Raw genomic sequence first — 1,111,597 nt, 5'->3', positions numbered from 1 at the left:
ATCGGGGGACCTAAAACTACAATTAATTATACAGTTATAATAGTTTGTAAGTTAAGATTGTATTTTATTATATTTCCATTGAACTGTTTTCCACACCACCTATGAGTTAGAGTTCTATGCGCTTTTATATGTAGTGGTATACCCTTGAGGCCTAATTCACTTAATTAACTATTTTATATCCATGTAATGTATTTTACTTTCATTAGAGATCATATTTACCTTTTACGTTTAGTTCTTGTTTCCTTCGGTACAACTATTTTGATATCACTGTATTTCTCCTTAGTTTCTTCTATTACTACCTGTGTACATTTTCCTTCATAAAATTAGATTTAGATCACTGCATCCCTAATGCATTGACCATATCTGCAAAACAGTTAGTATTTATTCTCTCCTCATAAATTATAGCCTAATCGTCATATATATTCTGAACAACTATACACAAATCTTTCACACTCTACAATGTCATTTTCTACAATTATCCTATATTAATTATATACTTATCTTTAGTATTTTCTGCCATTCTCAACTTTTTTATAGATATTACCCCTACTAATAGTTTTTTCTGAAATAATTCTCAAAATAATGTGTTAAATAATATTTATATCGAAAAAACTAATCACTGTTTTTTTACATTTCAAAAAGTTGATCTCGAATAGAGCTAAAACCAAGGTGATATTAATTCGTCACCCCCTTTGTATGCGGACGCTTTCCCTTAGGTAAATTTAACATTATATTGTTAAATATTTTTTGAGAAGTTTCAGTCATAGTGCTTATATTAATACTGAATGGAGCTGCAACACGCTGAAAAATATTTCCAATAAAATTGTAGCAACTTAATATTTAATAGTATCAACACTTATGTCTCTAACGCATTTTACTCTCAAGCGGGAACCCCATTATCTCGTTCTCGTTTGAAGTAACTGATTTGAGACGCAATTAGTTCCTGGGTCTGATTGTTTAATGGCTTCAATATTTTCAATCAGAGTGATCACAAATATTAAACAATAGTTTTGGTAATTAGTATTAGTTATCATTAATGTTTTAAATAATTTTGAACACACATGCCAATAGTGTCGACCAGTACCAATACAAATCGAGTTTTAGAAGGTGATTCGGTTAGAGGTTCCTACCGATCAGAGAGCATTCTGTCTCTTTTTAACTAGAGAAAAAATCCGCTCACAGTTTAAAACGAATTTTATGTTTTGACAAACTGAATTTGGCAATACATTCGACGTCATCGATGACGTGCATTGACTGTTTTATTAGAATGACTGTTATATTTATGTTAACATTTTGTGACATTAAATAGAAACTGTTATAATATTCCAATATATACTTCTATTTAAGCCTTAAATTCGTTAAAAACTGTAGTAACAAATGCTGAAACTTTACTGAAAAGAATTAAGCTTTCAAAATAGTACTTTATATATTACGCTACTCACTGGATTTTTAATTATTTTTGTTTTATTGTTCTGTACAAAATTGGTTTACAATAAATTATAGATAATAATTTTACAAATTGACAATATTAAGCTTTTGTCAAGGAATTATATGAACACTTTTATTGAAAATAGTTTTAGACATTTAGATACTTTGGAAGAAAATAATATATACAAAAAATACTACAAATATATTAAAAAAGTGGATGTTATTGAGGTATGAGTTTGTATCAAATCGACACCACAATATCATCGGACATATCTTTCTTTTGTTCTCTATATAACTAATAATTCTGATAAAAAATTATAAATACAAGAAGTTCTCTAACATTAAAAAAATAATGTCAAATGGCCTAGAATAATTTAATTTTACAAATTCCATTTTAGATTTTGTCTGTCGTTTAGTCTTCAATGTCGTTGTCGATTCTACTGCTACGAATTCCGGTGTTTCCAGTCCATGGATAGATATCAGGGCACGGCTGACATGTTCTCATATATCTAACACCAGATTTATGCCATAGATTACAAACTTTTGGATTATTGCATCTCTTTGGGCGATCCTGTAAGACATAACCAGTTTAGCATAAGATCTTCGAATATAAAGAAAGCCCTGTTCTAAAGCTTCCTCTAGAATTGTAACTTACCGAATAGTTACATTGGAATGGTTGGAAGCTATTCAGCCTCGAGCTGGGTGTTGGATCTCGAACCCATTGAATAGCTTGCCAATTGGTAATAAACCAGACATCTTTCATTGCTAAGACGGTGTCGATGAAGTTGATGAAACCTTCTTTGTGGTGGGGTTGAGTAAACCAAGCAGCATGGTAGAATAAGCCGAAAGGAGCTCTGGATAAAATAAAATACCATTTTATAATGTTTCTCGACTAGGCAAGATTCACTTTTACCTGTTGGTAGTGTAATGCCTTTCAAAGTTTTTGAGAAGCATCTTATAGACTCCATCGGCATCTGGAGGATTACTGCAAGCGTCACCCATAGAACATCTTCCACCATTTAAATCTTGCCACATCACCATAGGTACTTCCCATACGCCTGGATATGATCTTGTTGGACAAGGTGGTATCATACAATCGTGGAACAATTTGTAGTCCAAAGTATAGGGCCAACTTGGAGGTTTATTCTCGTATATAGGCATAGATGAGTCATAGGTAAAGTTCGAATCGTACAACATTTTGAACATTTTGTTTCCACCGACCTAAAATTATTACATTGAAAAAAGGATTTAATAATCACTATTAAATATCATTACGGATAAAAAGGGAGCTCTCATTCCTCTAACATCTTCCATTTTTACACCACCATAGGCGGCTAGAATTTCTCTTTGTCCAGCTACTTCACGAGTCCATTTCTTTTGCGAGAATTGTTCTCCAAAACTGTGCCTGTATAAAAAGATGTTAGTTGTTCTTTTGCAGATAATGACAAAGCATCCGTTCGCGATGATTTGTATCGTGTAAGTGCAGAATTCTGAGATATAAACAAAAAGCAAGCAAGAATAAAAATCGATTGTTAGTAGTTTGGAGCAAGTGGATGGTGTGTGTTCATCAAAACTTAGTTAAATGTGGTGCAATACTACTATGATACGTCTTGGTGCAGGGTGGGGTATAAGAATAAACTTACGATACAGTATGGGAAGCTAACTCGTGACCATCAGAATACAGATTTTGAACTTGGCTATAATCAGTCCATTCATGGGATACATAGAATGTGGCGGCAATAGGGCATCCATTAGGATTTGTTCTACCTCGTTCGAATAGATCTTGGTACAGACCTTTGTTTAAATCATTTACTGAATCATCGAAAGTAAGTAGGACTATTTGGGGTACTTGCTCGACTGGTAAGTCTCCTATTTTGTTAGTAAGCATAAGGAAAAGAAACATTATTAGTTATTAAAAAAAGATTTTATAAGAATTTACAATAGTGGTTGTAAAAGAAAAACATTCTATAGTATAAATTGGATAAAATTGTAACAAATAACACAACTGTTGAAAGGTCCAGAGTCCATTTTTTTCAAAGATTTCAAGTTCTCAGTTTTCATAATTTTGTATAAATAGCTACAAATCCTAAGAGCTGCGAAACATAATTTAGCCTGTATGATGAATAAAAATTAATTTTCAGTTTATAGAGTATTGTAATTAAAAGAAACAATTTATGTTTGAACGTGTCATGTTAAAATACTATAGTTTTCTTTCTTCTCATACTTACATCATTATTCAGTGTATATAACAATGCTATGTATTATAGAAATTATAGTTGTGAAGTAGTATATTTTTGTTTTATAGATTTCCTACACAGCACTTCAAAATCATTAACTTGTGCTTGCATGACTTGACTTCTACTTGAGTAATTCGTTATTTTTTGGACTAGGGAGTTCCCAGCTGTGTTATATAAATTAGGAATTCATAACTTTATAAATATTAATAACAGCATATTCTATTTTCGTTTGTAATGGTGATATGATAATTGAAGTTAATATTATTGGTAAATTATCCCGTAACTAACTTTAGTTTCTTTATACAAAACTAAATATATGAAATAAAGACGCCATATGTCTTAATTTATAAAAAAATGATTTTATAAAAAAACGTTCTCCACTATTGCGTTATAAAATATAGTGTATATGAAACTGATGTTGTTTGTACATATAAAATAATAAACAACACCTTTTCAATATACTTGACAGATTAAGAAACAACAACCATATTTCGAGGTTATTACATTTGCATGGATATTCATAAACTATCACTTTATCAACCTAATAACCTCAAAAAATAAAACAAAATAAACTGGAAAAAACAAAAGTTCAAGGAAGCAAACAAAAGAGTAAATGAGCGATCCGTTCCCAATATGGCCATAAAAAAGGCCACTTACGAGACAGTGTGCGATGCGAATTCATGGCCATCTGCATATAAGTTCTGGACCTGGCTATAGTCGGTCCATTCGTGTGAAACATAAAATGTTGCTGATATCGGACATCCGTTTGGATTTTTACGCCCATTTTCGAATAATTCGTAGTAATATTCTTTATTTAAATCATTAACGGCATCATCGAATGTCATTAAAACCATTTGCGGCGTCTGATCAACTGGTATATTACCTAATTGAAATTTTAACTTAAGATATACGGTTCAACATTTATTATTACACTATTTAAATCTTAAGATTGTTGTTTTGTCTTTAACTTTTTATTTCGATTAACAAAAACTATGAGTCTAAAATAAATATTACCGGGAATATCTTTTCCTCCACAATAGCAGTCAGGCAACAAACAAACATCCTTGCGGCATTTGGCTGCTGTTTTGTCTGGTTGAGGTTGTGGGTAAATTGGTTCAGGGCGTATTGGTGGGAATCTGTAGATATCTACATATTCGGCAGCTTTGGAAACGATGGAGGTGGATGGTTTTAGTGTTGGCCGAGAACGACTACAATCAATAATCAGAATAAAAATTATGTATATCGATATTAAATAAATGATAAAAATATTTCATACATTTATGTTATGAAAAATGGCGATACAAAACGATTTAAATCTGTTCCAATATAAACCAAACTGCCTATGCCTCGTCTTCGAATACAGAGCTTTCGTAGTCAGACTCATTAACAGTCGCATGATTTATATATATGTTATATATATATATATATATATATATATATATATATATATATATATATATATTATATTTATATAAATTCATAATATACAATTTACTATAGTCTATCCAAAGTTGCTGTGAACATAAGTCATCAATATGTTTAATGTTTTGTCTACCGCAATTTGTAAATTCGCTTTAGAATCAGACAATATTTTTCTTCTCATTTTATTCTAGTTAAAGAGAGATACAATGTTTTCTGATGCGTTCGAACACTTAAACCAACCCTGTCAAAGTTATCCGTTTGTTAAATGTATGCCAAATTCTTTAAAACGATAGTGCTAAGAGGTTATAAACCGGGAAACGTTGTCCAAACGCTTTGCTTGTTTTAAATTTTAAATAGCTGCTTATTATTACTCTGGTTAAAAATGCCGATGCCAGCCAGAACAGATGACCTTTCTAATGAGTTATTTCGAACAGGAACGAAATAATGAAAGCTTTTGCCATAAAATTCGTTAGGTTAGCACTATCAGTGATCAAATATATGAAATGTTTAAAAATAGTGAGTAGTTTTTTTATTGTAAAAATAATTTAATACAATTATTTCAGAGGAAACTGTTAGTCTGTATAGTATCGTAGAGGTTTAATTAAATTTCCAGACATTTCTTTTAAAATAATACAATTTTTAAAACCATATAACAAAATCAAAAAAATTATTATTTCAATTTGTGTATTTAGATGAGACATGGATATTGCAGAATGGGATCAATATACCCAACGGTCCCTCATGGCACGATGATAATCAAAATAGTGTTAAGACAACTAAAATTGATGGAAAAAGGTAAACGATGGAATAACAATTGATTAGGTTTTATTATTCATAACATTTATTAATAATTCATTGCAGATATATTGTTCTTCATGCTGGAAACAGGAATAGTTAATAACACCTTCGGTTTGGATGAACTCAATCAGACACATTGAAGAAGAAATTGAGAATCGTGAACAGGAACGTTCGATAGATTGGAAACGAGCAGCATATTTATTCACTTGAGTGAAACTTTTTGAATATGTGACTATGATTCAGTGCTGATTATTTCCGAGACAGGGTGATGAGAATGGAAACAACTAAACGTGTGTATATAATTAAAATACAATAATTGTAGGAAATCGTATTCTAGACTGTGAAAGATCTATGTCCATTAGATATGTGTGTAATTGCTCAGAATATACATGATTATTTCGTTAAAACGTGCGAGGAGAGACAAAATACCAACTGTTTTGCAGATATGACAAACGCATTAGGGAGAATTCAATGATTATAATTTTTATTAAGAATGGTGTACACAGGTAGTAGCAGAAGAAATAAAAAATACAGTGATATCAAAATAACTTGACAAGGAAACACACCATCGAAGGAAACAAGAACTAAACGTAAAAAGGTAAGTATGATCTCTAATCAAAGTAAAATGCATTACTTGTATATAAAATCAGTAATTAGGCGGATGAGGCCTCCAAGTGGATACCACTATATAAAAATAACTTCATTAAATATTCAATCTAAAATTATTCATCGAATATGTCAAATTGTTTTTATTAATAATTACCAACTTTTTAAACACTGGTTTAAATACAACTGTACCGAATAGTAGTAGTCTCAGAAGAAATAATAGATCCAAAAGTATTTAAATATCTGTATTTTACTAATTATTGAAAATATGCAGAAAAAAGAAAATGTGCATGAAACCATTCGCTAAAATAGCTCTATAACTTGATATTCGCATTTTCTGTTAGTTAATATATATTTAAAATTATATATTTTCTAAAAGATAATGAAATGCTATTAGTTTTTTTTGCAAAGTTTGATAATGGTAAATGAAAAAAATAATTATGAATTGGAATACAATATTATTCGAAAGTTATCGTATTTATGGCAAATAAGATAGTATTGGCAATGAAAGTGTCTATTATTAGGTTGGTTTAAATAAATTGGATTATTATTGATTCCAATAAAAATAGCTCGTTCTTTACGATCCAAATTAAAAATTGTTTTTAAACTAAATTCAAAAAATATACTGCTTCATTGTGAAATTTTTTTTATAAAAAACTTGAAAAAACTAATGACACTCTAGGTAAATTCTGTGTAAAATTATCTAATACTTTAAAAGATATATAAAATATAAAAAAATAATTAATTTATCAATTTTTTTAAAATATATTTTAAAGTTTCCTTTTACCAACTATGGGTTTATCTGGACTGGACCTACAGTGCAACGTGGGCTCCGAATCACGGTCCTCAGCATTAAGCCTACCGACTGACGAGTGACCAACTTTAGAAATCATCCCAGAAGACATCCGGTCTTACCCAGCCTGGTTACTAGCGTGACTGAGATCATTTTCGTTGTCGGATTTTACACTCTTGCCTCACATATTTCAAACAATCACAAACATACATTTACGACCATGCCCCAGCAGGATTCGAACCCACGGCTATCGCAACAGTAGGAGGACTGTCCTATCGCCTTTACCACTGCGCCACCAAGCCGGCTCATACAATTTGTTTTGTGGCCTCTGGTATAAGTGACACTTGACCAAATCCTTCAACCCCTTCAACTAAGTATCTTTTAACAAACCGAGTCGTTTTAACAAAAACAGTCGTCATTCAGTCAGTAAAATCTAATGTAAAATTTTCTGAGTTTGACATTTAACAAAACCAACTACACAGTGGTCTGTGATATTTGGCCTTATCGAGTACAATGTGTCTAAGACGAATATTTGGTATCAGATTGTATACTCTTGTCCAAAACCAAATGCAGAATTCATTCCCTGAATGGAATTAAAACTCAGAATGTTTTATACACATAATTTGAAAGGGAACAACTGCATATATGAAAAAAAAAACTTATAAACGGTTTAATTTTTATCAATTACTTACGTAGCAGGAGTGCCTCTATTTACAGTAGCTGTGGCTTCGTTATTAGATCCTGATCCACTTCCATTACTATAGTGAGATGTACCTCTGCCTCTAGAAGGTGTTCTAAAAACAAAAATTACGTACTTTACAGTCCTATAATAATGTATATAACCATTTCCATATAACATAGTCCATATAATAATAACCATTTATATCCCATGGGTTATTCCATCGTTTTTAATTTAGATTGCAAAGCTTTTATTGTCGGCAGTGTCAGTATAAGTATTACTACTGGTTAAAATTCCCAGGTACTGTATAGCTCCAAGGTCTTTATAATATTTATAAGTTGTAAATGCTTATTATAATACTAGTCTACTTATTAGTCTGTTTATATTTAGACTGTCTAAAAATGTAAGGTTCTGACAGGTTTTTTTTATATGAACGAGTAGAAATTAATTAATTTATTTAATAATTAATGGCTTTTTCGAAATTACTTTCTTGTAAACCCAAACCCAAAAATAACATAGTATATAATATATATGTACTATATACTATATATATGTTATTAATGTAAAAAGAAAACAGATGAAAATCTTAGAAGAAAGTAGTTTGCAACTAACTGGGCTTGTTATTTTATATGCCAACTTTATTTTTATATTTGATATTTTTTATATGTTACTAATTTTTCTTAATATTTTTTTATTGTTGAACATTGTTTTGTCATATATTTGATTTCTATGCCTATTCTTGTTAGTGTAATTTTCAGTAATTATTAATTTTTTTCTTAATTATGCAGCTGTTCCTAATACCTTCATATATTTTCTCATAATTTAATTAATAAGCTGTGAAAGATTCTTCTTCTTGAACTATTCTTGAACAAGTTCTTCTTGTAAGAAATAATAAAGTCCATAAGGGTAATTTATATGTTTGGAGTGGTAATAATTTAGCTTTATGATGCTCAATATATTTATTTTTCAATGTATTTTAATATGTTTTTTGTTCAACAAACTACTTCTCTTTTTATGTGAGCTTTATGTAACTTAATTATTATTCAATAATTATTATCTTTTACTCACTGTAATTTGAATATAGTCTCCCACCTTTTTAAGGGAAAATCTTCATATATGATGTATATATATATATATATATATATATATATATATATATAGTAAAAAATAACCAAACCAATCAATGATGTGTATAGACAGGATGTGTATAGACAATATGCGTATATATCAACTATTTCTAGCACCATAACTAATCTAAACATGGTGAATATTTAGAAAGGTTAGCGTAAAATAAGGGTGTGTTAATATGTATGGCATTGGGAGTAATGATGTAAATCCAAAGTCAACTTTTGCTTTGAATAGTTTGACTAATGTCATTATTGAAAGCTTGTACATAGGATAGTCAAAAAGTTTCAAGGTCGCTTAAATGATAAAATATATATTGATCACTTATTTTCAGAATTATTATTCTATATCTTATTGGCCCAATCAAAAAAGCGTTATTTACGCATTTTAGTTCGATTGATGAATGTTATAAATTTGGAAGAACGAATATGTTTTATGGAATAACAACATCAATAATGTGTTAACGGAAGAGGATATAACGTAAACATGACATATATTAGCTTAGAAACTTTTTGAACAGTCCTGGTGTTGTGGTGCATCAAGATTTGTCGTTTTCTTTTGGTGCCATATCATGCAGATAATTTGTTTCAAAAACATATGTAAAATACCTCAGTTTCAATTCAAGTTTGCATTTGGTTGGGTATTTCTGATTACAATTCATTAGCCCTGTTCTTCCATTCACTAAAGAGTCTACTGTCGAATTTGCCCTAGAACTGTTCGCAGGATGGGATGATGTAACAGCAGGAGAAGAGCGTGTCAAGTCTTTTGAAGGAACCATTACAGGTCTCAGTTTATAAAAACTGGACGGTTTCGGTTTTACTAACATTGGTGAAAAGGTTCTATTTAACGATTCAACTTTCTTAGGTAAGTCTGTGTATGTTTTAGTTTTAGTCATAGTTGTTGATGATATAAACAAGGGAGTAATCATTGTGGTCACTTCGGTACTTGAATCTTTCGTCGTTACATCAACATCGCTCACCAATTCCTGATTTATTGTGATAGGATTCAAAGTTCTCCTCATATTTTTCAATAATTGTTTTTGGTCTTCGGTTAAAACAGTTCCAAATTGTTTATTGCTTTTTAATTTAAATAGGACCTTTGAAGATGATGGCAACGAACCACGCGCAACATTGTCGGAATCAAGCTGGCGAGATGAATTTTTATACGAATTGTATTGAGTTGACTTGGAAATGTGATTATTTTTTGTTATTATCAGATTAGGTAGTCGTGTTTTGTGTGGTGTGTTATTGAATATAACGTCTGTGGATGGTAATTGTTGCTTTGGAAACCTATTATGGCTTTCAGGGATAACGGGATTGACAACGTTTCGTTCTAGGCTTGTATTATTCCGAAAAGATCGTACATGACTCTTTTTTTCGTTGACTGGTTTTAAGCTAGAAGAAATATTAAACTATGAAAAATGGCTTTTGTTCTTGATTAAAATCAATAAAATCATTTGCCAAAATATATTATTTCGTTTTTGATGATGCATCATGTATATCAAAATAATGTTAGTTAGAATTCGTTTATACAAGATGGTCTGAAAACTGAAATTCTTCAGTTAAAAATATAATTTAATATTTTTATTAGTTGCAGTTAATATAACATCTTGTATAACCGAAAGCATTAAAGGTAATGAATAGGTAATTAATGTGATTTGTCAAGAAACTTTAAATGATAAATGGTTTATATATGACAAACAAGGAGGTTAACATTTGATTATTTGATTATATACAATATTCAATCATTTTTTATATGAACGAACTGAAATCTAAGTTGAGTGAATTATGATATTAACTGTATGGTAAGGCAGTAAAGAATTTTATAATACATTGAATTAAGCAGATATTTTTTGACAAACCTCTATTAATATGATGTTTACTATTGATACATAATGTTATTGGATTAAAATAATAAAAGAACAAAATAATTCATTTTATCAATATCAGGTATGAGGAAGTGTGTTATTCCAAATGTACAAACTATCTAATCTACACGAAGTGTTTGGAAGGTAAAATAAGATACTACAAAAATGAGTTTAAGCTATGATATTATGGCAAAATCAACAATGAAAGGCCAAGCTGCTACTATTGAGATTTGCTTTGGAATTTTGTAGTACCTTGGAGAGGCAGTAATACTCTTTTTTGTGGATAGGGTACGTGCTTGGGTTGTTGTTGTTCTAGTGGTTGTAGTGGTAAGCTTTCTTGTTGTTGTGGTGATTCTTTTAGTGGTAGGGATTTCTTCGATATCATTTATTTCATTTCGGTCTCCTCTAAGACTAAACCTAACTTATACAAAGCATTCCTTGATCGGCTTTTAGCTGATACTTACCTATTTTGACCTCTACTTGACTGTCTATATGTATTTTCGTCATCCTATAAAACAGAAAGCAGCAGATTTTTAATTTTTAATTATCTATTATAATAAATATAAATATTGCTGCCACTAATAGACTTATTTTATGTCAAAAGATAACATCCTGTATTATATACCTGATATGAACTTTCTCCATAATCACTGACTGTTGATGGTTGATAAATGTCTTGACTAACACTGTTGTAGGGAATGCTGCCACGCTTGGGTGTTTCATCACGTACGGCAGAGACTGTTGATCCTCTGTACACGTTAGCGGTGGTTGATTTTGTTTGTTGTTGAGTATTGTAATGATTTTGTGGGGTATAATCTTAAAACATAATAGTATATTGAAAAATATGTTGAATATAATTTACAATGTTGATTTGTATAAGTTGATATAGATCTATTTTAAATTTAAATGAAATTTATGAATATAGTCTTACCGACGTCTTTGTAGAGTTCTACATCATCATCATACAGAGCGTAATAGGGATCATATCTGTTATCGTTATTGTGAACGTGATTATATTGACTATTATTATAAATAGCCCTGGCTGTTGCTGTTGTAGTTGAGATGCTTGGAGATATGCTGCTTTTTTCGTCGCTACAAAAGCACATTATAGAAGCTAATAAAAATGCAGAAGCGGAAATTTAATAAATATATAATACAGAAAAGGCGCGTCCTGATACTGCGTATTGTGTGCGAATCATTTTTAAATACCAAATTTGACTATTAACCAATTATTACAAAATCAGTGACATAACGAATAACCAACTGTTCATAATATATACGAATAAACCTTGTAAATTGCTAATAGTGTTATATCACACACTTTTTATATATTTCGTAATTATAAAGCAGTTATTTAAATAAAAATTAAGAATTTTGTATCACTCACTACTTTCTTACAAAATATTTACTAGATTTGATATTATAAGGTTATTTCAGTAACAGTTAAGGTCAAAATATAAATGAATTGCTTCAGTCTTAAAAGTTCAATATCGTTAAGTATCTTGATAAAAATCCAGCAAGTTGATTAAATAACCATTAGCATTGTAATAGTCAGATTTGGTATATTTTGATGATACAATGTTGCTAAGCTAAACATGCGATGTGTTAAGCGTAAAAAGCGTAGGATCAATTTATACACCATTTAACAATAACAATTCTTATGTACATTGTATATATATTACAAAACACTGTGCTTCATCATGTAAAATTTGTTTAAATGAAATACACATACTCGAAGTGCGTTATAATTTTTAGAAAACGTTATGAACTTACCAAAATTTTATCTGAATAAATTTAATAAACAATAAAAACTGAGTATTTCATAAATAACATTTATTAGAAACAATGTTTATATAGAATACATAATAACAAGTATAACACATTAAATATAAATAGTTTATAATAAAGAATGCCAAATTAAATGATCCTAAAATACATATATACATATATATATATATATATATATATATATATATATATATATATATATAATATAATATAACTTCTGGGACTTTTTTATTTCTAATGATCGTGTTTTGAAATGTTCAAGGTTGTAGTTACTCAAAACTAGTTGGGAATTCATTTTTTGTCACTAGCTGCTATAGACTGACTTGGCGGAAGTGTACTTTCACTTTTACAACAATTATTTTATTGGGTCAAGTTTTGTAATTTTTATTTTTGAGCGTATGTTAACAGAACCATATGTATTTATTCAGAAAGACACTAAATATAAGCAAATTTTTACAATTATTGTGATCGTCATTATATAATTTAGATATTTACTATTTTGCTTATATATGTAATCATTCTGTACGTTTATTATCCAAATAATTACCCTGTTTTTAATCTACATTAAGCATATGAATGGAATGAAATTCATTAGTAATATTTAGGTTAGTTGTTTTATTATAGTCAAGAATTAAAACAAAAACCTGAGAATATTATTTTCCTTATTTTGGGAAATTATTAATTATTTTGCTATAATTACTGAGTGATCATTAAATTCATATTCGTAATTGTTTAATTACTTAATTGTAAATATATTATAGTTCTTATTGTACATTACCGCAACACGTTAAAGCTTTGATGATTTATTTATGATGAAGTACTAGAGGTAGGTGAAATAAATGAATTAAAACGCATTTTATGTAAATTATGTAGTCCATTAAATTAAATTTTTGCTCTGTTTTTTGGATCAAATTCTTTGTTTTTACTACACTGTGCTGTCCTTTACACGTAATGTATTGTAACCATCTGATAGCTAATATTGCTTTAATATGCGTTTATTATTTTACTTGTTGGGTCTATTGCGCAATTACATATTTACTGATTATTTTTGAGAATGAAGATTACGGAGATGTATAACAAAGAAAAGATTTCAATATAGAATTTACAGAATAGAAATACAGAATTTTCGCTTGTTAATCTATGTGACAATATTTTGATAAATATACCAAAAAACGAAACAATTATTATTAAATTTATTATGGAAAAAACGAATCAAGAATTACATATATTTGGTGATAATACTTTTAATAATCATATAAATGATATTAATTGTAATTATTATTTTCTGCATATGTATTTAGGTCTGATAACCTTGAACTCGTCTGTCGTTAACATATGCTTGGGTCTAAAAACCTTCGTTAGATATAATTGCCGCAAAACATCTCAAATATGTTAATGCTGATAAAACGAGTATAACTTAAATTGTTATATCGGTATATTTTGTAAAGTAATATTGGTTTTAGTTACTGTTATTACTCTTGAATATGTTTGTAGATTTTTGGGTTCATTTTAGTTATTATAAATATAGTATAAACGTGTTTTAAATTAAAGTTTTATCTTCTAAAGTGCATTATTCATAATGAAACTCATTTGTCGTTATAGGCAACACAATCTACGTATACGCATTCCATTTAAAATCGTGAGTCGTAAATCATAATGTGTAAAATGCGATATGACAAGAAATCAGACTGCGATTGTCCATTGTGACATAACAACTCTATCAACGAATATCCTTTCCACAAAACGTTCATAGAAAACAGTGCATAGAGTAGTTCAGTGGCGGCACCTGACAAAACATTTTGTTGTTCAATTGTTGCAAAAAAACTTACCAGTTTTTTATAATTTAAATCCATCCTACGTTTTCTTCTGTTCGCAAAAGTCATTTTGCCATTAAAATTATCTATTTCGGAAATCAATTGTTTTTCAATGTATAGCACGGAAACAGCTTTTAAACGATCTTCGGTCATTGAATTTCTGAGAAACGTTTTGATGCGCTTTAGTGTTAAGTTTTCGGCCTCTGATGTTGTCATGGGAGTTGTTACCACGATTTCTAATCATTGTCTAGTCTCCTTCAACGTGTCTGCTAGATTGTTTGCTATCAAAGATTTTAGAAGAGGTCATTTTAGAGGCATCATTTAATATTCTGCAATCATTTCTTGAACAAATAACTGACAGTTCAGTTCGTAATCGTTCTTTATCAAGTTTTATTTATCATTTGAGTTTATGATATTTTAACATCACATACCTCTAAGGCCGAAATTCGCAGATCAAATATACTGTTGCTTGGACGGTTGCGTTTTTCTGGTTGTAAGTTCTAGTGCTAATATTTTTATAAGTCGTGAGCTTATTATATCTGATGCTTCACTAATGATATTATCAATATTATTTCGAACTTGAATAATACTGCGTTCAAAATATCGGTAGCGTCTCCTAGTCGCTGGACTAAATGCAGCGAAATCTCCACTTTAATATCGGCCTTGGTTTCGACCGTACCGATGGATACGGGGGTAGCAGAGAGCCGTGCTGGTGTTTGAAGGAGTTCGCAGAGCACGATCGTGTGGCCCAGATAAATAATGGCAATAGCCTATCGACTTTGGGTTATTCCACTGGTCCATGTTACTTCCGTTGCTCGCAATACAATTCCAGCTTTTTTATCATTTATTACCAGAAGAATTCGCCAAGTGGGACTTGTTTTTTGGTAAGTAATAGAAAATAATTTAGTATTTTAGTGACATTGCACAATTACTTTTTGGGAGCTTCTTTAGTTTTTTTTTTGGGGAGCTCTGGAGCACTGCGGCGTTTATGCACCAGCCGCCACTGGAGTAGTTTTTCCTTTCACGCGCATTTCTTTGCGGATTATAGTTTATTTAACAAAGTAAAAAATGTAATTATTGAAATCAATATTATATTATTATTAAAATATGAACATAACGTTTTTATACTAATATCAAGAAACTAATGAATATAAAATAAAAAATATCTAAAAAATATAAATATTATCTATCTATAATATTTCATATTTAATTAAATTTTATTGTATAACTTGCAATAATTAATTGAAATTCAAACAGAACTTTGATCTTGCTCCACTTTACTTTTTAATTAAAAGTTATTAACCAATACTCAATTATTTGAATTCTTATTTTGACAACAAACTGTTTCAAATTGTAACTAATTAAGTAAAATATTCTCAGATTTTGTGTCAATTAGATTGTGTAACTTTATTTGCATGCAATGGATATCTAACCGACATGAAATTTCATAATACGAAAAAAACTTGGTATTTCAAAAGAAACAACGAACAAATGTAGATACAATAGATATAAATTCAAAATGTTTACCTGGAAATAAGAATTGATTGATCTTGCTTTGAATTAAATGAATATGATTCAGTAGTAATACGTCTTTGTCTTTGATTATTTGGATTAGTCGTTGGTAAAGTCGTAATTCTGTTTCTTTTCGTTGTATAAATTTGCTTTGATTTAGGTGTTGTCGTAATTTGATCAAAAAGTTTGTCCTTTAATAGTTGTGTTGTTAAGATAGGTTTTACCGATGTTATTCTTGGTTTAGGTGTGGTAACTGGGTTTTCTGAATACCCAAATGTAATAGGCTCTATTGTTTTGACAGTCGCTGATTTTTCTGCATTTGAATCTGGATATTTATTATTGGTATTATCTGCTAACTTAAATATATCTTTATTTGTTGAACCTGTTTCAGGATAATCATATTCTTCGTAATAGTATTCATATTCAATAGGTGGGCTCTGTGTCGATGTTTTATTAACGGATATACTCAGGGCCGGTGCTGGAGTAGCAGGCATTAACAATTTTAACAAATCTTTATAATCAACTGTTACGCTCGATTGTGGATTTTGTTTTAAATACTGTCCGATAAAAGCATTTCGTAAATCTTGTTGGGGGTATGGTATAACTTTAATGTCTTTAGAAATCTTAGGTCTCGGAGTTGTGGTTGTAGTTGGGGTAGTCGTGGTTGTCGTCGTCGTTGATCCTAATTTACGCAGAAAATTGTCAAAATCGAAGTTGGGATCAGCAAAGGGATTATATATATCTTCATATTTGTTCTTGTTACTGAAGAATGATGGTGGTGGTCCTAAATCATCATCATCATCATCGCCATGATCGTGACTGTTATACTCGTAGGTTATAGTTGAATTCCTTGGACTTTTTTCATTGATTGTTTCTTTTTCTTCATCAGAATCATCCGCCTCTTCACCAGAATCGCTTTCTTCCGCTACCTCCTCGTTTTTCGCTTCATCATCTTTACCTCCTTTATAATCCTCTTCATATTTATCTTTTTCAGCAGCACTAATGACACGAGTTTCTTGACTCGTGCTTGGAATTTGCTCCTTACTGATTACAGACTCTTTATCATTGTAAATGTTTAGGTCTTTTTGTAACTCATCTGTGTGTTTTCTTGATTCATTCTGGTTTACATGCTGGTATCTTAAGACTGGTGGATTATTTCGTAATCTAGAATTTGCATTTGTCCTCAAATGTATTTTTCGATGATCAATTTTCTGAGGTCTCAAATTAGAATAAGCACTTTCAATTCTCATAGGATTATATCTGTTGTTTTTTGGTTGATACTGATTGGTGGGGTTTTTATTGAATTGTTCGTAATTTGGTACTATATTTGAGGAAGAAGGTATTTGAATTTTGTAGTGGTTATAAATTGGTGATGATTGTTTAACTAGCACTAAATTCGAATATGACGCTGGTATAAAAGGTTGAAATTCTTCTTCGTTTGTCCCAATAAGTGGGCTGCTTCTGAAACCGTTTAAGTACGGTGACACATATCGTTTATTTTGTGTATTTTGCCAGTGGGTCATATCCTTAGGATATTTTCGACTAGAAAGCATTATTTTACTAATGATAAGACGCCATTGTCATATTTCAGTAGTTACCTTAATTGTGCATGTCTCTTTAGTCGTTTCTCTGTTGTCAAGTCGTTAGTCAATATTTCGTCCAAGTTTGTTGCTATACTGTAGATTAAGTCGCTTTCAATGATACACAAAACATGTTTTGGGTGATTGATGACACTTACCTGTAAGGTTGCAGTTGAGACTGGGTTCCGAATGAAATAACTTCAACTTTCTCACCACGTGACTGCAATAGAAACAATTATTTGTTCTCATAAAAATTAAAATATGTGCAGATCTAAGGCTAAGTCGTGAGTATAATATTTTACGGATTTCAAAAGGCGATCAATTAAAATATTCAATTTAATATTTGGTTATTTGGATTGGATCAAGTATTGTCGAAGTTGTTGTTGAGATGTTATTTTTTAATTTAAAAAAACTTCATCGAATCATTTAAATTCATCAGAACTCCATCATCAAATTATTATAATTTGATGTTATAATTCATCTTCACTAAACATTTAAATATGACAAATTTGTTTTGGATAGACATAAGCTTAATAATAAGAGTGAAATGTAAGTCAAAGTAAAATACAAAATGCTGCAAAAATTCAGAAAATTTTCTTCATTTGGATTTTGGAATACAGGTTCAATATATAAAATAAAATAACTATTATAGCTGAAACTAATGATAATGATTGACCGAATGATGACAAAAATATTACGTGTTCTAATTTTAATTAACTTCAAAATAAACATAAAAGGAAAGACTTAAAAACTTACAGATAAGCTGTTTGTATGTCTATAACCATCTCTGTCTCTTTGCACTTGACCAATTGTTGAAGGTTGACCTCTGTAAACTCTTTGTTGTCTGTCACTTTCAATTTCTTCAGCTGGTGGCAAGGCATCCTCCACATCAGCGTAAAGTGGTTGCTAAATAGCACCACGCATAATGAGAATAAGTAAGTCCCGTGAAAATAAAATATATTTACTTTAATAATTTCTTGTTGAGTCTGAAGCTGACGTGGTTGGCCGCGAGAAGTTACTACGGCTCTTGGTTGTGGTGGTGGTGGAGGTGCCGGTGGGGCATACTTAATTCTTTGTTCGGATTTAGAATCGTCCTTTTCCCGTAAACGTTCCTTGCTTCTAACTTGTTGGGAACCGCTGGACGAGGAACTAGATGGTGCAGAAGCTGGCAATTCTAAGCCATCACATCCAACATTTCTAGGCCAGTCACAGGTTTGTAGTTCATGACTGAAATTAAAATTATATAGGATTATTTTTAAAATAAAATCATTTTTAATATTAGACTGTTTTTTATATAACATCTTTATTAAATACGCTTGATAAAATCCTAATTATAAATTAATTTATTACTACAATTCATTTGTACTTGGATTTATTCACAAGCAAGACGAGTGCGAGAAAATACATCAATATGTATTCCTCAATTATAAAATTGTAATAACTTATCGCTATAGTTGACACTAAAGGTATACACTTTATATAAGTTTTGTGGTTTGGTTCGCTTTGGTGCTAACCAGTATAGTTATTTTATTTTTGTTCTAATGTGTTTTGATTTTTGTCTAATATGATGTTTCCAATTTAATCTACCATCAAGATGGATTCCAAGGTATTTAGCTGATTCTGCTTGAGAAATTGGGCATCCATTGAGTGATATAATTAAGTTTTTATTATTTCGCCGCAATGCAAAACTAACGTAGACATATTTGGAGCTATTAAGTTGAATTTTCCAATCTTTCGTCTATTTGTAGATTTTGTTGACTGCCACTTGTACTTTTTCTACTGTCCTAGGCAGAGATATGTCGCTTGCCATAAAAATTGTGTCGTCAGCAAAGGTTCCAAGTAGTGTTTCTTATGTTGTTGAAATGTCAGCAGTGTAGAGCAGATATGGGAGAGGTCCTAAGACGCTACCTTGTGGAACTCCAGCCGAAAGAGTTTTAAATGTCCAGAACGCCATTTCGCGCGATAGTCTAAAGTTTTTTCCGAAAAAATATTACTGACAATAGTTACGCGGCAACAATTTGCTCATCTTACAGATTAATCCCAAATGCCAAACCCGATCAAAAGCTTGTGAGACATCCAGGAATATTGTAGGGCAGTATTTCTTTTCCTCAAACGCTTTTTCAATAGCCGCAGTTAGTCTTTGCACTTGATCGATTGTTGAATGGTTATTTCGAAAACCAAACTGGAAATCTGGTATTATTACGAAATTTTTAACTGGTTTAAATATTAGTTTCTCAAATAGCTTTGATATTGCAGGTAGCAGTATAGTATTTAAGGGTGGTTTAAGATATAAAATGATTTATGCATTATTACATAAAATGATTGTGATTTTATGACGGAATTGGATGTATGCACTGTAGTATTTTTAGTTTGCTACAAATTTATAATTGTGATTTTAAATATGTTTTTTTGTCTTAGGGACTCTTTTTATCTTATATTTATCTATCATTAGAGTATAAACGAGAATAACCCACAGTAATTAAATAGAGTAGAGTGTCTCAAAACAGAGAGTAAGAATAATACAAATTATTTATTCATTCTGTTGTATAATGTAACAGTTACTAAAATATTGAAAATTATGTTACGGGGGCAGTTATTATTTGTCGGGATATCGTGGTTTTTATCAATTCTTCAAAACAATATAAAGATAAATTGTATTAATATTTTCAATGATTGGCTCTATGTGTCCAGAACTTGTTAAATTTAATTCATTCTAAACGTGTCGGGGTATATTAACTGCTAAGTTAAAACTGAGGTTTGGATATGTAATATTTATTTCTTATGCAACAGTATCTAGTTTCTAATCTCTAATGGTGAGTACAGACATGAACGAAGCGAATGGTTTGAGTCCTGCGCGAGACCATGCGAACATTCGGAGAAGATTCGGCAAACAACTGTCTGTTCACGGTATTTTCTGATTGAAATGAACTCGTATCGCGTTCGGTTCTTCTCGGAAAATCTCGGTCTTCAACAATCGCTTGACGGGTTTCACGTTGTTTGGTTGGTTCAGAGGCATTCATTGCTCTATCTATAAAATCTCTCCTGTATAAGATACTGATTCAATCAGTCGTTCTATACGGCTCCAGTGTCTATCTAAAATACGTCTCACCTAGCCAGGTGGAACGTCTTCAAGTGTTTCAAAACAAAATTCCCAATTCAGTAGAATAATCAATGCCCCCTGGTTCGTCAGGAACAATCAAATTCATAGAGAAACAGACGTCTCCCAAGTTCACGATTTTATATCCGAGGTTTACTCGAGATATTTCTCCACTCTTCGTCTCTCGGACAATAGATGTATTACCGAGCTGGCCGATATTTTAGGCCAATAACTCATTCGGCTCTTCGTAGCCTTATTCTATCACAGCCGACACTACCCCATCGTGCTCTAACTCCAAATTGTCTCGACTTTCTCCGGCGAGCGATTAACTCATGTACCGCAAGCTGCGTGGTGTGATAACGACGCCACGTCCTTGCCTGGCCCTTGTGCCTCTTAACGGTGTTACCGGTTACGGGCACCCTCCTTACTAACAGTAAGAAGTGTCAGTTAGGGTCATTGGATCAGCTGATAGGGTGGGGTTTAGTGAGTAGCCCAGAGGCAGTCTCCACATAACCAGTCCAACTCGCTTATTCCTGCGGGTCTTCCCGACCAGGTATCCGTTATAGGATTCTCCTACCCGGTTCAAGGCCAAAAAAGGCATTCATTCTTTTGTTTACAACCATACTTTTCATAATGATATACCTTATAAAATAAAATGTTTTGTTAATCACTTTTCGACGGTACTCGTACAATGTTCTTTTCCTGAAAAGCAATGTTTATTGATACAAACTATATACCCTCACATCGTTTTTTAAAGAATATCAAGTTATTGTAAGTATGGCCAGTAACATAATAAACAAGATTTTGATAAGGAAGAAAATACTAATAAGATTGAAATTCAACTCGTTTGAACATTATAGTGAACATCTCATAAAACTATTATGTTTATACAATGTTAGTATTCTATTTATAGATTTCAAACATTTACGGGTCTGTAATGACTACAGAATTTTTGTTAGGAGATATATTTAGCCCCAAAGGAAAAGGCTATATGTACATATGTGGACATTTTAAAACATAATATAATAAATAATATAATATAATATAATATAATATAATAAAACATAAATAATATAAAAGACATAATAAAGCCTTAAATTAAAAATATTACTTCTATTTGGCGGCACAACATTTATAAATGGAGTCATAAATGGAGGAAATTTATAAATAAAGTCCCATTCGTCCGTCAAAAATAGAGACAAGAATTATATAGACAGGTACGAATTTATATTTACTGCATGATGTATGGTTATATTCTATTAATTTGATTACTGTTTTGGAGGTGAAATGTTTGTTAACCGTGTTGAAATTGTTTCAGACACAATGGCTAAGAAGTATGAAAAAATAAAAGTTGGCGAATACGAGATGATTTGGATGGAAGTTATAGTTCTTATAAAGAGATATTATGCTAGTATCTTTTAAAGTAATGAACTAAAAAATAAACTTGCTAACAAGCACATTGGGACATGTGTCGGACAAAATGAAGAAGTAACTTCTTGTTACCACAGTGATATGACAATCGTTAGGTAAATGACTCCAAAATTGCTGTATTTAATGGGTTTATTCTATATTTTAGGAATAAAATATGGCAGTCTCAACTTTTTTTTAACTAAACACGTTTATAACTGGAAAGGAAGGGAAAAAAGTTAAAAGCCAATTGTTGAGTACAGTGTGGTTAATGGGTGGTTATTTTTAAATGTTGATGTATCCGATATATTTTAAAATGTTTGCATTGTTTTATGAATTAAATAAAATTAGTAATAATATGGCATTACCGTATTGTTTCAACATTTTTTCTATTGTTATTTCTAATATTTACACAATTTCCATATATGTTCCGAACAATAATAGTTATTGACGATTTTTCGATTTTCCAATTGCCTGTTATCCAATTGATGTGGCACCCATCTGTCCATCTTTTGAATTTTCCCCATTGCTCGTAATCGGTCGCTAATCGTTTTTCGGACCCATTTAAAGCTTCTGCAAATTGTTTTTTAGGTTGGGGTGGGTCTTTATCCAATAATTCTTGCAGTTCCGCATCTTCAAACTCGCTCTACCAGAACGTTCTTTGTCTTCCACAGCGAAAATAACAGCAAATGCACATTTTCAGGCACGAGAATTGACATTTTGAAAGAGGTATAAAACTATGACGGCGTTACTTTCGCAAAATATAGCATGTATAATTTTGAAGCGTGATGTTAGTACAGTAAAACGACATATGGATCAAATCATAACAGTGCATACTTAATCCTAGCGATATCTCTTAAAAAAACCGGTAATGACTTTCCAATACACCTGGTATGCTTGACTGGAAATTGAAAATATATGATTTCACAATACTGTCCACATACAATGCTAATTACTTAATTCAATTAATTCTACTATATAATTCATACACTTGTATATTAAAATATTTATTGTATATTTATATTTTATGTAAATTTAGTTGCTTGAAGGCAATCTTATTATATGTAATTATGTTACTGAATAGATAAATAAAAATGAATACAATGTATAATCCATGCAAGACTTTCACCGAGCCGTCATCAAAAACGCCATCAATGTTTATTTGAAATTAAAATAAATCAATTACAACCGAATGAAATTAATTCATTTTAATTACCTATACATCAGTCCACCGGTACATGATTCTAACAGGGCTCCACCAAATACGCAAACATAGTATTGGGTGCAATCCGTTGGATGGGGATAATAACCAAATTCTTCTGGACAGTCAAAGTTTGCTCTTTCTCTTCCTTTGGTTTCGGCTAAAGTTGGCAGTGGACGAGACAGTTTTCTTTGTGCTTCTGCATCTGAAATTAATTGAAAACTTATATGAATAATAATTTAACATACAAACTTTTATTAAACATATGGTAATAATTTTCATATTATATTAGGTGTTTATATGTATTCTGTTATTAATTATTATTATTCGCAGATTTTGGGAAAAATTGGTACAATGTATTTTTAATACAATATTTTACATCATTTCTTAAGTTTTTTTTCTACCTTTCTGACAACATTGCTATATCATGGAGAAAAAACGTTGTTGGTTAGTACTTGGTATTTTTGTTGGATGGTAAACCAGTTGTTGATAGCAATAGCAAGTTATATCGCATCGATAAGCATCGGTAATTGGTAATCAAATCATCAGATTCAGAACAGAATTTCCTACTCGAGCTGCAACAGTGTATCCTTCATAACTTCTACAACGTCTTCCAGAGCGTTATCATTTAAAATGATGATTTTACGTGTGTTATGAATATTCATGAATATCTTCGGTGTCAATGTGGATGGCTTTCCGGGACTAACCCATGTTTTTCTACTCACAGAAACCCACAGAAAACTCTTATTTTTTGACCGGCAAGCAATTAAACCGTAATGGTGAAGAGGTTCGATATCTTATTTTCAAAGCTGTCGAAAGTTTATGAAGAATAAGTGTTTCTTCGTTAATTATTTTCGAACTTCGTTCTTTACCATTGACATCAATATCATCAATACTAAAATGGTTGACATCAAAACGGGCAATTATCATTTGAAGAAGCAGCATCATCAAAACTTTTCAAAGGTGTTTGATGAAGATTTTACAGAAGATTACTTCAAGTATATATTAAAGTTAATGAATGTCGAAAATGTAATTTTGAGCACTCCATTGACTGTTATTCTATCTAAAGATATATCAATATTAAAAATGTTACAATTACATTAGATTATTTAACAATGGTGTATATATTTCACATGTTTATCAATAGGTGTTTAAACATATAATACAAATTTATTAATACCAAAATAGTTAAATTTAAAACTTGACAGTTGAATTTCGAGTAAAATGACCTTTTCTAGGAAACCTTGCATTTTTAATTCAGTGAAAGATGCTGTTGAAAGTTATTAAGTTGAACTCTTTGAAAAGCTTTGAAATACCAGAAGAGAATTTTTGCAATAATAATCTTGACCTTGTAAATAGATTATACGATGATTTACTATCTTTATATGTGAGGTTTCAATATGGGCGGGTTAATATTGTATTGGAATGAAACAAATTGAGTATTAGTTATTAATAAAATTCTTTTTAGATTTGAAAGTTATTTTATATGCCCGGTTTATCCCGATTTAGCTGAGGATAAATCCGGCTAAATTTGAGGAATAGCTCTGGTTATGTTAACATCTCAGCCAAGGATAATCCTGCCATCAAATCTTACAAGCATTGTCCGCTATGTGGCATGTAATCAATTGTTATCTTTCTGTTGCCCCTTTTTGCGGGATGAAATACGGACCACAAAATTTAGAGAATATATCTCTTATATAATCGCATGTGAAACAAAGTTTTACATGCCTATTTCAATTCTTTGCTTATTTGAGTGGTATAAAAAACAATGGGTTAAATAGATGTCTTGAAAACAACATGGTCATCACATGCTGCAAATATTGACCAGTCCTTATTGAAGAACACATATCGTATATTATGGTTGTAGTTTCCTATTTTAATATGCTATCAGCTCTATATCATGTATCGTGAAAACAAATGAATAATGTATATAAAAATATATAGGAATATGAAATATTTAAAATTCACAAGTATAATATATAAGATTCAGAAACAGAGGACTTTGTTATTATTGATTTTTGTTTTAATATATTATCAAAGGGAAATTCAAAAGGCAAAAATAAATAAAAAATAAAATTTAACTATAAAATATATGATATATATTATAAAATTTAACAACAAATGAGACCTCATATGTTTATCATCATATTAGTTTTGATGTTCGTATTTCAATATGCTACCAAAAGTGAAACTCAATGTGGTAAACACAAACAAATCAGTAATATAATTGCATGATACGTGATGATATAATAACGTTATATAATAATTGCAACATTTGAATCTGAGAAGGAAACTATAACTTTATTCTCAATCTAAATGTTCTGTTCAAACAATTGGTTATTATTTTGCCTAAAGATAACTTTTACATTACAATGGTACGGTCTATATTTTTCTTAAACCAAGACCTTTTATTATATACAGTTAATTGGTTAAGCCAAATGTGGGAACCAGCTTTTTAAAATGTCATGGTATTCTTGCAAGTGTTTTGCTTATAAAATATATTCTACTGCCAGAATTGGTTGCTTTAAACTAGTCGCATGTGGTATTTGATGCGGTCAATAATGGCTCTGTAATTATCAACTTATATATAGATATCTACCACAAGGTTAATGAGACGGTATTTTCACAGTCTTATAAATATACTGAATGTATTTTAATTATTTATAGGTCATACATAGCAGGTTAATAACAGATTTGTTAATTATCGGTCTTAATTTTAAGAAATTTTACATTTCATAACATATACTTGAATTGTCTGTGCCTCAATAGAAGCTGAATTATTTCCATTTATCAAATAATCATAACTGGGATAAAATATTAATATAGTAACAGTTGTTGATGCATTAATAATTTTATTTTAATAACATATGCATTAAAAATAATGTTATTCATTTTAAACTCTAAATCATACAAATAGCAAACAACGAGTTATAGGGGATTAATTAAAGCTATAGTAACGATTTTGATATTCATTTGCTGATTTATTGTTTATTGCTTAATTATTCAATTGCAATAACAATTCATGCTAGTATTTTTAAGTGATGTAAAATGCAGTTACTAAATTATATTGCTCGTTATGCTAATAATACAAATTACAAAAAAATATTTTTATTATTATTGGTCTATTCAGATTTTATCAGTTGTGTTTCTTTAATTTAATACTATTTACTGATATGACAGATTAATGTTGAATGTTGTATAGCGAAATAATTTTTTTAAAAAATATTTTAGTCTCCTTTTTACTAACGGGGGTTTATCTGGGCTGGACCTTCAATTTAACGCGGGCTCCGAAACAGGGTCCACGGCATTAAGCCTACCGACTGGTCAGTGACCAACTTAGAGACCATCGCAGAAGACATCCGGTCTTATCCAGCCTGGTTACTGCCGTCACTGGAATGGTCATTCCTTGTTGGATTTTCCACCGTTGCCTAAAGATATTTACAATTACAATCATCAACATAAAGTACATCCATGCCCCTGTAGGATTCGAACCCGCTACTATCGCAACAGTAGGAGGGCCGTCCTGTCGCCTTGACCACTGCGCCAACGAAGTCGCCAAATAAAATAAATTATATGCTATAGATTCTGTATTTAAATTCCAAAAGGTAGGAGATTGCTAAGAATTAATAATAAGACTTAGTTTTAACATAATTTTCAGAATTTTTTTATGCCGGTTTACCGGTTTTTGCCGGTACCACTGAAAGGAAAAAGTATAATTTTCATCGTACGTTATAATTTTGTTATAATAAAAAGCTATTTTTGGCTGCTCTATAATCGACCTAGGTTGTATTCGTCCACTATATGTGGGACCAACTTTCCAAATTTTTGAATTTTTTCCACTTATTTTGAGAGAGAGATTTCTTCATCTAAGAGAACTTGAATTTTGTTCTTATATTGGCTTTCATCTAAGAGATCTTGCAGTTAGCATCTTCAGACGGGTTCAAATAAACTAAAACTAACTCAACAACAAATCAACAAAAAATTTTTTATCCTGAAGTCAATACCTTTATCATTTGCATATATAATTATATTATAAAACGTAAATTGCGACATCGGCACCAAAAATATAAGAGAGTGATTACGTGTTTTAAATTATTTTTACATTGTTTAAATATGTATAAAATACGGTGCTGAATGTACTGTTTATCATTTACCTTCATCTGCTGTTCAAAGGGGTTATATAAGTCATATGGGCTTGTAATTCGATGGTCAGAGATCTTGCATTAGATACTTTCATTATAACAAAAGAGTGGACGAATTTTTATACTTTAAATATTGCTTTAAGGTCGAAAAATATAGCCTAAATATGTTTGTACTGTAAGACATTTATTGAGAAAAATTGGCACAACAAAACTTTTTTGTAACAATACGTCCTTAAGTATGTTCAATAAACGTCAGCAGATAACAGTAGAATAAATGTAGTATACACTACATTTGCTGATCCGAGTATATGTAAAGTAAAACTTAATGGGCATACATATTTCACTTCGGTGTCAATGTGGATAGCTACTGAACAAACCCATGAGTTTGAATCTTCAGATTGCTGTAATAGTTCTACTTTTCATCTACTTTCATACGCGACAGAAAACTTTTCTTTTTTCCTGGATAGCAATGAAATCGCGATATTGAAACTATTCAAAACGACATTTTCAATTAATCATCTGGAAACAGTTCATTTATCACATGCTAAACTGTGTGAATGTTTTTTGATAGTCTCAATTGAATTTTCGTCTAATAAGTTAACGTAATGTCATTGATTTTTTGGACTTACTGACGTTCTTTGCCATCGACATCAAAATTACCACTTCTAAATCATTGAAACCAAAACCAGAAATTGGAATATGACAGACCAACACCACCTTAAGTTTCTAAACGTTTTTTTTATGGGATTTTATTTTGCGTATTTTGAATAACTCAGTAATGTTATTTCAATATGGAAAACAAATAATTTATGTAGATACATGCAGACATCGAATTTAACAGCTAGGTTATTTGTTTAACGCTCATTACTTTGCATTTTTACTAAATTCATATTAAAATAAAATATAGAAATAAATTCAAATTTCAATTTTGTGTATACAATTATTTCAGAGATAACTGTTAGTACAGAAAGTACTCTTAGAAATTTAGGGATATACAGCTCTTTGAAGGATATAAGTTATCACTTGGGTGTAGACAGAAGTATTTCAAAATGGAACATTATGGAACACTCTTGGCAAAACGTTATAAAAGAAGTGTAAAGAAAACAAAAGTTGATGGAAGAAGATAAAAGTTACAATAACATTTCATTTTTTAATAATGCATGGGAGATATATTGTAAAAAGATACCAACAAGTGGTCGGCAAAGGTTGTGGTTAAGGATTGGCTTACAAAACATAAATTAGGTTTTGAAGGCACCAAGGAATGAAGTATTTTAAATTGTCACTTGAAAAATATAAATGAAATGTTTAATTGTGTTTTATGTATTTTATATATTTACTTTTTTAGAAATAAGGCCTGAAAACAGATACACAATATAACGTCTTCCTCCCTATCACTGCATATTCAATCAAATCAAATTGTTATGGGATGTAACAAGGAATTACTACAGTAAATATACAGGTCAAGATCTACAGGCAAGAAATGTTTGGATATGTGGAAAGCAATACACTCTACAATAACACCCTTTAGTTTGAATGAACTCCATTAGACACAGACGAAGGCACTGACAAATGGAATTGTGAAGTAGTGTTAGATTGGAAATTAACAGCTTAATTTTTGAATTTGAATAGTGGCTCAGAATGTGACAGTGAGTGAATGAAACTTTCTGGATCTGGGATTATGATTCAATGCTGTCAATACCACGATATAGTGATGAGAGCGGAAGCAACTAAAGTTGAATATAAAATTAATATAATAAGAGTATAGAAAATCGTATTGTAGAGCGTGAAAGATTTATGTGCTTGGATATGTGTGTAAATATTTAGAATTTATATGAGCATTTGGTTAAATTGTACAAGAAGAAAATGAATACTAATTCTTTTGCAGATATGGCAAATACATTAGAGATAATGCAGTGATTACATCCAATTTTATCAAGCAAAATGTACACGGGTAGTAACAGAACCAACTAAGGAGAAATACACTGATATCAGAATGGTTTGACAAGAAAACACAGCAAGGAAGGAAAGAAGAACTAAACATAAAAAAATGTTTAAAAATGTTCTGTAATGAAAATAAAATACATTACTTGGATATACAATTATTATTTAGGTGGATTAAGCCTCCAGGGGATGCAATAGGTGGTTTAGAAAATAGTTCAATATAAATAGAATGAAATAACTCTAACCTATAAAATATTGTGGCTGTTTAATTGACTGTAGTTTAAGTCCATCGATAATATATGTATTAGATAATATTAGTACTGTAATATTAAAATAAATTATATTTCATAACATTTTTGTTTCATTATTTCATTTATATTAGAATGTTGTTATATATTGAAGCTAAAATAAACGAAAATGCCTAAAATGTCAACGTTAAATGCGGCAATATTGCACGTAATTCAATTATTAAACTAAATGATAATATACAATGAAGTTTCGCAACAACACGTCCGATTTTTTATAAAAGAAAAAATTTAATGATCTTTAACGTTCGTGTACTGTAAAAGGTTAATTTTTTACACTGATCTACTTAATATAAATCTATATGAAAGTGATAGTTTTTTTTTTCATTAGGCAAAAAATATAGTCGAAGTTGAATAATGATACGGTTTTTGTTGTTCTTGTTGGTTACTATTCTTTTCGAAAGGTCATCGAGAAACGTGATATTGCTATTGTTTCTGTCTATTTCCACATTCACAGTGTGGAAACCGACATAGCCATCAGCAACAGAAATCTATTTATTTTACAGTACAATGAAGATCTTTAAATCTTTACCTTGTACAGTGGCAATGCAATATCCAGTATAGAGGATACGCTTAAAATATCAGTAGTCAAAGAAAAACAATAATGGCTTATCAATTTTTAGATATCTTTTTATAAATAAGACGGGATTGAGTTATTTATAATATCCTTTTTTTGACTTTTGCGATGTTTTGAAAGTGATGATTACATTCGGTTATATGATAATATAAAATAATTCGTGAAAATCTACATAAAATAAATGGCACGTTTTCTTTAATGTATTTTAAAGTCTCCTTTTACCAACTATGGGTTTATCTGGACTGGACCTAGCATTTAACATGGGCTCCGAACCACGGTCCTTAGCATTAAGCCTACCGACTGGCGCATGGCCAATTTTAGAAATCATCCCAGAAGACATCCGGTCTTACCCAGCCTGGTTGCCGGCGTGACTGGTATCATTTTTCTTGTCGGATTTTACACTCTTGCCTAGGACAATCACAAATTTTAAACAACCGCAGACATAAATTTACGACCATGATCTAGCAGGATTCGAACCCGCGGCTATCGCAACAGTAGTCCTATCGCCTTTGGCATGTTTGACTACAACAAACTACATGAAGTCAAAGCTTCCATAAAGGAAAATATGTAAGTGTTTGATAGCCGACACCATAACTAACAAACACCCAAATTATTGTAATTTATATCATAGAGGTCTTATTGATAATAATAATAGTAAATAGTACTAGACCAGAATACTTTAATATATGTCATATCCCTCACGCCTTAAACGTGTTTATATTCGGCTATATTTTTTTACGGAAATTCTTGCTGAAGCTGGAGGTTAATCGCCCGCAATCAAATATTTATTATTTTTTGTAACATGGACACATATATAGAACGACTTCTTTAGTATTATATTAACGTATATTTAGTTGTAGTAGAAAGGCAATTAGAGCTAATCAGCTTGACCTTGATTTGGGTGTGATTTTGAGTGTTCTTAATGAACTTTTGAAAGTGAATCTAAATCAGAAATCGTTTGGTATATTTTGACACGCCATATAATATTTAGAACCTATAAAAAAGTAAGTATTCCAGTAAAAGTTCATTTTCCGGTGTTTGTGCACCACGCTACATACGCAGTTATACTTTTAATGCTAGTTATTTATGAACATTCCTAGTTATAGATAAGTTAATGGTTATCACTACATAGTATAAAACAAAGTCGCCTTTTCTGTCCCTATATCCCTATGTGCGCTTAAATCTTTAAAACTACGCAACGGATTTTGATGCGGTTTTTTTCAATAGATAGAGTGATTCAAGAGGAAGGTTTATATGTATAATACATGCATAATATACTAAGGCAACATTGCTAATTTTAGAGGTTTCTAACGTGATGTCGTAAATTAACCTATTTTTTAGGCTTATTTAGCAATTAGCAATAACGCTGCCTAACCCTACGAGTTAGATCAAATTAATGTACTACAGTATTGTACACCATAAAAAGGTCTACAAAAAAGTCCGGGATGGTATATGTTTATCTTTTAGGGATAACCCACATTAACCATTTTTATTGTTTACTTTTTACGTGAGAAAATGGCTTATTTACGAAGCTATTTTAAGCAATACGGCCTTAATCCTTATCGAATTAAGTACCTTAAATACAGTGTGCAATTAATATAGATCAATATGGTTCCTTACAGCATGTAAATTAAACAAATATTTTCGGAGATATTACAAATTTAAAATTTGCGTTTAAAAATGTGTAATGTAATAAAAATTGTATGAATTTAGATATTCCAAAGATAGCAGGAAATCTTCATAGTAAGTATAGGGGAAGAGGAATTGTTTTACTCCAAATTTAATGCGTGCAGGCCAAGGGCAGTAATGAATGAACCAAAAATACTGGATCGATTTTAATCATGTTTTCATTGAGTGATATAGGCATATATATTTTATGCCCGTGCAAAGTCGGAGCGGGCCGCTATGTTTTTATATACAACGTTCATATTTTTTCTGTAGTGTATTTAATTTAGTATCAGCATTGCACCCGTGCGAAGCCGGGGCGGGTCGCTAGTTATTAAATATTTTGAATGAGAGAATGAAAGAATAACTGAGTAAATAACTGAATTTTTGATCTAAATCTTAATATGTGATGATAAATTGTCACTTAAACTCTGTAATTTTATTTAATACAAAAAACTTATTAGAATCTGAAATGTTTTATGGTATATAACCATGTAATAATTTCAACACCAAATATAATTATATATCTGATAAAAATGGTGTTACTTTTAAGTTATAGAATAGCTACTCTATAGCTATAATAAAAGTAAGTATTCCAATAAAAGTTCATTTTCCGGTGTTTGTGCACCACGCTACATACGCAGTTATACTTTTAATGTTAGTTATTTATGAACATTCCTAGTTATAGATAATTTAATGATTATTATTAAATATTTTGAATGAGAGTAAAATATATTGGGACAGTCAATTAACATCATAAGTAATTAATTTACTGCAACTATTTTAGTAATAACTGAGTAAATAACTGAGTTTTTGATCTACATCCTAATATCCATAAATTGTACTTAAAGTATGTAATTTTAATTAATACAAAAAACTTATTAGAATCTGAAATGTTTTATAGCATGTAACCATGTAATAATTTCAACACCAAATATAATTATATAACTGATAAAAATCGTGTTACTTTTAAGTTATAGAATAGCTACTCTCGCTTCTGTTATTTTACGCATCGAAGAACTAAAATTGGATGACATAATCGTTATTTGATTTTTTTGGTGAATTCCTTTGTATAGAGAAAACGAGAAAAATTGAATGGAACCAAGATAATTATCTAATAATTTGGTTTGATCTGTTGTAGGCGAGATGATAGTGAGTTTTTTCTGCATTAAAAACTTATCTATATAAATAAAAATATATGAAGTAATAACTCTTAAAATTATGTTATATTATAAATTACGTTAATATAAATTATCATATTGTATATTAAATTATGTTATTATTGTTATTGACTAATAATTATTATATTATTATTTTATTATAAAAATAATTAAGACTTTTTTTACATATTTTAAAGTCTCTTTTTACCCACTATGGGTTGGGTTTATTTGGACTAGACCTACTATTTAACGTAGGCTCCGAACCACGGTCCTCGGCATTAAGCCTACCGATTGGCCAGTGACCAACTTAGAACTTATCCGGTCTTACCCAGCCTGGTTACTGGCGTGACTGGGATCATTTTCCTTGTAGGATTTTACACTCTTGCCTAGGACAATCAGAAATATTAAACAATCATAAACATAATTAAGAATTAACAGACCTATTTGATAAAGTAGGGTTAAAAACAAGTGGACAGTCTAGTCTCCTCTCCTACTGCTACAATAGCAAGTACGAGTTTTACATTTTAAAATTATATTAGTGGTTGTGTACAAATAAAACTATAAAATTCGAAAGAAACAATAATCTCATTAACGCCAGTAAGCAAGCTGGGTAAGACTGGATATGCTTTAAATTGGTATGTAATTATATTAAGCTGTGTTGTATTGGAGTACTAACTGGGATAATGGATTACCGATGACCTTGGTTCGAGGCTATACAAATATGCATTGTTGAGAAGGACACGTCTAAATATAATAAATATCTAAACTATCAATAAAATGTAGATATCAAAGAAATTCCTAAACTAACCTTTAATAGTTAATATGAATAATAGTTCTTGTTTGTTTTTTAGATTTTAGTAACGTAAACCTCCTGAACATAGTTACTAAACCAACAGCTTAAAGCGGGCTCCCAATTATGAACTTTGACTTATTATTAACATTTAAATAAGCTATAAAGCATATCAATTGGACCAACGTGGATATATTCCCCCAAAAAGCTGGCTGATATTATTAGAGTACGTTATCAAATTCTGTTTCAAATATCCTTTAGGAATTTAAGTGTCATTTCTTGTAATAAGATAAAGGTTGTTAAAGATAGTAATTAGATTTAAATATCTAAAAATTTAGATATTTATTAATTTTAACTGCTATTATTATTTTAATTTTGTGTATATAACTTGATACAGATTTATTAACATATTTTTAAGTATTATAAAACTGATTTCTTTAAAAGTTTTTGAGTTATAAAGGCACAATAAGTACTCTAGATATTTAAATTTAATGTAATACTTTTTAATTTAAATTAATATATTGTATAATTTTTAAATCGTTCCTTACAAATAGAATTATTTCTTTTACGTAAGGTGTATGTTACATATATTTCATATTTACAATTGAAACATATTAGCTAAACTATTTCTATTATTTATTATAATAGAAAACTGTAACTTGAATTGTATTAAGCGTTTTAATATGAAAAGAGATAATTTCTGTATATATTTCTTTTTTAACAATGTATGGTACTCATAAATGATTTATAAAGTATTACATGACAATTTGTGTAATTAAATTATCAACGCCTAACTGTACTAGGTAGTAGGAGTTTAGTTCCTTACCATCTGGTAAAATATAAATTAAGTAAAAAATTGCCTGCAGATAGATCGAAATATTAATTAAAACTACTTGAAAAACTATGTGCAGTAGTAGTTTAATTCAGGTATAGATTTTTATAATAAGAGTTCTTTTTTAATTTCAACATATCATTATATGTAGTTATACGTAAAAACATAACTAATAGAGAAATGACTGGAAACAAAATGTATCTACTATAGTTTAAAGTGCATCTGCTTGCTATTTATCAACTTTAAAAACGAATATATCTTACTAGACGTTGTCATATTCCCATGTAATTTAAACTCGAAATATGTTACTTTCTCATTTGTTTTTTTGCTGAATTCGCCAAAGGCCGTGTCCATTCCTCTGCAGTTGCACTGATTTTAAATGGTAACCCATAACATAAATTAACTTGATATAGTACTGTATCTCTTGAATATCTGTTTATGTACCAATACAATATCCAAGTCAAGGCTATTTCGTGATTAGCCACACCTAAAGTTACCTAACAAGCTGGCAGCGTGCTACACGCTTTATTCCAAACTCATTTTATAATTCTCAGCCTTTTGATTGTGAACTATGCGTTCTATGTCGAAACAGAACTTTTTCTCGATACAAAAACACATTTTTGTAATCACGAACGGAAAATCGAAGGAATTGTATTTATTGTACGGATACCAATTCGATTTAGATCCTTTATTCTCGTAATTAAACTATAAGTAACGTATTTCACAACATTTTTGAAATATCCGAAAACATTCGAATTTATTAATTTTTCTTGCTAGATTAAACATTTCTGCGTTAACAATAAGATCGTTGGAGTATATGTATATATATATATATATATATATATATATATATATATATATATATAACCCAGCCTGGTTACCGGCTGACTGGTATCATTTTCCTTGTCGGATTTTACACTCTTGCCTAGAACATCCACAAATTTTAAACAGTCACAAACATAAATTTACGACCATGCCTCAGCAGAATTCGAATTCGTGGCTATCGCAACAGCAGGAGCCACCAAGCCGGCATATTTCATTTTTGATACTGAATTATCGACTTGTGTTTTACCAACGATATAATTTCAATCTTTTGAGTCTTTTGGTGATACACATATACACAGTCTTGATAATAAAATTATTTTGTGTCCTTTTTTTAATGCTTTAAAATAAGACACTATCATTCTCACAAAAAATTATTAATTACATTAATATAAATATAATAAAAAATATTCTATCCACGTATTAACTTATGTAATATTTATGAAAAGTCCCGAAGCTGACTTCTAAGTTTATGTGTACTAATATGAATAATGCTTATTGTTTTTACCGATAAGTTGAAGCAGTTGAAATATGTTAAAATATATATCGCAGGAAAAACATACGTTCTAAAGATATCAAAGGAAATTATTGGCCTTATTTGGCACCGACATTTGGACAAATGAATGTTCCAATACAATCGCAATAAAGGTTTTTAATGGTTATTTGTTAATAAAGGTTTGTATGTAAGTTAAGTTATAATATCATGATATAACAACGAAAATTGATAGATTCCTAAATGAAGTATAAAATATTGAAATATTGAAGAATCAGTTGATTGTTTATATTTATCTTAAAGATAATATAAAGATAGCCGGCTTCGTTGGCGCAGTGGTCAAGGCAACAGGACGGTTCACCTAATGTTGCAATAGTCGTGGGTTCGAATTCTGCTGAAGCATGGATGTACTTTACGTTTGTGATTATAATTCCCTGTATAAACAACAGTGGAATCCCAGTCGCGCCAGTAACCAGGCTGGGTAAGACCGGATGTCTTCTGGGAGGGTCTCTAAGTTGGTCACTGGCCAGTCGATAGTCTTAATGCCGAGGACCGTGGTTCGAACCCCACGTTAAATTGTAAATCTAGTCCAGATAAACCCTCGTTGGTAAAAAGAAGACTTTAAAGTATTTAAAAAATATATATTAAGATATTATTATAACGGGAGTGTAAAAATTTGTAATTATTTGTTTATTTTATTTATTATATTAGGTTATCTTAGTATATTTACGATTTTAAGCCTGAAACAAACATAGCAAATAATATAAATATAAATCAACCACAGAGTACCAAACATATATGATGACAATTAAAGGAATATAACGGATATGTTTTATCGTTTTGAGAAACCCTCGTATCAGAATAAACTGCTACTTTCAAATAAAGCTATAAAATATCGGTGTCTCTGGTGCCATTATATAAACAGAAATATATATTAGAAACGGAAATCGTTTAGTTATAAGTTTAAATATATGGAAAGTGGTTCTAGACGATTGTTTCAAGGAAATCAACCATCTGTTGTAGATTGTCAGCGCTGGAATAGGTGACTATTCTATTACTATTTAAGTTAGAGTTCATGATTATTTAACTTGGTGGTGACTAGGGATGCAGAAAAATATCTCAAAAAAATCAAGAAAATAATATATTTTCTGAAAAAATATCGATATTTTCGGCCGATATATCGACATTTTTAGCTGATTTTTTCGATATTTTTTCAAAATTAATTGGTGAATTTTGGTACTTAATTTTATATATCCATCAGAAATATCAATATTTCTTAAAATATTTAGAAAAAATATATATTTTTAAGCTAACATTTCACTATTTTTATTTTTTATTAAAAATATCGATATATTTTTGTAAAATATCGATATATTTCTTTTAATATCGAAAACAATATCGATATTTTTTTGGCCAACACGCCTATTGGTACTTGGAGGTATTAATTGTTCTAAATTACAAATCTTATTATGTTAGTGTTTTCTTAATATATCATTTTATTTGGTTCGTCTAAAAGTTAATAAATCTACTTCACACGATATAATTGGTTTGATTGAATAATTTTATATTGAATGTAACGTCATTTTTTAAATTGGAAACAAAATCAATTTATTTATATTTCTAAAAATAATACCTCTTGAATCTTATTGACCTTCTTGTATATGATTGTTTTATTACTTATCGAGCAGGAAAATGTCACAATTAACTGCAATATTATATTCCACTTAAATTTTTTATCTCGTGTATTACTAAATTAACTATATACGCTTAACCTACGCTGGAGCTAGGCGACATGGATTATACTTTTTGCAATTCATTATGTCTTTTAATTGATTTAACGTATCAATTTATTTAAAAAAATACAGATCCTCTTCCTGATTAGCAATAAAATAGACTTATTGTGATTAGGTGCTTTATTTAATGCTTGTCAATTTAAATAGAACTTTGGAATATTGGAAAGCAAGTTTGATTATATTGCATACGGATATATCTGGCGAATGGTGAAGGCCAATGAGCCACGCCTTGTACAAGAATAACCTTCAAACAATATAATAACACCAATCCCATTGTTCCGGTTTCATAGCGAATCTAAAATGAGCGACTGAAATAGGATTGACAATGTCTATACAAAACAGAGATAATATAATATTTACACGAAAAAAACATATTATATTATATTACTATAAAAAGTCAAAAAGTAGAAAAAAACTTAACAACTTTAATGCTCAATATAACAATTAAAAATATATTTTAATAAAGTAAAATCTGTATCGTATAACTTGTTTGTGTTTATTAAGATATTGGAGGCCTTTGGATTAGAGGTAATTCAGAATATTTCTTGACCAATAATGAATATTGTAGATGTTTTAAAATTTGTAGATAAAAAGGTAAAAGTCAAATTTGAAGTCATTTTAATACTATCGTAATTATTTTAATACTTTATTTAATCGTCCATAAGAACAGAACCAACAATCATGATTAAATTTAATTTCATGTGAATATTTTGAAGATAAAGACACAGACACATATTCGATATAATTTATTTTTAGATGATTTTTATCTGTTTTATGAAATATGAGAGACTAGTGAATTGGCATTGTTTAAATTTAAGTATCGAATGACAAATAACTCCTTAATTGCCATTTTCTTTTATTTTTAAGAAACTGTATACAATTCAAGGTTACGACATTTAAATTTCCTGTAATAAAACTGTCCGAAAATGCCCTCTAGATAAAAAACAACCTTGTTAATTAGTTGTTACCAACATCGGTGTGATAAAAATCTCAAAATCATGTACAGTTGGCCAAGGTTGACAATTATAAAAAATTAATGTAAATTAGTATTGTGTAATGATAAGAGAGGAACATGCATTCTTCTTAATTATGCGGATCCGTTTTTAAAAATTATTTTTAAATTATTTTCTGTATGTGTATATTAGGCTATTAATCTTAATATTTGCTCTTATATAGAAGTTAAATTAACCCTCATTTTATTTTTACTCCATAATTATTAATTAATTACAAATCAAAGTCAAAGGTGTGCAAATATATGTTGGCTTGATTGTTCCTACGTAGTGTGTGCTTTGCATGCCAACTATGTTAAGTGTGTTGATATGAATCACTGTGCTATCTTCAGTCCTACAAAAGCGAAGCCTAATGTTATCTAACATAACGAGTTTCTGTTATCTAACTTCACCTGTTTTATGTATTAATGTTTTCGTTCATCGATTAACCTATGTTTCATATAGTTTTTTACACATTGTCACAACGTGCAGATTACCTTAGTTAGCATCGATTCTAAAACATCAATACCAAATATTAATTATCAGAATGGAACTTCGACGCCTAGTGACCTTGCGACAAGGCGTAGAGTTTAATAAATATGGTAATTAAGTTTAAATTGAAAGATATATTTAAAAAAACATTGATTTTTGACGAGACATTGATTGACAACGAGGGTTTATCTGGACTGGACCTACTCTTCAACGTGGACTCCGAACCACGGTGCTCGGCATTAAGCCTAGCGACTGGCCAGTGACTAACTTAGAGACCATCGCGGAAGACATCCGGTCTTACCCAGCCTGGTTACCGGCGTGACTGGGATGGTTATTCCTTGTCAGATTTTCCACTGTTGTCTATAAAGACTTTCAGTTACAATCACAAACATAAAGTACATCCATGCCCCAGCAGGATTCGAACCCGCGACTATCGCAATAGTACTAGGACCGTCTTGTCGCCTTGACCACTATGCCAATCAAGCCGGCCAAAACAATGATTTGTTTGGTGAATAACTTAATACCCACTTATATTTATAGGCATATAAAAGATTATAAAAATCTAATTTGAAACTATATCACGTAAAGTTAAGTTGTAAAATAAAATCACGTAAAATTGATCATGAAAAATGAAACGAAAACAACACACGTCAGTAAATGTAAAGTTGTTAAAATTAATAAATGTATCTAGCTTTAGACTAAGTTAATTTTGAAAGATATTTCAAAAGAAATTTATTCGTCTATGGAATGGGAGTTTTGGTACTTTATTTGACATTCACTGTTATTTGACATCTACTTACTTGTTAGGCGTTAAAAGTCGTTACTATTTTGATCAAAAAATATTAAAACGTAAAACCCCTGATATTTTATTTCCAATGGATAAAGCTATGAACAAGGAATATTGGTTTAGTGTTATTGGTCATTTAAGTGAAGATGTATGTCTTAAGTGGCCGAATTTATAGGCTTATAACTTTTGACTTGTCGATAATGGTTTTCTCATGCAATATTGGTTCGTCTCGATTTTTCAGCAAAAACTCAATTTATATCACTACGCAACCATCTTATTCGCCTAGTTTAGTTTCGTCGAACTTCTGGTTATCCAAAAAATCAAAAAATTGCTTTGAAAATATCGTTTTGAATTGAGTAAACAGAAGAAAACTTGTTGAAACTGAAAAAATGTTGCGTATAGTTGCATCATATCCAAGAATGACTTTAAAGGGGCGATCACTTTTGCTTGGATATCTAACTATTTTTTGATTATGACGGTACATAGCGTAATTGATAACAGTATTTCATTGTTTTCTACACTGATGCTAATATATATTAACAACTGTGCCGGTTAAATGTTGAATACAGGTTTTAAAAAGCTTGCGAGGTTGAATGATCTATAACTATTATATTTTTTTCAACTAGAATTTATCTGAACTGGGCCTGTAGCTTAATGTACGCTTAAAACCAATGGTCAAATGGTCTGCGGCAGTAAGCCTACCGACTGGCCAGTGACCAACTTAGAGGCCATCGAAGAAAATCCGGTCTTACCCAGCCTAGTTACTGTTGTGACTGGGATGGTTATACAAATAATATATTAATCAATTAATAATTGTACTTATTAATATCGAACTTATTTGTAGTTGTGGTAGATATATTAACAAAGGACGGTTACAAATTGGCGTAATAACGTTTTACCTAGGTAGAAAGGTAACTAGCGAAATTCAAAACAAAATTACATAATTAGAGATCAAAGCCGAGAAAATAAAAAATCTCCATTGAACCTTTCACTAATATGCATTACAAAACCAGAAACATTTATTTATGGTTAACAGTCGAGTCTGATTCCTTTTAACCATTTTCAACGTTTTATAAACTTTTTATTAAATTAGAAATCGACCTATTAATCATTACGCCATTAATACCGAATAATATCGATTTATTTCGGATTATTTTCGATAGATATTTTACCAGTGGGATTTTCTAACGTTCGTCATTATTTTCTTTTTGTCGCTTGGCGAGCAAAAAAGGAGTTACATTCACTTTTGTTTAAAAGTCTGTGAAGGTTGTTGGTAATAATAGGGAACAACAGCGCTTTCTTAAAATACGAATATAAGTGATCTATTTAAAATATTTGTCAATTTATTTTCATTGTCAAATTATTTTTATTGTTAATTTATGTAAGAACATTCACTTTTTTTAGCACGATCAATAGTTCTATCTGTTAGTAGTCGCTGAACACGAATGGATGCTTTTGATGCTTTTACATATTTGCGATAAGTCAGTATTCCCCTTATGGGAGAAAGAGAGAGAGAGAGAGAGAGAGAGAGAGAGAATCTACTGACCGAATGAAGTAATAATAAAACTAATAACATTGTCCTAATGACAATTAATTTAATATAATAATTTTGTGTTTATTGTTTAAATATAAAAGCAATAAGTAGTTAAATACTTTATATCTTTACGTGTTTCTTATTAACAAAATATAATAAATTATTTTAAGATTAGCTACTAAATGAAAGCTAAATTTTGCTAAACTAAATTATATTTTTATGTATTATGTATTATATATATATATATATATATATATATATAATATAGCTTGAATGACTGTCACAATTAATGATAAGTTGGAACAAATAAATATAATTAATATTTATTTGATTTCCTATTGGTACTCCTTCCTACGTATTCATGAATAAAGTTGAATGAATTATTTCAAGGGCAATTGAATTTCCGAGGTTTTAATATAAAATGATCATTTAATATGATGTCGTTTATGTGATCTGGTTTTGGTTCTGAGCCACCTTTCACTACATTAAACCAGGATATCGGTAGTTTACCTTGGTAGTACGTGTAATTTTTGTGCGTCCCTGACATTTATAAATATTTCACATGTCAATGTGTGTGGATTGGCAACATGGTTATTTTTATTTGTCACATAATTCGTAATTGCCGATAACATTTAGTATTGTTCTAGGTGCTTATTAATAGCATTTTCTTATTTCTATGAAATTGTTAATAAAAGTATATTATTAATTAAAACATTCTTTCATTGATTTATTTGCATTTGTTAAAAGTATGACATGTGTTTTTTATTAAAATTTATATATATATATATATATATATATATATATATATATATATATATATATATATATATATATACATAATATGATTAAAAATGGTATTATTTTATGTAAAAACTTAACCAAAATCTAATCAAAATTCTAATGAATGTTGCCTATTTGAAAAAATTTGTACTAAACTTTTATAATAAGACAATTTCTTATATTTCGTTTTTATTATTAAAATACTTTAGATGTATCAGAATTAACATAAAAAACATTTTTCAAGTAAACACTGAGATGTATTATTATATAATTAGGTGAATACCAAATAGTTACACCATTCTTTAAGCAATTGTGATTAAAAATAACAAGGATGATTAAAAAAGGCAAGAAAATGTGCTCATTCAAAATAGCATTTTACAACCATTGGTTAAATAACAATGAAATGATTATGTCATGAGAATCAAAATTTCTTTGAGGTACCTCTTAGGTAAATGTTGTAATCAATTCGCGCTAGATAGCGTAAATAGGTTATTATATTAACTTTAAATTCCATGCAAAATACCAGTGTTTCCTTATAGCAAGCGCTTAAAAAAAGGGAAAGTGTATATGCGAGTGAAAGTTGATATAAGTCACGTTAAATTTTGTCAACAGATTTTAATTCAAATTATTACCACCCGCGCATATATTTTAATGTATGTATGTTCAATCAAGTCGTATCGCCTATATTCAGATTTATTGATTGAGAATTTATTTGAGATAGAAAATAACCATGTAATTTAACTTGTTTGAACATAGATATTGTGTAATAGGCTAGTTATAACATATATGTAGAATTTGTCAATTCAGTTTAGTTTTATTCACATATTTCTATAGATATAGCTTCTCATTTTTTGCGTAGGTTAGTAAAAATTAAAATAATATTATAGAACATATGAAGTATTTTTGAAATTGTTATAAATCAATAAATAAAAAATAATAAGTAGGGCTATTTAAATCAAATGGCAGTTTGATAAGGCAAGATTTAAAAAAAAAGGATAATAAATCCCAGGCAGAGATCAAAGAATAAAATGGAAAAGACTAAAGAAAAAACTTGAAATAATGAGACAAATTCATTATAGAAATAGAAATGATTTTTAACTCACTAGAATTAGTAGTAATAGTTGTATTAGTAGATAAGCACTATTAGTAGTAGAAAATACACCTGAAAGTACTTTAAAATGAATGTTATATAATAAATATATTGTTTTACACGGGCCAATTTTAGCTAAATCGGCTATTGTGACTATTCTGCAATAGACTATGCTTCTAAAATAAGATTATTTTAAATATTCTTTGTCTTTTTTTTAACATATATGGGTTTAAAAGTTTTACAATGTATGTAAGTCTGGCGCATATTTTCATTAAGCTAACTTGTCATATATACCAGGTATTTGGCACATAGAAAGCAAGGCTAACAGTAACGGTCATTTTAAGATATTTTTTGTATAATATGTCAAGGACTAGACAGCATGTTTTGGTGTAGTTATTTTAGCTTTATATATGGTTTTAATAAAAAGGAACAATATCACACTAAGCTATTTATTGCCAATGTTATACTTACTTGAGGCATTTGAGCACTGAGACCATTCTTCACTATAATTAGGTGTTTCTCTTGAAATGCTATTAAACGAAATGTGCTTTTTGAACGCACTTATTTTCAATTAATCATATAATTCAAATGGATATATATATATATATATATATATATATATATATATATATATATACATATATATATATATATATATATATATATATATATATATATATATATATATATATATATATATAGCACATTTCGTTTGTTATGTTAAATAAGTGTTTAAATCTATTCCAACCATTTATCATTTAATTGAATAAATGTAGATTATTATATGTTGTCGATTGGAATAAATGCTCTTAGAGAGTATTTTAATAGTTATAAAAGGCTTATTTTTGTTTATGTAACCCATCTGAGCGAAAATAATTCACCGTTGTGTAACAATGTATAAGTTATGTAACGATGACGTATCAGTAAATAATAAATGTCGGTGCAATTGAGAATTAAATTTCGATGAAACATAGAATCTATGCTCAATGTGATTTACAGCCAGTCTGTCATTTTACTTTACAAAATCCAACACGCATGTATTAAATGATGTCTCGCATAATTATATTAAAGGAGACAACCTTATAAAAATAATGTTTTATTTATATAATATTTTATATATACTATTTATATTGATATTTGATTATAATATTTAATTAAGCTTGTAGTGAAAAAATGTTTCAAGGTTGTTTGGTTTGAAGTATTTCAGATAAAAATTGCTTAAAAAGTTTAAAGTTTATTTTTCACGCACATATTTTTTTTATAAAATCAGACGCAATAGTTATCATATTGTCATCATTTATGGTGTTATGCTAATTATCGAATCTAATTTATTGTTTGAAAGAAAAAAATTTTCAAAAACTATTTTGTGTGAAGATCAAATTGTGAGTTCACAACAATACTATGTTTTGACATCATATTCTCAACACCTCCAAATATTAAAACCAACCAACTACTCGTTTTTTAGAAAGGTTGTTTAACACTCACTGTCTGTGGCCTTCCAGCATAGTCAACAAATATGATAAGAATTTTTGTTCAAGGCAGAGAAAGGACAGAAACTGACCTTACATTCAAGCCTCTGAGGGCGTAATATTTAATTTTATAAATAAGGCGTGTCTCAAATAGTTAGCATTTTGCAAAAAATCAGAATTAAAAAATCGAATAAAATTTGAATTAAATTAAAAAATATAGATATTTAAAAGACTATTAAATATCTTATGATTACTTATGTTCACTATCGTAAAACTATAATAAAACTGGTTATTTAACATTTCAATTTAACACGAGTTAAAATAACATCAATATAAAATCTTAAGAAAATGTTTAAGAATCACAAGTTTCTACTTCAACTGGGTCAGTATGATTTAAATTCGTTTTGCATATATAAAAATTGTCAGATCATCGGAGTTTTGTGTTTATTTCTTTTGAAAAGCGAGAATGTTTTTTTTCTCTTCATTCCAACACATAACCACTTAGCATTTATAAACAAATGTTGTATAGATGCAAATGTCGGTGATTTAATTAAATATAGGGAATATTTAGAAAGATTAACTTAAGTCTTTAGACAATAATATGAAAATTTATGAATAAAAAATCATCAATTAATTATTAGGTGCTTCAAAATAATTTCTATAATTTTTAATACAGTTAAAATCAAAAAGCAATCAATCAAAAATAAGTTTAGGACTGTAATTTAAAATCTATTTTTGAAAAAAAATTATATAATTAATTAACGTTAATCGTTTATTAATAGTTTTTAGTTTGTAATTAATAATCAAAATTAATTGTTCACGATTATAATAAATTTAATAGTTTTGATATCGAAATATAATTAAGAACCATTAACAATGGAAATTGACTTAATTACTAAATTAAGTGCTTCTTAAAAATGTTTCAGTAGATTTTATGGCAGTTGAAATTAGAAAGCATTAAGAAAGCACCCAAAATTATTTTGAAAATCTTATTAAAAAAATATAATAAAATTCTTAACAAATTTACGATTGTTCGATTAACGAAAAATAAATTTGAATCATTGGCGATGTAATAAATGTAACCACTAATTTACAAAATTATAATTTAACGTTACATAAAAATGTTTCGATATCAATTATGTTTCGATAATCGTTATCAAATAATTTAACACGCAACTTCTAAAATAGTAGATAGCATTACAAATAATAATTCATTTCGATATTTTTTATCCATTTAAGTTCTAACCATGAATAATAAATATTATTTTGAAAATAAAAGTTCATTTGTGTAAAACTTGTTTTAACGAACAATGCTTCCAAAACTTTCAAAATATTTTTTTATTCTATATTCCTACATTATTGTCTCTATGCATGTATGCATAGATCATAATTATAATTTAAATATATATTTAAATATATATATATATATATATATATATATATATATATATATATATATATATATATATATATATAAAGTGTGTATTATTATGATTTTCACAAATTTATAGCACTGCACTGTATGTATGCGTGCTTAGCACTTAATCATATTACACATACATGAGAAATTAATTGAGAATTTAGAAATAAACGAAATTCAAAAACTTACCTAAAAATATTGATAAAAGTACGGTGGCGAAAATAAATTTGGGTATCATGATTATTCGCGATATTCACTATTTTCACTAAAAAGTCGGTCTATGATTGTTAGCACTTATCACATGCAGGAGCTAAAGCACTTAAACCCATGCAGAAACGAAATTCTCCTCAAATGTGACTAGCACTAGCGCGTTTATGCACTAACTGTATAGCAGAAGAAATAAAAGTGGTTCTTCAATCTAAGTGAAATGCTTATAGTGGGGACTGCCGAAGAGAAAACTCTGCTAAAACCCCCCCTACTAAGAAATTCAAAAGCAACAAATTCAAGGTAATATTAACTTATTACTTGGCAAATAGATTGTACAATCCATTTGGTTCTATTATACTTTTTTTTATACTAAAGCATTTCGTGGGATTTTATGTAGTTAATACATAAAATAATAACTTAAAATTACCTGATTTTTATATATTGTTTTTATTTTTATTAGTACTTTATTATTATATATCATTATATATCAATATTAATATGAAGTAAATGCTATTTTGAATAATATTATTATATGACTACAGAATTTTTTAATAATTCGATTAAAATGATCGACCATTAAATTAAAATCGACATTAATTAACAACTAAATTTGGATGCGATTTGACCAAAACAGGGTTGAATAGAGATATTAATAATAATTAAATATAAGTGGTGGCATTAAATATTAGGTAAAAATTATAAAAATGTTAAGCAATAAATTACGATATTTTCCTGGGTCTGGCGTAATGGTTGGATTTTGAATATACAGGAATTAATCACGATCACTAATTTATAATTTAAGATAAGCATCAATAGACACTAAAGTACATAATCAATTTATATTTTTAGCGTAATTATAAAAACCATTTCCCTTCTTTTACCAACCACGGTTTATCTGGACTGGACCAACAGTTTAACGTGGGCGCCGAACCACGATTCTCGACATTAAGCCTACTGACTAGGGAGTGACCAACTTAGAAATCATCCCAGAAGACATCCGGTCTTACCCAGCCGGGTTCCTGGCGTGACTCGAATAATTTTCCTTGTCGGATTTTGTACTCTTGCCTAAGGACAATCACACATGTTAAACAATCACAAATATAAATTTAAAATAATTATTGAAATAATTAATAATAAATTATTAAAATAATATACACAATTTTTTATGATTCAATCCTGAAATCCTTGAAAATTAATAAATAAAAATAGGGCGACTTTACAATAAGGTTGATAAAAGATTCTGAAAATTACCCAATTTATTATTTGTAATGAAGATATATAACACAAAAAACAAAACAAAATATATTTAAATATATGTGGAAAACTAACAGACAATATATAAAATTGGTTATATTTGTTCCGTGTAAATGTCAAAGGTTTCTATTATAATTCCTTGTCACTATGATTTCGGCAGTCAGTCAGTTACTACTAATTCTTAAACACTTAAAATAATTAATTTAATTAAGGAACATTGACATATCCCGTCCTTTGTTTTATTATTAATGTTTTATTCAATTAATTTTCCTATGTATGCAGTAAAGTAAAACAGTAAACTATTTCCTATTAAAATAATCACGATTATTTACAAAACCAGCTAAATTTATGTCGAAATATAATTATGTAATTGTAGACGAACATAAAATATATTTAAAAAAACTCTTCTTTATGATATAACTACGAGAAATGATTAATGATAAGCAGGTATTAGGAAAATTTTCTGAATATCTTAAAAAGGTTATTATTAGAATAATTTCTGATTTTGTATTAGTTTTCGCAGACAGAAATTGCATTAGTCTTTTGTTGGAAGAATTGCAACCTAATAGTTTATACAATTTCAGACACATAAATTGTATTTCAGTGCGTATATACAAACATGTAAACTAGAAAATATATCGATAACTTTAAGAAAAAATAAAAACATTGTTAAATCCGCCCAAAAAATATTGATATTCCTTAAATATTTTAAAAAGTAACGATATTTTTAATTTTAAAGGTTTGTTAAAAATAATTAATAGGTTTTTTTATAATGTTAAAGAAATATATTTAGTTTTTTTTTAAATAAAATAGCGAAATATAACGGCTAACAAAAATATTGATATATTGATATATTAGTCAAAAAAATATCGATCAAGAGAAATATCGATATATACTGGGCTACTGTCCACGTCTCACCCAGCTCAGTAGAGTCTCTATTTTATCGTGGTTGTATTTGTTAATAATATAATAATATGTCTATTTTAAATTATATATAGCCGGCTTGGTGGCGAGGTGGTAAAGGAGATAGGACGTCCTCCTACTGTTGCGATAGCCGCGAATTCGAATCCTGCTGGGACATGGTCGTAAATTAATGTTTGTGATTGTTTAAAATGTGTGATTATCCTAGGCAAAACTGTAAAATCCGACAAGGAAAATGATCCCAGTCACGCCAGTAACCAAGCTGGGTAAGACCGGATGTCTTCTGGGATGATTTCTAAAGTTGGTCACTAGCCAGTCGGTAGGCTTAATGCTGAGGACCGTGGTTCGGAGCCCACATTAAACTGTAGGTCCAGTCCAGATAAACCAATAGTTGGTAAAAGGAGACTATAAAATATATTTAAAAACAAAATTATATATACCCTATTTATTCTTTTGATGGTTGTTTTATTTATTTTATACTATTTATTTATTTTTTTAAAATTTAGAGTCTTTTTTTACCATCCAAGTTTCATCTGAACTGGACGAACTGTTTACAGATATAAGGTGATACGTGATCGTGCTTTAGCTTCCCTTCGTACCGTGTCATACTTCATCCTAGGATAGTTTATTATTGCTATCAATTATCGCTATTATCGACTATATGTTGTTTATCGTTAGATGTTTTTTGTCGATTATATGTTGTTTGTTGGCTATATTGTTATAATTATGGTTTATTGACAATCTGAAGCATACAAAAACACCACCAAATGTGGTTCCTGCCGGCTTTTGGTGACATCATGTTTGTTATTGAATTTTTCCCCTGTACATATTGCACGTTCTTCATGATCGGAGTTAGGGGAAGTGAGTGCACAATTCCAAAATATTTACTTATTTGTGTATTTATTTTTATATACCTATTTATGTAATGAAGATTTTAGCTTTACCTTAGCGAGTACTACTAACCTTAATGGCAGGATCTCGTGCGTCTTCTTCTCTTGATATCATTGCACGTCCATTATTGTTAGGGTATATAAGCTGATACGTCGTACACTATTTTCCCTTCGTACCGTGTGCACATGCACATGTCATACTTCACCCTAGCAGGGTTTATCATTGCTGTCAGTTACCATTATTGTCTATTTTATATTGATTGTCCGTGAATGTCATTGTCTACTATGGACTAAGATTGTTGTTAACCATCCTGATTATACAATCAAAGCTATTGAGCACCATTGTCATCGTATTTTATTAATATTATTAATACCATCCATTATCAGTACTTATCAGTACATTTATTTATCGATACTATTATTCATCACTACTATGATACGCCACCATAATTAAATACCCGTACATTTAGCTGCCAGTATTTTAACTGTCACTACCGTTATATTTCAATATTACCTGACATTACAAGTATCTATCGTAATAATCACAGATCCCTGTTATATTTCAACTGCATTTTTAATTTCACCCTTGCCAATGAACATTAGTTACTTCTGTACATTTTCAGAGCTATCACCCGACCACCTAACATCAAGATATCCGCACGCTTATTTGCTTTATTTATAAGTAGTTGTTATATCATTTATTTTGATCTCTGTCATTATTTATTTAAGATGTTAAATTGTTTTATTAATATAATTTTTATTTGACGCCCTGAATTTAAAAATAGCCATACAAAAGTGATATCGAACATGTATTATATAATGTAATAATAATTTTTAATTGATTTTGTTTTTGGGTTTTACTAAAAGACATGTTCAAGGAAGTCTTATCGGCAAGCTCTGTCACGTACGCAAAAAAAGCTTGGACGAACGTGCTATGGTAACAAACATAGAAACTGAAACTAGTTATGCTAATAGCGGAGATTATTGATTAACAAATAAAATATAAAAAAAAATATTGAGCCAACTTGAAAAAAATAAATAAGAAACTCACTAAAAAGTAAAAAATAATGAAACTTAGATTTAAACACAAAAAAACATTTTAAAATAAAATGTGTATATATTGTGTGTATATATATTTAAAATAAAATGTGTACAGATACACAATTTAGCTTAATACCTACCTAAACCTATTTATCTATTTACAATATTATTTTAACTACTACCAACTGAATAATTTGAAGTCGGTACGAGCAACAAAGTAGATTTGTTTTGTTCGTAATTTAATTTTGTGTATATGACACAAAATTATATTATTATTTTTGTATTGTTTGGGCTCGGCACTGAGTGATATTTACAATAAAATCTTTCTTGTAAACCATAAAAATTGTACATCCAAGTAACATATTTTATTTTCATTAGAGAACATAATTTTTATGTTTAGTTCTTGTTTCTTCGTTGCTGTATTTTCTTGTCAAGTCACTCTTATATCATCGTATTTCTTCTTAGTTACTTCTGTTACTACCTGTGTACATTTTTTTCATAAAATTAGAGTTAATCGCTGCATTGTCCCTAATGCGCCTGTTATACCTTCAAAACAGTTATTTTCTTCTCATACATTTTAACCAAATTTTCATATATATCCTGAACAATCACATACATATTTATGCACTTAAATCTTTCACACTCTCACCTTTAGTTATTTCCACTCTCATCCTGTATTGGTATTGTCAGCACTGAGTCATAAATCCACATCTCAAAAGTTCCATTCAGTTACTGTAACATTCTGAGACACACAATTAAACTATTTATCTATTTTTTTTTGTGTGTCTAATGGAGTTTTCCAAACCGAAAGGTGTTATTGTAGACAACCCTTTCCATATATCCAAACAGTTCTTGCTTCTATATCTTTGTCGAACTGCATCTATATTGTAGTAATTCTTTGCAACAGAGTATAACAATTCGATTTGATATGAATATATGATAGGAAGGAAGACAGGGTAATGTCTGTGGTCATATTGTTCAGCTGTCTGAACTACTGTGTATCTTTTTTCAGGCTTATTACAAATAAATGAAACACAACTAAACAATTCATTTATATTTAACAAGTAACAATTTTAAAATGCTTCTTTGCAGTGCAGCAACATAATATATAAACAAAAACACAATAAAAATATTTCCAACAAAAACCCCAGGAGCTTAATATGTAATAGTATGAATACTTACCTCTCTAATGCATTTTACTGGTAAGGCCGGGCTCCCAGTACCTCCTTCCTGTTCTTTTTATTGTATAAAAGTTTACAAGTTTTTGATTAGAAACGTAATCTGTTTCTATTTCACTATCTAATGGCTTCGGCATTTTCAACCATAGTAATGGCAAGCAGCGATTTGAAATTTATTAAAACAAGTAAAGCGCTAAAACAGCGTTTGACGGTTTATAGCCTGTGGTTATTATAAGTAATGTTTTGAATAATTTTGCAGATGATTGACAACCGATCGACTTTTATAGGCTGATTTATCCCTTTTTAACTAGAAGAAAATGAGAAGGAAAATATTTTATGATCTTAAAACGATTTACAAACTGCAATAGGCAATACATAATACATCTTGATGACGTGTATCACTGCTACTTTGGACGGACTATAGCATCCCGATTTCTAATATTTTATATAATTTATAGGCAGTCAATGGAAATATATTTATCTATCGAAAAAAAAAGGGTAAATGATTTAAATAATGTATTTATTGTATAAATTATGTATTTAAAAATATAAATGATGCATTAAAAAACAAAAATTAATCTCAAATGTTTCGTCGGTAGAAATAACATTTAATAATCATGCAGTAATAATATTGTGTGTTTCTTAATTATCACTTTAATTATTTTTTAATTAATTTACAATGTTAAACAGACATTACCATTTACAACTTTTATTAACTTATTTAGACTAAAAATTAAATAGCTTGTGTTCTCAAGTAATATAATCATTTAAAATCTTAAAATAGATATTCCATATTTAGACAATTTTTTAGACATATTTAGTATTATTCTATATAAAAAGGTTCATTTTTAAATTTTTAAAAACCTATATTCCACCTATTATCTGTAATTAATTTAATTATACGCCTTTGTTCAACTTATTCGAATATAAAATTACATACGATTTAGGTTCGAATCGCATTTTCTTGCTGTGTTTCGTAGGCGTAGGATTACCTTTTATCGCAGTATCGCTGTTACATTTACCGTTTGATTAATGTTACTTCAGATTTTATAATACACGCGGCCTTGTTGTGATACATTGGGATAAACGTTTTAAATTAATAATATTAAAATTATTGTTGACACAACTAAAACAGCAATTATTATTATATTCATTAAAATTTTAATATTGCCTTCAACAAGCCGCCTCTTCTTTCCTTGAGTAAAATATTTTAAGTAAAATTATTATTTTGTGTTTTATACTCCTTTCCATTTCATTAGCTTTCATTTCATAAAGATTCCGCAAAATCAGACAGTCTAGGCACAAGAGTGGAGAGCGGACAAGATGTAAGAATCCTGATTGCATAAGAATTGAATGAGCTTCTGAGCTGGCTTGTCTTGCGTTATTATGAAAATCACCACTCAATACATAGCAACTCATACATATCAATTCATAAAGTATATCATTTTAGCTAGTTTGTCCAAAGAAGTCTTGAACATACGTCATGACGATGTTCAATGTATTGCCTGTCGCAATTTGTAAATTCGTTTTAGAATCAGACAATATTTTCCCTCTCATTTTATACTAGTTAACAAGAGTCACAATGCTGTCTGATAAATTCGAACGTGTAACGGAACAATAAGCAAAATTCTTCAAAAAAATACCGATAATATTTCGCTTATTATTAATTTTTATATTATTATTTATATTATAATATTTATTATTCAAATCGCTGCTTTTTATTACTCTAATTGGAAATTCAGAAGCCAGAGAGAACAAATTGCGTCTTTAATCAGTTACTTTGAACAGGAACGAGATGATGGAGGCCCCCTCTTGCCAGTAAAATTCGTTAGAGAGGAAGAATTTTTACTGTTAAATATTAATTTACTGCGACTTTTCTTGAAAATATGTTTAGCGTTTTGCAGCTGCACAGAATATTAGTATCGACGCGGACACTAAAATATCTCAAAAAACTATAGAAGAGATCTAATAGAACTTCTGGATATTGCTTTTAAAATAATAAAATTTTTAAAAGCATTTAATAAATTGAAGGAAGACTGATGATAATAAAACTAGCGTTATGACAACAAAAGTTGATGGAAAAAGGTAAACGTTGGAATAACAATTGATTGTATTTTATTAGTTATAACATTTATTAATAATTAATTGGAGATATACTGTACTTCATGCTGGAAACAAGAATGGTTAATAGCACCAGGTGTTTGGTTTAGATGGACTGGATTGACTCGAAGACACTTTGAAGTATAAATTGAACAAAGGATAGATAGATGGGAAATTGAGCTTAATTATTCACTTGAATGAACCTTTCTGAATATGATATGATTCAATGCTGCCAATTTCTAAGACAGGGCGATGAGAGTGGAAACAACTAAAGGTGACTATATAGTTAATATATGACAACTGTAGGAAATATTATTGTAGAGTGTAAAAGATTTATGTGCACATATATGTGTGTAATTGTTCAGGTTAAATATGAGCAAATGTGTCTGGAGAGAGAACAGTAACTGTTTGTAAAAATGTACACATGTATTAACGGAACAATCTAAGGAGAAATTGAGTGATATTAAAATGTCTTTATAAGGAAACACTATACCAAAGGACGCAAGAGCTAAAAAAAGCACTAACCGTAAAATGTAAATATGTTCTCTAATAAAAGTAAAATATATTGCTTGGATATATATTTGTTAATTAGGTGAAATACGCCTCCGAAAGATACAACTACATAAGAAAAGTACCTAGAACAAGTATTATCACGAATAGAAAAAGAGTCAAAGAGTGTCTTTAATTGAAATAGTAATAACTATTTTCAGTCGCGAGTTTTTTTTTCTATCGAATATTTCGACTGTTTTGCGATTATCGACTGTTTAGCACTATTTCCAGTCGATAGTTCCCACGCTACAAAAAACGTAGCAGAAGGACAAAAGCACTTGATGACATGAAACTGATACTTTGATGAGTTAAGTAGCTATTTTGATTAAATGATTTTGCAGCATGAGAACGTGCGTCCTTAATAGTATACGAGAATTTAAATTGATTTAAACCCACCGGTGTTCACTTTTTTAGAGCTCCACTATACCTATTATATACCATCCAATATCGTTTAGCATTTAAGATACTATTACCGTTATATATATATATATATATATATATATATATATATATATTAGGAAAATTATTTCAAAGGTGGGTGTAAACAAGCTCATTCATTATAGATCAAATGTCACTTCTGTAATGCTTAGAAATGTCACAAGTGTATTCTCATTGATATTATACAACCTTGATACGACGAAATTTTATTAATTTAATAATTTTATTAATAAGTGTGGAGCCGTAGTCTTCCTGCATCCTTTATTTTGATTTATCCATTACATTTTAATTGATCTACGAGGGAGAATCAAATATAAACCATAATTTTGTAAAATAAAATTATTGATGAATGGTATACACAAACTAAACATTAAACATTTTTCAATGTAGTCGCCTACATGCTCTACACACTTTTGCCACCGATTTGGAAGCTTGAATATTCATGAGCATTTAATTCAGCTGATTCCTGTAACTTAACCTCTTAGAAAAACTGTATAGAAGAATTCGTTAAAAATTACCAGATTTGTAGAAGAAAATTATAACTTACCAACAACACAACTGCACAAAGTTCAAAAAATTATCAGAAAAATCAATAAATGAATGAAACATCAATAAAGCAGCAATTGTTTCAACATTTCAATAAGTTTGGTTGACCAGATTGGGATTTCACTAATTCTGGCTTTTCCTTGATCTCAAACAATTAATTAACTGAAAGCAATTTTCATCAAATAGATCTTCCGGAAAACCACTAACCTAACCATAACCATTTATGGAATCGAAAAATCGAGATATAAAATAAGTTTATTGATGTTAAAGGAAATTATAGTGAAAAATAAATCAATTTCTATAATTTTAAATCATTTTATTTCTATTTCACGAAAATTATATTTGTTTTCTGTTATCCTACTAGACAATATAATATATAAAGCATAAATATGGTTAATGGACAGATGAACAGACGCTGACTATAAAACTAGACTACAAAACTAGACTACAAATATACGAATATTGACTCTACCCATAAAAAAATATATAAAATATATATCATAAATATTAATTAAAATTAAAATAAATAAAATAAAAAACTAAATTAAAATAAAAATTATATATGATATATACGCGGTGTCCCAAAATAACTGCATGAAAGCTTAATATATGCTAACACGGAAGTATTGTATCAGCGTTCTTTATTTCATCGGATTCTCCATGTGTTTATGCACCATTGTGTTAAGTTTCGACTCTATGCTAAGTCATTTTGTCGTGCTTTATGACGTCAAACAAACGTAGTGCCATTTTGAAGCTGTTTCGCCAAGGAAAATGCCATTGTGAAATTGTTCTTTTAATCAATATTCCGCAGTTCTACTGTTTCTCACGCCATTGATCATTTCAAGGAATTTGGCCATGATAGTCGGCGTCCAGAAAGTGGAAGCAAGCGCACCGCTAATACTTCTGCTAACCGCAGGATCATCAAGAAGCAGGCCATGAAACTGATATAACCAAGTCATCGGTTGGTCGAATAGCCAAAAAGGAGCTCAAGCGCATGTTCGCCAAGCTCGAAAAGGTTCAGCTTCTCACAGATGAGAATAAACGGGTACGGCTCGAAAGATATCGCCAACTCAAGCGTCGGGCCACTGCTCAGCGATGAGAGCGCATCCTCTTTATGGACGAGAAACTGTTCACCGTTGAGCAAGCTCAAAAGCACCAAAATGACAGGAGCTGGTCTGCTGAGGCTCCCGGCACATCAGATATCGTCGAACATCGCCAAAATCCGCAGCCCGCCACGATCTGTTGCGGAATTTGCTTCAGCAGCAAGATCCCCCTCGTTTTTGTGGATCATGAGGTTAAAAACAATCAACAAGTGCCGAGCTCATTTTCCGGAATTCGTCACGTCAGCAGAATGGCCTTCATAGTCTCCGAGATCTCCGAATCTCAGGCCTGTGCTACACGCCAAAAAAGTTTTAACTCGCTGGAGCACTTGCTGCTTCGAGAATGGGACCGATTGTCGCGCCAGGACACCCATTGCCAAAATATTCACATTTAAACCTGTGTATCACCACGTGAGGAAGTCACTTCGAGACTCGCTGAGTATATTATTGCTAAAGAGTCCATGTTATTGTTATTCATTGTCGTTTTGCTAAATTTATCTGATTTAATAAAATTATCACTTAAAATGTTTCATGCAGTTTCTGGGACACCTTGTATATGTGTTTTTAGATTCGTGGCATTGGAATGAGATTTATATCAATGTTTATGTGTCATTGTTTAGTAAAATAAAATTTCAAAAAAATAATTCTTTTAATAGGGCCTGTTACTCTATTTTTATCAGAAAATTTGATCGCATTTCTCCCAATATTGGTGTACTCTTTCGTAATAAAAGTTGTTATAATGATTACTTTTTAAAGTGAATTCTCGGACCTGCGTTAGAGAAATTTCGAATTAACCTTCATATACCCGCGTGTTTATCAACGGGATTCACGAAACAACTTTTCATATTTATTTATTTTCTTATTTCTACCTGCAAAATACTTTTATATGGAGTATGTTACCATGTGTGTTCTGATTATTATGGTGAGACTCAGGTATATGGATTTTTTTACTAAAGAAATAAAACTGGGGTTTCCAAACTCCATGGGACTATGTAGGAATGTTAACTATATTCCATTCAATAAAACAGTGAACTCACGTCATCTGAATTGATGGCCACAAAATGTCGAAATGTTGCCGACAATAACAACTACATTTTTATGCATGATTTGGTACCGTGTCACAAAGCCAGATGTATTATTGCATATTTGGCGAAAAAAATATTGTTTTGCTTTGGCCAGAGCATTCACCAAACATGAATCCTATAAAAACATGTGGAAGCGATTGCAAAAGATGTGATTACCACCAAGCAGCAGTTAATTGAAACTCTCATCTAAGAATGGGATTACAACTCCAAACTCCAGGAAAATCTGAAAATATGCGTTGAGAGCTCGACGCATAGAAGCTCTTATTGCTTCAAAGGGTAGCATCACCAAATATTAAAATCAATTCCATTATTTTATAATAATATTAAAATTACTAAAACGAAGAATATAAAACTGTTTTGTATATATTTTTAAAATGTTTATGATCCCAATTCTGAAATAACAGAAACTGTTCTGAAAATAGTCTTAGTTATCCTCTTCATTAAGTCTAACGACTGGCGAGTGACCATCTTTGGAGATCATCCCAGAAGACATCCGGTCTTATCCAGCTTGGTTACCGGCGTGACTGGTATCATCTTCATTGTCAGATTTGGTACTCTTGCTTAAAGACATTCACAAACAAAATGATCATACTCCAGCAGGATTCGAACTCGCGACTATAGCAGGAGGACTGTTATGTCGCCTTTAACACAAGAGAAATAGAAAAATAGTTATTAAAATATTGGTTAATCTAGTTAGTATATTATATTATTTAGTACATCATTTAAATTAAAAAATGTATATTCAGAACCAAAATAATATCGTCAAAATAGAAGAAACGTTATTAATACTTTACATAAATACAATATGTTTTAATTTAGTTTTTAAATCTGTTATTCGTCTAATTAAAAAAAGTTTCTAACAGTCAGGGAAAAGGATATGTTTGATAATATTTATAAAAAATACATGTATCACCTGCGGTATTAAAAAATTAACGGATATAACACAAAATTACCTTGCCATAAGACGTCCTTGAAATGTGCTCCACCTTGTGTTTCGCCCTTTCGAACAAATTATAACGTTCCGAGTCAAATATCATTTCCTACTAGCTTCGTTAATATTTTTTTTACTCTAGAATTTTAATTGTTCAAAGAATGGTATTTTTGTTGAATCGTCCTTACTATCGAGTTGACTTATCACGGCGTAAGGCATCAGGATGTGAATCTTTGTGTAACGAGATCATTAAAGTGTGCTCGACTATTTGAAGAATTTTAAATATTCAGCATAGAAAGGGTGGTGCAACGATCATGTAATAAAAATAAGGTTTGTTTTTTAGTACACACCTAATACCGATATAAGTGGTATAAAAAGTGTAAAGATGTTAAAGTTCGCTTTAAAAAAAGTGGAATGGTTTACGTAACTTAAACACATGAATTTCAGCAAGTAAATTTTGAAAAAAAAACGAACCGTTGGAATTAATTTGTAGGGTTTTACAAAAACCCGAAAAAAATTGTTGTGTAATCGTACGATTCACTACATTTTATATTTATCCATTTATTATTGGTATGAATATCTTTTATCAATTATGATGAATTTTGTATCAAAGTTCTATATTTTATTATGATAAAAGTGCTACCCAAAAGGTATCGTGTTTTAGTGAAAGTAATGCTTTAGCTGACGTGTCGAAAGTGGTTTTCGCGTTATATAAGTGGTGATTTTAATTTGCAAGACAAAGAACAACCAACAAAGATATAATTCTGTATTAATGAATTGGAGGAATTGTTCGGTAAAGATTCGGATGAAATACCCTTACTAACTGAACTAATTTTAATTGAGAGGCACTTATTTATTTCTGGTTTACTGCTTTAATGTATAAAAGGAACTTATTTTTGCATCGGAATATCATCAGTGATAAGAAATTGACATATGACAGCAATCCTAAACGCATGTACATTCATCAGTCACAATAGGGATGCCGAAAAAATATCGATATATCGATATTATATTCAAAAAACAGTTCTCGCCACATTGAAACTTCTAGAAACAGTTGATGCATCAAATGCTAAGATAAGTTGGCCCTCTGAAAGTTCGTTAAGCATTTTAGGTTTGTTTTCGTCCAAACCTGGCAACGTACTCTTCTCGCGGCCTGTTTCTGAAATAATTCAGTAATACTAAATGGAAAACTGTTATTTTTTAAATAGAAATATTAAAACTAGCGTTGCCAACTATCGACTAAAAATAATTAAAACAGTTAATAGTCGCAAAACAGTCGAAATAGTCAATAGTAAAAAAACTATCGACTAAAAATATTAATTACTATTTTAATCAAATGCACACTTCCACTTTTTTCTATTCAACGATAGCAGATGGAGATGTACGAATTTCTTCCCGTACTAATTTTGAGAGAGAAAAGTACAGATCTCTGTGTGGTACAAATCAGTTCATTTTAAATAATTTTAAATTGGCAAGTTGCAGTGTGGAAAAAGGAATAGAATAATGATCCCAAATATATTTAATCGTATTTTAATATTCGGAAAGTTACAATGACATAATATAATAAAAGTATATGATTTATTTCTGTTTAATACTATAAGTGAGACGAAGATGTACATATTTCTTTTCGAACTTTCTTTGGATAATAAAAGGAAAGAGATAATTGCTGTAATTTATTACCTTCAAAATAACAGTTTCATTTTGAATTATGTAAATTTATTTTTAAAATTACTTTTATATCTTTGACTTGAATAAGGAATATTTTATTATTAGGAATATGATTATTTGTTGAAACTTGAATGAAGGACGTTTTAACATTCAAAAGGCTTGAACAAACATCAAGAGACAAGAAAAAGTCAATTAAAAAACCACCCAATAGTTGGCAAGGTAACATAAATGCAGTCAAAATTATTTTTCTATTTATCAATCAAAGTGTTGTAAATTAATAATCTTGAAAAATGTTGGCGTCTTTCAAGGTCGCGGCTAGGGCAGCAAAGCCAAAACGTTACAAATCAGTGGAATGAAACTTGTAGGTGAAAATACTAATTGAAAGTACACGTACACGTAAAGTATAGCAAAAAGTAATCAAATCTGTCGCGCCGAAAATAACGACTGAAACAGTCGATTCGATAGTAAAAAGTAGTTAATTACTAAACAGTCATTTTCAGTCGATAAATCCCAACGCAAATTAAAATTATAGAATTAAGAATTAGATCAGTTTGTTCAATATTTTTTTTACATTTTCATCAATAGATAGTTATTCAAAATAAATCTCCTGGGATGGTTTATAAAGAAGATAAACCGTGATTCGTTAGAGTCCATGTTAAGTAGTAAAACCAGTCCAAATAAAATCTAGTTATTACAAAAGCGACTTCAAATTATAACAAAAACTTGCAATCTAAATCACTGTCCCAACAGTGACTTAAAATTAGATATTTATCTAGGAAAACCCATTGGCTCTAACTTTTTCAGTCTGACTTTAGTGGTTTAACACCCTGAACTGTGATGCTAGTTTTGGGAATCCATGGACTGAGGATGTGTATTAAAGCTTGGGTATTTTCAAATGTCAATAGATTATGGCTAGGGGTCTTAGAGCACTTTCAATCCACCTATTGTGACTTTTCTCCTTCTTAATTTATAAATAGTGTTATATATTATAATGATCGCCCTGTGGTCAAAATTCGACCACAATTTATAAAGTTAATCATGTTTCTCTCATAATAGACTAGCGAGACAAGCTTAAACATGATATGTTAGTATTACTAAAACTTATTTTGACAGTATTTTCAATATAAGATCAGAAATATATTTGATATATAATATTGATGAATAAATGTCTGTATATTAAAGTACATGCAAACTATCTTAAGAACTAACATTCACTAACCTTTTTTAAATAACATTTAATTAAATCTAACTTCCATTAAGTTGTAATAATCAACTTATATTAATACATTTAAATTACTACATTACTGAACATTATTACAAAAGTATCATGAGTAAGTTTATTTTCAGAACAGCAACAACTTCAGAGCATCTAATATAAGTATATAAGATGTGTATTTTTTGCAGTATAGAAATTATATTAAAGTAATTTATTTATAATCATTAAATGCGCTATTAACTCTTCAAAAAATAGGTTTATAAATTAAATAATTAAATAATTGATAAAAGGTTCAAATAATAAATTGTCATATTACACATTTATAGCATTAATTGTTACACATCTTAATATATATCAGCGGTTTAAAATATTTACCAAATTACCGTTAATAATTCATAACTTCTTTTATTTGTGTTTGATCTAGGCAAATTATGTAGTTAGTTTCCCTTTATCTATATATTTTTATTACTTCATTATTATATTTTATGCATATTTTTCACCTAATATATATATATATACTGGAAATCAATAAATTTAATAAAATGAGACAAAACAAATGAGAAATTAAAACATTCATTTTAACTTTTGATGCATTAAGTTAAGACCAATAAAATGTACAGAAGATTCTAATAAATTTATCTAGAATTCACCAGAAATATTAAATTAATTGAAATTCTTATTAATTGATGCTTATATTATGAAGCTAAAAAGTTGCTTGAGAAAATCTAAACACTTTGTAAACAGAGCACAGACGATTCTTGTTATTCTGGAATTTTGTTAATTTATATTAGGATGAAATTTTCGCATATGTCGTGTTTTTATATACTTTTCATAATCATTAAATGATAACTACAATAACTCTTTACTGGTTTAAAGAATGCGGGATATAATATATATATAATATTGTAATTAAATAATGATAAAGTTAATAACAAACATACATTTACGACCATGCCCCAGCAGGATTCGAACCCGCGACTATCGCACCAGTAGGGGAACCTTCCTGTTGCCTTTACCACTGCGCCACCAAGCCGCCCAATAAAATCATTTGATAATATCATAACTGAGTAACTTTTCGCGTTAATATCGTTTCAAACACAACATTTTAATATTTAAAATTGCTCTGGCAGCATTTTGCGATACAGCGCTGTTGAATTTACGTTACAACGTGAACTTACACGTCCGTAATCAATTTACGTACAACAGAAACGGAGAATAATCTACTGTATTAGAATTGAAAATGACAGAGGACAACAGGCAACAGGTCGACCAGGTCCAATGAAAATAGAGCTTAAATAATTGTTTTTTATTATATGTCACCGATCTAGGTATTCCTGATAGCTTGATTTGGGCGTATTTCGTTTTATTGGAATTTACTTATTTGTAGGACATATTACGTAAAAATTTTAAGCCTAATATTCTTCCTCCCTATAAGCTTTAACCATGCTAAATTACAAGCCTCACAGTGCATTATCATAAATAGTGTATGATATATTAAAAGATTGTAAATTTAAGATTAAATAAGCCTTAAACTGATAATGCATATATTTTAAATAATAAAACAATTTTATAGTTGCCACACCTAAGCTGGCTCCAATTTTAACACAATTTCACCTTGAGAAACATTTCTTAATGCAATATCATTAAAAAGTACATTAAAATCTTGACAAGGTCAAAAAGTATTCTCATCAAAACGTTGTCTAACCATAAAGTGAGCCTGTCATCATCGTTTGCTGCTACACGAGTTATCAAAAGTGGGTGTAAGATATAATTAGTTCGCAACAGTGACGGTTTCCAAAATGTCACGTCATTGATTTTGCAAATATCAAGTCCAAATAAAATTTAAGAAGTTTTGTTCCTAAAATACCTAAGATATTACGTTAAGTATTAGTTACATTGTAAAATTCATTCAGTAAATATCATCCCACTATAAGGCTACACATATAGCCCGTCCAATAAAACAGTCAAATCACATCATAGATGACGTCGAATATATATCCAATTGTAGTTTGTGAAAATGTTTTCATTCAATTTAAAACGGGAGCTGATTTTTATTTTCATTTAATTATAATTATAAAGAGATAGAATGCTGTTTGATGAGTCGGAACTTAACCGAATCAGCCCATAAAATTCGATTTGGATTGGTATTACATGGACCATGTTGCCATATGTCTGCAAGATTCTTTAAAACATTTTTTGTCGCTTTCCCGGATTTTATCGTCATTTTGCGATTATATAACTTTATTTTATATGTTTAAAACAGGACATTCTATACAAACGACCTACACAATCGTAAATGTGTAATAAATTATAGTAAATTATATTACAGAGATTAGTATACAGATAAAATAAATGTCGATAATGAAATGTTAACGTTCAAGATGAAAGAATGGGATAAAACAGTTGATGAATACAAAGAAGAAAAATAATAATTATTTTACGAGTTAAATTCAATGATAATAATCAATCTCTCCTAGAAATTCCATGTACCTATCACTATTGTCACCAACTAGCGTATTCCTATAATAACTCATCCCGAAACTTACTCTAATAGAAGAAAGGTGATGGCAGGCAATTCACGACTTGCTGAAGCGTTTGATGGTGGAACATCAGGTAGTCGTGTGAGAAATAACACTGCCCTAGTCTTAAAATTTTAGAATCGCTTCATTTGATAAATTCTATGCTCGTTTACAACATGTTTCAAATTCGATGGAAAGTAATTAATCTAAAAATAAAATGTAATAAATAAAAATTTATAACATCAAAACGTCGCAATGTTGCCACATCAACTTTTAGTTTATTTTGGCAATGACACATAACAAAATATAAATAAAATAATTAATCTAAAATAATGTTATTAAATATAATTTGTTTTAGCATTATAGTACATACATATAACGTTTATATTATGGAAGCTACAGTTAATTATATTGCCACAATAATTTGTAGGTTAGAGTTGTTGACATATGAGTTTCTAGGCGCGTTTTTTTATAGTACTGACATCCCTTGGAGACCTAATGCACCTAATGAACAAGTCTATATCCAAGTAATGTATTTTAATTTCATCAGAGAGTATAGTTGCTTTTTAGGTTTGGTTCTTGTTTACTTCGTTGCTGTGTTTTCTTGTCAAGTCATTTTAATATCACTATATTTCTTCTTAATTTCTTCTATTACTACCTGTGTACTTGATAAAGTCAGATATAGTAACTGTATTTTCCCTAATGTATTTACCATATCCGCAAAACAGTATTCATCTCGCCTCATATATTCTAACCAAATTCTCATATATATTCTGAACAATATATGCGCACAAATCTTACATCTTCAAACTCTACAATACGATTTTCTACAGTTATCCTTTATTATGTATTTAATCACCTTTCGTTAGTTAGTAGTTAGTTACTTCACTCTCGACACCCTGTCTTGGTAATAGTCAGCGTTTGATCATAATTTCACATTCCGAAAGATTAATTCCGTCACTGTCACTTTCTGAGTCACTATTCAAATCAATAACTAAAATGTCAATTTCCACTTGTTCACGATTCTGCCATTTTTCATTTTTTTCTTCTGTGTATCTGATTCATTTAGACTAACAGTGTTATTGTAGACCAAAATTAATTGCCTGTTATCGTGTGCTGTTCTTCATAAGGGTTTTGAACACTCTGTCGAGTATATTAGCCATATGGGTCCGAATGCCTGAATGTCGGCCTTCCTTACAATTTCGAGATTCAGATTTCTTTATGGGCTGGTCTGGTAGGCTCTCCCCAAGGTCATCGCAGCAGAGTCCCTGACATGCTTTTTACTTCGGCAAATTGTGTTTCTTAATTATTTTTTACCCTTTTATACTCTGCGCACTTCCACGCCATCTGCTTTATCGTCCACTGTTCTTCCCCTATTTGGTTTGATGATTGTCCTTCTTTGCTTTGCATTTTCTGGTTTCTACCAGTATGTACTCCTTCCTCACGTTCTTTGGTTCTTTGTCATTAGGAATCTGTTGTATAACCTACGCAAGGCCTTCATCAGTCATTCCGGGTTCGCCACTCCCATACGTAATCCCGCCCTGTCGCAACAACAACAATAACAGCTTATTCAACCGTTCTGAGGCAATTCTCCGGCTCAGATCTCAATTGGATGTTTTTCTCACAGTTACATCTTCACTTATTTCGAAAGTTCCTTTTATTTCGATAATGGGAACCCCCTGTTCAAAATCCCTGATTAGGGACACAATCTGAGTTATTTCCAAATATTAAGCAACGACTTCAAATGTATTTAAATAAAAACCAGAAATTCCGGTTTATTATTAATTATTATTATTATCAGTGATGTTCATAAATCATTTCATAACCGAAAGCGAATTTTATAGCCTGATAAAGTCTTTTTAACTAGAATAAACTTTTAACTAGAGTAAAAGATACGGTCAGATTTTAAAATGAATTTGCTGCGTATCCCTCGTATAACAAAATAAATAAATTGTCATAATAAGTTTAGATTATCACCGAGAACTTGTGTAAATAAATTTATTACATACATTTATTTGACAAAAGTAGTAGAATACTTATCTAGATAAAATAGCCTTGTACTAAATTAAATATAATGTTATAATACACCAAACCATGGCCATTAGAAAGGTGGGTCTAGAAAATTTGGAAGAAAAGGTTTTTTATATTAAAGAATGTGATCTAAATGAATGATAAGGTCCAATCCGTTTCAATGCATTGCAAAAACTAGTTCTACATGTAACTTACTTGCATAAATGTGCCATTTAATATTATTAGTGGTAGCATGCGAAAATTATATAATAAAACTTCGTATACTTTGGTATATTGTATAATTCGTATTAAAAATAATAAAAAAGTAAACAAATGTTTTACTGTTAAAACAGTGTTCAAGATTGGGTATAACAACAAGAACAAAACCCAATCACAACAAACAATATCTCTCAACATTTAGTGCTGTATTTTATAAATATTCAAAATCAATAAATGTATGGACATTGACATAGTCCCCATAGTTTAAAACAGTTCTTCGATAGGAGCACTCTTCAACCAACTGTCATGTATAAAGTTATATAATTCATCACTTACTGCAACCTAAAACATATGGAAATAAATATTAATTATTATATATTCTAATATATATTTATACATACATATATGAAAAGTCCAAGACCTAACCTATACAAATCACCTTTAGTTCAATTTTCAAAATTATTTTTTGAAGGAATTAATAGATAGTTGCTCAAAAACTATGCCTTATTAACATATAAAACTAACAGAATATATCAGGGATGTATATCATGGTATTAAAATATACATAAATATATTAAATTATAATAGAAATCTGTATACAAAATATTAATTTACAAAAAAAAAACTTCTGAAAGTATTTTATATGGTTTTAATGTAAAATACGTAAAATATTGACATATGACATAATTCTCATAAATATAAATGTTAGAATTAATTTGTGATTAATTATTCTTATAATATTATGATAATGGATTTGTCAAGTGTCAATAAATATTTACTAGGCACTAAATAAATGACAAAAAAATCTAAAAAGTGCATTTTTAAACTTTGTTTATATTTCGCAAAGGTCAGATTATGTGGCAATAGATTTTAGCGGAAAGTGATATCATCAGAGTAATCGAAAATTATGTGAAATATTGTTAAGAAGTCTCGACAGATACACAATTTTTTTTTTTAATATTTAGCTTGAAGATATAAAATACTGATTGCTCGCCATAGAAACTAAAACAAGTAATATACTCTCATACTAATGTTACATAAGATTATTAAAAGTTTCAGAGAAAGTACAACTTCTCTGCATTCCCTGTGATTTATTTGATTGGTATTGTGCATATTAGATTCTTGACTAAGTTTTCACTGTATACTATTGTGAACTATATTGCTTTCTTTTTCAAAATCCATTTTTATGCTGTTGAAACTATTATCCATCACCAATTATTATTATTTTCGATTTTTACACGGTATAATCATCGATCCACTTTTGACGTATCTTTTTATGCTTTCCGGATATCTTTTATATTCAACCTATAATACGAGGGTGGTTCAAATATAATCTAGACAAATGCTTTGACACGTTTATACACGCCGATCCCAGAACACCGTACACAAACCTTACCCGTGGACCTGGTTGTCTTCGCTTTCACTGGTTGCTCATCGACTACATTAATTTTTGATCGAAGTTCAACAGTTTAGCAACCCATCGCACCGTTATTTTGCGATATTGAAGGTGTTCGTGAACGATAGACTCTACACTACCAATACTGATGCCGAGTTCAGCCAAAATATCTTGAACATTCATCCTACGGTCCTCCAAAATGAGCTGTTCTACGCGGCGAATATTGTCCGGTGGGATGCTGATTCGCGATCGACGATCATGTAGCTCATTCTCAACGGTTTCGCGGTCATCCTTGAATGCTTTGGCCCATTTAAACACGGCAGCCCTACTCAGGCACTCACTACCGAACTGATTTCGCAAACGTAGAAAAAATTCCATCTTTTTAACGCCTTTCATCACTAAAAAACGAATGACAATAGGTTGCGCTACGACGGTCGGCACTTGACGTTCACTCATGGTCGTAGCATGCGCGTGAAACATGCGCTCCCGATGAAAACTATGCCACACTATTCGTTATGGACGCAGCTATCACATACTGAAGCCACAACCTTCAAAACATACATGCGCACCATGTACAGCGTTTGTCTCCATCATATTTGAACCACCCTCGTAAAAATGAAAGTGTTTCTTAACCAAGCATGTCCATTTGATTTCCAATATCCCTGCTTTTAAGATAAGCTCAGCTCAAACGCATAAACTATAATCGATATCTGATTCAGTCATAATTCCACTCAAATAATTTTAAAAAATACAATGAAGCAAATGAATTAATTGGCCAATCAGATGAAACTGAATATTTAAAGGACGTTATTCATCTCTTTCTGTGATATCTTAGACTTTTTGTAAACTATAATTTAAGATAAAAGAACATATTTACATTAACACAAATATCGTTAAACGGAGCTCCAAATATCAAAATATCAGAATCAGTCTAAATCAAAGAACATTCAAAACTGAGAACGTGTATTTAATCTGCACTGGCACATTTAATTACAATTTGAATTACTTTCTAGTTATAACTACTCCCTGGCAAAATTAAAAATATAAGTCATATATATAAGAAAAATATAAAAAATACTTTACCTTGTAAGGAGTTGGATTAAGATTCCTTTTAATATCAGATCGTAAAGACTTTAAAGAGTTGTTAACTTTTTCTTTAATTTCTTTCAATGTAGGTAACTTCTTGGTAAATTGTCCGTTTTCCCAGTATAAATTCAGGAGTTTTTCGACTTTTGCGGGCATCATATAAGCCCTTTTAGATTCCTCTAAAGGGTGACGACATAAAATCTTTTCATTTTCATTCGGTGGCTGTTCGGTAGATCTCAGCAATAAGTCTACCAAAGCATATCCGTTGTTGCTATACAATCGATAAGCTTCTTTGCTTCCTGCCATAGTTACTTTAAATGGATCTTGACTAAGTTTCATTCTGGGCTGATTGTTTAACTCAACCATTTTAAAGACACATCCAAGTGCCGGCTGCCTTTGGCAGGTGACCAAATGTCTACCTATTCCAAAGCAGTTAATTTTGTGTATTTGCTCGTTCAGGCTAATTATAGTATCTTCGTTGATACCATTAGACGCCATTATAATAAGATGTTCGAACCAAGCCAGTTTGTACTTTAGTTTTATTTTAGTAAAATAACTATTGGCAACCTTCGACACATAAGCTAAGTCACCACTGTTCAGTCTTATTCCAGCTGCACGATATCCAAGATCGTTTAAGGCAAGTATTAGTGGTAGCATGCGAAAATTATATAATAAAACTACGTATATTTTGGTATATTGTATAATTCGTATTAAAAATAATAAAAAAGTAAACAAATGTTTTACTGTTAAAACAGTGTTCAAGATTGGGTATAACAACAAGAACAAAACCCAATCACAACAAACAATATCTCTCAACATTTAGTGCTGTATTTTATAAATATTCAAAATCAATAAATGTATGGACATTGACATAGTCCCCATAGTTTAAAACAGTTCTTCGATAGGAGCACTCTTCAACCAACTGTCATGTATAAAGTTATATAATTCATCACTTACTGCAACCTAAAACATATGGAAATAAATATTAATTATTATATATTCTAATATATATTTATACATACATATATGAAAAGTCCAAGACCTAACCTATACAAATCACCTTTAGTTCAATTTTCAAAATTATTTTTTGAAGGAATTAATAGATAGTTGCTCAAAAACTATGCCTTATTAACATATAAAACTAACAGAATATATCAGGGATGTATATCATGGTATTAAAATATACATAAATATATTAAATTATAATAGAAATCTGTATACAAAATATTAATTTACAAAAAAAAAAACTTCTGAAAGTATTTTATATGGTTTTAATGTAAAATACGTAAAATATTGACATATGACATAATTCTCATAAATATAAATGTTAGAATTAATTTGTGATTAATTATTCTTATAATATTATGATAATGGATTTGTCAAGTGTCAATAAATATTTACTAGGCACTAAATAAATGACAAAAAAATCTAAAAAGTGCATTTTTAAACTTTGTTTATATTTCGCAAAGGTCAGATTATGTGGCAATAGATTTTAGCGGAAAGTGATATCATCAGAGTAATCGAAAATTATGTGAAATATTGTTAAGAAGTCTCGACAGATACACAATTTTTTTTTTTAATATTTAGCTTGAAGATATAAAATACTGATTGCTCGCCATAGAAACTAAAACAAGTAATATACTCTCATACTAATGTTACATAAGATTATTAAAAGTTTCAGAGAAAGTACAACTTCTCTGCATTCCCTGTGATTTATTTGATTGGTATTGTGCATATTAGATTCTTGACTAAGTTTTCACTGTATACTATTGTGAACTATATTGCTTTCTTTTTCAAAATCCATTTTTATGCTGTTGAAACTATTATCCATCACCAATTATTATTATTTTCGATTTTTACACGGTATAATCATCGATCCACTTTTGACGTATCTTTTTATGCTTTCCGGATATCTTTTATATTCAACCTATAATACGAGGGTGGTTCAAATATAATCTAGACAAATGCTTTGACACGTTTATACACGCCGATCCCAGAACACCGTACACAAACCTTACCCGTGGACCTGGTTGTCTTCGCTTTCACTGGTTGCTCATCGACTACATTAATTTTTGATCGAAGTTCAACAGTTTAGCAACCCATCGCACCGTTATTTTGCGATATTGAAGGTGTTCGTGAACGATAGACTCTACACTACCAATACTGATGCCGAGTTCAGCCAAAATATCTTGAACATTCATCCTACGGTCCTCCAAAATGAGCTGTTCTACGCGGCGAATATTGTCCGGTGGGATGCTGATTCGCGATCGACGATCATGTAGCTCATTCTCAACGGTTTCGCGGTCATCCTTGAATGCTTTGGCCCATTTAAACACGGCAGCCCTACTCAGGCACTCACTACCGAACTGATTTCGCAAACGTAGAAAAAATTCCATCTTTTTAACGCCTTTCATCACTAAAAAACGAATGACAATAGGTTGCGCTACGACGGTCGGCACTTGACGTTCACTCATGGTCGTAGCATGCGCGTGAAACATGCGCTCCCGATGAAAACTATGCCACACTATTCGTTATGGACGCAGCTATCACATACTGAAGCCACAACCTTCAAAACATACATGCGCACCATGTACAGCGTTTGTCTCCATCATATTTGAACCACCCTCGTAAAAATGAAAGTGTTTCTTAACCAAGCATGTCCATTTGATTTCCAATATCCCTGCTTTTAAGATAAGCTCAGCTCAAACGCATAAACTATAATCGATATCTGATTCAGTCATAATTCCACTCAAATAATTTTAAAAAATACAATGAAGCAAATGAATTAATTGGCCAATCAGATGAAACTGAATATTTAAAGGACGTTATTCATCTCTTTCTGTGATATCTTAGACTTTTTGTAAACTATAATTTAAGATAAAAGAACATATTTACATTAACACAAATATCGTTAAACGGAGCTCCAAATATCAAAATATCAGAATCAGTCTAAATCAAAGAACATTCAAAACTGAGAACGTGTATTTAATCTGCACTGGCACATTTAATTACAATTTGAATTACTTTCTAGTTATAACTACTCCCTGGCAAAATTAAAAATATAAGTCATATATATAAGAAAAATATAAAAAATACTTTACCTTGTAAGGAGTTGGATTAAGATTCCTTTTAATATCAGATCGTAAAGACTTTAAAGAGTTGTTAACTTTTTCTTTAATTTCTTTCAATGTAGGTAACTTCTTGGTAAATTGTCCGTTTTCCCAGTATAAATTCAGGAGTTTTTCGACTTTTGCGGGCATCATATAAGCCCTTTTAGATTCCTCTAAAGGGTGACGACATAAAATCTTTTCATTTTCATTCGGTGGCTGTTCGGTAGATCTCAGCAATAAGTCTACCAAAGCATATCCGTTGTTGCTATACAATCGATAAGCTTCTTTGCTTCCTGCCATAGTTACTTTAAATGGATCTTGACTAAGTTTCATTCTGGGCTGATTGTTTAACTCAACCATTTTAAAGACACATCCAAGTGCCGGCTGCCTTTGGCAGGTGACCAAATGTCTACCTATTCCAAAGCAGTTAATTTTGTGTATTTGCTCGTTCAGGCTAATTATAGTATCTTCGTTGATACCATTAGACGCCATTATAATAAGATGTTCGAACCAAGCCAGTTTGTACTTTAGTTTTATTTTAGTAAAATAACTATTGGCAACCTTCGACACATAAGCTAAGTCACCACTGTTCAGTCTTATTCCAGCTGCACGATATCCAAGATCGTTTAAGGCAAGTGCAACAGCACAAAAATTTACAAGACCTTTCCTAAAAATTTTAAATAAATGCTATTAACCTTACTCAAGTTACCGAACGTGAAGGAGTTTAAGAAACAAAAACTTTTAATTTACTTTAAAATTTTATTTTATGTTATAGAAAAAAAGAGGCGATATGTAGAGTGATGATACAAAATGACACTGAGAATTTTTATCTATTACAAAACAAACCTACACCTTATCCCGACTTCTATTTTTAGATGTCTATCTCGTTACATCATTACTTCTTAACACAAGTACTTGCACATGTGTGTAACGAGCAACAAATTAGATTTGTTTTGTTCGTAATTTAATTTTATGCATATGTCCAAAAATTATATGATTATTTTTGTATTGTTTGGGCTCGGCACCGACTTCAAAGTGATCACTAGTAATTAAAATATTCTAAAGAGATAAATAAGTTTAGGAATGTATTAAGCTAAATTGTCTCTATCTAGTAAAATATAAAATACGTGTAGCAGATAGGTTAAAGAAGGTTTTTGTTTATTTTAATTTAGTTACTACAACGATTATTATGTAGATTTTTTATTTTAAAACGTTTTTCCTTTATGTTAAAAATCTAAGTTTGATCATTTTTTTTACTTTTTAGTAAGTTCTTTATTTATTTGTCGAAGACGGTTCAATTCTTTTGATTAAAAATAGTTAGATAGTGTTAGATATTTACTCAATAAATTACGCAGTTAGTATTATTAAGTATTACAATGGGTAGGCCAAGTAAAGGTGCAGCCCGTATGAGGAAAAAGTAGGAATAAAGAAACAAAGACTGAAAATAATGAACGCTTCAGACCCCGGGGTCCTCTACCTAGTCTAGGTGGTTTGACAAATATTCTAACCAAAATAGAACAACAAATAGTTGTTGCCCCATCGGTGATCGCACCCGCGACCTCCGCTTGTTTGCTAAATAATCTAACCTTTACACCACAGAAGCAGTTACTTTTGATTTTATTTTCCCGAAGTTCGCCATCAGATCCTGAGTTGGTTCCACCTCGGTTGTGCACTCTTTCGAATATAAAAAAAATTTGAAGATCGGTCCATAATTGACGAACAATCCGTATATATATATATATATATATATATATATATATATATATATATATATATATATATATATAGATATATATATATATATATATATATATATATATATATATAGATATATATATATATATATATATATATATATATATATATAAATATATATATACTTAGGCCCATTTGGACCTATGGTATTGAACTGTGGGGTATAACATAGGTCTAACATAGCTATCCTCCAGAGATTCCGGTATAAAGTATTGCGAGTCATCGTCGATGTCCCATATTACGTCTCCAACAAACTGATTTTGCGCGATATCCCTTTAGAACCCATAACGAGTGTGATTTGAAGTGTTAGTGCGAAGTACTCTAAAAGACTATTAGTGCACCCCAATGAACTAGCCAAAAAGTCAAATGTGTGCGATGACAGTGTAGGGCATAGGCTCAAACGCAAATTACCATACGAACTACTTAATAGATACATAGAGTGAGATTCAATAATATCTAGAATAAGTTATAATAATCTTTAGAATAAGTTAGGATAGACTTTAAAATAAGTTAGAATAGTCTCTAGAATAAGATTTAGATTGTAAGTTCTATAGCAGATCACTTACTGAAGCGATCTTCTACATGTTAGGGTAGTTATATTATATAACGGAAATCATATAATAATATTAATATTAATAATTACCCACGGGCAGATTGTTGAAGTTCTAAGACATTAATAAAAAAATTATTTTCCGAATAACTATTTTTGATTATGATAATTTCAATTAATTATTAAACCATTCAAGTCAATTTAACTTCAAGTTCTTTTGGTTTTCATTCAAGCTCTTAAATTTTAGCTAAAGTTTAACTAACCTCATTCTACACCGAGTTACTCTACATCAATTAATATGTAAACTAAAACAATTAAAGAGAAAATTACAATTGTTTTATAGTTTTGATTATTACAATTGATAATCTAACACTCTTCTCCCTATCCAATCATATTTAAATATTTACTCCTATAATATAAAGGTCGTTTAGCCTTGAATAGTGTGTGTAACAATAACTTTTATATAACGATGGGAAAATAATTTCAGAAAAACACTGTCGTGTTATTTAAACCATAAATTATTAAACTTATCAAATAGAAATAAATTGGCAAATAATATTTTAAAAAACATCATATAAAATCATTTTTTATGATTTTAATGTTTATTGTCTTTATTGTTTTAATATTTTAGCACTTTATATCGTTTATTTACATTATTCTCATTTATTTAACTTAACGCTAATAACAATGATTATTGTCTCAAAATAAGAAACCGTATTATAATTGTTTCTAAAATATTTAAAATTAACTTTAAAGCATACCAGGTGTACCGGAAACTCACTACCGGTTCTTTTTCGGTAAAAAAAAATAATTTTCAAAAAAATGGAAAAATTATATAAGTATGAAATAATTGTGGTTTACTATAAATGATTCTTAAATTTTGATTGTGAATCTTCAGATTGTGCCTAGACTTTCAAGAAGTTCATGTTTTGTAATAGACATCCTTAATGCGACTATATAATATCATAATAGGGGGTTGGTATACGGGATATTAAATAATTTAAGATGCTTAATAAATATATGATGGAATTAATTAATTATAAATAAAATACCTTTCGATGTCTTCAATATGAACTAAAGTCATAAATCCATCAGGAAATGTCACAGCTTGCAAGACAAGATTTCCCAATTCATCATCCATTTCATTTTGATTAGAGTTTTCCTTAAATAAAATTAACAATTGTTGTTTCCATTTCAATGTCAATTCCAAAAGACAACGTGGTTTTCCACCTTGCTTCGGTGACAAATGAGTATTTCTAGTATTGGCCGAGGAACCATTAAGGGAGACCAAATAATCAGGAGCATTAATTTTCTGAACGGGTATTCCAAACAGTTTACCTGCCAAGACATTGCTGGTTGCATCTATACCACCTGAAAATTAAGTAAGAGGGTATTTTACACATTCTTAATTCGTTAGTCTCAATGAAATGTGAAAGCGTAGGGAAAAAATAACAGAAAAAATGTATAAACGATTTAAAGGAAACCTGCTTTTTTACAAATTATTAGAAAAAAGTGATATTTAGTAATTCTATTGGTAACATGTTGTAACCTATAGGAAATTTTACTATTTCTGGTCAAGTGGTCAAACACAAATGAATAATTAATGGAAGCAGTTAATTAGAATAGTAAGTCAGGGTCTCACGAATTAGCTAAACAAAACTGTTACGTTGGAAATTCCGTAACCAATAGAGAGAGTTTTAACTCACGATGTAATCGAAATAACGTACAATATTAAAAAAATAGTTTAAAAAACATAAGCCACATGGATTTTCGTAGACCTGAAATAATTTAAACAGTATTATTATAGCTAATTGTTTTTTTAAAATTTATTTACGCCATTCATTAGTGTTAAATAGTTCAAGAATATGCTTGATTTTGCATAACTATCGCTCGACTACGGCACGATTATTTTCATTATGCTGCAGTTTACGCCTACTTTAATTCAAATGAATTCAACTTATACCAAAAGGTCGGTATAGGTCGGTAGAACATATAAAAAAATTAACTGACATTAAAACAATTCCTTAAAAGTGATTAACATTTTAGACACAAATCTACGGAAATGATTCACTATAATAAACTGACATGTTTAAATAGCTGAAATGAAAATATCAAAAGAATATACCCTGCCCGTGATATTGAAATGTTTGTATCGTTTGTGGAATATTCGATGGCTACTAGACTGAAATATGTAGTAAAATGATTTTACGAAACAATACTTGAAGGCCAAATTTCAAGACAACAGGTAAAAGAATAACAAATCGATCATTTAGAAAGTAGTAGTTGACTATTACGAAATAGTGAACATGATTTCTTGCATACTAGGCGTATTATTCGAGCCCATATATATTTAGCAGAACTAGTTTTGTTAAAGTACACAACGTATGTATCAAATGCATTTTTACAATAAAATATCACAGAGTATGAAATGAAAATAAGAATGTAAAATAAAAAGTATATAAATTTACATTTGCTGTTAGTGTAGAATTAATGTTTTAAAATAAATTAATATGTACTAATATATTTCCCCTTACTACTATATAATATATTATCTATAATATAATCTATAATTATTTGAGCTATCTCAATTTTACGTAGTGGCTATTTCTGGAGAATCACAATCGGTATTCAACAAACTTCAGTCGTTTCCGCCTGTTTTTACGACGTTGACATTTACAAGCAATCGAGTCGCAGACTCCAACGTACTGCAACAGCCATTTTGAATTTGACCCTGGCAATGATAGGATCTTTTTTTATAAAGTTAAGAATTTTGTTGTTTATAATTTATTTGCTCTCCTACTATTCATATTTTATTTATAAATGGTAGGCAGTAATGTATAAATCATCTATTTGTGAGTATTGTCAAAAAAGCTATTATAGCACTTTTAATCTGAACAGACAGATGATAACAGGTCAATTGAAAAATCCCCGGCCTGACACATAGATGGTGCTATTAGAATTAAATCCATTTTAGTTAGCCCTAACCCTCAAAAGATGCGTGCATAAATTTGACAGCTGTAGAATTATTAGTTTGTGAATTATAGCATTTTGAGTGAGGCAACTTTTGTTATTGTGAAAAAAATGGATAAAAAGGAATTTCGCTTGTTGATAAAATATTGCTTTTTGAAGGGAAAAATACAATTGAAGCAAAAACTTGGCTTGATGCCGAGTTTCCGGACACTGCCCCAGAAAAATCAACCATCAAGGATTGGTATGCTAAGTTTAGACGTGGTGAAATGAGCAAACAAGACGGTGAACGCAGTGGACGCCCAAGAGAGGTTGTTACAGACGAATACATTTAAAAAATCCTCAAAATGATTTTTAATAACCCTGAATTGAAATTGAATGAAATAGCAGATACTTTAAAGATATTAACTGAACATGTACATCATATCATTTACGAATAATTGGGTATGAGAAAGCTCTATGCGAAGTGGGTGCTGCGTGAGCTCACTTTTGACCAAAAAGAACGACGAGTTAATGATTCGGAGCAGTGTTTGAAGATGATCAAAAAAAAAGTGCTGTTTCACCAAGACAAAGCACCGTGTCACATGTCAGTGAAAACAGACTGAAAACAGTAAAACACATGTTTTTGTGAAAATTAGTTTTTTTTATTTAACATAATTCCCTTCAAGGCTGATTATAGCGACCCTCCAACTTTTCGATACCCTTTTTGTAGTACGATTTGTTCTTTGCTTCAAAATAGGCCCCAGTTTCGGCGCTCACCTCTTTATTCGACAAACATTTCTTTCCAGCGAGCATTCTTTTGAGATCTGAGAACAGAAAATAGTCACTGGGGGCCATATCTGGAGAATACGGTGGATAAGGAGGCAATTAGAAGCGTAGTTCATGGATTTTTGCCATCGTTTTCACTGACTTATGACACGGTGCATTGTCTTGGTGACGCAGAACTTCCTTTTTCTTTAAATGCAACTTCGGCCTTCAAACGGTCCAATAAAGCTATGTTATAGTCGCTGTTGATGGTCCTTCCTTTTTCAAGGAAGTCAATGAAAATTATTCCATGCGCATCCCAAAATATGCCAAAATGCCAGCCGACTGTTGCGTTTTCCCACACTTTGGAGCGGGTTCATCCTATGCAGTCTACTCAGATGACTCTCGATTGAACTTCGGAGTGAAATGATGGAGCCATATTCCATCCATTATCACATATCGACGCAAGAACTCGGGTTTATTACGCTCGCTATCAACTCGTCGTTGTTTTTGTTCAAAAGTGAGCTCGCGCGGCACCCACTTTGCACATAGCTTTCTCATACCCAAATATTCGTGAATGATATGATGTACACGTTCAGTTGATATCTTTAGGGTGTTTGCTACTTCATCAAAATTAATTTTCGTCGGTAACAACTTCTTTTGGGCGTCCACTGCGTTCACCGTTTTCGATGCTCATTTCACCACATCTAAACTTAGCATACCAATCCTTAATGGTTGATTTTCCTGGGGCAGTGTCCGGAAACTCGGTATCAAGCCTAGTTTTTGCTTCAACTGTATTTTTTCCTTTCCAAAAACAATATTATATCAATATGCGAAATTCCTTGCTTCACTCAAAATGCTATAATTCACAAACTAATCATCCGACAGCTCTCAAATTTATACACGCATCTTTTGAGGGTTAGGTCTAACTAAAAAACATATGTATTTAATTCTAGTAGCGCCATCTATGTGTCAGACAGGGGACTTTTCAATTGACTTTGTTAGATATTCATTGAAATATACGCCTCGTTATCAAACAATATATTTACGCTCCTGGATCAACTTTGAGGGTCAAAATGTCTGACGCGAAATAAGTGCAACACATACGCCGCTACAGATTGCCAACGGCAACCTACTCCTATTGGAAAACCTTATCACGTATAGTTTAAGAGGATACTTTCTACACGTTTTCTATGTAATAAAAATAAGATTGCAACTTTAATTATTTTCTTTAGATTAGATAGATTGATAGATTTCTTCTATTTACAATAAATCTAATTAAACTTATAAAACCAGCAATAAGTTAATTAAACTTAAAGCCGAATTTATTTTCAGAATAAGTTGTTATATTCGGAATATCGCTAAAACATGAACATCATTTTCTATATATAAATCAATATGTAACAAAAAAGTTAAGTTTGGAAAGAAAATAACAACTCTTTTGTTGTTTTTATATAAATTTAGTTTGACGAATTTGTACCAGGCATTTAAGCTGCATAGGAAACCGGAATAAATTAGTTAAAAGCCACGAAATTACAACTGTTCGGTGATTTTATTAAGGTTTAAAATTAGTATTTAAGAAAATTGGTGCCTGGTACCATTTTCCTTACACATTAACGGCTCTGCTTTTTCCGGCGTTTCTTCCGAATATTACGAGTTTCACAAATGTGAAATATCAGCCCTCCAACAATTTTATTAACCCAGTTTTATCCTAGTGTTACACCAATTTTTTTTAAAACCTTTAAATATATTTTATATATTAATATTTATTAATTAAGCTTTTTTTCAATTTTTTATATGTTAATGTCGACATGATAATTAACACTTTATGCATTTATAATTATTGATATTTGCAGGTAAATTAAATTATATATAGTCCTTCGTATAAAACAGCCAATACACATAATCTATAACATGGAGTATACAGCCAAATGCAATTTGTAAAAATGTAAAATTCTTTTTAAACTTGGAGTTTATTTTTAATTCTCATTTTACATTAGCTAAAAAGAGACAGTGTTGGTTACTCGTGGACATCAACGATAATAATTAGAAATTATAAATAGGCAAAGGTTGTAAACCAAAATTCTATGTTAATGCAGCAACATTGCGGCTTACTGACGTCATATATGTATTGATAACGTACATTGGCTGTTTTGTTCGATAAACTATAGTTAAATATATTAATATCATGAATTTATTCTACGATTATTTAAGCGTTATTTTAAAATAGGTACATTATTAAATACATATGAGGTATACATAAAAAAATTGATAAATTGGTATAATATATTGGTCGAGAATTGGCATCATTCGTTATTAAGGTGATTTTGTCCCAAAATCAGTTTTACCCCATTAAAAGTTTTCAGAAGGATCTCAAAAGACAAGACCCGATCATCATCATCGACTTCCCAGTCAAACTCCAATTCTTGTCGAGTTACTAAGATATGTGTGGCCTAGCATTATTGTTATGGAAGACAATGGCTTCGTCCACCAAATCGTTCTATATAGAATTCATGTGGAACCCAAGTATCGAGTAAATAGTTTAAATCTATTTTGTGGTCACATTTTTAATAATTTCATGAACATTTTAGCGATTTACCGGTCAGGCCGAAATACGAGTATAGTAAGGGCGTTCACTTGGGCCACTATCACCATAAACTACACAATTTTCAATTAATCTGCAAAATGTTTTCCTTTCTTAGGAGCAAAAATCCAAATTATAACAAAAATTACTCTAGAATGACTTCTGGAATCTTCATTTTCAAAGAATAACAATTTGTGACTAAATAAATGAATGACGATACCTGTGTCTAATATATTCATTCATCTCATATATATCACTAAATAATTATTACCAGAAATATGCGACTGTTAAGAAAAGCCAGAATTACTTTTCCCTCATATTTTATGGAAATAAAATTATTTCCTCAAGAAAATGTACGATCTTCGACTACATTCATTATTGCTATTGAAATACTCACCCGTCTCAATAGTGAGTATATGTGTTATATAATAAAAACGAATAATAAATCTTAATTTCAATTTTAAAGAAACTTCAGATGACATTCTAATAATATCAAAGGAATATTGTGCTATTTTGTGAAATTGGTTTTTTTTTCATTGTAATATCAATTGTTGATGAATTATTACGCACTGTTACACACTGAAATTAAAACTACAATCGATCGTGCATTAAAGGTAAAATAAGTAGAGAACAAATAAAAACATAAAAGTCGGTTAAAAAGATTTAAATTATATTGACTTGTTTATTGACTACTAATGGTTTATTAGTCGGCAGGGTATGTCTAATTTTATAAATATCAATTTAGAAAGTAACGTTGATTCATAATTAAAATAATTATACCAAAGAATTTGGTTAGACATGTTTATCGAATGAAAAGTGAACGAGTTCCTTACAGACTTCTGTGGCGAACTTGACCTTTTGCAAGGGAGATACAACGAACTAGAAGTAGACACTCTCTCTAAGCGCCGTCTATGGATTGATGATGATAATGATAAAAAAAATTGAAAAACACATATCAAATTTATTATATATAAATATAATTTATATATATATATATATATATATATATATATATATATATATATATATATATATATATATATATATATATATATATATATATAATATATGAACAAATTACTATCAATATTATCGTCATATTTTAGAGGGTTTCTATTCAATAATGAGCCATACGAAGCTGAGGATAGTCTTAAGCAACATATTATATATATTACATAATCCAAGATCTGAAAACTTTAGTATAGAAAAACGTATTGCTTTAATTCAACCTAGCCAAAATAACCGTTTCAAACATTCAAAGTTAATATGTAATATATTGAACTGAATATATATTGAATTGTTAATATATAGGACTTTCGATTGAACTAAACCATGGTAACGTACAAACGTAACGATACTGTAAAATACGGCTGAAATTGTACCAAAAGAAATATATGACAAAGAATGTGATGTTGAGGCAACGAATGAATACTAATACTTATACAACAAATGTGATGACTGTAATCTCTAATGAACTCTATCTACCTTAGATATTTCATTTAAAATTGCAATAGTTACAGTATTTGAGAGTCTAGAGAGAGTTATTTATTCTACTAAACAAAAATGTTAAATAATGTTACCTATATAAGAATATTTGGAAGCTGATAATCCACCATCTGGTCCCTGTGCTTTGCATAGACCGCATTCTATAAGACTAACATTTCCTGACACTATACGAAATCTAGCTGCGTTAGTGGCTACTAAACTAGAAGTGTATATTAAATGATCAACATTTATATTCAATTTCTTAAATTATTATGAAACATAAACATATTTCAAATTAATATAATATGTTGAATGGTATATACCTGGCAAAATTTACTAAATTTAAAAATGTAGTTTCCATTAGTTGAACTACTATAAGAGGCCCTTCAACCCTCATTAGTGGCAATCTATAAATAATAAAAAACTGTAAATTAAAAAAACGTAAAAAATGTAAAGATATTAACATATTTATTTTAATAGCATTTCTATTCTTAATATATTTTTAAGATTAAAAACAAATTGAAAATACCTTGGAAATACAACTGATCCCTCTGCTATAGCATACAGTCTCACATCATGTCCTGTAAGGCTGCTTAAATAATTAAAAAATGATTCTTCTATAGAATCAGGTAAAATTTGCTTCAAGTACTCAAGATCTATAAATTACTTTAGGTAAAATATTAGCAGATTAACCAACAAGTATCAGTCACTTACCTGTTTTAGAAAAACGAAACTTCTTTAAAAATTTGAGACATTCTTCCAATCCTGCAAATATAGTAAATTCACCGCCAAAAGGATTTTTCCGAAAAAATAAATCAAAAACCGAATAATCTTTCGTTTTTCCAGATTTCCAATATGCATATGCCATAGTTATTTGATATAAATCTAGAAAAATTAAATGAATTTAATTAAGCAAAACCTAAATGAAGTAAAAATGAATATGATAATAAATGTATCTTAGTTCAAATTAAAAAAAATACCCAATCTAATTTTAGCTATTTGTAAATGTCTGCTAAAAACGATATGAAAGGAGATAATGCAGTATAATAATCAAACAAGATCAAATAATTTTTTAATACGAAAAGTATTTTAGGCCAAATACTGCAATAAAAGAAATTGTTTACAACTTTAAAATTATCAACTGTTTCATATTTTTTGGTAATGTTTTTAAGTATTTGCATGTACTTTGATCAGCGAAATATTTTCTATATATTAATCGGCTTTGCGAAAACTTTGCCTCCCTTTTTGAGGAAAAGGGGGGCACCTGGAAGCGTAAATTCTGGCACGATTAAAATTTAGATCGAGGAAGAATTTTTAGGTCTAAAATTTTTGAATCAAGCTATTAATTATTAAGTTATTAATTTAAAATATCAAAGTGATTTATTTTTAAGCAGTGTTATTTTTGGTTATTCCCGTATTCTTGGAACTATTAAAGAGTTGTGGCAAGTTAGCATAAAAAGCGATTAAGAATACTATGATTAAGTAAAATTAAATTTTACATTTTTTATGAAGAGAACAATTTGTTCGCTTTGTCGGATTGTACATACAGCTGCAGCATGTGTTTAACCTAATAAATATATTAACCATAGATATAACATGGAAGAATAGAAGTACATGAATTCGACAGTAGATAGAACATTCTAGATGAAAAGGTAGCGCCATTTTTTTACCCATTAAAAAGTTATTGCTCTTTGAAAGTAGAGATTTCATAAGGTGAGTGCTCAAGTGAGCGCCGTCAGGTTTGGCTATTTGTTTAGCCGTTCCGTAAACTTCGAAGTTATATATGAACTTCGTCCAGGCCGACCAATTGCTGAAAAACGTCGAAATTCTTAAACACATCTAAATAAACCAACATGTTTCATCTCGCGATATTGCTGCAGACTATAAAACAAGTTTGACCCATTTACTGGACTGGATACCCAAAAGAAGCTCAATAAAACGCTGCTGAAATGAAATGAAATCGAGATTTTCGACCATATAATAACAGGCGATGAATATTAGAACAGCCACAACAATAATGTGTCTTCCATCACAACAACTCAAGACCTCATTCATGTTTAATGAAAAAAATTCATGAAAAAAAGAGTCAGAGTCCTCAACCTACCATAAAAAAAATAAAATTACTATTTAGCCTTAAATATGAGATCGAATAAAGTATATATTTGATATTTAGAATGATCAAGAAACTCTGAACACACTGATTTATATATTCCCATAACAATAATTATGTTAGAACGAAGTTATATTTAAGTATAGTTATAAAGATGTATCTTTCATCATTATTATAACACAAAAAAATAGAATTTATAAATAAGATAGGCAGAGGAGTGCATAATATAAAACTATGCATTTTACTGATAACTCTATTTTGTTATTGCTCTATTATTATTATTGCACTAAAATGTGAAATGCATTTAGACTTATCTTAGATAAGGTCATCAAAGTTCTATAAAAATAGAATCTTAGTTATTTAAAATGTATTATGACTTGCTCTCTGTTTCTTCCCTATATGGCCTATTTATTTTTGAGCCCATTTAGCATATCTTATTTTCATATGTTTCATCTGATATAAACTTCTGAATACAGTACTATATAATGTTATTTATGATATTAAATTAATTTAGTGAAGGTATGAAATATTAAAATAATTTTACAAATTAATAACTACAACAAACTTAAATATTTATGTCTTTAATTTTAGTAGGGATTAGTATTAGAATAATTAATTAATTTAGTGATTACTTACAACATCAATTTAGAAGGCAGGAAGATCTGAAGTTATATTTAAGCTTAGTTATAAAGATGTATCTTTCATCATTATTATAACACAAAAAATAGAATTTATAAATAAGATAGACAGAGGAGTGCATAATATATAACTATGCACTTTACCGATAACTCTGTTTTGTTATTGCTCTGTTATTATTATTTTACTAAAATTTTTAATGCATTTAAACTTTAGACTATCTTAGATAAGGTCATGAAAGTTCTATCAAAATAGAATATTAGTTATTTAAAATTCATTATGACTTGCTCTCTGTTTCTTCTCTATATTGCCTATTTATTTTTGAGCCCATTTAGCATATCTTATTTTCATATGTTTCATTTGATATAAACTTGTGAACACACCGTTATATAATGTTATTTATGATATTAAATTAATTTAGAGAAGATATGAAACATAAAAATAATTTTACAAATTAATAACTAAATCAAACTTAAATATTTCTGTCTTTAGTTTTAGTAGGGATTAGTATTAGAGTAATTAATCAATTTAGTGATTAGTTACAACATCAATTTGGAAGGCAGGAAGATCTTAAGGATAAAGATATTAAATAAAAACTTGCTCAAAAAGATACTAAAATACTAGTTTCTGTCAATTTACAAATTAATAATAATTGCTTTTTAAACTGTTGTTGAAAGTTAATGACGGCAACCATTAATAATAATTAATAAAAATATTCCAAAACTAATAATTTAAATTCAATTTAATACAATCGATAACAATAATGGTTATAATGGTAATGAACATAATAGATTGATGATATTAAAAAAGTATGGTATACATAAAAGTAATTTCAATAACAGTTATTTCATAATAAATTTATATATTACATAAAGCACTAAATGTAATGTTATACACTTTTAAATAATGTTACAAGTTAAAGTAATATTATATGTCCATTGCATGATATTATACAATTGATATATAGTAAAACTCTCACTTTGATAACAAAGTATCATTGGTCTTTATATAGGAAAGGTTTCAAAACAAGACGTTCTTCGTCCTTTGTAAATGTTTATCAGGATTGTTGTAGATAAGATTAGGCGGAAATTGATTGTGATTTTCAATTTGAAGTTAATTTTAACTTATTGATTACCTGTTTTAGTATTCAGGACAGAAATTTTCACATACTAATTTATATTCAGATAGTATTGGAATTATATTGACTACATGGAGAGTAATTAGATCTCTGAATCATCGCCCAAATTCAGTAATTCAATAATACTCTTGGATTCAACTCGGCTTGGTCATAGATTTATGCTTACAGCCACATCACAATAGTCCTGTTATTGGTCCATTTTTAATATCGAAAATCAAGACTTCCTTGTTGCTTTAATATTTATTAACACAATGTTTCCTCAGAATTGTCGGTCTAACAATTGTATTATAATAATGTTCTCTTAATAATGTAAAAATAACTAACAATATTTTATATAAATAGTTTAGGCTATTCAATTATTCATTATGATTTATTTTGAAAGAATATATCAAAACTAGAAGAACTGAACTAAAGTCATTTAAGATATTTATTTTCAATTTATAAGATATTTATTTATTTGACTATATGTAATATCATAAATACTGAAGCTCTCATTTTGAACAGAAAGAGGGACATTGCAGAAATCCAAAAGAAAGAAAGAAAAATTATTTAAAAATTTAGGCCCAAAACACACTGAACAAGGAACAGAGGCTAACGGCAAATAAGGAAGTGGAAAACAATATATATTCGAATTTAAAAAAACGCAGGCTAAAGTTTTATGGACATATTAAAAGAATGGAAGGTAGGTGGAATTCTATGCAGCTCGCAGTAAGGCAAAGGTTGAAACAATGAAATGGATCGCTGCAGTTAAAGAGGATCTGAAAGGAGCACAACACAATAAATTGAAATTGAAAATAACACAACAAGAAATACGAGCTAGAACTAGATTAAAATTATTTTATATCAACAGTTTTAAAAATATTTATATCATAGAATTATTAAATATATTAAATCTAGATACTTTAAAATTTAGTGTAAAATGAAATACTAAATCTATAATACTGAAATAAGTGTTTATATAAAATATAATAAAAAATCACTATTAATACAATCAGTGTGTATAAAATTTTAGTACATTAGTAATGTAATTCTATAATAAAGAATATATAACAACGTTCAAATTTCTAATATTGTTTATTATTAATAAATGTATATTAATATTGTAAATGTGTATTAATAAAAGTAATAAATATTACTTAAAATGCATTTTAATTTTCCTTAATAAGTACTAAATAATTAATTATAGCTATTGTATTTAATTTAATATTTAGCAATACTGGTAAGAAATGTTAAAAATAATAAACAGGCAGAAGTTTAAGAAATATAACTAACCTGTTAATAAAGGTTGAATAATACTATCATTTTCGGATAATTCTTCATTAGTGCCGTTGCTGTTGATATTCATTTTTTTTTAAATCTGTTTATTAAGTTCCGTAAAATCCCAACTTTTTGAATATCATTTGTAATCTTGGCGTCGCTACTATCACGCACTCTGTGTGGCCATCTGTAGACTGATCATAAAATAAAACCGAAAACAGTTTAGCAGGAATGACGGAATAATCGATTTATATAACGCTAAGGTCATTGAAGGGCGCCGATATCACAAATTTAATGTTTCAACGGCATAATACGGTAGTTTATGTTGATTGTTTAACTACTAGAGATACAACTATTCGCTTTTAAATAAAAGACACTTATTTTTATACACCATTGTATGCAGGTTTTAATGGATATAGTGCTTATAATAATACCAGAGTTATATTCCAACCTCTAGGCCCGTCTTTTTAATATTTAGTTGTAAACATTGTAAGTTAAGTAGGAATAAACATAAACTACTTAATAAATTAGACAAATTAGTAACTTATGTATGGTATACAAAAAGCTATGTGCGAATGCAATTTATCTAATAACTAGGACTATATTATTACATTATATTATGGTCTTTAAGAATTTTAATTTGTTTATACTTTATATATAAATTTGGTTTTAAATTTTGTCGCCAAATATTTCTGTTCTTGATGTTGTTAATTTTAGATTGTTAAGTTTAGTTTGTATAATTTATTAATATGAATAATTAAATCACATTATAATTATCTACTGTTAAATGTTATTCAATAGATTAACTTTTCTGGTTTAAAATTAATTATATTACGACGTATTTTAGTCTAATAACGAATAGTAGAGAGAACGATATAGTAACATAAAAAAGATATTATATAAAGATATTTAGATAAAGATATTTATAAACATAAAGAATATTTATATATTATTTTATTTTCTTAATCAAGAGCGTATATGTTAGTTTTTTGGTGAAACAATTATTTCTATTAACTGTAAGGTGGAAATAAGATACAAGATAATTTATATATTATCTCAATTAAATTAGTATAATTTTGCCTCGAAACATATCAGTGGATGTGTTATTTTTATTATTCTGTATATTTAACAACTAAAGTATACTAAATCATTTAGTTTAATGTGTGGAGTGTCGTAGTGAAACAGAATAGTGTGTATACCATATATTTTACTTTAATGATCTTTTCGCTTAATTATGTATATTAATTCTATCTATATTTACTAATTGCCAAAATACAAAAATAATTTAAATTACAACTTTATTGTGTGTCTCATTAATATAATGCGATTGTGTTATATATATATATATATATATATATATATATATATATATATATACTATTTTTTTTATTTAAACTCATTTAACTTGTAATTCTTAACTTCAAGGCTTTCACTTTACTAGGAGAAACATTAACCAACACTATTATTACGATTTTCAAGCTATTGCAATTTTTATTGAACATAAAGCAGACTACGTTATGTAAAACAAATATTATTCCGTATATAGGTTAGTTTTATTTTTCTTTTTACTATTGTAAAATTAGATTATATCTATTATCTGAATAAATTAAAATAAAATACGATTCCTTCCACCATTACGTAAAAATTCTTGAAATAATATTTTCTTTTAAAACAATTGATTTCATTATTTTTATTCTTTTGTTATATTTATTTCTCAATACAAATAAATGCTGGCTTAATTACTTCTAGGAAATAAAAACAAAAGCTCATGTTGTATAGGCCCTCTTTAATATATCATCACCATTTAAATGACAAGGAAGAAAGAACTATAAAAATTAATGTTTTAAAAATAACAATCTAATTATTTCTAATTATTTAGAAACTTAATTGTACAAATATACAAGTAAATTTTTATATAATAATCACTTATATAAGATAGTAAAGTCAAAAACTAGGCAAATATCACAAATTATAGTAAATATTAATTATAATTAATACTGGCGTATATTAAAATTATACTCAAATTTGGTAATTTATTGAATAAAAATAAATACGAAATATTCATAATGCTCGATAAATTGTATACATAGTCTTACATAATCAGTTCTTTGAATATTAATATTTTTTTACTTTAAGATAATGCTAAAGTTATTTAAACTGAATAATTACAATAGGAAGACAAATTGCTCTATATGAAGCTGGAGTTACATCAAATTATTGTTTAACAACAAAGAAATCTTATACAATTTTAATGATTTAAGTTAGATTTATTTATTAGAAGGATTATCGTTGTTTAAATTATATTGATAATAAATGTGCCAAAAAAAATGCGAAAGCTGTTGATTAAAAATTAAGCTGCATATCATAATAAATTGAAGTTTTGAGCATAAAAGTAGGAACTTTCCATACCATATCACAATATTCCTTTTTATTATTGGAGACATGAGCAAATCATTTTATATAAGGCTCATTATTATTACATTGAAAAAACAATTAAAAGCTGATAAATAATTTTAAAATAACACTTTTTTCCTTAGTCGTTCTAGAACAAATTAACTTGTTTAAAGCAATATATGACCAAAATGAAGTTTGTTCTCATTACTATTACCTATCTTAAATCAATAAATTGCTTTTTATATATTTTTTAAATTGACACATTTAAAAAAATAAGCTTTTAAAATAACTATTAATGTGATATGTACTTCAATCCCTATTAAAATTGGTTGTGAAAATATCATTAATATAAATATGATTAACAATATAATTAAGTATAATTTTTGACATAGTTTTCATATCAAACATTAAAATAAAATCCATCGCAAATTTAACACATCGAATACTAACAAAACTAATTTACATCAGATTCAAAGACAACATAAATACAGCGTCAAACTTTGTAAACAAATAATTAGATCACTAGACAATAATTTGCTATAAATAACACTTATCATAACATATTCCAAGATTATATTTTAAAACAGGATCTTAAAACGTAATAGTTTATTTAAATAACACATTAATATTAACTCATTGCATTTAGACATTATTTTCTGTTTTGCATAAGCGTATAAGTTATCATAAAATAAAGGTAACTGAATAAATTAAATTATATTTTTTCAAATAATATAAATAGCAATTTTTTATTATTAATGTATGCCTGCGCATGCGCAACTCTGCTTCTTTATCATTGTTTATCTACCCGTCAGAAATTCTTGATGTAGCATTATTCCAGGCCCACTTTCACATACAAATAATATAAATATTTTACATGTCTCTTGGCGATTTAAATGTATTTGTCTTATCCTAAAAGTCACTAATAAATAGGCCCACTATTAAACCACCAAAAAACAGAAAAAATACTAAAAAACATACTTAAATTGTAAATGTTCGCCTAGTTTTCAACAATTATTTACATAATTATTATATAAAATGTGTTCTTAAAAATTTGGCACAACAAAAAAAACTACATAGATTCGATCACCTATCGTTACATTTAAATGTAAGTTTTTGATTAGAATAAATCCGATATTTTAACCATTTTATTACGTATAAAATGTAAAATTTTAATAAATTCATGATTTTATTTTTTCTATTGCGCCAAATTATTTATAACAAATATATTTTCTGTATTTATTTATATTCACTACGTATAAAATTAGAATTGAATATTATCAACAAAAATAATCAATTATCAGTCAATAATCAACATATGACTATTTGCTATGAATTGTATCAAAAATCTATATTTATACAAAAATAATGAAAAACCAACAAGATGATTCGTAACATATAAGCAGTTTTCTCTTAAAACAAGTGGAGCTTGACAGTTTCCTTATTATTGCCTAGAAATAGAAATACCTTAACACAATGGTTTAAAGCTTGTTGAAAGAAAGCAAAGTGAGTAGTTGGGAAACTTGCTAAATTTGTAAATCCATTTCGAAAAAAAAAGGAATGAAACAATTTTCAGCCCAAGCACAGATAAACATGGAAGATTTAAATTGTATCAATTTTGTTGTTTTTTCCTTTTTAGTGTTTTCTAAAATTGCCAAGCGTGGCCAATACATCTGGAGTTACGTTTGCTCTTAAGACATCATTTTCATATTCCAAGTGTGATATGCGTTCAACTAATTCGTTTATCTTCACTTTCAATTCCTCAACTTCCAAACGTACCGCATGTGTCAAATGATTCTTAACAACATCCTAAAAAATGAAAGAGTTAATACATATCAGGTAATAATAAACCCAAACTAATTAAAGCAAATTATACAAATTAATTTAATAATTAGTGTTTTTTAATCAAAAGTGGCAGTAACCCTCATTTAGTATTTGTATACCCTTAAAACCATCTTCATTTAAAAACCTGATTCTCTTAATGATACAATGTTAATGAAACAACAATTAAAAGCTGATAAAAAATTTTAAAATAACGCTTTTTTCCTTAGTCGTTCTAGAACAAATTAACTTGTTTAAAGCAATACATGACCAAAATGAAGTTTGTTCTCATTACTATTACCTATCTTAAATCAATAAATTGCTTTTTATATAATTTTTAAATTTACACATTTCAAAAAATAAAAGTTTACAATAACTATTAATGTGATATGTACTTCAATCCCTATTAAAATTAGTTGAGAAAATATTATTAATATAAATATGATTAACAATATAATTAAGTATAATTTTTGACATAGTTTTCATATCAAACATTAAAATAAAATCCATCGCAAATTTAACACATTCGAATACTAACAAAATTAATTTACATCAGATTTAAAGACAACATATCATAAATACAGCGTCAAACATTGTAAACAAATAATTAGATCATTGTGCAGACTTATAGATTGTTAGAGACCATATCTAACGAATATGGTACATTTTTGACTTGAACATATATTCTTTTTTCATTTTTTCACTCAAAATTATATGTAAATTAACGTTAGGTGGCCAAAATAATGAATAAACAGATAATATATAAAAATGTAGACATAACTAAATAATTGGCTATTAATACTACTTGTTTGCTTTAGAGCATGATTTTACTGAAACAACACATTCCGAATATTAAAAAAAAGATCAACGCTCTCTTATATATTGTAATGATATACATCCATAGATATTCACAAGTGAGACCAAATAACTATAAGCCCTAAGGAAAGACTAATTATTAATAAGCCAACAAAATCATGTTAATGTCAAGGCTGCTTAATAACAGGACAATATAGAGGTCTCTAGACTCTAAAAGCCACTTAAATTAGTAATATAAATAATGTCAATAGTAAAATCAATGATTCACAACGAATTAACATTAAATACGAAAAATTAGAATTCGAAAAATACGAATGAAATTAGTGAGCTTTAATTATATATATTTTTACACTAGTTTAGCAATAATACCACGGTGAAAAACGGTGATTAATTAATTTTAAGATATAAATAATATCATAAATAAAATTTCATCATATAAGTCAATGCTCTGTTAAAGCTTTTCTGAAAATGGGTGAATGTTTTTTCAATGTGAAATTCAAATATTATCAGAGAAGGTTAGGATACTATAAAAAATAATATTATGTACAAAAGTTCTTGAGCTTTCCAAAATACAATAATGTATTGTGTTAAAAATTGTAGCAACAATAAAACGGTGCTGAATAAACTGTTTAAACAACTCAAATAAAAAATTCATACTGCAAAAAATTAAATATATATTCTGAATTTCAAAAGAACTTAACAGATAATCAAGACATTGATTATTCTTTTTACTTAGCTTTGGAAGCTTTGGAAGCTTCCCCACTGAGGAGTATCATACCCATAAGATAGAGTTATAAACCCAATAACTTTAAGTAAATTTAGAAAAATTTCAGTTTGTTATCTAATCTGGCATAGTACTTAAACAGCTGCCACAAAGAGTATAATAAAAGATGGTCATCTATTCAACGCTAGTCTCCGATTGCGATTCCTGAAGATTGCAGGAATTATTATGATCCTTAAACCAGGTAAATTACCAAACGATCAAACATAATAACCAATGTCACACAAGACCGTTCGAGAAAATGTTCCCTGCTCACCAACCTAGATTAAAAAATAAACATGTGACAATTGATCAAGTAGATGGTCTTAGAGTTGGAATTGAGAAAACATTTGAAGAAAAGGAAATTTACCAAGCTATATTTTTAGACGTTGCCCAAGCCTTTAATAAAGTATGACAAGAGGGCCTCAGATACAAGTTGGCAAATAAATTACCTACTCGGATGAGCCAGATTTTCAAATTTAGCATTTCTGATCGTTAGTGCAGAATAAGATACGGCAATGAATATTCAGGTTTGAACATCATATGAGATGGATATCTACGCGAGTGTACCACACAAGGTAGAGTGCTTGGACCACTGTTGTACTTAATTTATACAGGTGTACCGGAAAGTTATTTCCAAAAACCAACGACATAATTTTCAAGAAAATGGAAATTTTCAGACAATTTTTGAATAACATCCTAAAAACTGTTTGTCCTGTGAGAAAAAAAGTCTTTTTCTTCTTCTTCTTCGAAACTGGCGAAGAGCCGTTCTTGCAGTACGTGTTCCATTGATCTGAAAAGTTGACAGTTGGACGGGACAAGGTCTAGAGAGTATAGCAATTCTGCGCGGTGGCGGTATAGTATTCCTTCACCGGTTTTGCTTTATAAGACGGAACGTTATTGTGCCGTAAAGTCACTTTACCGTGTCTTCGGATCCATTCTGGAGGTTTTTCGATCAATTCATGGTTCAAATTGTTAATTGTTGTCGGTAGCGAACACTATTAGGAACACTAGTTTCATTAGGTTTCAACAGTTCGTAATACACCACGCCACTCTGGTCCGACCAATTACAGATCATTGTGTTGCGATTAATACCATTGGGCCTTGGAGACAATCGGTCAGCTTCGCCAGATGGTAACCATGATTTTATTGCGCTTACGGTTTTGAAAATAAATTCACTTTTCATCATCCGTCACTATTCGATGCAGAAATGACTTCTGATCATACCTTTGAAGCAGCATTTCACAGACAGCAGCCTATCCTCCCATCCCTTGGATTTTCCCCATTGCTCGTAATCGGTCGTTTCTTGGGCCACACTTAACGGTTGTGAGTTTGGGTTGGGTCTTCATCCAATAACTGTTCCAGTTTCGCTTTTTCACTCTTTTTCGGTCTACCAGAACTAGAAGGTCTACTTCTTTGTATTGGACTCGAAATCTCCACTTCTGAATTTGCGAAACCACGCATCACATGTTTTTAAGGTTAGAGATATATTTCAAAGAGATATAAATGAGTATGACGATGTTACTTTCAAAAATCATAACATGTAAATGGTATACGTGTTAAATTATAACATTGCATACTTCAGCCTAGCGACATCTGTTAGAAAAACTGGTAATGACTTTCAGGTATACCTGGTACCAATGATATTATATTATAAAGTACAATCCGATTCAAAGAAAAACGGAACTTGTAGAATCTTAGAGTTACGCAACAAACCGTTTCAGTATGAATAAAATTTACGAAAAGAGGCAAGCCGACTAGGTAACTAATTCAATTGAAATATAAACTGAAAAATATAATAAAAACATTTCAAAGGCACTGAACGACAATTTTTCATTTGCAAGGAGCTGGTTCAAAAACAACATAGTAGGCATTTTAAAAGTTCTTTAAGGTTAAAAAAACTGATAACCTGCAATAACTACAAAAAACATGAGCGGTCAATGGTTGCTACAAATCTCAACATCGACACCAAATCTGAAAATTCATTGTTATGCTGTGTATGAGTTAAACCACCATATTCAATTAAATTGTATCATACCAAGGTTAGTTATTGACATATACATATCATCAATTTTTAAAATGATATGTTAACAAAATCACATTGAATATGGATTTATAAACATAATATAACATGTATACTCACCAAGGCGTGTTCTATTTTAGTGTCTATTGTTGTTGAAGATGGAGCTGAAACACTATAAAAAATTAAAACATATTATTAAAATTTAAAAAAGAATAAATGACTTAGGAATATAAATATAACAACATATGCATCATAGCATTTATAACCAAAAAATACCAAGAGTAACTCAATAGCAGCCTTCATCAATCGGAATTTACAATGCGATTCTCTAGAATATTTCTTTGACTCAGTGTCACTCTATTATCAAATAATATATATACATATATATATATATATATATATATATATATATATATATATATATATATACTATATATATATATATTATATATATATATATATATATATTATATAAACGTATCTAATAAAGATGTTATAAATATATATAATATATAACGATTGTATTAGCTGCTAGCATGTATGTAAATGTGAATGAATGTGATAATTGACTCAACAATTTAGCTTTTTTGGTATAAAATCAATTCTTCTCTTGCTTGCTTTTTTGTATCTGCAATAGTTTCGTATAATAAACTTTTTCAAATATTCAATTTTATTATTTTTGCCATAAGAGTGATTATTGTGGTTTTAAGAACTATTTCAATTTAATTTTAAAATCCTTTATTTAGAACACAGAATAACCTTGCATCTTATCTTTCATTTTTCTTATCTCGGTCTTATTTAAAATTACTTAAATTGACTCTTCTTTATCTTTTTACTTTTCATTTGATAGATTTCTTATTCGTAGTAACACGATTTTTGTTCAGGTACAAATTCCATTCAACTTTTGAAATAATAAGAAAAACAAATATTTACTTACCAACTATTGTCATTTGAACTATGGTGATCACTAGTAGATATCATCATTTCGTTATTTTGAGCAACTGTAGAATATATCTGAAAAAATATTCCGATGATTTTTACATGATAATTCAGAATATCGTTAAAAAACTAATTAAAATTGTATAGAAAAATTTAAACTCAAAATTAATGTTAAAATTAATTAAGTTAAATTAATGATGATATTGGCTTTTATTGCTGTTATATGGTTATTGTTATTATTTGTTATACATTTTCATGAGTTACTTTTTACTTAGTTCAATAATCTATTATCTTCAGCATTCATTAGTTTACATTTACTTAACAGAATAAGCAGCACATATTTTTTATATAAATGTATGTTGGATATTATCTAAAAAATTATAAATTAAATAATTAATTATAATTAAAATTAAATAAGTGCAATTGTCCTTTCTACCTTTCTAATATCAAACAAAATAATTATTCTTAACTATTAAGAATCTATAGACTTTATTTTAGATAGATAGAAAAAAAATGGCTACCGTCTGTTAAAAAGCAATTTTTGATACCTGTTTTTAGGATTTGGTTACCTATTATTAGATGACCTAAAGTTGGTAGAAATTTTTAAATGCATTGTTTCAAATAAAATTACAATGTAAATAAACCTAATATTTTTATTTTACATTTGATTCTATAAAATGTATCTTTGAGGACGTAACCTCATACCTGGTGAAATTAAACCTAATGGTTATTTTCACCTGAATTCTGCTTATCTACATAACTGGTGGGTCAAGGAACTGATTTATTTATGGCGTTAATATTTTAAAGATTCCTACTTTAACTTTAAGACCTTACTTTTACTTTAAAGACTTACTAAATAGAGACAAGGTTACTTCTACCGTCTTTTAAAATAGAGTCAACTCTATTGAAAGTTGTTTAGCTCTAAAAAATCCTCGATCATAAAGGAGGCTGCATAAATTTAGATTTATTACATAAAAAATATATTAATATATAAATAAAGTCATTGTTAACCAAATTAAATTTTAAAAGGACTATTGGTATAGTAATAATATGGCTATTAAAATATATATTTACATTTAACCAAATTGCTTTATTACAATAAAATTTCTTAAGACAGTGTATATTTATTTCCCACGATACACACTGCAAATTGAACTATAAATTTCACTTTTAAAAAGTAATATAAATACACGAATTTCAGTTGCATAATCCTGTTCTATACGTGCTTTCATAAACCGTTTCAAAACCGGTAAATTATTCGTATTTATGTTCCGTATTTAGTATTTCTTAGTTGCCAGTTTAGGTTTGTAAAAAGGTTTACCAAATATCATTCATCTAATTATAATTTAAAATCGTTATTTCGATTTAATGTTGTATGTATAGTTTTAAGTTTACTCTATTTAGTATTAAAATAATTTCCCATTTATGGATTATCACATTTAAAATGGAAAATTATCAGAACCAGGATTTATCTGGACTTGATCTACTATTTAATGTGGTCTCCGAACCACGAACCTCGGCACTGAGCCTACGGATTGGCGAGTGTCCAACCTAGAAATCGTCCCAGAATACATCCAGTCTTACCCAGCCTAGTTACTGGCGTGACTGGAGTGAACGCCCAAAAGAGGTTGTTACCGACGAAAACATTAAAAAAATCAACAAAATGATTTTGAATTACCGTAAATTGAAACTGAATGAAATAGCAGACACTCTAAAGATATTAACTAAACGTGTAAATCATATCATTCACAAATATTTGGGTATTGACCAAAAACAACGACGAGTTGATGATTCGAAGCAATATTTGAAGATGATCAAGCGTAATAAACCCGAGTTTTTGCATCGATATTTAACAATGGATGAAACATGGCTCCATCATTTCACTCCGAAGTCCAATCAACAGTCATCCTAGAGGACTGTACACGATGAACTCGCTCCAAAGCGTGGGAAAACGCTACAGTTGGCTGGCAAGGTTATGGCGTCTGTATTTTGAGATGTGCATGGAATAATTTTCATTGACTACCTTGAAAGAGGAAGGGCCATCAACAGCGACTATTATATAGCGTTGTTGAACCGTTTGAAGGACGAAATCGCCGAAAACGGTCGCATTTGAAGAAAAAGAAAGTGCTGATTCACCAAGACAATGCACCGTGTCACAAGTCAGCAAAAACGATGGAAAAAATCCATGAATTGGCCTTCGAATTGCTTCTTCATCCAACGTATTCTTCAGATCTGGCCCCCCAGCGACTATTTCCTGTTCTCAGATCTCAAAAGAATGCTCGCTGGGAGGAAATTTTCGTTGAATGAAGGGGCGATCGAAGCTGAGCAATTGGCAATTAGCTGTATTTTTTTTGATTTGTCAATCACTAAATGAAAAATAAAACTTCCAGCAAACGATATTTTATTTAGAACCAATTTATACTACTAATATTTTTTAGTTAATTGTATATTGTCCAATAAATTTGCAGTTATGTTACAGATTATATTTTAACTTCAACAAAAGTACTTAAAGTATTTAGAACCCGTAATCGATTATGGATGACGTGTAAGTAAAAATATATAATTTTTTTTATTTGATAGTAATACTTATAGAGAAGATAATTATATTTATTATGAATTCTAATCATCTATTTTAAACACTCAAAAACTCCATATAATTATTACTAGGTACTTGATGATTTTCGTTTTTTATAATTGGGCAATTAGCTGCATTTTTTTTATTTATCAATCACTAAATGAAAAATAAAACTTCCAGCAAATGATATTTTATTTAGATCCAATTTATACTACTAATATTTTTTTAGTTAATTATAAATTGCCCAATAAATTTGCAGTTATGTTACAGATTATATTTTAACTTCAACAAAAGTATTTAAAGTAGTTAGAACCCGTAATCGATTATGGATGACGTGTAAGTAAAAAATATATAATTTTTTTATTTGATACTAATACTGATAGAGAAGATAATTATAATTATTATGAATTCTAATCATCTATTTTAAACACTCAAAAACTCCATATAATTATTACTAGGTACTTGATGATTTTCGTTTTTTATAATTGGGCAATTAGCTGCATTTTTTTGATTTGTCAATCACTTAATGGAAAATAAAACTTCCAGCAAAGGATATTTTATTTGGAACCAATTGATACTACTAATATTTATTTATTTAATTCTAGATTGCCTAATAAATTCGCAGCCCACCAACTAATCATCAAAGCAGAACTAAAAATTCGATTCCATCATAATGTTTCATTTCAGAATCAAGATATAATTTCCAACTGTATGTTAATTATTTGTTTGCAAACCCTTTAAAATGAACATATCAGTGCCTTTTAACAAAGGAAAAAGGTTTAAAGGCTAATATAGCGAAATAGTAAATCCATTAGGCGAATGTAGTCAAATTCAATCAAATCATTCGTAACCAATGGTAAAGCCATTTAAAAGTGACAGTACAAGTCTTGAAAATTGCCCACTTGAACATAAAAAGTGTATATTGAAAAATCATATAGTGATCGATATGTTATCACCGCAAACTCTAGACAATTCACTAGATGCTTTAAGGAATGCTTTAAGATAAGATTTATATTTCAAAAAGCAATGTAGACAATGCTTGTCGCATTTACTAATAATGTAACAAAAACACATCCAAATACCAGCCAATATTATTGAAAGTAATTTGTTCCATCATTATAGAGAAGACTTGTGCTAACCTCCATGATTCTAGATCAAATTAAAGACTAAGGTATCATGTTGAAGCGATTTCAGTTCTATGCGAAGTGTTTTAACGAAACAAACTGATAAAACGATAAACTCAAATAAATCAGGTCATCTATTTATCTGATGAACAATAAATCAGTTTCCTTGAAATAACGCACCTGCTGCAACACACATAAATTTTAAAATTACACTACGAATTGTTCCAACAATCAGCTTATTCTCAAAATTAAACTCTTTTGGCTCTTCTAACATCTTCAAATACGATTAATAAAAGAATAAAATATATTATTTTCAATAGACGAGGCGGTAACCTTCCAGAAAACTAGTAAAATAAGTTTTTTGAATTTTGATTTGATTGTCTTTTAAGTATGCTAAAATAATTCGAAGAATGGATTTTTAATATTCTTAATAAATTTTTAAAAACTATATGTAGTTTTCGGAAAGCAAGATTTTTTTTCTAGACACATTCTATTTACTAAATGAAAAGATTTATTTTCAGTCTAATTTACAAAATTAGTAGCATTTTCACCAAATTATCATTCGGTATGCTTTGTTTATTCTTTGTTTATTTATTCTGGCGACGTTTTGTCTAGCAGCTGTTGGTTTGGTTATCTTTCGAGGACGCTTTCATAATATATTTACGACAATTGCTGGCAAAAGTTTTTTTTATCAAATTGCTTTTGGGACAAACTACCCATATTCGCTTCTTATTTTGTCGCAAATATATACACAAAAAATATTATGATCTTAACCCAAAACTTTATTAGTTTTTCACATAGAAGAAAAGAAGAAAATCAATTTATTGACTAAATAACAAAATCTGTCAGTTTAGGTAACATTACGGGAAAAAAACGGATAAACATAGACCTTTTTGTCCTATCATCTTGATACAGAATATATTTCAAAAATATATTATTGATAAATAAACTAGAATATGTATAAATTGTGTTAGTTTTATGTAGATTATTATTAAAAAAACTTTTTATACCATTAGCAATAAATCAGTTCCATAATATGTACATAAAAGTCAACAATCAGTAGAGAATATCCTTTCTTGTGATAATATTTAATTTTATAAATTAATTTGCGAAAATATAATAATAATAATAATAATAATAATGAATCATAAAAATATAATAAATTTATTCATTTATATTTAATATTATACATTATATAGTCAAAATAATTTATCCATTTTTAAGGGCCGTTACAAAATAAAATCCGTTACAATAAAAAATGAATACATAAATTATACCGGATTTATAGAGTGAAATTAGATCACATAAACTATGTACAGCCTTACCGTGTATATCTTTTTATATGTTACATATTATATTTTAACTTAAACAAAAGTATGTAAAGCAGGAATTCATTATGGTTGGTAAAAAAATGAAAGTAAAAAAAAATTATATATTCTTATAGAAAGGATAATTATAATTGTTATGAAGTTTAATCATCTATGTTAAAAACTCAAAATCTCTATATAATTGTTACTAAACACTTGATAATATTCGTTTTTTATAATTAGTTAATTAGCTATATTCCTTGAATCTCTAGTTGTTAAGAATCTACAGGATGTATTTTTTGATAAAACGTTTTAACAAAAATAAATTTATAATGAAACAAAAATATGAACTACAGGAATATAAATCAATATGTTAAAAGCTGCATTTAGCAAAATTTAAAGTCACTTCATCAGTTAATGAGTTAAAAATCATTGTACATAAAGGTTCTGTATATTAAATACAACTATTTTTATTCAGTATAAATTAAATATATTCAATTTATACTTATATTAAAAATATTCCAACTTACTTGTTTGTTTTGATTGGAGTCTAAATTTGAATTATTGATAACCGTTTCAATGCTGTTACAACTAGTAAAACTAACATGACGCGATTTTGGCAGGCTATTAACCGTATTTAATGGATGTAGATTATTTGTTGAAAGTGGGACGAATATTGGTATCTCTTCAGGCATTAAGATTGACCCTGTATATAAATAAGTAGGCTTGGACGTTGCATTCCAACAAGATATCGTGGTCACTGATGTATTTATATTCATGGACGTTTTTCCTTCCGATGTCTCATCCAAATAATCGTAACAAGTCCATCTTCCTCTACTAAACGGTACCATACTACCGAGTTTCACCACTCTAAACCTTCCTAAATCATTGATATTAGATTTCGGCTTCTCGACCTTCTCCACTTTTTCATCCTCAGAGACCGGAATATGTTTTTCAACAGGAGACACCACTGAATTTGCATTGCTAAGATTTTGATTATATATAATCTGTTGAGACGGAGGAGAGAACCCTATCGGTTGTTGTTCATCTTTAGAATCTTCCGAAAAGCTTGGAGTTTCATTGTCGGTTACTCTGGATATTTCATCGGTGTGACTCTCATCCAAATCGTCAGCTGATTCATCCTCTAGATCGTACCTGGTCATAACGCCAGTTATTTGAAAGGAACAACTTGGCGATGTCACCTGCGACTTTTTCCTCACGGAATTCCCACTCCTCATTTGACCGGTAAGTATGTCTTCGCCGAGTCGTAAGGTTTCACTGGTCGTCCTATGGATCACCGTGCCTTTCTTATTCTTGTTCGATACGGTTGCCATCCTAAATAGATTTCAAAAACAAACAGTTAACAACAATTAAGGATTAGCACCAAAAATCGAAGCATTAAACATAACGAAAAATGTTTTAAGCCGAACTAAACCACCAAATAAGGGCATTGTAACGATTCACGAAACGTACAGCATTGTGGATACGCGTTAGGGGGTTAGAATTTGACGTATCGTCGGAAAATCTCGTTCCTAAATAAAGGCTTCTAAGCCTGCGCCCGCACATGACCGATATAGTCCAGGCATATTCACGCGATTCCAATGAAATGATTTTTATGAAATAACTTCCGCATAAAAAACTCCTTCCTCACTTATTTAGCTTCATCGTTCGCCTTCCATTATTAATGAAATAAAAGTTCTAGAAAGGCCTAAAATAAAAAATGCGTAATAGTGAACACGACGGCTGGAAATATAAAATAACTGGAGAATTTTGATATAAATATTTAACTAAAAATGTTTTAAATTTAATATTTATATAAAATTTGATTTTATTTATTTTATTTTATTAAACTAATATTTTTAATTAAACTATAATATATATTTAATTATATATAATAATAAATTATTTTATTATATAATTATATTTAGATAAAAATCTATTTACGTAGAATTACACACGTAGAAAACTACTAGCTTGATAACCGCAGTGGCCAAAATGACAGAACGATAATTTGCTGCGATAGTAGCAGGTCTAATCCCGCCAACTAATGGATAGAGTGCCGAGTAAATGTATATTTGTGATTTTGTGAAGTTTATTATTATCTTTATAAACATTTACAAAAGTGTAAAATCCAAAAACGAACAAGAATCGCACTTACGCTAGTAAACAAGTTGAGTAAAAGCTGATGTCTTCTGGTATTTTTTCTCTGTGTATCTCTCGCTAATATCTCTACCAATACTTAATAAACGGATTGAAAACCGTAAAGTAAAGATCACGTGAAACAGTAAATCTACTCCAGAAGTTGGTAAAAAAGAAAACATCAAAATATAACAAAATATTTTTGCTTTAATTTTATTTTAATTATGTTTAAATTTTCATTTTTCATTGATTTTCTTTAAGCAGTAATAGGTTTTTCAGTAATGTGTTAACTAGGTCTATTTAGAATAATTTTCTCTGGAATATTTGAATGTATTTTAGAACACCATACAAACATAGCCAATGTCTTAGTTAAGAAAATAAATGACTGTAAGAGCAAGAGGTTGAAACAAAAAATTAATATATTTTGCAATCAACTCCTACCTCTGTATTAGTAATGCCGAAAAAATATTGATATGTCGTAAATAAAGAAGTTTAAAGTCATGAATTTTTTTAACGCTTCAACATTTCAAATATTTGATCTCTGTTAGAGCTAACGTCAAGCTGATCTTGATTCGTATGAGGACGGTTACCTTTCGGTGATTCCAAGATTATAATGTTTTTCATTTTTTGACTATATAATATTAAAATAATTAACACGGGGTCTGCATTATATCGTTCCTGTTCGAAGTAACTCATTAGAGACTTTAGACTTTGACTATCTAATGCTTTCGGTATTTTCAACCAGAGTAATAATAAACAGCGATTTGAAATTTATCAAAACAAGCAAATCGTCAAAAGAACATTTGCCGGTTTATAACCGGTCGTTATTACAACTAATATTTTGAAGAATTTTGCAGACGTTTGACAACCAGACGACTTCTGTAGGCTGATTCGGTTACATGTTCGAACTTATTAAATAGCACTCCATCTCTTTTTAACTAGAATAAAGTGAGAATGAAAATATTGTCTGATTCTAAAATGAATTTACAAATTACGTCAGGCAATACATTAAATATCTTGATGACGTGAATTCATCGTTATTTTGAATAGACTAGACTGTCCATTCGCTTGTACTAACAATTCACCTTGCGGTTTAATAAATTTTTCTTGAATTTTATTTAAATTTCATGTAATTAATTTTGTGAACTAACCTCCGTTATTAATCATTGTTCGCTATCTTCAGCTTGGTTCAACTGTTTCATCGCACCTGTATTATATTCGCTCTGTTGTTCTTAATTGGATTTTTAATATATCATTTTCAGCTTGAGCTTTCGGCGAAATGACAGAAACCTAATCATATTACTTGAGGGATGCCCAATTATTCAAGCAGAATCAACGAAATACTTCGGCATCATTTTCGATGGTAGATTAAATTGGAAACATCACATTAAAGAAAAAGTTAAGCAGATCAAACTCAAAATTACTGAGCTGTTATTGCTGATTGCAGTTATAAAGTGTAGGTATATTTGTTTAACATGCTACCTATACTTGACAACTGCAATAACCTCTTTGAACATCTTTGTTAGCACGAATTTTACGGAAAATGTTTTCGAAACATATAGGGTTATAAGCTTATAAAACAATGCTTGAAGTTACACAAGCACCGAGTAATATGTAGATTCGTTGAATAGATTCGAAATGAAGTTCCCCTTATTCCCGGTTTGCTTAAAAATAGTCCTCAAGCCTGTAATAGGACGCCATTATATCTAGAAAAACTACTTTGCGTAATTTATAAGCTGATGGTATCCTCGATCTATAATTTTTTAAAGACGATGTCGGTTTCTCTTAAGGTTTCTTACAAGTATCATGATTAATAAAATTGGCTTGTTCCTTCTACTACTATTATTATCAACAACACTTTTTCAGGTCTAAATTGTTTCAAAAAGTATTCTTAAAATGTTTTATTAAAATAACTGAATAAATACATTTGAGGCACGACCATTAATGTGGAGTTCATAATAAATATGGACACAATTACTTTATATATTAAATTAAAAAAATATATCAATCAACAAATATGTTAATTAATATAAAATATGTTTAGCTATATACTTGGCTTTAACCGATTCTTTCCGAATGAAAAAATATGACCTAACCAAAACTTATCAAGTCCTATCTATCGGACAGGTCTTTCCAGGTCAAGATCAGGAAAACACTTCGCAGTCAAAAATAAATCGATGCTGGCGTACCACAAGGTTCCTCGCTGGCCCCAGTCTTATTTAACCTATTTATTTCAGATCTGCCGAAAAAAGATCACATTGACGTCGCGTTTTACACTGACAACACTGCTTTCTTCACGGACTCCAGGCTCGAGGTTACCATTCAAGAACGTTTACAAAAGTACAGCTCGATCATGCGGTCAAGTGGTTCAAATTCTGGAGATTGTAAATCAACCCCCTGAATACCTAGTCTATAATTTTCCATAAGAAGCATTACGTACTGTGCGTCGCGCAACTTCGAACACAAGATCTCCACCGCAACACTTCCATGGCTGAATAAAGTCACGTACCTTGGTCTCCACTTCGACCAACGGTTCGGTTGGCATTCCCAAATCCAGAAAGCAATCCAGAAAGGTTCGGGGATAGCAAACCTGCTATCTTCTCTGAATTGCCATTCTAGCAGACTTCCCATCTCCATTAAATGCTTATTTTACAAGATGTTAATTCAGTCCATACTCCTCTATGGATCTAATGTTTACTTCAAGTTTGTTACACCCAACCAGGTGAAACGACTTCAAGTTTTCAAAAATAAGCTCCTCTGGAGAATCCTAAATGCTCCATGGTTTGCCAAAAATAATCAAATTCACAGGGAAACTGACACTCCAGAAATCAAGCACTACATATCTCAATCCTTCCACAAACAAAAACTAAGCTCAAGTTCTTCTGAAAACGCGCTTATTCGCGAGCTGATGGACGTGCTGAGAGCTAAATACGACTCACCGCTAAAATCCCCTTTTCCAGGCTGAAACGGCTTCATCCGTCGCTGCAGTCATAACTTCTGCCCCCATACGACAGGATCCAGTCGTGTGTTAACTCAAGTTCGCGAATCTATAGTTAGTTTCACTATCTGTTTTTTCGCCCGGTCCTCGTGCGCAATAAAGGCTGCCCGGTTGGCGGGTGCCATATCCCCAAATTTAATGCAGTAACAGTAGCGATCCACAGGGGTCAACTGTGAGGCGGTTTCGCTTTAATGTATTGGTAAGCACAGAGGCAGTCCCACATAACCCGGTCCAACTTGTCACTCCAGGGCAAGTCTCCGCGACCAGGTATGCGGCATGCATTCCACCCCCTGGTTTTAGGCCAGAACAAAAAAAAATCAGAAAAAATACATATTTTGTATAAAACGATTCTAATTGAAATGCCAGTGAATGCTCAAAAGAACCTGCGAAAATATGTTACACGTAATTTCCCATAAACCGTTCTTTAGAGGAACGGTGTTTGTTGCGATAGATGTAAATGTTTTCAAACTATTGTATGCGTATCATCACTACAGACATATGAATCTTTAATAAAGACAATTCCAATTCAATTATTCAATTCGTCAATACTAAATTATTACTCATTCATTCATTCATTCATAAAATACTAATAGTAGTAATAATTAATATATATAAATTATCAATTTCTTATTCTTTATGATGTTTCGTTTTGCATAATTTATTTACATATAATTTGATTCATTCGATCAATTACAAGTATGTTCTTGGATTAACTTTTATATGATATAAATTTAAAAGTTACTGTACAGACAAAACTTTATAAAATTAGATTTAATAACAAAAAGTACAGACAACGTTCATTAGGAAACATTTGAAAATGAAACAGTAAAAAAATACAGTATGCAGGTAAAAAAAATACAGCTTATTGTCAAATGAAGACTTTATTTATACAAAAGTTAATTGAAATAATATCTAATACTCAATTATGACACAAATATTTACAAATTAAAATAAAAGTTAACGTGGGGATTATGAATTAAATTTAATTGACTTAATTTAACTGTACCCTGTACTAGGGAATTTGATCTTTCCTGGTTTGTTTTTCTTTAATTTCATCGTAAACCAGTTCATCTTTCTCATTTGGTATTAATTCTTCTCTTTCTGGAAATGCTAAACTCTGACTTCTATGGGGTATTCTAGATATGCTAGAAGTTATATCAACCTGGAACATAAAACAAAATTAGTTTACTGTATTAGTAAAAGATCGCTAGATTAATTAACAACGTGTACCAATATTAACGTTTCCTAAATTTTGCTTCATAAATAGGTAATTATATTATCAGATATATTTCATAAATAACATTGAAAAGCAATGACATTTCTCCAGAAAGTAAAAGGTGAAACCGATACAGAAGCATTAGCACAAATGGGTCTTATACCTTTTTTACCTCCATTTTGTGCCATTGAAAAATGCGAAACACATTACATAAGAATTCCTGTTTAATCGGTCAAAATATAATAATAATCGAATGCATTGAGAAAATTGAAAGGTGGAAGTACTATCAATATTATATAAGATATGTGGCTGTGTAGTGTAAGACTGTTTTTGTTAAGTTATATAGAGAAAATCTTCAATAGTATTAGTAAAACTACAAATGCAAACAGTTGTTTATTCGGTGATTATTTCACATGTAGTTAATTGTTCATTCATCTAAACATTTAGCAATATTTATAGGTATAGTATCGAAACAATTATGAAAAATAATTATGAATATAATAAAGTTGTTGTCACGCTTCACTTATCAAATCATTTCAAATAATGTGACTGGATAATATAGGGTGGAGTGACCGCTATCATTGACGCAATTTTGACACTGAGTGGCGATAATGAAACGTTTATATTCAATAAATATTGTCACTATTTCTGCTCGTTCTTGTGGCGTATATTTATCCACAAAAAAAATGTTGTGTTCTACACAACACAACGGTTAAAGCGAAACTGAGCTAAACGTCACATAACCAAGATGGCACACAATCAAAATGGTAGCAGGACTTTTGCCCCACTATATAGATCATAAACACTAAAATTTACAAATTTATTTAAAATTTATGAGTTCTTAAAATAAGAATATTCAACTATTCAATTTTCCTGTGTTATCAATTATTCACATATGTAGCTGATATGATTCTACTAGAAATTCATAATTGATATAAAAGTAAAATATAATAGAAAAATATATATTTAAATACGGATGGTCGAGTATCTCTAAAAAGCATTAAATTAATTTTGTTTTCATCTTATTAATTAATAAAAACCCTTAACCTCGAATATACATCAATTGATTATAAGATTTATATGGGCTAAAGCAGTCATAACAATTATCTCTAGGGAGGTACGTCACAATGGGTGATAATTTTCACCAAAAGTATCAACGTGATCATCATCAAAGCCAACTGTGATTTTTCTAATCTAAACAACTAATTCCTCCAAACCTCACATACCAAACATGACAGAATTTGGAAATTTCAAAATGAAGTCAAAGAAGGATTGGCTCACTCTAAAATTGTATCTACGCAACCTCTATTGGGTCTAAATCCCGTCTATTTCTCTCGTCTGACCTCTTCACGAGCTCTTTCATGTCTGATTTATATGATCTCCATGAACACCTTTCTGACAATTGATAGGAAAATTACCTGGATAGTTTCTACACTGCTTACTGTCGCCTTTTTTAAGTATAGGAACAATTATTGCTTTCTTCCATGCTCACGATACTCTTTTTGATCAGTCAATATGTATGAGCAGCATGTGAAGCCGTTAAAATAATGTTAAAACAAGCTTTTCATTGGTTGCATAGCGATTGTATCTTCCTAAGTCGGAAGTTGACAGTATCTTCTACTAACCAGTACAGTTGCTTGACTTTTAGTCTAATCTGCTCTGCTTTTTAGTTATTCCAAGGTATTTAACTCATTTTGCTTGAGGATTTTAACATAATTAGGTTTTTGTCATTTCGCCGCAACGCAAAATTATCATGGATAGATTTGGAGCTATTATGCTGTATTTTCCAGTCTCTAGTCCATTTGTAGATCTTGTTGACCGCTACTTGTACTTTTTCTACAGATTTAGACAGAGATACATCTTTTGCCATGATAATTGTGTCGCCGGCAAATAGTCCAAGTACCGTTTCTTTTATTGTTGGGATATCATCAGTATAGAGCAGACACAGGAGTGGTCCCTAAGACACTACCCTGTGGAACTCCGGCCGAAATAGGTTTAAGTGTTGAGAATGCCCCTTCATGCGAGACAGCAGTCCACAGTAATTCCACGGTAGCAATTTACTCATTTTTTAGATTAATCCTAAATGCCATACCAGGTGATAGGATTGGTCTTACTTAATGATTTTATCTCCTCCTCCTATAAGTGTTTGATATAACCTTAGATATTCACGTTTCCGTGCAGCAACCTCCAAATCGAAGGCCGCACCATTACAGTAAAGCTTATTATTTCTAGTTTTAGTTTTCTTATATAACATCTATTTAATTTTCGATATTTCTATAGATTGATTAGTTTTGCTTGTTTTGGATCTTCTACCATGTGTAGATATTCATCGAATATCCAGGGCTGTGTTTTATAACGAGCTGATACTTTAGTGGCATACTCTACAATTATTTCAGATATTTATTTTTCTACTGTACCAATATCAGAAGCATTTAGGTCTTCCTATGCCTGAGATTTATTTGTAATTTAGATGTTTTGGATTTCCAAAGTAGTTCCAGTTGCGATTAATTGTATGCGACTTTTTACACTTTGGCGATAATGATGATCAGAATCAGGTCCTCAGATCGCTTTTATATCATCGATCATCGTACAAAACAGGAACTTAATAAAAACATGATACAACACTTCTGAATCCATTCTTCTTGGATTTCGCCATATTATTTAGTGATTCGGAGGGTTTTTGAATACAGTGTCACCCTCCATAAAGTTATTTAATCATGCAAATGACAATAAACCTAAACCATTGTCATTAATTTCTCCATAAGTAAACTTTTACAAAATTTCTTCCCGGTCAATTCTGTCCGAGCCTGTATATATGTGTATGTGTATATGCGTTAAAATTTCCAGCCAGAATAAATAGATCAGTTGGAGAAATGATATTAAAAACTTCTTGAAGTCGGTTGTAGAAGTCATCATTGTAAAACGTCAATTCTAAAACGATAATCTTAGTTTGTCTAATATGGTGTCCTGTTCGTACATTGCATGTTCCAATGCAGAACCTTTTCCTTGACCACAAAAATTTCTGCAAATTATTTTTTGGGATTTTTGATCAATAATCCGCTTCTCATCAGCACTCTGGTTTCCTAATGCTGAGGCAACGGCTACCCCTAATGCAGTATCATATGTTTCTAGAAGAAGGTAATAAAATATGACTGAAAATGACTCTGTTGGTCTTGGTAGAAAAATAGAAATATGAAAAATGCCAGAAAATTTCATAATAGCGTACTCACTTTATTAATAATATCATTCATATTGATATAAACATATCATTATCACAGTTGGCATTCCCCATAATTTCAAAATATATTTAGTCATGCAATATCGTATATAAAAAAAATTCATTTAACTTACCTGGCCATTACTATCAGTGCGTTTATTCAGCTTCAGGGTACTTTTTGTATGATTTACTTCAATAGCAGACTTCAAGAGATCATTTTTTGATGCTTTGATATTTTTACTGGCGTCCGAATAACTTCCTCGACGAATACTATTGCTTCTCGATCTTATAGCATGATGCCGCCCCAACGAAGTTAAAGAACCGATTTGGTTAAACTCTACCATAAGACTTAAACGTTCTATGCTAACCATGGTACCTTGATCTTTATATTTCGGTTCATTGTCCTTAAGTTGTTTCTCTGATGCGTCATCTGAAATAATCATATTTTTAGAAACAATATTTTAACCATTTTATTTAATGTAGTAGACTGGCACCTGCATCATCCAAACATTCCTCGTCTTTGCTCAACCATAGTCTATATAACAGTGTGTAGGTTATTCCAGAAATTGCTGCTAATAATCCCATGATTCTGAAACTTTGACGAATGCCAAATTTGCTGATAATGTGCCCACCAATAAATGATCCAGATCCTCTTCCAATACTATAGTGAGCCATTCCACAAACACCAATCAACGTCGCAAGTAGATTGGGTGGTGCTAATAAAGCACAATATGTAGCAGCTGCCACCCACATTAAATGAACAGACAAAGATTCCAGAGCTTCGAATGGAAAACACCACCAAGCACTCCTATAAAATAAAACTCAATGTCATATCTATAAAATATTAAAACAATATAAAACTTGCCCTATAAATGAGTATCCCATCAACCGAGCTGCATGTGCAAAGAATGCCACAATTATGATGTTGACATGTCCAATCATGTTGGCGATATTTTCAGCACCATATAAAAAGGGCATACTACTTAGAGTACCAACAGTTACAGTTACTCCAAGAAGAGAATTAGGCGCCCCAAGGTCTTTTAAGTAGAAGAACAGGTAACTTTCAATGAACCCCCACAAATTTCCCAATATATATAAGAATATGACGAATATTACTACTTTAGGCATCTTAATAATATTCATTAAGTCTTTAAAAACATTGTCCGATGGCAATTTATTCCCTAACGGCATCATGAAGGCTGCTCCAGCTGAAATAACCAGCAAAATGTCGAAAGTATAAAATGCGGCTGAGTAATCCGTATGTCCCAATCTTTTACTATTCAAATCCATTAACCATCCAGTCAACGGAGAAAATATTGCCATTCCTAAGCTGGAAAACAAACGCTCTTTGCCGAAATCGCCACCATATTTCTCAATTAACGCTAAAGCAATAGGGTCCATAATAGTAACACCTGCTGTTAACATAATAGTGGCGGTGAATCTCAAAAAGAAATAAATCCAGAACGTCTGATTATCACTTTCTTTATAATCCGGCGGACATATTTCAGGTCCGTTCTGGCGAAATTGACATTTCTGTAGAATGCAATCATTCGCCATAAATTTCAATCTTTGTTTGGTGACATCGTTCGAAGCAAACACCTTACCACCACACCGTAGATCAAGACCATCAAGCTCTTGAGTTAAAACACCATAACGTTTCAGCATTCCTTTACTAAACCGCTTTGAAAGATCCATAACATGTTCATCTTCCTCTTCTTCTACTTCAAAACCAAATTGTTCTATAGGTTCACCCAAATTCGGGTGCATATCTAAAGTAATAGCCAAAGATGAGTTTCTAAAATCATAAAACAATAAGTTACTAAAACAATAAACTAAGTGCTAAGTTCTAATAAGTAATTAGATGAAGCTTATTAAATGTTAGACTATCTAATATTAGTATTTATTTTATGCTATTAATATCAACACTATACCGGAATATTGTGAGCTTTTAAGTGAATTATAGAAAACATATGACAAGAAAAATTTCTTTCTATAAAATGCTACAGAAAAAAAACTCAATAGATGTTAACAGGTCAATTGAAAAGTCCCCGGCCTACCATAGTAAAACACATTTTTTTGGCAAAATTAGTATTTTTATTCAACATAATTCCCTTCAAGGGTGATACACTGATTTTGCTACCCTCCAACTTTTCGATACCATTTTTGTAGTACGATTTGCGATCAACCTCTTCATTCGACGAAAATTTCTTCACAGCGAGCATTATTTTGAGATCTAAAAACAGGAAATTGTCGCTGGGGACCAGATCTGGAGAATACAGTGGATGAGGAAGCAATTCGAATCCCAATTCATGGATTTTTTCCATCGTTTTCACTGACTTGTGACACGGTGCATTGTCTTGGTGAAGCAGCACTTTCTATTTCTATTCTCAAATGCGGCCGTTTTTCAGCGATTTCGTCCTTCAAACGGTCCAATAAAACTATGTAATAGTCATTGTTGATGATCCTTGATGCATCCCAAAATACAGACGCCATAACCTTGCCAGCTGACTGTTGAGTTTTCCCACGCTTTGGAGGGGGTTCATAGTGTGCAGTCCACTCCGATGACTGTCGATTGGACTACGGAGTGAAATGATGGAGCCATTGTCACATATCGACGCAAAAATTCGGGTTTATTACGCTTGATCATCTTCAAACACTGCTCCGAATCATCAACTCGTCGTTGTTTTTAGTCAAAAGTGAGCTCGCACTGCACCCACTTTGCACAGAGTTTTCTCATATCCAAATATTCGTGAATGATATGATGTACACGTTCAGTTGACATCTTTAGAGTGTCTGCTATTTCATTCAATTTCAATTTACGGTCATTCATAATTATTTTGTGGATTTTTTAAATGTTTTCGTCGGTAACAACCTCTTTTGGGCGTCCACTGCATTCACCGCCTTCGATGCTCATTTCACCACTTCTAAACTTAACATACCAATCCTTGATGATTAATTTTCCTGGGGCAGTATCCGGAAAATCGGCATCAAGCCATGTTTTTGCTTCAGCTGTATAAAAAATATATTTCCCTTCAAAAAGCAATATTTTATCAACACGCGAAATTCCTTTTTATCCATACTTTTCACAATCACAAAAGTTGCTTCACTCAAAATGCTGTAACTCACAAACCAATTACCCGACCTCTGTCAAATTTATACACGCATCTTTTGAGGATTAGGACTAACTACAAAACATATAGATTTAATTCCAGCAGCGCCATCTATGTGTCAGGCCCGGGACTTTTCAATTCACCTGTTATTGTGCCATTATAGAAGAAATGTCTCATATGCTAAACATAATACAAAAATTCCTAAACTTTACTGATGATTATAGCGATATGTAGTGGGCGAAATAAATAAATTGTAGATGTCATTGAATAAACTTGGAAATCTATCACCATAACTCCATATAAAAATGAGTCGATTTATTGAATTTTATTCAAATCAAATTATCACCAGTTACTAAAGGTTTCAATTTTCTCTAATGTTATAATATATAATATACTAGACAGGCAACAATTAAAGGCAAGTATTGATTACAAGTAATAATTTAATATACTAACTATTGTGACATTTGATTTTTACATTTTATTTTCAAAACACAAATATGACATTATATCAGACATAACAAATCATTTAACATGCCAAAACAAAGGTTTATAGAAATTCATTTCATTCAGCTTCATTTCTTTAAAGAAGTAAACAAGACATTTAACGATTTAACAATTATAAATCTTCTTTGAAATAGTTCGCTGTAATTGATTGTTTCAAAAGCGAGTTACAACTGTTACATATGTATTTAACGCCACTAATTACTTAATATCACCAATTATAACCCAATTTTTATGCAACTGATAGGAGGTCGTTGGTAAGTTGTGCTCTAAATATTTCTTAAGGCTTGAATAATTACATTTTAAATGCGGTATATTTATTAAAGTTCTAGTTTATAATATACCGTCAATAATTCAATGAATTTGGTAATATTTAAATAATGTATTCTAAGAATAATTTTAATACAGTTTATTATCATTTCAGGTGGTAAATCTAAATGGAAACACGCATTTCATTTCTTTATTTGTTTTATTTTTGAATTAATTAAAAAATTTCTATTGTATATCACTCTAGGTAATTTAATAGGGTATTCTAGCGTAAAAATTATTAAAAGTCGTAGTAATGTTATTGACGCAAAATGTTTTAACATGCATTTTTATACGATTCTTAACCTAGCGGTAAATAAAGGAAATATAATCTCAATGTTAATATATTGTATTTAACAAACAGTAGACATTACAAGGCTAGTACACTAACTCAAATGAAATTTTGAAAATTATGAACGTCATAAGCATCACAATTTTTACTAAACCTCGTAGGTTTGTTGTCAAAATTGATCACTCTAAACTACGAAATTTCCTTAGGTGAAGAAATCTGATAAACGGTTAGTTTCGAAGTAAAATATGGCCCATTGCAAAGAGCAGGGGTCGCCAATTAACAAAATGTGAGTATTAAGCAGCATTGTCTGAGTTACGCTGTCTAAAACTTTGTCTCAAACTTTAAACGCCTTTTTCACAAAACGGTTTTTTCGGCCCAAATCACGTCCTACCTCAAATTCTTAAACAATTTATACGATTTTTTTTTACGAAAATCTTCTCTGTATGAGTTATGAAAGTTATGTTAAGAAGTTATGAAAAACTTCTCTGTTAAACAATAATATTTTTTCAGTAGTACTCAAGTAGGGCTCTTAAGGATTGAAAGATATCGAACAGGATGCACCTTTTCTGACCTTCATCATTATGACCATTGATTTTTTTATCTTTTGCTGACTTTATATATTATTTTTAATTATTTCATCCCACTCGAAAAACGCATAAAATAGTAGTGATAAACGCAGGCCACTAAAGGTCCTTTAAAATCGTCTTGACTCTAAAGCGCGTTCAAAATATATTCAAAATTATAAATTTAATAAGCCACATAAATATCTCAAAGTAATTGCGTTAAATCTGTAGAATTTAAACGTACTTATAATAATATTTTTAGCCACTTAATGGTGAGTACAGATATGAACCAAGCGAATGGTTCGGACATTGCGCTAGACTAAAACCGACAATTTCCCAGACGTTTTATCATGATCCCAAAACCTGGAAAATCACCAAAATAAGTAAAAGCCTATAGACCTATCTCACAGCTGCCAGTAATATCTAAGATATTTGAAAAACTCCTTTTGAAAAGAATAAAACCAATTATAGAAAGAGAAAAAAACCTAATACTGACAACAGATATAATTGAAAAAGCCTTTGAAGGTAAAAAGATATGTTCAACTATATTCTTAGATATAGAACAAGCCTTGATCAAGCCAAGAACAAGCCAACGCTGAAACAACACTGCAATATTAAATTCTTACATAACAGCCGGAATGTCTAGAGTCAAATAAAAGGAAGCAGGTGTACCAAAAGAAAGTGTATTGAGGCGAATTCTTTACCCACACTATACATGTAATATACCACAAATGGAAAATATCACGATGCTGACTGCCTTTGCTGACTACACGGCGACTGTTACTGTCGGAGACAATAGCAAAGAAGCCACACGAAAATTACAACAGGCAAGTGACAATACAAATAATTGAGCCTAAACCTGAAAAATAAAAATTTAAGAAAAGATTTACGTGCAATTCGTTCATCATCCAGCTTATTCGCTCTATTTAGCTTCCTCTGACATATGATATGACATATTATAACATAGGAAAGATAAATATAAAAAATAGGCATAATATAAAAAATATGAAATATATTGCTGTCATATATTGCTAAACTAATGAAACCCTACTTGAAAACACTTAAACAAGATGTTCTGCACCACCTACTAAATTAACTAAACATTGCTAAATCCTATTACGGGTGAACAACACTTAATATTTCGTCATTTGAATTACAACATAATATGTTTTTATGGTTCATCTATAATCCTTAATAAAATATCCTCATAGCTAAAATATAACTAATTATATTATTTATTAAAAATTATTAAAATAATGTTAATTTAGCAACAGTCAAAAACTATTCAAGTCATAATTATAGACTATTTTTCTGAACACTTCTGGTTAAAATCATCGATAGTATATCTAACTATAATATATCGCAAATAGAAATCTATATTGAAACATGAACGGATAACTACTGTCAATTGTGAAAATTTTCAGTAAAAATATTTTTTTAAAAAACACACGAAAATTAAATAATAGGGTAGATTATGCATCCACATTTCTAAGACACAAATAAGAATAAAGAAATTTAGACATTAATGTATCAGTTTAAGAAATATTGTTTTCAATCCCAAAATGTATGCCAAGTAGTAGTAGCTAAATAGTAACACCGATATAATATAACATCAATCCATTAATATTAAGAGTGTTGTTAAAACAATTTTGGCTTTAATCTTTCCTTTTATTAAATAATATTTTGATTCATAATTCTTTTTAATTTTAATTAGCTTTTTAAAATCATAGTAAATTTAATGCGTTAAGACCCGTAAAAAGCAGAATAGTGTGTATATGATGGACATGTGTATATAATACATAACCCTACATCAAAACCCTATAGCTTGAAATATATTGCTGTCATATATTGCTAAACTAATGAAACCCTACTTGAAAACACTTAAACAAGATGTTCTGCACCACCTACTAAATTAACTAAACATTGCTAAATCCTATTACGGGTGAACAACACTTAATATTTCGTCATTTGAATTACAACATAATATGTTTTTATGGTCCATCTATAATGCTTAATAAAATATCCTCCTAGCTAAAATATAACTAAATATATTATTTATTAAAAATTATTAAAATAATATTAATTTTAAAAACGGTCAAAGGTTATTCAAGTCATAATTATAGACTATTTTTCTGGACACTTCTGGTTAAAATCATCGATCCTATATCTAACTATAATATATCGCAAATAGAAATCTATATTGAAACATGAACGGATAACTACTATCAATTGTGAAAATTTTCCAGTAAAAATAATGTATTAAAAACACACAAAAATAATAGGGTAGATAGTATGCATCCACATTTCTAAGACACAAATAAGTATAAAGAAATTTAGAAAGGGATAACAGTAAGGAAATAACAAAAACATGTTGATTCAGTTTTACGTAATATTGTTTTATATCCCAAAAAGTATGCCAAGTAGTAGTAGCTAATTAGTAACACCGATATAATATAACATCCATCCATTAATATTAAGAGTGTTGTTAAAACAATTTTGGCTTTAATCTTTCCTTTTATTAAATAATATTTTGATTCATAATTCTTTTTAATTTTAATTAGCTTTTTAAAATCATAGTAAATTTAATGCGTTAAGACCCGTAAAAAGCAGAATAGTGTGTATATGATGGACATGTGTATATAATACATAACCCTACATCAAAACCCTATAGCTTGAAATATATTGCTGTCATATATTGCTAAACTAATGAAACCCTACTTGAAAACACTTAAACAAGATGTTCTGCACCACCTACTAAATTAACTAAACATTGCTAAATCCTATTACGGGTGAACAACACTTAATATTTCGTCATTTGAATTACAACATAATATGTTTTTATGGTCCATCTATAATGCTTAATAAAATATCCTCCTAGCTAAAATATAACTAAATATATTATTTATTAAAAACTATTAAAATAATATTAATTTTAAAAACGGTCAAAGGTTATTCAAGTCATAATTATAGACTATTTTTCTGGACACTTCCGGTTAAAATCATCGATCCTATATCTAACTATAATATATCGCAAATATCGATAATAACGATAATAATAGAAAATATCGACTAATAACGAGTGTCGAATGCATAGTAATTGACTTTTTTTTACTATATATATATAGTTTCATGTTTTGTTTGTAGTATGATTGTACATTAATATAGCAGCATTTTTGAACTCTATTTTTCAACATTATTTATTAATGTAATAGGGTAAAAAGAACAACATTTTGATTGATAAATAGTAATATTATTTTTACTACATTTTTGTTATCTTGGAAACTATTAAGTCTTTTTTGTTTAGCTTTTTCGATGTCCTAAGTCTCTGGATGATTGTTCAAAGCTATTAAATGTCAAAAATTCTTTCATTGAAGTTCTTAAAATATTGATCTTAAAATATTCCTGATTAACAATGAATAAAATTATTAATGTATTTAAAAAGAATGCGATGATTAAATACTCGATGAAGATTGATTCGTCCACTCCTCTTTACAATCAACTCAAATATAAACATAGACTAACAGAGAAAAAACTCAATAGGTATATCTGTAAAACGGTCAAAGGTTATTCAAGTCATAATTATAGACTATTTTTCTGGACACTTCTGGTTAAAATCATCGATCCTATATCTAACTATAATATATCGCAAATAGAAATCTATATTGAAACATGAACGGATAACTACTATCAATTGTGAAAATTTTCCAGTAAAAATAATTTATTAAAAAACAAACATTAATTAAATAATAGGGTAGATAGTATGCATCCACATTTCTAAGACACAAATAAGTATAAAGAAATTTAGACATTAGTGTAGTTGGTAAGCTGATCAAGGAACCTATGACAGCATAAAGGGGTAACAGCAAGGAAATAACAAAAACATGTTGATTCAGTTTAAGTAATATTGTTTTAAGTCCCAAAAAGTATGCCAAGTAGTAGTAGCTAATTAGTAACACCGATATAATATAACATCCATCCATTAATATTAAGAGTGTTGTTAAAACAGTTGGGGCTTTAATCTTGCCTTTTATTATATAATAATTTGATTCATAATTTTTTTAATTAGCTTTTTAAAATCATATTAAATTTAATGCGTTATCAAAGCCCTATAATTTTATCAATATTTACTACTAATTGAATTAGTTATTCAGTTTTTACCAGTTTGAAGATTTTTAGTATTGTATATATTTTTGGTTGTTACATATAGTGAAGATTGGCAATAATAGTAACATAGTTATGCTATGTTAGCGTAATCATTAATGCTCATGGGAATAGATTGTCGCCAGCGATAGACAATATTCACGGGGATAATTTTACAAAAACAATATATACAACAGCTTCTATGTGGGCTTGTATTTTTAATTATATACATGTTACTATTAATTATGTTAATATTTTTGCAAATACTTTTTTATATATAATGTTTGACAACTTTAACTTTAGTTTGGCATTTCATATATTCGGAAACCTATATACGAATTACTATAACACATGGGCTGAAATGTCATGAATCTAATACATATATGGAGCTAGTTTTATTACATTCACGGCTTTTTCAATTAGTACTAACCTTCAAAAGAAAGCTTTTAAAATTTCTTGATATTCTACTCATAAGTTTGTGAGTTATTGTGCTACTTTGTGACACTACTTTTGTTATATTCAAAACAATCGATCAAAAATAATTTCGTATCTTAATTTTACACTGCTTCTTGATAGGAAAAAATACCATTCAAGCGAAGCAATAGCTTGAAAACTTATAAAAACTCCGCTCCATCATAAACAACAATAAAACGTTGGTATGCTGACTTCAAACGTAGTCGTAGAGTCACCAATGATGCAGAACGCAGTGGACGTCCAAATGAGATGGTAACACCAGAAACATCAAAAAATCCACAAAATCGTTTTGAATGATCGCAAAGTGGTTGCGTGAGTTACATCGTAAAGGTATCAAAAGAACGTGTTGGTTTTATATTGCATGAGCGTTTGACTATGAGAAAGCTCTGCTCAAAGTGGGTGCCGCGTTTGCTCACTGGTGACCAAAAACAAAAACGTTGATGATTCTGAGCAGTATTTGGCCATGTTTAAACGTAAAAAAAACCGGAATTTTTGCGTCGATATGTAACAATGGATAAAACATGAATCCATCACTTCACTCCGGAATCAAAACGATCGTCATCGGAGTGGACAGCATCTGGTGATAGGCCTATTTTGAGGCAAAAGATAAATAGTTCTTCAAAAGTGGTACTGACATGTTAAAGCGGCGCTGGAATGTCTGTGTGGCTATATATAGTTTAGGTTGATGAATAACAAAAAAAACACATTTGTTACGCCAGGGACTCTTCAGTCCTTCATTGAATTATAAAGCCCCCATTTTTTGGTAAAAGAAGAGAATATATTATATCAGTATTTTAACTTACGTTCTAGTGTTATTTTTCTCAATGTGAAAAAATAGATCATCTTGTTCTCCTGGATTAACGCCAGTTTCCGTGCCGTTGGCATACGCTACCACTCTGGGGTTCTGCTTTTGGTTTCGTTTCAATAAACAATGATCAACACACATATCCAAAACGACATCTATATCTTCTTCTTCGGGACATTCTTTACTTGGACAGGGACTCCACCACACTTCCACATACATCTTTTTGGGATGCGTGAATACATAACCAGCAGGCTGAACTCGAGGAAGTTCCTTACCGGGAATAAGAAGCAAAGCGTGATGAAGCGCTGCTGTCAGTAGGAATGCTACTATTACTACAGGCTTATATCTTCCAAATTTATCCACAAGATATCCAGTAATAGGAGGCGCCAAAAATGTTGTAATAGGCAATGATAAATAAACCAAAGATATATCTTCCATTTTTAAACCAATATTTTGCATGTGAACTGTTAAGTATGGTACAAGAGATGAGGTAGCTGAAATAAAAGCAATTAAACCTAATAATCTAACAGAATGATTTTCGAAATAAATTAAGTGAAAATTTCAAAAATACGAAAAAAAGTGGAAAGTTTTTATTTATCTGAGTTAATAAAAATTTCCCTTTATTTCAGAAACCTGAGAATTATAAATTAGAATTACATAATTGTTACAAATATCATTGCTAAAGTTATATGTTTCAATATAATGTGTTAATTTTAATTTTACGTTTTTACATATCTTGTTACAAAAACATCACTTCTCTTATATCTTCTATGTATTTATAGATTAATTTATTTATTTATATACTGTACGCTATAAAGATTGACATTGACTTATCCATAGATATACTTAAATATAAGTTTAAAACAATATTATAGTGTAACAATATCCTTATATAAAAAGAAGTTTTTCATATATCAGTAATTTCAAATCGTTCTATATATGTATCATGATTTTTTATTCCATCGCTAAATTATTTATTGAGGAATAACGAACGATTTGATTTATTATTTGTACATACCTCCGTACAAGAAAAATAATGTTACTTTCAACATAATTAAGTTCTTGTTGATTCCATACCAATTTGTTTGACTCACATCAGCTCCTCTTTCATCCATGTTGGTCCCAGCCGTAGTATGGGCCTCTTTCTTCATTTTGACTGCACTATGATCAGAATCAAACTGGGATGTTTAGGGCTGTGTCTATCGAATAAAAATATGAATATTATTTGAACAGATTATAATGATTTGATATCGCATGTTTATTTTAAGATGTTTAGGTATACTTACGTAGTAGACAAATAATTACTTTTACAAGATATCTATTAACAGTAAAATTTATAGAGATGTTTTAAATAATTAAATATAAATTATGCAATGATTTAAAGTGCATGAAATTAAGTAGTATGATAAATGTATGTTAGATTAGTATGTTAGTACAGTTAATTAACCGTACTTCTCATATTTTCTTAAATTTAATGTAAATGTTGGTTTCCACATTGGTTTCCAACACTTTCACTTCTTTCATTCCTAAACAAATTCCATAACAAGTACTATTTCGTTGGTAAAAATTTAACATTAATATCATTCTGTCATAGAGGAAATATAGAGCAAGGGAAATATATTATTTCTAATTTAGTATTTCGATATTAAATCCACGACAAATACTAGGATGGTATACGTCGTACGTAAGTATTATGCAATATATAATCTACTGTTATATGAGTATTTAAAAATTATGTTAAAACAATCTATTACAAATTACAATTAAAATGCAAGCATTCATTTTTATTTTTTCAAATATAAAGGCCGTATATTTTCAAAGGCCATTTATAATAGAATATATTTTATAAAACGCAGATAAGGTATAACAATGACGTTCTTAATCGATAAGTTACTCAACTACAATATTTTATATAAATGCGTCATTTCATTTATCCTCTATTGTAAGAGTATTAAGGAACTTTATATAAAAAGCTATTTTTTTGCCTATAATGTGTTACAATTTTCTCTACATTTTCATGTGTACACAAGAATTATTTACTGTTTCAGTAATATTTAAATATTATATGATTAATTTTTTATTTAATGTATTGACTAATTGATTAACTAATCTTAAATCGCCATTTAAATATTGTTAGTTGTATAGCTAACGACTAAAGGGTAACTGTTATATGATTGTCAAACATTTTTAACAAATCCGTTTCTTTTAATTATTTTATTTACTGTAAATTTAAAGTAATATGATTAGTTTTAGTCTTAAACTTGAACATTTTTTTCTTAATTATAAGTATTTAAAATTTACTTAACTAAGAGTTAAAAACTTATTTAAATAAATAAAAAATGTATTTTACTGTAAACATATATCTCAAAATTTTTGACTATAGTATTATTCATTTGATGGTTAATTATTAATATTACAATTAAAATATTTAAATATTGTATGTTATTCATTTTCTTTCGAAGTGTATATACAGTTGCATACCAACAGGCGCAAAAGTTCGGAATAATAGAAAATATCGACTAATAACGAGTGTTGAATGCATAGTAATTGACATTTTTTTACTATATATATATAGTTTCATGTTTTGTTTGTAGTATGATTGTACATTAATATAGCAGCATTTTTGAACTCTATTTTTCAACATTATTTATTAATGTAATAGGGTAAAAAGAACAACATTTTGATTGATAAATAGTAATATTATTTTTACTACATTTATGTTATCTTGGAAACTATTAAGTCTTTTTTGTTTAGCTTTTTCGATGTCCTAAGTCTCTGGATGATTGTTCAAAGCTATTAAATGTTAAAAATTCTTTCATTGAAGTTCTTAAAATATTGATCTTAAAATATTCCTGATTAACAATGAATAAAATTATTAATGTATTTAAAAAGAATGCGATGACTAAATACTCGATGAAGATTGATTCGTCCACTCCTCTTTACAATCAACTCAAATATAAACATAGACTAACAGAGAAAAAACTCAATAGGTATATCTGGAGAAAAGTTTCGCTACGTCCCATATCCAGATTGGGTTATAATCGACCATTCAAGTAATTTGATTCGTCAATTTAAATCTCCATTATAAGTACCTAAATAAGTAAGAAAAACATTTTGATGCAAAGAGATTTGATTTTTTGACAGCCCTGAGATCACGTTTAATTGACCAATGAAATTTAAATAAAAAAACAATTTAATTTCTGAAATAAATTTATTAAATAAAATTCAATGGAATATAAAAATAAATATAATCTATGAAAATAAATATAACAAAAAAATAAATATGTCCATGAAATATAAAATGCTAAAAATATCATTACTTTTTAAAATATTTAGGGAATATCGATATTATTATGTGTCAATATATCAATATTTCTATTTTTCTTGAAAATATTGACATATATTTTGTAAAATATCGATATTTTCCCGATATATCGATATATCGATTTTTCTTTAAATGTCGAAAACGATATATCGATATTTTCAAAAATATATATATTATAAAATATATGTTTACCTGGTTTATTCAAAAGTATATGGCGCACCGTTATGTTATGGATGTGGCAATATAAGGGGATAAAATAAGATATACAAATTCAAAGATCTACTGACACTATAATAAAACAATTTTGTTGGAGTCTGGTATATGTAATATTGCCTAGCCTCTATTAAATCGGTCTCAATTTATGGGCACACTCAGTTATTCAAAATTAAATGTACACAAAAATTACAATCAATTTATTTTCTTATAGTTTTTTAACAGTTTTACTAAATAACCCCAGATATAAACAATGGTACAACGTAAAACTTTGTTCGTATAGGAGCATCTGAAATTGAAGGTATAAAGTCAAGTTGCAATTTCTCAATTCTTGGAAATACATACCCCGTTGGTAAATAGTAAAACACCCTCATGTTCGTCCTTTTCACTGTTTCCTAAATGCGAATGAGATTAACAAAATTAACTTAAAAAAAGCGCTTTATATATGTTTGAGAAATCATTTATTTCTCAAACATACTAGCTAAAGGATGTATAATATATCCAAAGTAGCGGTGAACTCAAGTCATCTCAATTTAAGACGTCAAAATGTCACAAGTCGCCGCATTTAACATCGACTTTTAGTTTATTTTAGTTTTTATATATTACAATATTCCAAAGCAAATTAAATAATGAAACAAAATATATTCCTAAACCCATAACTCTAATAGATCTAAAAAAAATTCCAGACTATCTTGGCTAGGTAGCCTTAAGCCATTATATTAGTTGGGATAATTACACAAAATTTTTCATTAATAAAATGAACCCCTAAAGATTCTTATTAAATTATTCATTAATGGCACTTTAACAAATTTGTTCTTACTTAGGCAATAACATGTTGCATTATTTAAGTACTGAATCACTTCACCAAAATTCCTCATGTATTAACTACGGTTAATCCTTTCTTTGCATTCAGGAACTATTATTTTTTTATGAATATAAAAATAATTTTAAATAGTTTTAAAAGAGATTATAGTTTTGAACATAATACAATCCAACAATTATCTCGTACCTTTTCTTTCCCAGTGAAAGTTCGATAATGTATATCTCCATTTCACTTATACACGGTTAAAAAAATCGTAGTAATATTGGAATGAAACAGAAATAAACCAATTACTTTTATTATATTATGTCATTGTTACTTATTAAATTACCATGAAATATATTTGGGAACATTAGTCCATTCCTTTTTTTCACACTGTCACTTGCCCTTTTAAAAATGTATAAAGAACTAATTTTTAAAATACAGAGAATTAAAGAATTATCTCCATCCTTTCTTTTCTCAAAATTAATACGGGAAGGAAATGTTGTACATTTCCGTCTATTAAAACGAATAAAAAAACAGTGGAAGTCCTTTTTTCACACTGTCACTTGCCCTTTTAAAAATGTATAAAGAACTAATTTTTAAAATACAGAGAATTAAAGAATTATCTCCATCCTTTCTTTTCTCAAAATTAATACGGGAAGGAAATGTTGTACATTTCCGTCTATTAAAACGAATAAAAAAACAGTGGAAGTGTACATATGCCTGAAATAGTAATTACTATTTTCGGCCTCTAGATTTTTGACTGTGTACTAGTTCTACTGTTTTGCGAGTATCGACTGTTTCGACAATTTTTAGTCGATCATTCCCAACATTAGTTCATGCCATTTGACAGTGATAGCTGTCGACTTGTACTGCCACGGTTTTTAATATTTATATTATTTTTATCTCTATATTATATTAGCAGAAATGAATGAAAAATCAGCAAAGGAAAAAACAATAGCTATGCAATATGCAGAGCTTAATAAATTTGGTCAGAATGGAGAGTTTGAGCGTGCTTTAAAAGCTGCTAATAAAAGTAATGCTTGTTTAGCATATGGTTCTTAAATATATGTTTTAAATAGTTTTAGGTGTCGCTCCTCATGAATTTCCTGCCTTTAACTGTAAAATAGTGTGTTTGTTGGAATTATCGAAGTTTGATGAAGCTTTATCCCAAATAAATAAATTCCCAGAATATCAACAGTATGTTCAGGTAATGCGATATAAATATATAATCAAATAATGTTTATATTTTTAGGCACCTTATATTTGAAAAAGCATATTGCTTTTATCGCTTAAATAAATTAAATGAAGCTTTAAAAACAATTGATCAAAGTCAAGATGAAATTGATTGTAGAATAAAAGAATTAAGGGCCCAAATTTTATATAGATTAGAACAATATTCCCAAGCATATGATGTATATCAAGACATTATTAAGAATACGGATGATGAATATGAAGAAGAAAGACTCACAAATCTTTATGCAACAATGGTTTACCTAATACCTGATATGAAGGTATAGGAGTTATAGGTATAGATTATTATTTCTTAATATATTGAAATATTTTAGGATGACTTTGATGATTTAAAAGAACCAAGTTATGAATTATGTTATAATAAAGCATGTATGCTTATAACTCTAGGCAATTATATAGATGCTGAGAGAAAATTAAAGAATTGTGAGAAGCTTTACATAGAAAAAATTGAAGAAGATGAAGATATATCTGAAGAAGAGGCTAACATTGAATTGGCTTTAATTCGGTAAATTTTCAACTCCATTTGATGTATGTTTACTTTAAAGGTTGTTTTTAGTATACAATTGGCTTTTGTTTATCAAAAACAAGGAAGAATTAAAGAAGCACAGGCTTTATATAGTTCCAATTTAAAGTTAAAACTAGAAGATATTGCACTTCAAGCTGTTGCTTCTAATAACATTGTCTGTATTAATAAAGATCAAAATCTGTTTGATTCCAAAAAGAAAATGAAAGTTGCTCTTAATGAGTCTCTAGTTTATAAATTACCATCGGATCAAAAGAAACATATAGCTGTAAATAATGCCATTCTTAATTATTATATCAATCAAACTGAACAATGCGAGAAAATTTGTCAATCTATTGAGTCTATGTGGCCAGACCAAGTGGTTATGGTGACAGTCCTTAGAGCTTTAAATTTACTAAGATTAGAAAAGAATAATGAAGCTATTGATTTACTACAAAATGTTATTAAATCAAATAATAATAATTTATATCTTAGTTTGTGTATTGCCCAACTATATTTAATGAATGGAAATAAGTTACAAGCATGCCAAGTTTTAGAAAATATAGGAGAAGAAACTTATAGACCTGGAGTAGTAGGTGCTTTGACAACATTATATTTAGGAATTGGCGATGAAGCTACAGCCCTTAAAGTATTTGAGAAAGCTGTTGACTTTTATAAAAAAAATAAGGTGGGTAGTGTAATCAAATTAGTAACTTTAATTATAATTACAAAATGTTGTAGATTAAATCTGGTGACTTATCAAGTTTATGGAAACAAGCAGCTGATTTTCATATAAGAAATGGACACCCTAAAGTTGCTGCTAATAGCCTTGAAGAATTACTTTCGATAAATAAAGGGGATAAAAAAATAATTGCCCAACTAGTGCTAGCATATTCACAGGTATATATATATATATATATATATATATATATATATATATATATATATTATTTATATGAATATTTTCTCAAAATGAATATTTCAGTTTGACAAAAATAAAGCTCTGAAGTTAAGTAAAGAATTACCTTCCATTAAGGAACTATCTCAAGACATAGACTTTGAAACTATTCAAACAGTCGCTCCTATAGCTTCCAAGAAAACCCCCAACGTCAAGTCTGACTCGCAACCAGGGTAATTTCAGCGGTCTCGAGTATAAAAAATAATACTTCTTCAAAAATATTACTAATAAGACAAAGCAATAATATTTGATTGGCTTCATTTATTTCTTTTGAAGGACTCCAAAGTCAGAGGACACTCACAAAAGAAGAAACAAACACAAGAAAAGAAAAGGGAAACTACCTAAGAACTATGATCCTGATGTACAACCTGATCCGGAACGTTGGTTACCCAAATATGACAGAACTGGTTATCGAAAAAGAAAGGACAGGAGAATCAAGGAAATTATTAAGGGATCTCAAGGAACATCCTCTAGTCAATCAGAACAATAGTATGTTTAATACTACTTTGAAATGATTTTTTTCTAAATTCATATCATTTTAGTGATTTTTCTTCCAAAAAAATTGAAGAAGTTTCCGGTAGCCCTATGTCAACGGTAAGCCCATCTCCAAGAGGTGTCCAGACTAAACAAGCTTATCAAAAGAAAGCCAATCAAAAGAAGAAAAACAGAAGACGTTAACTCAGAAGTTTTTTACTATCTTTATACCTTAAAAATATGTTAATATATTGACACAATATCTAACTTTGTTTTGTCATTATATTTAAGTATCAAATAAATTCATTAAAAAACAGCAAATATTCATATATTGTCATAATTTTTATTCCAAAAATAATTTGAAAGACAACATCAAAAAAGCAACAGTATATATAAAATTTTAATTTTTCAGTATATACGAAATGAAAATGGTGACATTAAATAAGAAAACAATGTCTATCAGTAAGGATTAATTAAATATCAGTTTTTGCTATTATATTAAAAGATCCAAAAAATTAATTTTATAACTTTGAACTTATACAGTTTTCAATAAGGTTAAACCTTTCCTGATTTATAATATAAAAATATGGGAAGTTGTATTTACATCTAACAAATCTAATTTAAAATACACAAATCAACTCAACTATCACTGATATTGCTCGTGTGACAGGTTAAATGGTTTGGGGCATCTGCAAACATAACTTTTAGTTTATATGCTTCAGCTACCAATAAGCTAATTTGTGAACTGGTCCAAGATTGAGTTGGAAGATTTTGTAACAGCAATAATAATCCCTGAAAGTCTTTTTCCCTCATCACATCTTCCTTCCAATATAAAAGGAAAGCAGCACACACATATAATTGAAATGTGGCAAAACTATCATTTTCAGCTAAATAAGTGTCCCACAGTCGTATAGTACACCTTAATGGTAATTCACGCGTCAGCAAATTGTTCAGCCATCTAAATGAGAACTGTAAATAACTAATATTATGTTGCTTCAAATGTTTGTGCAAAGTTTCATCCACTCTTTTGATCAACTCCTCTAATTGAAGAACTTTTTTCTGTATTCCTATTTGGGCAAAAACATAATTATCTTGAATTCCGTCTAAAAATTTTGAAAGACACCAAAAGGAATCAGCTTCAATAATTTTCTGCTTTTCTTCATCCAAAGAATCTACTTGATACATTTCAAAGGGTTTACTGTCTGGAATAAATTCTTGAAGAAATACCACAAAAAATGGTGTTACCAAATCATTAATTCCTTGAACATAACCTGAAGCTGGATGTCTAATTGACCAAATAAACAAAATTCTTTCAAACATTATCTGGACTGTTTTCTGCTGAAATAAGGCTATAGATGGATTCATTCTTGGTACATCTATGTTAATTTGATGCTGAATATCTCTATTTACTTCATCATGTTCTGTATAATAATACTTCTCTACTAATGTCCAATAATCTTGCCTTTTTCGCTCCAAAACCTCATAACGCCTTTCTAAATTAATCGGTAAATATCCAGACAATAACCTCCATGTAATTCCACGTACTTTAACTGGAATTCCTGACCAACTGAGTTTGCATAGATCAGGTAATGAAGGAGAATTGGCCAACAATGTCTCAAACCTCTCCAACTTCAGTTCATTATCTTCTTCTTGTGGAGGATTAGAACAATGTAATTGCAATGGTCTACCTGGAACTCTACTTATCCTTACCACTTCAGTTTCATGAATTATTTGAGTAGTTGTATCACTTAAGCTTTCATTTGAAGTTTGCTTCAGTTCAGTTGTACTACGATGAGTATTTAATACATTTAATGCAGCTGATTGAGAAACTTTTTTTGAAATCCTTGTATCTAAAATCATCAAAAAAATACATGATTTTAAGTTAATTATTATGAAATCATTACTTTTCAATCCAGAACAAAACTCATCATCATCCATTGCCCAAGCATCACTAACAGAAGCTTGAAAGTCCTGAAAAGAAGTAGATCCATGTGGTTTATTACGACTATTTGTTTTTGTTTCACGTTTTGGGCTTGGCCTGTTAAGAAAGAAACAGACAGTAAAGAGTCAATGAAAAGTTATTGCCATAAAATTAAAATAGCAGTACTAGTAACTTGTGAAGATATATCTAAAATTTGACATAATAAAAATTATTTTGTATAAACTATTATACCTTCCTGGGACATTTTTAATATTTTTCTTCCAAAAGGAAGTCTTGTCGTGGTCTCCCTCCATTTATTTAAAATGTTAAATGTTACTATTCATTAAAATACCTGCCATTGTTTTTAGTTTGAGGTTATACTAAATAACTAAATCATTGACAGAATATCTAAAGCTCCGCTATGGCACCATTATCTAAATTGATTTAAATGAATCAACACATATTCAACTATAAATATGGAAAATATATTTAGCTATAGTAGTAAAAATCTGCCAATAACCTAAACACATCAACTTATAGGAAAGGTTTAATAATAATAATAAAACTTATGCAACTTGCGTTTCATTAAACACTTCCTGTCAAACAAACATACTGTCAAGCTATAATAAATATGGGAAAGTTTAATCAGTTTGTTTTTGTCCAATAATTTTTATCTGAAATATCATGAGCGTGGCAAATAATACAGTACATTATAATTCATTGGTACAAATTAATACGTATGTCACTCGTACTTTACTTACGTACATTACAATGATTTTTTAAATCTCAAATGAAGCCGCGTCTATTATGTACTAATAATTTAGACCAGCAGTGCTCCACTCCAAGGTAAGTTTTAGTAAAAAAGAAAAGAGAAATAATTAAAACGTAATATAATAATTATAAATTAACCAACTATATTTCTTTAGGTATAGCTGAAATAATATTTTATTTAATTTTGTGTATATGTTTTCGACATTTGCTGTACTTTAAGTAAACAATTGTGCACATCCAGTAAACGTTTTCAAAGATATTTGTTCAATCAAACCTTACAATATATAGTTTTTTTTGGATATTTGACAATTTCCTGTTCAATAAAAATTAACAAATACATTTTTAATTTAACATCTGAAGAGAAGCTATGACGTTATGTCTTAGACGTTGAAAAACTTGATCTTGGACTTAGGAATAATGTTGTGTTGAGGCCATTTAATGTTTTATGCCTGAATTGCGAGAAAATATATTAATACAAATTTTAAAATATGCGTTGTATATGTCGGCATTAAACTTTTAGCATTGATGAAACAGGTTAGATGAGTTTAGCATCAAAACAACACCTACATTTTAATAATTTCAAGTAGTTAGCAATCAACTTTAAAGATATTATAGGTGAGTTTAATCAGATAATGTTTAATCAAATAAATATCAAATTTGTTTAATTTTATCTATAAAAGAGGCATAATTATATTATTATCTTATTATTTTTTTTTAATAAATATTTTTGCAAAATAATTTAACTTTTAGGTATATAATTTACATTATATGTTATATATATTTGAGATTTGTAAATGTATGATTAGTAGATTGTCCTAAATAAATTTTTATTTAATTTTCAGAATGAAGTGCTTATGTTTAAATATATAATCATAAAACAATTCAATTTCATACTATTAATTATCAAATCAACTATTTTAAAAACTTGTAATGTTAGGCCTCTTGACCATTACGGTTATCTAACAATTAAAATCTAAATAAACCCTTTTATTACATGTTATCAAATGTCTGTTATGCCTGAAAAACCTATTGCTAATAAACTTAACATTAATTAATGATTGAATTGTCAATAATTGCATACCTTATTACGTTCGAGCTTGAGACATAATCAGAGTAAAATTTTATCAGGTATATTTTCTAAATAATTAGTTGCTTGATTTTTTATTATTTTGAACGCATGTATCATTTTTATTTCAAATTGCTATAATAAAATAAATATATAATTTATATAAATATTTTACATTGCACCTGCATGTAAACTATATATAACATTAACATAACTACATACAACGTAAATTACCATGTTTCAAAAATATATTTAATGTTTTTTGTGAATACTTTTAGTAAATAATAGTTACTAATTAACTGTAATTCTTTGAAAAAATTTGTCTGAAAAATTGTTTTGAAAAAGTATCTAAATTTAACTTTAATTACAATGAAAACTTGTTTTTTTCTAGAGTTATATAAATTCATGCATTGTATACGAAAACATTTTACTAATATTCTTAATGAGAGAGAGTTACAATCCGATTGAGTTCAAAATGACTTTTACCCAACCATAGAAATTTAGTCGACCAACTCGGTCGATGGTTTTTGCGATAGTCGTATTTTTCTTCAGCTACACAAACTTAAAATATTAAAATATCATTGGATTTATTGTACATTATTGAAATACTGAATCACTATGTTATCAACTAGTAAGAATCATAAGAGGACATTTAGACGAAGTTTAATATAACATTGTGATTTTTAGTGAAAGTGCCAGTTAACATGACAAGCGCTATGGAGCAACAACAAACAGTCCAAACCCAGGAATACGAAGAGAATTTACAAGATGATGACAACGATGAATTTGACGAGGTACGTACCTATTTATTATTATTATTATTATTATTATTCCAAAACTATAATTGGGTTAGGTAAAAAGTAGTTATATTTTGTAAATAAATTGATTGTATATGAATACCAAAAAAAAGCGTGTATTACAAAGCTAATCAAGCAAACTCAATGCTAATAACCAAATAAAATTAGCCAACATCTCGATGCAATTAAAAAACAATATAAATGAAACTTAAAACAAGGTATAAACATTTTTTTTATCACTAATTTAGATTTTAAGATGTTCAATATTACTTGTATACCACATACTTCCTTGAGATCGACCTCTTATTTAAGCAACTGTAGAAAAATATACTTATTTTTATAGGTAATACCTAGCAGTTGAACTATATGTTTACAATTTTACCAACATTTCATTTTAATTTATAAATTGAATTCGACTTTTTTTTATGCATACTCACTTAAATTTAATACTAATATCATTTATTTCAAAATAATAGTTAATTATACAAATATTTGTATATGGTTATATACCTACATACACATACACACGCATTTCATATATATATATATATATATATATATATATATATATATATATATATATATATATATATGAAATCATATAGACACATATATGAAATCAGAATAAGCTGGCGAAATCAAGCTAATAAGTGACCTTGGCCTACTCCGATTTTTTTTGTAGAGATACATATTTTAGGAGAATTTAAAATTAAATATTTTTGATATAAATATATTGGAACATAATTCCAATACCTATAATTTAATCCATTTTTTATAGCCCATAAATTATTACAAATGTATTTATGTTAATAATGAATAAAATTATAAAGGAAAAAAATAGATTCAGTTGCTCAACTATCAATTAACGTTAATAGGGTATATTATTATAACATCAAAGGTCGAAAATAATAAAAATTAATGAGTCTAATAATGGATTATTATCCTGGATAGTAGTGCTCATTATCATATTAAACTAATATCTTCTTAATGAGTTCGATGATCACATTGTTACTGAAATTATATTGGAACCTTATAATTATGGCTAGTTAAAATATTAATGGTTATAATATCGATAGTAAACTATACATTAATTGGCATGACCAGAAAAAGTAATCCACTAGATATATGCTCACATTACAACGTACACGAACAATTAACACTGCAATTTTTAAGATAAATACACATTTTAATATAACTCATAGTATTTTAAAGTTTATATACAGCCGACGCATTACAGTTTAATGCAATCTAAAAATCAATCCAATCATGCCAGTAACCAGACTGGTCTTCTAGGATGGTGTCTCGCTAATCGGATCAGATAGACGAGGATAAGTCTAAATAAACACTTAATTGATAAAAATAAACTTTAGCATATTTAAAAATATTATGGTAATTATAATATGATATTTTCAAGCAGAAAAAAATTTTAATTTATAGAAATATTAATTTACTTAGGAAAACAAAAGAGATAATAATAGTAACAGGTAACAATAATAAAGAGATAACAACAAAAGAAGGCAGGGATTTTTTTATAAAGTTTGTTTTAAGATTGGATTGCAAAAATTGTAAGTTACACTTGTAGTTATAGTAGTATAATTCCCCCGATTCCATTAACTAAATATTTTCATTTAAATCCCAATAATGAAATTAGAAAAAGCCAATATATGTCAAATGATAATAATATTTTATTTTAAAATAAAGTAATAGAACTAATAACAAATTAAGTTAACATATTATATGTTTTGTAGTTTGAAGATGCCATTGACATATCAACAGTTGAGCTGTAAGTAATCCATTATAAAAATTAATTAATTAGTAATATTGAATGATCTTTCAGTGATGGTATGTCATTAGAGAAAGCCCTTGAAGAAGGACAGCAGGCTATAAATTATTTTTTTAACAATCAATTTGTTCAAGCCAAAAATTTAATGAGCCCTTAGTGAGTACTATAAGTTATTGTAATTATAATGCAGTGCAATATACCTTAAATAAAAATATTGTAGTGCAAATGTTTCAATGTATCATTCTCTGGGACATTCTATATTCCTTTTCCTTGAAGCTATACTGACTGTTGAACCAACTGCTATCAAAACTGCCTCAAAATCCTTGAAACATTCTCTAGTTGTTTGTAACAAATTTAGAAAGAGAAACACTATAGGTGAATCCATTGGTAAAATGGTAAAGAAGAATAATTATGAACAGTATACTGAGATAGAAGCCCATGCTGAACTATGTTATGCTGAATGCTTATTACTAAAAGCTGTATTGACATTTATGGAAGATGAGACCTTGGGAAGCTTTATCAAGGCTGGAATTAAAATTAAATCGTGTTTTAATTCATATAAGTAAGTAGTGCATTAAATAATATATTTTCCCATTCTAAAGTATTTGTAAAAGTCAGTGAAAATTAATTAGTACTTAATTGCTAACAAAATATTTCAATAATATAACATTCAAAGTTAATTTGAAGTCCTCTAAACCTTTTAAATAATTATAATATAAGGTTGGGAAAAAGTAATTTAGGTTTCTCCTAATATATGTGTTTTGAAATTGTATATCTTGTAGCTAATGAGTTAATATGTGCTTGCTTTAGACAAACAATAGACATTGTTCTTGATGAAGTTTCCACGGAAACAAAAATACTAGTCAAATTTGTGTTTATTTGAAATGGAATAAATTTCACATGGTTAACGGGAGGATGGACAAGAATATAGCTTAACGATAAGGTTTGCAGACCACGCTAAAAACCGATTTGCCACTTTTGGTAAGAATCGGGTGGTTAATTGTCCTGTTAATTCTTTCGTAGAAACTAAACCATTAGTAGAGTGGTAAAATAGTTGTAAACGTGACGCCCATAATAGCATAATAAGATATTAGACGTCTTGTTGATAAAGGTCATAAACCTATCCATTAAATGAGATCAATAGGGGGCTATAAGGTTTATTAAAGGAAGGCTTGGGATGGATGATGCTAGGGTTTAGTCTTCGTTTGGTCATAGCTGCAGAGCTGGCTTTCACGATTTGCCTCAGCTCATTGAATCGTTTTTGCCTTTCAAAGTGATTGGAGGAATTTTCCTGCTTTGGAGTTTAGGTTGAGTTGTAGAGTTTGTCGCAACTTTTGGACCAGTTTCAACTCCTCCAAGACATTCAAGAGGGTAGTAGAAGTCCATTGTAGTAGTTACGATTCATTTTTGTTTAGTATTTGTCGTTCTCATAATTGTTGATTATCTTGTTGAGGCTTTCAACAAGGTTTCTCAGATGGAATATTTCAGTAACCAACTCACGTGCTTTATCTTCCTGTTTATGGCGCAGAAGTAAGTCTTCTCTGGCATATATGGTGGTGGTAGTATCATCGTGTCAGGACGTGAAGAACGACGTGTTGATGTTGTTGGCGAACATTAACATGATTGGCCAAATGAAGTTCGTGTTCGAAAAGAACAATAGAAAACCAAATCGTTGTAAAGTTCACATTGACACCAAAGAAGGTGGTACTAAAATATGTGATGTTATTGGAAAATAATAGCTCATAAGCTGTTCGAATCTAACCAAACTATCAATTCTACTTTCTTCTATCAACAAATAATGTGATTTAAAAAATTGGCAATATCGACCAGTATGTAAATCGTTGTTGTCTTCCACCACGACAACGCTAGATCTCTACCATCTTTAGCAATTCGACAAAGAGAGAAATGGAAAAAGCTTTGATGTATCGCCTGGATTTTCCAATAATCTCGGGAGACCACTACAATTACAGTTTACCATAAAAGAGCCTTGATCAAAACTACACATGCTGACTTGGTTGTCATAGTGGTCAAGGCGACAGGACGGTCCTCCTACTCCTGCCATAGTCACGGGTTCCAAGCGTGCTGGGGCGTGGTTATAAATTTGTGTTTATGACTATTTATAATTGTGTGTCCATAAGACAAGAGTACAAAATCCGACAAGAAAAATCATCCTAATCAATCTGGGTAAGATCGGATAGGTTGATCACTAGCCAGTCGGTAGGCTTAATGTCGAGGACTGTGGTTCGGAGATCACATTATATTCAGTTCAGATAAACCCTAGTTGTTAAAAAGGAGACTTTAAAATATAACAAAAAGACTGCATTTATATCATTGATTAGGGTTTGAAATGTATATAAATTCGCATTGAAACAACATAAAAAAAAACGAAATTACTTTTTCCCTAATACATTAATGTGAGTATAATAATATGACTTTTTACATTACCGTCCTCTAAAATATCTTGATTATTGATTGATTTTAGAGGTTCGCCATAAGCGGTATTAATTAGTATTATAGGCAGGCGACCCTAATTTATTGCAACATAAAATACTATACATACATTTATAGTCTGAATTTTTAATACATATACATTTGCACAGCATACAATTGATACAACAATTAAATTGTTCTAAAATTAAATGTTTTATATAAAGGATTTTTTATTTTACAGAGATTGTCAGCAAATTTTAAAAAAAAGGCAATGGGAAAATGAACAAACAAAACTCCATTTTGAAAGTGGTGTGAAGATGGGAATTGGAACTTTCAATCTTATGATTTCTATGCTTCCTTCCAGAGTTATTAAGTTATTAGAATTCATAGGATTTTCTGGCAATAAAGTAAACCAACAATAACATCATTATTATCAGTATTAATTATTTCTGTTTATATAGGAACAGGGCCTCCTTGATCTGACACAAGGTTACCAAATGAAAGGAATAAGACAGATTTTATGCACTATGACTCTGCTGGGTTACCATTTAATAGTATTGCATGTGTTAAGTCATAAAGAAGGTGATATGACTATATGTCAAGATATCCTTGATAAACAATTGGCAAAACACCCTGATGGTGTTTGGTTTTTATTTTTTCAAGGGCGTCTAGAGTTTTTAAAGGGAAGATTAGAAGAAAGTATTAAATACTATACAAAATCGTGGAAGTCTCAAGACTTATGGCCCCAATTTCATCATGTGTGTTTCTGGGAATTGTTATGGGTGCATTGGTAAGATATAATCATACTAATAATAATGTTACGTCAATCATAAGTAAATGATTTTAGCTTAAGATGCGAATGGCGGCAAGCATTAGAATATTGTTCGAGATTAAAAGATGAAAGCAAATGGTCCAAATGTCTTTACACTTACCAAAAAGCTGTTATTATGATAATGTTAAAAAATGAGCTAACCAAAGATGAAGAATTAGAACTAGATAAGTTAATGAAGTACTGTTTTTCTTATTTGTAAACTGTTTTTTAAAGCTAATGATTTTGTTTTGTACAGGGATGTTCCAAAATATAAACAAAGAATAGCTGGAAAATCTTTACCAATGGAAAAATTTGCAGTAAAAAAATCAGAGAGGTATTTTAGCCAAAAGAAAGATTTAACATTGCCAGCAATAGAATTAATGTTTCTGTGGAATATCTTCAAGATATTGAAAAATTTCAATTTATCATCGAAAATACTAAAATTAATCGATACTGCTGAGGCAGATGTAGAATCTTCAATGAAACCATCAAAATATGACTATGACAATAAAGCGTTAATATATACCTTAAAAGGAGCTTGCTTAAGACATATGGGAAACCCAAATCAAGCTCTTGATTATTTTGAGAGAGTTATTGAATTGCAGAAACATCTTATAGAGGATAATTATTTGGTTCCTTATTCTATAGTAGAATTGGCTGTAATTGAATGGTCTTTTGGAAATAAAGAAAAAGCTATTCTTGCCTTGGAAGATGCAAAGTAAGTTACATTATTTAGTCAAAGCTCTACACATTTACATGAATATCTAAAATACACCAAAATTCATCATATCATAAATGTTTAATTTGCTGTTTCACTAACCATCATGTAACAAATGTGCTACTGTAATTATATAATATTAAATATGAAATCCTAAAAATTATTCTGTTTCAGGAAAAATTATACAAGTTATTCTTGTGAATCAAGGTTACATTTTAGAATACACACAGCCCTATCTGAATTTAAAGCTGAAATCAAACAGTCCAAACACTAAGTTATCAGTCACTATTTTATATATATATATATATATATATATATAAATATATATATATATATATATTTATATATATAATTATGAAATAGAATAGTCAACATGTATATTTATATTACTGTGTTTTTATTTATATAAAAATAAATGCAACCTTAATAACCTACTAAATTTCATGTCTATATAATCACTACTCTGATTTTTTTGGAAACTATTAGCAATTAAAGATATGTATAGTACATGTAACTTTTTAAATTTATTTATTACAGGTTCCTAAATTGTTACTGCTTAAATTATATCCTATTATTGCTACTTTATAATAGATAGCATTCAAGAGACCCTACTATTTCATGAGTAGTGTCCACAAAGATACTCTACAGTAGAAACGTATATAGAAATGCCACTATCTATACACTTTTTAAATGACTACAAGACTTCTATGATCATCCATTTCAAGATTCATGAACTAATATCTGGCGTTCGTAGAGTATCCACCCCTCAACCATCCATCCATTAAAAAGTTCATTTTCGTTACAGAAGTCTTAAAGGCCGCACTAAGATTTCTATGATACTTCTTTTTGTTTATAAAAATCTGTTCGATTAAATCAAATTTAATTTTTATTTTTTTATCTTTCTTCATTAAGATTCGCTCATTATTAATTTAAAAAATATATATTGTTATTAAAATGAAATATAAATTAAAAGTATTTGAAGGCGGGTATGACGTTCTATCCTTACATCCTAGACACTTCGTGGCGTCAATGCAGAATTTATATAAAATTGTTTCTATATTTGATCAATTCCTAGTTTCGTACTGGATAGAAACTTAACAATATTAAGATTCCTAGCTGCTCTCGACTTCATGTATTCCTTCCAAAATATGTAGTAGTCCATTTTGGGCACCAGGATTTTAGTAGATGGTTTTACTAGTATAATATGCCCAAAATGAGGGAGCAATGTCTTGGACAATTTGTGACACTACGGATGTAAAATAACAAGCAATTTTGATACGGAATTTTTAAATCTTGAAGAGACGAACTATTAAACGATGGTATCAAAAAAATTCTTGATGTTGGAAGCAGAGTTTATATTCGGCTAAGAGCAAAAAAAGCTAAGCGGTGACTGTTAACATTTAAACGTAAGACATTTAAGTAAAGATGGAATTTATAGCAATATGTATTTAATAGTATAGGACTAAAAACAGTTACCAAAACGATCACTGAAATTGCAATTGATCAAAAAGTTCTTAACAAAATAAAGAACATTATCTTTAATGTTTCAAGAGTGAAGTTGTTTAACAATTGAATCGTCAAGTAAGATCAAATGCTTTTTTGTGTCCAGGAAGATTGCAAGTATTGGTTCTAAGATATGAAATAAAGACGCATGAGATAAAACTACATTCCACTTCTAATATTGATATATATATACACAGACATATTGATTTAAATTTTTTGTGTTCTATGTATCGTATGGTAAAATAACAGCTTAAGACTGACTTTAAAAAATTTGAGAACGGTGAATTTTAAGTCGAACTGAACCAGCATAGCAAAAGCCAACGTACAAAGTATACGACGATGCAAAAGTGGAAGCAGATGAATATTTGTGCCAGACGCAAAAATAATATGTATTTACATTAGGAGTGACTCAATATTTTACATCATATAAAATAATTAGGAATTATTCTAAAGCTCCAAAAATTGGCTTCAGTACTAATTTAGTTTTTTTATAAATAATGATATAATATGCCAATAATGATGCCAAAGCATCATATAATAATTGCTAATAAAAGATGGACTTACGACGAGGATTTCTTGTGCATATAATGATATCAGCTTGAGGTCGTTTATGAGTTGGTCAAAGTGAATAAAATCATAGCGTATAAATTTGCCAAATACTGGATGGATTTCTAGATATTGTTTCTTTTAGCGTATTACTTTTTCAATCCAAATATCATTTTTTATAGAAATAGGGGGTGTATAATAAAGTCTATTCCCAAAAATTAACATATTTATTTATTTTCCTGTGTATATGTAACTTCTGATATTTTTGAAGTTCCACGGTGTCCCCCTCTCTTAATAAACCAAAAACATATCCCCACCATATTGATGACGTCATATGTCATTGTACATATATCTTGATTTTTCTTTTTTATTATTTCTTGAAATGTAATTAGAGGATTCTTCAATTTTTGTAAATAATCTTAGAAATAAATTTACAGTTTTTAAAATCAGCCCTTTTTGTCTCATTCTGTCCATTTATCTTATGAAAATCTATATATGATTTATTGAAAGGTAAATAACGTTACAATGTTTTCAAAATAATTACTATGCAGAATAATTCTTCATAAATGGTAATAAAGCAATTTGTTTTAAACGGAGACTTAAATATCTTATTCGAGAAATATAATACATTTTTGTGGTTAGTGTAAGAAGAGGTTAGAATTAGTGTGAATGATGGAAAACAGGGAACAGTTTGTTTTGTCTGTAAGGTAACTGACGTGCTTAAAAAGAAAATTAAGGTATAAATACCCAAAAATTTAATAATTTCTCAATTGATCGGTCAGTTTTATTTGTGATTTAGAATATTCAGAACCATTTCAAAACTTTTTATTTTGTGAAAAAGTTAGTTAACCTACAGTGGAGATGTTTATTAACATTCTAAAGCGACAATTATTTCCTGTTAACATTAAAGAAACTAGTTTTAATTGTAGCAATGTGTAATTATGGTTAGTAAAGAACTCATTACCTATTTATGTCAAAGAATTGCCCTTTCTTGTTTAAGGATAAATGTTTGAGCCAAGTCCATAGACCTATAAAAGGATGGGCCGATATCTCAAAATGGTGCAAAGAAATGCATATATTCTGAGCTTCAACAAAAAAGGCTCTTGTAGTACAAGCATTAAAAAATGGGAGATTATTAAAAAATTGACTGGGAAAGTCATAGCAGGTGAATATAGTTCCATACCTTTTTTCACAAAAGGTTTTATTTTATATAGTTATTTTCTCGTATAGTGTATTTATTTCTTATATAGTAATAACATGTTAACATTATTTTTGTAGAAGATGAAAATGCAGGAAGATTTCCCCATAAAGAATGCCACAATTTAGATCCAGGTGTTCAGCTACTTCCCAGACAGGATGTCTTATTATATGGAACCTTTCCAAAAATGGAACCTAGGGTGTATAGTAAATGCAGAGAATGTAATCGTGTATTTAATCCTTGTGATATATTATCACATAAAAATTGTTCAAAAATACAAAATTTTATACATCCTAGCCTTTTAAAGAAAAAGATGAAGAACAAAAGCGGAATTGGAAAGAAGACAAGCACTATTTCAAATACTGATTCAAATCTCAGTAGTAGTAATAACAATCCATCAGTTGTTGCCCAGCAATCGGGAATTTTTAAGGTAATTATAAAAACTATGTATGGCATTGATAATATATATCAGGTTAATTATATTTACCAATTTAAAATCATATTGAAAGCTTTTAACTATATTAACAGCAGAAAAAAATGTTTAATCATATTGATGATATTTAAATCAATACAGATTATGGCTTAGATGTATGTATATATATTTATTAAAATGGGGCTTAAAAGTGTTAATATTTCAGGATATTTTTTAGCAGACTATTACAATGTTTTCAATCCCACAAGATTATTATATGAACATTTAATAATATCTATCCTATTATCTTTTAAATCATAGCAAAAGCAAATCATTATAAAAATTGTTTTAACAGTTCCACAATCGTCTTTCCAGTTATTTCACTAAAAAAAAAAGAAAATCTAGCCTACATTTGTATCAGTTTTCAAATAATTCACATTTTTTATTTGTGGAGATTAGTTAACTGCAAATATTTCAAGGAATTAATTTATTATTTAACTCAATTTTTACTTGTAACTTTGTTTAACAATTTTAATTGAATTAAAATCAATGGATGTTTGTTTTATGGAATCCCGAAAGAGTGGAACATGATCTGCTGCCTTCAAACAAGTGTTTTTATTATTATTTTAGAGACCATTTACACCTCCACCTTTATCAAATACGCCCCAACATAAAGTTTCAGTAACAAAAATAGGGCTATCAAAAGTAGTAAAGACAACAACTACCGTTTCTGCAGCTTCAAATACTGCTACGTCAACTACCTCCAGTTACAAATCTGATCCTAGAGTTTCTTCTTCTTCCAAGACGACATCAAGTGTGCACAACAGTTCGAGAGCCATTTCTTCTATCCGCCACGGTTCCAAATCTTCGTCGGTCCACAATCATCAGAAAAGTTCGTCTCATCATGGCCCTAGAAGCCCATCATCAGTATCGAGTTATGCTAGTCCAAAAAGTCCATCGTCCGTACACCATAGTAGACATAAGTCGCCTTCGAGGAATTTACATAGTGGCAGCCACCACAGCAGCACTCATGTATCATCCAAGTGTAAGTATTCGGCCTATGCTGGTCATTTAAGATCCGTTGAAAATCCCGATGATTTTAGCATTGCCCTCATCAAAATCTGCGGATATGGTGCCAAGTTCCTCATCTCAACTCCATCATTCCTCTTCAAGCATTTCGAGCTTCAGTTCTTCAAATAGCCATAGCAATAAGCCTAAGAAATCCGCTTCAACATCTTCCCCGAGAAAGAGTAGCAGTAGCGCAACCAACCTTAACAGCAACAACAATAAGATTCTAGTAAAGGACTATGATCCAGACATGCATTGTGGAGTTGTGGAAGGTAGCAAGGGACCATGTATGAGATCTATTACATGTTCAAATCATAGGGTAATTAATAATGTTAACTTTAATCTAATTCATGAATTCTTAATTTTTATAAAATTATTTAGATCCAATTAAGAAAATTAGTTTCCGGAAGAAGTAAAGATATTCACCAACTTATCGCAGAAAGAAAAGCTGCTAAAGAAAAAGACTTAAAACCCTCAGCCCTCACTTGTTCCTATACGCCCCCAAACGGAGAGGCAAAAGATACGTTAAATACTATTTACGTTCCAGTTGTAGCAAAAATTGCAAACACAAACATTGAATCGGCACCTAATTCTTACGTACCTATAATGCCGCGAGTATCCGGCAATCAACAAAGCAGGGAGTTAGCTAGTTACATACTTACCTCAACTGTAAGTATTCTAATGCCTAATTGTACAGAGGGGGCTGGAAACATTAAAATATTAACATTCCCACAAAAACGATGTCTTCCAAAATAATTATACCTAGTTCCAATCACATATTGCATGTGTAATGTAGTGGTAGCTTTTTCTAGTAAGTGTCTGCAAATATCTGTGTTGTGTTATTATTGTATATTCTTTATTTTCTTTTTTATAACATATACTGAATGATCAGTGTACTTTTTTATTAGTACTAATATTGTAATAATGTTTTGTTTAAAACGATATTAAATTTTTGTACCAACATTCTGCCTACAAAATGGTTGAATTGGTTGTACGATTGAAGTAAAACAGTTTAAATTTATTTTATATGTAGCACAAGTATTATATTTATTTAAAATTACTATAATAAATATTTACAATGTTATTTTAAAGAAGTTAATATTATGATTTTTACACTGCAAAGTGCTTTTTAATTTTTCTTTTAAATTTCATTCAATACATAATAACAATATTAGCACTAGTTATAAACACTGAAACAACTCACTTTTAAAAATATTGTTTCATAATTAACCAAATAAAGTTTTAAAGAATGTAATTTGTTTTGTAATCATTTGCGAATTGACCATTAATTTTTCATAATTATATCAAATTAAAAATCTTTACCATGGATAATGGACGGTTTATTTCATTTAATTTTTTTGAGAAAAAAAAAACTTTAAGCTTATTTAATGTATAGTTTTTATTGAATATTTAATATATGGTATAAAATAATAAAATTAAAATATTTTTATTTTGTTGTAAGAATATGTTACTTGATTTATTAAAAGGACAGCGATATAAATTAAAAACGTAGGAAAAAAAGTACGAAAAAAAATCACATTGTGTTACATTTCAAAATAATATCAAAATCTATTAACAATTTCAATAATTCTTGGTAAGGTATTTTTGTCAACCTATAATACGAAAACTATACTTTTGTTTGAAAATTCATGTATAAACACCGTATATATAGGGAAATTAACTAATTACTGATTAAGCTGTGAATTGGGATTTTATTGTTTTAGAATGGTGACACTGAAAATGAGAAGAATTCTTCAGTTGCGCTTACAAACGGTTATATATCCCATTCAAAAAATATGGAAAATAGTCCAGATAATGTTGGAACGGTCCCTGTTATAATAATGCCTATGAGCCCAGTTTCCGTAGTAAGCTCAGTACAAGTAAGTACATCAATATTTATATCAGTACATGTTTTTTAAAAATATATTTGAAAATTGTCTTTAAGAAATGTCGCTAAACACTTACAGGTATCTAGAATTAAAGTTGTACAAATTATTTCTAATTACAGCTCTCACTCATATTTAAAAACTTAGTTAAAAAATAAATCACTAAACAAATTTTGATTGATAGCAGGTTTGTTTTGTATATTTCTGTCAAACTACTGTAAAAGAACGCATCAGTACTGCAGGTGTTTAAAAGTAGAATAGCCAATTTAATAAATAAATGAAGACATTGATAAAATACTGCTATATAAGCAATATTTCAGCAGATTCACGAGTCATGTCATATCAGTCGATGTTAGTAGTGTAGTTTTTGTTTTAAATCAAGTTAATGTGAGTGCAATAATTGTGTGTAGTGGCTTTTTTAAGGTTTTTGGTATTTTGTTTATATCAATATGAGCAATAAACAACAAGTATGAAGTATTACCCAGTCTTTTAAGGTGAATTTTTTAATATTAATTTTTTTTTTTTTAGTTTTTGAAAATTGGAAACAATATCATATCGCTTGAATCTCCTCAATCAGCTACTACACTAACTAAACAATTAGTAACAGTACCCATTCAATCTAATCAATCAAATAACTTAAAAATGTATAAGTCTCATCCAAAACCAGTAGTAGTGCCAAGCTTTGGAGCTAAACGGGTAGGGAGTGCCATATTACTCGCCAATCCCTGTTTAAAAAGCCAGAGGAACGAACTATTAAAAACACTGAATAACAAAAAAGAGACTGTGAATAATAATAGGGGGATATCATTGTTAAATTACAATAATAGTCCTCATCGTCCCAACATACTGAAAGTCAAGAGTGGAAATAAAGTTAATTGCAAGAGACCTGCGAATGATAAAATCATAACCAGTGACAGCAAACGCGTTGTTCCAGATGTGAATGGTTTCATCATACATGCAGATGTAAGTGAAACTGCTAACGCGCCACAATCAAATAATTGCATTCAAGAAAAAATAGCCATTCTTAATATGAAATGATCTTTATTGATATTACTGTTTTGTAAAAATGTGTTTTTAATTTATTATTTTATAGGGATAACAATCAAAGTTCAATGTTATCCCATTTTAAGCCACAAAAATTAATTAAAATGGACTCTATTAGTTTCATGTCACCGAAAAAACACAATACTGAGTTTCATCACATACAATTTCATCTCATACACTGTGTGTGTCTTACAGTATCTTTGTATATAGTATTAAGGAACTGATTCATTGAAGGCTATATGGTAATCAGTGTTACCTGTTGGATTCTAATATAGTAGACTTCTGATACATGGTGAATTTCACAAATGCTTCCGTAATATGGATATGACCTTATTGATGGATATTAGTTTGTTCATCATATATCTATATATATTTTATTTATATAATATATTTATATTTATATATATATATATATATATATATATATATATTTATGTAAATATTTATATTTATATATATATATATATATATATATATATATATATATATATATATATATATATATATATATATTTATTTATTTATATTTATATAAATATTTATATTTATATATATATATATATATATATATATATATATATATATATATATATATATTTATTTATATAAATATTTATATTTATATATATATATATGTATATATATATATATATATTTATATTTATATATATATTTATATGTATTTATCATTAATAAATTATCTCATTATTTCAAATACAAAGATCTTACTATATTACATATATTTTATAATAATATTATTTTATGTTGTTTGTATTGCTTTTTGTCTTACAGTTCTTTATAAAATAGGAGAATATTATTGCTTCAATAAATCAGAATATTAATTCAAAAATATTAATATACTAATGTTATTTCGTATCAAGACCATTTTATGCATACGTATATATCCTTCAATAGAGTCTAAATGAATAATTTGAGTGGATGACCCTCTATGAATACAATGTACAAAAAATTAGTATTAAAGATATTTTAATTTCAAAATCGTTTAGTATTATAGCTTATGCATTTATCAAAATCATATGAACTGAAAAATATTAAGCTTATTGAGAATATACATTGTACTACCACGAGTCTTCAAGAAGACTACATTTGGCACACACTGTATATCGTCATTCTTATCCGAATCTAAATTATAAAAAGCGTTATATTATAAATGTACAGGATAATATAATTTGAAATGGAAAGTAAAGTTTAATATAACCAATTGTACATAACAACTTTAAGAAAATTATTGTATTATACATACATGTACAATTAATGGCATATTTTAAGAGTTGTCGTATACGCAGTATCATCACTTCAATTTACAAAATTTCAAAATGATTACTTTCCATTTTAAATTCTTTTTAGTTCATATAGTCTGTATAATTCATAATGATCTATATATTTTCATTCACAATGTATCAAAACTTATTTTTTATTATCACTACTTTATCGTAATTTAAAATGAAACATGAACAAATATTCACGCAAAATTTGATAATTGTTATTAACAACAGTAATATCTCATAGTTTATTTTATAAACTGGCCTGTGCTTATTTAAATAAACCTAATAGCCTGTTTAAGGCTATTCTAAGTTAGTTAAGCTGAGGACGTAATTGCTAACTATTTTTAACTCAAAAGTGTTTTCCTACATTGATGAAAACCTATCTTTGCATTTATTAAGTCAAATAATGCGTGAATATTGGCTTTTTTAATATTTCGTGAATACACATAGTTCAATATTTAAACAAGATTTATGTTATAAGTGTAAAATGTATATCTTTATTATCTTATGAAACTCTGTTATTGTTTATTCGCAGCCTGTGACGATATTACTAGTCGAGTACATTATTTTAGTCTATAGGAATTTAAATTTCTGTGTTATATGTTTATAGTAACTTATTTTGATCATACTTGAACAATGTATTTTTTTTATTTAAACTATTTTTAAGATAAGTGATACTTGTTAAATAAGCTTTAAAATAAATATCTCAAATACGTAGGTGTATATTAGTTGTTTTATTTATTCCATAAAAACATATATAATATTATAAACATTTAACAAACTTTAAATAAGTTCAATACAGTGAATTTTTATAATAAATAAACAAAGGGTAGGGTTATTAATAATCATTAATTATAATTAAACAGGTAACCAAATATCTAACTTCAAACAGTCAAGACAGTAGAGAATGAGAAGAATCATAATTATTATATAGCCCGTTCAATAACATTAACACAACATTTTTCAGAACATTAGTGATAATAATTACAGGTTATAAACCGGTAAATGGCTTGGTTGTCAGAAACAGATTGCGTCTTTAATCAATTAGTTCGAACAGGAACGAGATAATGTATGTATCAGATGTACTGTAATGTTAAAATAAATTATACTGGGTTCATTTGATAACACTATTTTATTTAGATTAGAAATGTGTTATATGTCAAAGCCAAAATAAACTAAAACTCGAAGTTGATGCGGCAACATTGCGAGGTTTTGATATCATAAGTTGTGATGACTTGAATTCACTGCTATTTTGTATGACATATTTGAGCGCTATACCTATAGAGGACTTCCGTAAAAATAACCTCACAATTTGGGTACTCTGAGAAGATTTTGAAGGAGTAATTTATGAAAGATTACTGAACGTACATTTTGTTTATTATACGGCGTTAATGTTCAATTTGTTTTAATAATGGGCTAAGTCTATAGCAGCTCAGATGTGAAATATATTAAATCCTGGATTGTAACATTATATTTTTTAAAGCTTAATGAAATATTTTCTTCCTCTGTAGGAAGGGACTATATAAGATTCTGCAATTTCAAAGTTGCCAAGAATCTGGTCAATGATTACTTAGACTTATTATTCGTAATTTAAATCATTCTATAGACGTGAGGTATTGCATGCTGGTTACAAGGCTAGATTTAAAGGCTTCCAGTGCCATTCTTAAGGCAACATTCGCAAATGAGTGGTAGATGTTGAATTATATAAAAAGCAGTCATAATCTATTTTGGACCTGGATAGATTTATAGGTCCTTAATATCAATATTAATCAATGCATAGTTTGATGTTGTCTGCAGGATGAATATTTAATAATATTAAAATCCATAGCTGTTTTTGTTTTATTTTATTATGAAATTATTTTCTATGGAAGTGAAATCGACAAATGACTCTTCAAAAATGTACGACAGATGATTTTGAAGATGAAATTTTAAAAACATTGAGCGATGGTATCAAGACGATTCTCCATTATACTGACAGCAGAGTTCAAACTTGGCGAAAAACAAAAGATAGTTATGTCATCGGCAAAAGGACGAATGTTTGGACTTATGGCATGGAATATGGAATTTATAGCGATGTTGAATAGGTACGCCCGACAACAGAACCTTGAGAAACACCATTATCTTGTGTATACGTGGCAGCGAAGCAGTTGCTTAAATGGACTTTGAATGTACAGTTGTTAAAATATTTCAACAAAATAAGGATATTGCCCTTTATGTTCCAAGAGTGTAGTTGTTCAATGATTGAGTATTTTCAGCTTATATCAAATGCGTTTTTATGCCTAGGAAAACTGCAATCATGTGGCATGTTCTATGCTATCCTAATGTTTTGTTCTATAACGAGGACAGGGTCAATAACTGAACGGCCTCAAATTAAATCAAACTTTTAAGGGAAAGGAAGGGTGTTGGAGTGTGGATACCAGTTTAGTCCCTCTTTCGCCATTCTCTCAAGTATATCCGAAGGTAATTAGAGGGATAGATCTGTAACTAAAAAGCAAATTGCTGGCTTGTTAGGCTTCCATATTAGGACTAGGGTACCGAATTTCTAGTTCAAGGGGAAGTAATGAGAATTCCATATTTCATTATTGATTTTCAATAGAAAATGTATGTTTAACAGACTAATGGATATTAAACACATTGATCCTCTACCATTTAAAGGCAAAGTGACGTCAGACCGACTGCAACGTTGCCGGTATGTAAAATTAGTATTTAAATATAGGGAAAATATACAGCAGTTAATATATTTATTAGTGGGTATTAAGGAGGGGCTTACACATTTGCCTCCAGTGGTATTTTGTATTGTTTCCCTATAACCTAATTCAGGATCATGTTAATTAAATTTTGCAATAAAAAAATATCGTAATATAAAATAAAATATTGTTTTTTATAGTACTAAGATTTTAATAAATATTTGAGTCTCGTTTTCTCCGTGTATATAATGTATTGACAACACGGCATAACAAAGTAGCGTTCCCAGCTGATTAAGTTGAAGAGGTTTAGGTGCTTCTGTCTAAAAGTTACCACCTTTACGGGTTACCTTTGGGAAGAAGTGGGTGTGGAAGACCATCAGGACCCGGAGAATTCATTAATTCATGACATTTTGTAATTAAATGAATTAAATTAAATATTTAAAAAAATATCATTATATCGATATTTATCTTCGCAACCGACAGATCTAACACATATTAATATAATCCAACTAAAACAAATATAATTCGATTATTTAAAATTATTTTTCGTTCTTATTGATTATTGAAAATACAATCATTAATACACCACATTATGTATTTAAAATGTGTATTCTATTTTCCTCCTAGAACGGATATTATTATATTCAACATGAACATAAGACGTAATATGAGAGTCTATTATTGGCCGAAATAGTTAACCGTGTATCTATATTTTTGGATAGTTGTAAATGGGAGTATTAAACTGTGAGGTTCCGATAAAAATATCGATATTAAGAACATAGGGTTTTTAAACCTTTATTTTGAGACTGAGGAAACCTAGGGTTTCGAGAGTATTGATATTGTTAAACAAAAGTATCCATATTCTTTTCGGGATTCGCCGATATTTTTGTTCTCTACTCTCGATCGTACCTCTTGCCTAGAGATCCGAGAGAAAATCGATATCTTTTGCCGTTATATCGATATTTTTGTTAACAGATATCATACCATATTTTTTCAAAAAAATCAAAGATATTTCTTAAACATTTCAAAAACCTTCATTAAAAATTATTTTTAATAAACCTTTAAAATTGGTATTTAATTTAAAAGGTTTAGCGTATTTTAGGATTTAATTTTATAGGCATATTTAAAATATCACTACAAAAATATTTAGAGAAGATCGATATTTTTTGGTTTGATGTTTCAATATTTTTATTTTTTTTGCATATAAAAATTTCTTTTATAAAATATAGATATTTTTCGTGGTTGTTACAAAAACAAAATATATATTTTTGCTCCAATATATCGAAAATATTGATTAATGAATTTTATTTTTGTGGCCGACATCACTACTCTCGCCCATTTTGAATTACCCACTACTGACGTCATACCGCAAAATAATATAATAATTAGAAATATATATATATATGGAATGAATATATAACATAATATACATAAACTACTACAATATAAAATATATTTAATATACATTTTCTTTTTATCAACATATTAATAATTTATTAGTACCCTATTATTACATAATTCAAAAAGTATTACAAATTGAAAGGTCTTTATGACATTTGGGAATGTCATGTGTGTTTATTTCCGTTCTCAAATATAATATAGGTGAATTGATTTTAATCGATAAATACAAGTCACCGAAGAAAATTTTGAAAGACATTCGTTAATTAAAATTCTGCAGTAAAAAAAAACAGGATGTCTATGGAAAGAGAACGGTGGAATGAGAAAATTACTGATTTACTTAGGTTTATTGACCTTATGGTCAAACAAACTTGCCGGAGAGCATATTTTGACTATCAAACGCGTGGTAGATCTATAAAGGAAGATAAAACTAGTATTTATTCAATAGATCACCTTAGAACTGTTTATGAGAAACCCCGTGAGCACATTTATCAATTAGTAAAGGTATACCTTAGTTTTATGGATAAATTCTAATTACTATTTCAAATACATTCTTTATGAATATACTAGTAATTAAGTTGTTGGCTTCCTTAGAGACGCCTATTTTATATAAATTTAGCTAAGATAAATTACAATTATAAATAATTTTATCTTTTTAGAATCCACAAAAAACCTTAAAAGGCCTTAGGGTTGACAATCAAGGGTTTCTGGAAAGAAAGGATACAAGATTTACAAAAATTGAACAGAAAATGCTTCTAGATTTTGTGAAAAAGATTCAAGACCAATCACCTCCAAAACAGTTTATCTGGATTGATTTGCAACATTATCTTTATTATGTTTACCGTAATTTTGCATGTGCAAACCCAAACCCAAATCCTGAAACATTATCAGCTTTTTATCTTGCAGAAATGAAAGAGCTTTTAAACTAGTAAGACTTATGACAATGTTAAAAACAACATTATAGAATTTAATTTTTAGTTTAAGAAAAGAAGACGAAAGCCAACTTTGGTTGAGAATATTTACTATTTTAAGAGAATATTGTATTTTTGCCCAATGGCATTATAGTCAGAATGATGAAGAACATGCCCTTATGAGTAAGTAATAAATTGAGGACACATATGATTAAACATTGCTTAAAATTTTAGGATTTTTTTTTTATTATGAGGCTATGTTAACAGCAGCAAAAAATTTAGTGCCAGTATTTACAGACTTTGAAAAAGATATTATTTATAAGAATTACAAAGTGTGTTGGATTGATTTTAATACATTCATTTTTATCAGATTTTTTTATGAAAGTGATAGAGTAAAATATAAGATATCAGAGTGCCTAAGAGTAAGCCAGTGGGAGTATTATCAATGTTACTTTGTTTTCTACTATCATCTTTTAGACAAAGAATAGTCCCGGTGATTCACCACAAATGTTCACATTAATGAACGATTTGAAAAAGTTATGGAGCAAAGAAAAAACCAGAATATCCCTAATAAGGTAATATTTTTTCTTTGCTTTTAGTAACACTATTTAATCTTAAAACAATAATTACATCAATAGACAGGAAGGAAGATTATCTGAAAATACTCCTGAAGCTGTTAAAGAAAAGAAAATTTTGGCTTGCCATAAAAAAATTTTATCCGCCAACTTTTGGATAGAGAGAAGTAAAGAAGCGTAAGATTTATCAGACGCAACGTTATATGGGATTCATAGATGTTTATTTTTGTTCCAGAAAGAAACATGTTGACATGGCTCGATTGGATCACAATATTTTTGAACTGTTGAAAGATCCTCAATTTTTTCCTGAGGGACCAGGGCTGAATAAAAATGGACAATGCATTTGTGAAGAATGCTTAATCACCAAATACAAATGTTTTTTAGATACCAATGACGATTTTGGTATTATTCAAACTACAGCAAAAACAAACTTTTGCCGAAGATGTAAATGCGTACTAAGATTGGATTTGTTTCACCAACATATTAATAGTGAGATTTTATATTTTTTAGACATTTCATGCCCTTAAGTGCTTAAACAATTCCAAGACGACATTCTCATTCAAAAAAGATCGGTTTTGTCTCGGTTGCTGTTTTATGGAAATAATAATTCACAATTAATTAAAAATGAGACTGCATTAAAATCCATGTTAGTTTATTGTGTCAATCATTAAAGTTTTTTGCATAAAATACACTTTAGCATATAATTTAACTGAAATAGTAATACTATCAACATATTACTGTTTCTGCGTGTTAATTTATCTTGAGCGGTGGCATAAATGTATGGTCAAAATTATGTGCATGTGTATACATTTCTTTATACAATTACAGTTTTCAATTCGGCCTTAAAGCAAAATAAAATATTTTTAAATAAGCTTCACGTTAATAAAGACTATTGCATTTCTAGATCATTCAGAAGATCCAAAGTATCGCAAATCCAATTTTGCTAAACCAACAAATTTAGCTTGTTTGATTTCCCAAAATATGGAATTGGTCAGGTTAAGGAACAGTACCACCAATCTGAGCGGATTATTAAATGACAAACTAAAAATTAATGATGGAAATGGTTCATCGAAATTTAACTTCGATCAATATCTTGATGCCAAAAAAGAAAGAGAACAACAACCTAAGGTTAAAAATGGTAGGAATAGATTATTCCCAGAGCAATATTCATATAATGGCATGACGAAAATCCAGAGGTAGTGATATATATGCTCTCGTTTATTGGAGTTATAAATTTACTTTTTAGACCCGAAAAAAGTGATACAGCTTCATCAATAGTAACACCTGAAAAATTGATCGAAACTGAATTAATATTAAGAGATATTCGTAGAAATGGACATAAGTAAGTAAACCTGTTTTTTTTTTAATCGATATTTACTAATATATTTTATATATACAGACCTTGTATAGGCTCTAAAATGGACAAGACCACTGAAGCTAACACTAATAGTAAGTAATATCACTATAAACGGTTGGAAACCAAATTAGATTCATTATATATTCTTTTAGATTGCTTTATACCTTATGAAGATCTAGAGAAATTAGATTCAAAAAAATGTGACTGTACTTATTGCGAATTCTTCGGTTCAGCTCAAAGGGGAATACAGTTAAAGGATAGGTTACGAGTAAGGCTTACACAAAGAAAGGAAAAACGAAAGGAAAATGACTTGCCAGGAATTAGCAACGGTGATCCGAATAAGATTAAGGCAAGCAAAGTGGAGAGCAGGGTAACAGTAGAAGTCTTAAGTTTATATCTGTAATATAAAACAGCATATTTTAGGTACCGTTACCGTCGTCGCCTTCCAATATACCATCAACGCCATCAGATTCATCGGAATATTCGGTCACATCCAAAGAAATACTTGAGATAGTCAATTATATTGAAGGTAACACTATTCAGAATAAAGCTGAATTGTCTAAAAAGAAGGCCGCAAAGAAAGCTCGTCAAAAAGAGAGAAGGGTAAATATGAAATGATATTAGTATCTTTAAATACATCTAAACTAACCTAGGTTCCCTTTAGGAACAAGAAAGGCTGCAAGCAGAATTAGAGGCAAAGAGAAAATTAGAACTAAAAGCTTTTAAGGAAGAAGAGAGAAAAAAAGAGTTAGAACGAAAAGAGGAAGAGAGAAAACTAGAGGAAGCCCAAATGAAGAAAAAACTGAAAAAGAAAAGGCAAGCGTTGAAAAGGCAGGAACTTGAAAGACAAAAGAATACCATAGAAGAGACAATTCCAGCTATGGTTACTATTAAAAGAACACCTGGCTTAGATAATGACTTGCCGTCTGTTACTATAACGTTGAAAGGATACACGCCAGATCAAGATAGATTGCTTACAACTCTAATTGACAAATCTGAGGCAGAAATATTAAATGAACCTCAGGCCAGCAATAAAAATTTGGTACAAACTAAATGTAAGAATTTATTTCTGCAATATTACTGTTCTGTTAATAAGTTTCTCTTTAGCTGGAAAAAAGAAAAAAAGCGCCGCTAAATTGAACGAGTTACAGTCTGATGCTGTGAAGGAAGTACGAGAAGAACCAAAAATAATTGCAAAAAATGTTAAGGTTACTTTAGCAGTTGATAAAAATCCAATACCGATAATACCCGATCCGTTAAATTTATTAATCGACCAACAGTTTAAACGAGGACACCACTCGGAAGATATGAAAAGAGAACGAGAACCAACTGAAGATGAAATCAGAGCTTTGGGCAATTTAAAATTACCTCCAGGTTTGGTAGACTGATTTTATGGGCCTCGTTTTTTATATCAATATATTGTGTTATTTTAGGTATTACTATTACCAAAGTAGAAGGACCTGTATCTAATAAAAACTATCTTGCATCTGATTCAAATAAAAATAGCTCGGTGTTAGGTAAATCTGGTGTAATTGTTGTCGATACGGAAAAACTGATACAAAGAAAAGACACGGATATTATCAAATCGTCAAAGATTGGTAAAAGGAAAAAGAAAAAGGGAAAGAAAAACACAGAAACTCAATCACAGTCAGAATCAATCGAAAAGCCAAAAATGGTAACATTGAGAAATCCTATGTTTCAACATTATCAAAATCATAATAATAAAGGTTTTCCTGTTGTTGACGAATCAGCACCAGCTGCCATATTTACTCGGGAAAATGGTATGGTCACTATTAGAAGTTCTAGGTTACAACAGTCTCTAAACAATGGTGCTAATAATCATCCAAATGCTGTCCCATTTGGCATATCATTGATGCCTAATTTATTACCTGAAATGCCAACATTCTCAAATCCGAATGACTGTTCTATAGAATCGAGCTCGTTAACGATTAAAAATAACGAAAACCTTTCCGAAAAAAGTTCTGTTACCGGTTTAAACGCTCAAGAAATTTTGTCGGGGCTTCCTGGCATAGAAATAACCAAAGTTGATAAGAAAAGCGATTCTAGTCAAATCGTTGATATATCTAGTACAGGTCCTGATGCTCAAGTGTCAATTATTCCGTCAAATGGAACTAATTTTGATATGGAATTTGATAAGGATGATGACTGGTTGTATGGTAAGTGAGTATACTCTCTTTAAGATAGGACAGAATTACAGTCAGATTGTTTTTTCTTTCTGTTATTTTGTCCATTATAGTGTATTTCTAATATATATTTATTTATTATGCATTTTAGACAATGTATTTAAACCTAGAGATGTATTGGAGGATGATATGGATGATGAGGAACTGGAGTTGGAAGCTTTCAAAAGGTTTTGTCAGCAGTCGATACCTCCGAAGGAGAAAAAGGTTGCTCATTTTAATGTTGCGGACATTGTATTAAAGAAGAAATTTTCTTAAAAAACCTTTTTGTTTGAACATTCAAAGGTCTTGTTTGTGTCTTCAGACGGAATACATGTTTGTTTTAGTTTTAGCCTATTGTTGAATCTAAAACGGCAGTTATTGACCTCTGGCTAGGTCTAATCTATCATGTTTGTCTCTTTAAGGAATATATTTTGAAAGAATGTGATAATTTATGTCTTTTTTGTAGTTATTTTAACTAGGCTTTTTGTATAAAAGTATTTGTAAAAATAAATGACTAATAATGTTTAGTTATTTTTTTATAACCACCATATGATATCGGCACCAGAGACAATAATTCAGGCCTTTATTCTCGGTAATGTTGGTTATACTCCGGTATGCTTTTCCGGATATATATCTGATCTCTTGGTAGTATTGTACACATCTCTCAGCTGCACTAGTCTGGTTTGTTTGTGCGAAGATAGTACTTAGTTTGCTGTACGTTATTAAGGATTAATTAATGATCCATCTATAGTCTATCCAAAGTAACACTGAACTCACGTAATCTCAGTTTATGACGTCGCAAAGCTCCCGCATATAAAATTTTACGTATTTTAGTTTATTTAACGCAGTCTGTTTCTAACTGTTTATTTATTGGGTCTCTGCATGTTCTGAAGACATTTGACAACCGAACGATTTTTGCAGGCTGATTCGGTTACGTGTTCGTACGTATCGGACATTGTATCTTATTTTAACTAGAATAAAATGAGAAGGAAAATATTGTCTGCTATTAAAATGAATTTACAAACTGCAATAGGCAATACATTATACATCTTAATGACGTAAGTTCACTACTACTTTGAATACACTGCAGTTTTCTCTCATCCTTAAGTATTATAATAATATGAGTGGCATCATCAAGAATTCTCGCAGCATTAACAAAAGATTAATAATCAAATGTCAGTGTTATATTAACAACTTCGTAATTTTTTAGTCTCTGATTTGTTTAAACTATAAATTCTTGGTTGTCATTTTTATAAAGGCGCGGTGTTAATTTTCGATTTATTCCAACTTTGTCAGTGGAAACGATACTAGAAAATATTTTTTTTAGAATAGGTAGTGCACCATTTAATATTCTGTAATCATTTCTTGAAGAAATAACTGACAGTTCAGTTCGTAATCGTTCTTTATTAAGTGTGGGATAAAAGGAACATACGGAAGTGAGTTTATCCTCAGGAAATGTACCGCAATACTCTTCGCGCTGGTTGTTGGTTGGAGCGCCGTGTGGGATCCTTCCATTCACAGTTTTGTTCTACTCGTTGGAGTTAATTATTAAAAAAAACCCTAACTAGCCCAAGAGGCTGACGGGTTTAAATAAATAAAATAATTATTAAAAAAGCCAGGAATGTCTTGTAGATTGCAAAAAAAATGCATTTACTTATTTGTGGAAGCAGATTTTAACATAATCAAATTTAATTGGTGCGCGTAACAATGTACATAGTGAGCAAAGGGATACTTTTTTTAAATTAATGTTTGAACGCTTGTTGATAGTTCATCACCGCTGCTCCATCATAGCTTTGTGCGATCAATTTGTTGGGAGAATTATTTTGAATTAAATGATTTATAACGCTTAATATTGTTTTGCTAAGTGTTTCTGCATCACATTTTTCAGGAATTAAGTAGTTCGAAAAACGCCCAATTGGCTCACCATCGCGAATATATTTAAAATTAATTACCAGTTGAGATTTTTTAGCCAAAAATGAAGCATTATTAATTTCCTCAATTATTTGTTCATGACAATTTTTTTTGGCGGTGCCTTTAAATACTGAATCATTCTTTCGGTAGTCATTTAGAGTAACTTTAATTCATAACTTTAATGTATCTTCATAATGTGCGCATCAAAGACACAATAGAAAATAATTTTGTGCCTGTCACAAATAAGGATGTAATAAGTATTAATTTTTACCACCATTTATTTGTGCTCTAATAGGTGAGGAATACATGTATTTAGAATAGAGAATTTTGAATTTATTTTAAAGCATATCTTATTTAATATGCAATTAATCGAAGAAAGTAGGAAACCTGCCAACATTGTAGATGCTTTATAATCAAAGTATTCATTAGCCATCTAATCAATCTTTAAATAATATGATTTCAAACTTAATACTGGGACTCCGACAAATTATTGAATTCAATGTAGTTACAATGCTAAACATCGTTTTCTACAAATATTTTAATTTTAAGAGTTTGTAATGACAACTGCAAAATATTTTACTCATTTAATACTTGTATTGCCAAATTGAGTCCTGCTGTTTAATGTCATATCTTCAGGTAAAAAATATTATCATGCTTGTCCGTTAACAAATTTGTATACAAATATACGAGGGTGGTTCAAATATGATCGAGACAAATACTCTGATACGTTTATTTACTATTGAAAAAATTTACAGTTTTTCTAGGTATTTCCCATCACTAGTTACGCATTTTGTCCATCTTTCCGGAAGTTTTTTGATGCCAGTATCGAAGAATTCCTTGGGCAACTCGGACAGCCATGTGCGCATGAACTCCTCTACCTCGTCGGTGGTGAATCTTTGACCTCCGAGGACTTCTTTCAGTCGTCTCAACTTGTGGTAGTCGCAGGGTGATAAATCCGGACTGTAGGGGAGGTGTTTCAGTACCTCCCACCCTAATTCCGATATTGTATAAAGCGTGAGACGCGCGTTATCCTGAAGAAGAATCGCACTTCGTGCTAGAATACTCCTCCGTTTCGAGCGATAAGCTGGTTTCACGTGTGTTTTTAGTAGGTTCGAGTAGTATGCAGCATTAATGGTACGTTGGGTGCGCAGGACATCGACGTACAGCACGGCCCGCCGGTCTCAGAACATCCTACACAGAATCTTACCCGCGGACCTGGTTGTCTTCGCTTTGACTCGCGCCCCTTCCTCCTTCACTCTTTCGACGACATCTTGCTTTGGGGAGTGTTTTAGTGTACCATGTCTCGTCTGTAGTGAAGATTCGCGTTAAAAAAACGCCCCCCTCCGCCTCGTATCGTGTCAGCAAGCGGCGACAAACTTTTAACCGCGTAAATTTTTGCTCGAAGTTCAACACTTTAGGAACCCATCGCGCCGTTATTTTGCGATATTGAAGATGTTCGTGGATGATAGACCCTACGCTACCAATACTGATGCCGAGTTCAGCCGAAATGTCTCGAACATCCGAAAGTCTTCCAAAATGAGTTGTTCTACGTGGCGAATGTTGTCTGGTGTGATGCTGGTTTGCGGTCGATGATCATGCGGCTGATTCTCGACCATCCTTGAGTGCTTTGGCCCATTTAAATACGGCAGCCCTACTCAGACGCTCACTACCGAACTGATTTCGCAAACGCACAAAAGTGTCCGTCTTTTAAACACTTTCCCACAGTAAAAAACGAATGACACGTTGCGCTACGGCGGTCAGCACTTGATGTTCACTCACTCATGGTCGTAGCACGCGCCCCTGACGAAAACTATGCCATACAGTTCGTAAGGTACCCAACTATCACATACTCAAGCCACGACCTTCAAAACACACATGCCCGCCATCTACCGCGTTGGTCTCCATCATATTTGAACCACCCTCATAATTTGTCTTCAGTTATGCATAGTTTAACTCCAATTAGAAATATATCTCTGGTACGCAGCCTAAAATATCTTGGGGTGAGTACAGTAAAAAAACCCAGTAATATGTATAAAAAGAAATCTCATTTTATTAAGAAAGTATAAATGTACGTATCAGTCGAACAGTCCTTAAAATAAATATTAACAGAAGATCTTATTACGACGATAGCTGTTATATTTGCACATAAATAAAAGCCATATTAAAGCTTTGATATAATCACAAATGTTTAGTAATATGCATACTAATATTAACAATATCTATATTAGAAATACATATAATATATGAGATAAACAGATTGTAGAAAGAATGACCTCAATGTGGCTTGATAACTATATATATATATATATATATATATATATATATATATATATATATATATATATATATAAATCAAGCCACATTGAGGTCATATTCCACTACAAATATTTATATAAAAAAAACATTGTAACTATACATAATACATCGTATATAAAAATTCTTATGTATATGAATCCAAGTACAAAAATTTTAAAAATGGTTATAGTTTAATTATTTCTTACACATATGACAAAAAATATAATAATCACATGATAAGAAGTAATATGATTTACAAGTTTATCATTAATATATCAAATTTATTACTAAAGTTGGCACCATATCATATTACTCCAAGGGTCCTTATAACGATGTATGAAATAAACTATTCCAATCACAGCCTAAGTTAATTCAATCAAAAAATAAAACTTTAAAGGTACAAACCTAAAAATGCAGGTGTTTAACCTGGTAAAAATAGTTTAGCCTATCGTTGGATGATTATTACACATTAAGTATATTTAGTGAAAAAACTAATATTCATAAATTCATTGAATGCCATAAAAATAATAATACTATTGCATTAATCGGAAAGAGATTTTTGATTTTTCAATATCTCTATATTTCATTTTAACGTATTCCTTTAGCCTTGGTATTAATAAACAATTAAAACTAATAACAATTACTATATATAATTTGTTTATTACGAGGGTAGCAATTTTGATATGGTTTAAGTTATTATTATTTAGAGCTCATTTTTATTTTACATAATAATTGCATAAATATTGAAAATTACATCATTAAAGCCCATCGTACATAACTTATGTTCTAAAATAAATAGTAAATATACTACTGATTGTAATAATTTAACGCAATATTTCACAGTTATGCCCCAGAAGTAATAGTTAAGTATACTTAAAAATGTATCTTACAAAATAGTAGTTTATATAAATTTACATTTATAGAGCTTATACGACATTTAAAATAAACACAAAAGCAAGGCGATATATAATATTTATGCTACCCTTAAACAACTTAATAGTAAACAACTTAATTTATCATTGAACTCTGATACTGGTAACTTAGTTCTTATATTGTAACTTTGAACAAATTGAATTTAAACATTCGAAAGCACGAAGTTTAAAGCAGTAGTTTTAGGTAAAACCGATGCCTACACTACCATCCGTATATATATTTTAATGGTCAAAGTGCTGACGTAAAATTAACGTAGATTGATACTTATGATTTAATTTGATTTATTGGTTACCAAATTGCACATGTTTGCACATGCGAACGACAGTGTTTGTATACCATATATGCCCCAATATAAAGAATATATAAGCATCTATAAAGGTAAATACTTTAATATTATAAATTGCTTTTTCTTGATATAATAACCATTTTTACACTTCCAATTTTTCGTGTTGCATCTTGATAAGCGACTATTGGATCGATAGTTGTATAATCTGTATCGTCAAAAGCCAAAATTTTATCATCTGGAAATAGTTTTTGATGCATTGCACCTTGGATGTTAACTTCTTCAATGAAAATACCCTAAGTAATGATTATTCAGTCAGATATTTTCTATCCAAAAGTAGTAACACAGTGTTTATGCAGATATGTTAATAATTATTTATAAAGCAACGTATTGTGTTAACTAATACACTAATCAAGTTAAAATGTTTTGTAGGTTATTTATAGGACTATTTAGTTAGACTACAGTTAAATATAATGATGTTAAAGTAGGCCTTGCATTATATATATTTTATTAATTACTTATAATATTTTTTAATCGATTCCAAAGCAGAAGATAGCCTTTAATAAGCAATTATTTTTAATCAGCTTATCACCGTCACCATACGATAAAAATACTTACATCATTTTTAGCTATAATTTGAAAATCTCCCGGTTTGTGAAATTCTGGCGCATCGATTTCCATGACTTTGTATACAGTATGCTGCCCAAATGGCCAAGATCTCTTCCTAAATTAGTTTAATTATGTTGCCTATATACTATTTATTTCATACAGTTTTTAAATAGAAGTATCTGTAATTTTCGAATTCGCAATCGCAACAAAAAATTAAAGTTATTAAAGATCTCAAACATTTAAAAAAAAACTACGCTTTTATTTTTAATCATCCTAAGACATAACTAGTAATTTCAGAGTGTGACTCATTTTAAGTACTTCAGATCTAGTATACTTTAAAATTATACATAATAATATACAACTAAATGTTTAATTTATTAAAAAAATCACTAGTTCAGATCTACTACAAAAAAAAAGAAAAATACAGATACGCTTGTAATATGATGATTAAAGCTATACAATATACAGATAAATACAAATTCCAGGTACAAAAAGCTTAAGAATTATAATAAATTATAATTTACCTTTCAATGAGTTGTAAGTCGTTAACATTATTACTGTCTAAGATTTGATGTCGAGTGGCCATCTTAGGAGTAGGCATATGAATATTTGATGGTTGCTGCTGGCTAAATCTCTTGGGCTGATCATGGGGACTGGGAGGTCCACAAGCAAATAAATGAGCATTTTTCGAATAAGCCGCTGCAATATGATAAGGAGGAGGCTGTTTAGGCAGAATTGTAGCTTGCTCAGATTTATCACATGAATTCTCCAGCATATCAACTGATTCAGATTCAGATGCATTCAAACTTATCTGAGAAGCATTTGTATCTCCTGATATGTGGGTAACTTTTGCCTCTTTAATTTCAGACACATTTAAAACTTGATTTACTACAATTAAAAAGTCTTAAATAGCAAAAAGAAAATAATTCTGCACATTATATTACCTGGAACATGAGTATTTTTTAATATCTCTCTTAATCTTTTCAGTTCCTTATAATGTGGTGTGGGAGTACGATTTAAAGATATATTTGTATTTATAGGAACATCTATTTCTGTTCTTTCTGTATTGAAACTGATGTGACTTTTTTGATTGCCAAAGTGTGGTAATGGCATAGAAGGTTCATTTACTGGTGTTTGTGGAAATACAATAGATGTTAAAACCACTTGTCCATCAGGCAATTGCTCATTTTGAAGATGAATAAGAGGCTGTGTTTGATTCGGAGTGAGCCATAATGCTTTCAGATTTGTTAGTTTTGATATGGTAAGTGGTAAGTAAGATAAACGATTACCAATAACTCCTAGAGTAGTTAAATGTTGCAGATGGCCTAGTTCATCAGGTAGCTTCTCTAAGTAATTATTATGAACATTTAATATTGAAAGTTCGTAACAGCTGCCTATTTCTATAACAAAACATTTTAAATTTATGTATTATTTTCATATACAATTGAACTAACCTGGTGGTAAATATTGCAATTTGTTATCAGACAAAATTAATGTAGCTAATTTTCTTAAATGTCCTATGCTACTAGGCACTTTAGACAAATAATTATTTTGCAAATTCAATTCTTCTAAATTAACTAACTTACAAATGGTATTTGGTAATTCTTCAAGATAATTTGACTCCAGTTTTAACACCTGAAGATTCTTTAAATTTCCTATTGCCTTTGGTAATGTTGAGATATTATTGAAGCTTAAAATTAAATTGGTTATTTTGGTCCAATGTCCAATCTCTTTTGGTACTGATTCCAAATTATTGTAAGATGCATCAAAGTCATTAATTTTCTTTAAGTATGTTATAGACACTGATAATTCTGTTATGTTGTTTCCATTAATCCATAGTTCTGTTAAACTAGCATGGGATTCACATACTTCCGTCTAAAATATGTCACATAAAAGAATCTTAATTATGTTATTATATGAAATAATTTACATGTTATATATTAATTATTAAGTATTCTTACCAAATTGGATAAATTGTTATCGCTTACATCCAATCGCTGTAAATTTGTTAATCTTCTAATAGATTTTGGTAATTCACATAAATTGTTATCCCTTAATTCTAATATTCTTAAATTTGATAATCTGCCTATGTTAGCTGGTACAAAATCAATGCCAGTATCATTTAAACATAATTGTTGTAAATTTATGAGACTCATAACGGCCTCTGGAACCTTTCCCAAATCATTCATGCTCAAATCTAAAATTGTTAATTTATGAAGTTTATCTAGGTTTGGATGAACTCCATCTAAAACTAAATAAACGCTGCCACTATAATTGCCACTTAACATATTTGTTTATTATATTCACCATTTTTATTGAAAATTAACACCTGAAGATTAGATAACTTGGAAATAAGTGGCGGTATGGCTCGGATTTCATTATCACTGACATTTAAATATCTTAAATCTATGCACTGAAACAATTGTGGTGATAAATCCTTCAACTAAAATTATACAAAACTTTATTTAAAGTATAATTTATTAAATAAAATTCAAAACCTTATTTCCTTCAAGATGTAGAACTTCTAATGTGGGTGAATTTGCATAAACTTCATTTGGTACCTCAGATATTCCACAACGGGAGAAATCTAATTCTGTTATTTTCTCTTCCTTGGATTTACATTCACAACAACTTAACCAACCCATATTATTTCAGTTGATTTATATAATTAATAACAATAATCATTTTAAAATATAAACTGGTTTTGTTAACGCCATAAACTACATTTTACAATAAATTTTTGCCCATAATTAATTATAAAGCAAATGTATTAACTCTGTTTTACAATCCAACATACTTTAAAAAACTGTACTAACAAAAATATACAAATAATGACAATTAAAATAGAGGGGGTATTTTTGCACTTTTTTAAAATAAATATCTGTTAGAGAAGGAATAACCAACCTCTATTGTTTAAAATTTTATCATTATTGATAACATTAAAATTCTTAACAATTATATAAGAATATTTAATAATACTGCCGAAAATTATATAAAAACAAGTAAAATATGTATCATATACTATTTATCAAATCAAATTTAAGTTGGTGTTACTTGAGACACAAACGTCAATGTTATATTCGTGTACACTCGTAAAATTTCGTTATTCATTAAATGATATTTTATTTTAAATATTTTAAGAGTAATTCAGTATATATTTTATATACAAATTAATTGAAAAGTACAAAAAATTAATATAATAAGGTTTTTAGAAAAATAATCTGATTTTTAGAATTATTTCTTATTTTATATCCTTGTCTAACTAACGGTTGTAGATTAGACAACACTACAAACATGCGATCAAACATGTCTCCCTTAGCGTTTTGTTAAGTTGAATTGTTATTCAGGTTCATGATTTTGTAACAGAAAGTGCAATTAAGTAAATAAGTTACATTTTGAATGTTTATAAATTTCACCCATGAATATTACGTATTGCCATATCCGAGTACAAAAATTGTGTTGTTTTAAAGCCACCTAGTGGCTTATTGACGTAGGAGTCACTAAATATCGGTTTACGGGTGCGGCATGCGCTTGAAACACCAGTAGAATTCAACGTATAGAGTAGAAGACAAGTTATCACATATTTATTAGTTAGATTAATTTTTTTTTGAATTCCGGCATCGCCCGATATCAAAATAACGGTTATACATACACGGTAAGTTTAAATTTTTCTTTAAATAAGAATCATAGGTTCCAATGATGGAATATAATGATATCAGTACAATCAAGAGAGCGCGGAAATGAGTTACGAGAATAGTATTTGTTGAGCCATGACAGATTAAATTGAAGTGTATTGAGACAATTTTGACAAATAATCTCAATATATTAGTGAAGTGATTCATATATTAATGGGGGTTTAAATTTTATCAAGAAAAAGTATGTAATACAATATTAAGAACAGAAATGTTTTGTGCAAGACGGCATTATCTACTTGTTATTCTCTATAGTATGATTCATTTTGTCATTATTTTACTACTTTAAATATCTTAAATATTACTCCATTGTTTTAATGTATTTTAAATGTTATATTAAATAGAATAAAAAATTAAATAGTAGATCTTTGAGAATATCACTGCGCAGAGGTTACTTGCTTTTAATAGAAGTACCTTGCCCCCCTTTTGGTACAAAATTGAGGCAATTACTCAGTTAGGTCTGAAATAATAAATTAGTTAATTTTGGCTATAATAGTTAATATTAATAGTATTTATAATAAGTTAACTAAGTTTGATCAAATAACAATTTGGTAACGACTATACTACGATAAGTATTAAATTAAATTGCAATCTTTTCCAGATAATTTTATAAAATATATTTAAAATGCGAGAGTACAAAATTGTAGTACTCGGGTCTGGAGGTGTAGGTAAATCAGCTTTAACAGTACAGTTTGTACAAGGTATATTTGTAGAAAAATATGATCCTACTATAGAAGATAGTTACAGAAAACAAGTAGAAGTTGATGGTCAACAATGTATGTTAGAAATATTAGATACCGCAGGAACAGTAAGTATCTGAAAATTGTATTTTAATTAATATTATAAACTGGGATATATTAATTATAGGAGCAATTTACTGCAATGAGGGATTTGTATATGAAAAATGGACATGGGTTTGTTCTTGTCTATTCAATAACAGCACAGTCTACCTTCAATGATCTGCAAGACTTGCGTGAGCAAATTCTTAGAGTAAAGGTAAATTAATTATTTTAATTATGTGTTATCTCGGACCCTTAAATTAAAGCTATTGTTTGTAAAATACTCATTTTTTATATGAATATATATGAAGATAAATATATTATGGACAAAAAGTTTAGAAAAAAAAGTTCATATTCCCTGATATTTTTAAAAATGTTAAATATTAAATACATATTATCGCACTGACATGTAAATAGAATGATTAAATGCAAAGTATTTGAAACCTCGATAAAACATACACACACAAATATATATATATATATATATATATATTATAGAGTGAGAGAGAGAGAGAGGGAGATGTATATTGAATATTATCATATTGATAAAAGCATATGGAACATAAAGCAATCAAACCATATCCCCTTTATATGCCAGAAGTATTTGAAGATATCATGATTCTAAATTATATTATGAACAAATTATATTTTATGCATTGGGTGGATCATAAATTTAAGGAAGAACATACTATTATCACCTAAAAATAACCATTATTATATTTATTCCGTTTGAACTTCCTGTAGTAATACATTATCTAACAAAAATATTAAGACGAGAAATTAGTAACTTAATTTTGACTTATCATTGATGTGGTAGATAATACTCCAAATAATAATTTTTATCTACATAGTAGAAATAATTTTTTAGTTTCTAAATTTGTACATTTTAATCAATAGTATAAGATGTAATATATTTTTTTAAATAGAATTAATGAATAATCAAAGGGTATATATATTTTCAACTCACAAACATTTGTATGTTAATTTTATTAATTATTTATATTGGTTTTATAGGATACTGATGATGTACCAATGGTATTAGTTGGTAACAAATGTGATTTGGAGGATGAAAGAGTAGTGGGCAAAGAACAAGGTAGCAGCTTGTCACGCCAGTTTAACTGTGCCTTTATGGAAACCTCTGCCAAAGCAAAAATTAATGTAAATGATGTAGGTATTCATATTCACTTCATTTTAATCAATTTTCCTCGCAGGAATCTACCATTTAAACGTTAAAAAATACTTTTAACCACAAGTTTATATTAATCGTATTTTATCAAGTAACATTTGCTATATATCATGTTTTTGGTATATTATATATTTCATACTGTTATTTTCAATATGGCGTCACTGCCTGTTTATATATAATAGATGACATGATGTAATATCTATTTTTCATTGTAACTTATATATATAACAATATAAACGTATTAATTGAAAAGTTCCCGGCCTATATATATATTTATATATTATTATGAATATATATATAAATAAATATATATATATATATATATATATATATATATATATATATATATATATATATATATATATATAATGAAATTAGGTCAAGCTGAGCCAAAAAACAGACGAAATGGATTATTAATTGGGGTTGGTAACAACAGAAAAATAAGGGATATGAGTCAGGCTGTAAAAAAATGAATTCTATTTAACTATCTCTATATGTTCTAATCTATAATTCATTATATTTTATATTATACAAGTAATACCTTTTCGCTGAAAACAAATTAATGAAATTACATAATACATAGTATTTTAATAAAAATTACAAATGGATAATCTTAATTGGACCATTTGTAGATATTTAACACCTTTAATTTAAATGTATTTTAAAAATAGTAGTCTGAAAAGAATAACTGATAGTATTGCACTATATTTTACAAATATGTTTTAATGTTGATGCTTCCAATAATATATTGCTAATCAGTCATATGTATTTACAGTACTCGTATATCTCTTTCAGCACTGCTAGTGCATCAATCTATTTAATCAATTGGAATTCATTATCCTCATCTTGAATTTTACTTTATGTGAAGCCTTTTACAATTAATAATATGTTTATCAGTGTCCGTATGGTCAAATTTCTGATGTAGTTTTACATATATTATTTACATGTGTTCATTTTTGTAGCATATTGACTATAAAACACTAATTGGAAGAAATATTCTTTAATCAGATATTATCATTTTTGTAATTCGTTTCCGTTATTATTTTCCCGATCATACATTACTAGCGCATTTGTAGGTCGTTCAAAACGCAATCTGAATAATATAATGCGTTTCAAGGTTATAATAATTATTCTATTATGTAGCTGAATTGGCCCTGATTATTTTGACACTAAATATTTCCAGTAGTATTTCAAGAAAGGCTCAAAAATCCTTTAGTTCAATTTATTTTTATAGTTTAAATACAAAACATCTCAACTTGGAAATATATTAAATTGCAAAATTGAATAAAGATATATTATCATGTCAACTTACTATATATAATTATATTTACAGTATTTTGATTCCACTGTATAGGCTGTACAAACTCTACAGTTAAATAATTTTAATGTGTGATCAGTTATCAACAAACATCGATTACTGTATGTTTAGTTTGTGAAATACAGTCATGATTCTTGTAGTCACTTGTTAGTATTCGAGTAGATTTTTTTAGACTAAAATCTGACCGGTCCTTTTTATTTATTATTTAATCTATTTTATTTTACATTTTCATAACATGAGAAGATTAAACTTTTTGACATACTAAATAGTTAATTTTTCTTTTCAGATATTTTACGATTTAGTACGACAAATTAATAAAAAGTCACCGGAGAAAAAGCAGAAACAGAAGAAGAAATCAATTTGTGCGCTTTTGTAAATTAATCCACATTTGGAACCAAAAAGTACATTAAAAACAAAATCAAGACTTTGTGTAAAAGTGTAAAAGCGTGAGGCAAGTGCGGACTTGCAGTGTAAGAAATGTTGAAAAATAAAAATAATTTCTAAAAAGTAAATAAATGTACCCCGTATTAATATTCTTTTCAAGATTGATAAAAATGAGCTGTCCATCAATTTGTCTAAGATTGAGGTTGTTATTTAGAGGCATTTTTTTAGCGATAGGGTATATAAAATACTGCCAATTTGTGGTGTCAAATAGAAATAGATTTTGGAAGAATTTTAGCTGGTATCATAGATCTATCCATGATTAACACTGTTAATTCACCACTGCTTATTTAATTGTTCAGATGTGTCAGGCAGTGGTCAACTATTTCAGTAAATGTAGTGATTTCACGTCATTGTGATAGAAAAAAATCTCCTTGGTGCTTATCTAGCTGTTTCGACGCCCTTCTTGTAGTCCATATAGTTAATATATAACTATAAGTTTTTTTTTCGTATTTGCTTTTGCCTAGAAAACTTTCTCCTATACAAACGTTAAAAGAAAATCAAATGTTTGTGTTAAATTTTTAAATGTATTTTCGAAAAAAATAAAATAAAAAAATGTAAAAAAATATGATGTTAAGTCTTCCATTCTAAAAACATAAAGAATATATTTAGAGTTTTTGAACGTTACATATAAGCAGTGGTGTTTTCATTTTTAAATGTTTTACATGTTGCTTTACGAACAATTTGTATGTGTGTGGTGATTAAATTGTTTCAGACTATTTTGGGTTTCCGCTAGAAGTATAATTATAAAAACATTTTAAGGAACTTCGACAGTTATGAATATTTAACAAAAAATAGGGCATAGTTTTGATAAAAGTATTATGAAGGAAGTTCCAAATAAAGTGACCTTAATTTGAGTTCTAACAACTACAATATTACATGTGCTGCCCAAAATGTGCTTCGTCAAGATCGGCGTTTAAATAATCAGATATTCTGCAACTTTAATCACCATGTATCTGAATCTGAAAGTTCGTTTTAAATCCCAACTTGAATTTAAAACATTTCCTTAAAAGTTCACCCAGTTCTTTTTCACATGCATATTTTGCTCAAAGAGTATAATTATTTAGCTCTTTTTGTATCGCTAAACAGCAAGTAGTTCGTTGAAAAGGTTGGAGAAAAGAAAATTACAATAGTCACATAAGATTAAATTTTTTATAACTATGTTTCTAAGGGGTTTATATTGGTGGTTACATGGTATATTTAAAAAGTATGAAACAAATAATTACTAAGATGTTAAACATCAAGACAATAAACGCGTAGATTATATCAAATGTAGCTGTTAGCTATAAAGATCACTGCTGACATACCAAGCGACGGCTTTTAAATTCCGAGACAATAAAAATATCACCGTAGAAAATTCTCATTGTCGTTTGATAAAATAAATGAGTATATTTGTTTCATACTTTAAAAAGATACTGTTATTTTACCAACTTATAAGATACATTTTCTTATAAATTTAATATTTTTCCCCATAAAGCCATTTTAAAGTAATTCATGACATTGTTATAAACGTATTTTTTTCTCTCAGGGCTTTCGTTCTTGAATATATGCCTAAAACTACAAGCTTTATGAGGAAATAAAATAAGCTTTATTGCTTTAATTGTATTTATTGCTGATAGTTAAATCTGATGTTTGAATATTAATAGTTTTAATTTCTTTGTGCGATGACTATCATTAGAGAATAATTTTTTTACTTTATCTGACACACGTGTACATTATACAATTGTGGTTGTTAGATAAAATTAAAAAATTTATTACAATATAGTACACCATTTTTCCAATCTATAAATGTTTTGCTACCTATAAAGTTTGAACACTTATGAATTGAACACAGAATATAGAACAACACTGTGTAGTCATGATTATTTAATATCAGAATATCATTGATACAGAAAACAGCTGTTATTAATTGGATACTTGTTGACTATACAGCTTATAAGAATATCTGGACAATTTTGGAAAGGGTACATATTCTTTTAAAAACAATATATGTTTGTATGCATTACATTTAAGTATATATTTTATAGAAGAAAAAAAATGAGATACTATATCTATTAATTATTTTTACTGAATATGTTGTGCTTTATCTCAGTGTTTAAAAACTTTTTATACTTGATTTCCTTAAAATTTTAGTTTTAAATTGATATTTTTAGACCAAATATTACTTAGATAATGTATAGTTTTATTTTGATGTAGGAAACAATCACGGTAATTTTAAAAATGTTTAGCATATATCCCTTATAAGTTCTAATATATATATATATATATATATATATATATATATATATATATATATATATATATATATATATATTTATATATATGTATGTAATATTTTTCAGTCTCTAATATGAATGCATCTTTTTAAAATGAACCAATTTAATCAGGTTATAGTTCTGGGTTTAAAAAGGTGTAGGGTATTGTGAAAAATATGATGTTTACTACTCATTGTATATGCATTAATTAAAACTGCTATATTTCTGCACATGCCTTTTGCACAAAAAGCGGTAAAATAAAAATTTTGCAATAAAGATTAAAAAGACCGCTAACTGTTTAACCCTTATGTTATAAAATATATAGTTAATATATCATATATATTTTGTAAATCACTAAAAAAAATTCTTATTAGATTTTTCGATTATTCAAATGATGTTTCTTTCTAATAATATAAATATAAAAGTGTATAAATTATGTGAATTAATTTTGTTTTTTTTTTAGTATCAATGTAAGTATGTTACTGTATTCTAATATTGAGGCTAAATAAAATTAAGAATATTACTACATTTTTTTCCGAAATCCATCTGAACTCATTAAGCAGGTCCTAAAAAACAGAGCTTATTTAGATTTTTTCAATATTATAGTAATGATTGTTAATTAGAAATCTAATATGGTGCTATAAAAAGTTGTGTGTAGTCGAAAGAAAAATTGGTTATTTATCTATCTTGAATGTGTCAAATTAGGAGCCGCATGTCATAACTTCTATTTAGTGAAGATAATAAAAGGGTTGTCCCAAATGTTTATTACAGAAAGATTTATTAGTATGCGTAAGAGGACATAAATCAGTGACATATTAATATGTCAAAACCGCAACCACAACATGGAAAGTAAAACCACGTTAATAGGATGATGATAATGGCATTTCAGAAAGGAATTTTACAGGGCAAGTATGAATTGTAGAATTTTCTTATATATATATATATATATATATTTAATTAACATTACTTGTAAATGCTTAATATTACATAGACACTTATCAGAAAGTACGCCGGTATTCGTCGATAAGGACTGCCATCCTTAACGAAATTTCACCATTTCTAGCAATAAACTTCGCAATCTCAGCAATCGCAACGGAAAAAGTAATTTCCTGTCTAACATACTTGATGAATTTGATTTCTTGAATGGCTTTAAAAAACTTAGATTCAATGTTTACCTTCAATAAACCCAAAAACCAAGCCGTTTTTTGAGATTATAGCCTGACGGAGCTAAATCCGAGCAACAGAGCGGATGCAGAATAATATGGAGTTGAGTACTTACCATCGCTGCTATTTGAGCTATGTGTTGCTGTACTTTAATCTTCTGGGTTTTTAGTGACTATTATTATCGTAACGAAAAAATATTGTTCCAAAATCCCGGCCCCTTCAAACGAATAGCTTCACATAAGCGACGAATAACGCAAGTGTAGATTTTTTCAGCAAAGGACATTACAAACATTAATTACCTTAATAAATACAAGAACAACGCCAACCCATCTGAGGTTCACCAATGGTAAGAAACGCACAAAAACTTTAGTTAGGATTTTGGGCTGGTGGTTTCATTAGCCCATCAACGCCAAGGGGCATGGCGGATATTTGAACGTTGTTCTATTCTATGCATAATGGTATATATCGGCTTTAAACATTAATATCTCAAACACAACAGTTTTTTCATTCCATTGTCAGAACATATGACAAGATCTTTAATTTATCTTGCTTGGTAAAGTATACACACTTGAAAATATATAATGAATTTGAAAAAGATTTCTATACAAAGCAATAAACTATAATAAATAAAAGTGTCAAAAGTAGTTTCCATTTATTTACAAATTGAAAAATATATATATAATTAATAGGTACCATTTATTGGACTTGACAAATATTTGAAAACCAATAAGATATAATTAACAGGAAATTATTTTCGATTATATCATTTTGCTTCTTATGTCCCCAGTAATATAATAAATATCTTTTCATTAGATCCATGTCGGCTTTGTAAGATGACGAGGATTTTGTTGATGTTATATTAATAGAATCCAAAAGTTCTGATGATTGCTTTTTAACAAACTCATTAAAAAACTGAAGTTCTGAATAAAGATTTCTTTTATAATATAATACTTGATGAGGTTCCAGTATTTTTATAGTTAAAAATGCTTGCTGTGCAATGAATAGCATAAGCATATCTGCAGTTTTTTGAACACTGTGTAATCTTAAGTTATTTATCCATGGATCTGGTATACCTAAAATGTGTTTATGATATATTAACTAAATGAAGAAAGCCGAAACTAGCATTACCTGAATCTTCGGACAAATATCTCAAAAATGAGCTTAATTTCTGATTAGGCATATCCTCACTAGGATCTTGGTGTTCAATTAAACCGATATAATATTTATATTTTTCTTCGTTTACAACAATCGGTTTTTCTTTCTTTTCGCGAATTTGATTAAGTGTTTTGCAAAGAAAATGGGCTAAACACAAAAGTTTTCCATATGTTAGATCGCAGGGAATCGGCAAATCAAATCTTGGAACACTGAAGTCGTTTTGTATAAGCATTGTTACTGATTCTTCTAGTTCGAAAACATCAAACAGTTGTAATAAGTTGACATTTAACTTATATAAACAAGAAAAAGCCAAACCCAAAATTCCAATTAACCTAGAAACAAACTAGTAAAAACGCAACAAAAACTACAACTATTAAAAATGATTCCTACCTATTGACCACGACAATCATAAGCTCATTTACTGTTTCTATTTCTTCCAAATGCGTTAACCTATAATAATTATCCAAAAAATAGAATACTATATGTTTAGGACGTAAACATAAATATATACACGAGTTTATAACTTTTCTTATACCGTCCTACAACATATATGTATATATACATAAATTAAGTATTATATGATATAAAACTTTACTCACGATCATAAACGAATAAGTTTTGTTGCTTTTCCTATACCATTCGACTCTCCAATGTTCTAAAATATCGTCGTAGAATATAAGAGTTTGGGTTAACAAATCGAGAGCTCGAAAATCAACCGTATTTTCAGGTAAATTCATAGCATGTCGTAATATATGTTCGTTTAATGTTAAAAATGCATAACATGTATCCAATGCACTTTTTTTAAATTTTTTAATAAAGGCTTGATTAAATTTTATAATTAACGAGCTTATTATCCATGCTTCTTTTAAATCTAATACATTAATCTATAAGAAATTATACAATATGTTTTATAACTGTTGAACAAAACTTAAAACTATCATTAATAAGATCTAATAATTCGATGTTACCTTACTAAACTGTCCAGTTAAAAGTTTATTCACCATTGGTTCAATCCTATCATAGAATTTAAGCATATTGATTTTTAAAAAATCATAGGCTAAAGGTGATTGAACATATAAAGTTAAGCCATATAAAGCAACTTTTCCAACAGATATTGAATCTTTATATGTTAATAAGTTGCAAGTGCTTTTGACCATTTTATCTAAATATTTCCGATTCGCAAACCAAACAGCAAAATATAAACAATTGTCCAGTTTCAAAATATAGTTTGCTATTGATAATACCAAAGCCCAAGGACCTAGAGTATTAGTAGCTATAATACTACGATCTTTTAGCATTGACCAAACCTTCTCTTCCAAAAGTTTGTACTCCAGATCTATTAGAGGACCGATTTCATCTAAAAGTTTTGCTAGATCATCTGGACAATTACTGTAGTGATCTTTTAGTTCTGTAATTATCTTCAAGAATATTGTTAGAGTAACAGTTTTCTCCTTTAAAGGCATTTGTTCATAATATATATTCATAAGCTTTGCTAAATCGATTACTTTAACGACCAAGTTTTCATATCTTTGCTCAAACTTCAAACCAAACATATCCACAATAACCAGAGTAAAGTCTAACCATGTACTGAGCATTTTTTCATGTATTAAGTTATTCTGAATACCATCTAGACATAACTCGAGATAAAAGTATTCACTTTCACTATCAGGAAAATAGGAAATGTTTTTCTGTTTACCCAGAGTTACCAAAAGTTCAGCCCATGACTCAATTAATTCTTTTCTTTCTTCTAGAGCTTGTCTTGGCATATCTTTTTTCAAAAATATTTTAAATAAGTACTGTTGAAATAAATGTAACTGTTTCTTGTCCAAGAAGAATTTTTCCATAGCTTGGAAAAATAGTTCGTCTTTTTCATCTTTTCTCAATAAAGTCATCAATTGTATACTAATTATTTTGATTATATAAAAGTAAATCAAAGGTGCTTGATCAAATGGTTTATACAAAGGTGCACAAAGCAAGTTCCAAAAATTCTTCAGATCCGTTACTTCTTTTATAAGATGTTGTTTCTCACATTGCCATAATATTGCCATTACTCGTAAAATTCCTACTTGTAAAGGGCTTTTCAAAAATGCAACCGACTATAAACATAACATGTTAATTTGACTCTAAATGTTCGCAACCAGATAGACCTACCTTTTCGATATTGTCTAAATAATCCATCATAAAATTAGCGACTGTATCAATTTCTAGTTTCTTTTTTTTATTATCAGTGTCATACCATTTTTTGGAAGATTGTACATTGAAAAATGCAGCAGTCATACCAGTCTGGTGTAAAATACACGAACTAATAATATCCAAAACAGTTATTTTAACATCATCATCTTCCATAGGATCTCTGAGTCTCTCTAAAAACAATGTCTGAATCTGATCATAGTCTAATCCCAGACAAGACATCAGTGGTACGTTTTCACTCTACAATTAGATATAAGGTTATTTAAACTTTATTTTATAATAAAAAACAGGATATGCAAGTGTGATAAATACTAACTCGTGCTAAAATTTCTAGAAATTTTCCAGCTAGCACTGCTAACGTACAATTATAGGGATTTACGAAATATAAACTGGCAGATTTAGCAAATATATGGGTCCTATTATCAATTATGAAATGTTCCTTTGGTATTTTTGGTCTGTTTTTAAATAAAAGTAGCAGCAGTGTTAACTCTAATTTGATGGTATCTATTACAATACTTGAAGGCCCATCAATCCAGTTAGATTCTTGATGCATTAGATTTTGAAGATAGAATTTATCTTTGACGAATGCACTACATAAACTATTCACAACGCATTCATTCTCCAAAAATGAATCACGAACTAGTAAGTATAATTCTTGTTCATCTTCATTGTGTAAATCTTCATAACTCTCTTTGAGAACTGTGGTAAATATTTGTAGACATACTATAAATGATGAGAAATAAATATTGGTTATTAACAAATGTTTAATAAAATAGAGCCGTGTTATGAAATATTACCGTTTAGTATTTTAACTTGTTGAAATTTTTCAGCTTCATCATAATTCCACTGTTGATGTGTGACAAATATTATATTCAACAAATGCCATACACCTCCATATAGTATTTCCTTATACATAATTTTTTTCTACAAATATAAAATCATGAGTATGTAGTATACAATATACTATTATACCCCACCTTTAGAACAGCTAAAATAATTCTAGTATAGTTCAGAAGTAATTTGTGATCTGAAAATGCTTCTTCTTCTTTTAAAAAGCTATATAAAATTGACTCATCACATGTTTGAGCCTTTTTTAATTCTTGTTTGGCTGTTGAGTATTTTTTTACCGATGGAAACAGAGTGTTTCTAACGATTAATGGAAACGTCTCATTAAAATCAACATTATGGTATATAAAAAGACTACACTTAACTTCAAAAAAAACATAGAAAAATTCGAAATTTCGGAAGACGCCTTTGTTAAAATATGTTGGAACGCAATCCAGTCGTTGTAATAAAGGTCTAATCACTGTATCTTTATTGAAATCACCTTTATAATGCTTAATAAGGAAGCTTAAAAATTTATTAGCCCTCAAGACACAATTCAAGATGAATTTGTTATATTCACCTCTGTTTATGGCCCACATGGTTAAGGATTTCATATATTGTTCAATGACAAGAAAATAATCATATCTATAATTGTACTTAATCATATTTTCACCATAACAGTCACACTTTTCTGTTAATGTACCTTTCGGTACTTTAAATCTATCGGTTCCCATGAATAAATTACATTCCTCTCCAGAATATATAGCATCAGATGCGTAGCACCAATCTAATTCTGTGCAATAAGATGGACAATTATGAAGCAATCTTAAAACCTAAAGAGCAATAATATAAAGCTTTATTTTCAATTCCTAAAGTTTTTAAAAGTAAACTAACCTTATGATGATGCTCTGTAGTAAGTATTGCTTCAACGAGGCTTAGAAAATTATCTATATAATAAGGAAACATATCCATACTAATTTTTAAAAAAGGGCCAAAATTATCTAGTGCTTCCAGTTCAGATCTTTTGAATAACTCACATAATATTTGCACCAAACCTACTTGTTCATAAATAAATTTATAATCAGTGTATATTTTTATTAATTCTACAAATAGTGATTTGACTGCCTCCATTACAATATTTCCAGCTACACAATTCTAAAATAAACATAAAATTTAGTGAACTATGATGCTTTTGTTGAACATTAAAAATGTATAAAATACAGTTTAGAATAAAAGTTACTATAATTGCTATTTACCTGAAATATATTCAAGGTGACACAGTCCTTTAGCATTATAAATACTTTTTTCTTGAAAAGGGCCTCTAAAGCATTAGTACAGTAATCAAAGTTGTCATCAGAAAGGGTTGCTTTAAAAACAACCCATATAAATAAAATTGCGCTATTATCTCCTTGCATCTGATATTGTTCTAAATCTTGTTCAACTTGCTTTGGTATCAATTTACATAAATTGGGATTTTGCCTACAATTTAATTGGGATTAAAGAAAGTTAAAAGACATTAGTATTTATTTACCAATATCTATTAACTATAGTTAGTACAACTCCTATTTCTGCATTTTGAATATCAATAATATCTTTTGGTCTGGCCACTGCATCAGCACCAAAAAAAAGTGAGTGCCTCCCAAATCCATGCCTCATAAACAACTTTAAAACATTTGTTAACTCATCACCTGATAATGGTATTCTATGTACCAGATGAATCATTAATAACAAAACTTCACATTGTTCTCGGTTATTTCTTTGCACCCATTTGGTCAAAATATCACTAGATACTCTGTTACTTTTTTCTCTATCAATTTCCGTAATAAGAAGTTCAAATGTTTTTATTAGGTTATTCCATAGCATTTTGACATCAATTTTTTTAATGAAAGTATTAAATTTTTCAAAAAATATATGCTTCTTATTTGATAATATTTCAAATATAAATCGGATACTTTTTAGTAAAAACATACGATCTGATGTGTAGAAATACCATACATGATCAATAAATGATTTAACATTTGCTTCATAGCGTATGATAGACTTTAATTCATCTACTTTTCCATAATATCGAAATATTAAAAAATTACATATAACAGACCAGGCTATACCAACATCTAAATCCTAAAGATATAACATTAATTCTAATAATAACTGAAATATGTAAATAGTTTTAAAATGTTACCAGTTCTTTACTCATACGATTTATGAAAACAGACATCTCATCATCTACAACTGAAATACCTTTTTTCCATTGTTGTAAACTCTCCTTTGTATATGGTTGAAAATCTAATAGAACATTTAGTAATTTTTGTTGGCATATATCCAGAGTATCATCTAATACTTCAGATAACACATGCTCATTGCTGCCTGATATTATTTGGTAAAGTTTTTCCCAAACACTTAAATATTTAAATACAAAGGGAATGATTAGTTTTATATGCATTTAAATGTCACAATTTACTTACGGTATAGTCTCATTTTCGATCATTATATTTAAAAAAACCCTGTTATATTGCTTTTAAATAAGCTTAACACAATCCGATTTTTTACTAAATTTTAAATTCTCGTACCGTCTCTTAGGTCATAACCCTAAAGTAGAGACTAGCGATGGGAACTATCGATTGATGACACGATTTAACCGAAAACAGTCGATAGTCGCATACAGTCAAACTTATCGATAACGAAAAACTTGATAAGATTCACTATTCAGTTAAATTCACACTTCGATCTAGGACGAAGACATTAGACGAAGATATACGAATTCCTTCCAGTATTAATTTTGGGAGAGGTAAGGACCCAGACCATTGATTCTCTATTCTGTAGAGACCAGTTTAAGAACGCCGGCCGCGAAGCAAAATATTGATATACTGTTTTGATATTCTTAAAAATATATTGATATATCGGAGATCAAAAAAATATCCATACTTATTTTTAAGACTATCGATATTTCTTCACCCCAACTCTAATTCTGTACAAAAAATTATTTGATATTGGCAAAAAATATCAATAAATATGTCAACATTTTTTTCGGCATCCCTAAATCAGTTCATTTTAAGGGCACAAAATATAGAGAGTTGTATATTCTTTATATTTTGTGTTTAACTGCCGTAAGTGAAACATGGAAAATACCTACTCCCTGCGCTACCATTGGATTTGTAACGGAAAATTGAAATAGATAATAATAATATTTGAATTGCTATTTTAAATAACATAACATAATAAATAATATATATAGATAGTATTCCTATTTCATTAGTTTTACGCTATTACTTTAATAAATATTGGATTCTTTCTAAAAATAGGATTATTAAAAGCTGCTATATTAATGTATATTATTATTTATAGTTAAATTATAAATAAAATAAGTTTTCAATGGCTTGACTAAGATAACAAAACCAGATCGCCAAAAGCTAGTCGAACAAAGTAATCGAGAGTGAAAATATAAGTAGGAAAAACATTCGAATGAAACAATTGATAGTCGTTTTCAATCGTCGTTTGCTCTCAACGCTATTATATCCCTATTATAGCCCCCAAAGGTTTATTTGATTCGAAAATGCAGCATATATATATATATATATATATATATATATATATATATATATATATATATATATATATATTATATGTATATAATTAGTATTATATATATATATATATATATATATATATATATATATATATATATATATATATATATATATAATACTAATTATATTTACATTATAAATGTTTTCAAGAAGATATATAGATATAACAAATAAAATATATAAATTAATTTTCTTTTTAAAAACATTTTTTTTAGTGTAATCATAATTTAAGGTGATATTTTTGTCATTAAGACCAAAGTAACTCCCCAATGTTTTGTTATTATATTGGATTGATCCAGATTCATGAATCGGTTATATAACGCGCATATCCTGAAGAAAATGAGAATCGTCTACGGCTTAACATTGTTGTCAGATTGTAAAACAGGATTTTGCTAGATCCGAAGTATGGTAGTGGTGTACTTTTATTAGGTCAATCATTTATAATGTTTTGATGTACTCAATTAAGATTGTTTTTCGCTACACACCTAAGGATTTTTTACCCAATTAAATTGAATTAAGTAATTTTAGCTTAAACAATACAATAATTAATCAGTATTAATCATCGTAAACTCCCCTTTTATATACTATATTTTCATTAGTTTTAATTATATTTTTATTCCCTTAAATTGTCACTGTTTTTCTTAGATTGTTTTTGATTGCTCAGGTATTTATTGATACTTAAGGTTAACTTATCACATAAAATATATATTGTTTACCAAGAATTTATAATAAAGGTGGCAACAACAGCTTGTGACTTGTGTTAAAACTCTATCGATGAGTGTCGAGTAACCGTGCTGCCCTCTGGTGGTCCTCTGAGACGTGTGTCGTCATCAGCTGTTCGATCAGCAGCGCGCGCTATCGGGGTAACGCGTTTGCGCGTTTTACGCCTCCATACGGATCGGTCGCTTCCGCTGATTTTTAGTCGGTCCTGCTAGAATCGGTGACGTTAACATGACCGCGTATTGGTAAACTGGTTTATTATTCCCTATTCACAATAATTGACGGTAGGTGTATGCGTGTGACATAACAAAAAAATTATCGACGCGTTACGTACTGATGGGGGAATTTAGTGTCAGTAATAATACAAGTATTGGATTAAGTGCAGTGGAAATAACCGTAAATTCGTCGAAGTCGAATCAAAACACGATTTTTTATTCTTCCACACCTACTACGACAACCAGTAACGGAACAGAGTTATTAATACAGCCGAAAAGCTATAGTGCGATAATGCAAGATGATTCCTCAGATAAAGTTGTCGTCCCTGTCAGTAGTGTCTCGGCTGGGGATGAGAATACGGTTACGACGCCGTCTGAGAAGAATGCCCCTTCCAAGGAAAACGAAATATCACCAAGCTCCACCATTGTGAACGACCTATCAGATAAATTATCTGAACAGGTGGTGGGTTCCACCAGTAAAGCTCTTCCTAATTTTTACCATCCTGCGGAACCGACCACACCAGCTGGTGCTATGTGGTCTACAGCGCTGGAGGACGGGTTTATACCAAACTTGACTGGAGTGAATGGGATGGGATTTCAAAATTTTCCCAATCAGCAGCAGTTATATGGAACGAATCAGTCAAATCAAACTAGAAGAGCAATTACAGCCAGTCACAATTTCTCACCTCAAATGGGTAGACAACAGTCGCTGTCCAATCATCCTTTGTATACCAAAAATTTTGGATCGTGGACGGGCGCTCCATCGGGACCTCCGGGGCAAGGTTGGAACCCCGCCGCATCAGGCGGTGCACCAGGTGGATCAACTTGGAATCGAGGTCGTAGTGTTCCCAACCTCACGCCCCTTCAGCAGATGGGTGTAGGAATAACGTCTGGTCGGAAACCTAGTCCCACCTTCAATCAACAACAAGTGATATCGCCAGTCAAATTCCGTAGGAGTACATCTTATCCAGGAAAAGGACCGTTTCCGCAACCCCCCACGTTTGAAATAACGAATATGGACGAAACCCGTGAACTTCTACCCTTTCAGGTAAAGAGTGGCATTTGGCTTGGTGCAGTATTAATCTTGTATTCGACTAAATCGGCTTTTTTCACATTCACCATTCCCAGTATTGTTTGTTTACGTTTTTATATTGTTTTTGTGCTATTGTTCGCTTATCCTTGTGTAGTTGCTGATTTTGTTTTGTCTCTATGTTGTTTGATTTGTTTATTATTTCATTTGTCCTGTACTTTTGTGATAATTTTTTTATTTAATAAACTTACCCTTTTTATGTGCTGTTTTTATTCCTTTACCTCAGTGCCATTATAATTATTGTATGTATTATATTGATTTTTTATTTATCATTTTAATAGGGGCATGGCACACTTTGTTTCTTGATTTCGGCAACCTAGAGATTTTTAATGAATTATTAATAATTGCTTGATATCATTTCACCAGGGTGATCTACTTTATATTCCACATCAATACCTTTCGCTATATAGGGTGTGTCAATCGTAATCTTGTGTTTTTAAAATGTATTATATATATTATTTGGAATGTGACAACTAAATATTTAAAATTTAGTTAGGTGGCTTTACATTTACAATTTCTATAGTGTAATAGTTTATTTTATTTTCGATTGTAAAACTTAAGGTAACTAGGTCACTTTAAATCGAAATCTCCTCGAAACAAGGGTTGCCTAATGTTGTGTGTCTAAAATTTATATAGGATAAGTCATGAAGAATATTCCCACAATGTTATATTTTACATCTTCTTGATTAAATTTTAAAAATCAAAACTAATTTTTTCTATTTCTTATCATTATTATTTTGAACATGTTTGAAAGTTGTTTTTATCGCAATTTTTAGAAATTTTATCGCTATTTAAATATTACTACATATTTTTGTTTAAATATTAGTTACTACATTTTTATCAAAATTTTGTTTGATTTTTGATGTATAAAATGAATCTGGCACAGGTAACAAGTTTAAGATTGTTTTCGTATTATTTATTATTATTATTATTATAGTATTTTATACAGTATTTACACTTATAAAAACATTGCCTGTGGTAATTTTTTTATAAAAAAATTGATCTATATTCGTTTGTTTCTATACAGATAGACCGCAAAATACGTATATTATAAAGCAATTCTGGATTATTTCCAAAATATTTAGATATTTTTATTGTTTAACCAGTTATGCTGACCAAAAAAAAATTCGCTGCTTTGAAGCTTACTATATTTGTTACTTTTCTGGATATATTAATTCAATATTCTTAGAAAAATGTATAGCCCTCCATTCCAGAAGTCTTAAAATTATGTATTTCAAATTCACTGAAATAATGTTCGTCTTAATTTATTTGATTTGTACGAGTTAATAATAACATTATTATTAATATTAACATTTATTTAATAACTAATTAATGCTGAAAACCTTTAATCTCAAATTCAATTCATAGTTTTGTAAATTAAATTGTTCTATACTGTGGTATCAATTAAAATTTTATTTGATTATGTTATACGAAATTTAATATAATTTAATTACTATAATCTAGTAGTTTTAAATCAGAAATATATATATCCAAGTATGTTAAGAATGTTTATTTTGATATCAATTTGTGGCACATTATCATTATTTTGGCTACAAAGTGTGAGCCATATATATTCCTCAGCTGCTTTTATGGGGGTATAGAAAAATATGTTCAGCAGTGTTATTGGTAGGATTAAATTATTTAGTACAGACATAACACCGTTTAAGTATGGTATTAATAAAGAATCATTTAACAAACAGATATTAAATCATTTATTTTCAGTAACACTGAAATATTTTACAGAAAACTTTCTTCGCAAAAACATAAGTGAACCTTTAACTATACCTTGGAATATAAATAGAAACATTTTTATAACTAGATTATTGTTTCTATAATAATGGGAATCATTTTCTAGATGAATTTTAGCCGATATGGTTTTTGTAAATATGTTTTAAATAACTATAATTAAATCATCAAGGATACAATTCTATTAGACATTCAGGTAAGTAGTGTACTGAAAATAGAAAATGGCCATGAGTTCGATTCTAGTGCTATAAATAAAAATATGAAACATTCTACACATCAGTAGCGTACAGTTATGCAAGATAGCTAAATATTAATAGTATGCAAATATTATCAATTTTTTTCTTTTGTGAAAATATCTATGAATTGGTTTTATACATTTTAATTATTTTTGCTAATATATTCATTTGTAATAATAGATTTGGAAGACGAATTAGGATATAACAAATACACTTATATTTGGAATATAAATATAATCTGCAATTACGACGAAAAATATGTGATATTATTTTAATAAGTATTTTAAAACCAGTTTATACAAGTAGGTAATCATTATCAATGAAAGAACCGTGTATGTTACTACCATGCATGAAAATAACATCGTTCTAATATTTGCTGCGACTTCTTACGGTAGCTCGCTACCCCAGCGACCTGTGTAATTCGGCAAAATTGGAGCGATCGTTATAATGACTCTAATGGCGTCGGTGGTGTAAAAACCCCACGAGAAAACCGAGTGACCAATACATGTTCGTTTAATTAAAATTCATCCTGGCGTCTACTATGTGGAAAGCTCCATCCTGCTTGAACCACATCCATATCCATATCGTTAAAGACATCGGTTCTGTATCACTCGCCGTTGATGTAAATGTACGGACCTACGCAGAGATAGATGAATGAATATACAGACAAACTATACATACCATCAAATATGTCGATGCTTTAATTTAATTGGTAAGGTTTATTTATGTACAATAATATATTTATAATAGTTTACATTAAAGGTGAAAAAAAGACATAAAACAATATTTTCATAATTCATAACATTTTGTTATATTTGGCCAAATAATACAAATGAGACAAAAACTCTGTTATTTCCGTTACCAAGTTTATCCATTAAACTGGCTAATATACGACAATTATATGAAAAATGTACCCGTAATATTTTAAACTAGGTTTAAAAGCTAAAAGAAAAAATAACACGGAATATGTATATTTAAAGTTATATAAATAATTTTTTTTAATTGTTTTATTATCAGACTTTTTGAGAATAACGCAAGAAAAAACAAAAATTTAATTAAGCAATTTTGATCTTGTTGAGATAATTTAATGTGGACATCTTTATATTATTGTTAAATATGTATTTTTGTTTTTGTTTGTACTTTGTTTTTCAATAGTAGTTTAGCCGTGAAGAGTATTTATTATCAGAGCAAGACCAGGAGCAGGAGGACAGAATTTATTGACAGAATTGCGTGTATTAGACCGGCTTTATACTTTCTAATATTTAATCACTTGATGGTTAAATATAATTTTCTAAATGTATAAAAATGTGATATATGGACACAGGCACTTAAAAAATATTACAAGCAAAGCAATAAGAATATGTGGGTTAAAGGTTTGAATAACTATAATTTTGGTATATTATTACAGATTTACTTTTTAACTACTGTCATTTTATCATTTCTCCGAAGAAATTCGATAAGAACAGCAACATTTCGTGTGTTAAAATATGTTATAAATACATTCCATTGTTTAAAATTATTTTGAACTTCAATACATTTGTTGTAGTAATCTTTTAATTTATGAATTGCATAACATAATTTCCATTCTGGAAGCTCTACGCTACTATTACTTCGAGTTAAATTTAATGAATCGAGTGTATATTTCAACAACCTGTACCTTAATTTGCAAATATTTCCAATGTTTTTAATATTAGGTATTTAAGGTGGTATTGTTTTGATGAAAAATAATATGTGTATCTTGTAAGCGCAGTTATTTTTTAAAGAGTGTGTTATTGTTCCATCATTAGTGAATACAGCTTTCTGAAACTCAAAACAACTTCAGTGAAAATCTTGCTCAAATTGTTTAATGAGATGTGTCTTGATATATATCAATACACATCTATTTTATCATATAAAATCGCGGCGTCTTTCATGCCCGGCGTGATTAAAGCTTGTAAGTGCCGGCTTGGTGGCGCAGTGGTAAAGGCGATGGGACGGCCCTCCTACTGTTGCGACAGCCGCGGGTTCGAATCCTGCTGGGGGGCATGGTCTCGTGTAAATTTATGTTTGTAATTGTTTAATATTTGTGAATGTTCTAGGCAAGAGTGTAAAATCCGACAAGGAAAATGGATGATCCCAGTCACGCCAGTAACCAGGCTGGGTAAGACCGGATGTTTTCTGGGATGATTTCTAAAGTTGGCCACTCGCCAGTCGGTAGGCTTACTGCTTAGGACCGTGGTTCGGAGCCAACGTTAAACTGTGTGGTTGGTAAAAGGAGACTTTAAAATATAAAAAATAACTTGTACATGCGTTTGCTTTGGTTCTATGCCTACAACGATTAAGATTTTATGCTGAGAGGTATTTGATTTTTTCCATTCTAAGAAAATTCCGTGATGTAAATAAATCGATGGGATGACCGATTTATCTGAAACACGTAAATTAAAAATTAATTAATGAAAAATCGAGTAACACCCGATATTTTTTGGGATCGCTTTTAATTTGGTCGTTTTCCAGTTGGTATTTTTAATGCTTAGGATCATGGTTCCGAGTCCCCGTTAAGTAATAAGTTTAGTCCGTTGTTGATAAAAAGTACACTCTAAAATGTTTCAAAAAAGATCCGATCTAAAAAAACTATACAATAAAATTAAATAATTGACATAAAACAACTATTTTAATTGACTGAAATTTTTTACATTTTTAAAAATCATAGGAATAAGAAACAAAAAAGATATTACTTTTTCTGTCGAATATTTTCGGAACGAGATTGAATAAATTGTGTTTTTTGTATAATTTAAAGTCTTCTTTTACCAACTAAGGGTTTATCTAGACTGGACCTACAGTTTAACGTGGGCTCCGAATTACGGTCCTCGGCATTAAGCCTACCGACTGGCCAGTGACCAACTTCATCCATCATCCCAGAAGACATCCGGTCTTACCCAGACTGGTTACTGTCGTGACTGGGATCATTTTCCTTGTCGAATTTTACACTCTTCCCTAAAACAATCATAAATATTAAACAATCACAAACATAAATTTACGATCATGTATCATGCCCACATGATCATTGACTATCGCAACAGTAGGAGGACCGTCCTGTTGCCTTTACCACTGCGCCAATCAAGCCGGCTAAATTGTATTTTGTTGTTTTCCACGTTGACTTAACTACTTATATTATCCGCATTAGTTTGGGAATTTGTATTAGTATTGGGTTATATAATAAAATTATGTATAACAAAATTTTTCTATAATTTTTTTGCACTATGTTATCGGTTAAAAAAATATTAAATAAGTCTATTATTAAATTATTGCTGATGATGACTATGTGTAAATAAATAATAAATTATAATTTTAATTTTATTTTTGTAGGAACGTGGTACTGTCAGTGCTAATGGCAGTAGTCCTTTAGAAAATATGAGAGGTTTGGAACACTATTTGAACGATATAATGAGCCCTCAACCCAACTCCAACGATATAAAAGGTAAATAACTTAATATAATATAATTAGAAAATGCATATTGTAATAATTTTCAATCTATCAGTCATTTAAAACAAAACTATGAAATTATATTTAATTTTTGTTTGTTTGTTGGTAGTGAATGATTGAGGCGTATCAAAACCGATCGTACAATTAATAGATGTTATTTCAAAACTGGTTTATAGTTTTCAACGTTCATACACTGCATAAAAATTATAAGAAGTTATATTTTAAAACTTATTACTTTTAAATATTAATAAATGTATAGAGTACCCAGAAATAATGTAAAATATATATACAAATACTGTTCTAGTTATCATATGTAGAAGACTTTAAAGATTAAATTCGGTGTCGTCACATGCGCAATGTTAAATTATTATACTATAGCTGGCGCAGCCTAATAAACAACGCGATATCTGCTATTGAAATTGTACTTGGTAGATATACTGTCATTTTAGTCTATTCCGATACGAACGGGGTTTTGTGTTGTTGACAGTGTGCGCGCAAATTTAGTACGCTATGTTTCGAGCGTACAGAACAACTATGGAGACAAACATAGGCAGTCCCGCAATACCATGGGGATTATCAAATAATTTTAACACAAACAAAGGTTCGTAAAAGACATTTTAGTTCGCTTTTATATCGTTGTAAATAATCAAAAATAGCGTTCGCTGTTTTTTTCCTGGGTTAATTTTTGTGGTTGAGTGAAAGTGAAAGATTTTTAACGTTAACCAAAGATAACTTCATATAATTTTACCAACTATTTTATTATCGTTTGTTTTCAGTTAACACATCCAGGATGTTCGTTTAGAATTCATTTAGCCAATAAAATAATTGCTTTTGTTTTATACGAATGTTTTTTTAAATTAAACTGTTTCTGTGGGTAAAGTTTTGTGGTAAATACATGGGTATTCTTATTATATTTTTACAATTAATTTTACAACGGTTGTTTATATTTTAATGATAATGATAAAATATTATAAAAATAAGAATAACATATAGATATTGAATGATAGTTTTAATACATCATTATAAATTTTAGTTGCACAGGCGCAATTATTAACACGATTAATAAGTGACTTGTTTATATTGATTATTTCGTGTACTACTGACGTATATTTACGTTAACTCGTAAAATAGATACTAATCATTAAATTGTAAACACGGGCTTTTATAACGTGTCAGAATAATATTGGGAACACCATTCCTGTTTTAATAATTTATATAATCTTTACCATTTTATGGAAATTATTTTAAATGTCATTTTTATAAAACTTTCTACTTCGTAATTTTTGATAGACAACCCGATTGTTTTTTCCTTGCTTCAATTTTGTGGTTAAGTGAAAGTGGACGGTTTTTAACTCAACCATGGTTATATCGTTACAATTTTAGTAAACATCATTTGTTCCAATGTAAGTTAAATTATTTCCCTTGAATGCATCGCATTTAAATGCCGCAGATATTTCATAATTTTATAACAAAATGACTAAATGAATCAAAAATACATTTTGACTACGCATTAACTAGCTTTTTAAAATTTGAATTTAATTTTAATGCAATATTGATCAAGAAGGTTTATCAACCTTTTTTATCTATTTATTTAAAATTAAATAGTAACATTTACTTTGCTTGTGGTGTGATATGAATATTAATTGATGAATAAACTAATGCGTGCTAGTTTGAATATTTGGGGAAATGTCGATCTTTATATAACGACGTAAGAATATTAATTAGTTCTTAATTATGAGTGCGCTTTAAAAAGTTCTTGACGTTCAAACAATTGTTGATTCATATGAAGCGAATTATTGTTAAAATGATTGGATAGTTATTTGCATACATTAATTGCATAAATAAGTTCATGTTGTAGAAATGTGTACATTAATTCACTGGTTTTAGTAATTGGGGTTTCAACTGTATTAACAGGTAGGTTATGAAACATGGAAAAGTAATTTTCCATGATGATATTGAATGTTATCATTCAAAAATTATTTCAAAGGGTTAAAGCAGTAATCTGAGTTTATAGTATATTAGTTTGGAGGTAAATCACCAACGAAATTCTCTTTACATTCCAAAAATGTGTACTAATACTTTCCTGTCAGATTTCTTAACATAAACTAGCTTTGGTTTTGAATAGTAGAGTTCATGCTACTTTAATTTTTTGTTTTGATTTAGGATCAAGATGCTCAAAGCTTATTTATTGTGATGAACCAATGCATCAAATCCTTTTAATCTTTTTAAAAGTATTATCAATTATATGTATCACTAGTTATGTTTTCAAAATATTAAAAGCAAATTAATCATGAACTTTTGGTTATGTTTTTATGAAAGATGAAATATTAAATTGATGAACTTATTGGTAGTACTGTCCTAAATAAGCCATGAGCCATTCACTTCTTGGTCATGTTATTCCAAGTCATAATTTGGGACATATCAAGAAATGTCATACGACTAGAACTTCACTTCACTGTCTGGAAATATTTTACAATTAATTTAAAAATAATATTTTGATGATTCTACAGTTATTTTTATAAAGTGGTGTCAAAATGGTTACTAGACTTGCATATTTTACAACTGCATCTATATTTTTGTTTTCGTGAAAATAATAATGTATGTTGAAGTGTGTCGGTGTGTGTGTTTAATTGCTGTAATTGTTTAAGTAAAGCTAATATATCAATTTTAATTTTTACAAGCCAAGGTTGTTCGTTTGGAATAACCCAACGAATAAATTAAAGTTCTACAATGGAAATATTACTGCACAATAAATGCAATATTATATATATATATATATATATATATATATATATATATATATATATATATATATATATATATATATATATATATCTATATAATATATATATATATATATATATATATATATATATATATATATATCTATATAATATATATATATATATATATATATATATATATATATATATATATATATATATATATATCTATATAATATATATATATATATATATATATATATATCTATATAATATATATATATATATATATATATATATATATATATATATATCTATATAATATATATATATATATATATATATATATATATATATATATATATATATATCTATATAATATATATATATATATATATATATATATATATATATATATATATATATATATATATATATATCTATATAATATATATATATATATATATATATATATATATATATATATATATATATATATATATATATATATCTATATAATATATATATATATATATATATATATATATATATATATATATATAATTGATACAATTTCCGCTGAGTGGCAATAATGGAACAATTATTTTCAATAAATATTGTCACTATTTCTCCTCGTTCTACACAACACAATGGTTAAAGCGAAACTGAGCTACACGTCACTTAACCAAGATGGCGCGCAATCAAAATTGTAGCGGGACTTTTTTCCCACCTTATATAAAGGAGCCTTTGAAGCTCAAAGAAGAGAGAGTTTTTAGAGACTGTTTATGGTTAGGGACAGTTATATGTGTTCTATCAGGCAACTGTTACGGTTTCATAAAAAAAATCAGGCCTACACGTTAATTTTAAAGGATTTCCAAGAGATGGTGTTACTGCGTATTAAATCGCATCAGGGACATTTGTAACCAATTCCATGTTGAAGCTTTAATAACAAGTTACACTTTTCAGTATATAACATTTCGTCGAGGACTGAACAAAAACATTTACAGTGTGTTACAAATGTCTAATTTGTACCGAGTAATTCCGATTTGCGGGAAGTTTTACTTTTTTATTTCAATTTAAAAAAAAAGGGGGCTGAAGGGCATCGAATGTTGTGTGAAGCTTATGGCAATCATGCTCCATCGATTCCAACGTGTGAATACTGGTTTAACGTTTTAAAATTGGCGATTTTGACAACGAATACAAAGAGTATTCTGGACAACCAAAGATCTTGAAGACGGGGATTTGAAGGAATTACTCGATGAAACCATCAATGGGGATCGCTATCAATTACAATTGATGCGCTTAATAGGGCACTGCGCGAAAAACGACCGGAATTCGAGTAAAGACACAACAATGTTCTTCTTCAGCATGAGAACGTTCTACCACATGTTGCAAAACCGGTGAAAACGTACTTGGAAACATTAAAATAGGAAGTAGTACCCCATTCGACGTATTCTCCAGCTTCCTTATTGACATATGACATATTCACACATTCTGATTTGACATTGACATTGACACATTCTGAAGCAATCAAAAAGGGATGATTCATTCGTAGGTAGCATCAAAAGATACCTCGTTCTTTCCAGATAAAATACATTGTGCCGACCTTTGACAAAAAAATTTCAAAACTAATTTATAAGCTTAATACTTTAAAGTAAATTAAAAGTTTTATGGCTTCAAACCCTTCATATTTCGTAATCTATGTCGACGTGTGGAAGGAACTCGCAACATGATCAGAATCGAAGCATGCTCAGATAGTTTGATAGAAACACTACCGTTGTTACTTCAAAAAGCATAGCCAACGCTATTTGTAGATTTGGGGTCGTCATATATGCGAGGGTCACTATTTATATTTCGGGAATTGGCAACACTGTTGTGAGTCCATCTGACGGCGTTCCATCGTAAAGTTTGACATTTTTGACGATATACGTATTCAGAATATTTTGTCGCACGGACGCTATATGTTTATTTTATATTTAGTTGAAAGTTTCGTTTTGACAAAAAAATGGAACTGAATCGTGAACATTTTCGTGCGATGATTTTTTACGATTTTCGATGTGGATTATCACAACAAGAGTGAATGAATATGAAGCTCCATCAAAAACAACCGTGTATCGCTGGTTCAGTGAATTCAATCGTGATCGTAGTTCGCTGTCCGACGAGTTTCGCGAAGGTCGTTCAAAATGGGCTGTTGTGACAGAAAACATCGATGCTGTGTGCGAAATGATTAAGCAAGATAGTCATGTCACCTATTGTGAGATTGAGGAATTAGTTTTATCAGCATATATGCGATTTTACATGAACACTTAGCTGTGTGAAAGTTATGTTCGCGTTGGATCCCACACTATTTGACAATCGTTCAAAAAAAGGTTGGTGTCGATTGGTGCAAAGAGGTGCTAAGAAATTCAATCGCGATGCTTCGAAAGACGTTTATAAAATCGGGTGACGAATCATGGATATATTCGTATGCGCCCGAAAGTAAGCAGCAGTCGACTGTATGGGTGTTCCAAGATGAACCAAATCCAACAAAAACTGTTCGCGCACGAAGCACTTCAAAGAAATTGGCGGACTGTTTGTTTCTTTGGGAAAACTGGTCATATTGCAACAGTGCCTCTAGAGGATCGTAGAACAATAAATTCTGATTGGCATACAACCGTTTGTTTGCCAGAAGTCTTCGGTGAAATAAGGAAAACAAACAAGAGACGTCGGAGTGTTCTTCATCATGAAAATGCGAGCTCTCACACATCGGCTCAAACAAGAGACTATTTCAAAATACTCTACTCAAAACATCGAATTGATGGGTCATCCACCGTACAGTCCTGATTTGGCACTCAATGACTACTTTTTGTTCCCATCCGTGAAGAATAAACTCTGCGGTCAACGTTTCATCGCCTAAAGAAGCTATTTAAGCGTTCGAAAATCATGTTTCGAATATATCTTATTCGGAATGGAATAAATGCTTTGAAAATTCGTTTAAGCGTATGCAAAAGTGTATCGATCATCGTGGCGAATACTTTGAAAAACAATAAAAATATATTCGCAGCTTAACTATTTTTTTTTCCTATTCCCGAAATCTAAATAGTGATCCTCGTATATTGTTGTCGAGATAGTTGGAAAGGAGCTCGTGGAGTTTCTTGTGGTCTTTCTTCTTTTTCTTATGATCTCAAAATAAATAATCTTATCCACTATGCCAATTTTGATTGGTGGTAGGATGACAAATAACAAAACTTCTTTGCAAGCCAGTTTTACACTATTAAAAGAGTTTTGCAGAAATCGAAACTGAAACAGTTATGAGTAACGTTATGATTTAGAGTGTAGTTATGAAATGTACAGAGTTTAAAAACAAATACGTTTAATTTACTTAACTCTTTAATATTATGGAAGGAAGTGGTGAATTATTTGATACAAACGATACTGCTAGTTTATTCCTATTCTAATATAGACGATATTTTATGCCTAGACACAGAGATTTTTTCTTGAACAGCCAGGGTTTGGTTTGGTTTAAGAACTATAATTAGAGGATAACGGTAAATTATCTTTATTATCCAAAGTCGCCACTGCTGAACTGATCAGATATCATGGTAGAGGTTTTGGTCATACTTCGCGACATTGGCTGGACGGATTGGCGAAAAAGGAATATAAGGGGAGATATTTATCACTTGAAAATGTTAAGCTTGGGGTATGATTTCCCTTTGAACATATATAAAGATGATAAATTATTCCTAAGACAGGTGTGTTTCTTATCGAGATTGTCTATAGCTATTTATAATCTTTTCCTATATTAGACAGTATCTGTGGTAACTAAATATTTCAACTATTAATACATTTACAAATTACATTTGTTTACATGTTTTTACATAATTTACAAATTAATGTATTACTACTCTTCTGTTGTACTTGTATTAATTTACAAACAAGGCGAGTACGGGATTAATACATCTATATGTATTTCTCAAAATAAAATAAAATTAAACTACTTAACCTAAAGTTAAGAATACACTTATACACTTCAAAAATAGATTAATTTATCATATCTGAAAACCTAGAAATCGTTCTGGGACGCGAGAGCCCTAAGTGGGTTATTATTGCCGTGTACGCTGCAATGGAAAGTATCGTGTTTTTAGAAGAATACTAATTGTCGTAAAAAAGAGGCCGTAAGAATGGGGAAATACAAAAGGTACTATATTTTTGTAGAAACGGCAAGACAGACCCGTGATGGTGGTCATAAACCGGTGTTGATAGCCAACTGGCTAATTGCGACCATGGGGTGAATTGGAGGTGATGTCAGATCAACGTTGTCGATTCAACAACAAAATTGATTTGAGGGAGGCCATAAACCTTTTCTGGTCACAAAAAGAAAATTGCTATAATGTAGGGCCTGGGGGGTTTCCGATGGGACAGTCTACCTGAGGTAAAGCCCGCCGTAATCTGTTTCACGGTCACCGCCCTGGCAACCGACCTTTAGCCGATGAAGCGGTATATTGTGTTGGCGAGAGCAGCAAAATCTTTCCGGATTTCTTCTATCGCGGCGTCCCTTGTCGTTGCTGATGGTGCTAGCTGGCTGGCTAGTCTTTTTCCTCCTTGATTTGCTCAGGCGGATATCTGAGGAACTGGTGCAAGGATTTGTTGAGGTTTCGGTCCGTGACTCTTTGGTGGTGGTCGTTTTTCGCCACTTGGCTGGCATGTTTCTGTCCATTTTACAGGATCCGGGCTCATGGTTACCGGTGCATGTCATGCACTTTGGTGGGGCTCGGAAGTTCGTGGAGGAGTGTCCGTACAGCTGGCAGTTGAAGCATTGTGCTGGCTGCCCGGTGCCTCTTTAGGATTCAACTGTTACTCTCTGGTCCAGCAGATATTCAATTTTGAATATGTGGTGCTCGTCTCTGGGCATTATGACCTGGGTGAGTGGGATGGTGATTCCGGCTTTTGTCCGCCACCTCTTTATGAGGGATGGATGGAATCCTAGAGTGCTTCTCTAGCTTGGTCGTCTGTTATCGATTCCAGCAACCCTCATGACGCCCTTGAGATGCCTCTTCTGTAAGGATCTGAAGGAGTTGAAAAGATACTTCTTCTCCTCCAAGTTGCCAGTCTGTACTCATCATCGGTTTTTGGGTAGAATACCACTCCCTCGGGTCTTGTCCTCGTGTTGCCGAATTCGATTATACTGTTTTTAAATATACGAATGAGTTCCATATATTTTGTTTAATCCCGGAGTACTATAGGCGGGATTCTTCCTTCCTTCTTTTGTGGTTTTGGATTGGCCTGGGTTGGTGTGTTTGTAGTTTCGGCAGTTTGTTGTTTTTCCATATCCTCCTCATTACATGAGTAAACATTAGAGTTTAGCTACGTTTTCCTCTTCTGTGGTGCTGGTACGAAGTTGTGTTTTTTGGTCCATTTTGTCCTGTGTTTTTTTTCGATTTTCTTGATTTGCTCTTTTAGTAGTTCGTTTTCTCGCGTAAGTTGCTGGCCTGTATTTGCTGTATCATTACTTTCGCGTGGCTGTGATTTAGTAACCTTATATCAGTGGAACCCCACATTTGCACCTTATGACTGCCCGATAAACCAATATCTTTGATTTAAGGTCAAGTTGAGAATATCTTCCGACTAACCAGTATAGTTGCTTGACTTTGAGTTTAATCTGCTCTGCTTTTTTGTATAACATGACGTTTGTAATTTTGTTGTTGGGATATCAACAGTATCAACAGAGGGCAGATCAAGTGGTGGTCCCAAGACACCCTCAAGTTGAGAATGCCCCTTCATGCGAGCCTCTAAATTTTCTTTCGAAAAGGTATGATTCCAACGGTCGACAGTAATTCCGCGGTAGAAATTTGCTCATTTTTAGATTAATCCCAAATGCCATACCGGGTCAAAAGCTTGTGAGACGCCCAGGAATATTGCAGGGTAGTATTTCTTTCCTTCGAATTCGAATTCTTTTCAACAACCACTGTTACTCTGTGCACTTCTTTTGTGAAAAATTGAGAGGCAGATTACTATTTGTTCCTGTCTCTTCAAAACTGTGATTATCGACCATGTAGAGGTTGGTGGTTTCTCTTTTTACCTGATGTCCAATATATTGGTTTACCAATATTTTTTGTCCCCATTGCTTTGACTGATTATCATATCAATCTTGAGCCCTACATTAGATGTATCTTTAGAATATTATATTTTCCTGCGGCTATCAATCTAATACCCAACGTGGTAAAAAATCTGGAAATATTTGACTCTTTTGCGATTAATTGTCCACTTACAATTAATAGCAGACGTAGTTATTGGCAAGAATTATCTCGATATTTACATTTGTTGCTTAAAGATAAATTTTATTTATTATTTTTTATAATGCTTGATGTCTCTTGGTATGATTACGTCTGTACTTTCATATGTTGTTTTATCTGGGTGTTTTGGATGTGTAAACCTTGTTTTTGGGAATTGGCAGATAATGCTTATCTGTGAAATGTGTTTCAGAAACTAATCTTGGTTCCCTGGTAGGTTGTTGGAGGACATTCCCATTCAGCATTCAGTAGATTAAGCATTATAATTATTTGTTACGTTAGTTACTGATGTTGCTGGCAGAACGGGTTTATCTATTAGACTGCATGATACAGACTGTTTTTGCTGCTGTTGGTGTAAAGCGGGATATAGTTTTTGTTATAATAGATTGTGAACTACACCATTCTTGTTATTTGCTGGAAGATCATCGTTGTCACGCACTTTTCGGGTAACGGGTAATTATAGTTGTTTTTCTGCGTATTTAATTTATTCAAATGATGTATATGTTAGTGCACATTTATGTTATGATGCTATTTCCTAGATTAGCAATGCTATAGAAGACGGTAATTAATTTTATTTTGTAATTAATTAATTGTTAATTGTAATTTGTTTTGGAGTCGACATAAAACATTGGAAATGGTGTTTTTGTTTTGCGATGTTCGATATTATGTATATTTACTACGTCATGACCTTGTTCAGTTAGGGCTACATTAATGGTGTCAAAATCTTGGCGTAGTATAGCCCTCTTAGCACAAATTTGTGTGGTATTCCGTGTTTTTTGCCTAGTTCCTTTAGAATATTTGTATTTTTATATTATTTTATAGTTGTTTTAATATTAGAGTTATTTGTAACGCTTTCCAGTAGGTCGTGGATGCATTTGCCTTTTCCTTAATTTGGTCTAATCACTAGTAATTAATCCAGGTCTGCTTTATTCAAATCCGGATCTTTGAAAAGACTTTTTAAACAAAGAGCTACTGGTTTTTTAGGTAGTTTTTACATTACACAATGCTTACAACGATGTCGAAATAACAGGAACTTAAAACTACACCAACCCTTTTTATATATTGTTTTTATGCGATTATTTCCTTCTATATCGCTTTCTGAAAAAAATACATTCGATGAAAATAATTTCTTCATAAATTTGACGGCAAATCTTTAACTGTTTTATACTCGTGCTTGATTACATGCTATAAACTTTATCATTTTTTATCACAAAATAAAAAATCTGTTCTGCGATTGTTCAGTGAATTTATGTTGATTTGATCAGTTTATAATATTTTGCTTATTTTTGTTACATTTTAGATCCGATTTAGCGACTGAAATAAGGCGCTTAGTATATATAACAATGTTAATTGCATTGAAAATATACTATTAAGCTATTGTTACGGTTTCCGGAAATGTTTTGAATATATTTAGTACCATCCTGTATATATATGAATGTTAATTTAATAGCGGAAGTAACCAAGTTGTATATAGGGGCTTTAATACCCGCATACCAATGAATGACTCATAAATGAAAATTGAATTGTTAATAAACAACTGTCACTTAAATGTCAAAACCTCACTGTCATTTAAACAAATAATATAATGTTCATTAAAATATTTTATGTAGTTTGTTTACAAAATTATTAATAACATTCGAACTTTTACATTAAACATATATTATTAAGTTTTGTTGTATTTAACGTTTTATTCAAAATGATTACTTTTAATATAAAAATAATTAAGTAAATTTAATGAATATTTTTTTAATATAATGCACTTGGGAAAAAGTAATATCGTTTTTTATTCAAAGTGAATTTATTCTTACTAGTGATCTCGCTATGGTCGAAATTCGACCACAATTTATAGATTTAATCATGTTTCTCTCACAATAGACTAAAGAGGATAACTTAAAAATTATATGTCAATATTACTACAACACTAATGTTCTAACAATATTTTTAATATAAAATCAGAAATATATTTGATATATAGCATTAATTAACAGGTCAATTGAAAAGCCTATGGCCTGACACATAGATGGCGCTACTATAATTAAATCCATATATTTTTTAGTTAGCCTTTACTCTCAAAAGATGCGGATATAAATTTGACAGTTGTCGGATCATTATTTTGTGAATTATAGCATTTTGAGTGAAGCAACTTTTGTCATTTAAAAAAAAAATGGATAAAAAGGAATTTCGCGTGTTGATAAAATATTGCTTTTTGCTATTGCTGAAGGGAAAAATACAGTTGAAGCAAAAATTGGGCGTGATGCCGAGTTTCCGGACACTGCCCCAGGACAATTAACCATCAAGGATTGGTATGTTAAGGTTAGACGTGGTGAAATGAGTACCGAAGTCGGTGAACGCAGTGGACGCTCAAAAGAGGTTGTTACCGACGAAACTATTTTAAAAAATCCACAAAATCATTTTGAATGGCCGTAAATTGAAACTTTTGAAATAGTAGACATTCTAAAGATACCAACTGAACGTGTACATCATATCATTCACGAATATTTGGGTATGAGAAAGCTCTGTGCAAAGTGGGTGTCGCGCGAGCTCACTTTTAACCAAATATAACGACGAGTTGATAATTCGCAGCAGTATTTGAAGATGATCAAGCATAATAAACCTGAGTTTTTGCGTCGATATGTGACAATGGATGAGACATGGCTCCATCATTTCACTCCGAAGTCCAATCGACAGTCATCCATCCGATTGGACTGCGTGGGAAAACGCAAAGTCGGCTGGCCAGGTTATGGCGTCTGTATTTTGGGATGCGCATGGAATAGTTTTCATTCACTATCTTGAAAAAGGAAGGACATCAGCGACTATTACATAATGTTATTAGACCGTTTGAAGGACGAAATCGGCGAAAAACGGCCGCATTTAAATAAAAAGAAAGTGCTGTTTCACCAAGACAATGCACCGTGTCATAAGTCAGTGAAAACGATAGCAAAAATACATCCTGATCCACCGTATTAATCAGATCTGGCCCCCAGCGACTATTTCCTGTTCTCAGATCTCACAAGAATGCTCGCGGGGGGAAATTTTCGTCGAATGAAGAGGTGATCGCCGAAACTAAGGCCTATTTTGAAGCAAAGGACAAATCCTACTACAAAAATGGTATCGAAAAGTTGGAGGGTCGCTATAATCAGTGTATCACCCTTGAAGGGAATTATGTTGAATAAAAAAAACGAATTTTGCCAAAAAAATGTGTTTTACTATGGTAGGCCGGCGACTTTTCAAATGTCCTGTTATTAATTGCTTAAATAAATAAACTCGTATTTGGGAATTAAAGCAAGCCGTTTTTTCAGATTCATAATATAAACATCAATCAATCCGTGTTTATTCTTAAGAATTTCAATTAATTTGATATCTGGTGAACTCTGAACAGCCAAGAAAAATTGTTCTTGCTTAAGAACTGGTAGTAATTGATAAGGTTCTGGAGACCTAGCATATCATTGTATTACAGGTAATAGTAAGATTTATTAAGATTATATTATATATGAATAAATGTAATATTTTACCGTAGAATTATATGCAAATTTTAACAATTGGAAGTGTTGTATTTGTGTTTATCAACCATATAATTAGGAACATTTTGAAATAATAAGGCATATTTTATTAGAAAAATTTATTGTAAAAATTTGAAATAAAGCAATGAGTTTTACAAGCTATTCTATTTATGTAAAAATACCATATTAATAAAAATATACACCATTTAATTATATTAACATTATCTACAGAAAGCTCACATACCCTAATTTAACAAAGACATTATACTGACACCTAAAAAATATATTAAAAAAAGTCCAGAAATCATATTATATAAAATCATTGTGAAACATAATGACAAGTCTAGCGACCACACAAATAAGGCCAAAAAGCTTTTTTTATTTTGATCTAAAACCAGGCGGTGGAATGCATGACGCATACCTGGTCGCGGAGACTTGCCCTGGAATGACAAGTTGGACAGGGTTATGTGGGACTGCCTCTGGGCTTACCAATACACTAAACCGGAACCGTCTCACAGTTGACCCCTGTGGGTCGCTACTGCTACTGCATTAAATTTGGGGATATGGCACCCGCTGATCGGGCAGCCGTTATTGGGCACGAGGACACGGTGATTCTATTGATTCGCGAACTTGAGTTAACACACGACTGGATACTGTCATATGGGGGCAAAAATTATGACTGCAGCGACGGATGAGGTCGTTTCAGCCTAGAAAAGGAGAGGTTAGTGGTGACGCGGTGCTAAGCTCCTAGCCTGTCGGCCAGCTCGCGGATAAGCGCGTTTTTAGAAGAACTTGGGCTGAGTTGTTTTTTGTGGAATGATTGAGATATGATGTGCTTGAGTTCTGGAGTGTCAGTTTCCCTATGAATTTGCTTATTTCTGACAAACCATAGAGCGTTAAGATTCTCCTGCGGAGCTTATTTTGGAATAACAAACTTGAAGTAGACATTAGATCCGTAGAGGGGTACGGACCGAATTAACATCTTGTAAAATAAGCATTTGACGGGAAGTCTGTTAGAAGGGCAGATCAGAGAACATAGCAGGTTGACTATCCCCGAACCTTTCTGGATTTCAGAATGCCAACGGAATCATCGGTCGAAGTGGAGACTTAAGTGCGTGATGTTATCCCCCTATGGAATTGTTGCAGTGTCGATCTTAAGTTGCGATAAGCGCAGTGCGTAACGCTTCTTACGGAAACTGATGGCCTGGGGTTTCAGGGGGTCAATTTACAATATCCAGAATTTGAACCACTTGACCACATGATCGAGGTGCTTCTGTAAACGTTCATGAATTGTAACTTCGAACCAGGCGGCCGTGAAGAAAGCAGTGTCGTCAGCGTAAAACGCGACGTCAATGTGCTTTTTTCTCTGCAGATCTGAAATAAAGAAGTTAAATAAGGCTGGTGTCAGCGGGGAACCTTGAGGTATGCCAGCATCGATTTGTTTTCCACTGGAAAGTGTTTTCCTGATCTTGACCTGGAAAGATCTGTCCGATAGATAGGACTTGATGAAAGCGTTTAGGTCTTCCGGGCGGCCTAACCGCACGCATTTTTGAACGATCAAACTCTCGTGCCAGACCCAAAAAGCTTATCATTCAATACATGCAAAAAACAATGAAATATTCCTTGAAATCTGTGAATGTAATTTATGTTTTTTAATTAATCTGTGCATATATTTATGGATATACTCACCTAATTTACTTGTTAGTTATTTTCCTTTTTTTTCATATTTCATTTTCTATATCCTTGTTTTCCAGATAGGGCTGGTTTAGACTAGAAAATTATTTATAATAACCAGATAGTTCACTGGGAGCAAATTTCGCTAACACAATTTCAAATCTGCATATCAGAAAATGAAACACATTTATGTTGCTGTTACTTCTCTATTTTGTTCACTTTTGTTCTCATAGCAGCAACATATTCTTCTTGTCGACTGGAGACTTCTTGAGAATTGTCATCTGGCATCTAGCAGCTAACTGTAAACAGAATTGATTTGAATTTTATAACCTTTAAAAATGTAACCTTACATTCCGTACTTACCTTTGTTCTTCCATATTTTCAAATCAATTTATGTTAAATATCAAGAATAACACAACAATTTAATACGTAAAGAAAATGGAAATTAATTATTAATGCACTCGACCGACTGTGAATTTTTAAATGGCCGATTATGAATGAATACCCGCCAAAGATGCGTCTGCAGGTAGAGCAAGAAGAGAGTATATTATAGCCGATTGTGCGCATGCCAACATTCCAATATTCCCTTCCGTTTATCATATTCATGCTTTTTGCTAGTCATGAGTTTTCTATGTCTCGCGGTGGCTTTCCTACTATGACCTGGCCTCACCAGACATTCGACCCATGTCACAAATATGATAAAACAGTTATAGGGCCTAATAAATTAGATCCCTAAACTGTACAAAAAAGAACGTTACATTTTTTTAAAACTTAATAGATAATTCGAATATCATTGCATAGAAACAAGTACAGTTACTTGATTTTGAGTCTGATCTGCTCTTGATTTTTGTATAGCATGATGTTTCCAATTTAACCTCCCATCAAGATGGATAGCGAGATATTTAACTGAATCTGAACATCCGTCAAATAATATAATTAGATATTTGCCAGTCTCTAGTCTATTTGTAGATCTTGTTGACTGCCACTTGTACTTTTTCTATAGCCTTAAACAGAGATACATCTTTTACTATGATAACTACAGTATTGTATCTTTTTTTGTTGGGATATCATCAGTATAGAGCAGATAAGGGAGTGGTCTAGACACACTAGGACACTACCCTGTGGAATTCCAGCCGAAATGGGATCAGCAGTGTAGAGCAGATACAGGAGTTGTTCCAAGATGCTACCCAGGGAAACTCTAGTCGAAATCAGTTTAAGTGTTGAGAATACCCTTTCATGCGAGACTAAATTTTCCCTCGAAAAGATATGATTTCAGCAGTTGACAATAGTTCCACGGTAGTAATTTGATTATCTTGTAAATTAGTCCTAAATTACATACCCGGTTAAAAGCTTGTGAGACTGAAAGAGTATTGCACGACAGTAGTTTCTTTTCTTCAAATTCCTTTTCAACAACCGCTGTTACTCTGTGCACTTGGTCGATTGTTGATTGGTGACTTCGAAATTCAAACTGGAAATCTGGTATTTTTATAAATGGTTTAATACGTTTTAACAACAGTTTCTCAAATAATTTTATCAATTTTGTCTGCCGCTTTGTCATGCTTTTTAAGCATAATTATTTGAGCCACTTTAAAACATTCTGGAACATTCTTCAGTCACAAACAGGCATTAAATATGTATGTTAACATGATGATTTTCATGGCAGCTCTTTAAATAACCCAGATGAAATATCATCAATTCCATTGGAGAACTCACATTTAGACCTACATCGAGCTACTAAACAGGATTTGTATCCACTGCAGATTCTATATCATTCGGTTGGAATACGTTAGCTAACCTGTTCTGTACCATACTCTTCTAGATTTTCGTGTTTTTTTAAATTAATTCCCTAATTTTGGGGGGTTTATTTCATATTCTTGTTTCTCTCTTATTGTTCTTTCCATCTTTTGAATTTTCCACACTGCTCATAATCAGTCATTAATCGTTTCTTAAGCACATCTAACGCTTCTGCCAATTGTTTTTGAGTTTGGATTGGATATTCATTCAATAACTTTTGCAGTTTCGCATCTTCAAACCTTTTCGGTCTACCAGAACGTTCTTTTTCTTGTACATCGAAATTGCCGCTTTTGAACCATGCTTCACATATTGTTAAGGTTAGAGTATGCCCACCGTAAATTTCTACCAGCAAACGATGACTTTCAGAGGCTTTTTTCTTTGAATTAAATAAGAAAATATTTTCAAGAGGGTATAAATCTATGATGGCGTTACTTTCGCAAAATATAACATTTATGGTTTTGAAGCTTTATATCAGTGGAATAAAATGACTTATGTGTCAAATCATAACATTGCATGGTTAAGCCTATCAACATTTGTTAGAAAAACTGGTAATGATTTTTCGGTACACCTCGTATATAATAGTTATATAAGAAATACTGATTGTGTTTATTTACCACTTAACACATTTGTTAGAGTACTCACTAAAATTATCACTGCTTAGCTGGCATAGATTTTAGAATAAAGCGGTGATGAATGTTGTTAATACTTGTCTTGAATGAGTTCTTGAACGATAATCGGATGGACTCATAAAATACATCATAATCTCATCATCATTACATCATCATCATCAACACATCATTCATAAATATATAAAATACATTTTAAAATCAATACCAATTTTATTATTTATTTATTGAAGGCCTATTAAATGAAAGGGTATCGAATACAAGATATTAAATATAAAAGATAAAAGAAGAAATTTAACACCAATTTTATAAGAAATAAAAATCTTTAACCAACAAGATTATGTTGTGTGTGTTGTCTGTTAAGTTAAATAATTCCATATAAATACATATATATATATATATATATATATATATATATATATATATATATATATATATGTATATACGGGAGTGGTTCAAAAGAGATACTCAGACACGTTTATTTACTATTGAAGATTTACAAAAATTTACAGTTTTTGTAGGTATTTCCCCTTATTATTTACGAATTTTTCCATCTTTCCGGAAGTTTTCTGATGCCGGTATCGAAGAATTCCTTGGGCAACTCGGACAGCCATGTGCGCATGAACTCCTCTACCTCGTCGGTGGTGAATCTTTGACTTCCGAGGACTTCTTTCAGTAGTCTCAACTTGTGGTAGTCGCAGGGTGATAAATCCGGACCGTAGGGGAGGTGTTTCAGTACCTGCCATCCTAATTTCAATATTGTATCGAGCGTGAGACGCGCGGTATAAGGGCGTACGTTATCCTGGAGAAGAATCGCACCTCGTGCTGGACCTGGTTGTCTTCGCTTTGACTGACGCCCCTTCCTCCTCCTTTCTCCACTCTTTAAACAAGATCTTGCTTTCGGGAGTGTAATAGTATACCCATGTCTCGTCTGTAGTAAAGATTCGCGTTAAAAAACCGCCCCCCCTGCGCCTTGTATCGCATCAGCAAGCGGCGACATACTTTCAACCGCGTACATTTTTGCTCGAAGTTTAACTGTTTAGGAACCCATCGCGCCCTTGTTTTGCAATGTTGAAAGTGTTCGTGGATGATAGACTCTACACTACCAATACTGATGCCGGGTTCAGCCGAAATCGCTCGAACATTCGGTCCTTCAAATTGAGATGTTCTACTCGGCGAATGTTTACTGGTATGATGCTGTAGTGATGTGGTTCTGTGTTCGCGGTCGATGATCATGCGGCTTATTCTCGATGGTTTCGCGGCCATCCTTGATTGCTTTGGCCCATTTAAACACGGCAGCCCTACTCAAGCACGCACTACCGAACTGATTTCGCAAACGCAGAAAAAAATCTGTCTTCTTAACTCCTTCCCGCACTAAAAATAGAATGACAAAACGTTGCGCTACGGCGGTCGGCACTTGACGTTCACTCATGGTCACAGCACGCGCGTGAAACATGCGCTAACAAACACACTGTTTTTAAGGGACCCAGCTATCACATACTCAAGCCACGAAAACGCCTTCAAAACGTTTGCCTCCATCATATTTGAACCACTCTCGTATATATAATTTCTCAATAAGGATGGGTCGACAATCGACATATTATTAACGACATTTTGAATTTAATTTTTATTTAATATAATATTGTCAAGGCCGTTGTAAGCTATTATATTTGGAATAGAACATCATTCAAATATCCGCTGTGGCTTCTCATGATAACATAGATTTGATTGGTTCAATTACTTTACCGTTTAAATTTTGAGCGATAGCCTGCATTATGTTGACTTTAAGGGTATCGATCGGTTGTGACTTACTAACATATACCTGCTATTAAGAAATAGAAAATCTCACAAAGGAAAGTCCAGTGGGGTCAAACCATATAATCGTGGTGCCCAAATCGTTAATATGATATAATAATAACATGATATACAAAAAAACATCACTTCTCGGCTATCTCGATTTTGCCAAAAATTTATATTTGCTTTAATTTATTGAATTAATTAATTTATAAAATTATTAAATTTAGCCAGAATTTAGGTAGATTTGAACTGAAAATTATTAAATAAAACAAATTCACCTTTTTAAATCTGTCCACGTTAATTTTGTATTGAGGCGAAATAATAAAAACTTAATTATATCACTCAATGGATGCCCGATTCCACAAGCAGAATCTGCTAAATACCTTGAAATCCATCTTGACGGTAGATCAAATTGAAAGCATCACGTTAGACAAAAAGCAAAACACATTAGAACCAAAATGAAACAACTATACTGGTTAGTCGGAAGATACTCTCAACTTGATCTAAAATCAAAGAGGTTGATCTATAATACAATTATAAAGCCAATTTGGACCTATGGGGTGCAAATATGGGGTTGCACTAAAAATTCAAATCAACTAGTCATACAACGCTGTCAAAACAAGGTTCTTCCTTGTTATTGGATTCTTAAATGGATTACCAACGCCTATCGCTATGTAACCAATGAAGAACTGCACGATGACCTGGAAATCAAATGGATTTGCGAAGTTATCCAAGATTTAGCCTTGAAACACGAGAGAAGATTACTAAATCATACTAACGTGGAAGCGATACAACTGCTGGACAGCGCGCATGATGTCAGGAGATTGAAGCGAACAAAACCATACGAATTTATATAAAGTGTATACATTTAGTGGAAACTATAGCTATAAGTTAATAATTAATAAGTAATTATAATTTTATAATTGAGGAATACATACGGATGTATTTTCTCGCACTCGTCTTGCTTGTTAATTAATCCAAGTACATAGGAAAAGTAGTAATAAATTAATTGTAAATTAAGATTGTACTAAGCGTATCTAATAAAGGTGTCTAAAAAATCTTATAAATCATGTAGTATATTTTCTATTAATTTCTAGCCAATTTTATATCTTTTAATCCTATTGCATCTTAATCTAGATTTAGAAAAGACGGTTATTACGATTTTTGACAATATTATATTTCCTTGCTTGCTTCTCAAGATTAACTCAGTCAAGGTTTTAACATCTTGGCGATAGTCGTTTGCTCTTATGTTGGTAGAACTCAAATTGTTTTCCAGTTATTGACTGTGAAGAAATACAAGATGAAGGTATTTTGTATGAAATATTTTGTTGTTTGCTGTTTCTATTACATGGAAAATAAATGTAAATTTACTGTTAGAGAGATAAAAATAAATTAATCACCTTTCACTTGTATATTTCAGAATAGTCGTTATTTAAAATATATTATTTATTTAAAATTCTGTTTCATTTATTATATTATTAATTACTTGAAATCTACATAAATCAAAAATTGTAAATCAACCATCGTTTAAATTTTTTGTGACTAGATTTATTGCGTAACATAGATTCTGAGTCACATAATTTAGCAAACAATTACCTATTAGGTATTTTTCTCCGGTAATTCGTGAAGTCTACAGATAAGCGTAGTCAATGAGCAAATCATCCAAGCTTACCTAATCTTATTTTTGATGTGACTAAGATGATTAGAGCTAGATTGGAACCTCTGATGTTATTGTCAGCAAGGTCAGCCAAAATATCCAACCGCTTAGTAACCGCACACTGGACAGCAATAGATCAGCTTTTTAAATAATATGGTAGACTTTGTATCAGGAATGTCAAGCATCATCATTGCTTATATTAAGCGCAACAATGTATATAACAGGTCAATTGAAAAGTGCCCGGCCTACCATAGTAAAACAAATTTTTTTCGCAAAATTAGTTTTTTTTTATTCAACATAATTCCCTTCAAGGGTGATACACTGATTATAGCGACCCTCCAACTTTTCGATACCATTTTTGTAGTACGATTTGTCCTTTACTTCAAACTAGACCTCAGTTTAGGTGATCATCACTTCATTCGACGAAAATTTCTTCCCAGCGTGCATTCTGTTGAGATGTGAGAACGGGAAATAGTTGCTGGGGGCCAGATCTCGAGAATACGGTGGATTAGGAGGCAATTCGAAGCCGAATTCATGGATTTTTAACCGACTAACCTACAATTTGTCTTACAATAACTTAGACGGATAGAACCTAGATATATATCTAGGAGGGCCCATCGACGCAATCTTAGTTTCTGGCGTAATAATATTTATGTATTAACACTGCTGTTTTTCTGTTAAATATACCTCACTACCCTACACAAGATCAAATGATTTGATTCTTTTGAACTTGTGTCCTGTTCTGGTGTTATCCAAATGTTGTAATACTTCAAAGTTAACGCGAGAATAGAGTATGCCTTATGTCTCATTGTGATTCTCTTGATTTCCTAAGAGGTAATCGGTATCTGAAGGTCTCGGTGTAACAGGTCAATTGAAAGGGCCTAACCCATAGATGGCGCTACTAGAAATAAATCCACATGTTTTTTAGTTAGCCCTAACTCTCAAAAGATGCGTGTATAAATTTGATAGCTGTCGGATCATTTTCGGAGTTTCTAATTTTGGCATTTTGGGTGAAGCAACTTTTGTTATTGTGAAAAAAATGGTTAAAAAGGAATTTCGCTTGTTGAAAAAATATTGCTTTTTAAAGGGAAAAAATGCAGTTGAAGCAAAAACTTGGCTTGATGCCGAGTTTCTGGACACTGCCTCAGGAAAATCAACCATCAAGGATTGGTATGCTAAGTTTAGACGTGGTGAAATGAGCACCGAAGGCGGTGAACGCAGTGGACGCCCAAAAAAGGTTGTTACCGACGAAAACATTAAAAAATCCACTAAATGATTTTGAATTACCGTAAATTGAAACTGCAGACACTCTAAAGATATCAACTGAACGTATATATCATATCATTCAAGAATATTTGAGTATGAGAAAGCTCTGTGCAAAGTGGATGGCGTCCGAGCTCACTTTTGACCTAAAGCAATGACGATTTAATGATTCAGATCAGTGTTTGAAGATGATCAAGCGTAATAAACCCGAGTTATTGCGTCGATATGTGACAATGGATGAAACATGGCTGCATCATTTCACTCCGACAATTATCCAAGTCCAATCGACAGTCATCCGAGTGGCAAGATTATGGCGTCTGTATTTTGGGATGCGCATGGAATAGTTTTCATTGACTACCTTGAAAAAGGAAGGAGCATTAACAGCGACTATTACATAGCGTTATTGGACCGTTTGAAGGACGAAATCGCCGAAAAACGGCCGCATTTGAAAAAAAGAAAGTGCTGCGTCACCAAGATGATATACTGTGTCAAAAATCCATGAATTGGGCTTTTAATTGCTTTCTCATCTACCGTATTCTCCAGATCTGCCCCCAGCGACTATTTCCTGTTCTCAGATCTGAAAAGAATGCTCGCTGGGAAGAAATTTTCGTCAAATGAAGAGGTGATCGACGAAATTGAGGCCTATTTTGTAGCAAAGGACAAGTCGTACTACAAAAACGGTATTGAAAAGTTGGGGGGTTGCTATAATCAGTGTATCACCCTTGAAGGGTGTATGTTGAATGTATGGGTAATTATGTTGAATAGAAAAAACTAATATTGCCAAAAAATGTGTTTTACTATGGCAGGCTGGGGACTTTTCAATTGACCTGTTAAGTAATCGGTCCTGTAGTATTCTCGGTGCACCTACAATATTTCTCAGAACTTTGTTCTGAAAAACTTAACATCCCCATAATTGAATTTCGTAGGTTCATGTAGGTTTCCATATTTGCTTGTATAGTAGCAATTTATTACGTACTTTATTTTATTATTATGTATGGTTATCTTCCATTTAATATATTTTCCTATATTTAAACTTCAGTTTTTTGCTTTTCATTTTTACATGTTTCTTCCTGCGAAGTGTTTTATCAAGATTCATTCCGCTTTGTTGCTATACTGATATTATTATTGTTATTGGTGTTTGTGTGGCCTGAGTATACATGAATTGCACAAACACATATTTACTTTCATTAATTCTTATTTTCCAGACTTGTGTCCAATTATTTATATTGTCACTTGCCTGTTGTAATTTTCGTGTAGCTTTTTTTGCTATGGTCTCTGATAGCAAGAAACACAGTATCATCATCAAACGTAGCCATCGTGATATTTTCCATTTATGGTATATCCGATGTGTGGAGTAGGTATAGAATTAACACCAATACACTTACACCCCTATAGATTTTTCAGTAGCTTATGAATAAGGTCGTCATGGAAGTCACCTTATGGAGGGCTTGAGCTACTAATACATCTAATAATATAGCTGAATATACCTTTTTATCGTCATAAGCTTTTTCAATCACATCTGTATGCATCTGTTTACATACAATTCTTGTATGTTTGTTAATTATCCTAAACTAGTGTGTGGATATTAGGTTTTCTCTTTTTATAATTGCTTTTAATTTTTCGATAGGAGTTTTTTAAAATACCTTAGATATTACTGGTGGCAGTGATATAGGTCTATAGGCTTTTATTTAATTTGGTGATTTTCCAGGTTTTGGGATCATAATGATTTTAGCCATCTTCCAAACGTCTGGGATATATTTTAGTCGAAATGATTGATCAAGTTGATAAGTTTTATAGTTCCTGTTCTTAGTAGTTTTTAAAGCAATTGTCCTGTTATTACTTAATATAACCTCTAATATAACTTTTCATTTTATTATAATATTATCATTTTCGTTTTTTTTTTAATTTCCGCTTTTTCTTGATTACTGTGTGCCCAATTTCCACTTAAGTCTCTTATAAGTGGACCTAGTGGACGTGTTAGTTTTAGGCATTTAGTAACTTTCCAGAGCTAACAATCTGTTTCCATGGCATCTGTTAGATTTCACAGACATTTATTTAAAAATTTGTTTTTAATTTTCATCATTTTCCTTTTATTTTATTTTATATATTTTATACATTATATTGAGTTATACTGTTTAAATTATTTGCATTTTCAGGTGTTCTATTTTGTTACCATTTTTTTTCGTAGCTTTTATTTTTTTACTATCATTTCGTTTCGGATAATTAATTCCTTTAATTGTACTCTTAATTTCTGAAATATTTTACCAAGCAGTTTTTTGAATATCTACAACGAATTTTTCTGCTTCATAATTTAATTGTTCGACTGTCTTAAGGGTATATTTAGTTGAATTGTTTAATTCTTTGGCAAATTGTTCCCAGTCTGTTCTCTTGTTTGTTAATGTTGGTTTTTTTATTATATTATTATGTTTTCACTCATTGTTAGAATCATGTGTGATCTGATTTTAAGTCAACATTTTCTTCGACTTTCATATAGTTGGATGTTATGTTTCTAATTTTGAAGAAATCTAACAGGTCTGGGGGCAATAACTTATGACTAAGTAAATGAATACCAGCTTTATCACTAGAATATTATTTGAAACGCACCACAGTATAGCTCCATTGAATAAGTATAAGTAAGTATAAGTAACATTGAAGACATGACGAACTGTGGAAACATGACATTTGAACTGTGGAAACAAATTATATTTTCAGAATTAATTTACATCAATTTATTGGTTTTTTAGGCCATAACTTGACGCATATTAAACTAGCTTTTTCTTATTAAATTAATGTTTTCGTTTTTATTGATACACTAAGCATTTTTTTTCATAGCTCTTATTATATTTTATTGTGAAAATGTTCATAATAATATCCTGTGCGGCTTGTAATATGTTTAGTTTATTAGTAGATAAATCAATCTGATAAAGCACTTAACATTTTTGTGAATATTATAGCCCAATCACAAATTCATGTTTTAATCTCATGTTAAATTTTATTTTATTTGTATGGTTCTGTGGAATTTAGGAGTTAAATATAACATGGACAGTTTACGAAATAGACAATATTTTCTAAATCTTTTTGCCAGGCTGTTCGTTGGCAAAAATCATACTAGCATTGAATCACGTTAGGGTGTGGTGTTCGTAAAAATTGATGTATGTGATCTATTTTTACTGAAAGAGCTATTTTATTTAGAAAAGTTTTTTTTTTAAACAAATCACAAGATAAGTTATAATTAATTGTTTATTTAATGTTTTTTTTTAGTATATAGACATATATGATTTACAACAGATCTGTAACATGGCATCAAATAATTCTATAACGGTATTCATGTTACAGCTTTGTAATACGGCTTTTTATTATGTGTTATTTTAATGTATTGTAAATGACATATTTCTCTTAATTTCAAATATGTCGAATCACAAGTCAACAAAACAATATTTGTATGAAGTTTTATATTTCATGTTTAATAGAAGGAGTATATCGTGATTATAACAGAGCGACAGATAAGCCCAAGAATTGGCTTGGCCATTTTAGACTTTGCCGTTGTTATTCCGCTATACTTGAGAAAGATCACTTCGGATAAGTGAAAAAGTAAGAGGATAAGTTATTCAAAACCAAACACTCATCAGCATATTTAAAGAGAGATGATCATCTGCAAGTAAGGTGCTGGAGTTGTTTTGTAACAGATAACAACGCTTGTACTAAACAATGATCTGTTATTACTTTTTTCGATCGCTGCTTCATATATATTATATTTTGGATAAGTTCATCATTTTTATTGTCTGTTATTGCATTAAATAAGAATAATAATGTATAATATATAAACCTAAATAGTTAATTAATTACTCAGGGTATTAATGTTTTCGTCGCATTTATAATAGCATTCGCGTAACCGCATTTTATACTTGAATCCATCAACTACCAAAAAGTGAACTCATTACAAGTCACTTATCATAGTTTTGGATTTAAGATATTTTAGAAGCTAGGTAAATGCTACAGAAGCATTGTGTCACGAATTGTTGATTTAAATGACGAATGAAAGTAGGAATTGTTGGTCCATATAGAGAGTGACATTACTAATTTTATTATAATGATTATATCTTTGTTGAAGGAAACTATACTCAATATTTCTGGATCGTATTATATTAATTACACTTTCTGCTATAAATATGGTGTTTTCTGGCATAAAAAGTATGATTATAAAAAATTACCTTGTTGGCTTGATACCACAGTAATTAAGGCAACGAACGAGTTCTACTAATTCAATAGTCACGCCTTCAGACTGGTCTCAGATCTTCTTTTTGAATTTATATTTATAATTTCGATAAGGTCCCAATAATTCCAGTTCTCAGTCTAGATAAGATCGAGTGACACTTAGGAGGATTTCTAAATTACCAATTGATGGAATATATTTTTTATTATTACCATTAGTGGTTCAACAATCTACCTAGTGCAGAATAAATAATTTTTATGATAACTATTATATACAAGGCATGTAGAAAATAATTTCCTTAAGTAATTTCCTGTGTAAAATATACTATTCTAAATATTACTCTGAAGTATATTTGGCCACTAATTAGATCGGATTAAAACGAATACAATTCAACCGGTAGAAAGTGTTTTAGTCCATCCACTTCACTATCATGACGCATATTTACTAAGTATATCGTACATTGACAATCTTTCGAAATACTTAACATAGACACTTATGGTTCTTTAGGATAAATGATGTGGCTTGATGAATGGAGGTAATATGAAATGAAACAGTGGTGTTTACATTATGTGACCGTTATTTATTGGGTATATAAAAAAATGTGAAAATTACGATTAGATAAAACGGATGGCAGCGGTGTTACCTGGAGACGAGGCTTGGGCAGTCGATGGTGGCACGTCTAAACCAAACGATAGTTCAGCACTGAATCAATCGAAATACCCTTCAATAACATCCCAGATAAACGTCTCAGGGTTGCCGCCAGCTATTCATTATCGGGTTCTAGTTGGCGCTGCTGGCACCCCGCCCGTGTTCAACATCTGGGATTATATTTCTGGGTATTTTGTAGGCCGTTATTCCACGATGTAAAATTCGACATGCCTCAAGGTCGCTATAGTTCTAAAGGGATATCGCGCTATATTACTTCAGTAGAGACATACCATGGAGCATCGATAACAGCACGTAGCAATGATAGCTGCATTTTTTAAATTTACTAGCGGTGTCCTATTGCTGGATTCTATTTGACCAATTAGATCTAAGTATTGATTCATATGTATGTACCTTTTCCAAGTTAGGCGTCGGTCTAGATGCATGCTGGCACATTTTTTTTCCGCCTGTGAATGAGCTGAATATTATTGATATTCAATGTTGGGTATGTTGTTCTACTCAAAGTAAAAGTTACATAGGCAGATTTTGTTTCATTTTTATTTTAATACGCCTTGTGTTCAGCCATAGTTGTATCTATTGAGGTGTATTTGGAGATTCTTTGATTATGTTATTAGATCGTTGCTAAAACCGGCATATCGTCTACATATCTAGTTACAGTGGTGATTTTTATAGCAGGTAAATCAGCTGTATATAAGAAATACGATATCGGGCTCAGTACGCTACCTTGTGGAACTCCTGAATATATTAAATGTAATTCAATGTGTTCGTAGTCTTGTTTTATGATGAAATGCATATATTTTTGTAGTACGATTTGACCTAAATAGACCTCAGTTTCGGCGATCACCTCTTCATTCGACGAAATATTTCTTCTCAGCGAGCATTCTTTTGAGATCTGAGAACAGGAAATAATCGCTGCGGGCCAGATCTGGGGAATACGATGGTAGATGAGGAAGCAATTTGAAGCCCAATTCATGGATTTTTTGACACGGTGCATTGTCTTGTTTTCGTAAAGCCGCACTTTCTATTTCTTCAAATGCGTCCGTTATTCGGCAATTTCGTCCTTCAAACGGTCCAATAACGCTATGTAATAGTTGCTGTTGATGGTGCTTCCTTTTTCAAGGTAGTCAATTAACATTATTCTATGCGCATCCCAAAATACAGGCGCCATAACCTTGCCAGCCGACTATTGCGTTTTCTCACGCTTTGGAGCGGGTTCATTGTGTCCAGTCCACTCGGATGACTGTCGATTGGACTTCGAGGTGAAATGATGGAGCCATGTTTCATCCATTGTCACATATCGACGGAAAAACTGAACAATTTTAATTTACGGTCATCAAAATCATTTTATCGATTTTTTAATGTTTTCGCCGGTAACAATCTCTTTTGGGCATCCACTGCGTTCACCGTCTTCCGTGCTCATTTCATCACGTCTAAACTTAGCATACCAATCTTTGATGGTTGATTTTCCTGGGGCAGTGTCCAGAAACTCGGCATCAAGCCAAGTTTTTTATTCAACTATATTTTTCCCTTCGAAAAGCAATATTTAGTTAGGGCTAACTAAAAAATATATGGATTTAATTCTAGTAGCGCTATCTAGGTGTCAGGGCGGAGACATTTCTATTGACCTGTTATAATGGTTTAGGGTAAAATGATGTGGCTCGGTGAATGGAGGTAAATCGAAATGAAACAGTGGTGTTTACATTATGTGACCGTTATTTATTGGCAATATAAAAAAAATATAAAAAATACAAATAATGAAACGGATGGCAGCGGAGTTACCTGAAGACGAGGCTTGGGCAGTCGATGGTGGCACGTCTTAACCGAACGAGGGTTGAGCACTGAATGACCGAAATACCCTTCAATAATATCCCAGATAAACGTCTCGGGGTTGCCGCCAGCTATTCGGTGTCGGGTTCCAGTTGGCACCCCGCCCGTGTTCAACATCTGGGATTATATTTCTGGGTATTTTGTAGACCGTTATTCCACGATGTAAAATTCGACATGCCTCAATTCGCTACAATACTCCCCTGCCAGAATTTTACATAAAATTACTTCAACAAAAATACAAAAATGTTTGCAAAAAAATATCAAATACAAAAAAATATATACCAAACAAAATGTGCTGTGTAAAATGGGCTTTGAAAAAATATGATAGTTCGAAACGGTTGTGGTTGGTACGGTTGCGATCTGGTACGGCTGTTGATATCTTCCGGTCCTACAGATACCGTTGCATCATCGTCGCTTTGGCACTTGAATGTGGTCCATCGACGACGTTGAAAACAAGCTATTCTTCAGACATGGCTCCCGTAATCGACGCTGTGGGAGGATCGACTGTTCGACGACGTGGTAGCTTATTTTCTTCGACGACGAGACGTTAGCAATTCTGGTACTTCGGCGAAGACATAACGAGTCTACGGTGACTGCAATCGGTACCTAGCTTCTGGAGCTGCTCTGTGACTAATCCGTAGTCACATACGTTAGGTTAATTCAGAAAAAACAAATAACGACGGTATCCGACCGAAGCTGCCCTAAGCCTTTTAAATCAAAATATCTGCCATTATGACGGAGACGGCGAGCGAAGGAAGACATTATGATTTAAACATAGCGCCGAAAGAAATGTTTAGCCGAGACGCTGATGATTAAGCAGTGATGTAAAAATATTCCAAAAGATTGTGAAATAAAAATTTTGACAAAAAAAATAATTTTAAAACATTAATTGGAAATAATGAAATTAATCGGAATAAAATGAAAATGAATCTTGAAGGTAAAATTGAAAAAGAATCGAATTAAAAATATTTAAAATTTTGAAACAAAAAAAATATAACGGTCACGTAAAATACACCATTTTCTACGTACCCTCCATTCACAAGTCCAAACCCAATTTTGCGAAAGATCACGTCGGGGTCACCACTTTAGGGTAAAATGATGTGGCTCGGTGAATGGAGGTAAATCGAAATGAAACAGTGGTGTTTACATTATGTGACCGTTATTTATTGGCAATATAAAAAAAATATAAAAAATACAAATAATGAAACGGATGGCAGCGGAGTTATCTGAAGACGAGGCTTGGGCAGTCGATGGTGGCACGTCTTAACCGAACGAGGGTTGAGCACTGAATGACCGAAATACCCTTCAATAATATCCCAGATAAACGTCTCGGGGTTGCCGCCAGCTATTCGGTGTCGGGTTCCAGTTGGCACCCCGCCCGTGTTCAACATCTGGGATTATATTTCTGGGTATTTTGTAGACCGTTATTCCACGATGTAAAATTCGACATGCCTCAATTCGCTACAATGGAAACATTTTTCGTTATAAATACCAGAATGGCATTGAAAATTGAATTAGATTACTAGGAGAGATTATGAAATAATGGTGAAATATGAAAAAAATGCACATGGTTGATAATGTCATAGATGAACTATGCATAGCAAAAGTCGAGTAATTGTCAGCTATTTAGCATAAGTTGAAGCTGCTCTTATTTTTGAACTCATGCTTTTCCCGCCTCGTTCTAAACATTATAAATGGCACTCGTTGAAATACATTTTGTTAATTCTTATTTTAACATAAATTTTTTGAAAAATGTTTTATCGGTATTTAATGTAAGCAGAATTAGAGCTATATAAAAAACCACTCCTGTATAAACACACTAAGCTTTGCATTCTTCGCCTCTAGACATTGAATCTCATTACTTCTTCAATGCCCATCTGAAACCTAGATATACGCTCATTCCCTTGCCTCCACTCAGACTAGCGAATTTTCATTTTCATCTCATCTTTTGGTAATTCAGCTATACAATTTCATCATTTTTAGGTAGACGATATCTTCCTCTACTTATAACAATACCTAATTCTCACTGGATCATATTCTTGTATGGTAGAACATTTTTAGATATTTCTTTGTTACGCTACAGTCCAGGTGTCTATTTTAGAATAGCTTATAGTATTTATACATCGTTTATGAAGATAGGATCTAAAAACTGCCAAAGCGTTATATACTACTAACTATAAATCATTATATCTGCAAAGTTTTCGCAATTCTGCGACATCTCGGGACCAACATTTGATGAGCCCTAATAATACTTTTGTATTAAAGAAATTATATGGCAATAAATATTTGAATATGATGGATATCCAAGACGATCTTTTACGTTAAAATTATAACCAATTGGAACCTTGGAAAATTCGGTCATCTGATTCAATCTGAGATATCTTTGTGCCATAACACCCTTGATTGTAGGATGAAAATACAGTAATTTCCTAGTCTCCAAATCCTTAATTCCATATATTAATCTATTGATGCTAATGCTGATTCTCTCACTTGTTGGAATACCCGGGAATGAACAAGCGGATGCTGTGGCGTAATCTACCGTCAATTGACAGTTGTCCGTCGAGAACTACATCCACACTGACCATTATTCCATTATATTCAGCAACGTTTGGAATTAGAGCATGGGTTCAATACTTTTTTCAAGTTTAAAGGGACATCATCGATCTCCTTCCTTTTTCCACGCGGTGAAATTAAACCGGCTGGAACATAGCTACACTACGCATGATTATTTGATGTATTTCAACTGAAAAGTTGCGAATTCTGTGTCCATTCCCTTGCCACTGTCCTTCACCTCCTGAAGGACAGAACAGAGGCGACTCCAAATTCCAATAGTCTACGGATGAGAAACTAAACTATTACAATCCGTCTTTGATAGAAGACTATATTAGTTCACAACAATTTCAGTCTGGTCTTTCAGTTAGTGGTCTTGCTGTCTGCGCACTTTCACTCCTTCTTTTGCGACTTTAAAACTGCGATATTTTTAGCCCATTCAACGCCCATTTAGGTTGCCCATTCAACGTCAACCAGTATTCTTTTCATGATATAGTTAATTAATTGAATAAATGCAATAGGGAATGATCTCGATGGAATTCTACCAACTGTGTTAGTTGAAATGTGAATGGGTTGGAAACATAAAAACTTTAAATTTTAATCTACTTGGAATACTATTCTGCTTTATGGAAAGAATAGGCGATTTGTTGAACAGCGTTTTTATCTATTAGAAAACAAAGCAAACTCCTAGTTCGACGAAGTCTATTTCTAGACATTTCACTTGTTATAGCACTCAATCTTCACACAAGCACTTGCACACGGCCCTGTTCCCTCGAATCAGTACCGAGCCTTTGCACATACCCAGTCCGCATAATTGCACGATATAACACACATTTATAGACAATTAACTATAGTGACAATAGTATTTAAATATTTGTTATAGCAAATTAGCAAAGTCTTTGAGTCATATTAACTCATATAAATCATAAAAGCTTATTGATTTTTGATTTCAACATTTTAGATGTATAATGAGTGAGATAGTGTTTGTATCTCTTAGAGAACAAAGCAAACCTCTAGCTCGACGATGTCTATTTCTAGACATCTCACTTGTTATAGCACTCAATCTTAACACAAGCACTTGCACACGGACCCGTTTCCTCGGACCGTATTAGTTGCGCGATATAACACACATTAAAACCAGGCGGTGGAATACATGACGCATATCTGGTCGCGGAGACTTGCCATAGAGTGACAAGTTGGACCGGGTTATGTGAGACTGCTTACCAACACGCTAATCCGAAACCGCCTCACAGTAAACCCCTGTGGGTCGCTACTACTGTTACTGCATTAAATTTGGGGATATGACACCCGCCAACCGGGCAGCCTTATTGGGCACGAGAGTGAAACAAAAGCAAAGTTATGACTACAACGACGGATGAGGTCGTTTTATCCTGGAAAAGGGGAGGTTAGCGGTGACGCGGTGCGAAGCTCCCCAGCATGTCCATCAGCTCGCGAACAAGCGTGTTTTCAGAAGAACTTGAGCTGAGTTGTTGTTTGTGGAAGGATTGAGATATGAAGTGCTTGATGTCTGGAGTGTCAGTTCCTCTGTGAATTTGATTATTTCTGATAAACCATAGAGCGTTTAAGATTCTCCTGAGGAGATTATTTTGGAAAACTTAATGCCGTTTCACATGGTTGGGTGTAACAAACTTGATTGAGACATTAGATCCGTAGAGTACGGACCGAATTAACATCTTGTAAAATAAGCATTTGATGGGAAGTCTGCTAGAAAGGCAGATCGGAGAAGATAGCAGGTTTCCTATCCCCGAAACTTTCTGGATTTGGGAATACCAACCGAACCGTCGGTCGAAGTGGAGACCTAGGTACATGACATTATCCAGTCATTGTATTATTGCGGTGTCGATCTTAAGTTGCGAGACATGTAGTGCGTAACGCTTCTTATGGAAAATGATGGCCTGGGTTTTCAGGGGGTTGATTTGCAACCTCTAGAATTTGAACTACTTGACCGCATTATCGAGCTGCTTCTGTAAACGTTTTTGAATGGTAACTTCGAGTCTGGAGGCCGTGAAGAAAACAGTGTCGGCAAAGTAAAAGTTTTTTCTCGGCAGATCTGAAATAAAGTACTTGAGGTACGCCAGCGTCGATTTGTTTTCGAATGGAAAGTGTTTTCCTGATCTTGACCTGGAAATATCTGTCCGATAGATAAGACTTGATGCGAGCGGTTAGGTCTTTCGGGAGGCCTAACCGCACGCATTTTGCGATCAAACCGTCGTACCAGACCTTGTCGAAAGCTTTGGTGAGGTTCAGAAGGACTGCTCCAAGCTTTTTACGTTGGTCAAGAGCGTGATGGATGTGTGCGGCCAGACGGGTGGCCAGATGGACGCATGAATGGTGAGCACGAAAGCGGAATTGTTGTTGTCAGGAATGATGTTGTTTTCCTTTGTGAAAGAGTTGAGAGCGTAAAGTATTGCCGTTTCGGCAAGCTTCTAAATGGTACTGAGAAGGCTGATGGGCTTGTAGTCAGATAAAGATGATTTTGCTCCTTTCTTGGAAATAACTGCTATATGTGCGTGTTTCCAAGACGCTGGGAAATGTTACAGCTTCATGATGGAGTTAATTATGTCTAGCAGTTCCGCGAGCTGCTTATGTGGGAACTTGTTTAATTGGGTAATAATTATTCTGTCGAAACCCGAAGATTTTTTGGTTTGAAGTTTGCCGATCATAGTCTGTAAGAAATGTTGAGACACGAGATGGCTGAGAAGAAAGGCTGGGATGACTGGTGTCGTTCTCTTTAGGTTTGCTGTTTTCTGCGAGAGGGAGGGAGATTTCATTTGGGTCTTATAGTTCTCTGCGAGGAACTTGACTTTTTCTTGGCTAGTGACTGCGAAATTTCCTGTAACAGCTGACTTCAGTGGGGGGGATGACATTGTGCGTCTTCCCCACGAGGCATCTAGGACACGCCAGAAAGAACCGTCCAGTCTTTGGTCCGCGAGAAATGAGTTCCATTTCTTTGCTCGTCAGGTCTAGGTGGCCTCCCTGATCCTATTGCAAGCTATGTTCGCCTCTCTTTTAATAGATGTTTCCCCGCGGTTATAACTTATATCAATCATAAAAGCTTATTGATTTTTAATTTCAACGTTTTAGATATGCAGTGTTTGTGTTAAGACTGAATGTTGTAAAAATTGACGTCGTCGAGACAGGGGTTTGGTTGGTTTCGTAGTAGATAAGAACCCTCTGTGTCGTTTTGTATCGCTGTTGAAATCGCCTCTTCTTTCCATAAAATAGTATTTTAGAGTTAATCAAAAGTTTTTGAGTTTTAAACTCTTTCATATTTCATAAGTTATGTATATTTATTTTACTATATAAATTGCAGTTACTATATAGCTTTTTATACAAATATTACCAAAAAAATAGCTAAAATAAGTTATCAGTTTTGTCAGAAATAACTTTCCCTTTAAATCTTATGACATTGGTCATTATTTTAATACGTATTATATTATAATTGTTCCCTTTTAATCTATATAATCATTATTTGCTTATTTTAATATAATTACGTATTCAAAATATGTTAATGATGAATATAATAATAAGCCTTGTATGTAATAAAAAATAATCTATTCTTCTTCGAAAGATTCGTCTCTATTGTTTATATTTTAAAAATCTAGTGTGTTATACTATAGTTGTTTAGCATTTAAAGCTAAAAATAATAAGAAATTCAATTTTTGTAACGATTGTTTTTACATGATTTTTTAAATTGATTTTTAAAAGTGGACAATCATTATAAAATTGTTTATAGAATGGCTGTATTTCTGGATTTCCCCTTTTTTATTTATTTTACTATTTATATACTCTCAATGTATAGGTTGTAAGTTATATTACAGCAACATATCAATAATAATGAAAATCAATTTCATTAATATAAGGCATCATAGTTATATAACTGATTTAAATATGCGTCGTTAGTAAATAAGGAAAGCTAATAATCAGGTGAACACATCTGACTTATAAACGTTATACCATGTGTCTGATATAACATATTCTAAATATGTTTTATCGTTATATTTTCTCATGAATGATACACCTAATTAAACAATGTTTTTTATCTTTAGAGTTTCTTTATCAGTGATAGTGCATTATCAGATAAAACTGGAAATATTTTCTGTAAAATATAGTAATAAATATAGCACAGTATGATACGTGCGATTATTTCATTTTAAAATAGCGAGCGAATATATGTATGGTCTACTCAAAGTTTTTTTGTACATACGCCATCAAGATGTTTAATGTATTGCCTGTCGCAATTTGTAAATTCGTTTCAGAATCAGACAATGTTTTACTTCTCATTTTATTCTAGTTGAAAAGAGATACAATGCTATCTGATTAGTTCGAACACGTAAACAAATGGGCCTGTCAAAGTAATCCGGTTGTCAGATGTTTGCCAAATTCTTGAAAGCAATAGTAATAATCTAACTTATAAACTATTGTGGCTGTATAATTACCTCTAATTTTCCGATCATGTACTATAATGTTAAAATAAATTATATTTGATAACAATTTATGTAGAATTGGATTTTGTTGTATATCAAAGCCCAACTGACCTAAAACTCAAAGTTGATGCGGCAACATTGCGTTTTGAGGTCACAAATTTAGATGACGCATGTACAAAATAACTTTGAATAGACTATATAGCGTCATCAAGAGAAATGCACTCATTATCATTTATATCCTTATTTTCAATTGTTTATTTTGCTAACCTAACAACTGCTTTCGTATTGTATCTTTTAAAGTTTTTTTTATAACAGGTTTAACCTCGACCCAAATCGTTTACGAAGCAATGAATTTGTAATGCAAATACTCAATAGATTTTTAAAATAATAAACAGCTAGTAACATACCGATTATTTACAAATTAAACAAATAAACAATAATAATATATATTCTAGTAACAATACTGGATGAGTTTAAAATTTTTCGTTTTTTTACAGGTAACTATATGTACTTTATAACGAAAAACTGCTTAAACAATAAAAGGTAAGGCATCAAATTAACACCATTACAGTTTTAACGTATATTACGCATCATCAGGCACGTTAAAAAACGAAATTTACTTTTGACCCTCATTTTTAATCGACGTTCATTGAAAATGTCGGTTGTAACCATTGTTTGCAACATTTAATAACGTACTAAGTTAGCAGTGCACTGTCAAATATAGCCAGGCTATCTGACAAATAGATAGTTTTAGTTTATTATTTTATACAGGGGTAAATTGAATCGTACTGCAATTAAAATTCAATAATACATAATTTGGTTAGTGAATATTATTTTTCGTAATATTTGGATGTTATTTCTAACATTAGATTGTGAAAAAAGGAATTTCGTTTTTTTTTGCCAGTTTAGATTAGGTACAGCTAAGTTATATTTTTTCGGGTGTAATTTTTCTTGTATATCTTAATATTTTTGTTAAAATTATATTAGCACATCTTAAAAAGACAATAAGAAATCTATATTCTGATTAATAATTTTAACTAACTTGTTTAATCAACATCAGATTTAATATAGATGACCACTGAAAGCTGTGTATGTGTAAATACTATTGGTTTTTTTGCACGTTTTTCGTTTTATTTTCAAAAAAAAGATTTAAACCAAAATCAAAATCAGCATTTTTTTTAGAAAATATTTGTGAAGTTTATTGTGTTGATTATAAATAATACATAACAGATAATTACGCAAGTATCGCGTTAGGCTGGTATTAAAATTATAAAAATTATATTCTTGTTATAAATTTATAATATTATTGTTATATCTTTACATTAAATTATATATATATTTTTCCCATCTTTCTATCAGCATTTAAATTCTATTCCATGTTCTATAAAAGTGCCAACCAAAGCATGTTAATCGCGGAAGTAAATATAGTAATTTAAGAATTTTCAATTGGGTTTTTATAGATTTCAATGGTTGCCTTATATTTATCAATTTCATATGTTAGCGATCTTCCTTATGAGATTTGTGTAGGTTGTGTAGCGCGAAGGGTTGCATTTTGCCTTGATTTAAAGAAAAATGTAGCTGATAGACATTGTTTGTCATATGAATCATAGAGGAAATGCGGAAATCAGTGTAAAATATGTTACATAAGTGATAAAGAAATTATGGGATCAGCTTAAAATAATCAGAGCAGTAGTAAGCACTCGCAATATTCCAAAGGACATGAGAAAGTGATTTAGCCGAAAAATGCTGAGGTATATGTTACAAAAGTTACCGCAAAAAAGGCACTTGGCAATGGATTCACCAGATATTTTTCAAAAAGGTAAAAGTTTACCCTTTTAAATAATAAAATACACACACTCTTACTAATAGGCATGAATATATTGAAAAATATTTATTTATAATAACATATGATAGACATGTCCTTTTTTTAAATTACATATGTATTTTTTGAAAAACATACCGTTATTTTTTTGGCCATTATATCGATTTTTCCTAACTTTGAGTTGCAAATTAAAATACCGATATTATAAACATAAGGTTTTTGAAGATTATCGAACTTTCGTTTTGAGATTTTTTAGCGAATTTTGTATAAAAAGTAAAGTTGGAATGAACAAATAACAATATTATTAAAAATAAGTATCGATATTTTTTTCCCCGATATATCGATATTTTTTGGATATCGAAGTTAATATAGCGATATTCATTAAACGTGCTGTCTAACAGATTAAAATAAACTGAATTAATTCCCATAATACTAATGTATACATCCCTAAGCTCCTCCATAAGATACATGAGTGTGTGATAATTTTCAGTAATATATTGATTAATAAAGGTGACATTGTCAACATATGGTAATATTTTGTAATATCACCATTGTCAGTTTCATTCTCAAAGTGTTCCTATTAATTTTAACTTAAAAAGTTACCTATATTTAGCCGGCATGGTTGGTACAGTGGTCTAGGTAAAACTGAATGTCTTCTGGGATGATCTCCATTCACTCGCCAGTCGGTAGGCTTAATGTCGAGAACCGTAGTACGGAGCCCAGGTTCAGTCCAGCTAAAATCCAGCTGGAAAAAAGGAGACTTCAAAGTATAAAAAAACCTTTTTTTTTCGAAAAATAGCGAAACATTCCGGTCAGAAAATCGTATATCGTATCGTATATATCATCCAAAAATATCAGTGTTTCAAATAATTCAGGGGCAGAAATCATGGTGAAAAAGTCAATTGAAATTTTTGGTAATATCTTGCATTATCTATTAACAAAAATGGTCGTTCATACTTTGGTTTATGTGAATCCCTTGTTTGCTCAAGATCACATAGTATAAAATTATAACTAAAGGAATTTTCATATAAATTCATATAAAAATACTTGCAACTTCTTACGTGATAAAAAAATGCATAAATACTATCCAACATTTTTAAAATAAAATTTTCTTTTTATTTCACTTAATTTTTTGTCAATACATTGGATTATGCAATTAACATAATCAAAATTGGATGACGTATTAATTAATCAAATATTAATACCCTGAAGTCGTTATTAAAAGATTTTAGAAGAATGGCGAATGCGTCATCTGAAACACAATATAGAAAGACAGGAATGTTTTGCCAATTTGGCTGCACTTAACGATATTAATGTATTGTATATAAGCTACTTTTCAAGTTATTTTCGACAACATTGGTACATTAAATATTTTTATAAAACAGTTTTTATTAATAAAAGAAAGAAGCTAAACTTTATATAAAATGCCGATACCAGTGAACTAACTTTGTACCAATAAAGTGAATAACAAAAATAATAATTTTTAAAATGTTATTGTTATAAAATTATATAAAATGCATCTAAATTTAAAATAATTATCAAATGATTTGCTTTATTTAAATGACGTGGTTAATTTTTCAAAATTTTCTCCATTATTTCATCTAAGATATCTTCATTCTTTATCCATTATATATCCCCCTAAAATACATATCAACATTTCTTGACAATGGTAATTGATTGCCTACTTTTTGTCAGGAGGTATAATTTAAATTAAATTCACTTACTCTTGATGTACAAAATGATATAAATATATCTACTACCCGCCACATTTAGTTTGTGTGCCTGTTAGTCTTACTTGAGAATCTGAGATGAATTTTAAATTAATTCCAACAAAATTTACAGAATAATCTTAATAACCTTTATAATTTTGTAAGTTAATTAAATTATGCTCTGTTTCTTTAGAATTTAGACTGATATCACTTCTTAAGCAAGAATAATTTTTTGCCTCCATTTTCCAATTATCACCAATTATTAGACCTAAACCAATTGGTTATGATTTTTTGCCAAAGCGCCCACAAAGGTGCCACAGTTTCTCCTCTATCTACTCGATGTGGTTGTATAGACAGCGTGTTAATTTTTATTCCTCGTTGTTTAAAAACAAAAAACCAATTTGATGTCTCTTTTTTAGCTTTCAGGGCGAGGTTTAAATGGATCGCCAGCTATAACAATTGCAACGTCATTAATATTTGATACATTATATTTCTCTATGTGTTCTCCATATAATACTTGTCGGGTTTAATCATAATAACGTAGTTGTCGTTTCGTAATCGATTGAAAATGGTGCTGAATAACTAAACCAAATGGTTATAATTTTGCAAAAAAGTCCCCACAGTTGTCACAGTTTCTCTCTCCTCTATCTGCTCTCGATGTGGTTGTAAGAACAGCGTGTGTTAATGTGTTACTCCTAATCACTTATAAAATAGATTTGCAAACATTTTGATTCGACGTCAAGAATTCAAAACAAAATAACTAAATGTGGTACTCTTGTCCTTGATTCTTGACTGCTGATTCAAAATTACGACCATCCTCATTCTAAAGTAGTTTAGTTGCTCTAAATGATCTCATTTGAAAGCAAGAATTACATTTTACGAATTATACATTAATAATTTTATTCAAAAACTGATTGAGATGTTGGCTCAATGATTTTGATAGCATATTTAATAATTGAAGCGAAACTTTTACTGATGTGCAACGAAGACTAACCGATTCACTTTTGTACTTAAAACCATGACAATGTTTATATTTGTTCCACAGTCCCAATAACGACTTGTGCGTGTGACGAATAGTCTTTCGGCGTCATATTCCAACGTGACGTGCCTCTTGTTACCTCAATCTGCCAGCTCGAAGACGTTAATATTGTTGCTCTAGACTTTCATTTACACAGACGTTTGCAACGTTTTGTAGTCCTATTTAACCCATAGTTACGGAATAATACTCTATTATGTCTACGTCGAGCAATATTACTTGCTTGTCCTTGAAGACGTTTTAATAAATACACAACAAATAAATATAATGAAATGACATGTATATAGGACATTATTTCAAATTTTTACGTTTATGCCGCCAATGTCATTTTTTATTATTCAATATATTACTATACTTTAACACACACTGTATAGTGTAATACACACTATATCCCATGAAAAAGCTAAGTTAGCAAATATCTGCGAAGCCGAATGAATACATTTGTATTATGGGAATTAAGTTCAGTTCATAGAGTAATATATAGAGTGTTAACTTAATACAAATAATTTCAGAATTTTTGGCGTGGCCCCAGCAGAAAGGCGCTGAGAACGTCATTTCACTGAATTTCATTGGTTAGTTTAAATTACCATTACAGGCACCTGTAATGAAAATCTTTTATAAGGGGGGCATTGGTCGACGATTTCATACCTATCACGTGGCTAACCTCTAACGTCACATTCTACTGACCAATTAAATTTTAAATAAAACCAAAATGTAAGTTTTCAAAACCATTTATTAATATAAAACTCTGTACAAATAGAAATATTATATAATATCAAAAAGCTAAAACATAAGAATATATACATACCAAATATATATACCCAAATATATAAATAAAAAATAATTAAATGTGGATATAAAAATTGCCTGCAATCTAATTGAAAACATAACATATCTCATATCAAATATAATCAAAATTGTCTATAGCTCTTTCCCCTTTTTTATATATTTTTAGTGCTATCAATTCAAATAAGATGTATTAAAGTTTCTATCTTATTGTTCCCTCATACTGAAAGCAAAGCAGCACAGCTGAAAGTCTGTGTCTGTTAATATTTTACCTACTTGTTCAACACAAAAATGTATTGAGGCAAGTTATTATTATTTTTACAATATTATTGCGAAAATTATGGAATGGGTAATTAAAACAGTTAAATCGTATGATATACGTCAGAATGATGAAAACATACCAAAAAGTAATACTTTAAAGAACAGCAACAAAAAATTAAAACATGATATATTTCAAAATTACTGCTGTGCTCTTATGATGGTAAAATCGAGGAGTTAAAAAGACAGCTTAGGCATCTATTAACAATATAATAAAACAAGCATGATAATCTCTTGTTTATAAAATCAAGCTCACCTTGTTGAAAAAGTAATCTCGGTTAAGGAGCCTTAAGCCAAAATATTAATTATAAGTATCTTGACCAATATACATTTGTTTTAAGTAAATGAACCCCTTCAAAATAATTAAGTTTTAAATTGATGGCACTTTACAAACAACTTTTTAAAGGGTAACAAAAACTTTTTAAAAAACATGTAGTATAATTACATTTACCTTCAGTGTAATTTTACCATTGTCTCATTTGGACACATTGTGGATTTAGAGTGTGGATAATATGTTCATAATTTCTTCTGTTATATTGCTGCAAATAATAATATATATGAACACAAATGCTTTATATAAATAATTGTATACGTACCAGGTAAAAGCAATGCTAAGTCACACAAATCCTCAATCTTGCTAACTTGGGGTGTTTCTTCCAAGGAAAACTACGTCCGGTTTTTATTTCCACACAAACACTGGGTACACAACACTTTTGAGAATGAAGATACTTTAAAATCGAATAATAGTGATTATATTTAAGACACAAGAATGCTAATCGTATTTTATATTAGACACACAAAAATGTCGTCGTAAACAAACTGAAACAAACAATGGCGTTATAGAAATGAACCAATCAAATGCCTTCGTAGGCCAATTCAAATGAACCAATTAAAAAAGTGGTCTTAGAGCCGCCGTTGAAGGTACCACGCAAAACATTTCCTCGATTTTGCCTATTTAAGTTAAACCTCTATATTTACTCTATGGTTCACTTTAACATGATCTGTCGAAGATGGTACGTTTTACTTTTAATATTACAAATAATATATCATTATAATATAATATTTATTTTATTCTACATATACATAATACAATTCCTACATGTCGCTCTGACGAATATACGCTTTATATCACAAATAAAAATTCCTGGAACCTTATGATATCCACCTCCAGGTCTAATTGAGATTATAAACCATTCTGGAATCCACATCAACACACAAAAATTTCATCAAGGTTCATTGATATAACTAAACACATTAAGAATAAAACTGACAGTGATAACGTTTCAAAATATTACTATAAGTTGGCAATGTTGTTTTATTATTCAATATAAATTAACACATAGTCCATAATGTAATACACACTGGGATATCCATGGAAGGTCTAAGTACGCAAATATCTGCAAGGTCGGATGAATACATTAGTGTAGGGATATCGACAGTGGAGAAATATATTGATATTTGTCTGTTCAATTTAGCTTCATCTGTCGAAGACACAACGTTTAAAAAATATCGATATATTTACTTCGATATTTTAATATCGATACATCGATTATAATATATCGCAATGCTGAATCAACTGCAATCCGCATCAACTTTGAATTTTAGTTTATTTTGATTTTGACCTATAACTAAGTTGTAATGTAAACAAAATAATGAAGCAAAAGTAATATCAAATATAATTTATTTTAACGTTATAGTACATCTAATGCATATGTTATCCTATGATTTAAACCGCGGTTAATTATACAATCACTATAGTTTGTAAGTTAGAGTTCTATTTATGTTACATTGAACTCTTTTCCACGCCACCTATAAGGTTGAGTTCTAGGCGCATTTTTATGCAGTGATATCCCCTGAAGACCTAATCCACCTAAATAACAATTGTGTCTCCAATAACTTCAATAATTTAAAATAACCTAATCTGTACAGCACAGATAATCAAACAATTAGTCCTCCGTCCTTTTTTCTCTCAAAATTAGCACGGGAAGGAATGTGTACATCTCCGTCTGTTATTACGAATAGAAAAACAAACGAAGTCTGCATTTGACTGAAATAGTAATTACTAGTGTTGGGAACTATCGACTGAAAACAGTCGATAGTAAGAAAACTAGCGACTGAAAATTGTACAAAAAATAATTTAATTTTAATTTTAAAGGAAGTAGAATTACTTTTATATTTGAATGTTCTGTGGGTCTGTAAAAAGGAATGGAATAATAACCCCACAAATGTTTTATCGTATTTTAATATGTTGCTATTTTCAAATAACATACTATAATAAATATAGACAATACAGTAGAATTTAAACAAAACCTAAAAACTAAAGATCTACAATAACCATAAATACTAAATAATAATTAAACATAATCATAAAAAAGCCAAATAATGACATAATTAAAAAGGATGCCACAATAGCTACTAGAGCTTTTTTAAATAAAGTAAATGCTTTATTTATTATGTTTTTTTACATATTTTAATGTCTCCTTTTACGAACTTTGGGTTTATCTGGACTGGACCTAGTATTTAACGTGGGCTCCGAAGCACGGTCCTCGGCATTAAGTCTACCGACTAGCGAGTGACCAACTTAGAAATGATCCCAGAAGATATCCGGTCTTACCCAGCCTGGTTACTGGCATGACTGGGATCATTTTCCTTGTCGGATTTTACACTCTTGCCTAGGACAATCAAATATTAAATAATTACAAACATAAATTTACGACCATGCTCCAGCAGGATTCGAATCCGCGGCTATCGCAACAGTAGGAGGACCGTCCTGTTGCCTTTCCACTGCGCCACCAAGTCCGCTCTTTATTTATTATTGAACGGAAATATTTTTTAACAAAAATTGAGGGATTAATCGACCTATGTTACGATATTACCTATGTTATTATTACCATAAAAACAGTACATTAACAAAATTGAATTGAAAAATATCGTTCCAAAATGCTGCTATGTAAATATACAATATATTGTTATTTACAAGCAAACTACCAAAAAAAAATCATAAAACTATATATATTACATATAAACCTATGTAAGCATAAATTGGGTACATTCTTGTGAAGTAAAATCAGTCGAACAAAAAATAGCGACTGAAACAGTCGATAGTAAAAAGTAGTCAATTATTAAACAGCCGATAGTCGATTTTAGTCGATAGTTCCCAACACTTGTAATTACTATTTTCAGTCGCTAGTTTTTATCGACTAGTTCGACTATTTTCAGTCCAAAGTTTCGCTAATAAAGCGCTATATATATATATATATATTGAATTTCAACAGCCAACAGCCATTTTAAATAAATTCGTTTTATAAAGACATGTGTTTAAAAATAGAGTTAAATCTGTCGTTCACAGCATAATGTTCCAATTACTTCAAAAATTTGGCAACCTAATTGTATTAAATGTCCTCACTTGTAAAATACATACACAAATACATACAAATAAAAATAATTCACTTTTGTAACGTTTAAATTAAAAAGAAATAATCAACGTCTTTTTCAAAATTGAGACACTTTCCAAAAAAAATTCCATCGCCAAACAACAATGAAGAAAAGTCTGAATTATACGGTGGATAAAACAAAATTTCATCCAAATCTTTACATTTTTTAATTGATATATCTTCTCCCCAAAAAAATATAGAGGAAGTCTTTTGACGTGACGTAAAATTAGTTAGAAATAGTTCTCATTGTTACTTTTAATTATTTTTTTATTAATTACATCTTATATTAGATATGCTTAGTACAATCTTAATTTACAAATTACAAATGTATTACTACTGTTCTGTTGTACTTGCATTAATAGACAAGCAAGGCAAGTACGGGATTAATACACCAGTATGTATTCCCAAATTAAAATAAAACTAAACTACTTAAGCTAAAGTTAAGAATACACTTATACACTAAACAAGTTCGTGTGGTTTGGTTCGCTTCAATCTTCTGATTTCCTGCGTGTTACCCAGTAGCTGTATTCCTTCCACGTAGCTGTGATTTGCTAAATCTTATTTCATGTTTTAAGGCGAAATCTTGGATCACTTCGTATATCCATTTAATTTCGAGATCATCCTGCAGCCCTTCGTTGGTTACGTAGCGATAATTACTTGTAGAACTTTGTTTTGCCTGCGTTGGATTACTAGTTGGTTTGATGTTTTAGTTCAACCTCATAGGTCCAAATTGGCTTTATAATTGTCTTTTAAATGAACCTAACAAAATTGAAAAGTGTATATATATTTTTGGCGAAAAGGCTCTAAATTTGACATAGGCAAATCAAAATATTGGATACACAATCTCTATCGTTTCAGCAACCTGGGTGGGCATTGCCGTATTCTATAGGTTTAGGGAATTACAACATTTTAAAACTTTATTGGGTTTCAGACACTCTCAGCAATGTTCACAAAAAAAAATTAAAGATGTTTATGTGACTCTGACTCAATGCACAAATAAACAAAAAGTAAGGTTTTTGCATAATTAAGTGACCATGAACCGATATTCATAACTAAACTGAGCTTATATATGTTATGTATGACATTCCTTTCGATGTACATATCGGTTGAATCGTTCAGGGAGTAGAGATAAAAGCTAACAATGGTTAGTGTTATCAGTTATTGAAACCAGCTATGCATTCGTTCCAAGAAAAATGTTCACTTCCATATAGACAAAACATTAAAATGCTGTGTCTTGTTTATTCATGGTCTGGCTATAATTGATGGTATAATTATTGGTGTATAGTTTCTATAATTATTTTGATCAAATATGTTAGCAACTACTATTGCCTCGCATATCTCGAAATACTAATTTTAAGACTTCATAGACGTAAAAAAACTATCGTGAAATTTTTTTATGTTAAGATACAAAGTGTTAAAAACTTTCTTCCAGTATGAAAATATCAAAGCGAATAAATAAATAGGCTTCATTCTAATTTAATTATCACAAATTCTCTCTTGAAAACTTGAAATTAAGTAGTCTAGTAAGGAAATGTAGAATTTAGAGATGCTAATATAAATGTTGCATAATATTATTCCATATCAATACTGATATCACTACATAGTATAAAACAAAGTCGCCTTTTCTGTCCCTATATCCCTATGTGCGCTTACATCTTTAAAACTACGCAACGGATTTTGATACGGTTTTTTTCAATAGATAGAGTGATTCAAGAGTGAGGAAGGTTTATATGTATAATACATGCATAATATACTAAGGCAACATTGCTAATTTTAGAGGTTTCTAACGTGATGTCGTAAATTAACCTATTTTTTTAGGCTTATTTAGCAATTAGCAAAAACGCTGCCTAACCCTACGAGTTAGATCAAATTAATGTACTACAGTATTGTACACCATAAAAAGGTGTACAAAAAAGTCCGCGATGGTATATGTTTATCTTTTAGGGATAACCCACATTAACCATTTTTATTGTTTACTTTTTACGTGAGAAAATGGCTTATTTATGAAGCTATTTTAAGCAATACGGCATTAATCCTTATCGAATTAAGTACCTTAAATACAGTGTGCAATTAATATAGATCAATATGGTTCCTTACAGCATGTAAATTAAACAAATATTTTCGGAGATATTACAAATTTAAAATTTGCGTTTAAAAATGTGTAATGTAATAAAAATTGTATGAATTTAGATATTCCAAAGATAGCAGGAAATCTTCATAGTAAGTATAGGGGAAGAGGAATTGTTTTACTCCAAATTTAATGCGTGCAGGCCAAGGGCAGTAATGAATGAACCAAAAATACTGGATCGATTTTAATCATGTTTTCATTGAGTGACATAGGCATATATATTTTATGCCCGTGCAAAGTCGGAGCGGGCCGCTGTGTTTTTATATACAACGTTCATGTTTTTTCTGTAGTGTATTTAATTTAGTATCAGCATTGCACCCGTGCGAAGCCGGGGTGGGTCGCTAGTTATATATATTTACTTCTTTTAATTACATACATAAGTATACACATAACTTTATATGACTACAATATGAGTGCGAAAAATGTCAAGAGATTTTTTGTAAATTTAAGCCTTTATTGTGTACATTATTTTTATTATATACTTCTTTTGTATAAAAATACTTAATACTTTCCTAATATATACTCTGTAATGATACTATTTGATTCAGTGAATAATAGATTAAAAAATCTAGAAAATAGCTTATAGGAATACATTTCATTTTTCTTACCAAACACAATTGAATTTTCAAATGTCGGTAATCGGTGATTACGAATAGCTAGAAACACTTAGGCGATAACCTTCCATTGTTGATTCAAATTATCCACAACAATCTAGCCACGTTTGCATTGCGTTATCACTGTTCAATGTTTTAAAACATGCACCATTGTTAAATAAGATTCGTGGCAACTAAACGGGAACCTTCCTGGATTACCAGCGGCAATAGTTAAGGCGATAGGACGGTCCTCGTACTTCTGTAGTGGTCGCGCGTTCGAATCCCGCAGGCCATCAATATATTTCATGTTCATGATTGCAATTATAAACTAGCGACCCGCCCCGGCTTCGCACGGGTGCAATGCTGATACTAAATTAAATACACTACAGAAAAAACATGAACGTTGTATATAAAAACACAGCGGCCTGCTCCGACTTTGCACGGGCATAAAATATATATGCCTATGTCACTCAATGAAAACATGATTAAAATCGATCCAGTATTTTTGGTTCATTCATTACTGCCCTTGGCCTGCACGCATTAAATTTGGAGTAAAACAATTCCTCTTCCCCTATACTTACTATGAAGATTTCCTGCTATCTTTGGAATATCTAAATTCATACAATTTTTATTACATTACACATTTTTAAACGCAAATTTTAAATTTGTAATATCTCCGAAAATATTTGTTTAATTTACATGCTGTAAGGAACCATATTGATCTATATTAATTGCACACTGTATTTAAGGTACTTAATTCGATAAGGATTAATGCCGTATTGCTTAAAATAGCTTCATAAATAAGCCATTTTCTCACGTAAAAAGTAAACAATAAAAATGGTTAATGTGGGTTATCCCTAAAAGATAAACATATACCATCGCGGACTTTTTTGTAGACCTTTTTATGGTGTACAATACTGTAGTACATTAATTTGATCTAACTCGTAGGGTTAGGCAGCGTTTTTGCTAATTGCTAAATAAGCCTAAAAAAATAGGTTAATTTACGACATCACGTTAGAAACCTCTAAAATTAGCAATGTTGCCTTAGTATATTATGCATGTATTATACATATAAACCTTCCTCACTCTTGAATCACTCTATCTATTGAAAAAAACCGTATCAAAATCCGTTGCGTAGTTTTAAAGATGTAAGCGCACATAGGGATATAGGGACAGAAAAGGCGACTTTGTTTTATAGTATGTAGTGATTTATTTATTTATAAGGTGTTAGACTAACAATGAGCCACCATCTGCTTTTAAAACAGATGCAATTCTTCGCGGAATATATTTGAAGAGTGTCTGAATGGTTTCCAATGGATAACATCCCATTCTTGCACGTAAACATCCGCCAATTGCTTCAATGATGTCGGAGTTGTTCAAATATCCGCTACAGCTTATGTTATGTTGACTTTAAAGGCATATACCTGCTACTTCAGAAAAGCTAACAAGAAAATTCACGCTCCCTTTGCAACAGATACCCTCAAACCGTTTCTTGTGCGTTTTTCCTTTAGAATGTAAATGAGGAAAACTGAATAATGAATGGTTAATGACGACAATCTTTACACTGTTAAGTGGCACTAACTGTGCGCTTCCTTTATTTGGTATTTTAAATTCTTGTAGACTTGTGGAGACTGTCGTATACTTTTGAATACTGCAGAGGCTGATGAAGATTATGAAAACTGCGCGTCTACATGCTCTTAGAACCTCTTTGTTCGCCTTGTGTATGTCAGGCCCACTCTGATTGCATACTCTACCTGCCAATAACTGTTTTTTCCGTTCAATAGGTCATTATAACGATTGTGCCGAATAAACTATAAGCTAGGAAGCTACAATAAACCGTAATCATACAGTGACCTACAGTCTGCCATGGAGACCCACCATACAATTATAAAGCTATAAAAGTGTAGAATAAAAACGGTATTTCCAGATATAAATATTAGAATTGTCTAAACATGACTAACAATTTAGCTAATTTAGCTCCCTGACATCTTGAACGAGCATTTTCTACACCGTTCATTCAGAATGTTCATCAAAGCGTTCACTATTTAGCACGTATTGCCGTTCTGTCGCAACTATATCTTGGTCAAGTATATATCATTCAATTTGGTTAAAAAAAAACAAGTACTATCCTTCTGTATCACCGCTAACGGCGAAGACAAACCTTGTTTTGAACAAAACAATATAAAATGTTGACAGTTAATAGTTTAAAATGTTAGTAAGAGTTAGTAAACATGCAGCCCTCTGCGAAATAACAAAGCTTTTTCATTCAGCAGTTGGTAAAAGGTCAGAATACTCCAATTGAGAGATATGTGAAACCTGATGAATATCACAAAACAGATGCGAACATCATCTTAAATAGCGATTTGCACCTTGGTTTTACCTTATTCGTCGAGATTATCATGAATTGATTTAGAGAACATATCGTATTGTGCGTTGTTAGAGACTTCTTTTTCAAAAATTAAGGTTAATCTTAATCCTTGGTAAAATAGACCGCTTAAGCAGCGACTATTACTAGTTCTTGATATCCTGATATAATAACCATTTTCTTTCTGCATAAATTTGAAGATATTGGTATGGATGACACGTGGTGGTACAATATCACATACCGTAGAGCCCGTTAAATAATTCAATTACAGCATTTCTTGATCTCATACTTGTTTAGGCCCTCTCAATACGTTATTTAATATCACCTGATTTATTTTCTGACTTTGATTAAATCAACGTTTTACGTTTTAAGCGCTTCAGACAATGTACGCATGAAGCACGAAAATATCGGTAACAGTAAGGAAAATGAAATGAAACAAAAGACGATCCAATTATAGTTACATTTCCAATTTTTATCATTAGGTATACTAAACAAAATTATGAACACAATATGTACGATATAACTTAGAGGCCCATAACATTAACCAAGTATTCCATAATTAAAATGCAGCAAATTTTCTTATAACGTATAGCTTGTTACAGTATGTATCATGAAACCTGAGCTTTCGAGAAAAATATATTTTCGCGACTTCCATGTTTTATTTAATACTGTGTGTTAGACAGTTTAATCAAAATACACTACAATCATAGCGGATACCACTTATATAGTCCGTTCAATAAAACAGTGAAATCACATCATCTAAATTGCGTCGTCAAACCGTCACAATGTTGCCACATTAACTCGGAGTTTCAGTTCATTTTGGTTCTGACGCAACAACATTTTAATCTAAATAAAATAATGAAACCAAAATGTTATCACACACAATTTATTGACATTATGATACATATTATATCATATATTATATATATCATATATATATATATATATATATATATATATATATATATATATATATATATATATATATATATATATATATCCACAAAATATTGTTAAAACTTGATAATTCATGAGTAATTAACCTATATATATTTTTTATAACATCTTTATTAGATACGCTTAGTACAATCTTAATTTACAATTAATTTATTACTACTTTTCCTATGTACTTGGATTAATTCACAAGCAAGACGAGTGCGAGAAAATACATCAATATGTATTCCTCAATTATAAAATTATAATAACTTATGGCTATAGTTTACACTAAAGATATACACTTTATATAAGTTCGTGTGGTTTTGTTCGCTTCAATCTCCTGACATGCTGCGCGCTGTCCAGCAGTTGTATTGCTTCCACGTTAGTATGATTTAGTAATCTTCTTTCGTGTTTCAAGGCGAAATCTTGGATAACTTCACAAATCCATTGGATTTCCATCCATTGGATATATATATATATATATATATATATATATATATATATATATATATATATATATATATATATATATATTAGTTTGTAGATTGTGTTTTTATTATATTTACATTAAACTCTTTTTCCACAGCACCTACGAGGTAAACTTCTATGCGCTTTTTTGCCTAATCGACCTAATTAACAACTGTATATCCAATTGATGTATTTTGCTTTCATTAGAGAGCATATTTACCTTTTACGTTTAGTTCTTCTTTCTTTCGATACAGTGTTTCCTTGTAAAGTCATTTTGATATCACTTAGCTTGTTACTGTAACAGATTTATGTATGCCATATCTGCAAAACAGTTAGTATTCTTTCTCTCATTACACATTTTAACCAAATGCTCATGTATATTCTAAATAATTACATACCTATCTATGCACATAAATCTTTCATATTCTACAATGTGATTTCCTACAGTTATCGTATATTAATTATATACTCATCTTTAGTTGTTTCCACTCTCACCACCCTGTCTTGGAAATTGTCAGCATTGAATCGTAATCCCATATTCAGAAAGTTTCATTCAAGTGGATGACTAAACTGTTAATTCCCAATCTATGTAACATTTCTTCACGATTCCATCATTCGTCAATTTCTTCTTTAATGTGTCTGATTGAGTTCGTCCAAAGTCCAAACCGAATGTATTATTAACCATTCCTGTTTCCATTATGAAGAACAATATATCTAAAAATGAATTATTAATAAATGTTATGAGTAATAAAACCTAATCAATTTTTATTGCAACTTGTATCTTTATCCATCAACTTTTATTGTCTTAACACTATTTGTATTATGATCTTCGCATGAGTGACCCAATGTCCCATTCTGAAATATCCATGCCTCATCTACATACACAAATTGAAATAATAAGTCAAAGGAGATTTTAGTATATGCTTTTAAAAATTGTATTCTTTTAAAACCAATGTCTCGAAGTTCCATTAGACCTCTTCGTGGGTTATCTTTATACCATTTAAATCCCATATTACCTAACAGTGTATGAAGAATGTTCTACATACTTCAAAAAGCTGCATATCTCTAAGTTTTCTATGGATGCTTTATGATATATAAAGATATACATTTGTTACAGCGTACAGTTTCATAATAAAATTATAGCTACTATTTTAATGATGTTGACAAATAAGTCGAAATAAATTTAAAAAATATATATTTTCTATTTTTAATTTTATAAAAGTTATAAGGTTTTATGTTAAACAAAACATGGTAAAAAAACACTCTAATATGTGCGTATCTGGCATACCTAAATAAGATAAAAGCTGATATAATATAAGTAAATAAAATATTTGTTTTCCTATTTTTTTATGTATCAACATTTCATTTAAAATATTATTGTTATTAACAGCGAAATAAGTGTGTTGCTAGCGTCGCCTAATACGAAAACCGCCTGAGTTTATGTCAATTTAAATATGGAATAGTTTAGTATTGTCGATTAGACTTAATTGTCTTGATGAATAACATACTTCCTTCCATTTTCTCTCACGTTCTATAATAATATCGTTATGATGGTTTCACCTAATTGAAACTAATCGTAGTACGTATAATAAAATCTGTTAGTAAATAACTAGACACAAAATACCGTTCACCAAGTAATACACATTAATATAGGGGGTTTATTTAACCCTTCACTTCAACAAAAACCTCCTTTTCGTATAGTTGAGTAATTTTTTTGTACGCATACGCCTTGCCTTAACTGTTCATTGTCTAAGTTTTACTAGTAAAAGTCGAACGTCATTATTTCACAACCATATACTTAATCCCCTTTTTAAGCAATTAATCCATATGTGACGCAATTTGGCCTATATGTACTGTATTATAATAGTGAAATTGTTTTAGTTTTTCAAACTTTTTAGTAGTGAGAACGTTTTATTATTCAACAATTGAACCAATTGTCTTGAAACGTCATCGAGTCATATGTAATGATACCGAGTATAGAATTGGCATTGTCTGATATATTTTTATTTCAGTACTCTCGTCACCAACATGTAAGCAAATTTGTGTCAGTTCTATTTATTGTATATAATTAAATTAGATTTGTTGGAACAGTATAAATAATCAATTATGTAAATGCATATTTACACTGAATGGTTTTTGAATAAAAAATATTTCTTTGAAAAATCTTTATAATATATATAATTAATAATATAAAAAATGTGACAGCAATAACTACGTTGATTACCTATTAGTCGAAATTTATAGAAGTCTAATTATTTCATCTGTATTAGCCATCTGTAACTGACAATTTTTGAAAAACCACTTTATGACAATTCTTTGTTTTTACTTTACACGGAGTAAGTTATTTCTGCAAGAAATTCTGAGTATACAAACGCCCATTTACACTAAATATTTTTCATACTTTTGATTGAATTTACAGCTAATGTATGTCATTAAAATTTATCTTAATATTTTTCATGTCAATTCTTAGCATCAAGAAACAATATTTCATCAATAGTTTCTTTTGTCCCATTTCTCTATGTTCATATATAAATGGCGTTCTCGACATTTAAAATTATTTCGGCTGGAGTTCCTCAAGGTAGCGTCTTAGGACCTCTCTTGTATCTGCTCTACACTGTTGACATTCCAACAACAAAAGAAACACTACTTGGAACCTTTGCTGACGACACAATTATTATGGCAAAAGATATATCTCTGCCTAGGGCAATAGAAAAAGTGCAAGTGGCAGTCAACAAAATCTACAAATGGATGAAAGATTGGAAAATTCAACTTAATAGCTCCAAATCTGTCCACGTTAATTTTGCATTGCGGCGAAATAATAAAAACTTAATTATATCACTCAATGGATGCCCGATTCCTCAAGCAGAATCAGCTAAATACCTTGGAATCTGTCTAGATGGTAGGTTATATTTGAAACATCACGTTAGACAAAAAGCAAAACACATTAGAAGTAAAATAAAACAACCATACTGGTTAGTCGAAAGATACTCTCAACTTGATCTAAAATCAAAGAGGTTGATCTATAATATAATTATAAAGCCAATTTGGATCTATGGGGTGCAAATATGGGGTTGCACTAAAAATTTAAATCAACTAGTCATACAACGCTGTCAAAACAAGGTTCTTCGATTGATTACCAATGCCTGTCGCTACGCAACCAACGAAGAACAACATGATGACCTGGAAATCCAATGGATTTGCGAAGTTATCCAAGATTTCGCCTTGAAACATGAAAGAAGATTACTAAATCATACTAACGTGGAAGCAATACAACTGCTGGACAGCGCGCAGCATGTCAGGAGATTGAAGCGAACAAAACCACACGAACTTATATAAAGTGTATACCTTTAATGTAAACTATAGCCATAAGTTATTATAATTTTATAATTGAGGAATACATATTGATGTATTTTCTCGCACTCGTCTTGCTTGTGAATTAATCCAAGTACATAGGAAAAGTAGTAATAAATTAATTGTAAATTAAGATTGTACTAAGCGTATCTAATAAAGATGTTATAAAAATATATATAGGTTAATTACTCGTGAATTATCAAGTTTTAACAATATTTTGTGGATACCAGTGCGTAGTGGTATCCAAACTTCACCAAGCATTATTCACCAAGTTTGTTGTGAATCATATTGATACATTTTCACTATAGCACGATTTTAGAACTACTTAACTATTGTTTATTAATTATTTGTATTGTTGGACATGTACCCACCATTCAAGCATTTTTTCGCTTCTTCAGCCTTTTGAAACCGTATGGCATCAAAACCATACGACATCGATCTGAATAAGTGGTAATCACAAGGCGCTATGTTTTGTGTGTACGTTAATAGTGTATTTTCTCGAACAATACTTCGTTCAGTCTATTCAATTGACGTCGGTTACCGATGGTAACAGTTTCATTCGCTTTTAAAAGTTCCTTTCTGATCTCGCCATATTTTATGGTCATGAATATTTCGCTTTGGTGTTCATGTGGATATCTCTCCTGGATTAACCCATACGTCACAGAAAACTCTTCTTTTTGCCTGGCAAACCCCGATTCGAAATAACATTTTCTGTCAATTTGTCTAGTAGCCATTTTTCTGCGTTCGAATCTTAATAAAATAAAATCCGCAGTCGATATGATCGTATATATTTTTTTATAAACTGATATATCGAAATAAATATAGTTACGTTTTTAATGAATCAGCCAATAATGGTGAATAAACCTTTCCATTGTTAAATGATTTCCAACGATATACCAAGAAAAAAGCTTAGCAACAATTTTAATAATACTCCCTTTTAGGGGTGTCGAAAAAAAATATCGATAGTTGTAAATGAGAGTATCGAACTTTTAGTTGCCACATAAAATATCAATATTAAAAACCTAGGGTTTCTGAAGGACAGCATGATTTTTTTTTTTGGTATCGACATTTTGTGCTCGCCGATATATTTTTTCAAATATCGAAATCGATATTTTAGCTCCCGGCCAACATCCCTACTCACTTTAACTACAAATCGTAAATAATAAACTGTTTTTGTTTTCTAAATCATGTCGAACTGCCTGTAATCGGAATCATTACATCAAGCATCATATGCAGTTTGTAGTTTTGAGACAATAAATAATTGAAACGATTGTAAGAATGAGATAGGGAAGTTTTCTTATTAGGAATACCTAAAGACATTAATCTTAACATTAAATGGTGTAAATTAATTTTTTACACCGATATTCATATATTTCTATTCTCACTTATTTCAGACTATTAGTTTTTTTGTTTGCTGTATCACCGATATCGAAGTACGTTTAAGTGGTAAAGATCGAGACTTATGAAGTTGTAATGCCGAAAAAATATCGACATTTTTCGATATTGATCTATCGAACTTTTTGGTGCAAAGTGAAATATCGATATTAAAACCTTTCAAAAGGTTTCGAATGATATTACCGTACTTTTGTGTAGGGATTTCTACAAACTTTGATTCCTTGATTTTCTTAAACATTTAGCAGCTCCATAGAACGACAAAAATGTATCCCGTATTGTATCAAATTACCTTGTAATATTTGAGTAAATAAAATGCACAAATTATCATTGTTTTGTTATTAATAGAAATACACACTAAAAGATATAAGCTCGTGCAACTCTAATTCTTCATCAAGTACTTTACAAAATTTGTGTTTAGACATGCTTAACATTTAAGTTCTCCTATGAATTGTTAAACTATATCTCTGCTTAGTTCTTTTTACTTTACCTGGCTCCAGTTCATACATCCTCTGTATGTAAGTATAATTCGAAATTTTTGAAACTTATGTTTGCCATAACACAGATATATGCTATATGTATTAGTTACCCTTAACCTGGTGAAGTATAGTTCATCGAGCTATTTGATGTATAAGAAATCAGATACTTGATATTGGCTTTTTGTAATCTAACCATGACTGGATTTGATTGACACTTGTTAAAGGTGTAGCGACCTTGAGGCATGTAGAATTTTACATCGTGGAATAACGGTCTACAAAATACCCAGAAATATAATCCCAGATGTTGAACACGGGCGGGGTGCCAGCAGCACCAACTAGAACCCAATAATGAATAGCTGGCGGCAACCCCGAGACGTTTATCTGGGATGTTATTGAAGGGTATTTCGGATCATTCAGTACTCGACTAGCGTTTGGTTTAGACGTGCCACCATCGACTGCCCAAGCCTCGTCAACAGGTAACTTCGCTGCCATCCGTTTTATCATTTGTATTTTTCACATTTTTTTATATAGCCAATAAATAACTGTCACATAATGTAAACACCACTGTTTCATTTTACCTCCATTCACCGAGCCACATCATTTACCCTAAAAAGGCTTGAATCTAGTTAATATTTTTCTTTGTATTTTGAGAACATATGATCGTTCAGTAGTGAATGTTCAGTGAGTTCAGGTAGAAGCCCATTTTTTATCTGCATTCATTTCATTGCATTCGAATCTTGTAAAATTGTATACTGAGTACATGTACACATATTATCATGACATTATATTAGATATAGTTTTCCATATTATTTAGTAACTAAAAAAACCAAATTATTAGTGACTCATTTACACAATAAAACAAACAAACGAGGCCTAACCTCAAATAATATCAACAGTGTTATTTACCTCGATATTACGTTAATTACATTTTACACATAATTATAAATAACACCTGTATATTTCACAAACTGTACAATTCGACAAAACAACTACGTCGCGCGTATATTTGGAGCGTTTTAGGGCAACAACATTCCACAATTGATCAGGTTCATAGTCATAGAAAAATCACTAGAAGAAACTAAAATTTGTTCTGCAATATTTTTAGATGTTGCTTCAGTTTCCGATAAAGTTTGGCATCAGCGTTTAAAGGATAATATTAAAATGCTTCTCTCTAATCAATATTCGAACATTTTAGAGTCATATATAACTGACCCATACCTCAGAGTGAAACAAGAAGATGTCTGTTCTAACTTGAGGAAAACACAAGCAGATATGCCACAGGGAAGTATATTGGGACGAGTCCTTTATCTGCTGCACACTCGGGACTTTCCTACATTCTATGAAAATGTTGTTTGCAGATGACACCGTAATCCTGGCCATTGGAGATATCAAACATCGAGTCAGCTGAAAAGATACAAACCGCTATTGCTGAAATGCAATGCTGGACAGGAAAATGGCGCACCAGAATGAATTATTATAAATCAGTACATCTTGATTTCAGCAACAATAGGATAAACCTCAAGCCACTATATATAAATCAGCAAGTAATCCCGTATGGAAATACAGCCAAACATGTTAAATTCACGTGGAAGCCACATGTTAAGAAAAAATGTGAAGAACTCAAGCTGAAGTACAAAAAAATGTACTGGTTATTGTGTTATTTAGCCCTGTCAGTATATAATAAGCTTTTTATTTATCATGAGGTCTTGAAACCAACGTGGATTTATATGGTGTTCGACTCTTAGGTTGTACCAGCCAAAACAATAGAAATTTAGGGTTAATTATATCGCTGTATGAATGGAAGTTAAACGAAATGAAACAGTGGTGTTTACATTATGTTAGCGTTATTTATTGATGTTATAAAATATTGAGAAAATATAGATAGATGAAAAAGGATAGCACCGGTTTTACCTGGTGACGAGGCTTGGGCAGTCGATGGCGGCACGTCTAAAACTGAATGATCGAAAGTACCCTTCAATAACATCCAAATTAACGGCTCGGGGTTGCCAGATAATCGTTATGGTTTTATAGTTGGCGCTGCTAGCACCCCGCCCGTATTCAACATCTGGGATATCTGGGTATTTTGTAGACAGTTATTGCACTATGTAAAATTCGACATGCCTCAAGGTCGCTACAGAAATATCATACAAAGATACTATAACAAGCGAGTAATTGTTGAAGCTCCATGGTACATTCGTAATATCAATCCCCATCAGTACATCAATGTTGAGGTTTTCCAGCTCCTAGAGAATTATGGCTTAACCAGAAGATTAAAGAGAGTAAAACCACTCACTCTAGCTCAGTGAAGTTATAAGTAAAAGTCAGTACAAATTAAAAACACTGTCATAAATGTTAAGCCTAAAGTGTCTATCGTAGTAGAATAAGCTCTTTGAAATTTTAAAACCGCAGCAAATTGCGATAAAAATTAATAGTTTATTAGTGTTAATTTACTGGATTGCTAAAACAAATAATTTTAAAAAATTGATAAATATAAATTGTTATTATCTTTAGTATATATATATGGTTTTTATTTAAAAAAACTACTATATTCTCTTGTTTGTTCTCGAATGCGAATATTATATACCAGATCATTGTTACAGCGTCATGTTATTTTTGGTGGGCATTTAGTAATCTATTGGAATTAAATTTCATTGATCGAACAGAATGTATCACTACATAGTATAAAACAAAGTCGCCTTTTCTGTCCCTATATCCCTATGTGCGCTTAAATCCTTAAAACTACGCAACGGATTTTGATGCGGTTTTTTTCAATAGATAGAGTGATTCAAGAGGAAGGTTTAAGGTTTCTAACGTGATGTCGTAAATTAACCTATTTTTTTAGGCTTATTTAGCAATTAGCAAAAACGCTGCCTAACCCTACGAGTTAGATCAAATTAATGTACTACAGTATTGTACACCATAAAAAGGTCTACAAAAAAGTCCGCGATGGTATATGTTTATCTTTTAGAGATAACCCACATTAACCATTTTTATTGTTTACTTTTTACGTGAGAAAATAGCTTATTTACGAAGCTATTTTAAGCAATACGGCATTAATCCTTATCGAATTAAGTACCTTAAATATAGTGTGCAATTAATATAGATCAATATGGTTCCTTACAGCATGTAAATTAAACAAATATTTTCGGAGATATTACAAATTTAAAATTTGCGTTTAAAAATGTGTAATGTAATAAAAATTGTATGAATTTAGATATTCCAAAGATAGCAGGAAATCTTCATAGTAAGTATAGGGGAAGAGGAATTGTTTTACTCCAAATTTAATGCGTGCAGGCCAAGGGCAGTAATAAATGAACCAAAAATACTGGATCGATTTTAATCATGTTTTCATTGAGTGACATGGATATATATGTTTTATGCCCGTGCAAAGTCGGAGCGGGCCGCTATGTTTTTATATACAACGTTCATATTTTTTCTGTAGTGTATTTAATTTAGTATCAGCATTGCACCCGTGCGAAGCCGGGGCGGGTCGCTAGTGATATATAAGTTTTGATTTGTATAGAGGAACACACTTTTATTTTACTTAAACTTGCACTTTTACTATTACCAATTATTAATTACTATTTTACTAACTTAATTTTATTTCAAAAATAAGAAGTGGTGACATGTTGCATATATCCGTTTTCTAAATTAAATAAAAGCTTAAAATATGAACACCACTTAAAAAATAAGTATCGCCCTATAAATATGGTAGAATAAGTGGAATAAGGTAGAGGCATATCAGTCGCAGGACGTAACATTATAATATATAAACAACAAAACTATATATACTATGAAAAATATAATTATGTAAATATAATATTTAATATATAAATAAATAATGATTTAAGATAACCTAAAAAGTACTATATAATAGAGTTTAGCAAGGAATATCAATGAAATGCTCATTTAAAACAAATTGATTCTTTTAAAACCATTTTGAGTATTAATTCTCATTATATAAATAAAATATGGCATAGCACATAATAATAATGAAGACAACTTTCAAGTGTTCAAAACTAGGTCGATGTTATAACAAACAGATAATACGATAAAGTTACGTTTTTATTCATGTAGAAATAAAAGTTAATTAATATGGAATACATAGTATGAAAAAATATCATATATAGATTATCTTAGTTTATGTTTCCTCTCATAATATGTTAATTCATGTCGCTTAATGCAAATATATATCAATACGATCTTGATTCAAAAAAAGAATATAAGATTAAATTATGAATGATTTTCTTATAAGATAAATCAGTTCAGAAAAGAAAAATAATTAATAAAGTTATATTGTTCTTTATTTATCTGAGTGGCCTACAACATCTATTAGTCTGGTTGGTCAAGTATCTGTCCTTCTCATTGTTATAATATATTTATAATATAGATTGAGAAAATTGTACCTCAGAACATATATATGATAGCTTTACACTTTATACCAATTTTTTAGCTGCATTTATATAAAAAATTCTTTACAGAAGGCATATCTACATTTCTTATTGATTCCTGTGATTATAAGTATTGTTTCTGTTTTGTTATTAATTTATTTTTTTCAAATTTATTTGCATACAACCCTGAATATACTTATTATTATTTATTATCAATAGGTTAGTTTCAATTGAATTGGTGTAATATTGTATTAATTATATTTTCATAAACTAAGGAACCAGTGAACAATAGGTTTTTCAATAATTTTTATATTTGAATAGATGAAGCTATTAGAATGCTGGTTAATCGAGAAAAATTTGGCCCTAGGCATCACATTATATGATGTGATCAGTTTTAAAAGTTCAATTTCCAACTCGGAATTCCAAGAACGTGTTTGTCTCAAAGTTTTTGGGGTGCAAAAGGTTTATAGGATGTATTATGCTATTGTAGATTACCTCCAAACTTTTATAACACTTCATAAACTCAGACTATTATTTTCTACATGTTCATTATATTTGTTGGATGATTCGCGATAGAAGGTTCAATTAAAGTTCGTAATTTATAATTTATTATTTATGATAGTTATATAAAATAATTTATAATTTTAAAAAATTATTCACTCAAGAATAAAAAGTTTCATTACCGCTGTTTAGAAGAAGTAAGAATAAAAAATATATTGTACTTACCATTTAAAAAATATTTTTGTTCGGTTAGTTTGTAGTTCTATTCGGGTTACCATACGAAATTTTAACATGATCAATATACAGAACTATTGCTATAGCTATTTTCATGTTAATCATGCTTTTGTGTTGTTATATACACACAAATATTTATAATAATTTAGTTTAATATAGGGGTAAAATAATTCAAAGAAGACTAATAATAGGTATAGCCTGTCTAATAAAACAGCCACTGCACATCATAGACGTCGAATATATTGCCAGTTGCAGTTTGTAAATATGCAAAATTCATTTTAAACCCGGAGCGGATTTTTCCTTCTCAGTTTATACTCGTTAAAAGCGATAGATTGCTGTCTGTTGCGCCGGAACATGTAACCAAATCAGTCTATAAATATCTTCAAAACATTAGTGATAATAAAGGTTATAAACCAACTGACGTTGTAAAGCAAAAGGCAAATTTGATGCGGCGACATTGTGACGTCCTGACATCATACATTTTGATGACGTGCGTTTGTTGTTTTATTGAACGGGCTATATAGTCTATTCAAAATAACAGTGAACTCACGTCATCACGATGTCGAATGTATTGCCCATCGCAATTTCTAAATTCGTTTTAAAATCAGACGCTTAAGATCAGAGATTTTAGCGTTTTTGCTTATTTTGGTATATTTTAAATGGCTGCTTATTATTACCCTGATTGAAAATGCTGAAGCCATTAGATAGAGTCGGAAACAGATTGCTAATCAGTTACTTAGAACAGGAATGATATAATGTATGCATTAGATGTACTATAATGTTAAAATAAATTATATTTGATATATTATTTTGTTTCATTATTTTATTTAGATTAGAATTTTGTTATATATCAAAGTCAAAATGAACTAAAACTCAAAGTATGCGGCAACACTGCAAAATTTTGAAATCATAAATTTATATGACGTGAGTTCATTGTTTTATTGAACGGACTATAGTGCCAAGTTCTGAATGAACAAAGTTGGTGCTAGGAACATAATCCACTCATAAACATGACATTGGGGTTCATAACATATGATATTTTTGGCACAGATATGCTAAATTAATTTTTTTCACTGTTTAAGTGTTCCTGTTTGCTTTTTGATGCAACTGAAACCGTGAATTAAAGTAATTAACTAAAATGTATAGGGATTTTTATCTTACTGTATTTGACATTATTATTATTGTTGATACTATTAAAAATAATTATGCAGTTTATATATGAGCGAAAAAAACAGTTGAATATCGAATCATTTTAGAGAACATCTGCCAATATTTTGTTGAAGTTGAAGAAAAAGTATTACTAGTAATATCTCTAGTAATATTTATTCAATCAGTACTTTTTTAAATGAGAGAGGATAAGGACAATAACAAATAATCGCATAAATATTAACATATAATAATAATGTAGGGCAGAGGGCATACGGATGGGATATGAAGGATAGAGTTACAAGGAGGATAGATGATTAAAAAAAATCATTTATTTTTAAAGTATTAAGAATATGGCTGAAATGAAACCACAAATCATAATCCCCCAAATTAAATGCTTATGAGAGGTGTCTGACGTAATGCTTTTTGGTAGATTGTATATAATTACAACTTGTTGGCGCGCTTCTATTTTGTTTGCATCATTTGTGTGATATTTCATCAGTTTAAAATTAAAACAAATAGCTCATATTTACCATTGACTGACTAATTGGATCGGAAGTGTACAACAATGGGTAATACATCAAAATTATGTTAACGATATCAAATCTACGGAAAAATTTAATACGCAAATACAGATGCAAATATATTTGATACAGCTACAAGGAGCATTACTTGGCAAATAATTTCGGATATGGAGCATGCGTATGTACAGCTTCATTTACTTACTTCTTACTTACTTACTTACTTAAGTAATTAAGTTTAATTTATTTATAAATGTTATTGTATTTTTTCATATAAATTACCTTGATGACATCTATTAGTAATGTTTTCATTTAAGGGCAGTTATAGAACCATAAATTCACAAAGTTAAGATAATATAATTGTTGTATGTTAAAACAATAATTTATTTAGCTATATTTTTATATAAAAATGAAAATACGTTCTCTTTTGTTTATAAATATAAATGTTCTTAAATACAAAAGTAAATTAGATCAACCTGATGATCTAATCTGTCGTTGATGTCGCTTTATGTTTTGTTTATTTGATCCAGGTCAACAAATCTTATCTTTTCGAAGTATCTAGCTACACCTTACCTATAAAATAAAAATGAAATAATTACTAAAATATATTATGATTAAAATAAATGTCTAATTATTACCCGTTACTGCAGTTTTTGCAACTGTGCTTGATGAACAAACCTAATTAATGAATTGACTACTTCCAACACAACAAGAATAAGTTCTTTGTCTGTACTTGTTAAGTTTTGGCATATGTTGATTTCTATTTGATGTGGTTGAACATAATTTTGAATATAATAAAATAAAATTGATGCTCTTTAGATTTTATAACTTTTAAAAATGTAACCTTACATTCTGCACTTGCTCTTCCATATTTTATACCAATATATGTTAAACCACCAAGAATATCACAACAATTTAATTGTTATTCCTATAAAAATATTAACGCGGTACGAAATCTAAATATTCTAGATTTTTTTGTGGTTTTCACCCGATCGACCCTATGGATCGACTTTAAAAGAACGTACCGCCATAAGAAAACGAAGGAAATATAGTTTATTCTTTTCTATGGTTTATTGTATGCGACAAATCCAAAATTATTTGCCAAGTAATGTATGCTGCGCCGGCTTGTTTGGCGCAGGGGTAAAGGTGACAGGACGGTCCACCTACTGTTGCGATAGTCTCGGGTTCGAATTCTGCTGGGGCATGGTCGTAAATTTATGTTTGTGATAATAAAAAAATAATCCGGGTAAAATCCGACAAGGAAAATGATCCCAGTCACGCCAGCAACCAGGCTGGGTAAGACCGGATGTCTTCTGGGATTATTTATAAATTGGTCACTCTCCAGTCGGTAGGTTTAATGCCGAAGACCGTGGGGACTTAAATGGTCGTGGTAATATTTTTTTTAAATGTATGCTGCTATAAAAGGCCTAATTTTACAGTGATAATATTATTTGGTAACATCAGCATAAATAACATAACATAACAGCAGTATAAATTACCCATATGTACTGATAGTACTGTGATTACAATAAAAAAAACAAATGAAACCTAATCTACAATTTCAACGGTATTATTAGTATCGATTTACCAGACATGTCAAACATTATAAAGATAATAAATAACGTGAAAATGCTTACATCAATATAGTCTTAACAGAAATAAGTTACCTTTTTGAAGATATAGCTTCTAGGTCTCGCTTTCCAAGATTTAGTCACATATATCTAACTTTTATCTTCATTGAAACAATTTATTTAAACTGAGAAACCCCACATCATTCATGTATATTATGTTATAATTATATATAATTATAACTCAACTAGTGTTGGGAACTATCGACTGAAAACGACTATCGACTGTTTAGTAATTAACTACTTTATACTATCGACTATTTCAGTCGTGTACTTTTAGTTAATATTTTCAGTTCTACTGGTTTCATTCAACTGATGTGTAACGTTTTGGCTTTGCCATCCTAGTTCTGACTAGTACATACAATGCTGTTGTAGTAGTAGATGGCTCTGCCATATATCTAACATATATTTAACTTTTATCTTCATTGAAACAATTTATTTAAACTGAGAAACCACACATCATTGATGTATATTATGTTATAATTATATATAATTATAACTCAACTAGTGTTGGGAACTATCGACTGTTTAGTAATTAACTACTTTATACTATCAACTATTTCAGTCGTGTACTTTTATTAATATTTTCAGTTCTACTGGTTTCATTTAACTGATTTGTAACGTTTTGGCTTTGCCATCCTAGTTCCAACTAGTACATACAATGCTGTTATAGTAGTAGATGGCTCTGCCATATATCTAACATATATTTAACTTTTATCTTCATTGAAACAATTTATTTAAACTGAGAAACCACACATCATTGATGTATATTATGTTATAATTATATATAATTATAACTCAACTAGTATTGGGAACTATCGACTGAAAACGACTATCGACTGTTTAGTAATTAACTACTTTATACTATCGACTATTTCAGTCGTGTACTTTTAGTTAATATTTTCAGTTCTACTGGTTTTCCATCCTAGTTCCGACTAGTACATACGATGCTGTTGTAGTAGTAGTAGATGGCTTTGCCATCTAGTCCTAGTTGCGACTAGTACGATATTATCAATATTATTTATTAATAGGGTAAAAAAAAATTGTGATTGATAAATAGAAAAATAATTTTGACTGGATTTATGTTATCTTAGCAACTATAGGGCCTTTTTTTATTTATTTAATAATATCTCTAATAAAATAAAATATTCCCTATTAACGATAAATAAAATTACTGTATTTAAAAAGGGCGCGATTATTAAAATAGTTCATAAAGATTGATTGAAAAAATTCGATACAAATATTTAGTCGTCATTACTCCATTCCTCTTTACAATCAAGTCAAGTATATAAAATATAAACATAATTTTACATCATTCAAAATGAAACTGTTATTAATAAATTATCTCTTTGCTTTTCTTTCCCAAAGAAAGTTCGAAAAGAAATATGTACATCTCCGTCTCACTTCTGGTTAAAAAAAATAGTAAGCTCATATTGTTATTTTCCGAATATTAAAATACGATTAAATATATTTGGGATCATTATTCTATTCCTTTTTTCACACTGTCACTTGCTAATTTAGAATTATTTAAAATTAACTGATCTGCTCTCTCAAAATTAGTACGGAAAGGAATTCGTACATATGCTGTCATGAATAGAAAAACTGTCAAAGTGTACATTTGACTGAAATTATCTATCTTTTTATTATCGACTAGTTCGAGTGTTTTTCGACTATCGACTGTTTCTACTATTTTCAGTCAATAATTCCCAACGCTGATATAAACGGTCAAGTTAATGTGAAAGCAATTTTTCTGTCAAAATCATTATATTCTCCAAAAATAAAATTTATTCTAGATAAAGTATATCCGTATAATTGATATTTCAGTAGTTTTTCAAAATTATCCATCATACCCGTTAGACTGCTCGTTTTTATTTCGGAAATTTCGATGTTAAAACCGAACCTCGTTGTGGTCGGTCAATTGTTGTAAAAATGTAATGGTTGCGGAACTAAACATAAAACTATTTTGAACCATTTACATAAGACTGGATACCAAAAGACGTTTGACAATTGGATTCCACAACAATTAAAAGTGGAACATTAATGGACCAACTATCCGTTTGGGAATCGCTACTGAAGCGAAGTTGAGGGCCATTTTAGAAATTAATTAGAAATTAGATATGATGAAGAGTGGATCATCACAAACGGTTGCAAAACCCTCATTAACACCAAAAACTTACTTCTACAATGACAGAAATATTATTTAGCCAAGTATTACCATTTGCCAAGTATTTGACATTTTTTACTAACCTGTTATTATCTTTATCAAATATGTGGCCTAGCTTTATGCTGTAAAAATACATTTTTGCTCGGTTGAATCATATTAATTTTTGTTTATAATTATTGAATATAATTGTTTTGAGCTCTTATAATATTTATAACATAATTTCTTTTGGAAAAATTTTCTTTTGCGCATTGCGCATGCTCAAATATTTCCGAATTCTTGCCAACATTTCGATGCAGGTGACCAAAGGTGAACACTTCGTTCCTTATATAAAATAGTTTTTTAAGTAAATTAATAGTTTTTGTGTTTTTAAAATCCTTTCCAATTCAAATCAAAATATCAAGGAATCAAATTAATTATTATGAAAAGAAGACAGGTTGACGTTGCACCGGCAATCGTTCACTAATTACTCGAAGTATTTTTTTGAAAAACATCCCTAGTTCGTACATTTCCGGCACAAGCATCACAGTTCAGGGTGTAAGGACACCAAATGCGAACTGTCTGAAAACATAGTCTTCTGGGATTTGAAGAAGTTGCAGGAACTTGCAGTTCAAGGATAACGACCACTAATAACGGACTACAGTACTTCAGTTTCTCATCCGTAGATTATGGCAATTTGAATAGAAACACTGCCATCATTAAAGGCAAACTGGAGGACGAAGGTACAGACGATACTTTTCGTGTTATTCGTAGCAACGAATATATCAATGATCGCACGCGTTTATATAACAGAAACAACATAAAATATATTAAAGAAAATACATATTTATATAATGTAAAATCTATATATTAATCGGCTTGGCGAAAATATTGCCTTTTTTAATGCTTTTGCTTTTGCCTTGAATGCGTGAAATTTGGCACGGTTAATGCATATATTGAGGAAGAATCTTTAGCCCTAATGACAGATTGGTGTCATAATTTTTTTGCTCGCAGACAATAAGGTACTAGAATCGAACCTTGCCGAGGCCAAAGGTTTTTTTAAAGTTTATAAAATAAAATAAAAGACACTAACACTAGATCGTTAAAATTAAGTGAGTATTTGTTTTTTACATTTGATACGATATTAATACGGAAACTGAGTGGTTAAAACATTATTAAACGAAGCTATTTAAATTTTAAACAGTGTTATTTAAGATTTTGTGTTTCTTTCAGTTACTCCCGTATTGTTGGAATTATTAAAGAGTTATGATAAATGTGGATAAAAACGATTAATAATAGTATGGTCACGTAAAGTTATATTTTACATGTACTTTGTGCTCGCTTTATCGGAAGGTATATACAACTGTAAAAGAAAAACCCGACATGTGAAAATTTTGTCCCAACATAGATTAACAAAATTCGCGAATAACAAGAATTATCTGTTTTCTTTGCTTACAAGATATTTAGATTTTCGATCAGCTTTTGAGTTAATTTGATGTTTGCTGAAGAAAGAGGAAAAAAGAAAAATTGTTCTTGCTTAAAGACTGTTATTAATTCATATTGTTCTGGAGACATAATGTATGATTGTACTAGAGGCAATCCCAAAGGTTGTTAAGATTTTTCTGCAAATTTTAGTTGTATTGACTTCTGATTAATTTCAGGTTTCATTAGTAAATGCTAAATGCATTTCTTAACAAAGCACTAACTGAATATTGCAGGTAATAAATACGTTAATTTGTGCATCACGAATTAAAATGAATATTGTGTAGAATATTAGCAGTTATAAAATAGTTTCATAGAATTTTAATTCCTCATTGTCGGTGAGTAGGACTCCTACGTAGGACATAAGACAAAGTAGGAAGCAATAGATAAATGAAAGTCATAGAAGACGAACTGAAGATGAGCTATCTGCAAGGGCGAGATCGAAGAGTGAAATAAATAAACAAATAACAATGCAGTTTTATTTAAAAATGTAGGTAAATAAATTATTTTTTAATCAGCCTGATGCATTTCTTGTTCTTGTAATGTATATTTTACGTGAGAAATATGTATAAAAGATAAGGACTATATGAATACATAAATGAAGTAATGAAAATATGTTGGAGTTAAAATAAAACTAACTACATAATTTGCATAGATCGAACACATAGGACAAATAGAACAAATTATGAATTATTAACAATATAACAATTAATCAACAATAACAATTAAGGAGTTTAATGATTAATGTAATAAGATATGTGAATGAATTTTTGAATCTTATATCAATATTTGATTATTTTGATTATTTATTTTATAGACCTAGGTTTTGGAAAATTAATAGTTAATTTAATAACTGTAAATACATTCCTTTACATACATTTCTAAAATGTAAAAAATAAATTACCTGATTGTTTTCCTTATTGTTTTAATATATATGCTAAAGTCAAATATCAATTTAAAAAAAGTTTTATTCATATGTTCTCTGTTTTAATATACAAACATGTTTATAACATAAAAGTAAAAAAAGATCATGTATACTTATGCACTGAAGTTGTTACATTTCTGAAAATGATCTTACTTATAGTACTTTGTTATAATGTTCAGTGGCATAGTAATTTATTATTGAAAGTTAATGTAAATTAGATTTAATTAAATGCAATTTAGAAAATATTAGTGAGTGTTAGTTCTTGAAATAATTCGCATATTAATGTAATATATTTTAATGTGTTTTAATATACAGACATTTATTATAAGTATAGCTTTCGTAAAATATCATTAGTCCTTTTACTCTATTATGAGAAAAACATGATTAATTTAATACATTGTGGTCGAATTTCGATCACTAGTTTATATATAACAGAAAAGTAAAATGAAGTGAAAAAGACTTTTTGGAAACAGCTTCTCTTCTTGGATAATCTAATATTCTCTTGTTCCACTTTTCCCCCGAACAAGAAAAAACCGTAACACAGTTTAAGCATGCGCCGTTAGAAGTAACGTTGATCGATATTTACAAGATGGAATCATCTCAAAGCCGAGAGACCACCCTTCCCCCACAGAGCACACAAAATGAAATCCAATAATAAAAAAGCACATGGAAGAAATTAATGCTATTATATTTTCGTTAATTAGTTTGGTATTTAAACTTTTCTTTAAGGTCTAACTTCTGTTTGACTTATAATTTGATAAATTATAAATAAATTAATAAATAGTAGATTTAGAAACAAGTAAATTATCGCTTTACGATTAACGGTATAAAAGTAGAAATTAATCTCGGTTTGTGGTACTTTCTCCAGACTTTATTTTGTTTTGATGTAAATTATAAATAAGATTAAATTTGGTTTCCTTTTTTATATAAATATTTTTATTGAAAATATCTTATATAATTTTTTTAAATATTTTATTTTATTGAGTGAATATATACACATTCTGACATTTATGATTTTTTAATATTTTATTGTCTTTCAAAATTATTACAATTATGAATATATTTTATATTTATGTAATATGTAACTGAAAGTAATAATTAAATATAAAATAGGTAAAACTATTTTAGCCTTTTTCTTTCGAAAACGTTATAATTTCCTTCATTCAAGATCTATCAATAGTATATGATGAGAAAATTAACAATACAGATAATTAACAATTATTTGAAAATATTTAATTATTTCATATTAATTATATAAAAGGTAGACAGTGAGTGCTGCATACCCTGAAAATAAAACGAAAACACATTATAATACCTCTTTATTGATATTACTTAGTCATTTCGTTACTATGGATGACTGTAGTAGCTATGGTAACTTGTGTTTATCACCTTAATCTTGAACCAAAATAACCGGATAATGGTTTTTTCTTACAACTTGAATTCGAATTTTTGCAGCTGAAAAAAGTTAATTTCATAACAATAAATCTCAACTCTTTTTTCACTTTTGTTTCATATCTAACTACTTACGGAACAACCTTACACATTTATGCACATGATTTGTGGTATTTGGCAGAAATATTATTTTATTTAAACTCATATTTACTAAGCAGACTTATTTAAATTAATTATTAATTTTTTTTGCGTTTATTACGATTATATATTTGAATTTATATCGTCATATATTTTTTGTATTTTTAACATTTCATTTATTAAAAAATTATAATTTTTTTTTGTAAATTAATTTAAATTTTTAAGTGAAATAATAACTTTAGTGAACATATAAATGTAAAACAGTCTAAGTTTATAAAGTCCATTGTGGTTATTTAACAATGTTCTAGCCTACGTTCTATTTAGAATTATCTATATGATATACAAGATAATAGTTGTTGACGTATGTTTGATTATTCGAAAAAGCAAATTATTATATTATGAGACATATATTTATATTATTTTTTATATATTAAATATATGTGATATTTTATTGCTACTTTTTTTTGTAGGTTTTATAAACACAAATACGTTCCAAGCTCTGCAAATTCATGGTAAGTGAACAAAACTTAATTATCATTAGTTATGACATTTCTTCTTATGTTTTTTTTATATAAGTATAAATAATGAAGATACGATAAAATAATTTAATATAAATATATGATAAAATTTGAAGTTCCAGAAAGATATATCATTAAATTCTTTCCATATTTGGCTTATTTAATCATCCGAATAAACATATTTTAATAAAATTGTGTAATTTTATATGTTATATGGAAATTATTTTTTGACTTTTCAAATCAATTAAATAGCATTAATTAATTAATTAATTAATTAATATCTGTTGCAATTATTATTTGTTTCCGTAATATTTGTAGTTTCAACAATTTCTGGAATCTACCTGGAGTTTAGTTATCTGCTGAATTTTTAGTGAAAAACATAAGTTTTTTAAATAATCGTTTGAAACTGATATGGGTACAAGCAAAATCCATCATTCAAGGTGATCAATATAGTTCAAAGATAAGTTAACGAATGTGAAAATTAGGGATGCCGAATAAATATCGATATATCAGATATAAAAAGATTCAATATTCGAATATATTTTTTGAAAAAATATATCGATATTTTTGCCCGATATATAGATATTTTTGTTAGCCGATATTTTTCGATATTAAAAAAAATTAAATATATTTCTTAAACAAAATAAAGAGCATTTAAATTATTTTTAATAAAGCTTGGTATTTGAGTGGTACTTATAATTTTTTACTTATACTTATAATATTTTATACTTATAATATTTTAAAGGATTATAAAAGAAAGACGAAAAGTCAGAAGAGTATGGCACAGAACCAGAAATGCTACAGACAAAACAATATATAAGCCCGGAAACAGACAAAGATTATTCGTTATGAAAAGCAACTTGGAGATTTAAAAGATCAATTATTAGAGTATCGCATATTAAAAATGATCAAAATGAATGGTTCAACGCAACGATGAAAAAGCTCTATTATTCGCAGAACATTTAGCTAACGTATTCCAACCGAATGGTATAGATTCTACAATAGATATAAATTATGTTTATTAGCCTGATTAGCTGTAAATATAATTTCTCGAATGGAAGTTGCCACAGAAATTGAGAAAAATCTCAATCCTAAAAAGGCTCCTGGAAATGATGATATTTCACCTGGGTTGTTAAAAGAGCTGCCACGAAAATCAATAATCCTGTTGACATACATATTCAATGCAATGTTTGAGACTGAAGCATGTTCCGGGATGTCCTAAAGTTGCTCGAATAATTATGCTTAAAAAACCTGACATACCGACAGAATACATTGGATCTTACAGGCCTATTTCGCTACCTACGATATGAAAATTATTTGAAAAACTGCTGTTAAAACGTATTAAACCATTTATAGAAGTACTAGATTTCCAATTTAGATTTCGAAATCACCACTCGACAATCGACCAAATGCACAGAGTAACAGTGGTTGTTGAAAAGAAATTCGAAGAAAAGAAATACTGCCCTGCAATATTCCTGGACGTCTCAAAGGCATTTGGGATTAACCTACAAAATGAGCAAATTGCTACTGCAGAACTACTTTCAGCTGCTGTTAACTTCATATATTTTCGAAAGAAAATGTAGTCTCACATGAAGGGGCATTCTCAACACTCAAACCTATTTCGGCTGGAGTTCCACAGAATAGTGTCTTGGGACCACTCCTATATCTGCTCTATACTGCTGATATACCAATAACAAAAGAAACAGTACTTGGAACATTTGTCAACGAGACATGTCATCATGGCAAAAGATGTATCTCTGTCTAAGGCTATAGAAAAAGTATAAGTAGCGGTCAACAAGGCCTACAAATGGACTAGAGATTAGAAAATACAGCTTAATAGCTCCAAATGTGCATGTGCATGTTAATTTTGCGTTACGATGAAATAACAAAAATATCACTTGACGGAAGCCCGATTCTTCAATCAGAATCAGCTAAATACTTCGGAATACATCTCCATGGTAGGTTAAATTGGAAACATCATATTAGACAAAAAGCAGAGCAGATTAGACTCAAAGTCAAGCAACTGTACTGGGTAATCGGAAGATACTTTCAACTTGACCTAAAATCAAAGAGATTGATTTATCAGTCAATCATAAAGCCAATTTGAATGTACGGGATGCAAATATGGGTTTGCATTAAAGCATTAAACCAACCAGTAATCCAACGCACCTAAAACAAAGTTCTATGATTTATTACCAATGCTTATCGCTACGTAACCAACGAAGAGCTGCAGGATTACCTCGAAATTTCGCCTTAAATCATGAAATAAGCTTCTAAATCACATCAACGTGGAAGCAATACAGCTACAGGACAACACCCAGGAAATCAGAAGAATGAAGTGTACCAAACCACACGAACTTGTTTAGTGTATAAGTGTATTATCAACTTTAGCTTAAGCAGTTTAGTTGTATTTTAATTTGGGAAATCATACTGGTGTATCAATCCCATACTCGTCTTGCTTGTCTATTAATGCAAGTACAGCAGAACAGTAGTAATAAATTAATTTGTAAATTAAGATTGCACTAAACATATCTAATGTAAGATGTAATTAATTTTAAAAAATTCATCAATAAATATCGCTGATCAAATTACATGCAAGTACCTAATATTGTATTATCAGTACCTTCGTTAATTTATTCATTCTTTGCATTATATCGCCATTATTAACATAATGATTAAATAATGTATTGGATGCTCCAACTGCTATTTATATACTTTTTAAATTTGGCAATATTTCTGTCGTTAAATTTTACAAAGATAATTCGTAGACTGAAATAGCTCAGGAGTGATAAGGTTATAAAGAGAAAAGAATTTCACCCTCGTTGGATGACATATAATGAATGGAACGTAATTTAAAAGAAAATATTTTAAACTAATATAATTTTCCCAAATTTCAAACTGTGGCTCTATAAAAAAAAGTATATGTATATATCCCTTTTTGTGCCCTAATTTCAATGCCGTATTGTAGATCTGTAACATATAATAAAAATTTTATTTATGTCGGTGCCGAGTCGATTTTAGGGACGCATGCGCACTAAATATATTTATGACCTGAATAGCCCAAATCCCAATTTTATACACGTGCTTTTAAGGGTAAGGACCTTTCTTGAGCACGTGCTTGGTGCTTCCTTTGGTGCAGCAACGTTGCCGTATGTAATATTTTACATCGATATTTTTATCGTTATTTGTTTCTCCGGGTCAATAAAACACATAATTACCAATATCAACAGATAATTATTTTACAGTATCTAATATCTAATAATTTTATAATGAAAATTAAAAATAAATATTTATCCTAAATAAATATGATTAATTAAGAGTATCAAAAAACTTAGATTTCTGTTTCTGTTTCGAGAGATCAAAATCCATTTTGAAATTGTATATTATAAAGAATAGTTTCCAGTCATTTTATTTAACGTATCTATGTTATAAATGGTTTGTCGGAAATTATATTTTTAGAAGAAAAGATCTACAAATCCACAAACGTCCAAAAATAGTTAACGCTATTTATGTCAGGTTTATGAGACCATCTCGATATCGAACGTACAGAATGCCAATCGAAATTGGCATGTATTGCGCATGGGCGCATGGCGCATATAAATATGTCGCATCACCATCAAATATTAACCTATTTCTGAACAGCAATATGGTTTGTCTATATTGAATATTTCTAGAATAAATTAGGCTTTAATTATTTTAGTGGATAGTTTGAAATATGTAATTGAATTGAGTTTTTACATGAAATGTAATAATTACATTATCTAGATTGTTTGCAAGTGTATAAATTACGCTAAATATTTTTTTTCTTTTCTTCACAGTTATCAACAAAATAAAATACAAGTTAACAAGTGTTAATCATTTATTGTTTAATATGTTATTATAATTATTTTATTATTTATGATTATTTGAATTATTTATTATTATTATAAATTTAAAAATTGAATCCATCTATTAACAATAATTATAATGTTAATTTTAAACAATAAATGACTAACATATGTTAACAGACGAATTTGAAATTATAGATAATGCTATATTTAATTTCTAGGCAAATCAACATATTTTTCCGGCTTGGATGATCAGGCTGGGCCTGTACTTTTAGAAGAACCGGCTCATTTAGTTGATGGTACTCTTGGAACTCAACCGCTTAGCTCACCATCTAGGTCGTCACCGCATTCACAAGGTTCTGAGGGGGGAGAACGATTTTCAAGAAAAGTGTTTGTTGGCAAGTATTAATTTAAAAATATCTTTACAAGCTGTCATGTTATTTCACATTTGATTGAGAAAGACTTCTTCATGAAATATTTGTCTTTTTATTATTAGAATCGCTTTTTTGCAAAGCGGTATTTTGGCTTTTCCCTCTTAAAAAATACATAAATAATTGGTTGGAGAATTTTATATATATATATATATATATATATATATATATATATATATATATATAGGACTGAGCCTATAGTTTAATATGGGCTCCGAATCACGGTTCTCGGCATTAAGCCTACCGACTAGCGAGTGACCAACTTAGAAGAAGACATCCGGTCTTACCCAGCCTGGTTACTGGCATACCTGGGATCATTTTCCTTGTCGGATTTTACACTCTTGACTAGAACATTTACAAATTTTAATGCTTAGCATGCTCCAGCAGGATTCGAACCCGTAACTATCGCAACAGCAGGATGACCGTCTTTTTGCCTTTACCACTGCGCCACCAAGGCACCAAGTCGGTTTAGTTTTCTAATCTGTTTCAGCCCGAATTTATTAAAATATATTTCAAATTCCGTCACCGTAAGGCATCCGAAATTTCTGGGCAAAAAAGTGAACCAGTCGATTTTCACAAGCCTCTTTTTAAGGCGGATGGAATAAATGATAGTCAAACGGGGCAAGGTCTGGTCTATACTGCATCAAAACTTTTCAGCCGATATTTGTGTAGTCTAGCATCCATCATCAATTTTCCATCACGACAAGATGGAAAACGCATTATTATTTATTCCCTTTAATGAATTTTGAGAGGCGAATTAATAATAAATTTGGCAGCAGCACATTCAAGCAACTCATGATGAATGAATAATTCCTCTCTAGTCCCATCAAATATTCAACTTCAATTTCCTTGGAGCTAATGTTTGGTTGTGAAGTTCCTCGTGACTTCGACCACGATCTATTTGGTGCACTATTTTCATGCGTGGTCTACTTTTCATGGCCCGTAATCATTCGTTTAAAAAATATCTCGAATTCGTTTCAGCATCGAAAATTAACAAACAAATAGGCTAGATGATTGTAATAAAGAATCACAAAAATATTGATTTATATTAATAATATACTATATACAGATTATTAAAAATACTTTTATTTTAAAATTAAAACTAGGATTAGTGAGATTTTACCAGAAAATAAAAACACAACATTTCAAAATTCACCATTTTAAGTCAAAAACATCTATCAAAAGCGCTACGAAACATTAACGTCACTTGCCGTTTCCTAACCACCATATCCGCGATCTATCATTTCAACGTTTTAGCGCGCTTCGATTTTATTTGGATTATTTATCTTTTATTTCACAGTTAAAAAAATGGTTTTGTGCAACCAACGGAAAGAAGAGATAAATGAAAAAATTGAACAGTGATTTCTCAAGGCAAATAACCTAAATATGCCCTAAATCGATTCGTCGATATGACTGTACTATATAACCGTAACTAAAATATTAATTTTAAAAAGAATACTATATACTATATAGAACTTTTAAACAATTAAAGTGAGTGAGTATTCTAGACACACTAACTTTGGAATATTGAAGAACATTATGTAAAAATACCATCGGTGTAATACTTGCCAAGATAATTATTAAGTGCAGGTAATAATTCTAAAGAGTATCCAATAATAGCACAATCTCCAGTTGGGAACCGAGAAAGTAGTATTATTGTAATAAAGTGCTGTATATTTGCTAAGACAAATCAAAAATTGTTCGATAGCAACCCTACTGAAAAAAAATATTATGACAATTTGAAGATACAGATACAAATATATTTGACAAGGCCACCATAATATTCATTTTACATAGTTAATAAGACTAATAAGAGTCTGAATTTAATTAATATTTTTCTTTGTATCTTAAGAATATATGGCCAGTAGTGAATGTTCAGTGAGTTTAGTTAGAAGCCCATTTCCTTCTCTCTAGTTAGCTTTGGTTCATAATAAACAAAACAAATGAAGCCGAACCGCAAATGTTATCAATAGTATTATTTACATCGATATTACGTTACACTTAAAAACCCAATTATAGGTACTTAAAATAGTAAAAACTAATTAATAAATAAATAAAACTAGAATGATACATATATTTAAACTATACTGGCTGGTTTCCGCCTTGCAATATTTTTTCTGTCTTGGAATGATATACACACAACTTGTTTGGGTGTTTTAGCGATATATAATTAAATTAGGAGCCGTGACACCATCAATATACGATATTATTAAAATAATATATAAATTACACCTGTACCCATATAAACCGTCCAGTGCGACCAAAACAATTACGTCACGCGCAATTTGGGTCGTTTTAGGGGGCATTTAAAATTTCATTATTTGAAACGTCAATTCAGATCGGGTTTGTTGGCAAAAATAACTTATTCCGTGTAAAGTATTTACGTACAATTGTCATTAAGTGGTTTTTCACAAATATCTAGCCTATTCAGACACAGTCGTTCGTTTCAGTATTCATCGCTATAAACACTACATAATTTTTCTCGAAGCTGTGCCGTATTTTTTCGTTTTCGAAGAAAAATAGCCATTTAAAGAAAGACATTACCATATAAGTTGACTTTATAAAACAACAATTTCTTGACTTTCTTGACAAGACTTTATGATTCGTGCGTTGTATGTGTATTTTTTCGACCACTAAATTATACTATAAAAATATCAGTTATCTAAATTGAATGTAAACCTTGACCCAGTATTACGTTTAGAACAATTTAAAATATTCTTTAATGTTAATAACTTATTAATGTGTTTTATTAAGCTGTGAATTAAAATATTAGTAAATTCATCTCAAAGTGGGGACTTAGTGAACGAAATTCATTTTTGAATAAATATTTTCTTCTTTTATAGGTGGATTGCCTCCTGATATTGATGAAGACGAAATTACAGTAAGTTTTCGAAGATTTGGACCTTTAGTTGTTGATTGGCCACACAAAGCAGAAAGCAAGTCATATTTTCCTCCGAAGGGCTACGCATTTTTACTATTTCAAGTAAGTTTTAGTTGACATGATTACTCTTCTATTGATATTCTAAAGTCCTGACATAAATTTCCACTTATTATATATACAGTGATGAATACAGTAGCAATTAAAATATATGTAATAAAATAACTATATCACATTCAATGTTTAATGTCCAAAACAAACATTCCAAACAGTATATCGAATTTACGATTTCAAAATAACAAAATAAATTGTAATTCTATTAATAATTAATTATTTTGATCATCGCTCTGTATTCTTTAGTTTTCACACTTGTTGAGAAATGACCGTTATCTATGAATTGATTTGGTATACATTTAATGTATATTTCATAAAAATAAACGTCATTAATTGTTTCATTGTTTTATAAAATGAAGTGAATCATTGAACGTAACCCACATTGTTATTATAGTATAAAATACAAAACATAATATTTTTTATTATTACAAGCATACATTATCAAACTTTTATTTCCATCAATTTATTATGAATTATGCAACTAAGAAATGAATTGCAACTTTTCTATACAATAGTAATTTATACACATTAAGCCTTTTTTAACAGTCTTTATTATAATAGTAATTTGTGCATTATTGTATCCTCATTGATATGTTAATAGTTAAACGAAATATATGCTTTGTATTTTAGTGCTTTATGTTTATGCCCGGCATTCTTTATTAGCAGGTTTAAAAACTGAAACTAAAATAAATTTAAACATTAAAAGACTACTTGCTACTACTGCTTGTATAAAAATATTGGTTATTGTAATTACAATAATGTAATAATTATTAATTTGTGTATTTTAGGATGAAAATTCTGTTCAGAGTTTAATAGATGCCTGCATAACCGATGAGGACAAATTATATTTGTGCGTTTCGTCTCCAACAATCAAGGACAAGCCAGTGCAAATTCGGCCTTGGAGATTGTCAGATGCGGATTTTGTTCTAGACGCGTCGATGCCTTTAGACCCCAGAAAAACCGTTTTTGTTGGTGGTGTACCACGTCCCTTAAAAGCTGGTAAGCAATGTTGATAACACTTTTACTTTTTATGGATCAAAATCGCCATTATTTCCAGTTGAATTGGCTATGATTATGGATAGGCTGTATGGTGGTGTGTGTTATGCGGGCATAGACACTGACCCAGAACTGAAATATCCAAAGGGAGCTGGTAGGGTGGCCTTTAGTAATCAACAAAGTTACATAGCAGCAATTAGTGCCAGATTTGTCCAACTCCAGCATGGAGACATTGATAAGAGAGTTGAGGTCAAACCTTATGTATTGGATGATCAAATGTGTGATGAGTGCCAGGGTCAAAGATGCGGGGGTAAATTCGCTCCATTTTTCTGTGCTAATGTCACTTGTTTACAGGTAAGTGTATATTTAACATAAAACATAGCATAACATTTAACATAAAAAGTTTACATTTGGATAAACACATTTATTATTTTTAAAAAGTTTCAGACATTATCCAAACGTATAAACACATATATAAATACATAAATACAGTATTTTTGCCTCATATGTACCGTATTATTTGCAAAGCAATTAATATATCACTGATAACCTTATTTGTTATCATTTATGATACATATAATAGTGGTGGGGAATAGTAGTACCCTCTTTTGCAACTATTTTGGTTATTACCTTGTTGTAACATTCACATATGACGCTTTTAACATATATTTAGAATTTTATCGATTGGTTCATACCTAACCTATCAGTATATCAGCCTGTCCGATTATATCAGAATATATTTTGCATATCATCAATAAAAGCGATTCACATGTGGCGTTTATAGTTAATCAGAATTAAATATATATTATTCGGAGCTATGCTAACATTTTAAAATATTATCGTCCATAACGATTTGCATAGTTTAGACGCGTAGTACTTATACTAGCTGTATAATACGCAACACATTACATTGTTTTCAACATACAGTATTATAGGTGGTATTATGTAGTACACCATTATGTAAAATAAATGTATATAAAGGTTTAGCAAAAAGTAATTTTGATTTTTCCTAAGAGATGACTTTAAAATCGGTTATCTCTAGTGATAATGTTAATACTTATTCAATGAATCCATATTATATTGCGTTTAAAAAATACAGTCCATAGAAAATTTTATAAAATTCAAAAATTCAACCATAAAATAGATTTAGAACATTAGAACTATTTACATAATGCTGTATATCAAGAAGCTCAATATTTGGCCTCCATATGAATTAACAGTAAAACTATAATGGACCGAGTTTCCATTTCCACAATCATTGCTGAAACAAAACAAAATCGATCTATTTTTGGGATAAATGATTGTTACGGACGATGAAAAGTAGATCACATACAACAATAATGTATGAAAAAGATCGTGGACGAAGCCCGGACGAACCTCACGAACGATTGCATTGACGCCAAGGAAGGCGATGTTAAGTGTTTGGTGAAATTGGAAAAGAATTGTTCACCATAATCTGCTTAAATCCGACCAAACCACTAATTCGACTTCCTACTGTGTTCTGCAAAACTGTCTTAAGGGTGTAAACCTGGCTTCAATAGAGGCTTGTGAAAATCAGTTGGCTCAATTTTTGACCAGAAATCTAAGAAATTCTTCAGTGGCGGAATTTAGAAAATGGTTTTAACAGAAAAGTGACAAAATCCTATTGATGAAAAAGGCACATGTAGCATTGATTAGTGTTTTAAATTAACATGAATAAGTTCGCTTTAAAAACATGAATAACTTAAATTACTTTTTCCACAACTCATACGTTTACACAACTTCCACTTTTTTTATACACTTTCCATCACAAATATATATATGTAATGTATACATATAATATTTTACCGTTTGTTTTTTAGTATTACTGTGAACACTGTTGGGCCACTATACATTCAAGACCAGGTAGAGAATTTCACAAGCCTTTGGTCAAAGAAGGTGCCGACAGACCACGTGCTGTACCCTTTCGTTGGTGTTAACGCAGGAGCAAGGCATTATCGCCGTAGTTCCTTAGTTCATTATCACACACTAAGGGCATCAGCCCTTTAGGCGAAATGTTAGTACAGTCAAAAGAGTCCAGAATAGATAATCAATAGAATTTTTATTCAAAGTAATTTTTTAACTTCCAACCTGAGTATTTATCCATATAGAACTCAACTGAAGTTCATCAGTTATTAATATATCCTATAACTCTTACAGTGTCATAGCTTAAATCTATTTTTCGATACAAATTAAGCATTTTTTGAAAGTTCTATTGACTCCTCATCTATTCTAGGGCCATTTTAGTAGCAATTATAAATATTTAAAACAAAAAATTACTTATATAACAGATATCTCTTGTAATTTGTAGCAGGACGACGGCTTTACGGTTTTTCTGCACTAGCTTCCAGCTGTGGATTTTTAACCAGCGACGTTTTAAACAATTGCAATTATTTTAAATGCCCGTGAATTTTTAGTTTAAAACTAATGGTTTTTTAAAATAATGTAATAATACTATGTGTGCAATTTTTTCTTGCCAAACTTAATACGTCGGATTGAGTCTATAAATACTGAATTGCTTTGCTAAGTTAAAATACCTTTATAGACTCGTCCTCAGAGATATTTGTATGAGATTTTATATTTCAATGTTAACATATAAAATACCCCCCACCCTCTCCTTAATGACTATTTCTATCTAACTATAATTACACCAATTTTTATAAAATGTATATGTAAAAAATGATTAGTGGATATTTTTAAATTGTACCATAATAATGTGAAATGTCTGTAATGTTGACAATTTGTTGGATAGTTTTTCTATTTTCTTTGATTGTTTTTTGTATGTTATTGCAAATAACTATAGGGTATATTTAACAAAAAGCTGATTATGTAGATGTTATACAGGGTATATCAAAAACAAAATAATCAAGGAATTTAAAGATACTTGACCAAAACTTTTCGAAATGCCCTGACTGACTTGAGGAAAACAATGTTTTAGGGGTGATATGGGCACTGAACTATTAAGTACAAAGTATTTTGTTTCACATGCGGCTGCGTAGTCACAATTCTTTCAGGGTATTGTATATATTAGTGTAAAATGAAAGCGGATATAGTGCAGAGAACGTCTAGCTTAAAACAAAAAATCGTCCAGCTCAAGTACCTGATACTGTACCAATACTTGCGTTTTTCAGATATTTATTCAGCATATTTTAACAATTTTGTAAAGGCATAGTCTTCAGAGTCATACTGTCTCGTATGGTATTTGATAAATGTCATATCAAGGACTAGACAAATGATATTTTTCTCATATTATCAAGAACTAACGTAAAACATTCACTATTTAAAATATAATAATTAGAAATATTATGCTGTATAAGAAAAAAATACAATTATTCATGTATCCAGGTAAGGAGATCATTATATTAATTGTTGTTTTCTAATATTGCTCTATTTTTAAAACATTCATCTGGTAGTTATATATCAAGCAACAATAGACCTGTCAAAAGATTTAAATAAATGCCAATTGTTCAAGGGAAAATGGCGATTTATATAATGGTTCATAAAAAAAAGTTTATTCACTGAAGACCATGTAGCATCTGAATGAATAGAGCTTCCGCTTGCAATCCAACATAATACCCGCTAGTAACAACTTTTTATTTTCATGTGTGATACGGTAATAAACATTTTCGATGTATTAAATCAATTTACACGGATATGTATAGTATATATAATCAGCTACTCTAAGACTTTGTATTTTTTAAATTTGAATTTTTATACTAAGCTGTTATAAAAATTAGTAAAAATTTTTGTGCAATAAAGTACAGCCTTGCAATAAAGCACGGCGTTTTTTAGATTTTTATCTTTTACTGTAATTCGAAATGAAAAAATCATACTATCCTAGGTAATTGTGTATATAAAATTTAAAAAAATAAAAAAAGACAAATATCGATTCAAGGCAGACTGCATTCTAAAGCTGCAGTTAAAATGGTTTAATACGTATTTTGTAGTTAAAAACAAATTGCTTATGTTTCCGTCTTTGTCTAAGTAATACTATCTACTATTTAATGTAGTTAAAAGATTTTCAGCTTTTACTATCTATCGCAATTAAGTAGGTAGTCATTTTTCAATTTTAACCGGTAAAGAGATGACTTTTTGTAGTTTTAATGAAGTATTTTGAGAAAAAATATCAAGCTTTTCAGAGTATCGATCACGTTTTCAATGCTGATAATCAAATAATTATAAGAATATTTAGGGATTTTGTGAGAAGCACCTATAATATAGCGAAAATACAAAATAAGACATATTTTATACTTAGTTAACAGATATGTGGTATATAATGAAATATTAGAGTTGGCCAAGACCAAAATGTAGAAAACAGAACTAACTTTTAATAGGCCTATGCTGGATTGATTTTTTCCGGTATAGATAATATTTTTATAATTTCATTTGTTTTTCGCGCATGCTAAATTTCTAGGGTTTGGACTTTTAAATGTTTGGTTTTCGTTTTAATTTCATTTTGGTTCAGCGGTATATAATGAATGAATATTTAAGATGTAGTGTATTATTTCGACAAAGGTGTATAGGCAATTGCTTATAAATGAAACCATCTATAATATGGTACAAATATGTATTGATATGGTTTGTAACAATTTACACTACCTTTTCTACTATTTGTATTCGCAAGAGTTAAAAAAAAGTAAAAAAATGTCCGTGAGAAATGTACGTATATTGCACAGTAATGTGTACCATACTCTGTAGGCCAATGTCATTTTTATCTGATATCAGAAATCTAGGACCTGCGCTGTTACGAAATATTGAATATTGACCAGTGCTTATATTTCATATTTTTAATATGTATAAGCGTATTTATTGGAAATTTTTAAATTCCCATATTTTTCACTGTTCATTATATTATAACGTAATATTGTATACTCCAACTTTTGTTATCTTATCAAGGACCAGACAGCCTCTGATGATACTGAAATTCGTATCTTTTCCCAAAAGTACTACCACCATCTACTACCGTCAATAACATTACTAACCAGCAACTGGCAACTTTTTTATTTGTACATTAAATCTAACAACAACGTGATATAACTACTGATATATTATTAATGTTATTATCTGGGGAATTTAGATACAGATTTCATGTGTTATAGTTACCCCTTATTTTAGTGCAATATTTGACGGGCTGTGTCGAAATCTGGCATGGGGGCTCGATATTTAGAATTTAGCCAATTGTTTTTAGATTCTTATTGTTAGTCGGTTGGTGATTTCGGTTTTTGTCCGTTTTAACCAATGACTGTTTTTTCTAGCACCAAAGTAGATTTTTATCATACCGTATTATTTTTTGTAATAATGTATTTTACTAAATATTTAAATTGTTTTTATAATTATTTTATACACTTTTATATGTTTGTTAGCCAATCTTTGAGGTAAGGTTTTTAAAACTTCTTGGGAAGTTCCTCATTTACTGTTTTGTTAGATGGAAATCTAACATTTATGTTTTTTTTATAAATAATATATAAAAATGTCAATTTGTGTTTATTTGATAAACTGCTGTTAAAACTTACGCTTGTAGTTTATTTTTTACCCATCCTTTCTATTTTTTTCTGTTATCTAAGATTTAACAATATATCATACCCAATATATTATTATGAGGCAGTGAGTCTTGCCTATATATGTTTCAGTTATATTTTCTAAAATACTTATTTATATTCGACAAGGAAAATATACATAAGACAGATAGATTTTATTCTGAAATTTGATGATAAAAATAAAATAGAGAAACAGTAACAGGTGAAAAATAAAACCTTAATAAGAAATAAGACAATATAATAAAAAACTTATTTAATAGTTTTTGTTATAATTTACAAATGGAAAATATACATGCTATTAAATAAAAAATTGGAAAACACGATAAAGCAAAACTTTACTCATCTAGCAGAATCACTTTATAATGCCTTACCTTAAAAAAAATTAAGTACAATAACTACGAAAAAAAAAAAAAACATTTCTGGTGCCAAAATTACATTTGATTTTTTAAAACTCTATTTATTATCCAAACCACATACCACATACATGAGATTAATTACTTACACAACTGTATTAATGATTAGATTACAGATGAATTATGTGAAATTACATTAAATATCACTTAGTGCATTCAACATTCACTCAAAAATCAATTTTATCTCAAATTAATTTTAGTACATTTTTCATGTTTGCTGTTTCAACTGTGTTAATTTTATTTTAACATCATAAAAGTTTGGTCTTTTTTCTGGATAGAAATCCCACGCCTAGAAGAAAAAATATATTAAAAACCTAGTAGTAATTAAATTAAAGAAAGCTTTATTTTTAAATGTTATTGCACTTAACAACTAATGGGTCGTGGATTAGAATAGGAAACTAAAATAACTAATTTCGATACGGAATATATTATTAAAAACGTTTCCAACATGTGGTTGAAAATGAAAATGAATAAAAAAAATATTACTCATAGGGTCAGGATTTGGTGTAGGGGGAAAATTAAAATTCATCCATTGTGACATATTGTTCCTCGAGAGTTTTACAGCTAATAACTATCATGAATCAAACAATCACCAAATTGGGAAAGAAAATGAAAACTGAAAATGATCTTGCAACAAATTAAAATTGTAGTTAAAACATATATATACCTAAATTTAAATTTAATTGTTTTACCCAACATAGTTTATAATAGTTTTTTGACACTTTTTTTGAATAAGGAAAAAATGTAATAATTCTCACCTGTCTCATAATCTGGTAAATTTCAGAGGGGCATCCTTCAGGAGCTTCCATTTTATATCCATTTTCAACATGTCTAACTACATCAGCCAGTGGCTATAAGAATATGAAACATTACAATAGATCAAAAGCTACGACATAATATGACTTACTATTCGTGGATAAGGAACTCTTCCAAAGGAATATATCTCCCATAACAAAATTCCAAAACTCCACATATCAGATTTATTCGAAAACTTCTATAAAAAATAATAAAGTTATAATTGTAATTTGAAACTTATTGCAATTATAAAGTATCTGCTTGATAGAATATTTTAAGTAACAGACATACGGATTTCTCACATACGGATTTTTAAACAATATAATATGGGATCTTTCAATATGAGCCGCTTGATGCTGAAATGCTATGAAAGAACACTGGGTTATTAACGAAATTACTTTTTATTTAAAAGGCCATATGCCATTTTGTACATTATAAAACATCCTGCAAATGCCTGCGACGCTGGCACGAATCCGAGTGCTCAAAATTTCAGTAATTCTACAACATATATTCAATAGAATTGGAATGTATGCCTTTATATTTAGAATGTAACATCGTTCAACATTTGAAGAATAGCCTAGGTTATGTTGAAATGTAGCAAAATTAAAATCCGCCTCTTTCGAGCGCTTATCTTGCCAATCCTGTATGGTAGACTTGGAGGTCGTTACAGTTTGACATCTGTAAGCTTAATATATTTATTCTAAATCAATTAAGGAAATTCTACATATTTATCTCCGAGACCGATTTACAGATATAGCAACTCGTAATAAGATACGACAATAAGGAGTCAGTTAAGGAACGCAAATTACAACAATTTGGGCATGTCAGTCGTATGAAAGGTGAACAAATTCTGCAGATTTCTATGGCGAAATTGACCTTTTGGGTGGAAGATGCAGCGAACAGCTCCGAAAAGGACACGGATCAAAATCATACCAAAATTAATAGACGGAACTGGAGAATTGTTTTGCGTGGTCTCGCCAATGCAGCCACTGAGTGGGCTTTTTCGAGGCATTTTATTGACTTGCATGAAGTGATCCTACAAGGCCATTTGGTTCAATCATTTTGTGTCAAAAAAATAAATAAATAAATAAAATATTAAGACACACATTTAGGTCTGCTTTTGGTGCGAGACAATAAAAAAATAGGAACTAATAAATCTCATTTAAAGTAACAGTACTAAAGAAATATAAAAAATATAGTGTAAAGGTATACACTATTTTGACTAAATTTATTTGATATAATTTTTCAGAAATCAAATCAAATATATTTGGATTTTATTCTAAATTTTATTGGCTACTAAAATGTGACGTCAGATCTACTTGTATTATTAAGTGATGCCGAATAAAACCCGGAACCAACGAAATGCATTCGCAACAATATATTTTCTATACAGATGCCTGTATTAGTAATTTAAACTAAGCAATCAAATGCAGAGAATGGCGATCTCAGCGGGTTCTCTCCTAAGACCACACAAAACAATTCTCCACTTTTATGTATTAAATTAATACTCTATGATAGACACTCTTCCCGAATTATGTTGCATTTTAGGGTATCAGTCTATTAAGACTTATTGGCTTACACCCGATATTTCAGATATACAAGGGTGGAAATTAGAATATTGATGGCCAATTCACGTGACATCTTCGAGATGTAACCATACCACCGACACATTCTTTCATTACTAACACATCAATTAATACAACGCGGCCAAAACAAAGTTCGTCGATTAATTAGCAGTGCTTATCGCTACGTAACCAACGAAGAACTGCACGATGACCTGGAAATCAAGTGGATCTACGAGGTTATTCAAGAATTCGCCATAAAAAATTAAATAAGGTTAATACATCGTAGGAACGTAAAAGTTACTGGAAAACACGCATGAAATTAGAAGATTAAAGCAAACCGATTTCGCGAAAGCGAAGTATATCTTAAGATGTAATAAGAATTTAATAATTTCATACAGAATATCCATCATGGCACCAGTATGGTAGGTAGCGTCGTCCTACTGGGATTACATTTCATCTACATATTTCAATTTGGGACAAAAAAATCTGTTATCATTATTCTATCAGGTTTTCTGTATATGTTAGTGGCCTCATAAAAATATTAAATACCGGTTAATGCCGACACTGGCCCAAAATGGACACCAATAGTAACCTTTTGTGGATACATTGCCATCTGGTGAACTTCATGTGGGTTAGTGTTGTTTATGCGTATAAACTTCACAAGTCCCGATACAAAACAGTAGCGATATTTCCGGCGGATCTGGTATTTCTTTAATGTACGAGCCCAGAGTCCGTCGTCTTAAATGACTACCAAACGTTGAAAATTCAACTTCGCCATTGAAAAGGTTACATCTGCCGTAAAATGGACGTAACTTTTATACTAACACAATTTTGATAATAACGTCTAATCCTTTAGACATGCTGCTCCATCATGTAGCTTCTCATGGTGATTTGGTACCAGTGATTCAATAACAAACAAAAACTTAAACAGACGCCGTTAAAAAAAACGTGGCCGCGCCACAAACTGTCAATGTCGACCCGTCTCTTTGAAAAATATATCAGTTATCAACCAACGCATTATGGATGTTCGAATAAAAAAAGGTAATTAAGTCACATATTATTTTAAATATACAAAATAAAATAGACTTATTTAGATTTTTTATGAAATAAGAAATATACCATGATACTAAAAATTACATCTTACATTGTGTTTTAATGCCTCAGGGGCGGTCCATTTAATAGGTAATTTTGCTGATTCTGAAGCCGCATTTTTTTCATTTCTTGCTAGTCCAAAATCAGATACTTTAGCTCTGCCATTTTCAGCAATCAATACATTTCTAGCTGCCAGGTCTCTGTGCACCACATGCATCTTTTCTAAATATTCCATGCCAGAACATGTATCATATGCGAAATTAATTTGATCTTTTCTTGACACATGCAGTCGTCCTCTGGATCGTAAGTAATCAACCAAACTACCTTTACTCATATACTCAGTTACTAAATAAATATGATCCTTTTTTCGCACAATTCCCAATAAATTAACAAGATTTTCATGATGAAGAGACCTAAAAATATATAATATTGAAATAAAAACATAAAAAAATCGAATATCGATATATCATCATTATACTGAATGATTGACCATTAAAGTTTTGTCATTGGGCAATGATATTCAGTATGCTTAATTAAAGCTGAAAGTCATTGTATGCTGTTGAGAATTAATAGAAGTACACTCCACAGACACAAGCTTGTATGTTACTAGTGTTACTTTCGATTATTTCAAATAAAAAAGCTCGAATATGATTATTCTCAAACAGTGAAAAAAAAATGGTTATTATTCAGGAGTGATAAAGTAACTTTGCAATATGGCAAAGCTAGACTAGATGTTGCAAAATACATCAAAATGTACACTGAAATACATAAATGGGATTTCCTACCCACTTTATTCGTTAGATATTACCCATTCTGATTATCACGTTTGGATCGATGTTATAGTAGGGCTTCTAGATAAATGAGGATAGCAAAATATGGGAATATTAGATCAAAACCGTGCTATTTTAAAATTTGAAGTTTTGAATTTACAAAATATCTTTGAAACATAAAATATAAAAACATGTGTCAAACAATAATTAATATCTCACTAGTACAAAATAATACCTTGAGAACAAGGAAAAATTTAAAACAGAAAATGGAAGTGGTTTAGTGTTCAAAGTACATCATATATAAGAGCTGACATGTAAATCGTCGATGAACCACAAGACCTTGAAATATTTAATAGAAAAATAGGCAATTTAGCTATGCAAATTAGCGTTAATAACTAAATACTAATTTTCTATTTACATGATCGATAGAAAGTTTGAACATATTATTTACAGCTTTTTAACAACAGGTTAAAAAAAATGTTGTGTAAAGAGAAAACCGAAGTAAAGTTCCAACTTTAAATACACTTACTTCATTAATATCGCTTCTGCCTCACTAGAATCTTTTAACACTTTTACTGCTACTTTTTGGTTTTTCCATTTTCCCAACATAACTTCACAAAATTCGCCTTTTCCAATAGGTTCACATACCTTTATAAAAATCAAGTTTAAAAAAATCAAAATTAATAATTTAAAATTAATAATACTTACAACTAGATCTTGTTCAGGTATGACACAGAGATCATCACTCTCTTTTGAACTACTTTTCACCAAAGTTTGAGAGGCGTCATTTTCTTTTGGAAGAGCGTTAATCAATTTTGTACAAAGGCCGTCTGCATCATTTTTATAATGTTCAATTAGTTCATCCAAATTATCAAAGAACTCTTCATCGTCTATAGTTAATTTGTTACCATGTGATTTAACCCTAAAAATTTAATTCAAATCTTCATAACTGCTTAGGTGTATTAAAAACAAGTTGGTATATATTGGGTTAAAGAAAAGGTAGTTTCGGTTTAAAATCTCGGATAAGTCGTCTATCTCCAGTAAAAATTATTAAATGAAGCCATACTATAGCGCGTTTGAAAGATACAGTCCTCAGGACATTCTAGATAGGTAGCGTCATTCTTTTACTCAGTCAAAGGTTACTATGCTTTGAAAATGGAGATTAAACAATTATTTTCGTTATATTTTGCTTCCAAAAAAAGAAAAAGAAAAATGCAGCGCCGACTAATTCAAAATTGAGTTTTCATGTGCCAACCGCCGTTGAAACGACAAGAAAACAAATCATATTTGAAAACAATAATTACGGAGAATGAGATGTGAATCATGAACGACAATGTATGGAAAAATCGTGGTCAAGGCCAGAGAAGCTACACAAACTGTTGAAAAGCCCGTATTGACAGTGATGCTAAGTGTTTGGTGGCACTGGAAAGGAAATGCTGATTACGATCTGATTGGATCTCGTAAAACCATTAATTCAGAAGAACGGCCAGAATTGATCAACAGGAATGACGTGGTCGTACTTGTGACGACTTGTGAGGTATATCTTTAGTAACCTTTAGTTAGACAAAACTTGAGGTAGATTTGCTAGGAAATTTGAATAACAAAAAATAAGTTTATTTAAAATTTACCTATAGTGTTCAACTTTGGATTGAAAACAAACACATAATGTATAATCGCCTGGAAAATTTGTAGATTCCCTAATCAGAAACAAACCATCATTTCTAGGTTTCAATAAACCTTCTGCATCTTCCCTGGATATTTTTCCGTGAAACCACCTGGAAGAAAATAGTAAATATTCAAAATAAAATGTTGTCAATTCTATTTAACGTACGGCGTTGTCATATAAATAGAATTATTTTTGAGAGGATTTTGAAGACGGTTAACATTGACATCATGCTCAGATATTATTTGATTTTTAATATTTCCACTCTCAGAAGGACTAACATTCATATTTATTTGCGATTTAGTAGCAGCTTGATGCAGTAACAGCTTACACTCATTGAGTACATTATTATCCATCTGATTGGGTATATCTTGAGATACCATCTAAAAATAAATACATATTTAAAAATACTAATGTGGTTTAAATAAATACCAATCAGTTATAGCTAAAAAGGATTAAAACTATCCACAATTACGTCCAAATGTATTAAAATATTTTAGAGTGAGATTATAATAATTTATTATACTCTTGACAAAAGTAGTTAAAAGTTAACTTATACTTTGAATGAAATAATATCTAAAAATCCAATATACCTATTATCAAAAAAAAATTGAATATTACTTGCTACTTTAAAATTGATACATTATATTAACGCAGATAAGACTATTAGTAGTTAATTATAAATTTAGAAATAAATTTGTAACGTGATCATACAAACACAGGAATATGTTTAATTATAATATATATATATATATATATATATATATATATATATATATATATATATATATATATATATATATACAATATATCGAAATACTTAAGAATAATATAATACACTATGTTAATATCTTAATCAATCGTTCAAAAAGACTTGTTTCATATTTTGATTGATTATCCAATTGTCTTTTAACTTTTGAAAAGAAAAGAAAATTCAAAACCAAAAAATCGAGATATTTTCAGTAGGAGTTATAAGAATCTCAATAGGCAGTGTGAGCAATATTTTGGCTGCAATTTTGGTTCCGTAAATATGAATGCAAAATAACTGCGGTATTCTCTAGCGATAGAAAATGATAGCGATTTTGTAGTATTAAATGAATTTTGTGTCGTATCATCATTATGTATGATGCTTGGATTGTGCGAATCCAGTACTTCGGTTGCTAAGTAAATTGAAGGGTAATAATCAAACCAACATGTTAATAGAGGAGTTTAAATTAATAAAACAATAAACTCTGATTAAATCAACGCCTCCTCCCACCCAACTTCAAAAAATTGTAAAAACGAAATAAGTAAAAATCAATAATGTTCACATATTTAAGCAATTAAGCAATGTATATGTGAAAAACAATTTTCATAGAGCGAGAAACCAGTGCTGTATTTCTATATTGGCACCATAATCTCCTAGGTTATTATTTCTGAGACGCTATACAAAATTAGAAAATCATTGGAATAAGTGTATTAAAGATCTGTAAAAGTGTATTAAATATATATAAAAGTTTGTCAATAGTAATAATAAAGTGTATTTGGTAATGTATGTATTGTATATATTGTATGTAATGTATTGCAAATCATAACATTTTAGGTTTTTATTATCAAACTTATTTACAAGTTAGTATACTTATAATACAAGTCGCACTGATGTTTATTTAATGTCTTATTAATATAAATTAATAACTTTTTCAATATTCAATATGCAATAGATAAAACCTAATATAACTAGTAATTAATAAATGATAAATGTAATTATAGAAAACCAAAGGCAATAAAATATTCACAAAAAAGTGACAATAAAACATTACACAAAAAAAATCTATTTTGTACCAAATATAAAATAAGTTGAGGTATGATTATCTTTAGTTGTATTCAATATAAAGTATGGCCTGATATGAATGGTAAAATTTATTTTTTATTTAATAGTCTACTATTTAATTGAAAACATTTTAGATGAATCTATTATAATGCTTGCACAAATATGTAATAACTTTCTAGTAATTTATGCAATTTATTTTCATGAAATATTGTATATTTACACTGTTTCCTGCAGATTGTAAAATACCTCATTGGAAAGCTTAAGTGGCTTAAGTGGTAATCTCTCACTAATTTAAACCAATTTAAAATTCCATCATCATTTCAATTATTTAATAACAGGGTAAAAACTACATAAAATTACCCAAGCTGTCTCCTCATATGGACGGGTAACTTCACTAGGGGTATTTCTTTTGATACCCCTGGCTGGCACTGTTGGAGGGGTACTGACTGAAGAATTTTCCCATTGATTTTCAGATTGTCGGAACTGGTCAAAGATATAGGGTTGATATCTCTAAAGGATAATCCAAATATATCCAGTTATGTTAAATTAAACATAATTAAAACAATATTGGCAATTTTTGTATCAGCATTGCATTTTGATAAAATATTTTTCTACTGCAGATTTATTTAATTTAGTAAAATTATGCAAATAAAATAATAATATTTATTTTAAGTACTGTATGTTTATAATAAACTTTTTAATTTTAAGAATCTAAAACTAAGTAACTTGAATTGCTATATTTGCTACATTAGTAAATAAATTATATTACAATTTTCAATTAAATGTAAACATAAAATTATAAAATAGACACTATCACTTTATTCTAGTAAATTAAAAAACGCATGTAATTATACTCAAATGCAAAATTGCAGAGCATGTCTCAATTAAATATGATTAATAATACCAAATAATTGCAACTTATTTTGGGAATAATTTATATTATTTTTAACGATTTTAATATATTTGTACCTACCTGTGTAAAAGATGAATTTTGGCTGGTCATCACTTTATCAATTAAAAAATCTTCTTCACATTATATTCACAAAAATAAACTTTAAAAATATTCTTTACTGAAAATAACTTTAAGTTACCTTGAATAGTTGTCGCCCAAACACCTTATATTTTATTTACCTAAATCTCCTTGTTACCATAAATATAATCAGTCCATTGATGAGCTTAAACGTACTATATTCATCAAAACGTCTTAATGTATACTAATTTTGAACTCTTCCAACAAATACTTAAATGTGACAACTCTTTTGACTTACTGCTATAACTGGCTCAAGTATTGTTGTTAATATAAAATATATGATGGTTACACTAATTTCCTTGAATCATCACGATACTTAAAATCCATTATATATATAAAGATTTAACACACACTATTACAAAATATTTCACAGCATAACTAGAACTTTAACTTATTTTGGATTGTCATCTTTCAACTATTATAGCAAAAAGGTACGCGAAAATAGGCCAACATTTGTGAAAAACATACTTTAATGCACACAATTAAGAATATAGAACTCCATTTTGTTTTTACCAATGTAGGAATAACAGATTTCTGTTATATTCGTATAGCGCCATCTACGCAACAATTATATTAAGGTTACTAAGGAAGTACGTAATTTTAAGGCATTTATTGACATTATTACCATAGCCTATGTTTAATTTTTATTTAGTATTCAAATCTGCTGAATATATAATCAAAATGTTGGAGTTAGGTTGCTGTTATAAATGACCTAAAAGCGACCTATAGTGTGGTAAAATTTAACTATATATAAATGGCTTAATGTCATAGCACTACGAAAAGGTAACTTTAATGTCGTACTTTTTTGTTTATCCATCTTTAAATCTAATAATTATGATAAAACAGTAATAAAGTTTCATAATTTAAAAACAAAATTGGTTTATAGTAATAACTTTTGTATTAGACAATATTTTTATGTATTCTTTATACAACATTTATTTAGGCGTGTTTATTTTCAGGCATAATAAGTTATAAGTAGACTATTTGTTAGGTTAATGCTGAAATGCTAGAGAATAATTTTTCTAAGGAAATTATATTGTTTAATTATGAATAATATAATTGTAACATCTTAATGAATGTTAAATGATCGAATAATAGCGATCGAAAGAGTTCTATATGAGCAATTACATTAATTTGGCGTATGTCCGTATGTTAAATTTTGAATCGAATTTATCCTAGCGCATTCGCCATGACGCACTTATTCGTAAATGTTGCCATTATCTATTATATTTTCATTGAAGCGTTAGATGTTTCTCAGTTGAATCATTTGTTAAAACAGTGACCAAAAACGATAGTGTAACCTTAAATATCTATCTAATAAATATATTGAGCTTAATAAAACAAAAGAGTATTATTTTATGATATAAATTAAAGTTTTTATCTTTAGAGCGATATTTAGAATCACAGAAAGGCTTGGATTCATATGTTAATTAGGAAATCTAGAGTAAAAGTTATTTCTTTATGTGGTGATATTTTGTTTTGTATAAATTATTATCATAAATGCATAACTTAACGCGTCGTCTTAAACATTTAATTGCCTTTATAGAATATTTATATAAATGCATTTAACATTACTATAAGGTAATTTTGTATTTACATTTACAAACATTATTAGGTTCTGCTATATTATATTACCCTTATGTATACAAATTCTATATAAAATCCACCTTTGGAATAATCATTCTATTATATAAAAGAAATGAAATTTCATTCAACATTAAATAAAACATCTCCTGATTCATCTTCTGAGTCATATAAAATTGTTTAGATACAATATTGCCAAATCGTATCTTTCAAAATTTTTCGAAATTACGCATGTTTTAGTTGATTGATACATAAAATCAAAATACTTGTAATGATATATTTCTGTTATGTCAGTTATATTTTGCAAAAGTAATGTAAAAATAGAAATAATATTAAAATTTATTTGTGAACCAAATGTTTAAATTTGGCAACAGGAAACGCCATTACCTGTGCGCCGTCGCATAGCCACTCCTTGCCTCTACTCACTTTGTAGCTATTTTTTCCTGTATCAGCCATAAAAGTTGCTGTACTCGTTTAGTTAAATTTCCGTTATTAATGTTTTTGTGATTTCGGGATGGTTTTTTTAAACATAGACTGTTTATTTACAGTGTAGTTAACGAACATTTTAATTTTAAAGTTATATAGTTTACTCGGTTGTGTTTGAAATTCTAATGTTGGTAACTAGTATCCCGAAACTGAAAGTAAAGGTATTCCAACAGTTCTTTGTGCCTTTTGAACTCTGATGACTTAGATGAAGTATGAAGAATAACCCAATCAGCATTTGTTTCTTTAATTGAATTGTTTTAAACGGTTATTGGGTTAGGAAACCGTTTACTTAATTATTATTTTGTATTGAAGATGTAAACAGTTTTGTTCATATAAATCTGTTTTTGAAATCTATATTTCACTATGAAGATGGGCAGATACTTTGGTGTATTTTTGTTAATTTTATTGACGATTTATTCTAAACGAAGTGCATCACAACATTTAAGTCTTTCTGATGGCGAAGGTAAGTAAAATTATCAATTCAAACTTTCCACTTAGTTTTACTGTTAGTTGATCTTGTTTGTTATTGCCGTATAATTTAAAAGTTATGTTGAGCTATTCATATAACAATTTTTAACATTCAGTTTTATCTGTATCTGATAGATTTTAAAATGCGATAAATTTTATCTAATCAACATCATTAGGCAACTTCTATTTTAATTATTTAAACATCGTTAACGATGAATTATCACTTAAAAAACACAAATATTACGACCGATTAAAAAGAAATCTATTTTATAGCATATTATTTAATTGTTGCTATTTGCTTTCAAAATTATTGTTTTAGATGAACTTAACAATAGATTTCAAACCTTGACATTTTAGGGTTTGTACGTTCTTTAGTTTAAGACACTGTCATATTTTATATTTGACAAAAATCCCACACCCTCATTTTGTATTGTTGGTTAAAAAATATTTAGTCTATTGGTGTTAGTTGTTTCTTTCATTTAATTAATAAAATATAAGTTTAGAAGTATATGCTAATAAACTCATACACTTATTTTATATAAGTGTTATTGCTAGGGAATGTGTATAATTTGAACAGTTATTGGTTGTTGCTACGTCTGATTTACAAGGGTCCTAATCATAAGTAGATAAGATAAGTATGAAATATCGAAAACATGCAACATATACAATTTTCGAATTGTACATTATAACAATATTACGGTAATATTGTCATACCATTGCTTACAATAAAAAAAATTTCGGTCTATTATGATTTTTATTTATAAAAGTAGTTATTTGAGTTTTATTAATATAAAAAAACCATTAGAGAGTTATAAATACAGAATAAATAATTATAAAGATGGTTTTGTTCGAAATCTTTTTGGGTTTAAGTATATTTTTCTGTACAGTTATCACTAGATATTTTTATATAATATAGACATTCATGGAGTTTATATGATTCATAGTTTTATCAGGTAATGGGTGGTGTTAACGCTCTCTGTAAAATCTATTTAATATACTACATTATATTCTTCACATTTAATTTATATATTTGTGGAATGGAAAGCTATATCGGTCTGTTATATACATATCCACAGTGCTAATAATATAACGGTCCTGCTATTCATTCCACAAAGGATTATTAAAAATAAATCTTAGGAATATTCCGACTTCTTGCACCCGTTTTAAAATTAGTTTTCTATATATAGTTCGGAGGATTTTAACAGGAATAAGCTTCTTTAGTGATTTAGGCTATGATATGTGTTACAAAACTGTTGTTTAGTGATGTGTCAAGACAAATGCATCTTTACATATAGACGTAAATTAACTCAAAAGCAGCAGTGTAGATATATAATTAGCGTTTAATGTTTCATATTCTACATTTTCATTTGGAAACAATTCTTATGTTTTTTTTGATTCCGTAATGAAGAAAATATTCTGAAATTTGCTTTTTATTTTTGTTAAACCTTTTACATTTTAAATTTCTAGAGTCACTACCTATGTTTTTTGTACCATATTTTTTTTCTAATATGTGCATTCAATGAAATAGGTGGCCTATTAACTTGCAGTAGGTGGTACGTACTACAATAAACACATTGATTGACATTTATATTATGTATATTACTAATTCCATTTTGTGACTCATCAGCTTTCAGAGATAGTTACATTTTCCAGAAATATACCTTAAGTATTCATATCCGCTAAACGTTCATATTTTTCTTGTTAATTTACGTTGAGATATCACTGTTAAATTATCAAATTGTATAGGGATTTTATTTGAGTAATAATTGTTTATAATTTTATCTATGTTTTTCTTTAACATAATCAATGCATTCACAGTAAATTAACTATTAGTCATGGTTTTTTTTAATCTATTTTTTTGTGTGTGGAAATATGTGTTTTGTAACAATATGAGTATATTTGTTGACGCATATTAGCAATTCCGTGAAACCCCATCGAACTAAAATTAGTTCTGAAGGCACATTTAAAAATTAGGAAGTAATAAATTAGTAATAGTAATAAAATGTATTGTTGTGATGTATATTTCTACTTTTTCTTGCAACGACATTATTACTTCTGAATATTAAAATAGGGATATGTGTGTCACACTTTCAGTATGTAATGTTGGTATAATAAATAAGTTGAATGTGCATTCATGTTTTGTATTTCTTACATGGCTTTAATCATCGAATATTATCGAGTATTTATTTTCTGATAAGAATTGAGTGAAGTCATTTACTACAGTATCTATTTTTTTTGTTAGAAAGGTGATGACTAATGATACATCTGTATCTATTTGTTGTAACATGCTATATATATGCATGCATTGTGTACGCATTTTTAAAACGATACCTGATAAAATTATATATTCATCTAATACCGTTTATATATTGAGAAATAGTTCAAATACTGTTATCATAGGTGATAAAAAATATATTTTTTCTGTTCAAATCCAGGTTAAATTTATCAAGGACTTGTTATACCTGTGATAAAATATTCACCTCCCATAAAATACTGTAATCCGCGGTAAAAGTTTTTTTGTGGTTGTAGAATAAAAAAATACGATATATTATTTAAAATATTGAAAGTAAACCCCACTGTCTTTGACAGATTTAAATGACAGGTAAATTAAACTTAATTGCTATAAAACTACTGTATTCATCCTGCCTTGGAGATATTTGGTGACTTCCTTTCATGGGATATAGTGTGCATTACATTATGCAGGGTGTGTTAATTTATAGTAATATATTGAATAATACATTGTAAGAAATATATGTATTTCTTGGTAAATAAAATACAAATATTCAACAAAATATTGTAATAGTCACTATCTCGACGTTATACAAAGTACTACAATGGTGATGACATTAACTTTCGTTTATAAATTACGTCAACAAGATACCTTTGAGAGACACTAAGAAACTACATAATTTCCAATCAAGGGGCAAGCCTTTGTATCTAAAAGTGTACCATGTCCGCCTCGATTAACGAATGAATCATCAGGTGCCCTCTACGTAATTCGTCAACAACGATTTTCTGTATTTCCATACAAAATATAATAAATCAAGAATATATATACCGAGGAGAAAAATAATATTTTCTACAGTGGCATAACCTTTTGGCAACATAGCAACATATTCGTACACCTAAAAATGTTTTAGACATAAAACTTCTTAACTAAGAACGGAAATGACTCCTTGAGGTATTTCGCTCTGATATGCAAAATAAAATAAAAGCTGGTTCCGAGCTGTCTTTAAAACATTTTTTGACGATGACTAATTTCTTGTGAGCTGAAATTGAACTACCAGGGTAGATCAAGTATTTGTCAGGCATCATTTGAATATATACAAAGCTGCCCAAAAATATTTTATTCAGGTTTATCGTTTGTTGTTTTAGTTTTGTTTTGTATGATTATGTTTATGCTATTTATGATTTGTTTGAAATTTTAAAATTTTATTCATAAAAATTGGGACAATGTAGTATTTTCTAAGTGTTTTACACTACTGTGCCAAGAGTCATCGGTCAGAATAAGTGATAGATATTTCATTGAAATGCAACATTTCCCAGTGATAGTTTCATAGATTAGTTCGAGCTAATCCTACGAGATGCACAGTATTATATTCTTGCCGTGAATATTCTATGTGGCCGGAGTTTCCAAAGTTTCACTAAATATTGGTCACTCTTGTCAAAATCGTCATTTTTCAAACGATAAAACCAGTATTATCATGTATTTACTGATAGAACATGTTCCCCATATGCTTCATGCAACAATTGAAGTCCAGTAGCTACAGCTATCTTCAAACCAACAAACAGTAACAGATGGATTCCATTCGATTTAATACTACTTATTTAATACATGTAATTTTTTTGTATATCCTTCAGAACTTAATTGTTACCTTATTGTTTTCATTTCTGTTTATACACTGAACTGTAATAATCTTAACTTTATACATTTTAAATTGAAATGAAAGTATAGATTAGCGTTGGATGAAAACATTAAGTATTTATTTTTCTTATATGAACAATATGTATATTTTAAATGTGCCCATTGGGATAAAATAAATATTTGATATATTTCTACTAATACTAAGTACATTCCAATAAAATGTGTATGCGTTCTAGTTTACACTGCATCATGTGATAACGATGATGTGACGCATTTGTTTAGCTTATAATGCATTTGCTTTCCCTTTTTTAATTGATTTATATTAAATGTATATATTTTACCAATTTATCAATATAAAGTATGTGTTCTGAGGTTAACATTAAATATAAAATTATGGGAAATATCGTTATCTCCTTTTAAGGAACTTTACTGCATATGAAAAGTATGTGTTGGTACAGTATAATATTGCAGAGCCTATTTATAAATATTTATAAGCCTATTTATAATATTAAATACTCCAGTTTAAAACTTGCGTAATAGAATGAAGTTTAAAATGCTTCCAATGTGTCTAACGGCTATTTTATATGTAGGAATAACTAGGTAATTTAAAAACAATTTCATGTAAATTATGCTATGTTTTTTTCTTCTTATCTTACGTAATGTCATAATCAAAATAAATAAAATACCTATAACTAAGATTCTGGGTTATATTAAATCGCTTATTTAGCCCGATAACCTGTTAGATTAATGTCATTAATAACCAGTTGTAAAAATATAATAATTAAAAATTATAAGATGTAATTGGTGACTATCAAACGACACTTAACATAACAACAAAAATAATAAAACACTTTACTTTAACAACGTTACTTTAACCCACACCCTTTACACCAACTATGATAAAAATTGCAATTTTACTGATCAACTGTACCATGCTGTTTTATTAATTAATTTTACGGTATTTAATGATTTTTAATATGTCAGCAATCATATTTTCAGTTGGACAGCAGATGAACAAAATAACGTGGTTTCCATTAAGTTACTTAGCAAGATGATATTTTGTATATGTACTTGTATTTACTACGGTTGTTGAATCTACTGTTTGCTACTTTAATTAACTTACCTCGATCTACTTATTTTCTGTCTAATCTGGGTTTGCTTCGTTTTAAATATCTTTTTTGTCTCCACCTGTAACATTTAGCCCCATTGAATGCAGAAAACACGTGCATGCTTAGCGAATACGCTTACGTGCATTACATATATACAGATTACAGGGAAGCGCACAAGATGTAAATATGATTGGCTAGTTAACGCAGACGCACTTCAGCAGAATTAATAAGATTTCAATTTAGTTTGCTTATGTTTAATATTTCTATTGTTTACATCTCCATATTTCATTAAGAAATACATTTTGCTAAGGTTTCTTTTTGAAAAACAATTAATCACAATGCGAATACTGTTACTATTATTTTAAAAGAATTAATAGAATTGAAAGTTATCACAACATGAAATTAAACTTGCATCAATAGATACCTATTATATTGCTCAAATTTATTAATATACCTTTTTTCTTCACTAAATAATTGATAACATATATAAATTGATATAAAGCATTTAAATGAGGTGTTGAATGCATTAATGAAAATGAAAGAAACAAAATTAAGTTTATGACAAATATGGTATATTTCAATATCGAAGTAACAACAATGATGTGAGTGTACCACATATTCATGATGAATTTCCTTTGCGCTTGCATTTTTCACATCATTCTAATTTTACATTTTTCATCTAGTAGCCTTTACGTACTCGTATATATTTCACTCCGAGGGTATGAGATAACTAGTTACATTTGACATTCTCTGTTATTATGTGAGCTTTGAATATTACCCTATCCTGGTAATGTTGTTGATGTTGTCATATCTAAAATATATAATAATTTTTATTTCTATTTTTAATTTTAGTTATGTTTAGGAATCAATTTTGTATCGGTAATATATAGTATACTAACAGATACTTAGTGGGATTAATATATTTCATAAACTCAATTTGTCATCTCAGCTTCGGTATAATGTTAAGTTCTTCCATCACCAATAAAAAAACTAGTTTTATTTTTGTGTGAATTCCATGAAATGTTGACAAACATTTATAAGAGTTTAATAAGTTTGTGTATACATAACATAAATAATAAAGACAACTTGATGTAGATTATTGAAGGCGCGTGCACAAAACGAGCCAATCATATGGTACATCCTGTTTACTTCTTTGTAGTCTTCTAGTTACAGACCTAGTAATTTTGTTGGTATTGGTGTCATTCAAGGCCTAGAATGCATTTGTATTTTAATTACCTCTTTCAATGATTTTGGTGCTAATGTACTAATAGATACTTACTGGGATTCTTTTTTAACTAATTCGTCAAAATATTTATCATCGCTTATTGTTTATTGATAAAATTACAATATCCTCACGGTTCCACTTTTATATATTCATTAAAAATATTGGACCAACAATCTAAGCTTCTTTTAGCATCCCAGTTTTGTTACGGAGAATATCTCATCTATATTGAATATATATTCGCTTTCTCTCAAATAATATCGCAAAAAAATGTTTAATACCTTCCGTACTCCGATGTTCGAACTTTATGTTAAGAGTTAAGTTATAGTTGTGAAACAAACAACACGTTATATATTCCCAAACTTGTCATTTCCGTAGAAACTGAATACTTAACTTCTTTGAACTTTGGAATATTGTCTTTTTCTGCTAGCTATATTAAACTCTTTCTACTCTTATGAGGTCCTTTGTGAAGCTCATACATGATTGTAAAACATCCCTCATTTTTTTTTAAATTCTTTACTGACTGTATTGCCTTTGCTTATTATTTTTAAATGCCTTAAATTAGGAGCATTTTCTTTTAAAGTGACCCATCTTTTTACAAAAATATCTGTTTCGTTCTGAAGTTAAGGTGTCCCTTCTATATATTGTGTATCCATCAGTTAGTTAATAAATAATATTTTAACAACCTCTAAAGTAAGTAGACTTTAGTTAGCTCTTTGCTCGCTTAATAACCTAGCATCAAATACAGCTGTCCTTAAATTTGTCTCTCAAGGCAAAAAGTTTGTTCTTGAAATCAGGGAATGAATTAGTATGTGTCTCCATATTCCCACCTTCTTCTAAAGTTAATTTGCAAAGTTTTTCCAATAAAAATATCATACTTGGTAGACTTGGTTTTTGATGATATTCCATTGGCTCATGTACAAAATCTTTATTCCTTAAATGTGCTAGTTGATTAGCCTCAAAATTCGGAGAGCAAATTTTATTACAACATTTCTTATATCTGCGTTGGTTATCTTCACTGGATAACTCGATGATTGTTAGTTTTGTCCATTTAATTTTTTATCACTGAATTTCGCACTTGCTTGGTTTAGAATAGTTTTTAGACCTAACATAGCAGACCAGGTTATTCTTTAATAAGCATATCTAATAATAATTATTATTAAGTTGTTTTATCCAATACTATAAATATGAATTAATAAATAATAATTTACAATAGGTAAAATGTATGCATTAAATATTTTCGTATTTGTATAAAATCTACTGAGATGGTTTCGACGTTAATATATTTGGTTATAGTGGCGTACAGTATCACGTAGCATATACCATATTAATACACTAGAAATTGTAATATAATAAATTTGACTATTAATTTGTTTCTCTGAAATAAATACTACTTATAATTAACACGAGATTTTTTTTACAGATGCTTCTTCAGACTATTCTTCAAGCAAATCTCAAATACAACAAAACAAAACAACTGATGATAACAAAAAACCAATGTTTGTTAACTGTAGTGAAACTACGGTTAAAGAAGAACAAGTTGCTGGAACTTTTGTTACTCAAGTAATTTTCACATACATTTTATGAGAAAGAGAGAGAGATAATTTTATTACATTTAGGTTAAAGCCGAAGATAATGATTCACTGGAGGCAGGTGGTACTATCACATATAAATTGGTTAAAAGAGAAGGAGGTAGGGATTACTATTCTATTGATAATGAAACTGGTGTTGTCCGTACCACAATGCCATTCGATAGAGATGAACCTTTTAGACAAAAGGAGATGTTTTTAACAGTACAAGCAACTGATAATGGAAGGCCACCGTTATCTGATATATGTTCCTTTAAAGTAACAGTCACTGATATAAATGACAATGCTCCTCAACTTGATCAGCAGGTAATATTTTGATTTTATTAATGTTCTGATCTTAATATAACTATACGTTTCCAGGTTTATTCTGCACAAGTAGCTGAAGATTTAAAACCTAACAGTGAGGTCATGAGAATATTTGCCTACGATATTGATGATGGCGTTAATTCGAAATTAACTTACAGTTTTGTCGATAGCTCGGTAGAGTTTCTACAATACTTTAGGATTGATGCCGATACGGGTGTAGTTTATTTACAACAATCTTTATTATCGGTTAGTATGTGAGACATTATATAATACGATATTTGAAATTTGATTTTGAATGTCATGTTCCGCAATAATTCACTAAATTCTTATAATATTAATTTTCTACGTCTTGGGTTGTGGCACATACCGGAGTCAGTGTTAGGGCAAAATATTATTTAGGCGCTTGCATATAATTTGATCAGCCTTATCTATTGATAAAAATGCGAAGCGTCTATGCGAAATCAATTCTCTACATAAAATAACAATTTTCCATTTAGTATTATTGCATTATTCTGTATAAACGTAATATGGAACGCTTAAAATTGCATTTTCCACATTCATTCTTGTTATTTGGTTTAAAGAAATCTGCAGCTGAAATCCATTAGATCCTCTTATAAACTACGGTGATGCTACTCCGTCTTACCCAATTTTTTTCGGTCGGTTTTTGAATTCAACAATTTAAAAGTGGTGATTTTGATATCATTGACAAAGAACGGCCTGGAGGACCAAAAACAGTCCACCAACTCATCTTCATTTCTTGCCAGGCAAAAAGACTTCTGTGACGTATTGTGACTACAGATGAAAAGTCGATCTACTATGCCAAACCAGCATCGTTCTTTTGACACAATGTTTCCATGTTGCCAGAAAAATGGGAAAAAGCTGTGGAATATCTTGATCATTATATATTGTACACATTTTTCTCAGTAATAGTCTTTTTAAAATAAAAAAATGATCAAGAGTAGATGCAAGCTCCTAATATTATTTAATATATCATTTGTTACTATTCAGCTTTCTCCCATATTATTTATCTCTCCCTCTACCATAAAGGTGGTAGTAGGCATGCATTATATTAATATTAGATTATAAAAATTAAATGTTAATATTGTAGATTAAATTACCTAAACTTACATTTCATTCTAAATATTTATATTCTCATAATTTAGTTGAATGATATACATGTGAAATACGAAAAGTTCAGATGCATGATCATATTGCAATTATATTACTGAAATATTCTATTGGAATTTTATATGAATTATTTTATTAAACATTACTTAACATTATCACAAGCCAAATCTTATACTTTCCATGCAAATATTCGTTTTGTGTACCAATCTATATAGAAGTCCGTTCATTCAACATTTAGGATGTACTATAATTTTTGATATAAAATGTTACTAATAAATATGTTTTTCTTAGAAACGTGATACGAAATTTTCAACGATAGTTAATGTTCGTGATAATGGACAGATACCGTTAGATACGGAAGCAAATGTTTCCATAACAGTAGTAGGATCAGACAAACAACCACCTAGAATTAAAAGTCGTGTACCTGAAGGTGACATAATCCTAAAAGAAAATTACAGCAATTACCAAGAACATTTAATTACTATAGTAGCTGAGTAAGTTTTTATTTTTATTTTATTTTTAGTTATTTAATGTTGAAAATATTTTTTAGATCTAGTATAAATGATAAAGAGGTAGCCTTTGAATTAATCAAAGGAAAGACGATGCAAACTAATCGAGAACAAACATTCGTTCTAATACCAAGTTCAGAAAATGATAACACTGCCTATATAAGTTTGGCTCGTGCTTTGGATTATGAAACCGTTACCGAATATACCTTGAGCGTGCGTATTAAGAATAAAGATTTAATGGATACATCAATTAATATTCCAATTAAAATAGAAGACGTAAATGATGAATTTCCGAACTTCATTGAACTTATTAAAGGCAGTGTTGTGGAAAATGATGCTCCAGGTGTACAAGCTATGGTAGTCAGAGCAATTGATAAAGATGGCACCAGTGCAAATAACATAGTCAGATATGAGCTTCTTTCTCATACTGAATCTTTTGAGATAGATGAGTCTTCAGGCGTTATTAAATCACGTGTTAAGTTTGATAGAGAAAATACTAGTGTGTATCACGTAAAAGTGCGTGCCTATGACAATTCTCCTAGTTCTCTTACATCCAATGGAAAACCAAATGAAGCAGTGCAAACTTTCCAGATTAGTATTGAAGATAGAAATGATAACCCGCCGAAATTTACCGAATCTTTGTTTCAATTTTCCAATATTTTAGAAAATACTGATATTGGTAAAGATGTAGGTGAAGTCCAGGCGAAAGACAAAGATAGCGCTTCTCTTATAACATATAGTATTATCGATGGTAATATAGATGACGCGTTCTCCATTGAAAATACGACAGGACGTATAAAAGTTAATAAAAAGCTGGATTATGAGAAAATTGAAAAGTACACTCTGAAGGTTCGTGCCTTTGATGGTATATACGAGGATACAGCTATGGTATCCATATTTATTGGAAATGTTAATGATGAAAGACCAGTATTTGAAGACCACGAGAGAGAAATACGAATAGAAGAGGAAAAAATACCAAAAGACTGTCTTATTACGGTTAAAGCTTACGATCCAGATATAAAAGATCGTAAAGCCGATCAACTAATTGTTTATGGCGTCAGTGATAACTTCTTGAAAGTTGATAAAAATGGATGTGTTAAATTAACTAAGCCGCTTGACCGAGATAGACCGTTCGGTAGCCCATCTAGGCAAGCTTATATTTATGCATATGACTCCAGTTCAATGACAGCTGGTACAGAAATTATGATATTGCTGGATGACATAAATGATAATGCACCATTTTTAAATGTTACTATTGTAGTTTGGTATGAAAATCAGGATGTCACTAGCAATTCATTGTTTATTACTCATTTAAGTGCTGATGACTATGATGGTCCAGATAATGGCCCACCTTTTACATACAAACTATCTGAAATTGCATCAAATGATATCGTGAACAAATTTAAAATAGAAAATGGTGATTTGTATGCTTTGGTTAGTTTTGACAGAGAAGAACAAAAATATTATGATATTCCTATTCTCGTAACTGATAGTGGGAATCCTCAACAATCTAGTGTCAGTATTTTAAGAGTTATAATTGGCGATCGTAACGACAATCCTGCTAAAGATGGAGAGAGCGAAATATTTGTGTATAAATATGAGAAATTAAATAAGGACATTGTAATTGGTCGCGTTTTTGTGGATGACCCAGACGATTGGGATCTTCCAGACAAAGTTTTTGTGCAATTAGACAATTATGATTACTTCAGGTTGTCTAGTGATGATCCTGGCATGATAGTCATGTATAACAACATCCCAGAAGGAAAGTATTCTCTTCAATTTAATGTAACTGAGGAGAATGAACCAATTATACCCAAACATACAGTTTCGGCTAATGTAGCAGTTACTGTTAAAGGGATTCCTAAAGTTGCTGTTGTCAAGTCAGGTTCAATTCGTATTGAAGGTATCACTATGGAGGATTTCGTTCAGAAAACAAATGGTGTTAGCAAGAAAGATTTACTACACAAACATATATCCGAAATAGTTAACACATCGATAGCGAACGTAGATGTTTTTTCAGTATTACAATCTCCATCGAACTCTTCTTTAGTTGATGTTCGGTTTTCAGCCCATGGTTCCCCATATTATGCAGCGGAAAAACTAAATAACAAGCTCACGGATTATCAAGAAAAGGCAAGTTTTCTTGTTTGTTTCTTAAATATTAATACTTTTTTCTTATATATATATATATATATATATATATATATATATATATATATATATATATATATATATATATATATATATAATATATATATATATATCCTATGAATATTGTTTGCTGGGCATGGGGTAAATATAACATTAAGTTAATATATATGTTAACAGTATAACTAGGTTTATATTTTTACTAGTAGAGTTAATGGTCTGATATTCTGGTTTTAGCTTGAGAAAGAACTAAATGTTAGATTTGTAACAATTAGCATCAATGAATGCCTTAATGAAACAATTTGTGGCTTAGGAAATTCATGTTCAAATAAGCTTAACATATACGATGATCCAGCAGTAGTTTTTACGAATCAGACATCGTTCGTTGGTGTTAAAGCCTATGTTCAAGCCGATTGTAACTGTGCTGACAGAATTCCTGTTGAATGTTTCAATGGTGGAACAATGGAATCAAATGGTGTTTGTATATGCCCGTCTGAGTTTGAAGGACCCTACTGTGAAAGGCTTTCTATTGGTTTTAATGGTGATGGTTGGGCTATGTACCCTGGATTGGATGCTTGTAACAGTTCACATATAACTTTATCCGTGTCGCCAGCAAGTGATGACGGTTTAATATTTTATGCAGGGCCACTTAATTACAGACATGCTCAATTATCAAAGGGTAAATATTAATATCAAATAGATTTTTTTGAAAAGTATAAAGACTGTTTATTTTTACAGATTATATATCATTGGAGCTAAATAGTGGTAGTGCTCTTTTGAAAATTGATAATGGGTTTGGACCGAAAGATATTGAAATTGCTAAAAAGTTAAATGATGGAGCTACACATAAAATTCGAATTTCTTACATTTATACCAAAACAGACACAGTAAGATTGAACAGTTATAAATTGATAATTGTTGCCATATTCACATTATTTATTCTTTTAGATTATTGAAATGGAAATTGATGATTGTAAAAGCAATTGTATTAAAGTCACTAGTATCACTCAAGGTCTGTTGAGTATTAACGGCCCCTTACAAATTGGAGGCAAAAGTAAACCATTTACTTTAGAACAAAATAAAATTCTTTGGAATAGTATCGCACCAACAGATGTGGGTTTCCGAGGTTGTATAAAAAATTTCACCTATAATGGTGTATATTATAATTTGGGAGAACCATCTGATCAATTACATGCATTTCCCAATTGTAACTATGCTCTCCAACAGGCTGTTACATTTGGGATAGACTCAACTTTTTTGGTTGCCATATTAGCCTGTATAGCAATATTATTCAGTAAGTACCACCAGGTTTTATTTTATTTCCTGAACATACAAATTTTATCTAAAATTACCACCGCAATGCATCAATATTGATTATTGTGATTAATTAAATTGAGTTATACAATAACAGAATGGTCGTTGATTACATATATATGATTCATTTATATTTAAAGTTGTATTAGTTATTAGAGTGGGCCATCTGTTGATTTATTTTTGAATTATGTTATTTCGGCATTGGCGATATATTATCCTCAAGCCTCCGCCTCAAGAAATTAATTATTTTACTATTTGGAGAAGATGTATAAACCAAAATCCTGAATGCTTTATTGCCAGCCGTTAGACAATTTAGGTTTGGATCAACTCTGGTTCTAACAGGATGATCAGCTTCTAAATAATCGATTGTTCTTGTATATAGTTTGGCCATCTATAGTTACTTATAGAACAAATAGTTATTTCAAAACTTTTCATTTACAATTACACATCTGTGATTTGATGAAGTTGTACTGTTTTTATGAGGATATCTTAAGGACCGGCATTGATCCAACGATCCACAGAAAGTTGGCAATACAATATAAAATTGGACTGAAAGATCAAAATTAGCGGTCAAATTAACCACGACAGCTATTTTACTGAAACCGCATTCTATAAATAATCATAAGTTGTACACTGTTGAATTAAGCACAATATTTTAAAATATCCGTAGATATAATTTTAATAGCCTTTTCAAAACGAGTCTACCTTATACAATTTATACAAAAATACTTTTATTATTTTTACAAAGAATATTTGTTATTGGTTAATTTCAATTTTTTAAGATTCATGTTTATTTCTTTTCAGTTCTACTGTTAGCTGTGGTAGTTCACAGACGACAACAAGATAATCTGAACGAAAAAGATATTGATGATACCACAGAAAATATCATTAATTATGAAGATGAGGGTGGCGGCGAATGCGACGCTAACTACGACTTGTCTGTTTTTAGCAAAACTATCAAAGATCCTTTGCAAGGTAAGGATAATTCTGATATCAACACCACCGAGCCGCCAATACACATATTTTTGGATAATAAGAAGGAAAATTGTGATAAAGATCCGGAAAATTTGCCTTATGATGATGTACGGCATTACGCATACGAGGGTGACAGTAATAGTATAGGATCTTTATCATCATTGGGCTCATGTACTGATGATGGCGACCTTGATTTTAACTATCTGTTTAGTTTTGGTAAACGGTTTAGTAAATTGGCTGATATGTACGATAATGATGGCAGCGATGATGATACACAAAATGGAGGCAACGAAGCTTGGTGTTAATTTAACATTTTTGGAACATATATTGTACTTAACTTTCTGTCTGACCAAAGAATTAAATTGAGGTGAGACTGCATTAGTCTATGTATATATATTTTTTATTATTTTTTTTAACTAAATTTTGCCAATACAAAGGTTTTTTTGCCCCTTTATTTACGTCTGATTATTTTGTGCCAAAATTATGCAGATAATTAATATGAATATTAAAAATTAATGAACCCAAGAACAAACATTCCATAGGTTTCTTTGAATTGCTCAGATTGCATTTAATTAAGACTGTAATTGATTCATAAAATATACAAATGTCATTCGTTAAACATGCCATTTAAATATATATTTAAACTACCTTTTACAAGGTCTCTTATGTGTATTAATTTAAAGCAAATTATGATTGTGACAAATATTTTTGGTGCTAAAATGTATGGTATTTTTATACCAAATTATATAGTGGTGGAAGTGCCTGATGTGTGAACGATTATAAAATATTCGATTAAGAAGTCGTCACTATTAATTAATTAACCTCATGTGATATCTATAAGAAAGAAAGAGAGAATATTAGATTTGTAATGTTGCAAGGATTGGAAGAAAGGACAATATCAATATTATCAATTTTATATTTCATAAAGATCAAAATTGACTGAACCATCGTTGTAATTATATGACATTTTGTATAAGATATGTTATTTTTATATAGTATTACCAGTAAAAGAATCGCTTAAAGTAATTAAGTTTAATTTATTTATAAATGTTATTGTATTTTTTCATATAAATTACTTGATGACATCTATTAGTAATGTTTTGATTTAAGGGCAGTTGTAGAAATATAAATTCCCAAAGTTAATAGATATGTTATATATATATATATATATATATATATATATATATATATATATATACATACATACATAAACATATACATATACATATACATACATACATCTTTCAGTTTATTGTATATGGTAATGGATTGTATTATTTGTGCAAAGAAATACATTAGATATAATCTTAGGTTAGTTATACATTTTAGAGAACTTTCTATAAAAAATTCATTTTTGTATTTTAATTATATATTATTTTATGTTTTAAGTTAAGAGGGTATTTATCCGTTAATTTGTTACATAACATTCCTTTATATCCAATTTTTGTGATTAATTTGGCAGCCAAACGTGTGAAAATTTTACACATATTATCGTTGAATTAATGAATAAATAATAAAAAATAGAATGCTTTATTTTGTCACAATATCACTATACAATTGCTTACATAAATTATATGTATGTGCCTTGAAGACAATAGCTAAATATGAAAATTCACTGCCATATTTAACATGTATTATATTTTTCAATAAAGTTATTTTTCAGAATAAACCATATTGTTTTTTAGCCTTTTTGTTGAATTCTTTACGACTGTTGTGACCAAATGATAACAGAATTATTTAGTCTAATGATGATGCGCTAGTATTTGTTATTGAATTATTTTCGTGAAAGCCTCATGTTGGAAAATCAGTTTGTCGTGTTTCTGTTCGTATGGGTTCATTGGGGTGAACAATAAGAGACACTAATTGATATCTGATAAAATGTATCTCTATCTCACTTATACTACCATTGGAGAATATAAAGACTTTTAAAATTAACTGGTCCAAGCATTTATCTCCGTCCTTTCCTATCTCACATTTTATACAGACAAGAATTCGTACATCTTCGTCTGACACTTCTCACAAATGAAAAAAACAGCAGAAACGTGCATGTGACTGAAGACGGGTGTACAACTACAATGCTAAGTGGTGGGGCAAAGTTTCGTTTAGCCCAATATTGGTGGCGCTGACAACGTGAATTTGAATGGTTAGTTTAAAAATATTATATAGAATCTTGTAAGGAAAATAATTTGCTTTGATCGGTCAGCCACTTCACGTGATTATTTTATGACGTCACATTTGTTGGCCAATAATATTTGAATGAAAATTGAATTTAAAAAACTAATTTATTAAAATAAAATCCTATACAAATATACATAAATGTAAATAATATAAATATACGCCTATAACGCCTCCTTCCTCTTTCGTATTTGTTTAGTGCCATCAATTTTATAGGATCTATTAGAGTTCTATCTCGTACTTGTGTTATACTGAAGGTAAATTTTAAGTCCTTCCCTGTTAATACTGAATTAACCTGTTTAACCCAAAAATACAATGAACATCTGACAATAAGTTTTAAAATTTGGTCTTCAAAATCGCTATGGACTGGACAGTTGAAACGTTTAAAATTTATGTGTTTTTTAAGACATCTCTCAAAATAACAGAAATGTTGTTTTTATGCAAAATTTAGGTATCAAATAAAAGAGACAGCTTAGAGACCTACAAACAGTATAGTAAAACAGTCTTGATGGAGTTCTTAATTTGGGTCTACGCGGCTGCATTACTTCTATAAAATCAGTATCGAGTTTTTGATCTATGGAACTACTTCATGTAGAATGTAGACAGATATTGCACGTTGTCTTTTTCTCAGAAGTTTTATCAAATGGCCTGAAATATAGACTAACGTGCAACGTTCCACTCTTGTTTTCCTCAGAGCAAAGTTCTCTGGAACTGAAAATATAGGCTCAACTGGTGATTCTACAACCTCTGGTGATACTACATCTCCAGTTAAAAAATAATGTAAATTATCTAAAGCGCCAACATGTTCATCTTCTTCACAATTTGCTTCGGGAGAATGGTGTGAAAAAAATGAAGTGATGATAAGTGCTTTAAAAGATTTGTCAAACATACTCGGTGAAGGGTATATGTTTCTAACTCCATGACTTCTAATAGATCCAAAATAATTTTCTAAGGAATCTTGGTTAAAATTCCTTAAACAAATGTGATTATTTTTATATTTGGACAAAACTGATTTCTTTAAGGAAATAAATACCCTTAAAGTAGCAATTAAGTTTTTGATTGATGGCACCGTAACACATACTTTCTTAACAGGGCAATTAAAATTTGGCACTGTTTAAACACAATAGCTCTACTCCAAAATTCCTCATATGGTGAGCTTAAGGATAAGGCTTCAAAGAGAGGCTTGAATTCAGGAGCTGTTTTGCTGCTAGAATTGCAACTATCGAATAAACTATCCAAAAAGGCTATAACAGCACCTGTTTGTTCAGCATCGTTCTGAAGATTATCTTCTGAAAACAAGACAAAATTATAATTATTATTAATACATGATATATTTCAGCATACTTACTCCACTTTGAGAAGGTCACCAAATGTGAGGCCACTGCATAGCTGAACACGTGTACAAATCTTGACTTTCATCTTGTTTATTTAGATGTAGTACAGATCTATAATATGCTCCCATTTCGCAATGTTTAGTTTGTTATCAAGTTTAATGTATACATTTTTTTTAACAAATTGTTCCGAATTCCTTTAAATAAATGAGGAATATCGTAAAGTGGAATTATTTTTTCCCCATTTACTTGAAATTCGGAACAACTTCTTGACTGGGACAGCAAACTATTAATGCCAGCCTGATTAGCAGACCCTTGGTCGCAAACTGTGCAAAGGAGCTTTAAACCTATCTCTTGACATTTTCCAATAACTTTAACAATCAAATGTTTTAATATGGCTGTCCTTTTATAGCTCCCTGTATTCTCCAAGCTATCGATACAGTCTTCTTTAATATTATATTGCAAATTGGGAGCTAGGTTCATCTCGTCAAACATCACAATGCTCATATTTTGAACTGCGCTTTTCAGTGACAAACATATTTGCTCATTAAGCCCTGCTCGCATTGGGATTTGCCTAAGCAATGCTAAACAAGTATTCTTTGAGGGAAAACCAAATATTTTTGACAATAATTTATAGGTCTTGCCGCTTGATTTTAAAAGAGCAATAGCAAAAAATTATATTGTATTGTGAAACATCTAGATTTAGGTGTCTTCGGTTGATTTGCCAATTGAGAAAAAAAGAAATCTACTGTCGGCTTATTAACATGTTCACATAAGTTTTTTAGTAACTCTGCACGCAAACTTGAACTAATATTTGCAAATCTACTTTTGTATGAGGCTACTAATCTCTTATTTCTTGTGATATGTTTATAAGACGTTATTACTTTTTTATAAAATTCATCTGACAAATATGTTTGACAAGAGGAACCAAATTTCCTTATAATGCCACTGTAGCTTTTACGTGCTAAAAAAAACCCTTTTAGTATTAACTATACAAATTATGTATCAAAAGTATTACCTTTTCGAGGAGTTTCTTTTATTGAACATTGCGATTGCTGTTCTAAAAAGTTAAAGATATATATAAGAATTACAAATATTTTAAAGATATTCTAAAATTAAAAATGATTTTTATTAGTACCTTCTTGCAAGACTTCTTTATTTGGAGATATCACATTGACAGCACTGGAATAACTTGGAAGATTATTTAAATTGATGTTCTCATCGTTACCATTAACGTCTTCATAAATAAGTTGACTTTCTGTAAACAAACAATAAATAAACAAACATATAATAGATATATAGATAATTTTATATGTACCTGATAAATGTTGGACATGCATTTGCCCTAATACCTGTTCGTGAAGGAAGGGTAACTTTAAAATCTTCACTAAAATGTCTGTGACACACACGATGCCGGTGGTATATTTGCATTGTGGTTAATCTAGATAGTTTACTACTATTAACTTGACCCATTTTTGGAAAAGAGCGGGATCATTCTTCGAGAACCGATGTCTGATTTCGGTAGTAGATTTACACCCAGGTACACTACATCGTTTACTACACGGGTGCATAGTAATACATTTTTATATTACTCAATAACAATTAATGTAAAACAGAATTTATACACAACGTGAAACGAAGTTATCTTGACTTTAACAACCACCTAAACTTCAGACAACAATGGATGCCCGAAAATAATGGCTTCGCACAATTTGACTGAACCAATCACATTCCATTTTAGTGGGGGTTCCAACAATTTAAAAACTAGCCAATCACAACTTCCGATCGCAGCGCTACCGTTGATTGAACTAAGCAAAACATTTCCCCAAGGTCGCCTATACCGTGAAATTTATATTTTTTCTATAATTGAAGATAGTAATTACTGTTTTCAGTCGCTATTTTTTGACTATCAACTGTTTTGTGACTATTTTCGAATGCTAAATGTAAGGCAATAGTGGGCTTGAAGGAGCAAGTTGTGAAGACTGGGGCGATAATCAACTAGAAAAAGTTTTAATGGATTCATACCATTTTATAAAGACAACCTAGTGGCATAGCATAAATTCATTCGAAGGCAAATATACCTAGTATGTTTGGTAGCCCAAGAACAAACAAAATAACTGGTATTAAAAGTGAATAGTGTTTTGACGGCTATTTCTATGATTGTTCGAAGTTTTTATAAGAATGTTTAAAGAAATAATTATGCAGACTGCAATTGTGCAGACTTATACAATTAAATCATTAAGTAAAATTAAATTCTCACCATTTAGAGACTTTGGGAACGTTTTTGCAAAATCATAATCAATTCGTCCAGTTCAATACTGTTTCATGTAGATTACCAATGCAGAGATAGTACGATGCAGATGATCCAAGATAAATATTGTTCTTATGATGCTTATACCAGCTTCCCTTGTCCCAAAAAGTAGCCCAAATACAACCCTGGTTGAGTATTCCTAGAAGAGCCTGGAGGAGCGGTCCACGCGACACAGTTACGGGTAGTCAGGTGGAGAAACTGAATCGACATGGCTAGGTCATATCCACTTAATTATAGCATCGGCCCTGTGAATCATTAAATGTAGTTTTACAACACCATTCCCTCGAATAAACTATAATTGTTCTACTATTCCTACTAGTTTTATTTATAACGTGCCCATCCTCTATTCTCTCACATACATGTTAGTATAGATATGTTATTATATACTAACTATACATTAGTTAAGATGTTAAGTCGTACGATTGTTATGAAGTCCTATTAATAATAATTTAAGTGGTATGTATAATGTATGTCACAATGCCTGATCAAAGAAGTTATTCTCCTGAAGTAAAGACTTTTGACTGAAGAATTTTTTTTCCATTCCTGTACATGTTAAAACTTATATATTGGAAATATTAACGTATCTGAATTATTTTACCATTAATATTTCTGATCTTGTAGTTGCAAGTCTAACATTTAGAATAATACAAAAATTTATTATAAAAACATTATTGCTTTAATTTTTTTCGGAGGTTAAAATTATTTGGTGGATAAAAACACAATAGTTGGGTTATTAGAGAACATGTTTATTCTGGTTTTATTATACATTTTTCCATATATGTACATAAATAAGCAAAAGAGAGGATAAAAACAGGAAATAATGTAAATTTAAAATAACATGTTAAAATGAAATTTACTGTCAACGAATTTTTTAAATGATTATCACAAAACTCCCTTTAAGAAATGATAAATATCGAAAATGAATTACTGTTGTACATATTATATCAGACAATCTATATCAAATTTGATATCATGAAAACTTATATATTATTATAGATCAATTAAAAAATTAAATTACAAAACAAGTTCGATTAAGAATCTAAATAAGTCAATGACAATGATATTAGCCTTTAAAATTACCTAAAAGCATACAAATGAGTATTTTAGATTATTTAAATTCTTCATTAAACACCTGAAATTGTATTGACTGGGAAAATATACATAAAGGCTAAAATTTAGCACCTATTTATATTAAATTTTAAAACTACTTAATATCCTGATATATTATTAAGTATTAACATATAATATAGGACAATATATGTATGGACTTTTTGGTATTCTAACAAAAGTAGCTTATTATATCAATTTCAATTCAATTTTGTATTAAATAGGAAAATACAATATATAAATACATTATAACAAATTAATAAAATTATAAATTCATCAAGCAAATTATATTTACAATATAACAAATCGTTAAAATGATAATACTCACAAACAGTATAACCTAACTATAAAAAAACTTTTATTAATAGCGGACAAATCGTTATAATTTTTTTGGAAGATAAACATGTCTCCACATAATGTGCATATTGCGTAGCAAAGGTGAGTAATTATTTTTTGTTTTTCTTTACGATATTTTCTAATAAATAAAGATTGAATAAATTTCATGTAAGGCACTTATATGAATAAAATAATCAAAAGTATTTAGTTATTTCAAAAAATTATACTCAATTTGTCCACTCAAATATGTTTTTGTGTAAATGAAGTCATTATAAAGAGAGCCTTTACATTTATAGAATTCCTTTTATCACTAAGCAAGTATATTTTACGAAAACATTTACAAAATATTAATTACAGCAATACACAATACACTTTGTATATATTGAGGTTAGGTTATTAATAAATAATAAATTAATTTTTAAAAAAGTAAAAAAAGGCCTATAAAATGTCACTAATCGTGATAAAATGAGATACTAATTCTATCACAAATCAATTAATATTGAATTATAAAAACAAGACTGTAGAAAGGAATATTATTCAGTAAATATTATAGAAAACAAATTATAAATATTTTGTTATTGATAAATGATAATCTTGTTAGTCATACAAATATAGGTAATGGACAAGAATATACAATTGCGTGCTTTGACAGTTTTAATTCAAACTAATGACATTTTATCCATAACATTGTTTTCCTTAGGGGATGCTATTTTTATTTCTGAATCTAATATTAAATGTAATATTTTTAACGAATTTTGTAATTTAGAAGTGCAATCTAATGTGAACTAATTGATAATACCTGTGGACAACATATAATGTCATAGAACGGTCATTAATTTAGATTAATGATTTGTCATTACACAACACCATTACAAACAATTTTTAAATGCAGGCCATAAGTAATCTATAATATTTACTTTGTAATGGATTAATAAATAGTGTTGGAATTTGCTTGTATAACAAATGGTAATAAAAATAGTAGTACCTATACATACACAGGACATTTGTGTATGTACGTATGTATATATATATTTTTTTTTCATATTCATTCTAAAACAAAATGCTATATAAGCCCAAGCGAACCAACACAACCTAAAATCCTTTAGTTTTTCCACCTCAAGCTTTTTTTATTTTATATTATTAAACCTGCTTTCCTGTAATGTCATCGCATAGTGCAGAAAGCTGCTCACATTCTTCTGTTTTCTGATTAAGTGAGGTTTCCAAAGAAGAACATTTTATTTCTAGCCTTTTAATTAATGCTCTTAGTTTGCTGCTTTCATATTCATATTTCTCCCTAACATTTAGTATTTCTACATTGCATCTAAAAAAGAAAATTTCAATAATATGCTTTACTATATGTATGTCTATTTACTTTTCAATTTGAGATTTGGCATATGTTTTGAGGGATTCATATTTTGCTTCATTTTGCTTTAATTTTTCTTCAGCTATCTGAAGATTCTGTGTTAAGGCTTCTTCATTGCTTTTAAAACCATTTACTATCATTTTACTTCGGTCATACTTTCTGAAATAAATTAAGGTAATATTGGCAGAACTAGATGATCTTGGTATAATAGATTTATTTCTAATACTTACTGCAAAACATCAGAAAATGCCAGTTCTAATGTTGCAAAATGTCTACTTGTTGTTTCATGTTCTTGTTTCAATTTTTCTAACTCTGAGCACTGATGTGATATAGTTTTTTCATATTCAGACAATAATTTCCTAAAAATAAGTTTCTTAAAATACATATGTGATTTGGTATCAATATAACTAACTGAAAATGATGTACTTCCTCTTTGAGAAGTCGATCATTTTTCTGAGTGTGATTCTGATTTTTTAAATCACTTTTTGAACGAATTTCCAATTCTAAGCTTGATTTTTCTTGTAAGTCGGACATTTGTAATTGTCGTTCATTAAATTCTTCCATTATACTGAAAACTTAAAATTAGTGAGTTGTTTACTAAGAAATATAACTAATTTTAATTAAAATATTACCTCTCTCTGTTATGTTTTGGAAATTACTGATTATTATTTAGTTGAAAACTACAAAACATTTTTATTGAACGTTTCTGTAGAATAACAATATATATTTACCTTTATACTATTTCGTGTTATCTAGAAACATTTCATGATATGATTAACTTTGAAAAAATTATAATCTTTTGCTTAGTTACTTGCTGTAATCACCTATAAATAAATTAAAATTGACATATACAAATAAATAAATTTTATCTAGCTAGCTTTACCAATTAACAATTTAATAAAACATGAAAAATTATAAAATTCAAATCAAACAAGTTATGGGGGTAATTTAAATATATTATAACAGAAAACGTATGTACTCACCAAAAATTCCTAATATACCTCGGTATTTGACAATACTCAGTGATTACAAATCTTTACATATTTAGTAAGCTATATTGGTAATAGTTTTATTTAAAACACTTAACATAACGGAGAAATTTTATATTGTACTATTATTAGGAATGTGTATAATATATATTATTTATTATATCGTTTTATAAATCACATTATTACTAACATGTGTACATATATGGATTACCACCATCAGAATTCCTAACAAAACGTCAACTCCTAAAGGTAACGTCAAATAGTTTTAGAATGAGGTTGGAATCCTTCTGTGGCATATTAAGCCAAATCTACAAGTACCTAATTTTATGGTTACTATAATGCTGCAACCAAATATACGCTACATATGTTTTTTTAATATCACACCATATACGCTTTATAATAAATTATAGCAATTTATTATGATTCTATTTTCTATAACTACATTTATACATTCAGCTAGAAAACCTACATAGTTACTAGACTACATTTTTCTAGTTGTAACTAATTTTACTTTACTAAATCAGGAACAGAAGAATAATTATTTCGTATTCCTTATTTACTAATATAATAGGATTATGTAGTCCTCAGGACGAAGTTTTGCTTGATTAAAGTTAATGTATTATACGCGTAGAAGTTCATATCTTTCTTATTAGTTTTTGTGCCTAAACAACAAAACGATAAAAAAAATACAAGTAAATAACTTGTACAAACAATTTATGTATATGTTGTACCTGTCCCTTGATTTCTTTGTGTGGTGTTTAAATGATATCCATTTTCTTTTCCAAATATTAACGGATATTTCAAAACATCGTAAGAATGATGATTGTCTAGTGTCATTTGCGCCGTGTCGCAACTTCATTAATATTTGGTACATTGTATCTTCCTCTCCTAAGTGCTCTCCATATGGTTTAATTTGATTTAATGATAATAAGGTAGTTGTTGTTTTGCAATCTATTGGAAACGGCGTTGAACAACTGGACCAAGTGCTCGATATGGTTGTATAGAGTGTGTTTTTGCTCCAGTCACCGATAAAATAGTTTTGTAAAATTTTTGGATCGGCATCAGGCATTGAAAATAAAGAACTAATTTGATGATATACTTGGCCCTGAATCTTGATGCTGACTCAAAATTACGACCGTTCTCATTCTTAGCGATAATTATTGCTCCAAATGATGTCATTTGGAAGCAAGAATTAAATTTATGAATTTCACGCAAAAATAAATTCGATTGATATATGGTTCCATCTAATAGTATTTTTAATGGTTTTGGTGGCATATTTAATAATGGAAGTGAAACTTTTCGTAATGCAAAGAACGGACGCTTCACTTTTGTGTTTAAATGCATTACAATATTAGCATTTTTTCCATTCTATAGTCGATGTCGACTTGTGCATGTGACGAAGACGTTCATACGGTCTCTTAAATTTACATTATCCGCCAAGTATTCTTCTATATTTCCTCGTGGCATTTTGTTTTAATACCTAGACAACAAACAGATATAAGTAATTTTTTAAGTTAAAATTAACAGGAATGTAGACGAAATGTCACTAATATAACTAAAAAAAGTGACAATAACAATATTTGACAATGTTACTGTTAAGGATGACACAGAGATATATTAGTAACATTGTTAAATATGTTTATAAAATTCTTATACTTGTCTCTCACAATACCGTTTTTATAATATTTGCCTTTCTATAGCTTATGACGGTGTTTTGGGTCTCTCTGGCAGGTCATTGTTTCACATTTTTTGCCACTGCCTGGCTTCTAGCTTACTTGTATAAAAAATATCGATATATGGATATATCGGAGAAAAAAAATATCGATATTTTTTCGCGTAATATACTAATATTTTTAATAAACCCTTAGAATTAAGCACCGAAAATTACTAAACATTTAAAATTAATTACTAAAATACACTAAACAATTTAAACAGTTTATAAAAAATTATTAAATGGTTTTTTTAATGTTTAATTAAGTTATTAATTAAGTATTTTTATTAAATTTTGAAAAAATATCGAAAAATATCGGCTTAAAAAATATCGATATATCGGTCAAATAAATATCGGCCAAAAATATCGAGTTTTTTAAAGGAATATCGATATATATGGATATATTAATATTTTTTCGGCATCCCTAGTACAGCCTACTATTACCACTGCTCTGTAGAAAAAATAAACTCCTAATCTCCCAGAAAGCGACTCTCGTACAGGTGTGGTACAGGTCCGAGAGACAACTTGCTTTACTCCAAGTGTTCCAATCTAAATCCAAAAAGTCCGCGCGTTACTCAATGCCCCATAGTTTATGATGAACGCGAATATACATCTAAAGTAAGGTATCCCGTTCATGAAAAGATTCACGAACATGCTTAGAGAGACGTTCTCCCTAGGCGCCTTAGAACACGATAAAAATCTGTTCAAATCCCTAGCCACCCATAAACCCCGGTAGTGAAACCAAAGACGACAATCCCAATCGTAACTCAAGGTCTCTGTCGCCCACAAAACCTTTCTATGCTGAAGCCGTAGTGACATCAGCAAAAGACCATTTGGTTGTAGCTGGAAAAGAGCAAAAGCATCTGGGAAAAAAATGGTTCGCAAACATTCACGATTAGCTATTATTCACGCTCAAGTTTATGAAAAAAGCTCGATCAGTATGATAGATGATAGTTCGGGTATTTTATTGTATTGTACTGTAAATATAAACATAAGTATAATATAAGTAGTTAAGAAACAGTTTACTTTTATTTAAAGAAAAATATAGAATACCCAGGAACTAATTGATGTCAGTTTCGTGAATCACTGACATCTTTCAAGTAAAAAGACGACTAATTCAACAGTTACTATATGTTGGCAATGTTATTTTTATTATCAAATATATTACTATAAATGAATATCCCATGAAAATGTTAACTTTGGCGTTATGGGAATTAGGTTCAGTATAGCTTAACCTGTCAAAGACAGCATGTTCTATTTATAATTTTACAAAATATATATGAGAATAATATAATATTTAATATATTCTACATACAGCAACGGTCCTTATTGTGGCGGTTACCATAAAATACTAGTCTGACAAATAAACGCTCGCCGAAATCAAAAATATTTTTAAAAAAATTCCTGGAATCTTATCGCGCCCACATACCGAGTCGAACTGTGACTATAAACTATTATCGAATTCACATAAACGAACACAAAAGTTTCATCGAAGTCGATCCAACCGTTTAGGAGGAGCCCAATTACATACAAGCGGACAGAAAAATTATTTATTTATAAGAAAAGTATTTTTGGATACCCGCCCAAACTGAACTTTTTATTGGAAAGATCCATAGAAGTGGCTGGTTATCTCATTGCCACCCACTTATTTGTGATATTATATGTTTTGTGATAACAGTGCGAAGTTTTTAAATTTTTAATTTAACAGTGAACAGTGAACATTCAATAAGTGCACAAGTTAAGTTGACAAGTTATTTCGAGTTATCACGGGAGAAGGAAAGTGGGCGAAAGCTTGATCAGGGTAATAATTTCTTACCTTTCCCTTTTTCTTTTTTCTTATGGTCCTATATCGCTTAATGCCAAATATAGGACATCCGGGGCATAGAAGATTAAATTACTTTTGAAAGTAGCACACTCCCAGCTATTTTACGTAGCTCCAAGAGTCCAAGACTAAGTCGCCTCTTATCGCAAAGTTAAAAAAATTATATCAATTAGAGTCTCCAGCTCATACCAAACAATTTTCACACAGGGAATGGGAGTAATATTTGGAATACCTCCAATACACCTACAGGTGAAAAAGCGACGCCATCATTATCAAGGTATAAAAAAGGAAGAGGCCAAAACAAACTTGAGGGTCTATTGGTAAAAATAATGGGACTTTGGACTGGATCCTAAACGTAGAGATATAGATAAATAGATCATTTGAGGATTCGGGCTACTATTTGACTCAGGCTCTATCAGGATACTGCCGTTTTAACAAATATCTTCACAAATGGCGTAAAAGTAACACCAGCATTTGCATATATTGCGAGGAGGAAGATAATGCTGAATATACACTGTTTAAATGTCCTCGTAGGGGTGGCGTTAGGGAAGGGTAGGAGACCCGAGTAGGATAAGGGGTGAATTCACAGTTGAAAATATGATGTGGGATCTGATAATATCTGATAGTGAATGGAATTATACTGACGGAACCGTGCGCATGATTTTTGAGTCAAATTATAATTTTGATCCTGTCTCGGTCTTCTCTTCGATTGGAAGTTTAGGTGGAATTCCCAGATTCGAAGGTCCCTCCAGAAAGGTCAAGGTATTGTCAATGTTCTGTTCCCGCTCATCAGCCGGACTAGCAGGCTTCCTCTCTCAATAAAATCTCTCCTGTACAATATGCTTGTTAGATCTGCTGTTCTATACGGCTCCAGTGAGTATCTCAACTACGTCTCGCGTAGTCAGGAGAATAATCAGTATCCCTGGTTCGTTAGGAATACAAATTCACAGAGATACAGATGTCCCCTAAGTTCACGATTTTATATTACTCCACTCTTCGTCTCTCGGATACTAGATGTATTACCAGGCAGATGTATTAGCAGGCCAATATTTTAGGCCGATAACTCATTAGGCTCTTCGTGACCTTATTCTATCGCAGCCGACAGACACTACCCCGTCGTGCTCTTACTCCCAATTGTCTGGACCTTTCCCGCCGAGCGATTAACTCAGGTACCGCCAGCTGCATGGTATGATAACGACGCCATGTCCTTGCCTGGCCCTCGTACTTCTTAACGGTGATACCAGTTCCCGGTACCCTTCTTACCAACAGTAAGAAGTATTAGTTAGGGCTAAGAAATCAGCTTCCGAGAGTGGGGTTTAGTGGGTAGCCCAGAGGCAGTGTCCATATAACCAGTCGTTTATTCCTGCGGGTCTCCGCGACCAGGTATACGTAGAGGCTTCCCCGGTTTCAGACCAAAAAAATTATAATTCTGGTTATAATGATTGATTTCTAAAACAACTGATTTATATTGAGATATGTATTGTATGTGCTACCAGAGAATTCAGAGTATTGTATTGAAGTAATGCTAATTTCTGAATTTTTCCGATTTTTAACAAAATTATATAAATAATCATATTACTAAAATAACACATGCACAATAATAAAATAAATAATAATTAATATCTTTTATGAAATATCTTGTGGGTCTCTAGTTGTATTACTTTTATTAATTCATTTAATACAGCTGTTAATAATGTTGGTAGCATTATTCTGGGATAAGTAACAAAAATTCCCAAAATAACGTAAATCGGGAAAATAATTGAATAAAAAGAACGCTGTAAAATATAAATGTTTTGTTTTCAGATTTGATAGATTTACTATTAATTCGATTTAGGTCAACTCATTAATCTGAAATTTAATTTATTGTAAGTGCATTTTAGTAATCCCTAAAGTTTTTAGATAAAAAATTGAAAATAATTTTTAATACACACTTTTATAGGGTTTATACAAATGCATTTTGATTTAGTGGCTAATATTGCTAGCATAGTTTATGCGTTTTAAGGAAAAGATTTCAATAATGCCTCTCAAAGGTACTGTGTGTAGATGCCTTCCACTGAAAGCGTAACTACTGCCGAACAGAAAATAAAAAAATTGATGGCTCTTCTGCATACTTGTACGTTTATTATTTGGAAATATTAAAAATATTATTTATATCTTTTATTATTTTAAATTATTGATTAACACACACACACACACATATATATATATATATATATATATATATATATATATATATTGTAACATGATGTACTCTTTTCATTTAGACCTCAATTTTGTTGTAAATTAAATTTTTAAAATAAATACTATTTATTTAGGTTCCTTCAGAACGATCATTGTGCGACAGTGATATAGCGCATGCGTCATGACCTTCATTGATTCGAATTGGTTCAGGAGCACTACGACGTACGTTCCCCCTTTTATGCTAGTATTCTTTACGTGGGAGTTATTAAAAGTATCTGGCAACATGCAGATTAAATATCAAACTAATTAATATTATGATGTAAAATCTAGCACTTTTCCTATGATTGTATCTACATCATTGAATATCCTTATTAAAGGTCTAAACTAGAAACTATTCACCTATTCGAAAACTGTTCTGTTAGGACAAAAGGAAATAATTGTAAACCTGTCAAAAACAAAATTGCAGATTCAAGTGATAAAGTTTTAATAACAAGTCGATGACGTCATTATTAAAGGTGAACTGTTTTTTTTTGAAATTGTATTAAGATACCATTTTACTGGTCTTTTATTACATAAAGTCGTTTTATGGCCTAACAACTCCAAAGATTTGTAGTATCTTATAACCCACCTATAGTTAAAATTAGTTATTAACTTTTAGGTATCTAAATAGACGGTGGAAAATTTGACAGGGAATAATCATCGCAGTCGCAGTCTTCTGGGATGGTGTCTAAGTTGGTCACTAGTCAGTCGGTAGACGACATAAGGTAAAAGAAAAGATAAGGAATGATGATTTTTGGTATAGGCTAGATTCTGCGAAGAAAGTTTATCTCTCGCGGACCAAAGTAGCCACTATTTTCTACTTGTTGAATTCCTGAAGCTGTCTGATAGCCATATCAATGCCCGTATGAACGTAATTGTAGACGTATTTGATGGATTTTGTACAATAATAGCGAAACGGAACCACACAACGGTTATCAATATCAACTATTACACCGTTTGACGTATAAACATTGCCGCACCAAATTTAAGTGTTCGACAACAAAATCTTGATGTAAATAAAACAATGAAACAAAAATAACGTTATAAAATGTAGGACTTAAAAGAATAAACTACTTAAACTATAGTTAATTAAACAACCACAATAGTTTGTAGGTTAGAGTTGTTTTATTATATTTATATTTACATATGACAACGGTGTCTACCAGTATCAACACAAATCGACGTTTATAGACGTTTTATGTATGTTCGGACGCATCAGACATGCATGTATCTCTTTAACTAGAGTAATGCTAATTAGTAAAATGGGAAAGAGATATGTTCCGAGTTTAAAAGGGAGTTACTATTGCAATTAAAAATATCTTGGATTATTTGCACCGTGTTATCTCTGTGTTGTATACAATAGCAACTTTATTAACAGTACTAGCGTATGAAACTATAGACTGAAAATTGTAAAAACAGTTGATAGTCGCAAAACAGTCGAACTGGTCGATAGTAAAAAATCTAGCGACTGAAAATAGTAATTACTATTATATTATCAAATGTATTATCAAATGCAAACTTCGACGGTTTTTCTATTTGTGATAACAGGCACAGATGTACGAATTCCTTCCCGTTATAATTTTGAGAGAGCAAAGGACGGAAATAATGGTTTGAGTTTCTCTGTCCTGTACAGATCAGTTCATATTAAATAACTTAGCATGTAGCAGTGTGAAAAGATAAATGGTATAACGATACCAAATATGTATCGTATTTTAGCATTTTGAAAGTAACAATGACATAATGGAATAAAAGTAATTGGTTTATTTCTATTTCATTCTAACGTGTGCTTATGCATGTTTTTTTTCAACCGTGTCATAAGTAAGGATGTACATATTATATATATTCTTTCTCGAACTTTCATTGAGAGAAAAAAAAAGGAAAGGGATAATTGCCGGACATTATTACGATAAACATTACAGGTTTTGAATGAAAGAGTTGAACATTCCAAAGGTTTGAACAAACATCGAGAGAGTTAGATCGAATCGATCGAAAAGTCAAAGAAAAAGAGCATTACCTATTATTGCCATGAAAAACGTAAAAAAAACATTGAACAATCATTTAGTATTTTGGATTGGCATCAGACACTGAAAACCAATAATCAGTTTGAGGGTACCTTTGGCCTTGAATCTTGAACGTTGATTCAAAATTACGTTAGTCGTTCTATTTAACTGATGGTCGATCAATATTTCCTGTTCGTCGTTGAAGAGGTGGCATTGTTTTTTAATATATACACAACCAATAAATATAAATAAATTTCTAAGTTAAAATTCACAGAAATATTGAGGAAACTTCACTAATATAAATAAATACATTTTTTTTAATAACATCTTTATTAGATACGCTTAGTACAATCTTAATTATTATTATTACAATTAATTTATTACTACTTTTCCTATGTGCTTGGATTAATTAACAAGCAAGACGAGTACGAGAAAATACATCAGTATGTATTCCTCAATTATAAAATTATAATTATTTATTAATTATTAACTTATAGCTATAGTTTACACTAATAATACACACTAAATGTTCACACAAGTTCGTATGGTTTTGTTCGTTTCAGTCTCCTGACATCCTGTGCGCTGTCCAGCAGTTGTATTGCTTCCACGTTAGAATGATTTAGTAATCTTCTTTCGTGTTTCAAGGCGAAATCCTGCACAACTTCGCAAATCCATTTGATTTCCAGGTCATTGTGCAGTTCTTCATTGGTTACATAGCGATAGGCATTGGTAATCAATCGAAGAATCTTGTTTTGACAGCGCTGTATGACTAACTGATTTGAATATTTAGTGCAACCCCATATTTGCACCCCATAGGTCCAAATTGGCTTTATAATTGTATTATAGATCAACCTTTTTGATTTTAGATCAAGTTGGGAGTATCTTCCGACTAACCAGTATAGTTGTTTTATTTTGGTTCTAATGTGTTTTGCTTTTTGTCTAACGTGATGCAAATAAATACATTGAGAATAATACGACATGACAATGACAATGAGAAATACTGTAATTTGGCTTTTAGTAGTTTTACTATTTGTAGATTATTGTAATTTGGTGACATCAAAACTTAGGAAGCCATTACATACAGATTGTACCATGATGGTTAGTTATAATCGATACTCAAAAACCATTCTGTTTTCAGATTATGAGTTGTAATATAAATTTAGGCAAGAAGCAGGAGATTAACAAAAAACAGCAACTCTTAATATAAGCTTTAAGATGTCACGCGGAATATCCGGAGCTCGAATTAACCTTTACAGTAATATATTAAAAAATGTACAGATTTTAAATTCATTACAATCTCAGAAGAATTTTAAATTAATTTATGTTTTATCGCGCTTTCTATGTTCTTTGATCAATATTATGCTTCTGCTGCGTAACGAATAAAATTATTAATATCGCCATAATGGAATAATGAATAATTTACTTAAATTTTTGTACTGTTAACGTGTTTCGAACAGTTACAGATGCGCTATTAAATTATGTATCAAGACGAATAAATAAAATATTAGGCATTTCCATAAGGAGCACATAAAAATATACCCTAAACAGTTTATAAATTGTAACTTGGTACGGTAAAAACATATTTTTCCCGGGTATGGTTTCATTTTACAATAATCAAGAATCATTTCTATATAATAATATTTTAAGATCAAACCCGTAATAGTATTTTTATCATGTTCATAATTTTTACATTGTATTTATTTGGGGAAAAGCATTAAGGAAGTTCAGGTTTGAAATAAGATTTTTTTACCCTTAGTGGTTCGGCAATCTACTCAGTGAGCAATAAATACTTCTTACGATAAGCGCAAGACAGGACAAATAACAAGATCGATATTATAAAACAGTTCTTAAATAATAAATATTATTTTTGATTATGAAGAATGTCTAACCACGTATGATATATAATTTTCTTTCTTTAGTTCTCATGAAAACCTCATTTATGGTCCAGTAATTGGTTTCTTTCATTAGTTTTACTACAACAGATAATTATGCACGCATATTATAGTCTATCCAATGTAGCGGTGAATTCATGTCATCCAGATGTATAATGTATTGCCTATTATAGTTTGTAAATTCGTTTTAATACTAAACAATATATTTCTTCTTATTATATTCTAGATAAAAAGAGATACAATGCTGTCTGATACGTTCAAACATGTAATCGAATCAACCTGCAAAAGTAGTTCGGTTGTCAAATGTCTGCAAAATTATTCAAAACAATAATGATAATGAGAGGTTATAAACCGGAAAACGTTGTTTTTGCGCTTTGCTTGTTTTGATAAATTTCAAATTGCACCTTAATATGTTTAATTACTCTGGTTAAAAATGCCGAGGCCAAATAAATAGTTAGTCAGAAACAGATTACGTCTCAATCAATCAATCAATAACTTGGAGCAGGAACGAGGTAATGGGAGCCTATTTTTATCAGTAAAATACATTAGAGAGATAAGCAATGATACTAATAAATATTAAGCTTGTGAAGTTTTTATTGGAAATATTTGTATTTTGTTGCAGCTGTACTGAATATTAGCATGGGAACTGAAATCTCCCAAATTAAAGAAAAATAATATAATTTTGGATTCACCGAAAAAAAAAGGAATCTACAAACCTTGATGTTAGCTCTATTCAATTTTAGATTTATGAAATGTATAAAAACGGTGAGTAGTTTTTTTTAACATAAAATTAATTTAATACAATTATTTCAGAGATAACTGTTAGTACGGAAAGTATCCATAGAAAACTTAGGAATATGCAGTTCTTTGAGGGATATAAGTCATCACTTCAAACACATATAATGGAAAAATAGGATTTCGATAGTATAAATAAAATCCACGAAGAGGTTCTATTCGACTTCCAGACATTGCTTCTAAAAAAATATAATTTTAAAAGCATATAAAAACTAAGGGAGACTTGTTATTTCAATTTAGTACAAACATAGGTATTTCAAAATAGAACATTAGTCCATCCTTAACAAGACGCTAATAAAAGAGTGTAAAGAAAACAAAAGTTGATGGAAAAAGGTAAAAGTTAGAATAAAATATTGGTCTAATAAGTGGCCAAGTACTTATATAATTGCCAAGAAACAGTTTAGAACCAAATATGCGACAGTTGATCAGGTGTATCGTGTTACGGATGTAATCGAGAAAACTTTTGAAAAAAATATTCAGCCATATTTTTAGACGTGGAGTACAAGGGCTTGAATACAAGCTTGTACACAACAAAATACTTAATTGGATGGACTAGATTTTCAAATCCTATAATTCCAATCGTGAATTAAGAATAAGATGCGGTGATGAATAATCAGATATGTGATCCATTTAGTGAAAAATGACTAGATTTGTGATGATACTGCATTATTCGCTACAAGTAATACTATTGAGATAACAGTAAATAGATTTCAATCAGCTGTCAATAATATTACTGAATGCAGTAAGAAATGACGAATAAAACTATAATGCGACGAAGTCTACATATGTGGATATGTGGTGATACAAAAAAAATAGACTACCAGTTAGTGATAATTGGTTTTAGAGTAATTTTGAACCCAGCTAAATACTTGGGCATGACATGCCAAACTCAAATTGAAATATTAATGTTAACAAGAAACGAGCAGAACTTTGTATGAGGCTCAAAAAATGTCATGGTTGCTAGGACGACAATCAGTATTAATATTCCATAATGAAACCGGAAAGTATGGAGCTAGGGTGTGATATTATGGAGTTCTAACACAAAGAAATCTATTATTAAGATGATCAAAATGTACTTTCAGAAGTTGACATAATTTAAAGATATATGATACATCTTTTGTATAATGTGACTTAAAACATAAGTCTGTCCAAAGTGGCAGTGAATTCACGTCATCTCATTTTATGATGTCAAAATGGTGCAATGTTACCGCATTTAACGTTGACATTTTACACATTTTAGTTTATTGCACAAAGTTAGGGCATTATGAATAATCAAAATATACTTTCATAAGTTGTCATAATTTAAAGATATATGATACATCTTTTGTATAATGTGACTTAAAATATAAGTCTGTCCAAAGTGGCAGTGAATTCACGTCATCTCATTTTATGATGTCAAAATGGTGCAATATTGCCGCATTTAACGTTGACATTTTACCCATTTTAGTTTATTGCACAAAGTTAGGGCATTATGAATAATCAAAATATACTTTCATAAGTTGTCATAATTTAAAGATATATGATACATCTTTTGTATAATGTGACTTAAAATATAAGTCTGTCCAAAGTGGCAGTGAATTCACGTCATCTCATTTTATGATGTCAAAATGGTGCAATATTGCCGCATTTAACGTTGACATTTTACCCATTTTAGTTTATTGCACAAAGTTAGGGCATTATGAATAATCAAAATATACTTTCATAAGTTGTCATAATTTAAAGATATATGATACATCTTTTGTATAATGTGACTTAAAACATAAGTCTGTCCAAAGTGGCAGTGAATTCACGTCATCTCATTTTATGATGTCAAAATGGTGCAATGTTGCCGCACTTCACATTGACATTTTACCCATTTTAGTTTATTGCACAAAGTTAGGGCATTATGAATAATCAAAATATACTTTCATAAGTTGTCATAATTTAAAGATATATGATACATCTTTTGTATAATGTGACTTAAAACATAAGTCTGCCCAAAGTGGCAGTGAATTCACGTCATCTCATTTTATGATGTCAAAATGGTGCAATGTTGCCGCACTTCACATTGACATTTTACCCATTTTAGTTTATTGCACAAAGTTAGGGCATTATGAATAATCAAAATATACTTTCATAAGTTGTCATAATTTAAAGATATATGATACATCTTTTGTATAATGTGACTTAAAACATAAGTCTGTCCAAAGTGGCAGTGAATTCACGTCATCTCATTTTATGATGTCAAAATGGTGCAATGTTGCCGCATTTAACGTTGACATTTTACCCATTTTAGTTTATTGCGCAAAGTTAGGGAATTATGAATCATCAAAATATACTTTCATAAGTTGTCATAATTTAAAGATATATAATACATCTTTTGTATAATGTGACTTAAAACATAAGTCTGCCCAAAGTGGCAGTGAATTCACGTCATCTCATTTTATGATGTCAAAATGGTGCAATATTGCCGCATTTAACGTTGACATTTTACCCATTTTAGTTTATTGCACAAAGTTAGGGCATTATGAATAATCAAAATATACTTTCATAAGTTGTCATAATTTAAAGATATATGATACATCTTTTGTATAATGTGACTTAAAACATAAGTCTGTCCAAAGTGGCAGTGAATTCACGTCATCTCATTTTATGATGTCAAAATGGTGCAATGTTGCCGCATTTAACGTTGACATTTTACCCATTTTAGTTTATTGCGCAAAGTTAGGGAATTATGAATCATCAAAATATACTTTTAGAATTTGACATAATTTAAGGATATATGATACATATTTTGTATTATGTGACATAAAACATAAGTCTATCCAAAGTAGCAGTAAATTTACGTCAACTCATTTTATAATGTCAAAATGGTGTAATGGTGCCGCATTTAACGTTGACATTTTACCCATTTTAATTTATTTTAGCTTTAATATGTAACAACATTCTAATATAAATAAATTAATGAAACAAATAAGTTATACAATATAATTTATTTTAGCGTTATAGTACTTTTAACGCATATCTATGCACATAAGTATTTAACACTCTACGATACGATTTTTTACAGTTATCCTATATTAATTATATACTCAGTTTAAGTTGTTTCCACTCTGTTTTAGTATAGTTATCACTGAATCATAATCCCACTTCCAGAAAGTTTTATTCATTCACTGTCACATTTTGAGCCACTACTCAAGTCAATAACTAAGCTGTAAATTTCTAATCTAACACCAGTTCACAATTCCACCATTTGTCAGTGCCTTCTTCTGTGTGTTGGATACAGTTTATTAAAGAAGCAAACTGCCAAAACAACGTTTGCCGGTTTATAACCTCTTTTGTACCGAATGACTTTTGCAGGCTGATTCGGTTACATGTTCGAACTTATCAGACAGCGTTCTATCTCCTACTAACTGGAGTAAATCGAGAAAGAAAATGTTGTCTGGTATTAAAACGAATTTACAAATTACAATAGGCAATACATCTTTATGACGTAAGTTCACCGCTGCTATTGGTAGATTATAGTTAGATATCGAAGTATATGTCTTCAATATTTCAATTCTTATATACACGAAATAATTCGATTTATTAAACCTTATGTTAAGTAGGAACTATGTAATTTTTGATTTATTAATCAATTATTCAAAATATCAAATTCTGGGATGTTGATGTTTCGCCAGATGAATACCAGAACTGTAAATACCTTTGGTTTGGATAAATCTACTTTTGTATTCACCCTTATATATCTCTCGAGTGCGACATAAACAGAGGGTTAATGGTCACGTCGTATCTTGATTCGGAGTGGTGTAGTCCTCTCTTACGGAGCATCTGGCTACTACCCGTGTCGCTAAACCCAAGCGAAATATAGGAGAGAAGTAAAAGTTGAAAATTGCAGCAGTGTTCATCTGATACGCCGTGGAGCAGATTAGACTCGCTAACGCTATGGCTTTGGCTTTAATTCACATATGTGTGCACTCATAGTATAGAATGATTTTAATCTAAATATCTGTCGGCATCTTAAATTTCGGTATATAACGCGTCATAATATCCTGAAAAACAAAATATGCATGTATATATATTAGTGATCTGATTTTTGTTTTGTCATTCCATAATAGAGAAGCATCGAATTCTACATTTTATTTTGGAGTCTATGTTCTTGTTATCGTTACACATTTCTGTATTTTTATTTTTCAAATGTCCTTGTTTTTAAAATAAAAAGTGAAATGATAAATATAAAGGTAAGGTAATAAGTATTTTATTATTTTGTTCATCACTACTGCAAGAGTTCTAATTATTATTAAATATTTTAACGAAATAATTGTTAATTATTTGATTTTATTCTCTATTATGTAATACTTCAGAACAGATACACTAGATGTATAGATGCAAAACTAAACCTAAAACTGTTCAAGATTTAAACAAAACGTGTCTAAACGTACGTAACTAAAAAGCAAACGAAAACACTTTAAAAATAAACATAAATACAAACTTAAAAAAACATAAAGCAACAAAAAATATGAGACTTAACTAAAAACAAATCTATAAAGAAAACAAATTAAATAAATAAGGTAAAAAAGTTGTAACATTTTAGCCTCAAGATATCTTCTGTATTTCATCTGTTGTCATCGATATGAAGCAATTTTTCCACTATCAACCGTTGGCTATGATTGTTTTTCTACAAATATGTCTTTTTCTACCAAATGGTACGACTATGATTTATATATTTATATATACATATATTTATTTCTTATGCAAATATAGATTTCGTATGATTGTAGTATTTTGGTATAGATATTAACCTTTTCCCCATATATAAATTTAAGCTAGTAGTTTATCCTATGTTGTACATAGTAGATGTAGAATGGTAAATAAATCCTATTGTCGCTATTAAAGTTGTTTGTTGTAGTTATTGTTTTATTTTGTATAGTGCTTTTCAGGCAGATAAAATATGTTATCACTAAAAATATATATTTCACTCCATCTTCTCCAGAAGTTCGGGTTGTTCAACAATAATACTTTTATATATTAAAATTTCACTTCCTTTTTTAATTACTTATTCAAGTTTCTGTTTAATTTTAACATAATTTACTTTAATATATTCAAAAATGTTGATTTAAAGTTGTTATTAATATTATTTATGTTTATATATGCTTTCGTTATATACAATTTTATTTATTTTTCTAAGAATATATTGAAATTTAAATATATTTTCTCGCTTTTATTATTTTATATATTTTGTTGTTCAAAATTTCCTTTAAGTTAAAAGACATATATTGCAATTTATATAGTTTTTAATAATTTTATATATTTCTGTTAAATACAATTTTTTCTTATTGTCTTATCTTGTAACAAATTCTATTAATAAAAGTGTATGATATTTAGTGAAACAAATATTAGTGTCAATTTTATTACTCTATATAAATGTCTTCTAAATTCAATTCATTTTTTCAACATTTTCCTTTTTTTTTTTGTTCAAAATATATTTTATTTACAAAATTTGCCGTCTAATATTTTAGAGGTGATCTACTTTACGATTACTAAATTTAATGGACTATCATATATTATAAATAAATTGTAATGCGAGTTTAAGATAATTATTTGTTCTTAAATTATTTCTTTACTAAAATTAATACAATTCATATTTTTAATAATTTATATTATAATTTTATTTCTGGAATTTAAACTTTTTCTAATAACATGATTTAAATTAAATTAAGAAGAAGAAGAAGGCTTATCGAGTTATATTATTGAATTGAGTTAATATTTGAAATAAAGAAGATCAATAAAAATTATCAGCAATGGTTCAAGCTTTTTTAATTTCAATTGAAAAACGACTATAGCAGTAAAATAAATTATATCTTCTAAAGATCGAAATATTTTTTAGTAATATATTTCAAAATATTGCTGTGAACCTTTCTGAACAAATGCGCTTCTGGTGAAGAATTTTTATGCCTCATTATACACTATAATATTTTTTGACTACTTGCATAGATTTGTGAAAATAATTGATAGACCAAATCTATACAAACCTGAAGAATTATCATAACTTAATTTATAATTTTCAGTCATGTTTTCCAAAAAAAACGGATTTTTTTAATTCGTTTCATTTGTTTCTTAATCAAACAAAAAATAAGTGAAGATGGAGTGAATTTACGGACACATGTGGTATGAGCATGGCTTGGAGACAAGTTAAATATATTGTAGTATTTAAGATCACATATAGAAACAGGATTAAATGTTTTAAAAAAATCAGGTAAATTACTTCGGTAAAGATTTACACAATATTCTGTTAAATAAATATAATAATTTGTGAAATATGTATTCCAAGGATAATGGAAGTTGGTTAAAATGGTTAATTTTTTTTTGTATTTATTCATATACGGTTCAAATACTAAACAATGATCTATGAGTCATTTTATTTGATATTTTGCCACTTTTCTGACAAAACCATAATTTCATTTTTATAGAACAACTTTAACTTTTCTAGGCGAAAAACTGATCCAAGTGATCTTCACGAGTCTCCTTTGGAGAGGCTTACATTATTAAGAGAGGTTACAGAGACCGGAAATAATTATTTTCGCTTTCAAAAAACAATTAGGATCACCTTCCTTGACGTCAATGAGGGTTCTGCAACTATTTGAGAAACTTTTTCTGATCTCAGTTCTTTTTCGATCAATTTTTCACTGTTAAAAATTATGAATATATTGATGTGGAATCCAAGTATAAAGCATCTTTCGATATCCATTCTTATGTAAATTATTCAAAATTATTTTATGGTCGATGTTTTATTCCATAGTGTTGTGTTGACAGATGAGATATGTCGATTTATCTCGATATTTTAACTACATTTTGGCGAGCAGGTTTATCTTTAATATCGAAATTGCCGGAACAAAAACAAGCAAACCAATTCTATTACTGGAGTTCACTTAAGCACTTATCGCTATAAAGACATGATTATCTATGAGCCAAAAAAGCAAAATATGACGAATTGGACTTAAAACTAATGACCTTTCTAGCGTGCTATTCTGCATTGGTTAAGTTTTACTAAATATATGCGACTTTAAAACCACTTATTAATAAAAACCGCCATTTTTCCCGAGTTATATATATTTATATACATTTTTGTTATTATTTCATCGTTTAATTTAATTCGTTATATAATTTATAAAAAGAACGATAATTATTTTTAGTGACGTGATAAGTAAAGATGGTAAGTATATGTAATATGTAAGCTAACTTTTAATATAAAATGCATGACTATTAAGTAATGTTACTAAATATTTATAATCGTATATTGGTGGTTATTAATATTATTATAGTATTTTAATAATAAATAGGTATTAGTATATAATAATAATGTGTCATGTGGATTAAACGTTATTCTATGTTTTGCGAACAGTACTGATATTTTATTAAAATCCTCAGAACTGGATCCATCATAAAATTCCCTATTTTCTCCTGCAGATGTTATCGATTAAAAAATCACCATACGGAAAAGCCACACAGGAATATATAACGTTTGGTTTTTCTTTATTTTCTATGTTGTGTATTCCGATGACGTACGTTTTGGCAATTCTCAATTTAAATATTTTATAACGAACGACGCGTATTATTTTATTTATAGTTAAATATATTTGATGAATGAAAAAGTAATTGAAATTTTTTAAATAAACGATCAATTCTCTTGTCATTCATTTATATCATTCAATATATTATTTTGTTGACTTTTTTGTAGAACCATTTATCTTTTGCCTCAGAATAGGCCTCAGTTTCAGCGATAATCTCTTCATTCGAGCGACATTTCTTACCAGTGAGTATTTTTCTGAGGCCAGCGAACATCCAGGGTTACATAGTCGCTGAGAGCCAAATATGGCGAATACGATGGATGTGGGATCAATTCGAAGTTCAATTCATGTAGTTTTGCCATTGTTTTGATTAACTTTGAACCGGTGCGTTGTTTTGATGAAACATATTTTTTTTCTTTCCCATACGCTGTCGTTTCTTTGCAATTTCGGAATTCAAACGCTATATAATATTCACTGTTGATGGTATTTTCTTTCTCAACATAGTCTATAAACATTACACCACGCATATCACAAAATATCGAGGCCACAAACTTTCCAGCCGATTGTTGTGATTTCGGGCGCTTTGAACGAGTTTCACCAGTTTCTGTCCGCTCAGATGACGATCGTTTTGATTCCGGAGTGAAGTGATGGATCCATATTTCATCCATTGTTACATACTACTTCTCAGAATCATCAGTCAACACGTTTTTGGTCAACAGTGAGCGGCACCTACTTTGAACAGAATTTTCTCCTAGTAAAATTCTCATGCAATATAAAGCCCACACGTTCTTTTGATATGCTTATGATGGTTAGCTAACTCACGAAACTTCATTGTCCGATTATTATAATCGATTTTGTGGATTTTTTAAATGTTTTCTGGTGTTACCACCTCATTTGGACGTCCACTGCGTTCTGCATCATCGATGTCTCTACGACCACGTTTGAAATCAGCAAACCAACGTTTTATTGTTCTTTCCGATGGAGCGGAGTCGTTGTAAAACTTTTGAAGCCATTGTCTCGCTTGAACGGTATTATTTCTCATCAAGAAGCAGTCTAAAATTAAAACACGATATTGTTTTTCATCCACTGTTTTGAAAATAACAAAAGTAGTGACACTTTTAGCACAATAACTCAAAATCTTATGAGTAGACTATCATGAAATTTTAACAGTTTACTGTTGAAGGTTTAGTACCAACTCAAAAAGTAGTGATTACAATAACACTAACGCCATCTATGTGTGAGGGCTGGAACTTTTCGGCCCATGGGTTTGTATGATCAAACATGGTTTTATTTTCGTTAATTTATAAGTGCGGATGAACCAACACTTTCTCTTTATAATTGTGGTCTATGTTTTTTGAGGTCTATGTTTATTATTTCATTCTCCAGTTCGTTCTCTATGATTTTAATCTACATTTTTTGGGACCGATCATTGTATTCAATATCCGCTCTTCATTCGAATGGGCGTTTTGGGATCTGTTCTTTAATTGCGTATTGGTACCATCAATAAAAATCGGCGAACTGTGGTAGTTTTAAATAGGCCAGAAAAAGTATTAAATCTCTTCGATCAGGCTAGACTTATTGAATCATATTAATACATATAACACGAACCAATAAGATACATTTATTAACTAAATTAGCTTGGCATAAAATATTGGACATCTTCGAAATGCTTTCTGTAAATTTATATTTATTTAATTATTTATTCCTATAAGCAAAATATATTTACACTTAATGATACTCCTGTCCAGAATCTTTCAGATCTCAATTCCATTTGTCTATAAGTCATTCATCAGTTATCAGTACCATTCTAATGTACTAAAGAGAAAAATATGTTTTTCAATTTTTGCAAAGAATTTTAACTTCCATGAAATGACTTATTGTATTTCTTTCCTCATTCAATTTAGAAATTTTACGTAAACAGATATCTTTTGATTTTGGAGATTATCCTTCTATGTTGTAAAAATAATCATACATAATATAATATAAACACATGTTTTACATAAATTATTTTATTGACTATCTATTTTAATTATTGATTATCACAAATATGTAGCGGTTTGACCTCTTCTTTTGGAATTTGACATAAGGTCAGGCCAATGAACAAATTAACAAAAAAAAACAAGGATGTTTTTTGCAAAAGGGCATTTTTCAGTAACCTTTAACCCATCGTTCATTATTTTAAGTCACCAATGAACCATTAAAATCTGCCTTTTTGTGTGTTAACATTTGTGTTTTTACGTGTAAACATTTATTTTTATATTTTAGTATTTCTAAAATTGTCATTATATGAAATTATTTTTGATTCATTATTTGTTTTAAAATTGTTGAAATTTTCTTTTGTTCATTCATATAACTGGTTAAATCTTTTTGATTATTAAATTGTTTATAATATCACAGTTGACTAATAAACATTTCAAATAGGCGTACTTCAATATTACAAAAGCATAAAGCATAATCTCTTAGTTTTTATAGTGACTCTACTTGCTTCTTCATGTGGGTTTTGAACTACGGGCATCAAGTCCATGGCGAGTTAAACTTAAGACACCATCCAAGAATATATCCGGTTTTACAGGTCTAGCCTAGTTACCAGTAAATACAAATGCATTCCAGCAATCGATACCAAGTCAAATTAACGACTAATATTAAAAGGTTAAAATTAATTATGATTGATTTCTCATAACTAACTAAATTTTAAATAATTGGTGTGATATTGAATTGAATTTTTTGAATACATAATACATTTGTTAATTTATTATTTTTACGAATAATTACGAAAATAATGTATTTAATTCTTATACCTTTTCGTGGTACTGTTCTACTTAATGAAGTCCAAAATATATTTCTTTTAAAATATTTAAAATTCAACTTCATCTTCACAAAAAAGGCAACTGCAGAAACAAATTTTAAAATAATGTGAGCACTAAGGCTCAACTTATTTGCCTTCCCATTTACTGCCTACTCATCCAGAAAATGTCCTGATGTTGAAACATTCAATTTAATCTCATAGTATCGAAAGTGTTTAATTTGAATGATTTGAAAGTGTTATTTGTTGTTTCAAACAATAATTGAATTATATTCAGTTTGAGTAAATACAGCAATAATTATAATATATAATTTGAGCTTTTAATATATCATTTGGCATATTAATATTATCGAAAAGAGAACATAGATCTGTCAAATAGTGTGTATTAAAGAAGTAGAGTTCTAAATGAAGTTACTTAGGATAGTTAGGAAAAATAATAAGGAAATAAAAGGAAAAATAAAAAGGAAAAATAATAAGGAAAAATAAATAAATCTATTTAATAACATTTCATTTTAATATGTCACCTAAATAGATGTTATAAAAATACATTTATTTGAAATTTTAAAGCATTGAACGCATTAGAGAAATTTTGCCATAAAATACCTTACTCGAACTTTGGATTAATTTCTTTTTGTCCCTAAATGAACCTGAACAAAATTAGGTTTTCCTTTATAAGCAACTGTACTAAACAGGAGAAATTAATTAAATATTTGATACTGTTGAGAAATTACACCATTATTAACAAATAAAAATACTTACGAATGTTTCTTTGTACGATTAACATTTTCTATAATAATTATTACATTACAATTGTATTTCGCAATTCTTGTTTTCTTAAAGTTGTGTATTAATGGAGCTATGTCTATATTATTTAAATAGCAGAATTACAATTATATTTTGAATATGATAAAGATTTTTTAATAATTCTGATAATGATTTTGTTAAATGAGTAACGTATACATAAATTTGATTATATGCTATGAATATATAAAATAATTAGATCTATTAGGCATTTGAAATAAATCCTAACGTTTCTTGATTAAAACAATTTAATATTATAAATATTGGACATCACTAGCTACTACTTTTTTCATCTTTTGGATATGATATAAATTCTTCGATAAACACATCTCGTCTTTATATGTTATCCATGAAATGAATCTTTTCTTATATAAATCAAATGTACACATATTAGCAGTTTTTTTTAATAAAAAAACCGTTTAAAAAACTGAATTAATTTGATAGATAATAGCTTAAAAAGTGTTAAAATAAAACCACAAATTAGTTAGTAGCTTAACTTAAAATATGTTAAATTATATGCAAAATGACTTAGAATATACTGTATTTTGGAGATAAATAATACTTTAACAGATATTAACTTCTGCTTTATCATTTTTCTGACGATATATATATATATATATATATATATATATATATATATATATATATATATACCCTGTTACTGTTAATTTCAGATCTTGCTTCCATTAGCTCTAATACACGAGTTGAACTCAATATATATATATATATATATATATATATATATATATATATATAAACACAATTTTAATATATCCCCGAGTCGCAATTATTTGTGCGTTTCTTGACGTAAAAATTAATTTATTTGAGCCCTCAGTCAGTTTCTTGTCATTTCCAAATGAAACTGAACAAAATTAGCTTTTATTTTATAAACAACGATATTAAAAAGGGGGAAATTAATGAAATGTTTGATAATGTAGAGAAATTACACTAATATTAACAAACAAGGGTGTAGAAGAATATCTCTTTGTACGATTAAAACTCTCTGTAATAATTACATTTTTGTGATAATTACGGACCTACCATCTTTGACAAAAACATTGTTAGCATTATATTTGAGTATTTGCTTTCGATCTAATTAATAATTCATTATCATAATTTATTAATTAATTATAATATTTATAACGTTGTTTTTAATAATTTTGAAAAATCTATCTTAGCTTTCAGCTTAAACAGTGTAATTTAATTTAAGTTAGTCATATGTGCAGAATTTTAAATTAAAAATAAAAGTTACAGTTAATTTTAATATATATCATATACCGCGGAGAATATCTTTTTTTTTTTGTTATGATACAATATGTTGTTTTACCTTTTCATGTTCTTGATTTGACTTTATTTGCGGCGTCTTTAGATAAAAAATAATGTATTTGAGCCTTGGGTCAATTTTTTGTCGTGTGTAAATAAAACGGCACAAAAACGGGGTTTCCTTTATAAACAAGGATATTAAAAAGAAAAAAATGAAATAAAAATAAGAAATTTACAAAATATTTGATGCTACATAAGAATAACACCACTGTTCAGAAATGAAGAAAGAATTGTTAGGATTTGCTCACTTGTCTTCTGTTTTTGTGTTTTGTATATTAGTCATGCTTTGTCTAAAATGTTTTTGTCTAGCTGCGTATATATTTTAAAGCAGTTTAAACGTTTTTGGTGAAGGCAAATATTGCCATGTATTCCTTCAGTTCCTGTAATAACATTGTACAACAACACATTGGTAAAGATAGTGTCTAAGCCTTTCTGTAATACTCTACTATAAATCTTTTTGGGGCTAAATTGTTTTTTACTCTACTCTTTTTTGCCAGTTAGTCAGTATTGTATTAAGTCAGTATATAACGTGTTTCCATAGTGCTTTGATGGTACACTTGATTGATGGTTTATAGTTTTATAGATTGAACTCTGCAGAGGCTACTTATAGTGACATAACTTGGAGCTTTAGTTGTGCTAGCGTTATATCTGATTCATATTTTTTTATAAAAAAATACCTGTTATTTTTTGAAAATGATAAATGGGAAATTAATATAGAGTTTTTCAATTGAGACCGGTCTAATTAGCAATCTATAGCGACCATGTTCTTTTGGGAGCGTCTGTTTAACCTCTTGTGACAATTTACATATTACAGTAAGTTACACAAATGAGCATAATATTTCTAATATAGTATGTAACGTTGACAATGCTTCGAATAACTATGGATTGACTATGTATCATATTGATATTGGATTTCTTTGTGCAACCCATTTACATTATTTTTAATTTTATTCACCATCTCTTGGTCTTAATGGTCTTGTTCTTATTCGGAAGTGATGAACAAAAATGTAGGATTTGAGAATTTGTTTGTTTTTTCGAGTCCCTGGTGCCATAATTTATCAAAGCCTTAGGGCACGACTACAAAATATAGTTGAACAAATTTGCCTCTTTTTTTCAAACATTTTCTCTCTTACATCTGTAACAAGATGTACTTCAATTGTCGAGTGTTTAATTCTAAATCCAAACTGATGAACCAGGATGAGTTGATTTTCTTTACTTGATAAAAATCATTTTATACGAAGGAATTTTTGGATGAGAAAAGTCAAGTTTGGAGAGAATTTGTGAGTAAAATAACTTAACTTTTCCTTATTGTTAACAGTTTACTGTTTAATACATAACAAATTTACGAACTACGCGGATAAAATATTGCTTGAAGAAAACCTATCTATATTATTAGTCACATTATATTGGTAACAAATAAAGTTCTTACAATTGCTTTCAATTATTTTAAAACGACGTAAAAGAAAAAATGAATTAATGATATACTTATTCAACAAAATATATTTTAAAACGTGTATCAATAAGCTGTTTGAATATTAATATTTTGTTGCACAAAAGAAGAAAATCGAATTTATACATCGTTCTTGCGACTTTTCGTATTGACTGTTTATTTTCTTTTTTTAGACACGTGTCCGCTGATGTATAAAGATCTGTATTACTGTTAAAGTACAATAATAGAACGAATCGTTAGGCAACCATTTAACGATAATACCCCTTAACAAGCAACACAAACTAGCGAAGTTACATACGAGTATATCCAAATCTTTTTTTAATTGGAAAATTATAAATGATTTAAAAATATGTTTCTAATTATTTGGTATTTCGTTAGTTTAATACATTCTAATAGGCAATGATGGTTATATGTAGCAACTATATATAGATAAGGGTCTCTATTCTTACCATTTTGCTCTGCAATTATATTGTAGCGCATATATGGCACGCTCAATAGCAGTAACTGAGTATTGTTAATTAATAATAGTCATCCAATTACTTATGTGCTATAGCGTTCAAGTTGTTGCCAAGCTCTACTCAAAATTGTTAATTAATTTCTGAGATATAAATATTTTATATAATTGTTATAAAAATTTTTTTGTAATTGCTGAGGCGAAATGGAGAAATCAGAGACTTACCAGGCAGTACATTTTACGAACTGCATAGTTTCAGTCAGTTTCAATACACGTATTCTAATGATCTTTTAATTGATGGAGCTCATCACAATAATGGTTTTCCAAAGATATAAAATTAGTATCGGATTTTGGATTGCACTGTTGACCTATGTTGACCCACTGGTGGCCTATACAATTATTGAACAGTGTTAGGGGTCGTATTAATTGAGATATCTGTGATATAAGACTAGGAATTTAGGAAATAAAAGTCGTTGTATTAGGAAAATAAAATAAATGTCCTTCAAGTCCTGTCAATCATTAAGTAATATTGTACCTATAATGCCATATTTACCAGACTTTTTTTGATTATTATTTATTCCAATTGGTGCCGCATGAGTTGACACTTCAATGACGAAACACTTCTCTTAAAAGAAATTCAAATGTTATCAAAAGATGTGAAACGACGCTAGGTTGTTCTCAACTTTTACGAACTCTTTTTAAAAGTTATCAGTTATAAAAAAAATTTGCTAAATAAAAATTGTTAAATTTTGCTATATAATATAAACAATATAATTTGGTACTAAATGTTCGATACACTATAATCTTATTTGTTTTTTTTTTTGGACAGTAACTTTTTGGCATTATCACTTACATTATTATTTATATAATATAGGAAATATTGTTCAAGCTTTTATGTTTTTTTCTATTATTTCTCTTGTGATGTTGTCCTCAATATGTACTACCTTAACATATGTTTTGTTTGTATGTCTCTTCAGTGTATGATTGTATGTTTCAATAAAGATCTGTCAACTTTGGGGCTTCAGGTCATAATAAACAACATTAAATTATCCCAATAAAAACATAACAAAAATTTCAAATCTTATTTTTTTTTGTATAAAGCAATATTTGAACATAGATATTAAATATGTATCAATCCACATGAAGACAGAATGAGTCAACTTATTCTTAAATTAACATGGAGCTGACTTTTGCTGTTTGATTTTAAGGAATCTTTTACAGAAACCCGTCTAGCATTTTCGAAAATTTATGGTGATATTGCTTGGTCATATTTCAATTGTCGGTTTTGGGTTTAACAATTTTAGAGTAGTGATGTTGTTATCAATGAGCAAGAACGGTCTGGAGAACCAACAAAATTTGAAAATGATGAATTGTAAGACTTGTTGAATGAAAGTCCTGTTCAAATTCACGAATTTTGAGATAGTTTAGCAGTTGGTGAAGTAGCTGTTTCCATGCGTTGGGTATTATGATCATTTTTTAACTTGGTACTCAAAGGTATTGATGAGATAAAGTAGAATATTATATATTAATAAAAGTATTTTCTATAAGTTTCTGTAACTTTTTCCCATCTTTCTGGAAACATGGCGATAACTATGATGTTGGTTTGTTAGGGATTCAATTATCGATACATTTTTAAATTTCTTAACCATATTGAAACCAAGCCATGATGCATTGAACTGAACAAATGTTAATTAGAGGTATTATATCTTGTAAGTAATATAGAACTGGTTGTTGCAGAACTTCTCATTTGCGCAGCAGCAGCGCGTCTTTTACAATTCTCGCAACATCCAGCTAAGTCATTGTCATGCAAGAGGATGATTTTTTGCAACAATATGTTGTTCAATTTATTCAAATGGCGTCGGTGATATTGCTAAAAATGTCATTCGGTTTTAGCATCTCGTAATACACTACACCGTACTCATCACACCATTTATTGAATATTTCGCTTCGGCGTCCAGTTTACCCATGAATCTTTGCGTTTGGAATTATAATAGCAGGCAACGCTTTTGTCTGCTATTATAATATAAACAACAAATTATTAATTATAAACAACGCTTTAGCCATTTTCTCCTCTTTTACTACAGATTCATTAACTGCTAAGATGCCTGAAAATACTTTGAGAGTTTCAGTTGGGGTTTCGTCTAAGTCCCGCAATTTATTACCTTAGAGCCTTTTTGGTCTTTCAGGCCGTTCTTTGTCATTGACATCAGAACCAACAATTGGGATATAACGGAGTAGTACCAGCATGAATTCTTTATGTTTATAGTGTCGGGCTTCAAACAAAACAAAAGCAGTTTGAATTTTGAGCGATTAACGATTCTGCTATTAACGTTTATATACAATGGAAAAGTGTTTCATATAGAGAAATGTTAAAACCATTGAATTTAGTAGTTAACTTGATTAAATACTTTGTTTGCGATTAAATTAAATTTGTTTTAATTATATAGAGTATGTAATTTCAGATATATTTATTGTAAATGGCTTAAAATTAATTGACAGAATCTCACTAGAAGAATATGAAAATAGAATGTTAAATATTTTAAAAAATCTGTATCAAATCTGTCTTTATCTATAAAAATGTTTAAACCGTACATATGTCCAGATTCTAATAAAATTGAACTGGAAAATGTCCTTTACAAGGTTAAACTCGAAATTATTTCTCGATTATCATTGGTTTTATCTTGATAAAATCGATCGAACTTTAAGTTCGTTGTTACGCGAAATGTTTTAAAGCTTTCAGTATAAATAGAGTTTCTCATAATAGGCTCTCTTTTCATTTCGTTTTAAAACTATATTCGTTTTAATGGGGAACGGCAACAGAAAGTTTCCATATTGTTAGGTTTCTTTCCGCCATTCAGATTTACGTCGAAATTATATAGATATTTTCACCGTGTTATATGGTTCCATTGTATGTATTTAGATAAACAGAGTATAGATATATTATTACAATACAAATTATTTCTACTCGTATAATAATATATTAAGTACGTGGTAATACTTCATATCGAAAAAGCATTTATGTTTTCACACAATAGTAATTTCTACTGAATGCTTTGCTAATAATTAGATAATACGTTTCACTAATCTAATAAATTTTATTATACTCGCTGTCATTTTAGGTTATGTTCATGGCAAAATAATAACATTCATTGAGCAACTTGTGGCGACTGCCACGACCCTTTAGGCCACCCTGAATTCACCACCAGCAAGTACAAAGGTTGGCAACGCCGGTGGATTGGTACCGTGCAGTTCCAGGCGATAAAAGACCATCACGACGACGTCTCGTTCTCTTTTCTTTTCTCCATCCCCTTGTAATAGTACCACTTCCACAGCGCTACCGTACTTCCTCTACCTAACCTAATATCCTTTCAATTCTCCCGTTGACCACATGTATCATTTAGCATTGAAATAAACAGTATTTCTTCAACCAGTGTCTTCAGTTCTCGTGCAAATTCCTTCCAAAAATAGTAGTGAGTGTTCTGATAAATAATCATAGCGGTAGCCACACATTTCGACCGAGTGACCGACCCGACGAACGTTCGTTCCTACAATTGGTGCCCCCGACGTGTTTAAAGTGTCTAACAGGTAAATCAGTTCAACATAAGCCACTCGACAGGTGCTTGACACGTGCATCGAAGAACTGCCGTGGAACGTACCTCTATGTGATGCAGGTTCCGGAGTTCACCCGCATTCACGCAAACAAACGCCCGGGGACTGCTGTTGAGATGGGGATCCCAACCTGAGCGGGGAGTTTTACGAGATCAGCTGCCATCGGAGTTGTAGCAGGACGTCGTTCGTCTTGGGGCGTTTAGCTTGTTTGAGGGTACCTATAAGTATGTTGATGGTATACATGATGGGATTCTGTGGTTTTCGTCCATCAGGCTAGTCTCGTGGGATGTCGTCGACTATGTGATGTTGATAGGTTCCATCATCCTATCCTTCCATGCACGTGTCAAGCACCTGTCGAGTGGCCTATGTTGAACTGGTTTACCTGTTTGGCACTTTGAACACGTCGGGGTCACCAATTGTAGGAAGCTTCGTCAGGTTAGTCAGTCGGTCGAAATGTGTGGCTGCCGCTGCGATTTTTTGTCAGAACACTCACTATTATTTTTAGAAGGAATTTGCACGAGAACTGAAAACACTGGTTGAAGAAATACTGTTTATTTCAATGTTAAATGATACATGTGGTCGACGGGAGAATTGAAAGAATATTAGGTTAGGCAGAGAAAGTACGGTAGCGCTGTGGAAGTGGTACAAGGGGATGGAGAAAAGAAAAGAGAACGAGACGTCGTCGTGATGGTCTTTTATCGCCTGGAACTGCACGGTACCAATCCACCGGCGTTGCCAACCTTTGTACTTGCTGGTGGTGAATTCGTGGTGGCCTAAAGGGTCGTGGCAGTCGCCACAAACTATTAGACTCCAGTCCTCCTACTGTTGCGATAGCCGCAGGTTCGAATCCTGCTGGGAGGCATGGTCGTAAATTTATGTTTGTGATTGTTTAAAATTTGTGAATGTTCTAGGCAAGAGTGTAAAATCCGACAAGGAAAATGATCTCAGTGACGCCACTAACCAGGCTGGGTAAGACCGGATGTCTTCTGGAATGATTTCTAAAGTTGGTCACTCGCCAGTAAGTAGGCTTTAATGCCGAGTACCGTGGTTCGGAGTTCATGTTAAACTGTAGGTCGTCCAGTCCAGATAAACCCATAGTTGGTAAAAGGAGACTTTAAAACATATAAAAAAAATATTATTTTGTATTTAAATTAAATGAATTATGATTTTTTTCAACATTGTATCTATGTTGAATTAAAGAACATTTAAATATATCAGGTGTATCGGAAAGTCATTATCGTTTTTAGAAAAAAAATACGCAATTTTCAAGAAAATGGAAAAATTTATTTACTCAAAATATTGATTCCTTCATTTGAATTTAGACATTTTGTCTATCTTTCAGACAATTTATCGATGCCACCTCAAAACTGTTCATTGAGCAAAAACCATTTTCTAAATTCTTCGAAATTGCCGAATTTTTGCTCTATAAGCACGTCCCCTATTGATGCGAAAAGTTGATAATCGGATGGGGTAAGGTCTGGAAAGTAGAGCGGGTGTGATAACATGTCCCATCCAAGTACTTTCAACTCTTTCTTGACCAGTTTTGCTTTATGAGACAGGGCGTTATCGTACTGTACAATCACTTTACCGTGTCTTTGGCCTCTTCTTGACGTTTTTCGATCATTGCATGGTTCAAATTGACCATTTAATGTCGGTAGAGATCACTATTAATTGTTTCACCAGGTTTAGCTATTCGAAGCACAAACACCTTTGAAGTAGTATTTTACAGATGATTTTACGATTTTCCCATCTTTTGGATTTTCCCTATTGCTCATAATCGGTCGCTAATCGTTTCGTGGGCCACATTTAACGCTTCTGCCAATTGTTTAGATTGGGTCTTCATCCAATAACTCTTGTAGTTTCTCATCTTCAAACTTTTTCGGTCTACCAGAACGTTCTTTGTCTTGCACATCGAAATCACCACTGTTGAATTTTCGAAACCATTCCTCACATGTTTTAAGGTTAGAGCATGCTCATCGTGAGTTTCATTAATAATTGTTTTTTAATGAAGTTTCTCTCTAATGCCACATCCTGAAAACTTCATTCAGGCAATGTCACTTTCTGAGTTACTATTTAAGTCACTAACTATACTGTTAATTTGCAATCTATCAAACACTTGTTCACGATTCCACCATTTGTGAACTCTCTCTATGTATCTGGTTTCGAGTTAATCCAGACCAATGGTATTACTGCCGATAATGCGTCTTTCCAGATATCGAAATCATACATCATTTCACATATCATTATTGCATTGTATATCCTTTTCGACCTCGACGATCTCCACATGTAATTATTCCTTGCCATATCCCACATCAGTTCGATTGGATTGAATATGCAGTGTTAGGGAGGAATACGTAATAGTAATTTGAAATAGTTCACTCTTTGACATAGTATCTTCAAATCTAATGCCTTTGTCGATCTACTTGTTGGAATCATTTTCGTCAGTATGTTATGGTATGGTGCATTGTCCATAACAGTAACTGATAGTTTCTCCAACAACAGCTAATTTTCATTTGGTTGCAAAAACACGTTATGGTCAATTTCTCTATGAGAGTCGCGTTTGTTTACCTGTTTTTGTCATACATACCTGTTTCCAGCATGAACAATAATATATCGGCAATTAGTTATTAAAAAATATTATGACTGACAAAATCTAATCAAATTATATTCTCATTTTTACATTTTTGTTTGAAATAATTGTAACAAATTATGTTTATATCGGAAACAACTATTCACTGTTTTTATACATTTCATAAATTTGATCTTGAATAGAAATAACATCAAAGTGATCTTGGTTCGTATGTGGACGCTTTTTTATTCGATGAATCCAACATTACGTTGTTTTTAATTTTTTTTACACAGTCACTAAGATTCAGCGCAACTGCAACACGTTAAAAGTATTTCCAATAAAATCGTAGCTACTTAATATTTAATAATATCAATACTTACCTTTCTAACGCACTTTACTGGCAATAACGGGCCCCCGATCATCTCGTTCCTGTTTTAATTAAGTGATTAGAGACGCAATCTGTTTCTGATATAGTCATATTTATTAGCAGCAATTTAACATTTCCTAAAAGAAGTAAAGCCCCAAAACAATATTATCACTAATGTTTTGCAGAATTTTACAAATATTTGACAACCACGCGAATTTTATAGACTCATTTAGTTACATGTTCGAAGTCAGCAGAGAGATCTCCTTTTAACTAGAATAAAATGAGAAGAAAAATACTGTCTGATTTTAATAAGAATTTACAAGCTGCAATTACAATACATTCTAACTCGTCATAGCGTGAATTGACTGTTATTTTGTATTCACTATGGGTTTAGCTCCTTTAGGATTGGTATCACTAGAAATTAATATATATAGAAAACAATTTCAATTGAACAAGAAACCAAAAGCATATTTCTGCTATCCTCCAAAAGATGGAATCAGTAAGTTAAAAAATCGCTGGAATAAGTTCGATGCTATGATATTGAGTAATTAGAACATATTTGTAATTTATTTGAAACAATAAAATCGTGTTTTTTATTGATAAATCAAAACTATGGAACAACTTCAAAACAAAATCGATGTAATAAATGAAATATAACATGAGTGCTTTTTCTGTGCTATTTTAGTCCTTAATATAATTCATAAAATTTAAAAATAGTTTATCGACTAAATCTACGAAAGCTATCTTAATGGATAATTGTGATAAATATAACTTTTATCATATTATTAAATATATTATGTTATCCTTTTTTCATATTTTATAGTTTCTTTCTTTACTAATAAGGTTTATATCCAAATGGTTTCTTTACCTATATAATATTTAATAATACAACTTTGTTACATAACATAAACAACATATTTTATATTTATTTATAAAATATATACCATAACAATATCCAAATGAAGAATATCAATAAAGAACATTAAATAAATTATTCATGTAATACGAAATAACATTTTCGTATTTTTTTATAGGATTTGATTTATTTTTGAACGGATAAACGGAATATATAAGTGTATTATTATGTTATATAAAGTAATTGAAAATATTTTTTATTTAAATACTAAGATATTTATTAAAGAAATATTGGTTACTACTATTGTAGATTTATGTTGTTGTAATTTATTGATGTATTAATAAACTCACTTATGATTTTAAAGAAAAAAACATCATCTATTTAAAGACTGCCTTATTCAATTTCTTTCTGGATGTCATTAATTACTGTAAAATCGGGCTCTTTAAAAATAAGCAACTCTGAGTTATTATAAAGTTGTCTCAAACTTTTAAAAGTTTTCGTGTAGTCTGTTTTAGATAAGCTATGGAATATGGATCTTAAGACGGTTATATAATGTTTATGTAATCTTAAAATAGAGTATCGCTGAAACTGAAAATAAGAATAGTGTTTTACTTTGGAAATTACGATCTCATCCTGAATGAAACATGAATGAACATTCAGCTGATGAATAGTAGAAAAATTCGATGAGGTGCTATGGAACTAATTATCAATCATAAAACATTTCTGAAATATATACATAAGAATGGATACCAAAAGAAGCTCTATAGTTGAATTCGACTTGAAGTAATAGTGAGAATTTTAATAGTTAGAGTTTCCATTTGTAAATTATTACTGAAACAAAACCTAGTCGTGCCATTTTTTGAAAGGAATTATTACAGATGGTGAAAAGTAGGTTACTAATACGATAATAAAATACCAAAAAGCGATCGTGGTCAAAGCTCAGAGAAGCTTCACAACCACTTCCAAAGCTAGCATTATCATCTACAAAGGTAATTTTAAGGGTCTATTCGAAGCTAAGGTAAGTTTCTATAAGTCATGATAGCTCATACCATTACCATTATAATTAAGTATAGTTTAAAGTTTAGCTATATAGATACTTAAGTGTTAAATAATAGATAAAATATAATCTCATATTTTAAAAATTGTTTGATTTTTTCTTATTTGTATTATCAAGCTAGTTTATTTTTTCAAAGTATTTCAAAATGCCATTTTACCCATTATTTTTTGAAGATTTCGTTTACATTTTTGCATTTGATTGTCCAAAGTAGATAGAAGGATCAACAATCTATAAAAAGATTTAGTTTTTTAGATTACTTAGTTTAATGTTGTTGCATATAATGCACGAATATGATTGTGACTTTAATATCGATTGAATGAGAGAATCATATGTTTGTTGTCGGATTTATTTAATAATTATTTGTTTCAGATTCTTGGGCAGGTTACTATGAAAAAAAGCTTCTGCATAAATTGCTAGATACTTACAACGTTTTGGAACGCCCTGTTGCCAATGAATCGGATCCACTTCAGCTGAGTTTTGGAATAACTCTAATGCAGATAATCGATGTTGTAAGTTTTTCATTTACTGTTCTGTCTTCCTCTTTATTCTGTTACTGAGCATTATTCTCAAAAATGCAGTATTTATCCTTCAGCTTTTTTATTTCGCGTGTAAATCGCATTTAATATGAACAACAAAAATTCCTGGATAAATGTGGACGTATTTTGTAGTACATACAAATTAAATTGGAATCATTTATATTACACTAAATCATGTTATCAATCATTCACCCATTTTCATCTTCAACAAATTGTCGTATTATTTTCGAATTTACTTATTACAATTTAATTTTGTTATTATAAAAATCTGAGTATCAGCTGTTCTCAGCATCGGTGATTGATTAAATTAGAGTAATTTTCGGGGGAAGACTGCGTTCCATTTTAAATTTAATATAAAAGTTCTGTAGTAGCTAAAAGTGATACGTTTTTAATACTACCGATCACACTTTTGCAATACGCTGCTGGTTTTTATTTGATATAAAATTGATAGAATATAAAAATGTGACACTTTTTTCGAAATTTCATTTAAATATTCTTGTAAAATTGTTATTGGTTTTAGGATTTCAGAAACTGTCTATAGCGTATTTTACAACATCGAGTATTTTAACGAAACATTTCTGGGTAAATTTATTTCATTTTAAAATAAAAATATTTTATCTAATATAATTATATATATTGTAATATAAACATGTTCCTCAACTGTGCCCTGATTGTCGCATCTTAAACGGATGACATTTCTAATATGATCTCGGAGAGAAATATGCAGAATTTGCCTTAACGATCGCATTTGAAAGACTTCTCGAACTTACATGTCAGACTATAACAGAGTCCAAATCGTGGAACAGAATGTACAGAAGAACTGATAAGATAAACGTTCGAAAAAGGCAGATTTTAGTCCTGATTGTAATACCTCTTCTTTGCCACACGCATTATCTTAGAGAACCAAAAGCTACTATAGATGCTTTTTTTTCTCCTTTATTACTGACCCCCAAGCACTTGAATTGCTACACTTGTTCCAACTGGATCCCGTTGACAATTACAATAGCAGGCAATCCGTCAATTGTCAGGACTTAGGTCTTTTCTTCATTAATTCTCAAGCCAAGCCAGGTTCTGCGGTACGAACTACATAATAAAGAATGCCAGAAGCTTCAACATACGTATCAGCAATCAGCGATCATCAGCAAACGTCAGTTCGGTCAACCGAGTCATATTTAATGTTTTTTTAACTTTTCGCATAATTACATCCAATAATATGTTGATAAAAATGAAATAGGTTTAACATACATTGGATATTTAGGGACTGTAAATTCATTTTAAGAGATATTCTTTTTATAAATTAAAAAAATTATTTTTAAAAATATGTGCCTTGTTATTGCACTTATTGTTGTTGTATTGGGATCTAGGATCCAAGATCTCGTAATAAACATATTTTATTTTATTTTATAGATACTCCTATGACTTCTATTTCCAAATAATCACTTACAAACTCAACTTGGGCCAGCAAAGTTCGTTTTCTTAAAGCATTAAAGAAATATGTTTTATGTTTCAACAAGAACTTTAAAGCTTCAGTTGTAGATTCTTTTCCATTATGTAGTATAGTAAGATCCATTTAATACTATCAAAAAACTGTATAGACTGGAGAACTGATAGCTGTTGTTTTCTTTTACTGTTTGTTATTTATGCTTAAACTATTCGTACGTACTCACTCATGTCATCGTCTAAAAATTGGCAATAACTTATGCAAGGCGCTAATAAAACATTGAAAATTAATAGAATAATCTAGTGAACATTAATTTTAGAAAAATATTAATTAATTGCTTATAACTTATAAAATATTTGATTCAATAATTACAATTAAACTAATCCCAAGGGTGAAATAGCTTATTTGTGTTCATTTGTTTCAGGATGAAAAGAATCAATTACTCATTACCAATATTTGGCTGAAGTTGGTAAGTTTACTTAATTATAATTAATTATTAATTTTTATTTGCATCTTTGATTAATGTACCTATGGATAAAATATATTTTTTAAATTAATTCATGAGTTCAGTTCCAACCTTCGTAGGGTGAAGACGTATTTTCAATACGGTCCAAGCTATAAAAAGATACCTTTCTTTAAAAAAAACCCAGTATTTTATTACGGTTATTTAATCGAGTGTTAAAAACGCATAACAGATGCGGCTATCCGTCTCTCAGTGGACCTAAAGTGTAGTGAATACGTGTTTACGTGACCAGACAAAAGGACTGCATCTCATTTTTATTAGTGTTTAAAATTATTTCATCTTATTTTACAACAGTCCTTTTGAAATTCATTTATAGTATTTATAGTAAAAAAACTAGTGCTAAAATAACGTAAGTGAAAAATGAAGTGCGTGAAATAAACAATGTATTTATTTTATTTTTTTATCCTCTAGAAGTAAATTAAATAAAATATTAAAAATTAAAAAATGGCAAACCATAGCGATTCAACCAAATCACCTGCACACTTTGATATAAGATTAGAACAAACAGCAATAACGCAAACTCCACCATCAGAATGGACTACAGTCATTAACAAAAAACGATTGAGAAGTCCAGAAGAAGAAATCGCGAGGAAAGAAACAAGAATCAGTGACTATTGGTTGCAAAAACCGATAGAGACAAAAAACAGTTTTAGCAACCTGTCGGAAGAAATTGAAGAGAACATACAACCAAGCCCTGAAAAAGTTGTTCCCAAACCACCACCAATAACAGTCTATAAGGTAGGAATAATAAAAAACATCCATGACTTATTGAAAACCATTACTACGAACTACACAATTAAAACAGTGAGCTATGAAACAATTAAAATCCAATTGTTCGAAGCTGATCACTTTAAAGTTCTTATAAAAGAATTAGATGAAAGAAACACCCAATACCATACATTCAGGCCAAAATCCGAGAGAACATTTAAATTCGTATTAAAAGGTTTACATCACGGGACGGACTTTAACACCATCAAGGTAGCACTAGCTGAAAAAGGCCACGTGGTCGTAAATATTCACAATATATGACATCACACGACAAAAAAACCTCTGCCTATGTTTTATATAGACATAAAACCTAATGGAAATAATAAGGCGGTGTATGAAATCACCAAATTGGAAAATAATATTATTAAATGCGAACCACCACATATAAAAAGAATTATACCACAATGCACAAGGTGTCAAGCGCACGGGCACACAAAGACTTACTGTCGCAAATCATATAAATGCGTAAAATGTGCAGGAGAACATAAGACAGGAGATTGTACTCGTAAAGTTCGCGATGAGAAAGTGAAATGTGTTAACTGTAACGGAAATCATCCAGCGAACTACAAGGGTTGCGCAGTTCACAAGCAACTACAGCAGAAACTCTATCCTGCCTTAAGGGAAAAAAGGAATCAACAAAAACAATCCACTACTACCAATCTACCACTACCCACCAGAACAAGTCAACCAGACATAACTTATGCCCAAATAGTTGAAAATGGTTCGGCACAAAAACGAGAGACAATATCTCAACCTACTGAAACTAGCAACATCTCAAGATTAGAAAATATGATGGCCAAACTAATGGATCAAATGAGTACGATGCTTGGTCTACTCACAACCGTCGTAAGCAAACTTGCCTAATGCCTGAAACCAGTAGCTACAAAATCGCCGTCTGGAATGCCAATGGGCTCCAACAACACGCCAGGGAACTAAAAATCTTCGTAAATGAACAAAATATTGACGTTATGATGGTTTCCGAAACACACTTTACGGACAAGAATTATCTGAAAGTTCCTAAATATAAGCTTTATCATACAAATCACCCTGATGATAAAGCACATGGAGGTACAGCCATAATAATTCGAGATGATATAAAGCATTTCGAAAAAGAAAAATTCCGCAAAGACTACCTGCAAGCCACCACTATAACCATAGAGGAAGCCCATGGACCATTAACAATTTCTTCGATTTATTGCCCACCCAAACATAACAACAAGGCAGAACAATTTCAAGAATTCTTCAGTACGCTAGGTAATAGATTTATAGCAGGAGGAGATTATAATGCAAAACATTTAATGTGGGGTTCAAGAATAATAACCTCAAAAGGTAGAGAACTGCTCAAAGCCATAAGGAAAGATAACTTACAACATATCTCTACTGGTGAACCAACATATTGGCCTTCAGACAGAAATAAAAAACCAGATACAATAGATTTCTGTATTACAAAAAATATTGATCCAAAAAAATGTCAGGCAGAATCATGTTTCGACCTGTCTTCTGATCATTCACCAATAATAGTAACAATTTCTTCAAAAATTACCATCAAAGATAAACCCCCTTCTCTGTGCAATAATAGAACTAACTGGCCCTCATTTAGAGAAAACTTAGACCAAAATATCTCCCTAAACTTACCGTTACAAACTGAAATGGATATAGAAACAGCAGCAATAAATCTTACAAAAAATATACAGGAGGCAGCATATTCCGCGACTCCCAACAGTGAAACATTTCCAAGAAAAAATACACATATATCATGTACAATACAGAAAAAGATAGCAGAAAAAAGAAAGTTACGACGAAATTGGCAACAGCAAAGGACTGAAGAGAATAAAAGAAAATTTAATAGGGCCATAAAAGAGCTGAGAGATCTAATCCAAATTGAACAAAACCAAGGCATTCAAGAATACCTAGAAAACTTGACATCAACTGAGGCTACAGACTATTCGTTGTGGAAAGCAACAAAAAAGCTTAGGAGATCCCAGCAGCATAACCCACCTATTAAAACAAGCGAAAATAATTGGGCGAGAAGCAATAAAGAGAAGGCCGACATTTTCTCAAAACACTTAAAAAATGTTTTTAAACCTTTCCAGTCTCAGCTACATAAAGATGACGAAAATAAAATTACTAGCTTTCTAGATTCGCCATTTCAAATGGATTTACCGCACGAGAAATTAACGGTCAAAAAAGTTAAACATACAATAATGAGAGAGATTAATATTAAAAAAGCTCCTGGTTATGACTTAATTACTGGCAAAATTTTAAAAGAATTATCAGAAAAGGCTATAAAACTATTAACATATATATTTAATGCTATGCTACGAATTAATTACTTCCCTAGTATCTGGAAAGTAGTTAAAATATTAATGATACTTAAACCAGGAAAAATACCAGAAGATGTGACCTCCTACCGACCTATAAGTTTATTACCAATAATATCGAAAGTTTTCGAGAAATTATACATAAAAAAACTAAACTATATAATAGAAAAAAGAAAAATTATTCCAGAACATCAGTTTGGCTTTCGCAATAAGCATGGGACTATAGAACAAGTGCATAGACTTGTAAACCAAATAAACGCTGACCTAAATGCCAAAAGATATTGTTCGGCTGCTTTCCTAGACATATCTCAGGCTTTTGACAAAGTATGGCATACGGGCTTGCAGGTTAAACTAAAGAAACTTCTCCCTCATCCGGACTATCAGCTACTAAAATCGTATCTCACTGACAGACATTTTATTGTAAATTAAGGCGATGAACATACCGAATTACATCCCATATATTCAGGAGTTCCGCAAGGTAGTGTACTGGGTCCAGTACTGTATCTTCTGTATACGGCTGATCTGCCCACCACAAAAATAACTACTGTGGCAACATATGCAGACGATACAGCAATCTTAGCATCCCATGAAGATCCAGTCACAGCATCAATAAACCTACAAACCCACCTGGAGCAAATACAATTATGGTTGAAGACATGGCGCATTAAAGCCAATGAATCAAAATCTACGCATATAACGTTTACCCTGCGTAGAAGAACATGTCCACCAGTAAATATCAATCATCGTCAACTCCCCCAAGCAGAGCATGTTAAATATCTTGGTATGCATTTAGATCGACGCCTAACCTGGAAGAAGCACATACTCTCTAAACGGAAACAACTAGGACTAAAATTATATCAAATGTATTGGCTCATTGGGCGCAAATCCAAGTTATCATTAGATAACAAGGTATTGCTGTATGAGTCTATACTCAAGCCCATTTGGACATATGGAATTCAACTATGGGGTACCACTAGCAAATCTAATATATCCATCATTCAACGGTTCCAAAATAAGGTGTTGCGTGCCATTGTTGATGCTCCGTACTATATTTCAAATAAAGTGATACAACGCGATATTCCTCTAGAACCTATAACGAGTGTAATCCAACGTGTTTGTGTGAAGTACTTCGAAAGAGTGTCAGTGCATCCCAATGTACTCGCTAATCAGCTAAATATGCGACGTGATAGTGAAGTGCGTAGACTAAAACGTTTAACACCACCTGATCTGATTACTGGACATATGTAGAATTTAGAATAAGCATTAGAATAAGACTAATAAGACTAATTAATTAAGACAATATTTTATACAGAAGATTGCTTAATGAAGTGATCTTCTACATGCCATGTATATATAATATAAACAGAAGAAATACTTATTGCCAATAGGGCAGATTGTGGACTCACGAAGAGTAATAAAAAAAAAATTAATTCATGAATTGGACATTAATAATTTTAAAAAACTAAGATCAAATTATAGAGTAGGGAAAAATTTATTTCAGTTTTTAATTTTTTTAAGTGAATGTGTGTATTTACATAAACTTCCAACATTCGTCGATATGTGTCGTTTTAGTCGATGACCTTTTTCCACTTTCCTAGCCAAACAACAGCCACAACTGTGTATTAAAGAATGTTATCCACTTTGTCAACGATTAGTCAACTTGGACAAGGTTCACCTTAGACATCTCTGGAATGAAAATGCAAATCCAATTTACTATTCTTTTGATATTGGCATTCACTTAAGCTTTGACCGCCATGCATAAACATCACACAATTTTCGGTGAATATGCGCTAGATTTTTTTCGTCATGTTTTTTTTATTTCTGGAATCTCCATTTCGTAATATCTTTAATTAAATAACTTATACGCTTTAGTATGGCTTCGCTAAGTAAGTAAATGATCCGGTGAATTCTATATTACCTGCATCTTACACATGGGCTAAAAAGTCACGAACCTAGAACGTACGAACGTTTTGTAGAACGATTTATGTTTTGCTTCAAAATGGTCACCTGTTGCTGTCTACTTAGATGACGATCGTTTTGATTCAGGAGTGAAGTGATGGATCCATGTTTCATCCATTGTCATATATCGACGCAAAAATTCCGGTTTGTTATGTTTAAACATGACCAAATACTGTTCAGAATCATCAACACGTTCTTGTTTCTGGTCAACAATGGGCCAACGCTGCACCCATTTTGAACAGAGCCTTATCATAGTCAAATACTCATACATTATAAAACCAACCCGTTCTTTTGATGTCCTTACAATGTTAGTTAACTCATGCAACTTCACTTTTCGATAATTCAAAACGATTTCATGCTATTTCATTCCACTGCGTTTTGCATCATCGGTGTTTCTACGACCACGTTTGAAGTCAGCAAACCAACGTTTAATTGTTGTTTCTGATAGAGTGGAGTCCTTATAAAACGTTTCAAGCCATTGCTTTGCTTGAATGGTATTTATACCCATCAAGAAGTAGTGTAAAATTAAAACCCAGAATTGTTTTTGATCCATTATTTTGAAAATAACAAAAGTAATCTCACTCTTAGCACAATAACTCACAAACTTATGAGTAGAATATAATGAAATTTTAACCTCTTTCTTTTGAAGGTTGAAGGTTATTTTGAAGGTATATTTTGAGATCATATTGTACATGTGTTTTAGAGTTTATAAACAAATTTTCAAAAGTCTTTTTAATCACACAATGAAGATACAGGCTGCCGCACGATGTGAGTTTTTTTTAATGTAGATTTTTAAAATTTAAAAAATTTAGAAATTTTTTTCAAAAATCAGTTTTTTTTAAAGAATGTTAACTAACATTTAAGAAAATTTATATTTTTTTCGAAATGTGAAAATTAAGTACGATTTTTTACCATTTGTTTACATGCAATAAAATATAGAAAAAAATGACAATTTTTCTTAGTTTATAGTTCACAGAAGAAACTAATATATAAAGATATGTGTAAAATTTCATAACGAGTGGTTATAAAATAATATTTTTGAGGAAAACGCTTTTAAAAGTTTGAGTAGCAGTAGAGATAAGGTTACGGCAGTAATTAATTTAAACAGCTTCAGCATCAGCTTCATATGTGTGATTTTCGGCTTGCTGCTAATCTTTTCAAGCTTTTCGAGCTTCTGTACTGTCCAGAGAGCTGCGATGATTTTGTCGTAATATGCGTCGATTGTCAACGTCTCGGGCATAATTAAAGCTTCTGCTACCAACGGTAATATTAAGGTCATTCAGAATGGTTAAAATACTGGAAGCTCCGCCATTAAGTAAGCACGCAGCCAAATATGTCGAGACCTCAAAAATTTATAAACCAGAATGAACATGTTTTGGAGCCAATTGCGAAACTGTTGAATTGAAGCTTTCATTCGCATTTTGATTATGACCACCTAAACACCTATCGAGTAAATCATCTCTCGATAAATCTTCATTTTCCCTTTCTTCTTCTTTCTATTTCATTTATTTTCTTCCTCTTCTTTATTTCCTTCCTCTTTTACTTTTTCTTTTTAATGGTTATTTTAACTACAGTTATTTGACTGTCGATGTATATACCGATTTCTGTGAAATGATCTTCTACGAGGTTTTGTAACACAGCTTGAACCATGCTTGTTTTTCGGATACGAAAACATTTTTTGTATATATGAAACGACGGTAGGAAAGTCAAGTTAGAATTGATTTGAAAATTTAAATATTCTTGAACGATTACTGATACTTCTGTACATTTATGTCTAAAATATATATTGTTAAAAGAAACAAAGGCTCACTAAAACGCTTATAACTATTAAAGGGATTGGAATTCTACTTTGAAATTCAGAGTATATTATTGACTAGTTGTACTTCGATTTATGAAATTTATGAAAAAAATTGAACTTTTCGAAGCCTCTACACCTATTTCCCCCTTTAAACTTTCAAAATACAAAATATAATTTATTAAAGTGATGTTAGTAGAACTATCAGATAGGAAATGCTTGCTAAAATATACATGTTAAACAGAAAAGGGATGTTATATGACGAAAGTTTGTTCGGAATTTTCGACAAAAACATTGTGTCATAGAATAAATTTTAGTTTAAAGATTAAAACAAACTTTGTAAATCTGATATATTTGATAGGAGACGTAACACACATTTGTGTTTTTGTGTAAGCTATGCTGATTTGTATGCGGGGAAACAAAACCGAAAAGAGGACTTATTCACGACCTATTTACGACCTATACAGGGGATATCTAGGTCATAAATAGAGGACGTATGAGGGCCGTAAAATAAATAAATAATAAAGCTGAAAGTAGAAAAGGTGTTTTTTAGGATCTGGGTGTGTCAAAAATATTGTAAACAAGGCTGTTTGTAGCGTCGTATAACAATAAATAATAGAATAATCCTATAGACATATTTAACATTCTTATTTTTTGTAATTCTAACTTTATTCTCACTGACCTCACCAAGGGCGATTAAGCGAATGTAGCCATGCCATTTTGCGAAAATATAATATTATATAATTTCGAACATTTTGCTTGGATATTTTTAAACTTAGTTTTCTAGCGTGTGAACGTCTTCTCCAATTAAAATTATTATTAAAGCTTTAAATCCCACCAGGGCATGGGCGTACTTTATGTTTGTGATTTTAATGGAAATATCCTGGGGCAACAATGTAAAATCCGAAAAGAAAAGAAATAAGCACTCCGCTCTCAGTAACCAGACCTAGTTAAGATCTAGTCAAGTGGTATGAGTAAAGGCCATAAAAATCATTTAATTTTTGGGTAAAGTATATGGGCTCTGTGAATGTAGGTAGAACGAAATGAAACAGTGGTGTGACCATTATTTATTGAATTTACATAAAAAATGAAATTACAAATAGATAAAACGAAGCGGCTGCGGTGCCTGTAGTAGAGGCTTGGGCAGTCGATGGTGGCACGTCTAAACTTAACGATGGTCAGTCACTGAATGAAACAAAGTACCCTTCACTAATCTCTCAAATAAACGTCTCGAGGTTGCCAGATATTCGATTGCGCTGTTGGCACCCCGCCCGTGTTCAACATGTGGGATTATATTTCTGGGTACTTTGTAGACCGTTATTCCAGGATGTAAAATTCGACATGCCTCAAGATCGCTACAGAATATTATTCATATATTTCTTGAAAAACCTGTGGGAGGAGGCAACTTAATTTTTCATTCGGGTGGTTTGCTCATTGGGCGCCATGTGGTTCTTGGTTCTCTCCGATATCCCAAACCAAGGTAACGGGTAACAGTATCAGTGTAACCAAGTACGATATATACTAAATAAAGGGGACTAACCAGAGCAGGTGTTCCTAACTTTTTCTTGGAAGGAAGGAAACACTTTTACATTACTGTTGTTAGAAGGAACCACTATGTAGGTATTATAAAAATAAACTGTAATAATCATATTGAAACTTTAATTAAATATCAGTAGGAAATTATATAAAAAGAAATAATAATATTTTTAGGATATACTTTTTTTCTCTCTAATTTTGTATTAATGTGATTTCTGAGCTTGCATCTTCTGCACGATATATAGGATAGCCGAACATCCTAGGATTTGTTACACAAAGCTACACGTAAATCATCACTTACTTTCAAACGATTCCTCGTCTTATTTTTAATTACCAACAAAGCAGAAAATCCTTGTTCACATAAATAAGTTTTTGAGAGAACCATAAAATATCGCATAAATAAGGCATAGGCTAAGCTTAATATAAGAAATTGTTTTTCACGCCAAAACTACTCAAATGAATTCGATTCAAAAGCATCCTTGATTCTGTCATTTTGGAATTTAATGCGTTCTTTCTGGATTCCTTCAGTAACTTCACCAGAGTCCGTGCTAAAAGGGTTACGAATTAGTTTTTGATCAATTTTAGCTTCTTCGGTATATTCTGGGAAGTAACGATTGAATTCATCAATCAATATTTGTAAATGAGTCTTGAGGTTTTTTTGTGTATTTTTACTTTACTAGGGTTATATACTTTTTGTCTTCTACAAGTGTTTTTAATTTCACAAACGCAGAATAATTATTTTATTCAATTTTACGTAACCACAATAGAAGTTTGAAGATAAAAGCTTGAAGCTTATCTTCAAAAATGAATATATTTGCGACGTTTTTTAATTGTTGGTCTCCGGAACCTTGCAATTGCATTTTTAATTTAAGTGTATGAAAATATACATAAAGTAAGCCAAATTTATCTGATATGCCAACTGTTTCAATAAATCGTTCTTCTTTTTTGTCAACCAGAAAAATCTCAACGTCTGCTCTCAGTTCATATGATCTTCCCAACATGTTACCTTTCGATAGCTATCGAACTTTTATATGAAAAAGAAGTGCCTCATGGTCAGAGCCCATTTCAACGCACATTTTTTTAAAAAGGTGTGTATTTATGGCGCTGTTTTTGATAATATTTGGAACTATTCTGGCCATTTTCAGTGTATGGTTAATGCATCCAGGAAGAGTCTTAAAAGTTAACGCCTGGGGATGCATGATACAGTGCGTTATTATTATCTTAGGACTCTTTTTTGTCTTACTAACGTCGGCAGTCCGGAACGTGATGCCAACATTGCGGGAACACCATCAGTACAGAGGGCAACAATGACGTCGATACCTTTTGATGTTGTCCCAAGTTCCCGTGAAATCAATAATTCTTCATAAATTATATTGTCGTTGTCTAAAGAGCGGACAAATACAAGTAGTTCACAACAATTCGACAAAAACAGCACACTGACATAAGTTCATTTGAATTATGTTCCTCCCGCTCACTGCACGGCTACCAACGTCGCCATATTTAAACTTGAAGTCGCCATATTGCCACGCCATATTGAGACATTGAACTACAGTATACATTTGATATTATGTGACAGCCATTGAGAACACATAAAACCTTTTTACAATTAAATTGTCGCTAGATACATTATTCTTTTGTACTATTATGATTAAAACAATTAAATCGTAAAAATCATGGTGTAGTTTATTATGCATTCCTTGCGCCACCTGCAAGGATTATAGATTTGGATTAAATTTATTAATTTTAAGAGAGCTTTTAGTTTAAGGACTTTTAGGAATTTTGTTTTTTTTTTTTTCATCATGATACTTTCGACCTATTCATTCACAGCTCATTCTTACATTCGGTTATCTCTTAAATTCAAGAACCACTTTAGGGACAATGTTTTGAGTTTATCGAGAAGAATAAAATCCAAACAAAAATACCATGAAAGTAATTCTTTATCTTCAAGAGAGCTCACTTTGCAGGGGACTTTGGTATTTAAAAATAATATAAATTTTCGTGGAAAGTTAATTGATGCAGTATTATCGATTTTGAGAACGTACGTAGAAAATAATAAAAAACATTGTATGAAATCGATTAGTTAAGGTAGTGTTCACTTTTTTCATTCGAAGCATTAAATAACATCAGACACTGTACACTTATTATACAATTATCGTTTACATTTAATAAAATTGCCTTATTATTGTTACGCATTTGTTTAATGGTATTTTTATATTAATGTTGTTGATATATAAAAACGCAAAAGCTTTAATATTATTAATAACATCAATAATTGAAGAGAATTAAACGAACATTGAAGGTTATGCATTAATTTATTTTTGATTCGAGATCTATTTTTGATTAGCCGCTCTGAAAGTACCTGAAAGGATTTGCTGCAGCCGCTTATTCCGAACCATCCGTACGGATTTACGCTTAATTGGCACTAATGAAAGAAACTTGTGATCCGTACAGAACTGCTGATCTGATAAAGTTCGAATTGAAACAAAGCTATTTTGTTGTTTCTGTACATATCTAATGTATTTTTGTATTTAAAAAATACAATAGTGGAATTTTTTAACCATCAGTGTACCAGGTGACTAAAAAATCTGCCCTATATTAGGAATGGTGTGGTATACCCCAGACAGTAAAATGTCAAAATTTGCATGTATAAATTTGTTGTTGAATATCATGTATCGAATATTAATTCTACATTCTAACCATCACGTTTAAGTAAAAATCAGAAGTAATTAAATATTTTTTTTTCAGTTTTAATGAGAAAATTAAAAAAAAAACTTATATTCTCAAGAATCACATTTTTACCTTATGTACTTATATAATTACGAATTACTTATATAATTATCACAATTGTTTTTATTTTAAATTAAACAGTAATTAAATATAGTAATCACTAATTTTACTAAATGAGATCACTAGGTTCCAAATTATTGCAGTCTTGACAATACAAATCAGCATGCTCCATACATATCTAAGTATAACAGTTGGTACATGTATATTTAGTTTTTCCGTACTTTTTTCTAGGGCATTTTGAACATTTGAACATATCTGTATCATGTTAGTCCTTTTTTCAGGAAGTTGTTTTACATGTTGATAATAATCTACAAAATTTTCTGATACTGTTGCGCAAGGCTTTTGATTTTATTTTCTTGTTTACAGATCTTTTGCTCAAAAAAGGCTTCATTCGCGAATACTTTTTCCTCTCCAATTTGTTTTCTTTTTCTCTAGCCCATTATTAATCATATGTATAATCATAGCAGTTATTCCTGCATGATGAGTAATGCAAAAAATATTGTTAGTAGCAAGTGTTTGGAATTTCTTGAAACATCGTTAGTTCTGCTTAACTTGTCAACTAAATCAACACCACTTTTGATATGATTATAAAATATTATCACAATTGGTTTTTGTTTACTTCCGGTTACAGAATCAATTTCTTTATCATGATGTGATGACCTCAGATATATCACTTTACATGGCGTTGGGACATAAGATAATATAGTTACATCTTTTTGAAATCGATGCATTGATATATTTAATTGAAGACGACTTGTCTTGAAAACTTGTCCATGATAACATTCCGAGATGATTGTGATATACGTTGTACTAATCGATTTACAAGATCATAAGGCTTGTTGCTTACAGTGAACGGATCATATTCGGGATATTTCCCACAATATTGTTCCATATTTAGCATGTAAAACGTATTACTATTCACCAAAGCATAAATTTGAATGCCGTACTTTGCCGGTTTTGAAGGAATGAAGGAACTTCTTCGTCGATTTTAATGTTTTTATATGGGATATAAGCATCTTGACAGTTTTTTTATAAAATGTTCACAAATGTTTCTTACTGGAGCTAAACGCTCAGTCTTTATTCCCTTGCTGCATGTACTTGAACTATCGAATCTTAAGTTGTTGAACGAGAATGACAATCTGTACCCTACTCATTGTATCTCGAAATATGTCAATCCCAGTGCCATCAGTGGCCCATAAATTTATTGTACTTTAACGACCAAAACGCACCAAGCCTGATATAAAGAGTAGTCCAAAAAGTGCGTTCATGTCTTTCTTTGCTGTCTCTGTTTGTTGATTATCACTGAAGTGTATTTTCTCTATATGGTCTATATGGTTCTTATGAAATAAAATAACGTTAAATTTTAATCCTAGTGTTGACGAATACATGGTGTTCTACGAACTGATTGAACAACCTAATAAAATGTTTTTTTATCGAGTTAACAGTTTTTTAATGAACAACATATTTTACAACCTAGGGATGATAACAAATGGGGTGAAATCTCCCGGGCGTAACAAAAGAATCGCGCTTTTTTTGTTCAACATTAGCTTTATTCATTAACGTAATCTCCATCAAGAGCCACAAATCATTCCATCGCCGCTCTAACATTTCAATACCACTTAGAACGATTTATCTTTTGCCTCAAAGTAGGCCTCAGTTTCAGCGATAACCTCTTGAATCAAGCGACATTTCTTACCGGTGAACATTATTTTGCATTATATAACAGTAAGAATTCGCTGGGAGCCCAATCTGGTGAATAGAGTGGATGTGGGAGCAATTCGAAGTTCAATTCATGTAGTTTTGCCATTACTTTGATTGACCTGTGACACGGTACGTTGTTTTGATGAAGCAAAATTTTTTTCTTTACTATATGCTGTCGTTTCTTTTTTCTGCCTTCAAACGATTCAAAAACGCTATATAATATTCATTGTTGATGGTATTTCCCTTCTCAAGATAGTCGATGAATAGTAAACCACGCACATCCTAAAATACTGAGGCCATAACCTTTTCAGCCGATTGTTGTGTTTTCGGGCTCTTTGGACGAGGTTCATCCTTTGTTGTCCACTCAGATGACGATCGTTTTGATTCCGGAATGAAGTGATGGATCCATGTTTCATCCATTGTCACACATAGATTCAAAAATTCCATTTTTTACGTGTAAACAAGGCCAGACACTGCTCAGAATCATCAACACGTTTTTGGTCCATAGTGAGCAAACATCACCCACTTTGAAGTGAGCTCTCTCATAGTTAAATGCTCATGCAATATAAATCCAACACTTTTTTTTGATATCTTTACTTACTCACGCAACTTCACTTTCGATCATTCAATACGATTTTGTGGATTTTTTTTATGTTTTCTGGTGTTACCCTCATTTGGACGTCCATTGTGTTCTGCATCATCGGTGTCTCTGCTACTACGATTGAAGTCAGCAAACCAATATTTTTTTGTTTTTCTGATAGAGCGGACTGTTTATAACACTTTTCAAGCCACTGCTTCGCTTGAATGTTATTATTTCCCATCAAGAAGTAGTGTAAAATTAAAACACGAAGTTGTTATTTATTGTTAATTGCTTAGCACAATAACTCACAAACTTATGAGTAAAATATCATAAAATTTTAATACCTTTCTTTTAAAGGATATTACTAACTGAAAAGCGATGAATGCAATAAAACTAGCGGCATCTATTTGTTAGGCCCGGGACTTTTCAGTCTATTTATTAGTATCACACAATCAATGGTATCACTTTCTATATAATAACGACATTTAAAAATATCTATTTTTTAAACTCTTAATACTTCAAATATAATGAAAATATCAGAACGTATAACATTGTAAAATAATAATCAATAAGATTAATTTCATGGTATTTGTAATTTCATTATAGTAGATATTGTCGGTTTAATTATCAATTTACAGTCATATAAATCAAATTTATATCGGCAATACCGTTTTTAATTAAAATCGATACGTTCAATAGTGATTTTATATATTTGTAATTAAAAACATTTGATAGGGGCTTATAATTCTTAAAAAAATGTATAAATCTTCTGCATTTATGTTATGTTTGATTTCAGGAATGGAATGACGTGAATCTTAGATGGAACTCGTCTGAATTTGGTGGCGTTAAAGATCTTCGTATACCACCGCATCGTATTTGGAAGCCAGACGTGCTTATGTATAACAGGTTAGTAAATTGTAACCTATTTTGAATAATGATCTTTTTAAATAAAATTAAACAATATACTGGATGTTTAATAAGTTGGATGTTAATACCAGGTGCACCTGAAAGTCATTACCGGTTTTTCTAACAGAAGTCGCTAGACTAGTATGCGATGTTATGATTTTAAAAATATATCATTTTATTCTACTGATATTTATATATCTGAAGCTATGTTAATTATATAGCTGAAGCTAGCTATATAATTGCTAATATATGTTAAGTTTGGATAATGAAATCGATTCCAAGGCTAAATAGTTTTGGTAACAAGACAATACTCTGTGTTTGGCGCGGTGTATTACGAACTATTGAACACCTGGCGATACAGTTAATAGTGATCACTACCGACAACAAATGTTCAATTTGAACCGTGCATGGATCGGAAAACGTCCAGAATGGACGCGAAAACACGGTAAAGTGATTTTACACACTACAGTTATCAGTTATCGCATATTAATTATATTCTGACCGTTAGTTGTTTCCACTCTCAACACACTGTCTCGAAAAGTGTCGCCATGGATTCATAATCCCATATTCAGAAAGTTTCATTCAAATGAATAACTAAGCTGTTAATTTCCAATCTATGTAACATTTGTCCAATTTGAACATGGATTTATAATCCTATATTCAGAGCGTTTCATTCAAGTGAATAACTAAGATGTTAATTTCCAATCTATCTAACATTTGTCCAATTCCATCATTTGTCAATTTCTTCTCCAATGTGTCTGATCCAGCTCATCCAAACCGAAGGTGTTTCCCTTCCATTCCTGTTTCAAGCATGAAGAACAATATATCTGCAATGCTGCTAATCAGTTGTTATTCCAACATTTACCTTTTCCATCAACTTTTATTGTCTTAACACTATTTTTATTATTATCTTGCCATGAGTGACTCATGGGTATATTGGTCCCATTCTGAAATATCCATGTGTCATCTAAATAAACAAATTAAAATAATCAAATGAGTCTAAATAAATCTAAATAATAAGTCTCAATTCTATTATATCTTTTTAAATTTTGTATACTTTTAAAACCAACGTCTGGAAGTTCCATTAGACTTCTTCGTAGGTTATGTTTACATCATTTAAATTCTAAATTACCCAACAATGTACGAAATGATGTTCTACATCCCTCAAACAGCTCCATATTTTTAATTTTTCTTTGGATATATTTCAGACTAACATTTTCCTCTGAAATATTTGTATTAAATTATGTTTATATTGAAAAACTACTCACTCTTATTATACATTGATGCTAATCTTGATTCATCACCCGTTTCGTATGAGAACGAACGGTTTCTTTTCGGTGAATCCAAGATTATAACTTTTATTTTTTGATATTTCAATGATCTTGTCCATACTAATGTTCAGTGCATCTGCAACGCGGTAAAAATATTTTCAATAAAAACCGCAGCTTACTACACAGTATATAGCATTGTACCTGTAACTTATCAAATAACATTTAAATATGTTATTTCAATCAATTTGTTATAAGTAAAGCTATTGACAAACAGCGAGAAATTATTCATATATTCAATATATTTAATACCGTTTTTCTGCATGTTATTTACATACTAAATAAATTGGTTATATATAATTATATAGTTCTTTTTGTTCTTAAATATTTTCCTATTAGGATAAAGAATAGAACTGTTAATTTCGACTATATAAAAAGTAATAAAACATTTTGGTAATAAACTACTATAATGTAATTAAAGTGATTTAATTTCGTTCGCTAGGGCTAGCTTTTGAATTTTTCATGAGAAACGCGGTATATCCGCTGTTTACAAAAGCTTCTATGCAATTATGTTTTTCATCAAAGGTTAAATGCAGAAACTAATGATGTGTAGAAGTTGCTGGTAATTAATCCGAAATAAAAATAAAATTTTAAATTGTTTGGCCCTTTTAAATGTACAAAAAAATATTATTTTCATTTTCGTACGTTATATGAGCTGTATAAATAAATTGGATAACATAGTACTTATATGATGCAATTGTCCGACAATGGTCACTTTTTATATGTTAATATTATTATGTTTGATTTGCCCAGTCTAGGGAATAAGATAGATGGGACAGGATTTTTTCGTGCACTTGAAATCCGTGATAATTTTGTTCGTTTTCAATGCCCATTTCGTGTTTCTTAATCTTAGAATTCCATATTGACCAAGGAGTTTTTTAACATACGTTTTTGTGGCAGATTATGTCCACCATAAGTTTACATTAAGTGTTATTGATGTTACTTCTACTACATATAAACAGCTCAGAATATCTCCATCATTGTTGAGCATTATACATGTTTCAATATTCTTAGCTTGTCTATAATGGACAGTTATCCCCGCCAACAAGTACAAGTAGTAGTATAATATTGAACTGTTTATTTGATATAAGTTATTTAAGCTTTTATTTTGATATCTAAATAAATATTGTATAGATTTTGAAGACGTATGCAACTTAATTGTTAATTTTTTCATTATTTTTTTATTGTTTGCAATTAAGTATAACAATTTTAATTTGTTACAGTGCTGACGAAGGATTTGATGGAACTTATCCTACCAATGTGGTAGTACGAAACAATGGAAGTTGTTTTTATTTGCCTCCTGGTATATTTAAAAGTACGTGTAAAATTGACATCACTTGGTTTCCTTTTGATGACCAAAGATGTGAAATGAAATTCGGTAGCTGGACATACGATGGTTTACAAGTAAGTACATTTACATTTATTACATATTAGCCAATAATATCAGTAATATTTACATTATTAATATATAATTAAATTTTCGCTTAATGTGAAATTTTAAAGTAAGAATAGATTTGTTCTTTTTATCTTGATGCGCCATACATTTAACAAAAGGCATGGCCTTCAGTATAAAAATACTTAACCGGCCTAATATTTTCTGATATATTAACAATAATTGCTGAAATAAAAAAAAATGCGTTTCTAAACCAGATTTTTTTTTCGTTCGGTTAGTAGGACCTATGACAGTTAAGGTCATAGTGTCAAATTTTAAGATTATATCTTTAATCAGTTGGTTGGTATAAACTGTTTAAAGGTGAAAGAGAATGTACGGATTCTTTCAAATATAACGATGAAAATTACGTGAAGAAAATTAAGGATTTAGTCCGTATGAACTGTCGGATGACCTTATAAAGACGATCAACTTTTCGTTTGGGACAATTCAATCGATTTAAAGACAACTGTCAAAGAAATATCTTTTAACGTGCGTCTTTTCATTCCATGACTTCACCATTTGATACCAAAATTATTAATTTTTTTCGACAAATTCGAATAATTGTATATAAATGCCTCTTAAATCATAACTAACAAAATGTTATCAAGCCTCTTATTACGGGAGATGGATTAACATAATTTTAACGTAACTGATCCATTCCGTAAATACCCTATTTCTCAAGTTTAGATCATTTTCACTATTTCCCAAAATCAAAAAAAAAGACCCGTTTACGATTTACTTAGAAATTCTTATTATTTTTAGTCTCGGTATATTTCTAGATACAGATGTTGAGACATCTGAGTTTTCTTTATATAACTAGGTAATAAAATTTAATAAAAACAATATATTAACAATAGAGTCGTGGCTCAAGCTATTGGAAATTTCTATGGAATCTACAGGGGATAGGCTGAATAATATGAACACTATGTCATATAGTACATATTGTTGAATGCTGGCAACACTTCTTCCGCGTAAAAAAGCGGCACCTATGTATTGCTCAGTTTAAAAGGTTAATTGAAAAGTCCCCTGCCTGACACATAGATGGCGCTACTAGAATTAAATCCATATGTCTTTTAGTTAGTCCTAATCCTCAAAAGATACGAGTATAAATTTGACAGCTGTCGTATCATTAGTTTGTGAATTATAGCATTTTGAGTGAAGTAACTTTTGTTAATGTGAAAAAAATGGATAAAAAGTAATTTCGCGTGTTGATAAAATATTACTTTTTGAAGGAAAATATACAGTTGAAACAAAAACTTGACTTCATGCCGAGTTTCCGGACACTGCCCCAGGAAAACCAACCATCAAGGATTGGTGTGCTAAGTTTAGACGTGATGAAATGAACACCAAAGACGGTGAACGTTGTGGACGCACAAAAGAGGAACTTTTAAAAAATCCACAAAATGATGACAATGAAATAGCAGAAACTCTAAATATATCAACTGAATGTGTACATCATATCATTCACGAATATTTGGGTATGATAAAGCTCTGTACAAAGTGGATGCCGCGCGAGCTCACTTTTGACCAAAACCAACGACGAGTTGATGATTCGGAACAGTGTTTGAAGATGATCAAGCGTAATAAACCCGAGTTTTTGCGTCGATATGTGACAATGGATGAAATCGACAGTCATCCGAGTGGACTGCACACGATGAACCCGCTCCAAAGCGTGGGAAAACTCAACAGTCGGCTGGCAAGTTTATGGCGTCTGTATTTTTGGAGGCGCATGGTATAATTTTTATTGACTACCTTGAAAAGGACCATCAACAGCGACTATTACATAGCGTTATTAGACAGTTTGAAGGACGAAATCGCCGAAAACCGGCCGCATTTGAAAAAAATGAAAGTGCTGTTTCACCAAGACAATGCACCGTGTCACAAGTCAGTGTGGCGATGGAAAAAAACCTTGAATTGGGCTTCAAGTTACTTCCTCATCCACCGTATTCTCTAGATCTGGCTTCCCGACTATTTCCTGTACTCAGATCTCAAAAGAATGTTCGCTGGGAAGAAATTTTCGTGGAATGAAGAGGTGATCGCCGAAACTGAGGCCTATTTTGAATAAAAAAAGGACAAATCGTACTACAAAACTGGTATCGAAAAGTTGGAGGGTCACTGTAATCAGTGTATCACCTTTGAAGGGATTTATGTTCAATAAAAAAAAGTAATTTTGCAAAAAAAAAATGTGTTTTACTATGGTAGGCCAGGGACTTTTCAATTGTCCTGTTACATGCCAAGTTTTGTGGGTTATATTTCAGAGTATTATGAAAATGACGAGTTTGTTTCCATCTCCGACATCATTGAAGCAATTGGGCGACGTTTTGGTACTATATTGATGCAACAACAAACTATTCAGACACTCTAAAAACGAATCTATTCTGTGAAGAATTGTAATCGTTTTAAAATGGTGGCTCTACACCTTATTAATAAATAAATATTGTATATATATATATATATATATATATATATATATATATATATTAGGTGTTCATATTATTTTATTCATCCCCTGAATCTAGAAGATATGGAAATATTCAAGTAGATTGGATGTTATTGATGACAGTAAAAAATGATGTTCATGTTATTCACTACTCTAAACTTTGGAAGAAAATGTTAGAGACAAGATATTATTTCCAATAAGTCGACCTATAGTTTCATATTCATATTTTCATATTCCATATTTCATCCAATAAAACAGGGAATGCACGTCATCAACACCGTCGAATATATTGCGAAATTCAGTTTATAAAAACGTAAAATCCCTTTTAAACTAGGAGCATTTTTCTTTCTGATTTTACTAATTACTCTAGTTAAAATGAGACAGAATAAAGTCTGATGCATTCGAACATGTAACCAAATCGGGCTATAAAATTCGGTTTGTATTGATATTCGTACACACCGTTGTCATATGTCAATGTAAATATAATTAAACAACTCTAACCTACAAACTGTTGTGGCTGTTTAATTAACTATAGTTGAAGACCTTCAATAAATATGCATTAAATATACTATGATGTTAAAATAAATTATATTTTATAACGTTATTTTTGTTTCATTATTTTATTTACATTAGTATTTTGTTGTAAGAGTCAAAATAAACGAAATAAACGAAAACTTAAATTTGGTGCGGGAACGTTGCATTATAAACTTTGTTGACGTGCATTGTTGTTGTGCTGTTTTATTGGAAGAACTATACATTATAGAAGGTAGAACGATTCCTTTAAAAAAAGGAACAATTATAATTAGGTTTAAGAATCTAATATTAATAATCGTGAAAAAACTACATCAAATGTGTTAAATGAAACTTGTTCTTCTTCCGATATTGGAGAACCTTTGATAGCTCCCGTAGTAAACTGCCTTTGAAGTTCTTTTATCTGTTCGTATTGTTAGCACCAGCGATTCACAGCGCAAAGCTGACGATTTTAGCTAGACTTGGATGTAAATAATAAATCACACATTACAGTGTACTTACTAGTAATTTATTAATTAACTATTTACACTGAAGTGAATTAAGGCGATCGTATGTTTAGGTCTTTGCCTGGACTCGGTCTCTTGTATGTGAATGTTTCATACGACGCTCTTAACGTGGCGGGTATAGAACCCCACCATGAGATAATATTATATTCTCCAAGAACTTTACCCCGTCAACGGATTTACAAATATTACCAGTAAACACTAATTAACCCTGGGAGGTTTTTTCCGTGAAATAACTAAGATTCGGGGTACGTGACCAACAATGGCCATTGGCCCATTAACTCTCTAGCAAATGGCTCTTTGTGAATAGTAACAGATAGACCTTAAAATGAATGTACGCCTTCATTTGAATATTCAATAGAAATTAGTAGTTCGAAAACATTAGTAGTTCGATTAGTAGTTCGTTAAATGTAACATATATATACTCTAGTAACGACTAGTTTAGTCATTTTTACTATCAACTGATTCAGCCGCTATTTTCGATCCGACTGATTTGACTACTCTTTACTATCTGTTTCAGTCAACTACTTTCAGTCGCTATATTCGATTCGACTGATGAACATTTTGATTGATAAATAGAAAAATAATTTTGACTGAATTTATGTTATCTTGTTAACTATTGGGTCTTTTTTATTGACTTTTTCAATTTTCTAAGTATCTCCGTGTTTGTTCACGCCTTTTCAATGTTATAACTTATTTGATTCAAGTTTCAACGAATAATAATATTAAAATATCCCTTATTAACGATGAATAAAAATATTACTGTAATTAAAAAGGGCGCGATGGTTAAATAGTTGATAGATCGATTGAGAAAATACGATACAAATATTTAGTAGTCATTACGCCATTCCTCTTTACTCACAATTAAGTCAAATATAGAAAAGTAAAAATAATACATCTTTCAAAATGAAACTATTATTCTGATGGTAATAAATTACAGCAATTATCTGTCTCCTTTTTTTCCATAGACAGTTAGAAAAGAAATATGTACATCTCCGTCACAGTTATGGCGCAGTTGAAAAAAAAATGTGTAAGGACATGTTAGAATGAAATAGAATTAAATCAATTACTTTTATTATGTTATGTCATTGCTACTTTCTGAATATTAAATACGATTAAATATATTTGGGATCTCTGCTCCATTCCTTTTTTACACTGCTACTTACCAATTTAAAATTATTTAAAATGAACTGATCTATACAGTACAGAGAACTGAACAATTATATCCGTCCTTTCCTCTCTCCAAATGAGTACGGCAAAGTTCGTACATCTCCGTTTGTTATCACGAATAGAAAAACAGTCGTAGTCGTAACTATTTTCAGTCGCTAGTTTTTTTACTATCGATTAGTTCGACTATTTCGACTTTTTTCAGTCGATAGTTCTTTAAGAAATGTTATATTGCATGTCTGATGAGCTGTGCTTTCGAAGAAACAAATTCATGCGTTTTATTTTAAGACTGGAACAGTGTAATGAGCGAGACGTTTAGAGATTGGGTCTTGTTTTATTTGAAATAGATTAAAATCTCTAATGTCATTTTGAATCGCCATTGAAGAAGTCGCCTATTCTTTCCATAAAATAAAATAGCTAGTTTTTTAGGTAAAATAATTTTTTTTTGTTTTATACCCTTTCACATTTCATCACTATCATAAGGCTGTTTTGTTTTAAATTCATTTAATTAACCGGAAAAGAAGACAGATTGTCACTGGACTGGTAATCATCAGATCTCACTAGCAGAGTCACAAAAACTTGCATACAGACTATACCACGGATATATCACTACATAGTATAAAACAAAGTCGCCTTTTATGTCCCTATATCCCTATGTGCGCTTAAATCTTTAAAACTACGCAACGGATTTTGATGCGGTTTTTTTCAATAGATAGAGTGATTCAAGAGGAAGGTTAATATGTATAATACATGCATAATATACTAAGGCAACATTGCTAATTTTAGAGGTTTCTAACGTGATGTCGTAAATTAACCTATTTTTTAGGCTTATTTAGCAATTAGCAAAAACGCTGCCTAACCCTACGAGTTAGATCAAATTAATGTACTACAGTATTGTACACCATAAAAAGGTCTACAAAAAAGTCCGCGATGGTATATGTTTATCTTTTAGGGATAACCCACATTAACCATTTTTATTGTTTACTTTTTACGTGAGAAAATGGCTTATTTACGAAGCTATTTTAAGCAATACGGCATTAATCCTTATCGAATTAAGTACCTTAAATACAGTGTGCAATTAATATAGATCAATATGGTTCCTTACAGCATGTAAATTAAACAAATATTTTCGGAGATATTACAAATTTAAAATTTGCGTTTAAAAATGTGTAATGTAATAAAAATTTTATGAATTTAGATATTCCAAAGATAGCAGGAAATCTTCATAGTAAGTATAGGGGAAGAGGAATTGTTTTACTCCAAATTTAATGCGTGCAGGCCAAGAGCAGTAATGAATGAACCAAAAATACTGGATCGATTTTAATCATGTTTTCATTGAGTGACATAGGCATATATATTTTATGCCCGTGCAAAGTCGGAGCGGGCCGCTATGTTTTTATATACAACGTTCATATTTTTTCTGTAGTGTATTTAATTTAGTATCAGCATTGTACCCGTGCGAAGCCGGGGCGGGTCGCTAGTAGACTATATACCAATTTGGGTAGAAAGATTAGGGACGAAAGTACAGATGATAGTAAAAAAAATAATTGTACTACAACTATAAGCTGTCCAGCTGGGACTACGACTACGTACATCCCTTTGGTAATGTCTTGGAGAGAGGTGTTATATCGCGCGTATTATACAGCACTGGCTACGGACCGTGTGAGACTTGAGGATGGGCATGTGGTGATGTAATAGAATCTAACGTTTTTCCATGCTTTAGAGCGGGTTCATCGTGTGCAGTCCACTCGGATGACTGTCGATTGGATTTCGGAGTGAAATGATGGAGCCATGTTTCATCCGTTATCACATATCGAAGCAAAAACTCGGGTTTCTTACGCTTGATTATCTTCAAACACTGCTCCGAATCATCAACTCGTCGTTGTTTTTGGCCCAAAGTGAGCTCGTGCGGCACCTACATTGCACAGAGCTTCCTTGTACCCAAATATTCGTGAATGATATGATATACACGTTCAGTTGATATCTTTGGAGTGTCTGCTATTTCATTCAATATCCATTTACGGTTATCAAAAATCATTTTGTGGATTTTTTAAATGTTTTCGCCGCTAACAACCTCTTTTGGGCGTCCACTGCGTTCACCGTCTTCGGTGCTCATTTCACCACGTCTAAACTTAGCATACCAATCCTTGATGGTTAATTTTCCTGGGGCAGTGTCCGAAAACTCGGCATTAAGCCAAGTTTTTGATTCAGCTGTATTTTTCCCTTCAAAAAGCAATATTTTATCAACACGTGAAATTCCTTTTTATCCATTTTTTCACAATAACAAAATTGGTTCACTCAAAATACTATAATTCACAAACTAATGATCCGACAGCTGTCAAATTTAGTTCTGCATTTGAGGGTTAGGGCTAACTAAACATATATGGATTTAATTCTAGTAGCGCCATCTATGTGTCAGACCGGCGATTTTTCAATTGACCTATTAGGATGGATGCTCACACAGCCCTGGCTGCGGACCGTGCATTCGAATTAATAAGGCTATGCGTTTAATGTTAAGACTGAATGGAATATGGAGGGAAGGATTTAGAGAGCGGGGTTTGGTTTATTGGGCATAGATTTAAACCCTCAGTGCCATTTTATATCGTCGTTCAATAATTCTACTGTTTTTCCACAAAGTAAATTCTCTCCTTTCCATAAAATAAAATAGAAGGTTTTGTTTTTAAACCCTCACATTTCATAACTTATGTACTCAAAATGGGACTTTTTGTCCCCATATCTTGACTCTATATAAAGTCTGAAACAATTAACTATTGTGTGTAATAATTTTTTTCATTACCGTTAAATTTTTTATTTGGTGTCATGTGTTAACTTCTCTTTTATTGTCATATAAATTAGAGTATGTAATATAAAGTAAGTCCATAGTAAAAGGATTGTGTGAGGACTGTTAATATTTGATGAATACAGAACCATTATCATATGAGGTCTTTCATTGTACACATTATATATCCTGACATCACAATTAATAACAACAAATTTTGAAATATTAAATAACTATATTTTTGTACAAAATTACATTTCAGCTCATGTTATGATATATACGTATATACCGATTGTAATTAAAATTTCCCTAAAAGCGATCGATGGGGAATAAGAATTAATTAACAAATATACAGCTAAATAAATGAGTTGGATATTCAAATTATTTGAAGCTCGAGACGCAAGGACATCCATTTCAATTTTGTTCTGGTTAATATTATTGCGAAATGGGAGAGAAAGAATGTTAACAAGCAGGACTAGAAAATCTAATTGTCTCTCATTAAAATTATCTTCAAATTGAATTGTTTAAATATAATATTTTACATAGTTTCAAAGTTTTCATAAAATAATTTTGTGGAAATATTTTCTAACAATAAAAAAAATTCAAAACAAATATCAATAATAATACAGTTTTCCTCAACTTAATTGTAATTATAATTGGTATAAAATTATGCATTTTTATTAATTAGATAACACAAATTAAAAATTGTATTCCTGGTATCATATTTCAAGGTTTGATTAAACGTACTTACTGAAAGCTATTATCTGGAGAATACAGTGGATTGGTCAAAATTTTAAGTCTTTTGCTATTAAAACCAATAATACGTAAAAATGATTTGTATAAATCGTTCTGACGTGGAATATATTTTAATTAATTGATTCAATATATTCATTTTATTTTAATTCATGTAAACAAATCATAAACATAATAATAATATGTGATTTAGAGTTACTTAAAATAAAAAGACCAAAGCACCATATATATAAATATATATAAAAGCATGTAATATTTTAAAGACTCAAAAAAATAGAATAAGTTATATATTTTAATATAAAATAGACAGTAATTAATTATATTACCAGGTTGTTGAAAAGTAAAAATGAAGAAACACTGTTCCAAGATGTTTCATCTATAGGGATGGATACAGTTCATAAAATCAACTTTTTGAGTATAGATATATTCTGTACCAAAAAAAGCGGATTTTTCATGTTCTCTATAATAGAGAGCTAACCATATATATATTGTGCTTTAATTATCAAAAAAAGTGATAATCAAAAAGAGAGATGCCTGGTGTATACTGCAGAATGTGTTCTTGATTATGTGTTTTTTATTCATTTTTTCCTCAGAGCTTTGTTTTATATAATTAATTATACAACTAATAATTGCGCTTCGTGTAATATTTTTTTTACATTTATTATGTCTATTAATAAACTTTTTGTATAATTAACTTTTTGAATATAAGTATCTTGTACATATTATTTATAAAGCTAGTATTTTACAATTTAGTCACGAAATGACAATTTAGTTATAAATTGGGAAATTGTTCTTTTATCTTTAGTAAATTACTAGTATAGCTCTATATAATCACTGGAATGCCATGTTAGTTTATTTCTACTTATCTGGATATTCTAAGCAACTGCTTATAATATTATGTGTATTTTGAAACATCTAAGCGCTGTTAGATATATCAGCTCGTATAATAATGTATATTGTTAATTCGTCTTCAAATTTAATTAGTTTTAGAACAATTAGAGGCTCTTTTTGTTGTTTAGTTATTTTTTACTATTACTAATGATGTTAAATGTGATACAAAGAGATTAATTAACAATTTTCCATACTTTTAAAAATATCGAAAAAATAAACAAATTTGACAAATCTTTGATAGAACCTGCAGAAAATGGCTGAAACTTATATGTCCATTTTTAATATTTAGATGTATCGATGGATTCCTAGTTATAATCCAAAATATAAACTTAAATATGTAAACTGGGATTTATATAGACCTTCTTTTCAAATTCGCCAGTTCACATCTGGAAACATTAACTCTAATATTAATCATCTAATAACGGCAATCAAGGTGGCAGCAGACCAATATATTCCGACTATGTGTACTGACACTTCACAGCAGACTCTTCACAGAGTGGTCAAGGGGGAATAATAATTGTAAATAGCTATAAAAATAGGCTTAGGGCACTAATTATCTTTCGTGCCCATACGACTCAAGACTAATTCATTAGAATACATACGTTGTAAGGCTATAACTAGACGTACCATCATAAAAGCTCAAAAATCATCTTGGATACCCTTCCCTAAATTATTTTCTTATGGCTCAGATTCAAACTCTCTCTGACAGGGTATCAGGAGATTGAATTGACAACAGCTTGGCTGAAACAAGAATTCCTTTTTTAGTGATTACAATATTGTCCATGAGGTATTCATATGCTTTGTTTATGATTTTTTTCATCTATCACCTCTATGGTTTCGGGTTCTGAAGGTTTTCTATATACATTTCCTGTAAATCTACCGCCTTTACCCCTTAATTTTCTATTGAAAATCTATAATGAAATATAGAATTTTCATCGTTTCCTCCCTAACAGGAGCTCAGTACGTCAGTCCCTAACACGCCAAGAAAATGTCTTTCAATTATCGTTACAGACTAATTTTTCTAAAGGATCACCTGTGCAAAATATTTGAGAGAATAGTGGAGTGAGGAGTGAAACTAAATTAGTAGCTGTTTTCCTTCCCTCTAAGAGTTTGGTTTTATTAGGGGCTATTGACCTCCTCTAAGAACAAAATGTTAGGGATGGCTTCTCTAAAAAATAGCACACGATTCCAATCTTCCTAGACATTAAAAATGCATTCAATCTAACCGGGAGTTACTTAATTATTAAACAATTACGCCCCTGGAACATAAAGGGAAATGTTCTCTTTTTAATAAAAACTTTTTAACCAACCGCAGATTTAAGATTACCTAATTGCTTCAGCTCCCACATATATACAAGGTAATAGTATTCCTCAGGGTTCTGTTCTCAGTGTTACACTATTCAATGTTGTCATAAATTTCATATTCCATGTCGTCTTTTTGCTAATGACACAACTATCTTTTGTTCTCCAAGTTTGAACTCTGCTGCCAGTACAATGCGGAATTGTATTGTTTAATTCGCTCAATAGTCTACCCCTTCAGGTTTTAAAATATCAGCTTTAGAGTCATCTGCATTCATTTTTGTGGAATCAGAAGCTATCCAGGATATCACTCTCTCACTCTGGGTCCAGGAGTAAAATCATCTGCTAAAATATTGGGCCTCAGGATGGACTACAATATATCCTAGAGGAAATATCTTGAAGACTTAAATCAAAAATTGTTAAGATCTTAATATTATTAAGTATTTATTCCGCATAAAAACAGAAAATATTGAAATCAATACAAAACGCTGCCTTGAGAATGGACTAGGAGCCTTTAATCTAATTCTGTAACCTTGCAATGCCTTAGTAGAATCCCTTAAATTTCAAAAAATGACACTGGATAAATAAAATTCTACTGTTCTTATTGCTGAAATATTTGCAATAAAGGAGATCCTAAAGCCCATATCATTTTTTAGCCATGCTAAAATATTTTTATGGATGTTAGGCATGTCAATCTCTTCCATTATTTAGTAGGCTCCGAATAAAGTTTTTTTGATATTAAACTTACCTAGTGGCAAGTGACCAACTTAGAGACCATCCCAAAGGACCTCCGGTTTTACCAGGTTACAGTCTGGTTACTTGCGTGACTATGATTATTCCTTGTCAATTTTACTCTGTTGCCTAGAGATATTTGCAAAACGAAGTTTTCTTGATTTAAACAAACACCAAAGCTTTCAAGCAACAAACTTAAAAATGGAGGCCCATAGAAAATGATGCCTTCGCACAATATGATCATTCAATCACGTTCCATTTTAGTCGCGGTTCCAGCAATTTCAACTAGCCAATCATAATTTGCGTTCGCAGCGCTACCGTTGATTGAACTAAGCAAAACATTTCCCCAAGGTCGCCTACACCGTGAAATTTCATTTTTCTATGACGCAGATCGACAGCCAAACAGAGGCATACGGGTGCTTGTTAGGTGTATTTTTTATTTTAATTAATTTTATGTATTTGTAGTGCATATTATCAGATTCAGATTTATGCACTTCTTGTTCATATATACTTCAACTATGCCAAGTTTAAATACAAATAAAAATTTTCATTGATATGCAAAATTAATCAAGTCTTTTATTAATGAATTGATACATTTAACTTTGTCAGAAAGTACATTATTGGTTTTTTATTTTTTTGTTACAAGGGTTGAATTGTATATTTGTTTTAATTTAATAAAATATAAAAAGGAACACTCCCAAAAAATATAGGCTGGTAGTTTTTCTGTTGATGTAGTGTATTGACCTTAGCTGAGCCCTCTGACTTATATCGATTTTCGTGCTGTGCTGACATCTATTGGTTTAGAATAAACACGTTTTTGGCCAAATTATGAGGAACATGTATTAACAGTTAAACACCGTAGTAAATATTTGACGTTTTTACGAATTACATTGTTATATAGCAAATAACTATAATAATTATATGATAATTTTAAGTTATATTGATGATATATATTTTTTATAGTTGGATCTCCAGCTGCAAGATGATGGTGGTGGAGATATCAGTAATTTTATAACAAATGGGGAATGGGACTTGCTTGGTAAGTTTAAATTAAATTGCTGTATCTTATGATATTTATTTAACAAGTAAACTAATTTTTTTTAATTAATCTCCTAGAACGTCAACAATCTGCCAGTGGGCAATAAGTATTATTATATGATTTCAGTTATATAATATAACTATCCTGACAAGTAGATCACTTCAGTAAGTGATTTACTGTACAACTTATAATGTACATCTTATTCTAGATGCTATTCTAACTTATTTCAAAGTCTATCCTAACTTATTCTAAAACCTATTCTAGCTTATTCTAGAGATTATTAAATCTCACTCTATGTGTCTATTAATCAGTTCGTATAGCAGTTTGCGTTTGAGCCTACGCATTTCACTGTTATCGCACATATTTAACTGTTTGGCGAGTTCATTGGGATGCACTAATAGTCTTTCAGATTACTTCGCACTAACACTCCGAATCACACTCGTTATGGGTTCTATGGGGATATCGCGCTGAATCAGTTTGTTGGACGCGTAATATGGGGCATCGAAGATAACTCGTAATACTTTATTCTGGAACCTCTGGAGGATATCTATCTTAGATTTGCTAGTAGTACCCCACAGTTCAATACCATAGGTCCAAATGGGCCTAAGTATTGACTTATACAGCAAAACCTTGTTATCTAATGATAATTTAGATGTACATCCTATCAGCCAGCATATTTGGTTTAGTTTAAGCCCAAGCTATTTGCGTTTTATAACTTTAACATGTCAAACTTATTGACTTATTAAAAAAAATCCTACACGACTTTCAGACTGCTTATTAAGTGCTAATTACCAAGTGTGCGGGAAAGTCATTACTGTTATTTTTTTCGAAAAAACTACATAATTTTCAGTAAATGGAAAAATGTGTTTATTCAAAGTATTGTTCATTCGATTCTATATATGTTGCCCATCTTTCAGGTAATTTATGGATGCCATCCCAAAAAACTGTTTGTCCCTTGAGCAAAATTATTCAGCGACCCATTTTAAAACTTCTTCGAAATTGGCAAATTGTTGCTCTGCAACCGCGTGTCCCAATGATGTGAGAAGTTGATAGTCGGACGGTGAATACACCACGCCACTCTGGTCCTACCAACACAGATCATTGTCTTGCGAAAAAAACGATTTGGTTGTGGAGTCGATCGACCTGGTTCACCAGATGATAATTATGATTTTTTGCACTTAGTGTTTTCAAAATAAAACCACTTTTTATCACATGTTACTCTTCTATGCATAAATGGCTTCCGATCATACCTTTGAAGCAACATTTCACAGATGATTTTTCGATTTTCCATTTGCATGACATTCAATTGATTTGGCACCCATCTTTCTATCTTTTGAATTTTCCCCATTGCTCGTAATCAGTCACTAATCGTTTATTGGGCCACATTTAACGCTTCTGCCAATTGTTTTTGAGTTTGGGTTAAATCTTCATCCAATAATTCCTGCAGTTACACCTCTTTCAACTTTTTCGGTCTACCTACTTTATTTATCTTGCACATCGAAATCACCACTTTTGAATTTTCGAAACCACGCTTCACATGTTTTTAAGATTAGAGCATGCTCACTGTAATTTTATTTTGAAGCTTTATATATTATACAACATATAAAGATAAAGATAAATAAATATAAAGTATATAACATAATATATAAAATAATAAATAACACAATTTTATTAGAACCAAAACCTGAAATGTATATATAGCTACCTTATCGAACATTTTATCCTTTACAATTTAATATATCTGAATCAAAAAGAAAAACGGAATAGGGAGAAATCAATTTGATTATTTTTCCGATGTACAATCACAATATATACAATTTCCTCCGGAAAGGATGTTTCGTCAATTTGGGCTTTTTTTGTACAAAGCTTTTTTTTGGCAAATAATTGAACTCGTTGAAACTAATTATTTCATAAATCGATTATGAACATTATTGATTATATTTATATATACTTATTAGGAAATCAAGGTTATTGTAGATTAATATAATTGTTCTAAGGTTTTTGAAAAACTCCTGTGGAAAAGAATCAAACAAATCATGGACAGAAAAAACCTCATACCAACACACCAGTTTGGGTTTATTAACAAACACTCAACAATTGACCAGGTCCACAGAATAACAGATGGTATTGAAAAAGCCTACGAAAGTCAAAAAGTATGCTCAGCTATATTCTTAGATGTAGCACAAGCCTTCGATAAGGTTAGGCATTAAGGCCTTGTTCATAAACTACAGAAAATGCACCAATAACAACACACCAAACTATTAAAATCATACATTACAATCAGAATGTTTAGAGTCAAGCAAGAAGAAGCTTACTCTACAATAAAAGAAGCTAAAACAGGTGTACCACAAGGAAGTGTACTGAGACCAATGCTTTATCTACTTTACACTAGTGATATACCACAAATGGAAAATATCACGATGGCTACATTTGCTGCGATTATAGCAGTCGGAGACAATAGTGAAGAAGCCTCACGAAAATTACAACAGGCAAGTGACAATATAAATAATTGGATACAAGCTTGGAAAATAAGAATTAATGAAAGTAAATCTGTACATGTGCAGTTCACCTATAAACAGACCGTACAAGCACCAATAACATTAAATAACATTATCATTCCATATAGCAACAACGCTAAATATCTCGGAATGAATCTCGATGCAAAACTTCGCTGGAAGGAACATATAAAGAAGAAAAGAAAAGAACTGGAATTGAAATATAGGAAAATGTACTGGCTAATTGGAAAAAAATCACAATTATCAGTACATAATAAATTGCTATTATATAAGCAAATATTGAAACCTATATGGACATACGGAGTTCAATTATGGGGATGTCCTGCAAAGAGTAACATTAATAAAATACAAATTTTTCAGAACAATGTCCTGAGAGGTATTGTGGGTGCACCCAAATACTATAGGACTGATTACCTACATCGAGACCTTCAGATACCCACAGTCAGTCAAGAAATCAAGAGAATTGCGAGGGGGCATGAGGAAAGACTCCATTCTCATACTAATATTGAAATATAAATAATAAAACACTTTTGGATACCACCAGAACAGGACACAGACTAAAAATAATCAAACCATTTGATCTTGTGTAGTGAGGTGCATATACTAAAAAATTCAGCAGTGACATGTATAAACATTATTTCAGCAGAGACTGGGTTAGGGCCGATGGGTCCTGCTAGTTATATACCTAGATTTAAGTTAGTATAAAGACAAATTGTAGGTTAGACGGAAACGTCTAGTAACAATGTTGTAGTTTTAATTATCACTAATAGTACAATCTTTTTTAAAACTTGTTTTATGCCTAATTTTTTTTCTGTTTAATTTGTCATTTGTATCTACTAATTTATAATTATGACTATCTGTTTAGTGGTAATAAGGGTTTATTACAATTTAAAAACCTCTAAGGCTACCCTTAGGTCGTATGGCCATTTCGGCCTACACACTTAAGTGATATTACAGAAATACATTTTTCGTAAAAGAAAACATACCTAAAACAATACACATACTGGTCTGAAATAAACTGAAAGGTGGCATGTGTCATCACGGGGTAAAATTTGTAGAAATGATAGTACTTAACAGAATCAAATAACCAGCGCTGAAAGCTCCTATCTGCTTTCTTTCAGACGTTAATGATGTTTATGATAATGTGTAATAATATTGTAATACCTCTCCATATAGGTAGGACGCACGGTCCATTTAACTGATTGTCTATAATGTTGAAATGCAATATAGTATGTTAGTTCCGGTTGTAATCAACGGGGTTTTCTCAATTATTGTTATTAATAAATAAAGATTTATAAAATATATTGATTTTGTACATGAATTTTATCAATCTTTCAGCTAATTTACGAATTCATAAATTTTTCATTCGAATTATTATATTAAAAGAAATAAATCGTTTCGAATTAATCAATTAACTATTAATCTAAATAACTAATAATCTAAAGTGTAATATGTCATATATAAACATCATACAACAATAAATACTATATGTTCATCATTACGTGGTTAGTTTCTTTAAAGTTCTAAGAAATCTTCATCCTTCAGTCCATAATATTTTACTAAAATATACAAATTTTACTATATTAAAAAGGACAGTAAAAACAGTCAATAATTGACAAAGAGTTTGACAAAGAGTAAGCCCAAGCAAAGTAAGTTTTCCTTGTTTTTTCCACATTAAGATGTAATTTAACATAATGTTGTGTATTATTTTTGATCTATATTATATATTATATTTATATACATAATATATATCTTAAGATATATATAGTATGTTTAGATCCCTCTTGTTACTCTAAACATTTTTTATCATAATAGTCTTTGCAACTTACATTTCTACTCTTGATGTATATTTGACTCCACTGTCATGCATGTTTGCATTAAAAAGTTCTTAAAATTTGTATTATGGATCTGAAAAAAATGTTTATAGAAATCTAAATGGGTGAGAAAACTTAAGACAAAGAGGACAGATGATTCAGTTTTTTTTTATTTTTGAATACTGTTAATCTATTTCGGGATATTTTTTCACATATTTCAGTTCTTTTTCTTTCTGTTGCTCGGCATATCTTTCGACAAAGTGGGTACATTAATTTATTGTCTTACATTGTTTATCATTAATTGTGATCTAATACTATTTATTATATCTTTCTATCTGATTTTACTTTTGTTCTTCCATAGTTCTAATAATACTGAAATAACAATTAACACATAGTTGGTGCTAGTTTTATTGTGTTCGCCACTTTTTAGTTAGTACTAACCTTCAAAAGAAAGCTGTTAAAATTTCATGATATTCCACTCATAAGTTTGTGAGTTATTGTACATTACTTTTGTGTGGTAAGAGTGATACTACTTTTGTTATCTTCAAAATAATGGATCAAAAACAATTTCCTGTTGTAATTTTGCTTCTTCATGGGAAAAATACTGTTCAAGCGAATAAATGGCTTAAAAAGTGTTATAAGGACTCCGCTCCATCAGAAACCACAATAAAACGTTGGTTTGCTGACTTCAAACATGGTCGTATAGACACCGATGATGCAGAAAAACTACACATAAACATACGATAAAATTTGTTACATTTTACAAGAATTGTTGCATACCGTGCGGCAATCATACTTAATACCGTTATAAAAATGGTATTGTAAATATATACTGGTAAGGTAAGGTTTGGTACCTTGCTGGTGCGTGATCTGAACTTCTAACAGGTCCGGGGTTCTCTAAGAATCATTTGGCCAATAAGTTGGTATTCCAATTAACATGTAAGTACATCTTCAGCTCTGCAGCTGTTTGCCATATTTTATTTCTTGCATTGAAGTCACTGCCAATTATAAAGTTTTCTCCTAGATTATTTAGGACATCCAATATTTTTCTTCCTATGATTGAATTTTGAAAGGTAATAAATTGCAGCTAATGTAACTCTGTATCTGCTTGATTTAACAGTTGCTGCACTTCCTTCTCTTGTGGTGTTAGCGGTATGTATGATGTAATAGAAATTATTTCCTCTAAATTTTATAAAAGATCCCCTTGTTCCTATTTTTTGTAATGCTAGAAATACTTGTAGGTCAGCATGATATTGCTGGATTCCATTAGTTTCCATTCATTTCTAGTTCTTCTTATTGTTTTCTAATTTTTGAATTTTTTCAGAGAAAAATTTTTCCTTCTTGTCCAACTTTTCTATGAATTTTAACTTAAATTCCTTGGTAGTTTCTTCTTCTGTCTTTATTTCTTTTCAGTTATTTTTAATTATGCTTTCATGTAATTTCATAGGCCATTTCATCATGGACACGGTTATATCATTCAGGTTGTTTCTGTTCGATTACTGTTTCTTTTAGTTTAGCTTAAGTGGCTTTGTTTCTTCTCTTTTGTATTGTTTTAACAACTACACATCTTGCATTCTACTACACATTTTGCCTTAGCTTCTTTAGGTTTTTTACACTCTGTAATAATAGGTTTTCCTGAACATTTTATACATCTAGAAATTCTTTCATAAAATTTCTGTGTGTATCCATTAAGCGGTTCGATATTTATTTTGAGAGGGGTAATGGCTTCTTCTTGACTATAATTTCACCTTTGTTATTTTCAATTCTTTCCTTTTTTTAAAATAGATGTTGCACTTGCACATTTAAGTCTATTTTGGTGTAATTCCATAATTATTTTTTCCACTTTAGCTGTTGGAGATGGAAAAGGCCCTCTTGCCTTCTTTGATGACAACTTTGATATTCACAATTTGTTTGTCGTCGTGAGAGTGCCATTGTAGTTTTAGCATCTATTATTTTGGTGAATGTTTTACGACATTGAGCATTTAATTTTATGTGTTTATTGTTCAGTGCCGTTGCTGTGAACTATATAAAATTGATCATTAAAGTTTCGTAAAGTAAGTCAAAATTATTAACATTATTTACAATAATTGGAAGTGGTCTGGGTATTCCTGAATCTTTATTTTGTGGCTAGTCTTTTTTTTTTAATTTAAGCTGGTGAATAATTTGCTTTTCTTTTATTCATTTTTAAGGGTTATCCAGCCTATTTCTCTCTGCATTTCTTATTCATCTGTTTCATATGTTTGAGGTGAAATCTTTTTATTGGCCTGGTTATCTGTTGTTGTTTTATATTTACACTGTGAGCTTTAATTAGTTAATTGCAGTTGAAGTGCATTTATTTGTATCTGGATATTGGCTAATGCAATTAGGCGATCCAACGTTAACCTGTCTCCTTCTTTAGATGATTTATTGGCTTCTTATATATAAAAGTCAAAAACATATATATTTTTTTGATTATATGCTACATATCAGTCTTGTAATTAGTTTTACAGGAAAAGTCGCATAATATGGAACAATGGATATAATACCTCTTTCACTATGCAATGAATAGAGCCAATAGATTGGCATGCTATAATAATGTATCCCTTTTATCAGACTTTCACTTAAATCAATAATTTGTGTTGCTATTACCCTGTAATCATGGCGTAAATACTTTCGTTAATACAGCTATTATTAAAGTAAATTGAATTAATATTTCAATAATATTTCAATTTCTATTGAAATATAATTAATATTTCAATAGAACAGCTGATAAATATTTCATTATTTGCATTATATATATATATATATATATATATATATATATATATATATATATATATATAAACCGTTCAATAAAACAGTTGTCAAAACGTCGCAATGTTGCCGCACTAACTCTGAGTTTTGTTCATTTTGGCTCTGACAAAATTCTAATCTAAATAAAATAATGAAACAAAAATGATACGATTTTTTATGTAGTGGTGTCCCCTGAAAGTCTAATATTCCTAATTAACAATTGTATATTCAAGTAATGTATTTTATTTTTCATTAGAGAGTATATTTGCCTTTTACGTTTACTTCTTGTTGTATTTCTCCTTAGTTTGTTCTGATACTACCTGTGCATGCTATGCATTTGCCATATCTGCAAAACAATTAGCATTCTTTCTCTCCTCGCACATTTTAACCAATAATTTAAATTATATAAACATATTTTTAATTATTATACTTTTTTTTAATGCTCATATACCTTATCCGTCCGACTATCAACATTTCGCATCAATGGGACACGCGCTTGCAGAGCAGCATATCTGCAATTTCGAAGAAGTTAGAAAATGGCTCGATTAATGGTTTTGCTCAAAGGGCAAACAGTTTTTTTGGGATGGCATCCGCAAGTTGCCTGAAAGATGGGCAAGATGTTTGGAATCAAATGGCCAATACTTTAAATAAATCAAATTTTTCATTTTCTTGAAAATTATGTAGATTTTTGTTTAGACCACTTTCCGGTACGCCTGGTATATACATTATTACATCGTGTGACTATTGTGGTCCCACAGGGGGAGCCATGTGTTTTATTGTTGATGGTGGAATGAGTGTGATTTCTAAAAATTATAGAATAATTTATAAAAAAAATAGCTAGGACAAGCGGATTCTTCTTTCCTTAAAATAAAATATTTTGAAGTATATATTTAAGTATTTTATTATAAAGTAAATTAATAGTTTTTGTATTCTGTTTTTGTATAACCCTTTATATATCATAATTTGCTTTCATCCTGTTAATCTTTGTTACTTTTAACTCTTATTTTAACTATATAATAACGCTGAGAAATGGTCAAAAATATAATTTTAATGTAATTGTAATTGTAAATTAAGTTATCGTTTCAAACAACTTCATGTTCATCATGAATCATTCTTATGATACTTAGGCCAACCTACATATAGTCGCAGAGAATCCATCATCAATCCATTGATGTGGTATTTGGGATGCTAAATCAAAATACTAACCATGTAGTCTATGGTAAATTGGGTGGATAAATAGTCATGCATTACATAATAAAACATGTGTTTAAATTAAAGTGCAAAATCAAAATTATCAATAATAATATCTACTTCTTTTTTTTCAGGTGTTCCTGGTAAAAGAAACGAACTTTATTACAACTGCTGTCCGGAACCTTATATTGATATTACGTTCGTTATTATAATCCGTAGACGTACTCTTTACTATTTCTTCAATTTAATTGTTCCTTGCGTCCTAATCGCATCCATGGCCGTATTAGGATTTACCTTACCGCCAGATTCTGGAGAGAAACTTTCATTAGGTGTCACCATCCTGTTATCGTTGACGGTATTCCTGAACATGGTGGCTGAAACTATGCCCGCTACTTCCGAAGCGGTACCATTGCTTGGTACTTACTTCAACTGCATCATGTTTATGGTTGCCTCGTCAGTGGTATCTACAATACTCATTCTGAACTATCATCATCGTAATGCTGATACTCATATTATGTCTCCTTGGGTAAGTATGCTTGCCCTATGACCTATTAAATAATAGCCTTCAACAATGAAGCCGAATGAAATTTCATTCTAAACAAATTTTAGATCATATTAAAATGTATTAGATGTACTAAGCTTGCATGTATATCGATAAGTATTGGTGAAGTATCAAGGCAAAATATCTGTTATAATCTATCTAATCTAACTCTTAAATTTGAATACTTTGACATTTCTCCGCATGAAATAATAATTTTATATTTAGATTATTGAATTATTTAATGTTTACAGACGCTAATCATGGAACGGTCAAAATTGCAGTTTGGATATTCATTTATTTTGTTGTTTGATTTGAGTAAATTCAAGGCTTATAAACACTTTTAGAAAGTTGATGGTTGGCGATGCTGCTCCCTCAAATTCCAATCGTCGGTTTTGGTTTCAAGGAAAGTGGCGATTTTAATGTCAATAACAGAGAACGACCTGGTGAATCCAAAAGTTCGATAGCAATGAATTCATTGAGAGACTTATTGGATAAAAATTCGGCACAAGCTCTCAGGCAGCTTAACAGTTGATGAATGAACTGTTTCCAGGCATTTACATGTGATGGGAAATGTCCAAAAGGAGGGAATTGATTGAATTAACATTTCGAACCGTTTCAACATCTAAATGAAACTGTTATTGTAGAGGTATACTGACTTTAATTGAACAAATCGAATGAGGCATTGTCGCAAAAATATCAGCGATAGCGAGTAACAGGCTTAAATCATTATCTTGTATGAGAACCGTACTCAATGTCCTCCGGATATAGTACCTTTTGATTACCATTTGTCTAGATGAATACAGCATAGCTTGGCTAGCATATGATTTTGAAATGCGAAAAAGCAATCTATGTTATCATCAACTAGTTGCAAAATCAGTATCGTTCTTTTATCGATATCGCCATGTTACCATAAACTTAGTTTAAAATGATGGATATATTGATTAATAATACATAGGCTGAAAAGGCCCGGGCCTAGCAGATAGCGCTGGTTTCATTGCATTCACCACTTTTTCAGCTAGTGCTAACCTTAAAAAGAAAGCTGTTAAAATTTCATGAAATTCTACTGAAACGTTTGTGAGTTATTGTGCTAAGCGTGACAATACTTTTGTTATTTTCAAAATTATGGATCAAAAAGAATTTCGTGTTTTTATTTTACACTGCTACTTGATGGGAAAAAATAGCATCCAAGCGAAGCAATGGCTTGAAAAGTGTTATAAGGACTCCGCTCCATCAGAAACAATAATAAAACGTTGGTTTGCTGACTTCAAACTTGATTGTGGAGACATCAAATCAGGTGGTAACACCAGAAAAGATAAAAAAAATTAACAAAATCGTTTTGAATGATCGAAAAGTGAAGTTGCAAGAGTTAGCTAATATCGTAAAGATATAAAAAGAACGTGTTGGTTTTATATTGCGTGAACATTTGACTATGGGAAAGCTCTGTTCAAAGTGGGAGCTGGGTTTACTAACTGTTGACCAAAAACAAGAACGTGTTGATGATTCTGAGCAGTGTTTGGTCATGTCACCTAATACTTTCACGAAATGAAATCATTAAGTATTTATAGGTACTGTGAATTATTCACTCAAGATTTTATTACAAAAAGATAAAATGAAATGAAATACAGGAAATTAATTCAGTCATATAAAATAATGTGTATGACTCATTGTTGTATAATTTTCAGAGTATCTACTTATATTAATTTATATTGCTTTTTTATTAATTGCTGTAATATTAAGGTTTTCTTTTCAGGTAAGACTGGTATTTCTAACATGGCTTCCAAAAATATTGCTGATGCACAGACCTGGACAAGGCAACAATGGTAATTCTTACTCGTCGACATCGCGCCCTTCATCTGTACAAACTGACAGAAAGACAATAAACTTTCCTGACGTAGAACTCAAAGAACGCTCATCAAAAAGTCTTCTTGCTAACGTTTTAGATATTGACGATGACTTTCGCCATAATTATAGAGGAGGTGGGACGCCCACTCCATTACCAGCGACCTTTTTTAGAGCAGTATATAGGTATGTATGAATATAATGGTTTCAGTATGTTTGCATGGCTCAAAATCTTAGTTTCTCATATACTATAAAAAAAGTTTTATAGAACCACATACAACCCAGTATTTTTTATAATTAAAAATCATTAATCAATATGAGACCAAACAGCAGCGGAGCAGAAAATGATCTCATTAACATATTTAAACTGGAATTTACTAAATATATGAAACATTTGAGAAATAAAAACCTGATAAAGGATGTTATTTATTTTAACTTAAAATAGTTTCATACTCGACCGGCTCTTCTGCCGACTTGGGGGAAAGGGCTCCCTATCCTGAGGATATACCTATCCCATCAAACCCATCGCCTAGAACTACCTCCAATTTCTCCCCTACACCTGCTAGTCCTATTGTCAACACAAATAATCTTTCTTCCATCGACAGGCCTCCTGATATTAGGCTCCCCACCTTCCAAAAGTCGCAAAAAATCCCGATCCGTCAAATCCAGAACCTCGGCTTCTGAATCATCACTGTCGGAGAGAATGTCCAACTAACCAAAAACTATGTCGCATTTCAATCCAATGACACAATGTAATCTATGTAGTTTTTATTGCGAATCACTTATGATTCGGGACGAGACGGAACACCACTTTTGGCTTTGGAGCAAGAGAGAAACTTTATTTACATCGTTGATCCTTTATACCGCTTTTAAACAGTCTCGAGACAAATTACAACACCATCTACTTATTGTTCTTCTTTTCTACATACTAGGAATTGACTCTTGTATCAATATGAATCGTATATTTAACACCCCATCTTAAATGTTCCTAACAACTAACCTAATTAATGTATAAACAAAGATAAGTACAAAATATATTTAAATCCTGAAAAGAAAACTATTACATTCTACATACGGATCTGTTTGAACTTAGAACCATTGTATTGAACCATTACATGGTGATAATTTAACTTTACTTAATAATTTAGTTCAGTAAGTCTGCACAATTATTTGATAAACAAACGTAATGAACAATTAATAATCATAGAAACAGACGCCATAAAAATGTCCACTTTTAATGACAATTATTTAGTTTGTTCTTGAGCTGCCAAACCTACATATGTATCTTTGCCTTCGAATGAATTTATTCCATGCCATTGGGTTGCCTTTATAGAATAGTATGAATGCATTGAAATATTTTCTAGTTGGTCAGCACCCCAGTCGGCATCACTTACTCAACTCCACTATCGCCTTACATTAGTGCGTTATCCTTAGTATATTTTACGTTTTAAAGTATTAATTTTTTATCTTTCCATTGACTTATCAAATGTATGTTTAAATATGATTTCTCCACTTTTGCTGATATTGTTCTCTCTCTAATAATTAACTCTCAATAATTATCGTTTGTCTTTGTATCCTTCAACTGTTTTACCCCTTCCTTAATTTATTATATAAATTTTATTTATACATAAAAACATTTGTGTCTTGTGTCCACATCCTTTGTGGGGAATATCCTGTTCATCCAATATGGGGAATGTCATGAATCATCGAAAGCAACAAAAGAAAATGTTTTATACTCAGCTAATCATATTTGATTAGGTTTTTTAATTTAATATAATTAAAATAATGTAATTTTGTACCTGTAAGTCTATTATCAATTGTATATCTACTGAAAAACCCTTGAAATAAAAAACCATTCATCATTTATTCAAAAAATAGCTTATGCATTAATATATCATATATTGGAATAAGTTATAATCAGAAGAATAACTGATGAATACAATCGAATCAAAAACCCTATTTATACAAAGTTAAAACTAGTTTTCACACATTTCTCTGTTAAATATACTCATAAAACTCATAGTCTAACACTCATACTCATTACACTTAATATACTATATGTTGCATGAATTGTGTGCATTGTGAATATTCACGGTGTATTTCAGCAAAATAATAAATAATAAAAAGTTAAACCTTGATAGAGCTAAATTAGCATTGTAATCAAAAATCGGTAAAACATAAAAATCATAATTATTTCAGTGTTATGGCCGATAACTCTTAATTTTTCACGATCAAAGTAAATGTACTTTCTGACATTGGTTTTTCGTCACTTCTTCATCAAAAATGTATATACCTATTTGATTCCGCAACCGCTCTATTGATGTAATTTAATTTCATCGGATTAATGGCCATTGTTTGAAATTAATAAAGCTGCTTCGAATCGAATTTAAACTCATTTCGGAAAACTAAATTAACAACTACTTAAATCGAAACTTCTTTTTGGATATATTTTAAAGTCTCCTTTTTACCAACGAGGGTTTATATGGACTGGAGCTATTGTTTAACGTGGGCTCCGAACCACGGTCCTCAGCATTAAGCCTACCTACTGGCCACCAACTTAGAGACCACTCCAGAAACCATCCGGTCTTACCCAGCCTGGTTACTGGCGTGACTGGGGTGGGTCTTACTTGTCGGATTTTCTACTGTTGCCTATAAATACATTTACAATTACAATCGCAAAAATAAAGTACATCCACACCCCAGCAGGATTCGAACCCGCGACTTCATCTTGTTCGACACCGTCTTGTCTCCTTAACCACTGCGCCACCAAGGCGGCTTAAATCAAAACTCTTACTTGTATTTTAGAAGGATTTAATATGGAAGAATAAAAAATCCCTTTACGTCTTATTTAAAATTTTTTACTTTTATTGGTAAGGGTACTAAAATAATGAAAAAAATTTATATAGTTTTTGAGCTAGTACAAGCTCTTGTTTCACTAGATTTACAAAAAATTCGAACCATTTATCAAATATATCAAAATCGATAAGTCGAATCTATTTTCTATTATAAAATGGTTGCTAAAGGATTTATTGCAGTTAGATTGTCGTACCTTAAATGTGCCAATTGCATGTATGTGTATTGTTTCAGAAACAATGAAGAAACTAATAACGGTGGTGGTCCAAGATTACAAGAGCAAGGTATTGTATCGAGCCATACGTGTATTAGTGCTGATTACGAATTAGCAATGATCCTAAAAGAAATCCGTTTTATAACCGATCAAATGCGTAAAGAAGATGAAGCTCACAGTATAACGAGAGATTGGCAGTTTGCTGCTATGGTAGTCGATAGACTGTGCCTTATAATATTCACTTTATTTACCATTATAGCGACGTTAGCAGTTTTATTTTCTGCACCCCATATCATTGTGTCGTAGCTATGCAAGCTACGTAATAAGCTAAAAACATTATCGAACACAATCAGTCAGTTCACGCGCGTAGAAAATAATGACAAGTTGAATGGGTATTCTCGTAAGTGTTTAAAGTTTTTTGATAATACTTGGGCTTGTTAGAACGTTCGCATTCACCATTTATTTTGCACTTTTTCTACTATGCTGTTAAAATACAATGTTTATTAATAATATTAAGACTGGTAAATTTTAGACATATAATTTTTCTTCAGAACCCTTGTATTATAGTCCCCGGATTAGATAATGTAGATAACAGCAACTAAAACAATGGATACTAATACAATTGCTTCATTTTATTCAATATACAACCGTTTTTTAATCTATCGAATATCATAGCATATTAAAGCCACCATATCCGTCCCATTATAACTATTCCCATCAAAGCGAACAATGTAGTTTACGAACTTCTTAACTTCTCCCAAACAAAATCCTCCTCTAAATCCAGTAACTAACCTCTAAGTATTTACCTCGGCATTTAATTAGGCTTAATAAAAACTTGAAATAACTTCTATCAAGCTAATCCCACGACCTTCAGTTGTTTTAAATATTTTACTTCAACTCAAAATTAAACTAATGAATTATAAACATATAACACTTTAAACAATTTTAAAAACGTTTAAATAAAATAAAATAATTGAAGACGATTAAACTCAAAATTAAATTCCCCATAATACAAATTAAATTCTTTGTTCACCCTTTGTGGCTATACAGACAAAATTTAACATAATTTTAATGTGATAATAAATTATATTGTATCAATATTGTCTCATTTTATCTAACTGATATAAAAAGAAGTATCCACTGTTTTAAATAATAATTTTGTAAATGTAATGTACATAATTATTTTCCTAGATATAGATAATAATACGTTGAGACATTCGAATTTCATATTTACTGCAAAAGAATATAATTTTTATAATGAATGCCTCGAAAAAAGTAATTAAATCAAAAGGAGTACCAGCAAGTAAAAATTTCAAGGTTGTGTCAGATATTTTCAACAATAATAGTACAAATGGTGGTTGTATTTTTTATACAAATAAATACAATTGAGGGTAATGACTATCTAAATTCAGATTGTTTTGAAATTGGAAATAGTTTTTTATATATATTTTATGCAGAAATTAAAGAAAACAAATACGATAAAAACAAACAAACAAATATAGAAACCAAACGCACAAATATACGAAGTGTTCGAAAATCTGCTTAATAAAAACTTATTAAATGTGATATTTCCAAATTAAATAAATCTCAATCTTTAACATTACATTTTAAGCCGATCTATGCTAAAAATACTCAATTTGTTAATCTAGGTGATATAATAAATTTATTATTTTCGACTTTTATGAGTAATTCGAATTTTTAAACAGATTATAACGTATTTCATTATCAAATATTATTATTTATTTATAACATTGATTTAATTTTGTGTCATTTCGTTTACTCTTAATATTTTCATTCTTATTAAGATTTTATTAAATTTAACTAAACAAACTGTAAATCAGCTAAATTAATTCCAATTAATACATTATTGTTATTTCTATTTATTAATATTTAAATAGTACTAATTTGAAATAGTAACGAACTATCACCAACTTTAAGGTATGAAATTAAAGCCAGTATAAGATTAAAACAAGTTTTGCAAGTAGCTTTCAACAACATCCACTGAAACGCAACTCCTAGATTAATCACTTTTTTCTAGATGCTACATTGTTGAAATTCATCTTAGCAATGAAATTTAATAATATGATTCATATTGTTGATTGAAAACTTTATTTAGGTAAAATAATAATGTCAGTTCAACTTGTTATAACGAATAATATTGTATCAGGCAATGGATGTGGTGGAATAAAAAAAAACAACAGCGGAGGATACATTTTGATATCCACAATTTCTTTTTTAAAATCCAAGTTATTAGAGTTAAAACACAATCATTCTGTGATATATCAAGTTATTTGGTTAGTTAGCACCAGTGTTGTCACATTGGCTTACTTGTTTGGACTTACCACGGACTTGTTGAGTTCTTCTATTTTTTGATATATTTTCGAATTTCACCAAGGTTTCGGCTAGTCAATTTTATAAATAAGGATGTTTCTTTCTCTTTGATGAAAGTGTTAATTAATTGGGAACTCAAGAGGTCTTTATGATATACCAGAAATCTAATATACCGCATATCTCGTTGGTGATAATGTCAAAACTCCCGCGTCTGCGCCGAAATAATTGAGGAGGAACCTTTTGATGCTGTTAAAGAAAACATTATAAATGTTTGTAAATAATTAAAATGTAAATAAAATACTCGATATTGCTCAAATGAATTCCTATTTATGTGGTTAATGTTAATAAATAGCTAGCTAGATTCTAGTTTGTTCACATAATTAAATTCACATAATTAATTTTATTATGAAAAACTTTATATAACATATCATAAAATCAAAGTAAATAGGATTATAAAGAAATTGATTGATTACCAGCTACCCTACCACCAAATATATGTCACAAAGAATACAACAAATTCGAAAAGAATATTTTTTATAACTATTTTCGGTCAAAATAGTTATCAAGTGGACTGTTCAAATTCCCTTCGTTTTTTATAGACCCTCTAGGGGTAAAGGAAAGAATCTGAAGGAAATGGCTAAGTATTGACGTTATCACAAACTAATTTCTATTTCTGTTACAATCTTTAGGTAAATAATTATAAAAATATCCGTTTATATAACAACAAATTAACAGAGCGCTTTAATTAAAATTAAAGTTCTGATAAATAACGGCCTATTCCATAAAGCCCGTTTTGTTTATTTCAAGAAAAAAATGGAATGTATTATTTACCTAAAGATTTCATTATATATAGTTGATCAATAATATTCCAATAACACAGACATTTGTTTTTATTGGAATATCTAAAACGTATATTACAATGATATTAGTTATAAAAAACTTGAAAAGAACTAAATTTTAAGTCTAAATTAAATTTTAATCTAAAAAACTTTCATAAAAACATTGTTAACATTATTATAAATATACATATATGTATGTATGTATGTATTTATATATATATATATATATATATATATATATATATATATATAAATATATAGTCCGTTAAATAAATAGTTTGTAGTCTTTTATAGAACTGTTGATTATTTATTTAATAATACATGTAGTACCCCCAAAAAATGTATTTTTGTAAAAAATTCAAATTAGCTAATATAAAAATGTTAGTTAATATATATATAGAGGGTGTTGCTTTAATACAAAAAACGTATTCAATATTAGATAAAAAATGGAATTGTCAGTTTTGGTGAGAACACACTCTATATATTAAATAGTTTTGTTATTATTTGAATTATTAGAACAAATCATTGTTATTTGATTATAGAGACAAATATGACATTATTTGGGGTTATATGTACATGAATTTCAACTACTGCTCAAAGAAAAATTCATTTTAAACGTTCGTGTACGTGTACATAACTGTTTGTTTTATAGTTGAGCACTGTTTTGAATCGATTCATTTCATTAATAACCAGCGCAAACAATATTTTAAATAAATTTTATTTGTACTCATTATTCGATTTAATATTGCAACTAATAGAATGCTTATTAAATAAACATCACTTTAACTTAATTAATATCTAATAATAATTACTAAGAGTTTAGTATGTCAAATATAATTAAATTAGAATGAATTTAATATTTAATTGATGTTTCAACTGTACTATTTTACCTAATTATATTAACTAAATTTGATCCATAACGTATTTATAAGTAGAAAAGCTAATCTTAATAATTAAAGCAATTTGATATAATTAATATTAAAAAATTATAAAAAATTAATAATAAAAAACAAGTGATATATTTAAAAATTGATGAAAAATTTTAAAAATTACTGAAACTGAAATATATTGAATTAATTTACGTTAATATTTTTTTTTACGTCAAATTCGCCATGTTAAAAATACAGTATTATGTAAAAAAACAAAGACAATTTGTAGTATTAAATGTAGAAAAATATTACTGTCATAAGCTACGATGTTGTATGTCGCATATTAATTGGCAAAATATATCTTATGGGCTTTATCCTAAATAATTTTGGGATATAGTATTTATATATAACGCAATGTCGGAATACACATTTTAGGTTTTTAGGCGAGTTATCTTTATACGTATTCGTCCTAAAAAATAAGACACAAAATTAGTTACAAATAATTTAAGTGGCCTATATCTTATTTATTACTTAATTCAATATTAGCTTATTCAATTAAATATATTATAAATAAATTTAAAGTGCTAAAAATAAAAAAATCACCGAATATCTATTTTGAGTGAACTTAATACAATTATTTAAAAATATAGGAAATAAATAATGTGACAATCAAATGACTATAACATTATATTATATGTTTAATGATTGTTTTAGTAATTTCAAAAATAACAGTTGCAGTATTAAATAATGTAAAATACCCTAAGTATTTTGTTTAAATTAATTAAAATATTTGTACTCCTAACAAAAAATTAGCATAACTTTGTTAATAAAATATTGATTGCGCTAATATTTTTTTCCCAATAAATTTAAGAAAGTAGAAATAGCACATAGAAAAAATAGATATAATTATTATTAATTCTTACAAGATATTTCTCTGATCTATCTCTCTTAACAAAAAATTATATGGTAAAATAAGCATTGTATTATAAAAGATTGAATCACAAGAAATCTTAAATTATTCTAACTATAAATAATTAAAATAAATAAATAAAAGACTATCGTTCGATTGTTGTGTAACATAAGGTGTTCGCCCATTGAAATTAATTGACTTCATTATTATCCACATTAACGAAAACTAAAAAACAAACAAATTTGACAATCTGTCACTGATAGTCAACATCTTCCAAGGTTACGGAAATGTTTAAGAAAATGACAATTCCTTTAATAAATCTATCGCAACCCAAACGCTAATTTAATTAGTATTTTATATTCCAAACTGTTTGTAACTTCGTTAAAAAAGATTTAAACTGAACTTTAAAACAATTAAATAAGTTGATTTTCGTTCTTTGTGTTTTATTTAAAGCCCATTATTATAACTAATATCCCCAATATCCCCAAAATAATAATATTTTTTTTCGTTTATATTTAAAAGTTGATAAATTTATAATCAGATTATTTGTGATAAATATATTCAACTTAACACAGAAGCTGATTTACTATTATAACTAGCATTGGGAACTATCGACTGAAAACAGTCGAAATAGTCGATAGTCGCAAAACAGTCTATAGTCAAAAAAATAGCGACTGAAAACAGTAATTACTATTTTCAGTCAAATGAACGGTTGGACTGTTTTTTCTATTCGTGATGTCAGACGAAGATATAGGAACTAGAGATGTTCGATAACCATAACTACTAAATAAAATGTAAACGTATACCTAATCATTGAAAAATCTAATCCATGACGAACCTAAAAATGATCGTACAATAACTACCAGACCCTTTTTAAATAAAAGTTTTATTTATTTTTGAACGGAAATATTTTTAAATTACTGTTCTGGAATATACCAAGTTCACTCTCTTCAACTGGAAGTTCAACTTTTCTCCCGTGAAGCGATTTCTTCGATCGTTAATTATTTGCCCAGATTTTGAAAAAACTCATTCTGAGGAGACAGATATAGAGGAATATTTTACGTGTAACTGATATAATTCAAGTAGTGTCATTCTATGGGCTTGCCAAAAATCCAATGGGTTTTCTAAATGCCCAATAAATGGCATATCCAAATACTGCTTAATCTCTAAAGTTACTGCAGTACTTGGAGTCATTACTTCTTCCATTCTAGTCATTTTTTTTATCAAGGTATCTCCAGATATCAATACATTCTTGGTCAGTAGTTGTGTCTTGAATTTCGAGTTGTGGAACTATATTTGTATTTTTTGAAGTGGAATGGAAGATACCTCTTTTGTGATAACTTTTTGTATCGCCTCAGAATTATTTGCAATACCAAATCCTGCTTTTTTAAATCTAGGATCTGAAAATGTGGATTTCCCACATATCGTGTTCATTTCTAAAATTGCCAATCTTTATTGATGACATCTAACAGAGAATTTTGGGTTTTTGTCCCCATTCACTTGTTAAAATCCTGGATTAGAAGGAATGTTTCAGTCCTCTTATTAACAGTATAATTACTGACATCGTGGGATATCTTTCACCAGAAAACTCGGTGGTCATTATTTCAATGGGCATTAAAAGTTGAACACATTCTGTTAATAGTTTATTCGTCAACAAATAAAAACTGTGGTGCTCTTCTTAATGGCGATCAAAATAAATTGTTGAATATTAGAGTTTTCCTATCAGAAAATGTATTTATTACAAATATTTAATATACTTTATTCGCCTCTTTACTGTTAATATTTTTAAAAGAAATTTAACAACTGCTACTGTAAGAAATTCTTCAAATCTTTTGGAATCGATGCAATTTCTGAAACCTTTGTAACCTAAATTTAGTTTTCAAGATTTTAGGAAAACAGTTTTGACAAACAAAAGGCTTGGACAAAAATCGTGAAAGTTTATCAAAAAAGTATTACCTATTTTACCAGCCCAAAGTATTACCTATTATACCAGTCAAAAGTATCTTACAATTTATCATTTACAATTTATTTTTTTTGCCCTCGAAAACTAGCGTTCCAAAATGCAATATTAATTTACAATGTATAGTTATTCACAAGCAAACTACAAAAAAACATAAAACCACATATATTACATATAAATCTATATAAGCATAAATTCGGCGCATTAGTTTCAAAGTCGCTGTCAGAACGACACAGCCACATTGTTAAAAATCAGTCGAAGAAGAACCGAAAATAGCAACTAAAATAAACGACTGAAACAGTCGGTAGTAAATAGTAGTAAAATCAGTCGGGCCAAAAATAGCGACTGAAACAGTCGATAGTAAAAAGTAGTCAATTAGTAAACAGTCGATAGTCGATTTCAGTCGATTGTTCCCAACACTAATTATAACTTAATAAACCAATATGATGAACAATACCAATATTTGTTAATAACGTAACGTTAAATTTTCCTGTCAGTAAATTTGATCTACCTGTGAATGTATTACATAAATTATTAAATTAGTTATTTATTATTTTATAATGTAAACATAACATTTAGGGTTAGTGCGATACTAATTTCCACAACTGGTTTTTGGAAAAAATAATAATTATTATATTCAAAACAAGGATGGTGAAAAAATATAATATATATATTTTTTTGGAACGATATATCAATATTTTTATTTTTTCTTAAAATTATCGATATATCTTTTGTACAATATCGATTTTTTTTTCGATATATTGATATGTTTTAAAAATATCAATTTTATACAATACTGATATATCGAAATATCGATATTGTTCTGGGTGGCCGACACCCCCAATTCAAAACATTCTGACTAGGGATGCAGAGAAAATATCGATATATCTTTATATCGATATTTTCTGAAAAAAATATCGATATTTTGACCGATATTTTTTCGACCGATATATCGACATATCCATATTTTTTAGCCTATACTTTCTCAAAATAAATTAAATATGATTTTTAATTATCCTTTAAAATTGGTACTTAATTTTAAAGATACACCACTACCTTTTAAAATATTCAAAATATATATATTTTTAAGTTAATATTTCACTATTTTTATTTTTCTTTCAAATATCGATATTTTTTATACTTATTGCAAAAATATATCAATTCTTTTTTTCTCTTTCTCCAATATACCGAAAGGTCGATATTTTTTTCGGTGGCCAACACCCCTAATTCCGACCCAGCAAGCAGTTGTGTAAACTAAAAATATTGAATCTGTGGCAAGTAATCGTCAAGAAAAGTCTGATGCAAAATGAATAATTGTATTCGTTAATAATAAATAAATGTCTGGGTTCAAGCGATTATAAATAAAATATAAAGAAACGACATTTCGAGAAATATGTTGTAAATAAAAAAGACAAATTACATTGTCAAATCTAATCCACTAAAATATAGTTGTCCAAAGCTGTAGTATTATGAGTTGCATACAAATTGAGTTACATAATAACATTTTTATCCTTAATATATATGTTAGCTTTGTATACGAAATATTTATAAATTTATTTTAAATGCATTAATATGTAATAATAATGATGTAATAGTAACTTTTTTTGCCTAATTTTAATATTCTTATAACATAAAATCTCTATGTCGTCAGGATAACATAAAAAATGAAAGGTAATTTTAAATTAACTTCGACAATAATTGTGGCCTGAGATGATTAAAACTAAATATATATATATATATATATATATATATATATATATATATATATATATATATATATATACATATATATATATATATATATATATATATATATGTATATATATATATATATATATACATATATATATATATATATATATATATATATATATATATATATATATATATAAATACCAAATTTCTCTTAAATTAGGATCTAGGAAGCTGCAAAAGTTTCGCCCAAGAACATGATCGTTGTGAAGATTGGAATAGAATAGAACTTACGAGAGTACAATGTGTATAATTAGAATTATAGAAGTATATGAATAAAGGGAATAAATTATAAAGCTAATATATAAATATAAAAAAAGTATAAATAAAATCTTTATTAGATACGCTTAGTACAATCTTAATTTACAATTATTTTATTACTACTTTTCCTATGTACTTGGATTAATTAACAAGCAAGACGAGTGCGAGAAAATAAATCTACATACTGATTCCCCAATTATAAAATTATAATTAGTCATTAATTATTAACTTATAGCTATAGTTTTAAATGTATACACTTTATATAAGTTCGTATGGTTTTGTCCGCTTCAATCTCCTGACATCTTGCGCGCTGTCCAGCAGTTGTATTGCTTCCACGTTAGTATGATTTAGTAATCTTCTTTCGTGTTTCAAGGCGAAATCTTGGATAACTTCGCAAATCCATTTGATTTCCAGGTCATCGTGCAGTTCTTCATTGGTTACATAGCGATAGGCATTGGCAATCAATCGAAGAACCTTGTTTTGACAGCGTTGTATGACTAGTTGATTTGAATTTTTAGTGCAACCCCATATTTGCAACCCATAGGTCCAAATTGGCCTTATAATTGTATTATAGATCAACCTCTTTGATTTTAGATCAAGTTGAGAGTATCTTCCGACTAACCAGTATAGTTGTTTTATTTTGGTTCTAATGTGTTTTGCTTTTTGTCTAACGTGTTGCTAAATAAAATATAAATAAAGATACTTTCATAATATTACATGACTATAGTACATAATCATTTATCATATATCATCATGGAATAGATTACACGTTTAAAGGTAACATAGAGTACTATGCTATGTTTCTACTCCGGACCTCGTCACTAACACTACGGAGCTGCGATAAGTAATAGCCGAGCCACAGTATTTACAGAAAAAAGTTTAAACGTAAGACTCAAAAGTATAGACAATCTTGAAACGACGACTTTTGAGCAGCAAACCCGAAATATAATTGAAATACGGTCTTGAAATTAGGGAATTGATAAAAGAAAGACGAAAAGCTGCAAAAATATATCAATTATTTTTTTCTCCGATATACCGAAAGGTATATCGGAGAAAAAAGTATGGTACAGAACCAGAAATGCTGTAGACAAAACGATATTTAATAGAATTAGTAATAAGACAAATCAAAAGATTAAAAAATATAAACAGAGCTGCTTCGAAAAATATGTAAGTGTATGAAAACCCCGGAACTGAACAAAGATTACTCGCTATAGAGAGCAACTGGGATTTAAAAGACCATTTAGAGTAGTTCCTATTAAAAATGATGGGAAATGAATGGGTTCGATGCAACGATGAAAAAGCTGAACTATTCGCACAACATTTAGCTAACGTATTCCAACCAAATAAAAAATACAATGGATACAAATTCTGTTTATTAGCCCGATATAGCTGTAAATCTGATTTCTTCAATGGAAGTTGCCACAGAAATCCTAAAAACACTTCAATCCTAAAAAGGCAGCTGGAATTGATGATATTTCGCCTGGGTTATTGAAAGAGCTGCCACAAAAAGCAATCATCATGTTGACATATATATTCAATGCCTGTTTGAGACTGAAGCATGTTCCGAAATGTCTTAAGATTACTCGAATAATTATGCTTAAAAAACCTGGCAGACCGGCAGAATAAGTTGGATCTTACAGGCCTATGTCACTGCTACGTAAGATATGAAAATTATTTGAGAAATTGCTGTTAAAACGTATTAAACCATTTATAGAGATACCAGATCTCCAGTTTGGATTTCGACGAAACTGGAGATCTGTTTTTACCACTCCACAGTCGACCAAGTGCACAGAGTAAGAGAGTAATAAAAGAGTAACAAGGCTGATAAACAGGATTTATATCTATTGTAGATTCTATATCATTCACATATATTTATATATATCTTTTCCATCGTGGCGTCGAATCCATTCATTTTGATCATTTTTAATAGGCGGTACTCTAATAATTAGTCTTTTAGGTCTCCGAACTTCTTTCCATAGCGAGTAATCTTTGTCTGTTTTTAGGCTTAATTCACTTACATATTTTTCGAAGCAGCTCTGTTTATATTTTTTAATCTTTTGATTTGTCTGATTACTAATTATATTAAATATTGTTTTGTCTACAGCATTTCTGATTCTGTGTCTTACTCTTCTAGCTTTTCGTCTTTCTTTTATCAATTCTCTAATTTCAAGCCGGTAATTTACCTCATATTCTGATTTCTCTCTTGATGTCGGGGTAGCTTCTTTTGCAGCAGACCGAATTTGTTCAATTATATTTCGGGTTTGCAGCTCAAGATCGTCTATAGTTTTGAGTCTTACCTTTAAACTGCTTTGTTCCTGCATTATAAGTCTAAACGTGTTCCACTTAGTAAATTAGGTTTCTTTGTTTTTTTTTAAATTGCCGCGCCTACTGTTGACAATACTGGAGTGTGATCAGACTCATACAAGCTCCCGATATGCATTTGATTTGATGAGATGCTTTTCGAAATGCAAAAATCCAGTGGGTCTGGCACTTTATTAATGTCGGTAGGCCAATAAGTGGGTTCACGACCTGAATAATAGTTACAATTAGTGATATTTATTGCAACGGGTAATTCGTTTCCTTTTCCACGTATTATTAATCGTGAACCTTAGGCTGTGTGTTTAACATTAAAGTCTTCTCCAGTAATAAACCTTGGTCTTAATTTTAAAAATAAATCTCTGTATTGTTTTATTTTGTATCTTGGTGGACACTATTTAGCTCCTATGTTTATTTCAGCGCCGTTCTTTCATAGAAAAAATAGAAATTTCACGGTATAGGCGACCTTGGGGAAATGTTTTGTTTAGTTCAATCAACTGTAGAGCTGCGATCGCAAATTGTGATTGGCTAGTTTAAATTCCTGGTGCCGCCACTAACATGAAACGTGATTGGTCGATCAAATTGTGTGAAGTCAGCATTTTCTGTGGGCGTCCATTTTTATGTTTGTTGTTTTTAGGTTTTGGTTTTACGTTATGCATATTTTCTGTTTTACATTAATTATTATGGAGTAATAATATAAAAATTGATGACAATGCGTCAGTGTAGTAAAAGATGTAGTGTACCGGGGTAAAAATCTACTACTGAAATTAGACATCGTTTCCCAAAGAATGATCTCGCTCCTTTCCAAAAATGGGTTGATCAAGTAAATAGTAGTAAGTTACCTGGATAAACCACAATGCGAATATATCAACGTCATGGTGTCTGTTACGGACATTTTACTGAAAAATTTAGAATTACCCTTCCTTCACGAACAGGTATTAGGGTAAATGCATATCCAACATTGTTTTTATCAGGTACATATAAAATTATCTATCTACTACATGTCTGTTTACATATTGTTTGTTTACAGAAAATCAAAATCTACTTATGAAGATGTTAGTAGTAATAAATACTACTTTTAATTGTAAAATATCCCTAAAATATTTGTAGTACTTTAACTTTTTAGAACAATCAGTGTCCAATCATTTTATAGTAGAGGAATTATATATTTAAATTTGATTGCCTTGTTAAGAAAATATTTGTTACGATGCCATAAATTAAAAATTTAATTGCTACTTTTAGGGGATTTATTACCTTAAAGAAATCTATTTTGTCTAAATTTACAAATAACTACATTTGTTTAACCAAGATTGCTTAAAGAATTTTGTTGGATCTATTAGAGGTCATAGAGGTAGAAACAGCATCTTTCACCTACTATGTTCGAGAATTCTTTAAAAGGGATCATCACTTCAATTTTTTCACATCATTCTCCCAGGGAAAATTGTAAAGATGAACGTGTTAGATAACTTATATTCTTTTTTTAACGGGAAATCTAGTACCACTTGAGGTTGTTAAATCACCAGTTGAGTCTATATTCTCAGAGAATTTTGCTCTGAGAAAAACAAGAGTTTAATATTGTATTTTGTCTTATTTCAGCCTATTTAACAAAACTTCTGAAAAAGAGACAACATGCAATATGTGTCCACATTCTATAATAAGTAGTTCCACAAAATCTAAATATCTTTAAAAAACACATACATTTTTTGTGTTTCAACTGTCCAATCCATAATGACTTTCAAGACCAAATTTTAAGTTATTATGAGATGTGATTGTATTTTTGGTTTAATGAAGTTAATGCAATATCAACAAGGAAGGATTTAAACTTTACCTTCAATATATCAAGATAAGTTAGAACTCTAATAGATCCCATAAAATTGATGACACTAAACATATATGGAAAGGCGTTACAGAAGAATTATAGATATTTTAATTTTGCCTAGAATAGAGTTCATAATTATTTTTTTTTGCTTTTTGTTTATATATATTTATATTATTTACACTTATGTATATTTTTATAGGATTTTATTTTAATAAATTAATTTTAAAAATTAAATTTGATTTTCATTTAAATACTATTGGCCAATAAATATGACGTCACAAAATAATGAGGCGAAATGGCAGTATTTTCATTACAGGTTTCTACATAACTATTTTAAACTAACCAATCAAATTCGCGTTGTCAGCGCCCCTAATGATTGAACTAAGCAAAACTTTGCCCCACTACTTACCATTGCAGTTGCACACCCCTGCGACCTTTTCAATACTAACCAGCCTGGCTTGCATTTTTTTAAATCTCGTCTTGTTGGAAATGCTGTATATTTTGTTTTATTATTAGAGCTGTTCCGCGTCGAACACGTCCACTACGGTGTACTGTCCGATATGCATCATAACCCCGTATTTTAATGTTTTTTTTTTTAGTATAATAAGTCTCCAATATGAGAGCTATATCTATGTTATTTGTTCTCAGAAATAGTTCTAGTTCTCGGGCTCGCTGATTTAGCCCTTTTACGTTCCATGTTATAATTCTTAAGAACAGATTACCCAATTTTATTTTTCTTTAACATGTTTTGGGATTTTTGTAATTTTTCTACCATGTTTACTAACTGACTTAAATTTTGCCGTATACCAGTCTGAAATCCACTGAGCAATTTCATCATGTCGACGATGGTAGGCTCGTTGGTTACAGTTTCCTGCTTTTTTACTATAACTTGTTTATCGCTAGATTTTTGTCGTATATATTTTTTGCCGTTGTAATTGCTGTTTCTACTAGTTCTTTATTTTCAATGACAGATGGCTTTGCAGAATGTTGAGTTTCGTCGATTTGTCTTAATCGTTGTACCGCTGTCATTTTATTTGACTGAAGTTCTTTTATTTTCTAGTGGTATACTACAAACTTTATAACATTTTCGTTGCATAATACACATGTTGCAACGCTATTGCGTTGCATTCTGCATTGATTGACTTTAATAAATGAGTAGAAAAGCATACAAAAATAATAAAATATTTACGCTAATGTATTCAAGAGATGCGAGAAACAATGAAATAATATATAAAGTAGTAATGGAGCAGATGAATTTTTGACTATTACATTTTGACGAAAAGGAAATATTTTGAACGGTACCTTATTTGATCTGTTTGTAGTGAATGTGTCTATTGTTACTGAGATTGTAATGGGGGTATATTCGGAAAACATTATAAAAATTACACCAAGTTAATGCCTGAAGAAATAATGAGTAAATGATTTCAAAGTGGTGATAGAGCTTTTTTATTATTATTAGAATCCTGATGAACAATCACATGCCAATGTTTTTTTTTAAGAAAGACTGAAGTCTGAGAAAACTGAGTAAATCGAAATTATCAAAAGTACCCATAGTTGTGTACCAATGAAATACAACGTAACAATGAATTATTCAAGACAACTCCATAGCCTGTTTATGACATAAACTTAGTATCATTCAATATGTGTTTGAAACCTTTACGATTAAAAACATTGGAAAATATTACTCATTATAATACTTTCTACGAAAAACGTTCTTAGTCATTTCTTACGATTTTTAAAAATTAAGTAATTAGTGTTTTTGTCTACGCAAATATAACATATATATTATGTGAGAGATTCATAACAAACTAATATGGCCAGTTCAGAATATGAGGTTATCGGAAATTCGATTATTTGAATTTAACTAGATTTATTTAGTGTAAATTCGGTATATCATAGTATTTAGTAACTTTGATCCGCCCACAATCCAGCTACCCACAATCATACTATCGAATTGAAACAGGAAAAATGGATTTATCATCAAGCCGAAACTAACTTACTGAATTATTCGACGTAAACAAACTGTGATCATGGAACGCTGAAAATGGCTGAAGAAACTGATGCAGCCCATCAAACACTTTTACAAAACTTATAGTAACGCAGTCATATCCCAATTTTCCATTTTGGTTTCAACCTTTTAATAAATAAAACATTTTAATGATAAAAAATGATCATAAAACATACATATACTAAGTATATGTAAGTAAGGTTGTACATGTACTAAGTAATATAGCCTAAAGATTAAATGTACATATACAATAACTAAAAGCGTTATTCGATAATAATTTATCAAATATAATGAGTGTAATATACTGTAATGAATCACTGTCAATTAAAATGAAATCTGTAATGACATTTTTAACATCATAACGTAATATTTTCCTTTTGTTATTTGTATGTTTGAGAAAAATTACATGGAAGTTCAAAACGTTATTAAAAAAATCTGTCCCACAATCTGTAATAAAAATTTCTCTACTGATGTTTTTACATTTGATGGAGCATTTCAAAATATATGAATTATAAAAGAAATAATGACAGAATCCAAGCGCACCTTGTTAAACATCTGACAGTCAAAGGTTGACTGCGATCCAAAAGATCTGTTACATTCCTGCAAACGATTCGGATATTTCCGAACGCTTTTTCCGCCCGCTACATCCAAGCGCCGCAAAAAGGGGAAAGAGAAATGCCAATATTACTCACTCTCTCCATTTTAATGCGCCATCTCCTACTGTTGACAGGAGGAACATGAGTGGGGATGAGAGAACAACAGGGCGAAACTCTCCTACAAGACTTCTCTTACAACTCTCGGTACATGTCGTTGTGAGTTCACTTGTGTTCGTTGGTATGTGTATCGGTCTTTCGCAGTAAGGATGTTACGTCTTAACAATTATTTATAGAAGAAAACAACTAATAACGAGTGGTTTATCTACAGTGTGTGATAATTTTTCCTGTGACTTGGTTTACTAGTTTAGTGACATGTACGTTAAGGACAAACAGTTATGTACAGATATCCACATGGAGGAGATACATTTATAGATATTTGACAAAACGGGTTTAACAACATTTTGATTAAAATAATGGAAGAAACCAACAGTTTTCGGTCTTTATGTCGATGATATTAAGTCATACCTTATATCAACCATGTGGAGGACAATAGTGGCTCGTCTAGTGATTTCTTGGGTGTTGCTTCTTCTTTATATTGTTGTCATAGGTGAGTGTCTATATTTTAACAGGCACACCCACTAAATTGAAATCAAGAAATCTACACATACGAACAATAAATTCGTACAACAAACCCACATTTTCCTTTCAGGAAATTGCTCAGAAGATGAGGAAAGATTAGTTAGAGATCTTTTTCGTGGCTATAACAAACTAATACGGCCAGTTCAGAATATGACTGAAAAATTGGATGTCAGATTTGGTTTGGCTTTCGTTCAGTTAATCAATGTGGTAAGTATTCATTGTTCACTAAATTGTGTTGTCGCAAAAGTGTATTGTTTATTGTTCATGTTCGTTATTCAAACTGTCAAGTAAATAAATAGTCATCCTTTTATTTTGAGCATATGCATTTCTTTTGTTTTCTTCAGTAATGCAAATCTATTTATAGCAATTTAGTTACATTATATTTAATTTGTCATCAACATCTTAACATAGAAGTATTGGAAGTTATAGTGTCGCAGGAAGAAATTAATATAACATTGGGCGTTTCCCTAATACACATTTCCATCACAGTTTATATCTTGCAAACTAATACATTTCCAGTGATTATTCCTAGTATTTATATAAAAACATGCAATTATATTATTTAAAGGATACATACTAAAAAATGTTTTTGTTTATTTATATCTTGACTCAATATAAACAAATCTATAGAAATATTTCTTTTCATATATTCTTCGTAAAAATAGGGGGTGTGGTCTTCTATATATGGGTTTATTTTAACATTAAATTAAGTATAAGTAATTAAGGAAAATAAAGATATTACCAACTTTTTATTTATAATTTCATTTGTATATTGGGATAGGTTATTACAAGGTTATGTGCATTTTAATGTTTTGTTACATAAAATGAGTTTGGTCGGTCACACTCAGGGGGTGTGGCTTTCTCTATTTGTTGATGTTTACAATGATATTATGTCGTAAATGTGTTTGTCTTTGTATTATGATGTTTTTATTATATGGAGATAATTTTAAGTTGTAATTACATACAACAGTGTTTTAATAAAAAAAATTAGTGAGTTATTTTGTAGTGGGGGGCGTGGTTTTTGTCAAGTCAGGATGAACAATGCCATCAAGAAATGAACATTTAAGAATGGAGGTGTGGTTTTATTAATGAAAATTAATTTTTGTTTAATTATTATTAATAGAGAATATCGTATTGAATTCAATTATTTATTCAAAAAAATTTGTATTGTTATAAAAGGACACTTTTATAAAAATATCTAAAACATATTTATAAGCAATTTTTAAGGAATTAAAATAATCAAATTGTATTACTACTCCAATATAGAATCTTTTGTTTTCCTTTAGTAGGATTTTTTTGTCGTAAGAGCATCATTACTGTTTTTGTTTAAGCTGAGTTGACAATTTTTATCAACTGAGAAAGGCCGTGGAGCATCCTCGACATCTTTCTTTTGCATCTTTCACTACTCATGTCTTTTTTTCTGGCCAATACATATTTTTGCCTATTGAATGCCTTTGTATATGTATTTTATTAATAATATTTTTGTTCTTTTGTTTCTTAAACAATCGTTGCTAAATATATTCCTAAGTTGTAGTCCTAGTTATTTTAGTTCTATAATCATTAAAATATTCTTTTATCAATATATAATACTTACTTAATAACCCTTAATTTTTCATAAAATACATCAAATTTAAAATGTGTGGTAGTTATTATATTACTGGTAACACTTTCTAAATGGGATACATCCAAACAGATTATCTTTTTTGTCCTTAAATTCGATTTTCAATGCCACTTCATTTTATTTGCTGTTGTTTTCTGATCAACGATTAGGAAAATTGGGAAATACTACTCATTCTTATATTTTCTACCAAAAACTGACTACACATTTTTCATATTACAGAACGAGAAAAATCAAATTTTGAAATCAAATGTCTGGTTACGGCTGGTAAGATATGCAATGTGTAACTTAAGTCGTTTCTGATAATAATTATTTTAGGTTTGGAACGACTATCAATTACAATGGGATGAAGCAGACTATGGAGGAATCGCAGTACTGAGGTTGCCACCTGATAAAGTCTGGAAACCAGACATAGTGTTATTTAATAAGTGAGTAAATTTACTATTTTCTCAAAGTTATGATAAAATATTTTTAAAAAAATTACGTATTAATTCATTAAAATATTCACATTAATGATCACCATTATTATACTAATTTTCGTTCAAATCTACGTATTGAAAAACAAACTTTCCTTCGAGAGGAACTTTGTTTTGTTTGTTTTAAACTAATTCAGTGCATAATGCTCGAAACTTGAAATCTAACTACTGGTGCATCTGGACAAGTTTGGGTTGTTGGGATTTTCAAAATATAACATATATTTTCTATAAGAAATGTCATTAATAAATCAGATCAGTTTTATTAGATAGTCTAAAATAAAACCGTCAACAGCTTCTAGAAATATTGATATTTTTAAAAGGTATTATTTTAATTTTCTTTTATTTTGTTTAAAAGTATTTTCCGTTTAAATGCGACTTTACAATATTGGAATGATATGTAAGGAGTTTGGATATATTTTTATACTCAGTGGTCATGGTCAAACAGTCATATAGTGTAATATGAACACAATGAAATAAACATTTTCTGCATTATAGAGAATTAGATATCCTAAAGGGCAATTTAAATTCTATTTAGTTTCGCAGTTTATTATTTAGATTTCTGAACCGTTAACTTTTAAACGTCTAATAAATATCTGTTACAAACAATACCACAACAAACAAGAGACCATATACTCTAATCACTTTTTATTGTCATTCTTGGTCATATATAGATGATACTCATAAATAAAACTAGATATTAATTCTTATATTTATATATATATATATATATATATATATATATATATATATATATATATATATATATATATATATATATTGTCACACTGATCGAGAATATAATAAATAGGAAATTTTTATTTTAGCGCTGATGGTAATTACGAAGTCAGATACAAATCAAATGTTCTGATATACCCCAACGGGGAGGTGCTGTGGGTCCCACCTGCTATCTACCAGGTAAATATAACTTTATGTTCTTAATAACAAACGTATGTTTTATTAATGAGGAAACATATTTTTGCAACATTAACTATAACAATTTCAAATAAGCCTACAGGGATGTATATTAGGAGAGACTAGAAATAACATATACCTCAGATATTCCCAAGGCTCATATTAATATGCTTTTTTTTATGTTTATACTGAATGCATAAAAATATATGACGCTTCTATATGTCAGGAAATAAATTTAAAAGATTAAATGAATGTATTAATTAGTTAGTTATTCTTAGGTATATACTATCCATCTATCTCTATCTAACTTCTCACTAATCACACATCAGACTTTGAATATTCCATTAATTTTTTTACATGTATTTCTTTTTTTTTTATTACATGCGGTCGTTTTTTGTGTTCAATATATGTGTTTCATGTGTTCAGTAATATAATGTTGTGGTATATAATTACAGATATATTTAAACCAAATAAGTTTTTTTGATAGGATTTTGTGGTCGAATATTATCGTGATAGCATTTTTCTTCTTTTTTAACTCAAGTCGTTGTCTTTTATGGCATAATATATCTGATAGAGCATAGCATTAATCGCTTGCTGACTTTGTAAACGCTTGTAATGGCTCACCATCCCTTATCTACATCTTTTTAGCATATAAACTTTATTTGTCTCACTGCAGATTATTTCTGCAATGGGAGCATCTTCTCTTATTTATCAGTAACCACCTTTATCATGACATTACAATGCAGAGCATATTCTGAAAGTATTGCATTATAGTTTAGTTTTTTATTTTCTCTCATTCCCTTGGAATTAGTCGCATAAAACTACTCGCCATCCGGATCGCCGAATCAACTGTTCTACTTACATTGTTTAGTTCACTTTTTAGGTATAACTAGCTATTAGGTATAGTTAGCCTCTATTTTATGAGCGGTCTTGCCAAAATGATCTTACTGCGTTGGTATGAATCTAAACCATGTTTGTTTTTCGAGATAAATCTTAAAGCGTTAAAATATTTTCAGCTAAATATGTAATGGTCAAACATATATTATATATTAATATCTGAAGGGCGGCAGTTTCGATATCTGATAGATGAGGGCAGCCCGATTAGTACTTTATTTTTTACGATTAGCCTCACCGCCCGATGGCGCTACTATCGCAAGAGAAATTTACTATCGTGTAGTAGAATCTCGTAGACGGCAACTGTCCAAATTTCAATCGAATCGGACTCATAGTTTTTAAAATGGAAAAAGAGCAATGTCGGTGGCTGATTCGATTTTTGTTTTTGGAAGGGAAATCGTGCAGCGAAATCAAAAAGCGCTTGGATGCTGTATATGGAGACTCTTCTCACGTTGGCTTCTGATGAGCTACGTCCACGTGGCCCGAAGACGGCTACCACGGAGGATAAGATGACAAAAATCCACGATCTCGTAGTTACTTGAGACAGTAAGCATCTCAAAAGACTATGTGGGTTATATCTTGCATGAAAGTCGGTGCGACGGGTGCCACGTTTGCTTACTCCGAACAACAAGCGCAACCTTGAGACCACTTAACTCTGTTGCGCAATCCAAATGAGTTTCAGCATCATTTCGTGACCGTCGACGAAACATAGATCCACTGGTACACACCAGAGACCAAGGAATAGTCGAAATAGTGAACGTAACCGGTCGAACGTGTGTGATCTACATCGACTACCCAGAGAAGGACAAAATGGCCACAGAGCATTGGCAAATATTTGGCCGATTCGAAGCCGAATTGCAGAAAAAACGGCCTCATTTGACTAAGAAAAAAATGCTCTTCCACCATCACAACGCATCGGCTCACACTTCCGCATTCGCCACGGCCAAATTGGGGTACAACCTGCACTTCCATCCACCGTATTCTCCAGATCTGGTCCCGTGCGACTTGTTTTTATATCCGAATTTGAAAAAGTCATTCGCCAAGTAGAAATTTGAGTCGAATGAAAAGGTCATCGCCGCAACGGAGGCCCACTTTGCAGACCTCGAGAAAACGTATTTTTCAGACGGGTTAAAGAAGTTGGAGCATCGCTGGGTCAAGTATATCGAGCTAAAGGAGACTATGTGGAGAAATAAATCGCCACTTTTCCAAAATGTTCGTTTTTCTTTTGTAGACTAAGTACTTATCGGACCACCCTCGTACACCACACATCACACTATACCTGAATATAATTTCTTTATCGTTTTACACTTCTAATCATTTATTTAACATTTAGATTTTACATTAAATATTAGATTAAGTCATTTTGATTTTAAATTTTAGCCTCAAAGTAATTTCTTTTCAGAGTTCGTGTACAATAGATGTAACATATTTCCCATTTGACCAACAAACGTGCATAATGAAATTTGGTTCCTGGACTTTTAACGGTGATCAAGTGTCGCTGGCGTTATACAACAATAAAGAATTCGTGGATTTGTCCGATTATTGGAAATCGGGAACATGGGACATCATTGAAGTACCCGCTTACCTAAATATTTACGAAGGAAATCATCCTACCGAAACCGATATCACCTTTTATATAATAATACGTAGGAAAACGTTGTTCTACACTGTGAATTTGATACTACCGACCGTTTTGATTTCGTTTTTGTGTGTTCTTGTATTTTATTTACCAGCAGAAGCTGGAGAAAAGGTAAGTCGCGTAATACTTCACTTCAATATTGTTATATAGGAATAATGTATTTTAGGTTACATTAGGAATAAGTATTTTGCTTTCGTTGGTTGTATTCTTGTTATTAGTATCGAAAATTCTACCACCAACATCGCTGGTATTGCCGCTCATAGCCAAATACCTTTTATTCACATTCATAATGAATACAGTTAGCATACTTGTTACTGTAGTAATAATAAATTGGAATTTCAGAGGCCCTAGAACGCATAGGTACGTAAAAACATAATTTCATATTATAAATTTATAAAACCTCATAATTTCTAGAATGCCTTCGTGGATTCGTTCAGTATTTCTCAACTATTTACCTGCGATGCTTTTAATGAAGAGGCCAAGAAAAACCCGATTAAGGTGGATGATGGAGATGCCCGGTATGGGCGTACCACCTCATCCCTATGGTTCCCCTGGTGATATTCCAAAACACATCAGGTATGTCACGATTTATCTCAAGTAACCCATTTATTCAAAGATGATCATCTTTTACAGTTCAGTTGAATCACAAAGTAAAGTCGAAGTAATGGAATTATCAGATTTGCATCATCATCCTAATTGTAAGATAAATAGGAAAACAACTGCGGATTTGGGGGTTGCCGTTGGTACTGATAGTTGTAGAAGAGAAAGTGAGAGCTCGGATTCAATCCTGCTCTCACCAGAAGCGTCAAAAGCGACAGAGGCTGTTGAATTTATAGCGGAACATCTACGCAATGAGGATTTGTACATACAGGTTAGATTTGAATAGATAGTATGCATATTTATGTATTTGCTTGAACATTAAGTCACTAGTTAGCTCAAATTTTTGGCAGTAAAAAACCATATATATAAATCTAACTTATTTTGGTATTATTCTACCATTTAGCTTTCAGAACTCAATTTGCAATTATACATGCTTTTGCGATCGAAATAACTGGGATTATTCGATTTTTTTTGTTTTAATATTACACAGAAGTTTTGAGTCATTTAATTCCAAACTATTTAAAGTTCAAGAAAAAGATTTATTTTTCAATAATTTTCATTCGATCCAATAATGTTTAAAAAGTAAAACTAATAAAAATGTTATAAAAAATAAAGTTTATTTTTACGTATAAAGTTTAATTGTGTTTAACTGTTTCATGAAATATTTAATTTTCTAAGTATTACCGAGAGTTGAGACAAACAACATAAGCTGGTCGTAGTTAGCGGTGAATAGGATGTCGTACATGATTGGCGGGAAAAGCGCATGCGCACTTAAATAAAATGAATAATATTTCAATGAAAAGTAAACTCAACGAGATTGTTTCTTATGTAATAAATATATTGAAAACATTAATTAAAACGAAAGAAACAAAACAAATTTAATGTCAAATATGGTATATTTCAATATCGAAATATGTTATATTAGTGTGGTATTGATGTATTGACTTTACATTTGTTTTCTTCACAGCACCAATTTACTCTAAATATTCCTTGTATATTTAGATTCTTCTCTTGTCTTTCATACTTCACACATATACAATATTATCTGCAACCGTATCAGTACCCATTCCTTATATATTCTTATTAAATGTACATGCTTACACATAAATGTTTTTAATAACCACTAGGGACCTTGAAATTAATATTGGTATATACAATTTTAACATATATCCTACCAAACAGTGTTAGATAACCAGTTAGATTTTACATTCTCCCCATCCTGGTAATTTTGTTGATATTTTGATTTAGATTTTGTCACATCTAGAATATATTATAATTTTTATTCACACTTTAATTTTTAATTTTAGTTACGTTTTGAAATTAAGTCTATTCTAGTAATATACAATATTTTAACAGATACTTAGTGGGATTAACATAACTTAATAAACTTAATTTGTCGCCTTAGCTTCACTATAGTTCGTTTATTTCTTCGATTACCAATAAAAAAAACTACTGTTTTGTTATTATTTTTTGAATTTCATTGAATTTTCACAACCATTCATAAGATTAATTAATAATAATCCGAGAACATAACCATATATTTAGCAAATAATAAACATAATAGATATAGATTACTATAAGGCGCATGCGCAGAACTAACCAATCATATACCACATCCTGTTCACTTCCCTCTAATCTTGTCTATAATCGATTCAATGACACAATTAATGCATATCATCAAAATTTATGACGTCAGCACGTCGCAATGTTGCCGCATTAATTTAGATTTTAATTGCAATTTTTTTTTTACTTGCAAAAACACCCAAGATTTAGGTTTAATCGTACAATGCTCTGTTTTAAAATTGAAACTATTATTTGGCTAACTGAAATGTCTTCAATGTATTGTATATTGTACCTACCTACCCCGTTCCCTTCCGTATCCACATTATAGATAATTTGAATGAAATATAGGCAATGAAGCATTGAAATAAAATAACAATGTTATTGTTGTTTCAGACTAGAGAAGACTGGAAATATGTGGCAATGGTAATAGACAGGCTTCAGCTCTATATGTTTTTTATTGTTACAACAGCAGGCACTGTTGGTATATTGATGGATGCTCCTCATATTTTCGAATACGTCGATCAGGATAAAATCATTGAAATCTATCGAGGCAAATAGAAGGATAAACGAAATACCTTGATGCTTCCTATGATCTGGGCTCTTAAATCATGTGGCTTCCATAAGTGAATTACACGAAATTGGCCTAGTTCGATAAAATAGTGCGAATGGTGACAAAAATAAATCCCAATAATTTCATAGAAATTTAACAAATAATTAATTAACCTATGGATAGTATATTCTGGGTTAGTACCGATAATAGTGAACACATACAAATCCGAATAATAATAATAACATTTTATTTACTATATCGACAAGTGACAATCGAAACAAAAAAAATATATTCGCGAGTGCAAAAAAAAAACATTTTTTAAATTTTGTTCCTAATTATTTTCCGAATTTTGATATACCCCTTGATAAGTCTTACATCAAACTAAGAAGGAAATTGTTATAACAGTATGTTATAACGAAACTACAGGGTATATCAAATCAATATATTATAAGCAGAATTTTTCTCATTTTACCTTATAACTAATTTTTTTAAATCAATACTTCAGAATTCAAAGTCTTCCATACAGGCATAGCTTTACACAGATCTAATTTTTTATTAATATGCATATTTATGTTTTATATATTTCATCTTTTAATATTGCTAAACATATAAAGCGATAATACATCAGATATAATGCTCGATAAAATAACACAGTTTTCAAAATTATTTATATTTTCATTCAAAAATTAAATATATTCAATTTTAAATATGATAATCCTTCATATTTAATAGGAGTAATGTTTAGTAATTACTTTTTGTTGTTCCCTAGTCACTCAAAAACATTATTATATTAAGTAATATTTAATTCACAAAGTTAGATATATTGATATAATGGTGATATGACCTTCACCATTATATCAATATATATATATATATATATATAAGTTTGTGAATTGAATATATAAGTCAATGTGTTAATCTACGTTCTTCAATCTTTTTTATTGTTTTAGAACATCTGATGTATTTTCGTGACAATTTTAACGGTTTTAATTTACTAGAGAATCTTTTTTTAATGGCTTATTTTAAGACATGTAAAAAATTGAACAAGCTCAATATTACTTTTAAAAAATTTATAAACACACTCAAGAGCCAAACATCTGTACAGTAATAATTTTAAATTCATATCAAGGTTAAAAAATAGATATTTGTTTTAGTTTTAGAACAATCCAAAGCAATGTAAAAATATTTTCTTTTTCTTATAATCGACCTTTTGGTAAGAAGTAAAAGATTATAGAAAATACTTCAAATATGTCTTTCAAATAATGGACTGTCATAGATTCGATTTTATTTATGGGTTAATTTTTGACATACTAATGACAGTTCCGCAGTTTTGGCAGGATAAATTAGACGGCGCAGAACAGAATCCTGCAAAAAATCAGATTGATTATTAACACTGTCATATATTTATAGATTAGCATAAGGTCAGTCTACAGGCAGTGTTATACTGTAAAATAAGAAAAAACGAACACCATGAAATAACCAAAAGAAATAATGTAAAACAATACGTTGTTATCATCATCAGTAAGTAAGTGTCCACAAAACAGTTAAATAAAAAAAAAATGGAAGATCTACTCTTTTCAAGCGAGATAATAACTAATACTTATAACAACAAATGAACCAAGAACAACATCTTAGGTTTATAAAGATGTTCCATCTATTTTCTTTTTAGGAAGTATCTATTAGTTGGGAAATTTTATATACAGGGTGGTCTAAAATTATCTGGTCTATAAGTGTATACGCAATAAAAAAATCGATTCTAAGTAGTTAATAACATTTTTAATAACCCACATTCATTCTCCAAAGATGTCAATTAAATTTAAATAATCTGGAAATGATAATTAATACTAATATGATTTTACTGAATTTTGTCAACTAAGTTAATATCACCTAGAAATAATATTGATTTTTATTGAGTACTTATATATTTTGTTATTTAAAATGTTTAAAGTATATTTGGAATCGATTTATAAAATTTTGTGTTATTAATAAAAACCATTGGTGCTGATATCTGCCACAATTAATGAATCTGTTACAAACTGGTTATCAATTTACAATGTGCCTAATAATATACTGTAATGATCATCTTTATAATAGCGTTTTTTAGTTGTTCCATTATCATGGCGTTTGATGTTTGTGGGCACTTCATAACAACTAGTTTTTATTTAATTTAACTAATTAAATTTTATTTACATTTTAATACAGATTGTATCTGAAGTTTAAAAGTTAACTAATAACAGTTGCTCTGCCTCTCAAAACGATTAAACTTCAATAAATTTGACAATCATGTTCCTTGATTCTATAAAGGCACCCCCTGTAATATTTCTACGATCGTACAGTTAAACATTTACAGCAATAACAATAATAATTTGTGTTAGTTTAATATTTATTCAATAATTTCTATCTTTATATTTATTATTTTGGTTTCTGATTTTTCAGGACTAGAAGACAATTTATTCTCAAATTATAGTGGAAAACTATAACATTAAAACAATACAGAGCTTAATCTTTCTTGTAACTGCATTACAAGATGATATTTTTTTAAATACCTGTTTACAATTAGCACACAAAAAGTCAAATTATTATATGTACCTATTTTTAATGATAACGAAAATAATTTATTACAAAAGATTTGCTCAAAACATTAGTATAAATAATTGAAACAATGATAATGTTACAAATCGATGTTCACCAATTGAGAACTGAGATTGTTTAAAATGGGTTAGAAATAATAAAAAATGTTTTTATATATATGTTACTGTTCTAAACAATTTCAGTACTGGATTATATTGATTTGCAATCAGTAAATTAACTAATAATAATTGTACTTAAATTTATATAATATGTCTTATAGCTTTCATTTCTATTTAGATATCTTGACTTTGAAATTTCATTGCTCGTTTAAGATTAAGACAATATTATAATTCTCCATTTTTTTATGATAATTTTAAATTGTAATCGTGATTTTGTAATGCTGAGAAAAAATTTTGATAGTACTTGAAAGGATTTATATTAGATTTAAATGTTATTTAAGTAGTATGTCTTGTACTCATATAGTCGGTATGAATATTTCGGTGCGTCACATATATTTTGTTAGTAGCCAAATACTGATTAAAAGATGACCCCATTGTTGATGGTAGTTACTGATATATAGGAATTAATACCGTATAGCACTGCCTTTTGTGTTTCAGCACATAACCGCTAGGAACACTGATATTTGACTACTTAATAAGGAAAATCATTTACTGTTACTGTTAATGTACTTATAAGAAAATACATTAACAATAAAATAAGCTAATTGTTAATAAACCTATTGTTTTCTTTCATTATAACCAGCCTTTTATAACATCCCTTTTTAATATGTTAAAAATTATCTGGTCGTTAATTGGCATTAAAGCAGAAATAACAACAAACATTGATTTCTTTCAAGTTATTTCTTTACTGGAAATATTTGCGCCAATGTTTAATTATGTCTAGTTTTAAAAGATTCGACATGATAGTAGTTCGCATTCTCATTCGAGAAATTAGTCAAGTTAGTTTAGAATAAATGCGCATGAAGAGTTCTGGCCAATCCGCACGCACGCCGATATCCTTTTACTGAGGACTGCACACGTGCGGAGACACAAGGAGAGACTAACAGAACAAAATATTGAGAATTCCTCTGTGTTTTGTGACTAACAGATCACAGATTACTTTATGCTAACACATATAACTCCCATTGAACGTTTGTTATTCGACGAGAAAATGACGTAATTCCAACTGCAATGTTGCCAGTATGTAAAATTTATATTTACATATGAGGAAAATAGTATACAGAACTTAATAAATATTATATCAACTAAAACATTAAGACATTAATCTCAAATTTATAATAATAGTAATTGCAGTTTGTATTACTTACTTCGCTTATGTTACATCATCTTTGATTTCCTCATTTTATGTAAGTTATCTTCTATTAAACCCATCCAACAGTTATGCGCCTAATAACTTGAAAACTAATAAGTTGTATAGACATAATTAGGATTCTGAATAGTTCTGTTTAATAGTTGAAGAGCTATTTTATTTCTCTGAGTGTTCTGTGCTTTTCCTACTGTCTCTTCTAATAACCCTTTTTAGAATTTAATAACGATTCACTAATTCATACAATTTGTAAGGATTTTCCACTTTAAATTTTCTTCTGTTTTTCTTCCTCTGCGTTCACTGGTAGAATCTTACGTAAACAGTATATTTATTTCTACTAATATTCATAGTTGGTGGAAAACTATTTAAACATTTCAATTTTGGAATATAAATTAGAAATTCGTTTATAAAGTGTAGTATAGTAAATCTTCTAATAGTGGCAGATCTGGAGAATACGGTGGATAAGGCAAGCAATTCGAAGCCCAATTCATGGATTTTTGCCATCGCTTTCACTAACTTGTGACACGGTGCATAGTCTTGGTGAAGCAGCACTTTCTTCTTCTTCAAATGCGACCGTTTCTCGGAGATTTCGTCCATCAAACGGTCAATAACACTATGTAATAGTCGCTGTTGATGTTCCTTCCTTTTTCAAGGTAGTCAATGAAAATTATTCCATGCGCATCCCAAAATACAGACGCCATAACCTTGCCAGCCGACTGTTGCGTTTTCCCACGCTTTGGAGCAGGTTTAACGTGTGACTGTCGATTGGACTTCAGAGTGAAATGATGGAGCCTTGTTTCATCCATTGTCATATATCGATGCAAAAACTCGGGTTTACTACGCTTGATCATCTTCAAACACTGCTCCGAATAATCAATCGTTGTTTTTGGTCAAAAGTGAGCACGCGTGGCACCCACTTTGCACAGAGTTCTATCATACCTAAATATCCCTGAATGATACGATGTACACGTTCGGTTGATATATTTAGAGCGTCTGCTATTTCATTCAATTTCAATTTCCAGTCAGTCAAAATCATTTTGTGGATTTTTTAAATGTTTTCGTCGGTAAGAACCTATTTTGGGCATCCACTGCGTTCACCGTCTTCGATGCTAATTTCACCGAGTCTAAACTTAGCGTACCAATCCTTGATAGTTGATTTCCTGGGGTAGTGTCCGGAATCTCGGCATCAAGCCAAGCGCTCAACTGTTTTTTCTCTTCAAAAACCAATATTTTATCAACACGCGAAATTCCTTTTTATCCATTTTTTTCACAATAACAAAACTTGCTTCACTCAAAATGCTATAATTCACAAATTAATGATTCGACAGCTGTTAAATTTATACCCGAATCGTTTGAGGGTTAGTGCTAACTAAAAAACATATCGATGTTATAACTAATAACATATGGATTTAATTTTAATAGCGCCATCTATGTGTCAGGCCGGGGACTTTTCAATTGACCTGTTACTTGAGGTTATTTTAAATAACTGAGAATTTGGAATACTTTATTTCAATTCACAAACACATTCTATGTGAAATTTTTTATATGGTATATAGACGTAAGGATGATAGATGGAATTTCATCATGGGCAGCTTTTTAAAGTTAATATATAACAAACAATCACAGAAAACAAAATTGCTTATTAAAGGAAACAACACATTAAGAGAATTAAAACAAAAATTTAATTATTATTTCTTATTTAGAATGAGCAACGGTTTCGTTTTTTGATATTTATCATTTAAAACAATTATAATTACAGTCAATTACCCATGTAATAGTGTAATCAGTAAAATAGACTCTCTCGCCTCTCTAGTAAGACATCTAGAATTCAACCAGGAGTATAAGCGTTGATGAGAAATAATTATCAGGTACACCAGTAAGTAAGTTGGGTAAAGCCAAATACCTACTGAGATGATCTCCATATTGATAAGTTAACGATCACTAGACTTGAAATTGTATTTATAAATTTTAATTGTAGTTCAGAGTGAATGTTAAATGGTTTAGGTCTGTACAAACCCTTCTACCTCTTTTGGACTAATATATGTATGTAATACACACAGTCAGTCAAGAGAGTAATAGCGATCACGTGAATGCAAATTTTAGTATCACACTTACTCGCAGGCTTGTTTCTACAGGTACATGCGACGGCATTCCCTATTCTGTGTACGCCCATTAACAACACATGAAATCCATATATGTATCAAATAAAAACTTAAAACTATTATATAGCCGGCTTGGTGGCGCAGTGGTAAAGGCGATAGGACCGTCGTCATACACTTGCGATAGCCGTGGGTTCGAATCCTGCTGGGGCATGACCGTAAATTTATGTTCGCGATTGTCCTAGGCAAGAGTGTAAAATCCGACAAAGAAAATGATCCCAGTCAGGCCAGTAACCAAGCTGGGTAAGACCGGATTTCTTCTGCGATGATTTCTAAAGTTGCTAGTCGGTAGGCTTAATGTCGAGGACCGTGGTTCGTCCAATCCATATAACACATAGTTAGTAAAAGGAGGCTTTAAAATATATTTAAAAAAACTATTATATATATATATATATATATATATATATATATATATATACATATATATATATATATATATATATATATATATATATATATATATATATATATATATATATATAATGTATTTGTATATTGTATCTCAACATCTCTTTTGCTAATTTAATACTAGGAACGTGAATTAACTTTAATTATTTATAATAGATGGAGTAACAAATCCAATAATACTCCATTAGCAGAATGCATTAATTTTCTTACTATCGCAAATTTAATTTTCAAATATAAATTTTGTCAAAGACGAATTTTTGCTTCACAGTGTGTTCCAAATCAGGAAATATTATGTACGTATCGAATATCTTGAGAGATTTAAAATTGAGTTAGCATATGCGGGTAGTAAAATTGTGATATAACATGATCCCTCGACAAGAACCTATGAGTATTGCTCTTACCTTGTCCTTTTCGCACCCGAATCAATAAAAAAAATCAAGATGAAGAAATTAAAATATATTAAATGCTTCACATTGAAATTAAATTTATCGTTATATAAGCGGAGACATTCAAATTGAATTTGCAATATGAAAAACAGGTTTTTCAAAACCTAATTACCACTTACTATATACCAAACAGAGCCACATACACATTTCTTTTACACTTACAAAACGATAGTAAAGTCATCAAAAATTTGAAATAAAACACGATATTGGCGCTTTTGAAAATTTTTTATTTTTTTTTAGTGTCATTGGAAGACATTTTTGACACCGTACTTCCACAACACATTCTAAAAACTATCTTAGTTTATTACTATACAATGCAAAATATTTAAATGCAAGGAGTTGAGCAAAATATTTTAAAACCTTACAATATCACATGTTTCATATTTCTAAATTATTAGCTTATTTTTCCATGTTCTCTGACACCTATCTGAAATTGCACCAAACATGTATATATATAGTTAAAAAAGTCCTTAGCACAAATAATAAAACCCATTTAAATAGAAGCATATAGTTGAAGAAATCATTGATAAGTAAGAAATGTGTCGAAGTTATATCAAATTAAATAATTACTTAAAAACTTACTCCTTGCTCAAATTTCCTACACTCCTTATAGCACATAAGCCTAGTATCATTAAAAGTTACCACAAAATACTTTCTAAAGTGAAACAATGATTGCTTTGGAAATAGTTACAAGTTTTCGCTGATTATTATAGATAATAATACATTTCCTAACCTCTTAAAAGAAAAACAAAACCGCGTGAAGTTATTCGTTCACATATTCATTCCACTTGGAATTTTCAAGAAATAAAAAATCTACAAAAAAATGGACTCGCATAACACTATTTACAACATATTTTCACATGGAATAATTTAAAACATATTCGTAATCGCCTATAGAAAATAATTCAAAAGATTATACATAATACTCTAACTATAGATATATCAATTCTATTGGATTCAAACTAAAGATATTCAATTATAATCTAGTGGATAGTTACATCATTTTAAAGTAAGCGAATTACTGCTAACGTAGATCCAAAGAAATCATCAGCGGCGTGCTGAAACTCCAAATTTCCTCCAGGTATATTCATCCACCCTTTTTGCACCAAAATATACATTTAAAAAAACATAAACCATATCTAATACACTCCTAGTTAATAAAAGTGAGTAATAATGATGCCAAAACAAAAAAAAACAGCCTGAACATATATTAATGAGAGTATTAACTAGAATGAGTTTATATATACACAAGCACAATGTTATAAAAGAAAAAAAAACGATAAAACAACTTAGGACAATAATCGTAAAAGTGTGAAAAATACTAAAACTATACAAGTATTTAACAAAAAAACCAATGTGGTTATATTTTTCTCATTATTGGAAAAGATTCTTCAATTAAATAATCACCAATAATGTCCCAAATAAACAAATTCCAATACACCGATAAGAACTGTAATGATCAAAACTACTTTCTTATGTTAAAGGTTGTCTTATTAATATATAAGAGAATAGAAAAAAATATTCTTAAAATCCCTCCTAAAGTTGATCATATGGAACAAATAGAAAACAAAAGCACTTTTTTCTATGAAAATTGAAATTTTTATCATAAAAGCAATAAGAATTTTCAAGAGCGCCAGATTTCGATTTTATTATTTACATCATACAAAGGGAAAATGGTCTTAAAAACAACGACATCAGAATTATACAGTTCAGTGAAAATATCTGTATCTATATGTATATATACATACATATATATATAGATTAACTGGTCCAAGAAATACAATACAATGTTGTTAATATAAAGTAATAGAGCTTAATGTAAGAAAGTACTTTCAATCTGATTTCATTTTAACTAAATATAAAAATAAAAAATCATATGAGGGTATACAAAATAAGGAAAACAAAGAAAAAAATAAATATTCAAAAAATTGAAACAAAAATAAGAATATAACCCTCTCGTTCTCTCTCGTTGTGATACTCATGTATGTTATATTAAATTGATTTACAACAAAAACATCTAAAAATCAATCCACAACGGACAGGCGGGGGTTTGCTCGGAGATAAGTTGTTTTTTTTGTAAACTAATCCCGTGATGTGAATACTCTGTAGAAAATATTTAAAGGTGAGTTTCCAACAGCACCAGGTCTAACTTCCTTCCTTTACCTATCATACACTTACATTATTTTCTTTAAAACTTATGGTTAAGATTACGTTCACATCTTAAAAAAAATGTATGCTATTGACTACAATCTACGAAATATGTTGAATCGTACAATCTAAAAAAATATTTTTTTCACAATTTTATTCTATATTCTACCATTAAAGGGGGTTATATTCATTTTTATAAAAATGCTCTATTATACTAACGCCAACGTGGTAAATCAAAATTCCGATCGTATTTGACCATGGCACCTTTTTCCGAATTCCACAATATAAGATGATACAATTAATTTAAATCTAGTACTGTAGAAATAGAATATAAAATCTTCTAACTATAATAGCATACCAAAATATGAAAAATTCAAATAACAAACAATATCTTCGATATAATGTACAAGATTTATTCTCCATTACGAGTTGTACCTATAAGAAATATGAAATCGGTAATGTTATCTAATGTTAATGCCATCTATCTAATGCTTACCTCCCGACGTTGCGCTATCTTTGGTTCTCCAAGAATTGGTTCTTGAACGAGAAGTTTTCTGTCCTCTGCCCGAACCAAATGAGTTCGTACGTGCTCTAGGATATTTGAACCCCGTACCAGCTGGAGCACTGGTGCCTGGTTGAGGATAATGATTAGCTGAGTTATCACATCTGTAATAAGAAGTTACATCAATTAGCTGAGGACTCTAAAAAATTTTGAATGTATATATTACACTATTTGTAAATGTTATATTACAGTTACTTGCCGGCCTGTAATATACGTGTAACTTTTATCGTATATTAACTAATAGTTGTTTAAAATAAATTACATATTATATAAGAGAAGATTTTGACACAAAAAGAGGCGACTAAAAAATGAATAGCCACGATTTGGACGATACATTCAGCGAACATAGTCGAATGTCTGATTACTAGGAGCGCCGCAATGATTCGATAAATATACGACTAACAGTGTTAATATGTTATCCTAGTTACGCACAACTTGGATAATATTTCCAATCCATATTTTACACTCTTGTCTATAAACAAAGAGAGCTGATTGTAACTACGAGATCAATATAATAATCAAACGTGTATCCCTGTATTTATATATTTAGAAAGTTTTAATACCCAGACCAAATAATAGATGTAAGCATATTCAAATTAAAAGATGCGTAAAACAAATATAAAATGTAGAGCAAATTTCTGAAATTAACAAAATATACGTAGTACAGTTTGTAATATGCAAAATTATTTGGATTTAATTAAAATTATAATTTATAATATTTTTTGTTGATTAACTATTTGGAAATATACTAACTTGTCTCTAGAAGATCTACGACCGTCATCACGAGAAGTACTTGGCACAGCTGCAATTTGGCTTTCAGAGAGAGTCCTATTTCTAGATTTTTGACGATATCCTCTACCGTGACTTTGAAAAATTTCGTTAATTCTCGGCTAAAATAATAATAAATTAACATATTACCAATCAGCAATTCTAGACACTTACCTCTACAACACGAAAATCCTCAATAGTTTTAAACTTCGAAAGATACTTTCTCAGCGTCGGATTAATACTTAGGTGGCTGCCATGTTTATAGTATTTCAAAAACGCCCAAAACTTCTCCAACCCGTATAACTGTCCATTTTCGTAGTCCCTAACTGTTTCCGTTTGGAAATCCTCATATAAATGCGGTCTGAACTTTACTTCGAGTCCATATGAATAAAAACGGAATAAGCATTCGAGACCATACCTGTACCCTTGAGCCGCATCTTCTAGAGCTAGTGATTTGAACTCGTTGTACATTGTACGATTGAAATTTTCTCTCAAAAAGAACGACCAGAAACGGAATAATGTATTCATCTCGTTTGACTGACCAATACCAAATCGTTTTCGCTCTAAAAATGTCAAGTTGTTTTGTTAAAATAATAATAAAATGTTGTAATTTACTAAAAATTACTATTGAGATCTATTGTATTGGGTTTGACTTAAAAAAATTGCAATTGGTCATTACCTTTAAGGCACTTCTGTCTAAATTTGCTATAGGCTTGTTGAGTGAAGTTATTTTCTTTTAAAAGTGCATGTGATGGATGTTGGAAAGTTGGTAAAGCCTGTGGTACACTTCCATAACTAGTAGCTAATGCGCCTTCACTTGGGCTAGCGCCATAACTGCTTCTAAAATACCAGTATTATCGTCAAGTATTATAGTTTTCACTATTAAAAATATATTTATATAAGAGAAAATCAATGTGCCAAAAATACATTTACATTGATACATAATGTATCTATCTGTGTAATATATATATACATATATATGTTATTACCCTGTAGATGTTGTTCTTAATCTATGTTCTTTAACATCCATAATCCATCCAACATGTTGCTCAACTGGAGGATTGCTAGAATGTCTTGTTTTTCGTTTCCGAGGTGTTGTTGGATCAGGTTTATCATCTTTAACAACAGCGTAAAATCTTGATACATTTCTACTTGGTACATTTCTGTGAACAAAGTTTTTGGGAGCCTTTCTTGAATTTGGACCACTTCCAGATATTTTTGGTCCAATCTATGATAGAAAAAAAATTTTAAATGGTGTTTTATTTAAAAAAAATTATGTGACATACAACTGGTGGTGGCGGAGGTGGTACATCAGGATTCTGCTTTTTCGGAGCTGGTGGTGCAAGTTTCTGAAAATCTTCTTGACTGATGACTGTAACGGTTTTATAACTCCCTGAAGATACTCGATCCTTAAAAACAAAACAGCTATACATATTTAATATTGGCATAGTTTTGATTCTTACAAATTCCGTTTCATTCCATAAATCTTCTTCATAATAAAAAAGACCATCATTGATGGCTTGTTCTAAATCCTGAGTAATTTTAACTCGACTATTCCAATCGCCAGTTCTATCATAACCTTCGTGCTTTGGCACACGTGATGATGGTGCTTGCGTCACTATAAGAAGTTTGTTCACGTCCCTGTCACTTAATTCATCAGAGTCCTCTTCATTAGTCCTTAAAAGCAGAATATTAAGAATATTAATTATTGATATTAAGTTTTGTTATTAACTTCATCTTATTAAGTTTGATAAAGTTATAAACAAACCAAATATTCCATATATAAAAATATGGATTACAAGCAATTAGAATTGGTTTTAAAGACCTATTATTACGTTATTATGCCTAACTCATTAAGCTATTAAAATAAATATGTACAAATCATCTAAGATTTTATTTATTTGTATAATTAAATATACCATTCCGTTGTAAACTTATTTTGACGACCTATAGGAACATTTTCCAACTCCTCATCAAAATGAAACTCCAACTCCTCCCTTTCAAATTCAAAAGCTTTCGGTTTATTTTCCTTTTTCCCTTTGTTTTCCTTATTTTTTCTTTTAACTTGTAACCAATTTTCATCTTCCTCTTCTTTTTTGTTCTTGTTTTTCGGGCTATCGCTTACATTGGCAATTTTCGGCGTAGTGGTTTTGCAATTTGTTTGAGGTATACGATTCTCTTTATTTTCGTTGCTGGTTTTATTATTCTGTTTGTCAGCTATATAACAAAATAACGAGTTAACAGAATAATTAGGCGACAAGTAAATCCATTTAATACCTTTGTCATATGGAATAAATTCAGCAACGTCAGGATTCAAATTTTCTACTAGCTGAGGCGTTTGCGGTTTACGAGGCAAGGGTGGTGGTGGTACTAATTTTGAAATTATTTCATCGTGACTTTTATCAACTCTATTTTTATCGAAAATAGGCCATTTGGTTGGATCGTGTTTTGCCCGTATTTTGAAACCAGAAGCAAGTTCAACTTTATCTGAAGAACTGATTGCGTCAACAATTACAGAAATATCACCGGTCAACGCCTGTATTCGATGGAAAGATGCTATAAGAGTAACTGGTAAATACCCATTAGCGTCCATTTTCCTCCTCAAGAAGAAATCTCTATTAAGATTATCTTCACTGAAGTAGTATTCACTGAAAAGATATACTCAAAAAATAAAAATATTTAATACAAAAGAATAATCAACTTACATTTGATTACGAATATATTCCTTTAAGGTCGGCCCATCCAGATTGAGGTAGTTGTTGCTATTAAAATAATAAGTGCCCATATATGGTACCATATAGTTCGACCCATCCCCACTATCAAATTTAGAAAACTAAAATAATATATATATATATAATAAAATACATATTAAGTAAAAAATAGAATTACTTGTGCAAAATCGACATTATCTAAGTAATCTTCATTGGCACCTCTAGTGGATGAGCTTCGATTAAAGGCTACCCTTCGATTACCTCGATTTCTCAATCTACCTCGTGGAGCTGCAGAAGCCGGCCGAGGACGTTGATTCTGATTGTTGTTCAGACTCTCAGCTCGCCAATCCCTATCACTGTCGCTGACTGTTGACTGCACGTCACCTACATATTTAATAGTCATTTTATTACAGAACAAAAGTTACACTTAATGACAACATCAATGGAAAATAATCAACGTGCGACTATTTTTAGGTTAATGGTAAATAGATATCACAAAATATTAACAGAGATAAACAATCCGAACATATATACAAAAAACAAATCAGGTAAAATATTTGTATGAGACAAAAAAAACTTTTTGTCACAATGCCAAAAATTTTAACTGTTAGTATCTTCTTGGCAATCGGAAAGTGTCTATATTTTGTTTACCAAGAAAAATAGTTGTCAGTAAATAATAGTTTCCAAAAAACAACATATTTCTTACGCATTTATAGTTTTAAAACTAAACTGTTACTATAAACAGTAATAGACTAAAGTCGTAACATACAAATATCGGCATTTAACAATTATGCGATAAAATTAGCAATTCAAATATAAAAATAGTACCAATAGTTTTTCTTTCATTATTAAATTCCATACCTTTCACATGAATGTATTTTTTGATTTAAAGAGAAATATATATAACTTTCTTGTACCCAACGCGGATGGAAGCCGTCGAAGAATATATATATATATATATATATATATATATATATATATATATATATATATATATATATATATATATATATATGGTATTTTTGAAGGACAATGTACTGAGAAAGCGAAGGCCATGAGATGTCTAAAAACAGACGTCGAGATAGGGGTTATGTTTGAAAAAACCATTAGTGTCGTTTGTATCACCATGTAACAAGTCGCCTCTTTTTCCATAAAATAAAATGGTAAGAAACATTTAAGTCTTGAAAAACACCCCTAGTTTTTAGATACTTGAATGAATGGTGGAAGACTGAATATGTTTGATAGTATAAGTACTTACGTTCATAGTTATTATTTAATCTATTTGTTCTTCTACGTTCATTCTTATGAGCTTTTGACAGATCAATTTCTAATGGAACCCATTTGTGTTTAGAAGTCTTCTTTTTATCATCTTGTTGGCCTTGTTCATTTATTACTTGAATTTTTTCTTTCTGTGAAGTTACTGTATTAACTGGGCTATTTGATCTTCTTTGCTGTGAAATTAAACAATCTTGAAGATTAAATGTCACTATAAAAATTAGTTAAACATACCTTTTTGATGTCACTGCTTTTTGGAGCAATAGCCGGTACCTTAGGGGAAATAAATAAATATTACATGACATCATATTAAATAATCATATTTATTAAATTTAAGTTATAAATATTTTATTTACCTCATGAACAGGATCTCCTAAAGTAGGCCAATCACCAATATTTGAAAAATCACTGTCCTATGAAAAGAAATTAATTAATATAACTAATTAATATAATTTAATATTAAATATTGTTAAAATATTGTATTCTAAATTATATTCTCCAGTTTAACATATTAAATTATTCTAATTGATACCAAAAATATCAAGGTCACAAAAAGGCATTTTATTTAAATATTCAAAATTGATATTTCTACATTTCATAAATATTGCCAAACACCTATTGAAATCTAATCTGATTTAACTGTAACCTAAATTATTATTTAATACATTTCTTGTAACATATTGAAAATCTTTTACAAAAATCGAGTTAAATATCTTTTAAAACATGCTCTATACTAAGAAATATTAATCTATTATAATTACCTTTTGGTGTTGTTGGATTTTATTAGTCTCATCTTTGTTATTTTGCCCATTAATAACAATGTCTTGTTTCTTTGATGTTGAGGCTTTAGATTCTTTATGATGTTTTTGCCAAGGATTTACTTTGGGTAATGGAGCTGCCACAAATATTCTTCTAGATTCATTAAGAGGATCATCAATATCTCTATCTTTATCATCTTTGTCAGCCTTAGATCTTCCCGTTTGCAAATCTTTCTTGTCATGAGATCTATCATAGTGTTTTTCAATTTTATCTGCACTTCCATTGATCATTTGATGCCTTTGTTTCTTTTTTTCAAATTTTCTTTCCTTACGTATGTGAGCTACCTTTATAAAACTTGCATCATCATCATCAATTTGAGTTAATTTTTGTGCTTCTATATTTAAATCTTCAGTTTGGACCTCTTCTCGACAATTTGCAATGTTTTCATTATTGGTACTTGTGCCAATTTGTTGGTTAGTTTTAAAATTTTGTACTGCCGAGGCATAAGATGTTCCAGGTTCCCACTTGTCATCCCCTTGCTGAGGGTTAGATATTGCAGGAACCACCTGTGTGTCCATTCTAAACACTAATTCGATGTTATATATCGCCACACAAATATATTAGTAATAATTTCCAATATATTTTACAATATGGAGTAAAACCATGTTCAAGAAAGCATGGCAATGCACTGCAATTTTCAGAACAATACACACAAATAAAAAATCGTCCGTTATATAAATGAAAGATGAAGTCTTTTTCGCTTTTCGTCGAACTACAAACTACTAACCAACACTATTTTATTATAAATCACTACTCATAATTTCTAAATATTTTTTCAATTTTACTCTTGCTCCTCCGTGATCAGGGAATTTCGGTTTGTTTGGAACTGTTGGGAACTGTCAATGACCATAAGCTTTTGACAAAATTGACACCGAGCGTGGCGCTAAATTCAAAGCTAGGAAGTTTTAAATATATAAAACTAAAACGTTAACACAACGTCATCAGTAGCAAGTTGACTGAGGTTCAAATATTTTTTTGATTAGAGTTCATGTTAAAATTAAACGAAACAAAAAGATATTTAATGGAAGATTTCTATATTAATTTAAGAAAGTAGGCAGGAAAATGTAATTCTCTATTCCATTTTCAGTATCTTAACTTTTTATGAAAATAATTTTTATATTAATCATTTTAATAGAATTTTTAAAAGAGAAATATTGTTTTAGAGAATTTGAAAATGCCTATTTCATTTTATTGCGTATGTATAGAATTGCAAAATTGTAAAATGGAATAAAAGTAATTAGATAAGCGTCATATATGTAATGGTTATGCAACTTTACAATCACAATAAATATTTTTAAAATTGTTTTATACTTAACTTTCAAATTATATAATGTTAGAATATCTTAAATAAAAATAATTTTAAAATAATAATGTAATTTATAATAATAAGAGCCTTGAAGACTTGCAGCACGCCGTCACAAATCGATCCCGATAACCTCCATCTTTCGATCCTAAACAACGAATAGGTTGTAAGTTATAGCATTATGATTGTTCAGGTTAGTCAATCCCTTCAAGGACGGAACATGATTACTATTATGAACGGCAGCCAATCAGACAGGCATGGAAAGAATGTAATCAACAATAAGGTGTGTAATGTTTTGCTTATAGTTGAGTTTGCTAATAAATAAACTCTGGATCAACTTCTCTATAAAGCGACCACTTTAGAGAGTTGAGACTGTCAATCTCTTAGTGATTATGGAAAATTCCATGATTATTTTTTATTGATTTTTTCACAACGATCTTATTTGAACCACTGTATTAAGTATGATTATGGTATGATTGAATACAGACTAGGGATGTAGAAAAAATATCGGGATATAATTACATCCCGATATATCGATATTTTTTAGCCGATATTTTTCTATATTTTTTCAGAATAAATTAAATATTAATTTTTATCAAAAATATCACTACTCTTTAAGAGATTTAGAAAAAATATATATTTTTATATTTTCTTAAAAATATCGATATATTTTGTTGTAAAATATCGATATTTTTTATATATATTACAATTTCTTTTCCGGATATACCGATACTTTTTAAAATATGGATATATCGGAATATCGATATTTTTTTTGGTGGCCAACACCCCTAATACGAATACAAAATCCCGAAATTGTACGAGAAGCAAAAATTTTTAAGCAAGTTTGAGACACCCAAACAAAAAAGAGGCCAATCTGTTTTCTTCCCGTGTTTTTCAAATGTGTCAAATAAGTAGTGTTGGGAACAATCGACTGAAATCGACTATTCAGTAACTGACTACTTTTTACTATCGACTATTTTAGTCGCTATTTTTGGTTCGACTGTTTTTACTAGTGACTGTTTTCAGTCGCTATTTTCGGTTCGACTGATTTTATTTTATTTACTATTTTCGGTTCTACTAGTTCATTCGACTGATTTTTAACGTTCTGGCCTTCCGTCCTAGCCTCGACCTTGAAAGTAATGCGCAGAATTTATGCTTATATAGATTTATATGTAATATATGTAGTTTTATGTTTTGTTTTGTAGTTTGCTTGTGAATAACTATATATTTTAAATTAATATAGCAGCATTTTGGAACGCTAGTTTTCGAGGACAAAAAAATTAAATTGTAAATGATAAATAGTAAGATATTTTTGACTGGCATAGTAGGTAATACTTTGGACTGGTATTATAGGTAATACTTTTTTGATAAACTTTCATGATTTTTGTCCAAGCCTCTTGTTTGTCGAAACTTTTTTCTTAAAATCTTGAAAACTAAAATTAGGTTCCAAAGGTTTCAGAAATTGCATAGATCCAAAAGAATTGAAGAATTTTTTACAGTAGCAGTTGTTAAATTTCTTTTAAAAATTTTAACCGTAAAGAGGTGAATAAAGTATATTAAATATTTGTAATAAATACATGTTTTGATAGGAAAACTCTACTTTAATATTCAACAATTTATTTTGTTGGCTAGTAAGAAGAGCACCACAGTTTTTATTTGTTAACAAACGGACTATCTTAACAGAATGTGTTCAACTTTTAAAGCCCATTGAAATAATGACCACCGAGTTATCTGGTGAAAGATATCCCAACGATGTCTTTAATTATATGGTTAATAAGAGGACTGCAACATTCCATCAAATCCAGGATTTTAACAACTGAAAGGGAAAAAAATGACAAAATTGCCTATTAAAGGTCATCAATAAAAGACTGCCAATTTTAGAAATGAATATGATATGCGGGAAATCCACATTTTTAGATCCTAGATTTAAAAAAGCAGGATTTGCAATTGCAAATAATGCTGAGGCGATACAAAAAGTTATCACAAAAGGGGTATCTTCCATTCTAACTTCAAAAAATACAAATATAGTTCCACAACTTGAAATTCAAGACAAAACTACTGACCAAGAATGTATTGACATCTGGAGATATTTTAATAAAAAAATGGCTAGAATGAAAGAAATAATTACTCCAACTACTGCAGCAATTTTACAAATTTAGCTGTATTTAGAAATTCCATTTATTGGGCGTTTAGAAAACACATTGGATTTTTGGCAAACCCATAAAATGAAACTACCTGAATTATATCAGTTACACGTAAAATATTCCTCTATACCCGCAACACCTGTCCCCTGGGAACGAGTTCTTTCAAAATCTGGGTAAATAATTAACGATCGAAGAAATCACCTCACGGGAGAAAAGTTGAACATGATAATAATCACAGTAATTTAAATTATTTCCGTTCAAAAATAAATAAAAATTTTATTTAAAAAGGATCTGGTAGTTATTGTACTATCATTTTTAGGTTCATCATGGATTAGATTATTCAATGATTAGGTATATGTTTACATTTTATTTAGAAGTTATGGTTATTGAAAATCTTTAGTTTTTAGGTTTTATTTAGGTTGTATTGTACTATTTATATTTATTATGCTGTTATTTAAAAATAGCAATTAATATATTAACACAGGATAAAACATTTGTGGTGTTATTATTCCATTCCTTTTTACACATCCACAGAACATTCAGTATAAAAGTAATCCCACTTCCTTTAAAATTATGTTATTTATTACATGGTATTAGAAATTAGTAATTTTTTTTCTTTTCTTTTTTAAAGTTATCACATAAATGAATCACATCTCTGTCTCGCTTATACTACCCTATACTACATTGGAGAATATAAAGACATTTATCCATCACCAAGCATTTATCTCCGTCCTTTCCTATCTCACATTTTATATAGACAAGAATTCGTACATCTTCGTCTGACATCACGAATGGAAAAAAAAACAGTCGAACCGTTCATTAGACTATTACTATTTTCAGTCGCTATTTTTTTGACTATCGACTGTTTCGACTGTTTTCAGTCGATAGTTCCTAACGCTACAAATAAGGTAATTGACACAATAAATGCCTTTAAATAAAGAGGCAAAGTTTGAGTTTGAGTGCCCACTTACGAAAGTGAAGTCACCCGTCTATTCTCATTGTAACTAATAAAGTAAAAATAAAGTAAATCTTTGTAAATCAACTATAGCTACTCTGTTTTGTGAAAACAAGCTATAAGCATTTATTTATAACCTGTAATTATAAAAATTATAATTACGAAAAGTACTATGTGAAAACGTTTGTTGTGCCAAGAGCAAATATAGGCGATCATGCAGATATTATCAGGTCTAGGAACAGAGACAGGATTCAATATCTACATCTGCGAATTTATAGCGACCTCAAATGATATTTTTATTTATTAATTGTGAATTATAACACTTTACAACAGAAAGTTGTCATAGATTGAAACGTAATTTTGAAGCTTAATTTTAAAATAAGTAAATCTGCTCATAGATTGTAAATAGGTTATAACCTATTTTACATTCCGAAAGTTATAATAGGTCGGAAAGATAGACGGTTGTGTGATGATGAAGAAATGCATATTCAAATTGTCCAAATGATCATGTGTATTGGAAAAGTCTCATACACAATGAAAAACCAGTTGATATGTTGAATATGCAGGTCTTTCGGTTAAATCAAGGTTGTACTCAGATTGTTGTTATAACCGATTAATTTTGAAAACACTGTTGGTTATGTCTCATTGGAAACAAAACTACAAACGCAGAATTAACAGCTTTCTACAAAACCTTCGAAGGAATACGAAACACAACGAGGAAATATAGCAGGTAGAGTAGCAACATTTACATCTTTAACTTTTCACAATTTCCTGAATAATGAAAAAGTGAAATTACATCTCATCGCTACTGGAATGCTGCGATAAATTTATCGGGTTGAACATTTGATGTACACTGTCTTCATTTTCTTGTAGGCTTCCTTAATAAATAGGGACTGGAGATAACTGGAATTCAATCATCAATAATACTACTGGCTATTGAGATACAGTGCAGTTGTTAGAAGATATCCCGATCACCGACAGCACTATGGATTAGGGATGCGAAAAAACATCGATAGATTGTTGTTTTTTTTTTAAATATATACTTGGCCAATATTTTTTTGACGGATTATGAGAAAAATATCGAAAAAAATATATCGATATTTTTCTCGCCTACCGACACCCCTACTATGGATGGAGCAAACGTTAGACGTAACACCTATGCGCTCGGGTCCTATCGGAATTACGTTTCGGGTGTGATCATGTATTCACCCCGATTCATTCATTTTCGCCATCATAGCCATAGAGTAATAGAGATGCAACTCAATAAGGGACTCTGCCTCAAAGTTTTGCTTTGCCTAACATCTAGAGGGAGCCATAATGGGCCATTTAAGTAATTTGAGTGAAAACATTTGATTGGCTCATTAGTAATGTTTGGCACGTGACAGCCTTGACGTCATGTTTAATTGACCAATGAAATTTAAATAAAAAACAATTTTTTTCTGAAATAAATTTATTAAATTAAATTCAATTAAATGTACATATAAATATAATATTTAGGAATAAATAAATATACAAATAAAAATATAAATTACAACAATAAATATAAATTTATAATGTAAATTTATCTACAAAATGTATAGAAATGTATATAATATAAAAATAAATATATCTATAAAATATAAATATTATATATACATATATATATATATATATATATATATATATATATATATATATAATATTTATATTTTATAGATATATTATATATATATATATATATATATATATATATATATATATATATATATATATATATATATATATATATAACATGAACGAACAAATGAACCAATTAGATTCCGTCGCGGCTCTTAACATACGAATAAAACAAATAATATGTTAAACGTAGCGACATCTACATGTTGAACGTCGCGATACATTTCGCCAAAATTACCTATGAAGTTAAATCTCTATTTCTCTATGATCATAGCATTCATTATGAGTGTTCTTGGCCGCCGAGAATATATAATAGAATATCGATATTTTTTAATATATCGATTTTTTACAAAAAATATATTGACATTTTTAAGAAAAATAAACACATTAATATATCGGCCCAAAAAATATCGATATTACCTAAAATTTTAAAAGATTTAATTAATTTAAAAAATTAAAATTAAGTATCAATGTTAAAGGTCTAGTAAAGTAATTAAAAGGTTTTTTTTATAATATTTAAGAAATATTTTTAATATTTCTTAAAAAAAAGAAAATTATCGGCTCACAGAAGTATCGATATATAGGCAAACAATATGAATATTTTTTGGCATCTCTACGCCATATGATAGCCATTAGCGTTGGGAACTATCGACTGAAAATGACTATCGAACGTTTAGTAATTGACCAGTTTTTACTATCGACTGTTTCAGTCAAATATTTTCAGTCACTACATTCGGTCCAACTGATATGATTACTTTTTATTATCGACTGTTTCAGTTTTCGGATTTACTAGTGTTTCATTCGACTGATTTTTAACGTTCTGGCTCTGTCGTCCTAGCCGCGACCTTGACAAAAATGTTCTCAATTTATGTTTACATAGATTTATGTGTAATATGTATGATTTTATGTTTTGGTTCTAATGTGATTGTAAATAACAATATATTGTACATTCATATAGCAGCATCAGCCCGATGTAGCTGTAAATCCGATTTCTCAAATGGAAGAAAATGAGGTCTCTCCTGGAATTGATGATATTTCACTTGGGTTATTGTAAGAGCTGCCACAAAAAGCAATCATCATATTAACATACATACTCAATACCTGTTTGATACAGAAGCATGTTCCGGAATGTTTTAATGTTAAAGTTGCTGGAGAAACTGTTATTAAAACGTATTAAACCATTTATAGAAATACCGGATTTCAAGTTTGAATTTCGAAATCACCACTCGACAATCGACCAAGTAAGTGCACAGAGCAACAGCGGTTGTTTGAATAATAAGTTTCAATGCGGGGGTACCGCTAGTAAAATAAAATTAGCGGGAGTACCTCTGGCGAAACTGTCAGAGCAGAACTACTGCTTATAAAATAACATTTCTAGAAGTACCTATAGTAAAAGTTTAAAGAAAAATGTGGACCATTTGCCGTCCTCTTTTCCCTAAAAAAATAGAACGGGTGTACCCATTATAGAAATTATTTTGCAAATGACAAATTTTGTCTATTCATTGTATTACTATATTATTATTAATAAAAATTGATTGGCATATTTGTTTTCATATTTTCTTGCACTTGTACTATTATTACTAGCATTTGATTTTTTCCAAATTTCTTTTAAGGTTTTAGAGATGTTGCACTATTATTAATAATAGTAATCGACTTTTAGGCAAATATTTGCCAATACCCCAACAATATAATAACGCCCCAATTTGCAGGATGGCCGTGTTAGCATTTAAATCATAGATACGGCCCTAATTACTAAACAGATACTAAGTCAGAACAAATGAGCGAGGTCAGTACCACGGAATGTATCCAGAACAATATCTCTGTTTAATCAAGTTCATTGATTGAAACACATTGCTTGTCTTACCTGTCGGCCCAGTATTTCAAGCCTTTTATGTATTGGATGGGTTCACTGCTATTCCCTGTCATAGCAAACCTATTTATGGACGCTCCCGAAGAGCAATCAGTCAGCTAAAGAAATTAAAGTACTTGGAGGAATGAACATTTTATGTTTCCCAACGGTATGTTTAAAGCTTTCAACTTAAAAAAATTATAAACCTCACATTTCATATAATTATGGCATTATTATTTCAATATTATAATATTATAATACTCAGTTATTTAATATTCAATTATCAGCAAATGTATATTTAGAAAAAAAACTAGAATAATTTTTAATAAGTTTTTATTTTATAATGCAATACAAAAATTTTGTCTGTAGATGATTGATATTTTATATTAAATAATAATGATCCCACCTTTATAACAGCTTGTAAAGGTAGATTAGATATAAATCATTTTCATTTAAGGTAAGTACATCTAAGGTAAATACATTAAACGAAACAATCTATAATAATCATGCTTTAAATTCACATTTTTAAAGAAATAAATAAGAAAATATTAACACATTACCCAAAAAGCAGGTAAAATAATATTATATACAGCATACATTATAACATTTATATCAATAAATAATAACAAATGGCAAAACACACAGCAACAAATATATAGATAATAAATATATCAGACTATCGATATATATCAATTTTGATACGTCCGTCAGGGAGCTTCTTCATCTGAGACCATGCCTCAATTCGGCTTAAGTTTTGCAGATTCTGGCCATTAATCGCTAGAATTTCATCACCCACATGTAATTCTCCACCTTTATCTGCTATACCACCTAAAACGTCAATGAGGTTCATTTATTTAATTTATTTTGGATAATAACCAAATAATAAAATGTCACTTAAAAGTACTTATGTGTAAACCAATACCTGCAAATATCTTTTTAATTACTAATGGCATATCGCCTTTCGGAGAGTCTTTCCCACCTTCAATGCTAAATCCTAAACCAGCACTGTCTTTAATTAATGAGATACTGTGGGTTGGTTTCTTGTTTTCAAAATCATTATCTAAAATTAATATAAAATAGTTTAGAATAACATTAAAAATAAAATACTTTGCTATATCCAATAAATATAGAGCTTATTTTTAAATTGTAAAATATAAAAAAAATTAAAAAATGTAATCTATTAAGTGAATCCAGGAAGCAAAGTATAGTTTTTTTTGGGTTATTTTAAAAAAGACGATGTATATATGATTTTGCAGAGTAAGTATTTCGTCAACACTAAAAGTCTGGCCAGCGAAAAACTGATACGATACAAATAATTTCAGTCCTGTTACAGACCTTAAAGAAGTTATAAAATGTTCCAAGTTTTAAAGATACGTTATTACGAAAAATATGTAAGTGAATTAAGCTCGGGAGCAGACAAAGATTGCTCGTTATGGAAGCAACTCGGAGATTTAAAAGACCAATTATTGGAGGACCGCCTATTAAAAATGATCGAAATAAATGGGTTCGACGCAACGATGAAAAAGGTGAATTATTCGTACAACATTTAGCTAACGTATTTCAACCGAATGATATAGAATCTACAATAAGTACAAATCCTGTTTATCAGTCCGATGTAGCTGTAAATCTGATTTCTCCAACGGAAGTTGCTACAGAAATTGACCACAACCTCAATCCTAAAAAGACTCCTAGAATTGATGATATTTCACCTGGGTTATTGAAAGAGCTGCCACAAAAAGCAATCATCACACTGACATACATTGTGAATACCTGTTTGAGACAGAAGCATGTTCCGGAATGTTTTAAACGTATTAAACTATTTATAGTGTAGCGACCTTGAGGCATGTCGAATTGTACATCGTGGAATAACGGTCTACAAAATACCCAGAAATCTAATCCCAGATGTTGAACACGGGCGGGGTGCCAGTAGCGCCAACTAGAACCTGATAAGGAATAGTTAGCAACCCCGAGACGTTTATCTGGGAGGTTACTGAAGGGTATTTCGATTCATTCAGTACTCGTCTATCGTTGGGTTTAGACGTGCCACCATCGACTGCCCAAACCTCGTCAACAGGTAACACCGCTGCCATCCGTTTTATCATTTGAATAATTAACGGTCACATAATGTAAACACCACTGTTTTATTTCGTTTTACCTCCATTCACCGAGCCACACCATTTACCCTAAAATAGAAATACCCGATTTCCAGTTAGGATTTCGAAATCACCACTCGACAATCGACCAAGTGCACAGAGCAATTGTGATTGTTCTGCAATGCATTCGAAGAAAAGAAATATTGTCCTGCAATATTCCTGGACGTTTCACAACCTTTTAACCGGGTAAGGCATTTGGGATTAATCTACAAGATGAGAAAATTGCTACCACGGAACTACTGTCAACAGCTGGAATCATATATTTTCGAAAGAAAATTTAGAATCTAGCATGAAGGGGCATTCTCAACACTTAAACCTATTTCGGCTGGAGCTCCCTAGGGAAGTGTCTTGGGACCACTCATGTATCTGCTCTACAGTGCTGATATCCCAACAGTAAAATAAACAGTACTTGGAACATTTTCCGACGACAGAGTTATCATGGTAAAAAGAGCAGTTAACAAGATCTACAAATGGACTGGAGACTGGAAAATGCAGCTTAAAGTTTCAAATCTATCCATGTTAATTTTGCGTTGCGAAGAAATGACAAAAACTGGTTATATCACTTGATGGATACTCGAATCCTCAAGCAGAATCAGCTAAATACCTCGGCATATAACTCGATGGTAGGGTAAATTGGAAACATCATGTTAGACAAAAAGCAGATCACATTAGACTCAAAGTGAAGCAACTGTACTGGTTAGTTTGCAACTTTAGAATATACTCTCAAGTTGACCTAAAATCAGAGAGATTGATTTATCAATCAATCATAAAGTCGTCTTGGACCTATTGGATGCAAATATGGGGTTGCCCTAAAACATCAAACCAACTAGTAATCTAATGCAGCCAAAACAATGTTCTACCAATGGTATCGCTTCGCAACCAACGAAAAACTGCACGCTGACCTTTAAATCAAATGGATCACTTCAATTAAAAAAGTAAGATGTACTTAATTAAAAAAATATTATATTATCCATTTCCTGTATATTATTATAAAATAATACCTTTAATTTCGGAGGTCAATGAAAGTAGGGATGTTGATTTTCTAGAAATTGGCGAAAATGGTAGGCAATCATTTGTTTCTTCAATAATAATTTTGAAGTGTTTACGATTCTCCTAGAAAATAAATGTTGATTAAAGTTCCTATAGTATAATTTATGTTTGTTTAAGGCACCTTATAAATTAACCAATTATAAATCCTTCTCTTTTTAGATATAGATAATATTAATAAAGTGGTCATTTTATCAATAATTTTAATTACTATTACCATGTTTACCCTAACAAATTAATATTATTAACAAATAAAATATTGATTTGGAATTACTAAATAATACGAAAGTTAATAAAATTGCATTGAAACCGAATAAATGATCATAAGTGAACCTTTATGGTGATAATGTTTGTTTAACGATTTGACATAGAACTGATAATACGGAAGTTTGAATTATATCCACGTAAGTTAAATTATCGTACATAGGTAGGCCTTTAAGTTCAATGTAAACAAAATTAAGATAACTGTGGATATATGGTATAAATAGCTGATGATTTTATCAGTTTCCTTTATCGTGCATTATTATTTATGTATAAACATCAACCATTCTACCATAAACTAATGATTTTCCATATAACCGTATATTCGAGAAAGATATAGTTCAGTTGCGATATATATGTGGGTATATATTTACATTGAGAAGATTTTTGGCTTCTTCGTTGGTCATTTCAAGTGTCGGTTGGTCATTGATTGATATAATTTTATCTCCTTTTTTCAGACGCCCATCTTTATATGCTATGCTTCCATATCGAATTCTATTTATCTGTAATATAAACATAAATTAACTAAATTATTTGTTTTTAAAATGATAAATATACTTATCAAATATATCATTAATATTTACATATAAAGCAATTTGTGTTATTCTCTATAAAAATAATGCAATAGATAAATTAAAACATATATTTTAACCCAGTAATTATCATGAGTAACTGGATATTGGTACTATAACAGATTACATGTTTAAGTGGTTAAATATCGATAATGTTTATTTGCATAATGATATCAACTTGTTCAACCAAACATAACCATATAAGGAAAAACGCTGTATTTTAGTCACGTGTTTAAAATGTGTCAAATAAGAAGGTGGGTAATTTTTGGGTATGTTAACACTTAAGTAATATCAAGAAAAATGATAGTAAACAATAAAGAGTAATCAGACAAACCTCGGTCGACGTAGGGTATTTGCGTTAGCTAAAATTAGAGTTCCAAGGTACAAGTAGATCGACAATAAATGCACCTTTATTTCTAATGAATACACATTTAGGAAGACACAAAATAATAATACTTAAAAAAAAATTATTGAAATAATGAATTATCAATAAAAATGTATTAATCTAAATTATAATGTTAAGTAGAATGTTCTACCTTCTGCGAGTTTTAAATTAAAAAAAAATTCAATTATAAATATATATTTTACATACCATAATATTTTTATTTTCTTGATCACTTCCACCTATAACATTGATACCAAGTGGCGAATCAGCTGAATTCACAGTTAAATCTACAGTCACATAATGATCGGCTTGATGTGTTGGAGGAATAAGGGCAATTGAAGTAGGCCTTTTAATTTCTTTAGCAGTGTTAGATTTGGTTACTTCCTTTTCTGCTGTTTTGATATTGGCCAATTGCGTGTTCTCGATCTTTTTAAAACCACTAGGACTGGCAGTTTTTTCATCAGTTTTCTTACGCATGACCACAGTCGGTTTAGTTTTATTTGGCACAACTGTGTCGAAGGAGCTTTGCCTTTCAAAGTTCGCTTTTAAACTTTGTACACTTTGTTGTTGATTCTTACTATCCATTCTACTTGCATAGCTTGTTCTTCGAACCTTTTCAATGGCCGTTTTCTTTTCTTGTACAATTGACAATTGTGGTAATATTTTCGGTGGCGGTGCTTTCGGTGGCTGCTGAGGGGGTACTCTCGGTGGCTGCTCTGGTAGTACTCTGGGTGGCTGTTCCGGTAGTACTCTCCGTGGCTGTTCTGGTAGTACTCTCGGTGGCTGTTCCGGTACTACTCTCCGTGGCTGTTCTGGTAGTACTCTCGGTGGCTGTTCCGGTAGTACTCTCCGTGGCTGTTCTGGTAGTACTCTCGGTGTCCGTTCTGGTAGTACTCTCGGTAACTGTGGTGGTGGGCCTCTTGGTAGTTCTGGTGGTTGGACTGTTGGCATTTGTGGTAGCAATTCTGCTGGTATTTGTGGTGGTGGTTTAAGTGGCATCTGTGGTGGAACTGTATTTGATATCTGCGGCGGAGGTATTCCTGGTAGATCTGGTGGTGGTACTGTAGGCGGTTTCAGGGTTGGTAGATTTGATGGTATACATGTTCTTTTGCTAGGAACTGGTTTTGAATCTAAAACTTCTGAAATAAATATATACGGTCACAGTTATATAACTACAATACTATAATATAATATTGCGGCTATAATAAGGTATGAGTACAAGATCTAAATTTCTGTTAGATGATATTAATAAAAAAACATAACTATTAAAAATGAAAACAAAAGATATAAATTATTATTTTAAAAGTGTTCTTTATCAGTAGCTACTACGTTTTTCCACCTTTCTGGCAACATTTCAATTTCATAATTCAGGATTTCAGTATCTTTGATGAAAAAATGCTTTTCAGTCAGAGGCGAATATGTTCGAACAGATGATATTCAGAAGTGGCAATGTCTGGTGAATAAAGTAGGAGGTAGAAATTCTCATTTAATCGGATCATTTCCTATTTTATTTTATAAAATATAACTGAAAATCGATATCAGTTACTTTGAACTAAAAATCTGTTTAATTTAGGAATAAGCGTTTTTAATTAAAGTAGCCATTGTAATTAAAACCAAAAACCTTTTTTTTAATAAAACAAGAAAAGTACAGCTACACTTAAATAAATCTGTGTCAGTACATAATTCAGCAAAATTATTCATAATTTACACTGACAATGTATAATAGGAAGTAAAATTTAAATCAAATATTATAAATCCATCAAACTTAATTCATGGTCTTCATACATACAAGTATGTGATATTATAGCATTTATACATCTCTTGCTATTAAAATATTATTAAGAGATGATGATTGCTGATTGAATTACCATTAAACTAAATACCATATATTTTGATATGACATTACTAAATGAACGAATGTTATGGTGTAATCAAATAATTGATTCAAAAAGTGTATAAATCTCTTGACTTATTTTTTATTTATTTAAATTTTAAGTTTCCTACCCGATATTGTTATGAGTTAGTCATGGGTTAATTAATTCCTGATTAAGAAATTACTTGATCAGAAATATACATGATAATAAAAATTATTTGTTGCAGGCTGATGTCCTGTTGCTAAACATTTTGTTTGTACCAGCGTTGAATTCTCAGACTTCAACATAATAATTTGATTTCAAATACCATGAGACAAGATGTTACTCATTCAACGACTCTCTAATAGAACTTTCTAAACCTTGGCAAACTGGATAGTCTGCTATTCAAATTTGTTACACTTTTTCTTGATATTTGATATTCAAAGTTAAGTTTATATCATATATAATGCAAAATATTCATTAAGGAAGTTATGGAAAATACATCAAGTTATTGCAGTTTTAATAATATTTTCAAAATAAAATAATTAGTATTAGTACGGTTTGAATATCTGTAATTGGAAATTGAGATACCTGATATTTTCAAGATATTATTATATAATCATTCGGATATAAAAAAGATTTTCTAGAAATTTTCTTGGACCTGTGATTATTCAGATGATTTTCATGTCATGTTATGCCATGTTATGTAATATCATGATTTTCACATTACGAAAAAAAAAAGGAAGAGTTAATATTACATAACATTGTCAGAGTGACGGTATTTAAAAATAATGGCTACATATGAGAAGTAAAATAATTTCCTTCTAACCAATGCAATGCAATGCATTTGTATTTGCTATGAAAAAAGTGTGAGTTGTTTATTCATTAACCACATTTTACAGATTTGACCAGCAGTAATTATTTCGATAGAGATAGTAAATAAAAGAGTGTTTCATGGAATAGTTATCGTGGTATTTTATTGATTTTGTAGAAAAAAGTGCAAAAAGATATATCACTACTGGAAAAAATATAAAGAAGCTATTAGATATATATCACATGAAAACATGTATGAAAGTAATTTTTAATAACAACAATGTATAATGATAACGTCATCAGCATAATTATTAACAATATCTATAATAGAAACTACTATTACTTACTTTGATTTTGTTGTGTTTTTGTCGATTGTTTGACAAATTCTAAAACAACCGGTTCGTTGACTAAAATAGGAGAATCTTGAGCGGCCTTCAATATAAAGTTATCGTTTTTCGTTTTCGTTATATCTACGCTAATTTCGGATATCTTATGATCCAACTCCATCAAGTTTTCTCGACGATTTTCATTTGGTTTTAATTTGTTATCATCAATTAAATCACTTTTGCTATGATTATTATTAGGTATGATTTTATCATTGTTTATGAATGTAGGTGGCGGTGAAGCTCTAGAATTTAAGCTGGAAAGACTTGAACTTACAGCTGAATCATTATCACTATCTACGTGATCTTTTATCCGCATGATCTTTGATGATCGGTAATCAAAGTTGAAATCGGAGCGAGTTGGGGAGGAAATACTTTCTAATGATTTCAGTTCCTCGCTTTGTCTGGATTGGACGCTGCTAATATATTCATAATTATTTTCTTGATGGAAGGTTTCTGTTGATTTTTGTGCAGTGTTTGTTAAAATGTTTAAACTTCTCCTTTTAAAAGCAGGAGAATATTTTGGTAAAGTCGTACTCGTTAGCCATGATTGAGAGATGACGGATGATATTGATGATGTTTGGGGAATGGGTTGAGCGTCGCTATCAACGTCATTGGCTTGTACATCAATATCGACTGATAATGAATTAACGCTTTTAATTTCAGGAATATTAATTTGATGAAAAGCATTCGTTTCGGGTGCTTCTGGAATAACAAGACCCTTCAGTTTTGACATACGTTTCCTTTGATTTGACGCTTTCTCTTTCGAATAAACCGACATATCAATTAAACTTTGTGAATGTGTATATAGTAAATTGGAATGTTCTCGAACATACAAAGTATCTTCATTGTCTAAGCTTTTCGGCCGTAAGTCACAGTTTGAATTGCTCAAATAACGGTCAACGCCAAGACCGTGATAGTTACTTTCTTCTGTTTTATATTTGTTTTGATGGTTCCTGAGAGTAGGTTTTTCCACGAAATCAGGTGATTCGTGACCATCAGGAGGTTGGCGGAAGTCACTCGATAATACATCCATATGATCGTTATTATCTGAAACACAAAATAAGAATTAAAATCTTATTAAAACTGCTACTACAAAAATAGACAAACCCATATTACCATAAATAAATATACATCAAATATGTTATAACTGAAAATCAAGTATCTTGTTTAAAGATACATTTATTTTTTCGGGATAGCATAATTTCATCAGGATAATCCCGTTTAAAGAACGATGCTATCAGAATAAATTAATACCCAATATTGTTGAATGTAGCCTTATCAAGCTTATATCTCATGATTAACAGTATTCATAATCCGATCTGATATCATCCATATTTTTATAAATCCACCAGAAAAATAATATTTAAAAATGAAAATAAAATAATAAACTGGGAAGGTGTTATTAAAAAATAACCATTGTTACTAAATATATCTCAACACTCAATTTTTTAAAAATGTCCACTTTTTATGAAATCAAATTGCAACAAATATTATTTTTACAACAAGTACTAACAATTATTGTTTTTTAAATTAAACAGTTAAAATTGTTGGGTATTAAAGAGTAAAAAACCAATTAAATATTAATCCGTTTTTGATTATTAAATATGATAAATGGCTAAATTTTGGCTTCACCATTTTGTCAGGAATAGCCAAAAACCAGGGATGATTATATATACTGCGGATTAAATATATGTATAACTACTATATATTTTTGCCAACAAAAAAAATATCGACATATATGGTTATCAAAAAAGAATATTATTGGCTTAGAGACAGTTGCTAACTTTTGGTCTATTTGATAATTAATATTTTAAGACATTTTCCTAACATAAAAAATACATTTAATTGATTTTACATTTTGATATATATTTATATATATATATATATATATATATATATATATATATATATATCACATCAAATAAATTATTCAAATATTGTATAAATACATCCAGAATATTTTTGGTAACAATTATAATAAAAGTTTATACAAATAATTTACAAATATGATTTAATGTGAGGTGAGTGTGCAACTAGAAAATAAAAGATAATATTCACATACTTACACATAATGATCAATAAGCAATATGGCAACAACAAAACTGCCTTGGTATCTGATATACAATATATAAATAGGATATTTAACTGTATCAGCAAAATATTATCTTTTGCGTAATCAAATTATTATTATCAATTGATATGTATGGGATTTTTATAAATATATTATCGATACATATAGCATCTGTTATAAACATGCTTTTTGTGTAAACTTATCAGCTAGCAATCAATGAGTTGTTAAGGTATTGAAAGATATATTTCCTTGTTGTCTTGGATAGTCAGCTAGAACGGAATGGGTTTTGGCAGATGTTGGTTTAACTTAAGGGTTACATGTTTTACGGGCGACCTGTCGTAGTTCCTCATAAACCAAGGAGCCTTAAGTATCGCTCGAGCTTTTTTAGTTTGAAAAACCTAAAGTTGGACAAACTATTTATCGGAGACTTACTTGGGCCTCATACAGTTAAACCGATATAACTAACATCTTATAGAGGATAACCTTCAAAAGAATTGAAAGTTTGCCATTTTTCCGGAATAGCAGGAATAACTTACTATACAGATTTTGGTTTTGCAAATGGCATGCTGATTTTGGGCTGACCATTGAATATAGAGTATATATAGAGGTTTTACTTAAATAGGCGAAACCCAGAAAATGTTTTGCGTGGTCCGTTCGATGTCACTTCCTCGATTTTACCGTAATAAGACCACAACAATTATTTTGATATATATCATACATTTTAATTTTTTGGTGCTTAGTATTGCTTTTTGGTATGTTTTCTCCATTCTGACGTATATCATACGATTGAACTGTTTTAATTATCGGTTTCATAATTTTCACAGTAACATTGTAAAAATAATTATATCTTATCTCAATACATTTTTGTGTTGAGCAAGTACGTAAATTATTAACAGATACAGACTTTCAGTATGAGCGAAATTTTAATACATCTTATTTGAATTGATAGCACTAAAGAAATATGAAAAAGGGAAAAAGGGCTATAGACAATTTTGATTATATTTGCCACGAGATATGTTATGATTTCGATTAGATTGCAGCCATTTTTATATCCACATTTAATTATTTTTTATTTATATATTCATATTTCATTATTTTTATTTATATACATTATATACTTATATTTTAGCTTTTTGATATTATATAATATTTGTATTTATATAGAATTTTATAACCATGTATTAATGGTTTTGAAAAATTATATTTTGGTTTTATTTGAAATTTAATTGGAATGTGACGTCAGAGGTTAGTCACGTGATGCGTATGAAATCATCGACCAATGAAATGCTCTCTTAATAAAATATTTTCATTCGTAAATTCGCCTGTAATGGTAATTTAAACTAACCAATGAAATTCAGCGAAATGACGTTGTCAGCGCCTTCCTGCTGAGACAACCCAAAACAATTCTGAAATTATTTGTATTAATTTCTATATATGTAACACTCTATATTTTACCTTGTGCCATTGAACACTGCGACCGAAGAGGCCTTATAGAAGGTCCGACCGACTGAAAAGCTCATAGTAGATGATTAATGACAATCCCGTTTGTTTTCTGACCGGGCTTTTCTGACTGGGCTTTTCTGACTGAGTGTTTAGAAGAAAAGGAGAGGAAAATTGTTTTTAGTAACGAAGCGCATTTTTAGATTAACTATAATCTTGAATTCAAAACCGGCATAAGTCTCCTTTTCTCAACCAATATGCTGCTTTTATTGTAATATTGATAAAACTAGCATTTGACAAAATAGCTTATTTACGCTTTTCCATATGCACCATTAGTGAAGCAAAATACTCCAACTGTGATGTGCTCGAAGGTGATCTTGAAAGTGTTTGATGAAGTACTATAGAAGGTGATCCGTTTGTAAATATTTTAGTCTAATGTATTCTCACACACCATGTGGCTCTATAATGACTATATAGTGAAGAATTATCGACCTTCAACATATGTATCAGTTAAAATTTTATTACTACTTTATTAACTTTAATTTTTAAACTTTAATTTTTTTATTACTTTAATTTAAACATTTTATTAACTTTAATGTTACTATTTTAATTCATATCGAATGATATGGACTTGAATGACATCGGATGCCATGATGAATATTCTGCATAAACAATTTGAGAATGTGCCTCACGCTAAGTTGGCTTAAAATGTTAACAACAGTGTTAACTCTCTTCTCTATTGTTGTATTAACCAGTTGGACCTTTATGAGACACATCATTTCTACCTTTTTCAAACATGGTCTGACAAAGTGACATGGTTAGGAAAAAATTAATTGATATAATTCTTTGGTGGTAATCAATTGTAATATACTAAACCCAGTAAGCATTAAGATATTTAGTTATTTATGTTATTATATAAAATAACTAGAAGCTTTTTGGAAAAGAAACAACCATTTTCATATCATCACCATCATATCACCATCAACTCACTGATGCAACATTATTTCATGTGTTATTTTTTCTGTAAAATAAGGTCAATTTTTTATATTATATGACGAAAGACACGTAATTTTATGTTTCACACAATGTAACCTCGATAAATAAAATTAGTAATAAAAATTTCAATTTTAAAATCCTTCAATATACATTCGCGATAAACACCTTTCTTTATCTCATTTTTAAGGTATGAGAATATATGTCATATAAAATACTTTTGTTATAGTAACAAAAAATTGTATTGTAAGAAGTATTTACTTTAAAATCATTTTTGCATCATTTTTAAACGACAATACAAAACAGAAATTATTAGATATGTTTAGTTATATTATAACAGTATCTAAATTAGTAACAAAATTAAATATTGATAAAAGATTTAAAAAGCTGATCAATCATATTAATGTTAAAAATATATCGGACCACTCTAATCACATTAAATAAATAAACTTGGAATTAAATAAAACGTGAAGAAAGTCTATTTTGAGAAGAAATTTGGAGTTAGAATTGAAGGACCAGAAGTTAAAGAATTGAAATCTGGCTGAACCCAACTTGTATTGAAATTCTTGCTTTTAGACAGCATGTTAATATAATAATAGTAATTATACAATAAATATAAAAATTATTGAAAATGATACGCTGCTCACTCGCATATTGGAAAATTTGTGTAAACAATGGAAGCGTTTAAAAATGATATCCTATCCCACCTGTTGCAGTTACTAGAGGTTGTCCTATTCGATTATTAGTTATTCCGACATCATAGTCTTACTGATAAGTATTTCTTTGAGCATACAATAAAAAAAAACTATTTACCGTTTTTATTAATTATCTTGAAGTTCTTATGTTAAGAACAGACTCTGCAGAATACTAGAGACATAAAATAAAAACATTAAAATGTACAAAAGTACATTCTAACAATAAATATACAGTAAACTTATAGAATCATTGTTAAATTTGTTATTATGCTACTATGACGGAGAATTATTATCGCATAGATTATTGATACAGAGATAAATATTATTTATAAACTTTCAATATAATATTGGTTTAAAATAACTTTTAAAAACATAACTGAATAATAAAAATTTTAAACCATTATATGTGTACATATTTATACGTTATCTGTGGTTCTTATATAATATCATAAATAATCTAAAATATTTTTGCACACATAATCAGTTGTTAATGTATTTTTATAACTAACTGGTTACTTTACAGGTTAAAAATCTCATTGAGTATATCCTGAGGCTGTTCTATAACACATGGTATACAGACGCTCCAAAATATACATTTTTAACTGTTTTCTTGAAAGTTCTTTATTCAAACAATCGAGTTTTTGTTGCATAGCCGTTTTAATTTTTGTAATAACTATTAATAATGTTGGATTAATATAAAGAACTTATTAATCAAATGTATCGGATTATAATGTTTTCAGGATTTGTATTTTCTGCAAGTTCTTTTTACTTATAACCTTGAGACATATCGTACGTTCATTCCAATAAGTTTGAATAATTCTAATTCTAATAAAGCTATAGCAACATGTTGTTCGAAATAAAAGCCGCTCAAATATCTTAACTAATTTCTAACAGATAACTTTTAATAAATAATATTATCTTTAAGTGCCCTGTTGTTAAATTTAACTAACTTACCCACTTATTTACGAAATAACAACAAGTTAAAATAATCACAACAATAATCACAGAAACAATTCACTAAACTTTAAATCATCATGTATATCACCTTATGGATTCTCTTACGAACTCTTAACTGCAATTTTTTCAACTTAGTTTGGTCAAAAAATATTAGGAAAAGTACTGTATTTTCTTATATTTAGTAGTCCTTAAGACCGAATGTAGAATATTGGCAATAATGTACCGGAATTTGATGAATTTCAATTACGATGGAGTTTTCGGGTAGAACGCAAAGCGACTGATGAAGAAAGAAACAAATGGTATGAATCAAAGGTCACTGGACTGGGTACAAGTCAAGGGCATTCAAGAGGTAGAAAAGATCAGAATTCGCCAATGGTGGTATATATTGGTATCGATTGACAAAAATCGTCTAGATTTCTTGTATTTTACCTTTTTTTTTATTCATTTACAATTTTTGTATATTTTGATTTGAAAGAAATACAGAAATTTATATAGTGACTTCTCAATAATTTACATAATTTTAATAACGTTAGAATTTAATATAAGCATAATTGTAATTATTAAAAGAACAATAATTTCTAACATATATTTTGTTTTGATCTAATTGAAGAAATAATTACTGAACATTAGACACACTATAATGTAATCTTAATAAATTAGTAATAATTGATAAATAAATCATGTATCTAATACTACTTAAAAGCAAGACAATTTATATTTATATATTTATAAGTGATTATTGTTATATCAAGAATTATAGGCATCAAATTATCGAAATTGTGCAAAATCGGAAACTGTCGAATTAATTATGATATTATTACAATAATTGATATGAAATTTAATAATTTAATAATTATCACTATATTATTTAAAAAATTAATCAATGACGCTGAACAAAATAAAATTGATAGAAATAAATTGATGAAAACCTATCATTAACCTAATTAATTATTTCGATTATTCCTGTAGTTTTCTATAAAATATATATTTTTTCAGGAATAATCAACTGTTTATTTATTCTTAATAAGTTCTATAGTTATACTGCAACTGTAAAATAAAGAATTACTTACCACTCTTGTGTTTATATTGAAATAATCAATAATGCTGAACAAAATAACATTGATAGAAATAAATTGATGAAAACCAATCATTAACCTAATTAATTATTTCGACTATTCCTGTAGTTTTCTATAACATATATATTTTTTCAGGAATAATCAACTGTTTTTTTATTCTTAATAAGTTCTATAGTTATACTGCAACTGTAAAATAAAGAATTATTTACCACTCTTGTTTTTATATTGAAATAATTGAAATAATCTGAAAAATTAAACCCTATGTAAATACATACATGTAATTAAGCCATTTTTAGTGTTATTGCCTATTGTTTAAAATAGCTCAATTTTTCAACAATCGATTTTTTCTGTTTTAGTGGTTGTTTTATCATGGTAAACATTGTAAATATTATTTATAGATTAAGAGTTCCAAAAATGTACAGTAAATTAAAGAAAATATTTAAATAGTAATAAGCAAGTAAATGTATCGTGTTTTTAATTATTGTAATAATTAAACTGTAAAATTAATAAATACTAACAGTAAATGTTTGATTTTGTTAACAAAAAAATGTATTAAAAAATCTAAGAATAGTTATATTCCAATATTTTTCAATTGATACTGTTAGTATAATTACTAAGTGCTAATTGTTATTGAAACTAATTATAGATAATCATCAAATTTACCTCTAATTGCTAAAACTAATTCAAAATAAACAACAGAAATTATAATAATAAAAATAATTATTAATATAATTAATTATTTTAATTATGAGTTTAAATAAAATCACAATATTAATAATTTTTATTTTATTTCTAGTAGGTTGTGTTGAAATATACGAGGATTAAAATAAATTCTTGAAAATTAAGACAAAAACATATCTTTAAAAAAACTATGATTATTTTTTAGTTTTTACTTATACTTGAAATTTTGTTGAATTACAAGGAAACCATATCACTACCTACGTTTGCTGTGTGTGACCTTAAAATCAGTAACAAACAGAGACAAAGAAGGTAATGGCCAAGAAACCTACAAAAGCAAGATTTACAATTCTATAAAGCTTAAATGCGTACCGTGTATTTTTCTATTACTGATAGCAATGAATATATTGTTGATTAAAGAGAGTCCGCCAAAAATAGACAACCGACTACAAACGAAATCGACGAAACAACCAAGTAACGTTCGATGTTTCAAAACTAAGGTTTCTTTCAATTATTATGACTACCCCTGTCACTAATCTAATCGAAAAAATGATTTTACATTTTATATGTATGTATAATACAGTTATAAATTAAGATTTTGGTCTCTTTTCAAAATTTTAAATGAAGAATTAATATGAGTTGGTCGTTTCTTGATCACATATAATGTGTTATATCGAAAACTATATTTTATATTACCTAATCCGAATAACTAGTAACTGAAAATATTCTCTATATACTCTAAAACCAAAATAAAATATGGTATAAGTAACAATCGATAAAGATATTTATTTTGGTGCAGTTAATCTAAATGTATCAGCTTAAAATACAAAAAAATATTCACATACTGATATATAATCTAGTTGGCTTGAAATGAGCGCAAAAATGCAGTTCCACCTTGTTTTGAAATGTACGAGTCATTATACAACCTGTTATTTTTAGACATGATTTAATTTCTTCAAAAGGGAATAGTTCACAGCACACCTAATAATTATTCTAATTTTAGAACAATTTTCTCTGTTCGATTTAATACTTTTGCATTAATTGTTGTTATTATTTAGTGAGCATCAAGCGCATTCGGCAATATATAAACATTTTATGAAAGTTTAGTAATTTTACTGTACTTACTGCTGGAAGAATTAAACACGGAATATAAATATGGGATGAATGAATATTTATTATAAACAAATAAAATATTTTGTTTTAATCATCCCAAGTACAATAAAAATATATTTTACGAACCTACAGAATATGTTTTATGGTTAACACACCAACAATATATAAAATTTGAATATATACTTACCATTATAGGAATCAGAACTTTCATTTTTGATGCAGTTACTTGTAGAGCCATCTGTTTCTTTTCGGATTAACATTGGTCCAAATGATAAACTGTAAATAAGTATATTTATTTTTTATATTAAATATAGTTTAATTAATAATGAAAAAATAAATTTTATTTTAAAAATTTCATATTTTTTAGTAGTTTTAAATAGTTTTGATAGATTTAAACAAGTGTCGATTGGAAAACTCGATGGTTATTAGAATATTAGATGAAACAAACAAGAAGATGATTTGAATGCTAAATAATTTGTGTTCCCGAATATGTATTACTGTAACAGCACAAAATTTTATCATACACCAAATATCTGAGGTATATTGCGTAAGTTGATTATTTTCTTCGAAAAATTGTGACATGTATTATTCATATATCTCACTTTATTTGTCATTCTCAAACTGTTAAATTTGAATATTTATCGTGTGAAATATGAGGATGAAAATAGGAATTGCTCATAAGGAATTTACTATGTGAGGTGTCCATTCATACTAGCTAATGTACACTAAAATAGCCTTTATTAACATCTCTAAATGGATTTTTTTATTTATATGTTTTTAAAATTTTTAGGTCTTACCATGTATTATTTGCTGCTTTATGTTGTTTCTGATCCTCCTCATCCTCGCCTATTGTGGATAACGGGGGGAAGAAAATCCACTTAGAGTTTTCATTTTTACTGACATCATCATATTCTAATGTGCTGTTTGAACAAGACGTATCTTGCTCTGGACTATCATTTTTCTCAAATTGTCGTTTCAGTATATCAACTTTATTAGCTATTTCCTTTTTGGGTACAAATTTAACAAGCCTGGGCAAATTATTATCCATCTCATGAATTAATTCTTTGGGTGTTATTGATCTAGGAGCTACCGTTGGCGGTCTAGGGACTTCTGTGTTATTTAATATAAAACTGGCCGAATCGAACTGATCAGAATGTGAAAACAATTCAGTTTCGTGATGAGATTTTTCATACTCTTCTGCCAAGCCGTTAATTATATTATTGTTCTCTTCGAGAATAGATGATTTTGTTACAGGGAATAAATCGTCATTATCAAATTCGTTAATGATATACGACAAATCTAGGTGCTTTTGAATTGATGTTGGTGTTGACGGTAAACTTCCAGCAAAGCTCGAAGTTGTGGTTGTTGGAAAAGATGCAAATCTATAAAATAAATTATGTTAATAGTCCTATGTTTTATCAACATAACATACCTGTCCAAAACTGTAGATATACTGCTTCCCGTATCATCAGATTCGCTAAGACTTTGTGTTGATTCTTGAGAAATCAAATCTAAGTATACGTCAGCATCTGGGGGTCCAAAACTAACATCGGGTAAGTGTCTTTTTAAATCAGGTGAATATTTCTTTCTAGAATTGTTCATAGGTGACTGTAACCGATTTGATTTCGACACTAAAGCTTCGTGTTTGAAAATGGGGATAATGTTATCGTGATTTACTTCTCCATTTTGGACGTTCTTTAGTTTTCGATGATGTTTACGCGGCGGCACCAAGGGTGGTTTTCTTTCTTCTGTATTAATGACGACTGAGTAATTCTGTTTTGTAGTTTGCGTGAATCCATGGTTGACCAATAATTTAATGGTCATATTAGATTCTTTTAAATAACGAACGCAGTCTATTCGGGTCATGTTCTTGACAGGTACTGAATCAATTTCTAGTATTTCATCTCCTTCTTCTAATTTTCCCCAGGAACTTTGAACTCTCGAAGCCGGACTGTCCACGGCACATGACTGAATATACAAACGTTTTACGCATTCATGAGCTTTTGTGCCACCTTCAAATTTTAAACCAAAACCCAATCTTTCACCAGGTAATCTATAGACAGTAATTTCTTCCGTTATATCGGTTAAAGAATTAGTGTCTTCATTGTTTATGGTCAGCACAGTAACATATTCGGATTTGGTGGTCGTTTTTGATAAAGAGTGATGAGTTTTCATTTCAGAACTAACAGATACAACTGTGATGAAGGAATCGTCAATTTTACAGGACATTTTGGCATGATCATTAAATAGACTTTAAATAATCTGCAACAAATAAATGCATATCTATATATTTTATAAACTTATTTATATATTACTAACTTACTAATAACTACTAACTTATTATATATTTTATATCTATTATAGATCAATATATATATATATATATATATATATATATATATATGATATATATATATATATATATATATATATATATATATATATATATATATATAATATATATATATATATATATATATATATATATATATATAATATATATCGATTTTTATAAAATTCTCTTTATTTCTATATATCTCCATTTATAAAAGCAAATGTTAATAAAATAGCTAATAAAATCTTATGGATTACAAAAGGAGGCCTTTAAAATACTAAATGAATATGGTCAAAAATGTGTTTTCTCTGATTTTTGTTGTTTTCTCGACATTCTTGGCAATAATTCCAATATTCCGGCTTGATAACTGCAGTGGTTAAAGCGACAGACCGCCTTCCTACTGCTGCGATAGTGGCGGATTTGAATCTCGCAGGGCACGGATCTATTTTATGTTTGTGATTGAAATTGCAAATATCTCCAGGCAACAGTGAAAACAGTATATCCATCCAAGTTGTGCCAGCAACCGGAATGTGTAAGACCGAATATCTTTTGGGATGATCTTATAGTTGGTTACTGGCCAGTCGTTAGTCTTAATGCCGAGGACCGTGGTTCGGAGCCCAAGTTAAGCAATAGGTCCAGTTTAGAGAAACTCTGCTTAATAAAAAGAAGAGACTTTTAAGTATAATAATAATAATAATTCCAATATATTAATCTTTATTATTAATCTTAATACGGAATTAAATATTCTTATACTCTAATTCTTTAACTCTAATCTCTCTAATTTATATCAATATTGTAACCCTACAAACTGTATTTTATGCCCTAACTAGTTTTAATTACCTATTTTATATTGTCATGCATATTATTGAAGAATTAATTATATAATATAAAATATAAGATAATATATAACAGGTCAATTGAAAAGTCCCCGGCCTACCATAGTAAAACACATTTTTTTGGCAAATTTAGTTTTTTTATTCAACATAATTTCCTTATATATTATAGCGACCCTTCAACTTTTCGATACAATTTTTGTGGCACGATTTGTCCTTTGCTTCAAAACAGGTCTCAGTTTTGGCGATCACCTCTTCATTAGACGAATATTTTTTCCCAGCGACCATTCTTTTGAGATCTGAGAACAGGAAATAGTCGCTGGGGGTCAGATCTGAACAATATGGTGGATGAGGAAGCAATTAGAATTCATGGATTTTTGCCATCGTTTTCACTGACTTGTGACACGGTGCATTGTCTTGGTGAAGCAGCACTTTCTTTTTCTTCAAATGCGGCCGTTTTTCGGCGATTTCGTCCTTCAAACGCTCCAATAACGCTATGTAATAGTCGCTTTTGATGGTCCATCCTTTTTCAAGGTAGTCAATGAAAATTATTCCATGTGTATCCCACAATACAGACGCCATAACCTTACCAGCCGACGGGTTCATCGTGTGCAATCCAGTCGGATGACTGTCGATTGGCCATGTTTCATCCATTGTCACATATCGGCGCAACAATTCGGGTTTATTACACTTGATCATCTTTAAACACTGATCCGAATCAACTCGTCGTTGTTTTTGGTCAAAAGTGAGCTCGCGCGGCACCCACTTTGCACAAAGCTTTCTCACACTCAAATATTCGTGAATGATATGATGTACACGTTCAATTGAGATCTTTAGTGTTTGCTATTCCATTCAATTTCAATTTACGGTCATTCATAATCAGTTTGTGGATTTTGTTAATGTTTTCGTGGGTAACAACTTCTTTTGGACGTCCACTGCGTTCACCGTCTTCGGCGTTCATTTCACCACGTCTAAACTTAGCATACCAATCCTTAATGGTTGATTTTCCTGGAGCAGTGTCCGGAAACTTGGCATCAAGCCAAGTTTTTGCTTCAACTGTATTTTTCCCTTCAAAAAGGAATATTTTATCAACACGCGAAATTCCTTTTTATCCTTTTTTTCACAATAACAAAAGTTGTTTCACTCAAACTGCTATAATTTACAAACTAATAATTCGACAGCTGTCAAATTTTATACACGCATCTTTTAAAAGTTAGAGCTAACTAAAAACATATGGATTTAATTCTAGTAGCGCTATCTATGTGCCAGGCCGGGGACTTTTCAATTGACCTGTTAAGTTTCAGAATATATTTTATTCAATATTGGCAAAAAATGATGGCGTTATAAATTATGCGATCGGCTACGAAATATTCCATTATAATAAATATCTTGATCCCTAGGAGCAAAGAAAAGCTCAATATCAAAAGGTTATTAAATAATAATAGTCTAGAGGAATATGAGGACTATATGGCGAATGCGCCGTAATATTTATTTAACGCATTATTTTTTTGGACGAGTCTTTTATATGCTTACTTGTAATAATTAAGTAACAAAACACTTTTTCTGATCTGTCCAGTCTGATTACTACGTGTGCGTATCAGATTTTACATATTTTTGGTCACATATTACAAACATCTATTCCCAAAGTGGGAATCTAAGCCTTTAATTTCAGACGAGTGGGTAATTTAATCGCTAACCAGCATCTGATAATCTTGGTTAGGCAAGAAATTAGAGATTATATTCAATAAAATGGCATCCCAAGCAATACCAACAAAAAGCTTGTAATAGTAGATTGTATTAAAAAAAAGCAATCAGCCTATTGAAAAAATATTATGGCGCCGATATCTCAATCCATACGGTCACTTTAGATGAATCAGGGGTGTTCTAACGCTTGCATTTCGGATTCGTTACACTCCAACAACGGATCTGATAGTGATGCAAAAAACGTTGATAACATACACACATTATTAGCATTGCACATAGTTTATAAAGTCTTTGCTTCATAAAATAATGTTTATTATTAAATTATGCCTAAAATTAAATTTTGAAACAAATAAATATGGTGAATGCGCTATGACAAACCAGAAATAACTGTTTAAATATTTTAACTGCTAAATCACAATAATAGTATATGAAAAAAGATAAGCTTGTGTTTTGTATTTTGCATGGTACAGCAATATGAGTACTGAAAAAAATTACAAATACGATTGTGTTTTTCAACAATAATGGTTTTAAATAGTATAATTAAAATAAAATTATTTTATGTGGTAGTTTACTTCGAAATAGGGAAAACTTTTCAATAAGTACTTATTCCTCTAAACATTTTAAAATTTTCTTGCTTCTTAATTTCACTGCTTGAACTGAACAACAATAAATGAAATAATATAATTTAATGGGGCAATATGCCCTTGTTTTATCTAATTGGCATATACTGTTTGTATTGGTCTATTTTTTAATTAATTCCTTTTTTAATTTAAAAGTAAACGTAAACATTCTGCAATAGCCTTATTTACAATACAGCCGCTCTCATCTCTGACGCAACGAAAATTAAAAGGTAAATATTTTTCAATGCAGAAATCCTTAATTGTTTTACTGATAAATCATTATTACCGTATATTACATTATTTATGGAATTAGGCTATAGCAGTTACTACTCAATAGCGGATAAAATTTATTTTTGAAGTACAGGAGTTATCAAGGTCAATATTAATTAATATTAATTAGAATTACATTTTTTTATGATCTGTTGTTTAACACAAATTTTCACAAATTTTTCCGCAGTTAAAACTTGACTCTTGGTGGTCTTGGCAGTATGCGATCAACTTGAAAATTTAACTGTTTCTTCATTTGATTATTTAGTAAAGTCCACACAATTATAATGATTTATAAAATCGATATACTTGCATAAAGAATTTTTAAACGATGACTATTTTGAGGAAAAAATCAAGGTCAAACTTATGAAAATTATTAGACTAGCGATAAAAAGAAGAATTCTAGAAGTGATGATCTCCAGTGCTTGCCATGGAGGGCCTTTAAATATTTTGTATTGTGTTTGTGTGTTTGCAACCGTCTTTTTGTAAAAATATGCTAATAAAAACTTAAACCTATTAATTCCTTAACAGTACCCAGAAAAATATTGAAAAAAATTTAAACACTAAACAGATAGATAAAGTAATTTATGTCTTTTGAATTAACCTTTTTTTTTTTCAACCAGCACTAAATGATTATGATACTTTCACCAAGCAAATTGTTGATAATTTACAGCGACTAACTATTTTTAAATGTATATTTCAATATTTGCTATATTCAGCACGTAATACAAGTCACTTTCATCGACAATATATGTGATAGAAAGTCATAATATATTCAATAAAAAGTTTAAGTAATAAGTTATTCAAAAAACTGGTTAAAATTAATAGTTAGTATGAAAAATAAAAGTTATTTTGAATTTTTACATATATTTTAGAGTCTCCTTTTTACTAACTAGGGTTTATCTGGACTGGACATACTGCTTAACGCGGGCTCCGAACTACGGTCCTCGGCATTAAGCCTATGGACTGGTGAGTGACTTGGAGATCATCCCAGAAGGCATCCGGTCATAACCAGCCTGGTTACTGGCGTAATTAGGATCATTTTCCTTGACGGATTTTGCACTTTTGCCTAAGGACAATCACAAATGTTAAACAAACATAAACTTTACGACCATGTCCCAGCAGGATACGAACCCGCGACTACTTATATTATTATTATATTATTATATAATATATTATATATATTGAATATAAAGGTTCTTTTCAGAACCATACATGATAATGTCTCAACTCAAAATATTACTATATGTTGGCATTTTGTTTGTTGTTATTTTTCTTATTCAATATATTACTGTAAATTAACACAAACTGTATAATGTAATTTACACTATATCCCATGAAAGGACTAAATTCGCAAATATTTGCGAGGGATGAAGACATTAGTGTAAATTTATACTTAGAAAGGGATCTTAAATGCCTGGAGCTTAAAAGGCGGGGCAATTGACAGGTTCCTTCTTGGTCTCCTTCCATGGTATTTTTCTTCCACATTCTTTTCCTTGGTCCTATGTTATGGTCTAAACCGGTCCAGATTAAACAAAACTTAGGTGATATTAGTTATTTTTAATTTTTTATAATTTTGAGTTTTTTTGAAGTGTTTATTAATTTTAATTATTTTGCATTGATTTTGTAGCTTTTACTGAGAAATTATTGCTTGTTAGAACGTTATTATATTAAAATGTAGTGACTAAGATTTTTTGTAGAAAGTAGATTTTTAACAGTTTACTTTATCACATCGTTTTTGTGGTACCAGAAGTTTTTCCACATTAAAATCTTCATTTAGAATTATAGGTAAGTACAAATATAATGTTTTAAAAAATTCAACATGTGTTTCTATATAGATTATATGGAAACAGATGAATCTTCAACTGCGGGTAGACAAACAGCATAACTGTGCATAAACCAGAGATCAAGAGGTTAGCTGATTTTTTTTTTAACGAAGTAAATTGTGAAACTTTAATTTGAATGAAGTGTTTATTCTTATTTGTTACCAGCAAATGGTGATATTTTTTAAATATAGTTAATTGTATTTCTCAAAATATTGAACATTGCTACATTGAAGTGTTGAGGAAATAAAAATTACTGTATTAAATTTAAGGCAGTGTACAATGTACAATTAGGAAATAAGTTTTCACAAACCATATTACATGTATATTCATAAGAAATGTTGCGAAACTGCAATTTTTTAATTAATGTTGACTGTAGGAAATACGCTTTACGTATATAATGGCTTCAATTATTCCAGTATAACATAATATTTTTAGTATATTCCCATTTAAAGTTATATAACTGGCCTAATAATATCTTTCTTTCTATTATCTTTAATAGTATTTATATTGTTATTATTGCGTATATATAGTTGAATAAATATATTTTTTTGAAATTTAAATATAATTTTCAGATTTCCTGCTATTTTTAATATTCCTACTTGTGGCGCTCTCTGTGGTTTTGAAGCACATAATTTAGTCACAACTTTTTGTATGGGAGACCCCCTCTACGTCTGATTATTCTATGGTTCAATTTAGCTTGATCTGTCGGAGATATTGCGTTCTACTTTTAATATTGCAAATAATATATCAATATTATTTAATATATTTTACATATAGCAACGGCTATTATTGCTGCGGTTAACATTAAAATTTCAGTTGTTTCCATTTTTTTGGAGAATCTCAACCGAAATTCGGTGATTTTGCGGCGTTGCCATTTACAAACAATCAACAAATACAATCAAAAAGGTAAACCCAACGTACTATAATAGCCATATTGGATTTGACCCTGACACTGGTAGGAGATATTTTTGTAAGGTTAAGTGTCGTGTTATTTATAGTTTATTTGTTCTTTTACTATTCATATTTTGATTATAAATGGTAGGCAGTAATGGATAAATCATCGATTTGTCAATATTGTCAAAAAGCTATAATAACACTTTTAATCTAAACCGATATATGAGTATCCATTCAAATTTTTTTTTAATTTTGCAAATTGGATTCAATTCTATACCAATTTCATTATATTTTAGGCACTGTTGGCCCTGCGCAAGTAAAAGTACAGATAAACATGGCTCGATGTCCTTTATGTGAGTATATCTCATCAAAATCACAGTTCGTTGATCATATAGTCAATCCACAACATTAGAATTGGACAAGAAACATTGAAGGTTGTCTCGCTTGAAGATTCTTAAGGTTGGGGGTTCCTATTTTGGTAAAAATATTCTAAATTTGAGCGTAATAGATCAGGAATTTCTAAGAGTGTTTCAAAGGGTTTAACTCTAACCCTAAAATCGGAAATATGATTGAAGCCAAACTACCTGCTAAAATTCCAATGGATGCTATATTAGATGAAACATGCTAATTTGAGTAGTGGAAATTTGAAAAGACTGGATTTATTGACTCATAAAGATTTATATCATATTCAACAAGCAAACCAATTGAATTCTACAGCTAAAAAGCATAAAAATGACTCTAGAAATGTTGAAGCATGAGTCAAGTGGGATTTTAGATTAATTTGTACATTTCAGAATATATACAATAGTCTTTAAGTATACGATTAATTTGCAAGAACTATAACTTTGATTAGTAATCATTATAAATTACATATTGTTTTATTTTCTCTTTTTAAAATGAAATGAGTTTATAAAAGCTTCTACATATTACATTTTTTATATTATAGGGGCAAAACATTTTAACTTGGGTCTCAACACAAATATTAGGGTAACTTGCGAGTTCAAGGTAAATTATTCTATTTATATTATATTCTTCAAATATACGTATAATTTTCAACAACTGGCAACGTTGCAAATTCAAATCCTTGTGAGCATGCGTGGTTTCTCTAGAACCAGACGCTTATGAAAATCTGGACTCTGATGAAAATGTCTTAAGTCAGTTGATATCAAAACTAGTTTAAAAGTTTCTGGAAACTTATCGCAGCTACCCACTAGGTCTAATTGTGGTTACAAATTATTCTCGAATCCATATAAAAACACACAAAAAATTTCAAAACGATCCAATAGTTCTATATTAATTATTACAGAAGAATTATATATATAAAGATTGCGAAATATTGGCGATATGTCTATTAATCTGAGACGTACGAAACTCTTGATATCGGAAATATAGTCTAGCCAAAATACCAGGAAACTTACGTCATCAAGATATATAATGTATTGTCTAAAAATCCTCTGCAAAATCCTGCAGAATGTCTGTAAAATCCTTCAAAATATTAATGATAATAACAGGTTATAAACCGGCAAATATTGTTTTGTGCTTTGTTTCTTTTAGTAAATTTTAGATCATTGCTTAATATTTGTGATTACTCTGGTTGAAAATGACGATGAAATAGTCTGTCAGAAACAGATTACGTCTCTCACTAGTACAATGCGCTAGAAGTATTGATACTATTAGATGTTAAGCTGCTGGGGTTTTTACCGTAATTATTTTTATCGTATTGCAGCTAAACTGAATATATGTATAGACAGTATGACTAAAGCCTTTCAAAAAAAGAAAACAATATTCAAAATAAAAAATAAAAATAATAAAAAAAAATTCTAATAGAGAAGAATATAATTTTGGATTTGCCGAAAAAAAAGTTTCTACATATTCAATATTAAATTTATGGAATGTATAAAAACAGTGAGTAGATTTTTCCATATAAACATAATCAATATAGGTATAGGGTGTGGCAAAAGTCCCGCTACCATTTTGATTACGCCATCTTGGTTAGGTGACGTTTAGATCAGTTTCGCTTTAACCATTGTGTTGTGTAGACGTTCAAATTTTATTACGGGTGAATATATACGCCACAAGAACAAGCAGAAATAGTGACAATATTTATTGAAAATAATCGTTCCATTATTGCTACTCAGTGGAAACTGCGTAAATGGTAGCGGGACTTTGGTCCATTTTGTTTAAAGTCTAAGTTAAATGCGGCAACATTGCGACGTTTTGACGCCATAAATTGAGATCCCGTTAGTTCACTGCTATTTTGGATAGAATGTAGTGAACTTGACGCTTAGAGTGTGAAAAGTGTGAATCAAATAATAAATATATAAAAATTAGATGACAAATAGCTAATTAATAAATAATAAATAAATAATAAACAGATAATAATTAAATAATAAATACTTATTAAATACCTATTAAAAAATATATTATTATTATTTACTAAAATTTTCACCACCAATGGTCATTATTTTTCCAATATATTTCTAGCGACATTTAAACTCCATATAAAACGATATATATTTTAAGGCTATTTAGGAGTCAGTTAATTTTTGAATGTGTATAAAAATATTTATCAATTAAGATTACCAATTCATGTTTCAATATATTTTCATCAATATTGCTTCATGGTGCATAAAATCACTTTGTCGCATTTTTGTTTCAGTCTATAGAGAGTTTGTATGAAGATTTCTTGGCTTGATCTTCCCATTTTTTTACAGAATTTTCTAACAGAGCTAATATACACAATATACACAATAAAAAGTAAAATTTATTGACGAGGCTTTGGCATGAATATAGTACAGAGGAATAAGATGCAATATAACAGAAATTTTACAACAACATTTGATTACAACTAAAATATTGAAAACCAATAGGAATTAAATTACTGTCTCAGCATATAATATTTGCTAGGATCAATTTTGGTTTTAGAAATAATACAATCGAAGTGTATGCTCTGCATATTTATCTTCGTCGCTTATTTGATACTGAGGAAATTATTTATTGAACATATTACAAATATTGGAGGTTTAATGATCTGCCTTCTAAAAATGATGGCCATGGCGTCTGGGCAGCTTTCACTTGCCACACAACTATGCGCCTTTGCTTATCAACTTGCTTTTGGTGGCCTTAAACTTTGTGAACTGCGATACTAAAATTGCATGTCCAAAGTTCCAGACTGATAATAATAAATTTTGGGTGTTTCATAGCTCAAGAGGTTTTCTAATGTACCGGTATACTCAAATTCTAGAAGAGATACAGACTACTACTTTTATTATTTACAGATTTGATGATTCCATTGGTCAATGGGTAATACATGTTTGATTTGATGATGGACATGCCTCTAAAAATTGAATCTTCAACGGGTTTTCTAATAGTTGAAATCGTAATTGTAATCGCAAAATTTTCTTGCACTTTAATGGTGGAATACTAACATAACATCTTAAAATATAAATATCTTATTTACAAATGTAGTAATCAAGATGTTAGATTATCAGTGGCATAAATTGTAGTTAATTCATATTCTCAACATTTAAACCATATTTATAGTTCTTATATAATTTAAAATAAACAATTACACTATTATGATTGACATAAATAATGTGTATCAAATACAGTAATCAACGATTTTAAAAGAAAAGTAATTGTAATGATTGTATTATATCTTTATTTTTGAAAAACGAAATTATATATGTTTATATTATTGAAAACAAAGAAATATTAATTTAAACGTATTTCTTTTTTTATTTAATCAATAATATTTTAATCACTATTAATGTTAAATAGTGACAGTACAGGAGCTTAAGTTAAATCAACAATGAGAGAAAAAGTGTACCAGAAAAATAATGTAAACCAGTAAAAAAATAATAAAACAAAAACCAGTGATATTTTATTTGATAAATGGGTATTTTTTATTTGATTTGTAAAAGTTATGTCAATTAATACGTGTTACATCAATAATAAATTCAATAAATTCTCTTGACTCACCTTTTACCAGCAAAACATATTAAATACCTATGTGATCTGGTCAATAGGTCAGCAGCTAACGGTTGTTTTCTTAAGAATATTGATGTTAAACTAACATAACGTAAAACAATATCCTGTAATAAATAAATTACGACAAAATAAGAACTGCACGTACAAACTAATCAAAACTTATTTATATCACAGATATTTAAACGTAACTTAATATAACAAGTGTATCTCCAGAGATTGTTACCATCGAACTGATCTTTTCAATGGCTGGGAAATAAACCGTCCTCGTATAAGTTCGAATACATTCGTGCTGGCCAGCCACATCTAGGAGCTTTTGGAATAGACATGCTTGCATGCTTGTTTCTTTTTTCTCATTTCGTTTCGTCCTGTGACATTTGCGAATTGTCGAGATACCTTCGAGAAGTTAGGGAAGGTTCAGACAAGGTTGGTTGAAAGACCAAACGCTAGCGATAAGAAAAACGTTACTAATATAGGTCAAATTGATATTTCGTCGTAATTAAATGATTGTTTTTAGTAAAATTGACTGTTTATCATTATTTTGATTATAATGCAATATTATTAAAATGTATTACGATATGTTGATATTGTATAGTTACGACAAATGACAATTGAAACTTAAATAATAATAATTTTACGATGGTCAAAATAATTCAATTAATTCTCTTTTATTATATCAGTTTATTATTACGTAAATAATCAAAATTTATAAGGTTATTTATATTAAATTTCAGACATCGTTTTTATTAACAAATAATATAAAAACAATTTTTATGTTCCAAGGATTTAACTATAATATTTAAAGGAATATACTACACTTTTAGATCGATTTAACAAATTTTAAATATTAATTGTTAAATATTATTTTTGGCTGCACTTATTATGCTTAAATTGAATAGATATATTTATATGAATATAAATATAATGAATAATAAAGAAAGAGTGTTGTGAGTCCTTGAAGGTTGTAAAGCTCGGGCATGAAAACGATAGATGTAGGTCAAAAATGTTTTTAGTTCTACCCAAACGGTTCTCTCGTTGGATGCATTTGATTTACAAGACCGACAGAATCATAGAACGCTAAATAAAATATAGCGGTACAATGTATACGTGTCGTCCGATAGGTATGATGAAACAAAACTAAATCATTATTATGATGAGATAAAGCTGAATCTCATTATTAGTGTCAATGGTACCAAAAAAAGGTCAATGCCCTTCTGCGCATATACGTATATAATCTATAAAATATAAAATATATAAAAATATGTATATGATATATAATATAACATATCTTTTTTTACTGTTAAATATTAAGTTACTGTGGTTTTTATTGAAAAGACTTTTTAACGTGTTGCAGCTATTAGTATGGGCACAGTCACTAAAATATCTCGCTAAAAAACCGCTCGCTAAAAAACCGCCCTCGTACAAGGAGGGTGACAAATCAAGATCAGCTTGATGTTAGTTCTATCAGAGAAAATATATGGAATGTATAAAAACAGTGAGTAGTTTTTTTAAAATAAATATAATTTAATAGAATTATTTCAGAGGAAACTGTCAGTAGAGAAAGTATCCATAAAAGGCTTAAAGATATGCAGCTCTTTGAGGGATGTAGAACATCCCTTCGTACACTGTTGGGTAATATAGGATTTAAATGGTGTAAAGATAACTCACGAAGAGATCTAATGGAACTTTCAGACATTGCATTTAAATGAATACAATTTTTAAAAGCATATAATAAAATCTAGGAAGACTTATCATTTCAATTTGTGAATTTAGATGATATGGATATTTCGGAATGGTATATTAGGTCACTCATGGCAAGATGATAATAAAAATAGTATTAAGATAACAAAAATGAATGGAAAAAGGTAAAAGTTGGAATTGACAATTGATTAGGTTTTATTGTTCTTCATGTTGGAAACAGGAATGGTTAATAACACCTTCGGTTTGGATGAACTTGATCAGACACATTGAAGAAGAAGTTGACAAATGATAGAATTATGAACAAGTGCTGACAGATAGATTGGAAATTTACGCTTCAGTGATTCAGTTGGATCACGATTCCGAAAGTGACCGTGATTGAGTGAAACTTTCTGAATGTGGGATTATGTTTCAATGCTGACAATTTCAAAAACTGGGTGATGAGAGCGGAAACAACTAAAGGTGAGCATATAATTCATATATGATAACTGAAGGAAATCGTATTGTAGAGAGATTGTTTAGAGAGAAAGATTTATGTGCAGAGGAGCAATTGTTCAGAATATACATGAGCATTTGTTTAAAATATACAAGGAAAGAATGAATACTAATTGTCTTGCAGATATGACAAATGCAATTAGGAGAATCCAATGTTTTAATCTAATTTTATCAAAAATAATTTACACACGTAGTAATAGAAGCAACTAAGTAATATCAAAATGACTTGATAAGGAAACACTGTAACGAAGGAAACAAGAACTAAACATAGAAGGTAAATATGCTCTCTATTAAAAGTAAAATACATTTCTTGGATATACCATTATTAGTTAGGTGGATAGGCCTTTAGGGAACACTACTACATTAAAAAAACGCGCCTAGAAGGCTACCTCATAGGTGGTGTAGAAAAGAATTCATTTTAAATATAATAAAACAAAACACTAACCTACAAACTATTATGACTGTATAATTAATTATAGTTTAGGTCTTTCGTTAATATAAGTATTAGGTGTAAATAATATTAAAGTAAATTATATTTGATAACATTTTTGTTTCATTTGTTTATTTAGATCAGAATTTTGTTGTCAGAGCTTAAATGAACTAAAACTCAGAGTTAATGCGGCAACATTGCGACGTTTTGGCGTCAGTTCACTGTTTTCTTGAACGGACTTTCTGTCATTTTATTCTACTGACATCAATCTTCAAAGTTATACATGTTATATTTTGCGAAAGCAACATCATCACAGATTTATATATCTTTTAAAATGTCAAGTTTCGTGCCTGAAAAAGTGCATTTGCGGCAGGCCTTACTTTTCTTATTTAATCGAAAAAAGTCGCTGAAAGTTATCGTTTCCTGGCAGAATCTTACTCTGAGTATGCTCGAACCTTAAAAACATGTGAGGTGGCAACAAACCACGAATTCGATGGTAACATGGTTAAAAATAAAGCTCAAAAAATTGGACGACAAATTCGAAATCTGAAATACGAACCAATGAGTTTCTATGCAATTAATACTTTCATTTTAAACCAAGTAGAATTACTTTATTTTTGAGTTTTCCGTGGATCTGTAACAAAGAATGGAATTTCTATATGGAATGAAATAATACACCACAAATGTTTTATCCTATTTTAATATATAAATTACTATTTCCTTTAAATAAAGTAAATGCTTTATTTATTATTGAACGAAAACATTTTTTAACAAAAATCGAGAGAGTAATCGAAATATTACCTATTGTTGTCATAAAAACAGTCAAAAGTATTTTACTAGTTATCATTCCAATTTTAATCTTTTGACCGTATTACATTAACAATCTTGAAAAATATCGTTCCAAAATACTGCTGTATTAATATACAATATATTGTTAATTACAAGCAAACTACCAAAAAAATCATAAAACTATATATATTACATATAAATGTATGTAAGCATAAATTGGGTACATTTTTGTCAAGGTCCCCGCTAGGACGACAGAGCCAGAACGTTAAAAATCAGTCGAATGAAACTAATAGAACCAAAAATAGTAACTAAAAGTACACAACTGAAACAGTCGATAGTAAATAGTAACTAAATCAGTGGGGCCGAAAATAGTAACTAAAACAGCCAGTGATAAAAAGTAGTAAAATCAGTCGAACCAAAAATAGCGACTGAAACAGTCGATAGTAAAAAGTAGTCAATTACTAAACAGACGATAGTCGATTTCAGTCGATAGTTCCCAACACTAATAATTACTAAAATTTTGTATTTCCGAATATAATGGTCAGGAGCATTTAGCAAATAAAGGGTTCACACTAAAAAATCGTTAACACAGATCATCGTAACAAGAGATCTGTTAATTGTGTCTTTTAACTGTTTTATTAAATTTGTTATTTGATAGGTGCTGCAAGAAATTCAACGACGTTAATATAATTTTTCAAAATAAGAAAAAAGTTTGTTTATGTGAGCTATTGAAATCTTACATTGCAGCCAGAATGTTTAGAGTTAAACAAGAGGAAGCCTACTCTACAATAAAATAAACTAAAGCAGGTATACCACAGGCAAATGTATTGGGGTCAATTCTTTACCTACTCTACACGTGTGATATACCACAAATGGAACATATCACGATGGCTATATTTGCTGATATCACTGCGATTCTTGCTGTCGGAGATAATAGCGAAGAAGTCACTCGAAAATTACAACACGCAAGTGACAATATAAATAATAATACCCAAACCTGGAAACTAAAACTCAACAACAATTAACAATAAATAATAATATTATTCCATACAACAACACTAAGTATCTAGGAATGAACTTTGATGCAAAAACTTCGCTGGAAGAAACATGTAAAAAAGAAAAGAAAATATAGAAAAATGTATTGGTTAACTGTAAAAAATACAATTAGCAGTACATAATAAATTAAATCAAATCTCTATTATACAGGCAAGTGTTGAAACTATATGGCCATACGAATTTCAATTATGGGGATATTCCGATGTTCGGGAAGTTTTTCAGAACAAAGCCCTGACAAGTACTGTAGGTGCACCGAGATACTACAGGACTGTTTACTTACATCGAGAACTTCAGATATCGACTATCACCCAGCAAATCAAGAGAATTGTAAGGGGGCATGAGGACAGACCCCATTCTCATGTCAATATCTAAGTAATTCAACTCTTGAATAACACCAGAACAGGACACAGGCTCAAAAGCATCAAACTATCTGATCTTGTGTAGTGTAGTAACAGTTCAATGGAAAAGTCCCCGGCCTACCATAGTAAAACATATTTTCTGGCAAAATTAGTTTTTTCTATTCAACATAATTCCCTTCAAGGGTGATACACTGATTATAGCTACCCTCCAACTTTTCGATACCTTTTTTGTAGTACGATTTGTCTTTTGCTTCAAAATAGGCCTCAGTTTCGGCGATCACCTCTTCATTCAACGAAAATTTATTCTCAGCGAGCATTCTTTTGAGACCTGAGGAGGATGGGGAAGCAATTCGAAGCCCAATTCATGGATTTTTGCCATCGTTTTCACTGACTTGTGACACGGTGCATTGTTTTGGTGAAGCAACATTTTCTTTTTCTTCAAATGCACCCGTTTTCCGGCGATATCGTTCTTCGAACGGTCCAATAACGCTATGTAATAGTCGCTGTTGATGGTCCTTTTTTTTTCAAGGTAGTCAATGAAAATTATTCCATGAGAATCCCAAAATAAAGACGCCATAAGCTTGCCAGCCGACTGTTGCGTTTTTCCACGCGGGTTCATCGTGTGCAGTCTCTAATAGACACTCGGATGACTGTCTATTAGACTTCGGAGTGAAATGATGGAGCCCTGTTTCATCTATTGTCACATATCGACGCAAAAACTCGGGTTTATTACACTTGATCAACTTTAAACACTGCTCTGATTCCTCAACTCGTCATTGTTTTTGGTCAAAAGTGAGCTCGCGAGGCACCCGCTTTGCACAGAGCTTTCTCATACCCAAATATTCGTGAATGATATGATGTACACGTTCAGTTGATATCTTTAGAGTGTCTGCTATTTCATTAAATTTCAATTTACTGTCATTCAAAGTCGTTTTGTGAATTTTTTAGTTTTTTCGTCGGTAACAACCTCTTTTGGGCGTCCACTGCGTTCACCGTCTTCGATGCTCATCAGCACGTCTAAACTTAGCATACCAATTCCTGATGGTTGATTTTCCTGGGACAGTGTCCGGAAGCTCGGCATCAAGCCAAGTTTTGCTTCAACTGTATTTTTTCCCTTCAAAAAGCAATATTTTATCAACACCTTTTTATTCCAATATTTAATTCAAATTCCTTTTTATCCATTTTTTTTTACAATAACAAAATTTCTTCACTCAAAATGCTATAATTCACAAACTAATGATCCGACAACTGTCAAATTTCCTATGTTCTAACTAATAACATATGGATTTAATTTTAGTAGCGCCTTCTATGTGTCAAGTCGGGGACTTTTCAATTGACCTGTTATAATAAGGTGCATTTAATAGAAAAACAACAGTGTTAATATATAAACATTATTATATCAGAGATTAAGATTGGGCCGATGGGTCCTTCTAGATGTATACCTAGATTTAAGTTAATATAAAGACAAATTGTAGGTTAGTCGGCAACGACTAGTAACAATGTTATAAATAAATTCTAAAAAATGTCACTCTGAGAGATATAATGAGTCAAATGTTTAGATATCGTCAATAAGTCTCGATGGACTTCTGTAAAATAAAATAAAATAGTTTTACAGGAAAATAAAGCTTACATATTTCATAACCTACATGTATGTACGCAGCTAACACAATGCAAAGATTATTAATATTTTATGAATGAAATATTAAAAATTAAGCTACTTAATAACTGAATTACTGTCGAATTTCGACCACTGATAAAATGTTAATTTCAACCATTGGTCAAAATAGGTTTGACTTTAATTAAATAATTATAATAAATTAAAATTGTTATCTATGTTGAGTAATATAAATGATTTTATTGTTATTTATTAAGAGTAATAAAGACTCAAACCATTAACATGCTGGCTAGGCGAATATAAATGCATTAAGTGATTGATACAATTGGCACAAACTGTGCGCTCCCTTATATAACGGTTGTGAAGAACTGTACGCTTTTTTCTTTAACTACTGTGTACTTTTTTTGGATTCTGTATCAACGGAGACTCTGCTTGGACGTGAATACAATTGTTACAAGTGGTAGTGACTGTCCGCTACCGTAAGTGGTTGATAGAGAGAATCTTTTGGTTGATCTATTTTGTTTTGTTTACGTGTTATATTTATTTGTTTTACCGAAGACTCGTGCTGTTGGAATAAATACTCTCTGGTTGATGATTGATGATTACTGTTGAGAATGTGCTGAGAATGATTAAGTTGATCTGGATTCGGCGTGAACGAATACTCCGTGATATCGTGCTAGATAACATCGCTTTTAAATAAATAATGCTAAAAAATGGGCTTCTCTTTAGATATTCTAAAATACCACATGCCATTTTTTCTACAGCTTATAATACTAACACCAATGTGTCATTAACTTTATTAATATTTAAATGTTTATATTACCGGAGATAAACGATGTAAGTCCAGTCAAATTTTTACAGTCAAATGGTATGGAAACATTAAGTGATTAACACCAACATAACTTTCGAAAGAGGCAACTAATAATGTTTACTGTTAGCGATGTTTCGATGTACTATTATCTCGAACTCCGATTTGTAGAAGTCCTTCTTGTAATTCTTGTTGCTTTTCAAGCTCGAGTAGTCTTTTTCATGTTGTAAATCTTTTTAACCGACTTCAAAAAAGGGGGAAGTTGTATGTTCGACTGTATATATTTTTTATGTATGTTCACCGATTTTTCCGTTAATTATGTTCCGATTATCAAAATTCTTTTTTATTCGATTTACGAGATGGCCCTATCGGAACTAATGGTAGAATCTGATGGTAGAATCCGGAGAAATCGAGGGGAACCCTGAAATTTCAAAGGCACGTACAATGTTTTCAACTATTTTTTAGCTAAAATAATCAGATCAGTGTATAATGTTATTTCTGAGCTGATGTGGCGGAAGACACAGTTCCTCAACGGTTAGGAGTTAGCTAGTTAGTATTTCTTTAAATACTATGGGGACGTACAAACAACTAATTGTATACTTTGAAGTTATTTAGGTAAGATGATTATGAAAACAGGGACCGGACCGCTGTAATCTTCAGGGGTTTTTGAGCAATTTTTAGTAAGGGTTTACTGACCAAAGTCCTTCAGAGCAGTTTACTTTTTAAGCTCTAACCATATCATATAGGAAGCCATAAAAATATTGCAGGCAACTGCCTCTATGATGTAGTGGTGTGAGCGTTCAGCTCACACCCGGAGGTAGCGGGTTTGATTCTCGGCCGGAGCAACAACGTTTTGTTGTTCTAGTCTAGTTAGAACATTTGTCAAATCACCTAGGCTAGTTAGCGGACCCTAGGGCCTGAAGCGTTCCTTATTTTCAATTAGCGGTCAATTATTGTTTCTTTATTCCTATTTTTCCTCATACGGGCTGCACCTTTACTTGGCCTACCCATTGTAATGCGTAATTTATTGAGTAAATATCTAATACTAAAAATTTTTTAATTCTAATTTTTAACAAAAAAAATTGAACCGACTTTTTGACAACGTTTTGAAATAAAATATGTACATAATCATCGTAAGAATATTTATCGTTTTTTTGTGTTAAAAAATATTTAAAAAATAAAAAATATTTGATTACTTTTTACTTTTTAGTGAGTTCCTTATTTATTTTTTGAAGTCGGTTCAATTTCTTTGTTAAAAATATTTTATTTGTTTATTTATTATTAATAAAATATTTTTCGCTGTGTATTCGTCTGCACAACCATTGTACGGTGGAAAAGACAATTTGTATTGTACGTATATCAACTTGTATAAAGTACTTAATTCATATATATACGTCTATTCAATACTAAATAACATTAAAATCCTGGTACTGATTTTTCTTTATCGATTGACAGGGAAAATATGTTAACAAATTCCTATATTTCGCAGAAAATCATAATCAACAAGCTTCTTTGATCTTCTTCAAATATCAGTATCTGAAATCCACCTGATTTACAATGATCCTAGAACTATTAAATTTTATGAATTTTTTAATTGTTTATTTCGCTCATCATACCAATTACCGGTCCTATTACCGATCGATGTTTGAAATTTTTTTATTCGAAAAAAATCTACTAATAATAAATATAATATAAATAATAGCGATTTAATATTACTGACTATAATAGAAATCCATAAATATTTCATGTTATCATATGCTATCAATCCTAACAAGTGTTTTAAGCCCTCTTAATATATAACTTATCCTTTAAAACTATAATGAATATAGATAAGTAATAAACAGTTATTATAATTGAATATGAAATAAAAAAGGAACTACATTATTTTACCAATGTATTAGCAAAGAATTTGTTTTGCTATTTAACCTTCTAAGGTGCGACTATATACAGTTCATTAAGCCTTACAGTTACTCGGCATTTTGCTTCAGGAAAAATAACTTATATACAAAAGATGTTCTATATCGAAAAGCCGTTTTTTGCATTAACTGGCATTCGGAATCAAATTAGTTACGAAGGTTCACAATATTAAAATTTAACAAAATACTATATTGAAAAAGTAAGTTTATTATATTTCATTATTTAATATATATCGATATAACTATATAAATATTTCTATGCTTTATATAGTTAAGAAATACAATAAATTTGTTTTATTGCAGTTTATTGCTTTTAACTGGCTTAAACTACAATCACTTACCTTATGTAATTATTAGAATGCGGTGGAAATTGACGATATAGGAAGGACGATGAAGTGTAGAATATGGTAACGAGCAAAATAGGAATAGACCATATATTACTTTATGTTATATAACTGTATATGTAACATTTTAAATTTGTTGATTTACAAACAATAAGTTATACAATTATTAACTAGATGTAGTAATTTTGTCATTTAACTGTGCGTATTGTTGGCTGCATAATATTGCACATCTTTTTACTAACATGATTTTCATTAATATGTTATTCAGCCGTTACTGTCAAGGGGGGGTTGCAAATATTTGACTTTCACATTACAGCTTCGCAAATCGACTAGCAAATAAAAAATAGTATACATAATTTATTAACTGTTCTATATTGTGTTAGCTGCAGATTATAAAACATATATTTATAATTTTTTTGCGTATGCTAATTTTTTGTTCTCTATATCTTCAAATAAATTTTAATTTTTTGAATATTTAAACTAAATTTTGTTGAATATAACTGTCTTAAATACGTTGATTGAATGATGTAAAAACATGTAAATCAAAATGAAATGAATGTTTTATAAGCATTTATTATCATAGTATGCTGACAATGTACCATCTTATCAACAATTTAAAAGATTCAAAATAAATTAACACTTCAACAATTTTTAGTCAGTTATGTTATATAAATAATATTCACGTAATAGATCTAGCATTAACATACTAAATATATTATTTTGTATATTTTCATTACAGGATTTAGCGCGTATTGTCCTATATAGACAACCTCTTAAACGCCCCTTTCAGCCAATGAAACTTAATTTACGTAATAAAATATTGAAAAAAGGCCTAATATAATAAGTGCAATTTAAATGTACTAGTCTGAGTATGTATGAATTATATCATTATGTATCCAAATATGCAGCTTTAAAGATTACAAATAAATGTAGTGTTAAATATTTTTCTTCTGTCGATTCATCAGCAAACATTTAACGTGAAATATATTATTAGTTAACAATAAAGCGTTAAACTGTTTGTGTATTATACTAACGATCACAAGCGAAGATTTGTAAAATGAAATAAAACACTTTACGGAATAAACATCTAGGCATTATCATTGACTATCTCGTGGACGTTATATTTCCATTGAATACGCCTGCGTAATATTTAACATCGCGACAGTTCAGAAATACAATCGATTAGCCGGCAAAATGGAAATCACCGCTCTTAAAAGGATTTTAAAACCTTTTTGCAATAAGAAAAAGCAAATTTATAATTTGTTATCAATTAAAAAAGTACGGCATTTTTGTTCTGCATCGAATGGTACGAATATACTCAATGATGTAAGTATTTTAATGTAAGTACAATGAAAATTTCATCATATAATCAATGTATTTCTTTTTTTAAGGATAATAAAGTACATCATGAAAATTATAAGCAAAGGTAACAAAAAGTCTATATTTTTTTTATTTATACGCACATTTTTGTTCTTATTATTTTATTTTGTACAAATTACAGACGATTCTACTCAGTCATCCATGACACAAATTATTTGTTTTTGTAAGTTAATGCACAAATAATATATATTTATATTCGAATTATTTTAAAATAATAATGACAATAATTTATCACAGGGGCGAAAATATTCACACAGATGAAGTTCTATTTGAAATGTTCAAAAATGAACAAACTGGTCTTCTGCCAATTGGAAAATTCCTCAATGTAACTATATGTCCTTTTTTGTAACAATAATTATATTTTATATAAATTTTTAGGCGTTGCGAGCCACAGGCTTAAGAAAAACCGATCCCAGATTAAAAGAAATGATGGATATTTTAAAAACCCTTTCAAAGTCAAATTCCGATTCATACTCAATAGACACGCAAAAACTGAATCTTCAGAATTTTAAAAGGTATTTTTCTCAGTCGCATCAAACATGCCTATTTATAATAATTTACTTAGTTTTGACTAAAATTTATAAATTAATATCTTATCACATTTTTAAGACAAAGGTTCATAAATTATTTTCAAGGCGCATTATTGCGGTCTATTTGTATTTACAGTTGCATAAGTCGCATTTGGCAATATTATGTGAATAATAACGCGTGGTGAATTTTAAATATTTTACTACAAATTTGATAAATTACTTTTTAAACTAATACATTAATAAACCCTTAAACTAAGGTGCTTCTAATTAACCAATTAACAAAGATCTGAATAGAATATAATTTGGCAGCCACACTCATTAACCTTGGACCTTTCTTGTTACGGTTTGTTTGTTACGTTTTGCATTGATTTACCACAATGCCAATTATCGATAAATTTTGTTATAATAGACAATTCTTAATGCATTTTCGTATGGTTGCAAATTGGTTTGATTAAAATATGACATATAATTAATCATTGTATTATTTTAGTATAATATCACCAAATATCGGTCTGATATCTAGAGCCTTTAGAAGACAATTTATAATACCAGAATTCCAGGAATTTTGTAAAAACATTGAAGAAATCTATTGGAAATGCAAAGATAACACAGATGGAAAAGTAAAATTTTCCTTTAAATTATTGTTCATAAAATTATTATTGAAGTTTTGTTTTAGGTAGCTTCATATATTCCTCAGTTGAAGAGAATGAGCCCCAACTATTGGGGTATTAGTATTTGTACAATTGACGGGCAAAGATTTTCAGTTGGTGACGTCGCTATACCATTTACAATACAGTCTTGTAGTAAACCATTAACATATGGGATAGCTCTGGATTTGTTAGGTGCTGATGTGGTGCATCAGTATGTTGGACAGGAGCCAAGTGGACGCAATTTCAATGAACTTATTTTAGATCACAACAGTAAGTCATAGCGTGCACTAAAACGTTCTAAATAATTTTTATCAGGAATATGACAATTCTAATTCATCACAGATTATTTGGTTGCCTAAACCATTAACTTCTCACACACCCCGCCAGCCAAGCATTTTGTTTATTTTATAAATTTTAAATATTGTAAATTTCAAGTCCATTTTTTGATAATGTATTTTTTATTTTCACTAATTCAAACGAAATGTCTCTACTTTTTAAAAGTGTTTCTCAAGAACATATAATACAGTCTCATTAGTAAAATAACTATTAACAGAATAATAAAAATTCTAATTGGTAATATACAACATTTTAGAAAAACCTCATAATCCAATGATAAATGCCGGAGCTATATTAATATGTTCACTTTTAAAGACTCTGGTAGGACCTGAGATGACGTCGGCTGAAAAATTTGATTTCACAATGAATTATTTTGAGGTAAGATTATTTGTATCTGTGTTGTTATTAATATGGTGCTAAATGTCTATAATCTATCATAATAACCTGATGGAGATGACGGCTTAAATCATATTAATATAATTATTGTATATTTTAGAGATTAGCAGGGAATGAAGATATGGGATTTAATAATGCTGTTTTCTTATCAGAAAGGGAATGTGCAGATAGAAATTATGCTCTAGGTTTTTATATGCGCGAAAATAAATGTTTTCCTGAGAATAGTAAATTTAAAGAATGCATGGACTTTTATTTTCAGGTATTTTGTATCACTAATATAAGTAACACTTGTTCAAAATTTGAAATGGGATTTTTAGTGTTGTTCATTGGAAGTTACCTGTGATCAGTTATCTGTTATTGGTGCTACATTGGCAAATGGAGGTATTTGTCCATTAACTGAAGAGAAAGTTTTGAAGCCAGAAAGTGTTAGAGATGTTCTATCACTAATGCATAGTTGTGGTATGTATGATTATTCTGGACAATTTGCTTTCAAGGTAATTCTTGTATGACAAGCAAGTTTATCTTGTAACCTTAAACATTTTTACAGGTTGGTGTTCCAACTAAGTCTGGTGTTAGTGGAGCATTACTTGTGGTAATACCAAATGTCATGGGCATTTGCTTGTGGTCACCACCATTAGATGCTTTAGGAAACAGTTGCAGAGGTGTTCAATTCTGTGAGGTAATAATTTTTGAAATATATATTGATACTCAATAAACATATATATATATATATATATATATATATATAAATATTTTAGGAATTAATAAAAAAATTCAATTTTCATCGGTATGATAATTTGAAACATGCACCTAACAAAGTTGATCCTAGAAAGCACAAGTATGAAAGTAAAGGATTGAATATTGTTAACTTATTATTTTCTGCAGCTGCTGGAGACTTGCCAGGCCTGAGAAGGTAACAGACATATAATTTTTGGCATGCATATTAATACCATTTATAAATTTCACATAAGTTTAATTCCTTCTCATTTTTAAGGCATATGCTAAATGGAATGGATATGAGTTTGCCTGATTATGATGGTAGAACAGCTTTACACTTGGCTGCTGCTGAAGGGCATATTAACTGTGTAGAATTTTTGTTAAAGCAATGCCATGTTGAATATGATATTAGAGATAGATGGGGAAAAACACCTTTAGAAGAGGCTTTGCAGTTTGGGCATACAGCTGTAATAGAAATGCTACAACTTTGGGATGAAGAAGTCAGTAGAAATCAGCCATCGAAAGAAGATAAACCTCCAATACAAGATATTGCCTGAACTACAAATATACACTAGTCAATTTATAATTTATTTGAATTTGTTATGTTTTGTACTGAATTGTTGAGTTGTTTTGACAATGTAGAAAAGTCAATTGAGAACCAAAGATATTAAATCGGGTATGTAATTACACAGACAGTTATAAGTAAACCATCCAGTTTAATACTGATAATACTTAATACTAATAATAACTGTCAACTTGGAAACATACCCTTTACATTAATTTTAATGTAATTGTTGCTTTCGTAATAATTACATATTGAATATATGCCCAGCAGTATTCATGATGATAATAAAGCAAATATTGAATAAAATTGTGACAATAATATATATTAAAAATAAATGACATATAAAAGGTTGTTTTATTCCAAATAAATATAATAAAAGATGGTTTTTGATGAGATAAACTTTGATAATATAATATGTTTATTCTACATATCATACTAACCAAATATATATATATATATATATATATATATATATATATATATATATATATATATATATATATATATATATATAACACTGACAATGATCAATCAATATTCTTAGAGATGATCTATATTTTTAAATCAATATAAAGCTCTTTAGGTTTATTTGAGAAAATTGGAGATTATTTCGTAATAGATGTAATTTTACCTATAATAGATTCTTTTGATTATTTACCTCTTGCTACGTCTGAAACACAAAATATACAGACTCAATATAATATTTAAATGTTTTGTGGTCTAAAATTGTCATTTCTGTATAGGCTTGCAAAAATGAGGTTAACTACTTATTCATTTCTTCGTTCAGACATCGTGCGATGCCCAAGAAATTTGCAGCAGAAAACACAAAGGCTGTTGCAGCTCGAGAAAGGAAAAAGGCTGCAAAAGATGAGGCTGTTGCAAGACGTGAAAAGGAAATTGAAGATTCTAAGTGGAGAGATGATGATAAACAAATCCTTAAAAAGCAACAAAAGAAGGTTAGTTAAAGTATAATTAATAACAAAAAATACTAGGTATCCTCTACATTATGGAATTGTTTATTTCTATTAGGAAGCTGAAGAACGTAAACGGCAAGAACAGCTTCAACGTAAAGCAGAAGCTAAAGCATTGTTAGAAAAAGAAATGAGTTCTCTTAAAAGTACTAGAGCTCCTCCTTCTGCTAAAATAACTCGTGCCCAAATACAGGTACGGCAAGACGAAACTATCAAAAAGAAGCAAAATGATAAGAAAATTGAAACACACTTAGATGCTCCTCTAGTTGAAAATATTAACAGACTTCAGATTGACGGTGAAGAAGCTAGAACTGTTGAAGAAGCTATAGATATTTTAGGGTTTGTATATTAATAACTGTACATTTTATCTTATCTTTTTAATATATAATAATTATGTTAGTGACACTGTTAATGCTGCTGACAAGCATCCAGAGAAAAGGTTAAAAGCTGCTTATTTAGCTTACGAAGAAAGAAAGTTGAAGGAAGTGAAATTGGAAAACCCTACATTACGGTTGTCTCAAATTAAACAAATGATTTTTAAGGAATGGCAAAAATCTACTGAAAATCCTTTGAATAAGGTGTAACTTTTGATATATAGGTATGCATTTTTCAGGATAGGTCTTTTTAATGGATTTAAGCAATTGAATACTATTTAATCATATAACCTATATTAATTGCTCAGCCATAAATGAGTTTCTTTATTGTTTCTTTATTATTTCTTTATGTTGTAAACAAATAAAAATTGAATTTAGGAATAATGTTAACATCTTTTTATTTTTAATAAATAGTAACTTTTTATAAGAGTCTTTCATTATTAAGCCTAACCATTAATATTTTTGACAATTTTAAAAGAAATTTCTAAACCATTTGCGTTTGTTTTTAGAATAGAAAATTTTGAACATATTTGAATTTCAAAAGTACTTCTCTTTCATGTAGAATTCATTTTAGATATGTATAATAATCAGAAAATGTCTCCTAAACCAAATGGTTCTTCTGAGTTTGTTTCCAAATAGAAATCTCCAGTGATACTAAAAATAACAAAAATTAACATTAAACACTAATCCAATGTAACATATACCTGTTATCGAAATCGATGCCACCCATAAGAGCTCCAGTATTGTTAGCGCATTTTCCAGCAATATAGTTTTCTAGACTATCACATTTTCTGGCATAAAATTGATTATCATATAATGACTCAATTTGATAATAATAGGATCGTTTGTGGCAACAAGCACCAAATATGTCAACGTTACAACCAGGCTGGCCGTATCCACCATTTGGCCAGAAATCAACGTCTCCTGCACTGTAATCTATTCCTAAGAAAATAGCATTTGTATGGATAACTTCGACATATTGAGCGTCATCTTTGTTAAGACGGTCTTCTGGTTTATCTTTAAAAAATAGAGGTCCGGCTGGGTCCATTCCTACAATTGCTTTTAAGGAACCATTGTTTTCTTTTCCAGCAAAACCAGCTATGTGCGCTCCTAAACTATGACCCATGACTATTACATTATCATTTGAATAGTTATAAAGTAATGAGATATTTTTAATAAATTGACCTACTGTCTTTCCAACATTAGGAACAGACAAAACTGATTCTAGATACAACTGATAAGCGTATTGATCCCAATCTACGCAAAACACATTATATTGACCTTTCTTTAATATTCCCTTAGTAAGTTCGAGATCTATATAAGCATCGCTATGGGTTCTCCATCCGTGGATAATGTATACTGAAGGAAAATCGACATTGAAAGATGTTATGGCAGTCAGTTTATCAGTTTCGTTGAAGTAGATCTGGGATGCTGCACTGTCTTGGTTTGTGTATACGTAAAATGATATTGCGTTTGGATCAAATTTCATTACATCTTGAGTCCCTTTAAACCTATCTTTGGATGCTAATAGTTGTTTGCCCCAAATTTTGGCTTGTAGAATATCTTCATATTGCTCATAAAACAAATCTAAAAACAAACATTTAGTTTAATTATTTTAAAATAAATTTAGTTAAATTTTAGAAATTACTTCAGATTTATAATACAATATAATAAAATAAAAACAAGTAAAAAGAAAATTATTCAACCAACTGTTTCATAAAAATGCCCATTTTCAGTGGTTATATGATAACTCTTATTTTATAAATATTTAAAACTACGTTACGAATGATAATAAATATTTGAAATGGATAATAATTAAACTTACTAAATTCATCACCAGAGCTTTGAAGTTTACAGTAGGCTATTATGTGTATTAAAAAATAAAAAATCACAAGCCCTTTCATATTTGATATGGAATCAGTAATGTGATAATGTGAATTATATTTCAAGTTTATGTATATATATATACTATGTATAATTAATGAGTGTGTGGTTATAGCTACTATAGCAAGATAAAATAATCTTAAAAAAGTATTTTCCAAGTGTCCATTACAATATTAACGCGTCATAAAATATAATATTGTTATCGAATAATTAATTTAAATTAAATAGATAATTTCCAAACATTAGTATTTGCCAAACTAGAGTGAATAAAGAGATTTAGAATATGTAAATACAAAAGGTGGTATTTTTCATGTATGTCGTATGTGTATTATTTTAGATTATTTGGGATGTTAAAGATCGTTGATTTTCTAATCTGTTTTTATTTAATATAACTAATAATATAATTAATAATATAATTAATATAATAATACATTTATACAATAACGAATGCGTTAGTGTTTTATTGCAATTACAATGTAAAATATTTTAATAAAAAAACATATTGTTACGTTAAGTATGTTTATTGTTTTATTACTTAGGGATTGGATTTTTATCAGTATATTGCCTAGAAATGACAATTAAATTAATAAAAATAAGAAAACACTTGAGCATGTATTTTTTAGAGCATATACGCTTTGATAAAGATCATACTGATTTAATTGATTCTAATGTAAAAAGTGTTATTGGACAATTACTTTAATGATTTAAAATTTCATAGCATATTTATTTGGGATTTTCAAAAATAATTTATTTATTGCAGACTAATCAATCCATGTGATTCATGCATGGTCAGATGTCAATATGAACGATATGAATGTTGCACTAGAACTTAATTGGCTGTAATTAATTGAAAAGGGTGATAAAATCTGAGGGTCAGTTTTTTATGTATCACGAGTTAATGAGAAGAAGTGCTAACCTGAATGTGTTATGTATGATGAATAAGGCAGGTGATGTAAGTCGTCATTTAAGTGTTGTCATATAGGTTTCCATGGATTTTGTAACATGCAAAAGTGCTTTCTCGCGTTTCTGCTTGATCAACTTTTTTTTAAATGTCTCAATTCAAACGAATTGATTACAGTGGATATTGATTTTTTGTAATATTCGGTTTGGGTTTTAATTTACTATCATCTTTGGAGTTGAGAGCAAATATATTGCTTACACCCTGGTACAATTTATATAAAATAAACGGAAACTTCTAGAAAGGAATGGAAAAAACTCCATTATAGTTGTAAAAATATTTTTATTTTTCAGTACCTTACTCCGATGACTCTCTAATTTATGGAGTTCATCAGTCGATGAAAGTAATAAGTAAAATACTTCACTAGAGTATCACATCTAGTCCTAATGATAATATAATATAATGATATTATAACTGACCGATTTTTGGATACGAAACTGATTTGGAATCGAGTTCAGAAATCCTTTTGTTTTGATAGAGAATCATAGCGGTAGACGCACAAAATCTTTTTATTTTTTAAGAATAATTCGAATGTGTTTTTATTCCATTATTCGGTAATTCGGTAATGCGACATACAGCGAATTGAATAACAAAATATGATCATAGTGTTGTCTGATCTGATAACTTATGTTGTGTCATTTCTGTTGAGTTCAACATTAATTCATAATGTGATTAGGAAGATATATTCCAAACTGTGAATAATAAAGGAAATATAAAATATATCGAGTCCTATTACATATATAGTGTCTAATAAACATGAATTTGTTGTGGTAATATTAGAGGGCGAGGAAGGAATGGATAACGTATGGAAATCCTGTTAATGCAGTTTATGAAAAGAGCCTCCATACAAAAGAAAATATGGTTTACCGTGGTAAATTAATAATATAATTTATTAATATATAACCCACTAATAAATTATTGAGAAACACGTTGGTAATCGTCTTAGCTCAACTCTTCAAAATATTTAAAGCGTCTTTACCAAATAGTACATTCACCATTTAGTCATGAACTTTCTCAATGCTATTTTTGTTTATGTTTTTCTATTATGTTAATAGCGGTTACATTTTGAAAAAGATAATAAAAATCAGATCTTTGTTTTTAAGGGCAAAACTATTATTATATTAATTTTATCCATGAGATTGCATTATTCTTAAAACCTTTACAAACATTTATTTTTTTAGGTTAATTACTTCCTATCGAATAAAAGTTATTTTTCACGTTTTATTGTATACTCAGTAACGCTAAATCTTAACAGCGATCGAAGGGATGTAAGAATAGAAGATGATTAACTACTACTTGACTAACTTTTTTGTTGTGTCTTTATGTTGTATTAGCAAGATCTTCGAATATATTGGGAGATTAACGTTCAGCTGTTCAGTTTCGTAATAAGTTGTACAGTGTTATATTATACCTGCTGAAATAAAAGCAATAGTAGTTTGTAGAACTCTCACTCTCACTCAGTTTCAAGCGTAAAGTTTTCATTTCAATCTATAGCGTCAAACTATAGAACCGTGCTTTTAGCGTTTTTATATGTTTTCGTGGTTAAATCAATGGAATTTATTCAATGGAATTTAATCAATGGAATTATTATTGTATTAAAAAATGAACAAATTGAAAATAAAATGTTGATAAAGATTAATTGAGAAAATATGATACAAATATTTAGTAGTCGTTATTCCAATCCTCTTTACAATTAAGTTGAATATATACAATATAAAAATAATTTTACATGATTCAAAATTAAACTGTTATATTGCAGGTAATAAATTTCACCATTTTTTTCTTTTCGTTTCCACAGAAAGTTCGAAAAAGGAATATGTACATTTCCATCTTATGTTACAATTGCAAAAAAAATTAGTAAACACATGTCGAAATGAAATAGAAATAAACCAATTACTTTTATTATATTATGTCATTGTTACTTTAGAAATATTAAAATACGATTAAATATATTAGGAATTTTTATTCCATTCCTCTTTTTTTCACTTTTCACAATGCCACTTGCCAGTTTAAAAATATTTAAAATAAACTGATATGTACAGGACAGAGAATCAAACAATTATCTCCGTCCTTTCCTCTCTCATCAAATTAATACGGGAAGGACTTCGTACATCTCCATCTGTTATCACACATAGAAATACAAACGAAGCGTGCATTTGATTAAAATACTAATTACTAACTTCAGTCGTTAGTTTTTTTACTATCAACTAGTTACTAGTACTATCGACTATTTTGCGACTATCGATTGTTTCGACTATTTTCAATCGATTGTTCCCACGCTATTTAGCAGGTCAATTAAAAATTCCCCGGCTTGACACATAGATGGCGCTACTAGAATTAAATCCATATGTTTTTTAGTTAGCCTTAACTATCAAAAGATGCGTGTATAAATTTGACAGCTGTCGGATTATTAGTTGAATTATAGCATTTTGAGTGAAGCAACTTTTGTTATTGTGAAAAAAATTGATAAAAAGGAATTTCGCGTGTTGATAAAATATTGCTTTTTGAAGGGAAAATATACGGTTGAAGCAAAAACTTGGCTTGATGCCGAGTTCCTCGACAACAATCAAGGATTAATATGCTAAGTTTAGATGCAGTGAAATGAGCGCTGAAGACGGTGAACGCCTAAAAGAGGTTGTTACCGACGAAAACACTTAAAAAATTCACAAAATGATTTTGATGTAAATTGAAATTGAATGAAATAGCACACATTCTAAAGATATCAACTGAAATTGTATATCATATCATTTAGGAATATTTACGTATGAGAAAGCTTTGTGCAAAGTGGGTGCCGCGCGAGATCATTTTTGACCAAAAACAGCGACGAGTTGATAATTCGAAGCAGTGTTTGAAGATGATCAAGCGTAATAAACCCGAGTTTTTGCGTCGATATGCAACAATGGATGAAACATGGCTCCATCATTTCACTCCGAAGTCCAATCGACAGTCATCCGAGTGGACTGCACACGATGACCCCGCTCCAAACCGTGGGAAAACGCAACAGTCGGCTGGCAGGGTTATAGCATCTGTATTTTGGGATGCGCATGGAATAATTTTCATTGAAAAAGGAAGGACCATTAACAGCGATTATTCAAAATCAATTAGATTCGAAATCGTCGAAAAACAGCAGCCTTTGAAGAAAAAGAAAGTGGTGCTTCACTAAGACAATGTATCTTCACAAGTCAATGAAAACGATAGCAAAAATCCATGAATTGGACTCCGAATTGGTTCGTCATCCACCGTATTCCCCCAGCGACTATTTCCTGTTCTCAGATCTCAAAAGAACGCCCGCTGGTAAGAAATTTTCATCGAATGAAGAGGTGATCGCTGAAATTGAGGCCTATTTTGAACCAAAGGACAAATCGTACTACAAAAATGGTATAGAAAGGTTGGAGGGTCGCTATAATCAGTGTACCACCCTTGAATGGAATTATGTTGAATAAAAAAATAATTTTTCCAAAAGAATGTGTTTTACTATGGTAGGTCGGGGACTTTTCAATTGACCGGTTAGTACTATCATAAATTATTTGATTAATAAATAAATAATACATTGTAAATTTTACATATTTTATTATTGCTCTTTATTGTTAAAGCAAGGTAATTAGTTAATGTTTCCAAGGGCATATGGAGAAGTCTCATGTGTTTGTAAATAATAGGTTCCAGATAGTCTGAAAAGGAAATTATAAAATTGAATTTAAAAAAGTCTAAATATTAATAAATTTAATTAGAAAAAAAATTCTATCAAAACGCAAAAAATGGGATGTAAGATAAGGCAAATTAAAACTAAATATTCATTTACGAAATGAAAACTTACGTTTTATCACATTTTGGTCCGCCCATTCGAGCTTGGGTATTATTAATACAACTCTGAGCTAAGTAGTTGTTGTAACTATCACACAATCTCGCATAAAACCGATTACTTTCAATGGATTCAGCCATGTATTCAAAAGCTCTTCGGTGGGAGCAACTACCCAGTATATCAGTTCCACATCCGGCTTGAATGTAACCACCGTTGGGCCAAAAATCAATTACACCAACATTAAAATTGACTCCCTTTAAAGCGGCGTTTGTATGAATACCTTGGACGTATTTTGCGTCATCTGCGCTTAAGCGAGAGTCTGGTAAGTTTTCGAAGTAGAGTGGACCTGCTGGGTCTAGTCCTATAATTGTATTCAATTCACCGTTAGTCTCTTGGCCTAGGAATCCAGCTATTTGTCCTCCCATACTGTGCCCCATCACTATTATATTATCTAAGGAATAGCTAAGAGTTTCCGAAATAGTTTTTATGAATTCTGCTATTGTGCCTCCTACATTTTGGGCATTCGCTACTGATGATATGTATAAACCATTCCCATAACTTGACCAATCTACTACTATTATATTATATTCATCGACTGCGAAAAGAGCATCTTTTAAATAAATATTTACGGGTGATATATAATTGTTTGTCCACCCGTGTATAAGAACTACCGTGTATATAGAGGGGTCGAATGAAGTAAGATTGGCTAACTCAGTGCTTTGGTTGAAATAAATTTGAACGCCATCAGTATTTGTGTTGCTATATACGTAAAAGTAAATCAGATTTGGATTATATACGTCATCCTCAACAGGAACGAATACCTCGTTTTTGCTACTTAATACATCTGTTACTTTTTTCCAGTGTAATAGTTCTTCAATGTTTTCGGAAGCTAAAATACAACATTGGTCTTTTGATTAATGGAATATGATATTGATATAAACTAAGCTAATTAATTCGTTATTATTCGTTTTTCAGTTATTTTATAACACTGTGTGATAATTTTTTTTGCTCTATAACATTAAATAAAACAGCTTTTTTTGATCAAATTGTACCTGCTGAATATAAAAACTTAAATGGATTTTTTGTAATAAGTACTGTATATAAATAAATAAAGACAGTATGAAAATTTTAAATCATGTTTATTTATATATATTTTTAATTTTATAAAATAAATAATAATATATATTTTCAAATAAAAAATGATATCAAATCATGATATCGATCGAAATAGAATAGGTTTATGTCGCCAATAGAAAAAATTAGGCATATATTCTGAAAGAAAATGACGAAATATGAAATTTTTCTCTTGTGAACAGTAGAATCCTTTTCATTACAAACCAGCAGTAATATGATAACATTTTAGCATTCCATCTTCCTTGATAACGCTCATCTATGTGTTTTATATCCTCGTGAAATAGTTCTTTATTCACTCACCATTTCAAGATTAGGGGGGGAAAATCCAGCCTGGTTACTGGCGTGACTGGGATCATTTTCCTTGTCTTCCTTGAATTTTACACTCTTGCCTAGGACATTCACACAACAGTAGAAGTCCCGCAACAGTAGGAGGACCGTCCCATCGCCTTTACCACTGAGCCACCAAGCCGGCCCCGACCGTTTTAAATTTTTGTAAAAAGTCATTTACTAAAATTTTGGCATATTCAGCTTTAAGATTACCTAAAAGTCCATGAATTACTTTCTTTAGAGATAACCAAGTCGATAAATCTTTCGCGGTAAGATTTTCATCGAATTCATTGTTTTTTTAACAACAAAAATTCCACTTAATTTAGAGAAAACAGTTCTCAAATACAAACATCTTTTACCATTTTTATCCATTGCCTGGACAAGATTTTTCATTCAATCAAGTTTTATGTGTAAAGGTGGAAGAATCACATTTTCTTGTGGAATAAGAGGTTCATATTTATGGTTGATTTATTACAAACAAAATCAGTTCTTTTTGGTCAATCATAGTGGTTTTTGGTGTCTCTATTGTCTCTGTTGTAATATTTCGTGAAACTTCGCTGTAGTCCAAGCAATATAGCAACAACTTTTAAATCAGCACAAACTTTCCCGTTGTATTCTTTGTATTTGATTAAGACTAAAATTAGATTTATGTATTTATACGTTTCTTTTAAAATTACTGAATATGCAATAAGTATGGAAGAATATCGGCTGCCATTGAGGAATAAAACAGCCTTTGAGCGTAAAGAGTATTAATACTAATATTGAGGAATGTGACGTGTTAGATAACCATATCACTAGGCAATGTTTTTAGCAATTGAATAAAGGATTCAATACACGTAATTTTATTTATATGAGAAAAGTTGTCACACAGTGTTATTAATCTACTATAAATTCTTAATTATATTTGTTGTTGATTCACATAATTAGACCCATAAGAAAGAAATCATTTGATAATAAAGAATTGATGATTAAAACGATGAAATAAAAATCTAATTTAAAACATATTCTCATATAAATTAATATAAAATATTTTTACTTACATAGTTCCGATTTAACATAACATAAAATTGAGAATATCAAAATTATTACGCACCAAGTTGTGTTCATATTTAATGTTCTCTTTGCACAATAATTATGGTTAATATTTAAGGAAAGTTTTGTATATATATCTCATAAAAAATATCCTTAGAAAATTATTACATTCATACTTTATCTTTTAACAATTGAATTTAAATTGTTATATAAATATTAAAAATATTATCAGCCTACTTAATGATCTTGAAATTCAGGAATTGCAATAATTTATCCGCATTTTATTTCATTGATACTTTCTGAGTACTTATATGAATACTTGAATAATTGAAACATGATCAGACCTACCTTGGCATTTTAAAGGTATGTAAGACTATTTGCTGTAAGTATATATAATAGCATTCATCAATTTGAATGTGTTATAGAAAGTTTTACTTTTTATCATTCCATATTGCTGTGGATACATTTTACCTATTCATTTTGAAATTATCAGTTAGGAGTAAGTCAATTTAATTAATTTATTAAAAGCACTTCAGTTTATCATACATCAAATATATTGATAAATGATCTGATGAATTTTAATAAATTTTTGATATACATTTTTTAAAAATCTATTACATTGTTATTAGTCTTTGTCGACTGACCTACAATTGGTCTTTACAATAACATAATTCTAGGTATTTATCTAGGAGGACCCATCAACCCTACCTTAGTCTTTGGTGTAATAATGTTTATGTATTAACACTGTTCTTTTTTATTAAATGTATTTTACTACACCGTACTAAGCAAGATCAAATGGTTTGAATCTTTTGACCTTGCGTCCTGTTCTGGTGTTATTCAAGAGTGTATGACCTCGATATTGATATGATAATGGAGTATTATTTAAATTATATATATATATATATATATATATATATATATATATATATACATATATTATGGAGTATTTTTAAATGATAGTATTATTTATTGTTATTGGTGCTAGCACATGCACAGATTTACTTTCGTTAATTTTTATTTTTCAGGTTTAGGTTCAATTATTTATATTGTCATTTGTCTGTTCTAATTTTCATGTGGTTTCTTGTGTATTGTCTCCGACATCAAGAATCGCAGTGTCATCGGCAAATGTAGCCATTGTAGTATTTTCCATTTGTGGTATATCATATGTGTAGGGTGCGTAAAGAATTGGCACAATTTTGGAACTTAATCGTAAAGATTTATTGAAAGTATCAATATACATTGCAAAAAAATATCAATCAATATAGTCTTCATACAACGGTTCCAAAAACAACATATCGCGTGTCATTGTCTCCGTACTATGTCTCTACTGAAGTGATACAACGCGATATCCCTCTAGAATCCATAACAAGTGTAATTCAACGCGTTGGTGTGAAGTACTTCGAAAAAATGTCAGTGCATCCCAATGTGCCGCAAATCAGCTAAATGTGCGACATGATAGTAAAGTGCGTAAACTAAAACGTTAATCAGCTAGATGAAAAATTTGTATGGTGCTAGGATGTTACAGTGAGTGTAAATAATATTATGGATGTATTATTATGATATTTTAAAATTGAAATGTGTTTATCCTGAAAGCATTATTTCCAATTTATCAAGTATTGGTAAGAAAGAATTTTTATCGAATATACTCAAAATTTAATTGTACATTTTTTTTTGACTACCCGGTAAAATACATGCTATTATTATGAATAATCGTCATTTTTTAATAAATAAATTTGAATTAAAATCGTGCGAACTTTATGTATAGTCTATATATTTTGGATTGAACTCACTCATTAAGATGTATAATGTGTTGCCTATTGCAGTTTGTAAATTTGTTTTAATATCAGATAATATATTCTTGTCATTTTATTCTAGTTAAATATAGACAGAGTGCTATCTGATGCGCCTGAACATGGAACCGAATCAGCCTACAAAAGTCATTACTATGATTGAGGCTCAGGACTGAATGAATCTTTCTGTATATGGGATTATGATTCAATGCTGACAATTACAAAGACAGGGTGATGAGAGTGGAAACAATTAAAGGTGAGTACATAACTGTGTATACTGTGTAAATTGTGTATATTGTGTACATAAAGTGAGTATATAATTGAAGCAACCTTGTGGCATGTCGAATTTTACATAGTGGAATAACGGTCTACAAAACACTCAGAAATATAATCCCATATGTTGAACAAGGGCGGGGTGCCAGCAGCGCCAACTAGAACCCGATAACGAATAGCTGGCTTCAACCCCGAGACGTTTATCTGGGATGTTATTAAAGGGTATTTCGATTCATTGAGTACTCGACTATCGTTTGGTTTAGACGTGCGACCATCGACTGCCCAAGCCTCGTCAACAGGTAACACCGCTGCCATCCGTTTTATCTATTTTGTATTTTCCACATTTTTATATTACTTAAATAAATAACGGTCACATAAAGTAAACACCACTGTTTCATTTCGCTTTACCTTCATTCACCGAGCCATATCAATTTACCCTAAATAATTAATATAAGATAGCTGTACAAAATCGTATTATAGGGTGTAAAAGACTTATGTTCATAGATATGTGTGTAATTGTTCAGAATATACATGAGCATTTGGTTAAAATGTTTGAAGAGAGCATTTATATTAAGTGTTTTCCAGATGTGGCAAATGTATTAGGGATAATGCAATGAATAAATATAATTTTATTAAAAAAATTTACACAGGTAGTAACAGAAGGAATACAGTAATATTAGAATGACTTTACAAGGAAATGCAGCAACGAATCAAATACTAACTAAACTACTAATAAGTAAAATACATTACTTGGATATACAATTGTTAATAAGGTTTATTAGGCCTTCAGGGAATACCATAGGTGGTTTGGAAAATTGTTTAATGTAAATATTATAAAACAACTCCAACCTACAAGCTGTTGTGGCTGTATAATTAGTTGTAGTTTAATCCTTCAATAAAATATGCAGTAGATGTGCTATAATGTTAAGATAAATTATATTTAATAAAATTTTTGTTTCATTATTTTATTTACATTAGAACGTTTTTATATATTAAACCCAAAATAAACTAACAGTCAGAGTTAAAGGCAGCAACAGTGCGACGATTTCATCACGTTATAGAATTGGATGACTTGAAAAATTTGTTTTGTTAAAACAAAAACTTTTAATTTGGAACCATAAGTTAAGCACAATTTAACGGAAAGATATGGCGACTTGTTGAAACGACTGTATAAACAGCTAATATAAATGAAATTGTTAATTCAATACTGGTAAGTACAGTTATAACATATTACGTCAACCTCTTGGATATTTCAGTGATTGGAGTTAAAGTAGGTTCCGAACCACGATCCTCGGCATTAAATCTGCTAACTAGCGAGGTACCAAATTAAAGACCATTATAATTACATATTAATCATTAATATTTTTTATTTCATTGTTCGGAATTTGAAATAAATTTTTAATCATAAGAATTGTAGAACAATAAAAGAAAAAACAAGCTTTGTAATTAAAATATCATATGTAGGGATAGCGATAAAAAATAATAATGTAACAATATGTAATTATAGCTTAAAATAAAACATGCTTTTAATATTTCGAATTATTGATTATTTTTCAATAAAATTAAGCCTTATAGCATAATTAAACAGACTGAAGAGGTCTTAAATCACAAGCCAATATCGCCGAGGCCATATGGAGAGTCAGAATTAGTTTTTAAATAAAGGTCTCCAGTTAATCTGAAATAGTTCACTTTTAGTAATAGCTTTGTTAATAATATTTGCACTTACGAATAATCATATACATATCCACCCATTAATCCAGCTGTATTATTAACGCACTTTTCATTGAGGTATTTCAAATAATTGGAACAACATCGTGCTAGAAACTGATTATCTTCGAGGGATTCTGCCATATAAATGTACGATCTTCCATGAGAACAAGCTCCATCCCAGTCGAAGCCACATCCAGGTTGAGCAAGACCACCATTAGGCCAAAAGTCTACATGTCCTACGTTGTAATTAACTCCCAGGAAGAGAGCATTTGTGTGTATAGCTTGAACGTATTGTGCATCATCTTCACTAAGCCTGTTATTACGATCAAGTTCGAGGAATAGAGGACCAGCTGGATCCATCCCTATTATATGTGGTAATGATCCGTTGAGGTATTGCCCAGCAAATCCTGAAATATGAGCACCTAAACTATGCCCCATCAATGTAAAATTGTCTAAGGGGTAGTTAAAGTTTTCGGAAACAGTTTGTATAAATTTTCCTAAAGTTTTTCCAACGTGAGGTACTGCCAAAACAGATTCTAAATATATTTCGTTAGCGTACTTATCCCAATTAACATTCAACACATTCAGGTCATCAATTTTCAGTAGGCTATCTTTTAACAAAGTGTCAACAGGAGATTCGTAAGTGTTGTACCAACCATGGGTGATAACTACCGTTTTTAAGTTAGGATCAAAGGAACTAAGACTCATTAGTTCATTGCTTTGGTTATAATAAACTTCAGTTCCATTTGTATCATTCCTCGTATATACATAAAACGAAATATCGTTCTCATCGAATTTGATCGAATCTGTTAAAATAAGAGTTTCATTGTTAGCAGTAAGCTTTTCTGTTAATTCTTTGTATCGTCTAATTTCGCTTAATTGATCATTAGAGAATTCTGTAAAAAGAAAAATAAGTTTAGCAAAATTTTGAATATTTAAATTACGCAATTTATCAATAAATACTACTAAAACAAATATATTCTGTTTATTGATAAAATGAATTCACTTACTGAAACCAAATGAAGGATTAATTAAAATAAATGCAATCACAACAAACTCAACAATAACATACATGTTGTCAGTTTCTAGATTGTCAAATATAAATGAATTTGTTTTGGGATATATACAGCCAGTATTTATATATTCTTCAAGATATTAATTATTAGATAAGAGCGAACAATAGTGTTCATTTTATCAGTTAGTTTATACCACTGATATTATCAACGCTAGTTATTGATAAAATGGAAGACATTTTTGCTATTGTACAGAGTATAACGCTGTTGATGGAAACTATCTTTAAGTATTCATCTTGATGGACTACTTGTACATTGTATTGGTAATAACTATCAAGTACTGATATGTAATGGCTTACGATTTCGTTTCAAGTAATTAATTTTTATTTAGTATTAAAGAAATGATATTAGATGAAATTATGTGCGACTTGATATATGCTATGTTGAATTAGGTGAGCATTGTTAGTAGTTTCTTGTTAATTTCCTTATTATTAAAATATACTCAAAGTTTCTTTGGCATAATTAACGGGTTAATTCTAGCATGAAAGCATTTCTATGGTTGGGAAGAAACTCTGTAATTAATTATTAACAAATTTTTATTATTTCATTATTACATTCTTAAAAATATCTCAAAAATATTTAAAATCTGAATTGTTGTTGCCAGGTCAAATATCAATGTATCGTCATGATATTACTGCACGTGTGTTCAAACATAAATTAAAATCGTTGATAAATTTGATTTCCCATCACACGGTATGAAAAATGACGTTTGTACAGGACAACGTTTCCGGGTTTGCTAGTAGATAATAGAAGTTGCTAGTAGGCGGGTTGGTCTGTTTTCTAATAGATAGGACCCTCACTATCGCTTTGTATCGTCATTCAACCAGTCGCCTTTTCTTTTCGTAAAATAAAACAGTTTTTTTCAAGTAAATGAATAGATTTTGTTTTCTAACCTTTTCAAATTTTATAACTTATATATCAACAGAGATAATAAAAACGGTTCTCTTTTGAACGTATTTGATTAACCGTAGTCAAATTAATTATCAAGAAAATAAGACAGGTTAACCTTGGATTGACAATCGTTTTGCAGTTACTCGAAGTGTTCCTTGGTGTAGTTAAGTGGCGCTGGGGCAAAAGTATCGCAGCAGAAGCTGTAAGGTCCCAAAAGCTGGTTTTAAAGTGCTTAAAAACTTCTAGCCATAAATTGTTACTATTAGGAAATATCTAAGCAAACATTTAAAAAATATCCGAGCTGTTTAAAACATCTTTTGACCGTCAATTTCTGATACAAGCATCTTAGTTCAGGGTTCTAATGCCACTAAAGGCTGGCTAGAGTTACTGTGAACTAAGGCAGTCTACTGGAATTAGGATAGAGGCTTGCAGTTCAGTATCTACTGCTACCAAAGGCGGACTGCAATGCTTGAGTTGCTCAGACGTCGACTATTAGTATATTGGAAATTTGTGTAAAAATAATGTTATACAGAAAATCATCAAAAGCAAACTGGTGGGGCAGAGTACAGATAGAGAATACTCAGAAATAATTTTATTACAATTATAAGCTGTCTAGGCATGTGGGACAGATTATCGAGATAAGTAGGCAGGTTGACATTGGATCAGCAATCATTCCGCAATTATTCGATGCAATTCTTAGTTAATTTATTAGTTAAGTGGGGTTTGGGCAAAAATGTCACAGTTAACGCTATGAAGTTACCAAAGATGGATTGAAGGTACTCAAAAGTTTTGATAAAACCCTACACATATCATAACTTAAACTCTACATATTGACCTATATACTTGAATAATTAATTCTCAACATCTGTATGAAAATCAAATAGCAAAACAAATCGATGTTGACCGAATATTGAACATTCACAATGTAATAAAGAGATGTTTATACAAAACTTTCAATGCCTTCAGCGATGGCGAAGTTTCGCCCTACAAAACTAAACCCCAAATATAATTTTCCATCATAGGGGATTCAATTCTAAATAATACAGTCGCCTAAATTTATATTGTTAAGATAATGTTTAATGTTCTGTAAAAATATATATTCGAATATAGCGATATTGAATATTTATCATGAGTTATTCAGCAATTCTTAAAACATGTATATATTGTTTTTTATATGTATACTGCTTATCTAAACAACTTTTACTTAATTATAATATTTTTTATATAACGAGTGTTCTATTATCGTTTAATTTACATTGTAGCAGTACTTAAATTGTTATTTGTCTTTGGTATAACGATTTGATATTATATTTAGCTAACTGGTCTAATAAATTTGAGTCTTAAACTATACAAAGAAAAAAACATTATAATTTTTGTAAACTAAAAATTAATTTTCAAAATAACAAATTAAACTTTCTTAAATATAAATAAACTTAGTTGCGTTGCTACACTCTCTAACATAGTAAGAACTAATTTTACATAACCAAGTTACTCAATGAAATTAAAAAAAGTTAAGAGAAGACTAATAGACTAGACACCAAGAACAGTGGTGCTATACCTATGACAAAATAAGTTATAAAATACAAAAACTTAAATGATATTCTAAATACAATATGCAGTTTAGAAGTATTGGTAAATATCGTGTATCTATAAATTATATCTAAAGGAAGAATGTACCCAGTTGTACAGCAGTATTTAAAATAAAAGTTAACGAGATAAAAAAAAATAAGAACTGCTTACTTCAGCCAAAGCATAAGTATACTCAATAACTTGGGAGTAATATTTATAGTTGGAGGAGAGTTCAATTCTAAAAACATATACTCGATACACATAAAAGGGAAGGTATAATTACCATTCAATGAACCTAATTATAATAAACTGTAAATAAAACTGTTGCTATAAGTTATGCTACGTTAGCTGAAAACTGATTGATTAACACTGAAAAGGGTCCAATCAAAGTTATACAACTTTTACTTAGTTACCATACAACTAGTCTAAAGCATCTCCAACATACATATTTATAATTATTTATACGATAATGCATTTGTATCGTCAAAATATAAGTATATTTTAAAATTATTATTTAACTTATTAATTATTTACAATTTTTTACAATATTACTGATTATATTTATTCACTGTTTAATTTTAATGCAATATTGTTTTTCAATTATATATTACGAGATTATTGCTACTAACAAAGTCAAGTAGCACTCTAAATTATTAATATATTGGCGATTTATAAACAATTTAGAGTTTAAATTGATGTTTGAACTATTTTAACGTGAGATATTACATATTGAAGATTAGTTGACATGTTGATAATTTTTTAATTAATTTGTATTCAATTTTTAAATATACAGCATTATTTTATTTAAAACAATATATATATATATATATATATATATATATATATATAATTTCTCTCTCTTCAACGCGCACTATCTGAGAGAACCTCCTAGAGTTTGGTCGATTCGGTATATATATAACAAGGTTAAATTAAGTAAAAAATTAGGAAATACTAAATAATAAAATAAATTAATACAGAGATACGGAGACATTGACTGAGATGGCTACATCTTCTTGAAATCTACTTGAAAGTTCGCGCAGAAATATTGGAATCTGATATATTACATATTGAATATTAGTTGACTTGTTGATAATTTTTTAATTAATTTATATTCAATTTTCAAATATGCAGCATTATTTTATTTAAAACAAAAATGGTACTATAATCGTATAAAATTTATTAAATTATATATTAGTATTTTTAATAATTATATTATTGGTATTTTGTAAGTTCGGTGAATTATTTTCAAAATTATTGTTTTACTAAAATAATGATTTTGGTACATCATCACATGGCATATGTTTTAAGGAATACTTGTTTTAAGAAGTACTTGTTTTCTTGTGTACTTGTCGTCAGTTGTTCTATATGATTCGGCAATTTGAACTATATCGTAAATAATGTTCGAAGCTTCAATACTTGCTCGCTATCATCTGTGACTATTAGATCCGCGAAGAAGTTTGTAGCATTACGTGGAAAGTAATTGCATACTCTACTGGATTTAAAAGCAACAGAAAGACGATCATAGATCTCTTTGATCTCTTAATCATAGAATACACGCAGCTAATGGAATCGTAATAAGATTCCTGGATAAATGTAACATTTGTTAGTGGAAAATATTCAGCTTTCAGAGCTACCCAAAGTGAGGGCCATTGTATGCGGTCGAAATCAGAATGAAAATCAATAAAAATTACACTCAGCTAAATTCCAGCTGCTCTTCTCGACTCAGCAGAACGTCAAGCCATTCAAATAATGCTTTCCCAACAGTCTGGATAATTTCTGCTGTGATTTGATCGTCAATGGCCTGACCATAGCAACAATTTCGATTTTAACTTTATAACAGTTATAACAACCTTATTAATACTTATTTTGAGTGTTTTTTTATACATAAAAATATGATAATTAGCTTAAAGGCTAAGTGTATGATAATATGACATGGTAAGTAACATTTATAAAAAAAAGTACACGTGGAACTTAGATATGACTGTAACTAACATATTTCTCATATCTGTTTCTTACTTTGTAAATGAAATACTTATAGTAAATAAAACGCCACTTGTTTCTTTTTGTTTACGAGCTAAGTATGGTATGGATGATTCTCCATTATATTAATGTTATTACCATTATATAATTAGAGATCATTTTAGAACGTATCCGGTTTTACCTAGACTAGTGTGATTGAAATGGTTGCTCCTTACTATTATATTTTTTAGAGCATATTTCTTTGTAATTTCTAAAAGTTCACTTTGATTCTACTCCTTCTGTTTATAAACAGGTCCATTGAAAAGTCCCCGGCCTACCATAGTAAAATAAATTTTTTTGGCGAAATTAGTTTATTTTATTCAATATAATTCCCTTCAAGGGTAATACACTGATTATAGCGACCCTCCAAATTTTTGATACCATTTTTATAGTACGATTTGTCATTTGCTCCAAAAGAGGCCTTAGTTTCGGCGATCGCCTCTTCATTCGACGAAAATTCCTTCCCAGTGAGTATTCTTTTGAGATTTGAGAACAGGAAATAGCCGGAGGCCAGATCTGCGCGAACTTTCAAGTAGATTTCAAAAAGATGTAGTCATATCAGTTAATAAACCATTACGCTCTTTTCGAGATCATGGTTTATTGACTGACATGACTACATCTTCTTGAAATCTACTTGAAAGTTCTCGCAGAAATATTGGAATCTGAAAAACCGAGCGAATGTATACAAAGAAATATATTTTTAAATGTAAAATGTACAAGATGGAGCCAGAGAGCCAATCAGTGGAATAGTTGATATAGAAGACTCAACCAAAGAGGGGAACTTTACTCCAACAACTTACTATAGAACGAGGAAATCATACTAAGCTTAGTAAATTACAATAATCTTTTAAGAGAGGATAATATTAAGTTTGAAGAAAAGTTGAAATTACTTAATTGTCAAAGTCGCAATCCGAATAAATTTATTACTCGTAACAGAAGAAAATCGTATTCTTACAGAAGACAGTACTAAAAAAAAGTGACTATAACTGAGTTAAAAAATTAATTTTACTCAAGTGCGTCGAATTGTAAAGAAATATATTTATCAAGACGATATTCAATACCTTGAACTATTTGAACATTATTTGTCTGCGTTGATCATGCTTAATACTAGTTATGAATCTTAGTAGCGGTGAACTTGAACTTGTTTTTGCTTTTTTTGTGACTAGACAATCATAGAGCCAGTTTGGGTTTATGGATTGCACTAAAACATGAAAACCCAATGTCAATACCAATGCTTATCGCTACGTAACCAACGAAGAGCTGCACGATGACCTCGAAATCAAATTGATTTACGAAGTAGTAGTTAAAACATGAAATAAGTTTATTAAATCACAGCAACGTGGAAGCAGTACAGCCACTGAACAACACGCAGAAAATCAGAAGATTGAAGCGAACCAAACCACACGAACTTGTTTAATGTATTATAAGTGTTACTCTTAATTTTATTTTAAGTTTAGTTTTATTTTTAAATTGAGGAAATACATATTGATTTATTAATCTCGTACTGGCCTTGATTCTTGTATTGTTGCATTTAGAACAAAACAGCAGTAATAAATTAATGTATAAATTAAGATTGTTCTAAGCATATCTAATACTGAAAGTAACTTCAAATATGATTGATACTTCAATTAAAATCAATTAAATTAAAATACACCTTCGCCAATATGTCAAAAAATTATGAAAATATTTTGTATTTTATTCAAACCAAATTCTTTAAATAGAAATGTTTACCGAGAATGTATTTTCCTGGTTATCATAAGTTCTGTAAAGAAAATATGGAGGAAACCGAGCTGAATTCTGCTTAAAGCTTTAGACGCATTATAATTAACAGAACATTTTGGAGAACTTTTGGAGCCTCCAGCTATGACGAAGTTTAGCTATAAGAAAATTACTTTCTGAGCATTATAAGCCTTTAACATACACACACATTTATATATATATATATATATATATATATATACATATATATATATATATATACATATATATATATATATAATATATATAATATCGGTTGGACCGATTTGGATGACGTTTTTGTGTGTCCTGATGTGTATTCTCTAATGGATTATAGTCTATTATAGTCTAATTAGATTATATCTAATGGATAGGTGGCTGCGATAAGGTTCCAGGAATTATTTTAAATATCTTTTATCGCGACTGACGTATATCTGTCAGAGTGGTTTTTTCATGGTAACCATTGCAATAATGGCGGTTGCTATTTGTAGAATTAATTAAATATTGTATTATATTGATACATTATTTGGAATATTAAAATTTAAACGTGCTTTTAAAAATAATTCAACTTCCATAGATCAAACTAAACTGAATTTAATTCCCAGAACAGCAGGCTTCGTTGGCGCAGTGGTCAAGGCGACAGGATGGTCCTCCTACTGTTGTGATAGTCGTGGATTCGAATCCTGCTGGGGAATGGATGTATTTTATGTTTGTGATTGTAATTGTAAATGTCTTTATGGGCAACAGTGGAAAATCCGACAAGGAATAACCATCCCAGTCACGCCAGTAATCAGGCTGGCTAAGACCGGATGTCTTCTGGGATGGTCTCTAAGTTGGTCACTGGCCAGTCGGTAGGCTTAATGCCGAGGACCGTGGTTCGGAGCCCACGTTAAACTATAGGTCCGGCACAGATAAACTCCCGTTGGTAAAAAGGAAAATATTTAAATAAAAAATCCATAAAAATAATCTGCGTCCTGTATAGTAGTACTGCATATATTCTTCCATCAACATATACAGGTAGTCTGCGTTATATGCAAGAATTTATTCAAGACTCTAATCCAAACTCGGATGAAATTAAACTTTTCTTGTTGTTATATCAAACATCAATACATCGCCATGATATAAATTAAAAACTTTAACAAATATTAAAAGAACATGGGAGGGGTTTCGTCACATATTGCAATATCCGTGAAAATATATATAGAAATACCTAAAATGGAAGGCTTTACCCCACTTATATTTTTAGCAGATGTTGCTCCTTCTGAGTATTTTATTTATTTCTATAAATTTTGATTAGGCCGAGTAGCACTTGTAACAATGATAAAACAGATTGTTCTCAATAAAGCTCCAAATTAGAATAAACTATCAAAAGGTGGACACATTACCATATATAAGGGGAGATTGAGGAGGCTCTAATACTATATATAGGTACTAATAATATCGAGTAATATAGGATTTTTCAATTAGGACGCGTTAAATTTGTTATCTTATGGAGGCCATTTTGTTTTAGTTGCGTCGGTTAAATGCCCACTATTGTTCTAAATCCGTAGCAATCAAACTAAATAAAATATGAGGAAGTCTTATGTGCGTACCGATAGAACTTTCTTCCAGCCTGACTGATTGTCTGTTTAGTGCTTGAATTTTGTGCTGTCAGAAGAGCTGTTCTCTTGGCCTGACCGCTATTGGTTTCTGTTTCTTCTCGTTTCTGCTCTGGTAAAACACGTACGCTTACAAAATGTGGGATGCTTAGATATTCTGGAAACGTAATCCCTGTACGTGTTTCAAATAGTTCGTTGAATGTCATTTTAATTCCAGTAGGCAACTTTTAAGATTTTAGTGTCAATTCAGTCCTTTATCGTGAAGAATTCTGTACATTGTTGTTCTATTTCAAAGAGTTAAACGTCTTAGATAAACGTTTCTGGTAGATTTTTACACAGTGTGCAAGTAGCTAAAGGATTGTTATGACGCAATCTCATTTTCCCATGTTTCTCCATATACAATGACAGTAATTGTTTTAATGCTTGACTCAAACTGATAAACTGCAATTAATAGCGGCCTCTCTTAGTAGTTTCATTTAATTTCAGTTCCCAATATTCATGGTATATGAATTTTTTCTGTATTGAAATTGTTATTGAAATCTATACTTTTACATATTTAACGATATTCATTGTTCAATTTAAATAATACTTTATAGTCAGTATTAAATAATTTAGTAATTACTTGAAAGATAATGAACTGAGAAATTGCTGAATTATACTTTTGGTCCTTAAGTTTGAAATAAAGGAAAAATATATTTACTTTTAGAGAAAATATATTTGTTATTAGGCTGTGTAAAACATGTATTATGATATATCCATGAAATAGTTCCACGGTAATTTTAGAAAGAAGAAATCTGGCTTAAAATGACAAATTGATTTAATCACATTATATTATGAGAAAGTCTAAATCTAGTGCATAGTTATCATTAAAATGCATACAAAATGTGTTTTTTGTTAAAAAAACCACTGACTCAAAATTAAATTGAGTACTAGAAATAAACGTACTCTACAAGTTATCTCGTAGTTGACAGTCAATGTGTTAATACTAGTGGAATTTTAATAATAAAAGGGTACTTGAACTGATGGGGTTAGCATATATGCATATTAGGTACCAAATAGGGATTCTCTGATGTCAATTTGCAACAAGGCTGCAAGTGTCTGATATAGCTTTTCACCATAAACTTTAAATTTTAAAACTTGGTGGTTGAGAAAACAGGAGAAGTTTTAACAACGCCAATCTCAACAATCAATGCAGATTCATCTTACGAACGTAGTTGAAGAATAAGAGAAAAATCTAGAGTACTAAGCTCATTAAGAATAATAGAAATTGATAATAAGAATTGCGTGTATTTTTAATCCAACTTATTTTTTTCAATTGTTATCCACTCTCCATTCATGAAATATATATTATTGTTTTCATATTATGAATAGGCTATTTATTAATAATCAAGAGCGTCATAAAATGATCTTTCGATTTCCTTATCTATTAAAATTGATTTACATACAATCAAACAACAAACAATTAGTTGTAGATAAATATTTATCTAGCTGGCTTGCTGTAAGCGCTTCTATAAATTAAGAGAATTTAAAGAGTTGATAATTGTTTAACTATAGAAATGTTGTTTGGTATATTGTGTTTGACATTTGCTTTGGCTGCATCCTCCCTTCCTTTAGGTATAATTACTTTAAATATTTGTTTATGTTTGTTTTTTTCTTAGATTTTATTGTTACTTGATGTTCATTTCTCTGAATAAGTAATTCAATAAAGTTGTATTAAAATTATATTATATATATATACATTTTCAAAATTAAAAATTTAATAATTAAAATACTAAAATTAATATATTAAATATAAAATTATTAAATATTATTTTAAATCCATCGTTCAATGGGGTCAAAGAAAAGTGAACTTTCAAATAATTTTATGTGCTTTATTATTCGAATAACTCAATTTTTCAGTATCATTATTTAAACATTTTCTTTGAGACCTCTGATGTACATTTTAATTAAAATTATCTTGCGTGAATCACTAATTCATTAATTTTATTTTAAAATTGTAATAAAATTGTTTATAATTATATATTATAACAAATTAATAGAAATGGTACTTTTTAAAATTATCGTCGTGGTCAAAATGTCGCAATGTTGCCGCAGTTAACTTTGACCTTTAGTTTTTTATAGCTTTTATATATTACAACATTGTAGGGCAAATAAGATTATGAAACAAAAATTTAAAAAAATATCATTTATTTTAACATTATAGTTCAACGTTCACTGCTACCTTGGATAGATGCCTTGATAATTTTTTTATAACATCTTTATTCTATACGCTTAGTACAATCTTAATTTACAATTAATTTATTACTACTTTGCCTATGTACTTGGATTAATTAACAAGCAAGACGAGTGCGAGAAAATACATCAGTATGTATTCTTCAATTATAAAATTATAATTATTTATTAATTATTAACTTATAGCTATAGTTTACACTAAATGTATACACTTTATATAAGTTCTATGGTTTTGTTCGCTTCAATCTCCTGACATCCTGCGCGATGTCCAGCAGTTGTATTGCTTCCACGTTAGTATGATTTAGATAAATGTTATTTGGTTGCTAGAATATTGTCTCTGTTTAAAATATTATCTTCTACTTATCATTCATTTAACTAGTCTTTTGGAGTAATTTCGTATTTGTAACTGAATTTAGCCATATAATTTTTATTAATTAATGATCCAAGGTATTCTGATCGATAAGATTTTCTAATTTTTTTGGTAAAATTATTATTATGTCACTTTTTGCTTTAAAGGTGTAAAATTAAAGATAATATTATTTATCCTTTTTGATTGATTAAGTTTTGTAAGGCATTAGTTATGCCCAGAATGTTTTTTTTTTCATTAATAAATCGGAACCGTATAGTGTATAAATTCAATATTAATGTAAACTATTCTTTTTACAGAGGATAGCACACTGGGTGTTTCTGATAAAGATGTCCTATTTTATTTCTATAGCAGAGAACATCCAGATGGTATTCATGTATCCATTGACGAGTCGTCAGATGTAGCCTACATAGGTAGCGTTTTTGACAACAGAAAGAAAACGGTAGTATTGATTCATGGTTGGAAAGATGGGTATGGATCGGATTCAAATACTTACATCAGAAAGTCACTTTTGGATGCTGAAGATGTTAATGTTATTAAAGTCGATTGGAGTAAACATGCAGGAAAAAACTATATTACTGCAAAAAATGCAGTCCCCAAAATTGGACAGATTAGTGCCAAGTTCTTTCAAAACATAATTCTCTCATATGATTATTCCGTCGCATCATATACTTTGGTAGGGTTCTCCTTAGGAGCTCATATTGTAGGAAATGTTGGAAAGTATTTTAATGGAACAATTCCAATAATTATTGGGTTGGATCCTGCGAAACCATTAGTAAATGTAAAGGATAAAAGTTATGCATTGAACACCGAAGACGCACAATATGTACAAATTATTCATACGGATGCTGGATCAGCTGGATTGAAAGATGCCATTGGACATGCTGATTTCTATCCAAATGATGGTAAAAATCAACCAGGATGTACCTTAAAAGTTGGATGCAGTCATGCAAGAGCTTGGGAATATTTCGCTGAATCAATTACCAGTAATCGATTTGTCTCTCAAAAATGCGATAGTTACAATAAATACAAAAATAATCAATGTACTGGTGAATATGCTTTAATGGGTGGACTTTATGTCGATACGTCGTGAGTATATTAATTATTGTAATCTAAAAAGAAATTATACTACGAGTACCTTATTAATTTTTAGTGCCAGAGGTGTTTACTATCTGACAACAAACTCAAAATCTCCATATGGAAGAGGATAATAATAACAATTATATTCACCAGGCTATTTAATTCTTAATTATACTTTTTATTCCGAAATATAGCATTAAATAATTGTTTTTTTTTATTTTCTTCAATAGTCAAAAATTCTATTAGTTTTATCTCATTATACCCAGAGGTGGCAAAAATACGTGTTTTGCTTTTATTAAAATACAAGTATGACATTCAATATTCAATATTCAATATCTTACATTAGATATATTTAATACAATCTTAATTAACAAATTAATTTATTAATACTGTTCTGTTGTATTTGCATTAATACACAAGCAAGGCAAGTACGGGATTAATAATACACTTGTACACTAAACAAGTTCGTGTTCCTTGGTTCGCTTTAATCTTCTGATTTCCTGCTTGTTATCCAGTAGCTGTTTTATTTTACGTAACTGTGATTTAGCATTCTCATTTCATGATTTAAAGCCAAATTTTGGATCACTTCGTGTATCCATTTGATTTCGAGGTCATCGTACAGCTCCTCGTTGGTTCCGTAGCGATAAGCATTGGTAATTAATCATAGAATTTTGTTTAGGGTGCGATGGAGTATTAGTTGGTTTGATGTTTTAGTACAACCCCATATTTGCACCCCACAGGTCCAAATTGGCGCTATGATTGACTGATAACCAATCTCTTTGATTTTAGGTCAAGGTGAGAGTATCTTTCGACTAACCAGTACAGTTGCTTGACTATGATTCTAATCTGTTCTGCTCTTTATCTAACCTGATGTTTCCAATCTAACCTACCATCGAGATATATGCCGAGGTATTTAGTTTATACTGCTTGAGGAATCGGGTATCCGTCATGTGATATTATTAGGTTTTTGTCATTTCGCCGTAACGCAAAATTAACATGGACAGATTTGGAGCTATTAAGTTGTATTATTCAGTCTCTAGTCCTTTTGTAGATCTTGTTGACTGCTACTTATACTTTTTCTACAGCCTTAGACAGAAATACATATTTTGCCATGATAAATGTGTCGTCGGCAAATGTTCTGAGTATTTTTTGTTGTTGTTGGAATATCAGCAGTATAGAGCAGATATAAAAGTGGTCCCAAGACCCTACCCTGTGTAACTCCAGTCGAAATAGATTAAAGTGTTGAGAATGCCTAATGCTTCTTCATGTCAGACTTTAAATTTTCTTTCGAAAAGATACGATAACAGCAATCAGAAGTAATTCCGCGGTAGCAAATTGCTCATTTTGTAGATCAATTCTAAAGGCCAGACCCAAAAGCATCAGAAAGCTTGTGAGACGTCCAGAAATATAACAGGACGGTATTTCTTTTCTTTGAGTGCCATTTCAACAACCGCTGTTACCCCGTGCACGTCGAATGTCGAGTGGTGATTTCGAAATCCAAACTGGAAATCTGGTATTTTTATAAATGGTTAATACGTTTGCGTTTTAAAAGCAGTTTCTCAAATAATTTTGATATCGCAGTTAGCAGCGAAAGGCCTGTAAGATCCAACTTGTTAAGCCTGTTATTAGTTTTTTAAGCATAGTTATTTGAGCAACCTTAAAACTGGATCCGGAACATGCTTCAGTCTCAAACAGGCATTGAGTTGATATGTATTGTATTGAATATATATGCCAACATGATTATTGCTTTTCGTGGCAGCTTTCTTAATAACTCAGGTGAAATATCATCAATTCCAGGAGCCGTACTAGGATTGAGGTTATTGTCAATTTCTGTCACAATTTCCATTGCAGAAATCAGATCTACAGCTACATCGGGCCGATAAATAGGATCTATATCTATTATAGATTCTATATCATTTGGTTGGAATACGTTAGCTAAATATTCTGCTAAAAAGTATTTTTCATCGTTTCGTTCCGAACCAACTCTGTTTATATTCTTTAATCATTTGATTTGTCTAACGTCACGTTAAACAAAAGCAAAATACATTGGAACCAAAATAAAACAACTATACTGGTTATTTGGAAGATACTCTCAACTTGACCTAAAATCAAAGAGCTTGATCTATAGTACAATTTAAAGCCAATTTGGACCTATGGGGTGCAAATATGGGGTTGCACTGAGAGTTCAAATCAACTAGACATACAACGCTATCCAAACAAGGTTCTTCGATTGATTGCCAATGCCTATCGCTACGTAACCAACGAAGAACTGCACGATGACCTGGAAATCAAATGGATTTGCGAAGTTGTCCAAGATTTCGTCTTGAAAGATGAAAGATTACTAAACCATACTAACGTGGAAGCAATTCAACTGGTGGACAGCGTGCAGGATGTCAGGAGATTGAAGCAAACAAAACCATACGAACTTATATAAAGAGTATAACTTTAGTGTAAACTGTAGCTATAAGTTATTATAATTTTATAATTGAGGAATACATATTAATATATTTTCTCGCACTCGTCTTGCTTGTAAATTAATCCAAGTATATAGGAAAAGTAGTAATAAATTAATTGTAAATTAAGATTGTAGTAAGCATAAAGATTTTATAAAAAAATTTAAATTTCTGATAAATAATTCTATTAAATATTGTTTTGTCCACAGTATTTCTGGTTCTTTACCATACTCTTTTAGCTGTTCGTCTTTCTTTTATCAATAAGTCGTGTATTTGAAAGACAAAATACAATATTGTTCCTATTTTTGTTAAGAATACAAATATAAATTATAAAATACTGTCAGATTTTAGGTTATGTAAATATAATAGAATTAATTTAGCTCAATCAATTAACCAATAAAAGAATAATTCCCTTCCATGAACACTAGACTTCTAAATGTACTATTAAACAACCAGTCCTGATGAGCACAAACTTGTGGAGTATTGTATGAATACATTTTTTATATTTGGGTAGCTTTCAAAGATAGTAAGCTTTTTGATTTTGTTATTTAAGAAGTTCTCTTACCTTATTTTTAGTACCTGTGGTTGATAACTGTCCTGGTTCACAACAACCATCATCTCGATTGCTAGTACTGTTATTCTTGTTAGGCATGAATTATTTGCCTCTCATTGTTGTTAAGCCTTCTGGCAACCAACGCATGTTGTAACTAGAGTGATAGTGTCAATATGGCTCGATTTATTTTACGTTACAGCTTTAAAAACATATAATCTCTTTACAAAATTAGCTATGATGTTGGATTTAGATTTATCACAAGTTACCTGGACTTTATCATTGAATTTGATCACTGTGAAATCTTTTCATTCAGTTGACCATCGAATATTCTTAAAATAATACACAGAAATTTTATCTTAAAATAACCGTTTTCGAATTAAAAGTGATCATTTGCTGAAACAATTGCTTTGATGTAGTGAAAATCGAAAGGCGATTCCAAGGATTTTGAGGCGAAGTTATGATGAGCGATTACTCTTGGATCCCAACCAGCGAAAAAGATTCAAAGCAGTTCTTGCGACGTAATTATATTTATTTACATTTAAGAAAATTGTTTACCTTTTAAATTTTACGAAAATTATATTGTTTTTTCTTTTGTATAGTTATTTTTTGTATGTGATAATTTAATGTTAACGGATTATACGTGGTACAGAAGATAAACCTACATATTAATAATATATAACTACAAAGGAGTATATATTTCAAAATTTTAATTGATTATACCTTGCTAAATATTTGCAAAATTGGTATAATAAATACTGTCTTGAGATAAGATATAGCTATTGTTTGGGTGTAAAAATATAATAATTTAAAGTATCACTACGCAATTTCGGAATACATTAATTAGTTTGAGATAAGTAAAACATCAGACAGGTATAAGTTAATAATATTAGATAACACGTGGTGTTACTTCTAGAATAACACTTACTTTATTTTGTTAATACTCGCATATTTTATGAAGATTAATCTATATTAAAATCAGGTTTATGTTTTATAGTTAAGACATTTTTATGTGTGAGGAAAAGCTAATTATGTATATTTTATATCGATAATAAAGTAGTATACGATCTATTCAAATAATTTATCAATTAATGAGATAATCACGGATTTGATCTCGGATTTTTATATTGTTCATGATTGTCTTGTTATTGTTCGAGAAGAGTGCAAAAACTGGCAAGGAATAACCACTCCAGTCACGTCAAGAAATAGGCTTGTTGTCTGTCTGTTGCCCTGTCGGAAAATCAGAAAAACCTTAGTAAACCAACGACGATTTATCTGGACTGGACCTACTGTTTAACTTTGTCTTCGAACTGCGATCCTCGGCAATAACCCTGTCAATTTCCCAGTGGCAAACTTAGAGGCCAGTTCAGGATACATCCGGTCTTACCCAGCCTGGTTACTGGCGTGACTGCGATGGCTATTCCTTGTCAGATTTCCACTGTTGCCTATAAAAACATTTACAATTACAATCACAGACATAAAGTACATCCATGTCCCAATAGGATTCGAACCCGCGACTATTGCAACAGTAGGAGGACCCTCCTGTTGCCTTAACCACTGCATCACCAAGAGGGCTAAATAATATTTTAATGTTTAATATTTATTAATAACTTTTTGCACTATGATATATTAATATGCAACTAATGCGAATTCATTTTCTGAGTATTTGTTACAACATTTCAGTGATTTGAGTGATTTTAAACGATAGGCTTGATATTTACGTGGTTAACCATTACGTGGTGTATATCGAGGGAAATCCTCAAATTTTAAAGGCATGTACAAGGTTTTGACATATTTTTTATATAAAATAATCAGACATTTGTGTTTAATGTTATTGCTGAACTGATGTGACGAAAAATCGGAAGTCCTACAGTGCAAAAACTATTCAGTTTGGTTTTTAAGCACTTTCTATAACATGCAAGACCTTGTAGAAATATTGTAACAGAGACATATTGTAATAAAGACAACTGCTTGTATGATGTAATTGTTAAAGCTTTTAGCTCCCAAATGGAGGTAGCAGGTTCGATTCCCAGCGGAGACAATAATTTTTTGTACACTTTTTGTTATTGTTTAGTTAGAGTATTTGTCAAATCACCTAGACTAGTTAGCGGACCCCGGGGCCTGAAGCGTTCCTTATATTCAAATTGTCTCTTTATTCCTATTTTTCTCATGCGGGCTGCACCTTTACTCGGCCTACCCGTTGTAATATTAAATAAAATAACTGCTTAATTTATTCAGTAAATATAAGAAAACTAAAATATTTTTAACAAAAAAATTGAACCGACATCAAAAAATAAATAAGAAACTCACTAAAAATTAAAAAATAATCAACGTTAGATTTTTAACACAAAAAACATTTTAAAATAAAATATGTGCTTAATTATCGTCGTAATTACTAAATAAAAATAATCAATGACCTTATTTAACCTGTCTACTACACGTATTTTATATTCTACTACATATAAACGATTTAGCTTTATACCTACCTAAAGTTATTTATTTATTTACAATATTATTTTAACTACTACCAAATGATCACTCTGAAGTCGGTTCCGAGCCCAAACAATACAAAAATAATAATATAATTTTGTGATATATACAAAAAATTAAATTACCTATAAAAAAATCTAAATTAATATAAATGTTTGGGTTTGGCACCGCGCATTCGAAACCGCAACTATTGAAATAGCAGGACCGTCCTATCATCTTTATTACTGCGCCAACCAAGCCGGCGGGTAATAGTTTTATATGATCGCTTTCGAAAACCAGACTATAAAAATTAAAGAACTAAACTTTAGATATAAAATATTACAAGTATTGAGAATTAAATGTGTCAATCTTTATAAAACTTACTCTCATTCGACCGATCCCCCCTCAAACCAAAATCCTGGATCCGCTTAGTTGATTCTACGTCCATGTTAGTTGATTATTTAGTTGTTTGAAAATAGACTTTTCCTATAAAAGCAAGTTCAAGGCGTTGTATTATTAAAATTAACATTTTAGTGATAAGGTATCCTTTTAATAGGATTGGTAAGATTTGGTATAGACAGTTATTCTTGTTATATTTAACCAGAATTTATCTGGATTGGATATACTGCTTAATTTGGCTTTCGAAACGTAACCCTTGGTATTAAGCAATTCCACTGACGAGTTACCAATTCTAGGCAGAAGATATTAGATCTTTTTCAGCTAGGTTGCTGGCATGGTTGGAATAGTTGTTGGAATGTTGTAGTCTTGTCGGGTTTCTTACTCTTACTTACAGTTAATCACAATGGCAATCAGATTGTTGCAAGAATTTTTAGTCGTTGATGTTGAGGGTAGCCATTCGTTATTGATTTGGTTGTTTTTGCAAATTATGACGTTTTAGTGGACTCGCGAAATTTGAAATTATATTAATTGTAGTCGAGGCAGTGATTGCCTATTGCAGCAATGATAATGGTTTATTGCAATAATTTCTCAGCCATTGGAATAATGTCTATTATTTCCATTTTATTTTGGGACCACGGATAATGTCTTGGTTCGGATATATTTGTGCATCAGTGGAAATTAGCTTTGTGTATATTGCACTGTAATAATTCCTGTAGAGTAACAGTTTGAAGATGGTTGTAGAACAAATTAAATCGTTAAACTCAATCTGTGTTGGTCCTTAGCCTAAACATTAACGTTCATATGGTTTTCATTACATATGGTTTTAGTTTAATTTTACTAATTTCCTTATAATTTAAATTAATGGAAGTTACTAATTTTGAGCAATATTTTTGTACTTATTTAAATATTTTCTTACCGTCTACTCTTGTTTAAATATAGGTAAGTATATTTGTTTGAATAATAAATATTAATGATAATGCCGAATGCTTGAAAGTTTTGTTGGTGGACTTGTGAGAAAGTCAAATTGTAACTAATATCAAAAGTGTTTTACAGATGTTATTATTACTACTTCATATTACTCTATGATCTTGTATATATTAATTAATAAATTTCTTGGATCACTTCTTAGGAGGGTTTTCAATTTCTAGGAAGCTTCCCATATTGCTGGCGGTATTTGAAGCACAACGGCCATTTGTATAGTCCGAATAACTGGAATATAATCGAGACAAGAATCTGTTGGTGATTAAACTTTCGGCGTAATAAATGTAAGCCCTGTTGTGAGCACAACTTCCAGCCACATCTAGTCCACATCCAGGTTGTGAACTTCCACCGTTGGGATAATAATCGACATGACCTATTGTAATATTAAATAAAATAACTGCTTAATTTAATCATAAAATATGTAACACTAAAATGAGAAAAATAAAATATTTTTAACAAAATGATTGAACCGACTTCAAGAAATAAATAAGAAACTCACTAAAAATTAAAAAATAATCAAACTTAGATTTAAAAAAAAATAAAATAAAATATGTGCATAATAATCGTAGTAATAACTAGTTATAAGGTATCCTTTTAATAGAATTGGTAAGATTTGGTATAGACAGTTATTCTTGTTATATTTAACCAGAATTTATCTGGATTGGATATACTGCTTAATTTGGCTTTCGAAATGTAACCCTTGGTACTAAGCAATTCCACTGGCGAGTTACCAATCCTAGGCAGAAGACATTAGATCTTTTACACCTGGTTTGCTGGCATGGTTGGAATAGTTGTTTCTTGTCGGATTTTATACTTTTACTTACAGATAATCACAATGGCAATCAGGTTGTTGCAAGAATTTTTAGTCGTTGATGTTGAGGGTAGCCATTCGTTATTGATTTGGTTGTGTTTGCAAATTATGACGTTTTAGTGGACTCACAAAGTTTGAAATTATATTATTTGTAGTCGAGGCAGTGATTGGCTATTGAAGCAGAGATAATTGTTTATTGCAATAATTTCTCAGCCATTAGAATAATGTCTATTATTTCCATTTCATTTTGGGACCACGGATAATGTTTTGGTTCGGATATATATGCGCATCAGTGGAAATTAGCTTTGTGCATAATCCACTATAATAATTCTTGTAGAGTAAGTTTGAAGATGGTTGTAGAACAAATTAAATCGTTAAACTCAATCTGTGTTGGTCCTTAGCCTAAACATTATCGTTCATATGGTTTTCATTGCATATGGTTTTAGTTTAATTTTACTAATTTCGTTATAATTTAAATTAATAGAAGTTATTAATTTTGAGCAATATTTTTGTACTTATTTAAATATTTTCTTACCGTCTACTCTTGTTTAAATATAGGTAAGTATATTTGTTTGAATAATAAATATTAATGATAATGCCGAATGCTTGAAAGTTTTGTTGGTGGACTTGTGAGAAAGTCAAATTGTAAATAATATCAAAAGTGTTTTACAGATGTTATTATTAGTACTTCATATTACTCTATGACCTTGTATATATTAATTAATAAATTTCTTGGATCACTTCTTAGTAAGGTTTTCAATTTCTAGGAAGCTTCCCATGTTGCTGGCGGTATTTGAAGCACAACGGCCATTTGTATAGTCCGAATAACTGGAACATAATCGGGACAAGAATCTGTTGCTGCTTAAACTTTCGGCATAATAAATATAAGCCCTGCTGTGAGCACAACTTCCAGCCACATCTAGTCCACATCCAGGTTGTGAACTTCCACCGTTGGGATAATAATCGACATGACCTATTGTAATATTAAATAAAATAACTGCTTAATTTAATCATAAAATATGTAACACTAAAATGAGAAAAATATTTTAACAAAATAATTGAACCGACTTCAAGAAATAAATAAGAAACTCACTAAAAATTAAAAAATAATCAAACTTAGATTTAAAAAAAAATAAAATAAAATATGTGCATAATAATCGTTGTAATAACTAGTTATAAGGTATCCTTTTAATAGGATTGGTAAGATTTGGTATAGACAGTTATTCTTGTTATATTTAACCAGAATTTATCTGGATTGGATATACTGCTTAATTTGGCTTTCGAAATGTAACCCTTGGTATTAAGCAATTCCACTGGCGAGTTACCAATCCTAGGCAGAAGACATTAGATCTTTTACACCTGGTTTGCTGGCATGGTTGGAATAGTTGTTTCTTGTCGGATTTTATACTTTTACTTACAGATAATCACAATGGCAATCAGGTTGTTGCAAGAATTTTTAGTCGTTGATGTTGAGGGTAGCCATTCGTTATTGATTTGGTTGTGTTTGCAAATTATGACGTTTTAGTGGACTCACAAAGTTTGAAATTATATTATTTGTAGTCGAGGCAGTGATTGGCTATTGAAGCAGAGATAATTGTTTATTGCAATAATTTCTCAGCCATTAGAATAATGTCTATTATTTCCATTTCATTTTGGGACCACGGATAATGTTTTGGTTCGGATATATATGCGCATCAGTGGAAATTAGCTTTGTGCATATTCCACTATAATAATTCTTGTAGAGTAAGTTTGAAGATGGTTGTAGAACAAATTAAATCGTTAAACTCAATCTGCGTTGGTCCTTAGCCTAAACATTATCGTTCATATGGTTTTCATTGCATATGGTTTCAGTTTAATTTTACTAATTTCGTTATAATTTAAATTAATAGAAGTTATTAATTTTGAGCGATATTTCTGTACTTATTTAATTATTTTATTACCGTCTACTCTTATTTAAATATTGATAAGTATAATATATTTGTTTGAATAATAAATATTAATGATAATGCCGATTGCTTGAAAGTTTGAATAGTAACTAATATCAAAAGCTTTTTTATAGATGTTATTACTATTTCATATTACTCCATGACCTTGTATATTTTGGTTAATAAATTACTAGGATTAATTTGTATTATCATTGAAAGCTCTTATGAAATTATCTCAGTTATAAATTGTTTGAATTTACGACGTCTGTTATAACTGATCTAGTATATTGGAGGAATAAGCCGTCGAAAAGTGAGCATCGAAAGATGAAGCTCTTATTGCTGACTATTTTTACTATCTTATGCTTATTTAACCAAAATCATGCACGAGTCACTTCTGGTAAGTACTACAATATTACCTTTGAGTATATTTTATAACGATATTACATTTATTGTTTTAATAGCCATGTTTAAGTACTAATATTATTTAATAAAACGGGTTGTTAAGTCATAATCTATAAATCTATAATCTATAAATAAATATGAATCTAATCTTCATTTACTAACTATGTATATTAGCAAACTATATAAATACATTCAAAATTAAATTCGTTTTTATGAAAGCATATTTAATATTATTGTTGAGCCGTGTATATTATTTTGTAAGTTGTTTTTATTATATAGTCAAGTTAGGTAGGTTAATATTGAGCACTACACATGGTACAGTAAACATTTTCAACTTTTCATTTCGAGGTACTTTATTTTTAATTTTGAATAGTTTTGTTAATCATTTAATTATATGTTTACTTTAATTATAAAATTTTATCCTTAAATGCATATTTTCATAATTATTAAGCAATTTGTTTCATTTTTAGCGCGTGCATCAGAAAGCGACATAACGTATGTGTTCTACAGTAGGGATTATTTTGATGGCATTTACGTGCACATTAACGACTCTAGTATCAATCATATCATGGATGTCTTTAAGGTTAGTAAACCAACAGTGATTTTAATCCACGGATTTAAAGATGGCTTCGAAGCAGACTCAAATACTTATGTGAGGAAAGCTATTTTAAGCAAATTGAACGCGAATGTTATTAAAGTGGATTGGCGTCCACTTGCTGACCAAAACTACCTGGTTGCTAGAAATGCTGTCCCTTACGTCGGCGCGTTTGCAGCTTCCTTTCTTAGTTCCCTTTCTGCTCAATTCCAATATTCATTAACCAATGTCACCTTGGTTGGGTTCTCCTTGGGCGCTCACATAGCAGGAAACATCGGTAGAAATACCGATACTCCAATTGGATATATAATGGCCTTGGATCCAGCTGGACCATTGATTGAAAGTGATGTATCTGTAAGACCTAGCGATGCAGATTATGTTCAAGTATTTTAGTTAAAACAGTACATTTATATTGGGATATTAACTTTTTATATATTTGTAGTCAATTCATACTAATGGAGGTGTTCTTGGTATGGTTAATGCCGTTGGACATTCAGACTTCTATCCAAATGGCGGATCTAGACAGCCTGGATGTGGTAGTGACATTCTTGGCGGATGCTCTCATAATAGAGCATGGGAATTTTTTGCCGAATCGTTAACCAATAACAAATTTGTCTCTCAGAAATGTAATAGTTGGGACGAATACAGAAATCACTTATGCCATGGAGAAACAAGATTAATGGGGGGCTTAAATACAGTAGATAAGTCGTAAGTTAGTCATTAATGCAAATATATGTTTTTTCTTAATTTCATTGTTGTTGTAGAGCTAAGGGCGTATATTATCTGGAGACAAACGATCGGTCACCATATGGACGAGGTTGATTCCATTTAAATATATGAATTCTAAAGATAATTTTGAATAAATTAGTTAAATATATTATCAATTTACTTTTATGTATGTTTTTGTAATATCGCTATAGAGATAATAATAATACAAAGTTCAATAAAGCTGCAGGGTTACCCACTTTGCTATTAAAATATCCTGTTCGATTCCCACTTGAGCAATCGCTTTGTGGTCGAAATTCGACACAATACTTAAGTACACATTATTTAAGTTAGTCTATGTTATTATTATAGTTAATTATATTAATTGCTGTTATAAAATGATCGAGTAAAATAATAATATGAATTTGACATATTTTCAATCCCAAATATTGACTGGCCCTAATATTGTTTTAATTTAGTATTTATAGGATTATTAAATATTTTTATAAAATAACTTCTTTAATTAACGAAAATATAAAGTTACTTTTATAGCAAATCCACATAACTAACAAAATATCATAACAAAGATTATGACAAAGAATACTGAAAAGAGTAATTAAGATTATCTTTAAATTGATCTTTACTTTTTTAAAACCATATATTGAATAATAACATTTTGTAACATTTTTTTTTTGTTCTATAACATTAAATAATTCTCATATTGTACTTACCGAACCCAAATCATACTTATTTATTATTGCTGCTTGGTGGCGCAGTGGTAAAGGTAACAGGATGGTCCTCTTACTGTTGCGATAGACGCTGGTTCAAACCCTGTTGGGGCATGGTCGTAAATTTATGTTTGTAATTGTTTAATATTTGTGATTGTCCTAGGCAAGAATGTAAAATCCGACAAGGAAAATGATCCCAGTCGCGCCAGTAACCAGGCCGGGTAAGACCGGATGTCTTCTGGGTTGATTTATAAGTTGGTCATTCGCCAGTCGGTAGGTCTAATGCCGAGGACCGCGGTTCTGAGCCCACGTTAAATAGTAGGCCCAGTCCAGATAAACACATAGTTGGTAAAATGAGACTTATGTAATAAAAAATTAAAAAAAACTGATTTATTTATATTATTAGTTTTATAAAGAAAACAGTAAAAGCGCCATACATTTTCAAAGAAAATTAATTGACGAAATATTAACTTTTCCTCTGGTGAGTAGTAGAATCCACTTTCATTACAAATCAACAGTAATCTGCTAATATTTTACCATCCCATCTTCCTTCTTCTTCGTTCTATCTGTTTTATATCCTGGTGTAATCGTTCACTTCCTTCGTCATTCACCATTCCAAGATTAGGGGGGAAAAGTCGATATGTGTATGAAAGAAATGTATTTTTAATGATATTCTGCACCCCATCGTTTCGTATCAGTCATTCATTTACTAAAGTCATTCACTAAAAACTCGATATTTTTAGCTATAAGGTTGCATAAACATCCATGAAGTACTTTTTTTTAGAGAAAACCAAGCCGCTAACTCTGTCGTCGTAATTGTGTTTAATAAGGTTTCTTATTTGTGGGGCATTAAAAATGCCATCTCCCAAAACAAAGTTGAATAAACAACTCTATCTTACACTACTGTCTATATATTAATCGGCTTAGCAAAAATTTTGCCTCCCTTTTTGAAGATAACGAGGGCACCTGGAGGTGTGAAATTTGACACGGTTGAAGCTTATATCGAGGAAGAATTTTTAGGCCTAAAATTGTTGTGTAATACGTGTTGCAAATAAATATATTACAATAAAACGTAAAATATTCAAATCAAGCAACCTAGATATCTGTCAGATCAGTAGCAAATAATAATTTATGAGGTCTAGCCGGTAGCCATGAGGGCTAAGAGTTTAGCTCCCCGACAATAACGTACTAGGATCGAATCTCGTTCGGGATAAAGGTTTTTTTTAAGTTTATAAAATAAAATAAAGAATAATGTTCCTTCAAATTAAATGAATGTTTGTTTTTGTACATTTGAAACAATATTAAAATGGAAAGTGAATGATTTTTTGAGACTAGCATTGTCTCGTAAAGTTATGTTTTACATTTTTTGCAAAGAAAACCAATTAATATATTCGCTTTATCGGAAGGTGTGAAATAAAAAACCGACATATGTGAAAACTGTATCCCAATAGATTAATACAATTCGAGGATAACAAGAATCGTCTGTTTTATTTGCTTGCAAAATATTTATATTTTGCAAATTACAATATTGAAAAAGAAAAAAAACTGTTCTTGCTTAAGGCCTTTTTATTGTTTTTGTAAAATATATTTTAGATGAGAAACATATACAAAAAAGATTTGAAAAAGAAATGAAAATATGCAGCAGTTGAAATGAGACTAATTACATAATTTGCATAGATGGAACACCTAGGACAAATAGAAGAATTGTGTTTAATCATGCAATAAGATATGTGACTATATGACATTTTATTCTTTAAATCTTTTATAAATACTTTAATTATTTACTGTATAGACCTCTCTGAAAAATCAATAGTTAATTTAATGATTGTAAAAACATTCTTTAAAAAAAACCTTTTCAAATTGTAAAAAAAATATTACCTAATTGTGTTCACTATTCTATTATTATACATACTAAAGTCAAATATCAATTTCAAAAGAGTTTTATACATATATTCTCTATTTTAATATACAAACATGTATTACTTCATTTATTATTCCATATTTATATTTATAACATTACACTAAAGAAAGAGCATGTATACTTATATCTGATGCTCTGAAGTTGTTATAGTTCTGAAAATAATCACGCTTATGATAAGTTTTTATAATGTTCAGTGGCGTAGTAATATACACTTATTAATACTCAATTTAAAAACTGTTAGTGATTGTTATTTTTTGAGATAAGTTTCTATATATTTTAAAATGTTTCAATATACAGACATTCATTATTTTAATTAATGTTATGTATCAAATACATTTCTGATCTTATATTGAAAATACTGCAGAAGCAAGTTTTACTAATATAAGATTTTAAATTTGTTCTTTTAATCTATTATGGGAGAAACATGATTAACTTAATATATACAGGGCGATCACTAGTATCAATTATAACTCTATCCTATGTACGTTAATATTTAATTAAAAGTTATAATTAAATAAACTCTTTATTCCAATTATTTAATTAGTATATATTGGAGTAGATAATCAAAAAAAATGTAGGAAGTATTTAAGTACAAACACGTTTTTGCATGTGTTAACTATTTTTATTAAAGTTATATACATAGTACATAATATGTTTCCGTTATAATACCATGTCAGAATATTTAACCTTGGGCATATGGTGATGCGCTGTTTGTGGTTAAGTAGTAATCTCCTTGGGCTCTGTATATTACAAGAAGTATTTAGTATTAACAGATGATACTTTTATTTACAAATTACTTACGATTGTGTTATTGGGAAGCTTCCCATGTAGCTGGCGGTATTTGAAGCACAACGGCCATTTGTATAGTCCGAATAACTGGAACATAATCGGGACAAGAATCTGTTGCTGCTTAAACTTTCGGCATAATAAATATAAGCCCTGCTGTGAGCACAACTTCCTGCCACATCTAGTCCACATCCAGGTTGTGAACTTCCACCGTTGGGATAATAATCGACATGACCCATCTTAATACCAAATCCTAGAACGCGGTCATTGGTATGAATTACATGGACGTATCTACCATCGGTGGGGTCCAGACGATTGTTGATGTTTTTCTCAGTGAAGAGAGGACCAGCAGGATCCAAACCAATAATAGTATCGATTAAACCTCCGGTTCTAGCACCAGCGTTACCTTAAATTAATATATAATATTTGAAAAGTATTTTAACATATAAATTTTAATATATAAATTTTAATATAAATAGTTTATAATTGTTGGTAAAAATTTAAAATAAAATTGTAGTGTAAATTGAAAAATGTAAATCCAATAAGAAAAATTATAAATTATAAAAGAAATATAAATGTCTCTTTTATTATTATAACCAATGGGTATTTTGGTAAAATAAGAATAAGTAAGATAAAATAATTATGTTAACAATTTGAACAGATTGGATTTCATTGAAACTTTTGATTACTTACAATTAAAAATTGAATTAATATTTTTTAGGATGCTTAGTTGCTTTTTTGTTATATAATCGTAAGTATACATCGTAGTAGTAAAATATAGTAGTTCTACTAATTCCAATAAGAAATTGAACTTATATAGAAAGGAAAATAAAGTTTTTGGTAAATCACTTAGAATTAGAAAAGCGTATTGATACATTAATTTGTAGTAATTTGTAGCAATTATTAATATAATAAATAGATTTATAGTTAAAATGAATTGAGTGAGTAGTTAAGGATCAACAGAACTTACCTGAAATATGTGCACCTAAGGAATGACCTACAATAGTTACCCTTGATAGACTGTGATTCAACACATTGTCAAGTTTTAACAAAAAGTCTCCTACATAGTTTCCAACTTTAAGAACTGATCCTTGAGCCGTGACATAAATTTTTGATGCTATTTTACTCCAATCAACAACAATAACATTTATGTCGTTGTTTCGTAACGCAGCGGTTTTGATTTGGTCATTTACTGGTGATTCGACGCTGTTCTTCCAGCCATGGATAACGACAAGTGTTTGCTTGTTAACACTGAAGCCAGTTAAAGCAATAATATTATTTAATTGGCTTTCCTTTATTTCAACACCTACGAATTTGTTCTTATGCAGTAATCGAAATATTTAGTTTTAAATAAATACCATTTAAATTATTTCTGTTGAAAAAATAGAAGGATACATCATCTTCGGTAGCGAAAACTTCAGCTTCGGCTTCGGCAGTTGCGTTGTACAGATCTTCGATCTCGAAAAATCCATCTTCAGTTTCATAAACCAAATATCTCGGATTGTTTATTACTTCTGATAAATCTTCAACCCGATATTTTACTAAAAATTAATTCAAATTAATTCGTGTTGAATAAAACTATATGAAAATGTTACCTGGATTAGCGTTTAGGCATGCTGCTATCGCAGCTAAAATTATGAAGAGCTTCATCGTTTCTGGTCTCTCTCAAGGTCCAGCCAAATTGATGGAAGGTGATAAAAATACCCACAATTTATACTTATTTCTACGACTATGATAAGATATAATTGCAGGATTTATATCTAAATATTTCAATAACATCATTCTATTTGTTTCATTTTATGAATTTATGGAATATTCATTATATTGATTATTATTATTTAAATTGATTTATAGCCTAAACACCTTACTTTTAGTAACAATTTTTAGATTACATTTTACAAACTCTAACTCTCAGCGTGATTTAATTCTATTATAATTTTCTTTCTCTTTTATATATCTAGAATAATCTAGAGTATAGTCTAGAATCTAATATATATTTCAATTCAAACAAACAAACAATACCAAGAGCATTTCTTTTAAACCACTAATTTTAGTGTGTCTGTTATATTTTGGAAGCTTAGGAATAATGTTGCAGTTCATAAAGGAAAGCCTTTAGATTTAATGTAATTTTAATAACATTACAATTTGGTAATTATAATTGTAATATATATAACAGGTCAATTGAAAAGTCCCCGGACTGAGACAGATGGCACTACTAGAATTAAATATCTATGTTTTTTAGTTAGCCCTAACCCTCAAAAGATGCGTGTATAGAGCATTTTGAGAGAAGCAGCTTTTGTTATTGTGAAAAAAATTGATATAAAGGAATTTCACGTGTTGATATAATATTGCTTTTTGAAAGAAAAAAATACAGTTGAAGCAAAAAATTGACTTGATGCCGAGTTTCCGGACACTGTCCCAGGAAAATCAACCATCAAGGATAGGTATGCTAAGTTTAGACGTGGTGAAATGAGCACCGAAGACGGTAAACGCAGTGGACACCCAACAAAGGTTGTTACCGACGAAAACATTAAAAAATCCACAAAATTATTTTGAATGACCGTAAATTGAAATTAAGTGAAATAGCAGACAATCTAAAGATATCAATTGAACGTGTATATCATATCATTCACAAATATTTGGGTATGATAATGCTCCGTACAAAGTGGGTGCCGCGCGAGCTCACTTTCGACCAAAAACAACGACGAGATGATGATTCGGAGCAGTGTTTGAAGATGATCAAGCGTAATAAACCCGAGTTTTTGCGTCAATATGTAATAACGGATGAAACATGGCTCCATCATTTCACTCCGAAGTCCAATCGACTCCAAAGTGTGGGAAAACGCAACAGTCGGCTGGCAAGATTATGGCGTTTGTATTTTGGGATGCGCATGAAATAATTTTCATGGACTACCTTGAAAAAGGAAGAACCATCAACAGCGACTATTACATAGCGTTATTGGACTGTTTGAAGGATGAAATCTCCGAAAAACGGCCGCATTTGAAGTAAAAGAAATTGCTGCTTTACCAAGAAAACACACTGTGTCAAATACCATGATTTGAGCTTCGAATTGCTTCCTCATCCACTGTATTCTTCAGATCTGGCCCCAGCGACTATTTCCTGTTCTCAGATCTCAAAAGAATGCTCGCTGGGAAGAAATTTTCGTCGAATGATGAAGTGATCGCCGAAACTGAGGCCTATTTTGAAGCCAATCGTACTACAAAAATGGTATCGAAAATGTGGAGGGTCGCTATAATCAGTGTATCACCCTTGAAGGGAATTATGCTGAAAAAAAATGTTTTACTATGGTAGGCCGGGGACTTTTCAATTAATTTGTTTGTTAATATGCATTTATAAAAAGTTTGTCGAATCAAACTTATGTTATTGAATTTGCCAATAACGTCATTCGCATGTATCTGATTTGATTCAACCTATATAGCACTGGAAATAATTCTACGATTTTTCCAACAAGTATATAAAATTTGTACGTGCATTTTGAGGCATCGAACTAATGAAAATAATTATTTTCTCTATTTTAAATTAGATGAAGTACATACATAGAGACGCATGATAGGGATAGAATTTTATTCGGTATTATACAAAAATAATAAAATCTATGAACCAATTTAAAGAATCCGAATATAACATACAACAAAAGACTTTAATTTGTTTGCTGCCTACACTTTATGCTTGCCTTAATGGTCTATCTGTCTAAGCATCTCATATTATATATAAATAAGAAATACTGGGTTAATCGTGTGTAGCCTCGAAGGATCAAACATTCTTCTGATGTAGTAATCGTATATTTTCAGGAAGATAGAAGGACAACATATTGTAGAACACTCATATTGTTCATTTACAATTAATACTCAGTTCCTGATAAAAACTCAACATTATGATGCTTTGTTCACCAGATATTAAGGTATTATCAAATGAAATAGCTTTTTGCTAATTAATGGGGAAATATTTCTCTAAGATCTGGCTCATATTAAGTATAACATGATTATATTAATAATACTCTATAGAGTGTTACCTGTGGCGTTGGAGGTGAAGTTAAAATAAGCTTGAACTCGAAATGGACGAGGACTCCTTTGACTAAGGCCAGTAAGGGATATCCATAACATTTCGAGCAGCGAACTTGAAAACTACGTATTGCTGTTTTTCGATGAATTAATTTATTATAGATGCGCTGGAAGCTGAACAATGTTGATATGAGTTGAGAATTACATTTCGTTACGTCAGAGTTGTATATTTACCATGCTAAAATTTGATGGACGTAAATAGTTTATAATTTTATTTCAATTTAATTTTTTTTGGTATATATTATTTGTATTTTAGTGTTACTTTTACTATTTTCATTATTTTTGGGTATATTAAAATTGTTTATAACTTAAACCATTGATTGTTTTCTTTTAATATGTTTTCGATATATGCGACCTATTAATGAACCTTTCATATGTAAATATAACATAGGTGTTAGGATCTGTGAATAAAAATTTCAATACTTTATATCAGATTTTCTAAATCTAGACCGAACTTAGAAATAGAATTAGAATACATTAATAGGTAGTAATAATTAAGTATTTTTGAAATAATTTTTTAATCGTTAAAAAAATCTGTTTATTTTTAAACAAAAGTAATGTATCATTCGAGATAACTTGTTTTTCTATGTTTTACTAAACATGATAATAAATGTGTCAATAAAGGTATTATAGAAAAATGATTAATGAATGAAGTGTTTCATATTATTGTGTAAACCGAAGTGATAAACTATATTTACATCTTCTTTTTTATAAAATTGTGCAAATTATAAACAGGCTTAACGTTATCTATTTAGAAATAAAATTGAGTAAGAGCAAAATAAACTTTTATTAAAACATCTGTTTAACTAAAAAATGAGTTTGTTTAAATCTTTTATATTTTTAGAGAACAACTGCTTTTGATTATGTTTTGTGTTTTGTATATTTGAACCATGGACAATTGATAATTATGTATTGAATCTATTAATAATTTTTTATAAATTGTTTCATCTTCAATTTCAATTTCAAACCTGATAAATGGCATGATTATCTCGGTTATTCTATGTCATATTTTAATTCATTGTCTATAAACAATAACAATCATGTCCTATAAAAAAACATATTCATGTGTAGGGTGGAAATCCTACAATATTCACGCCAGCGTAGTGGACGGTACAACTACTTACATGCCAATACATCGTCCTGTCATTTTTCATTTGTTATTTTTATTATTTGTCTCATTTATTATTTAGCTATATATTGAAATATAATAGTGGTCATAAGTAAAACAAATTAATATTTAGGAATACATTTTATAAAATAAACTATACTTGAAAAAAGGAAATGTGTAAAAAGGGAAAAATAATAACAAATAGTTATATTGTTGGTACAATTATTTATTTTTAGGTAACCACATTATATTATTTATTTATTATTTACCATTTATTTATTATATAGCTCTAAAAATCTGAAACTTGTCGGCCATGACTGATAGGTGTATTTTATCAAGTACTTTAAGTAGTATGGATAACCTTTTAATTTTTTCATATATCAATTGTAGTAAATTAACGGTATTTGATCAATGTCATCTAAAGTGTGTGGGGTGATAGCATACGTAACATATCTTGATATTTTGTCAAGTAATTAATCCAAAATAATTTACAGTAGTTAAACCTTTAATTAACAGTGTAAATAGAAGGTACTCCTGAACGGATAAGTTAGTTAACTAAACATAATATTAAAATTTTGCATGGTTATTTTAATCTTACTTAAAATAATTATTTGGTATTATTCCAACTCGGCCATTGTTTATAGTAAAACATGGAAATTTGAGCAAAACTATAGGTCCCATACTTATTTTTGCACAAAGTCTCTTATCTTTTATGTCGATGTGATTTATTGCAAAACACAAAAGTGTCATTGGGATACAAATTGGTGCTAAATTTGAATCTGAAATAAATATTTATATTACTTGAAAAATTAAAGTAAAATACAAAATGTTATTAATATTTTTACTATAAGCGTTTAATTTTATTACAATTATTTTATAGTTTTTCCAAAGTAGCATTGAATTCACTTCATCTCAATTTAAGACGTCAAAATGTCGCGATGTTGCTTCTATATATATCAACATTCTAATTGCAAATAAAATAATGAAATAAAGATGTTATAAAATATCATTTATATTAACATTATAGTTCACTGTTCACTGATACCTTGGATAGACTATATATATATATATATATATATATATATATATATATATATATATATATATATATATATATTGCATCATATTAACAAGAATTATGTTAAATGTGTTTGTTAAAATAAAACAAAGAATTTTTACGTATTGATAAAGATTAATTTATAAAAATATATATTCAAAAATTAGTAATATATTTGAAGCGGGAATATTAAGTAAATATGTATCTAAATATTGTATGTATGAAAAAGTAATCCACGTTTCTTAATTTGTATTTTATAAGTTTCTAAGACCATATTTTTTAAATAATATTATCTCTCATATGTAAATTGGACGAAAATATAGAGAGACAGAAGCTTTATATAAGGTTTGCTTTTAACATCAGTTGGGTAAATAACACAAAAAATATTAAATCTTTCATTAGTAATGGTAGTAATTGCCAGCACATTGCCAAACAATTATCTTCAATAAACTATTTAGTAAAAGTTTGGTGGAGTTTTTCCTACAGAGTCAGTCTATCACCTCACAAGATCATTGTTTAAAAATTGATGTAGCGTACTAAAATATGCATTACTTTTACCTATGTTATGCTGGTCGTATGGTTAGCTTTTACACCTTTGCGCATATAAATATTTATTTAAATATAATATATATTTTAAGTGCATATGTGCTAAATATTTTGTTAAGTAAAACTAATTTTGTTAGTTCATTAGTTGAAAAATTATAATAAAATACAAAATGTTATTATTGTTTGCACTATAAGCTTTATTTTTAATAGGATTATTTTATTACTTTTTTACTTTAGCTTCTCTATATATCAACATTCTAATTGCAAATAAAATAATGAAATAAAGATGTTACAAAATACCCTTTATTTTAACATTATGCCAAAACATTGCCAATTATCTTCAATAAAATATTTAGTAAAAGTTTGGTCCTTGGTTTGGTAAGAGTTTTTCCTACAGAGTCAGTCTATCACCTCACAAGATCATTGTTTCAAAATTGATGTAGCGTACTAATATATGGATAGGTAAAACTATACCTATGTTATGCTGTTTATATTGTCAGCTTGTACACCTTTGCATATAGAAATATTTATTTAAATACAATGTATATTTTAATTGTATATAAGCTAAATATTTTCTTAGAGTAAAACTGTTTCTATTACTAAATATTACTTTATTTTATTGATTGTAGATATGCGATTTTATACGATCTCTGGTGATAATAAATCGATTTTGTAGCATTAGCTATAACTGGAATATTTGTATATTGAATTCAACTATTTTAATATTGATTTTTCATTGTCTCGGGTAGATACAAGTCATATACACTCTAATGCTATTAGAAAAAGAAAGTAGAAATTGCTTTTTTTTCATTGATAATTTATTTATAACATATGTAACATGATAATGCATTTATTCAATATGAGAAATATTATGTAGGAATGTTCGCTTGTTTTATGTGGCTTTGATTATTTGTTCGAACTCTCGGTACTCTTTCGTGGAAGGAATTTGCATTGGAACAGAACACTGATTGATAAAAATGTCTTTATTTAAGTTGTAAAGTTTTGTGAGGAAATGGTAAAAGTATAGGATGAAACAGAAATCAGACACTTTATTCAACCAAGGTGATGCAGCTTTTGGTAAGGTGCTAAGGGAGAAACTTACACTTAAGCTCTTCAAGAAAGGAATACCTGATTCGACGTGAGTTTCTCATAAGCCAAGAGGTGTTGACTAACGCGCAGATATTTTTGGATTGGAACACGGGGAATTGGGCAAGTTGTCTCTTAGAGACGTACTTGTACCAAACCTGTGCTCCATAGAGGTAAACTGATAGAACCAGAGAGAGAAACGTAGACGTGTTGGTTTTTATACCCTGGAATCACGCGGTACTAATCCTTTAGCGTTGCAAACCTGAGAATTCAGCGTGGGTGTATTTGTGGTGGCCTGAGGCGTTGTAGCGCTCGCTACAATTACGATGACCCTTGCGCCATCTACTAGATTTTCTTAAAATTTTCATTAAGGTTTTATGACATATTGGTGAAAGAACTTCTAAAACTTCCAACCTTTTTTATTAAAATTGTTTTATAATGCAATAATATTCATAATTGCGCTTATTTAACATTTTTATGATGATTTTTTTCTCGTTAGTAGTAATCAAAATGATTCTTTAATAATCAAATTTTTTGATTAATCATGGAAATTTTGTATCTTAGAATTGGATAATATAGCAGATCACTGATTTAATATAAAGAGGATCAAATATTTTTTGATTGTTTTGATTTGTTTTCAAGATCAATTAATGATTGAGCAAGTCACATGTTTTACAACTAGTTGCATTAAGGTCATGTTTAAATGACAAATTATGTGATTGATTATTATGTTATTAAATGACTTTTTCAGGGGGGACTCTTATAAAGGAATAAAGCTTCCTTCCAATCCAATTTTGTTACCCGAATGGTATGTTCTTATTAAAATATAATTTATTTTAACAACCAAGACTTTTTTATACTTTTACACTCTTTTTACATAATGCTCAGAATGTCATGAAGTATTTTCTGAGTATAGTGTAGATTTGTGGGCTGATTTGGGATAGTTCATTCGATTTATCACACTAGATCTTTGAAAACTAACCTAATTTCCTGCTATATAATACTTCTCCATTATGTTTTAAATTCAAGTTAATGGTCAGCTGTCTGAATAAAAAGTTGGCATTGAAACAATCTACAATTTACATAAAATTACATGCTTTTAATTAACTACACTAACACTTACATTCGTTTGGTATTGTGGCATTGGTGTGGACACTGGCACAACACTCATATTGCAAGGAAGTTTTAATGGAACAGCCGGTAAAATTTACATATTTTGAACGTTCAGCCCTAATCAGTTGAAGATAAATAATACCTAGTAATATAAACACAACATTCATTATTATTTCATTGTTTAACATACACTAACATCAAATATAACCATAATATGGTTTTTAGCGTGATCGATTGCAACAGATCAAATGTTCCAATAAATAGTTACGGTCTAGTAGAGTCGCATTAAATACAAAGTTCTATAACATTAGAAAACATATTTTTAATGGTTTCGTTATTACATAATCAATTTCTTGTTGATTTTAATCGGCTTAAATTACTTTTTAAATCTAGTTCTAGTTGATTTTATATATTGTAAATAATTAGGCAGTAAGTACTGTACATACATTTTCCAAGAATCTATCCAAACCTATCCAAGAATCGCTTATTTTTTATATATTTTCGTAAAATTGAATGTATATAATAGTTTAGTCATGTCTCTTATTATATTACGATGCTTTTTTTGCAGGTTTTGGCTCAAATATATCAATGGAAATGCATAGCAATATTCCATAATACCTTCGCTCGTACATAAATAGTATAAAAATCCGCTGAAGAGATAGAAATTTGTTCTGTCATTTTTCCTGGCTTTGTCCAATCAAGAAAACGTATGGAGACTTTTGTATTTTTCTTGTAGATTCGCATGTTGTAAAATAATTTTTCTGTCAATTCATATGATATTGATAGTAATAGAAAGTGATAGTGATTGTATGAAACTTTCTGAATGTGGGATTATGTTTCAATGCTGACAGTCATCAAGATGGTATAACGGATGAGAGTGGACGCAACTATAGGTGAGTGTATAATTAATATAGTATAATTGTAGACAATCGTATTGTAGAGTGTGAAAGATTTATGAGCATAGATTTTGTGATTGTTCAGAATATATATGAGCATTTGATTAAAAGGTACAAGGAGATAATGAATATTAACTCTTTTACAGATATCGCAAATGCAAAAGAGAGAATGCAGTGATTAAATCTAATTTTATGAAAAAAATTTACACAGGAAGTAACAGAATAATCTAAGGAGAAATACAGTGGTATCCGAATGATTTCAAATGAAAACACAACAATGAAGGAAACAAGAAGTAAACATAAAAGTTTGCGTTTTATAACATTTTTGTTTCGTTATTTTATTTATATTAGAGTGTTGTTATAGATCGAAGCTAAAATAAACTAAAATGTGTAAAATGTCAATGTTAAATGTGGCAATATTGTACCGTTTTGACGTTATAAATTGAGATGACGCGAGTTCACAGCTATTTTGGATTGGCTATATATTGAATTCCGAATAATGTACAGATAAATTATATTCAAAATTAGAATGTATAAATATTCTTATAAAGATATAGGTTGTTACTTGTTAGACAGGTCAAGAAATAAAATGACAAGACTCCGAGACAATACGAACAAAACAATGGTACGAAATAGCGGTGAAAAAAGAAATTTATTAGGATTCTTTTTAGGTATGTTGTTTTTTCTTTTTCGCCTCGTTATTAAGAGGATCTCAAATGTCATCATAAAAAATAACTCAATACGCTTTTACACAAAAGGGGTTTTCTATTGATATATTGCTTATTTAATTTATTTTAGTCTAATTAAACCATGTGGTAAATTTTTTATTTGTTCTATTAGATTAAATAAAACGGCTTTATTTTTGTTAAATTGTACCTGCTGATCACAAAAACTTAAAATGGATTTTTTGTAATACGTATCATTTTCAAGTTATGATAAATTAAGTATTATAAAGAAATAATGGCATATAAATCACATTTATTTATTTATATTATTAATTTTATGAGAACTAGTAGTATATAATTATTGTCTTTTATTGTCTGCTACAGTGAATCAAAATAGCTCAGGTTTAAGTCGTCGATAGAAAAATGAGCTGTATATTCCTAAAGAAATTGGCGAAATATTAACTTTTGCTCTTGTGAACAGTTCCTTACAAACCAGCAGTAATCTGCTAATATTTTAGCAGTGATCTTCCTTGATAATGCTCTTATATCTGTTTTATAAAAGCATAAGTACGAGTAAATTTTTTCAAAAAAATTTAAATTAAATTAATTTTATTTTCTGAAAGTTCAATGTGGGGAGAAAGCAGGAGAGCAGTTTTGGCTATACATAAAATGAATAGGCAGTAGATACCTTATACACTTGGTACCTATTTTTTTATTGATAAAACAACGTAATTATATTATAATAAGTGATTTTTACAGTTTAAATATTTTTACGTATTTATTAGTAATTTTGAAAACACCTGGTGAAGTGGAGAGATAAACAAGTGTTTAGTAAATACACCGTAAATACTAATGAAAGTATTTCCCACAATAACGGATGTTTGCCACCTACGTTAAAAACATTAAGATAAACAAATTTATTATAGATATATAATTCTGAATTTGTATCTAATGCAATCCATAGGGTACGTAATGAATAATGAAATATTTCCATTGTACACGAAACCAAGTTTTCTAATTATATTCAACAATGTACGTATTGTGATACGTATAGTGAGCATAGCAAGAGCTAACGTCATAGTCGTTCGATTCGAAGATTCGTTAGTTTGAGAAGAGTTTAGAAATATTTTCGCATCTGCGAGGAGCTACATACAACGTTCATGTACTGTGTAATCAAAGACAGAACCCATATAATTAAGGTTCTTGGTGCCGTAGATTTATATGTTTGGTTACTGCTTTTCTCTGATTTGATGCAAATATAGCTAAGATAATCTGGAAGCTAAGGTGACTTTGGTGGAAGTTTTTCTTGGACACCTTAAAGTTCAGTGTGGGGAGAAACTAGGAGAGCAGTTTTGGCTATACAGAAAACGAATAGGCAGTATATAACTTATTCAGTTGGCATCTAATTTTATTATTGATAAAACAACGTAATTATGTTACATTAGTGATTTTTACAATTTAAAAATTTTTAGTTATTTATTAATAATTTTGAAAACACCTGGTGAAGTGGAGAGATAAACAATTGTTTAGTAAATACAGCGTAAATACGAATGAAAGTATTTCCCACAATAACGGATGTTTGCCACCTACGTTAAAAACATTAAGATATACAAATTTAATATAGATATGTAATTTTGACTTTGCATCTAACGTAATCCATACGGTACGTGATGAATAATGGAATATTTCCATTGTAAACGAAACCAATCAATGTGTTTAACGAAGTAACTTTTTAATTAAGTTTTTTAATTATATTTAACAATGTACGTATTGTGATACGTATGGTGAGCATAGCTTGAGCTAACGTCATAGCTGTTCGTATGAAAGCCGCAGTAGAACTGGTTGTAATTTAGGTTGCTGTTCTTTTTTACAGTCTTGAAAGAGTCGTATGAGACGATGCGTGGGCACTAGGCGCCAATGCTTGAAAACAGGTGATAATAAACCAAACCGATGTTACGGTTCAAATTTAGATATATTTCCAATGTGAACTTTTGATTTATTTTAATAACGTATGCTCGGATTTGGTCTGTTAACGACAGTGCAGAACATATTTTCCATATATCAATTTTCTATTCAATATTTGTATGTAAAAATGCAATGATGTAAAAATGTCTGTACCTATTTTCGATTATATATTCCTGTATCTACATGTTTGCATATAAATTATGATATTGTTCCTGTGTATGTGTGTTAATCAACGCTTTTAAGATGATTTTACACTACGCGAGATCTGATCTTTCTCTATGTCTTTTCGAAGGAAAATCATATGCAGTCTATCCAATGTAGGACTGAACTCACGTCTTCTGAATATAAGACGTCAAAATGTTGCAATGTTGCCGCATTTGACTTTGACATTCTAATATAAACTTAAACATATTTATATTTTTATGTTTAGTTGTTGCTCACTTCGTTTCTCCTTAGTTTCTTCTGTTACTTCCTCTGTACATTTTTCTTCATAAAATTATAATTCAATTACTGTAATTTAGACAATGCATTTGCCATATCTGCAAAACAGTTAGTATTCATTCTCCCCTCGTACCTTTTCACATAAATCTTTCATAAATCACATAAACATAAATCTCTACAATACGATTTTCTACAGATATTCTATATAAATTATATACTCACCTTTAGTTCTTTCCACTCTCATCACTCTGTCCTGGTATTGTTAGCATTGAGTCATAATCCCATATCGAGAAAGTTCCGTTCACTCACTATCACATTCTGAACAGTGGTTCAGCACGTTGAATAGTGTTTCAAGTCAAAAACCAAGGTGTTAATTTCCTTATAATCGTTATAATAATTCACAATCTTATTTTGTTTAAATTCACACTAATTCACAATTCCACCATTTGTTAATTTTTTGTCTGTTTTTTGATGGTGTTTATGCAAATCGAAGGGTGTTATTGTAGACAATCCTTTATTGCAGTTACTCTTATATTTCAGATTTAATATATAGTGATAGGGAGGAAGATGTTACTCGTTGTGGTCATATTGTTCAGACATCTGAACTACTGTATATTTTCCTGCAGGTCTAATAAAAAAGTAAATTACATAAAACACAATTAGATATTTCATTTATATTTACCAAGTAACAATTTGAAATACGTCACTCTTTAACATAGTATTTTCAAAACTTAATTTATGAATTGCAAACCATTCCTTAATATTGGGATCTTTTTGTTGGATTCCTGTTTCTAGCACGAAGAATAATATCTCTGCAATAAATTATTAAAAATTATTATGAATTACAAAACATAATAAATTGTTATTCTTAACTTTGACCATTTTCCATCAACATTTGTCGCCTTTATTAGCATTTGAAATACCTATGACTGTACTCAAATTGAAATAAAAGTTCCCTGTTTTTTATTACATGTATTTAAAAATTGTGTGTTTTTAAAGCAATATCTGGAAATTGCATTGGACTGATTCGTGGATTATCTTCATACTATTTATATCCTATATTTCCTAACAGTGTTTGAAGTGATGACTTATACCCCTCAAGGATACTTTCCATACTAAGAGTTGTCTTTGTATTTATGCATGCACCTAACGAATACATAAAAAAACATATATTTTATAGAAGTTTATAAGCTTTGCTAGAAGTGCATCTCGAATTTAAAGATAATCGAATAAAGACGATAAACTTTTGGAGTTTGGTAATGTTGTTTAAACTCAATCAACATGACCATATATTTATATACCAACATTAATTAAAACGTGAATTTATTTAATCTATAATATCTATAATCTATAATTATCTATAATTCCATTTTATAGGGGTATTTACTTCATTTAATTCAAAAACTAATCGACAGACAAATTTATAAATGGCACAATAAAAATATAGGTAGTTGTAGATTTGTTGGCGCAGTGGTAAAGGCGACAGGACGGTCCTCCTACTGTTGCAACAGTCGCGGGTTCAAATCCTGTTGGGGCATGGTCGTAAATTTAATTTTGTGTTTGTTTAACATTTGTGATTGTCCTTAGGCAATAGTGCAAAATCCGACAAGGAAAATGATCCCAGTTACGCCAGTAACTAGGCTGGGTAAAACCGGATTTTTTTGGGATGATTTTTAAGTTGGTCACTCGACAGTTGGTAGGCTTAATGCCGAGGACCGTGGTTCAGAGCCCGCGTTAAACTGTACGTCCAGTCCCGATAAACCCTCGTTGGTAAAAAGGAAGCTTTGAATATTAATATATAAGTTTTTTAGATTAATTTTTATTATTGACGCATATAACTATGTATATCGATGAATTATCCATAACATTTTCTAATTATAAAAATATTGATTTTTAAAATCACGAGTATAACTTTAAATTGAATGTGATACGATATTTTAAGCAGTCGCATTTACCATAAAAAAGTATATTTTGTCACGTTTTCTGGATAATGTTCTCTTCTTCCTAATAATATTTACAACAGATACAGCTATATATAATGAACCAAAAGAGAAATTCAAACTTTATGAATAAAACATTTTTGTTTTAAATTTTATATATTTTTTATATATTTATATATTTATATGTTTTCTTTGTACGTGTTCTTCGTTTTTTTATAATATATTATTTTTTAATAATTTTTTTTGATCCATTTCATTGAAATTCATTGGAATTGAATTTTGAGCTGGATTTTCAACAGTACCGTTTCGCTAATATGCGTGCGATTACCGTATATTAACATTAGCATATTGGCTGCACTATATTTGAATATTTACATAATAAATGTTGAGAGCTTAAAAAAGCGGATCAGGTATATAAATTATACTAATATAACAGTCTAGTAGTTGGATATTCAAGATCCATTTTGTTTACCACTTCAGTTTCGTATGGTGGCAAATACACATGCGAGAACTATTTGATCTAACAAATAGTGATTTCACTGTCCAAATATAGCAAATGTAAACCAATCCTTGGGTCAACGACGAAGACATTAAAGATAAAACAGAGAGCGATTCATCTTAAGCAAACAAACTTCTTAAACTCAAACATTTTGACGATGGGATGCAAAGAGTTAATAATTTTTTTCATTAAATATTGTAAATATTGGATTTCTTTTCTAGATTCCCACGCCAACGGAAGGTATAGGTGTAGGTATTTGCACAAAAATCTTTAATTTAGTGGGAATAGTGCTTCATTCGTTCGTTAAATAAATTTTTACGCAATATATTTCAATACTTTTCCGATAAATAATACGTGGGCAACAATAGGTAATATTAGACTTTTGAAACAAGAAATCAATAAATTTATTGACAATGTTAAGTAGACTTTCTTAATATTATTTACATTACCTTATTTAAATAATTGTAATGTAAGATTTTTGAATTTTAAATTAATTTATTGTTGTTTTTAAGCACTCGTCTCTATTATATTTTACACAATATATATATATATATATATATATATATATATATACATATATATATATATATATATATATATATATATATATATATATATATACAAATATTTTACGTCATTTATAAAGTGTGGCGTACAAACGCCCGATATGCCTATTTATTCAAACAAGCAGTGAAGACACGTCATCAATATATATATATATATATATATATATATATATATATATATATATGTATATATATATATATATGTATATATATATATATATGTATATATATATATATATATATATAACTGATTGCCTATTGCAATTTGTAAATTCATTTAAATACCAGACAATATTTTTTTCATTTTATTTCAGTTAAAAAGAGATACAATACTGTCTAATACGTTTGAACATGTGACCGAATCAGCCTCCAAAGTCGTCCGGTTGTCAAATGTCTGCAAAATTCATCAAAACATTAGAGATAATAGAGATAAGAGGTTATAAGCCGGCAAACGTTGTTTTGGCGCTTTGCTTGTGTTTGTAAATTTAGATGGGCGGCTTAATATTTTTGATTACTCTGGTTGTCGAGGCCAAATAAATACTTAATCAGAAACAGATTACGTCAATAATATTGATTTTGATGAACTTCAACCAGGAATGAGGGAATGGAGGCCTGTTCTTACCAGTAAAATGCGTTAGAGGCTTACGTATTGATACTATTAAATATTAATCTGTTGCGGTTTTTATTGGAAATATTTTTATTGTATTACAGTTGCACTTAATTTTATTTATTAATTAAATAAAGTATATAAATACCTTGACGTTAGTTTAGGCCCATCTTCAAGTTTAAATGTATGAAATGTATAAAAACGGTGAGTAGTTTTTTCAAAATGAACATAATTTGATACAATTATTTCTTTGAAAGAAACCTTTTTATTTCTAGAAAACTTTGGAATATGCAGTTATTTGAGGGATATAAGTCATAACTTCAAATGCCGTTAGGAAACATAGGACTTAAATAGTATAAAGATAATACACGAAGAGGTCCAATGCAATTTCTAATAATTGATTTTAAAAGAGTATAATTTTTAAAATCATATAATAAAATTAAGAGAGACTGGTTATTTCAATTTGTGTACAGACACAGGTATTTCAAAATGGAACATTAGGCTACCCTTGACAAGACTAGCTAATAAAAAGACTGTAAAGAAAACAAAAGTTGATGGAGAAAAGTTAAGTTTAAAATAAACTTAAGTTTTGAAGATACCATGTTAAAGATTAAAGTATTTCATATTGTCACTTAGTTAATATAAATAAAACGTTTAATTGTATTTTATGTAAATTACTTTTTTAGAAATAGGACTGAAAAAAGATATACAGTAAATCAGATGGCAGAATAATATAGCTACAGAGTGTAACGTCTTCCTATCACTGCATATTCAATCCAATTGAATTTTTATGAGATATGGCAATGAATGACTACAGTAGATATGCAGGTCCAGAAACATATAGAGGCAGGAACTGTTTGGATGTATGGAAAAGATTGCCTACAATAACACCCATCAGGTTGGATGAACTCCATTAGACACACAGAAGAAGAACTTGACAAATGGTGGAATTGTGGACTAGTGTTAGATTGGAAATTAACATTTTAGTTATTGACTTGAGTACTGGCTCAGGATGTGACAGTGAGTGAATAAAAATTTTTAGATTTTAGATTGCGATTCATTGCTGACAATACTAAGATAGGGTGATAAGAGTGTAAGGATAACTATAGAAAAGTGTATTGTAGAGTGTAAAGGATTTATTTGAAGATATATGTGTCTAATTGTTCAGAATATATATGAGCATTTGTTTAAAATGTACGAGGAGAGAATGATTACTAACTGTTTTGAAGATATCGCAAATGAGTTAGGGAGAATGCAGTGATTATCTAATTTTATCAAGACAATTGTACACACGTAGTAACTGAAGAGACTAAGGTGAAATACAGTGATATCAGAATGTTTTTATAAGAAAACACAGGAACGAAGGAAACAAGAACTAAACATAAACATGTTAATATGTTCTCTAATGGAAATAAAATACGTTACTTGGATGTACAATTGTCAATTAGGAGGATTAAGCCTTCAGGGGATAACATAGGTGATTTAGACAAGATTTCAACGTAGATATAATAAAGTAACTCTAACCAACAAGCTATTGTTACTGTTTAATTTGCTGTGCTTTAAGCCCTTCGGTAATATATGCATTAGATCTACTATAATGTTCACATAAATTATATTTTATTTTTAACATTTTTGTTTCATTATTTTATTTAGATTTGAATGTTATTATATATCGAAGCTAAAATAAACTAAAATGGGTAAAATGTCAACGTTAAGACATTAGATGACGTGACTTCACTGTTTCGATAGACTGTATATATTATATATTTAATAAAAGTAAATTCAATAATTAAAATAGCAATAAAATTTTTTTTTTAGATGTAATATTTTATATTAATTTAAGGGCCTACATTTTAGGCTCTTTTATTCTTCAATGTCAATCGTAAAATATGATAGGTCCATTTAATAAATATATAAAAGACACTTGATGAAAATTCGCATTCGTCGGCATTTAAGGATGATCTTTGTTGACGAATGGTTTTCGCTTTTGGTCTCTTTTTTATGGGGGAAGGAAGGGAAACAATCAGAAACGGTTTCTCTCAATAACATACATTTTCGATGAGTTATTGATTATATTTAAAAACCATAAAACCTCGACAAAATTCAATTTCAATTTTACTGCCTTGTATAATGGGAAATGTCTGTTTTTTTTTGTTGTAGCTTTTGGGAGATGTATTTATTATGTGATTTAAAATGATAATCTGAGAAAACGATATGTTTTTATTAATTAATATTATTGGATATGCAAATAAAAACTAACGTTTTGATGAATGTACTCAATGTTAATGTTAACACAATGTGTTTTTCTTTAATTCTATTTTTTTTTAAAATTTGATTGGTCAATTTAAATCTCAATTATAGGCATCTGTAAGAAAAATATTTTACTGCGAAGACATTTGATTGGCTCATTAGCAATGTCTGGTACGTGACAGCCTTGCCGTTATGTTTAATTGACCAATGAAATTTAAATTAAAAAAAAATCTGAAATAAATTTATTAAATTAAATTCAATGAAATATACATATATAATATGTAAAAATAAATAAATATAAATATAATATAAAAATAAATATATCTATAAAATATAAATATTATATACATATATAGAAAACCATATGCAAAAACTTTGGTGCATTGCAAATCAAAATTATCTCTTCCATCTTTCCGTTAGTACTTTTAATATTTTATCCGAAAGATCATTATAGAATGTACAATTTATCGTTATATTATCGACGTGGCAAAATCGCTGAATAAAATAAAACATAGCTCAAAAACCTAGTGAGAGTATAATAAAACAATTTTGTTAGAGTCTGGGGCACTAGATATTGTATTGTCTCTATAAAATCAGTCTCAATTTCTGGGTTTACTGATTTATTCATAATTATATGTAAATAAAAATCACACTTAAAAGTTACGGTACAACGTAAAACTTTGTTTGCTCTTATAGGAACATCTGGATTGATGTTATAGAGTCAAGTAATTAACAGTAAGAATGAACAGAAAGAAGGATACTGGCTGAATGAATACAAACTTTACCATTACTTTCTGGAGTTTGTTCAAATGTACTGATGATACTTGCTTCGATATGATTTTCCTGGTAAATTAAATTGAATTTGATGAATGATTTAAACCTGAATTTTTAAATGTGTTTAGGTTAGAATCTTGATATGCGATGTTTAAATATAGGGTAACCTAATCTCTAACCAACAAATATAAATGTCTAGATATTAGAGTGGGTCACTCATGTCTATGGAACGATTATTAATAATAAAAATATACGTTGTTAAAACTATGCAGACTGTTTATATAAAATTTAGTTTTGGGGCTTACTGCTATATTAAAACAGGGGCTCCTATTCCCTATTATTAAGTTAACTATTACTGTGATCAAAATGATAGATTGAATAGTCGCGGGTTCGAATCCGGCCGAGGAATGGTCGTAAATTTATGTTTGTGATTGTTTTATACTTGTGATTGTCCTAGGTAAGATTGTAAAATCCGACAAGGACATTGATCACAGTCACGCCAGTAACCAGGCTGGGTAAGAAGGGATGTCTTCTGGGATGATTTCTAAGTTGGTCACTAGCCAGTCGGTAGGCTCAATGCCGAGGATCGTTCGGAGCCCACGTTAGACAGTAGGTTCAGTCCAGATAAACCGTCATTGGTAAAAGGAGACTTTAAAATATATATTAAAAAACATTCTTTTGAGAGTCTTTTGAAATAAAATGCAGATTATTTATTTTCCAATTTATTTTGTCCCCTCAAACTAATTTCACTGTATACATCTGATAATTTTAGTGAATACACATGCATACTGAGACGATGATATTAACGATGTGTATGTTGCAGTAGAGAATAATCGGAAGCAATTAAATGTAAATGTATGATAGGTTACAATAAAGGGTTTAAATTAAATTAATGTTACCAGAACGCTGTTACTTCGTTCAAGGTACTTTCGAGACCTTTTGGTTCCTATTTGTAAAAAAACCCTTGAAATTTTTTACCTTTTACCGTGAATGGAGAAATATATAGGATGGGGTAAAAGTCACGCTACCATTTTGGTTGCGCGCCTTCTTGTTTATGTGATGTTTAGCTCAGTTTTTCTTTAATCAATGGTTTATTGAGACGTCCAAATTTTATTGTAGATAAATGTAGATAAAAATACGCCACAATATCGAGCAGAAATAATGACAATATTTATTGAAAATAATCGTTCGATTATTGCCACTCAGCGGAAGTTGTGTCAAAAATATCCTAATCGTTCAGTGCCCACAAAACCACAATTTATCGTTTACATACGAATTTTCGACAGTACGGTACGATAGTAGACAGGCCTCTTTCTGGAAGACAACGGACGTCTCGTAACGCTGAAATGGTGGTTCTGGTGAGCGATAGTGTTGCAAACTCTCCAGAAACATCAATTCGTAGACGTGGTTCCCAGTTACACATTTCTGCACGCAGTTTGAGGTGAATTTTGAACACTGATTTCAAAATGTTCCCATATAAAATCCAATTACTTCAAAAATTGCTACCGAGAGATCCTGATCAACGAGTAAGGCAATCCTAAAGCTGTCTGGTCAAATTAAAGATTTTTCGTCTACAATGATAACGAGCGATGAAGCCCACTTTCTTCTCAGTGGCCACGTCAATAAACAGAACAGTTGGTTTTGGAGAACACAGAATCCTCAATTAATACATGAAACATCATTGCATCTACTAAAAACAATTGTATGGTGTGGTATTCATGTTGGAATCATCATTGGTCCTTATTTTTTTGAAAATGACCAAGGTGTTTCTGTTATTGTTACTGCTGAACGGTACCAAGACATGATTCGAAATTTTCTTGTGCCTGATATGGAAGAGCAAGGACATTAAGACTAATTTCGCGAAGTTGCGATTTAGCTTAGACAGTCAGATCTTCGGTTTTTGGAAATAAAAAGTTTATGAGAATACGCTCAAAACGATTCAATATCTTAAAGACAATATTCTTCACGAAATTGGAAAAATTTAGCCTCAGATGTTGCAGGATGTAATGAAAAATGCCTTAAAAAGAGCCGAAAGTTCCATAGGGAATCGCAGTCACCATTTGGCTGATATAATTTTTTAATAAAACTGAGAAAAAAAAATGTAAGAACCACATAAACTTTTTATGAAAACCAAAATTATTTATCTTTTCTTGGAGCAAAGTTATAGGCAATGAAAATAGTAGCGGGATTATTGCTCCACGTTGTATTATAACACGTAACGTCTTGATACTAACAAATCAAATTGTAAATTGATATTATACTAAGTATATATAATATATTTAGTAATATTTATGTTATTAAAAGTAGGCTCAAAATCATTCCCTTGAATAGATTATTTCATCCATTCAGTTTTTAATAATTTCCATATTTTAACTCTTTAGCACTCAACTAATAAGTGATCTTTGTTGCCGGTGTTAACTGGCGAAATAAATTCACAGTGAATTATTATTTGATCACATTTAATTAGTAATTCGTAATTAGTAAAGTAATCCCGGAGATAAAGAAAAATACTAAGTGACATACAGAAAGATACTACTTAATGACACTCAACAAAATCATTAAGAGTTATAAAGTTTGGTGTTATTATGATGTCAATACTGAAATTATTAAGAACTTTAATAATCTAAACTATGTTAGAAAACATATACTTACAACTTATTTACAAGTTATGCGACTTTAATAAAATATTATATCTTACGAGCAAGAATATGAGAATGTATCCGTAATAATCCAAACTGTATAATAAATAAATATTTTTTTCCGGTTGTTTTCTGTCTTCTTTTTATCTCCAATAAATTTTCTTAATGAAAATGTACAATTAGATTTTTTCCCTGTGGATATCTGAAACTCCGAGAAATTTCGCTAAATGTGAAGGAGAAAAAAATCAATTAATCAGAAGGGCTACAAAAAGCAGAGAGAGGGTTTTTATGGTATCGAAACCTTTGGGGTAGACACTGGCCATTAAAAATTGTTTTGGATTGAGCGCAGACAAGGTATTATGATCTTTTAGTTGATTCGTAACATATCTCGGAAATCGAAAACGATTTTTATATTATGTTATGTTGTTCTAAGATGTGGTTAGTTTATGATTTCAGGTTATTTATTTCGTTTCTTTATATGGCAGTAAGAAGACGTTTTCCAAAATCTACATTTAAAATGTTCATTCATTTATTTATTTAAAAGTATTTTAACTTCACTTCATTTCTTTAATTCCATTTCAAATAATATTTCGACTTATATTATTTGTGATATATATATATAGACATACAAAACACTTGAAAAGATTTCTATCATTGAGTAAAAAACAAGTAGGTATAGTCATCAGTCATGAATTTCATTTGTTGTATACTAAACTATTAATAATTATAAATATTACTAAGTAAAACAAGGGATTGTTAGGAGATATATGAATTTTATTAAAATAAGAATATTATACCAAAAACTGCTATTAAATTTATGAACTTGGTGTGAGGCTATAATTGTGTAGAATAAACGAAGCAAAATTTGGATTCAAAAACTTCATTATTCAGAAATTCTGTTGTTGGAGAATGCAGCACAGTATTACAAAATTTTTAAAATAAGGAACAAAAATTAATCAACACTCTAACTTTGAACAGGGATTTTTCAAGTAAATATGTCGTTATGGAAAGGGGCAAATATCTAAATCATTCATATTTGCGGAGTTGATATGAATAAGTCTAATTCATTTACTTTTATTATTATATAATTTGTAAATTAAGATTGTACTAAGTATATCTAATGTAAGATGTAATTAATAAGAAAATATTTACTTATATAGTTAATTTACTGGTAACTTATTTGTTTTACTTACAGTTTTATAGAAACATTTTTGTTAAGAAAAAATACTTTGCTGTATTTGGTACAATACATGTTTGAGACATTTATGGTTTCAGTTAATTACCTGAAAGAGTGATATCACACGCGTTATAATAATAAACATAACTTACATATTTACTAGATATATTTACATAAATATATCACATAATAAGCCTCTTGTTAAGCTTTCCATTATTAGCGTCTATATCCACTCAGTAACTTAATATTACTGAGTGAATAACTGCTATTTTAGGTGGAAAAATGTCAATACCATCGAATTTAGCAGTTAGGTAATCAATAGTAATCAATACAAATCAACATGCATGTAAGTACCTAATGAACCTGTAGGGATTTTGGTAAGGATTCTTCGACTCAAGTGTTAATACAGATAGACAAATGCTAATTGTTTTGCTTTCACTGGATTAAAATCAATTTGTCGACTATTCAGAGCGATGTTTGTAGCTTTGAGAATCAAAATTAAGCAGGATGAAATATGGATCCACTCACAAACATGGAATCAAACTCAGATCGTCAGCTGAGCAGACAGCACTTAGTGATAGCTAATGAGAGAAAGAAAAACAAATCTACAAAAAAATATCGAATAAGAATAACGTTAGACCTGAGAAGAAATACAGTTTTAAGTCATAGTTGAAGGCTCAGATTTATAACAATTCTATTTATACCGCTTAAATTAATTTATCAATAATTAACATAACTAAAAATATAGATATTAGTAATAGAATAACATATAATAGAAAAACAAATAAAAATTCCATAGTAATTATAATGCTATTCTAAATTTATTACTATTTGATTTAAACGAATGGTATAATAAATCTCATATGACAATCAAACAACGGTACAAGTTGAATAGCAAATAATTTTCAATAATCAGATAAAATATTCAAGCTTCTAGGTTGGATGTATTTCTTTAGGGACAGTAGCGAATGTCAAAAAATTAAGCATTCTAAGTGAATTAATATTCTAAATGATACTATAATAGCCATATCTGTTTATTAATTTTAAGTACATGTAGCGAATAAATCTGTTTATTCTGGGATTGTTTATCTCGAATGTTCTGAATGAGCAATAATTAATATTTAGTCAGTAAATACAACACAGGTTTGAAAGATAAACATTTCTTAATTTATTTAAATGCGTTTTATTAATATTAATTACCTTACGTTGTTTTTCGTTATTGTTATCTTTATCATAAATAAATAATGAATTATTTATCAATAAAATGCAACATTTTTATGGACATAATTGCTATCTCAATATTTGCTTGCCTTTTTAAATTTATATCACTATATTTAATTTTTCAGTTTAGGCTAATTATCAGGTGCACTTATTTTGATCAGCAATATCTATTGGTGAAATACGAAATATCATTGTAGACAACAGTTAAACAACCTACATTTAGTGTAATTGAGCTACTCAGCATATAAAGACGCAAATAATAAAATGTTCAATTTGCATTTTCAAGATTCCTTTTCTGCTTTGGTTATCTTTTGTTGCTTGATTAAGAAGTTTTATTTGCAACAAGTCAATTGAAAAGCCCCCGGCTACCATAGTAAAACAGATTTGACCCGTGATTTTCGATACCATTTTTGTAGTACGATTTGTCCTTTACTTCAAAATAGCACCTCTTCATTCGACGAAAATTTCTTAACAGCGAGCATTCTTTTGTGATCTGTGAACAGGAAATAGTCGCTGGGGGCTAGATCTGAAAAATACGATGGATAAGGAAGCAATTTGAAGCCTAATTCATGGATTTTTGCTATCGTTTTCACTGATTTGTACCATGGTGCATTGTTTTGGTGAAGCAGCACTTTCTTTTTCTTCAAATGCGGCCGTTTTTCGGAGATTTCGTCCTTCAAACGGTCCAATAAGGCTATGTAATAGTCGCTGTTGATGGTTCTTCCTTTTCCAAGGTAGTTAATGAAAATTATTCCATGCGCATCCCAAAATACAGACCCCATAACCTTGCCAGCCAACTGTTGCGTTTTAACACGCTTTGGAGCGGGTTCATTGTGTGCAGTCCACTCGGGTGACTGTCGATTGGGCTTCGGAGTGATATGATGGAGCCATGTTTCATCCATTGACACATATCGGTGCAAAACTCGGGTTTATTACGCTTGATCATCTTCAAACACCGCTCTGAAACATCAACTCGTACGTTGTTTTTGGTCAAAAGTGAGCTCGCCCGGTAGCCACATTGCACAGAGCTTTTTCATACCCATATATTCGTGAATAATATAATGTACAAGTTCAGTTGATACATTTTGAGTGTCTGCTATTCCATTCAATTTCCATTTACGGCCATTCAAAATCATTTGGTGGATTTTTTAAATGTTTTCATCGGTAACAACTTCCTTTGGGCGTCCACTGTGTTCACCATCTTCGGTGCTCATTTCACCACGTCTAAACTTAGTCAATCCTTGATGGTTGATTTTCCTGGGGCAGTGTCTGGAAACTCGGCATCAAGCCAAGTTTTTGCTTCAACTGTATTTTTCCCTTCAAAAAGTAAGATTTCATAAAGACGTGGAATTCCTTTTTATCTATTTTTTTTACAATAACAAAAGTAGCTTCACTCAAAATGTTATAATTCACAAACTAATAATCCGACAGCTGTCAAATTTATACACGCGTCTTTTGAGGGTTAATAAACATATGGATTTAATTCTAGTAGCGCCATCTATATGCTAGGCCGGGGACTTTTCAGTTGACCCGTTAAATACTTTTTATACACTTATGGTGATGATGATTGTTGCTTTTGGTTTCAATGATTTGAACGTGGTAATTTTAATGTCAATGACAAGGAACACCTTGGATTACCAAAAAAGTCTGTTAACAGTTGCAGGACTTATTATTAAAGCTGAAAACCTAGTTCAGACTCTAAAAAAACTTTCAGGCAGCTTAGTAGCTTATATTTAGACAGCTTATTAATCAAGTTTTCCTAGACGTCTTTATGCGATGGAAAATATTTAAAAAGAGGGAAATGTTCATATATGAATTGATGTATAATATGACATATGAATTGACTGAGAATGTAATTTTGAACCGCTTCAAAATCACGGTTCCGCTGATTGCTATGAAAAAAGAAGGATTTGCTGGTATTGTATATGGCGATGAAGAGTGTATATACAACAACAATTCCAAGCTCAAATACTAATGGGATAGATTCTCCTCATCCACATGGATACTGAAGCGGTGTATGCATTTCCATAAACTCCTGCTCGAACCGAATAAAAATATTGTTGAGACAACTGCATAAAACTAATGACGTATTATTACAAAAAAACCGACTAACTCGTAACAGTCAGAAAATCATGCTTTTTCATGACAATGCTCAGCCAGACGTTACAAGAGTTTTGAACATACGTGTAGTGTAATTCGTTATAATTGTCACTTGTTCAGATCGATATATTATGGCCTTGATTGAGGAGTTGAAATGTTGAAGACGTACACGATGATTCAATCTCCCAAATCAACAAATATTGGAGAAAAAGATGGAACATATTTTACGTAATATAATTTTCCCTAATGGATGCCTTTTTACTTACATTTAATATTATTTTCAAAAAATGCATCGGATTATCTAATGATGAAAACAATGATCAGTATTTTTATAATTACGTTTTAAATTTCTTTGCCAATTTTAGTTTTATTACTCGCTGTTTTTAGATCTGAAATGAAGAAGTGATTGCCGAAATCGAAGCCTAATTTAAAACAAACGACAAAGATATTAGACTCTTGAAGTAAAGTATTTTGATGAATAATTGAACGTTGCTTAAAATTTGTTGTTTTAGCTAAGCTCGGAGCATTTTTACACAATAATAGATTTTCAAATTAAACTGGCCACCAGAAGGTCCAAATTTAAGTTAATTTTAAAATCTATGGAGATATTGGAGTCTTCCGTTATATAAATTATAATTAATAAAATTATAAATATATCTCTATTAATTGTTTTGTTTTCTCTCTACTTATTTTTGACGTTAGTAAAGGAATAGCTACTTAGAATAGACTCAGTATCATCTATGTGAACAATTGAAAAAACTCATATGACATCAAATAATATTATTATGCTGTAATAATTGTAATAAATATTGAAATAATAGTAATAAAATGAATTTTAAATAATAATTGTTATAACACTAAATAGTGTAGTATTTCAAGCACCATCAAAGATTAGGATGGTTCATAAAATTTATAATTGATAATATTTTGATGTGGTTAATATAAAAATCACTAGCTTCTCTATTATACAGCGCAGATCAGAAAACGACCTCACAGTACGAAGATCAGAAGATCATCATTATTTATTTATAATAATTATCGACTAATTATTACCATGATCGCTGTTTCGGTGCCAGTTATAATTTTGTAATTATGGAATTGAATACTTAAACCCAAAAAACTCATATTTAGCTATCGGAGATCACTATTAATTGCAAATGTTGCATTTGTTACGAGTAAAAGGCTCTGTAATAATACTATATAATAATTCCATGGTAATGATCATGAAGTTTATCAAACATCTATATGTGATTTACATAATGTAACATAATAAAGCTAACATAATAAAGCTAACATAATAAAGGAAACAATACAGGTATTTCCTGAAAAGGGAAAAAATCGAAAACTTGGAGGGCAGAAAACTTACATGTGATAGGTCAAACATATAAACAGCCTTTCACTGATTTACTGGGTAATAAAAGGGCCTGTTGAAGAAAATTGTAGCAGGAATGAATATTATATATTACGAGAATTTCAAAAATAAAAAGAAGGTGGCCAATTCAGCATATGCATGCTCCAAAGCAGGACATCTATTTAAAATGAGGTTCTTCCGTATTTGTGGTGTGAGTTTATTACGAATCTAAGAAGCACAACTAAGAATTGAACAAACTCAATGCAGAATCTGAAGGAGACAAACACGTTAAACTGCTGCAGGTAACACACCACCTTACGTTGCTTGTTTTACTCCCACATCTTATAGATATTTCTAAACTTGACTCTATCTGACTACTATTATAAATTTTAATGATACATAATATGCTTTATTGCGAATTTTAATGAAAACGACATCGAAAGATTGATTTTGAAGAAGTCAAACAATAGATAGTTTATTATACGAAAAAAAAAAATGACGAAAAATCTGCAAATCCTAACAAATACTCGTTATTTATATCGAATCTTAAGAATATTGTTCGATTTATTGATTCCACTTTTAAAAATAAATCTTCTGCCTTGGGAATTTCGTTTCTGTTTATTTTAGCAAAATTAACGGAGAAATCTCTCGAATATCCTTTACGAATTGCTAATAACTGCCTATTTTCCGCTGGGTGTTGTCTAGCAAGAGAAATTGAAAAATCGAAATACAATACCTGAAGAACAAAGGGTTTTCTTCCTAAATTAGCATAATTTTCTCCATTCTAATGCTGCACTGCATCCTTAAGATTTATTTTCAACTGTAAAGTCATATTGTATTTAGAGTGTATGGTAATATCTGTTATCTTTTGTGTAAACAGAATCTGTGCTTTATAGTGCTGTCGGTAGAGTATCATTTAAGAGAAAATGTATCTCGTATAATTAAATTGAAACAAAAGTCGAAATAAATATGAAATAGGAAGTTTTCAATGTTTAATGCGGAATCATATACGGGATACATCAAAAAGTAAATATATGATAAAATAGTAATTAAACAAATACAGGACAATTTAGTATTCATTTTTCATAAATAAAACATTTTCAAAATAGCTAATTTTGTGTCAATGACCATAAATTTTAGGTAATGGAAACTGTATATAAGAAAAACAATTGAATAATTTAATATTGAAACAACCTTATTATTAATAATTGAAGTTTTGTTGTTTGTGTTGTTCTTGTTGTTTATATGTTAACTTTATAATTCTTTTATTTATATTGTTAACTTAACAATATTTTAGGCTTAATCCAACCGTACTGCTAAAATCGATTTTGAGTCTTAATAAGCGATAGTCATATAAATAAGATCACTTGTTATCTTAGGATATAAGAATTATATAACGTATAAAATTCTATCGTTCAAGATACTCACCGTGTGAATTTATGGAGGTTCCATCTACTTCTTGAATGTTGTCACTGATAGATACACTCCTGCAGCTAAATCTCCTAAGTGTTTGCTACAGAGTCCGATATTTACGCGTCAATGTATATTACTTCCTAATCAGTGACCATAGCATTCCAGTAGGTTCCTCTTTCTATAGTTTATCAAAAGAAACAGTGAAATCAAGTCATCAATATGTATAATGTATGATCTATTACAGTTTGTAAGTTCGCTTTAATTGCAGATAATCTTTTCCATTTCATTTTATTCCAGTATAAAAATGAAAGTTTTTTTCATTAATCTCTCTAGAACATCAACAAACTGCCCGTGGACAATAAGTATTATTATATAATTTTTGCTATATAATATAACTATCCTGATATGTAGTAGACTACAGTAAGGGATCTACTGTACAATTTGTAATCTAAATCCTATTCTAGATACTATTATAACTTATTTTAATGTATATCCTAACTTAACTTTAAAAGCTATTCTAGCTTATTCTAGATATTATTAAATCTCACTATATGTGTCTACTAATCAGTTCGTATGGCAATTTGCGTTTGATCCTACGCACTTCACTGTCATCGCGCACATTAACTGTTTGGAGAGTGCAGTGGGATGCACTAATGGTCTTTCAGAGTACTTCACACTAACACTCCGAATCACACTCGTTATAGGTTCTATGGAGGTATCGCGCTGAATCAGTTTGTTAGACACTATATGGGGCATCGATGATGACTCGCAACACTTTGTTCTGGAACCTCTGGAGGATATCTATGTTAGATTTGCTAGTAGTACCCCACAGTTCAATAGCATAGGTCCAAAAAAAATGAACTGAAACTGAAATATTTTAACCGAATCAGCCAGCGAAAGTCATTCGGTCATCAAATCTCGGCAAAAGTTGTTTTGGTGCTTTGCTTGTGTTGATCAGCTTCGATTCGCTGGTTAATATTTTTGATTACTCTAGTTAAAAATGCCCAAAGTCAAATAAATGGTTAGTAACAAAAATATTAGGTTTCTAATCAATAACGTTGACCAGTGAGGTAATGGGGAGGTAATGAGGTAATGGGGACACGTTCTTACCAGCATAATGCGTTAGGGAGGTAATTATTGATATTATTATATATTAAGCTGTTGGGGTTTTATTAGAAATATTTTTGTTGTATTGCAGATGTACTGAAAAATAGTGTGGATACTATAACTAATCTCTTAAATATAAGAAATATCATATAATTGTGGATTCACCGTAAAGAAAGTATCTACAAACCATGATATTAGCTCTATTCAAGATTAAATGTATGTAATGTATAAAAACGGTGAGTATTTTTTTCAATATAAATATAATGTAATACAATTATTTCAGAGGAAACTGTTGGTTTGGAAACAATTCATAGAAAACTTAGTAATACGCAGTTCTTTGAGGGATATAAGTTCAAATATATCACATCAAATACTATTAGGAAATATAGGATTTAAATAGTGCAAAGATAACCCACGAATAGGTTCAATGCAACTTCCAGACACTACTTTTAAAATAATACAATTTTTAAAAGCGTTCAATAAAATTAAAGGAAACTTGTTATTTCAATTTGTGTACAGACATAGGTTAATGTAGAAATGGAACATTAGTTTTAAAGATACAGTGTTAAAAAGTGAAGCATTTCAAACTGTCACTTGTTAAATATAAATAAAATATATAATTTTGTTTTATGTAATCACTTTTTCAGAGGCCTGAAAAAAGATACACAGTAGATCAGATAGGCAAATAATATGGCTACAGAGTGTAACTTCTTCCTCCCTATCACTGCATATTCAATCTAATCGAATTATTATGGAATATGGCAAAGAATTACTACAGTAGACATGCAGATCGAGAAAGATATACAGGGAAGAATTGTTTGGATATGTGGAAATGATTGGCTACAATAACACCCTTTGGTTGTGGGTGAATTCCATCAGATACACAAAAGAAGAAATTGACAAATAATAGAATTTTGATCTAGTTTTAGATTGGAAATTAATAGCTTAGTTATTGATTTGAATTGTGGCTCAAAATATATATGAGCATTTGGTTAAAAAGTACGAAGAGAGAATGAATACTAACTGTTTTTACATTAAGGAGAATGCAGTGATTGTAATCTAATGAAAATCTAATTTTATCAAAAAAAATCTACACAGGTGGTAACAGAAAAAACTAGGGTGAAATACAGTAAAATCAGAATGTTTTGATAAGGAAACACTGTAACAAACGAGCAAAAACGAAACATAAAAAGATAAATATGATCTCTAGTGAAAATAAACTATATTTCTAGGATGTACAACTATTAATTAGGTGGATAAAGCCCCAGGGGATACCATAGATGGTTTAGATATTTCGATGTAAATATAATAAAATAACTCTAACCTAGAAATTATAGTGGCTGTTTAATTAACTAAATATCTCAATGTCTAAATATACACTTACTTATTACTATAATATTAAATTAAATTATTTTTATAACATTTCTGTTTTATTACTGTATTTATATTAGAATGCTGTTATAAATCGAAGCTAAAATAAATTAAAATGGGTAAAATATGAATGTGATAAATTGCCATAAATTTAGTTCACTGCTACTTTGTATAGACTATAGTTCTAGTTTTTACATAAAAAAAGAATAGAATATATAAATGTAATAATGCAATATGATTTATAAATAAATTATTGTAATATAACAGTAGTTATATATTGGTATTTTTATAACATGAATATCATAATTATATGATACAAAATAAATGTGACAATTTATCGAAGAATTTTTCCAAATAAAACCGACAACACTGTTAGGTATAATGCCCTGGGGACTTGGACACTTTTCGAAATACCAAATGACACATACGCTATAGGTGAATGTTTACGAAATTTTGATATCTGTTTTTTTCACTCTAAAATAATAATAATGGTTAAATGACATTTAGTTATCCTTACAAGAATGTATGTTACGGAAGCAAAACATGCGCATATGGCCATTACGTGTACAAAGAAATTGTCAAAAGAGAGAGATATAGCGATGTAGGAGTAACAAATGTTTAAATTTTATGACATATTCATTTCATGGGATTGTAAATAAAACGGATGATTTTAAAATCAGCCGATTGTTGAGTTAACGCAAGCGTTGTACAGGGATAGCAAACATCGTTCAATAAATAGCTTTAAATTTCGTTTGGTTTGGTTTCTTATCGATATTACGAGGATAATATAAAAATTAAAATTCAATTAATTGAACATTATCAAGATAATGTTTCAAATATATTTCAATTTTGAAGACTCATTTGCTCAAGGACGACCAGGTATACTAGTTAGTTTTTGAAGCCTTTTTGTATCATTTTCGCAGAGGGTTCAGCAGCAAAAATAGATATCGTAGAGTTTGTAAAATATATAAATGATATTTCTACATTCATTTAATTTTTCACAAGATGAAAATAGATTTAAGATATATTTTGCATTTAAAATTGATGCAAATTGACTGCCATAGTGTCAATTCTAAAGATATCAAAGGAATATAATAATAATTTCCGTAGACTTCTGTTGTTGAGTTCAGTTTAAGAAAATATGTATGAATAAGCAAACAAAGTGCTAGTCAGCTGAGCGGTCAAGAAATATAAAAGTTATATTTATATTTGATTACTTTTCATCGCATTTTTTTTATACAAATCTTATAATGACATGTATATATAATGTATATATTAAAAGAGTAACAGTATATATTTTATAATAATATAACTTACATATGTAATAAATTAATTGATATTATGAATACAGACGAATTTTAAAGATATTTTGTTCATTGTGGCAACTGTGTACGTGTGATAGGGCTAAAGGGGGAATCGTGGGGAAAGGAGGATGAATGGTCGACTAAACACGCTGTGGAGGCAATGCTGTCGACGTATATTTCTTTCTCTTAATGATTTGTTGTGTGGGAAGGTGAAAGAAATGGGCTTAAAGTCCTTTGTACAAGTTATATTAAAGATTTGTAAAGTTGCCAGTGTAGATCAAAGGATTTCGATAGAAATATGTGGAGGAATTCACATATTTATAAGGTCGGATTACGTTAAATGACTCATTAGTTTATAAATTCCATTCTTGAAAATTTACTTCTTATGATTAATTATTTTGATTAATAAAAAAATGTCGTGTGGTGTTATGGTGTTAACACAAACTCTCTGTGATCTAAAGATCTTTTTTTTAAAGATCGTTTTGAAATTTAGAAACACCTTTAATAATCAATTTACTAATGATTATTAAAAGTTAAAAAAAATAATTCAGTAATTAATTAATGACACTGTTTTTTTATAAATGAGCTTTTCAAGATTAACGTTAATTACAATTTTTGTTTAATTAGTTATTTTTAGAATATTTGTGTAAGATAAATATAATATTAAGTTTTACCTGATTTTTAATTTTTTTTATATATATATTTTAAAATCTCCTTTTACCAACTATGGGTTTATCTGGACTGGGCCTAAAGTTTAACGTGGGCTCCGAACCACGGTCCTCAGTATTAAGCCTACTCACTGGCAAGTGACCAACTTTATAAATCATCCCAGAAGACATCCGGTCTTACCCAGCCTGGTTACTGGCGTGACTGGGATCATATTCCTTGTCGGATTTTACACTCTTGCCTAGAATATTCACAAATTTTAAACAATCACAAACATAAATTTACGACCATGCCTCAGCAGGATTCGAACCCGCGGTTATCGCAACAGTAGGAGGACCGTCCCATCACCTTTATCACTGCGCCACCAAGCCGGCTTATCTGAATTTAAAACTGATATTGGTTTACTGGTATTGTTGAAAAAGATGTTGAACCAGATGAAAAAGAGGATAATATAATTTTTACTTTAACAATGCTAGACTTCTATGTATCTTCCAACAGTAATTATTTAACCAAACTGTTGAGATATTTGTTGAGGACTTGAGGAGGTATCTAAGCTATCTAAATTAACGCTAAAATAATTTATTAACGATACGAAAAGCATTATAAAGTTAAGAGGTGGTAGGTTAAAAATGCTGCCAGAACGCATCAAGTGATAAACAATGATGATCGGCGAAGAGATTTTCGGCTTTTGGAGAGAATGTTTTGAAAAGAGATTTTAAACCTGTTCTCAGGTAATAAGTTTTTTACTGAGCCTCAAAACAAAACGGTTTATACAAATTCTAGAACCGGTATCATCGATATTGGGCTTGCAAGAAAGCGAGCTGAGCGGGCCAATAGCAGTTTAAATCTTCATGTGGAATTTATTTGGTGTGGAAAGTTATTGATTGAAACTTGTTATTTGTTTAATATTGTTATGGGATATAACGGCTCTGTTATTCAGATCCAGCCGAATTTGGAAGTGTTTCATTGACTTCATTGATAGTTCATCGTCCAGCGAAAAGTCCAGCAAGGTCAAATCGTATGATATTGGATTTGTGTGGGCCAAAATAAATCAGTTTTTAATGTCTGATATTGAAGGAATGAAAATATGCGAAATAATGAGCGAATCCATGTGTCATTTTGTGAATCTGCTGTGGGATGAGGTTGTTCCATATACAGCAATTATACTCGTTAAAAGTTATTTATCAAATGTTCGACTCATCGGTAACTCACGAATTAATCTCAATGGTGATGTCAAACGACTTCTTTCCAATTTTTTTAAAATCTTTGCGGTGAAGTTGATATTACAATCCATGATATCAGAAAATTGCAATCAATAGTTAACAATAGGTATATTGATACAGAATATATAAAGTTCTGCAGAATCAACAAGATATTATGAGAATGATAACAAACGATGATTGAAAAAACATCGATTAAATTATTATGGTGAAATTGTTTGTGTTCATGTGTTTAAGTGGCTCACGAATTATCTGGTTTAAACATTTTACTAATGAATCAGAACAAGTGTAAAGTCCTAGCACAATACTCAATTAGCTCCGGATCTGACATATAGACGACGCCACTTATGACAACAAGCAATTAAACAGCAATTAAACTGGTTAAAAGTCACTCATTAAAAGTTCGACTAGTCGGTAACTCACGAACTATTGTCAATGGTGATGTTAAACGACTTTTTTTCAAACTTTTTTTAAATCTTTGTGGTGAAGTTGATATTACAATCCATGAGATCAGACAATTACAATAAATGGTCAACAATGGGTATATTGATAGAGAATATATAAATTTCTGAAGAGTCAACAACAGATGATGAGAATAATACAAACGATTATTTAAAAAACAACGATTAAATTATTATGGTGGAATTGTTTGTGTTCATGTATTTAAGTCGTTCACAATTAATATGTTTTACTAAAGAATATGAACAAGTGTAAAGTGTTAGCACAATACTCAATTAGTTCCGGATCTGACATATAGACGACGCCACTTCCTAAACTTAAATTAGCAATTTGAACATTCAAAGGACACGTAGAGAGGCCTAAAATGCATTCTCCATGGAAACAGTTTTTTTTTCGGGCTTTATTTAGTGATCTGTTATTGTAAGGTATTAATAGACGTGGTAGCGTTGTCGTATTTTTGTTAAATATATTATATATTTTATTGCATACTTTCCGCCTATTTCCATTAATTTGAATACTATATTTCTATTATTCTCAAATTATTATTAATATTAATCCGTGCTCGTTGAAGAGGCAAATTATTATTTCTGTATTTTAATTATTTGTTCTAGAGAACGAATGAAGTATTATATGCGTATATATGGCTTTGCTTTACATATTTCAATGATTTATGTTTCATTTGTTTGATTGGCTTTGGTGTAATTTTATATAAACTGTAATTAATTTTATAAATACTCGCGTATTCAATTATTCCTTGAAACTCAATAGCAGCTTTATGTCTAATTATAAACTCTGCCTATAGGCAGTATGACTTACTTGGTTACCTAATATAGAAATTACGAATTGAAAGGCTTTCTAAGCTACCGTTTTCAAATTAAGATATATTTTGTATTGTTGGCAATATTGTATGAAATTAATAAAATAGAAAAAAGTTCCATTTTAGGACCGAGAGAAACTTAGCAGTAAAATCGGTGACAAATGTTATTTTAATTGTAGTATTATTTCACTAAGTATTATATTATTTCGAATAGTAGAATAAGCAAATGAAATATAACGAATATATTTAGTGTATATTAGTTGTGTTTTACAATCGTTTAGCTTTGTTTATTTGAATTTTCTGAATCGGTACAAAATTCAGGTCGTAATTTAGGTGTAAAAATTAATTGTTTCTAGTAAACCTTCCAGTTTTCTAAAGTCTAAAGTCTCCGTAACAACACATTATTATAATTTAAAAAAGCGATAAACAAGAATTTTGCAAACAGTACGAGAATCATTTTATTATCTTTTAGCGATTACGTCTTTATAACAACCATCTAAATGGGACTATAAAAAGTTCTCGATAAACAAAATCTTTGACTTCTCTTAGTTATCAGAGGAATGTGCAATTTGACTGCACTATGGGTAGATTTATAAGATGATTGCATATTATTTAGGATTATTAAAGTTTTTTAAACTTAAAGCTTCCTATAATAGTTCAGCTTTTTGCCTACTGATATGTGGTTCATCAAACAATAATTTGTATTTTGTTGACAACAATACTGCTAACCTCACCACCGAGCGCTTCAGAATCATAATCATAATCAATTTCTTTCAGTTCATATTGGGTAAGGACGATACGAATGTCAACGATATGTGGTTCCATCAGGATGATGCTATACAGGGTATAGTTCTGGCGAAGAAGTGACGTAATTTAGTTAATAGGATTGTGCTATTTGACTGCGCAAGACATTTTCTTATGGTCACGAAACAATATGTCGAAATCTTGTAATCATTTATATCCCAATTCTATAGTATGCTAGGATTAGAATATTGTTAAGAGCTGAAAAATGTATAATTTTGAGGTGTGTTTTTACTTTTACAGGCCTTTTTATTTTAACTGTTAAAGAGTAATGACAGATTTTGATAAGAAATAATTAATAATAGTATGATCATGTAAAATTAAATTTTTAATTTTTTGTAGTGAGTACAAATTAATATCTTGGCTCTATTGAAGGTATCTGACAGAAGATATTTTATCCCAACATATATTAACAAATTTCGAGAATAAAAAGTCCTTATTTGTCCTGTTTGTTTACAAGATATTTATATTTTGAAAATGAGCTTTTGTTTCAATTTGAAGTCTGGTAAATACAGATAAGAAAGAAAAAGTGTTCTTGCTTCAGCACTGATAGTCATTGACATGGTTGTGGAAAAATAGTATCATTGTACTTGAGGTAATTCTAAAGGTTATTCAGAGTTTTCTGTAAGTTTTAGTGGTATTAACTTCTGATTCATATCAGATAAGTTTAGTAAGTAGAAGGCAGTAGAGAAACGAAAGTCATAGAAGGCCAATTAAAGTTCAGCAATCTGCAAGGGTGTGATCGAAGAGTGAAAAAAAATAAGCAAAGAAGAGAAACATGGTTAACTTAATAAAATGTGGTCGAATTTTGATCACAGAGCAATCACTTGTTTATATTGTCATCAATATGTTGTAATTTCTGGATGCTACTTTATTGTTGTCTCCAACAGTAAGTATTTCAATACCATCCGAAAATGTAACCATGGACGTCTTTTCGCTTTATAAAATAGACAAATAATTGGTCTCAATATATTTCCGTGTAGTACACCTGGCTAAGCTTGTTTTGATATAACACCTTAAAATAACCTCTTCTTGACGTAATTAAAGGCACCGAATAAAAAAAAATTCTATGAATTTAAGTTATGAAACACGTATGGTTTAAAAGCAGTTTTTTAACGTAGTCAGTAACTTCTAAAATCTCCAATAACTGTGGGGTTATGCATTAATTATTAGTAAACCTGAATAAAAGTTAATTAATAAGTAAATAAGATTTTATTTAATTGGAATCGTGTATATTATTTACGTATAGAATTAAGACAATAAAGGAGACTTTGGTCAATATATCTTGTTGTGGAATAGTTGTGGCTGCTGTATATGTCTTTTAAATAGACCGAATTTCGGTAGCTTTACCAGTGTTTACAGTAATTTCAGTTCTGAAACTAATTGTTGTCTATTAAAACGTCCCTATTTTACAGTCTCAATTTATTTATTAAGTTTATCCAACTAAACAATTTCAATAAAAGACGCCTTCCTAAAACGTTAAAATATATTATTCACTCAAACATAAGGTTGTATTATAAACAATTCTATAGTAAACAAATAATTGAAATAAAATAATATGGGAATGATATATTGCCAACAAATGTTTTATATAAGACGGTAATATTTTAGCGATATTATTAATTTTTGGTAGTTTTTCATTTGAAAACTATAAAAGATCCGTCTAAAATGTTAATATACAAACCATCCATCAAGTGTCAAAATCCGAACGAAATTCAAAACATTTCAACAATAACCCAATGTCAAGATGTTAAGCTTGTTTATGATCTGTCACAATATAAGCGTTTAATGTATAGAAAAAGAAAAAACCCTTAAAAATCCAGCAGGCTGGTGGAATTCGAGTGTATATTATTTTAGGGGTGTGGCCTGGTTTTACCTAGTTTTATTACATTATAAGGGCATGGTTTGCTAATTGTTAATAAGTTTTAGTTTGGTAATGTTAAAATTAGTGTTGGGAACTATCGACTGAAAATAGTACAAACAGTCGATAGTCGCAAAACAGTCGAACTAGTCGATAGTTATAAAACCAGAGAGTGAAAATAGTTATTATAATTTTATTCAAATTCTTTGACTGTTTTTCTGTTCAGCGATGACAGACGGAGATGTACGAATTCCTTCCCGTACTAATTTTGAGGGATAAATGGACGAAGATAATTGTGTGTTTCTCTGTTCTGTATAGATCAGTTCATTTTAAATAATTTTAAATTGACAAGTGGCAGTGTGAAAACAGGAATAGAATAATGATCCTAAATATATTTAACCGTATTTTAATATTCGGAAAGTAACAATGACATAATATAATAAAAGTAAGTGACTCGTTTGTATTTCATTCCAACATGTATTTTTTTTCAAACGTGTCATAAGTGATATGAGGATGTGCAAATTTGTTATCGAACTCTCTTTGGGAGAGAAAATAAAAGAAGTAATTGCTGTGATTTATTACCTTTAAAATAACAAATAATATATTTTATATATTTGACATGATTCTAAAGAGGAATGGAGCTATGACTCCTATATTATTATATATTTATAGAGCTATATTAATTATATTTTTTGAATGAGTTTTTATTAACTATTTAACCATCGCATCCTTTTTAAATAAAATTATATTTTTTTATCGTCAATAAGGAATATATTATTGTTAAGAATATTATTTTTCGTTGAAACTTAAATGAAAGAAGTTTTAACATTCAATAGGTTTGAAGAAACATCGAGAGACTTAGAAAATCAAGAAAGTCAATAAAAAAGGCCCCATAATTGCAAAGATAACATAATTGCAGTAAAACTTATTTTACTATTAATCAGTCAAAATTTTCTTTTTACCTTATTGTACTAACAAATAATTCTGAAAAATAGTGTTCCAGAATGCTTAATAACATATCATACTACACACTAAACATAAAACCTTATATTACAAATATAAATAAAAAAATTACATATAAATCTATGTAAGCGTAAATTCGGCACATTATTTTCAAGGTCGCGGCTAGGACGGCAAACGTTCAAAAATTAGTCGAATGAAATTAGTAGGTCCGAAAATAGTGACTGAAACAGTCGATAGTAAAAAAGTAGTTCAATCAATCGAACCGTAAGTAGCGATTGAAATAGTCGATAGTAAAAAGTAATAAATGAGTCGGACCGAAAATAGCGACTGAAACAGTCGATAGTAAAAAAGTAGTCCAATCAATCGAACCGTAAATAGCGACTGAAATAGGCCATAGTAAAAAGTAGTAAAATGAGTCGGACCGAAAATAGCGACTGAAACAGCCCATAGTAAAAAGTAGTCAATTACTAAACAGTCGATAGTCGTTTTCGGTCGGTAGTTCTCAACGTTAGTTAAAATTAAACACGTTTTAACGTTATAAAGTGTGTATTTGCTTTTTGGTGGTATATAATAGCACAGGTATATACTAGATAAAGTATGTTTAATGACCTAAGCCAGACTAAAATATATTATGTGAAATTTATTCCAGAAAATGTTCGTTCACTATCTCGTCGCATAATAAAACTTAATGCATATTCCTAACGACTGTAAAATTGTTATTTGATATTGTTAAAGGTATATTACAACAAAGTTTCGCGTATGAATGGCACAATATATATGAAATAGAGTCGGAATAAGAAAATTACTGGGGCTTACGTTTGGTCTAATTCCACAAGTACGGTGAAAAGAGACGACAGACTTAGAACTATTGCCTAAAGACATCAACGTGTAAAATTTCTGAAGTCTCTATTTAATTAGATTAAAATTTGAATATATAATATTTTCTCTTAAGCTTCCTGTTTAATATATTGTTTGAAACTTTATGAACTGCGCTTGCTTCAAAGCTGAGCTGAATTTTATTTGTATAAAATTTACATAAATTCTGCTGACTATTTAGGCATTCATTAGTTCATCAAATACTTACTCTTATTTACTTAATGTACCTATTTGATACAAAATGGTTGCAGGAAACGTATCGATTGCCGGTTTTCATTGGTTTAAACAAGTTACATACATTTATTAGTACAATATTATTGATTTGTTATTTTTCTACTTATTAGATAATTTGTTTCCCTAATTATAATTGTTTTGTTATAGTCGATGTTGAATAATAATACAGTATTACTGAATATCTAATATATCTTTATATATAATTCTTCTGTCCCTGTGTAACAGGTTGAAAAGTCCCCGGCTTACCATAGTAAAACACGTTTGTTTTTCGCAAAATTAGTTTTTTTTTATTCAACATAATTCCCTTCAAGGGTGATACACAGATTTTAGCGACCCTCTAGCTTTTCGATACCATTTTTGCAGTACGATTTGTCCTTTGCTTCAAAATAGGCCTCAGTTTCGGCGATCACTTCTTCATTCGAAGAAAATTTCTCCCCAGCAAGCATTATTTTGAGATTTGAGAACAGGAAATAGTCACTGAGGTTTAGATCTGGAGAATACGGTAGATGAGGAAGCAATTCGAAACCCAATTCATGGATATTTGCCGTAGTTTTCACTGAGTTGTGACACGGTGCATTGTCTGGGTGAAGCAGCACTTTCGTTTGCTTCTAATGCGGCCGTTTTTTCGGCGATTTCGTCGTTCAAACGGTCCAATAACGCTTTGACACACGCTAACACAAAAACTCGGGTTTATTACGCTTGATCATCTTCAAACACTGCTCCGAATTATCAACTCGTCGTTGCCTTTGGTCAAAAGTAAGCTCGCGCTGCACCCAATTTGCATAAAGCTTTCTCATACCCAAATATTCGTGAATGATATGATATACACGTTCAGTTTATATATTAAGCATACCAATTTTTGGAGGGTTGATTTTCCTGGGGCAATGCCCGGAAACTCGGCACCAAGCCAAGTTTTTGCTTCAACTGTGTTTTTTCCCTTCAAAAAGCAATATTTTATCAACACGCGAAATTCCTTTTTATCAATTTTTTTCACAATAACAAAAGTTGCTTCATTCAAAATGCTCTAATTCACAAACTAATGATCCGATCGCTGTTAAATTTATACATGCATCTTTTGAGGGTTAGGGTTAACTAAAACATATGGATTTAATTCTAGTAGCGCCATCTATGTGCCAGGCCTAGGACTTTTCAATTGACCTGTTACGTAATTGTATTCCTCCTAAAAGGTGGACTAGAAAGGTTGATTAGATTATTTTGGTGTAATTTTGGTTATTATTAATATATTTGATATACATTCAACAATGGTTTATAGCCATTTAATTTTATCCCAGTTTGGATTGCACGTAAATATGAAGATACATAGTCTATCCAAAGTAGCAGTGAACTTACATCATCAAGTATATATAATATATAGCCTATTGCGGTTTGTAAATTTGTTCTAATACTAGACAATACTCTCCTTCTCATTTTATTTCCGTTAAAAAGAGAGACAATGCTGTCTGATACGTTCGAAAATGTAACCGAATTAGCCTGCAAAAGTCGTTCGGTTGTCAAATATCTGCAAAATTTTTCAAAACATTAATTACAATAAGAGATTATCCGGCGATTAACCGGCAAACGCTTTTTTGCCTGACAAGAGATGTAACTAATATTTCCACATATCATATATCTTAGTTAATTATGATTACTGAATATTTTGTGAATGCTATGTGCTTTTGTTCATTCATTATTAACCTTTCATTATATTAAGCGTTCACTTAAAATGCGATTAAATAATTCAAAAAATTTAAGTGTAAAAAAGTTGTAAATTATTTGATGTAATGCTTCAGTGTAGAATTTTTCCTACACTGAAGTAGGATCTACAACCTTCTGCTATGTTCTCATATGACTGGCCCCAGATATGTAATATTTATAGAAATAAATCTACAATTTTTCACCCTGTTGTAGTTAAACTGAATAATCATCAGCAACCCCATCAATAATATTTTATATCATTGTTTTAGGTTGTAGCGTTGGTACTGTCTCGTAATACTTTACGACATCTACTTCGAGCAAAGCATTATCCAATGTAAGTTTTTACAGGTTTTAAAAAATATTTCCAAGGTGTTATCATATAATCCAACATATCAATCAATACTTTCACTTCACCAAATATTTAATAGATTCACTATATTTTTCTCATTATGATATTACGGATAAAAGTTTTAAAAAAATTTATTTAAAATACCTGCGTTTATATATGAAAATATTTCACGATATACTTTGCATAGATTTCAATCTCAGTTAAAGTATATTGCGAATAAATATATGTTTCAATTTATAATCAAACAACCTTTATTTGATCGAAGAAGTGGCAGAATCATATTTGGACACATAATAACATCACCCTATACAGAGTGACAAATGAGGATTGTATTTAAATTTAGAATAAAAAGTTGCAATTTAAAATCAATATCATTATTTCTTCACTAACTTACAGAATGGAATTTAGTGTTGTAGAGCCCAGCCATAAAGGTGACACAGGCGACATATATCTCGACTAAAATATAAAACACCTATGGGCATTCATTTTTTCTTAGAGATAAAGATAACATCACATTTTTAAAAATATACCCTTCATCAGGTAACTAAAGTGGTTTAATATGCAGAAAAAATGTCAAGATGTCATTTAGATCTTCAGATTATTTTAAGGATGCACAGAATAATATCAGATGATTTATTAGAAAAAATGAAGAAATGGATAAGAAGTAGACTATAAATTGTAATGTTTACAATAACAAATATATGCTTAATAATTTTAGGATAGGTTAATGATTACTAATCGATTGAACATATTTTTGAAAATAATAAAACCGATACATGAGTTTTATTTAAAAAAAAATGAATAAAATAAATTTGCGAGATCTATTGTAATAGTTTCTCTCAATAAATGTCTTTTTAAAGTGAAAAAATGGCCAGAATACATGCAAACATCTAATACATTATTATATATGAATCCATATTTTTATATGGCATGACAAAATCAATATTAGGGAAATTTTTATACGAAATATTATTTATTTTAATAAGAATTCGTATTAAAATGAGTGCTTTCAATACAATAAAGAAAATACGTATGTGAGATAAAGTGAGATAAAATTCTCCGGTTTTAGAACACCAATACGATTAAGTTGAAAATATCATTCAGGTTTTGTGAAAACAAGATGTAAATTTTTTTTAATAGAATTGTTTTTGTCATATTTTACTTTCTCCTTTTTATCAACGGCGGTTTATCTGGACTGGACCTAGTGTTTAACGTGAGGCCCGAACCTCGGTCCTCGGAATTAAGCCTACCGACTGGCGACCAACTTGGAGATCATTCCAGTAGACATTCGGTCTTACCCAGCCTGGTTATTGCCGTGACTGGAATCATTTTCCTTTTCTGATTTTACACTCTTGCCTAAGGACAGTCACAAATATTAAACAATCACAAACATAAATTTACGACCATACCCCAGCATGATTCGAACCCACGACTATAGCAGTAGCAGTAGGACTAGTCGCTTTTACCATAACACCGGCTTGGTGGCTTTACAGATTTTTAGTTACGTTGTGTCTTTAGCATAAAGCAGTTTTCATGCCATAGGTAATTTCTTTTTAAGCAATCGCTTTAGGATTTTCTTGTTAATTTTATATCATCTTACTGAATCATTAATAACCGTCGGAAGTTACCGAGAAAAATATCGATTTTTCTGCAAAATATATTAATATTTTTTATAAACATTTACAATTAAGTACCAAAATTTACTAAAATTTTAAAATTAAGTATCAAAACCCACTAAACCGTTAAAATTAAGTTCCAATTTAAACAGTCTTATAAAAAATTGAAATGGTTTTTACTATGTTTAAGAAATATAATATAATTTTTTTGAACAAATATTGATATTTTTTCGGCATCCCTAGTTCTACCTTAACCGTCGGACGCACTAAACATTGTCTCTTCCGTGCCATATGATTTAGACGAGCCGAAAATCTATTTTTAAGAAAATACCCGAAAATAAGCCTAATTATTGGATAACCTAAAGATACGTTTAATTCAAATTCAAATGCTTTTCAAATTTAGAATTAATAATGTATATCTCTCATCTCAAATTTTCTCACAGTTTTATACGAAATCAGTGTTTCTATAAAAATATTTCTTAGCATATTTAGAATTGCTACCTGTAAGTGATATATTAGGTTGAAATAATCTAAAGACAACTAGTTATTCGCATTTTTAAAATAACATTATATCAGGTATTTTATTAATAGTACTTTGTTTTCTTATAAATATTCAATTAATATTTAATTATTTTAATTGTACTTGTTTAAATTAATTGTTTGTTATGACTTTAATTCATCTATATGATTTTTTATATAAAATAATTTTTTAAAATAGATTTGTGTAAATGAAAAAGTAAATAAAAACAGATTTAACCTTTTTCAATCGAGCCTAAAAAATAATTTATCAACAATATACCACTAAATTTCGAATTGTAGTCATTTTGATATTTTTTAGTTTTTAATGTGGTGAAATTCCTTTCCTCCTGATTCATTACATTTGTACTATGAAAGTGGTAGTGAGTACTTAAGATAAAATACAATTCTTAAAATGCATTATACTTTAGTAACTGTTATATAATATATTATGTATCTGGAATTAACTCAAATGATTATTTCATAGGTATTTTCGATATTTTCTCTGTTTTCTGGAAGTACTTAAATAAATTCCATGTCGAAAATCCTATTCGAGTATTTTTTCTTTGAAAATTGAAGTTATAAAGAAGAACAATTTTTGAGATGATGTGTCGGGCTGATGACAAGATTTTCTATTTATTTGTTTATAGATTAGTGATTTCACGCTGCGTTTTTTCAGTGCTTATTTTTTTTTAGTTTAATTTATGTAACATCTGGCCTGCAAACGATAATGATTTTTAGCTCATCTTCAGTCGATGATCGTCAGTAGCACTAAATTAAAAAAACTAATTTCGATGGAATATTAGTCGATATGTTTTAAACTGCATCTAAACAGTAAATAATAAAAATATACCTAAAAGTAGATTTTTGATTATTTCGATTATTGTATTACCATAGACTATTACTAGTATCATTTAATATCAGCTTGTTCAATTATCAATTCATCAATGTTGAATAAGGACATACATTTTAAAGTCTCCTTTTATCAACTATGGGTATATCTGGACTGAACCTAAAGTTTAACGTGGGCTCCGAACCACGGTCCTCAGCATTAAGCCTATCGACTGGCGAATGACCAACTTTAGAAATCATCCCAGAAGACATCCGGTCTTACCCAGAGCCTGGTCACTGGCGTGACTGGGATTATTTTCAATGTTAGATTTTACATTCTTGCTTAGAACATTCACAAATTTTAAACAATCACAAACATAAATTTACGACCATGCCCCGGCAGGACTCGAACCCGCGGCTATAGCAATAGTAGGAGGACCGTCCCATCGCCTTTACCACTGCGCCACCAAGCTGGCTGATTTACATATATTCAATAATCAACCTTTATTTAAAAAATGTTACTTTTAAAATTATTAAAATATTTCGTGCATTGATACATTATGTCGCTTGAGGTTTGGATTAAGAAGTTGTATGGATCCCAACTCTCAGTTTTTTGCAAAAGTTATTTTGTACGTATATTACGCTTAAATTGATGAAATCATAATCTTAGATTGTTATTTGAACTTTAACTATATCTGGTTTATTCAATTCATTTAATTACGGGCTATAGAACAATAACTACAGTAATAATTATATGATGTTATTATCCTTATAAGTGTATTGAAATTGAGGGAATTTATATTGAGAGGAATACATTATTACAATACATTACTGTTATAAACTTATATAACCGTCGAGTATTATTTTTCGATATAACGTTTAATGCTTTATAATTAAATTGATTAAACATTCAATCAATTTTATCTAATATTTTAAAATCATTAATAATATTTTAGGAGTTTTTTTAAAAATACACTAAAACTGTTAATACAACAGATACAAAGGGCAATAACATATATTTTCTTGACCTTAATACCAAACTAATGCTCTAATATATTTTTCAATTTTCTATAAAGACGTGTGAGCTCAAAGGGACTTATAAAAATGGTCTGGGCTTTCAATTGGACATATTTGTACGCCGTACAATGGCGAGTTTTTATTGAATTTTTATATATAATATCATTTCCACATTTATAACATATTGTAGGAACAAAACATCAATAATAAACTAAACAACATGATTGGAATTAATTTAATTTTGTATCAAAAATGTATATTTCTTCAATAATTTGAAATCTTTGAAACAATATTGTAAATAGATAAATAGGTTTAGGTAGGTATTAAGGTAAACTGTGTTTATATAGTAGAATATAAAATACGTGTAGTAGATAGGTTAAATAACAACAATATATTAAATTGTTTACTTTCATTTAGTTTTTACAACGATTATTAATTATGTACATATTTTATTTTAGGAGGTTTTTTTTTGTGCTGAAAATCTAAGTTTGATTATTTTTTACTATCTAGTGAGTTCCTTATTTATTTTTTGTTTCAATTTTTTCGTTAAAAATATTTTATTTTTAATAGTTTTTATAGTGAAAAATATACACAATGCATAAAAAACAGACAGATGTTTGATAAGAAATTATATTCTGCCGAGAAAAAAATCCTATCCTTTTGGGTTATACTTAAAAATCAATTAAGTGTTGGTACACAGGTAGCAGCATTAAGATCAGGGGTTTTTGTCAAAACATATCAACAATAACACATTATATCTTTTTTAAGGTTATAATTGATGGTGTGGCATTCTTATTTTTAATCTTCTAAGAACTTCCGTTTGTAATGAAGACATAAATCAATATGTCATAGTATTATTTAAAGCCATATATTAACTACATCGTCTGTAAATAAAACTTATACCTTTAGAAACATCTAGGGTATTATTATTTCAATTTTTAGAGTCATCAAATTAGTTTCAAATGTTATAAATTACCATATATTATCAATAAAAATTTTGGGACTTTACCTGTTTTATAAAATTTTAATGGTTTGATTCATTCATATTTTTCAATATTTTCATTGCCTTTTCATAATTTAATTATATTGTTTCATTGTATAGTTTCTGAAGTTATCTGTATGTTTCCTACCTGGATAAACATTTTTCTTTAATAGGGATCTTATTTATTTCTTGTGTTGCACATTACTTATGAAATAATGCTGTTTAATATTAATGATTGATATCGCTTTTGCGTTTCATCTAAAATTGTATTGATAGACCGCTTCACACAACATTGTTGTTGAAGTCTTGTATTTAATAATTATTGCTTCATCAGATATTGTTTGTTTCCTTAAAATTGTTACAATGTAGGTCAAACTATTTCTAGCGTACGTAACATCAATCAGGTGTGATGTATAAGATGTGATATGATGAGATGCTTGCATATATTCTGACCATTTTAAAAATTCATGTGTTGTGAGAAATGCAATATATCAAATTATTTTCCAATATAGTCTAGCACTATCTTTTCACCAAAATGCAGACTTCTTCTTTCATTTGAGTTGTAACAGTGTATCCTTTACAACTATTGAAACATATGATCAAGTGTTATCGTGCCAGAGGATTATTTTGTGTCTGTTACACGCTACTTCTTTTTTTCAACAATCTGTTGTCTAATTTATTCAACTCATTAGCTATGCCCAAAATATTGACAAGACTGTGCAACAAATTAGGGAATAGACAGAAGGAGTTGGCAATTATATTCAGCTGAATATAGCAGTCAAGATAACAGAGCAATTAAACTTTAGCCATAAAGTAGAAATTAAACAAATGGTAGCCGAAAACGAAATCTACAAAAAAAATGGTAATAAAATGGAGTGCTTGAAAGTAAAATAAGTTAGGCAATAATACGCAAAGGTTAAAGCGGGAATATTGAAAATCAAATATGAATCCATAAATAACCATGTGCAAGATCTAACAGATAAGGACGCGTATTAGTCACTATGGAAGGTCAGTAACCTAGAACTAGTAACCAGTGGAAGTCCTAGAGTTAAATTGGACATGTAACAATTAACAAAAAACTGAAGCATTCGCCGATTATTTAGAACAAAGCTTTAAACCAAATTAAATTGTGTTTGAACATAATCTACTGATTAGCGAGTGCGAAAATCTTCCGATTAAACTAAACAAAATGTACTATGTCATGATTTAATAATCAGACAAGTACTGAAAAATCTACCAAGAATTGTATCTTAAACCTAGAATAACACCAAACGAAGTAAAATGTTATCGAACAATTTCACTATTACCTCAAAAACCGGAAAAACTCATGTTAAGTAGGTTATAATTCAACAATTAACTAGGTACATTACCGAAGCAATACGTGAGGAATTTGTTGAATATGTGGTTCACAAAATCGATTACAGTTCGGGTGTCAGTTTCTCTGCGAATTTGGAAGTTCCTGACAAACCACGGAGCGCACAGAGCTTGCCGGAGTAACTTGTTTTCCATTACCTGGAGCTTTGAGATCAGAGTTGGCGCAGCGTAGCTGGACCAAGTGTTTCAGAGGATCACTGATCTAATTAAGCTCTTGTAGGGCATAACTTTGATAGTAGGTGCTAATTTGCTCCTACGACATAGTAGCGGGTACAACGCGGAGGAGATTCCGTAGCCTTTTGAAGTGACCTCTCTGATGTGGTGGCGCCAGGTGAATCGTTTATCGAAAATTAAACCAAGATATGTGGCCTTGTCGAGCCAGGGGATTGGAGAATTATCCACTTGGAGCTTGCATATTCTTAGATCTCTTTTGCGATGGAATGCTATGGTTTGGGTTTTTTGGGTGTTAATTTCTAGTCCCCATAATCTTAGCCATTGAGAGGCTGTAGATAGTTGTCTCTGGAGTCTTTTTTGCACGCAGTCCAAGAAATTAGAAACGGCGAAGAAGGCACTGTTATCCGCGTATTGTGTGGTTTGTACGTTCTTTCTGATTGGGATATCGGCCATGTAGAGGTTTAAAAGGGCAGGGGAAGGGGGGACCCCTATGGAGACTCCAGAGATGATTGATTTGGGTTGATGAAAGCGATTTTTCCACTCTAACTTGGAAATATATTTCCAACAAGAATGATCTCAGTAGGATAACCAGGTCTATGGGTAAACCTGCTTTTACGGCTTTACAAATTAAATCTTCATGCCAAACTTTGTCAAACAAAGGGTTTGTTTTTTCCTCAGTGCCTTTTTGATGTGTACGAATTTGTTGAACTCTTAAGCTCGTATATCTAAGCCAGGATGTATAGAGTTAAATAAGAGGAAGCTTACTTAACAATGAAAGAAACAAAAACAGATGTATCACAAGGAAGTTTTTGGGTCATGTTCTTTATCTCCATTTTTTTTCCATATGGATATTTTTTATTATATGTAAACGTCTGGGAATAGTTGATTCATCAACTGATAAGCTGTTTAAAAGTCTTGCAATTCGTTGTCTTCGAACTCTTCAGTCTTCGATTTTCAGTCAAGGATGTTTTTTGTCATTAACATCGAAGTCGCCACTTTTAAATCATTGAAAACAAATCGACAACTGAGGATTCTAATAGTTTCTAAAAGTGTTTGATGGACTTATAGCAGATTTCTTCAAATCAAATAAGAAAATTAATCAATGTCGAAAATGTAATTTGGATTGTTCCGTGATTAGCGTCTCTAGATACTAAATAACTCAATAATGCTAAATGGAAAGCTGTTATTTTATGTAGAGGAATGTCAAGTATATCTAATTTAATAGTTAGATGAGTTTGTTCAACAACTCAAAGAGTGTTAACTTTTATCCGATAACCTGATTATTAAGTTTTGTAAATATATTTCTAATTTTAATAAATCTGTAATAGGTATATTAATTATTTTGAAAAATATTTTTGCAGCTATTTAATTATCCATTTACATACTTTTCAGTACGTTTTTAAAATTAAATCTCCACTGTATTTATTACATAAACAATCAGACTCAATAAATCAATTCCTATATCTAATTAAAAATAACAGGAAAGAATAACGCCGCTTGATATTCGGTATACTTGCAAGTTGTAATATATATGTTGACATATGTTTTATTAATTAAAAGTCGACAAAAATAGATGAAACTATCCTATCAGTCATCTGTTTATAAAATAAAAGATCGTCCGATTTTTTTCCCTATCGATACCAATATATACCATAGGTGACTATTTTTGAATTTCCGTTCATGGATGTATATTTAGGCTCGACGAATAGTTGTGATATCCACGTTATTTAGAATCTTTTGATGTTACGAAATATTCCAATTAAGTTTTATGGACTTCAGTCTTTTTTCATTTAAATTTATCAATAAGGCGGAAGAGTCTTTATTAATTGTAGGTGTAATTTGGTGACAGTTATGTGGAAGAATGGTTTCCTTGTATTTTGAAGAAAACTTTTAGTTTCAAATACTACTATTAGTTCTTCTTTAACCATCAAACATGAACAGTGTACATCCTAGTCGTTATACATTAAGACTTCTTAATTTTTGTATTTGTTTGAAATTTAATCCTAAGGGATCTGGCAATTTTATTTTATTGTTTCTAAAGATTTTAGAGTTTGCTTTTATCAACAAACGGTTTATCTGGACTGGATCTCTTAGTGAGATTGACAATTTTATAAAGGATCAGACAGGGCATCTGGTATTACTCACCCTAGTTACTGGTGTGATTGGGATGGTTTTTCATGATAAAACTTGATATGTGAAGATTTGAAAATCATAGTTTTTCTTTATTAAGTTATAAGTATTTCCTTTTCCTTTACTCTGGCAGTGTTATTGACTAGTTTTTTTTTGATTTGGTGCATTTTATTGTTCTCTGTGGAGTGATCAGTAGTCACCATAAATAGTATTGATATTCCATCGGCCCTGGTTCAACAAGGAGTGATGTCCGAATAACGCGTTGTAAATAAATTACTCCATAGCCCCGGTATTTTTGGAAATAAGTATTTATAGGAGATTTAAATCTCACATGATTTAGCGGTTTTTTAAATTTTATAACTTTCTAAGATCAAAATTGAGTTATAAGGTAAATACATATTAGGCAATAATTGCCTCGCTACTTGTTAGATTATGGGTTCGAGTCTTGCTCTGGCTACGAATTTTTATGACTATAAGTAAGAGTATAACATCTGATACTGAAGTAAGCATTGCAACATCAGTCTGAATATTCAGTAATGAAGTAAATATAATTCGAAGAACGCCGACGCATTGTAAATAAATTACTCCATACCCCCGGTATTTTTGGAAATAATTATTTATAGGAAATTTAAATCTCACACGATTTAGCGGTTTTATTGATTTTATAACTTTCTAAGGTCAAAATTGAGTTATAAGATAAATACATATTGGGCAATAACTGCCTCACTACTTGATATATTATGGGTTTGAGTCTTGCTCTGGCTACGAATTTTTGTGACAATAAGTAAGAGTATAACATCTGATACTGAAGTAAGCATTGCAACATTAGTCTGAATATTCAGTAATGAAGTAAATATAATTCGAAGAACGCTGACGCGTTGTAAATAAATTACTCTATACCCCCGGTATTTTTGGAGATAATTATTTATATTAAATTTAAATCTCACACGATTTAGCGATTTTATTGATTTTATAACTTTCTAAGGTCAAAATTGAGTTATAAGATAAATACATATTGGGCAATAACTGCCTCACTACTTGATAGATTATGGGTTCGAGTCTTGCTCTGGCTACGAATTTTTGTGACTATAAGTAAGAGTATAACATCTGATACTGAAGTAAGCATTGCAACATTAGGCTGAAAATTCAGTAATGAAGTAAATATAATTCGAAGAACGCCGACGCGTTGTAAATAAATTACTCCATACCCCCGGTATTTTTGGAAATAATTATTTATAGGAAATTTAAATCTCACACGATTTAGCGGTTTTATTAATTTTATAACTTTCTAAGGTCAAAATTTAGTTATAAGATAAATACATATTGGGCAATAACTGCCTCACTACTTCATAGATTATGGGTTCAAGTCTTGCTCTGGTTACGAATTTTTGTGACTATAAGTAAGAGTATAACATCTGATACTGAAGTAAGCATTGCAACATTAGTCTTAATATTCAGTAATGAAGTAAATATAATTTGAATAATGCTGACGCGTTGTAAATAAATTACTCCATACCTATAACATATTATGCTTTTAACCCCGGTAGATGCAATTTTTGAAAATACGTATTTATCGGAAATTTAAATCTCGCACGATTTAGCTGTTTTATTGATTTTATTACTTTCTAAGGCTATAATTGAGTTATAAAGTATAAACATATTAGGCAATAATCTTGTTATAGCGTGTACATACGTATAGAATAATTTTATGTTGTTGACTATTGTTCTCTAAGTGTTACCTCTTAGGAAACATAATACTGCTTATAATAAAATAATTTTAATGTGTACAATGCATGATATCTTTGCCCGTAAGCCATGTTATTAGTAGACCATATATATCAGAAAGATTCGTTAAAAACCCAGCTATTTTAAATTAAATCATTTGTATGTAACTTTATATGCAAGTGAACTTATGCTGAAATTTATATTGTTACTATAGTTACCCTATAGTTACCATAGCAAAATAGCTTATATATATATATATATATATATATATGTATATATATATATATATATATATATACATATATATATATATATATATATACATATATATGTATACATATATATATACATGTATATATATATATATATATATATATATATATATATATATATATATATATATATATATATATATATATATGTATATAAGTTTAGACGAAAAAGTAATTCATATTTTATAAGTAGTATTATTTTGCAGAATTATATTGCTCATCAAATGACCATTTAAAAAAATGTTTTGGTATATACTCAATACTATGTATTATAGTGAAATAATTGTTATTAAGCGTCTATTTAATTGAATTTTATTTGGTTAAAGCGTAAAAAAAAAAATTATATTTTTGCCGGCTTGGTGGCGCAGTGGTAAAGGCGATGGGGATTGTGATTGTTTAAAATTTGTGTATGTTCTAGGCAAGAGTGTAAAATCCGACAAGGAAAATGGTCCCAGTCACGCCAGTAACCAGGCTGGGTAAGACCGGATGTCTTCTGGGATGATTTCTAAAGTTGGTCACTCGCCAGTCGGTAGGCTTAATGCTGAGGTTCCGGGCCCACCTTAAACTTTAGGCCCTGTCCAGATAAACCCATAGTTTGTAAAAGGAGACTTTTTGGTATATAATGAATCAGCATCACGATTACAGAGTAAATTGAATTTATTTATTGATATTGAATTGTATAATTGCTTTTGATGAGCTTTAGTAACAAAACTTTTGGTTCTTCTGAGAACCAAACATGGATGGAATGCTATTTTTGATGGTTCTGCGGATGTTACATGGTGGATTACTGTTCAGGCTTCTATCCGCTTGGTCACTTGCCAGTGTGCTTTATTGGTTTTGGCGTGCTTGTACTTTGTAGCGCTGGTTTACAAGATGTTGGTAAGCGCTGTATATCGCCTCTGGTTTGAGATTTTTGGGATGTTTTTCGACGGCAACGCTGGATAACAGTTCAACGGGTGTAATGAGAAGTAAAACAAAATGAGATAAAACGTGCAGATGCCAGATGAGATTCTTCTGAAACCTCCTCAAAATTTTAAAAGTTATTTTCAGAACCAACCGCGGATAGAAGCCCGGAATAGTACTCTAACCTGTTTGACCGGGCATCAATAACATTTTAATTTCATCCCAGTTTGAATTGCATGTGAATACGCATAAATTAATGAATGGTAGAATATATGCGGTATCGATGTTGTCGATATGCGTTTTTGTTCCATCTATGAGACTTGTGATAATATCAGATAATCATATGTAGTCTTCAGAACGAGACTTCCCTTGATTAAACTTAATTTATCGTAATCGCTCACTTTCAATTTTCGCACGCGTGTCAACACTGTATTGATGAAATAGCTAGCGACATTGGAGAGTATTATTACCTTGATTGGCACAGATTATGAATCGGTATGTCTGGCTCTCAGCTCAAATTCTTGAGTATCGCATTAACTTTCTTGTTAAGTCCTGCGACTGAACATTAAAAATAAAAATAAATAAATACAAAGAAACTACTTGTAAAAATGTATATGCTTTATCTGCCCCTGCATTTTTTTGTTTAATGTTTAAATGATATCCTTTCCAAAATATCAATGGATATATGCGTAACGACGATTGTCTTGGATCATCTGCAGTGTCTATCTCTCTATCTCGATATATAGCTATATATCCACCTTTGAATGAGCCGCAATTCATAACTACTGCAACTTTAACTTTATAAACAGTTGGTTCATTTTATCTTCCTAACTGCGGTCCATATGGTACTTTGTCTGATTTAATGAGAATAATGTATTTGTTGTTTTGAAATACGTTGGAAACGGTGTTGAAAAACTGGATCAGTCACTAATATAACATGGTTGACAATACCATAGGTTAGCAATGTTATTTTTATTATTCAACCTGTTACTGCAAATTAACACATACTATACAATGTTACATACAAAGGCTAAATCAGCTAATATCTGTGAGGCCCGATGACTACATATTAGTTTTAAGGGAATTAAATTCCGTTCAGCTTGATTTATGGAAGACCTTTTACTTTTATTATTAAAACTAATATACATATATATATATATATATATATATATATATATATATATATATATATATATATATATATATATATATGTATTGTTCAAATGAAAATGAGTAGGAGGTATCAGCTTATTGGCCAATAAAGTTGCTATTCTTATACCATCCTGTACTGGTCGGAGAGAGAGAGATAGAGATAATATATAGAATTTTAAAAATATATATTGGATCTAAATAAATCAAAATAAATTCTTCGACCAGTACAGGATGGAATAGGAATAGCAACCTTATTGGTCAATAAGCTGATACCTCCTACTCATTTTCATTTGAGCCTTTAGTTAAGTAGATTATATACGATTGTATTGAATCTTAAGTCTGTTTTCTCTGTCATTATATTTATTAGGTAGGCATTTTATATGTCTGGTATTGGTTTTTTTTAATACAGTTTCAATTTACAGCAATAGCATTTCTTAAAATAGTTCTTGTTCAAAGGTTTTTCTTTACGACAAAGGGAATATTCATTTTATGCTGGGAAAAATGTACAAAGATCTTTATCAATTTTAGCAGATATTATATTCGTAAAGTATCAACATTTAACCATTTTGATGTTTAGTAATTAAAAAAATATGACCATTTTTAAAACAAAACATGTTCATGAAATACGTATATTTGAATCGTTTCTTGACTATAACGATTACTAAAGCCTAATGAACTGTAGTAATAAAGTTTTAAAGCTGTTATTCACATTGGCTAGAGATAAACTTTTTTTAAACGTTTAAGCAGTTGCAATTTTTAACGACTCATACTATTTTTGGTTTACTTTGTTTTGAAACAATTATGTTTTATCCACGCACACATAAACAACTTTATCCGAAAATGAAAATGAGAAAACGGATTTATAGTGGACTATTTTGCAGTATTAAGTTTCATCTAATGATCCAAATTTTAGGTGCCATCATTGAAATGGTTTTCCGGGCAAAATAACTTTTTCATGAAAATCGTTTCGTGAGAAATTTTTTTCTGAAGTTAAAGAATGAAGGAAGGTAAACTGGTGGGAGCAAAATTCTGATGAACAAGCGGGAATTGAAACAATTGGTATATTAATTTACAGATTTTGGTGATACTTAAGCGAGACGATGCGTTATCTTGATGTAAGATTATGTCGTTTAATTTTGAACATATTTTTTCTTTAAAATCAGTGGTTAACAAAAAAGTAGTACAATTAAAATTATTCTCATAAGTTTTTAAAATAAGCATTAGGTATAAAAAACTGAATTTCAGTTCAGTTAATTATTTGCTGTTTTTATCTATATTTCATACATATTTCAAGATTTTTTTAAGCCGTATTTGTAACAGTAGTGGTCAAGGCACCGTTTGTTGACATTTTACGTTTTCTGTGTTCACCGTTTTCAGTTTGTAGGAAATTGTTTCTTCAATATTTCTACACTTCTTAACTGTCTAAATACAAATAAGCTAGATTTTTGTCAAAATAATCTAAGCACCATAAACGGTTATAATGATTGTTGTAATTGCTGTTGAGTATCTTGTTTTGAAAAAATATAAAAGTTGTTACACCAATAATGAAAATATCAGTCAACAATTTTTGTTACATTAATGTTAAATAATTGCTTCAGTAGTAAAAGCGACAGGACGGTCCTACTACTGTTGCGATAGTCGCGGGTTCGAATTCTGCCGGAGCATTGTCGCTATGTTTCTGATTGTTTAACATTTGTGATTGTCTTTAGGCAAGAGTGTCAAATCCGAGAAGGAAAATGATACCAGTCACGCCAGTAACCAGGTTAGGTAAGACCGGATGTCTTCTGGGATGATCTCCAAAGTTGGTTGCTGGTCAGTCGGTAAGCGTAATGCCGAGGACCGTGGTTCGGAACCCACGTTAAATAGTAGGTACAGTCCAGATAAACCCTAGTAGGTTAAAAGGAGACTAAAATATAATTAAAAAAAATGCCTTCTGACATTATTACGTCCGTTAGATTTAGCGGACGGAGACAAACTAAAGCTTGCGAAGCCAATGAAGTGATAATTGATTTTTAGGAAACAAAAAGATGAGTCTGGATTGGTTTAAGCTGATGACCATTGTTCGGACTTACCATGTTAATCAGTAGGTCCAGTTTCATCCTACATCAGTTGGTAAAACCGAAACTCTAAAATAAAAAAAAAATTAAATATAGCAATATAATTAATTTGTTTATATTTTATTTATACAGTACGTGGAAACTAATTTTGTATATATGAGATGTTGTTTTATATAAATTTATGCATTTTAAGGATATTAACCTTGAATTAAGAGTCTGAGTATTTAACATTTAAAAGTAAATTATATAAAGGGCTTGGAAAATAAGGCGTAAAAGTGGTAATTTATTACGTCTTTTTAAAATTGAGCATTTTAAAATGTCGCATAAATATATTATACACCGAATTGTCTTATTTTTAGACTCCGAATTGTCTTACTTAATGTAAAACTAAAAGAAATCCTGATATTAAATAAGTTATAAAAGTGAATTTTATAAAATTGTTCTAAGAAATAATTTATTTGCAGTAGGAATATTTTGATATGATTCTTAGAACATTTGGTCTTTTCCATTTAAACAGGAAGGGTCTACGTATACAATGGTAGCCATTTAGTTCGATAAACGTCGCAAAAGGGGAACAAACCTCGCAAAACGAAAAAATAACCTCGACAAAACCGACACGATAAAACAGAAAAGAATAAAAAATGGGGTACAGAATCTCGTATTTAAATCTGATATAATCAGGTGTACTCTATTTAACAGCGGTCTCAAATCAGTGTGAGTGGGTAGTTATTATAGTGACCAATAAGATTGGAGAGCTAAGAAAAATCAAATATGCACTGCCACAGAAGGGGCCGAGATAGCAGCTCTACACTAGAACGTTAACAGTCCAACCACGGTGCTTGATGCGGTCACATCATTGTCGTCGATAGACTCTTGTAGACACCTACGTCGATTTAGTCGATATGAAACGTTTTAAAATCCTGCTGATATTTTTAACAGCTGCTATTGGCGCGAGTGGTTCATACCATACGAATCAGCATTACAAAAACAACTATTTTATGCCCAGATGCAAATATGACGACCAATTATTAAAGAATGATGATCAGATCGAAAAAGAACTGGCAAAGTCGGATTTCGTCTTCACCGGTAAAGTGTCAAATGCGGATATTGTTTACAGAGATAATCAAATTATATTCGGTGTGACGGTAAGAAGGTATTTCAAGAATGTTTTTCATTATTCGAAAAATCAAGAAGTGCGTGTTGCTAAAAGATTGAATGATGGTGAAGGTGTTAAGTGTCGTCTGGCGATCAGACCGAAATTTACTGCAATTTTTATCGGTAGAAAGATAAGGGGTCCTTTAGATGTTGATATATCTTTAATTGTCGGCCCAGTACCTGTTACATTATACAATTTGGATCGTATAAGTTCAGCTACCAAGGGTGAGTAATAGCGATGTCATGTTCTAGTTGTTTTAAGCTCAATAAAATCGAATTTATTATGACAATAAAAGAATGAGTAAATATCCCATAATCTGAACATGTCTTGGCATGGGAATACACTACAAATAAGTCATCAATTATAATTGTAACATATATATTTTTTAATATATAAATATTTGCATTAATAAAAATTATCATAATATATATGTTTGTTGTGCCATGATATCATCTATTTTCTATATTATAAAATATATTGTATGTTTTTATTGATAATTTATATGCATATATCGGCATGAGAATATAGCAATAAATCAATAGCTATGATGGTTAAATAATATTTTATTAAGCATTTACTAATATTAAAATATTTCCATGCAATAGTTAGCAACAATTTACTTGTTTTATTGAGCCTGTATATATCATATTTTCTTGTTGTTAAATCAATAAAAAATCAATATTTATCGATGACCAATAAATGGTTTCGGCGAAGAAAACTTTGCAGACTGAATTTAGTGACATTCCTGCGAAAAAGTATTTATATGTCAGGTTCAAATAATAGTAGTACTCAAAAATGTATATTTTCTTAAAATACAGTAATGTATTTTTGCAAATGAATATTGGCGCTAATTAACCGTTATTTTAAATGGGCAAATAATGAAAGATATAGAAAATAAATATATGAATGTGAAAATATGTATTGTATTAAAACATGTGATAATGAAGAATTTCAAACGATTTCGCTCCTTTAAGGGCAATATCTCATACCTATCACAATAATCCTTTTAGTTTCCTAACGGTCATTCTAAATTTTTATTTATGTATATGTTTTATTGCATTCAAAAGGTCCAAGTATTTCAATAAAACGTAATTTTGAGATTTTGTAACATTATCTTATTACAATAAAAGGTGTCGCGGAAATATTTAAAATCATTATAAAAATAGTCAGAATTGGCTGTTACAATATATATTACTGATTTTATCCCATTATTTGTACAAGATTTATATAAGTTGGTAAACGCTATAGATTTCTGTTAATGTGTTTCAAGTTGGTTATCGAAGACGAAACTGCAGAAGCATTGAATTAACACAAGCTAATTTTGTAATATGACATAGCCAGAAGATCTCATATTACACAATTGAAAAAATACTTATAAGAAGAGTAACAGAATATGAAACGTCACCGATTTTATAGTTCTTAGCTCAAATTATGCATCAATCAGCATTTTTTCTGTATCACAATACATTGTTATATGCATTTATTTAGAATATTTATGCATCTAAACTTGTTTTAGTATTTTAACTAAGTTATGTCTCATAAAACCAGGTTTGTAATTTATGAAGGCCAATGAGGGCCACCAACTGTGTGTCATTTATGTTGAAAATTTTAATACATACTCTGCATAATCACATAATAATCATGTTAGAAGCTCTTTTTGTTCTTATTATTACATATTATCGTTATCTTGAGAGATCCTAATTAATACATCCATAGGTTATAAAATTTGTAATTAACATTGGGTGTGATTATTATAAAAAAGATTTGCATATTATCTATTTTTTCATATTTATTGGCCTACGCATAAAACATTTTCATATAGTATTATTTTATTAGGACTATTAATGGCGGCTTTGTATTTTAATTAGTTTTATGAAATAGTAATTACATTACATTTTTGAATGATAGTAAAATGAAGTTTAAATATGCTATCATAAGCCATAAAACGAATTAATATCTTTTCTGTGAAGGCTAAACAGAGGGATTATTAACAATACACTTGTTATAATCGATTCTAACGGAATCAATGCAAACAATAACAACAAATCTATTTAATATTCATAAAAAATTGAATTGTTCTAAGCTGCATTTTAAAACAAAGCCTTAAAAATTTTTCGTGGGTATACAATTTACATATATAATAATAATCAGATTTATCTGGTCTTATACAATCATTATTTAGACTAATAAAAGTATAAGTTTCTTCGTAATATAAATCTGTTAGTGCCACGATTCACATAAATAGTCTTCTTGTAAGTTAAGAGTTATTTGGAGAGTTTGATATATTAAAATACTTTAAGTACGCATGAGTTTGTTTTTGTTTTTTATTTTGGCGAAAATATGTTTTGTCTTGAAAATGTTTATTGGACATGTGTTGTGTTTTGCTCGACTTTTTTTGATAATTATTTTTGTGTTGTTTTGATATATTTTGAACTTCATACTGTACATTTTGCTTGATTCTTAATTTGATCAACGCCAGTTTATAACTTTTAATCTAGATATGTTTTTTAGGTTGTCCAATAATGTACTTGATTTAGATTCTAATGTATTACATACAATGAAATATGCATCTTATTTTTTACACTAAGTTTTTGTAATAACTTTGTATTAAATTTTAGTACAACTTGTTGAAAATATAAGAAGTGAGCTTGCTTGCTATTTATAGTTCATATTATCAATAAAGACAGAAATATCTCCACACTCTCTATAACAGTTATAATTACAAATGGTGTTATAAATGGTTTGATTTCTTTTAATGTTTACAAAACAATGAAATGTTATAGTCATTTGGGGACTATAAAACGAACTATAATTGTCTGTTATATTATTATGCCGAAATACGACCTTGAATGACCGTAAATTGAAATTGCAGAATATATCAATGGAATATGTTGGTCATACATTATAAGAACAAATACTGGGTTTGCTTACACTTGATCAAATATATTAACAGGCTAGTGAATTAGTGTGCTGTTTGACCTATTTAAATATAATAAGTTTTCAGCAGGAACATTAACCGTTTTTCCCTGATATAACTTGGTGAACATAGGTGAAATATAAGTATATGTCTAAATCCAAACGTAGTTACTGGAAATGTTGTTATATTAAGAACTTTTAATAGCCAATAATACACATTGTTATTAAAAATGGCATAACAATATATTTTTTAGAATAACTGTATTTGGCATGAATTTAATTTATTTAAACTACTATTTTCCTCATTGATATGATAATAAATTATTTAGTAAATTATTTATTAAATTAACTTAATAATACATTATTTTTTGGTCATCTGTTTTGCTGTTTTGAAATTAACCTTGTAAAGGTCTGTAAGTTCGGAATGGTAGCTTTCGAAAACTCGAAAATAAATAAGCTATTGTAGTTTTAATGGTTGTAATAAAAAATATAGGCAGAAATTATGACGGCTTTATTGGCTTTTGAAACTAATGCTGAACAGTTAAACAATTATTTACGTATATTTCTGTATAATGAGCAGTTGATATAATAGGTTTCTTACAAGAAATGTTTAATACAAATACGATTGTTTACTTTCGGTAATGACTCAAATAATAACTGATTTAATTCAAATTCGGAAATAAAACAATAAAACGAAATATGTATTTATATATAGTTAATATACCATGTGGTTTTTATGTTAATATTACTTTATATTAGCTTTTTTATATTATAACTGTAATTCTGTACAGTTTTTCCATGATAATCGTCATTTATTTAGTATGCATTAACCTATAAGTATATCAGCTATAAACTGACAATTTTATGAAGATGTACTTAATAAATATGCTGAGGCAATCTTACTCTAATATTAACGGCTAAGATAAGTATTTAATTAGCTAAACTGGATTTTATTTTCACATATGCCCCACTTTGTAAAAGTAATGTGGTTTTTGGTTTGTATACTTAGTTTATTTATATTTTGTAGAGGCCCGATAACATAAACTAATAACAATTATATTTTTTCGTGTGAATATAAATTATGTTATAAAGAAAATATCTGAATTTTTTGGTTTGGTTGGAGAAAATTGATTTCTAAAGTCTCTAATGCTAATATTAATTAATTAAATAGACAAACGTTCGTATTAATGGTCATATGTTTTGTGGTGAAATAATCTATTGTGTGTGATTTAGTATTTTAATAAATATTTTGTAATAACTCGCCTCATATTATAACATTTATTACATTATAATAATTTTTTGGTTATTCTACTAGATATATAGAACATTTTAGTTATTTTATTAGTTTTAGCGGATTCATCCATGGATGCATTATATGTAACGGAATTGTCAAGATCAATTTCATAAAAATCATAATTTTATAATTACATACATTTAAAAAATTGAATGTGTTAATTACAATTCTTTACATTACTATTAATATGTAATAATGTGATTACTTCTCTGTAATATTAAGTATTGAAGCTTAAAAACACAGAAACACAATATTAATAAAAACTTTATCTAATTTTAACTATTATTATAAATTTTAACTACTACCAACTGATCACTTTCAAGTCGGTATCAAGCAACAAATTGGATTTGTTTTCTTTGTAATTTAATTTTAAGAAACGAACCGAACAGTTAATAATTTAAACTTCTTTTGTTGGTAATTTAACATTTTGTTTATGTCACAAAATTATATTATTATTATTGTATTGTTTAGGCTCGGCACCGACTTAGAACTGGTCAGTTGGTAGTAGTTAAAATAATATTGTAAATAGATAATAGGTGTGTATATAGTAGAATATAAAATACGTGTAGTAGATAAGTTAAATAAGGTTTTTGTATATTTTGATTTAGTTATTACAACGATTTTTATGTACATATTTTATTTTAAAAGGTTTCTTTGTGATAAAATTCCCAGTTTAATTTTTAATGAGTTCCTTATTTATTTTTTGAAGTCGGTTCAATTTTTTTGTTAAAAATGTTTTATTTTTCTCGTTTTAGTGTTAGATATCTACTCAATAAATTTCGCAGTTATTTTATTTAATATTACAATGGGTAGGCTAAGTAAAGGTACAGTCCGTATGAGGAAAAATAGGGGTAAAGAAACAATTATTGAAAATAAGGAGCGCTTCAGGCCCTGGGCTCCGCTACCTAATCTAGGTGATTTGATAAATCTTCTAACTAAACTAGAGCAACAAAATATTATTCTCCGCGCCAGGAATCGAACTCGCGATCCTCGATTTGGTGCTAAACACTTTAATAATTACACCATAGAAGCAGTCATCGGTAATATTTCTAGGAAATATGATATGCTATAGTCAGCGCTTAAACAGCAAATTGAATGACTTTTGCAGTGAACGACTTCCGATTTTCCGTCATATCAGCTCAGAAATAACTTTATACACAATTATCTCATTATTTTAGATAAAAAATACATGGAAACTTTGTACGTCCCTTTAAAATTTGAGTGTTTCCTTCGATTTCCTCCCTTTCCTCTCTTCAGATCCTGACTTGGTTCCAATGGGATCACCTCGGAAGTGCACTCTTTCGAATAAAAAAATAACTTAGAAAATCGGTCCACAATTGACGGAGAAATTGTCGGCATACATTAAAAAAAATATACAGTGGAACATAGACCTCCTCCCTTTTTGGAGTCAGTTAAAAATAATAATGTCAAAAAATAATTAAACATTTTAGTAGGTTAGATAATATATTTTATTTAAAATATGAAACAGACTAAACGAATTGTAACGGTTACACCAACAGATTTCTTTACTAAGAATTTAAGATCATTTGATTTACGGTAACCAGATCCTACGTATAATGTAATTGTCAAGGTCAGTTCCATCCCAGTTCACATTTATTTATGTATTTTGACTTCCTTAAAATACCGATATCATTTTAAGCCTATAAAATTTATTTATTTGTATACCAAAACCACGATGACTGATTTTTCAAATAATAACCGCATTAATAGATTTACTATTACCATCAAAATAGTAATCGACGAAATATAATACACTTAAATCTTATTTTAATCTATTTTAAGCATGGCATTTTGTCACATTTGGATGCAGTCCAAGAAAAAATATATACCTTGTTAAAAAAGACCACTAATAAACGAACCCTTTGTATAAGCACCGGCAGCATTAAAAAAAAACTAACAAGGCATTAAGTCCGGCTATTTCGATGGCCGGAATAGCGTGGGCGCCAAAAGAGGTTTCTTTATCATCTGCTATAGAAAATATTTGACTCAACATATGTTGGCATAAATTAAATAGTCTAAAATTTAGTACAGATATAGTCAGTAATAAAAGGTAGTTTATTAATTAAACGTACGAAAACAATAATAAATGACCTTTATTAAGGTTCAATTACTTATACTATTTAGTTTGGATAAGATTGAACTCGACTGAAGGACCTGATATTAATATTAAGGGACCGTTAAGTGTTTAGGGAGTTAACTTTATAGTTTAATCTTTATGTTCCTTTTCATTTTTAAGAATATATAAGTACGTCCAGACTTGGAACTGCAGGAATTGTCAAATGATTTAAAAATTCTTTTAAAATTTAAAATAAATCAAACTTAATTTGAAATTTTTATTTTAATATTTAAATTAAAATTTTATTTTTTTTATATATATATTTTAAAGTCTCCTTTTATCAACTATCGGTTTATCTGGACTGGGCCTAACTTTTAACGTGGGCTGGAACCACGGTCCTCAGCATTAAGCCTACTGACTGGCGAGTGACCAATTTTAGAAATCATCCCAGAAGACATCCGGTGTTACCCAGCCTGGTTACTGGCGTGACTGGGATCATTTTCCTTGTCGGATTTTACACTCTTGCCTAGAACATTCACAAATTTTAAACAATAAATCATAAACATCGGCTATCGCAACAGTAGGAGGACCGTCCCATCGCCTTTATCACTGCACCTCCAAGTCGGCTGAAATTAAAATTGTAGTCACATATCACATATTCTAAAAACTAATTTGTATTAAAAAAGGTGTAAAAAGCATATCATCAAAAGCAAAATAAATTTGTTTTTTTAACATCTAATAAAATAAAACAATAACTGTAAATAATATGAATCTCCAATATAATAACCATAAAGCGTAATGCCTCACTATTAATTCACAGTTCTATTCAACTCTTCTACTTCACTACTAGTTAGAAATGAAGAAACAGAAAATACAGTATAACTGTACATAGAGAACTGGGAATTTACAAATAATTTAAAGAAGATACTACAACTATATTAATATATCTTTTTTTAAATTAAATAAAAATAAAATAAATCATAATTTTTTTATAGTTTAAAATTATATTTATTTCAAATACATTAAATTATATTATTAAATTAAATTTATTAAAATATATGTTCATATTTGCAATATTGTTCCATATCAATTGAAAGTTCCTTTTAATTCAAAAAAATTACGTACCATCTCTGAAAAATACTATGGATTTTTCTTTCAGTGTAACTTTTTTGATAGAAACGTTCTATTTCTAGTTATACTAGTCAAAACAAATTTACATTCAAATTTATTCCGAGATTTCGGAAATGGTAAATTAATAGGTTTTGTGTGTTGTTAGTACAGATAATAATAATGTTATTATTTAAGTTAAATAGATTGTTTTGTATATCAAGTAATAAAAATAAGAATTAGGTTTTGATAATAATTTCTAATTTTTATATGACTTAGTACAGGCATATTAACAGTAGATGTTTAATCATTATTTAATTGGCAGTGGTAAATTGATTGATTTATATTTTTTCTGATTATAATTCTGTGTTAAACAATAAATAAGTTATGTGTATATATTTTATATAAGTGACACTTATACCAACTTAAGTGAACCTACTTATATAGTCATAAGTCGTGCTTTCGTATTATCTGCTTGATCACATCATATTCATTGTAAACCAAATAATAAAATAATATTTAGATTGTAATGATAATTTTAACTTTTTATTTAAATAGTAGAAATAGTAGAGTATTGATATTTATAATGAATCTTTAAAATCAAGTACCAAAATGTACTAAACCTTTTAAAATTATGTACCAATTTTAAAAGTTGATTAAAAATAATTAAAAGATTTTAATAAATGTCTTTAATTTTTTTTTGAAAAAAATGTCAGCTGACCAAAATATCGATATATCGGTGAAAAAAATATCGGGCAATATTTGGGAAAAAATTCGATATATCGATAATTTTTCGGCATCCCTAGTTTGGTTTGTCCAAACCATTCAAATAGCTTTGCATCGCTTTTCAACTAGTCATCTGTTTTTTTAATAAAACACAATAATTTTTTAGTAAAATAGTAGATTTTGTCTCCATATTTCTTACTTGACGCTGTCGGTAGTATTCCGGGGACATCGTAAGGCTATCCTCTTTTGAATTCATTCATTTAACCGGAATATAATTAATAGGAAGTAGAAGGAGTGTTATTTAAAAGAACAACAAATGCAAACTGGCGGGTGAAGGCAGAAGCGATACTCAAAAATAATTTTACAAGAACTATAAGTAGTCCATACGGGGAGACAACCACCACGTACATCTGTGGTTGGTTCTATAAGAGGGTGGTGTTATATCGCAACTTTGTCGGATAACAGCGTCATCTTTATATAAATACCCTTAGAAATTATGGTATTTCTCCTAAATGATTGAAATAAATTCCTTTAAAAGCAATCATCATATTCAAATACATCAGATATTGCTTGTTTATTGAACAAATAATCATGCTTAAATAATATGACTATCTAGCAGAGCGGTTTTATAGGCCTATCTCCCTGTTACCTGCCGTATTTTTTTTTTTTGAGTAACCATTGTTAAAATCTGCTAATTCTACTGAAACAACCAACGCTCAATCGATCAAATTCAATCAATCGTTTGAGAAAAGGTTTTTGAATAAACTAAATACTGTCCTACAATATTCCTGGGCGTTTACGGGGTATATATACCATTTGGGGATGATTGTCAATTGTTGGAGTCATATCCTTTTGAAATAAAATTCAAAGTGTCGCATGAAGGGGCATTACCAATATAAAAATCTATTTCGACTGGAGTTTTGCACGGTAGTGCCGTAATTAGTAATTCAGTTCAGCCAACACAAAGCTCTTAGATTAATTATCCATGTTTATCGCTGCATAACCAACGAAGCACTGCATGATATCCTCAAAATCAAATGGACTCACAGAGTTATCCTGTATATCGCTGTGAAGCATGGAAGATATTGCAGTAAATAACACTAACGTGGAAGGATACAACTACTGGGTAACGCATAAAAAATTAGAAGATTGAAATGAGCAAAATCTCATGAACTTTTATAAAATGTATAACGTGTTACCGTCTACTTTACTTTGAGTTTTGTCAATTTGGTAATTACATACTGTTTGTGAATTAATCCTATTAATTATTGTGTAGTAATAATTTAATTAATAATTTAAATTATAGTAAATATAAATAGTATATTATAAAAACGATAGTTCTACAAGTAACAATGTGATAAAGTGAGCTAAAGTACGTTAAATTGCTTCAATTGAAGCGTATATAATTGTTTCTATATTTGTACTATATTACATGTCTAACCGAGCATATTTTCTAAGGATGTCCGAAAATCAGAAAAAAATCATTGAGAAACAAACAGAAATCATTACCATTTGGTATATCACAGTTATTATAAAAACTAATTTAGGTAAAAATATATTTTTAGAATCAATACCATCTTGTCACAAGTTCTGAACCAGTTTATGTTCATAACAGTTTATTACATGTTTTCTGCACTTTATCGACGACAGAAAATAACATTTGTAAGCAGGAGGGTGTCACTATACAATCACCTGATATAAATCCGACATCAAGCTGTGTTTACTGGGGGATTTTGCAAAATCTCAGTAAGCGTCATAATAATAAACATTTTGAAATAAATAAATATGTCAATTTTAACAACCATAACGATATATCTTTGACATAACTACGGCCGTTTTTTCATGATATGTATATACGATACGTTATGATCAAATTGATAGCATTAATATAGACAGATATATTATGCGTTTGAACTAGCAACATATTTTTTAAAGGTTTGAATGTAAACCATCAAAAGAAGCTTGTCATATTATAGAGATTGTTTTTAGCAACTTAGTTAAGGTAATCTCCTAACCAGTGTAGAGTATATCCGACCTTATCTGGTCTGGTTATTGTCGTATCTATGATAATTTCACCTTATCGGATATTACATTATTTCTTTGTTGACAATTACAATTATAAACAATCACAAACATGAATTTTCATAAATGTCTCCACAGTTTTGGAATCTCGGACTATTGCAGCAGAATAAGAACCATTCAATCATCTTGACCACTGCGTTTACCAAGCTAATACTTGATGACGAGAATAAGAACCTCGTTTCGTTTAATTCAGCCAAGTATTTGCATTATTGACATATGGTATTAGACTTTCGTTGGTTTGCTCCAATCAGATAGGGTTATTACAATGAAGATATTATATATATATATATATATATAATATTATATGCTGCTACGTGTATACACCATTATTGATAAAATTAGTCCCTGAATTGTCCCTAAGGGCACTTACCATATCTGTAAAACATTTAGTATTCTTTCTCTCCTAACACATTTTAACCAAATGCTCACGTATATTCTGAACAATTAGAAACATATCTATAAACACAAAACTTTCACACCCTACAATACCATTTTCTATAGTTATACTCTATTAATTATGTACATAGTACATACATTACTTGTTTTCATTTTCATCACCCTGTTTTAGGAATTCTTAGCATCCCACCATTATCATATATCCCGAAAGTTTTATTTAGTCACTGTCACTTTCTAAACTGTTTAAGTCAATCGCTAAGTTGTTAATTTCCAATTTGTCTAGAACTTGTTAACGATTCCACCACTTATCAATTTCTTCTTCTGTGTGTCTGATCGAGATCCAAACTGAAGGTGTTTTGGTGGACATTGCTTCTTTCCACAGATCCAAATAGTTCTTGATTGAATATCCTTTTCGATCAGCATGCCTATTGTAATAATTCTTTGCTACCCCCCATATTAACTCAATTGGATAGTATATACAGTGATAGGGAGGAGGTCATAATACTTTGTGACCATATTCTTCAGCCATATGATCTACTGTCTATCTTTTGTCGGGCTTATTCCTAAAAAAGCTAAAGTGCAAAAACGCAGTTAAATATTTCATTTATATTTATTGAGTAAAAATTTGAAATTAGTTTTTAGCATAGTCTTTTCAAAACTTAATCCATGTTTTGAAAGCCATTCATTCCAAAATCTTCATTATTGTTGATGTTATTGTTGGGATTTTCGTCAGTGTGCTATGATATGGGGCATTGTCCATTGCAATAACTGATAATTCCTCCAGGTTTTTTAATAATTGATTTTTAAACCACAGCAAAAACATGTCGTGGTTCATATCTCCATGGTAGTCGCCCTTAGACTTAGAGAAAAACACTAATTCTCCTCTAGGAATAAAACCATTCTTCTCCCTGCATGAATATCTGAAATGAACGATATATCTGCAGTTAATTATTAAACTATATTATGACCAACAAAAACTAATCAAATGTTATTCTAAATGTTACCTTTTCGCATCAACTTTTGTTTGTCTATACATTTTTATAGTTAGGGTCTTGCCAAGAGTGACCCAATGAACCATGTTAAATATTCAAGTCTCGTCAACATTCACAAAGTCAAATAACATATCTTCTTCGAATTTATTGTATGCTTCTAAAAATTTGATTATTTTCAAGGCAATGGCAGGAAGTTACATTAGACCTCTTCGAGGGTTATCTTTACACCATTTAAATCCTATCTCCCGTAAGAGTGTATGAAGGGATGACTTACATCCCTCAAAAAGCCGCATGTCTCTAACTTTTTTATGTACACTTTCCAGACTAACAATTTTCTTTCTAACAATCTTCACTTATTTTGAAAAATACAAATTGGGACGATTTTTCGATTACTTCAAAAGAAACGAAATTTTTGTTACTGTTATATGTGTCAGTGAGTTATAGCATTTCTTCTATATTTACATGGTGTTTGTGATACGAATAGGTTTAACAAGATTTCTGGTGCGCTAACTGTATAATTTCCTTCAATATGACAAACCAATAGTTTTAACTGATTGACATTGGGTATTACGATTATTTAGATAATGCAAAACGTACTCACGCAGTTCTAGTAACCTGTAAGAAATCGTATTAAAAACCCCAGTATTATTAAGACCATATACAACATACAAATTAAGTGAATTCAGCAATTCTCTTTAATACAATAATTTTTAATAATATTATGTATAGGTTGATATCAAAAAATTAATCAGAATACTTGATACCTAAAAAAATACGATTTCCTAGACAACATAATAAGAAACATGAGAAATAAGAAAATCATTATGGCAATATTCGTCGTAACCAAGGTAATTTAACCGAAATTTTCCGATAAATTTATTTTCTTGTTCTACCAGCATCGATTATTCGCATGAATCGTTTTTAAACTGAACTGTTTCAATCTAAAGCTATAACAGAACGTTCCAAACCAAACAAAAAAGTGTAGGACGATTTTTTTTCTGTAGCTCCACGTGATATATTACACACTTTTTCTAATTTCGAATTTAAATTACGGCTAATCCGTTTTATGAATGTTTGTAAAATGTTTAGTAATGAAATTAACTGATATTATAATTATCATATGTCATTAACGTGTCATTAACATCCGAATTACAAATTACGTGAAGTTATTATCTATCACTATTTCAAACCATAAAATGATCCAAATATCTAATAAATCATTTTATCATATATCATTTTAACGTCTAATTTTATTTACCTAGACAATCTGTCCAATGGGCAGTACGTATCTTATGTGATTTTAATTATACAATAACACGTAGAAGATCCTTTCGGTAAGTTAACTTAATTTGATAACTAACCTATGTTTTTCTAAAGACTATTCTCTTTTACTTTAAAGATTAGTTAATGTATCTATTGATTCAGTCAGTTGGTAGTATAAGTGTTTAGCATGTGTGTTTGGGTGTAGTGAGGCTTTTTCAGCGTATTTTACACTAGCACTAATACTAGGCGTTAATGATGGCTCCCAGCACTTTATTTTGGAACTTTTAAAGAATAGTCATATTGGATTTGCTAGTAGTACCACAAAGTTTGATATCATATGTCCAAACAGAGTTAAGGATTTACACAGCAATAACTTGTCATCTAAAGATAATTTCGATTTACGCCGTATATGTCAACGCATCTGTTTTGATTTAAGCTCAAGTTTTTTAAGCTTTATTAATACGTTTCTACCAAATTAAGTGTCGATCCAAATTCTACCCCTAATTTTGTTGAGATGAAGGTGGAGGTTCCTTGTGGCTGATATTCGATCCTCGCGAAAATCGCGAATCGAAATGATCGTCTTTTCATCAGCATATGTTGCACTCTGGTATTTGTTGAGGTCGGTAGCCCAGCGGTATACAAGATTTATAATAGTGGATGCCCTATGGACCACCTACAATATACAATACAATATGTTGGATATAGTTAAGGTTATTCTTCGCCCTGATCTAGAGCTTAAAATATTCATTATTTTGTGTTAACACTAACTGTCTTTTGTTACTTGTCACTAACTAACTAACTAATTTATACATTTCTTCTGCTAGGTTACATTATCAACAAAGGATATTATTTGAGCGTATATGTCATGTTAAGGAGAGTAATCATCACAAGGGGTCGGAATTATGAGTTAATTATTGGTTTCTGCATTACGTTAACATGCATAATATCATTCTGCAACTATACCATTCGCTTGATTCCTGACTTGTGACTATTCATTCAATTCAAACAATTATTACCTTGAATACATTTTTGAGTCAATTAAGGAGATTACAAATAAAAATACCTTTAAATCTGTTATTCTGGTGTAAAGCCTTACATTTTGAGGGTTTTTCTGAGCAGCACAAAAGTTCTTCTAAACGCTAAGTTAATCGTTTGAGTAGAACTTCAGATATCATATTGTCTGAGTCAAAAAAGAAGATCTTTTAGATAAGCATTTTTTCAATATAATGAACAATATTTCTACGGCGTCCAATATGATAGGCTTAGTACTTAAAAAGCAAACTGAACGACTTTTGCACTGAATGACTTTGATAAGCAAGCCCTTACCAAAAACTCCTGAAGGGTATAGCGGTCCGGTCCCTGCTTCCATCATCAGCTTACCTAAATAACTTAAAAGTATACAATTAGTTGTCTGCACGTCCCCATAATATTTAAAGAAATATCCTCTATCTCTTAACTGTTGAGGAGTTGTGTCTTCCATCACATCAGTTCAGCAATAACATTATACACAATTGTCTCGTTGTTTTGGATAAAAAATATGTACGTTTATATGTACGTGCAAAAATGTAAACATTGTACGTGCCTTTGAAATTTGAGGCTTTCTCTCGATTTCTCCGTATTCCACCATCAGATCCTGACTTGGTTCCAATGGGACTATTTCGGAAGTGCAGTCTTTGGAATAAAAAAGGAATTTTGAAAACTGTTCCACAATTTAGGGGGAAATCGGTGAACATACGTAAAAAAATAGTCGAACATAGAACCCCCTCCTTTTTTGAATTCGGTTAAAAACAAAATAGAAATATCAGGTAACTGAAAAGAAAATGTAATTTAAATGCTGTCAGTTTTATAGTTCGCTGTTTCAATTTGATAACTTAGAAATACTTTTACGTCAACTGTTCATAAATGATACACGTATAAATTAAAATATTTTTCAAATATACTGAATATTTTAAACGGTGTTTATTAAAACTTCCATTTCGAATATCGAGATTTGGTCTGTATGGGCAATCTGTATCAAAACGTCACTCTTAATAACAATTCGAGTAATATCAATGAAAATCTAATTAGTTTTAATTATGTCATATTAGGGACGAAATAAATGGTATTAGTTTAAAGTATTATCAGTAGAAATTCGAACAAATATATTTTCAATTCAATTTTTCGATTTACATTGTTTTTAATCGGGCCGGCAATTTCAATTTCAGTTTGACGTTAATTTTGACTTTATTTAAAATTAATAGATAATAGCGGTTGATAGATTTAATGCTTTTATAGCATCCTTAAATGGATATGGTTGGTGTACTTTTAAATATAAATTAATTTATTACTGCTGCTGATTGCTATTTAAATGAATTAACAAAAAAAAAACGAGTACGGGTGGGATACATACAACTAACTAATAAAACTTTAACTGAGCCTAGCGTTAGCTTATTTGGCTTGGTTTGCTGCAATATTCTAATATTCTGTGAGTTGTTCATTGTAATAAGTGATAATTTAAATATCTTTATTCCGTAAAAGGAATTACTATTAATGTTTTAATTTAGTTTAATCTTAGGAGCTCGAATCTTATCATTGATATTGTTATCCAACCATTTCTAACTTGGAAACATTGAAACTTATCCATAAATTATCTTTAATGGTGCCAAACACTATTGTTCTTGAACTTGTCCAAATTGTCGACCTATCCATAATCGCCTATCGACACCTTAAAGCTGATAAATGCATTTAATAACTTTGTATATGTTATTATTGAAGGATTGAATAATTTAACTCATCATCATTGAAGCTTTTTGGTCAACTGGGCCCTTATTATATGTACGTAAACTATTCAATAGTAATTGATAGTAATAACAGTATGGTATGGGGTATATTCATTAATTTAAATATAAAAATATATATAAAAATTAATAGCCGTCTACTGTTGCGATAGTCGCGGGTTCGAATCCTGCTGGGGCATGGATGTAGTTTATGTTTGTGATTGTAATTGTGTAACCAGTGTAACCCAGTCACACCACTAACCAGGCTGGGTAAAACCGGATGTCTTCTGGGATGGTCTCTAAGTCGGTCAGTGGCCAGTCGGTAAGTTTAATGCTGAGGGCCGTGGTTAGACAGTATGTCCAGTCCAGTAAACTCTCGTTTGTAAAAAAGAGACTTTAAAGTATATCAAAAAAAGAATTATCTAATTCAAATGGAGTACTCATAAAAAAGCACGAGTAATATTTTAAATATAGTACCAATAATTATAACACAGTTAGGGTAGATAGTATATAAAATGTATGCAAAAATATTATCGCCCAATGGACAACAGTTTAATCTATAACTTGATCAATGTAAAAAATTACCTGAATAGCAATGATTTAAATGCTTTCTATATTGATTTTACTTGATCGTGTGTACGGTATAATTAGGACTAGTTTTTGCTTTTTAATATCGAAGAAATCATTATCTATATCTGGTTAAAATATCGAATATTTTATATGCGCTTTCCAACTCGTGTTTAGATATGCGCAACTTTTAAGTGGTATTATTTCTCTTACACTTGCCGTTTGGGATTTAATCGTTCCGATTTGTTGAGGCACATTTTCATATTTCATCTCTTTTTTACATTTTATTTTATTTTATTCTAATATTTACTATTCTATAAATTTAGTAACGTTGAAATATATCAATATTTTCGTCAAATACGTTAAGTTCTTGAATCATTCCGTATGTGTAATGCTATATTATATTTCTTTGTGATATAAAGCTTCTGCGTTCAACTTGATTTAACTCGGTTTGTGTCGGCTTGGTAGCTGCAGTTATTATAGATGATGTTTACTTATTTGTCGGGTAGGCTTCACGAGTTGTGAATCTATTTTCGAATAAATTTATTTTAAATACATTTCCATGGCTCCATATGAATTTTTTATAGATTAGACAGAAAGTTTTTAGGAAAGAATATCAAATTTCTGGTTTGGTTGAATTGAAGTTCTTATTGATACAGTTATTCGCAGTATTTTTATACACTCTATAAATATATATTTCTATATTTATATTTTATAAACACCATATAATAATAATAAAACATATTTTCTTAATATATATTTCTTATATATTTTTACAAAAGGCTAATTACTTTAAAGTGACTGAAAGTTGAATTTGGTTCTGTAATTTATTATTACGTATCTTGTTTAAAAACAAAAAATATCTAAACAGATTTATATCTGTCTAGTCATAGTTGTCTAATATTTCGTATGCTTTCTTAACATTCATGTAAAACACTTCTTTGAATCTTCTAATGGTTTAGTAATACGAATATCACATTCGTTGTAAATATAATAATATATTAATAAGTTATTATTTCGGCTACATTATTTTTTATAATAATTATATATATATATATATATATATATATATATATATATATATAATTAATGTGACTGCAAGAAATTGGTAAATACATTATTCTCGCTATATCTGACAAAGGACGAACAATTAACTGAAAATCACGCAATAATGAATGTTTTTAGTCAAATTTTGGTTAGGTTTTAGAAAGGTTTATTACTTAAATAGAAATAAAATGTTTCTTCCGTCAGTCAAGAAAAGGTTATGATAATTCAAAGTTTTATTTAGCCAATTCACAGTCGTCTAATAATACATAGTAAAACTAATCACATACGCACTAAATTTTTATATTTATATCGTTTTGATATATCGGGATACTCTCTAGGCACCAACATAATCCAACGTCATCAGAATAATTCTCCAAGAAGTGTCCGGAAGTGTAAAGAACATCCATATGATGGCAATCTAACTGTTTAATCAATGCCGAATAACAGAAATTACAGAATAACAAAAAATGTTGTTTTTGCACCCTTGCGAAAGAATACAGATAGACCCTGATGGGAAAAATCCATTAACAAAATATTTTTGTAATAAAATAGTTGTTAAATATTGATATCAAAGAACCTGTTTAATATATAGCAGTTCAACATCAGAAAAATATTTACTAATTACCTTATACCCTATGTTATATACTAAAGTATTTTAACTAAATATTTTCAATTTTACAATAATTAGTAAACTAATAATTATAAAAATAAATCCTTTTAATCCCACGTTTTTCTTTTAGTGTGATACCAATATGGTAAGCAATTAAGCAATGAAAAGAGTGTTTTAATTTTCCACATAGAAATTATTAAAACAAACGGACATATGTTTGTTTAAGATGGATTCAGTTTGTATTTCTCATGGGTTTCATTTTAGTTTATGGGTGTGTCTCAAGAAATCTAAGGATCTGACATCATCTGATGTTACCTATATACTCAGAAAATGTTATTTCGTTTATTGTGTGGTTGTTGAAAACCGCATGCCTTATTTGAACATTGCTAACGGGTAACAAGCTACTTTCTGTAATGTGTTCTTTTTTCCTGTAATAAAGCGTATATTTTTATTTGAAAATAAATAGAAGTCGAATTGATTTGACATTTATAGTGCTAAGCTATTTTATAGACCCATTATTTATAAAGATACAAATTTAGAAATAAATATGTTTATATGCAGGAGAAAAGTATAAATTATATTATATGAATATTCTTTTTTTTATATATATTTTGAAGTCTCCTTTTACCAACTATGGATTTATCTGGACTGGGCCTAAACTTTAACGTGGGCTCCGGACCACGGTCCTCAGCATTAAGCCTACCGACTTGCGAGTGACCAACTTTAGAAATCATCCCAGATGACATCCGGTCTTACCCAGCCTGGTTACCGGCGTGACTGGGATCATTTCCTTGTCGGATTTTACACTTTTGCTTAGAACTTTCACAAATTTTAAATAATTACAAACATAAATTTTACCACCATGCTACAGTAAGATTCGAACCCGCGGCTATCGCAACAGTAGAAGGACCGTCCCATCGCCTTTTCCACTGCGCCACCAAGCCGGCTAATTTATGATTTAATTCATTCTAATGGTTGGCTTGATTAAAATCGATGTAAATGTATCAAATTTTAGCTAGAATCCGTAGACAACAATTAAGTTTATGTGATAGTATATAATTTAGAGAACGTTGAAACTCTTATTTTAAGTAACTCCTCTTCAACTATTTTTTCACTATCGAGGTTGCTTAATTCATCTAGTATATTGTTGGACTCATTTTTAACTCCTCTGATCGCAAATATAGTAGATTTAATTTTTTTGTGCTCAATGATCGTGCAATAAGTTTACTATCTTAATATATCATGATTGAATTTGTGTAATTGAATTATTAGTATTTAATACTGTTTATAATAATGAATTGAGCATTAAAACACTTTTATGTGCTTAACTCTATATTAATCATTAAGAAGCCTTTTTATGTAATACATTTTATAATTTTCATATATATATATTTCCGAATATAAACTAAAAAAAGTGAATACATAAATAAGTAATTATTAATTGGAATCATTAATTAATAATAATCATCATCATTAACTCATGTTATAAAAGAAATGCGGCATCTTTTACAGTTAATTATGAACTGAGAGATTCACAACACAAAAATTATGTGATAATATCCTACACGAGTATATCGTGATCAATGAATGTAAATTTTCTTATTTATTATTCCATGTCAAAATCACCAATTTCCTCGCATGTCGGCATATTAATTCACATGAAGAAAATTAAACTGTCACAAAATATGTGTTAAACAACTGTTCTGTCTTCTGGCTATAGTAGATAGAAAGAAAGAAAAAACGAAGTTAATAAACAAAATTCCGAAACACTGACATCGACAGTTACCCTTAGGTCGCACAAAATGCAAATTATTTGCAGGATTTTTACACGGTGTTCAGTATATATGAAAGTGTAGTTTTGTATTCAGAGTTTAATTTAGGCATTTTTTTGTAAATTATATTTGTCATCAACTATGTAGATTATAAATAATATATTAAAAATTGAATATAAACATTATTGAAATAAGAGCTTCATAGTAAGTTTTTCTCAAACATAGTATGTTGGCTAATATTTGGTTACAATTTTTGTGTCTCAATTCAGTAATTAACCTTTTAATAGGTCAATTGAAAAGTCTGTTAAGTTCTCATTTAAACTTTGGCAAAGATGCAGTATCATATAGTAGAGGAATCAGCTAGATAAAGAGCTTGTATGGTGCTGGGATGTTACAGTGATTATAACAGGTTAACTGAAAAGTCTCCGGCCTGATACATAGACGGCGCTACTAGAATTAAATCCATATGGTTTTTAGATAGTCCTAACCCTCAAAAGAAGCGTGTATGAATTTAACATCTGTCGGATCATTAGTTTGTGAATTATAGCATTTTAAGTGAAGCAATTTTTGTTACTCTGAAAAAATGGATAAAAAGGAATTTCGCGCAATTTTAACTAATAGAGATGTTTACTATACAACTGTTTATTGTATGAGGCTTCTATAACTAGTTATCCTTGGCAGGAAAACGCTTTTGTGGCTCTTTAAAAATTAGTTGATTTAGAAGACGACACAGTCAAAACTTCAACACAATAAAACAAATTTTCTTTAGTAATCGCAGGGTTCAATATATATGTAGTGTTAAGTTTTTAATGTGATTGATGCCTCTATATATGCGTGCTTTATTTTAGACACAGATGATGTTTTTGTCAAATGCCGACAACATTTTATAACGGGAGATAGTTCAGTGGATTTATTTACAAATAATCATCGTCTCAATTGAGCAATTTCGCTTCGGAAACACATTTTTTAGACTGTTCTGTCTCTGTATGGTATGAATAGTCAATACAGACCGTCAGCATTTATGAACCGATAATAATATCATAATTAGTGTTGGGAACTATCGACTGAAATCGACTGTTTAGTAATTACTTTTGTTACTATTTACTATACGCTGCTTCAGTCGTGTACTTTTAGTTACTATTTTTGGTTCTAGTAGTTTCATTCGACTGAGTTTTAACGTTCTGACTTTGTCGTCCTACCGCGTCCTTGATAAAAATGTACCCATTTTGTGCTTACATAGATTTATATGTAATATATATAGTTTTATGTTTTTTAGGGTAGTTTGCTTGTAAATAACAATATTAATGTAGCAGCATTTTGGCACGATATTTTTCAAGATTGTTAATGTAATAGTGCAAAAAGATTAAAATTGTGAATGATAAATTGTAGAATACTTGGCAATAATAGGTTATATTTCGATTACTCTCTTGATATTTGTTAAAAAATATTTCCATTCAATAATAAATAAAGCATTTACTTTAATTAAAAAGTTCTAGTAGTTATTGTGCGATCATTTTTAATTATGTCATGAATTCGTTTTTTTCTCTATAATTAGATATACGTTTAATTTTTATTCAGTATTTATGGTTATTGTACATCTTTAGTTTTTAGGTTTTGTTTAAGTTCTATTATATTGTCGATATTTATTATAGTATATTATTTCAAAATAGCAATTAATATATTAAATACGATAAAATATTTGTGGGGTATTATTCCATTCCTTTTTTAAAGATTCAAAGAACATACAAATATAAAAGTAATTCTACTTCGCTTAAAATGAAATTATTAGTTGCATGTTAATATTATTCAGTAATTATTTTTCTCCTTTTCTTTTTTAAAATTACTAGGTGAAGGAATCTGTATATCTCCGTCTCGTTTATACTACCGTTGGAAAATATAAGCACATATAAAATTAAGTGCTTCAAGAAATTATTTCCGTCCTTTCCTCCCTCACAAATTATACAGGAAAGGGTTCCTATATCTTCATCTGACATCACGAATTGAACAAAACAGTCGAACCGTGCATTTGACTAGTTTTTTGACTATCGACTGTTTCGACTATTTTTCAGCCGATTGTTCCCAACACTAATTATAATATAATTGTTGCATTATGTTAAATATTTTTGGTCAAATTGGTCATACCACGTCATTTACATTTTGTAAATGTTCTGTGGTTCAAAAATATAATAAAATTAATGTAAAATTTAATATAGTAGGTGGTGTAATGTGATTTTTTTCGGACAGAAACTATCAAGCTAAAGCCATAACACTACAAAACATACTGAGTTCTTGTTAATGTCAATTTAATATGAATTTACTATTGAACATTTATAGTAATATACTTAATATCATCTGTGTTGGATTTGAAAGTAATAGTCGGTTTCTGATATAGACACCAAACAATTTAATATATTGCAGTTTGATTTTAATGTGGGCGATGTCCTGTATATGATTATTTCCTACTTTCCCCATTACATTTGTATTAGCAAGACGCGTTATGTATCAACGATTTCCTGCTACATTCGTGAACAAGAAACATCCTGTATAAAGCTGCCGATGTCCACTTTCCTGTCGAAAACATCAACACTTTGTTTCTCATATATCCATATACGTAGTTAATCATCGATTATAAATCAAAATGCAATAAATATTATAATATGACCAAAGACACGAAACTGGTATTTTAACATTGATCCAGCCAAACTTGATGTAAGAGCGGCATCCAATAACGCATTTTATTATCATTTCAATCATTTTTGTACATACTACAAGCTGCATATTCATTAATATGTAAAGTAATATAACTATATTTTTATATCAACGTTCTGTTAGATTAGATACTATTCTTTATTATATTACGGAAATGTAAACAATTTCTTTTCTCGACACTTATTATTTCAGTTATTCACTTTTCACTTTTACTGCTAAATTTAAACACAAATTTTACTGAAAATAATTGTATGTTTCTTCCGAAAAGTTGCTTTGTGTGTATTCAAGTGACGATCTCCATGTTGGCATAGAACATCTTGAGTAATTCAAGGTAGGGGTACAAAAAATCGTTATTTTTAATAAATTTTTATAATTAAGTAGCAAAAAATAATAAACTTTTAAAATTAAGTATCAAAATACACCGAACCCTTAAAACTAAGTACCTATTTAAACAGTTTATAAAAACTAATCCAAAGGTTTTTTATTATATTTAAGAAATATATTTAAATTTTTTGAAGAATCATCGATATATCGGACAATAATATCGATATTTTTTCCAAATGCTTGAGATTGAGCTTAATATGCGTCTACCCAATCTGTATTGTGCTTTTTATACTGAATGATCTATGCTTCTGTGCTTAATCTACTAATATATTTTTCGAAGTAATTCTGTTTATGTTTTTTTATTTTTTCATTTATCTGATTGTTGATTCTATTGAAATGTATAATCTATCTTGCTTTATGATGTGGGCCAGTAAGTGTATCAACGGTTGTTAATGGTTAATGTAATTACAACAATATTAAAATTGAGAATAATTGAATTTAAGCCAACTTAGTAAGGTAGTGGTTAAATCAAGTGAACGGCCCTCAGACTTATAAGTTGGAGGTTCTGGGGAGCCTTTTAAGCTTTCTAAGTATTTATTTAGCACACGCTATTTACAGTTACACAAAGAGATGAGGTTTTTGACCTTTATATAACATTGTATATTTGTATATTGTATTCTGGAGGTTGCAAGTCAATCCAAAGAAGATCCAGGCCATCTTCTTACATAAGAGACGTTTTACACCGAGCATTTCGCGTTTTAAAGTCGATAACACCACATCAAGTCACAACAAGCCACCTATCTCGGTCTTCTCTTTGACAAGAAGTTTAGGTAGAACCTTCAGATCCAGAGGTCTCTACAAGAAGGTCAAGGTATTTCCAATCTGCTGTTCCTGCTCATCAATCAGACCAGTAGGCTCCCACTCCCATAAAAGCTTTCCTTAATAAGATGCTGATTCGTTCAGTCATTTTATACGGATCGAGATTCTATCTTAAATACGTTACATCCCACCAGGTGGAACATCTTCAATTCTTTCAGAGCAAACTCAGGAGACTCCTCAGTGCCCCCGGGTCAAAACGATCAAATCCATAGAGGAAAATATATCCCCCAAATTATAGATCTTCGATTATGATATATATATATATATATATATATATATATATATATATATATATATATATATATATATATATAAATATATATTTATTAATGTTATATATGTACATTTATTAATGTTATAAAAATGGATATTTATTTAGAAAATGTTAGTAAAAAAAGCAAATAAACTTCGAAGAATCTGTCAGAGTGGGTTGATACTTCCCAATTAAATTATCCACTTAATTTTCTATATCGTGTATCAGATATCTTAAAAAAATGAAATGTTTTCAGGTTTATGAGGTAAACGTGATCTATTATTTGCCTATTAAATATAAACATTGAAGATATCATATTATGTATCATACTAGTATGTTTTTGATATTTTGGAAGATGAATAAAAATAACAGAAATTATTCGGAAAGTGCTGAAATATTTTATGAATTTAGAGGTGCCTTTTTGTAAAGATGATGTGGAAAATAACATAAAAATAGCATAAATAAGAAATATATTTTAATATTGTGCTTAATATTTTAGTAGTCCGATTGCTGAATCTGAGTGTTATTATAGAATGTATCAATTCCTTTGGATCAGTTAGTGACTTGGCCTAGCGGCCATTATCTTATTTTAATACCCTCTGAGGTATTAATTTGTATTGATTATTGCTGGCGTGACTAAGATGATTATATTTTGTTAAAGCCCTTCGCGTATAAACAAACGCAAATATTCAAGGCATAATTGTGATTCAAATTTGTATTAGTCTGAACCAATCGAGTAGTACCGCTTACCGCACCATTGTAATCGATGGTAGTTGGATTTGTCGAGTAAACTAATGTCTAGAATATTGAGACTTTAATGACCTGTCAAACTATGTAATAATTAGTCTTAGTGTTATAATAGACTCACGATTTTACGCAGAATATAGTTTGATATTCATTTACAAATTCTGTAATCTTCCCAGAAATGCATTTTCAATAAAAAAAGAATAATAAAAACAGGGAATTGGATTCATATGCCGCATGTGCTCCATGGTAATTTGAATGAATCATTTGATAATATGATATATAAATGATATTTTTTGCCTTGAAACCGGGCTGAGGAATCCTCTTACTGATACCAAAACGGAGACACCTGAAGGAAATAGCGAGTTTGAATAGGTTATGTAGGACACTAGTCATAATCGAAGATCTGTAATTTGGGGGATATATTTTTCTCTATGGATTTAATCGTTCCTAACGGACTCGGGGGCATTGAGGAGTCTCCTGAGTTTGCTTTGAAAAAATTGAAGATGTTCCACCTGGTGGGATGTAACGTATTTAATATAGAAACTCGATCCGTATTGAACGAACCAGCATCTTATAAAGGAGAGCTTTTATGGGAGTGGGAACCTACTAGTCTGATTGATGAGCAGGAACAGCAGATTGGAAATACCTTGACCTTCTTGTAGTGACCTCTGGATCTGAAGGTTCTACCTAAACTTCCTGTCAAAGAGAAGACCGAGATAGCTGGCAAGCCTTCTAACTTGATGGGGTGGAAGTGTCCTCGATTTTAAACGCGAAGTGCATGATGCAGAATGCCTCTTATGCAAGAATGCCTCTTATGGCCTGGGTCTTCTCTGGATTGACTTGCAACCTCCAGAATTGTAACCACTGGACCATTTCATCGAGTTGCTTCTGTAGCCTATCTTGGATGTGCAGTGCTACTCTTGACGAAGCTAAAAACGCAATCTCGTCAGCATAAAATGCTACCTCAATTTGGAGTCTTCTTGGGAAATCTGCAAGAACGGTATTAAAAAACGCGGGGGACAGGGATGACCTTGTGGGAGCTCTGCATCGATGGGTTTGCAGCTGCGAAAGTTTCTTTTATTTTCACTTGAAACGTTCGTCCTGACAGAAAATGATTGATTTTTGGGGCCAGGTAATGTGCCTGGTGAACTGCAGATTATTACGTGGGGCACCCGAATTGCTCGTCTAGAATGATGTTGTTTGCCTTCGTAAGTGCATGGAGAGTATCGTTTTTTCAGCAAGCTTGGCTAGCTCTGATTAGGTATGAATAGCCCTCGCAGAGATGACAATAATTAGGCAACTAGATGGTACGATTTGATATAGCTAAATTTTTTCTTTATGTATTTTTACGGCCGCATATTCATGCTAATAAGCTGTAATGAATTGTTGATATTAAATCAATTAAAGTCAGTCGATTTGCTCATCAGTCATCAGTCCCGCTGTTGTGATAATTGCGGGTTCGTATCCTGCTAGGGGATGGTCGTAAAATTGTGATTGTGATTGTCCTTAGGCAAGAGTGCTATATCCAACAAGGAAATTAATCCCTGTTATAGAAATTAGTTTAGCCATTTGATGCATTTGTGTTTGGCGTTTGTTTGTTTGAAGTTTATCTCTATCGGAACTATTTTACGACAACAGAAATTATTCGAAACACGATAAGATTTCGATTCTTAATAGTGCGAAGGATTAGGTGGGAAACCAGGCATATTTACCAGTCACGTCAGTAACCAGGTTGGGTAAGATCGGATTTCTTCTGGGATGATCTCCATGTTGGTTACTCGTCAGTCCGTAGGTTTAATGCCGGGGACCGTGGTTCGGAGCCCACGTTAAACTGTAGGTCTAGTCCAGATAAACCCTAGTTGGTAAAAAGAAGAACGAAGAATATTCTATACATAAAAAATGTATGGCATAGATTTACTTTTAAAATAAAAATATTATTCCGTTAAAATATTTGTAACAGATTGTTTCATTCTATTTCATACATCACATCAACATAACCACCCTTGTTGAAATACCACATAATAAAGGCATAGTTTTACAATTTATAAAAACTTAAGGGTTTAATTAATTGGATCAAATACTTCTGCTATATATTCTAATTTATTTTATATAAATTAATATTTTTTACTCTGCAGTTAAATACAAATGGACATTGTAATATGCGATGCTTAACTATTTATTAGACCTTTAAAAATTATAATTATGTAATAAAGTAGGAAGTTTTTCCCATTAACTTTACAAATCAACGTTTAATATTTCAGTTTATTATTTTCCTTAACAGAGAATTACTTTGGTATGAGTTAAATTTTCATGCATAGAATATTAACTTTAGCAAACTATCTCAATATAAAACTTGTAAACGCCAACGTTAGAAACTTTGGATTATTGTCAAATATGAAAGTTTATTCTAGTTATCAACCGACTCAGTATGAAACCGAAAATCGATTTTCGTATCCTATGGTCAAATGTCCAATTTTAAAGCAGAAAAGGATAGATTTCATATTGTAGTAATATAAAAAAGCTGAAAGAACATAAATGTAAATAATTACCTGTTAATACGTATTCTATATCAATAAGCATAATGAAATGTATGAGATAATGAAAATTAGCAACACATTATAAATTAGCGAATACTGAGCGATTTTCAATATATACAGTAAAATATGCTATATCACATCGGATAATTGCGTAAACAATATATTTTCAAATATTCCTGTTTTTTATTAAACAATATCTTACGGATATCAGTAATAATTGTAATCTAAATAACTATTGGTATAAAATGCAACAAGGTGGTCTCTTTGAAATGGAATTTATTCTTTTATTTCTTAACTTATTCTTTTACTTCTTAACATTATATTGGTCACTTCGTATAGCATAACATTCGTCTATCAACTATAATAGCTTTAGTCTTTATGTTCCAGCTTATCTCCGTCAATAAGCATCACTGTCATTCGCTCCTCTTACTTCCCTTCAGACTTCTGCATGTATTTTCACTTGACTATGTAGCTTCAGTATCGTCATCTGAATACACAATAAATTTCACTTTTCTATTCTTGCGTAACGTTATTTCTGGTTCACTGATACAGTTCCATAATTTGATTTATAAATTCGATGCAACATATTATCAAAACACTTTAACAATGTTCTTTCTATCAAGTCGTCTCACAATAGGTGTACAATATATTTGGTATTTTCCCATTATATCATCGAACACAAACATAATTCTATAATTCTGGTTTCATTGCTCGTGAAACTCACTGTATTCGCCATATCTTCGAAGTGTTAAGGCACTTCTATAATCGTCGTTTATCAATTAGCACTATCATAGTAATATTTATTGAACACCTTCTTGTTTCAAGGCTCAATGTATATAGGCACAACCATTCTGAGCGTATTTTGAGTATAATCCCACTTCTGACTTGTAAGAAATACTTTTATTTACCAAGAAATAAATAATAAAAACAATTCTCTATGCGGATCAGTATGCTTGAAACACGAGACATTAATAGCACTGCTCAATACTTTCTTGTGCAATCGATGAATTATTTCCCTATTGTTCTTTTTGGCGTAACCATATGTTCATATGGGCTTAAGAATTTGTTTATACAGCAATATTTTATTGTATTACTGGGTACAGACCGGGCCAACGAAGGAAAACAAATGAGTTTCGGTGTTGGATACCGAACATTAATTGGCCTTCGATGAAACGTATATATTGATTTTTTTTAAATTTCTTTTATATATATTTTAAAGTCTCCTTGTACCAACTATGGGATTATCTGGACTGGGCCTAAAGTTTAACGTGGGCTCCGAACAACAGTCCTCAGCATTAAGCCTACTAATTGGCGAGTGACCAACTTTAGAAATCATCCCAGAAGACATCTGGTCTTACCCAGCCTGTTTATTGGCGTGACTGGGATCATTTTACTTGTCGGATTTTACACTCTTGCCTAGAACATTCACACATCTTAAACAATCACAAGCATAAATTTACGACCATGTCGCAGCAGGAGTCGAACCCGCGGCTATCGCAACAGTAGGAGGACCGTCCCATCGCTTTTACCACTGCGCCACTAAGCCGGCTTATTGCATTTATTGTTAGGACCAAACGTTCGTTGGGAGTGAATCCGTATTTTTCAAAAACGGAGGCGATTATAGTGTATATACCTACCGTCCACACCGCATTCGTCGATTCCGTTCATTCCTTTTGATGTTACCGACACTCTGCGAATTGCAGGCGAATGCCAACAAACCTTCGTTGGTCATCTTCAAACCGTCCAAACCGAACTAAAAATAACCCTACAAACCCATTCGTTGTCTTTTGTTGAACCGGTCCGTACGTAGCAGATGTTGACAGGGCACAATTTCTTCGAAATAACAAATGTATTCTGTTAAATCCAATATCCAGTTTTTCTTTCTTTTTCTTTACATTTCTTTAACTTTTCAGCACAGGCTCGCATCCAATTCTAATCCTAAATATTTTGCTGTGTTGAAATATGACAACTGGATATTATTTATTCTATGGTTGTTTCTATGCGTTGTTTTCTCTTGTAAAATCAAATCGATTCTCCATTGCTAGGTCCACTTGTAAACTTAGTTTACTGACGCTTTCAATATCATCGGGGGTCTTTACTTACAGCCATTATGTCAGTATTATCGGCAAAAGTAACTATTGTATTATGTAGCAAATGAGGAACATAATACAATAGTTAAATGATGAAAAATAAATTTATGATATTTTATGTTTAAACGTTGGAAATGTGGATTACTTTTCAAAAGACCATACTATAATAAACAATATAATGAATGCCGTTAAAAATGAATGTCATTAAAATAATGATTCGGAGCAAGCAACCCGTTAATTTAATTCAATTTGCTTCGACGAAGTACCATATATGCAAACTTCGCTGCATTTATTTCGAGGAAGTTGGCTATTTTTTACACCTATGTCAACGTTTTAAAAGAATTTTAATTATGATACATATAGAAATCACTTAAAATCGAATAGTACCCGACTTTTTATTTAGTATTATATATTACTTTCGCTGGTCATTGCATTTTCTTTATATATATATATATATATATATATATATATATATATATATATATATATATATATATATATATATATATATACAGTTATAATCATTTTATTTATTGCCTTTTGCGATTATTTTAAGGTTATAATATTATTAACTGTAATTTATTTGCTATTAGTGTTAATAAGAAAAATATTAATTTTTATATTGTGATAATGTTACTATAACAGTTTTTTCTATTTATAATAAACACGCATATTTATTACGTTGAATATTTAACAAAACCTAATCACTCAGCTTCAATGCATTTATTCCAGTTTTCTGCAAAATATCCCTCTACGTCAGCTATTAACTCTTCTTTTGATAAAAATCGGCCATTACGATTAATTGGTTAGTTGAGTGCAGATGCGCTTAAATAACATTAATAACGTTTCAATTTGGTTTGTTTATATTTACGTTTTTAGAGTTTACTTTCTGGTATTTCGTTGAGATTTAAATAAAGCCAACGGTGTTTTCTTCTTGAAAAAGAATTCATCACAGTAACATTACATGAAATGAATGAGATTAAATGAAACTAATAGAACAATGAGAATATCTTGGGACAATTAGTGAAGTTGAAAGTAAACAAAATATGTCAAAATCATCTGTATCAATGACAGTTTCTTTTATAAATAATTTAAAATAATGTAAATTAAAGGTATTACCAAGGTATTAACACATTAGCATTAATGGAAATGAAAGAAAAAAAATTGATGTCAAATATAGTATTTTGATACCGAAGTAACAGCATCAATTGTATTATACACATTCGCATATTACTGACATATATCCTTTGCATTTGTATTTCTTCACACCACATACGTGCTTTAAATGAACCTTGTATGTCTGGATTATCCTGTTCATCTACTAAGATCTACCTATGCTTTGGATACTATAAACATGTACAATAGTGTCTATAACAGTGTCATTATCCATACAGCTTCCAGTGTCTTCACGATTTTTATTAAATCAATTCGATATAATTACTTTAACTAGAAATGTTGAATTATTAGTTTGTTCCAGGGTTCCTTCAAATGTGAACGAACATAATATATGAGTGCACGATTTTTTATGAAATGTATGTATAAGTTGTGATCTCTGTATTTATTTCATATATTTATTAGCCCATTCATAGCATCAGTCATAACACGTAATTAACATTAACACTAATCAAATACATATTTTTCGAACAAAAACGATGTTTAATCGATACATATTTGGACCTGTGATAAATACAGCTACTATAGTGTGATGATTTGACTGATGTGAGATGCTTTCTCAAGGGGCTACTAGATTATTAGCCTCTTTATTTGATGTAATATTTATTTTTTATTGTCCTCTTAGTATTTGTTTTTTTTGTAAATACTTCTAAAATATTATTTGCAGTTGCCTCTTGGGATGAGGTACATAAATTTAAAGGCACTTGAAAGGAACATAAATATCGATAGAAAAAATTCAATATTCTATTGAAATTTAAATTGACTTCACATTTTAAAATCAAATTTCGTAATGTATTCACACCGTTTACATTTCTCACTATATTAAGTATAAAATTACGTTTGTAGGCAGTATACCTTTCTCTATTTACTTCTAATCTTCCTTGGTACGTATTATGTTACTCATACCATGTAGATTAAAAAATAATCCGTATCTACGAATCCTGAACTGTTTGATTTGTATATAGTGTTGTTGATATCGATACAGATTTGTTTTATTTATGTTAATTTTATCCTTTGGGCTCTGCTAGTCGAATTTGGTGATATATTGTTTAAAAATTTATCAAACAAAAATAAATAGAATAACATAGTAAACTATATTAATATAACAGTATTAATTAAAAATTAAAGCTAGATATATCGAAAATCACAAGCATATATTAGTTTAATCAATTTCACTATTATTTTTATTTTCAAAATAAAAAAACATTGAGTAAGATCATTTAGGTGTTTTTTCAAACCAATAGCAACAAACCTGTCTCATCAGATATATTCACCAAACTTTGTACGGATTATCACTTATACCTACCAACGTTATTTGTTCTAGTTAAAGAGAACTTTCGTTCTTGATATGAATGAGGCTGCCTCTCAATTTTTTGCCTCTCAAAATTGCGTAATTAAAAACAACAAAATTCTAACTTAACTGATACAATTGCTTGTAACATGGGTATTTTTCAGGAGCTGTATTAAACATAATAGTCTTTATTTTTTATGATAAATATTTTACTTTTGTTTTGCGTATACATAGTTACAACAACCCAACATATTGTTTTATTGTTACTATCTCAAGAAGGAAATCTATTATTATGTATATTGAATAGTTAGAACACATAAAATAAAAGAAATTAGGCATAAAAAATAATATTTTCAGATACTCATTTATATTTCGTACAATTTGTTTCATATAATTAATTTTTAGAGTTTACGTAGACATTATCAGATCACATTGAAAAGTTTTTTATTTTCCTTTCTGGGTACTGTATGTTTTGTAGCATGTAGGATGATAAATGCTCATGACTGAATAGTTTGCACAATTATTGAAGTATTGTATATCAGAGAGAAGCTTTAGTGTTACGCAGGAGGATGCTTACTATTAACAGAAACAAACCAAGGCGAGGTACCACCTACTTGTGATTATTTTGTATTAGATTAAAACGTGATAGTCATCTTTGGTGAAGACGTATATTAGCTTTTTGTAAAGATAATGATGAGGTGGCAATTAAACTGTAAACTTCAGTGCACAAACATTAATAACTGGATTAAGCAGGCAGCTGCATAAATTACTTAAATAAGAATAGGAAGTGTGCTCTGTTAATTTCACGAAAATAGATAAAGTCAGTAACAAACATAAGTAACAAATTCTATATGATGATGGAGAACTAATATGCTATCTATCTCTCTATCTATATATAATGATAAAAACTGTTCTGTTTTAAAATCTCCACCATAAGAAATGTTTATATTCGTATAATAGAATGTTAGAGTATATTTTGAATACATGTCCGGCAAATATCAAAAAATTCATTTACTTCTTCGACATCGTTTATTATGTTAATGATGAAACTATCCCCTAACACAAGAAATTAATAAGGAAAAAATATTACTGTTATTTGCGTATCCAGATCGATCACCTTATAATGTCTATAAGTAGTCAGCTATTTAGCTAACATAAACAACAATGAACATTTAATTTATTCAATATGACTTGGTACAACAGATAGAGTGAAAAGTATAACATAGGGACTATTGTATGTATATAAAAAAGCGACCAAAGACGAATAATAACAGACCTTTTTAACATTTTTTGGAACTATAACTCATAAATATTAACAGAGGACCATAAAAGAGCTTGACACATATGTTCTTGCTGCTTTTAAAATCTTTTGTACACGGGCTGTAAGATAATTGGGTAGTTGGCGAATTGAAAGAGACTGATATATGTTGACGAGCGTGTTAATTTGATAATAGGATGTAAAGTACTGATAGTACTTTAAATATAAGCTAAAAATATTAATATGTCATTTCAGTTTCTTATTATACAATTATATATTTTTGGAAATATTTTGTGGTAAAATATTTTTGCTGATTAGGCAGTGAAAAAAATATTCTCAATATTTTTTAATTAGTTTATATTTTCATTGCTTTTACTACTTTGTATTTAATAATGATGGTACTCTGTGATTCCACCTTGTATATAAATAATTAAATTTCCTCAAAAGTGTTTCCTAATCGTCATATTTCTGTATCAGGTAGTGCATATTTCTTACGGCTTGATAGTTTTACGACAACGCACAGGTAAAATATGTTACAAGTAATGCTTTTTATAACAGTTTTTTCTCTGTTTAATTTATATATTGACGCCTACACGAGCTGACGCCTATATGGCCAAGAGTTGACAAGGCTTAAGGTAACACAAAAGAATATCAATGTCGAATCCGAGCAAGATTAAAAATAATGTAGTGTATTACGATATGTTATCTGTGTTTGTATATACATTGTTTATTCTTTTACACCATTTTCTTTTATTTTGCACTGATATAAAAATACTTTTTAACGAGTTTTGCATTATTATCTGATCGTTCTTTGTATTACACTGTAGGATTTCTATTCAACCATGCTGTGATATATCAGTTACTACTCGTGTAAAATATTCTTTACCGTTTACAATGATATAATTTATGTTCAGACAGTGCAGGCTTATAATAATTAGTGAGAACAAAAAAATAAGTATAACGGTTTTAGCCCAAGAATTTGTAGTAAAAATGATGTCTATTCCTATAATATGTTATATCCCAGTTTTGTTATATGAGTATATATCCCAATTTTTTAGTATTTGTTGCATTAAAATATAGTTATTAATATTTACTTAATTAAAATAATATAGTTTAAAATGATTTTTTTTAATGTGAAACTTTATCGTGACATATCGGTACAATGTATTTTATCCATTATGTAAGTATAGTCCATCGATAGCCTCTGCTTTTTCCCATCTTTCAGGCAATTTACTAATCACATCTCGAATGAACGAGGCATCTTTTGGGCTATCCAAGAATCGATTTATTTTTTAATATCTTCATAAATAGGGAAGCGCGGATCACACAGGTCACGTCTCGTACGTCGTAACAAGTAGTAATCAGGTGGGGCAATGTCTGGATAATATGGCGAATGGGGTGGCACATTTTAACGTTACATAATATGTTTTCACCGGTTTTACAACACGTGGTATCCTTGTCATGTTGAGGAATGGCATTGTTGGTTCTTTGCTCGAATTTCTTCAGTTTTTGCGCAGTGTTTGCCACAAATACATCTATTGTAGTGGATAGCGATCCACATTGATGGCTTTATCGAGTAGTGCCTTCATATTCTTGTCTTCAACATCCACGACAACACAACAATATCATGGATATCCAGAACGATCTTTGTCTTCGCTGTCAAAACCACCAGTTTTAAAGCGTAGAAACCAGTATACTCATATTGAAATCTCTCTTTTCTTTCTTCTAATTGACGTAAAAAAGTAAATCTTCCCGCAAATGCGATTTGCTCGGTACAAATCCAAACATTATCAACACACTTCGATGAATTGACACATACTGAAAAGGCAAGGAACAACATTGGGAACCATGTGTTGAAAATCTTCTAAAGGTTCCAGCAATTTGTTAACACTGATGTATAACGTATACACTAGCATCTGCTTTTGTGCTAACAGCAGATTAACGCAAAAGGCTTGAGTCATCCTGTCAAAAGTAGTAGTATATGACAGTGAGATATACGTATGGTATGAGATAATGATCAGAATGAATCCTCTAGATTTACAGGCGCAGTTCGCCCTACTATGAAGCTGTATATGCTTCTGGTTTAAATAATACTCGAAGCTGTAAACGTTTCGGAATTTTTTTGTACGATATTCAATGTGTTTTAATTATATAAACAAATGTTTTGATCCTTCGGTATAGTGATAGTGTACTTCAAATTTGCTTGTTAAAATCATAATAAAAATAAAATAAAAAGTTATTATGTTATAAATTATGTTACTATATTTTAGCGCTTGTTTAAGAGTCGCGGTTTTAAGCTTTTCATAATTTAAAATCCATAAAAATGCTTACGTATGATTCACTAACTAATTTTAACTATATTCGTAACGTACGTTGTAAACCTACCTGTATCACTTGATCGCTGGGAACATTTTATCAATGATGTTTTAGTCCCTTCAAATAAATTTAGTTTTTTTTCTTTTGTTGTCCTAATCTAACATGTCCTATAGTCAGATAAGATTAATTTATAGGCCTTGTACTTGAAAATGATCTTGACTGGGGTGATGTTAATGGTCGTTCATTTTAAAGGGTTAAAAAGAAATGTTTTGATTGCTTTTAATTAGTTTAGAGCCTAACGTAGTCGAATAGTTACCATACTATTATAAATTAGATAAGTAGCTGTTAATGTGCCATGCTTAAATAAATAATAAACTCTACTATATATTTAATTCATTATTGTAGTAATTCCTTGATATATTTTTAAGTATTTTTATGATAAGATTTTGATAAATAATGGACATTTTTAAAATACATTTGTAAATCAGTTCAAGAGTTTTCTTCCTAGTTATTTGTGTCATTTTTATATAAATAAAATTCTTTCAATATTTCTAAATTATACGTTGAAATATTCTAAAGTTGGTCACTCGACAGTCGGTAGGCTTAATGCTGAGGACCGTGGTTCGGAGCCCACGTTAAACTTTAGGCCCAGTCCAATAAACCAATAGTTTGTAAAATGAGACTTTAATATATATATATATATATATATATATATATATATATATATATATATATATATATATATATATATATATTCTTCGATTCAATTTGGTAATTTGTAAAGCCTGTCCTAGTAAGTGACTATCACCATGAACTATGACTTGAATGGTATCCATCTTTATTTAGCGACACTGTCCACTGCACCACCTGAGTTCGCATTTTTTTTTTGACTAGCAATCAGGATTCTTGTAGTACTGAAATACCATACATCTCGGAAGAGGTTAGGGTTATATTTCATATTTCCTACTGTGTTGTATTCTTAGAATTTTTAATAACGTATATCGATCTTGATGCATATGATATGATTACATGAGTTTTGTTAGAGTAATATATTAATAGTTGTTATCAATATTATTAGTTGATTTATATTCAGCAAACATTTAGTTTTCATTATAATGACACTAAATTTCTAGCACTAACACATTGGTTTATAAACTATTTTGTATATAAATGTTTTTTGGTAGGTTTGAAGTTTTTGCTAGTATACATCTTTAAATATTCATCTGTATCTGTCCGCCTCATTTTATTTTATATCGAGATATAGTCCTGATAACATCTTGTTAGTATTTCTGGTATTAGTTACGAAAACTGGCGATTTTTTCTTTTGAGCTGATTTTATTTCATTAATTATTACTTATGAACTATTAGGTAATGATTATGCTTTTTTTCTTACAGTTTTCAATTGTTTTTTAAACGATGTTACAGAGCAGGCTTTACTTAATAAATATATCGATATAATTTTTTCCTTTTCCTATCCTATATAATATTGATTACAAAATAAATGTGGCCTTGAATATTCAATTACTATAAAATATATTAGAGGATTCAAAACCTAAAAAAATAGTGCTAACTCTTATAATTCGGATAAATTATTATGTAATAAAAAGAAAATAAACACGCATGCTACTATGCAAATATGTTTAGTTTAGAATAAATAATTGCTTATCTTATATAGCAAGTGTGTAAAATATTCCTATAGGTATTTTGGCGCCGTGTTTCCTTGGAAACGAAAAAAAATTACCTGACCATCGAGTGATAGGAGAGTAGACGATGGCATTCGTCGTACCATGTTAAAACTAATCAACCTACACTGAATTTCTTGTGTAGGCAGAAGTGAAACCGTTGAATTTACCACAGGCACAGAAAAGAACTAACAGTGTCGTCCGCGATAGTTGTTTTTTTATTATTATTTCTCTCCTTTTTGTCTTTGCTTTTTCTTCTTTTAATCTTTTCCAATTGCCAGTTCGTTATTTTGAACAGATTCACAAGGTGAGCCTCTTGGCTCTTTATGGCTATAATGTTAATAGTTGAATTAATCAAAGAATATTTGAAATTTGAACTTTTATTTTAATATTGTTTTATTTATCTTATCATTTTCGCGTCCTAACTATTTTTTATAACAATATTATCTTATTTTAATGCTTTTGGTTTTTGAGTGCTAATTATTATTGTAATATTGACAATTTAAAAATATAGAACCACGTCTTGATTTGTATTTGATATTGAAATGTTTTATATTATGTATTTTGTATTTAAATAATATTTGAATATAACCTACTAATATATATTTTGAAATATATCTAATAGCTAGTTTGTCCCTTGGTGCTAACATATGGTCTCTTGATTTGTTAACTAATAATAATCAGAAAAATTGATAAATAGTTATTTAAATATGTATTTTAAATTGTTGTATTTATATTACGCTAGGTATTGCTTATTATTGTGCAATGTTGTAACTAAAAATTATTTTCAGTTTTACATTTTGCAAACTGTTTTATTCTAATATTAATCGTTAATTTTCACACAATGTCTTCGTTAATATTAGAGTGTTCTAATTTGCTATTTTTCACTTCCTATCTGTTATATCATTTTATTCTTACAACTTTTTTAGCGCACGAATATTATTGCTATCAAGTTAATTATATCAATACAATATCCAACTGATTGATATATTCATGATATAGTGTAAATATATATATATATATATATATATATATATATATATATATATATATATATATATATATATATATATATATATATTTGCATTATTTAATTTATATTAGTTATTACTAATTAATTATAAGGCTGCCCAATTTCAACTGTCAATCTTAATTCGCCAGAAAATACCATGTTTGTGATGATAATTTAGTGACAATAGAAAGAACAACTATGCTTATTAAAATAAATATTTCTGTTTGAAGTAACATTTATTTTCATTATCCATCACCTAAAACAATGGTACATAAAGTATATTAGATAAATTGGTTAAAAAATATCAAGAAAATATATTTGTATACATAAATTGTTAACATAATAGATTATTTGCTTTTGTGCAACATTAGGAGAAAGTTTATATTATTTTAACATTATTTGAAGCGAATTTGAATACTAAAATTTTAAAATAAAGTATTTGGTGATGTTATAATATTATAAGTTGTGTTAAGATAACGAAATTGGTCAGAAATATGTTAATATTCTTTAATTTTTTAAAAAGTGTTTGACTTATTTAGATTGTAATTCAATTTAGTTGAATAATATGTTTAAGGTTTGATGGATTAATTAGAGATATTGTTCCAGTTTAGTACAATAAATGAAATACAAGATTTTCTTATAATAAAGAAGAAATAATACCCCCAAGATAAAATGTTTGTGAAATTAGAGTCAACTTATTCTATTGTTCTCGACATAAGTCAAACGATAAGATCTTCAGATGGTGGTTGAAGGTGTTAGAAAAAAAATTAATGGTTATTTTAAAGTCAACAAAGCCGAGTGAACCTTACGTCCATTGTTGGACAGGTGTTTTTGGTTCGTACCTTTTCTGGACTCATTCAGTGGCGTATCTTTGCCCTTTTTATGCCCTTTATTGTCTTATCGGATATTATTTTTATTTTGCTTAGATTAGTTTGGTTGGAAATAAGTGTATTAAAAAGAAAACGATTAGTATTTTGTATTATCTGAATTTTTGTATATAATGAGTATTCATAATATTAATAGAATTATTTTGGGTATATTGACAAAAAATATAAATTAACTTTTGTACAAAATATCATAATAAACTATTGAAATAAACCCTTACAAAGGAATCTATCATATATCAGATTCTTGAATAACATGTCGATAATTTTTCAATAACCGGTAGCTTGGTGGCGCAGTGGTAAAGGCAACCGGACGATCCACCTACTGTTGCGATAGTTGCAGGTTCGAATCCTGCTGGGACATGGTCGTAAATTTATGTTTGTGATTGTTGAACATTTGTGATTGTCCTTAGGCAATAGTGCAAAATCCGACATGGAAAATGATCCCAGTCACGCCAGTTACCAGGCTGGGTAAGACCGGATATCTTCTGTGATGATGGAAGACTTTAAAAATGTATATATATATATATATATATAAACTTAATAAAAATTATATTGAACTTTTTTTGATTGCAAAAAAATGTACCGTATAAGGTTTGATTGGGTTTTGTTATGTTGTATAATCGCTTTACTTGTCGCATTTTAGTTGGTCTAATCAACTTTTTCCTTGCAATATCGGGCTCAAACACAAACACGGGATCAAATCTATGTATCCATCTTTAAAAAGTGTATTTTATCATAATAAAATACACTTTTTTAATACTTATAGCTTACATTACATGTGCTTAGTAATATCCCAATTTACAAATTAAATTATTACAATTTTTTTATTATACTGGCACCAGTAAACAAGCAAGAGGTGTGCAGGGTGAATACATCAGTATATATCTACCAAATTAAAATTAATTTGGTCTACTTCTCTAAGGTAAAATTAAGAGTAACACGCTCCAATCTTCTGATTTCCTGGGCTGTAGTCCCATTGCTTCCATGTTGCTGTAATTTATAAGCCACATTTCATTTTACAAAGCGAAATTATTGGATAACTTCGTAAATTTAAGTCATTTTGAGGTCATCGTGCGGTTCTTCGTTGATTACCTAACAATAAGTATTGACTCCTAATCGAAGAAATTTGTTTTGGTTATGTCGTATTACTAGTTGGGTTGATGTTTTAATGTAATCCCATATTTGCACCTCATAAATTCATATGGATTATAGGTCAGGTTGGGGGTATCTTCCGACTAACTAGTCTAACAATTCTTTGGTGTTGAGACTGACCTACATTTCTTTTCGTCTAATGTGATGCTTCTACTATCGAGATGGAAACTGCACTTTGCTATTAAGAGTGTCTGTTTTCGCCGACCTTTAAAATTAATTTACACGTATTGTTTTTGACTATAATAGTACGATAAAAACTTTTCTCCGTACATATTTCTTTTGATCATAGAGAGAAAAATCCTAATACCAACACACCAGTTTGGGTTTATTAATAAGCATTCAACAATTGACCAGTTCCATAGAATAACAGGGGTTATTGAAAAAGCCTACGAAAATAAAAAAGTATGCTCAGCTATATACTTAGATGTAGCACGAGCCTTCGATAAGGTTTGGAATGAAGGCCTTGTTCATAAACTACAGAAAATATTACCAAAACAACACACCGAACTAAAGAAGAAAAGAAAAGAACTGGAATTGAAAAATAGGAAAATGTACTGGCTAATTGGAATAAAATCACAGTTATCAGTACATAATAAATTGCTATTATATAAGCATATACTGAAGCCTATATGGACATTCGGAGTTCAATAATGGGGAAGTCCTGAAAGTTATTGTAGGCGCACCCAAATACTATAGGACTGATTACCTACATCGAGTAGCTTCAGATACCTAAAGTCAGTCAAGAAATCAAGAGAATTTCAAGGGGGTATGAGGAAAGACCCCATTCTCATGAGAATAATGAAGTATTGCAGTTGTATGTTGTATACTACCAGAACAGGACACAGACTCGACAGAATCAAACCATCTGATCTTGAGTAGTGTTGTGCAGTGAGGTGCACCAGAGACTGAGATAGGCCCGATGGGTCCTCCTAGTTATATACTTAAAAATTAAGTTATCATAAAAACAAATTGTAGGTTAGTCGGAAACGACTAGTAACAATGTAATAATTAAATAATAAAATAAAAAAATATTTCTTTTATCGTAAAACTTAATTTAATAATTCTATTTATTGGGATTTAGATAATTAAATGTAATTTTAAATAATTGTTGAGATTAAAATGTAACAATTATTATAATATATTATGCGTATATATTACATTATCAGGTGAGAACTTTGCTTTAAAACAAGTTGAAAATATAATAAAAGCTATTAGCATCCATGGACCGGTATCAGAAACACTGTTCTCAGTACAAGAATGGCATTTTGAAATCGAAAGAAAGAAAAATAAATAAACCAGAATACATTTACAAGTTTACATAAAAACACTTTTTATCAATATTATCAAGCCGGAATATTATCTTGTTCAGACTACATTTTGTATCAAAAATACTTGTTGGCCATGATCACTTTGTCTATATATGTTATTTTTGTTTCGAGCTGAATACATTTACTGTTAAATTATACAACAGGTGTACTTGGTTTATGGTGCTTGTTGTTACCTTTGATAGACTGTTAAAAGATACATTTATGCTGAATGGGGAAGTGATGGTTTGATTGAATAGAGCGTGATTTGAAAGATATAAATATTATATATTATATGTGACACTTTATACTTTTACATAAAGGTATTATAAACGGTATTAGTGCGATAGTTATATTTTTTTGTCGTTTTACGGCATTTAAATTTTTTTTCTAATCTAGATCTTACATTAGATATGCTTAGCACAATCTTAATTTAGAAATTAATTTATTACTACCGTTCTGTTGTATTTGCATTAATACATAAGCAAGTCAAGTACGTGATTACGAGTGTTGTACACTATGTATTTCCCAAATTAAAATAAAATTAAACTACTTAATCTAAAGTTAAAAATAATACTTATACACTATGCGAGTTCGTGTAGTTTGGTTCGCTAGTCGTTGGTAGAATATTGATTTGACTTTCTGCCTGTTGTCCTGTAGCTGTATTGCTTCCACGTTGCTGTGATTTAGCAACCTTATTTCATGTTTTAAGGTGAAATTTTGGATCACTTCGTACGCTATGATAATGATAATATGCCTGGAACTTTTTACTAGAATTATTTCCAACATCTGTTAAGAACCCTGCTTCACAGAAAAAATATACCTTACTTACTTACCACCTTGTTTGCGATTATTTCACTGTAATTGAATCTCAATTATATACGAAACGTTTTGTTTTTCGACATTAACATTATTTTACCTAAACATCAGGTGTAATATAATATTTATATAGAATAGCTCTTTGCTTTTTTTCATTAGCTCGCAATGCTTTATGGATGAATTTAAATAAAAATTGTAGTCCTTTGTATAGTTGGGAATCCAGTAATGGATATATTTAAAAAATTAAAAGGTATATATTATAAAAAAGTAATTAGTATTTCAGAATAAGGATGTCGGCCGCCTAGAAAAATATCGATATATTGATTTCGATATTAAAAAATATATATCTGTGTGAGAAATCCCCAAATTCCAAAACAAAGGTTCGATACTCTCTTTGGAAAACCTTAGATTTTTAATATCGATATTTTAGGTTGCAAATAAAAGTTCGATTCTCTCATTTATGAACTATCGATACTTCTTTGAAAAAAATATCGATATATCGATATGTCGTAAAATATTATATTAAAGTATATAATTATATTGTAAAAACAGTTGAACTTTGAAGGATGTGGATATAGATTTTGAGTACTTCTTTTCTGAAAGCTTCTAAAATGATTGTCTCTTATCTGCAAATTTTTTTGAACTAAAATGACCCAAATGAAGCATATTCTGTTTAAAACTCGAATAGAAGAAAAAAAAAGGAATATGTGATACTGAACTGAGAGAAAGTATATTATATAAAACATCTATTACATAAAAGTTTCCAATGGACAAATGCCCAATATTACCATAGGATGACTTAAATCATTTTGGGTTTGAAAATCCAGATTTATATCAAATTCATCATTTATCACATTTCTGTTTATCACAAGCATAAATTTAGGACCATGCTCCGTCAGGATTCGAACCTGCGATTTTCGCAACAGTAGGAGGACCGTCCTGTCACCTTGATCACTGCGCCAACCCAGTCTGCTACTTTATTTTTATTCATAAAATATTATATTTAGGTGGGCTCACAATATATATATACACTTAAATAATAACAACTGCAAAATCTGATTACTAACTCCGTTTGAGGATCACATTAGGGTTTTCAACAATTTTCCTGTTGATATGAAAGTGAAATTTCAATTTCGCTTAACAATGCTTCGGTTTAGAGAAAATTGCATTTTTAAAATACCTGACTCTTTGTTAAACACTTTTTAAAGCGTTTTATTTGTTTTTTTTTGAAAAATCGTACGTATTTCCATTACTGATATTACTGAAATATTATGTACGAAACATATTTCCTATTTGATGTTTGTGTATTATCGATGTTAAAAATTTAGATAATCAAAAAGTAAAGGCATTATAGTTCAAAAATATAACTGAGTTTTATATATTTTTGATCTGTAGAGAACCGAATGGATTAATAATTTTCTGAATTTTATATTATTTTATGTCCTAAGAGGTATAGCATATACTTGGTAATAACTGTGATTTTTAACTTCCGGGTTGGAGCCGCGCCAAGTAAACATTTTGTCTGATTTATGTTATTGGGGGTTGAGGAAAAAGTAATTTCGGTTTTTGTCGCTTTCCTATTGAAACAAAAACTTCGTTGCCTTAGATCTTCTGACCTTACTGTGTGAAAAGTGAACTAATTTCACAATCTTCCTGTGATTTGTAGCTCTACACCATTAGGAGATTTTTACAAAGATCGAAACAGATTATACTCTAATAAGGAACGTCCGGAACGATCCTAACTTGATACGGCTTGATCATATTTAGATCTGCTTTAATCCCAACAAACGTTTAGGATAACCATCCTTTACATCAGTGTGGAGATTGGAACTATTTTGAATCTCTCCATCTTTCAACCAACTATCCTTCTAGCATATTATTCTCGTACGTGGTCCAATTTTCATCACCCGTAATCATTTGTTTGAAAAATAACTCGATATCGAAAGCTCTGGTTGCGATTCAGTAATGGAAATGTGGCCAATTCAATATTTCAATGTTAATTTATATTTATATAATATATCCAAGTATCGAGCAGAAACCAAGAACCATCATTTTGGTATGCACTCATTTTTGAATGGTTCAAGACTGTTTTATGGTCAATATCTATTATCGCTATGATGTTTCGAGAAATATGTCGGTTTACGTCGATCGACTTTCTCAATTGTTGGCCAGTTTGAAATGAAATTATGTGCAAACGACCAAACCAATTCTGACACTGGCGTTTACACTGTGATACTGAAGACATTTGCGACAAGCCTTTTCACGATTTTAGATTATGCATACACTTTTAAATGATTTGAACGCATTTGATTGACTAGTTCACTACCGTTGGTATTTTAACTTTTACATTTTTTTACGTCAATATAAATTACGTCAATAGTTTTGGTTGAATATAGAGTCTAATATTCGACTAAAACGAGATAATAAACTTGTCGTCCACCGAACTATTAATGTGCTTTTCCATGAATGTAAGTTTTTTGGGCAATTTCACCAATTCGGATAACTAAAATAATTTTTATTAGCTAAATTAAGGAAAATGTATTGTTCGGTCAATTTCTTAAATAAAATGAGTAGTATGACAACTCGAGTTGCCAATTTAGAGAAAATAATTGGGGTGATATGCTTTACACATGACTTTAAAATAATAAATTAAAATGCAATAAAATAATAAGCCTCAACGTTTGGACAAAATACGTGTCTTTGTATTTGAATGATTCGTGTTTTCCGTGTCAGGCGTCTATCTAAATCCTCCATTTGTGGGTGTTGCCAGTTGTTGATGTTTGCTAGTGGGCATCTCTTTCTACATAGTTTCAACATTACGTAGGTCGATTTTTCTTTATTTGCATAATAAGCACTAAACCACTATGTTTTCAAGCACTGATAAATTTTGATTGCATTTCTTCTAATATATATTGAATCTTGACGAATTTCTGAGTATCTTGATTTTATAGTATACCAGCGACCCGCCCCGGCTTCGCACGGGTGCAATGCTGATACTAAATTAAATACACTACAGAAAAAATATGAACGTTGTATATAAAAACATAGCGGCCCGCTCCGACTTTGCACGGGCATAAAATATATATGCCTATGTCACTCAATGAAAACATGATTAAAATCGATCCATTATTTTTGGTTCATTCATTACTGCCCTTGGCCTGCACGCATTAAATTTGGAGTAAAACAATTCCTCTTCCCCTATACTTACTATGAAGATTTCCTGCTATCTTTGGAATATCTAAATTCATACAATTTTTATTACATTACACATTTTTAAACGCAAATTTTAAATTTGTAATATCTCCGAAAATATTTGTTTAATTTACATGCTGTGAGGAACCATATTGATCTATATTAATTGCACACTGTATTTAAGGTACTTAATTCGATAAGGATTAATGCCGTATTGCTTAAAATAGCTTCGTAAATAAGCCATTCTGTCACGTAAAAAGTAAACAATAAAAATGGTTAATGTGGGTTATCCCTAAAAGATAAACATATACCATCGCGGACTTTTTTGTAGACCTTTTTATGGTGTACAATACTGTAGTACATTAATTTGATCTAACTCGTAGGGTTAGGCAGCGTTTTTGCTAATTGCTAAATTAGCCTAAAAAAATAGGTTAATTTACGACATCACGTTAGAAACCTCTAATATTAGCAATGTTGCCTTAGTATATTATGCATGTATTATACATATAAACCTTCCTCTTGAATCACTCTATCTATTGAAAAAAACCGCATCAAAATCCGTTGCGTCGTTTTAAAGATTTAAGCGCACATAGGGATATAGGGACAGAAAAGGCGACTTTGTTTTATACTATGTAGTGATGTGGTAGTTTATTTAACCATAATATATCTATTTGTAAGATAATATTCCAAACTATTTCGGAAGTAACAGAACCAAATCATATTTTGATCAGAGACTATAAGATATCTGGCCTGCTTATAATTTTTAAAGTTATCAAAAACTACATCGAAACAGGACATATGAAAATGATGAAATATGAAAATAATTAAGAGGAAATTAAATAAAAAATGACCACACAGAGAAAGCAAGATTTAGTGATGCCAAATTTCTATTTTGTCCGAACTTTCATAAGGACATATCAATTAATATGTAGCGTTTTAAGAAAAACACCATAATGGACTTTTGATGGTAATGAATAAAGCAACATTTACTCTACATAAAAAAGAACGTTATAATTTTATGAAACCACCCAAGGAGAATGATTCGTTTAATTGTCAATGTACATATTCAATATATTTTAGAGGTGATCAATCCTTCATCAAGATCATTTTTTACGGTTAATAATAAGCGATTAAGGTTTTTCTTTTCGAAGGATCGAACAGATTATCATTGACGGTTTGTCGTATTGGTATATCATTTTTAGTTATAAACGCTCTTTATGTGCCATGGCCCCATTTGACTTATACAAGCTTGGAGATTATTTACGCAGGTAAAAAGGTAACTCGGACCTGCGAAACCGATATATACAGGGTGAATATAGAAAATACTTTCATATTTTAATGAATAGGTTTATATTTAACTATATAGGATGCTTCAAATGTGTGGTGAGATGATGGCGTGTATAGTTAGAAAAAAAACATAATTATATAACTTATTAAACGTATAGTGTTTAAAGACAAAAATCCCTAATTTACCATAAAATCAACGTTAAACTAAAAAAAAGAACTACGTCAGTAAAGTTATCAGACACTAGACTAATTTCTCGAAATTTCCAGTACCATATTAGTCGTGCTATATAACCTCTTACTCTTGAAGAAATGTACCAAACGTATAGGGGCATTTGTCTTGTCTAGATAGCTTACTTTTTAAGTTAAATTATTTATAATTATCGCTTGTATCTTCATCCGCATCATGTTTTTGATGATGTCTAATGATACACTGTTTTTACTAAGAAATTATTATTAATGATTACACAAAGGGACAAATGAGATAACCAATTCAATCCTATATGTTACAGATATTAGACAGTTTTTTAGAACATACGGTGCTTTTTTAGTAATGCTAAATTATATATAGTGATATTTATTATAATGTTTTTAAATTTATTTATCTTATTAATTAATAATAACAAACCTATTATAATTGCACAGTGATACATATATGTTCAAGATTCTTAGTTAAATATGGTTAATATTAATGATTCGGTATCTATTTTCATCTATACTCTGATGTATAATTCTGTATAATGTTGTCAAATGTATCATTGTTGATAACATACTTGAGACGCTTTTGCTTAATTTGATTCATATTCTGTAAATTCCTTCAATGTTTATTTAAGATCTGTTGCTCTTTTTGAAAAATGTCTCCATTTTAATTGAGAGATCTGTATTCTAGAGATAATTTAATGTAGAGATATCTAAAATTCGTTACCCAAAATATATTCGTATTCATATTTAAAAGATATACAAATAGTGATTGAAGGCTAAGTCCTAGTAAATAAATTTACTTAAACAACGATGGACAAAGACTTATCAAATAGAATATAGCAATATAAGACTGTTTGTTTGGATAAACAAGGTTTGGTTCCATAGTAGTATTATATTCTAAAATAATTCAGCTGTACTAAACTAGATTTATAAGTTGCTCTAAATTATTTAAATATTCAGATATAACGTGATATTAGGAACCATAAAATTAAAATATTAATGAATCTAAAATGATGTTTCACTTTAAAATGACTTTCTAATTAGCAGTTAATATCAGTATCGCTATTTTGAATGTAAATTCAATGATATATTTTGCTCATTAAAGTGCGTTTACATATACAATTTATTTTATATAAAATTAATTATTCGAAAGATTTTATTAAATTCATTATGCTTTTTTTCAATGATCATTGACAAAATATTTATTTCAGATTGTACCAAAAATTACAACATGTAATGTTATAACTAAATAACTTAGTCCTTTGATAGATCTAACAATAGTTTGATCAGCGATATTTGTTGAAAGTATTATTATAAATATTTGCTGCTTCATCATATACCAAGTATCGGTTTGATTTCAACGGTTTAAAAATTGTGCTTTTGGTGCCACTGAAAAAGAGCGGCTCTTGGGAGACCAAAAAAGTTGGAAAGAATAAATTTCAAGCTTAGAAGTTGATGAATCAAGTTTTTTGGGATGCTTGCAAGGGATAGGAAAGGTACAAAAGGAGGGAAAATGATTATGACATAAATTGATGGAAAATACCATTTCAAATTATTTCGACATCGCGATTATATTTCTTGCCAGGCAAAAGAGAATAATTTTCAGTGCCATATTATGACTGGCGATGAAAAGTTGAACTGTTATGACAATCTTAGGTGCAAAAAGTCGTGGGTTAGTCCAAGAGAGTTATTAATCCAGGTGGGATCAGCAACGTATATGTGGTGGTGTACTAGAATCATATTGAAACTATTAACGAAGATATAGTGACGCAATAGCGAGTAACAGACGCAAAATAATTCTCCTGCATGACAATATTCGGCCACAGGTTGCAAGAATTGTAAAAGATACATTTGTTGCAGTTCGAATGGGAAGTTTTGCCGCACCTAGTGTACTCACCAGACTTAGTACCTTTTGCTTATATATTGTTTAGATCGATGAAGCATGGCTTAGCTAGCGTACTGTTTAGAAATGCTGAAGAAATGCGAAAATCTATCGATAGTTAAATAATATCGCTCTTTTAACACGGTAAGTTACCAAAAATATGGGTTCTAGAATATAATTGAAAATATTTTGATTAAAATACATTGTTTAAATGTTAGTATAAATAAACTATTAGTAATATGACTAAATATAGTGGGAATATAGTGTGAAGAGTTAGATATAAAAAATAGCTCGATATTTTGACGCCACGTGATTTGACCGTAAAATATTAATGAATCTTGTTTCTGTAGGCGAATGGCTGAAGAAACGAAACGAAATCGAGACATTTTTAAAAAGATTAAGAGCGGATAATTAAAAATGGGTAAGGTCCAAGAATATTCTTCGAAAGAGATCGTCTTCAAATCCAAGGGAATGATAGATTGCTGGAAACCACGAACTGACAACAAACAATAAATATTTCTTAATCCGCTTTTGATACACTGTTGTCTGATATTTAAAAAATCAGTAAAAAATCAGTTGTGGGACAAATTCACTTACCCATATTACTATAGTTTGGACACGTTGGTCGTATGAAAGGTGAACGAATTCACAGATCCTCATAAACTTCCGTGGTGAAATCGGTGATGTCGGTGAAAGATGTAGAAAACAACTAAAATACAAGAAAAGTATCAAGATCATTAATAGTAATCTGAGAAATATTAGACTTACATTGTCTGAGATCAGAACAGTTGCTGCCGATCGTAATTTGTTTCGAAATTTAGTGAAAAATATGCTATGGCTATGGATTGAAGTTGAAGATGATCAAACTAATGTTAGTTAAGACTTGGTGGACTTTGGATTAGGATAATTTTGACTGAAAAGAAAATTTTAGCAGCAAGGCGGATTTTTGGATGAATAATTGCATTCAAAAGCATAATTGTCATGTACAGAATGACGCAGAAATGGCGAAGTTTAGGAGGTGGCACATATGTCCACAAAGAGTTACTGTTTGATGCGATTTTCTCTAACCCGTCTACAACAATTTTTACTGAAAATTGATAATGAATTTATTTTGGCCTAAAATAAATGATGTGAGCGTGGATCACACGTTGCTCTAACGGGATGGCGCTGCGTGCCATCCAACGGGCCCTTTAATGGACATTCTGGATGAGCGATTTAATTGAATCTGAATATGATTAAATTACAAAAGTCTGCTCATTAAAACCAAAAAAGTAAAACTGATACCTAAATAGAAATATACGCAACAGAGTTAAATGTCAAGAGATTTATTACTCTTGAATTATAATTTATTATAATTCTTGAAAGAATTATAATAAACAATTAGAATTTGGAAAATGCAATTTTATTTTACACAACCATTGATGCAATGAACATTGATTCTAACTTTAATATAAACAACAAAACTCTAATAAATCATTTAGTGTTTTTTTAGTACGCAATTACCGCATATTTAGCAGTACGCATAAAAAATTGAAAGATCAAAGCATACAGATTTATTGTAGTAGATCTACCGATGATGAAAAGTTTTATATTGGTGTTGTTACAGAATATTTCAAATTTCATTTAATAACGTTTAATATGACCGAAAAATAATAAACTATAATAAAATCAATATTATGTTAATAAAAGTAGTAATTATAATAATTTTAGTAGTAGTGAATAATAGATAATAGGTCAATTGAAAAGTCCCCGACCTGACACATAGATGGCGCTACTAGAATTAAATCCTTGTTTTTTTCGTTACCCTCAAATGATGCGTGTATCAATTTGACAGCTGTCGGATCACTAGTTTGTGAATTATAGCATGTTGAGTGAATCAACTTTTGTTATTGGTGAAAAAAATGGATAAAAAGAATTCGCGTGTTGATAAAATTGCTTTTTGAAGGGAAAAAATACAATTGAAGCAAAAACTTGGCTTGATTCCGAGTTTCCGTACACTGACCCAGGAAAATCAACCATCAAGTATTGGTATGCTAAGTTCAGACGTGGTGAAATGAGCACCGAAGACGGTGAACGCAGTGGACGCCTAAAAGAGGGTGTTACTGAAGTAGGCATTAAAAAAATCCACAAAATGATTTTGAGTGACCGTAAATTGAAGTTGAATGAAACAGCAGACACTCTAAATATATCAATTAAACGTGTACATAATATCATTCACGAATATTTGGGTATGAGAAAGTTCTGTGCAAAGTGGGTGCCGCACGAGCTCACTTTTGACAAAAAACAACAACGAGTTGATGATTCGGAGCAGTGTTTGAAGATGATCAAGCGTAATAAATCCGAGTTTTTGCGTCTATATGTGACAATGGATGAAACATGGCTCCATCATTTCACTCCTGAGTCCAATCGATAATCATCCGAGTGGACTGCACACGATGTACCCGCTCAAAAGCGTGGGAAAACGCAACAGTCGGCTGGCAAGTTTATGGCGTCTGTATTTTGGGATGCGCATGGAATAATTTTAATTGACTACGTTGAAAAAGGAAGGACCATCAACAGCAACTATTATATAGCATTATTGGACCGTTTGAAAGACGAAATTGCCGAAAAACGGCCGAATTTGAAGAAAAAGGAAGTGCTGCTTCACCAAGACTATGCACCGTGTCGCAAATCAGTGAAAACGATGGCAAAAATCCATGAATTGGGCTTCGAATTGCTTTCTCATCTACTGTATTCTCCAGATCGGGCCCCCAGCGACTGTTCCCATTTTCTGTTCTCAGATCTCAAAAGAATGCTCGCTGGGAAGAAATTTTCGTCAAATGAAGAGGTTATCGGCGAAACTGAGGCCTATTTTGAAGCAAAGGACAAATCATACTACAAAAATGGTTTCGAAAAGTCGGACGGTTGCTATAATCAGTGTATCACTCAATCGTATGTTGAATAAAAAACCAATTTTGCCAAAAAAATATGTTTTTCTTTGGTAAGCCGGAGATTTTTCATTTGAACTGTTATGTTTTAACTTTTATAAAAATGTTGATGATTAAAAATTAATATGAATTTTTATTTATGAGTTAATATCTCTGTAATAATTTTTACAATAAATATATAAATATCGCCCAAGATATGGATAAGCATATGAGCATACGGAAGCATTATTTACCTAAGTATATTTTGGTTATATAACACAAACATGATTTAATGGAATCGTTACTACTCAATGCAAATAAAAATACAATCAAAATGAAGTGAAAAGATATACATTCATGAACAGATAACAGTAAAGAATTATTGAAGGTAATATAGAGATAGTAGACTATTAATAAATATCAGAAAGGCAAATTAGGAGTATCATCCGTCACAATAGTTGTATTGTTGGCATAAAACCATTCTAATATACGGTATTGCTGCTTGTAATCTGGTTATGCACGTACGTTTTAAGTTAGATTTATTATATATTTCACTACATTTCTATGTGCTTGAGCATAACGGGCAAATGGTCGGATTTTATTTTGTAAGCTGGCATTTAGCCTTGTTTTATCTTATTCCGGTATTTGATATTTCCACATCGTCGTATTCTCGATGGAGTGGGAAAGAATAGCCGAAACGGAACATTTCTACATGTTTTTAAAATATTTGCGAACTGTGGTCTATAAATTTAAAGTTTGCTACTTGTAAATATTGCCTCGTTTTATATAAAACGTTTATACGCTAAAATGTCCCTATAACTGTTCCAGGAGCAATAATTGTTACTGAATAATACAAGAAAATAATACTTTAGTTTTCAAAGAATGTATTTTACTTGAAGTATTGTTCAAAATCTTTTCCATCGTTCGGAAAACATTTCTTTCGAATAATTATTTTTGATATTTGGTCCGTTTCAACATTTTTCCATTTAAGAATTTTCAAATAGATTTATGTTTGTAGACGGATCCTTCCAGATGTGACAGGAGGTTTTCATTGTTGAAAAGCCATTTGATCGAATTTTTACCACTGCAACGACAGTTTGTGGTGAAAGCTTGTGTGAAACGTATCACTTTCAATGACAATATGCTTCTAGGAACAGTGTGTCTCATCTGCGGATTTCTACAAAGTAAGATGGACGCTTGGTAGGTTCGAAACTCCTATAGAAGAAACAATACAATATGAAGTTTTAGATAACACAATTTTAAATGAAAAATGTATTTATTCAAAGTATTGACCATTACACTCAATACATCTTGCCCATCTTTCATGCAACTTATGGATGCCATCCTATAAAAACTGTTTGTCCTTTGAGCAAAACCATTCATCGAGCCATTTTCTAACTTCCTCGAAATTGGCAAGTGCTGCTCTGAAAAAGCGTGTCCTATTGATGTAAAAAGTTAATAGGGGCAAGGTCTGGAGAGTACGGCGGGTGCAATAATATGTCACATCCGAGTTCTTTCAACGGTTCGTTAATCGGGTTTGCTTTATGAGACGGCACGTTATCGTGCCATAGAACTACTTTACTTAATTTACTCTGTCTAGGTTCATTTTGTACGTTTTTCGATCAATGCATGGCTCAAGTTGATCATTTGTTGTCGGTAACGATCACTATTAACTGTTTCACTAGGTTTCAGCAGTTTGTAATACACGACGCCACTCTGGTCCCACCAAACATAGAGCATTGTCTTGCTATCAAAACGATTTGGCCTTGGAGTCGATCGGACGGCTTCGCCAGGTGATTAGGGTTTTCAAAATAAATCCATTTTTCATCACCTGTGACTATTCGATGCAGAAATGACTTCCGATCATACCTTTGAAGCAGCATTTCACAGACGATTTTTCGATTTTCCGTTTCCCTGTCATTCAATTGATGTGGCACCCATATTCCCATTTTTGTATTTTTCTCAATGCTCGTAATCAATGACTGATAATTTCTTGGGCCACATTTAATGCTTTTGCCAATTGAATTTGAATTTGGGTTGGGTCTTCGTCCAATAATTTTTACAGTTTCGCATCTTCATACTTTTTCGGTCTACCAGAACATTCTTTATCTTTCACATCGAAATCAGCACTTTGGAATTTTCGAAACTACGCCTATATATGTATTTAAAGTTAGAGCATTCTTAACGTAAGTTTCTACCAGCAAACGATGACTTTCAGCGGATTTTAAGAGGTATAAATCTATGGCGGTGTTACTTTTTCAAAATATAATATACACAGCTTTGAAGCTTGATGTCAGTGGAATAAAATCTTATATGTGTCAAATTAAAACATTGTATACTTAAGCCTAGCGACATCTGGAAATGACTTTTCGGTACTCGTGGTATTTATATACAAAAATATTAATTATGAAACCTAAATTTAAAATAATATATCTGATATTTAACTTAAAATTTTAAGAAGCAATCATAATTGATTTTGGACAGATTAAAGGCTTAGAGGTCTTAAATGCATTTACTCATTTTCTCTACGATGGCTATTTTAAGCTTAAGATACAATTCAATTAATTGCAGATGGCATTATCGTGTTACGAAATAGGCTGTAGTAATAGTTTTAGGTCAATTATTCTTATATTTTAGAGTAATTTTTTGAAAACGCTATTCTAAACATTCAAGTAACTCTATAAATTAAATTATTTAGTTTTGCGAGATACAAGATCGTACGGTATATTTAGTGAGATCGAAAAGGAATCGCATATTTTGATTTAGATCTTTCTATTTCTAAAATTTTGATTTATTTAACTTTAGTTTATTGTACACTGGTTTAGAAAAGTCCTCAAAATATCTTATTATATGCCATTTCAGTAATGTCTAAATTACATTTTTTAAACTTGGAAATTATAATCATAAGGTACTCTCAACATGCTTTGTCCATAACATCCTGTGAATATTGGTTTCGGTATATTAAAAATGCTTGCAGAATCTCAAAAGGAGAAAATAAATAGCTCAGGATGAATAACATTTTATAAAGTAATAATACACACAATTCCTCGTGATAATAGTTTGAATAAAAAATGGATAAAAATAATAGACGTTTATACTTAATACGAACAATCGAATGAACATCACTATTCCATTCTCAATCTACTCTATTAATTTGTATTACATGTAATTTCGTATTACAGGAATTAGATTATTTCATTTATAGCCCATAGTTAAATGTGGGATTTGGCATCATGTACATGGAACGGAGCCTAAATCCATATCCAAGAGAAATAAAGTAAAATTTTCCGCTAAGTTTATCTTGAAAGGTATTTAAATTGAAAACTGAGCTTAGCCCGTTCAAAGTTTAATTATAAACGACGGGTTATTGTTTTGTAATGGGAAATCAACTGATACCGTTCATAACACATGCCTTGAAACACATGAAAAATTAAGAGTGTTTATTTTATCTGTTATTTATCAGTTTCAATGACCGAATATACGTTTAAATTGGTTGAAATGCTACTAAATTGGTATTAACTGTCATATAACTTTTAAAACATCTCATTAAAGACAATTATTTGAATGTTTTACATTTATATTAAACTAGTATAGGCCAGTACGGACTTAAATATACCTAATTCTATTGCCAATCGTAAAAAAAAAACGGTCTCAACCAAGATAGTGCGTTACATGCATATAAATCTACAATACGTCCTAAACTAAAGATTTTTTTAACTACGGCGTAGGGTCGGTCTATAGAACGGTCTATAGAAACGATAGTTTTAGTCCTAATATCCGCAAGGGCCTGTTTGGTTATCTTCTTTAGTTATAACCAAGCTATCAAGTTTTGTACACGGATGGTTCCAAGTTGCCCGAGGAAGAAAGCGCAGCTCTTTATGGATTCTTTAGAATAGAAACTTATAAGCTTCATAATTATTCATCCATAGTTGCGGCAGAATTAACAGCTACCTGGAAGGGTTTACAAATTGTACTGGGGGTTGATTACCTTGGTTCGTTGATTTGTGCTGATTCCCTGAGCTCTATTCTGGCAATTGGAGATATATCTTTCAAACAGTCTATTATCGTCGGCATCTATAACATCTACTACATTCTTATTGGACGAAATAATCTCAATTGTCCGTGTCCCCAGTCATGTGGGCATAGAGGGTAATGAGAGAGCAGACTGAGCAGCTAAAGAAGCCACGCTAAGTGGTAGATATACTCCTATTCTTCCATATTATATGGACCTATATCCCCTTATTGCAACTAAACTAAATAATCTCGTTCAACTGGAATGCGACTTGTTGGAGGATGATAATAAATTATGGATTATTAAGCAAATTTTTTTGCTTTTTTAACATTGTCTAGCAAAAGATATAAACAAATCCTGTTAAATAGGTTAATGATTGAATATTGTCGTTGAACGTTGTCGATTGAGCTTCTTTGTGTGATCATTGTGGACTAGTCAATATGCTCCCAAAGGTTTTGCTATCATGAGAAGCTCTAAGGTATTTTCGAGATATAGAGATCGATTTAGAGAAACCTAACTTATTTTTGGCTAAATATATTAATACATTATGTATTGAAGAACTATATTTTTACTTTATTATTATTTTATATCTGCTTTTATGTTAATTTTTTTTATATTTTGTCTATATTTTTACATTTGTCCACTGTATTATATATGTTACACTTTAAGTTTAAATTTATAATATTTATTCACGTTTTATCTCATTTTATATATTGATTGGTTACATGGTTAGTTTTATTTTATTTTTGTTTGTATTTGTATCATATATATATTTTTACATATTTGCTCTGTTTTGTTCATACTAAGTATATTTGAAACAGATTTCAGAGTCAGTGTACATATTGTGTATCAGAGAGAATAATAGAGTTTTAAGTAAATAAATATACGTTTAAAGTCGTTAAATAACACAAAAGTGTGGAAGCGACTATAATAAATTTAAAATAAATGGGGCATAATATTATATTAAATTTTTTACTATGCTTGTTTAAATGGAAAATAGTTGAATAAAATACTTTTACTACCAATTTTAATATCAATTCATTTAAATTAGGGTTGTTTAAAAATATTCATAATTTAAAACCTCCTTTTTACCAATGAGGGTTTGTCTGGACTGGACTTACAGTTTAACGTGGGCTACGAACCACGGTTCTCGGCATTAAGCCTATCAACTGGCGAGTGACTATCTTAGAAATAATCCCAGAAGACATCCGGCCTTACCCAGTCTGAATACTGGCGTGACTGGAATCATTTTCCTTGTCGGATTTTACACTCTTGCCTAGGACAATCACAAATGTTAAACAATCACAAACATACATTTACGAATTTACATTTCAATTGTTTTTAAATAAAATGTTGGTAGAAATAAATTATCATATTTCGTATAGGTTTTAATGTTTTTTCTCCCTCATAATCTGCAAGCTTATGTCACCATTAAGTTCGATTCCATAGGTAACGTGTTACAACATTTTTCACTAATTTATGACCTTTTGTAGGAGTTGAGTATTATTTGCCGAACTGTCCAAAATAAATGAATTTCCTATTTAAATAAAAATGATTCCGTATAAACCAATGTAAAGAAGCGGATACAAGTGGGTAGAGAGAATCAAGTTTAGTACCGAATATTGTATTTAAAAAGGACTCGACTAAATCAATCTTTAAAAAGGCGACCTACAAGAAAATTAACTATTAATATTAATATATCAGAAGTATTAACTCAACAGAAAGGCACATATCTCTACTAGTCTGCATAATTTATCAACCTACACAAACGTATGAAACAAAATATTTGTTTTTAAAAGAAACGAACCCTGGCAGTTCTTGAATTAATTTGCTACGACTGTGCTCGGAATCCTGAAACCTTTTGTTCGAATGCAGTTAGATAATACTAATACAGTAATCAAGTTAATAAACAGCCATGATGTAAATATAAATGAATTCCTATGCGTTTCTTTCAATTCATTTAAAACTTAATGGTTTTTTAAACAACTATTCGGATAGTTTCCAACATTTTGTGTTAACTGTGATACTATAGTAAATGTCTGTATTTGAATATTGGAATTTGCTTTTATTATTTGATATATAGTACTTTCATTTACAGTTAGCATGTTTAACTAAATTAAGCAAGAGTTAGATTATTTATTTTATGTGATTTTTTTATTACTATATTTTAACTTATTTATTTCATTGCCGGCTTGCTAGCTGCAGCAGATGTACTGGTTTGTAAAAAGGAGACTATAAAATATAATAAATATATATACATATTTATTTAATTCATTTATTGGTGTTATGGTATTTAATGTGCGTAATGTGCGAATAAATAGCGATTCATTGTCGTAACAACGTTTGTTGTTGTTTAGTATAAGTTCGCTCAACTTTTTCCATAAAATATTTTTTTGAGACTGTAGAGGAGCTTGTGTTCAAAGTGAACTAAGTCAGATAAACAATCTGAATGTTATAATGGGTATTACCATTCATTGATATTAAAGGTGATTTTTAAGCCGTTTGAGCAGTTATGTTATCTTTTTTTTAATTTATATATTATATTGTTGCAAGTCATTGCCGACTAACCTACAATTTATCTTTACATTAACTTAAATCTAGGTATATGTCTAGGGGGATCCATCGACCCTATCTTAAACTAGGTGTAATAATGTTTATGTATTAATACTACTGTATTGCTATTAAAGGTACCTCACTACACTACTCTACATAAGATTAAATTGTTTGATGCTTTTGAGTCTGTGTCCTCTTCTGATGTTATCCAAGAGTTGTATTACTTCGATACTAACATGAGAATGGAGTCAGTCTTCATGTCTCCTTGCAACTGTCTTGATTTCTTGGGTGACAGTCCGGTATCTGAAGGTCTCGATGTAAGTAGTTAGTCTTGTAGTATCTCGGTGCACCTACAATATACTTCTAACGACTTGGTTTTGGAAAACTTGTATTGTATTTGTATTCGTTTTCGCAGAACATCCTCCTAATTGAATTCCGTATGTCCATATAGTTTTCAATATTTGCTTACATAATAGCAATTTATGATGTACTGATAATTGTGATTTTCTTCCAATTAACTGATATATTTCAATATATTTGAACACCAGTTCTTTCCTTTTCTTTTTTACATGTTCCTTCCAACGAAGTTTTGCATCAAGATTCATTTCGAGATACTTAGCGTTGTTGATATATGGAATTATATTTTTATTTATTGTTATTGGCGGTTGAGCCGTCTGATTTTACTTGAACTGCATATGCACAGATTTACTTTCACTGATTTTTATTTTCCAATTTTGGTTCTAATTATTTATATTGCCTCTTGCCTGTTTTTCGTGTGGCTTCTTCGCTATTGTGTCCGACAGCAAGAATTGCAGTGTCATCAACAAATATAATCATACTGATATTTTCCATTTGTGGTATATCACTTGTGTAGAGTAGGTAAAGAATCGGTCTCAATATACTTTCTTGTAGTACACCTGCTTTAGCTTCTTTTAATGTAGAGTTGGCTTCATCGTATTTGATTCTGAACTTTCTGGCTGTAATGTAAGATTTCAATAGCTCAATATATTGTTTCGGTAACATTTTCTGTAACTTATGAACAAGGCCGTCATGTCATACCTTATAGAAGGCTTATGCCTTCTTCGAACATCTTTTTACCTTTTTACCTTTATAGGTAATAACATCTGTTATTCTATGCACCTACCCAATCGTGGAATGTTTGTTAACAAACCCAAACTGATATGTACGTATTAGGTTTTATATCTCTATAATGTTATGTTATCTTGATGGAATGATTTTTCTGTAAACCGTGCCTTTTTTCACTAATTTTTATGTTCAGTTGGTCCAAAGGATTAGAATGTTAATCTCAGTGCATCCCCTAGTTGAAAAAAATGCACGACTAAAATTCATTTTGTATTTCAAAACACTGACATTAACACTTTTTTGATTGATTTATGAACATGATCTCGCTTACTGCTTAGCGGTCGTCCATTAATATAAAATTATTCATATGACAGATGCCGCTGATATGAGAAGATGTAATAATAAATGTTATATATTTTAATTAGTTCATTTGCTACTTATACTCTTTACGTATTACGGTTAATACTATTTAACATGGGCTACAAACCATAAGACTTGAAATTGATAAATTCTTGTCAGAGTTTACGTTCTAGTAAAAAATAATCAAACAAGCATCTAATCGACAACAAATAGTGACGAAATCATCTAATAATTTTATCATAATATAAATAACTTTATTGTCAGAATATGTTTATAGTCTAGTATATATTGTGTATGTTGTATTGTCTTATTATATTATTATTTGTGTTTGTACATAGTTTTTTATTGTTAGTATTCTGTAATTACTATATATGTCATTCCTGTATAATTTATAGCATTAGTTTTATATTGTCATTTCCAACCAATGTACTGTTCCTGGAAATGCTTAAATAATGCACGTAATCAGATGAAATATTGAAATTTTATTATTTATTTGGTTTGCTCATAATACTGCTATTTTCACTTGGTTATCATTTTATAATATTGTGTATTTTATAAGCTTATTAAATTTTTATTATTTCTGCAACTATTTATTATTTTTAGACGTATAATTCCAACCTTATATACTCTATATATGGCTTCAATTGAATTATTTATCTTTTCCAAAGACAATTTACGAGACAAAAACTTGAAAAATGTCGGTTCCGAAAGATGTATTTAAAATAATTTATGACAATTGGATGACATAAGTGTATTATTTCATGAAATGCTTTTAGCAGATCGAAAAACACTACACCTGGCTGATTCTACCATATACGCAGCAAGACTTCCTTGTATATTTAGTTTCGGTGTCAATGTGTATAATCCATGACTTTTGATATTGTTATAATAAATTTTAATATATATATATATAGAGCAATATTATAGAGCAACTATTTATCATTTCACTGCCTTTGAAGTTTTTAGGTTCTTTAAGCCATATTTTGCCATTGACGTTAAAATTGCTCTTTTGAAATCGTTAAATCAAAACCATTAATGAAGGTTTTAAATGCTCTGGACTGGCGACAATGCAATCTTGAGTTCTCCATGATGAGTCTATATGCACTACCTAGCTCATACTAATTGTAAAAATATTATTTGACGCAGAAAAAAGTCAAAACCATCGAATAGGACAATTCAATTAGGATATTTAACAGTTTTGTACGTTATTACTTCGCATTTAACCTACAGGTATCGTTGAACAAAATACATGCAAGCAAGTAATACTTTTTACAAACATCGCTAAACATTGCAAATATGTTGCTTTTATATTCGTGATTGCTTTAAATAAATGTTAGACAAATGCAATTATATTTTAGTATAATGTTTACAAAAGCTAATGCAACTTTCACTCGATTTTATTGAATTACTTTTGTTAATGATAATGTTATGAGTCTACTTTTTCCTGTTGATGATGATCCATTTAATGATGACAATCTATTATGCTAATGTCGCTGTTATCTCAGAAATAGCGAGAATAATGTATGTATCGATTTTTTGCAGTCACATTAATTGTATAGAGAGAATAATAGAGTTTTAAGTAAATAAATATACGTTTAAAGTCGCCAAATAACACAAAAGTGTGGAAGCGACTATAATAAATTTAACATAAATAGGGTATAATATTGTATTAAATTTTTTACTAGGCTTGTTTAAATGGAAAATAGTTGAATAAAATACTTTTACTACCAATTTTAATATCAATTCATTTAAATTAGGGTTGTCTAACAATATTCATCATTTTTAGGAACGATATTTTTTCAGTAAATCGATGTTTTGTTGCTGACCAATGAGCTTTCCTTTGCTATGAATTTTGTATAATAAACCTAAATCATATATATATATATATATATATATATATATATATATATATTAAATCATATATTTATTAAATAACATACATCAATTTATTAAAGTTATATTTAATTTGTCTACTATAATTCCACGTTTATGCTAAGAATAGGTTTGTCTTGTGTTTTAACATATAATTTAAATAATGTTACAGTTAATGTGGGTGGTACTAGAAAATTGATCATTATATAGATTTATGATTTTTTCAAAATATAATCAAGGATAGTTGTGATGTTGGTAGGGACCTATGTTGTTAAGTTTATAGTATGTAATCAGCTTAAATGTAAAACGTAATGGTATGAAATTTATTGAATATATTTCGAAGTTTTGTCCTGTAAAGTAAGAGATTATTAACGTATGATGTGTATGAAAGCGTTATTATTTACTCTATTCTTTCTATTCTAGTTTCTTTTAAATATATTACAATAAGTTACAATATGATATTATTAAAATACAATATTTCTATAGAATGAATACAGAATTAACCAGTGAATATCATGTTTATTTTCTATAACAGTCTATTCTCAATCTATTACAGTCTCAAATTTATTGAAGAATTTAAGAATTTTGATGTTCATATCATACAGACAATCTTTTTAAAAGTTCCTCAGAGAATTGTACTTAATTCTCCGGGTTATTGCTATAAATAGTACTCCGTTCTATTTATACATAATGCACCTCGACTTTCGCCTCGACTGATGACATAATGGTCTTTTAGTGTCATAACTTATTTAACACATTTCTCAACAGGCGCACTCGGTAAGATTCCGAGATATATAACAGGTCAATTGAAAAGTCCCCGGCCTACCATAGTAAGACAAATTTTTTGGCAAAATTAGTTTTATTTATTCAACATAATTCCCTTCAAGGGTGATACACTGATTATAGCGACAATCCAACTTTCCGATACCATTTTTGTAGAACAATTTGTCCTTTGCTTCAAAATAGGCTTCAGTTTCGGCGATCACCTCTTCATTCGACAAACATTTCTTCCCAGCGAGCATTCTTTTGAGATCTGAGAACAGGAAGTAGTCACTGGGACTTGTGACACGGTGCATTGTCTTGGTGAAGCAGTACTTTCTTTTTTTTAAATGTAGTCGTTTTTCGGCGATTTCGTCCTTCAAACGGTCCAATAACTCTATGTAATAGTCGCTGTTGATAATCCTTCCTTTCTCAAGGTAGCCAATGGAAATTATTCTATGCGCATCCCAAAATACAGACGCCATAAGCTTGCCAGCCGACTGTTGCGTTTTCCCACGCTTTGGAGCGGATTCATCGTGTGTCATCAGTCCACTCGAATGACTATCGATTGGACTTCGGATTGAAATGATGAAGCCGATGTTTCATCCGTAGTCACATGTCGACGCAAAATATCGGGTTTATTACGTTTGATCATCTTCAAACACTGCTCCGAATCATCAACTCTTCATTGTTTTTGGTCAAAAGTGAGCTCGTGCGGCACCCTCTTTGCACAGAGCTTTCTCATACCCAAATATTCGTGAATAATATGATGTACACGTTCAGTTGATATCTTTAGAGGGTTTGCTATTTCATTCAATTTCAATTCACGGTCATCCAAAATCATTTTGTGGATTTTTTAAATGTTTTCGTCGGTAGCAATCTCTTTTGAGCGTCCATTGCGTTCACCGTTCACCAATCCTTGATGGTTGATTTTCCTGGGGCAGTGTCCGGAAACTTGGCATCAAGACAAGTTTTTACTTCAACTGTATTTTTCCCTTCAAAAAGCAATATTTTACCAACACACATGAAATTCCTTTTTATCCATTTTTTCACAATAACAAAACTTGTTTCACTTAAAATGCTATAATTCAGAAATTAATGATCCAACAGATGTCAAATTTATACACGGATCTTTTGAGGGTTAGGGCTTAATAAACTGCTAAAGGTATTACTAAACAGTCGATTTCAGTCGATAGTTCCCAACACTAATTATGATATTATTATCGGTTCATAAATGCTGACGGTTTGTATTGACTAGTCGTGCCGTACAGAGACAGAACAGTCTAAAAAATGGGTTTCCGAAGCGAAATTGCTGAATTGGGACGATGATTACTTGTAAATAAATCCACTGAAATATCTTTCCTGTAAAATATTGTTGGCATTTTACAAAAAAAATCCTCTTCGTCCAAAATAAAGCACGCATATATAGAATCGTCGTTCATATTAAAAATTATCTTTAGTTAATTAACCCTACATATATATTGAACCCTGCTGTTACTAATGATGAATTGTTTTATTGTGTAGAAGTATTGACTGTGTCGTCTTCTAAATCAACTAATTCTTAAAGAGCCACAAAAGTGTTTTTCCTACCAAGGATAACTAGTGTCCTTTGCTTCAAAGGAGATATATAGAAGGAAGGATAATAAACAGTTGTATAATAAACATCTCTATTAGTTAAAATTTCGCGAAGTTTCTTTTTATCCATTGTTTCAGAATAACGAAAGTTGCTTCACTCGAAATGCTATAATTCACAAACTAATGATCCAACAGATGTCAAATTTATACACGCATCTTTTGAGGGTTAGGGCTAACTAAAAACCATATGTATACATCTATGTGTCAGGCCGAAGACAATTAACCTGTTAAGATCATATGACTTTTTTATTTTGCATTTATCATTTAATCAGAATCGAGAATAGTCAGTTTACTACGAAAATAAAAGAGAGCTAACGTTGGATTGCTGATCGTTCCACAATTACTCGAAGTAGTTATTAATATCTTAACTCAGACAAAGGTATAGTAATTCAAGCTCTCAGGTCATTATGCATCCATTGAAGTTGCTCAAGGTCGCCTAACCATATATTATTAGAATTAGCAAATATCTATCTTTCGAGAAACACCCTTAGATGATGGTGTCCTGATACCAGCATCACAATACAGGGTATAAAACTACTAAAGGCGGACTAAAGTTGTGGTCTAACATGGTCAGCCGCTTCACTGACTTGGGAGACCTTTCCATATAGGCCGTACAACATTCCATACAACTGTAAACTGTCCAGACGGGACATGAAAAAAAGTATGTTTATGACTATGAAATGGGTTGAGTGAGATATATAGAAGGAAGGATACCTGTTTCAGAAAAATAATATATAGTTTTATATTAAAATATAAGTATTCTTTTAACATAAACATATCATAACTCATATGCGTTAAAATTCAAAACTATTTCGATACCGTAGTTATTTTTAGATTACACGGTCCATATTAATGAAGTTATATAAACGATATTTTATTAATGGACAGTTTTAAGACCTCAACGAATTAGTAATAAATTTCGCATCTTTATATGGGAATATTCAGATTATAAATTAAAATATAAATATATCAAATTGGGTTTATTGGGTTCTCGGGTCCTTTAATTAAAAATTTGCCTTGGAACTTTAACAACATTCAAGTGTAACGAAATATAAACGTTTTATAGTTATTTCGGCCCGCAATATGCGAGAATCTGTGAATATTTATAAGGTGGGCAATTTTTGATATTCACGCTACACATTTAAAATTATTGTTAAATTTATACTTTGATTAAATTATCTAGAGTACAGTTATATAATTTATGTAGTAACTAAGCGCAATTGCACGTATGTATGCATTATTGTTTTATATGATATTGGAGAAAAACGAAATATTGTGTTTTCCTAAGACATTGCTTTATGGCCATATATACTTAGAAATACTTATTCAGTGAAGCATTTTATAATACATTTAAAAAGTGACAGTACATAAAACATTCCGGGTATAAAGGTAGTGTTATTCTTTTACTCAAAAGTCAAAAGTTATCACGCTTTGAAAATTGAGATGTTAATGTTATTTTCATTATATTTTGCGTTCTTAATTCTGATATAGGAAAACTATATAGTGCTTTTGGAGATGAGTGTTTAGTGGCAGAATTACAGTATTATCAAAAAAGTGACAAAAGGTCGTCGATAGTAGATAGTAGACCAGTTGGTTGAGTAATATGGGCACCGAGTGTAACGTGTTCCTCCCTATCACTATATTTTCAATAATATCTATTGTTGTGGGATGTGATAGATAATTACTATAGTGGATATGCAGGTCGAGAAAGATATACAGTAAGAAATGTTTGGATATGTGGAAAGGATTGTGTACAATAACACGCTTTCGGTTGAACTCCATCAACAGAAAAATAAATTTATAAATGGTGGAATCGTGAACCAGTGTTATATTAGAAATTAACGGCTTAGTTGTTGCCTTAAAAAGTGGTTCATAATGTGACGGTGAGTGAATGAAACTTTCTGGATGTGGAATTATGATTCAATTCTGACATTACCAAGAGAGTGTGATGAGAGTGGAAACAACTAAAGATGAGTATACAATGAAATATAATTAATATATAATAACTGTAGAAATTCGTATTGTAACGTGTAAGAGATTTTATGTGAATGTGTTCAGAATATATTTGAGCGTTTGGTTAAAATGTACAATGAGATAATGAATACTAACTAAATAAAACCAATTTTATCAAAAAAAATGTATACAGGTAGAAACAGAAGGGACTGAGAATAACTGTATTTCTCCTACAGTGATATCATAATGATTTAAAAAAAAATTCTTGGATGTACAATTAATAATTAGGTGGATTAAGCCTCCAGAAGAAACCATAGGTGGTTTAGAAAAGAGTTAAATGTAAATATAATAAAATAACTCTAACCTAAAAATTATTATAACTGTTTAATTAAATGTAGTTTAAGTTCTTCGATTATGCATGCGTTACATGTACTATAAAGTTAAAATAAATGATCTTATACATTTTTGTTTAAATATTTTATTTATATTAGAATGCTGTTATAAATCGAAGCTAAAAAAAACAATACTGGGTAAAATATCAAGGTTAAATACGGCAACATTGGATATATTATAACTATATAACTTCTTAACTAACTTTAGACACAACGTAATTGTTACAAAATTCAGTTTTTACCCAAGCATATACTAGTTACTTACTGTTAAACATTAAAGTAAACTAAAATAACGTTTTAATGTATTATATAAAATATACGAAATGTTTAATATTTTATAATAACAAGGGTAATTGAATATTATTACTAAACACGTAATAAAGCGAGTAATAAATGTTTGAGCAAGAAATTAAAGTAGTAGGCCGTGGAAAAAATGACATTCCATATACCACATAGGGTAGTATTTAATTTATTTCGTTTAATTTTTTCTGGTTTAATTTTGTAAATCTATTTTCACAGCGGTAGAAGAGTGGTTTTTATATTTTGTCAGTATTTCATATTCTTTCTACCTGTCTTAATTTGCTTTTATCTTTCGGATCTTTCCAGGGTATTATAAATAAATGGTCTGCGGTATAGACCCAGAATTCAAATGAGGGTATTATATTTCTAATCACCTTTCATCCTTATCAACATCGTCGATAGTGCTGGCGGAATAAAATAAAAAGGATTTTACGGGTATTGGTTTAAAAAAACGAACGTAGAGTATACGACCATAGAAAAGTTTTGTTATATGGCAACATTGTTACGAATTTATCGATTTTTGAGGCAACTAAGAAGATATAATTAATCTTTCATATGTTACACGTCTATATAACTCTTTTTAAAAGCTTGTCATCTTCAACAATTTATATACATGATAAAACCGTTATTAAAATTTTGATTTATTATTTAAGGTTTTGTATTATACCAAATATTTTTGTTTTTAGCTTATAATGGCTGAATAAAGAATGATGGGCAAGATTTGATATTATCGATTGCTATCCCGTTTTTTATATGAATAAAGATGAATTTTAATCATTTTTACTATAGCGAAGTGTAAAAGTGTAAATTATATGTACAAATTCGACCAAAATATATTAAATTAACCAGATTTCTCTCATAGAGAGTAAAAGGACTAATTTAAAAATGATACCTTACTAAAACGAAGGAATGGAACGAAGGAATATCTTTATAATCATTTTTTTTTAAATATATTTTAGTCTCCTTTTACCAACTAGGGATTTATCTGGACTGGACCTACAGTTTAACGTCCGCTCCGAACCACGGTCCCCAGCATTAAGCCTACCGATTGGCGAATGGTCAACTTTAGAAATCATCCCAGAAGACATCCGATCTTACCCGGCCTGGTTACTGGTGTGACTGGGATCATTTTCCTTGTCGGATTTGACACTCTTGCCTAGGATAATCACAAATATTAAACTATCACAAACATACATTTACGACCATGCCCTAGCAGGAGTCGAACCCGCGGTTATTGCAACAGTAGGAGGACCGTCCTATCGCCTTTACCACTGCGCCACCAAGCAGGCTTTTATAATCATTAAATTATCTATTGATTTTCCAAAACTTAGATCTATAAAGTATATAATCAAAATAATTGATACAAGATGCAAGGAATAAAATATCTTATAGTCAGATATCTTAATGTATTAATAAATTTTTAATTAAACACCTTAATGCTTATCACTACTTTAAAATATTTACAAATTTGTAGTTAATAATTCATAATTTCTTCTATTCGTCGTATGTGTTCCATCTATGTATATTATGTAGTTAGTTTCATTTTGACTGTTACATATTTTGATTATTTTATTTATGCATTCATATAGTCTTTATATTTTAACCGTATTTGTCATCTAATATATATATTACCAGATCAATAAACATACCAGGCTGTCTCTCGAGGGAACTACAACTCACCATAATAAAAAAGAAATAAAATTTCAATGAAATAATAAAGACTAAAATTTTAACGAAACTATTGTATTAACAAAAGAGAAATTAAAATGAATGAATTCTGTGGAGATAATTTATAATCGTTAATATTCTATGGGATTTTCAATTTACCACTTGATGTACAAACTAACATATATATTACCAGCAATGTTCGATTAGTGCTTTGTTAAGAAATGCATTAACTAATAAAACTTGAAATTACTCAGAAGTTAATACCACTAAAGTTTACAGGAAATTCTTAACATACTTCAGAATTACCTCTAGAACAATAATATACAATGTATCCAGGACCATATTAATTAATAACAGACCGTAAGCAGGAACAATTTTTCTTTTTTTCTTTTTCTTCATCAGACATCAAATTAAATCAAAAATTGTTTTCAAAAATCTAAATAACTTGTAAGCAAGGAAAGCTGACGACTTTTGTTATTCTCGAATCTTGCTACTCTATGTTAGGATGAAATTTTTACATATGTCGGGAGTAATTTTTACATATGCCGATAAAGCGGACACTTTAATTTGTTTTCTTTGCGAAAAATGTAAAATATAACTTTACGTGACCATACAATTCTTAATCATTTTTTAGTTGAACTTGCCATAACTCTCTAATAATTTCAATAACACACTGCTTATAATTACATCTTTAATTAAATTTAATCTTTTTATGTTTAATCTTTTTTAATTTATTTATATATAGTCGTATTATTTAGCAAATTCAAACACTCATTTAATTTTAACGATCACTATCCTTTATTTTATTTTGTAGACTTTTTTAACAAACTTTTATCTCCAGTGGGTTTCTATTCTAGGACCTTATTGTCGCCGAGCTAAACTCTTAGCCAGCACGGCTACCGGCTGGGGTTGTTTATATATTTTGTTTCCCCGATCTGACAGCTATACCTGGTTCCTTGATTTGTGCGTATTTCATTTTATAGGAATAGATGTATTTGTAGCGCACATTACACAAACATTTTAGACCTAAAGATGGTTCCTCGATATAAGCTTTAAACATGCGAAATATCACGTCTTTAGCTACCTCCGTTTTCTTTAAAAATAGAGGCCAATTTTTCGCTAATCTGATTAATATATGCATACTCCAAAATATCTACTCCCAACTCTAAAATACGTATTAATTGGTGACAAGTAAACTAGTGGGGTATGGAAAGCCAATAGAAATCGAAGAAGGAAAAATGGGCATTGAGTCTTTGTATTAAAAATTAAATCGTTCAATATTTTCATTTCTCATATTAATATCTCTATCGTATTTTTTTGTGACGAAATAAACGAAATAATAGTAACGAATTTATATTTTTGCAAATATTTGACTCACAGTTGAAGACATTGTGTCTATGGGTTTGAAGACTTGAGAGGTGAGTATTTTTATCGAATAGAGAAATATAGATTATTTATTATATATTTACAAAGTATAGAATATAAAATATTAAATATCGTTAATATTTACTGATATATAACAATTTTTAATCCTAAATATTTGTTTATGTTATATAGGAGGAATTTTAAAAGTTTTTTTATAATTATATCTACAAATTAATACTTTAGAATTATATTTCCTTGTTATTAAAAAAAGTTTATAATTTAGTTGCTATAGTTTCAGTTAAATACATTTAACATTTAACCAGACAATGTTCTATTTATTTATTTTAGATACAAAACCATTTAAAGTGTCCATTGTATTTACAAGAAAATTATTATATTTCCTTCAATGTATTTAACGTAGAATATAAATGAAGAGATATATTTTTATATGGGTTCCCCAGACGGGAAACACAATTTTATAAAATTTCAAAATAGTAACGACATTACCTCATTATTTGATATCCGACACAAATGAAGCAGCGGATAATTTATGATATATTTTTTTTTCTAAAGCTCAGCTGGATATCGTTCAATAAAATCTTTGATGTTCGACATTCGGATGTAAACATATGCTCCGGGATAGACACGAATATAATCCAAAAGGTGCTGGTGGTCTAATAAATAGTTTGGGTTCAGAATTGTTCGAAATGTGTGTGCGTTTTTTTATTTTAGACAACTTTCAATATATTACACATACTCACAGAATGCCGGTTGACGTTGAAAACCACAACGAGTAAATTTATGGGAGCCCAGGTAAAAAGGAGTCTAAAAAAATACTTGGGGCTTGTTTTTGAGTGGCAACTATTTCTAAATTGTGTCACATTTCCTTATTTATATTCACCACATACATATTATACATTTTTAGTTGATGATCGGGTGTACTCCCATTTATTTCCAGTTGTATTCTTTTATATGTGTTTAGTTTTCTATCTACTTATTATTTTCAATATATATTTCGATTGTATCTTTAAACTAAATACTTTTAAATATATAATTATGGTACACAAATGAGAATTATTTAAAAACATGTTATATCTGTTTTTCAACAGCCGGTTTCGTTGGCTCAGTGGTGAAGGCGACAGGACGGTCTACTGTTACGATAGTCGCGAGTTCGAATCCTGCCTGGGCATGGATGTACTTTATGTTTGTGTTGTTTATATATATTGTAAATGTCTTTAGGCAACAGCGGTCTCAGTCACGCCGTTAACCAGACCGGGTAAGACCGGATGTCTTCTGGGATGTTCTCTAAGTTGGTTACTGATCAGTCGGTAGGCTTAATACCGAGAACCGTGGTTCGTAGCCCACGTTAAACTGTAGGTCTGTTAGACTTTAAAATATTTTTAAAATATTAAAAATAGTTATAGCTATAATTATAATTGGTGGTTGTAGCTAGCTTACGCAGGAATAATGAAATTCACGGAATATATAGTTAGTATAGGCACTCTTGTTATAATATTAGCATCATAATGTAAGCATTATATTTTAATATATGCTATTTAATAAATATACATATTTCTACTAAATAAATTTGAACGTGCATTTAAATTTTATTTTTAGTTTTTCTCTTAATTGCTTAATTGATTCAATGCATCAAACTTTAATTGAAATTCAATTATGAACAACTAAGGCGTTAAAAGAGAAAGATTAAATTAGAGGTAGAAACAAAAGTGATCTAATGATAGTTCCATTCATTAGATTGAACATTGAGTTTTTCCAATATAGTTAGCAGAATACGGATATACGCTTAAAATTTTTCTATAGAATAAAATCTTTATATATATATATATATATATATATATATATATATATATATATATATTTCAAAGTCTCCTTTTAGGTCCCAAGTAAGGGTTTATCTAGACTGGCCCTACAGTTTAACGTGAGCTCCGAACCACGGCTCCACATTTTAACTCCTGCACGTTTTCATTACATTATATATGTACACATATAGTTCTTATTTTTATACATATTTCTCACCTAAAATATACATTACAAAAACAATAAATATACCAAGCTGATTAAGAGAATAATTTCTTTCTACATTTTTACTGCATTCTACTTTATCTTACTTCCCACGTGAGAACTGCAACTCACCAACAAATGAGAAATAAAGTTTCTATGAAACTATTGTATATCTATTAATATCATATGCAACATTTATTTTATCTCTTGATGCACAAATTAACGTATTTATAACCTGCAATATTCGGTTAGTACTTTGTTAAGAAATGCAGTTTAATGAAACTTGAAATTAATCAGCAATTACTACCACTAAAATTTATAGAAAAATCTTAATAACCTTTACAACTGCCTCTAGTACAATAATACACTATATCTCCAGAATCATATGAATTAAAAACAGTCCTTAGCAAGAATAATTTAATGTATTGCACTCTACCTTTCACAGCTTTAGTAGTTTCTATATTAAACATATACTTACTTTAATACCATTTTTTGCATATAAAATTAAAAGTTTACCTCAATGTGTTGATATATTTTCTTATTAACCATTTTTATACGCAAAGGAACAAACAGATCATCTTCAAATAATGCCCAATGCTTGACAAGTAGACCTACTTTTACAGGGGTAACAACTATTATTATCCATTGTACATAAATACAGGTTAATATTACTCACCTCAACATCTGACATAGCTAATTTTAGATGCTATTTAATGAATAATAAATAATATATAACATAATTAAATTAAAAAATTGAAAATATTAAATATATGCAATCCATTGTATCAAAAATGGTTAAACTTGAAGACACACAGTTTTAAAAGAGGATTACGGAAAGATGTATTGAGATGTCTCGTCATATAAGAACGGACCTATAAGTGTCAATGAATGTGTATTACATGGGTACTTATTTTACATAAGCCCGGAGGTTGTTAAGAATTGTTAATATTATGTTATTCTAAGATGATTCTTATGCAGGGTCTGGTTAGCGGATTGCGCAGCCGTTGCTTCAAGCGTGAAGAGTACAAAACTCAAGTATTTACTTTATTTGATTAAATACCAACGCAAGGCGATCGATATATTGACCTATAGATATTTTCTTGTAGTTATAATTATGAAAAACGTGACATAATATTAAGAAAAATCCTACTATTATCCAGTATGCCTATATAATAATGTATTATTCTTGATTATATTTCAGACTTTTCATTTTACAACTAATGTCAATGCATACAAATAGAAAGTTGCAATTATTATTTAAAATTTAAAGATATATTTTATACAATATAATATAAATATAATTTTGTGGTAATTCTAGTTCTTAAAATATTATTATTTTATCTTTTGTCGTTAATAACAATGGAATTCTTGCATATGACTACTACAAATTAGCTTAGCTAATATTAGTGGACATAACCGATAACCCACATATTGTAATTTGTATTTAAACAAATGTAAACTGTAGCATATTTTTACATATCTTCTGAATAAATTTCGTATTCAGTTATATTTCAAAAATAGCATATGCCATTGTTCATTAAAAATCTTATTAAAATTAAAAATTCATTAAAATAGGTCTGCAGTTTAAAGTTGTTATATTCTTATTACAATTTAAATAGGTCTGTCATAGGGATGCTGAAAGAATATCGATATTTTTCGATATTTTTATCGATATATAAGAAGTATCGATAGTTGTAAATGAGCGTATAGAAAGTAACATATCGATATTAATAACTTAAGGTTTTTGGAGGAGAGTAACAAGCTTTTGGTTTGGGTCTAATATTCCTTATGATTGTTAGCTCTGAGAAAAACTGAGAAAGGAAATAACACAATAAATAGAGTGCGAAATATAACTCCAGCTATAATGGAAAATAAGACTGAAGAACAATGTAAAATAGTAACTGAACAAATCTTTCGAAGAATCTTCGAGTAAATTTACTTATAGGTTAACGCAATATCAAATAGAACGTTTTTTCTTTAAACTCTATATACTGGTAAACTAAATATATGTTATTTTGGCCTTTGTGCTTGTTTTTGATAGATATTTTAGTCTAATCTGCTGGCTTGGTGACGCAATGGTAAAGGCAACAGGACGGTCCTCCAACTGTTGCGACAGTCGCGAGTTCGAATCCTGCTAGGTCATGATGCTAGGTAAATTTATGTTTGTGATTGTTTAATATTTGTGATTGTCCAAGGCAAGAGTGTAAATCCGACAAGGAAACTAATCCCAATCAAGCCAGCCATATCAACCAGACTGGGTAAGACTGGATGTCTTTTGGGATGATTTCTATAAAACTGGTCACTCGCCAGTCGATAGGCTTAATGCCGAGGACCGTGGTTCGGAGCTCACGTTAAACTGTAGGGCCAGTCTAGATAAACCCTTACTTGGGACCTAAAAGGAGACTTTGAAATATATATATATATATATATATATATATATATATATATATATTTGAAATATGTATGAAATGAAATGAAATATGTATAAATGTAATGAAAACGTGCAGGAGTTAAAATGAAACTAATTACATAATTTGCAAGATGGAACATTTAGGTCAAATAAAAGGTATTATGAATTATTAACAGTACATTTGTAAACATTTTAAAGGATTGATATATATTAAGGTGCTTAATGATTATATATTAATAGTTAATTTAATCATTGTAAATAGATTCCTTTAATATACATTTCCAATTTGTAAAAAAATACCTAATTGTGTTTGCTATTCTTTTAATATACATACTAAACTAAAATGTCAATTTCAAGATAGTTTTATTCATATATTTATCTGTTTTAATATACAAACATGTATTACTTTATTTATAATTTAGTAATTATGTTATGTTTGTAACATAAGAGTAAAGAAATATCATGTTATTACTTATAAATGATGCTCTGAAGTTGTTACAGTTCTGAAAATAATACTAATACTTAATACTTTGGTGATTAATGTAAATTAATGGAAATTAGATTTAATGCAATTTGAAAATGTTGATGAGTGTTAGTTTTTGACATATTTTTCATATATTTCAGTACGTTTTAACATACGTTTATTATTTTAATTAACCTTATGAATACATTTATGATCTTATATGGAAAATACTGCAATGGCAAGTTTCAGTAACATATCATTTTTAAATTATTCCTCTTACTCTATTAAGGGAGATACATTATTAATTTAATTTATTGTGGTCGAATTTCACAGGGCAATCGGTAGTTTTTGTGGATAAACTGTAAGATTTGAAGGCTTTTAATATTTGGACAGACAGATATCTACGTAAGTGTATCCGGTAGTTTCAATCATCAAGGCTGTGTAGATTCCACAGAAAATGTCGATGGAATTGTCTATCTTAGAAACTAAACCAAATTACCTCATTGGATTGTCATTGAAGAATTGAGAATTAAAATTATTTTATAAAGCATCTATTATTAAAAACATTATTGAATGTGTCTTAAATTGTAAAATTGAGACATTGGTAAGAACAATGTATACAAATATACATGAAAGATTTTTTTTCAGGGTAAAGGCTTATTTTAAGTACAACGTTAAAAGTAGATAAAAAATAACGATAACGTTTTATAACGATAATTGCTTCTTTGTCGAAATATTAAAATGTTTTTCAAAATATGTTATATCTCACATTAGGGTTTTACCTCCCAAGTTATGGGCACTATTCGATGTACATATACAAAAAATAAGGCGTAAAGTTTAAAGTATGGGAACGCTTTTAATATGGGTTTTCAAGTGGAGTTATTCTTCAAGAGCCATACTTACTAGCTAAGCTTTCGGGGAAATCTTTTTTGTCGCTTACTATTACGATTTAAAACGAATTATATATGGTCGATTAAAATTTTCTTTTTTCAGTAGAAATTTTACCCACTATATATTAAACTGACCTGTGGTTTGAATCTCTATTAAACTATTTTAGACATTCTCTATTAAATTCTATCTATAAACTATATAAACTCCTTTTATGATTTATTATTTCTTCTAAAAGATTTATTTTCTTCTAAATATTAATCATATTGCAATATTTGTTAACACTTCTTAGGTGGTTTTGAGGTGCTAAATGTATTTCAACGTTTAATATACATGCACGAAAGTTTAACATATATGTTAATATATACGTTTGATTTAATAATATTAATATACAAATTTATGTCATTAAATTAATTTTGAATTTTTTTAATTTGAATGTTTATTGTAAAAAATTCTTACATATCATTGCCAAAGTTTTCATTACTTATTTCTAATCACTCTGAGCGTATTTGAATTGAAGCTATTAGCCTTTTGAAGCTATTTAAGAAAATATATGTTTTCATATCTTTTTATAAAAATTAAGTGCTGCTACTCTAATAATTGATGCATTTGAAGCATAAACCCATTGAAGAAAGCGAGTTATATACAACATATTTACTCAAAATATCACTAACGCATGATAAAAATTTAGTAGTACCAAAGCTTATGATTATTCTATTTTTAAATAGATTGCTATTCTCTAATTTTAAATTTTTAAGGACACTACATTTTCACTCAATCGATGTATTCGATCACTGCAATATCAGCAGCAAGGACATCACAATTTTTATATTTGGGACTCCACAGTGCAAGAGAAACTGAGTAGCGTTCACCATCAATGTTATCTTTATGAAGTTCAAACCTAAGTTGATCCAAATCCAGCATTTTTGTGCTGTCATAGATTTATGAAGCACTGGAGTTCGCTTCAGTGTTGGCACCAGTGATATAATTTATAGTTATTCAGTCTCCATTTTTCTTAAAATAAAATAAAGGACTGCTGAAATCAAAACGTTTGGTAATGCCTGACGTCAATGTAGTATAAAAATTAATGGCATATTTTGCAGGAATCTACAATAGCAGCACGACTTACTTTTTCATGTTTTTTAAATTCATTCTCCATCTGTTAATCCTATGTATATTTCGTTTAAACCTAAAAAATATAAAATAATAGCACGTGACTTGAAGTAGTTCATTTTCGTGAAGCTAGTAGAAAAGAAATGGATATCTGGAAACATTAAATTTAAATATAACTCATAATGCAAATCCAAAATAAATTGGGAAATTCTCCACAAATTGGCAACCCTGCCGGAGAATACATACAAAACACAAGCTGATGCCAAATTAATTTGCCATAAGTCAAAATTATGCATACCGTATTTATAAAATATATAAAATATATAAAACAAATTATCAACTTCAAAACCAAAAGAAAAAAGTAAAACTATTCTATTTCAATGCATTAATACAAGTTAAATAAATTTTAACTTCAGAGCAGTCTAAAGGTTTACTCAAACTACCAAACATTATATAACAACATCCAGTATTTTTTCTCGATTTCTGTGCAAATGGTACAAAAGTTGATTAAATTATATGTCGATATGATGTTATTACTAAAGTATACGCTGTATTTCTATTTCCAGTTAGATAATTTATCATATGGTAACCAAATGTTATACTGTTATAAAACTATCTATTTCATGCATTGAAAAATATTATGTTTTTAATGAAAAATTATTAACATATTTAATAATTTCAAATTGTCTATATTAAAATTAAACAAGCATATGCAAACGACACATATTATTATTAAAATGAATTTCTGGCGATTATATTACATTTGCTTAAATCTAATTTTGACAAACTTATATTAATTGTTAATGCCTTTAATCTTAACATTTGTAGGTATAATAATTTCCAGAAATCAAGGTTAAACAATATCACTTGTTAACTTGTATGGCAATAAAACGATTACTATTTTGCTTCATTTTAACTGCAAATATGAAAATAAATTAAATGTCACTGTATATTATAACTTCAGAGCAGTCTAAAGGTTTACTCAAACTACAAAACATTATATAACAACTTCCAGAAATCAATATTTAATTATAAATGATAATTGTTTAATAAAATTATATATTATAATAAATATTAGTAAGTATTTTTTGTCGATTTCTGTGCAAATGGTACAAAAGTTGATTAAATTAAATGTCAATATGATGTTATTACTGTAGTATACGCGCTATTTCTATTTCCAGTGAGATAATTTATCATATGGCAACCAACTGTTATTCTGTTATAAAACTATCTATTTCATGCATTGAAAAATATTATATTTTTAATGAAAAATTATTAACATATTTAATAATTTCAGATTGTCTATATTAAAATTAAATAAGCATAAGCAAATGACACATATTATTATTTAAATGAATTTCTGTCGATTATATTATATTTGCCTAAATCTAATTTTGACAAACTTATATTAACTGTTAATGTCTTTAATCTGAACATTTGTAGGTATAATAATTTCCAGAAATCAATGTTAAACAATATAACTTATATGACAATATAACAATTACTATTTTGCTTAATTTTAGCTGCAAATATGAAAATAAATTAAATGTAACTGTATATTATAATATACTGGAGCTACAGGAATGAAATTATAAAGTAATAAAAATATAAAATTACTAATATACTCACTATTCTCTTCCCTGTGAAGTAATTTACTATACTCTAAGCATTTCTGTACGGTATGTAAATATATATTCTGTTTACAATTAAATAAATACATGCAAGCATATTTTTATTTGAACATATTTCTGATTAATAGATCTGTGTAAAACTAATTATGTCAAACCTATTTAAATTATCAATGTTTTTAATCATAAAAAACATTCAATTTAAAAAAGACATATATGATGATTTAGATTATGCTTATTTTAATGTCCTAGTCATAATTGCTTAAACCAGTCGTTAATATAATTAATAATGAAGCCATTTATATGTTTATTGATTGTTAAATAAACATTTCTCTATGGGATACAAATCTTTGGGAATAATTAATTTTTTTTATATTTAATATTCAAGAAATATCGAAAATAAAACCTACCTAAGAACATTATTAGGAGTATTCTCTCTGTATTAATTACTGTACTCTAAAGTATGTTGATATCTATATATCTTAAAAATATTGTATTATTCTGTCAGGTGAAGTGATTTAGTTATTCTATTTTTTGTCCTTTTTTCGTCTTATCCCATATATTAATATTATGAATTGATATTTCCCTTATAATCGTTTTATTATTTTTTTCTTACAGGTAGTATTGACGTACTAAAGATGACTTAAAATATTTCAACGTTTATTATTCGAGTATCTTTTGGTCTCATAGCTAATCTTGAAATCTGGAAATCAAAAACAGGAATCTGGTTTTACGTTTATCAGAGATTCTTTTGGAGGCTTTTATTACTGGTATTTTATTTTCCTTCGCGGTTTTGGTAGTTTTTTTAAGATCTAGTTGTTTCAGTTTATCGGTTAATTTATAGTTTAAGTGGCAGAATTCTCAAATAGTTTTATTGTATTGAAAATTAAGGCTGTTACCTACCAATACTTTTTCAGCGAAATTAGACGTATTTTGCGTACATTTAAAACCGAGTTAAGTCAGCTTGGTTGGCACAGTGGTCAAGGCGACAGGACGGTTCTTCTACTGCGGCGGTGGTAGCGGGTTCGAATCCTGTTGGGCTATGGATGTACTTTATGTTTTTAGGTGTAATTGTAAGTGACTTTATAGGCAACAGTGGAAAATCCGACCAGGAATAACCATTCCAGTCACACCAGTAACCAGGCTGGGTAAGACCGGATGTCTTATATGCTATCCGAATAAAACATTGAACCAATTACGTTTGAACCGTTATACGTTTGTATGTATACAAGTTTTATCCTTGGATATGAGAAAAACTATATTTTTTTACATTTCAGCGAATTGACGCATTATTTTTAATAGGACACGTCGATCTTATAAGAACAAAAATATTTAAACGTCAATTTTTCTTAATATAACTGATGTTTGTGAAATTTTACGACCAATAGAAATTACTACTCGTGAAGTCTGTTGTGAAATATATGTAACCTGTATTAAAGTTATACGACTTACCAGATACTATAAAGCTGATAGGCTTCCAACCAAAACAGACCTTCGAAGAGAACTTAAAATATAACATAATTAAAGAAATGAAGAAGAGTTTGTTACAAACAGAAAATGTTAATATCCTTACTGTTGCCACTCTCTTGTAATTCCATTTTGAAATAGTATATTTCCAAGATGCATTCGGCTATTTCAGAACCGTTAGGAGTATCAAAGAATTTATTTTAGATATTAAGATGATTGAACAAATTCAGCCAAAACAGCCCAAACAATAAAAAAATAATAATATAATTTTGTCTCATATACTTAAAATTAAATTAGGAACAAAACAAATCTAATTTAATATAACTCTTTGGGTTCGGCACTGACTTCAAAGTCATGAGCTAGTAGTAAGTAAAATATTATTGCACATGGATAAATAGATTTAGGTAGGTATTAAGCTAAATTGTGTGTATGAATTAGAATACCCGTATAGATAAAATACCCGTAGTAGATATGTTAAATAAAGTTTGAGAATTATTTAATTTTTACTGAGCTCCATATTTATTTCTTGAAGAGGATTTTTTTTCTTAAAAATATTTTATAATCCATTTTAAAGTTTTTTGTTTAATTAATTATTGTTTGTGTTTAATTATTAGCTTGGTGACTCAGTTGAAAATGATGGAAGATGAAATATTATAATGACTGGCAATTCTCAGTTCCATTATTGACAGATAGATGATAGCCATGGAAACAATCTAACGACCTAGTGCCTGTAGTGTCAATCACGGTAGTTATGATAATTGACAATGAATTCAAATACATTTATCGTACACGTCTTAATATGGGAAGAAATAAATATGTCATCATTAAAAAATAAAAAATAATATTTTATGTAATATATTTATGTATAATTAATGAGTTTGTTTATAAGTGAAATTGAAATTATTATCAGCTGGCAATGAATATTGATAAAGGTTGTAATATACGTACGAAACAAAATGATTCATGGTTGTTTGAGTGCTATCCAGCTGGGCTTTTTATATTCCGCCTCCGACACGGCGAAATAAAATGGATAAGATGAAACATTACGTTACTATATGAAAGACAACAATGAACAATATGTCCCAGGCTCTGAATGCGGTGGTCTAACAAACGGTACACTTCTCATTGCTTAAAATGTCACATTTATATTTTACCTTTTTACCACTTTCGTTAACGAGCATAAGAATAACAATCAGAACAACACTCTGGAATATTTACGATTTTGTATTATTGTATAAACTAATTCATTAGCGCTTTTCATATTAATTACCCTTTTTTGTTAGAAAATGGAATTTGAAAAAAACATTTTACGTGCCAGTCTCTTTAATGGTTCATATATATATATATATATATATATATATATATATATATATATATATATATATATATATATATATATATATTTTGATTAATTTTTTTTAAAAATATTGCTTGAGATGCCCTGTGTAAAATTCTGAATAGCTGTATAATCATATATTGATATTAAACTAATTTGGTAATTAATTTAGGACAAAAAAAAAGTAAACAAGTAAACAAGTACTCCATTATATTTAAAATACAATTACTAAATCTTGTTTAGAATCAAATTTAACGTTGAATAAATATTTAATTCCAAAAATAGTTAGCCAGAATACTAACAGAACTAATTTAAGTTGAACTTCAAAATATCACTTTAAGATGAAAAAGCTACGTATAAAATATAGCTCGCGCATCATCTGCTATCCTTTATTATCATAAGCGATTAATATTGATTGAAACGTAACTTGCTGCTGCCGATGGTGCTTGCTGAAGGTGAAACAAGATCAGTTTTGAAATTAATCGATTCAATTTCTGTTATAATGATTCTGCATATAGATGGTGATAAACAGTTTAATTATATTTATATAGTACGTTTGCTTTCTTCATTTAGTGAATTAATAAATGTGTGTTGTTTTTTTGAAATATTTAATATGAAACATTTCTTCAATATAAAATAAAATTATAAAAATGATTAAGTAATTTTGACGTTAGATATAAAGATATTATACTAGTTTAAAGATACCGTACATTTTTAGTAATGAAAAAATCCGTTTTTCATACTGTCTTATAGAATTAAAATTATTTTTTAGGATATATCTTCTACTTCCCTGGTACAAGTTTCAAATATATATATATATATATATATATATATATATATATATATATATATATATATATATATATATATATATATATATATATATATATTAAATATACAGATACAAATACTACCACTAGGTCGTGATAGTAATTTAATATTTATATTATTGATCACACTTGTATAATTGCATTAATTTGGGATATAATTTGGAACAAATTTGGTGAAATTCCAGAAACAATAGGGGTATCTTTTGCCTAAATTATTAATAGGATTTCTGAAGTATGAAATATTAGACATAACGGATAATACAATACATGATGTAAAACGTGTGTAGAATTGAAATATTTTGATTTATAGGTAGCTAAATAAAATTTATTATTAGATTTGTACGATAATATTTTACTATAAATACGTTCCACATATATTCATCGATATATTAATTTATATAGATTATCAATATCTTTGTACATGCTAAGTAGAAAATAATATTTCATTTTAGTTTTTTTTTGGTTATGTTTTAATTTTTTATTGTTGTAGTAGTTGTTAAAAACGATTGTGTTGTATTTAATATTAAACGTTTTTATTTTAAATAAAAATTATCTATAGTCAGTAATTAAGCTTTATTATTATCAAACTATATTCCTGTTGTTATTATAAACTATTGTTTATATTATTTTTATAAACCATTCTCATATTTATGACCAGAGACGGGAAAACTGAATATCCCTTGAAGTATATTTTTTTAATACAACTTACATCGCAGCCTAATTGGGTTATGGCTATTGAATAAAGCAACTAATGGTCAGAGGGGACTATGTCTGATAGGTGCGATTTTGTATCTTAGTCCTTTTTTGCTTTAGTAACATGAGTCCTGTCGCGGATAATTATTTTTGCTCCAATTTTTACCACATATGTCTACTCTTACTTCAATGTTCGGTTTAATGCAATTAATTATTGCAATTGTTTATAGTGATGGCTAATGAAATGTATTAGCTAGGTTATAACACGAAAGAGAAATATGTGCTTTTGCGTCTTAATGTTTTAATGCAGAGTTGATATTGAGATCAATAGCAATTTTACCTGTTCATATTTCATATACAGTTACCAGAACATCCTTCTTTCACTACAGTTATTGCAATTTAAAAATGACTTCGTTCTTGCCAGATATTAACATATATAGTTCTAAATTGTACAGTAACAAATTGTTCTTGAGTTTGTCTGGTTTGGTTTGTGTGTATGTGTATTGTGTGTAGTTTGTTTCTGCTTCTGTTATTATTTGGATGAAAATTTAAAATGTCGTCTCATATGCCAAATTAAATAAAGGTTTGTGATATTTGTTTGTCTCTTCATAACTAAGCATCAAATAATATAACTAGTGTGATTAATAATATATATTGTTATAAAACACTAAAAGGGTTAATTTTCAAATAATTCATATACATATATATATATATATATATATATATATATATATAAATATACATATGTATAGTATAGTTATATTATTTGATGCTTAGTTATAAAGAGACAAACAGGTTTTTTTGACAAATATTTATTATATATTAATATGTTCAAATTTAAACTATTTTAGTGTTTTATAATAATATTACATGTTCAATATTTTCGTACCAGCTCAGGCTATTGCGCTTTCATACAGAATGATTTTACATGCATTATGTTCGCATACTTAAAGCTAGATTTTTGGTAAAAATGGGACACAGTCTAACAATAGATATGCGAGAATTTCTACAGTACTTTGTGTAATGTTTGTTTCCTTATTGCTTGATTGCATAACTCATATTTTAAGAAAGATTGTAATATGCTTAATATCTTTGCAATTCTTTATTCTCTCTATTTATTTACTTCATGTACTTGAGTTCGTAAAACAACTTTGTGCTGTAGTTTTACCAAATTATTTAAATTAATTTGTTAACATATCGATTAGGCGACATAGAAGCTGAAAATTTGATGATTGAATTAGTCACGCCGAAAGAGTTAACCAAAGTTATTAAAACTGTCATTAACCCCAGGAAATCATTAAGCTACAATTTAATAACAGGAGAATTACTGAAAAAACTACCAAGGGAATTATAAAACTCATCAACTTGATCAATACAGCATTTAGATTAAAACATGTCCCAGACATTTGGAAGATGGCGGAAATTATAATGATCCCAAAACCTGGGAAGTCACCAAACAAAATAAGAGCCTATAGAACCACATCACTGCTGCCAGTAATATCTAGAGTTTTTGAAGAACTCCTGTTGAAAGGAATAAAACCGATCATTGAGAGAAAAAACCTAATACCAACACACCAGTTTGGGTATATTAACAAGCACTCAAAAATTGACCAGGTCCACAGAATAACAGATATTATTAAAAAATCCTACTAATAAAGTAAAAAAGTATGCTCAGCTATATTTTTAGATGCAGCACAAGCCTTCGATAAGGTTTGGCATAAAGGCCTTGTTCATAAACTACAGAAAATGCTACCAAAGCAACACATCGAACTATTAAAATCGTACATTACAACCATAATGATTAGAGCCAAACAAGAAGAAACTTACTTTACAATAAAAGAAGCTAAAGCAGGTGTACCACCAGGAAGTGTACTGGGACCAATGCTTTATCTACTCTTCACTTGTGATATACCATAAATGGAAAATATAACGATGGCTGCATTTGCTGATGATACTGCTATTACAGCTGTCGGAGATAATAGTGAAGAAGCCTCACGAAAATTATAACAGGCAAGTGACAATATAAATAATTGGACACAAGCTAGGAAAATAAGAATTAATGAAAGTAAATCTGTACACGTACAGTTCACCTATAAACAGACCGTACAAGCACCAATAACATTAAATAACACTATCATTCCATATAGCAACAACGCTAAATATCTTGGAATGAATCTGGATGCAAAATTTCGCTGGAAGGAACATATATAGAGGAAAAGAAAAGAAATGGAATTGAAGTATAGGAAAATGTACTGGCTAACTGGAAGAAAATTAACTGTACTGTAACTAATTAACGGTACATAATAAATTGCTATTATATTTGCTATTATATAGCAAATACTAAAACCTATATGGACATACGGAGTTCAATTATGGGGATGTTCTGCAAAGAGTAATATAAATCAAATACAAATTTTTCAGAACAAAGTCCTGAGAGGTATTGTGGGTGCACCCAAATGCTATAGGACTGATTACCTACATCGAGACCTTCAGATACCCACAGTCATTCGAGAAATCAAGAGAATTGCAAGGGGAAATGAGGAAAGATTCCATTCTCATACGAATGTTGAAATATTGTCTAGAACAGGACACAGACTTAAAAGAATCAAACCATCTAATCTTGTGTAGTGTTGTGTAGTGAGGTGCATATATTAAAAAATTCAGCAGTGACATATATAAACGTTATTTCACTAGAGACTGAGATAGGGCCCATGGGTCCTCCTAGTTATATACCTAGATTTAGGTTATCATAAAGACAAATTGTAGGTTAGACGGAAACGACTAGTAACAATATATTAATTAAATTATAAAAAAAATATCTATTAGGCCAACACTGCCTTGGCTTACTTATGATTCTATTGTGTGTATAGTCTGGTCATCTCCAGCTTTAGTTGTATTAATGTGTGATTGAAGACCTGTAGTTTGGTCAGGCAAGGACCATAGAGAGTTTCAGTTCTACTGATTATTTAGTATTCTTTTTTTGTTAGTTGCCTATGAATTGTTTTAAGAAAGCGAGTTTTATAATATCAAGAAATCGAATATTGTACATCTTTAGTTTGGAGGTTTTTGTAAACTGTTGCTAATTGTCACTTCCACAATGATGTTAATACATGATGATTTTACCATCTATAATTTTCATTTCTTAATTCATTTATATATATTTCATATAGATATTAGGAGTTTTCTATTAAATCGATTTATCCATCTTTGCACACCTGGTTATGACCACATTGTTATGATCAAGACTTCGAAGCTTTAGAGGACACTATCGCTCTAGTTAGAGTAACATTGTGAACTAAAGCAATTTCTCTCAACACTTATAATAGGTATGATGCCATTTATATTTATAAAAATATATTTATTTTCCTATTTAGAAAGAAATTGATCCGATAAAGTAAAACTGCAGAATAAAGCAATCCGTCTGTTAGTTGAACACCACAAGGATTAATTAAACACCAAACTACCTATTAAATTACTATAATAACACCTAAATTAATATGTGTATTTTTTTGCATATATATTATTACAGTAACTCATTTCAGTTTCTATATTAAACTATTTTGATCTAATTAAAAATGCAGGCAATATCATCATTTGAGACAAAAATATCATGAAACACTTTGGCACAAAAGCAAATGGCTTTAAAATCGTAAATTATCTTACGCGATGAATCAATTTTATTTTTTACAATCTTATCTAGTTAATATCTGTCTTTATTTCTTGAGAATATGTGATAATATTATAGTTAGATATTCCTTCTGTTCTATACGATTGAATTCAAATTTTGTAGGATTTCACCCTAGATTTATTCCTTGTCAAAACCATCACATAATAGTCCATAAAAGTAGCTATATCATATGGCGGCTAGAAAATGAGTAAACTATCTATTAAGACATACATTGGAAACTGTATTCAAGAGATGAAATCTAGCCTCAAAAGTTGTAATTTTTTATTGAATTAAGTTAAATAAAGTCACACATGATCTTAGAATATATGGATTAAAGTAAAAACTATAATAGATTTATTATAAAAACATTAAAATTATATTCACATAAATAAACTGGATAATGATTAAACTTATAGCTATTTGATCTCATAGTTCAAGATTAAGTTTATAGTTAATAAGCAAAATAAATTGTATTGCTGCTTAGATTGCAAAAATTTAATATATTTAGGAAAGAGTAAATACATTAGAATTTTATAACATTTTTAAAAAATTGGTCATAATCCCTTATTTATTTTGGTCTGCAGCGTTGGTGATGCAAATAGTCTGTTATATCGCCCTTGTTGAAAAAGTCATTGCGAGTTCGAATCCCTCTTTGGAACATAAATAATTATCTATAAAAAGTGCAGAATCTGTTGTTAATTAAACGATAGTAAGGACAGTAATTCGGCCATGCTCGACTGGGTAACTTCTGAATCCACGTTAAAAGTGGCTCGATTAGAATCCATATACATAAATACAAAATTATTGAATCTAATATATACATTTTTAGTTAATATAATTCATGTAACATAATACAGATTTAGATTTAAAAATAAAATAAGTAAAGTCAATACACACATTTGTATGTTTTTATTATACAACATAGTGAGCATAGCCAGTCTACTTAAACTGGAATAGTTTTCGACCAAACATATATTTAGTACGTTACGCTTTGCGATTCAACACATACACAAAAGCAGAAACCCAAGAAAAGTTATATATACGAACGTTATTGATACTTGTTAGGTCTAAAGGTCATTATTCCTTCTATTCATTTTACAGATATTTTTTAAGTAAATATAGAACGATTTTTTCCAAGAAAATATTATATTAGTTAAATGATATAGTCCTAATATAATATAAGTTTATATAAATATAATATATATAGTAGAAAAAATTAATGTACTTTTTTTAATTTCAGATGAACTACCATATGACATCAGTTCATATGACGCAAATTGTAAGTAGCGTTTAATTTTAAATAGTAAGTAACATAGTAAAATTATTAAGTTAGTTAATGTCGTTTAGGATAATCACTATAATATTTATAATTAGATAATCATTTGAAACGTTTTTTATCACACCAAATAGTATTAATATATATTAAAATAATTGTATGGTATTTTATATAATGACCTGAATTCAAATAGGTAAGAAAATATCTAACAAAAATAAAATAAAGACTAAATTAATGTACATCACTATAAATAAAATCTTATCAATAACAGGAAAACATTATATTGTAGTTTACGAATAGATTGAAGGTTATTCTCATAAATTTGTTCAAACTAATATGTTTGCAAACATTTCTTTTTTCAGTTCATGTGCTATTTGACGTTGTTTGGATTCGTAGGATTCATGATACAGTCGACTAATTTAAATCACATGATAAGAATTTGAAGTCTACAGCAATGCTTTTATACTTCATCATAAAATCTTCCTGTTAATAACTACTTCTACTATTGTTCTTCTTTTATATCCCTTTCATATTGTTTCGCGAAACTATTAAGCCGTAAATACTGTAATTTAAAAAAAAATAGTTTTCCCTGAACTCTTACCTTCATAAAAACTATTAAATTAAATGTTAATATGTTGTCATACACTATATGATCCCTTCCTTTTATATTATACCTTATACGTATAAAATGATAACAGCTCTAGGATAATTTACATCATCTGAGTTTAATTCAAAGAAATTACAAGATAAAGATAAAAATGATAGGAAAGCTTAGCAGCATCTTGATATTTAATATTGTGACTCAAAATATGTTGTTTTTTTACTATTTTACATTTTATTCTATATTAAATCGTTCTCTTGGAGCAACTGTTTATTTATTCCTAACATTTATGATTTTAGATATATTATAGTTCATTATAGTTTCTGTTTTATAGCTATACAACCGTCTTACTCACGGTCTCTTACACAAGTTGTCATTGCCAACGATTTTTTTTTCGTCAAGTAGCTTCACTATCTCTTGGTATTCTTGGAGTTGTAGCTTGGCTTTCTGTTTCCTAATGAGTCGTTTTGTTTGTTGTTTCTTTCTTTGAGTTTTCAGTGCGTACATACTCCTTGCAACATCTTGTTATGAAATATTCCTTAGCAACCACATTGGTCTCCCTAGTGCTGCGACAGTCACGGGTTCGAATAACGCAGGAAATATATGTAGTTTATGTTTGTGATTGTAATTGTTAGCTACTAGCTAGTTTAATGGCTGGTTAGCACAAATTAGACTTTTAATTAAAATATAGCACTATCCGTTTTATTACTTGATATATATTTATTTTGTTTTAGCACATATTTTTTAACATCATGTTCAAGAATGATTATATTTTTAATATTATTTCATATAAGAGCAGATTTGAGTGCGTTTAGTTTCATTTGCAACTATTTGGTCGATTATTTTTTCGCTGGCTGAAGATTCTTATAGATGCTTATTCGTTTTTATCTAATAGTTCTGCTAATAGTTCTGTATCATCTTCAAATTTGTCTAATATCAATCGTAATTCCACTATAGGCATATCAGTCTGTTGAATATGCTGAGTCTGCTAAAATGATGTTAATATTTTTACATATTGCTTTGGAGGTATTTTGTTTAATTTATATGTTAACTATTCGTATTTTCAATTTTTTTTCCAAAAACTGTTCAATGAGAGGCCGTTAGTCTATGGGTCTGATCAAATATGGAGTTTTCTCTCAATATACACTGAGAATCCGACATTAGGTCATTCGATTTGAGAATGAGACTAATACTCATTCTTTTGAGTACTGTTTTCTCAAATAAATTCCATATAAGAGAGAAATAGGTCTGTAGGATTTAATATTACTTAGTTACTTACTAGGTTTTTGTAACATAATCACTTCTGCTTCTTTTCAATATGCAGGTACATATTTCATACTAATCTGTAATAAAGTTGCGTTAAATAGGTTGGTTAGTTTTTCTGTAGCTTTTCAAATTGGTAATTTTTTGAGTTCCGGTACTTTAGAATCAGATTTAGTTCCATATCCTCGTTTAATTATTTTTGGATAACTGGTGTTATAGTTTCGTATTTTAAGTTATTACTTTTAATTATGGCGCAATATCTGAACTCTTGGTTGGAAACAGATATTTTGAGCAATTGTTCAGAAGAGACCTCTGATTTTGTCTGAGAAGTGTCTGAAATATGAGAAAAAATAAACATTGTCGAACGATTATGATTACAACAATAGAGAAATTTTCAATAAAAATCATTGAATATCAATTATCTGTATTATATTTTTTAGTATATAGTTAAGTTAATGTCACTAAAAGTGCATAACTAAATTTCCACATCACATTAGGGACTTGCATGTATTTTGACCAACGATATTTAATGGTGAAAATGCGAAATATCAGTGTAAACAACTGTTAAAAAACCTAACCTAACTGTTAAGTTCGAGGATTTATATGATTGAGGATATGATTTGAGGATTTTGCTGTCTATTTATGAACCTATTTCCTTTTCAGATTTTTCTCCCAAATATAAGTGGGTTAAAATCAAGTGCGTCAAGATCCCGTATTGCTATAAAAGCAAATAAAAGATTTCTGCAGCGTATTGTGACAGGTGATAAAAAGTGGTCTTCTACGATAATCTGCATTAACACTGAGTTGCAATATTCATGACCAGAAAGTTTTGTTGTGCGTACGAAGTAATCATCAAGATGTGGTCAATTACTAACTATTAGAATCGGTTGATATTGTTACTGTAGATATCTGCAACATCAATTAAATAAATGTAATTACGTATTTTTGTGAAACAACCAATAATGCTAACTAACAAGCGCAAAATCGCAGTCTTTCATGACAATGCTTGACTAGAATGGGGAGTTCTGTCGCAGCCAGCGTACTACCTCTCGATATGATATGCCCCTTTTTTCCAGAAGGATGGGAGATAATTGTAGAATATGGTAAACATATTTCTATTAATATATACTGTACCAATTTTTGTCAATAAATTATTCTTTAAAATGAAAAATTATCAGATTATATTCAAGCGTTAATATGTAACAAAAAATCGTCTGCTAATAATTAGGTTTAACAGCATTTGATGTAGTTGAAAGCATCGTGTATTTAATATGTCTGAAAGTTATTCAATTAATATCGAGAATTGGAGTAAAGTAAGATGAACATTTCAGTAATTTCATTATTATTACCTGTATTGAGTATATCTTGACAGATGAATTAATAAAGTGGTTGCGCCAGTTCAGCGTATCTGACACTGCAATACCTTAGAATTTATTAGAGCTCCAAAATAAATTAAATGTCATCTTGGTAGATATAATAGAGGGCTGATGTGTTGAGGTGCAAACATTTTGGGACATGTCCTTGACAAAACCAGTCTATATAACCCTAGCTCCATATATCACAACAGTTTTCATCGTAAATATGAATTATTAAATTATAAGTATCATTTATTTGGTATTATGTTGTATAAATTGCAGGGTGCTATATTAATTAATATTTAGAAGAATAACGAACAAAAATATTCTTTAAAGTAATAAATATTTTCGATACTAATAAAATATATTAACTATGAGGTTTTTCAATATGGGCATGTCAACGTTGAAATTGAATGAAATAGTCCGTGTGTAAACTGTTAAACAAATACTTTTTTATTTGAAAGGTAATTTTGCCATTATATATGGATTTTGTCATTTTCTAAATCGCTTCTTATGATGACTCATGATTAAAATCACATAATTTTCAATGACTCTGTTGCACAGCTCCAGCTGAATTTAACAGATTAACGTAATCATATTGACTTTGGGTATAGACCTGCCAATTTAGTCATGGACAACAGTGATTTTCCAACAATTTCTTGGACGTACGGGTGTTCAATAATTGTTTACGAACTGGTTGTCTCAAATTTGACCACCAAACGTTGGAGCTGTAGCTAATATCCATCTATTTCGATATGTTGGTTACTATTTGCGGATCTTAGAGTAGGACATAACTAAACTTTGTTTAATAACATAAATGAAGCAAGATAATTATTTCCACTGAAATATGGTTGGAACTGTGGAAACCTGATAAATATAGTAGCTAAAGAACGATATAATGAGAGAGAATATATGGCAAATATTAAGCTTCGGTGGATGATTTAATGTGTGATGAAGTCATATCATTTGAGAAAGTTGTAATTGGTTGCATTGGAATCCGATGTGGACTTAAAAATTAATTTATAAAAGTATATTTGCAACATAATTAAAGTACATATTATGACTAATCTATTAAATTACATAATTGAGCGTAGTCGCAGTAGTCAGGGGTATAAGAGGCTCTTCCTTCTGTTGCGTTAGTCGTGGGTTCGAATCCTGCCTGGGACATTTTATTAAGTTTATGTTTGTTATGATTATTTATAATTGTGGTTGAGCAAACAGGTTGATGATTAAGTTGGTCCACACTTAATTATTTGGTAGGCTTTAAGTAAGTTAAGTAGGACGTAGTAAGCAGGTCTTTTAGTAAGTAGGCTTAATGCTAAGGGCCAGTCCAGATAAATCCAAGTTGGTGAAAGTAAGACTAAAATTATGTTATATCAAATCGTTTATGATAGTAGCCCTGAGAACAAATAGGATAAAAAATCGTTTAAAATATTATTACAGGAAAATTATATGTTTTCAAGATAACTGCTATTCGTTAAAATTAGTTCTCTTGTGAAAAAATGTAAAAGCTTGCAAAATTATTACATCGATAAGTGTATTGAAGTTGAACGAAAATATATTGCATTTTTTTCATACCTGTTTCACTATTGATATCCTATTAAATAACCCGCGGTAATGCATTAAAAATATATAATACAATAAAATAATAATAATAGAAAGTGAAAACATATCTAACATATGGCCTGAGAAGTCCCGGGCTTAATACATAAATGGCGCTAGTTTTATTGCATTCACCGCTTTTTCAGTTATTACTAACCTTCAAAAGAAAGCTGTTAAAATTTCACATTTTATTTCATTTTGCTGACTTCATATGTCGTAGAGACACCGATGATGTAGAACGCATTGGACGTCCAAATGAGGTGGTAACACCAGAAAACATAAAAAACAGCAAAATCGATTTTATACATATATATATATATATATATATATATATATATATATATATATATATATATATATATATATATATGTATATGTCTCCTTTTACCAACTATGGGTTTATCTGGACTGGGTCTAAAGTTCAACGTGGGCTCCGAACCACGGTCTTCAGCATTAAGCTTACCGACTGGCGAGTGACCAACTTTAGAAATCATCCCAGAAGACATCCGGTCTTACCCAGCCTGGTTACTGGCGTAACTGGGATCATTTTCCTTGTCTTGGACAATCACAAATTTTAAACAATCACAAACATAAATTTACGACCATGCCCCAGCAGGATTCGAAACCGCGGGTATCGCAACAATAGGACGACCGTCCCATCGCCTTTACCACTGCGCCACCAAGCCGGAAAAATCAATATTAAAGATCGAAAAGTGAACTGAGATTACGTTGATGAATAAAGTCAATTATGAACAAAAAAAGCGTTTTCTTTGTTACGCCCTGGACTTTTCAGCCCATGTGGTAGTTTTGCTTATAATTAACATACGTTTCATTTTCTATAAACACATACAGTACATTCTGTTATTTGAGAATATTAATAATAATAATAAATAAACGTATCAAATGGTGTAATCATACTTTAATGCAAATTGTTATTCACTAATATTAATACCGTATTTAAAAAATCAATCAGCTAAAAACTGTTGAAACCGGCTGAATTTAATTAACTAAATGTAGAAGTCGCAAAACAAAAATAAGTTAAGAATATATCAAGCTAATTGTCATCTTGCATATATCTGAATATATTGCGTATGATTTACTGATGGTTGTCGTTCTAAAAGGTGATACATATGACTAATATCCTTAAAACAAAAGGTTTTCCCGACAAAAGGTGTGGTTAATATGGAGATGAGCTAAAAACGTATTTGCGGATTTGTTTAATAACGTTTTAAGATTTACGTATGAGGTTTGTTCGATCATAGTAACGAGCGTGATAATTGCAATTTATTAGGCGGTTACGAAAAATAAATAAATTCCTTATTTGTGTAATTTTTTAATATATTTTTTTTTGTGTTTGGAACATATATTATGTAATAGGATTGTAATAATTATATAACTTGTAATTACTGTATTAATTATTGTTTATACAAAAACAAATAGTCATTGTCTCGTTGTTTAATGATTGATATTTCATTAAATATAACAAGAAATTAGTAAAGAATTAGTAAATGGTAAGATTCATCAATCAATCGATTTCAGGACTAACTAATGAAACAACAGCAGTTCAAGGGAGATATTTTCAGACATCACGCTTCAAGGTTATACCATGTTATATTTTGCGAAAGTAGCACCGTCATCGATATATACCTCTTTGAAAATATCAAGTTTTGTACCTAAAAACGTGCATTTGTGGCACGCATTACTTTTTTTATTTAATCAAAAGAAAAAAGCCGCTGGAAGTAATCATTTGCTGGTAGAAATGTACGGTGAGCATGTTCTAACCTTAAAAGCATGTGAGGCGTGGTTTCGAAAATTCAAAAGTGGTCATTTCGATGTGCCAGGCGAGGAACGTTCTGGTAGATCTAAAATGTTTAAAGATGCGAAACTGGAAGAGTTATTGGATAAATATCCAGCCCAAACTCAAAAGCAATTTCAGTGCAATCGGAAGTGTTAAATGTGGCCAAGCAACGATTATCGACCGATTACAAGTAATGAGAAAAATTCAAAAGTTGGGGAGATGGGTGCTACATTAATTGAATGACAGGTAAAAGGAAAATCTATAAAAGGACAATATATATGTCAGTGCTCTGTGTTTGGCGGGACCAGAGTGGCGTGGTGTATTACGAACTGTTGAAACCTAGTGAAAGGGTTGTTAGTGATCGTTACCGACAAGAAATGATCAACTTGAACAATGCATTAATCGAAAAACACCCAGAATACTCCTGAAGACCTGGTAAATTGATTTTACAGCACGATAATGCGTTGTATTATAAAGCAAAACCGGTCAAGGAAACGTTGAAAGCACTTGGATGGGACATATTATCGCCTTGTCGGACTACCAATTTTTCAATGTCAATGGGACACATACTCGTCAATTTCGAAGAAGTTAGAAAATGGCTTGATGAATGGATTTGCTCAAAGGACAAACAGGTTTTTTGGGATATTATCCATAAATTACCTGAGAGATGGACAAGATGTATAGAATCAAATGGTCAATACTTTGAATAAGTACATTTTTCTATTTTCTTGAAAAATTTTATCGGAAGAACCGATAATGACTTTCACCTAGGTACACCTGGTATTTTTTTCGTAGTAATATTTTGGTTAATTGCTAAATATGATTCAAGTTCGGCAATCACCTTGCCAAACTTCATTTACTAGACCATTATTTTGGAATTTGTAAACAGTCAGTAGTCATTGTGGATTAGATCTGGACTCTACTGTGAGTGGTAAAGCAATTCATAGAGCAGTTTGTTCAGTTTGACCATCATTGTCATCAACAATGTCACAGACACGGTGTATTGCCTTGGTGCAATACAGACTTTCTTCACTGAGTTGATTGAATGTAAGAGCGTCATGTATTATTTATGATTATTTCGCTTTGTTCCGTGTAGTTAATAAAAAAAATCCAAATGCATCCCAAAATACAGAGCCCATAAACTTTTTATCTGGCCTTTGAGATTTTGGTCGTTTTGGGTGGCTTTCACCGGCCTATACATAGTTATAGATCCGTATTTCATTCAATATCAATAGCCCCAAATACCACCTTGAATCATTGATGCCTTGTTGTTTTAGATAAATTATGGCAAAGTGAGTCGATGAAAGCAAAATGTTTTCTGATATCTTCAACACCTTTCTAACCTTTTTTATCTCACACAGTTTGTTTTAGTATAGGATTGTATGAATTTTAAATTGAAAACAATCCTTCAGAATAAGGGCGATGATTTTTAAAAATAATTAAAAATATAATTATTTTTCACGTAATTTCATTTCGTTAAATAATCATTTAATAGTATCAAGAGAGAAACATTTTTACATTTCAAATAAATGATTGGATTTTGCCATTGCATTTTATTGTCCATTCTAGTTGTCCAAAGAGTTTTCGAATTTGCTCTACTCGATTTTTTATTACAAAAATCCTTAAATGAACAGCTAACTGTCATCCTTAGAGCTTATTTTAATGTAACATATTATTTTTGTCCATATATGGCTGTTCATATCTTGTTAAATTGAAAAATCGCATATATAACTATCTACGATCACTTAAGTCAATAAAAATCCATACTGGATATCTGATGCAGCGAACTGAAATCCAGACATCGAAAATTTATTGGCATATATGTTAGACTATGCAGGAACCCTCCCGTAATTGTTAATCCTGATTCACAGTTTCCGTCAAAACTGATCTGAAATGTGTGCGAAAATTCTTTATATGTTCATTAATCGTCACTCTGTACCAAAAAAAGCAACAAATATTGTCAGACACATGCGTTTTCTTTTGTTTAGTAAAGAAAATGCATAAAAATAACAGTATATTTTAAATTGTTTCTTAGAATTTGAATCATTCTTTGCGATACGTTTTCTCTCGAAACATTAGTTTTCTTTATCTCCAATAAAGTTTTAAGTTCGTTCAGTCTTATATAGTCGACATAAAATACCAGGCGATCTGAACTGCATAAATTTGAATAAAAGCAGATAATTTGAGAGATTATCATTATTTTTAGTGATGATATTTTAATGTAGCTAATATTTTTAACTTTTCGTTTAACGTGATAGTTAAAAACCATATTATCAAAGGTAATAAATATAAAACATATTGAGGTAATAATAGTTTTATATGTTTCTAATAGTATTCTACCTTTTATATTCATTCATTATGTTTTTTTATTGTAAGTGCTTACTGGAATTACGAAACTTTAACATAGTTAGAATTATGAATAATTGGCCATTTTAGATATATTTTAAATTAATTTTTTCAACTTTTTTTGGCAGTAAAATTATACTGTGTCGGAAGAACGATATTAATTTCGAAACGATCAGATTATCGATCAATTTTCGCATTTGTGCCAATCAACAAGTTCCTGTCAGAAGGCACTGTGTCTGATAAGTACGGTAGGTGCGGAAATTTTTCTTGATTACTTCCCGTTGAAGGTGTGTATTTTAGTATTTTAATTTAAACGAGTTTAATGGTGTTTATATATAATATCCATGCTTCTTTTCTTGTCATATTGCAAATATTAATATATTTTTCTAAATATGTAGCGCTATTAAAAATCTAAATTCTGATGGATCTAAATATTTTTGTTAAGAACAGCACTATTCACTTCAAAACTAAATGCTTTGTTGTATTTCTGTTCGAACTATAACTATTTTTATTCACTATTGAGCTCGAATATCTTAATTGGATATAGTCGTAATCTAATAACCATGGTGGTTATACATAATCTAATTGCGTTACAAAATATTGAAGCCTATAGAATGGTTAGAAGGAAATAATAATCATAATTTGGCCTAGAATAAAAATTTAAAATTCAAAATTATTAGTCATTTTTTAGTAGTACTTTTTGTTATCTGGATGTCAAGAAGGCTCTTGTTGAATATTCAAAGTTTAGTTGCTAATTGATTTGGCCACAAATAATTATTAGTTCGATAAGTTTCTGATTATTATGAGGGGTTAGAGAAGGGTGAGGAACGTTATACATTTAGATATTCTATTGTATTGTATACTATATTGTACTTGGACTGCTATAAAAAGACTCAAACAGAATATATCAATGAATCAACTAAAATTATCATCATGACAACATAATTTAAAGGACCCAGAGCAGCTTAGCTGAATAACATAATATATTTCAGAGTATCAAAATGATCATAAAAGAAGCCTATGAAACTATTTTAAGCATGAAATTATTTTTAATTATTTTTATTATTAATTTAAATTTATTTTGTGGTAATTTTTGGGCGTCTTTAATACAATTATTTTTATTAAAACTTCATACTTAAATGACCATACCTAAATTAAAATTATATATCAAAACTCTTCGATATGTCCCGGTAACAGGTCTGAAACCCTACATATTTATTTTTTAAATATTGATCCCTTATAAAGTTGACAAGGTAATGGTATAAAGTTTTGATCTTTTCCATGAAAACGGAACAGGTGCCTCTGGCATCAATGATATGTGGAAAGTAATTTCTGACCAAGGATAGACAGCTTTTGGGTATTATAGGTGTCCAATTCCACTTAAAAGCTGCTTTTGATATCTCGTCTGCCGTTTTTATACCCTCCCGTGACGTGAATACGACATCTATGACGTATTATTAGCACGTCAATAACCAGTAATTAATTGGATGACGGATGTATTTTGCATATAACATTCGTACTTGAGCTGTTAATTTGCGTTTTGTATAACTTTGTAATTAAGCTTATATGTTTTTGTTTTATTTATCAGTTTTGAGGTGATGTTGTTTATCTAGAACGAAGCGTTTTAGAGAGGTTATAATTTAAAAAAATACGAGGGTTATTTTCTAGAACAATGTTTCACTATGTTTTCTCAATCTTGATTAAAATTATTTTTATGGCAGCTATTTTATTTAATAATTTTGTACGCTTAATTTGGTCAATAATCGGTATGGTCATAAAAGAACTATATTACTTATTATCATAAATTCTTCCATGATTTTATTTAATTTGGTTTTATGTGCATTACATAAAATTTTATACAAACTAAAACTCTTTCGTATTATGGTATTACTTAATCATATTTACGAGAAGTTAATTAAATGCTAATATTTTTATATTATCGATATGCGCTATATTTAGCTTATTGAATTTGTTGTTTGTGATCTTAGTAATTAATTACAATAATAAATTGCTGTTGTCAAAATGCAATTAGAACTTCATTTTATTAAAGTGATTTTGTTATTAGCCGGCTTGGTTAGCGGAGTAGTAAGGGTGACCGGGCGGTTCTCCTGTTGTTGCGACAGTCACGAGTTCGAGCTCTGCTGGGGCATGGTCGTAAATTTAAATCTGTGATTGTCTTTAGGCAAGTGTGCAAAATCCGACAAGAAAATAAAACATTTTGATCACGTTGGAAACAATGCTGATGTATTCCATGGACGAGAAATCTTATCAGATGGTCTTCAAAGACTATCTTCATAGACTATATCTGATAATACAATTCTGCACTATATATTATATATTAATAAATAATACAACAATTAAGAATTATTAATGACTTAGCAATTAATAGTGGTGTTGGATTTTAGATAAAATCATCATCATCAAGTCATATTGCGCATCATCGTCATTACACTTACTAAAACTGGATCCTGATATTTACAAGAGCAGGCGATTCGTCAGTTGTCAGGACTTTTCTTCAAAAATTCTCAATCGATATGGTTCTGCAGTGTAAACAATATCATGAAGAATGCTAGAAACGTCAACATTTGTATCAGCCAATATAGCGCTGTTATCGGCGAATATCAGATCGGTCAAGGAGTTTGTATCATTACATTGACTACTATGTTGAGGATCACACAAAAGTTGGTAATTCGTCCATTATTGACTCGTTATCATATAAAATAATTCGTCATTAAATAAAACGAAATGGACAATAATTATTATATAAAAATATAAGTATAATATAAACATAAATTATATAGTAATATTGTCATTTCACCATCATTTCTGTTTAAATAAAAAGTTTAATTAATTTTAATAGCATTTGGCAGTCATTTTTACTCTGAAAACAATTTTTAAAACCGCTAACTGATTATAATAATAGGTAATTAATTTTAACGGAAATTTTTGTAATATCTGACATATTTATTATAACTTATAATATATGTTTCTCAGGTTCCAGGAGGTATGATTATGAACAAACAAAAATTATTAGTAGAAGGCTTGTAATTTGGTATTTATTAGAAAGCAAAATCATTGTGAGACGACACATCTGGTAAATGAAATTAATGTATTTGACTGGAGTATCTTTTTTCCTTATAATTTAGAATTTCGGTGTTTCCAATCAAGGTTTATTTGAACCTGATTTGCTTAGTAATGTGGGCTCCGAACCACGGTTCTCGGCATTAATGCTTAGCGACTGTGGAGTGGCAATCTTAGAGACAATTCCAGAAGACATTCGGTTTTATCTACCCTTTTTTACATCTACAAACAATGAAAAAAATAAATATCACAATAGTGCTATGGTAGAATTCGATCCGTGACTATTCAAACGTCTTAACTATTACGGTTACCTGGCTTAGGGTTCATTGGAGAAGTTATTTTATGAGAAAATGATTTTCAAGCCTCGCTACTTATTTGACGAACTTCTACAAAATCTAGGTGTATGAAAATACGCTTAAATGAGAGTCCAATATGACCCGTCGTATCCACCAGACCATACTCCTCCTGATTGTTATTCTGGTCGATGCTACATGGCTGAGAATTATATCCTTTTTTACGAAGACCCTCAAATATTGATTAAATAGCTTTAAAGACGCTTTACACTTACTTTGGTACTTCGTGGAAAGAAAGGTGGTCGTCAGTAATATTGTATGAAGTTTTTTATAATAAAGGTTTAAGTTTATAAGAACTTACTCTTAATTAATTTTTAAAATGAGAGTACACTTTATATAATGAGAAATAATGATTATAAACTTTAAGTACTACTTTCTGGACTAGATGGTGAACGTGGTTAAGTAATGTGCGTAAGAATTTATATATATATAGATTCTTACGCACATTACTTAACTACGTGGAATAGGCAGAAATTGGCAGAATGTATAATAAACACAATTAATACACATAAAGATATTTTTAATAAAACAAATTAAAGTAATTATGCCTTTCATTATTCCAGTAACAGATCAGAGATTACATGCATACAACTTTTTATATCGTGATATCCTAAAATAAACAATATTTTCAAAACAACTCTGTATTTTATACAGAATTATGCATATTTTCAATCAATTAAATCTCAATTTTATTATTTTTCAGTTTGGTCGTGTCGGTGGCGATATATAAAGATTATTTTTAAAGAATTTTAGATCAGTTGTTTAACATTCCGCACTTCAGATACTCTTTTAAGGCATTTTTATGGGCGTTCAGATCAAATATTTGTGATAATTTTTACAGTCACATCTGGTCAGGTTTCTTTCTTTCAACATTTATTACATTATATTTAAACGCCACTGATTTTAAGTTATTAACATTTATTATGTATAAGACCACAAAATAATTTTGCTTAATGATTTCTGTAATTACTGGATGAAATTGGATTCATTTTTATTTTAGTTTTTAATATTTTAAAGTCGCCTTTTTGGCAACTTGGGTTTATCTGGGCTGGACCTACTGTTTAATACGGACTCCAAACCACGGTCATCGGCATTAAACCTACCGACTGGCGACTGACGAACTTAGAAAATTCATCACAGAAGACATACGGTCTTATCCAGCCTGGTTACTGGCGTGACTGGGATCATTTCCCTTGTCGGATTTTATTTTTGCCACATGGACAACCACAAATGTTAAACGACCACAAACATACATTTACGACTATGCCCCAGCAGGATTCGAACCAGCGATAATCGCAACAGTAGGAGGACCGTCCTGTCGCCTTTAACACTACGCCAACCAAGACGACTGAATTGGTTTATTTTGTTTACTTTACCTTAAATTATATTAATTATAAGTTTATTTTTAATTATAATTAATGATTAAAAATTAAACCTATCTAAAATCTCATTCTAGCGTATTCAAATCGATAAAACTTACCAGCATTGGTTGATCAATCAATTATATAATTTGCAGATTAATTTATTATTTTCATTAACATTTTTTCCAATACAAAACCTTTTTAATTTGAACCAATACGTTCGTATAGTCGTTTGGATATATTGTTCAAATGTGATTGGTTTTCTTTTTTCAAGTTTCAAGGAAATGCAATTATATCTGTCAAATTCAAATATTGCGAGGATGATATATATAGCGGAATATCTCTGCTATTAAAGATAAAATATAGCTGTGGAACTTTTTTATATTTGTCTATGGCGCATAAATCTGGTAGAAATGTAGTATAAGAACAAGAGATAACAATACGTGAAACAAAAATATATATTTTCTAAGTAATTAATGTAATATTATTAGGATTAATATTATAAAAAATGAGCAGATCAAAAATCTAAAAATTAATTACAGTGTAGAGCTGTTGTTTAGAGTGATATTATAATTATAAAATATATATTTTATAGTCTGCTTTTTACGAACCAGAGTTTATCTGTACTGGACCTATTGTTTAACGTGGGCTCCGAACCACGTGGGCATTAAGACCACCGATTGGCCAGTAAGAGAGGCCAGACTTGGAGATCATCCCAGAAAACATTGGATTGTACCCACTCTGGTTACTGGCGTGACTGCTATGATTTTCTTTCTCGGATTTTGCATTCTTGTCTAAGGAGAATTACAAATATTAAACAATCACAAACATAAATTTACCACCATGTCCCAGCAGGATTCGAATCCACAACTATCGCAACAACAAAAGGACCATACTATCGCTTTTACCATTGCTCCAACAAACCCGGAAATATGGACTATTGAAAATAACTTGAAATAATAATAGCACTCTTAAATAAATTAAAGGTATTTAACTCTTTTTTAATTTAATTCAATATTTAGGGAAATGTGGAACTGAAGAAACTGACATATTTTACATAATAATGGTTACATTCTTCACGTGATATTCTTACGCCACGTCAGTAGCACAGGAACGATGTTATCCCTTTAGGTAATTTAGAAAGACCATTATTGTCGAATATCAAGGTTTACTAAAGCTGTAAATTAGTTTTGAGGTAATTTAAATAGATGACGTAGGCCGTAGTTGTATTCAAGTTAGAAAGAAAGAGAAGTAATCGTTTTAATCTGACCACATGGTACCTTGCAATCCTCGCAGATTGCCAAGTCCCTATAATTGTTCTTATTAGGGATGCCGGAAACACATTTTTGAAAATTTGAATTATTGAAAAAAATATCTATATTCTTAGCCGATATTTTTTTCCGATATGTCGATATTATTTGGGCAGATGTTTTCCGATAATATTTTTAAAGATGTATCGATAGTTGAAAATGAGAATATCGAGCTTTTGTTTCAGGATATCTCCTTCATGATCATTAAGTGAATTTTGGGTGGAAAAGTAGGACCAACAGCAAAAAGTTCGATACATGTATCGACCTTTTGTTTTTAGATTTCTTCACCCGGACATTAAGTTAATTTTGTGTGGTTTGGTATCGACACTTTTTTTAAAGAATATCGAAGTCAATATATTGATTTATTTTTGAAATCATCTTATTTCTATCCCTAGTTCCTATTGGCATGCGTTTTTAGTTATACCTAAACCATAAAGAAATAGAGATTTATCTTCATAGGAAATTTTGACAAAATATTTCGTGACGTCCAACATGTAGATGTCGCTATCTTTAACATATTACTTGTTTTATTCGCTAGGCTAAGATCCGCGACGGGATCTGATTGGCTCATTTCGTTCTACGGTTTGTTTATTTTGTACGCCCTTTTTCTCGTTCTAGGAAGTGTTGTGTGCTCGGATGCACAAATAGTGAGGAAATGCATCATTGTTTTCCGTTAAAAAAGTACTCGGCGATCTTTAAGAAATAAGCAGAAAACCTTAAAAAATCTAAACTGGTTGGGTTAATGAAACATGAAAGATTTTTGATCGTTACCATGTTAGACATTTTTATGATACGTTTAAACTTTCCTTTAAGTACTTATGAACAATTCAGTGATGGCGAAAATAATACCACGGGCCCAGAATATGTACAAATGAAAGTGGATCAAAATCAAAATAATATATATGGTAAATTGAAGGAGTCAGTCACCTTTCTGTTCATAATTGTTACCATTAATTTCTGAACAGTCTTACTTTATTTGTATTGCCTATTTCTATCGTTTCACGCCCACAACCAGAGTGTTCGAAACAAGTATCATCGACATTTGAACAAACTCCAGAAGGTAATGGTAAAGTTTTTATTCATTCTGCCAGTATCCCCCTTTCTGATCATTCTTGCCGTTAATTACTTGACTCTATAACTAATTTCAGTCCAGATATTCCTATAAGAGCAAACAAAGCAACAATTATGAATAAATCAGTAGATCCACAAATTGAGACTGGTTCTATATATACAAAATTTTTTATTATACTGTCAGTAGGTCTTTGAGCTGTTGTTTTGTTGTTGTCTTATTTTATTCAGCGATTTTGCCACCTCGATAATATAGCATTATTTTTGTCAAATGTTAAAAAAAGTAAATTTAAAACCCTTCAATTGTACATTCCGTAATTATCTTTTGGATAAAATATTAAAAGTACTAACAAGGTATAAAATAAGGTATGTATATAGTATTTGTATTTTATGGATATATTTATCTTTATATTATATTTATATTTTGTAGATAAATTTACATCCAATCGAATGTCTTCACAGTAATATATGTTTCTTACAGGTGGATATAATGAAGATTTAAATTGGTAAATGAAATTAATTGAATGGCCCATTATGGCGACCTCTGGATGTTGGGCAAAGCAAAACTTTGCGCCAGAGTCCCCTATTGAGTTGCATATCTATTACTCTACGATCTAGACGTTATAATATTTCCTCCAATTATTTTATTTTATTTTTTTTACATTTTCTGATGAATTTCTAGAGATAAATACACTTCAGAATTACTTTATTAAAATTATGGTAATATATATTTGAACTGGAAATGTAGTTGGTTATTGCCTTTTTGTCATTGCTCTTTTCCACTACATATCATCCGAAGTCACATTAAAATTACATGTGTATGACTTACACGTTGATATATGGTCCTAAAGAAGTATATTTCCCTAGAAATGGACATATAATATATAACCGATTGAATCTAACTATTCGCGTTATTAATACATATATAAATTAATTAAATTACAGTGATAAATACTTAATAATTTCATTAAATATATTATTTATGAATACTTCATTAATTAAATTTTACGCAAATACATTGTTATCTTAATGAATAAAGATCCGAAATATTTGTACATTTCCTCGTAATTGTCTTTATCATCGTCGTTGTATCTATTTAGTTGAGACTTTAATTATATTAAAGTAACCAAAGAACGGATAAAGTGAACAATTTGTTATATCCGAACGATTCTTTTCTGTTTTTAATCAGAGATGATGAGATTTTTAGGCCAGAGAAAGGAAATCAGGCTTGATACAGTGAAATAGTAATGGGAAAGCCCGGAAAAAGGAAAAGCGGATTTAAAAATGTAAAATCAATAAAGGTTCTGTTTTCCTAAATTTTATCTAATGTAATTCAATTTACTCGGCCTGGTTAAAGTTAAGTTCACAACAGAATGTTTTATACATCCTCCAAAATTTGCATGCTAGCGAAATCGTTTCCTACTTTTCATTCGCTTTCTCTCTATTGTACTTTTCATTTACTTGATAAAATTTTATGTATTAACAAAGTTAAGTAATTAAGTTCTAGTACTGTAATTAAAATATCCTGATAAACTCATGTTCTATTATTATATCGACATCGTAAAAAAACTCTCTAACAATATATTAAATAAATACGTTCAATCCTTTATTAAAATACATGAAATTCCTTAGATAACTCCCAAGATGGAGATGGTATTTTTTCGCTATACTGCGTATATTAACGATCTGAATTTTTGTTATGTAATGCTTGTATGTCAACTACGTATTTTTAAACCTTGAATAAATATTATAAAATCTTTTTTTTTGTAACTTTTAATCCTATTTATTATTTACTGCATTTTAATTTTTTTTACTTATCATTAATAATATAACATAATATTAGATAAAGAAGGAAGTATTTAATATTTTTGCAGGACATCTTATGATTTTGCCCATTCAAAATTATATTTTGATTAAATTTAGATTAACTATGATTCTTCGTTGTCAAAATCGTTACTTCAGTAACATTGCAACTAGGTTGATTTATCTGTTTTTAAATAATTTTAGGAGTACATTAAAAAGAGAAAAAAAGAACCGAATTTGAAATATAAAAAATATAAAGTACCTGTTGTATAAGCAAATTCTAAAACCGATATAGACCTGGAATGGAAGGCAGTTGTCTAGATGTTCCATGAAATGTAGTATCAATAAAATATACAATTTTGACAATAATGTCCTAAGGTTTTTTAAAATTTATCTCTTAGGACCTTAACAATCTGCCTGTTGGCAATAAGTATTATTATATGATTTCCGTTATATAATATAACCATCCTAACATGTAGAAGAGCACTTCAGTAAATGATCAACATATAAGCTAAATCTTATTCAAGATACTATTCTAACTTATTCTAAAGACTATTCTAACTTATTCTAGAGGTTATTAAATCTCACTCTATGTGCCTATTAATCAGTTCGTATGGTAGTTTGCGTTTGAGCCTATGCACTTCACTGTCATCGCGCACATTTAACTGTTTGGCGAGTGCATTGGGATGCACTAATAGTCTTTCAGAGTGCTTCGCACTAGCACTTAGAACCACACTCGTTATGGGTTCTAAGGGTGTATTGCGTTGAATCAGTTTGTTGAATAAGTTATATGGGGCATCGACGATGCTTCTCAACACTTTATTCTGGAACCTCTGGAGGATATCTATGTAAGATTTGTTAGCAGTACCCCACAGTTCAATACCATAGGTCCAAATGGGCCTAAGTATTGACTTATACAGCAAAACCTTGTTATCTAATGATAATTTAGTTTAGTTTAATCCCAAGTTGTGCTATATGTTTTTCCACGTCAAACGGCGATTAAAATATATTCCCAATGTTCTAAGATGCACCCAGATACTATAGGAATAATGATACATACCGAAACCTTCAAATACCGACAATTTATCTCCTGATATTTGGCCTCCTGAGTTATATATATATATATATATATATATATATATATATATATATATATATATATATATATATATATAATGCCCATATAATATATAAGCCTATAATTAGAGAGAGGTAAATAAAAATAAAATAAAAAGGAACACTGATAAATCCACTGTTAAATTCCAAGATAAAATATGCAACAGCCATGTCTTCCGATTGGTATTGGGATAAGTACGGAATTAATTAATTTTTTGCTGTTTTAATAGTGAGCTCAAAATGATGGTATAATTTAAAATGTTGAATAGCCATGACCAGAATAATCTCTGGGTTCGTCTTATTTTATCACGGCGTGTTTTTAAATCAGCTTAAAATGAAGAGAGAATGTGTTCGGTAGCTTGAACTCGCGCAGATAACATAACTGAATATGTTGTAAAATTCTATTATGAAAATTACTTACTTGGTTGTAATAAATATCTGTTATCTGGAAATATTTTAGACTTTTACAAAGTATTTTTTGACATATATATTGTAAATATTCTAGAGTGTTATGGATGATGAACTCATTACTCAATGACTCACTGATGAAGACATAATTAAATTAAATAAGACTAATATGTTGTACAACAGTTTTGAACTAACATAATGGACATTTTCGAATGTAATGGACAATTTTGAAAACCGAGATAAATAGGGTTTATTATTAGTAAAAAATAACTTTTTCAATATAATTTCTCACTAATTATTGTAGTAGTTTTATAAAATGAAGAGTTTAAGAGCTAAATCTGTAGTTTTGATTCATGACTATGATAATAAACCTAAATATCATTCGCAGTTACGAAAGGATGTACAAAATCATTTTTTAAATAGGACTTGAATATATCTTTGCTTCATTGCTAACCAGTGCTAGAACGATTAAATTGAAATTGAACACTGAAAGAAGTACAGGGGCCTTTCTATTATAAGGGTATATATATGTTGTTCGCAATAACTAGACCCAACAATAGGATTAAATCGTGGACATTTCATAGCCGTTATTTTTTCGACAACTTTCGACGAATTGTCCATTTTAATTATGGCCGTAGTTATTTTAATGACGAATTTTGCGAAAATCTTTTAAGGTCTGTTTTTTTTATCGATACATTAAGGTCTTTTTGTTCGTTACCGAGCACCATATAGTTAACATTTTAAGAATAATTGGTCTACCAAAATGTTAGTTTTTGACTACTTAATGCGTGCATATTACGAGTATATTCCCCATTTATCACATAATTCTGATTTTGTTCCCTGATATTAAGAATAAATCGCAGGTGTAACGATTTTCAACACACCAAATAGCTGTCTTTGGAGGTGTGTAGTATGTTTAAATAGTTTAGTTAAATAGCGGTAATCAGAGCTAGGTTGAAAGAATGGATATATAGTCTATCCAAAGTGGAAGTGAACTCACGTCATCTTAATTTATGACCTCAAAACCTTGCAGTGTTGCCGCATTTAACTTTGACATTTTACATATTCTAATATAAATAAATTAATTTAAAAAATGTTATATAATATAATGTATCTTAACATGTCCCATAACAATTTGATTTGAGTGAATATGCAGTGATAGGGAGGAAGACATTACACTCTGTGACAATATTGTTCAGACATCTGATCTACTGTGTATATTTTGTCAGGCCTATTACTAAAAAAGTAAAATACATAAAACACAATGAATACATTCAGTGTAACAAATTTAACTATGTCTCTTTTTAACTCGAATAGAATGAGAAGGAAAATATTGTCTGGTATTAAAACGAATTTAAAAACTGCAATAGGCAATACATTATACATCTTGCTTATGTGAGTTCACTGCTATTCTGAATACACTATAATTTGTTGGAATATATCAGATTGTGGCTTGAAATAACGATAATGCTGGCGCAAAATACTGAGAGTGGTCTTCACTTTTCTGGTATTTTTAACCGACTTCGAAAAATTCGAAAGAGTTCTATGTTCGGGTATATATATATATATATATATATATATATATATATATATATATATATATATATATATATATATATATATATATATATATTCGCCGGTTTCTCCGATTGAATTGCGGATGGATTTTCAAACTTTTTTTATTCGAAGGAGTACATTTCCGAGGTGGTCCAATTGGAACCAAATTAGGATCTTCTGAGGGGAGAGGGGGAATCGAGTGAAACTCTCAAATTTCAAAAGCACGTTCAAAGTTTTCACAGAGTTTTTATCTAAAATAGTTTGATATTTGTGTATAATGTTATTTCTGAGCTGATGTGACCCAAAATCGGAAGTCGTTCAGTGCAAAAGCCATTCAGTTTGCTTTTTAAGCACTAACTATAGCATATAAGACCTCGTAGAAATACTGTAGACGACTAGTTCTATGGTGTAATGGTTAAAGCGTTTAGCTTCCAAACGGAGGTCGCGGGTTCGATTCCCCGCGGTGACAATAACTTTTTTGTTGTTGTAACGACTTCTTGTTGTTCTAGTTTGGTTAGAACATTTGTCAAATCACCTGGGCTAGATAGCCGACCCCGGGGCCTGAAACGCTCCTTATTTTCAATTATTGTACATTTATTACTATTTTTCCTCCCGGGTTGCACCTTTACTTAGCCTACCCGTTGTAATATTGAGTAAAATAAGTGCGTAATTTATTGAGTAAATATCTAACACTAAAAGTTGCATAGATCACATTACTGTATTTTCAAAATTCTTATGATTCAGCTTTATGAACAGCTTTATTTTCGTGGTTAATAATAATTTTTATAAAATACAATAATTGCTATACTATAGTCATTTAATTGGTATTGGTTTATTATTAAAACTAGTAATAATGGTGAAAGCGTTAAGTTACAAGTCTACTTGATATTTTATGAATACATTAATTTTATTTAATTACTTTTTATTCCGTTTTTGTCATACAGGTCATAGTTATTTTCAGTATCAATCATTTCCCTGTTGTGGCAACATTTAATTTCACCCTGATGTTGCAAAATGTTAACATGTGGATTTTTTAGCCAACATTTTCCATAATTGGTGGGCCATAATGAGGTTTGTCAAGATCTCCAAAATAAAATCCATTGAAAAAGATTTAGTTTATTGATTTTCAGAAAAACTAATACTTTATAGTTTGAAATTGTAATTGCATATAGCGTTGGTTAATATAACGAATTTTGGATATTTTAGTTTATCTAAGGTAATATTTTAAAATATTAAAGTCGGCTTAGTAGTCGCAGTTATTAAGAAGACGTGCTGCTGCGATAGTTACGGGTCCAAATCTTACAGACTGTGGTTGTAGTTGTAATGTTTGTAATGGATGGTTGTAATTGTAATTTCTTTATGTAATAATACAAAATCCGACAAGTCCACCAGCGAGTCGGGCCAGTAACCAGGCTGTGTAAGACCGGATGTCTTCTGGGATGGTAAAGTTGGTTACTGCCCAGTCGGTGGGCATAATGCCTAGGAGCGTAGTTCCGAACCGACGTTAGTCATTAGAACCTTTCCAGATAAACCCTAATTGGTAAGAAGAAGGCTTTAAAATATAATTTAAAAAAATATAAAAGTTGTTAAGGATCGAGTATTACACCAGGCTCATTTAACGAGATACTATTGTTGTATTAATATAAAAATATATATTAATGTGTTTTTATTTAAACACCTATATTCGCTAATTTATAAAACCAATAGTTTATAGTTTGTCAACACGTATTTTGAAGAACTGCTTGAATCTTAAGTTAAAATACATTATATTACCTATACGACAATATGGCGAAGGTTCTTAAGAACATACCATAAGATTTTTACTTCGGTGGGGAAATTTGACTTTCAATTCAATAGGTTAATAGAAAAATAATATTCTTATATCGATATAAAATATTATTTTGAAGTAGAATATTACTCTATATAATTAGACATATTTAATCTTCGACTGTATAATTGTTAGAAATCGAATAAAATATTTGTTGAATAATTTATTTTTAAAAAGTGTAAAATTTAATATCTTCCATGAATAATGAGATTGGAATAAAACCATATTTTGGTAAATTTATATTTTAATTTTGCTACTGATTATTGAGGAACATTATATATTGTGTTAATACTTTTGTTGTTATATAAACTAATATTAAATCTATATTCGAGAGATTTTTTAGCCTGCAGTGAGATTATAATTTATTATATTGGAAACAAGTTCACAGTAACTATGATGATGTGTTAAAAACGATATACCACTTATCAGTCAAAACATAAAAATTATTGTCTATAGGATTTAATCGATATCAGTGTCGAAATTAAATTGGAATAACCTGATTTTTGAAACCAGATGCTCAGGAATATTGTTAAAAATTTTATTAAAAATTAGAAAAATTAAATTGTTTGAAATTTGAATTTGTAAAATTAAGTGAGTCTATAATATGACACCTCATAATATAACAATATAATTTAATTATAACAGTGTAATTTGACAATTTAGAAGATATAATTGTATATATAATGTAATAATAAAAATATATTTCAATCAGAAATAGTATTTGAGACTTATAATTCATTATTTCATTTTTTATTGGTTTAATTTCTGTTTTAATAAACTTAGTGACAATTGATTAAGAATTGATTATCTCACATATATAAATATCTAGTCCTATTTCAATAATATTCCTAAAAGCTTCGCATAATTAATTTCTATCTCGAAAAATTAGCATCTTTTGTCTTTAAATCCAACAAAGTATAAATTAGCTGTGCTTTTACATAAAGTCTCCCTTGTCAACAAAGCAAAACCGTACTGAAATTAGCAGAGCTTCCTTTATTCCTGCAACTACAAACGTGAGAAATTCGTCCTTTAATAGACTCTTTAACTTTATGTAAGAAAAAGAAGTTTCGCCATTACTTTAATATAAAAGAAAAATAATTTCTCTCTTTGTAAAAGGTTCAATATTTTAAATGTTTCTAAAGACGATGTTCTGTAATTTATACTTTAATTTCTTCTGTTTCCGTTTGTAAGCTCCTTTGAAACTTTTATTCAAACTGTTCTGAGCTTTCGAAACATTTTCATATTTACGTGGTCTCTTTTTAAGGTAGTCTTTAAATTATTTGCAGGAAATAACTGTTGAAGTGGTTTAAAGAAATCCAGTAAATTAATAAAACGATTTTATAAAATTAAGTTATATTTTGTGCCACGAATTATTTTGTATTGCGGCTATTATTGTATAAGCGGCTAATGCGTATTAACTATATATTTTTTGTTTGGAGTGGGTTTACATAGAAACTATTCAAAATAACAGTGAACTCACGTCATCAAGGCGTTTAATGTGTCGCATGTTTCAATTTGCATATTCGTTTTAAAATAAGACAATATCTTCCTTCTCATTTTATTCTAGTTAAAAACAGAGAAGAGCTGTCTTATAAGTTAGACCTTGTAAACGAATCAGTCTACAAAAGCCGCCCGGTTGTCAAATGTCTGCAAAATTCGTCAAAATCTGAGGCAAACATTGTTTTAGCGCTTTGCTTGTTTAGATAAATTTCAAATCGCTGCTTATTATTTCCTTGATTGAAAGTGCTAAAGCCATTAGATAATCAGAGTCAGAAACAGATTACGTCTCTAGTCAGTAATTTCGAACTGGAACGAGATAATAGAGGCCTCTTCTTGCTAGTAGAATGCGTTAGGGAACTAAGTATCGATACCGTTAAATACCAAGTTGCTGGAGTTTTTATTGGAAATGTTTTTAACGTGTTACAGCTGCATTGACTATTAGTACGGACACTGTGACTAAGTTGTCTCAAGAAATGATCACATTGATGTTATCTCTATCAGGCATAAAATTTACGAAATGTTTAAAAACAGTGAGTATTTGTTCAGCATACATATTATTTAATATAGTTATTAAATGTTATATGAAACTGTTATCCTGGAAAGTATCCATAGACAAATTAGAGATTTTCGGTTTTTTGAGGGATGTAGGATATTCCTTTATACATTGTTTACCAACATGGTATTGGAATAGTGTTGAATAACCCACGAAGAGGTCTAATTGAAGTTCCAGATATTGCTTTAAAATATTCCAATGTTTAAAAGCATGTAATATTATCAAAGAAAAATTGTTATTTCAATTTGTGTATTTGTATAAGATGGATTTGGATGCATATTGCAAAATGGAAGATTGAGTAATTCAAGGTAAGATGATAATAAAAATAGCATAAGAACAGCAAAAGTTGACGGAAAAATGTAGACGTCTTTATACCGGAAACAGGAATGGTTTTATCACTGGCGCAGAGTTAGTGTTTTCCTGCAAGTCCAATGGGGACTACCATGAAAAAGAAACCATAATATATTTTTGCTGTCGTTTGAAAATCAGATTTTAGAGAACTAGGAGGAGCTATCTATATTTTTATGGACAATGCATCATACCATAGTTCGTTGATGCAAAAGATCTCAACAAGTAATTTAACTAAAGCTGTTTTTAAGGAATGGTTGGTAAAAGTTTTGGAGAAACCGCGTTAAAAATGAACAATTTGAAATTGTTACTCGGCTAATATAAATAAAATGTCTAATTACATCTTATATTATTTACCTTTTTAGAAATAATCCTGAATAGAGATACATGATAGATCTGATGACCGCATATTTAAATCAATGAAACTGATATGGGGTGTGGTAAAGAATTACTACAATAAACATACAGGCCGAGAATGACATACAAGCAAGAACTGTCTGAATGTGTTGAACAGATAATTGTCTACAATAACACCTTTGGTTTGGATGAACTTCATCCGATATACTGAAGAAAAAATTAACAAATGGAAGAATCGTGTTATATAGATTGGACCAGTGTTAGACAGATGTGAGATTATGATCTAACGTTGATAATTACCCAGGCAGGGCGATGAGAGTTGATACAGTTAAAGGTAACTATATAATGAATATAGGATACCTAGGTATGATAACTGTGTGCATAAATATATGCACTTAGTTAGAATAAAAAAAATGACTATTACCATTATTACTTATTCTAATCGATGTTATATTTGAATAATACAAGAAAATGAAAGATGAGATGACTATTATAGCTCAAACATAGTGTCGCTTATGTTATTAAAAACATATATATATATATATATATATATATATATATATATATATATATATAATATAGTGATAGCTAGCCATGGTTATTGAGTCCGTCCAAAACAAATTATTATTCAACACCAAACATATTATATTATTATTCTTATATAATTACATTCATGTACCGTAAAATATTGAGCATATATTCTTAATGTAAATGGTTAAATGTTGATAAATGGTTAATCATTATTAGTGGCTGTATAAAAGATAGTCGATAAAATATTTATTTAAAATATATTTAATATTGCAATATACCTAATTTCGCTATTTTTGCTTACATCTTTATACTACTTTGAACATTTATTATTTATTTAATTAAAAAGTTAAATAACATAATTTTAAGTTGACTTTTGTGCGTTCAGAGGAAGTTTAATATTTAAAAGCAAACAAATTTATAGCATGTAAAAAAGGAGGACTTTAATATGATCTATATTGATTTATATCTGCCCTTTAGGGCTTAAGGGCAGTTTTGGAGTTTTTACAAGTTTATAGGGAACAGGAGAAAAAAAAAATAAATAAAAATATGGCTGTTTTTATTTTTATTGCCTTTGCTTTTATTTTCTTCTTAAATGGCCAGTTTGAAAATTGTTCTGGAAACTTTTTACATATTGGTGTGTTATTTATTTGGTTAAAGAGAAGTTTTATTAGGAATCAACATTTTGACGATAAGGATTTATAAATAGGTTATTCAATATTCCAGTGTGTTCATTAAGGTTTTTAAACATTGTAAATAACGTAATTGTTCGAAGTAGTGATTGCCCTGCGGCCCAAATTCGACTACAATGTTTTAAATTAATTATTTAATAGTTTACTTATAATTTATAGTTTATCTTATAATTGAGTAAAAGGATATGTTACTAAAATTTGTTTCACAGTATTTTCAATATAAAATCAGAAATGTATTTGATACATAAAGTATTAATAAGTGTAATAAGGATACATGATCTTTCTTTGCCTTTATGTTATAAAAATAAGTATGGAATAATAAATGAAGTAGTACATGTTTCTGTATTAAAACAAAGAATACATGAATTAAACAATTTAAAATTGATATTTGACTTTAGCAATAATTAATTAATAAAAAATAATTATATAATAATGTTTTAACCATTAATTTTCCATTTTAACATCGTTTCAAATGTAATATATAATTAGGGGCAAAAGTCCCGCTACCATTGACACAACTGAGCTAAACGTCACATAACCAGAATGGCGTGCAATCAAAATAGTACTTTGCCCCACCTTAGTGTTAAATCGAAATGGTAGCGGTACTTTTGCCCCATCTTATATCAGGATTTGCCTTCCTATTCAAAATTGCCTGTCGGTATTTTGCGGTACAACTACACGTCCGTGGTTGATTTACGTATAGCAGAAACGATGAATAATCTACCGTATAAAAGTCGAAAATATTTCTTTAAATATATTTTTATTGATTTATTTACTTATACTCGTGTTATTTAGCGTCACTCACTTACTTTTAACGAACGCTATGCTTTATTTTTTTATTCGATCCTAGGGTGATATTTTTTTAATATATTTTAAAGTCTCCTTTTATCAACTATGGGTTTATCTGGACTGGGCCTAAAGTTTAACGTGGGCTCCAAACCACGGTCCTCAGCATTAAGCCTACCAACTGGCGAGTGACCAACTTTAGAAATCATCCCAGAAGACATCCGGTCTTTCCCAGCCTGGTTACTGGCGTGACTGGGATCATTTTCCTTGTCGGATTTTACACTCTTGCCTAAAACATTCACAAATATTACAAACATAAATTTACGACCAGGCCCCAACAGGATTCGAACCCGCGGTTATAGTGACAGTAGGAGGACCGTCTCATCGCCTTTACCACTGCGCCATCAAGCCGGCTAGGGTGATATTGTCGGCGAGCTAAACTTTTAACCTGTAAGGCTACCCGCTAGGTTTGGTTATATATTTAGTGTCACCGAACTGACGGCTATTCCTAGTTGCTTAATTATTAAAATATATTTATTAGTAGCGCATATTACACAAAAATATTAGACCTAAACATTACCCCCCCCCCCCCCCTAAGCTTTAGCCGTGTCAGGCTTCTCGGAATTTCCGTTTTTTTCAAAAAGGGAGACACAATTTTCGCTAAGCCTATTAATTTATAGATTTCTTGTCGGTTGCGTTAAAATTATGCTTATTCAATAATAATCACTTTCGGGTAATTTTTATAGGTACTCCTTGTTAATATCTTAGTTGTGTTTCCCCAATTTAGTAAATAATTTATCTGAACTATATGTAGCGGTTTGTTTGGAGTGGCTCCTAAGACCGTACTCTGCTTTGGAAGCCAATGGATTACAAATCTCGTTTAAAATGCGAGCCCGCCTCCCACAGTCCATGTAACCATAGACCTTCATTTCGGTAAGTTCGTTCTGTCTGTTCTTCATATTTTTTTGTTTCTTTCATGAAATTCTTCTGTTTGGAATTTGTTGTCGCATTCATTTTGTAGATGTGGTCAATCACTGATTTCCTCTTCTATCTTGATCTGTGATCTAATTTTTGAATTGAATTAAAATCTATTGACTTTTAATTAGCGTTGGGAAGTATCAACTGAAAACAGTAGAAACAGTCGATAGTCACAAAACAGTCGACCTAGTCGATTGTAAAAAAGCTAGCGATTGAAAATAGTAATTACTGTTTCACTCAAATGCACTTCTTCGACTATTTTTCTATTTGTGATAACGGATGGAGATGTACGAATTCCTTTCTTTACTAATTTTGAGAGAGGAAGGGAGGGTGATAACTGTTTGGTTCTCTGGTCCGTACAGATCAGTTCATTTTAAATCATTCTAAACTGGCAAGTGGCAGTGTGAAGAAAGGAATGGAATAATGATCCCACATATATTTAATCCTTTTTTAATACTCGAAAAGTAACAATCACATAATATAATAAAAGTAATTGGTTTATTTCTATTTAATTCCTACATGTGCTTACCAAATTTCTTTCAACCGTGCTATAAGTAAGATGGAGATGTAAATAGTTCTTTTTGAACTTTCTTTGGAAATGAGAAGGAAAGAGAAAATTGCTGTGGTTTGTTACTTTAAAAATAACAGCTTCATTTTGAATGACGTAAAATTATTTCTTTATTTGATATATTTGACTTCATTGTAAAGAGGAATGGATTAATGACCACTTAATATTTGTGTCGTATCTTTTCAATGAATCGTATTTATTTATCGTTAACAAGGAATATTTTATTATTAAGGATATTCGTTGAAACATGAATGAAAAAGATTTAACATTCAAAAGACAAAACAAAGATGGACACATTTAGAAAATCAAAAAAGTTAATAAAAAATACCCAGTAGTTGCCAAGACAACATAAATGGAGTCACAATTATTTATTTATTTATTTATTAGTGAAAGTGATGTTCGTTTTATCTTATTACATTAATAAATCATAGAGTTCCAAAATGCTGTTATATTAATGTATAATATATTGTCTTTTTACAATCATACTACAAAAAGACATAAGACCATATATATTACATATAAATGTACGTAAGCATAAATTCAGCACATTATTTACAAGGTTGCGGCTAGGACGGCAAAGCAAGAACTTCAAGAATCAGTTGAACGAGACTGGTAGCTTTGAAAATAGTAACTTAAAGTACACGACTGACACAGTTTATAGTAAAAATGTAGTGAAGTCAGTCGAACCGAAAATAGCGACTGAAACAGTCACTGATAAAAAGTAGTAAGATCAGTCGGACCGAAAATAGGGACTGAAATAGTCGATAGTAAAAAGGAGTCAATTACTAAATAGTCGATAGTCGTTTTAAGCGGGTATTTCCCAACGCTACTTTTAATATATTTTTTTTATTACTCTTCGTTATTCCCCAATCTGCCCTATTGGCAATATGTAGTTCTTATGTCTATATTATATATACATGGCATGCAGAAAATCACTGGTATGGTTGTATTCCATGTGACCAAATAGGCTTAAGTATAGACTCATACAGCAACACCTTGTTACCTTATGATAACTTGGATTTGCGCCCGATGAGCCAATACGTTTGATATAATTTTAGTCCCAGTTGTTTCCGTTTAGAGAGTATGTGCTTCTTTCAGGCTAGGAATCGATCTAAGTGCATACCAAGATATTTAACTTGCTCTGCTTGGGGAGTTCACGATGATTGATATTCACTGGTGGACGTGTTCTTCTACGCAGGATAAACGTTACATGGGTGGATTTTGTTTCATTGGCTTTAATGCGCCATGTCTTCAACCATAAATGTATTTGATTCAGGTCGGTTTGTAGGTTTATTGATGCTGTTACTGGATCTTCATGGGATGGAGAAATTGCTGTGTAGTCTGCGTATGTTGCCACAGTAGTTATTTTTGTGGTGGACAGGTCGGCCGTATACAGAAGATACAGTACTGGACCCAGTACATTCCCTTGGGGAACTGCTGAATATATGGGATTTTATTCGGTATGTTCATCGCCTTGATTTACAATGAAATGTCTATCAGTGAGATACGATTTTAGTAACTGATCGTCTGGATGAGGGAGAAGTTTCTTCAGTTTAACCTTCCAGCCCGTATGCCATACTTTGTCAAAAGCCTGAGATATATTTAGAAAAGCAGCCGAACGATATCTTTTGGTATTTAGGTCAGTGTTTACTTTGTTTACACGTCTGTGAACTTGTTCTATAATCCCATGCCTATTGCTAAACCCAAACTGATATTATGGAATAATTTTTCTTTTTTCTATTATATAGTTTAGCTTCTTGATGTATAGTTTCTCGAAAATTTTCGAGATTATTAAAATTGTTCATAACAATTATTGAGTTAATAAAAAATGCCATTTAAATTAATCTAGATTTGTTGTTGCGGTAGTTAAGATTATTACTTAAAGAATTCTAATTTGGTCATAAAAATTGGTACATTATTAAATGTAACTCACAAAAGGGTGAGGGAAGATTCATTTCCTAAATATTATGTAATATTCTAGTAGAAGGATAAACTTCATTTCAATCATTATGTATAAAATACATAATTTAATAAAAATATAACTATAAATCAACAAAATAATATTTATTTGCTGTAATAATAAACTTCGCAAGCAGTTCCTTGAGAAATATTACAGACAAAATTTAAATGAAGCAAAACATAATTATATAATATGTAGTATATTATAAAATAAGGAAACAATTATATCAAGAGAAAATAGTAATATTAAACAGGTCAAAACAATCAACAGTTCTTCATAATACAATATAAAATATTGGTAAGCACACTTTATAACAAGAACTTTATCGAAACTCAAGTCTCAAACTACCTGCGTTGATTTATAGGAACTCATGAATAAAACGCTTATGCGATATTAATTAAAAATGAACTACAAACATTTATAGAACCTAATTAGATAATAAATTTAAAGGTATATTGTTCAGAGTAAAAGTTATAAATCATTTGCAATAAATTATTTTCTATAACATTGCTTTAAATTACTGGATAATTATTTTAAACAGTATTTTAGATACTGAAATATTAAAAAAAAACTATCACAACGACAAAGAGAAACAGTGGGCAAAGCCCAAATTTAACTGATGGAGACTGATGATCTTTCAAATTGATTGTGGCCATATAGCATAAAGCTACCGAAGCAAATTTGACAGCAGAACTCAACAGTGACATTCTTTTAGGACGCTTTGTATAAATACCCTGTTTTTAAAATATAAGTTTGAGATACTAGAAGATCATTTTTGTCATACTCTGCTTATTGACTTCCGAAACATTAGAGACAGGAACTTGATATGACCGTTATTTAGTGAGGTAGTTTAAAATGTGATGTAATACAAATAGATAAAAAGGGATAGCAGCGCAGTTTTAACTGAAGAGATACTTGAGTCGGTGGTGGTACGTCTGAATTGAACGATGGTCAGTGACTGAATGATACAAAGTACCCTTCATCCTTGGTATCCGAGATAAAAGTCTCGGGGTTGCCAGATATTTGTTATCGTGTACTGATCGTTGTTGCTGGAACCCTGTTTACGCACGTCACGTTTAACACCTGGCATAATATTTCTGCGTATTTTGTAGGCCATTATTGGAACCACATATTGACAGTTTTATTGGAACCACATATTGGATATGAAAAGAAGCTCTATATTTGGGTCTCATATGAATTCACAATGAGTGTTCCGTGCTTCTATTTGTGGATTTATGCTTAAACAAATGAAATCCAGCTATTCTTGAAGGGAAATATTACGTGAGAGTGAAGAAATGTGCCACGTACGTTAATAGTGTGTACAAAGGACCCTGGCATAAGCCTAGAAAAGGGTTGCAAAGCCGTATCGCGTCCAGGTAGGTGATGATAAGTGTTCGGTAGGATTGGAAAGGCATTAACCAGAATTGGTAAAAAATGCGTTTTCTTCTATTGCAGCAACCCTAGATCACTGTTGGCTTCACTGCATAGCTTGGACCTTATTTCGTCCGATAACTTCGGTTCAGCATTTCGCCCAAATATTTCAGAAGTTCCACACTTTTGGAATTATGGTATTAATTATGTATTACATATATGAATAAATCACTTTTTACATAACATATTATGATAAAATATGGCTCTTTGTCAAAATCGGACCATGTTTGGATTACGTTTTCTAAACTATACAATTTGTGCGATAGTCTAGAAAATCATCTTGAATTTGATGAATTAACTGGAATCAACTGGTTCTATACACAGTAAAATGTCAGTATCTCGTGTTGAATAGTGACGCGATGATAATATCCACTATCCATTATATTGTTATTCAGCTCAAGTAGTCATCAAAGTCATGCTATTTCAGCCCGTTAAAGTTTTTATTGTCAGATTTCCAGAAGTAGGAGGTTTATTTGAGTAAATTTGAGGGTTTCTCTCCATTTTTCCGGATTAGATCCTGGCTAGGTTCCAATGGGACCATCTCAGAAGTACACTCTATCGAATAAAAAAAGAATTTTGAATATCGGTCCACAGTTGACGGAGAAATCGGTGAACATACATATAAAAATGTATACAGCCGAACATAGAACTTCCTCGTTTTTTGAAGTCGATTGAAAACAGCCACCATGTAAATAATGTAGAAAACAGACAAAGAAATAAATAGAAATAAAGCTGATGATATTAATTGGAAAGCCGTATGAATAATTTTAGGGTTTATATTTATTATTGTCTGTTACATCATATCAATGAAGGGATAAATTAAATAATCCGAAATCCAATATAATAAAAGAGAATTGGATTAAGTTTATAGAGTGAAATTCCGAGCTTAAAATGTCTATATTAACTAAGCCCGCCTATGATCCCAAAACAGGAAAAAAAATCTGAACTAGGTACTCAATAGAGAATAAATTGGGATTTAGAACTCTGTTTATGTCACCCTTTATTTAGGCAGTTGAAACGTAGACCACCGATCTCTTTCTATCTACGATTAACCCTGATCACGTTCGGATGCAATTATACTTCTCTGTCGTGCCATCCTTCAAGAACGCGTGCTCGAAATGCCCAAACTTGACCGTAGCCAAAATGGCGTATATCGAATTTTTAACAGTCGTTCTGCTTGCTTAATAAATGACACTTGTTTCAAGAATACCTTCGCCTTCATTCTATTGTCCAAACACTTTACAAATGCCTTTAGCCATTTGTTTCACTTTTTTTATTCGTTTTCCCTAACATATCATTCAAATTTGTAAAGTAATGAACTATCCTAACACCATTAATTTCATTAATACTATTTATAAAAGTTTCTTAGTTACTACTAACATATTCGATAAATATTTTTTATTATTATTTAATTAATACATTGTTACTAGTCGTTTCCGTCTAACTTACAATTTGTCTTTATTATAACTTAAATCTAGGTATATAACTAGGAGGACACATCGGCCCTATCTCAATCTCTGGTGAAATAATGTTTATATATGTCACTGCTGAATTTTTAATATATGCACCTCACTACAAAACACTACACAAGATCAGATGGTTTGATTCTTTTGAGTCTGTGTCCTATTCTGGTGGTATTCAAAAGTTGCAATATTTCAATATTCGTATGAGACTGGAGTCTTTCCTTATGCCCCCTTGTAATTCTCTTGATTTCTTGACTGACTGTAGATATCTGAAGTTCTCGACGTAGGTAATCAGTCCTAGAGTATTTGAGTGCGCCCACAATACGTCTCAGGACTTTGTTCTGAAAAATTTGTATTTTATTTATGTTACTCTTTGCAGAACATCCCCATAATTAAACTCCATATGGCCATATAGGTTTCAGTATTTGCTTATATAATAGAAATGTATTATGTACTGATAATTGTGATTCTCTTCCAAATAGCCAGTATATTTTCCTATATTTCAATTCCAGTTGTTTTCTTTTCTTCTTTATATGTTCCTTCCAGCGAAGTTTTGCATCGAGATTCATTCCCAGGTATTTAGCATTGTTGCTATATGGAATGATAGTATTTGATAAATACACTAATGTATAAATAAACTAATATTTTAAATAGTTTTTATGTACCGGATAATGTTCAAAATTGGAGCTTGTGCTTATTATAGTTACTTATCTAATATCTAAAATATCTTCCTAAAGTTATAATGTGCTTTTATATAATTTATTTCATAAATATGTTTAGAAAATATATGAATACTTGCGATTTTACATTTTATGTAGATGCGTTATGTAGTATAATCTTTTTGAGAAAATCTGTTTTACCTGAATTGTGAACAAGTGAAACGGGTTTGTCTGTTTTCTATTTGATGGGAAACTTCAGTATCGCCTTGTTTCTTCGTTCAACAAGTCGCTTCTTCTTTCCGTTAAATGAAAGAGTTTTTCAAGTAGAGTATATAGTTTTTTTGAAACCCTTTCACATTTTATAACTTATCTAATTATTTTAATGCCTAAGTCACATTTATTTATATCGAGTTGAATATTAACGTTGCCCAAGTTAAATTGAATGTTGCCCTGATAAAGATTGTTCTTATATATCACAATTCATATAAGTTCTTTTACTATTTCATAGAGTTTCATAAGAGCTTTAAAGTAGTACTACAGCTTGGCTCCAAGAAACGTCTCGTAGTTCAGGTTTACAGTTCTATGGATATTGAAAAAGAATGATTATCATCGTGATAATTTCGATTTTATTAACATTCAGTGAAGTTCGGTTCATCATTTGTCAATGCTTAGTTCTCGACTAGTTTTTCCTGTAAAAATTTGCGACAATTTGTTGCTCGTTAAAACGGATGGATATATGTTGGATGTTGGTATTACGAATTTAGTCTTTGGTTTTGTTACTTTATATACAGAATTCGTCACCTCGCCCATAGTGTTAGAATATTGTATCTATAAAGAGATATTGTACTTTAAAATAATAATAACATATAATATAATAAGTATAGTATATAATATAATATGTATAATATATAATATAATATGTACGCGTGCAGTGTATAGTCCGAATATCCGATGAGTTTATTAGTTTACTCTGAAGGTTAAAACCACTTAGAGGAATCAAACATAAAGATGAAATTTAATTATCGTGAAAAGTAGTTCGTTTTAAGGGAGAACCCTTGTACCAAAACCGAGGGTTAATATTTGGAATATCTGCCTTGTAGGTTTCACCACTTATTCACTGTACGTTATGTAATTTAAAATTATTATCTTATTAGGTTATTTAAATATTTGTGGTTTATTTTTAATTAATGCTATATATGACTTTAATGCATAAATTTGAAAAAATGGCCTCAAGGTACGGTTTATTAAATTAGCGTTAGTATAAAAATACCTATATACGGGTAAGAATATACGAACACAAACGAAATTCAGACATAAAAAAATAAATGTAAATACTTGTCATAAATGTCATGATGAAGTTCTTCTTGAAGCACTATAACCATGATAAATCACAAGATTTAGCAAGTCAACCAGTAATTTACATTCCAGAAACTTTATTTCATAATGATGAGCTAACAATAAATTAATTGCGGAAGACAATAAAATCATAAGAGTATTTTAAAAATATTTTAAAGTCTCCTTTTTCCAACCAGGATTTATCTGGACTAGACCTGTAGTTTAACGAGGGTTTCGAACTATGGTGCTCGACATTAAACCTACCGACTCGTCAGTGACCAACGTAGAGACCATCCGAGAAGATATCCGGTCTTACCCAGCCTGGCTACAAGCGTGACTGGGATGGTTATTCTTTATCGGACTTTCTATTGTTGCCTAAAGACATTTACAGTTACAATCACAAGCATAATACCCATGCTCCAGTATGATTCGCACCCTCGACTAGTGCAACAGTAGACGACAAGAGCGCTGGAGTTAACGAAGTGACGTCAGGAATAGTGAAGACTGCTACATTGTTGTCAGATTCAACGAATTTCCAATTAATATCTCAAAAGGCAAGACTTTTTGGCACTTGGCCAATGAACATTAAACATTATAAAATTATTAAATTTTGAAATAGAAAGCCAAACGTATAGATTAGGGATAACAAATTAAGCAAAGGCTCGTATTAACTATCAGTAAAACAGTATAAGATTTGCGCTGACAAGTTTGAAACTTTTTAAAAGAGAAGAAGTGAGAAAAATATCTGAACGATTTACTTTGAATTTAGTGGAAATGTTCTTTACATAGCCCCCTGTATTCAGGACCATGAATTTTATAAAACTGATTATTATTTTAAAAAATAGTAAAACTTAAAAATAAGGGATGTTTTCAAATCAACGCCATTGTGTGATTTTTTCATCAGTCTATCATAATATGAGGGTCCATGTAAAAAGCAAGAAGCAGCAATATACATTTTATCTAGTTAAATTACCTACTTTCTAGTTTTATATTTCACAGCAGTATAATATGCTTTGATAATATATTTATGAAGCAGGATTTTATTGTATATAAATTAGTATTAATGTTTTAAATTAATTAATGTAGAAACGTTTCAGAAAGAGTAACATTTTAACCATCTAGAGATTTCAAAATTAAATAACGCAAAATTGTCATCGTGCGTTTTCTAACTTTTTCATGTTACTATTTTTCATTCCGATAGGGTATGGATGTATTTTATCTAATAACTGTTATTGTCCAAATGTCATAGTATAAAATCTGATAAAAAATAACTATTCCAGTCGCAAGAGTAACTAGGCTGGGTCAGACCACAGGTTGCTTACAGTCAGTTGATAGATTTGAAGGCGATCAATATAGCACATTTTAAATTGTTAGTTTGGTCCAGATAATATCTAAATGATAAAGAGAAAACTGTAAATTATTACAAAAAGCTTCAACAAACGTTTTAAAAATTATTTTATTTTATTTTTCAGATGACAGGATACAGAATTTAGAAGTGAAGACTTTTGCGAATGCTAACTTTGGTGGTAAGTTCAATATAACATGTTTACTTTTTTCTCATCTCTTTGTGAATTCAAAGAAATTTGATTTTTCCTACGCAGAATCCTGAATTATTTCCCGATTTTTTTCTCGCTTATATCGAGCACAAAATCATGCGACAAAAAATTGAGGGAAATTTATGTAAACATCGCTTTTTTACTTTATTTTTAGAAATAATAAAGTAATTATCAGGGCAAACATATATTTAAGTATTTTCATTAAATATTGCTCTATATATAAATGGTGTAGGATAAATTTTTATACAGCAAATATTATATTTTGATTTTATGATTGAATATTAAGTACCAATAATTCAAAACTCCCGATTGAAAAATTCCTGGTCTAACTAATAGATTCATATATCAAATTTAGTAAGTAGGTAGATTGAAAAAAAATTAACTAGTGCAATTTTGCCATGAAAATTAATGATACGAAAAAATGTAACATGTTAGAGAAGATTATTTTTTTCCTGTTACGTGTAGTTATATCTATAACGGTTGATCTTCAAAATAATTAGATAATATTATGGTAATGATATTTGCGGGAAACTCTCACCTTGCTGATTAGAAAATGTATGTTTGAACGGACAGCTAAAATAGCTTAACCTATTTTCCAGCTAATTTTTAAGAATCCAATAAATTCATGTTTAATCTATTAGTAATGATGAGAAACCTTTTTTCACTGTATGTGAACGGTTATAGATTATTGTGATTTTTTGGCAGCCAAAGTTATATAATAAATAAATACGTTTTTTTAAGTTTGATCAAACTTAAAAATTTAATTCAATTCATGTCATTTTAAATGACCATTAACTTTTTTTTATAGAATTAGAAATATTTTTAGACGCAATTGTTTCAATTTCATTTTAACTAAGTGAGTTTAACATCATTTAAATTGCAAGAAACCTTAAAATATATAATCTTACCAGATGCTGTTTAGATTGATTCTTAGAAGTACTATTTTAAGTCTTACATTACTTTATCATAAATTGTTATATAAAATTTAATAAAACCGCAACATAATTGATAAAACAAGCAGTAAAATATAAGAAATCATAATTTTTAACTAACAAATTTAGAACCGGGTGGGTTAATTTAACAATGTTTAAATTAGATTTCGCCAAGTACAATTAAACTGTATTATTCCATAAAAACTATTACGCCACTTTTGGAATGTGGCCTTATTTTCTTCTTGATAGAGTCAATTGTCTCTGTATTAGGATTTAATGAAGTATGTATTTGGCCGAATAATGACAGATGTTTGCATGAACTGAACCGAGATAGACCGTGGCAGAAAATCTGTGGAATTTCTAGCACTCCAATAGAATTCTGTATTCCTTTTGTACGTCTGCTCTATACCGAACTTCGCATTGTTTGTTAATGATTATAAGTTAGCGTTTTAAGCGAGTCTTTCACTTAATTATTTCGTTATTATATCACTTTTATTTAAAACATTTGTTTTAATATGTTTAATTTTCTGCTATTAGGTTTTATTAATAAGAAAGATAAAATATGTTGCAGAAAAAAAGACAGTATATGTACGTGAGGCGGAAAATAAAATGTTCTTCTGATATATACACAATATTTATTTATCGACAAGGTGTTAAAACACCATTGACTTTTAAAACGGTTGAAAATCTTCGCAGAATGCGTTCAAAGCATTCGTCAATTGCTTCAATGTTGTTGGAGAAGGAAAACTGCCTCTCACTCTAAAATTCCCCATAACGGTTCAAATGTGTTGAGGTCTAGTGATTGTGCTAGCCACCCGAAATAGTTATACTTGATTGAACCTTTTTGGTTGTGTTTATGGGTGCATTATATGAGATTTAGAATATGCCAGTGTTCGGCAGTGTTATGCTAATCACCATTGAGGATGTCGAGATTTTCATTCGCACTAATCCGACTGAATAGCTAGGCTTTTTTGGTGTTCTTTATACCTAAAACTTTCATCGTTTGTAGTAAATAATGTAAACCACCACATTACTTCAATTGCCAAGCGTCGAGGTTTTATAATTGTTGCACTTCTTTTGCAGCTCAGCGCTGGTTTCCAGCTTTTGTAATCGCAATCATTCCTCGAATGTTGGTTTTGTGTTTTGTGTTTTGTGTTCCACTTTAGACGGTAGTTTTATGTTGTCCATTCACAATCTTTCAGCCAGTTAGTTTTTGATTTCGTCCATTATTCCTATTCGTCGATGATGTTTTATTATGTTTTGTGTATGCTGTCATTTCCGTGAATTCTGTTGTTCGTAAAACGTCAAAGCATTCTGCTGTTTTCATCAGAGATGCTGCCGTTAATTGAATATTAACGATTTGTCAACTTTTGTCAACATTGTCACAAGTCATCAATCACATCAATCACAAGATTTGTTAACAAGAATTCACATTTTACGGATCGCTTGTTTTATCCGTCACAGAACAAATCGTACTGAAATATAAACTGCAGAACTTGTAAACTTAGCAATACAGACGCGTCGCGTTATTAACACGGTAGCAGTGTTGCCAATTGGAAAGAAGATGCATTATATTGTTAGAATTTAGTCAGGATTGTACCTGAGGACCAATAGAACTAACAGTGCGATCCGATATCATCGCCGCGATGGTACCAGGAGAACTGTTTGTACTATCCAGTACCTGACTTTGTAAATGAGGTTGGAGTGGGGTGTCTCCCAACGTGGGACGGGAAATATCTAACAATATTGCAAAGTATTCATATTATTTTGTCTATCCCCTGTAGGTTATAACATAATGTTTGTGGATTAATTTTAAATGAAAATTTCTCTAAATTCAAAACTTATCATAACAAACAATCTTAACAAGTGACAATTGGGATATACAATAGGTCTTCCTTCCTATACAGGTCTTCCTATATTGGTCTTCCTATATAAGTCTTCTTATATAGGTCTTCCTATATAGGTCTTCCTATTGCTATTGTGGTTGCGGGTTTGAATCTCGTAGCTCAGTGATGTCCTTTATTAATGTGATTGTAATTGTCTCTAAACAACGGGGTATAGTCGGACATGACAAAAATCGCAAACACGCCAGTAACCAGGCTGCATAAGGCCGGATGCTATCTGGGATGAAGTGGGCTCAATGCCGTCCAGATTAAACATATTTACTAAAAAGTAGACTTTGTAAAAACAAATTAAAATTACGAAATTAAATCAAATTGGTGAATTAGGGTAGGAAGACTTAGTTTACTGAGTTTGCAAGATGCGCTATGAGTTTTACCACCATTTATATATCAATATTTGCCTCAAATCTATTCTATATAATTGCTATCCTGACATGATGGTAATTTAATTTGGATTGAGTTTCTATTTATTCTTCTTCAATTTATTTTTTGGTTAATTAAGTTATTGTTTTCTGTGATTATCAAATGTAATAGAAATCAAACATGTGTAAATCAAACCCTGCCAATATATTCTATCTGATATATGAAGTCTGATTTTTAACAACTTGGGTTAATTTGAACTGGAGCTATTGCTTAACGTGGAGTTTGAATGACAATCCTCGGAATCATGGTCTACTGATTACTACAACTTAGAGACCATCCCAGGACATATCTGGGGTTATCTAGCTTGGTTACCGGCTTGACTGGGATGGTTTTTCTTGACGGATTTTACATTTTTGCCTAACACAAATATAGGACACACACATAAATGTACAATCATACCCCGGTGGGATTCGAACCCACAGTGGGAACGCTGTGAACGCAGGAGACGGAGAACCGTCATGTTACCTAGGCTTATATAATTCTAATCACTAAACTAATTGGGTTAATTTTCTTATGCTTTATATTTAGATGGCTACATTATTAAATTAATGTTTACTTATATATTTAAACCTACAGAAAGATGGATTATGTGAATGATTTAGTGAATGAAAAATTCTTGTAAACTCTAAATGTTCTGTATGGATACTGATATATATTATAAAATTATAATATTAAACAACATATTGTAAAATGATTACATATAATGTAGTATATTATAGCAATAATATTAAGCTTGTGCGTTTATTCAGCGTTAGGTTTTTGTAATATTCTTATTTAGTATAAATACGTCAAATTATTTTAAATATTAATTGATAAAAATACAGTGTGTATGTATTAAATTATAATATCTGTCGGAGAAATTTTCACTGAAGGGACAATGGTCAGCTACACAGGTAATTCAGAAGCCAAGTGACCAGCAGGACAGAGTCTTGTAAATGTAGTATCACCCCCCACTCTCTGCCGCGACTAATGCCACGGCATTTCAGCCAATGCGAGACGGTATCAGTCGAACGAAGCCTGCAGGAGTCGGGTGACGCTCCTGCAGCAATTTGTTTTGCGCCCTCTTCGTGAAAACACGTGTTCAGTTTCGACCAGGTCCTAGTTACTTATCCAGTGATATTTGTTCGGGTTTTAGTTTCCGCCAGACTGGATTCCTGCTGAATTTTATGTGCGGTGAGTGCTTTTTGTTCCTTCAATCTCAATTCAGTGAGTTTTCCTTCATTTTTTTTTGAAAAAAATATAATTCCTGTCGTTGCTGACTATGCGTTTTCGGAAAATTCTGCGGCAACACACGATACCGACAAAGAGTTTTTCTTCAACACCTTGCAGTTTTTCAACAATATTTTCATTTATTCAAGAAAATTATTTTAGTATATAATTATTAAAAATTTAGTATAAAACGCTAGTAGGTATGGCATTGGTTGCTGTATCAATATAAAATATTTAAGAAGTAGACTGCAAACTAAATCAAATACATTTCCAGAAAAATATCATGGTATTATGCGAATTAAAACAGGAAATGTGAGCCGTAAAACCATTAATTATGTAAACTATTCGGATGCAACCTTTTTCATCAAAATATGATGCGTATAGTTATAAATAAGTTTAGTTTGAAATTACTAATATACCAGGTGATAGTAGAAATTATATTAATTTAAGAAAATTGTATTAAACACACTTAAATAATGGCTAAAATAAATAGTTAAAACTTGGTTCGTATAAATTTTTTCCTTTTAACAAATCAAAATATTTCATAAGTTTTTAAGCATGTATGATAAAACTGTATTAATACATTGAATATTAAATTAAAAAGTGCCTTCGTATTTTCAATATATCTGGACTGTATATCGTAATATTTCATATTAAAAAAATAATTTCTATTTTGCTATTTTTTATAAGGATATTTTTATATTGTAATTTTAATTTTGAAATATTTTATAAAAGGTTTTAACTTTAATGTTAATAAAAGTTGAGTATAAAAAAATACATATTTTTAGAATCGTTATATAGCCGCAGTGTATATTAGACATTTTGCAGTTGTTTTATTTTAGCTTCACAGCTTATTTTTAATAATATTAGTTAGAAAGTGTTAATTGTATGTCGTCTCATTACGTATTACTATAATTTTATTCTCTAAAGAATATCTAATATTATTTATTTAAAAAATCCGTAATGAAAATAAATATGTAATATAAGAATTAATATATATCTTTATATTAACGAATGGCCCTATTTGTTATTAATAATTACATAGCAACAATATGGGTAAATTTATGCTAGTGATTCAATTCAATTATTCTATTATTTTACTTTTGTTGCCAATATACCTGGTAATATAATCGATGTTGATTAAATATTACCACATCATTTTCTTAATTTACTATGTTATGATTGGCCATTCTTATTATAAAATAAGGATGTCTTATTTACAATTTTATACATTATTTGATATTTTATTGTTATTTGTTATTTTATTCCACCGTTTTCTTGCTTTATCTAGGTTAGAATTAATTTACTTATCTTTGTCATATGCATTGATAATATTATCTTCTTGTGTTAAACTTAATAACGATAAATTTGTTTCACAAACTAGTTATTTTTCTTTTAATTGGTCAGCAACATTTAAATAGCGCTATTAAATATATATATATATATATATATATATATATATATATATAACGTACATATGTGAGTATAATATAGAAACGCTTCTAATATATAAATAAATTTTTTGGATAACACGTATTTTAATAGGTTAAATGCTACTCTCAATGAAGGTGAATAAATTTCATATCTTATTCGCAATTTGTTTTAATATGATATACCATTTATAGAACATTTTAAATATTTTATCTTAACTCATCGTTTTTATGTAATAATTAGATAGGCATTGTTTACAACCTATCGCATACTTATTCACTTTCTATTTACAAATGCGGAAATAGATGGTATAGAAATTTATTATGGGAATTTATTTAATGCGTTAACATTTAAACAGACAACTAATTCATTGATAAAGTAGTAAAATGGACGACAAAATTATATTTCAATATGTAATGTATACGTAATATTAAATAATCCAAAATGGTACAAAAATTCGTTATTTACTTCTATTATTTGGTACAGAAATATATTTATATTTTTATAGGATTTGTGGCACATTTACATAGAAAATTAAAATATGCAATCTAATTAGTGGGCATTTGATAACGAGTTTATCGATTATGAACCTTTAGTCACTTGTTACGTAGTCCTTAGAAAATATCCTTTTTGACTGCTGTATTTACTCTAATTATTTATATTAGGTAAATGTTACAACATTTCTGAATATACAGAGTTGTTTCTTGTATCAATATTGTTTTAGTAACATTTATTTCTTATTGGTAAAATATGTTTTATAAGGAAGAAATAAAGTAATAGTTTTTGTTTTATGTAATTTGTGTATGAGAAAAACGACCCGACTCTATTAAATAATCCATCGTATATAACTGACAGTTAGTATAATGTTTCCCATTACAAAAGTTCAATACAATAATAAAGTATATAGGCATATGTAATTATCTTAAAAGTAGATAATGGAAACCCAGCAACATATTATATGTAACAAATATATTCAAAGCATTGTTTGGATATTCAATAACTTACCCTTTTATTGCCATTATTTAATATAGGATAGTGCTTTCAATAATATACGTACATATAGAGTTATAGGTAATCATAAGTGAATTACTTTTTTAATAAATTATATATAAAAAACTTAATAATGATATATAAATATTCTTGTGTATTTGTTTTAGTATAGCGTTAAATCTATTTAAATCGTGAAAAGTTTGTGTAATTAGTTCTAGTACACAAACATCTCGAGAGATAATTTTTAGGATTATTTTTAAAATATCTTTAAACGGTTAAAATACTTAAAATGCCTAAAGAAAATGGAGATGCCAATAATTCTTTAGGCAGCTTGGTTGGCGCATTGTTCAGGGCGACAGGACTGTCCTCCTACTGTTGCGATAGTTGCGGGTTCGAATCCTGCTGGGACGTGGATGTTTGTGATTGTAATTATAAATGTCTTTTTGGTCAACAATGGAAAATCCGACAAGGAATAACCATCTCAGTCACGCCAGTAACCAGGCTGGGTAAGACCGGATATCTCCTGGGATGGTCTTTAAGTGGGTCACTGGCCGGTCGGTGGGCTTAATGCCGACGACTGTGGTTCGGAGTCCACGTTATACAGATAAACCCTCGTTGGTAAAAAGGAGGTTCTAAAATATAACCAAAAAAATTCTTCAAAATTTCAACTTTATTAATGTATTTTTAATGATATCACAGTAAAATATTTAAAATGTTACTTTTTGGTTTTATACGATACTGCTATCACTTCTCCTATTTTGATGAACACTGAGAGAATATAATAAACTAACTATATATTGTCACAAGTAATTGAAACTGAAATTCGTTAAATTTTGAAATTATATTTAATAATGAATCATACTAAAAGCAGTCGTTTTAATGTTATATATGTTTATAAACTTTTACGGCATATTAAAATATATTAATACATTCGTAAAGAAACGAAAATTACTATTTATTACATTAAATAATACGTCTTTTATTAAAATGCTTTACGTATTTTTTAAGTAATATTTTTAGATGTTTATTTAATATTTTGTAACAAAGGATTGATTAGAACGAGACTAACTAATTTCTAAATTAATTAAGGTATCGTTGAATTATCTGAAAATCACACTTAACACATACTCTATCTATAAAATCCAATAAATATTAAAATGTGAGTTCCATATTTTACATGTAACAAGTAAACTTATATTTAACTAATATAAACAAGTAACATACATAATACTACTTTATTAAAGGTCGTATAACAGACAAATGCTTTTTCGCTAAATGATGTATGTGACCGTTGAGTTTAATTTATATGTATTTACCAAAGTTTTAAAAATTAATTCGTAATGGCAGACATATTTACTTGCTGTTTCGACGGTTAACTTTATTCGAAATTAATTACCACATTATTGCTACATGTAAACATTACCATACAGATATTTTTGTCTACACGTTTGAAGATAAAATGATGCTTGCTGAACTTTTTTGAAAAACCAAAAAACTGAAAACGATTTTTCTTTCCTAATGTTGATGATTTTTGTATGTTTTTTATTTGTATACGTTTCGGTAGTTTTTGCTTCATTACTAAATATATCCAGTGTATTTTATAATAATGAATCCAACTGTTAAAGTAAAGCACATTATACAATTAAAACTGAAAGTTCTCTGTTCGAAATATGATTACGTAATCGGCATTAATCGATATCGCTTAATTAAAAGGTGTATCCCCAAAGTCTGGATTAAAAATAGTATCTATATGACCAGAGCATGCAAATCGTCGATATCATATAATCGCCAACAAAAATATTTTAATAGAAATTATTGGTATCCCACGTCATATAAAACATAAGAAATAATATTCTGTCGGAAATAAAATAAAATATCATATAAATTACATAGTAAATTAATATAATTTAAAATAGTTCTTTATTTTATATCCTGCGCTTTAGAAAGAGTATATATATTAAAAATGAGTCTCTATGTTTCTTGGTTGTCCTTTGTTAAATTGGCATTAATTTTTAAATCATTAACAATCAATCTTATTAGATAATCCGATAATTTTGATAATAACTCTTAGGATCCTATCTTTATATTGCTGAAAATCATTTTATTTTTGTCGTTATTTATCTTTTGTTATTCTTCTGACCATAATATGATAATTATGATAATAACATATTTATATTTATTCAAATTATTTTATAAAATTTTATATTTTGTATTGTTAGAGATGATATCTTATCCGTATCCATATAATATTTGCCATCTTTTAATCTCTATATATCCCCCCTATATATATTTATGTCTCAGAAGTATGAATATAAATACATTTATTTAAAGAATGTGTTACCATTAGCATTTTTTTCTGACCTTTTTTCTAGAAGTAAGTTTATTTCAAGTATATTTATACGAGTAAGAGTAGGGTTTTATCAAACTATGTAACCTCAATTGGAACAATGTCACATAATAATGAAGCATAAGTACCTCTATGTATGTATTTTCCTGGACAACATTTAACGGAGCGCTATTATATTGGAAAAATACTTTAAAACTTCTGATTAGGAATATTTTCCTGTTCTTGCCCTACCTTCTTAAAACTTGACTAAAAACGTAAAACTTACTGCAAACAGTATTTTGTTTATGTATTTAATGTAAATATAAACTTATATGTTACTAACAATCATAAAATAGATTTGTGGTAATATGCAAAGAAATATTTTAGTTTAGTTTTGCTTCCTTTAGTTAAATTATATAGATAACTTATAATTTGTGCAATAAGCGTATGAAACAATACCTATAGAAAATGAAATATAATAATAGTAATAGTATTTCATTACTGCATATTTTCGAATAAATTGTATTTTGATTAAATTTACTTTACTTTAAATTATAAATTACTATATACTTTTGTCAGGTTTTATAACTATATATCATAAAAATAATAATTTTCGAACAAATCTCTGCTCTAGCAAGTTAAATTAGGTTCTTAGTATATCTGAAAATGACCTAGTTCGTGGCTAAAACTATGTGTGAAAAAAAAGAACAATGGTATGGATATCGAAAGGAAATAGGAATAGATAAAGGCTAAAATCAAACTAGGGGAGCCCTAAGCGATAACGAGTTCTGATTGAGGATAAGTAGAACTACTGAAAAAGATAAAAATGAGATATCAGTTTGGCCGAAAATTTCGACCGCAAATAGTTTCGATTGATTGTCTTAACAGTTTTTTTATCGGCATTTTTTTCTGACACTCGCTGGAGTCTAATAATTTATTGGATCCGAAATTGAATTCTTCTCGGCTTGATATGAGGACAAAATAGATTTAGAATTATTAGGCATTTTATTTATATTTTATTGTATTTATACTTGCAAAACTTAATTAAGTAATTATGATGTAATTTAATTTAAAACTAAGAACGAAGTTGACTTGGTAGCGATATAACCATTGATCGACATCAATTTGAACAAGTAGTAATCAGAAGGCGCTTGTCTAGTGATTTTGTTGAGTGCAGCAATATATATATTCGAGATGCGACAGTATATATATTATTACTAATGTTCTATTCTACATGCACTAATACACAAGCAAGGCGAGGACGGGATTAATACATCAGGATGTATTTCCAAAATTAAAATAAAACTAATCTACTTAAGCTAAAGTTAAGAATACACTTATACACTAAACAAATTCGTGCGTGGTTTGATTCGTTTCGGTATTCTGATTTCCTGCGTGTTGTCCAGTAGCCGTAATGCTTCCAGGTTGCTGTGATTTAGCAAACTTATTTCATGTTTTAAGGTGAAATTTTGGATCATTTGATTTCGATGTCATCGTGCAGCTCTTCGGTATAGGTAATTAATCGTAGAACTTTGTTTTGGGTACGTTGAATTACTAGTTGGTTTAATGTTTTGGTGCAACCCCATATTTACACCCCATAGTTCCAGATTGACTTTATGAATGACTGAAAAAGCAATATCTTCCAATAGGTCAAGTTGAGAATATCTTCCGACTAACCAGTAGAGTTCCTTGATTTTGAATCTAATCTGGTCTGTCTTTTGTATAACATAATGTTTCCTCTTTAATCTACCATCCAGATATATTCCGACGGATTTGGATGATTCTGTTTGATGAATACGGCATCTGTCAAGTGATAATAGTCTAATTCGAATTTTGTCATTTTGCCGCAATGAAAAATTATCATGGTTAAATCTGGAGCTATTAAGTTGTATTTTTCAGTCTCCAGTCCTTTTGTAGATCTTGTTGACCGCTATTTGTACTTTTATACAGCATTAGATAGAGATGCATATTTTGCCGTGATATCTGTATCGTCGGTAAATGTTCCACGTAGTGTTTATTTTTTTTGTTGGGATATTAGAAGTATAGAGCAGTTATAGAGGTGGTCCCAAGACACTGCCTTGTGGATATTTAATTAAGCTGATAGGGCTGATTAATTAGCGCTGATAAATAGGATTTATATATCTTTTAGATTCTATATCATTTCGTCGAACCCATTCATTTTAATAATTTTTAATAGGCGGCACTCTAATAATTGGTCATTTAAATCTCCGAGTTGCTTTCCATAGCGAATAATCTTTTTCTGCTTCCGGGTTTAATTCACTTACATATTTTTCGAAGCAACTCTGTATATGTTCTTTAATCTATTAATTTATCCATTTACTAATTCTAATAAATATTGTTTTGTCTACAGAATTTCTGGTTCTATGCCATATTTTCTAGCGTTTCATCTTTATTTCATGAATTTCCTAATTTCAAGGGGGATGCAACAGTACATATTTCACAAGTATTGAAAATCTTGCAACGTGTGACCTAGTATTATCGTACAATGATTTTTTGTCTCGTCCTCACTATTGCCGGTCCTTTTATAATAGTACAATATACAATTAGTACAAATGACATCTGAAAATGATATCTGAAATAATAGTTTGATTCGTTATACAGATGACGGTACAGAAATCATTATCATCATCATCAGTCCAGAGCCGGCACTTGGGGTCTACTTCTCAACCAATACTTTACCAACCCATACAATTCCAGTGGCCAGACTTCATTCAGAGAGTAATCTGCCTCTCTGAATTTGTTGGTCAACTTTTACTGATTGTTGTATGTTGAATTAATGAATTCATTTCTAATAACATATCTGGGATAAATATGTTGAATTTGCTTTAAACATCGTATTTGAAAGACCTCAGGTTTATATATGCCGGACTATAACACTGTCCATGTCTTGGAGCCATAGTATTTCAACAATCTGCGTACTGGACAATAATTATTTCTTCTCATAACAATAATATACATGAGATTAAGAGATTATCTGTTGAAAATATTCTGTTTTAAAATCTGTGACACGTCTATTGAGGATCCTCAGCCTATCATAGTAAAACACATTTTTTTGGCAAAACGATTTTTTTTATTATTATTATTTTTATTATTTTAATTTATTACGTTGAAATTCCCTTCAAGGGTGATACACTAATTATAGCGATTCTCCAACACCTCGATACCATTTTTGTAGTACGATTTATCCTTTGCTTCAAAATAGGCCTCAATTTAGGTGATCACTTTTTCATTTGACGAAAATGCCTTTCCAGTGGGCATTATTTTGAGATATTAGAACAGAAAATGGTCGCTGGCGTTCACATCTGGAGAATACGGTGGATGAGGAAGCAATTCGAAGCCCAGTTCGTGGATTTTTGCCATCGTTTTCACTGACTTGTGACACGGTGCATAGTCTTGGCGAAGCAGCACTTTCTTTTTCTTCAAATACGGCCATTTTTCGGCTATTTCGTCCTTCAAACGGTCTAATAACGCTATGTAATAGTCGCTATTGATGGTCCTTCCTTTTTCAACGTAGTCAATGAAAATTGTTCCATGTGCATCCAAAAATACAGATACCATAACCTTGCCAGCCGACTGTTAGGACTGATTGGACTTCGGAGTGAAATGATGGAACCATGTTTCATCTATTGTCATATATCGACGCAAAAACTCGGGTTTATTACGATTGATCATCTCCAAACACAGCTCCGAATCATCAACTCGTCCTTGTTTTTAGTCAAAAGTGAGCTCGCGCGACACTCACTTTCCACAGGACTTTCTCATACCCAAATATTTGGGAATATATGATGTATACGTTCAGTTAATATCTTTAGAGTGTCTGTTATTTCATTCAATTTCCTCCTTATTCACTCCTTATGGGTTCTAAAAGGATATCGCGTTGTATCACTTCATTAAAGACATATGTAGTACACAGCATCGATAATACGACTTGCTAGCCGTACCCCGTAGTTGTATTCTATTTAACCAAATAAGATTAAGTATTGACCCGTACAGCGACAATATATATAAATGAAATAGCTACATGAGATAACAAAATAATACAAGTAGTAGCTAATGAGTCATAGTTATAATTAAAGCATTCCTGTATTTTCAGGTAAAACACCCGGTATATACTAAAGAGGTATGTTATTTTGTGATAGCAAGGCGAATATTTTTATTTTTCTGCCTTTAAATAACGTCGTGTAACACGCAAAGTTATCGAACATCATCGGAATCTTTCTATTTCCCGCGTGATTCTCAAGGTTCATTAGTAGATCCAATGGTTGTATCGGAATGTTTTCTATTAACTTGTGCAATCCAAATCTACGATTTGCATGTTGTTACCACCTAAACAGTATTTTTAAACCACTTTTCGAGAGATCGCCTTTTAATTAAACTGTATTGATTCATCGGAACTAGACTTATATTCCAAATAGTGAACATTAGGTTTTGATTAATTAATTATTTTAATTCAATGTCAGATTTATAACAAAAGAAAAGTAAATTTAATTAGAAAATAGTATTTTCCTGTTTTATGTGCTCATGTAGACGTGTTTTAACGTAGAATGTTTTCAAAAATATATTATATAGCTTTTTCCAGAAAATATAGTTAACCAGTTTTAATTATTTTAATTTTTAGATAGCAATACAAAACTAGCTCATTTCTAGGGCTGACGCATTTGGGCAATATGTACAATTGTATAACAAATAGAGGGTGGTAGGGTAGAGGGATGTTGCATTGGATATTTTTATAGCTATATTGAAGTCGCACCTGTATCATTAAGCCTCATCATTAAAATACTTTGTCAGCGCTGAAATCATAAACTGAAGAAACATCATATACGGGAAGTTTAACTTTTTTTGTTTAGGTTCAAAGGAAATGCTCTATTGATAAAAAGATGGGTATTTTAGTTTCAACGTTCTGGATGTAGGAATTTCGATATAAAGAAAAAAAAAGGAGAAAAGGTGGAGACTCAATCGAATGACATACGGAAATATGTCATATTTATGTCGCAAATGTCAATCCTGGACCAGGTGTTGTAAAATCCTTAAAAAACTTATACAAGTGTTTAAATAGAAAGCTCAGTTAAACAAAATATATTTCAATGAAGATCCAAAATCCAAATGATCCAAAAATTACCTGATTGTTGGATAGACTAAAAAATATTTTTTCCGACGTGATATTCAAATCTTATTGGAAAGATGAGCAAAACTATTCTCTACTGATATCAAATACACGAAAATAAATAAAATATACGAAATAATTCCCTTTAGTTTACTAAATATATCCCTCAGAATTAATTCACAGCTTTCATAGTTACCATCTATAACTGTGTTCACATCTAATGTTATAGTATTAGTGATATAATTCGTCGTTTAATTTCAAAGGCTTTTCAAAGATTTGCCGGGACATTTATTAAAAATGCTAAAAGTCAAAAACATTTTTTTTTTACTCTTACTCGTGTTGCAATTACTGTAAAACTTTTCATATAATTCACTCATCTGAAAAAAATATGTAGAAGTATTTTAAAAAGATTTAACCTTCGATTTAACCTTCGTTTCAAAACGCATTTATTTATAATAAAAATTGGTATAAAGGGGTATTTTGAATGACTATTTAAATTTTAAATTTTACTACAAATAAAGTGTTTATATAGATGTATTATTTATTATTTATATATATATATATATAGTTTTTATTTATCTTGTATATATATTTTTTCTTTTAACTACTTTCATTTATATTTGTCACCAAAAGATTTTCGTTCTTATTAAACTACTTTAATAAAAATTAATAATTAATAATATTTCTAGGTTTTACGTTTTGAGCCTCATGGAGGCGATTATAATAATTATACTAGGCAGAAGTTAAGTTAACTTAAATAAAAATCCTGTATTTATTATGGTTTCAGAACTTGCTCCCAGCTAACAACCCATTTCATTAGCGGTACTAATAATTCCTTGATTACAATATATAAAGTTCATTTTTATGTGAAAAATCTGTGATATCAAACTAATGCATGCTCATCTATGCTTAGAAAAAACTATTCGCTTAAATATCACCTGCCAATAATAAGAATTCTGGAATTGAACCGCCTAAATATAAAAGATTCAAGCTACAAAATATCAGCAAGTAACAAAATAATAAATCTGTCCACAAGAAGGAGACACATTACACCATCATGGAGGGCAAGATCTAGTAAAGACCATTTCTTTAAGGTTATAGAAATGACCGATCTTAATACAGATAAACTTAACGTCTCCAGCTTCACATCTCTCCCACCATGAATGTTTCAATTGTTGGCCACAAATGGATCCTTAACGATCGATAGCAAGGATAATTTTGGTCCTAGCATCTTCAAGAGCCTATTTGGTTATCTTCTATGATTGTATCTAGTATCTTCTATGGCTAGTTTTGTACACGGATAGTTCCGTGTACAAAACTGGCTTAGATACAGCTCGGAGTCGTCCGAGGGAGTAGGTGTAACTGTTTATGGGTCCTGTAGAATGGAAACTTTCAAGCTTCATAAGCATTCATCCATACTATCGGCAGAATTAGCAGCTATCTGGAAGGCTCTACAGATCGTACTGGTGGTTGAGTCCGGCGATTGGTTGATTGGTACTGATTCCCTGAGCTCTATTCTGGCCATTGAAGATTCATCTTTTAAACATCTATTATCGATCGTATCTATAACATTTGTCACATTCTTATTGGATGAAAGAGAACAGTATTATTGTTAGGGCCCTTAGTTATGTGGGTATAGAGGGTAATGAGAGAGCGAGGGAGCAAACTTAGCAGCTAAAGAAGCCACTCTAAGTGGCAGTGATATTATAAGCCTTCCATATTATAAGGTTCTATATCCCATTATTACGACTAAAATGGATAGTCTTGTTCAACTTTAGTGAAAATTCCTGGAGGGCTATAATAAATTTCGGTTTATTAAGCAAGATTTTTTTGCTTTTATAACATTATCTACTGAAAGGTACAAACAGGTCCTGTTAAATAGGCTAATGGTCGGACATTGTCGGTTCCCACAATCGTATCTTATGATTGGCGATGTTCCTCCGTAGTGTGATTATTGTAGATGTGTTGAAATACAGTCCGACTTGTTTTACAATCATGTAAGGCTCTACGGTCTATTCGAGATTAACGTAACATACCGAGACATCTAGAAACTCTCTTTACTTCAAACCACATCGATAACATTTTCGATTATTTACATGAAATTCATTTACAATATTCTATTTAATTTTTCATGTCATATTGAATTTTATTACCAAACCAAACCAAATTATTTTATATTTAAAATCTTTAATATATATATTTTTATGTATTATCAATATTTTTATGTTTGTCCGCTGTGTTACATATTCTACTTGTTATATTATATTTTAAATATATAATATTTATGTATGTTTTATCTCATTTTATATATTGATTCATTATTGTTCTATTTATATAATTTGTGTTTGTATCGTATATGTATTTTATGTATGTTTGTTTTTTTGTTTCTGTCCATTAGACATACTTTAATAAATATCAGACTCCTAATTAAATAAATATACATTCAAGTCATTAAATAACCCAAAAGTGTTGAAGTGACTAAAATTAAAAATAATTATAATAATAAGAATTAAGAAATATAGATAACATTTGCTTCCCCATTCTGCCAAGAAACAAGTAAAAATCGGAGACATTTGCCATACTAGGTGTAATTTGTTTAGAAAAATATCTAAACTGAATTTACATAGAGGATGCATTTTCGAGGGGCTATACTAGAATATAAGATATAAGATACTATTTTCATATATCTCATAAATGCTTTTAATATAGAAACTTTTTTTTTCGTCAAGAATCGTCTATAATCTAAAAATAATGAGTCGTAAACCATAAAGGTATAAAATTCAATTTAACGGGGAAAGGCTGCGATATTAAGCTGATTCATATATATTTCCTTACAGGTTATACGTTATACTATATCCGAAGTATACCCTCCACACATATCCCCTTGTTAGTTCTATCACGTATCCGTCAGATTGTTTTAAAGTAAAAGAGTCTAAACTTCAAAATTGGCTCGAACTTTTGCCGAAATAAAAAATAGCCCCCACCTCAAGACGGTGGAAAAAGTTATGAAACGAAAAAAAATATATATTTTGACGTTAGATAAATCGTAGATAAATGAATTTTTAATGCTTTAATATAAAGTTACTTCGTAATATATTGTCGTATTTTTTACGAATTACCTTTTCAAAGATCTTTATATTTTTTTCATTCATATTACTAGAAAAGTGTATTTTATTTTTATTCTTATATATATTCTGTTCTTTCGATACTGTGCTTTTTTGTAAAGTCATTTTGATATCACTGTGTTTCTCCTCAGTTCTGTTACTACTTTCTTGATAGAACCAGATATACTCACTGTTATGTTGTGGCTAATAAAACGTAATGAATTGTTCAATAAATTGTTGTGTTAACACAGTTTTTATTATTATCTTGTCATGAGTCACCATTGGGTATATTGGTCCCATTATGAAATATCCATATCTCATTTAAATGCACAAATTAAAATAATAAGTCTTCCTTATAGTTAATTGTATGTTTTTAAAAATTATATTGTTTTAAAAGCAACGTCTGGAAGTTCCATTAGATCTCTCTATGTATTATTTTTATCCTATTAAAATCGTATATTACCTAACAGTGTGTGAAGGGATATTCTACGCCCCTCAAAGAGCTGCATAATTCTGAAATAATTGTATTATATTATGTTTATATTTAAAAAATTACTCACTATTTTTATACATTTCATATATTTGATTTCTGACGGAGCTATCATCAAGTTGATATTGATTCGTAATCCGCTTCGTAGGAGGATGGTTTCTTTTCGACGAAACCAAGATTATATTTTTTTGAAATATTTTAGTGACCGTACCCATACTGACATTCAGTGCAGCTGCAACACGCTAAATAATATTTTCAATAAAAACTGCAGCAACTTAATATTTAACAGTAAAAATACTTACCTCTCTAACGAATTTTACTCGCAAGAGGGGTTTCCATTATCTCTTTCCTGTCCGAGGGATGCTGTTCGAGCTCTGTTTTGTCTAGCTTCGGCATTTTCAATCAGAGTTATAATGAGCAGAGATATGAAATATATCAAAGTAACTATTAAAACAACGTTTGCCGGTTTAGAACATGTAGTTATCTTTACAAATATTTTGAAGACATTTGCGGATGTGTGACAACCGGACGACTTTCGTAGGCTGATTCCGTCACATGTTCGAACGTATCAGACAGTATTGCATGTCATTTTAACTAGAATAAAGTGAGAGGTTTCCTTCTCTGTCTATGGTGTGTCATTCTAAAACAAATTTACAAATTGCGGTTGGTAATACATTAAATATCTTGATGAGGTGAGTTTACTCTTATTTTGAATAGACTTTTAACTCAAATATATAAACACTATTCGCATAGCATTTGCTTCTTTCTGGTTTTCATAAAAGTAGCTAGCATATTTTCAAGATATATTTACATTATCATCAACACCAAAACACTTTTATTTTAAACTTCTAATCCTTACACACGGGCGCTTATCTATTATGATTTTGTTAGGGCTTTGAAATATATTACTGTATCTAGATATGACTATTATTACGTAATAGTTAAATATCATATCCGAAAATAGAAATTGCACTCTTCATATTATACTTGAATGGTAAACATGAACCCGTAAGTTCGACTGATATGAAACGAAGTGTTAATCTTTCTGAAGCTAAAGCTGTAGCTATAGGTAATTTCAAGATTGTATATATCGTAGAAAGACAAGATTTAGCTTTATTCATCAATATACTTCTGCAAAAGCTTTCGTAGAGCGATTTGTCGTCGTCTTCGAAATAGGTTTCAATCGGCAATCACTTGAAATCATTTGAAACACGGTTGTGTTTATGGAGCGTTCTCTTGAAGTTTGTAAAAGGTCAGTATTCATTGGGGACCAGTTATGGTTTATGTGGTAAATAGCAAATCATTTATGGTGCAATTTTTTTCATTTGATCATCGTTTTTATCGATTCGTAATATTCACTGTCATATAAAATGGTTTCGCCATTTTATCAAGAGACTCAATGAACCAAATTCCAAGTTAAATCCAAAACGTGGGGGCCATAACATTGAAAGTTGACATTTAAGCGTTTGATTGCTTTAAACTTCTTCTATCGTCTGTTATCCATTTCCTCTGGCTCTTGTCCAAAAGTACTATTTATTTTGCTTAAATAGCTCACAAAGCGCAGTTTGTTTCGTTCATATGATTAAGAACAATAAAAGTAATAGCACTAAAACCACCAGTAACTTATTCCTACATTAGATATACGAAGATTAGGGCATGATACATATGAACAGGTCAGATAACTTAGCGAGTGACCTGTTCCTCTAAACAAACTTCGCACACTAGATTCAGTCTATGAAGCTGGTGTGAAGAAGGAACTAATACAATCCAAACATGTATAGAGGCTTAGACATATTTTTCCACCATTTATAGATACAAAAATTAATCACTTCTATTAATGATCATAAAAAATTCTTTGAACGTGTTATATATAATGGCCCATTTTTTTGCGCCCTATTACTTTTTCGTAGCAAAATCGATGAACATTAATTAGTCTCTCAAAAGAATATTTCAAAAACCCTCAGGTGCTAGTAACTCTTCATCAATTACCACAATAAAGCAGATCTATAGTATACAGAAAGTTTGTTTCGTATATTAAAATAATTGAAAATTACTATATATTTATAGCAAAAGGAGAATTGATATCTATAAGTGATTATTGCTGACTGAATTGTTGTAAACCATCGTATTTTTATCATTTTGAAATGAGTGTTGAAAAAGTGAAAACAGTTACAGTATAATAATAATGAAAATATTAATTAAATATTAAAACTTAGTTAAATATATATAATGTTACTTTCAGATTCATGTGGTGTTTTGAGGTTGCAATATGTGCTTTTTGATCGGATATATTAACACTCTATAACATTGCTTAAACAGTAACTGAAGCGAGTGATATTACTTATGACTTCTATTTGACAGAAACTCTCGGAGCACTTAGTTATTGATTAAGAACTGAAATTAAACATCTATATTATATAGATATATATTATACAGTATTTTTAGTTATATGCTTCAGGATTATCAAAACAATTTATTCACGATATTCCTTTGTTTATCAAAAGAAGAAAAAAAGAAAGAAGAATCTAGAGTGATTCTATACAAATTAATTAATTAACGTATGTTTTATTTGTACTAATGGAAATCCTTAGTAATTGATATATGCTATCATAATCTGTTATTATTCAATATTGTTAAGCTTTAGAAGAGAAAGTAGCTGTTAGTTAGGTCGCTGTTAAATAAAGCACTGAATGGTTGGTTGTCGTCATTGGTCTAATGGTAACCTAAAAGATTATATTGCAAATTGTGGTGTTTCATATGTTATTTGCTTATATATTAATAAAATGTTTGGTGGTTTAGTTTTTAGTAATATATTCTATAAAATATAAGATAGTAGAATATTCTATTGGCCGAAGCGATAATAGCGAGTGTATAAAAAGTGCGGTCCAGTAGTAATTTAGGGTTAGTTATAAAGTTTATTCAAATACAAAAACGAACGGCAGAATTCTGGATTGACATGGTATTCTTTTGTAGTCTTTTTCTTTTCCATTTCAACTTTTTTTTAAAGATTTATTTAAGTTGATATAACTTTTCAGCATATTTTGATAACAGATTGATTTATAAAATACTTATTGCTTTTAATTTTCTATATTCATTTTCATTATATACCCATTGCATTGTAATACGTATTTGTTGATATATATTTAGAACAGTTCTAGTTAAATACGTATTTATAACAATATTTGTGTTGGTAGTGGCACATTGATTTATATGTAATGTAATTTTAAAATGCCAATATTATACTTTACTATTTTCTTATATGATATATTCTTTATATTTGAATACATTTTTTTGGTTTTATAGCTCTTTTTTGTTTTATCATATTTCGGTTTATAAAACCAATTATCCATCTTTCGTGTGATTCTTGCGGATTATCACGTCAGACATTTATTTTTAAATGCATTTTAAAGTTTCCTTTTACTAACGAGGATTTATCTGCACAGGACCTACTGTTTAATGTGGGCTCTGAACCACGGTCCTTAGCATTAAGCCTACCGTCTGGCCAATAATCAACCTAGCGACTATTCCAGAAGACATCCAGTCTTACCCTAACTGGTTACTTGCGTGACTGGGATCGATGTTCCTTGTCGGATTTTTCACTATTGCCTATGAAGACATACACAAACATAAAGTACATCCATGCCCCAGCAGAATTCGAACCTGTGACTATCGTGACAGTTGGAGGACCGTTCTGTGGCCTGACCACTGCGCCACCAAGCCGGCCCAATCCAGAAGTGTTCATATAAAAAGATTTAAAAACATATTTTTATCTATGTTATCCACATTCAATATAATGTTCTAACAACATTGGATTATTACTAGCTTTTCTTTAGACTGAACAGAAATAGTATAATATCCTGCATACGTAATTTGTTGTTCTGTCCTTTTGCGTGTTTAGAATTAAAAGAAAACAGTATGTTAAATGGACAGCAAAATCATTCAGAATATAGTAAGGTTATTATAACGATAAAATGTCTATATTATATTTGGAGAAGTACCCTATGTGACATTGAAACTATTTCGAAATTAGTAACAATTCCGTTAAATTTCTTGATTATAGTACCGGATACTTAAATTATTTTCAGTATAATTAAAATATATTATATAAAACATTAATTTCCATATAAAATAAACTATTTTTTTAAATAATTTTAATGACATTAATTTACCAGAAAACCATAGAAAATCGTTTTATTTAACTAAAATGTGGTTCTAATATACAAAAGCAATTTTCAACGGTTTATATAAATGAACGTTTTGTTTGGTATGTTTGGGGTGAAATAATTGAGTTGCATGGGATCTAAGTGAATCAAAGTGGACGAAACTTTGTTTTAAACGTGAAGGATTCCAAAACAATCGTGAAAGACGATCGATAAATCACATAAAGAAACTTTCGATGGGCGAAAATTAAATAAACATTATAAAATTAAAACCTGAACTTAAATATTAAATAATTTATATTTTATTTAAAATATTTAAATTATATTTTAAATAACAAACCACTTTTAGTATATATATATATATATATATATATATATATATATATATATATATATATATATATATATATATATATATGTATATGTGATTATTGCTGACTGAACTGTTGTAAACCATTGTATTGGTAAATATTAATTAAATTTTAAAACTTAGTTAAATATATGTAATATGATTTTCAGATTCATGTAGTGTTTTAAGGTTGCAATACGTGCTTTTTGGTCGGATATATTAACGCTCTATAACATTGCTTAAACAGTAACTGAAGCGAGTGCTCTTACTCATGACTTATATTTGACAATAACTTTCGGAGCACTTAGTTATTGATTAAGAACTGAAATTAGATATCTATATTATATAGATATATATGATATATTATTTTTAGTTATATGCTTCAGTATTATCAAAACAATTTATTCAAGATATTCTTTTGTTTATTCTTCACTGTGTCATTTCTGAGAATATACACTGATTCTATACAAGTTAATTAATTAACATATGTTTTATTTGTACTAATGGAAACCCTTAGTAATTGTTATATGCTATCATAATCTGTTATTCAATATTGTTAAGCTTTAGAAAAGAAAGTAGCTGTTACTTAGGTTGCTATTAAATGAAGCACTGACTGGTTGGTTGTCGTCATTGGTCTAATGGTAAACTAAAATATTATATTCCAAATTTTGGTGTTTCATTTGTTATTTGTTTATATATCAGTAAAACGTTTGGTGGTTTAGCTTTTAGTAATATATTCTATAAAATATAAGTCATTAGAATATTCTATTGACCGAAGCCATAATAGTGAGAATATAAAAAGTGAGGTCCAGCAGTTGTTTAGGGTTGGTTATAAAGTTTTTTCAATTACAAAAAGGAATGGCAGAATTCTGGATTGACATGGTATTCTTTTGTAGTCTTTTTCCTTTCCGCTTCAGCCTTTTTTAAAGATTTATATATTTATAAATATTTATATATGTTCTTTATATATATATATATATATATATATATATATATATATATATGTTCTATATATATATATATATATATATATATATATATATATATATATATATATATATATATATACATGTTCTTTCTATGCATTTAATACATAAGACTGGTACATTTTCTTAGAAAAGTCAATAATAATGAATACAATTTATGTAATATGCCAATTATACTATTGTTTGTAAAAACTCTGCAAGTAAATTTCGAATTATTTAATTTTAAAGTAGTAAATAGCGATTATTAATAAATATATAAAACCAGTTCTTAAATATATCGGAAATAATAATATCTTGATTTATCTGACATAGATTATTTAAAGAAAAACGTTCTTGGGTCTTATATAAACTTGCATGATAAGGATAATGGTAAGTAACTATTAGGATATCTCTGTTTTAATCAAGGTACCGTATCATATAATTTGATTTGTTGTATATTTTTAGCTTAGTTTATTTTTTAGACAAATAAATGAAAGTTAGTTAAGAAATGTAATATGTGGTATATATTTCATTACTTAAAGTTCTTATAATCTTCTAGTTTTTTCATTATCATCGTCATCATCATTATATCCACATATCGAAATCATATTTATGATTCCGGAACTTGAACATTGTTACTGTCTGAAGTCGTTCAAATGCGATGCTTAAAAACATTCTGAAAATTTCTCTCTGAGAATATATAAGAAATTAAAACCTTCGTTTAAGATAAGATACTATAATCAATGCTCAGTTATGACAGGTAAACTACAATTATTTGGTCATGTGTGTTGGATGAAACGTAAATGAATTCCCCATACGCTTTTGTGGTTAAATATACCTTTTGGACACTATGAGACCATAGAGAGATTTAAAATTGACCAAATTTCACCAAGAATATGGAATGTCCAATGTATTGGGTTAGACTTATTTAGTTATTTTAAGTAATGTTGAAAACTGCCAAGTTTTGAACCTTTAAATTACCAATTTATTGACTCTTTATTGAATTATCTAGTTCATATATCTGGATGGCCTTTAGATTGATATAAATTGGGTTATAGCTTAAAGGCTTAGGTACATAGCCTTTATTCTTTATTTGTTTATTTGCTGTTTATTTCATTATTGAACATATTTAATATTAACTGTACACTAAAATGTACTAACGTGTAAATATGTCATTTTTATGGATTTCGGTTTATTATTTTATTGGGAGAATAATCATCAGTCTAATAAAGCATAGCTTAGGACAAATTTTTTATCTCTTTATACGATTTTTTATATTTTTTCTTAAAACATATATTTTATGTATAACTTTGTCTAAAATATTGTAGTGTGCAAGCTAAGAAGAATTTTTCTGTGATTTTTGTAATATTGTAATATTAGTAATATATAATATTATAAATAACTAGATATATAGTAAAATTTTAATCGGGCGGCTTGGTTGGTGCAGTCGTAAAGGCGATGGGACGGTGCTCCTACTGTTGCGATAGCCGCGGGTTCGAATTCTGCTAGGGCATGTTCGTAAATTTATGTTTGTGATTGTTTAATAATTATAATTGTCCTAGGCAAGAGTTAAATCCGACACGGAAAATGATCCCAGTCACGCCAGCAACCAGGCTGGGTAAGACCGGATGTTTTCTGGGATGATTTCTAAGGTTGGTCACTCGTCAGTTGGTAGGCTTAATGTCGAGGACCGTCGAAAAAACTTTAAAATATATATAAAAAATTTGTAATAGGCCTCAAAAAACTCTAAGGGGCTGACGGGCCAAAATATATAAATAAAAAAAAATTGCTTGCAAATAAACGTTATAACAACATAATCAAAATGATTTAATCCTGAACAAAAGTTCCGAACACAACGTTAAAAATTTTATTCAATAACTGGAAAATATATTTATATTTAATATAAGCAGTGGACATTTTTCATCATTTCGTTCTGACCGTCTGTTTAAACAGAGACGAATTCATCGAGAAAAAACGTATCACACAACAGAGGGGCAGTTTTTAATAAAGTTTTTTTTGTCCCATCTAAACAAGACAAGGGTAGATTCAGACCTACAGGGAAGATTAAACTGATTAAAGCTTTTGGAGCAAAAACTATATAGAGGGGGGACTTTTAGATAAATAATTTTTGAACCATACATTCAGCTCCATATGGCTTGACATGAGACTATTGTCGATCGATATGTATACAGGGTGTACTAGGAAATAATAATAACATTTGCTTCATATTTATTTTGTACTAAATGTTACTACTTTGTTAAGTGTACACTTGTACCTTCAGCGGACTCTTTAGGTTTGAGGTTATATTTGTGAGACATTTTAAGAACAATTCAGCACCTTACTAAAGATTCTTCTTGATTAAGATATGTGGACGACACCTTAGTCATCTGGAATTATGAAATGCACAAGCTCAAAGGTAGAAGAGAGCATCTTATTAAAATAATTTACATTTAATGTTGATTAATTTTTCAATATTTATCAAAGTTCAATGAATATTTCGGAATTAATTATTCCAAAAAGTGTCCAGATTAAAATATACATAGCATATATTTTGATACCGACAGAAGTTTCACTTTTTCAAAGATGTTTCAATGAAATAGTTATTTTCTTTGTCTAATGTTGTGCCTGTCTCAAGCTGGGCTGACTAAATCGCGAGAAATTACATCAAGAAAACAATTCTCTGACATCCGCTATTCCATTCGGCTTGATGAATATTTCAAATGCACCTGTTGGATAAATATACTAAAGGTATCGCTCAAGGGTTATTAACTTTGAAATATATTTGTGTACCTTAATAATATTATAAACAATAAACTAATTAAAATATAACCTTCCAAGAAGTAGAGGCAATGTTTTGATTTTTGTTTTTATTTGATTATTTTCGCCATGGAGTTTTATTATTTATTAAGTAGTTAATTATTTATGGGATTTAATTACGTTAAGCTAATCTTTCATTATTAATAATCATACATATAACGAGTGAAATAATGAATATTTTTTGGATTTATCTATAAAAATTTATTTTTATTTAGTGTTGTCAGTTCCAATTCATGTTCGAATTTGTATTGTCATAACCATATATCCTACTGTATTAAACAAACCTCTATTAATTAATGTGATTGACATAACGTTACTTTTTTTCTATAGATATTCAAAGTGATACCTTATATATTTAAAGTAATTTAATAATGTATAGAGTTCGTGTTGAGTACATTTACAACATATGGTATTGATTTTTATGTTATTTTTACTACATGATGACAGTTCGTCTTAAATAGTCATACGATAAAATACAGGAGGTTTTTTTCCTGAACTTGTTAAAAAAAAGGAATTGTATGTATATAAGTTTAAAAACAGTAATGATCATAACTTACGTATATATATAGTATATATTCCATGTCAGATTAATGTTCACATTGTTAATTGTCAACCAAAATATCGATGAATTTTCAAGTTATGCTAGCTCTGGACGTATTATTAATAACTTTGATTTATAGAATATCAGTTAGGAAATACTAAATACTATATTAAATTATGATTGGTATGGACATTCGTCTCTGTTCAATTTATAATGAGTTTTTAAAAAGATATGTACCACATACCTGAAAGTAGCTATAATGAAGTAGTAGTGTAAAGTAAGAAAAAGTGTATATTTTTCTATGTATATATATATATATATATATATATATATATATATATATCTGAAGAAATTTTCATTCACGATATATTAACTTGGATTTCAATAATATAAACGAAAAATCTAACGAAGGAAAAAATATATATATCAGAGGTATCGTAAGTTGACGTATACAAAGCGCATATTAAGAAGCTTATAGTGAATATCAAATAAGAGATGGTAAACTTCAGGGGAATCTGTAGAATAGCTGTCAGATACATTACCCGCTGATACTTCACATCTACCAATATTTGGCTTAAGGATTTTATTGAACTTATTTTAATAAAATATGGTTTTGTATATTATATTTTAGGGTATTTGATTTTTTTAAAATTAGAATTACAAATCTCAAAAATGACTTTAATTATAATGCTATTATGTTTATTAGTATAAAATGTGCAAAATCGTCAGCTGAAGCTAAAAATAGAATGAGTTCGAAATGAGAATTCGAAAGAATGGGTGTTTATTGCAAGATTTAACTATAAATTACTATACATATCCTATAATAATATAAACTATTAAATTATCTTTTATATTCATTTGAACATCACAAGGTTTCGAATACTAATAGCTTGCAACATTATTACTATTAATTTTCATGTATCAAAAATATTTTTTGGCTATAACTAAGTGATATAGATTTGTTATATTTAGTGTTTGTTTTCACTTGGTTTTAATAAATTTACTACTTATAGCGAAGTGCAAATTCATGGTTTTTCTGATTCTTCCGTTCTTTTCTTTCTCCTTCGATTTCTATACTCAGATATTTAAATGCATCTACTTGTTCTATTTTTACATCTTCAGATAGGTTATTTGTTTCTTCTGGCTCTCCCATCATCACTAATGTTATGTTGCTTTTAGTCATTATCATTTTAAGATATTAAGACTCTAAGAATTTTTTGTAAATGGTCCATCAGTTGTTATTACTAAAGTATCAGCAAAAGCTCTTATTGACAGTTATTTTTTTAAATATATTTACATGGTTTTTATTATTTCATCAATTAATATTATAAACAGGAATGGCCTTAAACTTTGGTCTTAATCCTGCTTGGGTTTGAATGTATTTGATTCTCTTGGCTGATGATGTCTGTGTGAATGATGTCTGCTGTAGTTTACTACTTACTCCTTTTTCTTCTAACATAACCTAAGTTTATTACACTGCTAAGTGCTTTTTACAATTTAAGGGTATATCTGGATAGGAGCTACTGCTTAAAGTTGCCTGCTGATTGGCGAACGACCAACTTACTGATTACTAACGTGACTGGGATGATATTCTTTGTCAGAGTTTACACTTTTGCCTTGTCAATAATCACAATTATCAACAATCACAAACTTAAATACATAACCATGTCGCCTTAAACATTGCACCAACCAAATACCGTTCTTGGACTACATGTTTCTCTTAATGAACGCCGGCTTTTTGTTAGACTAAAATAACATTTTTCAATCTATATTAAATATAGATTCTAAAGATAATTAAACCAAAGAGCTGCTTTTTTCTTGTATATTATTGCTATATTTCTTTCTATATTCTAAAAATCTTAGCTATGTTTTAGATATTACTATGCAATAACGGCGAGCTATTTTCAAAGGATAAAATAACTTTGATCTAATCAAAGGACGATAGAGTTCAGACACAACATTATAATAGAGCTTCTAGCGTTCAATGCTATCTCGTAATCATAAAAATATTTATGTATTAAAATATTTTAACTTAATAAAGATGAGTTTTCAATGAATATATATTGCAATAAGTAAATATTAAATGTGCTTCATAAATTTTCTTAATAAAACATTTAGTGTTCTGAATTCTAACTACATCTTATATTAAGATATATAATATTTACTTATTTTCTGTAACCCCCTGTATTTTATTCGATCATTATTTAAGGCGTAATATAAACAAAACATAACATAAAATTAACACAAAAAATCAATACAACGTGTTATAAATGGACAAAACACGGACATTATGCATTATTAAAGTATTTTAAATATACAGACTAACGATTTTGAGGAACTTACAATAGAATTCGCAATTTGTAGTTATTTGCTTCAAGTTAGTCAAGTTTCTTCATGAGGATTTACTTTTGATTATATAGTATATCATTAAACTAAAATGGAAATATTATTTCTCAGATTCGAAAGTTTTGAATTTGGAACCAACATATTTCTGTTTTACTTTTTTTAGTTAAAGCAAATAAAAATAATGTCAAGCTAGTGAGGGGACCAGGAGGTGGAACCAAGGTAATTTTGTGTATTTGCAGCCGTTCAGAAATATAATACGAACATATTAGAAGATGAAGAAAAAGAACCTTTGCTGACCAAGCGCGAATGTAGCTGTCTCTGATTCCATATCTTCATAATTCAATATAACATTTCACGGTATATATAAAAATGAAGGCTTTCGAATTTTTATTTAATCAAAACCAAGTTTCTATTTGAAAATAAAAAACTGTTTTAACGTTATTTATAAAAATGCTAGTAATACCATAATTATTAACTGGTATTTGTTGATCAAAATCGAAATTCCATTTATATATCAAATAATGTTTTTGGATGTATAGGAATAGGTATTAAAATATTAACAAAACTTGCAACATGCGATCTTTACCTTGGATATTTCTATTTTCAATTTTCCCCTTAATCTGAGAATGGTGAGTAACGAACAAGGTGAACGCTTTCACCAGGATATAAAACAGATAGAAGAGTATCTGTTTGTAATCGAAAATGATTCTACTGTTGACAAGAGGAAAAGTTAATATTTCGTCATTTTCTTTTAGAATATATGGCTAATTTTTTCGATTGGCCACTTAAACCTGAGCTATTTTTTTCATTGTCTATTTGTGTAAATATGTATTACTATTTTTTTGTAAAATTAATATGAGTTAATATGATTATTATGATTAAAATAAATATGATTTAAATTTTTCATATTGTCTTTATCAATTTATAGAACTTTAATTTATCATAACCTTAAAATGGCACGTGAAAAAAAAATCCATTAAGTATTTATATTCAGCAGGTACAGTTTGATAAAAGAAGCGGTTTTATTTAATGTTATAGAACAAAAAGAATCATACATTGTTATCATTTATTTCATTAGTAACATCTAATGAATGTAACTATCTAACAAAGTTATGTAGTTAAAATAAAAGTAGCGGCCAGCTATGGATAAGAGGTGGAGATAATGAGTTTTTTACAACAAGTTTTCTTTTCTTCAAAAGGACAGGAGCAGAATTATACAGTTATTATATAATTTTTATTAGCTCTTGTGTTAACGATAATTTGATATATGAGTTATTGTCGTTTTGTATAGTGTTAAAATACATTTTGTATTCATAATGATTAGTTGAGTGCAAATTATTAAGTGATGTAAGCTGTCGTCAAATGTCGGGATACATTATGCCATACGTCTATGCATATATAACGTCGTAATATTGATATAATGCTTCTGCCACATGCTTACCATTTTATTTCTCCATTACAGTAATTTTTTATATCAGCATTTACCGAACGAATAACGTACACATCAACGCTTATAATTCCCAGAGTCTCTTGATTATTTGATCGAATAAAAAATGATGTACTTGGTAAGTTACTTGGAATAAATCGTAATTTGTCTTACAATAAAAATTTCTCATTTTGATTAATATTCTTCAAAATATATATATTTGTAAATAATCAATAAGCATTATATTTTTAAGTAATATGAGGGAATTAGCATATAAATCGTAAGTACATAAAAATTAAGTTCTTGTTACAAAGAAAATTGAACCGTCTTTATTAGTGGGAACATTAATCAATCTTTTTGCAAAACAATCCAACTTTTTGGCATAGCGTTACGACTTGACCTAATTTATTGAACTTTTTTTCTCCACTTCTCTTTATGCTTGCCACAAGAACAAACCTAATTTTGAAGGGTGGAAATTAGAGCTTCAGTTAGAACCGAAATAAAAATATATCGCTTGGATTTTTGAAATGTTTATTGGGCGTAATTGTCTGCAACTATTGCTGGCAAATTTTATTTTATTAATTATCACGGAATATTCTATTATGTTTGTTTTAAGATACAGTTAAATATATTTAATATTGGTGTTAACTAAAAGGAAAATTTAAGAAAATTTAACTTTATACTTTATAACTTTAAGGTTGTTTGGTTTGTTTTGTTAAGTATTATGGGCACTGATAAATTGTGATTATTTATAGTCACTGATAATTTTATTTCATTAATTTTAGTTGAATTCATTTTAGTTGTATTGCTCAAGATTTCTCTTTAAAATATGAACCATGTTTACTAAAAGTCAACAGCAATGGGCAGGAAGTTAGATGATTGACGTGAACCAAACTAGTCGAAGCTTTGTACTGTATAAATGTTATTCTTAAATTTAGTATAAGCAGCCTAATTAAATTTCAAATTAGGAAATACATATAGTCTATCCAGTTAAACAGTAAACTCACGTAATCTACATTTAAGACGTCAAAACGTCGCAGTGTTGCTGCATTTAACTTCATAGTTTATTTTGGCTTTGATATATAAAGACTTTCTAATGTACATAAAATAATGAACTAAAAATTTTATAAATTACAATTTATTTTAACATTAGAGTACTTCTAATACGTATATTATCAATGTATTTTAACGATTAATTATACAGACACAATAGTTTGTAGGTTAAAGTTGTTTTATTATCGTATCTTCTATAATATCCCCTAGAGGCCTACATCTGATTAACAATTGTATATTCAAGTAACATATTTTACTGTCATTAGAGAGCATATTAACCTTGTTATGCTTAGTTCTTGTTTCCTTCGTTGCTGTTTCCCTGTCAAGTCCTTTTAATATCATTGTATTTCTCTTTAGTTTTTTGTTACTATCGGTGTACGTTTTTCTTGATAAAATTATATTTATAACTGCATTCTTGATAATGTATTTGCCATAAAGAGTGATCTAATGTTCCATTTGGTAATATCAATGTCTATTCAGAAAATGAAATAAGAAATCTTCTTTAATTTTATTATAGACTTTTAAAAATTGCATTCTTTTGGGGCATAATCCGGAAGTTGTGTTAGACCTCTTCATGGGTTATCTTTACACTATTTCAATCCTATGTTTTCTAAGAGTATTTGAAGGGATGACTTACATCCGGCAAGGAGTTGCATATCCTTAAGTTTTCTATGGATAGTTTTTAGAGTAACAGTTATCTCTGAAATAATTATATTAAATTAGGTTTATAGTTTATATTTTGTAGTGAATCATAATTTTATTCTTGAATAGAACTAACATCAAGGTATGTAAACGCTTTCTTTTCGGTGAATGTAAGATGTTATTTAAAAATTAAGTAAACTAAAAAGAATATAAGTAATTTAAAAAACTGGAAATTTGCATAAAAATTTGTTTGTTATAGATTATCTTATGAGATTCTATCTGTTGTTTTTTCACTACCCTTTTGAATTATATGCTATTTTAACGAGAATTTTGTTTGCAAAATTATTTAAACTATATCAGAGTATCTACGACGAATTGTGCTTATCGAATAGCCATATGAATGGCATCATATGACATGCATTTTGAAGACCAATTATGCGTTTATAGAGACTGATAGTTGATATTTGCACATTGTACTTGATGAAGCAATAAACTTAAAAAGCGACAACATTTTAGCGATGAAATCACTTTTTTTTCTGTGTCGTTTAACAATTCCGGTCACTTTTTACATAGAATGTATACATAAAAATGTTGATTGTATCATAATTTTCCGTTGAGATTTTCAAAATAATTTAGATCTGTTATCTATACGATCCCGCTTAATTAAAAAAAGGAAGGAACAAGCGAATAAAAAAAATAAAACCGGCAAAGTTTCCTTCCATTTACTTTAGTTATATAAATATCCGTTGATCCGGGCTATTGTTCTACGCGTAATTTAACTTATTTCAGTAAATCCTTTCTATGGTTACTAGACATCGCTGAAAATTATATTAAAAGTAATGTAAACAATTCTGTGCTCGAAAAACATATAGGGCCGTGTACTTCGGAAGTTGTTTATTTGAAAACAGTGCATTATTTTGTGTTTGAGCTAAGCCCTCCGTTCTAACAGCTTGTGAATTTTGTAAATCGTTTAATGTAGTCATCGAAATCGTTAAATTAAATTATGTTGTAAGAGGAATGTCGGTTTTTGACCATTAAAATTTCCATAATTGCGTTCTAAATTAAAATTATTAATCAGGACGTAATTGCTTGTTTTAACAGAAATATACATATTTAATTGTAGTTATGTTATACAGAGGGATTTAAATATGCAATAGGTAATTGAAGAAAGTTTTGTTGAATATATATTATTAGGGTTGTATGAAAGTTGTGGAAAGAGAAACTAGTCGTTATTCTTACTCAGGCCAATTGAAAAGTCCCCGGCCTACCATAGTAAAACACATTTTTTGGCAAAATTATTTTTTATTCAACATAACTCCCTTGAAGGGTGATATACTGATTATAGCGACTCTCCAACATTTCGATACCATTTTTGTAGTACGATTTGTCCTTTGCTTCAAAATAGGAATCAGTTTCGGAGATCAACTCTTGGTTCGACGAAAATTTCTTCCCAGTCAGCATTCTTTTGAGATCCGAGAACAGGAAATAGTCGCTGGGGGCCAGATCTGCACAATACGTTGGATGAGGAAGCAATTCGAAACTCAATTCATGGATTTTTGCCATCGATTTCACTGACTTGTAACCCGGTGCATTGTCTTGGTGAAGTAGTACTTTCTTTTTCTTCAAATGCGGCCGTTTTTCGGTGATTTCGTCCTTCAAACGGTTTAGTAACTCTATGTAATAGTCGGTATTGATGGTCCTTCCTTTCCAAATCGGTCGCATCCCAAAATACAGACGCCATAACCTTGCCAACCGACTGTTGGGTTTTCCCACGGTTTGGAGCCGGTATTGGTGTGCACTCCACTCGTATGACTGTCGATTGGACTTCGGAGTGAAATGATGGAGCCATGTTTCATTCATTGTCACATATCGGGCTTATTAAGCTTGATTATTTTAAAACACTACTTCGAATCATCAACTCGTCACTGTTGTTGCTCAAAAGTGTGCTCGCGCGGCACCCACTCTGCGCAGAGTATTCTCATACCCAATTATTCGTTAATGATATGATGTACACGTTCAAAGTTGATATCTTTGGAGTTTTGGCTAGTTCATTCAATTTCAATTTACGGTCATTCAAAATCATTGTGTGTATCTTTTTAATGTTTTCTTCGGTAACAACCTCTTTTGGGTTTCCACTGCGTTCACCGTCTTGGGTGCTAATTTCACCACGTCTAAACTTAGCATAGCAATCCTTGATGGTTGATTTTCCTGAGACAGTTTCTGGAAACTTGGTGGCAAGCCAAATTTTTGTGTCAACTGTATTTTTTTCCCGTCAAAAAGCAATATTTTATCAATACCCGAAATTCGTTTTTATTAATTTTTTCACAATAACAAAATTTGCTTTACTCAAAATGCTATAATTCACAAACTAATATTCCGACATTTGTCAAATTTATACACGCATCTTTCAAGGGTTAGGGCTAACTAAAAACTTTTGGATGTAATTCTAGTAGCGCCATCTATAAATTAGGCCGGGGATTTTTCAATTGACCTGTTACAAAATAAAATATTTTCTATTCTGAACATTTAAATTCAATGTACATATTCCAACAGTTTTTTTACATTTATTTGTTAACAGTTATTTGTTACATTTATTTAAAATATTTTTGTAAACATTTTAAAAGAAGTATTCGTTTATTAAGTTCAATTTATTCGTTCATTTAGTAAGATTTTCAATTAAGAAATAATCACTAGGTACTAAATCTGGTGATTGTAATGTGGAAATAATTTATAATGAAGCTTAGGTGATTTTATCTTTACAATACACTTGGGTGATTGTACATGCTTGGGCTTACGCATGGCTTTATTTTATGATCCATTGTGAGGTATTAATATTCCAACCAATAATGATAAATTGTCAAAAATTATTTCACTTGCCTATTAATATTAGCATTAGAATAAGCACTATTTTTAGCGAAAAACAGATAGATCAAGGAGTTCATTGCATCATACTGACCACCATTATGTTGAAAAACAGTGGAGAGGCAATCACATCACTGGTGAATACCGTATCAAGTCTCAAATGGATTCGAAAAATAATTTAGCACTCGCGAACAGCTAATTGAGACATCTTAGGATGACTTAAGAAGTATAATAATTTTGAGAGGGTCATGTAGAGTGTATAAACACATATAATACGTTCCTCAATGAATTGGAGAAAATGAATGAATTTATTGGAGACGTATACCTCGATAGTTTTTACAATGTTTATTATCTACATTTCTATACTCTCTTTCTATATACTCTCTCCGATAGCCAGAATGTTAAAACAAAGTTTCCCAACCCCCATGATCATTTATTTTATTGTTGACTCGTTTCGTCTATTGTTGGCTCGTCATCAGAAAATGAAGTTTCTGGATTGTCAATTGCTGGCAGAGTTTTTAAACCTTGTGGTGTGCTATGAATAAGTCTTGTTCGATATACTCAAGTCATCATTTTACGAACGTTCCATAAGTTTTTTAATGGTACCATTGGTATATTTACTCCTACCGCAATCTACTAAGGGTACAAAAAGAACAAGACTAATCTTCTGAGATATTTTCCACCATTGGTAACTTGGTGTTTCATAGAATCTATTAAATTTCGAAGATTTCATGTTTTATTGGTAATTGGTAACTAAAATTCGAGTTTTGTAAACAATCCTAAACAATATTCCCGTTCAGTTTTAGAAGTTTTAGTACTGTAATCCATCCATCTCTACTTACCTACAAAAAGCCAGTAATGGCCTAAATGTTTTCAATATTTACATTCTAGTTTAAAACAGGACCACTAATTATTGAATTTAAAATTCTCAAATAATATTGATATCCTCTAATTTTTCCTTTTCCAAAACTCTAGAAGAATTTTACAGAATAATATATTACGTAAGGAAAGAGCATATATTTTAGAGGAAACTAAATATCGTTTAGCAAAATATAAACTGGAACAAGCCAAAGAGGAAGAGCCAAGAATAGAACATTTTTTAAAAATATTCTAGAATTTCTACCACAAATCAAAACTAATTCCCCAAATGTGTGAGAACAGAAAAAAAGAACGACCATATAATTTTTCTTGTCACAAAGTATCTGTTTTCATTAATCATAGAGTAAATATTAAACCCACACCCTTATTTCCTTGATATATTTTCCAGGTAGAGAAGGGATTTCCATTTTTATGTTTTAAAACCCGTTTCTGAAATACAGATTTTTACGTTTTATGTTAAGGTGGTCCATATCTCATGCTTAACTTTCGTCAACGGGCCTGATGTACGCCTTCTTTGCTTTAAAAGAAAAAAAAGAGTATTTTCAGTGTAGGGTGAATACTCCTAAGAGGTCAAGTTAAGAAATACAAAAAAATCTAAATTGAGTTTTTTGACTTAATGCCGATAAACCACAGTGTTATCCACTAGTTAAACATATTATTTGTTATGCTAAACATATATTTATATAATACTAAATTATATCAGAAATATTAGATTTCAGTTATAATAAATTACAAATATTTAATAATTTAACAAGATTAAATACATCTCATCTAACAAGATTCTTTCACATATCTGGTTAAAAGTGAAACAATTATAGAATATCTAATTTTATTACTAAATTACAATAATTTACTATTACAATTAATTACAATATTTTTGGCTCACAATTTATTCCATATCATATACACCAAACCAGAATATATTTCCAGGTTTTTTTAATAAAAACCAATATGCATTAAAAGCCATGTACCTGAAAGAAGCTTTGTCCGTTTTATATTTTGTTAAGATAAGATTCCTCAATCAGACTATGCTCCACCTATGGAATTATATGATAGCCAGTGGTTGAGGAGTTTTACAACATATAACTGAGATTTATCGTCATTAAGTTAGTGACCAAGTGCTTAGAAATCATTCTAGAAAACAACTAGTGTTATTTACTCAGTCTCCTTAGTAGCGTGAATGAAATTATTAGGTTAATTAAAAGGTTAGGTTATAAAAATATAAATTTAAGAAAACGATTTATATTTACTATTTATCTTATTAATTGGATAATATCTATAATTAGGCCAGCAACGGTTTTATTGCTCTTATTGTTAAGAATGTCTTCGAATTGTTTTATGCCACCAATTGGTAGTATTGTGGGTTTTGGAATATTAGTTCCTTTTTTTAGAATCCTTATTTTGATATAATACTAAAACCACCAATTGAATGATACATTATGGTAAAAGAAAACAGCAATCACGAGCGACAGAATCAAATCATTATTTGTATGACAATCCTTGGCCACAAGTTGCGAGAATTGTGAAAGATTCACTGAGGCAGATCAAACGGCAAGTTTTGCCACACCAGCTTACTTACCAGATGTGTCCTTCTGAATATACTTGTTTGGATCATTGTAGAATGGCTTGGCTGACATGCGGTTTTTGGACAAATGCGGAAATGGATCCCTAGCAAAGCAACATCATTATTTCTACGTGATATCGTCACCCACCATTCCAAGATTAGGAGGGCAAAATCAAAAAGAGAATGCAAGAAATGTTAAAGTTTGCTTATTTGTGGGCCAACGAAAATGCCTTGTTTTAATTTAGCATCACTTAGTTTAGAGAAAACAGTTTTCAAATAAAAGAATCCTTTACTATTTGTATCAATGGCGTTGACAAAATTTTTCATTAAATTGAGTTTTATATGCAAGGGTGGAATAATCATTTTTTGTGGAATAAAAAGCTCATATTTAACGTTTGATTTACCACAAACAAAGTCAGTCCTTTTGTGGCCAATCTTTAACTTCATGGTGATTGTTGGTGTCTCTACTGTCCCACAAACAGAAAAAAAAAACAATATTTCGTAAAACCTGATGATAAACCACAGTGTTATCCACTAGCTAAACATATTATTTGTTATGCTAAACATACATTTATATAATACTAAATTATATCAGATCATTCTTATTACAATTACTTTTAGTAATTGTAATAATATTAGATTTCATTTATAATAAATTACAAATATTTAATAATTTAACAAGATTAAATATATCTCATCTAACAAGATTCTTTCACATATCTGGTTAAAAGTGAAACAATTATAGAATATCTTAATTTGATTGCTAAATTGCAATAATTTAATATTACAATTAATTACAATATTTTTAGCTCACAATTTATTCCTATCATATACACCAAACCAAAATATATTTCCAGGTTTTTTTAATAGAAACCAATATGCATTAAAAGCCATATACCTGAAAGAAACTTTGTCCGTTATATATTTTATTAAGATAAGATTCCTCAATCAGACTATGCTCCATCTATGGAATTATATGATAACCAGTGGTTGAGGAGTTTTACAGCATATAACTGAGATTTATCGTCATTAAGTTAGTGACCAAGTGCTTAGAGATCATTCTAGAAAACAACCAGTTTACTCAGTCTCGTTAGTAACGTGAATGAAATGATTAGGTTAATTAAAAGGTTAGGTTATAAAAATATAAATTTAAGAAAACGATTTATATTTACTATTTATCTTATTAATTGGATAATATTTATAATTACTCCAGCAATGGTTTTATTGCTCTTATTGTTAAGAATGTCTTCGAATCCTTTTGTGCCACCAATTGCTAGTGTTATCCACTAGTTAAACATATTATTTGTTATGCTAAACATATATTTATATAATACTAAATTATATCAGAAATATTAGATTTCAGTTATAATAAATTACAAATATTTAATAATTTAACAAGATTAAATACATCTCATCTAACAAGATTCTTTCACATATCTGGTTAAAAGTGAAACAATTATAGAATATCTAATTTTATTACTAAATTACAATAATTTACTATTACAATTAATTACAATATTTTTGGCTCACAATTTATTCCATATCATATACACCAAATCAGAATATATTTCCAGGTTTTTTTAATAACAACCAATATGCATTAAAAGCCATGTACCTGAAAGAAGCTTTGTCCGTTTTATATTTTGTTAAGATAAGATTCCTCAATCAGACCATGCTCCACCTATGAAATTATATGATAACCAGTGGTTGAGGAGTTTTACAACATATAACTGAGATTTATCGTCATTAAGTTAGTGACCAAGTGCTTAGAAATCATTCTAGAAAACAACCAGTGCTATTTACTCAGTCTCGTTAGTAGCGTGAATGAAATTATTAGGTTAATTAAAAGGTTAGGTTATAAAAATATAAATTTAAGAAAACGATTTATATTTACTATTTATCTTATTAATTGGATAATATCTTATTAATTAGGCCAGCAATGGTTTTATTGCTCTTATTGTTAAGAATGTCTTCGAATTATTTTATGCCACCAATTGGTAGTATTGTGGGTTTTGGAATATTAGTTCTTTTTTTAGAATCCGTATTTTGATATAATACTAAAGCCATCAATTGAATGATACATTATGGTAAAAGAAAACAGCAATCACGAGTGACAGAATCAAATCATTATTTGTATGACAATCCTTGGCCACAAGTTGCGAGAATTGTGAAAGATTCACTGAGGCAGATCAAACAGCAAGTTTTGCCACACCCAGCTTACTTACCAGATGTGTCCTTCTGAATATACTTGTTTGGATCATTGTAGAATGGCTTGGCTGACATGCGGTTTTTGAACAAATGCGGAAATGGATTCCTAGCAAAGCAACATCATTATTTCTACGTGATATCGTCACCCACCATTCCAAGATTAGGAGGGCAAAGGACAACCAGTTTACTCAGTCTTGTTAGTAACGTGAATGAAATGATTAGGTTAATTAAAAGGTTAGGTTATAAAAATATAAATTTAAGAAAACGATTTATATTTACTATTTATCATATTAATTGGATAATATTTATAATTACTCCAGCAATGGTTTTATTGCTCTTATTGTTAAGAATGTCTTCGAATCCTTTTGTGCCACCAATTGATAGTATTTTGAGTTTTGGAATATTAGTTCTTTTTTTAGAATCCTTATTTTGATATGATACTAAAAGTATGTAGTATGGGTCAGTCAGTATAAGAAAGAAATTATAATTATACATTCAAGTATTCAATTGATATTCAGAGATTGAGATTGTGAGACAAAAATTGCAAAGGTTATATCATTCTTCAGTGGAATACCTATATAAGGTTTTTGATGAACATTTTTCTTAATATCCTTAAAATATCTTTCATCCATCACTTCTAAATCCCAAGAATCTATCTAGATAGTAGTGGAAGTGTAACTTTGTGTTCATATTCGCTTCCAAATTTGTACAATATATTTATAATTTGGTGCTTTCAGTTAAGATAAGAGTTTTCGACTACCATTTCAAAATGTTTCCAATCTTCACAATCAATGAATCCTAATTTATAATAGTTTGTATAATTTACCAATGTCCGAGATGGAGATACGTCAAATATTTCTGCTTTTAACTTCATTCTCAGCCAAGAAAATATCTTCAAAGTATTCTCTTTCCTTGTAGTAGACTTTGACAAACTATTTTATCATAGTTAACATTATATATAGTGGTGGAAGTATGATTATTTCTCTACTTATCAATGATTTAATAATTAATTACACAAACTGTACCTGCAACTGAGAATTCTGTCAAGTACTTCACATCTTGTACCCAATGAATTTGTTTTATTCTACTATCCCACACACACTTATATTATTGTAAGTTAGGGCTATGCCTGGACTGCACAATTTCAAGACTTCCTTAACCGAAGAAAATACAGACCGAGTCCTTTTATTTCTGCGAGATATTGACTCCACATGAGCTGAGATGAGTGTTGCTGACCGAATCACTACTGCCACTTCAGTGTGGGTGCTAGTGTGTTCGGACTGTATAGTCTCTTCTTAAACGTGGTTGTGTATGTTGAGTTAGCTTTGCGTCGATTTTTAAAATCTTTCTTCAAATATATTAATTGGTGTTACAAAATTGTATAAATATTTTTGCAGTTTCAGTAATATTTCTAAGTTGGCTTTTGGTTAATTCAAAAATATACTAATTGGATAATTATTATATCAAAATATTGTTTAAATAAAGAATTTTGAAGTATTTATTTCTTAATATTATTAAATTAAAATTTGTGAAATATATAAACTTGCTAAAACGTTTATTAACTATGTAGTTCAACTTAATTACTGTTCTATAGATTATATTAATACTTTATTTGCTTCTAAAAATTGCATAAATTCAGCATTAACAGCAAAGCTTAAATACAAGCTGAATTATTAAAGGATTAAGGAAGTTTAGTTATTCTACTGTTAAAAAGTCTTCCTACAACAAGTTTACTGTCAAGATAGGAAATGTTGAACGGGGATTTCCATTTTTGATTAAAAACTTTTTAATGTATTTTCGTATGCCCTAATGTTAAAGTAGATCAATTTTAGGAATACGAGTTAAGCTAAATATTCTGATAGATGGCTGAACTTTTATATAATTTAACTCTATATAAATCAAGGTTAAGTGTTAATTTATTTATTTAAAATACTTCTAAAATATTATATGCCAAGATAATTTGGTAAAGAATATATAAGAAAATTGTTACAAATGTGTATGTATGCAAGGCACCAATTGAAAACGTGTTTTAGTGTTTAATAATTGGAACTATAAATACTATAAATACGTATCCAATAGGTGTCTGAATATTTTTTGAAGAGCCATATATATTAGTGAAATATCAATGTGAACAATTGTTAAACAACCTAATCTAACTGTACATTTAATGGTTCTGATATGTCTTTAGATAAAATAACACATTTTTTTATTTAATATAACTGTATACAGGCTCAAAGTAGAACTTTCAATGTTGCAATTTTGACATTTATTGCATTTGCTGTTTTATATGAATAAACCTGCTGAAGCCCATGAAATACCTCCCGAGACTTTTGGTTTTATTAATTCGTTGTATAATGGTTGCTGGTTTTTATTTTAACAACTTAAAAGTTTTGATGAATGAATTTATTTGAAAAACATATTAAAGGAAAACCCAAATAAAAGTCTCAAAAACCTTATGAATTAATCAAGCAGTAAAGCAGTTGATGAACCAAGTATTTCTGGACGTTGATTTGTAAATATAAAGATCCAAAAGGAAAGAAATGTCGACAATAAGAATTGAAAAGAAGTATGGATTCGTCCAGAAAAACCATCTATATTTTTACTGCCGGTGTCTACCGGCATCAATTGAATGATACATTATGGTAAAAAAAAAACAGCAATCACGATAGACAGAATCAGATAATTTTTTGTATGACAATCCTCGGCCACAAGTTGCGAGAATTGTGAAAGATTCACTGAGGCAAATCAAACGACAAGTTTTGCCACACCCAGCTTATCCAGATGTGTCGTTCTGAATATACTTGTTTGGATCATTGTAGAATGGCTTGGCTGACATGCGGTTTTTGAACAAATGCGGAAATGGATCCCTAGTAAAGCAGCATCATTATATCCACGTGATACCGTCACCTACCATTCCAAGATTAGGAGGGCAAAATCAAAAGGAGAATGCAAGAAATGTTAAAGTTTTCTTATTTGTGGGCCAACGAAAATGCCTTGTTTTAATTTAGCATCAATTATTTTAGAGAAAACAGTTTTCAAATACAAAAATCCTTTACTATTTGTATCAATGGCCTTGACAAAATTTTTCATTAAATTGAGTTTTATATGCAAGGGTGGAATAATCATTTTTTTTGGAATAAGAAGCTCATATTTAACGTTTGATTTACCATAAACAAAGTCAGTCCTTTTTTGGCCAATCTTTAACTTCATGGTGATTGTTGGTGTCTTTACTGTCCCACAAACAGAAAAAAAAAACAATTTTTCGTGAAACCTGTCTCTAGTTGCAGTAATATAGCGACAACTCTTAAACCAGCACAAACTTTTTTAATTTGATTAAGTCTAAAATTAATTTCGTGGTTTTATATGTTTCTTTTACACTCATTGAATATGCCATATGTATGGAGGGATATCGGCTACCATTGTTGATGGCGCTCCACTGGGAGATTCTTTTTAATAACGGAATATCTACTAATTCTGTTCTGATAAAAACTCTGAAAGTACTTTTACGAGATAAATATATATTTATTTTAACTATATTTGGTCCATATTTGTCTTTTGTACTGTTTTATAAATTATATTTAAAGACAGTAAAGTTATCACCCTGTATGTAATAACGAAGTTGCAGTAATAGCTGCTGCAACAGTCGTAGGAACAAAACTAATTAGTTTATATTATTAAAACAAAGTTAGTAATTACTTTGGTTCCTTATTAACTAAACTAACAAAGAAAATTAATATAAATACGGGTTTCGTGACTCTTATAAGGTATCATTATTTTACCATCTGTCATGGCCAGAACTCAGTTTTGTCTTTTTTTTTCTTCAAGTGTGGTAATGAAGTTTTGAAACAAAAATACCACAGGGTATTTGACGCAAAAAAAGACCCAACAGGCTCCTCCTATAGCCTAAACTTTATGTTCGAACAAAAAGCAAACCCGATTTAAATAATTTTTCAATCAATCTCCAGAACTTATCAGTTTTCGAAGTCTGGTGTTAAGAAAAAAAAACTGAAAAATTGTCCTTTAGAAATTGATAAACGTATACTTTCACTCTACCATGAATTTAAACACGATTTTGTTGTAACAAATTGATATATTTCAATGACATATCTTTAGCCTTTTTCAGGGAATTACTTCGGCTTTCCTGTTCTTTTTGAGTGACTGGGAAACAATTGTTATTTTCTATAATAATATTGGATATAGAATTCAAATATCTATGGATTATTTTCTCGTTATTGATTAAAATTACAATCAAAATAAGGCTTTTGGATTATAATCAACAATTTTACGTTATTTTAAGGCATTTTATTATTTATCATTACAGCGATAGAATGTCAAATTGGGTAACCTTTTATATACTGTCACTTACAAAATTTAAATCTATGTAATACACTACTATTTTTGAGGACGTACTCAAGAGAGTTAAAGGCTATTATGATATATTGTTAGAATACCGAAATCTTTTCGATAGCTTAAATTATTTTATTTATTATTATTATTAATTATTAAATACCCTTAGTATAATCTTAATTATAAATTAAATTATCGCTACTTTTCATTTGTACTTGGATTAATTTACAAGCAAAACGAGTACGAGATAATACATCAATATGCATTCCTCAATTATAAAATTATAATAACTTATAGCTATAGTTTATACTAAAGGTATACACTTTATATAAGTTCGTATGGTTTGGTTCGCTTCAATCTCTTGGCATCCTGCGCGCTGTCCAGCGGTTGAATTGCTTCCACATTAGTATGATTTAGTAATCTTCTTTCGTGTTTCAAGGCGAAATGTTGGATAACTTCGGAAAGCAATTTGATTTCCAGGTCATCGTGCAGTTCTTCGTTGGTTGTTATGTAGCGATAGACATTGGTTATCAATCGAAGAACCTTGTTGCGATACCGTCGTATAACTAGTTGATTGGAATTTTTAGTGCAATCACATATTTGCATCCCATAAGTCCAAATGGGCTTTATGATTGGTTTATAGATCAACCTCTTTGAGCTAATTTTAATGTTTCATAAATATTTGACTGAATATTCGAGTAGTTTCCTTAACGACAATACGTGCTGTGCTCTTAAAATGACTTAAATTGGAAATATTTTAAACAATTTTAAGAAAGTTATTTTAAGGCATTTTATTATTTATCATTAGAGCGATAGATTGTCAAATTGGGTAACTTTTTATATACTGTCACTTAAAAAATTTAAGTCTATGTAATACACTACTTTTTTTGAGGACGTACTCAAGAGAGTTAAAAGCTATTATGATATATTGTTAGAATACCGAAATCTTTTCGATAGCTTCGAAAGTGTGAAGATGTGAAATCGCAAGATCCTCTGGAAGAATGGAGGCTGGAGATAAATCACCCAAATTGCTATTTCGAAGCTCTTGCGTCAAATAGGACGAATTCAGTTAGAATTACTAAACAAACTTGAAGTGTCAAATACTAGGTATTATCCAAATCTTCAAGGCATTTGTATTGAAACAATTTTCAAACTAAGCGTTCGGTTTTACCTTAGATTATGACAGTTCACCTTTTTTCTAAATAAAACTAACCACATGTACTACTTTTGAAGAATTTGTTTTTTCTTTTTAAAGCTCTTGCTAATATTTATTACATTCACTATTTTCTAGTGCTTTGAGAATTGATGAAATAATAATGATGATATTGATGATGTAATTGTACACATAAGGTAACACAACCAAGATATTGAATTGAATTTTGTCAACGCACAGTTGAAGAACAAATAAAAATATGAACAAAACAAAATGATTTGCATATGTGACTCTAATGGAACCAATTTCAACCTTGATCTCTTGTAGGATTGTTCGTCTGGTCGGTCGGTCGAAATGAGTGGCTGTCGATGCGATTGTTTTTCCGAACGCTCACTACTATTTTTGGAAAGGAATTTGCACGAAAACTAAAACACTGATTGAAGAAATACTTATTTATTTCGATTATAATTGATACATGGGGTCGAAAGGAGAAATGACAGGATATTAGGTTAGGTAGAAGAAGTATGGTAGCGCTGTGGAAGTGGTACTGTTACAAGGGGGTAGTGAAAAGAAAAGAGAGCGAGACGTCGTCGTGATGGTCTTTTATAGCCTGGAACTGCATGGTATCAATCCATCCGCGTTGCCAACCTTTGAACTTGTTGTAGGTGAATGCGTGAGTGCTGTGGTCGTGGTTGTCGCCAGATGACTCCACTCCTAGAGGAACTGCCGTGGAACGTACCTCTATGTGGTACAGGTTCCGAAGTGCACCCGCAATCACGCAAACAAACGCCCAGGGACTGCTGATGAGATGGAGATCCCAACCTAAGCGATGAGTTTTACGGGATCAGCTGCCATCGAAATTGTAGCATGACGTCGTTCGTCTTGGGGCGTTCCGATTTGTTTAAGGGTACCTATAAGTGTGGTGACTTACGTGTACCGTTTCCTGAGGCAAGGGTGTTTATGTGTTGATGTTATACATGATGGGCTTCTGTGGTTTTCGTCCATCAGGCTAGTCTCGTGGGATGTAGTCGACCATGTGAATGTGGATGGGTTCCATTCCTCGTACTGTCCTTCCATGCACGTGTCAAGCACCTGTCGAGTGGCTTATGTTGAGCTGGTTTACCTGTTAGGCACTTTGAACACGTTGGGATCACCAATTGTAGGAATGTTCGTCTGGTCGGTCGGTCGAAATGTGTGGCTGTCCATGCGATTGTTTGTCCGAACACTCACTATTATTTTTCGAAGGGAATTTGCACGAGAACTAAAAACACTGATTGAAGAAATACTTATTTAATTCGATTATAATTGATACATGTGGTTGAAGGGAGAATTGATAGGATATTAGATTAGGTAGAGTAAGTACGGTAGCGCTGTGGAAATGGTAGTGAAAAGAAAAGAGAGCAAGACGTCGTCGTGATGGTCTTTTATAGCCTGGAACTACATGGTAATGATCCACCGGCGTTCCCAACCTTTGATCTTGTTGCAGGTGAATGCGTGGTATCCTAAATGGTCGTGGCGGTCGCCACACTCTTCTCTTCGGGAGGACATCTCTGAGGAAAAAGAAGAAGAAAAGGCCAAAGAAATGTTTTTACATTGTATAATACTGTCCATATATTGCATATGGGTACTTGTGGAAAAATTAATGTCGGCTGTTTAATATTTCTCGAGGCAAATTTGTTCATGTAAATGTACACTAACCCATGATATAATATGCTATTTTGATCGATGTTGATGATGTAATTTAAAAGATCATATTTTCCTTTATATAGAGCTTCTAAGATTTCATAAGCCTCATTTGAAGACAATAAGAGTTTGGCACAGATTGGAACAAATTTTAGTCGGGAGCGACAAAGTCCGGGCAGTATGGTTGGTGCGCCGAAATTTCCCCGCCAATTTCATTTAATTTTTGGTGAGTCCATAAAAATGCGTGAGACCTAAAGTTGTTATAATGAAAGATGTTGTTCAGTACTTGCCCTATTAATCAATTCTAATACTTTTCTCTCTTTGGCACTCTAGAGATATAGAGATATGAATTTAAAGGCATCTCTTAAAAAAAAAAACATTTTACCTCACTTTTTATTATTTAGTTGAATAAAATATCAAATAAATAATTTTTCATTGGCTAATATATACAAAAGCAGTAAAATATATTTAGTAAATTGGTTTGATATTTCTGATATTAAAAATAAATTAATCATAAAAAGGATAATTGTTTTGTATTCGTTTGAAATTAAAAAAAAGTAATTTATTAGACTTCTTCTTGCGTGTAAATAGTCGTAAATTTAGTGCCTCTTTTATTATTATTAAATGCTATATTTATGTCTAACAGACATCCCACACTTTTTCATTATTTTGAGGCATAAACAGATATACTGTTATGGTTCTTTTAATTAGAACAGCATCATAAATGTGTATTCTTTATCTTTAATATATTAATTTAAAGATATTTGATTATAGACTTAATATTATACCTAGATAAAAAATCCTGTTGCTTTTCTATGAAAGTTTCATTTGAAATTTCATCAAATGAAGCGTCGTTAAGAATTTATAGTAATTAATGTAAATCGGGTACATTCAATAAAGTAATGTGTCTTCAACTTAAGGTAGTAATTATGCTTAATATCGGGAAACTTAACGATTTGAAGGATGCTCTAGATCACTAAGCTAGTTATTACAAAGTTAATGGTTATATTGTTAATTATTACTGAGTTTATTTACTATGGTTATTATCAAGTTTATAGATGCAGTAATGCTGTGTATACTTCGATCATTTTTTCACCTTAAAATGACGTTTATGTTGGTTTGGTAGTGGTTCATCAGCATTTCTGCGTTTCTTCAGCAATTTTTCAGCGATCTGATCTGATTACCGCATGAGCAGTAATAAGATACTATGAGGGGTAAGGTCGGTGGATAAAAATTTTCAATGTTGCAACAGTATATACTTCGCAACGCTTGTAGTGTGTGGCCGAACTTCTCCGTCGTCTGTTACTAGCTATAACTGTTTTTTTTTTGCAACAATATGTGGTTCCGTTTGAACAGTTGATGTCGATAAATATCTGTAGTAACAGTATCGCTCGGATTTAGTATTTCGTACTGGAGATAGCATTTTCAGTCAATATTAATGAATATAATGTATGAAATTAGCTGATTCATCAAATGCTAAACTTTAAAAAAGTTCTTTTGAGAATTTTAGCTAGGTTTTTGTCCAATAAGTCTAACATTTATTGTGTTTGGACTTTATTGGTCGACCAGGTCATTAACACAAAAATTACTACTTTTAAATCATTAAAACGAAAACTGAGAATTGGGTTAGGATGGAGCAGCATCACCATAGATTTCTAGAAGTTTGTTTTGTGTCTATAGGGCAGATTTTTTCAGATCAGACAACAAAAGCAATCAATATCGTATATGTAATTTTAAACATTTCATTATTAACGTCTCCATATGCCTAATAACCCAATAATACTAATTACAAAATTGTTATTTTATTTAGAGTAATATCAATACTATCAAATGTAGTAATTAGATTAGATTTTTAAAAACTAATTACATTGATACTTCGCACTTTCACCAACAGATATCGCTGATCAAAACATACGCAAGAATCTAATATATTCAGGGATACACGATATACAGTATCTTAATATTTCACACACTATGTATAGTAAAAGTTTTGAGAGAGAAATTATAAATAAAAACGATGACTTTTGTCTGCACAAAACATTACCTATTCGGCCTGGTCGTGGGTTTTGAGTTCTGCTGGGCCATAGTTGCAAATTTATGTTTGTAATTGTTTATAATGGTGATTCTGCAAAATCCGACAAGGAAAATCATTCCAGTTGTGCCAGTAAGTAAGTTAGACAAGACCAACATGGTTAGTGGCATGAACAAGAAGTAGGTAAGCTTAGAGCCGAGTATCTTAGTTCGCAGTCCACATTAAACAGACATACTATAATATAGATAAACCTAAACTCTTCCAACTAATTGGAAAAAGATTTGGTAACACTATAATATTTTAAAAATTATTGATTATTTAACAGATTTCTTATTAATTATTTCGTATAGGTAGTCTTTCATGTTTTCACATAATTGATATAAATATTATATTATATTTTTAAATGCTTATTGTATACAAGCCTAATACGATAAATCACCAATGATTAGAACTTGTATATTGACACTGTTTAGAGTTGTGTATACTGCTAATTTTAAATTCAGTACTTCTTATACCTAAAATAAAGAAAAATAAATAATAAAAATGGAATACAATGTTAAAAAAGAACGAAAAGAAGTGGAACGAAATAATATTTGTAATTTTTATAAATATTGATGCTATACATTATCTGGAACTATAATATCGTCATATAATTTATTTTGAGACTGAATTGATGTTGATCAATAGTAGAGCCAGCATACTTTCAATTAGCGTTGAGAAGTATTGACTGAAAATGCCTATCGACTGTTTAGTAATTGACTACCTTTTACTATCGACTGTTTCAGTCGCTATTTTTGGTTCGACTAATTTGACTATTATTTAACCCACTGCAAAAACGGAGGAGGTTCTATGTTTGGCTGTATATATATTTTTTGATGTATATTCGCCGATTTCTCTGTCTGTTATGGACCGATTTTCAAAATTCTTTTTTATTTCACTTCCGAGGTGGTCCCAAGTCAGGACCTGATGGGGGGAAGGGGGGTAAGTCGAGGGAAAACCTTAAATTTCAAAAGCACGTAGCCAGTTTTCACATATTTATTTATCTAAAGTAATCAGCTATTTGTGTATAATGTGGTTGCCGAACTGATAAGTAAGACCCGGAAGACCGGACGTCGTTCAGTTTGCATTTTAAACACTAACCATATCATATGAGAAGCCGTAGAAATATCGCAGGCAACAGCTTTTATTGTCACACTCGGAGGTCGCGGGTTCGATTCCCGGCCGTGGCAACGACTTTTGGTTGTTGTTCTATTTTGGTTAGAACATTTGTCAAATCACCTGTGTTAGGTAGCGGACTTGATTAGTTTGAAGTCGGTGCCGAGCCCAAAGTACTCAAGAATAATAGTATAATTTTGTGACGTATGCACAAAATTAAATTACGATCAGAACAAATCTAATTTGGTGCTTGTTTTTCTTTTCTTTTCCAAGGAATGTTCGTCAGAATGAACATCTTACTCGTATCGGTCTTATGGTACGGTTGGAACGAAATGGAAATAAACCAATTACTTATTACATTACGTCATTGTTACTTTCCGAATATTAAAATATGATTAAATATATTTAGAACTATTATTTAATTATTTTTTTCACACTGCCACTTGCCAATTTAAAATGATTTAAAATGAACTGATCTGTACAGCAGAGAAAATTAAATAATTATCTCCCTCATTCCTGTCTCAAAATTAGTACAGGAAAGAATTCGTACATATTCATCTGTTATCACCCAGAGAAAAATAAACGAAGAGTGCCTTCGACTGAAATAGTGATTACTAATCTCTAAGAGTTAATTTTTTACTATCGACTAGTTCGACTGTTTCTACTATTTTCAGTCGATAGTCGATAGAATTTTTTTTATAACATCTTTATTAAATACGCTTAGTATAATCTTAATGATAAATTAATTTATTACTACTTTTCATTTGTACTGGGATAAATTTAATAGCAAGACGAGTGGGAGAAAATACATCAATATGTATTCCTCAATTATAAAATTATAATAACTTATAGCTATAGTTATACTAAAGGTATACACTTTATATAAGTTCGTATGGTTTGGTTCGCTTCAATCTCTTGGCATCCTGCGCGCTGTCCAGCGGTTGTATTGCTTCCACGTTAGTATGATTTAGTAATCTTCTTTCGTGTTTCAAGGCGAAATCTTGGATAACTTCGCAAAGCAATTTGATTTCCAGGTCATCGTGCAGTTCTTCGTTGGTTGTTACGTAGCGATAGGCATTGGTTATCAATCGAAGAACCTTGTTGTGATACCGTCGTATGACTAGTTGATTGGAATTTTTAGTGAAATCACATATTTGCACCCCATAAGTCCAAATGGGCTTTATGATTGTGTTATAGATCAACCTCCTTGAGCTAATTTTAATGTTTCATAAATATTTGACTGAAAATTCGAGTAGTTTCCTTAACAGACAATACGTGCTCTTAAAATTGACTTAAATTGGAAATATTTGGAACTAATAAATAGTGAGATTAGTGATTACTGAATTATAAAGGTCAATCAAATGAAATAACTACAAGGATATTTTTTTAGTTTTCTGAAATACTACAAATAGATTATATTTACAATATCAATGTGTTTTAATCGCACATTAAAATGGAGATAAATTGTACCCAACAGGGTAATGATATACGCCATCTAGCAATTAATTGAACGATAAAATACGTCAGGAATTATATCAAGCTAAATTCGGCTAAATTCGGCTAATTCAAAGGGGGATTTCGGACAGGCAGTAGCCCATAACACGTATATAACTCTACCTGTGAATAACATCGTTTAAGATAAGGCTTCTGAACTATGTAATGCAAGAGTGAATTTATAAACTAACAAAGGGCTCACCTTATCATCGAAAATAGTAGCGAAAAAGGTTACGTACAATTTTGTTAACCTTTGTAAACAGGAATGTACCCTTTTCTGATACTGACGCCGATCTCTTCGGTTTACGGCCTCAATTTTTTGGTTTCTTTTTGTTCCTTACGCGGCCCTCTGTAACAAAAAAAAAACATCTAGGCGATTTAAGAACGCCACTATCATTTTTTCCTTTAAATATTACCCGAATATGTCGCAAAAATATTAACCAATAATATTGCTTAAATCCTCTATATAGAGTGTGTACTGAAATTTTATTAGAGATAAAAAAATTTGGGATAACTGTGGATTTTTATATCTGTGACATAATTTTTTAGGTGTTTCCAATATTTGATTCTATTAGTTTTGAGATAAAGAAACCGTCTTAACCAGGTAGAAGGAATTTTGGGCTTGTTCGGCAAGTTTCAATGGCTACTATTTACTAATGTTTCTCTATTAGTCGGAACTTCTTGTATTTTTCTTTGAGCAAAATCAAATTCGCTAAATAATTTTTTCTTTGTTGTTTCATATCTCTTAACCCTATAAACATAAAAGGAACATATTATAGATCTCTATACACTGCACAATTTCAGGAATTCCTTAACAGGAGAAAATACAGACATACTTTTTGGATTTATACGAGAAATCGCTTATCTTCATAGAGTCTAGCCTATGCTGAGATAAGTTTTGCTGACCAAATTACGATTATCTCTTCGGTGTGGATGCTATCTGAATGTTTCTGCTTTGTTATTTCGTTGTGCTTGTTGGTCATTTTTGTTGAATTGTGTCCATTTGTAAATTGTACATACACTACTTTTACTTTTAGACCCACATTTTATTTATTATTTTCTATATAGAGTTTATATCTGTCTCCGTCCCCTTTATATCAACACTGTACTGTTTTATAGTCGTGAAATGACAACAATTGTTAAAGCGATAAAAAAAGAAGATGAATTAAGGATGTCATTTTTGTCGTCTATATTAAATGAGCCTAAACTTAGTAACATTACTAATACCATTGGAATTTTCTTTATTAATTACATTTTACATTAAATATGCTTAGTATAATCTTAATTTATAAATTAATTTATTATTACTGTTCCGTTGTACTTGCATTGATATACAAGCAAGCCGAGTATGGGATTATTACATCAGTATGTATTTCCCAAATTAAAATAAAACTAAACTACTTAAGCTAAACCTTATTTCATTTTTTAAGACGAAATCTTGGATCACTTCGTATAACCATTTGATTTCGAGGTCACCGAGCAGCTCTTCGTTGGTTATGTAGCGATAAGCATTGGAAGTTAATGGTAGTACTTTGTTTTCTGTTCGTTGTATTACTAGTTAGTTTAATGTTTTAGTGCAACCCTATGTTTGCACACCATTCATCCATATTGGCTTTATGATTGACGCATAGACCAATCTCTTTGATTTTAGGCCAAGTTCGGAGTATCTTCCGACTAACCAGTATAGTTGTTTGACTTTGAGTCTAATCTGCTCTGCTTTTTTACGCAAAATTAACATGGCATAGTCTTAGCCTTTAGTCCATTTGTAGATCTTGTTGACCTCTACATCTAGTTTCTAGTTTCTAGTTTCATCTAGTTTCTCTACACCCTTAGACAGAGATGCACCTTTTGCCACGATAACTTTCGCCGGTAAATGCTCCAAGGACTGTTTCTTTTGTTGGGATATCAGCAGTATAAAGTAGATGCGGGAGTGGTCCAAAGATATTACCCTGTGGAACTCCAGCCCAAAAAGTTTAAGAGTTGAGAATGCCCTTTCAAGCGAACTCTAAATTTTCTTTCGAAAAGATATGATTCCAGCAGTCGACAGTAATTCCGCGGTAGTAATTTGCTCATTTTGCAAGCCTTAAGACATTAAGATATTTCGGAACGAGAAAATAATGACAATTTTTTAAGCATGATGCCAGATGACAAATTGAAATAATGAAGCAAAATATTTTAAAAACTGAAAATGAAGTATATACAGCTCAATTGGCTTCTCGCAAGGAAATACAAAATACTAATGGATAATAGGATTTAGATTTACAACGAAGTTACCAATAAACAACTGTGATATTGCTAGCAATATAAAGAATGTTCAAATATTTGTAAGGTTATTTGTAAGGTTTGTTGTAACCATGGGTATTTTTAATTCGAATAGTTTATAGCTAGAGGGCTTCATCACATCATTGGCGACCTTACTGCTACCATACTTTTGTTCAAACTATGTCAAGCAATGATTTGGATAACTGTGAAACGATTAACAAATTAACATTAACCTATATTCTTTTCTTAGTAATATATTCTTAATATTTCCCAGTCACTCCAATTCTTCATATTTATTTCTAGAAAATTCATTTATTACATCTTACAGTCTGTCTCAATGTTTTTTTAATCAATCTTCTGGTATAAGTTACCTCTCAGTTTACCTGTTATAGGTGTATCTAGATAAGAGGTTATAAGAGACTGTACATATATATACTTTACATATTTGAGAATTCACTTTAATATTCCCTAGTGTCATTAAATATATTCTTTAGTAATTCATACGTATATATTCATACAAAATATTGTAAAGAAATATATTTATTTATAAAGCTGAGATCACTTCACCACTATACCAAATAACAGAAATATATTTCCAGCATTTTTTGTGATTCCGTTAAAAATAGATATTTCGTGATTTAAATATGTAATATGTTTGGATGTATGATATGAATTTAGTTAAGCTGAATATTCCTAAACATCATATCCTTGTATTTTTATATTTTTGATGTACGCTGAGGTCTCTTTTGTGGTGGGGCATGGCTATGCATAATACCATAATACATGTGAAGCAAACGGAATAACAAGTAAAACATTTTATCAATTTTTATCTAGTAACAAAATATCAGTTCTATTGTTTTCATTAAATCTGTCTGATGAGCCAACTTACTTATTGGCATTGAAAATTTAGAAATATTTTAATGATTGTTTAATATATACATAATAGAAATATCTCGAGTATATGAAAATAAAATAGAGTTGTGATCTCCATTGTATTGTGATCTTTTTCTAAAATATTGAAATAAAAATGTAATTTTTTATATGTTCTTAATTTTTATATTAATAATATATTGTAATAAACAATTTCTTTTGTACTTCTAACTTTGTTAATATTTTGGGGGCTGGTCAAAAGTCCTCACATAATTCTGTTGAGGCGAGATGCCACTTGCAAACTTATCCAGTGCATTGTTGTTTTGGAAAGATTACTTGATTCTGATGTCAGATATTATTAATTATTTAAGTTCACACAGATGTATTTAAAATTGACTAACATAATATAATAGCCGTCATCTATTGCAATATTTTATTAGTACAACTCTTTTAAAAGTGCTGAAATTGATCTTATTTGTGCGTTTCCTTACTAAATGGAACATCTTATGGAAATTCTTGATTATAATGGGTGTTCAGCAACATTTCTTTTCTTTGTTAATGATTTTAAATATACATATCCTTTTGTATCAATATATTACTAAATTTTCGTTGCTGTTATGCTTGCCATTTATTTGGTATTTGGTTAGTAATGCACTAGTATCAAGATGTCAATGTTAAGACATTATCGATTGCGAATGTGGTAGTGTTTGTTTGACGTGGTAAATTTATATCCACATTCATATATTCGTATCCTGCCTGGTTACCAATACCAATGATCAGAACTGGAAAGTTAAACGTAACAAAGATTTGGAGTTTAATAATGCACTTATTAAAAACAATTTTTAAACAATATATATATATATATATATATATATATATATATATATATATATATATATATATATATATATATATATATATATATATTATAGGTTACTTTTACATTGGATTTACAATTGTAAAAAAGATTTTAATGCAGATATTATAGCAGTTTTCAGTTTTCCCTAAAGGCATACAAATTACTCCTCTACAGAAGCTATTCGTTTGACAAAAATAGTTTATAGAGTTATATCTGGATAATAATGTAAATATTAAAAGAACTGGTGCTTAGATAATGGCAATTTTGATCATTGAGTTTTATGAGCTGTGTAAGAAGATGTAGTATCTTGATGGAAAATATTAATAGTAATTTTCATAATAGCAAGAAGCTACAATAATCATCAAGTTTCTTGTTTTTTACAAGTATAGAGGTAATTTGGCAATCTATTTTCTCAGGTAACACTTTCTAGGTGTAATTTTTATGTACAACTTGTTTTATTCCGAAATATATTATTATTAATATATTTCATGTACGTTAAAACATCAACAGGAGTTTCAAATCTAAATTACAAATAAACTACAGTCATTAGAATGCTTATTACAAATGATACAAATATTGATAAAATAGGAAAGAAAATATACCAAACAATTATTAAATGTGTCACTAAACTATGACCAAAAAATGGTAGTTATATTTTTCTGCAAAGTGAAATATAAAAATCTTTACTTATATTATAGACCTGGTTTAAAAAGCTGATAAACTTTTCACTAATCTCTTGTATCATTTCGATCGATACTGTACTGTCAGGTTCTAATTAAAGGGCAAACACTATAAGTAATTTGATGTTCCTACACTTTTATAACTTTTTTTAGCGATAAGTCATATTGTAGGTGTGAATATATCACAGGTAGGCTAAGTTAATTTTTAACTGGTTAAATTAATCTTGCAAGAATATTAAAAGTATTCATGATACTTTTAATATGAACATAAAGTACAATTTGAATTTAAGTGAGAACACTAATCAAACGCCCACATGTACATATAAAGTTTAGTAAGTTTAGCTTGTCTTCAAGGAAACAATTTTAATTTATCAGCAGTAACACGTTAAATTGGTTGTTTTTTAATTACAAGAAGCGTTTGAGTTAATTTGCTCGTAGAATGCTTTTTAATAATTTTACAAAATATTTCGAATAAAACAATGAACTTCAAATAAATAATTTAAAACTAAACTCGTCTCATAAACATAGCTTTTACAAGAAAAGATATAGGAATGCTTTCTGGATCTTTGTGAAATTTCATGTTTAATGTTTAAAACATCAACTCCGAGACTTGCGAACATGCATAAATACATAAAAGCTCAGATCACCATATTCACCTATACATCCTGTGTTTTCACAAACGAATATATATATATATATATATATATATATATATATATATATACATTTTGTATATATGCAGGTATTTTAAGCGGTGGCTGTTGGTCTAATACCTAATGATACAACTGTTAAGTAAATAGTTTTTATATTTCTCTACATAAAATGGTATTTTTTGATTAAGTGTTACTGAGTTTTCAGGATATATAGACCATAATCATGGAGCGCTCGAAATTATATCACTAATTACTTTTGTTGTTTGGAGAGATCTTCTGTCGAACCCTATATATCACCTTGTTTCCGCTACGGTTTAAAGGTTTGAATGACCAAAAAAATTCGAAGACAGTGAATTGAAAGGCTTATTCGGCAGGCGTTTATAGTCAATGAAAAGTATCTGAAAGTAAGGTTAATGACTACCTTAGGAATTTACTGTAAATGCTATTTGAACCGTTTTAGAAACGCAACTATATTGACTGCCACGCAAAAGAGAAGAGTTTTCCTTTTGTGCATGTGATGGTATCAGCAAGGTGTAGCATATTACAAGTTGCTAAACCCGAATTAAAGTGTTACTGCAGATGTTCAAGGATATCTTCTTGAAGCTCCGTTGAACAGTTCCACTGAATTCAGCGTACTCACCACATAAAAATCGAGAAGTTTGCCACCTGTCCATATTGATGCAGGATGGGGTGTAGACGATTTCAAAATACTGAAATGTGATAACGAATACTGAAATTCGGGTAAAATAATAATAAATCAATATGTATTAGTCGAATTCGAGTTATTATGCTTTGTATTTGAAACCATACTGACAGGAAATTGAGTGATCTTATTTTAAGCAGTGTTTTTAAGAGTGTGTGTTACTTGTGGTTATTCTCGTACTGTTGAAGCTACTAGAGAGTTACGTTTGTTATGATTTAACATAATTTGTAAACACAACAAATTAATGTGTCCATTTTATCCGAAGGTATATTAAGCTGTGAAAGGAAAATACGAGATGTGACGAGATGATTTCGCAAACAACTTTTTGAATTTCAATTAATTTGATATCTGATGAACTCAGAACAGCTAACAAAAATTGTTCTTGCTTACGAACTGGTAGGAATTGTATTGTAGGAGAAAAGGCAAAGTAGAAAGCAGTAGGCAAGAGAGCAGAGCAGCAGATAAGAGTAGAGAGCGGTAGTAGAACAACGATAGCCATAGATGACAAATTAAAGATGAGCTCTCTGTAATGGTGACCTTCCAGAATTTTACATAAAATTATTACTAACTGAAAATAATATGACAGCTAGTATTTTAAATGTTAAATAGTGGTCTAAATTAGTAACGAACGACGGACTTTTATTTAAAAATGTAGGTAAAGAAATTATTCTTTTATCAAATAAGTCTGGTCTTTTATTAAATTTATTACTTTTCAATACATATTTTAGGTGAAAAATGTGTATAGAAGGTAAACATTATATTCAGACATAATGCAGCAATGAAAACATGTAAATAACGTTACTAATTAACTACATATATTGCCTAGATAGAACATATGGGATAAATAGAAAAAAATATGAATTATTAACAGAAGCTTGATAAATATTTTAAACCGCTGATAGATATTAAAATGTTTAACATTTCATTATAACTTCATATGATTAAATCAATAAAAAATGTAACTATATGACAATTTATTCTTTCTACCTTTTATCAATTATTTTAGTTATTTACTTTATGGATCTGTTTTGAGAAGTCAATAGTTTATTTAGTTACTATAAATACATTACTTTAATTTAATATCTATATTGTAAAAAAGAAATTGTCTAATATCGTTATTGTTTTAGTTAATACATATATATGTATTACTTCATTTAATATTCCATGTTTATGATTTTAAAATAAATGTAAAACCATATATATTTATATTTGATGCTCTGAAGTTGTTGCTGTTCTGAAAATAATCTTACTCATGATACTTTTGCTATAATATTCAGTGATGTTGTAACTTAAACTTATTAATACATTGTTGATTATTAAAATTTTATGGAAATTATATTTAGTAACATTTTATTTAAAAAAGTTCATTGAGCGTAAGTTCTTGAGATACGTTAGTTTGTTATATAATGTTATATATCAAATTTATTTTTTATAAAAAACTTTTAGTAATATTAACTTATCACTTTTAAGATATTCTCTTTTATCTATTATATGAGAAATAAGATCACTAGTTTAAATTAAAACTTAAAAGCAAAAGAAAGTTAAAATAATTATTTCAAAATTAAGTATTAAATGTATTAGTCAAAAAAAATACAATAAAAAAAAACGTCGACCCCGTAAACTGGAATAAAAAAATCCGAATTTTTTAACCCGGAATAAACTATTTGCTTAATATCAGAACTACTGATAAATAAAACATTCCTGGGAACAACTAAAACATCGGGAATGTTTGCATATCATTTCGAGCCTTCGAGAATACCAACGGCCGTGGTTGAAAATATTTTGTTGTAGTTTTTTTCTGGTCGAAAGGGTCAGGCTGGGTTTAAGCGTTTTGTGTTGAAAGTTTGCGGTAAGGTAAAGCTTGGGCAACGACTAGATGAAAAATACGAAGATAAATGATGGGAAACAGAAATAAGATTGATGAACGTGTCCGTAAAATTTCAGTCAGAACGCGAAGAACTGACGAGAAAGATACATATGCCGATTTTGATGGGACAGATGGGAGTGAGTTTACGGGAAACAGTTGTAGTTTTCGATCGTTATTAAACTCTAATATTGGGAAGTTGTGAAAGGAATGCTCGACTTTCTGTTTTTCAAGTTCAAGAGGGTCAACCACATATTTATTTAGTGGCGTTCGTAATATTAGAATCTTTACATTAATTTTGAACGGTATTAAATAAAAATTATCAAATTATTTGTTCATAATATTACGAATCACTTAGGATTCGGTACGGGTTAGTTTGTTAGTTAGACGGACATCGTTAGTTTTTATACCATTTTGAACATATTTATTTATACCTCGATACAAACTACAGCTCCGTCTAGTCTGGGGATGCCAAAAAAATATCGATATTTTTTTGACTGATATATCGATATCGATATAAATTATATTAACATAAAAGTACATTATATTAGTATAAAATTATATTATATTAATTTAATTAGATATATTTCTTAAACGATTAAGAAAATTTTTTAAAACTTTTTAAATTGGCACTTTTAAATAATCAAAATTATTATAGTTTAAATTAAATTTGTATTTTATGGATAGTATATTTTGGTAATTAATTCTAAATAGTTGCTCTAATATTGGCACATAATTGTAAGGGTTTATTAAAAATAAAATACCGACATAAATCATTTAATTAACAGCCCATCTCAATTTAAATGTATCTAACAACTAACCTAATTAACATTATAAATCAAGATCGGTACAAAAATACGTTTAAACCGCTAGAACAAAACTTTTACATTCTGCGTATAGAGTTATCTGAACTTAGAACTATTTTATTTCAATATGGTGAGAATTTAACGTTACCTAATGAATTAATTGAATAGGTCTGCACAATTATCTGATAGACAAACGTAATAAACAATTAACATTTGTTTTAAGCATAATTCTTTTTTTGAACAATTTTTGAACAATTACAGAACTAACCGCCAAACAACAGTTCACTATTAATGCAAATTATTTAGTTTGTTCTTTTACTGTCATACCTACACATGTGTATTTGCCTTCGTATGAATTTATTCCATGTCACTGGGTTGCTGGGTTGTTTGCAAAATCGTATGAATTCACTAAAACTTTTTCTAGTTGGTTACCACCCATACACCATCATTACTTCTAGACTTCATACTTCTTCAACTCCACTATCACCTGACATTAGTCCATGGACTTTTGGTGCCTTTTGGATCTTTAGGTATTATTTTTTGGACCTTTCCATTGGCATATCCAAATATCTTCCATCGGCGTTGCCATTAGTTGTATTATTACATGTTGAGTTCCTCAAGAAGTCGTTAAATTATGTGTTTTTGTTGAATCATAAATCCCTCTTTTATCTCCTCTATTTCCATTCCAAGAAAGCATTCTACTTCTGTTATACTATCCATTAAATTCGCTGTATTACTTTCGTATCCTTTTATTAATGCATCAGTATTGAATATTAACGAGTAATTACTAACTTTTGTGAACAAACAATAGTAATAATGTGGTCTCTCAAACCGTAACATATTCGTTACTTGCATTGTATCTTATGTGCCACCATTTTGGTGAATTTCTTACATACAGCTGAGCCAAACAATGCTTTATTTAATTATTGGTATCTTGTTTCAGTAACTGAACCCTCTGATTTCCTGATATAGATGTATTTATCTATAGTTCTATTTAAAAATACGATTCGAACGTCAATTTGTTATATCTTTCAATTCTATTGAATTGATATTTATATCAAAATTTTAATACTTTGGAACTAAAGTCCTCTCTATTAATTTGAATGGATTTTTCTCATACGTGTAACTATGGTTGGCCCCATGTTTCTAATATGATTCCTAATTTCTTTCCTTTTGGACTTACCATTGTATGTAAACATCCAGAAACAGCTGATTCATTAACTGCTAAGCTACCTAAAAATTATTTCAGAGTTTGAATTGGGTTTTCATCCAATAAGTCTTGCCGTTAGTTGTCTTTTTTGGTCCTTTAGGCCGTTCTTTGTCATCGAAAAATCACTACTTTTATATCGTTAAAATCTAAATCGACAATATAGTCATGACGTTGCAGTATTACCATAAACTTATGAAAGTATTTTAACCACTTTGACAGAAGATTTCTTCAAATTCAACAAAAGAATTAACAATAATACTATATGGAAAACTATTTTTTATGTAGAGAACCATCGAATTTAACAATTAAGTTCGATCGTTTAACAGTGTTTTACATTCGTACTTCGCATTTTCACCAATATATATCATTGATTGAAATACATGCAAATACTTATTGTTAATAAATACATATAATGACCTAATAATACTGTTATGCAAAATTTTCAACAATATAAACTGCAATATTTAAATATCTTTTTATTTCAAATATTTGGACATAATTTCTAACAGTGGAAGTTGTGATATGTTAAGGTGAAACTTAAAAATTACTTTATGTAGTTTCTGATATAATTTAATATGTATGGTAGAATGTTTATGCAACAAAGTTGATTATGTATTGCTGTTTCTACCATGTGCAGAATGGTTATTGCTAAAATATTTCATATGTAATGTTGCTGTGGGCGGTTTAGGCCAATGGGTATAAATTCAAAACCTTCTCTCTACCCTAGTGATTTCAAATTATATTTCAGACATATTGTACTATAAGATAAGTTTTTTAAAATATATATCAAAGTCCCCTTTTATCAACTAGGGGTTTATCTGGACTGGACCTACAGTTTAACGTGGGCTCCTAACTACGGTCCTCGGCATTAAGCCTAACGACTGGCGAGTGACCAATTTAAAAATCATCTCAAAAGACATCCGGCCTTACCCAGCCTGGTTACTGGCGTGACTGGGATCATTTTCCTTGTCGGATTTTACATTCTTGCCTAGAACAACCACAAATATTAAACAATCATAAACATACATTTACGACCATGCCCAACCAGGATTGTCGCCTTTACCACTGTACCACCAAGCCGGCAAAATTTATTTTTGTTATCCCAGTTGGTAGTTTGGTATTAACTTATTTGGTAGGTAAAACAAATGTGACATTTGGTTTTCAAAGGTGTTTAAAGTTCGGGATTATATTGTAAATATAAGTGTTATATGAGAAGTAATGTGTCCTGATGAAAACATTTTGACGTGTTATATATATTTTGTTTTTAAGATAAACACCTCTTAGATCGATACATTCAGTTTTATGTATTTTTGTCACCAAATTCCATCAAAAAATAGGTCAAAGTATTTAAGGAAATATTTATTTTAGTTGACCTCCTCTTTTGTAGTAAGTTCTTCCTAATCTAGCTATTTTCTAAATGATTTATTGAAACGAGAAAATATTTTTTAGATTCTGTACGGTGGTGTATTTAGAGGCTAAATATATTTTCTTAGGTAAATAATAAAGCCGTTTAAAAGTCATTACAAGCCTCAACATAATTAACTATACTTTCTTATTGACATTCAGGCTATATCTTATGTATACTAAGTCGATCTATAAGAGGCAAATGACAATAGCTGGTGGTTGACATATATAAAATTTTCCCATTTTTGTCATCTTCTTGGTTTCTATTTTGATGTATTTAGTAAAAAAATGTTGCTGATTTTAAGATTTGTATCTTTTTATTGATACAATGCCTTTCTTGTTGGGACTGACATATAATGTCTCTGTTTTGCAAATTTTATTCCCTAAAGAATAGAACAATGTCACGCACAAAATTGAATGACCTAAATACGATAATCAGATATTACTGCCTTCATTTTTATATAATTATGCTTTTTATGGTAACAAAAAAATTCATATTACGTATAATATTAATAAATAGTGGTTGGTTGTATTTTAATCACTGATATCTATTGGTGAAAATGCGAAGTATAAAAGTATAAAAGTAAGCTAATGTTAAACAAATCAACATAACTGTTAAATTCGATGATTTTGAAAATTGTCCACATAAGATAAAAGTTTTATATTTAATATTTTTAAGTTACTCAGTGTAAATAGTCTCTGATCATGTAAGACTTAAAATTGCATTTTCGCCATACACCCCTCTTGGCATTTCATTTGAAGACGTCGGCCGTCAAACTCATTTAGAAATTTATGGTGATATTACTCAGTCATATCACAGTTGCCACAGGTTTTGCCAATCAATGTAAAAGTAGCGATTTTAAAAACAAATTTTAATGAATGGCCAGAAACATCAATATAAAATACATACTAATAAAGTAAATATAAAATATACAAAACAAATAAAAAAAAAAAAAAATATATATATATATATATATATATATATATATATATATATATATATATACATATATATATATATATATATATGTATATATATATATATATATATATATATATATATATATATATATATATATATATATATATATATATATATATATATATATATACTTCCCACTAATAAAATCTAGCAGTTATTTTTTATATAAATACAAGTGGCTTATAAGGAATAATTGTTTCAGTGCATCTTATTTTACTATTAGAACCATTATATAAACAAATTTCTGGTGGACGTTATGTCACGACTTTCTTATTAATAATGAATAATATCAATACTAATTTAAAATAAACATTTTTACTAATACGTGTTTATTTTTCAGATTACTACCGCTATGTAACTGCTGGTCTACATAATGCTACTAACCCCCAACTTACAATTACTAACATATCATGCCCCCATCAAACGTAAATATCTTAGCATTGGCACGTAGGTGTTGTGCATGATGAGGCAGCATCCTTACGGGCATGCGCCCAACGCATCCCATCCGGCTGCCCATGTGGTCGAATCGTATGGAGTGTACCATGACTCACATCAGCCAACCGTCAACTATCACGACCCTCAATACGATCGTTATCACGATACGCACATAACTTACACGGATTCCCGTAGCATCGAGCGGCCTAAATATAACGAGCACGGTGACGGTTATTCGACACAGAGGGCGCATGTATCGCGGGCGGGAGTGGTAGTGAACGCGTCCGGTAATAGTTCGATCGTGCGCGGTTCGGCATCTGCGCAAGACAATAATACGGCGGCTACTGCGCAGGTTGTACAGAACGTTCATGGTAACGCGCAACAGGCTCAAAATTGGAATGAGACGGACGAAGTGGAGGGGGGTTTGTGTTGCGCCTGTCAAGATCAACGCAAAGTGCCGAATACAACAACCAACACTAGTGATGGCAGAACTTCTTTGTGGGCTATCTGGTGCAGGCCTACCATTTTATTATTAATGCTGGTTTTGGTGGCATCGATATTCGTACTAGCTTCTGGAATAATGCTTTATTACCACTGTACGTATCTGTGGATGTTGTAGCATGTTTTAATTATATCTAATTTTCGTAGATTGTTAGATTGCTTCAAATAATGTAATATGTTATCGGATTTTTTAATTGCTTTTGCACATAACACATTGGTTAGTAGGGGAGGTAGAGGAGGGACAGGCAGTTGGGGGATATAGGCTGCCCCCTTTTATTCTGATTTAATCATAGATTTTATTTTTTTCTTGATTTGGTAGTTTACTTTACCGACTGGCAACACTGTTCATTCATAGACTATCTGTCACTTTTGTCAGTTGTCAAACACAAAAACGTTTGAAGGTTATGCGCTCCTAAAAGTAAATATTTTGTTGCGATTTCGGATCGTAATAAAGAGAAAAGTAATGAAAGGTATGTGTATGTTCTATTATTTATCTATTGTATATTTACTATTCTATGAATTAAACTGAAATTCAAGCCTAAATATGTAGATTCAAAAAAATACCGGTAACCTATTTCGAAAATATATACAGAGGGAGTAACGAGCATTTGGACGCGCGAGTGGTTTGGGCATGCCCAATGCTCCTTCCTATTATGTTCAGTATAGAAGGATATTTAACTATTGGTTTATTTTTAATTACAGAAAGAAGCCATTTACATTTAAAAAGAAAGGTTTGCGACGGGAAATTCCTAAAGATTTAATATTACCAGCCATAGAAGAGGTATCAAAAGGATCAAAAATAAAAACAGATAAATATGAAATCCCTAGATCAAGTTTGCAACGGTATCTAAAACAGGAGTCTATAAAAGATTCTTCGCACAGATTTATAACCTCACAAATTTTCATCTGAAGATTCAGAAGAAGAACAAAAATTGTCAAATTACATGATAGTTTGTTCTAAAGAAAATTTTGGGTTGACAAAGATGATAGAAATTTTAAAATAAATGATTTCGTTCTTGTTAAATTTAATACAAAAAGGATTGTTGTGCACTATGTCGGCCAAATCGAAGGCATTTGTCCTACCATGGCTACAATAAAATTTATGAGGCTGAGTAAGATAAGAAAGACCTTTTTCTTCCTGAAGTAGATGACATAGCTAGTGTTCTTTTAGACGGCAATATCAAAGACATGCAATAAAACCAAACGTGGTAGCTCTAAGTACACATTTGATAGTCCTTTATGGGTTATACCCAATCTCAGATAAGTTAAGATACTGTTTAAGATGTTTTTTATTTGTTAACTTTTATTTTTGGTTTCGATTATTGATATAGTTTAATAATAGTTTATTTGTTAACTAATTTTTGAATTCCTTTATGGATAAAGTGATATATAGGCCGTGCCCAAGCCTCCCACAGGGTACGTCCAAGCCTTCCTACCATAGGGAGCAAGCCTTCCTACCATAGGGAGCATTGGGCACTTTTGACTTAATTTATAAAATATCTCGTAATGTTGAAGCTGATTGTAATTTTTAAGAAATCTCTTTAATTATATCTAGCCAAATGTGTGGTGCAATAAGAACTGGCAATAAAAGTTGATTATCTATAAAATCTGACTTTTTATGCAATAAATAGTGAAAAAGTGCCCATCCCTCCCCTACCCCTCCTAATTTCCCAGTTCAAGCAAGAATATTATGTTATATTTCTAGCTGTTGATGCTGATAATTATTTAGTAGAATAGTTGAACAAAATTTAACATCCACCTAATGCTAAGGTCACCATAATATTTCGACATGTCCACTGTTATTTTACTTTTCACTTTTTCTTTGTTGAGTTATTAAGGGGAATACAATATTGTAATTTTTTTATTACTTTTCGTGAGTCCACAATCTGCCCTATTGGCAATAAGTATTTCTTATGTCTATATTATATATACATGGCATGTAGAAAATCACTTCATTAAGCAATCTTCTGTATAAAATATTATCTTAATTAATTAGTCTTATTCTAAAGCTTATTCTACAGTCTACATATGTCCAGTAATCAGATTAGGTGGTGTTAAACGTTTTAGTCTACGCACTTCACTATCATGTCGCATATTTAGCTGATTAGCGAGTACATTGGGATGCACTGACACTTTTTCGAAGTACTTCACACAAACACGTTGAATTACACTCGTTATAGGTTCTAGAGGAATATCGCGTTGAATTACTTCATTTGAAATATAGTACGGAGCATCAACAATGGCACGCAACACCTTATTTTGGAACCGTTGAATGATGGATATATTAGATTTGCTAGCAGTATCCCATAGTTGGATTCCATATGTCCAAATGGACTTGAGTATAGACTCATACAGCAATACCTTGTTATCTAATGATAATTTGAATTTTGCGCCCGATGATTGATGCCCGTAAATTAATTCAAGAACGATTTTTTTTATATAAATGAATAATTAGAATTATATTTAAAATGAAAGATGTTAAATCGATGCGTAATGGTGAAAATAATTATGAATTGGATTGAAATTATCTACTAATTTGTCTGCCTGGTTGTGGATAATACTGATTGTGTCATCGGGCTCAACTGATGATAATGTACACGACATATAAGAATTCTAAAGTTCTTGATTCTTGATACTTATTATTTCTTTTTAATTCTGACTATATCTTGACACCCTTGACTTGATGTTATTTGACTAATTATATAATTATTTTGCTAATTCTGATTGGCAACTATATTACTCCGATTATCATTATCGATGGGTGGTATTTTAACGCTGAACCTTAAGGTCTCAACAACCCACAGGTACTTAGTTCAAGAAACATTTTTCTGTATCCCGATTCGTTCAGAATTTTGTGGAGGGAAAGAACTCCAGTTAGGAACTTATGGTTATAGCCGCCATAAGGAGTCTTATACCAGGCTCGTCTAGCTCCGGTACCTGATCTTCCATTATCCGGAACACTCGCAACGAGCCGATGAGATATCATTTTTGCTAGCCACGTGTTTTCTGTTTGCTTGGTGCCTTTCTTATCTTGGCCTAGCTTCACCAAACATTCAATACAATGCAATAGGTTATATTATCTCAAATGATAATTATTTTCTGATGTCACAAATATTTAAAAAAACAGTTAAATGGTCTAATAAATTAGACCCCTAAACTATACAAAAGAAAAAAAACAACCTGCTTTATACTGCTGAGCTTTTTATGAGAAATTTTATAAATTATCACATAATGTCAAATAAAGCGTTAATGGTAATCAAGATGGTCAAATGCTTCGAGCAATATTAGTGAAGAATATCACCAAAACATATATTTAACATCTTTTGTCAGCGTTGTCTTGCAAGATATTTTTAGTGATCTGAGTATATTTGTTACTTTTAAATAAGTAGTTAGTGGTACATTCATGTACACATATTCTCCATAACGACATCTCCAGTTTTTTATATTTAGATCATATCAACAATATATTTGTAACTATTTTTTTATATACATATTTTAAAGTTTCCTTTTACCAACTGGGGGTTTATCTGGACTGGAACTACAGTTTAACGTGAGCTCCGAACAACGGTCCTCGGCATACCGATTGGCGAGTGATCAAATGAAATTAATTATTTTACCATTAAAACAATTATATTTATCTGTTTTCTTATATGCGATAATATTTAATTTGTCCAATCTGTCAAATAATCAATAATATCTTTGTTGGTCTTTATATTTACGTTATATATATTATATTACGTTAACTGTAACTCGGGGAATAGATACGAGTTGGAGCAGAAATGTTCTAAGCTCTAAGTTCTAATCCAACCCTTATTGTCAATTTGAGCAACACCCCCAGTCCGATCGAGGAATTACTCCATGAACAATATATTTCTTTATAACTTAAAATATAAACCGTCTAGACAATATATCAGTTCTTTATGAACTGGAGTGATATCACCCTCCGCTGTTATTAACTGTTGGTGACCCCATATAACTTCGAAGTGCCATTTAACTCAATAAAAATAAACATTTGTTGAAAATTGTCTCACGATATATTACTAAAATGAGGTCCGATATACAGATACATCACGAATAGTAAATTGGAGAAGTACCGTCAAGTATCACCGTAAGCTTACTGGTGATGTCCAAAACTACTAACTAAAACTATCCGCAGCTTCAAACTATCCGCTTTCTTCCTCAGCAACAGTGTACTAAGCTAACAAACATTCATATACAGCGTTCCTTTCAATCAACCTTCTGAGCTCATTCATAAAAAATCGTTGAGACAGTAATTCTCTAAATTAAATCTGCCAAAATGAAAAAAAATATCAAAAACGAACAACTTGGATTTAGAGCCAAATAGTTGTCAATTTAGTGTTAATTCATGTAGTGCTCTTGGACATCACTAGGGATTTTGACAAAGTATGGCATCATGGAGTGTTATCTTGTCCAGAAATTAACAAATTCGCTTGAAAAATCCTTTGAGTTCTTATCTTGATCTTATTATAATTCCAATTCCAATCGGTAAATACGAGAATTACTTTAATTTTAAGTTGATAAAAAACATGCAACAACTTCAGGATGAAACTTGAGATATTCCTTATCTTCTGCAATTAGGATAGTTGTATTTCAAACCTTTTAATATATGATTGAATTATTTGTTCGATTTATTGAATTTTGCTAACATAACATTCAAGTATCGGTAGCTCACCCACTATTCAAAGATAGTCAAGACTATTTACTTACTGAGAAATGTGCTTCAATTATTTATAATAATACCGAAATAGTAAAAATATGTAAACTCGAAAATAGCAATGTTAATGTTTTCTATTTCCAAAGTTAATTTGGTATTGAGGCCCATCTTGCTGTTGAGATTGAATGGAAACTTGCAACGTTGAGAGGATTTTACTCTAATATTTAAATCGTTGTTTATTTTTAGGTACTCATATGGGTAAATTTGAGCAGATTTAGAACCTTGGAGGTTTATAGGCAATTTGGGATTTATAATTTTAATTAGAAACTTTAAACTTGTTAAATGGGGCTATCTACGTTTGCTTCACGTAATATGTATCTCTTTACTGGATTACTACAACATGCTGGCTTAAACTAACATTAGACTTAAACATGCTTTAGAAACTGAATACATACCAGATACCAAAATAATAATAATATGTAGTAAATAATAATATAACATAATAGATGAGTGGATCCAAAATAACCCATCTTTAGAACGCGAAATCCGAAGAGGAGTTTACCTACACTACTGTTATTCTCTCTATTTCTATACTATTATATATAAAACCCAAATATTGTAGTTAGTACAATAAATTGTTTAATTTATTTCAATTGTGTATGTCTATATCTGGAAAATGATTATTTTGTACTATTGTTATTAGTAAAATAAGTATAGAAAATTTATAAAATTATTTATTTAACTTCCCATGCCTAACACATGTATGGGGATAATTTTATTACTTACGCCACTTTTTCAAGCAGTGGACATCCAAATGAGGTGGTAAAACCAAAAAACCAACAAAATCGTTTTGAATGATCGAAAAGTGAAGATGCGTGTGTTAGCTAATAATGTTAAGATATCAAAAGGACGTGTTGGTTCTATATTGCACGAATATGTGACTATGAGAAAGCTCTGTTCAAAGTTGGTGCCGCGTTTGCTCACTGTTGATCAAAAACAAAAACGTTGATGATTCTGAGCAATGTTTGGCAATGTTTAAACGTAACAAACCGGAATTGTTGCATCTGTATGTGACAAGGGATGAAACAAGGATCCAACATTTCACCCCGAAATCAAAACGATCACATGAGTCGTCAATCAACGTCATCTGAGTGGGCAGCAACTAGTAAACTTCGTCCAAAGTGCCCGAAAGCAAAATAATTAGCTGGAAAGGTTATATTCTCGGTATTTTGGGACGTGCGTGGTGTAACATTGATCCACTATCTTGAGAAGGAATGTTTGAATATACCATCAACATTGAATATTTTATGGCGTTATTCAAGCGTTTGAAGGTTGCAAATAAATGACCGCATATGGCAAAGAATTTTTTTTCGTTTTATCAAGGCAGTGCATTATGTCACAAGTAAATCAAAACAATGGCAAAACTACATGAATTGATCTTTGAATTGCTCCCACATCCACAGTATTCGCCAGATTTGGCTCGCAGCGACAACTGGCTCTTCGCATAACTCAAAAAAATGCTAAGCGGTAAAAAATGTTGCTTGAATGAAGAGGCTGAGGCCTATTTTGAGTCAAAAGATAAATGGTTCTATAAAAGTGGTATTAAAATATTAGAGCGGCGCTGGAATGATTGTGTGGCTCTTGATGGAGATTACATTGATGAACAAACCCAATTTTGAATAAAAAAACATACGCATTTTCGTGTTTTCGCATATCAAAGTTCTTTAAATATAACATAACAGTAACAGTAATACGTCGCTGATTATCATATATTTCTTTAAATTCAACACGATAGTGACGAATGAGGTTGATCAAGGCACCATTTCACAAAGTTAAACTTTTTCTGTGTGCTACTGATTACAGTTATTCATAAATGTCATCTGAAATACCGTTTTAAATTCTGAAAATTTTTCAAATTTTTATAAAGCCTATGTGTTTAAATGTTTCCAATAATTAAATACATTGTGGAAAGTAGCGAAAAACCTGTTTATGGATCAGTTAAGACACTATAAGGAAGCTAATATAATAGAAACGAAAGGTTTGGTGTTTTTTATGTTGTTTGTTGTTAGGAATAATTCCACTTATGTATTAAGCAAGACCTTTTCCAAACGGCTAGCTGAACGAAGCCTTTTTCAACCCTAACCTTTATTTTTAATTCATGAACTACACATTTCTCGTAAACGAATTCCGAAATGTTGAATATTTTCTACTTGCTCGGTAAGAAATTGCTAAAAGCAAAGGATCTGTATCTATCAGCATTCGCTAGGGTATTTTCCTTTGTATTCTGTTTTTCGGTAATGCCAGATGTTATAGTCGAACACTTTACTAGTTTATAATTCAAATTATTGCATATACAAACTGAGTATGTTTAAAACTATGTCGATGGCTTACGTTACGATAAGGTGTAGCTTTAATTACGAGTAGATCTGCAGTATTATCTGCAGATAAAACGGACACATTAATTTGTTGTCTCTGAAAATAATGCAAAAAAACTCTTTAATAGTTATAGCAATACGAGAATAACTACAAGTAATACAAAATCTTAAACGACACTGTTTAAAATTAAATAAAACCATTTAATAATTTCTATACTTACCTTCTGAGTCAATACCGTTTCGAATATAAAACGTAAGGACTTGTCTTCCAACTTAAAATTGCCGGTATTTTGAGGTACATCGCTGCCAAATTTACTACACAACGTAGTCCGTAGTGGATTTCCGTACAACAGAAACGGCGAATAATTTACTGTATTAGAATTGGATCTGGTAGCGGGCGGCGGGTCGGCCAAGTCCAACGAAAATAGAACCTAAAATATTTTTTTATATATTACTGATCTGATGGCTATTCCCGATTGGTTGATTTTGACGTATTTCGTTTTATTGGAATTTATTTATTTGTAACGCATATCACACAAGAATTTTGGGCCTAAATTTCTGAGGATCTTTTCGCTTCATAAAGACATTTTTTGAGTACAATTTGTTTTCAAGGAGTAATCAGAAGGCACTTTGTCTAGTAAGTACGCTGGATGATATAGATTTGGGTTGTAAATGAGCGTACTTCACAGCAGTGGCCAAGCGTTGTCATACAAGTGGATGGCTTTGCGCCTGTAACTTGCTAGTGTTGGTCATTTTCGAAAAAATATGTCGTTAAATTTGTTTGTGTTAATTTAGCTTTAACATTTATAAATACAAAACAATACGTCACTGAAATCTCTTATATTTTTGCCTGTCAAGAGATGAAACTGCTATGCTGAAACTATTCTAGAAGACATTTTCTCTCGATTCGTGCGGTAGCCATTTTTCCACTGTTTGGATTTTTCCATCAATTTGATTCATCAATTACTAAGGTGTTGAAAATTTGATGTGCGTTTTAGTCCAGTAAGTCTTTGGTTTGTTCATTAGTTGTTTATATTCGCATTTTTACTAATATTAAAATAAATACAAAAGTACCTAACATTTTGTTATTTAAATCAAATTATAAGCAAAGTATATTTTTAAGTTTCATGATGGCTCTATATGAATCACATGAATAATTCTCATATACTTTAGTGATATTTAGTTTATAAATACATCAGAGCTACTTGGAACTTAATTTCATCCGGTTTGTTTTGGAAATTGGATAGTAAAGCATAATAAATAAGAAAATTGGATATAATGGATGTCCGGATCTAAAATAATCCATCTTTAGAATACGAAATCCGAAGTAGAATTTACCGGCACTATTGTTGTTCTCTCTTTTCCTATATTACCTTGAACCATTTCAGAGAACCTTGAAATCCATATATTGTAGCTGATGTAACAAACCGTTTAATTTATCTTAAGTGCGTATACCTGGCAAATAATTCTATGTTGAAGCTTCTACTGTATTTTAAAAGTTCCAGTTAATGCAAAAAATTTGAATGGTTTACATCCAATTGTAATTTAACTTAGAGTCATAATTTGCCATCATATTTGCCACATCTCCACCTAAAATTCCAATAATTAATTAATAAATAAGTTTATTATCATTTTTCGTATGTCGAAACATTTTTTTCAACGTTACTAAGTGATATTTATGATATTTTATTTAAATATAGAGACATTTTCCTATTGTAATTTTGTTATTTTATTAAGTTAATTGATCTTAAATACTTTTTTATATCATTTACAAGCCCAGATGCCAATTTAACACATATTATGTATAAGATTTCTGAAGATTCTCATAGGTAGAAACTATAAGAAGCGCCTGATATTACTTAATATAGAATATTTTTATTTACTGTTTTAGCTGATTAAATTTAAGTTATTATAAATAAATGTTTTTAGCTTATTTTATATGTTTATCTAGTTTTATACAACAATAAAGAAAAATCGAAAAACTTTATTATTTAAATATCAAAGCAGAAATGTCGTCCGTTTTGCGCATACTTCGGCAGGAAAATGTTAAATATTCTCTGTTTTCAACTTTAACTTGACGGAGAACTTGGCTCAAAGCTGGACCCTTATCTCCATTAAGCCTTTCAATAAATTATGTTTAAAATGGTTTAGGATTGTTCGCTTTATAATTACTTAATAAATTTACTGTTAAAGAGTATATCAGTGATATTATATAGTGTTACAACAATGGGCATTCTTCCAAGAAATGTAACTTGGATATAATAGTTTTATGGATAGCCAGGAGTGAAAAAGGGATGAATCGATCGAATAGGGCGAGTGGTGAACAATGAATTGAATTTCCTATAAAAAGTCAAATATCAAAATTAATGTAATAACAAAATAGAGTTATCGTTTTATAATTCTAACCTGTTGAGACACTAGCTTCAAGCAAAACAAGTATAACACTTAACACTCCTTGTTGATAATTTGATCCTGCAGAATGAATTAAATGTTTTATTTCACTCCTCAATTCCCCTTCGAGAGACGTATATTAAGCAGAGCTAGTCTATTTTTCTATACCTTTTTCTTAGAACGATTTCTTTAACATAACCTTGAAATGCTTTGAAACGTTTTGAAAAGTTGCTTCACTTACACCACTGTAGCTTTACTCTCATAAATGTTAGCTCACGGAACTATCGACTGAAAATTGTAGAATTAGTTGTTAGTGGGAAAGCAGTCGAACTAGTCGATAGTAACAAAACTAGTGACTGATAATAGTAATTGCAATATGTCAAATGCTCACTTCGTCTAATTTTCTATTCGTGATAACAGACGAAAATGTATCAATGCTTTCACGTACTAATTTAGAAGCAGAAGAGGACGAAGATAATTGTTTAATTCTCTTGGCTGTATAGATCACTTAATTTTAAATTGGCAAGTGGCACTGTGAAAAAACGAATGGAATAATGATCCCAAAATATTTAATCGTATTTTGATATTCGGTAACAATGATATAATATAATAAAAGTAATTGGTTTATTTTTATTTAGGTCCAACAGGTTCTTACTTTTTTTTTTCAACAGTGCCATAAGTAAGACAGAGATCTACATATTTTTTTCCAACTTTCTTTGGAAAAGAAAAGGAAAGAGATAATTGAATGAGATAATTGAATAGATATGAATGATGTAACATTATTTTTATATTTTATATATATAACTTGATTGTGAGGAATGCAGTAATGACCACTAAATATTTGTAACGCATCTTTTCAATTAATATTTATTAACTATTTGACCATCGCAAACTTTCTAAATAATAATTGTATTTATCGTTAATAAGGAATATTTTATTATCACAATATTATTATTCCTTAAATTCAACTCTAAATTCACCTGGACGTCTTGGCTTGAGTGTTAGTTTATAGTTCGAAAGAGTGTCAGTTCTTCCTAATTTAACAGTTAAAAATAAAATACGTAGATTAAAGCGTATAATACCATCTCACTTGTCGGCTTGGTTGGCGCAGTGGTCAAGACAACAGGACGGTCCTCCTACTTTTGCGATAGTCACGGTTTCGAATCTTGCTGGAGAATGGTCTCAAATTTACGTTTGTGATTGTCCAAAAGACAAGAGAGCAAAATTTGATAAGGTAAATGATCATTCACGTCAATAACCAGATTGGATAAGACCGTAACTCTCCTGAGATGATTTCTAATTTTGTAACTAGTGAATCAATAGGCTTAATGCCGAGAACCATGTTTCGGACCACACGTCAAACAATAGATCCAGTCGAGCTAAATTCTAATTGGTAAAAATGGGACTCTAATATAAATTATCTGACCTGATTAAGAGATTGGTTTGAGGAAGAGTAGCCTGTGTATATAGATTAGGAGAAGAAAGAAGAGTCTTCACAAAAATTTTGTAGATGAAATCACTTACTATTGTGATTTTATTCGTGTCGTGTTATAAAAATTAGTTCCAAGTTCGTAATATTAACTTTATAAACTTATTATACAAGATATTCTTTATGTAGCAATCTGCTTTACCTTTTTTATCGTCCAAACGTAACTTATTAATAAATATATTTGTTCAGTGATTCTTTTATACAAATTTCATGTATTTCTGTCTTAATTTTATTAGCTGACAATTGGGATGTAGTTTTATATCGGTTGATATTCTTCAAGAATTAGCTAACCAGCTGTCCAAAGTATCGGGATTGATTACGAAAATGTTAATTTTATTAGGTAACATATAATCTGGTATGCATTTAACAACTCTCGTATAAATCCCATAACTCTGTTTTATATTTTATTTGGTTCTCCCATCGAAATAAAAAGCTACAAGACGCCATGATGTATTATTAAATAAAACAATGATTATATAAGGCGCTCGAGCATAAAAATTTATATCTTCATATCGACTTTACCCCCTAAAAATGGGGCCGAAAATATTAGCGTCAGAAAAGGTATCTATCATGTTCCTTCATTGCTTTGACATATAAAAATTTAAAAGCAATGTGGATAAGGAATGTTTATTTCGTTTTTCGTCCATATATCTGCTTCCTCGTGAGAAGATAAAATTAGCATCGAAAAAAATGAAACAAGCGAGAGGATATTCTTTATGTGGGGGTGTAAAATATATAGATGGGTTTGTAAAATTCAGAAAAAAATATTATCATTTGCAACTATTATCATATCTAACATCGTATATACCTAAAAAATATTTTATAAAATGTGGAATGTATTATTTGGTTACGATGTGGATGGAAAAGGTCGCCAAATATATCAAAGGAAATAATTATTCGTTTCTCAGATCACTTTAATATATTGCATCGAAAACTTCTAGAAATCAAATTATAAAATTGTCTTGCTTACGATGTGACTAACATAACCAATGTGCTTAGCTAGCTTATTTTCTTGTTTAACTTACGTACCCAAATTAGCAAAACTTAAGCGATTCCATTTTGTTTTTCAAAGATATATCAATTATTCATTTACTTCATTTTCATAATATAATTTTTCGTTTATTTATTTCCTTTGTGCAGCTTATGCTGGTCATTAAATTTTAGATTCTAAATATATATTATTTATATATTATATATTATGCTTTTCACGGATGATACATCAACTGCTTATATGACGTTTTACAATATGTAATTAACGAGGCAGCCTTATTGGTACATATAATTTCCCTGGCTTTTTTTATTGATTATATAATATTTTTTAATATTTGTTAAGTAATTTTTTATATTTTTTATATAAATATATGTCCATTATTTTCTTGAAACAGTTCAGAAGAAATAATAACTTATATACTATAGAAAGATTTCTATAGACTATAGAAATATAGTCCTTAATTCATCGTCTAGAAATATGGGACTAAGTCACCCAGCTTGTGTCTAGGTTTTGGAAATAATGTCATATAATATAGTTTCATAGTGATGCGATCTGTTACAAGGTACATTTTGATACGGGTAACATATATATTTTTACTCATTGGTGAAAATAAATAAGCCAGTATGATGATATATATATATATATATATATATATATATATATATATATATATATATATATATATATATATAGATCTTTTTTTATATTTTGAGAGAAGCTGAATAAAAATTATTATGAAAATAACTAATTACCTGTTTTCATGATATACCACCAAATAAATGTTAGCCTGTTACACGTCTAGCTATTTCAACTTTCAACAATCTATTTTTGTGTTAAAGTGAAATATTCCTTAAATTAAAATGCCACGGCATTTTTTAAAATTATTTGAAATTTTACATTATGAATATAATGGCGGAATACAAAAACCATGATTTTTACGCTTGGCATTGTCATAGTATCACCAACGCCTGAAAACAGTTGATTCATCAATTACTAATCTGCCTGAAAGCATTTCGAGAGTTCAAACATAGGTCCTCGTTCTCTTTTGACTCTCCAAGCAGTTATTTTATACCAAAAACGAGTTTTTAGAAAAGTTTTTAAAGGTATTGGATGGGGAGGATTTATTCAAATTAAACAAAAAATATAATGAATGCGATTATGATCAAATTCTGTATCCACTGAATAACTGATAATAATACATAATACTAAATAGAAAATTGTTATTTTGTGTAAAGGAATGTAAACCATTAAACCCTTGTTTACATTAACACTTCGCATTTTCAACAATAGATATCATTGATCAGAATACACGCAAGCACCTTATAGTTTTGAATACATAGAAACGAATTACCGAAAATATATTCGTTTTTTCATTGTCCGTATTCAAATCGATAAGGTATTTAAATTACCCATAAAATATGTTTGGAAGCGACATAACATATTTATTGTATAACATAAAATACGGAGGCATAACAAAATCGAAAATTCCTAGTATAATCATAACTAAATCAGAATATTAATGAAATTGCTGCTCTTCCATGAGTAACACCTTTAGTTTGAAGCCATTAATGATTACCATAACAAAACCTAGTAGCATATTGAGGAGTTTCAAAGGAAACTTGGGCTGGTATAAATATTGTCTATATAATTATGGAGGTAATATTATATAGCTATATAGAGAGTATGTTTACTATTATATCGATATCAGTAGGAAAGCTAAATTATCCTTCAGATATTAAATATCTTATAGGTTATTTAATAAGGAAGCTAAATTAATACAATAACACTGACATAAAACAAACAAAACAAATAATGGATGACTAAGATGAAGATTAATATAGATACGTTATAATTGAAAAGATAACAGTTGTTTGTTATTTTATAATTAGAAAAATGCTTAGTAATATAGTTTATTACATTCTAGTTCCAGGTTTCAAAGAATTTTCCTACATATTTACAATATACATAAAACATTCCGTGTTATTTAATTAATTGCTAAGTTTAATGAGTGTGAAATAATTTTAAAGGATTTTTTATATTAGTATCTTACATGCATTATGCTTATTTTTTAAAACATTTTTTTTCACTTGAAATAGCATTTACGGAGAAAAACTGGTCGTCTTCAGGATTTGGACATATACAGATTATTTCCTCTCTTCTTTCACTAAACTAAATTAATGCGCAAAGACGAGTTGTTTATTCAATTAATAATATAAAAATATATAGATATAAAGACGTTAAATCAATACGTTATGATGAAAAGTATTATGAATTAGATGGAAATAACTTACTAAATCGTATGCCGTTTTGGGTAATACTGAATCATCGGACCCAAATGATTATTACACACAAGATACGAATTCTGCTTTTCTTATTTCATTTTTCATCATCATTTTGATAATTCTGTTATGTCTCGACATATTACTGCTACTGGTCTTGGTTCAATTCTTATCAATTTTTCTACCAATTCTTTCTTGCCAGATCTCTCTTGTCAACTTTTTCTGGTATTCGTTCCATTGTCTTGCAAAGTTTGATTCTCGTTGTCGATTCACCGTCTTTTATCCCTGAAGTTCCTCCCTCGGGTTCTTGGTGGTCCACAATTCGTTCAGAATAACGGGGTGGGAAAGATTTTTCCAGCTAGGAACTTCTCACGCAGAGCGAAAACGTGCGTTTCGGACTCGAAATTTCAACGACCTGGGACCTTCTTAATGTTTATGGTTATAGGCTACATAAAGAGTCTTCTACCAGGTCTAACTTCTGGCACTCTTACTTTTGACTCTAGTCTCGGTACTTGAACCCCGGCTATCCGAAACACTCGACAAAGAGCCGATGAGATATCCTTTTTATTGGACTTTCTGTTCTGTTTATTTGGTGCCTTGGTTGGCTTAGTTTCACCAGACATTCGATGCAATGTTTTATGTTGTTTCAAGTCATAATTCTTTTCCCTTGTCACAAATATTACGAAAAATAGTTAAATGGTCTAATATATTAGGAAATAAAGAATATGACAATTTTCGAAAAGTTAAATTTAAACGACTTCCTTAAATATAAATAACTATAATTGCGTAGCAACAATTAGTGTCTGTTAGTGTTATACTAATGGCGGTGAGTAATACCTTGAAATATATTAACTTTATGAGAAATTTTTTTCCAAATTATTTCAAAACTTTTATATTAGTAATTGTTATTGACTTACTTGGACTGGAGATGCATAACATGTAACATTTATATAAGTTAATATTAATAGGATATACCAAGTTATCATTATTTCAATTCATGTCAGATTTAAATGTAATTTAACCAGAGAACATTATAGAATGAACATTAAGCCGCATGTTCATAATTTTCGTTCCAGAATATTTCTAACCGCTTCTTCTTCGCAAAGTGATTTTGAATAACGTTTAAAGTCATCCCCAATGGTGTCAAAATATGTTCAAAGTACTAATAATAATCATACATTTTCACGTAAATGTAGTCCATTGTTATTCTTTTCTTTGTTTTTTTATAATGGTATATTATTTAATACTCAATACATCTTTCTAATAAAACATATTTTTTCAGATATTCATCAGTACGGGCCTAGAGTGAATCAAGCTCCTGGTAAGTATAATGAGATAATTGAAATATTTTCTGTGTGTTTTTTATTCTACGTACAAAATTTTTATCGATTAACAACTACAACCTAACTGTTCATAGTCACGACAATCAGTCATTAAAATAAAAATAGATTTTTGTACTCGATAAGGCTGAAAACTGTTCTAGCTTCGAATAAATAAATAAGTGTGAAGGGCATGTTAACGAAATTTGCTTTTAAGCAAATTGAGTATATGGAACAAGTTTTTTTCTATTTCCATCGGCACAGAATTAATGGAGTATTTGATAGGGACAAATTTCAGGTACCCTATCGGGCACAATAATAAACAAACAGATAAAGTGTGGTATTAACTATAGATTGTCTATTACTTGATTTTATTTGATCGTTTAAATTATATGTCGATATTCAAAGCCACAATATACAGTATAAAACAATGAAATAAAACAAATTTATTGTGACGTATCATTAAAAATATTATTGATTTTATCTAATTTAAAGAAATAAGTTCAATAACTTAAAAATCACATTACGGGGTTTGGTTGGTTTAATATCCAGGTGGGATATTAGGATGTTAAGACTTATATTAGAAACTTATAATGAATGTATATTTTCTATTAAAGAACTTTTGTACATACGTCATTTAAATTTGTGATCACAAAACGTCGCAATGTTGCCGTATAAATTCTAAGTTTTAGTTCAGTTTGGCATTGACATACAAAAAAATATAATCTAAATATAATAATTAAACTAAAATACTGCTATAATATATTATACAGTACATGTAATGTATATATTATCGAATGACTTAAAACTACTATTAAGTACACAGTTATAAGTTTGTGGGTTAGGATTGTGTTTTGATTATATTTACTTTGAACTCATTTCCATACCACCTATGAATTATAGTTCTAGGCGCGTTTGTATTTGTAATCCCCTAGAGGCATAATACACCTAATATCATATAATAGCATGATACAATTGTATATCCAAGTAATATATTTTATTTTAGTTGAGACGCTTAGTTCTTGTGTCCCTTGGTAGAGTATTTCCTTGTAAAAACATTTTGATATCACTGCATTTCTCCTTCGTTTGTTCTGTTAATACCTGTATACATCTTTCTTGATAATACTAAATTTAATTACTGCATTCTCCTTAATGCATTCGCCATATCTGTAAAACAGCTAAAATTATTTCTCTTCTTATATATTTAAACCAAATGCTCATGTATATTCTGAACAATTACACATTACATTACATATATGTGCACAAAAATCTTTTACCCTGTGCAATAACATTTCCTAAAGTTATTATATATTAATTACATACTGACCTTTACTTGTTTTTACTCTCATCACTCTGGGACAGTTGGGTATAATCCCCTTCTGAAACATCCATGTTTCACCTAAATACATAAATTGAAATAATAAGACTTCCTTAATTTTATTATATGCTTTTAAAAATTGTATTCTTTTAAAAGCCATATCCGGAAGTTCCATTGGACCTCTTCGATACTTTTCAGACAAAGTTTCCTTTGAAATAATTGTAATAAATTATATTGAAAAACTACTCACTGTTTTTATAAATTTCAAATAATTATTCTCTGATAGAGCTCACATCAAGCTGATCTTGATTTGTCACCCGCTCATATGAGGACGGTTTCCTTTTCAGTGAATTCAAGATTATATTTTTAATTTTTTGAGATATTTCATTGACAATGTCCATACTAATATTCAGTGCAGCTGCAATATGCTAAAACATATTTTCTATAATAATCGTAGAAAATTAATATTTAACAGTAAAAATGCTTACCCCTCTAAAGGACTCTACTAGCAAGAGGGGCTTCCATTATCTCGTTCCTGTTCAAAGTATTCATTGCATAAATTCGAACTTATCAAACAGTATTGTGTCTCTTTTTAACCAGTATAAAATGAGAAGGAAAATATAGTATATAGATTCTAAAACGAGTTTACAAATTGCGACAGGCAATATGTTAAACATCTTGATGACGCATGCACAAAAATTCTTTGTATCGACTATATATTCGCTATTAACTATAAACCGACTTCAAACCAAACTAACAAAATAACTAAAATTTTTATAATAATTATTCATATCGCTAATATGATGTTAATACCTTAGATACAATTTAAAATATATTGATAGATTGAGTTGTTAATAGATTACTGAAGCTGTGAGCGCATAAAATGTATAGTTGCAGAATGTTAATGATTATTGGAATCCCGCCAGGGCATGGTTGTATATTTGATTGTAATTCCTGATTGTGATTATCCATAGACAAGGGTGTAAAATATAAAAAGAAAAACCGTACCTTTTGGGATGATTTTAATACTTTCATTGCTTAAGCAGTAGATCCAGGCCACGTAAATCTTGCGTTGTAGACAAAAATTAGTACTTGGCCCTAAACAGTGATTCAAGATGTGATATTTTAAAAATGAACACCTTCATTAGAAAATACAATTCTATATTTTTTCGAATTATTAGAATTACGATTTTAAAATATAACAAAAAAAAAATGACAAATGAAAATTAGCTTACTTGGCCCTATACTATAAATGCGCTATGTGATAAAGCAAAATATGCTCTCTCATTGATACAATGTATTCTTCAACAAAAATGTTATCACCGAAATAATATTTTTAGTTTGATATAACAGATACCGGTATATTTTACAAATTGTTGAAATATTCGAAAACGACAATAGCTGTCGTTTTTCGACATTGATTTTATTTTTCAATCAAAGAGTTTTTACTGAAAGGGTAATAAACTAAAAATCCAACGTAGACGTGACTGAAATTATTATACATATAATAGAGAACATAAAATATAAAAGGTAATAACGTTACTTATTTGTACTTTCTCACACGAAATTATTTTAATTTTAAGGTTCTTTACTAGTAATTGCAAAAGAAATTTTACAAAACATACTTTATCTCCCAAAAAAAAGGGTAACTGCCCATACTTGTTATCTTCAATACATTTCGAGGATTGTCCTTCTAGCCAAGCCAGTGGAAAATAGCCCAAGTAATAATGATACTGAAACCAAACAAACTAGCTCAAAATGTGCCATCGTACAGACCCATAAGTTTCCTTCTGGTAGCTGAAAAATTATGTTGAGAAGTAAAATATAATTCTGCCACATCTCATATGCACGAAATTAAATCAGGAGTACCACATCAAAATAATAGGAAGATTTCAAAATTAAGTTATGAGAACTAAGATATGTTCTATATTCCACCAAACATAAACAATAAAGATACGTACCTAGGTTTGAATCTGCGAACATTGAAGGAAATAGTTGAGTCATACAACAAGAAATATCAAGCCAGACTAGGCCAAGACATTAACAAGTTATCTTCTGAACTACAGGGAGTGGACAATCTGAGATAGTTTGGCCTCAAGAGAAACGTTATACCAGATGCGCAGACAAAAGAAGGAAGTATGACATCAATGGGTTCGCAACTCAGCTAAATATATATCTACCGATAGAAATATGACTATATTACTTATAGTTTGAAGCTATAATCTAATATTATAACGCATATATTTCATATTTACTTTAGTGTTTTATTTTCAAAATACTATGTAATGTTTCCTTAAATAAGTACGCACTTAAATGCATAACAAAAGAAGTTATTCCGAAATCAAGAGAGAAATCAGAATATGTGCCAAATTACCCTTTGAAAGTGGGGATTGATAAAAGAAAGACCAAAACCTAAAAGAGTATGACAAATTGATAAAAACAAGTCTTCCTTGACCTTATTATGTGCTTTTTAAAAATAGTAATCTTCTAAAAGCAATGTCTGGAAGTTCCATTAAACCTCTTCGTGGGTTATCTTTATATCATTTAAATTCTTCCCAAAAATGTATGAAGGAATTTTCTACATCCCTTAAAGAGCTGAATATCTAGAAGTTTTTAATAAATACTTTCCAGACTAAGTTTCTTCTGAAATAATTGTATTAAGCTCACTGTTTTTATATATTTCATAAATTTTATCCCTGATAGAACTAACATCAAGGTAATCTTGGTTCGTAAGCCGCTTCAGAGGAGGACGGTTTCATTTCAGTGAATACAAGGTTATATAGTTTTTATTTTTTGAGATATTTTAGTCACAATTCCCATACTACTATTCAGTGCAGTTGTAACACGCTAAAATATATCGGCGATAAAAACTGCAGCAACTTATGATTGAACCGTATCAATACTACCATACTATAAATTTCATCTCGTTCCTGTTCGAAGGAACTTATTACAGACGCAATCTGTTTCTGACTCTTACTACTAATCTAAATCTAATAGGTTCGGCATTTTCAATCTGAGTAATCAGAGTAATAAGCAGCGATTTCAAATTTATCGAAACAACTAAAGCGGTAAAATAACGTTTACTGGTTTATAACCTGCAATTATTATCACTAGTATTTTGAAAATATTGCAGACATATTCGAACATATCAGACAGCATTGTATATCATTTAAACTAGAATAAAATGAGAAGGAAAATATTGTCTGATTCTAAAACGAATTTACAAATTACGACAGGCAATATGTTAAACATATTAATGACGTAAGTTCATTGCTATTTTGAATAGACTCTATATGAAACAATTTTATCTAGTTTCTCGTAAATACCTTTACAATATATCATAAATGTTTAATCTGATATGGGTAATTATTAGTACTATATAATGTTTTTTACTTTGTGGAAAACTAGACAAATAGAAAGAAATTATTCCGTTAAAAACGTTATTGATTATTACGTGTTGAATTCGTTGAGATGTTAGCCATCAGACTAGAGACCACTTTCTTTGGTTTTAGTATGTTTTAGTCGTATAAGATCGGCATTTTATTTCCCGTCAATTTCAACCGATTATAGGCACGTTTGGGTAGGTCCCCTTTTTTCAGAACGCCATTGTTAATCTTTAAAATTTGACGGGTTTTGGTTATGGTAGATATATTCTAAGCCCCTTCCATTAAATACAAAAAAAGAAATTTGAAAAATTAACAATTTATTAATACCGTAAGTATCGGACGATATTTTAAGCATTCCGATAATATTATTCCAAGGCTCATTATTTACAATATTAAATGCTCTAAAATAAAAATTTAAATAGAAATTTAGAATTGGTACCAAAAACCTTGAATTGAGGACACAGAGAATAGATGATTCTTTGTGTCATTGGCTTTGGTTGTGCTGCAAGCTCAGGGTGAAGTTTTCGCATATGTTGATTTCTTTCTCTAGCTGCTGAATATATCTTATTACAAATTTGACATATGAATTTACTTTCACTGCACAATTTAAGTCATATAATTAATTTATCCTATTTGTAACAACTGAAAGTGGATTCACCTTTGACCCTTCATATTTGTAAACCTGTTAAAACACTGAAATGATAAATATTGGTAAAAGGCGTTATTTTTAAATGAAAGGAAGGTCAAAAAATAACTTTATAAAATTCCGTAGCAAACGCTTTTATAATTAAACAAATAAATGCCTAATATAAAACCAGAGCCATGGCACATGATGGCCAATTCATATTTGAGGAATTGCTTAATTTGCAGACTCTGCAGTATTGTCATATCCTAACGCAAAAACTATATATTATGAACTACATAGTAAAAAACACTTATCTACTCAATTTTTGTTCGTTCCAAAACAAAACTAATGTTAATTTCAGAAAGTATTTGCGTAAATTGTTTGCACGAATATTTTGCATGATTTGAACTACATTTACTTTGAAGGAAAATAAATAAATTTTAACAAAATAACTTATTTGCGTTTTATTGAATAAGTTTCAACCTTTATTACTCATAGTATTTTACGATATTAATAATATCAATTATGAAAATATGTTCATATTTATATTGGATCATATATATCTTTAGGACCCAACCCAATTACTTTTTTTTCTGTAAATACTTTTGGGTTGGTTTGGGTAGGTCCCCTTTTTTCAGAACGCCATTGTTAATCTTTAAAATTTGACGGGTTTTGGTTATGGTAGATATATTCTAAGCCCCTTCCATTAAATACAAAAAAAGAAATTTGAAAAATTAACAATTTTTTAATACGGTAAGTATCGGACGATATTTTAAGCATTCCGATAATATTATTTCAAGGCTCATTATTTACGATATTAAATGCTCTAAAATAGCGGATGAGTTATAACGTAACAGTAAAAAGGGAATTTACGGATACAAGTAAGATAATAATCATTCTAAAACTCTGAATAAATATAAACTTTCGGCAAACCATTAGAATACAAGTTAAATATGGCGAAAACAAATTTTGAAGAATATTAAAGTATGCTATTGTGTCGAATAAAAAAAAAACAAAAAAAGGTATTAAACATAATCTTGTTAGGGAACGTTCGTTTTAAAAGAATAGCATTCATAAGATATTATGATAAATAAAAAGGAAAGAGGATTTATTTAAAGATACCGTTTGTTGTTCTTTGCGAACTCTACAAAACTCTTTTAATTTAAGAATTTAATTTTAAGATGCCATTTATATAAAAATGTCGGTCTGGGTTTTTTAAAATTCAAATTTATACAATTTATTTAAAAAACTACATCAGGTTTACAGACAATTGTTGTATAGAACTTAATAAGGCAACAAACATTATATTATATAATAATTATCTGCAATATTGCTGAAAGATAATTTTAAGATTTACATATAAATCTTATAATTGGGTGGAACACACAAAGAACTAGGAAAAGAGTCTAGTGAGATATATGAAGAATATTGGTACAGAAAGTCCAGGACACAGAATAGACAGACTTAGAATGCTATCTCCCTGTATAAAGTTTTAACCAAGTTTTCTTCATCTAAACAACCAGAGTAAAGCGGGTTTATTTAGTACAGGGGAAAATAAAAAATACGATTAGCCGGCTTGGTTGGCGCTGTGGTAAAGGTGACCGGACAGTCCACCTACTGTACCGATAGTATCCTGCTGGGGCATGGTCCTAAATTTATGTTTGTGATTGTTTAATATTTCTAATTGTCTTAGTGCAAAATTCGACAAGGAAAATGATCCTTGACGGATGGCTTCTAACTTGGTCACTTGCCAGTCGGTAGGGTTAATGCCGAGGACCGTGATTCGGAGCCCAACAGTAGTTATAATAAAATAAAATGTTTTAAATATGTTTTGGGTGTGTTGGATTACTGTTGGTTTGATATTTTAGGGCAACTCAATATTTGCATCACATAGGTCCAAATTAGCTTTATGAATGACTGATAAACCAATTTCTTTGATTTTAAATCAAGTTGCGAGTATCTTTCGACTAACCAGTACAGTTGATTTTGAGTGTAATATTCTCTGCTTTTTGTCTAACATAATGCTTATTCAACCTATTCGTTAAGTGATATCATTAAGTTTTTATCATTTCGCGGCAACGCAAAATTAATATGGGCAGATATGGAGCAAATAAACTGTATTTGTCAGTCTCTAGTTCATTTGTAGATCTTGTTGATCGCTACTTCTAATTTTTCTATAGCCTCTGAGAGAGAGATACATCTCTTGTCATGATAACTGGGTCGTTGGCAAACGTCTTTTGTTGTTGGGATTTGAGTAGTATAGAACAGATAGAGGAGTAGTCCCATGACACTACTCTGTGGAACTCCAGCCGAAAGAGGTTTGTGTGTTGATAATGCCTCTTCATGCGACACTCTAAATTTTCTTTCGGAAATATATGATTTCAGCAGTCGACAGTAATTGCGTGGTAGCAATTTGCTCATTTTGTATATTAATCCCAAATGCCGGGCAGTACTTCTTTTCTTGTAATGCAACTGTGCACTTATAGCAGCGAAATAGGTCTGTAAGATCGAACTTTTTCTGCCAGTTTGTTAGCTTTTTTTTCATCGTGTAAGGCATTTAATTTGCAATTAATTTACAATTAAATGCCACACCCTACACGTATTACTTAAGAAAAGTAAACTACTTAAAAAATTGCTTTTTTATTATAAATTTTGGTATTAAGGTCTCCATACATTTGAACTTATTAAAAACTCAAAACGTGAATGAGAAATGCTACAAATTTTAACAAAAGTCTTCCAACCAGGCTTGTATTCAAAACAAAATAAGGGAAATTTTACCCAGTTCTCTAAATTTTAGCGGGAGTATTAACAAGTTCCATTGAATAAATCAGTCATTAATAAACAAACGTTGATCGAGAGTATTCTGTCGAAATAAGGATTGATTCGTTTTTGGCTGAAATCAAGTAATTTAGGGTGAAGTCCAAATCAGCCGTTGTTAAATAGACGAAATTCCAATTAACAGTATTGTCGGGTAACGATAATTGCCATCCGTTAATTAAAAGAAATTAATTCATTTCTTGCGAATGTCAGTAAATATATAGAAGAAACGAGAAATAAAAAAGAGAGATTTTTTCCGTTCTGGAATAAAATAAACGTAATTATTGTTCCTTTTTTTTTTGCTTGAGCTGTTAATTGGGATCTAGTTGCTTTTGTTTCTCGCAATTTAGAAACATTTGAAGCCAAATAGTATTTTTTAATTTTTCGGTATTTACTCTTGAAACTTTTGCAGTTAGGAGTACGGTTTTACTTTTATTATTAATTTTATGTTAATTGTATATAGCCCTGAATATTAAAGTCTTTCTTAATTTTATTTTGGTTGTGATCTTCTTCAAGTTAATACAGCTTTCGAATTTCTGGGAAAGTTCACATTTTGACAAATATAATATTATAACTAAATTATAAGGGTAAGTATATATAATACTTCGACGTTAGTGATTTTTAAATGATTGATAACGTGACCCGGTGGTATATATAAGGATTTTCAATAAGTGTGGGTCGATGTTGGTAGTCTCTAGTGGCGTCTGTTTCACCTCTGGTGTATTATTCAGAGGATATATAAAATATAATCGTGGCCCTACTATCATACTGCGCCGGCGCGCATCATAAGTGTTAGAAATATTTGAACATTCTCATTATAACTGGTAATGCTATGGAGTACTCTCTGTCTTATTTATAACCAAACTTCTACTGATATCGGCATAGTATTAAATTGTCTTCAAGAAGTAAAATATAGTCTGTATTATTTTTTATTAATTTAAAATTTAAAAAAATAAATTAAACGTAATGTTCATAAGTTTTATATTAACCCTCATATACACTTATAATTATATACATAACAGGTTAATTGAAAAGTTCCTGGCCTACCATAGTAAAACAAAATTTTTTGACAAAATTAGTTTTTTTAATTCAACATAATTCCCTTCAAGGGTGACACACTGATTATAGCAACCCTCCAACTTTTCGATACCATTTTTGTAGTACGATTTGTCCTTTGCTTCTATTTTGAAGCCTCAGTTTCGTTGGTCACCTCTTCATTCGACGAACATTTCTTCCCAACGAGCATTCTTTTTAGATCTGAGAACAGGAAATAGTCACTGGGTGCCAGATCTGGAGAATGCGGTGGATGAGGAAGCAATTCAAAAACTAATTCATGGATTTTTGACACGGTGCATTGTCTTCGTGAAGCAGCTCTTTCTTTTTCTGCAGATGCGGCCGTTTTTCGGCGGTTTCGTCCTTCAAACGGCCCAATAACTCTATGCAATAGTCGCTATTGATGGCCCTTCCTTTTTCAAGGTAGTCAATGAAAATTATTCCATGAGCATCCCATAATACTGACGCCATAAACTTGCCAGCCGACTGATGCATTTTCCCACGCTTTGGAGAGCATTCATCAAAAGTGAGCTTGCGCGGCACCCACTTTGAACAGAGCTCTCTCATACCCAAATGTTGGTGAATGATATGATGTACACGTTCATTTGATATCTTTAAATTGTCTGCTTTTCATTCAGTTTCAATTTACAGTAATTCCAAATTATTTTGTGGATTTTTTAAACGTTTTGGTCGATAACAACCTCTATTGGACGTCCACTGCGTGTACTCATTTCACCACGTCTAAACTTAGCATACCAATCCTTGAGGGTTGATTTTCCTGCGGCAGTATTCGGAAACTTGACATCAGGCCTAGTTTTTGCTTCAACTGTATTTTTTCCCTTCAGAAAGCAATATTTTATCAACACACGAAATTCACTTTTATCCATTATTTTCACAATAACAAAAGTTGATTCACGCAAAATGCACAAACTAATGATCCGACAGCTCTCAAATTTATACGCGCATCTCCTGAGGGTTAGGGTTAACTGAAAACATATGGATTTAGTTCTAGTAGCGCCATCTATGTGTCAGGCCGGGCACTTTCCAATTGACCTGTTATATATGGAAATTACTACATTGAAAATTACTCCTTATACAGCTCTATATTAAACTTCTAACATTGTTTTCTGAATAATTGTTTAGACAATAATATCATTTTTCATTATTCTCCTGCTACACTTCCAACTTTAAATGTCTTCCAAATTCTTAAAATATAGATTAGATTATTTAACATCTATATTATCGATCTGACATAGATGTTGTCGAAATTTAGAAATGGTACCAAAATCATTGAATTGAGGACACAGAGGATAGATGATTCTTTGTGTCATTGGCTTTGGTTGTGCTGCAAGCTCAGGGTGAAGTTTTCGCATATGTTGGTTTCCTTCTCTAGCTGCTGAATATATCTTATTACAAATTTGACATATGAATTTACTTTCACTGCACAATTTAAGTCATTTAATTAATTTATCCTATTTGTAACAACTGAAAGTGGATTCACCTTTGACTCTTCATATTTGTAAACCTGTTAAAACACTGAAATGATAAATATTGTTAAAAGGCGTTATTTTTAAATGAAAGGAAGATCAAAAAATAACTTTATAAAATTCCGTAGCAAACGCTTTTATAATTAAACAAATAAATGCCTAATATAAAACCAGAGCCATGCCACATGATGGCCAATTCATATTTGAGGAATTGCTTAGTTTGCAGACTCTGAAGTATCGTCATATCCTAACGCAAAAACTATATATTATGTACTACATAGTAAAAAACACTTATCTACTCAATTTTTGTTCGTTCCAAAACAAAACTTATGTTAAGTCTTTGAGAAAATTGTTTGCACGAATATTTTGCATGATTTGAACTATATTTACTTTGAAGGGAAATAATTAAATTTTAACAAAATAATTTATTTGCGTTTTATTGAATAAGTTTCAACCTATATTACTGATAGTATTTTACGATATTAATAATATCAATTATGAAAAAATGTTCATATTTATACCGGATCATATATATCTTTAGGGTCCAACCCAATTATTTTTTTTTCTGTAAATACTGTTGGGTTTCAGATTTAGTGTTTTATGCCCCAAAGCTCATAGGGGTATACCTCATACTGTAGTATCAATAAGTTTTAATCTTCGACATCTTAAGCATTGTTGGGTTTATTCAGTTATTGCCTTCTTGGGAACTTGTGTATTCTAGTATGTTGGGCCTAATCTTAAAAATATAAAGAATGTATTCGATATCGGTATCTAATATTGTCTAACGCTAATTCTTGTACGCGTATCATAATGAAATGTATTATAAAAATAATAATAAACTTTCGGTGGAAAACTATTCTTTAAAAATTTACCATTTCATATGAAGAAATATACTCAACCGAAAATAATGTTGAGAAAATACAGGACGGTTTTTCTAATTTAATATTTAATATGTCTAACTAATAAACATGTTGGTAAGTTGGGAGAACGTGAATTTTTAAAATGCAATACATTCACATTTGTTTTCGGATACAGTCAATGCCTACAAAACTATGTTATTAATAATTTATGTTCCGAATCACAGAGGAGGCCAAAGCTCAGAATATTATAGCAACAAAAAATTGCTTCATTCTTTTTCGTTACTAACACAGTTCTGTTTCCAAGCACATATACTTATAGGAGGTTAAATAAACATCATATTAAGGAAAATATGGAGTTTTGTAAACTTCAACATTTCAATTCATTTATTTTAGTTGGCCAGTGTTTAATAATTTTTTCAGTGAGCCAGTATAATTTAAAGTGTTATAAGTATTATTAAAATTCGGCTGAATTGTATTAATTTAATATTTAGATATATGTTATACTAGTGTGATCAGAGTGAAACTAAAATAAAACTAAACTTCGAACTAGTGATTCAAATTAAATAGTGAATCAAAATGTTCTTAAAGTGGTTCTTTAAGTTCATGGTATAGCCAGAGATCAAAGGAAGCTGAATAAATACCAAATAATTTTACATTATGGTTTTTTGGCCAGATAAAAATTATTATAATGCCTCTACTTTTACGTCTTTATTTGAGATATTAAAAAAATCAGATTTCAGAATACTAGCATCTTGTGACTAGTTATACATCAAAATATTTACTTTTTATATTTATTTGCTTTCCGGGACTATGCTCATTTCAGTTTAAAAATTATTCATCATCAAATCATTTTTAAATTTAAAAATACGTTTTTTATACTTTGTTTATAATAATTATAATAAAATGTTGTTTTCTGTCATTTGGTTTGTTAGATGTTGAACAGGATGTTTTCTGTGGATAAACCCTAAATAAATATACTGAATTATGTAGTGTGTACTATAAAAATAGCAACTAAAAGGAAATATAAGAAACTTTTTAATTTTCTGGTAAACCATTAATTTTAATAACGTAATAAATATTTAAATTTTCTTATAACAGCGGAAAATATCAAGCAAAAAATGAAGATAAAATTTGATCAGAGGTATTTTTGTGATCTATTAAAAGGAATTCTTTATCTGGGATATTAAAAAATACGGGAGCAATGTTGGAAATCAAAATAATCGAGCTTGAGGAATTTCCAACCAACGAATATATTTTTAAAGACCACCTACATCAAAAATTCTATCTATTTCTAGTAAAATTTTCTTTTGAAGGAATATAGAATGAGGAAGAATTTACATTTACTTTTGGTATTTCACATGATTGTTGCATTTTTATTGTAACTATTCATCAGTTCGTCAGTGGCTCCATACATATTTTAATTATTTGAACGAAATGTTACAAAATTTTTACATTTTGTTGAATCGAAAGTATCAAAGATCACTTGATTCATTATTGTTAAGTGGCTATATTACATCCTCCCGAGTTATTTGATTTTATTCCATTAATGGTGTTATTTAACAAATTGTTCATATTACTATTCTCCTGTATTTTTGCTGTTAGCTTTTTAACAGAATAAAGACTGTTAGTCTTTCTCTCTGAAAACGATTGAGTGAAATGTCTCCTATAACACATTTTATAAAATGATTAATCTTTTATAACGATTTCTGAAAAAAAAAGATTCTTCTTATGCTCAGGGGTGTTGTATTGTAAGCGAAACAGTGTCGGTTTATAAGAGAAAATCCAGGAGATTATCAGATATAGCACCTTTGTGAATTTCGTAGCAAGAACATTTTTCTTCTTGGGTTGATTTCAAATTTTTTTCAACATATTGGATTTCCTCAAAAATAAATTGCTTTATGATGTAATAGATATACATATATATATATATATATATATATATATATATATATATATATATATATTCTTATCTACTGAAGGGTTTTACCCTTGAATTAGATAACAAACAATTGTAGAGAATATAAGATTGAATTCAAGCTTCGTTTAGTCGAATTTATTTTTATTTATGAAAGATGTATAAGTGTAATCGAGAATTTAACAGAAACATGACGAGATAAAGATGACATGTGATGATGAAACATTTTAATTTGAGTAAATATAGAGAGTTCACGCTTGCAGATCTTTGTTCATATGTTATATCCAGAAGTTACTTGAACTTGAATTTTACTGTGAACATCGTATACCAATTATAATATTAATCAGTTATGCTGATGACCAAACGATAACAACCACTGTAAAATACAAATAAATTCAATGAATCAGTTTACAAGTTAAGCATCATTAGTGATTCAACAATCTATTCAGTAGGCAATAGATATTTCTTAAGATAATTGTGACATTAATGACATTTCAATAATTGATTTTCTGTGTAAACTATGATCTAAATCCTATTTGAGGGTCCCATGTCTGCCCATTTGTTGGATCGGATTGTAGTATAAAGTTTATGCTTTGCACTGTAATCACATACATTGGATTGCTTGCCAAGTACATTGGTGTCATCATATCATCAATTCCTGTATTGAATGACATTAAATACGAATAAGCATATTATCTATTCAAATATGTTTTATAATATTGCGGTAATCTTTGAGACAACCTGTTACTTCTGACTTTAATTTGTTCTGTTATATCTTACATTAGATATGCTTAATACAATCTTCAATCAATTTACAAATAACTTTATTACTATTATTTTGTTGTACTTCAGTACCCAAGCAAAACTAGTATGGGATAAATGTTGTACTATATGTATTTTCCAAATTAAAATTAAATTAGTCTATCAAAGCTAAACTTAAGAGTAATTAATATACTAAAGAAGTTCGTTTTTCGGTTCGTTTCAATATTCTGATTTCATGCGCGTTTTCCAGCAACTGACTTATTTCGACGTTGCTGTAATATTATTTTTTGTTGTTAATGCGAAATCTTGGATAACTACGTAGATCCATTTAATTTGAAAGTTATTATGCGTTTTGTCATTGATTACGTAGCGATAAACGTTGGTAATTAATCGAAGAAATGTGTTTTGACAGCGTCGGATTACTACTTGATTTGATGTTTTACTGCAATCCCATAAAACCGAATAGGTTTTACAATTGCATGTAAAACTAATCTCTTCGACCTCTTCGAATTCTTTGATTTTGAGCCTTATATGCTTTGCTTTTGATCTAACATGATCTTCATTGCCAACATATTGACATCATCGAGCTTCTTATAGTTATTATTATTATTTATTTAGTTTTGGTCTCTCTTAAGGTCTCTTTAATTCTATTTTAATAGTTTGTAATGACAGTGTTCCGACCTTGTTAAACAGAGAACCATACAGACGGAAAAATACTCTTTTTACAAAACAAAACTACGAACCTTAACTAGTGATATTTCCGCAATTAATATATTCAATATTGGATAATTAACAAAGACTTTCAACTGACCGGATACTAAAGTAAGCAGAATCTTAGAAACTTATTTTTTTGGCCTGGAACCGGGTAGCGGAATCCTGTAATCCTGTTAGGGATACCTGGTCGGGAAGTCCCGCAGGGATAAGCGAGTTGGACTGGTTATGTGGAGACTGCCTCTGGGCTACCCACTAAACCCCACCCTATCAGCTGATCCATTGACCTTAACCGAAAGTTCTTACTGTTAGTAAGGCGGGTGCCCGTAACCGGTAACACTGTTAAGAGGCATAAGGGCTAGGCAAGGACGTGGCGTCGTTATCCACACCACGCAGCTTGCGGTACATGAGTTAATCGCTCGCCGGAGAAGGTCGAGACAATTAGGAGTTAGAACACGACGGCGTAGTGACGGCTATAATAGAATAAGGCTACGAAGAGCCGAATGAGTTATTGGCCTAAAATATCGGCCAGCTCGGTAATACATCTATTGTCCGAGAGACGAAGAGTGGAGAAACATCTCGAGTAAATTTCGGATATAAAATCGTGAACTTGGGGGACGTCTATTTCCCTATGAATTTGATTGTTCCTGACGAACCAGGGGGCATTGATTATTCTCCTGAGAATTTTGTTTTGAAAGACTTGAAGACGTTCCACCTGGCTAGGTGAGACGTATTTTAGATAGACACTGGAGCCGTACAGAACGACTGATCGAACCAGCATCTTGTACAGGAGAGATTTTATAGATAGAGGAAGCCTGCTGGCCTGGTTGATAAGCGGGAACACCAAATTTACAATACCTTGACCTTTATGGAGGGACTTGTGAATGTGGGAATTCCACTTAAATTTGCGATCGAAGATAAGATCGAGATACGTGGCTTCTTCTGACCATGGAATTTCGGCGTGCTCGATTTAAAGATGCGAAATGCTCGGTGCAAAACGCCTCTTGTGGAAGAAGAGGGCCTGGGTTTTCTGTGGGTTGATCTGCAATCTCCAGAAATGTAACCAGTGGACCGTCTCATCTTATTAAAGCGTTGATACTTCTTTGAAATGGCAGCTAAATAAGTTTTAAAATTTTAGGAATATGGAGCATAAAGTGGAAACGAATTGAATTTTAAAAATGTAGTTAGACATAAATAAAATAGAAGAAAATAAATAAAGAATGTCTTAGAACACTCTTAAAATATATTGATACATAATCAATCATTAACAATGTATAGGACGGTATACTTTCAACATAATATAGTACACAGATAATAATACAAAAAACGTTTTAACCAGCTAGTTTAATCAATATGAAATACATTTTCAATGGTATCAAATAAAGTTTTAAATACGTCCAAGCCCAAAGGCGACAAAATTGAATGCGAACGATACCTTAATTATAAAGAGTTTCACAATGACTTTTTTCTTTTAAGATTGTCGCCAGTTTTTATTTCGGCTTGTTATTGTATTCAGCGAAAACCATATTTCCCTTTGAGCGTCGCATAAAAGCCATTTAGGAGAAAGAAGGAAAAAAATTCAAAATTAAACGGTTTTCTCATAATTTTCCCCCCATCAAAATGGAAATACCAATTAATCTCTTACTGATTATGAAATTTCAGAATTATAAATACTTGGCTATTTATAAAACAGAATTATGCGGCATGGAAAAAGAAAAATTAATAACACAATAATACAGATAAGAAAATTTTAATTTTTTAAATGCTATTAAATCAACCAGCTTGTGCTAAATATGTTTATATTTAACATCAAAAGTATTGTTAATGAAATATTATTTATGTTCTGATTTGAATCATATAATTAAATATGCATTAATTAGCATTAAAATGACGAAAACATTTTTATCGATATTACTATTTTAACATAACTACTAAGCTATTCAGACTACTCGTCGGGTTCAGTTTTCTTCAAAATTCTCCACATATTGACAGTTGGGATTCTATCTATATTGGTGCAATAGCATATCGATACCCTGGCGGCATTAGAACCCGCGATTATCGCAACAGTTGGAGGATTATCTCCTTGACCACTGTAGCTATCAAGTCGGACTTTGTAACTATGTATACAGATTTTTGAAAGACAGATAACATTCATATATGTATTAATTAAATGTGTTTAAACATCGTACAATCGATTACGTTCTAAAATCGTTAATGTTTCCAATAAATATATAGATATATTATCGTTAATGATCAATTAGGTAAACAATGCTAAAGAGAAGAGGAGCTGCAATAATTGGTCCGCGAAGTTTAGTTGAATATCGATATTATTAGAAACTTTGTTTGTTATATCTTTATTATATCAAGCAATGACAAATATGTAAACAAAATTTGAACTACAGTTCCGTTGTAACATCCCTCCAACTTTGATACATTTAGCGGAAACTTTATTAACTCTGACTCAACAATATATGGAATAGTATTAGGTGCTGAAATATATTCTGACGGCAAAAATTTGGAACAATATATTATATATTAATCGAAATATTTTTCATCAATTGTATAATTTTTTCCATCTATCTAACGTTTGGAAATAACAGTTTCAATCAATCCGTCTGGTAGCGATCTATATTCACTACTTTTCGATCTATGCATGTAAGCGGTTGCAAACTGTTGTATCATCAACTGCTGCCGGACATAGAATGTGAAAATTGAATTATTGAACTAGTCACCCCGAAAGAAGTAACCAATATTATTAAGGTTGATATTAATTCAAAGAAAACACCAGGTTGTGACTTAAAAATAAGACATTTGCTGCAAAATCTACTAAGGAAAGCAATTATAAAATTTACCAACTTGATCAGTGCAGCATTTTGACTAAAAGTGTCCCAAGCGTTTGGAAGATGGCTGAAAATATCATGATCCCAAAACCTGGAAGTTTACCAAATGAAATAATAGTCTGTAGACCTATTTCTTTGCTATCAGTTATATTTAAAGTGTTTGAAAAACTTCTGTTGAAAAGGATAAAACCGTATAGAGAAAAAACCTAATCAACAGTCAAACAAGAGGAAAATTACTCTGTATTAAGAGAAGCTAAAACAGATGTATTACAAGATAGTGTATATATAGCGAGTATATATTTAGAGGCTAATGCTTTATCTACTCTACACATGTGATATACCACAAATGTAAAATATCACGATGGCTACATGTGCTGCTGACACTGCGATTCTTGCTGTTCGGGACAAACTGTAGAGAAAAAGCCATAGGAATATTACAACAGGCAAGAGATAATATAAATAATTGAACCCAGACCTGGTTAATAACAGAATAAAATCTGGGCATATGTAGTTCACGTATATCACAAAAACCAATAAAAATAAATAATAATATCATTCAAATTCCATATAGCAACAACACTAAATATCTCGGAATGAATCTTCATGTCAAACTTCGCAGGAAGGAACATGGAAAAAAAGAAAAGCTAAGAACTAGAGTTAAAATATAGGAAAATGTATTGGTTAATTGGAAGATAATCACAATTATCAGTGCATTACAAATTGTTAATGTATAAACAAGTATTGAAACATATATGGACATACGGAATAAAATTATGTCCTGAAAATTATTGTAGGTGCACCGAGATACTACAGGACTGTTTATTTACATCGAGACCTTCAGATGCCGACTGTGACCCAGGAAATCAAGATCATTGGAAGGAGACATTAGGACATACTCCATTTTCATATCAATATCAAAATAATTCAACTCTTAGATAACACTAGAACAGCGCGCAGACTCGAAAGAATCAAACCATTTGATCTTGTGTAGTGAGAATTTACTAGAAAAACAGTAGTGTTAATACATAAACATTATTACACCAGAGGCTAAAATAGAGAGGTAGCTCCTAGATATATACCTAGATTTATGTTAATGTAAAGACAAATTGTAGGGCTGTTGGCAACAATTAGTAACAATGTAATAAATAAATGAAAAAACAACTGCTAAGCAATTTGATTGTTCTTTCAGAATTTGAACTGGGTTTTCGTTCATTAAGTCTTGCACCTTGCACCAGCTTCGAATCATTTTGCTCGACTGGGTGATTCTTTGTCTATGACATCAAAAATTACCAACAATGGTGATTCTTAATACTCAATAATACTAAATTGAGAACAGTTTTTTTCACGAATACATTATATATTACTGATCGAAATACATGCGAGCACCGATATATATTTATATGTTATTACGGAAACTCTTCATATAACAGGTCAGTTGAAGAGTTCCCGGCCTATCATAGCAAAACATATTTTTTAGGCAACATTAGTTTTTATTATTCAACATAATTCCCTTCAAGGGTGATTCACTGATTATAGACTCTCCAACTTTTCGATACCATATTCGCAGTACGATTTGTCTATTGCTTCAAATAGGCCTCAGTTTCGTCGATCACCTCTTCATTCGACGAAAATTTCTACCCAGCGAGCATTCTTTTGAGATCTGAGAGTAGGAAATAGTCGCTGGGGATCAGATCTGGAGAATCGCCCATTTTTCGGCGATTTCGTTTTTCAAACGGCCCAAGAGCACTCTGTAATGGTCGCTGTTGACGGTCCTTCCTTTTTCAAGATAGTAAATGAAACTTATTCCATGCGCATCCCAAAATACAGACTCCATAAACTTGCCAGCCGACTGTTGCGTTTTCCCACGCTTTGGAGCTGGTTTTCTCTGGACATTTCACTGGAGCATTTCACCACATCTAAATTTAGGATACCGATCCTTGATGGCTGGTTTTCCAGGGGCAGTATCGGGAAACTCAGTATCAAGAGATGTTTTTGCTTCACCTGTATTTTTCACCTCAAAAAGCAATATTTTATAAACACGCGAAATTCCTGTTTATCAATTTTTTTCACAATAACAAAAGTTACTCCACTCAAAACATTATAATTCACAAACTAATGATCCGACAGCTGTCAAATTTATACAGACATCTTAGAGTGTTAGGGTTAACTAAAAAACATATGGATTTTATTCTATTAGACTTTTCAATTGACTTGTTATATTATTTTCATTTACTTTCACTACTTAGTATTTCTAAAAATAATGTAAATTTATTAAATCATAATAAATCATATATAAACTGTTTTGTAATCTATGTAGACTAATGAGTGGAAAACTATCAATTTGAAGGAAATACATAAAGTGCCAGGCTATTGGAAATTTCCATAATCATAAATTTTAATACGCTTAAATAGTAGACATGCGGCAGTAGAGAGAAGCACCCATAAGGCTTTGCGGATTGATGGGAAACATATACATATGTCTCTGTGATATCTAGCGCTAGTTAAACCGTTTGTAAATATACGGACTAATGCTTGTTCCCCACCTATATGTCGAACGGTTAGTGTACATTTTCATTTCCCTCGACAATGATTTGCGGAGGTGCGCTCAGGTATTATAGTAAAACGTTACAGTGATTGAGTAAAAAGTAATAATAATATTTTATAAACTTGCATTATTTTTAGACTATTTTGAAGTCACTATTCAGTATTTTCTACTGAAATTGAATAAATGCAAGTCATCAATACACCTGAAGTCCTATATCATTGTCTGTTTCTGAAAGACATTGAATGCTGGTGAACAGTGACATCGATATGAGTTTTGATATTGGAGATGTTGATATAGAAAAATAACATTTAACATACGCATAATTTTCTAAACTCCTATGTATTCGCCAGATATTGCATCTTTTGATTATGATTGATGATGACGAATTTGGGTTTTACAAATAAAATCGTTCTTAACATAAATAAACTAGTGTGTGCCTTTCTATTCTGTTTTTGTTATATTTGCCAGTAAATTATTTAATTGTGGAATCAAATTTTGAAAATTTGAAAAATTTCATAGGTCTATAAATAATCCTGTGGAGATTCAAAAACAAAAACAGCGATAAAAAATTGAACTATTTGGTTTTCTTAATATGGTGTTTATTCAGTTTATAGCGACCTTGAGGCATATCGAATTTTACATCGTGGAATAACGATCTACAAAATACCCAGAAGTATAATACCAGATGTTGAACACGGGTGGGGTGCCAGCAGCGCCAACTAGAACCCGATAACGAATAGCTAGCAACCCCGAGACGTTTATCTGGGATGTTATTGAAAGGTATTTCCATTCATTCAGTGCTCAACCATCGTTTGGTTTAGACGTGCCACCATCGACTGCCCAAGCCTCGTCAACAGGTAACTCCGCTGCTATCCGTTTTATCATTTGTATTTTTTCACATTTTTTTATATAGCCAATAAAATTACGGTCACATAATGTAAACACCACTGTTTCATTTCGCTTTACCTCCATTCACCGAGCCACATCAGTTACCCAAAAAGTTGTTTAAGTTCTTAAATATATTTTACGTTAATTTTAGGTTATTGGTATCAGATCGGTAATTCGTTTTAATTTTTTCAGTTCAGTTTCAGCCGATGTTTTCATGGCGTTTTCACCTCGGCGGTATTCACTCATTAAATTGTTAATTTAGTACAATGAATGGTTTCGTAAGTTCTCCTAGACATCCACCAATTATTCAAAACGTCTAAAATTTCAGGAATAAACGTCCCCATCCTTGATGCTAAAGCTACCTTTGCAACCATGTCTTCGCTTAGAACCCACTTTTCATTATCCATATTCATTTGTTTCAAAAATGGTTCGATTTTTTCCCAGCAGAATTCAGCAAAGGTTAATTTATGTTGAACCCAACTATCGACTGTATTTTGTTATTCACTGTTATCTAAATATTTAAATCATTCCGTATCGATGTCGCGAGATTAAATATATTGGCCTACGTCGATATTTTTAACAATTCTATCGATTCTTCAATAAAGGTTGGAATTATACGGTTAGTATAGGCTGAGGTTTTTTTTTAAGATAGAAATTTCTAAAATAAAAACTAATAAACCAATTCTGCTACTGGCGTTCATTTAAGCACGTATAACCAAAATCACCATATCCTATGCTATCTTATCATTAAAATGCGACATAGTAAGGCTTCATTAAATAAGTATTACTATATATATGCGACTTTAAAGTCATATCTTACGAAAATTAAATTTATTTTCTAACACTAACATCGATCGATATATATATATATATATATATATATATATATATATATATATATATATATATATATATATATATATAGCCGCAGTCGTATAGTAAACGTAAACAAATCTGAGAAGTTGCCAAATCAGTATATTTGAAATCAATATTTAAACAAAAATATAAAAGAACTTATCGAATGACCGAAAGACCCTTTTGTAACAAATCGACAATGAAACTATTAAAATATTGAATATTTCAAATTTATTACCAAGAAATAAATAAACATACACTCAAAATTAATAATATCCTAGAAATAGTTGAAAAGATAGAAAGATAATATAAAAATATTTCATTACAATTAGAAATAAAAGTTTCCTATATATATATATATATATATATATATATATATATATATATATATATATATATATATATATATATATATATATATATAAATAGCCGCAGTCGTATAGTAAACGTAAACAAATCTGAGAAGTTGCCAAATCAGTATATTTGAAATCAATATTTAAACAAAAATATAAAAGAACTTCTCGAATCACCGAAAGTCCCTTTTGTAACAAATCGACAATGAAACTATTAAAATATTGAATATTTCAAATTTATTACCAAGAATTAAATAAACATACACTCAAAATTAATAATATCCTAGAAATAGGTAAAAAGATAGAAAGATAATATAAAAATATTTCATTACAATTAGAAATAAAAGTTTCCTAAATCTCCTAAGAAATCTAGATAGTATATATATAATTTCGAGAAACAATACCAAGAACACACAATTGGGATCTATATCACCACAACGAAAGAAAATAAGATACATAAAACAACTGCAGAACTCGCAGTATAGTTACCAATCAATAGAGAAGTCTATCTAATGGGCTACGGATCCAAGAAAAATGCTAGGATAATTGATTTCTTTGTCATCAGGAATATGTCTACGAACTATATTTTAATCCAATAAGTTGGGTCTAAAGATTTTCTTTCTATCAATGTTTATAAATAATATAATTTCATCTTAAAATATTTAATTAGAAAATAATATATTTGGTAATATCACTATGTAACGTGACATAAAAGACTACAGTTTGGAAAACATATTTACCATATATATAATATAAATATAAATTATTTATAAATTTACACGGAACAAAACAAGTCACTGCAGATTTTACAACATGGTTTGTGGAACTTATCCTCATGGATTCGTTTCCATTTCATTCGCCTTATATAGAGATGGTTCTATTACAATAAAAATATATATGTTCCTATAAAAGCTCAAAAGAAATATTTGTATGTTCCACAATTTCGTTACAAAACTAGCCATATTCTATGTTGTATCAAGAAAATGACGAACATAAATGTCCCCGAATTTTTATAAGAAAAATATTTATAAGTAAACTGCCTTCATATTAAGGTCTCATTATTTATTTCGGTCGGTAAACTGTAGATATAACTTGGATATTAATTGAAATATTTGCGTTAGCAATTTGGACAGTATATTTTTAATACGAAGGTATAGACTAAAAAAATATTTAGGCCTAAAATATATTTTATATCTCACTATAATCACCTCTTTTTTTATAGTAATAATTAATTTAGGCAGTTTGATGGGATTCAAAAAATTAAAAGTGTACGTTTACTATTTTTCAATACATATATGTCACATTTATTTCAAACAACTTGGTTAACGTATTGCCTTGTAAAGTTGCCCTAAAAATCATCCACTCAAACGCTAGATAATAATCATGTCCATCGACTTCCATGAGGGACCAACAATTTACAGTAAAACAACTATTACGAAAAGCTTGGGAACATGACATGACGTATATAACATATTTATTTTGAACAGGATTACGACTCGATTGATAGAAATAAACTATATCAGATACTGATCAAATTATGGATAATGCATAAACTAATGAGAATGATAAAAGCAACAATGGAAGACACGGTGCAAATCCAAAACCAACTAAGTGACGCGTAGTATGTCGAAAGGCTGACCTCTATCCTATTCAGTTTTGCTCCAGAACATATATTAAAACAGATGGAAATCTGCTAACCAACAAGACGCTACAGCTGGCTGCCCATGCAGACGATATCAATGTTAAGAGCGGAAGAGCAGAAGCGGCAAGCCAAGCATATTCCGAACTAAAACTGCACGCCAACAACATGGCCTGTGAGAATAACCCGAACAAAATATAGACTTTAATTCAGAAAAAAGGTAATGAAGACGTACCAGTCATACTAGAAGACAATATTGAGCCCATCGCATGCTATGGATGCGAAGCGTGGACCATGACGGAATAAACAAAACACATGCTGAATGTCTTCGAGGGAAAGGTACTAAGAAAGATAATGGGACGAATTAGGGACAATAACATCTGGAGAACTGGATCTAACCAAGAATTATAACAGGTCACTTGAAAAGTCCCCGGCCTGACACACAGATGGCGGTATTAGAATTAAATCCATATGTTTTTAGTTAGCCCTAACCCTCAAAAGATGCGTGTATAAATTTGAGTGATGTCGGATCATTAGTTTGTGAATTATGGCATTTTAAGTGAAGCAACTTTTGTTATGGTGAAAAAATGGATAAAAAGGAATTTCGTGTTTTGATAAAATATTGCCTTTTGAAGGGAAAATACAGTTGAGGCAAAAATTTGGCTTGATGCCGAGTTTCCGGACACTGCCCCAGAAAAATCAATTATCAAGGACTGGTATGCTAAGTTTAGACGTGGTTAAATGAGCATCGGAAATTGAAAGTGAATGAAATAGCAGAAACTCTAAAGATATCAACTGAAGGTGTACATCATATCATTCACGAATATTTGGGTATGAGAAAGCTCTATGGAAAGTGGGTGCTGCGCGAGCTCACTTTTGACCAAAAACAACGATAGTGTTTGAAGATGATCAAGTGTAAAAAACCCGAGTTTTTGCGTCGATATGTGACAATGGATGAAACATGGCTCCATCATTTCACTCCGAAATCCAATCGACAGTCATCGGAGTGGACTGCACACGATTAACCCGCTCCAAAGCGTGGGAAAACGCAACGGTCGGTTGGAAAGGTTATGGCGTCTCTATTTAGGGATGCGCATGGAATAATTTTCATTGATTACCTTGAAAAAGGTGGGACCATCAACAGCGACTATTACATAGCGTTATTCATAGCTTCACCAAGATATTGCACCGTGTCACAAGGCAGTGAAAACGATGGTAAAAATCTATGAATTGGGCTTCGAATTGCTTCCTCATTCACCATATTCTCCAGATCTGGCCCCCAGTGATCGCCGAAACTGAGGCCTATTTTGAAGAAAAAGACAAATCGAAATACAAAAATAGTATCGAAAAGTTGGAGGGTCGCTATAATCAGTGTATCACCATTGAAGGGAATTATGTTGAATAAAAAAAACTAATTCTGGCAAAAGATATGTTTTACTATTGTAGGCTGGGGACTTTTCAATTGATCTGTTATAATCTGTTTAAAGAACCTCTACTCTTAGAATTCATCAGACTACAACGGGACAATGGGCAGGGCATGTCATAAGAATCGAAGACAAGATGTTATCAAAAAGTATTGTAGATAGTCCAATGTGCGTTAAAAGGCCGGTGGGAGGACCTCGGAAGCGATAGGAAGATTGGTATGGAGGCAGAAGATAAAGCAGGCCAAAATCAAGTTTAGGTTGTAGCACCATTGGAAGAAGAACGTAAAAGAAGGTTTAAATAAAAGCAAAGAACTGAAGCCAACAGTTATATCGATTGCTTTTATTAAGATAGCAATCGATAATAATAGAAGGCATGTGATAATAAACCACAGATTATCACTTGTGAGGAACACTATTTGTGAGTCCATCTTGAAAGAGGCTTTTTCGTCTACAAAAGTATTAATAAAATAATTTAAGACAATCATTGTCATCAATTAAGTTTTATGATTCTGCTTTTAGTACAGTATCGGAGATATTCTCAGTGATTTTCGAAGTCGTATGATAATTAAGACAGCTTAGATAATATTCACTAAAAATGTTTATAATCTCACGATCGTTTGTTTTCCTTTTTAAGAACAAGGGTTTGATTATTGATTTATATGAATATTTGTCAGCTTTTAAATAAATTCTGGTGTTAAAACTTTTTTTACTTTTACCTAGTGCAATGTGGAAAATGGATTGTATTGAAATATAATTTAATTTTGTAGAAATAGTCGAAGTATATGCTCAGATAATCATATTTTGTATGCGGTTAATAAATCACTCGATTCTTGTGAGCATAGCGTATGTCATTAAATTATTCTTAAAAGTTCTACGGGGTGAAATTATCTCTTTGTTTAGATCAAGTTTCTCAGCGAACTGTCGAACAATTGTTAACACATTTACCTCAATAAAGTCGTCGTTAATTGTAGATAGCCATCTACCTTATCTTTAGAGGCTCTCGTCACTGCTTCGAAACTTCTCGAACTTTGGTTCGTCGGTGATATTCTTCGTAGAAATTGTGTGAAGTTAAATTTCTCTGCAATTTGAGTTGGTGCAATGAAAATATTCTCACTTTCCCTTTTTTCTCCCATAATAATCAACATAATTGGAATAATACAAACTTTTAACATTTTATTTAAAAACTAAATAACTAAAATTTGGTGATGCAAAAGAGGATATTGATATTCGCACTAGAGTAAAGCTTCATTTTTGTTATAAATGTCTATCTGTTGACTATGACTAATTATTAACAAGTACCAAAAACTGACACGAAACACATTTTAACTAGTTTACATGCCATGTCTTGCCTCACCGGTTAAATATGTTAGGTTTCGAAAGAGGGAAAATCATTGATGCTCGGTTTACGAGATCATCTGTGACGAAAACAGCTGAATTGTTTAACAGTTAACGAGCGACAGCATCCACGGTAATAACAAAATATACAAAAGGTGGTAAAACATCATTAGATTGATGTTATTTTACATCCAAAGTTAACTGACAGAAATCAAGGAACATTAAAAAGGATTGTTGTCAGACAACACAAAGCTACCGCGGCAAAAGAGACAGCACAACTCTACTCTTGGGTAATACTTTTTCGATCAAAAAACGCTCCTTGAACGTTCTTATTGACACATTCTGAAAGTGCTACAATTGTAGAACCTCTTATGATGGAAATCAATGCTAAGCTATAAAAAGTGGTGCAACTATCATAAAACCTCGACAGTTGATGAATAATCGTTTACATTGTTTTGTACAAACGGCCAATCATTACTCCCTGTTTTCTATAATCAGGCATGGGGAATGTTCCGTTATGGGGAAGTAGTATTGTGGTATTCAGTTGATACTGTCATTTACATCATTACTGCCAATGAATATTTCAACATCTTCAATAGTTAATACATTTTCTAAGTACATCTTCGCTGGCCAGAACAATCACCAGACCTGAAATTGGTTGAACCGCTATGGAGAGTTTTAGAATAGATAGTGATAGGAAGATTTGGTGGTACAAGAATAGGACAACAATCTATAACATCTAATTTCGTTACAAAGAATCTGCTGTGCATTCTCATGTACATTTATATATGTATTATGATATCCGTATCAGGCTCGGGGCTTCTAGCATTCGTCATGATATAATTATCACCGCAGAACTATCCTGAACTCCTGACAATTGGCAGTTGGAACAATGGCAGGAGTTCAAGTACTAGGGATCAGTAATGAAGGAGAAGAAGCATCATTTACCGCTGTATTAATAAGCCGAATCGCCCAAGCTATAGCGGCTTATACTGTTCTAAAATGGTCCGTGTGTGAAAGAGGAAATATTACAATCAAGAATAAAATCCGCCTTTTTCGAACGCTTATCTTGCCAGTCATACAGAAGAACACTGACATGATAGTGTTACGTCACTGTTAAAGTTCGATGTCTGTAAGATTATAGTCTTTCATATACCATGACAAATTTTACAGTTTTTCTCTAATATAATACTAGAAGCGAACTCATTCGCCTAAGATGCGACAATCGTATGTCGATGTTTGAACGCTCTTATTGATTAATCTGTTATAATTGTATAGGGTTTTGTGATAAACACAAAAAGCTGTCGGTGAGGTGTTAATTAAACCTTTTATTTTATTTAGAAGGCCCATATACACCATAATACATTTAATATGGTTCAAATATACGCCGCGGCTTCTCAGGGTGGCATGATCTATGTGTTCCAAAATTTGATGACTTCCCCATGTACATTGGACTGAATTTGAATGATGAACTGGGTTATTTTGACTCCAAGGATATTTGTCGATTGTGGCTTATTAAAAAAGCCACCAAGTCATTTACGCATAATTTTCACTATGTGTCATTTAGCAATATTCTGCTTTAACGATATCTCGTCCATGGCCTTATTATACATTTTGATCACAAGAAATCAATTATCAACTTTCTGTAGCACTCGCCGTTAAAGGACGGAAAAAGTATACAATTATAAGATTTTATCCATTGGAATTTAACTTGCCATGGTAATTTGGTGCTACTGGCTGAATAATAAGCAACAAGGATAAGCAGACGTCGCTGAAACAATAGACCGCCACAGGTTGTCAACATCGACCCGCTCTAATGAAAACTCCTGTGATACTATGTACATCAGTTTATTGCATTTTACCAAAAGAAAAATACAATCAAATATTTATATTATAATTTATAAAATTAAATTATATATAAATTAGAATTGATAGTTAATTCCTAAATAATTTAATAGTTAAATAATTAATAACAATAATTTTACTTCATTTATATTTTATTTATTATCACGCTGTTCAGTGAAGCATGATTTTTATTATTGTAATATAATCAAAAAATTAACTTTTTATAAACGGAAAGAATGAAGAACAGCGAAAGACTTTCGGCCAATAAGCCAGATGTCATTTAGATAAAGCAGCATTTAAATTGAATTTGCAAAATAAGATTATGATTCTTGAAAGTAAATTAGACAATTGCTTAATTAAAAATCTAATCTGGCTTCGTGCTATGGTCCTCGGTTAATTAATTCAATATTTTTTAATTGGGTTAAATTGAAATTGAAAGAAAAAAGATAGAACGGTAGAAACGGGAAAAATAAAATAATTTCCATTTTTTTTTGTTTCTTCGATTTCTTTCCTTTCTAATCCAATAACTTGACACATTTCTATGGAGATCAATTTGAAATAATCATTTATGTCCTTGTTGAATGCTGGTTAAGAATCCCTTTTGTTATATAAGCATCTAATTTATATTTTATAAGATATTATTTATTTAGGAAGATGTATTATATTATCGTAATACTATAATATAGGATTACTTAAGAAATGAACCTAGTGAAAGCTTTCTCTTAGTAAAAGTATTTGCAGCACTACTTTTTTGTTCAACTCATACGTAATATAAAAGAAAAGTATTCTTTATTCTAAAAGTATAAGCGTCAAACATGTGCGACATTACCTAAACGTGAAATACTACTCAGAAAATTCCCATTCGATTTTGAAAGAAGACATAATGTTATTTATTTCTATAAACTTATTTGTTAAAAAATATATTATTCAAATATTTTCATCTCTTTTTATGCATAATATTTTATTTCTTTTTTTAAATTAATTTTGTTTGTAATACTGTTGCGATAGTCGCGGGTTCAAATCCTACTGGCGCATGATAAATTTATGATTGTGATTGTTTTTAGGCAAGTGTGGAAAAAACGACAAGGAAAATAATCCCAGTCATGCTAGTAACCAGACTGGATAAGATTGGAGGTCTTCCGTAATAATTTTTAAGTAGTTCACTCACCAGTCGACAAATTTAAGGCCGAGAACTGTGGTTCAGAACCCACGTTAAGCGGTAGGTCCAGTCCAGATATATCCTAGTTCTATTGTTCCATTCTATTTTATTATGGATAGAATATAATCGATTTGTTTTGTAAGTAAATCTTAATATTAGAAAGTGGATTATTTATTCTCTCTGTGTTATTATCCCCTCGATTGCTGGTTGAAATATTATACTAATTTTACATTATTTCACCTACACAATTGGATATTATGATAAAGATATAATAAAGGCCTTTATTTATTTAATATCTCCAATCAAATGTACCTTCAATTTCCTTATACAGACACTAACTTAAACAATTGAGTATGGATTAATATACTTGATTTTATTTGTTATAAACAAGCATCACATTAATGTAGATGAATTAATTAACTTGATTTTTCTCACAAAGACGCAGCTATACTTAGTCGTCAATAATAATCACAGAGTTATAAAGTTTAATATTTTCGAATGTGTCCCGATAGAAAACCCACTCTTTCAAACTTTACTTTATTGATTGAAACTTCATTTGTTGATGACAATCTCAACTTCCAATAAACAGAATGGTGGCTTACGATCTGGCTATTGAACCCTTATTATATAAACCCTATAACTTCAACTTTGATATATCTCCATAAGACAGAAAAATAAAGTCGAAAAGCTTCACTCTAAATTGCCAAATCCCACAAATTATCACTATATCGTTATAAATGAGTTAATAAAACCGTTAACTACAAAATTATTCTATAGATTGTTTTAAAGGAAGAAATAGCAAAATAAGTGGTTAATAATATTTTTTTTATATATTTTAAAGTCTCCTTTTACCAACTAGCGGTTTATCTGCACGAACGACGATCCTCAGCATTAAGCCTACCGACTGGCGAGTGACCAACTTAGAAATCATCCCAGAAGACATCCGGTCTTACCCAGCCTGATTACCGGTGTGACTGGAATCATTTTGCTTGTCGGATTTTACACTCTTGCCTAGGACAATCACAAATTTTAAACAGTCACAAAAATAAATTTACAAGCATGCCCCAGCAGGATATATGTCTAAAAGCAAAAAATATGTCGATACAATATCTAAATAACCATAAAAATATTTTATAAAAAAATATACAATACATTAAAATAATATTTAAAACTTTGAATAAATATTTTAAATGTTTATGAATAACAATGTTACATGGGTTGAAATACATATAATAACAAATATTTATATAGATATGATTTCACCGCATTCGATGAATTTACTATGACAAAAAAGAAAAAGGATTGTATTTTGTTAGTTGTTAAAAACAATATAGATGACGAGAATAGGAACAGCCTCAAAACTAACATCGTATATATGCAGTATAAACTAAAACAACTCAGCTGATATGTTCAACTTCTGTTTACGTTACCCTTTGAAAATGTTTGTAGAGGTTCTATTTCGTAACAAATTTGCTTCCTTTCATAAGGCTTATGTATACAAGTAGGAAATTTATCAGTTAATTTGCATAATATTTACACATATACAAGATGCATATATCGTCAAAGGGGAACAAAAGTATATCAGAACGAAACATTTAAAGGAGACAACGTACACGCCCTTAATACAGTCATATCTATAAATTTAAACCCCAAGGGTATTAAAATCGCTCTACTTTGCTTTAGAAAACGTTCTTCAGACCGAGTCTTAACGCGGTGTCGTATATTTTAAATATTATGTTTTCATAAAACGTTATCATTATATAACACTGAAATTATTTTTAAAACTTAGACCTTAATGGAATTTAAGAGAGAACATACCTTATAAGGTCGAAAAATGAACGTTCTTTATACGCTCAAGTGTTAGGAATATATAGTATACTAAATGTAACTAAAAAATGCTGTTTTATTTTCACTTCTAGTTCTTTTTTTAATTTTTTTTAATTGCATATAATTTTAGATTACTAGTTATAGCCTGTTTTAGACTATTTTTTTAGGGTATTTGTATAACATTGTTTTTGTTTAACTATATTTGGTTTCACTAAAGAACATAGTTACCTTTTTATGTTTAGTTCTTATTTACTTGTTAATTTATTTTGATATCACTCTAGTTTTCCTTAGTTTATTTTGTTACTATCTCTATATATTTTCCTTCATATAATTAGACATAATCACTGGATTCTCCGTAATGCATTTACCATATCACCAAAACAATTGATTACTCTTCATTCTCTCCTCATATATTTTAACCAAATGCTCATATATATTTTGAGCATTTTAGTCTCTCATCTCCCATTTTAGTATTGTCAGCATTGAATCATAATCCCACATCCAGAACGACTCATTCACATGCTGTCACATTCTGAGCAACTATTCAAGTCAATGACTAAGCTGTTAATTTCCAATGTAGCACTAGTTTATAATTCCATCAATTGTCAATGTCTTCTTCTGTGTGCTCTTTGAATGTGTTCATCCAAACCAAATCGTGTTATTGTAGAGAGTCTTTTGCGTTCCAAATATCTAAACAGTAGTTACCTGTGTATCTTTCTCGGCCTGCTTATCAACTGTAGTAATTCTTTGGCTATCACATAACAATTCGATTTGATTGAATATGTAGTTATAGCGAGGAAGACAGTACCCATGTTATTCTAGCTTTTGCCTTTTTCCATCAACTTTGTTTTCTTTACACTCACTTTATTAGCGCCCTGTCAATAGTAGCTTAATCTTCTATTCTGAAATACCTACATCTGTACACAAGTGATGACTTATATCCCTCAAAATGATGGATATGCCTAGGTTTTCTATGGATACGTTCCATACTAACGGTTATCTCTAAAATAATTTTGTTAAGTTATTTTTATATTAAAAAAGAACTACTCGCCGTTTTTATAATATTCATAAATTTAACCTTGAATAGAGCTAATATCAAGGTATATAGATACTTTCTTGGTTACTAGTTTTTTAATCCAAAATTATATCGTTTCCTTTCAATTCGGCATATTTTAAGAATAAAATGAGAGGGAAAATATTGTATGATATTAAAATTACTTTACAAATTGCAATAAGCAATAACAAGTCAATTGAAAAGACCCCGGCCTGACACATAGATGGCACTACTAGAATTAAATCCATATGTCTTTTAGTTAGCCCTAACCCTCAAAAGAGGCGTGTATAAATTTGACAGCTGTCGGATCATTAGTTTGTGAATTATAGCATTTTGAGTGAAGCAACTTCTGTTATTGTGAAACAAATGAATAAAAAGGAATTTCGCGTGTTGATGGCAAGGTTATGGCGTCTGTATTTTGGGATGCGCATGGAATAATTTTCATTGACTACCTTGAAAATGGAAGGACCATAAACAGTGACTATCACATAGCGTTATTGGACCGTTTGAAGGACGAAATCGCCGAAAAACGGCCGCATTTGAAGAAAAAGAAAGTGTTCACCAAGAAAATGCACCGTGTCACAAGTTAGTGAAAACGATGATAAAAATCCATGAATTGGGCTTCGAATTGCTTTCTCATCCACCGTATTCTCCAGATCTGGTCCCCAGCGACTATTTCCTGTTCTCAGATCTCAAAGAATGCTCGCTGGGTAGAAATTTTCATGACAAATCGTACTACAAAAATGGTATCGAAAAGTTGGAGGCTCGCTCTAATCACTGTATCACCCTTGAAGGGAATTATGTTGACTAAAAAAAACTAATTTTGCAAGAAAATATGTTGTATTATGGTAAGCCAGGGACTTTTCAATTGACCTATTACATTATACATGTAGACGTAAGTTCACTGCTAGTTTGGATAGACTATATGTGTACATAAATATATATTATCATTCCATAATTATAATTATCATTCTATAATATCTCATTATTTTATTTGATTTTAAACGATTTAGTAAGGATTCGTATTATTAAACTAAAGCGAGAAAAATTAAAAGCGTAATCATCAAGAATTGTTTTAAATTGACAACCTAATGAAAAAACTAGATTAACTGCTTTATGAATCAAAATGTCGTAAAAAACTATTTGCGAAAATCTGAATCATTAATTTATCAATGCCTACTTATTCGCGGAAGAAAGTGCAGAGGGAATATAAAGAAGAGAAAAATAAATGCGGCCGAATCGTGACGGATATTTCTTATTATCTTTGTTTTTCTTTTAGTTCCTCAATTAATTTGCCTTTTTTTCTCTCCCTCTCTCTCGCTCTGTTCTGCGTCCCGCATGGCCCGAACCCCTGACTCTAAATCAGCTATGCCAGATCTCGCAATTTCCTTATTTGATAGATTTAAAATATTTAAATTGGCAATCACTTAAATTGCTGTACTTAATTTTTCTTACCCTCCTCCTTAATTTCCCTTATGTAATAGACTAATTAAGAGTAATTCCTTAAGACCACCGCGGTTTACCCGGGCTTCCATTATTCTGTTTTTGTTTGTCTTTAACGGGTTTTATAATGAATTTAGTTTTTGATATGAACGTTCTCAGCTCTAGGTATGATGTAATTAAAATTTTAAATTGTTTTTGTGCATCGCCTCCCGTTCCTTGAAATAAGGAAATAACGGTAAACAACATAAAAAATTTATTGTTTTTTTTTCTAATAATTATTTTGTTGCTTGAGGGCGGATACTATTTTCAGCCGCTAGTTTTTTGACTATAATTATAAGACTATAATAATATAATAATAGTAATTACTATTTTCAGTCAAATGCACGGCTCGACAGTTTTGTTCAATTCGTGATGTCAGACTAATATGTTCGAACCCTTTCCTGTAAAAATTGTAAGATAGGAAAGGACGGAGATAATTGCTTCGAGTAGTTAATTTTATATCTACATATATTTTCCAACGATTGTATAAGCGAGACGGAGATGTATATAGTCCTTCACGTACTAACTTTAAAAAAGAAAAGAAAAATAATTTTATTTTCAACGAAGTAGAATTATTTTTATAGTTGAATATTCTGTTGATCTGTAAAATGAATGGAATTTTTCTATGGAACGGAATAATAGCCCACAAAGGTTTTATCGTATTTTAATATGTTAATTACTGTTTTCAAATAATATACTATAGTAAATATAGACAATACAATAGAACTTAAACAAAACCTAAAAGCTAAGACGTACAATAACCATAAATACTAAATAATAATTGAACATATACCTAATCATAAAAAAAACTAATTCATGACATAATTAAAAATGATAACACAATAATTACTAGAGCTTTTCTGAATAAAGTAAATGTTCTATTTATTATTGAACGGAAATATTTTTTAACAAAAATCGAAAGAGTAATCGAAATATTACCAATTATTGCCACAAAACCAGCCAAAAAGTATATTACTATTTATCAATCACAATTATTTATTCTTATTATCATTTGATCTTTTTACCCTATTACATTAACAATCTTGAAAAATATCCTTCCAAGATGCTGCTATATTAATATACAATATATTGTTATTTACAAGCACACTACCAAAAAAATCATAAAACTATATATATTACATATAAATCTATATAGGTAAGTATAAATTGGGTACATTTTTGTCAAAGTCGCGGCTAGGACGACAGAGTCAGAACGTTAAAAATCAGTCGAATGAAGATAGTAGAACGAAAAATAATAATTAAAAGTACACGACTGAAACAGTCGATAGTAAATATTAACAAAATCAGTCGGACCGAAAATAGCGACTGAAAACAGTCGAATGAATCAGTCGAACGAAGAATAGTTACTGAAATAGTCGATAGTAAAAAGTAGTCAATTATTATCAGTCGATAGTCGATTTCACTCGATAGTTCCCAACACTAGTATATAGGCTACAAAAAAAAAAACATTTTTTTTGTTACAGTAATCGATAGTAAAACTATTCAAGAATATACTCTAAATGTTTCTAAGTAAAATTCTAAACCATTTAATATTCCTCCGGTCTAATGGGTGGAGGACGTGGGGTAGTACGTGGTGTGGTCTTTGAAGGATTCTCCGTTTCTTTTAACAATAGATATGGATATCAATTTTCAGAAGTGTTAGTGACCCAGCAAGGATATCTAAATTTTAAAATCACTTCTAACTTAACTATCATAGCGTGGGTTTAATTTATACCAAAATTGTCTTCGTATCCGAAAAGTAAGCATCGTGGTTTAAGCCGTGGTATTATCCCTCGTAAAAATTCGTTTCATGGAAATCGGTGCAGAAGTCGGTAATCAAATAACTGTAGTGAAAATGAAGAAGAAGAAGAATGAAAGAAAGAAGAAGAAAGTGAAAAATAGAGATATAGGTAATGATAGATGTTTGGTGGTCATAATCGAAATGCTAATGAAATCTTCAATTCATTCTAGTATTTTAAGCAATCTAATCGAGCTTAATATCACTGTTGGTGGCCGAAGCTTCAACTATGCCTAAGAAGTTGATAATCGACGCATAATCCGACAAAATTCACGCAGCTCTCTAAACAGTAAAGAAGGTCGAAAAGCTCGAAAAGAACAGCAGCAGGTCGAAAGTGACACATATAAAGCTGACGAAGGACTGCAATATGGTACTGGGATAGGTGATTAATTAGTAAGTTGTTTAAAATAATTAATTACTGCCGTAAACTTTCCTTTACTGCTACTCTAACTTTCAAGGGCATTTTTCTCGAAAGTATTTTCGAATTTGTGTACATTATAGCTCTTTTTTAAACAATTCGTTTCAGATGATAATTGTGACCTGGATGAAGACCCTCTTCGCGCGGGAGCCTATATCTTAATTGTGTGATTAATATAACTATTGAAATTTTTTTTGTAAACTCTTAAATACATGTACAATGTGTTCTCAAAATATGAATGGAATACATTTATTTTTAATGGACTAACAAAATCATAAATATGACCCGAAATACGTCTTTCTATATCTATTTCCTTCCTTGAACATAGTTTTGGAAATATTTCATGTAATTTAAAAACATTTCTTTTTATATAATATGATTTACCGACATTAATTATTTTGTGTTGACTTTAAACATTTAAAATTGTAATATTATTCTCATTGTGATAATCGTAGTAGTTAAGCAGGCGATCAGAATTTATAAGTTCAGATGTCTTCTGGGATGATCAATATAAATCTTTTTATGCTGTTATTGGAGATTTCAGTAATAATAGGTCTATGTTGCAATAGATTGAACAATATATATGATATGTGATGTCGACATGTGTGGTCAAGATATGTGATATTAATGAAATTGTTTTTTTTTACTGAAAAACCGATGTATGCCATTATGCATGGGATAAAACATTATCTGGAGCGACTTTTCACGGGCACACATATCTGACATATCTGAGCTATTTTTACTTTAAAGATGTCAGTAGATTGTACTATACATATGAGTCCTCAGAAAACGTTCAAGAAATATACAAGTCCAATTGTACTATCTTGTTCGTCAATTTACATAATCCCTTTGGCCATCTCCAACGGGCCAGTAAATGTTGAAGAAACAACTTAGCCGTAATAAAGATTAATTTTTAATAATAAAGCTTTATTTATATATCCTTTCTATCACATCTGGATCACTCTAAATTTGAAAATTCAATAGTAGATTAATGTGTTCTATTTGTTTTAGAAATTGGAACTGTTCAATAACAAACTTAACATTTTGAAGTAGAGTAATTGATTTAAGCCCATTATTAGCGTTATTATTAATGCCTTACTTAGGACGTCCACAAAAAATGGAATATGGGCTTCAGGACTTTGTTATTTACAAAATTTTGCTCTAAATATTTTTTTATTTAATGTCTTTCTCACCTTCAGGTATATAACTCAAGACCATAACTACTATGTAATATGAGGCTATATTGTGAAAGTTATATATCTCATCTCCCAAATATATGACAATATCTATCCACATGATTCCTATTGAAATGCTGTTCGATTAGATTATATTACATCGATTGTCACAAGTTTTTTTTTCAGAAGATACAATGTTTGATGATCACAGCAGATTAGATGGACTTCTTAGATGATCATTATGACTTATTATCAGGGAGTTGAGCAATATATTTCTTTGTGTTGAGAATCACTTAAGATTCGTAGTACAGTATAAATTACTATCCGCCTAATAACCATCCAGCTGTTGGCTTAGTTCTCAGAGCTTTCCTTATTTACATATTAGCCTTAATTCACTTTTCCATAAATAACTGAAATGTATTTATATAATGAAACACAAACAGCTCTATACAATTTTTGCTGTGGTTCTAGCAACTTCTGCTCAATTAGTGTAGCTGCAGCGATTAAGTTGACACAACTGACCAACAATGGCTGTTGTGGCAGCGAGTTCAAACGCGAATGACTCATAGGCAAGCGTGTTAAATCCGAGAAGAAACAACGATCCTGGTGATGACAGTAACCGTGTGCTATAAGACTGTTTCAAAGCCCACAGTAAGCAGTGGGTGCAATCTAGAGGAATCTAAATTGAGAAGAAGAAAATATGACAATATCATCAATAAATATTCATAAAAACTAAATTAATCTCATATTAATCTGGTATAGATTCTAGTATAATATTCTTTCTATAGATATTATTTTAAATGGTTAAAGGTATACATATAAATTACTCCAAATTCAGCAATATCTATATTTAAAATTCCTCAACTTTTATATATACCATTAAAACGTGTTTTATATCTAATAAAGCCACAAAGAACAAAAACACTAAAAATCATGCACTTTATATACTATATTCAAATTCTTCATTTTCAAATAACAAACTTCGTTCGGCACACTCCATCTATAAAAGACCATACTTATTCAGAGCTCCGTTGAATTTTCTAAGAATAAATTAAAAAGTTGAATGGTATGAAACAAACAGATCGAGTGTATAAAAATCCTGTTAAATTTTCCATTAAAAGTTTAATACCAATATAATACCAAATTAATAATACATTTTCAGCGGATTAGGTTATTTATAAAAATTGAATTTAATTTTGAAAAACATATTGAGATCGCTAAAAATTGTTACAATGCCTTTGATATATCAATGGAATATAGCTGTTCAATAATTTCAAATCGCAGTGCTCTTCGTTCACGATGATAATACATTTCTTGTTACTTGTAAGAAATTATTGAACCACTATACTGTCCAAAAATGAAAATATTTGGAATTAAAGAAAACATGATTCTTGGAGAATTATCATCTGCTGAAAATACAAATCATTAAATCTAGGGAGTCGGGTATATTTTATGAGAGCTTTACATTTATCACATTAGCACTTTTTACAAAGACATATTACCTTAAATAATATCTTAGAGTAAGAACTTGTAGAAAAAATAAAAACCAACAGAAGACAAATCAATACAGAACCACCTGCTACTAGCTATGCTAATATTATTATTGAATTGCCTTTATATATTATGTTATGTGACAATTCTCACATATCTTTGGCTCTTCTTAAGGAAGCTTTCATTATTTTGCCTCATTATTAAACCAAATTATCCAATGCCTTGATATATTTTTATTTATTTTCAAGAAATGCATAAAATAAAAAGTACATAGATGGGTATTATTTCATACAACAAACCTAAAAGTGTTTTCTTGTAAAACTAACAAACTTTGTATAATTTTTCATGAATAAAAATTCTTAATTAAATATTAAATTAAAATAATTGCCTTAACATTAACGTATTTTCAACTTATAAGGAAATATGATTGTCAACACAAGTACAAAAACAAACCATTTTCTGTTAATGATTAAAAAATCTCTGGTGTATTATCTTAAAATGCTAAAATTTAGACAGAAATAATTTGAAATCCCACCCTATTTTAAAATTTCCAAATTACTTTTGCCCGAATGTAGTGTAATTCACTAGTGTACTTCTCCCCCATTGCTTTCTTTTTGTTTTACATCTTATTACATCCTTTTAAACTCCCTTTGTTCCCAAAAACTCCGGGGTATACTTGTGAACTTACAACAAATGGAAATTATAAGATTTCTTTACAGTTCTCCGTAAAAGGAGAGAGATATTTAGAGTGAGCCTTCTAAATAAAAACGATCGATATTCAAAAAAAGTGGCATTCTGTTAGAATTTTAGAACATATTACGTAATAAATTATGCTCATCCTCTATAATGTTTTAGAGTTTTTAATGATGCATAAAAAGTACATAATAATAACATGCATATTAAAACTTTCTGTTGTAGAATCATCATCTTGTCTAGGAAATTAATATAATTAATTTGCAATTAAATAATTAATATTCGAATTAATTCCTAGTAAGTAAGTAAGTAATATAATATTCGGTATTTTAATTCGTGAAATCAGTAGTAAGTAACAATAATTTGCACTCTCTAAAATATTACTGACTTAGATAAAAGTGGTAATTTTTATTTGTTTTAGCATAAAGGATACGAAGAGCCAACCAACCAGGTCCAATCAAGCATATACAAATTAATCTAAACCATTACAAGAAATGTCTTATTATTGGTACAATACTATTTAAACACCTAAACGTCTTGAGACTGTTAATTAATTTACTTGTGATGTATGACTCTTTGCTTCCTCTAGCAATGTTGGTCCCACATATTTCAAAACCAGCTGAGAAATATTAGGTATTGTTTAAAGATATTCATTATCTCGAAAGCCAATACTCGAAAATATGTTCTGGAACAAACGAAAAACCGCTTGAAACTATTTGGAAAAGAATAGATACAAAAAAGAAACTTAGGATAACTTCAAGTGGAAACCGTCGTGATCAAAGCGCGGTTGGCCAGCAGGACCGTTGGCGGAACCAGGATTGATTTTGTCAGGAGAGCTTTGCTATGCGTTTAGGGGAATTGGCAATGGATCATATAGTATGAGCCACTCCCCTATGATTAAACACATAATATAAACCTGTGCGGCGAACAAATCTGTCTTAACTACCTTATAGCCCAAACTTAATGCCTAATGATTGCCACCTGTTTTTATCAAATTTTAATTATTTCTCTAATGAAAAATTAACTGTCCCAGCTTTTTGTCAATAGACAATTTTTTGTTGTTCTATAACATTATATAAAACTGCTTGTTTCTGTTAAATTGTAACTGCTGAAAAAATTGTAGGACGTGCTATTTTACATTTATGATAAATTAAAGTACAAAAATAAATAAAGACTGTACGAAACTTTTAAATCATGTTTATTTATTTATTTATGTTATCAGTTCTATAGAAAAAATAATAATATATATTTACAAATAAACAATGAATCAAAAAAGCTCTAAGTTTGAGTGGTCAATAAAAAATTATATATATATTCTGAAAGAAAATGACGAAATACTAATTTTTCCTCTTGTGAACAGATCAAACCTCTTTCATTAGAAACCAGCAGTAACCTGCTAACATTTTAGCATTCCGTCTTCCTTGATAACGCTCTTTATCTGCTTTTTATTCTGGTGAAATCGTTCACTTTGTTCGTTACTCAGCATTCCAAAGATTATGGGGGAAAATCGAAAGGGAAATGCAACAAATATATTTTTAAAGACATTCTGCACCCCATCGTTCTAAATTTTTTTAACAAGTCATTCACTAAAAACTAGCCACTTGCATCCTTAAGATTGATTAAAAAACATGTATTACTTTCCTTAAGCTAGAGATAAACAAGCCGCTAACTCTTTCGCGGTAATATTTTCACCTAATTATTTTTTTTGTGTAAGTTTCGTCAACAAAATGCCTTCTTTAAATTTAACACCATTTTTACCATTTTATCCTTGGCCTTGACAGCATTTGATTTACTACAAACAAAGTCTGTTCTATTTGGCTGATCTTTAACTTCAGAGTGGTTTTTGATGTTTCTACTGTCCCACAAACAGAGAGAACAACAATATCTCGTGAAAGTCATGTTTTTATACGTTTCTTTTGAAATCACTGAATACGCAATAAGTATGGAAGAATATCGGCTGGCATTGAGGAATAAAACAGCCTTTGAGCGTAAAGAGTATTCATACTATTATTGAGGAAAGTGACGTATTAGATAACCATATCACTAGTCAGTGTTTTTAGCAATGGAATAAAGGATTCAATACACGTAATCTTATTTATATGAGAAAAGTTGTCACATTATTGTTGTCAAAATTATTCTAAGTATGCCAAATAAAGCTTTCAATTTAATTCAAAAATAACACATTTCTTGTTGCTCTGCCTATTATTTGGAGCCGACGATCTAGGTTCAGAAGTTCAGTTCTTCCGGAGAATACAAAAAGTGAGTCAATTATTGACACATAAAGAGAAGGAGCTCATTCATTGTTGGATTTACGAATTAATTACAATACATAATGTTAATTTTAATGTATTACTTATAATACACGGAATATATACTACAATAAATTTTTAATATGAACTTTATTTACCAATTCCGATATTTTATGAAAAGAGCGTCTAGCATATTTCTGGGTCAGTAGACAAAATAAGTCATAATAACTGAAATAGCTTTATATACGAAAATATATAAAAGGGATATAAAGAATAAGGGACAAAAAGCAAACAGTTCTTTTGACATCCCAAATAAACAAATAAATACCTGAGCTTGTCCTTTAGCATCAAAAGTTAAGAAAATACTTAAGGAACAGAGGCAGTAAGAAATATAATATTTTATTTTCGATATAATTTTGTATCCTATATATTGGGAGTACAATGGTTATTGACGTAAATGGTGATGTAGGAAATTCGAGTATTAGAATTATAACAGAGTTTACATCTGTCAGAGCTCGAAATACGGCAGAGCTACAGCAATGATAATGCTAAAACTTTTTTTATTTACTATTGTGAAAACAATTTGTTGGAATTACCAGAATATGAAAAGTGAAAATTGACCTTAGTTTATGTAGAAAAGTATCTATTTATAAAATAAAATTATGAGATAATATATAAAGGATATAATAGCCCACCAGGTGACAATAAATCGACAAAAATTAACTGTTTAAGGCTTATTCTTGGCCAGTGGCCTGATAGGTTCCGATAATAACAGATTTCTTTTGGCGTATGCAATAGAGACAACATAGCCCCTGATGTCTCTCAAATTTAATCTCTATATTAAACCGGATCTATGCGGAAGAGATTATTGCAAATTGAACTACTCGGATCCGTGCCATTTTTGGATGTGAGATGTAGTTGTTACTAATTGAACGACTTAGACATTTCGAACAAAAATACTAGTAATTAATACCTTTTAAACTGTTCTGTGGGTATTAAAGCATTGAATTATAGCACCATTGTAATATGCGCGTTATATAGCGCAAATGATACTGTACTTATTAAGAAGAGTATCTTTATGTTTATCAGTGAAATGTATTGACTGAAGTGCTTAGAATAAGGATTTCGGTTATATTAAAACAACATAGTCAACAGTGTTGTGGGTATAGTCAGTCCAACTCATTACAAGTTGCCACTTATTTCTATTAAAATAGATTTTAAGTAAAATAAAGATATTTGTTTTAAACCCTACATGTTTCATAACTGGTGTACCGGAAAGTAATTACCGCCGCTTCAAAGTATTGGCCACTTCATTGTATTCATCTTGCTTATCTTTCAGACAATTTATCGATGCCATCCCACAAAAACTGTTTGTTATTTGAGCAAAACCATTCATCGAGCCATTTTCTAACTTTTTCGATATTGGCGAGGTGACGCTCTATAAACGCATGTCCCATTGATGCGAAAAGTTGATAATTGGATGAGGTAAGGTCTAGAGAGTACGGTGGGTGCGATAATAGGTCCCATCCAATTGCTTTCAATGCTTCCTCCATCGGTTTTGCTTTATAAGATGGCAAGATGGCTCGTTATGGTGGTGTAAGACCGCTTTACTATGTCTTCGGGCCCATACTGGACATTTTTCTATCAATGTATGGTTCAAATTGATCATTTCTGGTCGGTAGCGACCACTATTAACTGTTTGACCAGGTTTCGACAGTACGCTATTCTGCTCCCATCAATTACCTGTCTTGTGACCAAAACGATTTTACCTTGGATTTGATCGGCCAGCTTCGCCAGGTAATCCAATATTTTTCGCGGGTATCAAAATAGGGTTATCAAAATAAATTCACTTATTATCAGCCGTCACTATTCGATGCAGAAATGACTTCCGGTCATATATTTAAAGCAGCATTTCACAGACGATTTTTGCGGTTTCCCTGTCATTCAATTGAAGCACCCCTCTTCTTTTGGGTTTTCCCCACTGCTTGTAATCGGTCGTTAATCATTTCTTGTAATTGTTTTTAGTAACTCTTGCAGTTTCGCATCTTCAAACTTTTTCGGTCTACCAGAACATGTTTTTAAGGTTATAGTATCGTCAGCGTAAGTTTCTACTAGCAAACGATGACTTTCAGTGATTTTTATCTTTTAATTAAATAAGAAAAGTAATGCGTTCTGAAAATGCACGTTTTCAGGCACGAAAATTGACATTTTCAAAGAGGTATAATTCTATGACGGGGTTCCTTTTCCAAAATATAACATGTATAGATTTAAAGCTTGATGCCAGTAGAACAAAATGATATGTTAAACCTAGCGATATCTGTTGGAAAAACCGGTAATGACTTTCCGGTACACCTGGTATTATCTTATATTCGCTGCATTTATATATTTCAATTGATATGAATTTAAAATTACAGTATACTACGATACAAGGTAATTTGTTTTATAGTTTTTGTTCTCTCTAAGAAAATCTCCATTACACAAATTCATTACCAATCTAAATCATAAAATGTATTATGTTTTTTACTTCAGCTGTAGCAGAATAAATCAGGGTTATTAGATATTTACTGAACAACAAACTAAAATATTTATAATTTCTTATTCAATCGATATTATATTATAACTTGTTTGTTCTTTTCACAAATAATTAACTAACAGAAATATTAAAAAAGCTTTTTCGTCAAAAAAAATTGTCAAATTTCTAGGTCACTGGATAATAAGAGGGTCATATTACTCAAAAGACCTTATAATCGGAGTCCCAGGGAAAAAAGAATGAACTAGAGAGAGTGAGAGGTATAAAAAACAAACAATTCTTTTGATATCTCAAGTAAACAAATAAAAAGCTATTCACCTGAAGTGGTCCTTTAGTATGAAAAGTTAAGAAAATACTTGTGGTAGACAGACTTATTTTTAAAACTGCGTTCTTAAATCTTCATGTATTAGTAAAACCGACAGGACTGATCATTTTAGATAAGTATCTTAAAGTAAATTACGTTTTAAATTAATCCATTTTAAAAAAGCGTCAATTTTAAAATATTTTTTGCGTATTATTGTCTTATTAAGATGGCAAGGAATTTTAAAATTTAAAAATTAAAACTTATTTTAGAAACCAATGTCATATAAATGTTTTATACAACAACGCTACAGACAATATTAAGATAATAATCAGGAACTATTATGGTCCATATATCATGAAATTATGCAAGAATATATAATTGCAATATTCTCATATCAGACGTCTTAGGATTTAAAACAGTAGAGTCTAATCCGAAAACTTTACTCTTCACTAAACAAAATTTATAAATAGACAAATACTTAACAAATAATGAAAGAAATGGAAATACAGGAGATTTTAAATAAGAAAATACTTGTTAGAGTGGTAGAATAAATATCATAATAAAAGCAGTAAACGGCAGCGCTAATGATTAACTTCTTCATCTTTTTAAAATTTTTGGTTTTAATTAATTTAAAATATTAAATCTATATATCGATAGGCTTAGCGAAAATTGACTCCCTTTTTGAGGAACATAGGAGCATCGAGAGGTTTGATATTAGGCACAGTTGAATTTTATATGGAGGAAGAACGTTTAGGCCTAAAATGTTTGTCTAATATGCCATACAAATAAGTAAATTCCAATAAAACGAAATACGCCCAAATCAAGTAATCAGGAATAACCGTCAGATCGGTCACAGGTAATAATATAAACAAACATTCTCAAATAATCTATCTTTATGACATAAAAGTAGAGAAAAATCATATACATTAATACTTGATGCTCTGAAGTTGCAGTTCTGAAAATAATGTTTAATGTTCAGTGATTTAGTAATTTAAACTTATTATTACTTTGTTGATTATTAAAACTTATTTTATAGAAAATAGATTTAATTATATGCCATTTAAAAAAGTTTAGTGATTGTTAGTTCTTGAAATAGATTTCATGTATTTTAATAGAAAGACATTTGTTTCTGTAATTAATGTTATATATCATATATTTCTGATCTTATATTGAAAATATTGTCAAAACAAGTTCAAATAATATTAACATAACTTTTTTGAGTAATGTTCTTTGGTCTATTTTAAGAGAAACATGATTAACTTTATAAATTATTGTCCATAGGACGATCACTGTTATTGCATTTGTCTTGTCAGTGTTTTACGTAAGTCAATGAATAATGTTAAAAATATGATGTATACAGGATGTGAAGATGATAGAAATCATATCTGCATATACAAGATATGAATTAAAAGTTTTATAGCAACATTATTGACCTTTTGTAGCATCTATAAATCTCTTATATAGTCTATTCAAAACAGTAGTGACACACACGATCAATATGTGTCTGTCGAAAGTTATAAATTTGTTTTACAGTCAGACGATATTTTTCTTGTCATTTTATTCTATTTAAAAAGAGATCGAATGCTGTTAGAGATAATCGAACGTGTAACCGAAACAGTTGTCCGTTTGTCAAACGTCCGCAAAATTCCTCAAAATATTATAATTACGGGTTCTAAACGGGCAAACGTTGTTTTAAGGCTTTGTTTCAATAAATTTTAAATCACCACGGTTTTTATTGGAAAAAATTTTTGCACCTTTCAGCTGCACTAAATATTAATACGGGCACAGTCACTGAAATATCCTAAAAATAAAAAAAAACAATATGACCTTAAATTCACCAAAAAGAAGCCATGTTTATTAGAAACAGGTGACGAATCAAGATCAGCTTAATGTTAGCTGTATCAGAGTTCATATATACGAAATGTATAAAAACAGTATGTACTTTTTTCAGAATATACATGAACGTTTGTTTAAAATGTATGAGGAGAGAAATAATCCTACCTCTTTGCACATATGGCAAATGCATTAAGGAGAATGCAGTGATTAAATGCAGTTTTATCAAGAAAGATGTAAACAGGTAGTAACAGGACAGACTAAGGAGAAATATAGTAATATTACAATTACTTTACAAGGAAACTTTGCATCGAAGGGAACAAAAACTAAGTGTAAAACATAAATATGCTCTCTAATGAAAGTAAAATACATTACTCAGATATACAATTGTTAATCAGGTGGATTCGGCCTTCGGGGGATACAACTACACAATAAAACGTGCCTAGAATTTTACCTATTCTAGTGCGGAAAAAACATCAATGTATATATAATAAAACAACTCCAACCTACAAAAAAATATTATACCTGTGTTCTTAATTGTAGTTTTAAGTCCTTCGATAATATATGCATTAGATGTACTATAATGTTAAAATAAACTATATATGTTTGATAATATTTTAGTTTCTTTATTTAAATTAGATTAGAATCTTGTTATATGTCAAAGCCAAAATGTACTAAAACTCAGAGTTGCTGCGGTAACATTGCGACCTTTTGAGAGATCACGTATGTCAATACTGTTTTGAATAGACTATATATATTTCGCTACACTTATTGCTTCTATATATAAAAATAGATATAACAATAAGAATAAGAATAACTGAAATGACACCATAGTCTGCTATTGTTATTTATATAAAATAACTAATTTTGATGATATATACTAAAAATTTATTTTGTAGTAGCTTATATTCGGTTCTTACATATTTACGTACAGATGTACCGGTTCCCATACAGGCCAGATTCACCCTAACAATTTGTCTCTTTCTCACTTTCACAAAGTGCTGTTGATATATGTTTCAGGATTATTGTTAAGATACGTCTAACCTTGTTTGTATATGTCTAGTAATATGGAAGGTGATACGAGGTATAATAAAAAAAGACAAATTAGTTCCAATTATGTAGCATTTCATTTCATTACGCCGTATTTATTAAGAACAGTTGTTATTTTTAGTAGGGTACAAACGAGGAAATCTTTTTTACGTTATAGTCTACGATAAGCTATGCGTAATCGTATACTATTGGGTTGGGGAAAAGTAATCTCAGTTTTCCATGTATTTCAAAGCAAATATATTCATAGAAATTTCAAACACTTATCAATGATATGTGTCATTTTTTTAATTGGATGACGTTTTATCTCTTTTACTGTCATAATTCTGTCTCTGAAAAATATTTGAAATGTCCGGCCAAACAATTAAAACCATTTTATTCTTATCCGCTTCTTGAGCACAGTTTTATACTATTAAGTTTTGCGGCAATCGAAAGAAATAGTGGTCAGGTGGTACAAGGCTCAGGCTATATGAATACGGATGTATCAAAACTTTCTAACAATACAAGTTATACAAGTCAATATTAAAAATGATGGAGATATTCTATTTCTTAGCAAAATATTTGGATGAAAGTTTTTTCTATAATAATATTTGCAAACCAATATAATTTTAATAATAAAAACTGGAGCAAAACCACAATGTATGCGCAATATATCACAGAGGTAAAGGAAAAGATGAGCATTGAACAACCATAGCAATAACTTAAAAAAGGAACCCTAACGAAAGAGATAATATTGACTGTAGAGAAAGTAGCCTAATTTTGTCATATCTAGTTGATGCTTCTTTGAAATTCAGATTTCCCAATTCTAAATTCAATTATGCATATTAAAAGTGCCTTCTAATATGCATAAGTTCATGTTTCTTAAATTATCTGGGTTGAACGCTTCGGAGACTACGTTAAGTATCCCAAATCATGGGAACTAAAATATAAAAAATATAACCCGACTTAGTTGGTGCAGTTGTGAAGGTAACAGAATGGCCATCCTAGTGTTGCGAAGGTCGTGGCGTCGAATCCCACAGGAGCATAGTAGTAAATTTATATTTTTGATTATCCATAGGGCGAGAGTCTACAGTTCGACATGTTATTTTACAAGTGGCACAGTCATGCTAGTAACCAAACTGTGTAAGACCGGATGTGTTGGCAGGCTTAGTGCCGAGTACTTAGTGCCGAGTACTTCCCAGTCCAGATAAACCAAAACAAATAAAAATATATATTTTTCTTAATTACATCTTATATCATGTATGCTTAGTACAATCTTAATTTACAAATTAATTTAATACTACTGTTCTGTTGTACTTACATTAATACACAAGCAAGACGAGTACGAGATTAATACATGCGTAAGTATTTTCCAAATTAAAATAAAACTAAGATACTTAAGCTAAAGTTAAGACTACACTTATACATTCATTTTCCTGCCTGTTGTCCAGTTACTGTGTAATTTAGCAACATACTGTTATGTTTTAAGGCGAAATCATAGATCACTCCCTGCATTCATTTGATTTCGAGGTCATTGTGCAGGTCCTCGTTGGTTACGTAGCGATAATTATTTGTAATTAATCGTAGAACTGTGTTTTGGGTGCATTGGATTACTAGTTGGTTTGATGTTTTAGCGCAACCCCATATATGCACCTTATAGGTCCAAATTGGCTTTATGATTGACTGATAAACCAATCTCTTTGATTTTATGTCAAGTTGATAGTGTCTTCCGACTAACCAGCACAGTTGCTTGACTTTGAGTCTAATCTGCTCTGTATTTTATTTAACATAGTGTTTCTAATTCAACCTACCATTGAGATGTATTTCGAGAAACAAAAATAGAACAAAAAAAACATATACAATATTTCTTTCTTACTTGACCACTTATTAGATAATTCAGTTAAGATTAGATATATTCTATGTACATATTTATTGATATATATTACAAATGCGATAAAATAAGTTTAGAAACAGACCTGGTAAACAAAGTTGTGCGCCATAAATTTCTGAAAAATATATGAGCGGGTTTATATCCAATTTCCAGCTATAAAGATAAACTAACGTTATACACAATGCTGAAATAGTAATAGAGCTGATGCATAGCTGCCCAATCAACTGAAATCTATAGGCTAACGATGCATCAGAAATTTAGATCGTTAGAAAATGGAAAACAACGCAGTTACATTATTGTTTTAGCAGTTTAAGTGTGACCTGGTCACTTTCAAATTAAACTTAGATATATGACTGTACATATACAAAAAACGTATTACGTTATTTATGATTTTCTAAGAATGGAGAAAGCGGTGGATATAATGGCAAGTGCTCGGAAAACTGATGGATTCTTACCGAAATGAAAATTGTTTGGTGTAGTGAGATTTGAATTATTAAAATGTTTTCGTATCTTTTGAATGGTGTTGACGTAATTTTTCTTATTTCGTTAGGAATAATAACTCATTTTTTCATTAAACTACTATGACAAGAGGTTTTATATATATTCTCGATGGCATAACTGGGAGCATATTGTTAAGAAGAGTCCGACCATCTATTACGGACTGTTTATTTATAGAATCTTTAAAACCCCTTAATTTACATGCTCGCATCTATGATCTATGTCTATTTGACCCGAAATATAGTTTTAATTTCTGTGTTATATAGTATCTATAATTTATGTATCTATATTTTAGATGTTGATTAAATTAATTAGACTTAAACATAAGAAAGTATTTTTAAAATAATACATAGGTAGCTATTTGTATGGTGTGCAGATTAGAACGTTATGTTCACACGCTGAGGTCCTGACTTCGATTCTCAACAGGGACGGCAACTGTTTTTTGTTTTAGTTTGATTGCAAAATTTGTCAGGTCACCTAGACTAGGTAGCGGACCCCGGGTCCTGAAGTGTTCCTTTTTTTAGTCATCGTTTCTTTATTGCTATTTTTCTTCATACGATCCGCACTTTTAATTGGGCCATCCATTGTAATACTTAATAAAATAACTGCGTAATTTATTAAATAATATTGAATATCTAACACTAAAAAGCCAAAAATTAAATATTTTTAACAAAAAAATTGTTTTTTGTTACCAATATATTTATATATTTAATTTACTAAATATTTATTATTATTTTTGAAGATACTACAGGCGATAGTTTGCTGATCTTATTAAGATTGTTTTAAAACATAATGTGGCATCTTTTGAAACAAGTGATTGTCGAACTTGTTTGCTTTTGAATTCTAGAAAACTATTTGGTTCTCTCAAAAAGATATTTTTAAACTGACCGATTGTCAAAATCACTTTTCAGACTAGACGTTCATAATATAATATTTACACGTTTAATGGACTTTTGCCATAAGTATTCACAATACTCGATAAATTTGTAAGAATTTAACAAAAAAATAAAGTTAGTGTTCGATTTATACAGGAAAAATAACCATTTATACTTTAACAAAATAACAAATTTCAAAATATAAACCCATAAAATATTGTTCAACATATATGGTGCTCTACTATATATAAAGGACTTAATTGCTCATGCTTGTGGTTTAATTTTTTTAAGAACATATAGATTTGCGCTACCAATTGAATTTTTAATTAATCTATTCTAATTTGTAATGTTAATTCCAGTTTAGAATAAATTTCGGTTAGTTAATACATTTAATTGCTTATATCATGTGTCAGGAGTTTGTTATATATGATCATCTTTTCACTTTAAAAAGACATTTTCTGACAAGAAATTGGGACAATATATATTAAATAACTTTCATCATTTTCTAAATTTTTTTTACATTTTGGTTATATGTTGCTTTGGCATATGTACATTTTCGCAATTCCGCAAGATTTGGAAACCCTGTCACACCCAAGACACAATCCGAACAAATGGTAATTAGAAGACACCATCTGATGTGGTACTACCGCTGGGTTTCACCGAACTTTCCATTCAAGCATATATTGTTTTCTTCACAATGTGGCCAATTATATTAATGTAATTTACAATTCATCATTTAATTAGCTGAATTGACATGGATAAATCTGTAGTAATGATCTGTCTGTTTTAACTATTCTACTACACATTGATTCACTGCCAGATTTACGGTTATGAGTACTACGCTCCGGTGGTGGTGCGATTGTATATACACCGAGTAATTCACTACTATTAAGTGGAAAACTGTCATTTTATATGGATAAATATAAAAATCTTCGTATTTTCACTAATAGATACAGTTGATCTAAATACCCCCTTAGCCAGCTTGGTTGGCGTACTGGTAAAGGCGACAGGACTACCTACTGTTGTGATAGTCGCGGGTTCAAATCGCGGGGCATGGTCGTAAATTTATGTTTGTGACTGTTTAATATTTGTGATTGTCCTAGGCAAGAGTGTAAAATCCGTCAAGAAAAATGATCCCAGTCATTCCAGTAACCAGGCTGGGTAAGACCGGATATCTTCTTTGGATAATTTCTAAGTTGGTCGCTCGATAGTCGGTAGGCTTAGTGCTGGGGACCGTGGTTCGGAGCCCACGTTAAACAGTAGGTCCAGATAAACTTTGTTAGTAAAAACGATACTTTAAAATATATATAAAAAATTAATAAATTAAAATAAATACCCACTTAGTTCAAATACCTAATATATAATAAATCACCAAAAATATTTTAAGAAATATTTTTATTTGTGCATTCTAAAATCAGCTACCAAACAATACATCGCTATCTAAAAATATAAATTAATATATTAAGTTAATTAATATTATATCAATAACATAAAAAACTACTTTTTATTTAATACAAATCCTTTTATGGAGTGACAAATTAGAGAGAATTTAATATATCCTTGCGTGCTCATTTTATTGCTGATATATTTTATCAATATTTATATATAAATAGGAAAAGTTTACCATAATGCCGCTATGAGAAAGTGATAAGAACTTTCTAAATGACCAGATAAATCGTGCAGAAACTTTCAGCAACACAAATTGAACAAAATTTGTCAGGTGATATATGAAATTATTTTATTTCGAAATTTGCCCTAATATCTCAGGTGTAATATGATAAGGTATGTTGACTGTTGGTGATTTAATTTAATAAAAATTAACAATATTTTATATAATATTATTGGCCTCTAACTCAAAACTTCGGCAGTCTTTGTAATTTTATTTTTTTTTAATCATAATAATACTCTGTTAATACTTCTTTTCGCGTCTTATTTTTGTGCTATTGAGTTAATAAAATATTTCAAGGATAGTTTCAAAATTTCTAAGCGTCTAATGATTTTCAATTAAAACCCCTTTACAGTGAGGGAAAAATCTAGAACTTCACAGAAGATTTTGAAATATATAAATCACTGATATTTTAGAATGAGAAAGAGACAAATTGTTTCGGAATATCTGGTTAGTGTGAGAACGCGTACATCTGGCCGCGAAATATCATTTTAGCAGCATTTCCCACTTAAGTGTAATTCAAAACATTTTTTTAGCCTTATTTTGCCCTATAATGATATTGTTAGCATGATTTATTGATATATCAAAAATATTTTATTACTATATTTGGATCAATAAGGGATAAATCGTCCTAAACTTATATTTGATATTGTATATCTAAAATTAAAAACCTGTGCTATTTAAGTGCAATCATATTTTAGTTCTCTGCTACAAAACAGTTAGAAGTTAATTATTAACAACAGTCACAGTTTAAAACGAATTTCCTTAAAATAACTATTAATTTTTGCAGAACAACTAAAATGCAAATGCGTTGTTAATACAAAATATATTTGATTATTTTATAAAAAAAAACTAAAAATATTCATTGTTGGTTTAGCTGAATATTGATTAAATATAAATGAGTACAAAATAAAATATGTTTAAATAGGATTTTTGTAAATAAATACTTATTTTTTGATTATTCTTAATTATACTGTTCTAGTAATTAAGATCTATGATATAATCTATACCCCAAAGAGTTTTAATTTGGTTCATTTCAAATTATTTATGAAATATCATTATCTAGATTTTTCAGTAAAACCATCTTAAGTGACGAAGCTCATTCTCACTTTGATATTTGGAAATAATGCATTTGAAGTTCAGACAATGTGACGACGTGCTGAATAACAATTGTATCTACAACTTGCAATTGCTTGGAGGGCATTTTAGACTAGAGGTAAAATAGGATATTACTTCTTCGAAAATGAGTGTCGCTAAGCAGTGGCAGTTATCATGCTTTGAATCGAGACATGATAACCAACTAATATCTGTCTCATTTGGATCATATTGATGTGGACGACAAGTGGTTTTAACAAGTCGGTGTCAACTTGTGTAACAATTAAATTACATCATGGAATATATTCTGTGATATACGAAATTATTTTATTCCAAAAATTTCAGATATAATCTGATAAGGGATGTTGAGGGTAATTTAATTTAATAAAAATTAACAATATTTTACATAATATTATTAGCCTCTAACTCAACACTTCTGCAGTCTCTGTAATCTTATATTTTTTAAATCTTAATAATAAACTTTTAACACTTCTTTTCGCGCGTTATTTTTATACAATTGAGTTAATAAAACATTTCAAGGATAGTTTCAAATTCCTAAGGGTCTAATGATTTTCAATTGAAACCCCTTTACAGTGAGGGAAAAATCTAGAGCTTCACCGAAGATTGTAAAATATATAAATCACTGATATTTTAGAATGAGAAAGAGACAAATTGTTTCGGAATATCTCGTTAGTGTGAGAACGCGTACACCTGGCCGCGAAATATCATTTTAGCAGTATTTCCCACTTAAGTGTAATTCAAAACATTTTTTTAGCCTTATTTAGCCCTATAATGATATTGTTAGCATGATTTATTGATATATCAAAAATATTTGATTACTATATTTGGATCAATAAGGGATAAATCGTCCTAAACTTATATTTGATATTGTATATCTAAAATTAAAAACCTGTGCTATTTAAGTGCAATCATATTTTAGTTCTCTGCTACAAAACAGTTAGAAGTTAATTATTAACAACAGTCACAGTTTAAAACGAATTTCCTTAAAATAACTATTAATTTTTGCAGAACAACTAAAATGCAAATGCGTTGTTAATACAAAACATATTTGATTATTTTATAAAAAAAAACTAAAAATATTCATTGTTGGTTTAGCTGAATATTGATTAAATATAAATGAGTACAAAATAAAATATGTTTAAATAGGATTTTTGTAAATAAATACGTATTTTTTAATTATTCTTAATTATACTGTTCTAGTAATTAAGATCTATGATATAATTTATACCCCAAAGAGTTTTAATTTGGTTCATTTCAAATCTTTTATGAAATATCATTATGTAGACTTTTCAGTAAAACCATCTTAAGTGACGAAGCTCATTCTCATTTTGATATTTGTATCTACTTTGTAATTGTATCTACAACTTGCAATTGCTTGGAGGGCATTATAGACTAGAAGTAAAATAGGATATTACTTCTTCGAAAATGAGTGTCGCTAAGCAGTGGCAGTTATCATGCTTGATATCGAGACAGGATAACCAACTAATGTCTGTCTCATTTGGATCATATTGATGTGGACGACAAGTGGTTTCAGCAAGTCGGTGTCAACTTGTGTAACAATTAAATTACATCATGGAATATATTCTGTTATAGACGAAATTATTTTATTCCGAAAATTTCTGCAATATATCAGATATAATCTGATAAGGGATGTTGAGGGTAATTTAATTTAATAAAAATTAACAATATTTTACATAATATTATTAGCCTCTAACTCAACACTTCTGCAGTCTCTGTAATCTTATATTTTTTAAATCTTAATAATAAACTTTTAACACTTCTTTTCGCGCGTTATTTTTATACAATTGAGTTAATAAAACATTTTAAGCATAGTTTCAAATTCCTAAGGGTCTAATGATTTTCATTTGAAACCCCTTTACAGTGAGGGAAAAATCTAGAACTTCACCGAAGATTGTAAAATATATAAATCACTGATATTTTAGAATGAGAAAGAGACAAATTGTTTCGGAATATCTGGTTAGTGTGAGAACGCGTACATCTGGCCGCGAAATATCATTTTAGCAGCATTTCCCACTTAAGTGTAATTCAAAACATTTTTTTAGCCTTATTTTACCCTATAATGATATTGTCAGCGTGATTTATTGATATATCAAAAATATTTGATTACTATATTTGGATCAATAAGGGATAAATCGTCCTAAACTTATATTTGATATTGTATATCTAAAATTAAAAACCTGTGCTATTTAAGTGCAATCATATTTTAGTTCTCTGCTACAAAACAGTTAGAAGTTAATTATTAACAACAGTCACAGTTTAAAACGAATTTCCTTAAAATAACTATTAATTTTTGCAGAACAACTAAAATGCAAATGCGTTGTTAATACAAAATATATTTGATTATTTTATAAAAAAAAACTAAAAATATTCATTGTTGGTTTAGCTGAATATTGATTAAATATAAATGAGTACAAAATAAAATATGTTTAAATAGGATTTTTGTAAATAAATACTTATTTTTTGATTATTCTTAATTATACTGTTCTAGTAATTAAGATCTATGATATAATCTATACCCCAAAGAGTTTTAATTTGGTTCATTTCAAATTATTTATGAAATATCATTATCTAGATTTTTCAGTAAAACCATCTTAAGTGACGAAGCTCATTCTCACTTTGATATTTGGAAATAATGCATTTGAAGTTCAGACAATGTGACGACGTGCTGAATAACAATTGTATCTACAACTTGCAATTGCTTGGAGGGCATTTTAGACTAGAGGTAAAATAGGATATTACTTCTTCGAAAATGAGTGTCGCTAAGCAGTGGCAGTTATCATGCTTTGAATCGAGACATGATAACCAACTAATATCTGTCTCATTTGGATCATATTGATGTGGACGACAAGTGGTTTTAACAAGTCGGTGTCAACTTGTGTAACAATTAAATTACATCATGGAATATATTCTGTGATATACGAAATTATTTTATTCCAAAAATTTCAGATATAATCTGATAAGGGATGTTGAGGGTAATTTAATTTAATAAAAATTAACAATATTTTACATAATATTATTAGCCTCTAACTCAACACTTCTGCAGTCTCTGTAATCTTATATTTTTTAAATCTTAATAATAAACTTTTAACACTTCTTTTCGCGCGTTATTTTTATACAATTGAGTTAATAAAACATTTCAAGGATAGTTTCAAATTCCTAAGGGTCTAATGATTTTCAATTGAAACCCCTTTACAGTGAGGGAAAAATCTAGAGCTTCACCGAAGATTGTAAAATATATAAATCACTGATATTTTAGAATGAGAAAGAGACAAATTGTTTCGGAATATCTGGTTAGTGTGAGAACGCGTACACCTGGCCGCGAAATATCATTTTAGCAGTATTTCCCACTTAAGTGTAATTCAAAACATTTTTTTAGCCTTATTTTGCCCTATAATGATATTGTTAGCATGATTTATTGATATATCAATAATATTTGATTACTATATTTGGATCAATAAGGGATAAATCGTCCTAAACTTATATTTGATATTGTATATCTAAAATTAAAAACCTGTGCTATTTAAGTGCAATCATATTTTAGTTCTCTGCTACAAAACAGTTAGAAGTTAATTATTAACAACAGTCACAGTTTAAAACGAATTTCCTTAAAATAACTATTAATTTTTGCAGAACAACTAAAATGCAAATGCGTTGTTAATACAAAATATATTTGATTATTTTATAAAAACAAACTAAAAATATTCATTGTTGGTTTGGCTGAATTTTGATAAAATATAAATGAGTACAAAATAAAATATGTTTAAATAGGATTTTTGTAAATAAATACGTATTTTTTGATTATTCTTAATTATACTGTTCTAGTAATTAAGATCTATGATATAATTTATACCCCAAAGAGTTTTAATTTGGTTCATTTCAAATCTTTTATGAAATATCATTATGTAGACTTTTCAGTAAAACCATCTTAAGTGACGAAGCTCATTCTCACTTTGATATTTGTATTTACTTTGTAATTGTATCTACAACTTGCAATTGCTTGGAGGGCATTTTATACTGGAGGTAAAATAGGATATTACTTCTTCGAAAATGAGTGTCGCTAAGCAGTGGCAGTTATCATGCCTTAAATCGAGACATGATAACCAACTAATGTCTGTCTCATTTGGATCATATTGATGTGGATGACAAGTGGTTTCAACAAGTCGGTGTCAACTTGTGTAACAATTAAATTACATCATGGAATATATTCTGTGATATACGAAATTATTTTATTCCGAAAATTTCTGCAATATATCAGATATAATCTGATAAGGGATGTTGAGGGTAATTTAATTTAATAAAAATTAACAATATTTTACATAATATTATTAGCCTCTAACTCAACACTTCTGCAGTCTCTGTAATCTTATATTTTTTAAATCTTAATAATAAACTTTTAACACTTCTTTTCGCGCGTTATTTTTATACAATTGAGTTAATAAAACATTTCAAGCATAGTTTCAAATTCCTAAGGGTCTAATGATTTTCAATTGAAACCCCTTTACAGTGAGGGAAAAATCTAGAAATTCACCGAAGATTGTAAAATATATAAATCACTGATATTTTAGAATGAGAAAGAGACAAATTGTTTCGGAATATCTCGTTAGTGTGAGAACGCGTACATCTGGCCGCGAAATATCATTTTAGCAGCATTTCCCACTTAAGTGTAATTCAAAACATTTTTTTAGCCTTATTTTACCCTATAATGATATTGTCAGCGTGATTTATTGATATATCAAAAATATTTGATTACTATATTTGGATCAATAAGGGATAGATCGTCCTAAACTTATATTTGATATTGTATATCTAAAATTAAAAAACTGTGGTATTTAAGTGCAATCGTATTTTATTTCTCTGCTACAAAACAGTTAGAAATTAATTATTAACAACAGTCACAGTTTAAAACAAATTTCCTTAAAATAACAATCAATTTTTACAGAAAAACTAAAATGCAAATGCATTGTTTATATAAAATATATTTGATTATTTTATTAAAAAAAAACTCAAAATATTCATTGATGGTTTAGCCGAATTTTGATTAAATATAAATCGGTACAAAATAAAATATGTCTAAATAGGATTTTTGTAAATAAATACGTATTTTTCTGATTATTCTTTTTTATATCATTCTGTTCAAGGATAGTTTCAAATTCCTAAGCGTCTAATGATTTTCAATTAAAACCTCTTTGGGGAAAAAATCTAGAACTTCACCAAAGATTGTAAAATATATAAATTACTGATATTTTAGAATGAGAAAGAGACAAATTGTTTCGGAATATCTGGTTAGTGTGAGAAAGCGTACATCTGGTCGCGAAATATCATTTTGGCAGCATTTCCCACTTTAGTCTAATTCAAAACATGCTTTTTAGCCTTATTTTGCCCTACAATGATATTGTTAGTATATTTCAATCAATAAGCGATAAATCGTCCTAAACTCATATTTGATATTGTAATTAAATTTGTACCTGATATTAATTAACTATAAAATTAAAAACCTGTAGTATTTAATTGCAAAAAACCTAATTATTAAAAACCTGTGATGTTTAACCTAAAGGGCACACAGTTTAACGTGGGTTCCAAGCCGCGGTCCTGGGTATTAAGCCTACCGACTGGCGAGTAACCAACTTTAGAAATCATCCCACAAGACATCCGGTCTTACCCAGCCTGGTTACTGGCCTGACTGGAATCATTTTCTTTGTTGGATTTTATACTTTTGCCTAGGATAATCACAAATATTAAACAATTACAAACATAAATTTACGACCGTGCCCCAGCAGGATCCGAACCCACGGCTATCTATGAAACTATGTACTAGGCAGAACTATACATTCATTATTTAGAATTGTTAAAATATGTAATTTATACTATATCATGTTTGTAGCTATGGAGATGTTCAAATTTTGTCATATAATTTCACTTGTTAATAAATCACTATTAATTCAACGAAATACGTTGATAATTGTCAAGCGTTATTGAAAAATTTTGGTAAATATACTACATTGATAGAAGTATAGATTTGTTCTTGACGTTTTAGGTATTTATTATAATATAGTTGAGAGACTCTAGGAAATAAGAAAGCTTTTAAATGAAAGACTAGAGACTTATACCATTTTGCTCAATAATGATATTGTAAGCATGATTTATTGATATATATTTTTTTATTAATCTCCTAGAACGTCAAGAATCTGCCCGTGGGCAATAAATATTATTATATGATTTCATTTATATAATATAACTATCCCGACGTAATAGATCACTTTAGTAACTCTAACTCAAAACTTCGGCAGTCTTTGTAATCTTGAAATTCAAAGTGATCTACTGTATATATTGATATATGAAAAACATTTGATTACTCAATCAATAAGCAATAAATCGTTTTAAACTCTTATTTGGTATTGTAATTTAGTTTGTATATAGTTTTAATTAACTCTAAAATTAAAAACCTGTAGTATTTAATTGCAGTCATACTTTATTTATCTGCTATAATACCGTTGGAAATGAATTATTAACAGCGACAACAGTTTAAAACAAATTTCCTTAAAATAACTATTAATATTTATAGAACAAATAAAATGCAAATGCAGTGTTTATACAAAATATATTTGATTATTTTATAAAAAAAAATTATAAATATTCATCGTCGGTTCTGCTAAAATTTGATTAAATACAAATCAGTACAGAATAAAATATTTCAAAATACGATTTTTGTAAATAAATACGTAGTTTTCTGATTATTCCTTTATTATACTATTTTAGTAATTAAGATCTATGATATAACATGTATCCCAAAGATTTTTAATGTTCATTTCAAATCGTTTATCAAATGTCATGATGTTGATTTTTTAGCAAAATCATCTGAAGTCATGAATCTCATTTTTATTTTCATAGTCGGAAATCCCGCATTTCCAGTTCAGATAATATGACAATGTGTCGAATAACAATTGTATCTTCAAGTTGTTGGGGCTTTGGGCTACAGGTATAATAGGATCTTACTTTTTCGAAAATGAGTTTCGCCAAGCAGATTGATGTCGCGACATGATAATCAACTAATATCTGCCTCAATTGAATGATATTGAGGTGGACGACAAGTAGTTTCAAGTGGACGACAGTGTCAACTCGTATAACAATTCAATTGCTTCATGGAACATTTTCTGGTAACTTACTTTAACATTACTTATTTATTTTATAAAATTATTTTTAAGATATATTTCTTAAAATTATTTCTAAGTTTATTTAAACTACAAAATAAATACCTAACCTAAATAACGTAAAATTAAAGATGATGTATAATATAAGAGTAACTTTCCATTCTTAATCTAAATGTTCAAAACTAGTACATGTGGTTTCATCAAGATGGTGTCAACCCGTATAATTATTCAAATATTCCATGGAATTATTTCTAAGATTATATAACTAACAAGTAAATAACATAAATAGTTTAAAATTACAAATGATGTATGTATAAAAAAAGATGATGCATAAGAAAATAATAACTATCCATTTTTGATCTAAATGTTAAAAACCAGTACGTGGTGAAATAATGCAAATCTAATGGAATATGTAAAATTGCTCTTTATTAAGCAAATATTAAATTTTATTAAGAAATGAAGCCCATCCAGTTTTATTATTGATTTGGTCCAGTTTTAAACATATACAAAAGGATTTAACAAAGAATTATTGTAATAAATAGGTGGATCTGCCGGCTTGATGGCGCAGTGGTAAGGGCGAGTTCTCCTACTGTTGCGATAGCCGCGGGTTGGAATCCTGTTGGGGCATGGTCGTAAATATATATTTGTGACTGTTTAAAATTTGTGAATGTTCTAGGAAAGAGTGTAAAATCCGACAAGGAAAATGATGCCAGTGACGCCAGTAACCAGGCTGGGTAAGACCGAATGATTCTTCTGTAATGATTTCACTCGCCAGTCGGTAGGCTTAATGCTATGCTATTTATATATATATATATATATATATATATATATATATATATATATATATATATATAAATATTAAGTGGATCAAATTGACGGATCAAAGTTTTACGCTGCTCAAGCGAAAATTTAATCAAGAGATTTAAAAAGAAAAAAACATCTGAAAACGTTTTTATATAAATTTCCGCTTATATTATATGTAATTTAAAACGTGTTTAAATACATTTCAGTGATGAAACGCAACGACCGTTTAAATGTATATGCTCAACGTTTCCGTTATTGTTAAATATTCAGTGATTAATTATCTTTCGCATTATTAACAAACACGTTTTTGTATTTTGGGTGAAATTACGGCCAAAATGAAAGAAACTCGAAGTCGCTATATGAAAAATAATCATTCTTTGCCATACAAAAAGGCAATATCATTATTAAAATCCAAAACCGTAACTAAATGTGGAAAACCCCAACGATTTCCATGAAAATCCCAAGAGCAATTATTCTAAGTGGACGTCACTTGAAAATATTCAACTTTTTTAAGAACCGTAAAGTTCCAGTTTTTTATGCGAGATACGTTTACTTTTGGAAGTATTAGTAAATGTGCTGTAGTGCCAAGATATAAGTTGATGTTGTATTTATTTGCTGTTATTTGTAAATTTAAAATTACTAATTATTATAATAATATAAAAAAGCATTTTATAATGCCTATTAATAAATTAATACGAGTGACTTATATGTAAAAATTAACAAATTGATAGGAATAAAAGTACATCTACTGCCTCATCAGTTGTGTGATGTAACATTCTATAATTTTAAGATTAACAGTAACATTAAAATTGATGTTGAGTAAGCTAGATCTGTCTAGATCTGAACATTACAAAATAAGTTGTTTATATTTCAGAGAAATGATTGAAATTTCAGTTCGGAATTTGGAATTTGATCAATAGCCTTTTAAATTTTCTTTGTGATTTATTTTTTGAAAGAGACTTACATTCTTTTTATTCCTGATAGTAGCATCACATATTTCCCATATAACATTCACAATAGGTCTCTTATTTTAACAACAAATTTTAATAACTTCCAAGAGCATTTCTGAGATCTTAGAGGTTACTAAATATTTATCAATATTAAGTTAAAACTAAAAACCAGAAGATTTAAAATATGTTGACGTGTTGTTGAACGTGAAATTTTATTAGTTGTGATTACAGTCTACAACAGTGTATCTATTAAAATAATTTGTATCAAAGATTAATTTGATAATATAATGATCAGCAACTTGGGACAATGATATCGTATTGTCTGAAAATTAAGTTATTTCGTTCTTATTTAGTTTCAACATGGCACAACATTTTGATATGAATTTGAATAAAATTCTCTGAAAAATGGCTAGTTTGTCACACAAACATCAAAACTATGAATTAATTATTTTGAATTGTTCAAAATATGTAATTTATCATGTTTGTAGCTATGGAGATGTTCAAATTTTGTCATATAATTTCTCTTGTTAATAAATCACTATTATTTCAACGAAATGCGCAATTATCAAGCGTTATGGAAAAGTTTCGGTAAATACACTACATTGATAGAAGTATAGATTCGTTCTTGACGTCTTAGAGGTATTTATTATAATACACTTGAGACACTCTACGAACTAAGAAAGCTTGAAAATGAAAGACTGGAGCCTTATACTAACTGAGACCATCATTGAAATAGATAAGCATTTTCAAATGATGGGCTTTAGCTACTATTAGGTATCAGAAACGTGACTATTACGAGTTGAAAAAAAATTAAAATTATTAAATTGTTAGGAAGATTTACTAGTGTTATAATTTCTTTCGACTTGTATTTTAAATGCTGTTAAAACATATACAACAGTGTTTGTTAATAATGTATACAATAAAAGCTTGATTTTGCATACAAATATTTAAAGTGAATTAATAATTCTTATATTTAATTTATTAAAGGATATTCTTTTTGTAGTAAATTAACAAAAAAGTTGGAGAAATTTAAATTGTTCTGGGCTTTATAAGAAAAACTTTGGTGACAAAACAATAAATTTTATTAATGCTTCATTTATTTCAGGTAATTATAAGTTTTCAGAAAACAAATGAGATATCGATCACTATATTTGATTGTTAGGTTCTTGGCTAGTTTCATTAATCATTATGTGTAAATGCCATAATTATTTGAACAAAAAGCATACTATGTTAGTGTTTGTATTACATGTATATCTCAATAATAGAGCTATTTAATATACCTAATAATGTACGTGTAAAATTATATATTTCGTTATATATCATTATATAATAAATATTGCTGCAAGTTTCGATATTTAATTTTTGCCGAAAAAGTAGTCTACATATTATTTCGATTAAAATATTCATTTATATCAACTAAAAACAAATTTTATATTACTTTTCCTATAATTTCAGGCAGCCTGAACGATAATATATCTATTTGTCATTAAAATAAGCTTGGAATGAAGTCAGAAATGTGTGCAACTGACGTAGTATAGCACGTGTATGTAATAAAATCAATACTGGCGTATATTTACTTTTCCGTATCAAATTTTTAGGTCACTTATTTGCAGGGCAATACTTAATTCTTTTAGATAACTTAGTTTTTTTATATTACTAATATATTGATTTATAATGTGTAAATAATTAATAAATTATATCAAACTAACATCTATATGTTCAGTTATTTTTCAGGTTCCAAGAAATAAATTCTACATTTGTTTGCATTTATTTGTAGTTCTTATTGCCCTTGGGTAAGAGTGTAAAACACGGATGCAACAAAAATAACATTAATGATAACAGTAAGATTCTAATCTGTTATATTGGCACTTATATTTTTATAAACAAGCAGTAAATTTTTTAAGATTTTAATTGAAAGACAATATTTGCATAAACTATATATGGTCGATTTTACCATTACAAATTTAGTCATAGAAATCATTATTTATTTTTGTGCTATAGAATAGTTCGAAATAGCAGCACTAACCATTTAAAATAATTTACCTACCAACAGCCATTTATGGAGTAAACAAAATGCAAATCATGTGTTTACATAAAATATATTTGATTATTTTAAAATAAAAAACAGTAAATATTCATCGGAGATTTAATTAAATTTCGATTAAATACAAATTAGTACTAAAACGAATTTATTTAAACATTAAACAAGTTTCTGTAAATAAATAGGTAACATTCACTTTTTTTGATGATTTTAGTTATTTTATATATATTTAGATACAACTATATTAAATTTAAATATGAAAAAGGGACATTTTTTTCATATTTAAATTAAATTCTGCTGTTTTAGACAGCTTAAGCTAAACTGAACTTATTCCCACATTAGTATTATATCCATCAGAACTAAGGGAAAATAAATAAAATCTTGTGTACCATTGTGTAGACATTATATAATTAATTAATAAAATTAAATATAATGAGTATATTTCAATTTAGTTTAGTTATAAGTGACATATTTCGTCGAGAAGTAAACACAGCTGTGTACTAACGATTATTCATATTTTAGATAGAATCGAATAGTAGAAACTTGAAAAACTTAACACAATATAAAATCAAATTGCATCAACGAATACTTATTACGTTGTTATTGCTGAGCTTTACCATATACGTATTTTTCGCTGAATTGCTTAAAATTATGTAATAAAACTTTTTAACTTAGGTATTGAAAGTATTAATAGTATAAGGTAATTATATAGAATAATTGAGGTTGAATAACAGCATGGATATATTCAATTCTTATATATGCCCATTAAATGTAATAAGTCAATTGAAAAGACCCCGCCCTACCATAGTAAAACATATTGTTTTGGCAAAATTCTTTTTTTTTATTCAACATAAATCCCTTTAAGGGTGGTACACTGACTATAGCGACCCTCCAACTTTTCTATACAATTTTTGTAGTACTATTTGCCCTTTGCTTTAAAATCATCTCTTCATTCGACGAAAGTTTCTTCTCAGCGAGCATTCTTTTGAGATCTGAGAAGAGGAAATAGTCGCTGGGGCCAGATTTGGTGAATACGGTGGATGAGCAAGTAATTCGAGGGCCAACTCATAGATTTTTGACACTGTGCATTGTCTTGGTGAAGCAGCACTTTCTTTTTCTGCAAATTTGCCTGTTTTTCGGCGATTTCGTCCAAAGGGTACAATAACGCTATGTAATAGTCTCTGTTGATGGCCCTTCCTTTTTCAAGGTAGCCAATGAAAGTTATTCCGGTACCAACTGGAACTAACTTATATATCAATTTGTGATCTCAGCCTATATTTTGTAGCTCTATCAGCTAAGTTATTTTAATTTCTTCTCTAAATATAGAATCTGGCCTCATTCATCTGGCCTTGTTTATGTTTCCTGACGTAGTTCCTTTTATGAGATACACTGTGTGCTCATAAGGTTATATTGATATACTGAATAAAAAAATTACCAAATTCCATTAAAGGATAAATAAAATTTGACAATTTTAAAAACAGTCGGCCATCATAACCTTTTGATTTTCCACGATTAATTTTATAATGCCCCCTATCTACCAACTTATAATATATATACTGTGTAGCAAATATAATGTTGTTAACGAAGCGACTTATTACGATTTTATATTAAAATTATAATAATAGTGAATTAGTATAAATTTAAAAAAAATTCCGTCATTATTTTTGGCATTTACTTATATGGATATTATTGCATAGTATTTATAACTGTTTTTTTTTTTACTAAAGCATCATTAGTAAATGATGCTAGTTTTATATTTTAACCTCGATAGGAAGGACATATTATTTTTTGAATAAAAATTAAATTTTGAATATTTGATTTTCCGACTTACAATATTCTTCCATTCTTTTCAAATAATACACTTTTGGACAAATATAATGCAAGAGTCGGGTACGTGTAAGTAATATGTATTATTAATGTCCTGGAACAGCGATAGCTTAATTAAACAAATTTGTTGTTTCAATTGTTGCTTAAAATATTACATATAGTTAGAAATATATGACATATAACATGTATAGCATGTAATATATAACTTATATATTATTATAACACTACCTATATTATACCTACCTACCATAATATTATAACAATATATCAATTTAATTTGGTTTTAAAAAATAATTTTGTTTCAGATCCAGAAACTTATTGGAATTTACAAGGACATGATTTTGGTAAGTGGAATTTTAAGTATTCTGCTTTTGATTAAAAGACAAAAAATAAAATACCGTACAATGTAATCAGCTGATATATTACCTATCCGATCCAGAAAAAATTGAACTATGTTCGGAATTTTTCTTTGATTAAATCTATCCCTGGGAGCGATTGCTTTTCAGCCTATGTTCATTTATAACGTACATTTTAAATTGAATTTTATAAGAATTAAGTTTAATACGAAGTTTAAATGTCATACAGAACGAGACCGATTTCAATGGCAGCTACTTACTTTTTTAATTGATAAAAAATAAGATCTAAGGAATGATATTAATTGATATATTTTTGGCTGGAATTTAAAAAAGCAAATAAATCGGCTTGGTGACACAGTGGTAAAGGCGATAGGACAGTCCTCCTACTGTTGCCGTAGCCGCGGGTTCGAATCCTGCTGAGGCATGGTCGTAACTTTATGTTTGTGATTGTTTAAAATTTGTGATTGTACCAGGCAAGAGTGTAAAATCAGACAAGGAAAATGATCCCAGTTACGCCAGTAACCAGGCTGGGATGATGTCTAAAGTTCGTCACTCGCCAGTCGGTAGGCTTAGTGCTGAAGACCGTGGTTCGGAGCCCCCCGTAAACTTTAGGTCCATTCCAGATAAATCCATAATTGGTAAAGGAGACTTTAATATTTGTCGGAATATATATATATATATATATATATATATATATATATATATATATATATATATATAAAAGCAAATAATAATTAATTTTTATAAAGCTTATTTAATAAAGCTTACTTATTAATTCATTGAATGTTTTTCACTCAATCTGCCTTTAGTCACAATAGTACCAGTACTAAATAAGCTTGCGGTTTTTCCGACACGGAACTAAAGTTTTGCCAATAAAAACCTTGAACTTACCTTCAAAAAATACTCAAAATTTATACAATATTAGGCGCTTGCATATAGTTTGATCAGCTATATATATATATATATATATATATATATATATATATATATATATATATATATATATATATATATATATATATATATATATATATTGATGGAAACGCAAATTATCAATCAAACAACTCTGGAACAACCTGACTTAATACAAATTAAATTCGATGGTTTTGACACTGCTCGATATAATATAACAGTTTTATATCTACTACTGTAAAGTTATTTAATATATAGAGACCTAATCACAGAAGGCTGGAAATTGTATTTTCAACATTTATTACATTTCGTTGATTGCCAGGCAAAAATGATGGAAACAGCTTTTATTACGACAATACTAAGTTGAAAAAATCATTGGTTAGTTCGAGATAGCAGTCCACATTGGGGCCGAAGGGGAATATTCATGGCCATAAAGTCTTGCTGTGCATATAGTAGGATCAGCAAGGTGCACTGTATTACGAGCTGTTAAAGCCGAATGAAACCGTTAATGCAGATATCTAGCGAATCCAATTGAATAATATATTGTACTAATTTTATTCATAAATGTATTTTTAAAATAGAAGAATGGTCAGATTATACACGAGCACCCAATAACAGCATCTGAAGACTTATAACGTAGAAAGTGTATTTATGTTTGCTGTCAAGTCAATGTTATGAATTATATGGAGAAGAAGAACATTATGTTATTATGATAATATGGTGGTAATTTAAATCTAATAGTAATATAATTTATCAATCAAGATGAAGACTAGTCGAGATGACTTTAGTCCATTGCCTTTGCATTTGCCATTTGTTATCTGATATTGATATGTTATGTAGACATATCTTTTACAACATGAATGTTATATGTGTGGATATTTCTTTCAATTTTGTAAATTATTCAATTTTAAGTTATTATTCAGGTTACTTAACGTTTTAATATTTTAACAAAAATGGGATTAATTACTGGTGATTTCGATAAGACTTCTTTTACTTTCGTTTCTTTTGAGGGAGAAAACTATTTTACTGTAAGTATAAATTTAGAATGTAATCTAACTAGTAAGTAATAATTGAAGTTATTATTATCGCTTTAATTATAAAAACTAATCAATAATTTATTTCTCAATTAATTTTTTTGCTTGACGAGCATGTTTCGTTGTTACAACAAACATACTAACCATAAGTACAGCCAAACCCTATTACAGAAATGCCTCGATGAACTGAATGCGTGGGCCGGACGGAATAGGTTGAAGGTCTCAGCAGAGAAGATCGTGAGTGTTCACTTTTATAGACGGAGGAACTTTTCGTGAATAACAACATTAGTGATGGAGGTTAAGAACCTGATAAACAAACCAGAACATAAATTCCTTGGTTTGCTGTTCAATCACAAGTTCAACTGGCTCCCACACATACATTATCTCAAGAATAAATTTTTGGCAGGCATAGATCGACTGAAGACCACACAGAACATCGCCGAACAATATATATCAGGTTCTGACAAGAATCAAATTGGATTATGGAAGCCAGTGTTATATTATCGCGCCACCTTCATACGTGAAGAAATTGGATCCCATACAAAACGCCGCTATGAGAATCATACTGGGAGCATTCCGCACTAGTCCGCTTGAAAGTTAGCAGTGCGAGGCAGATATTTCACCACTCGAGTCACGGCGAGAGCTCCTGCTACTAAACTATGCAAGCTCTCTCAAATTCTGCCCAGAGATGGACCAATTCAATACCTTTTGCCTACCTAAAACAAACTGGACCAATATAAGGAAGAGGCCCTTAAGCTTCTCTGTAATCTTCCAGAGGATATATAAACGATTAATGATTGTGATCCCAGATGTAAAATGTAGAATCACTAATATACCACCATGGCAGTTCTCAAGAATACACATAGACCACTCTATGCAGGTTCTGAATAAGGAGACTAAAAGTCCCTCTATGACAAAAAGCTTCTTTAGACAGATAATCGAAGAGAACTGTTCAAATCATTTTATCATCTACACGGATGGTTCAAAACGTGAGAACATTGTGAGTTCTATACATCTAGTCTACTCGAGAGACACTTTTGGCTTCCATCATTGACTAGCATTTTCATCGCGGAGCTGCTGGCTATATCTATGGCCCTATTTACCTTGGAAGAATCACCGATTAGCGAATACATACTAGTAGTGTCGGATTCTATGAGTTCCCTATAGAGTTTAAGATCGGCAAGGACAGTCCACCCTCTGGTCACATACATTAGAGAAATAGAGACAAAGTTACAATTTTGGGGTATAAGAATAACATACCGCCCATAAAGGAATATCTGGAAATGAAAGAGCCCACCATCTGGCAAGTATTGAAGAGGAGTCGAGGAAGTTAAACGAACTGTTCAGCAAAAAAGATGCCAAAGTCTATATGAAGGGCCTAAATAGGCAATTGACCTAATTAGAATGGGACCCTCTCATTAAAAACAATAAATTATGGGAAGTCAAGAACATTTTTTATTAATCTATAGACCATAATAACATCAGTAGACACAAGTCAAGCGTCCTCGCACGACTGCTAATGGGGCACTGTAGACTGACACATGAACATTTCCTGAAGGGACAAGGAACCCGCCGTTGTGATTTGTACCAGATTCAACTTAGCAACAGACATACTGGACTGCCAAAAATATGATGATTTAAGGAGACAAATTGAGATGCCGACAACATTGGAACAATTGGTCCAACCTGAGCAACTGAATCTGCTGATTGACTATCTAAAGACCATAGACTTGTAACATACATTTATTATTATGTAATTGAAAAATTTTATTGTATATATTCTGCTGTTTATAATCTACTGTGTAGTATTGTAAGCTGTTAATATGCATATAATGTATAGTATTTCACCCTAAATAACCCAAGAGGCTGACGGGTTTAAATAAATAAATAAATAAAGTAAATAAACTATTGAATGTGTCAATAGAGAGATGTGAGTTTTGATTACATAAAGGAAACCAAAATGTCAGAATTTAACTTTAAAGATCTATTAAATAATACAAATTACTAGTTGTTACAGGGTATATTTTTATAGAAATCATTATTCGCTAGCGTGGAATCTGAATAGAATAACATTTTTCCTATTATATATTGGGATCGATCGATAGAAAAAAGTGATTTCTTTAATAATTAATAGGGACGCCCAAAACATAATTTTCTTTAGAAGTTACGTTCGTATAATTAAATAGTCTAATAATCTGCTGTAAAGAATGTTGTAATGTAATACAATTTATTTTTTCTCTTCTTTGCGTAATTTAATGCACAATGGCGAGTTTGTTTGTTTAAATGAATGGTATAAAAATACATACGATTAAAAATGTTAAATGGATATGGAAATGGATGGGAATGACTTACTAAATCGTTTGTCTCGTTTTGGATAATACTGATTCTGTCATCGGACCAAACTGATGATTATGCACACGACATATAAGAATACTGTTCCTGATTCTTGACTTCCATTCCTGATACGTTTTCTTTGTTCTTAATTGCGATAAAATATATTGACTCTTTTGACTGTTTCTTAATTCATGATCATTGAGTAATTCTTTACTCCTGATATTTTACTGTTTCTGTTCTTAATTAATTCTCGTTCTTAGTTCTGTAACTCTTTCTAATTTTTTTGCAAATTCTTTAGTTCTGATTCTGATAATTCGATACACCGTGTTTTATTGTCGAAGTTCATCCATCGGGTTCTTGGCTGTGGCTGAAAAGGTTGGTACAAGGAACCCTTTTCAATATCCCGATTCGTTTACAATTTCGGGAAGTTTATGGTTATATCCACCATAAGGAGTCCTCTATCAGGTCTAATTCTTCCGATACTCTTCGTCTAGCCTCGGTACCTGAACCCTTATTATCCGAAACATTCGAAAACGAACCGATGAGACATCCTTTTTGCTAGACACATGTTTTCTGTTTGCCCGATGCCTGTCTTATCTTATGTTTTCAATACAATATATATATATATACATATATATATATATATATATATATATATATATATATATATATATATATATATATATATATATATATAACTCTTTTCTTATTTCCCATGTCACAAATATTACAAAAACAATTAATATATAAAAAATTATATAAAAAGAAAAAAAATCATAAACTTAAAATTAAACAATTTTCTAAAAATAAATAAATGTAATTGCGTCGCGTCATAATAATTATTCCTTAAGCGGCTTTTTTAGTTATTTCGTCGAATAATGGGACCTCAGTTATTAAATAGTTCTTAGAGAAAGAAAATTCAGAAAATAATTTACGACTAGATTCTTATTTTAATAATAATTAACAATAAAAAGGCAATTTTTCTTATTAGAAAGTTAATTAGATATCGTGATTAATATAAAACGTATCGATTATTTAATAACTTGATCTTATAAAACGCCAAAAGTTATAGTTTTCTATTAAGAAAATTGATACTTATATTAGTTCGTAAAATATTTACGACCTACTCCACTTAAATAGAAAGTTTTTAAATATTCTACTTTTGCCTTATAAATAACTTTAATATTACGCTATTATGTTAGTGACGTAGTAAGTAATACGTAAACTGCTTATATATACATCGCAAGGGAAGATACAGATGCAACGGCTCGAAGTTGGGCACTATATCATATTGATTTTAAAATTTGACTATAAATCATAATTTAATTTTTTATGGGTAGTTTTATAGAGTTTTCAGTCTCTAATTGGTATTTGCTCTAAAATTCCTTCTCAGCGAATACGCTGTTTTTTATTTATTTCAAGATTTAATATGTACCATTTTATGTTTAATGCAACACGTGGGCGGAAAAGTCTCAGACGTAACAAAGAAAACGCGCTTTTTTGTTCAAAATTGGCTTTATTCATCAACGTAATCACCACCAAGAGCCACCATCATTCCAGCGCCGCTCTAACAGTTTAATGCCACTTTTGAAGAACGATTTATCTTTTGCCCCGAAATAGACCACAGTTTTAGCAATAATAATCTTCATTTGGACGATACTTCTTACCGGTGAGCATATGTTTGAGGTCTGCGAACAGCCAGTAGTCGCTGTGAACCAAATCTGGCATATACGGCGGAAGTAGGAGCAATTCGAAGTTCGAGAAACGCTCCAATAGTCCTATTTAATATTCAATGTTGATGGTATTTTCCTTAACAAGATAGTGGGTGAATATTGCACCACCCACATCCAAAAATGACGAGGCCATAACCTTTCCAGCCGATTGTTGTGCTTTCAGGAAGAGATTCATCAGTTGCGCTCCACTCAGGTGATGATCTTTTTAATCCCAAAATGAAATGATGAATTCATGCTTTATCTGTTCTCGCATATTGACCCAAAAATTCCGGTTCGTTACGTTTAAATATGGCCAAACACTACTCGAATCATCAACACGTTTTTGCTTTTGGTTAACAGTAAGCAAACGAGGCTACTTTGGACAGAGCTTTCTCATAGTAAAATGTTCATGCAATATAAAATCAATACTTTCTTTTGATATATTTACTATGTTAGTTAACTCACGGCAATTTCGCTTTTCGATCATTGTAAACTATTTTGTTGATTTTTTGATGTTTTCTTTTGTTACTACCTGATTTGGACCACTGCGTTCTGCATCATCGGTGTCTCTACGACCTCATTTGAAGTCAGCAAACCAACGTTTTATTGTTGTTTCTGATGGAGTGAACTCCCTATAAAATTTTCAAGCCATTGCTTCGCTTGAATGGTATTTTTTCACATCAGGAATCAGCGTAAAATTAAAACGCGTAATTGTTTTTAATTCAGTGTTTTAAAAATAACTAATGTAGTGTCACTCTTAGCAGAACAACTCACAAACTTGTAAGTAGAATATCATAAAATTTTAATCCCGTTCTTGGGAGTTATCCCGTATTTTTAATACTATGTATTTCCCTCTTCACATAGCTGTTTATATAGAATATTTCGTCGGTTCGGATTGACGCTGGCTGCCTGTGATTCTCATGTTAGTTTAGCGATCTCTATTTAACCTGTTTCATTAGGTGTTTATAATCCATTCCAAAGTAATAGTGAATTGACGTCATCTCCATTTATTAAAAATAGTGCAATGTTGCCGCATTTAACGATAACATTTTACCCATTTTAATTTACTTTAGCTTCGATATATAACAACATTCTAATATAAATAAAATAATGAAACAAAAGTGTCATAAATTACAATTTATTTTAACATTATAACACATATAATGCTTAAATTATCGAAGAACTTAAACTACACTTAATTAAACAGCCACAATACCCGTAGTCTATAGGTTTGAGTTATTATTAGCATTGACATATTTTCTAAACCACCTATGGTATCCCCTGGAGGCTTAATCCAAGTAAATAATAATTGTACATTCAAGTAATGTATTTTATTTTTTTATGTTTAATTGCTGTCATTTCTGGTCAAAACTTTTTGATATCATGATATTATCATTGTATTTGTCTTTAGTCTGTCCTATTATTATCTGTGTAATTTTTTTAGAAATTCTCTCTAACGCATTTGCCATATCTGCAAAACAGTTAGTATTCATTCTCTCCTCGTACATTTTAACCAAATGCTCATATATATTCTGAGCGATTACATATATATCTATTCGCATATATCTTTAACACTTTACAATACGATTTTCTCCATTTATTCTATGTTAAGTATGTACTCACCTTAAGTTGCTCCCCTCTCATCACCCTGTCTTGGTATTGTCAGCATTGAACCATAATCCCACATCCAGAAAATTTCTTTCCAACCTAACACTAGTTCATAACACCATTTATCAATTTCTTCTTCTTATGTGCGTGTACATACATTGAATCCCATGGTTTACCATTACATTTTTTTTACTCCAGTGCCGGTTGTGCTACATGTCAATGCTAATTCTACACGTTGGTTTTCTTAGAGGTTATATATGTGAGTTGTATCGTCTGTTATTCCGTCAGTTTTCCAAACCATAAAAGTCCGCAAAAATATTTCATTCCTAAATATGACTTTAAGCCAACAAAAAAAAACAATAAAATTTATATCATATACTTAATAAATGATAGAAGAAATCTAGATCTGACTCTCTACACCAATTATACTGTTATATGTATTGATGGAAATTGTGTTTATGTACAAATTGCGACTTCTTTAAAAATTATTTTTTATTTGTTGGATTGGGAACGTTTTAAACTATATGCTATTTATATTTAATGGCTAACTTATTGTGAGTTATAAGAAATTGATTTATTGGAACACTTACATTGAGGTAGCGCGTGTGAATAATTTGTAATCTATTTAATTAAATGCATCACGTTAGACAAAAAGCAAAACACATTAAAACCAAAATAAAACAACTATACTAGTTAGTCGGAAGATACTCTCAACTTGATCTAAAATCAAAGAGGTTGATCTACAATCCAATTATAAAGCCAATTTGGACCTATGGGGTGCAAATATGGGGTTGCACTAAAAATTCAAATCAGTTAGTCATACAGCGCTGTCAAGGTTCTTCGATTGATTACCAATGCCTATCGCTATGTAACTAATTAAGAACTGCACGATGACCCGGAAATCAAATGGATTTGCGAAGTTGTGCAGGATTTAGCTTTGAAACACGAAAGAAGATTACTAAATCATACTAACGTGGAAGCAATACAACTGCTGGACAGCGCGCAAGATGTCAGGAGATTGAAACGAACAAAACTATACGAACTTGTGTGAACATTTAGTGTAAACTATAGCTATAAGTTAATAATTAATAAAGAATTATAATTTTATAATTGAGGAATACATACTGATGTATTTTCTGGCACTCGTCTTGCTTGTTAATTAATCCAAGTACATAGGAATAGTAGTAATAAATTAATTGTAAATTAAGATTGTACTAATCGTATCTAATAAAGATGTTATAAAAAAAATGTACAAATTGCGACTTCTTTAAAACTGATTTTTTATTTGTTAGATTGGGAACATTTTAAACGATATGCTATTTATATTTAATGGCTAACTTATTGTGAGTTATAGGAAATTGATTTATTGGAACACCTACATTGAGGTAGCGCGTGTGAATAATTTGTAATCTATTTAATTAGATTTAAAGCCATACAACAGATAAATCTAAACGAAGCAGATTTTAATTGAATTTGGTGTTTTTATTTAACGGATTTCGTGAAAACCGGTAAAACCTAAAACTGCTGAAATTGAACTAGTAAATTAATAACAGTTTAACAAAATCCTTGAGTCAAATTTGTTTGGTAGTAAAGATATTTAGATGCTGTAAGGTAATTTTTCAAAAATTATCCTAACATTATGGCTGTAAATAAAAGTGTCCCGTAGTATTTGCATCCAATATCAATACCAAATCACACATTAAACAATAGATGTGAGTTTGTGGACGTTCGAACTAAATAATTAAAAATTAATGAAATTGAAAAACGAAAATTAAATTTACGTATATGTTAGGAGTACGTGTTATTTATTTTCAAATATAAATATTTGCGGAAACCATAAGCAGAAATAAAGCAAATATTAATTTTAAATTTTTTATTACTAGTTGCAAATTTATCGTCATTTCTCAATTAAGCAATCGCTGAAACAATCTGTGTAATTACCATCAATTAACAGCGATTTTACATTTTATGGTTTCGGACTTTTTCAGATTTCATCCCGTCATAAAACAAAAAGAATGGCGTTAATTAATTTCAGTTCCATCTTTTTTGTGCTTGCCGTTTATTAATATTCGGTTTTCTTGATTGTTTACAAACAACATTTTATTCGGCCATTTAATTAACAAAATGTGTTATATTAATGAGGCAGTTTATGTTTATTTCAAGCTATTTATTTATATCGCAGAGTCACAAATATTTTGTTTTAGTTTATTATTATTATTATTATTAACAAACTGTCATTTATAGACCAAAAATCTAATTTTAAAATTATTTTAGAGACACATTTTGCTGTTTTACATTCGAAATATTAGGATGCCAATGGTTAACTGTATTTTCGAATTTTCAATATATTTTAAATTGGTTACAAACTATGAGCCATTCACGTATGCAAAATGATTAGTTTGAGCATATAACTTACGACGGCTTGTTTTAAGAGAGAGCCTTTCAATCAGATTATCGACATTTGACATTAATAGATCTTAGCAGTAGTGGATCTGAGTATATATTCATTTTAAAAGCTCATAATATGGATTATTTTAATATTACCTAAAATCTATTATCTAAGAAAACCTAATACCAACACACCAGTTTGGTTTTATTAACAAGCACACAAGCAACAATTGACCAGGTCCACAGAATAACAGATGTTATTGAAAAAGCCTAAGATAGATAGATGTAGTTATATTTTTAGATGTAGCACAAGCAGCACAATAAGGTTTGGCATGAAGGCCTTGACCATAAACTACAGAAAATGCTACCAAAATAACACAACGATCTATTAAAATCATACATTACAACCAGAATATTTAGAGTCAAACAAGAAGAAGCTTGGTCTGCAATAAAAGAAGCTAAAGCAGGTGTTCCACAAGCAAGTGTACTGGGACGAATGCTTTATCTACTGTACACTTGTGATATACCACAAATGGAAAATATCACGATGGCTACATTTGCTGATGATACTGCGATTATAGCTGTGGGAGACAACAGTGAAGAAGCCTCACGAAAATTACAACAAGCAAATGACAATATAAATAATTGGACACAAGCTTGGAAAATAAGAATTAATATAAGTAAATCTGTACATGTGCAGTTCACCTATAAACGGACCGTACAAGCACCAATAACATTAAATAACACTGTCATTCCATATATAAGCAACGCTAAATATCTCAGAATGAATCTCGATGCAAAACTTCGCTGGAAGGAATATATAAAGAAGAAAAGAAAAGAACTGGAATTGAAATATAGGAAAAAGTACTGGCAAATTGGAAGAAAATCACAATTCTCAGTACATAATAAATTGCTATTATATAAGCAAATATTGAAACCTATATGGACATACGGAGTTCAATTATGGGGATGTTCTGAAAAGAGTAACATAAATAAAATACAAATTTTCCAGAAGAATGTCCCGAGAGTTATTGTTGGTGCACCCAAATACTATAGCACTGATTACCTACATCGAGACCTTCAGATTCCCGCAGTCAATCAAGAAATCAAGAGAATTGCAAGGGGGGAGGGCATGAGGAAAAACTCCATTCTCATACAAATATTGAAATATTGCAACTTTTGGATACCACCAGAACAGGACACAGGCTCAAAAGAATTAAACCATTTGATCTTGGGTAGTATGGTGTAGTGAGGTGCATATATTAAAAAATTCAGCAGTGACATATATAAACATTATTTCACCAAATTGAGTTAGGGCCGATGGGTCCTCCTAGTTATAGACCTAGATTTAAGTTAGCATAAAGACAAATTGTAGTTTAGACGGAAACGACTAGTAACAATGTTTTAATTAAATATAAATAACCAAAATATATTATGCTTGGTTTATTCTAATATTTGAAGAGCTTGATTTAGAAAATGAGGATATTCCGTTTTAGTTGTTATGTCGAAATATGTCTGTACAAGGTAAATCCAGCTTTGTTGAGATTATTTTACTCTTCAAAAATCTGAAGACTCTCTCGATGATTTCGGTCAAAATACCCTTGCGGGGTGATTAAAAGCTCGGCTATGTTGAAATGAACTATATCTCACTACTGTGTCTATATCTCAAATATCGTAATTTTCATATTACGTATATACAAAACTAATGATCATACTCCAAGTTTAAACCATGTAAACTTTGTCAGACTTATATCATACACATCAAAAGGGATTTTGGAATTATCCTCGGTGGTATCATACATGCGGTGATATCTATAACAAGTAGATATGTAGATGATGGCGCTGATCATTAACAATCAAATCAACCAAATCAAATCAAACTTATTCAAATGTGTATTCTTGGGCACGTCACTTTATTTGGGTTAAACAAAATCGCCAGTTTGAAACCATTGGGTATTTAACATATTTATTTCACTAATATAATTGTAGAGCCGCATCGCCATAACTGAAATTAATAAAGGTAATTCTTATAATTTACAAATTACATGAAAAACATATCATTGGTAAAAATAATTCCTGATTCTCACATAATTTTATTGTATATTTGTTACGTAAAATTTAGTACTTAATTCCATTTAAAATTATTACTTAATTACTAGTCTTTATTATCAATATATTTTTTATAAAAAAGATAATAATTCAGACCCGAATAGGGCTGGCATATTTAGGTACGAAATGTCTTTCCTAACATTGCAAGGGAGGAATACAAATATAAAAAAATACAATTTCAGATTCACAACCATTCTGCAGAATCACAAGCGTATTAAATGTAATCCGGGAGAGCTGATATATAAGACACTTACAAATAATTTAACACGTAAGGAGAAGGCAGAAGAATACAAAGAAAGCTACAAATTATATTTAATATTACTATTATTATAATTTGTGCAATTGAAAATTAGTTGAAATATTTATATATGAAATGTATGCATTATATAATGAAATAATTAAATATAATTTTAAAAAGTATAAATCGATCAATCATTACTTATATTATAAAAGGTCAATTGAAGAAAAGTTCCAAGCCTGACACATAGATGGGGCTACTAGAATTAAATCTATATGTTTTTAGTTAGCTCTAAGCCTCAAAAGATGCGTTTATAAATTTGACTGCTGTCCGATCATTAGTTTGTAAATTATAACATTTTGAGTGAAGCATAACAAAAGTTTATTGTGATAAAAATTGATTAAAAGGAATTTCGCGTGTTGACGAAATATTGCTTTTTGAAGGCAAAAATAGAATTGACGCAAAAACTTGGCTTGATCCCAAGTTTCGGGACACTGTCCCAGGAAAATCAACCATCAAGGATTGGTATGCCAAGTTTAGACGTGGTGAAATGATCATCGAAGACGGTGAATGTAGTGGAGGTCCAAAAGAGGTTGGTACCGATGAAAACATTAAAAAAGTCCACAAAATGATTTTGATTGACCGTAAATTTAAACAGAATGAAATAGCAGACACTCTAAAGATATCAACTGAACCTGTACTCCGAAGTTCAATCGACAGTCACCCGAGTGGACTGCACAGGATGAACGCGCTCCAAAGCGTAGGAAAACGCAACAGTCGTCTGGCAAGGTTATGGCATCTGTATTTTGGGATGCGAATGGAATAATTTCCTATGAGTACGTTAAAAAAGGAAGGACCATCAACAACGACTACTACATAGCATTATTGGACAGTTTGAAGGACAAAGTCGCCCAAAAAACGGTCGCATTTGAAGGAAAAAAAAGTGCTGCTTCACCAAGACAATGCACCGTGTCAAAAATGCATTTATTGGGCTTCGAATTTCTTCGTCATACACCGTATTCTCCAGGTCTGGCCCCCAGCGACTATTTCCTTTTTCCAGATCTCAAAATAATGCTCGCTGGGAACAAATTTTCGTCGAAGGAAGAGGTGATCGCCAAGACTGAGGCCTATCTTGAAGCAAAGGGCAAATCGTACTACAATAATCATATCGAAAAGTTAGTAGAGGATCGCTAAAATTAGTGTATTACACTTGAAAGGAATTATGTTGAATAAAAAAAATAATTTTGCCAAAAAAATGTGTTTTACTATGGTAGGCCGGGGACATTTCAATTGATCTGTTATACTTGTATAAGTTATAACATGTGAAAAAGTTTGGAAAACAAATTCTATTAATTAACTTGAATATATTATTTTATTTAACGGAAACAAGAGGCGACTGGTTGAACGGCGATACAAAGCGACACTGAGGGTAAAAACAGACCAACCTGTCTCACTCGTTCACTATTTAGGTAGTCAAATAAACAGACGGCTGGATAATCTGGGGCATATTACATAACACCTCCCTCCTAAAGAAACGACCACAGGGATATAATTGGGCGGCCGTTATTCCGTCTGAACAGCTTATAGTTTTTGTAATATTATGTTTGAGTATTGCCTGTACCTTCGTCCTCCAGTTTGCGTTTGAAGGTCTTCGAAATGGCACTGTTTTTATCCAGATTTCCTTGGAATACCTCTATGAAATGATTTCCCAACTTTGGTGACTCTAGATTCCAATAGTCCAAGAAACTGATTTATGCTGCAATCCGTATTTGGTGGCCGTTCAGTCTGAACTGGAAGCTTCTGCTCAAATTCCAATAATTCTCTGTTAATTGACAGCAACTTCAGTCCGTCTTTGTAGGCCTTACACCTTAAACTATGATGCATGTGTCAAGAATCCAGAGACTAGGGATGTTTTTCAAAGCTTGAAGATTTCTTACTGGGAATAGTTTATGGCTAGGAATCGTAGAGCACCATCAATTCACCTTTTTTGACCTTACAGTTTCAGCTACGATGCTTTTGCCCGAACATGATGACTGTCAATATATGCTTATGAGTTTTTGCAGTTATAATTATCCTTTAGCAAGGGTATAAAATCCGGAAAGATAAATAATCATATTTGTGCCGGTAACCAAGCCGGGTAAGACTGGATGTTTTCTAGGATGTCCCTAAATTGGTCTTAAAAGGCTGAAAACTGAGGACCGTCTAGATAAACTGAGTTGGTAAAAAGGAGCCTCTAATATATAAATAAGGAACAGAAAAAAGTTAACTGTTTTATTTCAAATGTATTATGTTTCGAGGACAAAATCTGTCCTAATTTCGATTGAGGTATAATTAAAAACAAATTATTTGAAAATATTATCCACAAATCCAATAAAATAATTGAAAATCTGCTGGTCCATACCATATAAAGTAATCAATATTTCCATCTAGAGTTAACTTTCCGGGCTAGTAAATGGAATCTAGTTCGAAACGGAATATTTCCAAAACAACTTTCTACTTGAAACAGTTTATTTTTAGTATTCAGACTGAAATCACGTTACTGGAATTAAAAAGTGTTGAATTATTCATTACAAATGATTTGTTCCGTAGTTTCTTCCAACATTAATCGATATATTTTTGATTTAACTTTTAAGTTTGGCGGTTAATCTATTTATATGTACTTTATATTTTATTACTAAGAGCACTATACCAATATTAAAAACTTTCTAAATCAAATAATTGTATTTAATACTTTCCAGACTAACAATTTCCTCTGAGATAATTGTATTAAATTACTCTTGTATTGAAGAAACTACTCACTGCTTATATGCATTTTATAAACTTTATCTATGATGAGCTACCATCAAGGTGATCTTGATTCTTATGAGGAAGGTTTGATTTCGAAGGATGCAAGATTATATTGTTTTTAACTTTTTGAGATATTTCAGCCACAGTACCCATACTAATATTCAGTGCAGCTGTAAAACGCTAAAATATATTTGCAGGAAACACAGCAGCAACTTACTTAGTTAACATTATCGAGACTTACCTATCTAATGCATTTAATGCAAAAGGAACACAATCTATCTAATGGTATTTTCAATCAGACTAGTAATAAACAGCGATGGGACATTTGAATGGAAGCTAAGCGTCAAAGCAATATTTGCGGTTTATAATCTGCAATTATTTTCACCAATATTTTGAAGAATTTGGCAGAAATTTGACAAGGGAATGACTTTTTTAGCCTAATTCGGTTACATGTTCGAATGTATCAAACAGCATTGTATCTCTTTTTAGCTAGAATAAAATGAGAAGGAAAATATTGTCTGATTATAAAACGAATTTACAAATTCCGATATGTAGTACTTTTAACATCTTGATGAAGTGGGTTCACTGTTATTTTGAATATACTATATTCTTATATCTCTATATTATTTTTTTCTTTCAGAAGGCATTTATTGAGAAAATTATTACGATATATATTGATCAAACTATTATTCATCATTTTCTATGACGGTTTCCCATCTTCTTGTCAACATGGCAATACCGCGTTCAAAGAACGATGTTGATGTGTCTGCGATCCAATAACCAACTCAACAAAATTAATTTAATTTAAGTAATGTAAATTTAATTTTTGCGTTCCATTATTTGCGTAATTATTCTCTAAATAACTCAATAATACTAATTAGAAACGCTGTCATTTTATTTAGAGAAGTGTCAAAACCACCTAATTTAATACTTAACAAAACATAATGCAGTTTTCTATTAATATATTTGTTAAATCGCATATACGTACTTGCTAGTAATTCATGTTTTATTTACTTATTTAAAAACTAATATTAAGTGCGTGAAAAAAAATCAAGAAGTAAACTTAGAAAATTTAATAGTGATGGAAATATGGCACGAAAATAAATAAAAAAATTGATTTGTGCTAAATTAATTATTGTTTGTTGTTACTTATTATTTCATAAGATGAAAAATTGTAACTTTATTAAAAGGTTCTACAAAAAGTTTTTTATATTTACAAGTTTTGATCTTTTGTAGTATTTTATCCTTATGTAATTATTTGATGAATAATAAATTCAATTCTGACGTGAACATTAGAGGTCTCTAAGGAACAACAGTTTCATTGCCGCAGAATTTCATTGTGTTGGAAAAGATGTTGTTTCTAATTGTTATAGAACGTAAGCAGGAGAATGTAAATTACTTTTTTACAGTCCTAATGTTATCCTTCGTATGGAACGATCGAATATAAAACCTATTAAGTTATTTTTGAAGACTATTTCGTTTTATTTTAACGTGCATCCAAATTTGTCAATAATAATTACAACAAACATCCGGATTACAAATATTTGATAAGCTTATTTCCATATAAGATTGTAAGAGAGAAAAAAGCCCCTATTAAGCAAATTGTTTTATGTCCGATATTACTTTTATCTCCCGCTATTACGTCGAAAGATTTTTAAGTAAAAAATATTCCGGGAAATCTAAGAGAAATTTTCCGGCCTAATTTTTCAACTTTATTCAGCCAGAACTTCTGCCTGAGAAAGGAATGAAATCCATTGGAGGAAAAGGCAGATTTCCTTTTAAAATGTTAGTAATATAAAATTTATTCGAGTATATTTGTTTGCCATTGCGGAAACCGTAATCATTCTCATATTATCGATTGTATATAATTTGTTTAAAACTATTTTAAACCTTTTTGTGCCATTTAGAAACATTTGGTAATGTTCTTAATATATTAATTAGTACAATTATTGCATTCTGAGTGATTTTATTATATGTTAACTATATAGCATAAATTACGTTGATTTCATACGCTGGACCTTGCATTTTTGTTCAATTTAGCATAATCTGCCATCGAAATAAATTACGAGACATTTTCTTTTCCACTATTATAACTTAAACTCGCATAGAATATCTAATAATCATTTTACAATGAAGCCATACTCTAGCATGAATAATATAAGTATAAAGGTAGCGTCATTTATTAAGCGAGTCAAAAGATATTGCGCTTTGAAAATGAATCTTGCAGAAATTCATTTTAAATATTTTTCATTTTTCTAAAACAGAAAAATAAAACGTAGGTTTGTGGAAAATTGTGTAGTATTTATGCCATAATAAGAATTCGTTTGCTCGTTTTCTTTCAGGAAATTTCTATGTTGAAGATGTATCTTACCTTGGCTGGCTAATCGTTGACATTCTTAAAGATATCGAAGTTGACCGTCATATTTCATCCCGTCACATCGTTATTGGAACCAAACATTGGCTATAAATTATTGTTGAACCATTTATATAAGATTAAATATCAGACGAACCTCAGTACTTGGGTTCTATTCGATTTAATAGTGGAAAATTTTACGGGATGAGTTTCCATTTGTGAGTTGCTCTTGGAATGAAAAGAAAGTGAGCCATTGAATTACTACAGACTATGAAAAATGACAATAATGTGAGAAAATTACCGTAGTCCGAACCCTTGATTTATGCCAATGCAGGTGATTCTAAATGCTTGATGGGGTTAGAAACGAATCGTCTCCGTATCTGGGCAAACCATTAATTCACCTTCCTATTAATAGTAACAAATGCGATTGCAGGGAATTATAAAACAACTAGAAGAACTAGACCATAACTATAGACCATTTTTATTAAATTGGCAAAACTAAAAAAGATTGGCTGGAAAGTTTTGATACCTGGTGAGCTAGGACCTTTTGTACCGTTCTCTGCAGATCTTTGTTAATTTTGTGACGCTGGTTTCTTGGGAAAATCACTTGGTTAATATTTTCGACCACACATCAGATTAAATGTGCCAGAAGGTCATTTATAAAAATGGTACTTATATCATTAAATAGTGTTTGAACTTTATATGAATAAATTCGCTTTCGAAAATCGAAATTGTATTTTCCCGAACTGATTATATTATTTAGCATTTATTCATGACACCTCAATATCTTGACGAATAATTTCTCAATTGCTCTAAGTTATTTGAATTAGACATACTAAATAAATCTTAAATTGTATATAGCGGAATGCTATTTTTGCTAACACTGGCCTAGAATTTTGTGTTGACTACGTTAAAATAATTTTTAGCCGGCTTGGTGGCGCAGTGGTAAAGGCGATGGGACGATCCTCCTACTGTTGCGATAGCCGCGGGTTCGAATCCTGCTGGGGCATGGTCGTAAATTTATGTTTGTAATTGTTTAATATTTGTGAATGTTTTAGGCAAGAGTGTAAAATCTTAATGCTGAGGACCGTGGTTCGGAGCCCACGTTAAACTTTAGGCCCAGTCAAGATAAACCCATAGTTGGTAAAATGAGACTTTAATATATATATATATATATATATTTTTTTTTTTTCCGTCACATCAGCTCAGCAGTAGCATTATACTCAAATATCTGATTATTTTTGATAAAAAATGTATAAAAACTTTGTACATGCGTTTGAAATTTGAGCGTTTCCCTCTATTTCTCCTTCCCCCTTCCCCCCTCAAATCTTGGATTGGTTGCAATGGGACCACCTCGAAGTGCATTCTTTCGAAAAAAAAAAAATAAGAATTTCGAAAATCGGCCCACAATTGACCGAGAAATCGGCGAACATACAAATAAATTGATATACAGCCGAATATAGAACGCAAAGTCGCTTAAAAAATAGAGGAATCAAGTAGAACTACAATATTTAATTATGAATATTTTCTTAAAGTACAGAAGTATTTCGAACTATAAAAAATGTTTTAACCGTTTGATAAAGTCCGTTTTAAATAGATAGAATAAGAACACAAAAAAATTCGACAATGTTTCACTTTTTTTGTGAATTACTCTTATTCCATTGTTTAAAGCATTGTCTTTTGATATGGTTGTTTAACACGTCCCTTTATTTAGTAATAGTGTGAATTCTATTTATGCTTAAAAGCTGTATTACTCCACAATGGCAGCCGATGTCATTTCATACCTATTGCATATTCAGCGAGTTAAAAAAAAACGTATGAAAACCTGAAACTAATTTTAGACTTAATCAAATACAAAGAATACAACTGGAAAGTGTGTGCCGATTTAAAAGTTATTGCTACATTGCTTGGACTGCTAGGAGTTTTTAAAGAGGGAGGTTTAAAAGAACTGATTTTCTTTGTAAATCAAACGCTAAATACGAATATCTTATTCCACAAGAAAACGTGATTCTTCCAACTTTACATATAAAACTTGGTTTAATGAAAGAATGTCTCAAGGCGATGGATAAAAATGGTAAATGATTTTTGTATTTGAAAACTGTTTTCCTTATATTAAGTAATGCTAAGTTAAAGGAGGTCTTTCTGTTGGGCCACAAATAACAAAACTTATAAAAAACAATGAATTCGGTGTTTGATGAAACAATGATTGCAAAAATTTAAAATGATGTGGTACAGAATGATTTTAAAATAGTTTTCTTATATTCCCAGTTCGATGTTTTCGCCTAATCTTGGAATGGTGAATGACAAACTAAGTGAACGCTTTCACCACGATACTAAACAGATAGAAGAGCGCTATCAACGTAGATGGAATACTAAAGTGTAAATCTTGACATGAAATCATTTCAGTCATACTATATGTAGTCAGATCTATCCTGAAATGGTTTCTACGTTAGCCAAATATCAGTACCCCATATATATATATATATATATATATATATATATATATATATATATATATATATATATATATATATATATATATATTATATATATATATAGAGAGAGCGTTATCAAGGTAGACAGACAGAATGCTAAAGTGTTAGCTGGTTTGTAACGAGAAAGGATTCTACTGTTCTACTGAGGGAAAGTTAATATTTCGTCATTTTCTTTCAGAATATATGGCTCATTTTTTTTAAATTGAGCAATTAAACCTGAACTATTTTGATTCACTGTCTATTCGAAACAATATATTACTGTTTTTTTTAATAAAATTAATAATATAATTAAATAAATATGATTTAAAATTTTCATACTGTCCTTATTTATTTAGAATACTTTAATTTACCATAACTTTAAAATGGTACGTCTTATAATAAATCCGTTTAAGTGTTTGTATTCAGCAGGTAAAACTTGACAAAAAAGCCGTTTTAATGAATGTCATATAACAAAAGCAAATTTGTCACACAGTGCTATCAATGTATATGAGTTGATAAGGCAAAAATGTAAACCTTGACATGAAATCATTTCAGTCATACTATATGTAGTCAGATTTATCCTGAAATGATTTCTACGTTAGCCAAATATCAGTACCCCATAGAATATTGAAGGTAACTAAATATTCAGGACCGAGATCGTATTAAGTTTAAAACATTTGCGTACCAAAATTATATTAAAATATTTTAATATTAAAAGTAAAAGCTAACCTATTTTTGATAAAATTAAATTAATTGTAAATCCTTCAATATTTTTACTGAGTTACAATTTTCGAGATCGATACGTTCTACAAGATAATATTTTTTCTCTTGTGTCTGTAAGATGAGCGTATTCCTATAAGAAACTTCATAAAATCGGAAACTAGCTGGCTTTTGAAGCAAGTTTGGTATCATTATTTTCTTAAAGAATGTTCACAAGAGTTTATTAAGTTTTGCGGGTATCTATTTCAAAAAGAAAGGCAGGATTACTTTATAAGTAAGTCATTTATACTGCGAATTATGTTTATGTGTATAATTTTTGCGGCGTACAGTAAAACAGTACAGTAAAAGCTTGAGTCAACAGAACAACTGCACTACTTATTTCGTTTCATTCAATTAAAACTGTTGTTGAAAATTGATCTTCATTGTTCTTGTGTAGACTTTTGATTCTATTGATAGATTTTCCCTTTTATTCATCTTGTTTTTAAACTGTAATTATACTCTCAATTTGGAGCTATAATTCGAGTTCAGATTCTTTATTACTTAAACTCTCTCAATCTTCTTTTGTAGTTATTCTAAATAATTAAGTAAATATAAATTATTATCGAACCCTTATTACGTACGTATTACCTTAACATACTAGAATATATAATGGCAAGAGAGATTTTTAAATAAAATATAATGGCGCTATAAAATTTACACTAACATTGAATAGTCATTATAAACAGTTTTGTTTATAATGTCATCAGTAATGTTTATAGTATCGTTATATACAGTACAGACAAAATTAATGTGAATACATATTTTTTGTCTATAAAGGAAAGGGTGGTAATTTGGAACTCTATTTTGTTTTGTGAAGATTTTCACAACACTGACTAATCATCCCAAGAAGTAGTTTTATATACTTTAACTTTTATATATATATATATATATATATATATATATATATATATATATATATTAGGATGGAAATAAGAAAATAAATTTGCTAATTATATTAAATAATTAGCTCTATTGCAAAAAGCATAATTTTGTGTCTCGAGCTATTGTGCTGGTATTACAGAACCCAGGTTCCAAATTACAAATATGAAAGAAATCTATTTATAAAATTCACTTATATAATATTCTGCGTCCACAACTCACAAGATTGGCACTAAATCCAAGTTTCTCCCTGTTGATTGCTAGAATAACTTCCGGAGCAAAAAATACAAGCATCATCTTCATGTGTGGTTTAGGCAGGCTTTCTCACCCGATACTCTCACCTGCTTAAGAAACATATGATTCCTAATTAGAAGAGGTAGATTCTTAGTTTTTCGGAGATCTAGAAGAGCCTTGTTTTCCCCGGCCTCTTCCTTTCTTCTCTATACACTTGATTGACTCCTCAAGTTGTTGTTTATAAGGAGCTCTGGTCAATAAAGTAGCGGCAGAAAACTCGCGACTTCTGTTTGAATTTTTATCCTTGGGGTCGGTACCGGTAACAACAGAACTACCATCAAACATCTACAAGAAGATTAACATGAGTATCTTGAGATTGAAAAGTGGTTTCACCTGAACTTGCCATGTAATCATCCTCAGTAACTCTGAACCAATATACTATTAGCTCCAGTTTGGTACTGAGATAAGTAAGTTCCAGCAATTCAGCTATATATTGTGGAGTCAATAATTGGTTAGAGCTGATTAACCATTGTCTAATTTCGTCACTGTAGTATGTTTTTAAAGGTCCCATAAAAGTTCAGTTTAGTGGTTATATTTTGTGTGTTAAATGTGGAGGTAAATTTGTAATTGTGACATTGTTAGCTGCAATCAAAATATCCAAATTGCGTATGCGCGAATAATGGCCATCCAGAATTAGGAGAACAGGTAAGGCTTCAATTGAGTAGGTGAAGAGGTTTGCTTCAATCCATCTTGATGGGTGACATCTTCCTATAGAACCTGGCGGAGCTACTTTCGTCAATGTTTGTGTTATATTTTTGCGGGGAAATATCAGCAGCAGTGGAATAAATATGCCACTTGCGCTCATCGCGGATACCATACCCACCAAAGAGCCACGTTCAGCCGCAGTCAAGCTACTTACTTGTCCTTTATCTCGCAGACCAATCACTTTCACTATTTTACTTTGTACGATGAATAGCCCGGTTTCGTCGACATGATTCTTCAAGGATGTTAAAAAACTTGTCCACTGCTTCTTCATTGAACCCTTGAACCCGAGCATTGGAATTGAAAGTTTATGTTTCTGGCGTAATTAGAAATGGCCAAGCGAAGCTCGTCCAGCTATATTATTTCAAAACGGATATTGAACATTGTTTTTCATTGCTAACTTATAGGCCATTTTACGAACATCCTGACGGGTCAAGCCATAGAAGTTATTTTCCATGACGAGAAGGTATGACATGAGGCTTTCCTCAAGGTGAGATGGTGGGACAGGTTTTCTTCCTATAACAGAATTGATAACCTTCTAGGTAGGCTTGTCACTCTGCACAAATTTCTTCAGTGTGATTATTGGTACACAGTAGAGTTTAACGGCTTTTTTTTAACTCCATTTTCTTCTCTCTCACTGCTTTTTCAAATTCAATTATATTACTACTGGTCCAACATTTCATTTCCGACTTGGGCTTTGGAAACAGTTGAGTTGCAACATGACCAATACCAAAAAAAAAACAACAAGATGATGGTAAATGCGGTGAGGGTAAGTTTGGAACTCGGTACCATAACACCAGCGCCTGTAGAGTTCCAAATTGAAAACATTTCTATCAATCAAGAAAACCAAGACTAGTTAAATTAAACCTTGAAACTTACTTGTGACAATCCGATCTTATACGACCTCTTCTTTCTGTAACACTTACAGTAAAACAGCAACAACTTATCATAAAATAAACAAATAACAGAGAAAAAAAACGTTGACTGGTGATATTAACTTTCAATAATGAATGACATGTTGCAAAAATTGGCACTAGTTATGCATATTTATTCTATAATAGTAAGTAAACATAGTTACAAGGGATTTTAAAAGATGTCGCTACCGGTTTTTGAGATACTACTTTCATATTAACAGCAGGTTCCAAATTACTACACGTTCATGTATTAAATAAACAATTGTAATATAATGAAAGTTTAAATTATAGTAAATTATTATGGCTTGATTATTGATTGACTGGTAAAATATACAAAGTTTCAGATTATATAAAGGGGTTTAAAAACTGTGTTTGCTGACATTCAGTAGCAGATATTTTGGCAGAGGTTAGCAGGAAAAGAAACGCTTATTATACATAATTTATTACCCTCGTCAATTTCAACTGTATTATTTATAAATTAAGGCCGTGAAGTAATTAATAATTTTAAAGCAATTTTCATTCGTAAAATATATAAAGGGAGGCAAAACTGATGTTTAAACTGGCAGCTGTATGGAATGTGTTTTAAAAATTCGCAACAGCTTTTAACTAATTACAGACAGTGGTGATTTCCCACCGATTTTTCGGGTTATGATCGTATTATTGCATGTTTTTGTATGGCTAGTGAACAACCTTGAAAACAATTCTTAAGTGGTTTGAATATTGATGTACCTACGTTTGATATATTAAATAATTTTACAGTGTATGTTCTTAACTCGTCGTATAATTTTATCGGAATTATACAACAGTTTAATATCCATATTTCGCTAACTGGATAAAAGCATCTCCGTAATTGCATTCAGTTTTCTGTGTCAGCTCCTTAGATCAATAAGCATCATCACGCTATTGCTATGTCATCATCTTTTAATTTTAGCGTAATTTTCTACATCGCTTTATGCTGCTCTCCCTCTCTCTCTTACTCTTTCGTTCCCTTTAACACCCCGCCGTCAATCCACCACTTTGGATTAACTGCAACACGAAGATAATCGGTCATATTTTAGGCCAGAAATTAATTATTAGCTCTAAAACCCAATTTGGTTTAGATGCATCGAAATATAAGGTTCACCCAACAAAAATACGAGGACCAATTTTAATTATCACAGCAAGTAAAAATGTTAGTTACAATATACTGTTAAGTTTTTATAGAATATTATATGATATTGCAAAAAATATATCTATATATTCATCGGTTTAGTGAAAATTTTGCCTCCCGTTTTGAGTAAAACGCATGTAAAATTTCGAATGGTTAAAGTTTATACGGAAGAAGAATTTTTAGGCTTAAAATGTTTGTGTAATATGCACTACAAATCAAGCAACCAGGAATCGTCGTCAGATAGGTGACACAAAATATATAAACACACCCTACGGGTAGTCGTGCAGGCTAAAAGTTTAGCTCGCCAATAAGAACGTCCACGGATAAATTCTGGCTGGGGTTACAGGTTTTTTAAAAAAGTCTATAAAATAAAGTAAAGCTTAGCGTTCGCTAAAATTAAGTGAGTGGTGAGACGATATTAAAACGGAAATTAAATGGTTAAAACATTATTAAACAAAGTTGTTTAATTTTAAGCAGTGTTATTTAAGATTTTGTATGCGTTCGGTTACAAAAGTTCAGTCGAAAGAGTTATGGCAAGTTTGGCAAGATATATTTTATATTATTTTTGCAGAGAAAACCAATTAATGTGTCCGCTTTATCGCAATATACAGCTGTGAAAGAAAAACCTTTGGAAGATTTTATCCCAGCATAGATTAACAAAATTTAAGCATAGTTAGACGTTCTAAGATATTTCGAAATAAGCTTTTCATTATATTTCATGTCAGTAAGAGAAAAAGGAAAGTTGTTCTTGCTTAAGCACTGTTATTATTTCATATGGCTTTGAAGACATATCATGTCATTGCACTAGAGGCAATTCTATAGGTTGTAAAAAATTTTCAGTAAAATTTAGTGGTATTGACCTCTGTTTAATTTCAGGTTTCATTAGTAAATGTATTTTTTAACAAAGCACCACCCGAGTATTGCAAGTAATAAATACATTAATTGGTGCATCAATAGTTAAAATGAATATTTTATACAATATTAGCAGTTATTAAATACTTCTATATAATATTAATTCCTCATTTCATGGTGAGTTGTTAGTTCCCTCGTGGGACATAAGACAGAGTAGAAAGCAATAAATAAATGAAAGCCATAGAAGACAAACTAATAATAAGCTACCTGCAAGAGCGAGATCGAAGAAAAGACAATGCAATTTTATTTAAAAGTTTAGGTAAAGAAATTCGAAGTAATCAGCCTGATCTCTTTATTGCTTTTGTATTATATATTTTAGGTGAGAAATAAGATAAAGACTACATGAATTAATCAATTATGAACTAAAGGAAATATGCGGGAGCTTAAATGAAACTAACTACCTAATTTCCATAGATGAGACACATAGGACAAACAGAAGAAATTATGAATTATTAACAGTACATTTGTAAACATTTTAAAAGATATATAAATTTATTTATATTTATAAAGATATATTTTAAAGATATATGATAAATATTAAGGGGTTTAATGATTTTTACAATAATATATGCGACTATATGACATTTTATTCTTTGAACCTTATATCAAATCAAAATAATGATTATTTACTTTATAGATCTAAGTTTTAGAAAACCAACACTTAATTTAATAATTGTAAATACATTTTTTAATATACATTCCCTAATTCTAAAAAATAAATTACCTAATTGTGTTCCTTATTGTTTTAATGTATATGTTAAAGTCAAAAATCCATTTTAAAATGGTTTTATTCATGTATTCTCTATTTTACTATACAAATTGTATTACTTTATATATTATTCCATACTTATGTTTATAACATGAAAGTAAAGAAAGAGTATGCATACTTATATTTGATTTTCTCAAGTTGTTACAGTTCTGAACATCTTATGTTACTTATTCTATATTTATCTTCATCTTACTTATTATACTTTTTTATAATGTTTAATGGCGTCGTAATTTACCTTTATTAATACTTTGTTAACTATTGAAAGTTATTGAAAATCAGATTTAATTAAGTACAGTTTGAAAAATATTAGTGAGTGTTAGCTCTTGAGATAGTTTGCATATATTTTAATGTTTTAATATACAGATATTTATTATTTTATGTTATGTTTCAAATATATTTCTGATTTTATATTGAAAATACTAATTCATAAAATATCATTTTTAAATTAATCCTTTTACTCTATTGTGATAGAAACATGATTAATTTAATACATTGTGGTCGAATTTCGACCACCGGTCGATGACTAGTTTATATTATTCGCGCATCGTAATATATAACTTATAATCAATATCAAAATTCAACATTGCCTTAATGTTTATCTTGATTATAAGTTATGCTTTCATGAGTTAAATTTATGTTAATATATACGTGTTGGTTTTACAAACTTTTTCATTAATATGTTATCGAAGATTGCCTTATGTTAGCTGAAGTTATGTTAGTAGTTTAAAATATAACTATTTGATATCCCTATATGGCTTAATAATGCAAAAAGTGGTATTTAAGGTTGTTTGTTTCCTTTACAGTTTACACTTTTGAGACATATTCTATAATATTTTGAAAATGATATTTTCAAATAATTTGAACGGCTAATTCTAAGTGACTTTAGTTTATTGTAATGATTGTTGTTAAAAATAAAATCCAAATTAGAATAATGGTTTAAAATATTAATGGATTTTTTTATGCAACAATTAAATTTTGTTTAAAATTTCTGTTTTGAGAACATTTTGAGTACTTGAGATTATTTAAGCTAATCAAAGGATTTAATATACCAACATAATTTTTCTTTGTAGTTTTTATAATTTTTGTTTGTAAGCAAGGCATCTTATTTTTTGTATATGCATTATTTCTTTTAATTTAACTGGTTTATTTTTAGTCTCCAAGATTGTTGTTGTTTATTTTTGGCATCCACCATAATACCGATTCGGTCTCTCAAGTTTCTTGATTTTTACTGAAATTTCTATACTAAGACTGTACTGTACTCATTTTGCTCCCTGGTCTTGTTCAACATTTCCTTAAGTTTTCTCTGTTTATGTTGATCACCAATGTTGGTACAAAAGCTTGATAGTATTATTAAATATATCTGGTTTATCTCTTTTTGACCTTCTTTTAGTCTTTGTACTTCCTCCAAGCGATCCTTAAAATAATGTGTCGTTATGCGCTACGTATTCCTTCTTACTTTTTAACATTTAATTATGTGCCTTTCTGTTAAATTCTACAAAATTTTTATATTATATATGAGATCCACAGATTCTATATTCCTTTAATTTTTTTAATATAACCCTGATATCAAATCCAAATCTTAATCATTTCTTTTTATAGAGAAATTCAATTATAATATGTTCAATAATTTTAAAATATAAATCTTGACTTAATTATAATGTAGAAAATTATATTAGTATATGTAAAAAACTGCAATATACCCGAGAAAGGACTTTTACCAATTTAAAGATAATCTAACAGAAATTTGAAATCATAATATGACTGAATAATGTTATAGCTCGGTATTGGCAATATGATGTTGCGTTTGCGCAGTTCAAATACCATTTATAAAGGAACCTGTCAAAGTGTTTAAAATGTCCTATACCGCAGGATATTCCAATTTGTCTGACTCAGTAAAAGCAACTTCGTAATTGACTTCAGCCCTGTCGAGTTCTAAATTCGATCGATATATTTCATCTTTGTATCGTTCCCTAACGTCTTTCCATTTTAGCATAATTTTCTACACAGCTTTGTTCACTTGACTCTGAAAGCTAACAGTTTAAAACGGTTTGTGTTCTGGAATGAGCTTGCACGAGGAAACGAAATTTTACTCAAATACTTCAGAAATAATAATTTCTTGATACGATTTTAACATGAAGACCGCCAGTGAATAGAATATCATAATTTAGCTCCGTGCAAGATTGTTCCCGTATAAAATGAAATATGTTGTAGGCTCTGTTTTAATTTTTAATAAACTGTTTCAATTTCTTTTCAAAGTTTTAATCTATTTTACGCTGGTATTTGTGGTAAGCAGTTTCAGCTTGGCAATTTTGTTGAGGTTTAAATTTGGTTATTCTTAGTTCAGCATGAAATGTATCTAGGGATTTTTCTATTAACTTTCACAGGAATTACAAAAGAAATACAGAAATCATTTGGGAAATTGGAAACAGAAAACAAATATTCTTTTATTTTAACAAGTTTTCAATTAGAACAAAAACATTTTTTCACAGAAAAAATATTTAACTAAATTCAAGTTTTATAAAACACTATGAATAAATATTCTCTCATAACCAAAATATAATCCCTAAAAAAATATTGAAATCATAACTTTATTGTCCTGTTAATACTATATAAATTCGGTTTATATTAATTAAAAACTAATTATTTTATGAATTAAAGTCATTGTGTATAAATCATTCCTTGCTTTGTTGATTAATTCTAACTGTGCATCTACAATGTAACTGAGTATGTAACATGTCAATTGAAGTCCCCGGCCTGACACATAGATGGCTCTACTAGAATTAAATCCATATGTTTTTAGTTAGCCCTAACCCTCATAAGATGCGTGTATAAATTTGACGGCTGTCGGATCATTAGTTTTTGTATTTTAGCATTTTGAGTGAAGCAACTTTTGTTATTGTGAAAAAAATGGATTAAAAGGATATTCGCGTGTTGATAAAATATTGCTCTTTGAAGGGACATACAGTTGAAGCAAAAACTTGGCTTGATGCCGAGATTCCGCCATCAAGGATTAATATGTCAAGTTTAGACGTGGTGAAATGAGCACCGAAGACGGTGAACGCAGTGGACACCCAAAAGATGTCGTTACCAAGGTTGTTACCGACAAAAACTTTTAAAGAATCCACAAAATGATTTTAAATGATCGTAAATTGAAATTGAATGAAATAGCAGATACTCTAAGGATATCAAATGAACGTGTACATCATATCATTTACGAATATTTCAGTATGAGAAAGCTCTGCGCAAAGTGGGTGCCACGCGAGCTCACTTTTGACCAAAAACAACGACGAGTTGATGATTTGGAGGAGTGTCTGAAGTTCATCTTCCGTAAGCGTAATAAACCCGAGTTTTTCGTCGATATGTAAGAATGGTTGAAACATGGCTCCATCATTTCACTCAGAAGTAATAGTAGTGGACTGTACTGTGCACGATGAACCCGCTCCAAAACTTGGGAAAATGCAACAGTCGGCTGGCAAAGTTACTGCGTCTGTATTTTGGGATGCGCATGGAATTATTTTCATTGACTACCTTGAAAATGGAAGGACCATCAATAGGGACTATTACATAGCGTTATCGGACCGTTTGAAGGACGAAATGGCCGAAAAACGGCCGCATTTGAAGAAAAAGTGCTGCTTCACCAAGACAATGCGCCGTGTCACAAGTCAGTAAAAGCGATGGTAAAAATCAATGAAGTGGCCTTCGAAGAGCTTCCTCATCCACTGTATTCTCCATATCTGGCCCCCAGCAACTATTTCCTGTTCTCAGATCTCAAAGGAATACTCTCTGGGAAGAAATTTTCGTCGAATGAAGAGGTGATCGAAGAAACTGAGCCGTATTCTGAAGCAAAGGACAAACCGTACTACAAAAATGGTATCGAAAAGTGAGAGGGTCGCTATAATCAGTGTATCACCCTTGAAGGGAATTATGATAAATAAAAAAAAACTAATTTTGCCAAAAAAAGTGTTTTACTATGGTAGGCCTTGAACTTTTCATTTGGCCTGTTACCATACCTTTATAAATATATTTTAAAATAAAAACTTAAAATAATAGTTATTAATTGTCTGCAAACTGTAATATATAATAACTTTTTAAGAAATATTAATTTTCTAAAACGTAAAATTAAGTTTTATATTAGTACATTTTATAATCATTCTTCAGTACTTTTATTTGTCAAGAAAGTTTACGAGAAGATTTTATTTTGAATCATATTTATCGATCAAACTTTATCCTCCGAGTGATATTATGAGCAAATTGTTATAACTAGTTTTAAAATCTAAACGAATAACAAGTATTTCTCATTACTTCCAGATGATCTTAAAATATCTCTGTTATTTACTGTCCGTTTTATGAGCCATAATAACGCACTTAAGCTTGTGCCCTGATAATTACCCTAGCAAAACTTCTATTTTAATTTACTACCCACGTCTTTGTTTCCTCAAACTAGAATCTCTTCTGTAGCCACCCTAAACTAAGTTGTAATAATCAATGAGATAATGGTAAGCAACATACCTACATACCGGCATATAACATACCATGTATTCATCAATTGTTCTCAAGGTGTTTGATAGGCTGTGAAGTAATTTTAGTTAGATTACTATATAATTAAATATTGTTAATGGCATTCATAATTTTGGGAATATAAAGGAAATTGGAAACTGTTCTGTTGCTATTAACTTAAAATAAGTTTTAATTGTAAATAATGTAAATTAATTCGACAAATATTATTTTAAATATTTTATTTTGAAAACTGTGTACAATATAATAGTTTCAAATACTGTACGTAGACGACTATTGTTTTTTTTTTTCAATGCTTCTGGCAACATTTGTATTCTACGTCAGGAAAAAGACCAGTCTCTTGGGGCAATCTAAAAGTCGGCTCATTTTCGAGTATCTTCATAAAAAATAGAAGTGATGTTCTGCAAGACCAGTGCATCAATTGCAATCGATATCAATCTTTTATAATATATTCGTTCAAAAGGAACGATTTTCCAGTTTTTTAAAATATTTATCTATTATATCGCACCTATATAGAATATTAATTAATACTCACCTTTTTGTTGATACCAACAAGTATGAATAGAATACAATAAATAATTATTAATAGAAAGAATTTATTTCTGATTTAAAATTGCTAGAAGATGATATGATATTAAATAGTTTTTCGGAAATTAGGAATGTTACTACCATATACTCCTTTTTATTCATGTATGGCATCTATTTTTAAGTATTAGATTTTTAGCAAATTTTATATCAATTGAGTATGAGGAAATGCTTTCTATTCTGAAAGGTAATTTTGATTAAGGGCCTTATACATTTAGGGTGGATGATGAATGAATTTCGGGAACGATGATTTCGAAAACACGAAGTCTAAAGTATTCTCAACGTAAAACTTAACTTGGTTACTATTATACTTTACTGTTTACTAAGTATTAACGAACCGTTTCTTAATGTATTGATGAAAATATAGGTGTGCCCAGCTTGGTTGGTGCAGTGATCAAGGCGATAGGATGATCCGCTTATATATGCGACAGTCACGGGTTCGAATACTCCTGGGCATGTATACACTTTATGTTTGTGAATGTAACTGTAATCTATTTATGGGCAACAATGGCAAATCCAACAAGGAATATCCATCACAGTCACGCCAATAATCAGGTGGGTAAGATCGGATGTCTTCTGGGGTTATACTTTACTGTTTACTGATTATTAACGAACTGTTTCTTAATGTATTGATGAAAATATAGGTGTGCCCAGCTTGGTTGGTGCAGTGATCAAGGCGATAGGACGGTCCGCTTATATATAACAATCAAAAAAATATTTAGGTAATACATTAAGCTACAAACACTAAAAATACTTCACTAAAATACTAAATTGAACAAAAGTGAATTAAATTGATTTGTTACACATTAATAAATACGTTTTTCATGCCGGAACTGTTATATTCGTACTTTTAAATTGTATTTTTATGCATACGTACAAAGGTGAAGAATGTTAATTGTGCTACATTACGACAACATTCGACAAAATATGGAACCGTCTACCTGTATGCCGCGCAAAATAAAAGCAAAATTATGTTTACGGTTTGACAAAAACCGTATTCAGCTGCACGATAAAAAATTGTTACGTTAATTTGAATAACATTATCCCGAAGAAAAATGCAAATAAAAAGCTGAAACAACAAATATTTTAGTTGGTCCGTATATGTAATTGGTATAATTTTGTTTGTTTGTTCAAAATTATAAGATTTGTGAATTGATTTTTTTTTGTGTAATGCCGTGGTCCAAAATTTTCTTTACAAAAAAGTTATATTTTTTTAAATATTTTAGGTATAGTTATATTTTCGTTTTGTTAAAGAATTTTCATCGTGGTATAAGAGTTTTGGGGAATACATAGTAATTTATTAAACCCGTACTCGCCTTGCTTGTGTTGTAATGTAAGTATAACAGAACAGTACTAATAAATTAATTTGTAAATTAAGATTGTACTAAGTATATTTAACATAAGATATAGTTAATAAAAAAAATGATATTAGAGTACTGTTGATCCAAACCATGAATATGGTGAATGGAGCAATACTTTTCATACAAGCATTTTAATTAATTTGGATTTGGAACACAGCTTTTCTCTTAAAGTTGAGATGCGATATAATACTTTTATCATACATATGCTAAAATGCATCAGTATTACGTTATATTAAGTCACCCACAGTAAAAAGTCAATAATAGATTCACAATTCTAATGCATTATTGTGTTATATTCTTCTATATAAGACGTAATTGTAAAGCTAAATGATGTCAGTTCTAATTTCTACTTGCAGCTTTCTAAGGTGGAACTAGGATATTAAAGAATATTCATCCTAGTCATTATTTCTGGTTTTAAATAATTAATTTTTTTTTAAATAAAATCTGATAACTTGTTTTTTGATTTATTATTTTATTTATTTATAAATATAGGTAAAGGTGCTTAATTTATATTTTATTGAATGTATTTCGTTTGTGCTATATGTGGGTTAAGTTTTTACGAATTGAAAAATGTCTTTATACAAATTATGCAACTTAAAGAGTATAATAATGTTCTAGCGGTGGGAAATGCCCGGCTTTCACTTAAATAAATTCAGAAAATTGTAGCATATTTTTTTATATATGTATTTTAAAATCTCCTTTTACCAACTACGGGTGTATCTGGACTGGACCTACAGTTTGACGTGGGCGCCGAACCACGATCCTCGGCATAAAGCCCACCGACTAGTGAGTGACTAACTTATAAATCATTCCAGGAGACATTCGGTCTTACCCAGCCTGGTTACTGGCGTGACTAGGATCATTTTCATTGTCGGATTTTGCACTCTTGCCTAGGCCAATCACAAACACAAATTTAGGACCGTGCCCCAGCGGTTTCGAAACCGCGACTATCACAAGAGTAGGTGGACCTTCCTGTCGCTTTTACCATTGCGCCACAAAGCCGACTGTAGTATATTGTAAGACCAAGCAAATTGCATCTCTCGAAGAAAAATTATAAAATAAAGTAATAACATTGATGGTATTTTAGGGTAAATGATGTGGCTCGGTGAATGGAGGTAAAATGAAATGAAACAGTGGTGTTTACATTATGTGACTGTTATTTATTGGCTATATAAAAAAATGTGAAGAATACAATTAGATAAAACGAGGCTTGGGCAGTCGATGGTGGCACGTCTAAACCAAACGAGGGTTGAGCACTGAATCAATCGAAATACCTTTCAATAACATCCCAGGTAAACGTCTCGGGGTTGCCGTCAGCTATTCGTTGTCGGGTTCTAGTTGGCGCTGTTGGCACCCCGCCCGTGTTCAACATCTGGGATTATATTTCTGAGTATTTTGTAGAACGTTATTCCACGATGTAAAATTCGACATGCCTCAAGGTAGCTACAGTATTATTCAGAGGACAGCTTATTGGGATTGAAGTTTGAGCAAAATATTTTAGTAAACTCTACAAATTATAAGAAATTTATCAAACTGCTAGATTACAACAAGCCAGTATCAAATATCTGGTGTCTTGTACACTAAATAGCTCAATGGGCTATACTTCACCAAGAGTGAGCGACACATTTGATTGAACAATGTGATTTTATATCCTAGTATGTATGTTATGGAAAACAGAAGTTTCAAAAATCTTGAACAATACTTACGTACAGACAATGTTAGAACCAAATGTCAATTAAAGGAAAAGAAACTAATAAGATATATAGATTAAGAATTCATACGAGAATTTGATATGTTAAAGCATGTCTAAATACAGATTTTATAAAGTACTTGATGATGCATTGTAGTTGCTGTATATTTAGATTGATTGTATTATTGTACCCAAATATTAAAAGGTAATTTGATACATTACAAAGTTGCTAAAAGACTAATACAGTCAAATTTCCATCATCATATGTATATAATTTAAAACTTTTTTTTGTAGTTAATTTTAACTATGTAAAATGAATATTTCGGTAGCCATGCCAAACAAATTCGCAATTGTGTCTTAAAATTATCATTATAAAATGTTTTGTTGTTTTATGTTAATTGTGTTAAATGTTAATTGTTTTAGTTTCGAAATATAAAATAAGTAATGCAATTAAAATCAAAATATCCAAATATTGGAATGCGGATATGATGGTTAGGAAATGGTAAGTGACGTCAATGTTTCGTTGCGCTTCTGGTAGTTCTTTGCCTTAACCTGGCGAATTTTGAAATGTTATGTTTTTATTTCTGGCAAAATCTTAGAAATATCACTTTTAATTTTCACTTTTAAAAGTATTTTTAATAATATCTCTCTGGTATATTATTATTATTATTAATTTGAATCAATATTTTTGTGATTTTTTATAACAATAATTTTGTTTTAATTATTCGACTGCGTATTATATTATTGATCACTAACTTGTATGTAAATCTAGAACAATGGTTGATAGTATTAAGTGAATTAAATTCTTTCTCGTCTATATCTTTTGCTTAGTATTGACCCTTCCCGACAATTCTAATTCTAATAGCCCTTCTGGACCACGGCCATCCCAAAATGTCTTGAGCTTAAGACGATTGCCCCATTCTTACTAATTTATTTCGGTAAGCCTCGGGATTTTCTATATCATGGGACTAATAAAATGAGAAATTTCCAAAGTTTTTTGTACGTAAAGGAATATAAAATTAATTTTTCCAGATTTCTCGGGTTAAGGAGGGCAATTTTTTTCGGTCCGTTTTAGAGGTGTAGTAGGAAAGACTGTTGGTCTTGCATCGATTTATTTTGCCGCCATATTTTTAGTTTGGTTAATGGTTCCTTCACATAAAGGTTTCTTTAATTTTGAAAATTCTGCCAATTTAATTCATATATATATATATATATATATATATATATATATATATATATATATGTATATATATATATGTATATATATATATATACATATATATATATATATATATATATATATATATATATATATATATATTCCCATTGCTTTTCATTTCGGATTTTATCATATTAATATATTGTTTCTAGAAATGGTTATAGAATTAACTATATATAATATCAATAATCCTTTTGTTTCTAATTCCAATATTCTTTGAACTTTTTAGCAATTATTTTGAATATTTACTGTATAGACCTAAGTTTCGAAATATTAATAGTTAATTTAACTATTGTAAGTACATTCTTATAATGTACATTTCTAAATTGTAGAAAATTAATTACTTAACTGTGTTATTGTGTAAAGTCAAATATCAATTACAAAATTGTTTTATTCATAAATGATAAATTATAAAATTAAATATAAATCATATATACTTGATGCTCTGAAGATGTTACAGTTCTGAAAATAATATTACTTGTGATATTTTGTTGTAATATTTTTGTCAATAAAATCAATATCAATATACTTATCAATACTTTCTTGATTATTGAAACTATTTAGTTTGAAAATTTTGATTAATTAATTAGTTGGTTAATTTGATTTTAATATTGAAACTTTAATAAAGAAAATTAAATATATTTAAATTCTGTTTAGAAAAGTTGGTTCTTGAGCTAGTTATTTTAATTTGTTTTAATATACAGACGTTTAATATTTTATTTAATGTTATATATGAAACACATTTCTGATCATATTTTGAAAATACTGTGAAAACAAGATTTAGTAACATATTATTTTTAAATTATTCCTTTTAATTTGTTATGAGAGAAACATAATTAACTTAATAAGTTGTGGTCGAATGTCGAATGGGTCGTTTGGGAAATCCCAGGTACAATCAGCACTGCGTCTTTGTCTTTTCATTTTATTAAATAATAAAAGCTATATGAACTGTAAACATATCATTTGACTTGAAAATGGACATGGTTAACATATGTTAAGAAATTAACTGGAAATTGCTCAAACAAAGCACTTGCAGAAGCAAAAAGTATTTTAATTGTTACATTGACACTTATATAGCGCTCCTTAACAGACACAGTAACAAAAATAATATTCGCAAAATCTAGAATGAATAATTCTACTTTCAAAGTTTAGATGGGAAATATTTAGGAATGAATTGATAGGTATTACAACGTTCAGCACAAAGAGATTTTAAGATTATTTCAATTGCCATACCGAAAAGTAAATGTTTTACGAACGCTATTTTGTTTTTATTCCTCTTCATTTTGGACTACTTTGTCGTAGATTTTCATACATTTTGGATCGTTTGATCTTTTAAACTCTTGATTAACCGAAAATGTCGGATTTAAATTTTCAAACATCTTAAGCAACTGTTTTTGGTCCTAACGACAAATGCATTTGTGACTGAATAATTTGTGTATTTTTCTTGTTTTCTTTCGAGCAATCTTTACTAAGTTTAACAGAATAACAACCATTTTCTTTAAAATATCGTGGAAGTTTTCACATTTTATTTTTCGACCGAAATATATTTCAAATAACATTATAAATATTTTTTCGAGATAACTTTCCACAGGCCCGACAAATGTCTGCCCTTTTCGGCCAAAACTTATTTTAAAGTAAATCCAAAAGACCGAAAAACTTTTTCTCCTGTTATATAAATCGACGTAATGAAGCTTCGTCGGTCCTGTAATGGGTTCACTTGGAATTTTTAAAACCCATTCTTTAGTTTTAGAGTCTTTTTAAATTAAGATATTGGGAAGTTACAACACCATTTGGACAATTCTGTGAAAATTAGGTCTTATTCGAGATAACCTTCTCATGCAAAATAAACTTCTTACGGAATTATACTTAAGTAACTTAGCATAACTCATTTTGTTGTTATGTGTTGTTCACAGTGTGGTAAAACAACAAACATTAAAAAAAAAGGACAGAACTGCTGCTCTCTGCGTCAATGTCTTCATTTTATTACGGTTAGTTCGTTTATATTCAATCTAATTTATTAGAATTTTATATGGGGATTGATTTTTTTTAAATAAAACGTCTTCCGAAAATGTGTTAACCAATTACTAAAATGAACAATTTTAAAACCACGAACTACTGTCTTCAGCATTAAGCCTACCGACTAGCGAGTGACCATCTTTAGCAATCATCCCAGAAAACATCCGGTCTTACCCAGCCTGGTTACTGGCGTGACTGGGATCATTTTCCTTGTCGGGTTTTACACTCTTGCCTAGAACATTCACAAATTTTAAACAATCACAAACATAAATTTACGACCATGCCCCATCAAGATTCGAACCCGCGGCTATCGCAACAGTAGGGTACCGTCCCATCACCTTTACCACTGCGCCACCAAGCCAGCAAAATTCCTTTCTTGAACATAATATTATGTAACTTCGTCTTTAGGTAAATAACATAATAATTAGATAAATAATTGCATTTTCAATTAATTGAACTCCAAAAAAACTAACTTTATTTGTCCTGATTTTTTTGATAGTGATATAAATAAAATCACAGTTTTAGTTCTACTCTTGATAAATAAATATCGATCCGTAAACTAATTGAATAAATCCTTAGTTTAATCCTCCTTTAGGTTTTAGCTATTCAATTTAACATAATATATATCACTAAAACCCAGAATAAATATTAATAATATGTCTATATTAATTCTGTAAATATACCTATTTTGATCAATGATAACACATTATTTAATAGACTTATTATCAATGACTGTAATCTATCCGAAAGTTTGTAATGAAATTATTGATTTCAGTGGTCAGTTTGTTGGGTTAAAATGATTCAGATATTTCTATAAATAGTTTCTAGTCACAATAAATAAACTAGATTAAAATATTACAGTTTATACCTACCACAATAAAACACATTTTTTGGTAAATTTTATTTTTATTCAAATCAGTGTATCACCCTTCAAGGGTGATATTCACCTATTTATTCGACGAACATTTCTTCCCAGCAAGCATTCTTTTGAGGTCTAAGAACAGGAAATAGTGGCTGGGGGACAGATTTGGATAATAGTGTGGATGAGGAAGCAATTTGAAGTCCAATTCATGAATTTTGCCATTGTTTTCACTAACATGGAACACGGTGCATTGTCTTGCTAAAGCAATACTTTCTTTTTCTTCAAATGTGGTTGTCAAAATCTCTTCGCATCTCAAAATACAGACGTCATGACCTTACCAGCCGACTGTTGCGTTTTACCACGCTTTGGAGCGGGTTCATCGTGTGCAATTCACTCGGATGACGATAGATTGGACTTCGGAGTAAAACGATGGAGCTATATTTCATCCATTGTCACATATCGATGCAAAAACTCGGGTTTATTACGCTTGATGATCTTCAAACACTGCTCCCAATCATCAACTCGTCGTTGTTCTTGGTCAAAAGTTAGCTCGAGCGGCACCCACTTTGCACTTTGCAGCTTTCGCATACCTAAATATTCGTGAATGATATGATGAACACGTTCAGTTGAGTGTCAGCTATTTCATTCAATTTCAGTTTGCGGTAATTTAAAATCATTTTGTGGATTTTTTTATGTTTTCATCGGTAGCAACCCGTTTTGGGCGTCCACTGCGTTCACCATCTTCGGTGCTCATTTCACCACGTCTAAACTTAGCATACCAATCCTTGATGGTTGATTTTCCTGGGACAATGTCCGGAAACTCGGCATCAAGACAGGTTTTTGCTTCAACTGTATGTATTCCCTTCAAAAAGCAATATTTTATCAACACGCGAAATTCCTTTTTATCCATTAATTTCACAGTAACAAAAGTTACTTCACTCAAAATGCTATAATTCACAAACTAGTGATCCAAAAGCTGTAAAATTTATACACGCGTCTTTTGTAGTACATGTGGATTTAATGTTAGTAGCACCATCTATGCGTCAGGCCGTGGACTTTTTAATTGGCCTGTTATATTAATGAAATAATTGGTCATGGTGAGTAATATAATATCCAATTCATAATCACCTTTTCCGAAAGAGTCATATTCATTCCAACAGAAAATTAATTTGTCAAGACTATCTGGATTTCTAAATTCCTTTAATTTTAAAAATGATCTTCCTCAATCATTTCAGATTCCGCAATCATTAAAGGGAATTATTTTTTGTTATGTATCGAAATTTGGGTTTAGGGAAGAAGAAAGCAGAAAGTCATCTTACGCCATATCAGGTAAATACGTGGTGGTTGCTTGATGGTATTTGTTGAGCTTTTAGCTAGACACTCATTTACGCAAATTTTATGCAAAATCAAAGGGTTTTCCACAGGCCTGGTCAACATACTTCACTTTAGGAACTTTAAATTCAGTTATAAACACTCATGGCTGACCAGAGCGACGCAAATGTAAAGTTGTTGTGTTAAATAGTTGGGTCGGTATTTTCTGTTCAGGTGTTGTCTCGACTGGGCGTTTTGCGAATTAAGAGACACTGTCCTGAAGGGAGAGTAGTCGTAATTGAAGGGAAGTACTCTATGGTTAGATAAGCCTCAGTTGATACTGTTTTATGCTAGGCCATTTCACTGGCTAGTTATAATTTGACTGCTAACCAGATGAGATATCGCAAGGTAATTTATAGATATATACTGCTGATATCAAGATCTATCTATGTTGGTCTAAATATTTAATTGTTTAAGAGATATATTGGAGCATTTTGATTAAGACTGTAACAGATTTTTTGGAGAAAGGTGGTAGTTATTAGTTTAGGTTTTTGTTAATATTATGGTTTATAAATTAGTATAAACCATAATTTTCAATATTTCATCTATCCTTGTGGCCTCCCCCTTAAATCACCTTATTCAGTTCGTGGTTTGGGCTATTGGAGAAAGTCAAAAACCACGTGAGTATTATACTGAGTGTATATCTTTCGATCGCGCTAAATGTTGCTTCTGTTAGTATTCCTAATAAATTAAGAAAGAACTAGAAATATTCAAAATATACCTAGATATAACATTCAAACAAACCAGCCTGGAGTCTTTGTTAATATTAATCACTTTAATAATTAACGATCACTTAATATTCTATGGTATTTAACAGTTAATTTAATCTTCATTAGATAAACAACATTTTTACATTATTTTGAATATAAATTAAGAAGGAAAGTATATCAGGTAGTTAAGCTTTCCTAAATAAGATTTTTGAATAAAAGCCATGCGGTATACTTCATCCAAAAAGAAAACAAATACCCGGAATTGTTTTTGTTCGTTTTCAACGCTTATTTTTGTTGGTTTTTAGCGGAACATTGTGAAACAATAATTCATAAAAACGGCTTAAGGGAAACGTGGAGTAGTGTCGTTAGTAAAAATGAAATATTAACGTTAGTTCTTAGTTTATCGTGTTCTGAAAATCCAGTTGCGGCATGCTGGATATAAATTCTCTCTTGCCCAATCTAGGAACAGTGCACGTATATCAAGGAAACTGTTAAGTTACATATCGAATTTGGCAAGGGAAATTTTGTTGTCTAAATGTTTTGTGTAGCTCTGTGAGTACTAAATAAAAAATGCCGTTTCTTTGCTATATGACCCGCAAATCAATAAATAAATCAAATAAAATCATTGCCGAGTTAATTTTTTTTCCTTTTTATGTACGTCCAAATATGTTGACGATTAACTAACGTTGAAAACGTCTCAATTTTCAACCATAAAGACAATAAGGGACAATATGGTTTTTATATGGAGGACATTTTGACAGGTATTAGATGATTTATATTTAGTGTATTGTAAAATTTCATCAAGAATAGACTAGCGGCTGAGTAACGCTCACAATTTGTGGAAATTTATTAAAAAAACCTATGGCTCTATTCCAGAAAGTTACCATGCACTACTTTCGTTTTATGGTCGATATCAGAGCCACTAATGTGAATAACATGAAGGCCGAAAAGACCGCGGAGAGCGTTGAACAATCAATCAAAACAAATATATTATGCAGAGTTTTGGAAATTTTTGTTATTAAATATCTAGAAGAAAACTTTATCAAAGTATTTCCCTTGTTAATCAACAAGGTTCTTGCAACTAAGTTGGTAAAAATCTAATCATTGAAAAACCGAGACATGGAACTCTGCTTGTTCAGGTAGAAACTAGAAGACAATCTCAAAAAATATTTCTACTGACATCTCTTCATGACCTTGTGTGCTGTGGTCGTCTCTCCTCGTTCCTCTCTCAACATCCGTAAAAGAGTACTAATCAGCTTAGACCTCATGAACTGTTATTTAGAAGACAGCAGTTAAAATAATTATAATAAAAAAGATGACAAAATGTTCAATAGACCAAGGTTAATATTAACATTTTGGAAAACCTCTGTTTCATAAAGAGTTAAGGCTGACTATCTATCTGCCTCCTGTCAATCCTATCTGCCGTTTTTGTGGTGAAAATATTCACGAAGGTACTTGCTCCCTATCACAAGTATGTTCTATCACCTTGAATCCTCTTAAAAACGGACTTCCCCAGGGTTCTGTTCCTTAGCCATACGCTGTTTAATCTAGCATTTAACTCTATATTTGATATTCCCTATAAAAATACACATTTGAGGCTCTTTGCAGTCGACATAATGTTATTCAGCTTTTCTTCAGATCCCAGGGAAGCTTCTCAGGCAATGCTGGAAGAATGGAAATATCTGGATGGGCTTCCTCAATGGACTTGCCCATGTGACAAATATCGGTGAAATGTCACTGATCCTCCGCACTGATGCTCCACTTCTCTAATGCCACAAATGACTATCATTTTAATAATGAATCTCACAAACAATACAATAGTATCCCCTACAAAGTAATCAATAGTTTATTTATTGCAGAAAACGTCGTTGTACTAGACTCCATGCCTTGAGTACCAATGATCAACCTATTCCTGTTAAACAGAGTGCGAAGTATCTTGGTGTTTATTTTGAGTAAACGTTTACTTTACATATTTTACATATACAATTTAAAATACAGAGCTAGTTGGGTAATATACTTAGGTTTATTGTTAATCGAAAAATGAGATTCAACCAAGAAGCTTTGTTATAGATCACTTGTTATAGATCTCCAATAAATCCCTAACGCTCCAAAGCAGGGATACATTTGGTCCTGGCATCTTCAAGGGCCTGTTTGGTCATCTTCTTTTTCTATATTCAAACTATCAAGTTTTATACACTGACGATTCCAAGTCGTCCGAGGTAGTAGGCTCAGCTGTTTATGGGTCCTCTAGAATAGAAACTTGTACGCTTCATAAATAATAATCTATACTCTTGGTAGAATTAACAGCTAGCTAGAAGGCTCTACAGATTGTACAAGAGGTTGAGTCCGGTGATTGGTTTGTACTGATTCCCTGAGCTCTATTCTGGCAATTGAAGATACATCTTTTAGATACCTTATTATCGTCTACATCTATAATATCTACCGTATTTTTATTGAATGGAAGGGAAGGGTATCCATTGTTCTGGTCCCCAGTCATGTTGTTTTGCCCCTAGTCATCTAAAGGAGCCACTGTAAGTGACAGTGATATTCCTCGTCTCCTATATATATGGACTTTCTGGAGACTTATAAAAGGTATAAATAGATTCTGTTAAATAGCTTGTTGAACAGACATTGTCGCTTCTCACATTCCTGTCTTATAACTGGTCCTTCTTTATGTGATCAATGTGGACTAGTAAGTATGTTCCGACATGTTTTGCTATCATGTGAAGCTCTATGGTCTATTCAAGATTTACATAGCATACCCATAAATCTCGAAGCTGCTTTAGTAAACCATATCAATAAACTTCCCATCCATTCACAATATTCTATTTAATACAAGTTATTTAAAATTTTATTTTATTTTAGAGAAACCAGGCTATTTCGTCAAATTTATTAATTATAATAATATACATACGTTTGCGTTATATTTTATCTAGTGTTTTTGTCTGAATATATTAATATATTATGTATTATGAAATATATGTCTATTTTTATGTTATAATTTTTATATTTTGTATATATTTTTATATTTATCCACTGTGTTATATATATTACACTTGAATTTTAAAATTGTAATACTTATTTAGGTTTTATCTCATTTTATATATTGATTGGTTATTGTTTTGTTTATACAATTTGTATTTGTATTGTATCTTTATTTTATACATAATTATTCTGTATAGTTTTCGTCTACTAAGCATAATTTAAAATATATATCAGAGTCCCAAGTGCTATTATAATAATTATATTTGTTGGCGCAGAGGTAAAGGCGACAGGACGGTCCTCTGCTGTTGGTATAAACTAAGGATCGAATTCTTCTGATGCATGGTCGTAAATTCATGTTTGTGATTTTCCTTACGCAAGAATGCAAAATCAGACAAGGAAAATAATCGCAGTCACCAGTCCAGATAAATCCTGGTTGGGGACCTTAGAATATATTTTAAAAAATAATTATATTTGCGTTATATATCATTCTAAAGGTACCTCTACATTTAAATATACCCATTATAATCGTAGATCTCTTTTGACAATGCTAATATAGCTACAACGGTAATTTTTTTTGAGTAATTGCTAAAACGTTTGGCTTGATAGATTTGGTATTAGCTAACTGCTTTTATCTAATTTTACATCACATTATTTTTGCGACTTTATTTAATAATCAGAATTAACAAAATGTAAATAACTAAATAAGTTGTTTCAGTTGATTCTAGATTTTTGCACTTGATACTTGACGCGGTCGTTCGTAGATGAATTATTGGCTTGCGGATTAGATAAACCGCCATTTCGCAATCGTTACAGATTGTATCTTCAGGGCGGGAGCTTTGATACTGAAGCTTTCCTAATCAGGTTATCCCATTTAAGCTGTGCTTGTCACGACTGAGTGGTCAGCCGATACAGAACCTGCTTTTTCATGATTCATTGAATAATATTATGTGTTTTGAATTCCTTATTCCATTGTGAACTTATATGGTTGCCTAACATGACTCGGTCCTTAGTAATTGTGTTAATACTATTTGAACTTAATAGCTTTGTGGTGGAGTAATGGCCGCCGATATCCTTCCAAACCTATTGCATATTCAGTGATTTAAAAGAAACGTACAAAAACATGAAACTAATTTTATACTTAATCAAATACAAATAATACAACTGGAAAGTTTGTACTGATCTAAAATTTGTTACTATGTTTGGAGTTCAAGAGGTTTCACGAAATATTGTTGTTTTCTCTGTTAGTGAGACAGTAGACAAACCAAAAACAATTATGAAGTTAAAGGTTGGTCAAAAAGAAGTGACTTTGTTAGTGGTAAATCAAACATTAAATATGAACCTTTTATTCCATAAGAAAATGTGATTCTTCCACCCTTACATATAAAACTTGGTTTAATAAAACATTCATCAAGATCAAGAATAAAAATGGTAAAGGATTTTTTATATTTATTATTTCTAAAAACAATGAATTCCACGAATTACCGCGAAAGAGTTAGTGGCTTGGTTATCTGTAAAGAAATTAATTAATGGATTTTTTGCCAATATTAAAGCTGAAAATGCCGAGTTTTTAGTGAATTACTTCTTACAAAAATTTAAAACAATGGGGTGCAGAATCTTTAAAAATAAATTTCTTGCATTCCCATTTCGATTTCTCTCTTTTAATCTTGAGTGTTGAGTGATGAACAAGGTGGACACTTTCACCAATATATAAATAGATAGAAAAGCGTTATCAAGGAAAAGGAAATGCTAATATGTTAGCAGATGACTGCTGCGTTGTAATGAAATAGCAATCTACTGTTCACAAGAAGAAAAGTTAATATTTCGTCATTTTCTGTCAGAATACATTTTCTTTCAGAATATATGACTCATTTTTTCTATTGACCACTTAAACCTGAGGTATTTTGATTCACTGTTTATTTGTAAATTTATATTACTATAATTGTAATAAAATTAGTAATATGTTTATTTTGCTTTATCCTAACTAGTTATAAAAAATCCGCTTAAGTTATTGCGTTCAGCAGATAAAATTTGACAAAATAGCCGTGTTATTTAATGTTATAGGACAAAAAAAAATTGTCACACAGTGTAATTAAAAAACTGGGTCGATGATATGCCAAATAATTTTGGCGGTATAATAGCCCTTGTCTTTGTGTCGATTATTAGGGTGTTTGTAAATCTCAAAGCATTCTGGATGTTTTCTCACAAAAGTGCTTTATTGAAACCTCGATTGTACTGAATTGAATATTGTGGCCATTATCCAATCAATGTTCAAACAAAACCTCCATATCATATACCGAACCGTTTATGCTCAAATATTGGCCATCTTTTATGTTTCTGTATCTGTCTACTTATTATACTTCTAGTTTCTCCTATGTACACTTTTTCGCGCTTACAGGGACGCACCTTGTACCGATCTACTACCTTATCTGTTGATGTTGTGTTTGTTCAGTGCGGTATGTTGTTACCTGAAGAAACGGGAGAACTGCTAGCGAAATATTTTCAGTCTTTGATTCAGTTCACGTTTAATAATAGGTGAGCAATAGATATTATTGTTCATTTGTGATCTTTTTGATATTTTCTCTTAAGTTGTATTCTTTTAGAACAAGGATACATTTGGGCCAATTCAGTTTATTCTCTAAGAGATTTTTTTTGTGATGGGCGATGGTGTGATTTAGGTTGAAGGCATCTGTCTTTTAGGTTAGTTTCCTGCAGACTTGATGTCCTAGTTGACCGTTGTCCTTTGGTTGAACTAAAAACCTAGGAAAGGAATTAAGGAATTATCCTCAATCTCCATGTTAAATTGGAAATGTTCTCAATACACCTACTCCAGTGGTCGTCCAATATATCAATCTCAATTCTGTAGTAGTTTTCTGGTACACACAAATTTATAGAAACTGACTCTGTTTGATACAAATCGTTTTCCACAAAAGATTTTTTGAGTTGTGAGAATTTTGTAATTATTCATTGATTTTAGCGATGGTATTTTGAAATAGATGAGCAGGGACGCTAACTTGATATTTTTTATTTTGCAAATACTTACGAAGAACTAAGTTTACGCCATTCTTTACTGAATTGCTTTAAATTAGGATCATGTATGTAGACCCAAGATTTAACATACAGTGAATGAATCGAGACCTAAGTTTCCGTAAGCTCTTTTAAATGCACATTGGTATATATATAGTTAGGATATTGTTTTCTATACAGCTTGATGTGTCTATAAAATTTCAAAATTAAATATAATTTGATCGTAAAGTTTTAGTAGTGTTCTTATGAAAGACGAAGTATCAAAATAAAGTATCTAATATTTAGTTCTACTGTTACAAGTATTATTAACTATTTAAAACAAAGGCAACAAGAGGCCAGTTAAATGTTATTTTTATAAATACGTAATGAAATAAATGAAGTTAAATAAGTATTCAGCTCTCTCACAGCACTTTCTCATGTCGCTTACAACTATTACCATCTAAATTTTTCCCTTCTTAAATTTATTTACACATCGAAATGTGTGTTAAAGATTTAAACAGCAATAGCAATCGAAAGAGCAATAATAGAATGGAGCAGAAAGTCATACTCATGTATAAGATATCACAAATGCTAAATGTTATCAGGAATGTACTGTTTCAGCACTATTCAGAATGTATTACGGAGAAAACGCTCTTAATGAGCTTCTGTAATTTTAATAACATTGTTACTTTATTATAACTATTCAAACATTATTTAATTTAATAAATTTATATCAAATTTATAGAAAAATGACTATAATTTTTATTTTTTTCTTAAATTAAATGGAAAATATTAGAGAAGAATCATTATATGCCAATTAAATATAGTTATAAAATTCGAATCAATGTTTGATTAGGTTTAGTGCGGTGAACTATTGAAATATATATTTTAAAGAAACAATCTTATTGTAGTTGTGGCTATGCCTCCAGTAAATATCTATAAAAATTATATTTATAAAAATTAGTATTGATACCCTTTATAGTAATATGGAAAATTATTTCACAGTTGGAGAGGAAAAGATATTCAATTATAATCTCGTATAAAATATTTATTAACAACATAAAAAATTAAGTTTACCAAGGGCTGTTGGAACATAATTTTTCAATATATTATTGTTCTGTGTATATATAAAAGTTGTGCAGACACTGGTAATAGCATTCAAAATCACTATTACTACTAATTTTATTTAATTCATGAAACAATGCAAACCTCATAAAATGTATCACAACACATCAGCATACCACTCATTAATCACACTGTAATCAGCAATTGGTTTTTCAAATTTTTCCCCAAGTTTTCTAGTTACAAATATATTTAAACAAAAAGGTATTTGAGACTACTATTTTCCACCTAAAATATAGAGTAAAACCCATTAAATAAAGTAATTATTCTTTGGATAGCAGTTTTCATATCACTGAGGCATCAAGATGTTACTCCTTCATTTTTTCCAACATAAGTCCCAATATGTTTGTCAGCAAATTTATTCAAAATATATTGTATTCGTCAAATCCATTTTCATCATATTACTTAGCCGTTGTATCTAAAATAACTTCAACAGGGTTAACAAACATTTCACCTACAAAACAATTGATCAAATGACTAGAATATACACCATTCAGTAAATATAAATTCGTACCTCTCTATATAATTTTTATCCTTGATGGATGAATTACTTGATGGCTGTTTTAACTGTTTGCCACCAAATGTATTTAATATTTTCAGTGTATTGTCTATATTGTAATGAAATTACACATACGTACGTATATACACATACAGTTTCAGGAGATATTCTTACTATAATCTTCGAACTAGTTAGATTTAGATCTTGTTGGTATTTTCTTCCTTATCATAACTTTGTTTATTATATCACTGGTCCTACTTACAATAATTTGATATTCTTTAAAATATGTATGGAAAAAAATTATAAACGATACGTTCATATGACTGGTACAGTTCATAAAATATTGGTTGTTTTATTCTAAACTACTTGATGGTCCTAAAATTCAGTTACAGCAGAACTCAAGTACAGCAGAACAGTAGTAATAAATTAATTTGGAAATTAATATTGTACTAAGCGTATCTAAAGTAATTTGTAATTAATAAAAATTAAAAATAAATTAACAGAATATAAATCAAATACTACATAATATAATATAACAAATACCTGTTTCCTTTATCGAATTAGTATTAAGTAAAGCTATATTTTCTATATGTAGCCTTTCTTCCGCTCAATTTTATTTCTAAAATCAAATTAAATTTTAATTCTAAAATATATTCCAATTCTTCATTATCACCTTTGTTTTTCTGATTCAGAAACAAACAAAAATAAAACATAGTTTCTAATGAATGATACGTTTAACATAAATATATCTTCCAATATTTGAAAAGAAAGGAAATTATCTACCTGTACAAATAAATAGCAATATTTTTAATTACTAGACTGATATACTGAACGTAATGTTATGAAATAGATCAATATAGATTAATAGAATTACGAGCAGCATATCTGGGTCTTCGAATGATTATGTTATACTCCAACCACATTTCTTTTGATTGATTTTTTGTTAAAACAAATTTTACTCAACACAAAATTACAGTCTGGCAATATTGGCCGACAACGGATTGAATTTTCCACGTCATTTAAAATTAAGGTTTTTTCCTTTCCGCCATATTGAAGAAATCGAGAAAAAAAGCATAAGCAGTTTTTAATAAATCCTTTTTGAACCTGTATGCCTAAAAGAAAAAAAAGGGAGATTTTTTTCGCAGGAATATAATTTTGCTGAGTTTCAGTATAAAAATACGAACCCATACGAGCTCCACTTGATGTTTAAGGTAAAATTAAATTTTCTTAACATGTATCCGACATAAATCAGCGCCGTTATAACTTTATCAGTATTTTTGTGGGGCATTGGGTGTTGTTCCTGCATGTTACTCTTGCGTTTATATTTACCATGTTCTACATATTAATATATTTCATTCCAAGATGCTGGCATGATCGTAAGTGGGATTTTGGTCATCTGTGTTTTAATAAACAGAGAAAAACTGGCAGTTTATTTTCTTTTCGCTTCACGTTTCTCTTTCATAAAAATAAATGGACTAGTACTTAGTTTTGCTTCCACTGACGCATGAACGTAACATTTATATTCCTGATTGTTAGTCGGGGTGGTTTCCTACAATATTTCGTGTGCCTTTTGGTGCTTAAACATTTTAATAGCAGTTCTTTACTCTGCCTTAAACAGATTACGTTATTTCTTCAACAGGTGTTCCAGCATTGTTTATGTTACTCGGCATTATGCTTCTGGCTTCCCTTATATTTATATAATTAATTTGAAATAACCAACTAAAAGATTTCATAACGACTCAGATGTGATATATTCTTTCTTGATTTTTGTATTGTCGTATTTGAAGTGTTTTATGCTCTATGATTTATTTGCTCAATTTGTTTTAATAATTTTTGTTCAAATATTGAGGTATAATACATAACACGCATAATAGAAAATTCTACGGGTTAGGAATGAACAAATTGTTTGTGTCTGTTATATTTTGGGGTGTTCATTTTACCAACTAGTGTTTATCTAGACACGACTTGCTGTTTAACGTGGACTCCGAACCACGATACAAGGCATAAAGCCTACCGATTGGCAAGTGACCCACTCGAGATCATCCCAAAATTCTGTCTCTCTTCTGGTCTGGTCTTACTCAGTCTAGTTACTGGCGTGAGTGGGATCATTTTTGCTGTCGGATTGTTTACTCTTTTCTTAAGGACAATCACAAGCATACCGGTAGTGTCGGAAAGTCATTGGCGAAGTCCTGCTATGCAAGCGCATATTCCATTGATACGAAAAGTTGATAGTCGGACGGGACAAGATCTGGAGAGTACGGTGGGTTCGATAATATGTGCTGTCAACGCATCCTTGTGTGGGTTTGCTTTATGAGACGGCACATTATCTTGCTGCAAAATCAGTACACCGTGTCTTCGGACACATTCTGGACGTTTTTCGATCAATGCAAAGGCCACATTGATCATTTGTTATCGGTAGCGATTACTATCAATCATTTCACCAGGTTTCAACAGTTCATAATATACCACGCCACTCTGGTTCCACAAAACCCAGAGAATTGTCTTGCGACCAAAACGGTAAGGCTTCGGAGTCGATCGGCCCGCTTCACCAGGTGAGAACCATGATTTTTGGCCCTTACTGTAATAAAAATAAGTCCAGTTTTCGACACCCGTCACTGTTCGATGTAGAAGTGACTTCCTATCGTACCTTTGAAGCATCATTTCACAGACGATTTTTCTATTTTCCAAAAGCCTGTCATTCATTTGATTCGGTACCCATCTTCCCATTTTTTGGATTTTCCCCGTTGCTAGGTCATTCATCGTTGTAATTCGTTGTTTGGGTCACGTTTAACGCTTTTGTCAATTGTTTGGTTGGGTTTTCATCCTATAACTTTAGTAGTTTCGCATCTTCAAAGATTTTTGGTCTACCAGAACGTTATTTGTCTTCTACAGCGAAATCACCACTTTTGAATTGTTCAAACCACTCCTCACATGTTTTTAATGGACGGTTCAGGCATGGAACTTGACATTGTTAAAGAGGTATAAACCTTTGACGGTGTTACTTTTGCAAAATATAACATATATAGCTTTGAAACTTGGTTTTAATAGAATAAAATAATATACGTCTTAAATAATAACATTGCATGACCATGTCTAGCGATATCTGTTAAGGAAATTGGTTACGAGTTTCCGGTACACCTGGTAAACAATCACAAACATAAATGTATGACCATGGCAGGATTCGAACCCGAAACTATACAAGAGTGGGCCGTATTACTGTTGCTAAAATATTTGCGAGTTCGAATCCCGTCTGGGTACAAAAAATTAATGTTAGTAGTTAAAACATTATATAATATAATAATTATCGTATCATTGATATATAATATAAATATATGATGGTTATCAGACATATTTGTTTTTCAGAATGATTTGTATAAAAATAATTATCTTTTTTTGTGAACAAGCTCATATGTTGATAAAAAGTTTGACAAAATAAGACTCTCCCAAATACTTTGTTCATGTCATTAAAATAAAAATATTATTAATATTTGAAATTATTTAAAAAAAAACGAAGCATAGAGGCCAACTTATTAACTTATTACTTTTTGTTTTGTAGGAAAATTTGGAAGTTAATTTTTCTGCTTGTCTAGATAAATTTATGTAACAAAGAGGATTTTACGTATTTCCAAAACTTATTAAGCTCTAGAGTTATATAGTTTGAGGACTTTTGTTGGTACAGTTGTCGTAAGTTGTTGTACCATTTTGTGTAACACCGTTACGTTTTTTTTAATCCTATTTAAATTTATACATATAATCACACTTTTTACATAATTCATATTGCAATATAACAATAAATAATATATTGTGCAACTGACTAATATTATATGAAAGAAATGCTGATGTATTTACTAGACTATTTAAAATATATCAATTAATTACTGAATATAATTTTCTTCAGGAGATATTATTCTTATATATTTTATGAACGAGTACCGCTTTATACTCAATAAAATCATTTGCGTTATCTTTTTAATATTCTAATTAAATAAAATTAGTAATAATTATATTTTCAGCAATTATTGACATGTCGTATTGTCCTTTTAAAATAGTGTTTCTTATAAAGCTATTTTCTATTATTGTCTTCACTTAATATAGTAGCTAGTAATAATTACTCGTAATGTCATACAAAACAGTTTGTTTGTTTAATTTTTTATATTCAACTGAATTTTTATTTTATTTAATTAAATAATATTTATATTTCCTCAATTTCTCAATGTTAAACGCAGAACTAAACATATGCAACTATAGGAACATCAAATAGAAATATAGATTTGTAGAAATTCTTAAAAAAAAATCGAAAACCCTCGATCCATTCATTATTTCTAATGATTGAATGGAAAATACTTCGGCAATATTATGCGGGGCTTTGATAGTAAGTAATCAGAAACAGAATCGATACCGTTTGCTTAAGGAAGACTTTAAAGCACACAAATAGTCAGGATATATCAAAGAAAGGCCCTACTAAAGACAATTTCGAAACGAATTTCAACGCTTTAGGGAAAAAGGGGAGGATTGGAATAAGATGAGATAAACGACAGAATGAGTGGATTGTTGAGCCAAATAAAGTGATGAGAAAATTTCAAAGTTGGAGAGGAACACAATTACTGAAGAACGTAGATAAAACTTATCTCCATTCGAACAAAATGCTATAAAACACACACCTGCCAAAAATAAGTACAGGGCGTTTAGATTCAATTAGGTAGTGCTATTTAGATGTGTGTTATATAGGCTCTTGCTTTATTTTACTAAACACCAATATTTGCTCATCGCCTTATTATCGTTTTTAGTAACAGTACCAAGTATATACAAATGTTCAGTTGTAAATTTATAAATTCCTATTCAAAATAGATTAAATTTTCAATTAATATGTTTTTTTTTTCATCAGAATAGTGCATGAAATATTTTTTATTATTATTAATTATATAACTATAGAGAAATATTATTAGTGTTTGCATTATATCATTAAGCATTATCATAAAGTAATGATTGTATTAATGTACAATTTTTTCATTAAAAATAAATTGAATTATATTAGTGAATAGATTCAGATATATATTTAACATTTATAACACTCTATTAGGATTTTCTCCTTAATCAGTGACTAATTAAAAATAGGTACCAAATAAACTCATTGAAATATATTATATCAATTTTTACTTTAAACTTCAGACCCCTATTTCTAGACACATAACTTTATATTGTCGAATGAATGGTGTCGGTTTGACACCAATCATCAATCGTCGACCCATTTTCGTATTTCTTCAGCAATTGCGTGCCATCAAAGCCACACACTCTCATTCTAAATAAGTAGTAAAGACAAAGCGCTATGTTTGTTTTGCTAAAATTTCCCTTTCGAGCTGCAACAACTGACAAATCATCGAATATTGTCATGTAAGAGAATCATTTTCCATCACTTACAGGCTCTCATGTCTGTAGACATCAGCAGTAAGAATTTGGTTCGGTTCTAACAGTTAGTAATACATTACACCTTTCTAACCATATGAACAGCAATACTTAATGACCATAAAGGGAATATGAAATATAAAGTTAATGCCACTGCGAGTGGATCTCCTAACCTAACACTAAATTTTTGCGCTTGTCATTATTGTAGTAAATCCACTTTTTATTGTTGAATCCAATACCGACAGTTGAGATATGAGGAAGCAGATTCGTCAACATATTTAAATCAAGCAATGAAAGTAATTAATCTACCAAATAAGATTTTTGAGCGTTCTATGATATTCACTACATATACTGAATAACTTTACATTGCTACTTCGCATTTTCACCAATAGATATCGTTGATTAGAATACATTCATGTATAATAATACGATACGTTAGTGTAAAATAAAGAATAGAAATATTAGAGTGGCACAAAAGGAAGCAAGACCTGAAGATGGCCTCTATACTATTCTTCTATATGTTAAATGCTTCTATTCTGAAATGGATATGAGTAGCCGAATATAATTTATAAAAGCAACAAGGTTCCCTCTGCTGGGGTATCGATTATACGAGTTTAACAAATCTAGGGACCTCATGTTATTAGACACTCTGCACTGTACATAGAGAAAAGAAGTTAAACAAGCCTATAATATCAAACAAATAGAAATATTGACATAAAAAGAAATGTTTGATTAGAAAACTAACTAACAGGAAATAATGATGGGGACTGTGTCTATGTGGCTGCCGAAGAGAAATCATGTAAGTAGCGACCCATAGCAAAGTACTGTTGCTTTGTTGGTTTTAAAAGCTTAGAAAGAAAACGTGTTGAACTGGAAGAATAAAAGAGCATCCCGGAAATACGGAAACTAATTCCTAAAAACTACTAGCCATTATTATTGAATTAATAGACTCACCTGGCTTTATACTTGCTATGTTCAATTCAAGATTAATAACGATGAATTATATTATAGCCGAGGAAAATAGAATGAAGATGACATTCACAAATTTTAAGATAAAAACATAAATTTTTCAACGCTGATACTTCCGTCCTACACCAATACATTTATCATTAATAATAATACCATTTCCAATATCGGCATTTCCATTTTCTTTCTGTCCGCTAATTTATGACATCATTTCCTTTTTAAAAGACTTAATTTTAAATAACGTTATAAGTTTGTCTAAGATAAATCATGACCGACACAAAAAAAAACCGTTCGAAAATAAACAGAATACCCTTGGAACCTGCCTTTGAAATTGCGTTTCAGGTAATTTTTAATTGAAAGAAAGTAATTATGAAAGTATATCAATTTGCTACTAATGGAAAATACAGTTGGGGTGTTTGGAATCGATTTATAAAAGCCCATTTCGTTTAAGAGCACTGTCTCTAAATAAAATAACATTTACTAAGTGAACAAGCTGTTCCTCTAGTACTTAAATCAAATAAAAAACCTTTTAATGCATATTTATTTCAATAGCTGTAATTATCGTTGAGGATCAGTAATGACAAATTCTAAATAAAGTCTAAAAGGTAATTATTAATTTATCATATTAATCAAAGGAACTATGGGACATATAAATATTCTGTGACGATTTTTTTAATAACTTTATAATATATTTAATAATATCTAAAAACCGTCATTGGCATTGTCTGATCTTTCAAATTAAACAAAATAGACGAAAATAGAAAAATGTTAAAGCATACGAGCTTAATATAAAATCTCTAATAGTTGAATATTATATTGTTAACAAATAACCAATCTTATGATATGATGTGTTATGTATAAGGCAATATTAATTAATTGGACATGTTTTTGTTGAACGTAAAATACTTATTTGCATATAAAATGAAATATATGAAATTGATAAATTGTAGTAATTAACTAAAAGCTTCTGTTTTACGAAAACTATGTTAATAAAAATTAAACATTTTTTATGAACCTAAAGACTGAATTTTAGGTAATGACACGATGTATAGATTTGGTTTAGCTCTCAAGACTTGAGTTGATCCTGACGCTGGACATTTCTCAGTCAAATCAAAGAATGATGACAGTCAAGAATCAATTTCCAAGTAAAGGCATTTGATATAAAAAAAATACTGATTAGATTCGAAATAAACTGTAATAACATGTTATTAATAAAGTATAATACATTATTATATTTTAACAATTAAATCAACTTAATAATGATATTAAATATGATATTAAGTGTACTTAACAACCCTTTGAATTTAATTGGATAAAAGATTCAAAGACAAACTTTCTCGAGATAGCTGAAATTTTATACCATACATAGTAATTGAAACTGATTTGAAATCTTATTATCGACTTATGGTTCATCAATGTGTTTCCTAATAAGGCAGACCTTGTGACAGGTTAGGGTTTCTGTAATTGAAGTTACTCTTTTTCACTCAAATAAATATCAAGTAAAGAAAATGTTATGCATTAATCATCGATCATGTCTTCAGTAATGCCATTCTCCTCTACATGCATAAAGAGAATATGAGTAACATATTTCCAAGCCTATTTACTGCATAATAAATTCATGTTCTGATCAGAAAAGTTCATATGGTCTATTATAGGGATGCAGAAAACATATGGATATATCGATATTTTCGGAAAAAAATAGCGATATATTTGGCCGATATATTTTAGCCACTATTTTTACATTCATATACATTTTTTAACCGCTATTTTTCGATACTTCTTCAATGATGAATTGAATGTTTGGTTAATTTTAGTACTCAATTTTAAAGATCCATCAGAAATATCACTACCTTTTAAATTATTTAGAGAATATAAGTTTTTTTTTTGTAAAATATTTATATTTTTGTCTCCGATATATCAATATTTTTTTCGGTGGCCATTGCCCCTGGTCTGTTAATCTGAACTGAATTTCATGTTAACTGAAGAGAAAAAACTAATATTTTTTAATTTTTTTATGAATTTTATTCAATTTTAGCAAACATTTATAAGATATTAACAAGTCTGTAAATAAGCCGGCTTGGTAGCGCGGTGGTAAAAGCGATAGGATGGTCCTCCTACTCTTGCGATAGCCGCGGGTTGTGATTGTCCTAGACAAGAGTGTAAAATCCGACAAGGAAAATGATCCCAGTCACGCCAGTAACCAGGCTGGGTAAGACTGGATGTCTTCTGGGATGATTTCTAAAGTTGGTCACTCGCCAGTCGGTAGGCTTAATGCTGAAGACAGTGGTTCGGAGCCCACGTTAAACCCCCAGTAGGTCCAGTCCAGATAAGCCCCTAGTTGGTAAAAGGAGACTTTAAAATATATTTTAAAAAAGTCTGTTAATACATAACCATAGAATTAGCAAATAATAAACACAATTTGACGTATATTATTGAAATGCGTATACGCAGATCGAGCTAATCACATAGCACGTCTTGTTCACTTCTGTAGAACTGTCCTGTTGAAATTATATCACCTGTATTATAAGCAACAAAACTGCCGACACACGTCAAAAATTTTTGACGTCAACACGTCGCAATCTTGTCGCATCAACTTTGACTTTTCGTTTACAACAGTTTACAACTTTTGTCGTTTTCCTCTACATTTCGGCCGCTTGCCGATAAGTTAATTCGGTTACGTTTTTAGATCAACCCCTTTTTCTCTCTTTTTAGTATACTTTACTAAGTTTTCTTCCCAGTTATTATGTTATAATAACGATCAAAATTCACTATGGTCCATTTTCGAGGAATAAAGGTCTACAGATTCCTCTAGTTAATGCTCCGTATCAAAATGCTGACCCCATATGCGATACTTTACGCCACTAATCATTTGCATTGTCTAGCAATCTTGGATCAAAGAGTTCAAATCAGGGAAGAAAATATATAAATAAAGAGAAAAATATGTTGTTTAATTTAAGGCTTCATAATTTAATAAATAGTGGCTTGGTAGCTATAGTGGTAAAATTGAAAGGTCCTTTATACAGCTACGATAATATCTGGATACCGTCAGAAGGACGGATGGATGTAAATTTATGTTTGTTATTGTTCTTAAGTAAGAATGGAAAATCTGACAAAGAAACTCTTAACTCTCTAAGCTGTTCTCGCCAATCTACGTGATATTAATGGGTGATATATGGGAGGTCTCTTTAACATTAAACATAGGAGGCTTATAAATAACAAAAAAATCACAAGAACCAAATAAAAATAATTCGAATTTTCCTTATCAGACAAAATAACATCAGACAAAACAAATTTATGAAATATTTCATTAGAATTTTATATAAAATATCCCTTTCAGGCTATTTAAAATATATTCTCAGGAGACCTTTTTTCCTCCTCATTAACAGGCTTTTAGCGTTTTCTATCCACATCCTCATATACTCATTTTCGACATTGAAACCGTACTAAAAGAAACTTTTTACCCTATAATAAAACGTTAAAAACAAATCTAAAAATAAAACTACAAAGTGGTACTCATTAAAAATTGTTAACAACTTTATATTGAAATCAATTTTATTCCGAAGAAACATAATGTGATAGCACTGAAATCTGGAATCACTGAACAATCAGAAAACATCTTGGAAATATCAGCGGATATTTCCATTGCAATTTCTTAAAGAAAATCACTTAAACTTTTGAAAAACTCTCGTACTAACATTCCTTATTTCACAGGCGAACAATTCAGAAGTGTTATAAAGGCTGACTAATCTATTTAAACTTTGATACATTAGCGATGGAACAATTCAAAACAAACTTTTTTATTTTTTATCTTATGTATATATTGGGATCCCAAGAAAACAATATCGTTTCAACCATATAAAACTTTTATATGAAGAAATATATTATCTTCGTTACTAAACAAGTTTAATTTTATAAGCGTTACGCAAGTTATTATTTGATTTTATCAAATTTATATCATGTATTTTTGACACCTTCTTTGAAAGTGGTAGTACAACGTTATAAACAATATAGCCTAAATTATTAAATAATTTTTTTTTATAATAATTATATCCTATATTTTTAATAAAATTTGAAGAAGAATCAAATTCTAAATAAAAATATGTTATCCAACTTATCCGTATTATTAGATGCTTATAGGTATTTTGATTGATGATATCTCTTGATGAAATATCGATTTCAAAAGCTGTTAAATTCGATCTCTTTGATATTTCCATTTGGTATTATTAATTTGTTCAATGTATATAGACGGTAGTCGTGGAAAACCCAAAACCCATGCATTAATCCATATTATATGTAGTTAAGGTACAATTATCATAATGTAATTGTGATATTGTAAATTGTTGATTTTTTCTTATTGATATCTTATATTTTATCAGAGCATTAACAAAATAACCCACTTTTCCTACCTGAAAACCGAATCAGAATAGTATTCAGATCTAAAATACGATGATTCACAAGCTATTTTAAGAGACTTCAATTCAATTCGCGAATCTAAACGTTATTTTCCTTTCCAAGCAAACCACAATAAGAGCATATTTTCTGTATATCCAGTTTAAGCTTTTATAAGGCTTCTATTGATTCCTATATTTTCACAGGAAAATTTTTAAGCTTGTATTTCCTTATTTTATTTCTTGTGGGTTATTCTCGATAAGAGTTTGTATTATAAAATAGTTCAAATAATGAAGCAAGTGTCTTGATTGATCTTGTGACCTTTTAAGTTGTTCAGTGATATTTTATTATGGATAATTAATTTTTTAAAGGCTTTCTTCGTCGAACTTAATAAATACAACATTACCATATAAAGAAACGTTCAAAAATGCCTGGTCAACTGAACTTTTATGTAAATGAAGTATAATATCCTAGTTTGAAGTTAGACTAATCCTCGAACTTACTGAATTAGACACCATAGTGATCTCAAACGTATACTGTATTGTAAATTATATATACCGGAGGTACTAAAGTGTCATTGTTTGCTCTTTTAGAAGTAGACATCATGAAAATATGTTAAAAATTAATAATACTAGGTGTACCGGAAAGTTATTACTGGTTTTGCTGTCGTAGAGATGGCACGGTACAGCATGATATCGCATCCTTCCATAAAGCAAAACCAGTCAAGGAAGCGTCGAAAGCACTTGGAGGGGGCATATAAACGCACCGGCAGTATTATTCAGACCTTGCCCTGTCCGGCTATCAACTTTTTGCCTCAATAGGACCCGGGATTGCAGAGCAGCACTTCGCCAATTTCGAAGAAAGTAGAAAATAGCTGGATGAATGATTTTGCTCAAAAAACCAACAGTTTTTTTGGGATGGCATCCATAAATTGCCTGAAAGTTGTATAGAATCAAATGGTTAATACTTTGGAAAAATTGATTTTTCCACTTTCTTGAAAATTATGTAGTTTTTTTTCGAAATAACCGATAATGACTTTCTGGCATACCTGGTAGTTAATTTTTTGTTATAATTTAGTATCTTTTTTACCAACTAAGCTTTATCTGAATAGGATCTACTGCTTAACCAGCCCGGCTTGGCTCCGAACCATGGTGTTCGTGATTAAGCCTATCGACTGGTGAGTGACCGTCTTAGATATTATCCCAGAAGACATCTGATCTTAACTATCTGGTTACTGACATGACTCGGATCATTTTACTTTTCGGATATTATACTCTTAACTTTTGAACAATCACAAACAAAAATTTACAGCTACGCCCCAGCAGGATTCGAACCCGCGACTATCGCAACAGTAGATAGGCCGTCCCGATGCCTTGACCAATGCGCCAACCAAACCGGCTAATAATTAATTATTATTATAAAGTTTAAAAAAGTAAAAAATTAATAAATTTAAAGCCCCAACGCATGTCATCAGGGGCATAGAGGTATTGAAATGATGTTGAGAAGAGTTAATTTCCTTCACGCCTTCATGAAGTAATGACTACAACAAATCAGCCATCAGCCTTTAACGGTACCACACAGCATTCTTTACCTTTAACGAGAAAATCCGTATTTTAAAGCATATAATGATTAATTTAATTTATTTTAAAGTTGATTATTGATGTGTTTAAATTAATAATTAAAATTTTATTTCCAATGGAAAAATAAATTTAGAATTTCCATTCCGTTTTGCGCGATAACCGACCGAAGGTTTGTACGTAAACACTCACAAAAAAACATCAAACACAAAGTTGCCAGTATAATTTACTCGATATTTGCCAACAAATAAATTTCCTTTTAAGTAAACATTTTAAAAATCTATGATAACATTATCAAAATAAGCCAGCACACAAACATTTTTAGCAAACAGAATTCAAGCAATGGATTTAGCCATTACGGCAGGCCAAAGAAGTCATTTAAAATTTTTAGTATCGCTTTATATATTTGAAGTTTTCTAAACCGCATAGTATTCGTTGATGCTGATTTATATACTCCATTAAATTCGAATTTGTTATACTAATTTGTGTCTTTGTTTGTTTCAGGTTTAGACTATCCAGGTGAGTGACCGAGATTATTAACTTTATTATAAATTTAGTAATTTATTATGCGTTTAATAGCTCTGGCCAACAATAAAAACATTTTGAAATCAAAAACACTCTTTTCTCATATATTTTTTATGGGGTGAATTCAAAATCGCCATAAAAATACCGATTCCCGAGTCTAATATTAGAGATAGAAGTGCTATTGTCTATATCCTACATTTTCAGTTTGAGGAAATTCGTTTTCACTATTGGTACACCAGTTAACTGTTGAAATATAAATAATATAACCGTTCAAAAATCATAAACGGTAATACTATAGGCTTAAATGTAAGTTTTTTGGTATTTTTGTTGTAATTGGAGAGAGTTTTAAGATAAAAGTTGTAATATCAGCGTGTGTGAAAATCAATGAGCAATTTTTTTCATATAGGATGAAATATGGGTTTTCTCTAATATATTTAAATTCTCCAACTAGTATCTTTCGAGCATGCGTTCAGTATAAGTTATTGGCTCGATATATATGTTGCAATTCACATTAAGTACAATTTTCAAATTCTCAATTCTCAAAAGGACATCAAGATCTAGGAGAGAAATTCTAGAATCAAAGCTATAGCAATGAAGCTTTCTGCAGAATTATATTAGGAAAAATAAAAGAAAAGCGATGGATTTTCAAGAATTTAAAAGCAATATTTCATAAAAATATACTCACACTTTAAATATTGTTAAGAATACTACTAATACTTATAGCTAATAGCCAATACAAATATTTGTTTGTCATATATGTCTTTGGGAACGTGAAATTAGTAAATTTTACTATTGAAAGAATTACTAAATTTTTAATTTTCCAATATTCTAGTTCCAAAATTCAAACTACAACTATGAGAATATAAACCTTGATACAAGTTTTCCCGACTTTTATTTTAAATATTTTCAAAGTAATTACGGTTCACCATAATACATTTACATATTTTTATAGTTTAAACTAGCGTTGGGAACTATCGACTGAAAAATGTCGAAACAGTCAAACTAGTCGACAGTCAAAAAACTAGGGACTGAAATTAGTAATTACTATTTCAATCAAATTGATGCTTTGGCTGTTTTTCTATTCCTGATATCAGACGTATTTTAATATTTCGAAAGTAAAAGTGATATAATATAATAAAATAATTGGTTTATTTCTAATTCATTCCAACGCGTGCTTACGAATGTTTTTGTGTTACAACTGTGCCCTAAGTGAGACGAAGATGTAGATATACCTTCTCAGGAATTCTTTGGGAAATATAAGGAAAGAAACAACTGAATAACTAATGACCACTACATATTTGTATCGTATTTTCTCAATCAAACTTTATCAATTATTTAACCATCGCATCTTTTTTCAGAACAATAATAAGTTTATTTATCGACAATCACTAATACTTTAAGATTATTATTAGTTGAAACTTCAATCAAAGAAGTATTAACATTAAAATGGCTTAAGCAAACATCGAGAGACTTAGAAAATTGAAAAACTCATTCAACAAAAGACCTAATAGATGCCAAGATAACATAAATCCAGTCAAAATGTTTTTAATATTCATCAATCAAAATGTTGTTCTTTTTACCCTATTACATTAACAAATAATTTTGAAAAATAGAGTTCAAAAGTGTTGGTATATTAATGTACTGTTATATAATTAATACAACAATACAAAAATAATAATATAATTTTGTGTCATAAACACAAAATTAAATTAAAAATAAAACAATTCTAATTTGTTGCTCGTGCACACTTCAAATTGATCAGTCGTTGATTGTAGTTAAAATAATATTGTAAATAGATAAATAGATTTAGGTAGGTATTAAGGTATTGTGTGTATATAGTAGAGTACAAAATACGCGTTGTAGATAGGTTAAATAACGTTTTTGTTTATTTTTATTTAGTTATTGCAGCGATTATTATGTACATGTTTTATTTTAAAAGGTTTTTTGTATTTAGTGAGTCCTTTATTTATTTTTTGACGTCGCTTCAATTTTTTAAATAGTTTATTTAATTTATTTTTAACTAAACACGTCGTGACAGAACCTTACCCATTATTTAAATGTCTAATTTGGATTAATTAGTAACGTCGCCATAAATACGTAATTGTCAATACAAAATTCTCCAATGTAAATGATATAAAAGCTCGAAATGTTCTGTCGAATGTTCGTGGTTTTATATTACATTAGATCAAGTACGAAAAATAATGAAAGCAGGTTCTTATAGTAACATTTTAAGCTCTCCCATGAGCGTGAATCGAATTCTTAATAGATATTTAAAATTCGGCTAGCCCATTCCAGATAGTATTCTGCGACAATACGAGTGTGGAGATTTCCCATAAAACTTTTGTAATGGAATAAATCAGTGGAACCATTAAAAGTACAGCTCGTTAGAATTTTCAACGGTTTCCAGAACGGAAAATAACAAAAGTTATGTCGGAACATTTCTTCACTTAGTTTAATATAATTCTAATAAAGTTTTTTATTTGAAATTTTACGACAAACTACGTATGATCTTTATAAATGTTTAGTTAAAATAAATGTACCTAAATTTTGTTTCCAATCAAAACTTTTATTTAAAACAATATTACTTTATAATTGGTAATTTATTTAAACATGTTAATGATGCAGAGTTATATATATATATATATATATATATATATATATATATATATATATATATATATATATTCAATGCCTATTTGAGACTGATCCTTTTCGAAAACACCACTCAACAATCGACTAAGTGCACATATTAACTACGGCTGGGGAAAAGGCATTCGAAGAAAAAAATATTACTCTGCAATATACCTGGATGCCTCACAAGTTTTGGCAGGGTATGGCATTTCACATTAATCTATAAAATGAGCAAATTGCTACCGCGGAATGACTGTCGTATCTTTTCGAAAGAAAATTTAGGGTCTCGCATAAGGGGGCATTCTCAACATATAGTTTTTTTCCACAGGGTAGTGTCTTGGGACAACTCCTGTATCTGCTCTATACTATTGATATACTAATATCAAAATAAACAAAACTTCTGTATCTCTATCTAAGGCTATAGAAAAAGTACAAGTAGTGGTCAACAAGTTCTACAAATTAGCTAGAGACTAGAAAAGAGAGCTTAATAGATATATCACTTGACGGATGCCCGATTCCTCAAGCAGAATCATCTAAATACCTCGGAATATATCTCGATGGTAGGTTAAGATGGAGATATCATGTTAGACAATAAGCATGGTGTGGAAATATGGGGTTGCATTAAGTCATCAAACCAACTAGTACTACTAAATTCTTATCGCTACGTAATCAACGAAGAGCAACACGATAACCTCGAAATCAAATGGATACACGAACTGATCCTAGATTTTACCACAAAACGTGAAATCAGTTGAACGAAACCACAGCAACGTGGAAGCGATACAGCTACGAGACAACACGCAGGAAATCAAAAGAATGACGCCAACCAACCCACACGAACTTCTTTAGTGTATTTTTTTTATTTTAATATGGAAAGTACATACTGATGCATTAATCCCATACTCGTTTTGCTTGTGTATTAATGCAAGTACAACAGAACAGTAGTTATAAATTAAGATTGTACTAAGCATATATACAATGTAAAATGTAAATAATAATAAAAAATAATTGAATTTAAAGATACAGTTTATCCGAAATATTATTTTAGAAAGAAATTAACATGAAACTTGAATGAATGAATAGTTAAATTTAATTTTAGTATTTCGCCTTTATCGCTGTATATGCACAACCAAAACGCCTAAGCGATTACGCCCTCTTGCCCTTAAAAAGAAAGCAGAATAAAACGAAGCACAATCCATTTTCATTTCACTTTTACCGTTTATTTCGACCGGAAATATTAAATAATATAAATGATGACATTACCAGACAGTTTTATAGATAATTAAAAGAGGAAATGAAGCAAACGAAGTTGATTCTCCAGAAAAATCTCTAAAAATATTTATTGCAAATGGTTTATTTGTTGGAGGATAAATTTGATGAAACGGCTGTATTAAAAAGTATATTGTTATGTATTATAGCTAGTAAATTTTCATAATATTCGTGATTTTTTATGTAAATTAATATTTTTTGTTTTTGTATTTTAGGGGCACCAACTCTGTCACATATTATATTTTTATATGATATTATCATCAAAAATACGAACGCAGTTTTTTGTCATTGACTTTTTGAATTTCCCGCGCAGTCAGCATGTCAAAAAAAATAAATCGGGTTACTAACTACTTCCCTATCCAGCATATTCTCTAGATTTAGACACCTGTGACTATGTCCTGTTTCTAAGCCTGGATAAATAAATAGAACGATGAAAGATTTGGGTCGAATAAAGAAGTCATCACTCAAAGATGCGCCTGTATTGCTGACACTGAGAAAACCTTTTATTTGGAAAGAATAAAAAAAATTGAAAAACTCTGGACTAAATATATTGAGATATATAGAGGTTATATTAGCATATAAAATGCTTGTTTTGACGGAAAAAAATGTTCATTAAGAAAATCACTGATAAGTCAGTGATAGGGTAAACTGCCCTTATAGTAAGACAACAAAATCGTTGCTTCTTTTTGGTCAAACTGTTAAAAGGGAATACTATTTAAATATTATGTGTCATTTTGACAATGGAAATTATGGACCCATGTATGTTATATTAAAATCACATCATTCTGCAACCGCCTTATTCGCCCGATTTAGCTTTGACAGACTCAACAAAGCACTTCGAGGACGTTCTGTTGGTTCTCTCGACAATAACGAAATGAAGGTATTTTCCAATTCAAGAGCTTTCCAGAAATTGATTTCAATAACTGTTTATAAGAAACATTGATATAAATGCATCGAATAGCGGAATTATGGATTTGCCAGAAAACTGGCAAACGCAAAATGTTTATCGACTGAATTGACGTATAATTATTAGTCGATATAATTCGATTTGAACAGCATGAAAAAAAACGACTTATCAACATATTAATTATATTAACCAGTATGTATAATATTTAGTATTCTAATTTGAGAATAATTCCTTATCTTCCACCTTTTTTCATTCATCATGAGTTCTATCTCAATTGTTTGGAAAACGTTATTTCTAAAATATCTAAATATTATTTATTTTAACATAACATTTAAAAAGAGTCAAAAGGTAAAATTGGTTGACAGCTAATGTTACATCAGTATTAATAATAATGTTTTTTCGTATTGATAATTTGTAACTAAATAAATAATCTCAGATAAATCTAATTGTAATATAGAAATTTAACTTTTACCTCTACAATGATAAATTTGTATAAATGCTAGGTTAATATTCCAATTGTAATACTCAGAATTACTTAATTTTTATATAGATGAATCAACTACTGATGAAAAAAATCATCATTCTATAAATTAATTATATTGAGGTCGTCCAGTTTCGGTCGATTTTTAGGTCTCTTTATGAAATTTAAATCATGTTAAAGCAACTTAAAGTGAAAGCAAATCATAAGTTAGTGTATGTGACGTTATTGTACTTGAGATAATGACGTATAAGGATGGGAATTTGTGCCAGACTGAATAAATTTAACTTTAGTCCCGACAGGAAATGTTTTTACTACCTAGGGGTAAAGGTATTACGTCACCAGTCAGCTTTAGCAAAGTGGAGGGAAATTTTACGGTAGTCTCTATCTATATATAGAGAAAGGAGTGCGGGAAAATAGAGACAGAGCTATAACTCCGCAGGCCGTCTAGTAAGAATCCCCGTATCATAAATAGGAGCTAAATTTATTACAGTGTGACATGGGCTTTGCTCGTTAATGTGTTTTGAACGTTAATGAAATATCATAAAAAACGATCCGCTGAATAAGTCCTTTCTTAATTATGGCAACGGGTTGAAAGTTTTATGTTTCAATTTGTTTACCTCTCTTGCACATACCCTTCGAAGTTACCTCGTTTCTTAACCGTTTGGATGAACGCTACCGTAGAAGATTATTATACCAGGGGCTCAGTTTGTTAACTTTGCACCATATACACATAGCGTGAAGGTACGTCTTTAGCATTTACATATATTTTCATGGTGTATGTCGCTCGTCACTTGATGAACACTAAACAGAAGTCCCCTAAAGCAAATAAGTTTTTTTAATTGAGCCTCTTCTGGTGATTAAATAATTTTTATAATATTTTATTTTATATAATTTTTATAATTTTAATAATACAAAATAATCTAAGATGTTAAATATATAAAAACAGAGACCAAAACAAATGATATAAGAACTACATACAAAATAAATGGCCAAATAAGAAAAACAAGTAAGCGTGCGAGATCTTGGTGTAGAGGTAGTCGGGTGACAGTTCTAATAACGTAATGAAAACGTACCTGAGCAAGCAATTTTTAATAACAAGGGTAAATTTAAAAATATACTTGAAATATAACAGGGTTCGGTGATTATTACGATAGATACTTCTCATGTCAGGTGATATTGAAATATAACGATAAATGGTAGTTAATAGTATCAATAAATAAATGTATCGACAAATTTTGATAATTGAGGGTACTGATAATCTCAATAAAAGACGATGACAATGGTAGGCAGGATACCAGGATGGTTAACAACAATCTTAAGCCATAGTAGTCAATAACTTTGACAAACAGAGTCATTATAAAACAGAGAATAACGATAACTGACAGCAATAATAAACTATACTAGGATGTAGTGTGACGTGCACACGGTACGTCGGAAAAGTAACATAGAACGTACCAGCTTATACCCTAACAGTAACAGAAATGGACGTGCAATGAGATCATGGGTAGCAGACGCACGAGATCCTCTTATTAGGGTTGGTAGTACTCTATTAAAACTTAAATAAATTAATAACCAATAATCTATTGCTATTGTGCACTCACTTCTCCAGCACTAGCTATGATGGACGTGTAATGTGTACAAAAGAAAAAGCCAAGAATCACACGTTAGATACTCTGTCACCAACAGCCAGAGGAAACCACTTTCGGTGGCGTTTATCCATGCTTCAAGTTATCCATATTTCTTAAGTACACATCAGTAATTTTGGCCACTTAGGCATTAGTTTCTGATTTATAAAATATTTGTAATTTATATTTACAGTTGCAACCATAAAACTATTATCTTTGATTTACCATAATTTAAGAATCGTGGTGAACATATAACGATTCGAAAAAAATAATAAATAGAAGACGATACAATAGATAACGATAAATGAACAAATAAATAAATAATTAGATGATAATGAATAGAGAAATAATAAATATAAAATAAATAGAGAATAATAAATAGAAAGTAATGAATAGAATATAATAAATAAAAAATAAAAAATAGAACAAAATGAATGGAGATTTAATAAATAATAAATGGGAATTAAAAAGAGAAAACTAGAGTACTCTGTGAACAAACTCACCATTTGATGAACCTCAGGTTGGTCGGCAAAAAAGACAGTAAACTGAATACGAAAAAGTTACACACCTTGAGCGTCGCGTCTTCAGAAATTAACTCTTACGAAGTTCTAACGTCCCTTGGACGTGTTAATATATCACACATGCCAAATACAAACCCCGAAAAAACATCAAGAATTTTACAGTTCTTGGTAAATATTTATATTTCCAAGTATTCGCAAAGGCGACAAATTCTACGATTAAAAAGAAGCGGCAAACCTGTCTAGCCCCTTTACATTATCATTCAAACCATTTTTAATGATAGGGCATGGTCGTAAATTTATGTTCGTGCAAAATCCGACAAGGAACAGCCATCCCAGTCCCGCCAGTAACCAGGCTGGGTAAGACCGGAAGTCTTCTCGGATAATCTCTCCAAGTTGGTCACTAGCCAGTCGGTCGAGAACCATGGTTCGGAGCCCACGTTAAACACTAGCTCCAATATAGATAAGCACTAGTTGCTAGAAAAGAGGCCCCAGTAGGATTCAAACCCGCGATTATCGCAACAGTAAGAGGACCGTCCTGTTGCCTTAACGAACCTGAACGACATTGTGCTGCAAATAAACAATGGCAACAGTGAGTAACAGATGCAGAGTAATGTTTTGCATAATCTTTGAAACGGCATCGCCATTACTGAAAATCTTCTCCTTATTATATATTTTACCAATTATTGTTAATGATTTTTTAAAGTGAAAAAAATGATCAGAATACATGCACGAATCTAATACATATTTCTTAATTCTCTTGTACATTTTTTTAATACTTAATTTACTTATATAAAATATTTTTAATATAAGCGCATAAGCAATAATTTTAGAATGTTCTTTGATGTGAAACATAATGAAACATTAAAAGTCCTCGTATGTTATTGATGTTCTTAGAAAAAGGAGCTTACGTATCAGTTTATTTTCGGTCCTTGTGTTTTGCCGTTCAAATGAGTTATTATTTTTGATCTCAAAAAAATTAATTTAGTCTCATCATAAACTTAACCAAATATTAGCTAAATGTCACATAACCATTTTGCTATTAATACTTTTTGCAACCATTCTACCAACAAAATATATATATAGAAATATAGTTCTCTTTAACTGTTAGACTTAACGCTGTGTTGTGAGTCATTTTAATAGTATCGAACGTGTTTAACAGTGATTCGTTAAGTACCCAAGGCTCTAAATCAAATAGAGTTTATCTACAGTTTGGTTTTACTAACGATATACTATTTGCTTGGATTACTATGCGTGTGTTAGCTAGGAGACACTACATATTTCGACAATCAGACCCTTTAAACTCATTAATATTTAAACTTTAATTAAAGCGCATTTTGTTAACGAACCATTTTACTGAAGTGTTGGAATAATTTGTTTATTTTTCATGAATTACTTCTTGTTTCATTTTCAACTCTTCTTTTTTCAGTAAGTATTTTTGGGTGACATATGATGATGTGAATCCTTGAGATTTTACTTGCACAGTATTGGGAAACTGAAATATATTCTACCATACGAGAGTTTTCGAACAGAGTAGTACTGTTTGATTTATACTCCTACAAGAAGCATGCTATAAGATTTTTTAAACATATATTAAAACAAAATTGATCGAAATTCCGTATAATCAGTTAAATTTCAAATATTTTTAAGAAGAAGTTCTATAAAGCATTAAAAATAATGAATCGATTATATTAATTTTTGATATCATTTATAGAAACTAATGCAGTGTAAGAAGATTCATTGTCGTTATAAAAACAACCCTTATTGGTGCAAATAATAGTCCTCGTTAACATTTTGGATTGCCGAACGGCATTTATACTGAACAATCCCACAATTTTTACGTATTATTGTTTCTAAGTCACATTATAGTGATCTTGACTAGTAGTCTTAAATCTATATTTGAGAAAAATGGAATTTAATAAAAAAAAAACACGTCACGAACAGTATAAGCAATTTATATTGCTCCAAGATTTTGCTAAATATTTTGCAAAACCAAAGTCACAAACACATATTCTTCAAACAAAATTCTCAATTTTGCTTGTTAATAATGTTTGCAATGTCTTCAAAGTATCCGTATACAGGAGCGAGAGCCTGGAAACTTCATCTAAGGTCCTCTCATTGTCTTCATTGAATGCGAAATGTTTAGAGAAACAAATATCTTTAAGTTTGAGAATCGATCGAAGTCTGAGGGTATTAAATTAGGACAATTGGAGGAATGTCTGAGAAAATCGTATACCAAATCCCACAGATCACCCATTACCAACAGACTATTGTGAAATATCGTTGTTTTTTTTTTAACTAGAGATATCCCGGTATAATAATTCCACCTTTTTCAAGGTAATGAATTAACACTATCCCTTTTACATCCAAAATTATGTTGACCATAACATTTCTGGCTGATGGTGCAGCGAGGGAACCATATGTAATAGTGACAAATCGACACAAAAAAACGATCCAAAAATTCCTGTGAAACCGTAACTATTTGTGCCAAATATTTCGCATCTTTTGTTCTTATATATTCACAGCCTCAGCGATCATCTTATATTTATTCAGATATAGGCAAACAATATGTAATATTTTAGGCGGCAGGGCACTTATTGGATAATATCCAACATCCAGCACCTTTGAAGTAGCGCGTTTGACATTAGCTACTCTGCTTGTTGACGTGAGAACAGTTCCTGTAAACTTTCGTCAATTTTGGATCAATTTATTTAGGAAGTAATCCAAAACGTAAAACCAAGAACACGCAAGACTTCAACTAAAATAAGCAAACTACTTAGGAGAACTTCAAAATATTGAAGAATGTCATAGTATACTCAGGTAGGTGACAGAAGTGTTACCGACTGGAGTACTATCTCTGTGTCAAGCCGTGAACTTTTTACCGTACTCTTATACACAACACCACAATATTTTTTTTATGACGGTTTAATTAATATTTCCTCAAAATCATCAACGGTATTTTAAACTGCATTTATTGTTGTTGATTTAATAAATCCTATTACCTCTGCGTTCTGAATAAATCTATCACAATATGATTTCAAATCGTCCGTATTAATTAATATCAACAATGCAAATTCAATATAAAACCGATATAAAAGTATCGTGCTGAGTATTTGATGGATATGAAGCAATGTAGAGCTCTTAAATAAACGACATTTACCTAATTTTGATGTATGCTTCGACTGTTTTGGACGTCTATAATACACACTTTTTTACTTCATTTGTAAAACAGCTTGTGGCCAGTTATAGAACAAAGGAATATGATATTTTACCGTTGAGTTTATTCAAGATATCGAGGGGGAGAATTGAAATATAATAAACGGATTTTGATCTGTCAGCTACCATAGTATTTTTTATTGTGATATTATTTTTATTGCCTTGCCAATATCAGTAGTAAAAGCAGCCGGATATTTTATTTGACATCGCAGATATACATTAACTTATTAAATGCATTTAATGAATAATTGTATTTCAATTATGTATCATTTTACACTTTGTTTGAAATTTGAAATTTGTTAATTTTCGTCCACTGATCGTCTCAGGCCAAATTTCATATATCAGTGAACATAGTAAAAACGATAATTATCTTGGATTATCTGCACCTTGTTATGTCTGAGTTGTATACGTATATCTTGACGTTAAAATAGGTCGTCAACGATAACAATTGCAGCTTCATTTACAGTTGGTATATTGTATCTTCCCAAGTGCTCTCCATGTGGTACTTTGTCCGGGTTGGTGATAATAATGTAGTTGTCGTTTTGTAATCTATTGGAAACGGTGTTGAATAATTGGACAAATTGGTTAAGATTTTGGAAAAAGGACCCCAGAATTGCCACAGTGTCTCTCTCTTCCATCTGCTCGATATGGTTGTATAGACAGTGTGCTTAATAATTTTTGCTCCTCGTAACCCGTAATCAATTTTATGATTTACAAACATTTTAAATCGGAATCAGGCACTGAAAACAAAGAACCAATATGATGTTACACTAGGCCCTGAATCTTGATGTTATTGTAAACCTATCGGACTTAGCAACGCGAGATGCATTTTACTAACTTTTCCTATTTCTTTTTAATAACCGTAATATAAAAATCGATTATTCCTGACTTAACTGTATAGAATTTAATACGAACTTAGTTGAAATATTTATAAATATAGACTAGATTATATATTTTTTAAGTTTTTACTTATTAATTTGCATGATTAAGATTAGATTTAAGTCGTCTTAAAACAATCAGTAACAAAAACTGACATAAATTATGTTTAAACACAATGTGTATAAGCTGTTTCAATGTTCACAACTGGTATGTTTTCACTTGGGTACAAATACGATACAAGCGATGGCCGAAAAACCTTGTATATATTTGCATAATGTTTCACGGATATGTTAATTAATATGGAGAGATTTTTGCTATTATGAGGGCAAATAAAAACTGTTATAGCTGTTATGACAAGAAAATCGATTAGTCTATATTAATTCGTGATAATCAAAGTTCACACCCAACGCTTATTTCGGCAAATTTGTTATTTATTTCTATTACAACTGATATCTGTATTATTAATACACTATATTGATCCATAAAGTGTCATTGAAGAAATATATGTCTTAATATTTGATATTTGATCTATATGATCCATGAATAAAACGACTAGAGAACACAAAATACACAGGGTGTAGAAGGGAACTTCCATGCAGTAATCTTAAAAAAAAACCTAAAATCCTGTGCTTTCCTGGCGTAACAGTCGCCAATACGATTTATACAATAAGATCTAGATGATAACTGTTCTCCCATTGGTAGATTGTGTACTTAAATCTTTCCCTAAAACTACGTAAACATAGAATTTCTATCAAATACAAAATGGACATAATACAAAACATATAAAATCTTACAATTTTTATTTTCAACAGATATGAAACATTTTGTGTCATCATAAATATAACTCGCCTGAAATACAGTGTATGTGACGTTTAAGACCATTAATGTTTTTATATTTTTTTGATACAGATGTAGCAATGTAAAACGGTCTACCCTTTGCAATCATATTGACCTCCCAAATGCATCAAAGCAAACCACTATTAATTATTCCTAAATACAATATCTTGTTCAGGATGCCCCACACAACTAATTGTATTAAAAAATATAAGTATTTGCTGGTATATATATATATATATATATATATATATATATATATATATATATATATATATATATATATATATATATATATATATATATATATTACATAAGATGTGTTCTTAGGTCAAGTTTTGTACAAAATTTTGGTATCAAAGCAATTCCATATATTGCTTCATTCAATAATAAATTAAAATATATCCCAAGCTTTGCTAGGTTGCATCTATCACTACTGGAGAATTCTTCCGCTGGTGGTGAACTGCCCAGAGTGTTCCTGAAACAAAGCTGTAATTAACATGTTATGTAACTTCATCCCAATTTGAAAACACTTAAAACATTTGTTTTTACTCGCTTGTTTGTTTTAGAGATTGCTGTGCTACTAGACATACGTTTTCAATAACGTATACCGATTGACTTCTGCTGATGCCAAAATTGTATTAAAATTTTATTAATATTTCTGAATAGCTATGTACAAGGATGTGTAAATAAAGATATCTTGTATATTTCATATCTATTATAGACAGGTAACTGTATATAACATCTTTGTTAAATAATGGTCTTCCACATTTGGCTTTATAGTAAGCCTGTCTAAAATACCAACTGCGAACCTATTAGGTCTTATTACTTAAAACTTCTTCTGATATTGAGTAGGATAACTTGGGCGATAAAGCTGGCGAAGGGGGTTTAAATAGGTGTATATCTAAAATTCTAAGAAATGCACTGAGAAATCTACTGATACAGAAAATATTTAAACATCTAGGAATATAGGAATATAGGAACTACAGAATGTATGTAATTACCAACATTTTTCAAAAACCCAGTAACTCCTCAATAAAAGTCTATTTACGTCAGCATTATTTCTTAAAATTAATTGTGTGAAATTTGTCAATCATACTTCTCTATATTTTGTGCAAGAAATATTTCACTAGCTTTGTCTCTCTATTCTATATATCGGTTTCTAGTTTTTCCATTTCTATCCTTTTGTTTCTAATTGTATACGTGGTCACTATCTCTGCTTCTTTAAAGTAACTCGAAATGTCTTAACCTTCCTTGGTTGTTCACCTTTGTTCATCTTTGCTACTCTACTTACAGAATTTTTTTGTTAGAGTTCATGAAATATTATCATGTAATACTTTTGAAATGAATATGCAATAAGCAATTAAAAATAAGGTTAGCTAGTAGGTTTGATCCAAATATTCTTAATGTTTCGGGTAGCATATAAATCATTTTATTTATTGAGCCGTTATCATTTCGAATTTCGCAAGATATTTATGTCGGTGGTATAGATCCCAATGGGATATTGACATAAAACGAGGACCTATAATGAAATTATGAAGGTAAAAATAAAAATTGCCATTTCCCTATCCCAAATACTACATTAATTGGACAAAGGGGACTATTATTTATCGAAACATATCTGTTTTGGCAGCTACGGCATTAGACTGATAAATTTTAAGGGCGGGCATATGCAACTGGCGCTTTTATAAATATATAGATTCGCAGATCTATATTTTATGCTTGTATTCATCATATATTCGGTCAAAATACGAGGGATGTTGGGAAACTGCACTAGATCCTAATCTAATCTTAACTTATTTATAGTATTAATCCTTGGTTAAATAATTATACAAATTAATTTTTCTATCTCTATTACTTCGATTAAGTGCTAGATTATATTATAATATTTTATAAGAGTTAAGTTATTTTGTTTCCCATTTTCTCTGTGTAATTGATTCTCATGCACTAACTAACGACTTAGGCTTGGACGTATGGTACAATATCAGCAATTCATCTCCAATCAGAACACATCACAAGTTATTTGCCGGTTTGAGCTGCGATTTGGCCACTAAGTCTTGCAACTCGGTATCGCCAACATTTTGTTGGTCCTCTAAGCCATTTTTGTCATTTTCAATAAAATCGCCATATTTAAATCTTTGAAACCAAAACTGGCAATTCGGATATACCATAGCAGCATACGATTAACGTATTCTCGAAATCACCAGAAGAATCTAAAAATCTTTGATGGATTTCGGCAGCAGATTTCTGCAAATTAAGTAACAAAATAATGAATATTCAAAATGCAATTTTTAGCATTCCGCAAAAATAAATGGAAAATCGTGATTTAATGTAGAGTACTGTTAAAACTTTTTTACATTAATCCTTCGTGCAGTTACAAATAAATATCGCTGATCAAAATACATGCTAGCACTTAATATATATATATATATATATATATATATATATATATATATATATATATATAGAGGTGTTAGAGAAATTTACTGAGAGTTTTTATCTATTATAATATAAGCCAAGCTAAACCATTCAGTCTAAATATCATGGTCACGTTTCGTGAAATACAAAATCCGTAGTGAGTTCCGTAACAATCGCGCGATATAACACTCATAGTAATATTAACCTATTTCTTCCCATTATTGCGTATACGTACTAAATTATACTTATTAACTACGTACTAAATTATACTTATTATGCGTATACTTATTAACTTCCCAAAATGCAGTCAAATCACTGAAAACACGTTTTTCTCAATAATTTTCAGTAAAATCAACTTTTATGTGCATATTGCTGAATGTTATATATGTGGAATACACATGTAAATTTTTTTTTGAACATATTTGTCCTATGAAACTACAGCGAATGATTCATACATCCGTTGCGCTGACGACAAGACAGTACCAGAAACTACACAAAATACTTCTGAAAAACATAAATAGAAGAAACCTATAACAAAATGACAATTTTACCCTTATGGTGCAGCTTCACAGAAGATAAATGAAAACTTTTGTTTATGTGAAAGGGTTGCAACAAACTTGTTGAAAGTTGTTCGTGATCCTGAGAATCATACCATATTTTTTGATAACTTCCTAGCAAGTTATTACCCTCTTACTTTGTTGTCTGAAATGAAATTCTTTGGAGCTGGTAAAGTGAGAGAAATCCGAGTGGTTTCCTGTCCACTTGAAACAACAAAAGCTTTAACGAAATTACCAAAGAGGAGATTTGATTATAGATTTGATTGTAACAACAAACTATTTGCTGTTAGGTGGCATGACATTTCTATTGTAACAGTCTTTGCCAATTTTGATACTCTTGAGCCAATAATGAATGTAAACATATATAACCAGAATGAAAAGAATCACAAAATAGTCCCTCACCCAAATGTTAGCCAGCAGTACAGCCAAGACGTGGGAGGTGAAGATTTGCATGAGAATGCCCTTGCCAACTACAGAATCAGAATTAGAGACAAAAAATGGAATGGAATTGAGAGTGATATTGTCAACGCCTTGAAAATGTACCAACTAGCAACAGGTTTTACTATTAGTTAAATCGATTTCAGATCTCAGATTGCATTAAATCTATTATAAACTGAAGAGGAATCTGAAGTGAAGGGAAACCATCTACATGGGAGAAAAAACACCAACCTTGGACTCCTCAGCGGAAACAGATTGTCAGGAGCAGTTAGGGAGGATAAAATTGATCATATTATAATCCACAATGAAAAAATGCTGAATTAAAAAAAGAAGAGATGCAAGATTTGCAAAAGACAGACGATCTACATATGCAAGAAATATCGTGTTCACCTTCACACAAAGTGTTTTTCCAAATTTCGTGAGGGATGCAATCAAATTTGGTCAGTTTTTTCATATAATTAACAGTTTTGTGAGCAAATAAAAACATGTAAAGTATATTTGGTGCAGGTGGCAACACATAAGGCTAGTTTTTAATATATTCATAATGACATTTAAATTATTTTAAAATGAAATTGATGACAAAATACCACAATATTTATAATTTTTATTTTTAGGAAGAAATGGGTTAAATAATAACATAATTGTGACATTTGTAATGGTGAACGATATTGAAGAATTATTTTAAAAATATTCGATAATATATTTGATCATATCTGATAAAATAAAAATTGACAAAACATATTTTAAGTAATATAACATATTGATTTTCAAGGTTGGAATAACCGTTTTAATGATACTCTCTAACGAGGCCTTCAGAACATCGAAAAAAAATCACTTTTATACCTAATCCATGTACTTGGGTTCTACGTCAGTTAGAATACGTTAAACAATGTCAAACGACCCCCCCTCACACCATCTCATTTATACCGCAACATATAAATTAAGATGATAAATTGTATTATAATTTATTTTTTGCCATCCTTTTCAAGGCGGTGCGTCAACGCTGATAACGGTTTGTCTACCAAAATATTCCTCCCTTCTCCATCTGCCTTATGCATATTGGCGCTTCTTTTTTCTCTCACTCCTTCTCTTTGGCTCAACCGATCTCTCTCGCGCTCTTTAGTAAAGTCATCTGAACATTCTAAAACTGTCTTTTTTAAATATTTTGCGACCGTTTGTTATATAATTACGCTATAATAAACACATTTAATAAAGACCTTTTTAAAATATTTACTTATAATAAAGATTTTCCTGCTTTTTAATTAAACGGAATAATGTTTTAGAAATATTCAGTTTAGAACTACTTCTCTTTGAAATAAATATTTGGGATTTTTATGTTATATATTTAAAAACATGTGATTGTCCATGGGCAAGGCATATGCAAAAAACCATCCAAATCACACCAGTAACCAGATAGCGTAAAACCAGAAAATCCTCACAAGTTGGTAAACCTAATGCCCTGCACTGGGGTCCGGATGCAAAATTAACCAGATAGACTGATTCACGTGTAGAATACATATATAACCACATACATAACATAACATCCATTTACATAATTGTGAAAAAGAGAAACTCAAATATATTTAAGGAAATTTAAGGCTTCTTCTGATATAAAGAAGGATAGCTTGGAAAATAATGCATTCTATTTAAACCACTATAACTTGACACTGAACACAACACACAGGTGTATGGAAAGCTACTGATACAGAAAATATTTAAACATTCTGGGCAATACTGCAGAATATAGATAATTACCAAAATTCCAGTATTTCCTCAATTGAATAAACAGAAATTTGTTTACTTCAGCATTATTTATTAAAATTAATTATAAATTTGTCATTAACTTTGCATTTAACAAGAAATATGTAAAAATACCATCCAAAACACACTAGTAAACAGACTGCATTAAACCATAGATTACAAAAACATCCACATACATGACTGTGAAAAAGTTTATTAAGAACAAAACCTTCCGATAGCACATAATTTTTATTCCCTGCATAATAAGGATGTAATAAAACGTATTTCGTACGTACCAACTAGTTGATAAAGGGACCAACTCTTGGTTGCTTGAACTGGTATTGTTGATTTAAATTATTCTATCCCGCCGCTTTTCATTGTATTTATTAATTTCCTTGATTGCTGATTAATTTCTGAAGGCTCATTTTACCAAATTCAGGATATAATAAGTTTAATTCAACAATACTAACTCCAGTAAAACAGCCAATACACGTAATATGTGACGTCGAATATGCTGCCAAATGCTGTTTGTAAAAATGTAAAATTCGTTTTAAATTTGGAGCAGATTCTTCATTCTCATTTTACCTTAGTTAAAGAGACGCAGAATGCTATCTGATTCGTCGGAACATGTAACTGAATCAATGTATAAAATTCAATTTGTGTTGGTAGTGGTTCAAGGTTTACAAGATTCTTTAAAATATTAGTAATTATAATTAGAGTTTATAAACGGCAAACGTAAGCCAAAAATCCAATTTGATGCGGCACCATTACGACGTACTGATGAGATACATTTTGATGACGTGCATTGGCTGTTTCTTTTTGGATAGACTATCCCTCGGTATAAATTATATTTAAAGTCTTCTTTTGATCATATAGGATTTATCGTATTTACTACATAGGTTCCAAACCATAATCAATTGCAATAAGAATCTGTTTAGAATGATTGATCCTTGTTAAATTACAGACTTTTGCTTATAGACAATCTAATTATTAATAACATCCATTGCCGGTTTGATTGGCGCAGTAGTAAAGGCAACAGGACTGTCCAGCTTCTGTAGCGACAGTCGCGGGATCGAATACTGCGGGGGCATGGTCGGAAATTGATGTTCGTGATTGTTTAATATTTGTGAATGTTTTAGGCACAAGTTTAAAATCCAACAAGGAAACTGATCCCACTCACGCCAGCATCCAGGCTTGGTAAGACTGGATGTCTTCTGGGATGATTTCTAAGTTGGTCAGTCGCCAGTCGGTAGGCTTAATACTAAGCCCCGTGGTTCGGAGCTTCCGTTAAACAGTAGGTCCAGTCCAGATATATCCACATTGGTAAAAAGGAGACTTTAATATGATATAAATATAATATCTATCTATCTATCTATCTATCTATCTATCTATCTATCTATCTATCTATATATATATATATATATATATATATATATATATATATACAACATGTATGTTATACATGCTACAACATGTTAGGTTAATGAACTAATGTGATAATTCAATTGTTATGAAAATAAAAATGTAAACATTCCTAACTAAATTAATAAACATCAAAATAGTTCCTTTTTCAACGTTAATATATAATAAATAATAACTTAACTGAACTATTTATTAAAATATAGCATCTAAAAATTCAACTAAATCAACAAAATCATTTAAAAAATTAGAGTTTTCGATTTCCATTAGTTTTTGACCTCTTTTAAACTCGTAATAGAGGATTTGTATCTACGCTTCACTTGAATCTAATTGCTTAGTCACAATAATTGGCCCGTAGCAAGATCATCCAATGAAACGTGATAAAATAGCGTCAGACTTTACCCTTTTTACTTTCAGTGCCAGTTATTTTCACCAGAGTGAAAAATCAGAGTTTAAAAGGACACGAGCTAATACAGTAGATGTTTAAAGCTATTATTGGTATATAAAATAGTATTAGCAGCATTATTAGTTAACTTTTATGAGCTAATATAGAACTAATATATTAAATTAAAGAAATAGACATGAAAATCAAACGGGGATGTACTACAAAGAAGAAATTGTAACTAAAGTTTTATTATTTTCAATGTCCTGTATTAAGTTACTGTTAAACTCAAATATAAAGCTGGTTATATTCAAATTTTATAAATATATAAATAAATAGAACTGTTTAGTTTCCAATTGGTTTACCAATGTTCATATATAATTTAGCTATAACTACTCATGAAATTTGAGATTAAATGTGTTATCAGATTGACGTGCAATATAGAAATGAATTTTAGCTTGGCAGATGAAATATATATTAAAATTTTCTTTTTAAAAAGGACTTGTCCCTCAGTAAAAATAAATAATTATAAACTCCCGCGAGCAGACAGCGTTAAACATCTGGGAATGCCTTTTGATCGACGTTTAACACGGAAAAAATATATTGTGACAAAATACAAGCAGCTTGGGCTTAAACTAAATCAGATGTATTGGCTGATTGGCGTAAGTCTAAATTATCCTTAGATTACAAAGTTTTGCTGTATAAGTGAATACTTAGGCCCATCTGGACCTATGGTATTGAACTGTGGGGTACTACTAACAAATCGAAAATAGATTTCTTCCAGAGGCTCCAGAGTAAAGTTTCAGTAGTAAAGTGTTGCGAGTCCTTGTCGATGTCTCATATTACGCCTCCAACAAACTAATTCAGCGCGATATCCCTTTATAACCCATAACGAGTGAGACTCGAAGTGTTAGAGCGAAGAACTCTGAAAGACTGTTAGTGCATCTCAATGCACTCGGCAAACAGTTAAACCTGCGCGATGACAGTGAAATCCGTAGGCTGAACCGTAAATTATCATACGAACTGATTAACGGACACATATAATGAGATATAATAACCTCTAGAATAAGTTAGAATAGTCTTTAGAATAAGTTAGGATAGAGTTTAGAATAAGTCAGAATAGTATCTAGAATAATATTTAGATTATAAGTTAGTACGGCAGATCCCTGGCTGAAGCGATCTTTTCAATAGAGTTATATTGTATAATGGAAATCATATTATAATACCTATTGCCCACGGGCAGATTATCGAAATTATAAGAGATTAATTTACAAAAATTTAAAAAATCTGTCACATTTGAATCAATATAATGATATTAATATCAATAAATTTAAATATTCAGAAAATAACAGTTGATCTAACTCAACATCGATCTGTAGAAAATATCATGTCCCGGATATGTTTTGTATTGTATTGTTCTTATGGTTATGAATTTAATGACAATCATTCAATATAAACAGAACTTGTTATAGATAAACATATAAATCAGTTACGTATATGTTTTTGTATACAATATAACAGAATGTATATGAAATGAGAAAAAATATCTATCTGAAACTCGTAATATAAATCATCATCATCGCGGCTATGAAAATATCTCATTAAATTGCTGTACGTTTCACGATAATTCTATGCGCATATTAAGATTAATTGAAACCCTCATTAAAATGCAATTAATATTAGATAGCATCTTTGATATTACTAATAATTATAGATGTACCGTTTACGATAAGGCTTATATATGTTCAAGTGATATATACTAAACAGTTATTAGTTATGGGCTGTGCTTTAATAAAACGGAGAATACTCCATTTATTTATATTCTGATATACGTTCAGATATTCCATATTTAAACAATTACTAATATATGGAATAAAACGTAATGATAAAATTATTGAACCGAAATTACAACGTCAAAAATGTATTCTTGTATACGATTTTCAATTTGTCATATTAAATTATTCATATTATTTGTCAAATATATTGAATACGGAATATAACATAGTACCAATAACGTAGGCATACAAGAATGTATCGCTCTATCGTACATATAATATGATTAGATTAAAAAATTTATAAAAATTCAGAACAATTAACATAAGAAGAATTTTAAAAGTTATTAAACAATTAAGACTGATTAAAATCTAAGGACAGGTCTCAATATAAATAAGCCATTAATGCATTTTTTAAATTAAATATTACATATTACTTTATAATTAAATGTTACCTTAACCTAATTCCCAATATATCTGCTGCTGGAACAGTTCCACTTTGTTCATTCTAAAATCTTTCTTTAAATTTTAATAATCACCAAAGTATTAATAAGTTTAAATCACTATATCACTGAAGATTATAAAAATAGTATGATGAATTAGATAATTTTCAGAACTGCAACAATTTCAGATAATCAAATATAATAATATATGGTATTTATTTACTTTTATGTTGTAAACATAAACATGGAATATTAAGTGATGATATATATTTGCATATTAATTAAAATAATAACGAATACAATTTGCCACTTCTCAATATAATTAAACCACTAATGCATTTTTGAAATTTTTGTTTCCTTCCAGTCGATTCGAATTCCTGTTAACCATGATACCATAAATGAAATAAAGTCCAGTTTATATTATGAACAAGTAATGTTAATGTTAGCGATGGAAACTATTGACTGAAAACAGTCAATAATAGTAAAACAGTCGAAACAGTCGATAGTCAAAAAAGTAGCGACTGAAACTCGCGACACAGCTGTTTTTTCCATTCGTAATTTCAGACGAAGATGCACGAACCCTATCCTGTATAAACTGTGAGAGAGGAAAGGACGGAGATTATTGCTTGGGGCAGTTAATTTTATATGTGCTTATATTTTCCAATGGTAGTATAAGCGAGACGGAGATGTATACTTTCTGTATTATTTCACGTACTAACTTACTAAAAAAGAAAAGCAAAAATAATACATACATGCAATTTATAATTTAATTTTAAACGAAGTAGAATTACTTTTATATTTGAATGTTCTGTGTATCTGTAAAAAGGGATTTTTTTATATTGGGAATTGCTTTATCGTATTTTAATGTGCATTTAGCTATTTTTAAATAGTATACTATAATAAATATAGACAATACAATATAATTTAAACGAAACCTAAAAACTAAAGATGTACAATAACCATAAATACTCTATACAAATTAAACACATACCTAATCGTTAAAAAAAACCTAACCCATGATATAATTAAAAATGATCTGATTGAAATGACGAAAATGTTTTACTTATTATTGAACGGAAATGTTTTTCAACAAAAATTGAGAGAGTAATCGAAATTTTACCGATTATTGCCATTAAAACTGTCAAAATATTTTACTAGTTATCATTCCCAATTTTAATCTTTTTACCCCATTACATTAACAATCTTGAAGAATATCGTACCAAAATACTGCTATATTAATATACAATATATTGCTATTTTCAAGCAAACTACCAAAAAGAGTATAAAACTACATATATTACATTTATTGAGGAATACATATTAACGTATTTTCTCGCACTCGTCTTGCTTGTGAATTAATCGAAGTACAAATGAAAAGTATATATATTGGCATTATTTAAAAAATGAGAATAGTAAATTCATATAAAGCGTTTTCGTCGAAATATATAATATATTATGTATCTTCTTACTTCATTTTTGTTATATTTGTCAGCTAGGTTTACAATTGCAAATTTCACTGCAAAATGTGTTTATGGCAAATAACCAAAATCTATCGAAATAACACAAACTAGGTTTGACAATATTTTCACTATAAGATTAGAAAGATATTTGATATATTACATTAATGACAGTGACAAATGTTGGTATAATGAAATACATGCACAATTATCTTAAAAACTAATACTCACTAATTTTTTTAAAGGGCATTTAATTAAATCTAATTGAAGTAGCTAAATTAATTTTAATTAAATCTAATATAAGCATAAATTGGTTACATTTTTATCAAGCCAGAACGTTAAAAATCAATCGAATGAAACAAGTAGAACCGAAAATAATAACTAAAAGCACGACTGTTACAGTCGATAGTCAATTTCAGTCGATAGTTCCCAATACTAGTTAATACCTTTTAAAAGCTAAGTAAGAATATTTTATTTGGAAGTGTTATTTTAAGAATAATGTTAACATACTTTATAAGCCTTATTGATATTTTCATATTTTCATGTATTTCTAGAATTAACAAATCTCTCTTTTCATTTAAATTTTTCTTCCTGAAAATGTTTTTATTTAAACAAAACTTCGTGGTTAAAAGCGGTAGTGTACGTTAAACTAAAACGTAACACTATTGGCAACAAGCACGTCTCTATTTCAACTATACTGAAAATTATTTCACGTCAATTAGAACCTCTACTGACCCAATTAATGAATTTATCAGAGAGAGTATGCGTTCCCCAACCATCCCAAGATACATTACACAAATTATGGGACGAATAGGTCATTTAGATTTCATCCAAGTTTAGGATGACCCTTAAGTCTACTAGTATATATCTTTCATCCGTTATTTGAAGCGTATAAAGTTTGATTTTAAAGAGTGACAAGTTGTTGTTTTATTAAGCAATTTATATATGTAAAAAGTGGAGATATAGAAGTTCAATGAAATTTTTTAAATTAAAATATAAATTCTCATTTTAGTTAAATCGGATGGCCAATGGCATTATTAAAAAAATGAGAACAGTAAATTCATATAAAGCCTTTTTGTCGAAATATATAATATATTATGTATCTTCTTACTTCATTTTTGTAATATTTGTCAGCTCGGTTTACAATTGTAATTTTCACTGCAAAATGTGTTTATGGCAAATCACCAAAATCTATCGAAATAACACAAAATAGGTTTAACAATATTTTCACTATAAGATTAGAAAGATATTTGATATATTACATTAATGACACTGACAAATGTTTGTATAATGAAATACATGCACAATTACCTTAAGAACTAATACACAGTAATTTTTTTAAATGGTATTTAATTAAATCTAATTTTCCCTAAGTTTTTATAATCAACAAATTATTAATAAGTTTAAATCATTATATCACTGAAGATTATAAAAATAGTATGATGAGTAAGATAATTTTCAGAACTGCATCAATTTCGGGTAATCAAATATAATTATATATGATCTTTATGGATATAAACATGAAATATTAAGTCATGTAATATATATTTACACATTAATAAAAACAATAACGAATACAATTTGACACTTTATATTTGCAATATAGAAATTATATTAAAGTATCAAAATCAATCAGTTCAACTCAAAACGTTTGTCTACAAAGTAAATAACTAAAATAATTGATAAAAGTTTCAAATAATAAGTTGTGATATAGTTACGTACTTTATTGTATTAATACTTAAGCATCTTAATATTTTGCGGTTTAAAATATTTCCAAAATTGCTGTTAATTATTCATAATTTCTTCTAATTGTACCATGTGTTCCATCTAGGCAAATTATGTAGTTAGTTTCATTTTATCCACACATTTTCATTACTTCATTTAAGTATTAACATCATTTTTATCTTTCATACATATTTTTCACTTAAGTATATATTAAAAAAATACATTTGATTAAAAAAGGCATGTTTGATTAAAAATATATTTTTTTACCTACATTTTTACATAAAATTGCCTTATTCTTTATTTATTTATTCTACTATTCAGTCTTTAAAAGAGTACCTGTCATATTGTCTCCTGTTAATATATTTATTAATTTTAATCTATCATTCCATGTAATTTTCTGGAATATCACCATTACAGGGTTCATGTTTAATTTATCTTTTATGGCTTTCGTTAATCTACTGCTTACTACTTTACCTTGTGTCCCACATAAGGATTAAAAACCGAAAACCTCATCAAAAATGGGAAATTAAAACGTGCATTTTAACTTTTGATGCACAAATTAATTTATTTATTACCTGCAATATTTGGTTACGACTTTTTTACGAAATAGATTTACTAATGAAACTTAAAAATGGATTAGAAGTTAATACTAATCAAATTTACAGAAAAATAAATTTTATAATTACCTATGATAAAATGATATGCGATGTTTCCAAAATCTTATCAATTCCTAAGCAAAATCAACTTTTCTTGGCTGTTTTATTTTCTGTATTTTTCACAGCTTACACTAATCGATTATTAGTTGCTCTGATTGATATACAATAGTCTGAGCAAAACTTTTTTTTGAAATTCCATGCAAATTAGCGAACTTTTATGTAGTTTAAAAATCCTTAGTATTGCCCCACCCCCTGAGTTAAAAACCGCCATAAATATTTTTTAATTCTTTATTTCCTGGCGAAAAAAAGACCAGCAAAGTCTTGCATGACAACGTTAGGTCATACGTTGGAGGAGTTGTACAGGAAACACTCTTACGTGAACGTGAATAGCAAGTGTGTACTCATCGGAGGTAGTGCCGTTTGATTACCACTCACTCATATCGATGCAGCATGGCTTGTTGCTCACAGGGTTTAGAATTGCTGAAACTGTGCGAAAAACGATCGGTGATTGGATCGCTGCCAAACCAATATGATTCTTACGATACGGATGCTACAAAGATGAGAAAATGTGGGAAAAAATTATGGAAAATCTTTTGATTAATAAATAATATATCAGTTATTTTTAATATATACTGTGATATTATTTTATCATCATTTTTTTGAAAATGATTTTCTAATGCGTAATCTAAAAATTGATTATGTTATATGTGTAAAAATAGTATCCAAAATTATATTTAGTGCCAATCCAACATGCTGCCAAGCACTATACCACAAATCTCATAAACGTATTAAATGTATATTGTACATTCACACAAATAAATTAATGAGACCAAAACAAAAACAATGATTCGCGTAAACGTAAAATTCCAACGTTCAAATATAATATCGCGTTTTGTTGGCTTTTATTTTATATCCATTTTCTCTTAAATATACGCATTATCCTATGAAAATTAACCTTAATATATTACCCACCGAAACAGAATTATTTCCTTTTTTCACTTCGGGCTTTCGTATTACGGTCATTTTAGGGTCGGAACAAGACAAAAGCCTGAAAGAATGAAAATTAAGCTTTAAATTAATTTTTAAACATATAGAATATCTTTGGGAATGCTTTAAATTCATTGCATCCGGTATACCGTCAGATATACGAACTGTAAAATTGGAGGAAATGTTTTGTAAATACGTACACTACACTATTCTGTATATAGAGCTTAAAATATATATGACAATATTAATAATATAGTATAGAAAGAAACCCACCATTCATTGTAATTTATTTATCGTACTTCAGTAATCTCAATAACATTTTAATGCATGAAAGCACGTAATTCAAATAATTAACTTGTGTATTTATCTGAAATAGTCTATAATATTTCATTGTTTTCGTGTATTGCCATGATGGTTACCATAAGATTAGTGATTTAAATTTTTTTACAAACTTCCGAACGAAGAGCAATATTTATAAGATTTCGAAGACATATACCTAATCAACGCAGGAAATTATTTTTATTGTGTGGAAAATAACAAAGGTTGTTTCACTAAAACCCCTGTAAATTTATGATTGTAATAACATGGAATTTTGATATGTATCCTATAAAGTAATTAATGGGTCTATCAACATAGACGTCATTAAATTAATTATGTGATATAGTATAGAAAGAAATGAAAGTTTATAGAGTCTACATGGTAGGGGTGTCGACCACCGAGAAAAATATCGATATTTTAAAAATTATTGATATATCATTTTCGATATTTAAAAAAAAATCGATATATTGATATATCAGAGAAAAAAATATCGACATTTTAATAAACCCTTATATTTAAGTAAAAAAATATACCAACCCTTTAAATTTAAGTATCAATTTAAAAGGTTTTAAAAATAATTAAATTTTATAATGTTTAAGAAATATATTTAATTTTTTTTTAAATATCGAGAAACATCGGCTTACAAAAATATCGATACATCGATATATTGATATCGAAATATCGGCCAAAAATATGGATGTTTTTTCGGCATCCCTATTATATGATGCTATTTTTGAAGATAAAATCTGTTTTATTATAAGCTTCAAACTATTTTACATGTACTATTCGAATGTTTACTTTTAACCTTATGTACTAAAGAGGATTATTTGTTGAGGTTGAAATAAAATCCATTTGTATTCAGTTAAAACTTTACATATTTCCGAACTATTGTATTAATGTCGTAAAACTATGGGTAAATGAAAAGCGAACCTATTGCTATTTTAGGGATTTACGAAATGTCGACGACGGTTTTTCGCTGAGATGTTTAAAAGCATTATTTATAGGATTTCTAAGAAATATGCTTCGAACAGTTACTTAGTATTGGAATTTTATATACGATTATTGGAAAAGGTTCTTCCTAAGATTTAGTCCGTTTCAATTATATTTTATTCACTTTAAATATTATATAGTAGAATTAATATATTTCTTGTATGTAAATAATTGCAACATATATACCCATATATAATTTTCAAATTCCATTTAGATAACCACTATACGTCGATATATATAGTTACAGCAATATCCGGAAAATAATTTAAATAATCCGGTATTTTACCAATAAGGCTATACTAAAAGTATATAGCCTCAATATTCTAAATAATTATCGATATTTCATTAAAGGGTGAGCTATATCTTCTAAATGTTGAGACTTTTTAAAATATACACAATATTTATTTATTTATTTTATTGATATTTTTACGATTTCTGCAATAAAAATTAGTAAAACATTATTTCCTTATTGCAGTTACTTATTATCTGTATCAAGCAACTCTTTGCCTTTTACACAATCGAAAGAAATGCCTAATCAACACAAATGGAAATTATTTTTATTGTGCCGAAAATACCTGACAAACCTGCAGAACAAGTCGAATCTTACAGGCCTATTTCGCTACTACCTGCAATATCAAAGCTATTTGATAAGCTGATATATAAACGTGTTAAACATTTGGTAACAATACCAGATTTCCAGTTTGGTTTTTGAAATCACCATTCAACTATCGATCAAGTGCACAGAGTAACTGCGGCTATTGAAAGAGCGTTTGAAGAAAAGAAATACTGCCCTGCAATATTCCTGGATGTCTCACAAGCTTTTGATCGGGTTTGGCATTTGGGATTAATCTGTAAAATGAGCAAATTGTTACCGCGTAACTATTGTCAATTGCTGGAGTCATATTTATTCGGAAGAAAATTTAGAGTATCGCACGAAATGGCGTTCTCGACATTTAAAAATATCTCGGCTGGAGTTCCACAAGGTAGCATCTTAGGACCTCTCCTGTATCTGCTCTACACTGCTGATATTCCAACAACAAAAGAAACACTTCTTGAAACCTTTGCTGATGACACAGCTATTATGGCAAAAGATATATCTCTGCCTAGGGCAATAGAAAAAGTGCAAGTGGCAGTCAACAAAATCTACAAATGGACAAAAGATTGGAAAATTCAACTTAATAGCTCCAAATCTGTCCACGTTAATTTTGCATTAAGGCGAAATAATAAAAACTTAATTATATCACTCAATGGATGCCCGATTCCTCAAGCAGAATCAGCAAAATACCTTGGAATCCATTTGGACGGTAGATTAAATTGGAAGCATCACGTTAGACAGAAAGCAAAACACATTAGAACCAAAATAAAACAACTATACTGGTTAGTCGGAAGATACTCTCAACTTGATCTAAAATCAAAGAGGTTGATCTATAATACAATTATAAAGCCAATTTGGACCTATGGGATGCAAATATGGGGTTGCACTAAAAATTCAAATCAGTTAGTCATACAGCGCTGTCAAAACAAGATTCTTCGATTGATTACCAATGCCTGTCGCTATGTAACCAATGAAGAGCTGCACGATGACCTGGAAATCAAATGGATTTGCGAAGTTGTGCAGGATTTCGCCTTGAAACACGAAAGAAGATTACTAAATCATTCTAACGTGGAAGCAATACAACTGCTGGACAGCGCACAGGATGTCAGGAGATTGAAACGAACAAAACCATTCGAACTTTTGTGAGCATTTAGTGTGTATTATTAGTGTAAACTATAGCTATAAGTTAATAATTAATAAATAATTGTAATTTTATAATTGAGGAATACATACTGATGTATTTTCTCGCACTCGTCTTGCTTGCTAATTAATCCAAGCACGTAGGAAAAGTAGTAATAAATTAATTGTAATAATAATAATAATTAAGATTGTACTAAGCGTATCTAATAGATGTTATAAAAAAAATTGTGCCGAAAATAACAATAACAGGTTATTTCATTAAAGCCACCGTAAATTCATAATTGTAATAACATAGAATTTTAGCATGTATCTCGCAGAGTAATTAATGTGTCTATCAACAAAAATGCCAATGAATTAATGTGTGATGTGATATAATATAGGTTTCTTTTTAGTAGAAATTAAATAAAACACTAATAGAATATTCTAGTTAATACATCGCTTTAGAATAGATTAAATTCTATATCATAAAATCATAAAAGTTAGGAATGATTTAAAATTGAGATTTGTTTTTATAAATTCCAAGATTTCATGTGAGATATGTTAATTGTTAAGTTTGCCAAAATTGTATTGCTTTCGTTAGTCAGAATTTTACATCATTATTGGAGAAATAATAGCTGATTTTGAGTTTTGATGTATGTTCAGGAAAGTTGGTAGATTTACTATATATAAAAAGTTATAATACAAAATAATTTTGTCTCGTTTTTGCTTTCGTTGGGTGTAACTTATTATTATCTAACTCAAAGATTTTTCTATTGACATCAGCTGTGTGGGTAATACCGCTTCTACCTGTTTTAGAATTATATTCACTGAACATTTTTAATGGTCGTCGATTACTTTCAGCAATGTATTTCTAAAAATCACAAAGAAAATATTTTTATTTGAAATTAACTTTCTGGAAAAGTATATATTGAGTCGTGTTATAATATATTTGGAGCCTATAAATCATATTTTAAGACCTATAGTAAACTCTGATATTAGAACTGCGGCATGAATATAGTTACATAATATTTAACACCGTGTATTTATTATCACAATCTCTCAAAATAAATTCGTAGTATTAACAAATATTCTGTAAAATAATTAAAAAATACTATCAGTCCAACCCATTAATAAAAAGGAACATCCTGTTTAGCAAGTAAACCCTGATATTTAAAGAAATTCCTAAAAAAATCTAATACCCTACCTGTTTTGAATTTGCTTACGCTGAAATCTGTATAAAAGCTTCTGGTGCTTGAGCAGCTATCCTGCTAATGTTTCAGGACGTTTTCCAATTAAACTAGATTCAAATAAAATTAAAAGGGTACGACTTAATTAAAACAGAATAAATAATTAAAAAACATATAAGCTTTAGTACCATATAATTAATAATAATGATTTCTTATATTCCTGTAGTTGTCTACAAATTTTTGTGTGTGTAGATTGTTAAAAAGTTTTAAAAAAATTATATTATATTTTCTTCCCTGTTAATAATCAATTGTTAATACAATTAAGTTACTGAATTGTGCAGTGAGTTCATGAATATGACAGGGGGAGCTAAATATTGCGAATAAGCTGAATGTTGAAGTAATTCGTAAATTAACTCATTGATTTTAGTAATACATTCATGAGCTGTGCGAACAGATGCATTATCCTGAGGGAAGCTTGTGTGTTTTCTTTAAACCACGGTTACAGCAAAGTAAAACAAATATTTGATTAATAGTAAAATTGGTTAATATTATTTCGTCTTCTAGAATTTTATTTTTTCTCGAAATAGTAAAATTTGGAGCCTAGTGTAATCTTTAGGTATTATTTTAAGATGGTATATGATATATGATGTTCTTTAATAGAAGTGAAATTTATAAAATTTTGATCGATTTACAAAAAGAATTTTAATTTACTACACATGCTTTACTGAATAAAAATAAATATAATGCAAATGCAAATATTCAACCATTGGTAGTGATGTTCACTTGATATATATATATATATATATATATATATATATATATATATATATATATATATTTATATTTTATTTTTTTTATTTTATATATGTATATATATATATATATATATATATATATATATATATATATATTATTTACTATTTTGTATTTGAATAAAACAATTATATTATGAATAACGACTACTGAACCAATTTACTATATTGATTTTAACATTTCTATTAAGATTCATTAAAATATAATTTTAATAGAACAAGAAGTAGAAATGCCGACTTGGTTTGCTGTTGCTATAGCGGTTCGAATGCTGCTGGGGAATGGTCGTAAATTTATGTTTGTGATTGTTTAACATTTGTGATTTTCCTTAGGCAAGAGTGCAAAATCCGACAAGAAAAATTATCTGACTCATGCCAATAACCAGGCCGGTAAGCTTAATGCCAGTCAAGATAAACCTTTGTTGCAAAAAAATGTTCGTATGTTTGTTTTAAATTTTTACATTAGATCAAAAATCTGTTTAAACTATATTTATTGATATATTTAAAGTAATTAATATATTTTAAATATAAGATTTAACTAATGGTAAATTTTTATTTAAACCCTATGGGGTCTTTGTTGATGTTTATGTTTGTAATAATCTCGACAGATTCTGAATATAAAATATCATAATTCTCGCTATTCTCCCTTCCTTCTACTGCTATGTTGTCATGATAAATGTGTGAATAAAAGCGTCACATATTTTGATGTGGCGGTTTTTAAAATAATGCAGTAATTTCGCGTAATGGCAAATGACCGAACGCCCAGGGAAAATGACTAAAATTTCACCCATAAAATTGGCTGTTGAGTCTCTCCATCCTAATTATTAAACTCGTATAATATATCGCAACTCTTGACTATATAATTAATTACAACATCGGACATAATATATCCGACAAGTTAAGTTGACAGATAAATATGGAAAATTCGGATTTAATATTTGTTTGGAATAAGTTCTCCTATTCCCCATTTGTATAAAGGGAGACCTTCATATTTCAGTTGTTTTACTGGGGGACATATTTCTGTGTAAACATCTATCAAAAAGGGCATGAATTTCGAAACAGACAAATATCTCTGAGGAGAGACAAACGCGGGTGTTAAAAGAACGTGATTTTTGCAGCTATGCTCGTATTTCATCTCTTCCAGATAGAAAAAAAACTTTTGTTCTACTTTTTACAATTTTTAACCTCAAGTGCACAATAGAATTTTTCTTTTGTACATTTACACAAATAAATCAAACTAAACTATCACATCTCACCAATCCTTATACACCAGTATTATTTCTAAATCTGTCTAGAACAATACTACGTATAATTTCTAAATATTAGATTATAACTAAAAATGTTTTCTACGTTTAATAAGTTACTGATCTATGTATTTTATATTTTTAACAGTTGCAATTACTAATTTGACCTAATATTAAATTGTGGCTTTTCTAAGTTTTTTTTTAAAGATTAACGATAACCTGCGATCACTCTGTGGTCGAAATTTGACCACATTTAATAAAGTTAATCATGTTTTTCTCGTTATAGAGTAAAGAGTATATCTTAAAAATGATATGCTAATATTATCAAAACTTATTTTGACAATATTTTCAAGGTCAGATCAGGAATATATTTGATATAACTAATACTCACTGACTTTTTTGAAATGGCATTTAATTGAAATTAATTTCCACTATTTTTAATAATCTACAAAGTATTAATAAATTTAAATTAATACATCAGTGAACATTATAACAAAGCTATAATGAGTAAGATTATTTTCAGATCTGCAACAACTACAGAACATCAAATATAAATATATGCGATTTTTATTTACATTTATGTTATAAACATAAACATGGAATATTAAATGAAGTAATACATTTTTGTATATTATTTAAAACAATAACGAACACAATTAGGTACTTTATTTCTTACAATATAGAAATTATACTAAAGTAATGTATTTATAGTCATTATAAATAATAAATAGTTAAAGTAATTTATAATATAATTTTTATATTTTATTATATTTTATATTTTTCACCTAAAATATATATTTAAAACAATAAATTTAAAAAAAACAGGTTTATTTAATAAAAGAATGATTTCTTTATATACACTTTAAAATAAAATTGCATTGTTCTTTACTTCTTTATTTCGCTATTCAATCTTTAAAAGAGTATCTGTCATACTTTTCCTGTGAGTAAATTTATTTCTTCCAAACTAACATTTTATGTAATATTCTGGAATCTCACAATTTTATAGAAGAATATTAATAAATTTTTCAACTACCTTTAATAAAATTACATGCTACGTCTCTAGAACGTTGTCAATTCGAGTTCACCAGATACATTGTTAATTGAAATCCTTATAATTGGATTGATTGATGTCTATATTATGAATCTAAAAAAGCAGCTAAGGAAAATTGAACACACGATTATTGTTATTCTAGAATTTTGTTAATCGATATTAGGATGAAATTTTTGCATATGTCGTGTTTCTCTTTCACGGCTATATATACCTTGTGATAAAACAGGCATATTTATTTATTGTCATTGCAAATAATATAAATGTAACTTTATAAGAACATACTTTTTTAATCATAACTACCACAGCTCTTTAATTGTTCCAGCAATACAGGAATAACCGCAAGTTACTACCTTTCTGTGTTAACAAATACAAAACGCAATGACTTGTCCTCCGATTTATTGAGTCGATTTACGTAGAACAGAAACAGCGAATAATACTGTATTGCTGGCTTGGTTGTCGCAGTTGTAAAAGCGACAGGAGGGTCTGGGATTACTGTGGCGATAGTCACAGGTTCGACTTCTAGAGTGGCATCATCCTGAATTTATGTGTGCGATTGTTTAATATTTGTGATTGTCGTAGGCAAGAGTGTAAAATCTGACAAGGAAAATAATCTCAGTCACGCCAGTAACCAGGCTGGGTAAGATCGGATGTCTTCTGGGATGATTTCTAAGTTAATCACTCGCCAGTCGGCGGGGTTAATGCCCAGGACCGTTGTTCGGAGCCCACGTTAAAACTGTAGGTTCAGTCCAGAAAACCCCATATTTGATAAAAGGAGACTTTAAGATATATTTTTTAAAAATGTACTGTATTAGAAATAGATCTGGTAGCAGGCAGCGAATCGGTCAGGTCCAATGAAAATAGATCTTAACTTATTTGTTTATACATCATGTGTCGCCAATTTGACGGCTATTTCTGGTTGCTTGATTTGGGCGTATTTCATCCTATTAGAATTTACTTATTTGTAGGGCATATTACACAAAATATTAGGCCCAAAAATGTTTACAAATTCTCTCGTTTTCTTCAAAAAATGGAGGCACAATTTTCAATATATATATATATATATATATATATATATATATATATATATATATATATATATATATATATATATATACATATATATATATATATATATATATATATATATATATATATATATAACTACTGAACCAATTTACTATATTGATTTTAACATTTCTATTAAGATTCATTAAAATATAATTTTAATAGAACAAGAAGTAGAAATGCCGGCTTGGTTTGCTGTTGCTATAACGGCTGGTTCGAATGCTGCTGGGGAATGGTCGTAAATTTATGTTTGTGATTGTTTAACATTTGTGATTTTCCTTAGGCAAGAGTGCAAAATCCGACAAGAAAAATTATCTGACTCATGCCAATAACCAGGCCAGTAAGCTTAGGTAGGGTCAATGCCCAGGACCGTTGTTCGGAGCCCACGTTAAAACTGTAGGTTCAGTCCAGAAAACCCCATATTTGATAAAAGGAGACTTTAAGATATATTTTTTAAAAATGTACTGTATTAGAAATAGATCTGGTAGCAGGCAGCGAATCGGTCAGGTCCAATGAAAATAGATCTTAACTTATTTGTTTATACATCATGTGTCGCCAATTTGACGGCTATTTCTGGTTGCTTGATTTGGGCGTATTTCATCCTATTAGAATTTACTTATTTGTAGGGCATATTACACAAAATATTAGGCCCAAAAATGTTTACAAATTCTCTCGTTTTCTTCAAAAAATGGAGGCACAATTTTCAATATATATATATATATATATATATATATATATATATATATATATATATATATATATATATATATATATATATATATATATATATACATATATATATATATATATATATATATATATATATATATATATATATATATATAACTACTGAACCAATTTACTATATTGATTTTAACATTTCTATTAAGATTCATTAAAATATAATTTTAATAGAACAAGAAGTAGAAATGCCGGCTTGGTTTGCTGTTGCTATAACGGCTGGTTCGAATGCTGCTGGGGAATGGTCGTAAATTTATGTTTGTGATTGTTTAACATTTGTGATTTTCCTTAGGCAAGAGTGCAAAATCCGACAAGAAAAATTATCTGACTCATGCCAATAACCAGGCCAGTAAGCTTAGGTAGGGTCAATGCCCAGGACCGTTGTTCGGAGCCCACGTTAAAACTGTAGGTTCAGTCCAGAAAACCCCATATTTGATAAAAGGAGACTTTAAGATATATTTTTTAAAAATGTACTGTATTAGAAATAGATCTGGTAGCAGGCAGCGAATCGGTCAGGTCCAATGAAAATAGATCTTAACTTATTTGTTTATACATCATATGTCGCCAATTTGACGGCTATTTCTGGTTGCTTGATTTGGGCGTATTTCATCCTATTAGAATTTACTTATTTGTAGGGCATATTACACAAAATAGTAGGCCCAAAAATGTTTACAAATTCTCTCGTTTTCTTCAAAAAATGGGGGCACTATTTTCGGTGTGCTGATTGATATATAGATAATGCTTTTTTAAGTGTTTAATTCTCACACATCTTCAACACCAAAAGGGTTTAAAAATATTCATATTGAAGGAAAGACAGAACTTCCGTTTTATATAGAATTATTTTATTTTATGGAAAAAGTGACGACTTATCGATATTTTAAGTCCTCATACGTTTTACCAAATGCTTGAAATGATAATTTATTTTTGTATTTTTTATTATAGTTTAGGATTATAATGACCAATAGGTGTAACATATTATATTATAGTATATAATTATTAGAACTTATCTTATGTAGCATCTTAAAAGTTTGAAAATCAGAAATGTTTCCTGCAATAATTATAAAATGTTTTGTCCCGAAAGTGCTCTAGCTCTAAAAATATACAATTTAGGATTATCATTTCCGTTTCCTTATTCTGAAGGTGATATAATTTTTCAGAACCATGCGAGAAGACATATTGTGCATGGGGTGCCCAGTGTGTGAATGCTCCTGATGGAAAGGCCCTTTGTCAATGCCTGACATCCTGCAGAGCTAAAATCGAACCTGTCTGCGGAACGGATAATGTGACGTATGAAAACCAATGCCAGTTGCGAGTTGCTTCGTGTAGAGCACGACTCGATACAAGGGTTAAACATAATGGGGAGTGTGGTAAGTTATTTCAGTATTTTCTTGAAATATTTATACAATTATACGATTTTTTTGACCTTTTCATACTCCAGATAAAAAAACATCCGCATTATGTTCAGAATATGATAGATGCCACAATAAAATCGAAAACAAATAAAATATTTTCTGTTCTATCTTCTACATTTCAATGTCAGGCATACTAGGCAATATTGGTTAAAGAAAAATTATATAAAGGAGTAACCAAACTATTGACATCTTTTCACTTCCAGGTACTTATATTAATCTGCGCGACCATTTGTTGGACAAAAACACAGATATAATATAAAAATACAAATATTCAGTACATAATTCTCCATTATATTTCTAATTAACAGGTCAATCAGGCTTGCCATAGTAAAACACATTTTTGGCAAAATTAGTTTTCTTATTCAAAATAATACCCTTTAAGGGTGATACACTGATTATAGCGACTCTCCATCTTTTCGATACCATTTTTGTAGCACGTAGTTTTTTGTCCTTGGCTTTAAAATAGACCACAGTTTCGACGATCACCTCTTCATTCGACAAAAATTTCTTCCCAGCGAGCATTCTTTTGAGATCTGAGATCAGGAGAATACGGTGGATGAGGAAACAATTCGAAGCCCAATTCATGGATTTTTGCCATCCTTTTCACTGACTTGTGACACGGTGCATTGTCTTGGTGAAGCAGCACTTTCTTTTTCTTCAAATGCAGCCGTTCTTCGGCGATTTCGTCCGTCAAAATGTCCAATAACTCTATGTAATAGTCGCTGTTGATGGTTCTTCCTTTTTCCAGATAGTCAATGAAAATTATTCCAGGCGTATTCCAAAATACAGACGCCATATCCTTGCCACCCGACTGTGTTTGTGCGTTTTCCCACGCTTTGGAGGGTGTATCGGGCGCAGTCCACTCGGATGACTGTTGATTGGACTTCGGAGTCAAATGATGGAGCCATGTGTCATCCATTGTCACATATCTACGCAAGAACTCGGGTTTATTACGTTTGATCATCTTCAAACACTGCTCCGAATCATTAACTCGTCGTTGTTTTTGGTCAAAAGTGAGCTCGCGCGGCACCCACTTTGCACAGAGCTTTCTCATATCCAAATATACGTGAATGATATGATATACACGTTCAGTTGATATCTTTACAGTGTCTGCTATTTCATTCAATTTCAATTTACGGTCATTCACAACCATTTTGTGGAGTTTTTAAATGTTTTAGTCGGCAACAATTTCTTTTTTGCGTCCATTGCGTTCACCGTCTTCGGTGCCCATTTCATCACGTCTAAACTTTCTTTTTATCAATTTTTTTCACAATAACAAAAGTTGCTTCACTCCAATTGCTATAATTCACAAAGTAATGATACGACAGCTCTCAAATTTATACACGGATTTTTTGAGGGCTAGGGCCATCACATTTTGAGGTTATTTCTGAGCAAATTAATTCATTCGCTTGATTTTTGCGGATTCGAATCAATTTCTGTATATAAGTTGGAGAGGCATTGGTGTTAATTCATGTTAAAGTTTATCGAGACCAATATTTCAAATGACTTTCGATTAATTTCAGATCTTATGAATATAAATTAAAGTTAAAGTCTTTTCGACTCACGAAGATCTTACTGTTATAACAGTGGTTTAATTATTATTCAGTAAATGCATGTAGAGTATCTAATTCTGAGCCTGCCGCTAGTTTTAAACCTAACTCCTGTACAAGAAATATACCAAGTTATATAAATTTCAATTTGCTGAGCGCTCATCCGAATAGGCAACATAAAGTCCTTTTAGCCAAGTTTTGCCCTTTGAGTCTCCCGGAAAATGTATTCTTTCGGCAGTTTACCCCCTTTATGCTTTCCGACCAATGTTAGACGTGTTTGTGCGTAACGTTAGCTTGCTTAGAATGATATGTATAAGTCCTGTGTCATTGAAAAGAAAAGAATAATTTTCAATATTGATATCATATATCAATAATTTTTAAACAAAAATAGTGGAGAAATACAATAAAAAATGCATTTAACGTGTTTTAGATATATATATCTTCTCTTCATAGAAAATATATTGCATTTGTACACCCCAATAACAGTGCAAATAATATTTGATAGATTTCTAAAAGCCTTCGACAAAGAAATAGAAACTCCTTTATCTCCTTACGTATATTCCCATATAGGTATTCAATATTTTATGAAATATTTTTATTCAAAATATAAAGACGATGTTACTACGTCTCATTGCCGATCGACATTATCGCTCTATAAAATTTATGTTATTACACCCTTCTCGATATTTTGCAGCAATAAATATGACAATTGGTAAATTGTATCGGAATATCTTTTCATCCTCTTAGAAAATACTATGGAAGGTTTATTTCGTATTCATATATAACAACGACCTAACTATAACTTGTAACATAAAGATAATCATTTAATCATTTTGTGTCTCCTTTTCTTGTCCCTTCTCTATCAACGTACCAGGAATGGGAAGTAATTTTGAGGTATTGAGCTCATTTGGAATTCTAAATACTGTATATTGTACGCAGTTTTAAAGTATTGGGTATTGAACAAGTAAATTACCTGAAGATAGGATATTTTGATCAGTTCTCTCTATTAATTAAAAGTTAATTTAAACAACTTTGAAAGAATCTAACCTGTTTGTTAAATTAGATGATTTCAACATTTTCTTACATAAAATATTATTTTTTCATTTAGTATTATAGAGTTATTCAGTGTATACAAGCGTTAATCATTGAACGCTCAAAATTGAATTTTTGACATTCGATGATTTTGTTGTGCTCAAACTTCCAAGGAACTTTCAAACAACTTTTCAGTTGATTAATCAAGTATTCCTAGATAGTTGCCTGCTATAGGAAAGATCCCAAACGAGGAAAATTTGCTACCATATAGATTCACTGAAAATGCCACTTCAAAAGGTTTTAACATTGACATTGAAGGTTGAATTACCTGGTATAATTCACTAAATAATTTTTTGGAACGCTATTTCAAGTGAATAAATAAGCCGTTCACAAATATGTAAGTGATTCACGAAAGTGACATCAATTAGCTCGTGAATTACTTACTTATATTATACTTATTTTTACAGTTACAATACAATACAATGTTATTAAAATACCCGAACTATCTTCAATCATGTGGATCGATCATATATTATAAACTTAACTTGAATAATAACTAATCGTGAATATAAACTTATCGTGAATGTTTGCGAACCTTTTTTTATTCCGGTTTGACCAGCTAGAACCAAATGGCCTTTTGCTGATATCGCTTCGGGTTCGGGATAAAGAAATTTTGCGAGCGAAGAAACCCTGAGATACGAGTGGGATTCTCGTAGTTGGCTTATCTACCGGGGTTTGTCGATGGGTAAGGATTTGATCAAGTTGTTTTCGCATTCTAAGGCACCTTACACTGAGCATTTTCGTGACATTTTACACGAACGGGATGCCTTATTCGAAGTGAGTGTTCACGTTATTCATAAACCATGGGACTTTTTTGGATTTAAACACTTAGAGTAGTGCAAGTTGTCTCTCAGAGGCATACCTGTACTACAATGATGCTCCGTAGAAGCAGACTGGACGGACAAGCATCTTAAACACAGTCGCTTTCTGGGGAATTGGGAGTTTGCTTTTGGTGCATTTCCTGCAGAGGAATCGAAATAGTAGGCTGTACACGCCATTGCTTTTGTTTATAACCTGCTGTATTTGAGCTGATCACTTGAACCTGCGGTCGAACGGGAGACCGAGTATGATACCTTCTGGAGCCAGGTGATAGGGACTTGTTCGATTTGGAGGCGATAAGCGCGGAACTTCTTCTTCTGAGTTTTACTCGAGTTAATCTGCATTAGCCAGAATTTGTACCACGCAGTCGCCTGATTGAGTTGGATTTGGAGTCTGTTGCGGATGGCGTCGGGACTGTAACCGGTGGTGAAGAGAGCTATATCATCTACATAAAACGCTGTGTGTCAATATTTGTAAAGTTGGAAATCAGCCATATAGAGGTTGAACAGGGCTGGGGCTAGCGGAGCACCATGCGGGACTCCTGCGGAGATTTATTTTCGAGAGGAGACTGCATCGCCGATCTTTACTTGGAAAGATCTACCGTCCAATTGTGAATCATTCAGGGTGCTTGCGAATCTCTTGGTTCGCCCTATACTTCATCGGATAATCACTTTTTCTTGGAACCAATAATTATAAGGTTTTTCCTTTTCCAAATAAACTACAGGCAAGGCAGCGGCAATAAGTTTGTCAGAGAGGCTCAAAATACCGTCATAAAGCTGTTAAAGGTCAGATGTTATAAAAACGATATTTTGGTAAATAAATATAAGAATTTCATAAAAATATTTAACAGTTGGACTAATTTATCTCTCTGACATCCTGAACAATTGCGAATTCATTGTTCCCTAGGGAAGAAAGGTTTTCTGTGGCGAATGGCGATTAAAACTGTATCGACTTCGAGAATCTCAAGTGTAAAATAATGGTTTAGTCCAAAAGAACTATTCACAAGAACACCAACATCAAATCAAGTCACATATAGTGAGAACAGCAGGGTACTGAAGTAATATGAAAATAGTAGTTGCAGGAAATGATGATAAATATTTTAATTAATACATATTGTACAATTTTTTTTTCATTAAATGTCATTTTAAACTGAAAAAGTGCTACTTACCTGTGCCCATTATATTTTTACGTTTTTGAAGTTGTAGTATTGACATATTTGACATAAATCGCTCTGATTAACTAAAAAAGTTTAAGAATATAATGTTGGTGATTGACACTGAATGAACTCATTATCAAAATTCGATTTAAAAAAATCATTATTTAAGTAGAAATCTGGAATATGAAGTTAAGTTTAAATACCTCAGAGCATTATCATTTGTTCTGGTTGATGTCTAATAGTCTAATCTTTTGGTGAGGATGGCCTAAGAGTTATTATAAGATAAAAATATATATTCCAGAGATTTCAAGAGGGAATTGTGCTCAAGATGTTCAAGTGGTGAATTGGTGGTGGAAGTATTGGTCGGTATATGAATTCTTGGGAAGCTTATTTATGGCTCTATTTATAGAGAGGGCAATACTTCTAGAGGGGAGATGTAGTTCGGAATATTGATTTATGTTATTAAAACAATAATAGTGTCAAAACTCTACTCAAAAAAATATCTAAAAATTAATAGTTTAATAGTAATAATAATAATAATAATAATAGTTAATAATTATATGTCAATATAGCTTTCCATTGCTATTTCTAAATCACCCTTTCATAAAAAAGAGGTATATTATATATATTTTATAATCAGATGTTTGCAAGGTGTTATGTATTCTATTATTTTTTAAGAAAGTTACAGCTGCACTCCCAATGGTTTTCAATTAATGTTCGTGGTAATGTAATATTAATGTTGATGATAAAACAGTCATTGAAACTGATTTAATATTATATATTTTAATTTTGTAGGGCTATGGATGGGAAAATCAATAATATTTTTTAGTAATCACAAATTGAGAATTACAGCCTTGTAGGTACGTTAATATGTTATCTGTATAATGTAATTTTATATAGAAATTAACCTATTATGTATTATCTAGTTTCCAGTTATTAGTAGCTATCATATAACGTCATCACATCTTTTGAAAGGCACCTAAGCAGACCTATCATATTAATATTTTAATATACTGGGACTCAAGCCACGATATATCAGTATATATTCTTGTCCTGTCTCTATGGTCTTCCATAGTTTATATTTATATTTTAATGATATTTTTTACTCCTTATTTTGTAAATGGATATGTAAAAAATTACCCATAAATAAATAAAAATTGCTGTCCTCTATTTCTACTTCAAAACGAAATCATACAAGTACTACTCGTAAAAATAAGTAATATATAATGAAGCAAAACATGAAAAAAATAGACTTTCAGAGAGTGTGAACTAAAAGTTACCTGATCTGGTATCTAAAACTAAAAAAATATTTTCCTGTTGCTCGTATATATGTGAAAGTTTACTGATTGATTTTTCAAATATGTCATCACAATGACTGAAGGAAAAATAGTTTATTGGGACGAAAGAATAAAGCTAAACAAGGAAAGAAGAGCAGATGATAACAATTTTGCGAGTTTTGAACATATTTTTAGGAGATAATGCCAAATGCGTCTGAGTTTCATTTCCCCGGAGACAAAACAGCCACTATTTCCCAAGCTGTATGGATCCTTAAATGGATAGTTACTGGTCAGCGTAAGATCCAGTAAAAATATTATCTTGTTATAAAGGCCCTTCGAGAAAACTCTATAGGTTTATATCCGTTGATTTTCTTAATATAATATTTTATAGTTTTCCTGTTTATTAAATTAAATTGATTTTTTGTTGTTGTCTTACGAAATAATTTTTAGTCTACAATGTTGCCTAGAAAAAAATTATATATTACAAAATATAATAAATTTAGTGTAAAGGTAATGATTTAATCATTTTGTGTCTCTTTTTCTTGTCCCTTCTCTACCAACGTACCAGGAATGGGAAGTAATTTTGAGGTATTGAGATCGTTTGGAATTCTAAATACTGTATATTGTACGCAGTTTTAAAGTATTGGGTATTGAACAAGTAAATTACCTGAAAATGGGATATTTTGATCAGTTCTCTCTATTAATTAAAAGTTAATTTAAAGGTTTATATCCGTTGATTTTCTTAATATAATATTTTATAGCTTTCCTGTTTATTAAATTAAATTGATTTTTTGTTGTTACTTCTTACGAAATAATTTCTAGTCTACAATTTTGCCTAGAAACAAATTATATATTACAAAATATAATAAATTTAGTGTAAAACTTAAAAGTATAATGAGTATGAGAAATACAACTTTGGAATATATACTAGTTGAAGCAGACAGTTCTTAGAGGTGTGCATGTATTTTGATTTTAATTCAATTTTAATATACTAATTGAACAATTTAAAATAAAAATGCTAGCTAGAGAATATTGAACAAATATTGATTAAAATGATATAAGATTAATTAGGTTATTGTAAGATCCTATCAAGGTTTTCCAATGAATCAACGAGAAATCAAATGAAAAAACTTTCTTTTGAGATGTGGATTTTAAAAAATATATCTTAACAAAGGAAAGAATTAAAACAGTCCAGAAAGTAAAGAAATTTAGAGATTTGCATAGGAAGAGGGCTTATTGCGCCTAACGAAATAACCATTAACAAATTACTGCAATCCTTGGAATTTTCAGAAATACGTATTAGTCTGCCACATTTTAGTAATTCTTTAAAAGCGCAAGGGCTGCACCTTGTTGTCTTACTCACTTATTGGGTGTAATATATAATTAACAATAACCAAATCCTTCTGATGCCGCAATGTGACAGAAAGCTTTTAAGGCTACAAATATCCCACTTTGGTGTTAATGTGTATGGCTTTTTTGGACTAAATTATGACATTTTGCGCTTGGGATTATCACAATTATCGCCATGAAGCAATTCAAACTGGTATTTTCAGTAAATTCTTATGGTATCCATCCTCGCTGCTTTTGTATCTTTTCAATAGCATATAAACTATGCCGTTGCCATCAAACTACTCACGTCTAAATCAACAAAATCCGAAAACTTACATTTTTGAAATCATAGAGCTACATCATAAGTCTTTAAAATAATTTGATGGGTTTTGGCAGCCGATTTCTCCAAATGAAACAGAAAAAGTAAGGAATGTTTATATAGCTTTGAAGCATGTATCATTAGCATCTCTATACATTGAATAACTCAATAATGGTAAATGAAAAGTTGTTATTTTAAAGTATTACTTATCACTAGATATAAATTATCTCTTTCTCTACAACTTTCTAGTGTTCTTTTTAACAAAATTTGTCATGTATCGTTTTGTCTGGAGTGAGGTAGGCATAGATGGACTTGGCCATGAAGTATTACCATAACAGCTAGACCATACAATATGGGCCTTTCTACTCAGGTGTACATGAATTTTGCAATATTTAATTAAATCTTCATCTCTCAACATTTCAAAAGGCAACACTTATATTAAAATGAAATAATTTGATATTTATCGATATTAATCATATTTAATAAAATAAATGAATTCTCTCTAAAAATATTTTGAAAAATTATTTTTCTTGGATTTAGCAATAATATTTTTATATTAAAAAGTAAAGTAACAGATATGCCACCATTTGGGTTCATGCGAAAACAATGGGAAAAAATGAATATTGCTCTTGGAAATGCAATTTTGAAATCTTTCAATTTAAATTCTTCTCGACCTCTGATGGGTGATCTGTTTTTAATGAAAACTTTTATATCGAAACTATCGAGGACAAAATTATATCGTTTCTACAAAGGATTATATAGCGACCGAGAGACAAATGAAATTCGGGTAAATATTTTCTATTCTTGCGAGGCGAGTATTTTGATTTCAACTTTGCTCTTAAACAAGATAGTTATCAAAAATATTATTTTCACTTAGATAGAATAAAATCTCTAGTTGACAGTGCAACAGTGTAGCTTCAAGTAAAACCATTTAATTAAAAACTTGCTTTGCTTTTACGTGTTCTCAATATGTTTACAAGTAAGTTTTCACGACCATAGGATGTAGAAACAGTTGTATTGTTAATACAATGTTATTCAAAAATAGATCACGCTATTGAGTTTATACAGATGAGAGCCATTGAACTTTAAGTGTGTTACTAAGGACTTATGACAGTCTTAGTAACGCTCTCTACTGGAAACGATAACAAATACAATCTTTCTTTCAAGTTTTACATTTACCTATAATATTATGTATATCGGTATATCATATATAAATAATATTTAATTTGTTAGACCGGATACTTTTCATCTGATGAGACCATAAAAGAAGACAATAATAATGAAAAATAATTCTCCAAATAATCAAGTTATGTAACAATACTAAACTTATATAACCGACGTGTACCCTATATACTATATGTACATAAGCCAATCAAATTTTACTTATAACATATAATCAATCATCCTTTTACATTATTTTTCCTGATATAATCACTTGTTTTATAACAAAACAGCCAAATAGATAACAGAAAAATAAAATATTGTACCATTTTCAGTATAACTTTGTATGTTTCAAGGTAATCAATACGTTACTTTCCTAGTAATCTATATAAAAATAAAACTTCCATCATGACCAGTTTCTAGAGACATTCCACAAAATATCGTGTTTTATACTAGAAAGGTAACACAAGCAAATCAATATTTTGTCACCTACTCTTTTTTATTTTATTCGATCAAACAGAATAACTTAAATAACTGAAATTAGCGATAGAAAATATGTTTTCAGCTTTTTAAGAACAACTTTATCACCGGATAATGTACTTGTTCAACCTTGTTGCCGAAATTTATCAATAACTACTTAAAAGTTTCCCGAATCGATATAGCAGGAAGTGTTTGAATAGCGTGAGTAACCAAAATTAATCTTGAGTGGAATGAAAACGCAAAAGCAAAAACATATTTTGAGGTGGAGTGGCTTCAGGATAAATACATGGCATCTTATACTAAATAGAAAACTCTTTGAAATCTAAATTATAGCATTGTATTCGGTTAAACTATACTCCGAGGACAGTAGACTACCTAATATTTATTATGTTTTTGTTGCTAGTAGGTGACTAACTTACATTGGTTTGATCCAGATATGTAAGTTCTTTATACGTACATAATTATTTTTGTTTAATATAAATTTTACTTATATTTTTATTACGACTTTAAATGAATTTAAACTTTTAACTGCTAGCCAATCTTGATAATATTAAATGTACACATTCAAAGTGATCTAATTTAACGTTCTGCAAATATACCTGTATTTACCTTTTATTAGTAGATATGTTAATTGAGTTATAAACAAATAACTGTAAACTCTTCGGAAGGTATTATGTTACAGTTAGCTCTGTTATTTGATCTATAATCACTAAACGATACTTAATATAATAATTAGATACCTTCAGTATTGAATAAATAAAACAAATATATTTTTAAATATTGTAAATGTACCTACTTTTTTAACCTAATTTTGCCTAACCTCTTTTTAATTACTAATTTTGGTTTATTCTTGGTTTATAATAAATCTATATATACTCAACATCTTTGAATGCTGTGGAATATCAAATTTTGTCCTGCCCTCTAGAACAAAACTTTAGGTTATGTATTTAATACATTGAGATTTCAAATACACAACGTACAAGAAACATTTTATTTTTGTTCCTTTTCATGATTTTAATTTATCCCAATTAAGTCTAGTGCGAATATATTTAAAATATTTTGATATCGTACTATTGATATTTATAAACTTACATTGATTTTGAGAACTGATAAATTTTGGTATTTCTAGTGTAATTGTAATTTGAGCCGATTTACTTAGATTCATTTTAATTTTATGTCTGACAATATAAGAAAGACGTTCGTAAATACGAAACAGTCTCTAATTCTTTGTAGAGCTCTTAATGTAATTGGAAATTTGTCTAGTATCGTAATCTTTTATCCTTGATTCTAAAGAAAGTTTCTTAGAGAGAATTTCCTTGAGTGTAACATATGAACAATGAAAAAATTATTACATTGATTCAGCAGAGAAGGTTGTCGCCTGCCTATAATGGTAAATGCCTATTGTATATACAGAAGTATCAATATACAATAATTATTTTCCTCAAATGATTACTCTATGATGTAAACTGTGTTGTTGCATGTTACAACATAAGTCAAGAGTCTGTAAAAAAGTCCTGAAATAACGATAACTGAGTGAAATATAGTTTATATAACAATCTAAGAGTTTAAAGATTTGAAATCATATTATTTTTGTGAATTGAAATTGATAAAAGAGACTAATCCAAGTCGAAAAAGGCAAGTAGTTTCTTCCTAAGTGAAATAAGAGAACAGGAAAGAAACTAGTACAAGTTTGAAACAGCACCTACAATGCCATAAAACCAAACTATAAAAATTCAGATAATCAAGCAACGGTTTCCTTCCTATCTCTTTTTATTCGGAAGTAAATGGATTCGGAGGGGAATACACTGACAAAATACGTCCACCTTTTTTTCTTTCATTCTCTTTTTCGCTAACAAAAACTTAACAAATAGTGTTTTATCGTAATTGTGCCCCATTTGGAATGAGGTGTTAAATGGTCCGTCGACATCTAATGTTTGATGCCCTGAGAGTAAAAGTAACTTAATCATGTTACAAGATATTCCTGTCGTGTTAAAATAAGGACTAAACATTTATATAAAATGGTATATAACTCGAAATAGGAAACTCCTAATTATTTCGTTATCGGTAAAATCATTTCAGAGATTTTAAAATGTAACGCTTTATAATAGTTGTATAAGTATGAAATGAACTATAGATATATAAGTGCAAATATTTGTATAATTACAATTGATACGTAGTTTATAATGTGGACTATTTTCCTATGAATTATTTTGTATGCAGCTTGTTATAAATGAATTTAAAAAAAAAAAATTATACAATCAAAGACATCTCTATTTAATTGATTAAATAAATATAATCTAATGATACAATATATAAAGGTGAAAATATGATATCCAATTTTTTACATATAAATACATGAATTATGTTATGGATATAATTACATTATGTACAGAAATATCATTCATTATTATCATCAATTTCACGGTCATTTGGAAAAGCCTTATTACGCATATAAGAAAGCAAATAGTTGTATAATTGCAATTAATACGTAGTTTATTAAGTGGGCCATTTTCCTATGCATTATTCTGCATGCAATGCAGTTTCATATTCTGCATTGTAATGCAGTTAAAATAGTTTGCTGGATGACTAAACCATATGCTTCTTTACGGTATGTAGCTTCATGTCCTAAATAAAATACTGACCACATAACTACGGTAATTTAGATCACATAGTTTTTAAATCCTCTTCTAATTTCTTATTTAAATAGGTATTTTCCAGGAATTTTTATTAAATATTTGACATATAAATTTGATTTAACTCGTTCCATTCCCTACCGCCTGATATGGTACCAATGTGAGTGCTATAGGAACTATATTTAAGTCTTAAGCCATCGTCTGTTAACAATCTCACTGAATGATTGAATGAAAAGTTAATTTTTTCAAGAACGAAATATGTCAGTATAGTACCATGTCGCACTTAACAGACTATGAGGGATATTGCTTCATCATTATCTAAATTAATTTTACAAATATATTTAAATCTATAAAAAAACACACTATCTAAAGATCATGGGTTAAACAAATGTAACTTATTATACCTTAAGTTTATTATTTGCCACTGTTTTGAAAAATTTCTTGTTTATATGTGTACATACATTATATTATTTATGTAATTGCATTATGTACACCAACATTTACTATAGCTCTAAAATCGAACTCAATAAAGGATTAATTTAAAAATATATCTCACATAATTTAGTAGATCACGATTACCCTTTTATATTCTTAGGTATAAAATCAAATGATTTTATTATATACATATTTATCTTTTGCAACTGTAGTATTATTAATTAATACTTAATAAAATATATAATTTTTAAAATAAATATTATTTGTTTCATTTCAAAACATATATACAAACAAATTTATATTAAATCCATTCATCGCCCATTAATTACCACTTGGGTCTCAGTATATTATCGATTAATTAAAGAACATAAATTATACGTATAGAGAGATAGTTCACCATAATGTAGAAATTTATACAAAAGCTAAATTTTAATCTGTTTAAGGTTGGAAATCAAAATGGCGTCAATTTCTACGAGTTCAATATCTGTGTAACTTACAATCATTAATGATGAAGTAATATATTACGCCGTATGTAATACTGCCGGATATTATTGTTTTGCAGCTTTGTATTAATGACTCTATTTCCCTATCACAACACGGTTATGGATTATGCCGTAATACCAAAAGCCTGGAACGATATTTTGTTGTGTTATTATCAGCCAAATGTAGAGTAGGTTTTTTCTAACCAAGATTTGAATTATTTCTGAGTATATTGTTTCAATATATCCAATGTTGGCTCTAATATAGAAATTTACTACTTAAAAATCTTATATACTTTTTATAAAATTGTGGTAAAATATTATCTTGCTAGATAATAATTGAACAAAAGATCAATAGGACAAAATCTTTATAAAGCATTAATATTTTGCATATCTTTTAAGACACTCAACGGCTAATTAATATTATTAATTCAGATTTTAGAAATAAAACACTATATGAACCAGCAAACATTGATGTTGCGAATGAATATTTTCCTACTCAGATCAAAATATATTTAACTGTAAAAAGTTATTGTAAATGTAAAAATTGTAATTGCTAAAAAGTTTTTCAGTTTTTTAGTATAATCAAAATAACAGTGAACTCATGTTATTCTCAACTCATATTATCTCAATTTTTAGAAAGAAGAGTTACAATGCGGCTGATACGTTCTAAAATGTAACCGAATCAAACTACAAAAGTCATCTGGTTGTCAAACGTCTGCACAATTCTTCAAAACATTAGTGATAGTAATAACGAGGAAAACCTTGTTTTGGCGCTTAACCTCTTTTGACGAATTTCAAATAGCTGCTTATTATTCTTTATTATTACTGAAAATGTCGAGTCAGACACAAATTGCATATCTAATCAGTTACTTTGGATAGAAACAAGATAAAAACTGGTCAGTAAAATGCGTTGGAGTGGTAAGTATCGACACTTAATATAATACTAAGTTGCTGCCGTTTTTATTGGAAATATTTTTAGCCTACGCTGCATTTTATTATGTACGCTGTGACTAAAAAAGTATGTCTCAAAAAATTAAAAATAATAAAATCTTGGATTCACCGAAATGAAACCGTTCTCATACGAAACGGGTGACGAAACAAGATCACCTTGATACTAGCTCTACCAGAGATCAAATTATGTTATAATGAGATAGTAGCTATTATTTATATATGAATATTTCAAGATAGAATATTGGATCACTCATCATAAGATGATAATAAAAATATCGCAAGGACGACAAATGTTGATGGAAAAGTTGAACGTTAAAATAGCATTTTGTTAGTTATTATATTTATTAATAAGTCATTGGAGATATATTGCTCTTCATGCAGGAAACAGGAATGTTTTTATTCCTGACACAGATTTAGTATTTTTCTCAGAATCCAAGGGCAGCTACCATGTCTTTGCTCTGGTTTTAAAATCAGTTTTTAAAAAACTTGGAGTAACCGTCAGTTTCTGTTATGGACAATCCATCGTACTTTTTAGAAATAACTGCAATAACATCTTCGGTTTGGATGAACTCTATTAGACACACTGAAGAAGAATTTGACAAAAGGTGGAGTGGTTAACATGGACACCTTGGAAATTAATAGTTTAATTATTCACTTGAATAGCTACTCACAAACTGACAGTACGTGAGTGAAACTTTCCGGATGTGATATTATGATCTAATGCTGACAATTACTGAGACAGGGTAATGAGAGTAGAAATAACTAATGGTAAGTATATAATTAATATAAGATAACCTTGTGCATATATATGAGTGTAACTGTTCAGAATATACATGAGCATTTGATTGGAATGTATGAGCTGAGAAGGAATATTAACTCTTGTACAGATATGGCAAGTGAATTAAGGAGAATGCAATAATTCAGTAGCTAACAACGCGCAAGAAGCAACTAAGGAGAAATAGAGTGATATAAAAATAAATTTGACCAAAAATAACTGCAACAAAAAGAAAGTCCTTGGATAATATGTGCACTAGATGTACTATGATGTTAAAATAAATTATGTTTGATAACATTATTTTTATTTCATTATTTTAGTTAGACTAGAATTTTGTCCCAGTCAAAAATAACTAAAACTCAAAGTTGATGCGGTAAGAATACGAGTTTTTGACTTCGTACATTAAGTTGACGTGAGCTTATTGTTTTATTGAAAAAGCTATAGGTTGCTTATTTATTCAAGCTTATGTCTATAGGACGTCGTATATAATTGCAGTGTAATACAATTTGAAACATTAAACTAGGATCGTATATAATATCGTATAAACATAAGGTTGGAGAAAAGTGATTTTGATGTTTCCTAATAGATAGCTTTAAAATCACACACCCCACTACAGCCTATTCAACGAAGCTCTACTGTAGCTCGTTTTAACAGTAACAGTTAATAGCCAGTGGGAAGTTATTACGCTTTTGTTTCCTTACTTCTAGAGAGGAGAAAATGAAGCAAATTTATATTTATCATTTCGAAAATTTGGATATTAAATATTGACCTTGTGCGGACATAACAATAGTTGGAAAATTTGATGAAATTCTTGAAAGTATCGAGATAGAATAAAATGAAATATTTGTCTAGGGAACTAAACATCTATGATACCATAATTAAAAGCCATTTGCATAAGACATAATATCATAAGAAACTCGATAATTGGGTTCCACATGAAGTAACAGTAAAAAACTTAATGGTCCAGGTTTCCATTTATGAAACCTCTGCGAACTCAAACAAAGCAAAACGAGTGTCCAAAACTATACGTCGCATAACCGTAAATAAAAACAAAGATTATGTTTGAAACAAAGAGAAGAAAATAGTTGAAAAGCCTACATTATCATGGTAATGAAGGGGACTGTTCAACGTGAGTTGCTCGATTGTTGCTAAACCATTAATTCGAATCACTTGGTTTAGTTTTTCTTTTAAAGTTTCAGAAGTTCTGAAATGGCGGTCTTGTGGTATTATAAACAAAAACGGAAAAAGTCTATCAAAACGGTACATATTTCATTAGTTAGTGTTTAAAATTTATATGGACTAATTCGCTTAAAAAAACATGAAAAACCGAAATTGCTTCATCACCAACCCACTAGCTTATGATGAAAATTAATAACATTTGATTATTATTATATAAATAAACAATTTGGATAAGTATATTTCGCAAACATGGTCTAATCACCAAGTCTGCAACTACAATAATGTTACTGTAGTTGCGTTTGTAATTATAATCATAATGATCCATAGTCAAAAGTTTATAATTCGACAAAAAACCACCTTTCCAGTTACGTCACTAACCGGGATGGATAAGATCGGATGGATGTCGAGTTAAATTGATCATTCACCAATCGGTAGGACTAATACCGAGGGCATAGAAATCGTAGTTGGCAAATGGAAACAATAACAAAAGAAATATACTTCTGCTTTAACATAAATTCGATCGAAATTGTTCTATAACTCAATTTAGTTCATTAAAAAATCAAAAAGCCACTATATTTCAATTATATCATAGTTTATTAATTATTAATTACAATTAAATTTGATAATATGTGTAAATATGATAATAATTTAATAAGTTAATACGAACAAGTTAACATAAAATCTGTGAACATAATTTAAAATAATGTTCCGTATATTTTTTATGATACACCACCAAGACAATCTCCATATTCAAATTGAAACAAAACAGCAAAAACGAAAAATCCGCTGTCGCTTGCTTCACGTCTCTAATCTATGGTGTTATAAGAAACAAAATCAATATGGCGCCTGCTCCGCATAGTCTTTATATGCACGTTACCTGTATTGCATGTTATGGTTTAGACACGGCCTTCTGTTCTTTTCAGTGACGCTTAGGCTGGTGCGTAGTTCGCTTGTACGTTTAATATCGATCGTACATCTTCGGCAACGTTCGGCCTGTCCGCGTCTCGTTCTCAACGCCAACTTAATCAAGTCGGATTTTTCTCTCCTTTTTTTTATCGCTTGTATATGCGACACTTCTTCCTTTGCTGGTTTTTGCCCCTATCAGGAATTCCTTCGAATATCCTGATTTTTTCTTTGCAGGGATTTTCCTCTTGGTATACATACGGCGTACATGCGCATTTAATTTCGAAACTTTCGAAACAGTTTTTGGACGTTTCACATTATTTCTATACCACACTCAGGATACTTGTGATACAATATTACTAACACAGAATGCAGAGAGACTTATTCATCATATTTTTGTTTACCGTAAACACATTTACTGATCTTAGTAAATCATGTTATGTTTTTCCTAAGGGTAAGTTTGTAAACAAACAAAAACAGACGTATGCCGTGAAATATATGTTAAAATGAGATTTCAAATAAAGATTTACATTATTTCTTGTTATATCTATTCATATACACAAAAAGAAAAAGTGGGGCTGTAATAAGACAACAATGTATTTCGTCTGATTAATATATAACAAAAATTAATATTTAACAACAAAAACAAAACAATATACATGCTATTAATTATTATTAATAAAATAAGGTAGCTATAATAATTATTAATCTATTAATCTATTATTAGTAAGTCGTCATCCACCAGAATGTTATTTATTTTCTATTAAAATGTGAGCGAAATAATGCATTTATTTATATATTGATGTCATTCTTAAAAGCCAATATTCTTTTCATTTTTGTAAAAAAACAAAAAGATCGACGTTTATTATCCTTTTTTTAACCCTGCTCAAAAAATTATGAAACATGTGATACAAAAAATGTCAACAAAAGTTTCCAAAATAGATAAATATGCCAATCAATGTCAATATTGATACCCTTATATATTTTAGGGGTTCAAACCTATTATATATCAAATATAATACATATAATAGGCTTTCATTTTTATAATTTTTATAGCTTACACACTATTAATCTTCTTGGATTTTATTTATAAATTTTGATATTAAATTTACAGTATTATGGTCAGTGTGTCTCTATTATAAAAATTCTGATTGATGGTAGTAAAATGAAAATATTCATACCTGTGACAAAATCAATCTATACGAGATTATTTTATAATATTCTGCTTAAAAAGTTGTTTAATAATTTGATTCCATATGTAATAAGTGTATTAGAACTTTTATTAATGAATGTACATATGGAATAAAACTGAATTCATATTTCTTGAAGATAAATGAATTGTGGAGATACTTGCGATATTTGCCTTTTAAATCAAGACTACTTGGGATTTCAAGCAGAACTGAATAATACGTTATCAAAAACAAGTAAATATATATATATATATTCTTGAATAAAACATATTCATAATTCATATTAAACCATCTCTCTGTGACAAAATCAATCTATATAAGATTATTTTTTAATATTTTGCTTAATAAGCTGTTTAGTAATTTGATGGCTTATGTAATAAGTATATTCAAACTTTTATTAATTAATGTTCATATCAATTATAGGGAATAAAGCATAATCTATATTTCTTGAAGATAAATTAATTGTGGAAATACTTGCGATATTTGCCTTTTAAATCAAGATTATCAAGCAGATTTCATTTATCGGAAGCAGGGATTTCAAGCAGAACTGAATATCAAGTTTCTATATAGAAATATATTTTATGTAGAGAAAAAGCCAAAATTATATTTTAGCTTTGTTAATTAATTAAATATATATGTCTTCTTAATTCATAGATAATAAAGCAATAAAACAGGCTTAGTAGAAAAGAACTAATGCTTAGTATAAACTAAACGTTTGATTAATAATATAATAATACGTTATTAAAAACATGTAATTATATATATTTTTGAACAAAACATATATATATATATATATATTATATAGTGACTTGCACACTATTAATCTTCTTGGATTTTGTTTATAAATTTTAATATTAAATTTACAGTATTATGATCAATTTGTCCCTATTATAAAAATTCTGATTGATGATAGTAAAATGAAAATATTCATACCTGTGGCAAAATCAATCTATACGAGATTATTTTGTAATAATATGCTTAAAAAGTTGTTTAATAATTTGATGTTGTATGTAATAAGTCTATTATAACTTTTATTATTTAATGTATATAACAATTGTAAGGAATAAAACACAATCCATATTTCTTGAATTTACTAATATATGCCTTTTAAATCAAAATTAGTTGGGACTTCAAGCAGAACTGAATATCAAGTTTCTATATAGAAATATGTTTTATGTAGAGAAAACACTAAAATTATATTTTAACTTTGGTAATTAATTAAATGTATATGTTTTCAACGTATGAATAATACCAGTATATTTTTAAACAACATTTATACATTTCATAGTGGTTTAATAAAACTATATTCTTTTTAAATATGTGTATGGTAGTACGTTAACTTTTATTTTGTTGGTTTTTTGATGTTTTGTGTAAAATATTTTAATAAAACAGCGCTTTTGTTCTGTATACACAACTTTATTTAGTGTTTTGTGTTTACATCTATATTTTAAAGCACCAGCAGGTGTTAAGTAACTCACAGAAATATAATATTAAGATACAAATATACAATATATTACATTTGTTTTATTTTATATTATAGATATTTACTATTTGTTTTATATATACGCTTATATTTTATTATGTTATCAAAAACGCCAGTTTTGCTTACACTTTAGAAGACAAATCATTAAATTAAGTTTACAGAATGAAAGGGAACAATTTAGTTTCCGGCATGATTCTGTTATAGTCCTCAACTGCTGTTAACTAATTTCGGTTATAAATCAAACCGATTCTGTCCTGTTTAAAATGATAAACATGTGTTTTTTGTTGCAGTCGAGAGCGACTTGTGCAGAGATAAAACCTGCGGTTTTGGTGGTCGCTGCGTCGTCAGTCCAGATGGTCGCAATGCCAGCTGTGTTTGTCCAGAGAAATGTCATAGTTATGGAGACCATGTCTCATCTCATCCAGTATGCGGTACGGATGGTATCAACTATAAAAATAAGTGCGAGCTAGATCGTGCTGCCTGTAAATCAAACACAAATATCACGGTTAAGTTTAATGGTAAATGTGGTACGTATAACTATTAATTAATAACCTAGTTGTTAATTAATCCACAAAATATTTACAGTCCCTAAATAGATAGTAATATTTGTTGGATCGATACCGAATTATTTAAATTAATAGGATATATCTAAGATATTTTAATTTTATTACAAATATAACAAAATATGGTCCAGGAATACTTTAATAAAATCATTTCAATAATATAAGTTCCCTTACATTTTCTTTGTATTATTTTCCATTTTATTTTAATCGTTTTCTAGAATAATTGAATTTAAGTAGGATAGTTTTGTCTTTTTATCAAATTTGATTTTCCCAATAATTAAATATTTTTATTAGATTAGTTAATATTATAGAAAATACATATTATACTTTGGAAGGGGTGCATTTATTTTAGATATAGTCAAACATCTATATCAATATATTGTGGTTATTTAGTTATATTATTTATATGCATTTTAGCAATGTTGTTTTAATTGTGCTTATTTAATTACTAAAAATTACACAGGAGGCAAACAATTTTTTATACATTTTTGTCCTTTTTTCTGGAAAAATGGCGATTCCGTATCGAAAAAAAAAACAAGGTACCTTTGGCAGCAATCTAACCATGGATCCATTTCCACACATTTGTAGCTTTTCAAAATCGTGTTGAAGCCAAGTCATGCTTCTCAATTTGCTGGTACTTATGTTCAGTGTAAAATAAATTGAGTGCTTCATAGCACAGTGTTGTCATGTAAGAGGATGCTTGTGATTGACTATTGTTCGTTATTGTTGACATTTTTGTCACAATTCGTGGTCCGATTGGTCCATTTGACATCGGCATCGGCAGATATTGGAAATAATGTTTTGTTATGAACCCATTCTCTTTTATCAGCTTGTAATGCATTACACCTTGATGATCCCACCATATGCTGAGCCATATTTATGGTCATGAATATTTCGCTTGGGTGTCGATATAGATGTCTCTCGTGGACTAACCCATGACTTTTTGGGTTTGGGATTATTGTGGTAGATCTATTTTTCATTGCTAATAACACAATAAACTACCAAAAATATTGTTTTCTACCTGACAGGCAATAAAGCCATGCCGTTGGAACTGTTCGAGATGGAAATTTCAGTCAGTTATGGTAATATAGATAGTCAAATCTCTACCTTTTACATCCTTCCTATCGCATCTAAACACCTAAAAACATTCGATTCATCAACTACTAATCTGGCTAAAAGATTTTCTAGCGTTAGAGCTAGGTTCTCATTCAAAAATTGTCCCCCGATTGGTATACAACAGAGCGGATCACCAGAAGTTTCTACAACTATCCTCGACAGCAGATTTAAGCAATTTTGAGCGGTCACTGATTAATAGGATAACACAATACACATACTAAAAGGCATACTGTTATTTCATGAAGTTCAAATCCATCAAATATCATAGTTATAGGTTTTAATAGTTGTTTACATTATAATTGTTATAGTTTCACCAATAGATATCACAGATTAAAATACATGCGAAAATAATCTGTCTCCTTGTCATAAATATTTCATCCTTCGACTTTTGGGTTATATGATTGAAAATATTTTTACTTTCATGGGTTTTATTTTGCTGTAGATTTCTTTTGTATAATTAATTCCTTTAATTCCATCTCATCTATAATATGAGTATGAGTATATATTAAATGTTCAGTTGTCTTGAGTGGTATATTCAGCTGATAACGATTGTCGAGTGCTTCTACAAACCTTTCCCAGTCTGTTTGCTTATTCGTTATTGTGATTTTTTTTCTATTTTGATTTTGTTTTCACTTATAGTCCGAATCACTGGTGAATGATCTCAGCTTAGGTTAAGATGTTCTTCTATTTCCAAGTACTTTGTTTGTATTTATTTCTGACTATGAAAAAGTCTGAAAAGTCTAATAAGTCTGGAATTTATTTGTTACATCATAGTTCAGCAGCTCCTTTATGAAACTCATCACCACATAACTGTTGTCATTATAGGCCTTTATCTTGTATGGTTAGCATTGAAGTGACCTTCAATTATAATTTTTTCTCCTAACTTGTTTAGTGCGTTTAGGTAATTTTCTTTTTTTTAAATTTTATCTTGGTGGGCAGTACATTGCAACCGGTCTAATTCTATACCTGCCTAAACTCATTGCTGTCCTGCCGTTACTTAATTTTCTAATAACATAAATCCTCTTTCATAGTGAGAAATATTGTTTTTAATTATTATTGCATATACTCCTCTTGCGGATTTAGATGGATATGTCGTATGGTAAAATGTATTACCTCTGAATTTAATGAAGGAATCCTTTGTCAGGTGCGTTTCAGATATTAGACAATTTTTTAGACTATTTTTTGTAATTCCAAGAAAGCCCATATTTCAGTTTGTTGATGTTGAATCCCATTAGCATTCTAACCTGTAATTCTAATATATTTATTGTCCATTTCTGGTAGTTGAGGCCATTGCTCTATTGTTGTTTTATAATTATTGAGGTTTTTCAGAGAATAATGAGGTAATTTCTTCTTGTTTACCCATTTTTGCCGATAATGTTATTAACAATTCATTGATTGTAACTTTTGCTTTTTTTGCTCCATATGCTCAGCTTTTTACTTTTGGGCATAGCTAATGTTTTTATTTACTTGTCGCTGTTGGTGAAAGCCCTCTTGCCATAATTTTAACGATTCTGGTTCGCTTGTCTTCATACCTAGTGACAATGAAGTTCTAAAATTTCTAGATATTCTGCTATTTTACTTGACGTTTTATGATATTCGACGTTCAGTTTGTTGTGTACATTATTTTACTATATTACTTACTAAAATAGGAGGTGTTCTGGTCAATTTTATTTATTTAGGTTGTTGTTGTTCCTTGTTTTGTTTCATTTTGGCTGTTCTGGTGATAATTCTGATGATTTGTTTGCATTCCTCTTTTAAAGTCTTGGATTATTGGATATTAAGAATATATATATATAATCTTTTCTTTTCTATTTTTAACTGGTGTCCAATCTGGTTTCTTGTCGTAGTTCTTGTTCACAGTAAGTGTGAGAATAATGACTTCTGAATGGTGCTTATAGTTAAATTTTAGATAATATGACTGGAAATATTATTGCTCACAATTCACAATTTTATACAACCTACTATTATGTTAATTTTTATTGCTAAGTTGTGTTCATTTAAGTAAATCATAAATATAAAATCGACAACAATAAAGTCATGTTATTATTTGAATATGTTTTAACATTTTAATAATATTGTTTATTCAGGATTAGGTAACGCAGCTAAAGGAGAATATTGGTAATTCCTCAAGTTTCAAGTGCAAATAAACTAGCTTCCAGTCATCTCTGATTAATTTTTAACGGTTAATTAACACTTCCAATCGCAACGAACGCGGACTTGTGAGAGGCAAGTCCGATTTTCTAGAAGTTCCGCATTCAAATTCATTCATTTTCTTGATGGCGATTACAAAAGGGACCCTTATTAGGTTAAAATAGAAATAAGGAAAGTTTGATTAACATCGGTTTCCTAAAAAAAAACATCTCATTTGCTATTTATTATTCTATTCAGTCAGTTCATCGTATTTTTTCATGGAGTAACAATTAATAATATAAGGTTTCAATTATTTATTTGCTTAGATAAAATTCCTGATTATTTTGTTTGATTTGCTACGTCGACTATATATAGATAGTAATAAATTGTAAAATAATTTAATAAAAGTTCTTTTCAAATATTTGGGAATTAAGAAAAATGCGCAAAGTAGCTAAGTATTAAACAAGAACATGCTACTCGACAGTTCTATTTTTCTTTATTGATATGCGTGAATTTTGGACCGAATCAATTAGAAACAAGAGTCGTCTGTGCGACTCTTGTCATATTGTTATAGGCACAGTAATAGTTGGAGCTGGGTATAATATAAATAATATTACTTGCGATATTAGATGTATTGATAACATGATGTATCCTAATACTTTAGAGTGACGCAGAAATATTGGTCTTATGAAGTATCTTAGAGTCCAGATTACATATTATATGGACTTATAATTAGATATTATTGTAAGAGAACTTTAGTTCACTAAAAATTTAAAAGAAAATATGATCAGAATTTGAGACAAACAAAATTGCAGAAGAGAAATATTATGTCATTACTGGAGACATAACAACTGAAGATCAAAAACGGCCAGGAATTGTTTTGTCCGCAGGAATCAACATTTCAAAAGCTATACTGACCAACAGGGAAAGAAAGTGATAGCACAGAAGAGATAAACATAGATGAATTATAGTGTGTACTGAGAAAATTGAAATAATAACATTATAAGAATAACTCAAGAAATATAAGGAATAAATACATCTGTAAAGCACAACCAGGACTAATATAAAACGGAAGATTAAATCCAAACCTATTTATAATGTCATTGGATGATTAATGAATTAAATATGAAATAACTCGCTCACCTTTCATTCGACAGAAATGTCCAAACAGTAAAGAACTGATATACCAGACTACCTGCAGACTATTCTAAACATACTGAATATGAAGTTAAATGTAGCGGGAATAAGAATAAACAAGCAAAGCAAAAATCATTATGATAAAATAGCTAGAAAAAATCAATAGCCAAAAGGAAGTTCGAAGATGAAAATGGAAGTAACACAAAGTAATACATATATAGACTAACACTAACATTCGGTGGATGATGTCAAGGAGGAATAAAGGCAAGACACAAAGAGTATCACAAGACCTCAGAATAGATGGGATGTAACACAGATGGACAAAATGAGAAATGAAGATATAAGAAGGTAACTTAATATTAATCGAGTGGAAAAGTACATAGAAAAGAAACAAATCAGTTAATGGGGACAATTGCAGCTAATAGAGGACATAATACAGGTAAAATGAATATGGGAAGGAAGGACAGACAGGAAAATGGTCAAAGGGAGACGTAACAGAACCTAGGACGAATGTACAATATCATATGAATTTACACACATAGAGAATGTAGTAGACAAAGACAAGATTTGAATTATGACAGGAAGACAGTTCAGAGCAACAATTTCATAAATAAATGTTAGAAAACATGAGTTAAAATTTTATATTTCGATTTCGTATTTGTGCTTAATAAAATATTAATTGCGGCTCAAATATGTGATCCTTTATATTGATAATCACCTGAGAGCTTCCGTTACTTAATATGTTTAATTTAACATCTGTCGAAAAGGAATATTTTGTGAATTATGTTTCATATTCGAGATTTCGAGACAAAACGCGAGGGAAAATTTTAATTAATATTAAATTGCAGGTATTTCCATCAAATTCCGCCTTTATGAAGCTTGAAAAGACGATTGAAACCGTCTAAAATTAGGTTGCAACCCTGGTTATTCCATCTAAAATTACCTGTTTTGTTATACTTGAGTTTAACTTTCTAATGGTGTTTGATTCCAAGCAAGTATTATTATTGGTGGATAAGGTGGCATATAATTTTCTCGGTGCCAAGCTTAATAATTTAAAATAAGTGATTTAATAGCAGTTTAGGTTTCTGATTCCAAACAAATATTATTATTGGGGGATAATAACCAGTGCCCCATATCAAACTCAGTAATTTAAAATAAATAATTTAAAAGCAGGTTAATGAACATAAGTGTTTAATTGGTTTTTAGATCCCTGCGATGGAATAGAATGTACCGAACCGGAAATATGTCAGTTGGATGGTCAACGAAATCCCGTATGTCGTTGTGGAGATGCCTGTCCTTTAGAATTTACCCCCGTCTGTGGGTCAGATGGAAAAACGTACTCAAACGAATGTACTTTAAGACAAGAGGCCTGCAGAACTCGAAAAACACTTAACATTATTTATAGAGGAAAATGCAGTTCAGGTTTGTATTTATTTACTTAGTGTTTTTTAAATATTTATACACTACCACAACATATTTAATAAATTTCAATTGAGATAAGTATATGCAAAATTAAATCTTGTATACGAAAATGTCTTTATAATTTAGATGTAGACCTAATCGAATAGAAAATATTGATAAATCTACTACGAAAATGAACATGCCTTTAATTAATGACGTCAATTTTAGTATTAAATATTATTATTCCTCTTTGTGGTCTTAAAAAACTAGAAATAATAACTTATGAAACGGTGTTTAAAGTTAGTAAGATTAGTAGTTTAAATAAATTAAGATTTTTTTTACCACTGTTATCACTACTTTACCACTGTATTTTTAGAAGAATCATTGCGTACTAGATTATCAATAAATAGTAGTCCTGCAAGCAAATGTATGTAAAACTAGATATCGTAAAATATGAAAATTCACAGAAGGATCTATTAAAAAATTGAGGAGTTCTGATAACATCAGCTGCTAACGTCGATTATTTTAACTTTTGAGCATGATAACCCAAAAAGTAGAATAATTTAAGAATTGGGAGTTTGGGTATAGTAACAACATCTTATCATTGTTGAAAATGTTTTAAAAATCGCCCATCAACATAACATTGATCAAATGAAGAAAATAAATGAATAATCCATGATGTTAAACCCACTGGTCGATATCGCGATGTAATTGTATTCTTTCTGGCTGAGCTGGTTTCAACAACACGGTGTCAAATGTCATACGATCCGTGGAACAACTCAGTCACTGCATGAGCCATTCCTTAGTCGTATTCTTTTTCATTCTGGTGATCACAATTGATTAATGACGTCAATTTTAGTACTAAATATTATTATTCCTATTTGTGGTCTTAAAAAACTAGAAATAATAACTTATGAAGCTGTGTTTAAAGTTAGTAAGATTAGTAGTTGAAATAAATTAAGACAGCCAGAGGTAAAAACTATAACAAAAAGAGATACTGGGATGAGTTTTTTTTTACCACTGTTATCACTACTTTACCACTGTATTTTTAGAAGAATCATTGCGTACTAGATTATCAATAAATAGTAGTCCTGCAAGCAAATGTATGTAAAACTAGATATCGTAAAACATGAAAATTCACAGAAGGATCTATTAAAAAATTGAGGAGTTCTGATAACATCAGCTGCTAACGTCCATTATTTTAAGTTTTGAGCATGATAACCCAAAAAGTAAAATAATTTAAGAATTGGGAGTTTGGGTATAGTAACAACATCTTGTCATTGTTGAAAATGTTTTAAAAATCGCCCATCAGCATAACGTTGATCAAATGAAGAAAATAAATGAATAATCCATAAGTGATGTTAAACCCACTGGTCGATATCGCGATGTAATTGTATTCTTTCTGGCTGAGCTGGTTTCAACAACACGGTGTCAAATGTCATACGATCCGTGAAACAACTCAGTTACTGCATGAGCCATTTCTTAGTCGTATTCTTTTTCATTTTGGTTATCACAATTGACTCTCTAGATCATGTAATATGATGTTGACCAAAAATCCTGCGTCAAAGAATAAAACTCAACGCTGCATCAATAAAATTCGCCGGCTTGGTGGCGCTGTGGCAAAGGCGATAGGACGATCCTCCTACTGTTGCGACAGCCGCGGGTTCGAATAATACATGGTCGTAAATTTACGTTTGTGATTATTTAAAATATGTGATTGTCCTAGGCAAGAATGTAAAATCCGACAATGGAAATGATCCCAGTCACGCCAGTAACCGGTCTGGATAAGACCGGATGTCTTCTGAGATGATTTCCAAAGTTGGTCACTCGCCAGTCGGTAGGCTTAATGCTGAGGACCCTGGTTCGGAGCCCACGTTAAACTGTAAAACTGTCCAGATAAACCCATAGTTGGTAAAAAGAAGACTTTAAAATATGATAAAAAACATTCAGTCATATTTATTCAAGGATTTTATATTTAATCGAAATCGCAGATTCAACTCACTTATTGATTGGTACTGCCTTTTGCGCAAAAGAGTGGAATGAACATTACTAATCATCAATAGGTGTCATATCTAATGACATTTTACTACGTACTGTAGCCTCGAAAGTTGACAAAAAATAAATTAATAGAAACAAATGCGGAAGCATTGTTGGGCTCTAATATTATATTAAAGTATTCATTTGATATCTTGTTAATATAAAGCAGGTTAAAGTTATTTCCACAAGGCAGGTTTATATTTAAAACAATTTAAAATAATACAACAAAATAATAATAAAAAATAATAAAATGGTATATAGAAAGTATATGTTCTTTCTTGGTAGGAACATTTTTATAAGAAATTAATAAATATATTGACATTGATTGGCATATTTATCAATTTCTCTTGTTGACATTTTTTGTATCACATGTTTTATAATAAAAATTAATTAATCTTTATATTTTATATTTTTTTTATTTTTAAATTTTTTTTTATTTCCAATGTAATGGGACAAAATGTTTATGTCTTAAATAGCCTGAATCCTTAATGAAGGTATGAGTCAGTTAAAATAATGATTTCACTAATGAAATATATTACATATGTATAACTGAAATAAATATTGTCAACAAGGACGGGTGAATTAAAGGATATACTTAAAATTACATAGCGAACGAGTAATATTACAAAGGATTTGTCAAGTCCGTGAAACTAGGTTTTCTAGATAAAGCGACTAATTTAATTTTATCTGTGAAATATTTCTCTTTTATTGGACTAATTACTTTTACATATCGTAGACATCTTATTATGTGAACATCTTTAAATCGTTTCGCAATATCTTGCTGATAATTGTTTAAAAAATATCGAATTCCTATAGTATATATTAATATATTTTTGTTGTAATCCTTGTGAATATTATTTTGGAATGGAATGCTCAAAACTGCATTTTTTGATAGCCATTAATTAATATTTTATTTGAAGAAATCTGCCGTCAGCAAACATTTTTTTGGTTTTACTTTGAACCATTTAAAATTTGTGATTTTAATATTATCAACGGCAGGGAGTATATATATGTATATATATATATATATATATATATATATATATATATATATATATATATATAAATATATATATATATATATATATATATATATATATATATATATATATATATATATATATATATATATATATTATTGCCGCAGTATTCTGGGCTACTACTAGGACTTACGACAAATTATTAATCTAAATAAAATAATTAAACTAAGCAAATAATGTTATCAAATATAATTTGTTTTAACATTATAGTATATCTACTGCATATATCGAAGAACTTAAAACTACAATATTATTATAATTAAGATTACACAGTTATAATAATTTGTAGGTTAGTATTATATTTTGTTTTATTTGCATTGAACTCTCTTCCATACCACCTATGGGTTAAAGTTTTAGGTGCGCTTTTTATGTAGTGGTATCCCCTGGAGGCCCAATCCACCTAATTAACAATTGCATATCCCAATATTACATTTTATTTACATTAGAGAGCATATTTACCTTTTACGCTCAGTTTTTGTTTCCTTCGGGACAATGTTTCCTTGTAAAGTCATTTTGATATCACTGTATTTCTTCTTAGTTTGTTCAGTTACTACTTGTTTAAATCTTTCCTAATAAGACTTGATTTAATTACTGCATTTTCCCTAATGCATTCTCACATATTTTAACCAAATGCTCATATTTTTTTTGAAAACACACATATCTGTGCACATAAATCTTTCACTCCCTACAGTAAGCTTTCTTACAGTTATCGTATATTAACTATATTCTCACCTTTAGTTGTTTCCACTTTTATCATCAGGTCTTGAAAATTGTGAGCATTCAATCATAACTCCGTATTCAGAAAGTTTCAATCAGGTGAATAATTAAGCTGTTATTTTCGAATCAATCTAGCATTTGTTCACAATTCCATCACTTGTCAATTTCTTTTTCAATGTATCTGATCGAACTCATTCAAACCGAAAGTATTATTAACCATTTCTTTTTCCAGTATCAAGAGCAGTATAACTTCAATGAATTATTAATACACTTTATGAATAATAAATGCTAATAAGTTGTTATTCAATCGCTTAACATTTTCGATCAACCTTTCCTGTCTTAACTCTACTTTTATTATCAACTTGCCGTGAGTGACCATTGGGTATATTGATCCTATTCTGATTTATCTTGTTTCTAATCGAAGCAACTGATTAGAGATGCAATGTCTTCTGTCTGGTTTCCGCATTTTCAATCATAGTAACAATAAGCAACGATTTGAAAATTTTCGAAACAGGCAAAGCGTTAAAACAACGTTTGCCAACTTCTTATCACTAATAGTTTGAAGAATTTTGTATACATTTGGTAACCGAACGAGTTTTTCAAGCTGAATCGGTTACATGTTCGAACATATCAAACAGCACTGTGTCACTTTTAAAATAAAATAAAATCAGAAGGAAAATATTGTCCGATTCTAAAACGAATTTGCAAATTGCGGCAGGCAATTCATTAAACATATGGATGACGTGAGTTTACTGTTATTTCGAATAGACTATATATATATATATATATATAGACTGGTGTTTATATAACATCGACTGTATATAAAAAAATAAATATTCAATTAACACAATGTTTTAAAAATTAAAATGTTTAACAATTTGCTATAACATACGGTTATTGTTATTTCATAGAAACAATAAGCAAATATTAAAAACCGTCTTTATTTTCAGGTATCAATCCATGTATGAACGCCAGATGTACTGCAGATCAAGAATGTTCCATAAACAAATTCGGCATAGCAGAATGTGTATGCCCTCCGGAATGCGAACCAATAATGCGACCAATATGTTCGAAAGACGGTCGAACTTTCCCATCTGAATGTGAACTGAAAAGAACCGCGTGTTTATCTCGTACGACTATCGATATCGCTTATGCAGGAGTATGCGGCGAGAATGGGCCGTGTAGCAATCACGAGTGTCAATATGGAGCCACATGTGTTGAAAGATCAGGCATAGCGCACTGCGAATGTCCAATTTGTTCCTCAGAGTTCGAACCCGTATGTGGTTCCGATGGTATATCGTATGGAAACGAGTGCAAGCTCAGGCTGGAAGCTTGCAAACATCGAAGGGATATCACGATCTTATATGCTGGACCATGCAGTAAGTTTTTATAGGTTACGTTCATTTTTACGACAAAAATTACATTTATTTCATATATCATCCCTTAGAAAATTATCTAAATCAATCAGTAAATTAAATCAGATAAAATTAAGATAATAATAAAAATTCGTGAAAGAAATACATACTATTAACACCATTAGCATATTCAAACAACAATAAATAATTACGTATTTTGCGCTGTATTATGTCAAAAAATATTTATTTTATACATATTTTTATTAAATATTCATATTTTTGTCTATTTCTAACTGATTTTAGACAATAATTTTACGAAAAAAATTTCGTTCTTTGTCTTAAAGTTTATTTTATGATTTTCCGCTTAGTTATGAAAAACGAATAGAAAATATCGTTTTTTTTTGGTATAAAGTTTGTTTTGTAATAGTTATAGTAATAATAATCATTTTTAAATTTTTTATAAATTTTAATTATTTTTAATACATTGAAAAATACCGCGCAATCAGAGTGGGGTTTAAACATTCACATAGCGCTCATACACGGCATTAGAGTGATAAACAACGATCGGGTGTTTTGTACAAATCTATATGAAGCAGCGCTACCCGCTAGGTTTGTTTATAAATGTTGTATCATCGATCTGATGACTATTCCTGGTTGAATGAGTTATGCGTTTTATGTTTTATTAGAATTTGGTTAATTGTAGCGCATATTACACAAAAATATTAGGCTTAAAAATTCTTTCTCTATACATGTTTTAACCGTGCCAAATTTCACTCCTTCAGGTGCCCCCATTTTATTCAAAAAGGGAGGCAAATTTTTACTTTAGCCAATTAATATATAGATAATAAATAATTTTGCTTCTGTATTATTATGTAAATTACCCCACCAGATAATAATAGTGGAACTATGTTAATTACAGGGATTATTGATGAAATAATAAAATTTAATTGTAATTTTAGTAATTTAGTTTTCTAATTCATTTAAAATAGCCATTCAAGAAATCTGTTTTTACTTGATGAGTGTAAATATTCTTGTTTAATATTATTGTTAATAATAATTCTAGATCCGCAAACTAACTTTTTGTATATATTAAGACATTTTCAAATAAATAAGTTTTATTTATCCTTTTATTTTACTGTCGCCATATCCTGTACGCGAAATAAAGAGTTTATTTAACTTGCTACTATTTTTCAAAGCAGATTTCGTGCCCTTTTTTTTGTCTCAGTTGTGGAACGACATTCCCCTTTGCTACAAACAAGTTGAAAAGCTTAGGGGTTGGAAATTAGTCTGCGTTTGCCATTAGTAAAGTTTTGTCACAGACGTTTTCGCCGTACTACAGCTCAACATCTGAAATGGTTTTTATACAGACTGCACTTACTTGCAAGTGCGAAAGGTGTGTTTTATAGGTGGGGTTGCTATGACACTGACAAATGAAACATCTTTGCATTGCCAAGCGTGCAATTTAACGTCGATATATTCTCTTTAAATCATTTTTTACGCTTTGCCTCACAACTTTAGTTTTTAGAGAAAAAAAAATCCAATTTGTTATTTGATACTTTGTGTAATAAGAACGAACTTTTTCTTAGATCTGTTCTAAACGTTTTCATATTCTAATTGATTTTAGATTGCTTTTCATTATGCCAAAAGAAGTATATCGATATTTATTTATTTTGTAAATAGTAACTAACACCAATTTCTGACTACAGATAAGACTACTATTTATATGAAATACTAACCGCTCTGTGGCCGAAATTCGATAGACCGATTAATTTACAATTAAGATGGGAAATATATTTGATATAAAACATTAATTAAAATAACAAATATCTGCATATTAAAATAATTATTATATAATTAAATCTAATTTCCAATAAATTTCAATAATCAACAAAGTATTGATAAGTATAAATTACTACACCACTGAACCTTACAACAACGTATCGTGACATTATTTTCAGAACTATAATAGCTTAGTAGCATCATATATAAGTATACATGATCTTTCTTTAGTTTTATGCTATATACATAAATATAAAATAATAAATGAAGTAATAGATGTTTGTTTATGGACAGAGGCAGCGTTTGTAATTTTAACTTCCGACTAATATATAGAAAGAACATTTGGTGTTTTTAAACATTATTATGTAATGAAATATACCTAAAATTAACTACAATATATAATTATTATTGGACCTTAATAGTGAGCCTAATTTGTCTACTATTATGGAAAAAAAAACGTTTTTTATTTAAACTATATATATATATATATATATATATATATATATATATATATATATATATATATATATATATATATATATATATATATATACAAATTTCCAATAAATTTCAATAATCAACAAAGTATTGATAAGTATAAATTACTACACCACTGAACCTTACAACAACGTATCGTGACATTATTTTCAGAACTGTAATAGCTTAGTAGCATCATATATAAGTATACATGATCTTTCTTTAGTTTTATGCTATATACATAAATATAAAATAATAAATGAAGTAATAGATGTTTGTTTATGGACAGAGGCAGCGTTTGTAATTTTAACTTCCGACTAATATATAGAAAGAACATTTGGTGTTTTTAAACATTATTATGTAATGAAATATACCTAAAATTAATTACAAAATATAATTATTATTGGACCTTAATAGTGAGCCTAATTTGTCTACTGTTATGGAAAAAAAACGTTTTTTATTTAAACTATATATATATATATATATATATATATATACAAATTTCCAATAAATTTCAATAATCAACAAAGTATTGATAAGTATAAATTACTAAATTATATATATGTGTATATATATACTTATAATTAAACTATATATAAATATATATATATATATATATATATATATATATATATATATATATATATATATATTATCGCATTAAATAGAATAAGTGTAAACAAACTGTTTCCCGCACTTAAGCAAATACGTAATTTTTTATTGATTGTTACGTTCCGATTAATTATCTTCCATTGTTTGTTTTAAATTTTCCTTTATCGTTTCTCTTTTATCAATTTCAGATGGATGCGAAAACAAGAAATGCGAATTTTATGCTGTTTGTGAAAGCGATGGTGTGACAGAGGGTCGTTGCGTATGTCCGTTGAAATGTACTGATGCCAAGGTAAGTTTATTTTCGAGTTTATCTCCATTTCCGCAAGTACAATTTCACAAAATAATACAACAGAGAAAATATATGTAGACAATACAAATTAGCGACAGAGTTAGCTATCAATCCATTTTATATTAAATTTATTTCTAAATAACTTAATACTAACTAACAGTAAATAAATACAATAATAACACAATTGCATTTAGCTATTGGATCTACGTGGAGCGTAATTTCTAATTAACTTTTTAACATTTCATTGACATTAAAAGGTCTTTTGAAAGTACTATTATTTTAAATACGTTTTCAAATAATTTACATGGCAAAATGTTATTTGTAGCCGGCACATATATTAATTAAAACCTTTGGAATCGCTCGATTCAAAAAATACCGACTGCAAATATCAAATCATTCATCCACAGGGTTTTTTTACAGAAGAGATAGAGGCTCCAGCCACTTTTTCTCTATATATATTCAATTCTAATAACCAATTGTTAATCAGTAATCAATGTTAATCAAGTCTTAATAGGAAGGAATAAAATAATATTGTAATTTCAACAATTAAACGTGTATATTAATTAAATTATTAGAATGCATATTTTAACATACTTTTAATTATATATAGAAAGAACATATAACTAAACTTCGTTAATACAAATCTTTAACATTATCAGTGGCAATAATAACAGAAATATTCTCGGAAAATGGCAAAGGCGGTCGATTTCAGGATAGAATAATAAAAATATATACCCTTTTATATAAAGCCTTTTATAGAAGAACAAAAAAAACATAATCATTTATATTCCATTAAACGCTTTTACTCATTTTAATCATTTTAACAACGCTGCTGTTTTAGCGATTGGTTAGAAAATTTTAGTGCATATAAATATTTAAATTTCGCCTTTTACCACGATGGATTTTCTAAAATAATTCGCTTAAAACGGGTCTTAATTATGGAGATTGAAAGAAAAGTCAGCGACAAAGTTATTCCACATAAAACTATAGGTGTTCTACATTGTCTTCTACATAAAAATGATTCTAAAGTTATAATAGATATTTTGATTTAATTTACGCATATGAAAAGATAATGTGTGGCAATTATTGACAACGTCTTAAAATTGCATTTATCAAAATCACACCAAGATTATTTGTTTAAATGAATCAAGCTTAATGCATCAATACTTTTTAATTATATAATTTATAAAATATTTTTATAGTATTAGTTTCTATAATACTTCCAATAAAACCAGTACCAATGCACCTCATCACAATTTATAATGCAAGAGTGTCGCGTCAAATTTAAGTTTTGGTTTGTTTGTTTGTTTTGGAGTAACAGAATATGAATATATATTAAACAATGAAATACATATAACGTTATAGGAAGGACATAAACTATAGTTAATTACAGAGGCACAATGGTTTGAACCATAGTTTTATACTATAACTTTTTTTCCACCCCGCCTATGAGGTAGAGCTCTGGCACGTTTTTTATATAGTGGTATCTCCTGGAGGTCTAATCAACTAATTAACAATTGTATATCCAAGTGATGTGTTTTATTTTCATTAGGAAGCATATTTACATTTTTCGTTTAGTTATTGTTTCCTTCGTTCCTGTGTTTCCTTTTTAAGTCTTAATATCTCTGAATGTTTCGGGAGTTTCTTCTATCAGTACTTGTGTACATTTTCCTCACTCCACATTCTCTCTAATATATTTGCCAAAACTGCAAAGCAATTAGTATTAATTTTCTCATAAATTCTAACCTAAAGCTCATGTATATTCTAAACAATTACATCAATATCTATGCGCATAAATATTTCACACTCTACACAATGATTTTCTATAATTATCCTCTATTAATTGAAAACTGATCTTTAGTTATTTCGGCTCTTATCACTCTGTGTTGGTAATTATCAGTATTGGACGGTAAGCACACAACAAAAGAGATTCATACAGTCTCTTTCACTATTTGAATTAGTGTTCACGTCTATTATCAAATTATTAATTTCTAACCTATCGAAAACTTGTTAATGATTCCACCATCTGTCATTTTTTTCTATCTGTCTTATGGAGTTTATCCAAAGCGAAGGTGTTATTGTAGACGATGCTTCTTTCTACAGTGTAATTTTTTGCAGCCTTGTTTCTTAGAGAAAAGAAGTTACATAAAACATCATGAACAATAATATATTTTCAATAAATAATTAACAAATATTATGGCGAACAAAACCTAATAAAGCCGGCTTGGTGGAGCAGTCGTAAAGGCGATGGGACGGTCCTCCTACTGTTGCGATAGCCGTGTAGTAACCAGGCTGGGTAAGACCGGATGTCTTCTGGGATGATTTCTAAAGTTGGTCACTCGCCAGTCGGTAGGCTTAATGCTGAGGACCGTGGTTCAGAGTCCACGTTAAACTTTAGGCCCAGTCCAGATAAATCCATAGTTGGTAAAAGGAGACTTTAAAATATATATATATATATATATATATATATATATATATATATATATATATATATATAAACATAATAAAACGTTATTCTTACTTTTATCGTTTTCCATCGATTTTTGTTATATTTACTCTCTTTATTATCGTTTTGAAATATAATATATAATTGAAATAATAAATCTTCCTTGATTTTATAATATCCGTTTAGAAATGGTATTAAAAACGATGTATTAAAGTTCCATTAGACCTCGCCATTGGTTATATTTACACCATTAAAATCCATTGTTTTCTAACAGTGTATGAAGGAATGTCTTACATGCCTCAAAGAACTTCATACGTTTTCTATAGATATTTGCCAGACATCAGAACAAATTTCTCTGAAATAATTGTGTTAAATAATATTTATTTGGATAAAATTTAACCTGGAATATAGCTAACAACGAGGTGATCTTCCATTCGTCACCTGCTTTATTTTGTGCCGCTCCTTGTACTAACTCGTTCTCGATGTTTTTATTAATATTTAGTGCGGTTGCAACACGCTAAAAATATCTCCAATAAAACTCCATTAACTTAATATTTAATAGTATAAACATTTTCCTCTCTGACACATTTTACTGGCAAGAGTAGGGCCCTATTATCTCCTTCCTGTTCGAAGTGATTTTAGATGCAATCAGTTCCTGACTCTACTTACTAGCTTTCCAATTTTTAATAAGAATTATTACAAATTGTATACGGAAATTTATCAAAAAAATCGTCAAAAGAACGTTTAACGACTTATAATATGTTTTATATATATGTAATATATGTTTTGAATAATTTTGCAGATATATGACAACGGTGTCAACCAGTATCACCACAAACCGAATTCGGTAAACTGATTCGGTTACACGTTCGGACGAATCAGACTTCATTCTGTCTCTTTCTAACTAGAGAAATGCTAACTAGTAAAATGAGAAGAAAAAATCCTCAACGAGTTTAAAACTAATTTTACTTTTTTGCAAATTGAATTTGGCAATACAACCGATGCCGTTGATGCATGAGCATTGGCTGTTTTATTGAAAGGACTATATCTGACTTCTGCATATTGAATTGCAGCTAAAAAAGTCGCATTATTATGATTCACTTTAATAACTCTAACCTTAGTTCTTCTTGTAAATTAATTCCCAAACCATTTTGCAAAATGTAATGTTCACAGAATGGTAGGCAATCAAGTAGAACCTCAATATTTTGTTTGTAACATTGCTTCGGAAATAATCTATAAGCAAAATATTAGCCTAACGTCTCATATGTATTCGAGAACTTCATGTAAATGGATTGAATGATTGTTTAATAAGAAAAGTTTCTTGTTAGTTGACAAGTAAATTTTAATCATTCGTCATAGCTTTTGTAGATTACTTCAATCAGTATATATAATATATCAGTATATAAAATTATCATATAAAGTGTTTTTTTTTGGTGTTTAAGCACAAACAAAATAGCAAGATAGTTCCTTTAAAGTATGTAATTAATTAAAAGTTAAAATTATGTACAAACTAATTATTAAAACAATTATTAAATTAGCAAATGTGAAACATCAGTAAATACGTCCTAAACTATTTTAAAGATTTATATATTCCAATCACGTATAATTGTATATATCAAAATAAAACGACCCTCTAATAGTATGGTTACATTTATTTCTGCTTTACAGCTAAACAATGGGACCGTGTGTGGAACAGATGGTGTTTCTTACGCAAACGAATGTGAACTAAGGAAGAATTCCTGCAATACGAAACAACACGTTCTTGTGGCTTATAAAGGAAATTGTGGTAAGTAACGTTACCTACGAACACACCGCTACATTTAGATTTCAACTCCGAAAAATTATATTACTACTTGCTAAACTGACAAATCGTTGTGAATTTATTTTATAAGTGTATCATTTAAAGAATATTTCTCAAAAAATTTGTATCTATTCATGTTTCGTCGTCTTCTTAATAAAATTGACCGTATGGCATCAATAGGAAAAAAGTGTTTGGTACAAGGTCTCATGTTCACAGAATATTCACTTCTATCTTTAGTTTTCGACCAAAAACAAATTAGATGATGAAGATAGATAATATAAACACATTGTCAAAGTTGGTTTGGGCCCATGATTCCATACCTCTGTACATAACAGGTTAATTGAAAAGTCCTCAGCCTACCATACATTTTTACATTTTATCACACATTAATACATTTTTTGGCAAAATTAGTTTTTTTTGTTCAACATAATTCCCTTCTAGGGCGATACACTGATTATAGTGAACCTCCAACTTTTACATACCATTTTTGTAGTACGATTTGTCCTTTGTTTCAAAATAGACCTCAGTTTCGGCGATCACCTGTTCATTCGACGAAAATTTCTTCCCAGCGAGCATTTTTTTGAGTTTTGAGAACAGCAAATAGTCGCTGAGGGGCAGATCTGGAGAATACGGTGGATGAGGAAGCAACTAGAAGCCCAATTCATGGATTTTTGCCATCGTTTTCACTGACTTTTGACACGGGGCCTTTTCTTGGTGAAGCAGCATGTTTTTTTCTTCATATGAGACCGTTTTTTTGGCGATTTCGTCCATCAAACGGTCCTATAGTGCTATGTAATAGTCGCTTTTTCTAGGTAGTCAATGAAAATTATTCTATGCGGATCCCTAAATGCAGACACCACAACCTTGCCAGCCGACTGTTGCGTTTTCCCACGCTTTGGAGCGGGTTGATCGTATGCAGTCCACTCGGATTACTGTCGATTGGACTTCGCAGTGAAATGATGGAGCCATGTTTCATCCATTGTCACATATCGACACAAAAACTAGGGTTTATTACGCTTGATCATCTTCAAACACTGCTCCTAATCATCACCTCGTCGCTGTTTCGTCAAACGTGAGCTCGCGCGGCAGCCACTTTGCCGAGAGCTTTCTCATACAAAAATGTTCGTGAATGATATTATGTACACGTTCAGCCGATATCTTTAGAGTGTCTGCTATTTCATTCAATTTCAATTTACGGTCATTCAAAATCATTTTGTGGATTTTGTAAATGTTTTCGTCACCAGGTCTAATCTTAGCATACCAATCCCTGATGGTTGATTTTCCTGAGGCAGTGTCCGGAAACTCGGCATCAAGTTTTTGCTTCAACTGTATTTTTTTCCTTCAGAAAGCAATATTTATTAACGTGCTAAATTCCTTTTTATTCATTTTTTTTTACAATAACAAAATTTGCTTCACTCAATATGCTATAATTCACAAACTAATGATCCGACAGCTGTCAAATTTATACACGCATCTTTTGAGAGTTAAGGCTAACTAAAAACATATGGATTTAATTCTAGTAGCGCCATCTATGTGTTACGCCGGGGACTTTTCAATTGACCTGTTAATTACAGGTTAGAACATTCATATTAATAAGAACCATTCTAATGCTGTACTTAAATACGGTACTAACATATTTGACGAAAATTATATTATTCGTATAAGAAGGAAGATCGTAACACCTTGGTTATATCTATTAATAAATTAAATTTTATATCACACTATTTCTAATATTCAGGTGTTAAATTTCCAAGCTAGGAGCCATACACTTAAATTTAGGACAATGTCAAAAAAACGACATTAGTTCTATGACTTTTTTTGAAAAGAGTCTGAGAAACTATATAAGAATATAATACAGACAATACAAGAAAAGCTGTCTAACATGAGGGAGGTGTTCATTGAGTTTATTCAGCCCGTTATTCAATCTTTGAAGAAAACTAGCACATAAAATTGCAATTAATTTAACATTTTAAGTATTTTTTAAACAAAATATGACGATAATCAATCAGAAATATTGTCATATTAATGCGCGAGTTAAGCAAATTTCACATCTGTGATAAACATCAGTCGTTTTTTTCTCAAACTTTAATCTTTCGGAGTTTGGTGCATCTTTAGTATCGCCACTAGCCAACTCTCTATAAATATAATTAAATTTCAAAATATCAAACCAGGCTAGTTTATACCAAAATTTCAGATAACTTGTATCAGAATTTATGAGGCTTATATCCGCATCTAAAATCTGTTTGATATCAAACCAAATTTGCAATTAGCGTTCAAACATTCAAACAACTTTATAGCAAAACTTCATGGAAAGAATATTATTTGAAACAAAAATTAATAATAGTTTACGTATGGTAATCTTATGGGAGAAGTTTCAAAGCTTTTAATTAAATCTTTGGAAACGATATATTAAACCTGCTTTGTAAATTCGTGACCTTATATGCTTCACCAAAGTACTATTGTTAATCTTATTTTGAAAATTTTAATTAAAATATCCTTACTATTTTAAACTCTTACTATTTTTATACATTTAAACATTAATATAAGAATTTATCTATTTATATATTTATCGCTTATTATTCGCTGTTTTATTATAGGATCTAAAATTTTATTTTAAGGACTTAGAAAAGGTGGTGTAGCTATATCCATGTTAAAGCCCCATTGTTTCTGTTCGCTGAAAGCGATTGGACAAGGAATTTTAAGCAACGAAAACCGCTGTACCAAAACAATGAAATTAAGAAATGTTGAACGCCATCTCAAATCTGAAGAGTTTCCTCAATCAAATCTTGTCCGAATTCATAACAAGATGTTACCGCTGCCCATCTGCTTGAAACGATCTACTATTAGTTACTGGAGCCCATCAATATCTTCACCGGGAACTTTTCTAACAACTTTAAAGGATCTTTATTAAAACTAGTTAGCAAGATGGATTCATTATCGCATTTCTTCGGCATTTTGAAACTGCCTCATCCATCTGAACGGCGGTTAGAAGGTGCTTTGTCTTATGTGACAGGATAATGAGCCAGAGGATGAATTTGCGTCTGATACTCGCTAATGCTGCTCTTTTTCGAAACAATACGTCGCTCAATTTTTTCAAATTACGTCAGTAGACATCTGCAGCAACAGTTTCATTCCTGGACTAACTTATTACCTTTTGTGTTCGAGATTGTCTTACTTTTTGTCTGCAAATTAATGAAACCGCGATGTTGAAGTGGTCCCAAATGGAATTTCCCCATCTTCTAGACCTTTCCCATCTCATATATCAATGTGGAAATAATTGATTCTTCGTCAACTAAGCCGTCTAAAAGTTTTTGAGAGTTTTTCAGGCCATTCTTAGCCATTGAGGTCGTCACTTGTCACACGTAATCGTAAATCATTGAAACCAAAATCAATAATTAGAATATGCTCACCATTGTCATAAGTCCGTGAAAGTGTCTGATGGGCTTATGCAATAGATTTTTATCAAATTGACCAATAAATGCAATAAATGTCGAAAATACCATTTTAAGTGTTCGATTATTAACGTCTCTATATACAGAATAATTCACTAAATGGAACACTGAATAGAAAAATGTTATTATATGTAGGCAAATATCGAAATCGAAGATTAAACAGATAGGCATTTTTTTTACATTAATACTTCACATTTTCACCGATAAAGAGGTTCTCATTTTTTTTAACGACACTAAGCCTTCTTATGTTGCAAAATTACTTCTTCTGCTTTGTAAAACGACTAATTTTATTTCAATAGTAAACAAATACAAACTATGTCCATCTTCCAAAAGAGTTCAATGTGATCTTGCAATTTCTTATTTTCAAGAAAGTCAAGTAAAATGGGATCATCACCTCTAAAACCTCCAAAGCAATAAATATTTTTTAATAATGAAATATATTCCTTGAAATATTTTCCCTGAATTAAACAGAAACAGAAAATACAATTTCAAAATAAAATATAGTAAACAATTAATGTATAATAATATAAAATATTTTTTAAATAGTGTAGTACCCTTATATCATATTCTTTAAGTTTTGGGTATCATAATATTGAACATAGTTAATAATGTGTGGAAATATATATTTCTTAAATATATTTTAAAGTATCCTTTTCACCAAAGAGTGTTTACTTGTACTGGACCTACAGTTTAACGTGGGCTCCGAAACACGGTCCTCGGCATTAAGCCTACCAACTGGCCAGTGATCAACTTAGAGACCATCCCAAAAGACATCCGGTCTTACTCAGCCTGGTATGATCATTGGGATGGTTATTCTATGTCGGATTTTCCACTGCTGCCTAAAAAGACATTTACAATTAGAATTACAAACATAAGTTACGTCCATGGAAATATATTATTGATTTTGTAACATTTCAGATTTATGCGAGAATGTCGAATGCAAATACGGTGCTCGCTGTGAAGCTGGTGAGTGTGTGTGTCCCAAAAATTGCGACAGCGCTGGTGACGAACCAGTCTGTGCCTCAAATATGATGACGTATCAAAACGAATGCCAAATGCAGAAAGCTATGTGTCAAGAATCCCCCAACTATGCAGGTCATTTAAACGTTGTTTTCTATGGTGATTGTCGAGAAAGATTCCCCATAGGAAGTAGTAAGTACATTTATTTTAATATTTCAACGATTATTAGATAAAATAAAAAATGACCACCATAATTTAAATGACTCCAGACTTCATACGTTATTCGTAGTTTTCCAGATCTAAAATAAATTGCTACCTGATTTTCCTACTATTATAAATCCGAATATAACCCAGCGGAATTATCATTTAAAACACATTAATTCACAACTAACTGCTAAGTTATTTATTTTATAATTAATTTTAAGTTCTACCTAGATAGTTTATTATTCGTTGACGTAGAATCAATTCATAATTCATTACATATTAAAAACATTGCTAATAGTTCATTTAGAAATCATTTTAGATAGTAACTCTATAGAAATTGTTTTTTTATTAACCTAATTAACATTGTTATCATATTTTTGTCTATAATGAAAAGTGAATTCTTTATCAATTTAGAAACACTTTTTATAGAATAGTGAAGTCTCTAATGTATTATTTTCATAATATTTAATCCTTATAACATTGTATATAAAGTGTGTTCGATATATACAAACTTTTAATTATCATTTAACTAATATGTGTTCTCTGTTACTCTTATTCAATTAATACATTATTAATCACCATCATAACAAAATATTTAAGTAATTTATTATAGTTCGTTGAATATATAATCAAGCAAACTACGGGAAGTTTTTTTTCTCTAAAAGCATTTCTATTGATAGACCTTTTCTAATTTCTTTCAACCAAATATTTAATGTTCGTAACAAACAACTTATTGGAAATGCCGCGTCGAGCCCTAAGAAATGTTTTGAAAAGTCGCCGGGAAACCCAAGTTTAATATGAAGGGAAACACTCAATTAAGTTTCGAAACTTTAATTTTAAGGAAACTACTAGATTTTGGTAAAGTTTTTAATCTTATCTTTAAATAGAAAAAGTTTCGCCAACTTCCAACTAAAATTTTAAATATGATATTTCGTTTTGCTTTTCTTATTATTGTTGCTGCGATTATCTGATATAATAAGTTTGTATTATGCCAATTATATTTTTTATTTTCATTAGAAATCTTTAATATTTTTGCTGAAAAGAACTTTTAATGTTTATTTCTGTTTACAATAATCTGAAATAATTTATCACTATCTAATACATAAAAATATATTTTTTATAGAATAATTATAAGGTAAAACATATTTGTAAAATGAATTACATTTAATTAAAGTTACCTTGAATGATTTACAGTCGTCGAAAGTAACTGTCTAAAACTATAATCATCTAGTATTTACCAGAATTAGAACTGATCTACATTATCACAATATCTTAAAACAAGCTATCTTTCTACACATGAGAATTTGGTATAATCTATAATTAGCTACAATTATAGAAGAAGTAAATGTACTATGTTTTTTCAATAAGTGTAGGTCTATGTTGTATTGGAATGAGCAATGCCACCTTAGGAAACCCAATAGCCCTGCTTTCTGCTTTCTGATATGAAAGCCCCACAAGAAAAACTCTAAGGGAGCTAAATCGCACGATTTTAATGGGTAATTTAGATCACCTTTGCGAGAAATAATCTTAGTAGAATATCGTTCATGCTGAAAAATCCATTTTTAGTCAAAATAAAACGTTCTCTAATATTCTATGGTATTCACCGTTCACGGAATGAAGAAATACGAACCAATGAAGTAGTCGACATAAAATATTCATCCAATAATATGTTTTTGTAGCTCATGTCATGTCATTCCATATAGAGCAACTACGTTTGTTAACATGGCCATTCATCCAAACCTACGTTTATAAGAAACTTATTTCTTATAAGAACTAGATTCTTAAGTTATATCCGAAAGAGCATCTAGAACACTCGGTTTGATAATTCAAGGATTTTGACGTGCTGTGATCATTTAACTTATGATTTGACATCAGTGGCTGAATAATAATACTGTACGGTACAGTTTTTCTGACATAAATAAGATTACGTGTTTTGAATTCCCTATTCCATCATTAAAAACATTGTCTATCGATATGGATCTCTAATATGTCACATTCATTAGTAATAGTGTGAATACTATTTACGCTTAAAAGTTGAAATTCTTTCATATCTATTGCATATTCAGTGATTTTAAACAGAACGTATGAAAATATGAAACTCATTTTGGACTTAATCACAAAATTTTGTTTCTCTCTCTGTTTGTGGGATAGTAGAGACACCAAAAAGCACTACAAAGTTAAGGGTTGACCAAAAAGAACTGACTTTGTTTGTGGTAAATCACACGTTAAATATGAAAACCTTATTCCACAAGAAAATATGATTATTCCATCATTACATATAAAACATGGTTTAATGAAATATTTTATCAATGCCATAGATAAAAATGGTAAACATTTTTGAACTTGAAAATCTTTTTTTCTAAAATAATTGATGCTAAATTAAATGAAGGTATTTTTGTTGGCCCACAAATAAGAAAACTTATATAAAACAATGAATTTTGATCTTACTGATGAAAATCTTACCGCGAAAGTGTTAGCTGCTTTTGTAAAACGATGGGGTGCAGATAGTCTTTAAAAATAGATTTCTTGCTTTCTAATTTCAAATGTTTCCCCTATAATCTTGGAATGGTGATTAACAAACAAGGTAAACGTTTTCACCAGGAAATAAAACAGATGGAAGAGCATTATTAAGGAAGATCAGAATATACGACCCATTTTTTCTATTTACCACTTAAACCTGAACAATTTTGATTTATTGTCTATTTCTAAATATGTATTACTATTTTTTATAAGATTAATAATATAAATAAATCAGTATGATTTAAAGTTTACATATAGTCTTTATTTAATTATAGTACTTTAATTTATCCAAACTTTAAAGTCATACGTGTCAGAAAAAATTCGTCTTCAGCAGATACAACTTGACGCAAAAAGCCATTTTATTTAAAGTTATAGAACAAAGTGTACACAGTGTAACCAACAAGTTCGTAAATGGCAGACACTAACTGCCAACTGTCTGCGCTTATTGAAAAATTATATATAAGTACAAACCTTTAAGTACTATAATAGACGACATAAATTTACAATAAGTCACAATTATTTACCTTTATTTGTAATTATTTACAATTAATTATAGCTTAAAGGCATTTGAATAATATGGCTGAAGGCTTACTGAGCTCTTCTTCTTCCACAATGTCTGATTTTTTTACTACCGAACCATTAATTTGGAATCAAGTAGTAACTAGTGAACTCTCTGTCTGAATGAGGAATGGATAAAATACAAACAGATGGAAGATTTATATATTTCACCAGTCCTTGATTTTGTATTAACATTGCTGATTTCGGAGGGGGAGCCAATCAAAAATAATACAGCAGCCGATTATTTGATTTGTAACCTCTCGCCAAATGAAATCAAAGCTGTTCATTGTTTTTTAATATTCAGCCAATTTTGTAATAAGTACATAAGCAACATTTATTTTGAGCATCCTACACCCCTATCTTCATACTACAATTATGCCAGTAAGCAGTCTTCACAAGGGGCATCAAAATCCATTTTTGTGGTGAAAGCATCTTTTCATCATAAATGTAATAAAATTTGTTGACTAAATAACACTCCACTTGAACAATTCAAAACAAGATACTACCAGCTCTTAATATTTTGTTAATTATAGACACTTAACAGGTGCACCAATTGCAAAAAGCACAGACAAGTAAAACCCACAGACTGAAAAGAAAATGTAAAATATAGAAAATATGTCACTTGTGTTTTTAAAACTAGAGCAAACCGATGCTTTTATGAAGATTTTTAATGCTTTTTAAATTCAGCAGATAAAATTTCAGCAGAATAGGTAACTATAATTTTTATTACTTCCTATAATAAATTGTTTTAACTAAATATTGGCAAGATAATTAAAAGTTTGCTAAATATAAATTGAACACATTTTATATTCTAAATTATATTTATTTCAAAAGTAAAACTCTATGTAAAAAATCATCTAATTAGTAAGTATTCTTTTCTAATTGTTAATTGTATTTATTTAGCTACGCTTCATTCATTGGAGAACATATCACCAACAGAAATAGATCCGCTAGCAACCGGTGTAATGAATAACATTAGCAGTAATGCTAAAGAAGCTTGTAGAGATATTCATTGTGATTTTGACGCAACTTGTGAATTAGGACCTGACAATTTCCCACGGTGCACTTGCAAATTTGATTGTGCCAGTGCCGTTTTGGCAAATCCATCATCAAAAAAACCAGTCTGCGCATCAGATTTTAGGATCTACCAATCTATATGCGCAATGAAAATGGAAGCTTGCCAACGACAAGAGGAGTTAAGGCTACGACCGCTCGAACTTTGCCAAGGTTTGATTAATACAAAACGTTGATCATTAATATGGATACAAGCTTTTAGTGTAAGAGCATTAAATAAGAAGGGATCTTTGCTAGTGATTTGACGCGTCTCAATTCACTTTACTTGTGGTCGAAAAAAATATCATTTCATTAAGTTAGCACCCTCCCTAACATCTCAATTTAGTTGGCGCTCATTTTCAGGAAAACGCTTTGATCTCGACTATAGGATAACTTGATAAGATAAAATGTTTAGTGTGGCATTTATGGGTCGGAGTTTTCGGTTAATGCAGAATAAATGCTAATATATATAAAATTGGATATTTTGCTAGATTGTTATTAAATTTAGTTCAATAATATTTTCCATTACATTAATAATCTTAAAAAATTATCGTATCATTTTGGAAATGAAAAGAAAGAACGAATAAAATTATTACTCAATTATCGTTATCTTCTTAACAAATATTTTTTATTTAGGACTAACAATTTTGGCATGTAATAATGCAATCGATATTAAAATGCCTTTTTAATTGCAACTGTAATATCAAATTCATTATTAATCATATTATTATGTGGGTGTCATTTACAATCGGTGCCTTTAGTGATTTTACACTAAGCTTGTATCCAACATTACACATTTTATGTATGTATATAAATATATATATATATATATATATATATATATATATATTATATATTTATATGTTATTATATATATGTATATATATATTATATATATATATATATATATATATATATATATATATATATATATATATATATATTTATATATATATATATATATATATATATATATATATATATATTTATATAGAGATATTTAATAGCATACTTTATATAAATTATATGCTACTATATTCTATATTAAAAATATAAAAACATCTACATATTGAAATGGAAAATGGAAAATATATATATATACACTTATTCCAATGAGTCCTGTTTTGATTCAGATGAACAGTGCCCGACCTAATTTAGAAAGAATTTTAGCGAATGCAGAACCCACTGCGCGCCCAATTAACTGAATTTTAACATTTTCAGTTTAATTTTAATTCTACTATTGAAGAGTATCTGAAGATTCACATACTTGATTGTAATTTGAACTTCTAAAATATCTTAATGTATGAAATACCTTTTGCAAAGACCGAAACAAATGGTAGACGAACGGGGCTAGGTCCGGACTATAGGGTGCATTACAGCTTTCCAGTTTTATCTCAGTTGTTGCCATTTGACTTAAGATGTAGATTATATGAAAAAAAAAGAAGCAGAATATGATGAAAATTAATCTCGTATCTCTATTTTCAACACAAAATTATTTTCAACAAAATTTTCCAAATAGTTAAAAAATCTGAGGTTGTCTACAATGTCTCCATTTTTATTCTAAATGAGAGATATGTTTTCTGGCAAACATAATATTATTTTCAGTTGGACTATATTGAAAGTAACAGATGAAAATATTCTTTAATTATATTTTTCTTGCCTTTCTGAAAGTGCGTTTAAAAATGTTTTTATAATTGATGAGTCCTGTTTTGATTCAGATTAACAGTGCCCGACCTAATTTGGAAAGAATTTTAGCGAATGCAGAACCCACTGCGGACCCAATTAACTGAATTTTAACATTTTCAAGTTTAATTTTAATTCTACTATTGAAGAGTATCTGAGCATTCACATACTTGATTGTAATTTGAACTTCTAAAATATCTTAAAGGGTTCGGGAAAAGTATGTTTTTCGAAGCGAATTTATCCTGATTATTATTTATTGATTTATCCTAAGCTCTAATTAATGGTATACCTATGTTATTTATGATGTTTTCCCACATTTCTAGAAAATATAGAGCATTCATTCTAGACAAAAAGCTGAACAAAGTGATTTTCTAAACCAGCTTTTCACCATTACGAGAGTTTTGCAAAGACCAAAACAAATGGTAGGCGAACGGGGCTAGGTCCGGACTATAGGATGCATCACAGCTTTCCAGTTTTATCTCAGTTGTTGTCATTTGACTTAAGATGTTTGTAGCGTTGTTATGATGGAACACAACGTCTATTTATCCATTGTGTCAGTTTTTAATCTCATGTTTTAACCTCCTTAGTTGTTGGCTCGTGATAAAAATATTCCTTACCTGTCCCACTAAACTCTTGGTATGATCTTCCTTGGTATCAAGCAGGATTTTATATCTATTTATGAAGCTTACCGTGAAATCGAGACAATATTTTTCAGTGATATAATTTTTGAGGTTTGAAAATGACTAGAGCAGCGACAAATGGAAACTGGCTCGTTTAATTTTTCAATACTAATTCTTGTCGATGCCAAATGTAGAGCTTCTTTTGGTTTATTCAAATAACTAATGCCGCGAGCTGCAATATGTCGTTATAGTTCGATATTTTTAAGAATTTCATTAATTCACTTTTGCACTGTCACTACCAATTTCATCTTCAACATCTAAATTTATGGAATTTAAACGAGCTAATCAATTTTGACACTAGAATTCATTTAAGCGCCCAATACCATAAATACTATACAATTTTCAGTGGGCTTGCGTGTATTGTCTCTTTTTTCGGAAAAAAAGAAGCAGAATATGATGAAAATGAATCTTGTATCTCCATTTTAAACACAAAATTATTTTCAACAAAATTTTCCATATAGTTAAAAAATCTGAGGTTGTCTACAATGTCTCCATTTTTATTCTGAATGGGAGATATGTTTTCTGGCAACCATAATATTATATTCAGCTGGACTATATTGAAAGTAACACATGAAAATATTCTTTAATTATATTTCTCTTGCCTTTCTGAAAGTGCGTTTAAAAATGTTTTTACAATTGGAGTACTTACTCCTTGGTAAACGTGTATTATTTCGAAAATAATAAGCATTATTTGCCTTAATGAATAGCACCCGATTAGTTTTTTGATAGAATTTAATTTTGTTTACTGTAAAATCTTGAAATAAATTTAGGTATAATCTTTTTATTTTAGTTAATTTCAACAACTTGTTAAAAAAGCTTTGATTTTGATTATATGGGCTATATAAAATTGTTCGTAGTAAAATAATATAAGATTAACAATGATAATATTTATAACACACACAATTAGAGTATTTTATTGATATTTCTAGTCTCTATAGAAACTCTCCCATATATTTTTGATTAAAATTATTTAATAAATCATAAAAAATAATAACAACTGAAATCATGTTTACTTAACATTACCTAAAAAATCTTCAAAAGTTTTCCAAATGATGAAAATTAAATTTCTGTAAAAATATAAAACACAATTTAAACTACCCTATCTTAATTTCAAGAGCCACAATAAGTAAATTACCCTTTTTATGATAAAGTAAACAACGTACTAGTAAAGCCCACTCCGTTTTAATAATTGTGAACGAGATATTTTCATGTTTGCTTGTGTACGTCGGCTAAAAATTGCACGAAATTAACGCATTTCAACTTATATGAAGATTTAGATTTCAGAGACCTTTAAAACTAAATTAAAATTAATGGTTTCAGCTAGTGTAATGACGTTATACGAAACTAAAAGCGTAGTTTAGTTATATTATACGTTGTGTTCTCATAGGGATGGAGGTTAAGCCATGCAAAGGAGAAAAACCAGTTACGGATCCCGTCACAAGAAGGGAACTGGATTGTGGTAATGGGCCTTTTAGGCAGGATTGCCCTTCAGGCACTTATTGCCATCAAACGACAAGATTCTCTAGATGCTGTCGCAAAGGTAAATTGATCTACTTTCATTAATGATACGTAATTATAACCAGATCCTATTTCCAAATATTTTATATCAATAAATATCTAACTGATTTTTTTAGTTATTTTTAATTTTTATTTGTTAAATCACAAGTATTATATTTTAGATGAATATTATATTAATTCAAATCTAAAAATTGCAGTTTTTTAAATATAAGCTTCTTAAAATTAAAAAAAGTAATAATTACTCATTGTTTATTATTTAGATTCAATCGAAGGTAATGCATGATTTTATTTTAGAGTTATTCTATTTTTAATTGAATATATATCAACGATTTCTGACATGACGACATTTCTTGTGTGACCTGAATGTTTGACGTCACCATATTATTTATGGAGCCTTTTCTTGGTTGCGGTAATAATTTTTCTGCGCAAAAAATAACGTTAAATTTTCTTTTTTTCCAATTTTGTCTTTTTCCAATTTTATTAAAATTTCAAAAGTTGTCTGCTACCAATTGGTGTCAAAGACAAACTAAATAACGCAACTTGGTTAAAATATCACAATAGTTATTGCACAGGAAATCCAAAAAGACACTGATTTATCAAACTTCACTCGTAGATGGAACCATTTTATTTTAAACATTGCACACCACATTTCACAGATATCCTCCCCAGAATTCTACAGTTTGTGCCAGTTATGAAATGGGTACAGTTTGAAGGACTTTTATTTTATTTGAAAACTACTTTATTTAAATAGAAAGAAGAGATGTAGTAAATCAACGACCGAGACAACACTGTTATCCCAATCATACTAAAACTAAACTGCACTAGTAGTGATATATAATATTTAGTCCAAGAATGCTGGAAAATGGTCATTTCAACTGCCAGTTTAAACATAACAAATAGTTTGATTTAAATGTACCTTTATAAGTGGATATCGTGTTAATAATTGAATGTCATTATTATTAGTAGAATGATGTATTCAAAAATAGGAGATGTAGTGGAAAGTTTGCATCGCTCTGGTCGTCTATCAACGTTATCAAATGAAATGATAGTTAACTCTATTAAAGTAAGAGAAATGGTGATTTTTTGGAGAAAAAACTCTTGGATATTACACCACGATGAGGCAACATCTTATTATTAATCTGCAAGAATTTTTTACAATTACAAACCATGTCATGTTTAATTGGCAGGTTTAATTTTTTAATAAGTATAAATCAAGTGAACTGATTAAAGTATGAATCAAATATTATAAACCAAAGAATGCTACATATGTTTGTTGTTATTAATAAACGTATTTTTGCTATAAATATTTTTCTTAAGAAAATACTTACGTAAATATCCCATTTTTAGTATTCATTTATAGCGTGAGTAATCTATTAAAGCTTTATCATAAAATTCAATTATCGATATACAATTTAGTTGTTTGTTCTATGATCTTTTTTCTGATATTTTTGTTGATATTTAGATATATATTTTCGCAACTACTACTCGTATTATTTGTTCTGAATATGGTGTATATATAAAAAATATCAATTAATTTTGAAAGATTTTTTCTAAGCTCATGATGATATTATGAAAATAATTATATTTCTGTTACCATTTCAGTAACACTAGAAAAAAGGAAACGAGTTAGCTTAGTTTTATCAAAATGACCAAAGTATGTGACATTGCGTCTAGCTCTTCAACTTTTTACCTTACCTTTTATGACCTCTAAGTCTAAGCAGATTAGTTGCAATCAATAATATGTAACTGTCGTTAGAATTTTTAACTAGATTACAATCAGTAATAATGATTTTTCATAGAGTTATTTATGGTAATCAAGTTATATTTGACCGATTTTACAAATTCGTTTGAATCGGGATCTGTTATGCTGTGCCAGCTTCACAAAGCCGCAACTAGATAACGTTCATAAGAAGTATTAATGGTTTTGGTACAAGAAAATGACTTTATTTTACTCGCTATTGCTTGTCTATTTTTACAACTTGTCGATGAAATCGTTGAATTGATGCTAATAGATTCTTGCAGTTATAGTTCTATTTAGTTTGGTGCACCATATGCACAACTATACTTTACAGACATAAGTTTCCTGTCTCTATATCTATGTAGATGGCTCTTCTTCTTCTTCGTCTTTTCCTGGTGAGTAATAAAATGACGATATTATAACGATTTGAAAATGACATTTTTAATCAATTCGTGGGCTAGCGTGTTTTCTTCCTCTAAAATATAAACGGTCAGAGTAGTTGGTATAGTATATTTTTAAATATAATTAGAAATCTTCAGTTTACTAACTAAGTTTTATTTGATCTAGACTCATCAACTGCTAAGCGGAAAGATCTGTGAGAGTTTGGTTTTTATCCGTAAGCCTTGAAACTCATTGCCTCCGAACTATTTTGTCTCTCCTAGTTGTTCTTTACATAAAAATCACCACTTTTTCATTGAATCATTGAAATCAAAATCGGCATTTGGGATATGATGAAGCAGTATCACCATCTTCTAATTCTTCTGCCATCGAGCAGATTCTAATAATGTTTGATGGACAATAAATTAACAACAAAGTTAAAGAATGTCGAAAATACAGTTTAAGGGTTCAAATGCGTTAAATTTAACTTTTTCTCTGGTTAGTTGCAATTAGTATTACATTATGTTATGTTGTGTTTTTATATCTGTATGTGGTTCATACAAATCAGTATATGCTAAAAATTTGTTTTTCTATGTAGCGTCTTACAGAAACATTTATAAATTTCTAAGCATATTTGCTCATTAATAAACAAAAACAACTATAAATACTTTGAGTGTTTATAGTTTAACGGCAAACATTACCAGTTTTAAATCATTAACGGTATCTCCAACGTAACAATAACAAAAAGTTTTTGTAATTTTCTGACATACTGTGAAACAACCCCCGTAAAATTTAAAGAGTAAACTTTTCAAAAAGTCATTAAATGCAGCTTGAAGTTGGGCTTCACGTATTTTAATAAAAACTTGGTTAAAAACTTTACCACTAAGCTTGTCTACGATATCACAAATTATTAATCTTTCTAAACAAGTGATTTTTTTCCATGACGAAACATTCTAATTAAAATAACTTTTATGCTAGTATTTTCTTTCTAATAATGGCGTTATATTACGTTTTGCCAAAGAACCGTTTATTTAGTTTATTTTCCCGAAGGATTTATGTAGCTAGCTTATTTATTATGATTTATTGTCCTGTTTATATAAACGTCTTTTTTTTCAGATAATAATTTTATTGAGAAGAAAAGTTGTGAGGATGGTTGGTACGGCTGTTGTCCAGATGGAAAAACCCCCGCACAGGGACTAAACTTTGCCGGCTGTCCACAATCTTGCGGCTGTAATAAACTGGGCGCTTATTCCGAATATTGCGACCCAAAAACCAACAAATGCAGATGCAAGCCGGGAGTAGGTGGTGAAAAATGCGACAGATGTGAACCTGGATATTGGGGATTGCCGAAAATATCATCGGGCTTTAAAGGGTGTTTACGTAAGGAGCTCGATGTGTATATAGTTACTAGCTGAACTAATATTGGCTTTTGAAATTTCAAATTTACGAATATTTGCACAATATGGCAAATAAAAATATACCTATACCTAACTTCTTTATATGATAGAAAACGTCGAGCAATCAATGCGATTTTCCGAGGGAAGTTTATTCTTCTTTTTTATTGGGAAATTTAAAATTTCATATTTTTATCATGTCTGATTTTATGTAAACGCAATGCGTAAACATAACATTTAATTTGGGATTATTTATTAGACATCCTAACAGATTTAATTGAGATTATAATTACCTAAATATTAGGATAAATTCAATTCCTTTTTTCTTAACTAAACAATATTTTACTCAGATTGTATGGTTCTTATATTTATAATTTAGACAACTTTTGTTCAACTTCATCGACAATTTATTCATAATTTTATGGTTTTAATAGGTAAAAAGCCGTTATAATACTCTATCATTAACATATTCCATAGAATATAACATATATCATTACTGCAAACTTTGAAATATTTATTCTTATTTAGCTTGCGGATGCTCTATATTTGGATCTGTCAGAGATGACTGTGAACAAATGACAGGCAGATGCGTATGTAAACCTGGCGTACAGGGTCAAAAATGTACAGTCTGCACCAGTCATAATAAAGTTCTTGGTCCAAATGGATGTATATCCGGTAAGTATTTTTACCGCTATTAGTTTTATATATTTTCATACATTATCACATATATTATAACAGACATATAATCTTGAAATATGGGAATAAAATATTTCTATATTCAATGTAATTTGCATCTTGCTTAAATTATGAGTTATTATTTAATTTTTCTATGACGCTGAGGGTTTTTATTTATCACAAGCCATTTATTACACCATTCAATCCTAATAATCCGTACTTGCATATGACAGTCCGTACCCAAGACCATAACAGTTTCGCGATATGGTACGTCCTTCCTTACAAACAACAGCTTACCAGTTATTACACTATTCCGTTATTATTGAATTTTTTTCAGCTACTTGGTTCAGTAATTTAATACATTAAAAAATTTTAATATTACTTGAAGAAATGTATTCAAATGCAAGGAAATGACAAAATATATTTTAATTCATAAAATAATATTGTCCTATCGAATGATAGTACTTATTGAACATGCTAGTAATTTTGTAATGAATTTCACTCAAGATCTTAATACAGTAATGCCAAAAAAAAATAATAAAAAAAACCGACAATAACAGGTCAATTGAAAAGTGCCCGGCCTGACACATAGATGGCGCTACTATAATTGAAACCATATATTTTAGTTACCGCTAAGTCTCAAAAGATGGTTGTATAAATTTGACAGCTATCGGATCATTAATTTGTGAATTATAACATTTTAAGTGAAGAAACTTTTGCAATTGTGAAAATAATGAATAAAGAGGAATTTCGCGTGTTAATAAAATATTGCTTTTTGAAGGGAAAAAATACAGTTGAGGCAAAAACTTGGCTTCACGCTGAGTTTCCGAACACTGCCCCAGGAAAAATCAACCATCAAGAATTGATATACTAAGTTTAGACGTGGTGAAATGAGAACCGAAGACGGTGAACGCAGTGGACACCCAAAAGAGCTTGTTATCGACGAAAACATTTAAAAAATCCACAAAATGATTTTGAATGACCGTAAATTGAAATTGAATGAAATAGCAGACATTCTACAGATATCAACTGAAGGTGTACGTCATATCATTCACGAATATTTGGGTATGAGAAAGTTCTGCGCAACGTGGGTGCCTCGCGAGCTCACTTTTGGCCAAAAACGACGACGAGTTGATGTTTCGGAGCTGTGTTTGAAGATGATCAAGCATAATAAATCCGATTTTGTGTGTCGATAAGTGACAATGGATGAAACATGGCTCCATCATTTCACTCCGAAGTCCACTCAACAGTGATCCGAGTGGACTGTATACGATGAACCCACTCCAAATCCTGGGAAAACGCAACAGTCGGTTCGCAAGGTTATCGCGTATGTATGGAATAAAATAATTTTCATTGACTACCTTGAAACATGAAGAAATAGCCGAAAATGGCCGTATTTGAAGAAAAAGAAAGTGCTGCTTCACCAAGACATTGCACCGTGACTAAAATCCATGAATTGAGGTTCGAATTGTTTTCTCATCCACCGTATTCTCCAGGTCTATCCCCCAGCAACTATTTCCTGTTCTCAGATCTAAAAATAATGCTCACTGGGAAGAAATTCTCGTCGAATGAAGAGGTAATCGACGAAACTGAGGTCTATTTTGAATCAAAAAACAAATCGTGCTACAAAAATGGTATCGAAAAGTTGGGGGGTCGCCATAATCAGTGTATCACCCTTGAACGGAATTATGTTGAATAAAAAAAACTAATTTTTCCAAAAAAATATATTTTACTATGGGAGGCCGGGAGCTTTTCAATTGACCTGTTAAAACAGTTAAGTTATGATTTGTTTCACTGAAATGTATTAAATATATTTGGTAATATAACAAAAACACTTCGTTAAATTTTAGCCCCATCACAATTGCCACCCTCACTTTTAATTATTAGTTTATAAAATGTATTCATTCTTTTTATTAACTTATTTAAGTATTCAGAGTACAGAGTCTTCCATGCACTCACGTGTATATTTCTATGACGTTCATCTCATACTAATTCAATAGGAAAGAGCTCTGGCGATTTAGATTGTCATTTCTTCTATTTCGAAAGAAAAATTCTTCGTATTTTCTCTTTGTTCTGGGAACCCTGACATAATTTTAACAATATTTTAGGGTCATTGCCTTGTTGAAAAATTTTGGACAAGTTTAAATGTTTTAACTTTCTTTTTGTTTATGTGTTTGTACTTTATTCCGTTTCCTATCAGTTTTTATTATATGGCCGGATTTATTATTACCAAAGCATTACCAAGGCATGTGAATTTTGCCTCATCAGACCACAGCACATTTTTTCAGTTTTTTTTCAGTGTTCCTGTGTTTTAGCTCACTTCAGTCTATTTCTCTTATGATGGAAGTGAGCTGTTTTATTATGAAATTATAAACTTATATATAAAAGATTAGATCATATTAAGAATAAAAACAATTAATAAAATCGCCCATTTTAAGACAGACAGTTGATAAAAAAAACTAGTAATTTTGTTGAATATTGCTATAAGCATATTCGCAAAAATAATATAATACTAGCAGTCTGTTACTAACATTATAATAAGTATATGAATATAATTACGTAATGTACCGTAAATATTCATTACAGTGTTTTCATGTTAATTAAAAATATTGTGTGTCCAAACTTTTGAATTGTAGTGTACGCTAAATAACTTTTAAACAAAACGTATTTTTTCTATTCATATCAAGTGTCAATTAACATACATTTGATACATGATTTTTTTTTAATTCCTATTCGTAAAACGAACAAATTGAAAGAATGTAATATGCAGTTATTAAAAAGTGCACGTACCTAATAAAGAGATATTTATTCAAGAGCATTCAACACATCAAACAGAAATTACACACATTTCGATGTTTGGCCTTTTATTTTCCTATTTACTCATTATGTGTTAACCATATTGGTCTATGTATATACGTATGTAGTAATTGAACAAAAGATGAAGTACGCAAATAATGAATGGCTTTCATTGTATTATTAGGTTTCCCATTTTGCGATTCAAAATAAGGCACGCAATTTGCGTTTTATTTTAGTGAATTACAAATGAAATCTACTACAAACTACCTTCTAGGCTATTTTGATTCGTAGTATATATTGTAGAAACAAAAGAAATTTTAATTGAAATACGTGATGTATAAACACAATAAAAATATAGCGTGTATTTCAACTTGCATTGTGTCAATTCCGCAAGACTATATTTCAGTGAAGAATACATTGAAAAGAAACCTCTTATATTGTCATAAAACTTTTGGAACATTTATCAAAATTCAATTTACTGATATTTAAACTATTTAAAGTATTTGGAAAAGTTTCACCTCACTAAATGTTTGATGTATTACGACAGTTGTAGAAAACTAAAAGTAGTATAAATCGATTTTGTATTATCTTCGCAAAGTTGAGAAGAATTGTTTGTTCATTCCATTTTACGAAAATATTTTGTTGCAGTTCATCAATAAGACAAAGTATGCTTTAATGTGGATTTGCGTTTTTTATTTAACATGTTTAAACTATTTTTTAAATCCATTTTCTCAATTCTAAATCTAACCGATTGACAAGCAGTTCTTTAATTAAATTTTATCAAAACTTTTTATATGAAACTAGTTTTAATATTACCATATTAACTCTAAAATTTAATTCTCATTATTTCATTAAGTGTTTTTAATTGAATCTATGTTTTTCTATATATAATAGTGTATCAAAAACACTTGTTGTTTGTAAATTTTTCACCGTAAAGTTTAACAATTTTAAGAAGAAACAAGTTTCAATCTAAAGTATGATCCTTTCGATTAAAAATCGTTTACCACAAATCTTGCTTTCTTACAATATAATTGAACATTATTACTGTAACAAAGGCTAGCTTGTTAAACCTTGTCTTCACAGGAACTATTCAATTGTTATCATGTTCAATACGCTCGCGAAAATGACGAACGAAACTAAACGATTTATAACTATAAAACTTTTCTATAATGGTTTATTTCATACGTTTATTCCAGAGATCTTATTCCAGGGTCTCTAAAATAAGGTCCGTCCATGACAGCTATCGGATATCAGAATATCTTTTTTATCTTAACTCATGATTTAAATGATGTAAGCTTATTGAATAGTGTGAGCAGGCGCGTTTATAGAAAGTGATTCGTCGATATGGCTCGATATTAATAAGAATTACATAAAATTTTCTAATAATTGGTCAGCCTTGATGATGTTCTTCTTTGACGCCGACATTTACAAAACGAAAACAAGAATACCAATTTTTCTTCTGAGCTTCACTTAAGCACCCTTGACAAAAAACTAAAATACGGTGAAGTTGACCCCCTGGAACTTGCATTTTAGAATCACAGTAATGTTTGACTGCATAAACCAATGATGCCATCTTTATATCAAGAATATTATGTAGACTGTTATATTTTGAATATGCTATAATATGGCTTTGTTGAATAAGTATTAGTATAGACTATCCAAAGTAGCGGTGAATTCATGTCATTCCAATTTATGATGCCAAAACGTCGAAATATTGCCGGATTTAACTTTGAGATTTTACCTAATTTAGTTTGTTTTAACTTGGATATAGAATATTTTAATATAAATAAAATAATGATACAATAATATTATAAAATATAATATATTTTAACATTGTAGTATATCTGATGGATATATTATAGATGGGCTTAAAATACAGTTTAATAAACAGCCACAATAGTTTGTAGATTAGAGTTATTTTATTATATCTAGAATGAACTATTTTCTAAACCACTTATGGAGTCTTAATTAATAACTGTACAACTAAGTAACGTGTTTTGTTTTCATTAGAGAACATATTTACCATTTTATGTTTAGTTCTTGCCTCCTTCGTTGCTGCGTTTTCTGGCCAAATCTTTTCAATATCATTGTGTTTCTCCTTAGTTTCTTCTGTTAGTAAAAAACAGTAAATTATATCAAACACAATTGAACATCTCATTTATATTTAACAACTAACAACTTGAAATACTCACTCTTTAACAAGATATATTTAAAACTTAATTTATATTTTGATAGCCATTCCTTAATGCTTTTGCTGGCCACTTGTTGGAATTATTTTGTTGGATTCCTGTTTCTAACATGAAGAACAATATACTTGCAATAAAAGGTTATTCTAACTTTTACCTTTTCTATCAACTTTTGTTATATTTACATACTTTTTATTAGCGTCTGGCCAAGAGTGGCCTTATTTTTTATTTTGAAATAACCATGTCTGTACACAAATTAAAATAACAAGTATCCTTTTAAACAAAATGTCTGGAACTTGCATTGGACCTCTTCGTTGGTTATCTTTATATTATTTAACTCGTATGTTTCTTAACAATGTTTGAAGTGATGTTCCGCACTTGCTGCATATCCTTAAGTTTCCTCTGCAATAATTGTATTAAATTATATTTATATCAAAAAAAAGTACTCCCCTTTTTATACATTTCATAAATTTAATCTTGAATAGAACTAACATTAAGGTAGACACTTTCTTGTCAGTGAATCCAAAATTATTTTATTTTTCTTTTATTGATAGAGTTTGGTAACTGTGTCCATACTAACGTCATATATATTTGTGATAACAGAGTTATCACAAATATTAAGCAGCGATTTGATGTTTATCAAAACAAACAATGCACCAAAACAACGTTGCCGACTTATAACATCTTATTATAATTAAGATTTTGAAGATTTATGCAAATATTTGGCAACCGAACGACTTTTGCAAGCTGATTCGTTTACATGTCCGAGCATACCAGAGAGCATTTTATCTCTTTTTAGCTAGAATAAAATGAGAAGGACAATAATGTGTACATTAGACATTTTGATGGCGAAAACTCACTGCTTTTTGGATACACTATAGATATATACGATCGACTTAGAAGCCATATCTGTTAAGAAAGGACATAATTACTTTTACCCCAACCTTAAATTTTATATACATAATAAGCAATATATATTGTTAATCACAATAATTATTTCATATAGTTTTTATACAGTTTTATTTATAATTAATTATGATTATCGTCATAGATGTTATTATCTGATAAAATCTTTAAGTAAAAATACCAAAGTAAATAACGAATTCCCATGATTTTTTGAAGCCATCTTTAGACTTACAAGACGACAAGAATAATTACAATATAACACAGTTATATAACCGGAATATATTCCAATTTGATTTGAAATGTAAAAGAATCCTAATCAACTCTACAATGCAGACTTTTTACCGTCTAATATTCTATAGCGGATCTAACGACAACCCCTCCAGCGACGTGCAAAGAATTGACATGCTACTTCGGAGCAACATGCGTCGAAAAGAACGGCTTTGCAATGTGTGAATGTCACGAACAATGCCCCGTCAACAATGAAATGCAGGTACGCTTTCGGAATACATTTTTTCATCTTCACCATTCCACTGAAATATTTTTACCACTTCCCGACACTTGAACGCAAATTTTTTTTTTTTTTTATTATAATTATATACATTGTTACTAGTCGTTGCCGACTAACCTACAATTTGTCCTTATAATAGCTTAAATCTAGGTATATATCTAATAGGACTCATCAGTCCTACATAGTCTCTAACATAATAATAATTGTTTTAACACTTTGAGTTTTTTCTAATGCACCTCACTGCACTACACTACAACACACTACACAAGTTCAAATGGTTTGGTCCTTTTGAGTCTGCGTCCGGTTTTGGTGTTGTCCAAGAGTTGTAATACTTCGAAATTAACATGAGAGTGAAGTCTCTCCTCATGTCTCTTTGCAATTCTTTTAATTTCTTGATTGACAGTCGGTATCTGAAGATCTCGATGTAAATAAATGGTCCGGTAATATCTGGGTGCACCTACGATGCTTCTTAGGACTTTGTTCTGGAAAACTTGTATTAGATTTATGTTGCTTTTTGCGGAACATCCCCATAATTGTATTCCGTATGTCCATATAGGTTTTAATATTTGTTTATATAGAAGTAATTTATTATGTATAGTTAATTGAGATTTTCTTCCAATTAGCCAATACATTTTTCTATATTTTAACTCAAGTTCTTTTCTTTTCTTTTTGACATGTTCCTTCCACCGTAGTTTTGCATCAAGTGTCATTCCGAGATACTTAGCATTATTGCTGTATGGTATGACAGTGTGGTTTATGGTCAATGGTGTAAGCGCGGCCTGTTTATAGGTGAATTGAACATGCACAGATTTGTTTTGGTTAATTTGTATTTTCCAGATTTGGGTCCATTTATTTATAGCGTCAGTAGCCTGTTGTAGGTTTCGGGTTGCTTCTTCGCTATTGTTTCCGACAGCAAGAATAGCAGTATCATCAGCAAATGTAGCCATTGTAATGTTTTCGATTTGTGGTATATCACATGTATAAAGTAGGTACAGAATTGGCCCCAGTACACTTCCTTGTGGTACACCTGCTTTAGCTTCTTTTATTGTAGAGTAAGCTTCCTCTTGTTTCACTCTAAACATTCTGGCTGTGATGTAAGATTTTAATAGTTCGGTGTGTTGCTTCGGTAATATTTTCTGTAGCTTATGGACGAGGCCTTTGTGCCATACCTTGTCGAAAGCTTGTGCTACATCTAAGAATACAGCTGAGCATACTTTATTATCTTCATAGGCTTTTTCAATAACATCTGTTATTCTATGCACTTGATCAATCGTTGAATGTTTGGTAATAAACCCAAACTGGTGTGTTGGTATTAGGTTTTTTCTCTCTATAATTGGTTTTAATCTTTTCAAGAGGAGCTTTTCAAATACCTTAGCTATCATCGGTAACAGTGAGATAGGTCGATAAGCTTTTATATCATTTGGTGATTTTCCAGGTTTTGGAACCATTATTATTTCAGCCATTTTCCAAACGTCTGGGACATATTTCAGTCGAAATGCTGCATTGATTAAGTTAGTGAGCTTTATAATACCCTTTCTTGGCAGATTGTGCAGCAATTGCCCTGTTATTAAATCATAGCCTGGTGATTTATTTGGCTTGATGTTAGTTTTAATAACGTTGGTGACTTCTTTCGGAGTTGTTAATTGAATTGTCGAATTTTCGCCGTCTATGTCCGGTAAAGTATGTTCAATTTCACTTTCGTTTGGTTTGAAAGTTTTCTCTAAATGGTCAGCGAATGCTTCTGCTTTCTCCAGGTTGCTGCGTGCCCAACTTCCATGCATGTTTCTTATCGGAGGACTATGTAGACAGGATCGTTTTAGGTATTTAGTGGCTTTCCAGAGCGAATAGTCTGTGTTCTTGTCGTCTGTTAAATTTCGTAGATAGTTATTTATGGAATTGTTTTTAATTTCCAAAATTTCCCTCTTCAACCTTTGTGTTATGTTGTTTAAGATATTCTTATTTTCAGGTGACTTGAACGCAAATAAATTAAGATTTTTCTCTCTTAAACCGTAAATAAAGATTTTCGGAATCTTTCTCAATATATCGCATTCAAGTTAAATAATTGAAATATTTATTGTGTCAAACTTATTAAATTCTGATTGAAACTGTATTTATATTCTTCATGTATCAATCAGTAACTTGCACATTTTTTATGATTTTGGAAGACTAGCAAGTGGTAACAATGTTTTTATATTCTGTTATCCGAAAATAATCTCGGTTTTGTATAAGTATAAAATAAAATTAGATATACTAACAGGAAAATGTTATGCTTATTGTTTTTTTTGTTCGCGATGACAAATAGTGTCAGTTTATTTTGTTGAAAATTTACTAACTAAGCTTAGAATTATTTTGAAGCAATAGCATCTTAACATATATATTGTGCAAAGCGTTCACCACTAGTTAAATATAGTCTTCAAGTTGTTTAGACGATGTACCAGGTGTACCGGAAAGGAAAAATAATGGAAAAACGTATTATACATATTACCCATCTTTCGGGTAATTTATGGATGCCATCCCAAAAAAAATTGTTTGCAGTCTGAGCAAAACCATTCATCGAGCCATTTTCTAAGTTCTTCGAAATTGGCGAAGTGCTGCTCTACAAGCGCGTGTCTCATTGATGCGAGAACTTAATAGTGGGGTGGGACAAGGTCTGGAGAGTACGGCGGATGCGATAATATGGACTGTCCAAGTACTTTCAACGCTTCCTTGATCGGTTTTGCTTTATGAGATGGCGCGTTATCGTACTGTAAAATCACTTTACCATGTTTTCAGGTTTTTTTTATCAGAATGGAGGTTTTCCGATCAGTGTATTGTTCAAATTGATAATTTGTGTTCGGTAACGAGCACTACTAACTGTTTTTAATAGTTAGTTTTAATATTTTTTAATAGTTTGTAATATACCATTTCACTCTGGTCCCGCCAAGCACCATCATTATTTGAGTTCAGGTTTTCAAATTAATCCGCTTTCCATTACCCATCACTATTCGATGCAGAAATGATTTCCGATCATGTCATTGAAAGTGCATTTCACAAACGATGTTTCCATCTGCCTGTCATTCCATTGATTTGTCACTCATCTTCCCGTCTTTTGGATTTTTCCCATTACTCGTAATCGGTCGCTAATCGTTTCTTCGGCTACATTTATTCTTGCAGTTTCGTATTTTCAAACTTTTGCGGTCCACATTCCAGAACATCCTTTGTCTTGCACATCGAAATCACTACTTTTGAATTTTTGAAACTTCTCGTCACATGTTTTTGAGGCCAGAGCATGCTGATTGTAAGTTTGTACCAGTAAGCGATGACTTTCAGTGGCTTTTTTTTTATTAAATAAGAAAAGTAATGCATGCCGCAAGTGCAATTTTTCCGCTACGAACTTAACATATTCAAAGAGGTATAAATCTACGGAAGAATTATTTTTGTAAAATTTAACATATATAGCTTTTAAAGATTGATATCAGTACAATAAAATGACGTATGTGTAAAATAGTAATATTGAAAACTTAAGCGCCTAACATCTGTTAGAAAAACCGGTAATGACTTTCCAGCACACCTGGTATTTATTATTTATATCGGAAAGCAATACAATTATCAACCATAGTAAACATATTAATTTATATAAAATCTCTCCTTACGTTGTTTAATGTTTTTTTAATGAATGAGACTTTCTTGAAAACAATAAATTGAATAAGACAAATTAAATCTAACATTTCCACAAAAATATTTTTATTTAGTTACATTAAAACACAGAATTTTTTCAAATCAGAATCCACTTGAATGAGCAATTTGACATGCTTCTCTAATAGCGAAACAGATTTTAAAAGTGCGTCATATCAGTTAGTTCAGTTTGAATAATGGTCTTAAAAACGTCTCCAGTTTCACAAAATAATTAAGATTACAACCTTTCTAACTGTATCTAATGAGGCAATTTTAGCCGCATTCACTTTTATCAGTTCACTTCTTATTTTTGTATATAGTTAACTATTTCTTTTTGGGTTTAAATTAACTGCAGAATATCTGGAAATCTTAGACGCTGACGTATTAGTAGTTCACATTATTTATTCATTTTCATTTACCTCATAACTCGAATTTTTGAAGGTTTCCTTATACTTATTTTTTATCAATTGACTTGATATGATACTTTTAAGCAGTGAACTATTAAAGTTAGGTTATGTCATCATATTAGTGTTGAGCATCTTTCACATCATCAGTGATTGTTATTTTTTAAGAAAGCTATATTCTGAGTAACATGCATATCGTAAGATTTATATTAATATTTGTTGTCATCTGTGGATTATAATGGTTAGATGCCATCTAAATATAATTGATAACATATATTAAAAGAATGGGTTAGATAAAACCGAGATTACTTTCTTACACAACAATTAAAATATTTTTAATTCCTTTCTTTTAATTTCTTATAATAATATTAATTAATAGATATATGATTAGAGAGATATTAACAGCATATTATGTTATCTGAACTAATATGTTAAATTATTTAGATCGTATGTGGCAGCGATGGGCAAACTTATAACTCACCCTGTGAGTTAAATGAACTAGCATGTAGACTTCAAAAAGACATCGTTGTTCAAGCTTTCGGAACTTGTAAGGGTAAGTCTAATATTTGTAGCCAGCCTCGAACTCAGGATGATGGTAAAATATTATTTTAATTATGTTACGAGTATGTCGTAAGTTATATGTTACAATAAAAACACAATTAAAGTTATTGTGTTAAAATATTTCCAATTAATAAAAACTTCAGTTCCAGTTCCTAATACCTTATATTAAACTTTAGTTGTGCTTATATTTGAACCTTTACAAAAGATATTTTGCATATAACCTAATCGCAATTTTGTTCTACTTTCTTACAGATGACATGATACCTGGAACTGATTGGCCGCTACGTCGTTATACCCCCCTCCAGTTTACACAACCCGATGAAATCAATTCACCTCTATCGAAATCTACCAGACATTTGCTAGTTCCTGATCAAAGGTTCTATTATGGAGGTGCCACAAAACCTCTAAGTTCAGATATTAAAGATACCAAGGGTGAGACAATTTCAAACTTATTTAAGTACTGATCGGTACCAATTAATACATAATTGATCTAGTACTAACTGAATTAACAAAACAACTATATGTAACTAGAAGTAGAGTGACTAATAAACGATCTTAATCAATAAAGAAAACATGTGTTAATGTAGCATTTTATATTCCTTTAACGGTGTTGGGATTCTGTAAAAGTTTTTGAAGGTTCACAATTAAATGAAAAGTACACATAAGTGGAACAGTACACAAATCTGTTGCAATGACTGAGCAACAATCGTTTACATTAACATTTTAGATAATGTTGCCTTTTGGACACCAAAAAAATAAGAAAGTTATTATTCTTTTATTAGTTCTAACATCATTTCCCATCAATCTATAACTGTTACAGGATAATATAAATGAAGTGGCCAAATGGGAACTACGACCAGACAAGTAAATTTTTCACCTTCATGACGCTAAAATACGTCATGCTCATGAATTTATTCTTATTGCATGCTATCTTCTCTTTCTATCACTTAATTTGAAAGTATCCAAAGAATATAGTTGAAATAACTTAATGGCGTCGAGAATAATAAGAAAAAGATTTCTACATAGAAAAAATAAAGCATAATTCATGTTAGAGTGAAGTTTAAATATGTTTTATAATCTTTTTATTTCACGTTAAAAAAAACGAAAATTTCACGGAATCATATTTGTGTACTTGTTTAAATTTTAAATATATAAATAGTAGATCGAACGTTTCATATGTAACAGTGATTAATATTTTGGTAGAAGAACATTACGGTACAAATATAAACCTACTATTTACAATATGATTTAGTGATAGTTTTAGAGAAATTTTCTCAAATGTAATTTACATATCTATTATCAATTATAGAATTCAACCTAACATAATAATTGCAATTTATTCAAGACGAGAGAAACACATTATTTGTACTTTTTATTTATATTAAAAATATCACTAATAAATTATTTAAATTATATTGCTGTACAGCATCCCAACTAAATTTCGAAAAAATCCAAATTTTAGATGGAGATCTTGCTCTAGCTTACAGGCCAACACCAGCAACAGTAAGAATAACGGCGTTGCTAGGCGATCTCTGCTCCAAAACTGCTGATTGTCTTATTTTAAACAGTTACTGTGTGTCTGGAGCTTGTACATGTCTACCTGATTATTATCCATCCAACGATAGACAACACTGCGTTGGTAAGAAACAATGAAAAATGGAAATTTATCTATCTGAAATATTTTCATTTATTATGAAATAAATATTTATATTAATAATAGAGGCTAATATAATTCGAATGATCAGTGTTGTCGAATATTATACGCTGTTGAAATTTAATTTTACAACAGCTATTAGTTGGGTTAATTGATCCTTTAGTATATTTGGCAAAGGACTAGACATAAACTTTATGTGAATACCTAGCGTTATTGATATAGGACAACGAGTAATTTTAGATTGTTGGGTTAAAATATCAATATTTTTGCTAAAAAAATGCCACTTAGTAAAGTTTATTCTCTATTATAATTCGCCATCACTGAAATAAGAACATAAGAATGTCACTGCGATACAATTTTGCAAGATTCAAGGCGAATTTGTGCACATCGTACATTGCTTTAAACTGTTTATCTACTAAGCGTAATGGTAATCGCATGGAGACTAGTCTTGTGAATATGTCGCATACAGCATAAATTCTTAAATTCACGGGGATATATGAATCACGCTAAATGAGGTCATGCCTCATAATGCCACACCGTAAAATTTGTCAGCTTTCTTGTCCCAGTAAATGGCTTTTTCTAGTTTTTTATGCAATTTGTTCGATTATTAGTTCTTCCTTAGTAATCACCTACTCTCATCCAAATCACCACCTAGAAAAAAGGCACTATTGGAATAGTATAAAATGTAGAGGCTACAGTTTGCAGCCTTTATAGGCGGCTACCTTAAGTTTCTGTAAATTATGAAAGGTTATGTAACATAAATTTATGGTGGTTGTATTGTATTCCAAAACAATCCTTTAAAATTCACAAATGACTACGAATATATTTCAATTCTAAAAATATAATTTTAAGTTAAAAATAAAAAGCTGTACAAATTAACACCTATAGCTTATAATATTTATGAACTGAGAATATTTTTTACCTATATCCCTTTATATGAGAACAGATAAGTCATTGACTTTTTGAATTTGTTACTGCCTTCTATTAATAGAATATCTTTAGATTTTGAGGAATTTGCATCATATGGTTTGTGCTTAACAGCCATTAACAAAAAACACCTCTTGAATTTTACCAAATATTGAAAACAGTTATTTTCGTGCGCTGATTAAGCTTTATGATTTGATAAAAAAAACATCACCAAAATCATGAAAATGCTTGACAAATACTACGGGTATTCTGCAGCATCAATCTCAATGGTTAAGAAATGGTTCACTGAATTTCATTGTGGTCGTACCAGCACAAATGACACCGAACGTTCAGATCAACCAAAAGAGGTCATCACGTCGGAAACTGTAGGTAATATCCATGAAATGATATTACACGATTAGAGATTGATAATTCGTAAGCTATCGCCAGCAGTGAGCTGTCGGCATCTCAAATAAGTGGGCACATATCACATTTACATGAATATTTAGATATAAAACAGCCATTTAATGGATGGGTGCATCGATAGCTCACATTGAACCATAATCACTGATCGATGTTCAGCATAATCCGAATGAATTCTTGGGTCGTTTAGTAACCCTTGACGAAACATATTATATACCTTATCAGGCTGAACCCTTACCAAAGTTGTGTTTGTCGGTCGACAAAATTGGTCCTTTTGGATACATACGGTGTCATTCATATCGATTATGTTGAAAAGGATAATACAAGCAATACAATAATATAAAAAGAAATAAAAACATATTTCACTAAAAAGTTACTGATTTATCAAATTGTCCTGGTAAGTTATGAAAGGTACAGGATTCAAAAACAGAAAAATTTTAACTTACTTTAAAACTACTTTAGTTGCATGGAAAAAAGTGGAGACCTATTAAACAGTGCCATGCCAACACTATTTTAATATAAATGAAGTCAGTATATATATATATATATATATATATATATATATATATATATATATATATATATATATATATATATATAATATAAGTTAAAACATGATGGAAGGATCTAAGGCTGCGAATAAATATTTTAACTCCATTAAAGACTGAAGTAGAGCTAAAACGTAAACTAAATAATATAAAATGCACTCCAAATAATATTGATCGTAAGTTCTCAAAAGGGCCTAGCATTATTCACCCATATTTTTATCATTATATTAATAACATGTTTTTAGAAAACGTTCAATAAACCAGAATGACTGGCATTGTTTTGTCAGACGGAACTAAGTCTGGTCGTTGTGACAAGTCATACTTTCAGTGTTAATGCACTGATTTTTGTAATAATTTGTAAAGCTGGACAAAGTGTGCTGTTGAAATTAAATAACTTTTTTCTGTAAACTAGTTTTTCCCCGATTTTTTTTTATCTAGGTGATTCATAATGTTACACTAACAGTCACTGCTTCAATAGTTCTGAGGTAATTCAGGAACCAAATGCCTTTTGGGTAATACAAGACTCACATCATATTATGTAGTCACGAAATGGTGCAGAAAATCGGTTTGCGAATTATATTCATTTACTAATTAATTAAATATATTCAATTAAGATGCAACTGTATATATTTTTATTATATATTTTTATATTTACAAAATATATCTCTGTTGGTAATTCGACTGACCAAAACTAATATATTTTGCATTCTTATTGTTACATATTATTTCATATATACGTTTTTATGATAACCTTTCTCCATCATATTGGTGATGAAACCATCTATAGCTAGGATTAAATATTTTAACATCGTTAAGGATGAAATGGAACTAAAACGTGGGCAAAATGCTATAAAATGTTTTCTAAATAAATTTTATCGATTTAAGATCCTCAAAAGGCCTAAAGGAAATTATTTCCCCATAACTGCAGCTTCACGTGTTTTTTTTTCGTACCGTTTAATCGATTTAATTTTTGGAATCAATACATTGTGTTAACATTTGTTTGTATATCGTTATTATTTTTAAGTAATACTTATTCACAATTTTACTATTAATCCATGCCGATGTCAGATTTTATTTTATTATAAGAAGTAAAATTAAGTGGAAAAATTATAGTCCAATTTCCACGTGGATAAATATCACCAATTTTAAAAATTCTTGAAAAATATGCGAATATATCAGCCAGACGAATTACACCATTTTGTAGAATTACCAATTTAATTTTACTAACGCTTGCTGCTTGTTAGAACTAATCATTATAAATAATGGGTATTGCTGTTTTCATTCAGATTCACATGTCTACCCAACAAATATAGGGAGAATTTGCAATTTTAGTTTAATATCATAGTTGTGCAATAAATAATTTGTTAAAAACAAAAATATGTTTTTCTAGTTTTATATATGTAATTTTTGTTTGGTGTAAAAAAATATAAATGCAGATATACCTAGAGCAAATTTATACCTGTCAAAATTGTTACAGTGTTCGACATAAAAGTCGCCTAAAAATTTATCACTATAACATGAAAAGTCAAAATTAGTTCCTTTTATTCTATATAATTCCCTTCAAGTGTGATACACTGATTATAGCGACCCTCCCACTTTTCGATACAATTTTTGTAGTACCATTTGTCTTTTGCTTCAAAATAGGCCTCAGTTTCGGAGATCACCTCTTCATTCGACGAAAATTTTTCCCAGCGAGCATTCTTTTGAGATCTGAGAACAGGAAACAGTCGCTGGGGGCCAGATATGGAGAATAGAGTGGATGAGGAAACAATTCGAAGCACAATTCATGGCTTTTTGCAATGGTTTTCACTGACTTTTGACACAGTGCATTGTCTTGGTGATACAGCTTTCTTTTTCTTCAAATGCGGCCGTTTTTCGGCGACTTAGTCCTTCAAACAGTCCAATAACGCTATGTAATAGTCGCTGTTGATGGTCCTTCCTTTTTCAAAGTAGTCAATGAAAATTATTCCATGCGTATCCCAAAATAGAAACGCCATAACCTTGTCAGCCGACTGGTGTGCTTTCCCAGGCTTTAGAGCGGGTTCATCGTGTGTAGTCCACTCGAATGGACTATCCATTGGACTTCGGAGTCAAACGATGGAGAGATGTTTCATCCATTATTACATCTCGATGCAATAACTCGGGTTTATTACGCTCGATCATCTTCAAACACTGCCCCGAATCATCAACTCGTCGTTGTTTTTGGTCAAAAGTGAGCTCGCGCGGCACCCACTTTGCACAGAGCTATCTCATACCCAAATATTCGTGAATGATATGATGTACACGTTCAGTTGATATCTTTAGAGTGTCTGCTATTTCACTCAATTTCAATTTACGGCCATTACAAATCATTTTGTAGATTTTTTAAATGTTTTCGTCATTTCAAACCGGGGACGTGCGAAAATCTTCTCTATGCAACTATTGAAACAATATTTCCCTCCATAATTTCTGCACATCGTGGTCTTTCATGATGACATGATCGCTAAATTTAGTAAATTTATCTGAATTGCCCCTTCATTTATGATACTCACTGTGTATGCCTCGCAGTAATGATTTTACCTACTTTCTCTAAGATAGCTTTTTGTAAAAATATTAGACTCAGAATAGGATTTTACGAAACTATATGTTAAGTTTGAAAATTTACTCAATACTAAAAGCAATATTTATTTTCGATGTTTGTCAACATTACATTTGTCAATATTAAATAAAAATACTATATACTTATACCTAAATACGCATTACATTTCTCTAATTAAGCACTTAAAATCGACAGAACTGGTGCAGGCTTCCAAAGATAGACGATTCGAATCTAAATTAATTCCGCAAAATTCCTAGTTGGCAAGACAATTAAGACTTAATGATTATTTCGATCATGAATCATTAGTTTTAGATTAGAAGCGAGGTAAACAATGAAGCTTTATAAAGATTCCCTGACTTTGATATCTCGATTTAAGCGGGCACAAGTCCTGTTCATTTCGTATTTTAAATAAGATATATGAACTATTTTCCTATGCAGTTAATTAAATTATATTGTATTATATATATATATATATATATATATATATATATATATATATATATATATATATATATATATATATATATATATATATATATATATATATACATTACGCTGGAAATTAAAGCTGTAAATTATTACTATGTAAATTATGTTATTCAGGTAGATCACTTGGCATTGTTTGAAAGAAGTGACCGAAAGTAGGCGCAATATTTGGTAAATACTTCCGTTGAATATACCAAAATGTTATGTACAGCAGTGTAAAAATCAATTATAGGTTTCACCATGCATTATATTTACTATAAGTTCTCAAAACTCTCCAACCCTCCAGAATTCGAAGCACAATGACTCATATAAGTTTATCTTGTTCAAATTATATTTAAAAATATTTAAATTATTAATTATTCACTTTTATATATTCTAATGGTTTTAATTTTAAAGCGCATTTCACTTCACGTCTTCTAACTTCTTCTTCACGTTAATATATAATAATATATATATATATATATATATATATATATATATATATATATATAAATTATATAATTATTTTAGCTTTTTCTTGATGTAATAAAACTTTCTTTGTAAAATTTTCTTTGTTTAAAATCGTAAATATTTTTATTTCTTAACGTCATATGCAGAGCTATTGCTTTCCATATTTCTGGTAGTGTACAAATATTACGTTGGAAATTAAAGCTGTAAATTATTACTATGTAAATTATGTTACTCAGATAGATCACTTGGCATTGATTGAAATAAGTGACCGAAAGTAGGCGCAATATTTGGTAAATACTTCCGTTGAATATACCAAAATGTTATGTACAGCAGTGTAAAAATCAATTATAGGTTTTACCATGCATTACATTTACTATAAGTTCTCAACACTCTCCAACCCCCCAGAATTCGAAGCACAGTGACTCATATAAGTTTATCTTGTTCAATTTATATTTAAAAATATTTAAATTATGAATTATTCACTTTTGTATATTCTAATGGTTTTAATTTTAAAGCGCATTTCACTTCACGTCTTCTAAATAAAAAAAGTTATTTTTTCCATACATTAATTATGAAAAACATCAAGGACTGGGTGAACTGATACTAAACTATTAATATCGAATATTATCCGTGTTGTCCAGTGATTTTCAGTGTTTTTTTTTAATCACCTTTCTAGCATATAATAAATAAAAAATGCTTTCAATACAGCTATCAAATAAATAAGTGTTGTTACTTATTGATTGCTATTGGGTGCTATTGATTGGATGTTTTGGATCCAATAGCACTATTTGAATTATAATACCGTTGGCAATATTAGTTAATTGGCTGCTAATTTTCTTATTTTTTCTAAAGTTATAATATTATCAGGGATAGTTTTATACTATTGACAACATTCTAAAAGGAGAAATATTTTGAGACTCAGTATCTGATTATATATGGAAAAAAAGACATATATTAATTTTCTTTGAGGCACAGTAAAATAACTGGAAACCGATATAGAGAATAAAAGGTAACGTAAGCAAATTGGACCACATATAATCAGACTACATATATACCAATAACAATAACATACGAACTATAAAGCAACAACGGTAAATATCATGCTAGTAATTTCGATACAACAACAAACGTGCGTGTTAAAATAAAAAAAATAACTGAAACATAATAAAATGCATTGATTAACTGGATGGTAAATTTCAATTATCCGTAATTAATTTGTTGTGAACAAGCATTTTCTACCTATTCCTGCATAAATTTCAAGCAGGACATGTACTCATACACAGCGGCTCATATATAGCATAGTAAAATGAATTTAACAGAAGAAATAACAGTGAGGTCTTCCCTAGATATATGGCTAAATTACGTAGAACGTAGAACCTCCTTTTTCGAAGTCGGATAAAAATTGTAGTTTACCAGCCAACAAATAATGTGATTAATTGAATTAAAAGATATTTTACAAAAGACAATAGTTTAAAACATAGTTTCTTACAAATACAGCACACAAAGATCACAAACAACAAGGAACTCCATTTTAGTTTATGTGCATTAATTATTTACTATTTACTTATTAGGCATCTACTAATTTTAAAATATTGCAATCTTTAGGGTTAATTTATAATGTCTGCTTAACAACTAATATGTTTCTAAAATACAAAGTTCTTACTGCTAAAATTATTTTTTAAATTACAATATATTCAATCTTTATTGACATGAAAGATTGCTCCCAAATATCAATGTATGAAATCATATCTTAAAATATCAATATAAAGCTGACAACTAACTGAAAAGGTTATCTCGTATAGAACTAAAATCTTCTTTCGATTTTCCGGATGAATTCGTTAAATATATATATACAGGTGTCATATATATATATACTCAGACATCTGAAAAAAAGGTATTTTTATTTAATTTTGTGTTTCCGAGAAGGTGCGAATTTTGTTTATTGAGCAACATATAACAAGAAATATTTATGAAGACCGGCTAGATATGAACTATGCAAAAGGCGAAACATACATTGTAGTATTTTTTATACTTAGTATATCCCAAATAAAATATGCCTTTTTAAGACGAACTATAAAACATGAAGAAAAAAAAAGACGAAAACACATCATATTTCTTAAACGAAAATCATTTTTCTTGCCCCGCAAAAGCTCTAGATATTATGTTAACATATATGTTCCAGAGGAAAAAACAAGCGCGTTCTTTATATGGATTTTCTTTCAGACATAATTTAAATTTAATCATTTAAATTTATTACAATTACACATAATACCAGTATTTTGAAATGTATTGATTGAATTGATTAATTGAATTATTAATTAAATTAACTTTTTCAATTTCTTAGTGATTTACATGTTAATTGTTATACTTATATCTGTTAAAATTTCACATACATTTTATAAATAACCATAAGCTGCATTATTTAGTAATATAATATGATCAGTAATTTAACCAATGCGTAGTTTTGCTCTAAGCCGAACTTAACTTAAAAATGATTAATAAAGTAAAAATTTTGTGTGTCCATATATTATATTAAAAATGTTCAATATACTCTTTTTATATCAGGTCCTTGCAGGTATTCATTCATTGGTTCTTCACTCCAAAGAGACATTTATTTTGAAAAATCCGTACCGGTTTACAAATAACAAAGGTACTCAAATAAAGAAACATTCAATGGATATTAAAAGAATAACTCCAATTTTCACCAAGAGTTATTGATGAAATATTATTAATTTTGTAACAATTTTACGATAACTTGTAATTATTTGTTCGAACGTTTTTCAATGTATAAAAATAAATCCCAAATATGTAAGTGTGTTTAAATTACAGTACAATATTCAACACATTTTATTGATAGTCTTGTTCTAACAAGGATCTTCTTTCCTCAGTCGGTGGTTATATATCTAATATAATTGTAATATAATTGTAATTGGCAATTACATAAAGAGAAAAAAGACTAAAATGTAGGTCATAAGCAGGATGAAAAATAAAATACTCCAATCACCAATAATACTAATTTGACCGCTCATAAAAACATATTTACAGTAAGATATAATATTTTTAATGTTATTATTGTCAGGATATATTAATATAATGTAAATTAACCCAATTAATGTTTTGATAATACTATAAATTACTATTAAGCAAAGTTGAGTTATCATAGGGATTACTAGAGCTATATTTTATAGTTAATTCTTCTAAAGTATATGTGATTTTTAATAACGTTAAATATATACGATAATGTTATATACGTATATTGCATATATGGAAACCAAAAACCTGCAGTAATCCTCTAAAATATAATGAAAATTATTTTTCGAAAATATCAAATAATATTTATTGGAAATTAATGTCTCACAAAGAGAAAACATCAACGGGTACGGTGGAATAATCCGTTTCAATTCAAAATAAATGTTGTGGATATATTTCTAGCAAATCGGCTCAATTTATACCCAGATTTTCTGTTTCTGACGTTTCTTTCCTTAGTTTAAAAAAATCTATTTCGCCATTTTTTTACTTTGTTGATTGATTACTTAGTTTAAATTTCAAAATTGAACAATTTTTATTCTGACAACTTGACAAATATACGAGTAAACCTGATAACGGTGGCATATATCACAATAAATAGTACCTTAATTGTAAAATATATAGAGCATCTGAAAAACTAAAGAAAACTATTCAAATTTATTAATTTATTTATTTAAGGAAAATACGTACATATAAAATACGTATATACGTATATACTCAAGCATAACTTGAGAAATAAAACTGACCTCAACTAAAAACTCAATAATGCTAAATTAATACCACAACAAATATGTAAAAGGAGAATTTAAAAATAATCTCATAAAATGTATATTATTATATCGAGGATATGTTCTTTTTTATATATTCTATGAATTTTAAGTTTAATATGTACAACAATGTCAAAGAGACCGGCTTGGGACTGGCAACAAAATGAACATATAAGTGATGTTTTCCATATTTAAACATATTTTTTAATAAAATGTATATTTTTCTCTCTTGAATGTTTTTTTTATCAACTCTCGTTGCGTAACTACGAGTTTTAAGTGAAATACTTCCAACAATGTTAAAGAAAAACAAATTTCAAATCATAACATTAGGATATTAACATTAGGAATCATATATACTATTATTTATGGAATATAACTTAGATATCCTTCTCATAGTGGCAGAAGTCTGAATGGACTTATTTGCAAAGACTCTCATGCAAATAATCGATTGTATTTGAGATATTTACTCAGTTATTCAGAGAATCCCATAAGAAATAAGAGAGAATTAATGATAGTAAGTAATACCTTCCGATAATTCATACCTAATGTCCAACATGGTCGGTATTTCGTAACACGTAGATCCATTATGCAGGAAATATAAGTAGCCTACGTTAATACTGTTCAGTTTTTTTAATGTGTGTGCTTGCATTAAGATCCCATGTGAGTTAGTGTCACCTCATACAGTAATTATATTTGTTAAAATAAACATTTATCCAGGAATGTTCCTAGTTTATAAGTTATCTAATTTGCAACGACAGTTTGACTTCCGCAGGCTGACGCTATCAACTTCCTCCCTTATTGAAAAAATGTATAGTTCTTTATCTACCATCCTGCTATATTCCGTTCTATTTTGACATTGGAATAAGATTTGATACCTGGAAAGCTATTAAATGAAGTAAAATTTTAACGACCTATTTCAATGTGACCTGTAATATCCAAAGCATTTGAAAGAGGTTAACCAATCATAGATAGAAAAGTAATAACTGATCACGTATATAGAATTACAGACATTTGGACGTAGTAGACGTATTCTTGGACGTAGCGTAAGCCTTTGGGAAAGTTTAGCATAAGAAACGAATATGTGGACTCCATAAAATGTAACCGAAGCAACACATTGAACTCTTAAGCTCCTAAATCTCAATAAATCTCAACTATGAAAAAAAAAAGGTGTATCGCAGGACAGTGTTTTGGGTTCTGCTCTTTAAGTACTCTATTCATGCAATATACCACAAATAGAAAATGGTTACATTTGCTGATGACACTGCGATACTTGCTGTCGGAGACAAATACCGAAGAAACAACCAGAAAACAGAAACACACAAGTAATGAGAAAAATAAGTGGATCCAGACAGGGAGAATAAAGTCAACGAGAGTAAATCAGTGCATATTGAATTCGCCTACAACCAAACTATTCATATACCAATAAATATGAATAATTCTTCAATACAGCAACAGTGCTAAGTATCTTGGAATGGCAAAAATTCGCCGAAAGGAGCATGTCACAAGAAAAAAAAGAACTCGAAATACACAAAAATCTATTGGATAATGTAATGATAACTTTAAAAAAATTAATTAACATATAACTAGTACCAAATATACTACGTCCTTCTAAATAATAATTTTCAGAATATAATAAGATACTCAGCCACAAAAACTCTTTTCGAAATAATGTACAAATGATATAAATTAATATTAAATATGAGGATAATGAAAATAATATTATTTTAGCGATTTTAATTTCACAAAAACGGACAATATATTTAATCCAAATAATATTTTCACTGGATATTATTTCAAGCGGGATCAAATAAACAAAACACGAAGGGATTTATTTGCGAATATCGAAAAATATATCGTGAATTAACATCTTCAAATTGATAAAAACCATATTAAACGATTCATGAGTAACAGGAAAGGGGATACACCCACTCCGTTTCAGACATTTCTATTCACAGGCGAATTGGAAATAAGATTTTAAAATGTTAAGCTTATCGATTGACAAGCAGAGAGAAGTTTCAAAGATTTCCCCACCATTTGTTTTCAACTGTTCGAAATTTCGTATGGGGTGTGTTGAAAAATGCACACAAATTCTTCAACTTCTACACGAGTGGAAATACTTGTTCTCATTTCCTTTTTCTGCCTGTTCAGCTTTTCTATTAGAAAAAAATTATCGGACGTCTAAGGGAATGACCAATTTTTGCTCGGTAGTCTCCCTTTCTTCATTATTCTTCGCTCTTTTTTCCCCAGTTTCGAGGTACAAAAATACATTTAGGGTAGAAATTACCTTTTTCAAAGGGATTTTTAAAACGATGAAATCTATTCACCTTGATATAGGTGAATTGATTACAACATTACACGTGGCATTTAAAGTAATTGATTCCAACAGTAAGAATAAAATGGCAAGTATAATATATTACTTGAAATATAGAAAAAAAGTGGTGTGTCACAGACACAACTAGAATAATTTTTAATAATATTGTGTTATACAAAGTGACATCAAAAAACACACTGAATATAAAACGTATAACTTTAATTCAACTAAATACTTTAGTGGTAATATTAAATAATTATCTAAACAAAATATCGATTTTTATTGACTACATCATCAGTTTCTACGAAACCGATTTCTCTTAATGGAATATATTTCTTTAAACTATGCAGAACTTTGTTACAAACAAGCAATGACAATAACCGTAAGCTCACTAATTGTTTCAGTAGTTTTTGACTCTTACAACAAACTACTAATTTCAATAAAACAATGAAACAAAAATAACCTCATAAAATATAACTTATTTTAACATTATAATAGTTCTAATGCACATATTATTGAAGGACTTAAACTACGGTTAATTAAACAGCCACATTACTTTCTGTCACTATATTTACATTGAAGTCATTTCCTCACCCATAGGTGGTGAGGATTAGGTAGATTTTTAGGCACTTTTTCTGTTGTGGTATACCCTTACTCCATTAGAAAGCATATTTACCTTTTTACGTTTAGTTCTTATTTCCTTCGGTCCTGTCTTCCCTTGTTATGGTCATATTAATATCATTATATTCCTTAATCCTTTTGTTACTGCATTTGTACACTTTTTCCATAAAATTAGATTTAATAACGTTATTTTCTCTAACACATTTTCTATATCTATAAAACAGTTATTATTTAATAAATTCGAAATATATTACATTACGGACAAATCTTTTAAACTCTACAATAAGATTTTCTACAGTTATCCTATATTAATTATATATTCATCTTTAGTTGGTTCCGTTGTTATCACACTGTGTTATTAATTTCAGCACCAGCCCACAACAAAAATGTTTCATCCAGTCACTGATCTTTTTTCAAGCTTGTTTCCACAAATAAACGTAAATTATATAAAACACAAAAATTTAATATATATGTACACTGGTCAAACACTAACTCAGCTCAAGGAATAAAACCATGCCTGTTTCCACCATAAACATTACTACACTAATGAATTATTAAAAAATATCATGACCAACAAAACCAAATAAAACCTTATTCTAACTTTTACCTTTGTCCATCCACTTTCGTGTTCTTTACACTCTTTATTATCGTTTTGCTAATGTAAACTATCCATGCTTCATCTAGATAAATAAATTAAAATATTAATCTTCTTTAATTTTATGATATGCTTTTAAAAAATGGTATTCTTTTAACAGCAATATCTTAAAGTTCCATAAGACCTCTTCATGGGTTATCTGTACACCATTTATACCCTTTGTTTTCTGAGAGTGTATAAAGAGATGACTTACATCCTTCAAAGAGTTGCATATCCCAAAGTTTTCTATAGATACTTTCCAGACTAACATTATTCTGGAAAATAATTGTATCAACTTATGATGTTTATATCGAAAAAAGTACACGCATATATTTCATAATTTTAATCTAGATTAGCACTAACAACAAGGTGGTTTTGATTCGTCACCCGCTTTGTATTGTACCGCACTTTGTATGCACTCGCTCTCAATGCTTATATTAGTATTCGTTCGGCTGCAATAAGCTCAAAAATATTTCTATTAAAACTGCAATAAGTTGATACTTAAGAGTATCAATACTTAACTCTGAAACGCAATTTACTGGCAAGAGGGGGTCCCATTATCTCGATCCCATTCAAACTAACTGATTAGAGAGCCCCAAAACAACGTTTTCCAAATTATAACTTCTAATTATTATCATTAACATTTTGAATACCTAATTTTTCAGAAGTATGACAAGAGTCTTGACCACTACCAACACAAATCGAAATGTATAGACTGATTCGGTTACATGTTCCGACTGTGACGTGTATTGACTGTTTTATTGGAAAGACTATTTATGTAATAAAATTCGAAAGAATTTGTCCAAAATTGTGTACTCATATTTGTGGTATTGTCTATCTCTAAACACTAAATTAATCCTATTAACATGAAGATTGAAAATCCCCACAAAAAGAGGGTTACAGTCATAAAAACACTGGTTTCCATTGTTCAAGAGTACAGGATGAGACCATTTACAATAACTGAATAATATAAATATTTAAAAAACATTCGCCCAAGTAAATTCCCGAATATTGAGCATCTGCCCAGTCTCCACGAGTTACTATGACTCGGCTGATTACCACATTGACAACGAATCATATACACATGCAATCTTCATCAACATACTCTATTATCGTCATTCGTAAATATTATGCAGACTAACTGATTCAGATGATGAGTTTGTATAATGTTTAAATAGGAGTTATTAGGTTTTTAATTTTCTTTGTTAATAGTTTTTTTTGTAGTGGTTTTAGTCTCCGTTTTTGTAGTTTATTCTTTCATTCTTTCAATACAATTTTATTTGGGGAAGCAGTAAACATTTACGAAGGTGCTCGATAGGTTGATTGTGTTGAATATATAATTGGCAGTACAGCGTTTAGAAAGTCAAATGATATCCCAAATACTCATTTTAAAAAAATCATATAATTTTAGTATATATAATATCATATATTCATAATTTCAATATAATATATTTGATTATTTATATAAATTAATATTTCCAATAAATTCTCTAATAATTTATAAAGTTACAGATAAAAAGGGTTTAAAGGACTAAAAAGAGTAAACGGTACAGGGAATAAAACAGCTTTGCACTTAAATATCGCAACAGATTTTATTAATCCTGCAAAAAACAGAAATATTGACGGTTTGCGCTCCAATAGTTAATACAGACTGCATTATTCTAACCAACAGTCAACTGTACATAAAATAGAGTAATAGATCGGAACATTTAATATATAGATATTTGTCTTAAATTTCTTATCTACAATAATTGTCGGTTAACCTAGCCTGTTATTTGTCAACTACACCGAAAGTTTTGATCGATGATGTATCTAAAATTTCCAACAGCACCTGAACTCAATAACTCTCAGCAGCACTTTTAGCATGTTTGTGATTTTGATAGAAAATATGCGCATCAAATCACCTTCGTCTTTCTTCTTCGTCTGCTGTTCCTTTATAATCAACTTTAATAAACGTTCTACTATAGAATGAGTATAATCCAAATCCATTTGAATTAAGATCCAAATAATATTTAGCTTCAATGACTTTATTAAAGAAGCAAATAGAAGAATCAGATTTCCGAAAAATTTTAATGAAAACCGAAATTATTTTCTTGCCAATCCAATATAATTTAACTGCCCTTCCTAATGCCTTTGTAATGCCCTTAGCTAATAAAAACATACATAATTTATTATGTTATGATTTATGAGTTTTGAGGGAAAAAGCATGTAATATTCAAAACATGTATTATGGACATTTTTATTATGGTCATAGCTCTTAAGTAATTTATATTATATGTCCGATCTTCTACCACTAAATTATAAGTGAATACCTTAAGGAGAAATTTCGTTTTAGTGTTGGTAACGTCTTATTTTGAAAACCTTTAAGCTGAATATTATCTTAATTAATTAGTCTTATTTTAAAGCTTATTCTAAAGTCTACATATGTCCAGTAATCAGATCAGGTGGTCTCAAACGTTTTAGTCTACACACTTCACTATCATGTCGCATATTTAGCTGATTAGCGAGTACATTGGGATGCATCGACACTCTTTCGAAGTACTTCACACAAAAAAGTTGAATTACACTCGTTATATGTTCTAGAGGAATATCGCGTTGTATCACTTTATTTGAAATATAGTACGGAGCATCAATAATGGCACGCAACATCTTATTTTGGAACCGTTGAATGATGGACATATTAGATTTGCTAGCGGTACCCCATAGTTGGATTCCATATGACCAAACGGGCTTGAGTATAGACTCATACAGCAATACCTTGTTATCTAATGATAACTTGGATTTGCGCCCGATGAGCAAATACATTTGATAAAATTTAAGTCCCAGTTGTTTCCGTTTAGAGAGTATGAGCTTCTTTCAGGTTAGGCGTTGAGCTAAGTGCGTACCAAGATATTTAACATGCTCTGCTTGGGGGAGTTGATGATGATTGATTGACTGGTGGATATGTTCTTCTACGCAGGGTAAACGTTACATGCATGGATTTTGTTTCATTGGCTTTAATGCGCCATGTCTTCAACCATAATTGTATTTGCTCCAGGTGGGTTTGTAGGTTTGTTGATGCTGTGACTGGATCTTCATGTAATGCTAAGATTGCTGTGTCGTCTGAGTATGTTTCCACAGTAGTTATTTTTGTGGTGGGCAGATCGGCCGTATACAGAAGATACAGCACTGGACCCAGTACACTATCTTGCGGAACTCCTGAATATATGGGATTTAATTCGGTATGTTCATCGCCTTGATTTACAATAAAATGTCTATCAGAGATACGAGTTTAGCAACCGATAGTCCGGATGAGGGAGAAGTTTCTTTAGTTTAACCTGCAAGCTCGTATGTCATACTTTGTCAAAGCATGAGATATGTTTAGAAAAGCGGCCGAACAATATCTTTTAGGTCAGTGTTTATTTTGTTTACAAGTCTATGCACTTTTTCTATAGTCCCATGCTTATTGCGAAAGCGAAAGTGATATTCTGGAATAATTTTTCTTTTTTCTATTATATAGTTTAGCTTCTTTATGTATAATTTCTCGAAAGCTTTCGAGATTATCGATAATAAACTTATAGGTCGGTAGGAGGTCACATCTTCTGGTATTTTTTCTGGTTTAAGAATCATTAATATTTTAGCTACTTTCAAGATACTAGGGAAGTAATTAATTCATAGCATAACATTAAATATAAATGTTAATAGTTTTATACCCTTTTCTGATATTTCTTTTAACATTTTACCCATAATTAAGTCATAAATAGGAGCTTTTTTAGTGTTAATCTTGAAGGCCTTGGTTTTGTTTAATTTGGGTTAGTTCTTTCAGCTCTTTTATTGCCCTATTAAATTTTCTTTAATTCTCTTCAGTCCTTTGCTGTTGCAAATTCCGTCGTAATTTTCTTTTTTCTGCTATCTTTTTCTGTATTGTACATGATACATGTGTATTTATTCTTGGAAATGTTTCACTGTTAGGAGTCGCGGAATATGCTGCCACCTGTATATTGTTTCTAAGGTTTATTACTGCTATGTCTATATACATTTCAGTTTTTATTATCACTACCTTTCATTATCACTAGTGTTTTTAAGAATTTTACAGAAACTTGCTTGAGTAACCTTTTTTTAACAATAAAATACGAAGGAAAATATTGTCTGGTACAATTGTCTGTAATATAGGCTGCTATAGGATATACGTTATACTTTGATGATGTGAGTTCCCTGCTATTTCGGATAGACTATATATCATGTAGACTGAAGCAAAAACGGCAGTAATTATCATATTTTGTAAGCTTCTGCAAAAATAGTAAATATAACAACACATTTTTTGTCCTTTTTGCAACATTATTGAACATTTATTATGAAATTTACGAAAATAAAAAATTACAAACTTGTTAAAATATAATCAAAAATGTTAAAAAATATTAGCAGCTATTTGATATAAACAGTTTTGTTTCGTAATTTACATATGTTAATATATAAATATGTACATAAGAAATAAATATTTAAATAAAATTATTTACTTCTTAAAAAACATCCAAACTACAAAATTTTTAGTAATTTCGATACATATATGCTTATGGCAAAAGACAAATCGTCACAAACAACGTTACTGTCGCTCTTCTTGTAGACACGGTTAATTACAATTAACAAATGGCAATAAATTAATGTTAATTAATTAATTAAAATGAATAACACTAAACAGATGTAAAGTTGTAAAAATAAAATATTATTACTGGTCGGTTATTTTTAAGCTATGTCTATATTAAAACAATATTGTTATACCTCGTACACCCGTCATAGATTTTAGTGTTAGCTTCTCTGCCAGTAAATTTAAATTGAATCTATGTCATTTTCAGTTCCGCTATAATGTTCCTAACGGGTTTGATTAGCTCGATATTTGCTCTTGTTTAAAACTGATTAATAACATAAAGTCTAAAATGTTTCTGACATTTCCTAACAATGTCTAACTACAGTACAAACTAACCAAATATATAGAGCGCAATACTGTTCCGAATTTGAGGCTGAAATATATTTCAGAAATGTACGTAAACTAATTATCTAGATTATATCGATAGCATCAAATGTTTTGTTCACTTTGCCCGGTTCGAAATATTTTCACCTGTTTATGAGCGTTTGATATCACAGTGTATTTTGAATCTTTAAGGTAGCAATTAGCAATTATTGAATGTTATGTATAATAAGTGCTTATACTCTATTTTATACTCTTTAAGGGGATTAAAAAGCCCTGGCGCAGAAAATCGGAGTAATTGAGGATATATATATATATATATATATATATATATATATATATATATATATATATATATATATATCAACGTGGTGTGCAAATATCCATGATTAAAATCGTCTACTATTATCTGATAATTATGAATTATTCAACAGATTAAATAAATCACTGAACACTATTCCAGTTGGTGCATTTGGTCTGAATATTAATAGACAATCAAACGTATATAAAACGACAAAGTGAATATGCTATATAATATAGTTCACTCAAATGTTGCAAAAGTCTTGCAAAATCTACCAGAAAAATATTAAATCTGCTATTTTAAACAGATATAACTTAATGTTAATATTCCGGCTGGTCCTTCCTGGTGGACGTCCTAAAAAACGTAGAAGGAATCTACGGACAAATTATATTAAATGAACTAATCCTGACACAATACTTTTAATGTTGTTTTTTGATGATATTTTAAATAGGGAATTAAATACACCGAAATAACAGTGAGGAGACATTTAAATCAAAAATCAAAAATCAATGATCAGATATTAGAATAGATATACCTTCCATAAAAATGAACTGGAATTGGTAAAATAACACCCTTATTCTGAAGTATAATTATTGTCAAAAACTTTTTTGTACATTTTTACATACATTACAAATGTATTTTCTGAAATTGATTCCTCGTCGTTGTCGTAAATATCACTTTTGAAAATCTATGAAAGATAACATCGTTTGAAAATGCGTACCTGCAGAGCCTGTTTGAGTTTTAGAAAGACAGAACAGTTTTAGAATCAGATTGAAGCCATCTGAGGTAAATATAGTCGTTACTCGGTGGTATTTTTTGAGTTTTTGACTAGAAATTCTAATGAGATGGTGTGTTATCAGGATAGAAGCACTTCCATATATCGCAAATTTCTCTCTCAAACAATGGCAATGGCAATTTTCGACCTCTAGCATGAATAGTAACCACTTCGTAAGGATTTTTGATGAAATTTTCGCAATTTTCAACAAATTTTTAAAAATCGCAAAACACACTTGTGTTGAACTGATCAAATCAAGTATAGTAAGACATGTAGTTTACACAGCATATAGTAGTTGTGCTTTGGAGGCTACAATAATTTTCCCAATCCCAAGTTAGGATTCTAAATAATATATATATATATATATATATATATATATATATATATATATATATATATATATCATATTTCCTTAAATATGAAATATGTAGATATCTTTAAAATTTCAATTCATAAAATAATACTGCGTACTAAAAGATATATGTAGTAACTGTTGATGGCAATTATTATTATTTATCTTTAAATAGGTTAATTATTTTGTATGGCTATTCCGTACTTTCGGAGTTGGTATGGCGAGTTTGAAATCGTTTTAATAGCCATTGATGGCAGGTTTCTCAGGAAAAGCTACTATAACACTTTTTAGTCAGTTCAGATAGTAGCTTGAATATTAATTTTTCTTCTAGAGTAGATTGCAGTTTATAACACTCGTTATTTTTGTTTTTGAGTGCGAACAATATGTCTGTTTATTTTATGACACATCTCTCCCAAACAAACGTCCAAAGTGATGTCCATAATCTTTATCCTATCTGGGCAGCAAATTACAATATTCTACGGGTGATATGTCTATACACTCGGAACTGCAAGCTTCGATCCAAATCTCAATAGCCGATGTTATTTTACAGTAACATCAGTCCACCCTTGGTGACCTTATATCCCGAACTGTGATAAGTCTGCCAGGAATATACAAACTAGGACTTTTCCTATTTTCTTTCCTAACAGTTTATGGCTTGAGGACTTCGAACACTTTCGATTCATCTTTGGTGGTTTGAATAACGATTTGCCCGAGCTCCACATAACTATGTCAGGAAATGCTTCGGGTAACTGCGACACAATTGCCAATCCAACGCCAACCTCTTTTCTTGTCTTCACGTTGTTTTTTAAGAAGTAAGTTGACTCTTTAAATTAATTCTAAAGATAATGTTATGCCAATGTTATGGAATATGTAATTTCTTCAACAAAGAAAAATTGTAGGGAAAGAAGTGGTGAATTTTTGGAACGACTAAACAGACAATACTCTCGGATGAATCTAATATAATTTAAACAAGATCATTTCAACATCAATTTACAATATTGTTCGCAAAATTACACTACATTATCGTTTGTTCTCATCTAAATATAGCTTAAGTTTGTTAGTCATCGACACAGTACAGTATAGTATCGACATCAGCTTGTTACATACTTAATCTTGATCTTACGTTATGACTTTTTTAAATATATTTTAAAGACTCCTTTTACCAAATATGGGTTTATCTGGACTGGACCCACAGTTCAACGGGGGCTCCGAACCACGGTCCTCAGCATTAAAACCTACCGACTGGCAGGTGACCAACTTTAGAAATCATCCCAAAAGGCATCCGGTCTTACCCAACCTGGTTACCGGCGTTACACTCTTGCCTAGAACATTCACAAATTTTAAACACAGACATAAATTTACGACCATGCACCAGCAGGATTCGAACCCGCGGCTATAGCAACACTAGGGGGACTGTCCTATCGCCTTTACCACTGCGCCACCAAGCCGGCGTACGTTATGATTTAATTATGCTTTGCTTTGAAGCAATTTACCTTATAGAAATCATAATTATTCTAAGCTAGGAACTTATTTTGTCATTTTTTTATTGAACAGATGGCGAAAATTTAATTTGAACGCTTGATACATATTTTTCCAGATTGAAAATATTCAGCGGAAAATGCCAAACGCGATAACGGACATAATTCGCTGATATTAAACAAAATAAAAGGGTTTTTGCAAGTTAATTATTTAACAAAAACGGAACGGAATTTCCAAGTTCGGGGCAGAGTTAAATTTTTGTCAATTTTGTTCAGGTATTTTGGCTGTATGAGAATTTAATTATGCTAAGTTTCTTCGTTCTTAAAATTTCGAATAGTTCTTTCACAAAATTCTTAATTGTTTTAATTAATGACAAAGTATGAAGTAAAAAAAAATAAGTAAAAAACTGATATTCAAAGTATAGGTCTGTTTAAATGATGCTAAAAATTTCATTATACTACAGTTATTCTTCAATTATATGTTTTTTTAACAGACACTATATATTTAGGATTCTTTAATATACATTTTTCTAAGGTAGGTAGTTCAAACAACTGAATAATTTCTACATTTTATAAGTTAATCCTTAGTAATGTAATGAAAAAGATTTAATAGTTTGCTGAAAAAAATTGTACTAAGTGACCTTTCGTTTTTCTCTTGTAAGTTACCTCAGTTCATTTAACTTCAGTGAACCACAAATATTCCTTCATTACAACTCTAAAAAACTTTCTCCGTGTTCGATAGATACATGGAAAAAATCAAGATAGACGTGGAGAAAATTAATTAGTAGGGTTATGTTTTATCCTAATTAAGGATATTATTATAGAAGTTGTCTAACCACCTGAGTAGTATTTTGCATCAACTACAACAAAAGCATTATGCTGGCTAACAGCTGAATTATTTGTATTTTGACAGTTACAAGAGTACCAACATTGAAAAACGAATTTTACCGTCACTAAAACTATATACAAAATAGCAAATTTCATTTGTATCTGTAAAACTAGAACTAATCAGTACTTTTTATAATTAATTCTAAATTCAACTGATGAAAATCGATAGGGTGTTTGTATGTACGAAATATTGGGGTTTTCATTGGATAGTGTAATTAGTGTAAACATTTAAAACCTTTTAACTTTTTTTCATTAAAACAAACGACCTGTCTGATATTATCTATCAACAAAGTGATTGTGAATTGCGATTGAAAACATATTTGCTTCAAGATATTGGGTAACTAAATGAGCAACCAATAAAATACTGATTTTGAATAAATATATGGGTAGATTTTCATAACTGTGTTATATTTAACTATTTTATTTTGTTTAAGTTTCGAATTAATGATCTTACAGGCCTTTCATTAAACCAAAAGAGCAAGCCAAATAATAAAATGGGAGACAATTAAAACTTCCCAAAAATGATCTCTTCTTGGGTGATAATTTAATGGAACTAAAAAACAATTTTAAACTTACAATAGTGTAATAACATATAATGAGAGGTAAAGCCAAGGGATACAACTTTTACTATTTCTCTCAGTTCTTGAAATCAATTCGCAATCCTAGTATTTCTAAATGGATTCGTACACCTATATAACAACTTTCTACAATGTACGTATGTCTGCAAATACCACTTTCTACTAGAATATCCTAGAGTTAGGTACAATATATCTATGGATATAGTTTTTAGAAAAATTTTGCAGTAAAACAGATATTATGGTTGGCAAAACATTTCCTTAACGTTTACTTGTAAAATCATATTTAGATAATTTGTTTTGTTGACTTGTACAATTGCATATTATGTCTTGTCACTCATACGTAGTATTTATTATTGAATGTAGATAGCATGAACAAAATAGGTAGTTTTACATATATGAAATGTAATTCATCATTCATAGTGTAATGTAATCATATTCAACATTTTAGCATGTGTAGAAATTATTCGTTTTCTTAAATAATTTTGACAATAATTTTTTTTATAATAAACACTGTCACAAACTGAAAAATAAACACATCGGCGTTGAATATTTGTATGATCTAATATAGAATAATAATTTTCATCATTTCAGTAACAGACAGGATAATCTTAACATCAGTCAGTAAGAATAACAAATTAGAAAAAATTAATATTTCTTGGAATATGAAGCAACGATAATCCATGATTAGTTCAACAGCGAAAGGCCTAAATGAGAAATTTTAGAAATATATATGTGATATAAATATTATAAATAAGAAATAATTACGTGGTAAGAATATAAATATGATAAACGACAATATTCTATCAATATTGTTTTATATTGGGTTATTCTATAAATTCGAGTCGATATTGATATTAATTTAATAAAGTATGTATGAGTTATTAACGAAATTATTTATTTTATTTGAATTTGTAGTGAACATATGAGATAACCTTGGTGTGTGCTGTAGCGCATGTAATGTTTTCCTACTAGAACAGCACCTTGTCAGCTATATCGTCATTGACGGTAATGTCGCTTTCAAAAAATTTTAATACATTTAGGCGATTAGGACAATCTTCTATTTAAGACATATCTTCTATGAGTACACTACAGATGCAAAATTCATTGTTGAAGTTGCTAACGTCTGGCTTCTTTTGCACGGTGATGAATTCCTTAAGGTGTCGATTTCCTATTATACATTAACAGTTAGTGGCGATCTCCTCGACCAACCTGGTATTTCGTTGATGATGTTTTATGATTATAGTACTTCCGCCAATTAGGCTTTATTCTAAAATTGACTGAAAACGATAAACTCGAGATGATTTTTTGGAATTAAATATAATCATAAGTTCAATGGAGCTATATTTTTCTCATCCTTCTTTCTTTAAAGATGTCTCGAAGAACTAACCATTTATATCAAGACGCACTTTCGTAATAAAAAACTAAACATTGTCGGTCCATAATTCTGGCTTCTTGAGACGAGTAGCTTCAAAAACGACGAATAAAACTCAATATAATATCTTTTATAACAGTTTGGCCCGATAGAAGGAATTCATAATAAACAACAGCACAATGTTTACGTGTTATATTTTTTTGACTAAATTAATATAAAAGACTGAGAATTTGAGTAAATTTAGAACATTTGCCAATTATTAATAAATTGAATTTTTAATTCTGATCATAATTAATGAAACAGATCATTCATAATTAAAGTTTTAATTAAAGTAAATAAAGATCAGAAAATATACTTAACAAACATAATAGTAATAGTAGACCTCATGCGCTGCTATGATTATTGTTTCTGTAAAATAGTCTCCACTATACTACACAAAACCAAATTAGCCGATTTTATAGTCTGCGTCATACTTGTAAAACTTTGGTGCTAACATGATAATGGAGTCTCTCATGTCTTCTTCGAATCTTCTAATAACCTGAGCGATAGTTGTATTGTTTGATTTAAAGAAACCTGCTACCAAAACTCAATAAACGCTTCTAGAAGCTCATGGTGATGCTGCTCTGTCAGGTAGTCAATTTCGAGACTTGTTGGATGAAATTCCACCACAAGCTCTCAAACAACTTTCAAACAGTTTAACAGCTAATTAAACAGAAATTCCATTTTGACCCGTTTCAGTGACATGATCTCATTTATAGCCAGGCAAAAGAAAGGAGTTTCCTCAGCATGTAGTCGTCAAATTAACTCTTATTCAGATCTATGTTACATTCCTAGGTTGGCACACGAGTTCGAAATTCTAATGTTCGAAGTGCTAAAATGTATCAACGATTATAACGTTGCCAAACCAACATTGTTATATGGATATAATATACCCATGATAAGTTGTAGAAAATGATGGAAAATATTTTCCTAAATTTATAGTATATCCGTTTCTCTCGATAACTCTAGGAAATCGAAGCGATAATGACTCAAAATTCATGCAGATGCCTAAAACATATTTCTCCCTAAATAAAACTCTAAATATATCAACTGAACCTGTACATCATATTATTCACGAATATTTGGGTATGAGAAAGTTATGTGTAAAGTGGGTGCCACGCCAGCTCAACTAAAACAACGACGAGTTGATGATTCGAAACAGTGTTTGAAGATGATCAAGTGTAATAAACCCCAGCTGTTGCGTCGATATGTGATCAACAGCGACTATTACATAGCGTTATTGGACCCTTTGAAGGAGGAAATCGCTGAAAACGGCCGCATTCGAAATGACAGTACTGCTTCACCAAGACAATGCACCGTGTCACAAGTCAGTGAAAACGATTGCAAAAATCCATGAATTGGGCTTCGAATTGCTTCCTCATCCACCGTATTCTCCAGATCTGACTCCCAGCGACTGTTGTCCTGTTCTCAGGTCTCTACAAAATGCTCGCTGGGAAGAAATTTTCGTCGAATGAAGAGGTGATCCCCGAAACTCGGGCCTATTTTTAAGCAAAGGATAAATCGTACTACAAAAATGGTATCGAAAAGTTGGAGAGTCGCTATAATTAGTGTATCGCCCTTGAAGGGAGTTACGTTGAATAAAAAAACTAATTTTGCCAAAAAATGTGATTTACTATAGTAGACCGGGGACTTTTCAATTGACCTGTTATTCCAATCTTATGATTGATTGTCTCCAATGACAAGCGTCGTAGAGTCATTCCATGGTAGCATTTTCTATTTGCAGATTAGTATATCGAGTATATAAAAGATTGGCTTTAATACACTGCATTGTGGTACATTTCCTGTATTTCCTAGTAATGAATGAGGTTCTTCTTACCTCCAAATATTCTGGCTGATATGTTCAATATCGCTCATACTAAATTTTGGACTAAGTTTAAGAACACATTTGAGTAGGCTTTTTTCTCTTCGTAGATTTATAACACACAATCAATTATCTGAATGTTTTATTACAAACAAAATCGTAATCCCATCAATTTCCGTTAAAAAAATAAAGCCCATAATCAAAAATTTAAACCCACAAATCGTGCAGAAGCACTTAGAGTAAAAGCGTAAAATAATAAACAGACTTTTTACTTATATATCCGACGAAATTATTCGTGAAAACAACATCTAAAAACTTGGGACATCTTAACCGTTTAAAGGAAAATCAAAAGTAGAGATGGGAATACAAATTGAGAGGCGATTTTTAAAATTCAAAAAGGCCAACTGTTTAAAAGCGGGTCGTTTTTTCCCTTTCTTCTTATTAGGAAACAAATTAGAAGCTAAAAATTGCGAGAAATTTTAATTTTAATTTATGAAATATGATTCCTTCTGGAAAATTGCTGAGATATTTTTCAAGGAATTTGCTTGATTTTAATATGTATATATTCTTGCAAATTTAATAATTCAACTATAAAAATGCATAATAATATTTTCTATCTAGATTCAAAATTATTAAACTTTTTACATAAAAAAACTTTAAACACAGAAAAATAAGAATTAGTTTTTATTCTAGACTATATGACGCTGGTTTTCGTAAATATATACACCTCAACAATTTTTATTCAAATCGACATGTTTGTCATTTTGGTAAGGTATTTTAGACCAAGTTTTTTCGAATTCGTCTTATTACCTTTATGTTAAAATTTATTTACGCTACAATCATAATTTAGATACGAAGCTGTATATGTGCAATTTCCTAATGACTGAAGTTGTAAATAGCCGTCATCCTTTTTGGTTTATGTTCTTACTCAGGTTGACTTCTATACTTCTCTCTCTACCCAGATAGTTGTAGCATCCGCGAGGCTGTCGATTATATTCTCGGAATTTGTGTAATATGTTGGTACATGCAACTATTATGAGGTAACATAACAATTTTAGTAATAGTTAATTTATGGATACATAATAAATCATCAGCAGTATCAGTCTAATTAAGTATAACAAGAGGGCATCGTCAGTCGCGGCCTTAGTTTGATTACTGACCAGCAGTGAAATGCACCAAGCCACATCAATTCACTGAAATTAGTATATGCCTCGTGTATTCTAAATCAGCAGATAAAATATATTATTATTGCTTGTTTAACACGAATCCGAATTTTATTAGAAGGGGCTCTGGATTGGAAACATCAAATAGTCACAGTATAGTGGCTTAGTTAGGTTTAGTGTAATTGCTCCAGAAAACTCCCCACTATTTTAACAAACTCAGCCATATATTGTCTATGGTAAAGTCAGTTAAATATTTTTCTGGACTTAATTAGACTATACACATAACGTAAGCCACATTGAATTAAATGTGTTAATGATAAAAACTAGTCTAGACTAAACTATCTAATTCTCTTCGTTTGCCACCTCTTCGATAACACTCTTAGTGGACTGCCGTTAGAGCCCCTATATTTGTTTCTAATTCACTCTGTGTCCTGTTTGCTTACAATTGATGATTTCATATAGACTTTCTTGCGAATTAATGAAACACTTTACACTACTTAATTTATTCGAACTACTTACAATTTAAGTGAACAAAGACGATCTTTTTATCTCGACTTCTGGATCCTGACCTCACAAATTATCGAGAATTGTGAGTTTAATGAAATTAATAAAGACTGAAGAAGTGTAAGAGGATTAGAACACCTTGATTCAAACTATTTTAAGTGGCATGTATATCATGCCTACTCCCTAAGTATAGTACATTTTTCCACATCCCAAATAATCCAGAGGCCAGGTAACGGTCACAAAACATGATCAAATACTGACCGACACTATAATGGAGATACTAAAACATCGCCATAAAGCTATAAAAATGCAGATATTATAAAGGTTGTATTTTGGGAAATGACTATTAGAAATTTACAAACATAATTAACAATTTTACTCATTTATCTCTCCGACATGTTAAACAAAATGTATCACTAAGATCTCGTTCTATTGACATTAAAGTAAAGAATGTATAAATACTAGAGCATTTTGTTGCTTATATGCTGGTAAATAACTCTTCAGAAGCTGGAGTCACTAACCCCTTTCTTGGCTCATGTAATTTTATAAACTTTGACTTGGACGTCAATGATGGTCGAGATCAAGAGTATATAAGATAATGAGGCAAATAATGTCTGCATGACGATGCCTATTTGGTATTGAAAGAAAAACAAGCAAAAACACCCCAAGGTAGCGCGCTTGGACCGATCCTTTGCCTGACGTACACCGATTATGCTACAATATAGTACAAGAGTTAATTTTGCTAAAGCGTGATATGATTTTAGGTAAAAACCAAAAGGAAACAATAAGTTGGTAAACAAAATTAACAATTTGACTAAGCAATAGAGAATCAGCTTGAATGATACATATATCTATACATGTCAGTTTTACAAATAAGAAAAACAACATATTCCAATGTTAATAATTTCCAAGTATCATTGTTGGTAGAATTTTATTTTTATTTTAGAACGCTGGAATAACTTTATATTAATTTTAGAAGAATGCATTGGATATATGAAAGGACTTCTGCCTTATCAACATTAAATAAATAAAGTACTGCTGGATATGTGGCATCCAGATATGGGGTTATGCCAAAAACAGCACTATGCCTATTAAAAAACTTTCCCAGAGTCATGATCAACAAACTTCTTTATCATTTGAAGGTCGATGGAATTCTCTTCACATTATTCTTCTTAGGTGTTTTTAAAACATTGAAAGTGTATGCAGTCTGAAATTAAAATTTGAAAAAAGAGTCGCAATTAATTAGGAGAAGCTGCAGATATCAGGATGACTTGATAACATTTTCAAGCCATCCATATCCCAAAGATAAAAATAACAAATTTAATACGAATACGTATACAGGACATCAACTGATCATCGATTTTTTTTTTAAAGGAACACTTTTCATTCTAATACTAAAACAATTAAATCTGCATTAGTTTGGCAAGAAATGGAAACACTATTAAAAATTCTATGACGTTATTTTTATACCTATAGAAAGTAATTCCTGAAAGATTAATTTTGGATATACTTATTGAATTACTTTAGAAACTTACGAATTTGAACTCGTTCTCGACGTTGAAGTTCTTCGACTTGTTTCTTGTTAAATATTTTTCCAAATGTGTGCTTTTTAAACATCTTTCCTTGGAGCATTCTTTTGAGCTCTCCAAACCAATGAAAGCCAGATCTGGACTATTCGGACGCTATTTGACACGGGTCATTTGTCAGATTGGCAGGGAGCGTCATATATATGTCACGCCCAGGACTGTTGTGTAATATTATAATAATATTTTTTAATAAATAGTATATAAACATTCCATAGCATAACTTAACAGGACAAATTATAACAATACGTTATGTTCCCTCAAAATTGATAGACATATTTCATATAATTCTTTAATAACATTGTTGAAGCTTTTAGTATAATGCTATATGAGGTGTATATTTTTATTTCATTAGACATAGTTTTTTTCCATGTAATATTGTATATACGTGTATTTCATCCAATGTTTAGCCTTCATTATTGATTAATATTAAAGCAATTTTAAAATAAAGATTCTAAATTCGATTCGTATATTAAACAATGACAATGAAAATATTTCAGATTCATTACTTTCTAGTACTGTATTTTTAAGTAATTAATAGGCACAGAAAAAAACAAAACATCAAATAGAAACATTATCTTATTTAAAATAAAATGTAGGAATAGAAAGAAAAAAAAAACTTCAATTCATCAACCAGCAAGTCAGTTATTTTTGTTAGTATGGAAATACCAAGCAGTATTATTGTGCTACCAGGAATTAACCTTTGTTTTATTTTAGAAACATAGGCCACATTAAATGGTTTAATTGAAATCTATCTATTTCATGCGATATATATTTTATAAATATTTTAAACTCATGATTATTTATGAATTCATGTTCTGGTAATTTTTAATATGAGAGGCAGTAAAATTATATTTAGTCGAATTCATAAAATTATGTTTACTCTATCAAAAATATAGAATTAAATTAGAGATAATGTGTATTTAACAGTGTTTTGTTTTGCCAAGAATAATGATACATATAATAAAATAAACCGTTTTTCAGAGGATTCTCGTCCCACTCAAGAGTTCAGAGCCTGCAGTTCTTTTCCATGTTTCCATCTGAGCACCTGTATCGATTTACCAGGAGCTACGTTCACATGTGTCTGTCCAGAAAATTACACTGGCCCATCCTGTGAAAAACAAATAGTTCTTAAGCAGTACGATGTACCATCTTTCAGTGGCAATTCTTACGTTATACTAAAAACTATTGAAGCCTATAACAAACTAATAATAGAAGTAGAATTTAAATCCTATACCTATGATGGAATTTTACTTTATAACGCTGAAAACGATAATGGATTTGGTGATTTTGTTTCGTTATCCCTTACGAATGGATTCGTTGAGTTTAAATACAATTTGGGTCATGGTACTGTCGTAATACGTTCTCTGGATAAAATAGACTTGGGAAAGTTTCATCGCGTTATTGTTAAACGGTATAATCGGGATGGTTTATTGAAGCTGGATGATGCGGATGATGTAGCCGCCCAAGCAGCTGGATCAACGAAGGCCCTAGACCTCAAGACGGATACATTTGTTGGATATATTCCGACTAACAATACAAGGTAACGCAAATAATTTTTCAAACTATCAGCATGGTATCGTATTTTTGAATGTAATTTAAATTACTTAAAATAACATAAAGTAATTAATAATTGGTGTTATTTATTTCAACGATAACAAATAAAAGAAAACGAACCAAAACGTGTTTCGTGTTTCGTGCATATCAATCGGTAATTTTTTTAATTTTAACATCTCAATTACTACGAGCATTGCTTTGCTGATTTAGAACGGCATTAATTTTAAAACACTAATTATTTTACTATCATTTATTCACTAAAGAATTTACAATATTTTTAAAGAGTTCTAAATATTCCATATGTCTTCAAGCTGCAAATGTTTGAAATAATATTGAAAGAGTTATTTGAAGATAATTTTAAAACAGGAATATTAAGGTTTTGACAGAATAGCATGCTTATATATGTATCTGCTTATATATTCATATTTATGCGTTTAGTTCAATACTTCTAAATATATGACAAATATTTGCCTTAAAAAATAACCATATTGTTGTTAGAATGGCCAAAAAACATTTTTATATGTAATAGTTTTCAGCTGGTATTCTGCCAATTCTATAATGTGAGCTGCTACTACATGCTTTAGATGAAGACGCTTCTTTGTTCATAATTCTAAGCATTAATTATTTCTTGTTTTAAAAGAAATTTCACATAGAGTGATAAATTTACATTAAACATTCTTTGATTCAACTAGTTTTTTTTGATTATGTTATAACTGCTCTAGAAAACATATTTCCTTCCAGCTGACCTAGACACACCTTGATGTTAGTGTATGTTAATTAAAAAAATCGCTCATTTTTCTGTAATGTACAAACAACTGCTACATTATATTAACTCCAAACTTTACATTTCGTTTTATCAATGACTAAAATTACCACAATCAATTCCATTTCTGTAGTCATTTTGTAACCCATTAACACTAAGAAGTAATATGAAATAGCCAACAATTACTTCTGAAATACAACATTATATTTTAGTCGTTAAATTCAGACCTGTTATCTTATATTTATTTTTTGAATATTTTTTATATATTAGGTGTTTTAAACAGTAATATATCCAGTTGAACGTTCAAGGACCAATTGATTAATAAGATAACATGCAAGTCTAAACTACTTGATATTACTTCAACAATGATATTTTAAACTTTATTTCATAAAACAATAAACTGATTCATAATAAACTGTTGAACAAATGTAACTCAATGGCCAGAATATTTAAAAATATCTTAAAAACACAGCAATCGAACGAAAGGAAGGAAGAAAAGATCTTCTGGTGTCCATATGCGTTGAATATTATTAATCACTATTAAACATTACATTCAACTACATTACAATTCAACTACTAATGATTACAACCTACAAATAACTTTTTTTATGACAAAATGATCCGAATTCACAAAATTCAGTTGCCAAATTTTATTAGAATATGTCTTGTTCGTGAACCATAAAACAACTAAAATAAAGAAAATTGAAAAATAAAATGACACACTGAATTGAACAGTTCAAGAATGTGTCGATTTTTAATAAATTTAAAAAGGTTTTTAAACCATTTTGTAATCACAGTATGTCGATCTTTATATAAAGATTAAATATTTGTGCCGCCTGTATAGTCACATAATTTCCTTTAAAAAGTCCAATCAAAAATATAATTAGAAATCTGATCTTTATATGTTCCTTTCAGGATTTTCGAGAATATTGGAACTGACAAAGGTTTCGAGGGCTGTATCAGAAAACTAAAAATAGGCAGGGAGGAAATTGAACTTCACATGTTCCGCCACGAGATGGTTTTGGAAACTAAGGGCATTCATGACTGCGGACAGCACGCGTGCGAAAACACCCCCTGTTTAAATGGAGCCAAATGCGTGCCAATGAACGATCTCTTTCGGTGCGAGTGTCCATCGAAGTATTCCGGAAAATTCTGCGACAAACCTGAAGACCCCTGCATGTCCAACCCCTGTGCGTTTGGGGCCAAATGTAAGGCTTACGACATGGATACTTATGTCTGTCACTGTAAGCCTGGTCAAGTGGGGAAACGTTGCGAAGTCGGTAAATACCTTTTTGAACAATCTACCCTTTTGAACTAACATCCTTTGTCTTTTCCGTTATGTCAAGAACAAGAAAAATAATTACGCATCACTCATAAATATTTACATAATTTCTCGCCCTATAAACAGTAGTACTTGTTAATATTTAACAAAGACGCGGTGTGTCTAATTTATAATTGCATTATTGCTATATATATTTGGAAATAATATGGCTCGATGAATGGAGATAGGACAAAATGGAACAATAATGTTTACATGATGTAACCCTTATTTATTGACGTTATCAAATATAGAGAATATAATAGACGAAAACCAGCGGCGGCAGTGTTACCTAAAAAGGCCATTTGGGTAGTCGATGGTGGTACATCTGAACTGAATATTGGTCAGTTCTTTTTATATTAACTTTAATCTAGGTGTATAACTAGAAGGACTCATCGGCCCTGTCTTAGTCTGTGGTATAATTAATATTTACGGGTAATTAATGTTTACGTATTAATATTGCTGTTTTTCTATTAAATGCGCTTCACTATACTACACAACACAAGATCAATTGTTTTGATTCCTTCGATTCTGTTTCCTGTTCCGGTGTTATCCCAAGAATTGTATTACTTCGATATTGACATGAGTAAGGAGTAGGTCCTCATGTCTCCTTACAATTCTATTGATTTCCTGTGTTACACTCGGTATCTGAAGGTCTCGATGTAAGTAATCGATCATGTAGTATCTCGGTGCACCAACAATACTTCTCAGGACATTTTGGCTGGAAAACCTTTATTGTATCTGTATTAGTTTTCGCTTAACATCCCCATAGTGTATACCCATATAAGTTTCAATATTTGCTTATATAATAGCAATTAAATATGTACTGATAATTTTGATATTCTTCCAATTAACCAATACATTTTGCTATATTTTATCTTCAGTTCTTTCTTTTTCATTTTTACATGTCCGTTGCAGCGAAGTTTTGCATCAAGGTTCATTGCGAGATACTTAGTGTTGTTGCTATATGGAATGATATTATTACTGATTGGTTGAGCCGTCTGATTATAGGTGAAATGCATATGCACAGATTTACTTTGGTTAATATTTATTTTCCAAGTCTGGGTCCATTTATTTATATTGTCACTTGCCTGTTGTAATTTTCATGTGGCTACTTCGTTATTATCTCCGACAACAAAAATCGCAATATCATCAGCAAATATAGCCACCCTGATATTTTCCATTTGTGGTCTATCACATGTGTAGAGTAGGTAAAGAATTGGCCACAATGCACTTCCTTATGGTACACCTAGTATAACTTCTTTTATTGTAGAGTAAGCTTACACGTGTTTGATGCTAAACATTCTGGTTGTAATATAAAATTTCAACAATTCACTGTATTGTTTGGGTAACTTTTTCTGTAGCTTATGAACAAGGCCGTCATGGTACACCTTATCAAAGGCTTGTACCACATATAAGAATATAGTTGAACCCTTTTACAATCATATACTGATCAGTGACTGAATGATACAAATTACCCTTCAATAATATCCGAGATCAATGTCTCGGGGTTGCCAGATCTTCCTTATCGTCTGATGTACGTCGCTGCTAACACCACGTACGTGTCCAACATCTGGGATAACATTTTCTGTGTTTTATACTGCTGTTATCAACCAAATATCGAATATTTTAAAATACTGTTTACTATATGTCATCATTTTTGATGATCGACTATGACACGTTAACCAGTTCATCATCATCAACCCAGAGAGTGTCTATTTCTCAATCAGTCCGCTGTTATTAATGGGCAGTTGCGAACATTCTTCAACAGGTTTCAGCGTAGGTTTGTTACTGTTAACCTTCTATTATTGAGATTTTTCTCAGTGATTTTAATTAATGACTGTTTTGGAACTGATCATGGTGATGAAAAAATGGAAAACTGCTACTTTCTGCAGAAAAATATTAAAACCATGGATTTTAAAAATTGTTTATATTGTTATTTCGTATTTTCACCAACAGATGTCACCGATCTACCTAAAAAGAAAATAATAATTAGTGTTATTAAGATATTTAAGAAACACCATATTTATCTATAGCTTACACTCTCAACCTAAATCATATTTTTGCTGATATATTAAAGCCATTTTTTATTTAAAGATAATTTTAACTCACATTTATTTACAGTCTATCCAAAGTAGCAGTGAAGTCATGTCATCTAAATTGATGACGTTAAAACGTCGCAATGGTACACCATCAACTCTAAGTTTTAGAGTAAATAATTATTATAACTCTACAATACGATTTTCTACAGTTATCCGATATTAATGATATATTCACCTTTAGTTGTTTCCTTTCTCATCACCCTCGCTTAGTATTGTCAGCATTGAATCATAATCCCACATCGAGAACTGTGAGATTTCATTCACTTACTGTCACCACTTTGAGCCAAGCCTCAAGTCAACAAATGAGCTGTTAATTTCCAATCTAATAGTAGTTCACAATTTCATCATTTATTCATCCAAACCAAAGTGTATTATTGTAGAACATCCTTTCCACATATCTAAACAGATTTTGCTTGCATATTTTTCTCGATCTGCATGCCTATTGCAATTATTCTTATTTCACATTCCGTGAAAATTCGATTTGATTAAATATGCAGTAATATGGAGGAAGACATTACCGTCTGTTGCCAGACATCTGAACTACTTTGTATCCTTTTTTTGGCATGTTGCACAAAAAGAAAATTACATAAAACACAGTTAAACATTTCAGTTATATTTACCAAGTAACATTTTGCTAAGGGTGATCTAATGTTCGATTTTGAAATACTCTTGTTTGTAAACAAATTGAAAATCGTTTAATTTTATTATATTCTTTTAAAAATTGTATTGTCTTAGGGCAATATCTGTAACTTGCATTGGACCTCTTCGTGCTTTTTCGACCCCTTCATAAATATTAAATAGCGATTTGAAGTTTATCAAAACATAAAAATGCCAAAACAATGTTTGCTGGTTTATAACCTCTTATTATCAACAGTGTTTTGAAGAATTTTGCAGACGTTTGACAACCGAACGACTTTTACAGGCTGATTTGGTTATATGTTCGAATGTATCAGCCAACATTGTATCTCTTTTTAACTAGAATAAAATGAGAAGAAAATTTGTTGTCTGGTATTAAAACTATTTCACATACCGCAATAGGCAGTATATTATATATTTTGAAGACTTGAGTTCACAGCTACTTCGGAGAGACTTTTTATAATTTTTGCTATTTCATTTCTCTTTAAGTGTAATTTTCTTTTAGGTGAATACATTTTCAACATTGTTGATCCAATTTTTCATTTATATTTCAAATTCGCTTTAATATACGTGCTTCGATAAATTCTTGCATTTACTGTGGATTCCAGCAAGTTGTCCATTCGACCCGACATAGAATTCTTGTTGTTCAGTGTCAATGCGTCGGCTTTGAAAATTATTTTTGTTGTTTTCGGGTCGCATTCTGCGGGTCTCGCAAAAATGTGTCAGATATACAGCACAGTTGTTGTTGTTCCTTTGATGGTAGCCGAACGGCCCAATGTCGACTTCATCTTCTTTATGAGGGTCGATATGCATATTAGAACCTACAACTATAACTACGAAGTTGAAATAACTTCGACGGTTCCTAAGATTCGTTAGATTCAATGAACAAATACAGATATAAATTGGGAATACCTTCATAATGTTTTTTTTTAATTACATATTATATTAGATATTCTTAGTATAATATTAATTTACAAGTTAATCATTTATTATTGTTCTGTTATACTTGTATCATTATATAAGTTATTTGAATGTATTTTCTAAATTAAAATTACATTAGTCTATTTCGGCTAATGTTAAGAATGACATTTACTATACAAGCTCGTAGGATTTTGTTCACTTACAGTGCGTGGTCAAATTATTAGGGACGATATTGAGATTATTTAATTTTCTAGTTTAATTAGACTTCTGTAACAAATTATTAGTTGGGAGTCTCTTATATATTTTTTATTTGTATCTGTAATCTGTTGGGATAATAAAAAATAAAAAATACACAACACAGTTTTATAATCTTATAATATTAATATTATTAAAAAATAATGGAATTAATTTTAAGGTGATTCCACCCTTTTGCTGCAATAAGAGTTTCTATGCGTTGGGACATGTTCTCAATACATATGTTCAAATCTTTCCGGAGTTTGAAGTTGTGCTGCCATTATCTGATGAGAGTTTCAATTAACTGCTTCTTGGTGATAATCGCTTCTTTTGCAATCGACCGCTTCCACATGTTTTCTATGGGATTCAGGTCTGGTGAATTCTCTGGCCAAGGTAAAACAGTGATTTTTTTCGCCAAATATGTAGTAACACTTCTAGTTTTGTGACACGTTGCTGAATCATAATCCAAAATATAGTTGTCATGCGGTAGGAACCGGATTTCTAGTCCTCGCTTGTATTGGTCTTGTTTCATTGCCCCTTCTACAATGTATAGGCATTCCATGCCTTTGACTGATATAATAGACCACACCATGATACTAAACGGGTAGTTAACCCTCTGTTCAAGGCAATCGGCGTAGAAATGTTCACCAGGGCGTCGTCTTACAAAAGAACATTTGTCAATCTAAATTTGGAAGTTTGATTCGCCAGAAAAGCACACCTGTAAGTCAATACAATTAATACTAAAAAATTGTTATTGACCAATTGTATTGTTCAAAAAAGTTATACTTACTCGAATCCAGTCTGCAATAGTCACATTTCCATGTTGTCTAGCCCATTGGAGTCGTTTCATTTTCATGCTATCGGTTAGACATGGTTTAGATTCTGTTCAACCAACCGCCTCCGCATTGTCCTCTCCTAAATCTTTACACCCTCGTCGTCTGTTATCGTAATCAAACGAGCAACGCTCTTTTTACGATTGTCGAAGCAGCTCTTTCTGATTTTTCGATCGGTGCGAGATGTGGTGATTCTTTTTCGGCCACATTTGCCAATACGATTTTCCCCAAGAGGCATATTACCTTAAATTTTAATATTAATTCCATTGACGACAAACTTTGAAACGTTAGCAATAGATAGTAGCTATGCTGGGAAGCTATGGAGTCAAGTAACAATATTTGTATCTTTCTACATTTCCTTGGAGACGTGACCAAAGCCTTACCCATCCTGAAAATATGAAAGTTTGAGATAATCTCGTCGAACCATTAACAAAATATAAATTCGTAGACAAAACATAGCAAAAGTATTATTATACGGAGCATTACTTATTTTTTGACTGTTTTAGATACAGAAGTCGGTTAAAAGTAATGAAATTATAAAATCTAGACAATACAACAATAGTACTACAAGGAGCACGAAAATTATGACCAAAAACTGTATATAATTTATTATTAGGGCATTAAGAAGTTAATAACTTATAAGAAATTATAGGTATTAATAAATTATAAGAACGAAAAGTTTTACAAGACTGACACTACTGCTTTCAATTCAATTTAGAAAATAAACATAAAAAAATGAAAGTACTCAGATGAGCGTAATCTAAGATACGCAAATAAAGAAATTTCCTGCATAATAGTATCCCATAATATTGATTAATATTTAAAATTAACCTTTTTAAAAGGGAATTTGATGATCAGTCGTGCTTGATCGCGAAGATACCTGTATAGAATCTAGAGAAGAGAATTTTGAACAAAATAAACAAGTTTTGTTTTATATCCGAATATTATTTTGTTTTTGTTTTCAAAGTTATCTATTTTAATTTACTTTATACACCCACTCACATCCCACTCACATCCAAAACCTAAAAAGCTTACTTCTAACAAGTTCTTCCAGTAAGGTATAGAAATAAATTAAGAAAATATTTTTTTAACATAAAAAATATTTTAATAGATATATTCCTATATTTACTACTTGATTTATTTCAAATAATAAAACACTTACTTTAGTTTTGTTAACAATTTTACAGAATACAAAAATGACAAAGTGGTTATTCCTGAATTCAATGGCCGAGGATATATAAGAATACCCAACGTCGAAGGCATAGGAAAAGTATTTACCATTGCCATTTCCTTTATGGCGAAGGCCCCTAATGGACTGATTTTCTATAGTGAAGATCTATCCAACAATTACGTATCATTTAACATAGCTCATGGCTTTTTACGTTTTCGATTTAGTCTGGATGGCACGAAAATAGATTTAATGTAAGTAAAAATGACCTTTTTTAAATATATACTTAATTAGATGTAACAAACTTCTGGTAATTAATAATTCTTATTAATCAAAATATCAGTTGTTATCACTATTTTAATGTCTCTATAAGCTAAAATAATATTTATTGTACGGGAAATGATAAATACATTTTTAATTTAGTATTCCTTCTTTTAACCTAGAAAATATTCATTTTACGAAATATTGTTGACAGTTATCGACATATACTTGATTTCCTATGTCGGAAAATACAAACGGTTTAATTAAATTTTAGTTAGGATTTAAGCTTCCAATTAATTTCATCAGCAATAAAATTAACTTAGGATTTTAATTGGATTGTTAATGCGCTAAAAATAGTCGTTTGTTTTACTAAAATGCAGTTTATTTACTTAAAAACCTTGATTACTTTTACAACAAAAATTAAGCTTGGAAAACATCAAAATTTTGCGATTTATTTTTGATTCATTTGTTAGTTATTGATAATGAATCTATAAATAATGACATAAGTAAATTCATAACATAAGAAAGATAAGTTAAATTGTATTATGCACTATATATATATATATATATATATATATATATATATATATATATATATATATACATATATATTTTATATTATATATGGATTTAATATTGGTCGATATATATATATATTTTGATTTTCTGTTTCGAAAATATAAGCGGTTTAATTAAAATTTAGTTAGGTTTGAAACTATCAATTGATTTCGATGGTAATTAATTTAATTTTAATTTCTAATTGAATATGCAACACAGTAAATATGTTAAAAACACTTTAGTACGTTATTAAATATTTGTTTTCATGTCCTGTATGTGATAGCGGATGTAATATTTATATTATTTTTTATACAAAATTTATATTAAATTGTAATCAAATAATATTATGATAGTCATTATTTTTAGAGAAAAAGTGTAATATAGTTAAATAAAGAACCTAAGAAGGTTATTACACTAATTGATAAAAATCCAAATTAAAATAAAACACTTAAAATCAACATAGTAATTGGTTTAAGGCAAATATGTTTAAAGAATTTATTTCTATTTCAACCGATAAGTTATCATTTTATTATCAAATTGTGGTTCTACTACACTCAGACTAAATATCTACTTCTCAATTGTATCGACTTCATATATTCTTCGCTAAATTTTTCCAAAAATTGAAGGATCAGAATAACATGGAGATGTGAATCTTTGTTGTGATTTCAACCTACAGGCGTGAAGTTGTAGCAGTAACCATTATCTGAGAGCCAACAAATATTGACTGTATTGTTCTAATTTCTGGGAACTATTGTAGGGTTAATTTATTCAAATTTTTCTTTATTATACATATGTATATAACCCGAGAGTATAAGCTATATTATTATAGAATTGCAGTATGTATGGCATGCTTGTTTTTTTGTGAAGAAAATTATAGTATGTATTTATTAATTTAAATATTTTCATCAAGTACAGTTAGTACGCCCCATTGCTAGTGTTTGCTTGTCAAAATTCATTATCGTCATTTTCAATATATGGCTGGCAGTAGGGAAGAATATTCAGAAGACTTTTCAAACATTATGCTGCCCTTGATACCACAGGCCTTGAAACATTCTTTATCAAATTTCGACACTGTTGACGAACAACCATTATGACCTCGAATACCTAGGCCCATATTCATCTTCTTCAAATCGTTCTCTATGCCCTCGTCATTCCCTTTTAAACGGACTGTCAAATATCACACTATAGTGCTGTCGAGCTCCAGTAGCCATATAGAGGAATTAGCAAAATAAACACTCGTGGAAATATGACGTCAACAATAAAATCTATATAACATATAAACTTTTAAATTATATATTTTTCATGACAATCAATCAATTTTTTGTTCTCATTTAGATTGTCTAGTTTGTTCGTTACCCAACTGATAATATGAAAACGTACATATTAAATTAATATTTCGAATAAATATTTACTTTAGCCTGTATTTTTTAACGTAATTTGGAATATTTTCATCACATTTTAGGATAGTTTGCCGTTGACACCGTTGATTAAATCAATAAATATTAAATTAATTGACATTTTTCGTAGACCCTAAAGTACATTTTATTATATAAAATCATGTATAAAATTAAAATTGTATTGAAACGTTTCATATTTTATCTCGTACGCTCCGGAACACAGACATTATGTTATTATTATAATAAAGTTACGTCACTTCATATACACACGCATTAAATACAAAGTTTGGAAAACTAGGGTGGACTCTAGTCCCATGAGGGTTACTCCTGTTCTAAACGTAACAATTTTCTCGTTGCTTTCTACGCCAAAAGATACTTTTTAGACATTAATTAATTGAATAGAGAAATATACGTTTATAAAAACATGCTTATCCCAAAAATATATACAACGTCTATATAGCTATATAGGGTTTCGTCATATTCAATCCAATCGGGGAATATTGTTTATGTTTTTATTCGTATAACGTTATATCAGAACTAAATATTTATATGTAATTGAAAATAAATTATATGTACTAAACCTTCGTTCATTAACTAGACTTCAAACTAGTATATTATATTAATATATTTTTAATATTTACTACAAACTTTCATAAAAATACTTAATATTTTGATAACCAAATTTTGAAATTCCTATAATCTAATACAAATAAAGAATAGTTTAAGCAGAATTATAATTATATATAGTTTGAAAATTATTTTTTTATAATAATAAAATATTTAAAGTTAGCAAATTTAAGTTTAGCAAAAAGAGATTACAAATTAGTGGTAACAAAATTACACATTATATATATATATATATATATATATATATATATATATATATATATATATATATATATATATATATATATATATATATATATATATATATATATATATATATATATGTACTAAACATTCGTCCATAAACTAGACTGGAAACTAGTAATTATATTAATATATTTTTAAAAAATACTTAATATAAAAACACATTTTGATATTCCTATGACCAAAGATATATTATTATAATATATATATTATAATTTAATTAATATTTGGCAGATTTTATAAGTTATACAAATTGTCGCTGAGAGTTCAAGAAATATTACGAAGAAAAGTCTGCTAAATCCATCAGACGGAAAATGACACGATATTTAACAGACTCGTCAAAACTTTCATAATCCTTTTCATTCGTTTAGGAATTTGGAACCAGTCATTGTTCGCAAATGGTACCACGTCCGTATATCACGCAAAGGAAAAGAGGGTATTTTACAAGTTGACAATTCAAGCACAGTTTTCGACCATTCCGATGCTCCAGCCCGAGATTTCATCCTGAATGCCCCACTCTATGTCGGATCAGTCCCGTAAATATTACATACATTTACTAAATCAGATAGGAACTTATTTTCAAACAGACACTTTTACCTATACACCATTTAATGATTAATTAAAATTAGTAAATCTTTATTTAAATTACAAATAATATTACAAATAATAGCCAGGAGTATAAGGTAAGTATAACAAATATATGTCAGTTACTATTATAGGTTTCGTTTTATTATATGATAATACGTAAGGTAACAGAATAATTGTTAATTTTCCACATATTAAGGTTATTAAATTAATCAAATTTTCTTCTAAAAAAATTCTATTAATCTATTTTACTATGTTGCAACCGCTATGTAATGTAACTTTTTTCTCTCAAACTCCATCTGAAACAATCTACCTTATTTTGATGATATTAATGATATTTTTTTTACTCTTTGTGACTCCACAATCTGCCCTATAGGCAATAAGTATTGCTGATGTCTATATTATATTTACATGGCATGCAGAAAATCACTTCATTAAGCGATCTTCTGTATAAAATATTATCTTAATTAATTAGTCTTATTCTAAAGCTTATTATAAGCTTATTCTTAAGTCTACATATGTCCAGTAATCAGATCAGGTGGTGTTAAACGTTTCAGTCTACGCACTTCACTATCACGTCGCATATTTAGCTGATTAGCGATTACATTGGGATGCACTGACGCTCTTTCGAAGTACTTCACACAAACACGTTGAATTACACTCGTTATAGGTTCTAGAGGAATATCGCGTTGTATTACTTTATTTGAAATATAGTACGGAGCATCAACAATGGCACGCAACACTTTATTTTGGAACCGTTGAATGATGGATATATTAGATTTGATAACGGTACCCCATAGTTGGATTCCATATGACCAAATAGGCTTGAGTATAGACTCATACAGCAACACCTTGTTATCTAATGATAACTTGGATTTGCGCCCGATAAGCCAATACATTTGATATAATTTCAGTCGAAGTTGTTTTTGTTTAGAGATTATGTGCTTCTTCCAAGTTAGGCGTCGATCTAAGTGCATACCAAGATATTTAACTTGCTCTGCTTGGGGAAGTTGACGATGATTGATATTCACGCAGGGTAAACGTTACATGGATGGGTTATTAATGATTAATAAATCAGTATATATTTAAAATATATTTGTATGTAAATTGAACATCATTTTATATTAATATTCGAGATTTAAAGCGTTTTAGTGCTTTTTAATCTTTATGTTATTAATGAATATGTTTTTACATTACTAGTACTAAATTTAAATAACATTTTTATAGTATCTAATTTTTATATATTTCATTCTAATGGCTTCAACATTATCAATAGTACAAAATATTTATGAATAATATATTTAATAATAGTTGTAGATGGCTTATCTATTATTAGGTGCTTGCACGTATTCTGATTATTTTTTCATTTTTAAGCTTTTGCGGATGGAGGTTAGCGGTTTCGCAAACCTACAGTTCACATCACAATAGGTGTCCTTACGGCGAAAACACCAGGCACTTCGAAATAAATTTAATTTCAAGTGGCCTCACCACGAGCACACCAGGCCGCAAAGGCCCCGTGGGACCCATCCATACCAAGTAGCTCAATGGGAATCTATGTGTGGCTCAGGTTTAGACTAAGCTTGTCTGCTAAATGTGTAAAGCCAAGCTAGTACAAAGTTAGTCCTGTTGCATTTTCCTACATTGGATTTATTGAGAAAGTTGATACAATATATATTAGCGTTTACTCCTTGTTGACCAAAAACAAGAACGTATTTTTGAGTCTAAGCCATGTTTAAACGTAACAAACCTGATATTTTGCCTCAATATGTGACAATTGGATACATAGATCAATCAGTTCACTCTGAAATCAAAACGATCCTCATCTGAGTGGTCAACAACTGGTGACATGCCTATTTTAGGGCAAGAGCTAAATCGTTCAACAAAAGTGATATTGAAATGTTAGAGCGACGCTGGAATAATTGTGTGGCTCTTGATGGAGATTACGTTGTTGAATTAAGCCAATTTTGAACAAAAAACGTTGTTTCTTTGTTACGCCCGGGACTTTTTAATCCTTCAGCTCATAGCTATTGGTTATAAATAGATCAAACTACATCGAATCTTTTCGGTTAATATCTGCTGTTTAAAAAAACTGTCCCGTTCTGCTAATCACTTATTAAACAAATGAAATATTAATTTAATGCAGACCCCATAAAGATAACTGTAAGGAAGCGTTATATAAGAAATCCCATTTTTTTTCTGCTCTTTTGATTTATAAGACAGATTCATTATTTATTACTCCGATTTTTGCGGTTTCATATTTCAGAGGCACAAAATAAAATAAAAATGAGATACATGAGAAGTAATCAAAATGAAACTTTCACAGATATTTTTTTTAATAGCTAGGATATTTTTAGAGTCAATATTTAGGTAATTTTGTACACACAAACAAAAACATCGACGCAAAAAAAGCATCCGCCGAGTAGTCTAATTAGCAAAAAAACATTTTTGCTGGCAAATATCAATTTATTTTAGAAATGTAAAAAGCAATATTTAATCAAAACATGAAATATATGTTCCTTTGTTGTTTTAGAAATATTGGAAATAGCTCTACTAAATCCAGTGTCGCTCTGAATGTCTAATAAACGAAAAATCATGATATTATGGCAGTAATACCCAGAGGGTTCCAATATACCACACAGAATTTTGTAGATTTTTTATAGAGGCTTCACCTGTAAAATTGTTCGTGTTATTACATATCTGATACTATAAATAAATTTGTTAATTTGGGAAAAAATGTTTGTCGTATTTTTACGGCTTTGTGCTTTTATGTACTTCTCTGGTAAGCCATAATTCTCTTACTGTAAATATTGTAAGGTTCAAGACTCTTCTGAATCTAACTTTACACCCTTGAGATAGGTTTTCGGCGACCGAAACAAATAGTATTCAAATAAGACTCACTCCGAGCTACAAGATTGATGCATCAAAACCTCTCAGTAAGTCTCCTTCACACATTACCAAGTCATAAAAATGTTTATAGCGTCATGTTGCCATGATAGAAGACAACACTTTTCTTATAGATCCATTCTAGCAGAGTTTTTTAATCGTACTAATTGTTGATAGTAGAAAATGGAATTCATGGTTTGGTAGGATTCGAACAGGACATGATGAATAGTTCAATTCTACTTCCAGCAATTTGCAATGCAATGTCAACGCAGGCTTTTCAGTCCTTTGCGAACCTTTTCTAGTTGTCGTCATATCACGATATCATTGAACGTAATTATTATTTTCAAAAATATCTCAATTTCGTTTCGTGTCAGATGAAATTCACGAATGGAAATTTGGACATATTTCGGCGAAAAATATGATGACAATTATTTCTGGAATCTACGTTGAAAAAGCAATAATTTTTTATTGAATAACCGCTTCACTTCAAACGCGTCGTAGTCTATGACTTCATTAAATAATTATTTCTGGAGATAAGCAAGCTTAAAGCAATATACTCAGGAAAACCGAATTTACTTTTTCGCCAACGATATATTTCAACGAAGTGAAAGAGTGTCATTTGAAGTTGTAAAAATAACGATTCGAGTGTCATAAATATGAATACTTACGCTAGTTTTCTAAAAAATAACGACCATTTAAAAATAGAATATCCATACATTACTTCAGCGTCCAGATGAGAATGCGTCCATAGAGAGAGCTAAAAAGGTTCAGTATTGGTTTGAGATGCACTAAAATAACATCAAATATCTTCACTGGATAGCACAATCACCAGACCTCAACATAATTCAATCATACATAACATAATATCAACATATGAACATAATTAAGTTATGGGGTGTTTTATAACAGAGTGAGGAATAGACTTTCATCCCCAATATCACTGAAGCAATTGAAGGGTATTTTGGTACAAGAATGGGACACCATTCTGTAGGAAACTATTCAGTCACATCACAATTCCTTATGAACAAATAAATCTTGTGTATATAAGTAACGTATTATTTAATAAGAAAGCAATTTTAAAAAATGCACACCTTTATACTCACTCTTGCAGATTTATTGATTCCCCATTTCAAATATAAAATATAATATGATTTATATATAAAAAAACAAACAAAATGATGACAAAGAACATAGTAAGCAATAGAAAATAGCGCTTGCGCAATTTTTACGAAGCTCTTTTATAATAGACTTTATTGTATCTTATATTGACGTATAAAGTTTACGAATAAGACGGCTTTTTGAAAATAACAAAAAAGAGGAAATGCATGAAATAAAAATAGGGTATAAAGCTGAACTATTTTTCGAATATAAAGGCTGCTATTCTTTGTTTGAATGTATCTAGTTTTACAGCTGTACCCAGTTGCAACACATCTCCATTAAAATAGATTTTAAACTTTCATGTATAAAATTACATTGTTTATTGACGAATGTTGTATCATGATATATGTTATATTAGGTATTATAGACTTTATTTCAAAATATTGTTTAAAAATAATGATACTACATTTGAAGTAATAAAGTTAGGCAATCTATAAAATAATCTTTGTTATTATATACTTAGTTATTTGCACTAAAACTTAGATTTACACAAATATATCTAATATAAATATAACAATATGTAATTTGTCTAAAAATTATTTTCAAAAATAACAATCATACAGTTTTAAACTGAAAACATTACTGAATATTAAATAATAATTATTGTCATTATATGCTTAATTTTACACAATATTAGGGATATAAATATCAAGAATCAATTAACGATAAAAATTCAACTCAGACTAACAAAACGGAATAGGAGAAAGAAATGGAAAAAAGAGGGAAAACCCCAAATATTATACAAAGAAAACGGGAATCAGCCCCAGCCACATTTCAAAAGTAATATTTTTTATTTTTAATTTAATACTTTATTACCTTATATGGACCACAAGCGTTCACACCTTAACAAAATGGACAATAAAAACGCCATATATAAAGGGAAAAGGCCGATTTTTTCGCCATTTTTACTTGACAGGAATGGAGAGATGGTCTCCATTTGAATATATTTTTTTAGAGGACTACTCTTTCAAATGCCCGTTTGTAATAAATTTAATTTATAACAGGAAATCCAATTTGATACTTTTGGGAATAGTAAATAATTTATTACAAGGTTTAAAAAAAGTTCGCATAATTTTCAATATTAAATATCAAAAGCATTATGCTTTTCAAGTTTCTAGCTGTGTATCGTATTTTACTTACATTATTTTAAACTACATTTAACTTTCAATTACCTTGTGTGATAGAATTTTTCTAACATAAATAAGATTTCGTGGTTTGGATTCCTTATTCCATTATTAAAAACAGTGTCTATTGATTGATATGGTTGTCTAATACACGCGTGAATAATAATTATTCTTAAAAGTTGTATTACACCACAATGGAAGGATCCATACCTATTGCATATTCAGTGATTTAAACAAAAACGTATGAAAACATGAAACTAATTTTTGACTTAATCAAACGCGTTAAAGAATACAACTAAAAAGTTTGTGCTGATTTAAAAGTCGTTGCTATATTGCTTGAACTACAGGGAGGTTTGACGAATTATTGTTGTTTTCTCCGTTTGTGGGATAGTAGAGACACCAAAAAGCACTATAAAGTTAAGGGTTGACCAAAAAGAACTGACTTTGTTTGTGGTAAATTAAAGGTTAAATATGAACCTCACATTTCACAAAAAAATGTGATTCAACAACCTTTACATATAAAACTTGGTTTAATGAAAATGTTTGTCAAGGCCAGGGATAAAAATTGTAAAGGATTTTTGTAATTGAAAACTGTTTTCTCTAAATTAAGTCACGCTAAATTTAAAAAAGGCATTTCTATTGGCCCATGAGTTAAAGAACTGATAAGAAACGATTAATTCCATGAGAATCTTACCACGAAGGAGTTAGCAGCTTACTTATCTCTAAAGAGAGTAATTCATGCATTTTTAGGCAATCTTAAAACTGAATATGCCAAGGTTTTAGTAATTTCTTGCATTTCTGCTCTTACCAGGATACAAAACAGATAGAAGAGTATTATCAAGGAAGACAGAATGCCAAAATGTTAGCAGATTACTGCTGGTTTGTAATTAAAGAAGATTCTACTGTTCACAAAATGAAAAGTTAATATTTCGTTATTTTCTTTTAGAATATATGGCTCATTTCCTATATATAAGTTTTTTTGTTCAGCAGGTACAATTTGACAAAAAAATCGTTTTATTTAATGTTATAGAACAAAAAAAATCTCACATAGTGCTATTAAGCATTAAGTTTTAAAGTATAAAAAAGACGCAAAACATATGTTTTAGGAGTGTTACTAACCATCTAAAAATATTTACAACTTTTTTCATAAAACCTTAATATGCAGTTATACTGTCATCTGATGATGTTTTTTAATCATGCATCACTTTTGCTTTTTAACTTTATTAAGATGACATTATTAACATAATATTGAATATAATGTTGTGTTTTTTTGCAATAACACAAATAGTAAATTAGTGGTTGTTAAAACTGTTATTTTAATTAACGATCGTATATTTCAGCATATTTCAGGTAATAGCATATTTCACAAATTGTTAGCATTATCGCCAAGAAAAGTGATCATGAAGATCATTATGAGTTGGTCTAAGCTGGAGAAGACACCCTTATATCTACAATCAATAATGAACAAACGATATGGATCCTCAATGCTCTCCATCCATGACGACAATGCTAAACTACTCAATTCTCTTCAATAAATCTTAAATTTATAAAAATAAAATAATTAAATATGGAATATAATATAACTCATACTATATCGTAAATAAAATCACTTAAAAATTCAGAAACATTTTTAGGGTCTATATACTTTATTACAACCCTACATAAAACTTGAGTTCTAAATTATCTAGTGTTATTTTTAAAAATATAAATTATGATGCCTAACTTTTGAGCTAAAACAAAACAGTTAATGGACTTTGCTATGTTGTATCTAACATAATCCAGCTTTTATAATTTTAATTTACTTAATATTCTTACATAGTCAACTTTTGCGGTTAAAATCATAAACTATTGGATAATTAATGAATTTGATAGTTGGACTTGGTTAACAGGTATATAAGTTTCATGTAAACCATTAACTTTATAAACAATACTCGCTCTAGCTTCTATATAAATGTGAGTGATTTTTGATTGATGTATATAGTTTCTATGGCGTTTACCCGTACTTTAAGAGAAGAAGTCAATTGAAAAGTCCCCGGCCTGACACATAGATGGCGCTACTACAATTATATCCATATGTTTTTTAGTTAGCTCTAACCCTCAAAAGATGCGTGTATAAATTTGACAGCTGTAGAATAATTAGTTTGTGAATTATAGCATTTTCAGTGAACCAACTTTTGTTCGCGTATTGATAATATATTGCTTTTTGAAGGGAAAAAATACTGTTGAAGCAAACACTTGGCTTGATGCCGAGTTGCCGGACACTGCCTAGGAAAATCAACCATCAAGGATTGGTATGCTCAGTTTAGACGTAGTGAAATGAGCACCGAATGCGGTGAACGCAGTGGACGCCCAAAAGAGGTTGTTACCGATGAACATTTAAAAAATCCACAAAACAATTCCTAATGACTGTAAAATGAAATTGAATGGAATATTAGACACTCTAAAGATACCAACTGAATGTGCACATCATATCATTCACGAATATTTGGGTATGAGAAATGCACAGAGCTTTCGTGCAAAGTGGGTGTCACGCGAGCTCACTTTTGACCAAAAACAACGACGAGTTGATGATTCGGAACAGTGTTTGAAGATGATTTAGCGTAATGAACCCTAGTTTTTGCGTCGATGTGTGACAATGAATGAAAAATGGCTCCTTCGTTTCACTCCGAAGTCCAATCGACAGTCATCCGTGTGGACTGCACACGATGAACCCGCTCCAAAGCGTGGGAAAACGCAACAGTCGGCTGGCAAGATTATGGCGTCTGTATTTTGGAATGCGCATGGAATAATTTTCATTGACTACCTTGAAAAAGGAAGGATCAACAGCGACTATTACAGAGCGTTATTGGACCGTTTGAAGGACGAAATCGGCGAAATTGAACGGCCGCATTAGAAGAAAAAGAAAGTACTGATTCACCAAGATAATGCACTGTGTCACAAGTCAGTGAAAACGATGGCAAAAATCCACGAAATGGGCTTTGAATTGCTTCCTCAACCACCTCATTCTTTAGATCTGGACAACAGCGACTATTTCCTGTTCTCAGATCTCAAAAGAATGCTCGCTGGGAAGAAATGTTGGTCGAATGAAGAGATAATCGCCGAAATTGAGGCCTATTTTGAAGCAAAGCACAAATCGTACTACAAAAATGGTATCCAAAAATTAGAAGGATCGTTATAATCAGTGCATCACCCTTGAAGGGAATTATATTGAATAAAAAAACTAATTTTGCCAAAAAAATGTGTTTTACTATGGTAGGCCGAGAACTTTTCAATTGATCTGTTATTTGCACTCTTTGGAATGAAATAAAATTTATTGTATTATAAATATTAAATGATGATTGTAATATATCATAATTTTATCACTCAGATCATAAATATAAAATAAAATAATTTAATTTGATTATCTAAAACTAAAACGTAATTCTTATAATCTGTTTTAATCATTAAACAACAAAAATATAGGTAATGTATTGATTATTTTTATTAAATTCATTATTTAAATCAAGTTTAAGTATCCATAAATAATATAAGAATAATAGGGCAATAGTTAATGTAATATTAACTGTTGATGTAATCTAACCCATTTATTATGCAAACTATGCAAGAGTAACTGTGATTTGATCTTTTATCGAGAACAATAAAAGTCGGCTAAACGTAAAGCAATAAATATATTTCGTCTTTTTTATATTCTCCCAAGAATTCAATCGGTGCAAGTTTATCAAAAACTTGTCCAATGTCTCGAACTCAAACGAAATAACCTAAATAAAACGGCTAAAACCTAAACCCAAAGTGTCTGTTTGAGAAAAAAGAGCTTTAAGTTTTAAAAAAAATTCAAGCGAATAAAACAAAATCTGATTTGTTTGGCGATTTCAGCGAGACGGACAACAAGAAGAACAATCTACTTTCGTTGCTGGGATCCACTAAGGGCTTTCGTGGAATCATTCAAGGGCTAGCAGTAAATGGAAATCCGTTGCCGATAACAAATATATTGCCCGATTGCTCTCAGGATCCAACCAACAGTTCTTGCGCCTCAAACATCGGCTTCTATGAGGGATTACCATGTCCTTTATATAAAAATCCTTGTCTAAATAACGGGATTTGCGTGCCTAGTCTGGATCATTACACTTGCCAATGTCCATTCGACTTTAAAGGGAAACGATGCGAATTGGGTAAGCATTCGAACAATTTCTTATTATTCTTTTTTTGTTTTACGAGTTTTACAGTTTTATCCCGAGAAAGTCTAAAATGTGCTAAATATATATTCTATGTTAAATTTTTATTTTATATATTTTTTGTGTTAAAATACTTAAATTACTTACTAAAAACAATAACATATTTTATAATTCCAGATTTTTTTTCAGCCTTATTATTATTTTAATTATATTTACAATATATTTTTAATAAAAAAATTAGACCGACCTCAAAAAATAAATAAGGAACTCGCTAAAAAGTAAAAGGTATTAAGCTAAATTATATGTATATAGTAGAATATAAAATACGTCTAGTAGATACGTTAAATAAGTTATGTTTTATTTTTATTTAGTTATTACAACGATTATTAAGTTTGATTATTGTTTACTTTTTACTGAGTTCCTTATTTATACTTGTTAAAAATATTTTATTTTACTCTTTTTAGTGTTAGATATTTACTCTATAATTTACGCAGTTATTTTATTAAGTATTACAATGGGTAGACCAAGTAAAAGTTTAGTCCGTATGAGAAAAAATAGGAATAAAGAAACAATGATTGAAAATAAGGAACTTTTGAGGCCCTAGGGTCCACTACCTAGTCTAGATCGAACTAGAATAAAAAAAGGTGCTGCCCTGTCGGGGATCGAATCCGCGACCGCCGCATATGTGCTCAACGGTCTAACAATTAGACCATAGAAACAGTTGGTTGCTATGTTTTCACGGCGTCTCATATTATATGATCAGTGCTTAAAAAGCAAACTGAGTGAGTTTTATACTAAACTACTTCCACTTTTTCGTCACATTAGTTCAGCAATAATATTATACACCTAGCAATAATATATGATTATTTTAGTTAAAAAATATGTGAAAACATTGAATTTGATAACGAAATAGGTTTTGCTATTTGAGCTCCATAGTCTCTCAGAAAGACAAAGTTTAGGGTAGCACCGATATTCATTTCCGATTTCACACTAACAAGCTCCATTCACTTGTTCAAGTTAATTCCTAATAACTTTGTGTTAAGAAAAACGAATATGATTATTAAAAAATTGCTTATTAGCTCCAGTTTTTCTGATATACACTAGAGGAAAGTTATTCGTTTTAAAGGAAATCGTAATATCTAATGCATTTTCTAACAAGATTTTACAAATAGTCAATTCTTGGCTCATATAAGATTCATATATTTCGGATTTTCTTGTAAGATATCTTAAAATAATTTCAGAAAATTCCATTGCTGTAACCTTGACTGTAACAAATTCCTTCTTCTTTTGTGATAAAATAATCTCAAATAAAGTCGCTCTACAGGATTAGTTCAATATATGCGATTAATCATGGGTTTCTTTATCATCAACGTTGAAGGGTAATGGAAGATTGAAGAAATTGAGGTCTCTTTCATTAAAAATCTTGCATTTATTGGCGAGGAGTTCTATATAGTATTCGATAAACCATAGGCACAATAAAAGCAATTAATATTTTTTTTAGTTTCAAGCCGTTCTCGTAATAAAATTATGCATGAGTTGCAACGTTGTTATATGTAGCCTAATCTGAAGAAAATAAAGCCAACAGATAGCCTTTACAAGAGGCATCTGTTGGCTTTATTTTCTAGTTATAGTAAAATTATATAGTATCGCCCTTATACAAAATCTATAACTGTGTCTCTAAACTTAGAGCTAACGGTATATTTTAGCGATTTTGTAAAATAGATCATTTTGGAGTCCGAGACATTTACATTGTTGTTGTTAAAAGAAGAACTTTTACTAGATCGAGGTCAGGTCTGGTCAGCACAGATTAATATAATACTCAAATCATCCTGTCAATTTTTTTCTGTTCTTCTGTCATTTCCTTCCACAAATTTTTTGGTGGCCATTAGGCTTTCCATCCAAAAATCAACTTCACCACAGAGGTCGATCATTTTTGTTCAACAAACATTCTCAAATTATAGTAGGCTACGCATTTCCATCTATTCTTCAACTATATGTTTTTTATAATGGTATTTGTATCATTGCATTTAAATTCATTCCGTTATTTTTATCAAGCATTCTACATTTTGTACAGAAAGTTAAAATAATTTACGTTTGGAATAGTGTTGATTATAATGTTTCCACTTGTTCGATTCATTTTTTTTTCTTTTTTTTTCTCATATATTACTGATTGGTAAGCAATTCCAATTTTATCTCTTATAATGTTCCCAGCGACCTCTAACATTGTTATTTGTGGCCCAAACTGCAGGGCTGACTGCCAATCACAGGATGCGTTGTAGCTGGAATATGTTACATATGAAAAATTAAGCAAATTCTCTTCCTGCAAGAATTGTAAAGAAGAGAATTAGTGTCAGGTGGCGCATAAATTTTCCCACTGTTTTGAAATTTTCAAAAATATATAGATTCTCAATTAGTTATCAAAATATCATGAGATTTTTATATGAACACTGTATAGATTGGTAATTTTGGAACATCATTTTTGTATTAAAACCATCATTACTTCAGCGAATGTTTTCTTATTTTAAATATGTATTATTAGAAGGTAAATATTCACTTAAATAATAATCATAAAAAAACAATAATGTAAGAATTTAAAATTAAATGTATTTGCTTTAACATCTTGATGATGTGTATTACAAAGAAAACTCAAGAAATTCTAAATATTTCCGACTCTTGTACTTATTTTTTCAGGTACCTTTACAACAGTAAAATTTCTTTAAAAACATCCAAATAATGCATTAAGGTATTAATAACTTTCGAAAATAAAGTTTTTAATACTTTCTTAAATATTCTATATTATTTAAGTATTTATAATAAGAAGAAAAACAAATTCTTTATTAAGTTAAATATGATATTCAGTGAGTCGTAATGCTTTTTATGTTAAAATTATAAAATATTTTAAAATGCCAAGGATATTTCGAGATAAATCTTTTCTGATTTCACACGACGATATTGTGTATAGTTCGGTTTTTACTTCGTTAATAAAACAATATTTGAGATTTTAGATTATTTATTCTTTGTTCATTCGTGTCGCGAATGGACTGCATTCAGGCATGGTTATACGAATATAACAATTTATTAAGCATTGAAAAAAAAAACGTTTTTATCCCATGTGATGTTTCAGAGACACGATACAATAAACGAACGAAACAAAGTAAACAATGCCTTTTAATCAGAAATATTGTATAAAAACAAATTGTTGAAATACCAAATCCCAGCAAAATCGATACGGTTGAAAATTAAAAATGTCTTCACGCTTCTATTAACATTCATCAACTCGAATTCAAACACAGTTAGCGGCGATAATATTTTAATTGATTTTTATCGGCCTCATTATTCATTGTTTGATTTTTTAATTATGATTTTTATTAGTCAAAAATTATAATCTGCTATAAGCCAGAAGTTTTTTTTCACTTTTCTTTTTCTTCTTCTTCCATTTCATCGCCATTTATAAGCGACACAATAAAAAGATTTTTAAATTTCCACCCTTCTAAAAGTCTTTATTAATTAGTTTTAACTCCCGGGCGTGTCACATCTGAGACAATTAATTATTCTGTCGTTTCCCATCAATAACTACCTTATTAAAAGCTAGCCCTACTCTACCCTACCCAAACGAATAAGTTATGTTATTTCAAGAGGTTTCAAACATTTACTTACATCACTGTCACATCTTTAAAAAATGTAAAACTGTGGTAAACATCTTATAAACAACATTCTAGATTGACAAAACAGTTTGTATTTAATTATTATCATAGTACAAATTATTCAAGTAACCTCATCTTTCCCATAAATATTTATTGTTTGTTTCTCTTAAATTGAATACCATTTGTGACACATTTTCCACATGACAGTTTTTCTAATCTTATCATAACTTATCATTATGGAAAGCAAGCCGGTAATTTACAAGACCAATTATTAACGTACCGCCCATTAAAACTAATTGAAATGAATGGGTTCAACGCAATGATGAAAAAGCTCAATTATTCGCAGATCATATAGCTAACGTATTCCAACCGAATTATATAGAATCTACTATAGATACAAATCCTCTTTATCGGTCTGATGTAGCTGTAAATCTGATTTCTCCAGTGGAAGTTGGATGCCTCGATAGAAATTAACAACAATCCCAATCCTAGAAGACTCCTGGAATTGATGATATTTCAATTGCTTTAATGAAAGAGCCACCACGAAAAGCAATCATCATGTTGACAAACATATTCAATACCAGTTTGAAACTGTTTGAAAATGTTCATGCATGCATGTTCCGGAATGTTTTAAGGTTACTCTCGTACTTCGCTGTTACTTGTGATAGACATATTATTTGAGAAACTGCTGTTTAAACATATTAAAACATTTATAGAAATACCATATATCCAGTTTGGATTTAGAAATCACCACTCGACAATCGACAAGTGCACAGAGTAACGGCGGCTCTTGAAAAGGCATTCCAAGAAAAGAAATACTACCCTACAATATTCCTGCCACGCTTTTGACCGGGTATGGCATTTGGGATTAATCTACAAAATGAACAAATTGCTACCGTCAAATCATTTTCGACTGCTAGAATCATATCTTTTCAAAAGAAACTTTAGAGTCTTGCATGAAGAGGCATTCACAACACAAAACTATTTCGGCTGGAGTTCCATAGGGTAGTGTCTTGTCCTAGGATAGTGTCAATTCCGATAACTGCTTTATACTGTTCATATCCTATCAACAACAGGAACCGTACTTGCACCATTTGCTGGCGACAAAGTTATCATATCAAAAGATATATCTCCGCGTAAGGCTGTAAAATGGCAAATGTTGATTGGCCCAAGTAATGCCATCTGCTGAAAACCTTTCAAAATTAACTCACGGTGCTACTAAATCCAACGCATTAGTATATATCTTTTTCTTCTGGAATGTATCCACTTCCCACATGTTATATATGTTTTCTTATCATAAAACTATTTTACATAAAAATCCAGCGTTCTATTGAAATACTTGATAGGTCCTTCTGATGACTTTACAGGAAGCAGTTTTATTATTCTGCGTTATTCTATCGTTTTTAGTTATAAATACGTATATTGAGATTTATCCATTTTTATTTCACTTAAAGTTATTCAAATCATGTCACAGAAAAGCAAAAGTTTGTTGTCTTATTATATATCTTATATACTACAACATAACTTAATACCTTAAATGCTTAAAAAATAATAGCAATTTAAAGTTTTATAATAATATAAATCAGTAGTTTAATTAAATCTATTTACAAGGTCTGAGGGTTTAAACATCTTAAGTTTAAGCATTTCAGTATTTAGCACAAGTAATTGGTTAGCAAGTACGTTAGAGTTCCCTGTAAGTCTTTGGTGGTATTTAACACTAAACGTTTTAATCTCGTGCTTGATTGACGATAATGGAATATCACGAAGGGTGACATTATGAGATACATACCAACCCGCACTAGTATCTCGCTTTATTTAAGAATTAATTTTACACCAAAAGTAACATTTAGTTCAAAATAACTTCTAATATATGCTTGATATAAATCACTGGAGTATCGTTTAAAGAGGAAACCAAAGTTCAAGTTGGTAAAAATGGTAAGTGTTATACAATTATCGATATAAATATCGAAAATAATATTCATTAATTAATCATTAGCTTAGTATTAACATCAGGTATATGAAGAGAATGTATATAAAATTTAAAATTCTTGCAGTACATTACTGTTTGCAATATCAACTTTACTTTTCGAAAAAAAAACCATTAAAAAGCTAAAAGAAATATAAAATATATAATTGAATGAATAAAATAAATAATTATTTATTCTTTAAATAGAGGCACAAATCTTCAGCAATTATATATCAGTCTTTATGAAATAATAATTGTTAATATTGTTTTAATTATTTCAGAAAACCACAAGCCGCTGAAGTTTACAGGAAATACCCATCTCCAATATAAGCTAAGAGGGTTTAGAAGGTATGATGTATATTGCTTTATATTATCCAGCACACTATTTCTAACTTTATTAAAAATGTAACAACCAAAATGTAATATGTTAGTTATTAGACACATAAGCAGATTGTAATACAATTAATTAATTGTGCAGTAATACCAACTAAACATATAATAAACAAAACACAGTTAATGACTTAATTAATTGTATTACTATTTAAAAATAATCCACTTGTAGAATAGTTACTAACAATAATTATTATTCATGCAGAATTAACTATACCAGTATAGAAAATGACATTTATAGCCAAGCTGGAGTTGGTGACACTAATTATTTCGATTTTGAGGAAAATATAGAAATGTAAGTTACTAATAACAAATAATATACTAAAATAATTATTGTTCAATACTAAGTAAATATACTAATAATAGTATTACCTTGAATAATGTATCGCTGTATTCAAACAAGTAGCTTCAGAAATAAAGTATAACAAAGTGAAGAGGTAACGTATGTCTGTGAGAACAGTTGATATTTCGCATCAAAAAATAATTTCCTTTGTTGCATTAATAATTTTAAATACTCTATCTTAACATAGTATTTGATGCAAATTTGAATACATTACTTATTTTTAATTAACTCGGGCACTAAAAACTATATATGATTGAACATTTGATATTTATTTAGGATATAGATGCCCATGGGATTTTCCATAACAATATTTGAAGACTTGCATCTATTGCAAGAATTTTGCTCTATATTTTGATCCTCAGTCTAGTTCAGTTTATTAAAAATTACTCCAACCCAAGGAAATAGTCACAAAATATTAAAAACGACAGCCAATCCAAATTGCTACTATAAAAATAGGCAACTTTACCTAGATAATGTTTTCAATAATTCTATTTTACAAATTTGCCTCTAAAAATTTGTTTTTACAAATTGAATGAAACTCTCAACAGAAAATCAGCGATGTATTATTATCGATATTAACAAAAATAGCGATAATTACTTTACAACGAGAAAATATATATATGTTTGTTTTGTTTAATTTAAGCTGGTTTTATATTTTTCATTAGTTACGATAATTAATTTTAATTGAATTCACAACAGGCATATTTTTGGATTAGGCAAATTTTGTTAAAACACTAATAAGAAAATAACGATTTATTCAACATACCAATATAAACGTATATATCAAATATAATGTACATGTAACTTGATAACATGCTTTTATACTTTTTTGATAACTTCTCATATCATTTTTATAGACTTTTTATGCTTTCACAAAGAACTGGTTTTGTTCACAGAATATGGTTTAGATGGTGGATCAAAATCTGTGGATGTGAAAATACTCTGGGTTTGTTTAAATTAATATTTTATTTCCGATACTTCCTAAACTTGATGGCTCCGGTATTATCATGATTCAAGTTCCTTGGATGAAAACTGGAAAGCCTTTTAAACAATTTCTTGTTGTTTAATCGTATGATTTCAGTCGGAACTAAACTAACAAGCCCCAACTGCTTATCTTTTTTGTTCTCATAATGTATTCATTATTTTATATCTAACTGAATGAAAATATTTTTTATACATAAAATACCAAAGTATTTTTTCCTTTTTAAAATTTTAAAATTGCTATATAAAAATATATTCAGTTACAATGTTACAACCATATATTAATTGGTACGAAGATCTATTAAATAAAGGCTTTGAACTAATTCATAGCTAGATATTTCTACTTCATACTAGGTATCATAACTTCAAATTTATTTGTGAAAAATTATGTACATTATTTTTGTTAAATTTATTGTTCATCTCTATCCACAGTAAGCCTTACGAACAAAAAAAATTATTCCATTTTAGTTAACTAAAATATAAACACCAATAAGTTATAAGAATATGTTTGGTAATATAGATAAAAAAACTAATTTTGATATTAATTATTTGAAGCTTTGAAAACTTAACTTAAATCTTCAAAAGTGAGTATGTAGATAACATGTATAATGCAACTGAAAAGGCAGCTTAAGTACAAAAAATTAAACTAATACAAAAGCAATAAACACATATACAATAAATAAACTTTCATTTTCAGGAGAAAAGCAGAATTAGGGAATGATTATAAGTTAGAGATTCAAACTTTCGTAACCGACGGTTTGATTTTATGGAGAAGCCGAAATAGAAGAGTAGCAAAAGAATATTTTGCCATCGCTGTTGTAAACGGTGTTCCTGAAGTTAGCTTCAATTTAGGAAAAGATAAACGATTCTTTTCAATCAGGTGTGTAATATATATCACTACTATATGTTCTATTTTAACATTAATCTTAATTTGTTAGGTTTGTTTTGTATTTTTTCATATTTACTATCAGGGCATATTAGCTGGGTGCTAAATCTTAGATATTCGGGTCTGTGTAGAATCAATTCGTAGCATAACGCATGAAGTTTAACTACAGTCATAACGCTACGCTCATTTTATTAATGGACAAGGATTTTATTTTTACGAAATTGGCGCTTTGTTATAGAAAAGACGTAAATATATGGATGTAAAATAGTTAGAATTTTTTTTCAAATTTAATATCTGAAAAATTGATGATTGATGTTAAATTGCACTTGTTCTTTATAATATATATTCAAGGATATATTAACAATAGGCTAGATGACTGTAATAAAGATTGACAAAAATATTGATTTATAATAATAACATATTATAGAAATATTATTACACATATATTTATTTTAAGATATTATAAGGATTACTAAGTTTTCACCAGAAATAAAAACACAAAATTTTAAAATTCGTCATGTTAAGTCAAGGGCTCATCAGAAGCGCTACGAAATATTGACGTCACTTACCGTTTTCTAACAATCATATCCGCATTTAAACGTTGAAGTTTTTACATGCTTCGATTATATATTGATTATTTATCTTAACACAAAAACAGCAAAAAAATTGGCTTTGGGCAACCAAGGGAAAGAAAAGGTAAATGAAAAAATTGAACCAGGTTTTATCAAGGCAAATAACCTAAATTAGCCCTCAATCGATTCGTCGATAATGACTGTACTGTATGACGGTAGCTGAAGAAATAATTTTAAAAAGAATACTGGAACTCTTGCATAATTCAGTGAGTATTCCAGATACACTAGGCATGAAATACAGTAGAGTATTGAAGAATATTAAGTAAAAATACTATAACACTTGGCAAGAAAATTAATAAATGCAGGTAATATATCTAAAAAGTACCCAATAAGAGCACAATCGCCATTAGGGAACTGTGAGAATAGTACTATTGAAATTAAAGGCTCTACATTTGCTAAGAGAAATTAAAATTATATCGATGGCAAACCTACTGAAATATTTTATGATGATAATTTGAAGATACAGATGCAAATTTATTTAACAGGGCTACCAAAATATTTATTTTACATAGTTGATAGGAATTGCAACACAAAAAAGGTATAAATCATATACATTTAATGATTGATGTTCGATTTTTTTAAACCTTAGGAGCTCTGTAGTATCTTGAAATATTTGGGTAAATAAACTACGCCAATTGTTCAAAAAAAGTTCATTTTAATAATAGCGTTACAATCTTATAAGCATGTGAAACTATGTTATAGCAGTTAGCATATTAGGTTCTCCTATGAATTCCTTAACTATATCTCTAATTAGTTTCTTGTACTTTACTTAACTTCAGTGACAACATTTGAGTTCATATATTATTTGTACGTAAGTATTGTTCGATATGTTTGAAACTTTGTCATTACACATATACCACGGTGTTAAAACTGGATAATATCTCATTGTTCATTGTAAAATGACAAGTGACACATTTTGCCTAAGCCTGGTGAAATATAGCCCATCTAACTATTTGATATACAAGAAACCAGATATTTAATATTGGCTTTTCGTAGTCTAACCATGATAGGATATGATTGACACTTGTTGAAGGCGGCATAGATTTATTCGAATCTAAACATAACAAATGAGACGTCAAATATCGTCAGTTATCATCAGTGTTATTTCGATACCGCCTTAAATATACTTTTGACAAAATTAAAGGTACTTAAAATAGTAAATATTTACATTAAAATGGTCATACTGCTGTGAATATATTACCGATGTTCAAACTCTGCTGGTTATTTTCCACCTTATAAGATTTAGTTACATTTTTTTCTGCCTTGGAATGAAAATATACAACTTGTTAGAGTATTTACCGATGTATAATTAAATTAGCGGTCCTCCTGCCATCGTTACATATTAGAGTGTCTAATTAGCACATAAAATTATTGAAATAATATATAAATACCATTGTTTTGTACCCATATAAACCGTCCAGTTGACCAAAACAACTATGCCATGCGCAGATTTTAAAATTTCAATATTTCAAACATCAATTGTACTTCCAAAGCTATTTTTAGCAGCTTTTATTCCAGGTAAAATTGTCGTAAAATATTAAAAAATAATCATCTGGCCTATTCCTACTGATGGTTATAAATAATGGTGGTATTAAACACTTATCCAAATCATTGATGTCTGAAATTTTCTTAAAATTAATATCTTGTGCCTAGTCTAACATATCAGGAATAAAGCATATTTAAGCCTGTTTTAATTAATTTTATCATAAAATACTAGAAGATATTGAAAAATGGGATCTCCGCGCTATTATCTTGCCAAGAATCATAGTTCAGAATGAAAATTAAAATAAAACATAACAAATATCCATATCAAAGTCCCGGGCGTAACAAAGAAAACCCAGTCTCTTTGTTCAAAATTGGTAATTGTAATCTCCATCAAGAGCCACACAATCATTCCAGCGGCACTTAATATTTCAATACCACTTTGGCCTGTCACCAGTTGCTATTCACTCAGATGACGATCGTTTTGATTCCGAAGTGAAGCAATGGATCCATTCTTTATCCATTCTTACATATCGAGACAAGAATTCCGGTTTGTTGTGTTTAAACATGGCCAAACATTGCTCAGAATCATCAACACATTCTTGTTTTGGGTCAACAGTTAGTAAACGCAGCTCCCACTTTGCTCCCAACAGAGCTTTCCCATAGTGAAATACTCATACTATATAAAACCAAAACCTTCTTTTGATATCTTTACTATGTTAGCTAACTCACAAAACTTCACTTTTTGATCATTCAAAACGATTTTGTGGATCTTCTTGATGTTTTCTGGCATTACCACCTCATTTGGACCTTCACTGCTTTCTGCATCATCGGTGTCTCTACAACCACGTTTTAAGCCAGCAAACTAACATTTTAATATTGGTTTGATGGAGTGGAGTACATATAACACTTTTTAAGCTATTGTTTTACTTGAACGGTATATTTGCCACTAAGAAACAGTGTAAAATTAAAACACGAAATTGTTTTTAGTCCATTCTTTGAAAATAACAAAAGTAGTGTCACTCTTAGCACAATAAGTCACAAACATATTAGTAAAATATCATGAAAATTTAACAGCTTTCTTCTGAAGGTTAGTAATAGCTGAAAAAGTGGTAAATACAATAAAACTAGCACCATATATGTGTTAGACCTGGGACTTTTCAACCCATATGTTACATATATAAAATTTGACTACCTAAATAATATTTGATACTAGCTGGAAAAAATGTTATGTTTTGTATTAACTTTTCTGATCAAAATTAAATTACTTAAAATCATAGAATATAATTCACTTAAATTCCATGAATGTTTATAGAGAAATCTGCCAATAACAGGAGAACAATTTCTTTATACACCAGATAGCTGAGAAATATAATTTAGCGTTTTTTTGCTGTGGTGTTTCCATGCCACTACGAAATATAATTTTACCCAGTGACTCGTGATCTAAGATTTATGTCCAATAATGAACAAAATAAGTTTAAGGAAGGTCAAACTCTCATTTCCCATGGGGTCTAGTTTCAGGCCGATGAAATCCTCATCTTAAATTGGTTCAGCCTGCGAATGAACAAAAATAACATCACTTATATTTGTAATTTATTTCTTCCTTTTTCTGACTAGTTATGTAACTCAACAATAAATCGCAAATAAAAATATTATGTAGAGATTACTAACTACCTTTCCGCATTATCGATATTGTGATTGTGATTAAGTATATATCCCACTTATTTAATATATGTAAATAAGGTTTAATTAAATATTAATACGAACGTTTCTATCGAACTTATTATTGCTTTTATTAAAAACATATAACAAAACGCAAATAACATTAACATAAAATAAAATAATATAATTTGAGTATTTTATATTTTAAACAAAAAATTAATTAGTCAAATGTTGTATTTCATTTAACAAAACAAAATATACTTTAACATATTCAAATTATTAATTATAATCTCATATGGAAATATGTATTATAAAATAATATATAATAAAATATTTAAAATATAATCTTTTTACAGAGGCACAAAAAGAATAGACGATGGACATTGGCATATTATTCACGTAAAAAGGAAAAAACGAATCGGAATGATATCAGTAGATGGAGAGCGAACGATTCGAGGTAGATCAAGTCCCGGATCAAAGAACTTGAGAACTACCTCAAAGTTATGGATAGGTAAGATATCTATCGGCCTTCCGATTTATTGAAATAGATGACTAGTCCTTTCCCTTTCACCAATGACTACTTTCCGATTATTATAAATTAAAGTAATCAATTCTTACACTTAAAGTTCTAATTTCACACAGTTCGAACTCAGTAAACAACTCGACCTACTCATTTTTAATCATCAACCGACACAATTACTTGTTTGTGCAGCTATAATTTCGCTTGTAAATAATTCTCTTTCATTTGTTCTGTTCTAAACGTTCCTTAATATAAATCAAATGCTTAGTAAATTATCTCACGAATTATTGAGAATTGATACTTGGTTGTCAGTTAGCGAAAACGGTTGTTGTCATTTAAGAACGGCTTGTAATTTTGTGACTTTCCTGATGGATACTAATTGCTGGTACAAAATTATGTCTATAATTTATTGTTTACAAGATATTTTAATACAAAAAATTAAATACCTTGTCGCGATTTTAACAATATGCCAAACGCAAGGTTAACAGTAAAAACTGTAATAAAAGCCGCAAATTATATATGAACTAGTCGTCGTTTAATGTCGATTTATTTACACTGTTATTCCTATAAGAATATATTGGAAGCATTATTTTAAATTATATTTTAATATGTCACAAATAAATTCAGTGAAAAGTTAACATTATTTTTAAATAAAATCAGAAAGTACACATTAATTGAAAAGTCCCCGGCCTACCAAAGTAAAACATATTTTTTGGCAATTTTTTTTATTCAACATAATTCCCTCCAAGGGTGATATACTGATTATAGCGACCCTCCAACTTTTCGTTACCATTTTTGTAGTACGATTTGTCCTTTGCTTCAAAACAAGCCTCAGTTTCGGTGATCACCTCTTCATTCGACGAAAATTTCTTCCCAGCGAACATTCCTTTGAGATCTGAGAATAGGAAATAGTCGCTGGGGGCCAGATCTTGAGAACACGGTGGATGCGGGAGCAATTAAAATCCCTATTTGATCCCTGGATTTTTGCCATGGTTTTCACTGATTTGTGACACAGTGCATTGTCTTGGTGAAGCAGCACTTTCTTTTTCTACAAATGCGGTCGTTTTTCAGCGATTTCTTCCTCCAAACGGTCCAAAAACGCTACTTAATATTCGCTGTTGATGGTCCTTCCTTTTTCAAGGTAGTTGATGAAAATTATGACATGCGCATCCCAAAATTCAAACGCTATAACCTTGCCAGCCAGGAGCGAAATTATTGAGCCAGTTTTATCCATCCAACGGAGAGTTTCATCCATTGTCACATATCGACGCAAAAACTAGGATTAATTAAACACTGCTCAGAATCATCAACTCGTCTTTGTTTTTGGTCAAAAGTGAGCTCGCGCGGCACCAACTTTGCACATAGCTTTCTCATACCCAAATATTCGTGAATGGTATAATGTAGACGTTCAGTTGATATCTTTGGAGTATCTGCTATTTTATTCAATTTCAATTTACGGCCATTCAAAATCATTTTGTGGCTTTTTGAAATATTTTCATCGGTAACAACCTCTTTTGGTCCACTGCATTCACCACTGTCTTCGGTGCTCATTTCACCACATCTAAACTTACCATACCAATCCTTGATGGTTGATTTTCCTGGGGCAGTGTCCGGAAACTCGGCATCAAGACAAGTTTTTTCTTCAACTGTATTTTTTCAAAAGCAATATTTTATCAACACGCGAAATTCCATTTTATCCATTTTTTTCACAATAACAAAAGCTGCTTCACTCAAAATGCTATAGTTCACAAACTAATGATCCGAAAGCTGTCAAATTTATACACGCATTTTTTAGGGTTAGGGCTAACTAGAAAACATATGGATTTAATTCTAGTAGCGCCTATGTGTATCTATGTGTCAAGCCGGGGACTTTTTGATTGCCTTGTTATATATTAAGGGTTTCTTAAAAAATCTATAATTACAACTTGCGTCCTAAGCATACTACACGAGATTTTCTCAAGTTTACGTATTAAGTCGTTAATTTTTTCTCCATTAACCAAGTTATTTTGTGTTATGCTAGCAGGGAAATTTGTGTAAGAAGAGTTTTGCCAGGACCAAGGCCAACTTTTTTAGTGATTCAACTGTTTCAATGCTATAAAATATATAACTTCCATCATACTGAGAAATTAAAATGCCAAATAATAATATTCCTTTTGTAATTATGTGCATAATCGGGTCCTTCTCTCCCGATCACCGTCTTATCCGTTAATAACAATTTATTATATTATGTCGATTAATATATCATTACTAATTTCACTGGAAGTTTGAGCATATGTCAATTAATTTCCGAATCTTCAAACTATCGAGTGAGCGTCTAGCCGGTCAAAATTCTACATTTGATAAGACACAATATCAGAAATAAATAATGTTTTAAGTTGGTTTCCATGCTTTCTAAATATTTTTCCTTGTTGATTATCTCATAAAATGCAGTTCCTAATATGCGATTTATCAATCACCATCATAAGCTCTGCTATTCTGAGAGGTTACATAACTAACGATATTGTTTGACATATTGTAACATGGTATCCGACACTTTTAACACTAAGTCAAACTTATAGGAGAATCGTGTTTAATTATGCTGTAAATCATATAAAATAACCAAAACAATATTATTCTAATGAAAATAAGATATTATGCATCATCAAATATATACAACAAACATAATATTTTCATGTAAAAACATATAGCACAGATATTAAAACTTCTTGTTCACCATCTAGTATGTTGTCCATAACATTGTTCTCATCGGATCTAAGATTTCAGACCTAAACAATTAGCCTATGATGGATTTTCACTGGTGTACACTACATAAAATTAAAATATGACATAGTTTTCACAGATAGCTTAACTACGCTATTTGAAAGGGTTTTTCCATATCCACTGATGTCGAGTGGTCATAACACTTCGACGTTTTATGGTCGGGCAAACTAATTTGGTGTTGGCTCTCTATTGCTACCTCTGGAAATTCTCATTTCCAATATGCCATGGACAGTCAGCAATCTTCCGAAGAACTTTGTTTTGATATTTTAACATCATATTGATATGTTAATTTATTTGTGCATCCTCATAGTTAACCTCAAGTACATACTGTTTGTTGTACGTTTATAGTATAGAAAAGATATTTATTAATGCATACAAATGTATTCGTTAGTCAATTAAAATTTGGCGAAAATATAGTTTAGATCTATGAATTCATTAACAAACCATAATTTCCCTCTTCCCCTCACACACATATGAATATATGTACACGGCCTAACATACATATTGGTTTTTAAATTTGCAAAGTAAATTTTAACCTTATATTTTAGATTATTAAGACACTTAATGGGTATAATACCTAAAATAATCGATTTATATACCGATTATTGAAACCGATATTTTCGGTTATATCAATTATCAAAATGTATGAATTATCCCTAACGGGACTACATACTATACTGTATTATCTCGACATTTTCAAAAATCTATACTACTCTAGCTCAAAAATGTATCAAAAGCTAATAGCCAATTAGCTAATTAGACAGCACGTTCACTATTCCTATCTCGTTTCGAGATATCCTAAATAACACAACAAATTTTAACGATTTATTCTTAAATTCTGTTTTATGACAGCTCAGACTATGAAAACGGAAATATTTCTTAAAACAAATTCCTAAACTTTTTTACTCACACCCCTTGTCTCGAACAATTTTAAGGACAGAAAGTATATGGAAGAAAGTATTTGAAAATTAACTGCTTCAAGAGCAACATCTCCTAAATAAAACATGAGCGGCAAAAACTCCAATGCGCTTTCGAGAAATAGGGAATTAAATGTACCGTAAAAGATAAAGTATAAATGATTAGGCTAAGAAAAAGAAATTCCCGTAATGAAATTTGTGGCCGTTTAAATTTTACGTGTTTTAGTAATGCGAACTAGACGAACATTTTTACATTTTTTAACGATATCATTAGTTAATTATTGGTAAACGATTCGAAATATGCCAGGAATATTTATTTTAAAAAATCGGTTACTTTATATTGAATAACGTTTCTAACTTATTTAGTAAGATATTAATCATTTTAAAATAAAGAAAACCAGTTTTTAAAAATTACTTTTGGATTGTTGAATAGAATTCATTTTTTATTTAAATTCATATCAAATTCATATTCACTAATATCCAGGCTGCAATATTGTTTCATAAACATTTTCTAATAAGAAAAAATAATTAAAAATTACTTAGCAAACTTTCTGTAATAGTTATTTATTAAATAATAACCAATATTTATATAGATAGTCCTTTTTTTATTAATTACATCATTCGATATGTTCAGTATAATCTTAATTCACAAATTAATTTATTACTACTGGCGAGCCGACTTGGTGGCGCACTGGTAAAAGCGATAGGACGGTCCTCCTAATGTTGCTACAGCCGCGGGTTCGAATCCTGCTGGGGCATGGTGGTAAATTTATGTTTGTGATTGTTTAAAATTTGTAATTGTCCTAGGCAAGAGTGTAAAATCCGACAAGGATAATGATCCCAGTCACGCCAGTAACCAGGCTGGTTAAGACCGGATGTCTTCTGGGATAATTTCTAAAGTTGGTCACTCGCCAGTCGGTAGGCTTAATGTTGAGGATCGTGGTTCGGAGCCTACGTTAAACTGTAGGTCGAGGCCAGATAAACCCATAGTTGGTAAAAGGACACTTTGAAATATGTAAAAAAAATCTCTTTGGTCTTAGGTCAAGTCGAGAGTATCTCCTAATTAACCAGTAGAGTTCCTTGAGTCTAATATCCTCTTCCTTTTGTCTCACGTTATGATACCAATTAAATCTATTATGGATCTGTTCTGTTTGAGGAACTGGATATTGACAATATCCGCATAGGCATGGGTAAAACTTACATGGACATATTTCAAGCTATCGAGCTATATTTTCTAGTCTCCAATTCACATTTTAGAATTAGTTGACTGCCATTTGTTACTTTTTTATGGCCTTAGTCAGAGATATGTTTTTTCCAAAATGACTGTATCTTCAGAAAATGTTTGAGTTACTGTTTCTTTTGTTGTTGAGATATCAGCAATGTAGAGCAGATGTAGGAGTGGTCTCAAGATATGACTCTCCACAAGTCTTTACGAAATAGCCTTAAATATTGGGAACAGGAAGGATAATGCTTAAATGGGCTGTATTCCACAATTCAAAAATAGGTTATTGTTTCAAAGTAATAAAAAAGACGTTTCAAAGGAATTAAATTAGTAAAATGTGGACAGTAGCATAGTGAATAAGACCAGCTCGATGCTACGAAGAAAACGAGAATCAAAGCTTTAGTAATTTTTTGTTTAAATCAGTAATGTGCTTAAGTATTAACTATAAATGCGCCAGTATATAATTACCCATGAATAATATTATTTTTGTTTTCTAGGTGGTACTTCACCGTTGCCCCCAGGATTGCCAGATCCGTACTACAAAGGTTTCTACGGTTGCATCAAAGAGTTGCTGGTGCATAATAAGCCATTTAATTTATTATCGAATGTTGGCGGCAAAAAAATTAATTTCTGTCATGCCAATGACGTGTAAAAGTTCTCCTTTCATTGTATTTTATGTGAGACTGAATATCTATTAACTTTCCAATAATATTTGACTTAGGAAATTTTATCGTTGTACATAGATAATTATTTAAAAAAATGAAATGTATGGCTTAATTAAGGGAAAAAAAAGAAAGTAAAAACAACAAATTTTTATCTAGTCATATAATTTTGATTAGATGCGAAACAAATGAGTGGAAATAGTAAGCTAGGCAAAGAATGTGATTTTTTTATATTAATAAGTATGGTCTAACTTAAAAAGTATTCTTAAATTATTTTATTTTATTCTCAAGGCTATTTTCTTTGCCTAAAACTTGCTTTTGGTAAATATATTTAAAATACGTTTATTTATTTTGAACTCCACCTCTTGTTCTTGTTAAAGAATATTACTTTCTTTGAAGTATTACTAATAATCTATGAGATAAACAACACTAATCCTATGTACTTAGAATGGAATTAAACTTTTATTTTCAAATTCATATCATTTACAAATACTCTTGTACTAAGGTTTTCACTGTTTTCGCGGCATAGATATTTAAATGGAAATATAAAACGTAATTTTATCGCAATGAAAAATAATACTACAGAAAGCGTACCATTAAAAATTGTATTAGGTTCAGTAATGAAAGTTGTATATATACAACCGTCCATTCTTCTGAAGATCCAATCAGTCAAGTATTCAGACTTAATTCTAATTTTTTATTTCAATTTTCATAAATTTCCCGCTGCCATCTAACGTCTTATATTTTATAAGAAATTTCGCACTATTATTTCAGGGCAGTTTTCAAAGTATCATATTTAGTATCACATAATTGTTTTTCACTAGACATTTTCTTATAAAAGTAACAAAAAAATAAATAAAAATTAATTAACTAACTTATTGTATTTTATGAAATATTTATATGAATCTAATAGTTATTTAGTATATAATAACTGATATTTTTATAGATAATTATATTAATTTAAATCAATTAATATGAAACAATAATATTTATATAGACTTTTAAAATATAATATGTATTATAATGTTAAATAATAATGATTTCTATAAAACAAAAGAAAAGTTTGAGAAACTAATATGAAACAGATATGAGTACAAGATATTTGTAATTGATGGTGACTCTAAAACAATCATGAAACTAGTAAATTTCCTTTTCACATTAGAATGTACTTAAATATGGTGAACTAAAAATTTAGCAATGTATTAGACATATCCAAAACTGTTTGTCAGAAATGTTACTAAGGCAGATATTAACAGAATGTTCGTATATTACTATACGCTTTGATGTTGCTAATGTAAATATCTATATATCAGTAGTTAAAATAATAATAATAATAAATAATTTAGAATTAATTAAATAAATTACAATACGTAGTAGTAATAGGTAATAACAAATGTTAGTTTTAGATTATCAAGTATTTTTATTTTTAGACTAGACCCTGTATAATTTATTTCCAATAAATATATTTTTTTCAAAGAGAAACTGTTTTTTCATTTAATTTGTTAGGTTCAGCCTATTCAGAGAAATGTTTCAAATTATACAAAAATACTTAGATCCTCGTTTAAATTTAATTAGATAAACAGAAGAGGAAACTAAAGGAAAGGAGGAGGAAAAAAACGGAGGGTGAATAAGGTTAATTTGTTTAAATAATATAAATCATATATCTAACATGTCTATGTATTAATAAAATTAGATCATAGAGTATAATGAGTATATATGTCGGTTTTACAGACAGGGTTTAAGTCTAATTTAGTCATTCTTGGTCCCTGGACGTGGTTTCAATAGACAGGATGGTTTGAGCACGATGTTCAATTTTCGTTTTTTCGCAGGATGTTCAAAAAATAAATGAAATTGGATCATGTTCTATGAATTTACCAACTGAGTCTGTGTATTCCTCAATAAGACTCCTGACTTCTGGCTCTCTGGAGATAAACATTAGTGACTCTCCTTAAGTTGGGAATAACTAAGTTGACTTTGAGTTGGCATGCACAAATGCATTTCAGGTTATGATGACAAAATTTAGTCTACTTCTAAGTGGATGCTCTAGCTATGTTTAGCTTACAATCTTCTTCTGACTATGTTCACACGACTCTGCAGGTGGTTTTTGAAACTCCTTATTCTATTTTATTTATATCGTAATTGATTATTTACAACAAAATACTGTATGGAAATGACTTGATACATTATCCAAAAGATGCCTTTAAAGAGAATTTTTTGTATTTAAAATTGAAGAAATAAAAATATAGACCAAAGCTAAAGTTGAAGTTACAAGCAATACATTTTAGTAAATCTCGAGTGCTATACAGGAGTGATAAAGACTAGAATGAAACCTCATTTATTTTGTACTCATTAGAATCAAGTATCAGTACCAAGATAGATCAATATTAAGATATACAATAGTTAGAACATGGCAAACAGATTTTCAACTATTTCACAATAAAATATGTTCTAGATAATTCTTGTTGGCATTTTAAAATTATTTTTGAAAGGAACAGATTTAAACAAATGAACTAAAGCAAATTTAATCAAAACTGAAAATATGGTTAGGGAACTTACCACGATAAATGCTTGAAAATTCTGATTCACCGTCACTTACATTACTGATTCCATATCCAGTTCCTTGTTTTCAATTTTTCAGTTTCCAGATCAATATTAAGATATACAATATTTAGAACATGGCAAACATATTAACAACTATTTAACAATAAAATATGTTCTAGATAATTGTTGTTGACATTTTAATTTTATTTTTGAAAGGAACATATTTAAACAAATGAAGTTAAACCAATTTAATCAAAACTGAATATATGGTTAGGGAACTTACCACGACAAATGCTTGAGACAAATATTGAATTGAGCTTTAGTATTAAATGAAAATCAGTTTCATTTAAAACAAAATTTTTAAATTAGAGGTGTGTTTGTGTTAAAAATTCTGATTCACTGTCACCTACATTACTGATTCCATATCCAGTTCCTTGTTTCATAAGAATATTCCTTCATTTTACTTAATTAGAAATAGTAGTCAGTAACGTAATCTGTTTATTCCTTCTAAATTACTGGTGTAGAAAAGGGCATTGCTGGATTTGTAACTAAATCCAATTCTTTTAAATAATGTATATATTTTAAACACAATAAGTAGGTTCTAAGATTTATTCGATAGCTTGATTAATACTGTCGTTTAAAATCTTCCAATGCATTAACATTTCTTGGAAACCATCTATGTAAATCTAAATATTGTAAAAAAGTATTCAAAATAAGGGGCATAAATAATTTCCATTATTGCAATAACACATACAGTTTTAGGGGGTAAAGGCATTGACAATATTGATGTAATAAATAGTAAATCAAAAAATAAACAAACAGTTATATTGATTCTTCATAATTAAACATCTAAATGATTAAACACGACACTCTATAAAAAAACATATACAAAAGAAATTAAATACTAAAGTAAAGACCCATCGCTTTTAGTAAAATCAAATTATATAAGCAGATTTTGAAAGGACCTTCAGTTGGATCAACAAATGGGTGGACTTTAAACTAAGGAATGAGAATGAGATTAAAGAAATGAGTAAATCGGTAATGTACAATCAGCAATTTATTATATTTATCTGTTATCTCCATGATTTGATGCGATGTCTAGACATCTTACTCATCACCATCATTCACTCCCAAGATAAGCACCACACCTTGTCTTCGAAAACACAGCTTTCGTAGTTAAGCGAGTTAAGAGTCGCATGATATAACACCTCCCTCGTAAAGAAACGCCCATAGAGGTAGCTGTGGTCTTTTTTCATCTGAACAGCTTATACCATAATGTAATAAAATTAATCTCCGCCAGTTTACCTTTGTTGATCCTTTAAATGACATTATTTCTATCCAAACTTCAATGGTATCCCTGTATATATATATATATATATATATATATATATATATATATATATATATATATATATATATATATATATATATATATATATATATATAGTATAAAATAAAAAGTTAAATGTACTGTCAAAAAATTATTTATCTTTTATTTACATATTTTCGTGTATTAGAATGATATAATTTTTTGTAAATACTTATATATTATTGGATACATGGAATAATATATAGTTAATCAAAGATAAAAAGATGCAGTGTCTAATGAAATTAAAGAACTACACCTATTTAATTATCTAATCTTCTATGTTCTATATCTCTACAAATCCTTAAATAAAAAACTTAGTTAATTAGATCATCAAGTTTTATTTCCTTCCTGTTATATTTAATAGTAAAGTTCATTCTTTATATGCCATCTCTTCAATATACCTCGAAACAAACTATTGATTTAACATATCATCAGACAATACACAGTACTGGCGATCCAAAAATATATTTAATTTGAACGAAACAATAAAAAGAAAACTTCTTTTAAACATCCATCATGCCGTCATCTACAAATAAACAACATAAAGTAGAATATATTGATTAAAAAGTGTTTATAAAATATACAATGTATGTATGTAAGGTATCTCTTTTATCAGTGAAATAATTTATTTAGGCGCCATCTATCGACCCTTTCCATCAACTAGATAAAGGGATAATACAGGAAAAATATTTTTAAGTAGAGTTGATAAACAGATCGAAGATGTATTTATGGTAGTATAAGTAACGTATTAAATATAATGTTGATAAAAGGTGAAAATAAAAGTTAGTATATTTTGCACATTAAATGTTATTGCTCAAATTTAATGAGAGATATATTACAGTAGAGGTATTTAATAGAGGCAAATTTATAGTTTAGTATAAGTTCAGTTCAATAAATGAAATATTCTTTAATTGACGGAAGCAGAATATCAATATCGATTCACAAATAAGAAATAACGAAATAATACCTAAATAAGAAATAGTACTGATGATAAGATGTCATATTGACACAATATTGTTGTACCTAAGTGTATGTGTAAAAAACATACGTGCTATACATATATGTATAGCACTAGGGGGTCAGTCCAAAATTAAGAAAGTTAGCTTGGCAAACTGTCACAGATCTATTAAGGTTTAATACGGGGAAAATATCAAATAACTATATTATACTCAATCACAAGTACGCAAGAGAAATGGGAGTGCCTATGTGACTAGTGACATGTACACTGTGGCGACACGATAACGATAAAGTGACAACATGGACAAAATCTCCTCAAGGCATTCGATAAATTCATCAAGTTACTCCACAGCTGAAGCTAAAAGTAGAAGGAGTATATGTAGTTTCCATAATAGAAACACCTATCTTTAAGCAGTCTACTGGTAGTTATATCCATTTACTGATTTCAGGTGTGTAATCACAAATATCGATATGTTGTATGAAACAGTGTATCGAAACAAGTGACAATCGAAGTGGATAAGGTGAATATAGAGACTATGACTTCATATATAAGAGCGGAACCGTTTTGTAGCCAGTTTGGCGACAAGTCCTCGTATTACAGAAACAATCGCATGTTCGAATCACAGCAGGGTATGGATATATTTAATATTTCAAATTTCTATTTAATTAATTTTTTTACCATTAATCAATAATTAAGGTAATAATATATTTTTTGAAAAAATATTAAACATTAAATATAGCGCTGGGAACTATTGACTGAAAATGACTATCGACTGTTTTTGGTTCCAGTGATTTTACTACTTTTTACCAGTGACTGTTTCAGTCAACTGTTTTCAGTCTCTTTTTTCGTCCGACTGATTTTGTTACTATTTACTATCGACTGTTTCAGTCGTGTAATTTTAGTTACTATTTTTGGTTCTACTAGTTTCGTTTCACTGATTTTGAACGTTCTGGCTCTGTCGTTTTAGCCGCGACCTTAACATAAATGTACCCAATTTATGCCTATATAGATTTATATGAAATATATATAGTATTATGATTATTTTTTGGTAGTTTGCTTGCAAATAACAATATATTGTATATTAATATAGCAGCATTTTGAAACAATATTTTTCAAGATTGTTAACGTAATAGGGTAAAAGATTAAAATTGTGAATGATAAATAGTAAAATATTTTTGACTGTATTTATGGCAATCATAGACAATATTTCGATTACTTTCTTGATTTTTGATAAAAAATATTTACGTTCAATAATAAATAAAGCATTTACTTTATTTTAAAAAGTTCTAGTAGTTATTGTGCGATCATATTTAGTTATGTCATGGTTAGTTTTCTTTTGTATGATTAAGTATATGTTTAATTTTTATTTAATATTTGTGGTTATTTTACATCTTTAGTTTTTAGGTTTTGTTTCAGTTCTATTGTATTGTCTATATTTATTATAGTATTTATTATTTGAGAATAGCAATTAACATACTAAAATACGATAAAAAATTGTGGGGAAATATTCCACTCTATAGAAACTCTCTCCATTCCATTTCTTTTTATAGATCCACAGAACAGATATAAAAGTAATTCTACTTCATTTAGAATGAAATTATTAATTGCATATTATTATTTTTTTTGTTTTCTTTTTCTTATTAGTACGTGAAGGAATACGTACATCTCCGTCTCGCTTATACTACGGCTGGAAAATATAAACACATAGAAAATTAACTTCTCCAAGCAATTATCTCTCTTACAATTTATATAGGAAAGGGTTCGTACATCTTCGTCTGATGTCACGAAATGAGAAAAACAGTCGAGCAGTGCATCGAATGCTATTTTTTTCACTATTGATCGACTGTTTTGCGACTATCGAATGTTTCGACTATTTTCAGTCGATAGTTCCCAACGCTAATTAAAATCATAAAAATTTTAATAGCACTGTATAATTTTCTGCACCATTCTGTAGTTATAACAAGAAAAGTAGAACTTTCCACTCTTAAAAAACTGATGTTTTGTTGGCCAATAATTCGACATTCAACGATCAAAAACCTTAATAAAAATATCGCAATTTTAACTTAGGAAAATATCCTATTGAAATCCATCGAAAGAAAAATAATTAGTTGGAAAGTTCTTCATTTCTTTCGAATATTTCCTTCGGTACAAATAAAATTGCAAAGTGAAATACGATCCATCGGAGGCACCCCTATTGGCTCAAGGCTATATGACTCCGAAATTAGCATTTGTATTTAATAAGCTTTGAAGTAATGGTATTCTATCACTAGAAATAATCAAAAATATTTTAATGAGATATTGCCCCTTAATCTTACGTCTTGCGTTTCTTACATTTTAATGGTGGTTTATACTTCATTTTTGTATAAACAAAATATGTCAATAAGCAAGAAATTATAAACAAGTACTTAGCATTTTTACTAGCTAAAATAGTCAATGTAATCAAAATATAGCAAAAAGTAAGAATCAATAGTGTTAAAAAATATAGTGGGATATGAGATAAATGGTGAAACAACGAATATTATTTGAGTGTAATTCATCGTATTCCTGAGTATATTCGTCTGAAAATTTTGGCAGTTATTGCTTTTTTCATCGGCATACAAGTTCCTTCTAGAACAATTTTGGTTATTTCTCATTAAAATCGACTCCTATATTCATAGCCAACTTATTCCCTTAATTTCGCTCTGTCAGAATATCTAGCAGGTCTAAACTAAAAAAATTACTACTAGACCTCATTCTAACTATATATTTGAATATTTGAATGGTTAAAACTAAAACTAATAATTGTTTAATTACCATTCTAGAAAACAAATTCAAGAATTTTTTTGGAAACTCAAGGAAACGAACGTTTTAAGAAACATTAAAAGGCATGGATTATTTTATTTATTTAAGATTTTAAGAGAACTTATTTGTGTATTTTTTTTAATTTCCTAAAATATAATTGTCCTTATATTTATTAGTGTAATTACAGATATATTAGCTCATATATTTATATGTTAACTTTACCTCTTCTAAAAACAGTTTTCATTCTAACACTATAGACCATTATTAACTTATAATTTCAAAGATATATAAAAAGTATATATTTATTTATATTATCCTGAATGTATGCTCTCAAAATGTTTTCCTTGAATTATAATAATACAGAAGATAATTTTCCTACATAATGATAATCCTTTTCTCCATTCTGTCTTCAATCATAAGAGACATCAGAATACCTTTTATAAAATTGAAGGACCTAAATAAACAATGAACGTAAAGCTTCCATAATGCAAAAACTATTGCTAGAGGGGGGAACACAAACTCAAAAACTCATGGCAGCGACACTAACTTATAGACATAATAAGAAAGAGCAGTAACAGAAACATGTTTGAGAAGTTCTATTTAGTATAAAATGATTTTTGATGTTGAATTACTTATGTTTAATTGAAATTTTGCAATCAATATATATATATATATATATATATATATATATATATATATATATATATATATATATATAGAAGATCATAGAATATAGATAATCATAGAATTTTTGTAATAAAATATAAGGGATATACAGTACATAGAAATAGCTGAGTTTAAAAATAAGGTAAATATATACAGAAACTGCTAAAATTCTATTTACTGGCTTAATGTATTATTTACTTCCCAGGAACCATAATTATTTTAACAAACGAGGCAAATTCCAAGTAAGAAATGTAACAACACACCTTGCATAATTTTTGGAAATAATGTAATAGATCCATGTTTTAGATCGTATAACAAAATATAAAATAGCTAACTTACAATGTACGATATTTAAGTGGAAACTATATTAACTACCTAATTTATCACGTTAAGTTTGAAAAAGTGAACTCCTTAGAATAGAATATTTTGTTGCTATTTATATTTTATTGTAGAATCATATGAGGTTGACGGTCAATCTACATCTGAATAACTCTGAAATGGATGAGAATTTATAATGACTATTGGTTATAATTAATAAAATATAGCCCCCATTGTAAAAATACCAATCAATTAACATTTTTGGGTCTTTAGCAATCTATTGTGCTCAATAGCTGCAGAAATATTTTGAACATATTATAATCGTATGTTTAAAATGAAAAATTTTAAACCCTAAATATTAAATAACTTACGAAAAATACATTTCACTGAAACTTTATAAGACAGAACTTCATAAATACACATTATAATTTGAATTGAAGCTAGAATGTATAGGTTAATCGACCAAAGTAACCAGGCAAAAAACAATGTATCATTTTATTTGATTTCAAACAACTCCAATATATTCATTTGTTTATTTGGTTTTATTATAACCTGTATTAGTAACTTTATTTTTGTAATGGTACATTGTTGTTATTTACGCATATTTTGGTTGTTCTCTCGTTTTATCTAATTTGATAGCAAATTTGCCATATAAATATGACAGTTTTGATTAATTGGACTATTTCACGTCCTCTGCGAAAATCTCGTTACGTCAACTTATTTTTAAAGTTCCTGCCTTTCGAATTTTAAAAATATACTAATACGGTTATTTAGAGTGCTGTTACTTTTCACACCCCATTTTAAGCTACTTTAGAATGCTCAAATAAACTATTAGTAAACTTGAAATAGAAGCATCCAAATATAATTTTTTATGAAAATTCTGCGAGTTTCTCTCGAAGATCGCAACCCTTTGTTTTTTTTTGGCAATCAAAGACCGTGGTATAATTATAATGAAGTATCACAAACCAGTTTGCTTGTCTAAACAATCACTATGGTTATATACTCATTTTATTTTCTACTTAAAATTCGTGATAATGTTGAACAATTGGCCTAATTCAAATGCGCAATTGTGAAAACTATAAATAAAAATAATTATTCATTATATATTCATGTTGCAACTATATTTTTCTATTTAACATAAATCTGAATTCCAGACAAGATCATATGCAAGCTATTATATTTTTATTAATGTAAATTAAATTTAAATATAATTTAGTAATATTGCCGTACAATGAATTATAAATTGTAAACATCAGTAAACAAAATTAAAACTTGGAGCAGCAAAGTGGCATATGCGATACAGAACAATATTTTGGAAAGATATTGTACACGAAGCGAAGGGTTCATGCAACGAAAACCAAAGTAACTCAACTATTTAGAAAGAATAATCGTAAGTACTGTAAATCATTGAGCTCTTTGGACATATGACATCTATATATAGGGTTTTGCCAAGAAGAGAAATCAGGAGAGAATATGGCGATACCAAAAATATCTATTCAGGAGTCTTGTTAATGCCCAATGATACTTCATGAGTAAGGATCTCAAAAATATTTTGAAATAGACTCGAATCAACAAACAAGCATTAAAAACTGACTGCAGTCCTGGTCATGAAAAAATACTTCTTCACCTTACTCTTGTCTTTTGAGGATATTTAGTGTAGCGCCAGTGCAAAAGTAAAGCACAATGCTAAGTTTATAGAACCCCAAAAGTTGTAACAATTGTAGTAATTGAGGACTCCATCATAATATACACTGAACAAATATAGTTCAGTTTGTAATATTTAATAATATCATTGAGACCATTTTAGAAATAGTGATTTACTAATTTGTCTTATAGATGATTGTGACTAGATTTACTTGTAGGAAGAGAGCTTTTGCATAATGTCGTAACTGGCGATAAAATATGAATAATCCACAACATTTTTTTGTTAAAATTTTGAGTCTCCTTTTTACCAACGAGGGTATATCTGGACTGGACCTACTGTTTAACGTGGGCTCCGAATCACGGTCATCGGCATTAAGCCTACTGACTGGCCAGTGATCAGCTTAGAGACTATCTTAGAAGATATCCGGTCTTACCCAGCCTGGTTACTGGTCTGCCTGGGGTAGTTTTTACTTGTCCGATTTTTCACTTTTGCCCATAAAAACATTTAGAATTACCATTACAAATACAAAGTAGATCTACGCCTCAGCAGGATTCGAACCTGCGACTATCGCAACACTAGGAGGACCGTCATGTCGCCTTCACCACTGCGCCAACCAAGCCGTCCCATAGCAACATTAAACGTAAAATAACATGTGGTAAGAACAGCTCTCTGTCGATAATATTAATTACTTCTAGCTTGAAACTTTTGCTTTACATTTGGTGAAGTGATTTAAATCCTGTAAGATAACTATTATATTCATTAAATATTATTAACATCACTTACTTCTTGTAGATAAACAGCCTCAATAGATGTGTAACGATTCCGATCTAAGTACTATTGTTAGGATATATATATATATATATATATATATATATATATATATATATATACACTTTTGTCTCAGTAGAATTATAATTGCTAATTGCTTAATAAGAGTGCCAACTTATCTAATATTATTTATTCATTTTTAAAACGTATTATAAATATTAAAACACAAAAAAGACCGAAGTTTATTGCAGATTTGGTTATAATACAACGAACAAAATAACCTAATCAAAGCTCTCTCGATATTACTAAATTGCCTGGAGGTATCTCAAAATGATTTTAACAAAATACTATCAATAATTTGCTGATGTAACAAGTAGTAGTTCCCTCGTATTGTTACGAAAAACAAAGCTAATTGGGTATCGGAATAATCCTATTAATTTATTTTGATTTAGAGTTTTTTAGATTTTTTAGTTAAAAGACATTATTATGATAAAATATAAGGTTTAATTTTTTTCCCCAATTAACCGTGATTTAACATAAACTTTCGTCAATAGCACATAATAACTAATATACTAAACATTTGTAGAAGTAGTATTATATTATAATAATTCCAATATGTTTATTTGTTTATGTGGGTGTATGATAACCTGTAATGGTAAATTTATTTTTAAAATAGTATATTATTGTTATTTGTGTTATCCTTTATCTATTGTGACAAAATAAGTCATTATATTTATTCCGCAATGGGCTCGTAATGTCTATATTTTGCATCTATAATTACCTCTTTTGGAATTTTAACAATACGTTTTCACAGCTATGTAGAATGTTGTTACCTTTTATTTCCTCTTTTAGTATACTTTACAATTCTCAAATAAACTCTTAATAACTTGAATTATTCAACTTGAAACTTGAAGTATTCCTGAGGTAATTTTTAAAGTAAATTCATTTCTCTTATAAATGACAACTTCGTGGAATAAAAAGTACATAATTTAAATGAATATCCACAAGGCAACAATAGCCGAATAGCTTATCTTCAGTAATGAGGATATTCAGAGATAAGCAAAGAATCTAACAGGTCATTTGAAAAGTCCCCAGCCTGACCCATAGACGGCGCTAGTAGAATTAAATCCGTATGTTTCTTACTTAGCCCTAACCCTCAAAATATGCCTATATAAATTTGACAGATGTCGGATCATTAATTTGTGAATTATAGCATTTTGAGTGAATCAACTTTTGTTATTGTAAAAAAAGGATAAAAAGAAATTTCACATCTTGATAAAATATTGGTTTTTGAAAGGAAAAAATACAGTGGAGCAAAAACTTGGCTTGACGCCGAGTTTCCGGACACTGTTCCAGGAAAATCAACCATCAAGGATTGATATGCTAAATTTAGACATGGTAAAATGAGCACCGAAGGCGGTGAACTTAGTGGACTCCCAAAAGAGGTTGTTATAGAAGAAAACATTAAAAAAATCCACAAAATGATTTTGAATGACCGTAAATTGATATTGAATGAAATAGCAGACACCCTATCAACTGAAAGCGTACATCATATCATTCATGAATATTTGAGTATGAGAGAGCTCTGTGCAAAGTGGGTGCCGCGCGAGCTCACTTTTGACCAAAAACAGTGACGTGTCGATGATTCGGAGCAGTGTTTGAAGATGATCAAGCATAATAAAGCCGAGTTTTTGCGTCGATATGTGACAATGGATTACATGTCTCCATAATTTCACTCCGAAGTCCAGTCGACAGTCATCCGAGTGGACTGCACACAATGAATACGCTCCAAAGCGTGGGGAAAGGCAACAGTCGGCTGGCAAGGTTACGGCGTTTGTATTTTGGGATGCGCATGAAATAATTTTCATTGACTACCTTGAAAAGGAAAGGACCATCAACAGCGACTATTACATAGTATTATTGGACCGTCTGAAGGACGAAATCGCTGAAAAACACCCGTCTTTGAAAAAAGAAGGGCTGCTTCACCAAGACAATGCACCGTGTCACAAGTCAGTGAAAACTATGACAAAAATCTATGAATTGGGCTTCGAATTGCTTCCTCATCCACCGTATTCTCCAGATCTGGCCCCCAGTGACTATTTCCTGTTCTCAAATATCGAAAGAATGCTCACTGGAAAGAAATTTTCGTCGAATGAAGATGAGAGGACGAAACTGAGGCCTATTTTGAAGCAAAGGACAAATCGTACTACAAAAATGATATCGAAAAGTTGGAGGGTCGCTATAATCAGTATATCACCCTTGAAGGGAATTATGTTGAATAAAAAAAAACTAATTTTGCCAAAATATGTGTTTTACTATGGTAGGTCGGGGACTTTACAATTGACCTGTTATATAGATAGTTCTGGCTTAAACATAAAGAGTGCATTCAGATGTCGAGAAAAAATATAGGAACAAGAATTTGTTTTGCTCATAGATTTGTTCATTGATGATTAGAAAGTTGAATATAGTTTATTCTTTTCAATGGTGTATTCTATGCAGGAGAATGCGCATGCGCCAAATCCGGAGATGCTATGGAGTAGCGTATTCTGTGCTGATTTCGATCACCAGAAAATACCGTGAACGGAAAGCTATTCGCCGAATCCATCCATAATCTTCCCCCAATATTAGTGCATGTTCTCGCACAGGGCCCGAACCATTCGATTCGTCATGTGTACATTGACCATATCACAAGACAATCCGACTTACGCTAACGTATTATAGCGACTCTAAATAAATAAAAAAAAACTGCGATAGCAGCAGGGTCAACTTCCATACAGTTACGGGCGAATTTAATTTATATTCATAATTATATATAGGCAAGAGTATAGAATCTGACAAGGATATAACTGGAATGGATATAATACGGGATGTCTAAGATGGTCTCAATTGCAAATCTGTGAAATGGATGCCTGCGAATGTGGCTGGGAGACCCAGCAGTAGGTCCAGTCCAAAACATAAATAAATCCTAGTTGGTACTAAGAAGATACAAAACTAGCAATAAAATAACTAGATAGAATAGCAAATTAAATTTCAGACTAATGTAATATAACATAGCGAAGCTGCAATGTAAACAACTGTTAAGCAACTTAACCCACCTGTTAACTTCGACGGCTGTGACATTTTTCTACTAAAAATAACAGCTGTATTTAACGTTATCGGTATATACGGACGCTATATTCATGAAACACTCAAAACTGAATATTCCACGTTCATTAATTTGTTGGATAAAAACTAAAAATTGACAAATAATTAGTTATCAGGCGCATATATGCGATAGTAAAGATGCCATGTTGAACCCTTGAACATTACAGCTTCTGCAAAATATCAAGGATTAATTCAGGAGAATCATTCAAATCGGCTTTGAATTGAAATATTTAGGGCCATAAAGTCTTCTAGATATGGTGAAGCCAGCAAGGTGTGTTTGCTGCTGATGTCTGCTGGCCTTCGTTGAATTAATTTAAAGAAGTATTGTTGCAAAAATAGCAGGAATAACGACTAACCGACTCAAAGTCGCTCTTTTGCTAAACAACGCTCGGTTAAATGTTATAAGAGCTGTAAGGAATACATAATAATAATCAGCTCGAATGGGCATCCCTGCAGCACCCAGTGTACTTAATAGACATAGTACTTTTTATTAGGACTTAGGGAAAATAGATCGACGATTAAATCACTACCAAACCAGCATCGTTGTTTAGAGACGACATCGCTTTGTTACCAGAAAAATAGAAAAAGGTTGTAGAAAATAATGGAAAATATTTTGATTTATATATATTATACCAATTTTTCTCAATAAATGATTTCTTTAAGTGAAAAGTGATCAGAATACATGCAGGGGCACAGTTATTATTTAGTACTACTAACAAATCTTTAAACAGTTAAAATTAAGTATAATTAAAAACATTACACTGGAAAGATATTTGTTCCCGTTCCTACATCTAAAATAACAAAAATAAAATATTCAATAGTTATCTTTATTAAATCTCTGAAAAAATATCTAATCTTATTTATATTAAAAAAAATGTCAACGATAAAATCAAATATATGATACGGATTTCAAAAGGTTTTCTCGACTTGGTTAAGAGCAAATCGCATTCCGATCTGTTAATTTAGCGTCCATATAGGAGACAATCGAATAAAAAAAGTTAAAATTTTCAACATCAAGAGTCCATCCGTATTGGGCCAGCAAAAAATTTCGAAATTTCCAAAATCGTGAAAGCGCAGAATCCTTTCAGCGTGCCTGGATTCGGACCTAGTACTGGATATTTTCAGTTTGTTCGTGTAGTTTTGCCCCGACAGAGGCTCTTTCGGCTGGCTCTCCAATATCGCTTCGACACGTTCTTACTTTCCACCGAATTATTCGCCAATATATTTCCAGAGATTCGGTAAGCAAAATTACATTTTCAACTTTTTCCACTTTTTAACCTTTTGGCAATCTTTATAAATATTCCGTTTACTTAATTTTAAGTAAAATTGAATATTTCAAGGAATTTTTTCTTTACAATCATAAAGAAAAAAAAACAATAACAACTTTATTTATTAAAAAAAAATAATTTAATGATAGCTTTAGGATTCTATAAATTTTAATATTTACTCAATAAATAATAAATGTTAGTAATATATTACACCGGCAAGTTTTGTTTTGTTTTGCTTTTTGGTGATAATATTGTTGATTTGTTTTGAGTAAAGCGCACGTAAACTAGACTCAGGTATACGGATTAAGTTCAAATGTTATACGTCTAATTCATTTTGATATTGTTTTTTTTTCGTACTATGTAGTGAAAGGTATTAAGATAGGCTAAAAATCAGGTAGCACGGAAACATATGGAATCATCTGGATTAATCACTATTTATTTTTGCTTTTAATTGTTTATTCAGGTGTAATTAATTTGGAACTAAAAATATTACAATTTTGATTATATTTGGTGATATGAATGAAAGGCTATTGCTTTATGTATGAAATATAATACAATTTTTTTCATATTTATTGCAAATATTTTTCCTGGATAATGGTTTAAAATACAAACTAAAAATTAATCCATTTTTTGGATAATATTTCAAAAATAATTATTTCGAAACTTTCTAGAACTAAAATTTATTAAATTATTAAATGTTTTATATAGTTACATTTACTGAATTTTTTGCATATATTCTGCGAAAATTTTCAAAATATTTGTCATTATATATGCAATTTATATTTAAATAATATTGAGGTGAATATAAACGAAAATAAGCATTCGCCTGATAATATAATGATAATAAATATATGTATGTATTGAATCCTACCATTTTAATATATTATTAGATTATTTAAATAAGAATTATTTAATTTTCCCCATTTTACCATTATTTTACTACACGCCAATTTTTTTTGAAAGTGATGCTTTTACTTATTTCATTTATTTAAAGTCACTACAGCGGTTATTCAGATTTGTTAGGAACCTTGGCTCTCATCTACTGATTACTAGTTGGGGAACTAATATTTAGAGCCTGGTGAAAGCCTATGTTATAGAATGATGAATGACCCATGTATGGAATTTTATAGTTTTGCATTTAAACATATATGATTTATTACCTCTTTAGTTATTTTACACTAATTATTTGATTTAGTTCAACACATAGTCTAAAAATATTATCATTTGATTACTAATTTGTAACGAATTATTTAAATCTACTTAGTATATATTATATTAATGTTTCTGTCTAAAATATTTACATATGTACACATCAGATATGTGTCGTACATTGATTTTCACTTCAGCTTTGGATTTTTTGGTGAATCGAACGTCCGCCATCGTTTGCCATCCCATGGGATGTCAATTGCTGACAATTCGTAAATCAGACAACTGGTATGACACAATCTGGATAATAGCATAATAGAAATGAACATGCTTTTCAATATTTACACTCTTACTTGTAAATCAACCCAAGTGTCTATGTCTCAGTGCGAATCAGTGAAGCTTTATCAGCAAAGATAGCAAGCGTGCGACAGTATACATACACTATACCATCGCACAGGTTAATAATAATTGAGATAAATAAAGATATAATGTATATAAAAAATCATATTTTATTTTTAAAAAAATTATTATAGCTGAATGTTTTGCTCTATGGCATTATGGCTGAAAAAGCTTCAAAAATAATGTTTAGACAAAAGATTTAGTTGCAAAAAGTACAGTACAAAATAGTTGTAAAGCCGGCATAATGTAATAAAATCAATAAACTGTTGTTTGGAACAGACAATGTTGTCATTCGATCTTTGCATATTAAACTGGGGATTATGAAACAATTTGTAAGGCTTAGAAAGGCGACAGACAGTGTTTCAGTAACTTATTACGACGGTTATTAAAATCAAATGCTGAATTAATTTCTAGTCAGAACGGTAACAAAAGCCGAACATAACCGGAAACCTCAACCTGTCGATATAAAGTAAAAATATATTTTCCTAGCTACCCTTTATTATTCGTTTAGGATATTTAAATCGATATTATCTAGATAATATAAGCTGTTCCTGAATTTTCCAAGGGTTTGTTACCGATGGTAATGAAAAAAAAACACCATTCATTAACGGGTGCCATCTGATACCCACTTCGATTAAAGTTTCTCAGATGAACTTGAACCCTTGATACGGGAGAAGATATTTAATATGTTCATTATATAATTTCATATAAAGTTAGCTGTGTATGTTTTGTTGTCTACAAAGACTAATCTACGAAGACACAGGAAAAACCTTACATTAAGTTTATTTTTTGAATGAAGTTTTTCCCTTCGAAAGGAATGAACCGTACAGGATCGTTATGATCAAATATTTAACGTGAAATTACGAGGTAAATCTAAATATTTTGTAATAAACAGACCGTTTCATAGAAAATCTATTTGCCCATATAATTAAAAACATATTAAAATAGTAATATTAAAACGTAGTAATATTACGATTTTTCTATTCATTGATACAAAATACTTATATAAACTATAATTATATATATATATATATATATATATATATATATATATACTGATTGGACACCATCTCATACATTTCTTCCTCATGATCTGAGTGGATAGACCAATCTTCTTTATACCTTTCATTAAGATCAATTTCTCGAACATCTCTTCTATCGAAAATTTTATTTTAACTGATAACCTATTTATCTTATGCTCGTCAACCATGGTTACCTGCAAACTGTTTATATCACAGCAATACTTTTATATTCTATATCTATATGCTATACCCATATTCTATATATATATATATATATATATATATATATATATATATATATATATATATATATATATATATATATATATATGAGCATACGCCGTTTATTGGCCGAAAGTAGTTGCGATGCGGCCTCCTCTGATATTGATATTCCAAGAAATATGGAGGTTCCCTCCCCACACCTAACCTGTTGAGCTGCCGCCAAATCAGAGCAGTCTTGGCACGAGTGTGGCCTGAGAAAGAAGGAAGAGTCCTAATTCAAGGGCATTTGAATAAGCTCCTGAGCTGGCTGCTCGAATAAACCATAGTAGAATCCAGTAGTTTCATTATAAAGACCAATCAATGTTATGTATCTAGATTCTATATCTACATTCAATGTTATATATCTAAATTTGCATATTTCTTCTTGTCTTGCAACTTCTATTCCTTCAGCTATGAAAATTAGTTCTAATTCAAAATTCAACTTTATCTCACTTCATCTATCCAATATAGGATTAGATCCAATAAATAGAAACCAATATTTAAACTCAGTAACTTCAAGACTCTTCTTGATCTAGTTTCTTCTAGTGTTCATTTTATTATAGTAAGAATTGCGGACAGATTCTTAATTTAGCGATCTGGCGAATTAGAATTTCGTTTTCCTAAGTAGTTTTTGCTTCACCAGCAATATGTGGATAAACATGGTCATATAAAACATTAAGTTTACCGTAATTTTACTGACAAACCTCAAATGTAGTATTTTAAGATTCTGAGAATTGAAAAACTCGTCTCTTTATCGCTGAAGCAATTCTCTATTTACAACGCTTTCTAGATTAAACTTCTTGTTGATTAGTTGATTTTTTGTTGACTAAGGTGTTTTTATTTGTGATTATCCGTAGGCAGGAGTGTAAAACTCGACAAGGAAATTATAGGATATATCCGAGACCTATGTCACTCTATGTCTGTGTATATATCGTTCAAGGTGGTCTCTAGGTAGATCACTTACACACAAATATTTAAGGTGTTAAGTTACTAAAATCCAAATAAATTATTTTCAAATATAGAAGCTAATGTTTGCGGGTTTCTATGGATAGAGTACGTTCATCACAAGTTTCTCAAAATTCTTGATAACTTTTGTTTTCTATAAATAGGGTGCTGTTATTTGATTGTTTCGGATTTAAGAAAATGCCATATTTAAGTAGTATGGCAGTAAGAAATGTCACCAATAGAGCAATAAAGCGCAACACCCCAAGTTTATTTAAAGACTATGTCTAATATTGCTATATTTTTATCAAGTTCTCCTCTGCCAACTAAAATAGACCTTTGTAAGTAACAGTTATTTATTTTTAAATAATATAGTGGAATTTAAAGTTAATTATATTTGCAAGTTAGAAAATGATAATCGGGAGTATGAGACTTCTTATCTAGGGGAGTGCAATGAAATTTGGCTAGTGGGTTTTTGATATTGTATGGGTAGGAATATCGATATTTTTGTTTGACCGATATATCGATATTTCTGTTAGCCGATGGTTTTTCGATATTTTTTCAAAAATAATTAAAGATATTTCTTAAACATCATAAAAACTTTTTAATTATTTTTAGAAAACATTTAAATTGGCACTAAATTTAAATGGTTAGTACGTATATTAATACGTATATTAACGTACTGCTACGTACGTAGGTATAGTAAGAATATTATTACTTTTTCATATATTTACAGAATATCGAGCTTTCTCTGAGCCGATATATCAATATTTTTATTTTCCCTTAAATATATCAGTATATTTCTGGTTGTTTCAGGAAAAATATATCGATATTTTTTTTCTGCTATATATTGATAAAACCAAATATCGATATTTTCCTCCGCGGCCGACATCCCTATTGTATGATGCTCCCACTGAGAATTTTTACAAACACTGTGCCTACCTCGCATTAGGGATTTCGCAAAAATATCGATATATCGATGTTTTCTAAATTAAATATCGATATTTTTGGTCGGTATTTTTTTACGGATATATCGATAGTTTTGTGAGCCGATATTGTTTTCGATATTTAATTAATTAAATTAATTGTTTTAAATAAAAGATATTTTTTTAATTTCATAAACCTTTTCATTATTTTTAATAAATATTTAAAATTGGCACTTAATCTTAAATGTTTAGAGCATTTTAGTACGTAAGGTTATTATTAGTTTTTATTATATATATACAGAATATCGAGATTTCTCTGAGCCGATATATCAATATTTTTATTTTCTCTTAAATATATCAGTATAATTTCTGGTTGTTTCAGAAAAAATATATCGATATTTTCCTCCGCGGCCGACATCCCTATTTTATGATGGTCCCACTGAGCATTTTCACAAATATTATGCCTGCCTCGATTTCGAAAATATATCGATATATCGATGTTTTTTTCAAATATCGATATTTTTGGACGATAATTTTTTTGACGGATATATCGTTAGTTTTGTCAGCCGATATTATTTTCGATATTTATTCAAAAAAAAATTAATTTAATTTAAAAACATCATACAAACCTTTTAATTGTTTTTAATAAACCTTTAATATTGTTACTTAATTCTAGAGATTTAGTGCATTTTAGTACTTAATTTTAAATGTTTATTAAAAATATCATTACTTTTTACAATGTATAGAGGATATCGATATTTTGTTCGGACGACATATCAATATTTTTATTCTTTCTTAAAAATATCGATATATCTTTTTTTGTAAAATATCGATATTTTTCCAAGTTGTTGCAAAAAACATCGATATATTTTCTCCTCCGATATATAGATATTTTTTAAAATATCAATATATTGAAATATCGATATTATTCTCGGGCCCAACCTTGCATGTAATTTTTTGTATAACCATAGTAACTACGAATCTATATTTAAGTAATTTCTATAAATCTACATTAATCATTAAATCTACAACGTCGTCTTACTCACAAGGCGAATAAGTCGGTAACTATTAGTGACGAAATATTAAACAATGTAATCTTTATATGTTGGAAAATGTATTATTGTAACTAATGTTTATTATTGGTGTATTCGTTCTAATCGATAAAAAATAGAAAAAATATACATTTTCTAATATTTTCGAGGAATTGTTACAGATTATAATAAAAGTGATTCGTAGAAAATAGCATGACGATAACCTCACGATAATTCACAGTTTCTTAAAGTAAAGTACCATTTAACACTCTTTTCGATAAAGTTCCGTGGTAATTTTAAACCCTCCTTACTAGAGAAAATATTTATTTATATTTTTTCTTTATACATTTAATTAATCTGCTAATGAATATGAACAAAATGTAACATATTTGCGTATATTTATATCTTAGTTCCAAAATTAACTGTTTGTGTTTTATTATGATATTTACCTGGCAAGAAAAAGGTCTTATCTATTTCCTTTGAGCATGATTTTGTCAAAATTGCCCTTATTAATTAATATAAACGCATTTCCACTAATTAGATTAATAAGCAATATCCTAACAGGTCAAGAAAATATATTTATGATTAAGTAAATATATATACTTTATTAAGAAGTACTCCGTTTGGTATGTTTTTTATTATTATTTTTAATAATATGTAAATATAAATAATTTTTTCAAGTATACATATGAAATAATTCAAGCCACATAATAAACAAAAAAAGGATATAAAAGTTCTAAAAAAATGTTTATGATTATGTTCATATAACAAATATATATCTTGTTTATATTTATATTTTAGTGATACTTTTTAACAATATGTAAGTAATATTAAGGTATCTTTTAAGTACACATAACAAACTAAAAGAAGTATATTTTGAAATTTTGCTAAGTTTGTCTAATCGTTTATATCTACTCTGAAAAATACGATTGCTCGAAGAATTCGGAAGCAATCACATTATGGTTAGAGCCATATATTTCTTCGGAAATTATTTTATTATAACAGAATCAGCAAACTTTAATAATCATTGCATTATAATTTTTGCAACTACGGTGAATTCGTAGTTTGTTAATTACATGTTATTCTAATTATAATCTATTTTTTTATTTATAATTCCATTGTTTTGTCACCATAGCCATGTTTTAAATATTTTCTCTTTTAAGTTGAGATAATGGGTAATATCAAATAATTATTTTATTCGGCGACGCTATCATTTTAGTGAAGAAACCAGATTGATTGAATTATTAAATGGTCTCTCGTATGCTTTGTGATACCACATATCCCCAAATTGAAAACTTAACCAAATATTTTCTTGAAATTGACATGGCTAGTTACCTTCAAATCTCAAAAATACAATATTTTAATTGTTATCAATTCAGGTCAGATGCCCATAGCCTTTTCACCTTCTGATTGGTTTATCACCACGTCCTGAACTTTTGAAATCTTGTTACAAGTGGCAAATTCAAAGTACCAGGTGTTCCGGCAAGTCGTTACCAGTTTTACTAACAGATGTCGCTAGGCTTAAATATGATGCAATGTTATGATTTGACACATATGTAACTTTATTCTGCAGACATCAAGTTTCAAAGCTATACATGTTATATATTGCGGAAGTAACACCGTCATAGATTTATGCCAGTTTGAAAATGTCAAGTTTCCTGCCTGAAAATGTGCATTTGCAGCATCACTTTTTTATTTAATCCAAAGAAAAAAGCCGCCAAAAGTCATATCAACATAAAAAGTTACGGTGAGCATGATCTAACTTTAAAAACATATGAAGAGTGGTTTCAAAAGTTCCAAAGTGCTGGTTTCGATGTGCATGACAAAGAACATTCTGATAGACCTAAAATAATTGAAAATGCGAAACAGCAACCCAAACCAAAAAACAATTAGCAGAAGCATTAAATGTGGCCCAAAAAATGATCAACGATCGATTACAAACAATAGGAAAAATGATGGAAAAATAAATCAATTGAATGACAAGCAAATGGAAAATCGAAAAATCGTCTGCCAAATGCTGCTTCAGAGATATGATCGGAAGTCATTTCTGCATCGAATAGTGACGGGTGATGAACAGTGGATTTATTTTAAAAACCCTAAGGGTAACAAATCATGGTTATCATCTGACTAAGCCGGCCGATCGACTCAAAGGCCAAATCGTTTTGGTAGCAAAACTATTCTCTGTGTTTGACTCAACCAGGGTGGCGTGGTGTGTTACGAACTATTGAAATCCGGTGAAACAGTTAATAGTGATGGCTACCGACAACAAATGATCAATTTGGACCATGCATTGATCGATACACCTCCAGAATGGGCCCGAAGACACAAGTTATTTTACAGTACGATAACGCGCCATTTCATAAAGCAGAACAAGCCAAGTAAGCGTTGAAAGTACTTGGATGAGATATATTACCGCACCCACCATACTCTCCAGACTTTGCTCCGTCCGACTATTAACTTTTCGCATCAATAGGACACATGCTTGCAGAGCAGGACTTCGCCAACTTCGAACAAGCGAGAAAATGGCTCGATGAATGGTTTGTTCTAAGGACAAACAGTTTTTATGTAATGACATTCGTAAATTGCAATATGAAAAACATGGGCAGGATATATAGAATCAAAATGACTATACTTTGTATAAATTCATTTATTTTGTCCTTTGCTTCAAAATGGTCATCAGTTTCGTCGACCACCTCTTCATTCGACGTAAATTTCTTCTAGCGAGCATTCTTTTTAGATCTGAGAACAGGAAATAGCCGCTGGGGGCCAGATCTGAAAAACACGGTGGATGAGGAAGCAATTCGAAGCCCAATTCATGGATTTTTGACACGATGCATCGTCTTGGTGAAGCAGAACTTTCTTTTTCTTCAAATGGGTTTTTCGGCGATTTCGTCCTTCAAAGGGTCCAATAACGCTATGTAATAGTCGCTGTTGATGGCCCTTTCTTTTTCACGGTAATTAATGAAAATTATTCTCTGCGCATGCATGCAATGGAAATTCCATCCATCAATGGCGCATCCCAAAATACCAACGCCATAACCTTGCCAGCCGACTGTTGCCTTTTCCCACGCTTTGGAGCGGGTTCATCATATGCAATCAACTCGGATGACTGTCGATTGGATTTCCGAAGTCAAATGATGGAGCCATGTTTCATCCATTGCCACATATCGACGCAAAAACTTGTATTTATTACGCTTGATCATCTTCAAATACTGCTCCGAATCATCAACTCGTCGCTGCTTTTGGTCAAAAGTGAGTTCGCGCGGCACCCGCTTTTCACATAGCTTTCTCATACCCAAATAATCGTGAATTATTTGATATAAACGTCCAGTTAATATCTTTAGAGTGTTTGCTATTTCATTCATTTTCAATTTACGATCATTCAAAATCATTTTGTGGATTTTCTAAATGTTTTCGTCGGTAACAACCTCTTTAGGGCGTCCACTACGTTCACCGTCTTCGGTGCTGATTTCACCACGTTTAAACTTAGCACCCTTGATGGTTGATGTTTCTGGGGCAGTGTCCGGAAACTCGGCATCAAGTCAAGTTTTTACTTCAACTGTACTTTTTCCCTTCAAAAGGCAATAATTTATCAACACGCGAAATTCCTTTTTATCCATTTTCTTCACCATAACAGAAGTTGGTTCACTTAAAATGCTATAATTCACTATTAAAACTAATGATCCGACAGCTGTCAAATTTATACATGCCTCTTTTGAGGATTAGTGCTAACTAAAAAACATATGGACTTAATACTTGTAGCGCCATCTATGTATCAGGCCGAGGACTTTTCAATTGACCTTGGTGTTAGTTTTTACTGGGGGCGGAAAAATTTTCCATTTTAGCTGCAATGGTGTAGCTTCTCAATGTTTGCAACCGGGAGTAATCATGCAAGAGGATGACTTTACAAACCATAATAAAAGGAGAAATTCTATGGCCATGAACATTTTGCACTATTTTATGAAATTTTGCGATTAATATTATGATATCATGATATATCATCTATCACAACACGCCACGGAAAACTTTTATTTTTTCTTCGTCAAGCAATCGAACCGCAATATTGAAACCATTCAAAATTACATTTTAATAGATATGTGTAATAATCATATTCCATCGTTTTGGATACTTCCTATCGCATATAAACATCTGCAAACAGTTGTTACATCAACTGCTATATGACCTAAAAGTTTTTTGAGATAATGAGCAGGATTTTAGTTCAATAAATCCTGTAATTCACTGTCTTTGAACTATTTGGGTCATTGATCGAACCAATTGTTCAATCACCACTTTAAATCGTTGTCGGCATCACCATATGTTTCAAGTCAATCAATAGAAATAATTATTGCCGAAAATACGTTTAACGATTAGAGTTTGCTTGTACTAAGTACATCGATAATAACCATTGTAAGAAATAGTTTTACTTTTTGATAAATAAAATACAAACGTCCAACAAAATATTATAGTGGTCACTACCTTGACAATATACAGGGTATTACAATGGTGATTACAATAACAATTCATCTAACAACTACGCCAGCAAGATACTCTTCGAGAGATTATAAGAAACTAGTCAAGGTGCCGGCCAAAAACTGTACAGCTCAGCATTTTCATCTCTTGATCCCGATACCACGTTCGTCTCTATTAGCAAATGAGTCATCTATGTTAGGTTTTATAGCGCCGATAAAAAATATCGACAGGATAATTTGAAAAAATAACGATATATCGGAGAATTTTTTTTTGCAATTTATACTGTTAA

At 30.0% G+C, this 1,111,597-nt stretch overlaps 32 protein-coding genes and 4 long non-coding RNA genes across 76 annotated transcripts; 17 read left to right on the top strand and 19 right to left on the bottom strand.

Annotated features, from left to right (window-relative positions):
* Positions 1–1,407: 1,407 nt before the first annotated feature.
* On the bottom strand, positions 1,408–46,842 carry Cda5 (Chitin deacetylase-like 5). Of its 7 annotated transcripts, none has more exons than XM_076404978.1 (17): positions 46,625–46,842; positions 23,370–23,559; positions 18,615–18,876; positions 18,406–18,555; positions 17,808–17,869; positions 11,887–12,047; positions 11,581–11,771; positions 11,420–11,463; positions 11,208–11,366; positions 9,697–10,482; positions 7,977–8,078; positions 4,680–4,873; positions 4,323–4,548; positions 2,704–2,833; positions 2,342–2,649; positions 2,084–2,282; positions 1,408–1,999 (listed from the first exon to the last, which is right to left on the bottom strand). In XM_076404978.1, exons 1-17 carry the CDS (start codon positions 46,671–46,673, stop codon positions 1,841–1,843), a joined length of 3,372 nt encoding a protein of 1,123 aa, XP_076261093.1. In that variant the 5' UTR covers positions 46,674–46,842; the 3' UTR covers positions 1,408–1,840. The 7 variants fall into 7 exon arrangements, with proteins under 7 accessions (XP_076261093.1, XP_076261091.1, XP_076261096.1 ...); XM_076404976.1 differs by lacking the exon at positions 4,323–4,548 and adding an exon at positions 3,072–3,297; XM_076404981.1 differs by lacking the exon at positions 9,697–10,482.
* A 19,530-nt stretch (positions 46,843–66,372) lies between these two features.
* Positions 66,373–69,426, bottom strand: LOC143196998 (nicotinate phosphoribosyltransferase-like). The gene is made up of 2 exons (XM_076405019.1): positions 68,787–69,426; positions 66,373–66,649 (listed from the first exon to the last, which is right to left on the bottom strand). The coding sequence occupies exons 1-2, from the start codon at positions 69,285–69,287 to the stop codon at positions 66,572–66,574; spliced, it is 579 nt and encodes a 192-aa protein (XP_076261134.1). The 5' UTR covers positions 69,288–69,426; the 3' UTR covers positions 66,373–66,571.
* A 49-nt stretch (positions 69,427–69,475) lies between these two features.
* LOC143196990 (nicotinate phosphoribosyltransferase) lies at positions 69,476–87,336 on the bottom strand. 3 transcript variants are annotated; one of them, XM_076405004.1, is made up of 9 exons: positions 87,141–87,255; positions 84,731–84,756; positions 82,699–82,869; positions 82,514–82,640; positions 82,308–82,391; positions 82,080–82,204; positions 75,257–75,575; positions 71,891–72,566; positions 69,476–69,752 (listed from the first exon to the last, which is right to left on the bottom strand). In XM_076405004.1, exons 3-9 carry the CDS (start codon positions 82,850–82,852, stop codon positions 69,675–69,677), a joined length of 1,563 nt encoding a protein of 520 aa, XP_076261119.1. In that variant the 5' UTR covers positions 82,853–82,869; positions 84,731–84,756; positions 87,141–87,255; the 3' UTR covers positions 69,476–69,674. The 3 variants fall into 3 exon arrangements, with proteins under 3 accessions (XP_076261119.1, XP_076261117.1, XP_076261118.1); XM_076405002.1 differs by lacking the exon at positions 84,731–84,756 and having other exon boundaries at positions 87,141–87,334; XM_076405003.1 differs by lacking the exons at positions 69,476–69,752; positions 84,731–84,756 and adding an exon at positions 69,812–71,710 and having other exon boundaries at positions 71,839–72,566; positions 87,141–87,336.
* A 1,574-nt stretch (positions 87,337–88,910) lies between these two features.
* On the bottom strand, positions 88,911–102,362 carry LOC143196995 (uncharacterized). 2 transcript variants are annotated; one of them, XM_076405015.1, is made up of 4 exons: positions 101,412–102,362; positions 95,874–95,950; positions 95,057–95,108; positions 88,911–91,325 (listed from the first exon to the last, which is right to left on the bottom strand). In XM_076405015.1, the coding sequence occupies exons 1-4, from the start codon at positions 102,213–102,215 to the stop codon at positions 91,152–91,154; spliced, it is 1,107 nt and encodes a 368-aa protein (XP_076261130.1). In that variant the 5' UTR covers positions 102,216–102,362; the 3' UTR covers positions 88,911–91,151. The 2 variants fall into 2 exon arrangements, with proteins under 2 accessions (XP_076261130.1, XP_076261131.1); XM_076405016.1 differs by having other exon boundaries at positions 91,188–91,325; positions 95,057–95,100.
* A 4,521-nt stretch (positions 102,363–106,883) lies between these two features.
* LOC143196984 (major facilitator superfamily domain-containing protein 6) lies at positions 106,884–121,836 on the bottom strand. Its single transcript, XM_076404984.1, has 6 exons — positions 121,661–121,836; positions 120,641–121,136; positions 111,317–112,246; positions 110,946–111,259; positions 110,586–110,881; positions 106,884–107,180 (listed from the first exon to the last, which is right to left on the bottom strand). The coding sequence occupies exons 1-6, from the start codon at positions 121,791–121,793 to the stop codon at positions 107,031–107,033; spliced, it is 2,319 nt and encodes a 772-aa protein (XP_076261099.1). The 5' UTR covers positions 121,794–121,836; the 3' UTR covers positions 106,884–107,030.
* A 2,563-nt stretch (positions 121,837–124,399) lies between these two features.
* On the bottom strand, positions 124,400–125,242 carry LOC143197001 (uncharacterized). 2 transcript variants are annotated; one of them, XR_013005901.1, is made up of 3 exons: positions 125,190–125,242; positions 124,526–124,575; positions 124,400–124,469 (listed from the first exon to the last, which is right to left on the bottom strand). It is a non-coding gene; the product is annotated as an uncharacterized LOC143197001 (long non-coding RNA). The 2 variants fall into 2 exon arrangements; XR_013005900.1 differs by lacking the exon at positions 125,190–125,242 and adding an exon at positions 125,001–125,107 and having other exon boundaries at positions 124,437–124,469.
* A 576-nt stretch (positions 125,243–125,818) lies between these two features.
* On the top strand, positions 125,819–128,494 carry Srp72 (Signal recognition particle 72). The gene is made up of 9 exons (XM_076404995.1): positions 125,819–126,018; positions 126,065–126,182; positions 126,238–126,496; positions 126,551–126,741; positions 126,793–127,426; positions 127,480–127,638; positions 127,724–127,869; positions 127,973–128,185; positions 128,239–128,494. The coding sequence occupies exons 1-9, from the start codon at positions 125,910–125,912 to the stop codon at positions 128,372–128,374; spliced, it is 1,965 nt and encodes a 654-aa protein (XP_076261110.1). The 5' UTR covers positions 125,819–125,909; the 3' UTR covers positions 128,375–128,494.
* Tbc1d22 (TBC1 domain family member 22) lies at positions 128,494–130,650 on the bottom strand. Its single transcript, XM_076405014.1, has 3 exons — positions 130,344–130,650; positions 130,075–130,208; positions 128,494–130,020 (listed from the first exon to the last, which is right to left on the bottom strand). The coding sequence occupies exons 1-3, from the start codon at positions 130,403–130,405 to the stop codon at positions 128,810–128,812; spliced, it is 1,407 nt and encodes a 468-aa protein (XP_076261129.1). The 5' UTR covers positions 130,406–130,650; the 3' UTR covers positions 128,494–128,809.
* A 27-nt stretch (positions 130,651–130,677) lies between these two features.
* LOC143196989 (tetratricopeptide repeat protein 39B) lies at positions 130,678–138,974 on the top strand. 5 transcript variants are annotated; one of them, XM_076405001.1, is made up of 11 exons: positions 130,678–130,937; positions 132,616–132,722; positions 134,474–134,508; positions 134,563–134,664; positions 134,729–135,070; positions 137,180–137,345; positions 137,400–137,520; positions 137,602–137,728; positions 137,786–137,947; positions 138,006–138,467; positions 138,642–138,974. In XM_076405001.1, exons 2-11 carry the CDS (start codon positions 132,633–132,635, stop codon positions 138,739–138,741), a joined length of 1,707 nt encoding a protein of 568 aa, XP_076261116.1. In that variant the 5' UTR covers positions 130,678–130,937; positions 132,616–132,632; the 3' UTR covers positions 138,742–138,974. The 5 variants fall into 5 exon arrangements, with proteins under 5 accessions (XP_076261116.1, XP_076261113.1, XP_076261114.1 ...); XM_076405000.1 differs by lacking the exon at positions 130,678–130,937 and adding an exon at positions 132,358–132,559; XM_076404998.1 differs by having other exon boundaries at positions 137,400–137,728.
* Positions 138,975–140,855: 1,881 nt separating this feature from the next.
* On the top strand, positions 140,856–147,578 carry LOC143196985 (uncharacterized). 7 transcript variants are annotated; one of them, XM_076404989.1, is made up of 9 exons: positions 141,136–141,253; positions 141,316–141,460; positions 141,517–141,681; positions 141,795–142,144; positions 142,757–143,171; positions 143,230–143,513; positions 143,576–143,863; positions 144,919–145,074; positions 145,609–146,821. In XM_076404989.1, the coding sequence occupies exons 3-9, from the start codon at positions 141,555–141,557 to the stop codon at positions 146,116–146,118; spliced, it is 2,130 nt and encodes a 709-aa protein (XP_076261104.1). In that variant the 5' UTR covers positions 141,136–141,253; positions 141,316–141,460; positions 141,517–141,554; the 3' UTR covers positions 146,119–146,821. The 7 variants fall into 7 exon arrangements, with proteins under 7 accessions (XP_076261107.1, XP_076261100.1, XP_076261104.1 ...); XM_076404992.1 differs by lacking the exons at positions 141,136–141,253; positions 141,316–141,460 and adding an exon at positions 140,856–141,026 and having other exon boundaries at positions 142,931–143,171; positions 145,609–147,578; XM_076404985.1 differs by lacking the exons at positions 141,136–141,253; positions 141,316–141,460 and adding an exon at positions 140,856–141,026 and having other exon boundaries at positions 145,609–146,253.
* Positions 147,579–151,643: 4,065 nt separating this feature from the next.
* LOC143197350 (uncharacterized) lies at positions 151,644–157,048 on the top strand. 2 transcript variants are annotated; one of them, XM_076405736.1, is made up of 16 exons: positions 151,644–151,999; positions 152,155–152,423; positions 152,474–152,589; positions 152,641–152,828; positions 152,884–152,981; positions 153,045–153,158; positions 153,217–153,470; positions 153,886–154,177; positions 154,228–154,323; positions 154,381–154,430; positions 154,491–154,708; positions 154,762–154,941; positions 155,003–155,393; positions 155,446–155,712; positions 155,772–156,515; positions 156,634–157,048. In XM_076405736.1, exons 1-16 carry the CDS (start codon positions 151,790–151,792, stop codon positions 156,795–156,797), a joined length of 3,651 nt encoding a protein of 1,216 aa, XP_076261851.1. In that variant the 5' UTR covers positions 151,644–151,789; the 3' UTR covers positions 156,798–157,048. The 2 variants fall into 2 exon arrangements, with proteins under 2 accessions (XP_076261851.1, XP_076261852.1); XM_076405737.1 differs by having other exon boundaries at positions 155,772–156,519.
* Positions 157,049–160,458: 3,410 nt separating this feature from the next.
* Positions 160,459–165,366, bottom strand: Lap1 (leucine rich repeat containing protein 7 lap1). The gene is made up of 8 exons (XM_076404993.1): positions 165,051–165,366; positions 164,860–164,995; positions 164,514–164,803; positions 164,007–164,427; positions 163,497–163,952; positions 163,077–163,440; positions 162,562–162,667; positions 160,459–162,239 (listed from the first exon to the last, which is right to left on the bottom strand). The coding sequence occupies exons 1-8, from the start codon at positions 165,195–165,197 to the stop codon at positions 162,054–162,056; spliced, it is 2,106 nt and encodes a 701-aa protein (XP_076261108.1). The 5' UTR covers positions 165,198–165,366; the 3' UTR covers positions 160,459–162,053.
* A 464-nt stretch (positions 165,367–165,830) lies between these two features.
* Rap1 (RAS oncogene family member Rap1) lies at positions 165,831–172,746 on the top strand. Of its 2 annotated transcripts, none has more exons than XM_076405020.1 (5): positions 165,831–166,207; positions 166,846–167,052; positions 167,112–167,240; positions 168,038–168,190; positions 169,814–172,746. In XM_076405020.1, the coding sequence occupies exons 2-5, from the start codon at positions 166,870–166,872 to the stop codon at positions 169,901–169,903; spliced, it is 555 nt and encodes a 184-aa protein (XP_076261135.1). In that variant the 5' UTR covers positions 165,831–166,207; positions 166,846–166,869; the 3' UTR covers positions 169,904–172,746. The 2 variants fall into 2 exon arrangements, with proteins under 2 accessions (XP_076261135.1, XP_076261136.1); XM_076405021.1 differs by lacking the exon at positions 165,831–166,207 and adding an exon at positions 166,319–166,428.
* Positions 172,747–174,022: 1,276 nt separating this feature from the next.
* Nup188 (nuclear pore complex protein Nup188) lies at positions 174,023–180,180 on the bottom strand. The gene is made up of 14 exons (XM_076404974.1): positions 180,023–180,180; positions 179,740–179,956; positions 179,089–179,678; positions 178,814–179,036; positions 178,452–178,712; positions 177,710–178,390; positions 177,530–177,656; positions 177,049–177,455; positions 176,694–176,972; positions 175,511–176,638; positions 175,142–175,426; positions 174,933–175,081; positions 174,516–174,874; positions 174,023–174,460 (listed from the first exon to the last, which is right to left on the bottom strand). The coding sequence occupies exons 1-14, from the start codon at positions 180,043–180,045 to the stop codon at positions 174,084–174,086; spliced, it is 5,106 nt and encodes a 1,701-aa protein (XP_076261089.1). The 5' UTR covers positions 180,046–180,180; the 3' UTR covers positions 174,023–174,083.
* A 1,876-nt stretch (positions 180,181–182,056) lies between these two features.
* Positions 182,057–273,230, top strand: orb2 (cytoplasmic polyadenylation element-binding protein orb2). Of its 2 annotated transcripts, XR_013005897.1 has the most exons (9): positions 182,057–183,127; positions 188,497–188,608; positions 259,407–259,448; positions 263,503–263,679; positions 266,556–266,695; positions 267,493–267,703; positions 267,762–268,054; positions 269,542–269,735; positions 270,030–273,230. XR_013005897.1 is itself a non-coding variant. In XM_076404994.1 (8 exons), the coding sequence occupies exons 1-8, from the start codon at positions 182,201–182,203 to the stop codon at positions 269,656–269,658; spliced, it is 2,019 nt and encodes a 672-aa protein (XP_076261109.1). In that variant the 5' UTR covers positions 182,057–182,200; the 3' UTR covers positions 269,659–273,230. The 2 variants fall into 2 exon arrangements, 1 of the variants encoding a protein (XP_076261109.1); XM_076404994.1 differs by having other exon boundaries at positions 269,542–273,230.
* A 263-nt stretch (positions 273,231–273,493) lies between these two features.
* On the bottom strand, positions 273,494–282,959 carry Csk (C-terminal Src kinase). Of its 6 annotated transcripts, none has more exons than XM_076405011.1 (11): positions 282,495–282,959; positions 282,337–282,433; positions 281,724–281,873; positions 279,722–279,936; positions 279,519–279,665; positions 278,599–278,812; positions 278,420–278,538; positions 277,173–277,533; positions 274,576–274,662; positions 274,427–274,519; positions 273,494–273,957 (listed from the first exon to the last, which is right to left on the bottom strand). In XM_076405011.1, exons 2-11 carry the CDS (start codon positions 282,364–282,366, stop codon positions 273,877–273,879), a joined length of 1,497 nt encoding a protein of 498 aa, XP_076261126.1. In that variant the 5' UTR covers positions 282,367–282,433; positions 282,495–282,959; the 3' UTR covers positions 273,494–273,876. The 6 variants fall into 6 exon arrangements, with proteins under 6 accessions (XP_076261126.1, XP_076261124.1, XP_076261123.1 ...); XM_076405009.1 differs by having other exon boundaries at positions 282,337–282,443; positions 282,495–282,922; XM_076405008.1 differs by having other exon boundaries at positions 278,420–278,812; positions 282,495–282,958.
* Positions 282,960–284,378: 1,419 nt separating this feature from the next.
* shg (DE-cadherin) lies at positions 284,379–300,765 on the top strand. The gene is made up of 10 exons (XM_076404975.1): positions 284,379–284,926; positions 292,551–292,690; positions 292,747–293,022; positions 293,077–293,268; positions 294,442–294,644; positions 294,701–296,792; positions 297,045–297,486; positions 297,546–297,694; positions 297,756–298,101; positions 298,926–300,765. The coding sequence occupies exons 1-10, from the start codon at positions 284,827–284,829 to the stop codon at positions 299,399–299,401; spliced, it is 4,416 nt and encodes a 1,471-aa protein (XP_076261090.1). The 5' UTR covers positions 284,379–284,826; the 3' UTR covers positions 299,402–300,765.
* A 594-nt stretch (positions 300,766–301,359) lies between these two features.
* On the bottom strand, positions 301,360–305,158 carry LOC143197000 (uncharacterized). Its single transcript, XM_076405022.1, has 5 exons — positions 303,921–305,158; positions 303,741–303,860; positions 303,621–303,662; positions 302,620–303,566; positions 301,360–302,560 (listed from the first exon to the last, which is right to left on the bottom strand). Exons 1-4 carry the CDS (start codon positions 303,940–303,942, stop codon positions 303,256–303,258), a joined length of 495 nt encoding a protein of 164 aa, XP_076261137.1. The 5' UTR covers positions 303,943–305,158; the 3' UTR covers positions 301,360–302,560; positions 302,620–303,255.
* Positions 305,159–305,638: 480 nt separating this feature from the next.
* LOC143196996 (transforming acidic coiled-coil-containing protein 1) lies at positions 305,639–308,969 on the bottom strand. Of its 2 annotated transcripts, none has more exons than XM_076405017.1 (7): positions 308,703–308,969; positions 308,451–308,543; positions 308,352–308,399; positions 308,132–308,287; positions 307,950–308,078; positions 307,729–307,878; positions 305,639–307,677 (listed from the first exon to the last, which is right to left on the bottom strand). In XM_076405017.1, exons 4-7 carry the CDS (start codon positions 308,281–308,283, stop codon positions 307,497–307,499), a joined length of 612 nt encoding a protein of 203 aa, XP_076261132.1. In that variant the 5' UTR covers positions 308,284–308,287; positions 308,352–308,399; positions 308,451–308,543; positions 308,703–308,969; the 3' UTR covers positions 305,639–307,496. The 2 variants fall into 2 exon arrangements, with proteins under 2 accessions (XP_076261132.1, XP_076261133.1); XM_076405018.1 differs by having other exon boundaries at positions 308,132–308,294; positions 308,703–308,968.
* Positions 308,970–312,018: 3,049 nt separating this feature from the next.
* nAChRalpha7 (nicotinic Acetylcholine Receptor alpha7) lies at positions 312,019–390,900 on the top strand. Of its 2 annotated transcripts, XM_076405005.1 has the most exons (10): positions 323,025–323,154; positions 323,719–323,830; positions 342,351–342,490; positions 344,383–344,427; positions 358,725–358,834; positions 361,386–361,566; positions 373,653–373,728; positions 382,156–382,547; positions 384,313–384,587; positions 387,489–390,900. In XM_076405005.1, the coding sequence occupies exons 2-10, from the start codon at positions 323,758–323,760 to the stop codon at positions 387,772–387,774; spliced, it is 1,578 nt and encodes a 525-aa protein (XP_076261120.1). In that variant the 5' UTR covers positions 323,025–323,154; positions 323,719–323,757; the 3' UTR covers positions 387,775–390,900. The 2 variants fall into 2 exon arrangements, with proteins under 2 accessions (XP_076261121.1, XP_076261120.1); XM_076405006.1 differs by lacking the exons at positions 323,025–323,154; positions 323,719–323,830 and adding an exon at positions 312,019–312,220.
* Positions 390,901–403,533: 12,633 nt separating this feature from the next.
* On the top strand, positions 403,534–412,175 carry nAChRbeta1 (nicotinic Acetylcholine Receptor beta1). Of its 2 annotated transcripts, XM_076405684.1 has the most exons (10): positions 403,534–403,736; positions 403,839–403,975; positions 405,609–405,653; positions 405,705–405,814; positions 406,687–406,777; positions 409,071–409,418; positions 409,474–409,667; positions 409,722–409,883; positions 409,941–410,178; positions 411,864–412,175. In XM_076405684.1, the coding sequence occupies exons 1-10, from the start codon at positions 403,667–403,669 to the stop codon at positions 412,026–412,028; spliced, it is 1,560 nt and encodes a 519-aa protein (XP_076261799.1). In that variant the 5' UTR covers positions 403,534–403,666; the 3' UTR covers positions 412,029–412,175. The 2 variants fall into 2 exon arrangements, with proteins under 2 accessions (XP_076261799.1, XP_076261800.1); XM_076405685.1 differs by lacking the exons at positions 403,534–403,736; positions 403,839–403,975 and adding an exon at positions 404,727–404,842.
* Positions 412,176–419,136: 6,961 nt separating this feature from the next.
* larp (La related protein) lies at positions 419,137–428,042 on the bottom strand. Of its 2 annotated transcripts, XM_076405676.1 has the most exons (16): positions 427,156–428,042; positions 426,751–426,807; positions 426,629–426,667; positions 426,378–426,570; positions 425,298–425,503; positions 425,114–425,241; positions 424,686–425,056; positions 424,328–424,625; positions 423,872–424,085; positions 423,695–423,817; positions 423,398–423,636; positions 423,088–423,248; positions 422,583–422,971; positions 422,394–422,530; positions 421,575–421,744; positions 419,137–421,513 (listed from the first exon to the last, which is right to left on the bottom strand). In XM_076405676.1, the coding sequence occupies exons 1-16, from the start codon at positions 427,729–427,731 to the stop codon at positions 421,491–421,493; spliced, it is 3,324 nt and encodes a 1,107-aa protein (XP_076261791.1). In that variant the 5' UTR covers positions 427,732–428,042; the 3' UTR covers positions 419,137–421,490. The 2 variants fall into 2 exon arrangements, with proteins under 2 accessions (XP_076261791.1, XP_076261790.1); XM_076405675.1 differs by having other exon boundaries at positions 423,695–424,085.
* LOC143197319 (uncharacterized) lies at positions 426,223–434,472 on the top strand. 2 transcript variants are annotated; one of them, XR_013005976.1, is made up of 3 exons: positions 426,223–426,282; positions 428,710–428,799; positions 434,230–434,472. It is a non-coding gene; the product is annotated as an uncharacterized LOC143197319 (long non-coding RNA). The 2 variants fall into 2 exon arrangements; XR_013005975.1 differs by lacking the exon at positions 426,223–426,282 and having other exon boundaries at positions 428,567–428,799.
* A 967-nt stretch (positions 434,473–435,439) lies between these two features.
* On the bottom strand, positions 435,440–473,719 carry bbg (PDZ domain-containing protein big bang). 2 transcript variants are annotated; one of them, XM_076405673.1, is made up of 10 exons: positions 473,587–473,719; positions 453,046–453,875; positions 452,411–452,995; positions 451,801–451,889; positions 442,552–443,637; positions 439,746–440,677; positions 438,956–439,084; positions 438,275–438,386; positions 436,043–436,180; positions 435,440–435,948 (listed from the first exon to the last, which is right to left on the bottom strand). In XM_076405673.1, the coding sequence occupies exons 2-10, from the start codon at positions 453,840–453,842 to the stop codon at positions 435,797–435,799; spliced, it is 4,020 nt and encodes a 1,339-aa protein (XP_076261788.1). In that variant the 5' UTR covers positions 453,843–453,875; positions 473,587–473,719; the 3' UTR covers positions 435,440–435,796. The 2 variants fall into 2 exon arrangements, with proteins under 2 accessions (XP_076261788.1, XP_076261787.1); XM_076405672.1 differs by lacking the exon at positions 473,587–473,719 and adding an exon at positions 464,074–464,449.
* LOC143197228 (uncharacterized) lies at positions 465,472–466,774 on the top strand. Its single transcript, XR_013005960.1, has 3 exons — positions 465,472–465,574; positions 465,622–465,944; positions 466,001–466,774. It is a non-coding gene; the product is annotated as an uncharacterized LOC143197228 (long non-coding RNA).
* A 958-nt stretch (positions 473,720–474,677) lies between the features above and the next one.
* Positions 474,678–478,510, top strand: GLS (Glutaminase). 3 transcript variants are annotated; one of them, XM_076405677.1, is made up of 13 exons: positions 474,678–474,915; positions 474,981–475,015; positions 475,091–475,132; positions 475,207–475,294; positions 475,348–475,484; positions 475,990–476,119; positions 476,176–476,419; positions 476,742–476,863; positions 476,982–477,140; positions 477,199–477,375; positions 477,429–477,560; positions 477,640–477,794; positions 477,876–478,510. In XM_076405677.1, exons 1-13 carry the CDS (start codon positions 474,784–474,786, stop codon positions 478,153–478,155), a joined length of 1,833 nt encoding a protein of 610 aa, XP_076261792.1. In that variant the 5' UTR covers positions 474,678–474,783; the 3' UTR covers positions 478,156–478,510. The 3 variants fall into 3 exon arrangements, with proteins under 3 accessions (XP_076261792.1, XP_076261793.1, XP_076261794.1); XM_076405678.1 differs by lacking the exon at positions 475,091–475,132; XM_076405679.1 differs by lacking the exon at positions 474,981–475,015 and having other exon boundaries at positions 474,680–474,963.
* A 417-nt stretch (positions 478,511–478,927) lies between these two features.
* On the top strand, positions 478,928–479,935 carry LOC143197318 (coiled-coil domain-containing protein 124). Its single transcript, XM_076405681.1, has 3 exons — positions 478,928–479,119; positions 479,193–479,473; positions 479,535–479,935. The coding sequence occupies exons 1-3, from the start codon at positions 478,961–478,963 to the stop codon at positions 479,716–479,718; spliced, it is 624 nt and encodes a 207-aa protein (XP_076261796.1). The 5' UTR covers positions 478,928–478,960; the 3' UTR covers positions 479,719–479,935.
* On the bottom strand, positions 479,893–481,482 carry LOC143197317 (lipase member H). The gene is made up of 3 exons (XM_076405680.1): positions 481,334–481,482; positions 480,213–481,095; positions 479,893–480,162 (listed from the first exon to the last, which is right to left on the bottom strand). The coding sequence occupies exons 1-3, from the start codon at positions 481,410–481,412 to the stop codon at positions 480,096–480,098; spliced, it is 1,029 nt and encodes a 342-aa protein (XP_076261795.1). The 5' UTR covers positions 481,413–481,482; the 3' UTR covers positions 479,893–480,095.
* Positions 481,483–485,900: 4,418 nt separating this feature from the next.
* LOC143197313 (phospholipase A1-like) lies at positions 485,901–488,728 on the bottom strand. The gene is made up of 3 exons (XM_076405671.1): positions 488,651–488,728; positions 486,165–487,038; positions 485,901–486,018 (listed from the first exon to the last, which is right to left on the bottom strand). The coding sequence occupies exons 1-3, from the start codon at positions 488,715–488,717 to the stop codon at positions 485,952–485,954; spliced, it is 1,008 nt and encodes a 335-aa protein (XP_076261786.1). The 5' UTR covers positions 488,718–488,728; the 3' UTR covers positions 485,901–485,951.
* A 3,501-nt stretch (positions 488,729–492,229) lies between these two features.
* Positions 492,230–493,520, bottom strand: LOC143197312 (phospholipase A1 2). The gene is made up of 3 exons (XM_076405670.1): positions 493,426–493,520; positions 492,432–493,311; positions 492,230–492,380 (listed from the first exon to the last, which is right to left on the bottom strand). The coding sequence occupies exons 1-3, from the start codon at positions 493,487–493,489 to the stop codon at positions 492,311–492,313; spliced, it is 1,014 nt and encodes a 337-aa protein (XP_076261785.1). The 5' UTR covers positions 493,490–493,520; the 3' UTR covers positions 492,230–492,310.
* Positions 493,521–502,779: 9,259 nt separating this feature from the next.
* Positions 502,780–505,186, top strand: LOC143197311 (pancreatic triacylglycerol lipase). The gene is made up of 3 exons (XM_076405669.1): positions 502,780–502,916; positions 504,201–504,990; positions 505,055–505,186. The coding sequence occupies exons 1-3, from the start codon at positions 502,859–502,861 to the stop codon at positions 505,110–505,112; spliced, it is 906 nt and encodes a 301-aa protein (XP_076261784.1). The 5' UTR covers positions 502,780–502,858; the 3' UTR covers positions 505,113–505,186.
* A 9,619-nt stretch (positions 505,187–514,805) lies between these two features.
* Positions 514,806–516,460, top strand: LOC143197310 (pancreatic triacylglycerol lipase). The gene is made up of 4 exons (XM_076405668.1): positions 514,806–514,966; positions 515,442–515,950; positions 516,009–516,274; positions 516,331–516,460. The coding sequence occupies exons 1-4, from the start codon at positions 514,894–514,896 to the stop codon at positions 516,386–516,388; spliced, it is 906 nt and encodes a 301-aa protein (XP_076261783.1). The 5' UTR covers positions 514,806–514,893; the 3' UTR covers positions 516,389–516,460.
* Positions 516,461–519,520: 3,060 nt separating this feature from the next.
* On the bottom strand, positions 519,521–521,456 carry LOC143197309 (lipase member H). Its single transcript, XM_076405667.1, has 5 exons — positions 521,302–521,456; positions 521,065–521,247; positions 520,677–521,012; positions 519,722–520,112; positions 519,521–519,660 (listed from the first exon to the last, which is right to left on the bottom strand). Exons 1-5 carry the CDS (start codon positions 521,354–521,356, stop codon positions 519,603–519,605), a joined length of 1,023 nt encoding a protein of 340 aa, XP_076261782.1. The 5' UTR covers positions 521,357–521,456; the 3' UTR covers positions 519,521–519,602.
* A 3,671-nt stretch (positions 521,457–525,127) lies between these two features.
* On the bottom strand, positions 525,128–528,997 carry LOC143197058 (uncharacterized). Its single transcript, XM_076405143.1, has 3 exons — positions 528,710–528,997; positions 528,569–528,658; positions 525,128–525,676 (listed from the first exon to the last, which is right to left on the bottom strand). Exons 1-3 carry the CDS (start codon positions 528,885–528,887, stop codon positions 525,492–525,494), a joined length of 453 nt encoding a protein of 150 aa, XP_076261258.1. The 5' UTR covers positions 528,888–528,997; the 3' UTR covers positions 525,128–525,491.
* Position 528,998: 1 nt separating this feature from the next.
* Positions 528,999–529,941, top strand: LOC143197059 (uncharacterized). Its single transcript, XR_013005917.1, has 3 exons — positions 528,999–529,128; positions 529,268–529,592; positions 529,742–529,941. It is a non-coding gene; the product is annotated as an uncharacterized LOC143197059 (long non-coding RNA).
* Positions 529,942–578,482: 48,541 nt separating this feature from the next.
* Positions 578,483–1,085,708, top strand: LOC143197307 (agrin). 5 transcript variants are annotated; one of them, XM_076405660.1, is made up of 31 exons: positions 578,483–579,055; positions 666,044–666,082; positions 703,560–703,613; positions 783,962–784,000; positions 850,838–850,876; positions 911,994–912,008; positions 948,645–948,854; positions 968,404–968,640; positions 974,266–974,481; positions 979,205–979,633; positions 982,666–982,766; positions 986,881–986,998; positions 991,384–991,617; positions 995,611–995,934; positions 999,511–999,663; positions 1,002,874–1,003,137; positions 1,003,680–1,003,826; positions 1,010,074–1,010,204; positions 1,014,725–1,014,833; positions 1,015,094–1,015,273; positions 1,016,304–1,016,480; positions 1,046,031–1,046,589; positions 1,048,282–1,048,646; positions 1,054,598–1,054,832; positions 1,058,036–1,058,200; positions 1,067,288–1,067,583; positions 1,073,478–1,073,544; positions 1,073,792–1,073,881; positions 1,075,608–1,075,790; positions 1,079,929–1,080,083; positions 1,085,489–1,085,708. In XM_076405660.1, the coding sequence occupies exons 1-31, from the start codon at positions 578,578–578,580 to the stop codon at positions 1,085,641–1,085,643; spliced, it is 5,964 nt and encodes a 1,987-aa protein (XP_076261775.1). In that variant the 5' UTR covers positions 578,483–578,577; the 3' UTR covers positions 1,085,644–1,085,708. The 5 variants fall into 5 exon arrangements, with proteins under 5 accessions (XP_076261775.1, XP_076261778.1, XP_076261777.1 ...); XM_076405663.1 differs by lacking the exon at positions 1,073,792–1,073,881 and having other exon boundaries at positions 1,016,322–1,016,480; XM_076405662.1 differs by lacking the exon at positions 1,073,792–1,073,881.
* Positions 1,085,709–1,111,597: the final 25,889 nt, after the last annotated feature.

The sequence above is a fragment of the Rhynchophorus ferrugineus genome, unplaced genomic scaffold, assembly GCF_030347505.1.
Source record: "Rhynchophorus ferrugineus isolate W39M unplaced genomic scaffold, kcgeb_rfMv2 rfM5, whole genome shotgun sequence".
Taxonomy (NCBI): Eukaryota; Metazoa; Arthropoda; class Insecta; order Coleoptera; family Curculionidae; genus Rhynchophorus; species Rhynchophorus ferrugineus.
This window is presented reverse-complemented; position numbering and strand designations above follow the sequence as displayed.

What these genes read in the sequence shown, in the direction of transcription:
- Rap1 (XM_076405020.1), top strand. Translation starts at nt 166,870, where the DNA reads ATGCGAGAGTACAAAATTGTAGTACTCGGGTCTGGAGGTGTAGGTAAA. An exon ending in TATTAGATACCGCAGGAACA is followed by an intron (nt 167,053 to 167,111) that starts GTAAGTATCTGA and finishes TATTAATTATAG; the next exon opens with GAGCAATTTACTGCAATGAG. An exon ending in CAAAAATTAATGTAAATGAT is followed by an intron (nt 168,191 to 169,813) that starts GTAGGTATTCAT and finishes TTTTCTTTTCAG; the next exon opens with ATATTTTACGATTTAGTACG.
- GLS (XM_076405677.1), top strand. Translation starts at nt 474,784, where the DNA reads ATGGAAATCACCGCTCTTAAAAGGATTTTAAAACCTTTTTGCAATAAG. An exon ending in CAATTGGAAAATTCCTCAAT is followed by an intron (nt 475,295 to 475,347) that starts GTAACTATATGT and finishes ATAAATTTTTAG; the next exon opens with GCGTTGCGAGCCACAGGCTT. An exon ending in AAGATAACACAGATGGAAAA is followed by an intron (nt 476,120 to 476,175) that starts GTAAAATTTTCC and finishes GTTTTGTTTTAG; the next exon opens with GTAGCTTCATATATTCCTCA.
- nAChRbeta1 (XM_076405684.1), top strand. Translation starts at nt 403,667, where the DNA reads ATGTGGAGGACAATAGTGGCTCGTCTAGTGATTTCTTGGGTGTTGCTT. An exon ending in GACATAGTGTTATTTAATAA is followed by an intron (nt 405,815 to 406,686) that starts GTGAGTAAATTT and finishes TTTTTATTTTAG; the next exon opens with CGCTGATGGTAATTACGAAG. An exon ending in CAGCAGAAGCTGGAGAAAAG is followed by an intron (nt 409,419 to 409,473) that starts GTAAGTCGCGTA and finishes AATGTATTTTAG; the next exon opens with GTTACATTAGGAATAAGTAT.
- LOC143197058 (XM_076405143.1), bottom strand. Translation starts at nt 528,887, where the DNA reads ATGTTAAACAATGAAATAATAATGAATGTTGTGTTTATATTACTAGGT. An exon ending in TGCCACAATACCAAACGAAT is followed by an intron (nt 528,659 to 528,709) that starts GTAAGTGTTAGT and finishes TGTAAATTGTAG; the next exon opens with ATTGTTTCAATGCCAACTTT. An exon ending in ATTATATAGCAGGAAATTAG is followed by an intron (nt 525,677 to 528,568) that starts GTTAGTTTTCAA and finishes TATTTATTTCAG; the next exon opens with ATTCAAATTTAGCACCAATT.
- LOC143196989 (XM_076404997.1), top strand. An exon ending in ACAACGATGAATTTGACGAG is followed by an intron (nt 132,723 to 134,473) that starts GTACGTACCTAT and finishes TATGTTTTGTAG; the next exon opens with TTTGAAGATGCCATTGACAT. An exon ending in TCGTGTTTTAATTCATATAA is followed by an intron (nt 135,071 to 137,179) that starts GTAAGTAGTGCA and finishes TTTATTTTACAG; the next exon opens with AGATTGTCAGCAAATTTTAA.
- Nup188 (XM_076404974.1), bottom strand. Translation starts at nt 180,045, where the DNA reads ATGATCGAAAATGAGACTATACC. An exon ending in CTACAGAGCATCATCATAAG is followed by an intron (nt 178,391 to 178,451) that starts GTTAGTTTACTT and finishes ATTGCTCTTTAG; the next exon opens with GTTTTAAGATTGCTTCATAA. An exon ending in TTATTTTAGCTGTTCTAAAG is followed by an intron (nt 177,657 to 177,709) that starts GTGGGGTATAAT and finishes TTATATTTGTAG; the next exon opens with AAAAAAATTATGTATAAGGA.
- LOC143197307 (XM_076405660.1), top strand. Translation starts at nt 578,578, where the DNA reads ATGAAACGTTTTAAAATCCTGCTGATATTTTTAACAGCTGCTATTGGC. An exon ending in ACCGCTCGAACTTTGCCAAG is followed by an intron (nt 995,935 to 999,510) that starts GTTTGATTAATA and finishes GTGTTCTCATAG; the next exon opens with GGATGGAGGTTAAGCCATGC. An exon ending in GGGCTTTAAAGGGTGTTTAC is followed by an intron (nt 1,003,138 to 1,003,679) that starts GTAAGGAGCTCG and finishes ATTCTTATTTAG; the next exon opens with CTTGCGGATGCTCTATATTT.
- LOC143197350 (XM_076405736.1), top strand. Translation starts at nt 151,790, where the DNA reads ATGTCTATGGAAAGAGAACGGTGGAATGAGAAAATTACTGATTTACTT. An exon ending in GTTTCACCAACATATTAATA is followed by an intron (nt 153,471 to 153,885) that starts GTGAGATTTTAT and finishes TTGCATTTCTAG; the next exon opens with ATCATTCAGAAGATCCAAAG. An exon ending in CAAGCAAAGTGGAGAGCAGG is followed by an intron (nt 154,709 to 154,761) that starts GTAACAGTAGAA and finishes AGCATATTTTAG; the next exon opens with GTACCGTTACCGTCGTCGCC.
- bbg (XM_076405673.1), bottom strand. Translation starts at nt 453,842, where the DNA reads ATGTCCTGTAAAATTGACGATTCCTTCATCACAGTTGTATCTGTTAGT. An exon ending in AAAAACACAACAAAATCAAA is followed by an intron (nt 440,678 to 442,551) that starts GTAAGTAATAGT and finishes TATTTATTTCAG; the next exon opens with AAGTTTTAGATTCAAAACCA. An exon ending in ATTGACCTCCGAAATTAAAG is followed by an intron (nt 436,181 to 438,274) that starts GTATTATTTTAT and finishes TATTAATTTTAG; the next exon opens with ATAATGATTTTGAAAACAAG.
- LOC143196984 (XM_076404984.1), bottom strand. Translation starts at nt 121,793, where the DNA reads ATGAAGAAAGAGGCCCATACTACGGCTGGGACCAACATGGATGAAAGA. An exon ending in GGAATGTTTGGATGATGCAG is followed by an intron (nt 110,882 to 110,945) that starts GTGCCAGTCTAC and finishes TGATTATTTCAG; the next exon opens with ATGACGCATCAGAGAAACAA. An exon ending in GCACTGATAGTAATGGCCAG is followed by an intron (nt 107,181 to 110,585) that starts GTAAGTTAAATG and finishes TTTATGTTCCAG; the next exon opens with GTTGATATAACTTCTAGCAT.
- Tbc1d22 (XM_076405014.1), bottom strand. Translation starts at nt 130,405, where the DNA reads ATGGAGGGAGACCACGACAAGACTTCCTTTTGGAAGAAAAATATTAAA. An exon ending in ATTAAAAATGTCCCAGGAAG is followed by an intron (nt 130,209 to 130,343) that starts GTATAATAGTTT and finishes CTTTCTTAACAG; the next exon opens with GCCAAGCCCAAAACGTGAAA. An exon ending in GTTTTGTTCTGGATTGAAAA is followed by an intron (nt 130,021 to 130,074) that starts GTAATGATTTCA and finishes TGATGATTTTAG; the next exon opens with ATACAAGGATTTCAAAAAAA.
- LOC143197311 (XM_076405669.1), top strand. Translation starts at nt 502,859, where the DNA reads ATGTTGTTTGGTATATTGTGTTTGACATTTGCTTTGGCTGCATCCTCC. An exon ending in TGCATCCTCCCTTCCTTTAG is followed by an intron (nt 502,917 to 504,200) that starts GTATAATTACTT and finishes TTCTTTTTACAG; the next exon opens with AGGATAGCACACTGGGTGTT. An exon ending in GGACTTTATGTCGATACGTC is followed by an intron (nt 504,991 to 505,054) that starts GTGAGTATATTA and finishes ATTAATTTTTAG; the next exon opens with TGCCAGAGGTGTTTACTATC.
- Lap1 (XM_076404993.1), bottom strand. Translation starts at nt 165,197, where the DNA reads ATGGGTTGGTTAAGTTGTTGTGAATGTAAATCCAAGGAAGAGAAAATA. An exon ending in GACTTACAACTCATTGAAAG is followed by an intron (nt 162,668 to 163,076) that starts GTAAATTATAAT and finishes AAACTAATTTAG; the next exon opens with GAAGAGATCTTGGCCATTTG. An exon ending in AAATTATAGCTAAAAATGAT is followed by an intron (nt 162,240 to 162,561) that starts GTAAGTATTTTT and finishes ATCATTACTTAG; the next exon opens with GGTATTTTCATTGAAGAAGT.
- nAChRalpha7 (XM_076405005.1), top strand. Translation starts at nt 323,758, where the DNA reads ATGAAGCAATTTTTCCACTATCAACCGTTGGCTATGATTGTTTTTCTA. An exon ending in TAATGCAGATAATCGATGTT is followed by an intron (nt 342,491 to 344,382) that starts GTAAGTTTTTCA and finishes CATTTGTTTCAG; the next exon opens with GATGAAAAGAATCAATTACT. An exon ending in GACGTGCTTATGTATAACAG is followed by an intron (nt 358,835 to 361,385) that starts GTTAGTAAATTG and finishes AATTTGTTACAG; the next exon opens with TGCTGACGAAGGATTTGATG.
- orb2 (XM_076404994.1), top strand. Translation starts at nt 182,201, where the DNA reads ATGGGGGAATTTAGTGTCAGTAATAATACAAGTATTGGATTAAGTGCA. An exon ending in ACGCATTTTTACTATTTCAA is followed by an intron (nt 266,696 to 267,492) that starts GTAAGTTTTAGT and finishes TGTGTATTTTAG; the next exon opens with GATGAAAATTCTGTTCAGAG. An exon ending in ACCACGTCCCTTAAAAGCTG is followed by an intron (nt 267,704 to 267,761) that starts GTAAGCAATGTT and finishes CATTATTTCCAG; the next exon opens with TTGAATTGGCTATGATTATG.
- LOC143197310 (XM_076405668.1), top strand. Translation starts at nt 514,894, where the DNA reads ATGAAGCTCTTATTGCTGACTATTTTTACTATCTTATGCTTATTTAAC. An exon ending in TCATGCACGAGTCACTTCTG is followed by an intron (nt 514,967 to 515,441) that starts GTAAGTACTACA and finishes TTTCATTTTTAG; the next exon opens with CGCGTGCATCAGAAAGCGAC. An exon ending in TTAAATACAGTAGATAAGTC is followed by an intron (nt 516,275 to 516,330) that starts GTAAGTTAGTCA and finishes TTGTTGTTGTAG; the next exon opens with AGCTAAGGGCGTATATTATC.
- Cda5 (XM_076404978.1), bottom strand. Translation starts at nt 46,673, where the DNA reads ATGATACCCAAATTTATTTTCGCCACCGTACTTTTATCAATATTTTTA. An exon ending in TTCGCATCGCACACTGTCTC is followed by an intron (nt 2,834 to 4,322) that starts GTAAGTGGCCTT and finishes CTTTTTATACAG; the next exon opens with GCACAGTTTTGGAGAACAAT. An exon ending in AGGCATTACACTACCAACAG is followed by an intron (nt 2,283 to 2,341) that starts GTAAAAGTGAAT and finishes TATTTTATCCAG; the next exon opens with AGCTCCTTTCGGCTTATTCT.
- Srp72 (XM_076404995.1), top strand. Translation starts at nt 125,910, where the DNA reads ATGAATGAAAAATCAGCAAAGGAAAAAACAATAGCTATGCAATATGCA. An exon ending in ACCTAATACCTGATATGAAG is followed by an intron (nt 126,497 to 126,550) that starts GTATAGGAGTTA and finishes GAAATATTTTAG; the next exon opens with GATGACTTTGATGATTTAAA. An exon ending in TCTAGTCAATCAGAACAATA is followed by an intron (nt 128,186 to 128,238) that starts GTATGTTTAATA and finishes ATATCATTTTAG; the next exon opens with TGATTTTTCTTCCAAAAAAA.
- LOC143197318 (XM_076405681.1), top strand. Translation starts at nt 478,961, where the DNA reads ATGCCCAAGAAATTTGCAGCAGAAAACACAAAGGCTGTTGCAGCTCGA. An exon ending in TTAAAAAGCAACAAAAGAAG is followed by an intron (nt 479,120 to 479,192) that starts GTTAGTTAAAGT and finishes TATTTCTATTAG; the next exon opens with GAAGCTGAAGAACGTAAACG. An exon ending in GAAGCTATAGATATTTTAGG is followed by an intron (nt 479,474 to 479,534) that starts GTTTGTATATTA and finishes TAATTATGTTAG; the next exon opens with TGACACTGTTAATGCTGCTG.
- LOC143197000 (XM_076405022.1), bottom strand. Translation starts at nt 303,942, where the DNA reads ATGCATGTCCAACATTTATCAG. An exon ending in TAAAGAAGTCTTGCAAGAAG is followed by an intron (nt 303,663 to 303,740) that starts GTACTAATAAAA and finishes TTAACTTTTTAG; the next exon opens with AACAGCAATCGCAATGTTCA. An exon ending in AAAAGAAACTCCTCGAAAAG is followed by an intron (nt 303,567 to 303,620) that starts GTAATACTTTTG and finishes GGTTTTTTTTAG; the next exon opens with CACGTAAAAGCTACAGTGGC.
- LOC143196996 (XM_076405017.1), bottom strand. Translation starts at nt 308,283, where the DNA reads ATGGAAGAATTTAATGAACGACAATTACAAATGTCCGACTTACAAGAA. An exon ending in GAGGAAGTACATCATTTTCA is followed by an intron (nt 308,079 to 308,131) that starts GTTAGTTATATT and finishes ACTTATTTTTAG; the next exon opens with GAAATTATTGTCTGAATATG. An exon ending in GCCAAATCTCAAATTGAAAA is followed by an intron (nt 307,678 to 307,728) that starts GTAAATAGACAT and finishes TTTCTTTTTTAG; the next exon opens with ATGCAATGTAGAAATACTAA.
- LOC143196998 (XM_076405019.1), bottom strand. Translation starts at nt 69,287, where the DNA reads ATGGCGTCTAATGGTATCAACGAAGATACTATAATTAGCCTGAACGAG. An exon ending in TTAATCCAACTCCTTACAAG is followed by an intron (nt 66,650 to 68,786) that starts GTAAAGTATTTT and finishes CATATGTTTTAG; the next exon opens with GTTGCAGTAAGTGATGAATT.
- shg (XM_076404975.1), top strand. Translation starts at nt 284,827, where the DNA reads ATGAAGATGGGCAGATACTTTGGTGTATTTTTGTTAATTTTATTGACG. An exon ending in CTGGAACTTTTGTTACTCAA is followed by an intron (nt 292,691 to 292,746) that starts GTAATTTTCACA and finishes TATTACATTTAG; the next exon opens with GTTAAAGCCGAAGATAATGA. An exon ending in TTAATTACTATAGTAGCTGA is followed by an intron (nt 294,645 to 294,700) that starts GTAAGTTTTTAT and finishes AATATTTTTTAG; the next exon opens with ATCTAGTATAAATGATAAAG.
- LOC143196985 (XM_076404989.1), top strand. Translation starts at nt 141,555, where the DNA reads ATGGGCCGATATCTCAAAATGGTGCAAAGAAATGCATATATTCTGAGC. An exon ending in CACTCATGTATCATCCAAGT is followed by an intron (nt 143,172 to 143,229) that starts GTAAGTATTCGG and finishes CGATGATTTTAG; the next exon opens with CATTGCCCTCATCAAAATCT. An exon ending in CCGTAGTAAGCTCAGTACAA is followed by an intron (nt 145,075 to 145,608) that starts GTAAGTACATCA and finishes TTTTTTTTTTAG; the next exon opens with TTTTTGAAAATTGGAAACAA.
- LOC143197312 (XM_076405670.1), bottom strand. Translation starts at nt 493,489, where the DNA reads ATGTATGTTATTGTTGAGTTTGTTGTGATTGCATTTATTTTAATTAAT. An exon ending in TAATCCTTCATTTGGTTTCA is followed by an intron (nt 493,312 to 493,425) that starts GTAAGTGAATTC and finishes TTCTTTTTACAG; the next exon opens with AATTCTCTAATGATCAATTA. An exon ending in GGATATGTATATGATTATTC is followed by an intron (nt 492,381 to 492,431) that starts GTAAGTGCAAAT and finishes GAACTATTTCAG; the next exon opens with ATTAACTGGAGACCTTTATT.
- LOC143196990 (XM_076405002.1), bottom strand. Translation starts at nt 87,213, where the DNA reads ATGAATATCAACAGCAACGGCACTAATGAAGAATTATCCGAAAATGAT. An exon ending in CATATTGAAGACATCGAAAG is followed by an intron (nt 72,567 to 75,256) that starts GTATTTTATTTA and finishes TAAAATTTTTAG; the next exon opens with GAAAGGTCTTGTAAATTTTT. An exon ending in TTAATCCAACTCCTTACAAG is followed by an intron (nt 69,753 to 71,890) that starts GTAAAGTATTTT and finishes CATATGTTTTAG; the next exon opens with GTTGCAGTAAGTGATGAATT.
- larp (XM_076405675.1), bottom strand. Translation starts at nt 427,731, where the DNA reads ATGGACACACAGGTGGTTCCTGCAATATCTAACCCTCAGCAAGGGGAT. An exon ending in TAGGAGATCCTGTTCATGAG is followed by an intron (nt 426,668 to 426,750) that starts GTAAATAAAATA and finishes ATTTCCCCTAAG; the next exon opens with GTACCGGCTATTGCTCCAAA. An exon ending in AGGATTTTCGTGTTGTAGAG is followed by an intron (nt 422,531 to 422,582) that starts GTAAGTGTCTAG and finishes TTATTATTTTAG; the next exon opens with CCGAGAATTAACGAAATTTT.
- LOC143197313 (XM_076405671.1), bottom strand. Translation starts at nt 488,717, where the DNA reads ATGAACACAACTTGGTGCGTAATAATTTTGATATTCTCAATTTTATGT. An exon ending in TTATGTTAAATCGGAACTAT is followed by an intron (nt 487,039 to 488,650) that starts GTAAGTAAAAAT and finishes GTTGTATTTTAG; the next exon opens with CTTCCGAAAACATTGAAGAA. An exon ending in GGACCAAAATGTGATAAAAC is followed by an intron (nt 486,019 to 486,164) that starts GTAAGTTTTCAT and finishes TTTCCTTTTCAG; the next exon opens with ACTATCTGGAACCTATTATT.
- Csk (XM_076405008.1), bottom strand. Translation starts at nt 282,366, where the DNA reads ATGACCAGCCAAAATTCATCTTTTACACAG. An exon ending in TCTATTTATATGACAACGCC is followed by an intron (nt 279,666 to 279,721) that starts GTACGTTAAATA and finishes ATTTTCTTCCAG; the next exon opens with GTGGTTTCACGGAAAAATAT. An exon ending in TTTACCAGATTATGAGACAG is followed by an intron (nt 273,958 to 274,426) that starts GTGAGAATTATT and finishes TTTTTCTTCTAG; the next exon opens with GCGTGGGATTTCTATCCAGA.
- LOC143197317 (XM_076405680.1), bottom strand. Translation starts at nt 481,412, where the DNA reads ATGAAAGGGCTTGTGATTTTTTATTTTTTAATACACATAATAGCCTAC. An exon ending in AAGCTCTGGTGATGAATTTA is followed by an intron (nt 481,096 to 481,333) that starts GTAAGTTTAATT and finishes GTTTGTTTTTAG; the next exon opens with ATTTGTTTTATGAGCAATAT. An exon ending in GGCATCGATTTCGATAACAG is followed by an intron (nt 480,163 to 480,212) that starts GTATATGTTACA and finishes TGTTATTTTTAG; the next exon opens with TATCACTGGAGATTTCTATT.
- LOC143196995 (XM_076405015.1), bottom strand. Translation starts at nt 102,215, where the DNA reads ATGGCAACCGTATCGAACAAGAATAAGAAAGGCACGGTGATCCATAGG. An exon ending in ACTCCAATCAAAACAAACAA is followed by an intron (nt 95,951 to 101,411) that starts GTAAGTTGGAAT and finishes ATATTTTTTCAG; the next exon opens with ATATATTCTACAGTTGCTCA. An exon ending in CTAAAATAGAACACGCCTTG is followed by an intron (nt 91,326 to 95,056) that starts GTGAGTATACAT and finishes TTCATTTTTTAG; the next exon opens with GATGTTGTTAAGAATCATTT.
- LOC143197309 (XM_076405667.1), bottom strand. Translation starts at nt 521,356, where the DNA reads ATGAAGCTCTTCATAATTTTAGCTGCGATAGCAGCATGCCTAAACGCT. An exon ending in CAACAGAAATAATTTAAATG is followed by an intron (nt 521,013 to 521,064) that starts GTATTTATTTAA and finishes ACAAATTCGTAG; the next exon opens with GTGTTGAAATAAAGGAAAGC. An exon ending in AGCTTCCCAATAACACAATC is followed by an intron (nt 519,661 to 519,721) that starts GTAAGTAATTTG and finishes TGTAATATACAG; the next exon opens with AGCCCAAGGAGATTACTACT.